The sequence below is a fragment of the Bufo bufo genome, chromosome 1 (genome assembly GCF_905171765.1).
Source record: "Bufo bufo chromosome 1, aBufBuf1.1, whole genome shotgun sequence".
Classification (NCBI taxonomy): Eukaryota; Metazoa; Chordata; class Amphibia; order Anura; family Bufonidae; genus Bufo; species Bufo bufo.
In genome coordinates, this window is record NC_053389.1 from 589,413,709 (window position 1) to 590,567,141 (window position 1,153,433).

At 43.2% G+C, this 1,153,433-nt stretch overlaps 5 protein-coding genes, 2 long non-coding RNA genes and 1 pseudogene across 8 annotated transcripts; 4 read left to right on the forward strand and 4 right to left on the reverse strand.

Annotated features, from left to right (window-relative positions):
* The first annotated feature begins 5,605 nt into the window (after positions 1-5,605).
* LRGUK (leucine rich repeats and guanylate kinase domain containing) lies at positions 5,606-86,080 on the forward strand. The gene is made up of 20 exons (XM_040415748.1): positions 5,606-5,858; positions 19,443-19,550; positions 26,679-26,760; positions 27,435-27,535; positions 28,930-29,011; positions 30,617-30,741; positions 33,032-33,175; positions 35,996-36,076; positions 39,185-39,271; positions 40,990-41,096; positions 44,659-44,778; positions 58,453-58,549; positions 62,239-62,352; positions 64,213-64,414; positions 65,212-65,322; positions 66,883-67,019; positions 72,447-72,535; positions 74,374-74,508; positions 76,100-76,275; positions 85,760-86,080. The coding sequence occupies exons 1-20, from the start codon at positions 5,691-5,693 to the stop codon at positions 85,948-85,950; spliced, it is 2,457 nt and encodes an 818-aa protein (XP_040271682.1). The 5' UTR covers positions 5,606-5,690; the 3' UTR covers positions 85,951-86,080.
* On the reverse strand, positions 66,643-84,560 carry LOC120987129. Its single transcript, XR_005775926.1, has 3 exons — positions 84,545-84,560; positions 73,978-73,982; positions 66,643-66,761 (listed from the first exon to the last, which is right to left on the reverse strand). It is a non-coding gene; the product is annotated as an uncharacterized LOC120987129 (long non-coding RNA).
* Positions 86,081-108,005: 21,925 nt separating the features above from the next.
* Positions 108,006-113,391, reverse strand: LOC120986013 (annotated as a pseudogene).
* A 9,697-nt stretch (positions 113,392-123,088) lies between these two features.
* On the reverse strand, positions 123,089-155,451 carry SLC35B4 (solute carrier family 35 member B4). 2 transcript variants are annotated; one of them, XR_005775282.1, is made up of 11 exons: positions 155,270-155,451; positions 151,189-151,302; positions 151,003-151,105; positions 147,763-147,812; positions 146,350-146,431; positions 142,593-142,653; positions 138,111-138,220; positions 135,650-135,725; positions 130,028-130,103; positions 127,785-129,764; positions 123,089-123,099 (listed from the first exon to the last, which is right to left on the reverse strand). XR_005775282.1 is itself a non-coding variant. In XM_040413405.1 (10 exons), the coding sequence occupies exons 1-10, from the start codon at positions 155,344-155,346 to the stop codon at positions 129,518-129,520; spliced, it is 996 nt and encodes a 331-aa protein (XP_040269339.1). In that variant the 5' UTR covers positions 155,347-155,451; the 3' UTR covers positions 127,648-129,517. The 2 variants fall into 2 exon arrangements, 1 of the variants encoding a protein (XP_040269339.1); XM_040413405.1 differs by lacking the exon at positions 123,089-123,099 and having other exon boundaries at positions 127,648-129,764.
* Positions 155,452-197,116: 41,665 nt separating this feature from the next.
* LOC120986020 (protein phosphatase 1 regulatory inhibitor subunit PPP1R7 homolog) lies at positions 197,117-330,874 on the forward strand. The gene is made up of 10 exons (XM_040414299.1): positions 197,117-197,198; positions 202,058-202,241; positions 207,376-207,408; positions 226,359-226,469; positions 238,601-238,790; positions 276,860-277,060; positions 281,675-281,949; positions 282,244-282,309; positions 284,866-285,028; positions 330,752-330,874. The coding sequence occupies exons 1-10, from the start codon at positions 197,117-197,119 to the stop codon at positions 330,815-330,817; spliced, it is 1,371 nt and encodes a 456-aa protein (XP_040270233.1). The 3' UTR covers positions 330,818-330,874.
* A 25,108-nt stretch (positions 330,875-355,982) lies between these two features.
* Positions 355,983-926,805, forward strand: LOC120986031 (collagen alpha-1(VII) chain-like). The gene is made up of 98 exons (XM_040414311.1): positions 355,983-357,209; positions 370,432-370,492; positions 376,868-377,051; positions 383,240-383,399; positions 396,817-396,910; positions 397,092-397,265; positions 399,255-399,415; positions 403,161-403,290; positions 428,504-428,620; positions 430,505-430,660; positions 430,884-431,000; positions 432,768-432,914; positions 433,051-433,170; positions 438,402-438,560; positions 442,664-442,797; positions 442,906-443,047; positions 446,159-446,290; positions 449,775-449,921; positions 454,478-454,597; positions 455,597-455,743; positions 458,291-458,470; positions 459,174-459,313; positions 461,808-461,931; positions 480,511-480,654; positions 489,025-489,212; positions 499,009-499,086; positions 499,427-499,444; positions 499,574-499,600; positions 500,032-500,103; positions 500,575-500,655; positions 501,333-501,359; positions 502,488-502,532; positions 503,377-503,445; positions 503,621-503,716; positions 505,306-505,332; positions 511,196-511,249; positions 512,453-512,524; positions 513,034-513,093; positions 515,991-516,026; positions 517,385-517,429; positions 517,542-517,577; positions 519,770-519,814; positions 521,132-521,167; positions 524,279-524,314; positions 525,494-525,526; positions 525,633-525,704; positions 533,260-533,319; positions 534,464-534,499; positions 535,390-535,464; positions 538,473-538,508; positions 539,547-539,591; positions 539,892-539,963; positions 540,580-540,615; positions 540,825-540,851; positions 540,940-540,981; positions 541,258-541,338; positions 542,380-542,418; positions 544,335-544,373; positions 546,537-546,608; positions 552,147-552,179; positions 553,090-553,173; positions 554,285-554,314; positions 556,411-556,446; positions 558,980-559,114; positions 563,851-563,958; positions 570,511-570,759; positions 578,750-578,995; positions 580,000-580,212; positions 598,811-598,885; positions 599,180-599,233; positions 601,879-601,923; positions 602,521-602,565; positions 609,628-609,663; positions 618,490-618,549; positions 622,901-623,026; positions 630,252-630,323; positions 635,759-635,794; positions 636,377-636,436; positions 641,306-641,350; positions 653,602-653,637; positions 664,209-664,244; positions 674,396-674,452; positions 710,965-711,036; positions 713,717-713,788; positions 714,361-714,396; positions 796,211-796,291; positions 830,330-830,383; positions 834,112-834,165; positions 836,366-836,428; positions 856,789-856,851; positions 871,193-871,309; positions 874,078-874,155; positions 875,798-875,851; positions 882,215-882,263; positions 919,758-919,949; positions 925,315-925,368; positions 926,508-926,678; positions 926,789-926,805. The coding sequence occupies exons 1-98, from the start codon at positions 355,983-355,985 to the stop codon at positions 926,803-926,805; spliced, it is 9,474 nt and encodes a 3,157-aa protein (XP_040270245.1).
* LOC120984659 lies at positions 495,896-496,735 on the reverse strand. Its single transcript, XR_005775284.1, has 3 exons — positions 496,722-496,735; positions 496,577-496,660; positions 495,896-495,931 (listed from the first exon to the last, which is right to left on the reverse strand). It is a non-coding gene; the product is annotated as an uncharacterized LOC120984659 (long non-coding RNA).
* A 202,975-nt stretch (positions 926,806-1,129,780) lies between the features above and the next one.
* UCN3 (urocortin 3) lies at positions 1,129,781-1,130,528 on the forward strand. The gene has a single exon (XM_040413423.1). The coding sequence runs from the start codon at positions 1,129,781-1,129,783 to the stop codon at positions 1,130,240-1,130,242; it is 462 nt and encodes a 153-aa protein (XP_040269357.1). The 3' UTR covers positions 1,130,243-1,130,528.
* Positions 1,130,529-1,153,433: the final 22,905 nt, after the last annotated feature.

Consider the following 1,153,433-nt stretch of genomic DNA (forward strand, 5'->3'; position numbering starts at 1 on the left):
CATGAGGAGAATATTTGAAGTCCGTTTTGCTTGAGTCTGTGTTGGAGTACTTTATTCCACATTTATCAAATGTCACAGGTTGTCTGATAAATGTGGCTCGTTCTTACACCCAACACTTCTGTCTAGTGACGCTCCTCCAGTTTTCCTATTCTTCCCTCCTCCTATAGTGAGATTGCGACTTTTTTTAAAAGTCGCAATGATAAATCTAGAGTGAAACTCATTAACATAGCTAACCACACCCACTTTTCCATCCATATTACAAAACTGGAGTGAGTTGTGTAAAAATGCAAAAAGTCACAAAATTTGGCGCAATTGAGGGCAAAAAAAGTTGCAAAAGCTATATTTTGTGACTTTTTGATGCCAGAATTCTGGAGTGAAGTTCTGGTAAGGGTCCATTTACACGTCCACATGGATAGGTCCGGATCCGTTCCGCAATTATGTGGAACGGGTGCGGACCCATTCATTTTCAATGGGGCCGCAAAAGATGTGGACAGCGCACTGTGTGCTGTCCGCATCGCACTTCCGTCCCCGAAAAAAATAGAACATGTCCTATTTGTGGACAAGAAAAGGGCATTTTCTATTATAGTGCCGGCGATGTGTGGTCCGCAAAAGGCGGAACGCACATTGCCGGTGTCCATGTTTTGCGGATCCGCAACACACCCGCCCGGCACCCCTATAGAGATGCCTATTCTTGTCTGCAAGCTGCGGACAAGAATAGGACATGTTCTATCTTTTACGGACCTGAAGATCGGGGCCGCGCTCCGCAAATGCGGATGCTGACAGCACACTGTGTGCTGTCCGCATCCATTCTGTCCACATAGAAAATGAATGGGTCCACACCCGTTCTGCAAAATTGCGGAACGGATGCGGACCCATTTGTGGACGTGTGAATGGAGCCTTACTCCACAGTGTGCCAGGCAGAATGACAGCATCCATGTACACAGGCTGTGTGTGTCACTGACTGGACCGCGTCACATTCACAAATTCTCACACAATCTAGCTGTGCGAAAGAAAACTGACACCGTACTGACTGTACACTCTTTATTTACTGCAGAACCAGACCAAAATTGCTTTTTTTCCCCTTTAATTTGAGCAAAAACTGCATTTTATACAGCACATAATCATCCCAGGCCATATTGGTGTGCACCTGAGAAAACTTACATTTCAATATCGCATTTTTATGTGTATATTTAAAATAAAAACGTACACTGGAATATTGCTTTAGTACAGGAAATGGGTTTCTTGCATTATAGACTGAAATTTGGGGTTTAGTAGGAAACAGAGGTATGTTTGGCAGCAGAAAATGACAAAAGACGAACGTTGTTTGTTTCCGTGGATGCGGACCCATTCATTTCAATGGGTCCGCAAAAAATGCGGACAGCACACCATGTGCTGTCCGCATCAGTATGTCGTTCCGTTGCTCCGCAAAAAAAACAGAACATGTCCTATTCCTGTCGGTAGCGGCGGCAGCACTGTCAGACTCGGCACCAGCCTGTATCAACCAGTGACTCCACCTGCTGTTGGCCGGCCGTCATTATAGAGGAAGGAGATGAAAATGTCTAAAGCATGACTGAGCCATCAACAACATTATCTCACAGCCGCATGATGTCACCTCTGACAGTGACGTCACCCTCAGTTTTTGTCCCTTCCTATAAAGTTGGCTATTCTATTCTGCCTTCACTGACATCTTATTTCACTGCCGCGTCCACCTGTAATGTGGACCTGTAATCTGCCTCTACTAAAGGAACACAATTTGGAAGGCCATATAAAAGAAAAGCCGCTTCTTCATTTCTGAACCACAATCATGATCACCGCCATAATATTTTTTACATTTGTGTAACAACTTACTAGTACATAATAGATGGAAAAGGTCCTTTTGGGGTACAAGAAATAATCACTTCAGTGTGAGTCGGCAAATCCTATCCTTGAAAAGGACCTCAGCAGTATGAATCCTCCATACTCCATAATAGAGGGAAAAGGTCCTTTTGGGGTACGGGAAATAGCCACTTCAGTGTGAGTTGGCTAAATCCTATCCCTGAAAAAGGACCTCAGCAGTATGAATCCTTCCTAGTACATAATAGATGGAAAAGGTCCTTTTGAGAATATAGGAAATTTCTAATTAGTTTTTTAAACAAATAATGTTAAAGGGGTTATCTGATATCGAAAATATCCCCGCCAATGCCCGGGTCCCTTGTATGGATTATACGTGCTCAGGGTACCCGCGTCGCTCCAGATCCCTGAATGGTCACCGCTGCATCTCCCTGTTACATGGATGAAAATATCTGGCGACAGGGAGAGCAGGTAATAGCAGGCCGCGACTGGGACAAGTCCCCTTGGGTCTGGTTACTGTTGCGGCCTGCTATTGGCTGCTACCCTGTCACCAAATGCGCCCGTCACTGGATGTTTTGATCCGAGCGACAGGGAGATGCAGCAGCGGTCATGCAGGGATCCACAGCGATGCGGGTGCCACTGAGCAGGTAAGTATAATCCATACAAGGGGCCCGGCATTGGCGGGGATATTTTTGATATCGGATAACCCTTTTAACTTCTAGGGAAGTACAGGGATCACATGACCAGATGTTTCTGCAAAGCGCTTTACCGTGAATATCACAGGACCGGACATTTCTTCAAATACAAGTAATCAGAAGTCACATGATAGTGTTTTTTCTATTATTTATTGTAAAGATTTTTAAGAAATAAAAATAAACATAAAAGAGGCTTATTCTACAATAGTCACCTATATAACTTTATTGTATACTATAACACTGTATTCATGTAGAAGATGTGTTACAGGACATAGTTCGTGACCGGGTCCTAATAGACAAGGGGATTTAGCCAAGTCATTGGGAAGCAACTAAATCCTAACACAGTTCAATAACCAGATCAATGAGGCAGAAGAGGTGCCTACAAATGATGGGAAATAGACAGCTCCTGTAGAGTCGGCTATTTCCTATCACTGGTGAGGACCAGGTTCTTACGGAGTATAGTATTTAGCCAACTCACTGTAAGGCCTCATGTACACAACCGGTTTTTTTTGCGGTCCGCAAAACGGATTTCCGTTGTTCCGTGACCGTTTTTTCTTCCGTGGGTCTTCCTTGATTTTTGGAGGATCCACGGACATGAAAAGTGAAAAAAAAAACTAAGTCAAGTTTGCATTGAAAATGATAGGAAAAACGGAGACGGATCACGGACGCGGATGACTATCTTGTGTGCATTTGTGATTTTTCACGGACCCATTGACTTGAATGGGTCCGTAAACCGTTGTCCGTGAAAAAAATAGGATCACGGACGCGGAAGCCAAACGGTGCATTTTCCGATTTTTTTCACGGACCCATTGAAAGTCAATGGGTCTGCGAAAAAAAAACAGAAAGCGGAACAACGGTCGCGGATGCACACAACGGTCGTGTGCATGAGGCCTGAACCGGCTATATACTATTTCAGTTCAGGCCCTGACCACTAGGAGGCAGAAAGGTACTTACAGGTGATAGGAAATAGAAAGCGCACCCTGAGTCGGCTATTTCCTATCACTGGTAAGGACCAGGTCCTTACGGAGTATAGTATCCGTAAGGACCTGGTCCTTACCAGTGATAGGAAATAGCCGACTCTACAAGAGCTGTCTATTTCCCATCATTTGTCAGGGACTTCTTCTGCCTCGTTGATACAGAGTATAGTATTTAGTCCCAACCCTTCCGGCCTGTGTCCCGCGCTGTACGGCTCAAGCAGCACAATGACGTCATCACGCCACCTGCCTCTGATAGGCTGCAGGCCTAGTGCCTGCAGCCTATCAGAGGAACGGGGAAGGGAGACACCTCTCCCCTGCCCCGCAGCACATCCATCTGTATGGCTATCCTGAGGACAGCGATACGGATGACTATGGAGATGAGCGCTTCCACAATGGAAACGCTCATCTCTCTGTGCCCTCCCGCCACCCCCGTCACTAGTGGCCAATGGGGCTCAAGAGGCAGCTGCCTTGGGCCCCTCAGGGGCAACTGGGCTCCTTTTGGCCCGCGTTAAAGACGGCCCCGGCTGTACTAGCGGAAGCGGCCAGCGTTTTAAAGGGGAATCCGTGGAGGGATGGGGGGGGGGGGCAATTGACCCCCCTTTGACGCCTATGTAATATATATATATATATATATATATATATATATATCTCCTGTATATAAACCTCAGGTTCAACGGGGAAGCCATGTAACTGAGGTAATAAAAAGCCCAGGGATCTCAAGTCTCCCGGACGTTCAGGGAGTCTCCCGCTATTAGATAGACATGTGAGACAATATATCCCGGAAAGGTTTATCTCAGTCAGATAGCAGAGCAGAGAGATAAGAGAAGTGACAGGACAGAGTTTACATTACAGGTTGAATTAACCCTTTAGGGTCAAATTGGCTTCTCAAGGAGATATATATGTTAAAGGCATCCCTTCTGTCTCATTCAGTAGCTATATAACTATTGAGAGAGATGTATTTTTTTTAAATACATTTACACATTTAACCCTCGATTTTAATTATATTATTTACCCCAGTGTTAAATTCACACCCCCTGGATGCTTGTTTTTTTCCTACAGTGGGGTAGATAATTACACACAGGGTTTTAAAGAATAAACTCCCTGACTCAGACCAAGAGCCGACTCAGCGAGTCAGCAAGTGAATCGAAGCATCCGCATTGCGCATCCTAAGCTTCGGTTCACTTGCTTCTTGTCAGCTCAGCGAATGAACCGAAGATTCGATTCATGAATCGGTTCATTTGAATGAACTGATTCAAATGAACCGATTCATGTGAAAGATCCGAACTTCCCATCTCTAGTTTACTCGCAGTAAACCTTTCCGCCAACCTGTAGCAGTGTCCCCTTCTCGGCGCGTGTACACAGTGCAAGAAGAAGCCGATGCCAGCAGTCCGCAACGGCGCATCAGGCTGAGCCTGTGCGCACGCGCGGGATCTCAAAGCGGGAGGAGGGAGAGGCGGCACTGAGGAGTAGAAGGTGGCGCTGGGCACGAATGGCGATACATGCGGCCGGGCACCATGCATCCACAGACCTCCCCTGCTTGGGCACCTTAATTCAATGATTGACAGGTTAGTAAAACCTGTTTTTCCGCAGAATAAAGCCACAAATAGCTTTTATAAGGCCACCTTAGAAATCCGAATGCTGCCCTAGACATGAGCAGATGTTTAGCTCACAGGGCTTATAGGTGGTGACAGAGTCCCTTCAATCATATACAGAAATATGATAATTTGGGGCAGGGTAATGAGCCCCGTCCTCCACACCATACAGCACAGTGTGCAGATACTGCATATGTCTGGAAAATGTAATAAAAAGTTTGTGAAAGAAAAAAATAAAGAAAACGTCCCTGAAATGAGAAGTGCACCTCCCTGAAATTTTGCAGTTTTTGCAGGTTGGGATGTCTGAAAGCCTCACACGAAAAACTCATTTATTTCTGTTGCTTTGCAGCTTCTAACAGAAACTTTTACAAGCTGTCCATTGTGTAACCAAAGAACCGCAGAAATGCCGCACGTCTGCTCAGTCGCACCTCCGCCATGTACACATAGCTCAGTAAGGCCTCTAGCTCCCGACATGCATCGCTCCTCGGACACTGCCCGGGTCCTGGTCGCCTAGTAACCGGTGTGTACACAACATGGCGGCCGGCACCAGGGCAGCACGGTGAAGTAAACGCTGAGCCGCAGTGTGGGTGAGGGACATGGCGGTGGCGGTGCTTAGTCCTGCGTTCCAGGAAGAGTTCTCCCACGTAAGACCGCCTGACATGGAGAGTGCGCGGAGCAGCTGGGGGACTCCCAGTCCTGACTACTGTGGGGACCCCAGGGAGTCTGACAGTGACAGCAGCGAGCAGGAGGAGGACAAGATGGAGGTAAGACGCTCTCTGTGCTGCCTGGAGACGAATCAGAGCAAGCTATTGTATTACCAGCCAGCTGCGATCCCTGTACAGTTGGCCAACTACAACTCCCAGCATGGAGGGCACTGCTGTAGACTGCAGAGCTAGCACTCATGTCAGTGACCCTATAAGCAGGAATGCAGTTGATTCCTCCTAGTGTCCTGAGATCAGGGGTGGGAAAGCTTATAGGGCGTGTGCACACCTGACAGGTAGGCAGCATATCCGACCGCATTTCCCAGCAACAAAAATCCACATACCGTAATTCACACCGTAAATACCGCCAAAGAGATTCCCAAACGAAATACACAGCATGAGCTGTCCTGCTGCTTGAAAATTCGCACCACAGGTCAAGTCCTGTGCAGATTATGTGGATCAGATTCAGTAAAATACTGCAGATTTTCACCATGTCTGAACATAGCCATAAGGATAGATACAGCACTGCAGTTGGTAAATTCGGGGCATTTAAGCCATGCCTCCCAAGTGTCCTCCTTTTGGAGCCGGCTCCTCATACAGCTGGTCGGCAGGGGTGCAGGTTGTCGGACCCCCACCGATCTGATATCGCTCACCTATCCTGAGGATAGGTCATCAGGAGTAAAAGCTCGGAGAACCCCTTTAACTGATGACCTATCCTCTGGATAGGTAAAAATATCCATGTAAGGGCTCTTTCACACTTGCGTTCTTGTCTTCCGGCATAGAGTTCCGTCGTCGGGGCTCTATGCCGGAAGAATCCTGATCAGGATTATCCTAATGCATTCTGAATGGAGAGAAATCCGTTCAGGATGCATCAGGATGTCTTCAGTTCCGGAACGGAACGTTTTTTGGCCGGAGAAAATACCGCAGCATGCTGCGCTTTTTGCTCCGGCCAAAAATCCGGAACACTTGCCGCAAGGCCGGATCCGGAATTAATGCCCATTGAAAGGCATTGATCCGGATCCGGCCTTAAGCTAAACGTCGTTTCAACGCATTGCCGGAGCCGACATTTAGCTTTTTCAGAGTGGTTACCATGGCTGCCGGGACGCTAAAGTCCTGGCAGCCATGGTAAAGTGTAGCGGGGAGCGGGGGAGCAGTGTACTTACCGTCCGTGCGGCTCCCCGGGCGCTCCAGAGTGACGTCAGGGCGCCCCAAGCGCATGGATCACGTCATCCATGCGCATGGGGCGCTCTGACGTCATTCTGGAGCGCCCCGGGAGCTGCACGGACTGTAAGTATACTGCTCCCCCGCTCCCCACTACTACTATGGCAACAAGGACTTTAATAGCGTCCTGGCTGCCATAGTAACACTGAACGCATTTGGAAGACGGTTCCGTCTTCAAATGCTTTCAGTACACTTGCGTTTTTCCGGATCCGGCGTGTAATTCCGGCAAGTGGAGTACACGCCGGATCCGGACAACGCAAGTGTGAAAGAGGCCTAAGCTATATGTCAGTTTTAAAGTATTTTTTTTTACAGAAAAAGCCTTATTTATATAGAAAGGAAAGCCAGTAAGACTCCAGCTATATATGCATGCCCGTCATGAAATAGACCATATCTATAGCTGATCTCTGGACCCACCGTCTGTGACCCCCAACATTGGGCAGTGCAGAGATGGTTGGAGTAGTGTCTGGTGCTATGGCACCCCACAGCAGTAATACAGCTCTGTAAAGACTGTAAATGGTTAATGCAGGCCTTGTCAGGGGAATGCTATACATGCTTTAGCGTACATAAAACTAGAAACCCTCTTCATCTGGTTCCTGGGTAAATGGTAATCGGAATTAATATTCTGAATAAGAAGATAGCATTAAAGGATTTCCTCCACCATTAGCTAAAATGACACTTAGAAAATAGAAATATTGTAGGAAAGGATATAGACACCTTTGCATTTTTATTGTTCATTTGCTAAATCGTCATTATTAAATATCTCCTACCACTTTGCTGTTTGTACTGCTGCTTCCGACATATACAGCGGCATACTACTTGCCATGTCACCTCTCTCTGCTCTTCTTTATCTCAGTGATAAGAGATGGCAGCAGGGAGTGGGAGGATATTGTTTATAGGAGATCGTTTTTTAGAGAGGTAGGAAAGCATCCAAGTCTTTGATGAGAACAGATCTAATAGGTGTACATTAGTGATGGACGAACATCAGCTGGGACGGTTCGTGAACGCCCCATTGACCTTAATGGCAGGCGAACCTGAGAAACCTTCAGGTCATATTTGCATATTTGGCGGATATGTGTGGGCTGGCATGAGGAAATTCAATTACACGTGGTCGTCACAGGTGTTGAATTCCTCCGAGATCCATGCCTCATTCATTTTTAGAAATGTGAGATAGTCCCCACTGTCGTGAGCTAGGCGAGTGCGCTTATCGGTCACAATCCTCCCTGCTGCACTGAATGTCGTTTTGGACAGGACACTCGACGAGGGGCATGCCAAGAGTTCCATAGCAAATTGTGCCAGCTCTGGCCACAGGTCAAGCCTGCACACCCAGTAGTCAAGGGGTTCCTCGCTTCTCAGAGCGTCCACATCGGCCGTTAACCCGATGTAGTCAAACACCTGTTGGTCTAGGCGTTCCCTGAGGCTGGATCCAGAGGGCAGCTGACGATGAGTTGTCAGCAAGAATGATCTCATATCCGAAGTGACCAACACATCCTCAAACCGCCCTCTTCTTGCAGGCGCGGTAGGATTGGTACCCACACATGTTTCGATGTCGGTGGACCACCCTCCTTGGGCCGATCTGGGCACTGTCGTCAGACCGCTGGGTGGCGGCTGTTGCTACCTCCTCTTCCGATGTCAAGAATGGCTGCGCATCTGTAAGGTCTGGGAATGGATGGGAAAATAATTCCTCTGACTCGAGTGGAGGGGCTATGGTGGTGGTGGTAGTGTCTTTGGGGGTGCACACAGCAGAGAGTGAGGAGGGTGCAGATACAGAGGATGAGGAGGGTGCAGAAGCAGAAGGCTGAGTGAGCCACTCAACCAACTCTGGTGCGTCCTTTGATGTAATCGCACGCGCCTTCTCCAACTTCCCACTTCGGCTCTGGCCTGAGGCACCTGCCCGACCCCTACCACCCCTGTGGAACGGCCTGCCTCTTCCTCTACCTGTTATTTTCAAAATGACCCTGTACCTAAGTCCCTAGAGAAGAGCAGTATTTGTGGAAGCAGGTATATCGCAGGCCTCAATCAATATTTGGTTAAAGCCGGTATATCAAACCTCTTAATCAGTATTTTGTGGAAGCAGGTATATCAATCCCCTTAATCAGTATTTTGTGGAAGCAGGTATATAGAACAAAATTTGCTATTCGAAATTAGTGACTTTTAAAAATACCTTTATTTAGTTATAGTGCGGGTATAGGTACAGTATGCATATACCAACAGAGTGTACTACAATTTCAAAAGGATTATATATAAATTTCTTTTGACAGGGGAGTAGTGACCCCTAGCTAAAACGTATGTTAGTGACACAAAAACTATCAGTAAACTACGGCGGTTCGAGGATCAAAACAAAAATTAGTACATGGTCTGAGGAGAAAAGGGCAGGGCAGACAAGATGCTTACCCTAAAGGCCCTAAAACCTGCTCAGCCCAGGGTAACCCCCTGATGGTGGAGGTTCCCTGTCCCCGAACCTAAAACTGTCAAGTCCCTAGGTTGACCCTAACCGGGGAAAGGTAATAGATATACAGTAACGGTATCAAAAAGAATATACCGGAGGGAAAAGGTGGTTCAGATAGCCAGGGTCGCCACCTGTCCTCTCCGAAATTCAAACAATACATATAATGAATACAAAAAGTGAGTGAAAGGGGGTCCAGATATTCGGGGGATCACCATTCCTCTCCAGTAAACAGTACGCACATTTTAAAATATACACATCTTATAACTCAGACCTCAACGCGTTTCACCTGTATAGAATCAGGCTCATCAGGAGGTAGATAGAAATTTGGACAAACGTCCAGCAATGATATAGATGTGACCAATGATGCGAAAGCGATAATATAATAAACCGATACTTAGCTAAAGATGTTCAGACGGAGGGAGCGTAGATATAGCATTACCAGAAGGCAAGATAACTACATCAACACGTGATACCTAGAAAAATGTATATATAAAGGGGACACTTCAGTATAATATAAAGTAGCCACTCACAACTCTATAGAAAGTTCTCACCAATTAGAGAGATAAATCAGGACTTACATAGTGCTGGTGCTGGCCAATACCTCCCCCAGTAGCCTGCTTTGGGCCCAGGTGAGGTGCCAGTGAGAATAGAACCCATTTATAGGGTCTTAATCAGTGCGTCCGGACGCCGGAAGAGCACTTCCGGTCTCCTGGAACGCATAATGGAACGCAAGGCGCTTCCGGTTTGCGTCACTTCCGGCGCCGTGGAACGCATCGTGAGCCGCATAGGGCCTGATGCCGGCGCCGGAAGGCAGCAGAGGCCGTGCTGTCAATGCAGCTTTGATCCTAGGGGGTTTAGGTTGAATGAGCGGCCCGTATGTTAACACTGAAAGTAACGGTTATGAGTAGGCATGTCCCAAATACAGCTGTGCTAGCCGATAGAGAAGACTATAACCTGGGGGCACAGTTATTTAAGGAAAACCTTCAGCAAAGACCCCCAATGAGACAGAAATGAATCACAGAGCAAACGATATATAATAATAAAGGATAACAACCAAGATACACAAAAACCTGCCTCTTCATTAATATTGATAGAGTTTGAGAGGTAACAGGTAGCATTTAAAGATATGGGGAATCAGTCTTGAATAACCCCCTTTTTTACGTGGTGCTTTCCGCACTGATCGGCACAGAGACCATGGGTCACATACCAGAGATACTTGGAAGATAAATTACTGAGGAGCGTCAAAAATTAAACACAAGACAGGGAGAGTATTAAATAAAACATGCAAAATTGAGTCTTTCATTGAGACCGAGGGGGGACTGGGATTGAAAGCGGTATATCCAGGAGGACTCTTTTTGAAGAATCCTTCTGTCCCAGTCGCCCCTCCTCTCGGGAAAAGGGACCACCTCCAATACCGAGAAACGAGCCGAGCTCACATCTCCCTTGTGGCAATTATTAAAGTGATGAGCCACCGGGGTATCCTTCGATTTTTTAATATCGTTCAGATGTTCACAGATTCTTCTCCGTAATTCCCTCTTAGTTTTGCCAATGTAGTCGAGGGGGCAACTACATTGGCAAATGTAGACGACGCCTTTGGTTTTACAGTTGGCGAAGTCACGAATCGCAAAGGATCGTCGGGTCACCGAGCAGATTATTGTTTTAGATGGATTTATGAAGTTACACGCTTTGCAGGAACCGCACTTGAAGACACCAAGGGGCCTACGGTCTAGCCATGTGCCTTCTCTCTTTGGGCCTTCGTAATGGCTATGGACTAACCGATCTCGCAGGCTTCTCCCTTTTCGGTAAGTTACCTGCGGATAGTTCCTAATCACCTGTGTTAGGTCAGGGTCCATAGTTAAAATGGCCCAGTGCCTTCTCAGTATAGACACCACTTCGCCATTCCCAGTGTCGAAAGTAGAGATGAGACGTATCAGATGGTCGTCCGTATCTCTCAGTCTTGGTATCAAGAGCTCATCTCTATTCTTAGACTCAGCGAGCTGAAAGGAGTCCCTAAGGATCCTAGAAGGATAACCCCTTTCTCTCAGTCTCTTCCTGAGCTTTCCTGACTCTTGATAAAAATTGCCTCCTGACGAGCAGTTTCTGCGAATTCGCAGATATTGTCCCCTTGGGATCCCTTTTTCAACTGCGATGGGGTGGTGGCTCTCCCAATGGAGGATACTATTGGTTGCCGTGGGTTTCCGAAAAACTGATGTAATAAGTGTACCCTCTACTTTACTCACCACCACGTCCAGAAAGGTGATCTGCTCTAATTGGGTTTCATAGGTGAAGCTCAAACCGATGTCATTATGATTAAGGGTATCAATAAAACTGTGGAAAGCTGGAATACTTCCTTCCCAGATCGGGAAGACATCGTCGATATAACGAGTCCAAAAGGAGATGTTTTCGCTCCACCATGGGTGCTGATCTGGGAAAACAACGGTATCCTCCCACCAGCCCAGGAGGAGATTCGCATAAGTGGGGGCACAGGAATTCCCCATTGCGGTCCCCCTGAGCTGGTGGTAGAAGGAGCCGTTAAACAGAAAAAAATTATGGGTAAGGATATACTCCAGTAATTGCAAGATGAAACCGTTATGTGCAATAAACTGGGTTCCTCTAGTGTTCAAATAGTATTTCACTGCTAGGATTCCCTTGTCGTGTGGAATCGATGTGTAAAGCGATTCCACATCGATGCTCGCCAAGATACTTTTTGGATTTATCGTGAGGGTTTCGATTTTGCGGAGAAAATCCATAGTATCACGGGTGAACGATGGAAGACTAGAGACAAAATCACGGAGTACCTTATCAAGGTAGATTCCACCGTGATGCGTCAATGAGTCAATACCCGAGACAATGGGACGCCCTTTCAAGGGGTGTATCCCCTTGTGGATTTTTGGAAGGCAGTAGAAGGTAGCCGTTTGAGGGGTTTTTGGAAGGAGAAAATCAAATTCAGTCTTACTAATGACACCCTGTTGAAGACCCTGACCGAGGATTCCAGTAAGGTCACTACGGAATACCTCCGTTGGGTCTGCAGGGATTTTTTTATAATTGTTTTTGTCATTTAGTAAGGTCAAACACATTGATTGGTATTTGTGGTGGTCCAGAAGTACCAGATTACCACCCTTATCTGATTGTTTGATAATCAGGTCTTTGTTATTTTCTAGGTTCCTCAGGGCCTGGAACTCTGATGCCGAAAGGTTTGAATGAAGGGGCATACCCTGTATTTTCTCGATGTCGGCAATCACGAGGCGTAAGAAAATATCAATATGCTCCGTACTAACCGGGGGTGGCAACCTAGTACTTCGTGGCCGCAATTCAGTAAAGGGGCCTTTTCCTGGGACCCTGGTTCCCTCTTCGCTGAGTTCCATTAAATTTTGGAAATCTCCAAAATCATCAGGGTTGATTCCCAGGTCCAAACATGTTTTTTTATTGTGATTTTTGAAAAATTTGTGCCATTTCAGTTTTCTGGCGAATAAATTCAAATCCTTTACCCAAGTAAAGGTATCATGTTTGGTTGTCGGCACAAAAGATAGGCCTTTCTGGAGTAAATTAGTCTCAGCGGGGGTCAGGTTGTACTCTGACAGATTAATTACCTGCAGCTGATCAGTCAATTGTTTCGACTGCGGTCCCTTAGTTGGTAGGCGGCCTGGCCCTTGGCTAAAAAAGAAGAGGAAGATGAAGGAGGGTTGAGATCTACTGACGGGGCGGCAGCAACAGTATTGTTTGTAGGCAACCCTTGATAAGGGATACACTGGGAGGTATTGTCCATTTGTGTACGGTATTGTGGTCCTGGTGGTCCGGATCCTCTGTTTCCGGATCCCCGTCCTCCCCAGTAGTTGGCCCTCTGCCCCCTCGAACCTCTCCATCTTTGACCCGACCCTCTCCCTTTTGAGTAGCGACCTCCTCTAATGGTTCCTCGTGTGTAGGACACACCGGTAATTTCTGAGTCTGAGAATTCCTGATCAGAGGATGATATCTCTGACTCAGTCACCGAGTTTTTTGTACTCAAAGAGGTGTATGCTCTATTGTCTCTAAATTCACCCAAATCCTTGATAAACTGACGATGTCTTGTCTGCCCTGCCCTTTTCTCCTCAGACCATGTACTAATTTTTGTTTTGATCCTCGAACCGCCGTAGTTTACTTATAGTTTTTGTCACTAACATACGTTTTAGCTAGGGGTCACTACTCCCCTGTCAAAAGAAATTTATATATAATCCTTTTGAAATTGTAGTACACTCTGTTGGTATATGCATACCTATACCCGCACTATAACTAAATAAAGGTATTTTTAAAAGTCACTAATTTCGAATAGCAAATTATGTTAAAACCCATGTGATAATATAATCTAATAAAAATCAAATTACTAGGCAATTTTTTGTTTAAATTAAGTATGGCCAGTTTCTTGACGGGTACTATATTTACTGAGGACCTTATCAATGAAGTCAAGGAAATTTTCTCTGACAGGGAGGTTGTTGGACTAACGTCTTCAGCCAGTTGTAAAATTGTTTTCAAAGATCTCTATCAGGGGTACAAGGATAATATCAAATCGTGGTGGGAAATCAAGTCCCTAGAAAATTATTTGGAGAATAAAATCGTGCCAAGAGGCCTACGTATCCCTCTTAGACCAGCAGAACGTGTTCAGTCCCCAGAATTCGTGACCAAGTGGGAAGAAGAGATCACAATTAGTTCCCTTAGACTGATGTCACTCCTCCTTGTTGAGGAAAAACAAATCTTTGAGAGTACAGCATCCAAACTAAAGGGACTCATTGAGTCAGCACTAAAATTTGAATCAGATCCCGATTTTGACAAACGGGAATCCTCCTTACAATCAGCCGTTAAAAGGTTTCAGAACCTCATCAAGGAGAGAAAACATCGTCAGTTTATCAAGGATTTGGGTGAATTTAGAGACAATAGAGCATACACCTCTTTGAGTACAAAAAACTCGGTGACTGAGTCAGAGATATCATCCTCTGATCAGGAATTCTCAGACTCAGAAATTACCGGTGTGTCCTACACACGAGGAACCATTAGAGGAGGTCGCTACTCAAAAGGGAGAGGGTCGGGTCAAAGATGGAGAGGTTCGAGGGGGCAGAGGGCCAACTACTGGGGAGGACGGGGATCCGGAAACAGAGGATCCGGACCACCAGGACCACAATACCGTACACAAATGGACAATACCTCCCAGTGTATCCCTTATCAAGGCTTGCCTATAAACAATACTGTTGCTGCCGCCCCGTCAGTAGATCTCAACCCTCCTTCATCTTCATCTTCCTCTTCTTTTTTAGCCAAGGGCCAGGCCGCCTACCAACTAAGGGACCGCAGTCGAAACAATTGACTGATCAGCTGCAGGTAATTAATCTGTCAGAGTACAACCTGACCCCCGCTGAGACTAATTTACTCCAGAAAGGCCTATCTTTTGTGCCGACAACCAAACATGATACCTTTACTTGGGTAAAGGATTTGAATTTATTCGCCAGAAAACTGAAATGGCACAAATTTTTCAAAAATCACAATAAAAAAACATGTTTGGACCTGGGAATCAACCCTGATGATTTTGGAGATTTCCAAAATTTAATGGAACTCAGCGAAGAGGGAACCAGGGTCCCAGGAAAAGGCCCCTTTACTGAATTGCGGCCACAAAGTACTAGGTTGCCACCCCCGGTTAGTACGGAGCATATTGATATTTTCTTACGCCTCGTGATTGCCGACATCGAGAAAATACAGGGTATGCCCCTTCATTCAAACCTTTCGGCATCAGAGTTCCAGGCCCTGAGGAACCTAGAAAATAACAAAGACCTGATTATCAAACAATCAGATAAGGGTGGTAATCTGGTACTTCTGGACCACCACAAATACCAATCAATGTGTTTGACCTTACTAAATGACAAAAACAATTATAAAAAAATCCCTGCAGACCCAACGGAGGTATTCCGTAGTGACCTTACTGGAATCCTCGGTCAGGGTCTTCAACAGGGTGTCATTAGTAAGACTGAATTTGATTTTCTCCTTCCAAAAACCCCTCAAACGGCTACCTTCTACTGCCTTCCAAAAATCCACAAGGGGATACACCCCTTGAAAGGGCGTCCCATTGTCTCGGGTATTGACTCATTGACGCATCACGGTGGAATCTACCTTGATAAGGTACTCCGTGATTTTGTCTCTAGTCTTCCATCGTTCACCCGTGATACTATGGATTTTCTCCGCAAAATCGAAACCCTCACGATAAATCCAAAAAGTATCTTGGCGAGCATCGATGTGGAATCGCTTTACACCTCGATTCCACACGACAAGGGAATCCTAGCAGTGAATTACTATTTGAACACTAGAGGAACCCAGTTTATTGCACATAACGGTTTCATCTTGCAATTACTGGAGTATATCCTTACCCATAATTTTTTTCTGTTTAACGGCTCCTTCTACCACCAGCTCAGGGGGACCGCAATGGGGAATTCCTGTGCCCCCACTTATGCGAATCTCCTCCTGGGCTGGTGGGAGGATACTGTTGTTTTCCCAGATCAGCACCCATGGTGGAGCGAAAACATCTCCTTTTGGACTCGTTATATCGACGATGTCTTCCCGATCTGGGAAGGAAGTATTCCAGCTTTCCACAGTTTTATTGATACCCTTAATCATAATGACATCGGTTTGAGCTTCACCTATGAAACCCAATTAGAGCAGATCACCTTTCTGGACGTGGTGGTGAGTAAAGTAGAGGGTACACTTATTACATCAGTTTTTCGGAAACCCACGGCAACCAATAGTATCCTCCATTGGGAGAGCCACCACCCCATCGCAGTTGAAAAAGGGATCCCAAGGGGACAATATCTGCGAATTCGCAGAAACTGCTCGTCAGGAGGCAATTTTTATCAAGAGTCAGGAAAGCTCAGGAAGAGACTGAGAGAAAGGGGTTATCCTTCTAGGATCCTTAGGGACTCCTTTCAGCTCGCTGAGTCTAAGAATAGAGATGAGCTCTTGATACCAAGACTGAGAGATACGGACGACCATCTGATACGTCTCATCTCTACTTTCGACACTGGGAATGGCGAAGTGGTGTCTATACTGAGAAGGCACTGGGCCATTTTAACTATGGACCCTGACCTAACACAGGTGATTAGGAACTATCCGCAGGTAACTTACCGAAAAGGGAGAAGCCTGCGAGATCGGTTAGTCCATAGCCATTACGAAGGCCCAAAGAGAGAAGGCACATGGCTAGACCGTAGGCCCCTTGGTGTCTTCAAGTGCGGTTCCTGCAAAGCGTGTAACTTCATAAATCCATCTAAAACAATAATCTGCTCGGTGACCCGACGATCCTTTGCGATTCGTGACTTCGCCAACTGTAAAACCAAAGGCGTCGTCTACATTTGCCAATGTAGTTGCCCCCTCGACTACATTGGCAAAACTAAGAGGGAATTACGGAGAAGAATCTGTGAACATCTGAACGATATTAAAAAATCGAAGGATACCCCGGTGGCTCATCACTTTAATAATTGCCACAAGGGAGATGTGAGCTTGGCTCGTTTCTCGGTATTGGAGGTGGTCCCTTTTCCCGAGAGGAGGGGCGACTGGGACAGAAGGATTCTTCAAAAAGAGTCCTCCTGGATATACCGCTTTCAATCCCAGTCCCCCCTCGGTCTCAATGAAAGACTCAATTTTGCATGTTTTATTTAATACTCTCCCTGTCTTGTGTTTAATTTTTGACGCTCCTCAGTAATTTATCTTCCAAGTATCTCTGGTATGTGACCCATGGTCTCTGTGCCGATCAGTGCGGAAAGCACCACGTAAAAAAGGGGGTTATTCAAGACTGATTCCCCATATCTTTAAATGCTACCTGTTACCTCTCAAACTCTATCAATATTAATGAAGAGGCAGGTTTTTGTGTATCTTGGTTGTTATCCTTTATTATTATATATCGTTTGCTCTGTGATTCATTTCTGTCTCATTGGGGGTCTTTGCTGAAGGTTTTCCTTAAATAACTGTGCCCCCAGGTTATAGTCTTCTCTATCGGCTAGCACAGCTGTATTTGGGACATCCCTACTCATAACCGTTACTTTCAGTGTTAACATACGGGCCGCTCATTTAACCTAAACCCCCTAGGATCAAAGCTGCATTGACAGCACGGCCTCTGCTGCCTTCCGGCGCCGGCATCAGGCCCTATGCGGCTCACGATGCGTTCCACGGCGCCGGAAGTGACGCAAACCGGAAGCGCCTTGCGTTCCATTATGCGTTCCAGGAGACCGGAAGTGCTCTTCCGGCGTCCGGACGCACTGATTAAGACCCTATAAATGGGTTCTATTCTCACTGGCACCTCACCTGGGCCCAAAGCAGGCTACTGGGGGAGGTATTGGCCAGCACCAGCACTATGTAAGTCCTGATTTATCTCTCTAATTGGTGAGAACTTTCTATAGAGTTGTGAGTGGCTACTTTATATTATACTGAAGTGTCCCCTTTATATATACATTTTTCTAGGTATCACGTGTTGATGTAGTTATCTTGCCTTCTGGTAATGCTATATCTACGCTCCCTCCGTCTGAACATCTTTAGCTAAGTATCGGTTTATTATATTATCGCTTTCGCATCATTGGTCACATCTATATCATTGCTGGACGTTTGTCCAAATTTCTATCTACCTCCTGATGAGCCTGAATCTATACAGGTGAAACGCGTTGAGGTCTGAGTTATAAGATGTGTATATTTTAAAATGTGCGTACTGTTTACTGGAGAGGAATGGTGATCCCCCGAATATCTGGACCCCCTTCCACTCACTTTTTGTATTCATTATATGTATTGTTTGAATTTCGGAGAGGACAGGTGGCGACCCTGGCTATCTGAACCACCTTTTCCCTCCGGTATATTCTTTTTGATACCGTTACTGTATATCTATTACCTTTTCCCGGTTAGGGTCAACCTAGGGACTTGACAGTTTTAGGTTCGGGGACAGGGAACCTCCACCATCAGAGGGGTTACCCTGGGCTGAGCAGGTTTTAGGGCCTTTAGGGTAAGCATCTTGTCTGCCCTGCCCTTTTCTCCTCAGACCATGTACTAATTTTTGTTTTGATCCTCGAACCGCCGTAGTTTACTGATAGTTTTTGTGTCACTAACATACGTTTTAGCTAGGGGTCACTACTCCCCTGTCAAAAGAAATTTATATATAATCCTTTTGAAATTGTAGTACACTCTGTTGGTATATGCATACCTATACCCGCACTATAACTAAATAAAGGTATTTTTAAAAGTCACTAATTTCGAATAGCAAATTATGTTAAAACCCATGTGATAATATAATCTAATAAAAATCAAATTACTAGGCAATTTTCAGGTATATAGAACACCTCAATCACACCCCTCAGTATGTCACACCTATCGATAGCACACCTATACCAGTCCTTAACATGACTTTTGTGGCCCTATTAGCTAGCGTTTGGTGTCCCTAACAGCCTGTCCCTGCTCCACACAGCAACCTCTCCCTACACTGGCAAAAGACTGAATGTAAAATGGCTGCCAGATCAGGTTTATTTATAAGGTAGGGGGTATGTCCATGTGCTGAAATGTCTCAATTCGGTGTCCTGTCCGACCTGATGGATGTGTCATGGGTTAAAGTTTGGCGCAATGCAAAAGAATATGGCATTGGCGGACATCGCCATATGCTCACATTTTCGGCGAATGGCGAACGCATGAAGCGAACGCCGGGTGAACTGAAAGGCCATCTCTAGTGTACATACTAGGACAGCAAACACAAATGCACCCTCCAGAATGCACATAACTCCCACGTGTATTACTGGGGATCTGAACATGAAGGAATAAAGATTACGGACTGAAATTTAGTGAAACTTTTTCTTTACCTCAAGGTAACCACTAAGGTATGAAAAAAATCTCATCGAATGCGTCCATAGCAGCATATTGTTGTAATTGTTGCTATTACACATAGGGATAAATTAACTCTATATCAGCAAATATGTGAACAGATGTAAATTCTCACCTTTTAGGAACAATTTGATGGTGTGCTGAAGGAGGAAATGATTTCTGAAGGACTCTCTATGTTTGGTCGTTCAGCTCTTGGAAGTGAGCAAGTTTATCTACATTTGAACCTATCGGTAAGTATCTGCTGTGTTAATGTTACAGTATGCCACAAAAGTCTGTGAGAATGTGGCTCCCAAGGCCTACCTTGCTGCAGGCATCGAGAGGATGGTCCTCATGTTGAGCTGCGGTGGCTTTCTCGAGCCAAGTCTATGGTCTCCTGGAGTTACATAAACAGCCAGCAAACCTGATTGTTTCCATAACATCCATAGAGATGCAGTAACCAGTCACATCACCACCATGGGGGTCAGGGGAATCCTGATGGGGCACCGAAAGGTGGGACCTTCTCCCATCGGTTATTTATGGCATTGTAAAACTTTGGATATGTCATAGAGACATATGAAGAGTTTTGATAGGTGCAGGTCTGAGCGCTGAGACCCTCACGATCACTAAAACAAGGAGAGAAAACGCTGTTATATTGCGCTACAGGAGACGGGCTCAATAGAAGTCGAAGAGCCCGTCTGAATTCTGTCTTCTACATCATGTGCGTGCTTCTCTCTCCTCGTTCTAGCAATCGGTGTGGGTCTCATCGTTCAGACCCTCAAAACTTTGGATCTGTCTCCGTAACATATCTAAAAAAAAAATTTAAATCTCAGCGACCACTTCATTTGCGTGCTTGCCCTGGAGCTGTTCAGTACAGATTTTTAGCAAAACGGCAGGGTCAGTTCACGTAAGTCACCAGTTAATCCTGCAGTTCTTCAAGAGTGTTTCTTTTTGTCAAGGCACGCTAAAGGTACAGCTGCTTTCTAAATGTATGAAATGTACATTAACAATTTCAAAATTAAAGGAACAAAAAGATCATCTACGGCTCCAGGGTCCAACTATGGACGCTTGAAAAGCAGTTGAGCTCTGCGGCTGGGATCTCAATGCAGCAGACTGTCAAACATAAGTAATAATATCCAATCAGCCCTCGGAAGATGTGGACTGTTTAATGCAGCTAGAATGTGGCTTTCAGCGTCATCTTGTCACATCATGCTCCAAGATAGTGTCCTCTGCTGACATACGCTGTGCTCAGAAGAAAAATACATGAGGGATCATGGGACATAATAAGCTCCTGCTGTTATTGTTATATTGGAAATAGAGGAGAATGTTTTATCCGAAATGTGCTCTCAGAGCCTCCGATATCTCCATCCAGGGAATGTTCTTCTCACCAGAGGCCCAGTGAGGAATTCTAATGTTCTGCACAAATCCCACAACTAGACAGACAGTATCCTAAAGCCTGAAAAGATTCTCGGCTTCTTTTATTGCACAAATTGGCAAGACAGCAGAGAATGTCACCGCCAAATGCTGTAAAGAATGGAACGCACCCCGACGCCCCTTCTCCCGATCGCCATGACGTACTGGTCTGCACCGGGGGTGTGACCACATAGGTAGCCTGTTGTTATTACACTGTATGGCCTGGATTATATGTATGTGATCAAATGTTCCTAGCTTAATGTCCGTTAGTGGACTTGGAAAAAAATGACATTCAATTTAAAGTTTAGTACTCCCCCCATCACCAAATTTCATTAAAAAAAACGAGTCAAATATATATGTAGGACACCACTGCAGACGTAATGACCTGAGATAATAAATGTGACGTATTATTACAGTGCACAGTCCTTGGCGTAAAAATAACTAAATGAATACATAAATGCAAAATGGTACCCAAAAAACCTCCAACTGATCGTGCAAAAACAAACACTCCTATGACGTTTTTCATAGAAAATTTCAATTTCAGAACATACCCGGTACATCTTTTGGAATGTGTCACCCCAAAAATGACTTTTCTATAAAACTTGATTGTATTGTACAAAGGTCCAATACTATAGTGAGAGGGCCACATAAAAGGGCAATAACCTATCAGTATCTCAAGCGTTCAGCATCCCTACCCTCTAATACATCATCGCGATATAGAGTGGTGTGGGTTAATATCCATATACCTCACACTCCTGATTTAACCCCCTCCAGCCTGATTTTGAGATTTAATCTGGGTTATATACCCCATGGTTTTATAGGATTTATTGGTTAAATAAAACATTTTTTTGTTTTTGTTTTAACGTTCCATTCAGGCTTTTGGTCAGATTACCACTTCTGGTTTTGGCTTTAAAACCTGCCATGGTAAATGCGTATTACCCCAAATTGCAGAGCTGCACCTGCACTTGCCATGTCTTAAGTTGCAAATATAGCTGCAGCCCGGCAATTAGCAGTCATCCACATGAGGTTACTGCACATGGGCTGCACCATGTACAGGCGCCTTTACAGACAGCCCAAAGCTGGTTTGTCAGCAGACGTCTAGGACACACCAGTTATCTTCCACTTTCAGCACTAGAAAGAACCTATATTATTTTATGTTAGAAGAGGCAGCAGGGACGGATTGGCCATAGACCCTACAGAGAAAGTTCCTGGTGGGCTGATGCCCAGAGCGCCACCCAAGTCCTTCTTCTCTGCCACTGGCCTGGTACATATTGAGCTCTCAGCGGTAATTAACACTGTGAGAATCAGATACTTATTAGTGTTGAGAGCGAATATTCGAATCACAAATTTTAATCGCAAATATCGCCACTTCGAGAATTTGCAAATATTTAGAATATAGTGCTATATATTCGTATTCGCGAATAGTGTTGAATATTCTAATCACAAATCTATCGCGAATATATTACATTGCCTATTTTCTCAATTGAGTTAATAAAGACTGGAGATCACGAGTTCTTGAATTTGCTAATTTATGGCGAATATTCGGCCAACAATTAGCGAAATATCGCGAATTTGAATATTGCCTATGCTGCTCATCACTACTACTTATGTACCCAGCCGGAGACCGCTCTCCTGAATTCAACTGCTGTGGCCTGCGTCTCACCTCCTAAGTCCCTGCACCATATCTTAATCAGAGAGGGAAGGGATGCAAATGAACTCTTAACAAGCTTTGCCTCTAATGCCACCAGACGTAAGGCAGCTATCCTATAAGTCAATGTTTAGCTCTTAAAATAAGCCTTGAGACATGACTTGGATATTAAATAAGCCAGCATCTCATCTGCAGACAGCTGTTTCGGGGCGATTGCCCCTCATCAGTGCAGAGCAGAGAGTACGGGCCTAACTGGGTGAGAGGCCTGTGTCCGAGCAAGGGGGGAACTAACTCTCCTTAGGGAGAGAGCACCTTAATCAGTGTGCGGAGACTTATAGGCCATACATGCTCCTCTGGAATTCTGGGAAGGAAGGGATGCAAATGAGCTCTTAACAAGCTCTGTCTCTAATGCCACCAGATGTAAGGCAGCTATCCTATAAGTCAATGTTTAGCTCTTAAAATAAGCCTTGAGACATGACTTGGATATTAAATAAGCTTTCTGCAGATGAGGTGCTGGCTTATTTAATATCCAAGTCATGTCTCAAGGCTTATTTTAAGAGCTAAACATTGACTTATAGGATAGCTGCCTTACATCTGGTGGCATTAGAGACAGAGCTTGTTAAGAGCTCATTTGCATTTCTTCCTTCCCAGAATTCCAGAGGAGCATGTATGGCCTATAAGTCTCCTCACACTGATTGAGGTGCTCTCTCCCTAAGGAGAGTTCGTTCCCCCCTTAATCAGAGAGAACTGGAGGAGGAGGAGGAGGAGGAAAGAAAAGAAAACGGCGTCTATTGATGGCAACCACAGAGGGGCTGCTTTTGGGTTAATATTGTGCTGCACTGTTCTTGATGGAATATCTAGGAGGGAAGTAATTTCATGAACTGACTTGTTGCAGTGGTAGCGTCCTATTACAGTACCACGAGGGAATTCCATGAGTTCTTTAAAATGACCCATTCTTTCACGTATGTGTGTAAATGCAGACTGAATGGCTAGGGGCTGGATTTTATACACCTGTGGTAATGGGACTGACTGAAAGTCAATGACTAAGAGATGTGTCCCAATACTTTTTTCCATATAGTATACATAAGTATAATGGAGTTATAGATGTCCTGCATTGTCTCATGTCATTTCCATCTTGTTTTTTTTATCATTCTATTCTTATCCCCAGGATCGTAAATTACACAATATCCAGATTCTCTGTAGTTACATCCACCTACAGAAGTTGAGAAAGTTCCAGCAGAGTTGACCCTTTTAAACGTAACTTTTACTGATATAGTCAAATAAAATAAAACCACCTTTGTGATTCACCAGTGAAAAAAATTGTGAAACAAACGATATACAGATATAAACACTGTTTACACGGGATAACCAACCAGTGATCTGGTTATAGAGGTATGGTGTACATAAGGCAGTATACAGGGGAGTGTGTAGATGTCTAACCTGTCCCTACTCTCACCCGAATCACTGCTCAGCCCAGGGACGTCCCCTGATGGTGGAGACTCCCCGTCCTTGTTTCTGGACTGACTGCCCTACATATACCCTCCTCTCAATAAGCGATATCTGGCTGTCCCGCATAGATAACGGACATTAACTGTGTCACAGCCAATCGATGCCTGTGGAGATCACAGCCCACATAGATGAAAAACTGAGACAGATTATATAAAAGTGCAGAGGGAAAGATAAATCCTACAGCACCGTTATGAGAAGCCTAGAAGGAATATTTTGATGACAATATGTTTCCAGGCTATTTCTCATCAGTACCCCGACACGTTTCCCCTATTGTTAGGTTCATCAGGGGGTCAGAAGACAGTCATGGGTAAACCGTTACATAGATAAATAGTCAAAAGATATACTCATGATACATGTGGAGGACATAGGATCGGATACGCAGATGCTGATGTATATGTGGGACCAAGCGGACCATTAGATATATCCCACCTGTAAATGAAAGTTAGAGATGTATCAAAATAAGCCCTCATGTAAGGTTACCAGTATTTCAACCCAATAGGGGTCACTTACTTATATTCCTGGTCTGCCAGCTTGGTCAAAAGCCCATTTAGATGAGGCCATATTATCCAAAGACTGAAAAAACATATAGTGTAAAATTCCATTTCATGCCAAAGTCCAGATAAGTCAATCAAAAGCAGACCAAACGGTCCCCACTTACATTTCTCTGGCGTTCCGACAACTTCCTATGTCTCCAGATGGATACACAAACCGAACTGCCTACCTCTCTAAATATCCCCTCCTCAGCTGATTTGGATCTGGCGCTTTCAGAACGCCAATCGCGTCACTTCCGGTTCCATAAGGTCTCTGCTTGCATCACTTCCGATCTATGGACCGCACGTGTACCGCACTTCCGTCCAATGGAACGCAGCCGGACGTCACATCCGGTTCCTAGATACTGCCGGCTTATAATCTATTCTAGCCAGCAATAAGCCGCGCCTCCTCCATCAAATGGATCGCAAACACCAATGGCATCCGATCCTGTGGAACGCATCGCCCTATTCCATCAGGTACAAGGTTCAAAAGACATTCCATCTGTAATATCAATTCACTAGATAGGTGGAGGATTATCCGGTGATGAGGTTAAATTAATATATAATAATACTGCATATAATCAGTGCGTTGCAGTCTCATATATCCACAAAGCGACATTGTTATTAGGGAGTAACCTATAGAGACGAGTGACTCATATTCAGCTGGATCAGTGCAGATGGCATTAGATTGATTATATATTGAGGATAATGGAGCATATGGGGGGGGGGGGAGGTCGGTATGAGCCATAGCTTGATAAAGAAAGAGATGTTACACAATATTTCACTTGCGGTGCATGCCCAAGATAAAAGCCACCACTAAGCGTATATTTGATGAATAGCGCTTAAAATGTAATTTTAGGATACTAAAGGTATCCTAGTCTTTTTATCCTGATTTATATCTTCACCAAGTTCATAGGTTTTGGAACCGCGCTGCTGGGAGCTATGTATTCCGGTCACAGGTGGATGATACAAGGGTGTCAGCCCCTCTCCTCGACAACCAAAGGATATGGTCCTCCCAGACCTCCTCCTCTACAGGGTTTAAGGGGATAGGCAAGATAGTGAAGCACCCTTGAGAATGTTGTTCTAAAAGGTTTTATTCTACTTACAACAGGTCAGTAGACAAAAGGCATAAAAATACAAGATGATCGTCACGTTCCTGCCCGACCCGGGTTTCGCTACCTCGCTTCTTCGCCCTTGAAGAAGCGAGGTAGCGAAACCCGGGTCGGGCAGGAACGTGACGATCATCTTGTATTTTTATGCCTTTTGTCTACTGACCTGTTGTAAGTAGAATAAAACCTTTTAGAACAACATTCTCAAGGGTGCTTCACTATCTTGCCTATCCCCTTAAACCCTGTAGAGGAGGAGGTCTGGGAGGACCATATCCTTTGGTTGTCGAGGAGAGGGGCTGACACCCTTGTATCATCCACCTGTGACCGGAATACATAGCTCCCAGCAGCGCGGTTCCAAAACCTATGAACTTGACTTTGCCAGTGTGAAACCTACCACACGAACCCGGGACCAGCAGCAGCGCAAGTAACTGTCCGTGTTGAGACGCAGGACTGACTTTCTGTTTTATTTGTGTTTTACCTATATCTTCACCAAGTAGGCTCATCCGTGTTCAGGGAGAGCACACTGAGCACATATTCCATCTGACCTGTTCATAAGAAGCATGAGAAGGTGAGCCTTTCATTAATGCCAAGGGGTGCCTGGCATTTAAAACGGTGGATCCAGACACACTCTTTTTGGAGAATTTTACGATCCCAATCGCCACCCCTTGGGGAAGGGGGGATAGCCTCCAGTATAGAGAAACTGAGACAGTTGGGATCGCCGCCGTGGATATCATTGATGTGTGTTGCGACTGGGGTGATTTTTTTCTTGGCCACATCATTTAAGTGCTCACAAATCCGCCGTCTGACTTCCCTAACCGTTTTTCCTATATAATCCATAGGACATGGACACTGGCATATATATACTACCCCCTTGTATAATTTCATGAACTGACTTGTTGCAGCGGTAGCGTCCTATTACAGTACCACGAGGAAATTCCATGAGTTCTTTAAAATGACCCATTCTTTCACGTATGTGTGTAAATGCAGACTGAATGGCTAGGGGCTGGATTTTATACACCTGTGGTAATGGGACTGACTGAAAGTCAATGACTAAGAGATGTGTCCCAATACTTTTTTCCATATAGTATACATACGTATAATGGAGTTATAGATGTCCTGCATTGTCTCATGTCATTTCCATCTTGTTTTTTATCATTCTATTCTTATCCCCAGGATCGTAAATTACACAATATCCAGATTCTCTGTAGTTACATCCACCTACAGAAGTTGGATGTGTCCTGCAATGACATCACTGGTATGTATCTTAGACCACTGTAGGGGATAGAAACCAAGCTACATCTGCAGAGAAGTGAACGTGAAGTCATCTGACGGGGGAATATGTGGAAATGAGTTTTCTGCTCCACTGCTTTACACCCAGTAGACTCAAGCTATCAGGATATGTACAGGGGTCTGTCCTAAATTTCTGCCTGTAATGAACTTTAATGACTGTTAACAACTTCAAAATTAGGCTGGGTTTACACATTCAGGTTTTTCTTGCAGCTTTTGAAGCTAAAGACAGGAGTGGATTCATAAAGTGAAGACTCAGCCTCTTTATATGTATCCTTCTAGAAAACCTGACAGTGTAAACCTAGGCGTAGAATAATTTTCTATGAAATTGATGGGGTGCAGTTACTTGAAGAGCTGGTAGAGTGTCTCATGCTGTGCCTTTGACCTGTGATCTGTTAGGAAGCTGTCATATTGTCAGACGGTGGTATACAGCACTCTTCTATTACATCTCTCATTTCTGGATTTGTTTCGAGGAGGCTCTCCTCCACTCTTCCTTTATACTAGTTATTATGACTCTCCCTCAGTGCATCCGCAGTGGTATAAAAGACGTACCAACCACCTCTTACATGCATCCAAAAAGAAAGAACGATGACATATATATAGCAAATATGAATTCATATGGGTGTTTTCATTTGTCTCTAGATCTGTCTTGTGTCAGTTACATGCCATACTTGACTGAGCTAAATGCTTCAAAGAATAGGCTGAGCACGTTCTTCGACTTCAACCCCCCCAAGAATCTGATGGTAAGCACGACGCAGTGCAGGTAAAAGGTAACAGTGCCGCTGATTAAGATAGATTCTGTACATATATAGTCATCATACAAGCAAATTGTACAAGGCATTTCTTTTTGTATATGGTATATTTACAGTATGTAAAATAATAGAAGAAAAAAGGGCTTCTCCGCACTGCTTAAATAAAACTTCCTTATTTATTTAAATTCCATTAAAATCCCAAAAATCGCACAATTGTGATTGTTGTGATTTTAATGGAATTTAATGAGTCACTGTACGTTCACACAATTTCATTCAATATAGAGTGGTGTAACTAGCAAATTTCTACCGTAAATCACTTCATTTACATTTAAAAAACCTACCTGCATCCACCTGAGCAAAAAAAAAGCTATGAAGTCAACATGACGACTAGGGGTCTTCCACCTAATTTGCAGTATACTGCCTGTTGTCAGGCAAGATCCGTCCCTAGTAACGGAGATGCAGAAGACAGTTCACAGGAAATGGGGGCATGTCAGAGCTAGCTGAGCTCCTGAGCCTGATATAAGAACTGCTTCTACACAGATTCAGAAGAACAGAGAAGCTCCAGTGTGTCTGTAAGTCCAATCTCTCCCTTCTTGTCAGCTTTCTGAGCTCCCTAGAAGAAAACAAACATAGTGAGAAGTGAGGTCACAGCAGTACTGTACCGGCAGATTTCATAGAAGGGTGACATCCCCTGCTTGTGAGAGAAATGCATCTAGCTGTACAAGTGAAACAGGGAATAATATGGCTGAGGAAGACATTAGGGAAACTTCAAAAAGACCTGCTGCTTTACTGTTATGATTCTACAATGAAGCACAGCAGTTATGCAAACTTTTTTTATGAAAACTCAGATACACGTTAAATAAATAAGGAATTTTATCCAAGTAGCGCAGGCAAACCTTTTTTATCTTCTATGGTGGATTGACGACTGGAAGCCAGCAATCACTTCCTGTGTTCATTGATTTGGGGAGCAACTATCTATATACATGTGGGAAGGTGGTGAGCGATTTCTGTGTTTGACTAAGGCCTCATGCACACGGCTGTTGTTTGGGTCCGCATCCAAGCCGCCCTTTTGGCGGCTCGGATGCGGACCCATTCACTTCAATGGGGCCGCAAAAGATGCAGACAGCACTCTGTGTGCTGTCCGCATCTGTTGTTTCGTTCCGTGGCCCTGCTTAAAAAATATAACATGTCCTATTCTTGTCCGCTCTTTGTGCACAAGAAAAGGCTGCTGTCCGTGCAGTTCCGCAAAGTGCTTTGCGGATCCGCGATTTGCAGATCGCAAAATACACCACGGTCGTGTGCATGATGCCAAAACACACCACGGTCATGTGCATGAGGCCTTACTATGTACCAAGGCATAATTTTATTTCACCTTTTCTTTTCAGGTAGTGGATTTGTCGTTCAATAATATAACCAGTATGAAGGATTTATCAGCATACAGATCTCTGACAACACTGTTACTAAATAGTATCCTTTTTGTAACTACACTGAATTTATCTGACTTCGTACGGCTGAAGAAATATAAAATATCACTTTGATACTTACCATTCTCTATATAATTTGTGATATTACCACTCACAGCTCAGATAATATAATGGAGGTGTAATATTATTCCCTAAGTAAACAAATGTAGCATACTAAAATTTTAAAGAGGTTGTGTGAGTTAAAGAGGTTGTCCCACAAAAAATGTTTTACATTTTTCCAACCAGCACCTGGTTCTGAATAATTTTTAATTGCATGTAATAAAAAATTTAGTATATCCACTGAGTTATTCACTGAAATCTATTTGTATAGTGCCACCTGCTGTTTTTTATTTTCCTTTTTTCTCTGTCCACCTCATTGAGGTGGTCACACATGCTCAGTTTAAATCTTTAGCTGTATCTGCTGTTAGAAGCTGTGGCAGTTACAGGGAAAGAGCTACAGCAGGAAAGACATGCCCTCTGGAAAAGGACACGTCCCATGAGAAAGGACACGTCCCATGAGAAAGGACACGTCCCATGAGAAAGGACACACCTCCTGAGCTGACAGTTTAAAATAAATGTAACGTAGCAATTGGAGCAATGTATTGGGCTGGCTTTAGCCTTGTAAGAAAGAGATCATGTACTGTATTTTCATTTGCATAACCCCTTTAAATTAGAACTCAGGTAGCAGCAGAAAATGTAATAAAATAATTGTAAAAGTCATACCACTTTTCTCCCCTGCCGCTTTCAGTGTTTTACTCCATTTTTGAGGCTCTATAAGGCACATAGAATTGTGTCATATCACTCGGCACGTTGGGCTAGTTTCACACCTGTTGTGTGAATTCTGGCAAAGAACAGCCTGCCGGAATCTGCTGGAGGACGACAGAATGCTCGCTGGCTCCATGATGTGGTCCATGTAGGCAGTGCAGAGAATCTGCCGGACACAAACTGCTACAGGCTGCAGTTTGTGTCCGGCTAATTTGTGACATTGTCTACCGTAACAGCCTCCCGGAATTCACACTGCGGGTGTGAAACTAGCCTTAGACGACTTATTTATTTAGTTATTGTATCTTGTTTATTTCTATATAAAAATCTCCATGTGTTAGAAAATCATCCTCGAAGTAACATAACTAAAACAGCTTAGGGGGACTTAAAGGGGTTATCCGACCGCTGAAATGCCCCTCCATATGCCCGTGCCCCTCACACACAATGTACTTACCTCGCTCCCCAGCACATGCATTGCTTCTGGCGCCTGCACAGCCGCTGCTGCATCTCTGCATCTCCCATCAAGCGTCGGGAGGGGGGGGGGGGGGGGCAGCCAATAGCAGACGGGGACGAGTCTCCCTAGCCTGCTATTGGCTGCCAGATGTTTTCATCCACGTGACGGGGAGATACAGCGGCGGCTGTGCAGGCTTCAGAAGCGACGCAGGTGCTGGGGAACGGGGTAAGTACATTGTGTGTGTGAGCGGCCCGGGTGATTTTAGGGGTTGGATAACCCCTTTAATGCAAAACGTATGGCTATAAATTCTATCAAGACAATCTCCTAGCTTTAAAATATGGTCTTACTACCTGTACCTATAAGTGTTATTCCCTTAACTTCTTTTCTTGTCAGATAATAACATACAAGAAATCATAGGCTTGGAAAAATGCACCAGTTTGAAACACGTCAGCTTGGCTCACAATAATATCTATACCATCAGCGGGTTTGGTGACTTGCCCATCAGAACCCTGAGCCTGGTACGCATTATGCAGATTATAACTGATGTATAATATGATGGAGCGTATAACACATCGGGGCCTGATGATAGCTGGATTAACAAGTTATTAGTAATAGAAACAGAAGCTAACAGTCTATTGGGATTGATGGAGCAAAGGTAGTGGGTGTGCCAGCTGCAGTAGAGCGGGAAACCATCATGCATTATGGTCTTAGAGCCCATTTTCGTTGCCAGGCTAAAGGAGGATCCAGGTTTGGAGTTTGTTTAAGGAACTAGAATTGTACAATTAGTGATTGACATGGATCGACAGGAAGAAGCTGCTGAGGATCATCAGGAGAGGTGAATGGGCTAAGCACCTCAGTTGAAGGGGTGCTACTTGTCGTGTTGGTTGACCATAATAGGGGGTTACAATACTTACCCCGTGGAGCAGCTGTTATTGCCAGGGAGACCATCAGTGACTGGACATTTTCCCAGTGTTGCATGGTGCCCATTCAAATTAACGGACAGCCATGTAAATGTAAATGTCCAAGAGAGCAGAAGACGCTCTTTGCTTTTTCAATATTTTTTTTAATATATATATATATATATATATATTTTTTTTTTAATTAATTACATTTTTTTAATTAATTTTTTGTGAAAAAAGCATACAAAAGTAGACTTATTATAAACCCAAATGTTTACAGTAATATGAAAAATGAGGAGCCCAGAGAGACCCTCTTTGTATGGACATTCTTCTCTGGCTTATAGTGGGGATATATCTGAGCAGACATTTATCAACAGTGTCATTTGTTATTTTATTTCTAGAGTATCGAAGCCCAAATGAAATGTTTGACATTAAAGGGGTTATCCCATCTTAGACAATGGGGGCATATCGCTAGGATATGCTCCCATTGTCTGATAGGTGTGGGTCCCACCTCTGGGACCCGCACCAACAAGGAGAACGGAGCGGAGAAAGTTGAGGAGGGCGCACCGCGCATGCGCAGCCGCCTTCCATTCATTTCTATGGAGCCGCCGAAAATGACCGAGCACTGGCTTGGCTATTTCTGTCGGCCCCATAGAAATGAATGGGAGCAGTGGCCGCGAATGCGCGGTGCGCTCCCATTCACTTCAATGGGAGAGGCGGGGAGCTGTACCTGGTGGTGGACAGACCACAGGAAACCCGGGGTCTTCCAGCCACAATTCTCCCCGGCTCCGTTCTCCTTGTAGGTGCGGTTCCCAGAGGTGGGACCCGCACCTATCAGACAATGGGGGCATATCCTACCGATATGCCCCCATTGTCTAAGATGGGATAATCCCTTTAACATATGTAATGCAAAGTCACGGGTATACTTTTGTATGAATTAATATGCTTACTGTAAATTTCAGGATTGATCGTCTTAATATGTGGTTATTTTATACCTTTTAGGTCTCCTTCACACACATTTTTTTTCCCTTGTAAAAGGCACCAGTGCCCACGCCAGGTCTAAAAAAAGTGGGCGGGGGAAGGTCCTTTACCCTTTTTTACACCTGTTTTAGAGGTAGAAAATGCTCTAAATATAAGACAGCTAGGAAGCTGTCTTACATTTAGAAGCAGTGGTGGATGCGCCAAAGTTATGGAGACGCCTGCGCCTCTTCATAACTCTGGCAGATCCACCGCCAGCTATGGGGCTTATTAAGACCAGTGTCTAAAATGCCACTCTTAATAAATGTGCTCCTTAGTGTTTGTACAGATTTTTTGCATGAGGATGAGGAACTATATTTGCACACTCATGGGTGTGCCAGATAACCATATGCTATTGCCCATCAATGAAACAGAGAGATTTTTAGGAGGTGTACCCTCAACATTTAAAGGGGTTGTCTCACGAGTAATATTCTACAGTTTTCAAACCAGTACCTGCATCTAAATACCTTTGTGATTGCATTTAATAAAAAATATATTATAGCTAATGAGTTATTCAATGAAATCTATCTGTATAGCGCCCCCTGCTGTTTTCTCTTTCACTTCCATCCTTCAGCTGCCACTTGCTGCAGCAGACAAGACATGCCCTCTGAGAAAGGACACCCCCCTCAGTATGTAATTTACCAGTGGGCGAGAGACAGGCATTCAAATGGTTATGTGCCCAACCAACCTTATAGAGAAGCCGGCAGACAAGGGGGAAATATTGCATTACCTTCTAAGAAATATTATTTGAAAGAGTCTATGAGACTGTATAAGCGATTGAAAGAGATAATACTTCACTCTATGACAGTGTTGAGATTGGTGCAAGTATCTTGTTAAAAAAATGATTAAACTTTCTTTTTTTTATCATTGTAACACAACCTTTATGTTCAAGGCTTCAAATCAAATTAAGAACATCACTGGCTTGGAAAATCTTGCCTCATTACAAACGCTGGACCTCTCCTGTAACCAGATCAGTAGTCTGGAAGGTCTGGAGGGGTTGGAATTTCTGCAGACTCTCAACCTTCAGGATAATGAGGTATTGGACACTACTATTTACCTTGGAATAAAAAGTCCCAGTACATTTGTCAGCATCTTGTCCGTACCGTAATTCCATGTCGGACGAAGCGCCGTGCGATGCAAATACACAGCAGATCCATTACTGTAGCAAAGTGCAGGGATCTGATAACCAAGGTGGCTCGTGTCCTAGTTACATGCAGTGGCGTAGCGTGGCTTGCCAGCATCCGGGGCAAGCTAAGTATTGTGCCCCCCCCCAACCTGTGGTCACGCCCCTTTTTACAGATAATGTAGTAGATGTCACCTGCAGTCCTATGTAACACCACAGATAACACAGTGATAATGTAGTAGATGGGTGTGAGCCCCCAGAATTTAGAACACGCACAGTGTGACCTGAAGTCTGGGGCCAGGCTGCTCCAATGTGGGCTAACTTCTATGTCCACCCTCCCATCACTACGGAACATACAGGGTAATACAGCGCCCCATACCTCTTACATACAGTGACGTCTCTTTGATGTAGATGTTCTCTTTCCTCATCTTCTCCTTTCAGACCTTCAGACCAGACCACCATTTTTCAGCCATTTATCGTCTCCATCATCGTTTTCCATCATCCTCCCATCTTCTGGACAAATCATCCTACCACCCCCAATACTGTGCCGCTGTGCTCCCCAATACTATACTGCAGAAACAGATAAACTTCCTGATAATAGTAGTACCATGCAGATAGTGCCCTTCAATAATTATTGGCACACAGTGCCCTAAAATAACTGTGCCCAGCAAATAGTGCCCCTGACACTAATAGTGTAAACATAACGTCCCCCAAAAATAATTGTGGTAAGCGGATACTGTGCCAAGGGGCCCCCACAGTAATAGTGCTCTCAAAAGTCCCACCAATAGGAATAATTCTCTGCTAGAGCACACATGGTAGTAATAGTGCTCCTACAGTGCCCCACTGTGCCCCAGAAGTAATAATGCTCCCATAGTGCCCATACTATAATCGTATTCCCCATAGACCCCCAGTAGTAATAAAGCCCACCATAATGCCCCCCAGTAGTAATAATTCTCCTTATAATGTGACAGTGGAAAAAATACCCCCTTTTAATGCCCCCAGTTGAGCTAATGTCCCCATAATGTGCCAGTATAAAATACCCCTATATAGTGCCCCCAGTAAATGCCCCCATAGTTCTCCTCTCCCCCTTCCTCCTAGTGCTCCCCATATTGTACCAGTATAACATTCCCCATATATAGTGCCTCAGTAGATGCCCTCACTTTCCCCCATAATTTTCAATGATAAAATACCCCTTCTTAGTGCCCCCGTAGATGACCCCATAGTACTCCTCTCCCCCCTTCTCCATAGTACCCACCATAATGTGTCCCAGTATAAAATGCCCCTATACAGAGCCCCTCACATAAAATACTCCTTCTTTGTGTCCTCAGTAGATGCCCCCATAGTTCCACCCAATAATGTGCCAGTAAGAAGTGCCCCCCAATAATGTGCCAGTAAGATGTGCCCCCATAGATGCCCACCAATAATATGCCAGTAAGTGCCCCCATAGATGCCCCCCAATCATCTGCCAGTGAGAAGTGCTTTCCATTGATGGCCCAAAATAATGTGCCAGTAACAAGTGCCCCCTAATCGTGTGCCAGTAACAAGTGCCCCCCAATCGTGTGCCAGTAACAAGTGCCCCCCATAGATGCCCCCCAATCATGTGCCAGTAACAAGTGCCCCCCATAGATGGCCACCCAATCATGTGCCAGTAGCCAGTATTGTACCATATAAAAAAATAAAGACTTATACTTACATCTATGGCAGCTATGCGATGCAGGCCTCTTCCGGCCTGTGTCCCGCGCTGTACGGCTCAGGCGGCGCGATGACGGCCTGCAGCCTATCAGAGGAACGGGGAAGGGAGACGCCTGTCCCCTGCCTCACAGCACATCCATCTGTATCGCTGTCCTGAGAATGGCGATACAGATGGCTATGGGGATGAGCGCTTCCACAATGGAAGAGCTCATCTCCCTGTGCCCTGCTGTCGCCTCCCACTTGTGAGCAGGGCCGCGCCGCCTGCGGCGATCGCCTCACTTTGCTTAGCGCCCCTTAAAGTTTTATGCAAATTGACTTCGGATGTTTCATCCGAAGTCGATTCGCTCATCCCTAATGGGGGATGAATGATCACTAGTGCGATCGTTTGTCCCCATACCTTCATTGTGTCTCCTTGTGTATTTTGCATTTTCTCTCAAAATTCCTGGTAGATCAGTTTTTTTTTTCTCATTAAAGGGTTTCTCTGGGAATAAAACCTTTTTCTGTACTGCCTCCATAAAAAGAAGATTCAAGCTTACCTGCTCCCCGTCGTTCCGGTCCTCCGCACTGGCTCTCACATGTCCATGTCTGATCCCCGGACAGTTTACATCCAGGGGTGCAAGAGCATGGTCACATTCTCCACCTCAGCCAATAACTGGCTTCAGCAGTGATGTGCTGCTTGCGCACCACCCACCGGAACATGGACATGCAGGAGCCAGCACGGCAGGGAGCAGGTAAGTATAAATCTTCTATTTATGGAGGTGTGGGCAGTACAGAAAAAGCCTTTATTCCCGGAGAACCCCTTTAAAGTCAGGCCCAGTCTACCTTGTTCTTAGAGGCAAATTAATGCATCGTCTATGCAGTATTACAAATCTGTCAGTGCCATATAAAATGCCATGTATTTAAGCTTCCAGGCATAGGTAGAGAGCGCCTGTGTTACAGGGTGGTCTTCTTGATCATAGAACCACTTACATATATGACCATATTTATGTTTCTTATTCTTGGTTGTTTGTGATCTTTCTTACAATGTTTTTTCTTTGACAGATTTATCAGATAAGCGAAATTGCTTTCATCGAAGACCTGCCATTGCTACATGTGCTAAATCTCCTAAAAAATCCAGTGCAGGTAGGGGTTGTCATTCGAAGGTTATTTTCCCTTTATAATACCACGTTTCTTTGTTATATTGTATCTGGACTTTACCTAGCTGCAGACATTGTCAGCAAGTATAAAGAAGTTGATCAGATCAGTCTTAGGGCCCTTGCACACGACCGTATGCCCTCAGAGACATGCGGTCCGTGAGCGGGCCATATGTCCCGGAGCGGTATTGATTACAGTGATGCTGTGCACGTCGGGCCGCCCGCGGGGCTATTGTCCCGCACTCATATGATCTTATCATTAATATCATTGTAATCTATGATGCTGTGCGCTCCCCTGCACACGATCAATGCCTCTCCGGGACATATGGCCCATATGGCAGCATATCCGTCCCGTGTGTACATACAAGAAGATTCGGTGATTGCATTTGTTAGGCACTTATGTTAGTAAAATATTTATTGTGTAAGTACTAAGTTACAGTATATACCCACGTACCCCTGTGTCCTAAGTAACACCGGCTAAACATAGGGCTATAGGGACACTTAGCCAGCCTGTATACCTGCTCATTAATACAAACATCTTATCTGCTAATAATATGGGGCAACTCAATGCAGAAAGTATGTTGACAGGATCATAAGGTTCAGCTGATATTCAGACATCCACCTGTCTGATGGTAGCCATGCCATGCTGATTGTAAGGCCCCTTTCACACGGGCGAGTATTCCGCGCGGATGCGATGCGTGAGTTGAATGCATTGCAACCGCACTGAATACCGACCCATTCATTTCTATGGGGCTGTTCAGATGAGCGGTGATTTTTACGCATCACTTATGCGTTGCGTGAAAATCGCAGCATGCTCAACGCAGGCCCCATAGAAATTAATGGGGTTGCGTGAAAATCGCAAGCATCTGCAAGCAAGTGCGGATGCGGTGCGATTTTCACGCACGGTTGCTAGGAGACGATCGGGATGGAGACCCGATCATTATTATTTTCCCTTATAACATGGTTATAAGGGAAAATAATAGCATTCTGAATACAGAATGCAAAGTAAAATAGCGCTGGAGGGGTTAAAAAAAAATTAAAAATAATTTAACTCACCTTTAGTCCACTTGATCGCGTAGCCGGCATCTCCTTGTGTCTCCTTTGTTGAATAGGACCTGTGGTGAGCATTAAATACAGTTACAGGACCTTTGATGACGTCACTCCGGTCATCACATGGTACGTCACATGATCTTTTACCATGGTGATGGATCTTGTGATGACCGGAGTGACGTCATCAAATGTCCTTTACCCAGGTCCTAAAGAAAGAATACAGAAGGAGATGCCGGCTGCGCTATCAAGTGGACTAAGGTGAGTTAAAAATTTTAATATTTTTTTTTAACCCCTCCAGCGCTATTTTACTTTGCATTCTGTATTCAGAATGCTATTATTTTCCCTTATAACCATGTTATAAGGGAAAATAATACAATCTACAGAACACCGATCCCAAGCCCGAACTTCTGTGAAGAAGTTTGGGTTTGGGTACCAAACATGCGCGATTTTTCTCACGCGAGTGCAAAACGCATTACAGTGTTTTGCACTCGCACGGAAAAATCGCGGGTGTTCCCGCAACGCACCCGCACATTTTCCCGCAACGCCCGTGTGAAAGAGGCCTAAGGACTAGAATTTTTATATATCGAATAACCGCACAGTTTCAGCCCAATTAGCTGGAATATGAACGCTTGTTCCCATTAATTGGCTCAATCAGCCAATAAAAGAGCAATGACTTGTTCGTTGGTTGATTGGCATCATCAAAATGAAAGATGCCCGATGATTGGCAGCACGTCTCCCTCTGGACAAAAGTATCAAAAGTTGGACGAAATTTTGCATCTAACCTGAGCCATTGATAAGTTTTGCAATCTTTCAGCGCCTTTTTCTGCATAGTTTAGTGATCTCAAGGCCACGCAACTCAACTATGCCAAAAAAGTGCACTGGATATACTGGAGAGTACCTGTGGGTATTATTTTTACTTTATTCTATGATCCACATTACACGTGCATTTGTTACTCTGATTTATTATATTGTGTTTATTATGCTTTTTGAACTTTTTCATCTAAAGTTTTGTGATGTGTTTTTAAGACCGGTTTAGTCTTGATATTCTTTAAAGGGGTAGTCTAGGAATTTGTCCATCAATATCGGATTGGTGGGAGCCCGACACCCCTCACTCCCGCCAATGAGCCGCTGCCTTGAAGTGTTGGGAGTCGCTTGCGTAACGGTGTGATGGAGGGAGCTGGTAATTGCAGCGCTGTCCCTATTGAAGTGAATGGTAGCAGTACTACATTATTAAGCTCGGTCCACTACACAATGGATGGCGGAGCTATTGCGGAACAGGGTCACACCTCTGCCATTCTAATGGCTTATTTTGAGGGTAGACCGTCAATGGTAGATTCCTGGACAACCCCTTGATGCAGAATATGTGATGCACCACAGATAGGCCCCTTTCACATGAGCGTGACGGATTAGGTCCGGATGCGTTCAGGGTGCGTTCAGTGAAACTCGCACCATTTTGCAAGCAAGTTCAGTCCGTTTTGTCTGCGATTGCGTTCAGTTGTTCAGTTGTTTCCGCGCGGGTGCAATGCGTTTTGATGCGTTTTTCACGCGCGTGATAAAAAACTGAATGTTTACAAACAACATCTCCTAGCAACCATCAGTGAAAAACGCATTGCATCCGCACTTGCTTCCGGATGCAATGCGTTTTTCACTGAAGCCCCATTCACTTCTATGGGGCCAGGGCTGCGTGAAAAACACAGAATATAGAACATGCTGCGATTTTCACACAACGCAGAAATGATAAGTGAAAAAAACTGTCATGTACACAGACCCATTGAAATGAACGGGTCAGGATTCAGTGCGGGTGCTGTGCGTTCACGTCACGCATTGCACCCGCGCGGAAAACTCGCTCGTGTGAAAGGGGCCTTACAAAGCCATGTATAGGTTTATGGCACATTGCTATCATTTGCAGGAAATGTTCAGAAATCAGCAATATCAGTTAGTTTGCTGGTAATGTCCAAAACATTTCTGTTGCCTCCCCATTAGGTGTTCTACGTGTATTGTGCGGCTGACTATTTGTGTCTGCTCCATTAAGTTTGTTGTTTCTTAGGAACAAGCGGAATATTGGCTGTCAGCGCTGTTTATGCTGCCGAGATTAACTGAACTGGATCAGAAGAAGATCCGAGTTGAGGAGAAGGTATTTATCTCAGCACTTGCTCTCCACCAATCAGTGTTGCCCAGTAATTACATTGGTGTTGCCGTGAGGAAAGTATAGCTGATCCCAGAGGAATGGCGTCTCGGTACAGGTGGCTCCTGGAGGATCCCATCCGCTCCTCGGGGCCGCTCTCAGCCAGGCTTTTTGTCACATATTCGGGTGCAGTTCTTTGAGCTGAAGTCAGAAATGGATTGGAAGGGAATGAGATATATACTTCTCCTTCCTGATGGATCCATTTCTGGCTTTGGCTGAAAAAAATGCCACAAAAAGCTGTTGTCCCCCCCCCCCCCCCCCCCCCTTAGGGCCCTATTAGACCACACAATGTTTGGGCCAATTATCAGGAATAAGTGTTCAAAGTAATGCTTGTTCCCGATAATTGGTTTGTATAATCAGCCTACGAACGAGCAAATGATCATTTGTCGGCAGTGAGTGAAAATGTGTGTGAAAATCTGCAGTAGTAACCGCTCCTCTCACATTCAGTTTGCATCGGCCTCTGTAATCAGCGGGAACTTTACTAAAAGTGGCCCCATTCTGTAGTCAGGGCAACACTAGTAGGCAGGGCCAGCAGAAGTGGGTGGGGCCTGCAGAAGTAGGTGGGGCCTGCAGAAGTAGGTGGGGTCAGCAGAAGTAGGTGGGGTCAGCAGAAGTAGGTGGGGCCAGCAGAAGTAGGTGGGGCCAGCAGTACCATAGTGCAGCATAAAACCCCAGCAAAACCAGATAACACAGCGCAGCAAAAAATACCACCAGAGCAAAACCAGATAACACAGTGCAGCATAAAATACTGCCTCAGCAGAATCAAATATCACAGTGCAGCATAAAATACCACCAGAGCAAAACCAGATAACACAGTGCAGCGAAAAATACCACCAGAGCAAAACCAGATAACACAGTGCAGCAAAAAATACTGCCTCAGCAGAATCAAATACCACAGTGCAGCACAAAATACTTCCTCAGTAGAAGCAAATACCACAGTGCAGTACAAAATACTGCCCTATCACCATACTAAGGGCTGTAATGCAGTTGAATTCACCTTCAGCTGTTGGCCAGATGCATAAGTACCTAATACTCTTAGCATTGATTAATCCTGAGAGCGTTGGATCGTTATATACAGTACCTGGTCAGCCTCCTGGGCATTGGTCCACCAGGAATTTTCCCTGCAGGGTCTATGGCCAGTCCACCCCTGATAGTCAGGCCAGTGCTAGATGTGTTCTCATCCCTGTGTGCTTGTTCTGCAGTATAATACAGCCCTTACTGTCTGCTTCATCAGGGAGGAGTTCTCACTCCGCTTTTACCCCAGTGCTCGCTTCATCTGACACTACAATGATATCGGCCTAGTATTTGGGCCTCATTCGCACCTCAGTGATTTTAGCAGTCATTTCCATCAGTGATTTGTGAAGCCTACACAGAAATAAGCTATAAGGGAAAGATCTGCACCTGTTGTGTGGTTTTGACCCGCACCTGGTTTTGGCTCACAAATCACTGCTGAAAATCACTGACCACACACTGAAGTGTGAACGAGTCTTTAGTAGTGTAAATAATGAATTGTTTGCTTTGCTCTAGAGAAACTGATGGGACACGGTGCAGTCTGTGGATTTATAATGCAGAATTATCCTAGCCTAGTTTCTAACGTCCGTGCAGGCCCACGTGGTCATCCACTGAAGCTAATATTTTGTGCTGTTTATTTTCTGGACAATACTTAGGTGGCAGCAGTGAATAAGTATGATCCTCCTCCAGAGGTCATTGCCGCCCGAGATCATATGGCCAATATCATGTACAGCATTATCCAACCACAGAAGGTCTTTGACAGGTACTGTCTACTTGATTATCCTAAAACTCATCAATAAAATGCATACTAAAGTAGCTGTTTATATTCTGATTACATGCAACATGTCCAGTTCATTTGTCTTCAGACCCTTTCACTTTTTTCTCATTTTGTTATGTTCTAGCAATCTGCTAAAATAATAAAGTTTTACACTCAGTACCCATAGTGAGAAAGTGGAAATTCCTCATGCACATAATTCAGTTGAGCAAACCTGCCTTTCGGGAGGTTCAAGTTCAGGTTTTAACCTCTTAGTGACCAGCCTGTTTTTGGGCTTTACTGACCAACCGTTTTTTTCTTCCTTTTTACATCGTCGCGTTCCAAGAGCTATAACTTTTATATTTTTCCGTCTATATAGCTTTATGAGGGCTTGTTTTTTGCGGGACAAGTTGTAGTTTTGGGGTACACATAGCTTTCTGATTAACTTTTATTAACTCTTTCTGGGAGGGAGATGGGAAAAACAGGAATACTGCCACTGCGTTTTTGCATTATAAATTTTACCACGTTCATTTTTCAGTATAAATAACATAATATCTTTATTCTCTGGATCAGTACGATTGCAGTGATACCAAATACATATAGTTTTTTTACGTTTAACTACTTTTTTACAATAAAACCCCTTTGCTTGATTTTTGGGGGACGACTTGTATTTTTCATTGGTATAATTTTAGAGTAAATGGCGATTTTTGATCGCTTGTTATTACCTTTTTCTGGTGGCAACTAAGAATAAGTTAGCAATTTTTTATTTTTTTTTACGATGTTCACTGTAGGGGATAATTTACATGATATTTTTGTAGTCCGGGTCGTTAAAGATGCGGCAATACCAAATATATGGGGAAAATTTATTTTTTTTTGCAATTTTTTTCATTGAAACACGTATTTTCAATGAAAAAAAAAAGTGTCAATTTTTATTTTTTATGAGATTTTTTTTATTGAATAAATGTTTTTTATTTTATTAATTTTTTTACCACTTAACAGACAGCTTTTTGATTGCTATTAAAATGCAATGCATTATCCATATAGTGCATTGCATTTTAATGGCACTGCTATTCTGACATTGACCAGCAGGCTGCGCCAGAGAGGCGCAGTCTGCTGGAAATTACTCTAGGCACCCCGCGATCGCATTTGCAGGGTGCCGATGGGAGACAGAAGGAGTCCGCTCCCTCTGTCAGCAGTTTACATGCGGCGGGCGCCATTGCCTGTGGCATGTAAAGTGTTAAACAGCCCGATCGGCACTCCTGCTGATCCGGGCTGTTAGAGCAGGACCACAAGCCGGGTCCTCGCTCCCCCATGCAGTGGCAGCCCAGCCTAAGGCCCCTTAGTGACTGCCGTAAAAAAGCGTATGGGTGGTCACTAAGGGGTTAAGTGAATTATGTAATGGATTCTGTTCTCACGGAATCCATAACGTAATTCAATGCCGGAGTGCCTTTCGAAGGCATTCCGTTTTGTATGCCGTCATAATACATATGTATGGCCGGCAGAAAGGAACCCTGGGAGCTGGCCATACACTTGTATTTTGCACCATGCCGGCATTGAATTACATGATGGATTATTTGAGAACGGGATCCATTACGTAATTCACGTAAACCCCAAACCTGAACTTGAACCTGCAAAAAGGCAGGTTCGCTCAACTCTAGACATAAGTATTCAGACCCTTTGCTATGACACGTGACATCTAGTCCTGGGGCCTTCCATTTGTCTTGAGATGTTTCTACACCCTGCCTGGAGTCCACCTGTGGTCATTTCAGTTGGTTGGACATGATTTGGAGAAACACATCCCCGTCTGTATAATGTCTCGCGGCTGAGACGGCTAGGAGCTGCCGTAGATTCCAGTCATTATTTACACCAGTTTCTGCCATAAATAATGGATGAATTAGCTGGGGCCGATGACCGCGCCCTCGCAACACCCTAAATGACTATAACAAGTCACAAATCCAGTGGATTTGCAATGTTTGTACTCCAAAAAGAGGTGTGAGAGGAATGATACATTTTCTCTACAGATGGGAGCTTGTATATTGTAGGGCTTTGTTCACATCAGTTTTGGACTCTATGTGGGAGATTTATTAAAGTGGCTCTGTCACCTGGATCAACCCTACGCCTGGTAGGATTGATGACACTGATTAAAATGATACCTGTCTTATGTCTGGTGGTGGTATCGTTGCAGAGAAAGATTAACTTTTAAAATGATGCAAATGAACTACAGTATTCGAGCACCAGGAGCACACGGCATGGGCGCACAACATCTTCGGCTTCATCCGAACACACTGTTCTGGACATGAGTGCGGTCTACTGCTGTCAATCTAAAGGCAGGGGGGCGTCATGCTGGAGCGGTGCTTGAACCGCATAAGCCCGTCTCCTGGTACTCGGAAAAGTTAATTTGCATAATTGTAAAAGTAAATTTTTCTCCGCAACGATAGAGCCGGGTGACAGAGCCGCCTTAAGGCCTTTATGCCACAAAAGTAGCATTATAAAAATTAGCAAATTGTGGCACCTGCCATATTGAGCAATAATTTGCAAAACTTTGTGCTTCTCAAAAATTTTCAAAAGTCGTGAGAAAAGGGGATCAGGCTTAACATGGAACTGGCATAAATTATAGCCCAAGTCTATGCCAGCCCCTACCCTGTGCCTACTTTTTAAAGAGGCATGTGCTTCATGATATATTAGGCACATCTCACTCCAGTGCATAGGAAAGGCCGGTCTTGATAAATCTCCCCCTATGTTTGGTGCCACTGTACTGCGGAAACGCCTAGTCTATCACACCTCATCAGCTGTCCCACTGCTCACTTTCTTCTCAGCCCTTTACAATCTGGATGTCACAATCTACACAAATGATCTCCTGACAGCTTAATTGAACAACTACTCTGGATCTCTCTACAGTGTTTGACACTACACCATCAACTAATACTCCCATCAACCATACTCGCCATGCTTTAGTCTACTGACCCTTAGTATATATTTTTTCCTCTCCCCTCTCTGGACGCTCTTTTGGAGCATCATTTGCTGGCTCTTCTTCTCTTCCTGTTGGGGTTCTCTCAGGGTTTAGTCCTAGGTCCTCTCTTTACACAGGCCGGAAAGGCTGCACAGGTGGACTTTCCGTACCATCTCTATGCCAATGACACCCAATAATTTAAGTCTACCCCTGACATCACCCCTGCACCACTATAGTACACTGCTGATTGTCTATAACATCATGTCCTCTCTCTTTCTGAAACTGCGTCTTTCAAAAACGGAACTTCTTGCGTTTCCTCAGTCAAGCTCCTCTTTCTGTTCATCCGCCACACCAACACTTTTACATTATGCCAGTCACTGCACTGGTTGCTCATCCACAAAGGTGTCCTCATTGTTGCGAGACCCTATACCTCCTGCCTCGTATCTGCCTACCACCGTCCCAGCGACCCCCCCCTTCCCCACAGATTGAAGGTATTCTTTCTCTGTACCAGTGCTACTAAGATGAAACACATAAGGCACATAAAGTACAAGGTATGTCGTGAGAAAATGTGTAACAGATTTACAAATCACAAAGACGAGCCTTTCTCATTTCTTTTTACAGTACATTGCCCAATCTAGACACCCCCTATCCTATGCTAGTTCTGACGGGGCCCCAGTCTTGTGGGAAGAGGGAACTGGCTCACAGAATGTGCAGGGACTTCAAGGAGTTCTTCCGCTACGGGTAAGACATTCATCTTTCACAATGTCCAATGTGCTTTGCATTAGGTAGGCAATATTTGAGTACTTAACTACCTTGTGTAAAAGGAAGCCAGTTCTTGTCATGAAGGTTTCTTTGAACTCCTAATCCCAGATTTAAAGAGGTATTCCGGTTATAACCCTTTCAACCCCGGGCCAGTTTTCATCTTCCTGCCCAGGCCATTTGTTTTGCAAATCTGACATATGTCACTGTCACATATGTTTTCACCGATGGCGGCGCATACAGCAGGGGTCCGGCTATCAGTCACTGCCAGACCCCTGCCGCTGATCGGACGGGCGCAGCTCCTGCGCAAGCCTGATCAGCCCGCCGTAATAGTACGACGCTGGGCGGCAAGTCACGTCCCGCTGCGCCGTACTATTGCGGCGCCGGTCGGGAAGGGGTTAATGATTACATTTATTTGTTTAGAGAATAGGCAGTTAAACAATTTTGTAATATACATGTATTTAAAATTTTGCTCTAAAACCTTTATTAGATCCGCACAATAGGCTCTCTCTAAAGAATAATAAAACGGTCCGGTCCATTTTAGTCCTGTAAAATGCATTCGCAGGAAATCTGAATAGGACTAAAGATGGCGTCAGTCATGTGACCCTCAAGCCTGTCACGTGACCTCTGGCATTCAGTTAACTGCCCAGGTATCTAAACAAGTGAATGTCAGTTTATTGAGAAGCAAAACATATACAGTATTACAGCCTGCAGCAGCACCTCATCATGTCTGTCAGTGTCTCTGTATAGAAGCATATCTGTCATTATTCTATACATTTTTAAATACATGTATAGTTGAAAATTTTATAATTTCCTATTATAACGGAACAAATAAATAAAAAGGAGTAGCCCTTTAAGGATTGAGCATCACTAGATGTCTTAGTTTTTCCATGTGGGATAAAATACATAAAGGAAACGAAAATGTTTCTGACCAGAGAGTGTTACATTGATTAACTAATTACATTTTACAAAATATGTTAAAAGGGTTTTCTGAGCTCCTGATATTGATGACCTACCCAGATGGCACCGCCATCTGCAGGGATCGACTGATTGGTGGAGATAGATCATCAGTATCTAGAGGCCCCTTTAATAAAATAAAAATATTGTAGCCACCAAGCTTGTGTAGATGGTCTTGAAAGTCAGCAATACAGGACTGGCAAGTAAGATAACTGTCATGTATTGTAGGTTCAATTTTGTTAAATATAACTGAATCCAAGGAATAAGAATTTAAAGGGGTTATCCATCTTTGGGGGTATCTTGGCCAGACTCCCCCACATTGCTGAACCTGTGAAGGGAAGCATACTTCTGGCTCATTGGGTCTCCCAAGGCTCTGGTCACCAATGGTAAGCTTCCTGTTTGACAGACGTCTTGTGGCCGATGCAGCCTATGACTGGCTTTAGTGGTGACATATTCCTTAATGCGTCACATGCGTAGCGGTAAAAATTGCCGGAGACAAATTCATGTGTGTCAGGGTCCTTAAAGTGTATGCCCTCAGTATAAACAACCATATCCCTTTCTGTATTCTGAAAACTGCTAAAAACGGATGTTCAAAGCAGATGCTGGCAAATTTCACTAAGTAAAGCTGCACTCTTAACACTGACCACTAGGTGGCAGTGTAAGTGTAGTAATTCAAGTAAATGTGAAAACCAGAAACTGTATTTATTTTACATGTAAAAGTTGCTAATTAGTTTAGATGCATCTTTGGAAATATTCCATATAAACACACATTTATAGAAAAAAAGTATGATTTAGGCTAACCCTTTCACATGTACATATTGATTAATACAAGAAGATAACGAGGGATACAGTTTTTCACTATTAATGCAAAACACAGATTTTTCCAATGACCATATCTGCACAGATGTGACCATGCAGGGGAAATGTCAAACATAGATTTAAGAGCAAAGGAGCTGGTCTGTAGCATGAATGTATGGAATATCCATTTATACAAGAAATGGCATCTGTGGTGGATTAGTTATGGCCATTTGTAATAATTAATATAAGGGATATTCCAGTCCAGCAGTCTTTCATTTTGTTCGCATTGAAGAATGACATCCATCAGCTCTCTAGAAGATGTATCTATGATCAGGAAAGTCAGATGTTAAGTGTGGTACACTGAAAGCATGGAATGAAAAAACAACCTTCTGTGTAATATCCTCACAATATAAAATATATTGTGTTCTGATTCCATCCCCTGCTTGCTACACTGACTTTTCATGGCAGGGCCTCCTTTACTGATCTATATATGGTATGTATATATATACACTGCTCAAAAAAATAAAGGGAACACTTAAACAACACAATGTAACTCCAAGTCAATCACACTTCTGTGAAATCAAACTGTCCACTTAGGAAGCAACACTGAGTGACAATCAATTTCACATGCTGTTGTGCAAATGGGATAGACAACAGGTGGAAATTATAGGCAATTAGCAAGACACCACCAATAAAGGAGTGGTTCTGCAGGTGGTGCCCACAGGCCACTTCTCAGTTCCTATGCTTCCTGGCTGATGTTTTGGTTACTTTTGAATGCTGGCGGTGCTTTCACTCTAGTGGTAGCATGAGACGGAGTCTACAACCCACACAAGTGGCTCAGGTAGTGCAGCTTATCCAGGATGGCACATCAATGCGAGCTGTGGCAAGAAGGTTTGCTGTGTCTGTCAGCGTAGTGTCCAGAGCATGGAGGCGCTACCAGGAGACAGGCCAGTACATCAGGAGACGTGGAGGAGGCCGTAGGAGGGCAACAACCCAGCAGCAGGACCGCTACCTCCGCCTTTGTGCAAGGAGGAACAGGAGGAGCACTGCCAGAGCCCTGCAAAATGACCTCCAGCAGGCCACAAATGTGCATGTGTCTGCTCAAACGGTCAGAAACAGACTCCATGAGGGTGATATGAGGGCCCGACGTCCACAGGTGGGGGTTGTGCTTACAGCCCAACACCGTGCAGGACGCTTGGCATTTGCCAGAGAACACCAAGATTGGCAAATTCGCCACTGGTGCCCTGTGCTCTTCACAGATGAAAGCAGGTTCACACTGAGCACATGTGACAGACGTGACAGAGTCTGGAGACGCCGTGGAGAACGTTCTGCTGCCTGCAACATCCTCCAGCATGACCGGTTTGGCATTGGGTCAGTAATGGTGTGGGGTGGCATTTCTTTGGAGGGCCGCACAGCCTTCACTGTGCTCGCCAGAGGTACCCTGACTGCCATTAGGTACCGAGATGAGATCCTCAGACCCCTTGTGAGACCATATGCTGGTGCGGTTGGCCCTGGGTTCCTCCTAATGCAAGACAATGCTAGACCTCATGTGGCTGGAGTGTGTCAGCAGTTCCTGCAAGACGAAGGCATTGATGCTATGGACTGGCCCGCCCGTTCCCCAGACCTGAATCCAATTGAGCACATCTGGGACATCATGTCTCGCTCTATCCACCAACGTCACGTTGCACCACAGACTGTCCAGGAGTTGGCAGATGCTTTAGTCCAGGTCTGGGAGGAGATCCCTCAGGAGACCATCCGCCACCTCATCAGGAGCATGCACAGGCGTTGTAGGGAGGTCATACAGGCACGTGGAGGCCACACACACTACTGAGCCTCATTTTGACTTGTTTTAAGGACATTACATCAAAGTTGGATCAGCCTGTAGTGTGTTTTTCCACTTTAATTTTGAGTGTGACTCCAAATCCAGACCTCCATGGGTTGAAAAATTTGATTTACATTTTTTTTTATTTTTGTGTGATTTTGTTGTCAGCACATTCAACTATGTAAAAAACAAAGTATTTCAGAAGAATATTTAATTAATTCAGATCTAGGATGTGTTATTTTTGTGTTCCCTTTATTTTTTTGAGCAGTGTATATATATATATATAGTTGAGAAATGGGGCAGCACTCCTTCAATGATGCAGTCCGGGTGCCTGTGTTTAACCCTTGATCACAGGTATGTGTATACACAGAAGAAATCCACGGCACTCCTATAGATTTGTCTTTATTCACACATTGAATTTACATATAGCTCCCTAACACGTGTTGGAACTTTCCATACATTTTATTTACAATTGGTCAATGAAAAGACCATTGATGTCCCTCGATTAACACGTGTTACTGATTGTAAAATTTAACGTTTATTTGTTATCATTAAAACATTTAGAACTTCTTCAATTAAAATTGTCAGCTCTGGCTGCCTTTTATATTTTATAGTCACTCAGAGTCTGATTGTTAGTGAATCCACTAGGGGGCACTCTTCCCTATTGCCTGTTAAAGTCTCTATTCCTTATTATCACCTTCGCTCAGTTAATGCACATTGTTTCTTTCACAGTGCGCTGCTCACTCGCGGTTTTATCCCCCCTTTGTGGAGTACACTCCTCTTAGTAGTATCTACCAGACCTGTATTGGCTAGGCGTTTGCTGCCTAAAACACCCTAATAACACTTTCTGCTCCCCGACATGTTTCGCCAAGCACTTGGCGTCTTCAGGGGTATGAGCAGTGAATAGTGTGTTGGGGGCGGAGCCAGTCTTTTGAAACCTCCCTGCGTCAAGGACCTTGTGCATTTGATAGAATCCCTCATTCAGAGTGTTATCCTCCTAGAATCCAGTGTAAATAATCATAATTCAACATTAAAAAATATGGTGGATGTTTTTACTGTTGAATTATGACTATTTACACTGGATTCTAGGAGGATAACACTCTGAATGAGGGATTCTATCAAATGCACAAGCACTTTTAATAGCTCATTAATTGATTATTAATTAATTATGTTATGTGTAAAATTTTGCACTGTGCACTTTGTACTTCACTTGGCTTGAGGAAGGTCCTGTGAGAGGACCGAAACGTCGCTGCTGTAACATGTGTGAGTAAAGACACATCTACAGGAGTGCCGTGGATTTCTTCTGTGTGTGTATGTATGTATATATATATATATATATATAAATTTATTAGTCCAGAAAATGAACGGCACTCCGGTAAATTATGAACAAATGACTCCTTTAATCACCCGTGCGGTGCAACGTTTCGGCTCAATACTAGAGCCTTTTTCAAGCAGAGAACTCATACAAATGGTGACATTTATATAGGTGAAACAATCAACATACAAATCATGTGATCCAATGCAGCAGGTGGGTGTGTATCAAAAAAACTATGCAATAGAAAAAAGTGCATGCAATGTATACAAAGTACAATATGCAATAAGGACATGGTCATATATATCAATCGTGATACATAATATATTGATCTTGTGACAAAAACATATTAATCATATACAAAAAACCGACCATGTCAGGTGATAAATAATGACCTAAAATACAGGGGGAGGAGCAAAAGAAAAGGTAGCGCAGACATACCAATCGGGTAAGGCACACAATCCATGTGCCATCTCGGCATTGTGTATATCCCACTGCGCCTGCTCGGAGGAGCGCCAATCAGGAAGCTCATGCAGCCGCGGACGTCACGCGTCATAGGCAATTGCCGACGCGTGCACGTTCCCCAGCTGCCGCACCAATGAGCAGCTTAGGTGTGTTGAATATTCCGCGCATGCCCAGTGTGGTCCAGGCACACACGCGCCATCTTGATTAATGGAAAACTGCTCTTCCTCTGCGAGTCCACACTGCTACTCCCTAAAACCAGCTCTATTGCTAAGTATTACGCCGTTGACAGGTAGGGATCGTCCCCATCACAGGGATCACACCCCACTACTCAGGGGAAAATCCCAAGGACCACCACAAATCTCGCTGCTATCCAAGGGATATTATCCAGCGGGTCGTGCGGACATAGTTCCACTCAGGAAGGGTGTCTGAAGTCAAGATCCCCCTGAAGGGAAGACCTGAGCTCAGACACTCCCCGCCTGACCGCACTAACATAGGCTTCAACTGCTGGTTCATTAATGGCAGGTATAAAATTACTCTTTTGAAACAAATTGAGAGACCCCAAACTTCTCTCGTCACAAAACCAAATTTTTAATTTGATGCGGCGAAAAAAGGAATACACGTTAGATTCAAGTACAAACCAATTCATGTGTGAACTGGGGCAAAATGAAAACCCTTTAGACAGGACACTCACTTGTGGGGAAGTCAATTCCTTAGAGGACAAGTTGACCACAGTCACTTTCTCTTCGCTACGTGACCCTTGCTCACTGCGGGTCGGTTCCTGTTGCTGCGTAACTTGCCCATTCCTTCGGTGTCTACGACTACCTCTCCTGATGCGACGTCGCGGTTTTCTTCTGTCTGTGGAGCGTTGTCTAAAAAAACTTGTTCCTCAGATGAAGGTGTCTGTACATTGTTCCTCCTCTTTCTCATATCTCTTTGCTGGGTATTGCTCTGTCTCTCTGTTTGCCAGATATAGACATTGCCCTTCTTGTAGACCTCGGTATCCCTGTACCATTTAGCTCGCTTGTTCTCATCAGATTCCGCCTGGAAATGCTTCAGTTGAGCAGAAGAGTCCTCCATGTATTTAACCAAATCCTCAGTGGTGTTGTTCTTTATTGCTTTTTATTGTTTTCTCATGAGTTGATGCCCTCTGTGTCACCTGCGCACCGGCTGGAGGAGATCCCTCCTGAGTGGAACTATGTCCACACGACCCGCAGGATAATACCCCTTGGATAGCCACGTGATTTGTGGTGGTCCTTGGGATTTTTCCCTGAGTAGTGGGGTGTAATCTTTTCCTTCAGATGCCATATGTAAGAGAGAACAAGTTGCATAATAGAGGATCATGTAGCAACGCTCATCTCACTGCCAGGATCTGACATCACATACTTTTATTATACTGATATATCACTTCTGTATAATGACCACAATATAAGGAAACCGTAAAATTCAACAGGTTGTCCCATGAAAAATATTCTACATTTTTCAAACCAGCACCTGATCTGAATACTTTTGTAATTGCGTGTAATGGTAAAAATTTTGTATAGCAACTGCGTTATTCAGTGAAATCTACGCGTATAGCGCCAACTACTGTTTGCTGTTTTTTTTTTTATTCTTTGTCCGGCTCACTGAGATGGAAGCACATGTTCATCATTCAACTGCAACCAGCTGCAGTAAAAAGGACATGCCCCCTGAGAAAGGACACACCGACTGTGCTGCCAGCTTGAAATCTATCAGAGCAATTGGAGCAATGAGTGGGCAGATCTCTGGATCCCCATTTGGGGTACAGGGCTGGATCTGGTATTCTTAGAAAGAGATTGTCATGTACTATATGATATCTGATTTTCATTTTTTACATTACTCATGGGAAAATCCCTTTTAAGGTATTTTTTTCCAGTCTGTCAGCTAGTTTTTTTTATAGCACAGCAGAACACTACATTTTGAAATGTCATAGTTACATACAGTTGCAAGAAAAAGTATGTGAACCCTTTGGAATGATATGGATTTCTGCCCAAATTGGTCATAAAATGTGATCTGATCTTCATCTAAGTCACAACAATAGACAATCACAGTCTGCTTAAACTAATAACACACAAAGAATTAAATGTTACCATGTTTTTATTGAACACACCATGTAAAACATTCACAGTGCAGGTGGAAAAAGTATGTGAACCCCTAGACTAATGACATCTCCAAGAGCTAATTGGAGTGAGGGGTCAGCCAACTGGAGTCCAATCAATGAGATGACATTGGAGGTGTGGGTTACAGCTGCCCTGCCCTATAAAAAACACACACCAGTTCTGGATTTGCTTTTCACAAGAAGCATTGCCTGATGTGAATGATGCCTCGCAGAAAAGAGCTCTCAGAAGACCTACGATTAAGAATTGTTGACTTCCATAAAGCTGGAAAGGGTTATAAAAGTATCTCCAAAAGCCTTGCTGTTCATCAGTCCACGGTAAGATAAATTGTCTATAAATGGAGAAAGTTCAGCACTGCTGCTACTCTCCCTAGGAGTGGCCGTCCTGTAAAGATGACTGCAAGAGCACAGCGCAGACTGCTCAATGAGGTGAAGAAGAATCCTAGAGTGTCAGCTAAAGACTTACAAAAGTCTCTGGCATATGCTAACATCCCTGTTAGCGAATCTACGATACGTAAAACATTAAACAAGAATGGATTTCATGGGAGGATACCATAGAGGAAGCCACTGCTGTCTAAAAAAAAACATTGCTGCACGTTTACAGTTTGCACAAGAGCACCTGAATGTTCGACAGCAGTACTGGCAAAATATTCTGTGGACAGATGAAACCAAAGTTGAGTTGTTTGGAAGAAACACACAACACTATGTGTGGAGAAAAAGAGGCACAGCACACCAACATCAAAACCTCATCCCAACTGTGAAGTATGGCGGTGGGGGCATCATGGTTTGTGGCTGCTTTGCTGCGTCAGGGCCTGGACGGATTGTTATCATCGAAGGAAAAATGAATTCCCAAGTTTATCAAGACATTTTGCAGGAGAACTTAAAGAGGACCTTTCACCAGAACAAAGCCTCTAAACTGACTATACAGAAGTGTAGAGCGGCGCCCAGGGATCCCGCTGCACTTACTGTTATCCCCGGGCGCCGCTCCGTTCTCCGGTTATAGCCTCCGGTATGTAAGTAGTTAGGCTCCACCCACTTGATCCTGCCGGCGTCTTCTTCTCCTATGCTGTAGCACTGGCCAATCGCAGCGCTCAGCTCATAGCCTGAAGCTGAAGCTCAACAGAAGATGGGTGTTGCAACAGGACAACGACCCAAAGCATAGAAGTAAATCTACAACAGAATGGCTTAAACAGAAGAAAATACGCCTTCTGGAGTGGCCCAGTCAGAATCCTGACCTCAACCCGATTGAGATGCTGTGGCATGACCTCAAGAAAGCGACTCACACCAGACATCCCAAGAATATTGCTGAACTGAAACAGTTCTGTAAAGAGGAATGGTCAAGAATTACTCCTGACCGTTGTCCACGTCTGATCTGCAACTACAGGAAATGTTTGGTTGAAATTATTGCTGCCAAAGAAGGTTCAACCAGTTATTAAATCCAAGGGTTCACATACTTTTTCCACCTGCACTGTGAATGTTTACATGGTGTGTTCAATAAAAACATGGTAACATTTCATTCTTTGTGTGTTATTAGTTTAAGCAGACTGTGATTGTCTATTGTTGTGACTTAGATGAAGATCAGATCACATTTTATGACCAATTTGTGCAGAAATCCATATCATTCCAAAGGGTTCACATACTTTTTCTTGCAACTGTAGTTTGACTGAAAGACATATCTAACGTATGGTAAGGCGTACAGCAGCAAGGAGAGTCGGGAAGGGGGGTTGTAGAGAGTTTTATTTGCCCGGAAATGCTGCCTGGATGAAAAAGGTATGCAATGTAGATCTTCCCTGGGAAGAATGAAAACTGCCTCTCTGGTATCACTTATTAGTGGAGGCTATCCTATAAATTAGTGCGGGTCTTGCAACGTGGTCAAGAGTGTAAGCTGCGGATGGATCTCTTTTGCTAATGGAAAAGATTCTAGTTTGGCTTATATGCTTAGTATTGAACATTAAAAGGGACCTGTCACAATTAAAAATGTGGTGAAATATAGTTTTATGGGAGAAGATTCAGCAAACATGGATTTTATTTATTTAATCCTCTGTAAATTTAGGGCTATAGGAGTCATGTGGGCGGTCCTTCCCTGTGTGCACAGTCATACAGAGATAGCTGGACCACCCACATGACTCCTAAGCCTAGAATAAGCAGAGGTTTAAATAATTAAAATACAGGTTCTACTGAATCTCTTCCCATAAAACTGTACATCAATCTGCTCAGCTCCTCCTGCTCTATAGCAGGCTGCCTGCAGAGTGCACCACATTTTAATGGTGACATTAAAGTTATGATAAAAAGGATAAGTGAGTACATGAGCATTTCATTGGTATGATAGATTCAGTTTCAGAATAGATACAAAGAAATGACAGGGATAAACTGGAAAAGCAGTTGGAGTGTTATACACTTGGGCGGAGTAACTTAAAAGTAATTGAGGGAGATTTATCAATACTGGCGTTTTCTGCACCTGTCTTGATATCCACTGCGCTGCCGGAGTTTGTGCCTAATTTATGACATCATAAATTAGGCACATCCTCCGACAGCCCGTGTGTCTAATCAAAAATCTACGACCGCTCAGAGCTGCTGTAGATTTCTGGCTTCATTTACGTCCGAAAACTGGCGTACATGAAGATAAATTTCTTGCAGCGGCTGGCAATGCCGCCTTTCAGAAAAATGGCAGATGCGACAATTTTTTAAAAAGTGGCGCCTGAGACTTTCTAATGTCACTTTTCAGGTGCACAGTGAATGATAAATCTCCAATATAGTATTTTAACCCCTTAGAGACTACCCATACACCTTTTTATGCAATTACTAAGGGGCCTTAGGCTGGGCCACTGCCTTTTCACGGCAACCCAGTCTGAGTGCTGCATGGGTCCCTGTGCAGTGGAGAGCAGGGGCCCAGAGCAGGAGCGCGGCTCTCATGTGAGAGCTAACAGCCTGGACCAGCAGGAGTGCCAATCCGGGCTGTTTAACCCCTTACAGCAGGCAATGGCGCCCGCCACATGTAAGCCGTGACAGAGGGAGCGGACTCCCTCTGTCTCCCATCGGCACCCCACAATCGCATTTGTGTATAGGCTGGTTGGGACCTGATGTAGACCCCAAGCCTGCCTTGACTGTTCCCCAGCAGGCAGTGCCAGAGGGGTCAATGCCAGTATAGCACTGAAATTAAAATGCAATGCGCTGAAGGGAATAGTGTATTGTATTTTAGAATCAATCAAAAGATTGTCTGTTATAGTCCCCTTGTGGGACTGATAAAAAAAAAATTGCCCCCACGTTTGGTATTGCTGCGTCTGTAACAACCCGCACTACACAAATATAATGTAAATTATCCCCTATGGTGAATGCTGTAAAAAAATTCCAGAATTGCTGTTGCTATTTATTCTTAGTCGCCACTGGAAAAACCTAATAACAAGCGATTAAAAAGTGTTATTTACCCCAAAATGATAGCAATGAAAACTACAAGTTTAGAAAGGGTTATAGCTTTAGTCTCGCAGAAATCAAGCCCTCACACATAGCCCCTCCATAGAAAGAAAAATAAAAAAGTTAAGGGTCTTGGGATGCAGCGATGCAAAAAGATTTTCTTCTTTTTAAAAAAAGGGGTTTTATCGCACAAAAGTAGTAAAACGTAAAAAAATATATATATATGTATTTGGTATCGCTGTAATTGTATTGACCCAGAGAATAAAGATGATATGTTATTTATGCAAATAAAAAATAAAGTGGCAGTATTGCTGTTTTCTCCCCATCTGCCTCCCAGAAAGAGTTAATAAAAGTTAATCAGAAAGTTATGTGTACCCTAAAATGGCACCATTAAAAACTACAACTACGCAAAAAACAAGCCCTCCTACAACTACTTAGACATAAAAAAGTGATAGCTCTTGGAAGGCAACGATTAAATAAAGGAAGAAAAACGCTTGGTCAGTAAGGGCCAAAACAGGCTGGTCACTAAGGGGTTAACAGAAGCAACAGAAGGTTACCAAACCCACACTTGAAGATGGAAGACTGACTGATTTACCGTCTCAGTTATGAGCACTGTACTTTGGGATGCTTCATTTTTAGGATCACTAAAGAACATGCTACTTTGAAATATGATGAGGTCCTTATGTGCCACCTTTTTCTCATTTAGACCAGTCTACCGCATACGAAAGCAAATAGAAAGCACATTGATCTGAGGCTGTAAACTACACCTGCTTCCGGTTATTACAGTTTTTATGTCTTACAGAATTCATCAGTTTTTACTTAAAAGCGTGCACCGATGCTGTAATTTAGCACACCGTAGTGTGGGAACAAGCCTGTATGGCCTCATGCTCACGACCATTGAGTGTTTTGTGGTACGCAATTTGCAGAACGGCATGGACAGCCATTGATATAACTGCCTATTCTTGTCTGCAAAACGGACAAGAATAGGACAGGTCATATTTTATTTGCGGACCACGGAATGGAGCAACGTATGCGGACATCTTTTGCGGCCCCATAGAAGTGAATGGGTCTGCATCCGAGCCGCAAAAATCGTGAGCATGAGACTTAACTGATGTATAATTCAGCATAGGCATCATACATAGTGAATTCATAGAAGCTGGCATATTATTTACCATACAAAAATATTTAAGTGCTGCGGGAATTGTGAAGTTCTCCTGTGTGTTCAAAACTGTACAAATTGAGGAGGTTTTCTGGTTTTGAAGGACCCATCTTAAGATGCCGAGCTGACACTCCATGCAAGAGGCTGGAAAAACGTAATGCTTCGGCCTCATGCACACGACCGTTGTTCTGGTCCGCATCCGAGCCACAGTTTTTGCGGCTTAGATGCGGACCCATTCACTTCAATGGGGCCGCAAAAGATGCGGACAGCACTCCGTGTGCTGTCCGCATCCGTTGCTCCGTTCCGTGGTCCGCAAAAAAATATAACCTGTCCTATTCTTGTCTGTTTTGCGGACAAGAATAAGGCAGTTATATCAATGGCTGTCCGTGCCGTTCCGCAAATTGCGGAACGCACACGGACGCCATCCGTGTTTTGCGGATCCGTAATTTGCAGACGCAAAACACAAAACGGTCGAGTGCATGAGGCCTTCTCCTATTGAAATCAGTGAGAATCAATTGCTTTCAATCTGTGCTTCTCTTAGTGTAAGGGCACTCCGTGCTGTGGACGTGGACCCATTGACATGAAAATACGACAAAAGATAGGACATATCTTATCTTCTGCAGTGAGGAGGCACGGACCCGAAATTCCACAGAATCGCTTCGTTGTGCTTCCATGGGCTTTCGATCCATGCCTCCACACCGCAAAAGTCGATGGGTCCACATCCGCACCATGGAGTGCACACGGCCAATGCTCGTGTGTTGCGGACTCGCCGTTTACGGTCCGCAATACATCCCTTACAGTCGTCTGCATGAGCCCTTAGAGTAGGTTCACATCATGTTTCTTTTTCCATTCTTCTGTTCCATCACAAGAACAGAAAAAACTTGTCAAAAAAGTGTCATTTTGAGCTTCTGCTATGCTCATTTTGCCTCTGTTTTTGTAAGTTCCATCAGCGTTTTAGACGCCGGTCTTTATAAAGTCCTATAGCTGGTGGTGGATGCGCCGGAGTTTTGAAGAGGCGTCGCTCTGTACATAACTTCAGCGGGTACTTCGCCAATTCTAAATGTAAGACAGCTTCCGAGCAACTGCAAGTGGCTGAAAATACCATTATGTAGATTTCTTAAAGGGATTATGGCATGATTGATGTAAGAAATGAAAATCAGACGTCATCTAGTACATGACAATCTCTTTCAGATTGTCTTCAGCCTTGCTGCTTAGGGGCATGTCCTTTCTGCTGCAGCTCTCTCCCTGTAACTGCCATAGCTTCTAACAGAACAGATAGCTGGTGGCAATTGAAGATTTTAACTGAGCGCGTCCGACCAGCTCAGTGAGACGGACAAAAAATAAGGAAAAGAACAAACAGCAGGTGGCGCTATACAGATACATTTTATTGCATAGCTCACTGGCTATACTACATTTTTTATTACATTCAATTACAGAAGTATTCAGATCCAGGTGCTGGTTTGAAAAATGTATAATATACTTATGACACAACCCCTTTAAGTAGGCAGTTATGAATAAACTGATTGATATTTATATATATATAAAAAAAAAAATTACGTTATTTTGCCACAGATTTATGGGATCATCTCTTTACATTTCAGGCCCTGCCATACAACTCGAAATCCGTACTTTGGAGAGGAAAAGCGGTTTGATTACCATTTTGTCACGCCAGAGATATTTGAGGAAATGACTTGTTCTGTAAGAAAATGTCAACTATTATTATAAGCTCTAATACAGTAATGGATGAGGTTTTGATGTTGGTGTGCTGTGCCTCTTTTTCTCCACACATAGTGTTGTGTGTTTCTTCCAAACATCTCAACTTTGGTTTCATCTGTCCACAGAATATTTTGCCAGTACTGCTGTGGAACATCCAGGTGCTCTTGTGCAAACTGTAAACGTGCAGCAATGTTTTTTTTGGACAGCAGTGGCTTCCTCTGTGGTATCCTCCCATGAAATCCATTCTTGTTTAGTGTTTTACGTATGGTAGATTCGCTAACAGGGATGTTAGCATATGCCAGAGACTTTTGTAAGTCTTTAGCTGACACTCTAGTATTCTTCTTCACCTCATTGAGCAGTCTGCGCTGTGCTCTTGCAGTCATCTTTACAGGACGGCCACTCCTAGGGAGAGTAGCAGCAGTGCTGAACTTTCTCCATTTATAGACAATTTGTCTTACCGTGGACTGATGAACAGCAAGGCTTTTGGAGATACTTTTATAACCCTTTCCAGCTTTATGGAAGTCAACAATTCTTAATCGTAGGTCTTCTGAGAGCTCTTTTGTGCGAGGCATCATTCACATCAGGCAATGCTTCTTGTGAAAAGCAAACCCAGAACTGGTGTGTGTTTTTTATAGGGCAGGGCAGCTGTAACCAACACCTCCAATCTCATCTCATTGATTGGACTCCAGTTGGCTGACACCTCACTCCAATTAGTTCTTGGAGATGTCATTAGTCTAGGGCAGTCATGCTCAACCTGCGGCCCTCCAGCTGTTGTAAAACTACAACTCCCACAATGCCTTGCTGTAGGCTGATAGCTGTAGGCTGTTCGGGCATGCTGGGAGTTGTAGTTTTGCAACAGCTGTAGGGCCGCAGGTTGAGCATGCCTGGTCTAGGGGTTCACATACTTTTTCCACCTGCACTGTGAATGTTTACATGGTGTGTTCAATACAAACATGGTAACATTTAATTCTTTGTGTGTTATTAGTTTAAGCAGACTGTGATTGTCTATTGTTGTGACTTAGATGAAGATCAGATCACATTTTATGACCAATTTGGGCAGAAATTCATATAATTACAAAGGGTTCACATACTTTTTCTTGCAACTGTATATATACAGAATATATGAGTGGTGACAGCAGTACTTGGTTGACAAATAAGAGTGGTGGTGAGGAGGTAGTATGTGAACCAAAGAGACCACCAAGAACAAATAATAAAAGATCAATGCTCATCAAAGATCAATACAGTAAAAATAATAATGATGACCATAAAAATGAGATCTTTTGAATTAATACCAAACATATGTGCACTCACTTCGCTGGGGGGTAGTCATCAGGATAAGCACATACATAACACCTGTGACGTAGAACCCCCCCCTGGCCAGGATCGCATGTACCATGTCAGTGATGGATGGCAGCACACTTCAATGGCTTCCGATCAATCACTTTATTGTAACAAGCAGGGCTCAATGCGTTTTGGGGACCAATATTCCCCTTCCTCAGGAGCAGGTGCAAAGGAGACAAATATACAATGCTAGCAGATATATATACCCACCATAAATGGGGGAGAGAAAAGGAAGAACATGCTTCCGAATGTGGCATATGCCAGCCAACAACCAAAGTCTTTTCAAACTTCTATTTCTGGCAACAGTGGGGGAGATTTATCAAACTGGTGTAAAGTAGAACACTGGCTTAGTTGCCCATAGTAACCAATCAGATTCCACCTTTCATTTTCCAAAGGAGCTCTGAAAAATGAAAGGTGGAATCAGTGGCGGATCCAGAGCCTGGTCTCGGGAGGGGCACTTCCAGGTTATTTTCTGTCCGCCGCCACAAGACTACACAGTGTAGATGTATACTGTATATTGTGTGGCACAGTGTATGCTATATGTGCATAACAAACATATTCCACATGAAAACTTGCAGTTACTTGGCTTGGCCTTTGGGGATCTCGGACACCACTTCAACACTTTGGCCGGGGGCTGATGTTGTGTTTTATCCTAATGAGAAAGATTTCATAATAAGGATTTGGAGAAGGGGCAGAGCAGGGAGAGGCAGGTGCTGCTACTAGGGGGTCATACCATGGGGGAGTAATAAAGCCCACCATAATGCCCCCCCAGTAGAAATAATTCTCCTTATAATGTGACCGTGCAAAAAATACCCCCTTGTAATGCCCCCAGTTGAGCTAATGACCCCATAGTGCCCACATAATGTGCCAGTATAAAATTCCCCTATATAGTGCCCCCAGTAAATGCCCCCATAGTGCTCCTATCCGCCTTCCTGCTAGTGCCCCCCATAATGTACCAGTATAAAATGCCCCTATATAGTGCCCCCATAGTGCTCCTCTCCCCCTTCCTCCTAGTGCCCCCATAATGTACCAGTATAAAATGCCCCATATATATAGCCCCAGTAGATACCCTCAGTGTCCCCCATAATTTGCAAGTATAAAATACCCCTCCTTAGTGCCCCCCGTAGATGACCCCATAGTACCCACCATAATGTGTCCCAGTATAAAATGCTACTGTACAGAGCCCCAATATAAAATACCCCTTCTTTGTGGCCTCAGTAGATGCCCCTATAGTGCCCACCAATAATGTGCCTGTAAGAAGTGCCCCCAATAATGTGCCAGTAAAATGTGCCCCCATAGATGCCTCCCAATCATGTGCCAGTAACAAGAGCACCCCCCATCATGTGCCAGTAACAAGAGCCCCCCAATCATGTGCCAGTAACAAGATCCCCCCAATCATGTGCCAGTAACAAGAGCCCCCCTAATGTGCCAATAATAAGAGCCCCCCAATGTCCCAGTAACAAGAGCCCCCCCCCAATGTGCCAGTAACAAGAGCCCCCCCCATGTGCCAGTAACAAGAGCCCCCCCCCAATGTGCCAGTAACAAGAGCCCCCCCCCAATGTGCCAGTAACAAGAGCCCCCCCTAATGTGCCAGTAACAAGAGCCCCCCCTAATGTGCCAGTAACAAGAGCCCCCCCTAATGTGCCAGTAACAAGAGGCCCCCCTAATGTGCCAGTAACAAGAGCCCCCCCTAATGTGCCAGTAACAAGAGGCCCCCCCTAATAAAGCCAGTAAAACTATTGTACATATAAAAAATAAAGACTTATACTTACCTCCATGTCAGCGATGCGATGCAGGCCTCTTCCGGCCTGTGTCCCGCGCTGTACGGATCAGGCGGTGCGATGACGTCATCGCGCCGCCTGCGCCGGCCTCTGATATGCCGCCGGCCTAGTGCCTACAGCCTATCAGAGGAAGGGAAAGGGACATGCCTCTCCCGCCGCAGCACAGCCATCTGTATCGCTGTCCTGAGGACGGTGATACAGATGACTATGGAGATGAACGTTTCCACAATGGAAGCGCTCATCTCCCTATGCCCTGCGGCCGCCGCCCCCACTTCTCAGCAGCTCGGGGGGGGGGGCAATTGCCCCGTTGCCCCGTTGTCCCCCCCTGGATCCGCCAGTGGGTGGAATCTGATTGGTTGCTATGGGCCAGTTCTACTTTACACCAGTTTGATAAATCTGCCCCAGTGTCTTTTTGAGATTCCTGGGCTATGTGCTATTACCTGTACAGGATACGAATGTTTGGAGTGTGCTGTGGACTTTGCTTTTTGTGGACTATATGACTCCAACACTCTGATTTTTGTGGCATCCTCTGTTATCTGTGCATTTTAGGGTGAGTTTCTCCTGACTATGAAATACAGTGGACACTACTATGGTCTGAGCAGAGAGGCTGTGGAATCAGTTGCAAGAGAAGGTCTTGCCTGCTGCACGCACCTGGAAATAGAGGTACAGTACATCCAACTACAGCACCAACTTCTTCAGTTTTTTGTATCATATTTTATTACAATGGGGAATATGTCACTAAGAGATGCTGTCTAAAACTGCACCTACTTACCTGGAATTCTTTATGAATCTTGTTTAAATTTCACTTTAGATGAAGGATGAGCGATTCGATTGGTACTGGTTTGGAATTCGTTCAAAATTTCCCAAAAAGATTGAATTCTAACGAATTAAAAAAAAAATCTGTTTTGGGTTAATGAGAGAGGGACTTTTCTAAGTTTCTAATATAGTAGAGATTCTGCACTCCAAGGTATAGTATGCAATCACACGTGATTTATTCAACAATATCCCAGTAGCATGCTCTAGTGATGTATAAACCTTATTGGCAACAAGCCTTCTTCAGATACCTGGATGCCGCACTGGATGGGGATATGCTCTACTAGCATAATGCTACTTACTGGAGCCTCCAGTTCAAACTTTCAAACCATACCTTATCATATCCCCACCCAGTGCGTCAGCCAAGTATGTGAAGAAGGCTTGTTGCCGATAAGGTTTATACATCACTAGAGCATGCTACTGGGATATTGTTGAATAAATCACGTGTGATTGCATACTATACCTTGGAGTGCAGAATCTCTACTATATTAGAAACTTAGAAAAGTCCCTCTCTCTCATTAACCCAAAATCCAATCTTTTTGGGAAATTCAGAACGAATTCCAAACCAGTACAATCGAATCGCTCATCCTTCATCTAAAGTGAAATTTAAACAAGAAGACAGTTCATGAAGAATTCCAGGTATGTAGGTGCAGTTTTAGACAGCATCTCTTAGTGAAAGAATCTGAGTGCAAAATCTCTATTATATTGTTAAGCCTGGTCTGGGACCCATCTTTGCACCCTTAAGACTAGGAGAGTGTGCCTGCGTACTTCCATTCTGCCAAAAAATTGAACACGTCCTATTATTCTATATTTTGTGGACAAGGATAGGACATTTCTACAGAAGTAAAAAAAAATTAAATGGCGGCATGCACATAGCAAGGATCTGTGATTTGCGGATCCGCGATTACGGCCGTGTGCTTGATCCCTTACAGAGAGCGCTTAGTATGCGTAGTAGGTGTGCGGAGTATAGGCCAGGCAACGACACTCTGGGTTTCTGGGACATATTCAAATTAGCCTTCTTAAGCCTAAGTACATGAAGATACACCAGCAGATTTAAGATGTGCTAATTTGCATATATCTTTCCCAGACACCCAGAGGAGCGTTGACTAGCTTACAATACTCATGCATACTCTGCGCCCTCCATAAGGAGAAATAGTACCCCAACCAAGGCCTCTCAGTCAGCCAAGCAAGTATTCTTTGCCCAGCTCCGTTAAAGGGTAGTTACTCGGAATGAGCTGGGTTCCTGGTATGAGACACTCCGTATTCCTTTCATCTTGGAAAGGAGACTAGTTTGCATGTCTCTTTCAGAGAAGCATTATGTGGGGACACAAGCATAGCAATAGACAAAAAAAATCTTCTTATGAAAAAGCAGTGACTGAACAGTTTGAGGCTCTCTCTCTCTCATCCTAGAGTCTTTCCAGAAGAAAATATAAGTCCTAGGAGACCAGGGATATTATACCCCCTTTCATAGCAAATGGAGCATATTTCATTCATGCCCGAATCAAACTTTTTCAAAAATTTGGATAGTGGTAATCACAGTTTTCCACAGACTATGAATAGTCTATATATCACTGCAATTATATTCTTACCCACACACCCCCTCCACCACACCTACAGGTCCCACCAGTTCTGAGAAGATGTATGAGTAACTATAATATATGTTAGATTTAAAGCATAACACTGTATTATTGATATATGTTCATGTTTTAGGGCGTACGGAGCTTGAAAAATTCTTATTTTGAACCCCGCTGCATATTGCTCCTTCCAATGAACAAGGAGAAGTATGAAGGTTGGCTGAGGCGAAAGGGCTTGTTCACTAGACCTGAGATAGATGTTGCAGTTTCCAGAGTGGATATGTACATGAAGATACACCAGGATCACCCTGGCTTCTTTGATGCCATTATTAACACTGGTAATGAGAAATCGCATGCTCATTGTATTTAAAGGGGTTGTCCAGTATTTTAATATTGATGGCCTACAATCAGCATAGGTCATCAACACCAAATCGACTGGGGTTCGACACCCGCACCCCCTAAGATCAGCTGTTGAGGAGTAGCTCAGGTGACAGAACTACACAGCTTTATCCATTATAGAGTAGACAGAGCTGGTTACTGTAGCGCTGCTCCTGTTCAAGCAAATTGGAGCATCATTGCAGTAACCAGCTCCATCCATCATGTTGCCTTAGACTTGCAGTATACAAAAAAAATGGATCCACAAAAAATTGGTTCAACAGGACTGAAAAGTTAGACCGTGTTAACCATGATATTTTTATGGTAATGTTTTTCAAATTTTCAATGTATTTTCAATCTGCATAAAAATAAATAATCCTAAAATCCTGGTTTCATACTGACCACTGAACTTCACAATAAGCTGACCCTTCTTAGACTGAAGAGATCAATGTTCAGCAGTCATCTCATTATTATCACGTGCAGGATTACAGCGAAACGTAAAACCATTATAGGATCACGGAGCATGTCTAGAACATTCTCCAGTAAAAGTCAATGAGTCATCTCCAGACTAGAGGTTTTATCCAAGTCCATGTGGCTGCTGTATCTCTGAATGCTGTTAACAGAGGTAGCAGCAACCATGTACAATAATGTACAGAAAATATAGAATATAAATATACATTGTAAGCGATCAATTTTTTAAAAATTTTGTGAATGCTCTGTAAGAAAATCTGTTTTAGAAGGCTTTATTCTCTTTGTGCAGATGACTTAGATGACGCCTACAGCAAGTTAAGATTGTTGGTTAAAGAATACCTTGGTCTACTGGAGCCAGCACTGTCTAGTGAGAGTTCTAGCAGAACTAAGTCGGGAACTGGTAATTTTCTTTAAAGGCATCTTCTCCTTTGGACAACCCCTACTTGTTATAAGGGTCCCTTTTACATTAATCAGATCACAAAGTGTCCCCCAGCTGAGACCCCCAGCAATCAGCTGGAATTTGTGGGAACATCTGCTAGCAGTTAAATGGGTAGTGTAGCGACACAAAAAAAATCTGATCGAAAATAATAAAACTTTCTAATATATTTTTATCCTAAAAGATGAACAGATTGCTGGTTTTCTCACCCCTCCCGCAGGTCAGTAACGTGCAGGAAGGGGTCTGGCCCACTTCATTAGCTAATCCAGCCCCCCTCTCTGTCTGTCACATCTGATGCTTTTTTTTTCCATGGAAACCCCCTTTAAAGTAGATTAGTTTTTCAAAATTTACATTCACAAAACAAGCAAAGAATTTATCTCAATGGTCAAGCCCTTTAAAGGAGTTTTCTGGTTTGCATGAACATCCTTTAAAATAATGGTTTATGAAGGTAACTGTAATGTTGTAGAGAATATTTAGAAAGATACACGAGTCGGCACTGCCATGTGCGCAGCAACAAACAACTGGAGGGGGCCCACCAGACCAGTGAAGCCAAACAGTCCTCGAATATCATTGATCAAATAGAAAAAAGCAGCGGTACTTGCCAAAATCCACTCTGGCCAGTTTAAACCAGGGATGCTCAACCCGCAGCCCTCCAGCTGTTGTAAAACTACAACTCCCACCATGCCCTGCTGTAGGCTGATAGCTGTAGGCTGTCCGGGCATGCTCGGAGTTGTAGTTTTGCAAGTGGTCTAGGATGATATTGACATACTAGGAGACAACCTGATTTGTGGATAGGTCATCAGTTATAAAGTCTTACAAAGTCTTGACGAAGCACAGAGAGTGTGAACCGGCCGTGGATTGGTACGTAACGCCCATCCTAGACCGCTTGTATTGTTTTAAAGGAATATAATTGGAAAGTTAGTTTTTAGTGAGTGCTGCTGCTTTTTTCTCTTTGATTGGTAACTGTCATTTTGTAATGTATTTCTTTTACCTTTTATTGCTCCTGTCTGTTAAAAAAGCACAGTAATCCCAGAAAACCCCTTTAACGTTCAATTTACCTGCATTTCCAGCATTATCTGAGTTATGTCAGTCTTCTAAAACCATATAATACATCAGAAAAGAAAGAAAGTGATCCTAAAACAGTGAGGAAAATACTATCTTTAGTATCCCTTCACACGTCCGTAGTGTATTGCGGATCTGCAACACAACCGGCCAGCACCCCCCATAGAACTGCCTATTCTTGTCCGCAATTGCAGACAAGAATAGGACATGCTCTATTTTTTGTCCAGAGCTGCGGACAGGAAGATCGGCGGCGCGCTCCAGAAATACGGCTGCGGACAGCACACAGTGTGCTGTCTGCATCCATTCCTGCCCCATAGAGAATGAATGGGTCCGCACCCGTTCTGCAGAATTGCGGAACTGGTGCGGACACATTCACGAACATGTGAATATGGACCCTTATTCTGCATAAGCTGTCGATGTTGATTCTTTTATATTGTGGCTTTTTTTTTCTTCTAAATTTAGACCACGGAAAGTCAATCGCCGGATCCTCACCAAAAGGACCATATAAGTCTTCACAAAACAATGAATTTCAGGATTCTGCTGCAAGAAACTATTCTGCTAAAATCTTTGTAAAAGTATCGCCACAGAAGACTCCTGCTGTAAGCACATCGGTGTTTTGTGGGAAGTTCATGAAAACCATTCGGTGGTTGTAGTGATAGCGGTCTTTATTTTCTAACATAGTCCACAAGAAAGTAACAATTTGCAAGAAAGTCTGGTACAATATATGTTAGTGGGGTTTTACACGACTCCTCCTGATTGGGCGAGCAGCTCGTAGGTTGGTATCAGGGGGTTGAGAGAGCTAAGATGTCAGTATCACAAATATAATTCAAATCTGCATGGCCAAGTGGAAAAAATATTTGAATTCAGATCTCTCTATGATCCAAGTAAAGGAAAGAATGTGGAAAGGTCTAAGGCAGAATGAGCAGATATAATATTGGGGAAAATGGAGTGAGATTCAGCTTAAAAGGGTTTTCCAAGATAGGTCATCAGTAACTGATCGGTGGGGGTCTGACACCCGGGACCCCCGCTGATCAGCTGATTGAGAAGGCATCGACAATCCTGTGAGCGCTGCCGCCTTCTCGCAGCTTACCAAGCACAGCACCGTACATTGTATAGTAGTTGTGCTTGATATGGTGCTCAGCTTCATTCACTTCTATGGAGCTGAGATGCTCTTAGGCCACATGACCATTGAACGCATTGTCACTGGAGTAGGAAAAGCTGTGAGAAGGCAGCAGCGTTCACAGGACCGCCGGTGCCTTCCCAAACAGCTGATAGCAGGGTTCCTGGGTGTCAGACCCCCACCTATCACATACTGATGATCAGGGGTGCACCTAGCTTTTATGCTACCTGAGGCAAAAATTGAAAAAGCCCCCCCCCCAACCCCTTCCTTCCTAACATTATGTATACCACTACAGAACATACAGGGAAATACAGCGCCCCATACCTCTTACATCCAGTGACGTCTCTTTGATGTAGATGTTCTCTTTCCTCATCTTCTCCTTTCAGACCTTCAGACCAGACCACCATTTTTCAGCCATTTCTTGTCTCTGCAGTTTGACAAAAAAAATCTTAGTTTACTACTTTTCCATCATCCTCCCATCTTCTGGACAAATCATCCTACCACCCCCAATACTGTGCTGCTGTGCTCCTCAATACTATACTGCAGAAACAGATAAAAAAAAAACTGATGATACTAGTACCATGCAGATAGTGCCCTTCAATAATTATTGGCACACAGTGCCCTAAAATAACTGCGCCCAGAAAATAGTGCCCCTGACACTAATAGTGTAAACATAACGTCCCCCAAAAATAATTGTGGTAAGCTGATACTGTGCCAGGGTGCCCCCATGGTAATAGTGCTCCCAAAAGTCCCACCAATAGTAATAATTCTCTGCTAGAGCACACATGGTAGTAATAGTGCCCTCAACATGTCCCCACTATAATAATGCTCCCATAGTGCCCATACTAGTAATCATGTTCCCCATAGACCCCCAGTAGTAATAAAGCCCACCATAATGCCCCCCAGTAGTAATAATTCTCCTTATAATGTGACAGTACAAAAACTACCCTCTTATAATGTGTGCCAGTGCAAAAATACCCCCTTTTAATGGCCCCAGTTGAGCTAATGTCCCAGTAATGTGCCAGTATAAAATACCCCTATATAGTGCCCCCAGTAAATGCCCCCATAGTGCTCCTCTCCCCCCCTTCCTCCTAGTGCCCCCCATAATGTACAGTGTAAAATGCCCCTATATGGTGCCCCAGTAGATGCCCTCAGTGTCCCCCATAATTTGCAAGTATAAAATACCCCTTCTTAGTGCCCCCCGTAGATGACACCATAGTACTCCTTTTCCCCTTCCCCATAGTACACCCCATAATGTGTCCCAGTATAAAATGTCCCTGTACACAGCCCCCCCATATAAAATACTTTGTGGCCACAGTAGATTCCCCAATAATGTTCCTCTCCCCCCTTCCCCAAAAGTGCTCCCTAAATAAAATACCCCTTCTTTGTGGCCTCACTAGATGCCCCCACAGTGCCACCCAATAATGTGCCAGTAAAAAGTGCCCCCATAGATGCCCCCCAGTAATGTGCCAGTAAGAAGTGCCCCCATAGAGCCACCCAATAATGTGCCAGTAACAAGTGCCCCCATAGATGCCCCCAATAATGTGCCACTAAGAAATGCCCCCATAGATGCCCCCCAATCATGTGCCAGTAAGAAGTGCCCCCATATATACCCCCCAATCATGTGCCAGTAAGAAGTGCCCCCCCATAGATGCCCCCCCCCAATCATGTGCCAGTAACAAGTGCCCCCACAGTGCGCCCATAGCGCTCCTCTCCTGTATTGTACCATATAAAAAATATATAAACTTACATACTTACCTCCATCAGGCTGGCAGCCATGCGATGCAAGCCTCTTCCGGCCTGTGTCCCGCGCTGTACAGCTCAGGCAGCGTGATGATGTCATCGTGCTGCCTGCACCGGCCTCTGATAGAGACACCTCCCCTGCCCCGCAGCATCCATCTGTATCGCTGTCCTGAGGATAGCAATACAGATGACTATGGAGATGAGCGCTTCCACAATGAAAGCGCCCATCTCCCTGTGGCCTGCCGCCCCCTACTTGTCACCAGGGCCGCGCCGCCCGAAGCGATCACATCACCTCGCCTAATTGGCGGTGCGGCCCTGCTGATGACCTATCCACAAGATAGGTCATGAGTTATAAAGTCTTGGAAAACCCCTTTAAGTCCCAGTTCAAGTTAGTAATGCCTGTCAGTGATTGTGAGCCAAAACCAGGTGCAAATCTTCCCATTATACCATATCTCACAGGAATGCAGATGCCTCCTCAAACAGCTGATCAGCAGGGGTCCCGGGTGTCAGACGACAACCAATCAGATACTGATGACCTATCCTGAGACATTACTAATGTCTGTCAGTGATTGTGAGCCAAAACCAAGTGCAAATCTTCCATTATACCGTATCTCTGTGTAGCCTCCACTCCTGCATTGAGCAGCAATCAATGATGAGTGAACTAGCCTAAGCTAGGGAATTGTGTTTATTACTGTACGTGTTCATTATTTCCCTGGAAAAGTATAGTTTGGAATATATAAAGAGGAATACCTCAAATGTAAGAGCAGATGTGATGATTTTGGTATTAGCCCCATTATAACATTTCAAATGTCAAAGAATTAGGCTGCTGTCATGAATGGTCCCATGACTATGGGTGATGGTCAGTTAAACGTATCCTTCTGAGGTTTCCGTCTGGTGAAAAACCCTGGACAGGCATTGCAGATGCAGTAGGAAAACAACCTTCCTTAAAATGTTATAGGTTAGCAATATTGACTGAAATCCATTGCATTTCATGTTCCATTTTGAAATAAGAGGTAAAAGCAATATACCAATGTAGTCTATATCGTTTGTGTGGTGGTTTAGGCAGGGTGCTGGCTCACCTTAAAGAGACCAGCTGTGTATGGAGACTTATTGGCAATGCTCCATGGGAAAAAATATGCAAAGAGGTATCTCCCAGGAAGAGGGAAACATCTCGCTAGTGCCACCTTCTGGAATTGGCTCCCTACAAGTCAAAGTCTGACTTTTAAACAAGCCTTGGGACATGACAAGGAAAAATAGCCAAGCCAAATATCCATCCATAGACAGTTGTTTCGAGGTGCTTGCCCCTTGTCAGTACGGAGTCTTGTGATGTCTTGTGTGTGGCTTAGGCAGGGTGCTTGATGTCTTTAAAGAGACTAGCTGTGTGTGGAGACTTATTGGCGATGCTCCTCGAGGAAACAATATGCAGGGAGAGAGAACCATCTTGCTAGCTCCACTTTCTGGAAGTGGCTCTCTGAGTCAAAGCATTGCCAAAAAAAAGTCCCATACCATGGAGAACTGCTAAAAAGTCTTTAAGATGAGCCAGCACCCTGTCTAAGCTGGATCCAGGCATCTCACTGAGGCAGAATCCTACTCCGTACTGATTAGGGGCAAACACCCTGAAACATCTGTCTACGGATGGATATTTGGCTTGGCTATTTTTCTTTGTCATGTCCTCAAGTCAGACTTTGATTCAAAGGGAGCCACTTTCAGAAGGTGGCGCTAGCAAGATGGTTCTCTCTCCCTGGGAGATACCTCTATGCATGTTTGTGTGGTAGCAAAGGGAAACATATTGAAGCAGTGGATTTCAAACTCCCTCCCTCAATAGAAAGGGCTCAGACCTGAGGAATATACCAGTAGTTATTATTTTTTTAGTTAAAAGAAAAAAGCATTTGGTGCCAAACAGCCAGAAAGTTCATAGGCTCAAAGGATCAGTGGGGTGACTTTCTTGAGAAAATTGAATGGTCCCATTTCTTCAGATTATTTGAGCTCTGCAGTGCGTGCATTTATATTTAATATAAAAGGAAGAAAACAGTCACGCAGATGTGCGACCATGCTATGGATTTTCTAATCTGCAGTATGCCCCTGTATACGGTATGTAAACTTTACTGCATGGCAGCATATGGGTAAGGGTACTTTCACACTTGCGTTTTTCTTTTCCGGCATAGAGTTCCGTCACAGGGGCTCTATACTGGAAAAGAACTGATCAGGTATGTCCCCATGCATTCTGAATGGAGAGTAATCCGTTCAGTTTGCATCAGGATGTCTTCAGTTCAGTTGTTTTGACTGATCAGGCAAAAGAGAAAACCGTAGCATGCTACGGTTTTATCTCCGGCGAAAAAAACTGAAGACTTGCCTGAATGCCGGATCCGGCATTTTTTCCCATAGGAATGTATTAGTGCCGGATCCGGCATTCAGAATACCGGAATGCCGGATCCGTCCTTCCGGTATGCGCATGCGCAGACTGAAAAAAAGGTGAAAAAATAAATGCCGGATCCGTTTTTGCCGGATGACACCGGAAAGACGGATCCGGCATTTCAATGCATTTTTTCGACTGATCAGGCATTTTTAAGACTGATCAGGATCCTGATCAGTCTTACTAATGCCATCAGTTAGCATACATTTTGCCTGATCCGGCAGGCAGTTCCGGCGACGGAACTGCTTGCCGGATCTCTCTGCCGCAAGTGTGAAAGTAGCCTAACACTTGTTTCTTCCCTGTTGACATATAGCTGTTCTTATGTGTCTCTTAAGGCCTCATGCATACATACACATGACAGCCGTGCCTGTACTGCGGCCCGCAAACAGCAAGTCCGCAATATATGGGTACCTGCTGTGTGTGCACCGTATCACGGATGCAGACCTGTTAACTTGAATGGGTCCGCAATCCAGCAGATGCGGAGGCACAGAGTGGAAGTCCACAGAAGCTCTACGGAGTGCTTCCATGGGATTCCTCTCCGTGCCTATGCACTGCAAAAAAATATAGAACATGCTCTATTTTTTTGCGGTGCCGAAGGATCGTGGACCTATTCAAGTTAAAATGGGTCTGCATCCGTCAGCGCAGGTAACATGGATGGTGCCCATGCATTCGGGACCACAATTTTCGGTCACCAATGCATGGGCATTGGCACGTGTTTGTGTGCATGAGCCCTAATTGTAACTCCCTCAGGAAGAGGCTTCGGTACAAAGACGACAGCAAGCAGCACGACAGGCTTTGGCGGGGAAGACATCAGGGACATACACCCAGCTGTTTCAGAGGTGAGACTTAGGCTGGCTTCACACAGTTTTATGTGGCATTTCACACAATGGACAGAGCTGCGTACCTCTATGAAGAAACAGCTGATTTGGGGATAGGCCATCAATATAAAAGGCATGGACAACCCCTTTAAGACCAGTTTTATTACACACAGAGTACATGTTTTTCAATCACAAAAAAACCCTACAGCAGAATGTTTTGACCACCATTGTTTTGCATATAAAGCAAGGTTTAGTTACTATTTCACATGCAGTCCTATTTACCAGGTTAAACAGCCCTTAAAGGGGTTTTACACCTTTGTGGGGAAGGGGGTGTTTGGCAACCCCCTTCTCCTGCGCATACCTGTGAAGAAAAGCATACTCACCTGTTTCCCGGCACTGGCTCCCAGACCCTATGCCCCCTGGCCTTGGCTGCTCCGCTGGGCCCTATGAGTGTACACTTTTCTGTTTGACGTCGCTGCAGCCAATCGCTGGCCCCAAAGGTGACCTGCTCATCTTGGTCATATGACATAGGGGGAGCAGGTCACTGCTGTGGCTAGCGATTGGCTGCAGCAGGGTAAAACAGGAAGCTAACATACAGGGACCCGAGCGAAGGAGCCAGGAGACAGCACTAGGAAGCAGGTAAGTATGCTTCCCTTCGCAGGTCTGCCCAGGAGGGGGAGTTTGCACAACACCTTTAAAGGGTACCTAAACCTTTAAACAATTTTCTTTAAAACTTTTACAAACCCTCTAAAAAGAAATTTTGTATTATATTTTCTTAATTGATTTTATTCAAAAGAGGCCCCCGAAGTTCTAGCTCTGTCCCTTTTCACTAAAGCCCAAACAGAAGCCATACGAAAGCTATGTATGCGGTGTACGGATGTTTCAGTGAGCACACATAGCTGCTCCAGCCTGCGCCCGCTCCGCTCTGCTGTAAGCTCTGTATAGCCCATCCATGTGGCGTCTCCTGCACTCATATGCTCTGCCAGGATTTAGCTGCGCCAAGTGGGCACATGCAAGAGCAGCGATGTGTGCTCCTGCCAGTCCTGTGCTCATCTGTTGTAGAACACAGAATCCGTACACAGCATACTGCATGTACTGCACTGAAAAATTCTATAGACAGGCCCCAGCTTTGGGGACCTGTTATGATAGCAACACGATAAAAACCAATTAATTTATTACAAAAATGATGTTTACCGGATTTGTAATACTTTTAAAGAAAACAGTTTGAAGGTTTAGGTACACTTTAAACTGTAAGGCCACTTTCACACGAGTGTGACGGATTGGCTCCGGATGCGTCCAGTGAAATTCGCACCATTTTGCAAGCAAATTTAGTCAGTTTTGTCTGCGATTGTGTTCAGTTGTTCAGTTTTTTCCGCGCGGGTGCAATGCGTTTTGATGCGTTTTTCACGCCCGTGATAAAAAACTGAAGGTTTACAAACAACATCTCTTAGCAATCATCACACCCGCACTTGCTTCCGGATGCAATGCGTTTTTCACTGAAGCCCCATTCACTTCTATGGGGCCAGGACTGCGTGAAAAATGCAGAATATAGAACATGCTGCGATTTTCACGCAACGCACAAGTGATGCGTGAAAAACAACGCTCATGTACACAGACACTCTGAAAAGAATGGGTCCAGATTGAGTGCGGGCGCAATGCGTTCATGTCACGCATTGCACCTGCGCGGAAAACTCGTTTGAGTGAAAGGGGCCTAATAGCTGTCCCAATCAAGACTGAGCTGGGTCTAGTTAGATCTATAAACTGGTCACTCGTTTCACGAGAATGCACCTTCATTTACTGATGTAGTATGAAATGTCTCCTGCTGATCTGACAATTATCAGTATTTTTCCTCCCTTTAGAGGTCCTGTAACAGCTCCAGCAACCTTGGGGACCCACAGACGTCTTCTAGACCCTACATCATGTTCATCTATGCAGCCAAGTGGAAGTAATGTCACAGCAGAACGTAGCTTCCCACCAGCTAGTCCTGAAACCAGGTAACAATTGTAGAGACCTCATTGCTGCAGGTAAAATACATTTAGGAGTCTTGAAGATACTACCTTAGTACCCTTGTCTATGTAGAGATATAACAGAGGTGAGATTCTGATATGGCAAAAGTCATCATTATAGTACAATGTGGCAGATTTATCAGTGTACCACAAACTGTCATGAGGCTCACTTCATATTTACCGGCCAAGACATTATCAACCTAGTGTTATTAGTGAATTCCCATAGGGCGGCAAATAAATAGGGTATGTTCTCAAATATTAAAGGGTATACACACCTTTGCCACCTTTGTTGCAGTGCATCTAAAACAGGGGTGCACAACCTTTCCTGATGGGGGGCCACATTGTCTGGGCCCAAAATAAAACTTAGAGGGGTATTACCAACTGAAATACTGTATTTATGGCGTATTGTACATACAGTATATGTCATAAATGTCTGGTTACACTTCCAGGACTCCATCTGATGTGAGAATACATGAAAAATACATATGAGCAAAGACCTAGACATACATGTCTGTTACCAGATGGTTGGGGCTACACAGAATGGTATCGAAGGCCGCAGGTTGTGCACCCCTGATCTAAAATAAAGATATATGTACTATGATCTCCTGCAGAAATCACAGCTTGCCCAGTCATGTCATTGTGAGAGAGGGAGGAGACACAGGCTAGAGTACTGTGAGAGCTGTTACATAGGGAACTCCCACTGAGCTCGGAACTCTTTATGGTGCACATAGTAAACAGATGACAAATGCACCTCCGCTATAGCTGCTTTTTGTCCATTTATTCGGGAAAGGAAGGGTATTCAAAAATTTGAGACCATATATACACCACTCAACATTGAAATTTTGCAACACCAAGAAGGAAAAGTCATAGAATTATCGAGTATGAATGCCCCGTGTAGAAATACACACACTTACCTGCCTTGGCATGCTATCAATGAGGTTATTAATGGTTGTCTGAGGAATGTTCTGCCACGCTGCATGCACTTTGGCGCGCAAATCATCAAGAGACGCTTCTGGCAGCTCCCTTTGCAATTGCAGACCAAGGCTGTCCCAGATATGCTTGATTGGAGACAAGTCCAGAGACGCTGCAGGCCACACAAGGTGCTCATAATAGTTCACGTACTCACGTAGTACATGCATCCTGCCACGGTCTTGTTGAAAAATGGCTCCTGGGACACTTTGGAGAAATGGCCTTACTACTGATTTCACGACCAAATCAATGTAACGCCAAGCCCTTAGTGTACCAGAAATGAAGACTACAGGGGTCAGACTCTTATACATTATGTCACCCCACTCTATAACCTAGATCTTAGTGATACCTGCTATTTCCTCGACTTGCATAATCTTATGGCTTGTCCTTCTTGGTCTTGGAATTTAAGTGTTGAGAACTGTAAAAGTGCAACCAGTCAGATTTTTAATTTGACTTTTTCCATGGACTAGATTAGGACGAGATAGAAGGTTTATGTTTTGTAGATTGTGCGCGAAGGTGATACTACTGATAACTTTCCATCCAGTGTTGTTTGTTTTTTCATTGTTATGTGTAATTGTATAAATCGTATTTTAAATGTAGTCAATTTCAGTTCCAGAGATTCAAGACCCAGCTCTGGGCTGTCCTTGCTGTCCTCTGCTGGTGCCTTCTCTGCAAGAAGATCATCCTCTCAGTCAACTCCTATCATTAATATTCATTCACCTCAAGAAAATAACATGGAACCATTGGATTTGTCTGGTATTGGACGAGATCAAGACACTTTGTCAGGTTGGTTAAGTCTTACTTTTAAATGCTAAGGCAAGTATACCACCAATAATGTCAGCATTCATCATAGCTACTGACAGACGTTTAAAGGAAATCTGTCACCAGATAGTAACATACATCCTTTTTTTCTAATCAGTTTTTATTTTCTGATTGTAGATTTATTTATTCCATTTCCTGAACATGATTATGGGAGCTGCCATCTTACCTGAGCTGTTCTTAACAGCATTTAGAAAGCATTAAGAAAATTGCTTTAAGGCAGCCAAATGGTCCATAGACACAGTGGTCTGAAGGGGACCTCATTGACTTCTATGGGAGAGTTTTCTAGCCATGCTCTGTGATCTGTGCAGAGGTCAATGTACAAGGGAAGATGAGATAAGCTCTGACAATCGCCTATTGTGAATGGTGGATCCTGTCTTATCTATACAGAGCTGGTATCATTACAGGCTGGATTAGAATGACACACATAGGCAGGTAACTGCAGTAAAGTGATCTGTACAGACCAAGAAGTTGCACCTATTATTAGGCTTAGTGGTCAATGCAAAAACTGCAAGATCAACATCAATAACATCAAAAATAACATAAAACATGATTTAAACAATAGGTAATTTTTGATGACACATTCCTTTACACAATAATATATCTTTCACTGACACATGATGTCCTTACCGACATTGCTGGCTTTACACATATTTTATGCACTTAATTAGGATGCCTTCACACATGGCAAAAAATCTACACTGAAATCCGCATGTGAGTATTTTTAGTTTCATGTAGATTTTGTTGCCGTTTTTTTTTTTGGTGCAGTTTATGATTTTCCATTGAAATCTATGGAGAAACTGGGCTTCACAAAATCCATAACATATCATGTTTTAGTAAATATGTGAAAATTAGCTGTCCATTAGCTGTCCGGTGGCTCACCAGTTTAGTATTTTGGATAAAGGTGCTCTATCATCAGCACACCCAAAAGCCGCAAAGTGGTTAACCACCTCCCGTCCGCCCATTGAATATAAACGTCCGGGAGGTGGATCTCTATGTCTGAATGCACGTTTTAAAATGTCCATTCAGACATCGCAGCTGCACGCTAATCGTGCAGCTGCTGATCGGGTTGCCCGCTGTCAGTGACAGCAGGGCAACCCAGAGAGAAGGCAGGGACAGTCCCCAGGTGTCCCTGCCTTCTGGATCGCTGCATACAGCGCTCGCCGAGCTGTGCGCTTCCTGTTCCGGCCTGGCGGTCATGTGATCGCCAGGACAGGAGAGTGCAGGAGCTGTGTGAGGTCTTTCAGAGACCTCGATTAGCCCTGCACTGAGGCTGTACAGCGCTGCATTGCACTGTACAGCCTCTCTAGGGGTGCATTTCTCCTGTAACTGGGGCTACTATGTCAGCCCCAGTTACAGGAGAAATCAACAGTGAAAAAAATATATAAAAATGTGAAGTAAATGTCCCCCAGAGGTCTTGTATGACCTTATGGGGGACGAAAAGTGGTAAAAAAAATACAAAAAAACATCAATAAAGTGTTAAAAAATAAAATAAAAGGTTTCACATGTAAAAAAAAAATTCCCCCATTTGAAGAATAAAAAATAAATGTAAAAAATAAAATAAAATATACATTTTATCGGCTCTATAAATATATCACATGATCGACCCAGTCCGATAAACACCATAAAAAAATAAAATAAAATGTGTCAAAAAAAGCCATTTTTGTCACCTTACATCACAAAAAGTGCAATACCAAGTGATCAAAAAGGCGTATGTCCCACAAAAAGGTACCAATAAAACTGTCACCTGATCCCGCAAAAAAATGAGCGCCTACATAAGAAAATCTCTCAAAAAATAAAAAAACTATAGCTCTCAGAACATGGAGACACTATATCATTTTTGGGGTTTCAAAAATGCTATTATTGTGTTAAAGTGAAAAAAAAAAAAAAAAAGTATACATATTAGGTATCGCCACGTCCGTAACAACCAGCTCTATAAAAATATCACATGACCTAACCCCTCTGGTGAACACCGTAAAAAAAGAAAAAAAAACCTCTCAGAACATGGACACATTAAAACATATTTTTTTGTTTCAAAAATGCTATTATTGTGTAAACTGTAAATAAATAAGAAAAAGTATACATATTAGGTATCGCCACGTCCGTAACGATCTGCTCTATAAAAATGTCACTTGACCGAACCCCTTGCCCCATAAAGTGTTATAATGAATGATTAAAAAATCATATGTACCCAAAAATAGTACCAATAAAACTGGCACTTTTTCCTCTAATTTCCAAAATGGGGTCACTTCTTGGGAGTTTCTACTGTAATGGTGCATCAGGGGGGCTTGAAATGGTACATGGCATCTAAAAACCATGTGGCGCTCCTTTTCTTCTGCACCCTGCTGTGTGCCCATACAGCAGTTTATGATCACATGTGGGGTGTTTCTGTAAACCGCAGAATCTGGGTAATAAATATTAAGTTTTGTTTGGCTGTTAACTATTGATGTGTTAAAGAAAAAATTGAATTAAAATGGAAAATCTGCCAAAAAAGTGAAATTTAAAAATTTGATCTCCATTTTCCTTTAATTCTTGTAGAACGCCTAAAGGGTTAACAAAGTTTGTAAAATCGGTTTTAAAGGGAGTCTGTCACCACAATTTGCCCTTATAGACCAAAAAAACTGAGTTTTATTCATATGTAAATGAGGGCTCGCAAGTGCCCAGGGGCGGCGTTCGGGCTGTAAGTGCCCAGGCCGCTCTGCCTTCTTCTCACATAACCCCTCCCCAGCCTGTAAGCTTGGCCCGCCCTGTAAGCCTCTTACGTCAGCCAGTGTACTGGCCGATATCCAGCCGGCGCATGCGCACTGTAATGACCATTGTGGGCAGCAGCATCATTCCATGCAGTGCGCATGCGCGGGCGGGATATGTTAAGTACAATAAAACCTTTGCAGTTTTAATTCTGTGATTTTACTTCACTATCTGCGGCAACCTTGATCCTCCATAGGAGTGCACAAAGAAAGGAGAAATTGAATCGATGTGACCTGAATGCTTTCCCATATCCAGTGATATTTGCTTGATTCGGAAAGGAGGGTTTTCTGTATGCTCTGGAGCAGCGCGGTTCACCTGAAAAACTTACCTGTATATGTGAACTGTACCCACTTCACAACCGGAATCCGCGAAGCACTGTAAAAAGGCAACATACTAAAGGCTGTTTCATATATCAATGCACTTGATGTTGGTGCTAAGTAACCGGAATGTAAACTGAGTACAAAGGGGTGTAGTGTTGCTAGGGCTGGTGTCACCCGGTGCGGTAGAAAATGGTGTCACCCCTCCCAAGCAATAATTTTTTAGCCATATATGGGGGCTATGGGGGGCTACTGCCGTAGGGGGCATCTGTTAGCTCAGCAGACCCCCCCCTCCTCAAAGCTTAGAGCCCCAGCACCCCCTTTCCCCCCTGCTGGCAGAAGCTCACCTAGGTCAGGTGCACCCCACTTTTGCTGGCTGGCTGACCGAGACACCAAATGCTGTTCAATTTCTTCTGGTGACCGCTTCTTTGTGTGGTCATCGTGTTCTGACCTGTTCGGACGAGTCACGTAGGTGACGTCCATCAAGCTCCGCCGCGGCACCGCTGACGTCCCTTTGAACAGACCGCTGATGTGAGGGGGGCTAAGCAGACAGATCGCCAACGGGGGGGGGGGGGGGCTAGTAGTGGTGTTGGGTCCGGCGGGTGACGTCACTCACCCATAGGTGTGCACCCTAAAGCACAAACAGACACGCCGCGCGCGTATGTACAGTGGATATAAATAGTCTACACACCCCTGTTAAAATGTCAGGTTTCTGTGCTGTAAAAAAATGAGACAAAGATAAATCATTTTAGAACTTTTTCCACCTTTAATGTGACCTATAAACTGTACCACTCAATTGAAATCTTTTAGGTGGAGGGAAGAAAACAAAACAAAAAAATAATAATGTGGTTGCATAAGTGTGCACTGTCTTATGGGGGGATGTAGCTGTGTTCAGAATTAAGCAATCACATTCAAAATCAGGTTAAATAGGAGTCAGAATACTCTTGCCATCATTTAAAGTGCCTCTGATTAACCCCAAATAAAGTTCAGCTGCTCTAGTTGGTCTTTCCTGAAATTTTCTTAGTCGCATCCCACAGCAAAAGCCATGGTCCGCAGAGAGCTTCCAAAGCATCAGAGGGATCTTATTGTTAAAAGGTATCAGTCAGAAGGGTACAAAAGAATTTCCAAGACATTAGATATACCATGGAACACAGTGAAGACAGTCATCATCAAGTGGAGAAAATATGGCACAACAGTGACATTACCAAGAACTGGACGTCCCTCCAAAATTGATCAAAAGACGAGAAGAAAACTGGTCTGGGAGGCTACCAAGAGGCCTACAGCAACATTAAAGGAGCTGCAGGAATATCTGGCAAGTACTGGCTGTGTGGTACATGTGACAACGATCTCCCGTATTCTTCATATGTCTGGGCTATGGGGTAGAGTAACAGGACGAAAGTCTTTTCTTACTAAGAAAAACATCCAAGTCAGGCTACATTTAGCAAAAACACACCTGAAGTCTCCCAAAAGCATGTGGGAAATAGTGTTATGGTCTGATGAAACCAAGGTTGAACTTTTTGGCCATAATTCCAAAAGATATGTTTGGCGCAAAAACAACACTGCACATCACCAAAAGAACACCATACCCACAGTGAAGCATGGTGGTGGCAGCATCATGCTTTGGGGCTGTATTTCTTCAGCTGGAACTGGGGCCTTCGTTAAGCTAAATGGAATTATGAACAGTTCCAAATACGAGTCAATATTGGCACAAAACCTTCAGGCTTCTGCTAGAAAGCTGAACATGAAGAGGAACTTCATCTTTCAGCATGACAACGACCCAAAGCATACATCCAAATCAACAAAGGAATGGCTTCACCAGAAGAAGATGAAAGTTTTGGAATGGCCCAGCCAGAGCCCAGACCTGAATCCGATTGAAAATCTGTGGGGTGATCTGAAGAGGGCTGTGCACAGGAGATGCCCTCGCAATCTGACAGATTTGGAGTGTTTTTGCAAAGAAGAGTGGGCAAATCTTGGGAGGGAGGGCCACTTCCAGATTGTTTTGTGACGGCGGACAGAAAATAATGTGGTGCTTACTTTTTTTCTTTTTTTTTACAATGTGCAGAGTACTGTACCCCTCCATCCACCCCTCCCTCCCCTTCTCCATCTCCCCCTTCTTCATCTCCCCCTTCTTCAACTTCCCAGCACCCTTACTCACATAAAACAAGTAATATATATAATATAGCTTACAGTGAATTACTGTAAATACTTACAGTTCTAAACACTCCAGCAGCGCAGGATCAGTGCTCTGGGCAGCTGGGCTCAGGGATGGAAGTGGGCACCGCTCTGCAGTTCAGGAAGGAGACCTATAAGACGCACCTAGGTTTTAGAGAGGGACAATAAGAAAAAGATTATTTTTCATTACACCTCAGGTCAGACCACCAATCAGACCTCAGCTGACAGCCCCGATCAGACCCCCAATGTTAATAGGACCCCAATAAAACCTCAAATTAGCCCCCCAATCAGACCTCAATGTAAATGACCCCCAATCAGACCTCAGATAAGAGCCTCATGCCTCTCATCACCCCCATAATCAGCCCTTATGCCTTTCAGCCCCCATGCCTCTCATTAGCCCAATAATCAGCCCTTATGCCTCTCAGACCCCATTATCAGCCCTTATGCCTCTGAGCCCCCATTATCAGCCGCCCTTATGCCTCTCAGCCCCCATTATGCCTCTCAGGAGTCTCAGCCCTATTATGCCATTGCCTCGCCGAGTCAGCCCAATTTATGCCTCAGCCCCCCCCTTCATTATGTCTGTCAGCCCAATTTATGCCTCAGCCCCCCCCATTATGCCTCTCAGCCCAATTTATGCCTCAGCCCCCCCCCCCCCATTATGCCTCTCAGCCCAATTTATGCCTCAGCCCCCCCCCCATTATGCCTCTCAGCCCAATTTATACCTCAGCCCCCCATTATACCTCTCAGCCCAATTTATGCCTCTCAGCCCCCCCCCCCCATATTATGCCTCTCAGCCCCCAGCAACCTGGCCATTATGCCCCAATTGCCCCCAGCAGCCTCAGATAAAAAAAATAAAACACTTACCTCTCCTGCTCCTGGACGCCGCCGCTCCTTACCAGCACCTCCCGCGATCTTCTTCCTCCTGCTGTCAGCTGAGGACCAGGAAGCGGTGAGTACAGATCTTTCACCGCTTCCCGGTCCTCTGGTACTAATCAGCGCTTCCAAAATGGAAGCACTGATTAGTATTCACAGCGTTAAAGGGGAATCACGCCTATGCATTCACCCCATCAGACTGGTGTCACCTGGTGCAGCCCGCACCCGCCATACCCCCCTCGCAACGCCACTGCAATTACTGACTACACAGGGGTATAGAGTACAATGACGTACAAGAGGTATTATAAGTGCTAGAGTCTTTGCTGTATGGACTCAGAGATCTGTAATGAATATTGATTATAGAAATACTTGATAAGAAGTGATGTGTATGGGAGGAGGGACCTCACGGGGAGAAGAGATAGAGGGGCTGGTAGAACAGCGGAACCTATATTTCCTGTCCCCATGGGGCACCCCACCAGGAGAAGTCAAATTATAGAAATCCCAAAATTTCAAGGTCTTCATTGAGGCCTGTGGGGGATATAGTGTCGAATTCAAATATTCGTCTTGATTCGACCCTTGACATATTTTCTATGTGGTTCCCTATTCTCCATGGTTTATTGATCTTCTCAAGGGCTGTGAATATCTGTGATGTAGGATCGCTATTGTGATGTGTCTTGTAGTGTTTTGATACTGAATGCTGTTCATATCCCTTCTTGATATTCGCAATGTGTTCAGCTATCCTCTTTTACATTGGTCATTGGCCCTTCCCTCAAACCTTCGTGCTGCATGAGGGCGAAAATTGAAACTGCCCCCCCCCCCCCCCCTCCTCCATACCAAATTCTTAACCTAACCCCTTCTGTCCAGCCAGAGGTGTAACTTGCATACACTTTCTATAATTCCAGTGTTTTCTTATGTGGCACAAGGGTCTTTGGGCCCCTCAGGCTCCTGGGCCCGGTAGCGACTGCTACCTCTGCACCCCCTATAGCTACGCCCCTGCTAACACGTAGATAACGTCTGTTGTGTTGCATGTTAAGCAGTCTTCAGTTTGGTAGACTGCACCCAGCTTGCCTGTGACCAACTTTGGTGTATTCAGAGTGGAGTATACCAGAACAAATATTTAAGATCTGATGTGTATTTGTGGTATGCAAACTGTGGATTTAGCCCTGTTGAATGGGTCTATTCTGTATGCAGACAGCCGACACTGTTTCCTTGTAGAAACCGTGCCTCAAATGAACATGCTCATTCTTTGTGGATTCACATTTAAATCGATGGACAGTTGTGTTATAGGCTTATTCTGGCTTGGACTCCAGTGCAGAAAACATATAAAAATCCCTGGCATGAAAATGCGGTCTGAACATAAGCTTAACATTTTTGTTCAAAGGATGGTTTAATGGCCCTAACATTTTTATTTATTGTTCTACCTGATTCCTTCTTTATTCAAAGGAGAAGAACTTCCAGGTAGCAGCGCTGCTTCGCTGGCAGCAACAGAGCCTCTGTGCTTATCTCTAAGCAGAACCCTTAGGCCAGACACACACAAGCAAGTTGAATGTGAGGAACTTGTAGCATTTGTCAGTGAGAGGTCCCGTTCTGGCCTCCACTCCTCTGACAAGTTCGCAGAGCATTATACTGATTTATAATGCTGTGTAAACCTGGAATCTACTGAATTAGGCCTCTTGCACACAAACGTATACGGCGGGTCCGCACGGCCCGTGTGCACTCCGCATCACGGATGCAGACACAGTTCTATTTTTTTGCGGTGTGGATGGATTACGGACCCATTCAAGTTGAATGGGTCTGAATCCGTCCCGGCCGCCGCACGTTCGTGTGCAAGAGGCCTTAGACCAGGGATCTCAAACTGCGGCCCTCCAGCTGTTGCAAAACTACAACTCCCACAATGCCCAGACAGCCTACAGGTATCAGCCTACAGCAGGGCATTGTGGGAGTTGTAGTTTTGCAACAGCTGGAGGGCCGGAGTTTGAGATGCCTGCTCTTAGACTGATATCATGCTGTCCGTGTAATACAATAGATTCCAGAACTCTCAGGGTTACACAACATTCTAAATCAGTATAAGGGTCCATTCACACGTCCGTTGTTTCTTTCCTGATCTGTTCCGTTTTTTGCGGAACAGATCTGGACCCATTCATTTTCAATGGGTCCTGAAAAAAAATCTGACATTGAGCTGTCCGATATTTTTCAGGACCCATTGAAAATGAATGGGTCCAGATCTGTTCCTCAAAAAACGGAACAGATCAGGAAAGAAACAACGGACGTGTGAATGGACCCTAAGGGTGCATTCACACGACCGTATTTTTGGGTCCGCAATTTTGCAGAACGGGTGCAGCACACTGTGTGTTGTCCGCAATCACAGACAATAGGCATTTCTGTCATAGGGCCGGCTACATTCACACGCAAAACATCTACAGTCATGTGAATGTAGCCTAATGCTGTGTGATCCTGTCAGAGAAACGGAGGCCAGAACGGGACCTTTCACTGACACATGCTGCAAGTTCCTCGCATTCAACTCGCTCGTGTGTGTCTGGCCTTAGAGTATGCTCATATACTGCAGATTTGTTACAAAGGTTTCTGTGACTGCCCCAGAAATCTATTTGCTTGTCTCCAAAACAACCCTATTAAGATGAACAGAACAGATTTTTAGTTACAGAAGTGAATGTACAGTACCCTCCAGCTGTGCACGTACAGTAGGGCGAGTCTAATGCCCCGGACCCTGTGTGGCCATTAACTTGTTTAAAAAGCTGTGAAGAGGACAAGCTGTCAAGTAGTGTTAGGGTGCAAAGCAAGGACTGAAAGCCGTACCCAAATCCGCATATAAGACTTGCAGATCTTCTGGTAGATTTGACCGTGAAGTAAAATGAGCCCACATGTGAATCCAGTCGTATGAGACCAGTGTTCCTCAACCTATGGCTCTCCATCTGTTGCAAAACTACAACTCCTACCTGCTGGCTGTCAGGGCAGAAGGGGAATTTTGCAACAGCTGGAGAACCACAGGATGGAGATCATTGTAGACCAGGGATCAGCAACCTCCAACACTCCAGCTGCTGTGAAACTATAACTCCCAGCATGCAAACTTACTCAGCTGTTCTTGTAACTCCCACAGAAGGAGGATTGTGGGAGTTGTAGTTTCTGAACAGCTGGAGTGTTAAAGGTTGCGGATCCCTGCTGTAGACCATCATGTCCCACATGCCTAGTGCACATTAAGTCCTTTTTGGTTGTATTGAATCCACTATGGAGAAAAATGAAATGACAGAAGTCATCAGAACTAAGGACATCATATTCCAGGATTCCTAACTCCTGTATGTTGTTTTTTTCTGTATACTTGACAGGTGACCTGAAATATGCAGGAAATACTCCAGAGACTCCACGCCTTCCATCTTCAAGTCACTCGGATGTCCGTGCTTCCAAGTCCAAATCATCATCTTCCTCCTCACCCCGGATCTATACAAGCCGTTCAGGCTCCAATACTAAACCGATTCTACCTCCTATTCCATCAGGACGCAAGAAGTCAACAACTTAGAACTTGCTTTCAAATAACATTATAGCAATGTACACGACTTTCAGCAGTTTTATTATTTATGATGATTATATTGTTTTTATATGTATTGCTAAGGGTACTTTCACACTTGCAGAGGATTCCGGCAGGCAGTTCCGTCAATCCTGACGCAAACGGATGGCATTTGTCAGACAGATCCGGATCCAAATGCATTGAAATACTGTATCTGTCTCTCCGGTGTCATCCGGAAAAACGGATCCGATTTTTATTTATTTTTTTGCATTTTTAAATGCATGCGCAGGCCGGAAAACCGGATCCGGCACTAATACATTTCAATGGAAATTATGTGTTCAGGAGTTTTCGGCATGTGTTCAGGAGTTTTGGCCGGAGAGAAAAATGCAGCATGCTGCGGTTATTTCTCCGGCCAAAAAACGAAAGAGGGACTGAACTGATGCATCCTGAACGGAACGGAATGCTCGCCATTCAGAATGAATTAGCATAAAACTGATCAGTTCTTTTCCGGTATTGAGCTCCTGTGACGGAACTCAACACCGGAAAAGAAAACCACTAGTGAGAAAGTACCCTAAGATTCTTGTTTGTAAGGATTATATTGTTTTTTGCAGATCAATTTATAATATATCTACTGTTTAGATTCAATTTACTGTACATGTAGCACAGATCAGAACAATATGATGCAGTCCTGGTAAAGAGGACCTCTCCGCTCTCCTGCCAGGGTTGTTTTAGTAAATATTTGCTTTAGCCATAAAATAAAAAGAACTCTGCGTTGTTCCATTCCTCATTTATACATCCTGTAAATGTATAAATACATTGACAACTGTGCATTGCCATTTCTACTGGTTAGATCTCATAGGGTCCCCTGCTTCACCCAGTTTTCCAGTAAACATGCATCAATCATTCACAGGCAAAGCAGAATGCAAAAGTGCTAATTTCTGATGAATTTACTTTTTTTTTTTTATTAAGCAGACACAATTATAATTTGAAAAATTGTAATAAAAAAAGTCACCTTTGGCACCACCCACTTTATGTGACTTCTATGTTAGAAAAAGTGGACCAGGTGCTTCATCAATATGGCGCTCATTCAAAACACCATGGGGGTCATTTATGACCAGATACATGCCACTTTTGTGGCGTATATCTGGGGCAGATTCTGTAGCAAGCCATAGTGCAGCAGAATCTGCGTCTTCTTCTCCGCTCATGCCAGGTGGCGGGGAAGGGGACGGGCACCTCTAAATAACTTCAGCGATCCACCGCCAGCTATAGGGCTTAAGACTGGTCTTAGTAAATGTGACCTCATATTCTCAATGTATTCACACCAGACAATTAGTGATACACTGATAAATCTCCTGCTCCCCATTTATTATAAAGCTACCTACCTGCCTGCAGGCTCAGTAACGGTGGCGTGGTCGGTCTCTATTGAACATAAGGAATGGTGACATCCAGGATGAAGGAACAGCACAAACTCGAATTCTAAGAGAAGCTAGTCCAGAATTGTCATTTACATAAAGAGTGCGAGGATGGAGCAGGAAACATCAGTAAAGCATACAGGCCTTCTTTAGGAGAGAAAAAGAAAAGTGCGTTCACTTTGGACTAACTGCTACGCTCCAATAAATGGAAATATTATTTCTGCTGTTACAAAGAAATGAAATAGATTCCAGGAATGTATTCAGAATTACAAAATGGAGATAATTACTGTACATGTGTATTGTTGACTTTCCATATGCTGATTTCTAGGATGTCAGCTTCTGTTTGCTCACTAATTTATGTACATTGCGCTGTGCTAACAGTCACAAAATGCTGCTCCTAATCTAGCAACCAAGTGAGCAGAACTAACTGATGACACCCTCCCCTGTAGGCCAGGTTGACACAAGCACATATTATGACTGCAAGTCCCAGCCCAACTGTGGGTCTTATCAGCCAAACTAAACTAGTTCATGTCATCAGACTCATGTCTGCAGCCTTAAAGGGGCATTCCAGTTAAGTTATCTTTCATCCACAGGATAGCGGGATAACTATTAGACTGTGGGGTCCTACCGGTGGAGTGGATGCGTACATGCCCGATTGGCCTATCCATTCATTTTGGGGGACTTCACAGGGTACGTGATCGGTAAATAGGGAATAACATAACCAGAATACTCCTTTAATATGGGCTCAGATATACACCTGCATTATGCTTATGTGAAATAGGCCATAGTCTGGGGTCCTTCAGACACTAAGGCCTTTTGCACACAAACATTTTTTTTTCCTTTTGCGTTCCGTGTACGGACCTATTCATTTCAATGGATCCGCAAAAAAAATAGATAGAACATGTCCTATTATTGTCCGCATAATGGACAAGGATAGTACTGTTCTATTAGGGGCCAGATGTTCCGTTTCGCAAAAAACAGAATGCACACAGATGTCATCCGTATTTTTTGCGGACCGCAAAATACAGCAAATTACATACGGTCGTGTGCAAGAGGCCTAAGGCCTGTTTCACACAGTCAGTATTTGTAAGCCAAAACAAGCAGTGGAACCTACAGAGAAAAAGTATAATGGAAAGATTTGTGCCTCTTCTGTATTCTGGACCAATTCCTGGTTTTGGCTTACAAATACTGAGGCAAAAATACTGACCGTATGAAAGAGGCCTAAGGGTGTGGTCCGCAATGCACGGGCACCTGCATGCGGATCGCGACCCTATTCACTTGAATGGGGTCCACGATCCATCCATTCCACAAAAAGGACAAGTTCTATATTTTTGTGGAACGGAACACCACAAAGGCACTCCGTAGTGCTTCCATTCCGCACTGCACCTCCGGATTTGCGGACCTATTGAAGTGAATGGGTCCGCATCCGTGATGTTGAATGCACACGGCCGGTGTCCCGTGTATTGTTGACCTGCCATATATGGAACGCAATACGGCCACAGGGGACACACAGTCGTGTGCAAGAGGCTGGGGTTATCCACTTTGCTGGTACTGTACAACACTCTGCATTTGCTATTAGCTATTCAGTCACTTGTGACCCCGGCCTAAAGCTAAATTGGACAATACAAGTCTAGTCAGAAGGTTTTTGTTTGCCTATGAGCCAAGAAGAGAGATTAAAAATAACACATATTGGTTTATTTAATGTAAAAAATAAAAATACTGCTAATTCTGTGTTCACATATGGCTTTGAACCTCTATTGCAGATTCTCTCATATTTCACAAGACACATCCCGCTTCATGCCGTACTATTAGTCCAGTTAGAACAGGCACCTCAAAGGAATCCTCTTGTATCTCAATGCGTTTTCTGGGCGCTGTTAGAATCCAATGTATGACAGATGCACAGAGCATTGTGGCCTCTGTTATGAACAGAATCTGCCACACAAGTGTGAACATGGTCTAATGCTGGATACCAAGAGCACAATCCCTGCACCTATGTTTTTTAAGAGACAGAACGGTGTGCCGCTTGAGTTAGCTGGTATTTCATGAAATTCATCATAAAGGCTGCCATTTATCACTACGTCTTCCCTGCTTAAAAGGAGGTTGTTCTGGATTTTAACCCCTTAACGCAAAACGCCATGCATGTACGGCAGGGGATGCATTTCCAGTATGCATTCCGCCGTACATGCACGGCGGGCACCAGAGCAGTGCACGCCCAATCATTACAGGGGCCCGGAAGTCCCTGGTAGCCGGGCCCCTGCTGTATCCACCGGCATCGCTGTAAAAGCAGATGCCGGCAGATTAACCCCTTCTATGCTGCTGACCGCGACAGAAGTGGTTTGCGGCGGGTGAGGGAGCGCATCGAGTTCCAGCGCTGCTGTGGCGGGGACTCGATGTGTCAGAAGGCAGCCCGATGCCATGCAGAGGCTGCCCAATGCCTTGCACAGCATCGGGACCTGCCTTCTACGGGTGCAGAGGAGATCCAGCCTCAGGCCCGGTCTGCTAGGCAACCTGTTAGTGTATTACTCTGTGTATTGTAATGCATTGCAGAGGGGATCAGACCCCCAAAAGTTGAAGTCCCAGAGTGGGACAGAAGTAAAAAAAAAAAAGGGTTTAAAAAAAAAAAAAACACACACACACACACACCAAAGCGATCAAAAAGGCATATGCCCCCCCAAAAAATAGTACCAATCTAACCATCACCTGATCCTGCAAAAAATTAATCCCTACATAGGACAATCGCCCCAAAAAAAAAAAGGGGGGGGGAAGCCATTTTTTGGTCACCTTACATCACAAATAGCAAGCGATCAAAAAGTCATAGGCACCCCAAAATTGTACCAGTCATCTCATCCTGCAAAAATTATATTCTACCTAAGAGAATCGCCCCAAAAATCAAAAAAAATATGGCTCTCAGACTATGGTGACACTAAAACATGATTTTATTTTTGTTTCAAAAATAATATTAGTGTATAAAACTTAAATAAATAAAAATAAAAGTATACATATTAAGTATCGCCACGCCCATAACAACCTTTTCTATAAAAATATCATGATTTAACCCCTCAGGTGAACACCGTAAAAAAAAAAAGTTTTTAAATAGTACAAAACTGCCACCTTATCCCGTAGTTTCCAAAATGGGGTCACTTTTTTGTAGTTTCTATTCTAGGGGGGTCTTCAAATGTGACATGGCAAGTTAAAATTATACCAGTGAAATCTGCCCTCCAAAAACCATATGGCGTTCCTTTCCTCCTGCGCCCTGCTGTGTTCCCTTACAGCAGTTTACGACCACATATGGGGTGCTTCTGTAAACTACAAAATCAGGGCAATAAATACTGAGTTTAGTTTGGATGTTAATCCTGGCTTTGTTAGCGGAAAAAAATGATTAAAATGGAAAATCTGCCAAAAAAGTGAAATTCAGAAATTTCATATCCATTTTCAATAAATTCTTGTGGAACACCTAAAGGGTTAACAAAGTTTGTAAAATCCGTTTTTAATACCTTGAGGGGTGTAGTTTCTAAAATGGGGTCACTTTTTTGGAGTTTCTACTCTAGGGGTGCATCAGGGTGGCTTCAAATGGGACATGATGTAAAAAAAACTGTCCATCAAAATCTGCCTTCTAAAAACCATATGGCGTTCCTTTCCTTCTGCGCCCTGCCGTGTGGCCATACAGCAGTTTTTGACCACATATGGGTGTTTCTGTAAACTACAGAATCAGGGCAATAAATATTGAGTTTAGTTCGGCTGTTAATCCTTGCTTTGTTAGCGGAAAAAAAATGATTAAAATGGAAAATCTACCATTTTTAATTAATTCTTGTTGAACACCTAAAGGGTTAACAAAGTTTGTAAAATCAGTTTTTAATACCTTGAGGGGTGTAGATTTGCTTCTAAACTTATAAGCCTTCTAACGTCCCCAAAAAATAAAATGGCATTCACAAAAGATCCAAACATGAAGTAGACATATGGTAAATGTAAAGTAATAACTATTATATGAGGTATCACTATCTGTTTTAAAAGCAGAGAAATTGAAACTTGGAAAGTTACCCAAAATTTTGAAAAATTAGCATTTTCTTATAAATAAAAATAAAATATTTCAATTCAAATGTACCACTGTCATGAAGTACAATATGTGACGAGAAAACATACCAGAATGGACTGGATAAGTAAAAGCGTTTTAACGTTATCACCACATAAAGTGACACATGTCAGATTTGCAAAAATCAGTCTGGTCCTTAAAGGTGAAAAATGACCTGTTCCTTAAGGGGTTAAAAAAATCCATACAAAAAATCCATACTGGAAGAGCTTTCTTAAACGGTGCCACAACAGCCCACAGGTTGTGTGTGGTACTGCAGCTCAGACCATTCCACTTCATGGAGTTCTGGTGTGGTTTTTGGATGAAAGCAACCATAAGGGAGATCAAAACCAGTGCTAAGGAAAACTGGCTTAGTTGCCCATAGAAACCAATCAGATGCCACGTTTCCTTTTTCAAAGAAGCTCTGAAAAATGAAAGATGGAATCTGATTGGTTGCTGTGGGGATCTAAGCCAGCAATTGCGTTCAGTGTGTGCGTTTTTCCTGTCCGAGATTGTATCTGATTTGAATGCATTTCTCACACGCATGAAGAAAAACTGAAGAATAACACTCAGCATCTCCTAGCAACCAGTGAAAAATGCATTACATCCAGATTCCTCCATTTTCCCCATTCATTTCTATAGAGCCAGGGCTGCGTGAAAAACGCACAATATGGAACGTGTTGTGATTTTTACTGAACACAGAGATAATAAGTGAAAAACAGCGCTCAAGTGCACAGACCCATTGAAATGAATAGGTCAGGATTCAGCCCGAATGTTATGTGTTCACTACACACATCATATCCAGATGGAAAACTCGCTCCTGTGAAAGAGCCCCAAGGGCTCTTTCACACAAGCGAGTTTTTTGTCCGCAAAAATCAAGAAAAATGTTTAGAAGAAAGAAATTTAAAAAAGTTATGGCTGCCAGAACATAGGGGGCAAAATGTTATAGTCGTTAAAGGGGTTATCCAATCCCTATAATGCCTGGGCCCCTCACACAGGTTGTACTTGCCTTGCTCCCCGGCACCCGTGTCACGTCTGATGCCAGCACTGCTGTTGCTGCATCTCCCCATCGTGCAGATCAAAATATCTGGCGATGGGGGGCAGCCAATAGCAGGCTGCGATGGAGGCGAGGCTCATCGGGTATCAGAAGCGATGTGGGTGCCAGGGAGCAAGGTAAGTACAACCTGTGTAAGGGTCCTGGGCATTATAGGGGTTGAATAACCCCTTTAAGGCTAAATTGTGTTATATCACTAAGGCTTTAAAAATGCAGTGTCCCCTGGGGGGCGTGGTTTGGCAGCCGAGTGAGATGGCCGCTTGAACTTGCAGCTCCTGCACAAAGCGACTGAAAAAGCACGGTATTCCCTCTATACCATCTGTTGCCATCCACCCCAAAGTTCCCACAACCCCTATAAGATGCCTCGGGGCAAGAGGGTGCATGCCAAACAGGGCATTTTGGACTTTTACTTCAATAAAGAAGCAAACGCTGCACAGCCAAGTCAAGCGGCACCTCCATCTTTGCCTCACACAACCGAGACGAACTCCAGACCCTCTCCGGCACTGCAGTGTGAACCATCACAGCCTGTGAAAAGCAGTTTGGGCTTACCTCTAACGCCTAGGTCTGACAACCGGACTTCAGTAACAGGCGGCTCCGCAAGTTCAACTCCTTCCTCAGGCGGTGCGAGGGCACAGACGCTATCTTGTTCAGACACGAGGAGCCCGGAGAAGCAGAGGCCTAGACTTCAGTCAGCTGCAGATGTGGAGGTGAGCTCTGAGGGCCCAGACGCCCATCCTATTACCGCCATATTACACAAGCTCCCCACCTCTGATCAACCTGCATCGGGGAACCTCTTGAAAGAAATGCTGATTGCAGCGGGGTTATTAGGGAGGGGAAATCAGTATGGAGGGCTGCGCTGAAAGCAATCTTCTATTGCGGGCCTAGAATCTAGAGTTTCGCATGTGGAAACTAAAATGGTATTGTTTGCGACATCACACAATCAACTGATTGACAACCAAGAAGACATGCAGACAGAAATTGACTGCATGAAAGCCAAAATGAATGACCTAGAGGATCGCTTTAGGCGAAACAATATTACATTTCGGGGCATACCTGAAGATGTTGGTCCCTCAGATCTTGCGGACTACCTAAAATCCCTTATGAAGAAGCTGCTGCCCTCCTGTGCGGCCCAGGATTTGATCATTGACAGGGTTCATCGGATCCCTAGATCCCAAGAGCCGGGGACTTGCCAGAGACCACTCCTAGAGACACTCTAGCTCGGATACATTTTTTCCGAACCAAAGAAGCTGTGCTGATGGCAGCCCGTCAGTTGTCAGAGATGCCCACTCCATTCCAGTCTGTGAAGTTATACGCGGACCTGTCGGCCGCCACACTACGACAGAGGCAACTACTCTTAGAGAGCACAGTATTGCTTACAAGTGGGGGTTCCCTGTGAAGCTCCTTCTCACCCATAACGGCAAGCAGCACAGTATCACATCAGTGGAGGAGGGTCGACGCCTGCTGGGCTCATGGAACTTACCTATACCATCAACGGAGGAACGGTCGCCCCCACGCCACCTGAGTTCCGAATGGCACACAGTCAATGCTAAGAGGGGTACCAAGCATTGACTTTGCCTTCCTTAATTTGTGCACTGGAGTACACTTCTAGTGCTTGGCATCAAACAGGACTTGTTCCCCCTAAAGTCCTAAAACTGGATTATACACCTCCGTGGGTGACTATTTCACTCCGGTTTGAATTATTGTTTGTTTTTTATTTTATTTGTTCTTTAATGTTCTACATTTGCCTTTATAGTAATGTCTCAGATAGTTATGCATGGTGGGGAGGAAATCACAGCCAGATCCCATTTTAGCGTCATAGAGGTCCTAGCAGGTAACATTAGCCTCTTGGCCATTTCCCATGGTTCTTAAAATAGTCTCTTTAAATACTACGGGGCTAAATAGTCTTCAGAAGAGATCTTATATGTGGTCCGAAGCGCTCGACCTTAAAGCTGATATTATTTGTGTACAGGAGACCCACATAGTCAGCAAGGATGCTCATAGGATCAGACATCCTCTATTCCCACATGTCGTACAGTCTCACTATCGCAAAAAGCAGAGGAGTTCTACTGGCCTTTAGGAATTCTATTGCCTTTTCATCCAGCAATACATTCCTAGAAAAAAATGGTAGATTTATCATCTTAACATGCACTATAAACAATCTAGCATATACTATAGTAGCTGTCTATGCTCCTAATAAGTACCAACTACATTTCCTCAATAAAGTACTAGCCAAAACGGCGAAAAATGCAACAAGGTCACCTCATAGTATGTGGTGACTTCAATTTAGTGCCAGATGCTGAGATGGATTCCACAGCTAGAAATAGGAAATCATACCCCACCTTTGAACCCCCTTCTAAGGCGTGAAGAGCTGTACGACATCTGGAGAATACATCATGCTTCTGAGCGAGATTATTCTTTCTTTTCACATGTGCATAATTCCTACTCCCATATAGATTTATTTTTAGTTAGCCGATCAATTCTCCAGCTGGCCACACATTCCACTGTTGAGACAATAATGTGGTCTGACCATGCCGCCATATCTCTGTCTATACAGGAAACATATAAAATATAAGGGATACCCTCTGGCGCTGTAGCCCTTACATTATCTCTAACCCAGGGTATAAAGCAGAAATCGACAGAGCACTGATTGATTATTTTGAGCTGAATGAAGGATTAGTCTCCAATCCTTACTGCCTATGGAATGCCCACAAGGCATACATTCGTGGCATATTTATCAAGCTGGGCCATCAGTCAAAAAAACTGAGAGAACAGAAAATACATACCATACTTTCCCAACTCACTTCCCTAGAATCACTAAATAAGTCATCCTTTTCTCCAGAAAGAGCAGCCCAAATACATGTCCTAAGGACACAACTTAGAGAATGTCTTCTTTTCACATATGAAAAGAACTTAAGAGTAACCAAGGCCCGTTACTACTCACAAGACAACAAGGCTGGGAAACAACTGGCCCGTCGCCTAAAAATAAGAGCAGCAAAAGCCAGAGTTCCTCACTTGACACATCCTGTCAACGGTAATAAGATCTATGACCCAAAAGCTATGGCAGACCAGTTTGTTGAATATTATTTGGCATTGTACAACCTTAAGGACTCCCCCGAGATACTACCAATATCGCCCCTTGAAATCAACTCCTACTTAGAGAAATTAAATCTCCCGGCCCTGAACGCTCAGCAGAGGGACGCATTATCTCACCCTATCAGTTCTCTAGAAATAGCTGAAGCCGTATCCTCACTCCATCTCCATATATCCCCTGGCCCTGATAGTCTGTCTAATATATACTACAAATCGTTCCAAGACCAACTTTTACCTTACTTACTACCAGTATTTAACAAGGCATTCACAGATGGAAATTTCCCAGATGAGATGCGACGATAGTGGCTCTACCAAAACCCGGCAAGCTCCCAGATAGACCCCAAAATTTTAGATCCATTTCCCTACTAAACACGGATCTAAAAATCTACGCCAAAATCTTAGCAACTAGATTATCAAATATCCTACCACTCCTAATAACTGCTGACCAAACGGGATTTGTCAAGGGGAGGCAAATCATAGATAACTCCCGTCAGGCCTTGAACATTGTGGATGTTGTAAACCGCAAAGGGATGGGAGCATTCTCTGTGTTGGGGAAAATGGGCTTGGGAGAGGCTTTTATTGAGGCAATACGAGCCCTTTACTCTAAACCTTTAGCAAGAGTGTTCATTAACGGAGCTCTGTCACAGTCATTCCCTTTAAAAAAAATGGCACTCGACAAGGGTGCCCTCTCTCACCCTTGATCTTTATCCTAGCAATGGAACCCCTGGCCCAGGCCATTAGACTTAACTTGGACATTTCTGGCATCCAAATTGGGAAAATTCAACACTGTATATCTATGTATGCAGATGATGTGCTTCTGACACTTTCGTCTCCTCAAATTGCCCTTCCAGCAGCACTCTCCCTCATTAATGAATACGGTCGCCTGTCATATTACTAGGTCAATGAGTCCAAATCTCAAATCCTCCCTCTGAATATACCAGACAGCCTACTAGAATCCCTAAAGCGTGACTTTCCTTTTGATTGGAGACAGGATAGTATAAAATACCTAGGAGTTTCTATACCACCGACTTTTTCCAGTTTATTCCGCCTAAACTATCTCCCCCTATTAGATGTTATTAAACAAGACATTGCCTCATACAGCAAATATGAAATCTCCTGGGTAGGCCGCATTGCGACCTTTTAAATGTTAATTATGCCAAAGCTTTTATTTATTTTTAGAATGGTCCCCATTATAGTCCCCAATCATTTTTTCAGGAAAGCACAGGGCCTAATCAACAACTTTGTGTGGTCAAGGAGTAAGCCCCAGATCGCCACATGTACTCTCATAAAAGATAAATCCAAAGGAGGACTTGGTTTTCCAGATCTACAAGATTACTTTATGGCCACTGAGACTCAGGTGCTGAGGAAATGGTGGACGTCAGACGTTCATACTCCCTGGGTACAAATTGAATCTGCACTAGCTCCTACTAGACATCTCAAAACTCTCTTTATAAACAGTTTAAGTGTCTCCCAGCTCAAAGTACTACCCTTACCAACTGTGCTACAGACCTCAGTTTATCACTGGCATCTGTTCCACCAGAGATGCATCCATCAACCCTTCTCTTTGCTAGAAGTATCTCCATTACAGCTGGTTGAATTACATATACCTGACATTGATCTATCCTCCTGGTGCTCCTTAGGCATCAAAACTCTGAGCCAGCTCTACAATAAAGATGTTTTGAAATCCTTTAGTGAACTCCAAGCAGAATTCAAAGTGCCCAGAGGAGATTTCTTTAAGTACCTGCAGATTCGGCACCTTTTGCAATCTAAATCGCCTCACCATGTAATCGCACATAAAGAAATCTTTGAATTATGGTCCTTTTCAGTGTGGTCTGATCGTAAAGTGGGCCTCAGACCACTATACCAAGCCTTAGGCGCGAAATCCACTTTCTCCAAAACTACCCCACTCCTGGCATAGGGTAGAGAACTACAGGAGAGTACATCGGAGGCATATTGGCTGGCAACATTTAAGTTAATTTCCATAACATTTCGCAGCACCTCTCTATACGAAGCTGCTATTAAGACATGCCTGAGATGGTACTATACCCCTGATAGACTGAGCAGAATCTATCCCGGTACGTCACATCTCTGTTGGCGCGGGTGTGGAAACATTGGCACCTTACTACATATCCTCTGGACATGCCCCCTGGTGTTGCAAATCTGGTCAGACATATTTGAGGTGGCTTCCAGATTCTGTGGAATCACTATTAACAAAACCGTACATGTAGCTCTCTTTTCCAGGGGTATCCATTCCGACTAGGAACAGAACCCCAGTTGCTCACCTGTTACTGGCAACAAAATTAGCAATCACTAAATACTGGAAAACTGCCAATACCCCTTTTAAGGCCGAAATATTGGCCAGGGTTTACAATAATTGTACTTATGAAAAAGTGATGGCATACAAGGATCATAGAGTGGATAAGTTTAACCACCAATGGGGGTCGTGGCTACTGTCTATGCCCCAGACCACGAGTCAACCATATGACCTATCATTGTAGAACTATCTGAACACCCTCTAAGATTCTTACTTTGTTAAGGCAACATCTCACTTTGTGTTAACTTGTTATTTTTTGTGTTTGTATAAATAACACTACACTCATTGTACCACCATCTGTGACTAGCTATGCAAACTATTGATCACTTACAATGGAACAGATAGTATTTGTGATGCGATTTTGTTTAAAAAATTCTATAAAAACTATTGAAATAAAAAATGCAGTGTCCCCTGAGTTGTGCTCCAACAATATTTACTTCAGACACATATTAAAAATATGCAATAAAAAAGAGACATTTTAAGGAGGGTTTTTCCAGTGGTAATTTGACTGTTAGGAGGTTAAACGGTGGAAGAAAGGACACGTGACGACTTTTACACTGAAGTCTTACTGCAAAAATCACCCGAAATGGGTTTGTTTTTGCAGCAGCAATACTGCTTTCAACATTTGCGTTGAAAAGGTCAAACGGTCTGACCAGCCACACATGGCAGGGCACGCCAAGCCAAGGGCCACATGAACACTGCAAAAATCACAGGTCATTGGATCCCGGAGGTGGTCATGGCCGGCTAGACAGTTTGGCATTACCCTGAAACCTGCATCAAACTGGCATGCTGCAGATTGAAAGCTCACAGTTCAAGTCAATTTATGCAGAGGTATCGGAAAATCTCATCCACTTTTCTGCTACTGTACAACATTGTGGATTTGTTGCACAAAAAGCTACAGACTTTACGCAGCATGGAAACTGGTCTACAAAGAGAGTGACATCAGAGACGGTAGGTACATACTTTCCGAAAAAAAATTGTTATTAACGCTAAAAAGACCTCAAAAACAGCCATAAAAATGCATGTAATATGAAAAAAATGCAGGCAGCTTTTTAACTAAAAAAAAAATAAGTAAAAAAATACATTTACAAGAAATCCTAGACAACCGCATAGTGCAATACCTGCATAATGTTCAAGGTTATATAACCAGCTTCTCAAACATCCCACAAATTTATGCTCTTAAAATGCACGTAAAAAAAAGAAGTGCACTCCTAAAAACCATGATCAAAGGCTGCAATATTCCTGAGCACACGCCATAAATAGGAAACATGTAAAATGTAAATTTTAAAAGGCAACTTAAAAAATACAAAGTATAAATTGTAAAAAGAGCAGCAGATTTACACATTGATTATATCACCGCTCTGTCTCTAGGGGAATATGTTCTAACATTTATGGATTTCCCTCTGTTGGAAGAACTTACTTTAAAGAGGTTTGTTTTCTATTTAAAAGCAGTTTTACAGTTCGGGATACTATAGCTGCCTGGAAAGAGGTATGTAAAATCCTTAAATTGCCGTTCTTGCTCTCCAAGCTCATGCCTATCTGGGGACATCCAGAATTTGCGGCGGGAATCGAATCTAAACACTTTGGGGAGTGGAGAGCAAAGGGGATTAAAAGAATGGGGGATATCTGGAATGGCCAAGAGGGGCGCCTTAGCTCCTTCTTGGAAATTAAGGACAAATATAGGCTCACTCACTCCCAACACTTATTTGCATAAATGCAAATTAAAAGTTTTCTCAAACATAGAACCCAGACCCCAGCGGCAATAATGCTCCCTAATGTCTTGGACAGGCTTCTAGGTCAGGGCAAGGCAAAAAAAATCCCTTTCAGACTTAGATTCGGAACTTAGGGATATTAAACAAAAAACGTTGTCAGACACTGTTTTTGCACACTGGAAAAAAAGAGTTCCCTCTCATAGAGGCGGAAAGTACGATTATCCCAGGATTAGAAAAGGTTAGGAAAATAACTTGGAATGAAGGATGGAGAGAAACACACTTTAGGATATTACATAAAACCATATATGGCAGGGCTGGCCAACCTGCGGCTCTCCAGCTGTTGCAAAACTACAACTCCCAGCATGCCCAGCCTACAACTATCCGCCTACAGCAGTGCATGGTGGGAATTGTAGTTTTACAATAGCTGGAGAGCCGCAGGTTGGCCAGCCCTGATATATGGCTTCAACCATGCTGGGAAAGATCCGGACCAATCTAGAATAGTCGCTTGTCCAAAATGTCATCTTAGGGGGTCGGATATGATCCATGGGCTCTGGTCTTGTCCAGATTCCATACAATTTTGGAAGATGGTTAAACATCATATCAAAGCACATCTGAAAATAATGATTTCAATTACACCTGAACTTATTATTTTCGATTCGTTTCCAGAAAGTAACCTCATTACTCCAGTAGTCCATATAGCAATTTTGGCGGCCAAGCGTTGTCTTCTGAGAAACTGGCTGCAACCTCAGGTTCCGACAGCCTCTGAGATATTTATACAAATCAAGAGGTGCTTTGATATGGAAAGATTGGAGGTGGAGCAGACTGGAGGGTCATTGATCAGTCCGTTCTTTAAAAAATGGAAGACATTCATGTCCACGGTATACTCAGACCAAGAATTGAAAGTACTTAGGAAACCCTTTTTAGGTTCAGAATGGTACCTAAGGGGCAGGATAGCAGGCTCCTTGGGGAGGTTATTGGTCGATTAGATTGCTAATCTTATCTGTATTGAAGGAGAGACACCTTACTGTTTAGGGGGGGAGGGAGAGGGGGTATAAGTTGGAAAATTAAGATGACTTATGTGAAGTAACAGTAGGTCAACTTTTTTCATATGATTGACTTAATTGATAATGGACGGTAATGATATGTGCAAATCTCATATACGGTTTTTGTATATGTCTCATGCTGTTATATATGTGATCCATTGAAACTGACTAACATTAATGGAAGCATTATGTATGTACTTAAGTTTACTACATGGCTATGTACTACTACATATAAATAATCAATAAAAATTTATATATAAGTTTTTTTACTTAAATGCAAATGATGCATCGTTTGGCTTCTGCAGCTATTCCATGTATCATAGCAGTACATCATACCATAGCAGCTGCGGAATGATGTTCACAGTAAAGTCTTAGGCCCCATTCACAAAACAGTATCTTTGTGCCGCATCCGATCAGATTTTTTGCAGATCGGATGCGGACTCATCCATTTCAACGGGGTTGCAAAAAATAAGGACAGCTCACACTGTGCTGTCCGCATACGTATGTCTGTTCCGCAGCCCCGCACAAAAGATAGTACATGTCCTATTCTAGTCCGTTTTGCTGCCAAGAATAGTCATTGTTAAAACGGGTCTGCAAAAAAAATGGACTGCAAAAAACATATGGTCATGTGAATGCACCCTTAGAGCTCACCTGAAAGCTTGGCCTCCATCCCATACCTCTAGCAGATTTATTACCAAACCAAAGTTCCACTACTACAAAAATGCTTTTCAGCCAAAAATACATGCATTTATGTAGTAGTAAAAAAAAATAAGCTCTCCCCTGCAGTTTCCACACTGGTCAGTAAGATTAACAATAGGAGCTATTTCTTGGTCTGTACAGATCACTTTATCATTACAGGCAAGATCAGAATGACAGATATCACCAATATATAGATAATGCATGATCCACCATTGACAACAGGTGATATCACAGCTTATCTACTCCCTCCTGACCTCTGCATAGGTCATAAAGCATGCCTAATCTATGAGGTCCCACTCTTTCCATTGTTTGTATGGCCCATGTGGCTGCTGTAAAGCATCTCCCTAAATGCTGCGCGACTTGTACTCCCTATTGCTTTCTCGATCAGGATGGCACCATGAAGATACGCAGTGGTTATAACAGGGACTTACAGTTTGGTTGTGATGTCTTAATCCTAGATGTTCCTCTGTATGCGCTGTTCTTCTGCGTCTTTCCGGTTCTTCTTTTTTCTTTTTCTTTTTGGTGCCGTTCGGGATGAGGAAAGGTTTGGGGAGCTGAGCCCTAATGGTAACAACTGTTTTTAATAAAATTGTTTCTTGAGCTTGCCCCGGCCTCCCTGACGAAGATTAGCGAACTAATCGAAACGCGTTGGAGAAAACTTTGGTCCTCCTGGTCCACCATAGCCACTGCCGTGACGTCACGCAGCACTCCGAGCGAGCGCGAATAAGCGGCTTCTTTTAAACCACGAGCTGTGCCACCGGCCGGGGCAAGCTCAAGAAACAATTTTATTAAAAACAGTTGTTACCATTAGGGCTCAGCTCCCCAAACCTTTCCTCATCCCGAACGGCACCAAAAACAAAAAGAAAAAAGAAGAACCGGAAAGACGCAGAAGAACAGCGCATACAGAGGAACATCTAGGATTAAGACATCACAACCAAACTGTAAGTCCCTGTTATAACCACTGCGTATCTTCATGGTGCCATCCTGATCGAGAAAGCAATAGGGAGTACAAGTCGCGCAGTACCTATATATATATATTGCACACATCATTTATTTGATATCCAACGGTGGCGATACCGTTGCGGTACCGCTGCGTCAGTTAAACTCAGTGCAAGCGCCGGTGTATCACTACTGTTTTATCTCCCTAAATGCTGTTAACAACAGCTCAGACAAGATGGCAGCTCCCATAATCACGTTCAGGAAAAATAAAAAAATTAATCTAAAATCAGAAAATAGAAACCGGTTAGAAAAAAGAATGTGTGTCATTATCTGGTTTTAATTGTCAGAAGAAAAAAAATTGGATTTTTGTGCTTACCTGTAAAATCCTTTTCTCGCTGAGTTCATTGGGGGTACACAGAAGACCATAGGTATAGCTGTTGCCACTAGGAGGCGACACTAAGCAAAAAAAAAAAAAAGTGTTAGCTCCTCCTCTCGGCTATATCCCTCCTGCAGACACTGAGCTAATCAGTTTGCACAAAAGCAGTAGGAGCAGCCAGGAGAAGCCAACAGAAAACAATAAAAAGGAAGAAAACTGGAGATGGGTCATCATCAAGAACCAAAAGGACCCATCTAGGAGAACCAGCAATGAACATACAGGGTGGGAGCTGTGTCCCCAATGAACTCAGCGAGAAAATGATTTTACAGGTAAGCACAAAAAATCCTATTTTATCGCTCGTATCATTGGGGGACACAGAGGACCATGGGACGTTAAAAAGCAGTACCATGGGGAGAGAACAAGAACAGAACGAATCCAAGGCCGGTCATAGGGCCCCGTCCAGAAATGCAGGGGAAAGACACCCCAGGAACCCTGAAAAAGGGACAGGAAAACCATTACCAGGAAGGCCAGCCAGAGAGCGGCTGAATACACAGAGGCTTCAGCTGGGCAGAAGAAAGAACAGCCCAGGAAATATAAGTCCCGGCTTAGGAGACTTCAGAAGAAGTGGAGAGCGCAACGAATATCCACAAGATGGACAAGAATGAAGACAAGTCAGTCACCAGAAGTAACGGAGCGATTGCGGAAGATACCGGTGAGAAATACATAGCCTGGAACCAGAAGACTGCTAAGGAGTGATGCCCATGGGTCAGAACCCCAGGAAAAAAACACCCTAGAGCCATAGTATGGTGTGAGAAGAAAAAAAGGAAACCAGTGGAATACTGATTGGAAGAAGATTAACTGAAAATGGCGTCTGGATATCAAGGGCCAAGAACTGCAGATGTGACAAAACTTGCCCCCCTTGGGGGAAGAAGTAGAAATGCCTGAAGGCAAAGGCCCCACACACCATACTGGACTGCCAGAAGAGAAGAACACTCCTGCGGGACCATGAAGAACAAGTCAGGGCTAGAGAACCTGGAGGTCAGGCATGAGAATGGCTCAGAAGCCAAAATTCTTGAGGGAGTGAAGAACCCCAAAGGGAACAAGGCAGTAGAATCGACCCAAAACTGCCAAAATAAATAAATAAATCGGGGAGTAACCTCCGGGATCAAAAACGTCCCCTTCAGACCTACGACCAAGGGGGTTTCTTCATAACAATGTTCCCCCAGGAACATGCCAATGTGGTACGCAGAGGCATGTAGACGGGGGCCTTAAATTCCAGAACAATAGAGGAGAGAAGCCGTCTGATACTCCATGGAAGTGTGCCTGAACTGGCAGACCTAAATCGGTAGTTGCAGACAGGAGCCAGAGATAGGAAAAATACTGCGCCAGGAAGGGAGTGTGGACCCCGAACGCCACAAAGCACCAGAAAAAAAAACTGGTAACAGAACAAACACCACTCGCGCAGGCACCCTGCAGCAGAAAGGGAGCATACGAGAACCCAATGGCTATGAACACTGGCCGAGCAGGCAGTAACAGTATGTGGGGGGCGCAACTACTTGCCCTGCGGAAGGGGATAAGTAGAAGCAGCCGATGTGGCTTAGTAGAAAACCAGCACTTAGGGGTGATAACAAGGGCAGTACGACCGCTTGACCCAGTGATGGTAGCCATGTAGACAACCCACATATGCAAACTGAATAAGTGCATACCCAAACTCCACACAGAGGGAACGCTGATGCTGTCACCGTGGTAGATTGTAGAGGCAATGCAGTACATGTAAAGGGAACAAGGCGCTAAGCCAGCGCTATAGAAATCGGTAGGTTATACCAGGTACAGAAAACGTACTAATGCCCAGCCGAAGTAAGCAAACCCCTCAGCCACATCGTGTCATGGCAGAACATAGGTAAAGTACCCCCTGTGGAAGAAGTAAATGTAGACACGATCACAACTACAACTAGCGAGAAGGCACCATGCCTAGAAGGAGGAATGGTGTATAGATACCGCCGAAATGCCCAGGCCGAAACTCCAAATGGAGTAAGGGGATGTGGAGAAAACCATAAATGCAGTGTCCCCTGCCCATGCGTCATGTAAGCCGCAGTTGAAGGATGAACGCAATAATTCGCCCTGGGAAGGGCTCCCGCAGTACTAGCCCTGGAACCAGACTGCCTCACAGGGGAAAGGCGATAGCAACAACCATGGCCTCTAGGGTCAGAGGGGAGACTCCACCTGAAAATGAGGACAACCGCAATAGCCACCAAGAATTGGTGCTAGCGCAACACTCCACATGAGAAGGAAGAAAATTGGATGCCGGGCGTGCCAATGACAATCAACCAAATGAGATTGCCCCTCACGGGGACTCAAGGCACGAGGAAAGGTATGAGGAATACCAACGGCCTGTTAGAGCTACAGGCTGACCTGGAAGACAGAGGCTGCCACGTAGGCACCAGACACCAATCCAAACTAAAACTACCTGAGGTAGAGGGTAGAGTGAAGCAGTCACAGTATCTATAAGTAGTGCCAAAATACCACCTATGACGGGGGATAAGGCGATTGTAGGTACAGTGTCTAGCCAATAGGCCACCCATGGAACAGGATGGCATGCAACAAGGAACAAATGAGAGTAGTTGCGGTAGACAGTGTTGAAGCAATTACTCTACCCAAGAAAGACGGATAATGTAATAGGAGTAACAGTTTCCAGTGGTACTGGAATTACTTTGCTGACGGAAAGAGGGGAACCGAAAAAATTTACATGGCCCACTGGTAGTGCAAGCACTCCGTCAATGGGAGGAAGGTAATGCTATAGGATCTCTAGCACGCAACTGTGGTGCAACTAATCCCCCAATAGAAGGGAAAAAGCTGACAGGACAGATGATATCCAGTATGAGAGTAATTACTCTGCATGCGGAGGGGTAACGCTACCGGAATTACGGTATCCAGTTGTGGTATAAATATTCTGCCCATGAAAAGAGGGCAATGCTACCAGACCTATGTGAACCAACGGGATGTAAACACTCCGCCGATAGAGGATTACTCTGGAAATAGGATAATGCTACAGGCCGTACAGAACCCAGTGGAAGTGCAATTACTTCGCCTAAGGAAGGAGGGCAATGATACAGGCCATACAGAACCCATTGGGAGGTGCAATTACTCCTCCTATGGAAGGAGGGTAATGCTACAGGCTGTACAGTATCCAGTGCAAGGGCAATTACTCCTCCTATGGAAGGAGGGTAATGCTACAGGCTGTACGGTATCCAATGCCAGGGCAATTACTCCGCCTATGGAAGGAGGGTAATGTTACTGGCTGTACGGTATCCAATGCCAGGGCAATTACTCAGCCTATGGAAGGAGGGTAATGCTACAGGCTGTACGGTATCCAATGCAAGGGCAATTACTATGCCTATGGAAGAAGGGTAATGCTACAGAATGTACAGGGTCCAGTGGTAAGTTCTCATATTCCGCCTAAGGAGGGAAGGGAATGTGACACGACTCATGGAATTCAATGGTAGTGTAACTACTCTGACTATAGAAGGAGGGTAAGCTACAGGGAGTGCAGTATCCAGCATTAGTGCCAGGATTCCGCCTACGCTATAGGACGTATGTATCCAGCGGTAGGGTAAAGATATTGTGCCTACAGAATGGCGTGGGAACTAGATTCAGAAGGACCAGATAGCTCCAAGGGTTAATATATAAATATATAGCTCAATTCTAACCAGCATTGTAAGCCTAAGCAGAGAGCCCAGTAAGCACGTTCCTCAGCACAGTAGTACTGAGGCAAGGAAGAAGCTAAGCAGAAGGCAGGGGAGGAGCTATTTGGGAGCTGGTGGGGCGAAGGCATGGGCACGAAATTTTCATGCTCTGACAATAGAGATCCCGTCCCCGAAACAGGCTGGGAGATGCGGCCTAGTAGGCTGCAGAGCCAGGGCCTCGAGTACAGGCTGCCGTTGGGGCGGCAATGCAGGGAGGGAGCGGGATAGCAAACCTGCGACATACCCCAGCCGGACAATAAACCGGCCAGGAGCTAGGGAACTGCCATGGGGAGCCGGATGGGGGGTAGGCCACAGAGAAGCGGGGCCTCGATTACCAGCGGCCCCGACAGAAGACATGGACCGAAACGCTGAGAATAAGCCTGGCCTGACATGAAGTCTCCCCTCATACCCAACCCCCCCCCCCTTCCCTGGGGGAGGGACACCTGCCAAAACGAAGGCCTCAGGGGAAGGTAAGCAGGCCTCCATGGGGGATATTCACATGGGAAAACCTGAGAAGGGGGAGGAGGAATGGTGCCTGGGGACAGAGAATACTCACCTAGCGTTTTCTGCCCCCCTGGCTCCAGCCAGGTCACCAGCTTCGGTGTGTTACCCCTTGGTGAGGGTAGCTACACCCGTAGCAGAGGGGACTTAGCGGAGGCCGGACCTGGTGACCCGAAAGCTGGCGGGATACAGAGGCAAGGGCGTGAAAAAGAAAAAAGAAAACGAGGTTATCCCAACTCAATAAGGGGATCAACTGAATACCCCTGAAGAGAAGGAAAGACGGGCGCCAACAGGACTGTGATAATATAAAGAAGTAGGTCACTAGAAGGAAGTAGGCAGCTCAAATTAGTGTAAACAGAGTTTAAACACTAAGTCAATGAATATAAAACAGAAAAAACTGAATCCGTAACCCGTGAGGTAAAGGAAACGACCCCGGGAAGGAGAAGGATGAGCGCCAAATTTCCAATCTGTGATATTAAATGCAAATAGATATATATATAGAAGTGGTCAATGTATAAAACCAAGTGATAAATAATAAAAGCTGTTAGAGCTTTTCCACTCACTTCACAAGGGGGGTCACCTCCAGGATAAACTCAAGACACCCGGGGTGATGCCCCCCTGATCCGAGGTCGTTCGCAGAATGGTAAAAATCCAGGTGCGTGGACCAAATCTGCGGTGAAGATGGAAACAGCAGGCGGATCCTTTACTTCAAGAAAATGTCTCTTTAATGAGAATAAAACAAGCTCAACGCGTTTCGGGGGTCCATATAAAATCCCCCTTCCTCAGGAGCAAATAGATAAGGTGGGTAATTGTCTGCAGATACATATATACCAAATGAACGAATCAAAACAAGTCAAAAATCGGCGCCAAAAAATAGTGGGCGTGGCTACAGAAATGACATCACCCACAGTGACCTCAAAGGTGTAAAAAGTAATCTATAATAGTTTCATAGTAGTTCCTTTAGGGGACAAATGATATTGCAAGAATCCAATAGTATCTAAATCAAACATAGAAGATATATATATAAGAATTCCGAACTGAATTAGGTAGTTGCCGGAAAAACCGGATATGACGTCAGTGGAACGCATAAGATTTGCATAGAGGTGCTCCATCTGGCCTTAGATTGCATCTAGATGACAAATCCATACACATACATACAATACAATTAACACGACAGGCTACCCTACATAGAGACATATATCACCTCTCAGAAGGGGGGATAGTGAAGGTTGTAGCTCCGCATCAGTAAACCAGAGTGGAAGGAGGGGCGGGACCTATGGAACGCACACAGTGACGCGTGCGTTCCACTTGGACAAACCGGAACTCCAGGAAGACATGTGAGGCCCCAAGGAAACTCTGGCGACCGTAGAACGCACGCGGGTCGGCGTGCGCTCCATTCTGCTGCCAGACCGGAAGTCCGCAAATAAAGCGCCGGAGCTTGGAATGGTGGGAGGCCCCATGGGATACATGACGTCAGTGGAACGCATGCTAGGCGGCGTGCGTTCCACCTGCCGTCGGTCCCCAACAACGTATTGGATTGGGGCAAAAAAAAAAAAAGGGGGGGGGCTAGTGCCCCTATGATTGAATCTCAAGGATGCTCACATGTACATGCAAACTGTACACATATATATATATATATATATATATATATATATGTGTATGCAGAACAACATACAAGATAATGGTAATAATAATGTGTAAGAAGATATATATTAATACCTAGGGAAGACAAAAGAATACCTATATAAAAACACATATTTAAAAAACTATAATTAATACGTAAAATGAGAGATGAAAAATAATAATAATAATAATAATAATAATAATAATAATAATAATAATAATAATGATATGTATTATGGTACCTATAATTCTAACAAGAAAATATAATTATAATTAAAAATATAATTATAATTAAAAAAGGGGAGGGGTTTATCTCTACATATATATACATATAAATTAAATATAAACATATTAAAACTATTCCTAATGTTTTATAATGTTTCACAATTGGATTAAATTAATTATATATATAAAATAGATTTCATAAAATAATTACTGTGGGGGAAGGGTTATGAGATATTTTATTAAATAGACTTTTAAATGAAATTGTGTATAAAACTAAAAAATGGTTGGCAGTGTTTAAAACATGGAACAAAAAGAGGTCAGTAGTTTGCATATTCTAGTGATTCATTTAGGCGTATATTCGAACGGTGTTCGTTCATACGTTCCCTCAATGACTGGATAGTACGACCCACGTATAAAAGATCACAGGGGCATTGTAGTAGATAAACGATGTTAGTGCTACTACAAGACATATTTTGTTTTAAAATTACGTGTTCTCTTGGGTGGGGTAGGGTAAGTTGTTCACCACAAACATTGATCATAGCACAACACATACACCTTTTAACGCCACATTTGTGGGGACCAGTACAGTTCTTAGGGCTAGGTTTTTCCAAGCCGAACATGGAAGGATTAAGACATGGTTGTGTTGTCGCTTTACTCACTCCAGTGGCTAATTTAGGACAAGATGGGGCCAAAATGTTCTTCAAAGTCTGAGCTCTCTTAAAGATTAATTTAGAGGTTCTGGGGATAGATGTACCTATAATAGGGTCTTTTAACAAGATGTTCCAGTGTTTATTCATAATTTTCCTGATGTCATTATGCCGTGTATTATAGCGGGTGATAAAATTAAGACTAAATTGTTTCGTGTCATTTTGTTCACTGACAATTTTCTTTTTCCCTTTTAGACTTTCCGTTTGTGAAAATTCAAGGGCCCTTCTCATTGATTCGTTTACTAATTTGTTTGGGTAACCTTTATTCAGAAATCTTTGTTTCAAAATGGTTAGTTGTTCCTTACACATGATATCGTCTGAACAGTTCCTACGAATTCTACGCATTTGGCTGTAAGGGATGTTGTTACGCCATTTTGTGTGATGACAGCTTTTATAATCTAGATAGCTGTTCATATCGACCTTTTTAAAATGCGTTTTAGTGGTTATTTTATTATTACTGATTTCTAGTTCCAGATCCAAAAAGATGGCCTTAGTACGATGATGTTCCAATGTGAGAGTAATGTTCCAATCATTTTTATTCATTTGTTCGGTAAATTCTACAAGAGATGACGAATCTCCATTCCAAATCAGGATGATGTCGTCTATGTATCTCTTATAGAACATAATATTGGGATGTGATAAGAGGCCAAATTTCTCCTCAAACGCACCCATAAATATGTTTGCATAGGCGGGGGCAAATTTAGTCCCCATTGCTGTCCCTTTACACTGTTTATAGATTACATCCTGAAACATAAAATAATTGTGATGAAGTATAAAATGTATAGAGTCTAACACAAATGATTTTTGAGAGTTCGGCATCAAAGGGTCTAGACTTAGTGTTTGCTCTATTGCTCGAAGGCCTAAGGTATGCGAGATGTTACTGTAAAGAGAAGTGACATCTAGTGTGGCCCAATAGTAGGTGTCTCTCCATATAAAGGGGATTAGAGTAGTAATCAAATGCGAAGTGTCACGCAAAAAAGACGGCAGTTGTAAGACATATTTTTGCAATAAACTGTCAACGTAGTCGGATAGGTTGGATGTTAATGAACCCACACCAGAAATAATGGGTCTCCCTGGGGGGTTATTTACGGACTTATGCACTTTTGGTAAAAAGTAAAAACGTGATAACGTGGGATGGGGTTTTTTTAAAAAAACACGTTCTTTTGGGTGGGAACGCAGGCAGCTTGGAGACTGCCAGCAGCCCAGCTAAAGGAAAGAAAAAGAATAGGAAAAAAATAAATAAAAAAAATCAGTAGACCCGCAAAGCAGGGAGGTCTGCCTCCTATGGACAATAAGCTAAAACTGATTAGCTCAGTGTCTGCAGGAGGGGTATAGCTGAGAGGAGGAGCTAACACTTATTTTTATTTTTTTTTGCTTAGTGTCTCCTCCTAGTGGCAACAGCTATACCCATGGTCCTCTGTGTCCCCCCCAATGATACGAGCGACAAAAAAATAAATAGGCGGCACACTCCCTTTAAAGTCTATAGCAAAAGATTTGTAAAGATAAAAAACACACACATACACAAATATATACATACATAGCATTACAGATTTAGGCTAGGGCTACAGGGCTGTATTGCGTGACTTCTTGTTGCTGAAAAGTCCGGCACCATTCTTTATAATGATAGTCAATAGTGTCGCAATCCAACTTGGGTGGATTTTTCGCAGTCGAAGCATGTCGCCTTGTGACATCATAGAGTATTATTACAAAAAAATGACTTTTCAGTGACATGTTGCCGTGTAGCCTTAGCCTGAAGGACTGATACTGCAGATGATTTCTGTATATTACAATATGGGCACCTAGGCCAACACTGTAATAATGACATAACTGTTGAGCAAACGTGTGTGCAGCTATCTACTCTTGGATGGGCCAAGCTTGCCTGGTTATTTCAATGTGGTGACAAGCTACTTACACACCCGTCTAAAAGGGGCTTATCTCCCAACATTAGATTGTCAGTGTTAGCGGTTTTCTTCAGGCAGGTTTATGCTGGTATATGATGAGGCATCAGACCTCCAACCCGTGAATATTTCCCTGTGCAATGAATATCCGGTTTGAGTCTTTATGTTGAATGACACTGCACAGGTGCCTGAACAACAGTCTCATTGTCTCCAGGTTGGGCTTTGGAAGTGATAGAACCAATTCCTTCAGGCGTTGGATTTTCTGGCTTTGGTCACTAAATTTTATTGCTTCAATAAACTGGTCAAAATGACTATAAGGAAACAAAGGTTCTGGCAGCTCCCGGAAAAACAGCTTCAGTGCTCCGGTGATCACGTGAACGTCCTCCCACCGACCATCATCTAAGCTAAAGTTTTCATCATGATCCACTTTATAGCGTAACTTTTGAATGACTGCCAGGTTGCCGCTGATCCGGTACAAGCCATCAATGTCCAAACCTTGTTTCTCTACCACTTCAATTAAGTGGCTGACAAATTCGGGCACATCCCTCTTTTCCCGTTCACACAGCTGATGCAGATGACAGCCAAAGACCTGGTCGCGTATGTAACCTTTGTCTCGCAGGTACTGTAACGTTGGCCTTCTCTGCAGTAACTTCCTTAGCTTGGCCCTCACATTGCGGTCACTGTCTGAGTTTTGTCCAGAATTCTTCTTCTCATCTTTCATTCCTAACTTCTCGGTTGACCCAAATTCACTCAGTGACTCGTTCCCATTCTCTGAGGTGTAATCTGAGGATATGTGCATGTTCCTGCCAATGCTCTTGCTTATTGATGCAAACCAATCTTTGGTGATGGCCTCAGAGTCGTGATGAATTAGATACTCGCAACCATCGCGTGTTCTCAGTTCCATGACGTGTTTCTTACTAGACTTTTCCTTGGCGGCCCATCTGAGTGACGCTCCCTGTAGCCTAACCGTGTACTCTGGAACAGTGAACTGGGATTGCTGGATGTTGGACGAGAGGTTTTTTTAAGTCCTTGAAAAATGTCAATATTCCTCCCTCCAACACTGTCCAGGACGAGCTCCAGTTCTTCCTCAGCCTCCTTCCATTCTCAGAAATCTTGGCCTTGTGCAGAACTCCAGCTTTCTCTAGGCCTTTTTCCTATGTATCTTTCTGCAGGGAGAAGGATGCGACATTGTTCTGCCAGCTGGTAAAGGCATTGCTGTTCTGATCCAGGTCACTGTTCCCGCTTTGCAGTTCTGGAGAACTGAGCTCCGGCAGCTTCCACTGTGAGATGGAACTATCTGAGGTATAAAAATATGTCTTCCCAAACTGGTCCTGAGACTGCACCCATGTGTCACCACTGTAGTTATTGATATACAGTTTCTGTCCATCCTTGATCTGACAGGACCAGCCTGAGAACTGACCATCTGCTGGGGCTTGCTGGGGGGGAGGGGGGATATAATGTCCATCATAGTCGGCATCTGGGTATTTGTATATGGGGTCAGAATATTCAGGGTAGTCGGCTTCTGGAGTCGGGGGCCTTCTCTCCACTGATCCATAAGGGGAAAACATCGACTTCTCCACTGGAAGATGCAGCTCACTCTCTGGCGGCTCCCAAGATGTCTCTCCTGTCACTGAATTGTAGAAGTAGAACTCTCCACTGGATTCATCAAAATGTTTCTCCCACTCTGCATCTCCAGGCAGAGGGCTCAGGGAGGTTGGAGAGATGGGTGATTGAAGTGCCTCCTCTGCTTGGTCAAAAGGACAATCCCAAGTAGTCTCTCCAGTAGAACAGTTGTAGTAAAATGGTTGCCCACTCCCCTTATCCGTGTGCGTCTCCCAGTCCTCTATGGTGCTGGAGGAGTAGCGCTCCAGAGAGAAAGTTCTTTGCCTTGGCTCTTCACTAAGAAAGTTTTCCAAGTTGGCATAGATGGGAGATAGAGCATCTTCTTCATTAACCACCTCATGACCCGTTTTCACCATGTAGCCAAATCCTTCTGGTTGGTTTCCATCCTGTATGTAGCACTTCCTGTGTCTGTATCCAACGAAACCCATGATGCACTTCCCCTTTCTCTGCCATGGCTCCAGCACCGCACCTAACAGACTCAAACCGGATATTCATTGCACAGGGAAATATTCACGGGTTCGAGGTCTGATGCCTCATCATATACCAGCATAAACCTGCCTGAAGAAAACCCGCTAACAGTTTGGTGTCAGAAGGTGGGATCCACCAAAAAACTGTATCGGGTAAGTGATTCTATATTTTTATATATATTATTACTGCCCTATACTGTAAGAGTGGATTATTTGAACCCGGTAAGCGCTTCTGATAAGCGTCTCCCAGGAATCTGATATTCCTAAAGAAATAGAGGGATCTGAAGTCCCGCAGGAATCTGATATTCCTGAAGAAAAATGGGGTCTGTAGTCCCCTAAGCTGAAAAACAGTATTGTGTGCAACGAATATCCTTTGCTAAACCTGTATATTGCTGTATAGTTGCTTAAGCATTTTTAGTCGTTTTATATATATATATATATATATATATATATATATATATATATATATATATAGTTGAATTTTACTGTATAGACTGTGTATAGATTATTCAAAAAAAAGAGGGAGACCCCAGGTGTCCCAAAGAGGGAAGGAAGACAGTGCCTACCCAATGTGACCACAGTGGGGCACCCGTAAAAAGGTAACTCGTTACAAGCTCCGAGTGCAATAATGAAGAAAGAGAAAAGAAGCTCAAAGTACCAAAAAATAAATATTTTATTGAGTTATATCAAGACATAATTAAAAATACATGCAAGGGATGCCATGGACAAGGTAGATAGGAGCAGGGAAAAGGAAAGAACAGGCGCCACCCTGGGAGAACACACAGGTCACAAAATACATGGTGCAAGTTTGTAAAGGTCATAGGGAAATGCTAGATACAATGACCAGCCCATAGACCAAATATATCAAAGAGATGTAAAATAATATGGAATGAGAGGAAGGTCAGCTGGAAAAACAACCACGGCAGTAATACATAGTATGCTGAACAGAAAAATAAAGAATGGTGGATAACCAGCAACTAAGGTGCAGAGCCAGGTGTGGGGTCTCAACACCAGCAACAGTAAGCCATGGAGGTATAGCTATGACCTAAAGCTCCCCTGAAAAGGACTGTGTGTGGATAACAACCCAGGATGGCGCTACCCCAACGCGCGTTTCGGCGTGCCTTCGTCAGGGGGTAACGCCATCACTGTGAACCAAGCATTATAAAGTCTCCCTAAGCCAATAGAAGAGCAATGCTTACCCGTCCCCAGGTGTGTTTGCAGACTGGCGCGCGAAAATCCCGCACGAACACATCCGGCCGCCAGCACGCCCACCTCACGTGACAAAGTCACCCGATCGGGCGGAAGTGGCGTATGGACGCTCGGGCGCGAGGCGCCGGAGGCAGTGCCGGGTGACGCGCGCACGCATCACAGAAGGGGAGGAGGAACAGAACGCCAATATGACAAATTGCATTCCCCAGCCATGAACTGAATTGCATCCATTGAGAGCAAAAATTAAAAATGAAAAACAATAATATAAAGTAATATAGAATAATATAAGGCGCGCCGGCATACATATCTCTGATGGACAATATAGAGGAAATATGCTTATTATATAATAAAAAATAAGCAAATGCAAAATAAAATATAATAAAATATATATTGTGTATTCCATATGAAACAAAAATATAGTGGTAAATATGCAAGTATATACATATAAAACCACCAATCTGTAATAACCACGAATCATAATTAGGACAACAAGACACATCATGATTACATTTACATTAATGTCAATTTACATCAACAATAAGTCCTAAACATGATAGTGGTAATCAATGAATAAATTATTGTATGAAATAAAGAAATGTAATGAAAATGGTCAAAAACAGTGAAGAAGGTAATAATGAATAATAATAATGATAATAAATAATGAAATAGAGTCGATAGAATAATGTGGTGAGGTCAACATATTTATCATAGTACACTTACACTTTGGGCCTGTTATCTACATCATGTCATGTATCTATTATTATTTATTTTACATCACCTCACCACATTATTCTATCGACTCTATTTCATTATTTATTATCATTATTATTATTCATTATTACCTTCTTCACTGTTTTTGGCCATTTTCATTACATTTCTTTATTTCATACAATGAAGGGCGGCTGGATGCAGGGCGGCCGGATGTGTTTGTGCGGGATTTTCGCGCGCCAGTCTGCAAACACACCTGGGGACGGGTAAGCATTGCTCTTCTATTGGCTTAGGGAGACTTTATAATGTTTGGTTCACAGTGATGGCGTTACCCCCTGACGAAGGCACGCCGAAACGCGCGTTGGGGTAGCGCCATCCTGGGTTGTTATCCACACACGGTCCTTTTCAGGTGAGCTTTAGGTCATAGCTATACCTCCATGGCTTACTGTTGCTGGTGTTGAGACCCCACACCTGGCTCTGCACCTTAGTTTCTGGTTATCCACCACTCTATTTTTCTGTTCAGCATACTATGTATTACTGCCGTGGTTGTTTTTCCAGCTGACCTTCCTCTCATTCCATATTATTTTACATCTCTTGACATATTTGGTCTATGGGCTGGTCATTGTATCTAGCATTTCCCTATGACCTTTACAAACTTGCACCATGTATTTTGTGACCTGTGTGTTCTCCCAGGGTGGCGCCTGTTCTGTCCTTTTCCCTGCTCCTATCTACCTTGTCCATGGCATCACTTGCATGTATTTTTAATTATGTCTTGATATAACTCAATAAAATATTTACTTTTTGGTACTTTGAGCTTCTTTTCTCTTTCTTCATTTGTGTATAGATTATGTATAGATTGTATGCGAGTTCATGCTGAAATTAAGGTATAAAATTGGCCATGAATAGTTTAAAATCTGTCATAAATTCAGGAGTAGTATGAGCCTGAATTAGAAGTAATACCATCCAGAATAGTTTAAAATCTGCCATAAATTCAGGAGTAGTTATGAACCTGAATTAGAAGAAATAGGATAAAAAAAAACACAAACTGATAAGCATAAGGTTTATCAGTAAGCAGTTTTGCACTGAACACAAACATAATCATCCTTTGATAAACCTCCAAATTCAGCTGATCTCACTGTATATTTTAGCTAAGTAAAAATGGGCAATTCTTATGGTAAGGAGGATCCCAAAAAGAAACTGAATTTTAAATTTAGAACTGAAAATCATGTTCCGAAAATCTGCTGCGAATCACCAAAAATGTTTGTCCAGAGGTGTTTAGGTCCATTTTATACTGATCCTTGGGTTGATAATATGTGTAAATGGACAGAAGGAATGAAATGTACCGACCCATTCCCAAAAGAATGGTCTTTTTCAGACTTTCATATGGCCATGATCAAGGGCCTGTCTGAATGACATAGACACTTTTCCATGGTACAAAGGAGACCCTCATTGGAATAAAATGTATATGAAAACTTGTGGCCAGGCATGGCTATCTGTGCAAACGTTTTGGACTGACTTGTGCAGTTCAAGTACAAGACAGCAAAGTAAAACCCCCCATTGTGACAACAACTCCTGCCCCACCCCCATATGTGCCATTGTACCCTTTAGTAACAAAATTAACAACAGAATCAGATGATGAGATCTGCGCACAGTTAGGCTACTTTCACACTAGCGTTCGGGGCTCCGCTTGTGAGTTCCGTTTGAAGGCTCTCACAAGCGGCCCCGAACGGATCCGTCCAGCCCTAATGCATTCCGAGTGGATGCGGATCCGCTCAGAATGCATCAGTTTGGCACCGTTTGTCCTTCGCTCCGCTCAGCAGGCGGACCCCTGAACGCAGCTTGCAGCGTTCGGGTGTCCGCCTGGCCGTGCGGAGGCAAACGGATCCGTCCAGACTTACAATGTAGTCAATGGGGATGGATCCGTTTGAAGTTGACACAATATGGCTCAATTTTCAAACTGATCCGTCCCCCATTGACTTTCAATGTAAATGTTTGCATTATCATGAACAAAAAAAACATTTTTTTTTTTTGTTCATGGTAATGCATTTGCATTATAGGTGCGGATCCGTCTGTGCAGATACCAGACGGATCCGCACCTAACGCAGGTGTGAAAGTAGCCTTAACTGTACCACAAGCTTCTGGTTTTACAGAACCTGTGGAACAGGTTTTGTCTGAGCATGCTAATCAGCCTATTGTACAGTCTGCACAGCCCAGTAGAACAATATATGCAAGGGCATCAAAGATTCAAGGGCTGACCAAAGACTAACGGTCTATGGTCAAAGGGAGGAGTAGTATTTGGATGGGAAGACCCTAACCAACCCCATGGACAATGAGTCCATTAATTCTGATGCCTAGAGACTTGCAGCAGATACAAGAGGAATATGTGGCAAAACTGATTAAGAAATTAAACATTGACTATGATGATATTTCGCTCTTGTTTCCTTTGCCAACAGGTGCACCAACCCAACCCTCGTCTTACAGGAAAAGATGGCGCTGGATTATCTTTTAGCTTCTTAGGGGGGGTTTCTGTGAGTTTATAGGAGAGGACTGCAGATACCAGGGATAAAGTCCAGGCCCATATGGATAAGGTCACTGTAATTGAAATAGGGCTATTACAAATGAGGGATAGAATCCTTTCACAGCTTTGGGTGGTTTTGGAGATTTCCTGTTTTCCATAGGTAACTCGTTGAAGGAAATAGGAGTATATATATCCTCACGTTGTTGTTTTTCTCTTTATCATATATATCCTGGTGAGATGCTCCTGCTGTTTGATCGATCGGATCGCCCAGTCACGTGCAGATAATCACATCCTAATCGCAGCTCCCAGATATACCACGGATCAACCTATGTCTTTGATGGAAAGGATGTCCAACTAAACGTTCATCGCCACGCCACACCTTAACACATCAGGACCTCGCTCAGAGTCAACTCCCCGAAGAATTGAACTGAAGGATGGAGCATCATCATGGAGGCAATAACACCCAAGGAGCACCACAATCAACGAGGGCAAGCTGAGGAAACCAAAGATTCAGCAAGAGAAGGGGACATATTACAGAGAGGAGGGAACTGTCGTGGAAAGTTTTATTAAGCATAGGATGACTATAGTGGACTTTCTTTTAAGCTTAGGAATGGTATGTAGGTTTATTTTGTATATGCCTCCCTGTGTAAGGTCTGACCTGATTACAGTTATGAGAGCGTGATCGGGTCAGGTCGTTGCAAGGGAAATTCTATAGATCAGCACTCTGGTCCCTACTCCCCATGTGAAAGCCGCCACCGTTGGTTTGAGAGGGATTCAATGGCTGCTTGCTCTGAGAGCAATGTTCTTAGTGAAGGCTGCCAGCAGGTCCTCATCAGCAACGGTGGGGTATGGCACACTGATGCCGGTCTCACTGAACCATGGGCGCCCCAACATGGAACATTGGTTAGTGGGACTGGTGTCCATGTGAATGCTATATCACCTTTATTGGTCGACCCTGTTTTAAAAGACCTTCCTCAGGGACTTACCCCCCCTTTTGGAACCATGTCTAACAGAGATTCACTGTGGGTCAGTAGCATATTTGTACCAGATTAAATAGATGTTGTCCGATTAGGGCCACATTTGTTTAAAAGAAGACTGATTCATTTGGGAGCATTTACGCATGTTCTGGGTGTGGTAGTGGATGGTGAGTGTTTGAGCGCCACCCACCGCCACTCTCAGGAAATGTGCGAATGTGTACCTTCCAGGTCTAAAAAGTATTTCTATTGGTCAAGGCATGAGGTGGAATGTACCTACATATCTGTAACATTACTGGGCAGCCATGTGCCATGGAGGGCGGGGTTAGCCCAGTAAAAGGTCTAACCCGAATATCCTATCTATGTGTAGAGCTTGCATGCCTTATGTTTTTTCTTACTTTTCTTTCTTCTCTCTTTTCACTATGCAGGAGATTTTTTCCTACTGTGCGCCAAATTACACTGGTTTTATTTATCTCCTTCATAGTCTTTAGTGTCTATGTGTCACACACACATATATATATATATATATATATATATATATATATATATATATATACACACACAGTCATGTGAAAAAATTAGGACACCCTTTGAAAGCATGTGGTTTTTTGTAACATTTTTAATAAATGGTTATTTCATCTCCGTTTCAACAATACAGAGAGATTAAAGTAATCCAACTAAACAAAGAAAACTGAAGAAAAGTCTTTTCAAGATCTTCTGTAAATGTCATTCTACAAAAATGCCTATTCTAACTGAGGAAAAAGATAGGACACCCTCACATGTATTCCCTCTTAAATTGGCTCAGATCTCACACAGGTATATCACACCAGGTGCACATAATTAGTAGATCGTTACTCTGCATGTTGAATGAGGCTTGCCCTATTTAAACCTCAGACATTTAGTTTGGTGTGCTCCTGACTGTTGAAGTGAGAGTGAGCACCATGGTGAGAGCAAAAGAGCTGTCAGAGGACTTCAGAAAAAAGATTGTAGCAGCCTATGAGTCTGGGAAGGGATTTAAAAAGATCTCAAAAGATTTTGAAATCAGCCATTCCACTGTCCGGAAGATAGTCTACAAGTGGAGGGCTTTCAAAACAACTGCCAACATGCCCAGGACTGGTCGCCCCAGCAAGTTCACCCCAAGAGCAGACCGCAAGATGCTAAAAGAGGTATCCAAAAACCCTAAAGTGTCATCTCGAGAACTACAGCAGGCTCTGGCTACTGTTGATGTAGAAGTACATGCCTCTACAATCAGAAAGAGACTGTACAAGTTTAACTTGCATGGGAGGTGTGCAAGGAGGAAACCTTTGCTTTCCAAGAGAAACATCGAGGCCAGACTGACATTTGCCAGCGATAAAGTTGACAAAGACCAGGACTTCTGGAATAATGTTCTTTGGACAGATGAGTCCAAAATTGAATTATTTGGACACAACAGCAGAGGACATGTTTGGCGTAAACCAAACACAGCATTCCAAGAAAAGAACCTCATACCAACTGTGAAGCATGGAGGTGGAAGTGTCATGGTTTGGGGCTGCTTTGCTGCAGCAGGACCTGGTCAGCTCACCATCATAGAATCCACGATGAATTCTACTGTGTATCAGAAGGTGCTTGAAGAACATGTGAGACCATCAGTTAGAAAATTAAAGCTGAAGCGGAACTGGACCATGCAACATGACAATGACCCAAAACATACTAGTAAATCAACCAAAGATTGGCTGAAAAAGAAGAAATGGAGAGTCCTGGAATGGCCAAGTCAAAGTCCAGATTTGAATCCCATTGAGATGCTGTGGGGTGACTTGAAAAGGGCTGTACGTGCAAGAAACCCCTCAAACATCTCACAGCTGAAAAAGTTCTGCATTGAGGAGTGGGGTAAAATTTCCTCAGACCGATGTCGAAGACTGGTAGATGGCTACAAGAACCGTCTCACTGCAGTTATTTCAGCCAAAGGAGGTAACACTCGCTATTAGGGGCAAGGGTGTCCTATCTTTTTCCTCAGTTAGAATAGGCATTTTTGTAGAATGACATTTACAGAAGATCTTGAAAAGACTTTTCTTCAGTTTTCTTTGTTTAGTCGGATTACTTTAATCTCTCTGTATTGTTGAAACGGAGATGAAATAACCATTTATTAAAAATGTTACAAAAAACCACATGCTTTCAAAGGGTGTCCTAATTTTTTCACAAGACTGTATATATATATATATATATATATATATATATACACACACATACACATACACACACACGGCCTTAGATGGAGGAAAACATACAGTGATCCCATTTTTATATACACTGCTCAAAAAAATAAAGGGAACACAAAAATAACACATCCTGGATCTGAATTAATTAAATATTTTTCTGACATACTTTGTTCTTTACATAGTTGAATGTGCTGACAACAAAATCACACAAAAATTAAAAAATGAAAATCAAATTTTTTAACCCATGGAGGTCTGGATTTGGAGTCACACTCAAAATTAAAGTGGAAAAACACACTACAGGCTGATCCAACTTTGATGTAATGTCCTTAAAACAAGTCAAAATGAGGCTCAGTAGTGTGTGTGGCCTCCACGTGCCTGTATGACCTCCCTACACCGCCTGTGCATGCTCCTGATGAGGTGGCGGACGGTCTCCTGAGGGATCTCCTCCCAGACCTGGACTAAAGCATCTGCCAACTCCTGGACAGTCTGTGTGCAACGTGACGTTGGTGGATAGAGCGAGACATGATGTCCCAGATGTGCTCAATTGGATTCAGGTCTGGGGAAAGGGCGGGCCAGTCCATAGCATCAATGCCTTCGTCTTGCAGGAACTGCGGACACACTCCAGCCACATGAGGTCTAGCATTGTCTTGCATTAGGAGGAACCCAGGGCCAACCGCACCAGCATATGGTCTCACAAGGGGTCTGAGGATCTCATCTCGGTACCTAATGGCAGTCAGGCTACCTCTGGCGAGCACATGGTTGGCTGTGCGGCCCTCCAAAGAAATGCCACCCCACACCATTACTGACCCAATGCCAAACCGGTCATGCTGGAGGATGTTGCAGGCAGCAGAACGTTCTCCACGGCGTCTCCAGACTCTGTCACGTCTGTCACATGTGCTCAGTGTGAACCTGCTTTCATCTGTGAAGAGCACAGGGCGCCAGTGGCGAATTTGCCAATCTTGGTGTTCTCTGGCAAATGCCAAACGTCCTGCACGGTGTTGGGCTGTAAGCACAACCCTCACCTGTGGACATCGGGTCCTCATATCACCCTCATGGAGTCTGTTTCTGACCGTTTGAGCAGACACATGCACATTTGTGGCCTGCTGGAGGTCATTTTGCAGGGCTCTGGCAGTGCTCCTCCTGTTCCTCCTTGCACAAAGGCGGAGGTAGCGGTCCTGCTGCTGGGTTGTTGCCCTCCTACGGCCTCCGCCACGTCTCCTGATGTACTGGCCTGTCTCCTGGTAGCGCCTCCATGCTCTGGACACTACGCTGACAGACACAGCAAGCCTTCTTGCCACAGCTCGCATTGATGTGCCATCCTGGATAAGCTACACTACCTAAGCCACTTGTGTGGGTTGTAGACTCCGTCTCATGCTACCACTAGAGTGAAAGCACCGCCAGCATTCAAAAGTGACCAAAACATCAGCCAGGAAGCATAGAAACTGAGAAGTGGTCTGTGGTTACCACCTGCAGAACCACTCCTTTATTGGGGGTGTCTTGCTAATTGCCTATAATTTCCACCTGTTGTCTATCCCATTTGCCCAACAGCATGTGAAATTGATTGTCACTCAGTGTTGCTTCCTAAGTGGACAGTTTGATTTCAAAGAAGTGTGATTGACTTGGAGTTACATTGTGTTGTTTAAGTGTTCCCTTTATTTTTTTGAGCAGTGTATATAAGTTGGGATCAATGGTTGGGTTGAAAGGGATTTTTCATAAATCTTACTTTTGATACATCACAGATTAGACATATATTATACAAACCTCATCTCTTGTGGAATGCAGTACCTCAAATTTACATATCTCACACCCTCTGCCAGTACTGGATACAATAGCAGCATCCCTGAACAAAAGGCTATTTAACATCTCACCTCACATACAATGACAGAAAACGATGATACCCTACTCAACTTATTAGCATGTAGAGAAAAACCGCAATTAGACTTACCGGTAATTCCGTTTCCTTGAATCCACCATGACGGCCCACATTGAGATTGACCCTTGACCTCTGTAGGGGCAGGAACACATAGAGAGTTTAAGAACCCCCCACCCCTCCACCTCCTCAGTGCTTTACAATTACCCGAAAGGTGGAACAAAAGTAAAAGGATATTGATTCATACCCTTAAACTCCTAAATAATCATCTGCATGTATATGCAATTTATATACAAAAAACATTATTTTTTTTATTTTTTTTGGGAAGGGGAATAGTATGGGCCGTCATGGTGGATTCAAGGAAACGGAATTACCGGTAAGTCTAATTGCGGTTTTTCCATTTCATCCACCATGACGGCCCACATTGAGACATATCAGATAACTAAATGGGTGGGGATATCGCCTGTAAAACCTTCCGGCCGAAAAGAGCTTCATTCGCGTCCGGAAGATTAAGACGATAGTGTCTTACAAAAGTATTAGTGCTAGACCAGGTTGCGGCTTTACAGATCTGGTCCAGCGAGACCCCTCCTTTCTCGGCCCAAGAAGAGGCAGTGGCCCTAGTAGAATGGGCTTTAATATTACCAGGACTGGGTTTGTTCTGGATCTTGTAGCAGCATTCAATAGTGAATTTGATCCATCTGGCTATGGAAGACCTGGCTAACTTCTTTCCTTTATTTTTTCCTGAAAACTGAATAAGAAGGTTGTTATCCACCCTGAAATCTCTGGTAGAATCCAGGTAATGGATAACTATGTCCCTAACATCCAGGAGATGTAACCTATCTCTAGACCGTGTATGTTCGGACCTAGGGATAGAGGGTAGGAAGATCTCCTGCTCTAGATGGAAAGGTGAGACTACCTTAGGGAGAAAACTTGGGTCGAGAGTTAGACGGATATAATCTTTGCTAATTTGGAGGTAGGGCTCTTTACAAGAAAAGGCCTGGATCTCTCCAATGCGTCTGGCTGAGGTGATAGCGATCAGAAAGGCAGTTTTTAGAGAAAGGTGTTTTAAAGAGATCTCAGATAATGGTACAAATGGAGGTTTTGTTAGGCCCTCCAGGACGATGTTAAGATCCCAAGTCGGAGCTCTGGATCTCAGAGAGGGTCTCAATCTAGAAACTGCTCTGAAGAACCTCCTGATCCATCTATGGTTGGCCAGGCTGCAGTCATAGAAGGAGCTGAGGGCAGAAATTTGGACCTTCAGAGTACTAGGTCTCAGGCCTAACTCAAGGCCGCACTGTAAAAAGTCCAAAATTCTGTTGATGGGAGGAGAGGTGGTGTCTGGGTGCTCAACTCCTAACCAGGAACAGTATTTCTTCCAGATCTTAAGGTAGATGGAGGAGGTCACCTTTTTTCTACTCGCCCTCAGAGTAAGTATCACCTTTTCCGAAAGTCCTCTGCTTCTTAATGTCTCGCTCTCAGGATCCAGGCTGACAGTCTGAATATACCTGGGTCTGGATGAAGAAGAGGGCCCTGGACTAGAATATCCCTCTGGAAGGGAATCTCCCACGGATCTTCCAGCGATAGCTGTTTTAGAGTGGAGTACCAACTTCTCTTTGGCCATAGAGGGGCTATCAGGATGAGAGTAGTCGGTTCCTCCAGGAGCTTCTGGACGACCCGCGGTATTAGTGGTATTGGGGGAAAGGCGTAGGCTAGTTTCCATTTCCATTGTATTGACAGGGCATCGATTGCCCATGGACTGTCTCCTGGGTTTAGGGAGCAGAAACATTTTACCTGCGCATTTCTTCTGGAGGCGAATAAGTCTACCTCTGGACAGCCCCATCTTTCTGAGATCTTCTGGAAGATATTCCTGTTCAGAGACCATTCTCCTGGATCTACTGTCTCTCTGCTCAGAAAATCTGCTACTGCGTTTTCGCAGCCCCTTAGGTGGATGGCGGACAGAGATAAAGCGTTCTCTTCTGCCCAGGAGAAAATTATTTTTGCTATCTCTCCAAGAGGCCGTGACCTTGTCCCTCCTTGGTGACGCAGATAAGCCACCGTTGTGGTATTGTCTGACATTATTCTTAGGTGTCGCCCTTTTAGAAGACACTCTCCCTTTAATAATGCCTCCAGGACTGCGTATAGTTCTCGGTAGTTGGAGGATCTGTGTTTTATCTCGGCAGGCCAGGTACCCTGTAGAAGATGATCTCCTATCTTTGCTCCCCAGCCTCCGAGGCTTGCGTCCGTGATTACTTGCACGGCGGGATGGTTCCGCCACTGAAGGCCTCCTAGCAGTCGTCTTTTTACTTTCCACCAATCCAAGTCTGTTTTTACGGCCTGAGGGATCCGAAAAATCCTGTCTAGACTTACTTGTCTTCCGTCCCAAATAGTTAAGATCCAATTTTGGATTACTCTTGTGTGGCTTTGGCACCATGCCACCGAGGGAATGCAGGCGGTTAGGCTTCCCAGGAGACTCATGGCCTTTCTGATGGAGCAATTGCGAGCCCTCTGGAATGTTCTGATTTTCTCTGTCAGTGCAGTAGCCTTGTCCTGAGGGAGGAAGGTCATCAACAGGGACGAATCTAAATTCCACACCCAGGAACTTTATTCTCATGGACGGGGTTAGGGTGGATTTTTTTGTATTTATAATCCAGCCAAGGTTTTTTAAAAATTCTGAGAATCTTTGGGTTGCCAAACGGTTCTCGGATTCTGTCTTGCCCAGAATTAAAAAGTCGTCGAGATATGGAATGATTGTGATTCCTTCCTGACGAAGGTAGGCCACCATCTCTACCACGACTTTTGTGAAGACCCTGGGGGCCGAGGAAATACCGAAAGGGAGGGCGACATATTGGAAGTGATGGATAGACCTGTCTGGTCCTCTTAGAGCGAATCTTAGATATTTTTGGGAAAGATGATGGATGGGGACATGGTAGTAAGCGTCCTTTAGATCGATTGACGACATGAACGCCCCTTTTGGAATCAGAGGGATTGTGGATGGGATGGTCTCCATCCTGAACCTCCTGTATAGAATAGACCTGTTTAGGGGTTTTAGGTTTATTATCGTGCGAAAGGATTGGTCTGGTTTTTTTACTAAAAAAAGACTGGAATAAAATCCTCTCCTTTCCTCTGAGATAGGAACCTTTTGAATTACCCCTAGCTCTAAGAGGTCCTGGACGCCCTGCCAGATTTTTGGAAGATCTGATCTGCACTGAGGTGTGATGCAGAATCTTCTCGGGGGGACTGATGTGAACTCTATCCTGTAACCCTGAGAGATTACATTTAACACCCAAGGATTCGAAGTTACCTGATTCCAGGAGGATAGAAAACCCATCAGTCGCCCCCCGACCCTGGCGTCATTGCTGTTTACTTTGCCTAATTTTTATAATTTTCAGGGAGACGCTTGGAACAAGCACAGCATTTTAAGGGTTTTGTTTTTGTTTTTAACTCCTTGCTGCCCTGCAGAAGGAAGCAACCAGATATCCCAGCATTAGTAAATCAGATTAAAGAACTGAAATATACACCCCCCAGAAGGGGACTCACAGTACTGGTGGCAGAAGGATCAGGACCTTCCTGGCGGGGAGCAGGTGTCTCAGACATCGCGGTGTAGCAGGCGAGGGGCTGAAAGGAACCGCGGTCTTCTCTTTTTAAAAATCCCGGCGTCTGACGTCATCTAGCTGCGCCCTGTTAGACGGCATAGGCCTGCGCCGCACCAGCCTACTAAGAGGTACGTGCGTCGCCCGGCCCGCCCATAGAGACGCTCCATGCGCCGCACCTGCTCCCCCTGCTGGACGCTAGTGCTCGGCCCTCCTCCAGAAGGAAAGGACGCCGAGCGCAGCGCGCGATGGTCCGAGAAGCCGGCACCTCCAACTGCTTCCTCAAGGAGGGAAGGAAGTATGAAGGTATGGGGAGGACCACAGGCCTCAGCATAAGCCAAGACGAGGGTCCTCGATGCTCCTAGCTGGCCAGCCTTAGCCCCTGCCGCGGGAGGCCAGCTGGAGAACCTATAAAGAATAATAAGGTTATTTTCTCCTCCATGAAGGAGGAACTCTCCACATGTTGGCCCCTGTAGGGGCAGGAAAGCACTGAGGAGGTGGAGGGGTGGGGGGTTCTTAAACTCTCTATGTGTTGCTGCCCCTACAGAGGTCAAGGGTCAATCTCAATGTGGGCCGTCATGGTGGATGAAATGGAAAAACCTGTTCAATGTAAGATAACCCTTTTCATGTATTGTATATAGCAGATACCAGTATTGTTTAATGAAGTTTCAACTGTGTCTTGACAAACATGTTCCCAAGGCCTGCTAAGAAATACCAGGATTGTTCCAATTGGATCTTGAGAGACAATATGCGCCCACCCCCAATAAGCCCTATAAATATGTGCTGGGAAATAAAGATTTCAGATATTTAACAACCTAAGTTCAGTCTGGGTTGAAATTTATCTCCTGATCAGAAGCAAACCGGATATTCATTGCACAGGGAAATATTCACAGGTTGGAGGTCTGATGCCTCATCATATAACCATCATAAACCTGCCTGAGAAAAACCGCTAACAGTCAGAAATGCAGGCAATATAATTGGGATCCTCTATGGGCAGCCTCCATTATAACCAACATCAGCCCTTTTATTGATGTAATTCCTCCTTCTACTTACAGGCAAATTATGACATACGAAATGTCACAAAGAAGGAAATCTCTCTACCGACTAAACAAAGATTTGCATTTCTTACTGGATGCTGTATAAATAAGCATTTCAGTTGGAGGGAATTCATACTTTATTACTATAGTTTTAACTCTTTCTATAACGGATCTAAAAGTAAGGCACAATTGCAAAAGTAAAACTAACTGTAGTATAGTACTGGAAGTCAGACAAAGGCAGAATGTGGCTTACATCTTAAGCTTTTGATCGTGTATCAAGAATATTGTTTGTACGTCACTTTCGCTTTAATACTGAAGGTCCCTGTATCTGCAGCTTATATATAAAATTAGGTAGGACTGTTCATAAAAGTGTTGTCTTTCCAGCAGCTCCTGACTGTACACGTTCATCTCTATGTAAATTGTCATATAATCCTCGATACCAGATTATCTAAAACAACCTGCTAATATTCACTATGTTCTTCGTAACAGTATCTGGAGAAAGTAGTGATCATGGGAATGGAGATGTTTTTCTGGACTTCCTGACATCTCTATTGAAGGTCACTATGGTCAACCTCTGCTGACCCTGATAATACAGCTGAATGATGACGTTCAGCCGGCTCTCCACAATAATGGGGACCTCTAACCATATATGTATTCCTGCTGTCCCAGCCTTATAGCCCATCTAACTGATGTGTTCACTTAAAAACCCCTTTTGAAGTCACCATGTGTCACCAGTGGGCCTACACAAGTCTGCATGCAGTTCTACTGCATCGTCTTTGACCACACAAAAGAATGCAGGAGATGTGCTTTATCCTGGGATAATGTGGAGTGTATTCAAATTAAAGAAACCTTCTAGTACATACACAAACATAGCAGGACTAACACTAAGTAACGTAACGATACCAAAATGAGCACCAGACAGTAAGCCTTTTCCTACACGAGCAGGACAGATCTGTGCTATTACTAACTTACACTACTTCACCAGCTTATGTCTGCTGTTGTGGAAGATACAATACTGACTGGTTAGTGAGGAATTACCAAACATGAAAACATCTAGTGCTGTGTTGGCTAACCTCCGGCACTCCAGCTGTGGTGAAACTACGACTACCAGCATGCTTCATTTATTCTATGGAGTTCTGATAAACAGCCAAGCGATTGTGGGGAGTTGTAGTTTTACCACAGCTGGAGTGCCGGAGGTTGGCCTCACAGGTCTAGGACATTTGGAAACTGTAATGGTGTGCACGCCTCACCTAGATCCACTTGTATGGAAAACTACAAATGCAAAGTAACAAACTAGTATCATTTGATACAGTTAAAGAGACTATTCATCTATCTTAAAGGGGTTCTCCAGGACTAGAAAACATGGTGGCTTTCTTCCTAAAACAGTGCCCCACCTGTCCACAGGTTGTGTGTGGTATTACATCTCAGCCCCATTCACTTCCATGGACAGGTGTGGGGCTGTTTTTTGGAATAAAGCAACCATGCTTTTTTAATACAGGACACCCCCTCTAAGTCTCTATGAAACTTGCCATTTTTCTTCACATTTTTATTTCTATCCTGTAGCACCAAAACATTTGGTTGCACTTTCTGCCTACAGTATATGGGTACGGCCACATGTGGCATAAATGCTGCAGACTCTCATACAAGCAAAGATTTCAGCAAATCTCATCCACATGCTACGGAGAAAACCTGCAGAGTAAACAGATTTGCCCATTTTGGGCAGGTTTTATGATTGCAGTTTATGGCCATATTCGATGCAGAAAATCCACAGCGGACCTGTTAAATGTGACTGTACCCTAAAAGAACAGGTTATATAACCCATCACTGACATTTACCTACTAAAAACCGATTACCTGATGTCTTACCATTCTCACAATATAAATTTTTTTTCTAAATTGCAAAGTTCAACAGAAGGAATATAAATAGTGCTGGGCCCCTCATTCAATTTAGGGCAGCAACATTTGCTTTAAAGAATACGTAGAATGTTTAGTCCTTCTTGGCTTCCTTTTGGTCCTTGCTAGGAGCAGTCTGGAAGGTGTTCCACACTTCTGTGTACAGCAATGTACCCATGAAAACTAGAAAGGTGCCAATCCAGTGCAAAGTGGTAAAAGGGTTGTTGAAGTACAAAATGGAGAAAATGAGACTTAGAAATTTCCGCAAGGTGACAACTAGGGTGACAGTAAGGGAAGGACATTCTGTAGTGAGAATGAATACTCCACGGATACATACATATCTTGATAAATGTGTTAAGGCAAACTGAGTTACAACATGGACATGCGCAAGTAGAGCCTCCATACAAAAGAAGAATACTCCCATAATGTGAAAAGGGGCAATTGACCCGAAACCATTCATTTTAACTGTAGTTTTACACTATCCGCATGTCATACCCATTTAGGAATACATGGCACATCAACCCTTTGAAAGAGCATTAGAACAGATCTCGCTGTCATATCAGATGTGACCTCTAGAACAGCTGGAGAATCAGCGAAAGGATACTGAGTGATCACATTCATGAGAAGATAAAACCACATGATCGGCATCTGGATTCCCAGTACCGGCAACTGGAACGGTTCTGTAATGCATTGAACATGGACAGTTTAGTTTCAAATGAAGTATATGCTTACTATTCACCTCATTATTTATATCAAGCACATGGACGGTTTAAAGGGTAGTCCCACGAAAAATTTTGGACAGTTTTCAAACCAATTGCTTGTAATTAAAAATTTAGCATAGCCACTGAGTTGGTCAATACAAATAGCGATGAGCGAAGCGAGCTTCAGATCCTAGACCCGAAGTCGCTTCATCAAAACTTCGGTTTAATGCTGTACGGAGATCCATCTCCGTACAGCATTAAAATGTATGGCCTCTGACGAAGCAAAGCGAGTTATTCTCGCAAGACTTTGGTGAATAACTTCGGTATTTGATTTTTAAACTGAAAAAACATTTTAAAACTCTGCTTTGGTTCCGACTGGTACAGCAATAAACCGAAGTTTTGAGGGAATCTACTTCGGATCTAGGATCTGAAGCTCGCTTCACTCATCTCTATATACAATGTACCTGTATAGCGCCAATAGGAATCAGTACATGTGTATATATATATATATATCTATCAGCTAATATTCAAAATAATATTACTGATTCCTATTATAAAAAGTTACGATCATGTGACTCTATAACTGGCGCATGCGCAATTATGCACCATTCAGGTCAGGTGACTGTTTTGGTCACGAGGTGGTTAATCACTTCAGTCACCTGATTTGATAACTGGTGCAGACGCCTTCTAGTGATGACGTTCGGGTCGCGTGATGGTCAGCTGATCCGGATCTAGTCATGTGATGGTTGGCGCATGCGCAGTTACACCAGAGGGAAGCCGAGTGAGGATGTCGGCGCAGCCATACCAGGAGCGTATCGTATATGGCGGATCTTTGGCCTAGGATGAGGATGTGTGATCACACGGTCGGCCACCTGATGTGAGTTTATTACGATCATGATTTATGCTGAGCAAGGGTGTTTTTAATTTTAGATTAATTATGGAAGCACACCCCCCATTGGGGGAGGCACCTATCACACTACACTTATGGTTATTTAAGGACGATATTGTTCACTTTTGTATTGCTTGATAAAGACTTGTTTAAGTCGAAAGGTCGCTGTAATTGTATGCTGCTTTTCAAATAAAGAACAGGATTTTGATAATGGAAGAGTGCTGTGGATCTCTTTAAACTACTATTGCATCAAGGGACCCTTGGCCTGGACCCCAACCTGCGAGCACCACACTTGGACCATTGATTCTGGTACCGAAAGAATTGGATGTTTGCCCCATGGCAGGGTATGTAGTGCTGCTGCCTGTGTTTTTTTTTTTACTCTATCCTGAGGATGTGTCATCAATATGTACTGGCTGCACAACACATTTCACAGTTTAAATCAATGTAAGATAATGGATAGTATATTTGCAGATGCATTGCTTTAAGAAACATTATAAGGTTATTCCCATCCGGACATTTATGGCATATCCACAGGAGATTCTCCTATATGTGATTCGTGTTTGTATGAACGCCACTTGTTGGCTGGGATTTTCTCTCATGTTCCAAAAATACTGATACTGGCCATATTCTACATACGTGTTTGGTGCTGCAAAGTTGTGGAGTGTAAAGAATAAATGTATATGCTGCACAGAAATAAATATTTTGCCAACACAGAAATAAAGCTTTCTGAAAAGAAACGGATATTTAACAATAATGCACACTATGAAACTGAGAAACCATCTGCAACTTCTCCATTTACTTCCAAAATATTGGGCCATATTTAAAGGGGCTGTCTGCTTTTTTACTATTGATGACCTATCCTCACGATAGTTCATCAATATCAAATCTACATGGGTCAGACACTCACCGATCAGCTTTTTGAAGAGAAGGCAGTGCTCTGTTTACCTTCTCACCACAGCAATTGCAATTACAATTATGGCATCCCCATTCACATCTATGGGACGGCTCTGTCTGGTCAAATGAATAGGACGGATCAGTCCCATAGTGAATGGGGACGCCATACTTGCAATTACACTGCTCGCCACTACAATTGCTGCGGCCAGCAGGTAAACAGAGCAGAGAAGGCAGCACTCATGAACACTGTGTTCTCTTCAAACAGCTGAACGGCGGAGGGGCCGGGAGTCAGACCTCGCCGATCCCATATTGCTGGCCTATCCTGAGGATAGGTCATTAATAGTAAAAAGTGGACAACCCCTTTAATCCTGTCTAAAATGTAGACAGTGTAGACTTCGACAGGCAGTCTAAAGACAGTAGCACAGGCTGGATAATAAATAGGATGCACAGCTAGACACTTTTGTGACAGAATTGTGTGGCAAAATTCTAGAGCAAAATGGTGCATTTTAAGGCTACTTTCACACTAGCGTTCTGCTGTCCGCTCGTGAGCTCCGTTTGAAGGGGCTCACGAGCGGAGCAGAACGCTTCCGTCCAGCCCTGATGCAGTCTGAATGGATGCGGATCCGCTCAGACTGCATCAGTCTGGCGGCGTTCAGCCTCCGCTCCGCTCGCCTCCGCACGGCCAGGCGGACAGCTGAACGCTGCTTGCAGCGTTCGGGTGTCCGCCTGGCCGTGCGGAGGCGTGCGGATCCGTCCAGACTTACAATGTAAGTCAATGGGAACGGATCCGCTTGAAGAGGACACCATATGGTTCAATCTTCAAGCGGATCCGTCCCCCATTGACTTTACATTGAAAGTCTGAACGGATCCGCTCAGGCTACTTTCGCACTTAGAAATTTTTCTAAGTTATTAATGCAGACGGATCCGTACTGAACGGAGCCTCCGTCTGCATTAATATGATCGGATCCGTTCAGAACGGATCCGATCAAGCGCTAGTGTGAAAGTAGCCTTAGCCATATACCTTTCCCGCTAAGCATGGTTCACTGGGCAGACAAAGCGCAGCGGATTATGCTTTGTTTAATTGTTATGCAAGTATGTTGAATTCAGATGCACCAAGTTGCTCCACATTTTGATGAAAATTACATCAAAAGTTTAGGTGCAGCCACAATAGTAAATGTGGGCCATTGTATTGTATTCCCTATGCTACAAGCCAAGGAAGTTTTTAATAGCATTTAACCAGGATAAAGTTTACACCAGGAATATTTTCAGGGTACTCTGCTTTAAGGGGAACCTGTCACCTGGATTTTGGGTATAGAGCTGAGGACATGGGTTGCTAGATGGCCGCTAGCACATCCGCAATACCCAGTCCCCATAGCTCTGTGTGCTTTTATTGTGCAAAAAAGAAGACTTGATAAATATGCAAATTAACCTGAGATGAGTCAGAGCTTAAAAATATGACTCTTCTCTGGTCACACAAGATATTACTCGTTAATTTGCATATGTATCAAATAAAAACGGTGCCAAAAAAGCCATTTCTTGTTATCTTGCCTCACAAAAAGTGTAATATAGAGCAACCAAAAATCATATGTACCCTAAACTAGTACCAACAAAACTGCCACCCTATCCCGTAGTTTTTAAAATGGGGTCACTTTTTTGGAGTTTCTACTCTAGGGGTGCATCAGGGGGGCTTCAAATGGGACATGGTGTCAAAAAAAAAAACAGTCCAGCAAAATCTGCCTTCCAAAAACCGTATGGCATTCCTTTCCTTCTGCGCCCTGCCGTGTGCCCGTACAGCGGTTTATGACCACATATGGGGTGTTTCTGTAAACTACAGAATCAGGACCATAAATAATGAGTTTTGTTTGGCTGTTAACCCTTGATTTGTAACTGGAAAAAAAAAAAGATAAAAATTGAAAATCTGCCAAAAAAGTGAAATTTTTTAATTTTCCATTAAATCTTGTGCAACACCTAAAGGGTTAACAAAGTTTGTAAAATCAGTTTAGAATACCTTCAGGGGTGTAGTTTCTTAGATGGGGTCACTTTTATGGAGTTTCTACTCTAGGGGTGCATCAGGGGGGCTTCAAATGGGACATGGTGTTAAAAAAAACAAAAAAAAAAAAAAAACAGTCCAGCAAAATCTGCCTTCTAAAAACCATACGGCGCACCTTTCACTCTACGCCACGCTGTGTGGCCGTACAGTAGTTTACGGCCACATATGGGGTGTTTCTGAAAACTACAGAATCGGGGCAATAAATATAACATTTTGTTTGGCTGTTAACCCTTGCTTTGTTACTGGAAAAAAATGGATTAAAATGGAAAATTTGCCCAAAAATCTAAATTCAGAAATTTTAAACACCATTTGCCATTAACTCTTGCGGAACACCTAAAGGGTTAACAAAGTTTGTAAAATCAGTTTTGAATACCTTGAGGCGTGTAGTTTCTAGAATGGGTGGTTTTGGGTGGTTTCTATTATGTAAGCCTCGCAAAGTGACTTCAGACCTGAACTGGTCCCTAAAAATTGGGTTTTTGAAAATTTCTAAAAAATTTCAAGATTTGCTTCTAAAATTCTAAGCCTTGTAACATCCCCAAAAAATAAAACATCATTCCCAAAATTATCCAAACATGAAGTAGACATATGGGGAATGTAAAGTAATAACTATTTTTGGAGGTATTACAGAAGTAGAGAAATTGAAACTTGGGTAAATTTGGTATTTTTTTATAAATAAAAATGATTTTTTTTTTTACTTCATTTTACCAGTGTCATAAAGTACAATATGTGACAAAAAAACAATCTCAGAATGGCCTGGATAAGTCAAAGCGTTTTAAAGTTATCAGCACTTAAAGGGACACTGGTCAGATTTGCAAAAAATGGCCAAGTCCTTAAGGTGAAATAGGGCTGAGTCGTTAAGGGGTTAAAGGGAGTCTGTCACCTCCATATGGCCATATACAGTGCTTACATTGCACACCTATACATGAATGTAATGGTACCGTTGTTATTTTCTTTACACTTGCAGAAGCTGGAAAAACTAACTTTGATTCGTTGCAAATTAGCACTGGGCAGAACAGCCTGAGCTCCGTGTTGGAGCCCAGGCTGCTCTGCCTTTTTTCATTGTTTCCCCTCCCCAGGCTCTGCCCACCCTCCTATTCCCTTGCATCATCCTTCGGTCCGGCCGAGATCCCGCACCTGCGTACTGCCTCGTCAGGGCATGCACACTGCAATGCCCATTGTTGGCACGGCATCGCTTTACCTACTGCGCACGGGACCAGTGGCAATGTGGTGTTTGCCGGCGCATGCGCAGTAGTTAAAGCGATGCCGTGCCCACATCGCAGTGAGCATGCTCCGGCCCCGTGAGGCAGTGCACAGGCCCGGGATCTCGGCCGGACCGAAGGATGATGCAAGGGAATAGGAGGGCGGGCAGAGGCTGGGGCGGGGAAACAATGAAAAAAAGGCAGAGCAGCCTGGGCTCCAACATGGTGAACGCCGCCCCTGCATACGAATCAAAGTTTGTTTTTCCAGCTTCTGAAAGTCTAAAGAAAATAACAAAAGGTACCATTACATTCATGTATAGGTGTGCTATAGGACAATGTAAGCACTGTATATGGCCATATGGAGGTGACAGACTCCCTTTAAGAAGCTTTTTATTTGTGAATTACAGTGCTGGAGGGTTTTCCTATTATTAATGATATGTATATTCATACACTGTGTGCAGGCAGGAAACATGGCAGAACTCTGTATACTCACCGCTCTGTGAGAACATCACCGCATGATTATATATGTCCGGGGCTAAAAGCAGGAATCCTGGCAGTGGTAATGCGTGCTGCGGGCAGAAACAACAAAAAAAAGGTTTATTACTTGAACTCTAAATCTTGGTTGTCTCACGTCAGCAAATTGCATTTATCATGTAGAGAAAGTTAATACAAGGCACTTACTAATGTATAGAGATTGTGCATATTGCCTCCTTTGCTGGCTTGATTCGTTTTTCCATCACATTATACACTGCGCGTTTTCCATGATTATGACCTATCCATATCCTACCGTAATTACATCATGCGACCTGAAACCTTACAGTACACCACTGAGGAAAATGTTGGTGCTTTCTAAATATTATTAGGATAGGTCATCAGTCAAAAAAAATAAAAATAAAATAGGAAAACCCTTTTAACTTTTTTTACACAATAAATGCTATTTGCTGAATTGAAACAACCCCTTTAACATAAAAACGTCATTTAAGCAATAGGTAATTTTCTGACCACGCACTCCATGTGAGCTCAGCTTGGAAGAATAGCAAAATCTTAACTGCTCCCATCATTAAAGTTTTTGTGCACACCATCTTTGTGCTCAAGCATGAAGCATGAGGAGAAAGAGGGACACATTTTGCTGTTGGTTATAACCACATACCTTCACACATACACAATTTGGTTGTATTTCCACTGGTGTATTCTGAATTTGCTGTAATTTCTGACCAAAACTTGTTCAATGTTATTCTTCCTATATTACTACAAAATCCAGAATTTATTTTAGACACAACCAAGGAGAACGGTCTCTCTTCAATTCCTACGTAAACCTTGAACACACACTACTCACAAAAAGTTAGGGATATTTGGCTTTTGGGTGAAATTTATGGAAAATGTAAAAAGGTCACGCTATAGTGATATTATATCATGAAATTAGGGCAATTAAGTGGAAGCATGCAATGGTGATTCTCATCTCAAACTATTTATTGAAACAAAAGCCCAAACCAGTGGTGGGTATACCCCCACAAAAAATGGCAGTGTATCAATAACTTGTCATGTGGCCTTGAGCATCAATTACAGCTTGACAACGACGTCTCATGCTGTTCACAAGTCGACTTATTGTCTGCTGAGGCATGGCATCCTACTCTTCTTGAAGGGCGGCCCTCAGGTCATTGAGGTTCTGGGTACAAGGCTACGAGCCTCCAAACGGCGACTGAGCTGATCCTATAAGTTTTCAATGGGATTCAGGTCTGGAAAAAGTGCAGGCTACTCCGTTTGAGGTCTCCCAGTCTCCAGCACCCATTCCCTAATGATGAGTCCTAGATGAGATGACGCATTGTCGTCTGTGAAGATTAAATAAGGCCTGTGTTGTTCATGAAGAGGCACAATGACTGGATTAATGGTGTTATTGAAGTAGTATGGTCTTGTCACTGTACCATTCACAAAATGTAGGACAGTTCTGTATTGACTAGACACACCTGCCTACACTGTAACCCCACCACCACCAAAGGCTCGTCTGGTGACAAGAGTGGCTGATGCATAGCGCTCTCCTTGACGTCTGCAATATCGTTGGCTGTCATCATTTCTTCTCAGCGTGAATCGACTTTCATCAGTGAACAGCACTGAAGCCCACTGGTCCCTCGTCCAGCGTAGATACTCCCTGGCCCATGCAAGACGATGATGCCTGTGGTCAGGTACCCTTGCAGGTCGTCTAGCATGCAGATCACGCTGATGTAAGCGGTTTCGAATGGTCCGACGTGACACTTGGGTGCCTCTCACCTCCTTTAAATGTGCCTGGAGTTGTGTGGCATTCATAGTCCAATTCCGCAGGTCATTGTTTACAATGAAGCAGTCATCAGTGTGGGATGTGGCCAAAGGACGTCCACTTCTATGCCTTTCTGTGACTCTTCGAGTCTCTGTATCTCTGATATAACCTGCTGATAACACTCTGTGACACTCTAAGCTCAGTGGCTACTTCCGTCTGAGAACATCCTGCTTGAAGCCTCGCAATGGCGAGGTACTGTTGATCAACTGTTAGATGTCGTCTTGGTCTCATGATGTCAAAATATGAACAGCATGATGAGGAGGACTGTTTAAATACCAATTCTAATTTAACCAGGAAATTTATTGGGGACGATTCATGGATCAAACACCTGTTTATAATTTTGCTGTTAAGCTCCTTGTTAGAGAACAGCAAGTTGGGCAAAAAGTACTGAAACATTGAACAGTTGGACATGTGACCTTCTCTAAACTTTTTAATGCACAAATAAATTCACCTGTAAAGGTTAGAGTGCATTTTAGGTTCATCCTAAAACTTCACCCACAAGACAAATATCCCTAACTTTTTGTGAGTAGTGTAATTTTTTAATGAGAGTTGGGGAGGATAATGATGCAAACTGCACATCTCCATTATCTTCTTTTTGACAGTGATTAGCTTAACATGAAATGTTCCTTATATACAGTCTTACATTATAAAATAAGGCTTCTTTAGAATGTTTCCCATATTCCTTATAGAGTGTTTCCTGGAATATCCCCATTCTGGCCGACAGTAAAAGAGCGAAGGTCAGAGCAGCAACACCTATGGAGCACAGCAGAAGCATAGTCATTAAAACCTTCATTATGACACATTTTAACAACTCATGTTTTAAACTGATAACCCTAATGAAATTCTGCTCTAAGAAGAAATGTAATAGTGTGTTTAATATGACATTTAACCATTTTTGACAGTTTTATTGCTTCATTCTACTCTTAGTTCATTTCATTCCATTTTACAATGTCAGGAAGAACAGAGACAAGTTCCAGATACATGAGATGTTCTTAATTGAAAACACACAATATAATAGTCACACTTTTTGGAATAAATGCAGTGTAAAGTACATAAATCAAAATATGCAATGCCCAGGGCTTAAACGGGTTGTCTGGGTTCAGAGCCGAACCTGGACATAAGCTCCCCTTCACTCATTTACCATGTAGGAGTGGAGCATTTCTAGCTCCGATGCTCCCTCTTTCCCTGCGCTGCATAGAGTAGAGCAAGGGCTGTTTGTTTACAGGCTTTTTCTCAGTATGAGATAGGTAGAGACTTCTTCCTAGCAGTGATCCCAGTGACATCACTGACACTAATGGGCAGCGGTAAAGACCGCTCATTTGTGCTGGTGACGTCACCGGGATTACTGCTAGGAGGAAGTGGCAATATATTAACAATGACACTGGAGGAGATACATTAGTATGAGCACAAAGTGTGAACAGTGCTCCAGTAACTCTCCCCAGTGCAGTGCGCTCCAGATTCATCCACAGGATGCAGCACTAGAATTAGTACTGAGAAACATTCATTAGTGAGCCCTATTCACTTGAATGGGAGCAGCCACTACACAGTCTATAGAGCTTTGTAAATTAAGTGCCTGTTTCCAGTGCTGGAACCCTTAGCAAAACTTACAACACCAATGTTCTTCATTCTTTTGACTAATTTTCAGACTCTATTATTTACCTTGAACTGCTTTCTAAGCCAGTTCTACCTTGCACCTCCCGGCAGTATTCCGCGTCGCCCGACTCACGCTGGAAATAACCCGTCCACCACGAGGGAGGTAAGAAGCACTATATACATAAGTCGCTATATCCACAGTGACTACAGGACTTTGTAATATTATCCAGCAAACTGGTACATAGAAACCAGCACCTAAGGTTTGAGGAAATATACAGGAGTTTACTTTATGCAGTCGGCCAGAGACTGTAAGAGGATATCCTTTTTTCATATCGGAGCTACAACACCAGCACATACTTCTGGTGCACTACCTATGAAATAGACTTGTGACCAAAGATCTCCTGGATAGGAGAATTTAAGATATTCTATCATATTAATGGACTTTTATATGATACCTTGGTCCACACACTACTAATTGGACTTCACCATATTGTGCAAACCATCCTATTTATCTGTGGTATTTATTCAAGTGTATCAATCCAAGCTTATTGGTTTTAGCATTTTATTGTATTTTATTTTATTGTATGACTGATTTTATCTATATCACGTGTTGACCTATCGGATTTAATTAAATTTTATGCACTATATGATACAAATGAAGTGTGCTCGCCCATTATCTTAGTTTACCTATTCTACCTTGCACCAGTTTGAAAAATGAACCCTAAAATGTTCAGGTACCTCTCTAGTTATTTCTCAATACCCTCTGATTGGAATATTTCAATATAACAAAAACAAAGACAGGTGCACTCTGCGGTCTTACTAACCCTTGGTACTGATGTAAAATTGAGAGATTAGCCAGCATATCCTACTGTGGAGGACATTTCTGAGCCCGAGCAAGGTTTCTCAAGTAGCTCGGGACCTAACGCTAAACCTACCTGTGCCGTATGGGCAATACCAGGAGCCAGTGGGCGAATTACAGAAGCACAAGGCCTGACTCACGGCAATCTCCCAGTTACCTCCCGAATGTGACCATGCATACAATGGGAGGAGGGAGAAGAGCTCTGAGCCCCACCCAAGACTGGCTGATATAGCCCGGGCCTCACATGTGCACCAGAATGCTGCCTGTAGATGGAAATAAAGGCACATTCAGACTAGGAGTTTTTGCAGCTCCAATAAATTTAATATACAAACTACAAATTGGTGTGGTATTAAAAAGCAGGAAGTGCTCAACCCCATATGCAGTGGTGCATCTATACCGGGGAGGGGGCAGATCCTGCACTTGTGGTCCGCTGCTAATGGCAATCCCCAGCAAAAATGCATACAATGGAGGATGCCCGCAGCGGACCACAATGAACATCCTACACAGGACAGCAAAAGTGTGGATGTCATAAACAGTAAAAATAATATAACAATAACAAAGACAGGTGCACTCTGCGGTCTTACTAACCCTCATACTGATGTAAAATTTAGAGATTAGCCAACATATCCTACTGTGGAGGACATGTCTGAGCCCGAGCACCGCGTCAAGGTTTCTCAAGTAGCTCGGGACCTAATGCTAAACCTACCTGTGCCGTATGGGCGAATTACAGGAGTGCAAGGCCTGACTCACAGCAATCTTATTGCCCATACGGCACAGGTAGGTTTAGCATTAGGTCCCGAGCTACTTGAGAAACCCTGGTGCGGTGCTCGGGCTGACATGTCCTCCGCAGTATGATATGTTGGCCAATCTCTCAATTTTACTTAAGTATGAGGGTTAGTAAGACCGCAGAGTGCACCTGTCTTTGTTATTGTTATATTATTTTTACTTTTTATCGCATCCACACATTTGCTGTCCTGTGTAGGATGTTCATTGTGGTACTTGTGGTCCGCTGCGGGCATCCTCCATTGTATGCATTTTTGCTGGGGATTGCCATTAGCAGCGGACCACAAGTGCAGGATCTGCCCCCTCCCCGGTATAGATGCACCACTGCATATGGGGTTGAGCACTTCCTGCTTTTTAATACCACACCAATTTGTAGTTTGTATATTAAATTTATTGGAGCTGCAAAAACTCCTAGTCTGAATGTGCCTTTATTTCCATCTACAGGCAGCATTCTGGTGCACATGTGAGGCCCGGGCTATATCAGCCAGTCTTGGGTGGGGCTCAGAGCTCTTCTCCCTCCTCCCATTGTATGCATGGTCACATTCGGGAGGTAACTGGGAGATTGCCGTGAGTCAGGCCTTGTGCTTCTGTAATTCGCCCACTGGCTCCTGGTATTGCCCATACGGCACAGGTAGGTTTAGCGTTAGGTCCCGAGCTACTTGAGAAACCTTGCTCGGGCTCAGAAATGTCCTCCACAGTAGGATATGCTGGCTAATCTCTCAATTTTACATCAGTACCAACGGTTAGTAAGACCGCAGAGTGCACCTGTCTTTGTTATTGTTATATTATTTTTACTGTTTATCGCATCCACACATTTGCTGTCCTGTGTAGGATGTTCATTGTGGTACTTGTGGTCCGCTGCGGGCATCCTCCATTGTATGCATTTTTTGTGGATTGCCATTAGCAGCGGACCACAAGTGCAGGATCTGCACCCCCCCCCCCCCCCCCCCCGCTATAGATGCACCACTGCATATGGGGTTGAGCACTTCCTGCTTTTTAATACCACGCCAATTTGTAGTTTGTATTTAGACTATTTCGACCCCAAGGCCCATGTGGATTTAGCTCAACTCTATATACATACTTATTAGGAGTCAAATTGAGCTTGTAGTTGGAGATTGATGGAGGGCCTTGATCTCTACTCTTAAATGATGATTTACTTGACCTCTTGGACCCCTCTTTGATTCTCCTTCCATTAACAATAGGTTTATCCAGCTCTGCATTATTCATCACAGTTATCAGACACCTTCTCATATTATATAGAATGGGCACACTTTCACATACTAGATGTCATCTCTGTTCTGCAGACAGGGCTGATTTCTGGCATTTGATGTGGGATTGCCCCTATCTTAAAACATTCTGGGAGGAAGTTACTAAGTTCCTATCTGAGATTCTGATTCTTCCTCTCTCTCTTAACTCAACCGTCCGTCTGGTATTCGGGATGAAGCTCTATATCCTCACTGTACCAGGATTTTTCTAAGTTAAACCCTTTGTCTAGCATGTAATGCAGTCGTGCTTCGATGGGTGGGAGAAAGATACCCTTCTCTATCTCAGTGGAAGGCTCGAGTAAATAGTGTGTGTGCTTCTTAGTTTACTAAGATATGGGGATCATGGTTCTCCTCTTCATGAACTCACTCTGTTCATTCTGTGTCCTCAGCCATACATTCCAGGTCCTGAGAGATAGTTATAATGATACTAGATTTTTTATGGGACTGTGATAATTTCTTTCAGGCTATAACTCTCTACTGTCTTTGATGCCATACCAATGTAAGACATGTGTTACTGAATGTCTTCGATGCGCGCAGTGTATATGTTCTGTTGTTTGTATTGTTTTATTGAACAAATGCAATAAAAACAAGTTAAAAAAAATGTCTGACTACAAAGAAGACCCACCTAAAAGCCACCAGAGAAAGTTTGCAAAACCATCTTCCTCACTTGATGTTGAATGGGATGCCTTAAAAATAGAAAGAAGAAAGAATTCATAGCACACTAAATAGAGAATTATAAATTGGGATACAGCGGCTCACCCCTATCACGTATGGATAGGTGCTCACCCTCTAGTCCTACCCTCAGGACCACAAAGAAAGCAAAAATGTATAGAAGAAACGAGGGGGCACACACACCAGGGAAACACTAGATGGATGAATAATTTGATGTTTAATAATTAATACTCTAAAAACAAACCCCTAAAATCACATAAAACGTACATCAAATAACTACAATAGCAGCCTATATCATGTACATATGACGCCACAAATATGGTAACAACTGTGCAGTCGGTATGGTGGTAAGCCACTGTTATGGGTACAATATGTTGAAGTTCAATGTGTGACAGTTCATCCAAACAGTGTCCCAAATCCTACGGTGCTGCACAGTAGTAGTGGTACTATAGGAAGTCCTCAAAATAGCCCCAACAAATGTATCAGATGGGGCAATGAAAATGACTATATGTCAATGTCCGGTGTTTGAAAGTAAGTACAGAGATGCGTACGGCTGAAGCGCATAGGCACTAGCCTCCAGATTACTTACAGTGTCCAGCCGCTTCAGGTCTCCCGGTCTCACCCCTCCTTGCTGCCTAGCCGCAGCGCGATTTCCCAGGTGGCCGAGCACGGCCGTCTGTGGCGTCCCACGTGACCTGGTGCTCTGGGGTTCCGGGCAGACGCTTAGATGACGTCACTGCTTTGCGGCGGTAATTTTGAATCTGGATCTGGATCTCTTGCGCTTTCAATTTGAAGTATAGTTTCTTCGTCCTTTGTCTTCTCTTTGAATCCACGCTCACTCTGTATGCCAGACGCGTTTCAGGGTCTTACGCCCCTTCCTCAGTGGCCACCGAGTGAGTGGATTCTCACTCCTTATATATGGTATTGGCCCACCCTCAATTATGCTTTGTTCAGCTTGTTGCAATATGTGGGATGGATTTGATTACTGCTGCATTTCTACTAACAATTTAAAATGTCACATTCAAGTTAAAAGCCTGATATATAATAAATATTACTCCCCTTAAACAAATACAACATTAAAATGTCTTAAAAATGTTTTTGGTGTAGGTTAATTTGAAGCGTTTTTGAAGCGTTTTTAATGCGATTTTCCTCATAATGCAGTTTTAAGCCTGCAGTCCTACACCAAAAACATTTTTAAGACATTTTAATGTTGTATTTGTTTAAGGGGAGTAATATTTATTATATATCAGGCTTTTAACTTGAATGTGACATTTTAAATTGTTAGTAGAAATGCAGCAGTAATCAAATCCATCCCACATATTGCAACAAGCTGAACAAAGCATAATTGAGGGTGGGCCAATACCATATATAAGGAGTGAGAATCCACTCACTCGGTGGCCACTGAGGAAGGGGCGTAAGACCCTGAAACGCGTCTGGCATACAGAGTGAGCGTGGATTCAAAGAGAAGACAAAGGACGAAGAAACTATACTTCAAATTGAAAGCGCAAGAGATCCAGATCCAGATTCAAAATTACCGCCGCAAAGCAGTGACGTCATCTAAGCGTCTGCCCGGAACCCCAGAGCACCAGGTCACGTGGGACGCCACAGACGGCCGTGCTCGGCCACCTGGGAAATCGCGCTGCGGCTAGGCAGCAAGGAGGGGTGAGACCGGGAGACCTGAAGCGGCTGGACACTGTAAGTAATCTGGAGGCTAGTGCCTATGCGCTTCAGCCGTACGCATCTCTGTACTTACTTTCAAACACCGGACATTGACATATAGTCATTTTCATTGCCCCATCTGATACATTTGTTGGGGCTATTTTGAGGACTTCCTATAGTACCACTACTACTGTGCAGCACCGTAGGATTTGGGACACTGTTTGGATGAACTGTCACACATTGAACTTCAACATATTGTACCCATAACAGTGGCTTACCACCATACCGACTGCACAGTTGTTACCATATTTGTGGCGTCATATGTACATGATATAGGCTGCTATTGTAGTTATTTGATGTACGTTTTATGTGATTTTAGGGGTTTGTTTTTAGAGTATTAATTATTAAACATCAAATTATTCATCCATCTAGTGTTTCCCTGGTGTGTGTGCCCCCTCGTTTCTTCTATAAATAGAGAATTAGCTAAACATTGCAAAAAAATAAATAAATAAATAAATAAATAAATATCAGCCTGATGATTGAGGGTCTTTCCACTTGGGCCGCCTATATGGGTCTATGTTTCCAAAGGGCATATTCATATCTCTGTAAACACCACGATATACAGAAGCTGCCAATAATGGAATCAGATTCTTTCAGCACTTTTCTATTTTGGAAAAAGTTTTCCTGCATTGCTTTTGGTGCTAAATACAAGGCTCCTGAATAAGCCATCAAAGGAAAAAGTGGAATACAAGGTAAAACATGAGCAAAATGAAGTATATCAATTAGAGGGGTTATCCAATCCTATCTCCGCCTGCCATTAGCGGTTTTCCTACCTCCCTCCCCCCCCCCTTCCCCCGACACCAGATGTTTCATCCGTGCACGGGAAGAAGCTGCAGCTGCGGTGTGGGGACCAAGAGCGGCGCAGGGAGTGGGGACCCGGGTAAGTATACTCAGCTTGGGGGGCCCGGCATATGTTTTTTTTTTTTTTTTAGGATTGGATAACCCCTTTAAAGAAGTACCTTAGATTAGCAGTAAAATACAGCAGAAGGTTCTGCTCATCCTCTTCAAGTATAATGGAGGTAAGCCCAGGATAACTCTTACACACATTTCCTATGACAAAAGTGTACAGTTGACCTTCTCTATCAATGTCAACTGTGTTAAGGGTAAGGACAAACAGGATGCGGTGTGTATGGCAACGGCAACACAGGGCATGCCACACCCACAGATTTTTCATGTGGCCATGGTCTGCTGTGTGCAGCCGGCTGCACCAGGACCCTTTTGTCCTTTGTATTGTGAGGAGAGGCACATTTCCATACAATATGCCATATAAGCCTCATGTCAGAATATTCCTCTTAGCATATGAGTTCTGCGTTACGAATGCAGCAGATCCTCCTCCGGCTTTACCCCCATTCAATTTGCTAATCTGCAGGTCCTGGAAAAAATTATCCACAGTGGTACAGACAGTATTGTGGCTTCCCGCTGGTAATTAGAGGCGGTTTCTGAGCACAAAACAAGGTGAACAAGGCTTAAAGAGAACCTGTCACATTAAACCTGGTGTCTGAGCGGCAGCACGTTATAGAGCAGGAGGAGCTGAGCAGATTGATGTATAGTTTGAATGAAAGAGATTCAGTAAAACTTGTAACTTATATTCCTGTTCATTCTGGACTTTGAAGACAAGGAGACGGTCCTATCAGTGACTGACATCCTCCCCTCTATGACTGTGTATACAGAGATAGCTGTCAGTCACTGATAGGAACGTCTCCTGGACTTCAAAGTCCAGAATGAACAGGAATATAAGTTACAAGTTTTACTGAATCTTTTTCAATCAAACTATACATCAATCTGCTCAGCTCCTCCTGCTCTATAATATGCTGCCTGCTGCTCAAATGCTATGTTCAACATGACAGGTTCCCTTTAACACTGCACTCACAAGACTAGTTCTTTATTCCTGGTAAATACATACAGCAATATTTTCAGAGAAAATTAGATAAATGCACAACAGGATAGATTGGACAGACAGAACTAGAGACAGATAGATACATGAAGTTTACCACTTGTTTTGCAGACATCAATGTGCAAATGAAGATCCCCAAAGACACCAAAACAATGGACATATATTTGGAAGCACTGTACCTAAAAAGTAAATTTGAAAATGTATATCAAACAGTGTCATACAAAATATGGCAAGTACTATAATTAGGGATGAGGGAATAAATTTTGGATGGAACATCCGAAGTCGATTCGCATAAAACTTCGTTTCAATACTGGACAAAGCGAGCGCTCCGAACAGTATTCAAATTTATTGGCTCCGATGAGCTGAAGTTATTACTTCGCGAAGTCTCGCGAGACTTCACCTAACATCATCAGAAATTGATTTATACTGTAAAAAAAACATTTCCCGAACTCGGGTTTTCTGTATAGCACCACCTGCTGTTTGCTCCTTTTCTAATTTTTCTGTCCTGATCACTGAGATGGAAGCACATGCTCAGTTCTCTACTTCAACTGCCACCAGCTGCAGCAGAAAGGAAACACCCCATGCCAGCTGTACCTTGGCTGCAGTGCATCTGGAATGTGGCAACCCCTTACAAATTAATTTATTCCCCAAATCCATTGACCTTGTATACACAATTTCAGTAAAATAACCTTCTATGCTCTTACTAATCAGCCTCTGGTGAAGCATATCACAACCATGGCGGGTTCTCTCTCAGCTAGCGCTTGGCTGCTCCTCATCCTGATGCACAGAATACTGCTGCCATGCTGCAGCCTTTGGCTACTGGTTCCCTCACTAGTTGCTGGCAGCACTGGAGAGCAGAGGAGGCACAGCACAGCAGCACATTATACCAGTGCAAAATCAAGAGGAACTGGCTTCAAATATTGCCCACACAATACCCCCCCTTTTCAAAATTAGAACAATTGCCCAAAGTAAAGGGCAAACTATTGAATGCCAGGCAGCTGCCCATGACCACACACAAATTACATTTATGAATGTGAAAAAATAAAATGCCACTAATGGATGAAGAGTCTTTGGATGTCAGTTTTCTAACGCAGCATAATGTTTTTACTGTACCATTCTTAAAGTGGTTGTCCGGCCTTGGACCCAATAACCACTATGCTGCAGACCTGTGCCCCTGAACATAAAAAAGACAACTCATGGGACCCAGGAAGTGGTTGGCTCCAATGACTGCTGCAGCCAATTACAGGTCCTCAGTGGTCACATCGGCTTGAACATTATGTCACATCTGTGAGGTACTATTCAAGTCAATGCGACCACTGAGGCCTGAGATTGGCCATAGTGGTAACAGGACCCAGCTGCTTCCTGGGAGCAGCGGCAGGGACAGGCGAGTCATTTTTTTTTTTTATGGTCAGGAGCACAGGTATGTAGCATAGTGGTTATCAGATCCAAGTGTAGACAACCCCTTTAGGCTACACCATACCCAAGTAGTAATGGATTAAGCAGAACTTACCTCTTCTTGAGAATAATTATACCTAAGATCATATTTGCAATCAATGATCCCTAGAAAAGAAATAACTTATGAATAAGCCATGATTTATGATACATATGTGAAGGGTATAATACATTGCACATTATAGGGGTTGATGATTAATTGTAGCATTACAATGTACTTAATTTACAGTTCTCACACAGTTTTCTGACCCACGGATCAGTTGTAAAAACAATAACTAAAACAATTTTACCTATGGCTGTAGTGTGTACATGACAGGTCCGAGGGGTGAGTGGGAAGCTCTATACAGCAGTATTATATCGTCCTTAACATCTGCTGCGCTACAAGTACATGTCCAGGTCTACTAGTCATAGCAATGAGGTGACAAGTTTGCCTCTACCGTCACTGCAGGCAGCAAGCTGGAAAAGGACTGCATTGCAGACAGCAATGGGCATTTTGTTCTTTTTGGTTTGTGAACACTACTGGGGGTAGTATGGAGGAGGGATTGGTGCATTATTTACTGGGGGGCACTATATGTAAAGAGACACTTCTGGGGGGGGCTTGTCGGGCACAACTGTTTGTAAAGAGTAACTACCGGGGAGCATTATTCAGTCCTGATCAAAAGTTTAAGACCACTTGAAAAAATGGCAAAAAATCATATTTAGCATGGCTGGATCTTAACAAGGTTCCAAGTAGAGCTTCAACATGCAACAAGAAGAAATGGGAGTGAGACAAAACATTTTTTGAGCATTAAATTTACTGAAAACAGGCAGTTTTTCAGCTGATCAAAAGTTTAGGACCACACCTCCAAAAAATAAATAAAATAGCCCCCGCCAAAACAGAAATCCAACTTCCAAACATGAATTCAGTAATGAGTAGCTCCGCCGTTATTGTTTATCACTTCCAAAATTCGTTTCGGCATGCTTGATGCAAGCGTTTCCATGAGGTGAGTGGGAACATTTCTCCAAGTGGTGAAGACGGCTGCACGAAGGCCAACTACTGTCTGGAACTGTTGTCCATTTTTGTAAACTTCCCTTGCCATCCATCCCCAAAGGTTCTCAATTGGATTTAGATCAGGGGAACACGCAGGATGGGCCAAAAGAGTGATGTTATTCCCCTGGAAGAAGTCCCTTGTCCTGCCGGCATTGTGTACTGTAGCGTTGTCCTGTTGAAAAACCCAGTCGTTACCACACAGACGATGGCCCTCAGTCATGAGGAATGCTCTCTGCAACATCTGGACATAGCCAGCGTCCGTTTGACGCCCCTGCACTTCCTGAAGCTCCATTGTTCCACTGAAGGAAAAAGCACCCCAGACCATTATGGTGCCCCCTCCACTGTGGCTCGTAGAAAACATCTCAGGTGGGATCTGCTTGTCATGCCAGTAATGTTGGAAAACATCAGGACCATCAAGGTTAAATTTTTTCTCATCAGAGAATAAAACTTTCTTCCACCTTTGAATGTCCCATGTTTGGTGCTCTCTTGCAAAGTCCAAACGAGCAGTTCTGTGGCGTTCAAGGAGACGAGGTCTTTGAAGACGTTTTTTGTTTTTGAAGCCCTTCAGTCTCAGATGCCATCTGATGGTTATGGGGCTGCAGTCAGCACCAGTAAGAGCCTTAATTTGGGTCAAGGATCGTCCAGTGTCTTGACGGACAGCCAATTGGATCCTCCGGCTCAGTGCTGATTAAATTTTTTTGGGGTCTTCCACTTGACTTTTTTGTTCCATAACCCTCAGGATCATTTAAGAAATTCCAAGTCTTACTGCGTCCCACCTCAGCAGCGATGGCGCGCTGTGAGAGACCCTGCTTATGCAGTTCAATAACCCGACCACGTTCAAAAAAGGGAAAGTTTTTTTTGCCTTTGCCATCACAACGTGTGACTACCTGACAGAAAATGACAATGAATCCACATCTTTGCACAGATTTGGCCTTTTAAAGGCCTAAAATTTGGATCAGCTGAAAAACAGCCTGTTTCAGTTTATTCGTTGTTTTCATTAAATTGAATGCTCAAAAAATGTTTTGTCTCACTCTCATTTCTTCTAGTTGCATGTTGAAGCTCTACTTGGAACCTTGTTAAGATCCAACAATGTAAAATATGATTTTTTGCCATTTTTCAAGTGGTCTTAAACTTTTGATCAGGACTGTATGTAAAGCGGGCACCATTGTGGGTCATTATGTGAAAAAGCCAGTACTAGGGGGCATTATATGTGAAGAGGCCGCTACTGGGGGGCAATACATGTGACAAAGACACTACTGGGTGGGGGGGGGGGGATTATATCTACTGGGGCCAAAATGGGGATGATTACTAAGCAAGGACATAAAAGAAGGGACTAATACTAAATATGTGTGTTCAATTATGCACAAAGAAGAGTGATCTGTGCAGGACTGAGAAAAAAAAGGAAAGAGAACGGCTCCAGTCAGAGAAGACATCTCCTGTAAGTCACTGATCAGGGGCCCAAATGGGAATATTAATTACTGTGTTTTGTTATGTGCATGATTTATCCAGCCCCCAACATCCCAACCCCACCCCCCGCTCTGGTCCACAGGAAAATTTTCTTACATGAAACCGGTCCCTGGTACAAAAACGGTTGAGGACTACTGGTCTGATGTACTGTAATCAAGGTATTATGCGAGTACCGTTGGGCATCAGATCATTATGTACCTGGCCTACGGCCATTAAGGCGGCTTTGTGTGGCCTGGGCATCAGCCCACCAGGAAATTTCCCTATAGGGTTTATGGCCAATCCGCCCCTGGTAATTGCTAATGCCACCGCTCTTTCCCATACTGACTCGTCGTTTGTCGGCAGCAGATCTTGTTCACACAGCACAATCTGCTGCCGAAAAACAATGATTTTTGTGTACGTACAAACGATCTGGTAATCAGCAGGACATTTACACCGTCAGATAATCTCTAATGAGCGTTCCTACGAACAGTTATTAGTGATTATCTTTAAAATTCTCAGCCCATGTAAAGGGCCCTTAAGATAGATACATTTGTCATGTCAATTTTCAAACATTCCTGAGAATGAAGGATCACAGAGGATTTTTTAGTGCTGCGCCCCCAGTCAGGTGGCAGAAAGCGCAGGGAAAACTTCAGAGGGGATGCAGCGCTAAACTAGGACAGACCCACACCAAACAAAGAGTTAATAAATACTATTGATATGCCATCAATTTGCAAGAAGAGAATACCCCCTTAATGACATTTTACATAGTAATAAACCCCTTTCCAGGGACCGGAATAGAAAGCTGCACCCTCTTCTACTCACCGATCTGAATATCATGTGAAGTGGCATTGAGATGTTGAGATTGAGTGCATAGTTATTCACCACGCTGACCGTAAAAAACATAGTCACCATGATGACATAATACCTAAAAACAAAATAATTACATAGTGAATACACACGTAATGACAAAAGTGAGGAACATACTTTATATACACACACAAGTAATACCTCATTGGAATCAGGGGCCGCTTCCTTCCAAAATTTGCCTGGAAGATGAATCCTTCTATGGCTATCAACAAGAACTGAGCAAACGTCACTATATTTCCACATCCTGGAAACTTCCTAGAAATAAAACACATTGTGGCAGTAAAAATCGGTGTAATAGAATAATATAAACCAGCAAACAGCAAAGTGGCAATGAGAAAAGTGAGGAATGATCAATATAAAGACTTAACCCCATGTGTACGAGACAGCTTATAAAGTTGTTTTATAGGATTTTACATTGAAGACCTATCGCTACCAATGACCCCCAAGCTAAGTGGCATAAAGAGGCAGGGGCATGCACTAGACCAGGGGTGCACAACCTTTTTTGGTCTGGGGGCCGCATTCTCACATCGATCTATTTCAAGGGGCCGCAAATAAAAAAAAATATTGATTGGCGCTCATCTGCCTATTACACAAGCCAGTGCAAAGTGACTGGGGAGGAGTGATCGCTGCCACAGTCGTGCTGCAGATAATCGGACATCTTTCATCCTGATAAAATATGCAAATCAGCCGACAAATGAGCAATTCCTTGTTTATCGACTGATCAGCTGCACGATTATACCGGCCAGATATAAGATATGAGCGCTCCTATGAACACTTGTACCCAGTAATTGTCCCAAATACCGTGCTGCAGCATAGCCCCTGAAACCGAAGAGTTATACTTACCTGCTCCCGCCACTCCGGTCCTTCGAACTGCCCCCACTGTTTACACCTGGCAGTGCATGGACATGGTCATACACCACTCCAGCCAATGACTGGCTTAGGCGGTGATGTGGCCACAAGCAGCATGTCACTTCTGAAGCCAGTCATTGACTGGAGCCGTACAAGTGACCATGGCCATGCACTGCCAGCGGGGGCAGCGCAGAGGAGCGGAGTGGAGCAGGTAATTATGAATCTTCTATTTCAGAGGCCATGCTACAGGAACTTTTTAAAAATCATTTTTACCAGAAAAATTGCGACATTTCCTTCCATCCTGCCTCCTATTTATAAATCAGCGTTTTCCTTCACTGCAGAGGACAGAGCTCACTGGTTATTACCATCTCCTGCCAATCCAGTTCTAGGCGCCCTGCAGTAACCAGTAAGCACTTTACCTTGCTGGTGGGGAAGACGCCTATTGGTTAATGCTTGAATGACCAGGCCCGAAAAGGCAGGGCAGCGCTTCTCTGTTCCCGAGACACCCAGAGATCACGTGATTGCCGGGTCCACACTGCAGAGCGCTCATAGAGGAGAAGGCAGAAGCGCTAATAAAGCGCTTCTGTCTTCTCCTCGGCTTCCACACTCTCACTAATAGCCGGGAACCCTTTCCGCTTCTGCTACAGTGAAGGAGCAAAACCTGTGATCCATCTGCTGTGCGGCTCTCTGTGCAGAAACACAGCTGATTGCAGGATCAGCTGTGTTTCTGCCCAGCAGGGCGGGGGCCGCAAACCATGGCTCTGGGGGCCGCATGCGGCCCGCGGGCCGCAGGTTGTGCACCCCTGCACTAGACTGTCCCAGCTCCCTCCATGTATGACACCTCCACTCCATTCACTTCTATTGGCTGAACTGCAGCACTGGACACAATTGCAAACTATAGCCAAAACTGGGTGTAGATCCTATAACGGAGGATATTCGGGAATTTATATTGATGATTAGGAATGAGCGACACAACTTCGGATGAAACATCCAAAGTCGATTTGCATCATACTTTGTTTGAATACTGTACGGAGCGAGCGCTCCGTACAGTATTAGATTGTATTGGCTGCTTTGAGCCAAAGTTAAAACCTTTATAAATCAATTTCTACTGTAAAAAAACTATTCCCGAACTCGGGTTTGGTTCCAAGGGACCACTTAGAATCGAAACCCAAGTTCAGGAAATGTTTTTTTACAGTAGAAATGGATTTATGAAGTTATTATGCGAAGTCTCGCGATACTTCGCAAAGTAATAACTTTGGCTCATAGGAGCCAATACATTCTAATACAAAGTATTATGCAAATTGACTTCGGATGTTTCATCTGAAGTCGATTCGCTCATCCCTATTGATGACCTATTCTCTGGATAGGTCATTAATATCAGATTGGCAGGGGTCCCAGGCGTTAGAAGAAGCTGTTAGAGAGCTGCGGCCTCTTCCTGGGCCATGTGGTCTAGTTGCATCTTAGACCCATTCAAATCATTGGAGCTGCAATACCAAGCACAGCCACTATACAATTTACAGCGCTGTGCTTGGGAGCCTGCATTGCTCAGCAGAGCTCTGGCGAGCCCAGCGTGTCCCTGATACAGCTGACTGGCAGGAGGTGCCAGGACCCGACCCCCGCTGATGTGATAATGATGACCTATCCTGAGGATAACTCATCATTATCTTTTCCAAGATAACCCCTTTAATACACAAATGTCAGCTAAACTTGACGATTGTGGCGAGACCGGGAGACCAACAACAAATGTCGGTGAAAAAAAGGATTGGGTCGTTGGATTTCAACATGCCCAATCCTTCTGTTCTCAAGGGAGATAAACCACCACCAGAGGTATCAGATAGAGGCTTATTCCCCATTCCCATTGAGAGCACACACACTCTGACCCTGAGCAAGCATGTGTATGGAGTTGGGAGGAACAGTTGTCGGCCAAACACGTGTTCACCAGATCCAGCATTGCCGGATTCAACAGATCACCGTCGAGATGTGAACACAGCCTAAGGCCTCATGCACACGACCGTTGTTCTGGTCCGCATTCGAGCTGCAGTTTTTGCGGCTCGGATGTGGACCCATTCACTTAAATGGGGTCGCAAAAGATGCAGACAGCACTCCGTGTGCTGTCTGCATCCGTTGCTCCGTTACGTAGCCCCGCAAAAAAAAAATAATAAATATAACCTGTCCTATTCTTGTCCGTTTTGCGGACAAGAATAGGCATTTCTACAATGGGCCGCATGTTCCGTTACGCAAATTGCAGAAGGCACATGGGCGGCTTCGGTGTTTTGCGGATCCGCAATATGCGGACCACAAAAAAACGGAACGGTCATGTGCATGAGTCCTTAATCACAAGCTGAATGAAATCTGCCCTGTGTGGATAAGAACTTATACCAGCTTTGCCAGCTATTCTACTCTATGTTCACACAGCAAAAAAAACATCGGTAGCAGATGAGTAGCTGAAAACAGGTCGTTTTTGGTTGTTGTCTTAAAAAAATTGGTTTAGAGGATCCTTTACAGGTGCTTTAGAAAAAGTGCATGTGAACATAGCCTAAAGAGTAGGTTGGGGTCTTCCCAGTTGACCCTGAACCCCTGCCGTCTTGCTGCTTACCAGTATCTACTACTGTACTATAGGTATGGCTGAGCATTCTTCTATGGGAACTGGGGCAAGCTGGATAATTCACTGGGGACATCTTCCACTGCAAAATGCCAGATCTCTAGAATGAATTAGGAATTCCAACCCGTCAGCAGATTTGTACCTATGACACTGGCTGACCTGTTACATGTGCACTTGGCAGCTGAAGACATCTATGTTGGTCACATGTACATATGTGTTCACATTGCTGAGAAAAATGAAGTTTTACTATATGCAAATGACTCTAGGAGCAACGGGGGCGTTGTCATTACACCTAGAGGCTCTGCTCTCTCTGCAACTGAAGCGCCTTTGCAGGCAGTGAAAATGCCATCACACCTAGCCCTGTCAAAGTGCAGAGAGCCCAGCAGTTGCAGAGAGAGCAGAGCCTCTAGGTGTAATGGTAACGCCCCCATTGCTCATAGAGGATCATCTGCATATAGTAAAACATCATTTATCTCAGCAATGCGGGCACATATCTACATGGGACCAACACAGATGTCTTCAGCTGCCAAGGGCACATGTAACAGGTCAGCCAGTGTCATAGGTACAAATCTGCTGACAGATGCCCTGTAAAGGGGTCCTATTAGTGCAGGACAATAGGGAGCAGCAATGACTGGCACACTTCTCATTACACGATCACACAGTCACCAGTATGGGATTACTTCACACTGAGTCATGTACACCACAGGGCATTGGACTATACACAGGGTTACACATCATAGTGACAGCACAGCTAATGAATGGGCTCCTCACCTGGCCAAAAGTTCTAAAAACACCACATTACTGCAGCACCCAGAAAACACCAGACCCACGGCAAAAGCGGGGCGCATGGTAGCAAGTGACCCGAATAACACCCGGCTCCCTCAGTCCTCGCAGAACACGCCAGCTGAAACTGTACGAATGGGTGAAATCACTGGAACACGTCTGCCAGAAGCGCGCTGCCTTCTGGGAGATGTAGTTTCTCTGTTACCAAGGCGCACTTCCGTATAGAAGAAAGGGAAATACAAGTCCCAAGAAGCGCCGCGCATGCGCCTCACGGTGTCATACGTCGACTGATAGCTGGGCTGAGAGGGTATGGGATCTCGGGGGGGGTTGAGGTCACGTGAGGAGCCCATGTGAGCCTGACGAAGGGGAAAGTAGCCGAAATGCTGCGGTTTGGGGGGCATTTTTTTTAAATCTAGGGGTACTGTGTGGTATTTTTTATAGGTTAGGGGCGTTTTTGTGGGGAACTTGGGTTGTGAGGTACATTGGGGGCTGATTGAGAGGAAATTCAAAACCCTCCCTAATGTAAGGTGAAGGATGGCTAGTCTAAGGTACAGCCAGTTCTTCAGGTTTCTGTGTGGTGCCTTGTTTGGAAGGTCAGTGCCATAGTTGAGTTGTGACTAGATGTGAGTGTATCAAGTGCCTGGGGCTAAGGGCCCCATCAGCTTCATATATGAGGGCCACACACATTGTGGTAAATATACTTTCCGTGCTATATAGTAGTGTTCTCTGAAACCACGCATATCTCCGAGGGAAAATGGTATACCATAGAGAATTGTGAAATTCAGTCACATGAGCGCGCCTTTTTGTGGACCTAATTAAAATGATTTGTGTCCATTTTCAGTTGTGCCTGGTGTAGTACATAAATAAGTTTCCCCCCCTCACGGTGGAGGAAAGTGGCCAAATTCTCCCCCACTTGGGTTTTAGTCAAAGCCAGTATGACTGGTTGTCTAGGACATTTCTAGTGAAACCTGAGTAAAGTAAAGCTGGCTTTGTTGCCCATAGCAACCAATCAGATTCCACCTTTCATTTTTCACAGCTCCTTTGGAAAATGAAAGGTGGAATCTGATTGGTTGCTATGGGCAACTAAGCCAGTTCTACTTTACACCAGTTTGATAAATCTCCCATTCCTTGGATGTGCATCTACCTTTATTCTGTAACACAGCTGCAGCCCACTGTATGTGGCGTAGAAAGGGAGAATCTCAGGGGGACCCCTACCATAAAGGGTCGCTAACTTTTCAATTTTTTTTTTTTATATAAAGGCAAATGTTGATCTCAAAAGTTTAGATTGGTGGGGGTCTGAGTGCTGAGACACCCAACGACCTCTAGAACAGGGATGCAGCTGTGGTGAAACTACGACTCCCAGCATGCAAACGTGCTTAGCTGTGTTAAGAACTCCCATACAAGTGAATGGAGCATGCTGGGAGTTGTAGTTTCAGATATCTGAAGTGCCGAAGGTTAGAACAAGGGGAGATAAACGCTTCTCTCCCCTTATTATGACGTATCAGAGGTTGTTTAAACAGTTAGTGACCCTGTAATGGTCCATTCACATGTTGCGGACTGCAAAACACGGCCATGTGCGTTCCACATTTTGCAGACCGGATATGGCTGGCCCTGTGATAGAAACCGTGACAAAAATAGGACAAGCTCTATATATATATTTTTTTTGCGGGGCCGAGGAACGGAAGTGCGGATGCGGACAGCACACCATGTGCCGTTCGCATCTTTTGCGGCCCTATTGAAATAAATGGGTCCGCACCCGTTCGGCAAAATTGCGGAACGGATGCAAACCCATTCATACGGATGTGTGAATGGACCCTAATTGTGTTACCAGAAATCCCTATTTAAGAACCCCAGGGCTGTGTGTGTGTTTTACTAGAAGTACACCTGAGCGAGGGACTCTGCACTCTGTCTATATGTGTATCCATGCCCCCAGGTCTATTATGCATGTCAGGCTTGTGTAATTAGTATTGCTGCATCAGTAACAGGGTGTAATATAAAATAAACATGTTTCTTCCGCATGTTGAAAGCTCTTAGGCCTCTTTCACACTTGCGTTGTCCGGATCCGGCGTGTACTCCACTTGCCGGAATTACACTCCGGATCCGGAAAAACGCAAGTGTACTGAAAGCATTTGAAGACGGAACCGTCTTCCAAATGCTTTCAGTGTTACTATGGCACCCAGGACGCTATTAAAGTCCTGGTTGCCATAGTAGGAGCGGGGATCGGGGGAGCGGTATACTTACAGTCCGTGCGGCTCCCCGGGCGCTCCAGAATGACGTCAGAGCGCCCCATGCGCATGGATGACGTGATCCATGCGATCACGTGATCCATGCGCTTGGGGCGCCCTGACGTCACTCTGGAGCGCCCGGGGAGCCGCACGGACGGTAAGTACACTGCTCCCCCGCTCCCCGCTACACTTACCATGGCTGTCAGGACTTTAGCGTCCCGGCAGCCATGGTAACCACTCTGAAAAAGCTAAATGTCGGCTCCGGCAATGCGCCGAAACGACGTTTAGCTTAAGGCCGGATCCGGATCAATGCCTTCCAATGGGCATTAATTCCGGATCCGGCCTTGCGGCAAGTGTTCCGGATTTTTGGCCGGAGCAAAAAGCGCAGCATGCTGCGGTATTTTCTCCGGCCAACAAACGTTCCGTACCGGAACTGAAGACATCCTGATGCATCCTGAACGGATTACTCTCCATTCAGAATGCATTAGGATAATCCTGATCAGGATTCTTCCGGCATAGAGCCCCGACGACGGAACTCTATGCCGGAAGACAATAACGCAGGTGTGAAAGAGCCCTTAAAGGGTTTCTGTCACCCCATTAAACCGTTTTTTTTTTTTCCTTTAATAATAATCCCTATAGTGCGATCTCATGATACATAATCAAATTAATAATTTTGGTTCAGTAGATTTTGCTAAAAAACGATTTTTAACCACCTCAGCCCCCAGTGCTTAAACACCCTGAAAGACCAGGCCACTTTTTACACTTCTGACCTACACTACTTTCACCGTTTATTGCTCGGTCATGCAACTTACCACCCAAATGAATTTTACCTCCTTTTCTTCTCACTAATAGAGCTTTCATTTGGTGGTATTTCATTGCTGCTGACATTTTTACTTTTTTTGTTATTAATCGAAATTTAACGATTTTTTTGCAAAAAAATGACATTTTTCACTTTCAGTTGTAAAATTTTGCAAAAAAAAACGAGATCCATATAGAAATTTTGCTCTAAATTTATTGTTCTACATGTCTTTGATAAAAAAAAAATGTTTGGGTAAAAAAAAAAATGGTTTGGGTAAAAGTTATAGTGTTTACAAACTATGGTACAAAAATGTGAATTTCCGCTTTTTGAAGCAGCTCTGACTTTCTGAGCACCTGTCATGTTTCCTGAGGTTCTACAATGCCCAGACATTACAAACACCCCACAAATGACCCCATTTCGGAAAGTACACACCCTAAGGTATTCGCTGATGGGCATAGTGAGTTCATAGAACTTTTTATTTTTTTTCACAAGTTAGCGGAAAATGATGATTTTTTTTATTTTCTTACAAAGTCTCATATTCCACTAACTTGTGACAAAAAATAAAAAGTTCTATGAACTCACTATGCCCATCAGCGAATACCTTGGGGTCTCTTCTTTCCAAAATGGGGTCACTTGTGGGGTAGTTATACTGCCCTGGCATTCTAGGGGCCCAAATGTGTGGTAAGGAGTTTGAAATCAAATTCTGTAAAAAATGACGAGTGAAATCCGAAAGGTGCTCTTTGGAATATGGGCCCCTTTGCCCACCTAGGCTGCAAAAAAGTGTCACACATCTGGTATCTCTGTATTCAGGAGAAGTTGAGGAATGTGTTTTGGGGTGTCTTTTTACATATACCCATGCTGGGTGAGATAAATATCTTGGTCAAATGCCAACTTTGTATAAAAAAATGGGAAAAGTTGTCTTTTGCCAAGATATTTCTCTCACCCAGCATGGGTATATGTAAAATGACACCCCAAAACACATTCCCCAACTTCTCCTGAGTACGGAGATACCAGATGTGTGACACTTTTTTGCAGCCTAGGTGGGCAAAGGGGCCCATATTCCAAAGAGCACCTTTCGGATTTCACAGGTCATTTTTTACAGAATTTGATTTCAAACTCCTTACCACACATTTGGGCCCCTAGAATGCCAGGGCAGTATAACTACCCCACAAGTGACCCCATTTTGGAAAGAAGAGACCCCAAGGTATTCGCTGATGGGCATAGTGAGTTCATGGAAGTTTTTATTTTTTGTCACAAGTTAGTGGAATATGAGACTTTGTATGAAAAAAAAAAAAATCAGCATTTTCCACTAACTTGTGACAAAAAATAAAAAATTCTAGGAACTCGCCATGCCCCTTACGGAATACCTTGGGGTGTCTTCTTTCCAAAATGGGGTCACTTGTGGGGTAGTTATACTGCCCTGGCATTTTCCAGGGGCCCTAATGTGTGGTAAGTAGGTAAATGACCTGTGAAATCCTAAAGGTGCTCTTTGGAATATGGGCCCCTTTGCCCACCTAGGCTGCAAAAAAGTGTCACACATGTGGTATCGCCGTATTCAGGAGAAGTTGGGGAATGTGTTTTGGGGTGTCATTTTACATATACCCTTGCTGGGTGAGAGAAATATCTTGGCAAAAGACAACTTTTCCCATTTTTTTATACAAAGTTGGCATTTGACCAAGATATTTATCTCACCCAGCATGGGTATATGTAAAATGACACCCCAAAACACATTCCCCAACTTCTCCTGAGTACGGCGATACCAGATGTGTGACACTTTTTTGCAGCCTAGATGCGCAAAGGTGCCCAAATTCCTTTTAGGAGGGCATTTTTAGACATTTGGATACCAGACTTCTTCTCACGCTTTGGGGCCCCTAGAATGCCAGGGCAGTATAAATACCCCACATGTGACCCCATTTTGGAAAGAAGACACCCCAAGGTATTCAATGAGGGGCATGGCGAGTTCATAGAAATTTTTTTTTTTTGGCACAAGTTAGCGGAAATTGATATTTTTAATTTTTTTCTCACAAAGTCTCCCGTTCCGCTAACTTGGGACAAAAATTTCAATCTTTCATGGACTCAATATGCCCCTCACGGAATACCTGGGGGTGTCTTCTTTCCGAAATGGGGTCACATGTGGGGTATTTATACTGCCCTAGCATTCTAGGGGCCCTAAAGCGTGAGAAGAAGTCTGGAATATAAATGTCTAAAAAATTTTACGCATTTGGATTCCGTGAGGGGTATGGTGAGTTCATGTGAGATTTTATTTTTTGACACAAGTTAGTGGAATATGAGACTTTGTAAGAAAAAAAAAAAATAATTCCGCTAAGGCCTCTTTCACACTTGCGTTGTTGGGATCCGGCATGCACTTCCGTTGCCGGAGGTGCCTGCCGGATCCGGAAAAACGCAAGTGTACTGAAAGCATTTGAAGACGGAACCGTCTTCCAAATGCTTTCAGTGTTACTATGGCACCCAGGACGCTATTAAAGTCCTGGTTGCCATAGTAGGAGCGGGGGAGCGGTATACTTACAGTCCGTGCGGCTCCCGGGGCGCTCCAGAATGACGTCAGAGCGCCCCATGCGCATGGATGACGTGATCCATGCGATCACGTGATCCATGCGCTTGGGGCGCCCTGACGTCACTCTGGAGCGCCCCGGGAGCCGCACGGACGGTAAGTACACTGCTCCCCCGCTCCCCGCTACACTTACCATGGCTGTCAGGACTTTAGCGTCCCGGCAGCCATGGTAACCACTCTGAAAAAGCTAAATGTCGGCTCCGGCAATGCGCCGAAACGACGTTTAGCTTAAGGCCGGATCCGGATCAATGCCTTTCAATGGGCATTAATTCCGGATCCGGCCTTGCGGCAAGTGTTCCGGATTTTTGGCCGGAGCAAAAAGCGCAGCATGCTGCGGTATTTTCTCCGGCCAACAAACGTTCCGTACCGGAACTGAAGACATCCTGATGCATCCTGAACGGATTACTCTCCATTCAGAATGCATTAGGATAATCCTGATCAGGATTCTTCCGGCATAGAGCCCCGACGACGGAACTCTATGCCGGAAGACAAGAACGCAAGTGTGAAAGAGCCCTAACTTGGGCCAAAAAAAATGTCTGAATGGAGCCTTACAGAGGGTGATCAATGACAGGGGGGGTGATCAATGACAGGGGGGGTGATCAATGACAGGGGGGGTGATCAATGACAGGGGGGGTGATCAATGACAGGGGGGGTGATCAATGACAGGGGGGGTGATCAATGACAGGGGGGTGATCAGGGAGTCTATATGGGGTGATAACCACAGTCATTGATCACGCCCGTGTAAGGCTTCATTCAGACGTCCGTATGCGTTTTGCGGATCCGATCCATCTATCAGTGCATCCGTAAAAATCATGCGGACATCTGAATGGAGCTTTACAGGGGGGTAATCAATGACAGGGGGGGTGATCAGGGAGTCTATATGGGGTGATAACCACAGTCATTGATCATGCCCCTGTAAGGCTTCATTCAGACGTCCGTATGCGTTTTGCGGATCCGATCCATCTATCAGTGGATCCGTAAAAATCATGCGGACATCTGAATGGAGCTTTACAGGGGGGTAATCAATGACAGGGGGGTGATCAGGGAGTCTATATGGGGTGATAACCACAGTCATTTATCATGCCCCTGTAAGGCTTCATTCAGACGTCCGGATGCGTTTTGCGGATCCGATCCATCTATCAGTGCATCCGTAAAAATCATGCGGACATCTGAATGGAGCTTTACAGGGGGGTAATCAATGACAGGGGGGGTGATCAGGGAGTCTATATGGGGTGATAACCACAGTCATTGATCATGCCCCTGTAAGGCTTCATTCAGACGTCCGTATGCGTTTTGCGGATCCGATCCATCTATCAGTGGATCCGTAAAAATCATGCGGACATCTGAATGGAGCTTTACAGGGGGGTAATCAATGACAGGGGGGTGATCAGGGAGTCTATATGGGGTGATAACCACAGTCATTGATCATGCCCCTGTAAGGCTTCATTCAGACGTCCGGATGCGTTTTGCGGATCCGATCCATCTATCAGTGCATCCGTAAAAATCATGCGGACATCTGAATGGAGCTTTACAGGGGGGTAATCAATGACAGGGGGGGTGATCAATGACAGGGGGGTGATCAATGACAGGGGGGTGATCAGGGAGTCTATATGGGGTGATAACCACAGTCATTGATCATGCCCCTGTAAGGCTTCATTCAGACGTCCGGATGCGTTTTGCGGATCCGATCCATCTATCAGTGCATCCGTAAAAATCATGCGGACATCTGAATGGAGCTTTACAGGGGGGGTAATCAATGACAGGGGGGTGATCAGGGAGTCTATATGGGGTGATAACCACAGTCATTGATCATGCCCCTGTAAGGCTTCATTCAGACGTCCGGATGCGTTTTGCGGATCCGATCCATCTATCAGTGCATCCGTAAAAATCATGCGGACGTCTGAATGGAGCTTTACAGGGGGTAATCAATGACAGGGGGGGTGATCAATGACAGGGGGGTGATCAATGACAGGGGGGTGATCAGGGAGTCTATATGGGGTGATAACCACAGTCATTGATCATGCCCCTGTAAGGCTTCATTCAGACGTCCGGATGCGTTTTGCGGATCCGATCCATCTATCAGTGCATCCGTAAAAATCATGCGGACATCTGAATGGAGCTTTACAGGGGGTGATCAATGACAGGGGGGTGATCAGGGAGTCTATATGGGGTGATAACCACAGTCATTGATCATGCCCCTGTAAGGCTTCATTCAGACGTCCGGATGCGTTTTGCGGATCCGATCCATCTATCAGTGCATCCGTAAAAATCATGCGGACATCTGAATGGAGCTTTACAGGGGGGTGATCAATGACAGGGGGGTGATCAGGGAGTCTATATGGGGTGATAACCACAGTCATTGATCATGCCCCTGTAAGGCTTCATTCAGACGTCCGGATGCGTTTTGCGGATCCGATCCATCTATCAGTGCATCCGTAAAAATCATGCGGACGTCTGAATGGAGCTTTACAGGGGGTTGATCAATGACAGGGGGGTAATCAATGACAGGGGGGTGATCAGGGAGTCTATATGGGGTGATCAGGGGCTAATAAGGGGTTAATAAGTGACGGGGGGGGGGGGTGTAGTGTAGTGTAGTGGTGCTTGGTGCTACTTTACTGAGCTACCTGTGTCCTCTGGTGGTCGATCCAAACAAAGGGGACCACCAGAGGACCAGGTAGCAGGTATATTAGACGCTGTTATCAAAACAGCTTCTAATATACCTGTTAGGGGTTAAAAAAAACACATCTCCAGCCCGCCAGCGAACGATCGCCGCTGGCAGGCTGGAGATCAACTCTCTTACCTTCCGTTCCTGTGAGCGCGCGCGCCTGTGTGCGCGCGTTCACAGGAAATCTCGCGTCTCGCGAGAGGACGCGCCGGCGCGTCCACCCAGAAGAGCAGGGCCGCCGCAAAGACGCAATCCTGCGTACGGCGGTCCTGAGGAGGTTAAAATATGCTAATTACCTTGCTACCAGCAAGTAGCGCATCCTCCGATGGTAATGACGCCCCCTCGGCATGCTGATTGACAGGGCCAGGGAAGGTAATCCTTCTCTGCTGGCGCTGTTAGAATATGAAATATCGCGCCTGTGCCGTACCTGGCTTCAATCGGCGCAGGCGCACTGAGAGGCGGCCGCTCTGCTCGACCGCTCCATCCTCAATGCGCCTGCGTCGATGACGTCATCGCATACACCCGGAAGAGAAGACACCCGAAAGAAAAGCCAAAGAGCTATTTTTCAGCATCTAGTCACAAAAGAGTCAGTCATTAGAAAAACGACAACCCCTTTGAATTCTATGGTTTTTCATATCAGGACATAAAAAAAAATCTGATCTTAAGGGTCCATTCACACGTCCGCAATGTGTTTTCCACGGATCCGCAAAACACGGACAGCGGCAATGTGCGTTCCGCATTTTGTCGGCACTAATAGAATATACCTGTCCTTTCCGCAATTGCGGACAAGAATAGGACATGTTCTATTTTTTTTCGGGAACGGAATTGCGGACCCACATCGTGCTGCCCCATAGAAATGAATGGGTCCGCAAATGCGGAACGAAATTGCGGACGTGCGAATGGACCCTTAGAAGGTCGTAAAATTAGGTACATGCTGCCTCAGGCTAGTTTCACACTAGCGGCAGGGTGTTCCGGCGGGTAAACAGCCTGCCAGATCCATCCTGCCGCTAGTTCACGTGTGCCCACGGACTGCCACTCCGTCCCCATTTAGTCCGGCTGCCTGTGTCGCCATGCGCTGCTGTGCCGCCGCCGGAACTCCGCCCCCCACCCCTAATTATAGTCAATGGGGATGGAGCGGCAGTCCGGGGGCACACGTGAACTAGCGGCAGGACGGATCCGACAGGCTGTTTACCCGCCGGAACAGCCTGCCGGAGTCCCCTGCCGCTAGTGTGTGAACATTAAGGATACCCTTACTGCTTGGTGCTGCTAATCAAGTGCCACTGGTTAAAAGGGGTTGTCCTGATTCAGAGCTGAACCCGAACATAAGCCCCCCTTCACTCATTTACCGTGTCTCATTGGATCATCAGAGCATTTCTTGTCCCGATGCTATTTTTCTTTACTATCAGTGACATACCAGGCTTCACATGGGTATGCTAGGCGGGTTCACCCCTTTAACTGATCATCAGAAAGTGTGACCACCTCTATAAATGCAGAAGTTTTGGCAGTTTGCTGGTCTGGAGCATTCAGGTTTGTGTTAAATCTGTTGTCTCACTTCAGCAAGAGGCAAGTATTATGTAGAGAAAGTTACTACAAGACACTTACTAATGTATTGTTATCCATATTGCTTCCTTTGCTGGCTGGATTCATTCTTCTATCACGTTGTACACTGATTGTTTCCATGGTTACAACTATACAAACTAAGAAGACAGGTTGGCATTAGCAGGAGCTGCTCAAACCCACATGCAGTTGTGCATATATATAGGGGAGCAAATCCTGCACTTGTGGCCCGTTGCTAATGGCAATCCCCAGCAAAATGCATACAATGGAGGATGCCCGCGGCGAATTACAAGTACCACAATAGACATCCTACACAAGGTAACAAGTGTGGATGTGATAATTAATATAACAATATGACAAAACAATAACAAACATAGGTGCACTCTGCAGTCTCACTAATTCTCAAACTGATTTTAAAATTGAGAGATTAGTCAACATGTCCTACGGTGTAGAACATGTCTAAGCCCGGACACCACGACAAGGTTTCTCAAGTAGCCCGGGACCCTACACTCTCCTACCTGAGCCGTATGGGCAATACCAGGAGCCAGTGGGCAAATTACAGGAGCATAAGGCCGACTCGCAAACAACTCACCAGTTACCTCCAGCATGTGGCCATGCTTGCAATGGGAGGAGGGAGGAGTCTGTGAGTCCCACTCAAGCCTTGCTGATATAGCCCAGGCTTCACAGGTGCACCTAAATGTGACCTGTAGATGGAAAACAGGCACATTTAAATAGGAGTTTATACACCTCCAGGAATCTATATATACAAACTACTACTTGAGAAACCTTGTCGTGGTGTCCGGGCTTAGACATGTTCTACACCGTAGGACATGTTGACTAATCTCTCAATTTTAAAATCAGTTTGAGAATTAGTGAGACTGCAGAGTGCACCTATGTTTGTTATTGTTTTGTCATATTGTTATATTAATTATCACATCCACACTTGTTACCTTGTGTAGGATGTCTATTGTGGTACTTGTGGTTCGCCGCGGGCATCCTCCATTGTATGCATTTTGCTGGGGATTGCCATTAGCAACGGGCCACAAGTGCAGGATTTGCTCCCCTATATATATGCACAACTGCATGTGGGTTTGAGCAGCTCCTGCTAATGCCAACCTGTCTTCTTAGTTTGTATATATAGATTCCTGGAGGTGTATAAACTCCTATTTAAATGTGCCTGTTTTCCATCTACAGGTCACATTTAGGTGCACCTGTGAAGCCTGGGCTATATCAGCAAGTCTTGAGTGGGACTCACAGACTCCTCCCTCCTCCCATTGCAAGCATGGCCACATGCTGGAGGTAACTGGTGAGTTGTTTGCGAGTCGGCCTTATGCTCCTGTAATTTGCCCACTGGCTCCTGGTATTGCCCATACGGCTCAGGTAGGAGAGTGTAGGGTCCCGGGCTACTTGAGAAACCTTGTCGTGGTGTCCGGGCTTAGACATGTTCTACACCGTAGGACATGTTGACTAATCTCTCAATTTTAAAATCAGTTTGAGAATTAGTGAGACTGCAGAGTGCACCTATGTTTGTTATTGTTTTGTCACATGGTTACAACTACCCTGCAATTCAGCAGTGGTGGCCATGTTTGCATACTATAGGAAAAAGCACGATTTTTTTATTTTTGAAAATCGTCACGTTGAATTTTCTCACTCATATTATTGGGGGACACAGAAGACGATAGGTATAGCTGCTACCACTAGGAGGCGACACTAAGTGTTAGCTATAACTCTGCTGTACCCATTCTGCAGACACTGAGCTAATCAGTTCTAGCTTCATGTCCATAGAAGGCAGACATACCTGCCATGCAGGTCTGGTGGAGACCTTTTTGTTTTGGGCTTATAAGAGGTTGCAAACCATCTGTCACCCCACACATGAGGAGGGAGACCAGTGTGTCCCCCGTTTATTCCTGTGTAGCTTTCCTCCCAAAGGGGCAGCTCACTGAGGAAGATGAAGTATATTATGTCACATACAAATGGCTGGCTCACAGTAAGGCTACATGCACACGACTGTTGTGTGTTTTGCGGTCCGCAAGAATAGGACAAGAATAGGACAGGTTATATATTTTTTTCAGACTACGAAACGGATGCGGACAGCACACGGAGTGCTGTCTGCATCTTTTGCGGCCCCATTGAAGTGAATGGGTCCGCATCCAAGCCGCAAAAACTGCGGCTCAGATGCGGACCAAAACAACGGCCATGTACATGAGGCCTAAGATAGAAAAAATACTATTTATTCACATCAGATTAAAAACATAATATACACCAAAAACTCATCAGCAGTTCACAGTCTCGGTCCTAAGTCTTTTTTACCTATTTGCGGAGCTCACGCAAATAGAGTTATAGATAATTCATCAATGCGGTATCAAAAATAGATCTGAAAAATAATATAAAATATAAAGATTTAAAATCCACTACCGGTGCATGTTTAATTACTCATTCACAGTTACAATAACTCTGTTGTAGTCCTCCTCAATGTTATTTGTAATTTGAAGAATGCCAACAATAGTTCATATATTAGTACTGTGGAGATTAGCTGTACAAATGGTAGGCAGTCGGCAGGATTGGATGCAACATAAGGGTTTTATTGGAAAAAACACAACTCAAATTTGGTCCAACAGGATGGCTTGGCTTCAGCCTATCAAAGTTCAGTCACATAAAGCACTTATCTTTAGCCCTCATGTGTCATATAACAGTTAAATTGTTAAACAGGCAAAATACAGGAGTCACCTTTGTGCAGAATCTTGTCTTTTCCCTTCTCAGGAACACTGTGGAGAGGAATGCTCCTAAGTCCTCTGCAGACCAACACCAAACACATACCGACAGTGTGTCTTTTAAATTAGCTTCCAGCTGGGTGAGGTGGTAACACAGGAGATGGAGTATGGGAGTGACCTTCCCACCCAAACTCTTCAGTCACTCCTAAATCCCGGACCCAAGTTCTAGCTACCACAAACTCAGCAATCTAACATCACTGGTTGCCATTTACCTCCGGGATTTACATCACTGAGAGCAGCAGCCTCAGTGACACATACTTACCATCAATAATCTCACCCTTTAGATGCTTACCTATCCCCCCCCTCTGCCCAAGGCCAGGGGACTGGGCACTTGACCCTGATAGACAGTAAATCCTTGACAAGGCATCAGCATTAACATGAAGCTTCCCTGCCCTGTGCTCTACCACAAAATTAAAGTCCTGCAACTCCAGGAACCACCGTGTTACCCTTGCATTGTTTCCTTTATTTCGGCACATCCATTTTAAAGGGGCATGGTCAGATACCAAGCGGAACTTCCTACCTGCCAAATAGTACCTCAAAGCCACGAGGGCCCACTTTATTGCCAAACACTCCCTCTCCACTATTGAGTAGTTTCTCTCACAGGAGGTGAGTTTTCTACTCAAATATATGATGGGGTGTTCTTCCCCATTTACCTCTTGTGACATTACTGCCCCTAAACCAACCTCTGAGGCATCGGTCTGGACAATAAACTCTTTTGAGAAGTCTGGTGCGATCAGCACAGGCTGACTGCATAGGGCTTTTTTAAGGTCCTGAAACGCCTTTTCTGTCTCTTGAGACCACTGGACCATTACTGACTTTCTCCCTTTTGTGAGGTCTGTTAATGGTGCTGCAATGGAGGCAAAGTTCGGGACAAATCTGCGGTAATAGCCAACAATCCCCAAGAACGCCTTCACCTGTTTTTTTGTCCGAGGCTGTGGCCACTTCTGAATTGCCTCCACTTTGTTTACCTGTGGTCTTATTGTGCCCTTACCTACAATATACCCCAGATAGCGAGCCTCCTCTAACCCAATAGCGCACTTCTCCGGGTTAGCAGTAAAGCCAGCTTTCCTGAGGGAATCCAGTACGGCCTGTACCTTACCTAGATGGGATTTCCAGTCCGTGCTAAAGACCACGATATCGTCTAAGTATGCTGCTGCGTACCTTTTATGGGGGCCCAAGACCCTGTCCATCGCTCTCTGGAAAGTGGCGGGTGCCCCTTGTAACCCAAAGGGCATCCTGGTATATTGAAAGAGCCCGTCTGGGGTGGAGAAGGCAGTCTTTTCCTTTGCCTCCTCTGAAGGACCCTGCCATTTGGCCAGAAATTTGCTTTCTACCGTGGGAACCAGCACTAGTACCCTGTCCCCAGGGTTGAACTGCCTCACCCGGGCCGCTCTATTGTACACCCTGCTCTGGGACTCTTGGGCCTTCTGCATGTGTTCCCTCACGATGGGCATAATACTGCTGATGCGATCTTGCATTTGGGCCACGTGTTCTATCACACTTCTGTAAGGGGTAGCCTCACTCTCCCAAGTCTCCTTGGCAATATCCAGCAATCCCCTGGGATGTCTCCCATATAATAACTCAAATGGAGAGAAGCCAGTGCAGGACTGGGGGACCTCTCGGATGGAGAACATGAGATATGGCAACAGACAATCCCAGTCCCTCCCATCCTTTTCTACCACCCTTCTCAACATCCCCTTTAAGGTTTTATTGAACCTCTCTACGAGGCCATCTGTTTGGGGATGATATACAGAGGTTCTTAGCTGCTTAATTTTCAGCAGGTTGCAAAGCTCCTTCATAACTTTTGACATGAAAGGTGTACCCTGGTCAGTCAGTATTTCTTTTGGTAGGCCAGTTCTGGAAAATATATGAACCAACTCCCGAGCAATGCACTTGGAGGAGGTATTCCGCAACGGAATGGCTTCAGGATACCTGGTGGCATAGTCCAGCACTACCAAAATATACTGGTGGCCTCGGGCAGACCTAACTAACGGCCCCACCAAATCCATAGCTATTCTGTCAAATGGAATCTCAATTATTGGCAGGGGAACCAAGGGGCTCCGAAAGTGACTCACAGGAGCCGTTACTTGGCAGGTAGGGCAGGACCGACAAAACCTTTCAACCTCTTGGTAACAACCTGGCCAATAGAACCTTTGCAGGATTCTTTCCTTTGTTTTGTCAGTCCCCAGATGACCCCCAAGTAAATGGGTGTGGGCCATATCAAGGACCATCCTTCTATAAGGTATGGGTACCACCAATTGCTCCACAATTTCATTACGCATCTTAGTAACACGATACAGTAAGTTATCACTGACAGCAAAATGAGGAAACCTTTGATCAGCATTAGGCTCCTGAGGTACCTCATTCAGTACAGTTACATTTTCCCATGCATGTTTCAGGGTGGAGTCTCGTAACTGAGCAGTCCCAAAGTTCTCCTGTGACACTTCCAAGTCCGGTACATTCTGCTCAGGGTTAGACTCCTCACCCTCATCCCCAGCCAATACTTCAAGGGGAAAACTGTCTGATACCTCATTGGTCACCCCTACAGCATCTGTTTGGGCTTCTTCCCCTAAAGGAATTGGGCTGAAAGAAGGTGAACATGCAACAGGCGTATCATTACAGTGGGAATGAGACCAGAGTTCCCAGAACAACGGAAAATCACGTCCCACAATCAATGGATGTAATAAGTCTGGTACCACACCCACTTCATGGGTCACTGTCCCGCAGCCAGTCCCTACAGTCACTTTGGCCAGCGGATAATGCTTAGTGTCCCCATGGATACAAACCACCCCCACCCGCCTTTCAGGGATGACCAGTTCATGGGGTACGGCAGCACACAAGAGGGTGACCAGGCTACCTGAGTCCAAAAGGGCCACAACACTAACCCCGTTTACCTGGAGTTGACGCTCCTGGGGACCTGGTTCCTGCAGGGGTGTAGCACTGCAAACAGGATGAGCAAACATGGAGAGGCGGCGGGTGGCACCACACTCCATTGGCTCCTCCCCCTGGGAACAGTGTGCTGCAATATGCCCCGGTTGCTGACACTTCCAACAACGGACCTCAGGTCGGCCTTCGAGTGGGGCTTCAGAACGGGAGGGTACCTTTCTTGGAATGAAAAACCTCTTTTCCCGGGGTGAGCCACCCAGGCTTTGTCTGTTGGCTCGGTCCTCCTGCTCAGAGGTAGAAATGGCTTTGGAGGTTGCTCTCTGTCGACGACCACCAGAGGATCCCACGAACTGCTGTGGTTTACCTTCAGGCCTCAGACAGGTCTCGGTAGTCGTAAACCGCTCCACAAGTGAAACCAATTGATCCAGGGTTTTGGTGTCTCCATGAGCAACCCAGCGGTGAATGTCCCAAGGAAGTCCACTCACATAGCGGTCGAGCACGATTCGTTCGACCATGTCTGCTGTACTCAGTGTCTCGGGTTGTAGCCACTTGCGCACAAGGTGTAACAAATCAAACATTTGAGAGCGGGGCGGTTTTTTCTCTTCAAACTGCCATTCATGGACTCTGCGAGCGCGCACAGATAAGGTGACTCCCAGCCTGGCCATGATTTATGCTTTAAGGATATCATAGTCTTTGGCCTGTTCTGCTGTTAAATCAAAATACGCTTTTTGCGGCTCTCCAGTCAAATAAGGCGCCAGAACCTCAGTCCATTCAGCCACAGGGAGTTTCTCCCTTTCCACAATCCTTTCAAACACCGCCAGATAGGCCTCTATGTCGTCATCTGGGGTCATTTTTTGCAAGGCGCGGTGCACTGCTTTTTTTTCATTCACAGTCCCAGCTAATTCCTCTATATTCCTTGGTTGAGCTGACACACTCTCTCTCAGGACTGTGATCTGTTCCAGCAACAGACGGTTGGTTTCCTGCTGGGCAGCACTGACCTGCACAAACTGCTTAACCAGCTCATCCATGGCAGGAGTCTCACTGGGGAACAATGTAGCAGCCTTTATCCAGGACATAAGCCGGTTACAGAGTCCAAAAAAAAATATTATGCAGCCGTTACCCTTAGCAACCACTTGCCCGCATCCTCCACCATATGTGGAGATTAGCTGTACAAATGGTAGGCAGTCGGCAGGATTGGATGCAACATAAGGGTTTTATTGGAAAAAACACAACTCAAATTTGGTCCAACAGGATGGCTTGGCTTCAGCCCATCAAAGTTCAGTCACATAAAGCACTTCTCTTCAGCCCTCATGTGTCATATAACAGTTAAATTGTTAAACAGGCAAAATACAGGAGTCACCTTTGTGCAGAATCTTGTCTTTTCCCTTCTCAGGAACACTGTGGAGAGGAATGCTCCTAAGTCCTCTGCAGACCAACACCAAACACATACCGACAGTGTGTCTTTTAAATTAGCTTCCAGCTGGGTGAGGTGGTAACACAGGAGATGGAGTATGGGAGTGACCTTCCCACCCAAACTCTTCAGTCACTCCTAAATCCCGGACCCAAGTTCCAGCTACCACAAACTCAGCAATCTAACATCACTGGTTGCCATTTTTACCTCCGGGATTTACATCACTGAGAGCAGCAGCCTCAGTGACACATACTTACCATCAATAATCTCACCCTTTAGATGCTTACAGTACCTTAGTATATTAGAAAAATAAAAGAGAAGTCCCTAATAACACCATGGGAAACATTAAAAGGCTTCTATAGATGTGTAATGGATGGAACCGGCACTCAAAACACTAGGGATTCACGCGGAAATGAGGTGAAAGTATTTAAAAATGTATTAAACACTACAACATGCGTACACAAGAAATAAAATCTAATGTATAAAATATCAATAAAAACATATGTCAATTCTACACTGCGTGCAGAATTATTAGGCAAATGAGTATTTTGACCACATCATCCTCTTTATGCATGTTGTCTTACTCCAAGCTGTATAGGCTCGAAAGCCTACTACCAATTAAGCATATTAGGTGATGTGCATCTCTGTAATGAGAAGGGGTGTGGTCTAATGACATCCACACCCTATATCAGGTGTGCATAATTATTAGGCAACTTGCTTTCCTTTGGCAAAATGGGTCAAAAGAAGGACTTGACAGGCTCAGAAAAGTCAAAAATAGTGAGATATCTTGCAGAGGGATGCAGCACTCTTAAAATTGCAAAGCTTCTGAAGCGTGATCATCGAACAATCAAGCGTTTCATTCAAAATAGTCAACAGGGTCGCAAGAAGCGTGTGGAAAAACCAAGGCGCAAAATAACTGCCCATGAACTAAGAAAAGTCAAGCGTGCAGCTGCCAAGATGCCACTTGCCACCAGTTTGGCCATATTTCAGAGCTGCAACATCACTGGAGTGCCCAAAAGCACAAGGTGTGCAATACTCGGAGACATGGCCAAGGTAAGAAAGGCTGAAAGACGGCCACCACTGAACAAGACACACAAGCTGAAACGTCAAGACTGGGCCAAGAAATATCTCAAGACTGATTTTTCTAAGGTTTTATGGACTGATGAAATGAGAGTGAGTCTTGATGGGCCCGTGGCTGGATTGGTAAAGGGCAGAGAGCTCCAGTCCGACTCAGACGCCAGCAAGGTGGAGGTGGAGTACTGGTTTGGGCTGGTATCATCAAAGATGAGCTTGTGGGGCCTTTTCGGGTTGAGGATGGAGTCAAGCTCAACTCCCAGTCCTACTGCCAGTTTCTGGAAGACACCTTCTTCAAGCAGTGGTACAGGAAGAAGTCTGCATCCTTCAAGAAAAACATGATTTTCATGCAGGACAATGCTCCATCACACGCGTCCAAGTACTCCACAGCGTGGCTGGCAAGAAAGGGTATAAAAGAAGAAAATCTAATGACATGGCCTCCTTGTTCACCTGATCTGAACCCCATTGAGAACCTGTGGTCCATCATCAAATGTGAGATTTACAAGGAGGGAAAACAGTACACCTCTCTGAACAGTGTCTGGGAGGCTGTGGTTGCTGCTGCACGCAATTTTGATGGTGAACAGATCAAAACACTGACAGAATCCATGGATGGCAGGCTTTTGAGTGTCCTTGCAAAGAAAGGTGGCTATATTGGTCACTGATTTGTTTTTGTTTTGTTTTTGAATGTCAGAAATGTATATTTGTGAATGTTGAGATGTTATATTGGTTTCACTGGTAAAAATAAATAATTAAAATGGGTATATATTTGTTTTTTGTTAAGTTGCCTAATAATTATGCACAGTAATAGTCACCTGCACACACAGATATCCCCCTAAAATAGCTAAAACTAAAAACAAACTAAAAACTACTTCCAAAAATATTCAGCTTTGATATTAATGAGTTTTTTGGGTTCATTGAGAACATGGTTGTTGTTCAATAATAAAATGTATCCTCAAAAATACAACTTGCCTAATAATTCTGCACTCCCTGTAGGAGTGAATCGCCTATGTCAATGGAAGCTGCATCCGTATCTTCCCTAATAGGTAGGACTCATTGGCTCACAGCTGTATATGACAAGGCGAATCACGTATATGGCTGTATTCCAGATTAGGCACATGCAGGTTTCATATAACATATATTGTTGCATAAAACACCACCATATACAACACCCTGGAACATAGGTTGTTTAAAACATGATGGACTCTCTCGCTCCACTTTAAACGGTATGCAGATTGTCCATCCGATATGATTTTTTCAAAGGTCTGGGTACACCATGTATGTGACTCCAACCATACGGTAAGTCTAAGGCTACTTTCACACTTGCGTTCAGAGCGGGTCCGTCTGGTGTCTGCACAGACGGATCCGCTCCTATAATGCAGACGCTTGGATCCGTCTGCATTATAGTTTAAAAAAAATTCTAAGTGTGAAAGTAGTTCAGACGGATCCATCCAGACTTTACATTGAAAGTCAATGGGGGACGGATCCGTTTGAAAATTGAGCCATACTGTGTCAACTTCAAACAGATCCGTCCCCATTCACTTACATTGTAAGTCTGGACGGATCCGTTTGCCTCCGCACGGCCAGGCAGACACCCGAATGCTGCAAGCAGCGTTTAGGTGTCCGCTTGCGGAGCGGAGGCTGAACGCTGCCAGACTGATGCATTCTGAGCGGATCCGCATCCACTCAGAATGCATTAGGGCAGTACAGATGCGTTCGGGGCCGCTTGTGAGACCCTTCAAATGGAGCTCACAAGCGGAGCCCCGAACGCTAGTGTGAAAGTAGCCTTATTCACCCACACATATGCGGTCTTTTAGCTCAAGAATATAGCCTCTGTGGTTCTGGTTTTAATGTCCAGATTGTACAGGTCCTTCTCAAAAAATTTGCATATTGTGATAAAGTTCATTATTTTCTGTAATGTACTGATAAACATTAGACTTTCATATATTTTAGATTCATTACACACAACTGAAGTAGTTCAAGCCTTTTCTTGTTTTAATATTGATGATTTTGGCATACAGCTCATGAAAACCCAAAATTCCTATCTGAAAAAATTAGCATATCATGAAAAGGTTCTCTAAACGAGCTATTAACCTAATTATCTGAATCAACTAATTAACTCTAAACACCTGCAAAAGATTCCTGAGGCTTTTAAAAACTCCCAGCCTGGTTCATTACTCAAAACCGCAATCATGGGTAAGACTGCCGAACTGACTGCTGTCCAGAAGGCCATCATTGACACCCTCAAGCAAGAGGGTAAGACACAGAAAGAAATTTCTGAACGAATAGGCTGTTCCCAGAGTGCTGTATCAAGGCACCTCAGTGGGAAGTCGGTGGGAAGGAAAAAGTGTGGCAGAAAACGCTGCACGAGAAGAGGTGACCGGACCCTGAGGAAGATTGTGGAGAAGGACCGATTCCAGACCTTGGGGGACCTGCGGAAGCAGTGGACTAAGTCTGGAGTAGAAACATCCAGAGCCACCGTGTACAGGCGTGTGCAGGAAATGGGCTACAGGTGCCGCATTCCCCAGGTCAAGCCACTTTTGAACCAGAAACAGCGGCAGAAGCGCCTGACCTGGGCTACAGAGAAGCAGCACTGGATTGTTGCTCAATGGTCCAAAGTACTTTTTTCGGATGAAAGCAAATTTTGCATGTCATTCGGAAATCAAGGTGCCAGAGTCTGGAGGAAGACTGGGGAGAGGAAAATGCCTGAAGTCCAGTGTCAAGTACCCACAGTCTGGACTGGTGTTGGTCCACTGTGTTTTATCAAGGGCAGGGTCAATGCAGCTAGCTATCAGGAGATTTTGGAGCACTTCATGCTTCCATCTGCTGAAAAGCTTTATGGAGATGAAGATTTCATTTTTCAGCATGACCTGGCACCTGCTCACAGTGCCAAAACCACTGGTAAATGGTTTACTGACCATGGTATTACTGTGCTCAATTGGCCTGCCAACTCTCCTGACCTGAACCCCATAGAGAATCTGTGGGATATTGGGAAGAGAAAGTTGAGAGACGCAAGACCTAACACTCTGGATGAGCTTAAGGCCGCTATCGAAGCATCCTGTGCCTCCATAACACCTCAGCAGTGCCACAGGCTGATTGCCTCCATGCCACGCCGCATTGAAGCAGTCATTTCTGCAAAAGGATTCCCGACCAAGTATTGAGTGCATAACTGAACTTAATTATTTGAAGGTTGACTTTTTTTGTATTAAAAACACTTTTCTTTTATTGGTCGGATGAAATATGCAAATTTTTTGAGATAGGAATTTTGGGTTTTCATGAGCTGTATGCCAAAATCATCAATATTAAAACAAGAAAAGGCTTGAACTACTTCATTTGTGTGTAATGAATCTAAAATATATGAAAATCTAATGTTTATCAGTACATTACAGAAAATAATGAACTTTATCACAATATGCTAATTTTTTGAGAAGGACCTGTATATCTACTCACTGTGTACCACGTAAGTTCACTTTATTCGTTCTGCGGGGGTTCCTGCTGTGGCGTCCCACTCTTCAACCGTTCTCCGCTCTGGCTGTATTAGTTTCGGTTTCGCCGGAGTCTCGCCTCAAGTCTCGCGAGAGTCCTATTTCGAATATTTTCTTACGTGAGTAGAATGGAGGATTCTCACACCTCTTTCGTGATGAATTTTTTGTCTTTTAGTACATGGCCATGCACCGTCGAAACAATTGTCTCACAGGTATTACGCCCAGACGCGTTTCGAGATAGCTTATCTCTTCCTCAGTGGGTTTTCTATAGATGTGGACTATGCCTCATTATAAACTGACCAAATTCGATAGGAAGACAACTACAGTTTTTTCAACTACCAATGGATTTAAATGGGAAATCAAAGAAATCTTATCCTGTAATAGTGAGGCTGTAATCTATCTATTAGAATGCCCATGTGCAAAACAATATATAGGTCGTACATCAAGAAGTGGCAGCACATATAAATAATATACGAAAAGGATATGAGAAACAGTTATGTCATGCCAGCGATCCAACCGGGCTGGAATATATGGCTATACAATCAGTGAAAAAAGATTAGAGAAGGGGTGATTTTATATCTAGGATGTCAAGAAATGAATCTAAGTAAATTTTCGAATTTGGATCCTTGTTGCCTTATGGTCTCAATGCAGAACTATTTTTTGTTTCTATAGGCAGGTGTATGGGGAAGATGCACAGCATGTTGAAGCCAGCGCCTTGACCCCCTTATCATCTGGAACACATAGTCTCTTTGTATTTGTATTTATTTATTTTTTCACTTTTTCATATTTAAAAAAAAAAAAATCCTATGTATATCACTATCTGTTTTTATTTCATACATATGTTATTAAAAAGGATGTTGTACTCTGTATAATGCAGTATCATGTTGTTAGGGAAAAACGCATAGTGTGTATTATTGTACTGTGGAAACTTGATCTCACAGTCCGATCCAGGCTTTCTTGAAATTAATAGAGCTCTATATAAGAGCGATTGGTCACATTTCTACATAATACCACAACCACTGAGGAAGAAACTACGGGTCTGGTGAAAGAAAAATCTGCAGAATCGATTCACATGGTGCATGCTGTAGCAACATCATACTGGAATTAGTGAAAGTTATTTTCATATCGCTTCACCCAATCTTTGGCTTTCCATTTGTGAGATCCGTTCAGGGCTCTCACAAGCGGTCCAAAACGGATCAGTTTTGCCCTAATGCATTCTGAATGGAAAAGGATCCGCTCAGAGTGCATCAGTTTGCCTCCGTTCAGTCTCCATTCAATTCTGGAGGCGGACACCAAAACACTGCTGTCCGCTTGACGAAACTCAGCCAAACGGATCCGTCCTGGCACACAATGTAAGTCAATTGGGACAGATCTGTTTTCTCTGACACAATAGAAAACTGATCCGTCTCCCATTGACTTTCAATGGAGTTCATGATGGATCCGTGTGGGCTATGTTAGAGATAATACAAACGGATCCGTTCATGACGGATGCATGCGGTTGTATTATTGTAACGGATCAGTTTTTGCAGATCCATGATGGATCCGCCCAAAACGCGAGTGTGAAAGTAGCCTAAGTGTGTCGGCCAACAGGAAAACTGCCAGACCGAGCGCGACTGTGAAAACAAAGGTGAGCGAAAATAGACATTGCTATAATCTCCCTATATTAAGATTGAAAGACACAGGAAAAGTGGACATTGGGAGCTGCTGAGAGATAACGTGTCCAGGTGACATATACAGGCAGGTAACCTGATAGCCTGGATATTCAACCCAGCATTGGTGTCCAACACAAGCACTTAATATAAGGATAACACAGGACTGCAGCCACCGAATATTGACCAGCATAAGCTGCTTTCATACAGTCCTGATCAAAAGTTTAAGACCACTTGAAAAATGGCAAAAAATCATATTTAGCATGGCTGGATCTTAACAAGGTTCCAAGTAGAGCTTCAACATGCAACAAGAAGAAATGGGAGTGAGACAAAACATTTTTTGAGCTTTCAATTTAATGAAAACAACGAATAAACTGAAACAGGCTGTTTTTCAGCTGATCAAAAGTTTAGGACCACATGCCTTTAAAAGGCCAAATCTGTGCAAAGATGTGGATTCATTGTCATTTTCTGTCAGGTAGTCACACGTTGTGATGGCAAAGGCAAAAAAACTCTCCCTTTTTGAACGTGGTCGGGTTGTTGAACTGCATAAGCAGGGTCTCTCACAGCACGCCATCGCTTTAAATTCTTAAATGATCCTGAAGGTTATGGAACAAAAAAGTCAAGTGGAAGACCCAAAAAAGTTTCATCAGCACTGAGCCGGAGGATCCAATTAGCTGTCCGTCAAGACACTGGACGATCCTCAACCCAAATTAAGGCCCTTATTGGTGCTGACTGCAGCCACATAACCATCAGACGGCATCTGAGACTGAAGGGCTTCAAAAACAAAAAACGTCTTCAAAGACCTCGTCTCCTTGAACGCCACAGAACTGCTCGTTTGGACTTTGCAAGAGAGCACCAAACATGGGACATTCAAAGGTGGAAGAAAGTTTTTTACCTTGATGGTTTCCAATGTTACTGGCATGACAAGCAGATCCCACCTGAGATGTTTTCTACGCGCCACAGTGGAGGGGGCGCCATAATGGTCTGGGGTGCTTTTTACTCCAGTGGAACAATGGAGCTTCAGGAAGTGCAGGGGCGTCAAACGGCCGCTGGCTATGTCCAGATGTTGCAGAGAGCATTCCTCATGACTGAGGGCCCTCGTCTGTGTGGTAACCACTGGGTTTTTCAACTGGACAACGCTACAGTACACAATGCCCGCAGGACAAGGGACTTCTTCCAGGAAAATAACATCATTTTTTTGGCCCATCCTGCGTGTTCCCCTGATCTAAATCCAATTGAGAACCTTTGGGGATGGATGACAAGGGAAGTTTACAAAAATGGACAACAGTTCCAGACAGTAGATGGCCTTCGTGCGGCCGTCTTCACCACTTGGAGAAATGTTCCCACTCACCTCATGGAAACGCTTGCATCAAGCATGCCGAAACAAATTTTTGAAGTGATAAATAATAACGGCGGAGCTACTCATTACTTCATGTTTGGAAGTTGGATTTCTGTTTTGGGGGGGTTTCATTTTTTTTTGAGGTGTGGTCCTAAACTTTTGATCAGCTGAAAAACAGCCTGTTTCAGTTTATTCGCTGTTTTTATTAAATTGAATGCTCAAAAAATGTTTTGTCTCACTCCCATTTCTTCTTGTTGCATGTTAAAGCTCTACTTGGAACCTTGTTAAGATCCAGCCATGCTAAATATAATTTTTTGCCATTTTTCAAGTGGTCTTAAACTTTTGATCAGGACTGTATTAAAAACAAGAGGAGTGGAAAGCGTACTAATATATGAACTATTGTTGGCATTCTTCAAATTACAAATAACATTGAGGAGGACTACAATGGAGTTATTGTAACTGTAAATGAGTAATTAAACATGCATCGGTAGTGGATTTTATATCTTTATATTTTATATTAATTTTTATATCTATTTTTGATACCGCATTGATGAATTATCTATAACTTTATTCCGCAATTAGGTAAAAAAGACTTTGGCCCACGACTGTGAACTACTGATGAGTGTTTGGTATATTTTATTTTTTATTTGATGTGAATAAATAGTCTTTTCTATCTTACCTTGAGCCAGCCATTTGTATGTGATATTCTATTATTGTTAGGTGGTTATAGCAGGCTGAGCACCAGTTGATTTTCTAGGGAGCCTCCCAGATCCATTTAGTGAGAGTAATGAAGTATATTATGGTAAAAAAAAAAAAAAAACTATAGAAGCAACATTATTGAGCAACATTATTTTAAAAAGTTAAAACAATGCAGGGAAAATGGCAACATCACTGGAAAGGACACATGATGGCAATAATCCATGGCAGCTAAAGACAATAACAATGATAAAAGTGCAAAGTTGTAAATGCCAAAGTCCATAACCCATGCTGTGTCTCCTCCAGGATGGTGCCAGACCCGAAGAGTGTTTCGGTGATCCTTCGTCGTAGGGGCTGCACTCCCTTCCCCTCTCCCCCAGAAAGGGGGACAGAAATTAGTTTCTCCTGCCGCCTTATACAGCTCTGAAGCGGTTAACTTGAGCTCTGTCCTTAGACCCTAACTAGTGCCTTGGTTCTCCCCTAACTCTCTGTTCTCTCTCTACTGCGACTCCCATGTTACCTTCCTCCTATGGGAAAAGTAGAACTGTGTCTAATCCCAAAATGAATATCAGGCATTTGGCCCTGGTTATAGGGATGTAACATAAAGGTATAGTAATAGGTTGTGGGTGCCTTCTCAGCCCCTACTGGCCATTTTCCATCTCCAGTCAGTATTCCTCCTTCTCGGTGCTTCATCTACTGCTAAGGTCGATGCAGTTACACTGGACCTGATTTGCCTGGTCCCCCTACTATCTAATTGGGTGCGCGGCTTTGCACCCTTCTAGACTACAAGCCCTCAGCACTGCCCAGTGTAGTGCCAAGTCTCTGGACAGGCAGCCCGCTTTCCCTCTCTTGTATCCTGGCCCTTTCTAGATTACCCTATGGCTTTCCAGTCCCTAGCTCGTAACGCATTACTCCCTTACTGGGGTCCATAGAGGAGGCAATCGTTAAATGGTTTTGTGGTGCAATAGACATCTGCCTACACCCTCTTAATAGGTGGTTTCACTGTTACAATATGTTTTTGGTTGACTCTGGCACACACCAGACACATCATCATGTGTATTATCTGTGTCCTTGCTGGGTTCTGTCTTCTATACACCTGATCATTGCATTATTCCCTTCAGCATGAGGAGTAATTGTGTCATCACTTGATGCAGTAGCTGACAATCCTCTGTTCCCATGAGCACTGGGCACCTCATTACCCCCAATAGGTGGAGTATTTGTGTTAGCACTCAATGTTGAAGGTGCAGTTTGTTACCCCCTTCAACAAGGGCAGTAGTTGACCTAGCAGTGAATACTATAGTTGTAACTGCATTTTCCCTATAGCAGTCGAGTATTTGCACTAGCACTGGGTGATTTTGCTGTGTCCGTATTACCCCCTTAGGTGGAGTATTTTCGCTAGTACCAAGTGCTATATCTCCAACCACATTAAACCTCCCCTAACAAGGGTAGTGTTTGTGATGGTGTTTGATGCTGCACTTCCCCTTCAACAGGCCAAGCATTTGTGCTATCATTGTCCTTCAATAGGCGTAGTATTTCTGCTAACATTGGTGGCTGTATCTACTACTGCATTACCCCCTTCAACAGATGGAGTATTTGCATTAGCACTGTAGGCTGTAGCTGCTCCCTAATTACCCCCTTACCAGATGGAGTATTTGCCCTAGTACTTGATTCTGTAACTGAAAAGCCCACTTATTTCTCATGCACTAGTCTTCTACATTACCCATGTAGACAGGGTATCAACAGGGTGCTTATTTTCCTGTTTGCTGTTGGGTCTCACCAGACTACGCAGTTGTGATGAGTATCGGGCAGCTACTCTTCTATACGTTTGGTATTTTTACTGTCTCTGCCAAGCCACTCAAGTGTCCTATTTTTGATAGGCAGAGTAATATTCTTTTTCTTGATATCTGAGAAGGCTCTTTGTGCACCAGCTTGCTCATTCCCATTTTCCTTAGTGAGTAATGCTGTTTATAGCTGTATTCTTTACCTGCAGTATCAGATGCGTTTTCGCCTTCGGATATGCTCTCCATTGGAGAACTAATGGTGACAATGGCTGCAGGGTTTCCTGCCTAACATGTGCAGTCTCTGATGTGCACTAGGCAGCTACTCTTCTTTATGCAGTCCAGTTGCCCTGTTTGTACTCTGTTACATGCACCAGTCATGACGTGGTGATTAGATCAGTGTTGGGCACTCATCAGGTAGTGCTTTCCTACTGTCCTGGGCACTATATTTGTCATGGCTCCACTCTTATGACGTGCATCTATCAGCTGCATGACTGAATGTGATGCTATTTCTCTCATATTCCTCACAGGGCATCTTTGTTTTCTGCAATGTCTAGATAATGGCTTCATTATGTTGCCTTTTGCTTATGGTATGTAGCATCTCTGCTCTTCTTCCTTACCATGCTATTCTTCCATGATATAGATCAGTGAAACCTGGTCTTGTTGCTGGGTTACTATTCTTGGCAATTTTTTTTAGGCCGCATGTGGTGAGGTTTGGTCAGGTCTTATGCAGAATCTGGACCCTGCAGTCCCATTCCTCATCTGGCAGACCTACATCGGTTTTACAGGGAGACACATTTTGCACAATGGTGCACACTGAAATCCAACTCAAGCTTCTTTGTAGTGCCACCTTTTTCAGTTACCTCTGCTGAGGGTGGAGTGTGTGTTTTCCTTTCTATGGTGCTGTAACTCTGTTGGGCACATGAGGGAAATGGGGTCTGCCACAGCACAGCTTTTCTCCAGTCTACAATATTTGGATGTTCCATTACCAGATATCATTCTGGTCGATCTCCTCCCCAACTGTATTCCACAGAGAGAGGTGTCTATTTATGACCGCACTGCTTATCCGCAGGCTGTCTATTACCAGTTTCCATGGTTGTCTCTATTTTTCTCTTCTCTCTCGCTCATTTTTTATTTTTTTTACAGTGCCATCTCTATCCAGTCTGACAGCACACACACAGCTTACTTCAACATATATCCTATGTGGTGATCCACTGGCATTGGTTTATTCCTAAGTACTTCGACCTCATATTAGGTCTGCATCTTATACACTTCATTTGTTTTCTGAAGGTTGACCTGCCTTTATGTTTATTGTTTTTCTGGACATCCTCTGCTCTTGTCCAGATCTCCTGTAGTCTCTTGAGGCCTTAACTCAGTAGAACATTACTGGCCCAGAGGCTGTTCCGTCTCTGGAACAGCCTCTGGGTCTTTTCTTGCCTCATCATGATACTGCTTTGGAAATTCCCATGGTTTTCTGTTGACTTCTCCTTGCTGCTCCTACTGCTTTCATTTGCCAATTTTTCCATGAGTAGAGATCCCACCAAATTCACCCCAAGATCAGACCATGCAATTCTTAGAGAAATTGCAAACAAACACAAGAGCTACATCTAAGACTCTACAGGCCTCAGCCTGTTAAATGTTCAAGTTCGGGACAGGAAATAGACTGAACAAGCATGGCTTGTTTGGAAGAGATGCTAGGGAAAAGCCCATTCTTTCTAAAAACATGGCAGCCTGGCTTAAAGGCTATGTACACCTTCGGGGGCAATTTTTTATGATTGTATGATTTACTCATTTTGTGCTAAAAATTCAATGGTCTTTATTAAAAATATTCAGCCGGTCTATCACAAAGGGTTAACTCAATGGCGTACATAAAGAAGTAAGGGCCCCATAGCAAGGATCAAACCAGCCCCCCCCCCCCACACAGGACAGAAGTGTTTCCGCCTAAACCCTATTCAATGACCCTTGGGCCATTTTTCCACTGCCTCATTTGCTAAAAGTTGTTCCTTTAGAGCAGGGGTCTCCAAACTTTTCAACAGGAGGGCCACATTGAAGATTTTACAAGTATTCGGGGGCCGGAAAAAAAAATCAGTTATGTATTAAATTAAATGTATATATTTTACATGGATCGTTTTTGTAATCAGCATGATATGACTGAGAACAAAAGAGAAAAAACTTTAGCAAAACAACGCAAAGACACCCGTGTCCCTATCAGCGGTGTCCCCATCAGCACAAAAATGTCCCCATCAGCACAGCAATGTCCCCATCAGCACAGCAATGTCCCCATCAGCACAGCAATGTCCCCATCAGCACAGCAATGTCCCCATCAGCACAGCAATGTCAGCATCAGCACAGCAATGTCAGCATCAGCACAGCAATGTCAGCATCAGCACAACAATGTCCCCATCAGCACAGCAATGTCCCCATCAGCACAGCAATGTCCCCATCAGCACAGCAATGTCCCCATCAGCACAACAATGTCAGCATCAGCACAACAATGTCCCCATCAGCACAGCAATGTCCCCATCAGCACAGCAATGTCAGCATCAGCACAGCAATGTCAGCATCAGCACAACAATGTCCCCATCAGCACAGCAATGTCCCCATCAGCACAGCAATGTCCCCATCAGCACAGCAATGTCCCCATCAGCACAGCAATGTCAGCATCAGCACAGCAATGTCAGCATCAGCACAGCAATGTCAGCATCAGCACAACAATGTCCCCATCAGCACAGCAATGTCCCCATCAGCACAGCAATGTCAGCATCAGCACAGCAATGTCAGCATCAGCACAGCAATGTCCCCATCAGCCGTGTCACCCTTAAGCACAGCAATGTCCCCATCAACGATGTCCCCATCAGAACAGCAATGTCCCCATCAGCGGAGTCCCCATTAGCAGCTGATAGGGGCCACCACTGATGGGGACACTGCTGTTGGGGACGCGGCTGATGGGGACACCATTGATGGGGACACCCGTGTCCCTATCAGCGGTGTCCCCATCAGAACAGCAATGGCCAAATCAGAACAGCAATGTCCCCATCAGAAAAGCAATATTCCCATAAAAAAAACAATATTCCCATCAAAAAAACAATATTCCCATCAGAAAAACAATATTCCCATCATGGGGACACCCACTGATGGGGACGCTGCTGTTGGGGACATTGCTGTGCTGATGGGGACACCACTGATGGGGACGCTGCTGTTGGGGACATTGCTGTGCTGATGGGGACACCACTGATGGGGACACCATTGATGGGGACACCCGTGTCCCTATCAGCGTTGTCCCCATCAGCACAGCAATGTCCCCATCAGCGGTGTCCCCATCAGCACAGCAATGTCCCCATCAGCGGTGTCCCCATCAGCACAGCAATGTCCACATCAGAACAGCAATGTCAGCATCAGCACAGCAATGTCCCCATTAATGATGTCCCCATCAGAACAGCAATGTCCCCATCAGCGGAGTCCCCATTAGCAGCTGATGGGGACACCACTGATGGGGACACTGCCTTTGGGGACGCGGTTGATGGGGACACCCGTGTCCCTATCAGTGGTGTCCCCATCAGAACAGCAATGTCCCCATCAGAATGGGGACGCTGATGGGGACATTGCTGTACTGATGGGGACACCATTGATGGGGACACCTTTGTCCCCATCAGCAGTGTGCCAATCAGCGGTGTCCTCAGCAATGTCCCCATCAGCACAGCAATGTTCACATCAGCAGTTTCCACATTAGCAGCGTCCCCATCATTGCTGATGGGGACGCCGCTGTGCTGATGTGGAAACCGATGATGGGTCACCGCTGATGGGGATACCCATGTCCCCATCAGCGGTGTCCCCAGCAATGTCCCATCAGAACAGCAATGTCCCCATCAGCAGTGTCCACCGCAACATCCCCATCAGCACAGCAATGTCCCTGTCAGCGGTGTCCCCAGCAGCATGTGTCCCCATCACCGCTGATGGGGACACCTCTGATGGGGACATTGCTGTGCTGATGGGGACATCGATTATGGGGTTACCGCTGATGGGGACATTGCTATCCTGATGGGGACACCATTGATGTGGACACCCATGTCCCCATCAGCAGTGTGCCAAACAGCGGTGTCCCCAGCAATGTCCCCATCAGAACAGAATTGTCCCCATCAGCAGTGTGCCCATCATCGCTGATGGGGACACCTCTGATGGGGACATTGCTGTGCTGATGGGGACACCATTGATGGGGACACTCGTGTCCTCATCAACGGTGTCCCCATCAGAACAGCAATGTCCCCATCAGCACAGCAAAGTCCCCATCAGCAGTGTCCCCAGCAGCACAGCAATATCCCCATCAGTATGTGTCCTCAGCAGCTTGTGTCCCCATCAGCGCAGCACAGCAATGTCAGCGTTCCCCATTGTGTCCCCATCAGCGTTGTGCAACACTTGCCTCCGCTGTAGCCGGCTTCTGCTCCTCTTCTTTTTTTTTTCTTCTTGGACTCCTGAGTCCCGACTCCCGCCCGCTACTACACACGTGGATTTGTTATTTCAAACAGCGGGCGGGAAGAGGGGAGGTGCCGCACCTGTGACGTCACTGGTTGCCGGGACATCGGCGGTCCCAGCAGCCAATCAAAAAGCACAGCGTGACAGCATGGGCGGTTGTGCGGCTTTCGTTCCTGCAACCTGTCAGCTGCGGGCGGGCGCGGAATCGAACACACAACACAAGCGTGACAGCATGGGCGGTTGTGCGGATTTGGTTCCTGCAACCTGCCAGCTGCGGGCGGGCCGGATCGAACGCACAAGCGGGCCGGTTGTGGCCCGCGGGCCGGGGTTTGGAGACCCCTGCTTTAGAGGGTAGAGTCCTGACCAGGTTTTCAAGTTTCCACCTCCAGCAGAAGAGGAGAGGATCCCAACTATGACTGGGCCCCACAGCAGTCACCTGGTCTGCCACTATGGTAGTTACGCCCCTGGGTTAACTGATTGTCTACTGGTGAGAATCGTACTTTTACTTTCATTTTTTGCCGATCATCTAATAACCCTTAGCTCTAAGTTACTGAAAGGTCATAAACACTTAGTTAAGCCACATTCAGATAAGAATTGAGCTATAATGAGTGTTTAGGAGATCAGAGATAAGGAGCCATCAGCTGAGCTGTCTGACGAAACAGAGTGAAAATTCAAATCCTGCTATTAGAGAAACTCAAGGCTGCACAAAGACAGGGGTTCAAAATGAGTAGAATGCAATAATCAAAAAATTGCCCCTAAAGCCTTTAAGTTTGCAAAGTTGCATCTGAATAAAGAAATGTTTGGCTATAATGTACAGCGCCACATTTTAAAAAACTAAACATAGCATATCAGCTATGGGGTGATTATTCGGGCTTGTTTGCAGCCACATGACCTGGCCACCTTGCAGTTTAGGATTTACAGTAACTAATCCTAAAAATGTAGTATGCTTAGATAGGCTGTCTAGACCTGCACCAGGTTTATCACTGTGACTCTGGCTGGATACAAAATCTGGCACAGGGTACCTTTCACTGACTCTGTACCAACTATTCAGTGACTTACTTTGATATATTTTTATGACAGAATTGTGCCAAAATGGCACATCTTAGGCCACATCACTTTGCTTTGAAGCTCTTCCCCCTTTCCACAAAGTCCTGTCCCTGTTGAGCATGTCAGAAAAAAATGTAGAACCTTAGATCTGCCAATTTGTTCCACTTTTTAGACAGATTTTTGGTGCAGACATGTTAGTAAATCTTGGCCATTGAGTCGACTATGAAGTCTTTTGTATAAGTATTTTAGAGTCAAATGTGAAGCAATCTATCGATCAGCTAAATCTTTCCTGAAATGGGGTCATGCAATAGGACACTGATCCCAAACACACCAGCAAATTTACAAAAGAATGGCTGAAAAAGAAAAGAATCAAGGTGTTGCAATGGCCCAGACAAAGGCCAGACCTCAAGCCAATTGAAATGCTGTGGTGGTTCTTAAAGGAAACCTGTCACCTTGAAAATGCAGTGTAATCTGCCAGCATCATCTTACATAGCAGAAGGAGCTGAGCAGATTTATACAAAGTTTTGTGGGGAAATATTCAGTAGAACTTTGTATTTCATTCATTTTAAATTCCTGCTTATTCTGGTCTTTGAAGTCCAGGAGGCGGTCCTATCAGAGACTGACAGCTAGCTCTGTATACTCGGTCATAGAGGGGAGGATGTCAGTCACTGATAGGACCGACTCCTTGTCTTCAAATTCTAAAATCAGTAGGAATTTAAATGAATGAAATACAAATTATGATGAACCTTTATCTTTTGATGTTGTTTTTGTGTCAGTTTTAGTAATTTAGCCATAATCCACATCTAATTTCACTTTTATCTCTTAAACATAGACCACTGTGAAAAGTGATGAGTATCACGAAATGATGCAAATTTAACCAAATATCGCAAAAAATGTTGCAGTGGCCATGACATGCGACTTTTTTAGACAACAAAACTGACATATCTGATTTGATAAGTGTTTGTTTTTTAGGAGCGGAGGAGGGTAAAAATTGCAATTATCAATGTATTTTATTTTATGAGGTACAAGTGACATGTTAAAGAGGACCTTTCACCAGAATAAAACATCTAAACTAACTATACAGACATGTAGAGCGGCTCCCAGGGATCCCCCTGCACTTACTATTATCCCTGGGCGCCGCTCTGTTCTCTCGGTATAGCCTCCGGTATAGTCATAGTTAGGCTCCACCCAGGGGAACCTGCCGGCGTCTCCTTCTCCTATGCTGTAGCGCTGGTCAATCGCAGCGCTCAGCTCATAGCCTGAGAGTTTTTTTTTTCTCTCAGGCTATGAGCTGAGCGCTGCGATTGGCCAGCGCTACAGCATGGGAGAATGAGACGCCGTCAGGTTCCCCTGGGTGGAGCCTAACTATGAAGATACCGGAGGCTATACCGGGAGAACGGAGCGGCGCCTGGGGATAATAGTAAGTGCAGGGAGATCCCTGGGCGCCGCTCTACATGTCTGTATAGTTAGTTTAGATGTTTTATTCTGGTGAAAGGTCCTCTTAAAATTTATTCTGTGGGTAAATACTGTTATGGCAGTACCAAATTTATATAGATTTTTTTTTTCTTATCACTTTTACTATAAAATTACTTACCGGTAATAAATTTTTTGTATTTTATGTTGTCATATTCTAAGAACCATAGCTTTTTCAGTTGAACTGTGGACTGTGGAGGATTTGTTTTTGTGGGACAGGCTGTAGGTTTTATTGGTACCATTTTGGGGTGTATATGATTTTTTAAATTGCTTTTTATCAAATGTTTTGGAAGGTGAGATGAACAAAAAAAAATAAAAAATTATGATGCTGTGTTTGCATCATTTATTCACTTTTTTATAAAAAATTATTTCCCCCCTTTTTTTTTTTTTTTTTTTAACGAAGCTCACCATGCAGGATAAGTAATGTGGTCATTGTATAGACCATTTCTGATATGGCTTTTTTTTTTTTTCCAGTTTTTCCAATAATATAGTATTGGATAAGAGGAAATAGTCCCATTAGTGGACTTGCAATTGTCTGATCTCTGGTATAATACACTGTAATATTTATCTGGCAGTTCGTTTATTAAGGCTTCCATACATGGCAACCCCAAAGGTCATTTTGTTAGGCTTTTGGTTGCCTTGACCATCGTCTGGACCCTGTCATCACATCACAAACAAATTGGTGGGGTACAATGGGAGCCCCTTTCTTTGTAAATTATTTACATGCTACCAGCATCTAAAGGGTTAAATGTCTGGGATTAGAGCCAGCTCTGATCTTGGGATTGGCAGTAGGGTGTAAGCTGAATGCGCAGGTCTAGCTCCTGAGCTGGCACCATCACATTCCTCTATATGCACGACCTGGTGCACAAATATGTACACTGCCATTCCCTATGCTTACAGCATGACGCACGAAGGGGTTATAATGGGTGACAAGTTCCCTTTAGCTCTTATGCCCACAACCGTTGCTGTTTGACAGCCCACAAGTCACAGGTCCATGATTCATAATTTTTGTCCATTTTGCTTCTGTATTAATTCCGCTTTTGTTCCGCAAGGCTGCAAAATATGACTGTAGTGTTTCTGTTTGTCATCCGTATTTTGCAGACCACAAATAAATGGAAAAACCTAAGGAGGAAATTGCCACTATTTAAATCCCAATCCCTTGGAAACACCCATAGGAAGGGTTCCTTTGCCACACTGGCATTGATTTCTGGCGATTTCTGTCTGATCACCATGGGGAAAAGCTCTGCAAATGAGGTCCTCCTGTTCTGGCTTCTTTCTCTGCGCTAAACACAGCAATCTTATATGCTGGATGAAGAACCGAGAAGGAGGAGGATGAGGTACTGGGTTCACCCCATGGTCTCCCAGCGGTCCGGGAAAGGCCACTTCTGCATCCTGTACTTCGGATCTGCAGCAGCATCCGGAGAAGTTCCACAGCTTCTGTCACATGTTGGTAACTACTTTTAATCTCCTGCTGGTGGCCCTGCATTCTGGCCTCACCTGTCAGAACACCACCATGAGGCGCTGAGTTTCTCCTTAGGAAAGGCTCATCATCACCCTGAGGTAAGAACACAGAACTCTTTCACCAATAGTTGCCCAGCTGATTCCTTTCCACATTTATCCCTTTGTTGATATGTGTCTTAATTCCCTTTCATTCTTATTTCCAGGTTTCTGGCAACTGGAAACTCATTTGCTTCACCTAATTTCAAATTCTTTCTGGTCACCTTGACCATCTCTGGGATTGTCCATCACACTTGTGAAGTCATATGGCAGTGACTCCAAAAGATGGTGGTGCCACAGCCAAAGACGTAAGACTGGCTCTGAGGGCTTCACACATTTTGAAGAGTTTCCTAAGTGCATCAGGTCAATGGATGGCAAACATCCATGTAAGAAGCCACCTCCTCCTGGGCCCCTGTTCTTCAATTCTAAACAATATTTTTCTGTGGTGCTTTTGGCTTTGGCTGACAGTAACTACCGGTTTATGTTTAAAGAGGACCTTTCACTCATAGCCAGGCTATGAGCTGTGCGCTGCGATTGGCCAGCGCTGCAGCAAGGGACACGCCTCATACAAAAAATCACTCCAGTACAACAGAGGGAGCGCAGACACCGGAGCCTATACCGGGCGAACGGAGCGGCGCCCAGACATACTAGTAAGTGCAGCGGGACCCCTGTGCGCCGCTCTGCCCACTGATATAGTTAGTTTTTAGTTTGTACACTAGTGAAAGGTTCTCTTTAAACAGTTTTTATTGATCAGTTTTCAGGAAGTCAAAAATGTACAATAAAGCAAGCGTCAAGTACCGTATATGTTCACAGGCTGACATACCAATGTGGGTTATAGATGCATTACCCAACAATAAACACAATTGTACCTTGTGGTTATACATTATCTCACATCATCATGTAAGTAACTGAACACATATATCATATGAATATTTAATTGCAGCAAAAGAAAAAGGAGGGAGGAGGAAGAGAAGGTAAAGGTATAGAGATGAAAATAAAGAGGAGGGAGGGAGGAAGTGAGGAGAAGAAGAAGAGAGAAAAAAAAGAGGGGGGAGGGAGAAATGGGACGAAAGGAAGGGTACATCCCAACATCCCTAACAAGAGGGAGATGTTTAATCATTGAACATTAGTAGGTTATTCAGCTAGTAAAGAGAGAAAATCAGGGGAATCCTGAGAGTCTATCCAACTCGCCCAAGTTTTTAGGTATTTTGAAGACTGATCTGTTGCTTCCGAGGAAATCTTCTCCATTCTAGCAGTATACTGCATTTCCTGAAACCTCTCTCTCATGGTAGGTACCTGCGCAGTGTGCCAGTGTGTTGGTATTACTGATCTAGCCGCTGTCAGGGCCGTCTTTAATATTGATTGGACTTGGGCTGGGCAAGAATTTACTTGGGCCCCCTGGATCCCCCCCACCCCCCCCGCACTTTGCTGTACTTGCTATACAGCAGCACTTACCTGTCACGTCCAGGGCCTCCAGGTGACGTCTCCTCTCTGTCATCATCTTCTCTGTAGATCTTCTCTCTCATCATCTTCTCCACTCGGTCTGGACAACTTCTCTCAGCCGCCTCGTCTCTGCAGAGTGTGACACACAGACATCTTAGCTTCCTCACATTCTATCATTATCCACCAACTGGAGTCCCCACAGTGTTATCCTGCTGCTTGCTGTGCGCCCCCCCCCCCCCCCCAGGGGTGTAGCTATAGGGGGTGCAGAGGTAGCAGTCGCTACCGGGCCCAGGAGCATGAAGGGGCCCAAAGACACTTGTGCCGCATAAGAAGACACACAAAGCACTGAGGGAAGGGGGGCCCAAGCTGAACTCTTGCACCGGAGCCCATGAGCCTTTGGTTACGCCCCTGCCCCAATACCCCCAAATACTATCCTGAAGAAACATTACTGCCCCCCATAGTAATAGTGCTCCTCATAGTCCCACCAATAGTAATTCCCTTCTACAATGCCCTCATTAGTAACACTGCCCCAACCGTGATAATGCTCCTCAACAATGCCCCCATTATTAGAAGAGCCCTCCCATATTAATAATACCCTCACAGAGTCCCCAGTAGAAATACGGCCCCCTATTGTTCCCCCAGTGGTAATAAAGCTCCCTACAGACCCCTCAGTAGTAATAAGGCCCCCATAGTGCGCTTAGTAGAAATAAGGCGGATCTATAAAACCCTCCTATAGAGCCCCCAGTAGTAATAAGACCGCCTATAATGTCCCCTGGATCTGCAGTGCCCCCTGCAGTTATAATCCTCCCTCCACCATACAGTCCCATGTAAATAACATCACCTCCTCCCCAGCCGCCTCCAACGCACAATCCCATGTAAACATCACCCCCTAAGGCTACTTTCACACTACTGCGTTCGTGCGGATCTGTCCTGTACTTTTACAGGACGGATCCGCACGGATAATACAAACGAATACATCCGTTCAGGACCGATTCGTTTGTATTAGATTTGAATTTCTAAGTCCCAATACGGATCCGTCCTGACTTACATTGAAAGTCAATGGGGGACGGATCCGTTTACAATTGCACCATTTTGTTTCAATGCAAAGGGATCCGTCCCCATTTACTTACATTGTAAGTCAGGACGGATCCGTTTGGCTCCGCAAGGCCATGCGGACACAAAAACGCAGCTTGCAGCATTTTGGGGTCCGCCTCCAAAACGGAACGGGGGGCTGTACAGAGCCGAACGAATGCATTCTGAATGGATCCGCATCCATTCAGAATGCATTGGGGTTAAACTGATGCATTTGGGGCTGCTTGTGAGAGCCTTGAAACGGATCTCAGAAGCGGATCCCCAAACGCAAGTGTGAACAAAGCCTAAACATTAAGTCCCATGTACATAAACATCATTCGCCCCCACCATCCACTTTCAACATACAGTCCCATGTAAATAACATCACTCCCTCCCCCAGCCATCTCAAGCACATAGTTCCATGTCAATAACATCCCTCCCTTCAGCCCTAACATACATCCTAGTTAAATAACTACAACCCCCAGCATTGCTCTGCCTCTCCCTTCACTTACCTCTCCTCATGTACAGACATCAGCATTAAGCTCCTTCTCCTCTTCACTCCGGTCCAATCCTGCACTGGTCACATGATGGTGTCATCATCCAGGTCATCCTATCACAGCCTGTTTTGCTGATCACATGACCTGTGATGTCACCACAGGTCCTTCACCTCTTCCCAGTGTATTAGATTCAATTGTATTGCCGTTCTGTGTACGGCAATACAGTTGTATCTAGCAGGCAGGCAGGACATTCGGGGCCTGGGACAAAACATCAGGGGCCCAGGCCCCGAATGTTTTAACCTAGCGACGCAGTCACAAGTGAATGGGAGTCGGGAAACGGAGCTCCCTTGGGCCCCCAGGAGCAACTGGGCCCGGGGCAGCTGCCCCTTTTGCCCTGCGGCAAAGACGGCCCTGGCCGCTGTGATACAAAATCTCAGCAAGCTCTTCTTTTGGGATGCAATGGAGCCTGGCAGAACGGAGAGGAAAGCTATTTGAGGAGAATTATCAACTACTTTCCGTGTAATCACACGGAAGACTCCAAAAATCTTGTCCCAGAAAGGTTTAATTAGTCCGTAATCCCACCAAATATCTGGCATTGTGCCTTTTTTCCTTGTTGCATCGTCAGCAGGAATTCGGGACAGTGGGAAATATTCTATGTAGTCTTACTGGGTATCTGTGCCAGCGTGACATAATGTTGTAGTTTTTTTCCTGAGCCGAACATGCCATAGAAAGCTTGTGTGAAAATAAAAATGCTTTATGTTGATCAGAGCGTTCTATGTGAGTTCCTGATTCCTGTTCCCAACCAGCGACATAACTACCGGTTTATAAACCATCTAGTCACATAAAAGGAGAAGAGACAAATGTAAACCGGACAAAAACATTTATTTAAAAATACAGAAAAACATTTAAAGATCCCATTTAAATCGGGTATGGGTGGAGGGAGGCACCCTATTGCAAAGAGTGAAATACGCGCTGGATATCTACAGCGTAAAAATTCACAATGCAGGCTACTTTATGTTGTGCTGAATGTAGATCTGATTTCTTAAAATCTCATCCACTTTGCTGATACTGTAGAACTCTATGAATTTGCTGCACTTAAATCCCCAGCATAGCTGGTACATGTGAATATACCCTAAGGTGGCTTACCAAGATTTAAGTGCTATGCCAATTGCATCACATATTTAAAGGGCTTCTGTCACTCCACTAAAGTCTTTATATTTTTTTTTGGCTACTTGTAATCCCTATACTGCGATATATCAATACATAATGTTATTAATCATTTTGGTTCAGTAGTTAATTCAAAAAACGTACTTTTATAATATGCAAATTACCTGTCTACCAGCAAGTAGGGCGGCTACTTGCTGGTAGCAGCCGCATCCTCCTTTCATAAAGACGCCCCCTCCTCATGTTGATTGACAGGGCCAGCGAATGCGCTCGTTCTCTGCTGGCCCTGTCTGCATTCAAAATCTGGCGCCTGCGCCGTACCTGTCTTCAGTCGGCGCACTGAGGGGAGGACGCTCGCTCGGCCGCTCCATCCTCAATGCGCCTGCGCCGGGTGTAGATGTGACGTCATCGGCGCAGGCGCATTGAGGAAGGAGCGGCCAGGCGAGCATCCTCCTCTCAGTGCACCTGCGCCGACTGAAGACCGGTACGGCGAAGGCGCGAGATTTAAAATGCAGACAGGGCCAGTCAGAGGATGAGCGCATTCGCTGGCCCTGTCAATCAACATGAGGAGGCGGCGTCATTATGAAAGGAGGATGCGGCTGCTACCAGCAAGTAGCCGCCCTACTTGCTGGTAGACAGGTAATTTGCATATTATAAAAGTCCGTTTTTTTATTAAACTACTGAACCAAACTACTGATTAATAACATTATGTATTGATATATCGCAGTATAGGGATTACAAGTACCCAAAAAAAACAAAAAAACTTTAGTGGAGTGACAGAAGCCCTTTTAAAAATAAAAAATATTTACCATGGGCTTTGTTTCTTGACTTTTGTCTATAGCAACATTCTTCTATAGTTCTGACAGCCCTCTCTGTGCATCCCCGCTGTGGTCTTCTCTCTCTCTGCAATGAGACAGCACCTGTGCATTCTGGACCTTCTCACTGCACAGGATGAGCATGTGCAGTTCAGCCCATATCTGCTTTTTAAGGCTACTTTCACACTTGCGTTCAGAGCGGATCCGTCTGGTGTTTGCACAGACGGATACGCTCCTATAATGCAGACGTTTGGATCCGTTCAGAACGGATCCGTCTGCATTATAGTTTAGAAAAAATTCTAAGTGTGAAAATTGAGCCATATTGTGTCAACTTCAAACGGATCCATCCCCATTGACTTACATTGTAAGTCTGGACGGATCCGTTTGCCTCCGCATGGCCAGGTTGTTCGGGTGTCCGCCTGCTGAGTGGAGCGTAGGCTGAACGCTGCCAGACTGACGCATTCTGAGCGGATCCGCATCCACTCAGAATGCATTGGGGCCATATGGATGCGTTCGGGGCCGCTTGTGAGAGCCTTCAAACGGAGCTCACAAGCGGAGCCCCGAACGCTAGTGTGAAAGTAGCCTAAATGGCCAGTGTTGCCAAAGCTCTGGGGTTATCGCATGAGATAGGAGATGAGGAGCTTTAGGAAAGGAATGAAGTTACCCTACATTTACAGTATGTTGATGATTTCATGTTTACAGTTAGATGGGAAATAGGTAATAACTCTTTAAACTTTAAATAGTAAGAACTTTGATTTGAGAAAAATTAGAGTGGTTGTCCGCTTTTTAAATATTGATGGCCTATCTTCTGGATAGGTCATCAATATGAGATTGGTGGGGCTCCAAGCACTGCCTTCTCTTCACTGTTTACCTGCTCGCCGTCACAACTGCAGTGGTGAGCAGATGTAATTACAACTACGCTGTCCTTTCAATGGGACGGCTCTATCCTATTCACTTGAAGCCAGAGCCGTCCCATTGAAGTGACTGGGATGGCTGAGATGTAATTACACCTGCCCACTGCTGTGGTTGCAACGGTGAGCAGGTAAACAGTGAACAGAATGTACATGAATTGCTTTCTCTTCAAATAGCTGATCGGCAGGGGTGCCGGGTGTCAGACCCCCAACCGATCCGATATTGATGACCTATCCTGAGGATACGTCATCAATATTAAAAAGGGGACAACCCCTTTAAAAAGAGTATTAGTTATGCATACATAGATATCATGCACATTATCATCAGCATGTTGTAATGTCAACAGCAACCATAATGGATACATGCCCTGTGTAGGAATCTCGTACGTGTACAGTTTCCAGCATGTAAATCTGAGAGGTAAAACCAATACTTTCTGAGTAAACATTTCTCTTTCTTACTAAGCACTTAAGCCTATGAAGATCAACATTTAACAGATTAGTAATATACTGTATTGCAGAACCCCTCCCTGCATTACTTGTACCATGAAACCTAGCAACCCAACACTGTATAACTATGCATTTATTGTAGCACTGCAGTTTGAGCCTGGTGACAATCCATTAACAGGTGAGCCTAGATGTCTGAGGACGGCAAAATGAATGAAACTGGATTGTCTGTGTGGAAATCTTTTCCCTGCTGTGGTCTCAAATTGCTGTCGTACAGCAGTTTATGCCATGATTTTCCTGAAAACGCTGCTGTTCTCCTGAGGAACCTTTTCCAAAAAGTGCAGTTTGTCCACACCCTAACATGTAATTGTAAACCACTGACTCTCCTTAGAAGACTAAGTGAACCTATTTGTGCAAAAATGTGTGCCTTTTTGCATTTTACACTACACACTTTAGTTTTGAAAAAATGGATGGGGAAGCAAGCATGGTTTGCTGTTATTTAGTTTCACTCCAGATTTATCAGTACCTTTTTTTAAAGGGAACCTGTCACCGGGACTTTGTGTATAGAGCTGAGGACATGGGTTGCTAGATCATCGCTAGCACATCCGCAATATCCAGTCCCCATAGCTCTGTGTGCTTTTATTGTGTAAAAAAAAACTATTTGATACATATGCAAATTACATTGAGATGAGTCCTGTCCCTGACTCATCTCACATACAGGACTCATCTCAGGGTAATTTGCATATGTATCAAATTGTTTTTTTTACACAATAAAAGCACACAGAGCTATGCGGACTGGATATTGCGGATGTGCTAGTGGCCATCTAGCAACCCATGTCCTCAGCTCTATGCACAAAATCCCGGTGACAGGTTCCCTTTAAAAGTCCCAAAAAAAATCAGTCACTCCAATAGGAGGGTGGAATTAAATAAATGTAGTAGCATTTCTAGACTAAAGTGTTAGGGTTAACCCCTTAAAGGCAGAGATATTTTCTGTCGTTGCGTTTCTTTTTCTTCTTTTTTTTTTACTCCTGGCTTTCTCAGAACCATAACTTTTTTATTTTTGTTTTCTATTCAGTAAAACTGAACTGTTCCCTTCATTCGACAGGTCAGTAAAATTACAGTGATGCCACATTTGTATAGTTTTTCTTGTCTTTTAATACTAAACAAAAATGAAAACTTTGAAAAAATTATTATAAATTTGCATCGCCATATCCTGACTTCCATAACATTTTATATTCACAATATGTCTATGAAGCTGTGTGAGGGCACATTTTTTGTCGGGCGATCTGTAGTTTTCAATGATACCAATTTGGAATGTGTATGCCTTTTGATCATTTTTATTACATTTTTGGGGAGATAGTGAAGTGACGAAAAAACTGCGAATTGGCCATTTTGATTATTTTTTTTCCCATTTTGGCATCCACTGTACGAGATAACTACATTACATTTTAATAATGCAGGCATTTTGGGATGCGATAGTGATTTACCATATTTTTCGCTCCATAAGACGCACTTTTTCCCCCCAAAAATGGGGGTAAACCGTTAATGCGTCTTATGGGGTGAATACAGGGGGGAAAAAATTCTCAGACATCTTATACTACCTGGCCGCCGCTGTGGGTGCTGGGAGGAAGTAGCCGGACACTGCTGCAGATGGTGGGGGAGGCAGCGATCGGCTGCCTCTGTAAATTGTGGGGGATGCAGGGACCGGCCGTCGCTGCCAATGGTGAGGGAAGCAGGGGTGGGCCGTCGTTGCAGATGGTGGGGGAGGTAGGGACCGGCCGCCGCTGCAGTTGGTGAGAGGCAGGGGCCAGCTGCTTCTGTGGGTGCTCCGTGTTAGGGACTGGCTGGCCGCCACAGGTGTTGGGTGGTATGAACCGGCCGGCCGGAAGATGCGCTGTGAGAGGTTGATGGGAGCACGTGAGCAGGCAGAGGAGGGGTAGAGCAGGCTTCCCTATCACACATGCCTGCTGTGTCATCTATAAGGTACCCCTAATAAAGTGATCCCCCCCTAATAAAATTATCCCATTATTAAAGTGTCACAGGATAGCCTCCCCCCTTCCCCAATAAGTGTGTCAGCAGCAGATCCCCCCCCAATAACATTGTGTTAGCAGCAGATTAGGCTACTTTCACATTAGCGTTAGCAGTGCCGGATGCATACTAAAGCTAGCCCACGTGTGCCACCGGAAGTCTTCTCCGGCCACATTCACTATATCTTTTGTTCAAAATATTTTTTTCCCTATTTTTACCCTCTAAAACCTAGGTGCGTCTTATAGGGTGAACAATACGGTACTTTTTTTTCACTTATATTAACTGCACTTAGGGAACTTGGTACACGGGAACAAATAGCTCCCCGGATTGCCAGACAGTGGTGGTGGTGCAACCCCTCTATGCCATACAAACTAATTGCAGCACAAGAGGAGCTTGTAGAGTAGTGAACTCCCCTCCCCCAGGATAGGCATTGAGAATTAGGAGTGTGGATCAGGGATCCAGAAACTGCTGCAGGCGATGATCAATGTGATATTGATCTCACTGCAGCAGTCCTAGGAGGCCCAAACCAGAGCACATAGGAGTTGACACCCTCTCTGCACACCGTACCGAACTGAAATGGCAGCTTGCAGAGAGGATGTGGATATGGACTTTTTCAGTGATATTGTCTCAGGTCATTCTGATTCTGAGGGCTCATGATCACGACCATATGTATTTTGCAGTCTGCAAAAAACGGATCCTCAAAAAACACGGATGGCGTCCGTGTGCATTCCGTATTTTGAATGGAACAGCTGGCCCCTAATAAAACATTACTATCCTTGTCTGTAATGCGGACAATGATAGGACATGTTCTAATTTTTTGCAGAACGGAAATATGGACATACGGAAACGGAATGCACACGGAGTAACTTAAGTTTTTTTGCGGACCTATTGAAATGAATGGTTCCGTATACAGTCTGCAAGAAAAACGGAACGGACATGGAAAGAAAATACGTTTGTGTGCATGAGCCCTGAGGCTGAAGGGGCAGATGCACTGAGTTCTTGATGTAGGCCTACAGAACTAAGGGCCCGCAAACAGCAGGTCCACAATACACGGGCACTAGCTGTGTGCACCCCGCATCATGGATGCGGACCTATTCACTTGAATGGGTCCACAGTCCGGAAGGTCAATGTGGAACAGAGGCACTGAACCCCACGGAAGTCCTACAGACTTTTCACGCAGGGTTTTTTTTTGTAGCAAAGACTACTTTTTTATTTATTTTAGTTACTATATTTTTATCTTAATTTTCTTTTTCTTTTTTCTTTATCCTTAATTTTATTTCAAATTTGTTATGGCCTTTTCATATATGAAAGCCCTATATACAAAACCCTGTGAATAAATGAAATTAATACATAGTTTACACATGTTGAATCATACACATTTACACACCCCTTTAAAAATATAAATGTCCTAATAATCCCAAAGACTGCATTCAGCCGAGTCAGCATAATCCCTCATTACCTTTGATACAGATACGGCCAGCTAGGAAGAAGAGGATACCACATTCCTCTTGTTCTCTCCCTCCTTATCATCATCTACAGATGAGGAAAACAGTTGAGGCAGCCCCCTATATGGACCTCATCTCCAAAGGATTATCAGCCTCAAATTCTTGAGTTTGCGGACAGCTGAGAAATCCAGGTTGACACTGAGGCTTCAAAATGTTTTATTTTTTTCAAAATCTTCTGAGCATTTTGTAAATTTTATGGTGGCCCAAATTTTATGGTGGCCTAAATGCCCAGTGATTTATTGCACAGAAATCCACCATCATCAGACGGCAAGGTGTGGCATAAAACATATTAGATGTGCAAGAGTCCCTCTGGGTATACCCACAGGTTCTATGTTTTTGAAGGGAAGGATACCCAGATTGAACCCCCAGAATGGCCCCGCATCTTAGGAGTTAGTGAAAAAATAGTCTGGATTTAGTGCACCCACTGCTGGACTAGAGTTACCACCTCTATGTTGATAACTATTACACCAGCTTACCACAGTCCTTAAAGGGGTTGTCTGCTTTTTTATATTGATGACTTTTCCTCAGGATAGGTCATCAATATCAGATCGTCTGGGTTCCCACTCCCGGCACACCCACAGATCACCTGTTTGAAGAGAACGCAGCACTTGTACAAGTGCTGTGTTCTGCTTACTGTTTACCTGCTCGCAGTCACAAGGTGTAATTATAACTCCGCCATCCCATTTAATTCAATGGGACTGCTCCTTCCTTTTCACTTGAACAAGAAGGAACAGTGCTATTGAAGTGAATGGGGCGGCTTGTAATTACACTGCTCACTGCTGCATTTGCAACGGCGAGCAGGTAAACAGTGAAGAGAAGGCAGCGCTAGTACGAGCACTGCAGTCTCTTAAAAACGGCTGGACCCCTGCCAATCTGATATTGATAACCTATCCTGAGTATAGATCATTAATATAAAAAAAAGCGGACAACCCCATTAAGTTCCAGAGCTATTTTTGTGTACCTGCACAGTCTGACATTGGCAGCACTGACTGGATAGAGTGAGTCTGTGCAGGTACACCCCTAACAGGTTACCACCCGTCTGTACCCTTACTGCAGACTGCTAGCAATTCATTCATAACTTCTAGCAGGAATAATAAAGGAATGGCACAACATAGAGCCATAAGAATAGATGCTGCAGAATTGTTATTACATGGGGAATGCATGAAGCTATTAAAACAATCATTCAGGAGTGGTGACAGGTCCTCTTTAAAAGCAGAGAAATGCAAATTTATAAAAATGTTCTCTGTAAATGTTTGACTTTCTCTAAATGTTTTTATAAATAAAAGTAAAACATATCAACCAAAATGTATCACTCACATAAAATACAATGTGTCATTAAAAACATTCTCAGAATTGCTTGGATGAGTGAAAACATTCCAAAGCTATTACCACATAAATTGACACATCAGATTTGCAAAATTAGGCTGTCCTGAAGATGAAAACTCATGAGTGGGTTAAAGCAGATTGACATTGTGTGTTTCATCATTTCATATTCATCTTTAATTAGGGTTATTTTATTCCATGGATTGCACAATTAAACGTCAGTTTGTGGAGGACCGCGCTACTATATTAGATGTCCTTCCAGTCACCTGGAATGTAAAAACGCCCGGTCAGTATTACTGCATTACAATCAAAATGTCACGGATAAAAGACCTTATTTTCGATTTTGAATTTGGATCTGCAAATTCCAGGTGAGTATTGTGTTTTTTAATATTAAATTATAAAATAAAGGATAAGAAGCAAATTTATAATTCAATAAATCACCACATTTTTAATAGTCAAGCCAAAGGACTCAAAACCAAAACTGGGAGGTTTAGTTTGTGTTTCAAATTATTCCTATCATTTAAAAAAAAAAAAGATTGTTTTAGAGATATATATACAGTATTTCACATAAGTGAGTACACCCCTCACATTTTTGTAAATATTTTATTACATCTTTTCATGGGACAACACTGAAGATTTGACACTTTGATACAATGTAAAGTAGTCAGTGCACAGTTTGTATAACAGTGTAAATTTGGTGTATCCCCAAAATAACTCAACACACAGCCATTAATGTCTAAACCGCTGGCAACAAAAGTGAGTACACCCCTAAGTGAAAATGGCCATATTGTGCCCAAAATGTCAATATTTTGCATGGCCACCATGATTTTCCAGCATTGGCTTAACTCTCTTGGGCATGGAGTTCACAAGAGCTTCACAGGTTGCCACTGGAATCCTCTTCCACTCCTCCATGACAACGCCACGGAGCTTGTTGATGTTAGAGACCTTGCGCTCCTCCACCTTCCGTTTGAGGATGCCTCACAGATGCTCAATAGGGTTCAGGTCTGGAGACATGCTTGGCCAGACCAGTACCTTTACTCAGTTTCTTTAGCAAGGCAGTGATCGTCTTGGAGGTGTGGTTGGTTCGTTGTCATGTTGGAATACTGCCCTGCGGCCAAGTTTCCGAAAGGAGGGGATCATGCTCTGCTTCAGTATGTCCCAGTATATGTTGGCATTCATGGTTCCCTCAATGAACTGTAGCTCCCCACAGCCAGCAGCATTCATGCAGCCCCAAACCATGACACTCCCACCACCATGCTTGACTGTAGGTAAAACACAGTTGTCTTTGTACTCCTCACCTGGTTGCCATCACACACGCTTGTCACCATCTGAACCAAATAAGTTTATCTTGGTCTCATCACTCCACAGGACATGGTTCCAGTAATCCATGTCCTTAATCTGCTTGTCTTCAGCAAACTGTTTGCAGGCTTTCTTATGCATCATCTTTAGAAGAGGCTTCTTTCTGGGACTAAAGCCTTGCAGACCAAGTTGATGCAGTGTGCGACATATGGTCTGAGCACTGACAGGCTGACCCCCCACTCCTTTAACCTCTGGAGCAATGCTGGCAGCACTCATACATTTATTTTGAAAAGACAACCTCTGGATATGATGCTGAGCATGTGCACTCAACTTCTTTGGCCGACCATGGAGAGGCTTGTTCTGAGAGGAACCTGTCTTGTTAAACCGCTGTATGGTCTTGGCCACCATGCTGCAGCTCAGTTTCAGGGTGTTGGCAATCTTCTTATATCCTAGGCCATCTTTATGCAGAGCAACAATTATTTTTTTAGATCCTCAGAGAGTTCTTTGCCATGAGGTGCCATGCGGAACTTCCAGTGACCAGTATGAGAGAGTGTGAGAGCGATAACACCAAATTTAACACCTGCTCCCCATTCACACCTGAGACCTTGTAATACTGAGTCACATGACACTGGAAGGGGGGGGGAATAGCTAACTGGGCCCAAGTTGGCCATTTTTTTTTTACTTAGGAGTGTACTCACTTTTGTTGCCAGCGGTTTAGACAGTGGCGTTGCAAGGGGGGTGCGGGGGGTGCAGGCCACACCGGGTGACATCAGCAGGGCCGGCATTTACGAATCCCAGGCATAGTCATTTGTATTGCCGTCCTCAGGAGAGGGAGAGATGTGTCTGGGATTCAAACCCACAACCTTCTGTATCAGAGGCAAAGCACTTACCCACACAGCCATAAGAGCTGCATTGCCACTGACTGAAAAAATATATGATATATGATAGCTGCCCCAGCACACCCAGCTCTGCTACATCTAAATCACATGACAGCTGCACCAGCACACTCAGCTCTACTTTATCTCTATATATGACAGCTGCCCCAGCAAACCCAGCTCTGCTACATCTATACACATGACAGCTGCCCCAGCTGGGTGTGCTGGGGCAGCTGTCATATATAGAGATATAGTAGAGCTGAGTGTGCTGGTGCAGCTGTCATGTGTATTAGATGTAGCAGAGCTGGGTGTGCTGAGGCAGCTGTCATATATAGAGATATAGTAGAGATGAGTGTGCTGGTGCAGCTGTCATGTGTATTAGATGTAGCAGAGCTGGGTGTGCTGGGGCAGCTATCATATATAGAGATATAGCAGAGCTGAGTGTGCTGGGACAGCTGTCATATAGAGATATAGCAGTGCTGGGTGTGTTGGGGCAGCTGCCATGTGTATAGATGTACACTTAGCCAGCTATAACAGTAGAAGTCTCATATTTTTTCAATCAGTGGCAATGCAGCTCTTATGGCTGTGTGGGTAAGTGCTTTGCCTCTGATACAGAAGGTCGTGGGTTCGAATCCCGGCAGAAACTTTTCTGAAATACAGGCTAAATTAGAATACACAAGCACTGACTCCATATATGGACATACAGGGCGGGACACAGGAAGAGGCTGCATCGCATCACTGACATGGAAGTAAGTATAGGTGTTTATTTATTTTTTTAATACCCGACTGTTACTGCCATGGGGGGAGCGGGAGGCACTTGATACTGGCACATGGGGGGAGGGGGGTTGGCACCTGATACTGGCACATGGGGTGGTTGGCACTATGATACTGGCACATGGGGGAAGAAGAGAGGCACTTAATACTGGCACATGGTGGAGGGAGGGGAGGGGCACTTGATACTGGCACTTTTTTGGGGGGGGGGAGATGGCATTATGATACTGGGACATGGGGGGAGGAGAGAGGCACTTGATACTGGCACTTTTGGGGGGGGAGATGGCACTATGATACTGGGACATGGGGGGGAGGAGAGAGGCACTTGATACTGGCACTTTTGAGGGGGGGGGGAGATGGCATTATGATACTGGGACATGGGGGGGAAGGAGAGAGGCACTTGATACTGGCACGTTGGGGTGGTTTGGCACTTGATACTGGCACATGGGTGGGTTTGGCACTATGATACTGGCACATGGGGGGGAGAGAGGCACTTGATACTGGCACTTTTTTTTGGGCGGGGGGGTGGCATTATGATACTGGGACATGGGGGGAAGAGAGAGGCACTTGATACTGGCACATGGAGGGTTTGGCACTATGATACTGGCACATGGGGGGTGGGAAGGAGAGAGGCACTTGATACTGGCACATGATGGGGGGCATCTATGGGGGACACTAGGCCGGCAGCCTATCAGAGGCCGGACACTGAGGGCATCTACAGGGGCACTATATATGGGGCATTTTATACTGGTACATTATGGGGGGCACTAGCAGGAAGGGGGGAGAGGAGCACTATGGTGGAATTTACTGGGGGCACTATATAGGGGTATTTTATACTGGGACATTATGGGGACATTAGCTCAACTGGGGGCATTACAAGGGGGTATTTTTTGCACTGTCACATTAAAAGGAGAATTATTTCTACTGGGGGTTCATTATGGTGGGCTTTATTACTCCCCCATGGTATGACCCCCTAGTAGCAGCACCAGCCTCCTGCTATCCCTCTGCCCCTTCTCCAAATCCTTATTATGAAATCTTTCTCATTAGGATAAAACACAACATCAGCCCCACCGAGCCCCCGGCCAAAGTGTGGAAGTGGCGTCCGAGATCCCCAAGGGCCAAGCCAAGTAACTGTAAGTTTTCATGTGAAATATGTTTGTTATACACATATAGCATACACTGTGCCACACAATATACAGTATACCTCTACACTGTGCCACACAATATACAGTATACCTCTACACTGTGCCACACAATATACAGTATACCGCTACACTGTGCCACACAATATACAGTATACCTCTACACTGTGCCACACAATATACAGTATACCTCTACACTGTGCCACACAATATACATTATACCGCTACACTGTGCCACACAATATACAGTATACCGCTACACTGTGCCACACAATATACAGTATACCTCTACACTGTGCCACACAATATACATTATACCGCTACACTGTGCCACACAATATACAGTATACCGCTACACTGTGCCACACAATATACAGTATACCTCTACACTGTGTAGTCTGTTCTATAAGCACCATTGTTTTGTGGCAGCCGACAGAAAATAATCTGGAAGTGCCCCTCCCGAGACCAGGCTCTGACTGCTAGGGGTGGTCTGCTGAGCTAACGGATGCCCCCTATGGCAGTAGCAGCACCATAGCACCACCATAGGTAGGGGGGTGACACCATTTTCTACCGCACCGGGTGACACCAGCCCTAGCAACGCCACTGGGTTTAGACATTAATGGCTGTGTGTCAAATCAAATTTACACTGTTATACAAGCTGTACACTGACTTCTTTACATTGTATCAAAGTATTATATATTAGAGTTGTCCCATGAAAAAATATAATAAAATATTTACAAAAATGTGAGGGGTGTACTAAATTTTGTGAGATACTGTATATTGTAGAGTGTATATGTTTGTTTTATTTATATATATATATATATATATATATATATCTTCTTTATTAGGACTTTGGAGTGGCTTCCTCTATTTAAACCGTGCACTCCCAGCCATCTGCCTGGTTCTTTTAATCAGAGTAGCCCATAGATGCATTCTACATTGCCTTGAAACTTGTAGCTCAAAAGCCCAGGAGAGACAAGACTGTTAGTGTAGATCCTGTCTGATAGAAGCCATCTTGTTGCTTCTAGATGGGCCTAACATATTCTTGATAAAAAATATGGGAAAAGAGCTTCTAATTTTCATATAGTAAGAATAACAGTAACGCAGTTTACATTTATTCATGTTTTGAATGTTTGCAAGTCCTTGTTTGTTTTTGCATTGCAGCCAAAGTAGCGTGCACTGAACTTTCTTTATACATAGTTTGGAGGAGCTGGTTTAACTCTATTGCATATATACACATTCTTTATTCTTCAGGAATTACCACTTTATACCTTTGAAAGGAGAGTTTTAGGCACATATGTAATGTATCCTTGTCATATTACAGACCATAACGTATTTACCATTACAAAATCAGTCATTTATAATTCAAAGTTAGAGAGGGCACCATTTAAACGGTTTTCTTTGTTTGTTTGCAGTAAAGCGTTTCCAGTTACAGACTTTCCAGAGAGGTAACCAAATTTTTTTTTTAATTTCTTTTACTGCAGCAGATTGGTTTAATTTGTATTATTACTGCCTTGAACATTTAAAACTGACATTTTAATATGTATTTCACCCTCTTGGCCACTTTTTTCCCCCCCACAATTTTATTTATAACCTTGGTTCTTTATGGGCCCCAGGACTAGTTTTTATTGATTTCCTTTTAGTTAACTGCTTGGCAACATATACAGTGGACATAATTAGTTTAAAGAGTTTACAGGCTCATGGCTGTGTTACACGTTTGTCCAGTGTCTGCTATCGAGGGTAACTCAATAGTGATTATGGCATCTAAGTGTTGGTTGGAGGCAGGGATCTCCCGCTGTGCCTGATTGCCCTTTCCCCAAGACAAAATTATAGGGTGTTAATTGGTTGCAAAGGCACCTTAGCCCCCACCAATCCGATACTGATGGCCTATTCATGGATAGGTCATCAGTAAAAAAAAACTCTTGGAAAACCCCTTTAACCCCTTAGGGACCCATGACGTACCGGTACGTCATCCATAGTTCCGATCACCGCCGCCCGGCGGGCGGTGATCGGAGCACGGTGCCTGCTCAAATTATTGAGCAGGCACCACGGCTAAAAGCGCGGGGGTCCCGATCGCCGCAAACCGCAGGTCAATTCAGACCTGCGGTTTGCGGCTTTTTATTCTACGGGCGGCGGTAGTCTGTGGTGCCATCGGGTCCCCATGGGGCTGTGGGGGGGACCCGATGGCATGGAAGGCAGCGCGATGCCTTCCTTAGGCATCGCGCTGCCTTACGGTGAAGAGCCTGTAAGATCCAGCCCCCTGGATCTCACAGGCCGGAAACTATATGAGTAATACACACAGTATTACTCATACAGCCAATGCATTCCAATACAGAAGTATTGGAATGCATTGTAAAGGATTAGACCCCCAAAAGTTCAAGTCTCAAAGTGGGACAAAAAATAAAGTGAAAAATAAAGTTGAACAAATAAAGTTTCCCCCCCAAAAAATTTAAAGTTTCAAGTAAAAATAAACAAAAGCGTCATTTTCCCCAAATAAATAAAATAAATAAAGTTTATTTAAAAAAAATTGGAAAAAAAAGTATACATATGCACCCCAAAATGGTGCCAATCAAACAGTCATCTCATCCCACAAAAAATGAGACCCTACCTAAGATAATCGCCCAAAAACTGAAAAAACTATGGCTCTCAGAATATGGAGACACTAAAACATGATTTTTTTTTTGTTTCAAAAATGATATTATTGTGTAAAACTTACATAAATAAAAAAAGTATACATATTAGGTATCGCCGCATCCGTATCGACCGGCTCTATAAAAATATCACATGACCTAAACCCTCAGATGAACACCGTAAAAAATGTAAAATAAAAACTGTGCTAAATAAACCATTTTTTGTCACCTTACATCACAAAAAGTGTAATAGCAAGCGATCAAAAAGTCACACGCACCCCAAAATAGTGCCAATAAAACCGTCATCTCATCCCGCAAAAATCATACCCTACCCAAGGTAATCTCCCAAAAACTGAAAAAATTATGGCTCTCAGACTATGGAAACACTAAAACATGATTGTTTTTGCTTCAAAAAAGAAATTGTGTAAAACGTACATAAATAAAAAAAAAAAGTATACATATTCGGTATCGCCGCATCCGTGACAACCTGGTCTATAAAAATATCACATGATCTAACCTGTCAGATGAATGTTGTAAATAAGAAAAAATAAAAACGGTGCCAAAACAGCTATTTCTTGTTATCTTGCCTCACAAAAAGTGTAATATAGAGCAACCAAAAATCATATATACCCTAAACTAGTACCAACAATACTGCCACCCTATCCCTTAGTTTCTAAAATGGGGCCATTTTTGGGGAGTTTCTACTCTAGGGGTGCATCAGGGGGGCTTCAAATGGGACATGGTGTCAAAAAAACCAGTCCAGCAAAATCTGCCTTCCAAACACCGTATGGCATTCCTTTTCTTCTGCGCCCTGCCGTGTGCCCGTACAGCTGTTTATGACCACATATGGGGTGTTTCTGTAAACTACAGAATCAGGGCCATAAATATTGAGTTTTGTTTGGCTGTTAACCCTTGCTTTGTTACTGGGAAAAATGGATTAAAATGGAAAATTTGCCCAAAAATTTTAATTCTGAAATTTCATTTCTATTTGCTAATAACTCTTGTGGAACACCTAAAGGGTTAGCGACGTTTGTAAAATATGTTTTGAATACCTTGAGGGGTGTAGTTTCTTAGATGGGGTCACTTTTATGGAGTTTCTACTCTAGGTTTGCATCAGGGGGGCTTCAAATGGGACATGGTGTCAAACAAAACAGTCCAGCAAAATCTGCCTTCCAAAAACCGTATGGCATTCCTTTCCTTCTGCGCCCTGCCGTGTGCCGGTACAGCTGTTTACGACCACATATGGGGTGTTTCTGTAAACTACAGAATCAGGGCCATAAATATTGAGTTTTGTTTGGCTGTTAACCCTTGCTTTGTTACTGGGAAAAATTTATTAAAATTGAAAATTTGCCCAAAAATTTAAATTCTGAAATTTCATCTCCATTTGCCAATAACTCTTGTAGAACACCTAAAGGGTTAACGACGTTTGTAAAATCTGTTTTGAATACCTTGAGGGGTGTTATTTCTAGAATGGGCTCATTTTTGGGTGGTTTCTATTATGCAAGCCTCACAAAGTGACTTCAGATCTGAACTGGTCCTTGAAAAGTTGGTTTTTGAAAATTTCTGAAAAATTTCAAGATTTGCTTCTAAACTTCTAAGCCTTGTAACATCCCAAAAAAATAAAATGTCATTCCCAAAATGATCCAAACATGAAGTAGACATATGGGGAATGTAAAGTAATAACTATTTTTGTAGCTATTAATATGTATTATAGAAGTAGAGAAATTGAAACTTGGAAATTTGCTAACTTTTTAAAAATTTTGCCAAATTTGGTATTTTTTTTTATAAATAAAAATGATTTTTTTTTACTCCATTTTACCAGTGTCATGAAGTACAATATGTGACGAAAAAACTGTCTCAGAATGGCCTGGATAAGTCAAAGCATTTTAAAGTTATCGCCACATAAAGTGACACTGTGACACTGGTCAGATTTGCAAAAAATGGCCTGGTCCTTAAGGTGAAATATGGCTGTGTCCTAAAGGTGTTAACGGTACATATTGAGAAAACTTATTTCCAGATAACTCATACAAAATGGAATAGAGATACGGCTAGAACTACAATAAAATCCAAATGAAATTACAAAGAGGAGGGTACAAAGGTCATCGGCATGTGCTTGGTCATAGGGGCAAAGTAGAAACTATCTGGTAAAGTTTTTGATCAGAATCGCGATAAGGAGCTGGGTCCCCTAGAGAGAAGAAAGGACTTACCAAGTTGCCAGTAGAGAATTAGGAGAAATCATGGAGGATGTGTTGAGCTCGTAGACATGTGTATCCACACCATGAATTTTGCTGAAGAGTGTGAGAGATTGTCAACTATTTATGATGTCAGAGGCGGGAAGTGTGGTCTCTGAACTGGAAGTGACTTGCGTTCCAGCGTGGAACGCATGGGCTGTAACTAGGAACACCTGTCCTAATGGGTCTTGGTGTGTGGTAGTGGGCTCATAACTTATTGTTGTAATTCCCTTTAGTGTAGAGCGGGGTGCCTGCGTTCCGCTAAGAGGGCTGTGGATACTATTGAGCGATGAGTTCCAGAGTGGACCACATCACTGTGCTGTGAGAGGAGGATAATGTAAGATTGCGGTGCGTTCCACTGTGGAGTGCACCGCTCTCTCTGTGGATTACCAGTCGGTTGCTGTATAGTGAGGTGCAATGTGTTCCAGAGTGGAATGCATTACTTTAAGTGCTTGCAAGAGAGAGGAAGTGCACAATGATAGCCGTGCGTTCCAACGTGGAACGCATCTCCCAGAATTGCGTGGTGACCACTAAAGATAAGTTGGGAAACAGAATGAAGGTCACAGATACAGGTAGTGGAAGTAAGAATACATTAAATACTGACACAGAAGACATCTGGAAATTGAACGCACGTGAATGCCAGCTTGTATTATACTATATAGGATTACTAAATATAAGATAAATTATGTGATGAGTGATAGGGTTAGTGTGATAAGATGTAGGGGTATTAGTATAGGAGTCCCATAGAGAAAGACAAAGAAGAGAAAAAAAGGAAAGAAGAAAAAAAAGGAAGAAAGAAAATGGAAGACTAAAAAAGAAAAGAAGAAAGAGAAGAAAGAAAAAAGAAAACCAAAACCAGAAGAAAGAGAAAAAGAGATTAAAAAGAAATAAATGCATTAGTAAATTTACACAAGAATACATGTATAATAATCAGTTGACATGATTGCATAGAGACTAGATAAACAATGATTATTCATATTCCCTGTTCAGACCTCTAGGTTCCAAACTTTGTAGTTTGTGAATCCAGAAAGCCTCCCTCAGTTTTAGAATCTGCTGACGATTGCCCCCTCTTCTGGGCATGGCTACCCGCTCTATCACTTGAAATTTTAATTGGGAAATATTGTGTTTTGGCTTTGAAGAAATTATTCGGTACTGGAAGTAAAAGATTCTGACAGCAGGTTGTTGATTCATGTTGACAGACTCTGTCTGTGACATTTTGGGTGGTTTTACTTACATAGACTAGTCCACATGGGCATTTAAGAAGATAAACCACATAATTGGATTCAAATGTGTGGAAACCCCTAATTTGAAATTCTTGACCTGTGAGGGGATGGTATATCTTATCTCCTTTTTGAACGTTGGAACATTGGGTGCAGTGAAAGCAGGGAAACGTACCCTGTCTCATTGGACCCAGTAGGCGTTGTTGTTTGATTATCTTGTTGGGGCCTATATCTGCTCTAACGAATAGATTGCTTACATTTTTGGGTCGTCTTGTGCATGGTAAAAAAGGTGATTGGAACTCTTCAATGTTAGGATGAGATTTTGTTAGAATGCTCTAGTGTTTTTTGATGATATTGGTTACTTTGTGGGAATAGGGGTGGAAAGTGTGAACGAATGGTAGTCTTCTATTGGTTTCCCTATCACGTCTGGTGGTTGGTGATAGGCCTTCTTTGATTATTTTAAGTGGGTAGCCTCTTTCTTGGAATTTGGTTGTCATGTCTATTTGTCTTTTGTGTCTATCGTCTTATGTAGTGACTATCCTATTGATTTGTTCACATTATGATTTAGGTAATGATCTTTTGGTGGAAGGGGCATGGCAACTTTTGTAGTGGAGAAGGTTGTTCCGGTCTGTTGGTTTACGGTATAGGTCGGTTGTCAGGGAGCCGTCCTTGTGTTTGGTGATCTGGGTGTCAAGGAAGCTAACAGTATGGGTATCGTGGTGTATTGTAAATTGAAGCTCGGGGTAAATGGAATTAAGGTGATGATGAAAGAGAAGGAGAGAGTCTAAAGGGCCTTCCCATAGACAAAATTTTTATCAATATACCTTTTCCAGATTTTTGCGTGTTTCAGAAAGAGAGTATGTGGGCATATATGCTCTTTTTCTACCCTGGCCATGTACCCATTGGCATAAGTGGGCCCTGCCTACTGGGTCCTGGTGTGTGGTAGTGGGCTCATAACTTATTGTGGTAATTCCCTTTAGTGTAGAAAGGGGTGCCTGCGTTCTGCCAAGAGGGCTGTGGATACTAGTGAGCGAAGCGTTCCAGAGTGGAATGCATCGCTGTGCTGTGAGAGGAGGATGATCTAAGATGGAGCACACCCCTCTCTCTGTGGATGACCAGTCGGTTACTGTATAGTGAGGTGCGATGTCTTCCAGCGTGGAACCCATCAATATAAGTGCTTGCAAGAGAGAGGAAGTGCGCAATGATGGATATGCGTTCCAATGTGGAACGCATAGCCCAGAATTGCATGGTGGCCACTAAAGATAAGTTGGGAAACAGAATGAAGGGCACAGATACAGGTGATGGAAGTAAGAATACTAAATATAAGATAAATTATGTGATGAGTGCACTAGTGAGATTGTTTGAGTTACAATGCATGCTACATGTGTGTCACTTTGTAATCCTGTCATCCATGCTGTGGGCAGAAAAGTGAAGTCAGCAGGTACAAAAAGAAATACTTACAGCACAGTAAAGTAAGTTTGTTATACATACATTTTTGGCCAGTTTTGTTAAATCTGGAACCATCATGCAGCTACTGCAAGAAACAATACATTTACATTGAAGACAGTTGAGGTGACACACAGATTTAAAACGATAAAAAAAATCTAAACAATTTTACATCATTTACACTCTTAGTGATGGACGAACATCGGCCGAGGCGATTAGCAAACTCGCGAACACGATCAAATCTTCGGGCCCCATTCACTTTAATGGCAGGCAAACCTAAAAAACCTTCAGGTGATATTTGCAGCCACCAAATACTTACTAGAAGTGCACAAATAGTCCCACAATATGGACAGTGACATACTAGAGGGGGATCAATGACAAATATTCCCACAAAAAAGATGTATTTTAATCATGGGCCATTTTTATGCTTCTTAAAGGGAAATTCTCAAAAATGTGCCCTGCTAAAGCCTAGAAAATTTTTATTTTAGGCCACGGGAGTACGGGCCCTAAAAATTAGGCATTCACCTGACATAAAATAAATTGTGATTATGTGGCTCGAGGTACATTATGCGGTCACTGAATAACAATTTTACTGCAGGCCAGTGGAGTACAGGCCCCAAACATTAGGCATTTACCGTACAGAAAAGATCAAGTGATTATGTAGCTGGAGGTATATTAGACGGTCATTGGATATCAATTTTACTGTGGGCCAGTACAAATACATGTCAAATACATATGTTTAAAAGAACTAAAAATATAAAATTGGATTAAAAACATGGCTAATGAAACCCCCCCTCTTGAATAAACCCCAAATGATAATAGGTGAAATTCGATAACACATGGTCGTCACAGGTGTTGAATTCCTCCGAGGCCCCAACAATTAGGCATTCACTATACAGATGTGGCTGGAGGTATATTAGAGGGTCAATGGATATCAATTTTACTGCAGACCAGTGGAGTAAAGGGCCCAAACATTAGGCATTCACCGTACAGAAAAGAACAAGTGATTATGTGGCTGGAGGTATATTAGATGGTCATTGGATAACAATTTTACTGCAGGCTAGTGGAGTACAGGGCCCAAACATTAGGCATTCACCGGACAGAAAAGATCAAGCGATTATGTGTCTAGAGGTATATTAGACGGGCATTGGATAACAATTTTAATGCAAGCCAGAGGAATACAGGGCCCAAACATTAGGCATTCGTACAGAAAAGAACAAGTGATTATGTGGCTGGAGGTACATTAAGCTGTCACCGTATAACAATTTTGCTTTTGGCCAGTTAGATTACAGGCCCCAAAAATTATGCATTCACCGTACAGAAAAGATCAAGTGATTATGTGGCTGGAGGTATATTAGACAGTCATTGGATAACAATTTTACTGCAAGCCATTGGAATACAGGGTCCAAACATTATGTATTCACCGTACAGAAAAGAACAAATGATTTTGTGGCTGGAGATACATTAGGCGGTCACCGTATAACAATTTTACTGTTGGCTAGTTAGTGTACAGGCCCCAAACATTAGGCATTCACCGTACAGAAAAGTGATTATGTGGCTGGAAGTATATTAGACGGTCATTGGATACAAATTTTACTGCAGGCCAGTGGAGTACAGGCCCCAAACATTAGACATTCACTGGACAGAAAAGGTCTTTTATGCTGCTGTATTTACATAAGACAGCCTATCAAGCATATACAAGGTGGAGTTCCAGCGCGTCAGGCTGTCACAAATCAGACATCTGACGGGCAGGTGGTGTCGCCGCTGAACGTCAACAAGGCGACCCATGGCCGTGTAAGATTGTAACGGCACCCCGGGCATAAAAGGGGTTAAAACCGTTTAGGCGATCTTCTCCTTCCAGAGCTACAGGCACAGCTACTTACAGAACACCAAACTCCCGAACGGCATACAAGGGAAGGCTCCAAACTCCCGAACGGAATACAGCATAGCACTCCAAACTCCCGAACGGAACCTCACGAATAGCTGCTAGTAGACGAATAGGAAACGCACCCAAGCGGCTTACACTCCTAGCAATCAGTCTCTAACAGCATACAGTGAATCCCCCCAAGAACGAGACCAAGCTCTGTGTTGAGGGTAAAGCAGTGGACCCCCAGAGCTGTGGGTTTATTGTTCTTATATACACATTAGTACCACCCACAGGGTTTTGTAAAACAACTAGTAACCATGTACAATACACTCAGACACTCCCACACAAAATCCTCCCCTCTGCCTGTGATACAATTACCTTACACAATGGGTTAATGTAATTAATGTAATTATCACAGCCAGGAGAATACACAGTTTTACACAATGTCTTCTGTCCTGGAGACAATTGGGAAGTAATCCAATTTATCTCCAAGGGCAGAGGCAAAACTCCATTAGCCACATGGTAGCAAAAAACAATCAAAGACATAAGAATATTTAACTGTGCAGCTATTGCATAAAACATAGACATTTAACATACCCCAGATAGCTCCGGTCTGAGTGCATATTATTAGATGAATGGCACTCAGACTACACGAATACAGTTCAATTGCCATGGAGCCAAATCCTTTCACATAGTCTTTGCAGGGGAAAATCAAGCGTTTCAACATGGGGCCATAGTCTAAAGGAAGCAGGCGGGCAACCAGGCTTCTCCAATGCAATGTGGCGAGATTGGTCTCGTCACATATCTCCCCTTTTCCAAACAGACTAACAGGGTATCTGACTTCCTGCCAGTCAGTGCCCTTGTTAGTCCAGCAGCCCACCCACAAAACAGAAACAGCAGTACAGCCCACCCACAATAAATGGTTACTACACCTGAGCAAGGGAGAAACTTGTCCATGTCCAGGTGCCTCACCACGGCTGTGTGGGGAATGGTAGACTGCCTTGGTGGGTTTCTGAGTGGGCAGAGACCAGCAGTACATGCTGCTGTGGGGGGAGACCGACTGTCTTCCCTTTGGCTAAACAGCCCTGTTGCTGGGGGACAGGACCAACTGTCCCTACCCCCTGTGCTGTGAGTGCAGAGACCACGGTCCCATCTGCACGGTTGTGGGGCTTACTGTCTCCCCCTGGTACGTTAAGCTGCCGCTGGGGAATGGAGACTGGGCTCCCAATTCCCAACAAATCCTTCTGTTGCTGTGGGATGGAGACTGGGCTCCCAATTCCCAACAACTCAATCTGCTGCTGGGGACAGGACCGACTGTCTCTACCCCCTGTAACTCAGCCTGCCGCTGGGAGATGGAGACTGTGCTCCCAATTCCCTGCAAATCACACTGCCAATGGGGAGAGGGGGTAACAAGCTCCTCTCCCATACATACTTCCAGCCTCTGGGGAGTGAGACCGACTGTCTCCGCTCCCAATACAGTGTCCTGTTGCTGGGGCAAGGATACTGTGCTCTCTATTCCCTGTAGGACACTCTGCTGCTGGGGGACAGGACCAACTGTCTCTGCCCCCTGTAACTCAGCTTGCCGCTGGGGAATGGAGACTGGGCTCCCAATTCCCTGCAGAGACCTCGGTCCCACCTCTACCAGCCAACTGGGGTTCTTCCCAGTAAACCTCCACAATATCCTCCCAGCTGAAGGGCTCTGGACCTGGGTCTGACACTCTGCTCTCTCGCTGAGCCCTCTCACTGGAGTGGAACAGCTGCTGGTAGTCCTGTTTCAGCTCCATCTCCTGGGTCACTCAAAGAGGTTCCTGAACCGGGCTTGTGTAGGGCTCCCAAACTCCGGCTCTGAAAAAGTCTCCCATAACAAGCCAGGACCATACAACTCCTCTCCCTCTGGTTTGTCATGCGCGGCTGTCCAGGGCAGGTACTGTGCCCCATACCACCAGAGCGCCTGGTAGGCATCTTCCAGCCACATCTCCTGCCATACTAAGTGTTCCAGTTCCTTCACCCATTCCTCCAGGGGCTGCTCTCCCAGGAAGTGCATCCGCAGGGCTACTCGCTTCTGCAACCGCTGGTCTTCCTTGGGGAACCTCCCGACCTGCTGGTACTCCTCCATACCCAGTGCCTGGTACCAGATGCCTTTCCTTATTGCATCTCGGTCATCCATGACACCCTCATCGTACTCCACTGCTGTTCCATTCTGGTGCTGTCAGGGTCGCTGTACTAGGACATGTGTTGCCCTCAAATTGTAAAGTCCATGGAATGGTGTCTCCTGTAGCTGTCCTTCTGGCTGTGGGAACGATCCCGCCGCTTGCCACGAATTGTAACGGCAGACTTCTAAAATGGCCAGAGATTTTCCTAGCCTCCGCAAGACATCCTGGCCCCGGGGTATTTGGCAACGAATTGCTGCACGACTAAGTTCAGGGCGTTTGCCATGCACGGCACATGTGTCATTTTGCCCTGTTTCAGCGCGCTCAGCAGATTGGCACTGTTGTCGCACACCACTTTACCAACTGTCAAATTGAGCGGGGTTAGCAACTGATCGGCATATCGAATAGGTTCTGGGGAGCTTGGGGGGGTGCAGCGGAAGAGGCGGTAGCAGTGGAAAAGGAGGAGTCAGCCAAGGAGGAGACGGAGGATGGAGTAGGAGGAGGAGAAGAAGAGGCAGGCCTGCATGCAATTTGTGGCGGTAACACTAAATTCACACGGGTGCTACGGGTTGCATGCTTGACAGCCATCAGAAGGTTCACCCAGTGGGCAGTAAAATTTATGTACCTTCCCTGCCTGTGTTTGCTAGACCACGTGTCTGTGGTCAGATGTATCTTGGCACCGACACTGTGTGCCAGAGATATATTCACTTGCCGCTGAACGTGGCCATATAGCTCTGGGATGCCCTTCTGGGAGAAATATATTCTTTCGGGGACCTTCCATTGCGGTGTGCCAATGGCCACAAATTTTCAAAAGGCCTCCGAGTCCACCAGTTTGTATGGCAGTAGTTGGCGGGCTAGCAGTTCCGACAAGCCAGCGGTCAGCCGTTGGGCATGAGGGTTATCTGGCGTCATCAACTTTTTATGTTCGAACATTTGGGCCACGGAAGCCTGCCTGTTACCAGATGAACACGACAACGGCACAGTGGAAGGTGGAGTGGAGGACAAATAAGAGGAGAGAGGAGAAGAGGCAGGACATGGAGCGCTGGGAGTGTGGCTTTGTGGGTTCTGACAGTGTTGCTCCCACTGGGCTCGGTGATGGCAGTCCAGGTGCCTTCAAAAGGCGGTCGTCCCTAGGTGAGTGTTCGGCTTACCGCGACTTATGCGTTTACAGCAAAGGCTGCAGATGGCAACACTAGTGTCGGCAGCTGAGACGTTTAAAAAAAGCCCACACTGCGGAGCCATGTGCCGGCATCCTGGGAGCGGCAGATGTGACCGTGCATGGTGGATGGCTCGCTCCAGATACATTTGCAGTCTGCTTTTTGCCTCCTGTGCACTGCGAGTTCTGCCTGCTTCTCCTCCTTCTACCCCCTATCTGCTGCTCTGTCACTCCCTCTGAACTCCCCTCCTCTTCCTCTCTTGTGGGCACCCACATGACATCCATCGACACATCATCATCGTCACCTTTACCACCACTGACATTAGAGATCTCGGAGTAGGCAGCAACAGCAGGGATCTCCGTCCTTGGGCTGATCTGGGTACTGTCGTCAGACCGCTGGGTGGCGGCCTTTCCTACCTCCTCTTCCTCAACCGATGTTAAGAATGACTGCGCATCGTTAAGGTCTGGGAATGGATGAGAAAATAATTCCTCTGACTCAAGTGGAGGGGCTATGGTGGTGGTGGTGGTGTCTTTGGGGGTGCACACAGCAGAGAGTGAGGAGGGTGCAGATACAGAGGATGAGGAGGGTGCTAAGGCGGAAGGCTGAGTGAGCCACTCAACCAACTCTGGTGCGTTCTTTGACGTAATCGCACACACCTTCTCCTACTTCCCACTTAGGCTCCGGCCTGGTGCACCTGCCCGACCCCTATCACCCCTGCGGAATGGCCTGCCTCTTCCTCTGCCTGTAATTTTCAAAATGACCCTGTGACAAGTCCCTATAGAAGAGCAATATTTGTGGAAGCAGGTATATTGCAGGCCTCAATCAATATTTGGTGGAGGCTGGTATATCAATCCCCTCTATCAGTATTTTGTGGAAACAGGTATATAGAACCTCCTTAATGAGTATTTGCTGGATGCTGGTAAATCAAAGCCCTTAATCAATATTTGGTGGAAGCCGATGTAATGCAATCCTCAATCAATATTTGGTGGAAGCCGTTATATCAATCCCCTCTATCAGTATTTTGTGGAAACAGGTATATAGAACCCCTTAATGAGTATTTGCTGGAAGCCAGTATATCAATATATAGCCGGTATATAGCTGAACCCGGACATACCCATATTTTCACCCAGGCAGTCCCCCTGATGTTAGCATCGGAGCAACTCATACTCCGATGCGCTCCCTTGCCCTGCGCTAGGTCGCGCAGGGCACAGGCTCTTATGTTTACAATAACACACTGCCGTGCGGAGGTTTCCGCCCGGCAGTGTGTTCGTTGACATCACCAGCTCTGATGGGCGTGCTTTAGGGCTGCCCTAGCCGTTTTACTGGCTAGGGCAGCGCTAAAGCTTGCCCATCAGTGCCGGTGACCTCACCGGGCTTCCTGGCAGCCCCATGGAGAGCACGGTTAATCGCCGGAACTCCTGAAAATGCCTTTGTCCTGCGCGATGCTCAAGTCAGGGGGCTGCCTGGGTGAAAATGGAGGTATGTCCGGGTTCAGCTCTATACCCGGACAACCCCTTTAACCCCTTCAGGACACAGCCTTATTTCACCTTAAGGACCAGGCCATTTTTTGCAAATCTGACCAGTGTCACTTTATGTGGTGATAACTTTAAAACGCTTTGACTTAGCCAGGGCATTTTATAAAAAAATACCCAAATTTTGGAAAAATTTGCAAATTTCTAACTTTAAATTTCTCTACTTCTACAATACATAGTAATAACTCCAAAAATAGTTATTAATTTACATACCCCATATGTCTACTTCATGTTTGGATTATTTTGGGAATGATATTTTATTTTTTGGGGATGTTACAAGGCTTAGAAGTTTAAAAGTAAATCTTGAAATTTTTCAGAAATTTTCAAAAACCCAATTTTTAGGAACCAGTTCAGGTCTGAAGTCACTTTGCGAGGCTTACATAATAGAAACCACCCAAAAATGACCCCATTTTATAAACTACACCCCTCAAGGTATTCAAAACTGATTTTAAAAACTTTGCTAACCCTTTAGGTGTTCCACAAGAATTAATGGAAAATAGAGATACAATTAAAAAATTTCACTTTTTTGGCCGATTTTCCATTTTAAGAATTTTTTTCCAGTTACAAAGCAAGGGTTAACAGCCAAACCAAACTCAATATTTATGGCCCTGATTCTGTCGTTTACAGAAACACCCCATATGTGGTCGTAAACCGCTGTACGGGCACACGACAGGGCGCAGAAGGAAAGGAATGCCATATGGTTTTTGGAAGGCAGGTTTTGCTGGACTGTTTTTTTTTACACCATGTCCCATTTGAAGCCCCCCTGATGCAACCCTAGAGTAGAAACTCCATAAAAGTGACCCCATCTAAGAAACTACACCCCTCAAGGTATTCAAAACTGATTTTAAAAACGTTGTTAACCCTTTAGGTGTTTCACAAGAATTAATGGAAAATAGAGATACAATTTCAATATTTAACTTTTTTGGCAGATTTTTCATTTTAATAATTTTTTTCCAGTTACAAAGCACGGGTTAACAGCCAAACAAAACTCAATATTTATGGCCCTGATTCTGTAGTTTACAGAAACACCCCATATGTGGTCGTAAACTGCTGTACGGGCACACGGCAGGGCGCAGAAGGAAAGGAATGCCATACGGTTTTTCTAAGGCAGATTTTGCTCAACTGTTTTTTTTGACACCATGTCTCTTTTGAAGCCCCCCTGATGCACCCCTAGAGTAGAAACTCAAAAAAAGTGACCCCATTTTCGAAACTACAGGATAGGGTGGCAGTATTGTTGGTACTAGTTTAGGGTACATATGATTTTTGGTTGCTCTATATTACACTTTTTGTGAGGCAAGGTAACAAGAAATAGCTGTTTTGGCACCGTTTTTATTTTTTGTTATTTACGACATTCTTTTGACAGGTTAGATCATGTGATATTTTTATAGACCAGGTTGTCACGGATGCGGCGATACCTAATATGTATACTTTTTTTTTAATTTATGTAAGTTTTACACAATCATTTCTTTTTTGAAACAAGTTTCCATAGTCGGAGAGCCATAATTTTTTCAGTTTTTATTTTTATTTTTTTACGGTATTCACCTGAGGGGTTAGGTCATGTGATATTTTTATAGAGCAAGTTATTACGGATGCTGCGATGCCTAATATGTATACTTTTTTTTATTTATGTAAGTTTTACATAATCATTTCTTTTTTGAAACAAGAAAAATCATATTTTAGTGTTTCCATAGTCAGAGCCATAATTTTTTCTGTTTTTGGGCGATTACCTTGGGTAGGGTATAATTTTTGCAGGATGAGATGATGGTTTTATTGGCACTATTTTGGGGTGCGTGTGACTTTTTGATCGCTTGCTATTACACTTTTTGTGATGTAAGGTGACAAAAAATGGTTTATTTAGCAAATTTTTTTTTCTTTTTTTTTTTTACAGTGTTCATCTGAGCGGTTAGAGCATGTGATATTTTTATAGAGCCGGTCGATATGGACGCGGCGATACCTAATATGTATACTTTTTTATTTTATTTATGTAAGTTTTACACAATAACAGCTTTTTTAAAACAAAAAAAATTATGTTTTAGTGTCGCCATATTCTGAGCCATAGTTTTTTTTTTTTTGGGCGATTGTCTCAGGTAGGGGCTAATTTTTTGCAGGATGAGGTGACGGTTAGATTAGTACTATTTTGGTGGGCAAACGCCTTTTTGATCGCTTGCTGTTGTACTTTTTGTGATGTAAGGTGACCAATTTTTTTTTTATTTAGCACAGTTTTTATTTTTTATTCTTTACGGTGTTCATCTTAGGGGTTAGGTCATGTGATATATTTATATAGCCGGTCGATACGGACGCGGCGATACCTAATATGTATAGTTTTTTTTCCCATTTATTTTTTACCTATTTTTTTTTACTTTATTTGTTGAAAATGAAGTTTTTGTTTATTTTTACTTGAAACTTTTAAAAAAATTTTAGGGGAAAACTTTATTTTTCAACTTTTTATTCACTTTATTTTTTGTCCCACTTTGGGACTTGAACTTTTGGGGGTCTAATCCTTTACAATGCATTCCAATACTTCTGTATTGGAATGCATTGGCTGTATGAGTAATACTGTGTGTATTACTCATACAGCTTCCGGCCTGTGAGATCCAGGGGGCTGGATCTCACAGGCACGTCACAGGAAGGCAGCGCGATGCCTTCCTTAGGCATCGCGCTGCCTTCCATGCCATCGGGTCTCCCCTACAGCCGCATGGGGACCCGATGGCACCGCCGATCGCCGCCGCAAACCGCAGGTAAAGCCGCAAACCGCAGGTCTGAATTGACCTGCGGTTTGCGGCGATCGCCGACACGGGGGGGTCACGGGACCCCCCCGCGCATTTAGCCAAGGTGCCTGCTCAATGATTTGAGCAGGCACTGGGTTCCGGTCACCGCCCGCCGGGCGGCGGTGATCGGAAATACACAGGACGTACCCGTACGCCCTGTGTCCTTAAGTACCAGGACATCAGGGCGGACCGGTACGCCCTGTGTCCTGAAGAGGTTAATGAGTATTTGCTGGAAGCCGGTAAATAAAATCCCTTAATCAATATTTGGTGGAAGCTGGTGTATCGCAGGCGTCAATCAATATTTGGTGGAAGCCAGTATATCAATCCCCTCTATCAGTATTTTGTGGAAACAGGTATATAGAACCCCTTAATGAGTATTTGCAGGAAGCTGGTATATCGCAGGCCTCAATCAATATTTTTTGTAAGCTGGTGTATCACACCCCTCAATCAGTATTTTGTGGAAGCAGGTATATTACACCCCTTAATCAGTATTTTGTGGAAGCCGGTATATCACAACCCTTAATCAGTTTTTTGGGGGGCAACAGGTATATCACACCAGTTGCAATTAGTTATTCCAGTAGCGTTTGTCCCTCTATCTAGCTGCGGTATCTCAGCAGAACCGCACACAACTGTTGCACAATAATATACTTTCTATGTTAGAAGGTATATTATAGGTATATCACAATCATTATTATTTTTTTGGGCAACAGTTATTAGTTATTCCAATAGCGTTTGACCCTCTATCTAGCGGCAGTATCGCAGCAGAACCGCACACAACTGCTGCACAATACAAATGCACTATAATATACTTTCTATGTTAGAAAGTATATTATAAGTATATCACACCCCTTAGGCTACTTTCACACTTGCGTTCAGAGCGGGTCCGTCTGGTATCTGCACAGACGGATCCGCTCCTATAATGCAAACGCTTAGATCCGTTCAGAACGGATCCGTTTGCATTACCATCCGTTGTTCATGATAATGCAAACGGATCCGTTTTGACTTTACATTGAAAGTCAATGGGGGACGGATCCGTTTGAAGATTGAGCCATACTGTTTCAACTTCAAACGGATCCGTCCCCATTGACTTACATTGTAAGTCTGGACGGATCCGTTTGCCTCCGCACGGCCAGGCGGACACCCGAACGCTGCAAGCAGCGTTCAGGTGTCCGTCTGCTGAGCGGAGCGCAGGACAAACGCTGCCAGACTGATGCATTCTGAGCGGATCCGCATCCACTGAGAATGCATTAGGACTGGACGGATCCGTTTGGGGCCGCTTGTGAGAGCCTTCAAACGGAGCTCACAAGCGGACACCCAAACACTAGTGTGAAAGTAGCCTTAGTTTGTCACACCTATCGATAGCACACCTATACCAATCCTTAAAAGGACTTTTGTAGTCCTATTAGCTAGCGTTTGGTGTCCCTAACAGTCTGTTCCTGCTCCACACAGCAACCTCTCCCTACACTGGCATAAAACAGAATGTAAAATGGCTGCCAGATCAGGTTTATCTATAGGGTAGGGGGTGTGTCCATGTGCTGAAACGACTCAATTGGCTGTCCTGTACCACCTGATGGATGTGTCATGGGTCAAAGTTCGGCGCTATGCAAAAAATATGGCTCGTGCGATTATCACCGCATGTTCGGCGAATCGCGAATGAGCAAAGTTCGCCGGGCGTCTCTATATACTATTAAGAGAAGACCCCTAGCCTGCATTGCCTCCTCAAAGATTCATACTTACCCGTTCTTTGCCTCTATTGTTCTGCCTCCCGTTCCTCCATCTTCCAGTCCGCTGGCTTGTTTTCTTCCGGCCAGGGCATAGACATGACCATGTGCACAACTTTAGTAGTTTTGTGTCCCCAAGGGACAGTGCAATCTGCGGGCAGCACATTATATAGCAGAAGGGGTTTTTCAGATTGCTATATACTTTAGTGGGAAAAGATGCAGCAAAATGTATAATTTATTTATTAAAATCTCTGCTCTTTATGAAATGAGTTGGTCAAGCTTCAATATTCTCAGTGATTGACTGCTGGGGCTCTCACCAATCACAATAGTAGAGACCCTTTGTTCCCTTGTTTCAATGGAGCAGTGGTGACACATAGTTTGGCACCATTCAACTCTATAGTGAATATGGCATTTAAGTGTTGATCAGAAGCAGGGATCTCCCTCTGACCCTGATTCCCCCGCCTCACAACAAAATTACAGGGTGATAATTGGCTGTCATGGCACCTTGGCCCCCACCGATCAGGTACTGTTTACCTATCTAGAGGATAGGCGTGGCTCCATTCAATTCTATGGGAGATATCTAAACATGTGTATCTCTGCTGGTCCCATAAAGTTGAATGGAGCTGCAGCATGCCATACTGGGGCTTCATGATTGCAGGGGGGTCCAACCACTGGGGCGGGGATGTGTTTGTAATCGGACAACCTCTTTAACAGTTATGGACTAGGCAATAATAAATAATACAATATGCAAGGTGTTCATGTCCCCATCTAAAAGGAAAATTCTGTGTTTTCTCAGCTTTGCAGTAAATATTTTCCTCCTGCCTTTGGAATAGGCCACATGGCCTTAAACAAATTGCAGGTCAGTCACAAATCAATATGTTTTCTCCTCATGGCTACAGACAGAGGGTTTTGCCCACCTGTTTTGTTTGCCTGTGCTGCACATCTTCTCTCTTCATGGTAGAGGAGTGCTGTGGATTTCTTTCTTTTTTATGTTACAATAATTACCAAGTCAGCTTCAAATAACATCCATCCAGGTGTGATAAGGAAATGAGAGAGCAGCCATTGGACCAGAAATTTCAGTTCACAGAACTCGTTTCATTCAATATTTAGCCTTGAATCCACCGAAGTTCTTGCTGCTTGCTACTAGACAATAACTGATAGTAGAGCACCCATCAAGGTTGCATCAATTAAATGGGAATGATTTAAAATGACCACCGGCAGCCTGTCCTAGAATGTGGGCAGGACAGGTTGCCTTCACTTTCAGAGCTGCCTACTTGGGGTGGGGGGATGAGAACTCACTACACTGCCCTACAACAGATGGTAATGATGCGATACTGTCTACGATATGCCATCATGGCTGAGCAGCCTGACAGGAAAGCTCACCAATATGTAGTATATGCAAGTTCCAGAGCGTAAGGTGTAATGAGGCCCTGTCCCCTCAAGCCTTCCTAGGCAGCTCTGAAAGTGGAGGCAACTAGTCCTGCTCACTTTCTAGGATAGGTTTCTGGTGGCCTTTTTAAATAATTCCCGGAATTTTCCCATCATTATTATATACTGTATATTATATTGGGCCACTCTTTCAACTCACAGTCCTAGTGGTGCAAGGAAGCGCTGCTAACTATAGTGAAATACACCTACCCTACCTTGGAAATAAATGTGTTTTTTTTTATCTTTAGAATCCTTAAACTGGACATATCTCTCAATGAATTGATTGAATTGAAGGCTAACAGTTTTCAGCAACTGCGCAACCTCCTGGAACTCAGCGCCTCCTGTAATGTCATTCACAGGTGTGAACTTTCCCTGTATTACATGATTGCTCTGTACATTAACCCCTTAAGGACCGGGCTCATTTTCACCTTAAGGACCAGGCCATTTTTTGCAAATCTGACCAGTGTCACTTTAAGTGCTCATAACTTTAAAACGCTTTGACTTACCCAGGCCGTTCTGAGATTGTTTTTTCGTCACATATTGTACTTCATGACACTGCTAAAATTGGGTCAAAAAAGTTAATTTTTTTGCATAAAAAAAATACAATTTTTACCGTAAATTTTGAAAAATTAGCAAATTTCAAAGTTTCAGTTTCTCTACCTCTGTAATACATAGTAATACCCCCAAAAATTGTGATGACTTTACATTCCCCATATGTCTACTTCATGTTTGTAGCATTTTGGGAATGATATTTTATTTTTTGGGGATGTTACAAGGCTTAGAAGTTTAGAAGCAAATTTTGAAATTTTCAGAAATCTTCAAAATCCCACTTTTTATGGACCAGTTCAGGTTTGAAGTCATATTGTGAGGCTTAGATAATAGAAACCTCCCAAAAATGACCCCATTCTAGAAACTACACCCCTCAAGGTATTCAAAACTGTTTTTTCAAACTTTATTAACCCTTTAGGTCTTCCACAAGAGTTAATGGCAGATGGAGAAACAATTTAGAAATTTCTATTTTTTGGAAAATTTTCCAATATAATCCATTTTTTCCAGGAGCAAAACAAAGGTTAACTGCCAAACAACACTCAAAATGGGTTGCCCTGATTCTGTAGTTTGCAAAAACACCCCATATGTGGTCGTAAACTACTGTTTGGCCGAACGGTAGCACATAGAAGGAGGGGAACACCATATGGGTTTTGGAAGGCAGATTTGGCAGGACTGGTTTTGTTTATACCATGTCCCATTTGAAGCCCCCTGTTGCACCCCTAGAATAGAAATTTCAAAAAAGTGACTCCATCTAAGAAAGTACACCCCTCAAGGTATTCAAAACTGGGTTTACAAACTTTGTTAACCCTTTAGGTGTTCCACAAGAGTTAATGGCAGATGGAGAAACAATTTTGAAATTTCTATTTTTTGGAAAATTTTCCAATATAATCAATTTTTTTCCAGGAGTAAAACAAGGGTTAACTGCCAAACAACACTCAAAATGGGTTGCCCTGATTCTGTAGTTTGCAGAAACACCCCATATGTGGTCGTAAACTACTGTTTGGCCGAACGGTAGCACATAGAAGGAGGGGAACACCATATGGGTTTTGGAAGGCAGATTTGGCAGGACTGGTTTTGTTTATACCATGTCCCATTTGAAGCCCCCTGTTGCACCCCTAGAATAGAAATTTCAAAAAAGTGACTCATTCTAAGAAAGTACACCCCTCAAGGTATTCAAAACTGGGTTTACAAACTTTGTTAACCCTTTAGGTGTTCCACAAGAGTTAATGGCAGATGGAGAAACAATTTAGAAATTTCTATTTTTTGGAAAATTTTCCAATATAATCAATTTTTTCCAGGAGTAAAACAAGGGTTAACTGCCAAACAACACTCAAAATGGGTTGCCCTGATTCTGTAGTTTGCAAAAACACCCCATATGTGGTCGTAAACTACTATTTGGCTAAACGGCAGGACATAGAAGAAGGGGAACGTCATATGGTTTTTGGAAGGCAGATTTTGCTGGACTGGTTTATTGACACCATGTACAGTACCCTTTCAAGCCCCCTGATGCACCCCTAGAGTAGAAACTCCATAAAAGTGACCCCATCTAGGAAACTACGGGATAAGGTGGTTGTTGTTTTGGGACTATTTTTGGGGTAAATTTGATTTTTGGTTGCTCTATATTACTCTTTTTTGAGGCAATGTAACAAAAAAATTAAATTCTAAAATTGTTTCTACATTCACTATTTGGTTTTGTGGAACACCTAAAGGGTTAACATAGTTTGTAAAGTAACTTTTGAATACCTTGAGGGGTGTAGTTTCTTAGATGGGGTCACTTTTTTGGAGTTTCTAGTCTAGGCTACATCAGGGGGGGCTTCTAATGGGACATGGTGTCAAAAAAAAAACTGTCCATCAAAATCTGCCTTCCAGAAACCATATGGAGTTCCCTTCGTTCTATGCCCTGCCGTGCGGCTATATAACCATTTACGACCATATATGGGGTGTTTCTGTAAACTACAGAATCGGGGCAATAAATATTTAGTTTTGTTTGGCTGTTAACCCTTGCTTTATTACTGGCAAAATGGATTCAAATTGAAATTTTGCCCAAAAATGGGTGTTTTGGCACAGTTTTTATTTTATATTTTTAACACCGTTCATCCGAGGCGTTTGGTCAAAACTTATTTTTATAGCGACGACTTTTACGCACGCGACGATGCCCAATATGTATGGCTCTCAGTCTTTGGAGACACTAAGCAGGCATCCTAAAACTGCGGCCCTCCAGATATTGTAAAACTACAATTCCCACCATGCCCTGCTGATGGCTGTAGGTTGTCTGGGCATGCTGGGAGTTATAGTTTTACAACATCTGGAGGGCCGCAGTTTGAGGATGCCTGCTCTAAAACTAATATTTTTTGGGGAAAGAAAAATTGTTTCCGTGTCTCCAAAGTCTGAGAGCCATAGTGTTTTATGTTCTCTAGTGGACTGTTGAGGATTATAAAAATTTAGTACTCCATGGAAGTGTGATACTCCCTGAAGCAATTGATAATGCAGAGGCCCGGATGATCGGGGCAAGTGTCACATTTTGTAGTGGTGTCCTTCCGTATCCCCCTCTTGTGACACACTCTGCACTTTTTTTGGGTTCGTCCCTTCTTTCCAGTATGGGGGACCACACCTGGAAAGTGTTGGCCAGGGACGATCCGGGCGCCTCCAATTCCCGAGGTACTCCGGCCTGCTCTTTCCCGGTCTGAAAAGATCAGGTCCTTGAGGACTGCCTCATAGAACTGGAGGAATGTCCCTGTGCTGCCAGCGCTTCGGGATAGTACAAAAGAGTTGTACATGGCAACCTGTACCAAGTAGACTGCAACTTTTTTGTACCATGCCCGGGTTTTGCGCATGGCATTATATGGCGTGAGGACTTGATCAGAGAGATCAACTCCTCCCATATACCGATTGTAGTCGACGATACAATCGGGCTTGAGGACCGTTGCCGCGGTACCTCGCACAGGGACTGGGGTGGTGCCGTTACCGTGGATTGTGGACAGCATAAGGACATCCCTCTTGTCCTTATACCTGACCAGCAACAGGTTTCCACTGGTAAGTGCACGGGTCTCACCCCTGGGGATAGGTACCTGGAGGGGGTAGGCAGGGAGGCCGCGTTGATTTTTCCGCACGGTCCCACAAGCGAACGTGGATCTGGCGGTAAGGGACCTGAACAAGGGAATGCTGGTATAAAAGTTATCCACGTACAAGTGGTAACCATTATCCAGCAGTGGGTACATAAGGTCCCACACGAGTTTCCCGCTAACACCCAGAGTGGGGGGACATTCTGGGGGTTCAATACGGGAATCTCGCCCCTCGTACACACGAAATTTGTAAGTGTACCCTGAGGCACTCTCACAAATTTTGTATAGCTTCACGCCATACCTCGCCCGCTTTGTGGGAATATATTGGCGGAAACTGAGTCTCCCCTTGAACGCAACGAGAGACTCAACAACCGCGACCTCCCTTCCAGGTACGTAGGCCTGCTGAAATGTGGCCCCAAAGTGATCGATGACCGGCCGTATCTTATACAGCCGGTCATAGGCAGGATCACCTCGGGGTGGACATGCTGCATTATCGGAATAATGCAGACATTTCCGGATGGCCTCAAACCGGTGACGTATCATGACCATACTGTACAGTGGGGTCTGGTATAGGACGTCCCCACTCCAGTATTGCCTGACACTGGGTTTTTGGACTAGACCCATATGCAGCACGAGGCCCCAAAATGTCCTCATTTCGGCTGCACTGACCGGCGTCCAGCCACCGGGTCTAGCCAAAACTGAGCCTGGGTTTTGAGCGACGAACTGTTGGGCGTACAGATTCGTCTGCTCCACCATCAAATTCACCAGTGGGTTACTGAAAAAAAAACTAAAATTGTCTATTTCAGTAAACCTCACTGTGGGAATCTGGATTCCAGGATTGCCAGCAAAATCCGGAATCTCAGGCTCAAAGTCCACTGGGGGACACCAGCTAAGTTCATCGGCAGGGGGCTCCGGTGGACTTATTTGGTGGGCCGGGAAACCAGTACGAACCCCAGGGCGGCTCGTACTAGGGTGGGCCACAGGATCCCTAGCATGTGGGGCCCCTGGCTCCGCCTGGCGGCATCTCCGCCGCCTTGGTGGCTCATCGTCATCAGATGATGATGAGGAGGATGTGGATGATAAAAGGAATGTGGGGTCATCCTCATCCTCACTGGGGCTCTCAGAGTCGGAGGCAATCTGGGCGTATGCCTCCTCGGCCGAGAACATCCGGCGGGCCATGGGTGTGTGTGCGTGTAGGTGTGCGTGTGTGGCAAACTTTATTATATGTGCGTGTGTGTGGGGGCAACGGGTGTTCGCGTACTAAAAAGTCCAGGCAAAAAAATGGGCAAGTGTTAGGAAAATAAAAAGTTAAAACTTGCTGATCAGCGGTACAACGCTGATCAGCGGTCGGTGGGGTGGTGGGGCGGGCGATTCGCTAACAGTGGACGGACGCTAAAAAGTGCCGGCCAGTCAGCGCACGCAGAAAAAAAAAATGTGGAGGTGAGGGGGGGAGGCTGGTGGGGGGTGGGGGGGGGGGGCTAAGTGGCAGGGGGGGTCTGGGTTAGGGTTAGATGGAAGTTTGGAATAAAAGTACTTTTTTTTTTTTTTTTTCCTAACTTACTTTTCCCTTCTTTCCCTGCCTAACAGTGCCTCTCCCTCACTGACCCTAACCTACCTGGGTGGCGATGGGTGCAGGAGGGTGATGGATTCCGATTAGGGGGACACAGGAGCTGGTGCTGGACGATGCTGCACGGTCAGGGTGCTGGACAGGAAGAGGAGGGGAGAGAGGAGCGCAGGAAGTTTGAATCTCGCGCCTCTCTCCCCTGCACCAATCAGCACCCTGGACAGCGGCATTCAGCACCAGGGCCAGCACCGCCTCTCCAAATCCTCGGACTGCGATAGGTGGTGTATAATTACGCCACCGATCACAGTCTTTTTCCGGTTCATCGGGTCACAGGACACCCGAATGGACCGGAAACGCAGAAAACCGCAGGTCTGAATTGACCTGCGGGTTTCTGCGATCGCCGATACGGGGGGGGGGTCAAATGACCCCCCCCTGCATTGTTACGGGATGCCGGCTGAATGATTTCAGCCGAAATCCCGTTCCGATTAACCCCTGCGGCGCCGGAATTCCGATTTTAAGTCAGGACGTACCGGTACGTCCTCGGTCCTTAAGGACTCGGGAAATAGGGCGTACCGGTACGTCCTAGGTCCTTAAGGGGTTAAAGCCCAATTGTTCTGAATTCTTTATAAGGCATATACTGTTCAGTTTGTTAGCATACTATGCTGACATGTTTAAGGGCAGAATAGCTTAGGGGCACATCCACCCTCCTATTAGCTGCAGGAGATACTTATAGGACTGTGGTAAATACTAAGGACAAGGCTATGATGTAAAATATCATCTATAATGTAGAAGAGATATACCGTCAGGTCCATAAATATTGGGACAGCAACACAATTCTAACATTTTTGGCTCTATACGCCACCACAATGGATTTGAAATGAAACAAACAAGATGTGCTTTAACTGCAGACTGTCAGCTTTAATTTTAGGGTATTTACATCCAAATTAGGTGAACGGTGTAGGAATTACAACAGTTTGCGTATGTGCCTCCCACTTGTTAAGGGACCAGAAGTAATGGGACAGAATAATAATCATAAATCAAACTTTCACTTTTTAATACTTGGTTGCAAATCCTTTGCAGACAATTACAGCCTGAAGTCTGGAACACATATACATCACCAGATGCTGGGTTTCATCCCTATTGATGCTTTGCCAGGCCTCTACTGCAACTGTCTTCAGTTCCTGCTTGTTCTTGGGGCATTTTCCCTTCAGTTTTGTCTTCAACAAGTGAAATGCATGCTCAATCGGATTCAGGTCAGGTGATTGACTTGGCCATTGCATAACATTCCACTTTTTTCCCTTAAAAAACTCTTTGGTTGCTTTTGCAGTATGCTTTGGGTCATTGTCCATCTGCACTGTGAAGCGCCATCCAATGAGTTCTGAAGCATTTGGCTGAATATGAGCAGATAATATTGCCTGAAACACTTCAGAATTCATCCTGCTGCTTTTGTCAGCAGTCACATCATCAATAAATACAAGAGAACCAGTTCCATTGGCAGCCATACATGCCCACGCCATGACACTACCACCACCATGCTTCATTGATGAGGTATGCTTAGGATCATGAGCAGTTCCTTTCCTTCTCCATACTCTTCTCTTGCCATCACTCTGGTACAAGTTGATCTTGGTCTCATCTGTCCATAGGATGTTGTTCCAGAACTGTGAAGGCTTTTTTAGATGTCGTTTGGCAAACTCTAATCTGGCCTTCCTGTTTTTAGGCTCACCAATGGTTTCCATCTTGTGGTGAACCCTCTGTATTCACTCTGGTGAAGTCTTCTCTTGATTTTTGACTTTGACACACATACACCTACCTCCTGGAGAGTGTTCTTGATCTGGCCAATTGTTGTGAAGGGTGTTTTCTTCACCAGGGAAAGAATTCTTCGGTCATCCACCACAGTTGTTTTTCGTGGTCTTCCGGGTCTTTTGGTGTTGCTGAGCTCACCGGTGCGTTCCTTCTTTTTAAGAATGTTCCAAACAGTTGTTTTGGCCACGCCTAATGTTTTTGCTATCTCTCTGATGGGTTTGTTTTGTTTTTTCAGCCTAATAATGGCTTGCTTCACTGATAGTGACCGCTCTTTGGATCTCATCTTGAGAGTTGACAGCAACAGATTCCAAATGCAAATAGCACACTTGAAATGAACTCTGGACCTTTTATCTGCTCATTGTAATTGGGATAATGAGGGAATAACACACACCTGGCCATGGAACAGCCGAGAAGCCAATTGTCCCATTATTTTTGGTCCCAAAACAAGCGGGAGGCACATATGCAAACTGTTTTAATTCCTACACTGTTCACCTGATTTGGATGTAAATACTCTCAAATTAAAGCTGACAGTCTGCAGTTAAAACATATCTTGTTTGTTTCATTTCAAATCCATTGTGGTGGTGTATAGAGCCAAAAATGTTACAATTGTGTCGATGTCCCAATATTTATGGACCTGACTGTATTTTTACATTCTTTTGTATTAAAGGTGTTATCCAAGACTTAAAAGACCTCAGAGGGTAAGGGTGGCCAACCCGCGGTGGGGTTCATACCTTTGCCATTGCTCCCTGGCCGTTTCTGCAGCTTTGCGATGATCTGGCATCAATATCCTGTTGACAGGTGCCACATGACCGCTGAAGCCAATCACTGGCCACATTGGGGAATTGTCATCTATCTGGCACATCACTGGGTCACCTATTCAGTGTCCATTTTAAAAAGTCAATACTTATGGGTTCAGTGTGACTAGAGACAGCTTATATGGAGATAGAATGTTAGCGTACTCACAGCCTCAGCAATGTTTTGAGGATCACGCCCCCTTTCTCCCCCTTTGGAACAATCCTGGTGTATTGCTATGAAATTGTGATATAAAACTTTGAAGCAATTATTCTACAAGTATCCATATCCTGAAATTTTCTACTGGATGTTACAGGTTGGGAGTATGGCCCTGTATGTCCTCAAATTGTCCAGACAGTACTAACAGTGCCAATATGGATGATAATCAGTTGTCAATATATTTATACATTTCTAAGAAACAGATTTCTAAGAAAAAATGTTCCTGAAATGCTCCCTTTTATGGATAATTCCAGCATATTACTGCTTGAATTGGAGGAAATTTTAAAGGCATTTTCCGGTAAAAAGTATTTTTTTATCAAGTGCCCGCAACATGGCCCTTTTAACAGAAGATTCATACTTACCAGCTTCATGCCTGAGGATAGGTCATCAATATTATGAACCTGAAAAACTGCTTTAGGCTAGGTCTACACTTCGACTTTTTGTAGTTAAAATCAATCAGTCGTGCTACAAAAAGTCGAGGTGTAGACCAGGTCTTAACCACTTCTTGACCACTCATGGACTAGAAACGTCCTATGGGTGGTTGTTTATCTCTTAATAAACGTTTTAGTGACAGCAGGGCAACCCAGAGAGAAGGCAGGGTCAGTTCCCAGGTGTCCCTGTCTTCTAGATCGCTGTATACACAGTGCTCAACGAGCGCTGTGTATACAGATCAGGAAGTGCTATGCGCTTCCTGTCCCGGCCTGGTGGTCATAATGAGCCCCAAAATGAGCCCCTACATAAGAAAACTGCTCAAAAAAAAAAAAAAAAACTATAGTTCTCAGAACATGGAGACATTAAAACATAATTTTTTTGCTTCAAAACTGCTATTATTGTGTTAAAGGGAAAAAAAAGTAGGCATATTATGTATTGCCGCTTCCGTAATAACCTGCTCTATAAAAATATCCCATAACCTAACCCCTCAGGTGAACACGTAAAAAAATAAAATAAAAACAGTGCCAAAAAAGCAATTTTTTGTCACCTAACATCACATAAAGTGCAACACCAAGCGATCAAAAATGCTAAATGCATATGCCCCCCAAAATAGTACCAATCAAACAGTCACCTCATCCCGCAAAAATGAGACCCTAACTAAGACAATCGGTCAAAAAATAAAAAGACTATGGAGACAGTAAAACATAATTTTTTGGTTTTCAAAAATGCTATTATTGTGGAAAACTTAAAATAATAAGAAAAAGTATACATATTAGGTATTGCCACGTCCATAACAATCTGCTCTATAAAAATGTTGCATGACCTAACCGCTCAGGTGAACGCTGTAAAAATAAATAAGTAAAAACTGTGCTAAAACAATACATTTTTTGGTCACCTTGCCCCATAAAGTGTATTAATGAATGATCAAAAAATGATATGTTCCCAAAAATTCTATAAATAAAAACGTTAACTCTTCCTGCAAAAAAATTAGCCCCTGCACAATATGATCGGCAGAAAAATAAAAATAAATATGGCGTTCAGAATATGGAGACACAAAAAACATTTTTTTTTCCAAAAATGCTTTATTAAGTAAAACTGAAAAAACAAAAAAACAAAGTAGACATATTTGATATCATTGCGTCCATAACAACCTGCTCTATAACAATAGCACATGATCTAGTCTGACAGATGAATGTTGTAAAAAATAAAAACAGTGCCAAATTTTTGGGTTACCTTGCCTCACAAAAATGTAATATAGGGCAATTAAAAATCATATGTACCCCAAAATAGTACCAATTAAACTGACACCTTATCCCCTAGTTTCCAAAATAGGGTCACTTTTTGGGAGTTTCTACTGTAAGGGTGCATCAGGGGGGCTTCAAATGGGACATGTCATCTAAAAACCAGTTCAGCAAAATCTACCATCCAAAAACCATATGCCACTTCTTTTCTTCTGCGCCCTGGGGTGTGCCCTTGCATCAGTTTACGACCACATTTGGGGTGTTTCTGTAAACCGCAGAATCAGGGTAATAAATATTGAGTTTTGTTTGGCTGTTAACCCTCGATGTGTTAAAGAAAAAAATTTATTAAAATGAAAAATCTGCCAAAAAAGTGAAATTTAGAAATGTCATCTCCATTTTCCTTTAATTCTTGTGGAACACCTAAAGGGTTAACAAAGTTAGTAAAATCAGTTTTGAGTAACTTGAGGGGTGTAGTTTCTACAATGGGGTCATTTATGGGGGCTTTCTACTATGTAAGCCCCACAAAGTGACTTCAGACCTGAACTAGTCCTTAAAAAGTGGGTTTTGGAAATTTTCTTAAAAATTTTAAGAATTGCTTCTAAAATTCTAAGCCTTCTAATGTCCTAAAAAAATAAAAGGATATTTACAAAATGATGCCAACATAAAGTAGACATATGGGGAATGTAAGTAATAAATATTTTTTAAGGTATCACTTTCTGTTTTAAAAGCAGAGAAATAAAAATTTAGAAAATTGCAAATTTTAGCAAAATTTTTTTTCCATAAAAAAGGTGAAATATATTGACTCAGATTTATGACTTATCATGAAGTAGAATGTGTCACGAGAAAACAATCTCAGAATGGCTTGGATAAATACAAGTGTTCCAAAGCTATTACCACATAAAGTGACACAAGTCAGATTTGCAAAATTAGGCCTAGTCAGGAAGAGGGTAAATGGTCCAGTCTGGAAGTGGTTAAGTTCCACTTTTGTAGCTATGAGGAATACCACACCTCGTCCACTACGTCGAGCTCATGAGAGCGGTATGGTCATGGGTTTACCAAAAACGTAAAGTTACGCCCTCCAGAGGAGCACGTAAGGTCAGGTTGGTACAGTTTACACACACACCTCCTGTCCACGCGGGCACAGAGAGGCAACAAGCTGAGAGAGCCTTTTCACTGCCGCAGTGAAAACAGCGCCTCCTCAGCCTGGGTGTCTGCCACCAGCTCTCGTTTAATATAAGCCCGGTCCGCAAACGGGATTATATAGGGTCAGAAACCAACCTGCCGTAGCTTATAACTAGGCCAAAACACAGACGTGGGGATTCGTGATCGAGATACAAGATAGCACAAGATTAAATTATAGATTTAATCGCCGTAAGGGCACACTAGATTTAACACCATATACACAGAGAATATATACAGTGGTCTGAGGCTACAGATTACAGGTTATATGGGTACAACAGGGGTAAGCAGTGTGAAAGTCAGTTACCGGGTAAGATGGAAGTTCCTTTTGGTTGTGAGATGTTCTTTGCTGGAGTCCACATGAAGGACCGTGATCTCAGCTATTTCCTGGGTCCCTCTAAACACATTTGTAAGATGTGACCCTTCTTCAGAGAAAGACACGCCTGCTTGCTGGCACCAGACTTTTAACCTGTAGCCGGCCCCTCCCCTCCCGGCCTCAGGGAGGGGTCCACTCCCCCTCTTCTGGACTGGCAGCAAATGACCCACAAAACCCTTTAGAATTCATAGCTCCAGACCAGAGGGTCACAGGGAGATGGTTCTGGGACCAACGGACCTGCCTGGGTTCCGGCTACAAGTAGAGTCCAAACCTGGTACCGTTATGTGGTTTCTGTGGGGAGATATGGATATCTCCTTTCCCTGACCTCGCCCTATTAAACAAAGACCATGGGCACGTACCTCGTGGCCACCGGGACACAAATGTGTGCGATGGCCAGGCGATTCATAATTCCTTATGAAAGGTAGGTGCCAACATGTCTGGGAGGTCTCATTGATCCTGGGCAAGGGCGGATACCCCATGCTGGGGGTTTTCCTGCCGGATTCAGCTTGGTGGACTGAGGTGTGACCTTCTCCTTGAAGCCTGGACCCCCTGGGGCTTTCTTCCTTGCCAACTGACACTCAGATGGCTGGGGGGGGTGGAAATTTATTTTGCATGTACACTGAACATGCCAAGAGGTGAATCAAATGACAATCAGGGCTGGGGCTTTGAAGCAGTGCCCTCCTGTGGAGTTCACTACCTCCGCTATCTGTCAGCAAATGGGGGTGTGAGGACATGGCTGACAGTAAATCCATATTCCTCACAGTAGCCTTTACCTCTTTATGTTTGTCTATATTTACCATTTACCAGTACATGCAAGAATGATCTGATAATAAAGTACAGGGCTATGGAAAATTTGAAATGTCTGTGCCTTTGCCCATGCAAGTACAGCAGTGTGTAGCCTGCCTGTCATAGCTTATTGTAAGTCCTGCCCAGTGGAACAGGCTCAACATGTTTGCCTCTGTTATAAAATGAAGCTACAATGCATATGTGAATACAGCTTAATAGTGATTGTTTAGGGCACTGCATAATACAAAATGCAAACTAAAAAGAAAGAAAAGTATGCATGGACAAGCCCTAAAGCTCGGTCGCATAGCTCTTACACTTCAGTCTGTTGTAACATAGCCATAAAACTGGTCAAACAACCTGCTGCCTGATACCTGTGTCAGTATAAATCAAAATGGTACACTTTACTGTTTAAGCATTTGTCATTCACTGTGCAATAATACATGGAATTAATAATGCCAATATATTACCTGTGGTCTTTGTTTTGTAGACTTCCTGGGCTTGCCATGCTGCCTAATCTACTTGCTCTGGATCTAAGTTACAATGCGATTGCAGAAATTGAGCCATTTATATCTTGTACCCAACTTGTCTATTTAAATGTTTCTCATAACAAAATTCAAAGTATCAAGGAGCTGCCATCACTTGCCAACCTCACACAGTTGCATTTAAACTCAAATAAGGTAATTCTCAGTTTTTTCACATACATATATATTGGAGGAAAAATTCTGTTGGAGGAAAAATACACTGTACTGTTGCATTTGTTATGCTTTTTATAATTAAAATAAGTTCCAAACATTGGGGCAGTGCCTTGTTCTCAAAAAGTTTTCCAAAAATGATGCCTTAATGGGAGCAGATGCTTTCCTTTGTTTATATACACACACGGTAGTGATGGAAGAAGCAGTCACTTGTTCTGAACAAGTGTCCAAAAGTTATGCCTTAACAGAGGCAAATGCCTACACCTGTTTATACACACACAAGTGTTAATGTCAGAAGAAACAGTGGCTTGTTGTGAACAAGCCTGAAAAAGGTCCCCTTTCCTTTGAGAGCAGCAGCAGCACGGTGTGGATGTGGAAACAGTAAAGGTGTGTAGGGTTAAAAGTGGAATGTGGTAGCAACAGTAGAAGCACAGCATGGAACAGTCAAGGTATTAGAATTGTGTGTACAGCTGTGTAGGGATAATGGTAGTGGCAGTAGTGTGGTAGTAGCTGAGGCAACAGCGACAGCAGCAGCAGCCACACAGTTACTAACATGGTAGGCAAGCAGACAGCCGCCGTGGCATGATTGGATCGGTAATAAATAGCCTTAGCCATATGTGTGGGGTTAGGGAACATGATATGTGCTGGAGAAAGGTCAGTGGACAGGTAGGACTAAACCTGGTTGTGGTACATCTCTGTTTGCTTATTTGCATCAGCCTGGCGTGGCACATGAAAAATATTGTCACGGGGTTCCGAAGGTGCACTCGGTCCCCCATTGCCCGCAGAACTGTTGCTTAGCTTTTGGAATGAGGTTCTGTGTTTGACCTCATTCCCAGGGCGGCTTTACTAGCTGGGTGGCTCCTTGCTCCTAAGTCTGCCTTGAGCGCCGAGCTGATCACTCGGTGCTCGACTGGTTGGTCTGTCGGTCATGTGACGCTGGCCACGTCACATGACCCTCACTCCCCACTATAAATACAGGCAGCCTGCTGGCTACAGGTTGCCTGTTAATTTCTAGGTTCCTGGTATTTGTTGGACTGCTGAATACTTACCTGATCCTGTTCCTTGACCATCCTTTTGCCTGATCCTCCTGTACTGCGCATCCGTCCTGGTATTGTGACCTCGGCTCCCACCTGACTACTTTCTTAGGACTCCTCTTGTACTTCTCTGCTCTCCTGGTATTTATGACCCCGGCTTCTCCTGACAATTCTCTGCTTGCTCCATTTGTACTTTGCAGCTTTCCTGGTATTGACTCGGTCCGTTCACGTCCTGTTGTTTGTCTGTCTGTCATCCCTGCACTTACTCCAAGTTAGGGATTGCCGTCCAGTTGTCCCCTGTCATTAGGACTCGCGAGGCAGGTAGGCAGGGCCAGGGGTAAGGGTGGAGTGCAGTGGTCACTTCCCTTCCCCCTGTGTGTGTGTGTGTGTGTGTGTACGCGACCGTTACAGATTAACAGGCCCAATAACCACTGTATTATGAATCCTCTGGTGACCCTGACTGACTATGTCTCTAATCTGACGCAGATGGTGCAGGAGTTAGGGGAAAAACTCAGCTCTTTTGAGTTAGGGCAAGGCTCTTCCACTCCTCAGGCCTCCAGTCCGCATTTTGAGCCCCAGATTAAGCTCCCAGAAACCTTTTCTGGAGACCGGAAGAAGTTTCTCTCTTTTAAGGAGAATTGTAAACTTTACTTCCGTTTGCGCCCCGTGTCCTCTGGCCCCGAGAGTCAACGCGTGGGCATTATCATTTCCCGATTACAGGGTGATCCCCAGGACTGGGCGTTCTCTTTACCTGCTGGCGCCAGTTGTTTATATTCTGTGGAGGGGTTCTTTCAGGCCCTAGGTACCCTCTATGATGAACCAGACAGGGCTCTAGTAGCCGAGACGGCTCTAAAGGCACTGGTTCAGGGCAATTTACCAGCGGAGGATTATTGCACCCAATTCAGAAGGTGGTGTGTCCCCTCAGGATGGAATGAACCAGCCCTGAAGAGTCAGTTCAGGTCAGGTCTGTCTGATAAATTAAAGGATCTTCTGGTCAGTTATCAACTTCCAGAGACCTTAGAGGAGATGATGACCCTTGTTGTCCGACTTGACCGACGGGTTAGAGAGACGACAGGAACAACAGTTCTCTTCCCAGATGGTGGTCCAGCCAGAGGCCTATCCCAGAGACAATGCTGAGGTCTCCACCGAGGAACCCATGCAGGTTGGCATGACCCGAGGGAATCTTCGCCGCAGACGTGGAGAATGCTTTTACTGTGGAGATTCTGACCATTGGATCAACCAGTGTCCTAAGAAGGTCCTCTCTGTCAAGTCTCCTAAGGCAAGGCAACCTAAAGACCAGGTACACCCTGAATTTTCTAAATGTAAGCTTTCGGTACCCATTACGATTTCTCTGGGAGTAGATAAATGGGCGGGTAAGGCCTTTATTGATTCTGGCTCAGCGGCTAGCTTTATTGACTCTGAGTATGCTGTTAGATTGGGTATTCCTATGTTTGCCTTACCAACTCCTATCCATGTCATGGCTATTGATGCTACTCCTCTTATTTGTGGTACGGTGAGCTTATGTACCTCGGAGATTTCTCTAACCGTGGGTGTGTGCCACTCAGAGAGATGTTCGCTTCTAGTCCTGGAGAACCTACCTGCTGAGGTGGTACTAGGGTTGCCTTGGCTCCGACTACATAACCCCACTATAGATTGGTCCAATGGGGAGTTGGTGAGATGGGGGCCTAAGTGTGACTCGTGCCTGTCCGTGGTACAGGCTGGGGTCTCAGTAAAGTCTGATACTTTACCCTCTGTTGTTAGAGAATATTCTGATGTATTCTCATCACCAACCCCAGAGGTTCTACCCCCCCATAGACCTTATGATTGTACCATAGAGCTAGTAGAGGGGGCCAAGTTTCCTAAAGGACGAATTTATAATCTTTCTATGCCCGAACGCAAGGCCATGGAAGATTATATTAAGGAGAGCCTTGGTAAAGGGCATATTAGACCTTCTGTCTCTCCTATGGGGGCGGGGTTTTTCTTCGTTAAGAAAAAAGATGGTGGTCTTAGGCCATGTATCGATTACCGGAGATTAAATAAAATCACTGTCCAGAATAGATACTCCCTCCCATTGATTCCGGATTTATTTAACCAGGTCCTGGGGGCAACCTGGTTTTCCAAAATTGACCTGAAAGGGGCATACAATCTAATCCGAATCAAGGAGGGAGACGAATGGAAGACGGCGTTCAATACTCCGGTAGGACACTTTGAATATCAGGTGATGCCTTTTGGACTCAGCAATGCCCCAGCTGTGTTCCAAAACTTCATGAATGACATTCTTAGGGAATTCTTAGGTAAATTTGTTATTGTCTATCTTGACGACATTTTGATATTCTCTCCTGACTTCGAATCCCATGTGTCTCATGTTAGACAAGTATTAGAGGTGTTGAGGGAGAATCAGCTATCCGCTAAACAAGAGAAATGTGTCTTTGGTGTGCAGGAGATTCTGTTTCTAGGGCATGTTCTGACTCCTCACGCCTTCAAGATGGATCCTGGTAAGGTACTAGCAATTAAGGAATGGGTAAGACCTTCATCCTTAAAGGCCTTACAACGGTTCTTAGGTTTCGCCAATTACTATCGTAAATTTATTATGAATTTTTCCGTAATTGCTAAACCGTTGACCGACCTTACTAAGAAAGGGGCGGATTTGGAGAATTGGTCTACTGAGGCCATTTCTTTATTTGAAAAATTAAAAAAGGCATTCAGTAGCGCTCCCATTCTGATCCAGCCTGATCAGGAGAAACCTTTTATTGTGGAGGTGGATGCGTCCGAGGACGGCGCAGGAGCAGTCCTTTCACAAGGTCCTGCCAGCCTCACTAATCTGAGACCATGTGCCTTCTTCTCCAGGAAATTCTCTCCCACGGAGAGAAACTACGACATAGGGAATAGGGAGCTGCTGGCCATTAAATGGGCATTTGAGGAGTGGAGGCATTTTCTGGAGGGGGCAAGGCATTGTGTAACTGTTGTCACTGACCATAAAAACCTTATGTTTCTCGAGTCTGCTAAGAGGTTGAATCCCCGTCAAGCCAGATGGGCTCTGTTTTTTACTCGTTTTGATTTTTCCATCACGTTCAGGCCGGGAAGTAAAAATGTGAAGGCGGACGCATTATCTCGGAGCTTCCAGGCTTTTCAACCTACTGAGGTACCACCTGAATCCATCCTACCAGCAAAAATCTTCTTAGCAGCTCTTACCCAGGATATCTCGGCTCGCATTAGGTCGGAACAACATCTGGCACCGGTATCCACCCCAACAGATAAGTTGTTTGTTCCCGTACAATTTCGTCTCCAGCTGTTGGGTGAGTGTCACGATTCTGCCTTTTGTGGACATCCGGGTGTTGAGGGCACTAAGGATCTGGTTTCTAGATCTTATTGGTGGCCCACTCTAACTAGGGATGTCAAGTCCTATGTGTCAGCCTGTGAGGTTTGTGCCAGGTCCAAGACACATAGGACTCGCCCTGCTGGTAACCTACGACCCCTACCCATTCCCAGTAGACCCTGGTCCCATATCTCGATGGACTTTATAACTGACCTACCGCTGGCGGAGGGTAAGACTGTAGTGTGGGTAGTGGTGGATAGGTTTAGCAAGATGGTCCATTTCATTCCCCTGTCTAAACTCCCGAATGCCAAAACCCTGGCGTCTATTTTTGTGAAAGAAATTGTTCGATTGCATGGTATCCCGGAAAATATTGTTTCGGACAGGGGTGTGCAGTTTGTGTCCAAATTCTGGAGAGCCTTCTGTCAAAGATGTAAAATTTCGTTGTCTTTTTCTTCCGCCTACCATCCTGAGAGTAATGGGCAGACTGAATGCCTTAATCAGTCTGTGGAACAATTCCTGAGGTTGTATGTTGCTGATGACCAGCAATTATGGGTCAAATTCCTTCCATTGGCTGAATTTGCTCTGAATAACCGTGTCAATTCTTCTGCTGGGGTCTCCCCTTTCTTTTGTAACCATGGTTTTCATCCCCGTTTTCATTCTGGGTCGTCCGTCTCCTCCTCTAACCCTGAAGCTGATAAACTCTCCTCCGAACTGTGCACAGTTTGGGCCCGGGTTCAATCGAACCTAGAAAAGGCTCAATGTTCTCAAAAACTCAAGGCCGATAGGAGACGTTGAAGGGGGGTAAACTTTCAGGTTGGGGATAAAGTATGGTTGTCCTCCAAGAATCTATCTCTCAAGGTAACTTCTAAAAAATTTGCTCCTCGTTTTATTGGACCATATAAGATCACGGAAGTGATTAACCCGGTATCTTTTAGGTTGGAGCTGCCTGAGTCATTCCACATTCATAATGTGTTCCATAAATCTCTGCTTAAAAAATATTTTGAACCGGTAGTACCATCAAAAGCCTCGCCTCCGCCAGTTCTTGTTAATGATGCTGTCGAGTATGTGGTGTCTAAAATAGTGGATGTCAGGAAGGTGCGTAATTCCTTGCAGTACCTGATTCACTGGAAGGGGTATGGACCTGAAGAGAGATCTTGGGTACCTGCCAGGGAGGTTCATGCTCCTAGACTTGTTCGTAAATTTCATTTAGAACACCCTGAAAAGCCATCGCCTGAAGTCTTGGGTCCGGTGGCCCCTCGTAAAAGGGGGGGTACTGTCACGGGGTTCCGAAGGTGCACTCGATCCCCCATTGCCCGCAGAACTGTTGCTTAGCTTTTGGAATGAGGTTCTGTGTTTGACCTCATTCCCAGGGCGGCTTTACTAGCTGGGTGGCTCCTTGCTCCTAAGTCTGCCTTGAGCGCCGAGCTGATCACTCGGTGCTCGACTGGTTGGTCTGTCGGTCATGTGACGCTGGCCACGTCACATGACCCTCACTCCCCACTATAAATACAGGCAGCCTGCTGGCTACAGGTTGCCTGTTAATTTCTAGGTTCCTGGTATTTGTTGGACTGCTGAATACTTACCTGATCCTGTTCCTTGACCATCCTTTTGCCTGATCCTCCTGTACTGCGCATCCGTCCTGGTATTGTGACCTCGGCTCCCACCTGACTACTCTCTTAGGACTCCTCTTGTACTTCTCTGCTCTCCTGGTATTTATGACCCCGGCTTCTCCTGACAATTCTCTGCTTGCTCCATTTGTACTTTGCAGCTTTCCTGGTATTGACTCGGTCCGTTCACGTCCTGTTGTTTGTCTGTCTGTCATCCCTGCACTTACTCCAAGTTAGGGATTGCCGTCCAGTTGTCCCCTGTCATTAGGACTCGCGAGGCAAGTAGGCAGGGCCAGGGGTAAGGGTGGAGCGCAGTGGTCACTTCCCTTCCCCCTGTGTGTGTGTGTGTGTACGCGACCGTTACAAATATGCTCCATCTTGTTCATGAGAATGAACTCGCTTCTGCTGCTGTGGCTTCTGCTACTTGTGGTAGCAGAGATGGTGGAGGGGGGTAACTATGTGGGGGTGGAGAGCGGCCTTCTGGTAAGATATGAGGGCGTCTGCAGAGAGCTGGGGCAAGCTGCGTGTATATGGGGTCATTTATTAAGACTGGAGCCTGTCTCTGCATAACCTAGGTGCATCCACCACCAGCCTAAATCTACGCCAGCTCCCTTGCTGGCGTAGAGTCAGATAATTTTCTAAACCTAAAACAGGCATAGAAAATGATAAATGAGATGGGCCGGACTTGCCCACCCATGCCATGCCCCTTTTTTAGACTTGGCATAAGCTGGGAAAAGTCGCAGATTCAGCTGCAAATCCCCTTTGCAACCGAATCTGCGACAGATATACGCCCTAATAATAAATGACCCCCATAGTGTACAGCAATTTGGTCTCTCTTTTTGCAACAAGAAAACATTACCCCATTTTGCTTTGATAGTAAGGGTCTAAAACATGGCTATCCAATAATCATCAGATTACTTGATGCTAATGATACGCCTGTCAGTAGATAAGCAAGCAGTGTCATTGTCATAATCATCATCAGCCTCGTCCTCCTGCACCACTGACTCCTCCTCCAGTGGTAGCGCCTTCTCCACTTCCTTCTCCATTACACTTTGCCTATGTGGGTCCCTAACAGCTACAGGGTGGCCAGCAAGGTGTGTAAGCTGTTCTTCTTCCCCCCCTTTTTGCATCAGCATGAGCTTTTGCTCTAATATAAATATCAAGGGGATGACATGGTTAATACCTCATTTGTTCATACTGACAGTTCTGGTCATGAAAGGGCCTGAGTACGTGACACACGTCTCTGATGAGCTGCCACCGCCTGAACTCAAAACAACACATGCTCCCTACTGTGGTGGCCTGGAGCTTGCTGAAATAATTCACTGATTTACGCTCCATGTATAGACTTTCCAGCATATGCAAGCTGGAATCCCAAGTTGGAATGTAGTGGATCAAGCAATGCTATGGCAGACTGTTCTATCACTGCAAGTCCAGGAGGAGGTTTTTGCCAAATAAGACTGAGAGGCAAGGACAGTCTCCAGGACAAACCCTGACTTTTCTTCGTATTGATTCAATCTACATAATTAAATATGTCCTGTAGGAAGGAACAAGGGGCCGTCGTTGATGGTCGGTATGAGTCACCGAAGTTCCTGGCCTCGGTGAGGTAAGAGCCGGTTTTTCTCAAGTGTCATTATTGCAGATTGCAGTCTGACACTTCAGCTGTTTAGTATGGCTGTAAAGGTGATCCGGGACGGCTTTTACTGGGAGCAGTCAAAAGTGCTGGGTGGGTGACTACTCCCCATGTTCCAGTCTGGGTCTTGGCAGGCTTATAAAGCAGTAAGCACTATCAGGTGGGGTGGATTTACCTCCATCTGACAGTGAAGCTGTGGCGTCCTCTGTGCTGAAGGCTGGAGACTGCAAACAGGCGTGCAGGGTGCCTGGAAGCCTGCCAGTGAACTTTTCTGTGGCTGAGCATTCAGCCGGGTATGAACCGACACCTAGGAGTCCAGGTGAACATTGGTTTGTTTAGCTGTGTATGAACAAGCACCAAGACTGTTATGTTTTGTGTGTGAATAAAACACTGAAGTTTGATTTACAACCTGGTTCCTTGCCTCTATACTGCGTCCGCTAACCTGACTACCAGAGCAAATCTTCACATTTGGTGGAGGATGCGTGCAATTCTGCAGTGAAGCTGGCCTGAAGCTGGCCTTTTTCCGGGCACGGGTGTATGTCCTATATGAAACCTGACAAAATGGAGGCAGTCGTGAAAGCCCCCATGGAGGCTAACTTGCAGCAGTGGGAGGCTAACAAGAAGCAGCAGGAAACCAACCAGCTGCTATTATAGCATGTGATGGCATTACAAGTGGCAGGATCGTCCCAGAACGTCCACGATGCCTGGAAAGCTGTCCGTGCGGCGATCCCTAAGATGACCCCCTGGGACGACGTCGAGACCTATATGGCGGTATTCAAAAAGGTGGCCGTGAGGGAGAAGTTACCGCAAAACCAATGGTCTGAGTTCGTTGCTCCGTTCCTGGCGTCTGGACCCCAGCAGGTGTTTTTCGACTTACCAGATGATCAAACGGCCTACTACACGACCGTAAAGGGTGAGATTCTGGCAGGACTGGGGCTGAAAGTATAGGTCCGGGCCCAGCGGGTGCATCAGTGGGAATTGAACCTGCTCGACCGCAGTATTATGATCTGCTACACCGGTTGCAAAAATGGCTGCAGCCTTACGTACTGAGTCCCACTGCTATGCTGGACCGTCTGTTGGCTGATGTGTTCTGGAGGGCTTTGCCGTACCCTCTCCAGCACTGGATCGGCCAGGTGTCCCCTGGTAATGCCCTAGAAATGGTCGATCTGGTAGAGCGCTATGAGGCCACCAGAAATCTACAGAGGGGTTCTTATGGAAGGCGGCCAGTTAAACCCCAGAAATCTCTACCCTCGACCAGGCGGCTAGTGCCAGCAAAACCCGCTCAGGATATACTCCCTACAGACCCAGCTCCGATTGTCTGTTGGCGGTGTCAAGAGCCTGGTCACATAAGAGCCGACTGTCCCCATTGGGGGGAACCCATGGACACTAACTATGGCTACCGCCCCTCAATGTATGCCAGGAGGCTGTGTGCAACTGGTACCCCCGAGACAATAGACAATAGTCACCTGTGCCAGGTGCAAGTGGGAGATACCCTGGCGGTGGCGCTGCTGGACTCAGGGAGCCTGGTGTCCCTGGTACAAGCTGCCCTGGTGCGGCTCGCCGAGTATACTGTCCGAAAAATCGGCATTGTGTGCATTTATGGAGACTTAAAGGACTATCCCACCGCCCTGGTGTCTCTATACACGGTGGCCGGCAGGTGGACTCATGAGGTGGCCAACGCCACAAAGTTACATTATGAACTAATAATTGTGAAAGACTTCCCCGGTTTCCCCTCACTGTGGCCTGAGGCGAGAGTTACCGATACCCATGGAGCAGGAGTAACCCCAATAGAAGGGCCTTGCTAAGGGGGTAAATAGGAACCCTGGGAACCTGAGACCGAAGGGCCAGCAGTAGGGGTGGCCACCACTGCGGTGGAAGGCAAGGAGCCAACCCCACTGAATGTAATGGTGGGAAATGTGAAGAATTTGCTGCCGGGTCCGGAGTTGGCAGACCTCAACGTCTCTGGAGATTATTTTGGTACAGCACGGCACCAGGACCCGACTCGATCTCAGGCCTGGAAAAATGTGGTAGTAGTTGAGGGTGAGCCGCAACAACCGGGGGCCCTGTCTATGTTCCCCCGTTTTGTGGTTCAACAGGAAATGCTGTACGGGGTAACTCAACTACGGGTTGAGCATATTAAACAGTTGGTGGTGCCCAAGCCTTATCACAAGCTCGTGTTGGAGTTAGCCCACCAACATGTTCTTGGGGGACACCTGGGCCAGCAGAAAACGCAGGACCGGATTCTACAGTGGTTTTACTGGCCCAGTGTGTTCAGAGAGGTGGAAGAATATTGCCAAAAAAAGTCTTGCCAAACCTGCCAGATAACCAGCCCCCAGCCACATTTCTGTAGTCCCCTGGTCCCTCTCCCGATTATTATTATTTATTATTAAAACGCCATTCATTCCATAGTGCTGTGCATATGAAAAGGGGTATACATACATAATACAGACAATTGCACTAAGCATAAACAAGACGATTTACAAGCTGGTACAGAAGGAGAGAGGGCCCTGCACGTGAGGGCTTACAATCTACATGGTATGGGAGAAGGACACAGTAGGTGAGGGTGAAGTTGGTCATGGCGGTATAGAGGCAGCAAGGTCACTGGTTGTAGACTTGTCTGAAGAGGTGGGTTTTTAGGTTTCTTTTGAAGGATTCCACTCTCGGTGAGAGTCTGATATGTTGGGGTAGCGAGTTCCAGAGTATGGGGGATGCACGGGAGAAATCTTGGAGGCGATTGTGGGAAGAGGTGATAAGAGGAGAGGAGAGGAGAGAAGGAGGTCTTGTGAGGATCGGAGATTGCGTGTGGGGATGTATCGGGAAAGTAGCTCAGAGATGTAGGGAGGGGACAGGTTGTGGACTGCCTTGTATGTATTTGTTAGTATTTTGAACTGAATTCGCTGGGCAATGGGGAGCCAGTGAAGGGATTGGCAGAGGGGAGAGGCAGAGGAGTAATAGGGTGAGAGGTGTATTAGTCGGGCAGCAGAGTTGAGGATAGATTGGAGGGGTGCAAGAGTGCTAGATGGAAGGCCACAGAGGAGAATGTTGCAGTAGTCTAGGCAGAAGATGATGAGGTTTTTGAGGTTCCATTCGAGCGGATCGCTATGGATCTCATAGGCCCAGTACCGAAGTCCGCTAGAGGGCACCAACACATCTTGGTAGTCCTGGACTATGCCACTCGGTACCCGGAGGCGGTGCCACTGCTACATACCTCCGCCAAAATCATAGCCAAAGAGTTAATGGAAATGTTTTCCTGAATGGGCCTACCTAAAGAGATTCTGACTGACCAGGGGACCCCTTTTATGTCAAAAGTCATGAGGGAAACTTAGTAAACTACTACATATCAAACAGTTACGGACGTTTGTCTATCATCGCAATCGGACGGCCTGGTATAGAGGTTTAATCAAACCTTGAAAAACATGTTAAAGCGGGTTGTGTCTAAAGATAGGAGGGATTGGGATCTTCTACTGCCCTATCTTATGTTCGCAGTGCAAGAGGTGCCCCGGGCCTCTACTGGGTTCTTTCCCTTTGAACTGCTGTATGGCTGACATCCGCATGGTCTGTTCAACATAGCCAAAGAGGTATGAGAACAACAACCCACACCGCATAAAAGTGTGATTGAGTATGTCACTCGGATGCAAGAGCGAATGGAGACAGTGTTGCCGCTGGTAAAGGAACATATGGAGGCAACCCAGCAAGCCCAGAGTAGGGTCGGAATTTTAACCCGGGAGATCAGGTTTTGGTTCTGGTGCCGACGGTGGACAGTAAGTTCCTGGCTAGGTGGCAGGGTCCCTATGAAGTGCTCGAAAAAGTTGGGGAGGTAACCTACAAGATACTCCAGCCTGGGCAGATAAAGCCAGAGCAGGTGTACCTTGTAAGCTTACTGAAACCGTGGAAAGATAGGGAGACCAGTACGGACAACAGCCCCCGGCCGGGTTTTCTAGGGGGGGGGGGGAGTTTCCAGTCTCACGGTCTGATACGAGGGAAGCAGTTGCCACAGTTAAGATTGCTGACAACCTTTCCTCTAAACAGACTCAGGAGGCCAGGGAGTTCATCAGCAGGAACACGGATGTGTTTTCGGACCTCCCTGGACGCACTTCTATCATCCGACATGACATTGTCACGGAGCCTCAGGCCAGAATCCGGTTGAAACCATACCGGGTACCTGAGTCGCGGCGACAAGCCATCTCGGAAGAAGTGCAGCTGATGTTAAAGCTAGGTGTCATCGAGGAGTCAAAGTGAATGGATCAGTCCAATAGTCTTAATACCCAAGCTGGACGGGACGTTACAATTCTGTAACGACTTCTGTAAACTTAATGAGGTTTCCAAGTTTGACGCATATCCTATTCCCCCGAGTGGATGAGCTTATTGAGAAGTTAGGCCAAGCCCAGTATTTTTCGGTGTTGGACCTCACCAAAAAGGGTACCCTTGATGGAGGCTGCCAAGAAGAAAACGGCTTTCATCACACCAAAGGGGCTGTATCAGTAAAAGTTGTTACCCTTTGGTCTACATGGCGCTCCCGCCACGTTTCAAAGGCTAATGAACATTGTACTCCGTCCACATCATCGGTACGCTTCGGCGTACCTGGACGATATCGTTATCCCCAGTACCGACTGGGAAAGTCACCTACCTAAAGTACAGGCTGTAGTTGACTCCCTTAGGAAGGATGGCTTAGCCGCTAACCCAAAAAAGTGCGCGATGGGGTTAGAAGAGACCAAGTACCTGGGGTGTGTAATTGGGCATGGAGTTATCAAACCTCAGGGGAACAAAATTGAGGCAATTTGGAATTGGCCCCGACCTGTCAGTACTCGGCAAGTAAATTCGTTCCTGGGAATGGTGGGATACTATATGAGGTTTGTCCCCCACTTTTCTACAGTGGCCGCCCCATTGACAGGCCTTTTAAAGGGACGCAAGTCAGTGACGGTCCACTGGAATGAGCAGGCGGAAAAGGCTTTCTCCGCTTTGAAGTTGGCCATGTGTGGGTCCCCGGTTTTGGTGACGCCCGACTTAAAAATTGAGTTTATAGTACAGACCGATGCCTCCAAAGTAGGTCTCGGTGCTGTGCTGTCTCAGGAAGTCAACGGGGAGGAGCATCCCATTGTCTTCCTCAGCCGGGAAGCTTACCCCAGCCGAGACCAGGTATAGTATAGTGGAGAGAGAGTGCCTGGCTATCAAGTGCCTGGCTACTCGAGTCTCTCCGCTATTATTTGTTGGGAATAAAGTTTTGTCTGGTGACTGACAACTCCCCTCTCAAATGGATGAGCCAGGCCAAGGACAGAAATGCCCGGGTTACCTGGTGGTTTCTGTCTTTGCATAATTTCAAGTTTTCGGTGGAACACAGGGCAGGCCGGTAACTAGGAAACGCGGATGCCCTGTCCCGGGTACACTGTTTAATGTATGTCCACCCCCTCAGGGTTGAACAAAGGGGGAGGTATGTAGGAAGGAACAATGGGCCGTCGTTGATGGTCGGTATGTGTCACCGAGGTTCATGGCCTCGGTGAGGTAAGAGACGGTTTTTCTCAAGTGTCATTATTGCAGATTGCAGTCTGACACCAGCTGTTTAGTATGGCTGTAAAGCTGATCTGGGACGGCTTTTACTGGGAGTAATCAAAAGTGCTGGGTGGGTGACTACTCCGCACCTTCCAGTCCGGGTCTTGGCAGGCTTATAAAGCAGTCAGCACTATCAGGTGGGGTGGATTTACCTCCATCTGACAGTGAAGCTGTGGCGTCCTCTGTGCTGAAGGCTGGAGACTGCAAACAGGCGTGCAGGCCGCCTGGAAGCCTGCCAGTGAACTTTTCTGTGGCTGAGCATTCAGCCGGGTGTGAACCGACACCTAGGAGTCAAGGTGAACATTGGTTTGCTTAGCTGTGTATGAACAAGCACCAAGACTGTTATGTTTTGCTGAGTGTGAATAAAACACTGAAGTTTGATTTACAACCTGATTCCTTGCCTCTATACTGCGTCCGCTAACCTGACTACCAGAGCAAATCACCACAGTCCCTATAATGTCCCTACCACTACCCCTATCTCTAAGATTGCACATGTTCTCAGATTGCAAGATAAGCTCAGAATGATGTAATATTAGTGTCATCTAATATTCTGCTTGACAATAAAGCTTTCATTTTTTGGTTCCAGAGGGGCTGTCATCAAGCCTTCACAAATTGTTGACTTGCCAAATTTGCATAATATCTGCATAATTACTGTATATGATGATAAATCCCTTACTTATCAATGTATACCAAGGTAGATTTACCATTCATCAGAAGCAAAGTGGCATATTAATTGCTGTTGCACTTTTACAGAACATACATTACCAAAAAAAGCTGATAAAAAATGGCAAAAGAGAATAAACAAAACAGATATTTATAGGCATTTTCTGTATTTTAGAGTGAAATGTCAGTTAACTTAAAAGCTTAAAGCAAACCTGTTAGGTGATTTCTGAGTAAAAAGCAGAATAAAGCCTGACAAGATTCTTGACAGTGTTGTTCCTCCGTACAGGATGATTGACATCATTCTGTGTACACGCTGTTATATAGGGAAAGCTGTTCATCATTCTACAGTATGTGGGTGCCTAAAAAGGACTCTCAATGTCTCTCCTGTTATGATTTACTCTGCTTTTTAGGCTGGTTTCAGACTAGCTTTAAGACATCTCTGGCAGGTTGTTCCGGCAGGGAGCAGCCTGACGGAGATATCTGGATCCAGCACTATAATAGTGTCACGGTGGGGAGTGGGGGAAACCGTGTGGTGTCAAAGGGTAATAGGGGATCAGCCTTGCCAAAAGGAGTAATAAGGGAGCAGCTCACCTCCTACAGCGTCCCTAATCCTCTCCCTGACTCCTCACCGTATGAGCGGACCCCGATGGTAGGACGGCTCATACTCTGGATTCCTAGAGACCCTGAGTCGCCCTCGTAATCCCTCACCAAGGAGCCGGGAAGAGACGACCTGTTCATCCCAGTCATGGAGGAACAGGAGTCTCTATCTGAGGCCAGGCTGCAAGGAGAGGGGAACACATACAGCATATGGAGTTGGCAGGTAAGCGAAACCCATAACACACTTACCTGCCACAGACACACTGACTGGAACCCGTGCACAAGTGCTGCTGTCCACACCAACATTAAGGACACAGCACAAACCACAACAACACAGGAACCCTGGACATCCATAGCTGCAATAAACGTGAGACAGGGGAATGTCTAGCAAACATGCTGGACACCAAACATAACCAGCCATGTAACACAACACAACACCCTGAACATAACCCACGCAAACCAAAAGATAAGAAGGGAAAAAGACACCATAATAACATCAATGACCACAAGAGTGGCCCTCACTGGACAGATGGTAAAAGCCAGGAACAGTGAACCACCAGCATACACCAAGGCTGGAGGAACACTCAGCTTCAGGCATCCAGCAGAGGCTAAATAGCCCAAGCAGCCACACCCACACACACATAAACCTAGTGTTTACAAAACACTAGGAAGGGAGTTAACCCTTCCAACACCAGACAGCGAAGGAAGCCACTTAAAGGGGAAGTGCACACACAAGCATACCAAACCACACGTTACCACCGGCAACAGTATGCGTGGCAACCATGTCATGGCAATCACCCAGAAGGCCGAGACACTGCCACCGCATACGCTCACAGGAACACGTTGCCGCGGGCAACAGCGAGTGTGGCAATAGTGTCACAGCGCAAACCAAAGGCCGTGACAAATAGGGACTGGCAGAGATCTGTCTGCAACCCGGCAAACATGCAACGTTTGTCTTCTGGCCGATTCTCGACATATATGCTGGGTTGTGGCCGGATCTCCGCCGTTTCCCATTATAATGAATGGGGCCGGACAGAGATGCGGTAGCTTTCGGCAATGCCGGAATGCAGATTCTCTGCTGAAACAGCCTGCCGGATTTTAAAACAACAGTGTGAAATTAGCCTTATTCAGAAATTCTGCTACAAATTGCAGTACTCAGCTTTTCTCCCTCTCATATCCTGCTCTCAGGCAGGTACAATGTACGGCATTGTGCGTGGTAAGCTGTGAAGAGGCGGGGCACCTCTTTACATCCCATCTTAGTGGGGTTGCCGGGTGTCAGAACCCCACCAATCAGATATTGATAACCTATCCTGAGGATAGGTCATTAATATTTTCCTTCCGGAAAACCCCCTTAATGCATTTTTTGTGAAAAATCACAGCAAAGTTCAAAAGATGAACTGTATTTTTCCATTTCATGTGTTGCACATTTTTCCGCTTGACAATGAGTGGAAATATTTAATTCAGTGAAAGAGAAACAGACGTATACCGTCAACACATTCCATTCCAATCATATAATTGGGACTGCATCTTTCAAAGTATTATTCCTACTACAGACACAGTTCTGTAAGGTACAAAAACAAATATATCTTTGGATACTACTCCATATGCAATATGTCATCATAATACACTGCGTGCAGAATTATTAGGCAAATGAGTATTTTGACCACATCATCCTCTTTATGCATGTTGTCTTACTCCAAGCTGTATAGGCTCGAAAGCCTACTACCAATTAAGCATATTAGGTGATGTGCATCTCTGTAATGAGAAGGGGTGTGGTCTAATGACATCAACACCCTATATTAGGTGTGCATAATTATTAGGCAACTTCCTTTCCTTTGGCAAAATGGGTCAAAAGAAGGACTTGACAGGCTCAGAAAAGTCAAAAATAGTGAGATATCTTGCAGAGGGATGCAGCACTCTTAAAATTGCAAAGCTTCTGAAGCGTGATCATCGAACAATCAAGCTTTTCATTCAAAATAGTCAACAGGGTCGCAAGAAGCGTGTGGAAAAACCAAGGCGCAAAATAACTGCCCATGAACTGAGAAAAGTCAAGCGTGCAGCTGCCAAGATGCCACTTGCCACCAGTTTGGCCATATTTCAGAGCTGCAACATCACTGGAGTGCCCAAAAGCACAAGGTGTGCAATACTCACAGACATGGCCAAGGTAAGAAAGGCTGAAAGACGACCACCACTGAACAAGACACACAAGCTGAAACGTCAAGACTGGGCCAAGAAATATCTCAAGACTGATTTTTCTAAGGTTTTATGGACTGATGAAATGAGAGTGAGTCTTGATGGGCCAGATGGATGGGCCCGTGGCTGGATTGGTAAAGGGCAGAGTGCTCCAGTCCGACTCAGACGCCAGCAAGGTGGAGGTGGAGTACTGGTTTGGGCTGGTATCATCAAAGATGAGCTTGTGGGGCCTTTTCGGGTTGAGGATGGAGTCAAGCTCAACTCCCAGTCTTACTGCCAGTTTCTGGAAGACACCTTCTTCAAGCAGTGGTACAGGAAGAAGTCTGCATCCTTCAAGAAAAATATGATTTTCATGCAGGACAATGCTCCATCACACGCGTCCAAGTACTCCACAGCGTGGCTGGCAAGAAAGGGTATAAAAGAAGAAAATCTAATGACATGGCCTCCTTGTTCACCTGATCTGAACCCCATTGAGAACCTGTGGTCCATCATCAAATGTGAGATTTACAAGGAGGGAAAACAGTACACCTCTCTGAACAGTGTCTGGGAGGCTGTGGTTGCTGCTGCACGCAATGTTGATGGTGAACAGATCAAAACACTGACAGAATCCATGGATGGCAGGCTTTTGAGTGTCCTTGCAAAGAAAGGTGGCTATATTGGTCACTGATTTGTTTTTGTTTTGTTTTTAAATGTCAGAAATGTATATTTGTGAATGTTGAGATGTTATATTGGTTTCACTGGTAAAAATAAATAATTGAAATGGGTATATATTTGTTTTTTGTTAAGTTGCCTAATAATTATGCACAGTAATAGTCACCTGCACACACAGATATCCCCCTAAAATAGCTAAAACTAAAAACAAACTAAAAACTACTTTCAAAAATATTCAGCTTTGATATTAATGAGTTTTTTGGGTTCATTGAGAACATGGTTGTTGTTCAATAATAAAATTAATCCTCAAAAATACAACTTGCCTAATAATTCAGCACTCCCTGTACATTGAGAATATTGTACAATATAATTTTGAGGTCTAGTTGGGCAAAATATCCATTATTTTCTTCTTTTACTAACTTATATAGCACTGACATTTTTCTGCAATGCTTCTCAGACATTAGCATCACATTGTGCCCTAGTGGGGCTCACAATCTAAGTTCCCTATTAGTATGTGAGAGTATCCAGATGAAACCCACGCTAAGACGGGGAGAACATACAAACTCCATGCAGATGTTGGTCGGATTTGAACCCAGGACCCCAAGCTCAGCTGACAACTGATCCACCGTTCTGCCCCATTAAAATGATTGCTGTCTGAACATTCTGTAACATATTGCCTACATGAACACTGTACAAAGATTGTAATACTTTTTATTAAATTATTGCCTGGTTGTCACTTACTTCAGCTCTTCAGGATGTCAAGGCTCCTACTCAAATAGCACTTTGAGCAGATTCATTCAACAATTTGTCCAACAAATCTTAGATCCATGCTGTCCTATTCCTCATGAGCAGTGTCAGACTGGGGTGCCTAGGGCCCACTAGAAAAATTTATTTTGGGGGCCCACCGTACGGATACATTGAAATATTACCTGTTCATACAGCAGCAGGATGCAACCAAATAACTGAATATGGGGGTCCCTGCAGCCAGGGCCGATCCTACACGGGGTGCAGTGGGTGCCCCGCACCCCAGCGCTGTCACCCGAAAGGCGCCGAGCGCAGGGCCGGACTGGCCTGCCGGGATAGCGGGAAATTTCCCGGTGGGCCGGCAAGCCTGAGTGCCGCAAGGCCGCGGCCCTGGTGACAAGTGGGGGCGGCCGCGGCCGGCGGCAGGGCAGAGCAGGAGATGAGCGCCTCCATTGCGGAAGCGCTCATCTCCATAGTCATCTGTATTGCCGTCCTCAGGACGGCAATACAGATGCCTGTGCTGCGGCAGAGGAGGGAGAGGTGTGTCCCCTCCTGTTCCTCTGATAGGCTGCCAGCACTAAGCCGGCAGCCTATCAGAGGCCGGTGCAGGCGGCGCGATGACGTCATCGCGTCGCCTGAGCCGTATAGCGAGGGACACAGACGGAAGAGGCGGCCTGCATCGCATCACATTGCTGGAGGTAAGTATAAGTGTATTATTTTTTTATATTTTTTTATATAGGTACAATACTGGGCTGGCACATGATAAGGGGGGCTACTGGGCTGGCACATAAGGGGGGCTACTGGGCTGGCACATAAGGGGGGACTACTGGGCTGGGCTGGCACATGATAAGGGGGGCTACTGGGCTGGCACATGATAAGGGGGGACTACTGGGCTGGCACATGATAAGGGGGGACTACTGGGCTGGCACATGATAAGGGGGGACTACTGGGCTGGCACATGATAAGGGGGGCTACTGGGCTGGCACATGATAAGGGGGGACTACTGGGCTGGCACATGATAAGGGGGGACTACTGGGCTGGCACATGATAAGGGGGGACTACTGGGCTGGCACATGATAAGGGGGGCTACTGGCACATGATATGGGGGGCTACTGGCACATGATATGGGGGCACTCTGGCTACTGGCACATGATATGGGGGCACTCTGGCTACTGGCACATGATAATGGGGGGGATCTGGCTACTGGCACATGATATGGGGGGGGGGCTCTGGCTACTGGCACATGATAAGGGGGGGGCTCTGGCTACTGGCACATGATATGGGGGGCTACTGGCACATGATAAGGGGGCTACTGGCACATGATAAGGGGGTCTACTGGCACATGATAAGGGGGGCTACTGGCACATAGGGGGGCTACTGGCACATAAGGGGGGCTACTGGCACATGATATGGGGGGCTCTGGCTACTGGCACATGATATGGGGGGGCTCTGGCTACTGGCACATGACATTTATTTTGACTTGTCAAAGCCGTTGACTAAGTTATTGTCAAAGCAAATTGGTGGGGCTGAAGTTGGGGGCTGAAGTTGTTGCCATAGAAACATTGTAAAGGGGAGGAGTTAGTAAGATAACCACGCCCATGTGGGGGCGCCAGAAATATTTCTGCACCCAGGCGCCTGTGACCCTAGGATCGGCCCTGCCTGCAGCAACTTTGAGAAGGTAGGTCCTGGGGAGAAGAGGACACTGGTGGCTTTCCTCTATACCTAGAAGTCATCTCAGCTCTGATCGTGTCTATAATAATAAACTGGGGGGTTTCTTTAATAATCTGTCAAGTATTTTTATATGAACAGAGGCTGGTTGAGGTGCTGTACATTAAATATATATATGTAGTAAGTCTACTGTTTTATGTACACTTGTGCAGGGGGTGGGAGACTAGGGGCCCACCTTGCTCAGGGGCCCACCAGGGGATTCACCTGTACCCCTGTGAGACAGTCCGAGCCTGCTCATGAGCCATATATAATTCAGTATTCTTGGATATACTGAATACATAATAGATTTGATCTATATGTATTCACACTGCTATCAATTTGCCCCAATTTTGACAAAATCTACACTTTTGTTGTGATTTTCCAAATATCGATGCAAATAAACCTACTATTGGTTGGCACTCCAAAATAAAGATGATATACTGGTTTTCAGTGGTAGGGTGATTTTTCCCGGTGTATATCAAGAAGCACTGTGGCACTCAGAATCTAATTAAGATGCATAATTCTTTTTTTATTTTAAAATTGTGCCTCTCACTTAAATTCTGAGTGCCATGGTGCTTCTTGATATATATCACTATCACTATATCACTCTCTTCAACCATGTAGTGTAGTGTAGTCCGCAATTGCGGACAAGAAAAGGCAGTTCTATGGGGGTGCTGGCCGGGTGTATTGCGGATTCGCAATTTGCGGATCCGCAATACACTACGGACGTGTAAATGGACGCTAAATGATATAATAAGTGATAGCCAACATGATTTTACTAAGAACAGAAGCTGTCAAACTACCCTGATTTGTTTTTATGAGGAGGTGAGTAAAAGCCTGGACAGAGGGAAGCTGTGGATATTGTGTTTTGGACTTTGTAAAGGCATTCAATACTGTCCATCACGCAGTTGCGTACCTCCCATAGAGGCAGACCACGCAGCTGATATGAGAACTGTGGGGAAGGGGGGTCCGCAGTGGAGGATAGGCCTCACCCCCTAATTACCTTTGATACAGTCTAAAATTCCTATCATCGGTGGAGAAAGCTTAAGGACCTTTGATTATTTCATCACAGGTCCTGTAAGGGAACTGCACTGATAATAGTGCAGTTCCCAGGTTAAAACAGCGCATCTGCCAGGACCTGTGATGAGATCATCAGCGGTCCTTTAACCCCTAACAGCAAAGATTAGAAGTGCACAATGTGCTCTGCATTGATCCACTGAGATTGGAATGGAGTGGTAAGAGAAGGTCCTCCACTTTTCTCTTCATTTGCCCCTCCACCCATGCCCTGTTTTTACTTATTACTCACTCATATATACGGTAATACTGCAGACAGTTGCAATCACCAGTACCTCATGTATCTCACACACAGTGGCCATAATGTATAACTGACCACATATTTCTGTACACACTGCATCTATTATACCTTATATGTCTCATATCAGTACACTGATCTATATCTATCTATCTATCTATCTATATACACACACACTACATATATTACACAGTATTATAGATGCAATATGTACAGATATATAGTATATACATCAGTGTACTGATATGTGACATAGGTAGTATAAATTACACCTCGTACACTCTTGTATATACTATGGGGGTCATTTACTATGCTAAAATACGCCTAAATTAGGTGTATTTTAGGAGCAGATGGCGGCACAATTGCCCTGCTCACGAAAGATCTAAAACTGTGGGCGTGGCATGGAGGGGGACAGACCACTTTCATTCACCATTTTCTACGCCTGTTTTAGACATAGCAAGGAAGCTGTCTTACATTTAGAACTGGCGCTGGATGCTCCGAATTATGGAGAGGCCTGTGCCTCTTCATAATTTTGCTGGATTTACCGCCAGCTATGGGCCTTTATTAAGGTTGGCGTCTAAAACACCGGTCTTAATAAATGTGCCCCTATACAGGGCTGGGACAAGGTCCACCACCAACAGAGGCTGAGCAGCCCAAGTGCGCCCCCCCGCCATTTAGATATGTATGGCAAATGAGGTGTAATATAGATAAATGTAAAGTTGTGCACCTGGGGGCTAATGATCTGTATGCAGCATATGTCTGGACACGTTCAGTTTTTTTTTTTGCGGGTGCCATGGAACGGACATATGGATGCAGACAGCCCCATTTAGGTGAATGGGTTCACATCCGACCTGTTAAAAATGCAGATCGAATGCCAACAATAACCATGGTCGTGTGCATGAGCCTTTAGGAAAGGATTGCTGGTATATTTTTTATTTGAGCATTTTGTATGTTTAGTGTTCCTTCAAATGTTAATTTGTTGTATGTATTAGAAAGTAGCATGAATTCTACATAATAAACTTTAGATATGCATGTAGTTGAAGAAATTAGTTTGAAGTGTGTTCCTTATTATCTATTATTTTCTGCCAGATGGCTGGTACTATGACTGTTTCATTTACTTTAACCTTTTCCTGACATGTGACGTATTATTACATCACATGACGGCCTGCTCTGGAGCGGAGTGGGCACAATAGCAACTAGGTAATGCCGATCGCAGACATTTAACCCCTCAGATGCCATGATCAAATGTGACCACGGCATCTGGGAGTGCAACAACCCAGTGTGTGTATCAGCTCCCCAGAATCTTGCTAGAAAAGTCATACATACCCCAAAATAGTATCAATGAAAAGTACAGATCACCCCGCAAAAGCTGAGCCATCACACAGCTCCGAACACATAACTACAAAACAGTTATAGGGGTCAGAATATGGTGATGAAAAGAAAAAAAAGATTTTCAAGGTTTTTATCTTTGTGGGACTTTGTTCACGAACAATCTTTCTTTCAAGGAAAGATCTTTCGTCCGACTATCGGGCGAAAAAATTAAACATGACCGACTTCTTTTCAAAAGATAATGGTCTGTCATCGGTTGGCTAAAACGACTGTAGATTTTCAACTGTAGACTAAAGTGTATTTTGCTTACCTTTAGTTCATGTGTTTGGTATAGTACTGCATAATCATCGGCTTTAATGTCCCTGTACAGAAGGAGAGACTTCATTCATTCCAAAAGTATGAGAAATATTTTGAAAGTGTATTTATTGAACTGGCAAGTTAGGGCAGATACTGAGATTAAAGTTATTATCCCTAAGGGCTCTTTCACACTTGCGTTCTTGTCTTCCGGCATAGAGTTCCGTCGTCGGGGCTCTATGCCGGAAGAATCCTGATCAGGATTATCCTAATGCATTCTGAATGGAGAGAAATCCGTTCAGGATGCATCAGGATGTCTTCAGTTCCGGAACGGAACGTTTTTTGGCCGGAGAAAATACCGCAGCATGCTGCGCTTTTTGCTCCGGCCAAAAATCCGGAACACTTGCCGCAAGGCCGGATCCGGAATTAATGCCCATTGAAAGGCATTGATCCGGATCCGGCCTTAAGCTAAACGTCGTTTCGGCGCATTGCCGGAGCCGACATTTAGCTTTTTCAGAGTGTTTACCATGGCTGCCGGGACGCTAAAGTCCTGGCAGCCATGGTAAAGTGTAGTGGGGAGCAGGGGAGCAGTATACTTACCGTCTGTGCGGCTCCCGGGGCGCTTCAGAGTGACGTCAGGGCGCCCCAAGCGCATGGATCATGTGATCACATGGATCACGTCATCCATGCGCATGGGGCGCTCTGACGTCACTCTGGAGCTCCCCGGGAGCCGCACGGACTGTAAGTATACTGCTCCCCCGCTCCCCGCTCCTACTATGGCAACCAGGACTTTAATAGCGTCCTGGGTGCCATAGTAACACTGAACGCATTTGGAAGACGGTTCCGTCTTCAAATGCTTTCAGTACACTTGCGTTTTTCCGGATCTGGCGTGTAATTCCGGCAAGTGGAGTACACGCCGGATCCGGACAACGCAAGTGTGAAAGAGGCCTAAATCGCATGAAGTTTACAATTGTAGGAAAACTGTACTTTTGAAAAGCAAATATTTTTCACTTTTGGACAGTGATGTAAAGATAAAGTATGCTGTACTTTTGAAGGGAACCTGTCATGTTAAACATGTTTGATCTGACTGTAGCCTGTTATAGAGCAGGAGCTGAGCAGATTGATACAAAGCAGATGAGACAAAGATAAATCATTTCAGAACTTTTTCCACCTTTTAATGTGACCTATAAACTGTACCACTCAATTGAAAAACAAACTGAAATCTTATAGGTAGAGGGAAGAAAAAATATAAAAATAAAATAATATGGTTGCATAAGTGTGCACACCCTTAACTAATACTTTGTTGAAGCACCTTTTGATTTTATTACAGCACTCAGTCTTTTTGGCTAGGAGTCTATCAGCATGGCACATTTTGACTTGTCAAGATTTGCCCACTCTCCTTTGCAAAAACACTCCAAATCTGTCAGATTGCGAGGGCATCTCCTGTGCACAGCCCTCTTCAGATCACCCCACAGATTTTCAATCTGATTCAGGTCTGGGCTTTGGCTGGGCCATTCCAAAACTTTAATCTTCTCCTGGTGTAGCCATTCCTTTGTTGATTTGGATGTATGCTTTGGGTTGTTGTCATGCTGAAAGATGAAGTTCCTCTTCATGTTCAGCTTTCTGTCACGACTGTGACTGATCCAGACAGGTCTGGGAGGAGAAGGTCGCAGCGACTTGCTACTCGCGATAGCTTGTGAGTTTGCTCCGTGGTTCAGGGTATGTCATCCGGGTTTTGCCTTGAACCTTTTTGTCCTGACTGGGAGTTTGTAGGCATCCTTCTCAGGTGAGTCCTGTCTGCCACTCCCAGCTACTATATTAGTTTCAGTTTCACTTGCAGTCATTGCCAGATATAGTCCTTACTTCCAGTGCTATTCTGACCTTTGAAGGAGATCGTTTGACGGTGTTGCTGTGGAGCTCTTGCCCGGCGTGGACTGTCGTGTTTGGGATCGCCTTCTCTGCTCGTGACTGGATAAGTCTATCTCTGCTGTAGATAGTTTGTTTGTTTGTTGCTGTCTTCCCCTGTTGTTCTCCTAGACGTGAGTGATGGTGACTAGTGCTCCCATCGGCCTTTCCCCAGTCTAGTCTTGTTAGGATGAGTGAGGGTTTAGACATCCTGCTCGCCGCACGGGTTCACACCCCGTCTAGGGTATCAGGGCAGACAGGTGCCAGCTTAGGGTTAGTCAGGGGTGGCCATTCTATTTCCCATCCGTAGATAAGGGTCCCCCTTCCCCCCCGTCTGGTGCGACACGACTGCTGCTGGGATAGCGGTCGTGACACTTTCTAGCAGAAGCCTGAAGGTTTTGTGCCAATATTGACTGGTATTTGGAACTGTTCATAATTCCCTCTAGCTTAACTAAGGCCCCAGTTCCAGCTGAAGAAAATCAGCCCCAAAGCATGATGCTGCCACCACCATGCTTCACTGTGGGTATGATGTTCTTGTGGTGATGTGCAGTGTTGTTTTTGCACCAAACATATCTTTTGGAATTATGGCCAAAAAGTTCAACCTTGGTTTCATCAGACCATAACACTATTTCCCACATGCTTTTGGGAGACTTCAGATGTGTTTTTGCAAAATGTAGCCTGGCTTGGATGTTTTTCTTCGTAAGAAAGGGCTTTCGTCTTGTTACTCTACCCCATAGCACAGACATATGAAGAATACGAGAGATTGTTGTCACATGTACCACACAGCCAGTACTTGCCAGATATTCCTGCAGCTCCTTTAATGTTGCTGTAGGCCTCTTGGTAGCCTCCCAGACCAGTTTTCTTCTCGTCTTTTGATCAATTTTGGAGGGACGTCCAGTTCTTGGTAATGTCACTGTTCTGCCATATTTTCTCCACTTGATGATGACTGTCTTCACTGTGTTCCATGGTATATCTAATGCCTTGGAAATTCTTTTGTACCCTTCTCCTGACTGATACCTTTTAACAATGAGATCCCTCTGATGCTTTGGAAGCTCTCTGTGGACCATGGCTTTTGCTGTGGGATGCGACTAAGTCAGGAAAGACCAACTAGAGCAGCTGAACTTTATTTGGGGTTAATCAGAGGCACTTTAAATGATAGACAGGGGTAATAGAAATAGCTCACTCCTATGTGATCAGGGAACAGGTGCTCTAGTCCAAATGGCTGTATCACCCTTACAGAGAAAAATATTAAAAATAAGTTAATAATACGGACTGACACTCTATATGTGTGGAAAAAATACAATATATAATGTGATCACACTGTTTTAATATCGCTAAAAATTATTAAAAATCACAATAAAATCACAGTATAAGAACAAAAAAATTGCAAAGCCATATGGTGGATATATAGAAGTCTATAGTTTTGATAGAAAGACACTCAAAAATCAAATGAAAGTTCCTTGTAACAATGAAAGTTCTTGTTAATCAAAACTTGAGCCAGTCTTTATGTTGTTCTTCTAAAAAACGTAAGGTGCAATTGATTTAAATGGATAAATGCTACTTTGTTATATAATTGCAACTACCGTCTTGCAAAAAGGATCCTTGGTAGGGATAGGTGGTCCCTATTTTGTTACTGCAGAATGTCCGGACCCAATTACCGCAGATGGTTGCAGGTAAGATGTTAATTTGCACTATATAGAAGATGCATAGGTCTTACCTTCTCCTAGTTGGTTGCGGTATAATGTATCCAATGTTTCGGCATTACATACCTGATATTCAAGTCGCTGCTGTAGGTATTGTCCCAAACTGTTCAAACAGACGCGGGCATGTCACGTGGTCTGTAGCGGGATTCCAACTTGTGTCTCACAGCGAAGTATCGCGGGAACTGATGCCGTAGGTTTGGAGAGAAATTTTGTTATATTTGGAGCGCTCCAGTAGTTCGGATATCTTTATCAGACTTTTGTAATCATCTGTATAGAGACCTCTTTGTTAGTCCGGTGGGAGTTATCAGCTTTCACGCCAGACGCGTTTCGGGGACCTCTTACCCCTTCCTCAGTGGCAGCCTTTCTCCCATTTTTGGACTAACTATTTATAGACCGCCCAGATCAGCCCAAAAGATGGTAAGGATTTAGCAACATGGCTTCAGCTGTTTTATCTGTATGCGGTTTTTATGCGGTTTCATTGCGTTTTTTCCTCTTCCTATGCGTTTTTTTGTTATAATGTGTCTCATGATTAATCTTAAATATCCAATGAAAAATAAATAAAGTGCCTTGATAATGAATGTTTCATATATCCATTTTTGATGTTTCGCAGATGTTCACTTATTCTTATTTTAAGAGATCGTTTCGTCCTGCCAATATACTGCTTTTGGCAGGGACATTGGATTAGATAAATTACACTGGAGGTATTACAATTTAGGAAGATTTTTATATTCATGGAGAAGGTATTTTGGGATGAGGTTATTTTGGTAGTCCTTTTTGGAAATTTTGTTATTTTGCAGCCTTGGCACTTTCCACACCTATAGAACCCCTTTAAACTCATCCAATTGGTCCTTATGCACCTTAGGTAGGCAATCCGGTCCTATATTGCCTACCTAAGGTGCATAAGGACCTGGTGAGCCCGCCAGGTCGTCCCATAATATCTGGCATCGGATCCTTAACTGCAAATCTCTCAAAATATATTGATTCATGGTTACAACCCCTAGTTAAGAAAACACAGTCATACTTAAAAGTTACCACGGAAGTTATAGAAACTCTAGAGGAACTGACGGTAGATGATGATTAGATCTTGGCAATGTTGAACATACAATCATTGTATACAGTGATCAATCACGATCAAGGTATCAATGCTCTCAAAATCCAATTAGAAAAAGAGAATTTTAAACAAGAACAATTGGAATTTATAACAGAAGGGGTTAGACACATATTGGAACACAACTATTTCTTTTTTGAGAAGAACTACTACCTCCAGATTACAGGGACCGCCATGGGCACCAGGTTTTCCCCCAGTTATGCAAATCTATTTCTGGCACATTGGGAACATTTATTTATTGATCCCAAAAGAGGGGGCAATCTTGTGCTCTGGCGGAGAAACATCGATGATGTAATCCTGATCTGGAGGGGTAATGAAGCTACTTTGCAGTCGTTCATTTCTGAATTAAATAATAATATATACAACTTAACTTTTACAGCTAGTATAAATAAAATGGAGACAGAATTTTTAGATTTAAATATTATTAAAAAGGGAAATGGATATGTATGTCGAACTTTTCAAAAAACAACAGCTAAAAATGGATATATACTCTATTCAAGTTGTCATTTACCACATTGGTTAATGAATGTACCATTTGGACAATTTCGTCGTATAAAGAGAAACTGCACTGAGGATTTACAATATCAAGAGGAAGCTCAATTATTAAAAGATACATTTATGAAGAAAAAATATCCTACACATGTTTTAGAAAAAGCACTTTTGAAAGTAAATGATATACCTAGAGAATCTTTTTTCATAAAAAAAATCGGAGGAATGTACAAAAAATAACAAAAATAATATAAAAAAAGATGGTACAGAACAATAGGTCCATTATTACCCATAAAACCTCAAATCACGTACACAAGAGCACAAAATTTAGGACTTAAAATTACACCTTCTATTAAACACAAACGAAAAAATCCTTCTTCCACTAACAATTGGATGAGTTTAAAGGGGTTCTATAGGTGTGGAAAGTGCCAAGGCTGCAAAATAACAAATTTTCCAAAAAGGACTACCGAAATAACCTCATCCCAAAATACCTTCTCCATGAATATAAAAAGCTTCCTAAATTGTAATACCTCCAGTGTAATTTATCTAATCCAATGTCCCTGCCAAAAGCAGTATATTGTCAGGACGAAACGATCTCTTAAAATAAGAATAACTGAACATCTGCGAAACATCAAAAATGGATATATGAAACATTCATTATCAAGGCACTTTAACCACTTCAGCCCCCAGTGCTTAAACACCCTGAAAGACCAGGCCACTTTTTACACTTCTGACCTACACTACTTTCACCGTTTATTGCTCGGTCATACAACTTACCACCCAAATGAATTTTACCTCCTTTTCTTCTCACTAATAGAGCTTTCATTTGGTGGTATTTCATTGCTGCTGACATTTTTACTTTTTTTGTTATTAATCGAAATTTAACGATTTTTTTTGCAAAAAAATGACATTTTTCACTTTCAGTTGTAAAATTTTGCAAAAAAAACGAGATCCATATAGAAATTTTGCTCTAAATTTATAGTTCTACATGTCTTTGATAAAAAAAAAATGTTTGGGTAAAAAAAAAATGGTTTGGGTAAAAGTTATAGCGTTTACAAACTATGGTACAAAAATGTGAATTTCCGCTTTTTGAAACAGCTCTGACTTTCTGAGCACCTGTCATGTTTCCTGAGGTTCTACAATGGCCAGACAGTACAAACACCCCACAAATGACCCCATTTCGGAAAGTACACACCCTAAGGTATTCGCTGATGGGCATAGTGAGTTCATAGAACTTTTTATTTTTTGTCACAAGTTAGCGGAAAATGATGATTTTTTTTTTTTTTCTTACAAAGTCTCATATTCCACTAACTTGTGACAAAAAATAAAAACTTCTATGAACTCACTATGCCCATCACGAAATACCTTGGGGTCTCTTCTTTCCAAAATGGGGTCACTTGTGGGGTAGTTATACTGCCCTGGCATTCTAGGGGCCCAAATGTGTGGTAAGGAGTTTGAAATCAAATTCTGTAAAAAATGACCTGTGAAATCCGAAAGGTGCTCTTTGGAATATGGGCCCCTTTGCCCACCTAGGCTGCAAAAAAGTGTCACACATCTGGTATCTCCGTACTCAGGGGAAGGTGGGGAATGTGTTTTGCGGTGTCTTTTTACATATACCCATGCTGGGTGAGATAAATATCTTGGTCAAATGCCAACTTTGTATAAAAAAAATGGGAAAAGTTGTCTTTTGCCAAGATATTTCTCTCACCCAGCATGGGTATATGTAAAAAGACACCCCAAAACACATTCCCCACCTTCTCCTGAGTACGGAGATACCAGATGTGTGACACTTTTTTGCAGCCTAGGTGGGCAAAGGGGCCCATATTCCAAAGAGCACCTTTCGGATTTCACTCGTCATTTTTTACAGAATTTGATTTCAAACTCCTTACCACACATTTGGGCCCCTAGAATGCCAGGGCAGTATAACTACCCCACAAGTGACCCCATTTTGGAAAGAAGACACCCCAAGGTATTCCGTGAGGGGCATGGCAAGTTCCTAGAATTTTTTATTTTTTGTCACAAGTTAGTGGAAAATGATGATTTTTTTTATTTTATTTTTTTTCATACAAAGTCTCATATTCCACTAACTTGTGACAAAAAATAAAAACTTCCATGAACTCACTATGCCCATCAGCGAATACCTTGGGGTCTCTTCTTTCCAAAATGGGGTCACTTGTGGGGTAGTTATACTGCCCTGGCATTCTAGGGGCCCAAATGTGTGGTAAGGAGTTTGAAATCAAATTCTGTAAAAAATGACCTGTGAAATCCGAAAGGTGCTCTTTGGAATATGGGCCCCTTTGCCCACCTAGGCTGCAAAAAAGTGTCACACATCTGGTATTGCCGTACTCAGGAGAAGGTGGGGAATGTGTTTAGGGGTGTCATTTTACATATACCCATGCTGGGTGAGATAAATATCTTGGTCAAATGCCAACTTTGTATAAAAAAATGGGAAAAGTTGTCTTTTGCCAAGATATTTCTCTCACCCAGCATGGGTATATGTAAAATGACACCCCAAAACACATTCCCCAACTTCTCCTGAGTACGGCGATACCAGATGTGTGACACTTTTTTGCAGCCTAGGTGGGCAAAGGGGCCCATATTCCAAAGAGCACCTTTCGGATTTCACAGGTCATTTTTTACAGAATTTGATTTCAAACTCCTTACCACACATTTGGGCCCCTAGAATGCCAGGGCAGTATAACTACCCCACAAGTGACCCCATTTTGGAAAGAAGAGACCCCAAGGTATTCGCTGATGGGCATAGTGAGTTCATGGAAGTTTTTATTTTTTGTCACAAGTTAGTGGAATATGAGACTTTGTATGAAAAAAATAAAAATAAAAAAATCATCATTTTCCACTAACTTGTGACAAAAAATAAAAAATTCTAGGAACTCGCCATGCCCCTCACGGAATACCTTGGGGTGTCTTCTTTCCAAAATGGGGTCACTTGTGGGGTAGTTATACTGCCCTGGCATTTTCCAGGGGCCCTAATGTGTGGTAAGTAGGTAAATGACCTGTGAAATCCTAAAGGTGCTCTTTGGAATATGGGCCCCTTTGCCCACCTAGGCTGCAAAAAAGTGTCACACATCTGGTATCTCCGTACTCGGGAGAAGTTGGGGAATGTGTTTTGGGGTGTCATTTTACATATACCCATGCTGGGTGAGAGAAATATCTTGGCAAAAGACAACTTTTCCCATTTTTTTATACAAAGTTGGCATTTGACCAAGATATTTCTCTCACCCAGCATGGGTATATGTAAAATGACACCCCAAAACACATTCCCCAACTTCTCCTGAGTACGGCGATACCAGATGTGTGAAACTTTTTTGCAGCCTAGATGTGCAAAGGGGCCCAAATTCCTTTTAGGAGGGCATTTTTAGACATTTGGATACCAGACTTCTTCTCACGCTTTGGGGCCCCTAGAATGCCAGGGCAGTATAAATACCCCACATGTGACCCCATTTTGGAAATAAGACACCCCAAGGTATTCAATGAGGGGCATGGCGAGTTCATAGAAATTATTTTTTTTTGGCACAAGTTAGCGGAAATTGATATTTTTAATTTTTTTCTCACAAAGTCTCCCGTTCCGCTAACTTGGGACAAAAATTTCAATCTTTCATGGACTCAATATGCCCCTCACGGAATACCTGGGGGTGTCTTCTTTCCGAAATGGGGTCACATGTGGGGTATTTATACTGCCCTGGCATTCTAGGGGCCCTAAAGCGTGAGAAGAAGTCTGGAATATAAATGTCTAAAAAATTTTACGCATTTGGATTCCGTGAGGGGTATGGTGAGTTCATGTGAGATTAAATTTTTTGACACAAGTTAGTGGAATATGAGACTTTGTAAGAAAAAAAAAAAAATTCCGCTAACTTGGGCCAAAAAAATGTCTGAATGGAGCCTTACAGAGGGTGATCAATGACAGGGGGGTGATCAATGACAGGGGTGGTGATCAATGACAGGGGGGTGATCAATGACAGGGGTGGTGATCAATGACAGGGGGGGTGATCAATGACAGGGGGGGTGATCAATGACAGGGGGGTGATCAGGGAGTCTATATGGGGTGATCACCACAGTCATTGATCATGCCCCTGTAAGGCTTCATTCAGACGTCCGGATGCGTTTTGCGGATCGGATCCATCTATCAGTGCATCCGTAAAAATCATGCGGACATCTGAATGGAGCTTTACAGGGGGGTGATCAGGGAGTCTATATGGGGTGATCACCACAGTCATTGATCATGCCCCTGTAAGGCTTCATTCAGACGTCCGGATGCGTTTTGCGGATCGGATCCTTCTATCAGTGCATCCGTAAAAATCATGCGGACATCTGAATGGAGCTTTACAGGGGGGTGATCAGGGAGTCTATATGGGGTGATCACCACAGTCATTGATCATGCCCCTGTAAGGCTTCATTCAGACGTCCGGATGCGTTTTGCGGATCGGATCCATCTATCAGTGCATCCGTAAAAATCATGCGGACATCTGAATGGAGCTTTACAGGGGGGTGATCAGGGAGTCTATATGGGGTGATCACCACAGTCATTGATCATGCCCCTGTAAGGCTTCATTCAGACGTCCGGATGCGTTTTGCGGATCGGATCCATCTATCAGTGCATCCGTAAAAATCATGCGGACATCTGAATGGAGCTTTACAGGGGGGTGATCAGGGAGTCTATATGGGGTGATCACCACAGTCATTGATCATGCCCTTGTAAGGCTTCATTCAGACGTCCGGATGCGTTTTGCGGATCCGATCCATCTATCAGTGCATCCGTAAAAATCATGCAGACATCTGAATGGAGCTTTACAGGGGGGTAATCAATGACAGGGGGGTAATCAATGACAGGGGGGTGATCGGGGAGTCTATATGGGGTGATCACCACAGTCATTGATCACGCCCCTGTAAGGCTTCATTCAGACGTCCGGATGCGTTTTGCGGATCCGATCCATCTATCAGTGGATCCGTAAAAATCATGCGGACGTCTGAATGGAGCTTTACAGGGGGTTGATCAATGACAGGGGGGTGATCAGGGAGTCTATATGGGGTGATCAGGGGTGATCAGGGGCTAATAAGGGGTTAATAAGTGACGGGGGGGGGGGTGTAGTGTAGTGTAGTGGTGCTTGGTGCTACTTTACTGAGCTACCTGTGTCCTCTGGTGGTCGATCCAAACAAAGGGGACCACCAGAGGACCAGGTAGCAGGTATATTAGACGCTGTTATCAAAACAGCGTCTAATATACCTGTTAGGGGTTAAAAAAAACACATCTCCAGCCTGCCAGCGAACGATCGCCGCTGGCAGGCTGGAGATCAACTCTCTTACATTCCGTTCCTGTGAGCGCGCGCGCCTGTGTGCGCGCGTTCACAGGAAATCTCGGCCATCGCGAGATGACGCATATATGCGTGACTCTGCGCAGGGCTGCCACCTCCGGAACGCGATCCTGCGTTAGGCGGTCCGGAGGTGGTTAAAGAAGTCCATAACAAAGACTCAAAAGGCATGACTTTCATGGCGCTGCAAAAAAATCGATAAACATTGGCGAGGAGGCAAACACATAGAAAAGATGTCTAGGGCCGAATCAAGACTCATTTTGATTTCGGCAGCCTCATCCCAATGGGCCTAAAAGCTGAACTAGAAATTTTCAGCTTCCTGTAAATTATGGGGTTACATGTCTGTCATCCGACGGAGAGTCTCATGTCTGGCTATCAGCACTGAGACTCTCCCTTGGAGTCAGACATGTACCCCCTTTGTCATCATACAATGAACATTATTCCACCTTGAACATTATTCCATCTTGAGCTAAATACTTCTCTGTATGTGTATTTACAACCATTTCCCTTTCATTTTATTACGGTTTTTACTATATATTATATTATGGTCTCTATTATATATTATATTATAAAGCTAGTAACAATTTGTGTGTATTTATAATTATGCTCTCTTTTTTCTGTGTTCCATTATGGATTTTATTATGTCCCATGGATTTTAATGGATTTTAGAGTTAAATGTAATATTTGATCTGTTTTTGAACCAAAGCAATATGATGCAATATTTATTTTTCATTGGATATTTAAGATTAATCATGAGATACATTATAACAAAAAAACGCATAGGAAGAGGAAAAACCGCAATGAAACCGCATATAAACCGCATACAAGATAAAACAGCTGAAGCCATGTTGCTAAATCCTTACCATCTTTTGGGCTGATCTGGGCGGTCTATAAATAGTTAGTCCAAAAATGGGAGAAAGGCTGCCACTGAGGAAGGGGTAAGAGGTCCCCGAAACGCGTCTGGCGTGAAAGCTGATAACTCCCACCGGACTAACAAAGAGGTCTCTATACAGATGATTACAAAAGTCTGATAAAGATATCCGAACTACTGGAGGGCTCCAAATATAACAAAATTTCTCTCCAAACCTACGGCATCAGTTCCCGCGATACTTCGCTGTGAGACACAAGTTGGAATCCCGCTACAGACCACGTGACATGCCGGCGTCTGTTTGAACAGTTTGGGACAATACCTACAGCAGCGACTTGAATATCGGGTATGTAATGCCGAAACATTGGATACATTATACCGCAACCAACTAGGAGAAGGTAAGACCTATGCATCTTCTATATAGTGCAAATCAACATCTTACCTGCAACCATCTGAGGTAATTGGGTCCGGACATTCAGCAGTAACAAAATAGGGACCACCTATCCCTACCAAGGATCCTTTTTGCAAGACGGTAGTTGCAATTATATAACAAAGTAGCATTTATCCATTTAAATCAATTGCACCTTACGTTTTTTAGAAGAACAACATAAAGACTGGCTCAAGTTTTGATTAACAAGAACTTTCATTGTTACAAGGAACTTTCATTTGATTTTTGAGTGTCTTTCTATCAAAACTATAGACTTCTATGTATCCACCATATGGCTTTGCAATTTTTTTGTTCTTATATTGTGATTTTATTGTGATTTTTATTCATTTTTAATGATATTAAAACAGTGTGATCACGTTATATATTGTATATTTTTTCCACACATATAGTGTGCCAGTCCGTATTATTAACTTATTTTCAGCACTTTAAATGATGGCAGGTGTATGCTGACTCCTATTTAACCTGATTTTGAATGTGATTGTGTCACGAGGGTGTCAAGAGCCACGTCTGACTCCGTTATACCCGGGGTCAGGAAGTCGCAACGGAGTAAGACGTGGCTCTTGACACCCTCGTGACAGATTGCTTAATTCTGAACACAGCTACATCCCCCCATAAGAAGTTGTGCACACTTATGCAACCACATTATTTTTTATTTTTTTTTGTTTTCTTCCCTCTACCTAAAAGATTTCAGTTTCTTTTTCAATTGAGTTTTACAGTTTATAGGTCACATTAAAGGTGGAAAAAGTTCTGAAATGATTTATCTTTGTCTCATTTTTTTACATCACAGAAACCTGACATTTTAACAGGGGTGTGTAGACTTTTTATATCCACTGTGTGTATATACACTCACCTAAAGAATTATTAGGAACACCATACTAATATGGTGTTGGACCCCCTTTTGCCTTCAGAACTGCCTTAATTCTACGTGGCATTGATTCCACAAGGTGCTGATAGCATTCTTTAGAAATGTTGGCCCATATTGATAGGATAGCATCTTGCAGTTGATGGAGATTTGAGGGCTGCACATCCAGGGCACAAAGCTCCTGTTTCACCACATCCCAAAGATGCTCTATTGGGTTGAGATCTGGTGACTGTGGGGGCCATTTTAGTACAGTGAACTCATTGTCATGTTCAAGAAACCAATTTGAAATGATTCGAGCTTTGTGACATGGTGCATTATCCTGCTGGAAGTAGCCATCAGAGGATGGATACATGTTCTCATTATGTTTACGCCAAATTCGGACTCTACCATTTGAATGTCTCAACAGAAATCGAGACTCATCAGACCAGGCAACATTTTTCGAGTCTTGAACAGTCCAATTTTGGTGAGCTCGTGCAAATTGTAGCCTCTTTTTCCTATTTGTAGTGGAGATGAGTGGTACCCGGTGGGGTCTTCTGCTGTTGTAGCTCATCCGCCTCAAGGTTGTGCCTGTTGTGGCTTCACAAATGCTTTGCTGCATACCTCGGTTGTAACGAGTGGTTATTTCAGTCAACGTTGCTCTTCTATCAGCTTGAATCAGTCGGCCCATTCTCCTCTGACCTCTGGCATCCACAAGGCATTTTTGCCCACAGGACTGCCGCATACTGGATGTTTTTCCCTTTTCACACCATTCTTTGTAAACCCTAGAAATGGTTGTGCGTGAAAATCCCAGTAATTGAGCAGATTGTGAAATACTCAGACCGGCCCGTCTGGCACCAACAACCATGCCACGCTCAAAATTGCTTAAATCACCTTTCTTTCCCATTCTGACATTCAGTTTGGAGTTCAGGAGATTGTCTTGACCGGGACCACCCCCCTAAATGCATTGATGCAACTGCCATGTGATTGGTTGACTAGATAATTGCATTAATGAGAAATAGAACAGGTGTTCCTAATAATTCTTTAGGTGAGTGTGTATATATATATATATATATATATATATTTATAAAAAAAAATCTTTATTTAAATCCGTGACATGAACGCATAGCACCCGCACTGAATCCTGACCCATTCATTTCAATGGGTCTGTGTACATGACGTGAAAAACGCAGCATGGTCTATATTCTGCGGATTTTTTTACGCAGCCCTGGCCCCATAGAAGTAAATGGGGCTTCAGTGAAAAACTCATTGCATCCGCAAGCAAATGCGGATGCAATGCATTTTTCACTGATGGTTGCTAACAGATGTTGTTTGTAAACCTTCCGCGTAAAAAACGCATCAAAGCAAATAGGGGAAGTTATAGACCATACAAGTATGTCTACTAGCAGACAAATGGGAAACGGAATATGGCAGAAATGCCTCCTCCAAAGCGTATCATGCAAAATGGATGGCATTTATACAGGCGTTCTGTCAGGAGGAAGAAGGGAGAAATCTGATATGAATAGGCAGAATTCTGTAATTATATAATCCTATAGATAATATTCACCTCTATCAAACATCCTCATTTTCTCGGGTAATACCTTTGAGTAAGTTATGAATAAAATGAGAAAGCTAATTTTCTTTATTATGACAACATCAGCATCTAAGTTGGGTTAGGGAGGTGGGAGGGAAAACAATGTGGATACTGGATATGCATTATATATTTTTTACTGTAAGAGTTTGAAATAACATGATGTAAAGGCCATATAACTTTTACTTGTAATGTCTCAAGTGTCATATAATGTATATTTATGAAATGACTGATATATTATGAAAATTTCAATAAAATATGTTTAAAAAAAAACAAAAACGCATCAAAATGCAATGCACCCGCGCAGAAAAAAACTGAACGCAATCGCAGACAAAACTGACTGAACTTGCTTGCAAAATGCTGCGAGTTTTACTGAACGCACCCGGAGCCAATCCATCACACTCGTGTGAAAGAGGCCTAAAAGTCTGGTGGGTATTCTTGTCAGTGACCGGCAGCTCACTGGACATCTAAGCATAGAAAGAGCAAAGATTTCAATCAATACGTTACAAGCTCTACTGACTCTTTTCTCTCAAAACTGTATATCAATATACAATACTCAGCTCTCTTTCTATACCATGATGCTAGTAGACAGGATAGCATTTTAGTGGTGTCAGGTTCCCTTTAAATGTCAACTAGTTATGATATATCTGTACATATTGCTGTACATATGGGCTCTCTAATGGCTTTGTAAACCATGGTGATGTTGACAATGGAGTTTCAAGGATGAGAGGAAGGCAAAATCTACATGCGGTGCAATGATTGCGCTGCATAACGGTATTTCATTTGATGTTGTGGGTGAGATAATTCCATTTTCCACATTTATAGTTGAACCTCAAATCTGTTGTGTCACTGTTAAAAAATGGAAAACCCTGGTTGTGCTGAAGTTCAAAAACAGGTTAAAATGATAGATTATTGAAAACATTTTAGATCTACAAAGACCAAGATGAATTTTGTTTTTCCTAATTCCTTCAAAAACATAAGTCTCCCACAATGGACAACCAACCCCATTGATTTGTATGCATCTCTCACTGGCATCACTGAGTGTTTTGGCAGACTAAAGTCAATGAAACCTTTAGGCAGTTTGAGTTTGATTTATCATTTATCACTTCTGTACTGCTACATACATTTACTGTAGCTTTTGTTCTCTTAACAGTTATATTCTCTTGATGGAATTCAAAATCTTCCTAAACTCTACGAATTATATGTTCATCACAATAAGATCACCAGCCTTCTTCCTCTTGCTTCCTCTTTAACCCTCAACATCCTTGATGCCTCCAATAACAGTATCAGTTCCTTAACAGAAACAGTACAAGCATTGTGTGGACTCCGACATCTCAGTGAACTGAAATTGAGAGTAAGTGTTTACCAAAATGAGCCTGTCACCAGTAAATTCACCATTAAACCAGGTACAATGCCTTGTAAGGCTAGCTCATCTGAATGTAACCTTTCACGTAGCAATCTGTTCCTTTATTCAGGAGAAAAGTACTTTGAATCCATATGCAAATGAGCAGGTAAGTGCATTTAGGACAGACCCAAGCCACTTTGTTCACCTTTGATTTTCCTGCTTCCTCTGCCAGCTGCTCTTTTAGCCAGGAACCTAAGTGAAATCATTATATTCAGCTGAACAAGCCCTACAAAGCATTGTGCCTGGTTTAAAAGTGCATTTCCTCATATGTAATATTCTTACCTTGGAATTTCTACCCCTATTTTGAGATTCTGAGATCATGATCACATCCTTATTGACTTCAGGTCATATGACTGTCTGTAGCGACCAGTTTCAAAGTTTTATATTTAAATGTGAGGTAGCTTCAGGATGTCTGTTTATTCTCAGAAAGACCCTTAACCTCTTCCCGACATCCGACGTACATGCACAGTGGATGTCGGATCTTTAATGATGGCGCCCACTCTGGAGCAGAGCGAGTGCCTTGGCAACCGGGTGACTGCAGTTTCACACAGCAGACACCTGTGGCTAATGTCTGTTATCGGTGGTAATGCCGATCACAGATATTTAACTCCTCAGATGTCATGATCAAATGAGAGGCTTAAAACCTGGAAGCGCATGCTTCCCAGGGAGGAACGCCTTCCCTGGGCAGAGACCGGGGAAGACGGGTGGCAGCACTAAATTGTAATATAGCAATTTCTGTTTAGGTTAACAGAGAAAATTCCATTACTTTATACAAATTGCAATCTGATGATTCCATGTTGGGCTCCACTTGAGGATCTAAAAAAAAAAAAGTAGAAAAAAATATAAAAATTCAAATTACCCCCCTTTCCTCAATTTTCCTCCAAATAAAAATAAACAATAAACAAAATAAACATTATGGGCATTGCCGCTTGCAAAAATGCCCGTACTATTAAAGCATAAAAAAGTATCCCATACAGCGAATGGCGTAACAAAAAAATTTGTCTGATTCACAGTTTTTTCATCACTTTACCTCCCCCAAAAAATAGAATTAAAAGTGTTTAAAAAGTAATACACACCCCATAATGGTATTATTAAAAACTACAGATAGTCTCCATAGACATAACTGTAAAAAAGTTATGGGGGTCAGAATATGTCGATGAAAAGAGAAAATTTATTTTTTATAAAGTTTTTTTTTTCCAGTATGAAAGCACAAGAAAAACTATACATGTGTGGCATCGCTGTAATCATACATAATGAAGAGCACAAGTCAGTTTTTTCCAATTACACCCCATTTGGAATTTTTTTTAGAGCTTCCCACTACATCCTATGCAATATGAAATGGTGCCATTAGAAAGTACAATTTGTTCCTCAAAAACAGGCCCTCAGACGGCTATGTGAGCGGAAAAATAAAAAGGTTATGGCTGTGTGAAGGCAAGGAGCAATTCCAATTCCAGCTTGCTGTACCTGTTGAAAAATCATACTCACGTGTTCCCCACTGCTACAGCTCCTTGGGGTCCCTCACTCCCTTCAGTAGTCTTTTGGTCGACCTGCTGTAAACTTTCAAATGGTTAAACCAAAATAGGTTACAACAAAAGAAAATATTAATCAGTTGAGAGCAATAAGTCACCTGCGGACCCCTCAAAAGCTAAGGCTACTTTCACACTTGCGGCAGTGTGATCCGGCGGGCAGTTCCGTCGTCGGAACTGCCCGCCGGATCCGCCGATCTGCCGCTGACTGAAAGCATTTATGAGACGGATGCGGGTGCGGATCCGTCTCACAAATGCATTGCAAGGACGGATCCGTCTCTCCGCTTGTCATGCGGACCGACGGATCCGTCTTGTACATTTTTTCACATTTTTACCAATCTGCGCATGCGCATGCCGGAACGACGGATCCGGCATTCCGGTATTCTGAATGCCGGATCCGGCGCTAATTCATTCCTATGGGAAAAAATTTCAGGCAAGTCTTCAGTTTTTTTTTCGCCGGAGAGAAAACTGTAGCATGCTGCCGTTTTCTCTTTTGCCTGATCAGTCAAACCGACTGAACTGAAGACATCCTGATGCAAACTGAACGGATTACTCTCCATTCAGAATGCATGGGGATAAAACTGATCAGTTCTTTTCCGGTATAGAGCCCCTGTGACGGAACTCTATGCCGGAAAAGAACAACGCAAGTGTGAAAGTAGCCTAACTCAGCAATAATTACTAGAAAAACCTACAACAAAACACTGAGGCTATACAGCTGTAATTAAAAAACTATTTTATTGAGAATATATTAAAAAATACCATATACACAGACGTAAAAATACTGAGTGCGGTACATAAATGGGAGATGTATATCATGAGTATAACCGAAAAGAGGTAAGAGGAGGGAATATTAAGAGACCACAAAATGGGCATCTATACATGTAAAGTGCCAAGTGCTATGCTGGTAATATGCAAAACAAGCCCTATTATATACCAAAGGCAATATCCCCATCCTGCCTACAAATGCAACTCATTGGAAGGGCTTTAATTTAAATAGAGCCCTCCTACAGGAAGAGCCGTGCCCCCAGATGAAGGTGTTCCACTAAAACGTGGTCTCTCTGAGGAGATATCATCATTATATGGGTATGTCACAATTTTGATATATTTTATGTTTGTAGGTAGGTTGGGATATTGCCTCTGGTATGCAACAGGGCTTGTTTTGTACATTCAGCACAGCACTTGGCACTTTATAAACTATGGACGCCTGTTCAGTGGCTATTCTTTAATATTCCCCTCCTATACCTCCTTTTTTGGACATATTTACGACATATATTTTCCAGCTGTGTACCGCACTTAGCACTGGTCCGTACATAGATATGTCATAATCTTGGTATATCGCATGTCATTTTGTATTTGTAGGCAGGTTGGGGATATTGCCTTTGGTATATAATAGGGCTTGTTTTGCATATTACCAGCATAGCACTTGGCGCTTTACATGTATAGATGCCCATTTTGTGGTCTCTTAATATTCCCTCCTCTTACCTCTTTTCGGTCATACTCATGATATACATCTCCCATTTATGTACCGCACTCAGTATTTTTACATCTGTCATCTCTTTGTGTATATGGTATTTTTTTTACATATTCTCAATAAAATAGTTTTTTAATTACAGCTTTATAGCCTCAGTGTTTTGTTGTAGGTTTTTCTAAACTTTAGAATGGACTGGGTCACATGTGCAACTGCAGTCAATGACTAGCCTCACTGGTGACATGTCCCCAAGCGGAAGACTGCTGAAGGTTGTCAGGGACCCAGGGAGTTGGAGTGGTAGAGAGCAGATGAGTATGATTTTTAAAACAGATACAGCAAGCTGGGAATGAAAGTAAAAAAAGTAAAAAAAAAAGCTGTACAACCCCTTTAAACCTATGGATCCTTTTACGTGGATCAATGATCTGTCAGATTATTGGGAAAGACCTTTGCATAAATGCTTATTCCCAATAATCTGCCAATTTAAAAGGTGTTGGCAATCACCCGATGAACGAGCAAACACTTGTTCATCGGGTGATCATATTGTTCTGCCAGCATGAAAAATTGTTCCTGTGCAGCAGATTCTGGTGTATAAGCGATTACTGTATCAATCGCGTGTCCCCATACAGCAGAAGTGATTGCTGCATGTAAGAGCAGCCATCATCTCCACTGATGATCTGGCAGTGATCAGGAGCGTCTGCTCAGTTCCTGATAAACTGTCAGATCATCGGTCTGTGTAAAAGGACCCTTACTCCACTAGTAAAAACTACCTTTCTTCACGTCCTTCTCTCTGAAGGTTCTCTTTTTTTGAAAGCTGTCAGTTACTTCCTGAATCAGTGACCCTTCTCTCTATACAACAATAGACACATTGGAGCAGATTTACTATAACTGGTATTTTATACGCCAGTCTTAGTAAAAAGTCTGTTTTGAGTAAGCAAATTTATTAAGCGTTTCAGATCTCTTATTATATTTGATGCATCTTTTGGCAGTATGTGTGGCAGAAAACGAAATATACACCAGCTATGAGCTGGGGATACATATCAGCTATAATTTTCTGTCATAAATGATGCCAGGATGCAGGAAGCCAAACCCCCTCCAAAAAGTTACAAATTATAGCACAGATATGGCAGGCACTACAATTTGTAGCTTATTACGCCACTTTTGTGGCCTAAAACCATTAATAAATCTGCCCCAATATCTGTGGTCACGTGTAGTTATTTTGTGTAGCACCGAGGAATTCACGAGAATGCCTGGACGCAATCTAGGAGGCCATTTATCAAGGATACAAAGAAGAAGAATCTGGTGACCACAGAATTTTAAAGCTGGTATGAAGTTTGTGGTAATGTACTAATGACTAAAACTCAGCATCCATTTGGAGTTGATCTTTCACCCAAATACATTATAGGCTATATCTTTTTACAATGCACCTGGTAAGGTGCTGTCTAGTCAAGAAAAGTGCAGAGTAAATTTCCTTCAGATTTTATTGCACTAGTGTGTGGCTGTGGTTTTATTTCCACTTAGGAAACATAGTATGCATTCTTTGAAAATTACCCTTTATTTGTTTTGCAACAGGGAAATCCTGTGGCTCAAGCTAAAAGCTACACCACGTCATTTAATCAGCGCACATCTGTACGCATCCTGGATAATTGTGTTCTAAAAGACTCTTCTGATATTGAGCATTTACCACCATATCAATCAATACTTAGACAATCGCTGAATAATCTAAATGGAGAAAGCTACACAAGAGAAAAACTGAAGGATTCAGTTAAGAAAACTCTAATGGAGAGACTTAAGAGTAAACAAGATGCAGTAGAAAGTAGTATCCATCATTTCCACACCAAGATAATGTGAGAATGCAGCTTTTTTAATATTAGACAACTTTTCTTCTCTCTTTGGTTGCATGCATTAACCATAATTTGAGATACTTGGGGCCTCATACTGGTGATCGGGGCAGTTTCAGTAGTGAGATTTAACACTATTTATCACCCTGCAAATAGGAGATAAAAGTTTATTTTGGTGAAAAGCCCTTTGAATGTTTTTGTTGCCCCTTTAGTTAATATGATTTGATTATTTTAGCAAACCCACTTGCACTTATGATTTATCTAGCTTTATATATAAGTGGTACATTGTTTCAATTGCAGGGATTTACAAGAGGAGCTAATTGAATCTGAAGATACAATGAAAGTCGAGATGGAAAACTGTATCAGGTAAATACACAGTTTGAAGTAAAATAAATGTTGTCATAAAATGTGTAACATCATTTTGTGAAAGTTAACATATATTAATCGACAAGCAAAATAACGCAACCAGATAGAAATGTTGGATTGCTGCAGAACTCTGCATGCAGCTATGTCTCAGGCAGATACGTAAATGATTACGAGTGTGGTCTGATTAGACACTGCTTCCACACTGCCCTATAAAAAGGCTTACTTTTGGGTAGTGTACCTCTTGGGGAGAGATCATTGACTGCTAGACATGCCTCTAAGATGCACTTGAAGACATTTTGCCAGACAGACTTGAAAGGGTGCGCATCATTGGACTGAGATAGTTGTTTCAATGAATTGCCCAGCATCTAGGCTGTTCTGACCTAGCTGTTAGGAGTTGTTGGGGGTAGTGGTTACACTAGAGCCAGGGGCGTAACTTCCAGAGCGACAGATCAGGTGACTGCTATGGGGCCCAGGGCAAGAGGGGGCCCAGTCTTAGTTGGGATTATCTCCTCTTCTACTGGAGGTGAAAACTTGGTCAGGACTCTACCCTCTAAAGGAAGAACTTCTAGCAAATGACCGTGGGAAAAATGGCCCAAGGGTCATTGAAAAGGGTTTAGGCAGAAATCCTTCTGCCCTGTGTGGGGGGGCTGGTTTGATCCTTGCTATGGGGCCCTTACTTCTCTATGTATGCCACTGGCTAGAGCACACACACACACACACACACAGAACAGGCTCTGGGCAGCATGACAGACTAGCAGTAAAGAGGATTGTTTGATCAAGCACAAGCAGCTCCCACAGTTTTGTTGTTCACCATCCAGACACAGGTGGCATCTTCACTTACATATATCATTATTACATTCACACACGCAAAGTTGCATTCAATTCCAACAACTGCTTCTTGGTTTGTTATTTTTGGCCAATTAATATATATATATATTTTAAGTGTATTTGTTTTATTGTTGTAAGTAAGTGGAAAACCACTTTAAAACTTGAAACCGAACTCGGCTTCAGTACTGAGGTACCAGTGAAGTCAATTACCGAAATTCTTCAACAAAGTCACTCGCGACTTCATAACTAACTTCGGCTCATCGGAGCCCATGCATTTTAATACTGTACGGAGACGGATCTCCGTACAATATTAATCAGAAGCAATGTCAGAAAATATTATTTTACTGAAAAAGTAGTAGATGCGTGGAGCAAAGGTCCAGCAGATGTGGTTGGAAAATAAACAGTAAATTAATTGAAACAGGCCTTGGATAAACATATATCTATGCTAATGAGAAAAATAAAAATAAATAATGGCCGACTAATTGGTCCAGGTGGTCCAGCCATCAATCATCCATGTTTCTAAAGTGCCCAGATATATTGCAGCAGGTGCTCGTGAATGCTTCAATTCCTTTAGGCAGTATTATATAATTTGTAAGAACAGTAATTTTTGCTCCAGAGATGCTGCAAAGACAGGAAGTTGCAGACATAGTAAACCATTTTGGAAACTTTTGGTCACCTACCTGCATATATACTGTAAATACACTATACTGTTGGTCTTGGCTTTAGCATTAAGAAAACATATATCATTGTTTTGTTTTAGAATCTAAGGAAATTAGATTAAATATTTTTTATTCTGATACACTGAGCTTGTACAGTATTTAAACTCCTGCATCCTCTTCAATCTCAGTTTCCGTAGAGGTCCCCTACCAAGGAGAAAGTGATGGCACATCTAGTGAAATTAGTAATACAATAAATGTACAGTAATTATACAATAAATATAGATAACTGTTCCATGGAACAACAAGCAAACACTGGGACCTTGAGAATTAACTGATCTCACTTTTGGGTGCATGAATGAATCCTTCTGATTTAGTAGTAACTGTAAATGTTTTCTCCTCCCTACACCTACTAGTCTCATGCATGTTACTTCTTGGTTTAATAAACAACTAGAAAAGCACTCTACATGATAACTTATTTTTATTTTATTTTTTTTGTTCACTTTTATAGAGCTAACATATTCTGCAGCACTCTACAGACAGTATCATCACTTTTGTCCCCAACGGAGCTTACAAGTTCCCTATCAGTATAGGAGTGTGGGAGGAAGTCAAAGTACCCAAGGGAAACCCACACAAGCATGCAGAGAACATACAAACTACATGCAGTTGATGTCCTTGGTTGGTGCTGCTAAACACTGAGCCTCTGTGCTGCCCAATGAGCTATGTGAATTCGATATAGTGAAATATATATAAAATATGGTAAGAGTTAGTTTGAAGCTGTCTTCTGGTTGGGTTCTACAGTAGTTACTCACTGAAGAAAGCACTTCACAGCAAGTGACCACCTCCTGGACACTTGTGGGAGAGGCCCTTGGTGAAATAAAGCTTAATTTTCCCAGTCCTACTGATAACAAGAGCTGACATAAAGGTAGGATTACCCAACGTGTCATGACCCTGCCTAGTTCTGTAGGCAGTTTTGAAGGATCAAAAGTAATAACAGATGACTTTTATAGAATGAACTCAGATGACAAGCAAAAGATAAAGTAATTCGTAATACAATTTGCTTTTATTGTAGATATATTGATGCCATTCCACAGGAAGATTTCCTCAGTATAGATCCGTACAAATTTCAAAGGGCAACTAACCAGTATTTATTTACCAAGTTCTGGGAGAAGAGGGAAAATGGGAAGAGAAAGCCTGAAAAAGCATCTTTCAAAGACCTGACAAACCCTGAGGAGGTAGGATTTTACAATAAGTATAATTATAATGTACCCTTAAAATCATTGATAATATATGAACTTGTATAAATATAATGACAATATTGTACATGAGTGTAGTGATACTCCTGGTAAGGGAGCACATGCACCAGGTTAGCCAGTCATCAGAATGGGGCCTACAGAAATCCATGCACATGCTGCAGAAACCACCTCATTCACATACAATATATGGAACTGATTTTCAGTCATAGAAATATGGCCTGCTCAGAGGGTCTGTTGTTATGTTCTATCTGGCAACATACAAGCCTCTTTAAGTACAGAATATTCAGAATTCTAGTTTTTAGAAAGTTGAATCATAAAAATAACACTGCTGTGGTAAATTAGTGACAGCAAGGTGACCTACAGGAGGTAATTTATTAAGACTGGTGGCAGTGCGCTGGCATTGTGTACGGGTGCTGGCCTCTACATAACTTTGGCAGATCCACCGCCGCTTCAAAGTCTATGCCAGCTCCCTTGCTGGCATAGATTTAGACCATTTTCTATGCCTAAAACAGGTGTAGAAAATGACCCTTCCCTGCCCACGCTACGCCTACTTTCTTAGACCTGGCATCGCAGATTGAAGAGTAAATAACCTTTGCACCGCAATCTGTACCAGAAATATGCCTAATATAGACATGCTCTATGTCTAGTTAGTAAATGACCCCTAAAGTGCATAAGACTACAGTGACCCTCATAATTGTTAAATTGAAGAAGTTTGGAAAAACCAAGACTTCCCTAAACTAAGTAATCACAAGAGAAGGACCTTGGTAAAAAAGTCGACCAAGAACCAAATATTCACTCTGGCTGAGTTCCAAAGATCCTTTGTGCAAATGGTAGAAACTTCCAAAAGGACCTCAGACTGTGAGAAACAAGATTATCTGGTCTCATGAAACCAAGATTGAACTTTTTGGTCTCAATTCTAAGTGTTAGCGACTGAAATAAGCAGACTAGCAAGATGTGAGGGACAGCTGAATGTAGCAAAATATGTATTCTTAATGGCAACCTGATCCAGCATGCTCTGGTCCTCAGACTGGGCCGAAGGTTCACCTTCCAACAAAACAATGATCCTAAGCACACAACTAAGACAACACAGGAGTGGCTTATGGATAACGCTGTATATATCCTTCAGGGGCCCAGCCAGTGCCCTGACTTGAACCCAATCAAACATCTCTGGAGAGACCTGAAAATAGCTGTCTACTGACAGCCCCCATCTGACCTGACAGAGATAGAGAGAATCTGCAGAGAAGAATGGCAGAAAATCCCTAAATCCAGATGTGCAAACCTCGTGGCATCATACCCAAGAATACTGGAAGCCATAATCACTGCCAAAGGAGCTTCAAATAAGTCCTGAGTAAAGGGGCTGAATACTTATTTCAATTTAAGATTTTAGTTTTTCCTTTTCAATAAATTAGCAAAGATTTTAAATATTCTATTTTCACTTTGTCATTATGAGGTATAGAGTACAGGGAGATTGGGAAAAATTTTAACTTTTTAATTTACCACAAGGCTGCAACATAAAATTTGTAAGTGAACGGGTCTGAATTGAGTGTTACTTGCTTACTGAACTTGTCTGTGGTTAATATACACTGCCTGTCCAAAAACAAAAGTCGCCACCAAAAAAAAAAGGTCACACACTAATATTTCGTTGGACCGCCTTTAGCTTTGATTACGGCATGCATTCGCTGTGGCATTGTTTCGATAAGCTTCTGCAATGTCACAAGATTTATTTCCATTCAGTGTTGCATTAATTTTTCATCAAGATCTTGCATTGATGATGGTAGAGTCTGACCGATGCGCAAAGCCTTCTCCAGCACATCCCAAAGATTCTCAATGGGGTTAAGGTCTGGATTGAAAATTATGTCTCATGCTCCCTGAACCACTCTTTCATAATTTGAGCCCGATGAATCCTGGCATTGTCATCTTGGAATATGCCCGTGCCATCAGGGAAGAAAAAATCCATTGATGGAATAACCTGGTCATTCAGTATATTCAGGTAGTCAGCTGACCTCATTCTTGGAGCACATACTGTTGCTGAACCTAGACCTGACCAACTGCAGCAACTCCAGATCATAGCACTGCCCCCACAGGCTTGTACAGTAGGCACTAGGCATGATGGGTGCATTACTTCATCTGCCTCTCTTTTTACCCTGATGCGCCCCTCACTCTCGAACAGGGTAAATCTTGACTCATCAGACCATATGACCTTCTTCCATTGCTCCAGTCCAATCTTTATGCTCCCTAGCAAATTGAAGCCTTTTTTTCTGGTTTGCCTCACTGATTAGTGGTTTTCTTACGGCTACACCGCTGTTTAGTCCCAATCCCTTGAGTTCCCTTCACATTGTGCGTGTGGAAATGCTCTTACTTTCACTATTAAACATAGCCGTGAGTTCTACTGTTGTTTTTCTTCGATTTGATTTCACCAAACGTTTAAGTGATTGCTGATCACAATCATTCAGGATTTTTTCTCCGCCACATTTCTTCCTTCAATACGATGGGTCCCTACTATCCTTCCAGTTTTTAATAATGCGTTGGACAGTTCTTAACCCAATTTTAGTAGTTTCTGCAATCTCCTTAGATGTTTTCTCTGCTTGATGCATGCCAATGATTTGACCCATCTCAAACAGACTAACATCTTTTCCATGACCACGAGATGTGTCTTTCGACATGGTTGTTTAAGAAATGAGAAGCAACTCATTGCACCAGTTGGGGTTAAATAACTTGTTGCCAGCTGAAAGATAATCGCCCATGCAGTATTTATCCAATAGGATGCTCATAACTATTTGCTTAGTTAAATCCAGGTGGTGACTTTTTTTTGGGACAGGCAGTGTATGACAGAAGAATATTTAACTGCCGACAATCTGAGCCTTACAAAAATTGGTTTCTGGAAGTAACTATTGTAAAGAGCATCATTTATTTGTCTACAGCCATATGGAAGATCAAAGAGTAAGCTAAGACAAATTCTTATAGGGAACACTGTCAGGGGGCTACTCTTACATTATGAAAAATATCTATAGGAAGTATTTATAGTCACAGGCGTTTGGTAACATCTCATACCATACAGCAGGAATAAGCAACCTCCGGCACTCCAGCTCCTTTGAAACTACAACTATCAGCATGCACACTTACTCGGCTATTCTTGTAACTACCATAAAAGTGAAAGGAGGATTCTTGTTGTTGTAGTTTTAGAACAGCTGGAGTGCCAGAGGTTGCTGGTCCCTGCCATACTACTTTGTTTAAAGGGGTATTCTTACCATAGCATTTGTGCTATGCCATACAGTGCATTCAGAAAGTCCTCAGAACCTTTTCCTTTTTTTTACATATTGTTAAGTTGCGGCCTTGTGTTAAAAATAAATAAAAAATCTAGTTTTCCCCAATAAATCTGGACTCAATAGCGCACAATGAGAAAGTGAAAACAGAATTTGAGCAATATTTGAAAATGTATTAAAAAGGAAAAACTAAAATTTGACTTGAACATAAATATTCAGACCTTTTGCTGTGACACTTGAAATGTAGCTCTGGTGACCTCTAATTTCTGTTAATCATCTTTGACATTTTTCTATACTTTGATTGGAGTCCACTGTGGTAAATTCAGTTGATTTAACATGATTAGGGAAGACATATCCCTGTCTATGCAAGGTATCACAGCTAACAATATATATTAGAGAAAAAAATCAAGCAATGGGGTGGAAAGAACTGCCTGTAGAGCTCAGAGACACTGCACTGAAACTTCCCTATGAAAACACTTAAAGGGGTTCTCTGGGAATTAAGAAAATGAAAATACTTAAATATTACTTTATTATAAATATATTCCCAAATAACTTTTATTAGTTATAATGACTTGTTTTGCCTGGGGAGCAATCATCAGGGGAAATAAAATGGCTGCCATCCTATTAGTACACACAAAACCTGTCCTAATCACACAGCAGGACAAGTTACTTCACAACACTGAGCTAAAGAGCTGCCTCATCCTCCTCTCTGCTTGTCAGGGATTATGATCCTGAATATTGAAGATCTTCAGCTGAATCTCTGTAGGAATGGAGTTCATGAGGAGACATGAAGTATAGAGAGGGGAGATGTGGCCGATGAGCAGCAGCACTTGTATGCAGTCTCCATTACCACAGCCCCACATTACCACAGTTTGTCCTGTCCGTCCTCTCTGTACTTCATGAAAAAAAAAAACATGAATCAGCCATTGAGATTGTTTTCTGTTATTTTTAATATCGGGAAAGGGGGATGATTTAAATTTTTTTTGTATTTGTTAAAACCTTTTTTTAAACCTACACTTTCACTTACTTTATGTCCCACTATGGGATTTTAAAATGTGATCGCCTGATTGTGTCCCCTATAGACTGCAATGATTTAACACAGGCAGGTCTCCATAGGAGCTTCGCTGTGACAGGCCACAGAGCCTTCAGAAGGCCTGAGGCTGCCATAGCAATTGAACATCTGTCTTGATCTTGGCACAGTGCTCCCAGGAAAAGACCTCTCAGATGCAGTGGTTGCAATTGTCCTGAGGAGTTAAAAGTCAGTAATCAGCATTGTCAACAATTACAGACTTTGCCTTCAAGTGTCTGCTGTGTAAAGTAACAAGCACCTGGTGGCTATGAAGAGGTGAAAGGGATTTTCGCATTACAAACACTTAGCCCTTACCCACAGGATAGGGTATAGGTGTGTGATTGACAGGGGTACGACCACTGGGCCCTGTTAAATGGAGCTGCAACCATACATATGCACTGCTACTCCATGCAGCTCCATGGGACTGCCTGAGATAGCCAAGTACAAGTACTGGCTTGGGGAGGCAGAGTTACAGAAGGGGCCGGAGTACCATCGCTATTCCCATCTTGGCCATAAAAGGCGGGGATGGGACAACCCCTCTAAATGCACCTATAATTTGTATGTAACAATTTTAAGGAGTATGTTGATTTTACAAAATTGCTGGCCATTTGATATTTAGGAAATGTCAGTTAATAATTTATTGCAGTTATAAAGGTTATGAAAATTGAAAATGATCAGTGTGACTTCTGAGTTCTGATCATAGCAATTAGATTTAAACAGCCAGATGGTTATATGGTATTAACCAGTTAGAAGGTCCTGCTTCCATGGCCTTGCCTTCTACTCATGTGTTGTTCTTTTCACCCTCTATTTGGATGCACCGAGTTAAGAATACAACCCTCTTCCTCTGTGTATATCAAGTATTTTCTGTGTAGAGGCTCCATTTGCAAAGAAAAAGGGGGTCAGACAGCACATCCCAAAGCGCAGGGGCACGTTGCAATGGCTGAGAACAACACTGTAAAACAAAACATGCAATGCAACAGCTCTCTGCAAACCAAATAAAGTACAAAATTGCATAATAATTGCAAGTGCTATACTTATAAATTAGAGATGCTTGGCAAATCATTTTGTACAAAATTATTTGAGCCCGTCTGCCGCACGTCAAGGCGATCTCTGTAAGATGGGAACCTAACACTAAATTCTACCTGTTATGTGCCATGACGGCTACCATACAATTCAGGGAGTGTAGGTTCCACATGCATGCTGGGCCTGCTTTAATTTCTGTCATTTTTGGTGCCAAATTGACCTCCATTATATCCAAGGAATGCAGGTACCAACATGCATGCCGGGCCCACTCCACACCACTCCTGGTGCCAAATGGCCACCAACGAATGCAATGAGAGTCCACAACTATATCTCTCCTGGTGCCAAATGGCTTCCAGTGAGTGAGGGGGAGCAGGCCAAGCTATATACTCACACTAAAATCAGCCTATGGGGCAGACGAGCAGGTCAGGAGTGCACGACTTGACATGCGGGAGACGGGCTCAAATTATTTTATACAAAATGATTTGCCAAGCATCTCTAATTTATAAATATAGCACTTGCAATTATTATGCAATTTTGTACTTCATTTGGTTTGCAGAGAGCTGTTGCATTGCATGTTTTGTTTTACAGTGTTGTTTTCAGCTATAGCAACGTGCCCCTGCGCTTTAGGATGTGCTGACTGACCCCCTTTTTCTTTGCAGTTTGTACTGGAGGTGTGGCTGACACCTCAGTCGTGCACTCCTGACCTGCTCGTATGCCCCATAGGATAATTTTAATTAGTGTGAGTATATACAGTTGCAAGAAAAAGTATGTGAACCCTTTGGAATTATATGAATTTCTGCACAAATTGATCCTAAAATGTGATCTGATCTTCATCTAAGTCACAACAATAGACAATCACAGTCTGCTTAAACTAATAACACACAAAGAATTAAATGTTACCATGTTTTTATTGAACACACCATGTAAACATTCACAGTGCAGGTGGAAAAAGTATGTGAACCCTTGGATTTAATAACTGGTTGAACCTCCTTTGGCAGCAATAACTTCAACCAAACGTTTCCTGTAGTTGCAGATCAGACGTGCACAACGGTCAGGAGTAATTCTTGACCATTCCTCTTTACAGAACTATTTCAGTTCAGCAATATTCTTGGGATGTTTGGTGTGAATCGCTTTCTTGAGGTCATGCCACAGCATCTCAATCGGGTTGATGTGAGGACTGACTGGGCCACTCCAGAAGGCGCATTTTCTTCTGTTTAAGCCATTCTGTTGTTGATTTACTTCTATGCTTTGGGTCGTTGTCCTGTTGCAACACCCATCTTCTGTTGAGCTTCAGCTGGTGGACAGATGGCCTTAAGTTCTCCTGCAAAATGTTTTGATAAACTTGGGAATTAATTTTTCCTTCGATGATAGCAATCCGTCCAGGCCCTGACGCAGCAAAGCAGCCCTAAACCATGATGCCCCCACCACCATACTTCACAGTTGGGATGAGGTTTTGATGTTGGTGTGCTGTGCCTCTTTTTCTCTACACATAGTGTTGTGTGTTTCTTCCAAACAACTCAACTTTGGTTTCATCTGTTCACAGAATATTTCGCAAGTACTGCTGTGGAACATCCAGGTGCTCTTGTGCAAACTGTAAACGTGCAGCAATGTTTTTTTTGGACAGCAGTGGCTTGCTCTGTGGTATCCTCCCATGAAATCCATTCTTGTTTAGTGTTTTACGTATCGTAGATTCGCTAACAGGGATGATAGCATATGACTTTTGTAAGTCTTTAGCTGACACTCTAGGATTCTTCTTCACCTCATTGAGCAGTCTGCGCTGTGGTCTTGCAGTCATGTTTACAGGACAGCCACTCCTAGGGAGAGTAGCAGCAGTGCTGAACTTTCTCCATTTATAGACAATTTGTCTTACTGTGGACTGATGAACAGCAAGGCTTTTGGCGATACTTTTATAACCCTTTCCAGCTTTATGCAAGTCAACAATTCTTAATCGTAGGTCTTCTGAGAGCTCTTTTGTGCGAGGCATCATTCACATCAGGAAATGCTTCTTGTGAAAAGCAAACCCAGAACTGGTGTGTGTTTTTTATAGGGCAGGGCAGCTGTAACCAACACCTCCAATCTCATCTCATTGATTGGACTCCAGTTGACTGACACATTACTCTAATTAGCTCTTGGAGATGTCATTAGTCTAGGGCAGAGGTGGGCAAACTTTTTTGTCAACTGAGCCAAATATCGGCAAAACCACGATTGAATTTTTTTTGGAGAGCCACATTTTTAAAACCTAAAATATATAGGAAGGAAGCGCATGCTGAACTGAATGGGTCCATGATGTGGGCTGCACACGGCCGTGTGCAGCCCGCATCATGGACCCATTCACTTCAATGGGTCCAGGATCCGGGATATGAGTGCTACAGAGTGCTTCCGCACCGCAAAAAAGTAGTGCATGCACTGCAATTGTAATAGACATGTCTGATTTACCTCTACATATCCACAAGTATTTTAGCCTCTGTACCTTTCATACTGCAGCCATGGACGCAGTCATACACGCACTCTCCCCATACATGGATGCCGTCATACACGCACTCTCCACATACATGGATGCACTCTCCACATACATGGACGCAGTCATACACACGCTCTCCACATACATGGACGCAGTCATACACGCGCTCTCCACATACATGGACGCAGTCATACACGCATTCTCCACGTACATGGACGCAGTCATACACGCACTCCCCACATACATGGACGCAGTCATACACGCACTCTCCACGTACATGGACGCAGTCATACACGCACTCTCCACATACATGGACGCAGTCATACACCCACTCTCCACATACATGGTCGCAGTCATACACGCACTCTCCACATACATGGACGCAGTCATACACGCACTCTCCACATACATGGACGCAGTCATACACGCACTCTCCACATACATGGACGCAGTCATACACCCACTCTCCACATACATGGACGCAGTCATACACCCACTCTCCACTCCACATACATGGACGCAGTCATACACCCACTCTCCACATACATGAACGCAGTCATACACCCACTCTCCACATACATGGACGCAGTGATAGACACACTCTCCACATACATGGACGCAGTCTCCACATACATGGACGCAGTCATACACGCATTCTCCACATACATGGACGCAGTCATACATGCACTCTCCACATACATGGACGCAGTCATACACGCATTCTCCACATATATGGACGCACTCTCCACATACATAGATGCATTCATACACACACTCTCCACATACATGGACGCAATCATACACCCACTCTCCACATACATGGACGCAGTCATACACACACTCTCCACATACATGGACGCAGTGATAGACATACTCTCCACATATGTGGACGCAGTCTCCACATACATGGACGCAGTCATACACGCATTCTCCACATACATGGACGCAGTCATACACGCACTCTCCACATACATGGACGCACTCTCCACATACATAGATGCATTCATACACGCACTCTCCACATACATGGACGCAGTCCTACACCCACTCTCCACATACAAAAAAGTAGTGCATGCGCTGCAATTGTAATAGACATGTCTGATTTACCTCTACATATCCACAAGTATTTTAGCCTCTGTAACTTTCATACTGCAGCCATGGACGCAGTCATACACGCACTCTCCCCATACATGGATGCCATCATACACGCACTCTCCACATACATGGATGCACTCTCCACATACATGGACGCAGTCATACACGCACTCTCCACATACATGGACGCAGTCATACACGCACTCTCCACATACATGGACGCAGTCATACACGCACTCTCCACATACATGGACGCAGTCATACACGCACTCTCCACATACATGGACGCAGTCATACACGCACTCTCCACATACATGGACGCAGTGATAGAGACACTCTCCACATACATGGACGCAGTCTCCACATACATGGAGGCAGTCATACACGCACTCTCCACATACATGGACGCAGTCATACACGCATTCTCCACATATATGGACGCACTCTCCACATACATAGATGCATTCATACACGCACTCTCCACATACATGGACGCAATCATACACCCACTCTCCACATACATGGACGCAGTCATACACACACTCTCCACATACATGGACGCAGTGATAGACATACTCTCCACATATATGGACGCAGTCTCCACATACATGGACGCAGTCATACACGCATTCTCCACATACATGGATGCAGTCATACACGCACTCTCCACATACATGGACGCACTCTCCACATACATAGATGCATTCATACACGCACTCTCCACATACATGGACGCAGTCATACACCCACTCTCTACATACATGGACGCAGTCATACACGCACTCTCCACATACATGGACGCAGTGATAGACATACTCTCCACATACATGGACGCAGTCTCCACATACATGGACGCAGTCATACACGCACTCTCCACATACATGGACGCAGTGATAGACACACTCTCTACATACATGGACGCAGTCATACACGCATTCTCCACATATATGGACACACTCTCCACATACATAGATGCATTCATACACACAATCTCCACATACATGGACACACTCATACACACACTCAACATATACATGGACACACTCATACACGCACTCAACATATACATAGATGCATTCATACATGTGCTCACCATATACATAGATGCACTCATACACGCACTCTCCACATATATGGACGCACTCATACATGCACTCACCATATACATAGATGCATTCATACACACTCTCCACATACATGGACGCAATCATACACCCACTCTCCACATACATGGACGCAGTCATACACACTCTCCACATACATGGACGCAGTGATAGACATACTCTCCACATATATATGGACGCAGTCTCCACATACATGGACGCAGTCATACACGCATTCTCCACATACATGGACGCAGTCATACACGCACTCTCCACATACATGGACGCAGTGATAGACATACTCTCCACATACATGGACGCAGTCTCCACATACATGGACGCAGTCATACACGCACTCTCCACATACATGGACGCAGTGATAGACACACTCTCCACATACATGGACGCAGTCATACACGCATTCTCCACATATATGGACGCTCTCTCCACATACATAGATGCATTCATACACACACTCTCCACATACATGGACACACTCATGCACACACTCAGCATATACATGGACACACTCATACACGCACTCAACATATACATAGATGCATTCATACATGTGCTCACCATATACATAGATGCACTCATACACGCACTCTCCACATATATGGACACACTCATACATGCACTCACCATATACATAGATGCATTCATACACACTCTCCACATACATGGACGCAATCATACACCCACTCTCCACATACATGGACGCAGTCATACACACACTCTCCACATACATGGACGCAGTGATAGACATACTCTCCACATATATATGGACGCAGTCTCCACATACATGGACGCAGTCATACACGCATTCTCCACATACATGGACGCAGTCATACACGCACTCTCCACATACATGGACGTAGTGATAGACATACTCTCCACATACATGGACGCAGTCTCCACATACATGGACGCAGTCATACACGCACTCTCCACATACATGGACGCAGTCATACACGCATTCTCCACATATATGGACGCACTCTCCACATACATAGATGCATTCATACACACACTCTCCACATACATGGACACACTCATACACACACTCAACATATACATGGACACACTCATACACGCACTCAACATATACATAGATGCATTCATACATGTGCTCACCATATACATAGATGCACTCATACACGCACTCTCCACATATATGGACGCACTCATACATGCACTCACCATATACATAGATGCATTCATACACACTCTCCACATACATGGACGCACTCATACACATACTCTTCACATAGAGGGGCGCACTCATACACACAGTCACCACATACATGGACGCACACATATACAATACACATATATACACTGCGTGCAGAATTATTAGGCAAATGAGTATTTTGACCACATCATCCTCTTTATGCATGTTGTCTTACTCCAAGCTGTATAGGCTCGAAAGCCTACTACCAATTAAGCATATTAGGTGATGTGCATCTCTGTAATGAGAAGGGGTGCGGTCTAATGACATCAACACCCTATATTAGGTGTGCATAATTATTAGGCAACTTCCTTTCCTTTGGCAAAATGGGTCAAAAGAAGGACTTGACAGGCTCAGAAAAGTCAAAAATAGTGAGATATCTTGCAGAGGGATGCAGCACTCTTAAAATTGCAAAGCTTCTGAAGCGTGATCATCGAACAATCAAGCGTTTCATTCAAAATAGTCAACAGGGTCGCAAGAAGCGTGTGGAAAAACCAAGGCGCAAAATAACTGCCCATGAACTGAGAAAAGTCAAGCGTGCAGCTGCCAAGATGCCACTTGCCACCAGTTTGGCCATATTTCAGAGCTGCAACATCACTGGAGTGCCCAAAAGCACAAGGTGTGCAATACTCAGACATGGCCAAGGTAAGAAAGGCTGAAAGACGACCACCACTGAACAAGACCCACAAGCTGAAACGTCAAGACTGGGCCAAGAAATATCTCAAGACTGATTTTTCTAAGGTTTTATGGACTGATGAAATGAGAGTGAGTCTTGATGGGCCAGATTAATGGGCCCGTGGCTGGATTGGTAAAGGGCAGAGAGCTCCAGTCCGACTCAGACGCCAGCAAGGTGGAGGTGGAGTACTGGTTTGGGCTGGTATCATCAAAGATGAGCTTGTGGGGCCTTTTCGGGTTGAGGATGGAGTCAAGCTCAACTCCCAGACCTACTGCCAGTTTCTGGAAGACACCTTCTTCAAGCAGTGGTACAGGAAGAAGTCTGCATCCTTCAAGAAAAACATGATTTTCATGCAGGACAATGCTCCATCACACGCGTCCAAGTACTCCACAGCGTGGCTGGCAAGAAAGGGTATAAAAGAAGAAAATCTAATGACATGGCCTCCTTGTTCACCTGATCTGAACCCCATTGAGAACCTGTGGTCCATCATCAAATGTGAGATTTACAAGAAGGGAAAACAGTACACCTCTCTGAACAGTGTCTGGGAGGCTGTGGTTGCTGCTGCACGCAATGTTGATGGTGAACAGATCAAAACACTGACAGAATCCATGGATGGCAGGCTTTTGAGTGTCCTTGCAAAGAAAGGTGGCTATATTGGTCACTGATTTGTTTTTGTTTTGTTTTTGAATGTCAGAAATGTATATTTGTGAATGTTGAGATGTTATATTGGTTTCACTGGTAAAAATAAATAATTGAAATGGGTATATATTTGTTTTTTGTTAAGTTGCCTAATAATTATGCACAGTAATAGTCACCTGCACACACAGATATCCCCCTAAAATAGCTAAAACTAAAAACAAACTAAAAACTACTTCCAAAAATATTCAGCTTTGATATTAATGAATTTTTTGGGTTCATTGAGAACATGGTTGTTGTTCAATAATAAAATTAATCCTCAAAAATACAACTTGCCTAATAATTCTGCACTCCCTGTAGACACCCAGCTTTCCTGCTGTGCCTCTCCCCCATACTCTAATGCCTCTGCACTTGTGCCATGCAGGATAGCAGGGAAGCTGGATGACATTTCATGATATAATTCACCCATCTTTCCTACTGTACTGCAGGTCACATGTGCACAGTCTGGGAAAGCTGAATATAACCGCAGTAGTTCCCCTGCTACTCACATCAATGGTGCAGTTGTGGCCACCTGATGTTCAGCTTGCTGGGCATGGAAGATTGGAAGGTTCATTTAGGCTGCAGGAATCGCGGGTAGAAAAGGGGGCGGGGCTATTATAGCTCCGCCCACATCGGTCCGTCCTGTTGCTGGTCACTGTCCATCATAAGAACTGAGGAGAGGGAGAGGCGGAGCAATGTCACTGATGTCAGGTCAGTGACAGAGGTGCAAGGACAGGACTCTGGACCCGATGCAGGAGCAACACGCCCTCTTTTGCTTTGTGGAACGCAAATGCGTCCCACAGGCAAGATTCCTCTGTAGTGCAGGATGGGTTGGTTTCGTGGGAGCCCGCACCAAAGAGCCGCATTCAAGGGTCTAAAGAGCCGCTTGTGGCTCGCGAGCCGCACTTTGCCGACCACTGGTCTAGGGGTTCACATACTTTTTACACCTGCACTGTGAGTGTTTACATGGTGTGTTCCACACCACTCCTGGTGCCAAATGGCCACCAACGAATGCAATGAGAGTCCACAACTATATCTCTCCTGGTACCTGCATTCCTTGGATATAATGGAGGCCAATTTGGCACCAAAAATGACAGAGATTAAAGCAGGCCCAGCATGCATGTGGAACCTACACTCCCTGAATTGTATGGTAGCCGTCATGGCACATAACAGGTAGAATTTAGTGTTAGGAACCCGTTTACAGAGATCGCCTTGACGTGCGGCAGACGGGCTCAAATAACTTTGTACAAAATGATTTGCCAAGCATCTCTAATTTATAAGTATAGCACTTGCAATTATTATGCAATTTTGTACTTTATTTGTTTTGCAGAGAGCTGTTGCATTGCATGTTTTGTTTTATAGAGGCTCCATTTATAATGGATACCATTAAAACAATTTTGTTGCAGGTGTGCATGCTATAAAACTACCACATGAGGTGAAAGATCAGGGACAGTCCGTAGCCCAGTCATAGTTCTCTTGCCTGAAGCTTATTAAAAAATGTTAGGAATTTTCCGGAACTATGGAACAGTCTTTTGTAGACTTTGGTATCTTCAGTATATGTGTTAATCAGTGGGAAACCTCAAGGAACTTGCTAGGTAGCTCTTTCTTCCATATAGGATGGACAATTTCCCAGATGATAAATCTGGTGTATTTTTACACATTTGGTTGGCTTACTTTGGCGGCTTACTTTGCACCAAAATTTTGTGCCAAATCTTGGGTGCATGTAATCACATTAAAGGGGTATTCTCATCCTCATGATCACTGTTAAATCTGTTAATGATTTAACAGTGATCATTTTTCTAAATATATTTAATTAACTAATTCCCACCCCTTAGAAGAAAATAAACATATACTTACCTGACTGTTGTCTTCCGTCTCCCCTGGTTACGGCCACCGCTCTTCTCAGGAATCGCGGTGGCCGTGCTTGCGCAGACGACTTCTTCTCTTCTCCCGGCCGTCCGCGCGCAGTCCCGAAAGCGCATGCGCTATTGTAATTTCTTCCTGGCCAGTATAATGTAATTGCCAGGAAGAAGTCACCAGGGCGCATGCGCGGCCTCGGCGTGCGCGTTCAGACCAGTGCGCGGCCCGGCTGGGAGAAGACTTCAATCAAGATGGAGCCCGCCCCCTGCCGAGTGCCGAAACCAGGAAGTGGAGAGCGCGCCGGGAGCAGGTAAGTATGAAATAGCGTGTTGAGAATACCCCTTTAAGCCCACATGCCTTTTCCTGTACACCACTCCAACCCCCCCATTAAAAAAGTGTCTAAGACACAAAATAAATGTGGTGTAATGCCATTTTTGACAATAATTCTCTAGCAATCTAAACCATGTAACCTACTAAATATATATTTCAGAGCCAGCTATTTTATACATTACACGTGCGGGTAACATGGCAAAGCCAAAAAAGTAATTTGAAGGAAGGACAAGAGAGATTTTCAATCGTAAGATGAAAGATCTCCTCATAAGGTGGACAGTAGGGAGATATGAAGAAAAAATCCTCCACTAGTCATAGTTTATGTTGTAGGAGACCCATGGGGCACATTTATCATGAGCTTTACACCACTTTTATGTAGAAAAGAAGTCGCAAATAATGGTACAAAGCATATTTTTGCTATAATTTGTGACTTTCAAGTTCTCTTCGCATAAGGGCCGTGGCCTACAGTGAACTAACAGATTCAATTTACACATCAATAATAGTACAAATCTGTACCAAGTCATAAAAAAGATTTGATTTTCTGGTGCACGAAGAAAAAGCTGCCAGAAGAAGTGCCAAAGTAATTAAGAGACCTGTGTGGGAACCAGTGTGGGGTCATTTATCCCACTGGTGTAAAGTAGAACTGGCTTAGTTCTACTTTATCAGATTCCACCTTTCATTTTCCAAAGGAGCTGTGATAAATAAAAGGTGGAATCTGATTGGTTGCTATGGGCAACTAAGCCAGTTCTACTTTACACCAGTTTGATAAATCTCCCCCTTGGCGTATCTTGCTCTTTTCAACACTAATACATGGAACACAAGTCTTAGTGAATGTGCCACTTGGTATTTAACTTTCTAAATTGTGTTTACAAGGATGCAGATGGCACTTAAATACTACTTCAGTTCCAGCATTTAAAACCCAGCAATAGCCCAGCTGGAACAATTTAATGGTCTATAATGTGTGATAAGCATTTTCAGTACATTTTTAACATGTTTTTACCATGTGTACGAATGTTTTTTGGTCGAGTGTTCCCTCAAGCTTGTTTTATCAGTTCCATTTCTCATTAGGGTTGCAGCGTGTATGTGAAGACCTGGCTATGTGCTATGTTAGGAATGGGTAGTTATGTAATTGTAATGTACACTTATTTTCCCTATTGCATTAATGGAAAAACAAAACAAAATTTTTAACTTTTTCCAACACTTTCCCCATTTTACCAAAATGTGGGCAGGGTATGGGTAGGAGGAGGTAGGTCATGGATGGGAGCCAGGGGCAGATTGGCCATAGACCTTACAGGGAAATTTCCCGGTGGGAAGATGCCCCATGGGACCACCCAAGCCTCCCTCTATGCCGCTGGCCAGGTACATAATGAAGGGTTAATTAACGCCAGCGACTGCACATGCCCTCCTGAATTCAACTGCTGTGGCCACATCTCCCCTCCTAAGCCCCCTGCTCCATATTAATCAGAGATAAATGGAGAAGGAGGACAGAAAATGGCATCTGCTTATGGCCACCACAGAGGGACAGGTTTGGGGAAATATATTGTGCTGCACTGTGGTATATCGTTCTGCTGGGATGGTATATTGTGATATGATATTTCTGACTTCGCCTACTTGTGTTTCCCCACCTTCTGTCAATGTGGACCCCCTTAAAACATGGGGCCACTTTTAGTTTTTTTTCCAGGGCCACTTTAAGTTCCCAGTCCGCCCCTGATGGGAGCTTTGCTGCATGTCATTTAGCAGCATGTACCGTATGCCAGAAAACCTGCACACATTACACCAGAAATCTACTCCAGCTCCTGGCGCACGGACAGCAGAAGACGTGACGAAATTTGTGCACCTCTTAACTCTTAATAAATTGGTGGGATCATCTGTCATCAAGGTTAAGTCTGTAGTGTGAAACGTTGGTCTTTAGTAAATGACCCCAGTATGTATATCCAAAATTAAAGGTTAAATTGAGGATGCACTACGACAGGATCTCATTCACTTACCAGTTTTAAAATGTGGCTTGCAATCCCTTGTAGATCTAATTATTAGGGTTTTACAGGTGTACAGTTGCCTGAGCAACTACAGTATACAGCTTACTTTGCTACTTGTGATGTTAGATTGGAAAAGAGGTCGCAAGTAAAGTGACACTTTAAATGGATGAAAATGCAGTGCATAATAGAAGCATTGACATCCTGTGAAATTTATATATGCCATAAGTAAGGGAAAAACTAAGCTATATTTTCACAGAATGTCAGAGAAGTCAACTTTATTGTAGTGAATTACGTCTGTAAAAAGTATGGAAGCGTGTGTACGTGTTATTTCAAGCTGTGTGGTTTCTTTTTCTGTAGTTTAGAGGCATCTTGGTGCCCATATGGACATGGACATGGCATATAACTAACAATAGTAACTATGTTACAAGCCAGGGTCAGATGTGCAGAGCTTTTCTTTTTTCATTTTCTAGTATAGGGAAAAAAAAAAAATAGAAACATTGACTAAAATGGGATACACTGTGCTTCCATTGCGGTTTCCGTCATTCTGCTGGACAAACTGCTGCTGCAATTCTGCCTCAAAGAGTCCTTAAACATATCAACACCAACCGGTTTTCACGCCAAACAGGTAGCAAGCCTTCATCCATACACAAGGCTCCCAGATCCCACCTAACACAGAGACCTGGCTTCTGAGCTCAGCTGCCTATTTAAGGACAGCCAGGTGCTGCCAAAACCCGGACCGGCACTTAAAATCCAGTCCAGTATTTGACCTCACCTGGCTGTAAATCAGCCCAGCAGCACATGCTGTTTTCCCAGACAAAACCTCTCACTGTGTCATAGCTTCTAACAGAAACCTTCACCTGAACTCCAATGGCAACTGTATTGTTCACAGAATGTATAGCCGTTCAGCCATTCAGAAGTCCTATTTAATGAGTCTGATTGACCAGCAAATCAGGGGTCCCATACAGCAGACCAATCTGGGTCCTAATGTTCCAGCAATCAGAATGACAAATGCACATCCTTCCCCTGTGCCAGTTATTGTGTTCTCTTCTGGTGAGGAGGATCCACTAAGCTGCTTATCTGATACAGCAGATCTTATAGTGGCATGGATAGGAGGCACTGGCATAGCAGAGCATATAAATAAATCACCACTGGTATAGCAGCACTGTTGGTAGAGCTGAAGTTACCAAACAGATGTAGCAGTGCTAAACTTATAGATGTAGCAAGGCTGTAGGGCTGGAATAGCACATTTGGGTGGCTGGTATTGCAGGTATGCAGATAAACAACCACAAATAATCAGTGTGTCCTGCCCCCTGAGCCCGGTTTAGACGGCTACGTCACCATGACATAACAGTTACATCTTGCTGATTGTGCGGGCACAGGTGATCGCAGCAGGAGCAATGCACTGACTGAAAGCTGGGCTACCACTGTTATGGCAGAGATCAGAGATAACATCAATCCCAGCTGTTTAACCCCGTGGGTGGTCAATCAAGTCCATGGAGTCTTGGTGGTTAGACAAAAAAATGGGTCTTCCCCTTATACTGTATAATAAAGATAGCTTGTTATTTAAAGTGCCCGGTTAAAAAGTAAAAAAGAAACACAATGTTACTTTTTTTTTTTTACCATTACCCTCCCTCTAAAAGTAATAAAAGTTAATAATTTCTATGTACTCAAAATGGTACAGTAAAAACTACATCAACTACTTTGATGGGAAAATGAATAAATTATGGCTCTTGGAATGCACAATATAAAAAACTATGAGACAGATTTACTAATCCTATAGATAGTGTAAACTTACACAGGATGTCTAAACCTGCACCAAATTCATCACAGGGGCCCAGTCTGGATAATTTAGACTAGGGCTACACAACGACATTTATCATGAATGTCGCGCAACATTTATTATAATGATTGTCTATGATGTCGCATTGCGACATCCTGTGCAACTGTTGCATCGCAGTCACAGCATGTTATGTTGCATGTCGCAGTGCGACACCATAAACTATCATTATAATAAATGTTGCGTAACACATGTCACAATGTAGTTATACCCTTTTTGTCGTGAGACACATGTTGACATGTAGCTCTAGCCTAAATCTGGTGCAGGGATACACCAAATATTGGTTGGCTTACTTTGAGACAGAATTTACATCAGAATTGTAGCACAATTTTAGCACAAAATGTTGATCTTTGACCGTGCCCCTTATATGTTAATCACACCCCTTTTCAGACTAGGTGTTAAAACTTTCTCTAAAACCTAGCTGTCTCAAGAAGACCTGGACATTATTACAATAGAACGTAACTTACCCTCCCTTTTTGTTATTATCGGCTGTGAGACGAGGGTTAGGTGGGGACACTTCCCCATGCCCACTTAAGCACGGACCACTGTCCACTCTGTGCCTCAGGTTTTTTGTAAGGAGGTTTGGGGTTTACCTAATGCTCCTATTACTCCTCACTTCAATTAGGTAGCGGCTTTTGGTTCTCTAATTTAAAAACTGTGTAGATCCAATCTTGGTCAATTTGGGCATATTTAATTTTGCTTTATTTTGTCCTTATTTGATTATATTCTTCACTTATAAATCCCCTGATGAGTCCCTTTCCTGGGACGAAACATGGCATGTTGGGACATTAGTGAAGGACAGTTTTAGGGATTAGGCCCCAAGCAGGGACAGGTTCCTGACGGGGTCGCCTCTATCGGGGCAGGTGCTCTGTATTTGCTAGGCAGGGACCACTAGCCCCCTACCCTTGCTTAGGCAGGGTTATTGCGTTCAGGGCTTGCTAGTTCTTGTCCCCACAAGACCAGCTGTATCATGAGCTCCGGCTGCCTCAATTCCATCGTTACCACACTGAAGGGCGGGCACCTGGCAGATATGAACCGCAATTTTAAGTCAGGACACGGAGGCTCCTATTGCTTTAACTCTCTCTTTACTCCTACCATAGCAGCAAAGAAAAAACATAACATTGAGGGTACAGTTACCAAGGCAACTAACCCCTCCCCTGAATCCCAGTGTATATAAGGTCTCTTCCCATCAAGATCCTCCTCTTTCTTTGCTGCTACAAGATAAGTATAGGGTCTTTCTGTTCCCTATTCGTTTTCTGGTGATTTGTTTATAGTTGTTTAAAGTGGTTTGCCCGTCTGGACCCTCGGTCTCCGCTTGACCCGGAGCTCCGGTCTGGGGCATCGTTTGTCTATTATATGTCCTTTTTCTCTCAGGATATCTTTACTTCAACTTGTGGTTAATTTTTACCCAGCTACGCCTGCGTCTGTCCTCCACCTTACCTCCGGTTTGCTCTGCAGTACCGCTCGGGCCCCTACCTTAACCGCCGTGGGCGTCCGTTTTCCCCCCGCTCTCGGGTTTTTTCTTCGTCACGGGCGCCATTTTCTCGTGATATTCCGAGATCTCGGGGGAGGAGTCTGTCTCCAACATCGGGCAGGTCTTCACTGCTTACTACCCATCCAGGCTGTTTTATTGGCTGTTTGTCCGGCCACGCCTCCCCGCGCCACGAGTGTACAGCAGTCTCCTTCCGGCCCTGCAGTTATTCGGATGTGCCACACCTTACTGCGCCTGCTCCTTGCATCTTGGTATATATATATATTCTTTCTCCTCTCCAAGTCTGTGTTTCTGCGGGGTGACTTACCCCCATTTTGTTCTAGTCCTCATCATGTCCAATCAGCCCCCTAGCCCCCCTGCGCTACCCTTACCAGCTCCCTCTTCCAGGGGTCTTATTTCCCCACCCCCCAGGAGGGTTATGGAGCCCTCTGTGTCTGAGGCTCAAGCGTTAGCCTTACAGCAATCAATCTCAAATGCGATTATGACGGCTATGGGATCAATGTCCTCCGTCCTCATACACTCCATTTCCCAGGTCCTGGTAGCCCAGCCTCATGTTACACATCAGAGTTTACAATTGCCACAGTTACCACCTCCGTCAGCCTCCAGAACACTCATGAACGATGGCTCTGCTCCATCAATTGAAAACGCGCTTGGATCACGTAAAAGAGCCTGCCCGAGCCTGAGTCCGACTCTGATAGAGAGTCCGAGGAGGAGGCGCAAGTGCAGTCTCTGCATGGTTCAGAGGAGGATTTGGCCGATATCGAGGTGGATGCGATTACTCAGGGCGACCCTGCTCTGAGCCGGCCGTCTACTAGCGCCTACCCTGATGTAGCGTCGGGGCACGCCGTTTCCCTTATGGATCCGGCAGGGGAGCCACTGTTTCACCCGGACTCATTGCACCACCCCCGGTCCGCTGAATGGCTCCCAGCTACACATGTGGCACAATATATGGAGGCCATGATGCGCAAGCTTCTCAATAAAGATGCCCATAACAAATTGAGGGCTGAATGCCCGCGGCCACTTATCCCGCATAAGGTATGTGACACACCTGTAGTGGACCCCAAAATGGTCCAGTTTTTGGCCAAAACAGGTTTTAACCCTCGCAAGGGTTTAGATGAGGTGAGGTCATGCCAGGACAAGCTCCTGGATATAACTGGCCCCCTTGCATTAAATGTTGATATGGTCGAATCCGCTAAGGCGGTCGGTAAGCAGGTGGATCCTGAGGAGCTCAGAGGATGGATCCAGAGGGCTATATGTATAGCCGGTAACATCAATACATCGCTCGTCATAGAAAGGCGGAAAGCGATTTTATTGAAAATTGAGCCAAAACTTGCCAATCTAGCGCTGTCAAGGATGCCCAAGGGCTCCTATTGGGGAGTCTTTCATTAAGGAGCTTGGCAAATATGTGGGGGCCTCTACGGCCCTTGATAAGGCACAGACGTCAATGCGGAAGGTGTTTCCCAGTCGTTTCTCCGCCAGGGTCGGCAGTTCTTGGGGCCGACTGTCCGGCCGGTCACCTTTACATACCCGAGGTTCGTACATATATATCGAGCATCGCTTCAGGATCAACACCACCAACCCATGTTTTTCCCGTCCCGTGGCGGACCAGGTCGATCCAGGGGGTTTTGAGGAAATCCATCGGCCAGACATCCATATGGTAAGTCCCAGTCCTGTACTTTCTTCAGTCATTTGCATCGGGGGCAGACTCCGTCATTTTTCGAATGTGTGGGCAAGGATCACCTCCGACCCCTGGGTTTTGTCCACGGCCAGAGGTTTCAAGATAGATCTTGTGGCCAATCCAGTTGGCCTTCCTCCCCCATACCCTATGGTGTTGTCCGGCTCAGCTCGGGCGCTCATCCACAGCGAGCTAACAGACTTATTCCAGAAGGGGGCGATAGAGCTAGCCCCCACAGGACACGTCAGGGTCCTCAGCAGCATCTTTTTGGTGCAGAAAAAAGGAGGTCAGATGCGCCCCGTAATCAATCTCAAATCTCTAAACGCGTTTGTCCAGTATCGCCATTTCAAAGTGGAGGGAATCCACCTCCTAAGGCACATGCTTCTCCCGGGAGACTGGATGGCCAAACTAAACCTCAAGGATGCTTATCTCATGGTCCCCGTAGATCCCTGTTCCACGGATCTTCTAGGTTTGCTCTGAAACGACCAGGTTTGGCGTTTCACGGCTCTCCCTTTCGGCCTCTCCTCTGCTCCCTGGTGCTTCACCAAGCTGATGCGCCCAGTGGTGGCTTGGCTTCGCAGCCGGGGAGTGCAATTGATTATCTACCTGGACGATATTCTATTCATGGCTTACAGCCCTGCTGTCCTCCAGGAACACTTAGAGATGTCCATGGCGCTCATCTCCAATCTGGGTTTCATAGTCAATCAGGAAAAGTCATGTCTAAGCCCCTCCACATCCATGGAGTTTCTGGGTTTCACCATAGACTCTGTCGCTCATACACTAGGTCTTCCCCAATCGAAGGTGCGAGCTATTCGCAAGGAGTTAAGACACTCCCTCACCTTACCTCAAGTGTCCCTGAGGCATCTGGCGTGGATAATCGGTCTCTTGGCTTCGTCCATCCAATCGATTTTTCCGGCCCCCCTCCACTACCGGGCGCTACAGCGCCTCAAGATTGCGCACCTACGAGCGGGAGCCTCTTATGCCGACACCCTCGCTCTGGACGGAGAGACCAGACAGGAATGTGGTGGATCCACACTTTCTGGGATCATTGTTTAACCAGGAATATCATGGTGGTGGCGGAGTACCTCCAGGGCCTCTACAATGTTCAGGCAGACTGGAGTTCGCGTTTCATGTCCGACTCCAGCAACTGGAAATTAGATGTGACAGTTTTCTCTGCCGTTTCATGGGGCCCCTTCTCCATCGACCTCTTTGCGTCGCGATTGAACGCACAGCTACCCAGGTTTTTCAGCGGGCGGCCGGACCCGAAGGCGGAGGCGGTGGACACCTTCCTCCAGCAGTGGTCGGGGTCCCTCATGTACGCGTTCCCGCCGTTCGCGCTCATTCCGAGGGTTTTACTCCAAGTTCGGCATCAGTCAGCCGAACTGGTTCTGATTCTGCCTTTTTAGAGGACCCAGTTGTGGTTTCCCCCCCTGTTAGAGTTACTCGTCGACGAACCAGTCCTCCTGCCTGCTTTCCCTTATCTTCTCAGAGGGCCAGCGGGTCAACTCCACCCACTCCTTCGGGAAGGGGTCTTACAACTCCTCGCGTGCAGGGTGTCAGGGATCCCTGGGAGGTCGCTGGCGTTTCGGAGACAACTAGGTTCTTATTGGAGAGTGCATGGGCTCTCGGAACTAGACGAGCCTATCGGGCAGCCTGGGATGCCTGGACTCGTTGGTGCTTCACTCGGCATCTGGATCCTGTTGAGGCACCTGTAAATGCGGTTTTGCTTTTTCTGTCCTCTTTGTTTGAGGGGGGTAAAGCTTATCGCACTATTAATCTTTACAGATTCGCAATTTCGTCCAGACATTGTGGTTTTGATGGACGTCTAGCGAAATAACACCCTCTAGTTTGTAGGTTGCTCCGAGGCTCTCGTCTTTCCCGGCCACCGAGACCTCGCTTCTCGGCAACCTGGGACGTTTCTATGGTTTTGAACTTTTTTGCTTGACCGTCTAATGGGCAGTTGTCGTTGCGACAGTTATCCGCAAAACTGGCCACCTTATTTTGCCTGATTTCTTGTAAAAGGGTGTCAGATGTGTGGGCCTTGGATCACGATGCCTGTTCATTTACTCCGGAGGGTGTTAGTTTAACATCTCCAGGCGTACGAAAACCAACATCCGTTCGGTGTCTTATCCGTTTTTTCCTTCTTCACCACAGTTGTGTCTGGTAGCTTGCCTGCAGGAATATGAATCACGCACGCTTGATCTGCGTTCTTCGGCTTATCCACACCTGTTCATCTCCTTCCGCAGACCTTTCTCCCCAGTTGCCAGCGTTATGCTCTCACGTTGGGTTAAGTGGATCTTATCCCTCTCCGGGATTGATACTTCTATTTTTACCGCGCACTCGGTTCGGGGCGCGTCCATGACAGTCGCTGGAGCATGTTTGGAAGACGTCATGAGATTGGCAGATTGGTCGAGGGTATCCACCCTCCGGGAGTTCTATTTTCGGCCACCGTCTCACACTTTTTCCTCTGTAGTGGCTCGACTTTTAACTTGCAATAGGAGCCTCAGTGTCCTGACTTAAAAATACATGATTTTCCTATTTCATGTAAAGTCATGATTTTATGAAGGACACGGAGGCGAGTATGGCCCACCCTTCTTACTACTCCCCCCCCCCGGGTTGTCCTTGTTGGATTATCTGTGTAATGCATCAGCTAGCTATGAATTCCTGGTAACCAGTAACGATGTTATTTGTATTAACTATCCTGTTTCCACTTCTCAAGGTTTTTCCTTTTCCAACATTGTCTCCTCGGGTTGAAGATATCAGGCCTTGGAGGGCATACTCCAGTGTGTTCTGCTTCTAAAGTCTAGTTTTCCTGTTCTCGTTTCCAGTTGTGAAAGTTTCGGTCGAAGGTTCTCCAGTTGTTCCGGTTGTTTTCGTCCAGAAGATGTTTATATTCCAGTGGGTCTCAGTTCGAACTCGGCAGTGCACAAAGAAAGAGGAGGATCTTGATGGGAAGAGACCTTATATACACTGGGATTGAGGGGAGGGGTTAGTTGCCTTGGTAACTGTACCCTTAATGTTATGTTTTTTCTTTGCTGCTATGGTAGGAGTAAAGAGAGAGTTAAAGCAATACTCGCCTCCGTGTCCTTCATAAAATCATGACTTTACGTCATGAAATAGGAAAATCATGTAATTTGTATTCCTGGGTCTGGTAAGATCTTTCCATTTATTATCCAGGAATCTTTGTTATCCAGGTGCATATGAGATTATCATGTACATTTTATATCCTTATCTCACCTTATTATTTGAGCACGTTTTGCATTTTCTCATTTTTTATTCTTAATAAGTAAAATTTACGTTTTATTGTAATAATGTCCAGGTCTTCTTGAGATATTTTGGTATTGATGTGTACAGGGTTAGAATTTTGGTTTGCTAAACCTAGCTGTGCCAAATGACACCACTGTGCTTCACAAAATCTAGCAAAATCTTTTCTGAAATATTGTTTTTAATTAGTAATTATTTTTTAATCATTACATATACCTTGGCATGGTGTCACTAAACACCCTACGGAAATATTTGTGCATCTCCTGTGTTTTGGATCCAATCCAGGTTTTGGCTTACAAGTACAGAGGAAGAATACTGACCAAATACTTACCATAAGTGGCCAAAAGAAAAAAATCCTCATGTGAGGAACCAATTACTGACTTGTTGACTAATTACTTTCACATATTGGATTTTATGTCAAGTTGTGCTAAGTTGTAAGTAGAGATGAGCGAATTGAAGTTGTTGAAGAGAAATTCGATCCGAATTTTAGGAAAAAATCGATTTGCACCGAATCCGAATTTCCTCACGCTTTCATCTTAACTAATCGCATTTTTTCCTAAAATGGCTGCTGCACATGTTAGGACATGGAGCAAAGAACTCTGGGAACGAGGGATCACCCACAATGCCATGCATGCAGCCAATCAGCAGCCAGCCATCCCCTGTGATGTCACAGACCTATAAATAGTCTCAGCCATCTTGGATTCAGCAATTTTCCAGTGTGCTTAGTGCAGGGAGAGACGTCAGCAGGCGCTAGGGACAGTGCTAGGAAAGACTTCATTATGCTGAAAAAAACAATTTACAAGTTCAGGGAAAGATTATTCAAGCTGTAGGGAAAGGATAGGGAGGCATTATGTACACTATAAAAGGAGAACAGTGGGCATAGGAGAGTGTACAACCTGGGTAATAGGAGCAATCCTATTACACTATGCTGCACTAATTGGGGATCCAAATTGCAGTTATACTGCTGCTTTTAGGTTGTTTGCACTATGATACATCACTAATTCCAGCAAACCTTGCTTGTGGTGGGGTGCAAGTTCTCTGTGATACAGCCATTTATGGGATGTATTAATAGGAAAGATACGTACATCCTATTAGCCGTTCTGCATTGATTTTACATTGTTTTACTTTATTTTGGGGGGTGTATTAATAGGGGAAAAAAAGGGAAAAATATACAGTATGTCATAACTGCCGTTCAGCGGTGAAGTTACATTGTACTACAGACAGTTACGTGGTGTATTTAAAATATAAGTACGTCCCATTAGCCTTTCTGCGGTGAATTGTGATTATTATATTTCCTTTTTTGGGGTGTAGTAATAGGTAAAAGCATGCATCTTAATTGCCATTCTGCGGTGAATTGTATATGTTATTTTTTTTAAGGGGGGGAGTTTATGAATCAGAAAAAAAAATATATGTCTTAATTGCCGAGCAGCGGTGATGTTCCCAATGGATTCCATATGGAAGCGCTCACTAGTCTTAATTGCTGTTCTGCTGTGAATTGTGATTCTTTTTAGTTTTTTTGGGGGGGAGTTCATTAATCATAAAAAAAAAATGTCTTAATTGCCGTTTACGTGCTGTATTAATAGGAAATATACGTGCGTCCCATTAGCCGTTCTGCGGTGAATTGTGATTGTTATATTAATTTTTTTGGGGTGTATTAATAGGAAAAAGAATGCGTCTTAATTGCCATTCTGCGGTGAATTGTGATTATTTTTTTTTTTGGGGAGGGAGTTTATTAATCCGAAAAAAATATATATGTCTTTATTGCCATTCAGCGGTGAAGTTCCCAATGGATTCCATATGAACGCGCTCACTAGTATTCGCTTTATAAGACTCACGGCAATTTCCCCCCCACTTTTGGGGGGAAAATGTGCATCTTTTAAAGCAAAAAATACGGTATATGTCTTAATTGCCGTTCAGCGATGAAGTTACATTGTACTACAGCCATTTATGTGGTGTATTAAAAGGAAATATACGTACAGTACGTCCCATTAGCCATTCTGTGGTGAATTGTGATAGTTATATTTTTTTTTTGGGGTGTATTAATAGGAAAAAGAATGTGTCTCAATTGCCATTCTGCAGTGAATTGTGATTGTTATTTTTTTTAGAGGGGGGGAGTTTATTAATCTGAAAAAAAAAAATTCTTAATTGCCATTCAGCAGTGAAGTTCCCAATGGATTCCATATGGAAGCGCTCACTAGTATTCGCTTTATAAGACGCGCGGCCATTTCCCCCCCCACTTTTGGGGGGGGGGAAAGTGTGTCTTATAAAGCAAAAAATACGGTATATGTCTTAATTGCCATTCAGCGGTGAAGTTACATTGTACTCCAGCCATTTATGTGGTGTATTAAAAGGAAATATACGTACGTCCCATTAGCCATTCCGCGGTCACTGGGCCACTCTGTGGTCTCCTCATGCTGCTGCCACCTCAACACTATGTCACTGGGCCACTCTGTGGTCTCCTTATGCTGCTGCCACCTCCCCACTCTGTCATTGAGCCACTTTGTGGTCTCTTCATGCTGCTGCTACCTCACCACTCTGTCACTGGGCCACTCTGTGGACTTTTCATGCGGTTCCCACCCTCCCCACTCCATGACTGAGACACTATTTTGCCTTTTTGGCCTGGTTGACATCATCATTTATTTGACCCTTCTTCTGATCTGTCAGAAGGAAGGAAAAATGAGACGCACAACAGATCCTGTCTATGTAGCAGCTGAAAGGGCTGTATGACATGGTCCCTATTTTGCATCAGAATTGACTTATGATTTGGTAGCCAAAAAGCAGGAGTAGGTACAAAACACAGAAGACATGCAAAGATTCCATTCACGTGTCATCTCTGTTTTGGATCCACTCCTGTTTTAGTTTTTTTTGGGCTTTAGCAATACTGATAGATTACTGACCATATGCTGACCGAGTGAAGGCTGATGCTCAACACACAGGATCCATTTTTTGGGGGTTATTGTTCTGACGGATCAGAGGAAGGGCAAAATAATCAGTGACGTCAACACAAACTTACTGCTGACACCCTCTCCACTCTATGTGGAATCAGCAACAGTGTAAAAGGAGTGTGCTCTTTCACGCTATAGTAGGATCTTGGGCCTCTGCATGGTTCTTTATACGGCGCATACTGCGGATCCGCAATACACAGGCAACGGCCGTGTGCACCCCGCATCACGGATGCGGACCCATTCACTTGAATGGGTCCGCAAACCCAGAGATGTGGTGCGGAAAAACGGATCGGAACCCCACGAAAGCACTACGGAGTGCTTCCATGGTGTTTCTGGCCGTGCCTCCGCACCGCAAAAAGTAGTGCATGACTGGGTCTGCTATCCCTCCGTTCCGTTCCGCAAAAATATAGAGCATGTTCTATCTTTTTGTGGTGCGGAGGCACGGAACCCCAGAAAGCACTCCGTAGTGCTTCCGTAGTGTTCCGTTCCGCATCTCCGGATTTGCGGACCCTTTGAAATGAATGGGTCCGCATCCGTGATGCGGAATGACAACGGAACTGTGCCCGTTTATTGTCGTGTGAACGAGCCCTAAGGCTGGATTCACACAGGTTGTTGCTGGTGTTTTTCTGCAGGTTTGCATTTTAGTGCTGTTTTTGAGTACACCAATAACTCCAGTTTCAGATGTTAGCTGAAGATCTATGGTAAATATGAAACATAGGACACACAAGAGCTTTTTTGTTACTGCCATCTTTCTTCATTGAATGGCGTTTTTTTTTTGTCTTCTTTGTTTAAAAAAATGCAGCAAGCTGTAGCTCTTGACACTTTTCATGTGTTTTTATATCACCATGTCTATAGGGGAAAACGGCATGAAGAAAACACTAGTCAGCTAACACAAACTCAAAAAAATACACAAAATGTAAAAAACTCAGGTGGCGAGAAAAAACACGTGGTTATCCTGGCTTTTTTTTCACTAGTATTCATTCATTAACAAGTATAGCGTAGTTTGAAAGTTTGTGAACCCTTCTTAATATTCTATATTTCTGGATAAATTTGACTTAAAATCAGATTTTCACACAAATCCTATAGGAAAATACAGATAACCAAAATGAGTCAAAATATTTGACTCACATATGTGAGTGACATATGGTTCATTTTCCTCAATAAATATATATTCAAAGTTTAATATTTTTGACATTTGTTTGATTTGGTTATCTTTATCTACTTTTAGGACTGTGAAAATCTAATGTAGTTTTGGGTAAAATTTATGTAGAAACAGAAAATTTTGAAGGGTTCACAGAATTTCAAGCACCACTGTAAATCTGTCGTATGTACAGTCAGGTCTATAAATATTGGGACATCGACACAATTCTAACATTTTTGGCTCTATACACCACCACAATGGATTTGAAATGAAGCGAACAAGATGTGCTTTAACTGCAGACTGTCAGTTTTAATTTAAGGGTATTTACATCCAAATCAGGTGAACGGTGTAGGAATTACAACAGTTTGCATATGTGCCTCCCACTTGTTAAGGGACCAAAAGTAATGGAACAATTGGCTTCTCAGCTGTTCCATGGCCAGGTGTGTGTTATTCCCTCATTATCCCAATTACAATGAGCAGATAAAAGGTCCAGAGTTCATTTTAAGTGTGCTATTTGCATTTGGAATCTGTTGCTGTCAACTCTCAAGATGAGATCCAAAGAGTTGTCACTATCAGTGAAGCAAGCCATCATTAGGCTGAAAAAACAAAATAAACCCATCAGAGAGATAGCAAAATCATTAGGCGTGGCCAAAACAACTGTTTAGAACATTCTTAAAAAGAAGGAATGCACTGGTGAGCTCAGCAACACCAAAAGACCCGGAAGACCACGGAAAACAACTGTGGTGGATGACTGAAAAATTCTTTCCCTGGTGAAGAAAACACCCTTCACAACAGTTGGCCAGATCAAGAACACTGTCGAGGAGGTAGGTGTATGTGTGTCAAAGTCAACAATCAAGAGAAGACTTCACCAGAGTGAATACAGAGGGTTCACAACAAGATGTAAACCATTGGTGAGCCTCAAAAACAGGAAGGCCAGATTAGAGTTTGCCAAACGACATCTAAAAAAGCCTTCACAGTTCTGGAACAACATCCTATGGACAGATGAGACCAAGATCAACTTGTACCAGAGTGATGGGAAGAGAAGAGTATGGAGAAGGAAAGGAACTGCTGATGATCCTAAGCATACCACCTCTTCAGGGAAGCATGGTGGTGGCAGTGTCATGGCGTGAGCATGTATGGCTGCCAATGAAACTGGTTCTCTTGTATTTATTGATGATGCTTTCTGCAGAAGTGGTAGCTGCAAATACAGTGAAGGAGTTTAAGCATGCATGGGATAGGCATAAGGCCATCCTTCATATAAGATAGGGCCAGGGGCTCTCCATAGTATTCAGTATATTGGGCAGACTAGATGGGCCAAATGGTTCTTATCTGCCGACACATTCTATGTTTCTATGTTTCTATGTGACTGCTGACAAAAACCGCAGGATGAATTCTGAAGTGTTTCAGGCAATATTATCTGCTCATATTCAGCCAAATGCTTCAGAACTCATTGGACGGCGCTTCACAGTGCAGATGGACAATGACCCAAAGCATACTGCAAAAGCAACCAAAGAGTTTTTTAAGAGGAAGAAGTGGAATGTTATGCATCACCAGGGATGAAACCCAGCGTCTGGTGATGTCTATGAGTTCCAGACTTCAGGCTGTAATTGACTGCAAAGGATTTGCAACCAAGTATTAAAAAGTGAAAGTTTTATTTATGATTATTATTATGTCCCATTACTTCTGGTCCCGTAACAAGTGGGAGGCACATATGCAAACTGTTGTAATTCCTACACCGTTCACCTGATTTGGATGTAAATACCCTCGAATTAAAGCTGACAGTCTGCAGTTAAAGCACATCTTGTTTGTTTTATTTCAAATCCATTGTGGTGGTGTATAGAGCCAAAAATGTTAGCATTGTGTCGATGTCCCAATATTTATGGACCTGACTGTAGCTCTGAATCATACATTCACACAATATTATTATTATTTCTATACAACATTCATTTATGACACCACACGTGCGCTATATATGTGATCCACAATAATTTACCATGTATTGTGAAGTGGTGTTTCTGTGAAGTTTATTAGCCTGGACATAAACTGATAAAATATGAGTATTCATATTGCTTTGTCTGAGAAATGTCCTGATTGACATTATATCAGCTGCTACATACCATTCATGATTTTGTTCCATATAAATCAACGAGGTTTGGGACTTGAATAAACACGATATTAGATGTACATTTTTGTTCTGGTACTTATGATGTATATAATGCAATGTTTGATGCAAATAAAAGAGGACATCTGTTGACCTGACCCTTGACCCTTGATTATTACAGGGTAGCAGAATTTATTGTTTAGGTCACAAAGGTGAATGTCAGCGAATTACACTTCTCACAGTCATTGCAAGCACCTGACATATGCAAGCTTCATTTATGCTGTTGTAGGCTTTCACAATGTAACCGATTTTATGTTTAAAAACATAATGAAAATGTATTGTTATTATTTTCTACAAAAAGTTAAGATAAAGTGGTTGTCTGAGTTAAATAAGAACTTGGGAAGCCCCTGTACATGGCATAAAATAGCAAAAGAAGCCATTCTTACCCCTCTTATCCCATGCTGCTTCCACCTCTGTGCTCCGATCCTCTCAGTCAATGTTTGTTTTCCTGGCTGCAGTAGTGACTTTCCATGCCCACAGGTTACTGCTGCAGCCAAACACTGGTGATGTCCCATACACTGCTGAGGCCAGTGATCGGCTGAATGGTCACCTTTGTGCATTGAATGTCACCACTGCAGACAGGAAGATAACGTCATCAGTGGAGAGAACTGGAGCACATGACGGAAGTGCCAGGGGAGGAAAATGGTAAGTATCTCTTCTTTTGTTAATTTAGCACATTTACAGGGGCTTCACATTTTTATTTAACTCAGACAAGCCCTTTAAATTGTTGTTTGAGACCTATAAGGCTGAGTTCACACGGGCGTTGCGGGAAAATGTGCGGTTGCATTGCGGGAACACCCGCGATTTTTCCGCGCGAGTGCAAAACATTGTAATGCGTTTTGCACTCGCGTGAGAAAAATCGCGCATGTTTGGTACCCAAACCCGAACTTCTTCACAGAAGTTCGGGCTTGGGATCGGTGTTCTGTAGATTGTATTATTTCCCCTTATAACATGGTTATAAGGGAAAATAATAGCATTCTGAATACAGAATGCATAGTAAAACAGCGCTGGAGGGGTTAAAAAAAATAAAAATAATTTAACTCACCTTAGTCCACTTGACCGCGGCCCGGCATCTCCTTCTGTCTCCTTTGTTGAACAGGACCTGTGGGAGCATTAATTACAGGTAAAGGACCTTTGATGACGTCACTCCGGTCATCACATGATCCCTCACCATGGTAAAAGATCATGTGACGTACCATGACGACGTACCAAACGGATGCAACATGGACGTCACACGGATTTCATCCTTTTTTTTTGACGGTCAGTGTTTTGCGGACTGCAAATTACATTCTGTCATGTGCATGAGCCCTTAAAGGGTTATTTCCATCTTGGATATTGGGGGCATAGCGATGTCTGATAGGTGCAGGTCCCACCTCTAGGACACGCACCTAGACTTAGAACGGAGTTCGCAAAGTGCAAGAGTGCGCACCTCGCATGTGTGGTCGCCCTCCATTCATTTCTATAGGAGCGCCAAAAATAGCCAAGCAGCGCACTTGTCTATTTTCAGAAGTCCCATTGAAATGAATAGGAAGTGCATAGCGCAATCACGGCCACTGCTCCACTCGTTTATATGGGGCTTATGGAAATAGCCATTCTCAGCGCTCACATAGGAATAAATGGATGGTTTCCGTGTGGTGCACCCTTCCAGTACTTTGCGGGCTCTGTTCTAATTATAGGTGTGGATCCCAGAGGTGAGACATGCACTTATCAGACATTGGGGGCATATCCTAGCGATATGCCCGCAATGTCCAAGATGAAAATACTTCTTTAAATGTAAACAAGATACAGTCCCAGATTTACTAATCCTATAAATGGAGTAAGCTTAGACAGGCTATCTAGATTTGCACCATATTTATCACAGTGGCTCAGGATGCATGGTGCAGTGATTCTGTGGGAGATTGATACCAAAAAAAGAATTCTTTAATGCAGCTGATAACAAAAAGTATCAGATTAAAGAGTATATAAACTGTAAATCGATGGGAGTAATATATGCCATACTGTGTGGCTGTCCAAAAATTTATGTGGGTAAAACCACACAAGAACTCAGAAGGAGCATTTCTAAACACCTCAGCACTATTAATACTCTTAGTGATACACCCCTTGCAAGACACGTGCAAAACAAACATAATGGAAACATTCAGAGTTTAAAAGTATGGGGGATCCAAAAATTAAAACTAGGCCCAAGAATGGGCAATTTGTATAAAAGGCTACAGCAGGAGGAAGCCCGGTGGATATACCGCCTACATAGCCTAGCCCCGCACGGTCTAAATGAGGGATTCACTTATGCATCGTTCTTATGAAAGAGATTCCAAGAATACTTGTAAATTAATCAACAATGTAAGAATTAGACTATATATAGAACCTCATAGAATTGATAGGAGAGGCAGGAAATCAGGCACCTCAATAAATCTGCAATGTAACAAATGTATGATGCATCTCTATACTTAATAAACTGAGTTATGTGAGAGGGGCCCCCACAAACAGTTCCAATAATATTAATCAAACACAGGAAGCTATTAAAGAAATAAAAATAAAATATATAAATAAAAATAAAACAATACAATATACATACCTGGTGGGTGTTATGCGAGATGGAAGGCTGAAGGATCTTGATATCTATAAAATATAGCAAAAGGTGATGTAGAGTAAATAAGCACTATCCCGATCAGCGGGAACACACATTTAAAGATGAGCAATTATGGAAGACAATACATATTCAAAGTTAAATAAATATAGAAGATAGTAAATAGGAGCTTAATCACTCCCCTTAATAACATATAAAAGTAGAAGGACCTTACAGCCACACATGAGGCAAAAGTGAACAGGAAATGCAAAAATTGCATTTCTGCTCAGTAATCAAAAACAGAGTGGATTATTAACAAAACACAGTACACACTATAAGCAAGGGGTCCCGGTAAAATCGGATTTATTAGCACCTATGGGAGGAGGTTGGGTCATTAGGCCATTATAGGATGACAGGTCACAATCGAAATATAGGATCTAAAAGAGTAACAGCCCCGTCAAGTATTAGCATAACTTAGATCAATCCAAAAGTGCCTTAGCCATCAGTACATATATACATACAGACAGTAGTACGACATGCTGCTGTTTGGTGCAGATATGTGCAGGCACAACAAATCGCAACACCTAGTCGAAAATAATGCCACAATCATATATATTCACATATATTTATTCATGAAAAGCATTTAGATTGCAAAGCCAATAACAGGCGCCGCAGTCAAGCAGGAAAAATTACCCCAGCCCTAATGTAGGCGCATGAATGTTAGGAAGTATGGAGATTACAACCAAGCATCTCAATATGCCCAATAAAATGAGGGTATAAATGACTAGCAAATAATTTGGATGCAGGCGCATAACATAAGAAGAAGAAGAGAGGTATAGATCATTAAGCATTCAAGCATGCGAAATTAAAGCAAGATATAAGTGACCAGAAACAGGACCGGACGCAAGCGCTTTAAAAACCAGATAAGAGTGGAATCATTAAGGGCTCAGTAACCAAGTGCCTGAGCATGCCCAGTGACTAGATGGTACCAATGACCGGCACTAAGTCCGGACGCATGCGCATTGAGATCAGAAGAATAGTGGAATGAGTTATAAAGTCTTGTAGCATGCGCAAAGAACACAGTGCATGAATGATCGGCACTAAGTCCAGACGCAGGCGCCTTACCAGCAAACGAGAATGAAGTGTATCATCAGAGTGTTCGGGCATGCGTAATAAGGGAGAACCAGCGATTTCCACTATGTCTGTGCGCACGGACGGACGGCGCAGCTGAGTGTCGGTTAGTGGAGAGAGAGGTGGGAGGACCTAACCACCCAATACCTCATGTAACGCAAGCACTGATTGGCTGAAACACTATAGTGAATAGTAACAGAGATGCACATAGGCTAATGCAGTTATGACACTTACTGGGAGGTTTTAAAAGCCTGGTCCCGCCCCCAACACAATCACTGCCCATATACCTGAAGACGCCAAGTGTTTGGCGAAACATGTCGGGGGGCCGAGTGTGTTACATGTGATTTTAGCCAGTGAGTGCTATGCTGAGCAAGAAAGTATGACATGACTGTCAGTAACTTAGAGCACTAGGAGGACACTCGATATTTATAGGTAGCGCACTGTGGAACTAACAGTGCGCATTAAACTAACTGTGATAACTGTTACACAGTGACAGTAGAAACAACTAGGAAAAATAGCCAGGGTGCCCTCCAGTGGCTAAAAGCACATATAAATTACTTAATTACAATTGCAACAGTGCAGGCACCACTGACAATTTTAATGTGTGAGTTCTAGTTATCTTTTATGGGTAAATAATAAAAGCAAAATTTTAATATTGGTAATCCAGTAGCACGCGTCAACCTAGAGACAACCGATGGTCTTAGTGACCAATTGAAAAAATTCAGCGTATTGTGTCTCAACACGTGCTAGCGGGTCTTATGTAATTAAAGTGGTGCAGTGATAGACACTTTTGTCTAGCTCTATACCAGGAATGCCCAATCTGTGGCCCTCCAGCTGTTGCAAAACTACAACTCTCAGCATGCCTGGACAGCCTACAGCAGGTCACAATGGGAGTTGTAGTTTTGCCACAGCTGGAGGGCCGCAGGTTGAGCATCTCTGCTCTATACCAACTGTTGGCTGGCTTACATTGAGACAGAATTTTACCCCAAAGTTGTGGCACAAAAGGGCACATCTTATTCCATGCCCCCTGTACAATGAAGTATCTCCTCTTTCCAATAATCCCCGTCTCCTTTCAAGCAAATCAGAAAAAGTGTAAAAACTCTGCTTGTGCCAAAATCCACGATTTGTGCCATTTTTAAGGCAGATTTTAGGAGCAGCCACATTTTTCATTCTGGGCTTCAGAGCTCTAAAAATAAAACAACACTTTGGTGGATCAGATCCATTTCTTATGCATGGGGTTTGTTCTAACTATGGACTCCAATTCCTTGCTTGTTTTAGAGAGGCCTTGGATTTGGACATCCCCTTTCATGCGCTATTTTCTATGATCTATGATCCTGAATTTAACTATCACTGATTTAACTGATGACTGATGGCAATGTTGCCAACCTTCTCTACCTCATTGGTCTGCAAGAAGGAACTCCATCATCTATGACTCCTTCCTTTTTTTCTCAAGCTTGTGAACAAGGTAGTGGATTTCCCTAGAATACAGCAGTCTCATAGTTATGAGTCCTCTTTATTCACTGGGGAAGTGCTCCCCCTGCCTCCACACAAATTGCTACACAGTAGTCCGGCAGTCACTGTGAGGTGGGCAGGGGGCAGGGCTGGTGCAAGGATTTTTGTCAACACAAGCGAATCTACATTTTGGTGCCCCCCCCCCCCCCCCCCCAATCATTTCACATTTCTGGCCCTCATGTTTCATGTCCATTTCTTGCCCTTCCCCCATCATTTCACATTTCTGCCCCTATTGATTCATGTCCATTTCTTGCCTCCCACCATCATTTCACATTTCTGCCCCTCATGATTCATGTGCATTTCTTTGCCCCCCCCCCATCATTTTACATTTCTGACCCTCATGATTCATGTCCATTTCTTGCCTCCCACCATCATTTCACATTTCTGACCCTCATGATTCATGTCCATCTCTTGCCCCCCCCCCATCATTTCACATTTCTGCCCCTCATGATTCATGTCGATTTCTTGCCCCCCCCATGTGTTAATATCATAGTGCCATCCTCTCCCCCTGCCCCCTAATGTGCCAGTATCAAGTGCCTCTCTCCTCCCCCCTCCATGTGCCAGTATCATGGCGCCAATAGCCCCCCTCCCCCTCCCCCCTCCCACTAAAGTAACAGTCCAGTATTTAAAAAAAACAAAAAACACACACTTTTATACTTACCTCCATGTCAGCGATGCGAAGCAGGCCTCTTCCGGCCTGTGTTCCCACCAGCCTCTAGTGTTGAAGATTTGGTGCTCGTGTTCTTATTTAGCCTGGGGGGGGGCCGGGCTGTGTGGCACACAGGCTCAGCGGGGCAAGTGTAAGTTAGCAAGTTAATTGTTTTCCGCCCCGGCGCTGCCCCCCCTTCTCTGCGCCGCTTGGGCTGCCTTATGATAGAGCCGACCCTGGCAGGTGGAGCAATACCAACACTGTATTCTTTGATTGCCCCTTTTAGGCAAATGTCACAATATGTTCTTGTCCTTGTATATGTATCGTCCAGTGTTCCTTTAACTGTGTTTGATTCTGAATTCCACTTACCTGACACTGGTACCAGTGTCTATCTGAGATGAACTGGTGCAGTACCTATCTAGGGAGCTGTGACTTTAGAACTGTAATCCTACTAATCGTCTCCACATTCATGAACTTCTATACATTTCTGGGGGATTCTTTCAGGGAAGACTTGTTGTGACCTCAGATAACTGCATTTGATCCTATAAAACTCTTTAGCACACACAGTACTACATATATGACATATCTGACTATAGCACTATGGAGAAACATATAAATGAGAATAGTGGTAATTGGCTTATAAAATATACATAATTTATAAATATTACAGCAGGTAAAAAAAAAACACATTGCACTTTTTTTTACCCTTTTGTCACCTTAACATCTGTAAAGTCATAAAAGAGAAAAGGGAAGCAGTAAGAAATGTGCTGATAGAATGCAGTTTCCTTAATGTTCTAACTGACAGATACCAGGCAGTAGCTTAAGGTGCTTCTGTCTACTGAACCATAGTTGCTAACCTTATGCTGCTTTACAACAAGGCAATCAGTAGAATTTTTAACACTACATTTTCTACAGATGGGCTGCATGGTCTGTAGTAAATCTCTTAATATACATACATATGACGTATAAAAGTCAAACATGCATAGCAATAAGATATCAGTATATAATTTAGTATTAGAATGACCAAAGCAGCTCTTTTTGTCTAAAAATGACTGACTATAACACATGACAAGTATAGACAGAGGGCTTGTCTTATCAGGTCCAAAAGTGTATGCAGCCTAAGGCCCTACTGAAATAAAGGGAGTGCAGTATGATATATGATTATGCATTGCTTATCCAGCAGGCCTTGGGCATTTGTACGTTTTTCAAGAAATGCTTTATTCACTTGTTTGAGAAATACTGTAAAAATCTAGTATCCTGAGAACAGGCCATCAATATATTTTAATCCTGAATAATCCCTTTAAATATGCAGAGAAAAAGTGAGTCAACCTGACATAGTACATTTAAGATGGCCGTTGACATTAGATGTATGTTGGCTGAACCGGAAGATTTTAGTAAGACTGCCTGACCATTTAATGGACATGGTGGGCCTCCAAACTGTTCCCCCCCCGATGACAGATGTCAAGGAGACAATGATCAGGCATGTTGGAGATAATCTAATGTCAGAGGAATGTAGCAGTGCTCCTGCATCAGACAACCCAGGAGAGGGGAGTGGAGGATGGGAGGGGTAGTTTTTGCCCTGAGTTTTTGCCATGACTGAAGGGCACACCCTTTTCTTCCCTTGGTGCACAACCTGGTCTTGCCTGGTGGTGATTTCGGTGCCCTTGATATTAAGTTTTTTGGCAGGGTGCAAGGCAGGAGTTTACTGTAAATGCATTGGCTGTAAGATGGTAATGAAGTCAGCAACCAGGCCAGTTGGTATCAATAAATCTCTCTTTACTAAAGTGTAAAATAGGAGTAGTAGTACATCCAACAGTAACAAGGTGCAATTCAAAGTAACAGTGCAGTTGTTCCCCAATAGCAACATATGGACAGTAGCAGTGATGGAGGTTATAGTACTCCTTCTCTTTGTCTCTCTAAATTCTCTCTGCAGAACCTACGGCTAGCAATGAGGTTCTTGTTAAAGTGGAGCAGATTCCAGATATGCCTGTCCAAACCATTTCCAAGTGCATTAGCAATGTTCCCTCTCAGAACAGCAAAGTCTCTCTCTCTGCCATAAAGATGCACAATACATTGCTGTCTTGCTCCAATGCACAGCCTTGCAGATTCTGGACTTCTTCTTCCTGGAGCACTTTTGATTAAGTAGTTTTCTTGGCTGTAGATGTCACAGAGATGAAGGCTCCCTGAGCCTGGGCCTAGCTCTGAGGGACTTGTACAAGAAGATCCTCTCGCTTACTCAGCTATACGTTCACTCCCTTCTGACTGAACTAAGAAGGGGGTGGACCCAGGTCCACCTCCTAACAACTTAAATGGATGAGCCCTTGCTTGTCTATACAGTACTATTAGGTATACAAATTCAGTAAGCCTGATATAGCAATATAACATAACATTAGATTACCCTTTGCAGAGACCCTGTTCTGGGATACTGCCCCTCCTAATGGGAATGCCTGCTTGCTTGATGTCATGTATATGAGAGAATCAGGAGTGATAGTGATATCATATGTGTATGGCCAGCCTTAGAACCCTCATTCGTGTAATTCACCTCAATGTAAAACAATGTATTTAATATGTAGTACAATGTGTAGCCTTAAAGGGAATTTAAGAGGAACTTGTCAAATTGAACAGGTTGTCTGATTTGTAGGCAGCGTGTTATAGAGCTGACCAGATTTATATATATATAAACATTTGCTCTTCCTAGTGAGAGGCCCGACCAGTGATTGACATCTCTGTATGGCTTTGTATATAAGAGACCGCTGCCAGTCAGTCAGTAGGCAAGAAAGTCCTTCATGCAAGACTTTTCTCTCCAATATTTTTTGACAATTTCTATGATGGAGAGACCATAACCCAAGGGTAGGGCTACAAGGCAACACTAGTTTTCAGGGGCATCGCAGTGTAGCGGTGATCCCATAGAGTTGGATTTTTTGCAAATCGGGTTTGGAATTGCAGCACATATAAGACTCGTGTTGCGACTGCGAACCCCGATTTGCAAAAAAAACATCTCTTCTGGATTTTTTGCACTTCAGGGGTCGCAGTCACAGCATAAGTGCACCTCGCAATGTGAACCCTGTCATTTATATGGGATCACCGCTACACTGCTATGCCGGCCACTTCATCTGTCACGTGACCAGCCATACCCTAAGCCATGCTGAATCATTACCATACTGCCTGCATGTATACCATAACAGCTTCAGTGTAAAGCACTTCTGTGTTCATGGATTAAAACTTACTTATACTTCTGATTGTAACTAGAGAATGCAGAATGCAAATCTGCTTTTAGTTTTTAGTATGATAACACTGGAGTGAAGTTGGAGTTTTTCCAGGCCACGTCACCGTTTCTGATCTTCAGTCATAGAATTGCCTACGGCTGTGTTCACATCTGAAGCTTTGTCAGAAGCCTCTGTCATAGATTCAACTGTGTTTGACAGGAGAAGATAGCACTTCGTGCAGCTGTGCTTTTCCCATCAAAACAGCAAACCTCTGAGTGACAGTCATATGGGTCCATTGAGCTCCACCAGTGTCCATCGTGGGACAGATCTCGCACAGTGCAGCGGCATCTGGTGTAAACAGGAGCTGCCATGCTGATGCCATATATTGATGGATCGATTATCCTTATGTGTACAAATGTGTAGAAGTAAACAATGGCATTTGTGGAATGGCTCACTTTGAATATTGATTGTGCCCTGATGCTAAAGCTTTATGGGATTGCCAGTTTAACATGCGATTTGTAGCTCTGGTATGCTTTTAGGTAGCAAAGAAACAAGTGAACCCACTCACTTTCCATGTCCCTTTGCAATTGTACGCCCTGTATATGCAGTTATCATGGAAAAGGTACACAACGATGTCCCCCAGCTGGCATAATGCACACAGAGATATCTGAGATATAACATCACTGGGTAATAAACAGTAACAACAGTGCAAGGGATGTCAGTGGATGGATGACACAGTCATTTTGGTCACAGTAATCTCTATGCAGGGATAATGCACAAAATGATGTCAAAACCAGGAATAACAAGCAGTGGTGTCACAGTACATGGGAAATAAGCACTGCACAGTTCTTAGATAGGCTCAGTGCATTAGATAGGCTAATTTATTGTGCTGTGCAGGCAGTGGTAAAACAGATTACTGAGTTTAGTTTTAGTTTATCTTCCTTGTATATAGAGAATAGTAACTAAACCATGAAGAAAGATACATGCATTTCTCCACTTCATTATAGCTGCAGTACACACAACATACAGTACATGGTTTCCTAGTCACAGGTATTTGTAATTGATCATATGATAATGGGCTGCAATTGGTAACTATTATTCAGTGTAGTAATTAAGAATAGGCTGCATGCTTAGTCTATCCAACCTATCTGTCCTGTATTTTATAAAACAATATTTAACTTAATACAAACATAAAAGGAACAGATCCTTTCATAGATGCTGTTCATTTTCTGAGATGCACTTGTTAAGGACCTGCTATTTTTACATGATTAAAAAATACAGCATGACTCCATCCAATTTGTCATTTGTGATGTGAACAGATCTTTTTTTTTTTACGTTTTTTTAAACATTTTTAGTTAACACAATAAGATAAGAAAATTGTGAGTACTAAAGAAGATCCAAGATGATGTTACAGTCAAAGGTAGCTTAAGACTCACTCATACATACAAAATGCCTGAACGTTTGATAAAATAAAGCTCAAGACTTTGCAATAGCAAAGAAAAAGGAGAAGAAGGGAGAGGAAGGGAAAAGGGGGGGGGGGGGGGGGGGGGTTCACAACTTTTCCAAGAGTGAGGAAGTGAGGTAAGGGCACAGAGAAAATCAACCAGAGAATAATATGAGGCATGCTGCCACGTATGACTGGGTATGTCAGGTTACATCCCCCTGCCAGACCCGGTAAGGGGGCCATCTTTGTATGTTGTCCAAGGGAGCCAAAGTAATTCAGTTTTATATGCTTTGGGGGTGCTTCCCATCATTAGTGTCTCCATTCTGTTGATGTGGTCTACCTCAGAGATCCACTCCCTGACCAATAGAGGGATGGTAGATTTCCAATGCCTGGGTATCACTGTATGTACAGCTGCCAAGAAGTGGTACATGAGTCCCTTCTTCCCCACAAGAACAGACCAAAAGAGAATTAACAAGAGTGCTACTGAGGGGTAGGGATTAATTTAACACTGGAAACTTGACAATATATAGTGAAGATCACTTGTTACAATGGACAGTATATCCCCACCAAATATGTGTCATAGTGCCAACATCCATGCCATATCTCCAGCACAGGTCTGACACTGTAGGAAAATATTTATATAAAGTGTCAGGTCAGTGGTACCATCTTGAAAAGATCTTGTAATCTTTCTTCTGAGCTTGACATGCCACAGGTAGTTTATGAGCTCTGGTAAAGACCTTCTGCCACTCTGACCGATTCTCTCTCCCAAGCAGTGGTGAAAGAGCGAACCAGAGAAGCGGGCTTATTCAGGAGAAGACTGTAAGGAGAGGAGATAACATGTGAGGGCGGGGAAGAACTTTGCAGAAGGGATTCAAAGTTTAGTGTAAACAAAAAATAGGATGGTAGCAGGCGTGCCAGTTTCGATAAATCCTACTGTATGTGAGCACATTTAGTAAAGCTGTACTCCAGTCTTTTCTGGTGTACAAAAGTAGCAAATTTTTACACAAGCAGCATTTTGCACAAAAATGTGCAATTTTTCAAAGATTTTCCATTGCTCAATGCACTTTTAAATAAAGTGGGTGGAGCTTAATAGAAGGGCCTTTTCTGCCCATATATATAAATACAGCATAAACTAAGTCACAAAACTGGCAAAAATTATGACTGAAATCCAGCTCCTAGCTGGCATAGATTTTAGTTTCTGATGCATGGATAACACATAAAGTGCGACACATTTATTAAGAGATGCATCCTACACCAGCGGTACTCTTATTAAGCACGGTGTGATAGTACATGTAAGGGCTCATGCACTCCCCCTCATCATGTATTCACTTGAATGGGTCCGCAATCCGGGAGATGCGGTGCGGAACGGAAGCACGGATTGGAAGCCCACGGAAGCACTACGGAGTGCTTCTGTGGTGTTTCTGTCCGTGCCTCCGCACTGCAAAATAAAAAGATTAAAAAAAAACGACTGATTGAATGATTGATAAAAAGGCAGAGTTTACCCATTTCAGTTTCTTGATGTGGTTCTTGAAACCAAAGCCAGTAGTGGATGATAAACTGAGGACACATATAGAAAAGGCTGAGTCTACTCCTCTTTTTGAATCCACGACTAGTTTTGGCTGAAAAACATCAAGAAACCTGAAAGTGTAAACCCAGCCTTAGGATAGAATGAGATCTGCACACCCTTTTTTTCAAGCTTGGGTGCTCATAGAGGACCGTGGTCAATGTATATCTCAAAATAATCTATGGCACACCAAAGATTTGTCTTGCAAAGTGTTGTTTTTAATACATCTTGTATATCGATACATAATCAGTTGTCATCCAGATATAGAGATTAGATAAGTAAATTATTGGCTGTATAGAAAAGTCCCAACGTTTCGGTCAAAACTGACCTTTTTCAAGGGATCTGTTGCCGGTGCATAATGGAGGCAGTCTGGATGTGAACATCTCTAATCTCTATATCTGGATGACAACTGATTATGTAACGATATACAAGATGTATTAAAAACAACACTTTGCAAGACAAATCTTTGGTGTGCCATAGATTATTTTGAGATAAACCCAGCCTTAGGCCTCATGCACACGAACGTAGTTTTGGTCCGCATCCGAGCCGCAGTTTTGGTGGCCCGGATGTGGACCCATTCACTTCAATGGGGCCGCAAAAGATGCGGACAGCACTCCGTGTGCTGTCCTCATCTATTGCTCCGTTCCGTGGCCCTGCAAAAAAAATATAACCTGTCCTATTCTTGTCCGCGCTTTGCGTACAAGAATAGGCAGTTATATTAAAGGCTGTCCTTGCCGTTCCGCAAATTGCGTAACGCACACACGGACGCCATCCGTGTTTTGCGGATCCGCGATTTGCGGACCGCAAAACACACAGCGGTCGTGTGCATGTAGCCTTACATTGATACTATTTAAAGCATCAGTTGTCCAATCAGCTTTTGAATCATGTCTGAAAAAAACCCACAAAAGAAATATTAAACATCAAAAATCAGCACCTATTGTGTGGCCACTTAATTGCAGATTTAGAAGGATACAAGAGTATACAGAAGAGACTCATGTCACCATTATAAGAACATGCAATTAAAAGGGTATTCAAGGCAAAAGCATTTTGCTTGATGAGAGGGGGTCTAACCACTAGGGCCACCACAGATCACTAGAATACTCATGAAGCTGGGAGAAGGGGGGATTGGTGCCTTCCATTCTAGGGATCAACCTTTCTAGCATTTAGCACCAGTCCAGTGGATAGGTGATAAATGCTTGTTACTGGAATACCCCTTAATGGCTGTAATAATTAAACGTGGTGTCTTAGGCTATATTCACACAACTGTATGTGTTTTGCGTTCCGCAAATTGCGGATACACAAAACGCGGATACCGGCCGTGTGAATGTCTCCAGCCCTATGATAGAAATGCCTATTCTTGTCCGCAATCTTTTTTGCTCTATCTTTTTTGCATAGCCAATGGCAGGCGAGGATGGGGACGAGCCTCCATAGCGTCACCCGCGATGCTAGTGACGCTCGTCCCCGTCCCCGCCTGCCATTAGCTGCTCCCCCTCAACACCAGATGTTTTCATCCGTGTACAGGGAGAAGCAGCAGCGGTGCGGGGACCAGGAGCAGTGCAGGGAGCAGGGTAGGTATATTCCGTGTGAGGGGCCCTGCACATGGGGGGGCTGTTTATGATATCGGATAACCCCACAAGGAAAAATGGGGTTCACTGTTATATCTGGAAATAACAGTGAACCCCTTTTTCCTTGAAGGGGTTAAGGGATAAACAGCCCCTATATTTCCCTCCTGTGGCCATCGTGGTGGTATTACATGAAAGCTATTAATTTAACTATTCCATGTGAACATGTAATAAAGGTGTTTCTGAAATCGAGGACCCCCTTTATAATGTCTGTATGCCCTGATACAGATGTGGCAAATGTTATCATGACACAGCAAATTAAGTACACAGATCCAGCAAACTTTAAATTGACAATGAGCACAAACTCATGTTAAAGTTTGCTGCAACTGCTTATTTAACATGTTAAGTGTCAAGTTAAAGTTTGCCACATCTGTAGGTCAAATGGAAATACTTAATACCGTTATACTGGCCCACCTAAGCTTTTCTTAGAACAGGGATCAGCAACCTTTGGCACTCCAGCTGCTGTTAAACCACATGCATGCAAACATGCTTGGCTGTTCTAACTCCCACAGAAGTGAATGGAGCACTCTGGGAGTTGTAGTTTCAGAACAGCTGGAGTGCCAGAGGTTGCTGATCCCTGTCTTAGAAGGTAAATTTGGTTGGTTGTTATGGGCATTGAAATATGGTGTTAATCCTATTTGTGGGGCAAATGTCATGCAGATTATAAGAGTGCTATCAATAGAAATCAAATCCTGAAATGTGTTTAAAATATTTTTGTACCTTTTTTATTGCAGATTATCAAAGCAGCAGCTAGTCTTTTGTCACAAGCTCCGCCAGAGATTACAAGAGAGAGTTCATGATTCCTCTACGGTAGAAGAAATATGCCCCACCTCAAACATCATCTGCCATGAGACTACGGCCTCATGCACACGACCGTTGTTGTGTTCCGTGTCCGTTGTTCTGTTTTTCGTGATTTTCTGCGGACCCATTGACTTTCAATGGGTCCGTTGAAAACTCGGCTAATGCACCGTTTGTCATCCGCGTCCGTGATCCGTGGTTCCAGTCCGTCCAAAAAATATAACCTGTCCTATTTTTTCACGGAAAACGGTTCGCGGACCCATTCAAGTCAAAGGGACCGTGAAAAAACGCTGAGGCACACAAGATTGTCATCTGCGTCCGTGCGTCCGCGCCCGTTTTTTTCCTATCATTTGCATGGCAAACTTGACTTAGACTTTTTTTTAACTTTCCTTCATGTCTGGTGATCCTCCAAAAATAAAGGAAGACACACGGAAACAAAAACGGAAACGGATCACAGAACAATGGAACCCCATTTTGCGGAACGGAACACAACAACGGTCGTGTGCATGAGGCCTACAAGAGGAGGAATTCTGGGGAGTTTCTCATGATTGTGCTGTGATAATCTGAACCTTCTGAAACAGGTGTTCTATTACATGTGACTAGCCTATAATTAGTGACCATTTAGGAGCTTGTACATATTAGTGTCTTCCATGGACTCTATGGCATTATACTTGTCAGATGGTTATAACTCAAAGCGAATGTTCATTCATTTGCAGTATGTCTTATTTACTGTCAATTCACCATACAAATTCCCTTAAAGGGGTTATCCCATCATAATGATCACTGTTAAATCTGTTAATGATTTGACAGTGATCATTTTTGTAAATATACTTTATTAACAAATTCCCACCGATTAGGAGAAAATTCATCCCCACTTACCTTATTGTTGTGACTCGGTCTCCCCTGGTTACGACCACCGCTCTTCCGCAAAATCCCGATGGTCGCGCTTGCCCAGAAGACTTCTTCTTTTCTCCCTGCCGGGCCACTCGCTGTCCTGAACGCGCACGCTGCCGCGCATGCGCGACGGTGACTTTTTCCTGGCCAGAATAGTACAGAGCTGCGAACGCGCACGCCGGCTCTGTACTATACTGGCCAGAAATAAGTCACATTGCGCATGCGCGGCAGCGTGCGCGTTCAGTCCAGCGCGCGGCCCGGCCGGGAGAAGACTTCAATCAAGATGAAGCCCGCCCCCAGCCAGAATCCAGGAAGTGAACGCGCGGTGGCAGCAGGTAAGTATAAAAACACAAAGTGGGATAACTCCTTTAAAGGGTTGTCTGGCTGTTTAACATTTAAAAAAAAAAAAAAAGGCTTTGCATGATATAAAATAATAATGAAGTCAGTTTTTTCTCACTGATTCTCTTTACACCGCCATTCTGACTTTTCATGTCAGTCTTTACTTCCCGATTCCTCTTGATGCACACAAAATGGCTGCTCCGCTAATAACTGGCCGAAGTGAGTCGCCACTGCAGTTATTGATTGGCTAAGTGGTCATTTCCTGCATATGACCAGGAACTGGTGAAGGACTGTGAAGCAATGGGATGGGGGCATCTGGGCGACCAAGGAGGAAAGTATGACTTTTCTATTATTTTACACCATGCAGAGCCTTAAAAAAAAAAATAGCCAGACAGACCCTATATAGTCTTAGAATGGTAAACATTATAAAACACGACTGTTGCCTTTTTTGTGGTCCACAAATTACGGATCTGCAAAACATGGATACTGGCCATGTACATTCCTCATTTTGCGGAATTAAACGACTGGCCCCTAATAGAACAGTCCTATCCTTGTCCATAGTGCGGACAATAATAGGACATGTTCCTTTTTTTTTTTTTTTGCAGAACAGCTATGCTGTCAAACTGACATGGAATGCACACAGAGTCATTTCCGTTTTTTTGCAGACCCTTTGAATCGAATGGTTCCACATACGGGCTGCAAAAAAAACGACAAAAAAAAATATGTTTATGTGCATGAGCCCTAAGAGACACACAAATCTAGACCTCTCACCAGTGACTTGAGACACACAAATGTAGACCTCCCATAGCTGCTGGAAGCTACACAAACTATTGTCCACCTTGACACTTGGGATTCTATTTCATTAGTAAAACGTCACATCATAATTAAGACCATACAGCAGGTTAATAACACCATGAAAGTAACTCAGCCCTTGGTCAGCTTTGTGTAACAGAACTTTGGCTTTTTGGCTGGAGTTGTCAGATTTGATTTTAGACAAGCACATAGTAACTTGGATTTATATACATTAAAGTTTTCTGTTTCAGATGTTACATACACAAAAAAGATATTGGTTGTAAATTATTAATACATGTAACATTCATTTTTCTGTGACCAGGCAATCAATTTAAGCAGTTGTCCCATCTTGGACATTTATGGTATATCCACATTACAATAAATGTTTTATAGGTGCAAACTCTGGAACCATCTCCTCTCTCCAGAACAGGACCCCTTCTCACCCAACCAGGAATGGAGAAGTGGCCGTGCTCATGCGCGCTCTCTCCATTCACTTCAGTACTATTTCCAAAAATAGCCAAGCACTCTGATTTGACTATTTTCAGAGACACTATTAAAGTGAAAGGAGAGAGCCACTGATGTGCAGTAAGCTCTCTATTTCTAGCCAAGTCTAATGGAGTCCTGTTCTGGAGATAAGCACAGGTCCCAGAGGTGGGACCTGCACCTATCAGACATTTATGGTATGTGCTGTGGATATACCCTAAATGACCAAGATGTTCTCACAATCTCTTTTGTCTGCCACATTATAGTACCTATTTTTAATTCCTATTATTGTCCCAAACGTGCTGCTATGGCTTATGTCTTTTCTTGTTTTCTCTCTGATAACCAGTATTTTAAAGGGCCCTCAGTCCCGTGAAGATGTACTGAAAATTACATTTCGGCAAACTGGACATCACTGCTCATCTTCTCACAGATCTGCTTCCTAAGTTTAAAGCTTCATCTTGTGCCTTAGTTCTGCAAAAGTGAAACACTCAACGTGCATCAACTTGTACTTTGTATTAACTGTTATATTGCTTGTATCAAATGAATAAAAAATAAAAATATTTAGTTTCCGTTATAGCTCTGATATTATTTTTAGATATACAGTAACTAACTAGTCCAACTCAGCACTACCATTTGTTTGAGTGAGTTTCGTAAATTAAACAGAGATTGGAGATACTCGTTATGCCTTATAGTCAGTGTTTGGTCGGTGATTTTGAGCCAAAACCAGATGCGTCTCTAAACACAGATCTTTTGTGCAGATTTTTCCCTTATACCTTATGTCTGTGGAGGCTCCAGTCCTGGTTTTGGTTCACAGTCACTGATGGAAATCACTGACCAAAACACTGACGTGTGAATAAGGCCTCAACCACACGACCTTGTCAGTTTTGTGGTCTGCAAATTGCCGATCCGCAAAAGCATGGATGCCGTTTGTGTGCTTTCCGCATTTTGTCGAATGGAACGTCCGGTCCTCAGTAGAGCAGTCCTATCCTTGTCTTTGATATGGACAAGAATAGGACATGTTTTGTTTTTTTGGCGGGGCCGCGACACGGAAGCGCAGATGTGGACAGCACACGGAGTGCCCTCCGCATTTTTTGCAGCCTTATTGAAGCGCTGCGATTGGACAGCGCTACAGCCAGGAGGAGACACCCATGGAGAAAGACTGCATCTCCTCCCCATTGCTCCGATGCTCAGTATTAGCATACTGAGCAGGAGAAATCCGGCAGGGCACAGCGGGGCATGGGAGGCATATTTTAAAAAATCAAGCAGGGTGGCAGCATCAGCGGGGGGTACCCCGCAAGTACAGGTATATATCTCCCTTAATAAAATCGCATGAAAGCTCCTCTTTAACATGGATAAAACAGAATTCATCATCTTTCTCCCATCTTGCTCAACTTCCCCTATCTATCACGATCAATGGCTGCGCAGTCTCCCTGGTCAACCAAGTCCGCTGCCTTGGAGTGACCTTGGATTCTGCCCTCTCCTTCCGACCGCACATCCAAGTTCTCTCCACCACCTGCCGTCTCCAACTCAAAAACATCTCCCGCATCCGCGTTTTCCTCAACTTTGAGTCTGAGAAAATGCTTGTACACGCCCTCATCATCTACCGCCTAGACTACTGCAACATCCTCCTCTGTGGCCTTCCATCTAGCACTCTCGCACCCTTCCAATCTATCCTCAACTCTGCTGCCCGACTAATCCACCTCTCACCCTGTTACTCCTCTGCCTCTCCCCTCTGCCAATCCCTTCACTGGCTCCCCATTGCCCAGCGAATTCAGTTCAAAATACTAACAAATACATACAAGGCCGTCCACAACCTGTCCCCTCCCTACATCTCTGAGCTACTTTCCCGATACATCCCCACACACAATCTCCGATCCTCACAAGACCTCCTTCTCTCCTCTGCTCTTATCACCTTTTCCCACAATCGCCTCCAAGATTTCTCCCGTGCATCCCCCATTCTCTGGAACTCGCTACCCCAACATATCAGACTCTCACCCACAGTGGATTCCTTCAAAAGAAACCTAAAAACCCACCTCTGCAGACAAGCCTACAACCCGTGACCCTGCTGCCTCTATACCGCCATGACCAACTTCACCCTCACCTACTGTGTCCTTCTCCCATACCATGTAGATCGTAAGCCCTCACGGGCAGGGCCCTCTCTCCTTCTGTACCAGTTTGTAACTCGTCTTATTTATGATTAGTGCAACTGTCTGTATTATGTATGTATACCTCTTATCATATGTACAGCGCTATGGAATGAATGGCGCTTTAATAATAAATAATAATAATAATACTGCCGTTTACTACCATACAACTAGAACATACTGACAGGTGGATTGGCTTCCTATGAAACTATGATATACAAGTGTGATATTTCAGGAATTTTTGTCATAGAAAATATTTAAAGGAGTTGTCTAAGTTAAAATAAATTGTTAAATTGATAAGAAGATGCTAAAATATGAAAACAAGTTATATTTTACCGGTTCAAACCCTCTATGTACCAGCTCTGCTGCTTTGGTCTTTCCAATTGGGTTTTGTTTACATGGCTGCATTAGTGACCTACTCATGTACGAAATGTGAAAGCTTCAGCCATTCACTGGCCTTACCAGTCTTGTGCCGTAGACCACTGAGGCCTGCAATTGGCTGCAGTGGTCACAAGCAGTATATGGGCATGCCTTCACTTCAGTCAAGATGACATCGTAGCCGCAGCTGCATGTAATATTGGAAGGGTGGTGCTGGAGTGGAAAGGGGTTTTAACTGGTAAGTTTAACTTGCTTTATTATTTTAACCCCTTCCTTGCCTTTAAACAATTTTTATTTTAGCACAAATGTGGTTTTACTTTACTAGAAACATTAGCACATGTAGATCCTATTCTGTATTTCAGTTGGGCAGCATATGAAACTTTAATGTTGAAAAATTTTCCTATCAAGCAACACAGTGTGTTTCATTTATCTGATATGCAGTGACGTATAGGAAGTTATGTAGTAATGAGAAGCTAATGTACATAAACAGGGATGCAATCTGACAAATGATTGTGTATCCAAAAATAACTTCTAGTGCAGGCATGGCCAACCTGCGGCTCCCCAGCTGTTGTAAAACTACAACTCCCACCATGCCCTGCTGTAGGCTGATAGCTGTAGACTGTCTGGGCATGATGGGAGTTGTAGTTTTGCAACAGCTGGAGAGCCTCAGGTTGGCCATCCCTGTTCTAGTGTATCAGTACTGGGTAGTCAATAAACCAGACTTCTTGGAGAGCTGTATGATTATGAGGTTGTGTAAGTTTTTACGGTTACACTTTTATATGTACGTACTGTACATGTTTAATCCAATGCATTAATTTGTTAAAATTTGTATGTGAGTAATAAGATATAGCAAATTTTACATTGTCAGGGAACGTCCACCAGGGATGACTCTATTGCTGAATTAAAACCAAGGACTTTACTAGAGTCTGAAAAAATCTGGGGCCTAAATCCCCAATGTATATATGCCAAATTCTAGAACCAACCACCGCTTCCCCCCACACCCTAGCACTAAAGATGTATTTTACTTTCTGGATGGGCATTATATTTTGCACTACCAAACCTACAGGACTATACAGCACTACATACCTATTACATCCAGTGCTTCAAAGATGACATCTCTGATGTATACATTCTCTTTAACCATCTTCTCCATTCAGCCCATGACAACTTCTTCACGTCACTATTCATCTCTGCAGAGATTGCCTCACAGACATCTTTGGTTTCTCACTTTCCATTATCCTCCCCATCCTGGTACCCCACAAGTGTTATCTCTAAAAATATGGCCTTTGTAGTGCCCCCATTATTAATACACTTTGACCCCTGTAGTGCTCCAGTAGCAATAAGGCCCCCTATACAGCCCCCAGTAGTTTTAAGGTCTCTCTTTAGTGACACCATTAGTTATAATGCCCCTATAGTGCCCCCAGTAGTTATAATGCCCCGTAGTGTTTCTGTAGTTATAATTAGAGATGAGCGAAATTTTTTAAAAATTCGATTCACCAGCTTTGTCGAACTTCGTCAATAAATTCAATTTGTTACAAATGGCTTGTCATTGTATGGATCCCCGGTAGTGCCCCAGTAGTTATAATGTCCTCTGTAGTGCCCATTGTAGTTAAAATGTGCCCCTATAATGCCCCAGTAGTTATAATGGTTTCTATAGTGCCCCAGTAGCTATAATGCCTCAATGTAGTGCACCAGTTATAATTCCCTCCTGTAGTGCTCCATTAGTTTTAATGTCCCCTATAGTGCCCCAGTAGTTCAAATCTCACCCCATAGTGAACCATTTGTTATCATGTTCTTTTGTAGTGCCCCAGTAGTTATAATGCCATCCTTTAGTGCCCTAGTAGTTATAACACCTATCTGTAATGCCCTCTGTGTTTAAAATGTCCCCCTATAATGCTCCAGTAGTTATATTGCCCTCTTGTAGGGCCCCAGTAGTTATAATGTACCCATTTAGTGCCATATCAGTTATAATGCCATCCTTTAGTGCCCTAGTAGTTATAATACCTACCTGTAAGGCCCTCTGTGTTTAAAATGTCCCCCTATAATGCTCCAGTAGTTATAACGCCCTCCTGTAGGGCCCCAGTAGGTAAAATCTTGCCCTATAGGATGACACAATGCTGTTGAACAGCAGATGAACAGGTTTTTTAATCTTTCTTGAGCAGTTCTTGCATTGAGGTTGGGGTTCCTCAAATCTGGTCTCAGTCCCACCAAGTCGGGTTGCTTCAAAATTATTCCTGAAACCAACCTCACATGCTGTTTTAGGTATCGGAGAGGCTTCTTTCTGTCACAGACTGCCCTGTGCTACTTGTGGGGTTGTACCAATCTCTTAATTCTAGAATAGCCCCCACCAAGTGCAATGACTACCTTTTTCTTGCCGTACACAGTGCAGTATTTAAAGCCTTCACATGTAATGCAGGAGTATAACTTCCAGAACTTGAACTTGTCTCATGGCAGCTGCACTTGGACCTTGGTGCACAGCACCACTTACACTGTGTATGTCTCATAGCCTGCTGACCATCATCATATCTCGCAGCAGCTGTACTTGGACCTTGGTGCACAGCACCACGTAGACTGTGTATGTCTCATAGCCTGCTGACCATCCTCATATCTCGCAGCAGCTGTACTTGGACCTTGGTGCACAGCACCACTTACACTGTGTATGTCTCATAGCCTGCTGACCATCATCATATCTCGCAGCAGCTGCACTTGGACCTTGGTGCACAGCACCACTTACACTGTGTATGTCTCATAGCCTGCTGACCATCATCATATCTCGCAGCAGCTGTACTTGGACCTTGGTGCACAGCACCACTTACACTGTGTATGTCTCATAGCCTGCTGACCATCATCATATCTCGCAGCAGCTGTACTGGGCCTGTTTGCTTAACACACATTCAGCAGGTCACTATGGCACTACATGTTCTCACTACAAACTCTCACATTTGTACTTGTTCTGCGCCCTCCTCTCAGTGTCACTTCAGCATTAGGCTTTGCATGAGTCCACACTGACGAGGTCTGTTGGTACCGTTATCTATTACAATACAGTATGCCATTTATACAGGGGCAACAGAGGGGACACAACAAACAGAAGAACAATACATTTTAAGGGCAATACACACAATCGAGCGATCTCTATTACAGGGTTATTTAATGTCCAGTGTTGTCATTAGGTTACTGATCAACACTCCTGAATACCAAGTGATCGTAGAGAGCAGAGGAGCTGGCATCTATTGCCCTCACTCCTTAGACCAGGCTGGATTATGTACCTACTGACTGGCCCTGTCAATCAACTGTCCGAGGGAGGGGTTAGGGAGTGAATGGAACAGAGCTTCTGTGCAATGAGAGCAAAAGTGCAGCTGTCATTGCACTAAAGGTATTATTTGAATATTTTAAAATTACCTAGTTACATAGTGATGTAGATGATGACAGACTCTCTTTAAAGGGACAGACTCTTAAAAGCCATCTAAGCAAACTACCATGTAGGCTTGCCCCCCCCCCCAAAAAAAAACAAAAAAACAAACAAAAAACAAACATACCTTTCTGAAGAGAATTTGGCCCACTTATACTGAGAAATCCTTCTTTTTCTCGGGGATGGAGCCACTCCATTTGGTATACCATTAATCTGAAAGACAGAAACATGCAATGCGACAATAAACTGCAATATAGAGTACAAAATTGCATAATAATAACAAGTGCTACACTATAAATGCGAGATACTTGGCAAATCGTTTTGTACAAAATTATTTGAGCCCGTCTGCCGAGCGTCAAGGCGATCTCTGTTAGACCATTAATCTGCCATAACGCCACCCAGGGCCACCTCCTCTAGATTGACAGTCCCTGATATTTCAGAGTTGGCCGCAATGACACAGGAGAAGTCAGGTGCACTAAACAGAGTGGGCCTACACACAGTGCACCGAAAACCGCATTTGCATTAGGATTAGAGGACCAGATTTTCACAAGAAATCTATGGTTATGCTTCATACGCGTATACTGACTTTGAAACAGTTTTTGGAGATGATAAACTCCCTTTAAATCTGAAGTTCCTTATAGTTTACTGTATGTTCTTTGACTTGAGAACGTTTATGTTAGTTTTTGCTGTAGGTGAATTACTTCTCAATCTTAATGTCATACCTGGCTTAGAAATTCCTTCTAATTGCAAAGTTATTTTCGCCAGAAGGGATATTTTTTTCATTCACATTCTTTGTAAGTATGAGGTAGTGGTCCACATAGCAATGCATCTTTACTCTAGGCAGGGCTGTCTGAAATATGGTTGAGGGGTGGGATTCAACTCCTCCTCTTTCCTCATAACTTCTCCTCAGTCAATCTTCCCATTTCACTCCAGCCAAGGCTAACACCTGGAGAACACCTCAAATATACTGGATTTATTTTGGAGCTGGCACAGATTTTCATTGTAGGAACTTTACACCATCTATTCATTTGCATTGGCAGGCACTGGTGAAAATAAAGACAGTTATCTGTTTTCAACGAGAGCCATGCATTGTGCAGGTAAGACATTGTTACAACTATATCATGTTGTATGAAATACCATAGTTCACTGGGCTAGATCAAGCTCTGATTAAATTACATTGAAGTATGCACGTTACTTGTAATTTACTGCAATCATAACTAGTACATTTTTAGATATGACCATTGTAAGTCGACTAGTTTTCAGTATGGATGGCCTTATTGTATTCAGCACTTTTACATTTTAAAGACCAATTAAGAAGTAATTTATTTGCAGTTATAGCTAAACACTTTAGGCTCTTGGTACTGCGTTGCTATTGTGATTGTCAAAATATGTGCTTATAGACATTGTTCATTCATTCATAATTCCTTCATTCATTCGTAATTCATATTTTCTTCATGTGCAAATAATATCATATATATTTGTTTCCTAAAAAGTTCAGTGGAGTTTGTATGTTCTCCCCATGCCTTTTTGGGTTTCCCCCTGGTTCTCCAGTTTTCTCCCATATACTGTGGTGGGTTGATTGACTTCCTGTGAGATAGGACCTAATGTATATGTCTGTGTGTGAATTTAGATTGTGAGCCCCACTGGAGACAGGAACTGATGTGTTGGTGCTATACATGCAACTGAAACATTACCATATCAGCAAGATATTTCTCCTTGCAGTCTCATCTGTGATACATACAGTATGGTGTAGACCTCCAATGACAGTTTTTAGAACCCTATGTTACTGTGGCTATAGTTATCAGTTGCGTGCCTAGGGTGTTTTGCACCCGAGGCGGATCCTTTCTCTGGCAACCCCCCACCCTCAATACTTTAAAAAGTTATGCCCACACTTTGCCCCCTCATAGTATTTATGCCCTCACTGTACAACTTTCACAGTAGTTATGCCCATATTGTGCCCCCATAACAGTAGTAATGCCCTCTGTGCCCCTTTATAGTAATAATGCCCACTCTGTGCCCCATAAGAGTTATGGCCAGCCCCTTCACAGGAGTAATGCCCTCTGTGCCCCCTTCACAGTACTAATGCTCTATGTGCCCCTTCACAGTAGTAATGCCCATTGTGCCCTCTTCATAGTAGTAATGCACTCGGTGCCCCCTTCTTAGTAGCAATGCCCATTTTGCCCCCCTCATAGTAATAATGGCCATTGTGCCCCCTTCATAATAGTAATTTCAACTGTGCCCCCTTCATAGTAGTTATGCCCACTGTGCCCCCTTCATAGTAGTAATGCCCATTGTGCCTGCTTAATAGTAGTTATGCCCTCTGTGCTCCTTTGTAGTAATAATGCCCTCTGTGCCCCCTCCATAGTAGAAATGCCTATTGTGCCCCCTTCACAATAGTAATTCCCTCTGTGCCCCTTCACAGTAGTAATGCCCATTGTGTCCCCTTCTTAATAGTAATTCCCATTGTGCCCCCTTCATAGTAGTAATGCCCATTGTGCCCCCTTCACAGTAGTAATGCCCATTGTGCCCACTTCATAGTAGTAATGCCCATTGTGACCACTTCACAGTAGTAAGGGCCTTTGAGCCTCCTTCAGCAGTAGTAATGCCCTCTGTGCCCCTTCACAGTAGTAATGCCCATTGTGCCCTCTTCATAGTAGTAATTCCCTCTGTGCCCCCTTCACAGTAGTAAGGGCCTTTGTGCCTCCTTCAGCAGTAGTAATGCCCTCTGTGCCCCTTCACAGTAGTAATTCCCATTTTGCCCCCTTCATAATAGTAATTTCCATTGTGCCCCCTTCATAGTAGTAATGCCCATTGTGCCCCCTTCATAGTAATAATGCACATTGTGCCCCCTTCATAGTAGTAATGCCCATTGTGCCTGCTTAATAGTAGTAATGCCCTCTGTGCTCCTTCGTAGTAATAACGCCCTCTGTGCCCCCTCCATAGTAGAAATGCCTATTGTGCCCCCTTCACAGTAGTAATGCCCTCTGTGTCCCCTTCACAGTAGTAATGCCCTCTGTGCCCCCTTCATAGCAGTATTGCACATTGTGTCCCTTTCATAGTAGTAATGCCCACTGTGCCCCTTTATAGTAGTAATGCCCATTGTGCCCCCTTCATAGTAATAATGCCTATTGTGCCCCCTTCGTAGTAATAATGCCCATTGTGTCCCATTCATAATAGTAATGCCCATTATGCCCCCTTCACAGTAGGAATGTCCATTGTGCCCCCTTCATAGTAATCATGCCTATTGTGCCTCCTTCGTAGTAATAATGCCCATTGTGTCCTATTCATAGTAGTAATGCCCATTGTGCCCCTCCACAGTAGTAATGCAAATTGTCCCCCATTCATAGTAGTAATGCCCATTGTGCCCCCTCCACAGTAGTAATGCCCATTGTGCCCCCTCCACAGTAGTAATGCCCATTGTGCCCCCTTCATAGTAGTAATGCACTATGTGCTGCTTTGTAGTAATAATGCCCGTGCTCCTTTGTAATAGTATTGCCCAATGTGCCCTATTTGTAGTAGCAATGAGCTTTGTGACCCCCCATAGAAGAAATGCCTATTGTGCCCCCTTCACAGTAGTAAAGCACTCTGTGCCCCCTCTGTGTTAAAAAACAAACAAACAAAACAAAAACACAGTAACTACTCACCTGGTGCTGTTCCTGAATCTCGCATCTAGCTCTCCCCCTGCAGACACAGATCGCTCTGCAGAACTGTGTGGGAGGAGCACAGGCAGATTCCCGAGCTGCAGGCTCCTCCCACACGGACCTGCAGAGGACTGTGTGGGGGGGGGGGGGTCATTATAGGTAGTCACTCAGCTTTCCCAAACATTGAGAGGAAACTATATGTTTTCATTCAAGATTCCAATTTTATTGGATTGGCAGTTTTGGGGGAGGGGGGGAATTAAAGGTTGACATTGAGCCTTCCCAGTCGATGGTGGGCACTAATGTGTTCCAAATAAACGAAAAAAATACACTTATCTCTCCATGCTGCCACCAAAGCTGTCGACAGGTAAGTGTATATTTTTTTCTAACATTGGCATGTTACTAGAAGTGGTTATTTCCAATCCTGGGTCAGACATACCCTTTAATATGAAGTACATGTTGAATTTGTTACCTCAGATGGCACATTGTAAATCACAATGCATCACCTGTTGTGCCAAGTGAGCCCTGCTACATCTGCTTCATATACATGTGCCTTTGATGGGCATTCCGTTTGGTACTTGGGATAGATTAGATTCAAGTTCCAAATAGAACGTCTATCAAAGGTATATGAAGCAGATGTAGCAAGGCTGAATTTCTCAGCACAGATAATGCATCTGCTACATATATGTGTGCCTTTGAAGGACATTTTGGTTGGTACAATAGGTAGATTAAAGGGCAGCTCTGAACCTGGACATAACCCCTTCTTCGCCCATTCAGCCCCTATGAGTGGAGCATCCTAGTATTTCATGCTCCAATGCTCCCCCTTGCCCTTCGCATACATACCAGGCTTCTGATGGGCATGGTAGGCGGAGGTTTGCCTGTAAAACAGCCTAGCGCTAAAGACCGCCCATTAGTGTTGATGACATCACTGGGAAACCTCTGCCTGGCAGTGTGTCAATGTAAACAGAACAGCAGGGCAAGGGGGAGCATCGAAGCATGAAATACTCTGATGCTCCATTCATAGAGGCTGAATGGGTGAAGAAGGGGTTATGTCCGGGTTTAACAAGTTATACAAGTTATCTATGCCTATTTAAAAGAATAAATACAATTATGCAGGGGCCGCGCTTGATTCTTCGCCCATGGGCCTCCACAAACCATAATCCGACCCTGGGGGCGATGGTATATGAATGATAGTTTTCATTGACTTTGAAGTTATTATTAAGGGTGCGTCCAAATGGGGAGTATACACTGTGGATTTTCCATCATGGATTTGAGGGCGGAAATCCCAAAATGTTTTACAGTAGCATCAAATGGATGAGATTTAAACAAATCCACCTCCTGTGTAAAGAATCCTTGCAGAATCCACAGTGCTTAATCCATACAAATTCTGCAAGGATTTTTTACACAGCAGGTGGATTTGTTTAAATCTCATCCATTTGCTGCTACTGTAAAACGTACCATGTCAGTTTGAGAGTTTTCACCGCTGATGTCATCCATTTTAGGCCGGGCCTGTGCTGCAGACCGCAAATTGCGGTCTACAATGCACGGGCCCTGACCGTAAGGCTACCGCATGTGGACACGGACCCATTCCCTTGAATGGGATCCGCAATCCGTATCTGACAGTCCGCACTGCAAAAAAGTAGTGCATGCACTATTTATTTGTGGCACGGAGGCACAGACAGGAACCCCACGAGCTTCCGGATTGCGGACCTATTCAAGTGACTGGGTCCGTATCTGTGATGCGGGGTGCACATGGTCGGAGCCCGTGTATTGCGGATCCGGCCGGGCAATACGGCCTCTAGCCGGGCAACGGCCGTGTGCATGGCATTTTTCTTCTGCTTTTTATGACCTGTGTTGTTCAAACAGTTTTTTTTTTACTTGGATTTTGGTGTATTTTCTGCACTAAAATCTGTTTCAAGCACATTTAAAATAAGTTTCCAATTGATTTAAATTATGATTTTAAATCTATGTGAAAGAAACAAGCAACATGTCAATACTTGCAGTATTGTCCGTGTGGAAACTGTATCAAGTCGCCACATGGTAATCAGTACCATTGACTTGGGACTTCTTAGCATCTACATGCAGATCTAGGGCACGGACTGTACACATCTATGGCAGAAATCCTAAAGTCAGCCACAGATTTGTGCCGCAAATACAACGGCAAATCCGCATCAGATATTTGCACTTCCGACATGTAAGTTCCATTTAGGCTAAATTCACACCCAATATGGAGTTTATATTCAACAGGACTGTGAAAAGTGGTATGGCTGAGATTACAGACAGATGAATGACTCTGTTTGCGTATACAGTTCAATATGTCGGCTATAGACTATTGGAAATACATAGTGGTATATCAAGGTTTTTCAAGGACTCTCTTTCACCATGTGTCTAGAGGGAGGGAGCATCTGCATTTACACTATCAGTACAATGGTGAATATAGCCTTACTGATAAAACTAAATATGACAATTAAAATAGTGGAAATTATGGGAGGTCATATAAAACATAATAGTGCAATGCTGCATCAAGTGTAATTGGGAGCTATGCACGACAGATCGTTAATATGTCCAAAAATATCGTGGTTTCATAGAAACACTAATTCTGTCCTAGTAAAAATGAACGCAGAGCCTGAAGTTACACATTGAAGGCATTAGCCTGAGGCATTTTACTATACCATATAAAAAGAATGTGTATTACCGCTCCAGACATCTTGGGCTTTAACCGCACACAGATGCTGTTTAGAGAAAATCCATATTTCTCTCCTGTTAACTTTTAGTTTACATAGACTGAAACCCAAAAATGGTAGAATGAGGGTTCTTAATGAAAACACTGGGCTGGGTTCACACTTAGTGGTTTTCTGGATGTTGTGGTTTGTTAGTATGTTAAGCAGATGTAAGTGAGTCCCTCCCTTTAGCAGCTTAAGGCTTCATTCACACGTCCGTGGAACACGGTCCGTGTGATACCGGCCTGGATTTCTTCTGAGTGCAGGAGCGTATGGCGTCATTCGGTTGCTATGACGCCATGCGCTTCCTGCTGCCGTCGCAGTACAGTGGTACACTGGTATAGATCATACCAGTGTATTATAGTACTGCGGCGGCGGCAGGAAGCGCACGGCGTCATAGCAACCGAATGACGCCATACGCTCCTGCACTCAGAAGAAATCCAGGCCGGTATCACACGGACCGTGTTCCACAGAAGTGTGAATCCAGCCTAAGGCGTCATGCACAGGACCCTGCCGTGTTTTGCGGTCCACAAATTGTGGATCGGCAAAACACGGATGCAGTCTGTGTGCATTCCGCAATTTGTGGAAAGGAACGGGCGCCCATAATAGAAATGCCTATTCTTGTCCACAAAACGGACAAGAATAGGACATGTTCTATTTTTTTTTGGGGGGGCCACGGAACAGAACAACAGATGCGGACAGAACAAAAAATGCGGCTCGGATGCGGACCAAAACAATGTTCGTGTGCATGATGCCTTAGAGAGCAATGAGGTTTCAACAACTCAAAGCATTAAAGGGTATCTGTCACCAGATTTTCAGCATTAATCTAGTTGACATGCGACATGTAATGCTTTTAGGGTACTTTTAGTCCGGCTGCCTCTAGCCGTGCGCTGCCGTGCTGCCGCCGGAACCCCGCCCCCATTATAGTGAAAAGGGAAGGAGCGGCAGTCCAGGGGGACACGTGGACTAGCAGCAGGACGGATCAGACAGGCTAGTGTGAAACTTGCCTTAGTCCTAATTCTTTATGTGGCTTCAATGTGGCTAAAATAGATTTTTTAATAATATCTAAATGAGCCCCAGGCGCAATGAGGGCGGTGCTCTTGCACCCAGAAACTCCGATCCCTGCCTGCTTTGCATGTGCTCCCACTGCTAAGACTGACAGACCAGGCAGTGAAAACATATTCACGCTGGTGGTCTCCATCCCTTACTGCACATGCGCTGAACGAGCACCTGCGAGACAGGGCCAGGCGTGAATGTGTTTTGGCTGCCCAGCCTGTCAGTCTTAGCGGTGGGGGTGCGGAAAGACAGGAAGGACGTGGAGCCTCCAGGTGCATCGCCACCACCCTCATTGCACCCAGGGACTCATTTACGTTAAAAAAGAGTGATTTTAGACACATTGAGGCCACATAAAGAATTAGGACTAAAAAGCATTACATTCAGCTGACACGCACACCTCGCACATCAGCTGGAATAAGGCTGATAATCTGGTGACAGTCTGTTAACGCGTTCAGCGTGTTCTAATATTTTGCGCACAACTTTCTTCAGTTCTAAGTCGTTGTACTAAAGAATAATATATACTACTATCTAAAGCTGTAAGTGTGGCATTGTGGGACTGTCTCACAGGCATTAGACAGTTTAAAAAGTAGTTGTAGTATACATTGCAATTATAGATGAGTGAAGCTGGCAATGCACATTTGATCTATGTAGACTGTGTATGTGGCCTCTCGGCGGCTCTTCCTTGATGGTTGATGTTGGGGAAGGTAAGGACCGAGCCTGTATGGGGCCTCCTGAGTCTCTTCCTTGATAGTTGATGTCCGCAAAAGTAAGGATCCAGCGTGTTGGGTTTTAACTGCCCGAACCTTTTGTTCTGAGGGAGATAAGAAATGGCTATAGCTGTGTGGCCATGGCGTTCAGCTGTCTCCCCATTCACTCTCCATTTACACCATAGTTGCTACAGTCTGCACATGCACAGTACGGGAGGAGGGTGATGTCATCAGTAGCATGGCAAGCTGAAGGAGATGTGCTGCACCTGTGCTGATAGTAGACTTTCCTGTGCACATGGAGGACTACAAGGCCAGGCAAGAGGACAATATGATGCCTGGCCCTGTTAGGCTCCATTCACACAACTGTATGTACTTTGCAGTCTGGAAAACGTGGATCCGCAAAAGGATGAGGTCCATGTGATGTCTGTATTGCATGTGTTTTTTTCCCCGGATCCATTGTAACAAGCGAGGTAAGCAGAAGGGCTAAGGGCTTGCCCTTCGGTGCAGTGAAGCCCTCATTTGCATATGGAATAAAGAACCTTCTCGGGGACAGAGCAACGGATTTTCAAAAGGCAGGTGCTGTTTCAATCAGTAGTATGCCTGGTTAACTAGTGTTGATCCTGCTGACAGGTGCTCTTTAAAGGAATGGATTACACGTTATTCTAAACCTTTCATCACAAAATTATATATCAGTCTAGTTATCTTTTCCTGCTCCATAACATGCTACCCACACATAGGATTACATGTCCAATGTAATGGGTTCCCTTTAAGTAACTGCGAATCAGCAGTTTAGGAAATAGGCAAAAATAGGGATTGTTGAACTTTTCAATTTTCTCATCTCTATTTGCAGTTTCCTACACTTTAGGACAGATAAACTTAACCTTTCATAGTGGAAATTCTAAAGGCTCCTTTACATGGGCTGACTGAACTGACAATTATCGGTAACAAACAGTTTGGCAGCGGAGCTGATTTTATATGCAGCAATCACCCCCACCGTATGAGAATTGTTTCCATGCAGCAGATCGCTGTTTACACAGCACGGGCAGCTACCCAGAAACACTACTTTTGGCTGCCACATCAATTATGCTTTCACCAGATTAAGGAGCCCATGTAAAGGGACCTAAGGTGTCAGCATGTCATTGTACCAAGGGGGGAGGTGGGGGATGGTTTGCCCTGGGTGCCAGTTCTCAGAGTGATGCCAGATGCAATGAGCGCTTCCATCAATTCAGGTGGAAGCGCTCATTGCTGGACCACCGAGGAGCTGCGGTCCTTTCACTTACTGACCACTCAGCTCCCCACGCTTCTCCCCTCCTCCAGGCCAGCTGCTTTACACTCAGCCCTGCAGGAGCCCAGGAATCTGCCTGTGCTCCTCCCACACAGTGTCATACACACTCCTTCCCCCCTGAAGAAGCTTACGCGAAACGTGCGTTGGGGCTCGCTGGTTCACCACTCAGGTACTTGTTCTATGGCTCTATAGTGGACAGTTCAGTATGCCAGATCCATGTATTTTGTACTTTTGTACTTTGCACTTTATACATCTATGTACTGTATTGGATTTCTACTCTGTCCTAATAGCCTTGGCTGGTTATATGCACTAGACACCTGGTCTGGGTTACGTATATACTATGTTGTATTTATATGATCTTACCAGCCTGGATGTGTTGATGTACTAGTGGTGTCCCACCTTTTCCTGTGTGTTCTCCATTCACCATAGTATTGTCCCTAACCTGTATTTTATTGCCTTTTGTCTCGTTCTGAGACTATAATAAAGTTTATATCTATTACTATTTGTGCTAGCCCCGTTCCTTTTTTTGTGTCCTACCCCCCTTCCACACAATGTCGCAGCGCAATCTGTGCATGGCTGTCTGCAGGGGAGAGCTGGATCTGATCATCAGGAACGGGACAAGGGGAGTAGTTACTTTTTTTATTTTAATAATACTGAGGGGGCACAGAGAGAACATTACTACTATGAAGGGGGCACAGTGAAGGCATATTTACTGTGAAGGGGGCACAGCGAGGGTATTACTACTGTGAAGCGGATACAGAGAAGGCATTACTACTGTGAAGGGGGAACAGAGGGCATTACTTCTGTGAAGGGGGCACAAAGATGGCATTAGTACTATGAAGAGGCATAACTGTTATGGGGGCTCTGTAGTAAAAGGAAACCACGGCACTCGTTTTGGTAGTTTTGAAAATGTATATTTTCATTTCATATCATTTTTCATTTCATCATTTATCATTTCATTTTTGTCAGCATCCAGGAATGAGATATGCACAGACTGGCCAACGTTTCGGTCCTAGTATGGGACCTTGATCACGGCCTGGAGTAAGGTAAATACAATGCAATACATCAGGGTATTTTTACATGATAAATAGATTCATAGTCAATTCATAATATTTACAACAAAATTATGTCCAGTGTCTAGTATACGGAGACACAGAGGATGGGTAAGACATTGTGCGGCAAAGCAATTTCCACTCATAGTGGCATCGTCAATGGTGGAGTTACACTTAGAGAAATATATAGACATATATAACTATATGCATCAGTGGGTGACAGTAGAAAAAATCAGCAATAGCCGGGAAATCGATAAGCTTGGCAAGGTTCGGAGCTAGCAAACAAATGCAGAGTGGTGCAGGTCAACAGAGCGTCTCAAGGGTAGCGTGGCCTGTAAGGTGTGGCATAGGTTATAGCATTTATCGGTAACTGTATGGCAGGTAATAGTGAAGATAAGTATATACAGACAGAGGCAAATATACAGTATATAAGAGTCAGCAGAGTCATAGCCCAGTCATCTATGGGACTCTGTCTAGGGCTGCCGGTTGTATAAAGAGCATTTGTTTGCTAGCTCCGAACCTTGCCAAGCTTATCGATTTCCCGGCTACTGCTGATTTTTTCTACTGTGAAGGGGCACAGAGAGGGCATTACTACTGTGAAGGGGCATAACAACTGTTATGGTGGCACATAGAGGGCATATCTACTATGAGTGGGGGCACAGTGAGGGCATAACTATTCTAAAGGGGGCACAGAGAGGGCATAACTAATCTGAAGGGGCACAGAGAGGGCATAAGTACTGTGAAGAGGGCACAGAGAGAAAATTAATACTGTGAAGGGGCACAGAGAGGTCATTACTACTGTGAAGAGGTCACAGAAAGGGCATAACTATTGTGACAAGCGGCATTACTGAATATGTAGACTATTTTCTGCAAAGATATGTGGGTAAAACAGCATCTTACCTTAAAGGGATTCTGTCATGAGATTTGAGGCCTATAACCTAAACATATGGCCAGGTCCCTACTAATACCCTGAATCCGAAACAGACCTTATTAAATGTGCCTGTGGCTCTATTAGCATATAAAACAGGTTTTTATAACCTGTCATTCACGTACCTAATGTGTCCAAGGGGACGTCTCATCATGCAGGGTGCCCGGCTGCAGCCATCTCCGTCTGGTGCCCTGTGCCGCCTTCCGACTAGAAAATCGCCGCCCTCCCTTTCAATAGAGCTGCCTACCTCACCTCATCGCCGCCTCCCTCACCTCAGCGCCGCCTCCGAAATCGTCCGCTCTTCTCAGCCAGATCCCGCGCGTGCACACTAGGCATAACCTGAGGGACCGGACAATTGCGGAGGCGGGGCTGAGGTGAGGAAGGCGGCGATTTCAACTGGGAAGGCGGTGCTGGGCACCAGATGGAGATGGCTGCAGCCAGGCACACTGTATGAAGCTACGTCCCCTTGGACACCTTAGGTAGGTGAATGACAGGTTATAAAAACCTGTTTTATGTGCCAATAGAGCCACAGGCACATTTAATAAGTACAGTTTCGGATTCTTGCTATTTGGACGGACCTGGCCATATGTTTAGGTTACAGGCCTAAAATGTCATGACAGAATCCCTTTAAGGATACGGGTATGGTCCTGAACATCATTAAAGAGATTGGGGAAGTACATACTGATTTGTGGCTAGCGACTGCTGATGTATCCTCCCTCTACACAGTCATTCCTAAAGATCTGGGATTGGAGGCGATTCGGATTTATCTAGAGGAAGATGAATGTATGTCACCGTTGCAGAGATAATTTATTTTACAATGTTTGGATTTTTGCCTTAGTAAGAACTATTTTTGGTTTGATGGTGCGATCTATCTCCAGCTGACCGGGACGGCGATGGGGGCCAAGTGCACCCCCAGTTTCGTCAATCTTTATATGGCTGCTTGGGAAAAGTTAGCGATTGACCCCCTTTTAAAAATAGTCCAGGAGGGAGGTACATTGATATTGTGGAAGCGCTTTATCGACGATTGTCTAATTATGTGGGAAGGTGAACGCTGGGGCCTGGAAAAATTTATGGACAGTTTAAACCAGAATACATATAACCTGAAGTTTACTAGTGAAATGAGCCCCATTAGTATTAATTTCTTGGACCTGACCATTTTTTTGGAGGAAGGTCGGCTGAAGACAAAAACGTACTTCAAACCAACAGATGTGAATGGATACATCGATATGCAGAGCTGCCACCATGCCCCTTGGAAACAAAATATTCCTAAGGGGCAATTTATACGTGTTCGGCGTAATTGCACTGAGGTCAGAGATTACAGAGAACAAAGCAGGGTAATTCAGAAGAGGTTTTAAGAGAGGGGATATAACCCCGAGGCTTTGGAGAAGATCAGGAAAGAAGTGGAAGAATGGGAAGGGGGGTTTAACAAAAATACAAATAAAAATAAGGAAGTAGATAAGGAGAATAAAATGCTGGACTTCAAATTCACCTTCCTCACCCAATACAACACGCAGGTAGGACCATTAAAGAACTCTTTGCAGAAAAACTGGTTCATTTTAAAAAATGACCCAGTGTTGGGACAGGTCATCCCCGAGCGGCCGCGAGTCCTGTTTAAAAGAGCACCTAACTTGCGAGATGCACTAGTACATAGCTGCTTAGTGAAAAACAAAAAGCAAAGTAGAGACTAGTTCACTTGGTGTGGTGTCTGCAGAAACCGCACCAGAGAGGACAAGAAGAGAAAGAACCAGCAGGAAGTTGTATCGAAGGGAGGGCAGGTACATAAGATTAAAGGGAAAATGTTGTGTGAGACGATGGGGGTTATCTGCATGCTGGAGAGCCCTTGTGGGCCCCAGTATGTGGGTAGAACCCTACGTAAACTGAAGACCCGATTGCAGGAACATATAGGGAACATCAGGAAAGGCAAAGAGGATCACAGTGTTCCACTACACTTCAAGCTTATGCATGGGAAGAACCCGGCGGGCTTGAAGTTTAGTGGTCTGGAAAAGGTGGAGAGGAATTGGCGAGGAGGGGATCCTGTTGCCAACATTAACCGCAAGGAAGTTGGATGGATATATAGATTAGGGACCCTGAAACCAGCAGGGTTAAATGCTGAGTACGATCTGAAGCCGTGTTTGGTGGAATGAGGAGGAGTTGTAAGTGGGGGTGGTGTGTTGCCGCTGTCATTAGATACCTGTTAAAGTTTACTAAGAATGAACAGAATATAGTGGGTTGTGATTGGCTCTAGGGAACCATGTGATCGGAGCGTAACCATGTGACCTTTCTATGAATGGAAAGGGGAGGGTTATTGGAAATGTGTGGATTATATGCTCTGAGAAGAAGAGAAGGAACCTTATTTGTATGTCAAAATACCGCTAGCATTTGTGGAGTTTAGGAATTCATGTTTTTTTATTGTTTGAGTTTTGATGAGTATCCTAGAGGAACAAAAAAGAAAAGGTTTTTGTATAGATGGGCGGTCCATAGATGTTATCTAGGACCAATAAATACCGCACCTGTGAGAGAGGATACCATCGCCCCTGACGAAGCTGGACTGGCGAAACCCGGGTCGGGTGGCCTTTCTGTGATGAGAATATATTGATTTTAAAGGCTGAGATTTTATGTCCTTTTTGTAAGTAGAATAAAACTGCTGTATGCGGAATTACCTGGTGGAACTTCACTATTGTGTTATAACTTCTTTCTAGGGTGCAGGTGCACGTGAGTGCACCAGCCTCTGGACACCGATTGTTTGGCTACAAGATGAAACAACTGCGCTTTTGGGATAAGAATCTGGGATTGGAATTCTACACACATAGGCAGCGCGATCAGCATATATTGGAACTTTGATTGTAAAGGAGCATATCAACTGGTATGGGGGCACAGAGAGGGCATATTAACTGTGAGGGGGCACAGAGAGGAAATAATGGGGGGCACATTAAGGGCATAACTACTGTGAGTGGGGCATAATATGGGCATAACTACTGTGAAGGGGCACAGAGAGGGCATAACTATTGTGAGTGGGGCACAATGTGGGCATAACTACTGTGAGTGGGGAAAAATGTGGGCATAACTGCTGTGAAGGGGGCACAATCTGGGCATAACTACTTTGAAAGGGGCACAATGTGGAAATAACTACTGTGAAGGTGCGCAATGAGGGCATAACTACTTTGAAGGTAGCACAATGAAGGGATAAGTACTTTGAGGTGGACACAATGTGTGCATAACTACTGTGAAGGGTGGACAATGAAGGGATAATTACTGTGAGAGGGCACAATGTGAGCATAACTACTATGAGCGGCACACAGTGTGGGCATAAATACTGTGGGGGGCACAATGTAGGCATAACTACTGTGAGGGAGGCACAATGTGGATATAAATACTGTGAAGGGTTGCATTGAGGGCATAACTACTGTGAAGGGGTTCAAAGAGGTCATTACTACTGTGAGTTGGCGCAACGTTTTAAAGTATGGGGGGTGCCAGAGAAAAGACCCACTCCAAGTGCCAAACACCTTAGGCACACCACTGCTTGTGCTGGATTCTAAAGGAAGGTTTTTTTGTTTTTGTTTTTTTTTCGCATGTTATACCATTTTAGATATATAAAATGTTCAATTATTTTACTTTGCATCCATTTTTTTTCAATCAGTTTTTTCTTTAAAGAACCGTCTATATTTTTACAATACAATAGATATAATATGGAAGATTCTTATTCCAATAATCATTTAAGTATTTTTGTAAGTTAAAGAGACCAGCCCCAAATGCAAGAATATTATGAATGTATCCTTTAAAAGGAGTTTCTAGGACTATAAGATTGATGGCCTATCCATAGATCAACTGGGGGTCCATCTTTAAGCGTTCCCCTAATCAGCTAATTGAAGGGATCTTGGCACTCCATTACGTTCCCTTCACTCTCTACTAGGCACAGCACCATACATTTAGTAATCACTGTGCCTCTTTGATATTAGGAATGAGCTACAATACCAGGGATAGCTCACAAATGGCCAGTGTTGTGTCTGTTAAACAATGAAGAAGACATGGCAGTGACTGGGGCACTGATATCCCGTGGATTGGGGTGCCGGGATTCAGACCCCATCCTTTTGATATTGTGGGCTTATTCTAAGGCCTCATGCACACGACCATTGTTTTGGTCTGCATTCGAGCCGCAGTTTTTTGCAGCTTGGATGGGGACCCATTCACTTCAATGGGGCCGCAAAAGATGCGGACAGAACTCTGTGTGCTGTCCGCATCCGTTGCTACGTTCCGTGGTCCGCAAGAAAAAATATAACCTGTCCTATTCTTGTCCTTTTTGCGGACAAGAAAAGGCAGTTATATCAATGGCTGTCCGTGCCGTTCCGCAAATTGCGGAACGCACACGGACACCATCAGTGTTTTGCAGATCCGCAATTTGCGGACCGTAAAACACACAACGGTCGTGTGCTTGAGACCTAAGTATTGATGTTGACATCTATACTAAAGGTCTTTCAATCTCATGACCTAATAGACAGAATGACTGGTCTTTGTCACATCTAGCCATATCTTTATTCTTAGCTGCAGAATGCACAGTCCTTAAAGATATGACCTACTTGTTGCGGAAGTTAGTGACAGGTTTCAGTCTCTTTAGTCCAAGAGAGAAATCCACATCCACGGCGAAATCCACATGTAGCACATGGTGATTTTGTTCCAGACAGGTGTGGATTTTCAGGCTGGCTTCACATATCTTCTAATATTATTTTTAAATATGCTGCTTTCACTTTTTTTTCCCCACAGGAATTTATCACAAATTGATTTAGTTTTTTACTGATAGTAAAGGAGCACTGGACATAGAACGGGTTAAGTATGGACAACGAGGGATTTCGGATCACAATTCAATTATTATAAATATAAAGACTAATAAAAATAATAAAAATAGAGGGATGAATTTAAATATAGGATGGATTAATATAATGGGTATGCACGATAAGGTTTTGATATTAGGGAGTACTTTGAGATAAATGAGGGCTCAGCAGTAAATAATATAGTATGGGAGGCCGCAAAGGACTTTATAAGGGGAATTATCACAAAATATACGGCAATATGCGAGAAGGGAATAAGGAAAAATATAATGGAGTTAGAAAACGAGGTGGAAAAATCCGAAAAAATAAATACATCCAGAACCCCATTGCACAAAATTATAGAGAGTGGAGAGATAAAGCGGTTAAATTGGAAGGTGATCTGCTGTTAATGGCGGAAAAACAAAAAGAAAATTATGTAATCTACTAAATTATGTAATTATGTTATCTACTGTTTGAAAGATAAATTTGGGCATAGGATCACCGCACAAATAGCCAAGGTAGACCTGTTAAAGGAATACTATGAACAGATGTACCGCAGTAAAAAAGACAACGGGGGAATTAGAACAGTTTTTGGGAGAAATTATTATTAGTACGCTAATCTCTGATCAAAGGGAAAGCCTGGAGGCTCCTTTAGACCCAATAGAAGTGGAGATAATATTATCTAAGATAGTCAAGAACAGAACCCCAGGAATAGATGGCATTCCGTTTGAAATATATGCTCAATACAAAGAACTATTGATCCCGAAAATGCTTATAATGTGGAATTCCGCAAGGAAACAAGGAAAACTCCCTGAGTCTTTGAGAGAAGCCTTAATAACACTCATATTAAAACCAGGAAAAGATCCAGAACTCTTGGACTCATATCGTCCTATTTCATTAATTAACACAGATAATAAAATATTAGCAAACATTTTGGCAAGTAGACTGGGGAAAGTGGTGTCTGATATCGTTCATGGGGATCAGTCAGGTTTTATGTCAGGCAAGACTACAACTGACAACATAATGAGATACTTTATGAATATACAGTTGAAGCCTATAAACTGTGGTGAACGCATGATCGTAACTATAGATGCCTCAAAAGCCTTTGATACAATAGAACGGTCATTTTTATTTGCTACATTGAGGAGAATGGGATTTGGAGAAAGTTTTGTAGCTTGGGTCAAGTTTTTATATACTGAAGTCTCTGCAAGGTTAATACTGAATGGTGAATTCTCTGATAAATTTTATATTGAGAGAGGAGTTAGGCAGGGCTGCCCTCTGTCTCCTTTGTTATTCGCCATAGCCATGGAACTTTTGGCTGACCTGATTAGACAAGACAAAGAAATAGAGGGTTTTAGGTATGGGTCCCATGAGGAAAAAATTGCTCTGTATGCAGACGATATTATGTTGTTTGTGGGGTCGCATGCCTCGCTCATGAAGATTTTTCAGGTTTTTGAGGAGTATAGTGATCATGCTGGTCTTAAAATAAACTGGTCTAAATCAGCATGTATCCCAATTGACCCTCTGAACGGGTTTGTACCAGGATTATTAGAAATTAAAGAGAAACAAGATCCAGTTAAGTATTTAGGAATTCAGATAACATCTAAATCTAGTGACTATGTACAGTTGAATGTAGTCCCTAAAATACAGGAGATTCGTAAGAAAATAGAAGTTTTGAAAAAAACTCATATTTCGATGGCGGCGCGTATTTCGCTGGTGAAAATGAGCATATTACCATCTTTGAATTATATTTTCTGTAATGCACAGGTAATAATTCCCAAAAGTATATTTTAAAAAATAGTTACTTTAATAACGGACTTGATTTGGAGAGGGAAAAAAAACGAGAATATGAGCACAAATATTGTATACTCATGAGAAAGAAGGCGGATTATCAGCCCCGGATTTAGAATTGTATTTTATTTCTGGGCAGATAAAAAATATGATAATGTGGAGTAAGTCACACAGATATAAAATCATGATAACGGGGATCAATGAAAACTTGGGAAACTGTAGCATTTTTCAACTAGTGGAAGCGGATATCCTGTTACAACAAAAATCAAGTAAAATACCCCTATTTGAGCTGTGGACCAAAGTCTGGAAAACTGCTAGAGAATTATGGCCTCAGAGGGGAATACATCTTGACACCTTGCTGTGGGACAACGCTCACCTTAGGGAATTAAAATCAATAGAACAAAAAGTGTGGTGGAAATATGGAATTACTAAAGTGGGTCAAGTATGGAAAGAGGGGGATATAATCTCCTATCAAGACCTCAAAAATGAATATGAAATAGGAAATAAAAATTTGAGTTTTTTTTTGCCTACAACTGAAACAGGCCTTGAGAGCTGAGATAGGAAAAGGAACTCAAATTGTCGCCCTGCCAAGACCCTTGATAAACATCACTAATTTATTAGTGGGTAGGAAACTGACTTCTAAAATATATGGATAGCTGTTATACCAGAAGACATATAAAAGCGCCATTACGACTTTAAGTCATAGATGGCAAAAAGTGTTAAATACGCAACAGGAAGAATTCTGGGAAAAAGCCATCCAGGAAAAAAATAGGGTTTCAAAAAAACTTTTCTTATAGAATCACTCAATTTAATATACTGTACCGCCTATATTATTCCCCCAAGATTCTGATGAAATGTTAGAAAAATGAGAAATTTAGCTGCAAAAAATGTGGAGAAGAAGGGGCTGCCCATATTCACATACTTTGGACATGTATAAAAATACAGAAGTTCTGGGGGACGGTAAAAGAAACAATTAAGAAAAAAGATCTGATTAACCGCCTCAGGACCACCGTACGCAGGATTGCGTCCTGGCGGCGGCCCTGCTCTTCTGGGTGGACGCATATACGCGTCCTCTCGCGATAGCCGAGATTTCCTGTGAACGCGCGCCTGTGTGCACAGGATCGGAAGGTAAGCGAGTGCATCTCCAGCCTGCCAGCGGCGATCGTTCGCTGGCAGGCTGGTGATGTGATTTTTTGCCCACCTAGGCTGCAAAAAAGTGTCACATATCTGGTATCGCCGTACTCGGGAGAAGTTGGGGAATGTGTTTTGGGGTGTCATTTTACATATACCCATGCTGGGTGAGAGAAATATCTTGGCAAAAGACAACATTTCCCATTTTTTTATACAAAGTTGGCATTTGACCAAGATATTTATCTCACCCAGCATGGGTATATGTAAAATGACACCCCAAAACACATTCCCCAACTTCTCCTGAGTACGGCGATACCAGATGTGTGACACTTTTTTGCAGCCTAGGTGGGCAAAGGGGCACACATTCCAAAGAGCACCTTTCGGATTTCACCGGTCATTTTTTACAGATTTTGATTGCAAACTACTTCTCACGCATATGGGCCCCTAAAATACCAGGGCAGTATAACTACCCCACAAGTGACCCCATTTTGGAAAGAAGACACCTCAGGGTATTCTGTGAGGGGCATAGCGAGTTCCTAGAATTTTTTATTTTTTGTCACAAGTTAGTGGAATATGAGACTTTGTAAGAAAAAAATAAAATAAAAAATAAATCATCATTTTCCGCTAACTTGTGACAAAAAATAAAAAGTTCTATGAACTCACTATGCCCATCAGCGAATACCTTAGGGTGTCTACCTTCCGAAATGGGGTCATTTGTGGGGTGTTTGTACTGTCTGGGCATTGTAGAACCTCAGGAAACATGACAGTTGCTCAAAAAGTCAGAGCTGTTTCAAAAAGCGGAAATTCACATTTTTGTACCATAGTTTGTAAACGCTATAACTTTTACCCAAACCATTTTTTTTTTTTTACCCAAACATTTTTTTTTATCAAAGACATGTAGAACAATAAATTTAGCGAAAAATTTATATATGGATGTCGTTTTTTTTGCAAAATTTTACAACTGAAAGTGAAAAATTTAATTTTTTTGCAAAAAAATCGTTAAATTTCGATTAATAACAAAAAAAGTAAATATGTCAGCAGCAATGAAATACCACCAAATGAAAGCTCTATTAGTGAGAAGAAAAGAAGGTAAAATTTATTTGGGTGGTAAGTTGCATGACCGAGCAATAAACGGTGAAAGTAGTATAGGTCAGAAGTGTAAAAAGTGGTCTGGTCATTAAGGGTGTTTCAGCTAGGGGGGTTGAAGTGGTTAAAATTCCCATCTGTTTGGAGATGATATGTGTCCTGGGATTGATGGATAAAATAGATACCCCTCAAGATCGGCTTGTAATATCTAAACTAATATTTTATGCAATGAAATGTATTATTGCACACTGGGGAGATAGAGTGGGACCTACAGTTAAGGAATGGGAAAACTTGACTAGAGCTTCGCTGATCCGGGAGGAATTCCATCTGGTATCAAGTAAGAAAAAATACAGATTTGCTAGATTATGGCAGAAGTGAATAAAATGATTTGGGGGGAGTGATGGGGGAACGGGAGTAGGAGAAGAGCGATATATGATTTTATTTATTTATTTATTTTCTCCCCTTGTCCTTCCTTCCTGGGAGAGGACAAAGCATCAGGGAAATAGGGAGGGATGGAGGTTTATGAATAAAGAAATTGGATGTAAAATGAATATGTTATAAAGGAAAAAAGGAATTAATATAATATGTTATATGATTATATGAATGATTAAATAAAGAAATATTTAAACTACAAAAAAATAAAAAATGCTGCTTTCAAATTTTTTCATTTCAACTTTCTAATTTAAAGGTGTATTTTTACCCATGTTTTTTCCATGAGTACTGATGTGTGAGACTAAACATGGAAAACTCTTTGTAACTATTTCCTATTCGCTTTTATAATGCTGTACGAAATAGTCATGCCCTGGGGTATTAATCAAGACTGTTACTCAGAAAATGAAACACCTTCTTGACACGAGTGCATGCTTTTATGTTGCTCATAATGGCAGCATGTTAATAGATTAACTGTCCATTTTACAATGTATTTCTACATTTTTTTGGAATCTGATTGCGGGCCAGAAAACACACATTGATTTCTTCTCTAACACTTAGTACACATGGCCTTTATGGTAATACAGGGCAGTTTACCATGAAGCATTCAGTTGTGATACAGGAGTGATAGAAGAGAAATAAAGTGTAAATTTATAGAATATCATTTTTATTTTAGAGGGAAAGCTAACATGTGTTCGGAAGAGGGGCCGTTGTCAGCATATTCTGACAGACCCTCAACACACTGCAAACATTTTTGCCAAATTTAAGTCTATGTTAAGTCAAAATTCATAGTGCTAGTAAATGTATTGATGATACAACCACCGTTTGACTGGTTTCACTTGACTTTGTATGTTTTTATACATATACTTGACTTTACACAAAGTTTTTGCTTGACTTTTATAAACCAAAACAATAAAGGTGCCTGTAAAATGTCTGAGAACAAGCGATTTAAAGGATAGGTTATCAATATATTTTAACCTGCATATAAGTTTGGAATTAAGGTTACAACACCAATTCACAGCACCAATTCCCAGCACATGAACTATAACTATAGGAACAGTAAACACTTGGCCACATATGGTTGTGTGCTTGTGCCCGCTGCCAGCCCATATTTTCATACTTTTCTGTTTCATGCCGCTCCGGTCCTCCGCACTGCCTCCGCTCTCTCCATCTTTTAGTCCTAGCATTGTTTACATTCGGCTAGCTATGGGCATGGTCACATGCACAACTCCAGCCAATGACTGACTTCTGCTGTGACCCGCTGTTTGTGGCCAGTCATTGGCTACAGCGGTGCAAGTGACCATGCCCATACCTAGCTGGATGTACAAAGTGTGGGGACTGGAAGATGGAGAGAGTTGAAGTAGAGAGGAGGACTGGAGTGGCATGGAACTGGCTCTTGAATAGAATAGGAAATACAACTCTATTTAAACTGGAAAACCCTAATCACTAAAAAAAACTTTTAATTTGAATATCCTCTTTTTTATGCATACTGTATCAAGACAATAAGGCCCAGTTAGCGTTGAGCAAATTGAAGTGCCCGACTTCCATCCGAATTTTAGAGAAAATTCGATTAGCCGCAAAGCCGAATTTCCCCATGCTTCGTGGTGACAAATTGATTCTTTTTGGACATGAAGAGCCTGCCGCCGCCATCTTGATTGAAGATCCCATGCAAAATCTTGTGCGCAGTGATGTATGACATCACCAGGCCGGGTGACATGATGACATTATCACTTGCCACGCGAGATTTCGCTCTGGATCTTCAATCAAGATGTTGGCGGCCGGTGATGATGTCTGTAAAGCACTGCAGATTATCTCAGTACTATGTAAGTATATAAAATAAGTATGTCACAAAAATACTAGTTTGGGGTTTTAACATAGGAAAAAAACATCAGTTATGTTAGTAAATAATGTTAAAATAAACCTGTTGCAGAAACATATATAGAGGAGAAGGAGCCTCAAAGTAAAATCCAGAATGAGATCCTATTTCTAGTGCTGACCCATGGGTGAACTACTGCGTACCCATATGATGGTAAATGTACTAGGTAAGCCCACATTGCTGTACTCCAGTATCTCCAGTGGGATCAATCTATTTTGCACAGTTCTAAGCCAGATGGAGTAGATAGATTTTGATGGATCCCTGTTCTTTAAATAAAACAGGTCACCCACTCACACCTGATTCTCACCCCATTGATTGAAAACACCCAACGCTAATTTCATCTTCAAATTATCTGCTAATCCTAAAGGTTCACATCAGTGATGGTCAGTTCGCAGTGTTCGCCAGCGAACACATGCGGGCGGCCCATCTTTAGTAAGGTTAGACTCACCCGTCCGGCGATGCACAGGTAAGTCCTTACCTGTGCCTGTGTCGGGAGCCGGTCTGAAATCAAATGCGGTCACCGGGAGCAGGCAGTTCCGAGAACAGACAGATGAAGGCCCCCGGCGGCTGTTCTCGGAACTGCCTGCTCCCGGTGAAAGCATTTGATTTCAGACCGGCTCCCGACACAGGTAAGGGCTTACCTGTGCATCGCTGGACGGGTGAGTCTACCTTTCTAAAGATGGCAGCCCGCATGTGTTCGCTGGCGAACACTGCAAACTGACCATTACTGGTTCACATATTGTTGCCTCTCACAGACATGTAATATTGGATCATTATCCACAATGCATAAATGACAGTCTGATATTTCTTTACCACAAAGAGATACATGTTTTCTTTATGATTATAAGTTATCAAATATTACTGGTGTTTTTATAATCATGTATTCTGCCTGTGAATAATGCAGTAATATGTAGATTAGTTTTCTCATCAGATCTCAATGTGGTAAAGCTATAGTGCATAATCTAAATGAAATGTACATGCTAGGATACAGCTCTGCCCTGCCAATCAAAGGGAGGGGGTGTGTGCAGAGCACAGGGGGTGTTACAAAGCAGTGCTCTAATGATTCAGCCCTGCATTCTTGTGCTCGAACCTCTCATTTGCATATGAATAAAAACACAAACATCTCTACAGCTATTTAACATACAGAGCAAAGAAAAGTATATTTTAAATCAGCATGATGAGCCCTACCGGCAGTATGTCTGGTTTAATAGGGTTGATCCTGGTGACAGAGCCGCTTTAATACTACCACACTAATACTAAATAGAAACCACAGTACCAAGATACTAAGACCAAAATACAGTGACCTTATAATGGTAGATACCAGTTCTACACAGACGCTTTGCAGGGTATATACGTGAATGCAGCTGTAATTACACTGTACCGCCACTACAATCTAGGTGGTGAGCAGGAAGACATTAGTGCAGCGCTAGCACTAGTGCTGCAGCCTCTTCAACCAGCTGATTTGCGGGGGTGCCAGGATTAGGATAAGTCATCAATATTCGTTTCTGACACTGCACAACCTCTTTAACAGATAAGGCTCTTTGGATATTTTTTTTCCATTGTTCTCTTAGAAGGACTGAAAGTATACTTTACAGTTACAAAATAGTCCTAGAGCATTTAACAGGAGTCATTGCCCAGTGATAAAATATGACAGTGTTAGTCTGAACAAGGCCATACATACATAAGCAAGGCCACATTCACACAGCATTATTTTGCTTAGTATTTGCAGTATTTGTGAGCTGAAACCAGGACGGGGTCAAGAACGTGGACAAAGTGGAAATATATTTTTTCTCTCTGTAGGTTCCACTCCTGGTTCTGGTTTACAAACACTGATATAAAATATTGACCAATATACTTCCATGTGAAAGTGGCCTGACACTGAAATAGAATGTATTGAGGCAGGTTTATCACCTATTTCGCATACTACAGGTGAAACTCCAAAAATTAGAATATAGTGCAAAAGTGCATTTATTTCAGTAATGCAAATTAAAAGGAATTGCATTAATGCAGCTTAAAATTAGAATTTTGTGAAAAGGTTCAATATTCTAGGCTCAAAGTGTCACACTCTAGTCAGCTAATTAATCCATACCCCCTGAGCAAAGGGTACCTCAAAATTGAGACTTTGGGGTTTCATAAGCTGTAAGCCATAATCATCCAAATTATAACAAATAAAGGCTTGAAATATCTCGCTTTGCATGTAATGAGTCTATCTCATATATTAGTTTCACCTTTTAAGTTGCATTTCTGAAATAAATGAACTTTGCATGATATTCAAATTTTTCGAGTTTCACCTGTATAAGCAGAGTACTTCCTCTATTGGAAAGGGTGCTTCAGTAAAGCAGGGTGAAGAGACATAGAAAAAACTCATTTGTTCTCCAATGGACTTTTAAACTTTTCAAGAAAATGGCACAAATTGACACAGATCTATTTTTATGTGTATATATTGCTTTCTTTGTTCATCAATAAAATCAACAATAAAAATAAAATAAAAGTAATGTTAAATGTCTCCCGAAGGTCTTTTAAATGGGGGGCACAGGTGTAAATAAATCCAAATTAAAAATAAATAAGCAACTGCATGCCACAACACATCTTCTAGTCCCACCCGTAACTATCATATTCCATACATCCCATATATCAAAACGACCGATATGGAAAGGGGACATACAGGTGAAACTCGAAAAATTTGAATATAGTGCAAAGTTAATTTATTTCAGTAATGCAACTTAAAAGATGAAACCAATATATGAGATAGACTCATTACATGCAACGCGAGATATTTCAAGCCGTTATTTGGTTTAATTTGGATGATTATGGCTTATAGCTTATGAAACCCCAAAGTCACAATTTGGAGGTACCCTTTGCTCATGGGATTTGGATAAATTAGCTGACTAAGTGTGACACTTTGAGCCTAGAATATTGAACCTTTTCACAAAATTCTAATTTTAAGCTGCATTAATGTGATTCCTTTTAATTTGCATTACTGAAATAAATGGACTTTTGTACGATATTCTAATTTTTCAAGTTTCACCTGTAATTTAAAAAAAAATTCTGTGCTATTAATAAAACAAAAAAATTCAAAATAGACTTACATATAATATTGGTGGTGTATGCTATTGCAGCCTGTATCTCCAAAACCCTGCCTTCATTTGCGTCAGCCCAATATATTAATTATAGTGTGTATAGTGTGAACAAACTATACTAATAAGTAATACGCATTTTCTGTAACTTCTCATCATAAACCTGCTTTATTTATATCTTTATTTTACATTCTTTATTTATTGCCAGCACATTCCAAAGCATTGTACAAAGTTTGCAGTCACTGTCTATTTTATTTATGTTCTACCGCTTTTCCTTGATCCATATACAGTGAGGAACAGAAGTATTTGAACACTTAGAAATCCTGGAGGGGTCTGAAGTTCACATTGTAGGTACATTCCCACTCTGAGAGACAAAATCTGGAAATCATAAAAATCTGGAAATCACATTGTATGATTTTTAAAGAATTTATTTGTCTTGCACTGCTGAACATAAGTATTTTAACGCCTGAGAAACAGCAAGAATTCTGTCTCTCAAAGACCTGTTACTGTGCCTTTAAAAAGTCCACCTCTACTCATTAGTCTAACTTAGTAGCACCTGTCTGAGCTCTTTAAAGACACCTGTCCACCCCACAGTCAGTCAGACGCCAACTACTACCATGGGCAAGACCAAAGAGCTGTCAACAGACACTAGAGACTAAATTGTGGAGCTCCACAAGGCTGGAAGCAGCTTGGTGAAAATAGATCAACTGTTGGAGCTCCATGCAAGATATCACCTCGTGGGGTATTATTGATGATAAGAAAGGTGAGGAATCAGCCCAGAACTACAAGCGAGGAGCTGGTCAATGACATGAAGAGAGCTGGAAACACAGTTTCAAAGGTCACTGTCGGTAGAACACTACGCCGTCATGGTTTCAAATCATGCATTGCACGGAAGGTTCCCCTACTCAAGCCATCACATGTCCAGGCCTGTCTGAAGTTTGCCAATGACCATCTGGATGATCCAGAGGAGGCATGGGAGAAAGTCATGTGGTCAAATGAGAGCAAAGTAGAACTTTTTGGTCTAAACTTCACTCGTCATGTTTGGAGGAAAAAGAAGGATGAATTGCATCCTAAGAACACCATCCCTACTGTGAAGCATGGGGGTGGTAACATCATGCTTTGGGGGTGCTTTTCTGTGAAAGGGACAGGGCAACTGCACTGTATTAAGGAGAGGATGAATGGGGCCATTTATTGTGAGATTTTGAGCAACAACCTCCTTCCCTCAGTCAGGGCATTGAAGATGGGTCATGGCTGGGTCTTCCAACATGACAACGACCCGAAGCACACAGCCAGGATAACCAAGGAGTGGCTCCGTAAGAAGCATATCAAGGTTCTGGAGTGGCTTAGCCAGTCTCCAGACCTAAATCCAATGGAACATCTTTGGAGGGAGCTGAAACTCTGTGTTGCTCAGCGACAGCCCCAAAACCTGACAGATCTAGAGGAGATCTGTGTGGAGGAGAGGGACAAAATTCCTGTTAAAGGGTGTGCAAACCTGGTCAAGAACTACAGGAAACATTTGACCTCTGTAATTGAAAACAAAGGCTTCTGTACCAAATATTAACACTGACTTTATCAGGTGTTCAAATACTTATGTTCAGCAGTGCAAGACAAATCTTTTCTTTAAAAATCATACACTGTGATTTCCTTATTATTATTATTATTTTTTTAATTCTGTCTCTCAGAGTGGGAATGCACCTACAATGTGAGAGAACTTGCTAAATCGCAGGGTGTTCAAATACTTCTGTTCCTCACTGTATATCATGGATCTAGATGGCACTTTGAAATAGAAAAATATATCCATGTGGACATTCGATTTTTGGGACAGTTAAGAAATGTTGCATTTACTATGATCTAAGCTAAAGTACAATGAAGAGCTGTGGATGTCAGTAGCCAAATGACGTGGCATTACTTAAAGAAAGCAGAAAACCCTTAAATGAGCAAAATCTATTATTTTTAACAGGATGAAAAAGAACAGGGACATCACTTCTCACAACTCCGACACCATTAGGGAGATTAAAAAGACAGGTTCACCACAGAGGTGATGCCTCAAGTCTTGTGTGATATTCAGTTTTGCTTTGATAGTAAGCACAGGATATCAGTATCTACCTCTAGTTTCCTTTACAGGCTCCAGATATAATATTTTTATCTGATATTGTATCAAAAATAAATACAAGATAAGGCTTTGTTCCCTGTTTACATTTGTGCTTACAGAAAAGCATTTGTTTACATCTCATTGATTTATTTTGGCTAATGCTATTATTTGACCCCAATTCTGTCTTGTGTTTGGAATACATGCCATTTTTACCTGTTTAAAATAATTTTAAAAAAATCCCATAATTTAAAGGAGCCTTTTCTTTTTGATCTGCTAAAATGAGAAGTATGAAATTAGTGCATAAAATAGCCTTCTCCCATTTACCCACTGTTTCCACAGTTAGTATTCCATGTAAGTACTCGCCAATGTAGTTATTTTATTTTAATATATTCTACTCTTCTCAGATTGACCATAGCTTGACTGAAGTGTTATTGGTGCCCTGTTTTTTTTTTTTAAATGTAGCAAGAGATTGTGTAAGAGAAAGGAAAAATCATTCAGATAACAATCCTGACTAAGTAATAGTCTGCATAACATTTTAACAGTGTCCTGAGGAGCTATGCAATGGCCATACAGCACTCTTCTTTGAAGATGTACTGTATCATCCAACCATATGAGTAAAGTCCCCTGAACATGGCATGACCTTTCAAACCACCAACAAATGAATGATTGATTGTTTTAAAAGTTAGTCAATGAATAGATTCAACACTAAAAGTTAGTCAATGAGGATCTGGTGGCCATTTCCAGGTGAGGAGCATCATCTGTGTCTACTGAGAGCTTTCATAATCACCTTGCTCAAGGCTGTATTGGCTATTGTAAATGAGTTTGTTGCTAAAAGCAGCACTTAGTCATTGAGCCGATAAGTTTGAATGTTTTCCATTGATTGTTCAGTTACTTCACATTATGTCACATTATTATAAAACTAGCAGTGAGGACTCCCAGTGATCAGTCATTCATCACCTGTCCTGTGAATCTGTGATAAATGTATTTCACAGGATAACCCCTTTAAACATTAAAGGGTTATCCAGCTTTGCATTATTGACCTATAATTAAAGAAATAAAATATAAAATAACCACTGGTGGATGGTTTTCTCGATATGTCACTCCATGTATTCTACTATCCAACAATAAAGCTGTCACATTGTCATCCTAATTCTACAATATACTATTATGCTAGCAGATAACACATTCCTCTCACATTATCTTCCCTACAGTAGGCAATAAAGCGTGATGGGGGGAAGTATTGAATGGAAAGGTGGCCTCTCAAGTAAACAATGTTCTCCATTTACAGCATAGCTCCATTCTTGCCAAAGGAGGGGTCCCAGAGATTTATGGCATATTCTATTGATATGCCAACAAATTTCCAGATGAATGGCCCCTTGAAATTCAAATAAGGCAGGGAATATATATTTTCTTACAAAGTGCATGCTTTGCCTTTCTGTTAGTAATATTGTATCTAGAAAGGTTTTGACAGCTATGGTGACTATTTTTTATAGGTATGTAACACATGTGAGTGAATATCATTATGATTGTGTTTTACTTCGGAGCTGTCTAATCGACCTCAATCAACAAATACATCTTGCAGCTTTATCAGTTGTTTGTCACTCTACGTCAATACCGAGTTAAAGGCTATGTACACTTTCTGGGGCATTTTTTTAAAGATTGCATTTTACTCATTTTGAGCAAATTTTTTTTTCTTCATTTGGTTTTTATTAAAAATAATAAGCCGTTCTGTCACAAAGGGTTAACTGTTTGTCTAGCTGTGTGAATCATAGTTTCACTTTGTGCCAGTCATCTAATAAACCTTATCTCTAAATTACTAAAAGGTCATAGTCACGTATTTAAACCACATTCTTATGAATAAGATAAGAATTTAGCTATGATGCTGTGATGATTTTTTCGAACACATATATTGCCTTCTTTTATGTCACTTGTAATATTGTTGTATTTTGACTTCAAGCCTGTACCATGCTATGATAAATATAAAAAACAATAAAAATTGTCAATTAAAAATAAAAAAGAATTTAGCTATGATGAGAGTTTAGGAGGTCAGAGATAAGGGGCCATCAGCTGAGCTGCCTGACAGAACGAAGTAAAAATTCTGAGCCTGTTATTAGAGAATCTCAAGGCTGCACAAGAGAAAAGAGCTCAAAATGTTTAATAAAAACCAATGGAAAAAAATTTATTTAGCTCAAAATTATTACAATGCAATAGTAAGAAAAATTTCCCCAAAGGTGTAAATAGCCTTTAAGTTAATATGGTGGATCATTTGGACTTTTTAGAAATTTGGAATTTGATGTATGGCAATTATTAAATATTTTGTATGCCATGTTGAACTTATCCCCTTTCACAAAAAAGTGAATGCTTAAAGAATAAAACATCTAAACTAACTATAGGAGAAAGAGACGCCGTCAGGTTTCCCTGGGTGGAGACTAACTATGAAGATACCAGAGGCTATACCGGGAGAACGGAGCGGCGCCCAGGTATAACAGTAAGTGCAGGGGGATCCCTGGGCGCCGCTCTACATGTCTGTATAGTTAGTTTAGATGTTTTATTCTGGTGAAAGGTCCTCTTTAAGTTCATAATGGAGTTTTTAGTGTTTTAAGAGAACCTGTTCCCTGTTATCAATACCCAATATCATTACCTGTCATGGTAGAAGAAGTGGAACAGCGCTCACTATTGAGCTAAACAGCCTTTTTCAAACTAGCATGTCACTGTATTCACTATGCAGAGTATTGCTGTGGTCTAGTCACATGCTATTATGGAACCAATCAGGAGGGTAAACGTCCCTTAGAGGATTGGCTTTATAGTAGGACTTCATCTTGGATACGCCTCTGTTGACCATATATATGTGGCATAGTGTACATCGTGACATGATTTGTTTTGAGTAAATAGTGAGTGTTGTTCCACTTCTTCTATTTAAATGGATTGGCCAGACGCAACCCAGAATATGAGCACCACCTGTGCCATCATGGCTCCATATGCACTGTTATGGGAACATTATTATTGCTATCATTATTTTGTGGCCATCGCGGACGTGAATGTTATGGAGGCACTTTGGCTAGTACAGTCATAAGAGGACACTGTGACTATCACGATTATTGGGGGCTGTCTGGCTGTTTACCCTCTGTCTTATTCACTTTCAAAGTTAAAGAAGGGGAGACCAGTGTAAATCAAATATATCACAATCAGGCTAGAAGACGTAATTTCGGTACGGTTACTCTCTAGACAAACTATAGATCAATGGAACCTTCTTGACTGATCTATTTTGATTGAAGGAGTAATTATTTTAGTGAAGGTATATTAGACAATTGCATAAGATGTAATTATGTTGTATATTAGCTTGTGTATGTATTGTGTGTATAACCAGAGGTCTACTTATTGCAATCACTGTAAATAGCAAGTTACAAGCCATCTATAATGTACTATTTTCTTTCAGGACTTGTAATATAAGGAGCATAAAAGCCAAGATCAATTAGATAATTGGAGCTTATGATGATATCCTTACAGTTAAGGATTTTAACCCTCACATTTCTTTTGACTGAATGGACGGTGATGGCTCAGCTAGAAGGTAAGTTAAAAGATTTTAGAAGATGAGTGCATGTTTGATCAGGGGCAGTTTTAGAAAAAATTTGGCCCTTGGAAAAATCAAAAGTGGGCCCCCAAGTCTTGTAATAACGTACCAACAACACAGTCACATTTCGTTGATTCCGGCCCTCCCTCACAGATTTACAACCGATAAAGCCCCCCACACAGATCTGCACCCTCATGGCCCCTAGAATGCGCCAAATGCACCCCTCTCACAGATATACACTCCATAAAGCCCCCACAGACAGTTCTGCAACCTCATGGCCCCCAGAATATGCCACATGCCCCCTCCCCTCACAGGAATGAGTTCTCCTCCCTCACAACAAGCTACAGCAATGGAGCGGGTCATCATACAGAATGTACCCCAGGATTGCACTGCAACCACTAGACCTTCCCTCACATGGCCGCTTGCAGGCATAGAAAACCCCTCTCTCCCAAAGTACCTCCACTAGCTCCAGCAGTCCGTGCAGAAAGAAGCTCTGTCCTATGCACATTTGGTCATGTGAACATTAATCACAGATAAAAATGACTTTTCATATAAAACATAACTTTTACTATTGTTGGTTAAAATAATACCCCATCTTAGTATGTATGTTAGGCTACGTCAAATGAAATAGACAAGGCCTTACTTGGACGTATCAGGATAGTGAAGTCCGATATATAGAAAAATTTACGGCAACTTACAGTTAGATGACTGTGGACCTGGCCAAACGGTGAAAAGAGAGGAGGTGGATAAGGGGAAGGGAACAATATCCCTAATACAACCCTCAATGTACCCCTGCCTACAGGCGGAGCACCCGCCCCGAAAGGGGCGACCCCACCTCTCGGTGGCTAAGCCCTCGCTGTCGCCTAATGTTACCCTGCCTGTAAGGATCGATGATGTTCGTCCCTTCTTTAGCAGCTTGTCCCGACGCGTTTCCCCAGACGTAATAAAGGCTGGTTCATCAGGGGATTCAGGATAGTTGATAGGTTTTTGCAGGTTTCATTAGATGAATGCCCAACTGATAATGGTGGGCAAAACTCTGATAATTGCATAGCAGACCTCCTGGTGTAGTAAGGTGACGTTGCAAGCCTCCTTCTAACAAATCCATTCTAGCTTCTACCCTAGCGCAGCAGTGTGGTAAGAAGGAGGATGTGGCACCAGGTTTGTGCACCTCACAGAACGTCCTGACGTAGCGTCCTGATGTTTTGAGTACTGACTGCCACCTTTCCCAACAAAAAATACTGGCCAAGGTTACACAGGTTAAAAATGTTAGCAAGGTTCAACATAGGTGTCATTTGATCATATTTTAAGTTTTGCTCCTTTATTTTTTTTCAATAAAAACTTTTCACTGTTGGAAACACCCTGTGTATTTAACTTTTATTTAGCCTTTATTTCTGAAGTGTTTCTGCCAGGATTTGAACTCACAACCATGTACATTAAAGGCAAGAGCCTTAATCACTGAGCTATAGAGCTCAATATTAAACTGCTGCAGATATATTATGGCTAAAAAACTGAGTAGTAGTTTCCCATGTATTATGTATTCATATATATCAGACGTATCATTTTATACAGGGAGTGCAGAATTATTAGGCAAGTTGTATTTTTGAGGATTAATTTTATTATTGAACAACAACCATGTTCTCAATGAACCCAAAAAACTCATTAATATCAAAGCTGAATATTTTTGGAAGTAGTTTTTAGTTTGTTTTTAGTTTTAGCTATTTTAGGGGGATATCTGTGTGTGCAGGTGACTATTACTGTGCATAATTATTAGGCAACTTAACAAAAAACAAATATATACCCATTTCAATTATTTATTTTTACCAGTGAAACCAATATAACATCTCAACATTCACAAATATACATTTCTGACCTTCAAAAACAAAACAAAAACAAATCAGTGACCAATATAGCCACCTTTCTTTGCAAGGACACTCAAAAGCCTGCCATCCATGGATTCTGTCAGTGTTTTGATCTGTTCACCATCAACATTGCGTGCAGCAGCAACCACAGCCTCCCAGACACTGTTCAGAGAGGTGTACTGTTTTCCCTCCTTGTAAATCTCACATTTGATGATGGACCACAGGTTCTCAATGGGGTTCAAATCAGGTGAACAAGGAGGCCATGTCATTAGATTTTCTTCTTTTATACCCTTTCTTGCCAGCCACGCTGTGGAGTACTTGGACGCGTGTGATGGAGCATTGTCCTGCATGAAAATCATGTTTTTCTTGAAGGATACAGACTTCTTCCTGTACCACTGCTTGAAGAAGGTGTCTTCTAGAAACTGGCAGTAGGACTGGGAGTTGAGCTTGACTCCATCCTCAACCCGAAAAGGCCCCACAAGCTCATCTTTGATGATACCAGCCCAAACCAGTACTCCACCTCCACCTTGCTGGCGTCTGAGTCGGACTGGAGCTCTCTGCCCTTTACCAATCCAGCCACGGGCCCATCCATCTGGCCCATCAAGACTCACTCTCATTTCATCAGTCCATAAAACCTTAGAAAAATCAGTCTTGAGATATTTCTTGGCCCAGTCTTGATGTTTCAGCTTGTGTGTCTTGTTCAGTGGTGGTCGTCTTTCAGCCTTTCTTACCTTGGCCATGTCTCTGAGTATTGCACACCTTGTGCTTTTGGGCACTCCAGTGATGTTGCAGCTCTGAAATATGGCCAAACTGGTGGCAAGTGGCATCTTGGCAGCTGCACGCTTGACTTTTCTCAGTTCATGGGCAGTTATTTTGCGCCTTGGTTTTTCCACACGCTTCTTGCGACCCTGTTGACTATTTTGAATGAAACGCTTGATTGTTCGATGATCACGCTTCAGAAGCTTTGCAATTTTAAGAGTGCTGCATCCCTCTGCAAGATATCTCACTATTTTTGACTTTTCTGAGCCTGTCAAGTCCTTCTTTTGACCCATTTTGCCAAAGGAAAGGAAGTTGCCTAATAATTATGCACACCTAATATAGGGTGTTGATGTCATTAGACCACACCCCTTCTCATTACAGAGATGCACATCACCTAATATGCTTAATTGGTAGTAGGCTTTCGAGCCTATACAGCTTGGAGTAAGACAACATGCATAAAGAGGATGATGTGGTCAAAATACTCATTTGCCTAATAATTCTGCACTCCCTGTATATTTTTTCGTAATTGCATTTTTTTTGTCATTTCAAATTCATTTTCTGTCATAATTTTTTTATGTTTATAGCACTGATTCCATATATCGACATAGGGACAACAGGGACTCCCAAGCCGTATATGGAGTTAGAACACGCACTTCTAATCAGCTGGGATGACGCACATGCTGTGCTCTGTTCCTTCTACTTCCTCAGTCAGCAGCTTTAATGCAGCAGACGGAGTAACCATTGAAACTGATAAAATTACCAGCAATAATATTGTAATTGCCGGTGGGGAAAAAAAAACAAGTACCGGCAATCTTAGTACAATACATAGGCAAATATCTTATGTTTTGCACATAAAAAGTTTTTGGCTATGTGGGCATTAATGATATTATTTAGCTTGTTCCAGAGCTCTGAAAGTTCAGCCTGGTACACCAAAGCTGACGTCCTTTTGTTCAAGCTCAACAACAGAGATTTGAAGAGGCACTGGGACTAATATTTTATTTCTTGTTTCCTCTATTTTTAAGCAAAAAGCAATAAATTCCACTTGGATGTAGGCCTTATTTGCCTCCCATTTAATAGGGAAAGGGGCATCCCCAACATGATTAGTTTTAATAGAAAATTGAAGCTTGGAATCTAAATCATTAAGAACCTCCTCATTACCAAGAACCTTTGAAGTAGACCTCCAGAAAGATCACTTTTTATGAGTGTTTAAAGGGGAACACCCCTGTTGTGATGTAGGTCATGTGGTGTTTAGTAACTTAAAAGTAGTGTTAGTGCTGGTACCACTGATGTACCTGTGAATAGAAAGTGAAGTCCACATTCCTGTATAGAGGTTAGTGGGTGAACACCAGGGGACCCTTAGGTCTAGACCAGGGGTGCACAACCTGCGGCCCGCGGGCCGCATGCGGCCCCCAGAGCCATGGTTTGCGGCCCCCGCCCTGCTGGGCAGAAACACAGCTGATCCTGCAATCAGCTGTGTTTCTGCACAGAGAGCCGCACAGCAGATGGATCACAGGTTTTGCTCCTTCACTGTAGCAGAAGCGGAAAGGGTTCCCGGCTATTAGTGAGAGTGGGGAAGCCGAGGAGAAGACAGAAGCGCTTTATTAGCGCTTCTGCCTTCTCCTCTATGAGCGCTCTGCAGTGTGGACCCGGCAATCACGTGATCTCTGGGTGTCTCGGGAACAGAGAAGCGCTGCCCTGCCTTTTCGGGCCTGGTCATTCAAGCATTAACCAATAGGCGTCTTCCCCACCAGCAAGGTAAAGTGCTTACTGGTTACTGCAGGGCGCCTAGAACTGGATTGGCAGGAGATGGTAATAACCAGTGAGCTCTGTCCTCTGCAGTGAAGGAAAACGCTGATTTATAAATAGGAGGCAGGATGGAAGGAAATGTCGCAATTTTTCTGGTAAAAATTATTTTTAAAAAGTTCCTGTAGCATGGCCTCTGAAATAGAAGATTCATAATTACCTGCTCCACTCCGCTCCTCTGCGCTGCCCCCGCTGCCTCCATCTTCTGGTTCCTGCTCTGTTTACACCTGGCAGTGCATGGCCATGGTCACTTGTACGGCTCCAGTCAATGACTGGCTTCAGCAGTGACATGCTGCTTGTGGCCACATCACCGCCTAAGCCAGTCATTGGCTGGAGTGGTGTATGACCATGTCCATGCACTGCCAGGTGTAAACAGTGGGGGCAGTTCGAAGGACCGGAGCGGCGGGAGCAGGTAAGTATAACTCTTCGGTTTCAGGGGCTATGCTGCAGCACGGTATTTGGGACAATTACTGGGTACAAGTGTTCATAGGAGCGCTCATATCTTATATCTGGCCGGTATAATCGTGCAGCTGATCAGTCGATAAACAAGGAATTGCTCATTTGTCGGCTGATTTGCATATTTTATCAGGATGAAAGATGTCCGATTATCTGCAGCACGACTGTGGCAGCGATCACTCCTCCCCAGTCACTTTGCACTGGCTTGTGTAATAGGCAGATGAGCGCCAATCAATATTTTTTTTTATTTGCGGCCCCTTGAAATAGATCGATGTGAGAATGCGGCCCCCAGACCAAAAAAGGTTGTGCACCCCTGGTCTAGACCAAAGGCAAACCGATTGGTTGGCACAGTGGTTCCACAACTAGTGGTTCTATGTCTCACATTACATAGTAGCTGCAGAATACCATTCACTGATAAACCCATCAGACTGGTTGTCTGATGGCTCACTCTCCAGCACCTCTATCTCATCTTTTAAGATGATTTATGCACAAATTCGAAAGTTGATTTTGGCTTAAATCAGCATAGAAGATTATTCAAGAGAGGTCACAAAGAGGCTGCAGAGTAAGCCGTTAGACAGTCTGATGGGTTTATCACAGACCACCTTTCTGCAGCTATTATGTACTGTAAAACATAAAACCTGCAGAAGCCAAACAAAGCAACTTTTTTTTAAAATGAAAAACCTATTCCAAAAATGTTTTTTAGCCCAATATGTGAATAAAAAACAATAATGCAAAAGTTATCTGTAGACTTTAATCCACCTTGGACAGTAGGTCCTGTATTGTCAATTAAAGAGGACATGAGACCTCTCCAGACATGTCTGTTTTAGTTACTACTGTACTTGCACTCACCATGTAATAACAATTCTGAAGCACCCATTCTTATGACTTATGATGTGCCATTCTTCCATTATTTCTACTAGATGTTTATGAACGAAGTGCCAGCAGTCTGCAATAAAAGTAAATCTGGGTGTTGGAAGTTGTGGGTGTACCCCTGCACAGTCTGCCACTATCCAATCAGTGCTGCAAGATTCAGACTGTGCAGGGGTACGCTCCCAACTGGTAACCACCAAATGAACCTTTTATTGCAGACTGCTGCTAATTCATTCATAACTTCAAGTAGGAATAATATAAAAATGGCACAACCTAGAGTCATTATAATAGATGCTCCAAAAGTGTTATTAGATAGGTAATTCAAGTAGCTACTAAAGAAGACATGTAGAAGTGGAAGGTCCTCTTTACATGGAAAGGGTCTCATTGATGTTTGTTTGGACATCTGATAGAGGTTCCAAATGACACTTGACAGTTTTGACACTATACTTTATAAAGAGCACTAGATACAAGTAAGTGTATATGTATGTCCGTGTTGTAATAAAAGAATTATTGAACCATATCAACACTGCAGTATCTAAATAACAATACAGGGGAGCAGCAATGCTTTCATTATAATGTAATTTCCCCATTAAGCATTTTACACTTGTGTTTTGATATTTCCTAGACTGCAGGTCTGCAGAGGCCGCCGACATTGTATTCCTTGTAGATGAGTCTTGGAGCGTGGGAGAAGACAACTTTCAGATTATTAAAGACTTTATTAGAAGTATGATTAGCTCATTTCAGAATACAGAGGCACTTGGGAAGGAAGGAATGCGATTTGGAGTTGCGGTTTATGGAGATTCCCCAAGGTAACACACAGTTTGCTGATTGTCAATTCACTTCAGTGTGCAGTATCCCAGAATAGGGTACTGCAAATAGTTTCTTTTTGCATAATGTTCTGACATGTTTTGTATAACCCAGTATAACTCTGTATGGATCAGTCAGGGTTAACAATCCTGCCGCTGCCCTTATAGGAAGGTAGGAGGTGGACATAGGTCCACTAACTCACTCTAGTGTTAGCTAAAGAAGTAAGAAGAGCTACATGTGCTCACTCATCTGAGCTTTGCAGCAAGAATGCCTTTACTTTACCGTACTCTAGAGCAGGGGTCAGCAACCTTTGGCACTCCAGCTGTGGGAAAACTACAACTCCCAGCATGCACACTTGTTTAGCTGTTCTTGTAACTCCCATAGAAATGAAGAATACTGGGAAATATAGTTTCAGAACAGCTGGAGTGTCAGGGGTTGCTAATCCCTGCTCTAGAAAGAAAGCAAAAGAAAGTACTAGAAAGTCCAGAATCTGCATAGCTGAGCATTGGAGTCAGTCAGTAAAGTATTTGCTATTTAAAGCTTATAAAGACTTTACGGCAGTTAGAGGGACATTGCTAATGCACCCTTCCATACTCAGACACATTCCTGGCCAATCGTATCTTAATCCTGTACCCCTCAGCCTAAGAATTAAAGACAAGCCTTAGATTCTCCAGAGAAAGAGACTTTGGAGAGATAGATGGAAGCAGTACTACAACACAAATCCTTGCTTATATCCATACATCGCTATTTGGGCAGATTTGCACTGTGAATTGTTTGGAACTGTGTTTGATACCATTGGATGTACTACAACTTCCATTCTGCACTTTAGTAAAGAGAGACTAATCTGTTTTCTATAATTCAAATAGTCTAGTTACCTAGACTAATAGACTCCCGTTTCTGGTCAGTATAAAATTTAACAATTATTTATTTCACTATTAAAAATTTAACATAAAACGGGAGAACAAAGGAAAAACTTTAAAATTCTAGGTTTGGCAGGATCACTATGCAGAGTGAAGGGTTAATTTCACCCGTATACTCTGCATTCCCTAACATATATCCATCCACCTTTGGTTCGGCGGTATATTTCCTTTTATGGAGTTGGAGGGTCACCTAATGGTTATCACTCATTATTTTCTTGGTATCCTGCCGCGGTGAGAAGTATCTGCAGACTTCTCTGGACCGTGACCACTAATGGTGGAGAGACTTACTTGAGACATACCAAGAAAATAATGAGTGATAACCATTAGGTGACCCTCCAACTCCATAAAAGGAAATATACCGCCGAACCAAAGGTGGATGGATATATGTTAGGGAATGCAGAGTATACGGGTGAAATTAACCCTTCACTCTGCATAGTGATCCTGTCAAACCTAGAATTTTAAAGTTTTTCCTTTGTTCTCCCGTTTTATGTTATATTTTTAATAGTGAAATAAATAAATGTTATATTTTATACTGACCAGAAACGGGAGTCTATTAGTCTAGGTAACTAGACTATTTGAATTATATAAACATTATTTCCCGGGTCTAAAGGGTCTTTGAAAAATTGTAATCTGTTTTCTACAACTGGCCTGGTTACTGACTCCAGCACCACTCGCCGGTCACAGCACCTACATCTCCTGCCTTGCACCCATTCAACACTCATAACACCACAAGCACCCAAACTGCCATCATGCCCTATCATCAGGGTGTGCCCCAAAGGGAAGAAAGGGTGCACCCTCCTGTTACTGACCAACCCTAGGGACCATCAGTGTGAATAAAACTTATATTACACCTGCAGATAATCATAAAGATCATCACTAACAAGCGTTCCTTCATCGTGTAAATTAAATATTTTAGCAGGCTTAGGCAGGGCTGGCCTTAGGTGTTCAGGCACCCTGTGCGAGCTAATCTTGTGCCCCCCCCCCCCCCCCCGTTCACCTAAACATACACAAAGAGGAAAACTTTGTAACAAACATCGTACCCAGTGTCACCCATAGCCAGTCTCCTGCCCCCCTTAATCATACCCTGTCACCCTTGCCCAGTCCCCTGCCCCCCTTAATCATACCCAGTGTAACAATTACCCAGTCCCCTGCCCCCTAATTAGACCCTGCCCCCCTTAAATTAAGGGTGACAGACACTGGGTATGATTAAGTGTCAGGGGACTGGTTTTGATTGACACTGGGTATGATTAAGGGGGCAGGGGACTGGGTAAAGGTGACAGGGTATGATTAAGGGGGGCAGGGGACTGGCTATGGGTGACACTGGGTATGATTAAGGGGGGCAGGGGACTGGGTAAAGGTGACAGGGTATGATTAAGGGGGGCAGGGGACTGGCTATGGGTGACACTGGGTATGATTAAGGGGAGCAGGGGACTGGGTAAAGGTGACAGGGTGTGATTAAGGGGGCAGGAGACTGGCTATGGGTGACACTGGGTATGATTAAGGGGACAGGGTCTAATTGAGGGGGCAGGGGACTGGGTAAGGATGACACTGGGTATGATTAAGAAGGGCAGGGGACTGGGCAAAGGTGACAGGGTATGATTAAGGGGTCAGGGAAATGGCTCTGGGTGACACTGGGTATGATTAAGGGGGGGCAGGGTCTAATTGAGAGGACTGGGTAAGGGTGACACTGGGTATGATTAAGGGGGGTAGGGGACTGGGCAAAGGTGACAGAGTATGATTAAGGGGGGCAGGAGACTGGCTATGGGTGATACTGGGTATGATTAAGGGCCTTATAATGTGCCAGTAAAAAGGGACCCCCATAATGCCCCCCAATAATGTGCCAGTAAGTGTCCCCATAGATGCCCCCCATCATGTGCCAGTATCAAGTGCCTCCCCCCCCACATATCCCAGTATCATAGTGCCAACCCCCCCATGTGCCAGTATCAAGTGCCAAACCCCACCATGTGCCAGTATCAAGTGCCCCCCCATGTCCCAGTATCATAGTGCCATCCCCCCCCCCCCAAAAGTGCCAGTATCAAGTGCCTCTCTCCCCCCCATGTCCCAGTATCATAGTGCCATCTCCCCCCCCCCCAAAAGTGCCAGTATCAAGTGCCTCTCTCCTTCCCCCCTATGCCTGGAATTTGAATCTCGTAAATGAGAAGCGCGTGCAAGTTGTGACACAGGCAGGAGGGCGTCTATAAAGTAGTAAGGGCGCTGCCTTGCTGTCGGCACAATCCGGCCCTGGCCGCCGGGTGCCACTGTTGCCATGGTGCCCTGTGCAGCTTGCACACCCCAAAGGCCAGCCCTGGGCTTAGGCTTCTTTCACATTGGTGTTAGGGTTGTCCGACAGGCTGTTCCGTACTAATGTTTGCACGCGTGGGCTGCCTGAAGTCCGCCTCAGCCCCATTCACTATAATGGGGACAGGCCGGAGATGTGGCTCCAGCACGGTATCTCCGGAATGTTTGCCGTGCTGCGGCCGCATCTCCGGCCCATTCCCATTAAAGTGACTGGAACAGACTGCCCCTGCTGGAACAGCCTGCCGGAAAAGCCTAACGCCAGTGTTAAAGAAGCCTTAAAATAATAGTTTGCTGGCTGCAGATTATGCTGTTTAATCATGATCTGATGCTGGCAACCATTGTTTCAGTATGAGGAGGAGCTATGGCATGTAATAGCAGTGTCTCCTGTGCTGAAGGAAATCTTCCCTCCCGGCAATCGCCTGCATAATCTGCAGTTGTAATATAAGCTTAAGTGTTTCAGCCAGAGCCACTACCACTCCCATCCTCCATGGCTTGAGCAAATGAACTAACAAACAGCAGTTTATTATCTATTGAAGTAACTGTGGAAAAAAAGGTTATTCTTGTCAGGGCATTTATTTATTTTACTCACTTATATAGCGCTGACATATTCTGCTGCGCTTTACAGACATTACCATCACTCGCTGTCCCCAATGGAGCTCACAATCTACATTACCTATCAGTATGTCTTTGGAGTGTAGGATGAAACTGATGAAAACACGGGGAGTGCAAACTCCATGCAGATTATGTCCTTGTTTAAATTCAAATCCAGGACCCCAGCACTGTTATGCACCAGTGCTGACCACTGAGCCACCGCGCTGCCCATTACTCATAGTGTTGAGCGCGAATATTCGAAAAGCAAATTTTTAGCGCGAATATCGGCACTTCGAGAATTCGCTAATATTTAGAATATAGTGCTATATATTCGGAATGGCGAATATTAGGTTTTTTTTTGTTTGTTTTTTTAACACAGTACACATCAGGTGATCATCCCTCCCTTCTTCTAGCTTGTGGGCCAATGAGAAGGCTTTGTCACAGCTTAGCAAAATCCCTAGCAGCCAATAGAAAAGTTGCCTGCCCCTTACTATACAAGTTGCACGTATTGCGAAAAAAATCAGCGCATCATTAATTGAGGAAAATTCGCAAGTGCAAATATATTGGAGCACTCTATCTGCATATAAAGCTTTTCTAATGTTCTGCCGTGTAAACCATTTTCTCCAGTCTCAGGAAACTTATACCAGCTTGAAAAATGTAGCATAAGTGACCCACGCTGGTATTTTGTGCGCATTACGCAAATAATACATTGCCGATTTTCGCAATCAGGAATATAATCTCGAATTCGCAAATATATGACGAATATTCTACAAAATATTCACAAAATATAGCAAATTTGAATATTGCCCCTGCCGCTTATCACTAATTACTCACAGGATATAGCCGAATGCACACTGCCGTGTTCCGCGGCCGAGAGCGGTCCATGCTATGCCGGGCTGGATTCCTGTTCAGAGCAGGAGCGCACGGCGTCATTGGTTGCTATGACGCCGTGCGCCTTATGCCGCCGCTGCACTACAGTAATACACTCGTATGATCTATACGAGTGTATTACTGTACAGCAGCGGCGGCATGAAGCGCACGGCATCATAGCAACCAATGACGCCGTGCGCTCCTGCTCTGAACAGGAATCCAGCCCGGCATAGCATGGACCGCTCTCGGCCGCGGAACACGGCAGTGTGCATTCGGCCTATGCCATATATTTGGGACCCACTCCTAGCTCATAACCAGGGCCCCATGGCAAGCTGCTGGAAATGGAGAGGTGGAATAACATGCACAGTTCAAAAGAACTTCCAAAAACAGGTGACTAAGTATGCTCAGCTCTTTTCTGAATTCATATTAAAGTGAATGGAGAGAGCCACACATGTGCAGCCACCTCTCCATTCCTAGCGGAACGCAACAGTGCACCGTTCATGAACTGGTCAGAAGATGGGACCAGCATCTTTAGGACATTTATGGCATATCTTGTGGACATACCATAAATGTCCCAGATGATTCAACCCATCAATTTCTATTAGAAATAGGACAAGGGATGGGAATTTTTTTTTTCACATTCTTAGTGCCATCAATTGTTTCCGTCATTCATGTCTATTCTTCTATTTTATGTTATATCCAAGGGTGAATGGTGCAATATTTTCCTGTTTTTGTGAATGTGTGTCAGCATAAATCTGAAATGTTCAATTCCAAGTCTAATATGGAGAAGTCTTCTGTGGAGAACTGTATTTAAGTACTTTGTTACTCACCTGTATCTATGCATACACATTTATTTATCACCTCTCTACATCTTCTCCCCTTTCCTGTCATATTATGAATGCTACTTCCTTAGTCCTTTTTTGTGCCTCCTATTTAGGCCTCATGCACACGACCGTTCCGTTTTTTTGCGGTCTGCAAAAAACGGAAGCCGCCCATGTGCCTTCCGCAATTTGCGGAATGGAACGGGCGGCCCATTGTAGAAATGCCTATTCTTGTCCGCAAAACAGACAAGAATAGGACATGTTCTATTTTTTTTGCGGGGCCACGGAACGGAGCAACGGATGCGGACAGCACACGGAATGCTGTCCACATCTTTTGCGGCCCCATTGAAGTGAATGGGTCCACATCCGAGCCACAAACAACGGCGGCTCTGATGCGGACCCAAGCAACGGTCGTGTGCATGAGGCCTTACATGGGTACACAAGGGGAAGACACTGTGTATGGATGCCCTCATGACAGTCACTATGCATGCAAGGTGCTCCTCTTATAGTCAAAATCTCTTATAGAAAATATCTGCAAAATATGATAATAAACTTTTTTCAAATAAAATCTAGCAATGTAATTTTGTACTTGAGCTCTCTAAAAGATAGTTTGTAGAAATAACAGGACATCCTGTATGCTAATATTAATTGTAATGTTTTGTATTATTATATCTATTCGTATAATCGTAGGATGAGCATTGAATTGTCAGATTATGAAACTATTCAAGAAGTATTGTTGGCACTCCAAAGCGTTGCATACAAAGGGGGAGACACAAAAACCGGCGAAGCCCTTGCCTATTTGGCAGATCGAGTATTTAACCCATCCATTTCCAGAGAAGATGTACCAAAGGTAAGAAGAGACAACAGTACTCAAATATCCAGTATTATCTGGATATATGTAATAAGGGATCAACATACGCTAGGTATATATATATTCGTGTAAAATATAAGAGTGAAACTGGATTGCACATCCTCAATACTATGCTTTTATCTAATAACTGCTTCTCAGCATAATTAACATCGCTTCTCAGCACAATTTATCATATACCTACCCCTATGTTGCATGCTGTACATGAGGCATTACTATACAATTTGATCAAAAAGCATAGGCCTACTCACCACGACAAGGTTGCCTCTTTGAATGGGAACCTACTTTCAATTTGGCGCAGCGCTGCGTGGCGGCCATCGGCATCGCAGCACCGCAACAGCAGGCAGCGGGACCCAGCAGTCAAACAGCGCCCCCCGTCTGGCAAAGCCACCCTGGCACTGGGCCCGACCATCCCACCAGCACAGCACCAAAGCAACAATGGCTGCCACGGAGCAGTGCACCATTTGAACAGGTGTGAAACTCACCTTATCACATACTCTCAGGAACTCCAACTGAGAGGAGGTAGGAATTTATACACCCTTAGGCCTCCTGCACACGAATGTAGGTGTTCCGTTTCCGTATTGCGGACCGCATATGCGGATACGCAATAAACGGACACCGTTCCGTTTGCATTCCGAATCACGGATGTGGAATGGAACGGAACATAGAACGGAACGGTGTGGAATGGAAGCACGGAACATAGAAACATAGATAAGAACCATTTGGCCCATCTAGTCTGCCCAATATACTGAATACTATGAAAAGCCCCTGGCCCTATCTTAAATGAAGGATGGCCTTATGCCTATCCCATGCATGCTTAAACTCCTTCACTGTATTTGCAGCTACCAGCTACAGGAACGGAGCCCTACGGAAGCACTACGGTGTGCTTCTGTGGGGTTCCGTTCCGTACTTCCGTTCCACAAAAAGATAGAAATTGCTCTATCTTTTTGCGGAACGGGCGGATCACAGACCTATTCAAGTTGAATAGGTATGAATCTGTCCCGGAGGCCGCACGAACGGAACACATACGTTCGTGTGCAGGAGGCCTTAGGCCTCTTTCACACGGGCGTGTCCGGATTAGGTCCGGATGCGTCCCGGTGCATTGCGGCAAACCCGCACGCGCGTGATAAAAAACCGACTGTGGTACCCAGACCCGAACTTCTTTACGTAGATTGTATTATTTCCCCTTATAACATGGTTATAAGGGAAAATAATAGCATTCTGAATACAGAATGCTTAGTACAATAGGGCTGGAGGGGTTAAAAAAAATATAATAATAATTTAACTCACCTTAATCCACTTGTTCGCGCAGCCGGCATCTCTTCTGTCTTCATCTGTGAGCAATAGGACCTTTTAATGACGTCACTGCGTTCATCACATGGTCCATCACATGGTCCATCACATGATCCATACCAGGTCCTATTGCTCACAGTTAAAGACAGAAGAGATGCCGGCTGCGCGAACAAGTGGATTAAGGTGAGTTAAATTTTTATTTTATTTTTTTAACCCCTCCAGCCCTATTGTACTATGCATTCTGTATTCAGAATGCTATTATTTTCCCTTATAACCATGTTATAAGGGGAAATAATAATGATCGGGTCCCCATCCCGATCGTCACCTAGCAACCGTGCGTGAAAATCGCACCATATCCACACTTGCTTGCGGATGCTTGCGATTTTCACGCAACCCCATTCATTTCTATGGGGCCTGCGTTACGTGAAAAACGCACAAAGAGGAGCATGCTGCGATTTTCACGCAACGCATAAGTGATGCGTGAAAATCACCGCTCGTGTGCACAGCCCCATAGAAATGAATGGGTCAGGATTCAGTGCGGGTGCAATGCGTTCAACTCACGCATCGCATCTGCGCGGAATACTCGCCCGTGTGAAAGGGGCATTATACAGACTCCTGCTAATTAAAAACACCTGGGCCGAATGGGAAGGAGTGCTGATACCAGAGAGGGAAAAAGCAAAGATTCTACAAAACGTGTAAAATATACATACACACACAGTATCTCACAAAAGTGAGTACACTCCTCACATTTTTGTAAATATTTTATTCTATCTTTTCATGGCACAACACTGAAGATTTGACACTTTGATACAATGTAAAGTAGTTAGTGTACATAACAGTGTAAAGTTGGAGTGCCCTCAAAATAACTCAACACACAGTCATTAATGTCTAAACCGCTGGCAACAAAAGTGAGCACACCCCTAAGTGAAAATGGACAAACTGTACCCAAAGTGTTAATATTTAGTGTGGCCACTATTATTTTCCAGCACTGCCTTAAAGGGATTCTGTCACCTCTTTTTACCCTATAGAGATGTGGACATGCACGGCTAGATCGCCGCTAGCATGTCTGCAATATACCGGTCCTATATCTCTGAGTGGTTTTATTGAGTGTAAAAAAGTATTTTATATGTATGTAAATCAGCCTGGTAAGGAGCCCAAGGGGCTGCACTAAGCGTTCTGGAGTCCAGCCGCGCCCCCCTGTGAAGGAGCCCAGCAACGCCTGTATCTAGGAATCTCCTCCTTGCTCACAAAGTCAGATCGCCGTAATCTGCGATGCACGAGCTCACACATGCGCAGTGCCGGCCGGCATAGTGTTCCTTCCCTGTGCTGGCATCAGCCTCAGGGAAGGAACTGCGCATGCGCGAGCTTGTGCACCGCGAGATTACGGCGATCTGACTTCGTGAGCAAGGAGGAGATTCCTGGATACAGGTGGTGCTGGGCTCCTTCACAGGGGGCGCGGCTGGACTCCAGAACGCTTAGTGCAGCCCCTTGGGCTCCTTACCAGGCTGATTTACATATATACTGTATCAAATAATTTTTTACACTCAATAAAGCCACTCAGAGATATGGGACAGGTATATTGCGGACATGCTAGCAGCGATCTAGCCGTGCATGTCCGCATCTCTATAGGGTAAAAAGAGGTGACAGAATCCCTTTAACTCTCTTGGGAATGGAGTTCACTAGAGCCTCACAGGTTGCCACTGGAATCCTCTTCTACTCCTCCATGACTGTATGTGTATATATATACATATATATATATATATAAATATATATATATTGTATGAAGGCGCAAGGGTCCGTCATTGACGGAAGGTATGTGTCGATTCCTGGCATCGGTGAGGTAAGAGCCGGTAATTTCATGTGTCAGCGGCAGCTAGTGCTGGCTGATATGGTTTTGCTATTTAGTATGGCTGTAAAGCCGATCCGGCCGGGAGCAGCCAAAGTGCAGGGTGGGTGGCAGCTCACCACGTTCCAGGCTGGGTCTTAGTTTGGGCTATAAAACACAGGCAGCAGTGTCAGGTGGTAGGAATTTACTCCTCTCTGACAGTGAAGCTCTGTCAGTTTCTGTATTGGGACCTGAGAGTTTGGACCTGGATAAAGGCAGGGCAGTTTCTAGGGAAATTCGCCAACAGGGTGAAATATACAAAAGCGACCCCCCCCCCCCCCCCCCCACATTTACATTTAAAGAGGACCTTTCATGGGTCCCAACATTGCCAGATAACCATCAGGCTGTGTAGCACGGCGCACAGAGATTTCACTGCACTTACTATTATCCCTGGCACGCCGCTCCATTCGCCTGCTCTGGCCCCCGGTATATTCCACGTGCTGTATGGTAATTGCTGCTAACTTCGCAACAGGGAGGAGACATCAATTTCTCTCCTGGGCGTTCCTTCTCCCAGGCTGTGAGCTCTGCACTGCGATTGGACAGCGCTACAGCCAGGGAGAAGGAACGCCCAGGAGAGAATCTGATGTCTTCTTCCTGTTGCGAAGTTAGCAGCAATTACCATACAGCGCGTGGAATATACCGGGGGCCAGAGCAGGTGAACGGAGCGGCGCCCCAGGAATAATAGTAAGTGCAGTGAGATCCCTGGGCGCCGCTCTACATGGCCAGATAGTTATATTGCAATGTTGGGACCCGTGAAAGGTCCTCTTTAAAGGGAACCTGTCACCTGGATTTTGGGTATACAGCTGAGGGGTTGCTAGATGGCCGCTAGCACATCCGCAATACCCAGTCCCTATAGCTCTGTGTGCTTTTATTGTGTTAAAAAACGATTTGATACATATGCAAATTAACCTGAGATGAGTCCTGTCCCTGAGATGAGTTAGGTACAGGACTCATCTTAGGTTAATTTGCATATGTATCTAGCGGTGATCTATCAACCCATGTCCTCAGCTCTGTACACAAAATCCTGGTGACAGGTTCCCTTTAAAGTCCCAACAGATCTCAGTTTGGTCACTTTCCTTTTCTTTTCAGTTTGTTTACACATACCTCTTACATCCAGTGACTTCTCTTTGATGTAGATGTTCCTTCCCTCTTCCTCATCTTCTCCTTTCAGACCTTCAGACCAAACCATCATTTTTCAGCCATTTTTCATCTCTGCAGTTTGACAAAATAAATCTTAGTTTACTACTTTTCAATCATCCTCCCATCTTCTGGACAAATCATCTTACTACCCCCAATACTGTGCCACCGTGCTCCCCAATATTATACTGCAGAAACCGATAAACCCCCTGATAATAGTAGTACCACACAGAGCCCCCCCATATAAAAAAAAAACCTTCTTTGTGGCCTCAGTAGAGTCCCCCATAGCGCCCCCCAATAATGTGCCAGTAAGAAGTGCCCCCATAGATGCCCCCCAATAATGTGCCAGTAACTGCCCCCATAGATACCCCTCAATAATGTGCCAGTAAGTGCCCCCATAGATGCCCCCAATAATGTGCCAGTAAGAAGTGCCCCCATAGATGCCCCTAATAATGTGCCAGTAAGTGCCCCATAGATGCCCCCAATAATGTGCCAGTAAGTGCCCCCATAGATGCTCCCCAATAATGTGCCAGTAAGAAGTGTCCACATAGATGCCCCCCAATAATGTGCCAGTAAGAAGTGCCTCTCCATGCCCCCCCCAATCATGTGCCACAAGTATTGTACCATATAAAAAAAATAAACACTTATACTTACCTCCATGTCAGCGATGCGATGCAGGCCTCTTCCGGCCTGTGTCCCACGCTGTACGGCTCAGGCGGCGCGATGACATCATTGCGCCGCCTGCACAGGCCTCTGATAGGCTGCCGGCACAAGGCCCACAGCCTATCAGAGAAACAGGGAAGGGAGACGCCTCTCCCTCCCCTGCCGCAGCACAGCCATCTGTATCACTGTCCTGGGGACGGCGATACAGATGACTATGGAGATGAGCGCTTCCACAATAGAAGCGCTCATCTCCCCCGATCCGCTCTCCGCCCTGACTCTAATTATATTCCCAGGGGTGCCAGTGTGACCAGCGTCCCCCTTTGACTTGCGCCCCGTGCAGTGGCACCCCTCACCCGGCCCTAGAAACGGCCCTGGGTAAAGGCATGCTACCTTGTTGGTGTGAGAGCAGGTGGTTTCTGCTATGTCCAAGGACTTCTGCATTGCTGCACGGTGTGAATAAACACCAGACTCAAAGTGACTGTTTTCCTTGAAACTGACTTCTTGTTTTGCTTATCCTTATGTGTGAATAAACACCAAACTGTTTAAGTTAAAGACGTTGTCGTTGCCTTTATACTGCGTCCGCAAGCCTGTCTACCAGAGCAAATCCCCACAATATATATACAGTATATATACTACATATATACAGTCAGGTCCATAAATATTCGGACATAGACACAATTCTAACATTTTTGGCTCTATACACAACCACAATGGATTTGAAATGAAATGAACAAGTTTGCATATGTGCCTCCCACTTGTTAAGGGACCAAAAGTAATGGGACATAATAATAATCATAAATCAAACTTTCACTTTTTAATACTTGGTTGCAAATCCTTTGCAGTCAATTACAGCCTGAAGTCTGGAACGCATAGACATCACCAGACGCTGGGTTTCATCCCTGGTGATGCTCTGCCAGGCCTCTACTGCAACTGTCTTCATTTCCTGCTTGTTCTTGGGGCATTTTCCCTTCAGTTGTGTCTTCAGCAAGTGAAATGCATGCTCAATCGGATTCAGGTCAGGTGATTGACTTGGCCATTGCATAACATTACTTAACAAATAATAATTCAAGTAGAAAGAAAGACGGTCCAGCTTCACTGAAAAATACTTGAGGCTTTATTTAATCCCGTGCAGATAAAAACCAACATACAGCAATGCAGAAAATCGACCGGTTTCGGATCACTATAGTTGTGGATCCTTAGTCATAATGTGCATCAGTAGGAGGTGAAGTCGAGACTAAATAGTGAACCACTGAGAACAGGTGATCACAATCAGGTACAGGACACACCTCCTGATGACATCCTCCACAAGTAAAGTGCATAACAATTACAACATGCCAAAAGACATAGAAAGTAAGATAAAATTTACAAATTACAATAATAAAAAAGGAAGTAAAAATATTAGTAATGTAGGATAGTATCATGACGCCTGTTCAATCCTGACGGTATCCGTGAGCCTAATTTGAAAATCCAACAGCACTCGCGATTGAGCAGCTTTTTCTTGTGATCACCGCCTCTGCTTGGTCTGTTAACCCTCTCCACTCCTTGTACTGACATGCTATCTGTATTACCATTATGAACCGCAGCAAAATGCAGACTTGCGGCAGAAACATTTTTTATTTTAGCATGGGGTACATCAGAGATATGACGGCAAATTCGGACTTTTAAGCAGTTTGATGTGCACCCGACGTACTGTAGATTACACAGAGAGCATGTTATGCAATATACCACATATGTGGTGTTGCAATTAATGTATTGCTGAATAGTGTGAGTAGTGTGGTTACTTGTAGACAGAATATGTGGGCCCATCCTCATATGTGAGCAACATGTACATTTTTTATGTCCACATTTAAAATTACCTATATGTCTCAGCCAGGTAGGCTGGAACCCAGGTTTATCCTGGTAAAGAGAGGGGCTCACCATATTGGCTAAAGTAACAGCACGTCGGGCAACACATTTAACACCGCTTTTTACAACATCACCCCAGACTTGGTCATATTTGAGAAGATGAAAATGTCTTTTGACAATGTTACATATTTGTGAGTATTCACAGCTATAGCTCGTAGAAAAAATAACTTGCTTCTCTTTATGACCAAGTTTGGGCTTTTTGTTTGGAAAGATTAGATTATCCCGAGACATAGTGGAAACCATATTCTTGGATCGGTTTAAAAGTCTACTGGGATAATTCCTGGCTAGGAGACGGGTGGTGACAGTATTCATTTCTTCAGTACAGGTTTCACTGGAGGAGCAATTGCGCAAAGCGCGAATATATTCACCCCTGGGGATGTTGTGGACAGTATGTGCAGGATGACAGGATCCCGCATGTAGGATGGTATTTCCTGCGGTTTCTTTTCTATACGTGCGACTCTGCACACGGCCATCCCCCACGTCTCCCACCAAACACAAATCCAAAAAGGATATTAGGGTTTTATGCGAATTTAAAGAAAAACGTAGATTGCAATTATTAGCATTGAGGAAGGATCCGAATGATGGTACGGCCGCCACATCGCCTGACCAAGCTGTGCGCCTAAGGTTCAGGGCGAGGTCCGGGCTCCTGGCTTCCTGTGGATGAGCGCGACATTTTCCAGTGTTAACAAATAATGGGTAGCTTAATAAAACTTAACGTTTAATAATCTCATATAAAATAATAGGCCCTTAAAGTTTAAAAATTGTTGCATTGAAAACAACTATAGACTGCATACGTATATTATCCTGCAGAGTGATCAAATAGGAGAGGGACCCGATGTAGGGATAGTGGTAAATGATAGAATGAGAAGAAAAGTTTAGACAGAGGGACACAATGCTGGCTCTCACACCCTAGGTGTCCCTGATTCTGCCTATATCCACCTCTCACTTTCAAGCCCTAAAACATCCCTCCCTTAGTTTAGACTGGCCAGCTTCGTCAGACAGATATGAACGGGTCCTACCACTCCTGACGCCACTGGTAGTCACATACATGTACAACTAACCAAAAGTAGAATTCGCAACACCGTGTTCCTACCTGACTTAATCAGACATATGTAGGTTAACACCTGTGTCGCTCAACATATTAGGGAACTTGCGGTATCCCTTTAATGATCAAAACATGTCCCGACGCGTTTCATCAGTATCTGCCAATTCCTCAGGGGACTAATGTATACTTATGACCACAAGATGCTAAGTCATAATTGAAACTGGAATAATCAAAATTCCAAAGAGATGTTGTATCAAATAATCACAAATCAGCTATAATCAAAGGTGATGTAATATAATCAATCCAGATCAGCTTTTATCAATGCCCAAAGCCAGTATAGTGTTCAATCCCAAATACTGAATGAGTCATTATGGCCAGATGTGGCCAAAATGTATTTCACAACCATTCAGTAAGGTATGCCCAAGTGCTCGAAGGAACAGTTCAAAGGCAAAAGATCACTATTTTGTATACTCATCTGTTCAATGTTACGTGCGCATTGCTCAGAGAAGAATAGTGCGGGTGTCCTCCATGGCGTCCTGCGTATGGCAGCAACGGTATGAATACACTGGCGGCTCATTTAAAAAGCCGCTCTCCTCTGCTCCATCCACGCCCCTTCTGCGTCACGTGACCCGATCACATGTTAAATCATGTGTTCATCTCGCAGTCACGTGATTCGACGGTTCCAGGAAGTGCTCTAGATACATACACTTGTTACCTGGCAACCGCCCCAACTTTCTGACATCACAGGTGGGCAGGATGGTCGCGATGCACTGGGTTAACCTACTGGGCGAAGCAAGTCAATCCCATACTTTGCTCAGATAGTGGACATACCCTGGGGATCCGCCAGCTTAGCGGTCCTCAGGGAGATATTACAGAGTTTATCAGGCCGATTTCTGGTATTTTCCGGCATAGCAAAAATTACCTGCAAAACGTAGGTCTCCCAGCAGCTGTGATATAGGGAAAAAGTAAAGGACAGATAATGGTCCAGTTCATGATCATAATATGAGTATATCGCATCAGAACCATCATGATGCGAGATACTGAACGCTCTATGGAGTATTAGGACAGGGGGGAGGTGGTTATTAGAGCATTGGGTGCACCCTTGGCTAGTCAGGCAGTTAGTTAAGGATCAATGTAACAGCCAAACGACAATTGGTCATTAAGCCCCTTTGGGTGCGCCGTCTTAAGTTGAAAGATCCACCACGTTTCTCTCTGCAGAACCCTCCTATCCCAATCTCCTCCTCGTCCTGGTTGTGGGACTACCTCAATCCCTATAAATTTAAGATTAGAGAAATCACCATTGTGTACACTGTTGATATGCTTCGCCAACGGTGTTTCTCTTTTATTTCTTATATCACCCAAGTGTTCCCCCACCCGTCTCCGCAATTCACGGGTGGTTTTGCCTATATATTCCAGGCCACAGTCACAATTTGCCTTATAGACCACCCCCTTGGTGCAGAAGTTTACAAAGTGTCTGATCTGATATTCTTTATTAGTGACATTACTCCTAAAGGAACGTCCCTGGGTGATATGTGGACAAGCCACACAGCCACTACAATGATAACATCCCATAGGGCGACAGAGCCACATTTCCGTTTTGTTCTGTGGCTCACTAAAGTGACTGTGGACCAGACGATCTTTTAGGCTATGGCCCCTGCGATATGTCACTTGTGCAGTCTCTGAAATCACTTCCTTGATATCAGGGTCAAGTTGAAGAGTTTCCCTGTGTTTCCTCAGAACCTCCTTCACCTCTTCTGATGCCCCATCGAAGGTCCCTATGAGACGTATGGGGCCATTATCTGTCCTTTTGGGCTTAGGATACAACAATTCATTACGATTACTGTTGCATGCTGTTCTGAATGTTGACCTAAGGACTGAATCAGGATTGCCCCTCTCTCGAAATCTATATTGTAAATCATCAGCTTGTTGTTTAAAATCCTCCCTAGTGGAGCAGTTCCTCTTGATTCTCAGGTACTGCCCCACTGGGATCCCTCTTTTAAGGGGCTGTGGATGGTGACTACTCCAGTGTAAAAGGGAGTTCGTAGAGCGGGCTTCCTGAATGTACTCGTTTGAATCACACCCTCTGGGCCCCTTGATATCTCAATATCTAAAAAAGGAAGAACATTCGTTCTAAATTCTGATGTAAATTTCATGTTTATTGAATTGATGTTCAATTCCTGCTCAAAATCAACAAAATCCTTCTCCTCACCCTTCCAGACGACAAATACATTGTATATAAACCTAGCCCATATAATCACTCTTGTGATATATTTCCGGGGTATATCACTAATACCAAAGGTTCGTTCACACCAGCCCAGGAACAAATTTGCATATGATGGGGCACAGGAACTTCCCATCGCGGTGCCCCTGAGCTGGTGGTAAAGGGCCCCATCAAACCAAAAATAATTTCTCGGCGAAATAAATTCCAATAGTAAAAAAACATTATGGGCCTGATATTGTCGGCCTCTTGTGCTGAGGAATGTCTCAACTGCTTTCATTCCTAATGTGTGTGGAATGGAGGAATACAGTGCCTCTACATCAATGGAGGCCAAAGATGTATCATCCTCCAGTGAGACTCCCTCAAGACGGCCCAAGAGATCACTAGTATCTCTCAAATACGAAGGTAATGTCTTCACAAAAGGTGCCAAAATGCGGTCTAGATAGACCCTTGTGTTTTGGCTCAAGCTATTAACCCCTGACACAATAGGGCATCCTCTTAGGGGTACATTCCCTTTGTGAATTTTTGGCAGACTGTAGAAGGTGGCGACCATAGGATGTTTTTATATAGAAAGTCAAACTCATCTTCTGAGATAAAATTTTTTGCCTTCGCCATCCGTAGAATGAGAGCTAGTTCTTTCTAAAACTGAGTGGTTGGATCCCCACTCAGCTTCTCATATGTCTCTTTATCACTTAACAAGGCCTGACACATTTTTTTATAATCTGCCGTGTCCAACAAAACTATGTTTCCTCCTTTATCAGAAGGTTTAATAGTTACATTTTTATTGTGTTCCAAGTCTACCAGTGATAAGTCCCCTGAGGAATTAGCAGATACTGATAAAACACGTCGGGACATGTTTTGATCATTAAAGGGATACCGCAAGTTCCCTAATATGTTGAGCGACACAGGTGTTAACCTACATATGTCTGATTAAGTCAGGCAGGAACACGGTGTTGCGAATTCTACTTTTGGTTAGTTGTACATGTATGTGACTACCAGTGGCGTCAGGAGTGGTAGGACCCGTTCATATCTGTCTGACGAAGCTGGGCAGTCTAAACTAAGGGAGGGATGTTCTAGGGCTTGAAAGTGAGAGGTGGATATAGGCAGAATCAGGGACACCTAGGGTGTGAGAGCCAGCATTGTGTCCCTCTGTCTAAACTTTTCTTCTCATTCTATCATTTACCACTATCCCTACATCGGGTCCCTCTCCTATTTGATCACTCTGCAGGATAATATACGTATGCAGTCTATAGTTGTTTTCAATGCAACAATTTTTTAACTTTAAGGGCCTATTATTTTATATGAGATTATTAAACGTTAAGTTTTATTAAGCTACCCATTATTTGTTAAGTGCTGTTGGATTTAAGGGTTTAGCTCACAATACAAAATATCAGTTTGACCATATCGATTTGGTTGTGTATAATCATTGCATAACATTCCACTTCTTTCCCTTAAAAAACTCTTTGGTTGCTTTTGCAGTATGCTTTGGGTCATTGTCCATCTGCACTGTGAAGCGCCGTCCAATGAGTTCTAAAGCATTTGGTTGAATATGAGCAGCTAATATTGCCCGAAAAACTTCAGAATTAATCCTGCTGCTTTTGTCAGCAGTCACACCATCAATAAATACAAGAGAACCAGTTCCATTGGCAGCCATACATGCCCACGCCATGACACTACCACCACCATGCTTCACTGATGAGGTGGTATGCTTAGGATCATGAGCAGTTCCTTTCCTTCTCCATACTCGTCTCTTCCCATCACTCTGGTACAAGTTGATCTTGGTCTCATCTGTCCATTAGATGTCGTTTGGCAAACTCTAATCTGGCCTTCCTGTTTTTGAGGCTCACCAATGGTTTACATCTTGTGGTGAACCCTCTGTATTCACTCTGGTGAAGTCTTCTCTTGATTGTTGACTTTGACACACATACACCTACCTCCTGGAGAGTGTTCTTGATCTGACCAACTGTTGTGAAGGGTGTTTTCATCAACAGGAAAAGAATTCTTCGGTCATCCACCACAGTTGTTTTCCGTGGTCTTCCGGGTCTTTGGTGTTGCTAAGCTCACCGGTGCGTTCCTTCTTTTTAAGAATGTTCCAAACAGTTGTTTTGGCCACACCTAATGTTTTTGCTATCTCTCTGATGGGTTTGTTTTGTTTTTTCAGCCTAATGATGGCTTGCTTCACTGATAGTGACAGCTCTTTGGTTCTCATCTTAAGAGTTGACAGCAACAGATTCCAAATGCAAATAGCACACTTGAAATGAACTCTGGACCTTTTATCTGCTCATTGTAATTGGGATAATGAGGGAATAACACACACACCTGGCCATGGAACAGCTGAGAAGCCAATTGTCCCATTACTTTTGGTTTCTTAACAAGTGGGAGGCACATATGCAAACTGTTGTAATTCCTACACCGTTCACCTGATTTGGATGTAAATACCCTCAAATTAAAGCTGACAGTCTGCAGTTAAAGCACATCTTGTTAGTTTCATTTCAAATGTTAGAATTGTGTCGATGTCCCAATATTTATGGACCTGACTGTAGATATACTTTATGATATATATATATATATATATGTTGCAAAACTGTAAAACACAAACATGTTCACAAAGATCTGAAAACTGAACTTAAAAATTACTAAAATATAATATCTTGGTGGGATGTTGCTGAAGACAGATTTATACAGCTCATCTTGAGCTTAATAATGAATCTGTGTCTGACTTGAACTCTAAACACATGAACAGAGTTGTCCCAAACTGATTAAATTTTGTAATAAGATAGTGGTAGCCATAGAGCAAATGAGTGATATTAAAGGGTTATTCTGAGCTGAGCTCACTGCGCTATGCGGTTCCTGTAGCTTCAATTCACTTCTGTGGGAATTATGGAAACTGTGTAGCATGGCCTACTTGGCTGTTTCCCTACAATTCCCATATGTGTCTTTAGGATCAGAATACCGTAAGCAAACTTTTCTACATTATGTGGAAATTTACATAAAATGAAATGACAAAGAATTCACTACAGGGTCTTAAGAGAGGAAAGCCATGACCACTGAAATCCTGCTAGAGGCAACAGGTCGTTAATTTTATGGGTTTAGCTGGATCCCTTCCTAGCTTCAGCCTAAGGTCAGGAAGTTATTGGACAGTGTGGGACATAACTTTACTGACCTGTTCGACACTGGTCACGTTCAAACAAGATAACATTGAGTTCAAACACCTGTTGTTTTCTTTTATTACTAAACATCTACTTTCCTGCAGATTGTTTTACTACTCACTGATGGTAAATCTGGAGATGTGGTAGAAGAGAAAGCCCAACGATTGCAGGATAAAGGAGTAACATTATTTGCTATAGGTATGTGAAGTGGATTGACTGTGCAACAATACTTCTGCCATTCATGGTTCCCAATAGTTGCTGAAATGTTCTTTTGAGTCTCTGGATTCGGTAGTTATGAAATTGACAGACCAATGAGTCCATATTGAAGGAGTATAATAAACAGGTATATGTTTAATATCGGTGTCTGTGTTTTCATTAGGTATAAAGGATGCTGACCAAAGGGAGTTAATGAAAATTGCATCTGACCCCAGTGAAGAACATGTTATTATTGTTAGGGACTATTGGTCTCTCTTTGAGATGCTACCTCGGATTTCAAGAAAAGTCTGCTTCACTGCCTCAGAGCCTCCAAGGCCAATCAAACAGTTCGTAGAAAGTGAGTTCAATTATAACCTACCGTATTTTTCGCTTTATAAGACGCACCTGTTTATAAGACGCACCTAGGTTTTTGAGGAGGAAAATTAGAAAATAAATATTTTTAACCAAAAGGTGTGCTTTTGGTGGGTTTTAAACTAATGGTGGTCTGTGGATGACACTATTATGGGTGATCTGTGGATGACACTTCTATGGAGGGGATCTGTGGATGACGCACTGTTATGAGGGATCTATGGATGACACTTATGTGATTATACCCCCATCATCCTAGAGAATACACTGATGTACTGTAGGTACTGTACATTGGTGTATTCTCAAGGATGAGGGGAGTTATAGTCAGATTAAATAGAAACACTATCCAGGGATCTGTAATTGGCATGTGTTTATATTAAATATGACTATAACCCCCCTCATCCATAGAAATCCACTCATATACTGCAGCACATGCGTGGATTCCTATGGATGAGGGGGGTTATAGTCATATTTAATATAAACACATGACAATTACAGAACAGTCCCTGGACAGTGTTTATATTAAATATGACTATAACCCCCCTCATCCATAGGAATCCACTCATATACTGCAGTATCTGGGTGGATACCTATGGATGAGGGGGGAAGGAAGGGGGGGGGGGTTGTAGTCATAGACACATTTGCAGTCATTTTTATATTGCCCTGAGCTCCACTCACCCGGGGACTGGGTACACAAAACCGCTGTACACAGCAGGAGCAGAGCTGGGTACAGCGGGAAATTGGAAGGAAGCTGATGGAGGTGAGGGCAGCACCACTGCGCTCACCACTAATCAGCAGGACTAAAGAAGTGCGGGCTGGCGGCAGCAGAGCGCATTCATTGAAGCTGCCAGCCCGCCTAACGGTTCATTCCCCTTCTCCTGGTATGGAGATTTCAGAGACTTCCACTTCTGTTTTACCTCTTCTACCTCTTGAATCAGTAACTCTGGGCTTGTCTCCTCCGTTTTGACAATGTCCGCTTGAATTCAGGAAGGAAGCTCAGGACTTGCAGCTGGCTGCACAGCATCTAATGCTTTCTGCGTCGCTCCATGGAATCATCCACCAGGACTTTGGCTGGGATCTCGCCATCACCTTCTTCTTTACACCGCACGTCCAGACAAGCGGAGGGTTTTTGGATTCCCTCTCTAACCGCCCTTGTTAGAGAGGGAATCCAAAAACCCTCCGCCATCCTGTCACTGCTTCCTGCTCCCGAACTACTTGTCTGGACGTGCGGCGTAAAGAAGGTGATGCGAGATCCCAGCCAGTCCTGGTGGATGATTCCATGGAGCGACGCAGAAAGCATTAGATGCTGTGCAGCCAGCTGCAAGTCCTGAGCTTCTTTCCTGAATTCATACAAGAAGCGGACATTGTCAAAAGGGAGGAGACAAGCCCAGAGTTACTGATTCAAGAGGTAAAACAGAAGTGGAAGTCTCTGAAATCTCCAGACCAGGAGAAAATTCAGTTCAGTTTACTATAATAGCGGGCGGGCTGGCAGCAGCGGAGCACAATAAGTGAAGCCGCCGGCCCGACAATCCCTGGTGCAGTCTTGTAAAGGAAGCGGCAGAAGCCTTTAGTGAAGCCGCCAGCCCGCCCAACAGTTTAATGGCAGGCTCAGGAGTTGTTAGTGAGAGCTCCTGAGCCACCTAATTTTAGTTCTATTCGTTTTATAAGACGCAGTGACTTTTCCCCTCCACTTTGGAGGGAAAAAAAGTGCGTCTTATAAAACGAAAAATACGGTAATTTATACACAATAATAATATCTCAACTTATTTTGCCATCCCTTTCAGCTAAATTTCTTTCTTTCTTTCTTATTTTTGTGATACTCTCAATGGTAGATTAAGTGGACTAAAGGACCGGCTGGTACAGCTAACAATATTTTTTTCATATCATTAGTATTTATACAGTGCATTAAATTGTGCATATTGTACTATGAGCCATAAGTTCTTGTATATTTAATAGAAATATTCTTTGCTTCTCCCAGGTGCAAAAATGATTGGCCCACGAGATTTGATAGTAAGCGAACAGGATTATAATTCAATGCGTGTTACATGGAGCCCAGCCACAGGTGATGTAACAGGCTACCAAGTCATTTTGAATTCTCTGACATCTTCTGGCCGCCTTAATACAAATGATCAAAGACAGGTAAGCCTTAAAATTAGGAAAAAAAGAGTTATTCTCTGCTTGATGTTATGAGAATCGACTAGTTTATTTACGTGGACAAATATTCTAAGATTTTCTAAGAGCGGACGAAATATAAGTTTGGTGGAAAGTATTTCCACCTTAACAAGAGAAGTAATTGTAAATAGGATGTGACACGTTATTGCAATGTCTTGAGGTGGTGGCATCACTGCAGCAGGTTTCTGGGAGGAGCTGGCAGTACCCTGCAGCTCTGGGATAGGGGGTTGGAGCTGTGAAGGCTCTTTAGGACGTGATGAGGGTAGTTTTGGGGTATTATGCACTCCTGTGCAATATGAAACGGGGCAGTATGACCTGAGTTGCTCTAATTTACAGCAGTAGAGTGCTTGCCAATTCTAGTTTCCAGTGTGGAAGTGGAGGGGGTCGCTAATATTTCGTGAATTTGCATAAACCACGTGAGCTGGGACTAGTATTTAAAGAAGAGTGTGACTATTCCTGCCAGTTGGGTGACATGTCAAGGCTGAAGTGTTGCACCTGCTGTCTGTCCCTGAGAGACCTGAAGTTGGGGCACCTACCACTAATTGGAGCTTGGGCCAAGAGCAGCAATATGATGCAGGTCTCTTCCGACCTGTGTCCCGCGCAGTACGAAGCCTGGCTCAGGCAGACGCAATGACGTCATTGTGCCCTCTGCGCCGACCTCTGATAGGACTGCAGGCACTAGGCCTGCAGCCTATCAGAGGAGCAGGAAATGGAGACCCCTCTCCCTTGCCCTGGTGCAGCGTTCCTCTGTATCGCTGTCCTGAGGACGGCGATACAGATTAATGTAGGGAGATGAGTGTACAATGGAAGCGCTCATCTCCAGCTGCCTTCCCGCCGCCAGAACACCGGATAAGGACACAGCCGGTAACACGGTTCTCCGATCCAGCTTTAATTTTAACAACCGAATCTGGAGAACCGGAGGGAACCGGCTGATTCCCATGCTTGCCCGAGAGCAGTTAATAGCAGCTGAAGGTGGAGAAAGGCAACCTCGTGAGAGACTGATTGAGGCAATGTAATTGAGAGGCCTCTGTAAATCCTGCTGAAGTTACACGTGTGTCGTGTTCCCATGGTTAAAGACATTGTTGCACTGCCACTGTTAGCAGATCAGTTCCTGCTGTCTTGTTACTGTGCCCGAAGTCTGCCAGAATAACAAAAGGTAAATTGCTGCAAGCCTACCTTCATGTATTCGCCCTCCACCTGGTACCTACACCACAATGAGTAACTGTGTATCCCTGCATGGGTGGTCCCTTATAGAAAAATAAATGTTTCCATTATATATAAAAAACAAGCTAGTATAGATAAAATTTTTATTTTAGACAGTTTATAGGGATTGCACAAGTTTTTATATAACTTGGACAACCCCTTTAATATCAAAGGGGCAATTTTGTACACAAAATATTTTTAGATGAGTGATATTACATATGAACTTGAGGAACATGTTACCTAGAGGCTCATGCACACATGTTTTTTTTTAACACATGCAGTTGGCCGTTCCATTTAAGAAAGTGCTTTTCCTATTCTGATACATTTTTCCTAATGAAACTCATCCATTGAAGTCTATGGGATTGTGAAAAAAAAAAAAAGGATTGCAAATGAATGGCTTCCGTTTTCAGATAATTTAGTCAGTTTGTAACTAATCATTTTCCTAGCAACACCAAAAGTGAAATCAGAAAATGGCTTTAAGGCAGCCTGGTACACACCTGCGCATGACAGGAGATGCTTCTGAGGACCCTGCTTCAGCACCATAAGCCCACCTGAACACCCTTGTTGATCATGCCTTATTCTGTTAACAGGCTTATAACTTTAGTTAAATAAAGGCCTGAGTGTTGGGATAATGAGATAGGCAAATATGTATCATGGCAGGAGCAATAGAAAATGGTGCCTGTGCAATCATGTGATTTTCCTTCAGTAGGTTGGTACAAAAGTGTGACAAAAGAGATTCCTTCTGGGGGGTTTTCTGGACGGTAAAAAAAAAAAAAAAAAGATGAAAACAGATGGAAAAAAAACTGAAAAGAAACTAACATAAAAGGGATGCAAAATGGATGCAACTGGGGAAAAAAATACAAAGATTGTCCGGTTTTTTTTCGGATTGAAAATGGACAGAAAAATGGACTTGGTGGTGTTGTGCACGGACCTAATCCTTATCAAGCTTAGGCCGGGTTCACATCACCATTTTATTTTTCTATTCTACTGATCTATCATAAGAACAGAAAGCAACAAAAAATAGATCCTGTATTTTACACATCCATTATACTCAATTATCCACAGTTTGCATCCATTTTAGTCATTTTCGTCTGAGATCCGTTATTTTAGGATGTAGAAAAAAGTCCAACATGAAGTATTTTTTTTTCTGTCTAAAATAACGGAGAAATAGCTAGAACAGATGCAAAATGTGCATAACTGAGCATAACGGATTCTTAAAAGGCAGGATCCGTTTTTTTCCTATTGTTTTCTGTTCTTCTGACAGATCAGAAGAACGGAAAACCAAACGGTGACGTGAAGCTGGCCTAACAGCTATACAACTAACTCATTGTAAAATCACAGGAACTTATAGGACCTCACAGGGTAATCTATCCAAATCACATTAATTAAATACCTATAAAAAATGTTAACCTTTAATCATTCATTTAAAAGATGAACATTAATTGACAACTGGATACAGAAAAGATAAAACCAAAGTTAGAAGCATATAATATGCCCAAGATAACGACGGCATCATGATGTTGAAGGCACGCAACAGGGGTGGCTTAGATTTACCACAATTCAATGAAATGTTGGTATGTTTTGACTTGGGCTTGAATGCTAATATGTGCAGTATGTAGACACATTGGGGGTCATTTATCAAATGAGATACGTCAGTTTTGTGGCTTTTAAATGTCGCAAGTCATGTCAATTGTGATGTCGATTTACGACTTTTGGTCAAATTTTGCTTTGTTTGGTTATCCTCAACAATTTTGAAAGTGTTTTATGTTTAGTGACTTTAGACTTGGATTTTGGCACATTTAATATGTGCGACTTATGCAAAAGTCGCACAAAAGTTGCATTTCCACACCAGGCAAACCCCTGGTGTACCTTTACACATCTAAATGTAAACCACATTGTGCTGATGCCAAATATATTATAATGGTGCGCCATTTTATAAATTTGCAACAGACACACAAAGCAAAGACAGACTAAGGCCTAATGCACACGACCGTTCCGTTTTTTTTGCGGTCCGCAAACCGCGGAATCGCAAAAGACGTAAGCTGCCCGTGTGCCTTCCGCAATTTGCGAACAGAACAGGCGGCCCATTGTAGAAATGCCTATTCTTGTCCACAAAACGGACAAGAATAGGACATGCTATATTTTTTGGGGGGGCCACAGAACGGAGCAATGGATGCGGACAGCACACGGAGTGCTGTCCGCATCTTTTGCGGCCCCATTGAAGTGAATAGGTCCGCACCTGAGCCGCAAAAAATGCAGCTCGGGTGCGGACCACAACAACGGTCGTGCGCATGAGGCCTAAAACTACCTCAAATGATACACCCCATGATGCTTAGCCAAAAGGTTTGATAACTAGCTCATGTTTGGCTATCCGTGGGATTATCCTAGTACAGCGCCTTGTACTCAGGAGCAGCAAGATTTCATGACAACTTCTAATATTTTAGATGTCTATGTTATTGTTTGCACTTATACTGATGTGATGAAATGTTTCTCTTACTGTTTTTAATAGATTACTCTGGACAGTAACAAGCACACAGTGTTTATAACCGATCTGAAGCCATCTACTGAATATTTATTCACAGTACTGGCCACATATCCAAATGTCATTGGAGATTCGACAACAGTTAGAGGGAAGACAAGTATGTGTCTGGTATAAATATGTGGTGCGCCTACTATAAGAAATACTAACCCTTAACTTATTTTATTTTTATTTTTTTAAGGGCTGTTTCACATGAGCGAGTCCATTGCGGGAATCGCGCTCCATGTGTGAGTGTGATCCTCTGCTCTGGACTTGCAGGAGCGCACGGCATTATCATGATTTATAATGCTATGTGTCTCTGCTTGACCTTATTTCCACAGAATCATACTGACAGCTTTATGTCACTATGATTCTGTGGAAAAAAGGCCATGCAGAGACACATAGCATTATAAATGATACACGTTCACACGTCAGTGTTTTGGTCAGTGATTTCCATCAGTGATTGTGAGCCAAAACCAGGATTGGAGCCTCCACAGACATAAGGTATAAGGGAAAGATCTGCCCCTGTTCTGGGTTTAGAGCTGTACCTGGTTTTGGTTCACAATCACTGATGGAAATCTGTGACCAAAACACAGACGTGTGAATGAAGCATTAGACTGGGGCTACAGCCTAAGGCTCCATTCACACATCCGTGGTGTGTTGCGGACCCGCAAATTGCGGGTCCGCAACACACCAGCCCGTCACCCCCATAGAAATGCCTATTCTTGTCCGCAAGCTGCGGACAAGAATAGGACATGCTCTATCTTTTTGCGGAGCTGCAGAGCCAAAATCGGGGCCGCGCTCCGCAATTGCGGCCGCAGACAGCACACTGTGTGCTGTCCGCATCCATTCCGTCCCCATAGAGAATGAATGGGTCCGCACCCATTCCGCAAAATTGCGGAAAGGATGCGGACCCATTTTGCGGACGTGTGAATGGAGCCTAATGGGGTCATAGCACAACTCGCAAGCTGCCCAGATCACATCACCAGTACGCTGCAGAATTTTTTGTGATCCTGCAATCATGATTGCTGCATTGTCTAAATCGCGCTGTGACCCCATACAGTTCAATGGCTGCACTGCTACATAGCGATCTTTAGCCATGTGATGGTTGTCGCAGCCTACATCACCATGTTACTCCAGCTCCCTACTTCAAGCAAATGAGTCTCAGTTGCAAAACCAGGAACATCCACTTCAAAATATATGTCTGGTAAACAACAACAAGAAGGCAGCACCTTGGCTTCTTTAGTAAAATGATCAGTGGAGGTTCCGGGCGTTGAACCCCATGATTTGATATTGCTGTCTTATTCTAAGGATAGGTAATTAATATTAAAGTCCTAGAAAACTCTTCTACCATTATAGACATTGAAGAAAAAAAAATCTCCCGTTTTTTATTTTCAGTTCCGTTCTTTAATTAGATGTAAATGCATCAGGGTGTGTAAGCTTTGTTTCAGCTACGATAAATCAACGTCAATAGACTATTACTGTGTCCATGTAATGATATAGTAGATATCACCCAGAGAGAGGCAGCGCTTTATGTGCATATACTGTACAGCAGGGATGCTCAACCTTTGTCCCTCCAGCTGTTGTAAAACTACAAATCCCATCATTCTCTGCTGTAGGCTGTTCGGGCATGCTGGGAGTTTCAGTTTTGCAACAGCTGGAGGGCCGCGGGTTGAGCATCCCTGCTGTACAGTGTCTAGTGTTGCTGTCCTGCCTTATCCAGGCTTTCAGCAGTATAATAACCCATGACCTCTAATGATAATATGACTGCTGACACTAACCAAGTCTACACAGTAAAACTAATATATGACCTTTCAAAGACAGAAAATGTGTTTGGTCTATGGTCTAGTGCAAGGATGGGCAAACTGTGGCTCTCCAGCTGTTGTAAAACTACAACTCCCAGTATGCCCAGTCTGCCTACAGATATCAGCCTACAGCATGGCATGATGGGATTTGTAGTTTTACAACAGCTAGAGAGCCGCAGTTTGCCCATCCCTGGTCTAGTGGGCAGTGTGAAAACTGTAATATTTCAGGATTTGTTATAAGGGAAGTCATATAAAAAGTGTCTGAATTAGTTTTTGCGCCTGCAAAAGACCAGTTGAAAAGTACCGTCTCTTCAGTGATCTTTCACTAGCTGTGCCTACCTACAGATGTGTCCCTGTCGTGTCCCCTTTAACTGGCCATGTAACATCATGACAAGATCCCCAGAGTATTAATTGTAAAACTGTAGATTTAGGACCTTTTGGCTGGGTTCAGACCTGAGCGTATTTGATATGCGCGTTTAACGCACGTTTTTGTCGCGCGTTTTTATGCGCGTTTTTTGCAATAGTAAACGCGCGTTTGACGCGCGTTTGTGTGATTGACTATAGTGTCCTATGGCCACAAACGCGCGTCAAAACGCCCCAAAGAAGCTCAAGAACTTGTTTGAGCGTAGGGCGTTTTTCAGCGCGTTCAAACGCGCTGTAAAACGCTCAAGTGAGAACCAGGGCCATAGGGAAGCATTGGTTTTCACGTGTTGAGCGTTTTACAGCGCGTTTGAACGCGCTGTAAAACGCTCAAGTGTGAACCCAGCCTTTAGGCCTCTTTCACACGAGCGTGACGGATTAGGTCCGGATGCATTCAGGGAAACTCGCACCATTTTGCAAGCAAGTTCAGGAAGTTTTGTGTGCGATTGCGTTCAGTTGTTCAGTTTTTTCCGGGCAAATGCAATGCATTTTGATGCGTTTTTAACGCACGTGATAAAAAACTGAAGGTTTACAAAAACATCTCCTAGCAATCATCAGTGAAAAACGCATTGCATTCGCACTTGCTTCTGGATGCAATGCGTTTTTCACTGAAGCCCCATTCACTTCTATGGGGCCAGGGCTGCGTGAAAAACACAGAATATAGAACATGCTGCGTCTTTCATGCAACGCAGAACTGATGTGTGAAAATGTACACAGACCAATTGAAATTAATGGGTCAGTATTTAGTGCGGGTGCTATTCGTTCACGTCACACATTGCACCCGCGTGGAAAACTCGCTCGTGTGAAAGGTGCCTTTGGTGTTGTAAGGGATCGCTCTCTCAAGCAGGGCGGCGATGACAGATTTCTTCTCAGACAACTGGGTGCAAGTCCAAATGGTGCTTTATTCTGGCACTTCAGCACCAGCACAAACACAAACATAAACCAAAATAAACACCTGCCCCTCTGGGCTCTAAGGCCTCTTTCACACGGGCGTTGCAAGTGACGTGCGGGAAAAGATGAGGGTGCGTTGCGGGAAAATGTGCGATTTTTCCGCACCAGTGCAAAGCGTTTTAATCAGTTTTACACGCGCATGAGAAAAATCGCCATGTTTGGTACCTGTAAGGAAAATTTACTCTCTTCCCTAACGGTGTGTCCCTGACACATGATTTCAGTGGCCAGCTTGAATTAAGTCTTACCGGTACCGGGAGAATGAAGAAGATAGACCACATGAACACATGTCTATTTCCAATCCATTCTGGTTTATTCACAGCTGGCAAACAGTTTTAATAGAGGGGGTTGAGCTTCCTTTACATCCAATCATATGTTAGCATTAGTATTTGACCAATAGTATGGTCACACATAAGCTCTGCATTAACATCATAGCTGACTCATAGTAACAGCATTTGACCAATCAGGTATATACACATAGGCTAGCATACAGTTGAGCCAGATGTCCTTTTATGGCTAGAAGGCTGTTCATACTTTCAACATGTATGGATTTCATGAAACAGTTTAAGGAAGTGTCTCACATTCCATAGGGGGAGGGAGGTTTTGTAGTGCACTAACCAAATGTAATACACGTGGCTAAATGAGACAAAATGGAGTCACATATATCCCATCAAATCCCCTCTTAGAACCTTATATATATATATATACTATATGGTTCTTTCTCTGCTCTTCCTTGGTTTGCTTATAAGCCTTTAGGTATTCCATATACCCTTCAGCAGTATAATCCTCAGGCTTTGTTGAGGTTGTGTTTACCTCTTCTACCTCTACCGGAGTATAGAGGGATGTTGGGTGTACCCCTCTTTCGGCCACCTTTTTGACATATGGCTAGAAGGGAGGGCACACACTACAGACAACAGCAGAGACACACTATTGCAGCGACCACGGCGAGTGCCACTCCTAAAACATATCTTATTTGACCAAAGACAGGTATTCAGCCAAAAAGCCAGTCCCACCAACCTTGGTCAACATCCTGTTTTATATGTTTTCTCATCTCCTCTAATTGGCCTATTTTATCTTTTATTCCACGGGAGTGATCTAATAAATTGAAACAACACATCCCTGCGAACACTGAGCATCCTGTACCATGCTGGAGCAATAAATAGTCAATAGTTGCCCTATTCTGCAAGATAGCCTTTTCATACGATTGTATATCCAGCAGCATATCTTGCAGAACTGCACTAGTGACATTTATCTGTTTTATCATAAAACAGGCAAGTTTTGATATTGTCCTGTGGTTATATATGGCCAACCCTGGTACTCCTATCAAAGATACCCCTAAACTCATATATTCTGATCTAGAGAGGAGATTCACATTATAGTCACAATTTTCTGGTAACTGTAGGGAAGTGTCTCTCGTGTGTCGTGTCTGCATTGCTGGGAATAGCGGTATCATTGCTAATGTCAGCCTGGCTATTGTACAGGGTCCCTCTGTAATATTGGCCGGTATGTATGTGTAACTAGTATTCCCACAGGCCAATACCCATCCTGCTGGTAGAGGTACATGTTTGTCTAGGGATGGTACTGTTTTTGTAATATTACATTGCATATTCTTTCCTGATATTATCTTTTTACAACTACCTAAATCTCTATCACAAATATTTGGCTTAATCTTATTCTGCATTTTTGCTTGTATGCAGGGAGGCAATAGTGTCTCATCACAGGTGAAGTTATAACATATTTCTGCTGCTGTGACAAGACCTGTAATTACTTCTATCATATTACTCTGCAGATTCTCATATGTAGGACAGTCATAACAAGCATGATAAGGATTTACATATCCATATTTAACATCATGATCCTTCAAGTCTGTCGTTCCATTGGGAACGTAGGAGCTCCGTCCATACGTCTAGTGGGGTGGGGACTGCTACCAGACATGTCTCCAAAATGTTAGATGCCGATAAAGTGGTTTGGAGACAAAAGTCAGTTAAGTTCAGAGTTTTGGCCAGGTACAGCCATAAGTTCTCCTTTGTCTTGCATAGACTGTCTTCCCCTCTGCATTCTGTTTCCAGGTATATCTGTCTGTTCCACAGCCATGGGACAGTAAGTAGGAGACACAAAATTACAATTATTAAGGCACTACATCTCAGCCATCTCGAGGAATTTCCCGACTGCGTCATCTTGTTGGGGGTCAAGGCTGTCTGCCTCCGTTAGTACCCCTTCTGTATCTTCTTCGAGGTCAAGGCTGTCTGCCTCCGTTAGTACCTCTGGGCCTCGTTGGAGGTCAGGGCTGTCTGCCCCCGTTAGTACCTCTCTTTTCTTCACCAACTTAATCCTTGTGGCGTGGATCCACGTGGGCGATTGTTCAGTGAGGACCGCTGTTCTGGTGATCACGACTACCTCGGTGGGTTGTCCGTAGGTAAAAACTTCCTGGTTCCTTTCCCTTCTTTAAGATCTTGATCATCACCTGGTTGCCTATCCGGAATGGACGGGTTGATTCCTGTGAAAGAGAAGGAGACTTACAAGCCACTTTTTCTTCAGTTTGACTGAGGACTTTGATCAGATTAGTACTTCTCTCTGATCAGGTCCAAGTCCCCTTCCTGCACCACCAGGGGGCGTCTTGCCCATGGTGTGGGGAAAGGCCTACCCATGAGTATCTCAATGCTGTTTATGTCCTACTCTGTGGAATGTCCTACTCTGTGGAAATGTGCTACTTAAGATGGAAGCACTGTGTTGGGGAATGCATAACTTCCCCTCTTCGCAGACTAATCCTATGTCAGGATTTTTCTGCAATACTGGATAACACCAGTCCTGCTGTTCCTGTTCAGTGACATACCACTGAAGATCAGTAAGTATTTGCAGCATCTCAGGGGTTGGAGATGCCAAACATGGCATCTCCCAATGGTTATACAAACCTGTGAGGTTGCTTTTGGCAACTCATTTCGCCATCTTAACTGCCAGCGCATTGCCCTGTGAGACATGATCCTTACCATCTGCTGCCGTAAATCCTCTCCTCTGCCAGATCATACCATGGTCCCACACTACCCCATGTGTGTACCTACTCTCAGTATGAATGGTGACAGGTCTATCAGCATGTAGAATACATGTCCTAGTGAGTGCAATAAGCTCAGCTGCCTGCTGTGTTGAGTGCGGATGTCCTTGAGTAGGCCTACAACATCATGAGTGGTGTGCAAAATGGTGTAATGTCACATTGTGAAAGAATTTGCCGACTCTACCATCATAGCACAGGCTGCAAGAGAACGCAGACATGCCGGCATCCCCTGGACAGAGGTGGGCATTACCTTTGAGAAAAACACACAAGGACGCAACTTGCCTCCGTTTTCTTGTGTCAGTACACCCGCCATGGTTTTACAATTTTGGCGTGCAAACATGTGGAAGGGCATATTATAGTCAGGGAGGCCCAGCCCTGGACTCTACATGAGCGAACATTTCAGATAATCAAATGCATTGTACATTTCAGAAGACCATTTAATCAAATCTGGATTTCCATCCAGAGTGGCTTGCCTCAAAACATTGTCAATAGTGGGAGCAACCAGTAATCCATTGTCTACCGTTTATCATACCAAGGAAAGATAACATTTCTTTCTTGGTGTGCAGGGCGACCAAACCCGCAATAGACTGGACTCTTTCTGTGCTGATTCTCCGTTCACCTTTTGTGAGGACAAAGCCCAAGTATTCAACCTGCATTTTACACCATTGCATTTGCTTAAGTGTCACTTTGTGACCACATCCTGACAACCATTATAACAGTGATAAACCATCCTGAATGCTGGCCTCCGCTGACATGCTACACAGTAATAAATCATCGACATATTGCAGCAGCACAGAACCTTGGGGGGATGTACCATGACTCTAACATCGCTCGGAGGACTATGCTGTACACTACAGGTGAATCAGCATATCCCTGGGGCATCTCTGCACCAGGTCAGTTGGCGTCTGTCAAAGGAAAAAGCAAAAAGTAGTCTGGTTATCTTATCAACTGGGATAGAAAAGAAAGCATTTTTCAGATCTATCACACTGAACCAAACAGCGTCTGCTGGAATGGCAGATAATAATTAAGTGACATCAGGTACAACAGGGGCTATAGGCACAATGATGTTGTTGATGGCCCTTAAATCCTGTACAAAGCGGGCAGCACCATCTGCCTTTGTCACTGGATTCACGGGCGTGCTGTAGGGTGAAATCACCTCTTCCAGGATTCCCTTTTGTAGGAATTCTTCTATCATTGGCCTAAGCCCATCAAGTTTCTCTTTTAACAGCAGGTATTGTTTCTGGAACACTGAGATGACACCTGGTTTCACAGTAGCTGTGTAATGTGTGCAATCTATGAATCCTGTGTCATATTCATTTGAGGACCATAATGCAGGGTTAATGTTATTCTGGGTGGTCCTGTATGTTTGCAAGAATCAGTGGCACTGGTGTAGAGACTGGAATGAGACCTGAGTGTACTCTTATGTCCTGATTCTTTGCTGATACCTGCAAGTCAAGCTTAATGAACAAATCTCTCCCTAATAGGCTGACTGGGCAATCTAGTATAATGCTAAATACATGACATGATGTATTCCCTGTCCATGGTTTCTACTGGTAAGGAATCTGTTCTGTATGTCCTTGTCAGTACCCCATTTATTCCCATAGAGGGCTCACATTTCCTTCCTGACACTCTGAGTCACCTAAGTCCGCCCCTTTTGGTGGACGCTTTGGTCTGTCTTCTGTTCTGCCATTAGTATCTTAGCTGTCCATATGAGCAGAGCTCTGATGTTAAGCACAACACTGAACATGTAACATGTAACTGCAAACGTTGAAACAAACAGATCTGACAATACAGACATGAACACACAAAGGGCCCATAAAAACTTTTCATTGAAATAAAAATGTACAGCTTGATCAATGCTGTTGGTACCAATAAAAAACCCAAAAACTTCCAATAAAATAAAATAAAATTCTTAATGCGCATATTTAAAAACAAATACCGTATTCCATACGCATTCATATACATTTTCATGTACTCATCTTCACAAACCAGCTCATAACCACGCCCTTATACATAAAATATGAATTACACACACAGCTCTGCTACGTACATATAACTCAGAGCCACACCCATTCACATTCCACTGAATCATGTATCTTTCACCCATTCACACAATCTCTTTGTTACATCCCAAAACTTGCAGCACAGACAAACACAGCAATTGCTGATGGTCTGTCGCTGTAAAACAATATACATGTTAATCATACAGTAATTTTGTTAAAATTAACAAATCATCTTATATGCCATGTCGTTTTTTTTTTTTTTTGTTTTTTTTTTTAGTGTTACACACATCGCCACTTATTGTATATAACTAACCCTTCCCCCATTTCCTCTGCCTTGCGTCTCCTATTTCAGGAGTGTTCAAACAGGGGAAGTGAAGCAATACATCAAGACGTTCAGCTGTACCACATGTTCCTCAAACTTTTACTCACATCTGAATAAGGACTTATTGGGTGCAACCTTAGATTAATACGAGTGGACACTTCTAATTAGCATCATCACTGCAGGCACATTTTAAACCATCGGAACATGCAATTTGGAAAGATACAATCAATACTGGAGCCCTGTCTGGAATATCTTATAGATAACACAGGTTAGTATCTTCACATTGCTGCTTATGCATTACCACTTAGCAGCCCCCCTCCCCCCTCAACCCCCATATGAAATTCCTGAGCAGAGAAGGGGGGTGAGATGGGAGGGGGCTCTCTCTGAAAACACATCTCAGACAGAACAGGAAGACATTTTTTTTTTTTTTTTTTGTGGGACTACAAGTGACATTTTGGAATGTGGTGGGGGGGAGGGATGCCTCATGGCAACCTTTGTTCTCTATAGGATTCAAAATCCTCCATCTTGAAATAAGAAATGCTGCTCATTTCATTTCTCTAACTTCAAGTTCTCTCAGTCACTTCCATATACACTTTTTCACCATTACTCAGCTTGCACCAGGCTATTATTATCCTTCAACAACTTCTCTCTTCAACTATCAATACACTTATGCATTAACTGTCCATCTTTTAGTGCTGTAATCTCTAATTCCAGGGACTATAAATCGTCACTATTTAAACACACACAGATCATTAGGGCAACAAAACTTAACCAGTTCATTTCTGAACGTTTAACACAAGCCCTTTCTAATTGCAAACACTGAGACACTTTTTCCCTTGCCATGAATTAACTTCCTGACTCTGCTGTGTCTTGTCACTCACTATAGCCCCCCTTCACAATCACAGGAGCTCTGATGTACACTGTCTGTAAGCTTCTAACAGATTTTTTGCAGCCTTTCATCCCTGCCAGCCTGGCATAACATTCTGTTTCACATTTTAACTGTCAATTCTCACATCTTGCCCAATTGTCTACTAGAAAATAATTTGTGGGACTAGACCGTGCAACAAAGTTTACATGTTGGCAGTGATAGAAACAGAATGATTTCAAAGCGGGATGCGACCGTAAACTTACCACCCGGCCAACATCTCACACAGACAGATAATCTTAATACTTCTAAAATACTTATACTATATATACATAAGAGTTAATTCAAGCTTGTATCCTTCTGTTCCCGGAACAGATATCCTTATATAGTGCACTATCTCTTAACGATACGGACTCAAATGAGCCTCTTACAATCAACATTTTATAACGATATGGACTCAATGATATGAGCCGCTTACAATCAACCTTTTATAACGATATGGACTCAATGATATGAGCCGCTTACAATCAACATTTGCGTGAACCAGACATCGCAATCCACTGAAATCATAAATAGATGGTTCGACTTACTTGAATGGGATTTTTGGTCATTGCTCCCAGGTCCAAGGCGGACAAAAATTGATGTCTTTCACGGTAGACCTGAAGAGTTGACCCTCCCAATCCCGGAAACTGAGCCCCCAAATCTGTAAGGAAAATTTACTCTCTTCCCTAACGGTGTGTCCCTGACACATGATTTCAGTGGCCAGCTTGAATTAAGTCTTACCGGTACCGGGAGAATGAAGAAGATAGACCACATGAACACATGTCTATTTCCAATCCATTCTGGTTTATTCACAGCTGGCAAACAGTTTTAATAGAGGGGGTTGAGCTTCCTTTACATCCAATCATATGTTAGCATTAGTATTTGACCAATAGTATGGTCACACATAAGCTCTGCATTAACATCATAGCTGACTCATAGTAACAGCATTTGACCAATCAGGTATATACACATAGGCTAGCATACAGTTGAGCCAGATGTCCTTTTATGGCTAGAAGGCTGTTCATACTTTCAACATGTATGGATTTCATGAAACAGTTTAAGGAAGTGTCTCACATTCCATAGGGGGGAGGGAGGTTTTGTAGTGCACTAACCAAATGTAATACACGTGGCTAAATGAGACAAAATGGAGTCACATATATCCCATCAGTACCCAGACCCGAACCCGGATTTCTTCTTAACAGAAGTTCGGGTTTGGGTTAGGTGTTCTGTAGTTTTTATTATTTTAGGGAAAATAATAGCATTCTTAATACAAAATGCTTAGTAAAATGTCCATTGAGGGGTTAAAAATAATAAACAAATTTAACTCGCCCCATCCACTTGGTCGCGTAGCGGATCTCCTCTTCTTTCATCAGGACCTCGCTAAAGGACCTTTGATGATGTCACTGCGCTCATCACATGGTGATGGATCATGTGATGGACCACGTGATGAGCGCAGTGACGTCACCAAAGGTCCTTTTCTCCCAGGTCCTCAAAGAAGAAGAAAGAAGACAAGCCGGGCTGCGCGAACAAGTGGATGAGGGGAGTTACATTTTTTTTGTTTTTTTTTAACCCCTCCATCCCTCATTTACTTTGCATTCTGTATTATTAATGCTATTATTTCCCCTTATAACCATGTTATAAGGGAAAATAATAAAGATCAGGTCCCCTTCCCAATAGTCACCTAGCAACAATGCGTGAAAATCGCACCGCATCCGCACTTGCTTGCGATTTTCACGCAGCCCCATTCACTTCTTTGGGGCCGTGAAAAACGCACAATATATAGAGCATGCTGCGATTTTCACGCAACGCACAAGTGATGCGTGAAAATCACCGCTAATGTGCACAGCCCCATAGAAATGAATGGGACGGATTCAGTGCAGGTGCAATGCTTGAGGTGAACGCATTGCACCCGTGCGGAAAACTCGCCCGTGTGAAAGGGGCCTAACTAATACAGGTGTCGTCTCTATCTTACCTATAGAGCGCAGTTCACAACTCTCTTTTATATGAAGATTCTTTTTCATATAGAAGATATATGACACAGCTCTCAACACTCAGCAGGTCAGCTCATCAGGCACAGTCCCACACAGGAGAGATCCGGATTCACACAGCCTCGTGGCCCCTCAGCTCTCCTGGCTGGGATCACACAGAGCCTCTGCAGGCTTCCCCCTTTCTAGGGTCACTTCCTCTCCCCTGGACTCCTACACTGATGGTTGGTTTATCCCTCAGTGATTACAGCCAGCTGGCCTCACCTGTGGTGGAATAGGGGTGTGGACTGAAATATCCACCCCCTCTACACCTCTATCATGTATGAGGCCTGTCACTGACTCACATACCCCCTCCTCTGTTCAAACCTGTGGGGGTGAACATTGGCACCAAACCAGGATGCTCATGACAGGGCATCCACATTACCTACAGTTTTCCCTTTATTCTGCCACTCCCAGGCCAGCAGAGATCGTTTTGTTACAAACACAGACTTTCTACCCAGCAGATCGTGTCTAAGGGACTCCTGTGCCCATTTAATGGCCAGACACTCTCGTTCTACTCTTTCACGAGAGACGATGATGCGCTTTCGCATCCTTTTATCTCGCTCCCTTTGTTTATTTATTTTACTCTCAGAGTTTTGGTCTTTGCTCCTGGAACTCCTTTCAGAAGATGTTTTTATACAAATGATAGGCTCTCCCTTTGGATTCTCTGGCACCCGCACATGCCCTTTCTTGGACTGCTACAACTCTTGACTGACCGGTTCACATAGTCGTTCCCTGTCATGTTCGTGTCCAGACACTTCCTCTTTTACTTTACAGAGCTCCTTCAGCAGAGCATGCTTGTTCATGCTCACTCCTTTTGAACGCATCTGGTTCACTTCTTCTTTGGCCTTTTGCAGTTTCCCTTCCAGTTACCTCAATTTTGTTTCCACTTCTTTTTTGACAGGTCTTTCAGCATCTCTGCTAGTTCTGGTACAATCAGACATTGTATTTTCACTCTCTTTCTTCTCTTTGACAGTGGTTTCCTCAGGTTTGGCGGCAGCTTCAGAGTCCTTTGCTTCTTCAGTGGCTTTTTCCCACTTCGGCAGACTCTCCTTCAGCCTTATCTTTGGTCTCGGCAGCGTCTGAAGATTTCTCCCACTACAACTCATCGGCCTTAGCTTCTTCAGCATTTGTCTCTTTGGAGTCTCCATTCTCTTTGTTAGCCTTCTCATCCTTCTCGGACCTGGTATCATATACCTGCAACTCCTAACTCCTCCCTTTCTTTCTCATCGAGGTTGAAGGTACTGTGGATATTATGGTCCTTATCAGACTCTTCATCTTGCTCTTCTGGCACTCCCTTCCGAGTGTTACCCAGGACATTGTTCTCCATTTGTGTCAGACCATAGAAGTAGAAGGCATCTGCACACTGGTCAGCCGTCTCTCTGTATTTCTTCCCCAGAAGGCTACTTGCTTCCTGGAAGGCATTGACTGCCATGAGTCTCTTGGCGTCTGCATCTACATCAGCCTCATCAACTTTTTCCATCTTCTCTGCCTTGGCCGGCACCTCAGCATCACCGTCTCCAAGCCCATTCTTAACAGGCTCGGCTTGGACATCTTTCAGAGGACTTTCCTGCTCAGGTTTCTTATTTAACTTCTTCCACACTAGATGAAAGATGTCTGATACACACTTGGTTCCCTGTACAATGTAGTCACCACTCTTCTGTGTTGCAGCAGCAGATGTAGGAGTACCACTGTTCTCTTTTGGAAACCCTGAGGAAGTTCTATCCTGTGTCTCTTTAAGTGCTTTGTCTGTGTCTTCTGTGCTTCTTTGGAGTATTTAATCTTCTCCTTAATATCAGGCAGTAGACCCTTCAGTTCATCCATCTCCTTCAGGGTCTCCTTCTTTGACTTTTCTGAAGCCTTCTCCAGTTGTTCTGTGAGGACAGCTAGTCTCTTTTCTAATGTACCTTTGCACTGTGGGGAGAGAGAGAAAGCATCCTCATATTTGCAGCTGTACTGATATGCCAGGCCCAGCTGGTAGTGAGCCTCTGCTAGCAGTCAATCCTGCTCTTCTAGACGCTCTCGGACTATACGCTGACCTCTCTCCGCTTGATCAGGTTCATGTCCTGAATCCGCTCAGGCTCTCTTTCATGTGCCTGGTTCATGTTGTATGTCACAACCCCTTCATCAACCCTGCAACCTAGCTCACTAACCATAGAACACTGTGGAGACTGCTTATCAGCACCTGGTACTGGTGGTAGACACTGTAGCACTGCCACACTTTCCTGCACATTTATCAGAGTGGGTGTTTCCATTTCCTCACAACTCCCAGAACAAGGGGAAATCCCGGCCCAACATTACATCATGCATGAGCGTATTTGCAACACCAAGTTCTCACTGGAGTCTCACACTCAGTGAGAGCCACAGGATAGTTCTTGCTATCCCAATGTATGTCCAGCACACTTAGCTTTTTGTCCAACAACACTTGGACTGGACTGCCATCCACCACAATGAGACACATTTTTGTTGTAGTCTCTAGTTCCGGTGTCTTAACACCTACCGGCTCGGCAGAGAGCAACTGTCGCCGGCTCACAACACAGATCACGGCTTCTGAGGTAGTAGGGCACTGGTCAGCAACATGCCCAACCTCCAGAGCCGTGCTCACTATCACATTGTCTGCTACCCCAGCAATAAGAGGAACGGTCTTACCACTTGACGTCACAGGTTCGGCACTCCCGGGAGAAGAGGGTGCTGTTGCTCCAGGGACTACTCCCCCAAGGTAATCATCCTTCTCCTGGATCTTGGGAACCTCCTGCCCTTGGTTCCTGGTGCCACAATCACATAAAGATGCCTCAATGCAGTGGTTGCCATGGGAAACGCCTTGGTCTTGAATCCAGTGTTCACTTGAATGGGTTCACAAATCTGAAGATTCGGTGCGGAATAGAACGTTCCGTGCCTCTGCACCGCAAAAAGATAGAACTTGCTCTATCTTTTTGCAGAACGGACGATCTGCATGCGGCTGGCCCACAGTCAGTGCCCGTGCATTGCGTACCGCAATTTGTGGTCCACAGCATGGGCACAGAGCCCTTACGTTCGTGTGAACAAGCCCTAATAAAAATTCTACCTCCAGGGTCTCGCATTTCAAGAGCCTCCACTGTACAGAGCCATAGTCTGTTACAAAGGTCAGAGCCATTGTGGTATCTGTTTCTGGCCCCCTGTCCAGTAAGTCCAGTATGCCGGGCATAACCCAGGATACTTGTTGGCGAGCATCTAGAGTGACTCCCAGCGGTATTCCCCCAATTACCAAATCGCAGGATATTTCACATGTTTTGTCAGATCTCCTGATCACAGGACAATCAGGTGCACACTTTCCCACTTGACGGCCTCTCCAACAGCACTCTCTCTGTTGCTGGACAGCTGCATGCTGTAGTGGTTGGTTGCTCCCAACAACGGCCTTAATGCACCTCCACACATCCACTCTAGGACTCTGTACACATTGGCAGGGAACATATGAACTCCTGAGAGCCGAACCTCTCTCCATCTCCCATTGCTCCCGTTGGTTGCCCTTAGCAACGGCACACATCACCTTTTCCTCTGAATCTCCAGGCACCTCACCAACACCTTGGACCTTTACAAAGTGTCCACTCAGCATTGAAGACTTTCTCTTCAGGGCCAACTGCAGTTGTGCCTCTGCAGCGGACGCCCCTCCCCAGGGCCCTTTAAAGGGGTTGTCCAGGTTCAGAGCTGAACCCGGACATACCCATATTTTCACCCAGGCAGCCCACCTGATGTTAGCATCAGAGCATCTCATGCTCCGATGCGCTCCTTTGCCCTGCACTAGATCGCGCAGGGCAAGGGCTCTTTTGCTTACAATAACACACTGCCGGGGCGGAGGCATCAGCCCGGCAGTGTGTTCGGTGACATCACCGTTTTACTGGCTAGGGCAGCGCTAAAGCCCACCCATCAGTGCCGGTGACATCACCGGGCTTCCTGGCAGCCCCATGGAGAGCCCAATTCGTCACTGGAACTCCTGAAAATGCCTTTGCCCTGTGCAAATTAGCGGAGGGAAAAGGAGAGCATCGGAGCATAGACTGCTCCGATGATGAAGTCAGGGGGGCTGCCTGGGTGAAAATGGAGGTATGTCCGGGTTCAGCTCTGAATCTGGATAACCCCTTTAAGAGTAAAAACAGTATTAGTTTTTGTGACGCCAGTTGCAATGAAGCAACAAGGGCACAGGGACCCTTTTAGTGATACTGTGGATGGTACCCAGGTGTAGGAATGCCAGAGTGGTGTAGGGTAGCCTATAATGTCCCTTAATATTGGTGCACGTGTCACGATACTCCTACCTGTATACGCTGGACCCTAGGCGTTGGCTCCGCAGCAATGAAAAAGGGGGTTTGTTGATGAAGGGGGATGAGGAAATAAATGGAGTCCAGACCTTGTGATGAAGTGATGAAGTTTCTCTGGGTGCTGCAACTTCTCTCTTGTAGTCTGACTCTAATTTGTCCAGGGAACTTTACTTCCTGGCTTCAAGCTGTGGCCTCCATGTCCAGCAGAGCTGAAGGTGCTCAAGCTGGCATAGACAGGGCTCAACCAGCAGAGACGTGCACCTGCTTCCTTCCCCTAGCAGGGGGGTAAGCTAGATCTTGCCCTAGAAGGGGGTAAGCTGAACTGACTCTCACTAATCCCCACCCTCTCTGCCGGAAGTGGGAGACGCCCACCAGACAACCAGGCTTCCGGCCCTTTAACTCCAACACAGTAACAAGCTTTATCAAGACATTGGGCTTCCGGACCTTTAAATGTCCAACTCGGCTTCATGCAAGATAGCAACAGTGTCTGGATTAGCAGCATTCAGCAGCACCTGCTCTTCTTGTCATGCCGTTGCCCCTAGCAACAATCATTGTGCCCTTTTTGCATGGACACTGCCCAAATCCTCCAAGGGATCGCTCTCTCAAGCAGGGTGGCGATGACAGATTCCTTCTCAGACAACGGGGTGTAAGTCCAAATGGTGCTTTATTTAGGCCCTTCAGCACCAGCACAAACACAAACCAAAATAAACACCTGCCCGTCTGTGCTCTACCTAATACAGGTGTCGTCTCTATCTCACCTATAGAGCACAGTTCACAAACAGGGTATCAGGTCCCAACACTCAGCAGGTCAGCTCATCAGGCACAGTCCCACACAGGGGAGAGATCCGGATTCACACAGCCTCGTGGCCTTTCAGCTCTCCTGGCAGGGACCACACAGAGCCTCTGCAGGCTTCCCCCTCTCTAGGGTCACTTCCTCTCCCCTGGACTCCTACACTGAGGGTTGGTTTATCCCTCAGTGATTACAGCCAGCTGGCCTCACCTGTGGTGGAATAGGGGTGTGGACTGAAATATCCACCCCCTCTACACTTCTATCATGTACAGTGGCGTAGCTACCAGGGAAGCAGCTGCTTCGGGGCCCGAGCTCAGGATGGGCCCGGAGCAGTACTAGAGAGAGGACACATGACAGCTTTGCTGCTGCTGAAAGTGAGCAGGATGGGAAATGATACGCTATATGGGCAGCTGTCATCACCGATAAGGCTCACCTGAACCGATTAATGCATTTACATAAGCCCCGGGGAGGAACAGAGGAAAAAAACGACCTGATCTCCAGAATGAGAATGAAAAAAAGGCTTGTAATGTGGCCGCGTGTACGCTAGAGGGCGCCTGGGATCCACGGCTGAAGAACAACATCTGCTCTGGCTGCGACTCTGCAATCAGTGGGACGGAATGTATGAACTGGGAGGAGGGAGAACTTTCACTGGGTGCATTTCATAGCAAACTACAGTCGTGGCCAAAAGTTTTGAGAATTTCATAAATATTTTTTTATAGTTTTTATAATAGCAATTTGCATATACTCCAGAATGTTATGAAGAGTGATCAGATGAATTGCATAGTCCTTCTTTGCCATGAAAATTAACTTAACCCCCTCCGGACCGCCTAACGCAGATTCGCGTTCCGGAGGTGGCAGCCCTGCGCTCAGCGACGCATATACGCGTCATCTCGCGTGACCTGGGATTTCCTGTGAACGCGCGCACACAGGCGCGCGCGCTCACAGGAACGGAAGGTAAGAGAGTTGATCTCCAGCCTGCCAGCGGCGATCGTTCGCTGGCAGGCTGGAGATGTGTTTTTTTTTAACCCCTAACAGGTATATTAGACGCTGTTTTGATAACAGCGTCTAATATACCTGCTACCTGGTCCTCTGGTGGTCCCCTTTGTTTGGATCGACCACCAGAGGACACAGGTAGCTCAGTAAAGTAGCACCAAGCACCACTACACTACACTACACCCCCCCCCCCGTCACTTATTAACCCCTTATCACCCCTGATCACCCCATATAGACTCCCTGATCACCCCCCTGTCATTGATTACCCCCCTGTCATTGATTAACCCCCTGTCATTGATTACCCCCCTGTCATTGATTACCCCCCTGTCATTGATTACCCCACTGTCATTGATCACACCCCTGTAAAGCTCCATTCAGATGTCCTCATGACTTTTACGGATCCACTGATAGATGGATCGGATCCGCAAAACGCATACGGACATCTGAATGGAGCCTTACAGGGGCGTGATCAATGACTGTGGTGATCACCCCATATAGACTCCCTGATTACCCCCCTGTCATTGATTACCCCCCTGTCATTGATTACCCCCCTGTCAATGATTACCCCCCCTGTCATTGATTACCCCCCCTGTCATTGATTACCCCCCTGTCATTGATTACCCCCCCTGTCATTGATTACCCCCCCTGTCATTGATCACCCCCCCTGTCAGGCTGCATTCAGATGTCCGTATGATTTTTACGGATCCACGGATACATGGATCGGATCCGCAAAACACATACGGACATCTGAATGGAGCCTTATAGGGGGGTGATCAATGACAGGGGGGTGATCACCCCATATAGACTCCCTGATCACCCCCCTGTCATTGATCACCCCCCTGTCATTGATCACCCCCCTGTAAGGCTCCATTCAGAAATTTTTTTGGCCCAAGTTAGCGGAAATTTTTTTTTTTTTCTTACAAAGTCTCATATTCCACTAACTTGTGTCAAAAAATAAAATCTCACATGAACTCACCATACCCCTCACGGAATCCAAATGCGTAAAATTTTTTAAACATTTATATTCCAGACTTCTTCTCACGCTTTAGGGCCCCTAGAATGCCAGGGCAGTATAAATACCCCACATGTGACCCCATTTCGGAAATAAGACACCCCAAGGTATTCCGTGAGGGGCATATTGAGTCCATGAAAGATTGAAATTTTTGTCCCAAGTTAGCGGAACGGGAGACTTTGTGAGAAAAAAATAAATAAAATCAATTTCTGCTAACTTGTGCCAAAAAAAAAAAAATTTCTATGAACTCGCCATGCCCCTCATTGAATACCTTGGGGTGTCTTCTTTCCAAAATGGGGTCACATGTGGGGTATTTATACTGACCTGGCATTCTAGGGGCCCTAAAGCTTGAGAAGAAGTCTGGGATCCAAATGTCTAAAAATGCCCTCATAAAAGGAATGTGGGCCCCTTTGCGCATCTAGGCTGCAAAAAAGTGCCACACATGTGGTATCTCCGTACTCAGGAGAAGTTGGGGAATGTGTTTTGGGGTGTCATTTTACATATACCCATGCTGGGTGAGAGAAATATCTTGGCAAAAGACAACTTTTCCCATTTTTTTATACAAAGTTGGCATTTGACCAAGATATTTATCTCACCCAGCATGGGTATATGTAAAATGACACCCCAAAACACATTCCCCAACTTCTCCTGAATACGGCGATACCAGATGTGTGACACTTTTTTGCAGCCTAGGTGGGCAAAGGGGCCCATATTCCAAAGAGCACCTTTCGGAATTCACAGGTCATTTACCTACTTACCACACATTAGGGCCCCTGGAAAATGCCAGGGCAGTATAACTACCCCACAAGTGACCCCATTTTGGAAAGAAGACACCCCAAGGTATTCCGTGAGGGGCATGGCAAGTTCCTAGAATTTTTTATTTTTTGTCACAAGTTAGTGGAAAATGATGATTTTTTTTTTTTTTTCATACAAAGTCTCATATTCCACTAACTTGTGACAAAAAATAAAAACTTCCATGAACTCACTATGCCCATCAGCGAATACCTTGGGGTCTCTTCTTTCCAAAATGGGGTCACTTGTGGGGTAGTTATACTGCCCTGGCATTCTAGGGGCCCAAATGTGTGGTAAGGAGTTTGAAATCAAATTCTGTAAAAACTGACCAGTGAAATCCGAAAGGTGCTCTTTGTAATATGGGCCCCTTTGCCCACCTAGGCTGCAAAAAAGTGTCACACATCTGGTATCTCCGTACTCAGGAGAAGTTGGGGAATGTGTTTTGGGGTGTCATTTTACATATACCCATGCTGGGTGAGATAAATATCTTGGTCAAATGCCAACTTTGTATAAAAAAATGGGAAAAGTTGTCTTTTGCCAAGATATTTCTCTTACCCAGCATGGGTATATGTAAAATGACACCCCAAAACACATTCCCCAACTTCTCCTGAGTACGGAGATACCAGATGTGTGACACTTTTTTGCAGCCTAGGTGGGCAAAGGGGCCCATATTACAAAGAGCACCTTTCGGATTTCACTGGTCAGTTTTTACAGAATTTGATTTCAAACTCCTTACCACACATTTGGGCCCCTAGAATGCCAGGGCAGTATAACTACCCCACAAGTGACCCCATTTTGGAAAGAAGAGACCCCAAGGTATTTCGTGATGGATATAGTGAGTTCATAGAACTTTTTATTTTTTGTCACAAGTTAGTGGAATATGAGACTTTGTAAGAAAAAAAAATTTTAAAAAAAAATCATCATTTTCCGCTAACTTGTGACAAAAATAAAAAGTTCTATGAACTCACTATGCCCATCAGCGAATACCTTAGGGTGTCTACTTTCTGAAATGGGGTCATTTGTGGGGTGTTTGTACTGTCTGGGCATTGTAGAACCTCAGGAAACATGACAGGTGCTCAGAAAGTCAGAGCTGCTGCAAAAAGTGGAAATTCACATTTTTGTACCATAGTTTGTAAACGCTATAACTTTTACCCAAACCATTTTTTTTTTACCCAAACAATTTTTTTTTATCAAAGACATGTAGAACAATACATTTTGAGAAAAATTTATATATGGATGTCGTTTTTTTTGCAAAATTTTACAACTGAAAGTGAAAAATGTCATTTTTTTTGCAAAAAAATCGTTAAATTTCGATTAATAACAAAAAAAGTAAAAATGTCAGCAGCAATGAAATACCACCAAATGAAAGCTCTATTAGTGAGAAGAAAAGGAGGTAAAATTCATTTGGGTGGTAAGTTGCATGACCGAGCAATAAACGGTGAAAGAAGTGTAGGTCAGAAGTGTAAAAAGTGCCTTGTCTTTCAGGGTGTTTAAGCACTGGGGGCTGAGGTGGTTAATCCCAAAAAAAACTTTCCACTGCATTTCATTGCTGTCATTAAAGGACCTGCTGAGATCATTTCAGTAATCGTCTTGTTAACTCAGGTGAGAATGTTGACGAGCACAAGGCTGGAGATCATTATGTCGGGCTGATTGGGTTAAAATGGCAGACTTGACATGTTAAAAGGAGGGTGATGCTTGAAATCATTGTTTTTCCATTGTTAACCATGGTGACCTGCAAAGAAACGCGTGCAGCCATCATTGCGTTGTATAAAAATGGCTTCACAGGCAAGGATATTGTGGCTACTAAGATTGCACCTCAATCAACAATTTATAGGATCATGAAGAACTTCAAGGAAAGAGGTTCAATTCTTGTTAAGAAGGCTTCAGGGCGTCCAAGAAAGTCCAGCAAGCGCCAGGATCGTCTCCTAAAGAGGATTCAGCTGCGGGATCGGAGTGCCACCAGTGCAGAGCTTGCTCAGGAATGGCAGCAGGCAGGTGTGAGCGCATCTGCACGCACAGTGAGGCGAAGACTTTTGGAAGATGGCCTGGTGTCAAGAAGGGCAGCAAAGAAGCCACTTCTCTCAAAAAAATTATCAGGGACAGATTGATCTTCTGCAGAAAGTATGGTGAATGGACGGCTGAGGACTGGGGGAAAGTCATATTCTCCGATGAAGCCTCTTTCCGATTCTTTGGGGCATCTGGAAAAAGGCTTGTCCGGAGAAGAAAAGGTGAGCGCTACCATCAGTCCTGTGTCATGCCAACAGTAAAGCATCCTGAGACCATTCATGTGTGGGGTTGCTTCTCATCCAAGGGAGTGGGCTCACTCACAATTTTGCCCAAAAACACAGCCATGAATAAAGAATGGTACCAAAACACCCTCCAACAGCAACTTCTTCCAACAATAGTTTGGTGAAGAACAATGCATTTTCCAGCACGATGGAGCACCGTGGCATAAGGCAAAAGTGATAACTAAGTGGCTCGGGGACCAAAACGTTGACATTTTGGGTCCATGGCCTGGAAACTCCCTAGATCTTAATCCCATTGAGAAATTGTGGTCAATCCTCAAGAGGCGGATGGACAAACAAAAAGCCACTAATTCTGACAAACTCCAAGAAGTGATTATGAAAGAATGGGTTGCTATCAGTCAGGAATTGGCCCAGAAGTTGATTGAGAGCATGCCCAGTCGAATTGCAGAGGTCCTGAAAAAGAAGGGCCAACACTGCAAATACTGATTCTTTGCATAAATGTCATGTAATTGTCGATAAAAGCCTTTGAAACGTATGAAGTGCGTGTAATTATATTTCACTACATCACAGAAACAACTGAAACAAAGATCTAAAAGCAGTTTAGCAGCAAACTTTGTGAAAACTAATATTTGTGTCATTCTCAAAACTTTTGGCCACGACTGAACGTCCATAAAGCGGGTGGATTTAAAAAAAATATGAAGCCATTGATGTCTGCAGATTGTATCCCTCTGTGCACAATGGCAGGTGGCGGGTAATGAAATGTTCCTGCGGCGAAACCTGTACCCGTCCTCATCACATCCGCTATCTGCGGCTGCCTGCGCTCAGATGCAAACAGGCGGGGAAGCTGCAGCGGAGAACCACAAGCCCCAGCAAGCAGCCTCTGGGCGGATATTGGCAGGAAGGCTGCGATCAGATCGAGCTCGGCAGATAACGGATGTGATGAGGACAGGTACAGGTACCGCAGCAGATGTAAAAGCCCAATGAAGCTCTCCTAAGTTAAAAACACGCTATAAAGACACACAATGATTGTGTGTCAGGCAAAATATAAACATACATTGTGTAATGATTATATTTGAAGCCTATATTTGTAATGGTATGAATAAAAAATATAAAACCAAATATACACTGCTCAAAAGAATAAAGGGAACACAAAAATAACACATCCTAGATCTGAATTAATTAAATATTCTTCTGAAATACTTTGTTCTTTACATAGTTGAATGTGCTGACAACAAAATCACACAAAAAAAAAAAAAAATGGAAATCAAATTTTTCAACCCATGGAGGTCTGGATTTGGAGTCACACTCAAAATTAAAGTGGAAAAACACACTACGGGCTGATCCAACTTTGATGTAATGTCCTTAAAACAAGACAAAATGAGGCTCAGTAGTGTGTGTGGCCTCCACGTGCCTGTATGACCTCCCTACAACGCCTGTGCATGCTCCTGATGAGGTGGCGGACGGTCTCCTGAGGGATCTCCTCCCAGACCTGGACTAAAGCATCTGCCAACTCCTGGACAGTCTGTGGTGCAACGTGACGTTGGTGGATAGAGCGAGACATGATGTCCCAAATGTGCTCTATTGGATTCAGGTCTGGGGAACAGGCGGGCCAGTCCATAGCATCAATGCCTTCGTCTTGCAGGAACTGCTGACACACTCCAGCCACATGAGGTCTAGCATTGTCTTGCATTAGGAGGAACCCAGGGCCAACCTCACCAGCATATGGTCTCACAAGGGGTCTGAGGATCTCATCTCGGTACCTAATGGCAGTCAGGCTACCTCTGGCGAGCCCATGGAGGGCTGTGCGGACCTCCAAAGAAATGCCACACCACACCATTACTGACCCAATGCCAAATCGGTCATGCTGGAGGATGTTGAAGGCAGCAGAATGTTCTCCACGGCGTCTCAAGACTCTGTCACGTCTGTCACATGTGCTCAGTGTGAACCTGCTTTCATCTGTGAAGAGCACAGGGCGCCAGTGGCGAATTTGCCAATCTTGGTGTTCTCTGGCAAATGCCAAACGTCCTTCACGGTGTTGGGCTGTAAGCACAACCCCCACCTGTGGACGTCGGGCCCTCATATCACCCTCATGGAGTCTGTTTCTGACCGTTTGAGCAGACACATGCACATTTGTGGCCTGCTGGAGGTCATTTTGCAGGGCTCTGGCAGTGCTCCTCCTGTTCCTCCTTGCACAAAGGCGGAGGTAGCGGTCCTGCTGCTGGGTTGTTGCCCTCCTACGGCCTCCTCCACGTCTCCTGATGTACTGGCCTGTCTCCTGGTAGCGCCTCCATGCTCTGGACACTATGCTGACAGACACAGCAAACCTTCTTGCCACAGCTCGCATTGATGTGCCATCCTGGATAAGCTGCACTACCTGAGCCACTTGTGTGGGTTGTAGACTCCGTCTCATGCTACCACTAGAGTGAAAGCACCGCCAGCATTCAAAAGTGACCAAAACATCAGCCAGGAAGCATAGGAACTGAGAAGTGGTCTGTGGTCACCACCTTCAGAACCACTCCTTTATTGGGGGTGTCTTGCTAATTGCCTATAATTTCCACCTGTTGTCTATCCCATTTGCACAACAGCATGTGAAATTGATTGTCACTCAGTGTTGCTTCCTAAGTGGACAGTTTGATTTCACAGAAGTGTGATTGACTTGGAGTTACATTGTGTGGTTTAAGTGTTCCCTTTATTTTTTTGAGCAGTGTATTTTGTCTAATCATCCTGAGATTTTGTCTAATGATCCAGCCATGCGGCCAGCTGCAGGAGAGGGCCGGTGATATATCGAGTTTACTTTCCACTCCATTGTTTTGTTTTTTTTCTTTTTAATTTCTCCTGGAGAATGTCCTCACTAGGGCTTGATGAAGCGCTATCTGCGCGAAACACGTCCCCCCGAGGACACCATGGAGTTTTTTATTCATGTAAATAAAAGTTAAGTTTTATTTTAAATTCCAAGGCGCTGGATCTATTGAATATTTTGTTAATAGTTTTTCACTACTCAGTCTTCCATTTTGCTTTTACTTTGTGTTTTTAATAATTAGAACATTATTTTCTGCATTTTATGCATGTTATGAAATATTTTATATATTTTTTTATATATTCCACCAAAATCCAATATACTTTTAGTTGAGTTCATTTTAATAATTAAACCACTAAGGCTACTTTCACACTAGCGTTCGGGTGTCCGCTCGTGCGCTCCGTTTGAAGGGGCTCACGAGCGGCCCCGAACGCATCCGTCTGGCCCTAATGCATTCTCAGTGGAGGCGGATCGACTGAGAATGCATCCGCCTGCCAGCGCTCAGCCTCCGCTCCGCTCAGTGAGCGGACACCTGAACGCTGCTTGCAGCGTTCGGGTGTCCGCCTTGCCGTGCGGAGGCGAGCGGATCCGTCCAGACTTATAATGGAAGTCAATGGGGACGGATCCGCTTGAAGATGACACCATATGGCTCAATCTTCAAGCGGATCCGTTCCCCATTGACTTTCAATGTAAAGTCTGAACGGATCCGCTCAGGCTACTTTCACACTTAGAAATTTTTCTAAGTAATAATGCAGACGGATCCGTTCTGAACGGATGCAAACGTCTGCATTATCGGAGCGGATCCGTCTGATGAAACATCAGACGGATCCGCTCCGAACGCTAGTGTGAAAGTAGCCTAATCTCTATTACAAAAGTTGTTCTCAGATTTGTGCAGATGTTTATATAAAATTAATTTCTTCTTGTCTTTCATTAAAAGCTCCTGTGCCTCCAGTAACTAATTTCCGTATTATAGAAGAGAGACTTTTTGGCTTAAAGGTGGCCTGGACTCTTCCTTTGGGAAAACTTGATGGTTACAAAATTTATATTCCAAGATGTAAGTAATATCACATAATAGTTACTTTCACAGACTGTAAAAATAGAATAAAAAAATGGCACTCAAAACAAGTCCCAATAGTCTCTTGTGATTGTGGACCTTCTGAAACAATAAAATTGATTGGACACAGAGCAAAATGTCTTCAAATGTACTATCTGTGTTTATTACTGTATGTGTTTTTTTTTATAACTCTCCCCACAAACCTCCTAAACGTGCTTTCAGGCCTCCTCCCGATGAGCCTAAAACACCACACTGATGTCAGCTGTGTCACAAACCAGGTTTTCCTTCTCCTTTCAATGTATCTTGTCATCTTCATATGTGCAGCATCTTCAGACCTATGTTCACACTTATAATGTCTGTGAAGGTTCTCATTTATCCAGGTCATGGTATATCTGTAAAGAATAAATCAAGGCAACTGGACGTACTGTAGATTTCTTAAAAAACGTTTCACTTGTTCTCCCAACGAGCTTTCTCAATTCTCAGAATTGAGAAAGCTCGTTGGAAGAACGAGTGAAATGTTTTCAAGAAATCTACAGTACGTCCAGTTGCCTTGATTTATTCTTTACAGATACACACTTATAGTGTTCCAGGAAAAACCTGAATGAGCAATCAGGAGACAAAGGAACAAACACCCTGGGTCGGATCCACTTACACTTTTAAATCTCCATTTATTGTTATACTCGCACAATTAAAACTTGTATAAAAGCCTCTTATAAAAACAATCTGTGTACTTCACTTACTTCACCCGGCCAGTTTCAAGGGCTACTAGGTTTTGCTCTGGGTCCCATCAGTTTTATTGTTTTATAGTGGTTACTTTACAGGGAAAATAAAGGAGCATTCCCAGAATGAAAATGATAAGTGCTTTATCACTGGGACCCCCACCGACCTTGAGAAGGTGGATCCAGTGTCTCCCGTATGAATGGAGTGGTGGTCTGCATGCACCCTGCCGCTCTGAATGCTATACTAAGTACAGTGCTCAGTTATCTATTTGTTCCATGGTGTTTAAAGGGGATATACATGTGTGATCTCCTCTCCATTCAGATGGGGAACACAGTCCCTTCTTCTTGTTTCTTGTGAACAGAAAAGGTGCTACTGTCGGGTCTCGCCAAGGGTGGACTAGGAATTTAAAGAGGCCCTGAAAAAAAAAATCGAAAAAAGTGGCCCATGTTGTTGGCGTAACCAAACTGACAGAAGGCAAGGCAACACAGGTGGGCAGGGACAACAGAAGTAGGCAGGGCCTGCAATACTGTAGCACAGCACAAAATACTGCCTCAGCAGAAGCAACTACCATAGCGCAGCACAATATACTGCCATCCTCACCACAGTATTCAACTGTATTACAGTGCTGAGGACAGTGATACAGTTGAGTTCAGGAGGGCACCTGCGAACACTGGCCAGGAGCATGAGTACCTGATGCTCTTATATTAATGCTGATAGCATCAGATCCTTATGTACCCAGCTGTGACGATGGCTCAATTGGCCTCCTGGGCATCAGCCCACTGGGGATTTTCCCTGTATGGTCTATGGCCAGTCCCACCGATCAGAAAGGTGGTAAGCTGTCATTCTGGGAAAACCCCTTTATCTGTATTGGAGAGTGGTTGCTGAAAAAGAATGCAAACCTGTCTGCCAACAGATAGCAGTAAATCAGCCAGCAAAATACTATAATCTATAGAAAGTCTATGACAGTGATAGGGGAGCAAAATCACTTTGCACCAGTGATACTCGCTTTATGAGAACTGTTCTTGTGGGTAGCATGGATATATGTAAACCTATAGCTCACGTTCTATACAGTATGCTTGAGCCATATTACAACTGCTTGTATAGCGGATAAAGATGAAGATTACTACTTTTCCTCTATGGAAATAACATTTTCTGCTTTCTTAGCTAACAGACCTGGATTTACATATGAGCACATTTTAAATGGAGATGTCTCATTACACATTATTGATAACTTAGAGGAGGATAAAGAATACACTGTTAGCATCTACGCCGTTTATCCTGAAGGACCTAGCCAACCTGTGTCAGCAGTGGGCCGTACATGTAAGTCAACTCTATAGCTTTTATGATTGTTTTTTTTAGTATTCACACCTCATCCTAATATGTTGATTATGAAGACAGACTTGTTTCTACAGTGCAATAGTGAACTTGCGCGTAAAAATCCATTAAAGTGGGGTTTACTTGACTGCAGTGCATTTCTGGATTCATTAAGCAGCTGTTCACACTGTGCTTATGGTTTATTTTACCTTTTTTTTTTTTTTTTTAGTGAAGTTGCTTTCTGTTAAAAATTTGACACTACAGAATATCACAACAGGAACTATTCGAGCACACTGGACTCCAGTTCAGGGAGCCACAGGCTATCGACTAACTTGGTCATCTGCAGGTAGGATCACATTCTAGTATTTGTTCTTGTATTTCAACTGCTTAGTAAATAGGTAACAGATTCCTTAGTTTGGGATAATGCTGTAAGGTACACAGTATGTAGCCATTTGCCAAAGCCCAGGAATATCACAATGCTGATTAACTTATTAATTGTTGAATCCTGCATATTTCAAAAGAATCCACTAATAACCCAAATTGGAGGGGAATGGTCCACAATGTATACACAGGATGCATTTTAACCAAATACTTTATTTTTCCAAAAGACAAGTGATGTTCAGACAAACCTTTCTTATCATTAAATTGGAGTACAGCTGCATTTGTATGCAGCAGTTCTGCAAGGAGATGAATGACCACTACTACGATCGTTCTTCTTTTTCCCCATTCATATTAATTGTTTGTTGACAGCACATCCCTGTTTACATAGGGGGATGCAGTCAAACATTGATTTTATCTAGCACATGAAATATATTTGATTGTTTGCTCCTTTGTCAGGTGATTGGCTCCATCGTTACATGGGCCTAAGTTCAGTTATTGATAACTGTCCCGAACCTCTGCCTATGTAAAAGGGCCCATACAATTGTAACTCTAATAAAGAAAAGACAGTTGGTGGACCTGTACCTACTGAGTGCCCTCCCCTCAAAAAAGCAGTCCTTTATGTAAATTGGCCTAGTGGTACCATATGGACTCATCTTTGGTACCTTACATACTAAATTACTAAATGGAGCCACTTGGTCCTGTTTTTCCAACTTAGAGGGGTTGCATTCTTGAGGCACTATGAATGGTACCCTATTTTGAAGGAGTTGATAGGACTCCTTTACACACATATTTTCTTTTCACACTTTTGAATACAAAGAGACCATTTTGCATTAAAAAAAAATTAACTAGACAAAAAAAGTACACAAATAGGGAAAAAAAACACCACTACCAAAAAGTTTGTGTGTCCTTCATTACAAACTTCTTATAGACATTCAGCTAACACCTGGAGTTGGCAATTGTTCTGCAAAAAAGCACATGTGGAAAATAAAAAAAGCCTCAAAAGACGGGAAAAAATGCCAAAAACAATGTGTGCATAAGCTTAATCAGCTATTTCGAACCTTATTACTGTGGGGAAACATGCGGTACTGTATTCTGTCTGAGGTGTGTTGACTTCTTTACCAAGCCTCTTTGAACAGCTGAAAAGCAGTTTGCTATGCTTACTCTAAGGCCTCATGCACACGGCCTCATGCAAACGGCGGCTCGGATGCGGACCCATTCATTTCAATGGGGCCGCAAAAGATGCAGACAGCACTCTGTGTGCTGTCCGCATCCGTTGCTCCGTTCTGTGGCCCCGCTAAAAAAATATAACATGTCCTATTCTTGTCCGCGCTTTGCGGACAAGAATAGGCAGTTATATGTAAAGGCTGTCCGTGCCATTCCGCAAATTGCAGACCGCGCACGGACGCCATCCGTGTTTTGCGGATCCGCGATTTGCGGACTGCAAAACACACCACAGTCATGTGCATGAGGCCTAAAACTGACAGATTTCGCTGTTTCTGGGGAACACTTGACCGGGAACTCTGGTTGGGAAATACTAGGCTAAAAACTTTTTAAAAAATACAGTGGCATCTTGCTAATTATAGAGGTTAGGATTTTGAACTTATTGTTCCTATGCTTATGTCTTGTGTTATTTATTAGGCTACTGAATTTGTCTATCTCTTATTGATGAGCTTAAAGATTTCATACAGAAGATAAAACACAAATTATATACTAATATATTTTTATCATGCAGAGGGATTTGATCAAAATGTCAACCTGGCAGATAGCTACTCTCAGTACCTGATTCAAGGACTGCATCCTGACACTGAGCATACAGTAACTATCAATCCGATCTTTGTAGACACAGAGGGCCCTGTGGTTACCGCTAAAGCTACAACCTGTGAGTATGCATTTACTTTAAGTAACAGTTTATGTTATGAGGCTTAATATACTGTAGTCTATAGTAAACTATGAATCCTCTTTTGATTGTATTTTACAAATTGCATACATTCTTTTCATGACCATAATATTTGTAGTGGCTTCAAGCTATGTACAGAGTCTGAAAGGGAGTGCAGTGACTATCAATACAGCTCTGATATCATGGAATGCAGTACAGGGTGCTACAGGATATCGACTGGCATGGGGCCCAACTTCAGGTAAGTCTTAAAATGATTTGTATATAAGTACAGGTTAGTACTGGAAATACACATAGATATATAAAATGTATCAAATGCTTTACATGTATTGCTTATGCATCAGTACGGTAATTAAAAGCCAAAACTAAGAGTGGATCCTAAACATGGGGAATATAATGAAGATTTATACTTATCTTCTTTGTAACCACTCCTAATTTTGGTTTCAAAATCTTGATGTAACAAATTTCCAGTGTGGGAATAAGGTTTTATGGTGCATGACCCATTCAATAAATAGAAACTATTTTTAAGCCGCAGAAATTTTTGCAGTGAAATCTGCTGCATCTTAAAGGCATTTTCTTGAGCTTCAGATACTGTGGACCTATCCTTAGGGTAGGTCATCAAAATCAGATCGGCAGGGATTTGACTTTTGGCACCCCAGCTATCACCTCTGAGGGTACTTGAGATGCAATTAAACATGTCAGGGGGATATTGTCACGTTCGTGTGTGGGAGGGAAACACCGCACCTAACATCGGAGGGAAAGGGGTGAGGGAGTAAGGCCTGGAAACTAGGGAAAGGAGAAGGACACCTCCTAGTAAAACCCTAATCAAAGTTCTGACTAAATACCAGTATGAACAGACCCCAGAGGTAGGTGAGTTCATACACAGGAATACCTAATGTCCTAACTCACCCTATAGGACCCTAGTACTAATGTCAGGACTGAGACAACCTGTTCCTCCAAAATGAAGGATGAACAGGAGTCTCCCTCAGGCCTTTATAAAAATGACAGGCAAATGCAACACACAAAATAACCCAAACAAAATACAAAAGGGAAAGAAAACACTTAACTTCAAGTGGCTATGGCAGCACCTGGAACTTAGCCGAGATCCACACACCAGCTATCCACAACTCAAACTGAAGCTATAAACCACATAGCATAGTGGGAGAAAACAACAATTAATAGAGAAAGTTAGATGACCATAATAGTCACACCTGGGGAAAGAAGGTGTAGCAAGCACCAGAAACAACACAGACGTCATTTGATTCAAACAGAAAACATGTCAGATCAAATCACGTGTTGCCAGTCTCACCGATCTCCTGCCACCTGTCACGGGAACGCCCGTGACAGATATTTAAGAGTGAGCTTTAAGTAGTAAAAATACATCCTAGTGATTCAGTAAGCTTTTCACAGACAGAGTTTGACTACAGTAGCGCTGCCTGTGATTTAATACACTGCCACAGTTAGTGGTGCATTGGAATACTGTTTTTTACAGGCTCCTGACATTAATGACCTATCCTGAGTGTTTATTAGCTGTGCTAGCTTACTGCAACTCATCTCCCATTCAATTTAATTTGAGCTGAGATGCAGTAACTAGAGATGGCCTTGCGGTTCGCCCAGCGGTCGTTTCGCAGCGAACTTTGTGTGTTCGCGATTCGCCGCCCGCCATATTCTTTTACATTGTAAAGAACTTTGACCCATGACACATCCATCAGGTGGTACAGGAAAGCCAATTGAGACGTTTCAGCACATGGACATACCCTCTACCTTATAAATAAACCTGATCTGGCCTCCATTTTACATTCAGTGTTTTGCCAGTGTAGGGAGAGGTTGCTGTGTGGAGCAGGGACAGGCTGTTAGGGACACCAAACGCTAGCTAATAGGGCCACAAAAGTCCTTTCAAGGACTGGTATTGGTGTGCTATCAATAGGTGTGACATACCGAGGGGTGCAATATACTTATAATATACTTTTATAATGAGTCAAAAACACATAGATCTATATAGTGATCACCTGGAAGTCAGGGGCCTAGGGGCCAGGGGCTTACTAGGGCCATTTTTATATAGGGGAAGGTTCAGGACGGGGTCTCTCTTATCAGGCCGGGTGGTCTGTGGTTAGGCTATCAGGGCCAGAATAGCACCCCCCTGTAGGGCAATATCAGGGACAGTTCTTTGTCCACCCTGTCCTTCAATACCACATCATCATCTAGCCCAGGGATAGATGGTTTTTTGCTTTCCCTCCTGGATTCATCGATGTGCACTGGAACCCCCCGGATTGTGGTAGGACATATGGTTTCTGATTTGGTGCCGCCGAGCACCTGATTTAGTGCCGCCGAGCACTTGTTATTGCCTACCACATCTATGCTTTTTGCTTAACTTTGATAATTTTATTTATTTTCATTTTCAGGGATATCTTTTCAATTCACACGTCCGCAAAATGGGTCCGCATCCGTTCCTCAATTTTGTGGAACGGGTGCAGACCTATTCATTTTCAATGGGGCCGGAATTTGCTGTCTGCATCCGCATTTGCGCATCCGTGCTTCCGTTTACGCAAAAAAATAGAACATGTCCTATTGTTGTCCACAATTACAGACAAGATTAGGCATTTTCTATTATAGTGTCGGCGATGTGCGGTCCGCAAATTGCGGAATGCACATTGCCGGTGTCCGTGTTTTGCGGATCCGCAAAACACGGAGGTGTGAATGGACCCTCATAGTAACATTATTAAAGGTTACATTTTATCTTTATGTATATTCTAATGGATTGCCTTCCTTGTACAATGTTATAATATACTTTCTATGTTAGAGAGTATATTATAGTGCATTTGTATTGTGCGGCAGTTGTGTGCGGTTCTGCTGCGATACTGCAGGTATATAGAGGGACAAGCATTATTGGAACAAACTATTTCTACTGGTGTGATATACCAGTTGTCCCACAAAAAAACTGATTGAAGCGGGGCATTTTATATATATATATATATATATATATATATTGCAAAGAAAAAGGGGGTCAGTCAGCACATCCCAAAGCGCAGGGGCACGTTGCTATGGCTGAGAACAAGACTGTTAAACAAAACAAGCAATGCAACAGCTCTCTGCAAATCAAATAAGGTACAAAATTGCATCATAATAGCAAATGCTGAACTAATAAGTTAGAGATACTTGGCAAATCGTTTTGCACAAAATTATTTGAGCCCGTCTGCCGAACGTCAAGGCAATCTCTAGTTAGACGGGTTCCTAACACTAAATATACCTGTTATGTGCCATATCGGCTATCATAAAATTCAGAAAGTGTAGGTTCCACTTACATGCTGGATCCGCCTGAATTTCCGTCATTTTCGGTGCCAAAATGGCCTCCATTATATCCAGGGAAAGCAGTTACCAATATACTTTCTTTATAGTGCATTTGGGTACTGTATAGTGCATTTGCGCATGCGCGTCCGCAAAAATTATATTGCAGATATTTCGCATTAAAAATAAATAAATGGATATCGCAAATTTGAATAATACATCTGGTATGTCACTGTCCATGTTGTGGGACTATTTGTGCACTTCTAGTAATTATTTCTTGGCTGCAAATGTAAGCTGAAGGTTTTTCAGGTTCGCCTGCCATTAAAATGAATGGGACCCGCCGCGAACTTGCGGTTCGAGAACATTTGATCGCGTTCGCGAATTGTCCCGGCAGATGTTCATCCATCACAAGCAGTAACCCCTAGTGGTCAATAAACTTTGAATGGAGCTGTGCTTCCTGTTATATTCAAAATGCTACTTCCTATGCTGGAGGCTGCAGGGAACCACTGACCAGTGGGGGTGCGGTTATCAGACTCTAACTGATCAGATATTAATGACCTATCTTTAGGACAGGTCAACAATATCAGGAGACTGAAAAACCCCTTTGAATTTTATAAACATTTAGAAGCAGAAAATAAAGGTGGCCATACAGTCAAAAGTTGATCAGAATGGACAGTTTTAACCAAAGTGAACATTCATTGGTTAAAATTTCCCAATTGTTTTAGTCAGCCAATGAGAGGCCATTATGGTTTGAAATTAAGTTCGTGAGTTTATTATTTTCATCTGATAGACTTCAGATTACAGATGTTTGTTACGAATTTTGCAACATTTTGGCCAGCAGATGAACCCAAACTTTTTTAGGTTAGTTTGAGACAAATTCAGTAAAATGGCACATAGCACCATATTACTGCACATGTTGGTGGGAAAAATCACTAGGGAGGAAGAAGAAGGGGTCTCACATGACCCTGAGAGGAAGTGGGGGAAAGGACTTGTGCTGATGGGCTCCTAGGCTGACAGACAGCCTGAATGAGCCAATCAGTGCCGCTGCAGGTAGAGAGGTGCCCTAGCAGACCAAGCAGAATATCATTCTGTGTTGGGCTGTGAATGAGGATGGTTGGGTCTTACAGTGTCTGCCAGAAATGCCACAAATGATCTTAGGGAGTCAGGGACAGTCATAAGTCACAATAAAGCTTGTATTCTACTGCCAGGGACAGTGAAGGAAAAGGCTAGAATTACAAAGAAGAAGAATTGTGTGTCTAGAATAGGAACAAGCAGGGAGAGGCAGTAAGAAGAGAGGAGCTGAGGCCCCATTTGAACAGAAATACTTTTTTTGGGGGGGACAGGGTTGGAATAAGTGTAAAACTGTACAACAAGTGTTTTACAATCGAAACACCTTAAATACAATTTCAAACTCTGTGTCAAGGCATCTTAATGTATTTAATTATTTTTGTTTAAGTTTTAAAAACCGTATAAAATACGCGGGGTAGCAGACAAAAACATCAGTGAGTGATAACATAATATTAGGGCTAAATCCATTTATTTCTACCTCCACACAGGGAATTTTTTATATATTTTTAATGAAAATAGATATGTTTTCCTAAAGCACACTAGAGGGTGTTATACACCAATTTTCAGGGCAATCTTTGGAGCCTCTTGGTTTGGTCCGAATCGATTCTGATCCAAACTGTTTGAAAAATTTGGCGAACCTTAGCCGAACCGAATCTCAAGTGGTTCGCTCATCTCTACTTAAGATCTCTCATTGAGGAACATTCCCAGAAGGATCTTTCATCTATTGTGTAATTTCATTGAACATGTATGATTTAGAGTCTGGTCTTAGTCCTTCTGTGCTGCTGGTGATTGTGCCAGTGTTATGGAGTGAAAAATTATAAATGAGACGGGCCTGCCGGCCCATCCTCTTCTCTGCCCATGTCACACTCCATTTTCTCAGCACTCCGGAAAAGTGGCGCGAGCAGCAAAAAGTCACATATTTTGCTACAAGACAACATTGAGACAAAATCTGTGGCGTTAATACGCTAAAAAGTGGCGTATATTTCATAATAAATGCCCCCCTTAAATTCCATATAACTAAGGAGTAATTAAGCTTTATTTACTAACAACTGTAGAGGACTCCCTTTTTTCATTCATATGTAAATTAAAACATTTTCTACTTTTCCTTTTGCAACAAAGAATTTATTGGCCGAGATCGTCCACGACAACTTGCACTGAATAGCACGCTTTCTTCCTTTGAGCTAAAAAACCTGGTACACAACACTGAATATGTGATCTCTTTATATGTACTCTTTGGCTCTACGGTGGGACCTGGAATCTCAACAACTGTCCGAACCTGTAAGTAGTAAAAAATTATTTTATAGCAACTTACAATTTGTCTAGTCAGGTTTGTCATTGTACTTTACATTTGGAAATGTACACAACTTTTACTGCCAATATTCCAAGAATATTATGTTCCTGTGCTTCTGACTGCAAGAGGTATCTACTATGATATTCTTGATATAAAAATACCAGAACCTCAGTGGAAACTTGACAAAGCCAATTAAGTCAGTATTTAAGATCTGTTTGAAAAAGTTCTGCCATAGCTGTCATTGGCTCCATTATGAGGAGAAGACTTGATGCAGAAATAAGACATTTTATATTTCCATACTGTTTAATGATGGTAATGATTAGAGATAAGCGAATCACAGTTGAAGTGGAATTCGATCCGAATTTCAGAAAAAATTTGATTTGCACTGAAAACGAATTTCCTCATGCTTCGTGGTAACGAAATTACATTTTTTCCTAAAATGGCTGCTGCACGTGTTAGGACATGGAGCAAGAAACTCTGGGAACAAGGGATCACCCACAATGCCATGCATGCAGCCAATCATCAGCCATCCAGCCCTGTGATGTCTCAGTCCTATAAATAGCCTCAGCCATCTTGGATTCAGCCATTTTCCAGTGTACTTAGTGCAGGGAGAGACGTCAGCAGGCGTAAAGGGGCAGTGGTAGAAAAGACTTTAAAACTTTTATTTTGCTGTATAGAAGTTCAGGTAAAGGATAGGGAGGAATCATTCCACAGTATTGAAGCAGAACAGGGTTCAGTAAGGGAGGTTACAGCCTCGGTAATAGGAACAATCCTATAACACCTTGCTGCACTGACTGGGGATCCAAATTGACATTATACGGCTCTGTAGTTCCAGCAAACCATTCTTGTTATTGGGGTGCAAGTTCTGTTTGATACAGCCATTAACAGGGTTTATTACTAGGAAATATTTCTACGTCTTATTTTCCCTTGTGCGGTGCAGTTATATTTTCTAAAGCGTTTTTTGGCTTGTATTAGTGGGGGAAAAAAGGGCTTATTAGCCGTTGTGTGTTGAAGTGAGAAAATTACAACCTTTTTGGTCTGTATTAGTGGCGCAAAAATATATATTATTTGCAATTCAGCGGTGCAGTTATATGTTCTAAAGCCCTTTTTGGCGTGTATTAGTGGCAGGGGCGTTGCTAGGTTAAAACATTTGGGGCCTTGGCCCCTGATGTTTTGTCCCAGGCCCCGAATTTCCTGCCTGCCAGCTAGATACAACTGTATTGCCATCCTCAGGACCGCAATGCAATTGAATTTAATGCCCTGCAAAAGCTGAAGGACCTGTTGTTACATCACAGTCCATGTGATCAGTTTTAAGTGCAGTAGATGAAAAGGACCTGCGATGATGTCACTATCATGTGACCAGTGTAGGAGAGGATGGCTCAGCAGAGTCCTGGGAACAAGCTGTGGTGAGGTCTGTACATGAGGAGAGGTAAGTGAAGGGGTAAATTACTCAGTGTTAGAGGCAGAGAAATGTTGGGCGTTGTAGTTATTTAACTGGGACTGTATGTTAGGGCTGAAGGGAGGGTGGAGTGATGTTATTTACATGGGACTGAAAGTTGGATGTGGCTGGGGCAGCGGGGTGTTATTTACATGGGACTGTATGTTGAAGGTGGCTGTGGGAGGGAGTGATATTATTTACATGGTACTGAATATTGAGGGGTTGATGTTATTTATATGGGACTGTATGTTGAAGGCAGCTGGGGAGGGGTGATGTCATTTACATGGGACTGTATTTTGGAGGGGGCTGGAGAGATGGTGTGATTGTATTTACATGGGACTCTATGGCAGAGGAAGGGGTAATGTTATTTACATGGGACTTCATGTTGGAGGTGGCCTAGGAGGGTGTGATTTTATTTATATGGGACTGTATTTTGAAGGTGTCTGGGGGAGGGAGTGATGTTATTTACATGGGATTTAATATTGAGGGGTTGATGTTATTTATATGGGACTGTATGTTGAAGGCAGCTGGGGAGGGGTGATGTTATTTACATGAGACTGTATTTTGGAGGAGGCTGTAGATAGAGAGGGATGGTATTTACATGGGACTGTATATTGGAGGGGGCTGGAGAGATGGAGTGATGGTATTTACATGGGACTCTATGGCAGAGGGAGGGAAATAATGTTATTTACATGGGACTGTATGGTGGAGGGGCTGAGGAATTATAATTTCTGAGGACATTAAACAACGGAATATAACTACAGGGGGCACTGCAGAGGGCATTATAAATACTGGGGGCGTTTCAGGGTGAGAATTATTACAGTAGGGGGTGATATAAAAACTGGGGTACTTCAGGATGAGCATTATAACAGTAGGGGGCGATATAAATACTAGGGGCACTGTGGGGGCATTGTAAATCCAGTGGACATTAGGTGTTCTTAGTACTACTGGGGGCTCTATAGGAGGGATATTATTTATACCAAGAGCACTATGGGGTGCCTTAATACTACTTAGGGGTCTGTAGAGAGCTTTATTACCACTGGGGGAACAATAGGGGGGCCTAAATTTCTACTGGGGGCTTTGTAAGGGCATTATTAATACTGGAGGGCTCTTCTATTATGAATGGGGGAGCTCTTGGGGAGCACTATCACTGTTGGGGGCCCTATAGGGGGCAGTATTACTAATGAGGGCATTCTAGAAGGGAATTACTATTGGTGGGACTATGAGGAGCACTATTACTATGGGGAAAATTATCTGTATGGCACTCATTTTTCTTCAGGATAGTATTCCGGGGTACAGAAAAGTGAGGAAGCTAAGATGTCCGTGTGTCACACTCTGCAGAGACGAGGCGGCTGAGAGAAGTTGAAGTCTTCAGTGCTAGTGTCTGCGGGGGTTGGGGGGGTCGGGGATTGGTCGACTTAAAGATTTGGGCCATATGCATTGGGGCTTGGGCCCCAGATCTTTTGAGACCCCAGCAACACCGCTGATTAGTGGCAAAAAAAAATATATTATTTGCCGTTCAGTGGTATAGTTATATGTTCTAAAGCCTTTTGAGGCGTGTATAAGTGGAAAAAAATAAAGGCCTATTTGCCATTTAGCAGTGCAGTTATATGTTCTAAAGCCCTTTTTGGCGTGTAATAGTGGCACAAAAAAAGTATTTGCCGTTGTCTGGTGAAGTGAGAAAATTACTGGTGAGTGCTGCAGCCTCTTCACAGTACACCAAGCTCAGTGCTGTACATTGTATTGCAGATATGCTTGGTATTGCAACCATTCACTTGGATTGAGCTGCACAAAGGCTATGTAAACAAAACAAAAAATAGGCCTGGGTCCTGGGATTTGAACCCCCACCAAACAGATATTGATGACCTATCTAGATTAGAATAGGGATGCCCAACCTGTGGTCCTGCAGCTGTTACAAAACTACAACTCCCAGCATGTTTGAACAGCCTACAGCTATTAGTTCATGCTGGGAGTTGTAGTTTTGCAACAGCTGGAGGGCCACAGGTTGAGCATACCTGATCTAGAAGAAAGGTCATCAATATACTACTCCCAGAAACCCGTTTAAAGCTCTGCCTGAGCATTTATTAATCTAAACACAAGGAGGAATTTATCATGAGAGTAATATTTGAAGTCAATTTTCCTTGAGTGTGCATTGATGTACTTTTTGCCAAATTTATCAAACAACAGACATTACTTCTTAAATTTGTCTCATCTTTAAACCTGACTCTTTTGTCCAGAAATACTACTCTATTTTTCTGCACCATCCCCCTACTGGAGTGGGACTTTCTTTGTGACTTTTTTTTAAAAAGTCCCAGTCATAAATGGGGAGTGAAAGTCATTACCATAGCTTAACCATGCCCACTTTTAATCCTACTGTACTTTTTAAAACTTGAGTGAGTGGTGTAAAAATGTAAAAAGTTGCAAAAGTGTTGTGCAAGTCACCTCAAAAAGTTGCTAAAGCCCTATTGTGTGACTTTTTAAAGAGAGAATTCTTGTGTGCACAGCTTGATAAAGTCCCCCTATAGATTTTTATTGTAACTGGTACATTGGTTTTATGATATCAAAGTAACATGCTTCTAAAAATATAACTACAAGTAGGGCACAGTGCACCTTTCTTGGTATTAACTGCATAAAATTTTTGGTATTGCATAGCACCTCTTGGATATGTGTCTAACTTCAAGGTAACTGGATACACCAGCACTTCCATTTCTCTGGCCTGGAGTTCCACCATTGGAGCTACTGAATATAAAGTGTCCTGGAGCCCTGCAACTTCAGGTTACTATAATATTTATTCTTACATTTCATGTTCAGCTGTGGTATGATGTAACCAATGACCTGTATAAAGGTCACACAAATGTATTCATAAAAGACACCTTGTTCTTATCATTACAGACACACCTAAAAGTCAGTACCTGGCTGCAAGTATCCGGTCATACCATATTACAAATTTACAGCCAAACAACAGGTACATTATGAATGTTCAGGCAGTTTACAGCAACACTGAAGGTCCACCAGCCACTCTGGTTCAAAGCACAGGTAAGTCTAAGGTATACAAAAAAGCTATTTTATAGTTCATGGCTTAAAGGGGTTGTTCAGATTCACCATGAATGAGTGGAGCATTGGAGCTTTTTATGCTCCAAATATCCCCCTTGCCCCGCGCTGAATCAGGCAGGGCAAGAGCTGTTTGTTTATATTTCTGCACTGCTAGGTGGAGGCTTCCACCTAGCAGTGTGTCTGTGATGTCAGCGGCTCTAATTTAGCGCTGCCCTGTAAAAACACCGGGCTCACTGCTAGGTAGAAGCCTCCGTCTAGTTTACCCATGGCGAGCCTGTTACGTCACCGGATCTCAAAAAAATTCCCTAAATCGCTCCGATGCTCCATTCATTCATGTTGAATAAGTGCAGACCGGGTTATGTCCAGGTTCAGAGCTTTAATGCATGGCCAAAAATATACAGACTCATTTCATGCTGGCAGCTCCGGTTGCTATGGGTGCAGTCCAAGGAGATCACGGACTGCTCCATATCAAAGGCTATTCAGATCTGTTACTCAGAAGTTTTTTTTACATGAACCCATGGTCCAATGTACAAACCGTATTCCAAAAAAGTTGGGACACTAAACAAATTGTGAATAAAAACTGAATGCAATGATGTGGAGATGGCAAATGTCAATATTTTATTTGTAATAGAACGTAGATCACAGATCAAACGTTTAATCCGAGTAAATGTATCATTTTAAAGGAAAAATACGTTGATTCCAATTTTCACGGTGTCAACAAATCCCAAAAAAGTTGGGACAAGTAGCAATAAGAGGCTGGAAAAAGTAAATTTGAGCATAACAAAGAGCTGGAAGACCAATTAACACTAATTAGGTCAATTGTCAACATGATTGGGTATAAAAAGAGCTTCTCAGAGTGGCAGTGTCTCTCAGAAGCCAAGATGGGTAGAGGATCACCAATTCCAACAATGTTGCGCAGAAAGATAGTGGAGCAATATCAGAAAGGTGTTACCCAGCGAAAAATTGCAAAGGCTTTGCATCTATCATCATCAACTGTGCATAACATCATCCGAAGATTCAGAGAATCTGGAACAATCTCTGTGCGTAAGGGTCAAGGCCGTAAAACCATACTGGATGCCCGTGATCTCCGGGCCCTTAAACGACACTGCACCACAAACAGGAATGCTACTGTAAAGGAAATCACAGAATGGGCTCAGGAATACTTCCAGAAACCATTGTCAGTGAACACAATCCACCGTGCCATCCACCGTTGCCAGCTGAAACTCTACAGTGCAAAGAAGAAGCCATTTCTAAGCAAGATCCACAAGCTCAGGCGTTTTCACTGGGCCAGGGATCATTTAAAATGGAGTGTGGCAAAATGGAAGACTGTTCTGTGGTCAGACGAGTCCCGATTCGAAGTTCTTTTCGGAAATCTGGGACGCCATGTCATCCGGACCTAAGAGGACAAGGACAATCCAAGTTGTTATCAACGCTCAGTTCAGAAACCTGCATCTCTGATGGTATGGGGTTGCATGAGTGCGTGTGGCATGGGCAACTTGCATGTCTGGAAAGGCACCATCAATGCAGAAAAATATATTCAGGTTCTAGAACAACATATGCTCCCATCCAGACATCATCTCTTTCAGGGAAGACCCTGCATTTTTCAACAAGATAATGCCAGACCACATTCTGCATCAATCACAACATCATGGCTGCGTAGGAGAAGGATCCGGGTACTGAAATGGCCAGTCTGCAGTCCAGATCTTTCACCTATAGAGAACATTTGGCGCATCATAAAGAGGAAGGTGCAACAAAGAAGGCCCAAGACGATTGAACAATTAGAGGCCTGTATTAGACAAGAATGGGAGAGCATTCCTATTTCTAAACTTGAGAAACTGGTCTCCTCGGTCCCCAGACGTCTGTTGAGTGTTGTAAGAAGAAGGGGAGATGCCACACAGTGAAAATGGCCTTGTCCCAACTTTTTGGGGATTTGTTGACACCATGAAATTCTGATTCAACATATTTTTCCCTTAAAATTCTACATTTTCTCAGTTTAAACTTTTGTTTCGTGATTTATGTTCTATTCTGAATAAAATATTAAAAGTTGGCACCTCCACATCATTGCATTCAGTTTTTATTCACAATTTGTATAGTGTCTCAACTTTTTTGGAATCCGGTTTGTATAAATTACTGTAATACAGAGTGTGTGGACCCACTATGATCACAGAATGGATTTGACTTAGGTCTATTACTGAGGGTTTTTTCTAAGTGGCACCACTTTTTAAGCATTTTAACACTGTACAGGAATCTGGACCTCACTGTAGGGGAGTAGCCTCCATTCAGTGACAGCTGAACCCAATCCAAAAGGCCTGAATACACCCAAATCACAGGTCCTGCATATTTCTTTCCTTTGAAATTGCAGAACTTCTATAGTAAATAGGTTCTCCAATGAAAAATATTCTAAATGTTTTAAGCCAGCACATGCATCTGAATATTTTTCTAATGGCGTGTAATTAAAAACCTAGTATAGCCACTGAGTTATTCAATATATTATATCTGCATTGCACCAGCTGCTGTTTGCTCCTTTCTTTATTTTTCTGCCCACCTCAGTAACCTGCTTAGTTCCATCCTTCAACTGAATTAGTGATAACTAAAGGGAGAGAACTGCAGCAAAAATGCACTCACTTTGAGAAGGGACATATTTCCTCAGCTGCTTACTTTTACATTAACAGAGTTGTGTCATCTGGGACTTTGATGGCATATTGCTAGGATATGCCATCAAAGTAAGAAAGGTATTGTTTCCACCTCTAAAACCCACACCTATATGGCATTGGTGGCATCACCAATGCTACCAATGTCTCAGATTATGCAACCCCTTTAATCATGGAATAACCCCTTACATACCATGGCACTGTTCTTCCTACTGGAATGTCTATTCTTTATGGCCTGAACTACACTCCATTGATTAAGGATGTTGTACTCTTAACCAAATGAGGTAAGTCTACCCTGTCTTTGTTCATGACAATAACAGCTCTAAAGGACACCCCATTTTTTCCTGCAAACTGCTTCACAACCACTTGAACGAATGACCAAGTCTAAATCAGATCATGGCTTCAGTCTTCCTAACTTTTCATTATTAATTTATTTTTGCAGACTCCAATCCTGTTCAGCTCCTTTCTGTTAAAGGCTTGCAGATTATTGATACTGGAGTCAATAACCTCAAACTATCTTGGAAGAAAACACCTGGAATAACCCACTACAAAATTTCATGGGTGCCATTTGATGGTAAGGTCTTATTATATATATTTTTTCTATTATAATAATAATAATAATAATTAGGGATGTCCCGATACCGATACCAGTATCGGTATCGGGACCGATACCGGGCATTTGCACGAGTACATGTACTCGTGCAAATGTCCCCGATACCACTGCCGATACCTGTGCACCGCTTCTATGTGTCCGTCCGCGGCCCCTGCATCTCGCACAGCTGATACAGCTTCACAGGCAGCAGCAGGCAGTGTAATTGGAGTCTAGAGTGGAAGCTAGGCCCGCCCCTCCCCGCCCTCCAACCAATCAGAGGCAACCAGCACTGACTCACAGCACAGGGAGCGTAGTGCAGAGACTCAGAGAATCGTCTGACAGTTTATTAGTTAAAAGAATCCAATGAGTCACAGACTGTGTCACCGAGTCCCTGCCAGACTTCCTGCTCTGCGGCTCCCTGTAAGTCCGTCCGGGGGAAGGGGGGGCATTATTAGCATAGCATGTAGTGGAGCTGTGTGTGTACAGGGTGCATGTAGAAGAGCAGGAAATCTGGGGTGACAGTCTCTGACTCATTCGATTCGTTTTAACTAATAAACTCTCAGACGATTCTCTGAGTCCCTGTAATAACTATAATTACATCACAGTCTGCTCCACTGCATTCACTGCAGCAGAGCTGTGTTTGCCAGGAGCGAGTCCCTCTAAAAGTGATAGTGTCTGTCTTCTATGGCCCTGGTCATTCCCTTCCTGCCTGCAAGCTGCACATTGATCTCTAAAAGCAGGCATTAGGGCAAGAAGAAATATACATTACTGTATGATGGCCACAAGACTATTATACTGAGGAGGGGCTTCAAAAATTGTTGTCCTGACTCCTTACAGTAACGTCTCCTTGTGGCTGCCCCCCATACAGTATAACGTCTCCTTGTGGCTGCCCCCATACAGTATAACGTCTCCTTGTGGCCCCCCCATACAGTATAACGTCTCCTTGTGGCTGCCCCCATACAGTATAACGTCTCCTTGTGGCTGCCCCCATACAGTGTAACGTCTCCTTGTGGCTGCCCCCCCATACAATATAACGTCTCCTTGTAGCTGCCCCCATACAGTGTAAAGTCTCCTTGTGGCTGCCCCCATACAGTGTAACGTCTCCTTGTGGCTGCCCCCATACAATATAACGTCTCCTTGTAGCTGCCCCCATACAGTGTAAAGTCTCCTTGTGGCTGCCCCCATACAGTGTAACGTCTCCTTGTGGCTGCCCCCATACAGTATAACGTCTCCTTGTGGCTGCCCCCATACAGTATAACGTCTCCTTGTGGCTGCCCCCATACAGTATAACGTCTCCTTGTGGCTGCCCCCATACAGTATAATGTCTCCTTGTGGCTGCCCCCATACAGTATAACGTCTCCTTGTGGCTGCCCCCATACAGTGTAACTTCTCCTTGTGGCTGCCCCCATACAGTGTAACGTCTCCTTGTGGCTGCCCCCATACAGTGTAACGTCTCCTTGTGGCTGCCCCCATACAGTGTAACGTCTCCTTGTGGCTGCCCCCCATACAGTGTAACGTCTCCTTGTGGCTGCCCCCATACAGTGTAACGTCTCCTTGTGGCTGCCCCCCCATACAATATAACGTCTCCTTGTAGCTGCCCCCATACAGTGTAAAGTCTCCTTGTGGCTGCCCCCATACAGTATAACGTCTCCTTGTGGCTGCCCCCATACAGTGTAACGTCTCCTTGTGGCTGCCCCCATACAGTATAAGGTCTCCTTGTGGCTGCCCCCATACAGTGTAACATCTCCTTGTGGCTGCCCCCCATACAGTGTAACGTCTCCTTGTGGCTGCCCCCATACAGTGTAACGTCTCCTTGTGGCCGCCCCCATACAGTTTAACGTCTCCTTGTGGCTGCCCCCATACAGTATAACGTCTCCTTGTGGCTGCCCCCATACAGTGTAACGTCTCCTTGTGGCCGCCCCATACAGTATAATGTCTCCTTGTGGCTGCCCCCATACAGTGTAACGTCTCCTTGTGGCTGCCCCCATACAGTGTAACGTCTCCTTGTGGCTGCCCCCATACAGTGTAACGTCTCCTTGTGGCTGCCCCCATACAGTATAACGTCTCCTTGTGGCTGCCCCATACAGTATAACGTCTCCTTGTGGCTGCCCCATACAGTATAACGTCTCCTTGTGGCTGCCCCATACCGTGTAACGTCTCCTTGTGGCTGCCCCATACAGTATAACATCTCCTTGTGGCTGCCTCATACAGTATAACGTCTCCTTGTGGCCCCCATACAGTATAATGTCTCCTTGGAATGTTATAGTTCTGTTTTTGGGCCTTTTGGTTGGTCAGTGGTCAGAAAATACACGTGTGTGTATTTTATTGTTAAAATTAGTATCGGTAATTGGTATCGGTGAGTACCTAAATAAAAGTATCGGTACTCGTACTCGGTCTTAAAAAAATGGTATCGGGACATCCCTAATAATAATAATAATATATTATTGTTATTAGTAGACTACTAATAACAATAATAATAGTAATAATAATATTAATGTTATATATCATCAATTAAAGCCTTTTAGCACACATTTGTTAATTTACACTATAGTTTCGATAAGTATGTAAATTCTGCAATAAAAATAATTAGTTTTTTCAATCATAATATTTTTATTGATTTTGTAAAATTTTAACAGTTTACAGTAAAAGTAACGAATCTCCTCCCAGAAAAAGGTATTTCTAGTAATATAACTGCATTTGGGGCTAAAGGAGTGTTTTTTTTATGACAAATTTATAATAAATTATTCAGTGTATTGTATTAAATTATTTTAATCAATATACAACTTATTTGGGTCTTTTTATAATAGCTAAATTATTCCCAAAGTTTAATATCTCCTTAGACATGTTTTACATTAATCATTAGTTCTTTTCTCTCCGATTTATGTTGTTCTTTGACAGACAGAATAACATAACAAACGGAACCACTTTGTTCAGTTAAAAATTGAATCTTTATGGGCCTATTATATATTATAAGTCACTATGGGAAATACATGTATCATTTGTCATATCTGTTGTGGCTCCCATAAAAAAATGTCTTTTTGAAGCAGTATATCGTTTTATTTTGCACCGTAAAAGTAAAAATGTAAATTATGCATTGCATATCGTAATACAGTTTGAAAAGTAATATGAACCTTTAACATTATAGCTAGGTATACATGTGAAAAAAGGATGTATATACAGTATATTACAGCTAAAGCATGCAATAAATACAAAATATACTAAAAACTAAATATCTAACAATAAAGTGTAAAAGTATTTCTAGTATTTTGAAATGCTTTAAGATAAGATACAGTTATAGTATTATTATTGACTTTCAGTGGGGATCAGAGATGGCCATTTGTTTTATTAGGATCTCATTTTATGATTCTGAAAAATCATCCCCCCTGTTTATTTGGAACACGTAACTGATATTTGGTAGCAATTGAGGAAATCTGAAAAAACAATATTTATTATCTATTATCTCTAGGTGGTGCTAGAAACTCAAAGATTGTTAGCGCAGACTCTTCATTTTTTTCAATACCTGACTTGAAAGAGAGCACTACTTACAATATCTATGTATCATCTATTGTTGGAAACCGAGAAGGAAGTCCTGTTCTTCTTACAGCAAAAACGTGTGAGTATTCCAGATGTGTTTCCTTAATAGTAACAATTACAGAGCAATCTGTATAACCACACGAAGTACATACACAGACACATCATGCAGGTCATGCCATCTAATGCTGTACCTACTTTAAACATTTTTAGCAAAAGTAGTAATGGATACCTGAAGTCATTGCTAGGGATCTGGATCCTTACAATCCTTTAATTAAATAATTAAAAAAAAACACTATGGGCGATATTTATCATTCTTAGGGCTCATGCACACGACCGTATGCCATCCATGATATACGGTCCATGAGCGGGCTATATGTCCCAGAGCAGCATACATTGTGCGCATGGGAGCGCACAGCTTCATAGGATACTGTGCGCATCGGGCCGCCTGCGGGACTATTGTCCTGCACTCATATGATCATATGAATGCAGGACAGTAGTCTCGGAGGGTGTCACAGCCACTATCTCTGGCTGTGACCTTCCGTCATTGCTTGTTCGGCACTCCTCGCTGAAGTTCCGTTCCTGTGTCATTTGTGGTTCTTTATGGGTTAACTCCCCTGTGTGCCTATTAGGAGTTAATCCTCTGTCTGCTCCATGGGTGTGGTCTCTCTGCTGCACCCATGGAACCTGTATATAAGGCTGAGGTTTCCTCAGTTCTGTGTCAGCTCTCCTGGTGTGTGTTGTCTTGTCCTGCTCCTGATTTGTACTCTCTCTCCCATGCTGCTGACCCATGGGATCCGTGTCTGTCTGTCTGTGCTCTGTGGGTTTCCCTACTTGTTCATTTGCGTCCTCTTTTACGTTCTCTGATGTCCTCTTTCCTGTCTTTCTGATATCTGATCTGCCTGTTATGTTTTAGTTACTTTGTGTTTATTCTGATGTCTGTGTTCAGCAAGCCTTTGCAGCAGAGTGGCATGACAAGGCCATGCAGTTTACTACTGGTGAAGCAAGTCCTTCTCTGCTCATTGCCACTCCTGCTCCCTTGCATGAACTCCTGCTTGTGTTATTATTTGCCCTGTTTTGTATTTACCTGTCTGTTATGTTTGCCTATGTGCCGTTGGTACCTTCTGGTACCTGTTGTCCATTCGCTCCTGCTGTCACTGTCTAGGTCACGCTCCAGAGTGGACCCTGGCAACTTCCTGCGGCTAAGTCTAACCCTACCATCTAGGGCTCTAGTGAAAACCAGGAGTTGCTTAGTTACGCCCCTCTGGAGTATTACTAGACAGTGGCGCAGTGGGGGTTTTCTCCCACTGTGCTGACGGTACATAGAGCTCTTGTTTTGTCTGTGCTGCCTTCCCTGTTTTGTCTGTGCAATAAACTCTTATGTGTCTGTACCTGATTTCCGTTTGTTTATTGCATGACAACGCGGTGGTCTCTCCTGGGACCTCCAACTCGTGACAGAGGGCATACGGTTTGTTCTTTTCTTTAGCTCTCTGTCCACTTCAGTAACATGCTCATTTCCATCCTCCAACTGCCACCAACCAGATCCTTAAGAAGCTGTGATAACCACAGAGAGAGACCTGCAGCAAAAAGGCACTCCCCTATCAGTTGCCTACTTTTTACATTAAAGGGGCTGTGTCATCTGGGACTTTGATGGCATATTGCTAGGAATCAAAGTCAGATAGGTGCAGGTCCCACCTCTATCTCCAGAAAGGCAACTCGAAAGTGAAACAGCACTGCTCTATTTGGTTATATGGGAATGCCAAAGACAGCCGAGACAGCACTTGGCTATTTTTGGCAGCTCATAGAAAATAATGGAGAGTGGATATTCATGTGCAGCTTCTCTCTGCTCACTTCAGGGGTCCCATTCTGGAAATAGATTCACCTGACATTGGTGGCATATCCTAAAGGTGGATTTAGACGGGACGATTCTGCAGCCGATTGTCTGGAAGGAAGAGTTCCTTCCCAACAGTCGGCTGCTCATTCAGTGAAGGAGACTTGAAGAGATCTCCTCCACTGTATGAGAATGAGGGATCGCTATTGTGATCCCTTGCCCTCATACAAATTCATGATTTCTGAGCAGCAGATTGATGTTTAGACAACACGATCTGCTGTCCAGAAGCCATGATTGGTGGTGCCTGCATGAACGACAAGATCACCCGATGAACAAGCGTAGATTGTTGGGAACAACCGTTCTCAGGAACTGTTTTTCCGAATAATCTGGATGATTATTGGCTCATGTAAATGCAGCTTAATGATTTGCCACAAATGTCTCAGATGAGGCAACCCTTTAATAATGGAATAACCCCTTAAGTACCATGACACTGTTCTTTCTACAATTGATCTACTGTAGTGCAAGTTACATTTGGGATTGATATCATAATAATAAAATTAAAAAAAACACTGCTGGCTGTATCTGCCTGTTTTACCAATTATTTTGGTGTCATTAGGGATATTGCAAGTTACACAATCGGTAGATCTTTTAAAGAGGACCTTTCACCATAATAAAACCTCCCTGCACTTACTGTTATCCCCGGGCGCTGCTCCGTTCTCCGGTTATAGCCTCCGGTATCTTCATAGTTAGGCTCCACCCAGGGGAACCTGACGCCGCCTCTTTCTCCTATGCTGTAGCGCTGGCCAATCGCAGCGCTCAGCTCATAGCCTGAGAGGTGTTTTTTTTCTCTCAGGCTATGAGCTGAGCGCTGCGATTGGCCAGCGCTACAGGATGGAAGAATGAGACGCCGTCAGGTTCCCCTGGGTGAAGCCTAACTATGAAGATACCGGAGGCTATAACCGGAGAACGGAGCGGATTCCGGCAGGCAGTTCCGTCGCCGGAAATGCCTGCCAGATCCGTTAATCTGTATTCAAACAGACAGCATTTGTAGACGGATCCGAATGCGGATCTGTCTCACAAATGCATTGCAAGAATGGATCTGTCTCTCTGTTTGTCATACGGACAAACGGATCAGTTTCTATTTTTTTTCCACATTTTTAAAGGTCTGCGCATGCGCAGATCTGAATAGCGGATCCATCAATGCGGTCATTTTCAATGGATACATCACTAATACATTTCAATGGAAATTAATGCTGGATCCGGCATTCCGGCATTTGTTCCGGAATTTGTGACGGATTAATACCGCAGCATGCTGCGGTATTTTCTCCGTCTAAAACGCTGTTCAGTGACTAAACTGAAGACATCCTGATGCATACTGAACGGATTTCTCTCCATTCAGAATTCATTAGGATATAACTGATCAGTTTTTTTCCGGTATTGAGCCCCTAGGACGGAACTCAATGCCGGAAAAGAATAACGCTAGTGTGAATGTACCCTAATAAATTCAGGGGAACCTTGTATATGTTTTAACAATTTCAAGAGTAAGGGCTGATTCACACAACCGTGCTGGGCCCGGGAAACATGGTCCATGTGTTAGCCATGTCTCCTGGATCAATTGCTGCACCCCTGACCCGAGCTGACTGCATCATATGGGGTCATTTATTAAGATGGGTGTTTTAGATGCCAGTCTTAATACCCCTTGTGCTGGCACATGATGCGCCTAAGTTATGTAGAGGCGCTGGCCTCTACATACTGTAACTTAGGCGCATCCACTGCTGGCCTAAATCTACGGCAGCTCCATTGCGGGCGTAGATTTAGATCATTTTTTAAAACAGGCGTAGAAAATGATAAATGAGATGGGCTTCCCATCCAGCCCCCTTTCCCCTCCCACACCATGCTCCCTTTTTGTTTACCTGGCGCGAGTGGGGGAAAGTCGCAGATTCAGCTGCAAATCCCCTTTGTGACTGATTCTGCATCAGATATACAAAAAAAATTGCAATGTATATAATAATACATGCCCCCCATAGTGTTTTATGATAGTGTCACGAGTAATGGGGAGGAGAAATCACCAGATAACACACAGAAGAAAATAGACCGGAGTCTAGGCCTTAAATCTAAGGAAGAGGGATCGTGACCTTCTAGGAATCTCTAGACCTCTCCCTGACTCCAGCCAATATGAGTAGACCGTGAAGGTGGAAATACTCATACACCGGAACCTTAGCCCTGGTGACCCTGGAAATCCCTAGGAGTGGTTGCGGGGAATGAGACTACTGGTTCCTTCCCAGATGAAGGAACCAGCGTCTCACTGAGGCATAGAAAACAACAAACACAAGTGAACAACAAAATGCAAAACAAAATGCACTTAGTTTAGAGAAGAATAGAGGAGCAGGAGATATAAAGGGGCAACGCTCCAGCTCAACCAACTCCAGCAGGAAATATCAACCGCATGGTAAGCAGTGTGAGTCAGAACTAAATAGAGCCTCAGCAATGATCACACGCTGCACCTGACAAGAGGTGTGGTCATTACCAAACAATAACGATGCCAGGTGAAAACAGAGAGACTGTCAGATACCCTCACGTGCCGCCAGTCTCTCAGCTCTTCTCACCCCTGTCTTGGGAGGGACCATGACAGATAGTTTCTATCTGATCTTGGGTCTACTGTACTATACTTACATGATGATTAGTCAGTTTGGGTCAGGGGAGCTGTGGTTGGTCTGGACCAAGCAGGGTCATGTGATTCAGCCCTAATCCACTTTTCCCTTTTCTTTCAAATGTATCTAACTGAATTTGATATTTATTTTATGTAGTAGACTTACCAAGAGTTGACTCACTTGAAGTAAAAGAAACAACAGGGGAGAGTGTGTTACTGAGTTGGTCTGGAGTCAACGGGGCATCCTCATATCTTTTAACATGGAGGTTAACTTCGGGTAAGGAATAATCATAACTGCATTCATAGCAATACTGTTGTGAACTACTGATACCTACATACTGTTCTTTGTAGTCTGGGTGTAAAAATGTGTAATCCAAAGCTGAAATTGTAGGACTTGCTTTGTGAATAAAAAAGTATCATAGAACTCTGAAGTGGTTTTAACAACTATGCTCATGTATTTACTTACCTCATGTACATTTCCCTTATGCTTTTTTTCCAATTTGGACTCTCCTTGACCCGTTTTACCATGTAAAAAAATCCCTCTGGTTTGTCTCCATCCTGACTGCCGTACTTCCTGTTGCTGTATCCAACCAAACGCATTATGCACTTCTCCTTTCTCTACCACACCTCCAGCACTGCCCCTAACAGTGTCGTTTAAAGGGACAGAGACTGTATATTGATTTTATTTTATTTTAATTGTGTATAGATTGCATCAATTGTTTTAAAAGTGATGGGATATGAGTTTGTAATAAATGTCTGACTAAGAGCATTGTGAGCCAGCCACATTTTATTTTGTTATAACATTTGGAAATTGCTGTACGGTAGTAGCAGGCTGTGCACTGGCATTTGGGGAAATTAGTGAGCATCCCTTTTTTTGTAGTTTTGCACTTTAAATCTATGCCAGCAAGAGAGTTAAGTCTATCACACTGCCTGCTGGATGAAGCGCTAAACTTATGTATAGGTCTGCGCCTCTACATTACTTTGCCACTTCATCCAGCAGCGCAGAGGGACTTGAGACTGGAAAATGCCCCCCATAGTGTCCACAGGACAATTTCTGTTTTTTAAGCTAAAATCAGGAGTTAATCCTAAACACAAAAAAGTATAATGGAATAATAAATAATAATGAAGATAGAGAATAGATAGTTGTAATGGGAAAAAACCTTTTAAAAAGTGAACATTATTTTCATTACCTTAAAATATAGAACTATGCTGATATGTTATCTTCAGATATAGGCAAAGCTATCAAAAGAAAAAACATAATGCATTATCTTTACAGAGCCTGATGCCTCCATGGAACAACTGGCAGCATCGTACAGATCATTCAGGCTCACTGGATTACACTATGGAAAAACCTATGTTTTTGCAATAAAACCATTGTTTGGAGAAATGGAAGGACCAGAGAAAACTATAACTCAAGCTATATGTGAGAATTTACAGTTGTATATGTAATTTAAAGTGGGATGATTTTAAAAAAATACAGTTATTGACTGTATATTTTATGCAGCTTTCTAATTTACTTTCTGCATCAATTAAGGTCTGCAAATTCTTTTTTTTCCAAGAGCTGTTTTGGTTATTCCACGTAATCTTTATGTTTTTTGGTGCGCTGAATCCAAAAATGACCTCCATTTTGTCATAGGACATCACGTTTCCTGACAATTTAGGTAACTATGTTAAATAAGGCAATACCTCAAAATAAATGGAAATAGACTTATAAAATTAAAGTTTTATTACAATTTTTTAATGAAAATCCTTTTTTGAACTGAAATGAGCTCGCCTACACACTAAACTCGAAGATTCTTCCCTGCGAGGCTCCTCTTGGTACATTTACGCTTGTGAGGAGCATCTGGAATGTCTCTCTGAAGCATCCAACAGTAGTCTGCCATCATTGTAATGCTCCATTTTCCCTGGTATCTCCTTTCCATCTCTTTAATCTCTTGGTGGAATCGTTCACCTTGTTTCTCACTCACAGCACCCGAATTTTCAGGAAAGTAGTCAAGGTGGGACTGGAGGAAATGCACTTTCAAACTCATCAGGCAACCTAAAGCTTGAAATGCTTTCAGCATTCGTCCAACGATCTTTTTGTAGTGAGAAAAAAAATTTGGTCTTGTATCATCTTCAAAGTCAGAACTTGATTTGTCATCTGGTTCAGGTATGACTTCACCTTCATCGGAGCTAGGTATCTCTTCCAAGGTAGCAGGGGGCTTGGGTACTAGTATATTTGTGCCATGGGGGATGGGACGGATTGATGAGTGAAGATTGGGGTATGAAATGGAATGCTTCCATTTGGAATTAAACCCTTTCACATCGCATGAACAAAAGTAACAGTCGTCACTATGGTTCTTTTGCTCTCGCCATACCATAGGAATTCCATAACGGAAAGATTTTTTCTTACCCTTGAACCAGTTTCGGAGGTCCTCAACACACCGTTTGTACACTTTATGAAGCGTCCAAACTTTATCTTGATCTCCAATTTTTTGTCCAAAGTATGCGAAGTACACTTTTTGAACAAAGTCTGTAATATTCTGCTGTTGCTTCAACACTGTATATTCAACCACAGATGAAACAGAAACTATCTGGCGAATTAATACACTTTTGCGGACCCATAGCATAACAGTTAAAGAGTGATGAGCTAACATGAACTGCGATGAAAAAGTGTGAACAGCCTAGAACCAAGAACCTGATGAGGATTCGTGCACAAGTGTGGACTGCAGGAGAGAACAGGTCTGTGTCTGTACATGAGACGTCACAGTTCTGGCCATGCCCCCTGCACTGACCGGAGCTGCTGCTATCTGCCCTGTGTCTCCCTCCCACTGAATTCTTCAGGAAGGATTAGCCCCTTCTACCATTAGAAGCACAGACTCAGGGCTGAGGCTTAGGCTACATGCACACGACCGTGCCGTTTTTTTGCGGTCCGCAAACTGCGGATCCGCAAAAAACGGAAGCCGCCCGTGTGCCTTCCGCAATTTGCGGAACGGACGGACCATTGTAGACATGCCTATTCTTGTCCACAAAACGGACAAGAATAGGACATGCTATATTTTTTTTGCGGGGCCTCGGAACGGAGCAACGAATGTGGACAGCACGCAGAGTGCTGTCCGCATCTTTTGCGGCTCCATTGAAGTGAATGTATCCGCACCCGACGACGGCTCGGATGTGGACCTGAAAAACAGTCATGTGCATGAGGCCTTACGCATACAGCATGCTGCTGAGTATCCCAGTAGTCAGACATGTCACTTAGAGCAGCACTTGTATTCGCCCCCTTTGCAGAGGGAGAGGGGCAGAGATTGTTTACCTGCAAATAACAACAAAGGGCCAGAAGAGATCTAGGGAAATATAATTTTTTCCCCCTAAAACTTGCTTAGCTTATGTATATATTGCTGACCATCAGATTTACAGTGCTATACTTTTTTTTTTTACATAACTCGGACAACCCCTTTAAGGTTTTTAGGGGCATTTTATATCTTAAATGCATTTATGCGAATTAATCAATAGTAATTTGGACTTTAAATTTGGTTAAAAACCCCATAATATAAAACAATACCAAAAATGTAAAAAAATTTATAAATTTTAAGACAATTTTGCATTTTGTGGCAAATTATGACATCTAGGAGTTTTTTCAATATTTTAGCAAACCAAAATACATGGAAATTAGATGAAAATAATCAAACAGCTTTTTAGTCGCAGACCTGTGCATAGTTTTCAAGATCTCTCTCTTGTGATGGAACCATTCTTGTTTAAATGTAGATGCTGAAAACCAGTCCTGGTAATTACCTGCCCACACAGGTCAACTGTATCCAAGCTCTCTCTTGTAATGTAACTCTCTAATCAAGGCATAATCAAAACAGGCTTTTCACCCTTTAAACTACAAGGAAGAATACTGTTACAAAAATATAATTTTTGTGAACATTTTATAGAACTTTAACAGTGTATTACATTTTTTTTTGCTTTATGTACAATATTTTTCTTACAGATGGACCAGTGAAAAGACCAGCTATTCCCATCCCCACTGTGAATGGACCTAGGATAACGACATCTATTGAAAAGACAACCACGTCAACACCAGTTGAACGTCCTCCACTAACAATACCACAAATTTCCAAATCTACCAGTTCTGCTGCCAGAGGAACTTCAGCGTCTGTTTCTGAGCCCAGTAAATACTTATTTCCAAAATCAAATGTTTGTGAACATAATTTTCTAGTGCCCTGAGTTTCTAAACAGCTAGACTGACCTAACCTACCAAAATGTATGCTTTGACATATTATAGAGACATGCCAGTCAGCATCAGTAAACTGGTACCTTAATTGGTTCCGAAAACCATAGAGAACCTTAAAGCCCATTGGCACCACTCAGAGATTTTCAAAAAGAATTTCCAAAGCAACTTTCTAAGCAAACTGGTTTGAATATTTTCTGCATTCATTCTTTTTATATTAAATATCCATTGTAGTTCAATGGAATTTATGAATTTGATCTTCTGACCTATAGATAACAAGCATATTTTTGGTGGATTTTTACAGGAGTAAATGCTCTAAAATAATATCTATTTTTTAACATGTATTTATGTATTTATTTATTAATGATATGAGAAATAGATAACCCCTTTAATAAGCAATCATTTACTATTAGGGGACAAGTACCTTCCACGGTAGGTACACTATAAATTAAAATACATAAGTTATTTTTTCCTAAGCATAACATATTCAGATTAAATTTTTGTTTTGTATTCAGCAATTATGAAATGTGACACGACTACCTCTAAAAAAGCTAAATTTATTTTAAATGCTTTTGTTATAACATTGGCTACATTTGCATTCAGAGCCTAATTACTATAATAATTTGTTTCCTTTCTTCCTCAGTCTGTGCAAAGTTAAAAGCTGATATAGTATTGCTTGTGGATGAGTCTTCCAGCATTGGGCCTGGTAATTTTAACAAGGTCAAAGATTTTCTCTATAGAATAGTATCATATTTTCCCAAAATTGGACCCCAAGGGGCACAGGTAGGATCAATGCTATAGCTTTGTGCTCTTATCAATGCTATTGAACAGTTTTTATACATTTGAAGCCTTTATCTAGATTACAAAATATGTATTTATGAAGTTACTGTACCTTAAAGGTTCTCACAAGAAATAGTTTATGGAATGAGTTTCAATACCTGGTTTAAAGAAACATAAGATCAATTTTTTTTTTTTTTTAAAGATGTAATACTTATATGGCTTTCTTACAGTTGTGATTATCTTGTTTATATTTTTAACAACTAATACTATTCTTTTCAGTTTTGTCTAATTCAGACACATAAATGCATATTTTGTACTGGTGTTTTTGTTATTTGCTTGGCATTTTTTGTCTTTGTTGCTTCTTTTAAAAGATGCAGTATTCTCATAGCTCTTGGCGTTTTTTCAAGCTTTTTGTCAACACTTTCTCTATAGGGGAAAATGCCATGAAGAAAACTCCAGTGGCAAGACACATTGTGTGCAGAAAATGCCAGTAAAATGACAAAAACTGCAGCAAAAACCTCATGTGCCAAAAAATGCTTGTGCTTTTTTTTTGCCATTTTTTACAGGTTAAAAAATAACTGAGCCACATTAATGTGGGTAAGAATCCTTACATAAAAAAGGTGTAGTATACTGTAGAGCAGTTGTCAGCAACTTTTGGCACCCCAGAGAACACCCAAACAAATATGCCTGCTTGGAGTTGTAGTTTCACATCAGTTGAAGTGCTTTATTTTGCCGACCACTGCTTTACATTATGCCCCAGCATGATTCTCCTACTATGTGTAAAGGCCAAGAACTTTTTAGGGCTGACACAGTATAGACAAAATATGAAGCTAAGGCAGAACTGTCTTTTTTTTTTATTTATCTTGGTTTCTAGTGAAAAATAAAAGTAATAATACCTTAATCCCCAGGGGTTAACATCATTTCACATTGTAATGTCTATATTAACTTGGACATATGTTCCATATGTACAGTACAGACCAAAAGTTTGGACACACCTTCTCATTCAAAGAGTTTTCTTTATTTTCATGACTATGAAAATTGTAGATTCACACTGAAGGCATCAAAACTATGAATTAACACATGTGGAATTATATACATAACAAACAAGTTCTTCAAAGTAGCCACCTTTTGCTTTGATTACTGCTTTGCACACTCTTGGCATTCTCTTGATGAGCTTCAAGAGGTAGTCCCCTGAAATGGTTTTCACTTCACAGGTGTGCCCTGTCAGGTTTAATAAGTGGGATTTCTTGCCTTATAAATGGGGTTGGGACCATCAGTTGCGTTGAGGAGAAGTCAGGTGGATACACAGCTGATAGTCCTACTGAATAGACTGTTAGAATTTGTATTATGGCAAGAAAAAAGCAGCTAAGTAAAGAAAAACGAGTGGCCATCATTACTTTAAGAAATGAAGGTCAGTCAGGCGAAAAATTGGGAAAACTTTGAAAGTAAGGGCTATTTGACCATGAAGGAGAGTGATGGGGTGCTGCGCCAGATGACCTGGCCTCCACAGTCACCGGACCTGAACCCAATCGAGATGGTTTGGGGTGAGCTGGACCGCATAGTGAAGGCAAAATGGCTAACAAGTGCTAAGCATCTCTGGGAACTCCTTCAAGACTGTTGGAAGACCATTTCAGGGGACTACCTCTTGAAGCTCATCAAGAGAATGCCAAGAGTGTGCAAAGCAGTAATCAAAGCAAAAAGTGGCTACTTTGAAGAACCTAGAATATGACATATTTTCAGTTGTTTCACACTTGTTTGTTATGTATATAATTCCACATGTGTTAATTCATAGTTTTGATGCCTTCAAAGTCATGAAAATAAAGAAAACTCTTTGAATGAGAAGGTGTGTCCAAACTTTTGGTCTGTACTGTACATGTCTAAAAAATACTGCTCCATTGTTTTTTGTACCTTTTTGTGTGACACAATTATATATCTAATTACAATCTTGTAGTACTGTTTATTAAAGGATTTGTCTAAAATTAGCAAAAATGTGGGCCCCAGAAGGGATGGTATAAATAGCAAATACAAATATAGAAGTATTTCTTTCCTGTTCAATTACCTACCGTTCCAGAACTGCTACTCCAGTCCTCCCTGCTAGTCTTTGTCTGCAGCACTTATATCACTCCAACAACACTTGATTGGTGCAGCCAATCACTGTCCTCAAAAATACATTGTGGAGGCTAGAAATTAGCTGCATCGGTCACATGTTAGTGACGTGCCGCCAGCACTGCAGCCCTGTAAACAAAGACTGGAAGGAAGGTCTGGAATGGTGGTGCTGGAGAAGTGGGCCATTTAACACAAAAGTAATGCCTGTTTTAATATCTTACAACATTTTCTCCTAATCTTTGACAACCCCTTTATATTCAGAAGGATATATATATATATATATATATATATATACACACACACACAGTATATATATATATGAATTTTTCCATGGATATAGGAAGTATTCTCTAATTCACAGTGCTGACAAGTAATACCTATTGTATATTAGATTGCTATTGTTCAATACAGTGAAGAACCGAGAACAGAGTTTCACTTGAACCAACACAAGGAGAGGAATTCTGTTTTGAAGGCCATTAGAAACATGCAATATTTTGGAGGCAACACCAATACAGGTAGTTACTGCTGTTGGAAAATGTTGCAAATCTTTTGTTACAGAATAACGTTTGGGCATTTGTATCCAACATTGATGCCAGTCAACCCCCTGAGCATTTTTTCACAAGTTTCACTCTGCATGACCTGAATCCTGTGTTGTCTGTGTTCTCAGAGGACTTTTGATATAGTAGTTAAATAATTTGTAAAAAAAAAAAAAAGTACAGTGTACAAGCTCTCGGTAGAAGTAGCATTGTATTATACTGCAACTAAAAAAATATATATGTATATATATATATATTTTTTAACCACTCTTAGAAACCTTACCTTTGATGCTTGTCAATAATGTGTCTCACAACAATTTCAGTACTGTACAAACATTTTAGGCAGGTGTGGGAAAAATGCTGCATATAAGAATGCTTTCAAAAATAGATGTTATTAGAAAAAAACATAAAAATCTGTTGTAACTATACATATATAACTTTTAACAGTTTTTTTCCCAATAGTGTTAATAGTTTATTTTTGTCAGTAAACAAAATGCAAAGTGAATGAGCAAAAGAGAAATCTGAATCAAATCAATATTTGATGTGACCACCCTCTGCCATCAAAGCAGCATCAATTCTTCTAGGTACACTTGCACATAGTTTTTGAAGAAACTCAACAGGGAGGCTGTTCCAGATATCTTGAAGAACTACCCACAGATCTGTCAATGTAGGCTTGCTCAAATTCTTCTGTCTCTTCCTGTATTAGAAGAAAGACTCTACAATGCTGACATCAGGGCTCCGTGGGGGCCATATCATCACCTCCAGCACTCCTTGTTCTTCTTTATGCTAAAGATGAACTGCACATCTTGAAACTTCCAGTCTGCTTTGAAATCTTTGCTTGGGAGAGACCTTGCTGATACAGTATAACTAGGGGCGTAGCTAGAACTGACACACACTTCTTTGCTATCCCTTCTTCCCATGAAAACCCCACTCGTGGCTATTTTTCACTTTTTAAAAATGTATTTACTGTAATTTTTAGCGTCCATTTTGACAGTGGTGATGAGTCACCTGTGTGGCACATGACCCACTTACAAGCTTAATGGGGGACACATCACTGCTGCAACCAGTAATTGGCTGCAGTGGTCAAGTCCCCCACTGTTTGGAGACCCAGGACCTGCACAGATGGCAGAGATGCTAATTATGGCACATTTACATATAAACGCACCCGATGCCAGCTCAGGATTATCCTGGCACCGCTTGTGTGCATATGTAAGTGTGCCAATATAAGCACTAGCACACAGCGCAGCAGCGGGGCAGAGGGGGCAGGCTGCTATGTACTGCATGCTATAGTACAGGAGGCTGGTAGAGGAAGGAATGGGCATCCCACCCTCTGCCCACTCCTTCCTCTGCCAGCCTCCTGTACTATAGCATGCATGCTGTGAAAAATGGAAATGTAAACAAGACCTAAGATCTCATTTCTAATCCACAAGATAGAGGATAAGTATCTGATTGGTGGGGATCTGACCACAGGAAATCAGAATGAGATTACAGTTTCTTTCTAGCAGTCGGACCCCAACTGATCAGATACCTTTCCCCTATCCTGTGGATAGGGGATATGTTCTTATGGTGGGACAACCCCTTACTGTACAAAAAGAAACAATACATTATGATGTATACATAAAAAAAAAATATATATATATATATATATATATATATATATACAGTACAGGCCAAAAGTTTGGACACACCTTCTCATTCAAAGAGTTTTCTTTATTTTCATGACTATGAAGGCATCAAAACTATGAATTAACACATATGGAATTATATACATAACAAACAAGTGTGAAACAACTGAAAATATGTCATATTCTAGGTTCTTCAAAGTAGCCACCTTTTGCTTTGATTACTGCTTGGCACACTCTTGGCATTCTCTTGATGAGCTTCAAGAGGTAGTCCCCTGAAATGGTCTTCCAACAGTCTTGAAGGAGTTCCCAGAGATGCTTAGTACTTGTTGGCCCTTTTGCCTTCACTCTGCGGTCCAGCTCACCCCAAACCATCTCGATTGGGTTCAGGTCCGGTGACTGTGGAGGCCAGGTCATCTGGCGCAGCACCCCATCACTCTCCTTCATGGTCAAATAGCCCTTACTTTCAAAGTTTTCCCAATTTTTCGGCTGACTGACTGACCTTAATTTCTTAAAGTAATGATGGCCACTCGTTTTTATGTACTTAGCTGCTTTTTTCTTGCCATAATACAAATTCTAACAGTCTATTCAGTAGGACTATCAGCTGTGTATCCACCTGACTTCTCCTCAACGCAACTGATGGTCCCAACCCCATTTATAAGGCAAGAAATCCCACTTATTAAACCTGACAGGGCACACCTGTGAAGTGAAAACCATTTCAGGGGACTACCTCTTGAAGCTCATCAAGAGAATGCCAAGAGTGTGCAAAGCAGTAATCAAAGCAAAAGGTGGCTACTTTGAAGAACTTAGAATATTACATATTTTCAGTTGTTTCACACTTGTTTGTTATGTATATAATTCCACATGTGTTAATTCATAGTTTTGATGCCTTCAGTGTGAATCTACAATTTTCATAGTCATGAAAATAAAGAAAACTCTTTGAATGAGAAGGTGTGTCCAAACTTTTGGTTTGTACTGTATATATATGTCTCTCTCTATATACATATATATACACATATATATATATATATATATATATATATATACATATATACAGTACAGACCAAAAGTTTAGACACACCTTCTCATTCAAAGAGTTTTCTTTATTTTCATGACTATGAAAATTGTAGATTCACACTGAAGGCATCAAAACTATGAATTAACACATGTGGAATTATATACATAACAAACAAGTATGAAACAACTGAAAATATGTCATATTCTAAGTTCTTCAAAGTAGCCACCTTTTGCTTTGATTACTGCTTTGCACACTCTTGGCATTCTCTTGATGAGCTTCAAGAGGTAGTCCCCTGAAATGGTTTTCACTTCACAGGTGTGCCCTGTCAGATTTTATAAGTGGGATTTCTTGCCTTATAAATGGGGTTGGGACCATCAGTTGCGTTGAGGAGAAGTCAGGTAGATACACAGCTGATAGTCCTACTGAATAGACTGTTAGAATTTGTATTATGGCAAGAAAAAAGCAGCTAAGTAAAGAAAAACGAGTGGCCATCATTACTTTAAGAAATTAAGGTCAGTCAGTCAGCCAAAAATTTGGGAAAAGTTTGAAAGTAAGGGCTATTTGACCATGAAGGAGAGTGATGGGTTGCTGCGCCAGATGACCTGGCCTCCACAGTCACCGGACCTGAACCCAATCGAGATGGTTTGGGGTGAGCTTGACCGCAGAGTGAAGGCAAAAGGGCCAACAAGTACTAAGCATCTCTGGGAACTCCTTCAAGACTGTTGGAAGACCATTTCAGGGGACTACCTCTTGAAGCTCATCAAGAGAATGCCAAGAGAGTGTGCAAAGCAGTAATCAAAGCAAAAGGTGGCTACTTTGAAGAACCTAGAATATGACATATTTTCAGTTGTTTCACACTGGTTTGTTATGTATATAATTCCACATGTGTTAATTCATAGTTTTGATGCCTTCATAGTCATGAAATTAAAGAAAACTCTTTGAATGAGAAGGTGTGTCCAAACTTTTGGTCTGTACTGTATATATATATATATATATATATTGTAAGGGATCGCCTCTTATTCGGGGGTCATTCTCACAATGATATTCATCGACCACAGGGTTAGGGGCCAAACATTGCTTTTATTTGGCACCTCAGCAAAACAAAAACAAACAATACAAATAAAACACCTGAACGGCTGGGCTCTAACTAAACATGAGGACTCCCTACCTCACTGAAAGCCCCGTTCACACACGGAAACAACATGCAGCCAAACAATCCAGCACTTCCAGGCTGTAACAAAGCCCAGTACCTTTGGGGGATTGTGGCCCAGAAGTCCTCCTGACTCTGGCCTAGCGACTGTCGATTCCAAGACCTCGCGGAATCCCCCAAAGTTCAGGCTAACACCTAGCCCCATGGCCCCTCTGCCAGCTCGGCTGAGCCCACCTGTACAGAGCCTTCCCAGGCCTCTGCTGCACACAGACTCTTCCTCCTCCTAACAGTCTGGACTGGGCTCTTATCCCAGACTGATTGTTCAACCTGGTGCGGCCTCTGACCTGCTGATTGACAGCGAAGAAATGGAAACTCCTGCCATATCTCTCCCCTAGCAGCCGTGAGGCCTGTCACTGCTTCACATATCCCCCCCCCCCTTTGTTCAAGCCCGTAGGGGTGAACACTAGCACCAAACCCAGATGCTTGTGAGAGGGCATCTACCTGGCCTACAGTCTTCCCTTTATTCTGCCAGACCCAGGACAACAGCGCTTGGTTTGTCACGAACACGAGTTTATTATGGAGTAGATCATATCTATGGGACTTTCTTCCCCATCTCATGAGCAGGTACTCTCTTTCACGAGCGAGGATCTTACACCTTCGCACCCGTGACCTCTCTCTTTTCTTTCTTTCTCTCTCCACATTTGGCCTTCGGCCTCTGGAACTTCTCTCAGAAGATGTTTTTATATGATCGGCAAGCTCTCTTTTTTGATTCTCGGGCTTCTGTACATGCTCCTCATGTCCTTTCTTGGACTACTGCAACTCTTGACTGAACGGTTCCAGTTCATGGTTGTGTCTCGACCCTTTCTCCTTCAGCAGAGCAGGCTTGTCCCCGCACGCTTTTTTAAAGTGCCTCCGGTGCACATTTTCCATCTTCCCAGCCATGGTTTCCCCCACATTGGCAGCAGTTTCAGAGACCTCTGCTTCTTTAGTGGCTTTTTCCACATCAGTAGCTACTCCTTCGGTCTCTGCAGCACCTGAGAACTTCACGTCCCCGAGCACCTCGGCCTTAACTTCTTCAGCCTTTGTTTCCTTGGACCCGACATCATATACTTGCCCTTTTAAGTCCTTCTCCTCTTTCTCCAGAGGCTCACCCAGGACACTGTTCTCCTTTTGGGAGGAATTCGGGAGAGCCAGCACACAGTAGTAGACAGGATCTTCATACTGGTCGTCCATCTCCTCATATTTCTTCCTCAGCAGGCTGCTGGCTACTTGGAAGACCTTGTAGGCGGAGGGGACGTCTTTTGCGACCTGGTCCTGGTTACACACTGTCATGAGACTCTTGGCCTCTGCATCCACATCAGCCCCATCAACGGGTTCAGCAGAAAGACCTTCCATCTTCTCTGCCTCGGGCGGTACTACAGCGCCATCATCTCCAGACCGCCTCCTAACAGGCTCTGGCTTAGAGCTCTTGACATCCTTCAGAGGACTCTCCTCTTCAGGTTTCTCATTTTCCACCTGCTGCTCGAGAGCACGCTTAGACTTCTCCAACTCATAGACGTTCTTCCCGACGTCATCTTTTGAGCTCAATAGATCTTCCATCTCTGCTCTGAGTTGCCTGTTCAGCCTCTCAAATTCATCTCGCTCCTCAAGTACTTATTCAAGAGCTCTGGCCAAGGAGAGGGCCTTGGTTGCCTTCTCTCGAGCATCAGTCTCCGCTTGGTCGTGTTCTTCGGCATATCTGGCCGAGTTGGTTTTCTCTTCAGACAGGAGCTTGTCCAACATCTTCTGTTTCTTCTCCAATTTAGACACAATTAGTTTCTGGTGGTCCAGGTCTAACATCCGATCACGCAACTCTTAATCAAGTTGAGCCATCCTGGCTTCCAACTGTCTTTTCTCCTCCAAGAGAGCAGATTTTTCTGAGGCGCTGTTTAGAACCTCATCAGCCAGCTCATCTTTTTCCTGCTCTGCATGAAGTCTGGATCGCTCAGAAGCTGCAAGTTCCTCTTGAAGTTCTGCAGAATTTCTGCTTCTATTAGTGACTCTAGTTCTATCTATCTCTTTCTGTGACACCTCTGGAGATTCCTGAAGTTGCTCTGCGAGAACCGCTAGCCCCATCTCTAGTGTATCTAGGGACTTTGCAGAGCGAGCGAAAACATCTTCAAGTTTGTAGCTGTACTGTCCTGTCAGGTCATCTACAACTGTCTGGATATGAGCTTCAGGCACTAGGCTGTCACCCGACTGAACTCTCGTCTCGTCAGATATAACTGTCATCTGGTCGCTACTAGTAACCACTTTAGTTTTGCTGGGTCTTGACATGGTAGCCTCACTCTCGGAGTTGCTAACTGTCATGGCACATACGCCACTTATACTGGTCGTGTCATTATTAACCCTGACCTCTAGGGGCACCCATGAGTCAATCCCCACCTGGGACATTTTATTAATCATAGAAACCTGTGGAGACTGCACATCCACATCTGGTACGTGTGGTACACCCTCTAGCCCCGCCACATTTTCTACAATAGGGTCTCCTAGCAGTGTTTCTTCAACATTTATCAACACTTTTATATCAGACACATGTTTACCAACAGGGGGAGCTTTTTTCCCAATCACAGCCTGCAAAGGAAAAGGCATGTTATTATTATCACATATTTCACATGACATCACATTCCCATTTTGCATTTCAGCAAACATGGTACCATCACTTTGCACCTTATCTGCACCCTTGTTCTCAATGTGCAGCTCCTTGACATTATCGTTTAAAGGGACAGGTACAGGTTCTGCAGGAGTTTTGTCACTCTCTGCAGAAGTGTCTCCATTACTTAAAACCTCCAAGCATAAGAGGAAATTACGGCCCACTATTCCCTCATGTACTGTATGAGCGTATTTGTAACATCAGGTTCACAAGTCCCAGTTCTCACCGGAGACTCTCCCTCAGTGAGAACCACCTGATAGTCCGTATTATTCACATAATTGTCCCGAACATGTAACACTCTATCAGTCTCTGGGGAGGCCATCATGCTACCTCTTACCTGGGCTAGCATGGGATCTCTGACTTTCACCACCCCAAATCTAGCTTTGATCACAGGCTCTTTGGGCGACCCAGAAACCTTCTCCCCTCCAGGTTCCTGCGAGGGAGTAACCGCAACAGGCTTACCCGCCTGTTCAAACAGTGTTTTTCCGAATGTCATACACTTCCGAGATGGTTTTTCGCCTGCGGCCGGCTCACGGTCACTGGATCTGCCACACAACTATTAACAGGAACAGTCTTACCGCCTGACGTCGTGGACATCTCTACCAAGATCACCAGCCTTCTCTTGGTTCCTGGTATTCAGAACACCCGCAGACTCCTTACTGCAAAAGTTGCCACCGGAAACAGCATGGCCTGGAGTCCTGACTTTTCCTGGACGGTAACTCCAGCCACACTCTTTAGGACTTTGCGCACACGTGCAGGAAACATAGGATCTCCTAAAAGCCGCACCGCTCTCCACCTCCTTTTCTTCCCGACGGTTGCCCTTGGCAACGGCACACATCTTTTTCTCTGGAACTCCAGCCGCACAACTCGAAGCCTTTTTTCCGCTCCATAGCTTCCAGAAGAACGGAAAGTCTTTGCTAAGCACAAACTCCACTTCCAGGGTCTCACATTTTAAGAGCTCCCATTGCACAGGGCCATAGTCCGTGATAAAGGTCAGAGACACGGTGACATCTGTCTCTGGCCCCCTCTTTAGAAAGTACAGTACTTCGGGCTTAACCCAGGACACGCGTTGGCGGGAATCTAAAGTGACCCACAGCGGGATTCCCCCAATCACCAACTCGCAGGATCTTTCTGTATCAGATCCTCTGACCTCACAATCATCCATTGCACAGTCCTGCTGCAGGTGGGTCTGCACAGACCTCATAGTGACAACAACAACAAAAAAAAAAATATATATATTTTTTTTTTCCCTCAGTCAGTCTCTCCTCTGGGCTTCTGGCCCTTTAAATATCTGCACCACAGCAAAAATAGTCCACAATAGCACGAGCAGCACCTGCTCCACCGAACAAACAGGCTTCCGGACCTTTAACTCCACACACTGCAAAACAGCTTTCAGCAGCACCTGCTGTCTCGTCGTTGCCCCTAGCAACCGATCGTTGCCCTTCTCTCATGGAAAACCTGCCCGCATCCGACACCAATTGTAAGGGATCGCCTCTTATTCGGGGGTCATTCTCACAATGATCTTCATCGACCACAGGGTTAGGGGCCAAACATTGCTTTTATTTGGCACCTCAGCAAAACCAACACAAACAATACAAATAAAACACCTGCCCGGCTGGGCTCTAACTAAACATGAGGACTCCCTACCTCACTGAAAGCCCCGTTTACACACGGGAAGAACATGCGGCTTTTCCCAGCCAAACAATCCAGCACTTCCAGGCTGTAACAAAGTCCAGTACCTTTGGGGGATTGTGGCCCAGAAGTCCTCCTGACTCTGGCCTAGCGACCGTCGATTCCAATACCTCGCAAAATCCCCCAAAGTTCAGGCTAACACCTATCCCCGTGGCCCCTCAGCCAGCTCGGCTGAGCCCACCTGTACAGAGCCTTCCCAGGCCTCTGCTGCACACAGACTATTCCTCCTCCTAATAGTCTGGACTGGGCTGTTATCCCAGACTGATTATTCCACCTGGTGCGGCCTCTGACCTGCTGATTAACAGCGAAGAAATGGAAACTCCTGCCATATCTCTCCCCTAGCAGCCATGAGGCCTGTCACTGCCTCACAATATAGAAAAAATATAAAATTGGGCAGCACAGCTGTATATCAGGTATAGGCGGAGTGCCCGCGGCTGTAAAGGCGATCCCCCTCCAAATAATAACCGAAAAAAATTCCACGGCACCTCCAAAGCGTAAAATAGTAACAAACTTTATTCACCAGACCCGCAACGTTTCGATCCGCTTCCTGGGATCTTTCTCAGGAAGCGGATCGAAACATCGCGGGTCTGGTGAATAAAGTTTGTTACTATTTTACGCTTTGGAGGTGCAGTGGAATTTTTTTCGTGCCTCACAATATATATATATATATATATAGAGAGAGAGACACACACACATTATATATAGACGCATGCACACATGTATATATACACACACACACATATATATATATATACACTAAACAAAAATATAAACACGACACTTTCGGTTTTGCTCCCATTTTTCATGAGCTGAACTCAAAGACATTTTCTACATACACAAAAGACCCATTACTCTCAAATATTGTTCACAAATCTGTCTAAATCTGTGTTAGTGAGCACTTCTCCTTTGCCAAGATAATCCATCCCACCTCACAGGTGTGACATATGAAGGTGCTGATTAGACAGCATGAATATTGCACAGGTGTGCCTTAGACTGCCCACAATAAAAGTCCACTCTGAAATGTGCAGTTTGATCACACAGCACAATGCCACAGATGTTGCAACGTTTGAGGGAGTGTGCAATTGGAATGCTGACTGCAGGAATGTCTACCAGAGCTGTTGCCCGTGCAATGAATGTTCATTTCTCTACCATAAGCTGTCTCCAAAGGCGTTTCAGAGAATTTGGCAGTAGATCCAAACGACCTTACAACCGCAGCCCACGTGTAACCACACCAGCCCAGGACCTCCACATCCAGCATGTTCACCTCCATGATCGTCTCAGACCAGCCACCCGGACAGCTGCAGCAACAATAACCAAAGAATTTATGCACAAACTGTCAGAAACCATTTCAGGGAAGCCTATCTGCATGCTTGTCGTCCTCATCGGGGTCTGAACCTGACTGCAGTTCGTCGTCGTAACCGACTTCAGTGTGCAAATGCTCACATTCGATGGCGTCTGGCACGTTGGAGAGGCATTCTGTTCACGGATGAGTCACGGTTTTCACTGTTTAGGGCAGATGGCAGACAGCGTGTGTGGCGTCGTGTGGGTGAGCGGTTTGCTGACGTCAAAGTTGTGGATTAAGTGGCGCTTGGTGGCGGTGGGGTTATGGTATGGGCAGGCGTATGTTATGGACAACGAACACAGGTGCATTTTATTGATGGCATTTTTAATTTTTAATGCACAGAAATACCGTGACGAGATCCTGAGGTCCATTATTGTGCCATTCATCCACGATCATCACCTCATGTTGCAGCATGATAATGCACGGCCCCATATTGCAAGGATCTGTACACAATTCCTGGAATCCGAAAACATCCCAGTTCTTGCATGGCCAGCATACTCAAGTCACCGGACATGTCACCCATTGAGCACAGCTATTGAAGAGAAGTGGACCAACATTCCACAGGGGCCTTTTATTTTGGGCAGTCTAAGGCATACCTGTGCAATATTCATGCTGTCTAATGAGCACCTTGATATGCCACACCTATGAGGTGGGATGGATTATCTCGGCAAAGGAGAAGTGCTCACTAACACAGATTTAGACAGATTTGTGAACAATATTTGAGAGTAATGGGTCTTTTGTGTATGTAGAAAATGTTTCAGATGTTTGAGTTCAGCTCATGCAAAATGAGAGCAAAACCGAAAGTGTTGCGTTTATATTTTTTTTTCAGTGTATATACAGTGAGGAACAGAAGTATTTGAACACCCTGCAATTTTTCAAGTTCTCCCACTTAGAAATCATGGAGGGATCTGAAATTTACATTGTAGGTGCAGGGCCCACTGCGCTTCTATGAGCGCTTCCATCAATTCAGATGGATGCGCTCTGTGCTGGAGTGCAGGAAGCTGCAGTCCTTTCACTTACGCAGCTTCAGACTGGAGCAAGGTAGCATCCTCTGATGGGTCACATGAGGCTGGCTGCTACTGTCCTCCTTACAAGCTCCTGTGCTGCGTAACTTCAGACACGCCCCCTCTTCACTCCAGCAGAGAAGACATGTTGCCCTACCAGCTTCAGACACGCCCGCTCTACACAGGACATGCTGCCTGAGGAGGAGAGAGACCCCAGCAGCTGGAGCAGAAGTGTAAAGACAGTCTGTGAGTGAGTCTGCACTGTGACTGTCTCTTCTCTGTGGGACAGGAAGGGTGGGGGCGGGGTCAGGGAATTCTTCAAGCTGCTGCTTGATGCTGTAGTAGACCAGCAGCTTCATAATATTTAGTTGTTTTACTGCCTCATTCAGCAGTTTGCCTCCATGACACCTGCACCTGCCCCACATATCCTGTCCTATCTCATTCTCATGGAGCCCTTGCTGTCTCCTATCCTCCCTCATGTATCAAAGCTCCTGTTCCACCCTCCTATCTCCTATTGCTGCCCTGCACAGACCTCCTGCCACTACTTCTTATTTGAATCCCCCTCAGAGCCTTTTTCACCTACTTGCTGTGTACACCCCTCTTGTCCATCCAGGGCCCAAGGCCCCTGTCTCACTCCTCTGCCTCTCATTATGGTGGTGTCTAAACCGCATGCACCATAAGGACCTTTTAACATCACAGGGTCACGTGACTGTGCCCCCCACCCCATACTGTGCCCCCTTATACCCTGCATTGTCCCCTCTTACCATACCCTGTACAGTGCCCCTAGTCATTCCCTATACTGTGCCCTTTTATACCATTTTATCCGGTCACTGTTTGGTGGTGCTATCCAGTCAATGTATGGCGGTGTTATCCGGTCACTGTATAGAGGTGTTATCCGGTGACTGTATGGTGGTGGTATCCAATAACTGTAGGGCAATAACTGTATCCCCTTCCCTGCCCATGTCACCTTTTTTAGGCCTGGCATGAGTGGGGAAAAGTTGCAGATTGTAGTGCTTAGGACCTTTGCGCCACAATATGTGTCAGAAATACGCCTAATATATGTGTATATCTATTTAATAAATGCCCCCCTAATTGTATTATTATTCCAGGGTAGGGCTAATATCTTTATAGTATATAGATTCTAATGTATTACACTATGCCCTGTATTTCCCAATAGATAAATGATTGTTAGGAAACACAGTCCACACCGCCGACCACCAGGACCAGGTTCTGACAGAGCGTCTTTACATGGCAGCCTCCCCTCTCAACCCTGCTGCTTCGCTGTGTACTAGTGCTTATTCTGGCACTAAGGCTGGTTTCACATCACATTTTTGCCATCCGTTTAATGTATACCAAAAAGGTATACATTAACAGATGCCTCAGACTGATGCCATACAGTGGCGTCCGTTCACCGTACGGTTCCATTGTAAAAATAAAATATACGCTAACGTATGTACTTTTTCCTGGACTCTGCAGGATACAAAATTGTGGTGTGCTGCACATTTGTATACATCAAACCGATAGGAAAAACGTGATGCGAACCTACTGGGGGGGAGGGGCTGTCGGCGTACTAAAATTTGCTGTGGGGCCCAGTCAGTTCTAGCTATATCACTGCACAGCTCCTTCTCTCCTCCAGTCCCGGCGGTGACATCATCACATGTGTCTTACTGCTGCAGCGGGCCTGAGGAGAGAAGAAGTGCAGGAAGATGAGCTGCGGTTAGTAAATGACAGGACCGCCGGCTCCCCTGCGCTCCAGCAATGTTATGTATGTGAGGGGGCCACTGGTGGGTCATTACAGTGTGAGGGCCCCTTACACAGTATAATGACCCCCAGTGCCCCCCCATTTAGTATAATGATCCCCAATGACGCTCCATTCAGTATAATGACCCCCAGAGCCCCCATTCAATATAATTACCCACAGTGACCCCCATACAGTATAATGACCCCCAGTGCCCCCTCCATACAGTATAACCCCCAGTGTGGGGGCCACTGGGGGTAATTATTCTGAATGGGGGGCGACTGTCAGTCATTATTCTGAATGGAGGGCCACTGTGGGGTCATTATACTGTGTGTGGGGGCATTGGGGGGTCATTATACTGTGTGAAGGGCCATTAGTGGTCATTATACTGTAAGGGGGCCACTGAGGGTTATTATACTGTGTGGTAGCCACAGGGAGACATGTAAATGTAAAAAATGTCTCAAGGGGGCCCACTGGCATTTATCGCCCAAGGGCCCACATAAACCTGGAGCCAGCCCTGCCTTCAGTCCTATGTAACACCCCACATAACACAGTGGATTATTATGTTATGTGGGGTGCTACATAGGACTGCAGGGAACATCTACTACATTATCTGTACACAGAAAGTTATCACTGTTATCTAGGCTGTTACAAATTTGCCAAATTTAAAATACATATGATTATAATAAAAAAGACTTGTAGGAGAAGATGAGACGAAGGTCACAGTAGTGAGCCAGCTCTACATATAGCAGAATACAGCACCACATACCTCTTACATCCAGTCACATCTCAGTCATGTAGACCTTCTCTTTCCTCTTCTCCTCCATCTGATACAGATCACCATGACAAATTCTTTCAGCCGCATCTCATCTCTGCAGAGTTTGTTACACAGACATGTTAGATTTCTCAATTTTTCCATCAACCTCCTCATCCTGGTGTCCCAACAATGTAATCCTGCTGCTACTCCCAATACTGTGCCCATTGTGCTCCCCAATTTCCTAGGTACTATAATGCTGAAAAAATAGTGACCCCAGTAGACATAATTGGGGTCATTTATCAAACTGGTGTAAAGTAGAACTGGCTAAGTTGCCCATAGCAGCCAAACAGATTCCACCTTTCATTTTCCAAAGGAGCTGTCAAAAATGAAAGGTGAGATCCGATTGGTTCCTATAGGCAACTAAGTCAGTTCTACTTTACACCAGTTGGATAATTTATCCCAAAGGTCCCTATAGTGTCTACAGCAATTATAATGTTCCCTAGAGTGCCCCCAGTAATAATAATAACACCTTATATTGTGCTCCAGGTAATAATGCCTGTATAGTGTCCCCAAAAATAACATCCTCTAATATAGTAATTTCCCCCACACTGCTCCATATAGTAATTTCCCCCACACTGCTCCATATAGTAATTTCCCCCACACTGCCCCCATATAGTAATTTCCCCACACTGCTACCATATAGTAATTTCCCCCACACTGCCCCCATATAGTAATTTCCCCCACACTGCCCCCATATAGTAATTTCCCCCACACTGCTCCATACAGTAATTTCCCCCACACACTGCCCCCATATATTAATTTTCTCCACACTGCCCCATATAGTAATTTTCCCCACACTGTCCCCATACAGTAATTTCCCCCACACTGCTCTATATAGTAATTTCCCCCACACTGCTCCATATAGTAATTTTCCCCACACTGCTCCATATAGTAATTTTCCCCACACTGCCCCCATATAGTAATTTCCCCCACACTGCTACCATATAGTAATTTCCCCACACTGCTACCATATAGTAATTTCCCCAACACTGCCCCCATATAGTAATTTCCCCCACACTGCCCCCATATAGTAATTTCCCCCACACTGCTCCATACAGTAATTTCCCCCACACACTGCCCCCATATATTAATTTTCTCCACACTGCCCCCATATATTAATTTTCTCCACACTGCGCCATATAGTAATTTTCCCCACACTGTCCCCATACAGTAATTTCCCCCACACTGCTCCATACGGTAATTTCCCCCACACACTGCCCCATATAGTAATTTCCCCCACACTGCCACCATATAGTAATTTCCTTCACACTGCCACCATATAGTAATTTTCCCCACACTGTCCCCATATAGTAATTTCCCCCACACTGCCACCATATAGTAATTTTCCCCACACTGTCCCCATACAGTAATTTCCTCCACACTGCCACCATATAGTAATTTCCCCCACACTGCCACCATATAGTAATTTCCCCCACACTGCCCCATACAGTAATTTCCCCTACACCGCCACCATATAGTAATTTCCCCCACACTGCCACCATATAGTAATTTCCCCCACCATGCCCCATATAGTAATTTCCCCCACACTGCCACCATATAGTAATTTCCCCCACCATGCCCCATATAGTAATTTCCCCTACACCGCCACCATATAGTAATTTCCCCCACACTGCCACCATACAGTAATTTCCCCACACTGCCACCATATAGTAATTTCCCCCACACTGCCACCATATATTAATTTTCTCCACACTGTCCCCATATAGTAATTTCCCCCACACTGCCACCATATATTAATTTCCCCCACACTGCCACCATATATTAATTTTCCCCACACTGTCCCCATACAGTAATTTCCCCCACACTGCTCCATACAGTAATTTCCCACACACACTGCCCCATATAGTAATTTCCCCCACACTGCCTCATATAGTAATTTTCCCCACACTGCCACCATATAGTAATTTCCCCCACACTGCCACCATATAGTAATTTCCCCCACACTGCCACCATATAGTAATTTCCTTCACACTGCCACCATATAGTAATTTCCCCCACACTGTCCCATATATTAATTTTCCCCACACTGCCCCTATATAGTAATTTTCCCCACACTGCCCCATACAGTAGTTTCCCCCACCCTGCCCCATATAGTAATTTCCCCCACACTGCCACCATATAGTAATTTCCCCCACACTGCCACCATATAGTAATTTCCCCCACACTGCCCCCATATAGTAATTTCCCCCACACTGCCCCCATATAGTAATTTCCTCCACACTGCCCCCAGATAGTAATTTCCCCCACACTGCCCCCATATAGTAATTTCCCCCACACTGCCCCCATATAGTAATTTCCCCCACACTGCCCCATATAGTAATTTCCCCCACACTACCCCATATAGTAATTTTACCCACGTTACCCCATATAGTAATTTCCCCCACACTGCCCTCATATTGTAATTTGCCCCCACGTAATCATTTGCACCTAATGTCCCTGCAGTAATATGTCCTCCTCTGCCCCCCAAAGTTGGCACACACACAAAAATAAAAATAAATAAATGCTAATACTTACCTGTGTCCGGGATGGTAAGTAAGGCACGCGTACATCAAAGCCCTGGGCCTCGGCACAGACGTGCGATGACGTCATTACGCAAGCCTGCGCCGGGCTTTTACTACCACATAGGCCTTAGGCCTACTAGGCCTGAAGCCTATGGCGGTGATCGGCGGCGGGGCAGGGAACTATATGCCCCTGTGCCCTGCTGCTGCGAACACCCCTATTATAATCCACCATTGCTGCAGACATTCTTCCCTCACCCTCCGTCTCGACTTAGTAGTGAGGAGGGAAGTCAGTTGCAGCATGTGAAGTGGGGGGGGCAGTGATTAACGGAGCACAGTGAATTTAAGGTCGTATAAGCAGGCTGCAGCTGCTAAGTGTAGGGAAAATCTAGAACAGCTGCAGCCCTTCCCTGCTTCCTGATCTGTTTCTGCTTGACATCACTAGATACTGAGTTCTCAGTCCTGTACACTTCTTTGATAGCACAGCACGGCATGCGCATCACGTGTTCTGCTACTTGCTGAGCAGCGAAGATGATTAGTGCGCATGCTCTTGCTGAAGCCAAAGATGCCTCCTCATCTGGGTGTAGTGATATCAACAACGCATGCACACTAATTTTCTTTGCTGCTTGGCAAACTGCAGAAGACATGGTATGCACGCTGTGTTAGCGAACAAGTGTGCAAATGCGAGAACTCAGCGTCTAGCGCTGTCAATCTAAGGGGGGGGGGGTGTCTTTGAAGAATTGGAGGAGTCTATATTGAGCACCAGGGGCGTCGTTAGAGAAGTGCTCAAACCACATAAACCCACCTCTTGGTGCTCCAATAGATTATTTACATAAAAGTAAAAATGAGATAAAAGTCAAGTATCGCTTTACTCGTCATCAACCCTACAGGCTATATGCCTGGTTTAATACGGTTGATACTGGTGAGAGCCTCTTTAACCGTTGTCCTAAAACTTAAATTTTATTATTGTAATCAACATTAAAAAGATGTTACTATGCCTCCATTAAAAACAATCTGAGTCATATTCTGGCATAATATCTGAAAAAAATGTAAAATTAAACCAGTTTGGGTATTTTACCCTCTTTTTTTGAATCAGGGAATTTCAATGTGAAATAATAAAAAGAATGAAGAAAAAGAATGAACAGTATAATTAATCAATAAAACAATAATGAATGGTATAATAAGTTTGCTGAACTTTAGACATTGAAGGAGCCAGGTATATAATATATGTATACTATATGGACTAATGTACTTGGAGATACCTCTTAATCATTAACCCTCGCTGAAGGCTCAGAGACCTGCGACAAGTTCCGTTACAGTCTTGCCTGTGGGAAGGCTTTATAGGAACATAGTGAATCTAGGCTGCAGTGTTAAATCATTTCAGTCTATAGGATAAGTGATCAAGCGATCACATGTTCAAGTCCCCTAGTAGGACTTAAATTAAACTAAAAAAAAAGTGTAAATAAGTGTGAAAGAAAGTTTTAAAAAATATGAAAAAATAAAAAAATTCTAATCAGCTCTCTGTCCTAAAAATAAAATAAAAATAAAGTACAATCAGCGCATGCGCAGTTCTGATCTCAGGGCAGGTTATCCAGGCATCAGATCAGTGGGGATTATTGGCCTTATCAATCATTGTGGTAGAGGGAGTAGCAACAGGGGAGAGGAGAGCAAGAGATGAAGCAGTGCTTTGAGGGGGTAGCGCAGCCCCTCCAAGTACCTCATTAGCATATTTATAAAAGCATGAATTTCTCTGCAGTGGAACATCTAATTACAGCAAGAGAGAGGTCATTACACTCACCACGATAAACCTTACCAGGCAGTATGTCTGGTTTAGGCTACTTTCACACTAGTATTTTTACTGGATCCGGCAGGATTCAGCAAAAATGCTTTCGTTACTGATAATACAACATCTGCATCCGTTATGAACGAATCTGGTTGTATTATCTTTAACATAGCCAAGACGGATCCGTCATGAACTCCATTGAAAGTCAATGGAGGACGGATCTGTTTTCTATTGTGGCACATTTTGCCAGAGAAAACAGATCCGTCCCCATTGACTTACATTGGGGGTCATGCCGGATCCGTCTTGCTCCGCATCCCAGGACGGAAAGCAAACTACAATATGTTGCGGTTTGCTCTCCAGTATGGGAATGCAACTAAATGGAACGGAATGCAATGAATCGGGACAAAACTGAAGCGTTTTTTTCCGGTATTGAGACCCTATGATGGATCTCAATATTGGAAAACTAAAACGCTAGTGTGAAAGTAGCCTTAATAGGGTTGATTATGTTGAACAGATGTTCTTTAAGGAGTTTGTATGGATAAAATATACTGTAGGTAGGGTTTGGACAACCCTGAATAGAATAATGTCAGTATAATCATCGTGAAGTGAAGCTAGTATAAGAGATTTGTAATATCATTCTCTCTTTACTCCCATCACAGCAAATGTGTAGCATAAGTTAGGACAATGTGCAGGATGGAGTTGGGACAATGGGAACCATTTACATGATAAGACGAGCGCCATCTTAATGAGTTGAATAAGATTAAAGCACATCGGTCTGAATTACTAAGGCACCATAAACACCAACAATATGTGATACATAGAAAATAACTCTTATTTTATACATTTATTTATTCCTCTCTGTTGATTCATTGACTGCAAAATCCCCATCTTGCTTTTAATGGAGTAGCATTTTTTTTTAACAGTAATTTCAATTTAAGTTTTAGGACTCTTTAGGACTTTATGGCTGTGGTTTTGCAGTGATTGATGTGGTAATACTGCACAGTTTAGTACTTGTTACTGTGGAGGGGTAAACCTGAATTGTTCGGTACAGATTTTTTTTAATCACAGTTACCTCATAAGCATTAAAAAATTATGTATTTACCTATAAATATCTATATAATATATATATATATAATATGCATAATACAATAATATATAAATAGTCTATAAATGTTGTTAAGGTCGAGGCATTGGACACGTTCTAAAGGAGATGTTTCAAGTATCTCAAGGAATGAGGCCTTCGTCTCCTCATGTGATGGTGTTGGTGACTGATGGACGATCACAGGATAATGTGATGCAGCCTTCAAGAGTGGCCCATGCCTTAGGTAATGTCATTTTTATTTTACATGGTGATCTAAATCAATTATTTGACATGATAAATAAAATCCATCATTGCCAAGTCTTCAAGTTCCGAATTTATTTTATTAATATACATTCAATTTGTATAGATGTGTAGGAGTTGTCTGTTTGGGCAGTCCCTACTTGTTAGAAAGCTCCTTTTGCCGGGGACTCCCAGTGATCAGCTGTAATCTGTGGCGAAACCTTAAAGTAAACATGCAACATGTGGTACCTTTTAAGAAACTCATATTCACCTGAACCCTGCTGCTCTGTTCCAGCAACCTAGCTCCCTTCAGTGGTCTTCTGGTCCTTATACTGAAAACTTCTGGATCAACAAGGTCATATATGCTGCTGCAGCCTATGACTGGTCTCAGTGGTGACGTGTCCCCAAATGTCATGTCACTGCTGGGTCACGTGCAACTTGGAGATATATTACCACTGAGGCCTATTATTGGCTGCAGTGGCATAAATGTCCCCATCATCCAGAAGTTTACAAAATGGGGACTGTTAAAGGTATCCAGAGAGCTGGAACAAGGTGGCAGGGAACAGGCGAGTATCAGTTTTCAAGAGGTACAACACACTGCAGAGGTCTATTAAAAAAGGCCAAAAAGCTGGACAACCCCTTTAAGCATTACATTGTGCCCATTCAAATAAATGGGTTGTCTTTGAAATGCTGGACAGGACAGAAGTGATGTCTATTTTTACCTCTCTCCAATCTGGCCAAGGCGTGAGAATTATGAACAGACGATCCCCATATATTAAAAAGATAAAGGATGGCTCACCTCTGGCTCAAGATGGCAAGGTGCACCAAACAGATGTCGTACCCTAGTCACCAAAAAACAATTGTAAAATAGAAAGAATGGGCACTCTTATATCTGGTTCACAAGGTTAGCAAAGTGACACTAATTTATTAATAACAATTCATAAATATATACAAATAGTCACCATACACAAATATATTGTATGTCCTAAACAGAACTTTACCCTAAAAATGCTGCAATATAAAATATCAGATAAAATATATCGGTCCACTGATATAGCTAATAGATGAGGATGTGGGCCTGTTAGTCCGGCCAAAATTAACCAGACTGCATAGGAATTAGCGGACTATCTGTCCTCTGTTAGTTATAGCAGTAACTGATACCGAGTCGTTCTCCAAACAAAAGAATAAAAAATGGTTATAAACCAACGTGTATATGTGTGAAAATCAAATGTTAGCAAGATGATAAATCAATAATAATAGTGATAAAAAAATAAAAAAAAATTCCATAGAGTGAAAATTCCTGTGAAGTAAATATATGGCTCAATATAGCAGTGCTCAAATCATTAAAGTGTTAAATGCCTATGTAAAAGCGTAAAGTGTCGCTGGAGATTCGGCAATAATAGTAGACAGTTAGTCTCACTGGTGATTATATTCCTAAAGACCAGTCTTTCTGTTATATCACAGATCTCCTAGGAATCGGCTTTATATAACAATGTTCAATCGATACAGTTCATAGGAGTGCACTATATTTCACAAAGTTGCGGTCCAGCAAAATAGCTAGTTGAGCGAACTTTGAATTCCAAAGCGGCAGTGCAGTGTAGATAAGTTGATTATGCAGCGGTACATATAACTAGAGCAGTCTTTGATTCGTTACTCACGTACAGTCCTGCAAGTCCCACCGTGGCGTCCCACGTGGTGTAGATTCAGGGTAAGCTTTCCCTCTGGGCAGCAAGTTGAAAAGCTGCCTTACTGCTGGGTAGAAGTACTGTGCAAACAGGTCTTGCAATTTTGCAAATCCGGCTGTGAGTGAAAGCACTTGCTCTCTCACGCTGCAAATTCACATTAGGTTCCCTTAACCACTTCCCATCTGGGCCCTTTGCCCTCTTCCTGACCAGGCCAAATTTTGCAAAACTGACATATCTCACTTTATGTGGTAATAACTTTGGCACGCCTTTATTTATCCAAGTCATTCAGAGATTGTTTTCTCGTGACACATTGTACTTCACGATAGTCATAAATTTGAATCAAAATATTTCACCTTTATTTATGAAAAAATCCCAAATTTACCCAAAAATTTGAAAAATTCGCAATTTTCTAAATTTCAATTTCTCTGCTTTTAAAACAGAAAGTGATACCTCATAAAATATTTATTATTTAACATTCCCCATATGTCAACTTTATGTTGGCATCATTTTAGAAATGTCATTTTATTTTTTTAGGACGTTAGAAGGCTTAGAAGTTTAGAAGGAATTCTTCAAATTTTTACGAAAATTGCCAAAATCCACTTTATAAGGACCAGTTCAGGTCTGAAGTCACTTTGTGGGGCCTACATAGTGGATACCCCCATAAATGACCCCATTGTAGAAACTACACCCCTCAAGGTATTCAAAACCGATTTTACAAACTTTGTTAACTCTTTAGGCGTTCCACAAGAATTAAAGGAAAATGGAGATCAAATTTTTAAATTTCACTTTTTTGGCAGATTTTCCATTTGAATCAATTTTTTTCTTTAACACATCGATGGTTAACAGCCAAACAAAACTCAATATTTATTACCCAGATTCTGCGGTTTACAGAAACACCCCACATGTGGTCATAAACTGCTGTATGGGCACACGGCAGGGCGCAGAAGAAAAGGAACTCCACATGGTTTTTAGATGCCATGTTCCATTTGAAGCCCCCTGATGCACCCTTACAGTAGAAACTCCCAAGAAGTGACCCCATTTTGGAAACTAGGGGATAAGGTGCCAGTTTTATTAGTACTATTTTTGGGTACATATGATTTTTTGATCATTCATTATAACACTTTATGGGGCAAGGTGACCAAAAAATTGGTTGTTTTAGCACAGTTTCTATTTATTTATTTTTACAGCGTTCACCTGAGGGGTTCAGTCAAGTGACATTTTTATAGAGCAGATTGTTACGGACGTGGCGATACCTAATATGTATACTTTTTCTCATTTATTAAAGTTTTACACAATAATAGCATTTTTGAAACAAAAAAATTATGTTTTAATGTGTCCATGTTCTGAGAGCTATAGTTTTTTTATTTTTTGAGAGATTTTCTTATGTAGGGGCTCATTTTTTGCGGGATGAGGTGACGGTTTTATTGGTACTATTTTGTGGGACATACGCATTTTTGATCACTTGGTGTTACACCTTTTGTGATGCAAGGTGACAAAAATTGCTTGTTTTGACACAGTTTTTTTTTTTTTTTTTTTACGGTGTTCACCCGAGGGGTTAGGTCATGTGATATTTTTATAGAGCTGGTTTTTACGGACGCGGCAATACCTAATATGTATACTTTGTTTTATTTGTTTCACTTTAACACAATAATAGCATTTTTGTAACCAAAAAAATGATGTTTTAGTGTCTCCATGTTCTAAGAGCTATAGTTTTTTTTATTTTTTGAGAGATTTTCTTATGTAGGGGCTCATTTTTTGCGGGATGAGGTGACGGTTTTATTGGTACTATTTTGTGGGACATACGCGTTTTTGATCAGTTGGTGTTGCACCTTTTGTGATGCAAGGTGACAAAAATTGCTTGTTTTGACACAGTTTTTTTTTTTTTTTTTTTACGGTGTTCACCCGAGGGGTTAGGTCATGTGATATTTTTATAGAGCTGGTTTATACGGACGCGGCGATACCTAATATGTATACTTTTTTTTATTTTTTCTATTTTTATCTTTTTTTTTTCATTCCTTACTTGGGGACTTTTTTTTTTTACATGTGAAACTTTTTTTTATTTTTTTATTTTCAGCCTTTTATTTTTATTTTTTTTATTTTACACTTTTCGTCCCCCATAAGGTCATACAAGACCTCTGGGGGACATTTACTTCACTTTTTTTTTTTTTTTTCACAGTTGATTTCTCCTGTAACTGGGGCTGACATAGTAGCCCCAGTTACAGGACAAATGCACCCCTATAGAGGCTGTACAGCAGCAATCCAGCGCTGTACAGCCTCACAGCAGGGCTGATCGAGGTCTCTGAGAGACCTCACACAGCTCCTGCACACTCCGGTCACGGCGGTAACATGACCGCCGGGCCGGAACAGGAAGCGCACATCGCTTCCTTCTCTGCAGACACAGCGCTCGGTGAGCGCTGTGTCTGCAGCGATCGTGAAGGCAGGGACACCTGGGAACTGTCCCTGCCTTGTCTTAGGGTTGCCCTGCTGTCACTGACAGCGGGCAACCCGATCAGCAGCTGCACGATTAGCGTGCAGCTGCTATTTCTGACAGGACGTTTTAAAACGTGCTGTCAGAAATAGACGTCCACCCATAGGACGTTTATAGTCTATGGGCGGACGTGAGGCGGTTAATTGGAATAGGTGTTCCACCTGTCTTGGTCAGCATAGGTGGTTCAATCTCACCCGTCACTCGCTGCACTGTGTCCAAAAGGCCGCGGTTTAATTCTCCTTAGGAAGCGCTTCCTTAGTCCAACAGATATATCAAACTGTTATAGTTGAAAAGGCCGGTTTTTTGTCAGTCCAATTCCTCCACGCCAGACGCGTTTCGAAGGTTATCCTCCTTCTTCCTCAGTGGCTCTATTGGAACTGACTAACTTGCCGGCTATTTATTCATTTTCACAGCCATAGGGACTCTATAATAAACCCGAAATGGATCTAAAAGGATCTGGATTTCACAGATACCATTTTCATGTGTTGCGGTATACATGCGATTACTCTGCGGTTTTTTATGCATACATGCGTTTTTTGTAATATGTGATCGTGAGACCATCAGAGACATTAGTCATGTCTAATTTTTGTTCTAACTGGTTGCATTTTATTCTTATACAGATAATTAGATCAAATGACATGATATCTCACTTAACATTAACCATTCTCCAAGCCATATTTCTGCATATAAAATAGAATAAATCGGATCTAGTATAGTCTATGGGTTGGGGTCTCTTAGCATTTAGCATTCCTTAGCTAATTTGTCTATCAGCAGATATATATAATTCAGTTAGGTTGTAATACTGAATTCAATTATTAAAAAAAAAATTTAAAAGTTTTTGGTTAAAATATATTTATTTATTAATGAATTAAAAATATATGTTAAGAATAGATTAAATGTTAGGGGTTATCTGTAATAATTTAAAAAAATAAATAAAAATATATTGTTGTCAATGCAACCCTCTTCTCCCACTCTTCACACACTGATAGCAACACCGCAGGAGAAATGCTAGCACAGGCTTCCAGTATCCGTAGTTTCAGGTGCTGCACATCTCGTATCTTCACAGCATAGACAATTGCCTTCAGATGATACGAGATGTGCAGCACCTGAAACTACGGATACTGGAAGCCTGTGCTAGCATTTCTCCTGCGGTGTTGCTACTAGTGTGTGAAGAGTGGGAGAAAAGGGTTGCATTGACAATCCAACACAATGGGCAGCACATTGAACACATTTTGTAAGTGGTCAGAAACTTGTAAATAACTCATGAAAGAATAAAGTTACGTTAAAACCAAGCACACCATTGTTTTTCTTGTGAAATTCCCAATAAGTTTGATGTGTCAAATGACCCTCTTCCTATTGAAAAAACAAAAGTTGGATTCAAAATGGCCAACTTCAAAATGGCCGCCATGGTCACCACCCATCTTGAAAAGTTTCCCCCCTCACATATACTAATGTGCCACAAACAGAAAGTTAATATCACCAACCATTCCCATTTTATTAAGGTGTATCCATATAAATGGCCCACCCTGTATATTACGCATATTTATTTATGTATAGGGACACACCCTGTAATTAAGGTTGTTGCAATATTCTGGAATATTTTACAAAATAAATATTTTTATATTTTATATTTTTATTTATTTTTTAAAATTATTACAGATAACCCCTAACATTTAATCTATTCTTAACATATATTTTTAATTCATTAATAAATAAATATATTTTAACCAAAAACTTAAAAAAAAAAATTTTAATAATTGAATTCAGTATTACAACCTAACTGAATTATATATATCTGCTGATAGACAAATTAGCTAAGGAATGCTAAATGCTAAGAGACCCCAACCCATAGACTATACTAGATCCGATTTATTCTATTTTAAATGCAGAAATATGGCTTGGAGAATGGTTAATGTTAAGTGAGATATCATGTCATTTGATCTAATTATCTATATAAGAATAAAATGCAACCAGTTAGAACAAAAATTAGACATGACTAATGTCTCTGATGGTCTCACGATCACATATTACAAAAAACGCATGTATGCATAAAAAACCGCAGAGGAATCGCATGTATACCGCAACACATGAAAATGGTATCTGTGAAATCCAGATCCTTTTAGATCCATTTCAGGTTTATTATAGAGTCCCTTGGGCTGTGAAAATGAATAAATAGCCGGCAAGTTAGTCAGTTCCAATAGAGCCACTGAGGAAGAAGGAGGATAACCTTCGAAACGCGTCTGGCGTGGAGGAATTGGACTGACAAAAAACCGGCCTTTTCAACTATAACAGTTTGATATATCTGTTGGACTAAGGAAGCGCTTCCTAAGGAGAATTAAACCGCGGCCTTTTGGACACAGTGCAGCGAGTGACGGGTGAGATTGAACCACCTATGCTGACCAAGACAGGTGGAACACCTATTCCAATTAAGGGAACCTAATGTGAATTTGCAGCGTGAGAGAGCAAGTGCTTTCACTCACAGCCGGATTTGCAAAATTGCAAGACCTGTTTGCACAGTACTTCTACCCAGCAGTAAGGCAGCTTTTCGACTTGCTGCCCAGAGGGAAAGCTTACCCTGAATCTACACCACGTGGGACGCCACGGTGGGACTTGCAGGACTGTACGTGAGTAACGAATCAAAGACTGCTCTAGTTATATGTACCGCTGCATAATCAACTTATCTACACTGCACTGCCGCTTTGGAATTCAAAGTTCGCTCAACTAGCTATTTTGCTGGACCGCAACTTTGTGAAATATAGTGCACTCCTATGAACTGTATCGATTGAACATTGTTATATAAAGCCGATTCCTAGGAGATCTGTGATATAACAGAAAGACTGGTCTTTAGGAATATAATCACCAGTGAGACTAACTGTCTACTATTATTGCCGAATCTCCAGCGACACTTTACGCTTTTACATAGGCATTTAACACTTTAATGATTTGAGCACTGCTATATTGAGCCATATATTTACTTCACAGGAATTTTCACTCTATGGAATTTTTTTTTTTTTTTTTTATCACTATTATTATTGATTTATCATCTTGCTAACATTTGATTTTCACACATATACATGTTGGTTTATAACCATTTTTTATTCTTTTGTTTGGAGAACGACTCGGTATCAGTTACTGCTATAACTAACAGAGGACAGATAGTCCGCTAATTCCTATGCAGTCTGGTTAATTTTGGCCGGACTAACAGGCCCACATCCTCATCTATTAGCTATATCAGTGGACCGATATATTTTATCTGATATTTTATATTGCAGCATTTTTAGGGTAAAGTTCTGTTTAGGACATACAATATATTTGTGTATGGTGACTATTTGTATATATTTATGAATTGTTATTAATAAATTAGTGTCACTTTGCTAACCTTGTGAACCAGATATAAGAGTGCCCATTCTTTTTATTTTACAATTGTTTTTTGATCCCCATATATTCATTTAGAATTCCCTATTTGGGTAAATGAAAATGGGTTTTCCAAACAGGATTGATAATAACTGATAATGATGTTCTTTCTTATCTATTATCTCATCTTCGCTGTTACAATATTTCACATAATGCATTATTGTTAGTGCACTTATTATGGAAATATTATGGAAATACATTCATGGACATCTTGCTATATGAACTGTGTGAAATGAAAAAGGCGTAATACAGAAGATTTGAGTCACATTTCTGTTAATCTCATGGAACAATAAAAAGCATGTACTTTACATACACACAAATGTGACACAAATCTCATTTATTTTCTAGCTATCTAAAAGAGAAGAACTGCAATCTTGAGGATGACATTAATCCATAGCGTACATCTTAAAGTGTGAAATGTTTTAAAATATTTTTCTTTACAGTATGCAAATAGGTGCATTAAGTGTACTTTTCTATTTCATCACGTAATTATACCCACACCATTTGTGAAATTATACATCTTTCCCGTTTTTTTTAGTATTTTTTTTAAAATTGCACATTTTTCTTCTTGCTGTTTAAAGTGCTATTACACGTTTGCATCTCTTGACATGATTTGACTTTCACTACATTTTCAGCTTGGTTAATCAGCTTTCTTATGATGCCATTGGAAGATCTGTGTGTAATTAAAATGGTTGTTCACTAGTTTATAATAACAATGTTCAAACACACTATTAGGGTTCAGTGAGATCTATTGAGATAATAGAGTGCTTCTTATTCCTTTTCATAGGAATCAGAATGATTGCTGTTGGAGTAGGAGCTGCAGATATGGATGAGCTGCGGGCTATAATGATGAACCGTAATTTAGAGGACATCTTTTTTGTCAGCTCCTTTGACGACTTTCCAACAATTGTACATGAGCTTATAGAGGCGATATGTGCTGAAAGTGAAAAGCCAGTAAAAATGCAGCCTGCAGAGGTAAGGCCCTAGTGTAAGATACTGTCCTCATTAGGGTGTTTCAACATGGCGAAAAATACACATTGGAATTGGAAAAATCTGACATGCCGCGGAATCCTTGGCAGAAATCGGAGACTTACCCTTTGATTTCAGCAGCTGATTTGAAATTTGAATGCTGCAGATCCGACCACGGATTAACCCCATTCAATTAAACTAATCCACATGCGGACACTTGACATGTTTTCCACATCCATAACATTTCCATTATATTTGAGAGAGGTTGAAGAAGAATTATGCAAAAGTTTAAATTAAAATAATATGCAAAATATGCTACTTTACCACCATAGTATGGCATAATTTATGCATTCAGTACACTACCAAAACTGACAGCTCAACAGTGAAATCTAGTATCCTTAGGCCTCATGCACATGAATGTATTTTGTTTCCGTGTCCGTTCCAATTTTTTGTGTGGATAGAATGCAGACCAATTCATTTCAATGGTTCCTCAAAAAATTCGGACAGCACACTGTGTGCTGTCCGCATCAGTATGTTCGTTCCGTAGCCCCGCAAAAAAAAAGAACATGTCCTATTCATGTCCGTTTTAGGCATTGTTACAATGGATCCGCAAAAAAAAAAAAACGGATGGCATACGGATGTCATCCGTTTTTTTTTTGCGGATCTGCAAAACACATACGGTCGTGTGCATGTAGCCTTAAGCAATATTGCTTTTCATCTGTTCCAGAGATGGATATAATTGTCACTGATTAATTTTAAATTCCTTCTGTTTAGATTAAAGGGGTTTTCCGGGTAGTATAATATAGTTGACATATCTGCAGTATAGATCATCAGTATCAGATCAGTGGGGGTCCGAGTCCCAGCAAGCCTGCCAATCAGCTGTTTGAAAGGGACGCAGAGCTTAGATGAGCACTGTAGACTCCTCACAGTATGCCAAGCACAATGCTATAAATTGTAGTGGCTTTACTTGGTATTGCAGCCTAGGCCTATTCACTTGAATGAGACTGACCTGAAAAAAGGCTATGTTACCAATTATCGTGATGTCACTGGCCTAGGAAGAGCGCTACAGCCTCTTCTGACAGCTGATAACTGGGGGTGCCATGAGTCATCAGTAGTAATAAGTTTTTACTCTAGCAGTGTGCTTAACCACTTACCGTCACGCTAACGCCGAAAGGCGTCATTTCTGCGGCGCTCCCAGGTCACACTAACGCCAATAGGCGTCATCTCGCGTGAGCCGAGATTTCCTGTGAACGCGCGCACACAGGCGCGCGCGCTCACAGGAACGGAAGGTAAGAGAGTTGATCTCCAGCCTGCCAGCGGCGATCGTTCGCTGGCAGGCTGGAGATGTGTTTTTTTTTAACCCCTAACAGGTATATTAGACGCTGTTTTGGTAACAGCGTCTAATATACCTGCTACCTGGTCCTCTGGTGGTCCCCTTTGTTTGGATCGACCACCAGAGGACACAGGTAGCTCAGTAAAGTAGCACCAAGCACCACTACACTACACTACACCCCCCCCCCCCCCCGTCACCTATTAACCCCTTATTAGCCCCTGATCACCCCATATAGACTCCCTGATCACCCCCCTGTCATTGATTACCCCCCTGTCATTGATTACCCCCCTGTAAAGCTCCATTCAGACGTCCGCATGATTTTTACGGATCCACTGATAGATGGATCGGATCCGCAAAACGCATCCGGACGTCTGAATGAAGCCTTACAGGGGCGTGATCAATGACTGTGGTGATCACCCCATATAGACTCCCTGATCACCCCCCTGTCATTGATTACACCCCTGTCATTGATCACCCCCCTGTAAAGCTCCATTCAGACGTCCGCATGATTTTTACGGATGCACTGATAGATGGATCCGATCCGCAAAACGCATCCGGACGTCTGAATGAAGCCTTACAGGGGCATGATCAATGACTGTGGTGATCACCCCATATAGACTCCCTGATCACCCCCCTGTAAAGCTCCATTCAGATGTTTGCATGATTTTTACGGATGCACTGATAGATGGATCCGATCCGCAAAACGCATCCGGACGTCTGAATGAAGCCTTACAGGGGCATGATCAATGACTGTGGTGATCACCCCATATAGACTCCCTGATCACCCCCCTGTAAAGCTCCATTCAGATGTCCGCATGATTTTTACGGATGCACTGATAGATGGATCCGATCCGCAAAACGCATCCGGACGTCTGAATGAAGCCTTACAGGGGCATGATCAATGACTGTGGTGATCACCCCATATAGACTCCCTGATCACCCCCCTGTAAAGCTCCATTCAGATGTCCGCATGATTTTTACGGATGCACTGATAGATGGATCGGATCCGCAAAACGCATCCGGACGTCTGAATGAAGCCTTACAGGGGCATGATCAATGACTGTGGTGATCACCCCCCTGTCATTGATTACCCCCCTGTAAAGCTCCATTCAGATGTCCGCATGATTTTTACGGATGCACTGATAGATGGATAGGATCCGCAAAACGCATCCGGACGTCTGAATGAAGCCTTACAGGGGCGTGATCAATGACTGTGGTGATCACCCCATATAGACTCCCTGATCACCCCCCTGTCATTGATTACCCCCCTGTCATTGATTACCCCCCTGTAAAGCTCCATTCAGACGTCCGCATGATTTTTACGGATCCACTGATAGATGGATCGGATCCGCAAAACGCATCCGGACGTCTGAATGAAGCCTTACAGGCGCGTGATCAATGACTGTGGTGATCACCCCATATAGACTCCCTGATCACCCCCCTGTCATTGATTACCCCCCTGTAAAGCTCCATTCAGACGTCCGCATGATTTTTACGGATCCACTGATAGATGGATCGGATCCGCAAAACGCATCCGGACGTCTGAATGAAGCCTTACAGGGGCATGATCAATGACTGTGGTGATCACCCCATATAGACTCCCTGATCACCCCCCTGTCATTGATTACCCCCCTGTAAAGCTCCATTCAGATGTCCGCATGATTTTTACGGATGCACTGATAGATGGATCGGATCCGTAAAACACATACGGACGTCTGAATGAAGCCTTACACGGGCGTGATCAATGACTGTGTGGTGATCACCCCATATAGACTCCCTGATCACCCCCCTGTCATTGATCACCCCCCTGTCATTGATCACCCCCCTGTCATTGATCACCCCCCTGTAAGGCTCCATTCAGACATTTTTTTGGCCCAAGTTAGCGGAATTATTATTTTTTTTTTCTTACAAAGTCTCATATTCCACTAACTTGTGTCAAAAAATAAAATCTCACATGAACTCACCATACCCCTCACGGAAACCAAATGCGTAAAATTTTTTAGACATTTATATTCCAGACTTCTTCTCACGCTTTAGGGCCCCTAGAATGCCAGGGCAGTATAAATACCCCACATGTGACCCCATTTCGGAAAGAAGACACCCCCAGGTATTCCGTGAGGGGCATATTGAGTCCATGAAAGATTGAAATTTTTGTCCCAAGTTAGCGGAACGGGAGACTTTGTGAGAAAAAAATTAAAAATATCAATTTCCGCTAACTTGTGCCAAAAAAAAAAAATTTCTATGAACTCGCCATGCCCCTCATTGAATACCTTGGGGTGTCTTCTTTCCAAAATGGGGTCACATGTGGGGTATTTATACTGCCCTGGCATTCTAGGGGCCCCAAAGCGTGAGAAGAAGTCTGGTATCCAAATGTCTAAAAATGCCCTCCTAAAAGGAATTTGGGCACCTTTGCGCATCTAGGCTGCAAAAAAGTGTCACACATCTGGTATCGCCGTACTCAGGAGAAGTTGGGGAATGTGTTTTGGGGTGTCATTTTACATATACCCATGCTGGGTGAGAGAAATATCTTGGTCAAATGCCAACTTTGTATAAAAAAATGGGAAAAGTTGTCTTTTGCCAAGATATTTCTCTCACCCAGCATGGGTATATGTAAAATGACACCCCAAAACACATTCCCCAACTTCTCCTGAATACGGCGATACCACATGTGTGACACTTTTTTGCAGCCTAGGTGGGCAAAGGGGCCCACATTCCAAAGAGCACCTTTAGGATTTCACAGGTCATTTACCTACTTACCACACATTAGGGCCCCTGGAAAATGCCAGGGCAGTATAACTACCCAACAAGTGACCCCATTTTGGAAAGAAGACACCCCAAGGTATTCCGTGAGGGGCATGGCGAGTTCCTAGAATTTTTTATTTTTTGTCACAAGTTAGTGGAAAATGCTGATTTTTTTTTTTTTTTTTTTTCATACAAAGTCTCATATTCCACTAACTTGTGACAAAAAATAAAAACTTCCATGAACTCACTATGCCCATCAGCGAATACCTTGGGGTCTCTTCTTTCCAAAATGGGGTCACTTGTGGGGTAGTTATACTGCCCTGGCATTCTAGGGGCCCAAATGTGTGGTAAGGAGTTTGAAATCAAATTTAGTAAAAAATGACCTGTGAAATCCGAAAGGTGCTCTTTGGAATATGGGCCCCTTTGCCCACCTAGGCTGCAAAAACGTGTCACACATCTGGTATCCCCGTACTCAGGAGAAGGTGGGGAATGTGTTTTGGGGTGTCATTTTACATATACCCCTGCTGGGTCAGAGAAATATCTTGGCAAAAGACAACTTTTCCCATTTTTTTATACAAAGTTGGCATTTGACCAAGATATTTCTCTCACCCAGCATGGGTATATGTAAAAAGACACCCCAAAACACATTCCTCAACTTCTCCTGAATACAGAGATACCAGATGTGTGACACGTTTTTGCAGCCTAGGTGGGCAAAGGGGCCCATATTCCAAAGAGCACCTTTCGGATTTCACTGGTCATTTTTTGCAGAATTTGATTTCAAACTCCTTACCACACATTCGGGCCCCTAGAATGCCAGGGCAGTATAACTACCCCACAAGTGACCCCATTTTGGAAAGAAGAGACCCCAAGGTATTCGCTGATGGGCATAGTGAGTTCATGGAAGTTTTTATTTTTTGTCACAAGTTAGTGGAATATGAGACTTTGTATGAAAAAAAAATCAAAAAAAAAAATCATCATTTTCCACTAACTTGTGACAAAAAATAAAAAATTCTAGGAACTTGCCATGCCCCTCACGGAATACCTTGGGGTGTCTTCTTTCCAAAATGGGGTCACTTGTGGGGTAGTTATACTGCCCTGGCATTCTAGGGGCCCGAATGTGTGGTAAGGAGTTTGAAATCAAATTCTGTAAAAAATGACCTGTGAAATCCGAAAGGTGCTCTTTCGAATATGGGCCCCTTTGCCCACCTAGGCTGCAAAAAAGTGTCACACATCTGGTATTGCCGTACTCAGGAGAAGGTGGGGAATGTGTTTTGGGGTGTCATTTTACATATACCCATGCTGGGTGAGAGAAATATCTTGGCAAAAGACAACTTTTCCCATTTTTTTATACAAAGTTGGCATTTGACCAAGATATTTATCCCACCCAGCATGGGTATATGTAAAAAGACACCCCAAAACACATTCCTCAACTTCTCCTGAATACAGAGATACCAGATGTGTGACACTTTTTTGCAGCCTAGGTGGGCAAAGGGGCCCATATTCCAAAGAGCACCTTTCGGATTTCACAGGTCATTTTTTACAGAATTTGATTTCAAACTCCTTACCACACATTTGGGCCCCTAGAATGCCAGGGCAGTATAACTACCCCACAAGTGACCCCATTTTGGAAAGAAGAGACCCCAAGGTATTTCGTGATGGGCATAGTGAGTTCATAGAAGTTTTTATTTTTTGTCACAAGTTAGTGGAATATGAGACTTTGTAAGAAAAAAAAAAAAAAAAAAATCATCATTTTCCGCTAACTTGTGACAAAAAATAAAAAGTTCTATGAACTCACTATGCCCATCAGCGAATACCTTAGGGTGTGTACTTTCCGAAATGGGGTCATTTGTGGGGTGTTTGTACTGTCTGGCCATTGTAGAACCTCAGGAAACATGACAGGTGCTCAGAAAGTCAGAGCTGCTTCAAAAAGCGGAAATTCACATTTTTGTACCATAGTTTGTAAACGCTATAACTTTTACCCAAACCATTTTTTTTTTACCCAAACATTTTTTTTTTATCAAAGACATGTAGAACTATAAATTTAGAGCAAAATTTCTATATGGATCTAGTTTTTTTTGCAAAATTTTACAACTGAAAGTGAAAAATATCATTTTTTTGCAAAAAAATCGTTAAATTTCGATTAATAACAAAAAAAGTAAAAATGTCAGCAGCAATGAAATACCACCAAATGAAAGCTCTATTAGTGAGAAGAAAAGGAGGTAAAATTCATTTGGGTGGTAAGTTGCATAACCGAGCAATAAACGGTGAAAGTAGTGTAGTGCCGATTTGTAAAAAAGGGCCTGGTCTTTAGGGGGGTATAAACCTGTGGTCCTTAAGTGGTTAAAGAGAACCTGTCACCACAAAATGAAATGCAATCTGCAGGCACCATGTCATAAAGCAAGAGGAGCTGAGCAGATTGATATATAGTTTTGTGGAAAACTTTATAATTTATACATTTATTACTCTGCTCTTTCTATACTTAAGACTATCTCCATATACAGATATCAGTAACAGCTATCTCTGTATATGCACTGACACATAGAATACTATCACTCAATGATAACACCTCCTCCATTTACAACTATCAGCGAATGACTACAAACTCTGTATACACACTTACACAGAGAATGCCATCAATCACTGATAACACCTGCTCTGTGTACAGCTATTAGTGACTGACAGCTATCTCTGTATACACACATACACAGAGAAAGCTATCAATCAGTAATAACACCTCCCCCTATACAGCTATCAGTGACTGACAGCTATCTCTGTATACACACATACACAGAGAAAGCTATCAATCACTAATAACACCTCCCCCTATACAGCTTTCAGTAACTGACAGCTATCTCTGTATACACACTTACAAAGAGAATACTATCAATCTCTGATAAACACCTCCCCGTGTACAGCTTTCTCTGTACACACACATATACAGAGAATGCCATCAATCACTGATAACACCTCCCCAGTGTACAGCTATCAGTGACTGACAGCTATGTATGCACACTTACACAGAGAATACTATTAATGACTGATAACACCTCCCCATGAACAGCTATCAGTGACTGACTGCTATCCATGTATACACACTTACATAGAGAATACTATTAATCACTGATAACCCCTCCCCCTATACAGCTATCAGTGACTGACAGCTATCTCTGTGTACACATTTACATAAAGAATACTATCAATCACTGATAACATCTCCCCTGTGTACAGCTATCAGCGGCTGACAGCTATCTCTCTTTACAAACTTACACAGGGAATGTTATCAAACACATAACACCTTCCCCGTGTACAACTACCAGTGACTGACAGCTATCTCTGTATACACACTTACACAGAGAATACTATCAATCTCTGATAACACCTCCTGTCAGTGAATATCTATACATACTTACACAGAGAATACTATCATTCACTGAGAACACCTACCCCATGTACAGCTACAGATGTAGCCGAGCTAAACTTCATGGTTAACGCGTGAAGTAAACAATGGCAAGAAAATGGTAATTGACCTTTTCAAAGGATTTCAATGGCTTTTGTCACGAGATAACACTGTGACATGTGTTATCAGAGTAAATTTTAGCTCAGCTACATGTATACTATATCAGTGACTGACAGCTATCTCTGTATACACACTTACACAGAGAATACAATCAATCAGTGATTTCACCTCCCTCGTGTAGAGCTATCAGTGACTGACAGCTATCTCTGTATACACACTTACACAGAGAATGATATCACTGATGACACCTCCCCTGTGTACAACTATCAGTGACTGACAGCTATCTCTGTATACACACTTACACAGAGAATACTATCAATCACTGATAAGACCTCTCCCATGTACAGCTATCAGTAGCTGACAGCTAACTCTGCATACACAGTTACATAAAGAATGCTATCAATTACTGATAAGACCTCCCCATGTACAGCTATCAGTGGCTGACAGCTAACTCTGCATACACAGTTACACAAAGAATGCTATCAATTACTGAAAACATCTCCCCAATGTACAATTACCAGTCACAGACAGCTATCTATGTATACACACTTACACATAGAACACCATCAATCATTGATAACACCTCCTGTGTGTAGAACTATCAGTGACTGACAGCTATCTCTGTATACACACTTCATGCATACGACTGTATGTATTTTACGGATGACATCCGTGTGCATTCCGTATTTTGCGGAACAGAGCAGCTGGCCCCTAATAGAACAGTACTATCCTTGTCCGTAATGCGGACAATAATAGGACATGTTCTATTTTTAGCGGAATGGAAATACGGACATACACACAGAGTAACTTCTGTTTTTTTTTTGCGACCCATTAAAATGAATGGTTCCGCATACGGTCCACAAAAAAAATGGAATGGACACAGAAAGAAAATACGTTTGTGTGCATGAGGCCTGATAATCACTGATAACACCTTCCCTGTGTACATCTTTCAGTGGCTGATAGCTATCTCTGTATACACACTTACACAGGGAATGCTATTAATCACTGATAACACCTCCCCCATGTACATCTTTCAGTGGCTGATAGCTATCTCTGTATACACACTTACACAGGGAATGCTATTAATCACTGATAGGATGGCCCCGTGTACAACTGAAGTAAAAAAAAAACATACTTAAATATATAAATTATTACGTTTTACTGTATCTTTCCAATAAAACGCTATATCAATCTGCTCAGCTCCTCCTGCTCTTTAACATGCTGTCTGCCGATTGCACTACAGTTTATTGGTGACAGTTTCCCATTAATTAAGACTACTATTACCTAAAATCATGTCAGAATATCTGCTTTTATAAAGAATTGAATGGGTCATTTATTAAGACTAGCGTCTTAATAAGCCTCTGCACTGGCGGTGGATCCGCTAAAGTTATGTAGAGGCACCGTCCTCTACATAACTCTGGCGTATCCAGCGCCAGGCTAAATGTATGCCAGCTTCCTTGCTGGCTTACATTTAGACCATTTTCTACGCCTACAACAGGCATAGAAAATAATTAATGAGATGGGCCTGTCTGCCCGTCCCCTTCCCTGCCCACGCCCAGTTTTTTAGACCTGGCATGGATGGGGAAAAGTCGCAGATTGCAGTGAAATCCACCAAAAATGAGTAATATTTAATTCCTTTTAAAATAATTAAAATTTTATTGAATATTATTAGAATACAATTCAATTCATAATAACTGTAGGTAATCTATAAAGTAGTGCCATAATACAATCACCATTCTTAACTACATAGTGCCAATAAGGATGCCAAAGACCTATAATTACTCACATCTATTTCATGTATAAACAGTAATGTAGTGTATCCACTCAATATGCTGGGTAGGTTCCACATATGTTGGACCATTACAAGCCGCCTCCAGACCATACCCAGAATTATTGCACACTTCACCTCATTAAAACATGATTCCTATAAATGTGGTACACTATAATATCATATGACAAAACTCTTTCTGTCAGTAACTTACCAAGGTGCAGGCGTAAAATGGTCAACTTCCCCTCAACGCGCGTTTCGCGGTTTTGCTTCTTCAGGAGGAGACACGAGTGATAACTAAAAGATTGCAGTAAAAGTAATCTTTGTGATACACCTAATATAGACGTATTTCTGAATGTAAATGAATCCCTAAATGTTTCTCTTATTCGGTTAATGACTTATCACATATTAAGATGACTGCAAATATTCTCTTTTTTTGTAGTCTATCAAGACAGAGACGGAAAATGAAGAGAAACCTCCCAAGCAGCCAGTGGGACCATGTACATCAACATGTTCAAAAGTAATTTACTGCTCATCTACAAGTACATTCGTATTGTTTTTACAGAGCAGGCCATACACATAATAGACAGTTCTTATGTATGCTGCATCATACTGTATATTTTTCATTGTGCAGAAGTGAAAAAAGGTGCTCATTTAGTGTATGTTTCAGAATGCTGGAAGGAGTGCTGAAAAGTTGGCAACCAGCTGGCACCACATTTTATTTGGAGTATATGTTTTCAAAGTGATTTAGTTTAATGTCTTACGCTGGAATAAGCAACTTAATAGCAAACATGTCTTTGTTGTGTAATTTAGATTTTAAAAGATATAATTAAATTTATACATATATTTTTATTCTGCAGGGTGAAAAGGGGGAACAGGTACGTTTTGGAATGTATGGGATTTCTAAAACCAATTTTTTTTTTGTGTGTGAGAATACTCTCTTCCGAAGTCTATAGATCCAAATGTGCATTTCACAATAAAATGTTATGCTTATTTTTTTCCTACAGGGTGAAAAAGGACCTCCAGGACAGAATGTATGTTGGTAATGGTATTATATCTTTAAATACTGCATATGGGCTTATGCACATGACTGTCGTCTGGCGGTACCCATATTGCGGCCCCCAATGCACTGGATCCCTTGCGGCAGCTGCACGGATGGTGTCCGTGCATTGGGGACTGCAAATTGCGGCCCCCAATGCACAGAACAGCTGAAAAACGGCCGTGTGAATAAGCCCTCAATGTATTTTGATATTTCGATATTAAAGAAGACTCCATTGTATTAACCATTTGGGGTCTCAAATTTGCATAAAATGTAAAATAACTGTGTAAAGTGTGCTCAATTTATCCTCTACTGACTTTAATTTAGACTTTTATGTATAGACATGTATCATTACCGTTTTACCATAAATATATACTACATTGTGCCTTTACCTTTATGTATTTGATATATACATTTTTTCTAAAGATTTTCACAGGTCTACAGACTGGGGGCTTGGACCTCTTCAACATGAACTCAAAAGGAGAGAAAGGAGAACGGGTAATATGAGATTGACATTGCTAAATGAATATGTTCAAAACCTGTTTATTCTATAATGGATATCATTTGATACAGTATATCCAGACTGAAATATAACTACTTTCACAAGGGAGTCATGGCGATGTGCAGATGTTTTTTTTCTGCTCCTGTTTTCATGACCTGATTTATGTCCAAATGGAAGCCATAGAAGCCAAACGAAGCAACATTTTTAATTAAACCTAAATCGCAAGATGTTTTTAAATGTAAAATACACGCACACCATTCAAAATTAATAAACATATTGATACAAAAATTGCATAATCATTAAAACTATTGTGTTCAAGACATGCACTTTACAACTCATTACTTTCTCATATGTACTAATTTTAAGAACATTTTAAAATGATTTCTGAAAATATTATGAGTTTATTACATTTTCTTATATTATGTGCTTTTTTTAAAGAATCTACCACTAAATATTAATTCTTCTAGGGTCTACCTGGCCAAGACGGGGTTCCTGGCCTTCCAGGACGTCCTGGTAGAACAGGACCTCCAGGTCCACCAGGTTTGATGGTGAATACATAATTCCAATCTATGTATGCAATTGTTTTTGTGTGCTTTTATGAAAATACAAAAAGGGCAAATGGGCAGTGGTTGAAGTCAGGATATAAATCCTTTTGTTATTCCTGCAATATGCCATAGCATTCTGACTTTTTGGCTTTTCTTCCTGCACAGTGTTGCTTTTGTCCACCCGCTGTTTATGGGTCTGCAGCACAGCTACTTGTATCCTGAGCTCGCCAATTCCTAGCGATATGCCATCACTCACGTATATATATGTATAGTAGCAAGAATCCCAATGGATTTATCCCATTAGTTTATTTTTCTGTGTACAAACAGCGATGTTTCAGTTATATCACAGGACCCTTCTGAAGCCTGTGATAGGGCTAAAAAACATTGCAGTTTGTGCATTGAATAATAAACCACTACTTTTGATTAGAAATTTGGAATCTATAAGGAGTGCTGCACCTTTTTTACTTGTATACTACAGAGCTGTAGATCAGTATCTATCTATCTATCTATCTATCTATCTATCTATCTATCTATCTATCTATCTCATATCTATATCTATCTCATATCTATCTATCTTCTATACATTTACCAGTACATACTGTATATAAATAAAAGGTGAACAATATATTAGAAGATTGAATATTAACCTTATATTGTAAACATTTGTTTTTCTTTTTTAGGGTCATAAAGGTTTCCAAGGAGATACTGTAAGTATATATTAACTGCTTTGATGTAATAATTTTTTTTCAGAAAACAAAAAAATCCCAATTGAAGCAAAAGGAACTGAGCTACAGTACCAAACACAGCCCATGGGCAATAGTGGTGCGGTTTCTGAAAAAACAAAACCCTTCTTTGTAATGTCTGCCAAACAAAATGTCTTTACAATTACTAAAGTTGGCATTAAAATAGACATAAAATAATGGAGACTAACTGAATTGCATACAATGATATACAAAAAAGTACTCTTATGAATTAAAGCTAGGTAAATATTATGGCAATATTAAGAAAACATAAAATGAAACATTACACATGTTCAATCAGCATGACATTGGATCCAGCCTGTTATGTGTTCATGGAGTGGGGACAAATTTCTAACGCAATCTTATTCAAAAGGGTTGTCTAATGAAGACCACCCCTATACATATGTGTTATTATGGCATATGGCTATCATAGAGGTGTTCCCCCATCCAATACTCCCTCTGTAACTCAGAACAGAGTGACTCTGTACGTATATTTTAATAGTATTGGGGGGGAAGAATGATTTACATTTTTAGATTTTAAATTTTTATTTTAAAAAAACATTTTTTTTACACTTTATATAGTTCCCACAGGGAACTATAACAAGCAATCATGAGATTTCTTGTCTCATAGACTCCTATGCTAATGCATTGGAGTCAATTAGAATTGTACTACAGTATGTTCCCATAGGCCCCTGCCACAGGGGCTCCATAGAAACTAATAAGCAGCAGCCTCCTGTCACACAGGAGGACAGGGGATGCTGCATACCCTCTCCTGCTACCCTGATCCTCGAAGGGGGGATCTGGAGCACACCGAGAAGCGCACGCTTCTGGGTTTTAGGGCATCCCGAAGCCGTGGTCACATTTGGCTACTGCATCTAAAGGATTAAAAGTCTGCGACTGGCATTATCGTTGGTCTCGGACATTAGTGCCGGGTGCAGTTTTAGCGCCTGCTACACATGCCAGTGAGCGCCGTTTTTTAAATGCCTGACCGCTGGCTTAAATTTACATTGGGCGGTCAGGAAAGGGTTAAAATATGCTTATTGTTTTCTTAATTATTAATATTCAATTTATTACGCTACATTTTATTAATCTTAGGGAACTCAAGGTTACTCGGGACCTCCTGGACCAAAAGGGGACAGAGTAAGTTTTGTTGCTTTATCCTGCAATTAGTATAATTGGCTATTCCCATCCCAGACATTTTTGACTGCAAGCTCAGCTCTTTCAGGAACTAACATAGACTTAATTTCTGTAACTGCCATAGTAACCCAAATATTTTAAAAATAAAATTAGATGAGCTGTGGATAAGCTAAAATATTTAAAAGAGTAGGCTCATAGTTTAATCGTTTGGTGAAAAAAGACTCATGTTTTAGATTATGAAGAAGGATTTCTACCTGAGTTCTTGTAAAAATATTGATATATTACTAAATCAAACATTAAAGGGGTTGTGCAAGAATGGGGGGAACCATTTGTCATGACATAAGGTGAACCGGTTACCACCACGGCCAGTCATTGGCTGCAGGTGGCTTAAACCCAGGTGTTTTCAGTGAGGCAACCTAGCAGAGCATTGCAGGCCGGGAGGAAAAGGATCGGGAGCATGTTCCAGGAACCAAGTAAGTAAGCTTCCCTTTACAGGTACGGCTAAGTAGGGTTTTAGAGCAAAGCCCCCCCCCCCCCCCCCCCCCGCCCAACCCACTTTTGCACAACCCCTTTAAAGCATCAGACAAGGTTTGTCAATGATGCCTTTTTGCATACATCCATTTTTCTTTGTTGCTGCTGTATCTTGGAAAATAAATATGGTTTTAGCTTGACTCCTTTTTCATTCCAGCCTCTGTTTATGTCTACTGTACATGTTTTTCTTTTATATAATCTTCTTTTCATTTTTCAGTTATTGCATATATTATTGCTAAACTTCATTTATGTAGTAGTTTTTGCAATCATAAATCAGTCTTTTTTTAAATTTGTAAAACATGATCTCTTGGTGTAGGGGGAGCCTGGCTATGTTTTGGGAGGAGTTGATGGATTGGCTGGGCTTGGTGGCATTCCTGGATCCCCTGTAAGTATAAGTTGCACTCTACTGTGTTATATAGCAGTTGCATAAGTTTATGTAGTTTTTCCTGCATTGTCCTTCTTATTTATCTGTGTGCGCATAGAATAAAAATTATCGGGTATCACGTTTTGGACAATGTATGGTTTACTTGATTTTGTACTTTTACTCATTATATCTATAGGGCTCAAAGGGTCATCCGGGTTCCCCTGGACTTCCAGGTCCTCCTGGTGTTCCAGGATTTCCTGGGCCACAAGGACCCCCAGGAATTTCCATCAAGGTATGTTAAATATCTTCTTTATTAACATACTAAATCTGACATGAAAAACAATTACTATGTGCTGCTGATTCACATCAAATTTTTTGAATGTGTCAGTTCTGCGCTGTGTAAATGTTTAAATTGGGCTGTGTTTGAAATTGCACCATTTTTTGTGTGCATTGCAAAGTTTGTATCCAGTTTGTTTATTCTGTATCACTGTATATAAGCCTTGTCACCATTCTATCATTTATATAATGATATGTAACAAGAAGCAGGTTTGAGTGTGACTGACGTCCCCTGGTGGGGCCCGCATGGGGTAGGGTTCAGATCTCCTATAGAACACCTGCCCAGGAAGAGTAAGTCATAAATCTAATTTCAGCGAAAATAAATGCCAACAGTCGCTTTATCTTCATGGCTAATCTGACTGATTATGAACTATTGACTACTAGGCTGGTTTCACATGAGCGAGTTGCATTATGCCAGTGTTATCCTATACATTCCAGACCTCTAAGGCCCCTTTCACACGGGCGAGTATTCCGCGCGGGTGCAATGCGGGAGGTGAACGCATTGCACCCGCACTGAATCCTGACCCATTCATTTCTATGGGGGGGGTGCACACGAGCGGTGATTTTCACGCATCACTTATGCGTTGTGTGAAAATCGCAGCATGCTCCTCTTTGTGCATTTTTCAGGTAATGCAAGCCCCATAGAAATGAATGGGGTTGCGTGAAAATCGCAAGCATCCGCAAGCAAGTGCGGATGCGGTGCGATTTTCACGCACGGTTGCTAGGAGACGATCGGGATGGAGACCCGATCATTATTATTTTCCCTTATAACATGGTTATAAGGGAAAATAATAGCATTCTGAATACAGAATGCATAGTAAAATAGCGCTGGAGGGGTTAAAAAAAATTATAATAATAATTTAACTCACCTTAATCCACTTGATCGCGGAGCCGGCATCTCTTCTGACTTCTTTCTTTGCTGTGTGCAGCAACAGGACCTGTGGTGATCCATCACATGATCTTTTACCATGGTGATGGATCATGTGATAGACCATGTGATGACCGGAGTGACGTCACCACAGGTCCTGTTGTTGCACACAGCAAAGAAGCATGTTATAAGGGAAAATAATACAATCTACAGAACACCGATCCCAAGCCCGAACTTCTGTGAAGAAGTTCAGGTTTGGGTACCAAACATGCGCGATTTTTCTCACGCGAGTGCAAAACGCATTACAATGTTTTGCACTCGCGCGGAAAAATCGTGCATGTTCCCGCAATGCACCCACACCTTTTCCCACAACGCCCGTCTGAAAGAGGCCTAAGGGTTACATGGCATCATAAATCAATATAATGCTATGCGACCCCCATCAGTGCTGGGAGCTCAGGACGGGGGCTGGCGCATACTCATGCTGCGTGTCCGGAGTGTGAAACTTGCTCATCTGAAAGGGGCCTTATCGGACAACCAGAGAAAAAAAACAAAAAACTCTTAATCACTTTATGTGGGTCTTGTACAAAACCTTAATCTAAAATAGTAACTCAAATATGCTGTTGAAGTTATATTAATTTCTAAGTCACTATTTGATTTTTTTCATACTCTAATTATAGGGTGAACCGGGTGAAACAGGGACCCAGGTGAGCTTTGTGAATTTTTTTCCTGTTGTTATCAAACTAGAAAATTGGCAATAACTTTGGGTGTAATTAAACTTGAGATAGTAAAAATCAAATGGAGATCCTAAAAAATATAGGAACATATAGAGGGCCGTTTATAGCAGATATGAAAAAAACAAAACAGGCAGACATCTATTTCATTCCCAGACATTTATTAAGTGGCATTAATCTTTTAATGAATGATAAGCAATACTCTCCAACTTCACTTTCCAAACCCACTGGTGCAAAGTACAACATTATTAGAATCTGTTGTAATGATATCATGTTGAATCATTACTCTATTATTTCTACTAGATGTTTGATATTTGCAATTAAGGTCCATCTGGGTGTTACCAGTTTGGGGGTGTGTCCCAGCACAGTATGACACTGACAGCACTGATTGAATAGTGTCACACTGTGCAGGGACACACAAATGGTAACACTGAGTTATACCTTTTTTTTTTATAAACTTGTAACAGGAATTACAGCATAAAATCCTAAGAATAGATGCCTCAGAATTTCATGTGCAATACAGTTGTTCACTTAAACAGACATGTCAGGAGTGGTCCTCTTTAAAATAAAATGTGGGCCACTCTACATTTGAAAATGCTGCAGTTAAAGGGGTTGGCCACTTTCTGGTTACTGTTGACCAATGTGTATATAAAATGATTATATGACACTTACTAATATAGGCTTTGTTGAAATTCTACACCATTTTCTATATTACATAAGGTACACAGAGTCTTTTGTATTGTCCACACAGAGATCCTGTCCATAAAATGGAGGCTGGTGGAGGGTCATGTGACCAGCAAATCAACTCCATATAATGTCTCCTCCATTCAAATACACTGCACCTGCACTGAACTCCAAACAGAACAAGTGCAGATAGAAGGTGCAGTGTATCTGAATGGAGGAGACATCACATGGAGGTAATTTGCCTGGTCACATGACCCTCCATCAGCGGCCATTTTATGGACAAGACCTCTGTGTGAACAGTACAAAAGACTTTGTATACCCTATGAAATATAGAAAATGGTGCAGAATTTCAACAAAGGATATATTAGTAAGTGTCATATAATCATCTTATATACTGTATATGTTGGTCAACAATAACCAGATAGTGTCCAACCCCTTTAACTTTAGTCTTTCCACTAATACTGTATGTGCCTTTCTGAGTCTTTTACTAAATGTTGATTAAAGGTTTTTAGTTGTTTGCTTTCTCTAACTTTAACTATTTATTTGTATGAAGGAGACCAGTTATGCTTGCCATCACTGTTTCTTGTGACTAGGGATGAGTGAACTTCATATTTTGAAGTTCGAGTTCGTGTCCGGGTTGGGGTATATGCTGAATTGCGTTATGGATTCTGTTACCAAGGACCATATTGCAATTCCATGACGGAATGCATAACGGAATGCCTTTGGAGGCATTCTGTTATTCATTCTGTCATAATAGAAGTCTATGGCCTGCTAACGGATCCGTCCGGTTTCCGTTGTGCAGGAGAGGATTCCAACATAACGGAAACCATAACGGTCCAAAATATAATATATTTAGCATATTAGAGACAAGATTTATTAAAAATAAAGGGAAAAAGTGCCCAATATGTCGAATGGTTGACTTGGCTTGGGGGAAAACTAAAAGAATACTATGAATCTTGAACACTTCACATTTTTCACCTTTGTGGTGTAATAGCAATATGAGAGAATTTCAACTAATTGCAGAATATAAGTATTGGGAAAAATATGGTATTATTTATGTATCACAGTTAGTTAAGAATGGGGAAATAAGAGCACTAAAAGAGTTATGTCCGGGAACAAATTTAGACTCAATGAGTCGGTTTCGGTATTACCAACTAAAACACGCTTTTGAAGCTACACAAAATAGGGAATACTTCACCACAACAAAGCATGAATTTATAGATTTTTGTTATCAATGCACGACAACCAGGGTCACTATCTCTCAAGTGTATGGGATAATAAGGAAGGGGTTGGGTAAAATTGTAAAGTTTAATAGTGAGGAAAAATGGGCAAAGGATATAGGATTAAACACAATAGAATGGGGGAATATATATAAAAATATAAAAAGGGCAACGATTTCTAGTAATTTTAGGATAATTTATTTTAATATTATCCATAGAATATATATGACTCCATTACTGCTAAGTAAGATTTACAAAGAACGAAAATCAAACTTTTGGAAATGTAGAGAAGAGGCTGCCGACTATATGCATCTGATATGGAGCTGTTTAAAAATGAAATCCTTTTGGAGAGAGGTTTTTGGTCTCCTAAGTGCAGAGTCCCTAATATCCCTCCCACTGAAACCGGAAGTGGCTGTCCTGGGCTGTATCCCATTACTATGCAAATAAATGTAACACTGCGCGCTACCATTGAGTGAATAGATTATATTAGAATAACTAGCCACAAACTGGATGAAACCATCTACCACGCTGGCATACAATGCCGCAAAAAACCACTAGATGCGTATAGGTCTTACCTTAACGCACATGTGTTTGTAGCGGTGCAATGTTCTGCAGCGGTCCTCCTCTTGTATTCTCTATGCAGAGTGAGAGAAGTGGATCCAAGGGGAGGGGATGGCCAGCATGGACCGGTGAGTGTTTAAAATATTGTAAGTATTGGGAAGCTCGCCCCGGCCGGTGGCAGAGTATTCCCGTTACCTGTGGATTAGTGCTCACGTCTGAGCCAGTGACGTCACCGCTACGTTGGTAGGTGGGAGGCGGACCACATATACCCCAACGGCGAGCTCCGGGCGGGTCTCGTCCTCTGGCGGCGCTTCATTGATGATGTTATTTTTATTTGGGATAAAGGGGAAGACGCACTAAAGGTATTTTTAGATTATATTAATAAAAATGAATTTTATTTGGATTTTACCCTGACCCATAGCAATCAGGAAATTAATTTTTTAGACCTCACTATTTATGTCACAGGGGATCACATTAGTACCAAAACGTATTCAAAACCAACAGACTCCAATAGTTACATTAATAGAGGTAGTTGTCATCTGCCCAGATGGCTGGACAATATACCCAGGAGTCAGTTTCTCCGCCTTAGAAGAAACTGTACTGAGACCAATGAATATGTTAACGAGGCAGAAATCTTGGGAAAAATTTTTACAGCGAAGGGATATAATCAGGTAATAGTGGAAGCACAGAAAAAAGAAATAAAGCTGATAACAAGAGAAAAACTAATAAATAATAGAAAAGTGGAAACAAAGAAACAAGAGAATCAGAAATGAAGGAGAAAATACCACCTATTATTATCCCTTATAATATACAAACCCATATCCTCTGAAAAATCGTAGGGAAATACTGGGATATATTGAAAGAGGATAAAATCATAGGCAACCTCATACCAGCAAAACCAGTCTTTATATATAAAAGGGCAACTAATATAGGCAACAAGATTGCCTCAACTAGCAAAGGAGCAGGTATACTAATGAAAAAGAATAGCATTCAGAGTAATCTCCCACAGGGCTTCTTCCCGTGTAAAAAATGTGCCCCATGTAAAAATACAGCAAAAAATACAGTGAAAACACAACATATTAGTAATCATGAGGGTAGTTTCGACCAGGAGATTAGGGGTCATATCTCCTGTAATACAGAAGGGGTTATTTATGCCATAAAATGCCCCTGTCACAAATTATATATTGGACGCACCAAAAGGAAACTAAAAATACGGATAAGCGAACATATGAATAATATTAGAAAAAAATCAACAGAACACCCCCTATCCAGGCATTTCACTGAGGTACATGGAGGAAAAATAGAAGGCATGTCTTTTTTGGGCATAGAGAAGATAGAAATGGACGCCCGTGGAGGAGATTTTATTAAAAAGCAATCCAAGAAAGAAACAGAATGGATATTCAATTTAGATACTATGTTGCCAAAGGGCCTCAACTCTGAAGTCGAACTATTTGGTTTTGATTAGTAACAATTACTATGGGGAGGAGTAGGTTCAGCATGCACTATAAATAACGACAATACACGGAGTGGGTGTAACGTTCCCTGATGAAGAGTACCGCCCGTACTCGAAACGCGTTGGAAGTTTGACTCCCACTACAACCCGTAACTCACTAGCGGTGACGTCACTGGCTCAGACGTGAGCACTAATCCACAGGTAACGGGAATACTCTGCCACCGGCCGGGGCGAGCTTCCCAATACTTACAATATTTTAAACACTCACCGGTCCATGCTGGCCATCCCCTCCCCTTGGATCCACTTCTCTCACTCTGCATAGAGAATACAAGAGGAGGACCGCTGCAGAACATTGCACCGCTACAAACACATGTGCGTTAAGGTAAGACCTATACGCATCTAGTGTTTTTTTGCGGCATTGTATGCCAGAGTGGTAGATGGTTTCATCCAGTTTGTGGCTAGTTATTCTAATATAATCTATTCACTCAATGGTAGCGCGCAGTGTTACATTTATTTGCATATATTAGGCATTCGTACAGCTCGTCTGCACAATACCCTCCATAGCAGGTACGGGACTGCTATAAACACCGCTGCGATCTCATATATACGGTGAAGCGCCAGTTGTATTATATTTCATTCTTTGTATCCCATTACTAATTAGGGAAAAAAGGAAAAAAAGGGTAGGATAAGAGGTCTTATGGCGGTAAGAGTTATTATCGCAAGAGAGCGGGGCTCTAAAAGAGCACCCAATAATATCGAGTGGAAAAATCTATTGGTAAAGATCGAGAGGTTTGAGGAATATGCAATAAGTGGTGCAGTCAGTCGCTGATGGGTGGTGCCGTCGCCCGGCTGGGGGTGGTGGGGAAGGAGAGAGAGAGAGATGAAAAATAATGTATACCCCTCAGGGGGGATCGTTTACAGTGCCCACCGAGACAACCATCATGGGGTGGGGGGATTGAGGGGGGTGGCTGATTTAAGCTGGGGGATAACTTAATTTGAATAGACAATGAGAGGTCTGAGCATATGTAATATGAAGCTTAGAGGGGAGTTCTGTAATCCCCCAAAATAGAACAGATTACTTACTATTTTTGTACTGTTTCTGTTTATAGTGATTTATAATTTACTATAATGACTGTCTTTGCAGAGTGTATATTGATGAACTCAGATTTTGTATTGTCAAAATTGCATTTTAATTTTGTATCATGAAAGGAATAAAAAAATTAAATATTTATAATTTAAAAAAAAAACATAACGGAAACCGGACAGATCTGTTATGCAGGCCATAGACTTCTACTATGACGTAATGAATAGAGGCATTCTGTTATGCATTCCCTCATGGAATTGCATTATGGTCCGTGGTAAAGGAATCCATAACGCAATTCAGCATTTACCACAACACGAACACGAACTTGAACTTCAAAATATGAACTTCGCTCATCCCTACTTGTGACACTAGAAATACCATACTGTGCAAAGAGTTTATTCACTTGTTAAAGTGTAACTACCATTCTATTTTTATTTCTGTAATGTGTAGGGCCAGTGATACTGACCATTTTTGTAATATACTTTAATTACTGAAATCATATATTTCTATTAGAAAAATAGCTCTAAAGTGGCCCATTTTGAGCCTCAGCAACGATCCTTTGTCTTCTGTTCACAACACAGTGGAGACTTGCTCAACACTGACTGTGTTACTAAGAAGACAGAGGAGAGTTACTAAGGCTCAAAATGGGCCACTTTACAGCTATTTTTCTAATAGAAATGTATGATTTCAGTAATTAAAGTATATTACAAAAATGGTTAGTATCACTGGCCCTACACATTTAAAACTAAAAATAGAATGGTAGTTACACTTTAAATCTGACCTAAAACCTAAATGTCTTTTGAAATACTAATATAGTAAACCAAATCTGTATAGGGTCCCCGTGGAAAACCTGGATTAAAAGGAGATAAAGGAGAAACGGGAGAAGCTGTAAGTTTGGTATTATCCATCTTCTGACATGTTATGTACTTGTGTCACTTTTGCCATATTTGTTATACATTTATGTTTACCCACTAACTTATTTAGGACTCCAGCATTTAAAGAAATATTTGGGTATGTTAGGCTCCTAAGTCTAAAAATATAGAAGCCAGTTTATATTTTTGGTAGCCAAATTGTAAATCAAAATTATTAGAGGCAAAATATAGAAAGTCTTTACACTAGACTGTGGGCTTAGCAGCGGCAATGTATAGGCTTATGTTCTCTACATTACAGCTACGTATCTACAGCCACCCATAGGGGGACATTGGGAGCTTAGTGCATATTGATAGACTCAAAAATAACATAGAATGTATATAGTGGCAAGCACCCATGGTCCTTCTACTGGGAGCTGCATGGGTTGCTTGCTAATAAAATCACTTGGGTGTCTTTGGCTCCTACGTCTAAAAATTTTGGAATTAAATTATATCTTTGGGTCAAATTTGTGACCATTTTAATTATCGTCTTGAGACCTGTTATTGACAGTTTAGTTACTACGGGGTGACTGATAATTAAAGGGGTTGTCTCACTTCAGCAACTAGCATTTATCATGTAGAGAAAGTTAATACAAGCCACTTACTGATGTATTGTGATTGTGCATATTGCTTCCTTTGCTGGCTGGATTCATTTTTCATCACATTATACACTGCTCGTTTCTAGGGGTTGCAACCGTCCTGCAATCCCGCGGTCCTGGCCACCAGAGAGGCTGGTACCTTTTACTATAGTGTGCAAGAACAGCCACCGCTGCTTGATTGGAGGGTGGTCGTAACCATGGAAACGAATACGATCAGTGTATAATGTGATGGGAAAATGAATCCAGCCAGCAAAGAAGACAATATGGACAATCACAGTACATTAGTAAGTGGCTTGTATTAACTTTCTCTACATGATACCCTTTTGAAGGGGTATTCCAGTTTTGCAATTTTCAGCGTCAATTGACAGAAAACATCACATGCTATCACTTACTCATAGTGACTGTTCATCTGTAATGCCCCGTTTTCCTGAACTCCATCACAGTCATGTGACATTTTCCACTTCTTATGTGGACAGGAACCTGGACTATATAAGCAGAGAAAAGTTAGATGGTTTTGCTCTCTCTTTCAGCAAATGTAGCATTCTTTTCTTAACAGGTTTTCTGCTTTAATATTTTGAATACAGGGGAGAGCTGGGTTGCCAGGTCCAATAGGTCTTGATGGTCTCCCAGGACTTCAAGGAATAAAAGGAGAAAAGGTAAAGTCTGCATATGAAATAATGGAATGTTATTAACGGAGCAAGATCAGTTGCATAAGCATTTAAATCTTTGTATGCGTTAGTATATTGACTTCCTTAATAATAGAGGAACAAGAGCTTTGCTACATCCATTAAAAGGGACATTGGTGAATTCTGATGACACCTCTGACTTTAATGGAGTCACCATGGTTCCAGTAGCAAGTATAGTGCTTCCAGGTCATTATTTCCCTGCTGTCAAAATATTAGAAATCCCTTGACATGAACAGTCCCTAACACTGCGAAAAAACAAAACAAAACAAAAAATATACTCTGAGGCAAAGAAAAAGATATTGGATTTCTCTACATTACCTTAGTAAGCATGGCACCAAAAACTATATCTGAGAATAAGCACTAATACTCTATTTTCAGTTATTTTTTATTTTTTTTTATAAGATTTTGAAATATGAAGAATATTACATTTTTAACATATAACTATGGAAAAAATATACTTCATCTGATTATTTTTTCAGGGAGATGCAGGAATTGGTTTTCCCGGAATACCTGGCTTAAAGGGAATGTTAGGAGAAAAGGTGAGTAGTGTTTTTATGTTTAGATGTTTATGATTTACCTGTCCGCAAAAAGTTCTACAGGGTGGGCCATTTATATGGATACACCTTAATAAAATGGGAATGGTTGATGATATTAACTTCCTGTTTGTGGCACATTAGTATATGTGAGGGGGGAAACTTTTCAAGATGGGTGGTGACCATGGCGGCCATTTTGAAGTCGGCCATTTTGAATCCAACTTTTGTTTTTTCAATAGGAAGAGGGTCATTTGACACATCAAACTTATTGGGAATTTCACAAGAAAAACAATGGTGTGCTTGGTTTTAACGTAACTTTATTCTTTCATGAGTTATTTACAAGTTTCTGACCACTTACAAAATGTGTTCAATCTGCTGCCCATTGTGTTCGATTGTCAATGCAACCCTTTTCTCCCACTCTTCACACACTGATAGCAACACTGCAGGAGAAATGCTAGCACAGGCTTCCAGTATCCGTAATTTCAGGTGCTGCACATCTCGTATCATCTGAAGGCAATCGTCTATGCTGTGAAGATACGAGATGTGCAGCACCTGAAACTACGGATACTGGAAGCCTGTGCTAGCATTTCTCCTGCGGTGTTGCTATCAGTGTGTGAAGAGTGGGAGAAGAGGGTTGCATTGACAATCCAACACAATGGGCAGCACATTGAACACATTTTATAAGTGGTCAGAAACTTGTAAATAACTCGTGAAAGAATAAAGTTACGTTAAAACCAAGCACACCATTGTTTTTCTTGTGAAATTCCCAATAAGTTTGATGTGTCAAATGACCCTCTTCCTATTGAAAAAACAAAAGTTGGATTCAAAATGGCCGACTTCAAAATGGCCGCCATGGTCACCACCCATCTTGAAAAGTTTCCCCCCGTACATATACTAATGTGCCACAAACAGGAAGTTAATATCACCAACCATTCCCATTTTATTAAGGTGTATCCATATAAATGGCCCACCCTGTACATTGATTTTTTTTTTAATATAATAAACTGACTGTGATATATAGTATTTAATAATCTATAACTAATGATTGGTTATACATTTAAGAGTAAAATGTAGGGCTCATGTCTTAAAGGAGCTCTCCACAATTTTTTTTTTTCTTAAATCCCACCTAGCGTGACCTTTTAAGGGAACTATACTTGCCCTGCTTCTTGGTTCTGGCTAAATGAGTCCTGGACTGTCTTTGTTGCACTTCAAGCCCCCACATGTAAACTTCCTGCATGGATGGGGTCATGTGCGCCACTGCAGTCAATGATTGGCCTCAGTGGGGAAGTGTCCCCCAAGTGGCACATGATCCAGCAGTGACATACCAGTTGTCGACACATCCGTACTGAGGCCAGTCATTGGCTGCTGCATTGCATGTGACCCCATATGTGCAGGAAGTAGAAGTGCAGCAAAGGTAACCCTGGCCCCACAGAGCCTTGACCGAGCAGCAGGGAGCAGGTAAGTGTAGTTCCTTTCACAGATCAGGCTGTTGGGTGGGGGATTTAAAAGAAAATCATGGAAAAGCCATTTAATAATCTGGGGCAGACCATTCTGTTATATGGAAACCACAAAGTATTGCCAGAGACCACTGACACCTAGTGGATCTATTGACTTACAGTGCACAACTTTGTGTTCTGACATGGTTTTCATCATTTAAATAGAAAGGGTAGTGCTACATGCAGTCTTGTTATGATTGGAAAAATAGTGCTTGTAGTGCTCTTAGTCTTAGCATATCTGCGAATGTTTCGTGTTGGGGTAAGCAAACAGAGATTTAGTAAAAAGACATTAGGGAACTGCTCTAATATGTTCTAATATGTTGGAGATTTTATTGGCTATTATGTTCTTGCAAAAGGACGCACAACTACAGGGGGGTCTATAGTAGGGTGGCCACTCAGACCACCCTCAAAAGACAGACTTAAAAACACTGCCCCTAGGCTCAGCTAAGCCATGCCCTCTCCCACTCCACAGCCGACAGGGATTTAAAAATTTAAGGCAAAATCAACTTTGTGCCAGGGGGTGAGAGGGTGACTTTCTCCCTGCAGCTCACGCTCAGACAGCACTGTGCAGCTGTCTGAGAGTGATCTGTTCAAAAGGACATCCTTGTGTCTGTCCAAGCCCTGCGCAGGACGGAGGATAGGGAATCTGAAAACCGGACTGCCCGGCCTAAAACTGGACCTCTGGCCACCCTAGTCCATAGTTAAACTAGGATATTTTGTGATTAATCAGATACAGTAACAGAAAATATAGATGTAGCCAGGTAGCAGTTTTACATATACAATAGTAATAAACACAAAGTGTAGACAAATAAACTGTGTATTGTGGGAAATGTAATTCAAGAATAAAAGTTAGGTCTGATGTGCATACAATTTACAGGGACTTCAATACTAATGAATGTTACTTTTTGTCTTGTAATTTGAGGGAAAGTCAGTCCATCTCATACTCCATCATTTTTTTTTTTAAACATAATTTTTATTAATTTTTTGTCACAAAGTTACAAGGTTATCCGTAGTACATAACTTGCATAAGTTTACATATACACTTGTGATCAAGACAATTGTGTAATACAGATCATTTCAGTATTCTAAGCATCTATCCCTCCCCTCCCCATTATTTTAAAGGCAACTTACTATATAAAAGTTGTCCCTTTTCTTCCTGAATTACTACTCCTTCTATCTTTCATGTTTATGGGTCATAGGGAGATAATACAGAAGGCAGTTGCAGCATGCATTTTAAAACAGAGAACACAGTTCCTTATGGGCAATGGGCCAGACACTGCAAACCTCAACATCTAACCTTAGGGGGCATCGCTTCTCTCCTTTTCACTCCACAATAGATTTTTTTGACAGAATTATATGAAATATGTTAAATTATAGTAACATATGTGTTGTTTTTTTTTAAAACAGGGATCTATGGGTCCTGCAGGACCTCCTGGACTAAAGGTATGCTTATATATTTAAAAACAGATTGTGTCAATTATTGTGAGGCTGTCTGCTGTGCATTGTAAGTGTTAGTCCTCTTTTTTAAAGCTAGAGCCAGACAAAATAACCAATATAATATATTAAGTTATACTAGACTTTTTTTTTTATATATATATATATATATATAACTGTTCTAAACTAATTGGACAATCGTTGCATTAAATGGTATCAGTTAGCATTAGACTTTCATTCAGCTTTCTAGATCTGATTGTGTTTCAAAGAAGTTGTCCAAGTTAAAAAAAATGTGGAGAGGCAAGAATGGTGTTAAAATATGAAAAGAAGTCATGTTCACTAGTTCAGGCCCCCTCCGCTTCAGCAGCCTTGGCTCTGATCCTCTTGGGCAGGTTTTATTTACATGATTGTGTGGTGGTGCCCATATACTGCATGTGACCGCTGCAGCCAATTACTGGTCTCAGCAGTTTTGTATTGTATACTGCTAAGACCTGTAAATGGCTGCAGCAGCCACATACACTACAGTACATAGGCACTTTTCCACTACAACCAAGAAGATGACGTCAAGGCTGTAGTCATTTGGAGGATTTCAGTGGCAGCACTGGAGCAAGAGTAGTTAGAAATATATATATAACATCTTTTTTTTTTTTTTGCTAAACACCATCCATCATTTCACCCATTTTCTTTTTAACTTTGTCAAGACTTTTAATGGCCCCAAAAATATTTTTATAACATATTGTGACTGAACTACAATTGAAAGAAAACACAATTGGGGCACACCTGATCTATTAGAAAGAGTGCAGGCCGCAGTATTACCAATACTCATCTAATATCAGGGCAGGCAGGTAGGCGTGAAGTGTAGGTAAGGCAATGTTCCCACGCGTATTGCCAGTAAGATCTGGCTTCCTCGGGGTCCATGTTCTCTGAGGAAGCTCTGGGGCTTACTGGCGATACACGTGGAGATATTGCTTTACCTACATATCATGCCTACCTGCCTGCCCTGATATTAGATGAGTATTAGTACTTTTTGTTGCCTTATTTGCATAATGTTATTACTCTGGCAGTGTCTATGAATTATTTGCGATGGTATTAGGTTTGTGTGGTGGACAGATCCATAGTCCACACATGGGTTTGTTAATTGTATACAATTGATTTTAGATGTCTATGACTTTGTGTGTCCTTAATAAAAAAAAATTTGAGGTGCGGCTTCCATGTGCAGTGTTTCTTGTTCTTCTGTGCTTTATATTGTGACTGAACTGTTACAGGTTTTTGCATGAAAATTGTATTTTTCACAGGATCCTATATATATTTTGTTAGAAATGTATCCATAAAAAGAAATATATATATATTTTTTTGTTTACTTTTAGGGTGAGCGGGGCTTTCAAGGAAATGAAGGAGCAGCTGGTTTAAGGGTAAGAAAAAAATGAAAACAAGGCACAGCTACATTAAACAGACTACTTGTATTGGTAGAAGAAACCGTTACAAAGTGGCATTTATATAACAGATTATTTTCATTTTCTCTAGGGTAAGAAAGGTCAAGACGGAGAAAAAGGTGAAAAGGTAAGTAGAAAATCCTCATGATTAGGCTGAAACTGCACTCATTGGTGGGCACAATGCAAAATTTTGGAGTATGTGGAAATTTTTTCTATCTAGAAGAACATTTTTGAGATCAGACACAATGTTGGGCGAGAGGGCCTGGCTCACGATTTCCATTCTAGTTCATCCCAAAGGTGTTCAATGGGGTTGAGGTCAGGACTCTCTGTGGGCCAGTCAAGTTCCTCCAGACCAAATGCACCAAACCATGCCTTTTGCATTGTGCGCTGAGTCAAACTCATGCGGGAACAAAAAAAAACTTTACCCAAACCGTTCCCACAAAGTTAGAAGCATACAACTGTCCAAAATGTCTTGGTATGCTGAAGCGTTAAAAGGGTTGTGCCACTGATATAAATGTATCCCACCCAACAGATATTGTTATATCACTTTCCCCAAATACCAACATTTATCAAAACTGCCTGGTAGTTATTAGCCTACCATTGCACCCAAAGGCAAATCTGTTTTGATATTTAGTTGCTGTAGGTTATGTCCTGCATTGAAGCCTTGTATTGTAGGACGCACAATAGTCATTGGTAAGAATAAGTAGCGTGGTTAGTGTGACATGTCCTGATGTCAGGACACATCTCATCAAAGGTAGAAAGTAGTTTATGGCACAACCCATTTAAGATTTGCCTTTACTGAAACTTAAGGGCTTAGAAAAACTCCTGAAAAACAACCCTACAGCATTATCCTTCCTCCACTAAACTTTACAGTTGACAGTGCTGTAAGGCAGGTAGTGTTCTCCTGGTCAAACCCAGACATATGAACACTTTTCCACTGCTCTACAGTACTTTACACCACTCCATCTGACACTTGGCATTGTGCTTGGTTATGTATAGCTTGCATGCAGCTGCTCAGCCATGGAAACATATGCCAAGAAGCTCCCAATCACAGTTTTTATGCTGATGTTAATGCCATGGGAGTTTTGGAACTCTCAAGTTACTGAGTCAGCAGAGCACTGGTAACTTTTATGTATTATGCTCCTCAGTACTCGGTGACCCCACTCTGTAACTTTGCATGGTCTCAGAGGTGTAGCTGAAGGTTCATGGACCCTGGTGCGAGAGTTCAACTTGGGCCACCCTTCTCTCAGTGCTTTGTGGCCAGGGGCAGGGAAGCACATGGCCTTCATGATGCCTGAGGCAAAAATTTAAACGACAAACCCCCATTGCTAAATTCTTGACCTAACCCCTTCTCTTCAACCAGAGGTGTAACTTGACCAACATGCACTTTTTATAATACCGATGTCATCTTATGCACCACAAGGGTCTTTGGGCCCCCTCAGGCTCTTGGGCCCATTAGCAATAACCCTGCACCCCCTATAGCTATGCCCCTGCAGGGTCTGTCACTTTGTGGCTGAGTTGCTGTGGTTCCTAAACACTTTCAGTTTACAGTACTTGTAGAATGTAAGGACTTGCTTGGATGTACAGCTCCAGGAATTAATGATGCTCACAAATAATAATAATACCACTTATAGTTGATCATGGAGTCTCTAGAGAAGAAGACAATTCACAAACTTTGAAATTCAGTGAGCTCTTTAGAACAACCCATTCTTTTACAAATGTTTGTAAAGGCAGAGTACATGGCTAGGTGCTTGAACGTATATACCAATTGAATTATAGACTTATTCTAACCCCTGAAGTCAGTGATTAAGAGGTGTATGTATGTGTATATATATATATATATATATATATATATATATACATACTAATGTGACAATGTTTGTGTGCTAGTGCCAATCTCATTCTGTTTTGGAATATGAAATAATAGCCAATAATAACAAGTACTTAAAGGGAACCGGTCACCGGGATTTTGTGTATAGAGCTGAGGACATGGGTTTGATGGCCGCTAAAACATCTGCAATACCCAGTCCCCATAGCTCTGTGTGCTTTTATTGTGTTAAAAAACCGATTTGATACATATGCAAATTAATCTGAGATGAGTCCTGTCCCTGAGATGAGTCAGAGACAGGACTCATCTCAGGTTGATTTGCATATGTATCAAATTGTTTTTTTTACACAATAAAAGCGCAGAGAGCTATGGGGACTGGGTATTACAGATGTGCTAGCAGCCATCTAGCAACCCATGTCCTCAGCTCTATGCACAAAATCCTGGTGACAGGTTCCCTTTAATTGTAATAACAAAGTTATATTTTTTTACAGGGAGAGCGTGGTGATATTGGGCCCATTGGACCTTCTGGAAGATCTGTAAGTAAATAATAACTGAAGGAGCTGCAAATTAATAGGTCTATTATATGTGTATATATTTTTCTTTAGCATGCAATGATGTTTTTGTCCTAAAGGGGTTATGTTATGACTAATGTAAAAAATGAAAATCAGACATCATAGAGTACATGACAATCTCTAACAAAGCTAGGGCCAGCCCTGTACCTCACAAGGAACCTGAGATCTCCCCATTCTCCAATTGTTCTGCTAGATTTATTTCAGACTGACAGCTCAGGGGGCGTATCATTTCTCAGAGGTCGTGCCCTTTCTGTTGTAGCTTTTTCCCTGTAACTGTCACAACATATAACAGTTGAAGATTTATACTGAGCATGTGTGACCATGTCAGTGGGGTGGACAAGAAATAAGGAGCAGAACAAACAGCAGGTGGCGCTTATACAGATACAGTCCAAGAACACAGAAACCACATAATTCTTATCTTCAATCTTTGTAAAAAGTTTTGTGCATAAATCCAATATTTTATCTCACGAGCACATATTTCATGATAGTTCAAAAACGTCCATACATTACATCAAGTCCAGTGTGCAAACTTGGGTTACATCCAGGATTCAGCGCACATGGCACACAGCAAGTAAATACCATAGCTAGGTTTCGGGGGTCCACCATGTGAAATATGTGCTTGTGAGACGAAATATTGGATGGAGGCCAAGAGGAGATATTGACACGCACACACTTGAGTTGTCTGATCTATTGAAGGAGGCACTATACAGATAGGTTTTATTGAATAGCTTAGTGGCTATATCAAATTTTGAATTATGTGCATTTACAAAAGGATTTAGATCCATGTGCTGGTTTGAAGAATGTAGATTTTTTTCATGACACACCCCTTTAAGCAAATATTTTTTCTTCATCCCATTTTTATAGTATTTCTATCCTATATCCTCTAGTCTCATTCTACCTGTACTTGTAAACCTGGTACATATATCTGGTTTTTGAGTTTCATCTTAACCAATGTCTAGATAGTGTATAAAAATATGAACAAAATCTCATTCATACAGACATGGAGACCACACAGGCTTCATGTGCGTACAGAGTTAATCTTCCATAGAAGCAATGCTTTATCTGATGGAGCATGGCAGATTTGTTTGTTGTTGGATTAATACATATAAAATCAGAGTCCCACACAGGTAGTACGCAAGAGACCACATTGACTTCTATGGCAGCCCTATTACAGCTCCATAGAAAACTAATAAGACTGCAAGCATGAGTTCTTAGGGTTATTAATATCATGTTTGTACTTTTCATTATTTGAGTCGTTATTATTATAATTTTTTTTACCAGGGGCTTCCAGGGCCTGCAGGACTAAAGGGAGACCAGGTAATTATAAATCCATGATCATGAATAGATAGTAGCGTGTAAGAAGGTGCCAAACCTTATATCCTCCCTTATGTAAAAAAAATATATACACTCACCTAGAGAATTATTAGGAACACCTGTTCTATTTCTCATTAATGCAATTATCTAGTCAACCTGGCAGTTGCTTCAATGCATTTAGGGGGGTGGTTCTGGTCAAGACAATGTCCTGAACTCCAAACTGAATGTCAGAATGGGAAAGAAAGGTGATTTAAGCAATTTTGAGCGTGGCATGGTTGTTGGGGCCAGACGGGCCGGTCTGAGTATTTCACAATCTGCTCAGTTACTGGGATTTCCACGCACAACCATTTCTAGGGTTTACAAAGAATGGTGTGAAAAGGGAAAAACATCCAGTATGCGGCAGTCCTGTGGGCAAAAATGCCTTGTGGATGCTAGAGGTCAGAGGAGAATGGGCCGACTGATTCAAGCTGATAGAAGAGCAACGTTGACTTAAATAACCACTCGTTACAACCGAGGTATGCAGCAAATCATTTGTGAAGCCACAACACGCACAACCTTGAGGCGGATGGGCTACAACAGCAGAAGACCCCACCGGGTACCACTCATCTCCACTACAAATAGGAAAAAGAGGCTACAATTTGCACAAGCTCACCAAAACTGGACTGTTGAACACTGGAAAAATGTTGCCTGGTCTGAAGAGTCTCGATTTCTGTTGAGACATTCAAATGGTAGAGTCCGAATTTGGCGTAAACAGAATGAGAACATGTATCCATCCTCTGATGGCTACTTCCAGCAGGATAATGCACCATGTCACAAAGCTCAAATCATTTCAAATTGGTTTCTTGAACATGACAATGAGTTCACTGTACTAAAATGGCCCGCACAGTCACCAGATCTCAACTCAATAGAGCATCTTTGGGATGTGGTGGAACGGGAGCTTCGTGCCCTGGATGTGCATCCCTCAAATCTCCATCAACTGCAAGATGGTATCCTATCAATATGGGCCAACATTTCTAAAGAATGCTATCAGCACCTTGTTGAATCAATGCCACGTAGAATTAAGGCAGTTCTGAAGGCAAAAGGGGGTCCAACACCGTATTAGTACGGTGTTCCTAATAATTCTTTAGGTGAGTGTATGTGTATGTCACTTTAAGATAAATGTTGCTGCCATGTGTTATGTACATTGCATCCACTATTGTTTTGTACACTTTAGATAGCTTTAAAGTGTAAATGGCTGGCGAGTGGTTGTGCTCGGCAGCACTACCAGACCCTGCTAGTAACAGTGCAGGCCCACGCAGAGACCGACATTAGCACTGAGAATTGCCCGCGATGCTAGTCAGGAGCAGCCACAAGAACTGTTAGAATGCAGTGTTTGAGTTTTGTGTGTGTTCAGTGAGACCACATGAGGTGCCAGTGAAGCCTCCTTACAGGGTTTCCCCGAATACAGCCACAAAGTGAAGGGAATGACTGAAAGCCTGAGTGAAGCTGCATAGTGAGGTTCTTGGGTAGACACTGTGAGACTGTCAGCATGAGATAAAGAGGCCTAGAAATCTAAAGTACTGCAGTGGTGTTGTGAAGAGAGACATCAGTGCTGTCACCAAAAGAGAGAGAGAGATTGTCACTTTTTAGGAGCCATTGTTGGATCAGTGAGGGATGTGTAGATACCAGCCCAGAGATTGGCTGATCTAAGGCCCAGTGTGGGGTCTCCATGCTCCAGTCCATAGTGGAAGTGGATGGGGGAAATGTAGAAGGACAGCGTTAAACCCACAGGAATCTTGGAGGTAATCTGAGAGTACCCCTTCTCCTATGTGCAAGTGAAGCTCAAGTGTAGTATGCTCAACAGCATTTGAAAGTTAACCAGTGTAAAGTTACTGCTGTTGTTGCTACTGACATTGTTGCCGTTATTGCTGTTGTATCAGTTGTCACACATGCTTTATATAGAGACAGTATCCCTCATCAAACAAGGACTTTGTCTTGGTCTGTGTTAATAAAATGGTGTTTAGGATTGAGCTTCTGCTACTTTAAGTACTCCTGACATGCAGGCAGCAAGCTTGCAGTGGTGGGGCATCAGGCAGTCTGTGAAAGACCATAACAACTATGATGCCCAATGGAGATCCATAAAAGGTGGCTGGTGTGACTCTGTTAAATATGACTAAGTGGGGCAGGTTGTGAAAAGGTGTCACCTCCCAGAAACCACAGCAGTACTGCAGGAATGGGTAAATGCAAATGGTAACCTTGGGCATAAGATGATTGTGGTGGTCTACTTGGAGAACCTCTTGGTTTTTGGTCCAGTGGAGGACCACCAAAGAAGGTTGTTGTGTCACCACGTGTGTTCTGTAAACAGCTAGCATACAGAGCCTCTGACTGTTCTACAACCATCAGGTTTATCATGCCTCTGTTGTGAACTGAATAAAAGTTACACCACAAAAGTCAGCATAATACTGCCAGGGGAGCCCCGCTCCTAACAGACTTATATTTTATGAAAACAAAGGTGTTGGAATACAACAAGCCTGCTTCTTCAGTAGCTGATAATCGATTGATCCTGCTGAAATCAGAAGGCTGACTTTTATCTAATGTGCATGGCCTGCGTTATTTCTCTTGAGCCATACAATAAAGGAGTTCTCTGAGCTCTCCTTTATTGATGACCTACCCTCAGAATAGTTCATCAATATCGTATTGGCAAGGGTCCAATGCCTGGCACCCCCACTGACCAGCTATATGAGGAGACTGCGAGTGCAGTGTGCATGTGCCGTCTCCCGTCTTTCTTCCTGCTGCTGCTATGTCTATGGCAAAGCCGCAGCAGAGCAGGAAGAGAGAAAGGAGACAGCACTTGCACAATGCATGCTTGTCTCCTCATACAGCTGATCAGGAGGGGTGCTGGGTGTCGGACCCCCGCCGCTCTAATATTGATGATCTATCCTGAGGATAGGTCATCAATATAGGAGAGCCTGGAGAACCCTTTTAAAGCTCATTATGCAAGCTCTAGGAAGTTTGAATAAATACCAACTTGCATCTAAATAAAACAAAAATGTATTGCTTGACTCCTAGTTAACATTTGAATAGAAATTGGAAACTAATTGTATAATCCATTATTTTTGTTTTGTTTTTCTGTAGGGGATCCAAGGTTTTCCAGGCGCTCCAGCAATGGGGGTAACCTACAATACTTCTACTTTTTTTGTTGTAAAATCAACAAAGTTTAACACAAAAATTACAAAAGCCAAAAATCCTCTATATACCTTTAATAAGTATTTAACAGTTACAACATTTTTAATTACTTTGAAATTTTAATCTTAACCCTAAAATTGTATCCTGTCTATGCATTTACATAAAGACTGTATATGTCCTAGAATAAACTCATTTTATTATTTTTGCTAGACAGGTCCAAAGATTTTAATTTTGCGAAATTATGTGATGAGATGTTGACCCTATTTGTGTATAAATGCGGCCACAAAGTGGTTGTGTTGTGAATTTCAGCCTGTTTTGCTCGCATATTGCGATATTGGGTTGAATTATTTTTTTTATGAGAAACTGGAATACTTAAACAAATTCAAGATTCGGTTAGCATGGACCCATCTGTATTTCTAAGCTCAGATGCTAGTAAATGGTTATAATAGAATAAATAGAATTGCAGTTTTACCCTTAAAATGTAATATGAATTTTAATGTATTTACTGTTTCATTAAAAGTTTGATTGTGTTTAGGGATGAGCGAATTTCATATTTTGAAGTTCGTGTGCGGGTCATGTTGTGGTATTTATAAATTGCGTTATGGATTCCGTTACCACGGACCATAACGCAATTTCATGATGGAATGCATAACGGAATGCCTTTAGAGGCATTCCGTTATTCATTCTGTCATAATAGAAGTCTATGTCCTGCATAACGGATCTGTCCGGTTTCCGTTATGTTGGAGTCCTCTCCTGCATAACGGAAACCGGACGCATCCATTATGCAGGCTATAGACTTCTATTATTAAGGAATGAATAATGGAATGCCTCTAAAGGCATTCCGTTATGCATTCCATCATGAAATTGCGTTATGGTCCGTGGTAACGGAATCCATAACGCAATTCAGTAAATACCACAACACGAACCCGCACACGAACTTCAAAATATAAAATTCGCTCATCCCTAATTGTGTTAAAAAAATGAGTCTACTGTTAAGTTAAATTGCACTGCTTTTTTTGGCCTCACTGAATGATAAATTGATGCTAATGGTAGCCTATGGATTTTAGTGACCATGAAATTGTTGCCATCTGAAATAAGTACAAAAATAAAGCACATTAATAGTTTTCCCCCCCTCATTAATTATGTAAATGTTGTATTCTGCAGGTAGTTGGACCAACTGGTAAGAAAGGTTCCAGGGTACGTATAAACAATACTGTATAATGCAGTTTTGGTGCAGAGCCAATAGCATTTTTGTTATGGGTTTGTAAGTCTAATAAATAGCATTTATTACTTTATATGTTAGGGTGACACTGGACCCACTGGTCCACCAGGCCCTAAAGGATTCATAGGAGACCAAGGAGACAAAGGAGTTAAGGTACAAACAACTTTTTTTTTTTTTTTTATTAGAATATTTTTTTTTTCCCTTTCATCATATAAAAATACAGACAAAGAAAGACATGACAATAAACCATAATACAAAAGGACATAAGCGAGGATATTTCCTGTGTATACACATACGTTTGTTACTCACTTATCTTTAGACAACAGGAATCTATCCCTATCCTATTTTTTTTTGACATGTCATACCTATATAAAAAGCAAATGTAACCCCCCCGTTTCCCCCCCTGGTTGTCTTGATGGTTACTACAAGAAGAAAAAACCAAACCAAAAAGAAGAAATTAATTTCATGATCTCATAACAGGGGTTTCACTCATATCTCAATAATTTTTTTATTTTTATTTTTCCCATCCTACCTGCTCCTTAATCCCCTCTTTTCTACTGTTCATTTCTATTTGCCTTATTTATTTTTGGGTACAGGCATATTCATATCTACGCACCCTCCCGCATAAGTTCTTCCACACTTCGATATTTGGTGGTGTGTCCGCCCCCCACTCTCTAGCCACTACAACCCGCGCCAACATTAATCCTTTGGCCCATTTCATTTCGATTTCTCTGTCGAGACCTATTTTCCTGATATATCCAAGCACCGCTATAGAGATCTCCAGTGGAGCGGAACACCCAGTCGATCTGGTCAGCTCCCGAAAAACCTGAGTCCAATAATCCTGAATAAGGGGGCAGTGCCAGATCAAGTGGGTGAAATCCGCATTAACCATCCTACACTTCCAGCATCTAGAGTCCCTTGTTTTATACATCCTACTCAACACCCATGGAGTGATGTAGGTACGATGGACGATAAAGAACTGTATCAGTCGAAAATTACTCGATACTGTACTTCTTTTTATACTTTTATAAATGCATCTCCAGTCTAGAGCGTTGGGTTCAGCTTCTAGTGCCCATTTTCGTTCACTATTAAACTTAATCACTCCCCCTAAACCCCTTTTAATTTTTTTATATATCTGTGATATTGATATTTTGGTCCCCTTATTGAGACAACAAAATTCTACAAATTCGGATTGTTTGGTGATTAAATACTCCTTATTCTCGGTGGTGTCAAATGCGTGTTTTAACCGAAAGTATCTAAAACGTGTGAGGGTGTCTAGTTTTATACTAAATCGTTTCAAAATGACCCACTGGACCCAGGAGGTCAAAATTATAATCCAGTAGTCCTAGGACTTATAATTCCTGTTTAAGGTCTATTATTAAAACGTAACTTTTACTTGCTATTAGCATACACATAAGACAAAACAAAAGACTCTGTTGAGAGTATTATTAAAAATACATATGGAGGGATGATTGACAGGTGGTAGATTATATAACACTCCGTCACTGTGCAATGCCTTGGTTGTCAGTGGCTCCATTCCCCTGAAGAAGCCGCCTAGTGCGGTGAAACATGTCGGGGGAGCTACGTCTTATAACTTTTTAAAGATTATGTCAGGGATAGTTTGAGCTGCAGCACCGCGATCTGCAGACGCAGTGTGAATCAGCTCTAAGACAGGGGTAGTAATAGACCTAATCAGCAGGCATGGACATTAGCCTCAGTTAGAAGTATCACTGCAATGGAGATATAGATAACAGTACACAGACTGATCTCCAAAACTGAGGGATTGAAAGCCCAAAAGGTCTAGACTGTCTGGTGTTGGCTAACACCAGCAGACAAAGATTTTAGGATCTAGTGCCAATAGGCAAACTACATGAACAATTTATAACACTCACAAAAGGATACAGCTGTATCCCTCACTTTGGCATTGCACAGTGACGGAGTGTTATATAATCTACCACCTGTCAACCATCCCTCCATATGTATTTTTAATAATACTCTCAACAGAGTCTTTTGTTTTGTCTTATGTGTATGCTAATAGCAAATAAAAGTTACGTTTTAATAATAGACCTTAAACAGGAATTATTAGTCCTAGGACTACTGGATTATAGTTTTATACTAAGCCCTAATTCTTCTAGTGTCCTGAGCTTTCCTTTTATCTCGATCTGTGAAATAAACTTAATACCATTTTTTTCCCAAAATACATAATCATCTAACCTCTGAAACTCGCCTAAGTTTATATTTCCCCATAGAGGGGTAATCTTTAATGAATAATTTATGCCCAGTAATTTTTTTACATTCACCCATGTCAAGTGCATCATATTACTAATAGGGCACTTCTTACCCTTTAATTTTAATATCCCAGCTTCCAGGGCACTAAAAATATTGTATTGCAGACCTTCAAACTCGCCCACTAGATAATGCCGTAGTCTGTCGTCCTCTATCATTAACCATTGTAGCTGGGATGCATAATAATAACAACCTCTGAAGCAGGGCACGGACAAACCACCATCTTCTTCATCGAGCCAAAAATATTTTTGTTTAAGCCTGACCCTTTTTTTTCCCCATATAAGATCATTTATCAATCCTTCCAGTACATTAAAAAGGTGGTCACCTATCCAAACAGGGCAAGAGGATATAACATACAGGATCTGCGGCAGCAAAATCATCTTGATAATAGCGATGCAATCTGCCTGTCTTATCAGTATTTTTTGCCAGATACTTATTTTATTTTTAACCCTTTTGAGCAGGGGGGAAATATTCAGTTCTATATACTCCTGGATCCTCGCACTAATTTTTATTCCAAGGTATTCCAGTGCGTCTGTGGGTTTTAGTATTTTAACATTAATATCCGTTCTCCTGGTTTCATACCCAATTGGGAGCAGCACCGATTTCATCCAATTCACCCTAAAGCCAGAGATTTGGCCAAATTGATTTACAATTCGCATCAGGTATGGAACCGTCGTCGCCCCCCCTTTAAAAAAAAACAAAACATCATCCGCGTATAAACACATTTTGTCTGAAGCGCCCCTACTCCCAAACCCCCTGATATTATCATCTGATCGCACCTTACATGCTAGCGGTTCGACGAATATGGCGAACAGTAATGGGGAGAGAGGGCACCCCTGCCTAGTTCCCCTTTGTAATGTTATCGATTCAGATATCTCTCCATTGATTTTAATCCTTACTTTCGGATGTTGATAAAGCAGTTGTACCCAGCTAATAAATTTTTCCCCCAGATTTAGCTTGCGCATTATATTCCAGAGGTATGCCCACTCCACCCTGTCAAACGCTTTTTCTGCGTCCAATGACAGGATGGAGTGAGCGCCCTCTCCGCTCATCTGGATATTAAGGAGGGCCCGGCGAATATTCATTTGAGCCTGACGTTTAGGTATAAACCCCGATTGGTCTGGGTGTATTATTTTGCCTATAACTTTTTTTAGGCGATTTGCCAGCAACTTGGCGCATATTTTAAAATCTGTGTTGAGAAGAGAGATGGGGCGATACGAGTCCACCTTACTCTCGTCTTTCCCCTTTTTCCCTATCAGGGTTATTACAGCCTCTGAAAGGGAGGCAGGGAGTTCGCCCCTGTCCATAGATTCGTTAAGGACCCGCAGGAGTACTGGGAGGATAACCTCCCCATATCTTCTATATATCTCAAAGGGAAGACCATCCAGCCCGGGGCTAGAGTTACCCTTTATCGATTTCAGAGTGTCCCGTAATTCCTCCAGTTCTATTGGTCCATTCAGGCGCTCCCTGTCCTCCTCGGAGAGGCCAGGGAGCGGGACCCCCTCCAAAAAGAATTTTATGTCTCCACAGTCCCCCACTCCCTCCGAGGAGTAGAGGTCATTGTAATATTTGACAAATTCCTGCTCGATTTCTCCCGGGCTGGATGTTATCACCCCATCTCTCCTCTCAACACACTTAATTCTGCCGTCCCCCCTTTGATTCTGTATAAGGGTGGAGAGCAGTCTACCTGGTTTCCCAGATTCCCTGAAATATCGAGCCCCCTCAAAAAACACTCTTTGTTGTGCCTTATTCTCCAGATAATTATTTAAAGAAATTTTAGACTCTTCTAGCTGAGCCGTCATTTCAGGGGAATTGTCAACCAGGTGATCCTCCTCTAATTTCTTTATTTTATCGCCCAACTCTCTCTCCTCCTTGGCGAATTCGGTTTTTAAACCCTGAATTCTGCCAACGAGGATACCCCGTAAGTATGCTTTAAATGCATCCCATACATACCCTATTTGTGCAGATCCTAAATTAATTTTCCAGTACTCCGCTATATCCGCGCTAATACTTTCGTCTTTATTTAACAGTTTTAGCCAGTGCGGATTTAGCCGGAACACTCTACTTTTTGGTTTAACCGTTGTTTTAAATGTCAGGCTAATTGGGGAGTGGTCTGAAATACTGTTAACCACATACCTCATTTTTGATATCTGGGCTACCAGTTCTGGACTAGCTAATGCCATATCTATTCTTGACATTATTTTACTTCCATTGCCAAACCAGGAGTACACTCTCTTGTCATCATAAAGATACCTCCAAACATCTATTAACAGCAATTCTTGTGATATTCTTTTAAGAAGTGTTGGTTGACTTGTCCCATATTTATCATTTGATATCACCGAGTATCTGTCTAGAGTGCTATTCATGACGCTATTAAAGTCTCCCATTACCAATATGGGACATTTACCTCGCGACTCTGCAAACTCCACTAAACTATGAATAATACATAGTGAAAATGGTGGGGGTATGTACACAAAGGCTAAAACACACAATATCCCATTCCACTGGCAGTAGAGGAAAACATATCTACCCCTATCATCAATCTTCTGATCTAGTGGGAGATAATCAACTTTGTGATGGATATATACACTAACTCCACATGAGTAGGTAGAGAAACATGAATGATACTGGTACTTGGCCCATTTCCGCATTAATAAATAGGTCTTATCCTTAGTGTTATGTGTCTCCGTTAATCCCACAATAGCTGGGAGATGTCTAATGATCGTATCAAAAACCATAACCCTCTTAACCCTATCCCCCAATCCTCGTACATTCCATGTTAGAATCCTACTCATGTGTACCTTCCACCTGTGTTTTCATTCTTATCTTCATTACTAATCCCATCAAGACAACCATCCCACCCGTTACCCATCCTCCTGCCCTCCCGTTCCCACCCTTACCCCCCTCCATGTCCCCCTGCTGGTCGACGAAATGGAACATTTCCCCTACCTCTTACACTAAGCCCATTCCCTCCCCCCCGCCTCCCCCCCTCATATTCCCCGATCTCTCTCATGTTCCTATTCCCTTGGCGTCCATCCATTCCACTACTTCCTCTGGGGAGCCAAAGAAGCTGACTTGATCGTGGTATATTACACGTAACTTAGTGGGGTATATCAGGGAGTATTGTATCTGGGCAGCTGCTAACCTCCTCTTTACCTCTCTAAATTCGCGTCTTTTTGCCTGCGTCGCTCTGGAAAAATCTGGGTATATTTCTATACTGCTTCCGTTATACTCTATTGTCTGCATCTTCCTTTTTGCCCTCATTATTACATCTCTATCTCTGGAACTTAAGATTTTAACTAAGATTGCCCTGGGCAGACTCCCTTTTGGAGGAGGTCTACCCGGGATCCTGTGTGCTCTATCAACTAAAAACCATTTAGACAGAGCGTTTTTGTCAAAGCTATCCTCCAGCCACTGCTGGATAAACCTCGTTATATCATCTCCTTCCGCTCCCTCTGGAAATCCAACTAGTCTCATATTGGATCTCCGGGACCTATCCTCCGTTAGGGTAACTCTCTCTAGTAGGGCGCTCTTTTCCTCCTCTATAACCTCTACTCTCTTCCTTATTCCCTCAATATCTCTCTTCATTCCTCCTGAGGATATCTGTAGCTCTTTAACTTTTTCCCTCACTTTGTTCATCTCATCCTTAATCAGGGAGAGATCCGCCTGAGCAGAAGCAATCTTCATAGTCAAATCTTCTAGGCTATGGTTGGACTGTTGCACCGCCCCTAAAATTTCACCCAGTTTTTTATCCACTGAATTTATTCTCTCCTCCATCCCTTCCCCACTGCCTATCCTCCTAGGGCATTCCTCTGGGGCGGGTAAATCGCCTCCCTCTTTCAGGCTCTCCTTATTTCCCCGTAGTGCATTCCTAATCTTTGGGTTTGGAGGGGATTTCAGGTATTTATCTAAACCCGTTATAGTACTATTTCCCTTTCCTCCACCCGGTGAGGATGTACCCACAGATTTTCTGTTGTAAGTTTTGGGTGGCATATTTTCAATACAGAAACAGCAAAAAAAAGCAACAAAAAATAAATAAATAAAAATAAAAAAGGGAAAAAGAAACAAAAAATTTGAAAACCTCAGATGAAAACTGCGCAAATCAGCACAATGACAAGGTGGTATAAGCAGAGAGACAAGAAGAGGAAACATCTCATCGGCGGAGTCCTTTCCAGTAGCAGTCCAGGTCTGGCCTCTCTGTACCAATCCAACAAAACAGCAAAAAAAAAAAAAAAACAAGACAATCAACAAAAGAGAGAGCTAATGAAATATAAAAAGGGGAAAAAAAAGAAAGTCAATTCTGTTCCTTCAGGAAAAGTGCGGGGGGACGAGAAAGTCGGTTCAATTCTACTCCTTTAAGCATATAGGAGATGATATCCCACAACTGGGTACAAACAACTTTAAGTGCAAATGGGACATTGTTTGATAATAGGGGGAAAAAAAACTTCTTTGAAAAACAATGATTTAGTGGATCAGATGTCATTCAGCTGTAAGGGTACTTTCACACTTGTGTTAAACTTTTCCGGTATTGAGTTTCGTCCTAGGGGCTCAATACCGGAAAAAACTGAAAGTTTTATCCTAATGCATTCTGAATGGAGAGCAATCCAGTCATTGCATGGTTTTTGGACAGAGAAAATACAGCAGCATGCCGCTGTATTTTCTCCGTCCAAATTTCCGGAACACTTGCCGGAATGCCGGATCCGGCATTATTTACCATTGAAATGCATTAATGCCAGATCTGTCCCCAAGTGTTCCAGAAAAACAGATCCAGTTTTGCGGTCTGCGCATGCGCAGACCTTTAAAAATGTGAAAAAGAAATACCGGATCTGTTTTTCCAGATGACAACTGGATCCGGTATTGCAATGCATTTGTGAGACGTATCCGTATCCGTCTACAAATGGTATCCGCTTGCATACAGATTGCCAGATCCGGCGACGGAACTGCTTGCCGGAATCAAACAGCGCAAGTGTGAAAGTACCGTAAGGCTCATAGTGAACTCAAGAAAGAGTGCCTTAATTTGAACCTGAATTTCTTTATGTATTCGTTTAAAATAAAACATTTTGTGGTTGACTAATTGTGTTGAAATGTACACATAGGGTCTGATCACACAGTAGCTTTTAACGCCGTCAAATTCCACCACGTATACCACAGCAGAAAAAGCAATGGTTTCTACCACAGTTGTTTACAATAGATGACGCAGACCCACTCCATTCAATGACACATTTGGATTTTTTTTAAACAGCACCATTCCAGACTCAACATGGTGTCGAGGTTTATCACACATATCCATTCTAGTCAATGAAGGAGTGTTTGCAATTCTTACAGAAAAGGTCTCATAGTAACAATCTGATACAAATTCATGACTACTAAGTACCGTATATGCTAAACACATGAAAATTAAAATGAACTGCTTTTATTTTAGGGAGAAGCGGGGTATGGAATCCCTGGTCAGCCAGGATTAAAGGGAGACCCTGGGGAACGAGTGAGTAAAGTTGTCCTTCTGTTTCAGTACGTGCTGTGAACATTTAATCCAGCATGTGAGAATACTAGCTTTAGTTATGTTAAGTTATCTTTACAAAATACGGTGTCAAGTCACAGATTGATCTACTTGTCACCTGTTCTATCTCCCGCCAATACAGTGTTGACACTCGGTCACCCGAGTCTGTGTTTAAAAGCAACCATCATGTGCAGCCAATCAGTGGTCTGTGCTGTTGCACGCGTAGTGGCTGCCATTGCTAAGTGCTGGTGGCAGTAGTATGACACTTGACCACTTAGGCCACTGATTAGCTGCAGCAGTCACATGCTGGTTGCTTTGTGAAAACATACTGTAAGGAAACCCAGAGTATCTGCATTGGATTGATGGGAATACAAGAGATGAGTAGTGGTTTCCTTTTATAGGCTTGGCTGCTCTTTTTATTTTTTTGGAAAACAGATGATCCCGACACTCGCTTTCTCCAGTATGCCATACATATATAGTTTACAAAGGCTCTGGACGCGGAAACACATCCTATGTAACAGCTGATGCTGTGATAATAAAGTCATATTGAATGGGAACATCTGTTTTCTACAAAGACCGGCAACGCATCCCTTCCAAGTGCACCACCACAAGCCCAAGTGCCGACCAGATGTTCAAATTTTTATTTTTTAGAATGGATAGCCCCTTCAAGGCCAATTTCACAAGCAGTATTTACCAGTGCAGCCAGATGTTACTTTAATGCCTTTAGTGAAATTGTGTAAAGTATACATAAATAGCATTTTGGATTTTGTTTTTCATTGTAGCATTGGGGTTAGGGAAGTTTCTGGTATGTTTTTTTTTTTTCTTGCATTTTTCTGCATAGACTTCTCAGGAACTTCCAAAATGGGATAAACACATACATGTTGAAAAAAAACACATATATAATTGGGTTAAAAAAAAAATACAATTACCTTTTAAATATTCATTAGCAATACACATTCTGCTACTGGTTATGTGAAGCATAAATAAGTAGTCAAAAGGGTACCCATACCCTGTGCAGTCAGAGTACCACTAATTACTGGGCTGCAACCGTGGGACCCATCATTTAACAGTTTTGGAATTTGGGTGATGAAAATAATTTCCATATGCCGATTATGATTTTATATTTTAGGGTAACATTGGGTTATCTGGGAAGCCAGGTCCAAAAGTAAGTAACTTGAATAATTGAATTGGTTATATATAGCGAGTATTAGGTCATTGTAAATGCTTTAATAATTGATGTTATGTTTTGAGCCACCAGAGCACTATTTTACTTCCCAGATATTAATTTATTACTTTTTAAAAATAATCTTTTGCCACTAATCAACACTTTTTCAGTGAAAGTGTTTAAAACATAGCAGTGCCAATCAATATTATTTTTTAAATTCTATCCTGGAACTTTATGCAAAATGCTAAACCATGTTAGTGTTGTATTCTTGTATGAGGGGTGGGCCTTACTGGAAGCTGAAATACCTCTTACAGATAGGGTGGTCCAGTCAATATAAGAGGAAGCATACATAGCAACTAAGGAATTACGTGTCACTGTCAAACTTTAAAATCAGTACTAACTCCAACTAACCCCAGTGCCACCCAATATTTCAAACTGGATATTTTTTTATAAATATCATTGCAAAATAGACTGCTGGTACAGATTGGTACAGAAGGAGAGAGGATCCTGCCCCCGAGGAGTAAAACAAATTAAACAGTCTACAAGATAGAGAGAAATCATCAAACTTTTACACCATCTGCAGAAGGAAAACTAGTTGAAGCCTGAAGAAGGAACTGGTCTGCTTGCCAGACATGTTGTATATTCATCGATACGTTTTGGAAGTACTGCTTCCTCATCTTCTGCCTATATTTAGTCTGATTTTCTTATTCTTTCAAGGCTATGATGTACAGTGCTTTTGGTTTAATCTAGCGCACTCTAATAGGCTCTAATTACTGGGATTGCACCAGGTCAGAATGATATTGTGCATTTCACTTTTTTCATTAGTGTCCATTAGTAAAGTCCTCAATCTCTGAGTAGATTAGACTGACTTTACTGATTTTCTTGTGTAGGGAGAAGGAGGTGACAAAGGACATAAAGGTGAACCTGGAACTTCTTTGACTTTGCCTGGAATAAGAGGTAAAGATGTAAGTAGAAACAGTAGAGTCCTCACAAAGTTTTAAATGCTTGAACATCTGAAATTTCCATAGTACTTAATTATGTTGGCTTGAAAGGCCAACATATTGTTATTCGATTATTTCAGCTTATTATGTTGGCTTGAAAGGCCAACATATTGTTCTTCAATTTTTTTTTGTTTATTTTTCAGCTTATTCCGTTTTATTAATCTTAGCGCCCCCTCTCTTTCTATATGCTACTCCTCCTACAGTTTTAGGGGTGCATACGCCAAACTTGCACACTTCTTCGACCTATAGCGAAGTAAGTTGCTTGTGCTTTAATAAGCGGTTCCACCCTCTGGGCCCCTGGGGCGGACCACCGAAGACCCCTTTTTCGCCATTGACTTTAAAAGGGAAAATTTTTGAATCGCTCCCACTCGCACAGTTTTGAAGCTACACTCCCTAAACTTGGACTACATATTGTTGGTGTCAACCCGAATAAAAAGGTGAATTTGGGGGGGGAACCCAAAAGTGGTGGGAGCTATCAACGTCCAATGAAAATTTAGCTATTTTATATACGCTACTCCTCCCACAGTTGTAGAAGTACAATTACCAGACTTTGCACACTTGTTCGGCACATACCCAAATAGGTTGCGTGGGCTTTTTTAACCGATCCCACCCTCCGTGCCCGTGGGGCGCCCCCCTGAAGACCCCACTTTTTGCCATAGACTTTCATTGGAAAATTGTAAACTTTTGCCACTCGTACAGCTTTGAAGTTAAACTCACCAAACTTGGGCACTTAGTCATGGGGTCAACCTGAAAATGTATGTCACATTTAGGGGGCTCTAAAAAGTGGGCGGATCCACAAACAACCAATCAGATTTTTTACTTCAATGAGAAAATTTAAAAAGCTGTCATTCGCACAGTATTTAAGCCAGAATACCCAAACTTGGCAACGTGGGTCACTGTGTGACTGGGGTTAAAATTTATAAAAAGTGTGCGGAGTCTACAATGGCCAATCAAATATCAACCATTTGTTTAAATGGGAAAATTTAAAACTGCTGCTGCTCTTAGACTGTTAATGGCAGGATCCTCAAACTTGGCACAGTTGGTCACTGGAGGACTGGGATTAGCATTCAGAAAAGTGGGCAGAACTTGATACAACCAATCAGATTTCTTTGATTAAAATGGGAAAAATAAAAAATGCTGCCATTCTCACATTATTGATGTCATGGACCTTAAATATCACAAATGTGGTCATTGGGTGTTTCCGTTTCAAGGTTATAAAAAGTGGTTGGGCCACCAACAACCAATCAAATTTAAAACTGCTGCCATTTTTACGAGTTAAATGCCATAATCCCCAAACCTTAAAGTGTAAGTCACTGGGTGACTGTGGTTCAGGGTAACAACAGCCAATCAGATTTCAGCCATTGACCTTAATGAAAAAAAGATAAACTGCTGTTATTATCACAGTTCAAATTCCAAGTGTCCCAAACTTAGCACAATTACTCACTGGGTGACTGCGGTCAAAATTTAGGAAAAGTGGGTGGAGCCTAAAACAGCCAATCATATTTCACCTATTGACTTCAAAGTAAAACTTTCAAATACTGTCATTCTCACAGTTTTAAAGCCAGAGGCCAATCACATTTCAGCCATTCGTTTTATATGGGACAATTTAAATTACAGTCTAGACTGTAAATGGCAGGGTCCTCAAATTTGGCAGTCAGTCAGTCATTGGGTGACTTGGGTTCAAATTTTTATAAACCAGATTAAACAGACTTTGCTTATATCTCTAGTGTTTTCAAGACAACATCCTGTGGTTTCTTCAGAAACGACACCATCTAGTTCAATTTGTGCTTTTATAAATTATATAATCATAAAAATGTATCAAGTACATAAGCAAGAACACATGCAAATATCTATATTTCTGCAGTAATTAACATGCAACCTAATAGATAACAAAAAGCAGTTTTTTAAGCTGGCATTGGGCCTCCTCTACTTACCGGGTGCAGCTATCTTTCCCAGGATAGGGACATTCCTTCCATCTTTTTAGGTGACTTTCTCATGTATGTCTACAAGTTTAAAGTAGTTCTTAATTTACATATAATTGTAAAATCATCTTAAAGCTCAAATTGCCTTGGATCATAATATTAGATACTATTACTATACAGTTAGGAATGAGATACAGTGTAATATACTATATTTGATATATTAAAGGGGTTTCCTGGGACCCAGCAGGTCCTACAAAGCCACCTTAATTGCACAGAACTCACTTGTAGGAGAAAGTTTGTAATCTACTTACCGTTCCACCGACATGTCCTATATCCTGTTAGCAGCTTTCCAGCTTGGGCTATGGACAGGATGTCACTTTCACTGTGGACCAGGCAAGAACTGCTCCTCTCCCTGGCACATGAGCAGATGAGGTGGATTCAGGGGTGTGTGAATGCTCATGGGAGAGGAGTAGTTTCAACCCCTTAACAGCAGAAGTGATGTCCTATCCATTGCCCAGGCCAGAAACCTAGTAAAGGGCATGATGATGATGAAAGTTGGATTTTTAGTACAGGGGCATCACGTGATCAGGTTGTTGGGGGACTAATCCATGCAACTTCAGAACGGTAAATATATATATCCTACAAATATATTACAAACTTTCTACTTCTTGTTTTGAATTTTTTGTCACAATTCTGAAAAGGTAGTATAAGCCTGATAAACATAAAAAATGAATATAGCAAAAAACAAACATCAACTTAGTTCCAAAATAGAATGTTCACTTTAATTGTGGTCCAAAAACAGCATGGTATGGACATTGCTCAAAGTATTCAAGTTTCTAGAAATGAGAACTGTATATTATAGGATTAGTTTTTCTTTCTACTAGCAATTCAATCAAGAATGTGATTTGCAAGCCTAAATAACTAGTATTACCATTACATATAAATCTAATTTCTACACATTGTTGTTGGACTAATAAAGCCATAGCCCTTGTGTTACAATGAAAATACATTTTACACAAATGGTAATCATTATTTATTTTTATTTTTCAGGGTGAACAAGGTTTAAAAGGAGAACCTGGTATGAAGGTAACGTGTGATTTAATTTACTTATTTATATGTAGGGCCAGCTACAACCAATTTATATCTACCATATCTGATTATGAACTGTTGATTTTAGTTAATATGTGACAAATCACTTAGTAGTGGGTTTTCTGTTGGAGGTCAGACTTACTGACACTGTTATCATGAGTTGTGTATTTTCTTCTAATAGTTTAACCCCTCCCTGTCACAGAGAAACATACACTCACCTAAAGAATTATTAGGAACACCTGTTCTATTTCTCATTAATGCAATTATCTAGTCAACCAATCACATGGCAGTTTCTTCAATGCATTTAGGGGGGTGGTCCTGGTCAAGACAATCTCCTGAACTCCAAACTGAATGTCAGAATGGGAAAGAAAGGTGATTTAAGCAATTTTGAGCGTGGCATGGTTGTTGGTGCCAGACAGGCCGGTCTGAGTATTTCACAATCTGCTCAGTTACTGGGATTTTCACGCACAACCATTTCTAGGGTTTACAAAGAATGGTGTGAAAAGGCAAAAACATCCAGTATGCGGCAGTCCTGTGGGCAAAAATGCCTTGTGGATGCTAGAGGTCAGAGGAGAATGGGCCGACTGATTCAAGCTGATAGAAGAGCAACGTTGACTGAAATAACTACTCGTTACAACCGAGGTATGCAGCAAAGCATTTGTGAAGCCACAACATGCACAACCTTGAGGCGGATGGGCTACAACAGCAGAAGACCCCACCGGGTACCACTCATCTCCACTACAAATAGGAAAAAGAGGCTACAATTTGCACAAGCTCACCAAAATTGGACTGTTGAATCAATGCCACGTAGAATTAAGGCAGTTCTGAAGGCAAAAGGGGGTCCAACACCGTATTAGTATGGTGTTCCTAATAATTCTTTAGGTGAATGTATAATAGCCAATATTGTTGCCATCTATGGCAGAGCAGATAAAGTTTTGATTAGTAGTTATAGTATCTACCGAGGAAGATGAATACAGAAACAAAGTAAAACAATATATATAACACCTAGTCTTTTGTGGTTATATTATTATCTAGGGAGATGCCGGGGTGAAAGGTGAACCAGGAGAGAAAGGACAGAGGGTAAGCTGATTCTTCTTTTTATCTATATAAATAGAATAGAATGAAATATAATTTGCCAACAGGTAGATTACATGGCAGTTGTGTATCATCCAATATGTAATATTTCTTAGCTTTACAGTATGTAAGACTTTTGTGTTCCTACAAATCCTTTTACTGTTTGCATTTACATTTTACTGTTTTTATTTACCATGAATAAAGTAATTTGTTTCAGTTTAGTGTATAGCACGCTACACTTTTTACAAGAGATAACGGCTGGTCAATACAATAATACAATAATTGTATTCTTATATATTTATCTAGGGCAGTACAGGACTTCCTGGCCGTATTGGAGATTCTGGACAAAAAGGAGAGACTGGATCACATGGAAAAGATGTAAGGATGATTATATTAATCATGATTCTGAAAACTGATGAATTATAATAAATGAAAATTGGCTTCAAAATACACACGGGTACTCTATAATCCTTTATTGGAGAAGCACTCCCACAAAAATCTTTATTCTCTGGCTTATTAGAAAGATACATAAAGTAAGGTATAGTGAAGGAAGTCTTCTTACCAGTGTTTTTGTTAGTTATAACCTCCCTTCAGATCCTCAGCTGTGTCATGTGACCAACACTCTGACTATCTAACTGACACAGGACAGGAAGTCAGTTTCTCTATTCATGCCTATGAGACTGAAATCGAGGCTCCGATAGGAATACATAGAGAAACTGACTTCCTGTCCACACATAAGATGCTGTGTTATTTGGAGAGGCTAAAGATCAGAAGGAAGGTGAAAACTCACAAATAAAGTCACTGGTAAGAAAATTACCTTCATTAAAATATAAATCATACATCGTACATGTCTAAAAGGCCAGAGAATAAAAAATGTTGTGGGAGTGCTTCTTTACGATTCCAGTTAGTTGAAGCCTGTTCTCTGTAAGCATTTACATATTGTCCAAAAATGGACAAATCATAAAAAAGTCTTTCTTTTTCTCATTTTTATTAGGGGATTGATGCCAAGAAAGGAAACAAAGGTGAACCTGTAAGTCAATAAATACATTATTTTTCAATAACGCCTAATTAGGGTAATATAGATGCCCATATTTGTGTGCTGCTTCCTTGTCAGAGGTAGTATTATGTAAGTGCTTAGTTTTCCTAAAAAATATCTCCAATAACTGTTTGAGGTTGTAGCTTGGAGTAGTGGTGTACAATGTTCTTCGATAATATTAAGAGGTGATTGATTTCCCACAGGGGCAGCCAGGACCACCTGGAAGTGCAGTGAGTATTTAATATGTTTGAATGCTATGGAAAGCTGTGTTAATATGACAATTATTTTTTGACATTACACCAATATTGTTATTTTCAGGTTACAACAGTGGATAACAGTTTACTTGTCAAAGGAGAAAAGGCAAGGTTCCTAAATTGTATCACATTATGTGGTTATCCATCCATTGATCATTAACAGTATAAATACAGTATAACTACGGATGTACTATAGTTAACACACACATGCTTTATGAGACGTGTTATCTAAACTAAATGCGTTAAGCAAACACCTTCAATTGCTTTTCAATGGCTTTTGTCTCAAGATAACGCGATAAGAAATTTGAGTTAGGCGTTTGTGTGTTAACCCTGCTACATCTGTACATTTATATTTTTCAATGAACTTTTATCTGTTGTTTAGGGAGACAATGGAGAGGTAGGCTCTCCAGGGAAATCAGGCTTGAAAGGAGAAAAAGGAGACTCTGGACCACCAGGCCCAAAAGTAAGCATCAAATAATTATGATTTTTATTGCTGCCCTCCCAGATGTATTAGGGCCCATTCAGACGGCCGTATGAACGGGTCCGCACCCATTCATTTCAAGATGTGTGCTGTCCGCATCCATGATTCAGTTCTGCAGCTCCACGGAAAAGATAGAGCTTGTCCTATTCTCATCCACAATTGCGAAAAAGAAAAGGCATTTTCTATTATGGTTGCGGCCATGTGCGGTCCTCAAACACTATGGCCATCTGAATGGGTCCTTACCCTGTAATTTAAAAAGCATGGCAGACTTATCTCTCTAAGGCTGGTTTACATATTCAACGTCATCTAACTGAATCTGTTTAAGGCGCCAAGAATATTTGGCAGATAATGCCAACTGTCCAGATTTTGATTTTAGTAACATTGGCATGGTTTGTAGATAAATTGTGTGTTAACCTAGCCTAAGTTGTGTCTGGTTTACTAAATGTATTGGCTAAACTCAGAATTTGTAGTACTATAGGATCTTTTATTACATTCATCTGATTTATGTCTACAGCAAGAGAGTTTTATGATGGCATAGACAGGATTTTAACTGTTAAAGCTGTAAATGGCTGACGATCTAGCAATTATTTTACTAACAAATCTTTAATTATATTTTGAAGTAGTATATGGGGCCTCCGTACACACTACGCCCTGGCTTTTGTATATACGACCTATTGGGGAGTTTACCTGTCAGGCTGCTCAGCCATGATGACATATCATAGGCAGGATTGCATCATTACCATATGTTGTAGAGCTGTGTAGTGTGTAGTAAGGCCTCACCACCTGACACCCCTGGCAGCTATGCAAGTGGAGGCAACTAGTTTTGCTCACATTCTAGGACAGGTTGCTTGTAGCCATTTTAAATAATTCCTAGAGAACCCCTTTAAATTGTCTACCTTTCCAAGTAAGTAACAACATAGAGACCACCATTGCCAGCAGAATGAGTTGTCTGACATCTGCATTTGAAGCAACATGATACATGTTACATACAGAGCATGAGTAACTAGATGTTTCACATTTAAGGGTCCAGAGGGGCGTCCAGGACCTCCAGGCAATGTTTTGGTGAGTTCCACTGAAGGTTTTCCTTATTTTAATGTTCATTAGATAAACATACACTGGGGTAGAATTATCAATTCAGTAATAATAATAATCTTTATATACCACTAACAAAGTATTTCATGCATTTTAACTCCAAAGCACTTTATAACTGAGAGATAACGGAAACAATTACACAAGTAACATAACAGATATTGTGAACAAATGAACACTCAATAAGACAAATGGAGAAAAGTCCCTGGCTATAAGAGCTTACAATCTAAGTGAAAATGTCCTGTAACACATTGATCATACAGTCCTCTAGTCCCATACAATGTGACTGATTTGCTAAAGAGAAAAGTAGTGGTGAACTATGCCAGACACGGCTATCTGTTGACCAGCAGCTGTACTGTATTCTTGCCATGTTGTGAAATATGGGGCAGATTTCTCAGACTAATGTACTGCTCACCACATTTCAGCAATGTGACCCATTTTCTAACTTAAAGGAAGGATGCAATATGGCAAGCAGAAAATATCAAGTTTTTACCTGATTGCATTACACGTGATAAATGAATCAGTGCAGCATACTTGGTAAGCCCGCTAACTTACCTTGTATCACTATGACACAAGTGACTTGTTCTGGTTGTTAGTTCTAGAACAACAAATATAAAGAATTATACCGTATTCTGGGGAAGATTGCCATCAACTGACATAGGCACAATGGGCTTAAAATAGAGACAGTGACACAACAGATACACACCAACTATACATAAACAGTCTTAACTACACCATGGCCCCATTCCCTCTCATGGCATGTCTGTTATAGTAACTTCCTGTGTTCCCCATGAAATAACAAGTGTATACAATTATTTCTTATCTATCTCTGTTGTACCTTTTCTCTATTATTCCTACTAGAGGTTTCTGAATGAATTGATGATGTCTGCAGTTATTATTATTATTTATTTTTAATAAGGTTCAACTGAGTGTTACAGTCTGAACAGTGTTACAGTGCTGCCAGTGTCATACTGTGCAGGGGGCACTCCCCCCAACTGGTAAGGTTGCCTTTACCCCAGTGTAAGGAGACATACAGCAGGCTGTTTCGGCAGAGAACAGCCTGCCGGAGTTCTCTGAATTTGGCATAGCCAGAAAGTGTCTCCAGCCTCCGGACCACATTGACTATAATGGGAAATGGTGGAGATCTGGGCACTTGCCAGCATATATGTTGGGATAGACCGGAAAAAAAAATATTGGGTGCAGCAACTTTTTTTCCTGGGGACTGCCTGTATATCTGTCAGTTCCCATTATTGTCAATGGGTCCAGTGGGCAGGCTATAATGAGTCCGGTGGGCAGGCTACAATGAGTCCGGTGGGCAGGCTACACTTTCTGGCTATGTCAGATCCAGAATACTCCAGCAGGGGGAATAAAAGTAGTTACTAAAACAGACAAACGTGACAGGCCCTATTTAATGGCAGGAAACGTGACAGGCCCTATTTAATGGCACTGGAGTCACAGCAATGTCAATCTACCCAGTCAATTACTCACTTGTTCTATGAGAGCAGAGATGTGCCCCAAGGTCCAGACACACAGAAATCAAACTCTGGTAATGTACTTTGTTTTATACAAATGCTACAAGAGCTGCTAATAAACTTTAACAACTTGATCTGTAAAACCGAGATGGAGTGGGGGTTGGGGTACTCACGCTACTTTTCCCAATCTGACTCCAGGTCCTTTTCCAGCTTTTACAAAAAAGGCAATCTGTGAAAATCTGAGCTTTCCAGTACTGTCCAAATATTCCCTGGATGCTAAGACACATATTGTATAATAGAATTGTAGGGTAAAAAGATATCCCCTAATGACTTTTCCTAACATGGTCTCACAGTACATACTCTGTATCATAATCACTTTGCTTTGTGTTCTAATACTGGTTTGTACTGTACTTACAGTTAGAATCCGCTTCAGAAAAAGGAGAGAAAGGAGAAACGGTAATAATGAAGTACATAGCAATGTAAAATTTCATAAGTGCAAAGCATATAAGAGTACACCACCTCTGAAATAAATTCAGAAATTTCTCTTTACAAAAGAAAACAAAAAAACATTTTTCAGGGGTTCCTATTTCCAGCAACTCTGATTTATCAGTTACCAATGCATGTCAATACTAAACAAGGAAAGGATTTTCATACTAGGGTGATAAAAGACCATGTTGTGAAATTGTAAGGTGGTAGGGGAGACTTTTGGGGCAAAATTGTCATGGCCGACTGCTGCTGTTCTATGCCAGTTATCGACTCTACAGTTTATTCTGCTGGAAAAACTTTTATGTTAATATTATGTTATAATGCATATTTATGACGAGAGATGAGAGAATCGAATCCCACGAAGTGGAATTCGATCCGAATTTCCTCGTGCTTAGTGTAAGTGAATCAAATTAACCTGAAATAGTGTCAAAAACAACAATAAAAATACTTACCTCCTCCACTTGCTCACGATGGGCCACCAGTCGCCATCTTGATTGAAGATCTCGTCAGAAATTCTGCGTGTGGTGACGTATGACATTACCATGTCGACCGGTGTGATGATGTAATCTCGTGAAGAGCGAGATTTCGCTGCAGATCTTCGAGCAAGATGGCGGCAGCCGACCCGTCACGAGCAAATGGAGGTAGTAAGTTTGATTATTTTTTTTAATGTTAGTTTTACCCTGTTTTTACACTCAGATGCTGCGATCATGCATGAACGCGGCATCTGAGGGGTACAATAACGGGGGGCGGCGCTATCGCAGCTCCTTCTAATTGCACTACTTACAAAAAAAATGCGCTTCGTGACAAAGTAATTCGTCAGAAAGCAAATTTTTTTTGTAAAGTTTGGCAAATCAGCCAAATCGAACTTTTAAAAAATTCGCTCATCTCTATTTTTGACTATGTATGGTTCCTGCAGCAATAACTCATGTTTTATGCAACTGTATATTATGGTTCTATTGTAACATCTTTGCAGGATATTATAGCTTCACTGCTATGCTTTTCCCAGCAGCATATTATGGTAAAATCAGTTAACATCTAAATCAAACAAATGCCCCCAAAGCTTGCACCATATTCTGTACTACGTAAGGCTACAGTCTCCAATCATAAGCATATGATGATGGTAGTAGAGAAAAAATATACATCCATTTACTCTTCACTTCATATGGACAATAATGATTACTGTGTTGTGGCACCAAGGGGGCATAACTATTGTGTGGGGGAAGTAAGGGGACATGATTACTTTTGTGTGGGCAATAACAGGGCATTCTACTGTGTAGGTGCACAAAGAGGGCATAATTACGGAGTGAGTGAGGTGGGTTCTATGGCAAGTGTGTGCGGTCTTGACTAGCTTGGGGGGGAGGGGGTTGCGAGAAGGTTGCATAGGGGAATAGGGTTGGGGTTGTTCAAAAATTTGCAATGGGACCCTGGCTTTCCTAGTTACACTCCTGCTGTTAAGTATATTTTTTATGAGTTACAATTTTTGCACCCTCCCATGAATTGTAATGTTTAGAGATGAGCCAATTGATTCTACAGTAATCAAATTCTAAATCAGAATCCAAACTTTTGACAAGTTGATTTGGTCAAATTTCTCAAAATGATGTAAGCCATATTTGAGATCAGAAGACCTGAAGGAGGATCACATGAACCCACATGCTCTCTGTGTATACACACCAACAGGCATGTACTGCCCAAAAATTACTTTCAGATTTTTTTTTAAAATAAAAAAAAATCCTAGAGTGCAGGCTGTTTTTAAAAAAGGCTATTTGTTACCGACAGCAGCCATGTGCTTCCCCACAGCCATAAGTGTCATTGTCACTTTAAAATGACTAATGCTGTATTGGTATTGAAGAGCTAGAAATTAGTTGCATGCATTGAGAAGACCCCTGAATATCACCCACAAGTTTTCAGGGCAATTGGAGCATTTAAGATTAGGGGCAAATTTATTCGGACCCAAATAAATCGGACCAATTTGCCTGAATCTGATCTAAATCGAATTTCAAGAAAATTGTCCGTCACTAGTAATGGTGGTGGTAATTTAGAAACCTACCCTTATATTTAGAGGAGGTGTTCTCATTTCTGCTGTATATGTCATATCTTTATCCATTGGATTATATACCTGGCTTGTTTTAAAAGGGAAGTCCTGGCTCACCAGGGAAAAATGGAATGGATGGCAAAGATGGAATCCAAGGAACAACTGGAAAAAAGGTTGTACATAATGTCTTCATTTTAATGTTACGCTGGGTCTCATGGACTACAAACCACACCACGTGTGATGGTAGAGTTTTGTAACATTTGGGACATAATAACTGAAAAACATGTTTTTCATAGGTCATTTTCAAGTCTACAGAAAATAAATGTGTAACTCAAAATGTATTCTTGCAGTTCTAACATCTCCACATAATACTTCTTAAGGTCTGAGGTATCTGCAGTTTGAAAGAGGAAATACAAATCTCAAGGTGGCATTACAGGTTTCATTCTCTCCTACCCTCCCATACACTAGCATATAATATATGTGTTCTGAATAGGGAGAGGAAACACATATCTACCTTAAGAACAAAAGGATCAGACGTGTTGAAATCTAGCATACCTGATCCTTTCTTCCCTGACATCTGCAGCCAGGGTGAAAGTCAGAACACCCTCCTATACACATTAGATGGTCATCTGGTCCTGACAAAATGAATGGGCAAGGCTGACATTTGTCTAATGTGTCTAGTCACCTTCAGTCACATCAGCATTTATATTAAACAACTCTACAACCTCCTACTGAATGTAAAAAAAAAGATGCAGCCTGCAGGTTCCTACATCCCAATACTTTCACCAATTAGATGCAAGGACACTGAACCTTTAATATTTATCTCAAAACCAGTCTGATATTCATATAATGCACTCTCAGTTTACTGAAAAGTGACATAGAAATTACAACATCTCACTGCAAAAAGGCCTCACTCACTGGTACATGGTTAAAACACCAGTTCACAGCCAGGCCACAATATGAGTTAGTGATGGAGACTGCTCATGTGCAAAGTACTGATGAACATCCACTCACACACCTATCGTCCATGAGGTGGGAGGTGGGTCATTTCTTATTAGATATGTGCAAATTTTTGGCATATATATGTCACAGATTCGTTCGCAAAGGGGATTTGCAGACAAATCAGCGACTTTTCTCAGCTCGCGCCAGGTCTAAAAAAAGGCATGCAACGCGGGTAGGGAAGGGAGTGGGGCGGCCGACCCGTCTCATTTATCATTTTCTATTATTCAAATCTGTGCCAGCAAGGGAGCTGGTGGAGATGTATGCCGGCTGTGGGTGCAACTAATTTATGTAGAGGCCTGCAACTCTAGACTGGCATCTAAAACACCATTCTTAATAGCTAACCCCATAAATATTCTGAAGACACACAGATAAGGCTTCTATAGGGTGCCAGTTGCACAGTTACATGTAGTGCACCGTTCCGTCCAGTAGCTTAGTAGTCATGCCCATACCATTAGATCAGGCTGCATCCTGCAAAATGATAAACATAAAAATTAGAACGCATCACTGAAAAAAAACACCATATTCACGGATACAAGGTTAAAACGCACTGAAGCTAATGTTTACATGACAAAATCCACCGCAGAAGAGTTTTTGAGTGACATTTTTCTGCTTCCCCGTGGACTTCTATGCAATACACAATCAAACCTTTCACTTCACAGTTAGCTGCTGAAAAAACAAGGTGTGCACATAGACAACTTTTATACATTGATATATGCAGGTGAATATAGAGTACTGTGCAAATGTTTTAGGCAGGTGTGGAAAAATGATCCAAAATAAGAATGCTTTCAAAAAAAGACGTGTGAATAGTTCTTTTTAATCAATTAATAAGATGTAACATGGATTAACAAATGAATCTAAATCAAATCAATATTTGATGTGACCACCCTTTGCCTTCAAAACAGAATCAGTTCTTCTAGGTACACTTGCACACAGTGCACAGTGGATGTAGGCTTGCTCAAATCCTTTTTGTAGCATCATGTAATTCCATACAAACTCTATTATGTTGATCAGAGCTCTTTAGTGACCATATAGTCACTTCTCAGACTCCTTTTTCTTCTTTATGCTGAAGATATAGGGCACATTTATTAAGACTTAATAACCCCTATAGCTGGAGGTGGATCGTCAAAGTTATGTAGAAGTGCTGGCCTCTTTATAACTTTGGCACATCCAGCGCTGATTCTAAATGTAAGACAGCTTCCTTTCTGTCCTATATTTAGACCATTTTCTACTCCTAAACCAACCGTCCCCTTTCCTGTTCCCCATGCCCACTTTTTTAGACCTGACGCCAGATTCTTTGTGTTCACCTTTGTGGCGTATATAAGGTCATAAATGACCCCCATAGTTCTTAATGACATTGGCTGTATGATTGAGGTTGTTGTCCTGCTGCAAAATAAATTTGAAGCCAATCAGATGCATCCCCAATAGTATTGCATGATGGATAAGTATCTGCCTCTATTTCTTTCCATTGCAGACTCCATTAATCCATTCCTGACCAAATCCACAATTCCATTTGCTGAAATGCAGTCCGAAGCTTGCAAGGAACCTCCACCATGTTTCACTGTTGCTTGTAGACACTCATTATTGAACCGCTTTCCATATATCAAGGGGAGAAAAACAGAACTGGATCGCACACCCACAATGCTATGCTTAGATCTAATTGACCTCGCTTCTCAGCGCAATATTAAGTGTACAACCCCCTACACTGCATGCTGTACAAGAGGCATTAGTGTACATTTTGATCAAAAGGCATAATAAGCCCGCTCACCACGTCAAGGTTGCCTCTTAGAGTGGGACCTACTCTGACAAATAGGTGCAGTACAGTGAGGTGACAACGCGGTACTGCCCTAGTGGGCGGCAGGACCCAGGAGTCAAAAAGCTAAATTTAATATTGCGCTGAGAAGAGAGTTTAATTAGATCTAGGCATAGCATTGTGGATGTGCGATCCAGTTCTGCTTTTCTCCCCTTGATATATTGTACCGCTTTCCACACCCTCAACGAACAAACTGACTTTTGTTACAGCCAAATATTTCAAATTTTGACTCATCTGTCCAGAGCACCTGCTGCCATTTTTTCCTGCATAGTTGAATTGCTAGGCCTTGCTTCCATGGTTTCCAAGATATGACTTTTTGGTTGCAATTCATCCACGAAGATTACTTCTGACCAGACTTCTCCAAACAATAGATGGGTGAATCTGGGTCCCACTGGTGTCTGTAACTTCTGATGGCACTGCTGGAAATCTTCTGATTTTGAAGGGAAGTAAGCACGATGTGTCTTTCATCTGTGGCACTAGGTTTTCTTGGCAGACTACTGCATCTATGGCCCTCAATGTTGCACTATTTTGTGCTGAGAAATACAGGTACATATTTAGCCATCATAAAGGCTTCTGATTGGCTCCAAATTTATTATGGAGCAGGACAGCAACCCCAAACATACAGCCAGTGTCTTAGGAACTATCTTCAGTGTAAGGCCTCTTGCACACGACCGTATGTATTTTGCAGTCCGCAAAAAAAGGATCCGTGTGCATTCAGCATTTTGCGGAACGGAAAAGATGGACCCTAATAGAACAGTACTATCCTTGTCCGTAATGCGGACAATAAAAGGACATGTTCTATTTTTTTGCGGAACGGAAATACGGAAACGGAAGGCACACGGAGTACCTTTAGCTTTATTTGCAGACCCATTAAAATAAATGGTTCCGTATATGGTCCGCAAAAAAACGGAACGGAAACGGAATAAAAATACATTCGTGTGCAAGAGGCCTAAAGAAGAGCAAAGAGTCCTGGAAGATACGATATGGCCCCCACAGAGCCCTGATCTCAACATCAAGTCTGCCTGGGATTACATGAAGAGATGGAAGGATTAGAGCAAACCTACATCACAGAAGATCTCTGGTTAGTTCTCCAAGATATCTGAAACATCCTCCCTGCTGGGTTCCTTCAAAAACTTTGTGTAGGGCCTCATGCACACGACCGTATTTTTTTGCCGTGATCCGTGACCGTTTTTTCGTCCGTGGGTCTTCCTTGATTTTTGGAGGATCCACGGACATGAAAAAAAAGTCGTTTTGGTGTCCGCCTGGCCGTGCGGAGCCAAACGGATCCGTCCTGAATTACAATGCAAGTCAATGGGGACGGATCCGTTTGACGTTGACACAATATGGTGCAATTTCAAACGGATCCGTCCCCATTGACTTTCAATGTAAAGTCAGGAGTTAATATATCATAGGATCGGAGTTTTCTCCAATCCGATGGTATATTTTAACTTGAAGCGTCCCCATCACCATGGGAACGCCTCTATGTTAGAATATACCGTCGGATTTGAGTTACATCGTGAAACTCAAATCCGACAGTATATTCTAACACAGAGGCGTTCCCATGGTGATGGGGACGCTTCAGGTTAGAATATACTAAAAGAACTGTGTACATGACTGCCCCCTGCTGCCTGGCAGGTGCTGCCAGGCAGCAGGGGGCAGCCCCCCCCCTGTAGTTAACACATTGGTGGCCAGTAGGCCCCCCTCCCTCCCCTGTAGTTAACTCATTGGTGGCCAGTGCGGCCGGCCCCCCCCCAGTGCGGCGGCCGCACTGGCCACCAATGTGTTAACTACAGGGGAGGGAGGGGGGCCCACTGGCCACCAATGAGTTAACTACAGGGGAGGGAGGGGGGGGCCAGCCGCACTGGCCACCAATGAGTTAACTACAGGGGAGGGAGGGGGGGGCCGGCCTCACTGGCCACCAATGAGTTAACTACAGGGGAGGGGGGCCGGCCGCACTGGCCACCAATGAGTTAACTACAGGGGAGGGAGGGGGGCCCACTGGCCACCAATGTGTTAACTACAGGGGGGGGCTGCCCCCTGCTGCCTGGCAGCACCTGCCAGGCAGCAGGGGGCAGTCATGTACACAGTTCTTTTAGTATATTCTAACCTGAAGCGTCCCCATCACCATGGGAACGCCTCTGTGTTAGAATATACTGTCGGATTTGAGTTTCACGATGTAACTCAAATCCGACGGTATATTCTAACATAGAGGCGTTCCCATGGTGATGGGGACGCTTCAAGTTAAAATATACCATCGGATTGGAGAAAACTCCGATCCTATGGTATATTAACTCCTGACTTTACATTGAAAGTCAATGGGGACGGATCCGTTTGAAATTGCACCATATTGTGTCAACGTCAAACGGATCCGTCCCCATTGACTTGCATTGGCCACCAATGAGTTAACTACAGGGGAGGGAGGGGGGCCCACTTGCCACCAATGAGTTAACTACAGGGGAGGGAGGGGGGGGCCGGCCGCACTGGCCACCAATGAGTTAACTACAGGGGAGGGAGGGGGGCCGGCCGCACTGGCCACCAATGAGTTAACTACAGGGGAGGGAGGGGGGCCCACTGGCCACCAATGTGTTAACTACAGGGGCCAGCAGGGAGGATTTTTCCACGGACCCATTGAAAGTCAATGGGTCCGCGAAAAAAAACGGAAAACGGCACGACGGCCACGGATGCACACAACGGTCGTGTGCATGATGCCTAAGTGTAGTTAGAAGAATTGATGCTGTTTTAAAAGTAAAGAGAGAGAGAAATAGTGGGAGCACTAATCATATGTAATAATTAATGAATACTGACATGAAAAGGAATGAGCATTTTCTGTTTGTGCATGCCATATTCATAGAAGAAGTGCATTCGTTTAACATTTACACAAGGATTTTGCCATTTGCAGGGAGAGCCTGGAGAGAAAGGAGTGCCTGGAGATGTGAGTATTTTATGTAAAATGAATCACTAACAATGTACATGACATGTTCTCACTGACATGATAGATCTGTTTCACCATGGATCGTTTTTGCAGCATGCTACTGTGTAATAAGCCAATGCTATGAAAGATATACAATAGTAAGTTTATAGTAAGAAAGCACCAAAAATGTACATCTGATAAAGCTATCTTTGCATTGTTTTTTTTAATATATAATGTTGCCCCATGGTTTTTAGGGAACAATGCAAAATCTTTCTGTTAATAACCCCATGAATTTCAGTAGGATTTTTCAAATGGATATTTTTGATTGGTTAGCCACTGCTCCATCCTATGCCGATTTCTGACCAATGACGTCCCAGATGTGCTAGACTTTCTGCTGCCTGAGGCGAAAATTGAAACGGCACCCCCCCAAAATTTCTTAACCTAACCCCTTTGCCACAATGAAAGCGCTCATTGCTCATGGCCCTTCCGCTTCCCCCCTCTTGCCCCTACCTGGTGCTGCCTGAGGTGATGGCCTCACCTGGCCTCATTGGTGGTGCACCCCTGCCTGTTAGCAACAATCGGTTGGCTGAAATATCTGACTAAAGGGGCAGACATACCAACTTTACAGCTAGTTCATCAGCACAGTGGCCCAAGGTGGGAGACAAGTGTTTCCCAGCTGTAGAGCAGTAGCAGAAGTTCCCAAGCTGCACTGCCGAGCTGAGAGTGGGGCTTAGCAGGCTGAGAGCTGTGAGTATAATGGGGCAGAGCATAGTGGTACAATGACATAACTGCCAAATCTGCCCCTGAGTGGGCCCCAAAGGTGGTATAAATATGCTATAAACGTGCAGATGGGACTACCCATTTAAGTACAGATGTTATGTTATTTTGTGCAGAAGACATAATATTAACCTCATACTGTATATTTCCACAGAGTGGAAAATCTAGCGCTATAGGGATAAAGGGTGATCGCGGTGATATGGGACCAATGGGCCCTCCTGGGCCACCTGGACCACAGGTAATCAAACATTTTTTATGGTTTTTTTTGTCATATTTCGAACAGTTGTAACAAAAAATAATTTAATAATTGAATACATAGTACTGTTTGGTCTTAAAGGGATTGTTTGAGATTAGCAAAAATTGGGACACAGGCAGGGGATGGTGTAAAATAACAAAATAAGCACAGCTTACCTATTGAATTGCCCTCTGGTCCAGTGACACAATACTGGACCTACCAAATGATCTTTGTTTACTGGGTTTAAGTGGTAGCATCATATCAACAACATATGATCTGCAGCCAATCACTGGTGTCAACAGTGTATCAGTGTTTGGCTGCAACAGTCACTTGATGTGACATCAGAACTGCAGCCTTGTAAAGAAAGGACTAGGGGGTAGGCCCAAAACAGCAGCACTGGAGCAGCAACCATTTTGAGAAGTAAGTAATGCTTATTTATTGTAATCCATTCCCATATGTGCTAATTTCAGAGAATCCCTTTAAAGGGAATCTGTTAACACATGCCTGGTGATGAATCCTTGTTACATGCCGATGCACGCTGGTCAGGGATCGAGCGCGCATCGTTCTTTATCCCTGTACAGCTTGTGCAACGAAAATGCTCCTGCAAGACTTCAGGACCGGGCTTGGGTACACCTCTACTGCCTGGCCCTGTCGGTCAAAATATTGAAGGCATGGCCACCAGTGACGATGAGCGGAGCCTCAGGTGCAGTGAGGTGCAACAGCACCGCCCTCATTACACCCAGGGACCAATTAGCATAAAGTAAAAAGCCCATTTTCTCTACAATGGGGCCACCAATGGACATAAAACAAAGACCATTAGAATCTTCTGACCAATGTGCATCTGGCATGTAGAAGGATTCATTACCAGGTATGTGGTAACAGATTCCCTTTAACATTTATTCCAGGCGTGCTTTACTCAGGATTGTTGTTTGCAGCTCATATTGTTATGTCAACCTTTGTGGAACTAAGTTACTTTGTCAAAAGGCAGTCTGATCTCAGTTAAAGAGATAGGACTGTGTTCTTAACATAGAGACATAATTAAACAAATCTGATTTGTACATATTATTTAGCTTGTTCAATATACATGCGTTTCATTTTCTCTTTTTGTATTAAGGTTTTTCCCAGGAAAAATGTAGAAATGAAGGTAAGAAGATAAGTCTTACATCAATTACATTAAAGGAAACCTGTGAGCATGAAAATGCAATGTAACCTGCAGACAACAGTTGGCAGAACAGGAATAGCTGAGCAGACTGATATATTGCGAATTTTCTATATATAACAATTCTGTAAACTTGTCATTTATTCAGTTAAACCTCAGCTCTTTCTGTGTTTAGGAATCATGTGGGTGGTCCTAATCATTGTGTTTAGACATGCAGAGTTAGTCTACTTTCACACTCGCGTTTGGCTTTCCTTTTGTGGGATCCGTTCAGGGCTCTCACAAGCGGTCCAAAATGGATCAGTTTGCATTCTAATGCATTCTGAATGGAAAAGGATCCGCCTCGTGGCAATGAGGGCGTGACTTCATTGGGTGGGGGCGTAGCTTCACGTGGGCTCGTCCCCCGGATGGGTCAGTCTAATTTAAAATTAAGCAAACCCCCCAACTATAAACTAATCACAGAAGTTGGAACCCATAAACCCCCCTTGTACTTGTTTCGCTACTTGCAGGCTGCGCGGGCATGAGTTCAGAACTTCCGTCACTTCGGTCCGCAATTCTGTTCTGCGGCGGGTGATCCCGCGAGACCCGTGACCTCCTGCTGCGGGTCTCGCGGGATCACATGCCACAGAACAGAATTGCGGAATGAGGTGACTGAAGTTCTGAACTCATGCCCGCGCAGCCTGCAAGTAGCGGAACAAGTACAAGGGGGGTTGGGGGATGACTGTGGGATTGCCCAGATGGCTAGGAATAGCCTTAAAAAAAAAAAAAAAAATCCACCAGCATAAACATTCGGGGTACAGGACAAAACATCTGGGGCTCCAGCCCTGAATGTTTTGACCTAACGACGCCCCTGTTTGGAACCCTATATGGGAAATAAAAAGCAGTCTCAGCAGTCTTGTGCCACCTATTACTGACTAATCTACAGTAAGGCAGGTTTCACACTGGCGTTGCGGGAAAAGGTTCGGGTGCGTTGCGGGAACATGCACGATTTTTCAGCGCGAGTGCAAAACATTGTAATGCGTTTTGCACTCGCGTGAGAAAAATCGCGCATGTTTGGTATCCAAACCCGAACTTCTTCACAGAAGTTCGGGCTTGGGATCAGTGTTCTGTAGATTGTATTATTTTCCCTTATAACATGGTTATAAGGGAAAATAATAGCATTCTGAATACAGAATGCATAGTACAATAGGGCTGGAGGGGTTAAAATTTTTTTTTAAAAAAATTAACTCACCTTAATCCACTTCTTCGCGCAGCCAGCATCTCTTCTGTCTTTAACTGTGAGCAATAGGACCTTTGATGATGTCACTGCGTTCATCACATGGTCCATCACATGATATGTGATGAGCGTAGTGATGTCATCAAAGGTCCTATTGCTCACAGTTAAATACAGAAGAGATGCCGGCTGCGCGAACAAGTGGATTAAGGTGAGTTAATTTTTATTTTATTTTTTTTAACCCCTCCAGCCCTATTTTACTTAGCATTCTGTATTCAGAATGCTAATATTTTCCCTTATAACCATGTTATAAGGGGAAATAATAATGATCGCGTCCCGATCGTCACCTAGCAACCGTGCGTGAAAATCGCACCACATCCGCACTTGCTTGCGGATGCTTGCGATTTTCACGCAACCCCATTCACTTCTATGGGGCCTGCGTTGCGTGAAAAACGCAGAATATAGAACATGCTGCGATTTTCACGCAACGCACAAGTGATGCGTGAAAATCACCGCTCGTGTGCACAGCCCCATAGAAATGAATGGGTCGGTATTCAGTGCGGGTGCAATGCGTTCAACTCACGCATTGCATCCGCGCGGAATACTCGACCGTGTGAAAGGGGCCTTATAGAATTATTGTGTCATCCTTTGGCTATAAAAAAAAGCTAGAGAAATTGCTTGACTAGATGGACACATACTGAATGTTTGTGAATACAAACTGTTGATATACTAAAATGTTATACAGTAAGAAATTAGTGAGATTTTACAATATTTCATTAATCAGTTAGAAGATTTCAGATCATTAATGAATTGCTTTCAGCAATTGTTTCTTTGTTAAACTTTTTAAACTTTGCCTTACCTTTTTCATTAGGATTTGGAGTTGTTGTTAGAATCATATGGTATTAAGGTAAGCAGCGTGATCAGATGTTTTGTTTAGAAAATGGCTTCCTCTGGGGACCATCCATTGGTAATCTAATTCTGCAAACTAAAGCTGGTTCAGTTAGCTAATCTGCTAGGTCCAACTTCTGAAATCCCAATGAGAAACCATGAGGCAACCCCTTTAAAAACTTTACAGTCCTGCATGCTTCAATATCTATAAGCAAAATGTTCATTTTTATTTCTACAAAATCACCAGAGGTATGCACCAACATGTTGGATATCCACTGTTCTGCTACAAACATTTGCTATACATTTTGTGTGTGCGAAGAATTGTCTGTTTAAAGGGGTTGTCCTGCCTTTAGTAGGTCATAGCCCATCCCTACTAGCCTAATGGCCTATCCCCAAAATCAGCTTTTTGGTGTAGGAGTTGGAGCCAGAGCTACATAGCACCGCCAACATTGTAGTGGAGGGAGCTCGCTACTAAAGCACTTCTCCCATTGAAGTCAACAGCTGATCATCGGGTGCAGATGTCGGACCCCCACTGATCAGCTAGTGATGATAGGCCATCACTTACTAAAGGCTGGACAGCCCTTTTGAACAAACTGTATGTTTTTCATTTGACCCACAATGGACCACTTTTGTGTCATGATGTGCAGCAGATAAAACCTTACTTCAGGAAAGGTAGTGTTATGTGAGCACTGGACACAGTCTAAGTTGCAGGAGCTGGAGACTCTGTGGGACAGATTTACTAAGACTTAGGCTAAAGCCCGTTGGAGTAATATATGCCAAATTTATTACATGCCTCTTAATAATTTTGTCATATCTTGGGCGTATGCCCCATATGGAAACTAGATTGCAACTATAATCCACGCCAGTTTTTCTGGTGTAAATTACGATACATGTTTTGACTGTCCCTTCTGATAAGCCTCTCCCCTTTATTGAAAGAGTATCATGAAAGCTTGCTACTAACTTTAGCAAAAGTATCATTTACAGAAAAAATTTAGATTTTTGCATACCAGAAAACTGGCATGCTGCTTTGAAAAATTCCTACCTTACTAGTCAGAGACCCCCTATCATTACCAGTCACAGCCCCATTATTGCTAGACAGCCTTCCTCATAATTATTGGGAATTAGAATTCTCTTTCCCAATACCTGCCATGTGTAAACATGCCACCGATCATCCTTTGCAATGCAAAAATGTTTGATTTTTTTTTGTCAGATGATGACATCTTTTATGCAGCTGTTTGCCAGCACATCACATAAACAGGAATGGGCAAACAATGAATCAGTATGGGAAAAACGATAGTTTGGCAGTGCAAGTATTTTCCTTGGGGAAAGGTTTTATTTCAAAAAATTATTCTGCTCTTTCAAGTTGGGATGTATCGGAAGTAAAATATGGTTCCCTGCCACCATAAGATAACTGATGTTATGATAATTCACCGACTTTATTATTCGGCCAAAGTTCTTTTTAGGATCAAGAAAGGGATTCTGCTGTTTGCTCGAAGTGTTTGGGTGCAGAAGCAGATTGGATTTATTTGATGGGATGTGTAAAGTTGTTTTGATTCTGGAACAAAGTAGATGAATTAATATTTTCTATTGAGTGATCAGGGTTCCTCTGGACCCAATTATTTGTATTTTCGAGGATCTGTCTAGTGCTCCTATGAATATTTCGTATATTTTGTGCCTTTATAAATTGTTTTTTGCATGCATTAAATATTACTAAAATCCGTTATCTTCATGGTCCCATCAAATCTGGGATGGAAAATTCAGTGCTAAAGTGCATGAACTGTGCATTGAGCCTATTTAGAATTAGGAAGGAATAAAAGTAGGAACCAGTATGAAATATGGAAACTCTGGTTCAACAGCCCTGTCTAGAGACAATGTTGATGTGGTCATTTTTTTTAATTTTGCTTCTACATCTCTCTTTTCTCTTTCACTCAGACGTGGGAGGTAGGGGGCTATATTGGGATATAATAATAATACTAATGTCGGTTTATTTTTGTATTTTATTTAGTTTTCTGTATTAAGAAGAACATGTAAAAAAAAAGTAATGATCATTTAGCACTATACAGCTCCCAATCATTGCTGTATGTACAGTAAATGTAGCTAATTAGTTAGCAATGATCAGGAATGAATGTTCATAGCAATGTTTGTTGCCGATAATAGCAATGTTTGTTGCCGATAATAGCAATGTTTGTTGCCGATCATTGCCCACTCTCATGGCCGATGTAAATGTGCCTTAAAACCATAAAAAGATGTTAGTTTATTTTAAATGATCTAGAGGCCAGAATATAAAAATAAAAAAATTGTATATAGACAATCTCATGGAAAAGCAAACATTTTAAAAAAGTGTGTCCCCTAAAAACAATGTTTAAATAATATGTAATATTGTGAAGATAGATTCCCTTCCATGAATGACCTTGGCTTCGCAGTTATAGTATAGTAGATGTAACATAATGGTAATTACTGTAGCTAGTTAGTAATAGTTGTACATGTTGTCCTTTACATCATTTACTTTTATTTTTTTGTGCATTCCACTTCAATATATTATTCTGTTTTAGTTGAATCTCCTGAAGGAACTAACTGACCATCTCATACAAAATGGAGTTGAAGATTTTTTTCAGCATTTCTCAAGCTCTAAGAAGGATCGGACTGTGAAGAAGAATCAGATTTTAAAACATACAGCAAACAATATTGTAAGTTAGATAAATCTATAACACAGGCCCATGCACCAAATTTATAAAAAAGATAAAATACTATGTAAGTCAAAATGCCTAAAGATGCCTATGGAAAAACATAGTAAACCACTGAAAAATACTGTATACAATCACTATGATAAATAACAGTGAATTTGGAAGAGCATGAAATTCATGTGAATGTGATAGGACCGTGTATAACAGGGACAAAATAACCACCAGAAATAAAACTGAATGAAAAGAAGAAGTTCTAACAGTCTGAAATGGGAATTCCAAAAGCCATATTTTTTTTATTTTTCTTTCTAGTGGTGTTAATTAATATTCCATATGATGTATTGGGATTGGCTGGAAAAATGTAATTACCTTTATTCTGTGGATTTGTGCGATTACAGTGATATCAAGTTATGTAGCATTATAGAAGATTGATGTTAGAAAAAGGGGTATGGGGTCCCCATTCTCATGATTAGTCAGGGTCCTAAAGGCAGAACCTCCACCAATCTAATAGTTATCCACAGGATAGGAGATAACTTCAACCAACCGGAATACCTCTTTAAAGTCTCTCCTGATATGTTTTATGCTCCAGCCGCTCCACCATTTTTGTAGCCCACCTTTGTGGTTCATTTTATCTATGTTTTTTTTGTAGTCGAGGTGTCCAGATGTGGTCTTACTTGCCTCTATACAGGAGGATCATAATCACTCTCTTCCTACTGGTTTTACCTCTGGCTATATGGCCAAGCATCTGGCTTGCTTTCCCAGCTGCCTGCCCACACTGTGCACTCATTTTGAAGCTATATGGTATCAAGAACCCTAGAGGTTTCTCTTCTAAACTCCTCACTAACACAGGAATGCCAATATGATAGACAGATTGAGGGTTCCTTCTACCAGGGATGTTGGTAGAGTATCAAAAGTTCTATGCCAAATACTCAAACCAATTACACCTCAATAAACTCCCACCACCACCACATTCCCAGCACCAAAAACATATTTTACTTGATGAATATTACACTCAACACTACCAAGCAAACCGGAGTATAAAATACCACATATCTATTATATCCAGTGCTTCACATGTGACATCTCCTCTGGTGTAGGTGTTCGCTTTTCTCTTCTCTATCCAGCCATGATGGCTACTTCCAGCCACATCTCATCTCTGCAAAGTCTGCCACACAGACATCTTAGGTCCCTCACTTTTCTATCCTTTTGCCTATACTGGTATCCCAACACTGTTATCCTGCTGATACCCTGTACTGTGTCCACTGTGCTCCCAATGCCCCTAAATACTATACTGAAGAGATAATAGTGCCATACATATAGTCTAACTATAATAATATAAAAGTCCCACCAATAGCAATAATTCACTCCCAGAGTGCCCTCATTATTAATAAATATCCCCCTACAATTCCCACAATGATGATAGTGCTCCCTAAAAGTGCCCATTTGTAGTAGTGCCCTCCATAGTGTACCCAATAATAATACCCACCATAGTGTACCCAGTAGTAATAAGGCCTCTTTATAGTGTGCACCGTAATAATAAGGCATCCTGTAGTGTCCCCAGTAGCAATAAACCCCCCTCTGTAGTGTACCTAGTATTAATAAACCCCCCTATAGAGCCCTTTATAATTCCCCCTGGTAGTTATAATGCCTTCTATAGTGCCCTAGCAGTTATAATTCCCCCTGTAGTTATAATGCCCCCTATAATATCCTAGTTGTTGTAATTCCCCTGTAGTGCCCCCCAATATTTAAAATGCTCCTATAGTGCTCACAGTAGTTAACCCCTTCACGCCCGATGACGTACATGTACGTCATCGGTCTGGTCTTTGAACATGGCACTGCGGGCCCCATAGTCGCGGGTGGCCGTCTGCTTCTTGTAGCAGACACCTGCGGCTCATGTCTGCAACCGGCAGTAATGCTGATCATGGACATTTAAGCCCTCAGATGTCGTGGTCTATTCTGACCACGGCATCTGAGCGCGCTAAAAACCGAAAGCGTGCGCTTTCAGTTATGCTCCAGGTCCCCCATGTGGCGACCGGAGAAGCCGGAGCTTATGTGCAGCAGCCCCTGTCTTTGTGAATGACAGGAGGCTGCTGCATAGTATTTTCTAGGGAGCCCTTGCCTTGAATAGGGCTCCATAGGAAAGTAGTAAAATCATCATAGATTCCAATGCAAGTGCATTGGAGTCTATAATAGCAATCAGATGATTGATTGTTATAGTTCCCTATGGGAACTATAACAATCCATATAAATGGCCCACATTTATATGGATACACCTTAATAAAATGGGAATGGTTGGTGATATTAACTTCCTGTTTGTGGCACATTAGTATATGTGAGGGGGGAAACTTTTCAAGATGGGTGGTGACCATGGCGGCCATTTTGAAGTCGGCCATTTGTCAATGCAACCCTCTTCTCCCACTCTTCACACACTGATGGCAACACCGCAGGAGAAATGCTAGCAGAGGCTTCCAGTATCCGTAGTTTCAGGTGCTGCACATCTCGTATCTTCACAGCATAGACGATTGCCTTCAAATGATACGAGATGTGCAGCACCTGAAACTACGGATACTGGAAGCCTGTGCTAGCATTTCTCCTGCGGTTTTGCTATCAGTGTGTGAAGAGTGGGAGAAGAGGGTTGCATTGACAATCCAACACAATGGGCAGCACATTGAACACATTTTATAAGTGGTCAGAAACTTGTAAATAACTTATGAAAGAATAAAGTTACGTTAAAACCAAGCACACCATTGTTTTTCTTGTGAAATTCCCAATAAGTTTGATGTGTCACATGACCCTCTTCCTATTGAAAAAACAAAAGTTGGATTCAAAATGGCCGACTTCAAAATGGCCGCCATGGTCACCACCCATCTTGAAAAGTTTCCCCCCTCACAAATACTAATGTGCCACAAACAGGAAGTTAATATCACCAACCATTCCCATTTTATTAAGGTGTATCCATATAAATGGCCCACCCTGTATAAAAAAGTTGGGTAAAATAAATAAATTAATAAAAAAACATAAAAATTCAAATCACCCACCTTTTCACAAAATAAAAATAAAAGAACTAAAGAAAAATAAAAAAATACACATAATGTGTATCATGATATGAGTGTCATGATATGCGAAAATGCCCATAGTATAAAAATATTAAAATATTTTCCCCATACGGCAAACAGCAAAACGGAAAAAAGAGTCCAAATGGCCGATTCACAGTTTTTGGTCGCTTCATTTTCTACCAAAAAATGTATTAAAAAGTGATCAATAAGTCACACCCTAAAATGGTATCAATGAAAAGTTCAGATCACCCCGAAAAAATTAGCCCCCATGAAGCTCCATACACATAATTACAAAAAAGTTATGGTGTCAAAATGTGGCGACAAAAAAATACAACAGATTTTTTCCCACTTTTTAATTTTTTTATCACTATCAAACAGCAAGAAAAACTATACATATAAGGTATCGCCAGATTCGTACTGATCTGTAGAATAAAAGTAACTGGTCAGTTTCATCGCAAATCGAACGTCGTAAATAAAAAACCTGTAAAACTGTGTTGGAATTCTTTTTTTTACAATTTCACCCAATATTTCCCGCTTCCCACTACATCATATGCAATATTAAATGGTGGCTTTGGACAGTACAACTTGCAACTTGTCCCACAAAAAACAAGCCCCCAAATGTCTATGTGAACAGACAAATAAAAAAGTTATGGCTCTGGGAAGTCAGGGAGTGCAAAACGAAAACGCAAAAAACCTCCGGGGGTGAAAGGGTTAAAGTTCCCCCTGTAGTGTCCCCAGTAGTTAAATACCCCTATAGTGACCCTAGTAGTTGAATGCCCTTATAGTGCCCCCAGTAGTTAAAATGGCCCAGCCCTTGTAGTGCCTCAGTAGTCATAAAGCCCATGACCCCTATAGCTCCCCAGTATTACAAAGTCCCTGACTCCTATAGCGCCCCTTTAGTTGTAGAACCCCTGACCCCTATAACACCCTAGTAGGTGTATAGCCCCTAACCCCTATAGCGCCCTAGTAGTTGTAAAGCTCCTGACCCCTATAGCACTCCATTAGTTGTGAAGCCCCTGGCCCCTATAGTGCCCCAGTAGTTGTAAAGTCCTTGGCCCCTATAACCCCTTCCCCACCTAGTATTTGAAAAAAACATTTTCCCTAAAGCACCCCAGTAGTTGTAAAGCCTCTGGCCCTTATAGCATCCCAGTAGTTTATTACGCAATGTTGACAAAGAAAACAAAAATATGAAATACCTGAAATACTGTTCCATGCCGCTTTCTGTGATGGCAAGCCACAGGCCTCTATAATGCTTGAGAAAAAAAATGAAAATTTTAATAAAAATAGTTTTTCTACACTGCACATTTTATATTTGTGTCTACAGAGCTCTTTTTTCACAGCAATCTGTAGTTTTTAATTATAACATTTTGTTCATTTTTTCGAGGAATGAAGTTACCAAAAATGGCAGTTCGGCCATTTTGATTTTTTTCTGATGTTTATTATAGGGAGTAAATACTCTTATTTTAATAGTTTGGGCATCAGACGCTGCAATAACACTCAATACTGTGGTCACAATTCTGGAGTTAAATATCCATGATCAGAGTTGTCTGCAGAGATTGTCTGCTGTACAGACATGTACACCAGATGTTGGGAAGGTGTATGAATCCAATGTATCCTCAGTAACAGCAAAGCCTATGGCCACTTCACAGGTCTCAAGTTTGTCATAAAATTTATTTTACATTGCAGGGTGCTGCAATACATGAAATTTCAAATGAAACAGAAGATGAGGATTTAAATTTGAGCACAATTCCGGAAGACACCTTAACAGTCGGCGGTACTGATATACAAACACAGGTAAAGCTTAAAGTAACAAAGCACATCTTCTGGTTAGGTATTAAAATACAGTGCCTACTCCTTTCAAGACCATAGATTTTTTTTAATACTGTTTTAATAGTTTGAATCATAACTATATGGTTAATATTTACCTGATTTATACTGAAAACAACCATATGCCACTCTTGCGAAAATAGAAATTACCCCAGCCAGAATCTTTAAACAGGACTAGCCATAGACTTTACAGGGAAACCTACCCGTGGGCTGATGCCCAGCGGGCTGCCCAAGCCCTCCTCATGGCTGCCGGTCCGGTACATAACAGACTGTTACCTCAGCATTACTTAATGCTAGGAGCATCTGGTACTTATACACCTGGCTGAAAAAAATGCCCTCCTGCATTCAACTGTATTGCTATCCTCAGGACGGTGATAGAGTTGAATGCTGCTGCGGGGGCAGCAATATTTTGTGCAACACTTTATATTTGGTTCTGCTGGGGCAGCATTTTGTGCCTCACTACAGAATTGCAGGCCCCTCCTACTTATGTTGGCCCTGACTACTTATATTGGCCATGTCTTCTGCAAATTTTGTACCACCTACAACATGGAGTCACTTTTAGTTTTTTTTTCCCCCCTAGGGCTACTTTAACCCTTTCATGACCAAGGGTCATTGATGCCCCAGTGTCCAGGTCAAAATATACAAATCTGACATACGTCACTTTATGTGGTAATAGCTTTGGAACACATTGTAATTCATGATAGTCATAAATTTTGAGTCAATATATTTCACCTTTATTTATGAAAAAATCCCAAATTTACCAAAAATTTTGAAAAATTCACAATTTTCTAAATTTCTATTTCTCTGCTTCTAAAACCGAAAGTCATACCTAATAAAATATTTATTTCTTAACATTCCCCATATGTATACTTTATGTTGGCATCATTTTGGAAATGTCATTTAATTTTTTTAGGACGTTAGAAGGCTTAGAAGTTTAGAAGCAATTCTTAAAATTTTTAAGAAAATTTCCCAAACCCACCTTTTAAGGACCAGTTCAGGTCTGAAGTCACTTTGTGGGGCTTACAAAGTGGAAACCCCCCATAAATGACCCCATTGTAGAAACTACACCCCTCAAGTTACTCAAAACTGATTTCACAAACTTTGTTAACCCTTTAGGTGTTCCACAAGAATTAAAGGAAAAAGGATATGACATTTCAAAATTTCACTTTTTGGGCAAATTTTCAATTTTATTACATTTTTTTTCTTTAACACATTGAGGGTTAACAGCCAAACAAAACTCAATATTTATTACCCTGATTCCGTGGTTTACAGAAACACCCCACATGTGGTCGTAAACTGATGTAAGGGCGCACGGCAGGGTGCAGAAGAAAAGGAGCGCCGTATGGTTTTTGGAAGGCAGATTTTGCCGGACTGGTTTTAGATGCCATGTCCCATTTAAAGCCCCCCTGATGCACCCATACAGTAGAAACTCCCAAAAAGTGACCCTATTTTGGAAACTAGGGGATAAGGTGCCAGTTTTATTGGTACTATTTTGGGGTACATATGATTTTTAATTGCTCTATATTACTTTTTTTGTGAGACAAGGTAACCCTTTACGAGATTCATCTGACAAGGTAGATCATGTGCTATTTTTATAAAGCAGGTTGTTACGGACGCAATGATATCAAATATGTCTACTTTCTTTGTTTATTTGTTTCAGTTTTACATAATAAAGCATTTTTGAAAAAGAAATTATGTTTTTGTGTGTCCATTTTCTGAACACCATATGGTTTTTATTTTTCTGCCGATCGTCTTGTGCAGGAACTTGTTTTTTGCAGAAAGAGTTGAGGTTTTTATTAGTACTATTTTTGGGTACATAGGATTTTTTGATCATTCATTATTACACTTTATGGGGCAAGGTGACCAAAAAATTGGCTGTTTTGGAACAGTTTGTATTTATTTATTTTTACAGCGTTCATCTGAGGGGTTAGATCATGTGACAGTTTTATAGAGCAGATCGTTACGGACATGGCAATACCTAATATGTATACATTTTCTTATTTATTTAAGTTTTACACAATAATAGCATTTATGAACCAAAAAAATGATGTTTTAGTGTCTCCATAGTCTGAGCCATAGCTTTTTTATTTTTTGGGCGATTCCTTTAAATAGGGTATCATTTTTTGCGGGATGAGGTGACGGTTTGATTGGTACTATTTTGGGGGTCATAAGCCTTTTTGATCGCTTGCTGTTTCACTTTTTGTGATGTAAGGTAACAAAAATGGCTTTTTTGGCACTGTTTTTTTTTTTTTTTTACAGTGTTCACCTGAGGGGTTAGGTCATGTGATATTTTTTCGAGCAGGTTATTACAGATGCGGCGATACCTAATATGTACACTTTTTTTTATTTATTTCACTTTAACACAATAATAGCATATTTGAAATAAAAAAATTATGTTTTAGTGTCTCAATGTTCTAAGAACTATAGATTCTTATTTTTTGAGCGATTTTCTTATGTAGGGTCTAATTTTTTGCGGGATGAGGTGACGGTTTTATTGGTACCATTTTGTTTGATATACACCTTTTTGATCGCTTGGTGTTGCACTTTTTGTGATGTAAGTTGACAAAAATTGCTTTTTTACACAGTTTTTTTTTAATGGTGTTTATCGGATGGGGTCTATCATGTGATATTTTTATAAAGACGATCGTTACGGACGCGGTGATACCTAATATGTTTTTTTTTTTTTAAATTCCCATTTTTTATAGGAAAAGGCAATAAAAAATTTTAATTAACTTTTATTTTTAATTTTTTTTACTTTTATTATTTTCACTTTTTTTTTTATCAAGTCCCTCTTGGATCTTGAAGATCCAGTGGGGCTGATGCCTGTACTATACTTTGCAATGCTCCTGCATTGCAAAGTATAATACTATCAGATGTCCTGTAGGTGACAACACCGGACGCTTTGCAAAGCGTCCGGTTGCCATGGCAACCATCGGGCGCTGCCATCGCAGTGCAGCAGCCCCAATGGTTGAGAGAGGGAGCCCCCTCCCTCTAATAACCCCATGGATGCCGCGGCATCTAAGGTGTTACAGCAGAGTGTCAGCATAGAGCTGACACTTGCTGCTGATGGAGGCGGCTCAGGAATGGAGCCGCCGCCATCAAACACAGCAGGGGGACCGCACCGCATCGGGGGCAGAGGCCAGGGGGCAGTGCTGGAAAGGGGAAGGGGGAAGGTACGGCCAGCATTGAGGGGCAGGAGCAAATGGGGGCACGATGAATGTATGGGGTGGGGAGGAAGCGGACCGCATCAGGGGCAGGCTGCATGAATATGGAACTGCATCAGGGGCAGGTGGGGACAGGGGGGGGTTGGAGGCACACAGGAAGGGGGCACAGATCGGGGGCACTAGGACACTACCTGATTTCAGGCTCTGATCTGCAGAGCGCTGATCAGAGCCTGGAACAGGCATTTTTTCACTGCCGCGATCCGATTGGTTAGTCTGCACAGACTAACCAATCGGATCGATTGCAGGCAAGGGACCACTCTGATTGGACCCTTGCTGGCATTACTGCACTGTATGCTGTCCTTGACAGCAGCAGTGCAGGGGCAGAAGTTTTGCAGCGCTTGGATTAAAGAGCTGCCTGACGTCTATACACGTGCTATCTGCACGGGGCATGTGCAAATAGCACGTATATAGATGGATTGCAGTCGGGAAGGGGTTAAGTTCCCAGTCTGCCCCTGTCTGTAAAGCACATTGGGGAAGATTTATTACTAGGAGAATTTTTTAAAGTCAGTTTTTCAGGAGTCAGTGCTGCTATAATTTGGCTTATAGTTATCAAATGTCGCACAATGATTAAGTGGCCACTGAGTTTTAATATACACTGCTCAAAAAAATAAAGGGAACACTTTGTTCTTTACATAGTTGAATGTGCTGACAACAAAATCACACAAAAATAAAAAAATGGAAATCAAATTTTTCAACCCATGGAGGTCTGGATTTGGAGTCACACTCAAAATTAAAGTGGAAAAACACACTACAGGCTGATCCAACTTTGATGTAATGTCCTTAAAACAAGTCAAAATGAGGCTCAGTAGTGTGTGTGGCCTCCACGTGCCTGTATGACCTCCCTACAACGCCTGTGCATGCTCCTGATGAGGTGGCGGACGGTCTCCTGAGGGATCTCCTCCCAGACCTGGACTAAAGCATATGCCAACTCCTGGACAGTCTGTGGTGCAACGTGACGTTGGTGGATAGAGCGAGACATGATGTCATAGATGTGCTCAATTGGATTCAGGTCTGGGGAACGGGCGGGCCAGTCCATAGCATCAATGACTTCGTCTTGCAGGAACTGCTGACACACTCGAGCCACATGAGGTCTAGCATTGTCTTGCATTAGGAGGAACCCATGGCCAACCGCACCAGCATATGGTCTCACAAGGGGTCTGGGGATCTCATCTCTGTACCTAATGGCAGTCAGGCTACCTCTGGCGAGCACATGGAGGGCTGTGCGGCCCTCTAAAGAAATGCCACCCCACACCATTACTGACCCAATGCCAAACCGGTCATGCTGGAGGATGTTGCAGGCAGCAGAACGTTCTCCACGGCGTCTCAAGACTTTGTCACATCTGTCACATGTGCTCAGTGTGAACCTGCTTTCATCTGTGAAGAGCACAGGGCGCCAGTGGCGAATTTGCCAATCTTGGTGTTCTCTGGCAAATGCCAAACGTCCTGCACGGTGTTGGGCTGTAAGCACAACCCCCACCTGTGGACGTTGGGCCCTCATATCACCCTCATGGAGTCTGTTTCTGACCGTTTGAGCAGACACATGCACATTTGTGGCCTGCTGGAGGTCATTTTGCAGGGCTCTGGCAGTGCTCCTCCTGTTCCTCCTTGCACAAAGGCGGAGGTAGCGGTCCTGCTGCTGGGTTGTTGCCCTCCTATGGCTTCCTCCACGTCTCCTGATGTACTGGCCTGTCTCCTGGTAGCGCCTCCATGCTCTGGACACTACGCTGACAGACACAGCAAACCTTCTTGCCACAGCTCGCAGTGATGTGCCATCCTGGATAAGCTGCACTACCTGAGCCACTTGTGTGGGTTGTAGACTCCGTCTCATGCTACCACTAGAGTGAAAGCACCGCCGGCATTCGAAAGTGACCAAAACATCAGCCAGGAAGCATAGGAACTGAGAAGTGGTCTGTGGTCACCACCTGCAGAACCACTCCTTTATTGGGGGTGTCTTGCTAATTGCCTATAATTTCCACCTGTTGTCTATCCCATTTGCACAACAGCATGTGAAATTGATTGTCACTCAGTGTTGCTTCCTAAGTGGACAGTTTGATTTCACAGAAGTGTGATTGACTTGGAGTTACATTGTGTTGTTTAAGTGTTCCCTTTATTTTTTTGAGCAGTGTATATTGATTGATACGTCATCTATTGTCTTGCTTGCTACATACATGTTAGAAAATACACAACATAAATTCACCAACCCCTTTAAATCAATTCAAAAAGTTAGCCACACCCACTCTCCTATCCACTTTTCAAAACTGGAGAGAGTGTTGCAACTTTTTTGAATAATCACGCAGTGCAGAGCTTGATACATTTCCCTCAATGACTTGATGGCACAGGTATGAATACATACTCTTTATTGCTAACTTGAATGTACAGTATAGTATCAACCCAAATGTTTAGCATGCCTAGCCCCTGTCAATCAAGGGGAGGGGGCAGTGTGCAGAGCACAGAGGGCGTTACAGAGCAGTGCTCAGATGATTCAGCCCCACCTCCTAGTGCTCCAATTGCTAATTTGCATATGAATAAAAAACGAATATTTCTCTGTAGCTATTTATCATACAGACAAAAGAAAGGTATTGTTTTAATCAGCATGATGAGGCCTATCATGAAGAATGGTTGATACGTCCATTCACACATCAGTAAGTGTTTCGCGGATCCGCAAAACACGGACACCAGTAATGTGCGATCCGCAATTTGCGGACCGCAAATCATAGACACTATAATAGAAAATGCCTTTTCTGGCCCGCAATTGCGGACAAGAATAGGACATGTTCTATTTTTTTCAGGAACGGAATTGCGGATCCCGAAAAAACTGATCCTGAAAAAACAGATGCAGATCCTGAAAATGTGGATGCGAATCCTGTAAATGCGGATTCGCATCCGTTCCAGCCCCATTGAGAGTGAATGGGTCCGCAAATTGCGGAACAAATGCGGACCCAAATTGCGGACGTGTGAATGGACTATAATGGAGTTGATCCTGGTGACAGAGTCTCTTTAAGAGGATGTAAATGCTACACCAGGGAAATTGGTGTGATTTTAGTTATAATTATTACACATAATTCTGTGATGATAGATAGCATTACCTGACTAATATTCTTCAATTAATAAACTATGTTTGTAGTATCACTTATATTTTCCAACAATAGTAAACATGTTTCAAATTCTCCCTGTGGTATGTAAACTAATGAGCACAACTGTATATCCTGATGCTCTGTATTACTTGAACCGATCTCTTAAGCTTCTGCTATGTTCACATTATTATTAGATTGCATTTTACTCACTTTATATTTAGGAAGCAAATGATGGCAAAAAGCAAAAGAAGAAGAAAAAAACTGATTCCCAGCCTATTAATGTTATACCAATTGTGGTCACAGAGGAGCAGGAAGAAAACAGAGAAGAGCATGGTCTTCAGTTTAATATAGAAGAAAGCAACCCATTACCATTACCTACTCAGATACCTACTACTGTAGATGGGCGTAGACTCCTCATTGTAACCCAAACTGCTGCACAATCTGAGCAATCTAGTAGGAAACAGGACAAGGTAAACTTTTCTGTTTTTTAAATGATATTTTGTGAAGCTTACTTTTGTTAGAAAATTGTACTGTACTTTAAAACGCTAAGGCTACTTTCACACTAGCGTTTTTGTTTTCCGGTATTGAGTTCCGTCCTAGGGGCTCAATACCGGAAAAAAACTGATCAGTTTTATCCTAATGCATTCTGAATGGAGAGCATTCCGTTCGGTATACATCAGGATGCATCAGTTCAGTCCCTCTTACGTTTTTTGGCCGGAGAAAATACCGCAGCATGCTGTATTTTTCTCTCCGGCCAAAAATCCTGAACACTTGCCGGAATGCCGGATCCGGCATTAATTTCCATTTAAATGTATTAGTGCTTCATCTGGCCCCAAGTGTTCTGGCAAAATGGATCCGTTCTTTCCGTCCGCCCATGCGCAGACCATTAAATCTATGAAAAAAATAAATACCGGATACGTTTTTCCGGATGACAGCCGTATCACAAATGCATCCGTTTGCGTCCAGATTGCAGGATCTGCCTGCCGGAATCCTCTGCCGCAAGTGTGAAAGTACCCTAATACGGAAGTTACATACACAAAAGTTGGAAAGGTTTCTATATTTACTACTGCTATAAGGCTGCGTTCACACGGGCGAGTATTCCGCGCGGGTGCAATGCGGTAGGTGAACGTATTGCACCCGCACTGAATCCTGACCCATTCATTTCTATGGGGCTGTTCAGATGAGCGGTGATTTTCACGCGTCACTTGTGCGTTGCGTGAAAATCGCAGCATGCTCTATATTCTGCGTTTTTCACGCAACGCAGGCCCCATAGAAGTGAATGGGGTTGCGTGAAAATCGCAAGCATCCGCAAGCAAGTGCGGATGCTGTGCGATTTTCACGCATGGTAGCTAGGTGACAGTCTATTCACTGTATTATTTTCCCTTATAACATGGTTATAAGGGAAAATAATAGCATTCTGAAAACAGAATGCATAGTAAGTGATCAGTTGAGGGTTAAAAAAAATAAAAAAAATTAACTCACCTTCTCCGTTTGTTCGCGTAAGTCCCGGTCTCTTCTTTACTTCTCAAAAGATGAACTATGGGCTAAAGGACCTTTGGTGACGTAAGATCACATGCTCCAATCACATGGTCCATCACCGCGGTGATGGACCATGTGATTGGAGCATGTGATCTGACGTCACCAAAGGTCCTTTAGCCCATAGTTTATCTTTTAAAGAACTAAAGACCGGGAGAACTACGCGAACAACAGGAGAAGGTGAGTTAATTTTTTTAATTTTTTTTAACCCTTAACTGATCACCTACTAAGCATTCTGTTTTCAGAATGCTATTATTTTCCCTTATAACCATGTTATAAGGGAAAATAATAACATCTACACAACACCGAACCCAAACCTGAACTTCTGTGAAGAAGTTCGGGTCTGGGTACCACAGTCGGTTTTTTATCACGCGCGTGCAAAACACATTGCACACGCACGATAAAAACTGAACATCGGAACGCAATCGCAGTCAAAACTGACTGCAATTGCATTCCTACTCGCGCGGGTTTGCCGCAACACACCGGGACGCATCCGGAACTAATCCGGACACGCTCGTGTGAACGCAGCCTAAATGTACTGTTCACTACTGCTATAAAATTATATAGAATTAAAGGGGTTATGTCTTGATTAAAAATTAAAATCAGACATCATATATAGAGATGAGCGAATGGAAGTTGATGAAGTGGAATTCAATCCGAATTTTAGGAAAAATTTGATTCGCAAAGAATCCGAATTTCCTCACGCTTCGTGGTAACGAACAAATTTTTTCCTAAAGTGGCTGCTGCACGTGTTAGGACATGGAGCAAGGAACTCTGGGAACGAGGGGTAACCCACAATGCCATGCATGCAGCCAATCAGCAGCCAGCCAGCCCTGTAATGTCACAGCCCTATAAATAGCCTCAGTCATCTTGGATTCAGCCATTTTCCAGTGTACTTAGTGCAGGGAGAGACGTCAGCAGGTGCTAGGGAAAGTGCTAGGAAAGACTTTAGAACATATAACTGCATCACACAAGGGCTAATAAGACATGGAAAGATTCCCTTGTAATAAACCCTGTTAATTGCTATATCACACAGCACTTGCATCCCAATAAAGAGAACGGTTTGCTGGAATTACAGAGGTATCATATATTGCAAACCTGAAAGCAGCAGTATAATGGCAATTTGGATCCCCAGTCTGTGCAGCAAGGTGTAATAGGATTGCTCCTATTACCCAGGCTGTACACTCCCGTATTGGACCCTGTTCTGCATCCCTACACTTCTAATGCTCTTTCCCTGAACTTCTATTCAGCAAAATAAAAGTTTTCAAGCCTTTTTTGGTGTGTATAAGTGGGGTAAAAAAGGGCTTATTTGCCGTTGTGTTTTGAAGTGAGAAAATTACAGCCCTTTTTGGGGTGTATTAGTGGCGAAAAAAAAAATTATTTGCTGTTCAGCGGTGCAGTTATATGTTCTAAAGCCTTTTTTGGCATGTATTAGTGGGAAAAAAGGGGCTTATTAGCCGTTGTTTTGGCGTGTATTAATGTGGCAAAAAAAAGCATTATTTGCTATTCAGTAGTGCCGTTATATGTTCTAAAGTCTTTCTTGGCATGTATTAGTGCCCAAAAAATATATTATTTGCCATTCAGTAGTGCCGTTATATGTTCTAAAGTCTTTCTTGGCATGTATTAGTGCCCAAAAAATATATTATTTGCCATTCAGTAGTGCAGTTATATGTTCTAAAGCCTTTTTTGGCATGTATTTGTGGGGAAAAAAAGTATTAGATGTCTCTGGCGCAGGCAAGGGGGCATGGCAGCAGGGGTCACTTCCAGAGGCCTGAGCTCCCAGTGTCAGCTAGCGGTCGTGTCTTGACCAGCAACGCAGCGGTTCTTGAATGGTTGACTCGGTCATCCATTTCATCCCAAGTGACATCAGACACCCCCAGCCAACAATCGGTGGGTTGCTCATACACAACCCCTAGTTGGCATGGCCCGGGAACATGCCCTGTGCCCTCACCTGTCCTCAACCTTCCTCTGTCCTTTTCTGTTCCCTCAACCATACAAGTATTATATGTTGTGGGGTCAGCTCCACTATACAGCGAGGACGAGCTACTAGAGGACAGTCAGCAGCTACTGCCCAGCCAAGATGTGGAGGAGACATCCGCCGTTTCCTCCGGTAGGCGGGCAAGTAGTGATGAGGAGAGTGGCGTGGAAGCTGGTGTTGTGAGTGGTCAGGCTCCTGGCTCAGAGACCGTTGAGGAGGACATCAGTGACGTGCAGACAGTACTCGATGATGATGTAGCCGATTGCAATTAGGAGCCGAGTGAATTAGGGGCTTCATCATCATCGGGATAAGAGGGTGGCAGTTTGCGCAAGAGGCAGTGGCGGAGCCAGCAAGTCGGTAGCGTGGCCGGGAGTCAGCAGTGTGGCAGCAGTGGGAGGTCGGGAACCAAACATGCTCGGGTAGACCACTCATTTCGCAGGAGCATACCTGCCCGGAAAGTAGTGGTACAGGGGTGCACGTAGGCAGCGGAGTGTTGGGGGTAAAATCACCTATTCTGCGATGTGGCAGTTTTGTGTTAAACCACCGGAGGAGATGAACATGGCCATTTGCCGAATCTGTGGGCAGAAGGTGAAGCGTGGCCAGGGTGCCAATGTTGGCACCACGGCCCTGCGTCAACATATGCAGTGTCACCATAAAGTGGCCTGGGAGAATCGTGGCTCCAATGTGGTGGTCCAGCCTGCCACAGCAACCGCTGCATCACCCAGTTGCACGCACCCGATTTCAGGCAGTAAAGGCTCCACCACCTCAGCCGAAGGGAGCTGTCTGTCCTTCTCATCATTCTCCGGTCCTGATGCTTCTACTCCTTGCACTCCTACTCCTCGTCAATCATTGCGTCAGCAATCGATCACAGAAGCGATCGCCAAGAGACAACAGTATGCGTGCACTCATCCAACGGTTCAGAAGCTGAACATGCTCCTGGCCAGGTTGCTGGTGCTGCAGTCCCTCCCTTTCCAAGTGGTGGACTCTGCACCTTTCAGAGAACTGATGGCTTGTGCCGAGCTGAGGTGAGGAGTCCTAAGCATTAATTTCTGCACAAATATGTAGAACAGAAGGTGGGCCAATCCTTGAGCCTGTCGTGTCTGCCAAAGTGCACTGCAGCGCCGACGTGTGAAGCTGTAACTACGGTCAAGGACAATATATCTCCTTTACGGCCCACTGGGTAAAGGCGGTTCCTACCCAGCCAAACCAGGAACTTGGCCGGGTGACGCCGCTTCCGCCTCCACGTTCTCACGCCGTTGGTCCTGCGACAATGTCCGCCTCTGCATCCTCATCCTCCACCGTGTCCTCAGCCTCCACTGCAGGGACAATTCACAGTGCTCCTCCAGCATACCACATGTGCAGGGCATGGCGGTGTCATGCTGTTCTACACCTTGTTTACCTGGGCGAACGGAGTCACACAGTGGAGGAACTGCTTCATGTCCTTCATCAAGAAATTTAATCCTGGCTTTCTCCGCAACAACTCAAAATCAGAACCATGGAGACTGACAACGGGAAGAATCTGCTGTCGGCACTGCGTCAATGAGGGCTGAACCATGCGCCCTGCATGGCGCATGTGTTCAATCTGGTTGTCAAGCGGTTCCTGAAGTCTTCCACCCAACTGCAAGACATCCTAAAAAAGGAAACTTTGCATGCACTTCAGCCACTCATACACCTCCAAGCACACCCTCCCCCAACATAGGCTGATATGCGACATTTCCACCCGTTGGAATACAACCCTTCATATGTTGGACCGACTATATGAACAGATAAAGGCCATAAACAATTTCTTGATAATCCAAATGGACAGGAGTACTCCCCTGAGTCTAGAGTTGCTGATGAGCAGCTTTCTTAACTACTCACCAGCAGCAGCAGCTAGACCTGGAGCAGAACCTGAACCAGCAGGTGGTGGCATACTTGGACAGCACCCTGCCACTCCAAATTGAGGATCCGCTGGACTACTGGGCAGCCGAACTGAAATTGTGGCAGCAACTGGCCTCAGTTTGTCCTGGAAAAGCTGTCCTGTCCTGCCAGTAGTGTGTCATCAGAATGGGTGTTTAGTGCGGCGGGGGCCATAGTTACCCCAAGGAGAACTCGACTGTCCACCCAAAATGTGGAGAGACTGACCATTGTCAAGATGAATCAGGCGTGGATCAGCCAGGATTTCCACCCACTAATGCCTGATGCATCAGATTAGATCATCCATGCTACCTCACCCAAACCTTGACAAGAGACACCAGTTTCTTCTGGCTACCTGCATCAGCTAGTATTTTGATGCTGCCACTCACCTGACGCCACACATCTGATGCCAAGTGCTCCAACACTCACCATTGTCAGCGGGTACTGTTATTGCCACCCACCTCCCCACTCTGTCACCGGGTCACTCTGTGGTCTCCTGATGCTGCTGCCACCTCACCACTCAGGTCTTCTCATGATGCTGCTGCCACCTTCACACTGTCATTGTGCCACTCTGTGGTCTCTTCATGTTACTGCTGCTGCTACCTCCACACTATGTCACCTTGCCACTCTCTGGCCTCCTCATGCTGCTGCTAACTCAACACTATGTCACCTTGCCATTCTGTGGCCACCTCATGCTGCTGCCACTTCTACGTTATGTAACCTTGCCACCGAGTGGTTTACTCATGCGGCTGCTAAATCAACACTATGTCACTGGGCCACACTGGGCCCTCCTCATGCTGCTGCTGCAGCCATCTCCACACTATGTCACCTTGCCAGTCTGTGGCCTCCTCATGCTGCTGCTGCTACCACCTCCACACTATGTCACCTTGCCACTCTGTGGTCTCCTCATGCTGCTGCTAAATCAAGACTATGTCACTGGGTCACTATGTGGCCTCTTCATGCTGCTGCCACCTCCACACTATGTCACCTTGCCACTCTGTGGTCTCCTCATGCTGCTGACAACTCACAAACACTGTCTCTTGGACACTCTGTGGTGTCCTTATGCAGCTACCACCTCCACACTCTGTCACCCTGCCACTCTGTGGCCTCCTCATGTTGCTGCTGCCACCTCCACATTATGTCACCTTGCCACTCTGTGGCCTCCTCATGCTGCTGCTGATACGACCTCCACACTATGTCACCTTACCAGTCTGTGGCCTCCTCATGCTGCTGCTGCCACCTCCACACTATGTCACCTTGCCAGTCTGTGGCCTCCTCATGCTGCTGCTAACTCAACACTATGTCACTGGGCCACTTTGTTGCTTCCTCATGCTGCTGCCACCTCCACACTATGTCAGCTTGCCACTCCTTGGCCTACTCATGCTGCTGCTAAATCAACACTATGTCACTGGGCCACTCTGTGGCCTCCTCAAGCTGTTTCTGCTGCCACTTCAACACTATGTCACCTTGCCAGTCTGTGGTCTCCTCATGCTGCTGCTAACTCAACACTATGTCACTGGGCCACTCTGTGTCTTCCTCATGCTGCTGCCACCTCAATGCTATGTAAATGGGCCACTCTGTGGTCTCCTCATGATGCTGCTGCTACCTCAACACTTTGTCATTGGGTCACTCTGTGGACTTCTCAAGCTGTTCTCCCACCCTCCCCACTCCATGACTGGGTCACTATTTTGTCTTTTTGTCAGGGGAGCTCTACTTGTATAAGCGTTTATTAAAACAGGTTCTGTCGTCGATATCTATGTGGAATCACGCTATAGTAGGATCTTGGGCTTCTGCATGGTTCTTTATACCTGGCGCTAACATCCACTTGTAAGGCTGAGTTCACACTTGAGTTATTTGGTCAGTTTTGGGCCCGTTTTTAACGCGATTCGCCGCAAATAAATTTGGATCAAATTTTTGGGGAAAATTCGGTGAACCGGCCGAATCGAATTTTTTAGAAATTTGCTCATCTCTAATCATATTGTAAATGACAATCTCTTTCAAATAAAGCTATAACCAACCCTGTACCTCACATGGATCCAGAGATCTCCCGATTCATTGCTCTGCTAGATTTTCTTTAGGCTGGCAGCTTAAGAGACGTGTTTTTTCTAAGGGACCATGTCCTTTCAGTTGCAGCTCTTTCCAACTGTCACAGTAGATATGGCTGGTAGCAGTTGAAAGATGGAGCTGGCCGTGTGCGACCACCCTAGTACGGGGAGCCATTACGGGGAGCCATTATAATGAAGTAAAGAGATTATCTTACAATGAGCATTTTTGTACCCAAATTAAAATTTTTAAAGTTCATTACAAATGTAAATACTGGTAGTTTCATGCTGAATTATAGTAATATAGCATTAAAGTGAGGCATAACTGCTTTAAAATTTAAATGTTGATTGGAAATATGATGATCAATGCCACACATTTTTTGCTACATGATTATGATATTACTGGCCACTGATATTTACTACAATTCATTTCAATGGTGAGGGTAAACTCTAGTTCAGGGATGGCCAACCTGAGGCTCTCCAGCTGTTCCAAAACTACAACTACCAGCATGCCCAGACAGCCTACAGCTATCAGCCTACACAGGGAATGGTGGGAGTTGTAGTTTTGCAACAGCTGGAGAAACGCAGGCTGGCCATGCCTCCTCTAGTTTGTGTGAGACTAGCATTGATGTGAAGGATGAATGTTTCTGTATGGCGCTGTGCAATATGTTGTGTAATCAGGCCCGGACTGGCCCACAGGGGTACAGGGGAATCACCGGTGGGCCCCTGAACAAAGTGGGCCCCTAGTCTCCCACCCCCTGCACAAGTGGCACATAACACAGTAGACTTACTGCACTTCATACATATATTCAATGTACAGCACCTCAACCAGCCTATGTTCATATAAAAAACTTGTTAGCTAATTTATTATATTTGAATGTATCCGTATGGTGGGCCCCCAAAATAAATTTTACTGATGGGCCCTAGGTACTCTAGTCTTACACTGTGTGTTATATATAAACAGTAAGAAATAAATACATAGTAAATACAATTCTGTTATATTTTTAGGAATCTAGAAAAGAGAGTAAGACAAAAAGCCGCCTGGAAAAAACAATAACCGACACAAGACTGAGAAATACGTTGTCTGAGGAGAGTAATGGAAATCATGGTGAAATAAAGAAGAACGTTGTGCAACCCACCAGCACGGCAACATCTACTGAAACAGGGTTAAATTTAACAGAGGAAGATATTACCCATAGGATTTCTCCTGACCAAAGTACAATAATAGAGACTGAGACAAAAGTTCCCCTAAAGGTAAAAGTATATATAGCTTTGTATTCTTCCACAGATGTGCAATTACCAGGGCCCAAATGCCATCCTAAAACTACCATCTGCAGTTCTGCACCCTAGTGTTCCACACAGTAAATTGCAATTCCAAGGAACGTGCTTGTTCTAAAATTCTAATAAAAATGCCCGGCCTTATATAAGGATTCTCAATCATTTGGTCCTGTTTTAAATACAGACCAGTGGGGGGGTCGGGTCAGACATCATTCAGGTGAATGGGAGTTGAGCTGCAGTAACCCTGCACTGCAAAGTGGACAGAGTTGTCTGCTTCTGGCACCATCCGCTGTGTTGTTTCTGGGATTGGCAGATGCTAAACTGGTGATTATTGGGGTGCTGTGTGACAGACCCTCACTGATCTGATATTGAGGACCTATCTTAACACTAGGTCATTAGTAAAGATAAACAAATTTTCCAAATTTAGTTTTGGACCTGATTCATAGAATCAGCAGTCAGATTTGATTCAGTTTGAATCTAAAGTGCCCCATTTGCCCTGAAAAGTTGCATATGACACTCTAAGGTCTCCTAGGACTGTATCTAATCCCTTTCAAGCTCTTTAATGCAAGACAGCATTAGTAATCTTAAAGTGGCAGCTACATATATGGGTAAATCCTTGGTAGCTGGTGGTAACAAACAGCCTGTTTAAAAACACGCTGCACTGTCAGATTTTTTTAAATTCAAAATGGTCCAAAAAGTATCCTTTTTTGTGCCAGATGCCTTCTTCTCTGATCTGTAAAATTGTGTCCACCATTTTGAGCGATTTGTGTGGGGCAAATCACAAAAGTATCTGATACTCAGAAATTAGAATATCTTGGGAAATGCTTAAGGAATTCAAATAAAGTAGAATTGAATCATTTATCTCTAGTCATTAATTTCTAGTTTCCGCACAAACCTTTTAATGTAATTTCTTACATGTAAACTGTAAGCCTTTTAAAGATAGTAAAATAAATAATAAAGTATTTCACAATTTTTGTTAGGTAACAAGGAAAGGCAAGAAAGACAAAAAGAAAAGTAATCATGCTGTAGATATATCCACAGAATTTATTGATGAACAAGAAGTGAGTGTAAACTATACATTATGGGCAGAGTATTCCGAGCATGATCTCAAGAAGGACACCAGACTAACACAGGAAAGTACACAGGAAAGCTTGGTCATTGGCGAAAATGTAAGCTCTACAACAACAGGCATGGTAAGAATGGCTTTTTTTTAGGGTCTGTCACCAGTTTTCACAATACAAAGTGCATATATTATTAAAGGAGTTGTCTGGGTTCAGAGGTAACCCGAACATATCTCCATTTTGACCCATGCAGCCCCCATGCTCTGATGTTCCCTGGCCATGCGCCTAGCAGTGTTGCCAGTGATGTCACCAGCACTGATGGGCAGGCTTTAGTGCTGCCCTAGCCATTTTACAGAATAGGACAGGGCTAAAGCCTGCCCATTAGTGCTGGTGATGTCACCGGGCTCACTGCTAGGTGGAAGCCTCTGCCTAGCTTTACTCATGGAGAGCCCGGTACGTCACCGGATTTCCAAAAAAAAGCGTTTGCACTGCGCAATTCTGCGCAGTGCAAAGGAGAACATCGGAGCATGCAATGCTTTGATGCTCATATCAGAGAGGCTGCCTGGGTGAAAACAGGGATACAGTATGTCCAGGTTCAGCTCTGAATCCGGACAGCCCCTTTAAATAGAGAGTCCAGCTAGACATAAATTTAGGAGGGAAATAAAAAAAAAAAGGATATACTGTATAGTCATTATTCAGCACCCAGGCATGAATATTCAAGGTAAGTACACCAGTCTCATCTATCTAATAATATAGGTAGCTTGTTTTGTGAAATCTGGTAACTGATCCTCTCTTAAGGCTTAAAGGGAATCTGTCATGAGATCAATATCAATCCAACTTACATTCCAGATGCGCATTGGTCTCTACTTTGTATGTCCCTTGGTCTCATCTTCATAGCTGCTGCCAATCCAGAGAAATAAGCATTTCGATTTTATGCTAATTATGACATTGCACCCAGAGGCTCCGCCCCTTGTCTCCTATGCCTTGCCCACCCCACCGCCACTAAGATTGACATAGATACGCCTGTCCAAGAAATTTTGCAAGAGCACGTCTGGTGCACACCCTGTACAAGGATGGAATACTCAGAGGTCTCCATGAGGTACACCGTGTGCGCCAAATGCATGAGACTTCAGGGCTCGGTGTGAATATGTTTTCACTACCTGGCCTGTCAGTCTTAGTGGTGGTGGAGCAGCATATAAGACAGGGAGCAGAGCTTCTGATGCAACGGCATTGTCCTTTTTGCACCTAGGAGCTAATTAACATAAAATAAAAATGATTATTTCTTTGGCTTCGCAGCAACTATGAAGATAAGATTTGTCGGAAACAGGACACATCTGGAATGTAAATTGATTTGATACTGACAGAATCCCTCAGCAGCATTATGCATAAAGCAATATTTAGTTTCTTCACATACCACTGTTTTCCTTGAAATTTTCCCTTAGTTACGGCTGTTTAAATATTTACAATATGAGGACATTCTCAAGATGGCTCCTCTGCCAGTTCACTGAGGCCAAAACTGTTTTCCCTCGCTTCCCATATACACTTGCTGTAGCCAGTAGCTCCCTGCCAATCAGGTTGGATTACTCAGAGACACACCTCCTCACTCTGAAGCCTAATACAGGCATGCAGTGTGAAGGACTGTCCTTCCGTCTTCCTGTCTTCTTTAGCTAGAGACAGACAAGCCATAGCAACTTTTAACCCTTTAAGGCCCAGAGGGTTTATTTTTAATTTTACGTTTTCGTTTTGCGTTCCCTGCCTTCACAGAGCCATAATTTTTTATTTTTCTGTTCACATAGCCATAAGAGTTTTTTTTTGTTGGAGGACAAGTTGTACTTTCCTACGCTACCATTTAGTATTGCATATGATGTAGTGGGAAGCAGGAAAAAAAAATTCCAAATGGGGTGAAATTGCAAAACAAAAGCAATTTCACCACAGTTTTATGTTTTTTTTATTGCGTCATGATAGTGATAAAAAAAATTAAAAGTGGGAAAAAAAATCAGTTTTCTTTTTTTGTTGCCATATTTTGACCCCTATAACTTTTTTGTAATTATGTGTACGGAGCTGTATGGGGGCTCATTTTTTGAGGGGCGATCTGAACTTTTCATTGATACCATTCTGGGGTGTGTTTGACTTCTCGATAACTTTTTATTAAATTTTTATGTAGAAAATGAAGCTACCAAAAACGGCGAATCGGCCATTTGGACGCTCTTTTTCCGTTTTACTGTTTTGCCGTATGGGGAATATATTTTTATATTTTTATCCGCGTTTTTGCACATCGTATTTTTTTATTTTTTATTTTTATTTTGGGAAAAGGGAGGTGATTAGAATTTAAAAAAAAAAACTTTTTTATAGTTCCCATAGGGAACTATAACATGCAATCATTAGATTGCTATTATCATAGACTCCAATGCACTTGCATTGGAATCTATTAATTTTTTACTAGTTTCCTATGGAGCCTTATTACAGGCAAGGGCTCCATAGGAAATACTATGCAGCCTCCTGTCATTCACAAAGACAGGGGCTGCTGCACACAAGCTCCGGCTCCTCCGATCGCCACACAGGGGAGCCGGAGCATAACCGAAAGCGGTTTCCATCCCACACCAAAGCGTGACATTATAAACTGCCAAAACCATAATTTTTTGTTTGTTTGCGTGCAGCTATGTATCCTATTGCTGCACTGGCAGGTCAGTTGCAAGGGCTATCTTTGGAGGTAGCTTACCTCCGCACGACCATCTCGTGGAAGCAGAGATCACAGGCTGTTCGTCTTGGTGGTAGCCAAGGAGAGCTCCGGGAGAGCTTAAAATTGCTCTCCCGGACAGATTTTCTGGGGGATGTGATAATTTCATTTTGTTTAGAGAGGCGTGCAAACTGTATTTTAGGCTACGTCCACACTGATCTGGGGATGAGAAACAGCGAGTCGGTGTGGTTATTTCCTTGCTTAAGTGGGATGCACAGTCATGGGCTTTTTCTCTGCTAACCAGATCGCAGTCTCTCCGGGTCAGTAGATGAATTTTTCGAAGCTTTGATGATCCGGATCGGACTTCTCTAGCCGAAACCAAGCTGCTTGGCCTTCGTCAGGGTGATCATTTCGCTGAGATTTATTGCTCTGAGTTTAGGAGGGGGGATACAGATACAGAGTGGAATGATCCTGCCCTCCATAGCCAGTTTTGTCAAGGGTTATCAGAGAGGCTCAACGACGCTTTGGCCTTTAAAAAACCAATGTCTCTGGAGGCTGCTATGTCTCTTGCTATGTGCATTGATAGACTCCTAAGAGAGATCTAGGGGCCCCCACTCTCAGGACGTACCACATGATGTATCGTCCTCCTCTGACACGTTGGGTGAAGCTACTCCTGGGTTTATGTCTGGGGACGAACCCATGCAATAAGGGGGAGCTACTCCTGGATCCGCTTTTAAGCATACTGGTAATAGGAAGGGAGTGTGTTTTTTCTGCGGACAGAAGGGACATTTTATCAGAGTATGTCCATACATTCAACAGCAAAAAGAAAAAAGAGGGAGATTCAATTCCCATCTGACTCTCGGAAGGGTGAGAGGAGAGTCAGAAAATGAGCATTTGTCTTTGGCTGGTAGTACTCGATTTCTCCTGACTGCTGAGGTGGTGCTAGAGTCAAACTGTGGTGATTGAGGTGTTCAACAGCGGGGCTGGGTTGAACCTGATTGATGTTCAGTTTGTCCGTATGCACGGGTTGTCACCGAGTGCATTAGAAAAAACATTTCCGTTTTTGCTATTGATTCTGCACCTCTAGCTCAGAAGTGTTTATCTCAAGTGGTGCATGAGATCAGATTAAGAGTGGTTGACTTTCATCAATAATTAATCTCCTGTTTTGTGTTGGAGGGTCTGCCTGCTTTGGTGGTTCTGGGTTTACCATGGTTAAGCAAGCACAATCCAACCATCGATTGGCAAGCTAGACAGATTCTGGATTAGGGTGATTATTGCATTGACAATTGTCTGAATGCATCTTTTTTCTGTTTTAACTACTAAGACATTACCCTCTTTTATATCTGGTTTCGCGATGTATTTTCTGAGAGTGGATGCCAGGAATTACCTCCACATCGGGAATATGATTGTCCTATCAACCTTATTCCCGGAGCTAAATTGCCAAAATCTAGAATGTATAACCTTTTTGGACCTGAAGGACTGGCCATCAGAGATTATATTGCCGAGAGTTTGGCTAAAGGACACATAAGACCTTCCAGATCTCCAGTGGCAGCAGGGTTCTTTTTTGTTAAAAAAAAAGGACGGAGGTCTTCGGCCATGTCTGGATTTCCGTGAATTACTGTCCGTGATCCTTACCCTCTTCCTTTGATTCCCGATTTGTTTAACCAGATTGTTGGTGCCAAGGTGTTCTCCAAGTTGGACTTAAGGGGGGCATATTATATGGTTAGGATCAAGGAAGGGGATGAATGGAAGATGGCTTTTAATACTCCTGAGGGGCACTTTGAGCACCTGGTCATGCCTTTTGGGTTTACCAATGCTCTTGCGGTTTTCCAGCATTTTGTGAATGACATTTTTTCATCATCTTGTGGGGAGGTCGTGTATTTGGATGACATTCTAATTTATTCCCCCGACGTGGAAATACATCAGGATTACGTTAGACAGGTGTTACATATCCTAAGAGATAATAAATTGTACGCAAAATTATAGAAGTGTATTTTTGCTGTACACGAGGTGCAGTTTTTGGGCTACCTGCTGTCATCTTCAGGTTTTCGAATGGATCCAGAGAAAGTCTGTGCTGTATTTTACTGGGATTGACCTGAAAATCTGAAGGCACTTATGCGGTATTACCGAAAATGTATTCAAAACTATTCGACAATAGTAAAACCCTTAACTGACATGACTAAGAAAGGGACGGGTGTTTCAGTGTGGTCTGATTCGGCATTGCAAGCCTTTTCTGCGATTAAGGAATGCTTCTCTTCCGCCCCTATATTGGTGCAGCCGGATGTATCACAACCTTTCATTGTGGAAGTGGACGTGTCCGAGGTGGGGGTAGGAGCAGTTTTATCGCAGGGCCCGTCACCTGGTAAATGGCGTCCATGTGCCTTTTTCCCTAAAAAAAAACCTCTTCCACAGAGAGAAATTATTATGTGGGTAACAGAGAGTTGCTGGCCATTAAGTTGTCTTTTGAGGAATGGCGTCATTGGTTGGAAGGGGCGATTCATCCGATCACAGTGTTCACAGATCCCGAAAACCTGGCTTAACTGGAGTCGGCTAAACGACTCAACCTAAGGTGACACATACTCGGCCTTCCGGATCTCTACTTCCGTTGCCCATCCCGTCCAGACCATGGACTCACTTATCCATGGATTTTATCATTGATCTACCTAATTCTTCAGGAAAGACAATTATTCTGGTGGTAGTTGATCGCTTTAGTAAAATGGTGCACTTTATAGCATTGCTGGGCCTAACTAATGCTAAAACACTTGCACAAGTGTTTGTTGACAACATTATGAAACTCCATGGCATTCCCTCTGATGTAGGCTCGGATCGTAGGACTCAGTTTGTTTCCAGATTCTGGAAAGCATTCTGTACTCCACTGGGGGTACAACTGTTCTTTTCCTAGGCTTTTCATCCTCAGTTGAACGGACAGACGGAGTGCACTAATCAGAATCTGGAGACTTACTTGAGATGTTTTGTCTCTGAGATCCAGGAGAAGTGGTCTTCAATTTTGTCTTTGGCAGAGTTTGCCATAAATAATTGTAAACAGGAATCCAATGGGAAGTCGCCGTTTTTTTGGGCATATGGGTTTCACCCGCCGTTTGGCACATTTTCTGGTTCAGATACTTCTAGGACCCCGGAGGAGAAAAGTTTTTCGTCATTATTGTCATCTATATGGCGGAAAATTCAAGATAACTTGATGAATATGGGCAACAAGTATAAACGTGTGGCTGACAGGAAACGTATGAAAGGTCTGGACCGAAGAGTGGGTGGTTCTGTGTGGCTGTTAACAAGAAACAATAAGTTGAAGGTACCTTCTTGGAAGTTGGGTCCAAGATTCATTGGTCCATATAAGATTACTGCCATTATTAATCCTGTAGCTTTTCGTCTTGAACTTCCTCAGGCCCTGAAAATTCATAATGTGTTTCATAAATCTTTGTTGAAGAGATATGTTGAACCTTTGGAGCCGTCTTACTTGCCACCCGCTCCTGTGATGGTGGACAGTAGTTTGGAATTTCAGATCGCCAAGATAATTGACTCTTGAGTTCTCTCTAGATTTCTTCAGTATCTTGTTCACTGGAAGGGTTATGGACCAGAGGAGAGAAGGATGTGGATACCGGCATCTGACGTGAATGCCAGTCGTTTGGTGAAAGCTTTTCACAGGTCTCACCTGGATAAGGTTGGTCCTGGGTGTCCGGAGGTCACCCGTAGAAAGGGGGGGGGGGGTAAAAATCATGGACGTTCCCACGACAGGTGGTAGGAGATCGGTGAGACTGGAAACACGTGGTTTGATCTGAGATGTTTACCGTTTGGATCAAATGATGTCTGTGTTGTTTCTGGTGTTTGCCACGCCTTCTTTCCCCAGGTGTGGCTATTATGGTCATTTAACCTTCCCTATTTATAGTTGCTTCTCCCACAATGCTATGCGTTTTATAGCTTCTGTTTGGACCTTTGGATAGATTGTGGTTGGATCTCGGCTAAGTTCCTGGTGCTTCCATTGCTCCTTTGAAGTTAAGTCTTTCCTTTCCCTTTTGTATTTTGTTTGGGTTCTGTGTGTGTTACATCTCCCTATTGTTTCTATTAGGCCTGAAAGAGACTCCTGTTCGTCCTTCCTTTTGGAGGAACAGGTAGTCTTGTCCCTGCCATTAGTACCATGGTCCTATAGGGCTTGACAGGACTCTAGGTATTCCTACGTATGAACTCACCTACCTTTGGGGTCTGTTCATACTGGTAGTCAGTAGTTCTCAGGCCTGATTCCCTGTTCCCCCCTTCCCTCCTCTGCTCGGTGTGGTGTTTCCCTCCCACACTGAAGCATGACAGTGCCACTGACATGCCACTGAGGCCAGTCACTGGCTGTGAAGGGGAATATGTGGTGGTGGTGGACCCTATTTGTCCAGAAGTTAACAGCTACAACAGATGGGTTGAACGTTACAAAGAGTACAACAAGCTGGACAACTTCTTTAATGTTTTTATACATGGTTCCTATGGAAACGATAGTGGAAACATAGAAGAATACATCTTTTTTTTTGTCAGTCTTGTTTTTACTAATTTTAAGACAATAAGACAAGAAGAATGTGTACATAGCATGAGACATAATGGCACTACAGTTAAAGGCAGCAAAAAAATCAATCATGCAAAATAACATAACATTTGGATAAGATATAAGCTTATGACTGCCAAATCACGCTGAAAATTACAATTCTGGAACAGGGAATGGAGGAAACGTGACTGGGATGAGGAAGGTGGAGAGACATCAATTGGAGAACAACATTAACCATAGAAATGCCACATGAGGCTCTTCTTCCCCAATATGGACAGATCTACTGTAGGAAGAATCGACAGCAGTGCTTACTGAGGGGGTTGAGATTAGTTTAACACCTGAGAATTGATAATAAATATAAAGGTTGCTTGCCAAAATGGTTGTAGAACAGTATACCCCTACCAAATATGGATCATTGTGTCAACTTCAGTACCACATCTCCAGCATAAGTCTGATAGCAGACAAAACGTGTTTGTAAAGATTCAGAACAGTGTTACCACCTTGATGAGATCTTATAATTTTTCTACTGTACCATGGGCAATTTATGAGCCACAGTAAAGACCTTCACTCCACTCTGAGTCCGACAGACTCAATTCCAACTCTCTTACCCAAGCAGTGGTGAAAGAGTGAATCGGTGTCTCAGGTTTATTCAGGAGAAGATTTAGTGCAGAGATAACATGTGTGGGAGGGGAAGAAAACATTTAAAAATCAGTCCTGGGTATTTTAGGGATCCCAGATGGAAACTTCACTTTAAGAAGGTCAGCTGGGCATATTCCAACCAGGACAAGATCTCCTGGAATCAATCTTCTAAAAAAGGAATGCCTCAAAGCATTTGTTAATGTTTTTTTTTTTACATGACTAGATTATCTAAAAACCTTTCTGTATGTTCTGTTCTTACTGTTACAACAAAAATAGTCCTACACTGTATAGCATATAAGACATCACATGACGAGTTTAGTAATGTAATGCTACAAAACAAATCAAAATGTCAAAAATAATTCTGTGGATTGTGCATTAAGAGATTAAAAACATCTCTGTAGTGAGAAATAGTGAGAAACAAAATAAAGAAAAAGGGAACATAAATGTATTTTACAATCTTTGTTTTTACGTGCAGGAGGGAGCCACTGAAAATAATACAGAAACATCCCTGTATGAGGTACGGTAATAACACAGCAATTTATAAACTATAAATCTTATTATGTGGAATGGATATAACAACTAAGAGCATAATAAGCTAAGTGGCCTTGTTGTGGACTAAGAAAGCAGGTCTATAACAAAATAATAGTTATACATACTTAAAGGAGTTTTCTGAGATTTTTTATCTAATGATCTATACTCTGGATAGGTCATCAGTATCTGATCGGTGATGGTTGGACCCCCAGGGCCCCAATGATCATATGTTTGAGAAGACACTGGATCTTGTAGTAGCTCCATAGCCTTCTTGCAGCTTTGCTTAGGCCATGTGACGTCATGTTAATCGGTCACCTGGCCTAGGTGCAGTTCATCCCTATTGAAGTGAATGGGGCTGAGCTCGGATACCAAGCACAGCCACTATGCAATGTACGGCCAGGTGCATGGTGAGCAGGGAGAAGGCTGCGGCCCTACTTTGAGCGAAACTGCCTTCTCAAACAGCTGATTGGCGGGGGGCTCTGGGTGTCAGACCCCCATTAATCATATACTGATGATCTATCCAGACAATAGGTCAACAGTTAAAAATATTGTAAAACCCCTTTAAAGCAATACTGTTGCGCTCACAGAATATGTAGCTTGATTGATAGGAATACTAACAGTGGAGTACACTCAGGCCTGAGGGCTCCATTGCAAAGATGAAAAAGTAGGCCTCTTTCAGGTTTTGCTTCACACCACCACCTTCTTAACCACTGGCAATATGAGATATTAGTGCAACAGTGATGATAATGTCTTTAATGCGCTGTGAAATATATCAGCACTATATAAAAGAGTATAATAAATAACCCGACCCATTATCATAAATTGTGCACTTTTTGCATTTGCTTGTTTGCTAACATTGCAGCACTTATAGAGTCTACTTTCCTGTGCAGATTCTCACCACCCATGAATGAGCCGCATTACATCAGGGAGCGACATAGGCTGTCCCTATTTTATGTACACCCTTATATACTAGATGTTACAAACACAGAGTACAGAATTTCACATGGCACCTCTGTAAAATACAACTTATTAAAGCATAAGCAACTATATATTTGTGAGCTATATATTTTACATCAGGAAGAAAATGAAGTTTGTTACATTATTTTTTGTATGTTGGATTGTTTTTATATATCCTCCAGATCATCCATTGTTGCTAAGCATTGTGTTACATATTCTTGCTGACTTGCAATTGTACACATCTTGTTAGTTTGCACTTTGTCATGAGGGTAATACTTTGCTTTACGTGTGTGTATCATTCTCGGCATAATTGGCTGTGTGCTCTCAAAGCTTAACTGTGCTTATTAACAAGAAACCTGCTTTGGCTATTCCATAATGAACACATGCATGCGCATGGTGGAAATGTTCTACAGATGCAGATGGTGGAACGCCCCCGTTATGTTTTTTCTTCTCTTGAAGAAATTAACCTTAATGTGTGCTTGAGGATACAGGAAGAAAAAGAAACATCTACTGTGTATTATCTAAAGCCTTACACCCAGTTCACACCTGAGCGTTTTACAGCGCGTTTTACAGCGCGTTCCTACGCGCTGTAAAACGCACAACAAGGAGAAACCAATGCTTCCCTATGGGAATGGTTCTCACCTGGGCGTTTTACAGCGCGTACGATCGCGCTGTAAAACGCCCGACGCTCTAACAAGTACTTGAGCGTCTTTGGGGCGTTTTGTCGCGCGTTCCCGTACATAGACTTTCGGGAACGCGCGACAATGGGCGTTCGCTTGTCTCTGTATGCACGCTTGTAAACGCCCGTACAATCGCGCATACAGAGCGCTCCTTTCAGAACGCTCAGGTGTGAACCCAGGGTTAATGATAGTATTGGGACAGAAGAGGCAACTGGATCTCTACCAATTTTTTTTACTACTGAACAAAACCACTTTTCCACCTCAAATTAAGAGAACAGAAACATAAGTGATGGCGCAGAAATGATAGATATAATATTTATGTGAAAGCTGAGAAAAGCCCCATTTGAATTTCTTCTTAAGATAATAAAATTCTTAATGAGAAAGCAAAAACCTTTACATTTTTCCCTCCCCACCTTCAAAGTGTCATAACTTTTTATTTCTGCATCGATATATGAGAGCTTGTTTCTGGGGGATGAGTTTTAATGGAATCATTTAATAGCTTATATAATGTATTGGGAAGCTTTAAAATAATTATTTGTGGGGTGGAAATAGAAAAATAGCGCAACTCTGCAATTGTTTTTTTTGCTTTTAAGTTGCTTGCAGTGTGATAAAAATGACCTGTTCACTTTATTCGGGTGATCAGTATGATTACAGTGCTGCCAAATTTATATAGTTTTTGTTATGTTTTACTACTTATAAAAAATGAAAAACTTAAAAATGCTTTGTGTCACCATATTCTGACGCTCATAACTTTTTAATTTTTCTACAACCAGAGCTAGCTTGTTTTTTTGTGGGACAAGCGGTAGTTCAATGCACATAAGACTTTGTGATAGTTTTTAATTACATTTTTTTTGGATGAAAAAGAGATGATGAAATAAGAACAATTCTGACACTGGAGATTTTTTTATCTTACGGTTGTTACTGAATGTAATAATAACTATTATGAAATTGTAATATTTCAGTCCTTTTCAGACAGGGTGATGCCAATTCTGTTTATGTTTTATTTTTTTTATATGAGAAATAAGAAAAAGGTTTTTATTTCTTTATATTTTTGTTCTTTTTTTATATTCTTAAAAACTGTTTTCAGCCAATATTTATTTTTTTATTCGTCCCCTTAGGAGATGAATACTTCTGTATTGTTGTGAATAGCAATTTTACTGACATACTATTACACCTTGCCATAGACCATAGCAACTGTTTGGCAGCTTGGGATTGGCAGGGGTGTCAGTTGGAGAACAGAGGGAGCACACTCCCTTCGTCTATCTGCTTAGATGCCAGAGTCACATTTGACCGGGGCATCTGAGGGGTAAAACTACTGGGGTAGCAGTTATCTCAGATCCAGGCCGCTGTGCCGTGTCAAGTTTGGAGCGGGCTTAGCTAGTGAGCCCGCTCCATATATTACTTAGCGACCAATGAGGTACATATGCATATTGAAATCAATGGGCAGTCCATGTAATACACAGATATGCAGTGAGAGATTCGCTCTTTGTAGCTGTTATTCTCCCTAGTTAATTTGGGCTCTTTTTAAGAAAACTGGGCTTTCTAAACCAGACTACCTGTTACTACTTTGGAGATGATCTTTTTCATATTCTGATGTTCAATGTTTACAAGCCATGGATCTTGTCCAACCTAACTAATCCATTCGTCTTCAGAACACTTTCGTACAGTGTACCAGGCAGCAATCGCTCAGTGGCAAATCTAACAGAGCCTTAATGCTTGTACTTGCTGCAAGCAATCGCTATTAACCAACTGCACCAGACACGGATGCTCCAAGCTTTTTAACATGAAATCTTTGTTTAAATCACACAGGACCAATCTTAAAACTACTCAGCTGCCTAAAACACAAGAAGGAACTATTTACCTTCACATGAACAGCCCACGGCCTTTCTACAAACTGTAAAGCCTTGAGACTGACGCTAGGCTTGTGTGATCTAGGATACTACTGGCAGTCATCTACTTGATGCAAATCATTTGGCGCACTTCTGCAAACACAGTGGGACTGTTATTTGATGTTTGTCTTTGGATTCAAAGATCCATGGCAGAAGACAAGATGTTGCATCTAAGGCTAAGCTATTGACCAAGTCTATCCATTTTATTTATTTGAAATGGTACATCCAATATTAGCAAACCACAAATAGCTATATATGTGTGACACTGCAAAAGCTCACCAAAACTTTTTGAAAACACACATATAATGTAACATGATAGTTTAAAATAGCAGCAATGCATGAAATGCTATGACAGGAAAGCTCCCCCTCAGGTTCACAGGACCATATCTTTAAATCTTCAAAGGATGTGCAATATCCATATTCAGAGTTTGACAACAAATGTCAATAACTAGCTTCAGGTTATAGGTATACATCCAGAGTCTACAATCAATAATACACAGCTCAATAACAACAAAGCCAATAGATAATAACATACAAAGAGGTCCCTACAGGAAAAACCCCTGAGTAGACCATAGTAAGTAAGACTAGCTGGGTGAGGCAATACAAAAATTATAAATAATTTTGCAATGTAGTAATGAAGACAAATACAGACCAGGATCCTGGAGGGAACACCAAACCGACGTGCATTTCGCCTAGCTTCCTCTTGGGGCCGTAAAAGAGGAAGCTAGGCGAAACGCGTGTCGGGGTTGGTGTTCCCTCCAGGTTCCTGGTCTGTATTTGTCTTCTTTACTACATTGCATAATTATTTATAATTTTTGTTTTGTTGTCAAACTCTATATATGGATATTGCACATCCTTTGAAGATTTAAAGATATGGTCCTGTGTACCTGAGGGGGAGCTTTCCTGTCATTGCATTTCATGCATTGCTGCTATTTTATTAATTATGAGATTTGATATGTATTGTATGTATTTCCACTAATAAACTATCATGTTACATTATTTGTGTGTTTTCAAAAAAGTTTTGGTGAGCTTATTTAAAATGGTGTGAATAAGCTTCAATAATTGGATTCTGGATATGAGCATGAAAACAAAATTGTATTTAATACCTACTTACATTCCAGTCACTCACTTACTTCTGAGCTCTGTCCTTGAGCAGTGACTTGAAACGTTTATCATATTCACGAAGATAGAACTGGGTGATTCAAACAGACCACAGCCTATGGACAAACTTCCACTTACTTCAAATTCATGTTAGCACAGTATTTTGCACATTGGAGTGTTCATAAAAATGTATTTCAAAATGACTTGCAGCAAGCTTCATTGTGTTCTCTGGTGTGAGAATAGGCCAATGCAGTGGTTCAAAACTCATGAAATACAAAGGGTAAAGAAGCATTATTATCTAGAATTAATTATTGCCATTTGGAGCATTACTGAATACTGACCAAGTAGATAAGGCTGTGTACCCAATTGGAATAATTGTCAAAGGTAACCTGTAGTTACTTCAGAAGTTCAACCAGTTTAAAAATAATACTGTTCTAGTAACTAATAAAATATGATTATAAAAGTCAAAATAAGTTTCATGTCCAATGATACATTATTTTTTTATATGCATAGGCTGCATGACAAAACAGTCTCTTGTGATGTTGTACTGTGTGTATTATATAACGTCCGATGGGGAATGCCACCATTTCTTTTTTTTATTGGAGGCATGTGGAGGTACAGTAGGACATTTGTGGGTGCCCTACTATTGCTCTATCTAACTTGAAGGCTGTACTGAGCTTTAATACTGCCTTGTGCGCGATTGAAGATACCATAGCAATAGTTGAATCTTCATGAAAATCCAAAATTTATCAAGATACTAGTTATATCTTTATATCTAGACCATATCTTTAAATCACAAGACCTCCTTCTCTCCTCTCCTCTTATCACCTCTTCCCACAATCGCCTCCAAGATTTCTCCTGTGCATTCCCTATTCTCTGGAACTCTCTACCCAAACACATCAGACTCTTACCGACAGTGTAATCCTTCAAAAGAAACCTAAAAACCCACCTCTTCAGACAAGCCTACAAACAGTGACCCTGCTGCCTCTATACCGCCATGACCAACTTCACCCGCACCTACTGTGTCCTTCTCCCATACCATGTAGATTGTAAGCCCTCACGGGCAGGGTCCTCTCTCCTTCTGTACCAGTTTGTAACTCATCTTGTTTATGCTTAGTGCAATTGGCTGTATTATATATGTATACCCCTTTTCATATGTACAGCACCATGGAATGAATGGCGCTTTAATAATAAATAATAATAATAATAATAATAATAATAATAATAAAAATCAAAAAGTATTTATATTTAAAAATAATGGGACAGATTTACTAATACTGTCTAAAAGTAAGGTAGTGTAAACTTAGACAGTCCTAAATGGAATCTGTTACCACGATCTTGGACTATTATCTACAGTAATATATTAGTACTGTGGATAAGCAGTCCAGGTCGCTATTTTTTTATTTTCCTACTGCCGTCCAATCCCCAATCATCAGTGCAGTTGCACACACACAGTTGGGTCCTCTCCAGTAGGTTAGTACAGCACAGCAGTTTAAACTTTGTAATTTAACACAGTTTTGAGCACTGACAGCGGGGGAACAGAGAACAGTAGGAAAATAGGCTAGTCTAATTTTACATCATCTATGTGTTGACTATGGCTTGTATTAGGCCATTAGATGTCTTGCAGATAATGATTATAGATCGAAGATTTTCCGATTCGTTATCAACCAAGAAAGTGCATATTACATACAGAGATGTTGTTTGTACCTTAGCTCATTAATCGTTCACTACAAAGTACAGTACCACGACTCTATGTGATCTGTAAGCGAGTAGACGACTCCATATTATACGAACGGATCTGTGACCGAGGAACGATAATTTTTTTTTAGCAGGATGAACGATCACGATTGGCAAGAAATGCCTCGCTCGTCGTTTAATCGCTTATACTCATTACATCTTGTGAAGCTCATTCTTTTGTTTGCATTAATTACATTTGGTACAATATTCACTCCATCTAATATAGGCTTTAGTATCCCTAAAAAAAAAATCCCATAATTTAAGTGAACAATGTCACATCTAAGTCATACCCATGAGGTCAAATCTTCTTGCTGGCAAGTCACAAAAAGTACAAAAATGTGTCTAAAACAGTTAATAAATATGGTGCAAAGCATGTATACCAGTTGTTTTTTTTTTTTAACAAAACTGGTCAATTTTAAATACTAAGGAGGTCATTTAATACAGTCCCTACTCTGGCGGTGGAACCGCTGAAGTTATGTAGAGGCAATCAGTCGCGCTACAAAAAGTTGCAGTGTAGCCCTAGCCTAACTGGCACAGCTCCTAACAGTAGATATGGCTGAAGGCTGTTGCAGTAAGTGGGCATGCACATACTATAGCTCTACAGATTAAACACCAGGGGCACCATTATAATGAAATAAAGAGACTATCTCACAACTAAAGCCCACAGTGTTTTCTGTAAAAGCATGCTGTACACATCACATACAGTAGATATAAGATACAATATAAGAAACAACTTCATAACAAGGTGTAATTTATATTGGTGACATTCTATATCGGTCCTTGTTATTTCTTTTGCATTCAAATGGAGTTTCCATAAACATTGAATGGTCAACTATAGATGTAATGTGTTGTCAGAAGTACCAGCAACTGCAATAATGGGTATAAACACCAGTCTCTATACCAATGATTATTCGGTTGTAATTCTACAATGATTAAATCAGATACATGGCAAACAATGATCACTGTATATCTATTACTAAACAGTAACATGAGTAGAAAGTTTATGGCATAGTACTGTCAAAATTTAATAAAAACATCCAAGAATTAAAAAAACAGCCCTTTATGATAGATGTGTCCTTTTAAGTTCCGGTAAGAGTCCCTGATAACCTATGAATAGGAGTTGTGGGCTATAACTTGCCCAGTTAGTAGCACTTTCTAAACTCTGGCATAACTCAGAAAGATAACATGAATGTGTATATGCTAGCACAGAGACAATGAAATTGAAGCACTGTATTATTGCAACCAATAATGTTAAATAGGAGAAGACACTAATATATAAAAGTCTAACTGGTTCCCAAGGACTTCATATCCTTTGCAGAATGGTAAATGTTAAGACATTTGGGGATTCTAATGCAATGTGAGTGTCAGGTTGGTGATTTCAATCATCTGGGGTTATTGTGTATTTTGAAGTTGTTTACCTCCTAAACTCGACCATAAGATCAGACAACAATGGTATATTACAGATGGTGCACGTATACTGACATCGAGGCTGCAGAAACTTCTGTGCTTCTTACCAGATGGGAAATCAATTACCGAGTGTGTCATCCCCCATAAAACTGATTGTTCTGAAGCATATAAAGTAATGGATTAACCTTCATAAAATGAGATCTCATAAAGATTTTACAGTTGAACTCATTATTGCTAACAAAAGCTCATTAACTCGTGGATGGTGGCAGAAGCAGAAGAAAGAAGTTCATGTGTATCTACATATTTTAAAACCATCAAGAGATACAGTATATAGTGTAGGACACTCCAGACAAATTTTTACAAGACTGTTCCAAACAAACATTTAGGAAAGTCTCCAGTGAAATAATGTGAGTCTCATTGATCTGCTCTTAGACCTCTTATGACAAGCTTCTTTTTCTGGAAAAATAACTTACATCATATTCTAAGCAGAAAATACTTGGTACAGTCGTTCCCACAAGATCAAAATTGAAGACCCGGATTTATCAAGGCCAGCATGCACTTTATTAGTCTTGATAAGGCCTGCGATGCTGGAGGAGGCATGTACTTTATCACTAGGTGCAGACCTAGTCATAATTGACCTGCCTCCTCCAACTCTCCGTGCACTGGAATGAAATCTAAGGCAGCTAGGAGGTGCCATAGACTTCAGTCATTATTTACCCCAGTTTTCGGTGTCCTCGCAATGGCCTCACTCCACTCTCGCCAAGGGGAAAGAGAAATTTCCCCCTCCATTTTTAGATTTCAGTTTTAATTTATTTTTGTTAGCGCACACTTAAATATCGGCTGATTACTTATAGAATAATTATAAGAATTGCTCTTTTTGTGTAAAGAAGAAATCTGATATGGGAAATCACAGGAAACTGGATGATCAGCAGATTACCTATTGCCAGCCATAATCTTAAGTGAATCCACTTACCAGCTGTTAAAGTGTGCACTGGCCTTTAATAAATATAATATTATAATGATAATAAATATAATAATAACTATTTAATAAAATATTTAAATATCCACAGGCCTGCAGAGTTTTTGTGCTATTGATCTTTTTACTAAGATGTATACATTTGTCTTCTCTTCTGATATACTCACCTATAAATTTTTAGAGACGTTTTTCCATTAGTGTGTTGATCACCACTGTTACAAAAAAAAACACAAGAAACTGGTATCCAGAAGCCCTTAAAGGGATTGTCCTATCTGTGATATATATGGTATATTAATAGGATATCCATAAGCAATAACCTTACCACACATCAATAGCCTGACCTACTTCAGAGCTCCACTAAGCTCCATTGTGATCACTTTACCGATACAGTGGCCAAATAATCACTACTCACAATCCTTTGGTATAAACAGTGTTTTTATTATTAATTATCTTCATATAACATAATAACATAGTAACATAGTTTATGAGGCTAAAAAATACATCTGTCCATCCAGTTCAGCCTGTCATCCTGCAAGTTGATCCAGGGGATATCTTATGGCATAACATTTCTTACAACTTCTAAAGGATTACACTGGGTTTTCCACAACTTCACATCACATGCAATGTTTCGGGGGGTCACACACCCTTGTTCATGAGTAAAGGGGTGTGACCCTCAAAATGTTGTTCATGATGTGGAGTTGTGGAAATTTCAGCGTTCTCTGTGAGAAGTTGTAAGTAGTGTTATGCCATAGATGAAAAGCAGATAATAAAGAAAAAAGGCATTGTTTGTACCAAAGAGATGATTTGCTCACTGCATCAATGAAGTGACCACTTTTTTCTTCGTATATTTTGAAAGAGATATCAGTAGGATATGCCATAAATGTAGGATAGGTGTGAGTTCCACCTCCGGAACCTGCTGCTATCTCAAGTACAGGGCCATGAAGTGAGCGGAGATCACACAACACGTGTGGCATGTGCTCCATTCACTGCTATGGGACTTCCAAAAATAGGCAACTGAGCATGCTCAGATAATTTCATCCCAAAGCAGTGAATGAAGAGCAGGCTGAGCAATTAAAGTAATTCTTTCATACACCATTATGAGACTTCTGAAAATAGCCTAGCCAATGCTTTTAAGCCAAGTATGAAGTAGTGCAGATGCTATTATTTTCTATTGTGGTGACTAGTTTTGTTAACTGACTCCTGGACTCTCATAGAACATAATGAGAATCAACAATATTGATTTTGCAATACTACATTAGAATGCCAGTTTTTATGTTGTGTATTATTATCATTATTATTATCATTTTTGTTATAAATTACAAAGTTATAAAAAGATTTAAGTAATATAAATCAATCATTGTTCTCTTCTGAAAGATGAGTTTTACAGCAAGGCATACTGACACTATCACAGAAATCATAAAAAGGCTATACATTCTTGTATTCAGATGATGATACACATACAAATGCTAATTATGTTGTTTGTGTTCAGGTATTTGATATATTAACTATGTGTTTGTATAGCATATGGATATAATATAATTTAGCAATAAGAGTCCCTTTCTTAGATCAATTTTATATTTAAAAATAATTATTTTGAAGCAGAATGGTAACAGAACAGAAGCACTCGGGAAAAGTCGCACCAAAAGAATGGTACCTGAAGAGCAAGACAGAACTGTAAGATACTCAATCTTTTACTGATTTAATTGTTACTAGAAAAGTTCACATTTATTATGCATGATTATTTCACAAAGTTAAAAGCTAACTAAAAATGTCACATATATAGCAAATGTTAAAATATTGATATACATTACTGCACTTGCGATAACATTTCCTCTTATGTTTCAAAAGTCGTACTCTGGTCCCCAGGGATGGAGCAGGAAAAAGGTATTTAATATTCTGACTAAAACGTAAGTACGGTAAATGTTCTCAGTGAAATAAACAATAATGAATGTTTAATACTTCCGTTAGAGTGAACATGCAGAAGAAGACAGCCAGATGCCATTACCTTCCAAAAAAGAAAAGGTTGGTAAAACTCTATGTTTTTTGCCTTGAAATGCAAAACAATACAAGGTAAGGCAATGAGACAGCAATTTTGAGAAATGTACACACTTTTAGTATACAAATACATACTCTCATTTCTAACCTGCTTTATAAAATGTTTCAGGTGTTTCTATAGATAACAGTTTGAGGGCTCATGCACACGACCGTGTTTTTTTTCCCCACATCCAATCTGCATTTTTTGAGGGTTGGATGCGGACCCCGTTCGCTTCAGTGGGGCTGCAAAAGATGCAGACAGCACACTGTGTGCTGTCCGCATCCTTATGTCTGTTCTGCGGCCCCGCAAAAAAAACAGAACATGTTCTATTCTTGTCCATTTTACAGACAAGGATAGGACTGTTCTGTAGGGAGCAGGACGTTCCATTCCACGCACACTAATCAGACTGTTTTACTTTCATTCTCCTTATTAAAAAAAAAAAAAAAAAAAGCAATGTTCAGTAAAGCTGATCTCCCAAACATGACTGGCTAGGACCTGTGATAGTATTAATAATGCCCTTTGAACCACTTCGTTATTGGACAGTTTACCTTCCTTTTGTTTTTAAGTTGCCGCAATCAGAGAGTAATAAAGTTTTTATGTTTCTATTGATGTAGCTATATGAGGGCTTGTTTCTTTATGAGATGAGCTATATTTTTCTGTTACATCATTTTGGGGTACATGTTACTTATTGATTAACTTTATCTTGGGTAGAATCGCAAAAAATATACCTAATTCTGCCATTGTTTTTTTTTTTACATTTTTAAATTTTGGCATTTTTACTGAATGCCATAAATAACATGTTACCTTCTGTGGACTGGACCAATATAGGTGATACTAAGTAACATATTTATTATGTTTTACCACTTTTGCGCCGTCTTCCCTGTGAACTCAGCTGTATAGTACAGCAGCATTCACAGGGCTCAGAAGTTCCTCCCAATGTGTTTCCAGCCTGCAGATTTAGCTGCTCTGACATTTAACCCTTAGGATATCAGAGGTTTTTTTCATTTTTGCGTTTTCATTTTTCTTCCCTATATTCCCGGAGCCATAACTTTTTTATTTTTCGGTTCACATAGCTGTATGAGGGCTTATTTTTTGCGGAACAAGTTGTACTTTCTAATGCCACCATTTAATATGGCATACAATGTAGTAATAAGCGTGGAAAAATTCCAAGTGGGGTGGAATTGGAAAAAAATGCAATTCTTCAACCGTTTTACAGGTTTTGTTCCCCTAGCATTCCCTTTGCAGCAAAACTGACCTGTTCCCTTCATTATCTGGGTCAGTATGATTACAACGATACCAGATATGTATAGTTTATTTATAAATAGTGTAAAAATAAATTAAAACTTTGAAAAAAATATATAAAATTATACTTATCTACTGAGCTGTATGGGGGCTCATTATTTTGCAGGACAATCTGTAGTTTTTATTGATACCATTTTGGAGTGTGTTTGACTTTTTGATTACATTTTATTACATTTGTTTGGGTAAGAGAAGCGATGGAAAAATGACCATTTTTTCCAATATTTTAATATTTTAGTAGTAGGGGAGTTTTCTGACGTGGTGATACCCATGATATTTATATTTTTTTGTTATTTCTGCATTTATTTTTTTATTCTACGGAAAGGGGGGTCATTTAAACTTTTACATTTTTTATATATTTTTAACATTTTTTTTTTAAACTTTTTAATGGTTTTGAAGCTTGTATTTGAGCCTACAAAACCCATTATTTTTTTTTATTCTAAACCTTTTAGATCCATGATGAGGGGAGAATTGCTAATTTCTTATGTTGGCCTGCCACCTGCTGGGCAAAATAATAATTGCAGCTTTAATACTCTGGGTCTCTTCAGAGAGACACAGTGTATTGAAATCAATGACCGTCATCCTCATTGGCCGCGGAGGATGTCGGTAAGAATCCCAGTACAGTGATGTTGATCACAGCATCTAAAGGCTTTAATGACAGCGATCAGCATTATTGCCGGTTGCTGTCATTAGCAGCGGGTCTCTGCTGTTTGAAACAGCGGAGGGCTTCTTGCCCATGTTACGGACCACAAATAGCGGTCCGCAATGCACGGGCACCGGCCGTGTGAATCCCTTATTGACTTCAACGGGTCCACAATATGCGAAATATGGCAAAAGATAAGACATATCTTATCTTTTGCGTGTGGAAGCATGGACTCGAAAGCCCATGGAAGCGATTCGTAGTGTTTCCGTGAGCTTCCAATCCATGCCTCCGCTCCCCAAAAGATATCTTTTGCTGTATTTTGCGGATCGCAAACCCATTCAAGTCAATGGGTCCACATACACAGCATGGAGTGCACACAGCCAGTGCCCATATTTTGCGGACTTGCTGTTTGCATTCAGAATACTGGCACAGAGCACTTACGTTAAACTGATTTTTTTTCTCATAAAATTATCAATCTGCTCAGCTCCTCCTGCTCTGTAACAGTCTGCCTGCAGAAGACACTACAGTTTCTTGGTGAAAGGATCAAAGTTGTTGAGGTCCCCAAGCGGTTAAACTAACAGTGTACATAAATAATTGCATACATATATTTAAAAATGCATAAACATACATAAATCAGTATATAATTTGTGTATAAATGTAATTGTTTACATGATTTATTTACCATAATAGGAAGGAAAGAGACTTTCAGGACCACAGCGAGACAGAGCACAGAAGGTACTATTTTAATTCTTTATATTCCTTCTCTGTTTATTTAAAACCAATTTAAAAATTGTACTAAAGTTTTAGGTTATACGAATTTATATTATTTGTTAACACAAATATGTAGTATGTAGCAGAAGCTGCAAAGCCATATTAGGGGCAGAAGTAACATTCAGGTGCAGGCTTTGGTGCCTGACACATAGATGATTATGCTTCTAGTAAGTGCTGTATCTCACCCCAGTTCTAAGTTCACACTGCACTGCTCAGTACAGCTGTTTAATGCCCTCTATGCTGCACTACTACAGACAGATAGGGAGAAGAATCTCTTTTTCTCTGTGCTTGCTGTGTATGGGAGACATCATAGCAGGTAATCTCCGCTCACTCCGTAACTGAGCTGAGAGAAAACTGACATTTAGAGATGGAGCCTAGATATGGGGACAATGCTACAAGTCATGCCTTGATAAAGTTTATTCCTCAAACACACATATACATGTAACAATCTCTGGAAATTCATGTGAAAAAATAGGTACACTGCATCCATTTAAACAATACAGTCTGAATCTCCATCTGTAATAAGAGATTATTTTGACATATTTTATATTTGTCAACCAGGGCGAACCAGAAGAAGCTGGAGATCCTGGTTTTCCTGGTCAGAAGGTAACTTTTTACAATTTCTCCTCAGCAATTACCTTAGTAAATCATTGTGTAGTTTACCTAAGACTGTAGTAAATCAAAGGCAATCTATAAATGTATAATCTATGCTATGTTACAATATTTAGAAGCAATGCTCTAATGCTACATCACTGCTTCTAAAAATTAATCTTGATTTTTATCTTCTCCTTTAATTATCTATGCATGTATGGCTGTAATGTTTGAGGAGCTGCTATATATGAAATAGTAGTGTTAACATAAAATAGGAAGAATTCTTTTTGGTTTTTGTTTTCTGGTTTGTGGGCAGTAGTGTGTATGCATGTCTTTTAGTGTTGCCCTATGTTGGTAATAGCAGGGCACTAGATGTATAAAAGATTTTGGGCGTCATGAATGAAAACTAGTGTAGACATCCATGACTTAGACATCCATGGCTGTTTGACTTCATCCCTTTATATTTTCCAGGTCTTGTAACATGAGATTTAACTGCCTGACAGTTCATTATAAAAAATATGCAGTTCATTATAATAAGTCTATGAAGTGGCTGAACTTTTCATTGCCTTTCATAAGCAGAGGACATTTATTCGGTTTGGCTTCAGTGCAAATAAAGGCAAACTCATAGGCTCTGATTCATCAAGACCGTGTATGCTGTGCAAGTCTTGATGGGGCCTGCACTGCCGGAGGAGGCATGTCATTTATGAAGACCATAGGCCTCATGATAAATGACATGCCTCCTCTGTCAGTCCGTACGCCAAATTGAAATTTACAGCAGCACAAAGGTGCCTTAAATTTCAGTCATTGTTTACGCCAGTTTATGGCATAAATAATGATGAATGAGCCGGGGCTGTTGGCCCTGCGCCCTTCTCGTACAATTGGTGAGGGTGGCATAAAATGCTAATTGTGAAAAGTCGCAATTGCATCGAAAGTTTTTTTAAAATCTGAGCTCTGATTGGCTGCAATGAGCAACCTACTACAGTATTAGTTCTGTTAAATGAGTCCCAATAGGTCTTATAATGACCACATATTATCAGATGTAGTGCTAAAAAAAACTAGTTGTTAATTTTCTAACATTGAACATGATCCTCATAAAACAGCTGAGTAAGCCATATTTACCATATGAAACCAAACATGGAAGGAAAGTAGAAAAAGCAGGCACCAATGAGGGTGGGGCATCATTTATGGACTAAAATAAAAACTTAACTACTGTAACTATGCTATTCCTTTCTTTCTTTTTACAGCCAGTTGGATGTTCCTTTTACAATACTTTGTATGAAGAAATTAAAGGTTTATGTTTAAGAATGAATGAATGGTTGCCTATTCGACAGCTATCATGCTAAATTTCAAATGGGAAGGGGCACCAGGGGGATTTAAAAGTAAATATTCCTAAAGTACTATTGTACTTTTTGATTCTCTCAAAGAAAAAAAACTTAAAGGATCACATCAGGTAAAAACTAAAAATTTATACTTTGGCCAAGTCATGGATCTATTCATGCTCCATAAGTTTATTCAAAGTTTATTGAATGGAGCCATTCCAGAGATTCCTTACTAGGCCGCAGCTGAATCCTGTGCTGCCATAACTTCAGAGCAGTGCTTTCTTGAGCCACTTCAGTGTAAGAACTACAGTATACCCAGACAGCATCACATAAGGCTACAATGATGACTACTCTCCTGCAGGATACTAACAGGACACCAGTGATAATGAGGCTGGGAGAAAGTGAGGATGTAAAATGACCTCAGGTTTATGTTTCTCAGGTTCCATGACGAGTCATTCACACTCATTTCACATTTTCTCTTCTGAGGGACTTAGCTATGTGCACCACCCACTGACATGTACAGTTGTGTTCAAAATAATAGCAGCGTGTTGAAAAAAGTGAATAAAGCTCAAAATCTTTCTAATAGCTTTTATTTCCATACACACAAATGCATTGGGAACACTACACATTCTATTCCAAATCAAAACATGAAGAAAAATATATCAAATTTGTGTTGTTCCTCTAAAGAAATTGTAGAAAAGTGAATATTAGACTGTTCAAAAAAATAGCAGTGTTTGTATTCTTCTTAATTACAAACTCAAATATTCACTATATAAACTGAAAAATGCTTGAAAATGTTACTTTCCTTTGAGTCACTTAACTAATATTTAGTTGTATAACCACTGTTTCTGAGAACTGCTGTACATCTGTGTTGCATGGAGTCAACCAACTTCTGGCACCTGTGAACAGGTATTCCAGCCCAGGATGATTGGACTACATTCCATAGTTCTTCTCTATTTCTTGGTTTTGCCTCAGAAACTGCATTTTTGATGTCACCCCACAAGTTTTCTATTGGATTAAGATCCGGGGATTGGGCTGGCCACTCCATAACATCAATCTTGTTGGTCTGGAACCAAGATGATGCACGTTTACTGGTGTGTTTGGGGTCATTGTCTTGTTGGAACACCCATTTCAAGGGCATTTCCTCTTCAGCATAAGGCATTATGACCTCTTCAAGTATTCTTTTTTTGTTTTAAATATTTTATTATTATAATACAAAATTTCAATCCATATTACATATTTAATATTATAAAGTCCATAAGTCCGTCAATTCTAATCTATGGGCATAATTAACAATAATTGCATACAAGTGTCCATAATTATGTGAACATTTAAAAATCAAGTGGAGGTCTCCTACTGAGGAGGATGGCAGGATTCACCCGACATCCAGAGCTTAGTAAAGCAGATGGACAAAGCATCTCATTTAGCCCAAGTTCTCTATAAGCGGCAGGGATAAGAGGCCTGAAGTCCAGACAGCCGCCAAGCAGTGAGCGCGCCTCGCACACGCCCTCCCCCAGACACGGGTAAGCACGATTGGCAGGGTTGACACTCATGTGGCCAATCACTTGATACTCACCTGCTGCGTAAGAGGCGAGCTTACAGCGATCTTTAATCGCAAGCATTTGATAAAACAGAAAACGGAAAGGGGGGTCCAGCAGTCTTTTATCACAGTGGTAGAAACCCCACTCGCATATTTTACTGCCTCATCCCCATATGGTTGAATTGAATATCAGTGCCGTGATTCGCCGTACCTCGCGTATATTCACATTGATATCTCATGTGGCAGAAACTCGAGTCGAGTATCACTCGGCAGTCACCGGCAGTTGAAGAGGATATAGACAAAAAACAGAGCCAGAGACCCGCTCTGTCCCATTAAAAGAACACATAGTAGCGCGCCCACCACGTGTGTCATATCACTGCCCGCAGTCGAACCTCATGTCTGACGGGAAGAGCCGTACCCCGAGTCGCGCCCGATACCCGGACGCCCCCAGGTCCCGAGCCCCGATCCCCCGCCCAAATACCGCTCGATATTATGAATAAATAAGAATTCCAACCATTATTTAATGCCGGAGGGTCCCCCCATCCTCCAACAGTCCTAGAGATCCTCCTGTGCTCGAGTATACCTTCACATTCTTCACCGATACAATACATATAGAAGAGACCGGACAAATAGAATTTTCCCCAGCTCACCCCACCAACCCACCCCCCCCACCTTGCAGGAAAAGGAAAAAAATAACGAAGGAAAGAAGGGTCCTAATTAATTAACCGTGTCCCAATCTTTCCATAAATTATTCCACTTTAAGTAGGATCCTCTTTGTTTGTACAGGATCTTCTCATAGCTTTTCACTTTCTCAACCAAGCCCAGCCAGTTATTACAGTCTGGGGCGGAAGAGCAAAACCAAGATCTAGAAATAAGGAGCCTAGCTAAGAACATCACCTTAATCAACAGATGGCATTTTATAGGCTGATAATTAACCTCAGATAAATCTCCCAGGACCCATATCCTGGGGGACAAAGGAACAACAATTTTAAGTTTACGCACCAGGTTCTTTTGGACCAAGCTCCAATACCTACTCACCATTGGGCAATCCCAGAACAGATGTAAGTGATCTGCCTCGGAATCACCGCAACGTGGGCAGTCAGAGGAGGCCCTGAGTCCTCTTCTATATAACCATATGGGTGTCACATAAATTTTGTGCAAAATATTAAATTGTACAACAATGTGGTTAAAATTATGTGAAACCAGCTTTAAGCTTTCCCCTATATTCTCCCAGTTTGGAGGGCCCACCTCTGAAAGGAGAGAAGACCAGGCTCTCTGTCCTGAAGAGAGAACATCCAAAAAGAAATTATACATTAAGTGTCTATAACAGTATGATAGTTTAATTCTCGTGACAGTTTTCTTACAAATTAAATCATGTAGAAATACAGGAGTATCTATAATAAAGAAGTGACTATTCAGAGTGCTAGAAAGTGCTGACCTCAATTGGAAGTATGCATACCAAGCCACCTCACCTAAATTTGCCCTTAAAAGTCATTTAAATTAAAAAGTTTTGGGTTATGCCATAATGGGGTGCAGATAAGTGATGCCTTAACTCCACACCAGCTCCTTATGGCCAACCAAGTCTTTATAGCCATTCTGCAGAAAAATGAGTACCCGCTCAGTGTATTTGATAGATAATCAGATTCCAGTACGGTGAAAAAATCAGAGAAACCTGCATCTTTCACCACTTTACTGCAGAAAGGGCTATTTTCCCAGTCATTAAAAAGACAGAGTTGGGAGGCCACAAAATAGCCCCTAAAATAGTTAAGACCTCCCCGATTGTAGGGCATGGAAAAATAGAGTGCCTTCAGTCTCACGCGCTTCCTCCCCCATAGTAAATCATTGAGCATCCGCTCTATCAATCTGAAGTACTTGTCTGTGATCCATACAGGCGAGTTGCACAGGACGTAAAGAACCTGGGGTAGCAGTACCATTTTTATTAATGAAATTCTGTCCGCTCTTGCTGGCAGAATTTTTTGCCATATCTTAATTTTGGCTCTCAACTTCATCAGCAAGGGAATCAGGTTAAGTTGTAAATATTCCTGAGGTTTGGCAGAAACTGTTATCCCCAGGTACCTTATTGAATCAGAGATCGTTAACTGATTATTCCATTCACCTCGCAACTCGTCTATAGGGAGGAGAACGGTCTTCTCCCAGTTGATCTCAAGTCCGGACAAATCGGAAAAATGACCAACCAGGTCCATTATGCGAGGGAGAGTGGTGTCTGTTTGATGAATAAAAACCAGAATATCATCTGCGTAAAGGGATACACGGTCATGCTTCCCCATTATGCCAAAACCGGCCACCTTCGGGTCCTGTCTTATCATAGCCGCTAAAGGTTCGATATAAATATTAAATAGAAGAGGGGAGAGGGGACAGCCTTGACGGGTGCCTCTTCCTAAAGTGAAACTCTCTGTCGTCGAATCATTGATCCTAATCCTGGCAGCTGGAGAATTGTAAAGTAGCTGGACCATCGCCATAAATCTTGGGCCAAAGCCCATTTTTTTCATTACCTCCCAGAGAAAAGTCCACTCCACCCTGTCGAAGGCTTTAGTAGCATCCAGCGACAGGATGGAGCGGGCACCACGCCCCGGGGACTGAATATTCATAAATAGCCTATGCAAATTGTGATGGGTAACCCTTTTTGGCATGAAGCCATTTTGATCTGGGTGGATAATGGTGGGCATAACCCGCGAAAGCCTCCTAGCCAAAACTTTTGATAGTAACTTAGCGTCGGTGTTTAATAAGGATATTGGTCTATAGGAGCTCAATTCTGCCGGGTCTTTATCCTTTTTTAGAATTAAAACAATGAGAGCCTCCATCATAGAGTATGGTAGTCTCCCTCCCTGTGTTGCTTGGGAGAAAACCTCTAACAGCTGGGGGAGAATCACATCACTATACTTGCGATAGACCTCGTATGGAAGGCCATCTAATCCTGGCGATGAGTTCCCCGAGATAGACCCAAGGGCCTCCTGCAGCTCCGTGAGAGACAACTCCTCCTCCAGATATTCTATTTGAGCTTCATTTAAGGTAGAAAGTGGAATTTTCTCCAGGAACCTCTTCAAGTATTCTGATGTATTTAAACTGATCCATGATCCCTGGTATGCGATAGATAGGCCCAACACAGTAGCTTGAATTCAGTGTTTGGGGGTCGTCTGACAAACTGTCTCCAGCCACTAGACCCAAAAAGAACAATCTTACTTTTATCAGTCCACAACATGTCTCTTTAAGCCAGTCAATGTGCTCTTTGGCAAATTGTAACCTTTTTAGCACATGTCTTTTTTTCAACAGTGGGACTTTGCGGGGTCTTCTTGCAGATAGCTTGGCTTCACATAGACATCTTCTAATTGTAACAGTACTCACAGGTAACTTTAGACCTTTGATCTTCCTGGAGCTGATTGTTGGCTGAGTCCATGCCATTTTGGCCATTCTTCTATCCATTTTAATGGTAGTTTTTCGCTTTCTTCTACGTCTCTTAGGTTTTGGTTGCCATTTCAAAGCATTTGCGATAATTTTAGCTGAGCAGTCTATAATTTTCTTTACTTCTTTATATGTTTTCCCCTCTCCAATCAACTTTTTAATCAAGGTACGCTGTTCTTCTGAACAATGTCTGGAACGACCGATTTTCCTCGGAATTTCAGAGAGAAATGCACTATAACCAGCATGTACATTTGCTGCCTTCCTTCCTTAAATAAGGGCAATAATTGGCACCTGTTATTTCAAAGAATGAATGACCTTACTCATTGAACTCACCACTGCTATTATTTTGAAAATGCCCCTTTCAATTAGTGATTCAATTACACAGAATCAGCAGCATGCATGTCATGACTGTTGGGTCTGTTGGATTTCTATTACTCTACTACACCTGCTAGTAAATTATAAACAGTGATTGATCAGGTTAGTGATGTCTGACTGCTAATATTTTGAACACAACTGTATGTACTGAGGGGTAATTGCTATACAGCAGACTCGCTTATTGACCTTGGTGTCATGGAGCCACTTGATGCTACAATGTGGAAAATATATAGTAACCAGAAATAAAAGGGAGCAAAAAGCCTGAACAATGTAGAAGTTGGAAAGACATAGAAATACCAAGTGATGGGTGATTTTTCATTTCTGACTAGAGTGATCCGAAACTAATTGTCTTAATAGCAGTACTGCTGTACAACTGGCCTTAAGATTTTTGTGTAACCAGGTCTTAAACACTTACATTTTTAGGGAGAAAAAGGAGATGTTGGTGAAAAGGGACAAAAGGTAATAAATATTAGAATTTTATTTTCACATTATTTTATATGTCATTGTAAGATGGTCTTAGGAGCATGGGGTTGGATTTGGCAATGTGTTGTAAGTGAAAAACTGCACGGTATAGGGAGATGTAGTAAGAAAAATATTCAAGAATTCTGGCAACAGTTGTGTAGAAGGGAAGAGTACATGCTGTGCACCAATTCATGTGTTCAAACACATAATACACTTCTCTGAACAGTTCTAAAAAATGTTGAGATGTCAGCGTGTGTCTAAGGGTGGGTTCACTTCACATATAGATTTGAATAGCATTTTGTATACTTTTTTGTTGTTTAGTTTTTAGTTTTTCTTGCACCTGAGCTTTTTGACCATTTTTGTTGTCAAAACGCAGCTCGAGGTGTTAGCTGAAGTTCTGGAAGAAATAGGAAATGCAGGATGTATAAACATTTTCTGTGACTGGCAATTTTGTTAAGAAGGTGGTGTTCTGGGGTTTCTGGGGTTTTTTGAAAAGTGCATCATGCTGAAGCTTTTAGTGTTTTTTTTCTGGCTTTTAGTAAAAAAAAAACACCATAAAAACCACATGTGCTACTGAAAAGAAATTCTATTTTATCAGTGCAAATTAATGTGTGTAATTAATGTGTGTAAGATTTATAACCTGTGACAGTGAAATGAATTTAGCTGCTGTTGTATGACATGGTTAACAGTGTTTTAATACAGAATTTTGTACACAAAAGTGGAATTAAAGGAATTTTCTGCCAGTTAAAACTAGACACCTGTCCTCCTTTGTAATTTGTTTTTATTTTCTGATTGTAAATTTTTAAAAATCTTTTTCCTTAACATGTTTATGGGAGCTGCCATCTTGCCTGGGCTCTTCTTAACAGCAATTAGAGATATGCTTTACAGCAGCTACATGGGCCATAAAGACAATGGTCTCATTGACTTCTATAGATTTTTCTAAGTATCCACTGTGACCTGTGCAGAGGTCAGGAGGGAGTAGATAACCTACTGTGAATGGTTGATCTACATATGAGTGACATCTGTCATTGTAATCCTGTCTATAATGATAAGAAGATGACTGCAGTAAAGTGATCTCTACAGACCAAGAAATGGTACCTATTATTAGACTTAGTGGCCAGTGCGAAAACTGTCGTATTTTTTGGTTGTTTTTTTTAAATAAATTCTTTATTTTCAATTTTTCAAAAGAATACAGTAACAAAATATGCATTTCATGGTCATAGTGAGTCACATAAGAAACCACATAATATCCATTTTAATGCCTTACTTATGAGCAGGTCTGGGTTCTCATTTTATCTAATACTTAGACTTTCCCATCTAGTAAGGGAGATAGCGTATGTTTTTGATTTTGCGCTTGTCTGATTTCATTCCCTAGACTCTACATTAAAATCATGCAAGGGAACATAAGTAGACGTCAAATAGAGACCATTTGAAATAGACGGAAAGAGGATCGAGGGATCCACAAAGAATTAAGATATAAACAGAAGGGAGGGAGGGGGGGGGGAAGAGGAGTATGGGAGTGAGCCTTGACATACATTATTTCGTCAGCTATTAGCATTACTTCTACTAGTGCTGTTTCCGTCTGGAGGCGCCTCCGTCAGAGATCTCCAAGGGCTCCACACCTTCAGAAACCTATCATGAGTCCTATTTATCCACCCTGTCATCTCCTCAAATTTACAGATTTGGTTGACCTTCGCTTTCCATTCAAGTATGGAGGGAGGTTCTTTATCTAGCCAATGTAGAGGAATTAGCATCTTGGCTGCTGCTAGGAGATGCGAAACTAGGTTCTTTTTTGATGGCGCATAATCCGATGCGGGGAGAGATAAAACTACCATTTCTAACTTGAGTTTGAAACTTGGGGTTGTGAGTTTCTGTATTGTTGCTTCTACTTTTCCCCAATAATCTTTAATTCTGGGACATTCCCACCATATATGTGATAATGTGCCTACTCCCTCTCCACATCTCCAACACTCCCTTGTATCAGACAATCCTCTCTTGAAAAGGAAGTCAGGTGTTCTATACCATCTTGTTAGCAATTTGAAGTGGTTTTCTTTTAAGCGTGTACAGATTGAAAATCCATGTGAGTTTGCTAGTACTCTTTTGACCTCTGCATCACTTAGAGTTCTGTTCAATTCCTTTTCCCATTCCCTAAGATATAGGGGTTTCAGTGGTTCTCCCAGGCCTCCCACCAAAGGATAAAGCTTTGCAACCTTTCTTGTGACTGTGATTGGTGAGCACATCAATTTCTCAAAATCAGTCATGGACCTTTGCAGCGGGTACTGTTCTTTCAATTCCCCACACACAGCTCTAATATGGGACTTCATGAGAAAAAATCCTGATGAGTCTACTATCTCGCTTGGAAGCAGTTTGAGGATGGAAGATTCCAGCTCAGGCACGACCTCACTAAACTTAATAGATGTAAAATAAGACCATAACTGCGGTTTGTCTCTGCTGTTTTTATTAAGGAGTTCCGGAATGAGGCTTACCGGCATCAGTGGAGATGGATTAGGTGCTAGGATTTTGCTCATTTCTCTCCAGACCTCTCCTAATCCTATGAGCATGGGGTCTACATCTATATCTCTTTTTGTGTGTTTATCTGGTAGCCATAAATGTTTCTGGAAACTTTGGCCCGCACTCTGTCTGCATATAGCCTGAACATCTGGTTGTCTTTTAGGGTCTACCAGTTCCAGCCATCTGTTGAGCTGTATTGCTTTATAATAGCTAGCAACATCTGGTAGTCCTAGACCTCCTTGTTCCTTATTTCTAGTCAGGATTCTATGAGAGATCCGAGGTTTCCTACCATTCCATAGGAATTTAGAAAACATACTTCTTATGCTTGAGAGAAAGGATTTGGGAAGCCATATTGGAACTAACTGTATGACGTATAAAATTTTGGGCATTACATAGGCTTTTAAAATGTTTTTCCTACCCATCCAGGAGAGATAAGGTAGGTTGTAAGTTTGCAGCAGATCCCGTATTTCTTTTAAGAGGGGGGTAAAGTTATGTAAATATAAGTCTTTGGTGTCTTTGGGAATATGTATCCCTAAGTATTTAATCTGTCCCTTAGTCCACTGGAAAGGGAGCTGATTCCTCAGGGCCATTTCTTTGGCTCTCGGGAGGGATATGTTTAGGAGCTCAGATTTGGAGTGGTTAACTTTAAAATCTGACAGTGAGCTATAAGTATCTATTTTCTCTATCAAGGGGCTTAGTCCTTTTTCAGGGTCTTTTACTAGGAACAATAGGTCATCCGCAAAGGCAGTGCATTTTAGCTCTCTCTGACCGTATTTGACTCCCGAGATATCTTTTGACTGTCTGACTAACTGCAAAAGTGTTTCCACTACCAATATGAACAATGAGGGAGACAGGGGACAACCCTGCCTAGTTCCATTGGTGATATTGAAGGCCGGCGATAAAGTTCCATTTACTTTTAGTCTGGCATAGGGATTTCTGTAGAGAGTTAGAATCGCCTGTATAAATGCATCCGGAAAGGCGAACCTCTGCAGAGTCATTTTCATGAACATCCAGTTGACCCTGTCAAACGCCTTTTCGGCATCGATGCTTAGTAAGGCTAGGGGGAACCCTTTTTTATGTGCTATGTGTATGGCATGAAAGATTCTGTGAGTATTATCCTTCCCCTCCCGCCCCTGGACGAATCCTGACTGTTCTGATCCTATCAGATTTGGCAGAAGCTTACTCATTCTGCAAGCCAAGATTTTGGCCCATAGTTTCAAGTCCAGGTTCAGGAGGGAAATTGGACGATAACTGCCACAGTTCTGGGGGTCCTTCCCTTCTTTAGGGATCAAGGTGACATGGGATTCTAGCGTCTGTCTAGGCAAGGAGTCACCCTGTAGCAGAGCGTTACAGACCTCTGTAAATCTAGGGATCAAGATGTCTTGAAATTTTTTATAATATATCAAGGACAGACCATCTGGTCCTGGGCTCTTTCCTGGTGGGAAACTTTTAAGAGTGTTTGTCACTTCTTCTTCCATTATTGGACTAGTAAGATATGTAGAGTCTTCCTTTGTTATGTTCGGTAGATGCAGGGAGCTCAGGAACTCCTTAATATTTTGTTCTCTATGTAAATCTCCAGCAGGTGTGCCACCTCCGCGGAGATTATATAGGGCTGAATAGAATTCTCTGAAGGCCCTGGCTATCTCTGGTGTTTCCTGTGTCAAATTACCATTTAGTTTTTTTATAGCTGTAATATATGTTATATTTTTAGCTTTCTTTAGTAGTGAAGACATCAACTTCCCTCCTTTATCACCATGCGCGTATACTCTATGCTGAAAATTCAGCATCTGTCTCATAATCCTTTGATTGAGAAGGTCACGAAGTTGTAACCTAAGCTCTGTCAAAGCTTTTTGGTGTTCTGTTTTAAGTGATACTTTGTGTATCTTCTCTACTTTTGCTATCTTCTCCAAAAGTGTGTCTACTTCTTTCTGTCTCTCCTTCTTAACTCTGGAACCCAGTGAAATAAAACACCCCCTAACAAATGCCTTATGGGCCTCCCATATCATGGGCTGTGAGCTGTGTGCGGGTGAATTGATCGCAAAATACTCCAACAATTGGGTCCTAACCTGATCCAAGTGAGATTGATTGAGTAGTAAAGATTCGTTCAGTTTCCAGCTCCATTCTCTGTTCGGTAGGGAGGCCAGGGAGAAGGTCACTGTGCATGGCGCATGATCCGACACCGTGATAGTCCTAATTTCAGCTGACCTACAGTTGGAGAGAAAAGATGCAGAAGTCAAAATGTAATCTAACCTCTGGTATGTCCCATGTGGGCTAGAGTAGAAGGAAAAATCCTTGACTGAGGGTTTGAGGCTACGCCATACATCTATTAGCTGTAGTTCATGAAGCTTCTTGTGGAGCTTGCTAAGGAGTTTTTGTGATATATGGGACTTAGTTGAGGATGAGTCCACCAATGGATCTAGCACTAGATTTAAGTCTGCGCCTAGGATTATTTGACCTTCCGCGAACAGTTTGAGGGTGTCTAGGGCCTGTAGGAGCCAGCGAACTGGTGATTTGTTAGGGACGTAAAAATTTGCTAATGTAAATTTGCTGTTTGCTATTAAACCCTTGACTAGCAGGAGCCTTCCTTCCGCATCTGAATGTTGCTTTAGAAGGGTGAATGGCACTGATTGGTGTATTGCTATGGCAACACCTTTTGAAGCTGATATTGGTTGTGTACTATGAAACCAGTGTGTAAATGGACGTTTCGGTAGTCTTGGCATTTTCTTCTGACGGAGGTGCGTCTCCTGGAGGAACACAATCTGTGAGCCAAGTTTTTTGAGGGCAAGCAGAACCTGTCCCCTTTTCTGAGGCGTATTAAGGCCTTTTACGTTAAATGTGGAGACTACTATATCAGTCATTCTAAATAAGCTATAACCCTAGTCTCTTAGTTAAGAGTTTCTAGTAATATGCCCACCAGACAGTCGTCTACTGAACAAGTCAAGGTTGGCGAGATACAATAGGGGGAGGTTAGAGAAAATAAAGGGTGGGGGGGGGGGGGAGAGGACAGAATAAGAGATCAAGAAAGATCAAGAAAGATATAGAAAATGAAAAAGTTGATCAATTACTAGGTTTGGAGCTAGTAACTATATGCTGTCACATAGGGAGAAATCCTCCATGTATGTGGACAGCAGGGTGGGTAAACAAGAAAAACATTAAGCCTGGTCGCATCGTCCAGACATCTTAGTAACCAGCTTCAGAACTTTCTTTCTAGTGACCAGTGTATATATATTTATACATAAGCCTTGATGGCACGTATGTCAAACATTTTACTATCTTCTGGGCCAGAAAGTGTTAATTAAGAACAACATGCCTTTAACATTAAATAAGACAAAAAGGTAATTGATTGTGTTATACTAGAATACGTCTGTACCCTGGAGTCTCAGATGCAAACCCATGGAAGGACAGGCTCCAGGTTTTAGATGAAGTATATTAAACCCATTAATGAAAACATTGTTAAACACTGTGTATGGTGGTATAAACTCGAACGTGTCCTCACATAGAAGAACTCTATTAGCAAAACGCTCAAGAATCTCCCATATGACTCCACATGTGTTAAGGCACTGGGTACCCCTTTAACATCAGCGTATTATCACACACCTAATCTCGTAGTGAGGTGATGGTAACCCATCTGCGACTGATGTCATCTAAAATATTACTTTAACTTACAGATGGGTGCCTTAGTGTTGAGAACATAAATAGAACAAATAATGCAGCTTAAAAGCATACAACTGAAAAAATATAAACCGCAAACATGGCATAGTGAACGCCGGAGGATTATCTAGAGGTGACACTGAGTCCTTAAGATATATGCCGACTCATCTTCTACCCCAGAAATGTGAGGGAAGGATGACCAAAGCGTCCCAAAGTGTCGACTATGAATACTGGTAAGGACTGTTCTAGTGATAGCATTCCTAACATGTCCCTCTTAGTTCCTCAATAATACTGCACCGTATCGCAGCCTTAGACGTCTTCATGTCGGAGGGTCTGTAGTTTCTATCTGGAGTTTGGGTGCCTTGGGGGTCTTGTGCCTCTGGATTTTCTTCCAGGATTCCGTTTGTAGCAAGGTCGGGAGTGCTGCTGGACAGGACACAGGCAGCCATGAGGGGATATCCATGGGCTGAATACCGATACGTTCCCACGCACTTTCTAGATCCTCTGGTACATGTATAGCGATGCGTTTCCCGTTTTTGAGCACTGATAGTCCAAAGGGGTACATCCATGTATACGGTATCTTCTGCGCCCTCAACGCATCTAGTAGGGGCTTTAATATTCGCCTCTTCGCGAGCGTTGATGGAGCGATATCTTGATAGAGCGCAATATCTGCGCCATCATAAACAATACGGCTTCTCGTGCGCGCCGCCTCCATAATACGCGCTGTGTCTACAAACGACAATAGGCCGCAAACTACGTCTCTTGGCCTTTCGTTCGGCTTCGGTTGGGGTCTTAGAGCCCTGTGTATCCGCTCAATAATGATAGAGTCAGCAGAGTCCGGGCCTAATAAATCTTCAGAGATCTCCATTGCAACTTTGCGGAGTGATTCCGCAGCCCAGGATTCAGGTAGGCCTTTTATTCTAACATTGCGCCTTCTGCTGCGGTTCTCCTGATCCTCCAGTAATGAAAATGCTCTGTTGAGCTCAGCTGTGTGACCGTTCAAGCAGTCTGCCACTCCTGCGGCGTGCGATTTCAGGTCTTGGGCCGTGTGTTCTAGGGCCTCGACCCTATAACCAATCTGGGAGATCTCCGCTTTTATGTCTGCTAGCTCCGTGAGCACCGGTCTCAGCGCCTTGTCCAATGCTTGGCCGAGTACTTTGGTAAGGAATGATTTAGACACAGGCGCCGGATCCCGCTCAGCAGTCGCACCGCATCTGTCACTATCTGCCTCTGAGTCGTCGGCTTCTACTTCAGCTTGGCGCGCTTCGCGCGCCGCGGCCATCTTAGCATTTGCTCCCGGTGAGTGTGAGCTTCTCTTTTTGAGAAATTTCTGCATATCTTGCTGCCCTTTATGCGATTTTGGTGTGTCTGGGGGTTCTAGCCCTCTGTCTCGCCCGTATTTGACCATTATTTCACAGGTCACCGCTTTTTAAAAGGTTAAAGATGCTGGGACGTGGAGGAGCTGGTCTCTCACACAGCCATCCACACCAACGGCCAGGCTCCGCCCCCCCTTTTGGTTTTTTTTTTTATATAGATAGTGACATGGAAATTAAAAATAACTACCGAACATTCTTTAAAAATATGTTAAATAAATTTGATTTAAATAATAGGTCATTTGCTGACAACACATTCCTTTGGTTTGAGTCTGTAAAGTTCCAAAAAGTATATGCAAATTAGGGTTGCAAGTGCCCTTGGACAGTGTCTATGCTCAACATTCCCAGCCCCCCCCCCAGTATTACTCATGGATAACTCCTCTACTGTTTTACTTTCTGCACACTGTATCCTCCTGACGTCACTCTCTTGCCCATGCACCGTTTACTGGCACGAAATCGGCAAAAACGGAAGAGTCGGAGTAAGAGCAGTTAGCATAGAGCAGCCAGCAGCAAGAGTAGGACTGGAGCCATGGGGATCATCCATCTGGAGAGTAGTGTAGAGCACATGCCTGATGTGCGCAGGTGCAGGATTTAAGATGCTGAAGAGCGTGACGTCAGGAGGATACAGGGCTGGATGAAAGCTAAACAGGGGAGGAGTTATCCACAAGTAACTCCACAGGACCTGGGCACTTTCAGCATGTCCCCTGGGCATTTGGGATGCTCATTTGTATGTTACTTCAAAGTTCATTTTTGGAGCTTTACAGGCTCAGGAAAGCCAAAGAAAGGTACTATCTGTTTTCGGTAAATCTGTGCCACATAGGGGTGTGGGCAGTTTAAAACAAGTTGCTGACAGACTCTCTTTAATGTATAAGAACATTTAGAGAATAGGAGGCTGTTATCATGAGTCATTAAAAATGAAAAAATATGACACAGATATCATATATTACCAAAAACAATGTTTAGATAACTATTAATATATCTGCCCTGGTTATATAGTATCAATCACTGGTGCTGAACTGTAATTTACAGTAATATCCAATCCTAACTTAACATCTTACCAACTTTTAATTCATTATCTCATTGTAATTACATACATTATAAATAACGTTGTGCCCAGAACACATAAAAGATCTAATTATAGTGAGCAGTATGATTAAACGGAACAAGCTGCAATGATTGATTGTAATTACTATTACTAATAAAGAATAAATATTTTCTCATTCTAGTATTAAGAGTCAATTTCAATGTAGGTTAATGGATCTAATTCCCAATGTATTTTGTATTTTAGGGAGAGCCAGGAGTTGGTCATAGAGGCCCAGTGGGTCAGGCTGGACCTCCCGGTATTAAGGTAAAGCTGCACAAGAACTCGCTTAGAGTAACAACCAGTGGGATGTTAAAGGGGTTGTCCAGCATAATAAAAAAAGTATTAAAACCCTCACTCTCCTTTTCGGACTCCCTCCTTTGCAGCAATGCAGGGTCCACTTGGAGCCACATTGCTGTAAAGGAGAACGCCTGGAAAAGTGAGTGACCTTGCCACAAGTATTTTTTAACTAGGCCGAACACCCTTTTTATGTCCACTAGTAGCTGTGATTTTCAGTTTTAATGCCAAAATAGCAAGTTACTGATATATGAAAGATTATTCTGTAAAATGAAATATCACAACTTTTAAGCAATTATGTTATAATGTGGTAATATACTGATAACAGAAAATAAGCTGTGATGGCAAATATCACACCTTCGTTAGTGACTTATTGTACAGGGAAAAGTACAGGTAAATAAAGTATCACCTTATTGTGAAATGTACTAAGAAATGTATATATGCAGTGCAGTTACAAATATCAGTATGTTTTGTTGAATCAAAATACACAATGCCTCTCAATTACGGCTATATGTGTGTATATATATATAAATATATATATTTAATTTGGTAAATCAAGTCTTAGTTTTATTGAATGTATAAAAGATGTAAGTACAACAATGAAAAAGTTAATACCAAGAAGGATCACAATAACCAAGAGACAATAATACATTTACAAATAATACCATATTTTTGCACAAAAAGACGCAATTTTTAGCAAGGAAAAAATATTGCTAAAAAGTGCCTGCATCTTCTAGTTCGCAGTCAGAGTGGTCAAGAACCCCTGATTGTTTCCTTAATGATCCAGCAGAGTGCTCATACAGTACATTTCCTAATCAATGAGAGAAGCGTGCGTCTAGCACTTCTTCTCCCTGCCTGACACTGATCTATGAGATCAGTGCAGGTAGGAGAGGAGGTTTAGCACATAGAGAGGAATGTTAGAGACACAGACATCTCCATCCTGGAGGTCCCCCAGCTGCAGTGAAAGGAAGTAAAAGCTCTAAATAACTTCATCGGAAGGACATTTGATGATGTCCTGAGTAGAAGGGGACAGACAAGGAAGAAGAATACTGCGTTGTGATAATTTTTTATTAAAAATAATAGTGTGTAAGTGAGAGAGAGTTTCATACAGTGATCAATTAGGATACAATGGCCTAAGGATACAATATTTTCAACATACAGTGATCTTTTCTGACCCATTGTAAGGTGAAACTAGACTCAACATACAAAGCCTCAGACTCAGATCCAACCAATCAAGGCCACTTCTCTAGTAAAATAACTGTATTAGTTGTAAGTTGGCAGCTATTCCTGACTTTTATATATGTCAGATGTGTATGTAGTAGAGCTATATATGTAGCAGGGCAGTGCTTGTTAGCTGTATATGTTGCAGGAATGTATGTGTGTGTGTATATATATGTCAGGTATGTATGTGGCAGGGCTGTGTTTGTCATCTGTGTATGTAGCAGGCTGTATGTGTGTGTATTGCAGACCTGTGTGCGTGTATTTGTATAATGTCATGATCAAGGATCAGGAAAATAATCTAACAGAACAAGCATGGCAGGACACTACAGAGCAAAGCAGGAGAGGCTTTTTCTTGGATAGGTACATTTAATGAGGTGATTTTTACATGCACCATTGTTGTTTGTTTTAATGGTCAGCAGATGTTTTAGTGGTCACAGGCGCTGACCAAAACTATTAACCCCTCTATGCTAGACATCAAAGTTGGTGACCTCAACCCCTCTACTTCATTGATCCATCAGGAAAAGTTTCATAAATAGAAAATATTTTTTTCTAATTTTCTATTGTCTAAACCTGAGGTGTGTCTTATAGTCAGGTGCATCTTATAGTCTGAAAAATGTAAATATTGCTGCTTACATAAGTCACATAAGTCATTAATAATGTGTCACCAACAGCAACGATCTCTCCATGTATGTGGAAATAGAAAGGAACAACATAACCACAAGGACAAAACCATAAACAATCAGTGAGAAAACAGGGAGGAGGTAAAAGAGATAAGTCTCCATGCTCAAACCTACACCCCTGCATACACACATCTAAAAGACATCCTAGCTCCTGTTAACACCCAGATGACCCTAGAATCATTCAGGTCATCTGAGTGCGCCAAAAGTTGTTTTATATGCATGATAATATGAAGACAGTCAATAAATTCCCCAGCTCCTTGAAGGAATTGAGGATTTTCAGTGTCTGGGAATAGCCTGCTTCGCAGCCTATAACAAATATCTCAATAGGTCTCTCTTGAAGCCAGTTATTGAACCATGTAAATGGAATAAAACCCCAAAAAGGGTGTCACTGAGGATGAGCCAACAGTATTGTATAAAATAATCACCTTTTTCCAGGAGGTTTGGATGACCAAACAAACTCATAGTTCCCAGATTACAACCACACCTCCATCACGTAGGATCAACAGAAGGGAATGTTTTTTTCAGTAGCAATGGATGCTAATACCAGTGAGACTTAATTTTTAAATTCTTCTCCTGGAAATAGATAGAAATTGAGGACTTATGAACAAGCTGAAAGATCCTGGGACACTCATCCCTCCACAAGGCCACTATGTCTCCCTCCTTTCCAATATAGGACGGCACATAATTCTTGTAAGCAGCATCTCTCAAAAGATTGTATACCAAAGAAATGGTGTGCACTGGTCGTGCCTCTGCGACACAAAGTGTTTTGTAATGTTTGCGGGCACTTCTATAAAAGATTTTTATTTGTTCATGGTCTCTCGGTCTTAATATGTCATCCTTCACTAGATCCATAAGGGGTCGTAGGCCAGATGCAGGACAACAATGGTGCATCTGGAGACACATACTCACAGGAATGCCTGATAGGGACCCACAGTCCAAACCTATTAATAACAATGGGTTATAAACCAAAGGGCTGAATTTACCTAAATCAATACGACAAACCAAGGGATATTATGAGACCTGGAACATCCTGAAGGGCCTGCCTGTTAATAGATTCACTCTACAACTGGGACATAGGGTTTTGTGGGAAAAGAATAGCAAATTAAACCAAACACCTCTCAGCACTATGAAAGAGGTCACGTGCAGGTTATTTGATGTTATCCCATGAGTAATATGAAAAACTGAAAATCAGACATCATATAGTACTTCACAATCTCTTTCTAACAAAGCTAGAACCAGTCCTGTACCTCACATGGATCTAGAAATATCCTCATTCATTGCTCTGATAGATTTATATTAAGCTGTCTGTTAGCCCAGTGATCTGTGCCGGCGCTGCTGCCCCTACCCGCGGGCATGGGCGCCGGGCTCCCTCTTTCCCTCCTGCTGTCATGCGCCGTGATGAGAAGCGTGGGCAACAGGTAGCTTAATTCTTGTATCTGTGCTCCATGCCAGAGCTTACTTCCTTCTTGAGTCCTGTACTGGTTGTTAGGGTTTGCATGGTTGTGTCTCTCCACTACTGAGGCAGCACATACACGCCCTCTATCTGCCCAGCCTATGGCTGGATAACAGGAAGTATTTAAAGGCGCCTCCTACCTCAGGAAGATGCCTGAGCAAATCATGGTCACAAGCTTGTCTAATTCTGCGTGTGAAGGTGTTTTTGGAGTTTTCTGTATATTGGACCCTGCTTTTGGATTTATCGGATTTTGCTTGTTTGCCGCCTGCCTCTGACCTTGGACTTCGTTTATGGACTTTTCTTGATCGCTGCCTGCCTGACTTCAGACTTCCTGACCACGTACTTCCCCTCGGTGCTTGCACTGATATCCTTGACCCCCTGGTCAGCTGCCACTGACTCGGTGACTGTTCTGGATTGGCACCTAGAAACAACACTAATGGCCCAAGCCTATCCTCACCATCAGAGGCTCTAGTGAAGACCAGGTAGTTGCTTAGTCACGCCCCTCTAGAGTATAGCCAGTCAGTGGCGTAGTGGGTCCACACCTGCTTGCATAACACTGGCAGCTCAAGGAGAGTGTCTTTTCTGCTGTAGTTCAGGGGGCGTGTCCATTCTGCTGCAGCTCTCTCCCTATCACAGCTCAGGAGGCAATGAAACTGAGGATGTGCAGCTATCTTATTGATACATATATATTTTATTGATTACCTCAGTGGCTATACAAAATTTATAATTACATGTAATTACAAAAGTATTTATTTAGATCCAGGTGTTGGTTTGAAAACTGTAGAATATTTTTCGTGGGACAACCCCTTAAAGGACAGACACTACTTCACCTCTTTTTTAATCCACTTTTGGCTTGAAAAGCTGTATAAAAAAACTCACATTTGTGGCTGTATCCTTACTGCAGCATTAATTTACCTCTAGTATTTTATTGTTCTTGCAAATAAATACGATGTATTATCTACCTTAGGGTGAGCCAGGGGAGCAGGGACTCCCAGGAGTACAAGGAATCCAAGGCATCCAAGGAAACCCAGGTATTTCAGGATCTGTGGGTGAAAGAGGAGAAATTGGACTGCCCGGTCCTCCTGGCCCGTCGGTAAGTATTCATAATTTTCTCCTTAAGAAGCATCTGTCAGCATAATCAACCATAGTAAACCATGCATACTGCCTGGTAGGGTTGTAACGACACCTCTGTTGCAGCAATCAGAGGTCAAACTGCAGCTTCGCCTCTTTCTCTCCATGTCGCCACTCCCCTTCTCACACTGTTCGGATGCCTGGCCCTGAAATCTCATGCATGCTCCACCAAGAGTACAGTCTGTGTATTGCCATAGTTTACTAGGATGGGTCATTCTGACAGATGGTCTTTAAATGTCAATTACGTTTGTTATTTCTGTTATTAAAATATCTTATTACAGAATAACCAGTAAAAACAAGGGATATAAGCGAATGTAATATGTTGATGATTTGGCAGCCAACTCGCCATTAATAGGCCATACAACAATACATACACCGTTGGAGATTTACTAATCTTGTCTATTGTTTAGACGCAATGGGGGTCATTTATTACAACCAGCATTTTCCACGCCAGTCTTAAAGGGAAACTGTCATGTGGATATTTGATTATAATCTAACTAATTATATACAATCATTAACTACTAAAAAGTGCCTTAGATGTATTCACTTACTGGTGTAACAGATGGTTACCTCATAATATACACACAAAGATGCCACATGCTAATGAGCTGATTTGAGTCCAGCGTGATGTCATTGAGTCCAGCGTTTATTTAATTCAGAGCTTTAGCCACTCCCCTGCCCACCTGCTGCTGATTCATATGGAAAATAACTGTCAATCTGCAGCCGTTAGGCGGGGAGAATCAAGAGCTAATAAATATTCATGACTCATCATTATCAGCTGGACTTTTCAATACAAGATGTTCGCAGATTGACTGGGTCAATTAAAGAAAGTGACCCAGCATTTTGCTAAGAGAATCAGTCACTTATTTATGTTGCCCTTAGTTAGGACACCATAAAACTGGTGACAGGTTCCCTTTAAGTGTCTCTGTACTGCTCGAGTAAGCACCAAAGTTATGTGGAGGCTCAGGGCTCTACATAATTTTGGCGCTTCCTCCAGCAGGCTGTGCAACAGACTTAAATCTACATCAGCTCCCCTGCTGGTGTAGATTAAAGCCATTTTTCACGCTAAAAGCCACTCAGATTTTCCACACAGATTTTTACATAGTGTTTTCCAATGCAGAATCAATTTCCCATTGAATTGAATTGGCAGATTCTCATACAGGGAGTCCGTAACACAACATTATTTATTCTACAAATGCTGTAAGTTCTGCAGCAGAACACAATGCAGGCATAGACAATTTTCAGCCCCATAGGATAACACGGGGAAATTCTTGATGTTGATGGATTTTCTGGCGGAAACACATGTGTGTACACCCTAACTTTACACCACTTATTACTTGGCCTAGTTTGAGAGAATATTCATGTCCCTTTTCGCTAAGCCATACCCTTTTACCCTAAGCCATGCCCTTATCAGTAAATGTGGCACATGTCATGTACACCAGAATTCTGTCTCAGTTTGAGTGGTAAATCTGGCCCATTCAGTAGTGTAAAAGCTGCTCACAGACTATTCAGGGCCCTAATATTGAATAAACAATCCCCAAGAATTCGTTTAGAGACCTTACAGAGGTAGAAGGATAGTAGTGGACTGGCCATTCCCAACCCGTGGTTATACTTTTTAGCGGCACAGGTTCAGCAGTGCAAATCCTGTAGTATCATGAGTAACTCGGATTCCGGAGTGCGCTAATGTCTTATTTGATGGGAGGGAGACCACCAGGGTATATACTAGAGCTTGGTTCCGTTGTTCGCCTCCAGAATCTATCCCGAGTGTTACCCTACTCTGCAAAGTATGGAAAAAACTGAAAGAAATTACTAAAATCTCGGGGTGTAGTGCCCTTACTCCTTTATGGAACAATTCAGGCCTCCCGGAACTGATTAAGTTGGAAGGCTTTTGTAGTTGGGAGAAAAGGGAAATTTATTGGGTGTCGCAACTTTATACAAATGGGATTCTCAAAAGCTTTGAACAATTGAAGGAAGGCCCCCATTTTGGACCGGTAGCGATGTTCCAACAAGGTGGAGAGCCAGAAGTCATCCCTCTGCCGAATGGTGACAATTTGGCTGTCACTACGAAAGCAAGTGAGCATGCATCGGGCCATTTGTGCAAGTGACTCGGAGGGACTCCCTGCCTCCATCTCCAATGCATACTGCTACGGTGTGTTTGGGTCCTCTGCCTCATCTTCCTCATCGCCCTGTATCTCCTCTGGTTGCTCCTGCTCTTCCTCTCCTGTCACCTGTGTGTAAAAACCACTCATTTTGCTACACATTGCTTGTGCTCCAATGTCCTCCTCCTCCTCCAGTTCAGCCCCCACAGGGTTCATGTGGCCGTGAGATCTAGGCGTCACGTCTCCAGTCCCCTGACCAGCCAGATTTACCAGCATCTGTTCCAGGACATGAAGCATGTTGTTCATCCCATAGTCCTGGCGACTGACGAATAAAGTGGCCTCTTCAAAGGGCCTGAGTAGACGGCAGGTGTCATGCATGAGCTGCCACTGGCTGACATCGAAGTTACACAGAGGAGTACTCCTGTCCGCTTGGATCATCAAGAAATCGTTAATAGCCTTTATCTGTTCGTATAGTCGGTCCAACATATGGAGGGTGGAATTCCAACAGCCTATGTTGGGGGATGCCGTTCTGCCACTGCAACTCAAGGAGGGTGTGCTTTGCGGTGTACGAGTGGCTGAAGTGCATGAAAAGTTTCCTGGCCATTTTTAAGATGTCTTGCCGATGGGTGGAAGACTTCAGGAACCGCTTGATAACCAGATTGAACATGTGTGCCATGCAAGGCGCATGGCTCAGCCCTCCTTGATGCAGCGTCGACACCATGTTCTTCCCGTTGTCGGTCACCATGGTTCAGATTTAGAGTTGTCGCGGAGAAAGACAGGATTAAATTTCTTGATGAAGGACATGGAGCAGTTCCTCCCCTGTGTAACTCCATTCGCCCCAGGCAAACGAGGTGCAGAACAGCGTGACACCGCCGTGCCCTGCAGATGTGGTATGCTGGAGCGGCACTGTGAATTGTCCCTCCAGTGGAGGCTGAGGACACAGTGGAGGATGAGGAGGCAGAGGAGGACATTGTTGCAGGACCAACGGCGTGACAACGTGGAGGCGGAAGCGGCGTCACCTGGCCAAGTTGCTGGTGTGGCTGTGCAAGGACCACATTCACCCAGTGGGCCGTAAAGGACATGTATTGTCCTTGACCGAAGCTACAGCTCCACACGTCGGCGCTGCCGTGCACTTTGGCAGACACCGACAGGCTCAAGGACTGGCCCACCTTCTGTTCTACATGTGTATGCAGTGCTGGTACTGCCTTTTTGGCAAAGAAATGATGGATTGGGACTCTCCACCTCGAGTCGGCACAAGTCATCAGTTCTCTAAAAGGTGCATAGTCCACCACTTGGAAAGGGAGGGATTGCAGCAGCAGCAACTTGGCCAAGAGCACATTCAGCTTCCAGCGTCTTTGGATGAGTGCACGCATACTGATGTCTCTTGGCAATCGCTTCTTTGATCGATTGCTAACGGAATGACTGACGAGAAGTAGGAGGAGGATCAGGACCAGCAGATGATGGGAAGGACAGACAGCTCCCCGGCCACTTAATGGTGAAGCTGAATATGTTGACGCAGGGCGGTGGTGCCAACATTGTCACCCTGGCCACACTTCACCTTCTGCCCACATATTCTACATATGGTCATGTTCTTAAGAAGAAACTGCCACACCGCCGAGTAGGTGATTTTACCCCCAACACTTCGCACTGACTGACTGCTACCACCGCTGCTTTTGTGAACCCATGCACCACTACTTTCCGGGCAGGTAGGCTCCTGCTAAGCGGGTGGTCTACCCCGGGCACGTTTGGCTACCGACCTCCCACTGCTGCCACCCTGATGACTCCTGGCCATGCTAGCGACTTGCTGGCTCTGCCACTGCCTAACGGGAAGCTGCCATCCTCTTCTCCCGATGATGATGAAGCCCCTGATTCACCTGGCTCCCAAGTGCGATCAGCTACATCATCATCATCGAGTACTGTCTGCACATCACTGATGTCCTCCTCAACGGTCTCTGGGTCAGGATCCTGACCGCTCGCAACACCAGCTCCCACGCCACTCTCCTCATCACTACTTGCCCGCCTAGTGGAGGAAGTGGTGGATGTCTCCTCCACATCTTGGCTGGCCAGTAGCTGCTGACTGTCTTCTAGTAGCTTGTTTTCACTGAATAGTGGGGCTGAGCCCACAGCATATAATACTTCTCTGGCTGAGGGAGCAGAAAAGGACAGAGACAGGTTGAGGAGAGGTGAGGGCACAGGGCCTGCTCCCGGGCCATGCCAAATAAGGGTTGTGTCTGAGGAACCCAACGACTGTTGGCTGGGGGTGTCTGATGTCACTTGGGATGAAGTGGATGACCGAGTCAACCATTCAAGAAACGCTGCGTTGCTGGTCAAGACACGACTGCTAGATAACACCGGGAGCTTAGGCCTTTCGCTGCCACCTGTGCCTGTGCCAGAAACATTTAGGCCCCTGCCACTCCCCTGTGCAGGGCCTGGCACTTCTCTGTCTGACATACTGTTAGATCAAATAAATAAAAAGGAAATTAAAACACCCCAAAAAAGTCTGTAATTTTCTCACTTACCACACATTGGCAAATACTTTTTTGTGCCACTAATACACGCAAAAAAGGGCTTTAGAACATATAACTGCAACACTGAAAGGCAAATAGGCCCTTATTTTTTAGAACATATAACTGCACCGCTGAACGGCAAATACATTTTTCTTTTTTCCACTTATACTCTCCATAAAAGGGCTTTAGAACATATAACTACACCACCGAACGGCAAATAGGCCCTTATTTTTTTCCACTTAAATACCACAAAACGCTTTGGAACATATAACTGCACCGCTGAATGGTAAATAGATATTTTTTCCACTTATACACTCCATAAAAGGCTTTAGAAAATGTAACTGCACCGTTGAACAGCAAATATATTTTTCCTTTTTCCACTTATACAGTCCTCAAAAGGCTTTAGAATATATAACTGCACCGCTGAACGACAAATATATTTTTCTTTTGCCACTAATACACGCCAAAAAGGGCTATAATTTTTGCACTTCACCACACAACAGATAATAAGTCCTTTTTTCCACACTAATACAAGCCAAAAAATGCTTTAGAACATACACCGCACAAGGGCAAATAAGACGTAGAAATATTTCCTTGTAATAAACCCTGTTAATGGCTGTATCAAACACAACTTGCACCCCAATAACAAGAACGGTTTGCTGGAATTACAGAGCTATACAATGGCAATTTGGATCCCCAGTCAGTGTAGCAAGGTATAATAGGATTGTTCCTATTACCCAGGCTGTAACCTCAACTACTGAACCCTGTTCTACATAAATGCTGTGGAATGATTCCTCCCTATCCTTTCCTTACACCTTGAATAATCTTTCCCTGAACTTGTATATCGTTTTTTTAGCACAATGAAGTCTTTCCTAGCACTGTTCCTAGCGCCGGCTGACATCTCTCCCTGCACTAAGTACACTGGAAAATGGCAGAATCCAAGATGGCTGAGGCTATTTATAGGGCTGTGACATCACAGGGCTGGCTGGCTGCTGATTGGCTGCATGCATGGCATTATGGGTGATCCTGTGTTCCCAGAGTTCATTGCTCCATGTCCTCACACGTGCAGCAGCCATTTTAGGAAAAAATGCGGTTCGTTACCACGAAGAGTGAGGAAATTCGGATTCAGTGCGATTCAAATTTTTCCTGAAATTCGGATCGAATTCCACTTCATCAACTTCGATTCACTAATCTCTAATTACTATATGCAAGAATATGGTTTCTTCTTTGGCATTTTCTACTATTGTACCTCCTAGCAAAAGCATCTTACCACACCAACTTACAGTATCAGATGCAACCAGCGATGGACTGGCCATCGGGAGTACCGGGAGAATCCCGGTGGGCCGATCGAATTATGGGCCGGCTGTCAATCACTGTCATTTTCTGTGTGATTTTGATTCATTTACCTGGCGGCTGGCGTCGGCGGCGCCGTCAGCCAATGACCGGCGTCCATCAAGCTGCGCTGGCCTGCCACTTCCCTCCGGCTCCGCCTCCTCCTATGTTTAGAGCGGCCCTGATCACCTCCCAGCAACGTGAGGTATCTCAGGGGTCACGCTCACGGCCGTATGCGGGAGGAGAGGAGGAGTATGGGAGGAGCCGAGCCCGTTCAAGCAACAAGAGGAGGCGGAGCCAGCGCCGCCGAGGAGGGACGAGGAGGAACGAGAAAGTGTACGAGTACAGCGATAATTCAGTGCCACCACCACAGCGTCAGCAAGTAAGGTTAACAACAAGTGTTACCTATTGCCATTAGGTGTGACTTGCAACAACAAACATGTTAAAACACAAGACTAAACGTAAGGGAGGAGCCGAGAAGTTAAGAGACAAAAAAAGGCAAGCACTTGAGGCAGATGCCACTAAATGTGTAAAATTAGATGCATTATTTGCTGGAACGTCCGCAAAAGCTGAGAGCAGTGCGGGCCTGACTGCTATGGTAAGTCAGACATTATTATTTATTCCTTCTTAAACCACATACAGATTTGTGGACTTTATGGAACATATTTAGCCTACAGTTGTGACTTACTATATGTCTATTCTCAGGCTGGGTCCACAATAGAGGAGAGTGGAGAGGAGAGGGAGCATGAGGCAGGCGATGAATGTGAAGACGATAGAGGAAATGAGCAGGAACATGAGTGTAGACAAGAGAGAGAAGTTCTGAAAAAAGACAGAGGATTAGAGAGAGGAGAAGACATAACGCATGAGATAGTAGATGACAGAGGAGATGGAAACATACTTATACTTACAGTGGAATGTTTTTACTTATGTTTTTTTTTGAGTGTGTTTGGGAAAAATAAAGTGGGCCGGTCTGGCTGAAGTCCAGGGCCACTTTATTGTCCCAGTCCATCCCTGGATGCAACATAATAGGACACCAGTGAGAATGAGTGTCTGCAGCTTCTTGAGATATTGTTGATATTGTATAGACTCCATGTAACAGGTCATGTAACATTACTAAGTTCTTCCATCATTCACAGCAATCTTAACATATTTCCTTTTCTTCCAAATCTGTTGTACAGCCACAAAGTCCACTGCAAACATATTATGGGTCTTTAGGAATAGTGGTCATTAAAATATGAACTTTTTACAGGGAGAACGTGGAAAAAGGGGCAAGAATGGCAACCCTGGACCACCAGGAGTCCCAGGACCTATTGGAAAAGAGGTAAAAAACAAAATGGTGTGCTAAGAGCCCTACAGTGTGTTTGAACTGCTGTAATCTGTCTCTAATATTAACTTAAGAGTTAACGTATGATTTTAACCCTTTGCTGACATAGCAATTTTCCATTTTTGTTTTTTACTCGCTGCCTTTATTGGAGCCATAACGTTTTTTATTTTTCTGCTCACATAGACGTATGGGACTTGTTTTTTTTAAGGACATGTTGTGCTTTTTAATAGCACCATATAAGGCTCAGACGGATCCGCTCCTATAATGCAGACGTTTGGATCCATTCAGAACGGATCCGTCTGCATTATAGTTTTAAAAAAATTTTTAAGTGTGAAAGTAGCCTGAACGGATCAGACCAGACTTTACATTGAAAGTCAATGGGGGACGGATCCGTTTGAAGATTGAGCCATATGGTGTCATCTTCAAACGGATCCGCCCCCATTGACTTACATTGTAAGTCTGGACGGATCCGCTTGCCTCCGCACGGACAGGCGGACACCCGAACGCTGCAAGCAGCGTTCAGGTGTCCGCTTGCTGAGCGGAGCGGAGGCTGAACGCTGGCAGACTGATGCATTCTCAGCGGATCCGCCTCCACTGAGAATGCATTAGGGCTGGACGGATGCGTTCGGGGCCGCTTGTGAGCCCCTTCAAACGGAGCTCACGAGCGGACACCCGAACGCAGGTGTGAAAGTAGCCTTATATTGCATAGGATGTAGTGGGAAGCTAAAAAAAAATTTGAAATGTTGTACAATTGGAAAACTAAATTCAATTCCACCACAGTTTTATGGGTTTTGTTTTTACGGCATTCACTATGCGCTAAAACAGACTTGTGCTCTTCATTCGTCAGGTCAGTACGATTATGGCAATTACCACATTTGAAAAAAAAACTTGAAAAAAACTTGTTTTTTCTTTTCATTTCCATATTCTGACCCCCTTTTTTTTAGTTATACGTATTGAGCTGTCTGAGGGCTCATTTTTTATGGGGCGATCTGTACTTTACATTGATCATTTTAGGGTGTGTAGGACTTTTGATTACTTTTTATTCATTTTTTTGTGAGAGGTAAAGTGACGAAAAAACAGCAAATTGGCCTTTTAAACTTTTTTTTTCTTCAGTTTCAACATTTTGCATATAGGATAAATATTTTTATATTTTAATAGTATGGGTATAGGGAGCTAGAATCTGGGATATTTTGATCCTTTGTCCTAGTCACCATAATAGAGATCTATTATGGTGAATGCGATTCTGACATGCTGCCTGCTGAGCTCATTAACAGCTTAGCAGACAGCTTACCATGGCAGGCATGGGAAGCTTCAGCAGGCCCCATGCTGTCATGGTAACCGATCAGAGCACCATCTCCATTCATGGCCATTGTAGCCAGGTGCCTGCTATATTACACAGCTGACACGTATGGAACGGCAGGGATCTCAAGTCTCCCGGAGGTTCAGGGAGTCTCCCGCTATTAGATAGCAGCTCCCTGACACCCGCATGTGAAACAATATATCCCGAAGGTTTACTGATAGCAGAGCAGAGAGATAAGAGAAGTGACAGGACAGAGTTTAGATTACAGGTCGAATTAACCCTTTAGGGTCAAATTGGCTTCTCAAGGAGATATATATGTTAAAGGCATCCCTTCTTCTGTCTCATTCAGTAGCTATATAACTATTGAGAGAGATGTATCTTTTTTAAATACATTTACACATTTAAAAAGGAAATGACTGGGCACACCTAAGGATATGTTGTGACCAAAAGTTTATTAAGTAAAAGGACAAGTGGGTTTAGTAGTAATTATCAGATATATAAATGCAAAAACCGTTGGGTAATATAAGGTTTGCACACTTAAACAATAATTCATAAAAGGTTTATATAAAAATCCATGTAAAAAGCACTATATATTTGTGGTTAATGTATAGACCAGTCACTGGATGGTAAGGTACCGCCCGTGACTGATATCCACGCCTCAAACACAAATGGAATACAAGATGAAACTTAGTAACAAAGCAGCAATCTAGTATCAGTATAAATTAATATAAATTCAGTGCAGACAGTAGTTTGTAGATATATAACTTAAGCCGCGATTAGGTGGTGATGTGATAATCAACCCGACATAAAAATTCACTGCCCCGGAGTGGTCATGGGAGTCCAAGTGAACTATATGTTAGTTAGGAATAGATGGCCTTAATGTGGCCGAAAGTACAGAAGTTGTAAGTGTTGACTTACTCCGTAGCTGACTTAGCGGCGTCCCGCTTTCAGTCAGGAAGGGATCCGACAATAGAGTAAAAGTGTATTTCGGAACAGTCTTACCGATATTAGAAGATTTCTCTCGTGTAGAAGAAACTTCGGTCGTCTCTCGAAACTTTGTTCCCAGATTTTTCGTTACGGTCAGGTGAATCCCACAGTGAATAAGTAATCTCGGTCACCTGTTACCCTGTTCGACTTGCTTCACGTGGTTCCGCTTGTTTGAGTGCGGTTGCAGTATCACAGCCTTCCGGGCGAAAGTTTCAGACCGACTTATCTTTATAAAAACGGTACAAACTTGTTCCTGATTTGGGGTCGATGTGGTGCACTCACAAGAAGTTCAATATGCTGCCCATTGTGTTGGATTGTCAATGCAACCCTCTTCTCCCACTCTTCACACACTGATAGCAACGCCGCAGGAGAAATGCTAGCACAGGCTTCCAGTATCCGTAGTTTCAGGTGCTGCACATCTCGTATCTTCACAGCATAGACAATTGCCTTCAGATGATCCCAAAGATAAAAGTCTAAGGGGGTCAGATCGGGAGACCTTGGGGGCCATTCAACTGGCCCACGACGACCAATCCACTTTCCAGGAAACTGTTCATCTAGGAATTCTCGGACCTGACACCCATAATGTGGTGGCGCACCATCTTGCTGGAAAAACTCAGGGAACGTGCCAGCTTCAGTGCATAAAGAGGGAAACACATCATCATGTAGCAATTTCACATATCCAGTGGCCTTGAGGTTTCCATTGATGAAGAATGGCCCCACTATCTTTGTACCCCATATACCACACCATACCATCAATTTTTTTGTTCCAACAGTCTTGGAGGGAACTATCCAATGTGGGTTAGTGTCAGACCAATAGTGGTGGTTTTGTTTGTTAACTTCACCATTCACATAAAAGTTTGCCTCATCACTGAACAAAATCTTCTGCGTAAACTGAGGATCCTGTTCCAATTTTTGTTTTGCCCATTCTGCAAATTCAGTGTGCCGATCTGGGTCATCCTCGTTGAGATTCTGCAGTAGCTGGAGTTTGTAAGGGTGCCATTTGTGAGTAGCTAATATCCGCCGAAGGGATGTTTGACTAATGCCACTCTCCAGTGACATGCGGCGAGTGCTACGCTGTGGGCTCTTGCTGAATGAAGCTAGGACAGCCACTGATGTTTCTTTATTAGAGACAGATTTCATGCGTCCACATTTTGGCAAATCCAACACTGAACCAGTTTCACGAAACTTAGCAAGCAGTTTGCTAACTGTAGCATGGGAGATGGGTGGTCTTGTGGGGTGTCTTGCATTGAAATCTGCTGCAATGACCCGGTTACTGCGTTCACCAGACATCAACACAATTTCTATCCGCTCCTCACGTGTTAACCTCGGCGACATGTCAATGGCTGTAAACAAAGAGAAACTTGTAAATAACTCATGAAAGAATAAAGTTACGTTAAAACCAAGCACACCATTGTTTTTTGTGTGAAATTCCCAATAAGTTTGATGTGTCACATGACCCTCTTCCTATTGAAAAAACAAAAGTTGGATTCAAAATGGCCAACTTCAAAATGGCCGCCATGGTCACCACCCATCTTGAAAAGTTTCCCCCCTCACATATACTTATGTGCCACAAACAGGAAGTTAATATCACCAACCATTCCCATTTTATTAAGGTGTATCCATATAAATGGCCCACCCTGTACATTGTGGGATATGTTGTCTATCGTCCATGTTAGCACTGAATGCTGAACTTCCACAAAGCTTGATATATATGTACTGTAAAGAGAGCAGAAGGAAATCAAGTGGCACTGCCTTTGTATAAATACTACTTATATTGGACACTAGGTGTACTCGAGGATTCTTAGGTGGTGCTCAACATATGAATAGTTCAGTAAATGCAATCAATAAAATAATAAAATAAAAATGTGACATGCAGCAGCCATTTCACATGGAATCAGGCTGCTCTGGCCTCTACCTCGGCTGTTGTCTTTTTTGTACCTGCTCTTCCGGTGTACCACTGCAATTTTTACTGGCACAGAATAAAAGCTATGTTTTGAGGAATGAACGATGAGTGCCACATTTTTTATTTTTCTTGTTCAAAAAAAAACTATTAATGGGTAAAGGGAAACTCCAGGAATATGCTCCAACAGTAGTTCCGGTGGCAGGAAGTGAGCGAATCATATAAATTACTATCTGTTTATTTAAATAAATATGGAGGGGTAAGGGTACTTTCACACTAGTGGCAAGGAACTCTGGCAGGCTGTTCCGGCGGGTGAACAGCCTGTCGGATCCGTGCTGCCGCTAGTGCACGCATGCCCCCGGACTACCGCTCAGGCCCCATTGACTATAATGGGGGCGGGAGCGGAGTCCCAGCGGCAGCACGGCAAACATGCCGAGAGGCGGCCGGAATAAAACGACGACATGTCGAGTTCCCTGCCGCTAGTGGGAAACTAGCCTAAGAATGACATTTGTCTGTCACATTAGTCAATCTTGAGAATTATGTGTTATTTTGCCACACGCTTCTTGTAACAGATTAAGAAATTATTCAGATCTCTTTGAAGAGAGTTTGGTGAATTATGACTATACATTTCTGTGTTTTAGATCTGTCTCTGTTATATATACAGTAACTCATTAGAAGCTTATTGAATTGAATAATTATCACGGTTGAATGCTAGTGATAGGAATTAAGTAACACAGTGTTTACAGAGTACTAACGCCTTGTTCACACTGCTATTCTATGAAAAATTAAGGGCTTTTTTTCAAGGCACATTGCTAACAGATGTTTCTTGAATTGTGTCCTATTAAACATGTGCTGTAGTTCTGCATGCAGTTTTCCATATTTTGATTTTCCCCATTGAAATCAGTCAGAAAAAAGCACTATAAAAATGTCTGAGCTAGAGCTCAACTGTGGCCAGAAGGCTGGCTTAAAACTGAAGAGCTCACTAATAAAATGTGAAACGTGATACGTAAATTTACATATATAACATGTAGTCGCTTAAGTGAAAGCAGCCCATTGAGAATGCAACCTAAGAATGACAGTACGCTACTGATAAGCTAACATGTCACAAACTGACAAGATGCTGCATTTTTCTTATGTCTGAGTAATCCTGAATGGAGTATCTTATGAAAAAGTCATTTTTCAAGCAGTTTAATTAGTAAGACTTGATGAGTGTCCTAAAAACTCTAATATATTTCTCATTTTCAGGGAAAACAAGGAGCCCCTGGCATCAAGGGTGAGAAGGTTAGTAGGTCAATTTATATATTATAATCATTAAAAAGTCTTTGCACCTGAACTTTCCTTACAAACGATACATCTAATCAGTTGTTAGTGAGTACGGTAAGTCTGCACAACTCCAGTAAGGGCTCATGCACGCGACCGTAGCCTGTTTTGCGGTTCGCAATTTGTGGATCCACCACATTTGGATTTTTTCCCTGCTTCCCACTATATTGTATGCCATATTAAATGGTGCAAAAAGAAAGTGCAACTTGTCCCACATAAAACAAGCCGTCATATGTCTATGTGAATGGAAAAATAAAAGTGTTATGGCTCTGGGAAGGCAGGGAGTGAAAAATGAAAAAGCAAAAATGGAAAGGACTGATTTTAAGAAAAATGCACTCTTTTTTGGAGAGACATTTGGTCTTTTTCACATGTCACAAAACATGTTTACAGGGCCTATTTTATAATAAATGTAGTCATGAAGCCCTGTATCAAAGATGGATTTTCATTTAAAGAGCTTTCTCCGATTGATGGCAGGGTAAAACAACTGAAGATATGAAGTGTTTAAGTATACTTAACTGTATGTGTGTGCTTTTTTTTTTACAGGGTGAAGGAATTGTTGGTGAGCCTGGTCCTAGAGGTCTACGTGGGTTTCCTGGGCTAAGAGTAAGTCAGAGTATAGTTTATAACCAATTTGTACATGATGGTGGTATAAAACTGAAGGCTTAGGGAAATGACTGCAGCTCTAACTTTTACCCGTCAGATTTTATTGCAAGTAGATCCTTTGGATGTGTCTGTGTGAAAGCAAGCAGAACATTTTTATTTCTCATAAAACATTATAAAATGTAATCTGAAAGTTTCTCTAGTTACCTTTTGCCAGCAACATGTGTTTTACCACTAGATGGAGCCAGAGATGCATCTTGTACAAGGAAAGAATTTAAAATATGGTGAATGTTCAGTATAATTACAGTTATAAGTTGTTCTCTAAAGATTGATTCAAGTAAACTGGCCATGCTGTACTACTCAATAAATGTGCCATTAATGATGGCAAAGTAGGTTATATAATAAAACTCTCAGGATGTAGAAAAATACTTTGGTGATGGCAGTTTTCAGTATGATTTAAACAGTATTCTCTGTCATTGTAACAGTTTTGCAACTACAGCCTGTAAATAAATTATAAATGATAGCTCAGGCACTGACACAAACAGCAGAGGGTCTTTGTGCAAAAGCAGTATATGGGTGCCTTCACACGCGGCAGATTTTGTGTCAGAAAATTCTGCGACTAAAAATCTGTTCTATTCATCTGAATGGGACAGCAAGCACATGGATTTCTGCATGCCCCATTCAGGTGAATGGAACTGATTTTCAGTCGCTGAATTTTCTGCCACAAAATATGCCACGTGTGAAGGCACTCTATAGGACCCTGGCTCAGATATCTCATGATTATGCACCCCTTATGTCTCTCTAACAATCCACCAATAACTGTGAGCCATGAAACACATTAGCTTAGTCCCTACATGCAATATAATACACAGTAGTAACCTACTTTTAGGTGCTAGTGAACAAAGGCAGATTATATTATGGGCAGTTTGGGCAGTCACCTGGGGCAAGAGGCTCCCGGTTGGCCCACAGTCAACAAAGCTGCCCAAACACTATATGCAAACTGCTGTTTCATAACAATTTTTGATGTGCATTATGGAAAAACCACAGCAAAACTGGTTTGGGTAATGATCCATGGCTCCAAGACTTACAGTACATTGTGGTTTTATCATGGCTTTTGCTGCAAATTGTGGTAAAAATTGTAATATAACTGCTCTGTCATTTTTCTGCAAGACATCAGAAGGACCTTCAGATGATCACATAACCTCACTGGAGGTCCTGAAGCTATAGGAGAGCAGCAAGGAGGCAGAGGAGGAGCTGCTAGCTAATTGTATGTGGTCTGGGGTCTGAATTTATTTAAGTGGTCTGCACTTAGGGGGTTTCAGGCCTGTATATAGTAAGGTACCTCTGGGTCTGTACTTCTGGTTTGGTGGTCTGTATTTATTTGGGGCATCTGATCTGGGAATTATGTGGATTTCTGTGCAAAGTAGTTTTGGTGTAGATTTGGATGCAGATTTCGATGTGGCTTTTAGGCCTCCCAATGATTTTAATAGGAATTTCCACACAGAATCCGCACAAAGAATAAACATGTTGGTTTTGTTCATGCAATGTATATTATCAATGAATTCATGAGGGAAGAGATTATTCACGACAGCATGGATTTCCCATTGAAAATTATGTTGGGAAGATTCCCTGTGGGTTTTGGTTTCAAAAATGTGCATGGAAAATTCGCTAGGAAAACATGACCTAAGGGTGCCTGTATATGGGTGCAGAATAATTAACAGAAAATCTGCACAGATTTCCGAGCAGTTTTCTGTATGTTTCTGCACTAAATCACCAAAGCCTTGCATTGGAAAGGATGAAATCCGCACACATAAATTGCACAAGCAATTAACATCCTGTTGTTTTCAGAATGTGCACAGTAGGTCAATTTCCACACGGAAGAAAAAAAGCTAATTGTACCTGAGATTTATCTAATACACTATACTGGTACTGTATTAGGGTGCATTCACACGACCGTATAAATGGATCCGCATCTGTTCCGCAATTTTGCGGAACGGGTGCGGACCCATTCATTTCAATAGGGCTGCAAAAGATGCGGACAGCACACCGTGTGCTGTCCGCATCCGTTGTTCCGTTCCGCGGCCCAGCAAAAAATATGGAGCATGTGCTATTCTTGTCCGCGCTTGCTGACAAGAATGAGCATTCGCTATATAGCGCCAGCCATGTGCGGTCCGCAAAACACTTACGGTCGTGTGAATGCACCCTTACGCTGAGTTTTTCTGCACAAGAATCCGCACCATGATTAGATAGCCTAATGCTGCGGATCTGCTCTGCAGTTTTTATCCTTTGTAATGCAAGTGGTAAAATCCACACCAAATCCTCAGCAAACTTGTCAAAATCCATATACCAATCATGTGGATTTGCTACAGATTATCCAGTTATGGATTCTGTTGCAGATCTGTGTAAAAATGTGCATTAAAAAAGTACAGAATAGTAGTGTTCACCGTGTGGCAGGGAAGCAATGGGAAAGGGGGGAGCAAGTTTTGCGAACAGCCCAAAGTCTATGGTCTACTTAATTGGTGGCAGTGGTGTCCTCACCTACTGGGCCACTGTGCATATATGGTAGGTCCATCCCTCTGATAGCTGCCAGGACAATAGTTTAGCTGACAGCTCTCTCAATAATTTTCTAAATCCTTGTTTTGTGCCAGCTGCCTATTCCAGTTACCCTTTGTTCTGACCTGGTGGGGGTATGCTACACTGTTATTACATACTAGTGTATATTGCTAGGTCCTACATCAGGAGTAAATACAGTTGCAAGAAAAGGTATGTGAACCCTTTGGAATGGTATGGATTTCTGCACAAATTGGTCATAAAATGTGATCTGATCTTCATCTAAGTCACAACAATAGACAATCACAGTGTGCTTAAACTAATAACACACAAATATTTAAATGTTACCATGTTTTTATTGAACACACCATGTTAACATTCACAGTGCAGGTGGAAAAAGTATGTGAACCCCTAGACTAATGACATCTCCAAGAGCAAATTGGAGTGAGGTGTCAGCCAACTGGAGTCTAATCAATGAGATGAGATTGGAGGTGTTGGTTACAGCTGCCCTGCCCTATAAAAAACACACACCAGTTCTGGGTTTGCTTTTCATAAGAAGCATTGCCTGATGTGAATGATGCCTCGCACAAAAGAGCTCTCAGAAGACCTGCGATTAAGAATTGTTGACTTGCATAAAGCTGGAAAGGGTTATAAAAGTATCTCCAAAAGCCTTGCTGTTAATCAGTCCACGGTAAGACAAATTGTCTATAAATGGAGAAAGTTCAGCACTGCTGCTACTCTCCCTAGGAGTGGCCATCCTGTAAAGATGACTGCAAGAGCACAGCACAGACTGCTCAATGAGGTGAAGAAGAATCCTAGAGTGTCAGATAAAGACTTACAAAAGTCTCTAGCATATGCTAACATCCCTGTTAGAGAATCTACGATACGTAAAACACTAAACAAGAATGGACTTCATGGGAGGATACCACAGAGGAAGCCACTGCTGTCCAAAAAAAACATTGCTGCACGTTTACAGTTTGCACAAGAGCACCTGGATGTTCTACAGCAGTACTGACAAAATATTCTGTGGACAGATGAAACCAAAGTTGAGTTGTTTGGAAGAAACACACAACACTATGTGTGGAGAAAAAGAGGCACAGCACACCAACATCAAAACCTCATCCCAACTGTGAAGTATGGTGGTGGGGGTATCATGGTTTGGGGCTGCTTTGCTGCGTCGGGGCCTGGACAGATTGCTATCATCGAAGGAAAAATGAATTCCCAAGTTTATCAAGACATTTTGCAGGAGAACTTAAAGGGGTTCTGCACTTTCATTTAACTGATGATCTATCCTCTGGATAGATCATCAGCTTCTGATCGGTGGGGGTCCGACACCCGGGACCCCCGCCGATCAGCTGCTTGAGAAGGCAGCGGCGCTCCAGCAGCGCCGCGGCCTTCTCACTGTTTACAGCCGGCCCACTGACGTCACGACTAGTATCAACTAGCGTGGGCGGGACTAAGCTCCATTCAAGTGAACAGAGCTTAGCCCTGCCCACGCTAGTTGATACTAATTGTGACATCAGTGTGCATGCGGGAAAACAGTGAGAAGGCAAACAGCTGGGTGCCGGGTGTTGGACCCCCGCCAATCAGAAGCTGATAATCTATCCAGAGTATAGATCATCAGTTAAATGAAAGTGCAGAACCCCTTTAAGGCCATCTGTCCACCAGCTGAAGCTCAACAGAGGATGGGTGTTGCAACAGGACAACGACCAAAAGCATAGAAGTAAATCAACAACAGAATGGCTTAAACAGAAGAAAATACGCCTTCTGGAGTGGCCCAGTCAGAGTCCTGACCTCAACCCAATTGAGATGCTGTGGTATGTCCTCAAGAAAGAGATTCACACCAGACATCCCAAGAATATTGCTGAACTGAAACAGTTCTGTAAAGAGGAATGATCAAGAATTACTCCTGACCGTTGTGCACGTCTGATCTGCAACTACAGGAAACGTTTGGTTGAAGTTATTGCTGCCAAAGGAGGTTCAACCAGTTATTAAATCCAAGGGTTCACATACTTTTTCCACCTGCACTGTGAATGTTTACATGGTGTGTTCAATAAAAACATGGTAACATTTAATTCTTTGTGTGTTATTACGGTAGTTTAAGCAGACTGTGATTGTCTATTGTTGTGACTTAGATAAAGATCAGATCACATTTTATGACCAATTTGTGCAGAAATCCATATCATTCCAAAGGGTTCACATACTTTTTCTTGCAACTGTATGCCCCAGTTCTTGAGGAACAAAATGTTGTTCAACCTACTGTATGAAGTACCAAAAACTATGAAGTCCACAGATGCTTAATCTCTTTATTTTTGTTGGCAGGGAGAAAATGGAATTCCAGGAATACCCGGGCCAGCTGGAATAATGGTAATTTATATTATTATGCAGTAACAATCTTAAAGGAAGATGTTTAAGTCATTTATGTATGTCATGCTATGAGACGCAGCCTGGTTTAAATGAAGAAAAATGAAAAAAGAACTGTTCTCATTCATTCACAGTTCTTAAGACATACTGTCAGAAGGTTTTCTAAAGTCTCCATTTACAGTAGATACTTGTCTAAATGTGGAGAAGCAGAAAAAATGTTACATACAGAAAGGGAGCATCCTACCAAACATCACCTGTCCTTCATTTGTAGAGAGATCCCATTACATTCTTTGAGATTAAACTATTATTAATACTGCATCAGCTTGCATCCCTTCTGTCTGGGTCACCATGAAAAATTGATGTGAAATATGACATTGCATCCCATTAAATGTAATGTCTGGGGGAAAAAAGACTTAGTTGAGGGAAGTTCTTCGATCCATTTTTCCCCCCATTGAATTCAGTAGAATAACAGATGGAAAAATAGATAATAAATAATATCAATACATCAGTATAAATTGCAAGCAAAATGCCATTGTTTTTTCATAGTTTCCTGTGTATTTTACCTCAGTATTCTATACTTATGGAGTGGATCCAAAATATGGAGCTATACAAGTGTCTATTTCTTGATGACAAGATTTCTATACACATTCCCTATTTTTTTTCATATGCTACATGCTCCAAGTGACGTAGATTGTATTCTTCCAATAGAAATCAATTGAGCCTGAAAAACACAACTGTAATAAGGTATCTTGCCATCTCTTATAATGATCTATATTAGCATCTGCAATATGGGGAAAATTCTGATAAAGACTCAGAATTTAATTCAGTAGATAAAAACACTAAAACAATATGGATCTTACACAGCATTCAAAGAAGTATACTGAGTCTGTTTATGCCCTCAATGAAATGCATGATCACATTCAGCAGCATGGTGGCTCAATGGTTAGCACTGGTGCCTTGCAGAGCTGGGGTCCTAGGTTTGCATCTGACCAAGGACAACATCTGCATGGAGTTTGTATGTTCTCCCCGTGTTTGCGGGGGTTTCCTCCGGGTTCTCCGGTCTCCTCCCGCACTCCAAAGACATACTGATAAGGAACTTAGATTGTGAGCCCCATTGCGGACAACAAGTGATGATAATGTGTGTACAATGCTCCAGAATATGTCAGTGCTATATAAGTAAAAATGCAGGTATTATATGGACTGTGAAAATGTCTGATTGAAAAGATGTGCATCCATTTATGTCCTCTTATGGGTATTGCCACATAGAGTTTTTTGAACAAGGTTTTGAGGCAGATCTGCCTGCAGGATTTTCAGCCAACGTCAGAAGTGGATCTACCATGAAAGAGAAGAATAAATCCTTCCTTTATATTTCCAATTCTTTTCGAATCCACAATCCTGCAGGCAGATCTGCCTCAAAACTTTGTCTAAAAAACTCTGTGTAGCCATAACCTATAATGTCTTAAATCCTTTTTGAATGGGGGCAGAATGGCCTGAGACTGGATTTTGGGTGTGTAACATTCTTTTCTGCTTGTTTCAGTAAAAAATGGATCCTAGGCTTACAGTTTTTATAGTATTACATGAATTTTAATTATAAGTTACCAGAGTCAATATCACGTGGATGAAATAGATGCTAATCTTTTTTCACACATTCTTAGACACATCTTTTTGCACTATAGTATTTATGCTATTAAAGATAATACAAAACGAGGAGGAAAAAAACATAATACGCTATAAGGTATATCTAGACAGTGAAAGTAAAATACACAGTCCACTCTGACTATCACTGTATTTTACATGTAATTTTGTAAAACGATGTCAAGTAATGTATTGGTAGAGTATATACAACTATAGGAGTATGTACTCCATGGCTCATAAGCTCCTTTCGTAGATGCTAGAAGACATGCCCAGTGTAGATTGGTAAGTGAGTAAAGGACACTTTACATAGCTTTCATTGCGTCATTCTATATAATATAGCACATATTTCTAGCATTCGGGTCAGCACATGGCAAGTCAGCATGAGGCCACAAATGGATTGTTCTAGCTTAGCCCACACTGCATATTTCCAAACCGTGACTGAGAACCTTAATATAATTTGCAGATATTTTTATTAATGCCCAGCCTCATTAGAATAAGGTGTCACAATTACAGATCCGTCTTGTCCATTCCACTCTCTGAATGTTTGCAGTTTCCATAACAACTTATTTCGTGCTTCACAGAAACTCTTTTTGTCCAATTCATGTTTAGATATTTGTCATCTAATCAACCCTTTGACACCTGAGCTTTTCCAGCTTTGAGCACACTGAACACTAATATGAATTAATGATGGTATAACCCTGGTATCACACGCTGCGTGAAAGACATCTGCCAGCAAGTTTACATTATTTCCTTGCATGACTATTGCAGTCACATAAAAACACTAGGTTCGTGCTATAAAGTTGGGGCTTCAATTGAAAAAGCAACATTGAATCTTACTTTGAGATACATAAATGTTTTCTGATGCAAAGAATGATACAAAAAAAGGGATAAAAGTTACAGGTAAATCTATAATAATGGGCAGTTCACATGGCTGAATTTGGTGGGAATTCCTTACCAAGAAGGCACTAGGCAGCTGCGCAGAAATCCCCTATTCCTTATAATGGGAGGGCTCACCGCTGTTCATGAGTACGCAGTTAATAACCACGACTGCACCAAGAAAGGACATGTCCTTTCTTGAATTGGTCATGACCATAAACCGCGAAGGCATATTCTACACAGCCACCGAGTGGCTTTTTGGCACAGAATCCACACCAAATTCATCCAACAGACAATGCCTTGTGAACAGACACTAACAGTGTGACAAAACACTAAAAAGGTTAAAAAATATTAAGCACAGTAGTACTGGATGCTTACAACATGTATAAGGATCCAAGTACAGAACGACACAGACATCAGATGTACACATCTTAGTGCTATTCTTCTCAGTGAAGAATTCACATCTGCTATCACTTTATACGGTAACCACAGAAGCCTTCCCTAAAAGTAGGTAGATCACAATGTAATATATCAGCATATGAGTAGTGAACGGAAATCTCTGGAAGAACCCAGCAGCAAGTGTTCAGTTCCCTGTAGAAATAAAGCACTACACAGAACCCATTTAAAGGGGTTGTGTGGGCAGTTTATAGTAATGATCTATCTTCAGGATAGATCATCAATATCTAATCAGCGGGGGTCTGACACCTGGGGCCCCCAGCAATCAGCTTTTTGAAGAGGAGGCAGAGCTCCATGCGAGTGCTGCGTCCTCTTCATTACACTGCCTATCGTCTCGGAAGCAAGTGTACATGTAATTACAAGTACTCGCTCCATTTACTTGAATGGAACGAATACTTGTAATTACACTACTCTGCTGCTGCATGCAAAACGATGTGTAGTGTAATGAAGAGGAAGCGCTGCCTCCTCTTCAAACAGCTGATTGGTGGGGGTGCCAGGTGTCGGACCCCCACCGATCTAATATTAATAACCTATCCCGTGGATAGGTCATCAATGTAAAACCCCTGCACAACCCCTATAAGTGAATGGGCTGTCCATGTAATGCTTGGAGATGCCATGTGAGACACTCTTTGATAATCTTTAGTCTGGCTGTTATGTGAGGGTTCTATATGACCACCACTCTATGATCTAAACCAGACAATCTATTTAACCACCTCAGCCCCCAGTGCTTAAACACCCTGAAAGACCAGGCCACTTTTTACACTTCTGCACTACACTACTTTCACCGTTTATTGCTCGGTCATGCAACTTACCACCCAAATGAATTTTACCTCCTTTTCTTCTCACTAATAGAGCTTTCATTTGGTGGTATTTCATTGCTGCTGACATTTTTACTTTTTTTGTTATTAATTGAAATTTAACGATTTTTTTGCAAAAAAATTAAATTTTTCACTTTCAGTTGTAAAATTTTGCAAAAAAACCGAGATCCATATATAAATTTTGCTCTAAATTTATTGTTCTACATGTCTTTGATAAAAAAAAAATGTTTGGGTAAAAAAAAAATGCTTTGGGTAAAAGTTATAGCGTTTACAAACTATGGTACAAAAATGTGAATTTCCGCTTTTTGAAGCAGCTCTGACTTTCTGAGCACCTGTCATGTTTCCTGAGGTTCTACAATGGCCAGACAGTACAAACACCGCACAAATGACCCCATTTCGGAAAGTACACACCCTAAGGTATTCGCTGATGGGCATAGTGAGTTCATAGAACTTTTTATTTTTTGACACAAGTTAGCGGAAAATGATGATTTTTTTTTTTTTTTCTTACAAAGTCTCATATTCCACTAACTTGTGACAAAAAATAAAAACTTCTATGAACTCACTATGCCCATCACGAAATACCTTGGGGTCTCTTCTTTCCAAAATGGGGTCACTTGTGGGGTAGTTATACTGCCCTGGCATTCTAGGGGCCCAAATGTGTGGTAAGGAGTTTGAAATCAAATTCTGTAAAAAATGACGAGTGAAATCCGAAAGGTGCTCTTTGGAATATGGGCCCCTTTGCCCACCTAGGCTGCAAAAAAGTGTCACACATCTGGTATCTCTGTATTCAGGAGAAGTTGAGGAATGTGTTTTGGGGTGTCATTTTACATATACCGATGCTGGGTGAGATAAATATCTTGGTCAAATGCCAACTTTGTATAAAAAAATGGGAAAAGTTGTCTTTTGCCAAGATATTTCTCTCACCCAGCATGGGTATATGTAAAATGACACCCCAAAACACATTCCCCAACTTCTCCTGAGTACGGAGATACCAGATGTGTGACACTTTTTTGCAGCCTAGGTGGGCAAAGGGGCCCATATTCCAAAGAGCACCTTTCGGATTTCACAGGTCATTTTTTACAGAATTTGATTTCAAACTCCTTACCACACATTTGGGCCCCTAGAATGCCAGGGCAGTATAACTACCCCACAAGTGACCCCATTTTGTAAAGAAGACACCCCAAGGTATTCCGTGAGGGGCATGGCAAGTTCCTAGAATTTTTTATTTTTTGTCACAAGTTAGTGGAAAATGATGATTTTTTTTTTTTTTTTTCATACAAAGTCTCATATTCCACTAACTTGTGACAAAAAATAAAAACTTCCATGAACTCACTATGCCCATCAGCGAATACCTTGGGGTCTCTTCTTTCCAAAATGGGGTCACTTGTGGGGTAGTTATACTGCCCTGGCATTCTAGGGGCCCAAATGTGTGGTAAGGAGTTTGAAATCAAATTCTGTAAAAAATGACCTGTGAAATCCGAAAGGTGCTCTTTGGAATATGGGCCCCTTTGCCCACCTAGGCTGCAAAAAAGTGTCACACATCTGGTATCTCTGTATTCAGGAGAAGTTGAGGAATGTGTTTTGGGGTGTCTTTTTACATATACCCATGCTGGGTGAGATAAATATCTTGGTCAAATGCCAACTTTGTATAAAAAAAATGGGAAAAGTTGTCTTTTGCCAAGATATTTCTCTCACCCAGCATGGGTATATGTAAAATGACACCCCAAAACACATTCCCCAACTTCTCCTGAGTACGGAGATACCAGATGTGTGACACTTTTTTGCAGCCTAGGTGGGCAAAGGGGCCCATATTCCAAAGAGCACCTTTCGGATTTCACTCGTCATTTTTTACAGAATTTGATTTCAAACTCCTTACCACACATTTGGGCCCCTAGAATGCCAGGGCAGTATAACTACCCCACAAGTGACCCCATTTTGGAAAGAAGAGACCCCAAGGTATTTGCTGATGGGCATAGTGAGTTCATGGAAGTTTTTATTTTTTGTCACAAGTTAGTGGAATATGAGACTTTGTATGAAAAAAAAAGAAAAAAAAAATCAGCATTTTCCACTAACTTGTGACAAAAAATAAAAATTTCTAGGAACTCGCCATGCCCCTCACGGAATACCTTGGGGTGTCTTCTTTCCAAAATGGGGTCACTTGTGGGGTAGTTATACTGCCCTGGCATTTTCCAGGGGCCCTAATGTGTGGTAAGTAGGTAAATGACCTGTGAAATCCGAAAGGTGCTCTTTGGAATATGGGCCCCTTTGCCCACCTAGGCTGCAAAAAAGTGTCACACATGTGGTATCGCCGTATTCAGGAGAAGTTGGGGAATGTGTTTTGTGGTGTCATTTTACATATACCCTTGCTGGGTGAGAGAAATATCTTGGCAAAAGACAACTTTTCCCATTTTTTTATACAAAGTTGGCATTTGACCAAGATATTTCTCTCACCCAGCATGGGTATATGTAAAATGACACCCCAAAACACATTCCCCAACTTCTCCTGAGTACGGCGATACCAGATGTGTGACACTTTTTTGCAGCCTAGATGCGCAAAGGTGCCCAAAGTCCTTTTAGGAGGGCATTTTTAGACATTTGGATACCAGACTTATTCTCACGCTTTGGGGCCCCTAGAATGCCAGGGCAGTATAAATACCCCACATGTGACCCCATTTTGGAAAGAAGACACCCCAAGGTATTCAATGAGGGGCATGGCGAGTTCATAGAAATTTTTTTTTTTTGGCACAAGTTAGCGGAAATTGATATTTTTAATTTTTTTCTCACAAAGTCTCCCGTTCCGCTAACTTGGGACAAAAATTTCAATCTTTCATGGACTCAATATGCCCCTCACGGAATACCTGGGGGTGTCTTCTTTCCGAAATGGGGTCACATGTGGGGTATTTATACTGCCCTGGCATTCTAGGGGCCCTAAAGCGTGAGAAGAAGTCTGGAATATAAATGTCTAAAAAATTTTACGCATTTGGATTCCGTGAGGGGTATGGTGAGTTCATGTGAGATTTTATTTTTTGACACAAGTTAGTGGAATATGAGACTTTGTAAGAAAAAAAAAAATAATTCCGCTAACTTGGGCCAAAAAAATGTCTGAATGGAGCCTTACAGGGGGGTGATCAATGACAGGGGGGGTGATCAATGACAGGGGGGGGTGATCAATGACAGGGGGGGGTGATCAATGACAGGGGGGTGATCAATGACAGGGGGGTGATCAATGACAGGGGGGGTGATCAATGACAGGGGGGGTGATCAATGACAGGGGGGTGATCAGGGAGTCTATATGGGGTGATCACCACAGTCATTGATCACCCCTCCTGGAAGGCTCCAGGGAGACGCCTGTATGTGTTTTGCAGATCCGATCCATCTATCAGTGCATCCGTAAAAATCATGCGGACATCTGAATGGAGCTTTACAGGGGGGTAATCAATGACAGGGGGGTGATCAGGGAGTCTATATGGGGTGATAACCACAGTCATTGATCATGCCCCTGTAAGGCTTCATTCAGACGTCCGGATGCGTTTTGCGGATCCGATCCATCTATCAGTGCATCCGTAAAAATCATGCGGACATCTGAATGGAGCTTTACAGGGGGGTAATCAATGACAGGGGGGTGATCAGGGAGTCTATATGGGGTGATAACCACAGTCATTGATCATGCCCCTGTAAGGCTTCATTCAGACGTCCGGATGCGTTTTGCGGATCCGATCCATCTATCAGTGGATCCGTAAAAATCATGCGGACGTCTGAATGGAGCTTTACAGGGGGGTAATCAATGACAGGGGTGTAATCAATGACAGGGGGGTGATCAGGGAGTCTATATGGGGTGATCACCACAGTCATTGATCATGCCCCTGTAAGGTTTCATTCAGACGTCCGGATGCGTTTTGCGGATCCGATCCATCTATCAGTGCATCCGTAAAAATCATGCGGACATCTGAATGGAGCTTTACAGGGGGGTAATCAATGACAGGGGGGTGATCAGGGAGTCTATATGGGGTGATAACCACAGTCATTGATCATGCCCCTGTAAGGCTTCATTAAGACGTCCGGATGCGTTTTGCGGATCCGATCTATCTATCAGTGCATCAGTAAAAATCATGCGGACATCTGAATGGAGCTTTACAGGGGGGTAATCAATGACAGGGGGGTGATCAGGGAGTCTATATGGGGTGATAACCACAGTCATTGATCATGCCCCTGTAAGGCTTCATTCAGACGTCCGGATGCGTTTTGCGGATCCGATCCATCTATCAGTGGATCCGTAAAAATCATGCGGACGTCTGAATGGAGCTTTACAGGGGGGTAATCAATGACAGGGGTGTAATCAATGACAGGGGGGTGATCAGGGAGTCTATATGGGGTGATCACCACAGTCATTGATCATGCCCCTGTAAGGTTTCATTCAGACGTCCGGATGCGTTTTGCGGATCCGATCCATCTATCAGTGCATCCGTAAAAATCATGCGGACATCTGAATGGAGCTTTACAGGGGGGTAATCAATGACAGGGGGGTGATCAGGGAGTCTATATGGGGTGATAACCACAGTCATTGATCATGCCCCTGTAAGGCTTCATTAAGACGTCCGGATGCGTTTTGCGGATCCGATCCATCTATCAGTGGATCCGTAAAAATCATGCGGACATCTGAATGGAGCTTTACAGGGGGTTGATCAATGACAGGGGTGTAATCAATGACAGGGGGGTGATCAGGGAGTCTATATGGGGTGATAACCACAGTCATTGAACACGCCCCTGTAAGGCTTCATTCAGACGTCCGGATGCGTTTTGCGGATCCGATCTATCTATCAGTGCATCAGTAAAAATCATGCGGACATCTGAATGGAGCTTTACAGGGGGGTAATCAATGACAGGGGGGTGATCAGGGAGTCTATATGGGGTGATAACCACAGTCATTGATCATGCCCCTGTAAGGCTTCATTCAGACGTCCGGATGCGTTTTGCGGATCCGATCCATCTATCAGTGGATCCGTAAAAATCATGCGGACGTCTGAATGGAGCTTTACAGGGGGTTGATCAATGACAGGGGTGTAATCAATGACAGGGGGTGATCAGGGAGTCTATATGGGGTGATAACCACAGTCATTGATCATGCCCCTGTAAGGTTTCATTCAGACGTCCGGATGCGTTTTGCGGATCCGATCCATCTATCAGTGCATCCGTAAAAATCATGCGGACATCTGAATGGAGCTTTACAGGGGGGTAATCAATGACAGGGGGGTGATCAGGGAGTCTATATGGGGTGATAACCACAGTCATTGATCATGCCCCTGTAAGGCTTCATTCAGACGTCCGGATGCGTTTTGCGGATCCGATCCATCTATCAGTGGATCCGTAAAAATCATGCGGACGTCTGAATGGAGCTTTACAGGGGGTTGATCAATGACAGGGGTGTAATCAATGACAGGGGGTGATCAGGGAGTCTATATGGGGTGATAACCACAGTCATTGATCATGCCCCTGTAAGGCTTCATTCAGACGTCCGGATGCGTTTTGCGGATCCGATCCATCTATCAGTGGATCCGTAAAAATCATGCGGACGTCTGAATGGAGCTTTACAGGGGGGTAATCAATGACAGGGGTGTAATCAATGACAGGGGGGTGATCAGGGAGTCTATATGGGGTGATCACCACAGTCATTGATCATGCCCCTGTAAGGTTTCATTCAGACGTCCGGATGCGTTTTGCGGATCCGATCCATCTATCAGTGCATCCGTAAAAATCATGCGGACATCTGAATGGAGCTTTACAGGGGGGTAATCAATGACAGGGGGGTGATCAGGGAGTCTATATGGGGTGATAACCACAGTCATTGATCATGCCCCTGTAAGGCTTCATTAAGACGTCCAGATGCGTTTTGCGGATCCGATCCATCTATCAGTGGATCCGTAAAAATCATGCGGACATCTGAATGGAGCTTTACAGGGGGTTGATCAATGACAGGGGTGTAATCAATGACAGGGGGTGATCAGGGAGTCTATATGGGGTGATAACCACAGTCATTGATCATGCCCCTGTAAGGTTTCATTCAGACGTCCGGATGCGTTTTGCGGATCCGATCCATCTATCAGTGCATCCGTACAAATCATGCGGACATCTGAATGGAGCTTTACAGGGGGGTAATCAATGACAGGGGGGTGATCAGGGAGTCTATATGGGGTGATAACCACAGTCATTGATCATGCCCCTGTAAGGCTTCATTCAGACATCCGGATGCGTTTTGCTGATCCGATCCATCTATCAGTGGATCCGTAAAAATCATGCGGACGTCTGAATGGAGCTTTACAGGGGGTTGATCAATGACAGGGGGGTAATCAATGACAGGGGGGTGATCAGGGAGTCTATATGGGGTGATCAGGGGTGATCAGGGGCTAATAAGGGGTTAATAAGTGACGGGGGGGGTGTAGTGTAGTGTAGTGGTGCTTGGTGGGACTTTACTGAGCTACCTGTGTCCTCTGGTGGTCGATCCAAACAAAGGGGACCACCAGAGGACCAGGTAGCAGGTATATTAGACGCTGTTATCAAAACAGCGTCTAATATACCTGTTAGGGGTTAAAAAAAACACATCTCCAGCCTGCCAGCGAACAATCGCCGCTGGCAGGCTGGAGATCCACTCTCTTACCTTCCGTTCCTGTGAGCGCGCGCGCCTGTGTGCGCGCGTTCACAGGAAATCTCGCGTCTCGCGAGATGACGCATATATGCGTGACTGTGCGCAGGGCTGCCACCTCCGGAATGCGATCCTGCGTTAGGCGGTCCGGAGGTGGTTAAGAGTAGATTCATACACCGGAAAAGATTTACTAATGTGTCTGTGCTTAAAATCTGTCTTAAAATTGGTGTAAATTGGCACAACTTGGGTTTTCTGAATTGCTTCGAAAGGAGAGGGAAAGGGGGGTGGAGATTTGCGTAAAAGGGGGCATGGTCTATGATGCACTACAATTCTGATGTTAACCACCCAACTGTTTTGCCCGTCCAGCAGTAGGAAAAGTAACTAACTGGAGGGCGAAGGGCTGCTTTAGATGCTGCTACCTCCTGAATGCCAGCAATATGTTCAGTACAGGGGAAGATATCACTGATAGAAATCAGGATGCTGTGAATGCATCTGAAAGTGAAAATAAAAGCAGATTTTACCTGCGATTATTCCCGACTTGATTTCTAACAGTGATTTCTCCCCTGTTGCTTGGACTTTAGCTGTCATTCTGGTCTTGTACGAAAGCAAGACCAGTTGCATGTTTCTAGCTGCTACCATTCAGGAGATAGCAGCATCCTAAAGCAGCCTTTTCTCCTCTAGTTAGCTACTTTTCCCACTGCCCGAGCTGGACTCGGGCAAAACTGTTAGGTAGTCTATAGTAAAATATAAAATGCACTACCAAATAAGCATTTAGTGTTTTGTGATGTTTTGGTAGATGCATTTTTTCTGTCATTTTCCCATGGTCTTCTCCAATGTTCCTCAACTCCAGTCCTCAGGGCCTGATTTGAGAATATCCCACAGAATGAATACCTGTGGTAGGTCCTGATGCATTGACACTAATTATATCACCTGCTCAATAATAAGGAAATCCTGAAAACATGACCTGCAGGTGGGACCCGAGGACTAGATTTAAAAAAAAAAACTGTAATTGAAAAAACAAAAACAAAAAAACCCCACCAGAAATGCTTGTAAAAAGCTCAATGAAAATGTATTGAAATTCATGGCATTTAAAAGAAAAAAGATCCTAAAAAATTATGTTTGAAGGAGACCTAACTATATCTATAAGTAACCGCTGAGATTGACCAATGAAATTATTTCCTATTGCAAATACTAAATACATATGTTAACAATGCAAACCTTCATTTTGCTCTAATTTTTTTAGTTTATGTTCAGAATAATTCAGATTTTTAATTGCCAAAGCCAAATGGCAAGATATACAAATTCCTGAAAATGCAGATAATTTGGATGGTAGTATATTTACCTTGTGAGTGCCATGTATAAAATATACAGGTGAAACTCGAAAAATTAGAATATCGTGCAAAAGTCCATTTATTTCAGTAATGCAAATTAAAAGGAATTGCATTAATGCAGCTTAAAATTAGAATTTTGCGAAAAGGTTCAATATTCTAGGCTCAAAGTGTCACACTCTAGTCAGCTAATTAATCCATACCCCCTGAGCAAAGGGTACCTCAAAATTAAGACTTTGGGGTTTCATAAGCTGTACGCCATACTCATCCAAATTATAACAAATAAAGGCTTAAAATTTCTCGCTTTGCATGTAATGAGTCTATCTCATATATTAGTTTCAATTTTTAAGTTGCATTACTGAAATAAATGAACTTTGCACGATATTCAAATTTTTTGAGTTTCACCTGTGTGTGTATATATATATATATATATATATATATATATATATATATATATAGTATATATATATATATATATATATTAATATTTTTTTTTTTTTACAGGGCCCAAAAGCACTTCCAGGTGTGAAAGGTGAAAGAGTAAGTATATTTTCACTCTCAGTAGAACTCATTGGGGTAGATTTATCAAAATTGGTGTAAAGAGAAACTGGCTTAGGGCTTGTTCACATCACCATTATGCATTCCATTATGGCTTTCCGTTATAACGGAAAATAACAGAATTCATAAGACTGAAATCAAAATCGAAGCTTTTAAGAGGCATTCCGTTTTGATCCATCATAATAGAAGCCTATGGGAAAGCCTAACGAATCCGCCTGGTCTCCGTTATGCTGGATGGAAAAAAAAGTTCTGTGGACAGCCTCTTAAAGAAGACCTTTCACCTGGCAAAAAATTCTGAACTAAGTGTCATGATCTGTACAGTGGGGCCCAGGGATCTCACTGCACTTACTATTATCCCCGGGCGCCACTCCGTTCTCCTGCTATGCCCTCCGGTATGTTCGGTCACTTGGTTATAGTAGTCGGAGGCTTAGGGGACTTGGTTATAGTAGGAGGAGACTGCCCTTGTTCTCCTGGGCATCTCCTTCTCCCAGGCTGTAGCACTGGCCAATCGCAGCGCAGAGCTCACAGCCTGGGAGGTTTTTTTCTCCCAGGCTGTGAGCTCTGCGCTGTGATTGGCCAGCGCTACAGCCTAGGAGAAGGAGACGCCCAGGAGAACAAGGGCAGTCTCCTCCTACTATAACCAAGTGACCGAACATACCGGAGGGCATAGCAGGAGAACGGAGCGGCGCCCAGGTATAATAGTAAGTGCAGTGAGATCCCTGGGCGCCGCTGTATATATCATGATACTTAGTTCACAATTTTTTGCCAGATGAAAGGTCCTCTTTAAAAGCTTCCGTTTCGATATCCGTCTTATGGATTCTAACCATGTTATAACAGAAAATAATAACGGAATGCATAATGGTGATATAAACAAGCTCTTAGTTGCCCATCGCAATTAGAGTCCACCTTTCATTTTTCAGAGCTCCTTTGGAAAATGAAAAGTGGAATCTGATTGGTTGCGATAAGCAATTAAGCCAATTTTCCTTAGCACCGAATTTAATAAATCTCCCCGAGTGAGTTCAGCAAGAATTCCAGAATATTGGGTCTCCCTGGACAGCTAGGGGTTACTTTTACGACTAAACATGTCATATTTTTATTAGATTCCGAGTTAAATAACAAATAATAGTGATGGTAAAAATGACACTGTTTAATCAAAGCTATAATAATACTTGGCTCCAAGTAATACAGAATAATGGAATAAGGGTACCTACAATTATAGTCCATTATACCAATAAGTTAAAAGAAATGCAAATATGGCATGAATGTCATATTGCTAATTTAGTACTAAATTAGAAAAATGTATATCTTCCTGCCCAATTCAGAGTGCTGCAAATAGATATTAATACCACCATAAATAAAGTTTTCTTGTTCCAGTATTGCATGCATCAGGCTTGGGTCATGCTGGTGATTCTCATGACACATGCAGATCTCCTGAAAATAACAAGTATGGGAGCAGTGGGAAAATGTCCTTGCATGACTTCAACATGGGAACCTAGTTGATTATTTTTTTTATTGTGTATAAAGATATATTTGTCCATTTTGAATCACTTCATCCAGATATGTGATGCATCTTGGGTCTGGGTGCCTACATGGCAGTCACTGACTCCCCTAGGAGTTGCCGCAGATACATAACCACCCCTGCACTTTGAGTCTCCTATGTGAGAACAGCGCATTACAAATGTTTGTCATTATCATTCCATAGAAATAGCAGTGAATGTAAGAGGTGCACACCCCTTAATAAATTTGGCGCAACTATAGACTGTCCTAAAGACAAAAATTAAATCAACTACTATGAAGGACAAAGCAGCAGTCAAAAGGCCAACATGCATACTATCCATGCATACCATACTACTGTTGGCCAAACTCGGCATTTTTGGCTGGTCTAGGTGTCAGTCTAACACGTATAGGGAGCTCCCAACTCTCTCCCAACAGATATTGAGGAGAGAAGGCTCAAGCACTTTTAATTTCAATTTCCAATATTTGTTACTCGAGAAGTTAAGTGGATGTCAGAGGTATCTTGCAACAGGTTTCTCATTTCTCCCCATTTACACATACCTGCCCCTCTGAGACAAGAATGTGTGCGGGGGAGTCAAGAAAAATAGTTGTGAGCGTTCAGCCAGCAACTATTAAAGGGGTTGTTTCATCTCACTGTTACTAAGGCGAGATGAGTCTAAGCCCCAAGTATCAGGTGGCCAGGAAACAGTGGGGCAGGCCGGGGCTCACTTTTTTAGCACCTCCCATTGCAGTGCATGGGAGCTGAGGAAACAGCATAGCATAGCAAGCTATATAGAAAATAGAAAAAGTAAAAAAAGCAGGATTCCACTAGAGAAGGCCCCCTTTCCTTTTCGGTAGCAGGGAGACTTAACTATTACTGTTGTGCAGCCCATTCCAGAGTGAAACTAAGTCCAGGCTATATTTAGAATAAAGGGGTGGTCATGTTCTGATTACTGCTGACCTGTGTATGTAAGATGACTATATGGTACTTGCTAATGTAGCCTTTGTTGATATTCTGTGCCATTTTCTATATTTCAAAATGCCATGCCTCCTTGTTAGGCAGATCTTCTGTGTTGTCCACATGGAGGTCCTGTCCATAAGATGGCCCCTGATTGGGGGAGGCTGACATTTCACTCAGCCTCCTCCATTCTAACACACTGTATCTACATTACACTTCCAATAGTGATACTGTACATGGCAAGTACAGTGTATTTAAATGGAGGGGTCATCACATGTAGGTGATATGCCTGGTCACATGACCCTCCATCAGTGGCCATCTTATGGACAGGACCGGTGTGTGGACAACGCAAAGGACTTGGCCAACAAGGAGGCATACCTTATGTAATATAGAAAATGACACAGAATTTTAATAAAGGTTAGTATGTGCCATATAGTCATCTTACAAACACATTGGTCACCAGTAGCCAGAAAGTGGCCAACCCCTCCAGCAAGAGCCATGTCCCCTTTATTATTTACTAGGCCCCAAGCCATACATTGTGTAGTGGGTGTGCTTGGTCCTGCAGATCAGTCCCATTCAAGTGAATAGGACCAGCCTTTAGTATCAGGCATAGCTGCTACAAAAGGTATGGTGCTGTACCTGCCAACTGATTGGGGGGAAGGTTAGGCATTGGACCCTCACCTCTAATAATGATGGCCTATCCTATCAAACTCGCAGAAAACCTCTTTAATTCTAAATAAAGATCCTGTTGTTCCTTTGAGCATGAAGATGATTTTATTATATAAATGAGCCTAATGTATCTGTCTTATAGAGCACGAACCTGAATGCTATACCCTGAATATAAAATAGTTAAAGGGGTTCTCCAGGAATTAAGAAAATGAAAATACTTAAATATTACTTCATTATAAATATATTCCCAAATACCTTACATTAGTTATAATGGCTCATTTGGTCTGGGAAGCAATCATTAGGAAAAACAAAATGGCCACTGTCCTATTAGTACACATAAAACCTGTCCTAATTACACAGAAGGACAAGTTACTTCACAATGCTGAGCTAAAGAGCTGCCTGATCCTCCTCTCTGCATTGCTTGTCAGGGATTATGAACCTGAATACAGTTTAATATGGTCATCATCTGAATCTCTGTAGGCATGGAGTTCATAAGCAGATGTGGCTAATGAGCAGCAGCACTTGTATGCAGTCTTTATTACCACAGCCCCATATTACCACAGTCTGTCCTGTCTGTCCTCTCTGTACTTCATGTCTCCTCATGAACTCCATTCCTAAAGATTCAGCTAAAGATCTTATCAGCTGTAATCATAATCCCTGACAAGTAGAGAGGAGGATGAGGCAGTTCTTTACCTCAGTGTTATGAAGTAACTTGTCCTCTTGTGTGATTAGGACAGGCTTTGTGTGCACTAATAGACAGTGGCCATTTTATTTCTCCTGATGATTGCTGCCTAGACAAAACGAGCCATTATAACTAATAAAAGGTACTTGGGAATATATTTATAATAAAGTAATATTTAGCTATTTTCATTTTCTTAATTCCCAGAGAACCCCTTTAATGTCACAGGATATGAACTCACATGTGTTCCTGGAAGCATCCATTTGGTTTTTACAATAAATCACAAATCTGACTAATCCGTCACTGGGACACAGACCGCTGCTGCAGGAACCTTTAGCCATAACTCACTCTGTATGCACCTGAAATCATGGCTGTATCTACCAGAGTACTGATTGCAGGTGCCATGAGGCCCAGCAGTTAACGGGGCCCATCTAAAGACAGAGATGTGAAAGCAGCTAGTGATAACTATGGGAAATTAATGCAGATGACTAGAAGACCAATGAAGAAAAGACACAGAAGACAGACCAGAATTATCATACTGTAAGCCCATCCTGATGAAACGAAGACCCTTGTTTTCACTGCAGAACTCATGTCAGTCTTGTAAATTGACCTATAGGTGTTCATTATCATTTATCCTTTTAATTCTGCAACAAGATATTCCTATTTTATTTATTCTGAACTGATATGGAAATCCCTATTAAGCCATTGAACTTACCTTTCTTCTTGTTTGGCTCAGCACAGATTTTCCATCACTTCTTGTACTTGTTTAAAAGTTTCACAAGGATTAAGAATCATCTCATTACTTTAAAGTTTCTGGTTTACACGACTACAATTACCAAATAGAAGATGAACAGGAAAAAGACCACATAAGACTAAAAGAACATTTGCAAAATATAATTCAAACATTTTTGTAACTGTAAAATCCACAAATCCTCTATCTATCCTGTATGTAATTTATGGCTGTAAATTACATGGTAAACATTTAGCCCTCGATATCACTCAGGGTAGGGCTACACGGTCAGGTTTCCTGATGCAGTTTTGGAAGCCAAAACCAGAAGTAAAGATAAAAAAAGAGAAGTTGTATCTGTCCTTCATACTTTCTCTTCCCCTTATGAGAGATGAGAAAGAGAGAGAAGTGCATTAACTGTACTATAGGTCCATATAGTTGTACTGTATCCTTTTTTTGAAGCAATTCACCCATAAGACGTCGTATATTGGACCCCCTGCAAGAAAAAACCTCTGTAAAACCAGAGGCACTCAAAGGTACAGTATGATCCTGTACAATGTTATGGGTGTCATGTGCATGAAGATAAAGATTGTAGCTTCAGTGAGCTAATCACATTCACTGTTTAAACTGTGGAACAAAGTCAAGGCACTTTCTAACAACAAGTAAGATCATAGAGTTCATACTTGGCAGGGTACTGTAGCACTCAGTAAAAGAGTCTATCCTAGTATATTCCACAATGCCACTAAGGTTGCAAATGACTATAGCTGCTTGTAATTACTAATGTATCTTTTATTATTCACATAGCCCCATTTTCAAAAGTCATTACTCTGTTATCCTAATGGTAACTGTATTAGCTCATTCTTTAATTTATGTTTAAACTACAGTAGTTAAAGGGGTTCTGCACTTTGTTTAAACTGATGATCTATCCTCTGGATAGATCATCAGCATCTGATCGGCGGGGGTCCGACACTCGGGACCCCCCTCCCAATCAGCTTTTTGAGAAGGCAGCGGCGCTCCAGCAGCTCCGCGGCCTTCTCACTGTTTAACGCAGGCACAGTAACGTCACGACTAGTATCAACTGGCCTGTACGCGGCTAAGCTCCATTTAAGTGAACGAAGCTTAGCCGCGCCCAGGCCAGTTGATACTAGTCGTGACGTCACTGGGCCAGCGGTAAACAGTGCTGGAGCGCCGCTGCCTTCTCAAACAGCTGATCGGCGGGGGTCCCGGGTGTCGGACCCCTGCCGATCAGAAGCTGATGCTCTATCCAGAGGATAGATCATCAGTTTAAACAAATTGCAGAACCCCTTTAAGGTTAAGAAAGCATGACTGCATTTTTTTCTAAACAAAGGCCTCACCTGTCTACAGGTTGATGTGGTATTGCAGCTCAGTCCTATTCACTTCAGAGCAGCTTAGTTGCTATACCAGAGAGAACCCATGATCAGGTGTGGCTCTGTGTCTGGAAGAAAGAGGGCACGTTTGACTAATCATGGACAACCCCTTTAAGTGCAAATATATTTTTTTAACAGCATTTCTGCAATTATATTAGCACAGCTAAAACTGTTAAATGCATAAAAGCACACACGTTTGGTCACGGGAACACTAATATCCAGCCAATATATACACAGCATCTGTGTGGACAGGACTTTTCCTTTTCTGTGCAAGTATATGAGACGCTCTCAGAAATTTGCATAGAAAAATCTTACCATGGGAGATAACGTCTTGTCTGCCTGTCTGCCATATATACATGGGGTGGACCAGGTCCTTAGAAACTGTGCATCGTGTGTCTGTGTGTATATATATATATACAGTACAGACCAAAAGTTTGGACACACCTTCTCATTCAAAGAGTTTTCTTTATTTTCATGACTATGAAAATTGTAGATTCACACTGAAGCCATCAAAACTATGAATTAACACATGTGGAATTATATACATAACAAACAAGTGTGAAACAACTGAAAATATGTCATATTCTAGGTTCTTCAAAGTAGCCACCTTTTGCTTTGATTACTGCTTTGCACACTCTTGGCATTCTCTTGATGAGCTTCAAGAGGTAGTCCCCTGAAATGGTTTTCACTTCACAGGTGTGCCCTGTCAGGTTTAATAAGTGGGATTTCTTGCCTTATAAATGGGGTTGGGACCATCAGTTGCGTTGAGGAGAAGTCAGGTGGATACACAGCTGATAGTCCTACTGATTAGACTGTTAGAATTTGTATTATGGCAAGAAAAAAGCAGCTAAGTAAAGAAAAACGAGTGGCCATCATTACTTTAAGAAATGAAGGTCAGTCAGTCAGCCGAAAAATTGGGAAAACTTTGAAAGTAAGGGCTATATGACCATGAAGTAGAGTGATGGGGTGCTGCGCCAGCTGACCTGGCCTCCACAGTCACCGGACCTGAACCCAATCGAGATGGTTTGGGGTGAGCTGGACCGCAGAGTGAAGGCAAAAGTGCCAACAAGTGCTAAGCATCTCTGGGAACTCCTTCAAGACTGTTGGAAGACCATTTCAGGGGACTACCTCTTGAAGCTCATCAAGAGAATGCCAAGAGTGTGCAAAGCAGTAATCAAAGCAAAAGGTGGCTACTTTGAAGAACCTAGAATATGACATATTTTCAGTTGTTTCACACTTGTTTGTTATGTATATAATTCCACATGTGTTAATTCATAGTTTTGATGCCTTCATAGTCATGAAAATAAAGAAAACTCTTTGAATGAGAAGGTGTGTCCAAACTTTTGGTCTGTACTGTATATATATATACCAGTAGCAGGTGTGCATGGATCGCACATCCACATGCTACTCATTGATCTATTGCTTCTAAGCACAATTTATAAACATCTCCATTGAGGCTCTTACCATATGTTTCAGTCAAAATGTATAGACCCACTCACCATGTCAAGGTGGCCTCTTATGAGTAGGTGTCTACACATGGAGACCACCACGGTCGCAACACAGCAACCACAGACAGCGAGACCCAGCAGCCCAACAGCACTCCTGATATCAGGCTAAGTCCTAACAGTGACTGGAACAGGGCAGCTTTTCCCTGCTGGCAGTTTAAAGCTGTGACTGTGTCAAGAAGGGATGTGGCGACAGGTGTCCGTTTACAGTTTAGATGCATTCAGTGAGGCTAAGCCACAAGCAGGTCCGTGGCATTCCAAATGGAGAGCCGCAGCAGAAACCACAGTGATTTCTGTCGTGGACAGACAATAAAACAAAAAAATAAACAAATGCACATAAAATGCCCCCAAAAGACCTCCCCAGCAATCATTGTCATAACACTTGGCTGACTCTAATACCCTTAAATAGACATGTAGCATTTATTAAGATTGGTGATTTATACGCTGGTCTTATTACCTCTGCACTGGTGGCGGATGCGCCAAAGTTATGTAGAGGTATAGGCCTCAACATGACTAGCGCTTGGTTCCGCCTGCCATGAGACATGGTTTCCGCCAGCTACCTTGCTGGAATAGTTTAAGACCATTTTCCATGCCATAAAATGGTGTAGCAAATGGTAAATGAGACAGGCTAGCCGGGAAAAGTTGCAGAATTTGCCACAAAACACCTTTGAGACAAAATCTGCAACATAACTTTTTGCAGATCCACTGACGCTTCTAAACATAAGACAACTCACTTGCTGTCTTACATTTAGACCATTTTTTACGGCTAAAACAGGTGTAGAAAATGGTAAATGAGACCACGCCTACTTTTTTAGACCTGGCGTGAGCGGTGAAAAGTTGCAGATTGCAGCACAAAGGACCTTTGCGCCACAATATGCGCCAGACATATGTCTTATATAGGCATATTTCTGTTTAATAAATGACCCCCTATATTTTGAATTTTTTTTAAAAAATATACCTGTGTTCACTGAAAAACTCTGCAAAAATCATCTTGATACAAATAAAACTTTATATCTGTTAAACTAATCTGCACTAAACAGGTTAAATTGTTTCTGGGCCCAAAGACCCAAAATATGCTGAACTGAACCAGTTCATATGGAGTTAGACTCCCTTTTGCAGCTATAACAGCCTCTTCTGGAAAGATGTTGTGAAATGTTTGTGCCTGTGGGAATTTGTGCCCATTCAGCAAAAAAAGATATATTTGTCAGGTCTGACACTGGTTCACAAACAACGGCCCAGGTTTATGATGCATTTAATGCAGGCTTCAAAAAGTAAAAAAAATAGACTTTTGCAACTTTTTGCATTATTATACCACTCACTCCAGTTTTAACATATATGGGTGGGAAACTGAGCATGGTTTGCTATGTAAATGGGTTTCACTCAAGATTTATCATTGAGAGTTTCTAAAAAGTTGCAAAAAAAGTTGTAATCTTACTCCAGTAGGACGGTGGAGTAGGAAAACTGGAGTAGTTTTTCTATCCAAAAGTGTTAGGTTTAATGACTTAGGGCTCATGCAAACTGCAGATCCAAAACAAAACGGATACCAGCCATATGTTCCACATTTTGCGGAAAGGAATTGTCACCGCCAGCTCTCTGAGAAGCTCTGGCAGACGTTCTTCTGTACCTCTTGCATGATGTTCTTTGTTTTGGTTTCACTTTGTCATCTCTTTTCCTTCTCCCAGCTGTCATCTATTTACACTGATTGCCGCCCTTTATATTCCCTCCCATACTACCTCACTTTGCGGTTTATACTACTTCCTGGATTGTGTTCACTGCTAGAGGCTGCAACTGCTGGTTCCTCAGATAAGTCTTTTCCTTTATTTGTGTTTCCGTGCTGGCTTGATTCTAGGTGACCCTGACTCCCTCTGTATTAAGTGCAGGGAGCTGGTGGTCGTGTCCCCTCACTATTATAGGGTTTTCAGGTGTCACACAGTCTAGGTACGAGGGCATGCAATAGTCTATCATAAAGATCTTTGCATGGGCATAGCAGTCAGGGAGAGCTCTAGGGGTTTTATAGGGCTCACTCATATGTTCCTTAGTTTGGAATCAAGTCAGTCGGATGTTTATTTATAACTTCCAGTTTTCTGCAACACCTTCCGTGACAGGAATATCCTGGCCTGTATAGAACTGTCCTATCCTTGTCTGTAATACAGACAAGAATAGGACATGTTCTATTTTTTTGCGGGGCCGCGGAATGGACAAACAGATGCTGAGGGCACACGGGTGTGCTTTCCGCATCTTCTGCAGCCACATTGAAGTGAATGGGTCCGCATCTGACACATAGGAAATGTAGATCAGATGCAGACCCAAAACAAGGTCGTGTGCACGAGTCTTTATTTACACAGTTCTGTGAACGATTTCTATCAGTGAAACCAGGTGTAGCTGTAAACACAGAACAGGGGCAGATCTTTCCCTTATACCTTATCTCTGTGGAGGCTCCAATCCTGGTTTTGGCTCACAATCACTGATGGAAATCACTGACCAAATAACTGACGTGTAAATGAGGCTTTATGGGTCATGCACACGGTGTGAAGTAAATGGGTCTGCATCCGATCTGCAAAAAATGTGGATCAGATGCGGACAAAAAATATATTTCTTTGCATGAGCCCTAAGTCATAAGGGTGAGACAAATTTATCAGACAACCTGTGACATTTCATAAATGAGCATAAAGTACTCCAATACAGCCTCAAGCAAAACTAACTTCAAATATTCCCCTCATGATAAATTCCAGTTCAGCCCAGGTATACGGTGAGGTTGGCCCCACAAAACTGGTCAATCCATGTCTTTATGGAATTTTCTTTGTGCACAGGGGCACAGCTATGCTGGGGGGGAAAAAGGAACCCTCTCTAAACTATCACAAAGTTGGAAGTGTGCAATTTTCTAAAATGTCTTTGTAGGCTGTAGCATCAACATTACTGTCCACTGGAAATAAGGGCCTGCAATGTGCTAAAAGTAATTTCCTGGTAGTATTAGAATTAGAATGAAGAATAAGATAACCTCTGCATGTATTGTGGTGATTCCATCTTCTACATTTAAAAGTCATATTCAGACTGTTTACATAAAAACAGAAGTGAAAAGATTTGGCTATGCAATGGCAATTAAAGTATAAACCAACAATTTGTCTTTATTTAGGGGGGCAGAGGATTGTCTGGTTTCAAAGGAGAAAAGGTAAAGTATGAAATGGAACAAAACATATACTGAACTATAGAGCGTTACATAGCCACTATCTGCATCTCACACCTCCGTCGGGGGTGCAGAAGCAGAAGTACGGTACATACCAAAAAGTACAGGTAAAAACATACATATTATACAGTAACTCATAAGCCTACTGCACAACAAACCCCCTTACCATTACTGACACCACAGATTGGCACTATACAGGGTGGGCCATTTATATTGGATACACCTTAATAAAATGGGAATGGTTGGTGATATTAACTTCCTGTTTGTGGCACATTAGTATATGTGAGGGGGGAAACTTTTTAAGATGGGTGGTGACCATGGCGGCCATTTTGAAGTCGGACATTTTGAATCCAACTTTTGTTTTTTCAATAGGAAGAGGGTCATTTGACACATCAAACTTATTGGGAATTTCACAAGAAAAACAATGGTGTGCTTGGTTTTAACGTAACTTTATTCTTTCATGAGTTATTTACAAGTTTCTGACCACTTATAAAATGTGTTTAATGTGCTGCCCATTGTGTTGGATTGTCAATGCAACCCTCTTCTCCCACTCTTCACACACTGATAGTAACACCGCAGGAGAAATGCTAGCACAGGCTTCCAGTATCCGTAGTTTCAGGTGCTGCACATCTCGTATCTTCACAGCATAGACGATTGTCTTCAGATGATACGAGATGTGCAGAACCTGAAACTACGGATACTGGAAGCCTGTGCTAGCATTTCTCCTGCAGTTTTGCTATCAGTGTGTGAAGAGTGGGAGAAAAGGGTTGCATTGACAATCCAACACAATGGGCAGCACATTGAACACATTTTGTAAGTGGTCAGAAACTTGTAAATAACTCATGAAAGAATAAAGTTACGTTAAAACCAAGCACACCATTGTTTTTCTTGTAAAATTCCCAATAAGTTTGATGTGTCAAATTATCCTCTTCCTATTGAAAAAACAAAAGTTGGATTCAAAATGGCCGACTTCAAAATGGCCGCCATGGTCACCACCCATCTTGAAAAGTTCCCCCCCTCACATATACTAATGTGCCAGAAACAGGAAGTTAATATCACCAACCATTCCCATTTTATTAAGGTGTATCCATATAAATGGCCCACCCTGTACTATACTCTGATCCAAATAGATTGTACTCCAAAACCCCACTAATAGAACGTGTATACAGTAGCACTTTATGCATATCAAACATGTAGTAAGGAATAATATCTACTTGTGCCGGTTGCCAAATTATGTCCAGTATTCGTTTTAGGCTGGTTTCACACAATTGAGTGTCACGCTCCAGACTGGCAGTGCAGCTCCCGTCCTGAACTCCCAGCACTGCCTTGGTCGCATAGCATTATTTCGATTTATGATGCTATGTAACCCTTACAGTTCTGGAATGTATTGGATAACATTGACAGCATTATGTCAGTGTTATTCAATACATTCCAGACCTCTAAGGGTTACATAGCATCATAAATCAATATAATGCTATGGCAGTGCTGGAAGTTCAGGACGGGAGCTGTGCTGCAAGTCCGGAGCCTGACATTCTCTCATGTGAAACCAGCCTTATCTTCAAAAGATGCTAATCAAATGGAAGACGAAAATAAGCCCATGCCTTAAAGGGCTTCTCCAGGAATGAGTTTAAATGGTCGCCACCAACCTGTCCTAGAATGAGGACTAAGTTTTTCTGTTATGCTGCTCAGCCATGATAACATCTCATAGGTAGGATCATTACCATCTATTGTAGAGCAGTGTAGTGAGGCCCCCCATTAACCCCATAGAAAGCTCTACAGGTGGTGGCAACCAGTCCTACTCATATTCTAGGACAGATTGCTGGTGACCATTTTAAATCATTGCTGGAGAACCCCTTTAATTTATGTGGTTGACAGTAGAATGCATGGTTCAAAAAAAGATTATATAACACACAGTTGTAGCAGTGCCTGTAGAGATGCCTGTTGCTTCCACCAGTCCTCTGAAACCAGAGTCCTGTATGGGTGCTAGCCAAACTTCCAGCACATTTCAAGAGGACCTTTCACGGGTCTGAACAATATAATATAACTAGTGGATTCTGTGGGGCTTACTTATGGCATATTACAGCGCTTACTATTTTCTGTATGCGCAGCTCTGTTCACCCGCTGTGCCCTTCCTTCTGGTTTCCTGCCTGGTATGTAAATTCATACCATCCATACAGGGAGGAGGAGATGGCCGTGTTTCTCAATGGGCATCTCCTTCTCCCTGGCTGTGAGCTGTCCAAATGCAGCGGAGAGCGTCAAGGCCAGGGAGAAAAAAAAGCTCACCTTCTCCCTGGCTGTGACGCTCTCCGCTGAGATTGGACAGCTCACAGCATAAGTATGCCCCACAGAATCCGCTAGTTATATTATAATGTCCTGACCCGTGAAAGGTCCTCTTTCAGAAACTGTGGTTTTCTTCCTCAAGTAAATGGCAACCCTCCAACAGTCATACATTAAATAGCCTTCAGAGGAACAAGGGGATTTGGTTCATCCGTCTTTATTTAGTATTATCTTCCAACCAAAAATCTTGCCAATATGCACTCTCTTTAGTTCACAGAACACAGCATCCATTGCATAATCTAGTATACACTCACCTAAAGAATTATTAGGAACACCTGTTCTATTTCTCATTAATGCAATTATCTAGTCAACCAATCACATGGCAGTTGCTTCAATGCATTTAGGGGTGTGGTCCTGGTCAAGACAATCTCCTGAACTCCAAACTGAATGTCAGAATGGGAAAGAAAGGTGATTTAAGCAATTTTGAGCGTGGCATGGTTGTTGGTGCCAGATGGGCCGGTCTGAGTATTTCACAATCTGCTCAGTTACTGGGATTTTCACGCACAACCATTTCTAGGGTTTACAAAGAATGGTGTGAAAAGGGAAAAACATCCAGAATGCGGCAGTCCTGTGGGCAAAAATGCCTTGTGGATGCTAGAGGTCAGAGGAGAATGGGCCGACTGATTCAAGCTGATAGAAGAGCAACGTTGACTGAAATAACCACTCGTTACAACCGAGGTATGCAGCAAAGCATTTGTGAAGCCACAACATGCACAACCTTGAGGCGGATGGGCTACAACAGCAGAAGACCCCACCGGGTACCACTCATCTCCACTACAAATAGGAAAAAGAGGCTACAATTTACACGAGCTCCACAAAATTGGACTGTTGAAGACTGGAAAAATGTTGCCTGGTCTGATGAGTCTCGATTTCTGTTGAGACATTTAAATGGTAGAGTCCGAATTTGGCGTAAACAGAATGAGAACATGTATCCATCCTCTGATGGCTACTTCCAGCAGGATAATGCACCATGTCACAAAGCTCGAATCATTTCAAATTGGTTTCTTGAACATGACAATGAGTTCACTGTACTAAAATGGCCCCCACAGTCACCAGATCTCAACCCAATAGAGCATCTTTGGGATGTGGTGGAACGGGAGCTTCGTGCCCTGGATGTGCATCCCTCAAATCTCCATCAACTGCAAGATGCTATCCTATCAATATGGGCCAACATTTCTAAAGAATGCTATCAGCACCTTGTTGAATCAATGCCACGTAGAATTAAGGCAGTTCTGAAGGCAAAAGGGGGTCCAACACCGTATTAGTATGGTGTTCCTAATAATTCTTTAGGTGAGTGTATGTTACATAAGCCGGCACCTTTCAAATTTCTATATATTAGAAGATATCTGATCGCTTCTAGCCTATCAAGTATGTAAAAAAACACCCACTATGCCACTTGATTTGTCATCCAATCCATCCGCCACCCGACACAATAAATTAGTTTATTTATTTATTTATTCTTTTTCATTATGACCAGAATTTATACCACAAAATCATTAAAATTAAAATCAGACATCATATTGTACATGGCAATCTCTTTCTAACAAAGCTAGAACCAGCCCTGTAACTCAAATTAATCCAGAGATCTCCCCGTTCATTGCTCTGCTGGATTTATATTAAGCTGGCAGCTCAAGGGGAGTGTCTTTTCTGCTGCAGCTAAGAGGACGTGTCTCAGCTCTCTCTATCACAGCTCAGGAGGCAGTTGAAAGATGAAACTGAGCATGTGCCGCCTTCCTAATAAGCTGGTCAAAGAAATAAGAAATTAAGTGGCACTCTACAGAAACATTTTATGGGATAACTCAGTAGCTATATAAAAATTTTAATTACATGCAATTACAAAAGTATTCGGATCCAGGTGCTGGTTTGAAAACTGTAGGTTATTTTTCGTAGGACAATCCCTTTAATATGACTAAATAAATATGAATCTGATAAATATAGAAACATAGAATGTGTCGGCAGATAAGAACCATTTGGCCCATCTAGTCTGCCCAATATACTGAATACTATGAATAGCCCCTGGCCCTATCTTATATGAAGAATGGCCTTATGCCTATCCCATGCATGCTTAAACTCCTTCACTGTATTTGCAGCTACCACTTCTGCAGGAAAGCTATTCCATGCATCCACTACTCTCTCAGTAAAGTAATACTTCCTGATATTAAACCTTTGCCCCTCTAATTTAAAACTATGTCCTCTTGTAGCAGTTTTTCTTCTTTTAAATATTCTCTCCTCTTTTACCGTGTTGATTCCCTTTATGTATTTAAAAGTTTCTATCATATCCCCTCTGTCTCGTCTTTCTTCCTAGCTATACATGTTAAGGTCCTTTAATCTTTCCTGGTAAGTTTTACCCTGCAATCCATGTACTAGTTTAGTAGCTCTTCTCTGAACTCTCTCCAAAGTATCAATATCCTTCTGGAGATATGGTCTCCAGTACTGAGCACAATACTCCAAATGAGGTCTCACTAGTGCTCTATAGAGCGGCATGAGCACCTCCCTCTTTCTACTGGTAATGCCTCTCCCTATACACCCAAGCATTCTGCTAGCATTTCCTGCTGCTCTATGACATTGTCTGCCTACCTTTAAGTCTTCAGAAATAATGACCCCTAAATCCCTTTCCTCAGATACTGAGTTTTTACGCCCCAGGTGCATTATCTTGCACTTATCAACATAAAATTTTAGATTTTTGACCATTCCTCTAGTTTTCCTAAATCCTTTTCCATTTGGTATCCCTCCAGGAACATCAACCCTGTTACAAATCTTTGTGTCATCAGCAAAAAGACACACCTTACCATCGAGGCCTTCTGCAATTTCGCTGATAAAGATATTAAACAATATGGGTCCCAGAACAGATCCCTGAGGTACCCCACTAGTAACAAGACCATGGTCTGAATATACTCCATTGACTACAACCCTCTGTTGTCTGTCCCTCAGCCATTGTCTAATCCATTCAACAATATGGATACTGGGACAGTATCAAAAGCCTTAAGCCTAAAGTCTAGATAAGCGATGTCTACTGCACCTCCGCCATCTATTATTTTAGTCACCCAATCAAAAAAATCTATAAGATTAGTTTGACATGATCTCCCTGAACTAAACCCATGCTGTTTTTCATCTTTCAATCCATGGGATTTTAGATTTTCCACAATCCTCTCCTTAAGTATGGTTTCCATTAATTTCCTCACTATTGATGTCAGGCTTACTGGCCTATAGTTGCCCAAATGTGAATGTGAATGGGCACAACATTTGTTAATTTCCAATCTTCTGGGACGACTCCTGTTACCAGTGATTGGTTAAATAAATCTGTTAATGGTTTTGCTAGTACATCGCTAAGCCCTTTTAATAGGTTTGCTTGTATCCCATCAGGCCCCTGTGAATTTGTAGTAATTTTAGACAGCTGACTTAGTACCTCTTCCTCTGTAAAGACACATGCATCAAAAGATTTATTAGTCTTCCTTCCTAACTGAGGTCCTTTTTCTTCATTTTCCTTTGTAAAAACTGAACAGAAGTATTCATTAAGGCAGTCAGCTAGTTCTTTATCTTCTTCCATATACCTTCCTTCTTTTGTTTTTAATTGGTAATTCCTTGTTATAATTTCCTTTTATCATTTATGTATCTGAAGAGTGTCTTATCACCTTATTTCACTGACTGAGCTAATTTCTCTTCTGCCTGTGCTTTAGAAGCTCTTATAACTTGCTTGGCCTCTCTCTGCCTAATCTTATAAATTTCCCTGTCATCCTCGTTTTTTTTTATTTTTATAATTACTAAATCCTATGTTTTTGTTTTTAATGATTTTTATAATTACTAAATCCTATCTTTTTGTTTTTAATGATGTTGGCCACTTCTGCTGATTACCACAGTGGTCTCTTTATTTTTTTGCTTTTACTGACAAGCCTAATCCAATTATCTGTTGCCCTGACACTACCCCTGTCACGGGGTAGCGTCACGGGTATAAAGATTGAGCTGAGGTGCACCCCCTGAGCTGCCACCCGGTCCCCTGTCCCTGCCTACTTGCACCACCCGCCCTAGGTGACGGGGCGCAACTGGGCGACAGTCCCTGACCTGAGTAAGTGCAAGCAGAGAGATAGAGACAGCAGGGAAGCGGAGAGCCAATGAGAGGTAGCACTTGAGCGGACAGAGAGGTGGAACAAGCAAGGTTCCACCAAAAACGGAAGGGCGAGGCTGGTCAACTAGCCGGGGTCAGTCCAGGAGGTCACGTCAGTACGAGGGAGGAGACAGAGACAGATCCGAGAGAGGGCCGAGGTCAGAATCCATGAGGTCACGTCAGTACAAGAGAAGAGGAAAAGTCAAAATCCAAAAGCAAGCCGAGGTCAAATCCGAGAGGTAGCGTCAAGGTTCAGGGAGCAGGCAGAAGAGGTGTCAGGAAGCAGATCAAGGGTCAAATCCAAAGGTAAGCTTAATAACAATAATAATACACAGCCTAAGGGACCAAAATCACAGGCAACCTGTAGCCAGCAGGGAGCCTCCCAGCTAGCAAAGCCGCCCTGGGAACGAGGCCGAACACAGATCCTCGCTCCTGAAACTAAGCAGCAGGTCTGCGGCTGATGGGAGACCGAGTGTGCCTTCAGTGCCTCGTTACACGCCCCCTCTCATTTCCAGGATGACTGAGCGGTAATAAAGCAGAGTGTCAGCACATTGCTGACACTCTGCTTGAAACGGCTGACATCTGTGTTGTGATGTCAGCTGTTTAACCCCTTCCATGCCACAGTCCATAGGTACCGCTGTATGGAAGGAGTTAACAGGGAGGGAGCTCCCTCTCCCATCGGGGGCTGCTGTGCCTTTTCAGCCCCCGATCACAGAGGGAGGGGGCCCCCTTCCTCCCCATCACTCACTGCTCTGTTGTGGCAGCGAGTGATGGTTACCATGGCAACCGGACGCCTTCACAGGCTTCCTGCTGTCCATGGTGCTGATCAGACTTTGTAAAGTGAAAATACAGTACAGTACACTATATAGTATATATATCTGTATTATACAGACATCAGACCCACTGGATCTTCAAGAACCAAATGGGTCTGGGTCAAAAAATGCACAAAAAAATGTGAAAATAAAAAAACACATTTATCCCTGATTAAAAAAATAAATAAAAAAAATGCACTACACATATTAGGTATCGCCGCGTCCGTAATAACCTTCTCTATAAAAATATGACATGACATAACCCCTCAGGTGAATACCGTAAAAAATGTAAACGGTGTAAAAAAAGCTATTTTTTGTCACCTTACATCACAAAAAGTGTAATAGCAAGCGATCAAAAAGTCATACGCACCCTAAAATAGTGCCAATCAAACCGTCATCTCATCCTGCAAAAATCATACCCTACCCAAGATAATCGCCCAAAAACTGAAAAAACTATGGCTCTCGGACTATGGAGACACTAAAACATGATATTTTTTGTTTCAAGAATGAAATAATTGTGTAAAACGTACATAAATAAAAAAAAGTTGACATATTAGGTATCGCCGTGTCCATAATAACCTGCTCTATAAAACTACCACATGATCTAACCTGTCAGATGAATGTTGTAAATAACAAAAAATAAAAACAGTGCCAAAACAGCTATTTCTTGTTACCTTGCCATACAAAAAGGGTAATATAGAGCAACCAAAAATCATATATACCCTAAAATAGTACCAACAAAACTGCCACCCTATCCCGTAGTTTCTAAAATGGGGTCAATTTTTTGGAGTTTCTACTCTAGGGGTGCATCAGGGGGGCTTCAGGGGTGTTTGGCTGTTAACCCTTGCTTTGTAACTGGAAAAAAATTATTAAAATGGAAAATCTGCCAAAAAAGTTAAATTTTGAAATTTTATCTCTATTTTCCATTAATTCTTGTGGAACACCTAAAGTGTTAACAAAGTTTGTAGAATCAGTTTTGTATACCTTGAGAGGTGTAGTTTCTAAAATGGGGTCACTTTTTTGTAGTTTCTACTCTAGGTGTGCATCAGGGGGGCTTCAAATGGGACATGGTGTCAAAAAACCAGTCCAGCAAAATCTGCCTTCCAAAAACCGTATGGCATTCCTTTCCTTCTGTGCCCTGCCGTGTGCCCATGCAGCAGTTTACGACCACATATAGGGTGTTTCTGTAAACTACAGAATCAGGGCCCTAAATATTAAGTTTTGTTTGGCTGTTAACCCTTGCTTTGTAACTGGAAAAAATGTATTCAAATGGAAAATCTGCCCAAAAAGTTAAATTTTGAAATTTTATCTCTATTTTCCATTAATTCTTGCGGAACACCTAAAGGGTTAACAAAGTTAGTAAAATCAGTTTTGAATACCTTGAGGGGTGTCGTTTGTAAAATGGGGTAATTTTTGGGTGGTTTCTATTATGTAAGCCTCACAAAGTGACTTCAGACCTGAAGATTTGCTTCTAAACTTCTAAGCCTTGTAACGGCCCCAAAAAATAAAATTGCATTCCCAAAATGATCCAAACATAAAGTAGACATATGCGGAATGTAAATTAATAACTATTTTTGGAGGTATTACTATGTATTATAGAAGTAGAGAAATTGAAACTTGGAAATTTGCTAATTTTTTTTTATTTTTGGTCAATTTGGTATTTTTTTTATAAATAAAAATGAATTTTTTTTATTCCATTTTACCAGTGTCATGAAGTACAATATGTGACGAAAAAACAATCTCAGAATGGCCTGGATAAGTAAAAGCGTTTTAAAGTTATTCACAAATAAAGTGACACATGTCAGATTTGCAAAAAAATGGCCTGGTCCTTAAGGTAAAAATGAGCCCGATCCTTAAAGGGTTAAAGAAAATGGATGCGCAGGAACACAGGAAAGGTCCACATACCAACTCTTCCAAATCCAAGCAGAGAATATCAACCGCATGGTATGAGGTTTGAGACCAAACTAAATAGGGAATGCAGTAATGAGCACAAGCTGCTCCTGACAAGAGGTCTGGTCATTACCAAACAACAACACTGAGAATCAAGAGACTCTCAGGTAACCCCACGTGCACCAAGTCTCTCAGATCTTCTAGCCACTGACACGAAAGGTACCGTGACAAAACTATTATACAAGGACATCTGATGGCATAAATAACCTCTTGTGTATCACATACTGTATAATAAAATGCCGAATTTTATACTCCACCTATTCTCTACATATCCTTATATTTTCAACAGACCTTAAGTGCAAAGTACAGCAAATTCTTTTAGTGCCAGATATTGATTGTTGTTCTGAACTACTTTTTGTTGGACGGTCCGGCCACCAAATTTTCTATGGTTTTGGCCCATCTAAACACAAAACTATTAGTGGGGTTTTGGAGTATAATTTATTTGTCTCAGAGTATAGTACTCTTGGGGTAGTGCCAATTTGTGGAGTCACCAATGGTATAGGGGTTTGCTGCTCAGTAGACTTATGAGTTATATGGAAATGTATACTGAGTAGACTGCCCCAGCTCCCTAACATAAGGGAATACTATGGATCTAAAGTACCAAGGTGACTTTGTGGGTAATAGAGTCATGAACACAAGATCAGTGGTATAACAGCACAATAGTAACAGTACAATATATCATATACACTGTGTTCTTTTTTGGTTGGACAGAGCAATCAAGAGTTAAATGGGGGAGGAATCATCTTTGTATTAGTCTTACTTTTTTTTATTATCTTTATTTCAAATGAATACGTTTAACAAATTCCAGAAAACAGCAATACAAAAAAAAAGGAAGGAAAAAAGCCAATATCCCACCCACCAATCTTTTATTTAAGTAATACAAAGATTGGTATTAGTCTTACTTAATACTTAATGTCTGTTTTCCTCTCATACAGGGGGACCCAATGGTTTTATTTGGAACTCCAGGATACAAAGGAAGCAAAGGAGAACTGGTAAATAATTTGGTTTTCTTTAAATGACTCACTGTAAAAGTGGGGTATAAAGAGGGGGGGGGGGGCAGAGCAAAGATGAAAGTGATCCCTATACATTTTACTACTTTTGCATAATAAAACAAAATGAAATTTTTTTTTTTTTTTTTTTGCATCACCGCATGCCATAACTTGATTTTTCTTTCTATGGAGCTTTGTGAAGGCTTGCTTTTTCAGGACATTTTTTATTGGTATCATTTTGGAGTACATAACACTTTTTAAAATCTACATCGATCAACTTTATAATATGGCAATGTTTTTTTTTTAACTCTTTGCTTAATACAGTGGGATGCGAAAGTTTGGGCAACCTTGTTAATCGTCATGATTTTCCTGTATAAATCGTTGGTTGTTATGATAAAAAATGTCAGTTAAATATATCATATAGGAGACACACACAGTGATATTTGAGAAGTGAAATGAAGTTTATTGGATTTACAGAAAGTGTGCTATAATTGTTTAAACAAAATTAGGCAGGTGCATAAATTTGGGCACCACAAAAAATTTATGAAATCAATATTTAGTAGATCCTCCTTTTGCAGAAATTACAGCCTCTAAACGCTTCCTGTAGGTTCCAATGAGAGTCTGGATTCTGGTTGAAGGTATTTTGGACCATTCCTCTTTACAAAACATCTTTAGTTCATTCAGGTTTGATGGCTTCCGAGCATGGACAGCTCTCTTTAAGTCACACCACAGATTTTCAATTATATTCAGGTCTGGGGACTGAGATGGCCATTCCAGAACGTTGAACTTGTTCCTCTGCATAAATGCCTTAGTGGATTTTGAGCAGTGTTTAGGGTCGTTGTCTTGTTGAAAGATCCAGCCCCGGCGCAGCTTCAGCTTTGTCACTGATTCCTGGACATTGGTCTCCAGAATCTGCTGATACTGAGTGGAATCCATGCGTCCCTCAACTTTGACAAGATTCCCAGTCCCTGCACTGGCCACACAGCCCCACAGCATGATGGAACCACCACCATATTTTACTGTAGGTAGCAGGTGTTTATCTTGGAATGCTGTGTTCTTTTTCCTCCATGCATAACGCCACTTGTTATGGCCAAATAACTCAATTTTAGTTTCATCAGTCCACAGCACCTTATTCCAAAATGAAGCTGGCTTGTCCAAATGTGCTTTAGCCCACCTCAAGCGGCACTTTCTGTGCTGTGGGCGGAGAAAAGGCTTCCTCTGCATCACTCTCGCATACAGCATCTCCTTGTGTAAAGTGCGCCGAATGGTTGAACGATGCACAGTGACTCCATCTGCAGCAAGATGATGTTGTAGGTCTTTGGTGCTGGTCTGTGGGTTGACTCTGACTGTTCTCACCATTCGTCGCTTCTGTCTATCCGAGATTTTTCTTGGTCTGCCACTTCGAGCCTTAACTTGAACTGAGCCTGTGGTCTTCCATTTCCTCAATATGTTCCTAACTGTGGGAACAGACAGCTGAAATCTCTGAGACAGCTTTCTCTATCCTTCCCCTAAACCATGATGGTGAACAATCTTTGTCTTCAGGTCATTTGAGAGTTGTTTTGAGACCCCCATGTTGCTACTCTTCCGAGAAAATTAAAAGAGGAGGGAAACTTACAATTGACCCCCTTAAATACTCTTTCTCCTAATTGGATTCACCTGTGTATGTAGGTCAGGGGTCACTGAGCTTACCAAGCCAATTTGAGTTCCAATAATTAGTTCTAAAGGTTTTGGAATCAATAAAATGACAACAGTGCCCAAATTTATGCACCTGCCTAATTTTGTTTAAACAATTATAGCACACTTTCTGTAAATCCAATAAACTTCATTTCACTTCTCAAATATCACTGTGTGTGTCTCCTGTATGATATATTTAACTGACATTTTTTATCGTAACAACCAACGATTTATACAGGAAAATCATGACGATTAACAAGGTTGCCCAAACTTTCGCATCCCACTGTATATGTTTAGACTATAAGTTCTTTCACACACTGTCAGTAAGCAAATGTCCAATTTTATGTTACCTAGCAACCCTCCTGGGTTACCGTGGGAGAGTCTTTGTCTCCCAGTCTTCAGTAGTCACTCTCTATATTAAAATCTGATAACAAAAAACCTGTACAGCAGGGTAGGGCAATTTTCACTTTATTTTGCATACTTTAAAGTAATTTTTTTTTCTACCATGGAACTGTATGGTGAACGGACGCCACTGCACGGCATCAGTCTGAGGCATCTGTTAAAGCATACATTTTTGGTATGCATTAAATGGATGGCAAAAATAGTATGTGAACTCAGCCCTAGTGTCAGAATAAGCACCAGTACACAGCGGAGCAGCATGGCGGAGAGGGGAGGCCGCCATGTACTGACAGAGCGCTACCTGGTCCTGGTGGTCAGGGATGAGGACTGTGTTTCCCAAGGGTCATTTTCTACCAGGAAATACAGGGCACATTATAATACACTAGAATCTATATAATATAAAGATATTAGCCTTACCCCCGAATAATAATACAATTAGGTGGTCATTTATTATATAGAAATATGTCTATGTTAGGCGTATTTCTGACACAGATTGTGGCGCAAAGGTGCTTAACACCGCAATCTGCATATTTTTACCGCTCATGTCAGGTCTAAAAAAGGTTGGCGTGGGCAGGGAAAAGGATACATCCAGTTATTGGATACCAGCGCCATACATTGACCGGATAACACCTCTGTACAGTGACCGGATAACACATCCATACCGTGACCGGATAAAGGGATATAAGAGGGCACAGTACAGGGAATGACTAGGGGCACTGCACAGGGTGTGGTAGGAGGGCACAATGCAGGGTACAAGGGGGCACAGTACGGGGTGAGGGGCACAGTACGGGTGGTGGGAACAGTCACATGACCCTGTGACATTAGAACATCCTTATGGTGAATGCAGTTCATGCGCCACCATAATTAGAGGCAGAGGAGTGAGACAGGGGTGTGATTCTGTGGCTAGAGTTAAAAAATGCAACTGTCGGCCAGTACAGGCCCCAAAACTTAGGCAATAGGCATTCACCTGACATCAAAGAACTTTGGATTCTGTGGCTGGAGGTACATTAGGCGGTCACAGGATAAATATGTAACTGTCGGCCAGTACAGGCCCCAAAAATTAGGCAATAGGCATTCACCTGACAGCAAAGAACTTTGCATTCTATGGCTGGAGGTACATTAGGCAATCACAGGATAAATATGTAACTGTCAGCCAGTACAGGCCCCAAAAATTAGACATTCACCTGACATAAATGGCCTTTTATGCTGCTATATATACATAAGGCAAGGACCATTCTTTGTTCTGGGTGGTGGCGGATATGTGTGGGCTGGCATGAGGAAATTCAATTACACGTGGTCATCACAGGTGTTGAATTCCTCAGAGATCCATGCCTCATTAATTTAAAAAAAATTTGAGGTAGTCCACACTGTCGTGAGCTAGGCAAGTGCGCTTATCGGTCATGATCCCCCCTGCTGCACTGAACGGACAGGACACTCGACGAGGGGCAAGACAAGAGTTCCATGACAAATTGTGCCAGCTCTGGCCACAGGTCAAGCCTGCACACCCAGTTGTCAAGGGGTTCCTCACTTCTCAGAGCGTCCACATCGGCCGTTAACCCGATGTAGACACTTGTCGGTCTAGGCATTCCCTGAGGCTGGATCCAGAGGGCGGCTGTCGATGGGTTGTCAGCAAGAATGATCTCATATCCAAAGTGACCAACACATCTTCAAACTAGGGATCGACCGATATTGATTTTTTAGGGCCGATACCGATAATTTGTGAACTTTCAGGCCGATAGCCGATAATTTATACCGATATTCTGGGAATTTTCATTTTTGAAAAAAAAAAAATTCCTACACAAATCTGCTGAATATGTATATGTTTATTGTTAACGTGTATTTTTTTTTTTTGTAAATCTTTCTTTTTCATTTATACTTAATATTTTTTTTTTACTAACTTTTAGCCCACTTAGGGACTAGAACCCTTGTCCTATTCACCCTGATAGATCTATATCAGGGTGAATAGGAACTCACACTGTCCCTGCTGCTCTGTGCTTTGTGCACACAGCAGCATGGAGCTGAACATGGCAGCCAGGGCTTCAGTAGCGTCCTGGCTGCCATGGTAACCGATCGGAGCCCCAGGATTACACAGCTGGGGCTCCGATCGGAAGAGCTTGGCTTGGGTGGGGCTTGGGTGGGGGGGCGCACTGCGCCACCAACGTTTTTAATACTGGGATGGGGGTAGGGGGCGCACTGCGCCACCAATGATTAATACTGGGGGGCTTGGGGGGCGCACTGCACCACCAATGAAGAGAAATCTCTCATTAATTCATATACAGGAGGCGGGAGCTGGCTGCAGAATCATATAGCCGGCTCCCGACCTCTATGAGCGGTAGCTGCGATCCACGGCACCTAAGGGGTTAACTACCGCAGATCGCAGCTACCACTCATAGAGGTCAGGAGCCGGCTTTGTGATTCTGCAGCCAGCTCCCGCCTCCTGTATATGAATTAATGAAAGACTTATCTTCATTGGTGGAGCGGTGGCCACAGCCCCTCCCCTTCTTTTGTCCTCTCTCCTCTAATTGGCGGCAGTGGCAGCAGCAGCACAGGGGGAGGGAGACACTGCTTCCTTCTCCCCTGTGCTGCTGAGGGAACACGGAGAGCACTGAGAGCAGCGCGTTCTGTGTTCCCAATACATTATCGGTATATCGGCAAAATAGATGCCGATACCGATAACTGCCAAAATCCTGAATATCGGCCGATAATATCGGTCGATCCCTACTTCAAATTGCCCTCTTTTTGCAGGCGCGGTAGAATCGGTACCCGCACCTGTTTCGCTGTGGGTCGAAATTCTTCTGCCAGTGCCTGCAACAGCAGAATGCAGCATCTCTCACAGCAAGGCCTGGAAATGCTGCATTCTGACAGCCCTCTGTGATGCTGGTAACATGTCAGCCATTTTGTGTTTGTACCGGGGGTCTAAGTATGTTGCCACCCAGTACAGGTCCTTGACCTTTATGCTTTTTATACGGTGGTCCCTCTTCAAACACTGGAGCATGAAGGCCCCCATTTGCACTAAATTGGAAGCGGTGCCTCGGTCTCCTCCTCCAGCCATGGACAACACCAGGGATCCCCAAAAAGTTTAAAGCCTGCTCTTCTTGCTCCTCCTCCTCCTCCCCCCAGCCACCATACTCCTCTTGAGACTCTTGCTGACTTGTCTCAGATGGAGTAGTACCCCCTGGGAATTCATTCAGCATTGCGACTTCCTCATCTTCCAGCTCCTGCTCCTCTACAGCTTGATCAATGACACGACGCAATGCACACTCCAGAAAGAAGGCGTAAGGTACGATGTCACTGATGGTACCCTGGCTGCTACATACCAGTTTGGTGATCTCATTAAATGGCCGCAGAAGTCTGCATGCGTGGCGCATGAGCAGCCACTGGCGCGGTGAAAAGAAACGAAACTTCCCAAAACCTGTTCTGCCGCAGATTTCATTGCCGCTCAATGTCAGCAAGGCGAGCCATTGCCGTGTAAGATCTTCTAAAATAGCCAGAGATTTTCCTGGCCTGCCACAAGACATCCTGGACCCCGAGGTTTTTGGCAACAAATCGCTGCACGACTAAGTTCAGGACGTGTGCCATGCGCGGCACGTGTGTCATTTTGCCCTGTTACAGTGCGCTCAGAAGATTGGCACCGTTGTCGCACACCACTTTACCATCTGTCAAATTGAGCAGGGTTAGCCACTGATCAGTGTGTGACCGCAGAGATGAAAGCAGTGCAGGACCGGTGTGGCTCTTGGCTTCCAGGCACAACAGCCGCAGCACAGCATGGCAACATCTCACCTGGCACGTCGAATAGGTTCTGTGGAGCTTTGGGGGTGCAGCGGAAGAGGCGGTAGCAGTGGAAAAGGAGGAGTCAGCCGAGGAGGAGACGAAGGATGAAGTAGGCGGAGGAGAAGAAGAGGCAGGCCTGCATGCAATCCATGGCGGTAACACCAAATCCATGTGAGTGCCACGGGTTACATGACAGTGTTTGCTAGACCACGTGTCTGTGGTCAGATGTATCTTGGCACCAACACTGTGTGCCAGAGATATATTCACTTGCCGCTGAACGTGGCCATGTAGTTCAGGGATGCCCTTCTGGGAGAAATATTTCCTTCCGGGGACCTTCCATTGCGGTGTGCCAATGGCCACAAATTTTCTAAAGGCCTCTGAGTCCACCAATTTAAATGGCAGCAGTTGGCGGGCTAGCAGTTCTGAAAAACCAGCGGTTAGCTGTTGGGCAAGAGGATTATCCGGCGTCATAATTTTTTTACGCTCGAACATTTGGGCTACAGAGGCCTGCCTTGTGCCAGATGAACGCGACAACAGCACGGTGGAAGGTGGAGTGGAGGACAAATGGGAGGAGAGAGGAGAAGGAGAAGAGGCAGGACGTGGAGCGCCGGGAGTGTGGCTTTGTAGGTTCTGACGGTGTTGCTCCCACTGGGCTCAGTGATGGGAGGCCAGGTGCCTTCTTAAGGCGGTCGTTCCTATGTGAGTGTTGGGCTTACCGCAACTTATGCGTTGACAGCACAGGCTGCAGATGGCAACACTATTGTCAACAGCTGACACGTTAAAAAAAGCCCAGACTGCAGAACCATGTGCCGGCGTCCTGGGAGCGCAAGATGTGACCGTGCATGGTGGATGGATCGCTCCAGATACATTTGCAGTCTGCTTTTTGCCTCCTGTGCACTGCGAGTTCTGCCTGCTTCTCCTCCTCTTCCCTATCTTCTGCTCCATCTCTCACTCTGAACTCCCCTCCTCTTCCTCTCTTGTGGGCACCCACGTGACGTCCATCGACACGTCATCATTGTCACCTTCACCACCACCAGGGTTGTTGCTAGGGTCTCAAAAGATCCGGCCCCAAGCCCCAATGAATATTGCCCAATTCTCGAAGTCAACCAATCGCCCCCCTCCCCCCCAACCCCTCTCCCTGCAAACACTAGCACTGAAGACATTTTACTGTACTTGCTATACAGCTATACAGCAGCACACACCTTTCACATCCAGTACCTCCCAGGTGACGTCTCCTCTGATGTAGATCTTCTCTGTCATCTTCTCCATTCGGTCCGGACAACTTCTCTCAGCGGCACCTCGTCTCTGCAGAGTGTGAAACACAGACATCTTAGCTTCCTCACTTTTCTCTACCCCCAAATACTATCCTGAAGAAAAATGAGTGCCCCCCATAGTAATAGTACTCCTCATAGTCCCACCAATAGTAATTCCCTTCTAGAATGCCCTCATTAGTAATACTTACCACCTACAGTGCCCCCATCTGTGATAGTGCTCCCCAAGAGTGCCTCCATTAGTAGAAGTGCCCTCCGGTATTAATAATGTCCTTACATAGCCCCTAGTAGAAATAAGGCCCCCCTATTGTTATCCCAGTGGTAATAAAGCTACAGACCCCTCAGTAGTAATAAGGCCCCCCATAATGCTCTTAAAAGAAATAATGTGGATCTGTAAGTCCCTCCTATAGAGTCCCCAGTAGTAATAGGAATGCTTAATGTCCCCTGGATTTAACCACCTCCTGTCCGCTCATAGGATATAAACGTCCGGGAGGTGGATCTCTATTTCTGAATGGACGTTCCAGAACGTCCGTTCACAAATGGCAGCTGCACGCTAATCGTGCAGCTGCTGATCGGGTTGCCCGCTGTCAGTGACAGCAGGGCAACCCAGAGAGAAGGCAGGGACAGTGCCCAGGTGTCCCTGCCTTCTGGATCGCTGCATACACAGCGCTCACCGAGCGCTGTGTATACAGAGCTGTTCCGGCCTGGCGGTCATCAGTTTTGCAAAATTAGGCCTGGTCAGGAAATGTCCCCACATTGCCCCCAGTATTTCTAATGCCCCCTACTGTTATAATGCTCACCCTGAAGTGCCACAGTATTTATGACGCCCCCTACTGTTCTAATGCCCACACAGTGCCCCCAGAATTTATATTGCCCCCTACTGTTATAATGCTCACCTTGAAGCGCCCCCAGTATTTATAATGCCCCCTTCAGTGCCCCCTATAGTTATATTCCTCAGTTTACTGTCCTCAGAAATTATAATTCCTCAGGCCCTCCACCATACTGTACAGTCCCATGTAAATACCATCACACCATCTCTCCAGTCCCCTCCAATATACAGTCCCATGTAAATAACACCCCTCTCTATCTACAGCCCCCTCCAAAATACAGTCCCACGTTAATAACATCACCCTCTCCCCAGCCACCTTCAACATATAGTCCCATGTAAATAACATCACCCCTCAATATTCAGTCCCATGTAAATAACATCACTCCACCCCACTGTCCCACATAAATAACTTCAGCCCTAACATACAGTCCCAGTTAAATAACTACAACTCCCAACATTGCTCTGCCTCTCACACTGAGTAATCTACCCCTTCACTTACCTCTCCTCATGTAGCTGACCTCACCACAGCTTCTTCCCAGGGCTTCTCTTCACTGCTGAGCCATCCTCTCCTGCACTGGTCACATGATGGTGACATCATCGCAGGTCCTTTTCAGCTACTGCCTTTAGAACTGATCACATGGACTGTAATGTCATCACAGGTCCTTCAGCTCTTGCAAGGCATTAGATTCAATTGTATTGCCGTCCTGAGGATGGCAATACAGTTGGATCTATCTGGCAGGCAGGATATTCAGGGCCTGGGACAAAACATCAGGGGCCCAGGCCCCGAATGTTTTAACCTAGCAACCCCCCTGACCACCACTGACATTAGAGATCTTGGAGTAGGCAGCAACAGCGGGGACCACCCTTCTTGAGCTGATCTGGGTACTGTCATCAGACCGCTGGGTGGCTGCCGTTGCTACCTCCTCTTCTTCATCCGATGCCAAGAATGGCTGCGCATCGGTAAGGTCTGGAAATGGATGGGAAAATAATTCCTCTGACTCGACTGGAGGAGCTATGATGATGGTGGTGGTGTCTTTGGGGGTGCACACAGCAGAGAGTTAGGAGGGTGCAGAAGCGGAAGGCTGAGTGAGCCACTCAACCAACTCTGGTGCGTCCTTTGACATAATCGCAGGCACCTTCTCCAACTTCCTACTTAGGCTCCGGCCTGGTGCACCTGCCCGACCCCTAACACCCCTGCGGAACGACCTGCCTCTTCCTCTGCCTGTCATTTTCAAAATGTCCAAGTGCCAAATTCACTAGAGAAGAGCAGTATTTGTGGAAGCAGGTATATCGCAGGCCTCAATCAGTATTTGGTGGAAGACGGTATATCGCACCCCTCAATCAGTATTTTGTGGAAGCAGGTATATAGAACCCCTTAATCAGTATTTTGTAGAAGCAGGTATATCGCACCGCTCAATCAATATTTTGTGGAAACAGGTATATAGAACCCTTTAATCAATATTTGTTGGAAGCAGGTATATCGCACCCCTCAATCAGAATTTTGTGGATGCTGATATATGGTGAGTGGCTTACTATGCTTTGGCCAAAATATAAACCAATGTCTCATCCAGCATGGAGGGCAGAGTGCTGGATGTAGTGTGCGATCACATTTGCATTTTCCGTTTGTATATGTATTTCGCCATAGTGATGTGCACCTACAGGCAGGTTGTGCTGACCCAACCCCTTATTTTTTTCTTTGTAGTATATATTGGAGGCGTGGTGATCTCCTTGGAGTCATTGCACACCTGACCAGTTAATCTGTCCTTGAGGCTGGTTTTAAAGTCAGTATAAAACTGAGTCTGCTTGTATAGAACCTACCATTAGCCATCTGGCTCCAGGAGAAGTATATGGTGGGTTCAGCATGCATGTTGGTACTTGCATCCCTGGATCCGATGAAAGCTGTAATGGCACCGGACGGGGTTACAAGCAAAGTGTACTTGGCTTGCATGCTGACCTGCATTCCCTGGATTTTATGTGGCTGTCATGGCCCATGAACAGGTAGGAACAAGAGTTAGGGACCACTCATGAGACAACCTTGACGCGGTGAGTGGCTTACTATGCTTTGGCCAAAATATAAACCAATGTCTCGTCCAGCATGGAGGGCAGAGTGCTGGATGTAGTGTGCGATCACATTTGCATTTTCCGTTTGTATATGTATTTCGCCATAGTGATGTGCACCTACAGGCAGGTTGTGCTGACCCAACCCCTTATTTTTTTCTTTGTAGTATATATTGGAGGCGTGGTGATCTCCTTGGAGTCATTGCACACCTGACCAGTTAATCTGTCCTTGAGGCTGGTTTTAAAGTCAGTATAAAACTGAGTCTGCTTGTATAGAACCTACCATTAGCCATCTGGCTCCAGGAGAAGTATATGGTGGGTTCAGCATGCATGTTGGTACTTGCATCCCTGGATCCGATGAAAGCTGTAATGGCACCGGACAGGGTTACAAGCAAAGTGTACTTGGCTTGCATGCTGACCTGCATTCCCTGGATTTTATGTGGCTGTCATGGCCCATGAACAGGTAGGAACAAGAGTTAGGGACCACTCATGAGACAACCTTGACGCGGTGAGTGGCTTACTATGCTTTGGCCAAAATATAAACCAATGTCTCATCCAGCATGGAGGGCAGAGTGCTGGATGTAGTGTGCGATCACATTTGCATTTTCCGTTTGTATATGTATTTCGCCATAGTGATGTGCACCTACAGGCAGGTTGTGCTGACCCAACCCCTTATTTTTTTCTTTGTAGTATATATTGGAGGCGTGGTGATCTCCTTGGAGTCATTGCACACCTGACCAGTTAATCTGTCCTTGAGGCTGGTTTTAAAGTCAGTATAAAACTGAGTCTGCTTGTATAGAACCTACCATTAGCCATCTGGCTCCAGGAGAAGTATATGGTGGGTTCAGCATGCATGTTGGTACTTGCATCCCTGGATCCGATGAAAGCTGTAATGGCACCGGACGGGGTTACAAGCAAAGTGTACTTGGCTTGCATGCTGACCTGCATTCCCTGGATTTTATGTGGCTGTCATGGCCCATGAACAGGTAGGAACAAGAGTTAGGGACCACTCATGAGACAACCTTGACGCGGTGAGTGGCTTACTATGCTTTGGCCAAAATATAAACCAATGTCTCATCCAGCATGGAGGGCAGAGTGCTGGATGTAGTGTGCGATCACATTTGCATTTTCCGTTTGTATATGTATTTCGCCATAGTGATGTGCACCTACAGGCAGGTTGTGCTGACCCAACCCCTTATTTTTTTCTTTGTAGTATATATTGGAGGCGTGGTGATCTCCTTGGAGTCATTGCACACCTGACCAGTTAATCTGTCCTTGAGGCTGGTTTTAAAGTCAGTATAAAACTGAGTCTGCTTGTATAGAACCTACCATTAGCCATCTGGCTCCAGGAGAAGTATATGGTGGGTTCAGCATGCATGTTGGTACTTGCATCCCTGGATCCGATGAAAGCTGTAATGGCACCGGACGGGGTTACTAGCAAAGTGTACTTGGCTTGCATGCTGACCTGCATTCCCTGGATTTTATGTGGCTGTCATGGCCCATGAACAGGTAGGAACAAGAGTTAGGGACCACTCATGAGACAACCTTGACGCGGTGAGTGGCTTACTATGCTTTGGCCAAAATATAAACCAATGTCTCATCCAGCATGGAGGGCAGAGTGCTGGATGTAGTGTGCGATCACATTTGCATTTTCCGTTTGTATATGTATTTCGCCATAGTGATGTGCACCTACAGGCAGGTTGTGCTGACCCAACCCCTTATTTTTTTCTTTGTAGTATATATTGGAGGCGTGGTGATCTCCTTGGAGTCATTGCACACCTGACCAGTTAATCTGTCCTTGAGGCTGGTTTTAAAGTCAGTATAAAACTGAGTCTGCTTGTATAGAACCTACCATTAGCCATCTGGCTCCAGGAGAAGTATATGGTGGGTTCAGCATGCATGTTGGTACTTGCATCCCTGGATCCGATGAAAGCTGTAATGGCACCGGACGGGGTTACAAGCAAAGTGTACTTGGCTTGCATGCTGACCTGCATTCCCTGGATTTTATGTGGCTGTCATGGCCCATGAACAGGTAGGAACAAGAGTTAGGGACCACTCATGAGACAACCTTGACGCGGTGAGTGGCTTACTATGCTTTGGCCAAAATATAAACCAATGTCTCATCCAGCATGGAGGGCAGAGTGCTGGATGTAGTGTGCGATCACATTTGCATTTTCCGTTTGTATATGTATTTCGCCATAGTGATGTGCACCTACAGGCAGGTTGTGCTGACCCAACCCCTTATTTTTTTCTTTGTAGTATATATTGGAGGCGTGGCGATCTCCTTGGAGTCATTGCACACCTGACCAGTTAATCTGTCCTTGAGGCTGGTTTTAAAGTCAGTATAAAACTGAGTCTGCTTGTATAGAACCTACCATTAGCCATCTGGCTCCAGGAGAAGTATATGGTGGGTTCAGCATGCATGTTGGTACTTGCATCCCTGGATCCGATGAAAGCTGTAATGGCACCGGACGGGGTTACAAGCAAAGTGTACTTGGCTTGCATGCTGACCTGCATTCCCTGGATTTTATGTGGCTGTCATGGCCCATGAACAGGTAGGAACAAGAGTTAGGGACCACTCATGAGACAACCTTGACGCGGTGAGTGGCTTACTATGCTTTGGCCAAAATATAAACCAATGTCTCATCCAGCATGGAGGGCAGAGTGCTGGATGTAGTGTGCGATCACATTTGCATTTTCCGTTTGTATATGTATTTCGCCATAGTGATGTGCACCTACAGGCAGGTTGTGCTGACCCAACCCCTTATTTTTTTCTTTGTAGTATATATTGGAGGCGTGGCGATCTCCTTGGAGTCATTGCACACCTGACCAGTTAATCTGTCCTTGAGGCTGGTTTTAAAGTCAGTATAAAACTGAGTCTGCTTGTATAGAACCTACCATTAGCCATCTGGCTCCAGGAGAAGTATATGGTGGGTTCAGCATGCATGTTGGTACTTGCATCCCTGGATCCGATGAAAGCTGTAATGGCACCGGACGGGGTTACAAGCAAAGTGTACTTGGCTTGCATGCTGACCTGCATTCCCTGGATTTTATGTGGCTGTCATGGCCCATGAACAGGTAGGAACAAGAGTTAGGGACCACTCATGAGACAACCTTGACGCGGTGAGTGGCTTACTATGCTTTGGCCAAAATATAAACCAATGTCTCATCCAGCATGGAGGGCAGAGTGCTGGATGTAGTGTGCGATCACATTTGCATTTTCCGTTTGTATATGTATTTCGCCATAGTGATGTGCACCTACAGGCAGGTTGTGCTGACCCAACCCCTTATTTTTTTCTTTGTAGTATATATTGGAGGCGTGGTGATCTCCTTGGAGTCATTGCACACCTGACCAGTTAATCTGTCCTTGAGGCTGGTTTTAAAGTCAGTATAAAACTGAGTCTGCTTGTATAGAACCTACCATTAGCCATCTGGCTCCAGGAGAAGTATATGGTGGGTTCAGCATGCATGTTGGTACTTGCATCCCTGGATCCGATGAAAGCTGTAATGGCACCGGACGGGGTTACAAGCAAAGTGTACTTGGCTTGCATGCTGACCTGCATTCCCTGGATTTTATGTGGCTGTCATGGCCCATGAACAGGTAGGAACAAGAGTTAGGGACCACTCATGAGACAACCTTGACGCGGTGAGTGGCTTACTATGCTTTGGCCAAAATATAAACCAATGTCTCATCCAGCATGGAGGGCAGAGTGCTGGATGTAGTGTGCGATCACATTTGCATTTTCCGTTTGTATATGTATTTCGCCATAGTGATGTGCACCTACAGGCAGGTTGTGCTGACCCAACCCCTTATTTTTTTCTTTGTAGTATATATTGGAGGCGTGGTGATCTCCTTGGAGTCATTGCACACCTGACCAGTTAATCTGTCCTTGAGGCTGGTTTTAAAGTCAGTATAAAACTGAGTCTGCTTGTATAGAACCTACCATTAGCCATCTGGCTCCAGGAGAAGTATATGGTGGGTTCAGCATGCATGTTGGTACTTGCATCCCTGGATCCGATGAAAGCTGTAATGGCACCGGACGGGGTTACAAGCAAAGTGTACTTGGCTTGCATGCTGACCTGCATTCCCTGGATTTTATGTGGCTGTCATGGCCCATGAACAGGTAGGAACAAGAGTTAGGGACCACTCATGAGACAACCTTGACGCGGTGAGTGGCTTACTATGCTTTGGCCAAAATATAAACCAATGTCTCATCCAGCATGGAGGGCAGAGTGCTGGATGTAGTGTGCGATCACATTTGCATTTTCCGTTTGTATATGTATTTCGCCATAGTGATGTGCACCTACAGGCAGGTTGTGCTGACCCAACCCCTTATTTTTTTCTTTGTAGTATATATTGGAGGCGTGGTGATCTCCTTGGAGTCATTGCACACCTGACCAGTTAATCTGTCCTTGAGGCTGGTTTTAAAGTCAGTATAAAACTGAGTCTGCTTGTATAGAACCTACCATTAGCCATCTGGCTCCAGGAGAAGTATATGGTGGGTTCAGCATGCATGTTGGTACTTGCATCCCTGGATCCGATGAAAGCTGTAATGGCACCGGACGGGGTTACTAGCAAAGTGTACTTGGCTTGCATGCTGACCTGCATTCCCTGGATTTTATGTGGCTGTCATGGCCCATGAACAGGTAGGAACAAGAGTTAGGGACCACTCATGAGACAACCTTGACGCGGTGAGTGGCTTACTATGCTTTGGCCAAAATATAAACCAATGTCTCATCCAGCATGGAGGGCAGAGTGCTGGATGTAGTGTGCGATCACATTTGCATTTTCCGTTTGTATATGTATTTCGCCATAGTGATGTGCACCTACAGGCAGGTTGTGCTGACCCAACCCCTTATTTTTTTCTTTGTAGTATATATTGGAGGCGTGGTGATCTCCTTGGAGTCATTGCACACCTGACCAGTTAATCTGTCCTTGAGGCTGGTTTTAAAGTCAGTATAAAACTGAGTCTGCTTGTATAGAACCTACCATTAGCCATCTGGCTCCAGGAGAAGTATATGGTGGGTTCAGCATGCATGTTGGTACTTGCATCCCTGGATCCGATGAAAGCTGTAATGGCACCGGACGGGGTTACAAGCAAAGTGTACTTGGCTTGCATGCTGACCTGCATTCCCTGGATTTTATGTGGCTGTCATGGCCCATGAACAGGTAGGAACAAGAGTTAGGGACCACTCATGAGACAACCTTGACGCGGTGAGTGGCTTACTATGCTTTGGCCAAAATATAAACCAATGTCTCATCCAGCATGGAGGGCAGAGTGCTGGATGTAGTGTGCGATCACATTTGCATTTTCCGTTTGTATATGTATTTCGCCATAGTGATGTGCACCTACAGGCAGGTTGTGCTGACCCAACCCCTTATTTTTTTCTTTGTAGTATATATTGGAGGCGTGGTGATCTCCTTGGAGTCATTGCACACCTGACCAGTTAATCTGTCCTTGAGGCTGGTTTTAAAGTCAGTATAAAACTGAGTCTGCTTGTATAGAACCTACCATTAGCCATCTGGCTCCAGGAGAAGTATATGGTGGGTTCAGCATGCATGTTGGTACTTGCATCCCTGGATCCGATGAAAGCTGTAATGGCACCGGACGGGGTTACAAGCAAAGTGTACTTGGCTTGCATGCTGACCTGCATTCCCTGGATTTTATGTGGCTGTCATGGCCCATGAACAGGTAGGAACAAGAGTTAGGGACCACTCATGAGACAACCTTGACGCGGTGAGTGGCTTACTATGCTTTGGCCAAAATATAAACCAATGTCTCATCCAGCATGGAGGGCAGAGTGCTGGATGTAGTGTGCGATCACATTTGCATTTTCCGTTTGTATATGTATTTCGCCATAGTGATGTGCACCTACAGGCAGGTTGTGCTGACCCAACCCCTTATTTTTTTCTTTGTAGTATATATTGGAGGCGTGGTGATCTCCTTGGAGTCATTGCACACCTGACCAGTTAATCTGTCCTTGAGGCTGGTTTTAAAGTCAGTATAAAACTGAGTCTGCTTGTATAGAACCTACCATTAGCCATCTGGCTCCAGGAGAAGTATATGGTGGGTTCAGCATGCATGTTGGTACTTGCATCCCTGGATCCGATGAAAGCTGTAATGGCACCGGACGGGGTTACTAGCAAAGTGTACTTGGCTTGCATGCTGACCTGCATTCCCTGGATTTTATGTGGCTGTCATGGCCCATGAACAGGTAGGAACAAGAGTTAGGGACCACTCATGAGACAACCTTGACGCGGTGAGTGGCTTACTATGCTTTGGCCAAAATATAAACCAATGTCTCATCCAGCATGGAGGGCAGAGTGCTGGATGTAGTGTGCGATCACATTTGCATTTTCCGTTTGTATATGTATTTCGCCATAGTGATGTGCACCTACAGGCAGGTTGTGCTGACCCAACCCCTTATTTTTTTCTTTGTAGTATATATTGGAGGCGTGGTGATCTCCTTGGAGTCATTGCACACCTGACCAGTTAATCTGTCCTTGAGGCTGGTTTTAAAGTCAGTATAAAACTGAGTCTGCTTGTATAGAACCTACCATTAGCCATCTGGCTCCAGGAGAAGTATATGGTGGGTTCAGCATGCATGTTGGTACTTGCATCCCTGGATCCGATGAAAGCTGTAATGGCACCGGACGGGGTTACAAGCAAAGTGTACTTGGCTTGCATGCTGACCTGCATTCCCTGGATTTTATGTGGCTGTCATGGCCCATGAACAGGTAGGAACAAGAGTTAGGGACCACTCATGAGACAACCTTGACGCGGTGAGTGGCTTACTATGCTTTGGCCAAAATATAAACCAATGTCTCATCCAGCATGGAGGGCAGAGTGCTGGATGTAGTGTGCGATCACATTTGCATTTTCCGTTTGTATATGTATTTCGCCATAGTGATGTGCACCTACAGGCAGGTTGTGCTGACCCAACCCCTTATTTTTTTCTTTGTAGTATATATTGGAGGCGTGGTGATCTCCTTGGAGTCATTGCACACCTGACCAGTTAATCTGTCCTTGAGGCTGGTTTTAAAGTCAGTATAAAACTGAGTCTGCTTGTATAGAACCTACCATTAGCCATCTGGCTCCAGGAGAAGTATATGGTGGGTTCAGCATGCATGTTGGTACTTGCATCCCTGGATCCGATGAAAGCTGTAATGGCACCGGACGGGGTTACAAGCAAAGTGTACTTGGCTTGCATGCTGACCTGCATTCCCTGGATTTTATGTGGCTGTCATGGCCCATGAACAGGTAGGAACAAGAGTTAGGGACCACTCATGAGACAACCTTGACGCGGTGAGTGGCTTACTATGCTTTGGCCAAAATATAAACCAATGTCTCATCCAGCATGGAGGGCAGAGTGCTGGATGTAGTGTGCGATCACATTTGCATTTTCCGTTTGTATATGTATTTCGCCATAGTGATGTGCACCTACAGGCAGGTTGTGCTGACCCAACCCCTTATTTTTTTCTTTGTAGTATATATTGGAGGCGTGGTGATCTCCTTGGAGTCATTGCACACCTGACCAGTTAATCTGTCCTTGAGGCTGGTTTTAAAGTCAGTATAAAACTGAGTCTGCTTGTATAGAACCTACCATTAGCCATCTGGCTCCAGGATAAGTATATGGTGGGTTCAGCATGCATGTTGGTACTTGCATCCCTGGATCCGATGAAAGCTGTAATGGCACCGGACGGGGTTACAAGCAAAGTGTACTTGGCTTGCATGCTGACCTGCATTCCCTGGATTTTATGTGGCTGTCATGGCCCATGAACAGGTAGGAACAAGAGTTAGGGACCACTCATGAGACAACCTTGACGCGGTGAGTGGCTTACTATGCTTTGGCCAAAATATAAACCAATGTCTCATCCAGCATGGAGGGCAGAGTGCTGGATGTAGTGTGCGATCACATTTGCATTTTCCGTTTGTATATGTATTTCGCCATAGTGATGTGCACCTACAGGCAGGTTGTGCTGACCCAACCCCTTATTTTTTTCTTTGTAGTATATATTGGAGGCGTGGTGATCTCCTTGGAGTCATTGCATACCTGACCAGTTAATCTGTCCTTGAGGCTGGTTTTAAAGTCAGTATAAAACTGAGTCTGCTTGTATAGAACCTACCATTAGCCATCTGGCTCCAGGAGAAGTATATGGTGGGTTCAGCATGCATGTTGGTACTTGCATCCCTGGATCCGATGAAAGCTGTAATGGCACCGGACGGGGTTACAAGCAAAGTGTACTTGGCTTGCATGCTGACCTGCATTCCCTGGATTTTATGTGGCTGTCATGGCCCATGAACAGGTAGGAACAAGAGTTAGGGACCACTCATGAGACAACCTTGACGCGGTGAGTGGCTTACTATGCTTTGGCCAAAATATAAACCAATGTCTCATCCAGCATGGAGGGCAGAGTGCTGGATGTAGTGTGCGATCACATTTGCATTTTCCGTTTGTATATGTATTTCGCCATAGTGATGTGCACCTACAGGCAGGTTGTGCTGACCCAACCCCTTATTTTTTTCTTTGTAGTATATATTGGAGGCGTGGTGATCTCCTTGGAGTCATTGCACACCTGACCAGTTAATCTGTCCTTGAGGCTGGTTTTAAAGTCAGTATAAAACTGAGTCTGCTTGTATAGAACCTACCATTAGCCATCTGGCTCCAGGAGAAGTATATGGTGGGTTCAGCATGCATGTTGGTACTTGCATCCCTGGATCCGATGAAAGCTGTAATGGCACCGGACGGGGTTACAAGCAAAGTGTACTTGGCTTGCATGCTGACCTGCATTCCCTGGATTTTATGTGGCTGTCATGGCCCATGAACAGGTAGGAACAAGAGTTAGGGACCACTCATGAGACAACCTTGACGCGGTGAGTGGCTTACTATGCTTTGGCCAAAATATAAACCAATGTCTCATCCAGCATGGAGGGCAGAGTGCTGGATGTAGTGTGCGATCACATTTGCATTTTCCGTTTGTATATGTATTTCGCCATAGTGATGTGCACCTACAGGCAGGTTGTGCTGACCCAACCCCTTATTTTTTTCTCAATCAGTTGTTAGTTGAAGCAGGTATATCAAAACCCGCAATCTGTATTTTGTGGACGCAGGTATATGGAAAACCTCTATCATTGTTTTGTGGAAGCTGATATATGGAAGGCCTCAATCAAAATTGTTAGTTGAGGCAGGTATCTCAAAACCTGCAATCTGTATCAATATTTTGTGGAAGCTGATATATGGCAGGCCTCAATCAGTTGTTAGTTGAAGCAGGTATATCACCCTCAAGCAGTAATTTTGTGGACGCAGGTATATGGAAAACCTCAATCATTATTTTGTGGAAGCTGATAGATTGCAGCCCTCAATCAGTATTTTCTGGAAGCATACAAATGCACTATAATATACTTTCTATTTTAGAAAGTGTATTATAAGTACAGTACAGACCAAAAGTTTGGACACACCTTCTCATTCAAAGAGTTTTCTTTATTTTCATGACTATGAAGGCATCAAAACTATGATTTAACACATGTGGAATTATATACATAACAAACAAGTGTGAAACAACTGAAAATATGTCATATTCTAGGTTCTCATTAGGTTTACGCCAAATTCGGACTCTACCATTTGAATGTCTCAACCGAAATCGAGACTCATCAGACCAGGCAACATTTTTCCAGTCTTCAACAGTCCAATTTCGGTGAGCTCGTGCAAATTGTAGCCTCTTTTTCCTATTTGTAGTGGAGATGAGTGGTACCCGGTGGGGTCTTCTGCTGTTGTAGCCCATCCGCCTCAAGGTTGTGCGTGTTGTGGCTTCACAAATGCTTTGCTGCATACCACGGTTGTAACGAGTGGTTATTTCAGTCAACGTTGCTCTTCTATCAGCTTGAATCAGTCGGCCCATTCTCCTCTGACCTCTAGCATCCACAAGGCATTTTTGCCCACAGGACTGTCGCATACTGGATGTTTTTACCTTTTCACACCATTCTTTGTAGAGCTGGACCGCAGAGTGAAGGCAAAAGGGCCAACAAGTGCTAAGCATCTCTGGGAACTCCTTCAAGACTGTTGGAAGACCATTTCAGGGGACTACCTCTTGAAGCTCATCAAGAGAATGCTAAGAGTGTCCAAAGCAGTAATCAAAGCAAAAGGTGGCTACTTTGAAGAACCTAGAATATGACATATTTTCAGTTGTTTCACACTTGTTTGTTATGTATATAATTCCACATGTGTAAATTCATAGTTTTGATGCCTTCAGTGTGAATCTACAATTTTCATAGTCATGAAAATAAAGAAAACTCTTTGAATGAGAAGGTGTGTCCAAACTTTTGGTCTGTACTGTATATCACATCCCTCTGTGTATAAAACCTATCGATAGCACAAAGTTACCAGTCCTTAAAAGGACTTTTGTGGCCCTATGATCTAGCGTTTGGTGTCCCTAAGTTCCTAATAGCCTGTCCCTGCTCCAAAATGCAACCTCTCCCTACACTGGCAAAACACATAATGTGAAATGGCTGCCAGATCGGGTTCTGTTATAGGGTTGGGGGTGTGTCCATGTGCTGAAACGTCTCAATTGGCTGTCCTGTCCCACCTGATGGATATGTCATGGGTCAAAGTTTGGCGCAATGCAAAAGAATATGTCGCGTGAACATTGCCATATGTTCAGTGGATCGCAAACACGCAAAATTTGCGGCGAACCGCAAGGCCAAAACTATTAAAGAGTAACTATACTTTTTTTGATTTGTCATAGGGACATATCAAAAGTGTTAATTGGTGGGTCCCAGCTCTGAGACCCTCACCGATCGCTAGAACGAGGGGACAGAAACACTCAGCCAAGCGCAGCTTCACCTCTCTGCTGAGCGCAAGACTGTGGACGAACTCAATAGAAAGTCTATTGAGTTAGTCTTGTTGCTAATCCAGCTGAACCTCCTGAACCAGCCTGAACATGTGTGAGTTGTGTTAATAAGTTACATCTAGGGATGAGCGAACCCGAACTGTATAGTTCGGGTTCCTACCGAATTTTGGGGTGTCCGTGACACGGACCCGAACCCGAACATTTTCGTAAAAGTCCGTGTTCGGGTTCGGTGTTCGGCGCTTTCTTGGCGCTTTTTGAAAGGCTGCAAAGCAGCTAATCAACAAGCGTCATACTACTTGCCCCAAGAGGCCATCACAGCCTTGCCTACTATTGGCATGGCTGTGATTGGCCAGTGCAGCATCTGACCCAGCCTCTATATAAGCTTGGGTCACGTAGCGCTGCACGTCACTCTGCTGATTCAAGCATAGGGAGAGGTTGCAGCTGCGACGTTAGGGCGAGATTAGGCAGATTAACTCCTCCAAAAGACTTCATTCTGTGATCGATCTGCAGCTGTGGATCATTGAAGTGCTAATATTGACTTGCTCACTTTTTTGAGGCTGCCCAGAGCGTTTTTAGATCACTTTTTTTCTGGGGTGATCGGCGGCCATTTTGTGACTTGTGGTGCGCCAGCACAAGCTATCACCAAGTGTATTTAACCATCAATAGTGTGGTTATTTTGTGCTATATCCTACATCAGCTGCAGGCTGAGCCTGTGTCACCGAAGTGCATTTAACCATCAACAGTCTGGTTATTTTTTGGCCATATACTACATCAGCTGCAGGCTGAGCCTGTGTCACCGAAGTGCATTTAACCATCAACAGTCTGATTATTTTTTGGCCATATACTACATCTGGTGCAGGCTGAGCCTGTGTCACCCAAGTGCATTTAACCATCAACAGTGTGGTTATTTTTTGGCCATATACTACATCAGGGGCAAGTTGAGCCTGTCACCCAGCGCCTAAAAAATAGACCTGACATTTCTATTCAACCAAATCTGTACTGTTTTAGCTGGTCAAGTTATTTGTAGTGACCGGAAAAGCACACTTTTTGTTCTTCGTTGAAAAATTATTCCCAAATTTGCCATTCTCAAAATAACTAGTTTCTGCTATATGAGGCCTACTTGAAATCTATCCCAAAAAGGATATCTTACATTGAAGGTGCTGATAGTGTCATTCAGAAAAACCTAAGACACACGCTAGCGTGCAGATAGAAGTCTGATTCTGTGATTAAACCTATACCTGTCACACACCGCAAAAAAAAACAGGCCTCACATCTCTATTCAACCAAATCTGTACTGTTTTAGCTGGTCAAGTTATTTGTAGTGACCGTAAAAGCACTTTTTATTTTCTGGATTGAAAAACTATTCCCAAATTTGCCATTCTCAAAATAACTAGTTTGTGGTATTTGAGGCCTACTTGAAATCTATCCCAAAAAGGATATCTTACATTGAAGGTACTGATAGTGTCATTCAGAAAAACCTAAGACACACGCTAGCGTGCAGATAGAAGTCTGATTCTGTGATTAAACCTATACCTGTCACACAGCTCAAAAAAAAACAGGCCTCACATCTCTATTCAACCAAATCTGTACTGTTTTAGCTGGTCAAGTTATTTGTAGTGACCGTAAAAGCACACTTTTTTTTCTGGGTTGAAAAACTATTCCCAAATTTGCCATTCTCAAAATAACTAGTTTGTGGTATTTGAGGCCTACTTGAAATCTATCCCAAAAAGGATATCTTACATTGAAGGTGCTGATAGTGTCATTCAGAAAAACCTAAGACACACGCTAGCGTGCAGATAGAAGTCTGATTCTGTGATTAAACCTATACCTGTCACACAGCGCAAAAAAAACAGGCCTCACATCTCTATTCAACCAAATCTGTACTGTTTTAGCTGGTCAAGTTATTTGTAGTGACCGTAAAAGCACTTTTTATTTTCTGGATTGAAAAACTATTCCCAAATTTGCCATTCTCAAAATAACTAGTTTGTGGTATTTGAGGCCTACTTGAAATCTATCCCAAAAAGGATATCTTACATTGAAGGTACTGATAGTGTCATTCAGAAAAACCTAAGACACACGCTAGCGTGCAGATAGAAGTCTGATTCTGTGATTAAACCTATACCTGTCACACAGCGCAAAAAAAAACAGGCCTCACATCTCTATTCAACCAAATCTGTACTGTTTTAGCTGGTCAAGTTATTTGTAGTGACCGTAAAAGCACTTTTTATTTTCTGGATTGAAAAACTATTCCCAAATTTGCCATTCTCAAAATAACTAGTTTGTGGTATTTGAGGCCTACTTGAAATCTATCCCAAAAAGGATATCTTACATTGAAGGTACTGATAGTGTCATTCAGAAAAACCTAAGACACACGCTAGCGTGCAGATAGAAGTCTGATTCTGTGATTAAACCTATACCTGTCACACAGCACAAAAAAAAACAGGCCTCGCATCTCTATTCAACCAAATCTGTAAGTTATTTGTAGTGACCGTAAAAGCACACTTTTTGTTCTGGGTTGAAAAACTATTCCCAAATTTGCCATTCTCAAAATTGTGGTGAACGGGAACAATGAGGAAAACATCTAATAAGGGACGCGGACGCGGACGTGGACATGGTCGTGGTGGTGTTAGTGGACCCTCTGGTGCTGGGAGAGGACGTGGCCGTTCTGCCACAGCCACACGTCCTAGTGTACCAACTACCTCAGGTCCCAGTAGCCGCCAGAATTTACAGGGATATTTGGTGGGGCCCAATGCCGTTCTAAGGATGGTAAGGCCTGAGCAGGTACAGGCATTAGTCAATTAGGTGGCCGACAGTGCATCTAGCACGTTCACATTATCTCCCACCCAGTCTTCTGCAGAAAGCGCACAGATGGCGCATGAAAACCAAGCCCATCAGTCTGTCACATCACCCCCATGCATATCAGGGAAACTGTCTGAGCCTCAAGTTATGCAGCAGTCTCTTATGCTGTTTGAAGACTCTGCTGCCAGGGTTTCCCAAGGGCATCCACCTAGCCCTTCACCAGGGGTGAAAGAGATAGAATGCACTAACGCACAACAACTTATGTTTCCTGATGATGAGGACATGGGAATACTACCTCAGCACGTCTCTGATGATGACGAAACACAGGTGCCAACTGCTGCGTCTTTCTGCCGTGTGCAGACTGAACAGGAGGTCAGGGGTCAAGACTGGGTGGAAGACGATGCAGGGGACGATGAGGTCCTAGACCACACATGGAATGAAGGTCGTGCCACTGACTTTCAGAGTTCGGAGGAAGAGGCAGTGGTGAGACCGAGCCAACAGCGTAGCAAAAGAGGGAGCAGTGGGCAAAATCAGAACACCCGCCGCCAAGAGACTCCGCCTGCTACTGACCGCCGCCATCTGGGACCGAGCGCCCCAAAGGCAGCTTCAAGGAGTTCCCTGGCATGGCACTTCTTCAAACAATGTGCTGACGACAAGACCCGAGTGGTTTGCACGCTGTGCCATCAGAGCCTGAAGAGATGCATTAACGTTCTGCACCTTAGCACAACCTGCATGACCAGGCACCTGCATGCAAAGCATGAACTGCAGTGGAGTAAACACCTTAAAAACAAGGAAGTCACTCAGGGTCCCCCTGCTGCCTCTTCTGCTGCTGCCGCCTCGGCCTCTTCTGCTGCTGCTGCCGCCTCGGCCTCTTCCTCTGCCTCTGGAGGAACGTTGGCACCTGCCGCCCAGCAAACATGGGATGTACCACCAACACCACCACCTGCGTCACCAAGCATCTCAACCATGTCACACGGCAGCGTTCAGCTCTCCATCTCACAAACATTTGAGAGAAAGCGTAAATTCCCACCTAGCCACCCTCGATCCCTGGCCCTGAATGCCAGCATTTCTAAACTACTGGCCTATGAAATGCTGTCATTTAGGCTGGTGGACACACACAGCTTCAAACAGCTCATGTCACTTGCTGTCCCACAGTATGTTGTTCCCAGCCGCCACTACTTCGCTAAGAGAGCCGTGCCTTCCCTGCACAAACAAGTGTCCGATAAAATCAAGTGTGCACTGCGCAACGCCATTTGTGGCAAGGTCCACCTAACCACAGATACGTGGACCAGTAAGCACGGCCAGGGACGCTATATCTCCCTAACTGCACACTGGGTAAATGTAGTGGCGGCTGGGCCCCAGGCAGAGAGCTGTTTGGCGCACGTCCTTCCGCCGCCAAGGATCGCAGGGCAACATTCTTTGCCTCCTGTCTCCTCCTCCTCCTACTCAGCTTCCTCCTCCTCTTCTTCCACCTGCTCATCCAGTCAGCCACACACCTTCACCACCAACTTCAGCACAGCACGGGGTAAACGTCAGCAGGCCATTCTGAAACTCATATGTTTGGGGGACAGGCCCCACACCGCACAGGAGTTGTGGCGGGGTATAGAACAACAGACCGACGAGTGGTTGCTGCCGGTGAGCCTCAAGCCCGGCCTGGTGGTGTGCGATAATGGGCGAAATCTCGTTGCAGCTCTGGGACTAGCCGGTTTGACGCACATCCCTTGCCTGGCGCATGTGCTGAATTTGGTGGTGCAGAAGTTCATTCGCAACTACCCCGACATGTCAGAGCTGCTGCATAAAGTGCGGGCCGTCTGTTCGCGCTTCCGGCGTTAGCACCCTGCCGCTGCTCGCCTGTCTGCGCTACAGCGTAACTTCGGCCTTCCCGCTCACCGCCTCATATGCGACGTACCCACCAGGTGGAACTCCACCTTGCATATGCTGGACAGACTGTGCGAGCAGCAGCAGGCCATAGTGGAGTTTCAGCTGCAGCACGCACGGGTCAGTCGCACTGTGGATCAGACACACTTCACCACCAATGACTGGGCCTCCATGCGAGACCTGTGTGCCCTGTTGCGCTGTTTTGAGTACTCCACCAACATGGCCAGTGGCGATGACGCCGTTATCAGCGTTACAATACCACTTCTATGTCTCCTTGAGAAAACACTTAGGGCGATGATGGAAGAGGCGGTGGCCCAGGAGGAAGAGGAGGAAGAGGGGTCATTTTTAGCACTTTCAGGCCAGTCTCTTCGAAGTGACTCAGAGGGAGGTTTTTTGCAACACCAGAGGCCAGGTACAAATGTGGCCAGACAGGGCCCACTACTGGAGGACGAGGATGAGGAGGAGGTGGAGGAGGATGAGGATGAAGCATGTTCACAGTGGGGTGGCACCCAAAGCAGCTCGGGCCCATCACTGGTGCGTGGCTGGGGGGAAACACAGGACGATGACGATACGCCTCCCACAGAGGACAGCTTGTCCTTACCTCTGGGCAGCCTGGCACACATGAGCGACTACATGCTGCAGTGCCTGCGCAACGACAGCAGAGTTGCCCACATTTTAACGTGTGCGGACTACTGGGTTGCCACCCTGCTGGATCCCCGGTACAAAGACAATGTGCCCTCCTTACTTCCTACACTGGAGCGTCATAGGAAGATGCGCGAGTACAAGCGCACGTTGGTAGACGCGCTACTGAGAGCATTCCCAAATGTCACAGGGGAACCAGTGGAAGCCCAAGGCGAAGGCAGAGGAGGAGCAAGAGGTCGCCAACGCAGCTGTGTCACGCCCAGCTCCTCTGAGGGCAGGGTTAGCATGGCAGAGATGTGGAAAAGTTTTGTCAACACGCCACAGCTAAGTGCACCACCACCTGATACGGAACGTGTTAGCAGGAGGCAACATTTCACTAACATGGTGGAACAGTACCTGTGCACACCCCTCCACGTACTGACTGATGGTTCGGCCCCATTCAACTTCTGGGTCTCCAAATTGTCCACGTGGCCAGAGCTAGCCTTTTATGCCTTGGAGGTGCTGGCCTGCCCCGCGGCCAGCGTTTTGTCTGAACGTGTATTCAGCACTGCAGGGGGCGTCATTACAGACAAACGCAGCCGCCTGTCTACAGCCAATGTGGACAAGCTGACGTTCATAAAAATGAACCAGGCATGGATCCCACAGGACCTGTCCATCCCTTGTGCAGATTAGATATTAACTACCTCCCCTTAACAATATATTATTCTACTCCAGGGCACTTCCTCATTCAATACTATTTTTAATTTCATTTTACCATTATATTGCGGGGCAACCCAAAGTTGAATGAACCTCTCCTCTGTCTGGGTGTCGGGGCCTAAATGTGTGACAGTGGCCTGTTCCAGTGGTGGGTGACGTAAAGCCTGATTCTCTGCTATGACATGAAGACTTATTCTGTGCTGGCATGAAGCCAGATTCTCTGTTACGCGACCTCTCTCCTCTGCCTGGGTGCCTGGGCCTAAATATGTGACAGTGGCCTTATCCAGTGGTGGGTGACGTGAAGCCTGATTCTCTGCTATGACATGAAGACTGATTCTGCGCTGACATAAGGCCAGATTCTCTGTTACAGGACCTCTCTCCTCTGTGTGGGTGCCGGGGCCTAAATGTGTGACAGTGGCCTGTTCCAGTGGTGGGTGACGTGAAGCCTGATTCTCTGCTATGACATGAAGACTTATTCTGTGCTGACATGAAGCCATATTCTCTATTACGCGACCTCTCTCCTCTGCCTGGGTGCCTGGGCCTAAATATGTGACAGTGGCCTTATCCAGTGGTGGGTGACGTGAAGCCTGATTCTCTGCTATGACATGAAGACTGATTCTGCGCTGACATAAGGCCAGATTCTCTGTTACAGGACCTCTCTCCTCTGTGTGGGTGCCGGGGCCTAAATGTGTGACAGTGGCCTGTTCCAGTGGTGGGTGACGTGAAGCCTGATTCTCTGCTATGACATGAAGACTTATTCTGTGCTGACATGAAGCCAGATTCTCTGTTACGCAACCTCTATCCTCTGCCTGGGTGCCTGGGCCTAAATATGTGACAGTGGCCTGTTCCAGTGGTGGGTGACGTGAAGCCTGATTCTCTGCTATTACATGAAGACTTATTCTGCGCTGACATAAGGCCAGATTCTCTGTTACAGGACCTCTCTCCTCTGTCTGGGTGCCGGGGCCTAAATGTGTGACAGTGGCCTGTTCCAGTGGTGGGTGACATGAAGCCTGATTCTCTGCTATGACATGAAGACAGATTCTGCGCTGACATAAGGCCAGATTCTCTGTTACGGGACCGCTCTCCTCTGTCTGGGTGTCGGGGCCTAAATGTGTTACAGTGGCCTGTTCCAGTGGTGGGTGACGTGAAGCCTGATTCTCTGCTATGACATGAAGACTGATTCTGCGCTGACATAAGGCCAGATTCTCTGTTACGGGACCTCTTTCCTCTGCCTGGGTGCCTGGGCCTAAATGTGTGACAGTGGCCTGTTCCAGTGGTGGGTGACGTGATGCCTGATTCTCTGCTATGACATGAAGACAGATTCTGTGCTGACATAAGGCCAGATTCTCTGTTACAGGACCTCTCTCCTCTGTCTGGGTGCCGGGGCCTAAATGTGTGACAGTGGCCTGTTCCAGTGGTGGGTGACGTGAAGCCTGATTCTCTGCTATGACATGAAGACAGATTCTGCGCTGACATAAGGCCAGATTCTCTGTTACGGGACCGCTCTCCACTGTCTGGGTGCCGGGGCCTAAATGTGTGACAGTGGCCTGTTCCAGTGGTGGGTGACGTGAAGCCTGATTCTCTGCTATGACATGAAGACTGATTCTGTGCTGATATGAAGCCAGATTCTCTGCTATGGCATGAAGAGACTGATTCTGTGCTGACATGAAGCCAGATTCTTTGCTATGGCATGAAGAGACTGATTCTCTGCTGACGTGAAGCCAGATTCTCTGCTATGGGACCTCTGTCCAATTGATATTGGGTCATTTTTATTTTTTTTATTTTTATTTTAATTCATTTCCCTATCCACATTTGTTTGCAGGGGATTTACCTACATATTGCTGCCTTTTGCAGCCCTCTAGCTCTTTCCTGGGCTGTTTTACAGCCTTTTTAGTGCCCAAAAGTTCGGGTCCCCATTGACTTCAATGGGGTTCGGGTTCGGGACGAAGTTCGGTTCGGGTTCGGATCCCGAACCCGAACATTTCCGTGAAGTTCGGCCGAACTTCTCGAACCCGAACATCCAGGTGTTCGCTCAACTCTAGTTACATCTTCTGTATGCAAACACACTCATGCTCAACAGTGCAGGTTCTGTGCTGTATCAACACCCCCTAAGACTAGTTACACACAGACATCAAAGAAATACAACGGAGGTCCCAGCAGAGAACCGCCTGCCTGAGTTCTCTGGATCTGGCATAGCCAGATAGTGCCATTTGCCCACCAGATCCCTTTTACTTTAAAGGGGTTGGCCACTTATTGGCTACCAATGTGTTCGTAAGGTCACATGACTCATGTCTGGTCATATGACCCGTCATGAGCGTCCATCTTATGGACAGGACTTTTGTGTGGTCAGTGCAAAAGACTTTGTAAACAAGGGGGCATATCTTATAAAATATAGAAAATGGGGAATCATTTCAACAAAGGCTGTATTAGTAAGTGCCATATAATCATCTCACAAACACATTGTTCAACAATAACCAGAAAGTGGTCAATCCCTTTAATGGGATGCAGCAGGGATCCTGCTGCTCCTTAGCATATTTGGCAGGATTTGGATGGACAAAGACCATTCAGAGCAATTTTTGTCCAGCCAACTGCCAGCTAATATATAGTCGTGGCCAAAAGTTTTGAGAATGACACAAATATTAGTTTTCACAAAGTTTGCTGCTAAACTGCTTTTAGATCTTTGTTTCAGTTGTTTCTGTGATGTAGTGAAATATAATTACACGCACTTCATACGTTTCAAAGGCTTTTATCGACAATTACATGACATTTATGCAAACAGTCAGTATTTGCAATGTTGGCCCTTCTTTTTCAGGACCTCTGCAATTCGACTGGGCATGCTCTCAATCAACTTCTGGGCCAATTCCTGACTGATAGCAACCCATTCCTTCATAATCACTTCTTGGAGTTTGTCAGAATTAGTGGGTTTTTGTTTGTCCACCCGCCTCTTGAGGATTGACCACAAGTTCTCAATGGGATTAAGATCTGGGGAGTTACCAGGCCATGGACCCAAAATGTTAACGTTTTGGTCCCCGAGCCACTTAGTTATCACTTTTGCCTTATGGCACGGTGCTCCATCGTGCTGGAAAATGCATTGTTCTTCACCAAACTGTTGTTGGATTGTTGGAAGAAGTTGCTGTTGGAGGGTGTTTTGGTACCATTCTTTATTCATGGCTGTGTTTTTGGGCAAAATTGTGAGTGAGCCCACTCCCTTGGATGAGAAGCAAACCCACACATGAATGGTCTCAGGATGCTTTACTGTTGGCATGACACAGGACTGATGGTAGCGCTCCCCTTTTCTTCTCCGGACAAGCCTTTTTCCAGATGCCCCAAACAATCGGAAAGAGGCTTCATCAGAGAATATGACTTTGCCCCAGTCCTCAGGAGTCCATTCACCATACTTTTTGCAGAAGATCAATCTGTCCCTGATGTTTTTTTTGGAGAGAAGTGGCTTCTTTGCTGCCCTTCTTGACACCAGGCCATCTTCCAAAAGTCTTCGCCTCACTGTACGTGCAGATGCGCTCACACCTGCCTGCTGCCATTCCTGAGCAAGCTCTGCACTGGTGGCACTCCGATCCCGCAGCTGAATCCTCTTTAGGAGACAATCCTGGCACTTGCTGGACTTTATTGGACGCCCTGAAGCCTTCTTAATAAGAATTGAACCTCTTTCCTTGAAGTTCTTGATGATCCTATAAATTGTTGATTGAGCTGCAATCTCAGTAGCCACAATATCCTTGCCTGTGAAGCCATTTTTATGCAACGCAATGATGGCTGCACGCGTTTCTTTGCAGGTCACCATGGTTAACAATGGAAGAAAAATGATTTCAAGCATCACCCTCCTTTTAACATGTCAAGTCTGCCATTTTAACCCAATCAGCCTGACATAATGATCTCCAGCCTTGTGCTCGTCAACATTCTCACCTGAGTTAACAAGACGATTACTGAAATGATCTCAGCAGGTCCTTTAATGACAGCAATGAAATGCAGTGGAAAGTTTTTTTTGGGGATTAAGTTAATTTTCATGGCAAAGAAGGACTATGCAATTCATCTGATCACTCTTCATAACATTCTGGAGTATATGCAAATTGCTATTATAAAAACTTAAGCAGCAACTTTTCCAATTTCCAATATTTATGTAATTCTCAAAACTTTTGGCCACGACTGTACAGTGGAGCAGCCAAATCCTGAACACATTCCATTATAGTCAATAGGGTCTGGCAGGCACGCAGCAGTAAATGGCTATGCCAATTTTTTTTTACATGTTTGAAAGTAGCCTTAGGCCTTCCCTAGTGGTACTGTGCACAATGTCATAAAGATAGAAAAAACATATCAGTACCACAACAGTCACTGATACCACAACCGGTACCACAACAGAATGCTGTAATACTACTATCTTTTTGTAGGTACAGCTATATTCTGTGACATAGCTACTGTATTTTTCGCCCTATAAGACGCACTTTCCCCCCCAAAAGTGGGGGGAAAATAGCAGTGCGTCTTATGGGGCGAATGCTGCTGATTTTGCTGAATTTTCAATGATACACCCGCCGCGCGGTATCAGCTGTGAGGGAGAAGGGGCTGGGGGCCGGCATCTGCTTTTATAATGACAGCGGGGCCCGTGCAGTGACTGTATTCTACTACACGGGCCCCGCTCACTGTATAATCATATCTGTAATAGTTAATTATGTATATACCGGTAATCGCATAATCAGCGCCTGTATTACTTACAACTACAAGCGCTCGGTAGGTAGCAGAGAGGAGGGAGGAGGCAGGCCGGGAGGACGGGCGCTGGCAGTGTGAGTCACTACGTCACGCGCCTGCGCCGCCCACTTTATTAATGAAGCAGGTGGCGTGGGCGCATGACGTAGTGACTCACACTGCCAGCGCCCATCCTCCCGGCCTGCCTCCTCCCTCCTCTCTGCTACCTACCGAGTGCTTGTAGTTGTAAGTAAAACAGGCGCTGATTATGCGATTACCGGTATATACATAATTAACTATTACAGATACAATTATACAGTGAGCGGGGCCCGTGTAGTAGAATACAGTCACTGCACGGGCCCCGCTGTAATTATAAAAGCCCCTGTATTGAGGGTCATTCACCTCAGGGACACTGTTATGGAGGGGATCTGTGGATGACACATAGCATAAGATGCTATATATGTGTCATCCACAGATTCCCCCCATAACTGTCATACACAGATCCCCATAACAGTGCTATTCAGAGACCCCAATAAGAGCCACCCACAGATCCCCCATAAGTGTCACCCACAGATGCCCCATAAGTGTCACCCGCAGATCCCCCATAAGTGTCACCCACAGATCCCCCATAAGTGTCACCCACAGATCCCCCATAACAGTGCGTCACCCACAGATCCCCCATATCAGTGCGTCACCCACAGATCCCCATAACAGTGCGTTAACCACAGATCCCCCTTAACAGTTCGCCATCCACAGATCCCCCATAACAGTGCGCCATCCACAGACCACAATTAGTTCAAAACCCACCAAAAGCAAACCTATTGGTTAAAATTTTTTTTTTTCTTATTTTCCTCCTCAAAAACCTAGGTGCGTCTTATGGGCCGGTGCGTCTTATAGGGCGAAAAATACGGTAAATGGTTATTTATTTAACTATTTAAATATGTTTTGTGTATAGGTAGGTTTAGATTATTAAATGATTAATAAAAGTATAAGTGGATATTTAAGCGTAGTCTGGAATGGTATATATATGCTTGACAAAGGGGCATTGTCCCTGAAATGGGCGCACGGAGTGCTGGATCCCCCTCCAGTGCTCCTGACTAAAAAAAAAATATCAAGGAGCAATTGGCTCCTAACCTAAAAAATTTAGGAGCCAAATTACATTTTTAGTCGCCAAATTTAAAATACATATAATTACGGTATAATTTAAAAAAACATCTTACCTAGAGTTGTCACGATACCAAAATTTTGATTAGATTTCCATACCATAAAAAAGTATTGCGATATTCAATACCGTGCGAAAAAAATAAAACACAAAAAAAGCTGCATGCATTCCGCATTTTATGGAACATCTGGACCATAATAGAACAGTCCGATCCTAATTTTTGTCGGTGCAAGGAAAATAAAATGGCGAATTACACGTTTTTTATTTTTTTTCTGATATGGTGTTCACCGCATAGGAGATATTTTAAATATTTTAATAAAATTCGATACCCAAACAATAGAACTACGGCTCCAATTATAAGTACAAAAATTCTCTTTATTAAATAAACACAATCACATTGTCATAAAAACAGCAGTAAACAGGTATGTTGTAGTGAGGAAAGACCCGAGGAGGACCGGGGGATCGACACACATGGGTTCACATAAATTAGTAAGGAGCGTCGCAATAAAGCCAGAAAAAGAAAAGAAAAAGTAACTGGATGGTTGGATCCAATGGGAAATATACATAGGCAGTGTTGAAATAAAGACAAGCTCAGAAAAAGTACCCAATATTAGTGCGCCGGTCCCTCAGTCTCCTTGTCCCAACGCTATTTCGCCAGCAACCTGTACTTATAATTGGAGCCGTAGCTCTATTGTTTGGGTATCGAATTTTGTAAAATGTGTTAGGGCTCCTTTCACTTTATTACTACCCGGTGTATTTAATTGGTGGGTAAATATTTTAATAGGTCACACTTTTTCGGGCGCAGCGATATGTAATATGTTTATTTTTTTTATTGTTTATATATTTTATATGTAAAATTGGGAAAGGGGGCGATTTAAACTTTTAGTATTTTGGTGTTTTGTTTTTTTACTTTTTATTTAATAACTATTAGCCCCCTTAGGGGCTAGAACCTGGGATCTTTTTATCCCTTGTTCTATTTACCATGATAGAGCTCTATTAGGGTGAATAGAATTTTACACTCTCCCTGCTGCCCTGTGCATAGTACACACAGCAGCAGGGAGGTTACCATGGCAATCACGTGATTACACTGCTGGGGCTCCAACCAGAAGCTGCCACTGCCACCAATGAGGAGGAGGGGACCCTGTAGCAACTGCCACCAATGATTATAATAGTTATAATACTGGGGGGGGGGTTGGGGGCGCACTGTGCCACCAATGATTATACTTTATAATACTGGGGTTGGGTGGGGGCGCACTGTGCCACCAATGAATGTAGTTTATGCCTGAATACAAACCCAGGCTGCTGGTGCTTGCCATATCCCATACCCGGCCTCTTTGACTGCGCGCTGCGATCCGCCGCAATTAACCCCTCAGTCATAGAGGCTGTGTGTCGGGTATGGGATATTGCAGGCACCCGCCACCTGCGTTTGTATTCAGGCATAAACTATATTCATTGGTGGCGCAGTGGCCACAGCCCCTCCCCTCCTCCTCCCTGCTATCAGTCCATTGTGTCACGAGTTGGAGGTCCCAAACAGAAACCACAGCGTCATCAAGAAATAAACGGAAATCAGGTACAGACACATAAGAGTTTATTGCACAAACAAAAACATAAAAGGCAGCACAGAGAAAACATGAGCTCTATGTACCGTCAGCACAGTGGGAGAAAACCCCCACTGCGCCACTGTCTAGTAATACTCCAGAGGGGCGTGACTAAGCAACTCCTGGTGTTCACTAGAGCCCTAGATGGTAGGGATAGACTTTGCCACAGGAAGTTGCCAAGGTCCACTCTGGAGCGTGAACTAGACAGTGACAGCAGGAACGAATGGACAACAGGTACCAGAAGGTACCGACGGCACATAGGCAAACATAACAGACAGGTAAATACAAAACAGGGCAAATAATAACACAAGCAGGAGTTCATGCAAGGGAGCAGGAGTGGCAATGAGCAGAGAAGGACTTGCTCCACCAGTAGTAAACTGCATGGCCTTGTCATGCCACTCTGCTGCAAAGGCTTGCTGAACACAGACATATGAATTCACACAAAGTAACTAAAACATAAGAGGCAGAACAGATAACAGAAAGACAGGAAAGAGGACGTTAAAGAGGACGTAAATGAACAAGTAGGGAAACCCACAGAGCACAGATGGACACGGATCCCATGGGTCAGCAGCATGGGAGAGAGAGTACAAACCAGGAGCAGGACAAGACAACACACACCAGGAGAGCTGACACAGAACTGAGGAAACCTCAGCCTTATATACAGGTTCCATGGGTGCAGCAGAGAGGCCACACCCATGGAGCAGACAGAGGATTAACTCCTAATAGGCACACAGGGGAGTTAACCCATAAAGAACCAAAAATGACACACAGGAACAGAACTTCAGCGAGGAGCGCCGAACGAGCAAGAACGAAAGGTCACAGTCAAAGGAAACGACTGTGACACATTGGTGGCAGCAGCGGCACAAGAGGTGGGACTGCCTCCTTCTCCCCTGTGCTGTTGAGGAGAACATGGCACGCACTGACAGCAGCGCTTCTTATGTCGGTTCAACTCGTGTGTGAAAGAGGCAGAGCAGCGGAGGGTCTATGCACAAATGGCGACAAGACTACAAAGCTTTGTCGCCATTTTGCAATTCTAGGTCGCATTGGCGACAATTTTGGTCGCCATCTGGAGCCCTGCCCTCTGTATCCTAGTCTCCTAGATTCAAGTTTTTTATACCAAATGTCTGAAGATTGTGAATCGTTGACTTCTAAAGATGGATTTTATGTTATGGAATTGTCAATTTCACTTTATGGAAAAAGTTTGAATTTTGTAAAAGACTTCTGTGGTACTGGTGCATTTTTTTCTATCTTTATGACATTGTATTTCAGCTTTAGGCAACTTTTTACTTTTTGCCAGTACAGTGTTGTAGCTAAACAAAGAAATCCACTCACCTGCTCCCCACCACTTGGTCCGAGAGCAGTTCTTCTCTCAGCAAAGCTTCTGGTTCCGGGCCTATACACATCTGGACAGTGGCATTTTTGACCCAAAGTTGGAATAGCCTAAAATTGCTCCTATGCATCCACAATGAAAAGTGAAGCAATCAAATAGCCTTGAAATGTTCAGTATCATTTTCTGTATATGCATATCTTCAATGCAGACTTATGTGAGTCCATGATAATGCAAACTACTGCATGCTTGTAATGCTGCAATTATAGTCTGTTTAATCTGTAGCTTACTTCTTGCTAAACAACTGTAAGAAGTAGAGGACAGATGGAAGGGTGTATAGGTGGTAACATACCTTCAGTAGCTGTCAGCCAGCCAGCTTCAGCCGAGCATGCAAGTACAGGGTGAAGTTCAGTAAGCAACTGTCTGGTGCTTCTGATGGCGGCTTATCTCCTGTTAGAACAAAAGTACCAGACCTTGAAAATCAAAATGTCTGATTCTTCTTTCCCCCTGACATCATCTTTTGGGTTATAGTTGGGAGACCCCCATACACATAAGATAGTTGCCTGGTCCTGCCAAAATCAGGGTGCATCTGGGCTTTATGACTAGAGAATCAAACAACACAGAGCTTGTTTGTAGTCTGTAAACAAGGAATTACATAGGTTTGTGGAGGACACAAAATAGTAGGAAATTTACTATCAAGACAAAGTTGCTTCATTTTTCATTGTAGATACATTAGGGCAAAAGAAAAAAATTGTTTGTAAGCGTGGGCTTAGCTTTTAAATCTACAAATAATATTGGTATTATCCATTTTTACAATATTTATAATATATGAAAAGAATGAAGTTTCAAATGCATACTTCTGTTTTGTAGGGTGTTAGGGGATATCCAGGTTTTGATGGAGATAAAGGCGAAAAAGGAGAAGATGGACCACCAGGAGAGAAAGTACAACATATGTACCCTATTTCCATGAATTTTATCTGTTCCACACTACATTGTCATATTACTTTCCTAACCTATGTCTGATAAGCCTAAACAGTTTACTGATAGTATGATATGCACCCTTAGGTGGGATTCAGATGGTCATTTTAAAAATGCTGCGGTCTTAATACATGGACAATTTTTTTAACATGCAGTGAGGTCCATATACACTGAGCAAAAATATAAACGCAACACTTTCAGTTTTGCTCCCATTTTGCATGAGCTGAACTCAAAGATTTGAAACATTTTCTACATACACAAAAGACCCATTACTCTTAAATATTGTTCACAAATCTGTCTAAATCTGTGTTAGTGAGCACTTCTCCTTTGCCGAGATAATCCATCCCACCTCACAGGTGTGACATATCAAAGTGCTGATTAGACAGCATGAATATTGCACAGGTGTGCCTTAGACTTCCCACAATAAAAGTCCACTCTGAAATGTGCAGTTTGATCACACAGCACAATGCCACAGATGTCGCAACGTTTGAGGGAGCGTGCAATTGGCATGCTGACTGCAGGAATGTCTACCAGAGCTGTTGCCCGCGCAACGAATGTTCATTTCTCTACCATAAGCCGTCTCCAAAGGCGTTTCAGAGAATTTGGCAGTGCATCCAACCGGCCTCACAACCGCAGACCACATGTAACCACGTCAGCCCAGGACCTCCACATCCAGCATGTTCACCTCCATGATTGTCTGAGACCAGCCACCCGGACAGTTGCAGACACCGTCTCAGGGAAGCTCATCTGCATGCTCATCGTCCTCAGAGGTCTGGACCTGACTGCAGTTCGTTGTCGTAACTGACTAAAGTGGGCAAATGCTCACATTCAATGGCATCTGGCACGTTGGAGAGGCGTTCTGTTCACGGATGAGTCCCGGTTTTCACTGTTCAGGGCAGATGGCAGACAGCGTGTGTGGCGTCGTTTGGGTGAGCGGTTTGCTGAAGTCAACATTGTGGATCAAGTGGCCTATGGTGGCGGTGGGGTTATGGTATGGGCAGGCGTATGTTATGGACAACGAACACAGGTGCATTTTATTGATGGCCTTTTGAATGCACAGAGATACCGTGACGAGATCCTGAGGCCCATTTTTGTCCCACTTATCCACGACCATCACCTCATGTTGCAGCATGATAATGCACGGTCCCATATTGCAAGGATCTGTACACAATTCCTGGAAGCTGAAAACATCCCAGTTCTTGCATGGCCAGCATACTCACCGGACATGTCACCAATTGAGCATGTTTGGGATGATCTAGATCGGCGTATATGACAACGTGTTCCAGTTCCTGCCAATATTCTGCAACTTCGCACAGCTATTGAAAAGGAGTGGACCAACATTCCACAGGGAACAACCAACAACCTGATCAACTCTATGCGACGGAGATGTGTTGCACTGTGTGAGGCAAATGGTGGCCACACCAGATACTGACTGGTTTTCTGCTCCCCCCCGTAAGGCAAAACTGTGTACATTTCAGAGTGGCATTTTATTGTGGGCAGTCTAAGGCAAACCTGTGCAATATTCATGCTGTCTAATCAGCACCTTGATATGCCACACCTGTGGAGGTGGGATGGATTATCTCGGCAAAAGAGAAGTGCTCACTAACACAGATTTAGACAGATTTGTGAACAATATTTGAGAGTAATGGGTCTTTTGTGTATGTAGAAAATGCTCAGTGTAGTAAGATACACAGAAGAAAACTGATTACTGTATACTGTATGTTCACTGATTTGTCTCTGTTGGATGTCCAAATAGCAGGTGCCAACAAATTCAAAATCATGATAAAGGACAAGTCACACTATGTCCAAAATACATAGGTCTGTTTTTTAATTGATGTATAGGATATTTTTAAGGATTCTCCAATAAGGAAGTGCCGTTTTTACAGAGTGCTGTAGATTTTTTTTCATTTTGAATTTGTTCATAGTGATGTCCATATGTCTGTGTAGAACAGACCGGGCAGCTGGTGGAGACAATTTTCTCCAGTGGTTTTAAGGTCCATGTTATATGAGACAGAGCCAACATATTGTATGTCCTGAGTTTCTCCAGGGGTCCCATGTGGAAAAACTGATGTTTTAATTTCATAATTGACTTTTATGGGTCCCAGTGCTGTCTGTGTGCAGTCTGTTATTCACAAGTAGCACATGGATAAAAAATATGGCTGTCTAAATCAGGCCAAACAGGTATAAGCAAGCCTACATAAACACTTCATTCAGCCAGTTTGTTGAGAATGTTGTTCGAACAGTTTAGATGTATGTAACACCAGAACCATAGGTTAAAAAAAAGACATCAATCCACCTAATTTATCCAATGTTTCTGCCATGTTGATCCAGATGAAGGCAACCCCCCCCCCCCCCCCCCTCACCACCACTACCACCACCACCACCACCATAAGGCACAAGGCGATTTTCCTCATGTAAGGGGAAAAATATATTTGCTGACTCCAAACATTGCAGTCACAATCAATGCATAGGCTGATGACCCATCTCTGGTAATCTTTTTAAATCTTAGTACAATTAACATGTATATAGTTTATATGAAAATAGATGCATTATATTTAAAAGTTTCATTCCCAAAATATGTTTAGCATTAATTTTATAATAAGACAATAGGATTGTTATTAACAGAGTCTTCGATTCTTCACAGGGTATTAAGGGTGATGATGGCTCTAAAGGATCTATGGGACTATTTGGTGCAAGGGGACCTGTGGGACAGAAGGTGTGTAGAATATAGAATGAGCATAACACTAATTAGACATTTTATGTTTTAAAAATATATTTCTACCCGAAATTAATACAATTTTGTTGGCATATTTGGATTATCATAAAACAATATCCAATTATCACAAACCATATTTCAAAATTACAGTGTATGTATCCTACTGCCATGTTGAAGGTCAAACAAAATTTTTGGTTATATATTACAAATGTGAATTCACTATGGAGCTGTAGTCTTAACCAATTATTAGGAAATTGCTTTCAAAGCAATTTCCTAACGTACATTCATTACCCCAAATTCCCTCTTACAGGAGCAGGAGTGCAAGCTTCAATCCTATGCAGCCATTCCTCCAGGAGCTAAGATTCAAAATCACCATGCATTTTCAATAATAATTTTGAATAATCTTTAAAATTGTGCTTTTAGGTCCTCACTCTATAGCGAATAATAGTTTGACAGTTATTTTGATGGAATGTATTTTAGAATAACTGAATTATGGGCTGGCTGAATAATTGTATTCCTACAGGAAGATTTTGTAGCTACTGTTACAACATATTTCTCTTTTCTCATGGTAGGGTAAACCTGGCGAACCCGGGCTTCCTGGAAATGCAGTAAGTACTTATGATGGTTTGTTTGTACATAATTCAATAGATACTAGTAGGAACAGTTTTTACTCTGTTCAGGCTTAGTAAAGTTTGCAGGTATGGTAGGACTTGTAACAGTAACATGTAACATGATTAAATAAAAAAATTAAAAAAAATACATTTTCAGCAAATAAAAGTTGTCCATTATATTTTTTCCTATATAATTTCTGTATCAGTTTCACGGGGTGTTCAAGACCTCTGCTTTCTGTAATTCAGTAGGAGCCTTCATTCATTCTACTGTGGTCATGTGATGATCACTAGTGATGAGCGGCAGGGGTCATATTAGAATTTTATAGAATATTCGTCGAATATTTGCGAATTTGAATATTCGTTATACTCTAAATTTTTTTACTCGAAAAATCGTCAATGTAATGATCGCGTAATATGCGAATATTACGCGATCAATACAGGCGTGAGTCAAAAAGAAATATATAGCACTATATTCGATATAGTGTTATATATTTGTTTTTTAGAATATTCGTAATTTTTTTCCATCTGAAGCTATGATTCCTCCCTTCTTAAGTTGCTTGTCGAGCAACTTAAGCAGGGAGGAATCCTGACTTCAGATGGAAAAATATGACGAATATTCTAAAAAACAAATATACAGCACTATATCGAATATAGTGCTATATACCGTATTTGTTTTTTAAAATATTCGTCATTGACAAATATTCTAAAAAACAAATATATAGCACTATATCGAATATATTCCTCTGTTTTTTTTTTTCTTCAATCTCTACAGTTGTTCCTTTTCGGCATACTCCTCCCCGACAAGCGTCCCCGTCACCATGGGAATGCCTGGGGGTTAGAATATACCATTGGATCTGAGTTTTCACGACCAGATCTGAGCTTTCACGATCTCACTGAGATCGTGAAAACTCAGATTCGATGGTATATTCTAACATCCAGGCGTTTCCATGGTGACGGGGATGCTTGTCGAGAAGGAGTATGCCGAAGTGGAAAAACTGTACAGATTAAAAAAAAAAAAAAAGACGAATATTCTAAAAGATGAATATATTCGATATTTTGCACCAAAGTTGTGCCACAATACTGGCATAAAATTCTGCCTCAAACTAGGCCAACCAATAGTTAGGACAAAGAAAAAAAGAGGGGGATTCCCTTTACGCCTGAAAAGTGGCATTAAAAAGTCTGTGACTAACTGCGACTTTTTTAAAAAATTGCCGCATCTCCCCTTTTTGCCTTCTTTGCCACTTTTATAAAAGGGGGTGTGGCAAGGCGATTGAAGGGGGTGTGGTTAGACGAATCGACAAATTTATCTTAATTTACACCAGTTTTCTACCATAAATGAAGACAGAAATCTGCAGCTCTGAGCTGTTATAGAAAGTAGCCTTAGTCTAAGCAATCTATAGCAGTGGTCCCCATCCTTTTTTGTGCCAGGGATTGGTTTCACACAAAACTATTTTCTCGTGGACCGTCGAGGGAGGGGGGGGGGTGTCATTCAAAAATCAGTAATTAATAAACCCCACTCTATAACTATAAGGCCTCTACTCTATAACTATAAATGATGTCTCCTCTGACTGGAGTTATTTTCTTTCCTTTTTCCACAACTTCTTTCTGTATAACTGAACAAACAGAACACAGATATTTAGTATTATTGCCTCCTTTTATGGCCCTACTTAGTAATCATCCCCATTTAGGTCCCAGTAGATATAATGCCCCCCCAAATAGTGCCTCTTTACATATAGTGCCCCCCCCAGTAGTGCCTCTCTACATATAGCGCCCCCCAGTAGTGCCTCTTTAAATATAGTGCCCCCCAGTAGTGCCTCTTTACATATAGTGCCCCCAGTAGTGCCTCTTTACATATAGTGCTTCCCCCAGTAGTACCTCTTTATATATAGTCCTCCCCCCAGTAGTGCCTCTTTATATATAGTGCCCCCCAGTAGTGCCCCTTTATATATAGTGTCCCCCAGTAGTGTCCCTTTATATATAGTGCCTATTTAGATATAATGCTTCCACCAGTAGTGCCTCTTTATATATAGTACCCCTCAGTAGGGCCTCTTTATATATAATGCTCCTCCCAGTAGTGCCTCTTTATATATAGTCCTCCCCCAGTAGTGCCTCTTTATATATAGTGCCCCCCAGTAGTGCCCCTTTATATATAGTGTCCCCCAGTAGTTTCCCTTTATATATACTGCCTATTTAGATATAATGCTCCCACCAGTAGTTCCTCTTTATATATAGTAACCCCCAGTAGGGCCTCTTTATATATAATGCTCCTCCCAGTAGTGCCTCTTTATATATAGTGCCCCCCAGTAATGCCTCTTTATATATAGTGCTTCTTTATATATAGTGACCCCAGTAGTGCCTCTTTATATATAATACTCCTCCAGTAGTGCCTCTTTATATATAGTGCCCCCCAGTGGTGCCTCTTAATATATATACAGTATAGTGCCTCCTCCTTGGTGCCCCAGTAGTGTTCACAAAGGAAAAAAAAAAAAAAAAAGAGCAAAATACTCACCTCCATCCCGCTCACTGCATTACAGTACAGGTGGTAATTAGAGATGTCGCGAAAATAAAATTTTCCGTTCGCGAACGGCGAATGCGATTTTCTGCAAATGTTCGCGAACGGGCGAACCGCCATAGACTTCAATAGGCAGGCGAATTTTAAAACCCATTTAAAACCCACAGGGACTCTTTCTAGCCACAGTAGTGATGGAAAAGTTGTTTCAAGGGGACTAACACCTGAACTGTGGCATGCCGGAGGGGGATCCATGGCAAAACTCCAATGGAGAATTACATAGTTGACGCAGAGTTGGATTTTAATCTATAAAGGGCATAAATCGCCTAACAATCCATTTTTTTTTTAACAACGTGGTTTAAACATCCAGTGTGTGTATACGATCAGGTATGATGTTGTATCGATCAGGTAGTGTAAGGGTTACGCCCGCTTCACAGACATTGACAGACCAAACTCACCTTTTAATGCACCGCAAACAGTCCATTTACCCAACCGCAAACTTCCCATTTGCACAAGGTTGAATACCAAGCTAGCCATGTCCCGTTGATGTCATTGAAGATTTCTTCCTCCACCCAGCCACGTACAACACCAAGGGTCCCCGAAAGGTGAATTAAATAGATTTTTTGAACGGGGAGATGGTTAAAAAAACGCTGGCTCCCTCCCCTTTGTTTAAATCCACGCCACGGTCACTGCATCTGCGCCGTGCAATTTACTGTCACACCCGTGAGTGGTATTTTCTGTAGTACTATTCTCATCAGTTTAATCCCTGTATGGTCCCCAATCTGGGATCCATTTATTAAATTGATTTTTCAAACGGGGAGATGGTTAAAAAAACGCTGGCTCCCTCCCCTTTGTTTGAATCCACGCCACGATCACTGCGTCTGCGCCGTGCAATTTACTGTCACACCCGATATGAGTGGTATTTTCTGTAGTTCTCTCTTCTCATCAGTTTAATCTCTGTTACGTCCCCAATCTGGGGTCCATTTATTAAATTGATTTTTCGAACGGGGAGATGGTTAAAAAAACGCTGGCTCCCTCCCCTTTGTTTAAATCCACGCCACGATCACTGCGTCTGCGCCGTGCAATTTACTGTCACACCCGATATGAGTGGTATTTTCTATAGTTCTCTCTTCTCATCAGTTTAATCTCTGTTACGTCCCCAATCTGGGGTCCATTTATTAAATTGATTTTTCGAACGGGGAGATGGTTAAAAAAAAACGCTGGCTCCCTCCCCTTTGTTTGAATCCACGCCACGGTCACTGCGTCTGCGCCGTGCAATTTACTGTCACACCCGTGAGTGGTATTTTCTGTAGTACTATTCTCATCAGTTTAATCCCTGTATGGTCCCCAATCTGGGATCCATTTATTAAATTGATTTTTCAAACGGGGAGATGGTTAAAAAAAACGCTGGCTCCTTCCCCTTTGTTTGAATCCACGCCACGGTCACTGCCTCTGCGCCGTGCAATTTACTGTCACACTCGTGAGTGGTATTTTCTGTAGTACTATTCTCATCAGTTTAATCCCTGTATGGTCCCCAATCTGGGATCCATTTATTAAATAGATTTTTCAAACGGGGAGATGGTTAAAAAAACGCTGGCTCCCTCCATTTTGTTTGAATCCACGCCACGATCACTGCGTCTGCGCCGTGCAATTTACTGTCACACCCGATATGAGTGGTATTTTCTGTAGTTCTCTCTTCTCATCAGTTTAATCTCTGTTACGACCCCCAATCTGGGGTCCATTTATTAAATGGATTTTTCGAACGGAGAGATGGTTAAAAAAAACGCTGGCTCCCTCCCCTTTGTTTGAATCCACGCCACGGTCACTGCGTCTGCGCCGTGCAATTTACTGTCACACCCGTGAGTGGTATTTTCTGTAGTTCTCTCTTCTCATCAGTTTAATCTCTGTTACGTCCCCAATCTGGGGTCCATTTATTAAATGGATTTTTCGAATGGGGAGATGGTTAAAAAAAACGCTGGCTCCCTCCCCTTTGTTTGAATCCACGCCACGGTCACTGCGTCTGCGCCGTGCAATTTACTGTCACACTCGTGAGTGGCATTTTCTGTAGTACTATTCTCATCAGTTTAATCCCTGTATGGTCCCCAATCTGGGATCCATTTATTAAATAGATTTTTCAAACGGGGAGATGGTTAAAAAACGCTGGCTCCCTCCCCTTTGTTTGAATCCACGCCACGATCACTGCGTCTGCGCCGTGCAATTTACTGTCACACCCGATATGAGTGGTATTTTCTGTAGTTCTCTCTTCTCATCAGTTTAATCTCTGTTACGTCCCCAATCTGGGGTCCATTTATTAAATGGATTTTTCGAACGGGGAGATGGTTAAAAAAAACGCTGGCTCCCTCCCCTTTGTTTTAATCCACGCCACGGTCACTGCGTCTGCGCCGTGCAATTTACTGTCACACCCGATATGAGTGGTATTTTCTGTAGTACTATTCTCATCAGTTTAATCCCTGTATGGTCCCCAATCTGGGATCCATTTATTAAATAGATTTTTCAAATGGGGAGATGGTTAAAAAAAACGCTGGCTCCCTCCCCTTTGTTTGAATCCACGCCACGGTCACTGCGTCTGCGCCGTGCAATTTACTGTCACACCCGTGAGTGGTATTTTCTGTAGTACTATTCTCATCAGTTTAATCCCTGTATAGTCCCCAATCTGGGATCCATTTATTAAATAGATTTTTCAAACGGGGAGATGGTTAAAAAAACGCTGGCTCCCTCCCCTTTGTTTGAATCCACGCCACGATCACTGCGTCTGCGCCGTGCAATTTACTGTCACACCCGATATGAGTGGTATTTTCTGTAGTTCTCTCTTCTCATCAGTTTAATCCCTGTTACGTCCCCAATCTGGGGTCCATTTATTAAATTGATTTTTCGAACGGGGAGATGGTTTAAAAAACGCTGGATCCCTCCCCTTTGTTTGAATCCACGCCACGGTCACTGCGTCTGCGCCGTGCAATTTACTGTCACACCCAATATGAGTGGTATTTTCTGTAGTACTATTCTCATCAGTTTAATCCCTGTTACGTCCCATATCATGGATTGCCTTTTGTGAAAATAATTTTAGGCCGGGTACCTTCGACTCCCTTCACAGTGACAGACCAAACTTTGATACACCAAACTGAATTGATTTTAGCAACCGGGAGATGGAAAAAGCAGCTTGGTCGGTCCTCTTACTCCCAAGTTGGGGCACTGCGCGTGCATGGAGCAATGTGCTGTGACACCCTATATGAGTGGTGTCTTAACTAGTACTATTCCTATCAGTTTAATCACTGTTACATCCCCTATCCGGGGACGTGTGTCAAATTGATTAACCATTGTCGAATTAACGAACCATTACGACATCCTGCAATAATTTAATTCTGAGCTTTGTACTTGCTTTGTATTGGAATTGATGGGGATTTTTTAAATTGTCTGCATTATTTCTAATAAACTATTAAGAGACTTTATTATGATTTTTTTATTTTATGTATTAAAAACCCACCCATACAACTTAAAAAAAAAAAAAATTACGCTTTTGGTCTGATCATAATGAAGCAACGGCCTTATCATCTGGGGTGTGGCAACATTGCCAACACACTCATAGAGGTGATGATCGCTTCATTGTGATACGCAAGCCTCTTCACCACAACAAGGTAACGATCACGAAGGGGAATTGACACTTGTATGTGCCTTTTTTTTGTTTTGTTTTTGCAGCCACAGTGCAGCACCAGAGGCCAGAAAAATTAGGCATGTACACATGCCTGAAAAATAATGTTATTGTTGCAGCCGCTGTTGTAGCAGCGGCCGGAAAAATTTATGTTTTCAAGGCAGAAAGGTGACTAAAACATTGCGGCTTGAACCCTAGTTGGTGGCGGAGAATTCACGAAAGTCATCCGGTATGCAGACATTAAATACAGCAGCGTGGGGACCATTTTGAGGCCAAGGCATGTCATCAGGCCTTTTGTTAGTCAAACGTATCCCCCACTGTCAGTCCCTTCAGGATCCATGCCTCATTCATCTTAATAAAGGTGAGGTAATCAACACTTTTTTGACCGAGGCGACTTCTTTTGTCAGTGACAATGCCTCTTGCTGCACTGAAGGTCCTTTCTGACAGGACATTTGAAGCGGGGCAGGCCAGAAGTTCTATCGCAAACTGGGATAGCTCAGGCCACAGGTCAAGCCTGCACACCCAGTAGTCAAGGGGTTCATCGCTCCTCAGAGTGTCGATATCTGCAGTTAAGGCGAGGTAGTCTGCTACCTGTCGGTTGAGTCGTTCTCTAAGACTGGATCCCGAAGGGCTGTGGCGATGTGTAGGACTGAAAAAGCTCTGCATGTCCTCCATCAACAACACATCTGTAAAGCGTCCTGTCCTTATCGCCGTGGTCGTGGTAGGAGGAGGATTACTTTCACCTCTTCCCCTGTTAGATTCCCGTTGTGCTGTGACATCCCCCTTATAAGCTGTGTAAGGGCTCTTTCACACTTGCGTTCTTTTCTTCCGGCATAGAGTTCCGTCGTCGGGGCTCTATGCCAGAAGAATCCTGATCAGTTTTATCCTAATGCATTCTGAATGGAGAGAAATCCGTTCAGGATGCATCAGGATGTCTTCAGTTCCGGACCGGAAAGTTTTTTGGCCGGAGAAAATACCGCAGCATGCTGCGCTTTTTGCTCCGGCCAAAAATCCTGAACACTTGCCGCAAGGCCGGATTCGGAATTAATGCCCATTGAAAGGCATTAATCCGGATCCGGCCTTAAGCTAAACGTCGTTTCGGCGCATTGCCAGATCCGACGTTTAGCTTTTTCTGAATGGTTACCATGGCTGCCAAGACGCTAAAGTCCTGGCAGCCATGGTAAAGTGTAGTGGGGAGCGGGGGAGCAGTATACTTACCATCCGTGCGGCTCCCCGGGCGCTCCAGAGTGACGTCAGGGCGCCCCACGCTCATGGATGACGTTTCGCATGGATCACGTCATCCATGCGCATGGGGCGCTCTGACGTCATTCTGGAGCGCCCCGGGAGCCGCACGGACTGTAAGTATACTGCTCCCCCGCTCCCCACTACTACTATGGCAGCCAGGACTTTAATAGCGTCCTGGGTGCCATAGTAACACTGAACGCATTTTGAAGACGGATCCGTCTTCAAATGCTTTCAGTTCACTTGCGTTTTTCCGGATCCGGCGTGTATTTCCGGCAAATGGAGAACACGCCGGATCCGGACAACGCAAGTGTGAAAGGGCCCTAAAGCATATTTTTTAGTTTTGTTTTGAACTGCTGCATCCTTTCTGACTTTCGGTAATTTGGTAACATTTCCGCCACTTTCTGCTTATACCGGGGGTCTAGTAGCGTGGCCACCCAGTACAGGTCGTTCTCCTTCATCCTTTTTATACGAGGGTCCCTCAACAGACATGACAGCATGAAAGACCCCATTTGCACAAGGTTGGATGCCGAGCTACTCATTTCCCGTTCCTCATCCTGACTGATGTCATTGACGGTCTGTTCTTCACCCAGCCACGTACAACACCACGGGTCCCAGATAGGTGACAACAACGAGCACCCTGGGATGCCTGCTGTGGTTGGTCTTCCTCCTCCTCAAAGCCACATTCCTCCTCTGACTCCTCTTCCTCATATTCCTCTTGCAGCGTTGCCGCAGGTCCGGCAAGCGATGATGACAAGGCTGTTTCTGGTGGTGATGGTGACCACATACCTTCCTGGCCTGTTTGAGGACGTCCTGTAAGCCTGGGTACTTAGACACAAAGCGTTGTACGATGAGATTCAATACATGTGCCATGCACGGCACATGTGACAACTTGCCCAAATTCAATGCCGCCAACAAATTGCTTCCATTGTCACACACCACTTTGCCGATCTCCAGTTTGTGCGGGGTCAGCCACTGATCCACCTGTGCGTTCAGGGCGGACAGGAGTGCTGGTCCGGTGTGGCTCTCTGCTTTCAGGCAAGTCAACCCAAGACAGCATGACACTGTCGTATCCGGGATGTGGAATAGCCCCTGGGGAGCTGGGGGGATTCAGTTGATGTGCAGCCAGATGCCGCAGCAGAAGAGGACTCAGCCGAGGAGGTTATCGAAGAGGATGGAGTAGGAGGAGTAGAGGAGGTGGCAGTAGGCCTGCCTGCAAGTCGTGGCGGTGTCACCAACTCCGCTGCAGAGCCACGCATTCCATGCTTGGCAGCCGTCAGCAGGTTGACCCAGGTATCAGTGGTCAGATGGACCCTTGCCCCAACACTGTATGCCAGAGATGCCATGACTTCCTTTTCAATCACTGAGTAGAGGTTTGGGATTGCCTTTTTTTTTTTAAAAAATTCGTCTGGGTACCTTCCACTGTGGTGTCCCAATAGCGACAAATTTTTTGAAGGCCTCAGACTCCACCAGCTGGTATGGTAAAAGCTGGCGGGCTAAGAGTTCCGTCAAGCCAGCTGTCAGACGCCGGGCAAGGGGGTGACTCTGTGACATTGGCTTCCTACGCTCAAACATTTCCTTTACAGACACCTGACTGTGGGCAGATGAGATGGAACTGCTGAAGGTGAGAGGCGGAGTGGCGGGTGGTTGAGAGGGGGCAAGGAGGACAGCAGTGGTTGACGTGGCTGAAGATGCTGGACCAGGAGGAGGATGGTGGCTTTGAGCTTGTGTGCTGCTTCTACTCGTCATCATGTGTTGATCCCATAGGCGTTTGTGATGTGCGATCATGTGCCTTCGCAAAGCAGTTGTACTTAGGTGGGTGTTGGATTTCCCACGACTCAGTTTCTTTTGGCACAGGTTGCAAATGGCATCGCTGTTGTCAGAGGCAGGCACACAAAAAAAATGCCACACTGCTGAGCTTTGCAATGACGGCATTCTGGTGGTGGCAACAGCATGCGTTGATTGGCGTGCTGTCTGACTGACCCCGGGTGCCGATACATGCTGTCTGACTGTGCCACTAGCTCCTTGCGACAATCTCCCCCTGCTTCCAACTTGTCTCCTCCTTCTCTCTGTCTCCCCTTCTGAACTTTCACCCTCTTCTTCTTCTCTTCTATGTTTCTATGTTTCTATGTATGTTTCAGTGGGTACAACATCATCATCATCATCATCACACTGTACGTCCATGTGTGTAATGCTGCCTGACTGAGACATATCCCTGTTATCTCCATCCTCTGGCAATAATGGTTGCGCATCACTAATTTCATCCAACTGATGTGTAAATAACTCCTCTGAGGGATCAAGTGAAGCGGCTGTGGTGGCTGTGGTGGTAGTGGTGGTGGTGGCGGCGGGCGGGAAAGTGGTAACTTGAGAGCAGGTGACCAAAGCTGAGCTGGAGGAGGATGGTGCGTCAAGGTTCTTAGCGGAAGCTGTTGAAGATTGGGTGTCCTGTGTAGAGTTGAGCGAACACCTGGATGTTCGGGTTCGACGAGTTCGGCCGAACTTTCGAAAAATGTTCGGGTTCGGGATCCGAACTCGACCCGAACTTCATCCCGAACCCGAACCCCATAGAAGTCAATGGGGACCCGAACTTTTGGGCACTAAAAAGGTTGTAAAACACACCCGGAAAGGGCTAGAGGGCTGCAAAAGGCAGCAAAATGTAGTTAAATCCCCTGCAAACAAATGTAGATAGGGAAATGATGAGTTAACATAAAATAAATAAAAATTAAACAATATTAATTGGAGTGAGGTCCCATAGCACAGAATCAGGCTTCAAGTCACCCACCAATGGAGAAGGTCACTTACTATTATTTTGACCACAGCACCCAGACAAAGGAGAGAGGTCCCACAGCAGAGAACCAGGCATCATATCACCCACCACAGGAGTAGGCAACCATTTAGTTACTTTGACCCCTACACCTAGACGGAGGAGAGAGGTTACACAGCAGAGAATCAGGCATTTAGATCACCCACCACAGGAGTAGGCCACCATTGAATCAGACCCCGGCAACCATGTCAGATGGCACAATCATAAGCTTTATATCAATCAGCACAGGAGAAGGCGACTTTGACAGACTTTGACCCCTACACCCGGACGGAGGAGAGAGGTTTCAAAGCAGAGAATCAGGCATTTAGATCACCCACCACAGGAGTAGGCCCCAATTTAATGGGACCCCGGCAACCATGTCAGATGGCACAACCATCAGCTTCATATCAATCAGCACAGGAGAAGGCGACTTTGAAAGACTTTGACCCCTACACCCAGACGGAGGAGAGAGGTTTCACAGCAGAGAATCAGGCATTTAGATCACCCACCACAGGAGTAGGCCCCCATTGAATCAGACCCTGGCAACCATGTCAGATGGCACAACCATCAGCTTTATATCAATCAGCACAGGAGAAGGCGACTTTGAAAGACTTTGACCCCTACACCCAGATGGAGGAGAGAGGTTTCACAGCAGAGAATCAGGCATCATATCAACCACCACAGGAGAAGCCACCATTTAGTTACTTTGACCCCTGCACCCAGGAAGAGGAGAGAGGCACCACAGCACATATTCTGGCATCATATCAGCCACCACAGGAGAAGCCACCATTGAGTTACTTTGACCCCCGCACCCAGGAAGAGGAGAGAGGCACCACAGCACATATTCTGGCATCATATCAGCCACCACAGGAGAAGCCACCATTGAGTTACTTTGACCCCCGCACCCAGGCAGAGGAGAGAGGCACCACAGCACATATTCTGGCATCATATCAGCCACCACAGGAGAAGCCACCATTGAGTTACTTTGACCCCTGCACCCAGGAAGAGGAGAGAGGCCCCACAGCACATATTCTGGCATCATATCAGCCACCACAGGAGAAGCCACCATTTAGTTACTTTGACCCCTTCACCCAAACAGAGGAGAGAGGTTCCACATCAGAGAATCAGGCATCATATCAACCACCACAGGAGTAGGCCACAATTTAATGGGACCCCGGCAACCATGTCAGATGGCACAACCATCAGCTTCATATCAATCAGCACAGGAGAAGGCGACTTTGAAAGACTTTGACCCCTACACCCAGACGGAGGAGAGAGGTTTCACAGCAGAGAATCAGGCATTTAGATCACCCACCACAGGAGTAGGCCCCCATTGAATCAGACCCTGGCAACCATGTCAGATGGCACAACCATCAGCTTTATATCAATCAGCACAGGAGAAGCCACCATTGAGTTACTTTGACCCCTGCACCCAGGAAGAGGAGAGAGGCCCCACAGCACATATTCTGGCATCATATCAGCCACCACAGGAGAAGCCACCATTGAGTTACTTTGACCCCCGCACCCAGGAAGAGGAGAGAGGCACCACAGCACATATTCTGGCATCATATCAGCCACCACAGGAGAAGCCACCATTGAGTTACTTTGACCCCTGCACCCAGGAAGAGGAGAGAGGCCCCACAGCACATATTCTGGCATCATACTAACCACCACAGGAGAAGCCACCATTGAGTTACTTTGACCCCTGCACCCAGGAAGAGGAGAGAGGCCCCACAGCACATATTCTGGCATCATACCAGCCACCACAGGAGAAGCCACCATTGAGTTACTTTGACCCCCGCACCCAGGAAGAGGAGAGAGGCACCACAGCACATATTCTGGCATCATATCAGCCACCACAGGAGAAGCCACCATTGAGTTACTTTGACCCCTGCACCCAGGAAGAGGAGAGAGGCCCCACAGCACATATTCTGGCATCATACTAACCACCACAGGAGAAGCCACCATTGAGTTACTTTGACCCCTGCACCCAGGAAGAGGAGAGAGGCCCCACAGCACATATTCTGGCATCATATCAGCCACCACAGGAGAAGCCACCATTGAGTTACTTTGACCCCCGCACCCAGGAAGAGGAGAGAGGCACCACAGCACATATTCTGGCATCATATCAGCCACCACAGGAGAAGCCACCATTGAGTTACTTTGACCCCCGCACCCAGGAAGAGGAGAGAGGCACCACAGCACATATTCAGGCATCATATCACACACCACAGGAGAAGGCCTCTTTCAGTGATTTAGGCCTTTGGACCCAGACAGAGGAGAGAGGCACCACAGCACATATTCTGGCATCATAACAGAGGAGAGAGGTTCCACATCAGAGAATCAGGCATCATATCAACCACCACAGGAGTAGGCCACAATTTAGTTTATTTGACCCCTGCACCCAGGAAGAGGAGAGAGGCCCCACAGCACATATTCTGGCATCATATCACACACCACAGGAGAAGGCCTCTTTCAGTGATTTAGGCCTTTGGACCCAGACAGAGGAGAGAGGTCAGAGAGAGGTCAGAGATTAGCTTCATATCCCCCAGCACAGCAGAAGACCGCTTTATTTGACTTAGGCCTCAGCACCCAGACAGAAGACAGAGGTAGCATGGCAGAGGTTATGGCTTCATGTCACCCGTTAGTTTAACCGGCCACTTTCATCTGGTTAGGCCCCGGCGCCCAGACAGAGAAGAGTTTCATTCAACTGTGGGTTTCATAAAATTTGTATCAAATAAAGAAGTGGCCCGTAGCACAACAAGACATGTTTTAGGCAGTTAATAAGGACTACTCTGCACAAGGGAGGGACAGGTCCTGTGGGATCCATGCCTGGTTCATCTTTATGAAGGTCAGCTTGTCCACGTTGGCTGTGGACAGGCGGCTGCGCTTGTCAGTAATGACGCCCCCTGCCGTGCTGAATACGCGTTCAGATAAAACGCTGGCCGCCGGGCAGGAAAGCACCTCCAAGGCATAACATGCTAACTCTGGCCACGTGGACAATTTCGAAACCCAGTAGTTGAATGGGGCCGAACCATCCGTCAGGATGTGGAGGGGTGTGCAGACATACTGTTCAACCATGTTAGTGAAATGCTGCCTCCTGCTAACACGTTCCGTATCAGGTGTCGGTGCAGATAGCTGTGGCGTGGAGACAAAACTTTTCCACATTTCTGCCATGCTAACCCTGCCCTCAGATGAGCTGGCCGTGACACAGCTGCGTTGGCGACCTCTTGCCACTCCTCTGCCTTCACCTTCCACCTGTTCCCCTGTGACATGTGGGAATGCTCTCAAGAGCGCCTCTATCAGCGTGCGCTTGTACTCGCGCATCTTACGGTCGCGCTCCAGTTCAGGAATTAAAGTGGGCACATTGTCTTTATACCGGGGATCCAGCAGGGTGCCACCCAGTAGTCTGCACACGTTAAAACGTGGGCAACTCTGCTGTCGTTGCGCAGGCATTGGAGCATATATTCGCTCATGTGGGCCAGGCTACCCATGGGTAAGGACAAGCTGTCCTCTGTGGGAGGCGTATCGTCATCGTCCACCGTATCCCCCCAGCCACGCACCAGTGATGGGCCTGGGCTGCCACCCCGCTGTGAACTTGCGTCATCCTCGTCCCCCTCCACCTCCTCCTCCTCATCCTCCTCGTCCTCCAGTACAGTGCCTTGGCTGGCGACTTGTGAACCTGTCCTCTGCTGCTTAAACAAACCTCCCTCTGAGCCACTTCGAACAGACTGGCCCGAAAGTGTTAGAAACGAGCCCTCATCCTCCTCCTCCACCTGGGCCACCTCCTCTAACATCATTGCCCTAAGTGTTTTCTCAAGGAGACATAGAAGTGGTAACGCTGATAACAGTGTCATCGCCACTGGCCATGTTGGTGGAGTACTCGAAACAGCGCAGCAGGGCACACAGGTCTCGCATGGAGGCCCAATCATTGGTGGTGAAGTGGTGCTGTTCGGCAGTACGACTGACGCGAGCGTGCTGCAGCTGAAACTCCACTATGGCCTGCTGCTGCTCGCACAGTCTCTCCAGCATGTGCAAGGTGGAGTTCCACCGGGTGGGCACGTCGCATATGAGGCGGTGAGCGGGAAGGCCGAAGTTCCGCTGTAGCGCAGACAGGCGAGCAGCGGCAGGATGTGAACGGCGGAAGCGCGCACAGACGGCCCGCACTTTATGCAGCAGCTCTGACATGTTGGGGTAGTGGTGAATGAACCTCTGCACCACCAAGTTCAGCACATGCGCCAGGCAAGGGATGTGCGTCAAACCGGCTAGTCCCAGAGCTGCCACGAGATTTCGCCCATTATCGCATACCACCAGGCCTGGCTTGAGGCCCACCGGCAGAAACCACTCGTCGGTCTGTTGTTCAATACCCCGCCACAACTCCTTTGCGCTGTGGGGCCTGTCCCCCAAACATATGAGTTTCAGAATGGCCTGCTGACGTTTACCCCGGGCTGTGCTGAAGTTGGTGGTGAAGGTGTGTGGCTGACCGGATGAGCTGGTGGAAGCAGTGGAGGAGGAAGCCGAGTAGGAGGAGGAGGCTACAGGAGGCAGAGAATGATGCCCTGCGATCCTAGGGGGCGGAAGGACGTGCGCCAAGGAACTGTCCGCCGGGGGCCCAGCCGCCACTACATTCATCCAGTGTGCAGTTAGTGAGATATAGCGTCCCTGGCCGTGCTTACTGGTCCACGTATCTGTGGTTAGGTGGACCTTGCCACAAATGGCGTTGCGCAGTGCACACTTGATTTTATCGGACACTTGCATGTGCAGGGAAGGCACGGCTGTCTTGGAGAAGTAGTGGCGGCTGGGAACCACATACTGCGGGACAGCCATGGCCATCAGCTGTTTGAAGCTGTCTGTGTCCACCAGCCGGAATGACAGCATTTCAAAGGCCAGCAGTTTAGAAATGCTGGCGTTCAGGCCAAGGGCTCGAGGGTGACTCGGGGGGAATTTGCGCTTCCTCTCTAAGGTTTGAGATATTGAGAGCTGAACGCTGCTGTGTGATATAGTGGAGACGCTAGTTGACGGTGGCGGTGGTGGTGGTGTCGGTGGCACATCCTCTGTTTGCTGCTCGGCAGGTGGCAACATTCCTCTCGAGGCGGAAGCCGAGGCAGCAGCGGTAGAGGGAGCAGGGGGAGCCTCAGCGAGTGCCTGGTTTTTAAGGTGTGTACCCCACTGCAGTTCATGCTTTGCATGTAGATGCCTGGTCATGCAGGTTGTGCTGAGGTTCAGAACGTTAATGCCTCGCCTCAGGCTCTGATGGCAGAGCGTGCAAGTCACCCGGGTCTTGTCGGTAGGACATTGTTTAAAGAAGTGCCATGCCAGGGAACTCTTTGAAGCTGCCTTTGTGGGGCTGGGTCCCTGTTGGCGATGTCCAGTAGCAGGCGAACTCTGGGGGCGGCGGCTCGTCTGCTTTGGCCCCCTGATCCCTCTTTGGCTTCGCTGTTGTCTCGGTCTCACCACTACCTCTTCCTCTGAACTGTGAAAGTCATCGCCACGACCTTCAGTCCATGTGGGGTCTAAGACCTCATCGTCCTCTGCATCGTCTTCCACCCATTCTCCCTCCCTGACCTCCTCCTGTTCAGTCTGCACACTGCAAAAAGACGCGGCAGTGGGCACCTGTGTTTCGTCATCATCAGAGAGTCGGTGACTCTGCTGTGGTGGTATTCCCATGTCCTCTTCATCTGGAGACATAAGTGGTTGTGCGTCAGTGCATGGTATGTCTTCCTCCACTGGGGAAGGGCTAGGTGGACGCCCCTGGGAAACCCTGGAAGCAGAGTCTTCAAACAGAAGAAGAGACTGCTGCATAACTTGTGGCTCAGACCGTTTCCCTGATATGCTTGGGGGTGATGTGACAGACTGATGGGCTTGGTTTTCAGGTGCCACCTGTGCGCTTTCCGCAGAAGACTGGGTGGAAGACCATGTGGTGAACGTGCTGGAAGCACTGTCGGCCACCCAATCGATTAATGCCTGTACCTGCTCAGGCCTTACCATCCTAAGAGCGGCATTGGGCCGCACGAGATATTGCGGTACATTCTGCCGGCTAGTTGAGGGAGTTCGTTCCCTACTGTGTGCGCCTGGGGCCGAACGGCCACGTCCTCTACCAGCAACAGAGGCTCCACGGACACCACCACGACCGCGTCCTCGTCCCTTAATAGTATTTTTCTTCATTGTTGCGATTCAACTCGCACCACAATGAAATATATTATTTTTTATAAGCAAAATCCCCTCACTGGAATACTTTCAGTCTTTTGACTGTATGGATTACAGATGGAATGACTGTTATATGTGAGTACCGCTTTCTTTGACAGATTCTAGTATGGGTACATATATGTTTTCCCAACCCCAGCACATTAGTTTGCTAATTCCAGATGTATGAAACGCAGGCCTAACTGTATCTAGTATATTGAACGCCAGATAAACTAACTTGGCCTTTTTTAAATAAAAAAAAAATTCCCTCACTGGAATACTTTCAGTCTTTTGACTGTATGGATTACAGATGGAATGACTGTTATATGTGAGTACCGCTTACTTTGACAGATTCTAGTATGGGTACATATATGTTTTCCCAACCCCAGCACATTAGTTTGCTAATTCCAGATGTATGAAACGCAGGCCTAACTGTATCTAGTATATTGAACGCCAGATAAACTAACTTGGCCTTTTTTAAATAAAAAAAATCCCCTCACTGGAATACTTTCAGTCTTTTGACTGTATGGATTACAGATGGAATGACTGTTATATGTGAGTACCGCTTTCTTTGACAGATTCTAGTATGGGTACATATATGTTTTCCCAACCCCAGCACATTAGTTTGCTAATTCCAGATGTATGAAACGCAGGCCTAACTGTATCTAGTATATTGAACGCCAGATAAACTAACTTGGCCTTTTTTAAATAAAAAAAATCCCCTCACTGGAATACTTTCAGTCTTTTGACTGTATGGATTACAGATGGAATGACTGTTATATGTGAGTACCGCTTTCTTTGACAGATTCTAGTATGGGTACATATATGTTTTCCCAACCCCAGCACATTAGTTTGCTAATTCCAGATGTATGAAACGCAGTCCTAACTGTATCTAGTATATTGAACGCCAGATAAACTAACTTGGCCTTTTTTAAATAAAAAAAAAATTCCCTCACTGGAATACTTTCAGTCTTTTGACTGTATGGATTACAGATGGAATGACTGTTATATGTGAGTACCGCTTTCTTTGACAGATTCTAGTATGGGTACATATATGTTTTCCCAACCCCAGCACATTAGTTTGCTAATTCCAGATGTATGAAACGCAGGCCTAACTGTATCTAGTATATTGAACGCCAGATAAACTAACTTGGCCTTTTTTAAATAAAAAAAAAATTCCCTCACTGGAATACTTTCAGTCTTTTGACTGTATGGATTACAGATGGAATGACTGTTATATGTGAGTACCGCTTTCTTTGACAGATTCTAGTATGGGTACATATATGTTTTCCCAACCCCAGCACATTAGTTTGCTAATTCCAGATGTATGAAACGCAGGCCTAACTGTATCTAGTATATTGAACGCCAGATAAACTAACTTGGCCTTTTTTAAATAAAAAAAATCCCCTCACTGGAATACTTTCAGTCTTTTGACTGTATGGATTACAGATGGAATGACTGTTATATGTGAGTACCGCTTTCTTTGACAGATTCTAGTATGGGTACATATATGTTTTCCCAACCCCAGCACATTAGTTTGCTAATTCCAGATGTATGAAACGCAGGCCTAACTGTATCTAGTATATTGAACGCCAGATAAACTAACTTGGCCTTTTTTAAATAAAAAAAAAATTCCCTCACTGGAATACTTTCAGTCTTTTGACTGTATGGATTACAGATGGAATGACTGTTATATGTGAGTACCGCTTTCTTTGACAGATTCTAGTATGGGTACATATATGTTTTCCCAACCCCAGCACATTAGTTTGCTAATTCCAGATGTATGAAACGCAGGCCTAACTGTATCTAGTATATTGAACGCCAGATAAACTAACTTGGCCTTTTTTAAATAAAAAAAAAATTCCCTCACTGGAATACTTTCAGTCTTTTGACTGTATGGATTACAGATGGAATGACTGTTATATGTGAGTACCGCTTTCTTTGACAGATTCTAGTATGGGTACATATATGTTTTCCCAACCCCAGCACATTAGTTTGCTAATTCCAGATGTATGAAACGCAGGCCTAACTGTATCTAGTATATTGAACGCCAGATAAACTAACTTGGCCTTTTTTAAATAAAAAAAATCCCCTCACTGGAATACTTTCAGTCTTTTGACTGTATGGATTACAGATGGAATGACTGTTATATGTGAGTACCGCTTTCTTTGACAGATTCTAGTATGGGTACATATATGTTTTCCCAACCCCAGCACATTAGTTTGCTAATTCCAGATGTATGAAACGCAGGCCTAACTGTATCTAGTATATTGAACGCCAGATAAACTAACTTGGCCTTTTTTAAATAAAAAAAAAAATTCCCTCACTGGAATACTTTATGGCTTTTCACTGTATGGATTACAGGTGGACTGGTATTAGTAGGGGTGACACAAGCACACCCAAGTCCCTGATGTAGGATTTCTATGGCACAGACCACTATTACAAGTGATTAATGGACGTTGGGAGAGATTGTGCTGCAGCACTAGTCCCAAGATGGCCGCCGCCTATCAGCCCAGTAACATGTGCCACAAAATGGTCTGCACAACCTTTAAAAAAAATAGCCTTGGACTGTGCTGCTAAATCGCTATTGGTCTGAATCCCAGGTGTAGATGTCTGACTTGTTTGGAGCTTTGGAATGCACACTGTGGCAGCTTCTGCTGCAGCACTACAAGTCGCAAAATGGCGGCCGGCGGTCAGCCCAGGTACATGTGGATGGAAAAATCACTCTGGCCACTCTAAAAATAGCCAATCCCTATCAAAAAAGCAGCTCAGCTGCAGTTGTTCAGATGAATCACAGGTGGAGGAGAGAAATTTGCTTCCAGTTATTCAATTATCCCTGCCTATTCTCGCCCTAGCATCAGCTGCGTCTATCCCTGTTCTATTCACATCGGGAGTGAGCACGTTCGACGTGCGCACAAGCTTATAAAGAGGCTGAGTCACATGCTGCACTTGGCCAATCACAGCCTTGCCAATAGTAGGCATGGCTGCGATGGCATCTTAGGGCAAGTAGTATGATGCATGTTGATTGGCTGCTTTGCAGCCTTTCAAAATGCGCCAAAATACATGCCGAACGACGAACCCGAACTTTTACGAAAAAGTTCGGGTTCGGGTCCGTGTCACGAACACCCCAAAATTCGGTACGGACCCGAACTATGCTCGAACTGTTCGCTCAACACTAGTCCTGTGTAAGCCAGTCAACTATTTTCTCCAAATTTTTTGGGTTCAGGGTACGTGGCCTCTGAACACTGGGCATTATTCCAGGGCCAGTGGAAATCACAGCACCACGACCACGACGGCCCCTGCGGGGTGGCCTGCCTCTGCCTGTCATTTTTTATTAGATAAGTGTTACTATGCGTGCAAGGTACTGTGCCACCCTATATAAGTGGTGGGCAGTGGGCACAGTACAGTCTGTGTGGGCCTGACACACACTGGCTTGCAACTGTGATTATATCACAGAAAAAGATTAAATATAATTTTTTTTTATCTGCGAGGTATTTGTGAGTGAGTGACACCCTGTAACGGTATGAGTGGAGGCCTAGCCACTAGCCAGTGGCCACAATACAGTCTGTGTGGGCCTGACACACACGGGCTTGCAAATGTGATTATATCACAGAAAAAGATTAAATATAATTTTTTTTTATCTGTGAGGTATTTGTGAGTGAGTGACACCCTGTAACGGTATGAGTGGAGGCCTAGCCAGTGGCCACAATACAGTCTGTGTGGGCCTGACACACACGGGCTTGCAAATGTGATTATTTCACAGAAAAATATTAAATATAATTTTTTTTATCTGAAAGGTATTTGAGTGAGTGACACCCTGTAACGGTATGAGTGGAGGCCTAGCCAGTGGCCACAATACAGTCTGTGTGGACCTGACACACACTGGCTTGCAACTGTGATTATATCACAGAAAAAGATTAAATATAATTTTTTTTTATCTGCGAGGTATTTGTGAGTGAGTGACACCCTGTAACGGTATGAGTGGAGGCCTAGCCACTAGCCAGTGGCCACAATACAGTCTGTGTGGGCCTGACACACACGGGCTTGCAAATGTGATTATATCACAGAAAAATATTAAATAGATTTTTTTTTATCTGAAAGGTATTTGAGTGAGTGACACCCTGCAACGGTATGAGTGGAGGCCTAGCCAGTGGCCACAATACAATCTGTGTGGGCCTGACACACACGGGCTTGCAAATGTGATTATATCACAGAAAAAGATTAAATATAATTTTTTTTTATCTGTGAGGTATTTGTGAGTGAGTGACACCCTGTAACGGTATGAGTGGAGGCCTAGCCAGTGGCCACAATACAGTCTGTGTGGGCCTGACACACACGGGCTTGCAAATGTGATTATATCACAGAAAAAGATTAAATATAATTTTTTTTTATCTGTGAGGTATTTGTGAGTGAGTGACACCCTGTAACGGTATGAGTGGAGGCCTAGCCAGTGGCCACAATACAGTCTGTGTGGGCCTGACACACACGGGCTTGCAAATGTGATTATTTCACAGAAAAATATTAAATATAATTTTTTTTATCTGAAAGGTATTTGAGTGAGTGACACCCTGTAACGGTATGAGTGGAGGCCTAGCCAGTGGCCACAATACAGTCTGTGTGGACCTGACACACACTGGCTTGCAACTGTGATTATATCACAGAAAAAGATTAAATATAATTTTTTTTTATCTGCGAGGTATTTGTGAGTGAGTGACACCCTGTAACGGTATGAGTGGAGGCCTAGCCACTAGCCAGTGGCCACAATACAGTCTGTGTGGGCCTGACACACACGGGCTTGCAAATGTGATTATATCACAGAAAAATATTAAATAGATTTTTTTTTATCTGAAAGGTATTTGAGTGAGTGACACCCTGCAACGGTATGAGTGGAGGCCTAGCCAGTGGCCACAATACAATCTGTGTGGGCCTGACACACACGGGCTTGCAAATGTGATTATATCACAGAAAAAGATTAAATATAATTTTTTTTTATCTGTGAGGTATTTGTGAGTGAGTGACACCCTGTAACGGTATGAGTGGAGGCCTAGCCAGTGGCCACAATACAGTCTGTGTGGGCCTGACACACACGGGCTTGCAAATGTGATTATTTCACAGAAAAATATTAAATATAATTTTTTTTATCTGAAAGGTATTTGAGTGAGTGACACCCTGTAACGGTATGAGTGGAGGCCTAGCCAGTGGCCACAATACAGTCTGTGTGGACCTGACACACACTGGCTTGCAACTGTGATTATATCACAGAAAAAGATTAAATATAATTTTTTTTTATCTGCGAGGTATTTGTGAGTGAGTGACACCCTGTAACGGTATGAGTGGAGGCCTAGCCACTAGCCAGTGGCCACAATACAGTCTGTGTGGGCCTGACACACACGGGCTTGCAAATGTGATTATATCACAGAAAAATATTAAATAGATTTTTTTTTATCTGAAAGGTATTTGAGTGAGTGACACCCTGCAACGGTATGAGTGGAGGCCTAGCCAGTGGCCACAATACAATCTGTGTGGGCCTTACACACACTGGCTTGCAAATGTGATTATATCACAGAAAAAGATTAAATATATATATTTTTTTATCTGCAAGGTATTTTCTGTCACACCCTGTATAAATGGTGTGCACACAGTACTGTCTGTGACTGAGCCTGCAGCCTCTCACACACACGCAGGCAACTGCAATATATATATATATATATATATATATATATATATATATATATATATATATAAAAAATATAAAAAAGCAGACTGATGATGTACCAGCCCTGAAAAGGGCTTTTTGGGGTGCTGTCAGGACGCTGTCCTTACAGCAGATGAGTCTGTGGACACAGAACACTACCCTAGCTAACGCTTTCCCTATTGAATCAGCAGCAGCAGCAGCAGCAGCAGCACTGTCCCTCCTCTCACTGAGAATGCAGCTTCCCAATGAATCTAAAATGGATGCTGTCCAGGAGGTGGGAGGGTCTGGGAGGGAGGGTCTGCTGCTGATTGGCTGGAATGTGTCTACTGACTGTGAGGTACAGGGTAAAAGTTTACTCAATGTTTAGGGGGCGGACCGAACATCGCATATGTTCGCCCGCCGCGGCGAACGCGAACAAGCTATGTTCGCCGTGAACTATTCGCCGGCGAACTATTCGGGACATCATTAGTGGTAATCCTGGAACCGGGTCTCTGTCGGCATGATGACGTTGTCATGATGCCTCTGACCCGGCACAGGAGGTCGCGATGATGTCAACACCGTGAGCATCTTGCACCTTAGCACTGCCTCATAGGCTTCAGGCCTTCCAGCCTTCAGTCTATGAGGCTAAACGACGGGGCACAGGAGCCAACAGTTCCTGACCCCGTCATTTAACACCAGCACACTCCGCAGACCAGTACCAGATAATCTGCGGCCCAGTGGTTGGAGACCGCTGATCTATAGGATTAGTTAATCCTAGACTTGTATGAATGTTTTCCTTTTCCTTTACGTCCCTTTATATATATTTTTACTTCTTTAATATATGTTAGAGATGAGCCAATTAATTCTAACGAATCAATGCATCTGATTAGCAAGAATTCTTCACCTGTAAAGTTAAAAAAAGCCTGAAATTCCTCAGTGGTTAATGGCTAACTGACAAGACTAGCGATTCAAAGGTATCAACCACTGAGGAATCTCAGTCTTTTTTTTTATCCTCGATTTACTGGCTAACACGGTACAAATATATTTTTTTACTTCACCTGTGAGGGGCTGTCCCAACAGGTAAAGAAGCGCCCACATGCCTGTTGATTGACAGGGCCTCACACTGTCAACACGCTATTTCTATCAGTACTATAGTCAGAGGAAGTGTGGTTTGTTTCGTCTGCAGTCACCTCGGTATCTGCAGTAGCTTTTAAAGGTGTGAGAAGTTGAGTTTGGGTGGCACTGCGAATAGTGGTAGGGTTAGGTAGGAAACAGGTTTGTGCTGCTCACTGATGACAGGTATTGATATATGTGCTTCATCCATCTGGGCCAGATTGTTGAGGGGACAGGGGAGACCCAGGGCTTCCCTGGTGCTTGATCCCTGTGTAGAACCTCTACCTGCTTATGGAAGATCACTGGTACAGTTGAAACCAGAAGTTTACATACAGTATATAAAAAGACACATATGCATGTTTTTCTCAATATCTAACATGAAATCAGAATACACATTTCCTGTTTTTGGTCAATTAGGATTACTATAATTATTATTATTTGCTAAATGCCCAAATAATGAGAGAGAGAGAGAATGTTTTAAGGCATTTTTATTACTTTCTGCAAAGTCAAAAGTTTACATCCAGTACAGACCAAAAGTTTGGACACACCTTTTCATTCAAAGAGTTTTCTTTATTTTCATGACTATGAAGGCATCAAAACTATGAATTAACACATGTGGAATTATATACATAACAAACAAGTGTGAAACAACTGAAAATATGTCATATTCTAGGTTCTTCAAAGTAGCCACCTTTTGCTTTGATTACTGCTTTGCACACTCTTGGCATTCTCTTGATGAGCTTCAAGAGGTAGTCCCCTGAAATGGTCTTCCAACAGTCTTGAAGGAGTTCCCAGAGATGCTTAGCACTTGTTGGCCCTTTTGCCTTCACTCTGCGGTCCAGCTCACCCCAAACCATCTCGATTGGGTTCAGGTCCGGTGACTGTGGAGGCCAGGTCATCTGGCACAGCATCCCATCACTCTCCTTCATGGTCAAATAGCCCTTACTTTCAAAGTTTTCCCAATTTTTCGGCTGACTGACTTCTCCTCAACGCCACTGATGGTCCCAACCCCATTTATAAGGCAAGAAATCCCACTTATTAAACCTGACAGGGCACACCTATGAAGTGAAAACCATTTCAGCGGACTAGAAACATAGAAACATAGAAACATAGAATGTGTCGGCAGATAAGAACCATTTGGCCCATCTAGTCTGCCCAATATACTAAATACTATGGATAGCCGCTGGCCCTATCTTATATGAAGGATGGCCTTATGCCTATCCCATGCATGCTTAAACTCCTCCACTGTATTTGCAGCTGCCACTTCTGCAGGAAGGCTATTCCATGCATCCACTACTCTCTCAGTAAAGTAATACTTCCTGATATTACTTTTAAACCTTTGCCCCTCTAATTTAAAACTATGTCCTCTTGTAGCAGTTTTTCTTCTTTTAAATATTCTTTCCTCTTTTACCTTGTTGATTCCCTTTATGTATTTAAAAGTTTCTATCATATCCCCTCTGTCTCGTCTTTCTTCCAAGCTATACATGTTAAGGTCCTTTAATCTTTCCTGGTAAGTTTTATCCTGCAATCCATGTACCAGTTTAGTAGCTCTTCTCTGAACTCTCTCCAAAGTATCAATATCCTTCTGGAGATATGGTCTCCAGTACTGAGCACAATACTCCAAATGAGGTCTCACTAGTGCTCTGTAGAGCGGCATGAGCACCTCCCTCTTTCTACTGGTAATTCCTCTTGCTATACACCCAAGCATTCTGCTAGCATTTCCTGCTGCTATGTGACATTGTCTGCCTACCTTTAAGTCTTCTGAAATAATGATCCCTAAATCCCTTTCCTCAGATACTGAGGTTAGGACTGTATCACTGATTTTATATTCTGCTCTTGGGTTTTTACGTCCCAGGTGCATTAAATTTTAGTTGCCAGATTTTTGACCATTCCTCTAGTTTTCCTAAGTCCTTTTCCATTTGGTGTATTCCTCCAGGAACATCAACCCTGTTACAAATCTTTGTGTCATCAGCAAAAAGACACACCTTACCATTGAGGCCTTCTGCAATTTCGCTGATAAAGATATTAAACAATATGGGTCCCAGAACAGATCCCTGAGGTACCCCACTGGTAACAAGACCTTGGTCTGAATATACTCCATTGACTACAACCCTCTGTTGCCTGTCCCTCAGCCACTGCCTAATCCATTCAACAATATGGGAGTCCAAGCCCAATGACTGCACTTTATTGATAAGCCTTCTATGTGGGACAGTATCAAAAGCCTTGCTAAAGTCTAGATAAGCGATGTCTACTGCACCTCCTCCATCTATTATTTTAGTCACCCAATCAAAGCTTATCAAGAGAATGCCAACAGTGTGCAAAGCAGTAATCAAAGCAAAAGGTGGCTACTTTGAAGAACCTAGAATATGACCTATTTTCAGTTGTTTCACACTTGTTTGTTATGTATATAATTCCACATGTGTTAATTCATAGTTTTGATGCCTTCAGTGTGAATCTACAATTTTCATAGTCATGAAAATAAAGAAAACTCTTTGAATGAGAAGGTGTGTCCAAACTTTTGGTCTGTACTGTACATTTCATTAATATTTGGTACCATTGCCCTTAAACGTTTTGAATATCCTTCCACAAGCTTCTCACAATAGTTGGTCGGAATTTGGGCCCATTCCTCCTGACAAAACTGGTGTAACTGAGCCATGTTTGTTAGTCGCCTTGCTCGCACCTGCCTTTTTAGCTTTGCCCATAAATTTTCAATAGGATTGAGATCAGGGCTTGAGAGGTTGCTCGTGGACCCACGAGGTGGCTGTCACCACAAATCTACATTATGAACTCAGAATAGGGAGAGACTTCCCGTGCTTCCCGGCACTGTGGCCTGCTATGAGAGTGACTGATACCCATGAGAAAGGGGTAACCCTAGCAGAGTGGCCCAGCTCAGGGGGGAGACCAGTACCCTGGGATCCTGAGACCGAAGGGCCAGCGGTAGGGGTGACCGCCACTTCGGTGGAAGGGGGGGAGACAAAACCCGCTAAGTGTGATGGTAGGAGATGTGGTGGACTTGCCGCTGGGTCCTGAATTGGCAGACCTCAATGTCTCCGGGTATAATTTTAGTACCGCCCAACGTCGGGACCCAACCCTATCTCGCGCCTCGGAAAATGTGTTAATAGTAGATGGTGAACCACAACAACCTAGGGCAGAGTCAGTGTTTCCCCGTTTTGTGGATCATCAGGATATGTTGTATCGGGTAAACCAACTATGGGGTGAGCCTATTGAACAGTTGATGGTTCCCAAGGCTTATCACAAGCTTGTGTTAGATCTAGCCCACCAACACGTTCTCGGGGGTCACCTGGGGCTGCAGAAAACTCAGGATCGTATTCTACAGCGGTTTTACTGGCCAAGCATATTCAAAGAAGTGGAAGAGTTTTGTACGTCTTGCCCGATCTGCCAGATATCTAGCCCCCAGCCACATTTCCGTAGTCCCCTAGTACCTCTCCCGATTATCAAAGTACCGTTTGACCGAATAGCTATAGACCTCATAGGCCCAGTACTGAAGTCCGCCAGAGGGCATCAACACATCTTAGTCATTCTAGACTACGTCACTCAGTACCCGGATGCGGTGCCACTGCAACATACCTTGGACAAACTCATAGCAAAGGAATTTATGAAGATGTTTTCCTGAGTAGGACTACCTAAAGAGGTTCTGACTGACCAAGGGACCCCTTTTATGTCCAAGGTGATGAGGGAACTCTGTGAGTTGCTGCACATAAAACAGCTACGGACATCCGTTTACCATGCGCAAATGGACGGTCTGGTAGAAAGGTTTAACCAAACATTGAAAAATATGTTGAAAAGGGTGGTGGCTAAATATGGGAAGGACTGGGACTTCCTTCTGCCCTATTTCATGTTCGCAGTGCGAGAGGTACCCCAGGCCTCTACTGGGTTCTCGCCCTTCGAACTGCTATATGGCAGACATCCTCGTGGTCTCTTGGACGTGGCCAAAGAGGCGTGGGAACAACAACCCACTCCACATAAAAGTGTCATTGAGTACGTTACTCAGATGCAAGATCGGATAGAGACAGTGTTGCCTCTTGTTAGGGAGCATATGGAGGCAGCTCAGCGAGCCCAGAGTCGGGTATATAATCGGCAGGCTCGGGTCCGGATCTTTAACCCGGGTGATCAGGTTTTGGTTCTGGTGCCAACTGTGGACAGTAAGTTCCTGGCTAGGTGGCAGGGGCCCTACAAGGTACTCGAGAAAATTGGAGATGTAAACTACAAGGTACAACAGCCAGGGCGTCGAAATCCGGTGCAGGTTTACCATGTGAATTTACTCAAACCGTGGAAAGATAGGGAAACCTGCACAGAAGACAGCCCTCGGCCAGGTTTTCTAGGAGAAGAGGTACCGGCCCCTCCTCTAAACAGACTCAGGAGGCCAGGGAGTTCATTAGTCAGAACACGAATGTGTTCTCGGACCTTCCTGGACGCACTTCCATAATCCAGCATGACATTGTCACTGAGCCTCAGGCAAAAGTCAGATTAAAACCATACCGGTTACCCGAGGCTCGGCAGCAAGCCATATAGGAAGATGTGCAGCTAATGTTGCAGCTAGACGTCATTGAGGAGTCAAAAAGTGAGTGGGCCAGTTCTATAGTATTGATACCCAAGCCGGACGGGACGTTGCAGTTTTATAACGACTTTCGAAAACTTAATGAGGTTTTCAAATTCGATGTGTATCCCATGCCCCAGGTGAATGAGCTCATTGAGCGGTTAGGACAAGTACAGTATTTTTCTGTTTTGGACCTCACGAAAGGGTACTGGCAGGTGCCCTTAACGGAGGCTGCCAAAGAGAAAACTGCCTTCATCACGCCTGAGGGGCTGTATCAATATAAGGTCTTACCCTTTGGTCTGCATGGCGCCCCTACCACTTTTCAGCAACTAATGGACATCGTGCTTTGTCCACATCGTCGGTACGCTTTGGCTTACCTGGACGATATTGTCATCCACAGGACCGACTGGGAAAGTCACCTACCCAAAGTGCAGGCTGTAATGCACTCCCTTCGGAAAGCTTGTCTAACCGCTAACCCAAAAAAATGTGCGATAGGGTTATAAGAGACTAAGTACCTGGGGTATGTCATGGGGCATGGAGTCATCAAACCCCAAGTGAACAAAATAGAGGCGATACAGAATTAGCCCCGACCTGTCACCACTAGGCAAATAAAGTAATTCCTGGGAATGGTGGGCTATAACATGCCACGCCCAGGACCTTTGAAGTGACACAAGTCAATGATGGTTCGCTGGGATGATCGGGCGGAAGAGGCTTTCCCCGCTTTGAAGTCGGCCCTGTGCGGGTCCCCGGTTTTGGTGATGCCCAACTTTAAAAGGCAGTTTATAGTACAGACCGATGCCTCCGAAGTAGGCCTCGGTGCTGTACTGTTTTAGGAAGTCAACGGGGAGGAGCATCCCGTTGTCTTCCTCAGCCGTAAGCTCACCCCAGGCGAGACCCGGTATAGTATAGTGGAGAGAGAGTGCCTGGCCATCTCCGCTATTATTTATTGGGGAGAAAATTCCGCCTGGTGACTGACTACTCCCCTCTCAAGTGGATGAGCCAGGCCAAGGACAGAAATGCCCGGGTCACCCGATGGTTTCTCTCCCTACAAAACTTTACGTTTTCGGTGGAACACAGGACAGGCCAGTTACAGGGAAACGCGGATGCCCTGTCCCGGGTACACTGTCTGGCGTGTGTTCACCCCCTCAGGGTTGAAAAAAAGGGGGGTATGTGACACAGTGAGAGGTTTTGTCTGGGAAAACAGGTACAGTTGCAAGAAAAAGTATGTGAACCCTTTGGAATGATATGGATTTCTGCACAAATTGGTCATAAAATGTGATCTGATCGTTTATTTATTGTGTGTTATTAGTTTAAGCAGACTGTGATTGTCTATTGTTGTGACTTAGATGAAGTTCAGATCACATTTTATGACCAATTTGTGCAGAAATCCATATCATTCCATAGGGTTCACATACTTTTTCTTGCAACTGTATTTTCCTCCCAGCATATGCTGCTGGGCTGATTTACAGCCAGGTGAGGTCAAATACCGGACCGGATTTTAAGTGCCGATACGGGTTTTGGCAGCACCTGGCTGTCCTTAAATAGGCATCTGGGCTCAGAAGCAAGGTCTCTGTGTTGGGATCTGGGAGCCTTGTGTCTGGATGAAGGCTTGCTACCTGTTTGGCGTGAAAACAGGTTGGTGCTGCTTGACAAAGGCCCCATTGAGCTGGGCTGAAACCTTGCGACTGGGGTATTAACCACCTCAGCCTTCCTAGCTTAAACACCCTTAATGACCAGGCCACTTTTTACACTTCTGACCTACACTACTTTAACCGTTTATTGCTCGGTCATGCAACTTACCACCCAAATGAATTTTACCTCCTTTTCTTCTCACTAATAGAGCTTTCATTTGGTGGTATTTCATTGCTGCTGACATTTTTACTTTTTTTGTCATTAATCGAAATTTAACGATTTTTTGGAAAAAAAAATGTCATTTTTCACTTTTAGTTGTAAAATTTAGCAAAAAAAAAAAACGACATCCATATATAAATTTTTCTCTAAATTTATTGTTCTACATGTCTTTGATAAAAAAAAAATGTTTGGGTAAAAAAAAATGGTTTGGGTAAAAGTTTACAAACTATGGTACAAAAATGTGAATTTCCGCTTTTCGAAGCAGCTCTGACTTTCTGAGCACCTGTCATGTTTCCTGAGGTTCTACAATGGCCAGACAGTACAAACACCCCACAAATGACCCCATTTCGGAAAGTAGACACCCTAAGGTATTCGCTGATGGGCATAGTGAGTTCATAGAACTTTTTATTTTTTGTCACAAGTTAGCGGAAAATGATGATTTTTTTTTTTTTCTTACAAAGTCTCATATTCCACTAACTTGTGACAAAAAATAAAAACTTCTATGAACTTACTATGCCCATCAGCGAATACCTTGGGGTGTCTTCTTTCCAAAATGGGGTCACTTGTGGGGTAGTTATACTGCCCTGGCATTCTAGGGGCCCTAATGTGTGGTAAGTAGTTTGAAATCAAAATCTGTAAAAAATGGCCGGTGAAATCCGAAAGGTGCTCTTTGGAATGTGGGCCCCTTTGCCCACCTAGGCTGCAAAAAAGTGTCACACATGTGGTATCTCCGTACTCAGGAGAAGTTGGGCAATGTGTTTTGGGGTGTCATTTTACATATACCCATGCTGGGTGAGAGAAATATCTTGGCAAAAGACAACTTTTCCCATTTTTTTTATACAAAGTTGGCATTTGACCAAGATATTTATCTCACCCAGCATGGGTATATGTAAAATGACACCCCAAAACACATTGCCCAACTTCTCCTGAGTACGGAGATACCACATGTGTGACACTTTTTTGCAGCCTAGGTGGGCAAAGGGGCCCACATTCCAAAGAGCACCTTTCGGATTTCACCGGCCATTTTTTACAGATTTTGATTTCAAACTACTTAACACACATTTGGGCCCCTAGAATGCCAGGGCAGTATAACTACCCCACAAGTGACCCCATTTTGGAAAGAAGACACCCCAAGGTATTCCATGAGGGGCATGGCGAGTTCCTAGAATTTTTTATTTTTTGTCACAAGTTAGCGGAAAATGATGATTTTTTTATTTTTTTATTTTTTCTTACAAAGTCTCATATTCCACTAACTTGTGACAAAAAATAAAAACTTCCATGAACTCAATATGCCCATCAGTGAATACCTTGGGGTGTCTTCTTTCCAAAATGGGGTCACTTGTGGGGTAGTTATACTGCCCTGGGATTCTAGGGGCCCTAATGTGTGGTAAGTAGTTTGAAATCAAAATCTGTAAAAAATGGCTGGTGAAATCCGAAAGGTGCTCTTTGGAATGTGGGCCCCTTTGCCCACCTAGGCTGCAAAAAAGTGTCACACATCTGGTATCCCCGTACTCAGAAGAAGGTGGGCAATGTGTTTTGGGGTGTCATTTTACATATACCCATGCTGGGTGAGATAAATATCTCGGTCAAATGCCAACTTTGTATAAAAAAATTGGAAAAGTTGTCTTTTGCCAAGATATTTCTCTCACCCAGCATGGGTATATGTAAAAAGACACCCCAAAACACATTGCCCAACTTCTCCTGAGTACGGGGATACCAGATGTGTGACACTTTTTTGCAGCCTAGGTGGGCAAAGGGGCCCACATTCCAAAGAGCACCTTTCGGATTTCACCGGCCATTTTTTACACATTTTGATTTCAAACCACTTCTCACGCATTCGGCCCCTAAAATGCCAGGGCAGTATAACTACCCCACAAGTGACCCCATTTTGGAAAGAAGACACCCCAAGGTATTTCGTGATGGGCATAGTGAGTTCATGGAAGTTTTTATATTTGGCACAAGTTAGTGGAATATGAGACTTTGTAAGGAAAAAAAAAAATCATCATTTTCCGCTAACTTGTGACAAAAAAAATCAATTCTAGGAACTCGCCATGCCCCTCACGGAATACCTTGGGGTGTCTTATTTCCAAAATGGGGTCACTTGTGGGGTAGTTATACTGCCCTGGCATTCTAGGGGCCCTAATGTGTGGTAAGTAGGTAAATGACCTGTGAAATCCGAAAGGTGCTCTTTGGAATGTGGGCCCCTTTGCCCACCTAGGCTGCAAAAAAGTGGCACACATGTGGTATCGCCGTATTCAGGAGAAGTTAGGCAATGTGTTTAGGGGTGTCTTTTTACATATACTCATGCTGGGTGAGAGAAATATCTTGGCAAAAGACAACTTTTCCCATTTTTTATACAAAGTTGGCATTTGACCAAGATATTTATCTCACCCAGCATGGGTATATGTAAAATGACACCCCAAAACACATTGCCCAACTTCTCCTGAGTACGGCGATACCAGATGTGTGACACTTTTTTGCAGCCTAGATGCGCAAAGGGGCCCACATTCCTTTTATGAGGGCATTTTTAGACATTTGGATCCCAGACTTCTTCTCACGCTTTAGGGCCCCTAGAATGCCAGGGCAGTATAAATACCCCACATGTGACCCCATTTTGGAAAGAAGACACCCCAAGGTATTCAATGAGGGGCATGGCGAGTTCATCGAATATTTTTTTTTTTGGCACAAGTTAGCGGAAATTGATATTTTTTATTTTTTTTCTCACAAAGTCTCCCTTTCCGCTAACTTGGGACAAAAATTTCAATCTTTCATGGACTCAATATGCCCCTCATGGAATACCTTGGGGTGTCTTCTTTCCGAAATGGGGTCACATGTGGGGTATTTATACTGCCCTGGCATTCTAGGGGCCCTAAAGCGTGAGAAGAAGTCTGGAATATAAATGTCCAAAAATTTTTACGCATTTGGATTCCGTGAGGGATATGGTGAGTTCTTGTGAGATTTTATTTTTTGACACAAGTTAGTGGAATATGAGACTTTGTAAGAAAAAAAAAAATAATTTCCGCTAACTTGGGCCAAAAAAATGTCTGAATGGAGCCTTACAGGGGGGTGATCAATGAGAGGGGGGTGATCAGGGAGTCTATATGGGGTGATCACCCCCCTGTCATTGATCACACCCCTGTAAGGCTCCATTCAGACGTCTGTATGTGTTTTGCGGATCCGATCCATGTATCAGTGGATCCGTAAAAATCATACGGACGTCTGAATGGAGCCTTACAAGGGGGTGATCAATGACAGGGGGTGATCAATGACAAGGGGGTGATCAGGGAGTCTATATGGGGTGATCACCCCCCTGTCATTGATCACCCCCCTATAAGGCTCCATTCAGATGTCCGTATGTGTTTTGCGGATACGATCCATGTATCAGTGGATCCGTAAAAATCATACGGACATCTGAATGCAGCCTTACAGGGGGGTGATCAATGACAGGGGGGTGATCAGGGAGTCTATATGGGGTGATCACCCCCCTGTAAGGCTCCATTCAGACGCCTGTATGTGTTTTGCAGATCCGATCCATGTATCCGTGGATCCTTAAAAAACATACAGACATCTGAATGCAGCCTTACAGGGGGGTGATCAATGACAGGGGGGTGATCAATGACAGGGGGGTGATCAGGGAGTCCATATGGGGTGATCACCCCCGTCATTGATCACCCCCCTGTAAGGCTCCATTCAGATGTCCGTATGTGTTTTGCGGATCCGATCCATGTATCAGTAGATCCGTAAAAATCATACGGACGTCTGAATGGAGCCTTACAGGGGGGTGATCAATGACAGGGGGGTGATCAATGACAGGGGGGTGATCAGGGAGTCTATATGGGGTGATCAGGGGTTAATAAGGGGTTAATAAGTGACAGGGGGGGTGTAGTGTAGTGTGGTGCTTGGTGCTACTTATTACTGAGCTACCTGTGTCCTCTGGTGGTCGATCCAAACAAAAGGGACCACCAGAGGACCAGGTAGCAGGTATATTAGACGCTGTTATCAAAACAGCGTCTAATATACCTGTTAGGGGTTAAAAAATCGCATCTCCAGCCTGCCAGCGAACGATCCCGCTGGCAGGCTGGAGATCCACTCGCTTACCTTTCGATCCTGTGAACGCGCGCGCCTGTGTGCGCGCGTTCACAGGAAATCTCGCGTCTCGCGAGATGACGCGTAGATGAGTGACTGTGCGCAGGGCTGCCGCCTCCGGAACGCGATCCTGCGTTAGGCGGTCCGGAGGCGGTTAAACGGGTCTACCACCCTCACCTATTTTGGAGTGCTGCCTCAATTTTTGTTTTCTGGACATTATCTGTGGATTCGTACCTGGAATCTAGGAGGGATTGCACCCTTTTTTACTTTCTATGAAGGTGTGCTGCTGTTGTTTTTTGTTTGTTTATATATGTATATACTGTATATTATGGGGATTCGCTCTGGTAAACAGGATATGCGGACGCAGTATAGAGCCACCAACTAGTTTGTAAACCAAAAGTTCAGTGTCTATTCACATGTTAGAAAGTTCACAGAACAAAAAAACACTTTCAAGCAAAAAGTCCCCTTCCAGTATTGGTGTCAGTTCACACCATGCGGCCTGTTTTGCCAACAGGAGTCCATCAGCAGGCTTTAGTCGGCCTGTTTCCCCTCACATGGGTCTCAGCCCTCCTCCCCGGCACAAGCCTCAGATCCCAATACAGAGATCTCCTCTGCATGAACCCAGCTGTCTTTTAAAGCTAGGTGTTAACAAAAATCCTGCGATCCAATCCGGTGTTGGACCTTTCCTGACTGCTAATCAGTCCAGCAGCACACACTAGTAGGAAAATACCTGCCTCCACATACAATTCCCTTTAATGTGTCACATAACCCCCCCTTTGTTCAACCTTGAGGGGGTGAACACATGCATAAACAGTGCACCCGGGACAGTGGCTCCACGTTTCTCTGCAACTGTCCTGCTCTGTGCTCCATGGTGAACTCAAAGTTCTGCAGTAACCAGAGCTATCTGGTGACCCGGGACTTTCTCTCTTTGTCCAGGTGGTGACAGGCCGCGGCCAACCCCGTATCTTTCCTTCAGAGATGGCTTGCTGCCGAGCCACGGCCACCAGTGACAATATCATGGTGGGTTACGTAAGGGCATTCAGGGAGGTCAGAGATCACATCCGTGTTCCGACTAACGAACTCCCTGGTCTCCTGAGTCTGTTTAGCGGAAAAGGCTGTCAGTAATCTTTTCTGTGGCAGCCGCTTCCTTCTGTAGCAGAGGGACCGGAATCTCTTCCCCTAGATAAACCGGCCGCAGGCTGTTCTCAGTACAGGTCTCCCTAACCTTCCAAGGTTTTAGTAAATTGACATGGTAGACTTGCCTTGGCTTTTGCCAACCTGGCTGGCGTACGTTGTAATTTGTGTCTCCAACTTTCTCTGATGTTTTGTGGGGCCCCTGCCACCTAGCGAGGAACTTACTGTCGACAGGAGGCCCAAAAACCAAAAACGGATCTCCCTGGCCACAGTTACGGACCCCAGATGCTCGATTATAGGCCCAATTCTGGGCTGGCTAAGCTATCTTCCTATGCTCTCTACCTATCCTATTCAGTGAGATTGTCTTCCCCTCACCCAACGGACCTACCGTGGGCCCCTCCACCTTGGGTTTCTGGTGTTCTAACACCACAACTGGGCCAGGCCTCGCTACTGGAGCTTTCCCTATCTCCCGGGGATCAGTATGTACAATGGCCGGCCACAGGGCTGGGAACAATGGAAAGTCTCTTACTAGTATCACTTTATAGTGCATGCTGGTGGTTATGGCCACCTCATGGATCCGCCTGCCGGCACACAGGGTCTCGCTGGCTCAACCGGGTTAAACTCCCACTAATGCACCCGCTGGGCACGGGTGCCAACACATTCACCCCCAGTCTCGCCAGGATCTCACCCTTGACCTTATAGTAATCTGCTGCTTGCTCATTCGGTAAATCAAAGTAAACCTGTTGGGGTCCTGATGCCAGGAACGGAGCGATGACCTCAGCCCACTGGTCTCGGGGTAGACTCTCCCTCACGGCCACCTTCTCAAACACCGCCAGGTAGGTTTCAACGTCATCCGTTGGTGCCATCTTGGGGATCACCGTGTGGACCGCTTTCCAGGCATTTTGGACTCCCTGAGATACTCCTGTCTTCTTCAAGGCCATCACGTGTTGCAGCAGCTGCTGGTTCATTTCTTGCTGTCGCTGATTAGCCCCTAGCAGTTGTCTGTTAATCTCCTGCTGCTGCTCCATGGCCTGTACAACCAAGGATAGGTTTGAATGTGAGGCAGGATCACTGAAAGAGCAATTTATTGCAAAAGAATATCCCCCAACCAAGATTGAAACAAAGACAGACCACAAAAAGATGAAACACCATACATTATTTTACCATTTAACACACAATATAAGAAAATTGAGCGGATCAAAGAACACTGGCACCATAGCCAAAAAGATAAGCTGATAGGCCCATCCATCACCAAGAACCCACATATAATTTATACTAGGGCTCCAAAGTTAGGTCTAAAGGTTGCCCCATCTATTAAGCCATCCAATAAAAAACTAATTACAATGAGTAGATTGCATAAATTAAAAGGATTCTATAGATACAAGATACAAGATATAACAAGTGTTGCAACTACAAAATAACGACCTTTGAAAAGAAGACCGAAAGTATGCACTCTACAACAATCCCTTTTGAATACAGAATAAGGGAATTTTTGACCTGTAGTAGCACGAATATTATTTACATTATACAAAAAGAACACTGAAAAAACGGATATCAGGACATATAAATAATATAAAGAATGGTTACGAGAAACATTCTCTTTCCAAGCACTTCAAGTTACATCACAATCAAGACCCTTCAGGTTTATTTTTTGCGGCACTTGAAAAAGTAGAAACACATTGGGGGGGACCACATCCCAAGGATGTCACACACAGAATCAAAATTTATATTTGAATTCAATACACTTATACCAGAAGGGCTCAATGCAAATTTTAAATTGTTCGGCTTTCTATAGTCCAGTGGAGTGGACGCCTCTGGCTGACTGGGGATAGGAGTCCGGCTGTTTGCCAGCACTCTTACCCCTACTCGGTAGGAGGTTACCACCCCTAGTCTACACACCCCAAGAATGAAGATAAAGTGTGTGTGTATATATATATACAGTGGGATGCGAAAGTTTGGGCAACCTTGTTAATCGTCATGATTTTCCTGTATAAATCGTTGGTTGTTACGATAAAAAATGTCAGTTAAATATATCATATAGGAGACACACACAGTGATATTTGAGAAGTGAAATGAAGTATATTGTATTTACAGAAAGTGTGCTATAATTGTTTAAACAAAATTAGGCAGGTGCATAAATTTGGGCACTGTTGTCATTTTATTGATTCCAAAACCTTTAGAACTAATTATTGGAACTCAAATTGGCTTGGTAAGCTCAGTGACCCCTGACCTACATACACAGGTGAATCCAATTATGAGAAAGAGTTTTTAAGGGGGTCAATTGTAAGTTTCCCTCCTCTTTTAATTTTCTCTGAAGAGTAGCAACATGGGGGTCTCAAAATAACTCTCAAATGACCTGAAGGCAAAGATTGTTCACCATCATGGTTTAGAGGAAGGATACAGAAAGCTGTCTCAGAGATTTCAGCTGTCTGTTTCCACAGTTAGGAACATATTGAGGAAATGGAAGACCACAGGCTAAGTTCAAGTTAAGGCTCGAAGTGGCAGACCAAGAAAAATCTCGGATAGACAGAAGCGACGAATGGTGAGAACAGTCAGAGTCAACACACAGACCAGCACCAAAAACCTACAACATCATCTTGCTGCAGATGGAGTCACTGTGCATCGTTCAACCATTCGGCGCACTTTACACAAGGAGATGCTGTATGCGAGAGTGATGCAGAGGAAGCCTTTTCTCCGCCCACAGCACAAAAAGTGCCGCTTGAGGTGGGCTAAAGCACATTTGGACAAGCCAGCTTTATTTTGGAATAAGATGCTGTGGACTGATGAAACTAAAATGTAGTTATTTGGCCATAACAAGGGGCGTTATGCATGGAGGAAAAGGAACACAGCATTCCAAGAAAAACACCTGCTACCTACAGTAAAATATGGTGGTGGTTCCATCATGCTATGGGGCTGTGTGGCCAGTTCAGGGACTGGGAATCTTGTCAAAGTTGAGGGACGCATGGATTCCACTCAGTATCAGCAGATTCAGGAGACCAATGTCCAGGAATCAGTGACAAAGCTGAAGCTGAGCCGGGGCTGGATCTTTCAACAAGACAACGACCCTAAACACTGCTCAAAATCCACTAAGGCATTTATGCAGAGGAACAAGTACAACGTTCTGGAATGGCCATCTCAGTCCCCAGACCTGAATATAATTGAAAATCTGTGGTGTGACTTAAAGAGAGCTGTCCATGCTCGGAAGCCATCAAACCTAATTGAACTAAAGATGTTTTGTAAAGAGGAATGGTCCAAAATACCTTCAACCAGAATCCAGACTCTCATTGGAACCTACAGGAAGCGTTTAGAGGCTGTAATTTCTGCAAAAGGAGGATCTACTAAATACTGATTTCATTTCTTTTTTGTGGTGCCCAAATTTATGCACCTGCCTAATTTTGTTTAAATAATTATAGCACGCTTTCAGTAAATTCAATAAACTTCATTTCACTTCTCAAATATCACGGTGTATGTCTCCTATATGATATATTTAACTGACATTTTTTATCGTAACAACCAACGATTTATACAGGAAAATCCTGACGATTAACAAGGTTGCCCAAACTTTCGCATCCCACTGTATATATATATATATATACAGTCCTGATCAAAAGTTAAAGACCACTTGAAAAATGGCAAAAAATCTTATTTTACATTGTTGGATCTTAACAAAGTTCCAAGTAGAGCTTCAACATGCAATAAGAAGAAATGAGAATGAGACAAAACATTTTTTGAGCATTCAATTAATTGAAAACAACGATTAAACTGAAACAGGCTGTTTTTCAGCTGATCCAAATTTTAGGACCACATGCCTTTAAAAGGCCAAATCTGTGCAAAGATGTGGATTCATTGCCATTTTCTGTCAGGTAGTCACACGTTGTGATGGCAAAGGCAAAACAACTCTCCTTTTTTGAACGTGGTCGGGTTGTTGAACTGCATAAGCAGGGTCTCTCACAGCGCGCCATCGCTGCTGAGGTAGGACGCAGTAAGACAGTCATTTGGAATTTCTTAAATGATCCTGAGGGTTATGGAACAAAAAAGTAAAGTGGAAGACCCAAAAAAATTTCATCAGCACTGAGCCGGAGGATCCAATTGGCTGTCCGTCAAGACACTGGATGATCCTCGACCCAAATTAAGGCCCTTACTGGTGCTGACTGCAGCCCCATAACCATCAGACGGCATCTGAGACTGAAGGGCTTCAAAAACAAAAAACGTCTTCAAAGACCTCGTCTCCTTGAACGCCACAGAACTGCTTGTTTGGACTTTGCAAGAGAGCACCAAACATGGGACATTCAAAGGTGGAAGAAAGTTTTATTCTCTGATGAGAAAAAATTTAACCTTAATGGTCCTGATGGTTTCCAATGTTACTGACAAGGGACTTCTTCCAGGAGAGTAACATCACTCTTTTGGCCCATCCTGCGTGTTCCCCTGATCTAAATCCAATTGAGAACCTTTGGGGATGGATGGCAAGAGAAGTTTCCAAAAATGGACAACAGTTCTGGACAGTAGATGGCCTTCGTGCGGCCGTCTTCACCACTTGGAGAAATGTTCCCACTCACCTCATGGAAACGCTTGCATCAAGCATGCCGAAACGAATTTTGGAAGTGATAAACAATAACGGTGGAGCTACTCATTTCTGAGTTCATGTTTGGAAGTTGGATTTCTGTTTTGGGGGGGTTTAGTTTTTTTTTGGAGGTGTGGTCCTAAACTTTTGATCAGCTGAAAAACAGCCTGTTTCAGTTTATTCGTTGTTTTCATTAAATTGAATGGTCAAAAAATGTTTTGTCTCACTCCCATTTCTTCTTGTTGCATGTTGAAGCTCTACTTGGAACTTTGCTAAGATCCAGCCATGCTAAATATGATTTCTTGCCATTTTTCAAGTGGTCTTAAACTTTTGATCAGGACTTTATGTATATATATATATATATATATATATATATATATATCCCTATTGAAACAAGAAACATCTGTTGAAATCTATCCTGTGAATATTGATGTATTATAGTGATTCCATATAAGTATCTGAAATAGGCTATCAATATTTCCTCTCAAGATGATATATTTACAATTCATTTTCATGTTTTTATGTTTTTTATGTGTCTTTTCTATAAACTATTTTATGTAATGTTCTAAGTGCAACTCTCTGGACATTACATAGAAAAAACGCACTAATAGAGGAAACGCAACGTTACCGCATTAAAAACGCAACAACATATTTTGGAGCAAATATCGCACCGTCAGTCTCTGCTCATCAAGCCCTCTCCATCTCTCCCCTGTCTGGTTATGGAGGGGAGGTGGAGAAGGGAGGACGCATCATGGGAGGGGATTGGGTGGTATTGGGAGGGAATTTTGTTTGAAAAAAAGGTTAAGATTTATACGTTTTTGATAACACTGATGGTTAATATTTGAACTTTAATAAAGAAAGTTAATAAAAAAAAAAAAAAAGGACTCATTTTGAGAATGCCAGAACTAGAAACAACCGCTTGGCAAAAGAAAAAATACTAAAAATATAAATGAGGAATACTAACACATTCGGACACCTGCGATCCAGCACAGATTTTCAGCGTAACCACAGATGGTGTATAAAAAGTGCATTATGGGTAAAATGCAGGTCACCCTGATGGAGGCAGACTAAGTCTCTGAAACGCGTTTGGGAAAAGTGTCAAATACCCGCATACCCCATCTATGGATTAGGAACTTTTATTGCTCTTTTTTTTTTTTGCTTTTATTGTGGGCACCGCGTTTTTCATCTTTTCTTTGGAAGCGCTTCCAATTAGAACACTATCTCGCTACGTTGTGTGGATGAATTGAACAGTAAAGACCGGCATAGAACACGAGGACGCCGGCAGAGATCACGTGAGTCGCTGTAAGAACTACATCACAGTCACGTGATACACCCATCCCGGAAGGGAACCACATCAGAGAAGAACAGCGCAGAACTGAGCTCAACTAGATTCAGGTAACGGTAGTTCGGGACCCGGTCAGTATAACCACGTGGGACACCACGGCTGACGCGGTACCCCTCTGCTGCAATCATCATTGCTATTCATCAATATTTGGGTATTTACCTAACATCACAGTACCTGATACCTCGATGTGATAAACTGAGATATCCACAATGAATTGTATATATTGGGAATTAATTATCAATTATCAACCCTACGTTATAATCCGACTTAATCATTGAGGAACATTTATCACTACAAAGGATTCTGCGAAGACATACCGATCATTATTCTTTTGGTCTGCCAATGTAATATGCAATTGAAGGTGATGAAGCTTTTGTAACTGGCCGACTGCTATATCAATTTCGACCAAGAACATCCATGAAGCAGTCACCCCTTATTGCTTGCTTCTTAATGCTAATATAGCAAAGAGTATTGCTCTGGTATATACTCTGTATATACCCCCATTTTTATTTTTCACATTTTAACTTGGGTCGTTTTTAATCTGTAATAAATTTACCATTTTACTATCTCTGCCTAGGACTAGTGTCACAGTCGTTACCTCTGTCTGTGACCTTCTGTCTATGCTCTCGCTGCAGCTCCGTTCCTGTGTGTCATTTGTGGTTCTTTATGGGTTAACTCCCCTGTGTGTCTATTAGGAGTTAATCCTCTCTGTCTGCTCCATGGGTGTGGCCTCTCTGCTGCACCCATTTAATCTGTATATAAGGCTAAGGTTTCCTCAGTTCTGTGTCAGCTCTCCTGGTGTGTGTTGTCTTGTCCTGCTCCTTGTTTGTACTCACTCTCCCATGCTGCGGACCCATGGGATCCGTGTCTGTCTGTCTGTGCTCTGTGGGTTTCCTACTTGTTTATTGATGTCCTCTTTCCTGTGTTTCTGTTATCTGTTCTGCCAGTTATGTTTTAGTTACCTTGTGTGTATTCATGTCTCTGTTCAGCAAGCCCTTGCTGCACCTTTCTTTGCAGCAGAGTGCCTTGGGTAAGGCCATGCAGTTTACTACTGGTGGAGCAAGTCCTTCTCTGGCCATTTTCACTCCTGTTTCCTTGCTATGTACTCCTGCTTGTGTTATTAGTTGCCCTGTTTGTATTTGCCTGTATGTTATGTTTGCCTATGTGCCGTCGGTACCTTCTGGTACCTGTTGTCCATTCGTTCTTGCTGTCACTGTCTAGTTCACACTCTGGAGTGGACCCTGGCAACTTCCTGCTGCAAAGTCTAACCCTACCATCTGGGGCCCTAGTGAATACCAGGAGTTGCTTAGTCACACCCCTCTGGAGTATTACTAGACAGTGGCGCAGTGGGGGTATGCTCCCACTGTGCTGACGGTACATAGAGCTCATGTTTTGTCTGTGCTGCCTTCCCTGGTTTTTGTTTGTGCAATAAACTCTTGTGTGTCTGTACCTGATTTCCGTTTGTTTATTGCTTGACAACGCGGTGGTCTCTCCTGGGACCTCCAACTCGTGACAACTAGATGTAGAGTGTCGGTCCACATCATTAATTTATTGTTTGTAACAATTTCTTCTGATTGGGTGAATCAGGTGGACCAAGAGCACCTACCATTTAGGAATAGCCAGGGTGAGCCTCCATTACCTTCTCTTGTACTGTAATCAAAATCCATATTTTACTGTTTGACTCTAGAGCCCATACATCATTTTTTGAGCACATATGGGGTGTTGCCGTATTTGGGGGGAAATGGGGAACAAAATGTGGGGTGCATTTTGTCCTGTTATCATTTGGGAAAGTGAAAAATGTGGGTGTAAAGCAACTTTTTTGTGAAAAAAAATTCAATTTTTCATTTTCACTGCCAAGTGTTTCCTAATTTTTGGAAACACCTTTGAGGTCAAAGTGCTCACTACACACCTTGAAAGATTCCTTGAGGGGTGTAGTTTCCAAAATAGGGTAACTTTTTGGGGGTTTCCACTGTAGAGCCACCTCAGGGTGTCTTCATATGTGACATCTCCCAATTACCATTCCAGCTAAATCTGCTCTCCAAAAGCCATATAGTGCTCCTTCCACTCTGAAGCCTGCTGTGCGCCCATACATCAGTTTTTGAGCACATATGGGGTGTTTCTGTAAACTCCAGATTCAGGGTAATAGATTTTGAGTTTTGTTTGGCTGTTAACCCTTGATGTGTTGCAGAAAAAAATAGATAAAAATTTATAATCTGCTAAAAAAGTGAAATTTTGAAATTTAATTCCCATTTTCCTTTAATTCTCGTGGGACACCTAAAGGTTTAACAAAGTTTGTAAAATCAGTTTTGAATACCTTGAGGGGTGTAGTTTCTAAAATGGGGTGATTTATGGGTGGTTTATAATATGTTAGCACCCCAAATTGACTTCATAACTGAACTAATCCTTAAACAATTGGGTTTTAGAAATTTTCTTAAAAATTTTAAGATTTGCTTCTAAACTTTTAAGCCTTCTAACATCCCAAAAAAAGGAAATGTCATTTTCAAAATGATCCAAACATGAAGCAGACATATGGGAAATGTAAAGTAATAACTCTTTTTGGAGGTATTACTATCTATTTTAAAAGTAGAGAAATTTAAATTTTTTCATTTTTTCATTTTTTTTGTACATTTGGTATTTTTTATAAATAAAAATGAAATAGTTGACTCAAATTTACCACTGTCATGAAGTACAATATGTGCCGAGAAAACAATCTTAGAATGGCCTGGATAAGTAAAAGCTTTTTAAAGTTATCACCACATAAAGTGACACATGCCAGATTTGCTAAAAATGGCCTGCTCCTTAAGGTGAAAAATGGTAGCGTCCTGAAGGGGTTAAAGGCATAGTAATCTTAGTGTATGTAAATTCTTGACATTTCAGAAAGCAATAAAAATGCCATAAAACATTCTCTCTCTCGCTATTCTGGTATTTGGCAAATAATAATAATTATGGTAATCCTAATTGACCAAAAACAGGAAAGGTTTATTCTGATTTCATGTCAGATATTGAGAAAACCATGCATATGTGTCTTATTTATATAGTGTATGTAAACTTCTGGTTTCAACTGTAGCTGTGTAGGGATCAGAATCTTAAAAAAAATTAAAAATAAATAAGCAGTTAAAAATTTGGTTAGGCATCTGAGGAGGTGTCCAGTCCCGACCTGTCAGTTTCCCCCCCTCCCCACTTGTGCATTCACTCCTGACTCTCTGTGACCTATCACAGGACATGTACATGTAAATGTAGTTGCCAAGGCTACTTGCTGTAGATAATGATTTCTACCATCAAGAGCATAAACAGAAGCATGAATATTCTCTAAAGAGCCAGTTACAGGTTGCATGGGGAAAAGTAGAAAACATTGTACTAGTGTGGGTTAGATTAATCACTTACCGTATTTTTCGCTTTATAAGACGCACCTGATGATAAGACGCACACAGGTTTTTGAGGAGGAAAATAAGAAAAAAAATATTTTGAACCAAAAGGTGTGCTTTTGGTGGGTTTTGAACTAATGGTGGTCTGTGGATGATGCATGTTATGGGGGATCTGAGGATGACAGTATTATGGGGGGATCTGTGGATGACATTGTAATAAGGGATCTGTGGATGACAATGTTATGGGGGATCTGTGGATGACATTATTATGGGGGATCTGTGGATAATACTGTTATGGGGGACTATGTGGATGACACTATTATGGGGGTTCTGTGGATGACACTGTTATGGGGGATCTGTGGATGACACTGTCATGTGATTATAACCCCCTCATCCATAGGAATCCACCCATATACTGCAGTACATGGGTGGATTCCTATGGATGAGGGGGGTTATAGTCATATTTAATATAGACACATGCCAATTATAGAACATTGTTTATTTTAAATATGACTATAACCCCCCACATCTATAGGAATCAACCCATATACTGCAGTACATGGGTGGATTCCTATGGATGAGGGTAGTTAGTCATATTTGGCACACATTTTTCATTAAGGTACCATATATTGCCCCTGAGCTGTCCTCACCATGGGACTTAGGCAGCAATCTATGGTACCAGGACAGGGGGGAGGACATATGGCGCAAGAAATGTACAGAGCTGATTGGTGGAGGCAGGGGGAACAGGACGTGCTCACCACCAATCAGCACAGAAGGCAGCACAGAGAAGGGGATCCTACTGCGGTGAGTGGAAGGACTTGCGGGCTGGCAGCACTACAGCGCATACACAGAAGCCTCCAGCCCGCCCAACGATAGTGTAGTGTAGCGCATGAATGAATGAAATGGAAGCGCAGGCTGCCGGCATCACTTAGCATTCAGTGAAGCTGCCAGCCTGCCCAAGGTGCTACTTAGTGCCACGATGTATGAGCAGGCTGGAGGCTTCACTGAAAGCCAAGTGCTGCTAGCCTGCGCTAACTCACTCCCGCCTGCACCGCCCACCCAGTACATGTCCGCCCGCCCGCACTAAGTCCAGTGCGCCCACCCGCCCTCCTACAGTTTCATGGCAACTCAGGGGCCATTAGTGAGAGCTCCTGAGCTGCCGCAGCGCACCAGAACATGGTCACCATTTCGCTTATAGGACGCACTGACTTTTTCCCTTTACTTTGGAGGGGAAAAGTGCGTCTTATAAAGCGAAAAATATGGAAATCATCTGTTCTGAGAATGAATTGATATGAGGACTAAAAAGAAGAAACAAAAACTTACTGTATGTTTTGTGTGCAGTGTAAAGGAGATATTACAACTGTAATTTTTACACCAATAGGAGCATGACTTCTTTTACGTTAATGCTACCGCTCAGTGATAAATCGGTAATTGCTGTTTTGTAACACTTTTAGCTGCTTTTATTGTCCTGTACTTTGCTTCCTTAAATCTTAGTGGAAATTTTCAATCAAAATACATTACAATAGTACCACATTCCACAAGCATCTTTTAATACATGAGGCAAAGAAAAGAATATAAAGTTATAAGAGTATAACTTTTATCACTCTTTATTCCATCACATTGTAATTTTTTTTTTAAATGGATTCGGCCGTTTCGGCAAATTTTTTGAAAAAATTTGGCTTGATCCGAATTTATTCGCAGTGAATCGCGTTAAAAACTGCTATTTCCTGGCTGCAGAGAGCCTTTATATTGGTGTAGAACACTGTGCCTCGCAGTAACACGCATAGGGAGTCTGCTGGGGTAGTGAAATAATACTGTGAGTCAGTATGACATGCAGATGACAGGCGTCGCTCTTAGAATCACTGCACAATTCACTTATCTGGGCGGTCGCGGGCCCAAAACTGACCAAATAACTTAAGTATGAACTCAGCCTTACAGGTCGATGTTAGCGGCAAGAAGAAGCCCACTCCTTTTACACCGTCGTCAGCTGATTCCATATACACTCACCTAAAGATTGATAGGATAGCATCTTGCAGTTGATGGAGATTTAAGGGATGCACATCCAGGGCACGAAGCTCCCGTTCCACCACATCCCAAAGATGCTCTATTAGGTTGAGATCTGGTGACTTTGGGGGCCATTTTAGTACAGTGAACTCATTGTCATGTTCAAGAAACCAATTTGAAATGATTTGAGCTTTGTGGTGCATTATCCTGCTGGAAGTAGCCATCAGAGGATGGGTACATGGTGGTCATGAAGGGATGGACATGGTCAGAAACAATGCTCAGGTAGCCCGTGGCATTTAAATGATGCCCAATTGGCACTAAGGGGCCTAAAGTGTGCCCAGAAAACATCCCCCACCCCATTACACCACCACCAGCCTGCACAGTGGTAACAAGGCATGATGGATACATGTTCTCATTCTGTTTACGCCAAATTCGGACTCTACCATTTGAATGTCTGAACAGAAATCGAGACTCATCAGACCAGGCAACATTTTTCCAGTCTTCAACAGTCCAATTTTTGTGAGCTTGTGCAAATTGTAGCCTCTTTTTCCTATTTGTAGTGGAGATGAGTGGTACCCGGTGGGGTCTTCTGCTGTTGTAGCGCATCCGCCTCAAGGTTGTGCGTGTTGTGGCTTCACAAATACTTTGCTGCATACCTCGGTTGTAACAAGTGGTTATTTCAGTCAACTTTGTTCTTCTATCAGCTTGAATCAGTCGGCCCATTCTCCTCTGACCTCTAGCATCCACAAGGCATTTTCGCCCACAGGACTGCCGCATACTGGATGTTTTTCCCTTTTCACACCATTCATTGTAAACCCTAGAAATGGTTGTGCGGGAAAATCCCAGTAACTGAGCAGATTGTGAAATACTCAGACCGGCCCGTCTGGCACCATCAACCATGCCACACTCAAAATTGCTTAAATCACCTTTCTTTCCCATTCTGACATTCAGTTTGGAGTTCAGGAGATTGTCTTGACCAGGACAACACCCCTAAATGCATTGAAGCAACTGCCATGTGATTGGTTGACTAGATAATTGCATTAATGAGAAATAGAACAGGTGTTCCTAATAATTCTTTAGGTGAGTGTAGATGCCTACAGAACCTATTCTAGTAAACGCTTCTACAAGTAGAGCCCCCCGACAGAGTGGAGAGGGTGTCAGCAGTAAGTTTGTGTCCTCTGATCCGTCAGAACAATAACCCCGAAAAAAACGGATCCTGTCTGTTGTGCATCCGCCTTCACTCGGTCAGCATTAGGTCAGTAATCCATCAGTATTAATAATGCCAAAAAAAACAGGAGTGGATCCAAAACAGAGATGACACATGAATGGAATATTTGCATGTCTTCTGTGTATTGGACCCACTCCTGCTTTTGGCTACCAAATCACAAGCCAATTCTGATGGGGACCATACAGGCCTTACAGCTGCTACACTGACAGGATCCGTTGTGCCTCTCATTTTTCCTTCCTTCTGGCAGATCAGAAGGGTCAAGTAAATAATGTCAGCCAGGCCGAAAGGCAAAATAGTGGCTCAGTCATGGGGAGGTACCCTCAATATATACTACAAGAGAATTTAGACTAGAACCTTCAGAATCTCAAGTGCATATCCATGAAGCAAGCATGATTATAAAAAATAAAATGGCTGCACACCATTAGGCCTCATGCACACGACCGTTGTTGTGTTCCGTTTCGCAAAATGGGGTTCCGTTGTTCCATGATCCGTTTCCATTTTTGTTTCTGTGTGTCTTCCTTTATTTTTGGAGGATCACCAGACATGAAGAAAAGTAAAAAAAAATCTAAGACAGGTTTGCCATGCTAATGATAGGAAAAAAACGGACGCAGATGACAATCTTGTGTGCCTCCGTGTTTTTTAGCAGTCCCATTGACTTGAATGGGTCCGCGAACCGCTTTCCGCGAAAAAAATAGGACAGGTTATGTTTTTTTGACGGACTGGAACCACGGATCACGGACACGGATGACAAACGCTGCATTAGGCGAGTTTTCAACAGAGCCATTGAAAGTCAATGGGTCCGCAGAAAATCACGAAAAACGGAACAACAGACACGGAATAAAACAACGGTCGTGTGCATGAGGCCTTATACGTACAAACAATAGAGCTAAGAAATGGGGGTCATTCTAAATAAAAAGTGGTACAATACCGACTATAAATGAGTTAATGGAAGCTCTTAGCGCACATATTTGATCAAACGTGTGTCGGGCCCATCTACCAGGCATCAAGCTGGCTTCCGCAGATGGGTCCCTAACACTAAATATACTGCCTCTCTTTGGACTTACCTAATCCTACAATATTCAGGGCAGTGTAGGAACCAGCTGCATACGTACTCTGCTCAAAAGTCCCAGGTAGATGGGCGTGTTCAGTCTAAAAGAGGCGCTACCCTCAATATATACTACAAGAGAATTTAGACCAGAACCTACAGAATCACTGGTGCATATCCATGAAGCAAGCATGATTATAAAAAATAAAATGGCTGCACACCATTATACATACAAACAATAGAGCTAAGAAATGGGGGTCATTCTAAATAAAAGTGGTACAATACCGACTATAAATTAGTTAATGGAAGCTCTTATTAGCGCAAATATTTGATCAAACGTGTATCGGGCCCATCTACCAGGCGTCAAGGTGGCTTCCGCAGATGAGTCCCTAACACTAAATATACTGCCTCTCTTTGGACTTACCTAAGCCTACAATATTCAGGGTAGATGGGCGTGTTCAGTCTAAAAGAGGCGCTACCCTTAATATATACTACAAGAGAATTTAGACTAGAACCCTACATCTGGTGCCTTTGCAGCATTTGTCAGTGTGAAAGACAAGCTTGAAATACTTCAATAATTTTCTGAGTTTAAAAAAACACACCAATTTTTGGCAATATTCTACAGGGTGGGCCATTTATATGGATACACCTTAATAAAATGGGAATGGTTGGTGATATTAACTTCCTGTTTGTGGCACATTAGTATATGTGAGGGGGGAAGCTTTTCAAGATGGGTGGTGACCATGGCAGCCATTTTGAAGTTGGACATTTTGAATCCAACTTTTGTTTTTTCAATAGGAAGAGGGTCATGTGACACATCAAACTTATTGGGAATTTCACAAGAAAAACAATGGTGTGCTTGGTTTTAACGTAACTTTATTCTTTCATGAGTTATTTACAAGTTTCTGACCACTTATAAAATGTGTTCAATGTGCTGCCCATTGTGTTGGATTGTCAATGCAACCCTCTTCTCCCACTTTTCACACACTGATAGCAACACCGCAGGAGAAATGCTAGCACAGGCTTCCAGTATCCGTAGTTTCAGGTGCTGCACATCTCGTATCTTCACAGCATAGACAATTGCCTTCAGATGACCCCAAAGATAAAAGTCTAAGGGGGTCAGATCAGGAGACCTTGGGGGCCATTCAACTGGCCCACGACGACCAATCCACTTTCCAGGAAACTGTTCATCTAGGAATGCTCGGACCTGACACCCATAATGTGGTGGTGCACCATCTTGCTGGAAAAACTCAGGGAACGTGCTAGCTTCAGTGCATAAAGAGGGAAACACATCATCATGTAGCAATTTCGCATATCCAGTGACCCCCTTAGACTTTTATCTTTGGGGTCATCTGAAGGCAATTGTCTATGCTGTGAAGATACGAGATGTGCAGCACCTGAAACTACGGATACTGGAGGCCTGTGCTAGCATTTCTCCTGCGGTGTTGCTATCAGTGTGTGAAGAGTGGGAGAAGAGGGTTGCATTGACAATCCAACACAATGGGCAGCACATTGAACACATTTTATAAGTGGTCAGAAACTTGTAAATAACTCATGAAATAATACAGTTACGTTAAAACCAAGCACACCATTGTTTTTCTTGTGACATTCCCAATAAGTTTGATGTGTCACATGACCCTCTTCCTATTGAAAAAACAAAAGTTGGATTCAAAATGTCCGACTTCAAAATGGCCGCCATGGTCACCACCCATCTTGAAAAGTTTCCACCCTCACATATACTAATGTGCCACAAACAGGAAGTTAATATCACCAACCATTCCCATTTTATTAAGGTGTATCCTTTCAGAGTTTAAAAAAAAACACCCATATTTGGCAATACCCTACATCTAGTGCCTTTACAGCATTTGTCAGTGTGAAAGACAAGCTTGAAATACTTCAATAATTTTCTGGGTTTAAAAAAACACCCATTTTTGGCAATACCTTACATCTGGTGCCTTTGCAGCATTTGTTAGTGTGAAATACAAGCTTGCAATACATCAATAATTTTCTGGGTATAAAAAAAACACCTATTTTTGGCAATACCCTACATCTGTGGCCTATGCTGCATTTGTTAGTATGAAATACAAGTTTGAAATACTGCAATAATATTCTTGGTTCAAAAAAACACCCATTTTGGGCAAAATACTAAATTTGCAGCCTTTGCTGCATCTGTCAGTGTAAAAAACACACGTTAGATACTGCTGTTATATTCTGTTAATAAAAAAACTCAAATTTTGTACAAATACTAAATTTGCGGCCTTTGCTGCATCTGTTAGTGTGAAATACACGCGTTAGATACTGCTGTTTTATTCTGCTATTAAAAAACACCCATTTTGGGCCAAATACTAAATTTGCAGCCTTTGCTGCATCAGTGTGAAATACAAGCTTGAAATACTGGAATAATATTTTGGGTTTAAAAAAAACACCCATTTTTGGCAATATCCTACATCTGGGGTCTATGCTGCATTTGTTAGTGTGAAATACAAGCTTGAAATACTGCAATAATTTTCTGTGTTTAAAAAACACCCATTTTTGGCAATACCCTACATCTGGGGCCTATGCTGAATTTGTTAGTGTGACATACAAGCTAGAAATACTGCAATAATATTGTAGGTTTAAAAAAACCACCCATTTTTGGCAATACCCTACATCTGGGGCCTATGCTGCATTTGTTAGTGTGAAAAACAAGCTTGAAATATTGCAATAATATTCTTGGTTTAAAAAAAAAACACCCATTTTGGGCCAAATACTAAATCTGCGGCCTTTGCTGCATCTTTCAGTGTGAAATACATGCGTTAGATACTGCTGTTATATTTTGCTATTAAAAAAACACCCATTTTTGGCAAGATCCTAAATTTGCGGAGAATGAGGAGAGCGTCGAATAAGGGATGTGGCCCTGGTCGTGGTGCTGCTGGTGGAGCTCCTGTTGCAGGGAGAGGACGTGGTCGATCTGTGCCAGCTACACGCACAAGTGAAACACCTTCCTCAGGTGCGAGTAGGCGACAGAGCCTTCAGCATTATTTGGTTGGGCCTAATGCGGCTCTACGAATGGTGAGGCCAGAACAAGTACAGGCGATAGTAGATTGGGTTGCTGACAGTGCCTCCAGTTCCTTCACATTGTCTCCCACCCAGTCTCCTGCTGAAAGATCAGAGTTGGCACCTGCAGCCGATATCACCCCTCAATCAGGATATAGGTATATAGCAACCCTCAATCAGTATTTGACGGAAACAGGTATATGGCACAACTCAATCAGTATTTTGTGGAAGCAGGTGTATTGCAGCCCTCAGTCAGTATTTGGTGGAAGAAGGTATATGGCACCCCTCAATCAGTATTTGGCGTAAACAGTTATATAGCATCCCTTTATTAGTATTTGGCGGAAACAGGTATATGGCACCCCTCAATCAATATTTTGTAGAAGCAGGTGTATCGCAGCCCTAAATCACAATTTGGTGGAAGGATTTATATAGCAATAGCACCCCTCAATCAGTATTTTGTGTAAGAAGGTATATATCACCACTCAATCAGGATTTGGCGGAAACTATTATATAACACCCCTTAATCAGAATTTGGCAGAAACATGTATATATCACCCCTCAATCAGGATTTTGTGGAATAAGGTATATATCAACCCTCAATCAGTATTTGGCGGAAACAGGTATATGGCACCCCTCAATCAGTATTTTGTGGAAGCAGGTGTATCGCAGCCCTCAATCAGTATTTTGTGGAAAAAGGTATATAACAATAGCACCCCTCAATCAGTATTTGGCGGAAACAGGTATATAGCACCCCTCAATCAGTATTTGGAGGAAACAGGTATATAGCACCCCTTAATCAATATTTTGTGGAAGCAGGTGTATTGCAGCCCTTAATCAGTATTTGGTGGAAGAAGGTATATGGCACCCCTCATTTAGTATTTAGGGGAAGAAGGTATATAGCAATAGCACCCCTCAATCAGAATTTTTTGGAAGAAGGTATATAGCACCCCTCAATCAGTATTTAGCAGAAACTGGTATATAGCACCCTTCAATCAGTATTTGGTGAAAACAGGTATATGGCACCCCTCAATCAGTATTTTGTGGAAGCAGGTGTATCGCAGCCCTCAATCAGTATTTGGTGGAAGAAGGTATATAGAAATAGCAACCATCAATCAGTATTTTGTGGACGAAGGTATATAGCCCTCCTTAATCATTATTTGGCAGAAGCTGGTATATAGCACCCCTCTATCAGTATTTGGCAGAAACAGAGTTTTGTGGAAGAAGGTATATAGCACCCCTCAATCAGTATTACGCGGAAACTATTATATAGCACCCCTTAATCAGTATTTGGCAGAAACAGGTATATATCACCCCTCAATCAGGATGTTGTGGAATAAGGTATATAGCAACCCTCAATCAGTATTTGGCGGAAACAGGTATATGGCACCCCTCAATCAGTATTTTGTGAAAGCAGGTGTATCGCAGCCCTTAATCAGCATTTGGTGGAAGAAGCTATATAGAAATAGCACCCCTCAATCAGTATTTTGTGGAAGAAGGTATATGGCACCCCTCAATCAGTATTTGGCGGAAATAGGTATATAGCACCCTTCAATCAGTATTTGGCGGAAACAGGTATATAGCACCCCTCGATTATTATTTGGCAGAAACAGGTATATAGCACCCCTCAATCAGTATTTGGCGGAAACAGGTATATGGCACCCCTCAATCAGTATTTTGTGGAAGCAGGTGTATTGCAGCCCTCAATCAGTATTTGGTGGAAGAAGGTATATAGCACCCCTCAATGAGTATTTGGCAGAAACAGGTATATAGCACCCTTCAATCAGTATTTGGTGAAAACAGGTATATGGCACCCCTCAATCAGTATTTTGTGGAAGCAGGTGTATCGCAGCCCTCAATCAGTATTTGGTGGAAGAAGGTATATAGAAATAGCAACCATCAATCAGTATTTTGTGGACGAAGGTATATAGCCCTCCTTAATCATTATTTGGCAGAAACTGGTATATAGCACCCCTCTATCAGTATTTGGCAGAAACAGAGTTTTGTGGAAGAAGGTATATAGCACCCCTCAATCAGTATTACGCGGAAACTATTATATAGCACCCCTTAATCAGTATTTGGCAGAAACAGGTATATATCCCCCCTCAATCAGGATGTTGTGGAATAAGGTATATAGCAACCCTCAATCAGTATTTTGAGGAAACAGGTATATGGCACCCCTCAATCAGTATTTTGTGAAAGCAGGTGTATCGCAGCCCTTAATCAGCATTTGGTGGAAGAAGGTATATAGCAAAAGCACCCCTCAATAAGTATTTAGTGGAAGAAGGTATATGGCACCCCTCAATCAGTATTTGGCGGAAATAGGTATATAGCACCCTTCAATCAGTATTTGGCGGAAACAGGTATATAGCACCCCTCGATTATTATTTGGCAGAAACAGGTATATAGCACCCCTCAATCAGTTTTTGGTGGAAACAGGTATATGGCACCCCTCAATCAGTATTTTGTAGAAGCAGGTGTTTTGTAGCCCTCAATCAGTATTTGGTGGAAGAAGGTATATAGAAATAGCACCCCTCAATCAGTATTTTGTGGAAGAAGGTATATAGCACTCCTCAATCATTATTTGGCGGAAACTGGTATATAGCACCCCTCTATCAGTATTTGACTGAAACTGAGTTTTGTGTAAGAAGGTATATATATCACCCCTCAATCAATATTACGTGGAAACTATTATATAGCACCTTTTAATCAGTATTTGGCAGAAACAGGTATATATCACCACTGAATCAGGATTTTGCGGAAGAAGGTATCTAGCAATAGCACCCCTCAATAAGTATTTAGTGGAAGAAGGTATATGGCAGACCTAAATCAGTATTTGTCTGAAATAGCTATATAGCACACCTCAATCAGTATTTGTCGGAAATAGCTATATAGCCCCCCTCAATCAGTATTTGGCGGAAACAGGTATATGGCACCCCTCAATCAGTATTTTGTGGAAGCAGGTGTATTGCAGCCCTCAATCAGTATTTGGTGGAAACAGGTATATATATATATGCGAATCGCAAACGAGCAAAGTTCGCCGCGAAACAACTGCTGGGTGAACCGCAAGGCCATCTCTAATCATAAGCATTACTAATAGGTGCTGGTTTTGCTTGTTCTGGAAATGTTAGTTTATATGTGAATTTCACATGGTTGCAGTGCAGTGTACAGTATGCTATGTTACCAATGATCCCATTGCTTATTACATTTTAGAAAGTTTATTTTTTGAGGAAGCAGACATTGCTCTAACTACTCTATGTTGGATGGAGTAATTGCCAGTATCTGTTAATAATACCATAGAGAGAAGTAAGAGTCTATTAGATGGAATGATTATAAATAGAGATGAGCGAGATGAGCGAATCGAATCCCATGAAGTGCAATTCGATCCGAATTTCAGGATAAATTCGATTCGCCTTGAAGCCGAATTTCCTCGTGCTTCGTGTTAGTGAATCAATTTAACTGGAAATAGTGTAAAAAACCAAAAAATTCATACTTACCTCCTCCATTTGCTCGCGACGGGCCGCCAGCCTCCATCTTGATTGAAGATCTCGGCCTAAATCCCGTGCGTGGTGACATATGACGTCACCACGCTGGCCGTCGTAATGATGTAATCTCGCGCCGGGCGAGATTTCGCTTCAGATCTTTAAGCAAGATGGCGGCGGCCGGCCCGTCGCGGGCAAATGGAGGCAGTAAGTTTGATAAAAAAAATATTATGTTAATTTCACACTGTTTTTACACTCAGATGCCGCTATCATGTATGAATGCGGCATCTAAGGGGTACAATGATGGGGGGGGGGGGGGGGCATTATCGCAGCTCCCTGTCATTGCATCCACTACTTACAAAAAAATGCACTTCAGCCGAATTGAACTTTTCATAAATTCTCTCATCTCTAATTATAAATAAAATTTTCATGCAATCATTCAAATTTTTTAAATTATCGTCATATGTAATAGCGTGCAGTGATGCAGAGAAATACAGGTATATCACTCGTCCTCTGTGGATTGGACACATTTTGTAGCTGAAAGTTTAGCATTAGTTACTGCCATATCCGCTTGTCTAATTAGAAAACTACTAGTTGTTATCTTGGATTAGGTAATTGCCAATATCCATTAATAATAATGACATAGCGAGAGTTGAGGAACTATCAATTTAATTTTCATACAGTCATTCACTGCGTTCCAGAATGACTTCCGGTTTTGCGGAATGTGACTATGCACGTCACTTCCGGTTTTCTACATCACGTCCGGTCTATGGAACGCATTTGCGTTCCAAATCGGCGTCCGCATGCTATATTGATGCTGCACTTGCTATAAGGTGATCTATGATTGTATTTAGACATACAGCAATATGGGGATCGATCTAATGGGGGAACATTGTTGCACTATCTGATCTAGGAATGTTTGTATATCATCTATAGGAGAGGGATGATGTTCTAAGGGGGAGGGATTCATTAGGGGGGGGGGCCCTTTATAAGGCGCCGATTTTGACATAGACTTGGGGACACCGGTCATCTATAGCCTTCATCTGGGCTCCTACTCCTGGAGGGTCTCGACTGAGAGACACAATATAGAAAATCTCTATTATGAGACACTGTTGTTGGAGCATCATCCTCCTCTTCCCCTGACGAACCAGTCAGAACTTATACTGGCTGGGGAAACGTAACGTTGGGATCAGTTTTTTTCTTGTTTTCTTTATGTGTTACATTTATGTTCTCTGCTTGGTGTCATATAGGATAGGGTAATACAGGGTGAGCCAGGTTAGGCACGAGGACAGGGAGCCCCTACCTTCAAGGGGTGTCCCTGGGCTTAGTCCAGCTAGAAGGGTATCTTAATCTACTGGGCATTATTTCTCAGAGTTTTACCATCACCACTACTGCCTCTGGACCACCCCAGATTTCATCTGTGCCAGATGATCACCTGATTGTCTTTTACCAGTGTTGGATTACCACCTGGTTGAGAAACACGTCATCTATTGGTATTTCAGCTAACCGTGAGTAACAACATAATATCTCTAAAGTGAACTGACCATTTTGTATTTTTGCTATTCTATGATGGTCTTAATAATATCAGGTGATCACTGAGCTAAAAACCCTTGTTTATTGAATTTGTTTGATTCCTCAGCTGTTTGTGAATCACATATTAAGTAACCCATAATGGGTGCATTCATATGTACTGCAACAATACCTTTTTGATTCTGAGCATGACCACATAATATGTACTGTATTAGTGCTTTCTTGACCCTCTTGTTATATGTAGTCCGGCTGTAGGCCAGTTTTTAGTAGACGATCAATAAAAGGTATATTTTAATTGGGAAGTTGTTCTAATTTATATTGATTTATTCTTCCCCTACATATATTCACTGCAAAAGCGTTTTTTTTATGTCATACAGTCATTCAAATTTAAGAAATTATCACCACATGTACCGTAATAGCATTCAGTGATCGAACAACAAGAGATATATCACTCGTCTTCTGTGGATTGAACAAATCTTTTCACCTGAAAGATTATTATTATTCGCTGCCGTATGCCCTTGTTTAATTAGAAAACTGATAGTTGTTAGCAGTGTAGATGCTCTAGGGTGGAGAAGCAACAATTGCAATAACGAGCACACAGCGATAAACATTTATTGATTGTTTCACATAATTGAACACTTTTTGAATGCAAATGACTAGCTAAATTGTCCGTTGCCTTTTGCTAATGAAAAAATATCTGTCTGTCCAAAAGTACCCTTTAGGCTGGGTTCAAATCTGCGTTGTGAACTTCGGCACGGTAATACGGTCACTGTATCCGGCATACATGCCGACTTTCAGCTGGACAAAAAATGCTACGCGCAACATTTTTTGTTTAGCAGAAATTCGTCATATTTGCCGGAAAACAGACGAATTACCGCCGGATTCCATTACAGTGAATGGGGATCCAGTGATGTCTGGTTATGCAAGATATGGTGAATTCTGGCAGTCTGTTCCTCTACCGTAACAGACTGCCGGAGTTCACAGCGTAGATGTGAACCGAGCCTAAGCTGGCCATAAACATTCAATAGCTGTTTGCCGACAGCTGTCTCTCCTGACTTCTTCCCGAATTTCCCATTCACATACACTTTTGATTCAGCAGGACATGTATGTGTATTCAATGGAGAGAGAAGAGAATGCTGCTGCCGCCAGACATTTCTGGAGAAGGCTTATCTCCTAGGAGAACAAAAGGATTCGCTTTACCCAATCTGTCTCTCTCCTGATGTCATCTTTCGGGGTAGATTATCAGCTGTACCTGCCATTCTCCATGGGTTCAGACAACAATACACTTATATAATAACGAGACCGGCACTCCATAATTTCTTTGCAGAGTAGAAAACTTCTTTATTCGTCACCCATACGTGACGCGCGTTTCGGCACAAATGTGTGCCTTTATCATACAACAGGTGATAGTAGCTACTATCACCTGTTGTATGATAAAGGCACACATTTGTGCCGAAACACGCGTCACGTATGGGTGACGAATAAAGAAGTTTTCTACTCTGCAAAGAAATTACGGAGTGCCGGTCTCGTTATTATATGCCTGTGGGGATCCGACCTATTGACCGTGCACCCGGACTTTAAAGTAAGGACAGTGCCGTCTATTTCTTTTGAAACAATACACTTATGTCTATAGATTTTTTTTGAGTAGCTTTGAGTAGATTAGATAAGAATCTAGCTACTTGGGTGCACAGCTCAGTCATATACCATCTAGATAGATTTTTCTAGATATTTCTCATTTGGTCTTGAATTAAAATAGAATGGTTGAAAATTGAAGATGAGGGTCTTGTTCCGATTTATTAGTAGTTATGTCTGTTACGGTTGTCTGAGGCTGGCTGAGGGTTGGACCGCTTAGATGTTCTTGTCCCCGAATTCTAGAGAGCACTGTTAGGTTCCTTTTAGCAGTCATCCATGCTCCTGTAAGTGTAGATGAAATCCAGAGAGCTAGTGGGCTAGTGATTAGTGATGCTCTACAAAATGACTCAAAGCACGAATTGAGGGTAAGAAGCAGAATTTCTCTTTACTGAGGGCTACCCGCCCGTATTTATGCAGGTCCCCATCTGGTGAACACTCCCCTAGGGGGACCAGATGGAAGACTGTGACACAGGACAGATAAAGAACAATTCAGGTCACACAGACACAATACATCCCCACAATGCATCCTGGTTTCCTCCTCCTTTCTGCCCCGGTGACAACCCAGGAGTAATTCAATTATCTTTCAGGACAAAGGGAGATCACCACTATACACGTGGGGACAACAGGACAGAAATCACCATTCAAACATATAATGTCACAACCCTTGCAGTAAACATAGACACGTACCCTGGAGACAACCGAGGAGTAATTCCATTATCTATCTATTATTCACACAGAACAGTGGCACCAGTGAAATGCCATACTGAGAAATGGTCCAAAGCGTGTATGGGACTGTGGCCAAGGTGAACTTTCATACCGAGAAATGCCCCAAATTTAACTCCCAGAAGTAACTGGTAGGATACATATGGAACAGTGGCACCTGTGAACAGCATCCACATTCAAAGAAAGGAGCAGTAAAGGCATCTAGAAAATCTTGGGCCATTAAGTTCAATAAACCTATGAGTGTCATATGTATTTTTCAGTTTTGATTAAGGTGGGAACTATATGTAGCATTATATCTACTAATATCTTTGAGTAGATTTTTAAGTTTGAATTTAGTAATAATCCTGTCACTGATTATCAGTGGATAGGTTTGTGTTTTCAAATAAATAAATCTTACTGCCTAAGGCTTCTCTGACACATGACATCGGTGGCGGTGATTAGCACTGTTACGTATTGCTTTCAATCACTCACATGAGATCTTGATGAAATGCTCAACATTAGGAGTGTAGAAATGCATAGTGTGCTGAATAGAATGTAACCTAAATGTTGCAGTGGCAGTTTATGGCTGCTGCTGTTCTGTTATTTTGGACGGGGACAGGAGCTGCTCCACTCACCATTTGTCTGCCACAGTTCCAGCCCTCCGACCGCAGTCCCAGTCTTAGGTTTTCTGTGTGTGTATTAGGGATAATAATTAGAGATGCGTCGCAAAGCCAAATATCCTTGTGCTTCATGGTAGCAAATTGATTGAATCTGAAATAGTGTAAAAAAAATACTACTTACTTACTACTATACTACTATACTTACCTCCTCCATTTGCTCGTGACGGGACGGCTGCCGCGATCTTGATGCTAGCCAGAGTGACAACTTTATCTTGGGCCACGTGAGATATATATATGCTGTGCTGTTTGTCCTACCATTTGCCTGAGCAACAGGTTTCACTAGCTCGTGATATCCTGCAAAGATGCTATAATCTTCCCCTGTGCCAACTTATGCCCAATTCCCCGATTCTGACTCTCTGCCGTCTGATCAGTGCCATTCAGAAATATGCTTTACAGCAGCCTTCTATGAGAGAATTTTCTATACATTCCCTGTGACCTGTGCTGGGAGAGGGAGAAAGGGAGTTGTGACCATCACCTATTGTGGATAGTAGCTCCTGTCATATAGGTAATATCTTCCACTGTAATTCTACCTGTGATAATAATGAGATGACTGTTAAAAAAGATCTCTACCGAACAGAAAGTGTCAGTATGCTATAAGGCTTAGTGGTCAGAGTTAAAACTGCAAACATCCAGTATTTTTTTTTAAATATGTATAATGATGAAGAAAACTTAAAAAGATCACCAAAAATTCTTAAAACATATGTTTAACATAAAATTAGGTTTAAACAATATCAAGCTGAAATATGCCTGAATTAGGTGTATTTCAGGCGCAGATTGCTGTGCAATGGTTAGTGCCAAGTCTAAAAAAAAAGTGGGCGTTTTGTGGGTGGGGAAGGGGATGGGCCATCAGGCCCGTCTCATTTACCATTTTTTACGCCTGTTTTAGGTATAGAAAATGGTCTAAATGTAAGACAGCTCGAAAGCTGTCTTACATTTAGAATTGGAGGAGGATCTGCCAAAGTTATGTAGAGGCCGGCGCCTCTTCATAACTTCAGTAATCCACTGCCAGTCTTGATAAATGATGATACATTCTCTTTTAGTCTTGCCAGGAAAGATGTACTATAGACTAACATAGCTTATTTACATATTCTTATGCCATACAGGAAAAGAATTAATATTTATGAGTACAGTTGATTTTATTCTTTCAGTATACGTCACCCATTCTCTCAACACAATTATTAATCAGAAGTTGCAGTGCTTCTCAACAAAAAGATCAGGGGTCATTTTGAAGTATTAAAGAAATAGGGATTCTTTAGCAACATGACCTTAAGTCCTAAGTAACATCAAATATGAATATTTTCACATTCAGAGATTTTTATAATGTTATATCAAACATCATAAAGAATTACTCTTATCTACAGGAAGACTTGTTGGTTTGATTTTTATTTTTTTTATACAGGATATTCGCTTTTTGGTATACCCTTTGGCTGACATGGGGTTAAAAATGTACCATAATCCATTTGTTGATTTCTAGGTCTAGTGGGAGGTGAAGTCTTGATTTTCTAAATGCTTTTAGATTTGAACAGTTTCTTAGCGAAGATATTTTTTGTAAATAACGCAGCAATTCAGTTAGAAGGTGCTCACAAAGTGGTAATGGATTATCAATATGGAAATTTTTTTTCATCTCTTTGTATAATCACATATTCTTGGTCCTCTGAGAATTCATTTAAAGCAACTCCAAGAAGTGCCTCTTATTCATCATCTCACTGAATCATAAACCATCTCCCCCATATTTATGTAATAGGCATTTTGTCATAATATGCTAAGTTACTTCCATTACACATTGTACGGCCACAGAAAAGGAAAAACAAGTTTTCTCAAGTTAACTTTCAGATTACTGTCAGAGCTACGGTTCCCTATTTTAAACATATTCATTGATATAAAAGACTCTGTTATGGCTTTGTTAATGTATGAACACATTTGCTAATATGTATTGAAATTGATAATTAATTTTGGAGTCTGGAACTTTGATTAGTTAAATCTACACCTAGTAGAGTGAGGCTGAAAGAAAAACTAGAATTAGGTAAAATTTAAGAAAGAAAGCGCTTATTAAAAGATGACTTGAAATCGTAAATGATTTCTAAAGAAAAACTATCCTTCACTGCTGTCATCAAACTGCTCAAATGCAACAGCTACCCCTTCTGAATTATTGTATACCTGGCTTCAGCCTTCATCCTATGTCTCCTTTCACATTATCTAGAATCATTGATTGAATGTATAATAATAATGGATGCACCAAATCAATGGAAAATAAAAAAAGGAGATTTAACTTTATTGTCATGGAGTCAGTCCAATATACAGCCAATTAAACACAACATCTAACTAGAGCAAGTAAAGCAATATTTACATATAACTACAATAATATATAAAACTGCCATAGTGATCATCCAAATCATAATATCTGAGTTTAACATTATCACAGATTTAGGAAAGAAACATTACGGCAGTGCAGATTCTTAAATTGCCTACCCGAGTGGAGTAAAGTAAAAATCCTATAGTTTGGCTGACAGACATCCTCCCAGATCTTTTTAACCCAGTTCAAACAGTGCATACTCATATGATAAATACTCTTCACTCATGGTAATTGATTCCAGTAATTTGTTGGGCAGATTTCACTACTGTCTGAAGCGCTTTACGATTGGTAGCAGAACAATTACCATACCAAAACACACAGAAATGCAATTGGTAAGTATATTCTCTATAGTACACCAGTAAAAGTCCACTAATATTCTGCTACACAAGTGAACCTTTTTCAACAACCTCAGAAAAATTTACACTGCTGTGCCTTTTTGATCAAAGCAGAACAGTTTAAAGACCAACTAAGATTCTCCAAAAAATACGTACCTAGGAACTTAAAATACAATCTTGATCATGCATCTTAATCTTTTACCTTTCTAAAATCAACAATAATTTCCTTTGTCTTTTAAATATTGAGTATCAATTTATTCAAATGACACCATGACAAATGCCTTTAAATCCAGAAGAAAAAAAGCAATCTGGTGTGAAGTTGTTTGGGAGCAGCACCTATACAAGCAGACAAACAACGCTAATTTGTGAGTGTTTGCATGTTTGATTTCAAGCGTGTGTTTGTATTAAGTGTGTGACTTAAGATTAAGTGATTTCAGATTCAGGGACTTTAGGAGGGGAGTGGGGACTACACTAAATCAGTTTCTTATCACTGCACTGTATTGTATTTTTTCTCTTTTTTTGCGTAATCCCCATTAGTATGAATTCCTTTATTGACAGCCCAGTCCAGTGCACATCTTGTCTAATGTATTCAGTCCTGGAACAGCCATTTGAGGATGTATATCTTTGTTCAAAATGTAAGCAAATTACTCATTTGGAATGGCACATCCTGTATCTAAATGAGCAAGTTTCAACACTGAGAAGCGTTGACAATTTGGAAAAGAGTTTGCTGCTCACAGAGCAGGCACTCTATGGGGTAGATGTGGGGGAAAGGGGTAGCATGGAGGATCAGGAAAGTAAGGTAGCTAGCTGGGTAACAGTTAGAAAGCGGGGTAGAGGGAAGAGTGCCAGGGAGGCTAGCCCTGATCTAACACCCCAACAAGTTTGCAAGGTTGTCAGATGAGGGGAATGTCAGTTCAGGGAGAGCACTGCGGCAGCCGAACACTTTTACTGCAAGTCAGGGGAATATCGGCTCCAGTAAGCAGGGGACCAGGAGAGCAGGGCAGGCCAGACAGGTGCTGGTAGTGGGAGACTAAATTATTAGGGGTACAGATAGGGTGATCTGTCACAAAGACCGAGATCGTCAAACTGTGTGTTTTCTTCCTGGTGGTCAAGTTCAACACATCGCGGATCGGGTTGACAGTTTACTGAGAGGGGCTGGCGAAGATCCAGCAGTCATGGATTATATTGGAACCAATGACAAAGTTAGAAGTAGGTGGAGCGTCCTTAAAAATGATTTTAGGGATTTAGGTCACAAGCTTAGGGCAAGGACCTCAAAGGTAGTATTTTCCAAAATACTACCTGTACCACAAGCCACACCAGAAAGACAGTGGGAGATCAGGGAGAATTACGAGTGGCTCAAGAACTGGTGTAAGAAGGAGGGGTTTGGGTTCCTGGAGAACTGGGCCGACTTCTCTGTCGGCTACAGGCTTTATCGTAGGGATGGGCTGTACCTCATTGGGGAAGGTACAGCTGTTTTGGTGGAGAAGATGGCTAGAAGGTTCGAGGAGTGTTTAAACTAGGTACTAGGGGGGGATAGAAATTACATTATAGGAGGGGAAGATAGTGCAGATAGAGACCTGGGACAAGGTAATGGAACTGGGGGAGGACTGGAAGGAGGGACTAGAACAGTTCATAAGAAAAGGTATATGGTAAAAAAATATACATAAACCTCTCAATTGTATGTACACTAATGCCAGAAGCCTGACTAATAAAACTGGTGAACTGGAATTTGTGATGTGTGAGGAGGACTATGACATAGTGGGAATAACTGAGATATGGTTGGATGATAGCTATGACTGGGAAGTTAATGTACAGGGTTACAGTCTGTTTAGAAATGTTCAGGAAGAAACTGGTTCAGGACCCAACTAGAGGCATGTCTATACTGGACTTAGTATTAACCAATAGACCTGACAGAACAACAGTTGTGCAGGTTAGGGGACACCTGGGAAATAGTGACCATAAAATAATAACCTTCCAATTCTCATTTTAAAAAAAAAAAGTGTTTCTTCAGGGAGGAACAAAAATACCAACTTTCAAAAAAGATAAATTTTGGCAACTAAGAGAGGCCATAGGCCTAACTAACTGGGACAAAGTCCTCAAAAATAAAAACACAGCCACAAAATGGGGTATTTTTAAAAGCATCCTAAAATCTAATTGTGAGAGGTACATACCATATGGGAATAAAAGGGTAAGGAACAAGAAAAAAAAACCAATGTGGATAAATAGAATTGTAAAGAAACCAATAAATGACAAAAAGAAAGCTTTTAAATCACTAAAACACGAGAATGGCGAGGAAGCATTCAAAAACTAGAATATGTAAAATACTAGAATATGTCAAATACAAATAAAAGCAGCCAAACTAGAGACAGAGAGATTCATTGCCGAAGAGAGTAAAACTAACCCTAAAATGTTCTTCAATTATATAAATGGTAAAAGTATAAATCTGAAGGTGTTGCCCCTTTACAGGGTAATGAGGGGGGAGTTGCAGAGAGCGATGAAGAGAAAGCAAAGCTATTGAATATTTTTCTCTCCACTTTATTCACTGAGGAAAATAAACTGTCAGATGAAATGCAGAATGTAAAAGTAAATTCCCCATTAAAAGTGCCCTGTCTGACCCAGGAAGAAGTACAGCGTAAACTGATTGAGGGTTTTCTAAGAGATGCTATCTTGGAGGACCTCAATGAAAATAAGCATATATCACTCTATCAGCATGGCTTCATAAGGGATCGGTCATGTCAAACTAATTTAATCCGTTTCTATGAGGAGGTAAGGCTACTTTCACACTAGCATTTTTGCTGGATCTGGCGGGGTCCAGCAAAAATGCTTCCATTACTGATAATACAACCACCTGCATCCGTTATGAACGGACACGGTTGTATTATCTTTAACATAGCCAAAACGGATCTGTCATGAACTCCATTGAAAGTCAAAGGGGGACGATCCGTTTTCTATTGTGTCAGAGAAAACGGATCGTTCCCATTGACTTGCATTGTGGGTCATGACAGATTCGTCTTGTTCCGCATCCCATGATGAAATAAATGAGAATCCAACCAAACGGTACGGAATGCATTTTGGAGCATTCCGTTCTGTTCAGTTACGTTTCGTCCCCATTGAGAATGAATGGGGACAAAACAGAAGCGGTTTTTTTCCGGTATCGAGACCCTATGACGATCTCAATACCGGAAAATATTAACGCTAGTGTGAAAGTACCCTAAGTTCTAGACTTGACCACAGCGAATCAATGGATGTTGTATATCTTGACTTCTCCAAAGCATTTGATACTGTCCGATATAAAAGGTTAGTATATAAAATGAGAATGCTTGGACTGGGGGAAAATGTCTGTATGTGGGTAAGTAACTGGCTCAGTGATAGAAAACAGAGGCTGGTTATTAATGGTACACACTCAGATTGGGTCACTGTCACTAGTGGGGTACCTCAGGGGTCAGTATTGGTCCCTAGTCTTTTCAATATATTTATTAATGGGCTTGTAGAAGCCTTGCACAGTAAAATATCAATTTTTGCAGATGACCCTAAACTGTGTAAAGTAATTAACACAGAAGAGGAGAGTATACTGTTACAGATGGATCTAGATAGATTGGAGGCTTGGGCAGAGAAGTGGCAGATGAGGTTTAACACTGACAAATGTATGGTTATGCACATGGGAAGGAATAATGCAGGTCATCAGTACATACTAAATGGTAAAACACTGGGTAACACTGACATGGAAAAGGACCTAGGAATTTTAGTGGACAGCTAAACTAAGCTGTAGAAACCAGTGTCAGGCAGCTGCTGCCGAGGCCAATAAGATAATGGGTTGCATCTAAAAGGGGCATAAATGCCCGTAATGAGAACATAGTCCTGCCACTTTACAAATCACTAGTCAGACCATACATGGAGTACTGTGTACAGGTCTGGGCTCCTGTGAACAAGGCAGACATAGCAGAGCTGGAGAGGGTTCAGAGGACGGCAACTAAAGTAATAACTGGAATGGGTGAACTACAGTACCCTGAAAGATTATCAAAATTAGGGTTATTCACTTTAGAAAAAAGACGACTTAGGGGAGACCTAATAACTATGTATAAATATATCAGGGGTCAGTACAGAGATCTCTCCCATCAGCAATTTATCGACTGTGACGAGGAGACATCCTTTGCATCTGGAGGAAAGAAGGTTCGTACACAAACATAGATGAGGATTCTTTATGGTAAGAGCAGTGAGACTATGGAAGGTGGTGATGGAGAATTCACTAAAAGAGTTCAAAAGGGGCCTGGATGTATTTCTGGAGTATACTAATATTACAGGCTAGTTGCTAGAGATGGGTTGTTGATCTAGTCAGAAAGGTATTTTTTTTCCCCTAAAGTGAGGGAAATTGGTTTCTACCTCACAGGGTTTTTTTGCCTTCACCTGGATCAACTTGCAGCATAACAGGCCGAACTGGATGGACAGATGTCTTTTTTCAGCCTTATAAACTATGTTACTATTCTGAACCTCCTCTCTGTATGCCTTTTCATCATTTCCCCTGATTAAACCAATCACCATAGTATCATGTGCAAACTTAAGAACTGTGTTTCCTAGCAGCAGCACACTCATAGATATACAGAGAGTACAAAAAAGAACACAGTATACAACCTTGAAGAACACTAGTGTTAAGCATAATAAGTGCTGAAAAATTACCTAGCTTGACTGACTGAACTCTGTTACTAAGAAAGTCCAAAATCCAATTACAAAGAAGTGTATTGACTACTGATGGACGAACATCGGCCAGGACGATTTGCGAACGCGATCAAATGTTCGCAAACCGCAAGTTCGCGCGGGCCCCATTCACTTTAATGGCAGGCGAACCTGTAAAACCTTCAGGTCATTAATGCAGCCACCAAATACTTAGAAGAAGTGCACAAATCGTCCCACAACATGGACAGTGACATACCAGAGGGGGATCAATAGCAAAAATTCCCACCAAAAAATATGTATTTTAATCAGGGGCCATTTTTATGCATCTTAAAGGGAAACTGTCAAAAATGTGGCCTGCTGGAGCCTAGAAAATTTGTATTTTAGGCCACGGGAGTACAGGCCCCAAACATTAGGCATTTACTGGACAGAAAACGTCAAGTGATTATGTGGCTGGAGGTATATTAGACGGTCATTGAATAACAATTTTACTTCAGGCAAGTGGAGTACAGGCCCCAAAAATTATTCATTTAATGTACAGAAAAGAACAAGTGATTATGTGGCTGGAGATATATTAGACGGTCATTGGATATCAATTTTGCTGCAGGCCAGTACAAATAAATGTCAAATACATATGTTTAAAAGAACTAAAAATATAAAATTTTATTAAAAACATGGCTAACGAAAACCCCAAATAAACCCCAAATGATAATAGGTGAAATTCAATAACACATAGTCGTCACAGGTGTTGAATTCCTCCGAGGCCCCAACAATTAGGCATTTACCGTACAGAAAATATCAAGTGATTTTGTGGCTGGAGGAATATTAGACGGTCAATGGATATCAATTTTACTGCAGGCCAGTGGACTACAAGCCACAAAAATTATTCATTCACCGTACAGAAAAGAACAATTGATAATGTGGCTGGAGGTACATTAGGCGGTCACCGTATAACAATTTTACTGTTGGCCAGTTAGATTACAGGCCCCAAAAATTATGCATTCACCGTACATAAAAGATCAAGTGATTATGTGGCTGGAAGTACAGTCAAATCCATAAATATTGGGACACCGACACAATTCTAACATTTTTGGCTCTATACACCACCACAATGGATTTGAAATGAAACAAACAAGATGTGCTTTAACTGCAGACTGCCAGCTTTAATTTGAGGGTATTTACATCCAAATCAGGTGAACAATGTAGGAATTACAACAGTTTGCATATGTGCCTCCCACTTGTTAAGGGACCAAAAGTAATGGGACATAATAATAATCATAAATCAAACTTTCACTTTTTAATACTTGGTTGCAAATCCTTTGCAGTCAATTACAGCCTGAAGTCTGGAACGCATAGACATCACCAGACGCTGTGTTTCATCCCTGGTGATGCTCTGCCAAGTCTTTACTGCAACTGTCTTCAGTTCCTGCTTGTTCTTGGGGCATTTTTCCTTCATTTTTGTCTTCAGCAAGTGAAATGCATGCTCAATCGGATTCAGGTCAGGTGATTGACTTGGCCATTGCATAACATTCCCCTTCTTTCCCTTAAAAAACTCTTTGGTTGCTTTTGCAGTATGCTTTGGGTCATTGTCCATCTGCACTGTGAAGCGCCGTCCAATGAGTTCTGAAGCATTTGGCTGAATATGAGCAGATAATATTGTCCGAAACACTTCAGAATTCATCCTGCTGCTTTTGTCAGCAGTCACATCATCAATAAATACAAGAGAACCAGTTCCATTGGCAGCCATACATGCCCACACCATGACACTACCACCACCATGCTTCACTGATGAGGTGGTATGCTTAGGATCATGAGCAGTTCCTTTCCTTCTCCATACTCTTCTCTTCCCATCACTCTGGTACAAGTTGATCTTGGTCTCATCTGTCCATAGGATGTTGTTCCAGAACTGTGAAGGCTTTTTTAGATGTCGTTTGGCAAACTCTAATCTGGCCTTCCTGTTTTTGAGGCTCACCAATGGTTTACATCTTGTGGTGAACCTTCTGTATTCACTCTGGGGAAGTCTTCTGTTGATTGTTAATGTTGACACACATACACCTACCTCCTGGAGAGTGTTCTTGATCTGGCCAACTGCTGTGAAGGGTGTTTTCTTCACCAGGGAAAGAATTCTTCGGTCATCCACCACAGCTGTTTTCCGTGGTTTTCCGGGTCTTTTGGTGATGCTGAGCTCACCGATGCGTTCCTTCTTTTTAAGAATGTTCCAAACAGTTGTTTTGGCCATGCCTAATGTTTTTGCTATCTCTCTGATGTTTTTTTTTTTTTCCAGCCTAATGATGGCTTGCTTCACTGATAGTGACAGCTCTTTGGATCTTATCTTGAGAGTTGACCGCAACAGATTCCAAATGCAAATAGCACACTTGAAATGAACTATGGACCTTTTATCTGCTCATTGCAATTGGGATAATGAGGGAATAACACACACCTGGCCATGGAACAGCTGAGAAGCCAATTGTCCCATTACTTTTGGTCCCTTAACAAGTGGGAGGCACATATGCAAACTGTTGTAATTCCTACACCGTTCACCTGATTTGGATGTAAATACCCTCAAATTAAAGCTGACAGTCTGCAGTTAAAGCACATCTTGTTCGTTTCATTTCAAATCCATTGTGGTGGTATTTAGAGCCAAAAATGTTTGACTTGTGTTGATGTCCCAATATTAGATGGTCATCGTTTAGAGCCATCGTTTGATGTCCCAATATTAGATGGTCATCGTTTAGAGCCATCGTTTAGAGCCAAAAATGTTTGACTTGTGTTGATGTCCCAATATTAGATGGTCATCGTTTAAAATTTTACTACAGGCCAGTGGACTACAGGCCCCAAAAATTATTCATTTACCATACAGAAAAGAACAATTGATAATGTGGCTGGAGGTACATTAGGCGGTCACCGTATAACAATTTTACTGTTGGCCAGTTAGATTACAGGCCCCAAAATTATGCATTCACCGTACATAAAAGATCAAGTGATTATGTGGCAGGAAGTGTATTAGATGGTCAATAGTGTTGAGCACGAATATTCGAATAGCGAATTTTTATCGTGAATATTGCCAATTCGAGAATTGCCGAATATTTTTAATATAGTGCTACATATTTGTTATATCGAATATTTGGAATTTTTTTCTATCTGAACCCATGATTCCTCTCTGCTTCTTGCTTGTGGGCAAATGAGAAGGAAGCAATGTCCAGTTCACAACAATACTTAGTGCACCAATCAGTAATCTGTAAAAAGACCTGCTAAAATGTGAAGTTGCACGTAGTGAGAAAAAATATTCTAATCACTGCCGATTAGCGCAATCGCGAATATATTGGAGCACTTGACTCTATCTGCATATAAAGCTATTCTAATGTTCTGCCGTGCCAACCATTTTCTCCAGTCTCAGGAAACTTATACCAGCTTGAAAAATGTTGCGATTTTTACATTGCCCATTTTTTGCATTCAATAAAAATAATCTCGAATTCTCGAAATTGACGAATATATGACGAATATTCTACAAAATATTCGTGAAAAAACGCGAATTCGAATCTAGCCCCTGCCGCTCATCATTAACGGTCAATGGATATAAATTTTACTGCAGGCCAGTGGACTACAGGCCCCAAAAATTATTAATTCACCGGACAGAAAACATCAAGTGATAATGTGGCTGGAGGTATATTAGACGGTCATTGTATATCAATTTTACTGCAGGCCAGTAAACTACAGACCCCAAAAATTATGCATTCACCGTACATAAAAGATCAAGTGATTATGTGGCTGGAGGTATATTAGACGGTCAATGGATATCAATTTTACTGCAGGCCAGTGGAATACAGGCCCCAAAAATTATTAATTCACCGGACAGAAAAGATCAAGTGATTATGTGGCTGGAGGTACAGTATATTAGACGGTCAATGGATATCAATTTTGCTGTAGGCCAGTGGAGTACAGGCCCAAAAAATTATTAATTTACCGGACAGAAAATAACAATTGATTATGTGGCTGGAGGTATATTAGATGGTCACTGGATATCAATTTTACTGCAGGCCAGTACAAATAGATGTCAAATACATATGTTTAAAAGAACAAAAAATATAAAATTGGATTAAAAATCCCCCCTCTGGAAAAAGAACTAATGATAATAGTTGAAATTCGATAACAAGTGGTCGTCACAGGTGTTGAATTCCTCCGAGGTCCCAAACATTAGGCATTCACCGGACAAAAAGGCTTTTTATGCCGCTGAATTTACATAAGACAGGGACCAATATTTCTTCTGAGTGGTGGTGGATATGTGTGGGCTGGCATTAGGAAATTCAAATAAACGTGGTCGTCACAGGTGTTGAATTCCTCCGAGATCCATACCTCATTCATTTAAAAAAAATGCAAGGTAGTCCACACTGTCGTGAGCTAGGCGAGTGCGCTTATCGGTCATGATCCCCCTTGCTGCGCTGAACGTCTTTTCGGACACTCGACGAGGGGCAAGCCAAGAGTTCCATGGCAAATTGTGCCAGCTCTGGCCACAGGTCAAGCCTGCACACCTAGCATTCCAGGGGTTCCTCGCTTCTCAGAGCGTCCACATCGGCCGTTAACCCTATGTAGTCTGACACCTGTCGGTCTAGGCATTCCCTGAGGCTGGATCCAGAGAGCGGCTGTTGATGGGTTGGCTGCAAGAATGACCTCATATCCGAAGTGACCAACACATCTTCAAACTGCCCTCTTCTTGCATACGCTGTAGGATTGGTACTTGCAACTCTTTCTCTGTGGGTGGAAATTCCTTTGCCAGTGCCCGTTAACCACAGAATGCAGCATCTCTCGCAGCGAGGCCTGGAAATGCATTCTGACAGTCCTCTGTGATGCTGGTAACATGTCCGCCATTTTGTGTTTGTACCAGGGGTCTAAGTACGTTGCCACCCAGTACTGGTCCTTGCCCTTTATGCTTTTTATGTGTGGGTCCCTCTTCAAACACTGGAGCATGAAGGCCCCCATTTGCACTAAATTGGAAGCGGTGGAGCGGCCTGGCTCCTGCTCATCGCCCAGGAGAATGTCGTCCTCGGTCTCCTCCCCCCATCCACGAACAACACCAGGGATCCCCGAAAAGTTTAAAGCCTGCTCTTCTTGCTCCTCCACCTCCTCCTCCTCTCCCCAGGCACCATCCTCCTCTGACTCTTCTTCAGACTCCTGCTCACTTGTCTCAGATGGAGTAGCCCCCCCGGGAGTTAATTCAGTATTGCAACTTCCTCATCTTCCTCGACGGCTTGATCAATGACATGACACAATGCACGCTCCAGAAAGAAGGCGTAAGGTACGATGTCACTGATGGCGCCTTGTGGTGCAACGGAAGAGGCGGTAGCAGTGGAAAAGGAGGAGTCAACCGAGGAGGAGACGAAGGATGGAGTAGGAGGAGGAGAAGAAGAGGCAGGCCTGCATGCAATTCGTGGTGGTAACACCAAATCCACACGGGTGCCATGGGTTGCATGCTTGACAGCCGTCAGAAAGTTCACCCAGTGGGCAGTAAAAGTTATGTACCATCCCTGCCCGTGCTAGACCACGTGTCTGTGGTCAGATGTATCTTGGCACCGACACTGTGTGCCAGAGATACATTTACTTGCCGCTGAACATGACCATGTGGCCATATAGCTCTGGGATGCCCTTCTGGGAGAATTATTTCCTTCCGGGGACCTTCAATTGTGTTGTGCCAATGGCCACAAATGTTCTTAAGGCCTCAGAGTCCTCCAGTTTATATGGCAGTAGTTGGTGGGCTAGCAGTTCTGACAAGCCAGCGGTCAGCCGTTGGGCAAGAGGGTTATCCGGCGTCATCAACTTTTTACGTTTGAACATTTGGGCCATGGAAGCCTGCCTTTTGCTAGTTGAACGCGACAATGGCACAGTGGAAGGTGGAGTGGAGAACAAATGGGAGGGAAAGGAGAAGAGGCAGGACGTGGAGCGCCGGGAGTGTGGCTTTGTGGGTTCTGACGGTGTTGCTCCCACTGGGCTCGGTGAAGGGAGGCCTAGTGCCTTCTTAAGGCGGTAGTCCCTAGGTGAGTGTTGGGCTTATCGCGACTTATGCGCTGACAGCACAGGCTGCAGATGGCAACACTATTGTCAGCAGCTGACATGTTAAAAAAAGCCCACACTGCGGAGCCATGTCCTGGGAGCGCCAGATGTGACCGTGCATGGTGGATGGCTCGCTCCAGTATATTTGCAGTCTGCTTTTTGCCTCCTGTGCACTGCAAGTTCTGCCTGCTTCTCCTCCTTCTCCTGCCTATCTGCTGCTCTGTCTCTCCCTCTGAACTCCCCTGCTCTTCCTCTCTTATGGGAACCCAGGTGATGTCCATCGACACGTCATCATCATCACCTTCACCAACACTGACATTAGAGATCTCGGAGTAGGCAGCAACAACGGGGACCACCCTCCTTGGGCTGATCTGGGTACTGTCGTCAGAACCCTGGGTGGCAGCCGTTGCTACCTCCTCTTCCTCATCCGATGCCAAGAATGGCTGCGCATCGGTAAGGTCTGGGAATCAATGGCAAAATAATTCCTCTGACTCGAGTGGAAGGGCTATGGTGGTGGTCGTCGTGTCTTTGGGGGTGCACACAGCAGAGAGTGAGGAGGGTGCTGATACAGAGGATGAGGAGGGTGCAGAAGCGGAAGGCTGAGTGAGCCACTCAACCAACTCTGGTGCATCCTTTGACGTAATCGCACACACCTTCTCCAACTTCCCACTTCGGCTCCTGCCTAGTGCACCTGCCCGACCCCTACCACCCCTGCGGAATAGCCTGCCTCTTCCTCTGCCTGTCATTTTCAAAATGACCCTGTGACAAAGTCCTTATAGAAGAGCAGTTTTTGTGGAAGCAGGTGTATAGAACCCCTTAATGAGTTTTACTTGGGAGCAACTGGTATATCACACCAGTTGCAATTAGTTGTTCCAATAGCGTTTGTCCCTCTGCATAGCTGCTGTATCGCATCAGAACCGCACACAACTGCTGAACAATACAAATGCACTATAATATACTTTCTATGTTAGAAAGTATATTATAAGTATATCACATCCCTCAGTCTGTCACACCTATTGATAACACACCTATACCAGTCCTTAAAAGGACTTTTGTGGCCCTATTAGCTAGCGTTTGGTGTCTCTAACAGTCTGTCCCTGCTCCACACAGCAACCTCTCCCTACACTGGCAAGACAGAATTTAAAATGGCGGCCAGATCAGGGTTTATTTATAGGGTAGGGGGGTGTGTCCATATGCTGAAACGTCTCAATTGGCTGTCCTGTCCCACCTGAGTGATGTGTCATGGGTCAAAGTTCAGCACAATGCAAAAGAATATGGCGCCGGCGGACATCACCATATGTTCAGCGAACCGCGAACGAGCAAAGTTCGCCGCGAACTGACCACCGGGCGAACCCCAAGGCCATCTCTAGTACTGACCCCCAACTGACTGAGCTAAAAATCTATCTATGAAGGATACGTATATTAAAGGGAACTACATTATAAAGCAGAAGATGCTAAGCAGAGTGCATATAGTTTTATAGGAAAAGATTCGGTGTAACCTGTATTTTATTTGTTCATATTCCTGCTCATTCAGGGTTTTGACTTTAAAGGGCATCTGTCAGCAGATGAAACTGTCTGACCTGTTACATGTGCACTTGGCAGCTGAAGGCATCTGTGTTGGTCCCATGTTCATATGTGCCCGCATTGCTGAGAAAAATGATTATATACTATGCGATCGCCTGCTTGACTTCAAAGCTCAGAATGTGCAGGAATTAACCACCTAACTGTTTTGCCCGAGTTCAGCTCCAGCAGTAGAAAAGTAGCTAACTGGAGGGGGGAGGGCTGTTTTAGATGCTGCTATCTCCTGAATGGAAACAACTGTTCTTGTTTGAAAGCTGACATTCCAAGCTTTTGGAATGTCAGCTTTCAAACAAGACCAGTTGCATGTTGCTACTATTCAGGAGATATCAGCATCTAAAACAGCCCTCCCCCTCCAGTTAGCTTCTTTTCCCACTGCCCGAGCTGGACTAGGTGGTTAAAGTGAATAAAATACAAGCTATACTGAATCTTTTCTCACAGAACTATATATCAATCCCTTTAAATGCTAATGTAAAGTCAATAAAAAATATGAGCATATGAATCCCGCTTATCCAAATGAGACAATACTGTATGTATTGCAGTAGATATCACATCCTGTATTGCTCTATGTTGTTTTTAAGCAAATTGATAATGATCTATAGTAGCAGGAAAACTCCACAAAACTAATCTTTCAAAATATTTGCTAATGGCTCCATTCACACGTCCGCAATTCCGGAACGGAATTGTGGACCCATTCATTTCTATGGGGTCGCACGATGTGCGGCCTGGATCCGGAAATGCGGACCCACACTTCCGGGTCCACAATTCAGATCCCGAAAAAAATAGAACTAGTCCTATTCTTGTCCGCAATTGCGGACAAGAATAGGCATTTTCTACTATGTGCCGGCGATGTGCGGTCCGCAAAATGCGGAATGCACATTGCCGTTGTCCGTGTTTTGCGGATCCGTGGATCTGCAAAACACACACAGATGTGTGAATGGACCCAATGACAGACGTTAAAGCTGAAGAGACCTTAGGATCTGGCACAATAGCGGCCATCTTAAAGCTTGTAACAATTGCAACTGTTTAGCAGAGATTCTTAATACTCGTCCAGACACCCCATCTGGGCCTGCAGCCTTACTTGTCTCCACCATACTCAAAACAATAAAAACATCTATGACAGCACTACATTCAGTACTAAAACGGAAGGTTGGATCAACAAAAGTGAAGCTAAATAGTATCTATACGATGTACAACAAGCATTAATTGAGCATGTAGAAGGAGCTCACGCAAACTATGTCTGCATGTCACAATGTTAACAGGGGGCTCTCTTTATTAGGCGGGTGCGTAATTATAGGGGTCAAAGAAATCACAGTTGCTAGAGGGCCCACAAGCCAAGGGGGCCCATAGGCCCCCTCACCAAACTGTTAATGTCCTTTCTGATTTTCTTTAATGTCTGGCATCCAAAGTATAGTTAATCTGAGACACTGCAGGGGAAAAACATTTATAATGCTGGACATCCCCCATTGTCAGAAAGGACATAATTAACCATTTAATACCAAAAGGAAAAAGTGGGCCAGTATATTGTCACGAAAGCAAAGCTGTGGAGAAAAATGCAGATAGGTGGATGTAAGGGTTACAGTGTTCTCATAGCACATGTCTATGTGGAAAAGACTATTGAGCTGTACAAAAGATTATACTCCACCCCTACCATTACTTAGAGTGGTGCTGGTGTGTAGGGGTATCCACTAACTACTGTGAGGATGATATTAGGGACTACAGGCCCAGTAGAATAAAGGCTATGTACACCTTTGGAGGCAATTTTTGTTTATGATTGCATTCTACAAATTTTTGGCTAAAAATCATATTTTCAATCGGCTTTTATTAAAAAATATTGAGCCATTCTGCTACAAAGGGTTAACTGTTTTTCTAACTGTGTGACTGGTACTTTCACTTTGTGCCGGTCATCTAATAACCCTTTTTTCTAAACTACTAAAAGGTCAAAAACACTTATTTAAGCCACATTTTTATCAGTAAGATAAGCATTGAGCTTTAATGAGTGTTTATAAGGTCAGAGATAAGAGATAAGTAGCCCTTCAAATCCACAGATTGCTGAAGACAAACCCCCATTAAACCTCCAGACCTCCAATCAGAACCCCAGACTCCTCAATCAGACCTCCCATTAGATATCCAGACCCCTATATCTGACCCCATTAGACCTCCATACCCCCAATCAGACCCCCATTAGACCTCCAAACCCCCAATCAGACCCCCATTAGACTTCCAGACCGCCAATCAGACCACCATTAGACCTCCAGACCGCCAATCAGACCCCCATTAGACCACCAGACACCCACTAGACTTCCAAACCACCATATCTGACCCCAATAGACCTCCCAGCCCCCAATCAGACTCCCATTAGACTTTTAGAACCCCATTAGACCTCCAGACCCCCAATCGGACCCCCATTAGACCTCCAAACCCCCAATCAGACCCCCATTAGACCTCCAGAACCCCAATCAAACCCCCATTAGACCTCCAGCCCCCAATCAGACCCCCACTAGACCTCCAGACCCACAATTGGACCCCCATTAGGCCTCCAGACCCCCATTAGACCTCCAGACCCCCAATCTAACCTCCAGACCCCCATTAGACCTCTCAGATCCCCTATATCAGACCTCAGATCAGACTTCAAAATAAATAAATTAACTTACCTTTCCTTCACCGCTGCCACTCTCCATGTCTGGCAGTCTCCCTGTTCTCTTCTCAGGGCCCGTGCTGCAGTCACCTGACTGCCTGCAGTGTTAGGTCACAGTGCGCTCTGTACGTCCTGATGCTGCAGGCAGCCAGGACACAGCAGCGAGGGCCCCGGGAAGAGCGAGCAGAAGGAGGGGAGGAGATGCACTGCATCTTATAAATACAGCACCACTGGCAAGGGGAACCCTCTTGGCCCCCCTGGCTTAGGGGCCCCGTAGCAAGGGCGACCGCTATGACCCCTATAGCTATGCCAGTGGTCACTTAAAGGAAATGTATCACCAAAAAAAAAAATTCTGCCAGTTAAAACCAGGTAGTGACACATTTCCTTTTTTACTAATCAGTTTTTATTATCTGATTGTACTTTTTTTTTTTTTTGCCGAACATTATTATGGGGGCCACTATCTTGCCTGAGCTGTTCTTAACAGTATTTAGAAAGCATAAAGAAAATTGCTTTATGGCAGCCCATGAGCGAGAGACATAATGGTCTTGAGCTGACCCTTTTAACTTCTATGGGAGAGTTTTCTTGGCATGCTCTGTGATCTGTACAGAGCTCATTGTACAAGGGAAGAATAGATAAGCTCTGACAATCACCTGTTGTGAATGGTGGATTCTGTCTTATCTACCGTGTTTCCCCGAAAATAAGACATCCCCCGAAAATAAGACCGACCTCTAGTTTTGCCTATCGCTGTAATATAAGGCATCCCCCCGAAAATAAGGCCTCCCCTATAATAAAGCATCCCCCGAAAATAAGGCCTCCCCGATTAAAAAACATCCGCCGAACATAATGACTCCCCGATTATAAAGCATCGGCCGGACATAATGCGTCCCCGATTATAAAGCAAGCCACCCCAGAATGTAAGGAGCTCACTGATTGGCCGCAGCCGCCGCCAGAACAAGCTGCCGCCTTCTTCCGCCTGCTGCTCGCTCTGCCCTGATGGAGTCTCACAACTTGGCTGGCACGGACACACAGGGGACGGGATGACAGGTGGGGGGGGGATATCTGATGGAAGGTGGGGGATGTCTGGTGAAGATGGGGGGGACTAAAAACGGTAATTTAAATGACACAGGGTGATCAGAGGGCGGAACAAAATGACACAGGAGGATCAGAAGGGGGTACTAAAATGCTATAGTAATCCCTCTGATTCTCCTGTACCATTTAGATTCCCCCTTCTGATCCCCCTGTGTCATTTTAAGTGATCCCCCTCCCCACCCTGATACCCCTGTGTCATTTTGCTTCCCTTCTCTGATCACCCTGTGCCATTTTAAGTGAACCCCCTCCCCACCCTGATTTCCTTTTTTTTTGTTCAACAATAAATGTGTACCGTATTTTTCTTCATGGAAAAATAAGACATCCCCTGAAAATAAGACCTAGCGCATCTTTTGGAGCAAAAATTAATATAAGACACTGTCTTATTTTCGGGGAAACAGGGTATACACAGAGGTGATATCATTACAGGCAGGATTAGAATAACAGATAAGCAGATAACTGCAGTAAAGTGATCTGTTCAGACGGACAAGTGGTGCCTTCTATTAGGCTTAGTGCCCAGTGCAAAAACTGCAGAATTTTGTTTTTTTTAAATATAGATATTGAGATGGAAAAGTAAAAAAAAAAGTCATCAAAATTATTTAAAAATCCAGTATATTAATCACAAAAATGTGATTTAAACAATAGGTCATTTTCTGATGGCACATTCCCTTACATTTTTTTCTGCTGTTTGCGCAAATGAGCACTTACTATGTGAGGTGACTCACCCATTTCTTATGCAGTCATAATTCCCCTTCTTCAAAGACTTCACTATGACCTATTAGAGTCGGATAATAATGTTCACCATCTGCCACAGCTCTGCAAAAATGAAAATGATCAAATAAGGAGGGGTTACATGCATACAGTATGTCCACATATTAGGCGTCAATAACAGGCAGGTGTGTACTTTAGTTTACAGGTACTTATTAATTGTGATATACCTTTCATAGCTTTGCATTCCTTTGGGAATGTCATCTCCTTTGTTTGTTTCTATGGAATGACAACAGCAATGAACAAAGTATAAAAAGAATTGTGAACACTTTTCTTTAGTTATTTTATGCTGTTTTATGATGTTTCCTTCTCCATTCAAACCTATTCATTGAATACTGTTACAATGTACTGTGGGAGTTGAGGTTACAGTTCAACAGAGCAAATTTGTTGGGTGACAGGTCTGACTGTGGTGTGAAGCTGAACTGCTGTTTCCAAAGGCTAATTGTAACTTGGAAGCAGAGTTCAAATGGAAATAATTACATGAAATCACCTTAAGCTAGTACAACCAGTAAAGGAAAATATTTGCAAATTTAATTTGCAAGGAAACGTGTCAACTGATTTTTATCTGCCAGTTAAAACCAGATAGTAACACAAATCCTTGTTTCTAGTCTGTTTTTATTTTCTGATCACAGATCTTTTTATTCAATTTCCTGAACATGATTATGGGGGCGGCCATCTTGCCTGATCTGTTCTTAACAGCATTTAGAAATCTTTTATAGATTTACTCCCATGGACCATAGACACAATGGTCGGGGGGGAAACTCATTGGGCCAGATTTATCATTACTCTGACAGCTCACTCCACTTTAACATATGGCTAAAGTCAGTTTTAGCCAAGTCAGATTTATGATTGGCCCTTTAAGACTGTAATAAATGTGGTTTGACGGTAGCAGTTTATCCGTCAGTAAGCAGCTTTACAAAAGTCGCACATCTTTACGAAAAAGTTGCACGTTTTTATAAAAAAAAGTCGCATGTTTTATTAAAAAGTCTCATAAAATAAGCATGGTCCTCACTGGAGTGAAATTGCGACTTTTTTGCGACTTTTTAAATAGTCCCAATAGTAAATCTGTCAAGAGATTCATTTACATAAGAAAACACGCCCACTTTCAGAAAACTGGCGAGCATAGTGCAGAGCAGAAAAAAGTCGCAAATTTGTGCGCAGTTTTAGCGTTTGGGACTTTTTTGGGGACTTTTTCACTCCATTATTCTGACCTGAGCTAATGATAAATCTGGCCCATTGACTTCTATGGGAGAGTTTTCTAGGCATGCTCTGTGACCTGTGCAGAGGTCACTTTACAAGCAAGGAATAGATAAGCTTTGACAATCACTTATTGTTTTTGACGGATGCTGTGTTATCCTGGTATGATGGTGATATGCGTTATTCCAATCCTGTCTTTAAAATGACAAGCAGATAACTGCAGTAAAGTGATCTGTACAGTACAAGAAATGATGCCTATTATTAGGCTTAAGTACCCAGTGTGAAAACTGCAGGATTTTGTTTAGTTTTTTTTTATATTATAAAAAAAAACACCAAAATTCTTTAAAAATATGTTTAACATAAAAATGTAATTTAAAGATTAGGTGATTTTCTTAGGACACAATCCCTTTAAGTATTTGAGTGGAGTCACAGTTAGGCTTCATTCACACGTCCGCAATTCTGTTCCGCATTTTGCGGAACGGAATTGCGGACCCATTCATTTCTATGGGGCCGCACAATGTGCTGCCCGGATCTGGAAATACGGACCCGCACTTCCGGGTCCGCAATTCCGATCCCAAAAAAATAGAACATGTCCCATTCTTGTCTGCAATTACGGACAAGATTAGGCATTTTCTATTAAGTGCCGGCGATGTGCGGTCTGCAAAATGCAGAACGCACATTGCCGGTGTCCTTGTTTTGCAGATCCGTGGATCTGCAAAACACACACGGATGTGTCAATGGACCCTTACTGAAAGCATACTGACACATACCGTACTTTTCACATAAATATAAAGTGGGAATTTATGAAGGCTTCTATGTAGGTTTTCTGGTGTATGAAAGATTGAAATGTTTTCACAAACCCCATTTGTACAAATATTTGTGACTTTTTCCTCATTTATGCCAGTTGGACATTCACCAGGAGAGGATGGGGCCAATGCAGCCCAACAGATTAAAATTTGATTAGATTTAAGAAAGCTGGTGTAAGGTACACCTGGAATGTACCTTGCTGGTGTAGATTTCCATTTCTGGTGAGCAGACCCCCAGAGTTGCACCAAGATTACTACAAGACATTCACCTCTTAATGCTCATAGTACACTAGCAGACTATGTATTGACTGGTGTATGGAATGTTCAATCATCTTATCAAAAATGTATCAAAACATCTATTATTTTAGGTATTGTATTGATTTATAATGGATCTAATATCACTTTAAATACATTTTGAGAAATTGAGAAATATAGAAAGTTAGGCTGGTATTACATGAGGTAGACGATTGTCAGAAGAAAACGTTCAGTAGAGGAGACTGCTGCTGTTACATGCAGTGAACTCCACAGTATAGGAAGGAGTGATCACTTAGGCCATTGCTCGTCCCCATACAGATTCATTATTTGCAGGCAGCAGACCGCGATTAGACGGCACAATCTGTCACCGGCAAATTATTTTTTAACCTGCTTAAAGATTGCGATTGTCTGATGAACAAGCATTTGCTTATTTATCGGGTAATCCTCACTTTTACACAGGCAGATCATCGCTAACAAGCGCTCCTACTAATACTTGTTAGCTATGATCTGCCCGACTATCGCTAGGTCTAATACAGGCTTTAATTAGGGATTACGGCATAAAAATCCATCCTGCATACAGTCCCACATTGTTTTTAATCCAATTGCCAACATGCTATATTGGACTTAATCACTCCTTTTTTTTTTCTATTTTCAGGGTACAGCAGGACTAGATGGGAGGAATGGACTTAAAGGATCCAAAGGAGACAGAGGTCTACAGGGACAAAAAGGAGAACAGGTAAAATGAATAAATTAAATTTTTACACATCATACTGGGAACATATTGGCATTCCTGGCTCTGAGACAGTCTTCACTAATTGCAGGCCTTATATGCCCAATTAAAGAGTGTAGAGGGAAGTGCCTGGTAGGCATATATATAGATATTTATATATCTATTGTTGATATATATGATATATATATATATATATATATATAATGCCCCACTGGCCTTTAAGGCCCAATATACATATATAGACATATATATCAACAATGGATATATAAATATCTATATATACGCCTACCAGGCACTTCCCTCTACAATCCCCTGTTGTCGAGAACACGACAATAAAGTTAGAGGGAAGGGTTGGAATATAATGTGCAGGGATAGCAGGGGGTAAATACTGTAGGGATAAAGGGTAGCCAGGTGGGTGGGAGCTGCTGCTAAGTGTGATGTTTAGATGGGGGGGGAGGGAATTGGGATTGTATAGTAGATTGTGTTGTGTTAGCGGAGTCAGGTTTTATAGTGTTGTTAATGTATTGCGGTGTGTGTCTATATGTATATATTGTGGGGATTTGCTCTGGTAGACAGGCTTGCGGACGCAGTACAGAGGCAATGAAAACATCTTTAACTTAAACAGTGCAGTGTTTTATTCACACATAAGTAAAGTGACAACAAAAAAGCAATTTCAAGTAAAAACAGTCACCTTGCATCTGGTGTTTGTTCACACTATGCTGCAGCACATAAGTCCTTTGGTGAAGCCACGTGCTTTTTCCCCCAACAATGTAGCAGGCCTTAGGCCTAGTTCACACGAACGTTTTTTTTTTGCGAGTGTACGGACCGTTTTTTTGTGTTCCGTATACGGTCCGTATACGGAACCATTCATTTCAATGGTTCCGCAAAAAAACCTGAATGTGTTCCGTATGCATTCCGTTTCCGTATTTCCGTTTTTCCGTTCCGTTGAAAGATAGAACATGTCCTATATTTGGCCGCAAATCACGTTCTGTGTCTCCATTAAAGTCAATGGGTCTGCAAAAAAAACGGAACACATACGGAAATGCATCCGTATGTCTTCCGTATCCGTTCCGTTTTTGCTGAACCATCTATTGAAAATGTTATGCCCAGCCCAATTTTTTCTATGTAATTACTGTATACTGTATATGCCATACGGAAAAACGGAACGGAAACGGAAACGCAACGGAAACAAAAACGGAACAACGGATCTGTGAAAAACGGATTGCAAAACACTGAAAAAGCCATACGTTCGTGTGAACTAGGCCTTAGTCCCGGCCCAAACTCTCAGGATCCAACACCCAGACTGATAAAGCTCCAGTCTCAAATGGAGGATAATCCGCCCAGCTGAGACTGCTGGCTGGGTTTTTATCCCAAACCAAAACCTCGGCCTGGAACATGGGGAACAGCCACCCACCCTGCACTCTGTTCATTCAGCACTAGCTGCCGCTGACATTTAAAATTACCCCTTGCGCTTTCCTACATACCTCCCCCCTTTCTTCAACCCTGAGGGGGTGAACACCCGCCAGACAGTGTACCCGGGACAGGGCATCTGCATTACCCTGTAACCTGCCTGCCCTATGTTCCATGGAAAACTTAAAGTTCTGTAAAGACAAAAACCACCTGTTGACCCGAGCATTCCTCTCTTTGGCTTGGCTCATCCACTTGAGAAGGGAGTGGTTGGTCACCAGACGCAACTTTCTGCCCAACAGGTAATAGTTGAGAGACTCGAGTGCCCACTTGATGTCCAGGCACTCTCTCTCCACTATACTGTACCTAGTCTCGGCTGGGGTAAGTTTGCGGCTCAGGAAAACAATGGGATGCTCCTCCCCATTGATGTCCTGAGAGAGTACAGGTCCGAGGCATGTGGCTGTACCACAAACTCCCTCTTGAAGTCGGGGGGACCCACACGGGGCCGACTTCAGAGCGGAGAAAGCCTTTTCCGCCTGCTCATACCACTGAACCGTCACTGACTTGCGTCCCTTTAAAAGGCCTGTCAATGGTGCAGTGACTGTAGCAAAGTGGGGGACAAACCTCATATAGTATCCCACCATTCCCAGAAACGACTTTACTTGCCGAGTAGTGACCGCTCGTGGCCAATTCCGAATTGCCTCAATTTTGCTTACCTGAGGTTTAATAATTCCGCGTCCAATTACATACCCCAAGTACTTGGTCTCTTCTAACCCTATCGCAAACTTTTTTGGGTTAGCGGTTAAGCCAGTCTTCCTAAGAGAGTCCACTACAGCCTGTTCTTTAGGTATGTGACTTTCCCAGTCGGTGCTGTGGATAACGATATCGTCCAAGTACACCGAAGCATACCGACGATGTGGACGGAGTACAATGACCATTAGCCTTTGAAACGTGGTGGGAGCAACATGTAGACCAAAGGGTAATACCTTGTACTGATGCAACACCTCTGGCGAGATGAAAGCCGTTTTTTCCTTAGCAGCCTCCGTCAAGGGTACTTGCCAGTACCCTTTGGTGAGGTCCAACACAGAAAAATAGCGGGCTTGGCCTAACCTCTCAATAAGCTCATCTACTCAGGGCATGGGATATGCGTCAAATTTGGACACCTCACTAAGTTTGCGGATTTTTGCCTGAGGCTCAGTGATAATGTCATGTTGGATTATGGAAGTGCGTCCAGGAAGGTCCGAGAACACATCCGTGTTCCAACTAACGAACTCCCTGGCCTCCTGAGCCTGTTTAGAGGAGAGACTGTCAGCAAGTTTCACTGTGGAAGCCACTTCCCTTGCTTCAGACAGAGGGACCGAATCTTCTTCCCCTAGAAACCCTGGACGTGGGCTGTCTTCCGTACAGGTTTCCCGATCTTTCCAGGGTTTGAGCAGTTCACATGGTACACCTGCTCCGACTTTCGCCTCCCCGGCTGATGTACCTTGTAATCTACCTCTCCAATTCTTTCAAGTACCCGTAGGGCCCCTGACACCTAGCTAGGAACTTACTGTCTACGGTAGGTACCAGCACCAATATCCGATTACCCGGGTTAAAGTTCCTGCCGATTATAGATCCTACTCTGGGCTCGCTGAGCTGCCTCCAAATGCTCCCTAACAAGTGGTAACACTGTTTCCATCCGCCCTTGCATCTGGGTGACATACTCAACAACACTTTTGTGTGGTGTGGGTTGTTGTTCCCATGGCTCTTTGGCGACATCCAACAGACCGCGAGGGTGTCTGCCGTATAGCAGTTCGAAGGGCGAGAACCGAATAGAGGCCTGGGGCACTTCTCGCACTGCGAACATGAGATAGGGCAGAAGAAGATCCCAGTCCCTCCCATCCTTAGACACCACTCTTTTTAACATTTTTTTAATGTTTGATTAAACCTTTCTACCAGGCCATCCGTTTGCGGATGATACACGGACGTCTGTAACTGTTTTATGTGGAGCAACTTATAGAGTTCCCTCATGACCTTGGACATAAACGGGGTCCCTTGGTCAGTCAGAACCTCCTTAGGCAGACGCACTCGAGAAAACATCTCCACTAACTCCTTAGCTATGAGTTTGGCTGATGTATGACGCAGTAGTACCGCCTCAGGGTACCAGTGGCGTAGTTGAGGATGACCAAGATGTGTTGGTGCCCTCTAGCAGACTTTGGCATTGGGCCGATGAGATCCATAGCGATCCGCTCGAATGGAACCTCAATAATCGGGAGAGGGACCAGAGGACTACCGAAATGTGGCTGGGGACTGGTTATCTGGCAGGTTAGGCAAAACTTGCAATGCTCTTCCACCTCTCTGAACACACTGGGCCGGTCGAACCACTGTAGAATCCGGTCCTGCATTTTCTGCTGGCCCAGGTGTCTCCCAAGAACATGTTGGTGGGCTAATTCCAATACGAGCTTGCGATACGCCTTGGGCACCACCAGCTGTTCAATATGCTCACCTCATAGTTTATTTACCCGGTACAGCATCTCCTGTTGAACCACAAAATGGGGGAACATAGCGAGTCTCCCTCAACTACTACCACATTCTCCCAGGCTCGGGATAGAGTCAGGTCTTGGTGCTGTGCTGTACCCAAATTATCCCCAGAGACATTGAGGTCTGCCAGCCCAGGACCTGGCGGCAAGTCCTCCACGTCTCCCACCATCACACTTAGCTGGGTTGTCTCCCCCTCTTCCACTAAAGTGGCGGTCACCCCTACTGCTGGCCCTTCTGACTCAGATTCCCAAGGTTATGGCCTCCCCCCTGAGCCAGGCCACTCTGCTAGGGTTACATCTGTCTCCCGGGTATCGGTAACTTTCGTATCCGGCCAGAGTGTCGGGAAACCGGGGAAGTCTCTCCCAATTATCAACTCATTCCGGTAACTTTGGCCACTCATGCATCTACCTGCTGGCCACCGTTGACAGGGAGACCAGGGCGGTGGGATACTCCTTTAAGTCCCCATGAATGCAGGCCACACCAGGGCAGCTCTTACCAAGGACACCAGGCTCCCTGAATCCAGCAGTGCCACTGCTAGAGTGTCCCCCACTTCCACCTGGGACAGGTGACTATTGTCTACGGTCTCGGAGGTACCTGTGGCACATAGCTTCCTGGCATACAATGAGTGGGGGTAGACATAGTTGGTGTCCATGGGTTCACACCGATGGGGACAGTCGGCTCTTATATGTCAAGTTTCGTGACACCGCCAGCAGACCACTAGGGCTGGGTCTGCAGGGGGTACGTCCCGGGCGGGTTTGGCTGGCACCAGCAGCCGGGTTTGGAGTGGAGATTTCCGGTGTTTAGCTGGCCCCCTCCCAAAAGAGGAGACACCTGGCCGATCCAGTGCTGGAGAGGGTACGGCAAAGCCCTCCAAAACACATCCGCCAACAGCCGATACAACATAGCAGTGATTTTTGCAATCGGTGCAGCAGATCATAATATTGGGGTCTGGCGGGTTCAGCACTGATGCACCCTCTGGGCCCGGACCAACACATTCACCCCGAGTCTCGCCAGGATCTCACCTTTTACTGTTGGTTAGTCGGCCGCTTAAGCATCGGGGAGATCAAACAATACTTGCTGGGGACCGGATGCCAGGAATGGAGCAACGACCTCAGCCCACTGGTCTCGGCGTAACTTTTCCCTCACGGCCACTTTTTTGAAGACCGCCAGATAGGTCTTGACGTCATCCGAGGGGTTCATCTTCGGAATCGCCGCGCGGACAGCTTTCCGGGCATCATGGACATTCTGGGACGCTCCTGCCGCCTGCAATGCCATTACATGTTGCAATAGCAGCTGGTTAGTTTCTTGTTGCTGCTTGTTAGCCTCCCGCTGCTGCAAGTTAGCCTCCACAAGGGCCTTCACGACCACCTCTGTTTTGTCAGGGGACACGGGTCGTAGCCATGCCAGCTTAATGTAGGACATGCACTTGTGCCGTGGAAAAAACAAAAATTTTTGGCCTTTAGGCCTGCCTCACTGCGTTTGCCCGCATCCGACACCAATTGTGGGGATTTGCTCTGGTAGACAGGCTTGCGGACGCAGTACAGAGGCAATGACAACATCTTTAACTTAAACAGTGCAGTGTTTTATTCACACATAAGTAAAGTGACAACAAAAAAGCAGTTTCAAGGAAAAACAGTCACCTTGCGTCTGGTGTTTGTTCACACTAGGCTGCAGCGTATAAGTCCTTTGGTGAAGCAGAAGTCCACGTGCTTTTTCCCCAAACAATGTAGCAGGCCTTAATCCCGGCCCAAACTCTCAGGCTCCAACACCCAGACTGATAAAGCTCCAGTCTCAGATGAAGGATAATCCACTCAGCTGACACTGCTGGCTGGGTTTTTATCCCAAACCAAAACCAGGCCTGGTACGTGGGGAACAGCCACCCACCCTGCACTTTGGCTGCTCCCAGTAAGAGCCAGCCCGGATCGGCTTTACAGCCACAGTAAATAATCAATAGTGTCAGTCAGCTGACATTTAAAATTACTGGCTCGTACCTCACTGAGGCTAGGAACCTCGGTGACACATATCTTCCGTCAATGACGGCCCCTTGCTCTTTCCTACAATATATTTATATAATCTTTGATATAAATATACACTGCTCAAAAAATAAAGGGAACACAAAAATAACACATCCTAGATCTGAATTAATTAAATATTCTTCTGAAATACTTTGTTCTTTACACAGTTGAATGTGCTGACAACAAAATCACAAAAAAAAAAAATATGGAAATCAAATTTTTTAACCCATGGAGGTCTGGATTTGGAGTCACACTCAAAATTAAAGTGGAAAAACACACTACAGGCTGATCCAACTTTGATGTAATGTCCTTAAAACAAGTCAAAATGAGGCTCAGTGGTGTGTGGCCTCCACGTGCCTGTAGGACCTCCCTACAACGCCTGTGCATGCTCCTGATGAGGTGGCGGACGGTCTCCTGAGGGATCTCCTCCCAGACCTGGACTAAAGCATCTGCCAACTCCTGGACAGTCTGTGGTGCAACGTGACGTTGGTGGATAGAGCGAGACATGATGTCCCAGATGTGCTCAATTGGATTCAGGTCTGGGGAACGGGCGGGCCAGTCCATAGCATCAATGTCTTTGTCTTGCAGGAACTGCTGACACACTCCAGCCACATGAGGTCTAGCATTGTCTTGCATTAGGAGGAACCCAGGGCCAACCGCACCAGCATATGGTCTCACAAGGGGTCTGAGGATCTCATCTCGGTACCTAATAGCAGTCAGGCTACCTCTGGCGAGCACAGTGAGGGCTGTGCGGCCCTCCAAAGAACTGCCACCCCACACCATTACTGACCCAATGCCAAACCGGTCATGCTGGAGGATGTTGCAGGCAGAAGAACGTTCTCCATGGCGTCTCCAGACTCTGTCACGTCTGTCACATGTGCTCAGTGTGAACCTGCTTTTATCTGTGAAGAGCACAGGGCGCCAGTGGCGAATTTGCCAATCTTGGTGTTCTCTGGCAAATGCCAAACGTCCTGCACGGTGTTGGGCTGTAAGCACAACCCCCACCTGTGGACGTCGGGCCCTCACATCACCCTCATGAAGTCTGTTTCTGACCGTTTGAGCAGACACATGCACATTTGTGGTCTGCTGGAGGTCATTTTGCAGGGCTCTGGCAGTGCTCCTCCTGTTCCTCCTTGCACAAAGGCGGAGATAGCGGTCCTGCTGCTTGGTTGTTGCCCTCCTACGGCCTCCTCCACGTCTCCTGATGTACTGGCCTGTCTCCTGGTAGCGCCTCCATGCTCTGGACACTACGCTGACAGACACAGCAAACCTTCTTGCCACAGCTCGCATTGATGTGCCATCCTGGATAAGCTGCACTACCTGAGCCACTTGTGTGGGTTGTAGACTCCGTCTCATGCTACCACTAGAGTAAAAGCACCGCCAGCATTCAAAAGTGACCAAAACATCAGCCAGGAAGCATAGGAACTGAGAAATGGTCTGTGGTCACCACCTGCAGAACCACTCCTTTATTGGGGGGTGTCTTGCTAATTGCCTATAATTTCCACCTGTTGTCTATCCCATTTGCACAACAGCATGTGAAATTGATTGTCACTCAGTGTTGCTTCCTAAGTGGACAGTTTGATTTCACAGAAGTGTGATTCACTTGGAGTTACATTGTGTTGTTTAAGTGTTCCCTTTATTTTTTTGAGCAGTGTATATAGATATATCAATAATAATAGACTGTAGACTTGTATTTGTGTAATAAATTCCTTTATTGTTATAATACAGTTTATAGTCTGTTTGTCGCTGTAATAATCCGTCGCTTGAAGTTCACAAAAAGGTAGAGCAACAGGTAGTTAGTATTGATAGTATTATAAATAGGCGGAGTCACCAATAGACGATTCTCGCCTATTTATGAATATTAATTATTGATGTTAACCCAAAATATTAATAATTAATATTTCCTTTCACAAAGAGCTCAGTACAAACACTAGAACTTAAAGGGGTTGTCCGTGATTTTGATACTGGTGACCCATCCTCAGGATAGTTTATAAGTATCTGATCAGTCAGCTTCCCACATCTGGGACCCCCGCCGATCAGCTGTTTGAGAAGGCAATGGCGCTCCTGTGAGAGCTGCAGCCTTCTCACTGCTTACCACGCACAGCGTCGTACATTGTATAGCAGCTGTGCTTGGTATCGCACTCAGCCACACTGATGTGAATGGAGCACTGATGCCTTCTTAAACAGCTGAATATAGGTCATCAGTATCAAAATCTCTGAAAACTCCTTAAAAGAGGGTTACCCAGTTGAATTCTATTTTTGTGAGCCAACTGCAGGGACATTGTTACAATAATCAAAAAAAGTTACACTTTCTTAACCTAACAACCCCCAAATCCAGCGCCGCTGCTCAGCCCCTTCAGCCTGGCTGCAGCAGTGAGGTACTGTTTAGCCACAGTAATGACATCCCTTATACCGCTGCAGCCAATCCCTGAAAGGACTGAAACGTCACATGGACACATATTAATTAACACAGCTATATTTGGACTTTACTACTTTACTCTATGATTGCTGTTATAGTTTCTTCTATGTACCTATTGACCTCTCAATGCAATTTCAGCCTGACTGCGCCATTAGCTGCCTTGACAGGGTCAGAAATAGGAGTAGGTACCAGTTGTGGATATGCCATAAATGTATAAAATATCTACAGTAACTTTTGATTTATTACTACACGTATAGGTGTGTGCAGCCAGTACATGTTGATGACTTATCGTAAGTATATATCATCAATATCTCATCGGTGGGGGTCCAACTCCCGGCACCTCCGCCGATTACCTGTTTGAAGAGCACCACTTCCTCTTCAAGATTACACTGTGCTGCAGCTGCAAGTGAGAAAGTGGCATGACGCACAGTGTAATCTTGAAGAGGAAGTTGTGCTGCCACACGCCCTACCCCCTTCTCAAACAGCTGATTGACGAGTATCGGGAGTCGAACCCCCCACTGATCAGATATTGATGACCTAACCTGAGGATAGTAGTAATAGAGTAATGAGCGAGCACTCTTACACTTGGCAACCAAATTGACATGTGCAGAAAATATTTATTATATCCCCATAAAATACAAGTAATAAAATTTATAAGAACAATGTAGCAATAATATACAACATTACAGTCACATATATTGTGGTAGATATGATCAACACTATATTCATATGACTCAATAGTGTCGATAAATTCAATAATATATATCACACCAAGAAACTTCAAGTATATGCTGTTATTTGGGAAAGAGGGGGTATTATCTTCTAGCGCTCTATCCCAATTTGGGAAACTGAATGTCACTGAAAATGTTGTAGGTGTATTCACTGGGAGCGCAACATGTTCATAAAGTGTCCACAGGAATCCTGATAATGTGAAAAGTCTCTTATAGCCTATCCTTTTATGGTCGATATGAGCTTTGGATTGAAGAAAACTTTAAATCGATATTTGGCTTACCGTCTAGCGTCTGCTGTCTCCCTATTGCTTCAATGGAGCTTTAAATATTTGCCGGCTTATTCAGTCGCTCCATACAGCAAGCTGGTTTAAATTTCGCAGGAGTTCCAAAGATCGCAGGAGTTGCCACTCTGTTCCGCAATTTCCTTTGGTGCAGCTTTCGACGATAAGAATAGTTAATCCTTTACTGTAGAGATTTTCTTCTGTATGGCCATACAGTATTATCGGAGGCTTTTCAATGCAGGTACATCACTTGTTTCACCATACGCGTTATGGGTAGATTCACTCTCCCTTCCACTGAGGAAGGGAGAGTGAATCTACCCGTAACGCGTATGGTGAAACAAGTGATGTCATATGAATATAGTGTTGATCATATCTACCACAATATATGTGATTGTAATGTTGTATATTATTGCTACATTGTTCTTATAAATTTTATTACTTGTATTTTATGGGGATATAATAAATATTTTCTGCACATGTCAATTTGGTTGCCAAGTGTAAGAGTGCTCGCTCATTACTCTATTACTACATTTGCCTTTAAGAGAGGGTGGGGTGATTCCCTCTATATGAGCTTGCAGCACCATACCTTAACTACTTGCTAGTGAGCCACCACAACCTACCACTATAACCTGAGGATAGGTCATCAATATGTACTGGCTGCACAACCCTCTTAATATTTATGGTATAGGTGGATTTTCTCACTTAGCCACTTAAGGACCACAGGTTTATACCCCCCTAAAGACCAGGCCCTTTTTTACAAATCGGCACTACACTACTTTCACCGTTTATTGCTCGGTCATGCAACTTACCACCCAAATGAATTTTACCTCCTTTTCTTCTCACTAATAGAGCTTTCATTTGGTGGTATTTCATTGCTGCTGACATTTTTACTTTTTTTGTTATTAATCGAAATTTAACGATTTTTTTGCAAAAAAATGACATTTTTCACTTTCAGTTGTAAAATTTTGCAAAAAAAAACGAGATCCATATAGAAATTTTGCTCTAAATTTATAGTTCTACATGTCTTTGATAAAAAAAAAATGTTTGGGTAAAAAAAAAATGGTTTGGGTAAAAGTTATAGCGTTTACAAACTATGGTACAAAAATGTGAATTTCCGCTTTTTGAAGCAGCTCTGACTTTCTGAGCACCTGTCATGTTTCCTGAGGTTCTACAATGCCCAGACAGTACAAACACCCCACAAATGACCCCATTTCGGAAAGTACACACCCTAAGGTATTCGCTGATGGGCATAGTGAGTTCATAGAAGTTTTTATTTTTTGTCACAAGTTAGCGGAAAATGATGATTTTTTTTTATTTTTTATTTTTTCCTACAAAGTCTCATATTCCACTAACTTGTGACAAAAAATAAAAACTTCTATGAACTCACTATGCCCATCACGAAATACCTTGGGGTCTCTTCTTTCCAAAATGGGGTCACTTGTGGGGTAGTTATACTGCCCTGGCATTCTAGGGGCCCAAATGTGTGGTAAGGAGTTTGAAATCAAATTCTGTAAAAAATGACCAGTGAAATCCGAAAGGTGCTCTTTGGAATATGGGCCCCTTTGCCCACCTAGGCTGCAAAAAAGTGTCACACATCTGGTATCTACGTACTCAGGAGAAGTTGAGGAATGTGTTTTGGGGTGTCATTTTACATATACCCATGCTGGGTGAGATAAATATCTTGGTCAAATGCCAACTTTGTATAAAAAAATGGGAAAAGTTGTCTTTTGCCAAGATATTTCTCTCACCCAGCATGGGTATATGTAAAATGACACCCCAAAACACATTCCCCACCTTCTCCTGAGTACGGCAATACCAGATGTGTGACACTTTTTTGCAGCCTAGGTGGGCAAAGGGGCCCATATTCCAAAGAGCACCTTTCGGATTTCACAGGTCATTTTTTACAGAATTTGATTTCAAACTCCTTACCACACATTTGGGCCCCTAGAATGCCAGGGCAGTATAACTACCCCACAAGTGACCCCATTTTGGAAAGAAGACACCCCAAGGTATTCCGTGAGGGGCATGGCAAGTTCCTAGAATTTTTTATTTTTTGTCACAAGTTAGTGGAAAATGATGATTTTTTTTTTTTTTTTTTTTTTTCATACAAAGTCTCATATTCCACTAACTTGTGACAAAAAATAAAAACTTCCATGAACTCACTATGCCCATCAGCGAATACCTTGGGGTCTCTTCTTTCCAAAATGGGGTCACTTGTGGGGTAGTTATACTGCCCTGGCATTCTAGGGGCCCGAATGTGTGGTAAGGAGTTTGAAATCAAATTCTGTAAAAAATGACCTGTGAAATCCGAAAGGTGCTCTTTGGAATATGGGCCCCTTTGCCCACCTAGGCTGCAAAAAAGTGTCACACATCTGGTATCTCTGTATTCAGGAGAAGTTGAGGAATGTGTTTTGGGGTGTCTTTTTACATATACCCATGCTGGGTGAGATAAATATCTTGGTCAAATGCCAACTTTGTATAAAAAAATGGGAAAAGTTGTCTTTTGCCAAGATATTTCTCTCACCCAGCAGGGGTATATGTAAAATGACACCCCAAAACACATTCCCCACCTTCTCCTGAGTACGGGGATACCAGATGTGTGACACTTTTTTGCAGCCTAGGTGGGCAAAGGGGCCCATATTCCAAAGAGCACCTTTCGGATTTCACAGGTCATTTTTTACAGAATTTGATTTCAAACTCCTTACCACACATTTGGGCCCCTAGAATGCCAGGGCAGTATAACTACCCCACAAGTGACCCCATTTTGGAAAGAAGAGACCCCAAGGTATTCGCTGATGGGCATAGTGAGTTCATGGAAGTTTTTATTTTTTGTCACAAGTTAGTGGAATATGAGACTTTGTATGAAAAAAAAAAAAAAAAAATCTGCATTTTCCACTAACTTGTGACAAAAAATAAAAAATTCTAGGAACTTGCCATGCCCCTCACGGAATACCTTGGGGTGTCTTCTTTCCAAAATGGGGTCACTTGTGGGGTAGTTATACTGCCCTGGCATTTTCCAGGGGCCCTAATGTGTGGTAAGTAGGTAAATGACCTGTGAAATCCTAAAGGTGCTCTTTGGAATATGGGCCCCTTTGCCCACCTAGGCTGCAAAAAAGTGTCACACATGTGGTATCGCCGTATTCAGGAGAAGTTGGGGAATGTGTTTTGGGGTGTCATTTTACATATACCCTTGCTGGGTGAGAGAAATATCTTGGCAAAAGACAACTTTTCCCATTTTTTTATACAAAGTTGGCATTTGACCAAGATATTTCTCTCACCCAGCATGGGTATATGTAAAATGACACCCCAAAACACATTCCCCAACTTCTCCTGAGTACGGCGATACCAGATGTGTGACACTTTATTGCAGCCTAGATGCGCAAAGGTGCCCAAATTCCTTTTAGGAGGGCATTTTTAGACATTTGGATACCAGACTTCTTCTCACGCTTTGGGGCCCCTAGAATGCCAGGGCAGTATAAATACCCCACATGTGACCCCATTTTGGAAAGAAGACACCCCAAGGTATTCAATGAGGGGCATGGCGAGTTCATAGAAATTTTTTTTTTTTGGCACAAGTTAGCGGAAATTGATATTTTTAATTTTTTTCTCACAAAGTCTCCCGTTCCGCTAACTTGGGACAAAAATTTCAATCTTTCATGGACTCAATATGCCCCTCACGGAATACCTGGGGGTGTCTTCTTTCCGAAATGGGGTCACATGTGGGGTATTTATACTGCCCTGGCATTCTAGGGGCCCTAAAGCGTGAGAAGAAGTCTGGAATATAAATGTCTAAAAATTTTTACGCATTTGGTTTCCGTGAGGGGTATGGTGAGTTCATGTGAGATTTTATTTTTTGACACAAGTTAGTGGAATATGAGACTTTGTAAGAAAAAAAAAATAATAATTCCGTTAACTTGGGCCAAAAAAATGTCTGAATGGAGCCTTACAGAGGGGTGATCAATGACAGGGGGGTGATCAATGACAGGGGGGTGATCAATGACAGGGGGGTGATCAATGACAGGGGGGTGATCAGGGAGTCTATATGGGGTGATAACCACAGTCATTGATCACGCCCGTGTAAGGCTTCATTCAGACGTCCGTATGCGTTTTGCGGATCCGATCCATCTATCAGTGCATCCGTAAAAATCATGCGGACATCTGAATGGAGCTTTACAGGGGGGTAATCAATGACAGGGGGGTGATCAGGGAGTCTATATGGGGTGATAACCACAGTCATTGATCACGCCCGTGTAAGGCTTCATTCAGACGTCCGTATGCGTTTTGCGGATCCGATCCATCTATCAGTGCATCCGTAAAAATCATGCGGACATCTGAATGGAGCTTTACAGGGGGGTAATCAATGACAGGGGGGTGATCAGGGAGTCTATATGGGGTGATCACCACAGTCATTGATCATGCCCCTGTAAGGCTTCATTCAGACGTCCGGATGCGTTTTGCGGATCCGATCCATCTATCAGTGGATCCGTAAAAATCATGCGGACATCTGAATGGAGCTTTACAGGGGGGTGATCAATGACAGGGGTGTAATCAATGACAGGGGGGTGATCAGGGAGTCTATATGGGGTGATAACCACAGTCATTGATCACGCCCCTGTAAGGCTTCATTCAGACGTCCGGATGCGTTTTGCGGATCCGATCCATCTATCAGTGGATCCGTAAAAATCATGCGGACGTCTGAATGGAGCTTTACAGGGGGGTGATCAATGACAGGGGGGTGATCACCACAGTCATTGATCATGCCCCTGTAAGGCTTCATTCAGACGTCCGTATGCGTTTTGCGGATCCGATCCATCTATCAGTGCATCCGTAAAAATCATGCGGACATCTGAATGGAGCTTTACAGGGGGGTGATCAATGACAGGGGTGTAATCAATGACAGGGGGGTGATCAGGGAGTCTATATGGGGTGATCACCACAATCATTGATCATGCCCCTGTAAGGCTTCATTCAGACGTCCGGATGCGTTTTGCGGATCCGATCCATCTATCAGTGCATCCGTAAAAATCATGCGGACATCTGAATGGAGCTTTACAGGGGGGTGATCAGGGAGTCTATATGGGGTGATCACCACAGTCATTGATCATGCCCCTGTAAGGCTTCATTCAGACGTCCGGATGCGTTTTGCGGATCCGATCCATCTATCAGTGGATCCGTAAAAATCATGCGGACGTCTGAATGGAGCTTTACAGGGGGGTAATCAATGACAGGGGGGTAATCAATGACAGGGGGGTGATCAGGGAGTCTATATGGGGTGATCACCACAGTCATTGATCACGCCCCTGTAAGGCTTCATTCAGACGTCCGTATGCGTTTTGCGGATCCGATCCATCTATCAGTGCATCCGTAAAAATCATGCGGACATCTGAATGGAGCTTTACAGGGGGGTGATCAATGACAGGGGTGTAATCAATGACAGGGGGGTGATCAGGGAGTCTATATGGGGTGATCACCACAATCATTGATCATGCCCCTGTAAGGCTTCATTCAGACGTCCGGATGCGTTTTGCGGATCCGATCCATCTATCAGTGCATCCGTAAAAATCATGCGGACATCTGAATGGAGCTTTACAGGGGGGTGATCAGGGAGTCTATATGGGGTGATCACCACAGTCATTGATCATGCCCCTGTAAGGCTTCATTCAGACGTCCGGATGCGTTTTGCGGATCCGATCCATCTATCAGTGGATCCGTAAAAATCATGCAGACGTCTGAATGGAGCTTTACAGGGGGGTAATCAATGACAGGGGGGTAATCAATGACAGGGGGGTGATCAGGGAGTCTATATGGGGTGATCACCACAGTCATTGATCACGCCCCTGTAAGGCTTCATTCAGACGTCCGGATGCGTTTTGCGGATCCGATCCATCTATCAGTGGATCCGTAAAAATCATGCGGACGTCTGAATGGAGCTTTACAGGGGGGTGATCAATGACAGGGGGGTAATCAATGACAGGGGGGTGATCAGGGAGTCTATATGGGGTGATCAGGGGCTAATAAGGGGTTAATAAGTGACCGGGGGGGGGGGTGTAGTGTAGTGTAGTGGTGCTTGGTGCTACTTTACTGAGCTACCTGTGTCCTCTGGTGGTCGATCCAAACAAAGGGGACCACCAGAGGACCAGGTAGCAGGTATATTAGACGCTGTTATCAAAACAGCGTCTAATATACCTGTTAGGGGTTAAAAAAAACACATCTCCAGCCTGCCAGCGAACGATCGCCGCTGGCAGGCTGGAGATCAACTCTCTTACCTTCCGTTCCTGTGAGCGCGCGCGCCTGTGTGCGCGCGTTCACAGGAAATCTCGGCTCACGCGAGATGACGCCTATTGGCGTTAGCGTAGCCTGGGGGAGCCGCCGCAATGACGCCTTTCGGCGTTACAGTTGCGGGAAGTGGTTAAAGAATGCAGTAAACAATGGATGTAGATATGCTATATTAGAATCTAAAGATTAGGTTAAATGCTGACTGTTTCCTTCAATATGTATTGTTATGTAAGGCAGATATGGATGTATTATAAACCTTATGGGTTAATTTCTGTTTTATCCAAATGTATGGGTTAATGTTGACAAGATGCTACATGAACATCCAGGGAGTTCTACATTCAAGATTTTTGGTTCACTTCTCCAGCTAATTATCTCTCTAGATGTTTCTTTTCCAGATCTGATATGTTCTGTCATCTTGCTCGCTTATTACACATCATCTGTGCTTTACAGTAAACATTTTTGCAGATCTCAAATAAGTTATGTAGGACTGTTTGTTTGGAAATTTCTATTACGATTTAACTTTTAGAGTAAAATGAAAGGAAAACAGTATGTGAAAACCAGTTGCTGAAGTGTTCTGGTATAAATTATTCCATACAGACTTGTATACTATATAGATATACAGTATGTGTCCTGTTGACACTAAATCATTTTGACCAGAAAACTTTCAATTAATAAAATACCATTTACATCTAGATAAATTGTCTATCAGGAGTATACTGCCCATTTGGACATAAAATAGGCTGTCTCATAACAAAGAATTAGCCACTATCCACAGAATAACGGATGTGTCTGATTGGGGATAGGGGATTCCACTGATCATGAGAACGGGACTCTGTGTTCTCCTATTTGAATGTAGCGGTGGTAACGTATGTGTGTTGTTCCTTCATTCAAATCTATGGGACTACCAGTGATAGCCAAAAACAAGCACTCGCCTATTTTCACCAGTTCCATAGAGCTAAATAGAGTTTTATACAGGGCCCCAGTTCGCCTGATCAGCAGGGACTCTAGCAGTGGGATCACCCACTGGGATCCCCACCATTCAGACACTTAGCTCCTATGCTGTGAATAGAGGATACAGTCAGCTCCATAAATATTAGGACATCGACACAATTCTAACATTTTTGGCTCTATACACCACTACAATGGATTTGAAATGAAACATACAAGATGTGCTTTAATTGCAGACTGTCAGCTTTAATTTGAGGGTATTTACATCCAAATCAGGTGAACGGTGTAGGAATTACAACAGTTTGCATATGTGCCTCCCACTTGTTAAGGAACCAAAAGTAATGGGACATAATAATAATCATAAATCAAACTTTTACTTTTTAATACTTGGTTGCAAATCCTTTGCAGTCAATTACAGCCTGAAGTCTGGAACGCATAGACATCACCAGACGCTGGGTTTCAACCCTGGTGATGCTCTGCCAGGCCTCTACTGCAACTGTCTTCAGTTCCTGGTTGTTCTCAGGGCATTTTCCCTTCAGTTTTGTCTTCAGCAAGTGAAATGCATGCTCAATCGGATTCAGGTCAGGTTCTGAAGCATTTGGCTGAATATGAGCAGATAATAGATGGAACCAGTTCCATTGGCAGCCATACATGCCCACGCCATGACACTACCACCACCATGCTTCACTGATGAAGTGGTATGCTTAGGATCATGAGCAGTTCCTTTCCTTCTCCATACTCTTCTCTTCCCATCACTCTGGTACACGTTGATCTTGGTCTCATCTGTCCATAGGATGTTGTTCCAGAACTGTGAAGGCTTTTTTAGATGTCGTTTGGCAAACTCTAATCTGGCCTTCCTGTTTTTGAGGCTCACCAATGGTTTACATCTTGTGGTGAACCCTCTGTATTCACTCTGGTGAAGTCTTCTCTTGATTGTTGACTTTGACACACATACACCTACCTCCTGGAGAGTGTTCTTGATCTGGCCAACTGTTGTGAAGGGTGTTTTCTTCACCAGTGAAATAATTCTTCGGTCATCCACCACAGTTGTTTTCCATGGTCTTCCGGGTCTTTTGGTTTTGCTGAGCTCACCGGTGCGTTCCTTCTTTTTAAGAATGTTCCAAACAGTTGTTTTGGCCACGCCTAATGTATTTGCCATCTCTCTGATGGGTTTGTTTTGTTTTTTCAGACTAATGATGGCTTGCTTCACTGATAGTGACAGCTCTTTGGATCTCATCGTGAGAGTTGACAGCAACAAATTCCAAATGCAAATAGCACACTTGAAATAAACTCTGGACCTTTAATCTGCTCATTATAATTGGGATAATGAGGGAATAACACACACCTGGCCATGGAACAGCTGAGAAGCCAATTGTCCCATTACTTTTGTTCCCTTAACAAGTGGGAGGCACATATGCAAACCTCAAATTAAAGCTGACAGTCTGCAGTTAAAGCACATCTTGTTCGTTTCATTTCAAATCCATTGTGGTGGTGTATAGAGCCAAAAATGTTAGAATTGTGTTGATGTCCCAATATTTATGGACCTGAGAGCGGGGGTAAATATAATCTAAATCAGGCATTGGGAGGCATGTTTTACACGTTGGATAACCCCTTTAATATGCCACCATTTTTCCAATTTCTTCAGCCTACTTAATATTACACACCCATTTGATGGAGGAGCTACTGGACTAATCCACATTCTAGCAATAAAACTGCTAATAAAAATTAACTCATTGAAATTGAACTTTGAAAAACCTTTCGATATGTCATAATGTGCTCTCACTCCTCATTGCAGGAGACGGGCGAAAGATGGACTCAATAGAAAGTCTGTGGGCCCATCTCAATTCCAGCCCCTGTGGCAAGGGGAGAGACTGCACAATATGAGCACATCTCTCTGCCTGTTCTACCGATTAGTGGGGTCTGAATGTGTATGTCACCATTACATAAAGTTTTTTCTTTTTTCAAAGTTCAGGGACACTTTTAAATCCTTGCTTCCCAGTATACAAACTGTGATTGTGCTGGTATCATACACTTACTGTATAAGCATTCCCTATCATTTCAGTAAAATTTAACACCTCCACCACATATGCAAAATACTACAGTATATCTGCATCCAGGGGTGTAGCCAGAACTGACTGGGCCCCACAGCATTTATTTGTACTGCCCCCCGCGCGCGCGCTTCCTGCGGCTAGTCAAGATCTCTCTCGCAGACCAGGCCCAGACAAACTGCACATCTTCGGAGGGGATTTATGAAGACCTGCCCTTTCTGTGCCAGTATTAATATCCCATGCTCCCTAACAGAAATCTACAACAGCTCAGAGCTTCAGTAGATATTTGGATTCAGTTGCGCAAGAAAACTGATGTAAATGAAGATAAATTTGTTGGCGTGGCTGGCCACACCCACCTCCTGCCCTTGCCACATCCCTTTTATGAAAAGTTGACCACAACATCTGAGGGGTTAAATCAGGGCTCGAGTCCTGCAGGAACGTGTGGGAACGGTGTTCCTGCACTTTTTCATAGCAGGAACGCTGTTCCCTTTCAGGGCCGTCTTAAACGCCGGGCAAAAGGACCAGGAAGCAGTGAAGGCTTTGTACCCACCGGTCCTCGGCTGTCGGCTGTGCAGGGTTGCGCACAGGTATGAGGGCTGAGGCGCTCTCTGACATCACGCTGTGCGCAGCCTTCACAGCACAGCTGACAGCAGGATTCAGATTGCATAGGAGTAGAGGAGCGGCGGTGTCCAGGAGCAGGAGAGGGTAAGTGGCTTTTTTATTTTATATTTTATGAGGCTGATGGAGAGGCACTGACTGGGGTCTGATGGAGAGGCACTGGGGGACTGCTGGTGAGAGGCACTGGGGGCTGATGGAGAGGCACTGGGGGCTGATGGAGAGGCACTTGGGTCTGATGGAGAGGCACTGGGGGCTGGTGGAGAGGCACTGGGGGCTGGTGAGAGGCACTGGGGGCTGATGGAGAAGTACTGGGGGCTGATGGAGAGGCACTGGATGCTGGTGAGAGGCACTGGGTGCTGATGGAGAGGCACTGGGGGCTGATGGAGAGGTACTGGGGGCTGATGGAGAGGCACTGGGGGCTGGTGAGAGGCACTGGGGGCTGATGGAGAGGCACTGGGGGCTGATGGAGAGGCACTGGGGGCTAATGGAGAGGCTACTGGGGGCTGCTATAAGTCTACTGGGGCTGCTATGAGGCTACTGGGGGCTGCTATGAGGCATGGGGCTCTTATCTGAGGTCTGATTGGGGGTCATTCATATTGGGGTTGGAGCTGAGGTGTGATCTGAGGTCTTATTGGGGTCTTATTAACATTGGGGATCTTATTGGGGCTGTTAGCTGAGGTCTGATTAACATTGGGGGTCTGATTGGTGGTCTCACCTGAGGTGTAATGAAAACATCTTTTTTTCTGGAGCAGCTTGGAGAAAAAAGGCCTCACAGTCTCCCACACTCCTTCTGCCTGGCCAAGCCAGCCAGAACCCCTAAGGCCAAGCCTGCCAGCACCCCTGAGGCTAAGCCAGCCAGCACCCCTGAGGCCAAGCCTGTCAGCACCCCTGAGGCTAAGCCAGCCAGTACCCCTGAGGCCAAGCCAGCCAGCACCCCTGAGTCTTCAGAACTGTAAGTAAATTATATATAAGGGGAGCTTATAATATGAAAGAGACAAATTACGCCTGAACAGACATATAGCGCAAATTCCAGCTTTTGTTTACGTTTCGTTTTGATCACAACATGTACATTTTGCTTAGTCCTTAAGGGGTTAAAAACACAGTCACTAAAGGGTGGCAAACAGAATCACAAAACATATATAATTAAGGACACAAGTTCTGGAATAAAAGGGAATAATGACAGAATTTTTTTTATTTTTTTTGGGGGGGGGGGGGGGGGGTCGGGTGGCAGTGGATCTTGGGTGAGTTCCCACACTTTTTTCCCAGAACTTGACCCCTGTTAAATGTCTGGACATTGCCTCTGGGTGTCTGCTCTGTAAAAAAGCATATATCTGGCAGGTATAGCACTTGCTCGGCTTCTGAGAAGAGGCAATGTATAAACACCGGGCTACCGCTGTTCATGTATAGCGAGGTCCTGAAAGGGTTAAAACACTTTAGATTGGGTTCCCCCTGTTTTATAGCCCTCTGCAGGGCTTTGTATCCCCAAAAAGCAGGATGAAGACACGGCTGAACTACAGTGACCAACAACAGAGCAATGTGTGAACTGTAATGGCAGTGCACACGTAGGACATTTAAACAGGGCCAGACTGGTACTTAAATGCAGCCCTGGCACTCAAACCACACTAGCCCACATACAGTATCATCCCCCTTCCAAATCACAAAATACAGAGGAGCATATTGCAGCAAATTGCACTGTCCTTAATCACATTGTTAGGGACAAGTGAACACTAACTTTCAGTATGGGACGGGTGTACACTATCACATAACTAATACAATGCACTGTACCCCAGATATAGATAATATCATGTACCATGTCCCCTGAAATAGCCTGTTTAAAATATTTAATTTATACATAGTGTTTCCTACTTGAAATAATTTGTGTACTGTATACTGTTCCAGACACAAAAAATTCCTTCCTTCAAGAATATAATACACTGCGTGCAGAATTATTAGGCAAATGAGTATTTTGACCACATCATCCTCTTTATGCATGTTGTCTTACTCCAAGCTGTATAGGCTCGAAAGCCTACTACCAATTAAGCATATTAGGTGATGTGCATCTCTGTAATGAGAAGGGGTGTGGTCTAATGACATCAACACCCTATATTAGGTGTGCATAATTATTAGGCAACTTCCTTTCCTTTGGCAAAATGGGTCAAAAGAAGGACTTGGCAGGCTCAGAAAAGTCAAAAATAGAGAGATATCTTGCAGAGGGATGCAGCACTCTTAAAATTGCAAAGCTTCTGAAGCGTGATCATCGAACAATCAAGCGTTTCATTCAAAATAGTCAACAGGGTCACAAGAAGCGTGTGGCAAAACCAAGGCGCAAAATAACTGCCCATGAACTGAGAAAAGTCAAGCGTGCAGCTGCCAAGATGCCACTTGCCACCAGTTTGGCCATATTTCAGAGCTGCAACATCACTGGAGTGCCCAAAAGCACAAGGTGTGCAATACTCAGAGACATGGCCAAGGTAAGAAAGGCTGAAAGACGACCACCACTGAACAAGACACACAAGCTGAAACGTCAAGACTGGGCCAAGAAATATCTCAAGACTGATTTTTCTAAGGTTTTATGGACTGATGAAATGAGAGTGAGTCTTGATGGGCCAGATGGATGGGCCCGTGGCTGGATTGGTAAAGGGCAGAGAGCTCCAGTCCGACTCAGACGCCAGCAAGGTGGAGGTGGAGTACTGGTTTGGGCTGGTATCATCAAAGATGAGCTTGTGGGGCCTTTTCGGGTTGAGGATGGAGTCAAGCTCAACTCCCAGTCCTACTGCCAGTATCTGGAAGACACCTTCTTCAAGCAGTGGTACAGGAAGAAGTCTGCATCCTTCAAGAAAAACATGATTTTCATGCAGGACAATACTCCATCACACGCGTCCAAGTACTCCACAGCGTGGCTGGCAAGAAAGGGTATAAAAGAAGAAAATCTAATGACATGGCCTACTTGTTCACCTGATCTGAACCCCATTGAGAACCTGTGGTCCATCATCAAATGTGAGATTTACAAGGAGGGAAAACAGTACACCTCTCTGAACAGTGTCTGGGAGGCTGTGGTTGCTGCTGCACGCAATGTTGATGGTGAACAGATCAAAACACTGACAGAATCCATGGATGGCAGGCTTTTGAGTGTCCTTGCAAAGAAAGGTGGCTATATTGGTCACTGATTTGTTTTTGTTTTGTTTTTGAATGTCAGAAATGTATATTTGTGAATGTTGAGATGTTATATTGGTTTCACTGGTAAAAATAAATAATTGAAATGGGTATATATTTGTTTTTTGTTAAGTTGCCTAATATTTATGCACAGTAATAGTCACCTGCACACACAGATATCCCCCTAAAATAGCTAAAACTAAAAACAAACTAAAAACTACTTCCAAAAATATTCAGCTTTGATATTAATGAGTTTTTTGGGTTAATTGAGAACATGGTTGTTGTTCAATAATAAAATTAATCCTCAAAAATACAACTTGCCTAATAATTCTGCACTCCCTGTAGTGCCCCCCAACCTGATACACACATTCATGTATGTGTATATACAATATAGAGTATAATGGTATACAGCAGTATATAACAGTATATAACAGTGTATAGAGGTATACAGAAGTATATAACAGTGTATAGTAGTATACAACAGTATATATATAACAGTATATAGCAGTATACAGCAGTATATAAGTGTATAATAGTATATAGAAGTATCAAGCAGTGTATAATAGTATACAGAAGTATATAAGTTTACAGAAGTATACCATAGTATATAACAGTATACAGCAGCATACAGCAGTACATAACAGTGTATAGTGGTATACAGCAGTATATAACAGGATATAGTGGTATACAGCAGTATATAACAGTGTATAGTGATATACAGCAGTATATAACAGTGTATAATATTATATAGCAGTATATAATGGTATATAGCAGTATGTAACTGTGCATAGTGGTATACAGCAGTATATAACAGTGTATTATAGTATACAGCAGTATATAATAGTATATAGTGGTATACAGTAGTATATAACAGTGTATAGCAGTATACAGCAGTATTTAACAGTGTATAGCAATCAACAGCAGTATATAACCATGTATAGCAGTATATAATGGGGTATAGCAGTATACAGCAGTATATAACAATGTATAGTGGTATATAGCAGTATATAACGGGTTATAGTAGTAAACAGAATATATTGGTATACAGCACTATATAACAGTGTGTAATAGTATACATCAGTATATAAAAGTGCATAATAGTATACAGCAGTATTTAACTGTGTATAGCAGGATAAAGCAGTATATAACAATGTATAGCAGTATACAGCAGTATATAACAGGGTATAGTAGTATACAGCAGTATATAACAGTATATAGTGGTATTCAGCAGTATATAACAGTGTATAGCAGTATAAAGCAGTATATAACAGTGTATAGCAGTACACAACAATATATAACAGTGTATAATATCATACAATAGTACAGTATATATAGCAGCAGTAGAGTGTGAATGTGCAAGGGGTAAATTGTGTTCGGGTAATAGTGGCAACAATAGTAGCAGCAGCGGTTGTGCCACAGCATGGGATCTAACAGACAAAGCAATAAATGCGTGGCTGTGTAGGAGTAGTAGTGGCAACGCTGTAGATGGGTGGCTGTTTTGGGTAATAGTAGTGGCAGTAGAGGGAGTAGTTAAGGTGGCGGTAGCAGCAGCCATTCAGTACGGATCATAATGACAGACCGACAGCTGCAGTGGCATGACTGGGCTGGTGATAAACCACCAACTCCTCCTTCTCCTGCTCATCCTCCTCCAGTGGCAGCTAGTCTGGGTTTGCCCTTAAAACTTACTTACATTATATTAAAACTGTTATTTCATTAAAAGGATTGCAGTCATCTTTGCTCCTTTCAGTGTAGTTATTTTATGCTCACAGAGGGGATGGAAGGGAAATACCCTATTTAACCTAGGGTAATTGGCTTACGACTAATGGGTGAAATAATAATATATTTACCCTAAACCTTGTGTATATCAGTCACTGGTAAAATTTATTGATGTTAATCAGCAACTAATACGCTGTGTGGCTTCTTTTGCCCAGGATCATCAGTTATAAGATGGCCTGGCAATGCTTAAGTTTATAACAATCAAGTATCCCAAGAGATTATAGTACTATACCTGTCTTAGTGTCCCAGGACTCTCCCAATCCTCAATACACTTCAGTAAACGTTTAGGGGGACACGCCTTCTTTCTCAAGGCTGCACAGTCGCAGTCCTGTGAATTTTCATCCTGTGGACTGTGACTGTGCAGACTTGAGAAAGGTAGCGCGTCCCCCAAACGTCACTGTCAAGTGTTTTGGCACACTAACTTTCTACCTCCCATGTAGACTTGCCTTCAGAGATGGATCCTATGACTTGATAAGTATATTGCAATAGTACAGCACTTTTCGGTCTATGCACTTTCTATGGACTTTCATGGAATAATAGTTTTAAGACATATGTCGCAAGTTATGAATTGAATATGCATATATTATGGCAATGAATTGAAATACATATGAAGTTGAAAGTGGCCTGTGTCGTTTGTTGCTGAAATTCTTTAGTTTACACATATGAAAGAAGGAGCGGGAATGGAAGCAATGCTCTGCCCTGTTTCTGCTGGGGACAGGAGAAAGCCCACTGAGATGGATGTGGAGGGAGGATGTGGATAAGAGCCTGATATTGAAATCAAACAAAACAATAGCTAAACTTAGGGAGACCAACTACCAAAAACACTTCGGAGCCTCATTTAAGAGTCTTAACACAGCAATCCAAAGTACAAAGCTCCCTGCGAAACAGTAAAATGCAAAATAACCGTGGAGCCCCAGTTATGGGTCTTCAACACAGTGAAAGCCAGATATCCCTCAAAGAAAGGAAAACTAAGCAAATGGATGTCCCCATTATAGAGCCCCCATTATCACCAGATCCACCATATAAAGTGGCCCCTATGTCAAGATCCAGCTCTTGTAAAAAGAGATGCAGGCACACTGGAGAGAACAGATTTTTGGGACACAAGACAATTTGTTATCACTTTTGGTGAAGACTTGAAACTCCAAGACAGTTTACATCATTTTTTGGAGAAAAAGACAATTTTAAGCAATTTCTTAGAATTTTTTTTTAAAACTGGCCAGAAGTAGTGATAACATCAACCAGAATTACATTTTGGAGAAGGCATGGAACTGCATGGCAATTGTGAAACATTTTTGGAGAAATAGACAATTTGAAACTATTTTTAAAAATAAATAAATTGACAGCTTGCCAGAATGACAATTTGGTGAAAGTGTGGACTTTCAGGATAATTGTTAAAAAAAAATTGAGATTGAGAGTAGAAGTATGCAATAGTGATTTCTTTATCTCAAACAATTTATTGAAACGAAAGCCAACAACAGTGGTGGTTATATCTCCACAAAGCTGTCAATGTCTCAATAACTTGTCATGTGGGCTTGAGCATCAATTTCAGTTTGCCAACGATGTCTCATGCTGTTCACAATTCAAATTATTGTCTGCTGAGGCATGGCATCCCACTCGTCTTGAAGGGTGGCCCTCAGGTCGTTGAGGTTCTGGGATACAGAATTTCCAGCCTTTACATGGCGACGCAGCTGATCCCATAGGTTTTCAATGGGATTCAGGTATGGAGAAAGTGCAGGCCACTCCATTTGAGGTCTCCAGCAGGCTTTCCCTAATGATGGGACCTCCATGAGCTGGCGCATTGTCGTCCATGAAGATGAAATTAGGCCTGTGTTGTTCATGCAGAGGCACAATGACTGGATCAATGTTGTTATTTAAGTAGTATGGGCTTGTCACTGTACAATTCACAAAGTGTATGACAGTTCTGTATTGAATACACACACCTGCTCACACTGTAACACCACCACCACCAAAGGCTTGCCTGGTGACAAAAGTGGCTGATGCATAGCGCTCTCCTTGAAGTCCCCATCGTTGGCAGCTATCATTTTAGAGTCAATCTACTTTCACTTGTGAACAGCCCTAAGGCCCACTAGTCCAGCGTAGATGCTCCCTGGCCCATGCAAGATGAGGACTCCCGTGCCTGGTGGTGTGGTCAGGTACCCTTGCATGTCATCTATCACACAGACAATGCTGATGTAAATGGTTTTAAATGGTCTGACATGACACTTGGGTGCCTCTCACCTCCCTTAAATATGCCTGTAGTTGTGTGGCATTCATCATCCGGTTAACAATGAAGCGGGCATCAGTGTGGGATGTGGCCAAAGGACGTCCACTTCTATGCGTTTTTGTGACTCTTCCAGTCTCTCTATATCTCTGTTGCAACCTGCTGGTGACACTCCAAGCTCAGTGTCTGAGAACATCCTGCTTGAAGCCTCGCAAAGGGTACTATTGATCAATTAAGTGTCGTCTTGGTCTCATGATGTCAAAATGTGAACAGCATGATGAGGAGGACTGTTTAACCGCCTCCGGACCGCCTAACGCAGATTCGCGTTCCGGAGGCGGCAGCCCTGCGCAGAGTCACGCATATATGCGTCATCTCGCGATGTACGAGATTTCCTGTGAACGCGCGCACACAGGAACCTGGTCCTCTGGTGGTCCCCTTTGTTTGGATCGACCACCAGAGGACACAGGTAGCTCAGTAATATGTTGCACCAAGCACCACTACACTACACCCCCCCCCTGTCACTTATTAACCCCTTATTCACCCTTGATCACCCTTGATCACCCCTGATCACCCCATATAGACTCCCTGATCACCCCCCTGTCATTGATTACCCCCCTGTCATTGATCACCCCCCTGTAAAGCTCCATTCAGATGTCCGCATGATTTTTACGGATCCACTGATAGATGGATCGGATCCGCAAAACGCATACGGACGTCTGAATGGAGCCTTACAGGGGCGTGATCAATGACTGTGGTGATCACCCCATATAGACTCCCTGATCACCCCCCTGTCATTGATCACCCCCCTGTAAAGCTCCATTCAGATGTCCGCATGATTTTTACGGATCCACTGATAGATGGATCGGATCCGCAAAATGCATACGGACGTCTGAATAGAGCCTTACAGGGGCGCGATCAATGACTGTGGTGATCACCCCATATAGACTCCCTGATCACCCCCCTGTCATTGATCACCCCCCTGTAAAGCTCCATTCAGATGTCCGCATGATTTTTACGGATCCACTGATAGATGGATCGGATCCGCAAAACGCATATGGACGTCTGAATGGAGCCTTACAGGGGCGTGATCAATGACTGTGGTGATCACCCCATATAGACTCCCTGATCACCCCCCTGTCATTGATTACCCCCCTGTCATTGATCACCCCCCTGTAAAGCTCCATTCAGATGTCCGCATGATTTTTACGGATCCACTGATAGATGGATCGGATCCGCAAAACGCATACGGACGTCTGAATGGAGCCTTACAGGGGCGTGATCAATGACTGTGGTGATCACCCCATATAGACTCCCTGATCACCCCCCTGTCATTGATTACCCCCCTGTCATTGATCACCCCCCTGTAAAGCTCCATTCAGATGTCCGCATGCTTTTTACAGATCCACTGATAGATGGATCGGATCCGCAAAACACATACAGGCGTCTCCCTGGAGCCTTCCGGGGGGGTGATCACCCCATATAGACTCCCTGATCACCCCCCTGTCATTAATCACCCCCCCTGTCATTGATCACCCCCCCCTGTCAGGCTGCATTCAGATGTCCGTATGATTTTTACGGATCCACGGATACATGGATCGGATCCGCAAAACACATACGGACATCTGAATGGAGCCTTATAGGGGGGTGATCAATGACAGGGGGGTGATCACCCCATATAGACTCCCTGATCACCCCCCTGTCATTGATCACCCCCCTGTCATTGATTACCCCCCTGTAAGGCTCCATTCAGACATTTTTTGGGCCCAAGTTAGCGGAAATTTATTTATTTTTCTTACAAAGTCTCATATTCCACTAACTTGTGTCAAAAAATTAAATCTCACATGAACTCACCATACCCCTCACGGAATCCAAATGCGTAAAATTTTTTAGACATTTATATTCCAGACTTCTTCTCACGCTTTAGGTCCCCTACAATGCCAGGGCAGTATAAATACCCCACATGTGACCCCATTTCGGAAAGAAGACACCCCCAGATATTCCGTGAGGGGCATATTGAGTCCATGAAAGATTGAAATTTTTGTCCCAAGTTAGCGGAAAGGGAGACTTTGTGAGAAAAAAATAAATAAAATCAATTTCCGCTAACTTGTGGCAAAATTTTTTTTTTCTATGAACTCGCCATGCCCCTCATTGAATACCTTGGGGTGTCTTCTTTTCAAAATGGGGTCACATGTGGGGTATTTATACTGCCCTGGCATTTTAGGGGCCCTAAAGCGTGAGAAGAAGTCTGGGATCCAAATGTCTAAAAATGCCCTCATAAAAGGAATGTGGGCCCCTTTGCGCATCTAGGCTGCAAAAAAGTGTCACACATCTGGTATCGCCGTACTCAGGAGAAGTTGGGCAATGTGTTTTGGGGTGTCATTTTACATATACCCATGCTGGGTGAGATAAATATCTTGGTCAAATGCCAACTTTGTATAAAAAAATGGGAAAAGTTGTCTTTTGCCGAGATATTTCTCTCACCCAGCATGAGTATATGTAAAAAGACACCCCAAAACACATTGCCCAACTTCTCCTGAATACGGCGATACCACATGTGTGACACTTTTTTGCAGCCTAGGTGGGCAAAGGGGCCCACATTCCAAAGAGCACCTTTAGCATTTCACAGGTCATTTACCTACTTACCACACATTAGGGCCCCTGGAAAATGCCAGGGCAGTATAACTACCCCACAAGTGACCCCATTTTGGAAAGAAGACACCCCAAGGTATTCCATGAGGGGCATGGCGAGTTCCTCGAATTTTATATTTTTTGTCACAAGTTAGTGGAAAATGATGATTTTTTATTTTTTTTTTTTCCCTTACAAAGTCTCATATTCCACTAACTTGTGACAAAAAATAAAAACTTCCATGAACTCACTATGCCCATCACGAAATACCTTGGGGTGTCTTCTTTCCAAAATGGGGTCACTTGTGGGGTAGTTATACTGCCCTGGCATTCTAGGGGCCCAAATGTGTGGTAAGAAGTTTGAAATCAAAATGTGTAAAAAATGACCGGTGAAATCCGAAAGGTGCTCTTTGGAATATGGGCCCCTTTGCCCACCTAGGCTGCAATAAAGTGTCACACATGTGGTATCTCCGTACTCAGGAGAAGTTGGGGAATGTGTTTTGGGGTGTCATTTTACATATACCCATGCTGGGTGAGAGAAATATCTTGGCAAAAGACAACTTTTCCAATTTTTTTATACAAAGTTGGCATTTGACCAAGATATTTATCTCACCCAGCATGGGTATATGTAAAATGACACCCCAAAACACATTCCCCAACTTCTCCTGAATACGGAGATACCACATGTGTGACACTTTTTTGCAGCCTAGGTGGGCAAAGGGGCCCACATTCCAAAGAGCACCTTTCGGATTTCACTGGCCATTTTTTACAGAATTTGATTTCAAACTCCTTACCACACATTTGGGCCCCTAGAATGCCAGGGCAGTATAACTACCCCACAAGTGACCCCATTTTGGAAAGAAGACACCCCAAGGTATAACGTGAGGGGCATGGCGAGTTCCTAGAATTTTTTATTTTTTGTCACAAGTTAGTGGAAAATGATTATTTTTTTTTTTATTTTTTTTTTCTTACAAAGTCTCATATTCCACTAACTTGTGACAAAAAATAAAAACTTCCATGAACTCACTATGCCCATCAGCGAATACCTTGGGGTGTCTTCTTTCCAAAATGGGGTCACTTGTGGGGTAGTTATACTGCCCTGGGATTCTAGGGGCCCTAATGTGTGGTAAGTAGTTTGAAATCAAAATCTGTAAAAAATGGCTGGTGAAATCCGAAAGGTGCTCTTTGGAATGTGGGCCCCTTTGCCCACCTAGGCTGCAAAAAAGTGTCACACATCTGGTATCCCCGTACTCAGAAGAAGGTGGGCAATGTGTTTTGGGGTGTCATTTTACATATACCCATGCTGGGTGAGATAAATATCTCGGTCAAATGCCAACTTTGTATAAAAAAATTGGAAAAGTTGTCTTTTGCCAAGATATTTCTCTCACCCAGCATGGGTATATGTAAAAAGACACCCCAAAACACATTGCCCAACTTCTCCTGAGTACGGGGATACCAGATGTGTGACACTTTTTTGCAGCCTAGGTGGGCAAAGGGGCCCACATTCCAAAGAGCACCTTTCGGATTTCACCGGCCATTTTTTACACATTTTGATTTTAAACCACTTCTCACGCATTCGGCCCCTAAAATGCCAGGGAAGTATAACTACCCCACAAGTGACCCCATTTTGGAAAGAAGACACCCCAAGGTATTTGGTGATGGGCATAGTGAGTTCATGGAAGTTTTTATTTTTTGTCACAAGTTAGTGGAATATGAGACTTTGTAAGGAAAAAAAAAATCATCATTTTCCGCTAACTTGTGACAAAAAATAAAAAGTTCTATGAACTCACTATGCCCATCAGCGAATACCTTAGGGTGTCTACTTTCCGAAATGGGGTCATTTGTGGGGTGTTTGTACTGTCTGGCCATTGTAGAACCGCAGGAAACATGACAGGTGCTCAGAAAGTCAGAGCTGCTTCGAAAAGCGGAAATTCACATTTTTGTACCATAGTTTGTAAACTTTTACCCAAACCATTTTTTTTTACCCAAACATTTTTTTTTTTATCAAAGACATGTAGAACAATAAATTTAGAGCAAAATTTATATATGGATGTTGTTTTTTTTGCAAAATTTTACAACTGAAAGTGAAAAATGTCATTTTTTGGCAAAAAAATTGTTAAATTTCGATTAATAACAAAAAAAGTAAAAATGTCAGCAGCAATGAAATACCACCAAATGAAAGCTCTATTAGTGAGAAGAAAAGGAGGTAAAATTAATTTGGGTGGTAAGTTGCATGACCGAGCAATAAACGGTGAAAGTAGTGTAGGTCAGAAGTGTAAAAAGTGGCCTGGTCTTTCAGGGTGTTTAAGCTATGGGGGCTGAGGTGGTTAAATACCAATTCTAATTGAACCAGGAAATGTATTGGGTGATTCATGGATCAAACACCTGTTGTGAATTTTGCTGTTAAACTCCTTGTTAGACAACAGCAAATTGTGCAAAAAGTACCGAAACATTGAACAGTTTGACATGTGCACTCTAAAGTAAACTTAGCGAGGGTAACATTAAGTTCACCTGTAAATGATAGAGTGCATTTTAGGTTCATCCTGAAATTTCCCCCACAAGCCAAATATCTCAAACTTTTTGTAATAACTTTACAAAATTTATCACGAAACATTCTTATAATATCGCTGTAGGTAAATAGAAGATAAGAGGATTATAAACATAAAATGACCAGTACATATTTAGGTGCATGAAATATAGAGTGGACAAAATAAAAATAGCAAATCTAGAAAAAATGCTAACAAGTAAACTATTTTGTTTGTACTTACCTTATTTGCTATTTACCTACAGCGACTTTATGAGAAAGGTCCGTTAGGGACTGGAACGTCGGAATTGATGTGTCATCTTGCAAGAATTATATAGTGTACTATATGTTGTGGCCATTGACCGCTGATAAAGCAATTAATACACACCTTTCACTAATATTGCACTTTGGCTTCTTTTTGTTCCACGTTCAATAAAACATGAACTTGGCATTTGTACCTTGCAGTGTGCATGGAATATAAATATATGAAAAAAACTTATGAACTGTAGAAACTTTAGGTTTTTGGGAAAAGAGGCTGGCTGAGAAAAAAAAAGATCTTTCTGCAGGGTCTTTGTGCCTGAAGTTCATGACACAAACAGCTCTAGCTTCTGTACTCTTTGTAAGACACACAGTACATTGCTCCTATACTCTCCCTATTGATACAATGTGACTTTCTACCTAGTAACTCAATCTAACTAAACATATCTTCTTTATAATCCCTACACTGTACTCTCAAGATCCTAAAATGGCTGGCTTGTGTCTCTAATTAGTGTTTGCCTCATATCACTGGCTGAGCTCACAATGGCATCTGTGCTTCACAGCTAGTACACAGCCTAATAGACCAGCCAATATCCTGCCTCCTGATTGACTGTCAGGTTGCCTGCAAAGCAGGGTTGCCAACCGTCCAGAAACTTCTGGACAGTCCGTAAAAATAAGTGACTTTTTTCCTGTGTCCTAAAAAAAAAGGTCTTTCCATGATTTTTTTGAGGCTGGAGGTACTTGACTACATTATTTTGGTAATTATCATCATTTTACAGCTCACAGTAAATGCTGGTAATCAGTTCTTCTCAGTATATTGAGTTATAGACATGTATCACTTATAATATTTATCATCCATTTGGTTTTCCAATTTGTCTGGAAAAAATGTTAGCTGTCTGTAATTTTGGGATGTTTTGTCCAGAAAAATAAAAATACTGGTTGGCAACACTGCTGCAAAGGATTGTGGGCAAGCCCGCTAGCCAGGGTTCCTTCCAGGGTCATGTGACCTTCAGTCTTGGGCCTCCCGTTTTTCTCATTAGTGTAAAATTAAAATGGCAAGTACAGTTTTGCATGATTTGTCCAAAGCATATCACCAAAACTTTGGATTCATTTGTAAGATGAATTTTTTGTGAAATTCATGATGAATTACTCATATCTACTTTTATTGATCATTTTATTGACAATAATATTATGTCAAATAGTTTATTATGTCAAATAGTTTAGGACTTACCTATGGTTATCAAAGCCAATTTAAGTGTCCATTTAATGTGCATGATGGTGCCACAACTCTCCTCTGATGGCAGATGTTGAGTAGAATAAGACTTTGCATGACAGTTCCTTTGATCTCACAGGAGATAACCTGTCACCAGAGGCGTCTTGCATCAGTTTATTCCTATATTCCTATTGAGAGAACATGCACACTCAGCTGAGCGCAGCATGGGGGACTTAGGAGGGATAGCTATCAGTCAAGTGATCATTCAATCAACAGATATTGAAGTTGTATGGCCTTCTTTAGAATTCCTACATAATTTTATAGGCTTAAATTAAAATGAATCAATTGATAAGGTCGGAGTATGGTAGCAAGCTTGCATTGCTTCAAATGTTACCCTTTCTTTTTGTGCAAGTATCAGTAAATGTTCACAATATATACAGATGTAACAATCTTTACCTACACTCCTAACACATTAGATAAAAAGTTAAAGGGGTTGTCCAACCCCTGTAATGCCCACCCCCCAAAGGCCCGGGCGCCTCACACAGATTGTACTTACCTTGCTCCCTGGCACCCCTGCCGCTTCTGATGCCAGCACCACCGCCACTGCATCTCCCCATCACATGGATCAAAACATCTGACGGTGGGGAGCGGGGGGTTGTTTGGGGCAGACAGCCAATAGCAGACCGCAATAGAAACGGGCCTCCCTAGCATCAGGGGTGACGCTAGGGAGGCTTGTTCCCGTTGTGGCCTGCTATTGGCTGCTCCGATCCCCCCACCCCACCCTATCGCTGGATGGTAATTACAATCTGTGTGAGTGGCCCGGGCATTTGGGGTCACATTATAATGGTTGTGGATAACCCCTTTAATCAAAAGAGCTAAAAGATTGCTGCAACTGTTTATTTAATGTTATACTCGTACACGCAGTACAAATATGTATTTCCTGGGTGGAAGACAGGTGAAAAGAAACTAATGTATATGTTCTATATGTTGCATATTTTCTTTATGATACAGGGTGAAAAGGGCAATTCTGGATTACCAGGAGACATTGGGGAAAAAGGAGACAAGGTATCTTCTGTGACAGTAATAAAAATGCAGTATTGATTTACATGATTGCATTATATGATATGTTTACATGAAATGCAGAAGGTCTGAGAAATTCCAACAGGGTTATAATTTATTACATTTAGTAATTGACTACATACATATAAAGAACACTTCTAGCAATAGGACTTACTCCCAAACCAAAATAATTTTAAAGCTAAAAATGTTTTCTCCTGCACTGCAGGGGACGATGCAGATGTTCTCCATCCTCAGTATGATGAATAACTTAAATATAGTAACAGTTTGTATGGCTGAAAAAAGACATACGTCCATCCAATTCAGCCTCTTATCCACTGTTAACAATCTGCTGCTGGCAAAACTTTGTTTCGGAGTCTTAAAGCGCCTTTACACTGTCTGATGCTCGTTAGCGATAATCTGACTCGTGCATCGGGTAATAGGAACATTCATGCAGACGCCTAAATCGATGTTTTCCAGAAGGAGATGGTGCCGTCTAAACAGCACTTCTGTATGCTGTATGCGATTCTGTATGGGGACAAGTTGATGACATTAGCAATCACTCCTCCCCATACTCCCCACACGCCACGTGTAAAAGCACCAGTCTCCTCCACTGACAAGCAGGTGCTTGTCAGGAAGGAATGCTTCCTTCCCGACAATTGCTTGCTACATTTTGCCATGTAAAGAGGCCTTTAGGCACAGAACGAGCACTGATTAGGAATATTCATTCTCCATCATTACTTGCTTATTAGCTGCCTTTAGATGCAGCAGTCATCTAATCAGCGATCATTCATTCCCATACAGTTTCATACAGTTAGCACCAAATGCCAGCACATCTGGAACGTTATCAGGAGCAAGCGTTCACAAAAACATTCATTTATAATTGCCCCGATCATTGGCCCCTGCAGAAAGGCCCTAACTCTCTGAAAGTAATTGGTGGAGACTGAGATATAGTGTTCATTATCTAAGAAGGAGGAAGGAAACATTACTGTAAAACAGGGGCTCCATAAATTAATGTTTTTCCTTTACCATAAGGTTGGGGGGGTGGAAGGAAGGCTAGGAAATGCATACATAGATGATAATTTATTTAGGCAGACATCATGAATATTGAAGAAATGGTCCTTGAGAATGTTGATCCAGGGATCTATCTGTTTGTCAGTAGGGATGAGAAGGGATTTTTTCACTGGAAAATTGGTCAATGTCTGGTGTTTTTGTTGAAGTTTTTTTTATTATGAAAGGTTAAACTTAGTAAATGGACTTTTTTTAAACCACTAACTATGCAAGTATTTGCTCTTAATGTTGGAATGTTTGTGCGAGGCATCACATTATTTAAAGGGGCTTTCCTGAGGAAGATTTTTTTTGTCAGGGGCAGAATAGGAAAAAAAAAACAAGAAAACATTCCTCATTAATTGCCCGCTGCTCCTGTTGCTGTTGCCGTTCCTGCTCCTGGCTCAACACCCATGAAATTGCAGATTGTTGCTCTGCCAATCACAGCAGAGACTTGCGGTCACCTGCCTCAGCCAGTGAATGGCCGAGTGGGCATTTTATGTGTGTCGAGTCAGAAGCAGTAAGTGGACAGCAGCAGGGGCCGGAACAGCTTTGGAATGGCACCCGTAATTGGTGAGGTGAGTAATGCCTAATTTTTCTTAAAGAAAATCCTTTCCCCCTCCCCCCTCAAATGTATGAAACCATATGCTTAGCGGTTAGCTCCATAATTTGTAGAGAATCATTCATTCCTACGCTTAGTACACCTCCTCAAATGAACGCTGCTGAACTTATTTGACCCAACAGAGTTGTTATACACGAGTGAGTGATGCTAAAGTGCCTAATGATGCTCCGCAGCAGAAGTGTGAATGTTTCAGAGGAAATGTTTGTAGAGTAAATGATGTATTTTTTCATGAACAGAAGCACAGAGTGTATTCTTACATGAAGAATCTATTTTTATATGTGAGGTGTAATAAAGATGTGACAGGATGTTCATGTTCTGATGTTCCGTGTTCTGCTACTTTTTTGGAGCATTCTTTTTATGTGACGTTCTAGGGAACTCTAATGGCAGGAAACTGTAGGTAATGTGTAAAAAGGTACAATTGTAAAGGGACAAATCATAATGCGTCTTAAACTACAAATAAAGCTATAAAGTATAACTAAAGGAATCTGACCACCTATATCAGTGTTCCTCAACTCCCATTCTCAGGGCCCACCATCCGGATTTCCTTAGTATTGAGCAGGTGATATAATTAGTGTCAATGCATCAGGACCTACCACAGGTCTTCATTCTGTGGGATATTCTGAAATCATGCCCGACAATCGGTCCCCTGAGGACTGGAGTTGAGGAACACTGACCTAGAGGGAATTCTTTCTAGATGTTTATCACCTCAAGCTTAAATGAGCTCCAATCTCATAACTAAATGCAATAATAGTACCTTTCACTTACAGATCTGTGGCTTCATTCTGAAAAAAAATGTACTTTTAATCCATATGCAAATGAGCAATTAAGTTCACTAAAGGCCCCCCTAAGTTTCCTCTGCATGCCCCTCCCTCTCCTTTTGGATTTCCAGGACCAGAGAACCTGGCCCTGTCAATCAAGATAGAGAGGGAGTGGCTGTCAAAGGCAATCAAGAAGGAAAGGAAGTGTGGAACCCGTGGAAGAAACACAGAAACCCTTAGTAAGGTCTTATGTTCCTAGGCTATGCTGTCTCATCTCACCCGTCTCATCTCACCCGTTCCAACTTACCTATACACTTATACACTCCTAAATTTATATGTGGGTAACACACTAACAACACAATTTTACTAAAGACTTCTTGTTTAGTAACCCAAAATATCATTACCATTTTGGTTATCATCACGGTAGTATCGCTGGTCGAGTGAATTGTCTGTGTTAATACCGCTCGTTGTTGTGGTCTGCCATGGCAGTGGAGTCCCTTAATCCAGAGAGGAAGCTAACCTATGCTTATTCACAATTACTCATCCCACCAGGATGAAGACAAAAATCCTGAATGTGATCTGCGATCTGAGTGCTGTTAGGAGGCTGTTCTAAGCCTCTGTTCGTTAGTTTTGTTATATGTAAATTAAAGTCCCCCGCTAAAAGCCAGCGTGGTTAAACATTCTGTCTGTATACCATAACATTTTAGTTACACTCCATAATAGGGTCATATGACAGCATTATGAGCTTAATTTGCTAACATAAGAACCCCATATGGTTGTATACTTGGGAGATGTAGCTATAGTGATATTTTCTCTGTATCTGCAATTCTTGTAATACTTGTCTTCTACTTTACATGTATTATGCCAAAAGATGTTTTCTCTATTATTTGTGAAAATCAATAAACAGATATTTGTTAAAAAAGAAGGAAAGGAAGTGGCTGTCAAAACAGGAGCAAGGGTGCACCAAGCAGCTTGGGTCTGCCCTCTGTGCACTTAACTGCTCATTTGCATATGGAATAAAAGTACTTTTCCTTCAGAATTAAGCAACAGATCACTAAATGAAAAGTATCATGACCTAGCACTGCAAGGCATTGTGCTGGTCACAGACTCCCTTTAAGTGGTATGCATAAGAGTTGGAGCTCTGTAGCAGAAATAATGAGCTTTATCTATCAGTTTATATTTATATTTCACTATAATTTGTAGATAATCTGCATTGAAGTTTGGAACTATTCAGATTTAAAAAAAAAAAACAAGACAAAATAATGTTCAATGGTGGTCATCCATCTATATCTATATATTATTTTTTACAGGGAATGTTAGGGTTTCCAGGCAAAACAGGAGAACCTGGGATCATAGGTGTTAAAGTAAGTATGTCATATTTGGGACGGCTATAACAGATGTGCAGAGGGGATTTTTTTTCTTGCAGAGAATTTATGCTAAATGTATTTGTAGAAAATGGGACTGCAAATCATATTAACATAGTAACATAGTTTATAAGGTCGAAAAAAGACATTTGTCCATCCAGTTCAGCCTGTTACCATGACTTAGTTGATTCGTGATCGGGTTACCATAAGAGTTTAGAGTAGGAGCAACATACACATATAATACTCTAACATCTTAAAGAATTGTCTCACTTCAGCAAATAGCATTTATTCCTATACTGTGCAAGCACAACCACCACTGATGAATTGCAGGGTGGCCGTAACCATGGAAAAGAGCAATGTATAATGTGATGGAAAAATGAATCCAGCCAGCAAAGGAGGCAATATGGGCAATTACAATACATTAGGGCTTGTATTGACTTTCTCTACATAATAAATGCTATTTTATGAAGTAAGACAACCCATTTAAAGAGGACCTTTCACTAGTTTAAAAACTAACTATATCAGTGGGCAGAGCGGCGCCCAGGGGTCCCCCTGCACTTACTAGTATGTCTGGGCGCCCCTCCGTTCGCCCGGCATAGGCTCCGGTGTGTGCAGCTCCCTCTGTTGTATGGGGCGGAGTTTTTGTATTAGGGTTGTCCCTTGCTGCAGCGCTGGCCAATCGTAGCACACAGCTCATAGCCTGGGACTCCCAGGCTATGAGCTGTGCGCTACGATTGGCCAGCGCTACGATTGGCCAGCGCAATTCATGGTGAAACCCTTTAAGACATATGACTGTGCTAGTTGTGACAAAAATCTAAGTGATGGCTCAGCTCACACACTCAAATACTTTATATTATGTGCTAGTGCTGATACCTTGATGTCTACAGGATACAAAAATAAGTTTCCAAAAAAGAAAGTGCTATGGGATTAGCAGGAACATTCTGACAGGCTTTCTACAACCAGGCGGAGGTCAAGAAAAAATGAACCAAACTTCAGATTTACGTCTGCACACATGAAGAAATGAGGGAATGTTTCAAATAAAAGCATTTAGCAGAAAACTGAGAATTTTTGGTGCGTGACTGTAACAGTTCCAATTAAAGTCACACACCAGCACATTCAAGATACATCTCAAAGATATGTTTTTTTCTGCTATAAACTTCATGATTTCTTTTACATTTTAGTATTCTAAATTTAGACAATCATTACACTTGACTTTTCAAGCGAAATTTATTGTATTTCATAATCTAAAGAATTCCTGCTTTAAATTAACTGTCAGTTCCTAAACAAATATTTACACCATGTCAGCAAAACATTTTGTATTTCTTAGGGTCCATTCACACGTCCGTTTTTTCTTTCCTGATCTGTTCTGTTTTTTGCGGAACAGATCTGGACCAGATCTGGACCCATTCATTTTCAATGGGTCCTGGAAAAAAACGGACAGCACAATGTGTGCTGTCCGTTTCCGTTGTTCCGTTCCGCATGTCCGAAAAAATATAAAACTTGTCCTATTCTTTTCCGCAAAAATCGGATCCTGGTACAATACAAAGTCAATGGATCTGCAAAAAACGGAAGACATTCGGATGTCATTACGTATGTCATCCGTTTTATGCGGATTCCGTTCATGGAAATTACTTTTTTTTTTTCAAAGAAATCCAAACAACTTTATTTGCTTATTGAAATTTATACATGTTTCCGTTTTTTGCGGATCCATACGGATGACATATGGATGACATACGGAAACATTTTCAGGAACAACGGATCCGCAAAAAACGGACCGAAAATCGGGATATAGAAAAATACTGACGTGTGAATGTAGCCTAAGTCTTTTATATGCCAGCTATCAGTTTGCCTATATTCCCATTAGGGCTCATGCACACAACCGTATGTATTTTGCGGTCTGCAAAACACAGATCCACAAAAAATACAGATGACGTCCGTGTGCATTCCGTATTCTGATGAATGGAACAAACTGGCCCCTAATAGAACAGTCCTATCCTTGTCTGCAATGCCAACATGCGGAACGGACATGTGGACATACGGAAACGGAATGCGCATGGATTAAAGTCCGTTTTTTTTTTGCTGACCCATTAAAATGAATGGTTATGCATACGGTCCGCAAAAAAAACCAGAACAGACACAGAAAGAAAATACGTTCATGTGCATGAGCCCTTATTCTGACTCAAGAATATCTATACACCAGGGTGAAACTGGAGCACAAGGAAGCCCTGGACTAGCAGGCCATCCAGGACCTGCAGGAGCGAAGGTTCGTAACTCAGTCTGTCTGTGATTAGTCTAACTACATTCATCTTTGAACATCTAATTACAATAAATATTAGGCAATATATCTATATTAGGCTAAATATATCTATGCAGCCAGTCAGATTGTCTGCCAAGGGAAGGAAACACATAGGGGCACTTTTATCAAGACCATCAAGACTGGGTTTTTCATCGCCGGGCTTCATTCCTCCTTCACAGCTGGAGAATGTGCCAAATTCATGCAGTGGCACAGGCCTGTCATAGATTGGGGGCGTCCTCCTGGTCGTGCGATAGACTATAATCTAAGGCAGCCTCCTAGCTGCCATAGATTTCATTCTGAATTTACACCAGAAAACTTGGGTAAATGCAGATAAAGGTGCTGGGCCTGCTGGCCCTGACCCCACCCTCCCTTGCCATGCCCCCTTTTCTCACCACTTCTGAAAAGTGGCGAGAAGGTGGAAAGTTTCAAATTTTGCAGCAAATATGGCGTGCACCAAAATTTGCAGCTTTTTTATTCCACAATAGTAGTGTAAATACCATAATAAATGTATCCCATATTGTATTTGCCGATTGCCAATAGCTGCAGATGTAACAAGTATCAAAAATAAAGTTCAATGTAATTTAACAAGCATGGCATATAAAGTATGTACTATAAACACATGCTCATCATCAAGTAAAAGTATTCTTGATCTATGTCATGTAGGTGGTTTTCATATTGCCCTAATGTATCAATACCTATTTCTTTTCTTTTTTTCTTGTACCTAAAAAATAAAACTACTTTCAAGAAACATTCTACTAAAACAGATTGAACTAATGCACATATACTACAATATACAGTAACTATAATAACCTATCTGGAAGATGACAAGGAATTTAGCAAATGCATCTTCCATATTTAACCTTGCTTTCACATATATGGATATTAGAAATTAGCACATTTTAGATTCATTAGCACATTTGATTCGTCCGGTTCGCCAAACTTTTCTAAAAAATTCGGTTCGATCCAAATTTATTTGCGGCGAATCACGTAAAAAAACAGCTATTTCCTGGCCGCAGAGAGCCTTTATAGTGGTGTAGAACACTGTGCCTTGCAGTAACACGGAGTCTGCTGTGGTAGTGAAATAATACTGTGAGTCAGTATGACATGCAGATGACAGGCGTCGCTCTAGCAAAAACATTAGGCGTGGCCAAAACAACAGTTTGGAACATTCTTAAAAAGAAGGAAGACATCGGTGAGTTCAGCAACACCGGAAGACCACGGAAAACAACTGTGGTGGATGACCGAATAATTCTTTCCCTGGTGAAGAAAACACCCTTCACAACAGTTGGCCAGATCAAGAACACTCTCCAGGAGGTAGATGTATGTGTGTCAAAGTCAACAATCAAGAGAAGACTGCACCAGAGTGAATACAGAGGGTTCACCACAAGATGTAAACCATTGGTGAGCCTCAAAAACAGGAATACCAGATTAGAGTTTGCCAAACGACATCTAAAAAAGCCTTCACAGTTCTGAAACAACATCCTATGGACAGATGAGACCAAGATCAACGTGTACCAGAGTGATGGGTAGAGAAGAGTATGGAGAAGGAAAGGAACTGCTCATGATCCTAAGCATACCACCTCATCAGTGAAGCATGGTGGTGGTAGTGTCATGGCGTGGGCATGTATGGCTGTCAATGGAACTGGTTCTCTTGTATTTATTGATGATGTGACTGCTGACAAAAGCAGCAGGATTAATTCTGAAGTGTTTCGGGCAATAGTATCTGCTCATATTCAGCCAAATGCTTCAGAACTCATTGGACAGCGCTTCACAGTGCAGATGGACAATGACCCAAAGCATACTGCAAAAGCAACCAAAGATTTTTTTAAGGGAAAGAAGTAGAATGTTATGCAATGGCCAAGTCAATCACCTAACCTGAATCCGATTGAGAATGCATTTCACTTGCTGAAGACAAAACTGAAGGGAAAATGCCCCAAGAACAAGCAGGAACTGAAGACAGTTTCAGTAAAGGTCTGGCGGAGCATCACCAGGGATGAAACCCAGCGTCTGGTGATGTCTATGCGTTCCAGACTTCAGGCTGTAGTTGACTGCAAAGGATTTGCAACCAAGTATTAAAAAGTGAAAGTTTGATTTATGATTATTATTCTGTCCCATTACTTTTGGTTCCTTAACAAGTGGGAAGCACATATGGAAACGGTTGTAATTCCTACACCGTTCACCTGATTTGGAAATAGATACCCTCAAATTAAAGCTGACAGTCTGCAGTTAAAGCACATCTTGATAGTTTCATTTCAAATCCATTGTGTTGGTGTAGAGAGCCAAAAATGTTAGAATTGTGTCGATGTCCCAATATTTATGGATCTGACTGTAACTCAACTATGAACTCAGCCTTACAGGTCGATGTTAGCGCCAAGAAGAAGCGCACTCCTTTTACACTGTCGTCTGCTGATTCTACATAGGTGTCTACAGAACCTGTTCTATTAAACGCTTATACAAGTAGAGCAGAGAGGGTTTCAGCAGTAAGATTGTGCTGACATCACAGATTATTTTGCCCTTCCTCTGATCCTTTAGAACAATAACCCCCAAAAAACTGATCCTGTCTGTTAAGCATCTGCCTTCACTCGGTCAGCATTTGGTCAGTAATCCATCAGTATTGCTAATGCCAAGAAAACAGGAGTGGATCCAAAACAAAGATGACACATGAATAGAATATTTGCATGTCTTCTGTGTTTTGTACCCACTCCTGCTTTTGGCTACCAAATCATAAGCCAATTCTGATGGGACCATACAGCTGCTACACAGACAGGATCCATTGTGCATCTCATTTTTCCTTCCTTCTGACAGATCAGAAGAAGGGTCAAATAAATGATGATGTCAACCACGCCAAAAAGGCAAAATAGTGGCCCAGTCATAGAGTTGGGAGGGTGGGAAAAGCATGAGAAGTCCACAGAGTTGGCCCAATGAAAGAGTGGTGAAATGGCAGCAGCATGAGGAGACCACAGAGTGGACCAGTGGCAGATCATGAGACCACAGAGTGGCACAATGACAGTGTGGCGGTGGCGGCAGCATCAGGAGGCCACAGAGCAGAACAATGACAGAGGGTGGAGGTGGCGGAAGCATCAGGAGGCCACAGAGTGGCACAATGACAAAGTGTGGAGATGGTGGCAGCATCAGGAGGCCACAGAGTGGCACAATGACAGTGTGGAGGTGGCAGCAGCAGCATCACGAGACCACAGAGTGGCAAGGTGATATAGTGTGAAGGTGACAGCAGCATCAGGAGACCAAAGAGTGGCAAGGTGACATAGTGTGGAGGTGGCAGCAGCATCAGGAGACCACAGAGTGACCCGGTGACAGAGTGAGGAGGTGGCAGCAGCACCAGGAGACTACACAGTGGCAAGGTGACATAGTGAGGAGGTGGCAGAAGCATCAGGAGACAACAGAGTGACCCGGTGACAGAGTGGGGAGGTGGGTGGCAATAAGGGTACCAGCTGAAGATGGTGGGTGAAAGAAGGAAGCACTTGGCATCAGATGTGTGGCATCAGGGGGGTGGCAGCATCAGAATAGTAGCTGAGGCTGGTAGCCAGAGGAAACCGGTCTCTTTTGTCAAGTGTTGGTGTGGCACCATGAATGATCTAGTCTGATGCATCAGGCATTGGTGTGTGGAAATCCTAAATGATCCACGCCTGATTCATCTTGACAAAGGTCAGTCTCTCCACATTTTGGGTGGACAGGTGAGTTCTTCTTGGGGTAACTATGGTTCCCGCCGCTCTGATGCCACACTATTGGCCGGGCAGGACAGCTTTTCCAGGGTAAACTCTGCTAGTTGCGGCCACAAATCCAGTTTGGCTGCCTAGTAGTCCAGCGGATCTTCAATATAGGGTGGCAGGGTACTGTCACAATTCAGCTGTGAATACACAAGCAAGTGAGCATACATCTGGCTATTTGTGCAAGTGACTCAGAGGGACTCCCTGCCTCCATCTCCACCCCATACTGCCACGGTGTGTCTGGGTCCTCTGCCTCGTCTACCTCATCGCCCTGTAGCTCCTCTGGCTGCTCCTGCTCCTCCTCTCCTCTCACCTGTGTGTAAAAACCACCAATTTTGCTACAAATTGCTTGTGCTCCAATGTCCTCCTCCTCCTTCAGCCCCCATAGGGCTCATGTGGCCGTGAGATCTAGGCGCTACGTCTCCAGTCCCCTGACCAGCCAGATTGACCAGCATCTGTTCCAGGACATGAAGCAATGGAATAATGTTGTTCATCCTGTAGTCCTGGCGACAAATAATGTGGCCTCCTCAAAGGGCCTGAGCAGATGGCAGGTGTCACGCAGGAGCTGCCACTGGCTGACATCAAAGTTACTCAGGGGAATACTCCTGTCCGCTTGGATCATCAAGAAATCGTTTATGGCCTTTCTCTGTTCATATAGTCGGTCCAACATATGGAGGGTGGAATTCCAATGGGTGGAAACGTCACATATCAGCCTATGTTAAGGGATGCTGTTCTGCTGCTGCAGCTCAAGGAGGGTGTGCTTTGCGGTGTACGAGTGGCTGAAGTGCATGCAAAGTTTCCTGTAAAGGACATGTATTGTCCCTGACCGTAGTTACAACTCCACACGTCGGCGCTGCTGTGCACTTTGGCAGACACCGACAGGCTCAAGGACTAGCCCAACTTCTGTTCTACATGTGTGTGCAGGGCTGTTACTGCCTTTTTGGCAAAGAAATGATGGCTTGGGACTCTCCACCTCGGCTCGGCACAAGCCATCAGTTCTCTGAAAGATGCAGAGTCCACCACTTGGAAAGGGAGGGACTGCAGCACCAGCAACTTTTCCAGGAGCACATTAATCTTCTGCGCCGTTGGATGAGTGCACGCATACTGTTGTCTCATGACAATTGCTTCGGTGATCGACTGCTGACAGAATGACTGACGAGGAGTAGGAGCAGGAGGGGCAGGAGCATCAGGACCAGCAGATGATGGGAAGGACAGACAGCTCCCTTTGGCTGAGGTGGTGGAGCCTTGACTGCCTGAAACCGGCTTCGTGCCAATGGGTGATGCAGTGGTTGCTGCGAACACCACATCGGAGCCACGGTTCTCCCAGGCCACTGTATGGTGACGCTGCATATGTTGACGCAGGACCGTGGTGACAACATTGGCACCCTGGCCACGCTTCACCTTCTGCCCACAGATTCTACATATGGCCATGTTCACCTCCTCCGGCAGCTTAACTGCTACCACCACTGCTTCCGTGAACCCGTGCCCCACTACTTTCCAGACAGGTAGGCTCCTGCGAAGCGGGTAGTCTACCCCGGGCACGTTTTGCTACCGACCTCCCACTGCTGCCACACTGCGGCCACACTGCGGCCACGCTAGCAACTTGCTGGTTCCGCCGCTGCCTCATGGGCAAGCTGCCATCCTCTTCTCCCGATGATGATAAAGCCCCTAATTCACCCGGCTCCCAAGTGTGATCAGCTACATCATCATCATCATCATCAAGTACTGTCGGAGGAAGCGGCGGATGTCTCCTCCACACCTTGGCTGGCCAGTAGCTGCTGACTGTCCTCTAGTAGCTTGTCCTTGCTGTGTGGGCTGAGCCCACAGCATATAATACTTCTCTGGCTGAGGGAACAGAAAAGGACAGAGGCAGGTTGAGGACAGGTGAGGGCATAGGGACTGCTCCCGTGCCATGCCAACTAAGGGTTGTGTCTGACAAACTCCAACGACTTTTGGCTGACTGTGTCTGATGTCACTTGGGACAAAGTGGATGACCGAATCAACAATTCAAGAAGCGCTAGGTTGCTGGTCAAGACACAACCACTAGATGACACCAGAAGCTCAGGCCTCTCGCTGCGACTCCTGCTGCCACGCCCCCTTACTCTGCTGCGACCTGTGCCTGCACCAAAAAAATTTAGGCTTCTGTCACCCTGTGCAGGGCCTGACACTTTTCTGTCTGACATACTGTTAGATCAAATAAATAAATAAAAAGGAAATTAAATCACCCCAAAAATGTCTGTAATTTTCTCACTTCACCACACAACGGCAAATACTTTTTTGTGCCACTAATACACGCAAAAAAGGACTTTAGTACATATAACTGCACCGCTGAACAGCAAATAGATTTTTATTTTTTCCACTTATACAAGCCACAAAAGGCTTTAGAACATATAACTGCACCGCTGAACGGCAAATAAGCCCTTATTTTTTTCCTCTTATACACAACACAAAAGGCTTTAGAACATATAACTGCACCGCTGAACGGCAAATATATTTTTCTTTTTTCCTCTTATACATGCCACAAAAGGTCTTTAGAACATATAACTGCACCGCTGAACGGCAAATAGGCCATTATTTTTTTCCACTTATACACAACATAAAAGGCTTTAGAACATATAACTGCACTGCTAAACGGCAAATATATTTTTCTTTTTTCCACTTATACACGCCACAAAAGGTCTTTAGAACATATAACTGCACCGCTGAACGGCAAATAGGCCCTTATATTTTCCACTTATACACGACACAAAATGCTTTAGAACATATATCTGCACCGCTGAACAGCAAATGGGCCCTTATTTTTTTCCACTTATACACTCCACAACAGGCTTTAGAACAAATAACTGCACCGCTGAATGGCAAATGAATTTTTCTTTTGCCACTAATACACGACAAAAAGGTCTTAAGAACGTATAACTGCACTGCTGAACGCCAAATTCATTTTTCTTTTGCCACTAATACACAACAAAAAAGGCTTTAAGACATATAACTGCACCGCTGAATGGCAAATAATTTTTTTTTTTTGTGCCACTAATACACACCAAAAAGGGCTGTAATTTTCACACTTCACTACACAACGGCTAATAAGCCCTTTTTTATCCACTAATACAAGCTAAAAAATGCTTTAAAACATATAACTGCACCGCACAAGGGCAAATAAGATGAATAAATACTTCCTTGTAATAAACTCTGTTAATGGCTGTATCAAACAGCACTTGCACCCCAATAACAAGAACTTTTTGCTGGAATTACAGAGCTGTATAATGGCAATTTGGATCCCCAGTCAGTGCAGCAAGGTGTAATAGGATTGTTCCTATCACCCAGGCTGTAACCTCCCCTACTAAACCCTGTTCTACATAAATTCTGTGGAATGATTCCCCCCTATTATTTTCCTACACCTTGAATAATCTTTTTTTTATAAAATAATCGTATAAATCGTATATAATCATATAAAATAACTCATTTTTTTAGCACAATGAAGTCTTTCCAAGCACTGTACCTAGCACCTGCTGACATCTCTCCCTGCACTAAGTACACTGGAAAATGGCAGAATTCAAGATGGCTGAGGCTATTTATTGAGCTGTGACATCACAGGGCTGGCTGGCTGCTGATTGGCTGCATGCATGGCATTATGGGTGATCCCGCGTTCCCAGTGTTCCTTGCTCCATGTCCTCGCACGTGCAGCAGCCATTTTAGGAAAAAATGTGGTTTGTTCCCAAGAAGCGTGAGGAAATTCGGATTTGGTGCTAATAGAATTTTTCCTGAAAATTCGGATCGAATTCCACTTTGTCAACTTCGATTCGCTCATCTCTAATGAATTTATTTGCCTAGACATTACCTGCTGGTTGTGCTGTAAGGTATGACTACTTGTTGGAATTGCAACCATTACATTCAAATTATCACATGCAATGAACATGTAATAATGCAAACTGAAAATCAAGGCACTACATAGACAGCTCTGTTGCTTCTTTTACTCTTTCTGATAGGTCCTCGAACTGAGCAAAACAGTCGTATTGATATATAGTGATGGACAAAGATTGGCCGGGACAATTCGCGAACACGATCAAATGTTCGCAAACCGCAAGTTCGCGGCGGGCCCCATTCACTTTAATGGCAGGCGAACCTGAAAAACCTTCAGGTCATGTTTGCAGCCACCAAATACTTACTAGAAGTGCACAAATAGTCCCACAACATGGACAGTGACATATCAGAGGGGGATCAATGACAAAAATTCCCACAAAAAATATGTATTTTATTCATGGGCCATTTTTATGCGTCTTGAAGGGAAATTCTCATTTCAAAAAATTGGGCATTCACCTGACATAAAATTAATTGTGATTATGTGGCTCCAGGTACATTATGCGGTCACTGAATAACAATTTTACTGTAGCCCACTGGAGTACAGGCCCCAAACATTAGGCATTCACCGTACAGAAAAGATCAAGTGATTATGTTGCTGGAGGTATATTAGACGGTCATTGGATATCAATTTTACTGCAGGCCAGTGGAGTACAGGCCCCAAATATTAGGCATTCACCAGACAGAAAAGATCAAGTGATTATGTGGCTGGAGGTATATTAGACGGTCATTGGATAACAATTTTACTGTAGGCCAGTACAAATACATGTCAAATACATATGTTTAAAAGAACTAAAAAAAAAATGGCTAACTAAATCCCCCCTCTTGAATAAACGCCAAATGATAATAGCTGAAATTCGATAACACGAGGTCGTCACAGGTGTTGAATTCCTCCGAGGCCCCAACAGTTAGGCATTCACCATACAGAAAAGATCAAGTGATTATGTGGCTGGAGGTATATTAGACGGTCATTGGATACCAATTTTACTGCAGGCCAGTGGAGTACAGCCCCCAAAAATTAGGCATTCACCGGACAGAAAAGGCCTTTTATGTCGCTGTATTTACATAAGACAGGGACCATTCTTTGTTCTGGGTGGTGGCAGATATGTGTGGGCTGACATGAGGAAATTCTATTAAACGTGGTCGTCACAGGTGTTGAATTCCTCTAAGATCCATGCCTCATTCATTTTTAGAAATGTGAGGTAGTCCACACTGTCGTGAGCTAGGCGAGTGCGCTTATCGGTAACGATCCCCCCTGCTGCGTTGAACGTCCTTTCGGACAGGACACTCGACGAGGGGCAAGCCAAGAGTTCCATGGCAAATTGTGCCAGCTCTGGCCAAAGGTCAAGCCTGCACACCCAGTAGTCCAGGGGTTCCTCGCTTCTCAGAGCGTCCACATCGGCCGTTAACCCGATGTAGTTGGACACCTGTCAGTCTAGGCATTCCCTGAGGCCGAATCCGGAAGGCAGCTGTCGATGGGTTGACTGCAAGAATAATCTCATCTCCTTAGTGACCAACACATCTTCAAACAGCCCTCTCCTTGCATGCGCGGTAGGATTGGTACCTTCAACTGTTTCTCTGTGGGTGGAAATTCCTCTGTTAGTGCCCACAACAGCAGAATGCAGCATCTCTCGCAGCAAGGCCTGGAAATGCTGCATTCTGACAGCCCTCTGTGATGCTGCTAACATGTCCGCCATTTTGTGTTTGTACCGGGGGTCTAAGTACGTTGCCACCCAGTAATGGTCCTTGCCCTTTATGCTTTTTATAGGGGGGTCCCTCTTCAAATACTGGAGCATGAAGGCACCCATTTGCACTAAATTGGAAACTGTGGAGCGCCCTGGCTCCTGCTCATCGCCCAGGAAAATGTCATCCTCAGTCTCCTCCCCCAATCCATGGACAACACCAGCCTGCTCATCTTGCTCATCTTGCTCCTCCTCCTCCTCCCCCAGGCACCATCCTCCTCTGACACCTCTTCAGACTCCTGCTGACTTGTCTTAGATGGATTAGCCCCCCCCCCCCCCCCCCCCCGGGAATTCATTCAGCATTGCGACTTCCTCATCTTCCAGCTCCTGCTCCTCGATGGCTTGATCAATGACACGACACAATGCACACTCCAGAAAGAAGGCGTAAGGTGCAATGTCACTGATGGTGCCATGGCTGCAACTGACCAGTTTGGTGATCTCATCAAATGGCCGCAGAAGTCTGCATGCGCTGCGCATGAGCACTCACTGGCGCGGTGAATAGAATCCAAGCTCCCCAGAACCTGTCCTGCTGCAGAGTTCGTACAGGTAGTCGTTAACGGCACGTTGCTGCTGGATCAGCCTATCAAGCATATACAAGGTGGAGTTCCAGCGCGTTGGGCTGTCACAAATCAGACATCTGACAGGCAGGTGGTGTCGCCGCTGAATGTCAGCAAGGCGAGCCATGGCCGTGTAAGATCTTCTAAAATAGGCAGAGATTTTCCTGGCCTGCCGCAAGACGTCCTGGACCCCGGGGTATTTGGCAACGAATCGCTGCACGACTAAGTTCAGGACGTGTGCCATGCACGTGTGTCATTTTGCCCTGTTTCATCGCGCTCAGCAGATTGGCACCATTGTCGCACACCACCTTACCAACTGTCAAATTGAGCGGGGTTAGCCCCTGATCGGCCTGTGACCGCAGAGATAAAAGCAGTGCAGGACCAGTGTGGCTCTTGGCTTCCAGGCACAACAGCCGCAGCACAGCATGCCAACGTCTCACCTGGCACATTGAATAGGTTCTGGGGAGCTTGGGGGGTGCAGCAGAAGAGGTGATAGCAGTGGAAAAAGAGGAGTCAGCCGAGGAGGAGACCGAGGATGGAGTAAGAGGAGGAGAAGAAGAGGCAGGCCTGCATGCAATCTGTCGGGGTAACACCAAATCCACACGGGTGCCACGGGTTGCATGCTTGACAGCCATCAGAAGGTTCACCCAGTGGGCAGTAAAAGTTATGTACCTTCCCTGCCCGTATTTGCTAGACCATGTGTCTCTGGTCAGATGTATCTTGGCACCGACACTGTGTTCCAGAGATACATTCACTTGCCGCTGAACCTGGCCATATAGCTCTGGGATGCCCTTCTGGGAAAAATATTTCCTTCTGGGGACCTTCCATTGCAGTGTGCCAATGGCCACAAGTTTTCTAAAAGCCTCCGAGTCCACCAGTTTATATGGCAGTAGTTGGTGGGCTAGCAGTTCCGACAAGCCAGCGGTCAGCCGTTGGGCAAGAGGGTTATCCGGCGTCATCAACTTTTTATGTTCGAACATTTGGGCCACGGAAGCCTGCCTTCTACCAGATGAACGCGACAACGGCTTTGTGGAAGGTGGAGTGGAGGACAAATGGGAGAAGGAGAAGAAGCAGGACATGGGCGCCGGGAGTGTGGCTTTGTGGGTTCTGACGGTGTTGCTCCCACTGGGCTCAGTGATGGGAGGCTAGGTGCCTTCTTAAGGTGGTCGTCCCTAGGTGAGTGTTGGGCTTACCGCGACTTATGTGTTGACAGTACAGGCTGCAGATGGCAACACTATTGTCAGCAGCTGACACGTTAAAAAAAGCCCACACTGCGGATCCATGTGTTGGCGTCCTAGGAGTGCAAGATGTGACTGTGCATGGTGGATGGCTCGCTCCAGGTACATTTGCAGTCAGCTTTTTGCCTCCTGCGCACTGCAAGTTCTGCCTTCTTTTCCTCCTTCTACCCCATATCTGCTACTCTGTCTCTCCCTCTGAACTCCCCTCCTCTTCCTCTCTTGTGGGCACCCACGTGACATCCATCGAAACGTCATCATCGTCACCTTCACCACCACTGACATTAGAGATCTCAGAGTAGGCAGCAACAGCGGGGACCTCCGTCCTTTGGCTGATGTGGGTACTGTCTTCAGACTGCTGGGTGGCGGCCGTTGCTACCTCCTGTTCCTGACCCGATGTCAAGAATGGCTGCGCATCTGTAAGGTCAGGGAATGGATGGGAAAATAATTCCTCTGACTCGAGTGGAGGGGCTATGGTGGTGGTGGTGGTGTCTTTGGGGGTGCACACAGCAGAGAGTGAGGAGAGTGCAGATACAGAGGATGAGGTGGGTGCAGAAGCAGAAGGCTGAGTGAGCCACTCAACTAACTCTTGTGCGTCCTTTGACATAATCGCACGCAGTGGCGTAGCTATAGGGGTCGCAGGGGCCCCCCAGGAGATAATGAGTAAAGCCCTGGCCCGGGTAGTTTACAATACTTGTGCGCTGCAGGCGGCGCCGGCCCTAACCCCCAGGCGTTCCCATGGTGACGGGGACGCTTGCCTGGGGGTTAGAATATACCATTGGATCTGAGTGAGATCGTAAAAACTCAAATCCGATGGTATATTCTAACCCCCAGGCGTTCCCATGGTGACAGGGACGCTTGCCTGGGGGTTAGAATATACAGGGCCACGCCGCTCACAGCAGTATATTTATAATCTAATCAGTAACTGCTTTAACTTTAATCATTGCTCATTGCTGAGCTCTTTACTTGGATTATTTGGATATCTTACTTTGTCTTAGCTCCGGTAATAGCAGGCAGTGCGGGGGGCGGCGCTCACTCACTGACGTCACGCGCCTGCGCCGCCTAGTGGGAGGAGCAGGCGCGTGACGTCAGTGAGTGAGCGCCGCCCCCCGCATTGCCTGCTATTACCGGAGCTAAGACAAAGTAAGATATCCAAGTAAAGAGCTCAGCAATGAGCAATGATTAAAGTTAAAGTAGTTACTGATTAGTTTATAAATATACTGCTGTAAGCGTCGGGGAGGGGGATCTGTGGATGGCACTGTAGGGGGATCTGTGGATGGCAGTGCCATCCACAGATCCCCCTACAGTGCCATCCACAGATCCCCCTCCCCTAAACAGTGCCATCCACAGATCCCCCCTAAACAGTGCCATCCACAGATCCCCCCTCCCCTAAACAGTGCCATCCACAGATCTCCCTCCCCTAAACATTGCCATCCACAGATCTCCCCCTAAACAGTGCCATCCACAGATCCCCCCCTAAACAGTGCCATCCACAGATCCCCCTCCCCTAAACAGTGCCATCCACAGATCTCCCCCCTAAACAGTGCCATCCACAGATCCCCCCCTAAACAGTGCCATCCACAGATCCCCCCTAAACAGTGCCATCCACAGATCCCCCCTCCCCTAAACAGTGCCATCATGGCACTGTTTAGGGGAGGGGGATCTGTGGATGGCACTGTTTAGGGGGATCTGTGGATGGCACTGTTTAGGGGGGATCTGTGGATGGCACTGTTTAGGGGGGATCTGTGGATGGCACTGTTTAGGGGGGGATCTGTGGATGGCACTGTTTAGGGGGAGATCTGTGGATGGCACTGTTTAGGGGAGGAAAATCTGTGGATGGCACCGTTTAGGGGAGGGGGGATCTGTGGATGGCACTGTTTAGGGGGGATCTGTGGATGGCACTGTTTAGGGGGGATCTGTGGATGGCACTGTTTAGGGGGGGATCTGTGGATGGCACTGTTTAGGGGGAGATCTGTGGATGCCACTGTTTAGGGGAGGGAGATCTGTGGATGGCACCGTTTAGGGGAGGGGGGATCTGTGGATGGCACTGTTTAGGGGGGATCTGTGGATGGCACTGTTTAGGGGGGGATCTGTGGATGGCACTGTTTAGGGGGGGATCTGTGGATGGCACTGTTTAGGGGGAGATCTGTGGATGGCACTGTTTAGGGGAGGGAGATCTGTGGATGGCACTGTTTAGGGGAGGGGGGATCTGTGGATGGCACTGTTTAGGGGGGATCTGTGGATGGCACTGTTTAGGGGGGATCTGTGGATGGCACTGTTTAGGGGGGGATCTGTGGATGGCACTGTTTAGGGGGGAGATCTGTGGATGGCACTGTTTAGGGGAGGGAGATCTGTGGATGGCACTGTTTAGGGGAGGGGGGATCTGTGGATGGCACTGTTTAGGGGGGATCTGTGGATGGCACTGTTTAGGGGGAGATCTGTGGATGGCACTGTTTAGGGGAGGGGGATCTGTGGATGGCACGGGGGGGGGGGGGCCCATAAATTTTTTTGCTATGGGGCCCATGCATTTCTAGCTACGCCCCTGATCGCACGCACCTTCTCCAACTTCCCACTTTGGCTCTGGCTTGGTGCACCTGCCCGACCCCTACCACCCCTGCGGAATGGCCTGCCTCTTCCTGTGCCTGTGATTTTCAAAATGAACCTGTGACAAAGTCCCTATAGAAGAGCAGTATGTGTGGAAGCAGGTATATTGCAGGCCTCAATCAATATTTGGTGGAAGCCGGTATATCAATCCCCTCAATCAGTATTTTGTGGAAACAGGTACATAGAACCCCTTAATGAGTATTTGCTGGAAGCTGGCATATCAAACCCTTTAATCAATATTTGGTGGAAGCCGTGTATCGCAGGCCTCAATTAATATTTGGTGGAAGCCGGTATATCCATCCCCTCAATCAGTATTTTGTGGAAACAGGTATATAGAACCCCTTATTGAGTATTTGCTCGAAGCTGGTATATCAAACCCCTTAATCAATATTTGGTGGAAGCTGGTGTATCGCAGGCCTCAAACAATATTTGGTGGAAGCCGATATATCAATCCCCTCTATTAGTATTTTTTGGAAACAGATATATAGAACCCCTTAATGAGTATTTGCTGGAAGAAGGTATATCAAACCCCTTAATCAATATTTGGTGGAATCCGGTGTATCGCAGGCCTTAATCAATATTTTGTGGAAGCCAGTGTATCACACCCCTCAATCAATATTTTGTGGAAGCCGTTGTATCACACCCCTCAATCAGTATTTTGTGGAAGCAGGTATATCAAACCCCTTAGTAAGTATTTTGTGGAAGCAGGTATATTGCACCCCTTAATCATTTTTTTTGGTGGCAACAGGTATATCACACCAGTTGCAATTAGTTATTCCATTAGCGTTTGTCCCTCTATCTAGCTGCGGTATCTCAGCAGAACCGCACACAACTGCTGCACAATACAAATGCACTATAATAAACTTTCTATGTTAGAAGGTACATTATAGGTATATCACACCCCTCAATCAGTATTTTTGGGGGGGCAACAGATATATCACACCAGTTGCAATTAGTTATTCCAATTCTGTTTGTCCCTCTATCTAGCTGCGGTATCTCAGCAGAACCACACACAACTGCTGCACAATGCAAATGCACTATAATATACTTTCTATGTTAGAAGGTATACTATAGGTATATCACCCCCCTCAATAAAAAAAAATTGGCCAACAGGTATATCACACCAGTTGCAATTAGTTATTCCAATAGCGTTTGTCCCTTTTTCTAACTGCGGTATCTCAGCAGAACCGCACGCAACTGCTGCACAATACAAATGCACTATAATATACGTTCTATGTTAGAAGGTATACTATAGGTATATCACACCCCTCAATCAAATTTTTTTTGGGGGGGGCAACAGGTATGTCACACCAGTTGCAATTATTTATTCCAATAGCGTTTGTCCCTCTCTAACTGCGGTATCTCAGCAGAACCACACACAACTGCTGCACAATACAAATGCACTATAATATACTTTCTATGTTAGAAGGTATATTATAGGTATATCACATCTCTCAATCAGTTTTTTTTGGGGGGGGCAACAGGTATATCACACCAGTTGCAATTAGTTACTTCAAATTCTGTTTGTCCCTCTATCTAGCTACGGTATCTCAGCAGAACCACACACAACTGCTGCACAATACAAATGCACTATATTATTCTTTCTATTTTAGAAGGTATATTATAGGTATTTCACATCCCTCAATCAGTTTTTTTTTGGGGGGGGCAACAGGTATATCACACTAGTTGCAATTAGTTACTTCAAATTCTGTTTGTCCCTCTATCTAGCTACGGTATCTCAGCAGAACCACACACAACTGCTGCACAATACAAATGCACTATAATATACTTTCTATGTTAGAAAGTATATTATAAGTATATCACACCCCTCAGTATGTCACACCTATCGATCGCACGCCTATACCAGTTCTTAAAAGGACTTTTGTGGCTCTATTAGCTAGCGTTTGGTGTCCCTAACAGTCTGTTGCTGCTCCACACAGCAACCTCTTCCTACACTGGCAAAAAACAGAATGTAAAATGGCTGCCAGATTGGGTATATTTATAGGGTAGGGGGTGTGTCCATGTGCTGAAACATCTCAATTTGCTTTCCTGTCCCACCTGATGGATCATGGGTCAAAGTTCGGCGGTATGCAAAAAAATATTGCGCATGCGAATATCGCCATATATTTACATGTTCGGCGAATCGCGAACGAGCAAAAATCGCCGCGAAACGACCGCCAGGCAGATTACAAGGCCATCTCTATTGATATATGTGCTGTATGTACAATGAACAAAAATATAAACGCAACACTTTCGGTTTTGCTCCCATTTTGCATGAGCTGAACTCAAAGATCTGAAACATTTTCTACATACACAAAAGACCCAATACTCTCAAATATTGTTCACAAATCTGTCTAAATCTGTGTTAGTGAGCACTTCTCCTTTCCTGAGATAATCATCTCACCTAACAGGTGTGGCATATTAAAGTGCTGATTAGACAGCATGAATATTGCACAGTTGTGCCTTAGACTGCCCACAATAAAGGGCCACTCTGAAATGTGCAGTTTGATCACACAGCACAATGCCACAGATGTTGCAATGTTTGAGGGAGCGTGCAATTGGCATGCTGACTGCAGGAATGTCTACCAGAGCTGTTGCCCGTGCAATGAATGTTCATTTCTCTACCATAAGCCGTCTCCAAAGGCGTTTCAGATAATTTGGCAGTACATCCAACCGGCCTCACAACCGCAGACCACGTGTAACCATATTGTAAGGATCTGTACACAATTCCTGGAGGCTGAAAACATCCTAGTTCTTGTATGGCCAGCATCCTAACCGGACATGTCACCCATTGAGCATATTTGAGATGCTCTGGATTGGCGTGTTCCAGTTCCTGGCAATATTCAGCAATTTTGCACAGCTACTGAAGAGGAGTGGACCAACATTCCCCAGGCCACGACCAACAACCTGATCAACTCTATGCGACAGAGATGTGTTGCACTGTGTGAGGCAAATGGTGGCCACACCAGATACTGAGTGGTTTTCTGACACCCCCCCTCCCCTCAGTAAGGTGGGATGGATTATCTCGGCAAAGGAGAAGTGCTCACTAACACAGATTTAGACAGTTTTGTGAACAATATTTGAGAGTAATGGGTCTTTTGTGTATGTAGAAAATGCTTCAGATCTTTGAGTTCAGCTCATGCAAAATGGGAGCAAAACCGAGTGTTGCATTTATATTTTTGTTCAGTGTATATACATATTATTTATTGCTAATAGACAGTAACAGTCAAAGTTTGGATACACCTAAAAGAATTCAGGGGGTCATTTATTAAGACTGGCATTTTAGACGCCATACTTAACCACTTAAGGACAACAGGTTTGTACCGCCTAGTGACCAGGCCCTTTTTTACAAATCGGCACTTCACAACTTTAACGGTTTATTGCTCGGTCATGCAACTTGGCACCCAAATCAATTTTACCTCCTTTTCTTCTCACAAATACAGCTTTCTTTTGGTGGTATTTGATTGCTGCTTTTTTTTTTTTTTTCTGATATTAATCAAAAAAGACCGCAATTTTATCAAAAAAAGTGTATTTTTAAATTTTTCTGGTAAAATTGTTCAAATATAATTACATTTCTATACAAGTTTGTGTCAGAATTTATTGTGCTACATGTCTTTGATAAAAAAAAATCCAATAAGTGTATATTTATTGGTTTGCGCAAAAGTTTTTGCGTTTACAAACTATGGTGCAAAAAAGTGAATTTCCACATTTTGAAGCAGTTCTGACTTTCTGAGCACCTGTCATGCTTCTTGAGGTGCTAGGATGCTAGGATAGTATAAATACCCCCCAAATGACACCATTTTAGAAAGAAGACACCCCAAGGTATTGAGGGGTATGGTGGGTTCATGTAAAATTTTATTTTTTGTCACAAGTTAGTGGAATATGAGACTTTGTAAGAAAAAAAAAAAAATAATCAATTTCCGCTAACTTGTGCCAAAAAAAAAAAAATCTATGAACTCGCCATGCCCCTCACGGAATACCTTGGGGTGTCTTCTTTCCAAAATGGGGTCACTTGTGGGGTATTTATACTGCCCTGGCATTTAAGGGGACCTAAAGCGTGAGAAGTAGTTTGGAATTCAAATGCGTAAAAATGCCCTGTGAAATCCTAAAGGTACTCATTGGAATTTGGGCCCCTTTGCGCACCTAGGCTGCAAAAAAGTGTCACACATGTGGTATCGCCGTTTTGGGGTGTATTTTTACATATACCCATACTGTGTGTGAGAAATATCTCTGTAAATGACAACTTTTTCCATTTTTTTTATACAAAGTTGTCAATTTACAGAGATATTTCTCTCACCCAGCATTGGTATATGTAAAAATACACCCCAAAACACATTGCCCTACTTCTCCTGAGTACGGCGATACCACATGAGTGACACTTTTTTGCAGCCAAGATGCGCAAAGGAGCCAATGAGTACCTTTTAGGAGGGCAATTTTAGGCATTTGGATTCCAGACTTCTTCTCACGCTTTAGGGCCCCTAAAATGCCAGGGCAGTATAAATACCCCACATGTGACCCCATTTTGGAAAGAAGACACCCCAAGGTATTCCGTGAGGGGCATGGCGAGTTCATATAAGATTTTTTTTTTGGCACAAGTTAGCGGAAATTGATTTTTTTTTGTTTTTTCTCACAAAGTCTCCCTTTCCGCTAACTTGTGACAAAAATTTCAATCTGTCATGGACTCAATATGCCCCTCAGCGAATACCTTGGGGTGTCTTCTTTCCAAAATGGGGTAATCTGTGGGGTGTTTGTACTACCCTAGCATTTGAGGGTCTCCGCAATCATTACATGTATGGCCAGCATTAGGAGTTTCTGCTATTCTCCTTATATTGAGCATACGGGTAATGAGTTGTTTTTTTTTTCCGTTCAGTCTCTGGGCTGAAAGAAAAAATGAACGGCACAGATTTCTTCATTCGCATCGATCAATGTGGATGAAAAAATCTCTGCCAAAAAAAAAAAAGAGGGGAAAGGACATAGGAGTGCTTGCGAAGTAAAGCTGCAATCGCTAATAAAGATCCAAAAAGCTCAAAAGTCACTGCGGTGGGGCAGACTGAATGCAAGTGTGCGCACAAGATCAGGCCTGATCGGGCAAACACTGCGTTTTTTGTAGAGCCTAAGGTGACCCTAATGTACTGATATAGATCTGATTGCGATCAGTCTTGATCACTTACAGATACTATATAGTACTAGTGCTGATTAGCGACAGCGATGACGCTAATCAGTGACTAATCAGTGACTGCGGTGCGGTGGGCGCTAACTACCTAACAAGTAGCTAACTAACTGGTGGTGATAAGGGACCTTTAGGCCCCATTCACACGTCCGCAATTCTGTTCCGCATTTTGCGGAACGGAATTGCGGATCCATGCATTTCTATGGAAACAGACTTTGTCCCGCTCGGATCCGGAATTGCGGATCTGCATTTCCAGGTCCGCACTTCGTTCCCCAAAATTATAGAACATGTCCTATTCTTGTCCGCAATTGCGGACAAGAAAAGGCATTTTCTATATAGTTCTGGCAATGTGCGGATCCGCAAAATGCTGAAAGCACATTGCCGGTGTCCGTGTTTTGCGGATCCACGGATCCGTGGATCCGCAAAACACATACGGACGTCTGAATGGAGCCTTACAGGGGGGTGATCAGGGAGTCTATATGGGGTGATCAGGGGTTAATAAGGGGTTAATAAGTGACAGGGGGGGGTGTAGTGTAGTGTGGTGCTTGGTGCTACTTAAAGAGCTGCCTGTGTCCTCTGGTGGTGGATCCAAGCAAAAGGGACCACCAGAGTACCAGGTAGCAGGTATATCAGACGCTGTAACAAAACAGCATCTAATATACCTTTCTGATGCGATTTTTTAAACATCTACAGCCTGCCAGCGAATGATCAGCGCTGGCAGGCTGTAGTTTAACTTCAGAGCTGTGAGCCGCTGTGAACGAGCGCGCATGCGCGCGTTCACGTGAAATATCTGGAGATGACGACAATAGGCGTTAGTGTGACGGGAAGTGGTTAATAACCCCTGCGCTGGCGGTGGATCCGCTGAAGTAATGAAGAGTTGCTGGTCTCTACCATACCTTTGGCGAATCCACCACCGCTCTAAATGTAAGCCAGCTTCCTTGCTGTCTTACATTCAGACCATTTTCCATGGCCTCCTGGCTAATCTCCACCTGCGCCATGCACCCTTTTTCAGACCTGCGTGAGCCAGGAAAAAGTGGAAGATTGTGGCAAAAAAATACCTTTGCGCCACAATCTGTGATAGATATACAGTAGAAAACTGCGTATATCTAATAGTAAATGACCCCCCAAGTTCTTAACAGTTTGTGTGTCTAAAATGAAATCTACGCCAGCTCATAGAAAACTGGCATACATGTATCAGTTCAAATGGCATCGCCCACAGTCTGCCCTCGCCATGCTCTCTTTTTGTTGAGGAGATTGGAGGAAACACCGCTTTCACGTAGATTTAGATGCAAGGTGTTTAAAAAGATGCAAACCCAGGGTTTTAGGAGGGATGATAAATTCTCTCCATGGATTTTTAATCACATCTCGGCTGTGCATCACTTATAACAAGTAGCCACTGCCAGAAAAGAAATTAAGTTTTTCCCCCTTGTTTGTAGGGGGATGAAGGAGAGAAGGGAATTGATGGACCACCCGGAGCTGTTGGAGATAAAGGAGATAAGGTGAAAATATTCTCTGCATTTAAAATATATATTATCTAACAAAATGAAAACTAGGTAAATAATATATTGTTGTCGCTAGCTACAACACCATGACAATGGACATCTACTACACTGTTTTTTTATCTATTTTCATCCATAACTTGCAAACATATTTCTTGGTTTCCCTATTGCTACATGAAGTAACTTGATGACTATGATTTTCATCTGTTAATTAGCTATTCCTAGACATGTCAATAACAGCAATAACAGTATATCATGAAAGAAAGAAAACGTAAGGCTTACATGTTTTGTAAACCCTTCTTAAGGTCCCTTTACACCAGCCAAAGTTTGTGGCACTTATTGGGAAGTAGCTTTCCTAGGGATGCTTAATCCTGATAACTGCCCTGGGCAAAGGTGCTGCCAGTGACCCAATGAACGATGAAACACTCAACGGGGCAAAGCATCGTTGATGTGGTCACCTAAATCATTGTTTCTGGGCAGCAGATTATGCTCAATGATTTTCTGTGGGGACAAACGATCGCAGCAGTCACCTTCTCTGACAAGGAGGCAATTATCGGGAATGAACAGATTGTTCCTGATAAATGCCTGTTGTGCCAGTCTGTGTAAAGGGGCCATAAGTCATAGAACATAAACTATATGGGCAAAATACTTGTTTTTTGTTTGTAGAACCTATGGCACAAAGCCAAGGCTGAGCAACCTTAAAAAAGAGGTTTTGGTCATTGCCTCCCATTAAGTCTCTAATTGGTTTAAAGGAAGTCTGTCACCAGTGACCACCAATTCAATCTTTTTTGCATAGACACATAGCTGTGGTTCACCTGATTAAAACGCTGTTTTTCTTTTGTTGATCTGAGACTCTGTTCCTGAGTTGTACTTGTTCTTAATGTGAAAAATGCTTTGACAGGACCAGGCAGTGAAGGGCTGGCCACAGAAAGGAGCTGAGCTTGGGTGCAACAAGAGCAGTGTTGATGCCTTCATTGCACCAAAGGCTTAATTGGCATATTAAGGAAACGTATCATAATAGGCTCCATTCATGGGTATATTGCCATTCTCTTATAAACGATTCCTATATCGACGGGCATCTGTCCAAACATTATATATAATGTCTACATAATGAAGATGGATAGGGTGGGACTTAAAGGGGTTCTTCGGGAAAGATAAAAATGAAAATATTGAAAAAACATGTTAAGATCAATAAACTGTTAAATGCCTTTAATTATTTATAATGGCTCGTTTAGTCTAGGAGACAGTCAGTGACGGAGTTAAAATGGCGGTTTTCAGATTTATGAGTATAAAATCCGTTTTCCTTGTGACATTGTAGGATGGCCTGTGTGAGAAGGCTGAGCACAGAGCCCTATGTAAAGTCTGCTGGTCTCAGCACTGTGAAGCGGTATATCATGTGCAGATGACAGCTGAGATGACTGTTCCGCCGTGTTCCTGTGCTTCGGAAAGGAGTTTACCTCATCCCCTACTCGCAGATTGATGGGTAGGAATGAGGACCAGATGCACTGCTGTGGGGGAGGAGCATCATTAGAAACCACCCCCACTAGAGTAGGAGTACCGGATGAGGTAAAATCCTTTCCAAAGCACAGGGACATGAACACTTGTCTCAGCTGTCATCTGCACATAATATACAGCTTCACAGTGCTGATGCAGGCAGAGAGCAGAGTTTACATAGAAACATAGAAACATAGAATGTGTCGGCAGATAAGAACCATTTGGCCCATCTAGTCTGCCCAATATACTGAGTACTATGGATAGCCCCTGGCCCTATCTTATATGAAGGATGGCCTTATGCCTATCCCATGCATGCTTAACCTCCTTCACTGTACTTGCAGCTACCACTTCTGCAGGAAGGCTATTCCATGCATCCACTACTCTCTCAGTAAAGTAATACTTCCTGATATTACTTTTAAACCTTTGCCCCTCTAATTTAAAACTATGTCCTCTTGTAGCAGTTTTTCTTCTTTTAAATATTCTTTCCTCTTTTACCTTGTTGATTCCCTTTATGTATTTAGCAGTTTCTATCATATTCCCTCTGTCTTGTCTTTCTTCCAAGCTATACATGTTAAGGTCCTTTAATCTTTCCTGGTAAATTTTATCCTGCAATCCATGTACCAGTTTAGTAGCTCTTCTCTGAACTCTCTCTAGAGTATCTATATCCTTCTGGAGATATGGTCTCCAGTACTGCGCACAATACTCCAAATGAGGTCTCACTAGTGCTCTGTAGAGCCGCATGAGCACCTCCCTCTTTCTACTGGTAATTCCTCTCCCTATACACCCAAGCATTCTGCTAGCATTTCCTGCTGCTCTAGGACATTGTCTGCCTACCTTTAAGTCTTCTGAAATAATGACCCCTAAATCCCTTTCCTCAGATACTGAGGTTAGGACTGTATCACTGATATTATATTCTGCTCTTGGGTTTTTATGCCCCAGGTGCATTATCTTGCAATTATCAACATTAAATTTTAGTTGCCAGATTTTTGACCATTCCTCTAGTTTTCCTAAATCCTTTTCCATTTGGTGTATCCCTCCAGGAACATCAACCCTGTTACAAATCTTTGTGTCATCAGCAAAAAGACACACCTTACCATCGAGGCCTTCTGTAATTTCGCAGATAAAGATATTAAACAATATGGGTCCCAGAACAGATCCCTGAGGTACCCCACTGGTAACAAGACCTTGGTCTGAATATACTCCATTGACTACAACCCTCTGTTGCCTGTCCCTCAGCCACTGCCTAATCCATTCAACAATATGCGGGTCCACGCACAAAGACTGCAATTTATTGGTAAGCCTTCTATGTGGGACAGTATCAAAAGCCTTACTAAAGTCCAGATAAGTGATGTCTACTGCACCTCCGCCCAGTGTCGGACTGGGGTGCCTAGGGCCCACCAGTGGAATTGATTTTGGGGGCCCACCCTAGAGCTGGAGATATAACTTGTTCATTTTTCAGTCTCGTACACATGAATGTATGCATTTTAGCACACAATACAGTAACAGTATGCTAAACAGAACAGTATTGTGCACTGCACTATATCAAATAGTTTCTCTTTAAAGGGAGTCTGTCATCACAGTTTCACCTTTTTAACCCTTCCCATAGCTTTCGAGCAGCATTACAGTTGATAAAAGCGTTACCTTTATAAGCAATCGTGGACTTATAAAACTGGCAAAAATCATCTTAGTAGGATGTGCAAATGAGGGCTCGCAAGTGCCCAGGGGCGGCGTCAACCTCGTAGGTGCCCAGGCAGCTCTGCCTTATCGTCGCTTCCCCCCGCCCATCCTTTCCCTCTGCCCGCCCATCTTCTTACTTCTTCTTTTGCCGAGATCCCGCGCCTGCGCACTGAGTCCGTTACCGGCACATGCGCATTAATTACTGTGATGCCGTACCAGGAATGGACATCGCAGTGCGCATGCGCCGGCCGATGTACTCAGTGCGCAGGCGCGGGATCTCGGCACCTACAAGGTTGACGCCGCGCCTGGGCACTTGCGAGCCCTCATTTGCATATCCTACTAAGATGATTTATAAGTCAACGATTGCTTATAAAGGTAACGTTTTTATCAACTGTAATGCTGCTCGAAAGCTATGGGAAGGGTTAAAAAGGTGAAACTGTGATGACAGACTCCCTTTAAGCAACTCATTTAGTTGATAACTGTATCTGTTATTTACAGTCAGTAGTTTGGACAGCAGTCACACATGGACATTCCATGTCCTAGATGAACCACCCAGTCCCCCAGCCTAAACAATATCCAAAGTGAAGGAAATGTTTCCTGCATATTCAAAAGGATAAGTTTATTGAAGTGCTGGCAGTAGTGCCCCGGCCTCCTCACAGCTCACCAAGCTCAGCGCCGTACATTGTATAGCGGCTGTGCTTGGTATCATGTTCAGCCCCTTTCACCTCTATGGGGCTGAGCTGCTCCTAGGCCACTTGATCAATGAACGTGACGTCACATGGCCCAGAAAAATCACAGAGAAGGGCAAGGGCTCACAGGAGCCCCGGTGCCTTCTCAAACAGCTGATCGGCAGTGGTCCCAGGTAGGGATCGACCGATTATCGGATTTACCGATATTATCGGCCGATATTCAGGATTTTCAAAGTTATCGGTATCAGCATCTAACCTTGCCGATATGCCGATAACGAATCGCGAACATGGATCGTGCTGCTATCAACGCGATCAATGTTCCCTCAGCAGCACAGGGGAGAAGGAAGCAGTCCCTCCCCCCTGTGCCGTTGCTGCCACCAGTGAGAGGCAAGAGGGGAGGAGGAGGGGCTGTAGCCATTGTGCCACCAATGATGTTAACTCAGTTATTAATTCAAATATAGGAGGCGGGTGAATCATATAGCTGCACCTGAGGGGTTAACTGTCGCGGATCGCAGCTACCTCTCATAGAGGTCAGGTGTCGCTATATTTTAATTAATGGGCAAGTTATCTTCATTGGTGGCAGTGGCAGCTTCTGATCACAGCCCAAGCAGTGTAATTGCGGGGCTCTGATCGGTTACCATGGCAGCCAGGACGCTACTGACGCCCTGGCTGCCATAGTCAGCTCCCTGCTGACATGTGTACTATGCACAGGGCAGCAGGGAGAGTGTGAAGTCCTATTCACCCTGATAGAGCTCTATTAGGGTGAATAGGACAAGGGATCCAGGTTCTAGCCCCTAAGGGGGAGATAGTTATTAAATAAAAAAAAACACCAAAATATTAAGTATAAATATTTAATCTTAGATATATAAATGGCATCTCTTCATTTAACAACAGATTTGTGTAGGAATTTGTGAAAATGCACAAAATATTGGTATAAATTATCGGCTATCGGCCTGAAAGTTCACAGGTTATCGGCTCTAAAAAAAATCAATATCGGTCGATCCCTAGTCCCGGGTGTCAGACCCCCACCAATCAGATACTGATAACCTATCCACAGTCATATGTGACTGATATCAGCCGCTCCTCTTATAACGCTCCAGCACTGACATAACCTCCAGAGACATTACATCATATGTGATTGATATCAGCCGCTCCTCTTATAACGCTCCAGTACTGATATAACCTCCAGAGACATTACATCATATGTGACTGATATCAGCCGCTCCTCTTATAACGCTCCAGCACTGACATAACCTCCAGAGACATTACATCACATGTGACTGATATCAGCCGCTCCTCTTATAACGCTCTAGTACTGATATACCATATTTTTCGCCCTATAAGACGCACCGGCCCATAAGACGCACCTAGGTTTTTGGGGAGGAAAATAAGAAAAAATATATTTTTAACCAAAAGGTGTGCTTTTGGTGGGTTTGGAACTAATGGTGGTCTGTGGATGGCACTATTACTGGGGATCTGTGAAGGAGACTGTTATGGGGGGGGATCTGTGAAGGACACTTATGGGAGGATCTGGGGATGGCACTGTTATGGGGGATCTGTGGATGACGCACTGTTAGGCCTCATGCACACGACCGTTGTTTTATTCCGTGTCCGTTGTTCAGTTTTTCGTGATTTTCTGCGGACCCATTGACTTTCAATAGGTTTGTTGAAAACTCGTCTAATGCACCGTTTGTCATCCGCGTCCGTGATCCGTGGTCCGTTAAAAAAATATAACCTGTCCTATTTTTTCCACGGAAAACGGTTTGCGGACCCATTCAAGTCAATGGGACCGTGAAAAAACGCTAAGGCACACAAGATTGTAATCCACGTCCACGTGTCCGCATCCGTTTTTTTCCTATCATTTGCATGGCAAACTTGACTTAGATTTTTTTTTACTTTCCTTCATGTCTGGTGATCCTCCAAAAATAAAGGAAGACACGCGGAAACGGGAACAGAACAACGGAACCCCATTTTGCGGAACGGAACACAACAACGGTCGTGTGCATGAGGCCTTATGGGGGGATCTGTGGATGACGCACTGTTATGGGGGATCTGTGGATGGCACTGTTATGGGGTATCTGTGGATGGCACTGTTATGGGGTATCTGTGGATGGCACTGTTATGGGGGATCTGTGGATGGCACTGTTATGGGGGATCTGTGGATGGCACTGTTATGGATGTGCCATCACAGACCCCCTCCACCCCATAACAGTGCCATCCACAGACCCCCCCCACCCCATAACAGTGCCATCCACAGACCCCCCACCCCTTAACAGTGCCATCACAGACCCCCCACCCCATAACAGTGCCATCCACAGACCCCCAACCCCTTAACAGTGCCATCCACAGATGTCCCCCATAAAACTGTCATCCACAGATCCCTCTTCCCCACCGCTCCAGTGCTGCAGTATACAAATATAAAATGTCTCATTCAATTAAAAGTGATTACACATGCCCCCTCACTCCTAATATTACCATATACCCTAACAGCTTCTGTACTACGCAGGCAGGCAGGCCGGGCGGCCAGCGCGTCACTCACTGACGGCACGTGCCTGCGCCGCCTGCTTGATTCATAAAGTAGGTGGCGCAGGCAAGTGACATTAGGGAGTTATGCTGCCGCCCGCCCGGCCTGCATTCTACAGAAGCTGTTAGGGTGTACGGTAATATTAAAAGTGGGGGGGGGGGGCATGTTTAATCACTTTTAATTGAATGAGACATTTTATATTTGAATATTGCAGCACTGGAGCGGCGGGGCGGAGTACAGTGACTGCACCAGCCCTGCCGCAATTGCCGGCCCCCAGCTCCTCCTCCCAGTCCCTCCTTGCTCGCTCATACATTGCAGCCTGCGATGTAAAAATGTCAGCATTCGCCCCATAAGACACAGGGGCATTTTCCCCCCATTTTGGGGGGGGGGGGAGTGCGTCTTATGGGGCGAAAAATACGGTAACCTCCAGAGACATTACATCATATGTGACTGATATCAGCTGCTCCTTTTATAACGCTCCAACACTGATATAACCTTCAGGGACATTACATCCTATGTGACTGATATCAGCCGCTCCTCTTATATCGCTCCAGTACTGATATAACCTCCAGAGCAGGCGCGTACATGCAGGGGTCGCAGTTGCGACCGGGCCCGGCACTCCAGGGGGCCCAGCTGCCTGTGGACCCCTGGCCCCGCCCTGCAGTAGTGCTGTGCCTGCCTGTATAAGGGCTGTTTCACACGAGCGAGTGAGTGTTTCACACGTGTGTGAGTGTGAACCTCCGCTCTGGACATAGCGACATAAAGCTGTCAGTATGATTCTGTAGAAATAAGGTCAAGCAGAGACACATAGCATTATAAATCATCATAATGCCGTGCGCTCCTGCAAGTCCAGAGCGGAGGATCACACTCACACACGGAGCGTGATTCCCGCAATGGACTCGTTCGCGTGAAACAGCCTTAACCCGGGCGGCCGACCTGGGGCCTGCCGCCCAGTGTTGCGTTTCTGCGCTGCAGTGCCAGGCCAGGCCAGCCCTACCCTCCTTGAGTGAGTCTCCTCCCCCTGATTCTCCTCCCCGTGCGGGTGCGGCGTGGCTAGTCATTTCCTGTTGGGTGGCCGCACCGGACATGACGTTTCCCTAGGCTGCGCAGGCGCACAACAACGCCGAGACGCAGCAGGGAGAAGGCGCCGGAAAAGCTTTCGGGAGAGCGTGAAGAAGCCGGTGCCGGTCCGGAAGTGAAGATAAGATTTGTAAAAAATAAAAATAAATAAAAGGTCCTTATAATTGCTCACCACATTTATGGTCAGAGTAGGGTCTGATGGGGGCTGGCTTTATAACTAGCTCTGCTATATTTCTGTAGCCTGCAACCTCTGACTGCCCAGTTGGGCTGAAACTACTACACCCAGCATGTTCTGGCAGTAATAGTAAATGGATATTGGTGCAATTCTGAGCTACTAGTCTATATAATATTATATTGTATTATATTGTATTATATAGACTAGTAGCTCAGAATTGCACCAATATCCATTTACTATTACTGCCAGAACATGCTGGGTGTAGTAGTTTCAGCCCAACCGGGCAGTCAGAGGTTGCAGGCTACAGAAATATAGCAGAGTTAGGCTACTTTCACACCTGTGTTTCTGGGTCCGCCTGTGAGATCCGTTCAGGGCTCTCACAAGCCGTCCAAAACGGATCAGTTTAGCCCCAATGCATTCTGAATGGATAAGGATCCGCTCAGAATGCATCAGTTTGCCTCCGTTCAGCCTCCATTCCGCTCCGGAGGCGGCCACCAAAATGCTGCTTGCAGCCAAACGGATCTGTTCTGAACGGATACAAGCATTTGCATTATAGGTGCGGATCCGTCTGTGCAGATTCGTTTTGGTGTCCGCCTGGCGATGCGGAGCCAAACAGATCCGTCCTGTCTTACAATGTAAGTCAATGGGGACGGATCCGTTTTCACTGACACAATATGGTGCAATTAAAAACGGATCCGTCTCCCATTGACGTTTAGTGTAAGTCAAAACGGATCCGTTTGCATTATCTTGTTTTTTTTGTTCATGGTAATGCAAACGGATCCGTTCTGAACGGATACAAGCGTTTGCATTATAGGTGCGGATCCGTCTGTGCAGATACCAGACGGATCCGCACCTAACGTAGGTGTGAAAGTAGCCTAACTCTGCTGCTGGTGGAGGGAGGTTGGGGGGGCGGTGACGGGGAGGGGGGCCCCATGGTTCAGTTTTGCACCGGGGCCCCATGGATTGTGTGTACGCCACTGCTCCAGAGACATTACATATTATGTGGGGGTGAGGGGCTGGGAAAGTGTGAAATGCCACTGATGAGAGGGAAGAGGGGGACACTGGGAGACAGAACTATATAGGTGAGATAGTTGGTGGGCAAAGGTCTGTGAGGGGCTGGAACAACAGGGGGACACAAGATGTGCAGGGGCAGCAGCTTCAGGACTCTCCTAACTTCCCAGTTCCCTCCCACAGTAACTTACCCCAGTTCTGCTGTGTGGAGTAGTGGGACCAGTGAGAGAAGAGAACTTTATACTGGAGGCACAGTGACTCAGAGAGAGCAGCGTCTCCATTATCTCCTGCTGCTGTCTCGGCTGTCGGCTCCTCTGGCTCCGCCCCCTCCTTACACAGGATAGAATATTACACTGCAGAGAGGAGGGGGGAGCTGTCCGCTCATGTCGGGTCGGTGAAGTTTACTTTGGAGAAAGGAACAAGCGCTGCAAAGTATTGTGCTGTCCCTTTCACCAAAGTAAAATGATATGTGTGCCAGTGCTGCAGTCCAGCCCCTGATAACAGCCAGGTGCCTGAAAGAATAGTAACTGCCCTGCTGGAGGCTCTGGCTGTAGTATAAGCAGACAGGCAAGGGGCCCACCGGGCATTTCACCGGCTTCCCGGTGAGCCAGTCCGAGCCTGCCTCCGCCATCTATTATTTTAGTCACCCAATCAAAAAAATCAATAAGATTAGTTTGACATGATCTCCCTGAAGTAAACCCATGCTGTTTTTTATCTTTCAATCCATGGGATTTTAGATGTTCCACAATCCTCTCCTTAAGTATGGTTTCCATGAATTTCCCCACTATTGATGTCAGGCTTACTGGCCTATAGGTGTCCGATTCCTCCCTACTACCTTTCTTGTGAATGGGCACAACATTTCCCAATTTCCAATTTTCTGGGACGACTCCTGTTGCCAGTGATTGGTTAAATAAATCTGTTAATGGTTTTGCTAGTTCGCCGCTGAGCTCTTTTAATAGCTTTGGGTGTATCCCATCAGGCCCCTGTGACTTATTTGTATTAATTTTAGACAGCTGACTTAGAGCCTCTTCTTATATTAGTCTTCTTTCCTAACTGAGGTCCTTTTCCTTCATTTTCCTTTGTAAAAACTGAACAGAAGTATTCATTGAGGCAGTCAGCTAGTTCTTTATCTTCTTCCATATACCTTCCTTCTTTTGTTTTTAATTTGGTAATTCCTTGTTTTAGTTTCCTTTTTTCATTTATGTATCAGAAGAATGTCTTATCGCCTTTTTTCACTGACTGAGCTAATTTCTCTTCTGCCTGTGCTTTAGAAGCTCTTATAACTTGTTTGGCCTCTCTCTGCCTAATCTTATAAATTTGCCTGTCATCCTCGTGTTTTTTTTTTTATATAATTACTAAATGCTATCTTTTTGTTTTTAATGATTTTGCCCACTTCAGTGGTCTCTTCCTTTTTTTGCTTTTACTGACAAGCCTAATGCAATTTTCTGTTGCCTTCAATAGTGCCACTTTTAAGTAGTCCCATTTCTCCTGGACTCCATTGAAACTGTTCCAATCTGATAGGGACTCGTATACCACTAATCTAATTTTAGAAAAGTCAGTTTTTCTAAAATCAAAAACTTTTGTTTTTGTCTGTTGTGACTCAGTCACTGTACTTATAGTAAACCACACTGACTGGTGATCACTGTGAATACTAAATCTAAAATGGCCTCCTTCGGGTTGGCTCCTCAACTATTGCTGTAGAGATAATCCCAGTAGGGTATTTAGAATATCTGTACTCCTGGCAGAACTAGCTATTTTGGTTTTCCAGTTTACATCAGGAAGATTAAAGTCTCCCATAATGATAACTTCCCCCTTCAATGTCATTTTAGCTATTTCCTCAACTAGTAGATCATCTAATTCTTTGACTTGGCTAGGTGGTCTATATATCACACCTACACGAGTTACCTTATGATTATCAAGCTGCAAGGTAACCCAAACTGACTCTAAATTGGTCTCGCTAACTTGTATCAAATTAGATTTCATGCTATCTTTCACATACAGGGTCACCCCTTCCCCTTCTTGCCTTCTCTTTCTTTCCTGTATCGAGAGAACCCTGGTATTGTTATATCCCAGTCATTACTCCCATTGAACCACGTCTCAGTAACAGCCACTAAATCTATATTCTCAGATGCTATTATAGCCTCAAGTTCATTGATCTTATTCCCTAAACTGCGAGCATTTGTAGACAAGAATCTGAGTTTGTCATTTCTTAACCTTTGTGCTACTGGCATCTTCTGGCATTGTTCTGGGGGGCAGTCGGACTGCTGGATTATCACTTTTTCCCCCCTTTCCTAGTTTAAATGCTCCTTAGCAAATACTTGGAACTGTTCACTGAGGAAATTTGTTCCATTGAGACAAAAATGCAAACCATCTTTCTTGTACAGTTCTTTTCCATTCCAATGAGAGCTAACATGAGACACAAAGCCAAACCCTTGGTTCAGACACCATTCACCAAGCCATACATTGAATTCCTTAATGCGCATCTTCCTGTCATGCTGAAGATTATGCACAGGCAAAACTGCAGAGAATGAAACAGTTGATGCAACCTTCTGTATATCATTTCCAAGTGTGTGAAAAGCTTCCTTCACCTTTGAAACCTCATTGCAAGCCAGATAATTTGTCCCAAAATGGACAATAGCATCCACCTCCCTTTCCTGCTTTGCTTGCCTAACAATATTAAGGATCCGTCATCTATCCCTGCTAGCGGTAGCACCAGGGAGACATCTCACAACACCATTTTCCTCAAACTTCACACCTCTTTTGATGGAATCGCCCACCAACAGCTGCTTACTATCAGTCCTCACCTTCTCCTTTTTGTCTTTGGCTGCAGTCTTGCATACTTTAGGGATGGGAGATGATTGTTTCTCACCCACTGTGCTTGAGCCATCCTCCATGTTGCTCTTGCACTGTGAAAGTGCTGCAAATTAATTATGGAGAGCCATAGACTGTGGGACATGTCTTCTATCAACAACTCTCAGTCTACCAGAACTTGCAGTAACCCATCTTCCATTTCTAGGGGGCCTCTGTGGCAGTGGCATTGCAATGTTCTCAGCCTGAGTTTGTTTAACGGTTAATTTACAAATCTCAGATTTCAAAAATGTGATTTCCTGCTGCATTATGGAGAGCTGTCTACAGATCAGACAGCAGCCAAACCTCTGAAGAGTGGAACCTAAAATAAAAGCACAACAATTCCTGCACAGAACCATGTCTGCCATTTTAAAGAGGGGAAAGATTATAAACAAACAAATCTTACTTGTTTAGATTGTATCCACCTCCAGATTACCTCCTGAGTATCTCCTGAATATCTCCAATGCACTTATAAAAATCAGCACAGTTTTGAAACACAGTGTCTGAGTATCCACCAGAAACACCGCTGAAGTTCTGCTGTTTTGAAACACAGTGTCTGAGTATCCACCAGAAACACAGCTGAAGTTCTGCTACAGTGGAAAAGCTCTGAGTTAGTCTAAGTTAGTCTCCTGAATATCTCCAATGCACTTATAAAAATCAGCACTTGGAAAAAGCAGCAAGCTATAATTCTGGGCTCTGTGCTCTGCATTTTCACACAGGCTGTCCTGCATTTATGCTCATAAATCTGAGAGCCGCAATTTTAACTCCATCGCAGATTGTCCCCTAGACTAAAGAAGCCATTATAAATAATTAAAGGCATTTAAGAGTTTCTTTATAATAACATGTTTTTTCAGTATTTTCATTTTTATTTTTCCTGGAGAACCCCTTTAAGTGTGTCAAGCTTGACTTGACTTTTCAACATCTCAATCTACTTGACTTCAAACAACTCATTTTCATACGGCATTAGCTGTGATTAAATTTGATTTTAGGCAAAATGAGGCATCTGCTGTCAGTGGGGAGTGGGGGAAACTCCCCACCGTACAATGTGGACCCAGTGGTAAAGCTACTAGGCCTGAGGCTGGGATAAGGGAGAAGGTCACCTCCTATTGCTTCCCTAACCCTCGCCCTAACTCCTACCGGTATGAGCGGACCTGGGTGGTAGGACGGCTCATACCCAGGAACCTAGGACCCTGAGTCACCCTGATAATCTCTCAAATAGAGAAATGGCTGAGACGACCTGTTCATCCTAGACACGGATGAACAGGAGTCTCCACCGGCCTAGCTGCATGGAAACAGTGGAGACCGTATACAGCAACTGGATCGGCAGGTAAGCACACCGAATAACACACTTACCTGCCTCAGCCACCACAACTGGAACCCGTGCATGAGTACTAGTGCCAACACACCATACAGGACACATTACACACAACCACACTCAGGTTACCAGCACACCAGTTACTGCCTGGACCCCCATGCAAACAGGACACATGGCGGCACCAGGCAGAGCTGCATACAGACTAGTAGTTCCCCCTCCGTGTAACCCTGACACCCCCTTCCGGAGGACACACAGATAGTCAGGGGAATGTCTAGCAAATATGCTGGACAACTAACACCACCAGACATGTAACAACAACCAGACATAACACCTACCCATACAAACGACACCACACATAACGTAGGGTAGTGAAGGGAAGGAGACACCGGGATAACATAGGAGAGACATTGCTAAAGACCTTGATGTTCCACAAGGTGGCCCTCAAGCACTGGGCAGATGGAATAGGCCGGACATTAGCAAAGCTCCAGCAGCCGGACATTAGCAAAGCTCCAGCACCAACAAAGGCTGGAGGACAACTAACTCCAGCCTGAAAGCCACAGGAAATATAAACCTAGTGGCCACACCCAGCCAGTAAGTTAACCCCTCCAGCACCAGACAGGGAAGGAACTAAGATATAAGGGGCAGTGCACACATGTAGCACAAACAACACATTGCCCCTGGCAACAGCATGAACGGCAAACGTGTCACAGCGCACAGCAAAAAGATCGGGACACTGCCACGACATCTGCTTGGGCAATAAAGGACACCTCCAGAAACATGAAAAGCCCAACAGTCAGGTATCGATGGGGATTCGGCATTATTTTTGTGAGAGGTTCCCTTTAATGGACTTCACCGAATAACTTTGTGATTTACCATTTGTGTTTGTTTGTTTTTTTGCTTCAAGTGATTCAAGTGATTTGAGCAAAGAGTTACAAAAATATGGTATCTTTCTTCCAAAAAATAATGCCAGACCTGTTCATAGGTTTTGTGTAACATTGCTAATCAGCTCCACCCACTTCAATGGAGCTGAGCTGCAATACCAGACACAACAGACAGATGTGATGCTGTTTCTGGGAGAAAGCAGCCATGTTTTTCTAATTCTTTACTACAACCCTTTTCATTCTCATCTTATAAAGTAAACCCCTACCGCTAAGATATGCCTCTGGGATCTCTACCAATCATGACGATGAAGAGACCACAGTATCGGTGTACCTCTGTGTCCCTGCACAGGGACACTCCGGCAACTCGCAATGAAGAGAGTCATAGTGTAGCCCCATTCAAGTAAATGAGACAAGTTGAACTTTTCCGTTTAGCCAGGTTGACAGAAGTGCCTGATTGCTGGGAAAAGTTAGAAGTCGATACCGTATTAAATAGTGCTGCGGACCTTCATTTATTGGATTGGTGGGGGTCCCAGAGGTCCGACCGTCATTGATTATAAAGTCTTGATAGGATAGGTATATTTTTAAGCTTGATCTGAGGAATTAAATATCAAATAGCATACCTATTTTATATATGACATTATTTTATAGGGTATTAAAGGATCTCCGGGCTTAAGTGGATTCAGGGGACCAATTGGACACCTGGGACAGATTGGGGCTCCTGGGCCACAAGGACCTACAGGACCAAAAGGAAATACAGGATTAAAGGTAACATAATTTCAATAGCCTAAGGACTTTTTTTTAACCCAGATACATTTATACATTTTCTAGTTGCTATCCTAGTTCATACTAAGGAGGTGGGTAGAGTATACTACAACCAGGATTTAATATTGTATTTCTAAAATTCTCCCAAAAATGCAACAGTAAATTCACCAAAAATGCAATACAAGATGTAGCACTACAGATGCATTTGTGTGCTTTTGTATTAATCGACCTAGAACATGATGAATGGAAAAAGAATATCACCATCTAAACTTACAGAGTACATAAAACATAAAGTAAATGAAAGAAATATTTATTTTTTTATTCACTGACATCTGACTCACTAAACATCACAAAAATGCCTGAAGAAGGTTCATTTCCCAAAGTTATACTAATTATAGTCATAAAGTTAAAACCGCCTACTACCAAATTAATTAATTAGATTAATTATAATAAACATTTAAAGGGATTATACCATGACTAATGTAAAAAAAAGAAAATCAGACATCATATATTACATAACAACCTCGTTCTAACAAAGCTGGAACCAGTCCTGTACCTTACATGGATCCAGAGATCTCCCTATTCATTGTTCTGCTAGATTGATATTAAGCTGGCAGCTCAAGGGGAGTGTCTTTTCTGCTGCAGCTAAGAGGGCGTGTCCATGCTCTCCCTATCACAGCTCGGGAGGCAGTTAAAGGATGAAACTGAGCATGTGCGGCCATGTCAGTGAGCAGGACAAAGAAATAAGACAAAGTACAAACAGCAGGCAGTGCTATACAGATACATTTTTATTGAATAACTCAGTGGCTATGCTAAATTTTTAATTACATGCAATTACAAAAGTATTCAGATCCATGTGCTGGTTTGAAAAGTGTAGAATATTTTTTGTGAGACAAACTCTTTAAATATACAAAGCCTAATTTCTTAAACCCCAGCTAAATTTCAAACGTAATCTAAAATAATATCAACTTTTCAAATTAAAATAGTAGGGGCAAAAAAAAGTTAATTACGGTAATCGTTTGCTGTATTATTTCAATTTAATCACAAAAGAGACTGTAACTGTTGAATATCTATATACAAGCAGAGACACTGCTAGTTTCTTCCTTTAAATGATGATGGAAATAATTACTTATAACTTTATTAAGTGCAAATAATAGATTATGTAATAAAGTCTTGCAGGTATCTTTTTTTTTTCCAGTAATAACACTAAACCTAAAAAGTATTTATAAGAGTAAATGGTGAGAAAGTTGCCCAAGCTGTTTATCAGTCTGTAGTTTTTTCTACATGTTCCTGCAACAGTCTCGTAGAAATACAGGGGAATGGGGTTTGTTTGTGTCCTACTGAATATAAGGCGGAGGGGAGAGGCTACTGCTGCAGCCAGTATTCTTACAGGTACGCATCATGCTTGTAAAGAAGAGCAGCAGAATAACTGACCTGTTATACTAATGTGTTCAAAGGAGATGAATAGTCTAGGAACTAATTGTTGGGATATTTTATTAAAGTGTTCCTTTAAAATTTTTATCTTTTACGTACAATAAATCAGCTTGCTATGTACTGACATTATGGTAGGGTTGTCCTTATTCAATTTAACCAAACTGATCAGAGTTGCAGTGTAAATCAGAGCTGCAATGTAAATTCTTTAGATTTTTATCAACTCACCAATTATTTTTAACATGATCTCCTGAAAATCTGATGTGTTGGGGCACAGTTTGAAATTTTCCTTACAGTTAAGGGACAAAAAGGTTGGACAGGTTGGATTTGAACTTGCCTGATTCTTTGCTAATCCCCATTTTCGATTAAAACAAGAATACACACTTAACCAATCTAAGTTTGCATGATTTTAGGACGCTAATGAACAAATGTAATAGCCAATGACTACTGAATGTTTATAGACATCTTAAGGGGTTGTTCAGGATTTTCATAGTAAAGGTCTGTCCTCAGGATAGGCCATCAATATCTGATCAGCGGGGGGCCCGACACCCCCCACCAATCAGTTGTTTCCTTGTACTTCCAGTGCAGCAAGTCAGCGCCAAAAGTACACTTCTCCGTCTATTGTGTATTGGACAGAGCTGCTAGCTGCAGCGCTACTCCAATTCCCTTAAAAAAAATAATGCAGCTATGTTGAAAATATTGAAACTGTGACTTAAAGTAACATTACTAAAAAGGAACTAACCAGCTAACAATTGCCCATATACAGTACACCACCTTGCATATACCATAATTTATGACTGCATCTAGAAAATGGTTTTAAGCTATCTGTAACTGGTAATATTGGGGGAGATTTATTAAACTGGTGTAAAGTAGAAGTGGCTTAGTTGCCCATACAACCAATCAGATTCCATCTTTCATTTTTCAGAGCTCCTTTGGAAAATGAAAGGTGGAATCTGAGTGGTTGCTATGGGCAACTAAGCCAGTTCTACTTTACACCAGTTTGATAAATCTCCCCCATTCTGTTCTACACAACACTAGTATTTTACTTATGTCTCATTCACACAGTTGGTGTTCAGCCAGTTATTCCCATCAGTGATTTTGAGCCAAAACCAGGAGCAGTTCTAACAGAACAGGTGCAGATCTTTCCCTTATACCAGATGTCTGTGGAGGCTCCGATCCTGGATTTGGCTCACAATCACTGATGGAAATCACTGACCAAAATCACTGTGAGTGAGGCATAAGGCAGGTACAAACTGTGATGAGCTATGTTTGACTATTAGAGCGATCACAAGAATCCATACATTGGCACCTGCACTAGCTTCTCTTTGTTTCTTAACAAGGGTGAGAAAGGAAAAAGAGGAAAATCTTTGCCATGCCCACAAGTGGATCCAGGAATACCAGGAATAAAGGGTGAAATGGTGAGGAATGTGGAAGTGATCTATGCATTTTTATACAATGTTTGCAATAAGTCTCACCCTGTATTGGCAGTGCTTACTGTAAATACATGAAGAATTATCCATCCTAAATTGTAATTCATTTTCTGAGACTAGCTGCTTTGCCCCCTGATGGATAGAAACTTATTCAGACATGTGCCCTTATCTAAATGTTTGTAATACACCTGCACTACCAGTTCTTTCCTCCGTCTTTGGGAGAAGATGTTCATTTACAGTGCAGATATACTATGGGCCTGCAGTTCACATATAAGTCTAGCTTGCTGTATGGATGTACCTATGTAAACTAAACCTTGTCCATCCATTAGATACACCTGAGATGCTGTCTCAATGACAGAAATAGTATACAGTGGCAAGTGTATTACAAACTTTGCTCAGTTTTAGTGCTACAGGACCATAGTAGTCATGCTGTGGTTCCCTCCTTTACTTTGAACACAACTGGGATGAGGGACAGAAAATAAACAGCCTTTGGGCCCCATTAGCATGAAGAATGCAGTTGCCTTAAACATTTTTGAACTAGGTTATGATTGTCTAACCAGTAGCTATCACGCTAAACTATAGGGGCCACATTTAGGAGATCCTCATTCTGATTTAGTTCCTGTGGGCACAAGGGCACTTGTCACATGTTCACGAAAATTAGAAAATTCTGCCACTTAACATAAAATATTACAGTACTACATTCTATTAGACAAAGGATAAAGCTGGACCTGAACTGAGTGAATGTATAATTACTGAACCTTTACACAAAATCATTGGCCTATTATGTATTTATTCAGACCACCTTCATACCAATATATGACATGTAGGGGTAAAAAAGGTTATTTCCGCCAACTTGTTCTTCCAAAAAGGTAAAGAAATTGCGGTTCTATCCTGAAATACAATAAAATAGAAAACACGTTTTGTTGATAACACAGATATAATGAAATACAATGAAAATTTGTATTTTGGTCTGAATAGTGGGACTGACAGTGAGTCCTATGTACAGTAGCTGTCAGTGTAGAAATAAAGGCTCTTTGGTTGGCAGTTTCACTTCTGATTTTTTGGCTGTAATTGTATGTTGCCTCATTTTTCTGGCACTCCACCCTATGTAGCTTGCTGTTCCAAGCTGGCACTATATAGGAGCTCTGTGTCTGGTACTATATACTGGTTCTATGGCTGGATTAATGGCTGGTACTGGTAGCTTTGTGGCTGGTCATGGTATAATGGAATTGGAGATGACTGCACTGTGAGGTGCTGTGTTGTGCATTAGTGTGGGGGCACTCTGAATGGAGTTATAGGATTCTTAATGTTAATGTTTTGAGGGTAGATTTCTCTGTATTTGTGAGGCCCTGCACCCATGAACCCAATTTTGACAGACAGGATGATGGAAAGTGAGATAAATGGGAACCAAGAGGTCAAAAGATGCATAGCACTTAGGTCTATGGCCCAGAAGTAAATTCCCTAAAATGCCAGTGAGTTTTCACTACTTGGCTGTCCCTTTTCATTCTTATAGGAGAGGTAAGCCAGTAGGTTTACCAAGTGGTAACTGGACGGGTGGTGATTCCTTCTGTTTGAAAATTATTCTTTATATTTTAATGGTATATTTTCATTTTCTAAAATTTACTTTCAGGGAGAAGATGGACCTGAGGGTTTTAAGGGCGAAAAAGGAGACCCTGGACTTTCTGTAAGTGATATAATCCTTTTCCACATTTACAAGTCAAAGCATATACCTTACTGGGCTAAAGGAATGTAGATCCGAGCCAGCATATTCCTTACAGGGAATCTGTCACTTCATTCAAGTGTACTGAACAAATGTGCCATCATCACCTGTACCTCTGTTATAGACAAGTTCCAGACGTCAGAAAAATAAGTTTGATTGATATGCAAATTAGGCTGCAAAGTACCCAGGGGTCAGAATTATGGGTTGTAGGAGCCCAAGCCTGCCTCTTGCAAGTGCCCAATCCCACCTCCATGAAGAGCCCGAGCCCACCTCTAGATGAGTTCTCAGTGCCGCCGCTTGTGCCATTATGTCTGCCCCCTCCTCTGCGCCTCCACGATCTGGCCACAACTCCACCTGCCTGTTCCTGGTCCAACTCGGTGCAATCTTTGGCATGTGCAGAGTAGGTCCCAGGATGAAGGCATCACAGGGCTCAGTGCATGTGCAGTTATGGCATTAGGTTAGATAACTTCTGTAGGCCACTCAGTGCGCAAGTGCAGGCAGTCCTGTGCTCTGCACATGCACAAGATTTTGCTGAGATGCACTAGGACCAGGTGGACGGAGTCGTGGCCAGATTGTAATGTCGCAGAAGAGGGGCAGACATAATGGTGCAAGGGGCAGCACTGGGAACTTGTCTAGAGCCGGGTTGTTCATGGAGGTGGGATCAGGCACTTGCAAGTGGTGGGACTGGACCCCTACAACCAATATTCTGCCCCCCCCCCCCACACTGGGCTTTTTGAAGCCTGATTTGCATATCAATTAAACTTCTTTTTCTGACACTTGTAACCTGCACTTTCTCTAACAAGGTACAGTTGTGACAGCACAATGAAATAGAATCCATTTAACGGGGTGACCTATGAACACCTTTAATTCTACACACAACATGTAATAGAGCAAAAGCAGCTGAGTAGATTGATATAGTTTTACAGGAAACGATTCGGTAAAATTTGAAATTTATTCATGTAAACCTCTGATCTTATGATGTTATGCTTTCTATGCTTCCATGAGGTCCTACTAACTGATTGACAACCTTCTATGTATACCTAAAGAGAATCTGTCACCACTTTTACGGTGTCCTAATTAAGGCAAACATAAACTAGCGATAGATCCCCTTTAAGCATGTAGGCTAAACTGTCAATCACTGATAGAACTACCTACATGATTCAAACAAAGAAAGAGCTGAGGTTTAAATTAATACAAGAATACATGACAAATTAATTTGGAACACATCGAATTTCTTGGCAAAACAAGTGAATCAATTTTTAAAAAACTTCACTCATCTCTACGTATTATCACTGGGACTTGAGGTGACCTAAGTTTTATCAATAAAACAGATACATTGTTACAAGTATATACAGTGCCCTGAAAAAGTATTCATACCCCTTGAATTTTTCCACATTTTTTCATGTTACACCTACAAACTTAAACATATTTTATTGGGATTTTATGTGATAGACCAACACAAAGTATCAAGTAAATCTGAAAAATGTTGTGTGCATTTATATTCAGCCTTGATACCCCTCTGATACCCCTAAATAAAATCCAGTGTGACCAATTGTCTTCAGAAGTCACCTAATTAGTAAATAGAGTACGCCTGTGTGTAATTTATTCCCAGTATAACTACAGCTGTTCTGTGAAGGTCTCAGAGGTTTGTTACAAAACATTAGTGATCAAACAGCATCAGGAAAATCAAGGAACACACCAGACAAATCAATGATAAAGTTGTGGAGAACTGTAAAGTAAGGTAAGGTTATTAAAAAAAATATAAAAATATACCAAGCTCTGAGCATCTCACGGAGTAATGTTCAATCCATCATTCAAAAATGGAAGTAGTACGGCATCATTGCAAACCTAAAAAGAAATGGCCATCCACCTAAACTGACAGCCCAAGCAAGGAGAGCACTAATTAGAGAAGCAGCCAAGAGGCCCATGGTCACTCTGGAGGAGCTGTCGAGATCCACAGCTCAGATGGGAGAATCTGTCCACAGGACAACTATTAGTTGTGTACTTCACAAATCTGGCCTTTATGGAAAAGTGGCAAGACAAAAGTCATTTTTGAAAGCAAGCCATAAGAAGTTCCGTTTTCAGTTTGCCACAAGCCATGTATGGAACACAGCCACACTTTTCAGATTTTTATTTATAAAAAAATTTAAAAAACCATATATCATATTCTTTTCACTTCACACATACTTGCTACTTTGTGTTAGTCTAGCACATAAAATCCCAATAAAATACATTTAAGTTTGTGGGTGTAACTTGAAAAAATGTGGAAAAGTTCAAGGGGTATGAATACTTTTTCAAGGCACTATAGGTAGCATCTTCATCTTCATTAAACATCCCTGCCTGTGCCCGGACTATTTCAAGGAGCTTAGCAGAAGGAAATTTGGTGTCATAGTGCCCATGTCCTGCTATTGACAGCCAGCCACTGTTGCCTTTGTTTGCAGTGGTGTCATAAACAAGAAACCTGGACTGCTATAGACTGGAACCATATCAAAGGTTCTGTTTGGGATCCTGTGATGGTTTTGTTTGAGTATGGAGGCCTTGTGGTGAGCGCTTCAATCCTGCCTTTGCTGTGAAGAGACACAATGCCCCAACTGCTAGTGTGATCATCTAGCGAGCCATCACATACAACAGTCGGTCACCCCTAGTAGTGATACGAGGGAAACTAAGAGCTCCGTGATAAGTGTAGGACATTCTGCCACCACATTTGTTGCCTCACATGGCTAGGCTTCCAACTGTCATTTTTAAGCAGGATAATGCTCACCTTCACACAGCAGGAAGGTCTCCACCAGAGTGCAACACTTCCTTGGCCTGCTTAGCCACCAGATTTATCACCAATCACATTTTTGAGACCAGCTGGGACTCCAGTTTCTGCAACTTACGAGTGGGCAGGATCTACACAACCAGCTGCAACAACTGTTGACAAATGTGCCGGATATCATATGGAACCTGTATGCCTCCATGCCCAACTATATCTCATCTTAGGATATAAGTCAAAAGGGAGGGATCCCCCTGCGCTCCTATTGTTTAGATGTGTCAATCTACCTGTGAGGGAAGATTCCGCCGCTCGGTGTCTAACAAGGAGCTGTTGTCCTCCTACAGTAAATATATATCAATAATGTATCACCCGTGGGTGATATGAGACATAAGCGCTGGCAGACAGACTAAACAGCTAATCCCATTCAAATTTGCTTAATGGGTTGGTATCGGCCTAAAAACGAGAGGTTAGTCTAGAACGGTCGGCTGTGCTAGGATAAGTGTGTATTGTCTTGGTCAGAAATCAAGCGGTGAAAGCAAGCGTTAAAAGCAATAATAATAGTGCGGTCCGTACCTTGTACTTCATCCACTGTAATCCCCTAGTTGGTTATGTAACGCTCTTCTCGATTCTTTTCTTTTCTGTGTTCTTCTTTTTGCAGTTGTGTCTTTAAATCAGGGTGTCCTCCTTGCTCACCTACTAGCAACAGCACTGCCCCGGCCGGAAGCACGCGCGGTGCGAGGGAGCTTGTGATTCAGTTGTCCGGGAAACCACTAACGGCACCGTTGAGAGTACAGGAGCCTCCGTGGGACAAAAAACCACCTACGCGTTTCAGAGCCTATCGGGCTCCTTCGTCAGGGACGAAGGAGCCCAATAGGCTCTGAAATGCGTAGGTAGTTTTTTGTCCCACGGAGGCTCCTGTACTCTCAATGGTGACGTCACCGATAGTGGTTTCCCGGACAACTGAATCACAAGCACCCTCGCACCGCGCGTGCTTCAGGCCGGGGCAGCGCTGTTGCTAGTAGGTGAGCAAGGAGGACGCCCTGATTTAAAGACACAACTGCAAAAAGAAGAACACAGAAAAGAAAAGAATCGAGAAGAGCATTACATAACCAACTAGGGGATTACAGTGGATGAAGTACATGGTACGGACTGCACTATTATTATTGCTTTTAACGCTTGCTTTCACCGCTTGATTTCTGACCAAGACAATACACACTTATCCTAGCACAGACGACCTTTCTAGACTAACCTCTCGTTTTTAGGCCGATACCAACCCATTAAGCAAATTTAAATGGGATTAGCTGTTTAGTCTATATATCTCATCTTATATCTAGGCTAAAAACAGCCCAACAGGTACTAGAGCCCAATTTCAATTGTACAGTTTTCCCAGTAAATGTATCCTTTCTCTCTAATATTGTAATCACTTACACATATCGTTGTTACATTCACATATATAAAGTTTCATTAGATTCCAACAACCCCTTGTTGGTTCATTAATTTTTGTCAATGAGTGTATGTATTTTCAATAACGTTATTGAGTTAAATGTGTGAAAATCACAGAAATTAATATACACTTAATATGAGTAGAGTGCTAATAATTATTACAGAAGCTTAAGTATTGAATGATGATATCTTTCCCTTGGTCATATGCTGTGTTTCAGGCTTCTGAATATCTTTAGTGCATGAATTCAGACGGCACTGAGAAATATGTGAAATATTTCAGCTTAAAGCCTAGATATCCACAAAGATTTGTAAATTTAGATAAATGTAAAGTGTAAATAAATGATCACTTAGCTACTTCTTTATACCAACACTTAACATATTACAGCATTGACAATGTGTCACTATTTCTTTACACTATTACGATCAATTACTTATAACATATCCAACTTCCTAATGTACTTTTATCAGCCTATGCTTTATTATTGCATCGTTCACTTAAACATTCATCATTGGCAATGTGTACCCTACATTGTGATGTCAGAGAGAGTAAATTAGGTTACAGGTGAAACACAAAAAATTAGAATATTGTGCAAAAGTTCATTTATTTCAGTAATACAACTTAAAAGGAATTGCATTAATGCAACTTCAAATTAGAATTTTGTGAAAAGGTTCAATATTCTAGGCTCAAAGTGTCACACTCTAGTCAGCTAATTAATACATACCCCCTGAGCAAAGGGTACCTCAAAATTGTGACTTTGGGGTTTCATAAGCTGTAAGCCATAATCATCCAAATTATAACAAATAAAGGCTTGAAATATCTCGCTTTGCATGTAATGAGTCTATCTCATATATTAGTTTCACCTTTTAAGTTGCATTACTGAAATAAATTAACTTTGTACGATATTCTAATTTTTCAAGTTTCACCTGTATTTCTATTGGTTATCGAATGTTTGTTTAGTGGAATTTCTAGAATAAAGACTAGGTTCACGTCTACGATGGAGGTTCTGGCAAGAGCCTCCATTGTAGATTCCAGCAAAAAAAAAGGCCAAACTACCACTGCATGCTCTTTATTTTGCTCAGCAGAATGGCCATATTCATGTTGCAAACCTGACATACCCACATTATAGTGAATGGGATCCATCGGGCACCAGGGGTGTCTAGCATATGCAGAGATTCTAGTATTCTGTTCCTGTGCCTGAATTTGAGAGCATATGTGAACCTAGCCTAAGATAGGGCTCATTACAGGGGCTGTTAGTGCAGTAGAAAATCTCCCCCAAGCCAACAATTGTCATAAATGAATAAAAAAATGTATACTCACCTATTCATCCTCCACCTCTTCCAGTGCTATCACTTTGATCCTCCCTGCCAATGTTTGTATGTTTTTGCTGCAGTAATGATGTGTCTCTATATATGTGACTGCACACACTCAATGGACTTAACAATCTCATGCTGTTATTGCTGTATACCTCTGAGGCTAGTGGTTACTGTAGCTGCAGTGCTGTCTGGAGGTTGAAGGGATAATGTGCCTGTATATTCCAAGTGACTGCTGCAGCCAGTCACTGGACTTAGGCTACTTACACATTAGTGGCAGGACGGATCCGACAGGCTGTTCACCCTGTCGGATCCATCCTGCCGCTATTTCGCCGGCAGTGCACGGCAAGAGGCTGCCGGACTAAAAAGTCAGACATGCAGTACTTTTAGTCCGGCGGCCTTTCGCCGTGCACTGCTGTGCTGCGCCGGAGCTCCGCCCCCATCCCCATTATAGTCAATGGGGATGGAGCGGCAGTCCGGCGGCACGGCGAAATAGCGGCAGGACGGATCCGACTGGGTGAACAGCCTGTCGGATCCGTCCTGCCACTAATGTGAAAGTACCCTTAGCAACCTCATGCCGTATCCCACTAAGGGTAGTGGTTGGCTGCATCAGTGTCCAGAGTATACAATCACATCATTGCTGCAGCCAAAAAGATGACATCACAGAGGGGAGGATCAGAGTGGTGGTGTTAGAACTGGCAGAGGGTGAAATGGGTGAATGTATTTTTTCATTATTTTATGACAATTGTTGGCATTTAATAAGTCAGATAGCCTCTTTAAGGTAATGTTTTTCAATTGTCTTTCTGATGTTTTTGCAGGAAGAAGATGTGAAAGACCTTGTCAAAAAGGAACTGATTGGAAAGTGTGGTAAGTTGCAGCAGAAATAGATTTCCATTTGTTTTCTACATTAAAACCATTTGAATTCTAGCACAAAGTGCTTCCCACTATTGTTGACAGACTTCTCAGCACTTTACAAATCAGAGAAGTAAACACGTACCACATTCTTTTTGCTAAACTTACAAAGACAAAAGAGAAAAAGGACCAAGCGCAAGAGTTTACACTCTAAGGTTATGTTCACAGGATTAAAATCCTCTGCACATTCTGTCGCGGAAAACAGTCGCTTTCCACTGTGAAATCCGCAATGAAAACACCAACAATAGCTTTTCATTGACTTGAATGGAAAAAACGTCCCCATGTACACATGGTAGTATCTTTTTCTGCCGCTAAATTAAGATCCTCTTCTGAAGTGGTATGTTACTTCTTGGAAGTGGATCGTTGGTTGATTTTGTATTAAAGTAAATGGGGAAGCAGAAATAAATGCTAGCAGTTTTGGAAGCGTTTTAGATGTGTTTTTATCAGCAGGGGGAGCGGCAATCTGATCTTTTGCACTGGGGCCCATGTGCCATTAGTTACACCTCTGTTGCTAAGTTAAATAAAAGAAGCCCCATTAAGTAGGAAAATGCCCAGCCCATTTCAGGGAAATTCCATATGACTTTAATGAAGTTGTCACTAAAAGGGTGTTCTCTAGAAAGAATAGAGGTAACATCATTATTAGTGTTGAGCGCGAATATTCGAATTGCGAATTTTTTTTTCGAATATCGCAATTTCGAGATTTCGCGAATATTTAGAATATCGTTCTATATATTCGCGAAATCGAATATTCGTTTTTTTTCTTTTTTTTTTATTATTATATTTTTTTCTTTCCCACTTCCCTAAAGTTGTTCTTACCTGTCCTTTGGATTCCTGGCTTCCTGGCTGCTCCAGTCAGTGGCGTTTTCAACTTACTGCTATATTCCATATTAGCTAAATTACAATCTAATCTATATGTGTATTTTACGAAATTTCGCAATAGTCGCAATTGCGATGCGAGTAATATAACACGAAATATTCGCATGAAGATTTCAACTTAGCACTGCTATACTCCATATTCTAGCCTAATATGGAATATAGCTGTGCTAAGTTAGCACTGCTATATGTCACGGAACCATGAACCAGACGTACAACAAGAGATAAGTGAAAATAAGAAGGCTTTATTGAAAATAAAGCTGTAAAGCAAAAGTCCAAGCGGATGGTGAAACCGAAGCAGAGTCTTTGAGAGGCCAGGGGTCAGGAACCAGAAGGGTAGTCAGACGAAGCCAGGATCAGGAACCAGCAGGGTAGTCAGACGAAGCCAGGATCAGGAACCAGCAGAGTAGTCAGACGAAGCCAGGATCAGGAACCAGAAGAGTAGTCAGACGAAGCCAGGATCAGGAACCAGAAGCAGCAGCAGCAGTCTTAGAAGCATGTGAACACAGGAGGACCAAGCAAGGAACTGAAGCCACAGACCTCCTATATATATGAGCTAGGCATCCAGCTCCTCCCAGTGGGAAGGAGGAGCCGCAGGGTGGAAGGCTACAAGAAACCCAGAAACCAAGATGGCCTCCAGCACATGTCAAACGAAGGAGAACAGCAAGAAGGTAAGACCATGACAGTACCTCCCCCTCAAGGGCCCCTCCTCCGCGGAGCAAAAAACGGTTTCTGAGGGAAGCGTGCGTGGAAGGCTCGGAGCAAGGAAGGAGCATGGACATCTGCGGAGGGAACCCAGGAACGCTCCTCTGGACCATAACCACGCCAATGGACCAAAAACTGCACCCGACCGCGGACCAGGCGTGAGTCCAGGATATTGCTCACCTCATACTCCTCACGATTGCCCACTCGGACCGGACGAGGCCGAGGAACCGAGGAAGTGAAACGATTACACACCAGTGGCTTCAACAGGGAGACATGAAACACGTTGGAGATCCGCATGCCAGGAGGAAGCGCAAGGGCATAGGCTACCGGGTTTACCCTGCGAAGCACTCGGAAGGGACCAACAAAGCGAGGCGCCAGCTTGGGAGTGGGCACTCGAAGGTTGAGGTTGCGGGTGGACAACCATACACGGTCTCCGACCTGGTAGGAAGGAGCAGGCGCTCGTCTGCGATCAGCCTGGAGTCTCTGGCGCTGCGCAGAGGCCTCAAGGGACTTCTGGATCTGTACCCAAGAAGCACGTAGGAGGGAAAGGTGATCCTCCACAGCCGGAATATCCTGGGGAGAGAATACCTCCGGTAACACGGCAGGTTGGAACCCATAATTGGCCATGAAGGGAGACGTCCCAGAGGAAGAGTTCACCGCCGTGTTCCTGGCAAACTCAGCCCAAGGCAGGAGGTCAACCCAATTGTCTTGGTGATCGGAGACATAGCAACGAAGGAATTGCTCCAAGGCCTGATTGGATCGTTCTGCGGCCCCATTGGACTGAGGGTGGTAGGCCGAGGAGAAGGAGAGATGAATCCCCAACTGGGAGCAAAAGGCGCGCCAGAACCTGGACACAAACTGACTCCCCCGATCCGACACAATCTCCTTGGGCAAACCGTGCAACCGGAAGACCTCCCTGGCAAAAATCGTGGCCAACTCTTGTGCAGAGGGTAACTTCTTGAGAGGAACACAGTGGCACATTTTGGAAAACCGATCCACAATCATGAGAATGACCGTATGGCCTCGGGATGCAGGGAGGTCCACAATGAAATCCATCCCCAGGTGTGACCATGGGCGCTCCCCGGTGGCTATGGGTTGCAGAAGGCCCAACGGAAGGTGCCGAGGGGACTTACTCTGGGCACAAACGGAGCATGCCGCTACATATGCGGCGATGTCGGAACGTAGGGAAGGCCACCAGAACAGACGTGAAACAGCCCAGGACAGCCCATTCTTTCCAGGATGCCCCGCGGTCTTGGAGTTATGGTACGTTCGCAACAACCGAGTGCGCAACTCCTCAGGCACAAAACATCTGCCGTTGGGTCTCCCAGAGGGAGCACCAGATTGAGCCGCCAAAATCTGCTCACCCAGGGGAGAGGTCAGGCTGGTGCGAATGGCGGCCAGGATCTGATTCGGAGGTATGACCGAAGTCGGAATCGACTCCTCCCTGGACAGCTCGGAGTACTGCCGTGATAGGGCATCCGCCCTGATGTTCTTGGAACCGGGTAGGTAGGAGACCACGTAATTAAAACGTGACAAGAACAGAGCCCATCTGGCCTGACGTGGTGTCAATCTCTTGGCCTCAGAAAGGTAGGTCAGATTCTTATGGTCCGTCAGGATGAGAACCGGAACCACCGAACCCTCGAGCAAGTGCCTCCATTCTTTAAGGGCCTGCACGATGGCCAATAACTCCCTGTCACCAATCTGATAGTTGCACTCCGCGGAAGACAGTTTCCGGGAGTAAAACCCACAAGGAAGCAGAGGACCCTCTGGTGTTCTACGCTGAGACAGAAGGGCGCCTACTCCCGTCTCAGACGCGTCCACCTCGAGGACAAAGGGCAGCCCAGGGTTGGGATGCGACAGAATCGGAGCCGACACAAAAGCGGACTTTAGGGCCTCAAAAGCTCGGATGGCCTCGAGCGGCCAGACCTGGGAATTATTGCCCTTCCTGGTCAGATCCGTGAGAGGCTTGGCCAGCATGGAAAAGTCCCTGATGAACTTCCGATAATAATTGGCGAAGCCCAAAAAGCGCTGCAGGGAACGAAGACCACTGGGCTGGGGCCACTGTAAGACAGCCGAAACCTTCTCAGGATCCATGGAGAACCCCTCAGCGGAAATGATGTAACCTAAGAAGGTTACCTGGGATCGGTGAAATTCGCATTTCTCAAGCTTACCGAACAGCTTGTTCTCTCGTAACCGTTGCAACACTCGTCTGACATCCAGAATGTGGGCCTCCATGGATTCAGAATATACCAAGATGTCATCCAAATAGACCACCACACACTGCTGCAACAGGTCACGGAAAACATCGTTGATGAATTCCTGAAAGACTGCGGGCGCATTGCACAACCCAAAGGGCATAACCAAGGATTCATAATGACCGGTCCTGGTGTTAAACGCGGTCTTCCACTCATCGCCCGCCTTGATCCTTACCAGGTTATATGCCGCCCTCAAGTCGAGTTTGGTAAAGACCGTGGCCCCTTTAAGGCGATCGAACAGCTCGGAAATCAAGGGTATCGGGTAAGCGTTCTTGATCGTGATGCGATTGAGACCCCTGTAATCGATGCAAGGCCTCAACTCACCGCCCTTCTTTTTCACAAAGAAAAATCCAGCCCCTGCCGGGGACGAGGATTTGCGAATGTGTCCGCGTGAAAGCGCCTCCCTCACGTACTCCTCCATGGCCTCATTCTCCGCTACCGACAGTGGATAGACTTTGCCACGAGGAGGAACGGCACCAGGTTGTAACTCTATGGCACAATCGTATTGGCGGTGCGGAGGTAGGGCAACCGCGCGCACCTTATCGAATACATCCCGGTACTCCTCGTATTCAGGAGGCAACAGAGAGTCCGAGGAAGTACACAGCAACTTGACAGACCCATGGATGCAACTAGCCCCACACTGCGGTGACCACGAGAGGATCTCGGCCGATCTCCAATCGAAAGTCGGATTATGCTTCTGGAGCCAGGGGTACCCCAAGACCACCGAGTAGTGTGGAGACGAAATAACCTGGAGGCAGACCAACTCTCTGTGAACGGCACCAATGGCTATCCCCACTGGAAGGGTCTCATGAGTCACGTGTGGCAGCAGAAGGGGTCTGCCGTCTATCGCCTCAAGAGCCAGTGGAGAACCTCGAGCCTGCAGAGGAATGGAATTGGCGGCAGCGAACACACTATCAATGAACAAACCACCAGCACCAGAGTCCACCAACGCCTGGGTCGTCACCGAGCCCCCGACCCAGGAGAGGACAACAGTGATCAGTGGTTTGTCAACACGGGAAACCGGGGACGAGGAGACTCCACCCAAGATCTGCCCCCGACAGGATCTCAGGTGCGAGCGTTCTCCCGGACGGTTCGGACATGCCAACCGAAAATGCCCACCGAGACCACAGTACATGCATCGGCCCTCGCGTCTCCGGAGTACCCTCTCCCCCTCGGACAGGCGAGCAAACCCCAGCTGCATGGGTTCACCCCCAGACGAGTCATCCCCAGGAGGCGTGGGAGGAGAGGGAGGCACGGGTGGGACAGCAAACGTAGGCGCCAATCTGTTAGTAGACCTCCGCAGGCTCTCCTTAAAGGAAGGTCTCTCCCTGAGTCTGGTGTCAATCAAAATCAGGAAAGAAATAAGAGACTCGAGCTCCACTGGTAGGTCCTTAGCTGCAACCTCATCCTTCAAGGCATCCGAGAGACCATGAGAGAAAGCAGCGACCAGAGCCTCATTATTCCAGCCCACCTCTGCTGCCAGGGTACGAAACTCAATGGCGTATTCAGCTACGGATCGTGAACCCTGTCTGATGGACATAAGGAGCTTCGCAGCAGAGGCAGCACGAGCCGGCACATCGAATACCTTCCGAAGAGAAGCAACAAAACCGGAAAACTCGGCAACCACCGGATTGTTGTTCTCCCATAAAGGGCTGGCCCAGGCCAAGGCCTTGTCCGAGAGCAGCGAGATCAAGAAGCCCACCTTTGATCTCTCAGTAGGAAAGGCATGTGGCAGCAACTCGAAATAAATGCCCACCTGGTTAAGGAAACCTCGGCACTGAGTTGGCTCTCCCCCAAAGCGCTGTGGAAGAGGGGCAGAACCGGTCATACCCCGAAACACCGCAGGCGCAACAACAGGTGTCGGGGTAGACTCTGGCGCAACAACCGGAGCGGCAGTAGGAGCGACAACCGACCCATCGGCAACGGGAGCGAAATGAGCCGTGCGTTCAAGCAGGGTTAGCAACGCCACAGCGAACCGACCCAACAGGTGATCCTGCTGATCAAGTCTGGCAACCAGCATGGGTAGCGAGGATGGCCCTGTACTGTCAGAATTCATGGCTTGGTCCTAATGTCACGGAACCATGAACCAGACGTACAACAAGAGATAAGTGAAAATAAGAAGGCTTTATTGAAAATAAAGCTGTAAAGCAAAAGTCCAAGCGGATGGTGAAACCGAAGCAGAGTCTTTGAGAGGCCAGGGGTCAGGAACCAGAAGGGTAGTCAGACGAAGCCAGGATCAGGAACCAGCAGGGTAGTCAGACGAAGCCAGGATCAGGAACCAGCAGAGTAGTCAGACGAAGCCAGGATCAGGAACCAGAAGAGTAGTCAGACGAAGCCAGGATCAGGAACCAGAAGCAGCAGCAGCAGTCTTAGAAGCATGTGAACACAGGAGGACCAAGCAAGGAACTGAAGCCACAGACCTCCTATATATATGAGCTAGGCATCCAGCTCCTCCCAGTGGGAAGGAGGAGCCGCAGGGTGGAAGGCTACAAGAAACCCAGAAACCAAGATGGCCTCCAGCACATGTCAAACGAAGGAGAACAGCAAGAAGGTAAGACCATGACACTATATTCCATATTAGGCTAGAATATGGAGTATAGCAGTGCTAAGTTGAAATCTTCATGCGAATATTTCGTGTTATATTAGTCGCATCGCAATTTCGACTTTTTCAAATGTTCTTAATATTGCTCTAACTTCGTCTTTTAGAAATTTCGTAATATTGCTCTAACTTCGTCTCTTAGAATATTACGAATATTCTAAAAGACGAAGTTAGAGCAATATTACGAAATTTCGTAAAATACACATATAGATTGTAATTTAGCTAATATAGTGCTATAATCCCTTTTTTTTCCTGTAATTTTTTTTTGCCTCTTCTGAACTTAAGTTTTGTAAAATATGTACACTATTAAAAATTATTGCTATAGCAGTATATTAGCTTAAATACAATCTATGTGTATTTTACGAAATTTCGTAATATTGCTCTAACTTCGTCTTTTAGAATATTACGAATATTCTAAAAGACGAAGTTAGAGCAATATTAAGAACATTTGCAAAAGTCGAAATTGCGATGCGAGTAATATAACACGAAATAGTCGCATGAAGATTTCAACTTAGCACAGCTATATTCCATATTCTAGCCTAATATGGAATATAGCAGTGCTAACTTAGCACAGCTATATTCCATATTAGGCTAGAATATGGAATATAGCAGTGCTAAGTTTAAATCTTCATGCGACTATTTCGTGTTATATTACTCGCATCGCAATTTCGACTTTTGCAAATGTTCTTAATATTGCTCTAACTTCGTCTTTTAGAATATTCGTAATATTCTAAGAGACGAAGTTAGAGCAATATTACGAAATTTCGTAAAATACACATATTAGCCTAGCCATAGTCATTAGCATAGGAACGTTGCCTTATACTATCAAGATAAATATTCGCAATATGCGAAAAAATAATTTCGCGATAATTGGAATAATTGCGAATATTCGATTTCGACGAATATAACACGAATATTCATGCGAATATTCGCAAAATATCGCGAAATCGAATATGGCACCACCCGCTCATCACTAATCATTATCACACAATGTAGCAGAGGAAGAACACTTTCATGAAGCTCAACAACTCTAGACCTTTTTTGTACGTAATGTTTGATTTCAATGCCAGGAATGCCTGGTTCTAAGCACTGTTGACCTGTATGATTGAGAAGACCGGCACTCTCAACACACGGGACCATATGGTTAAATGCAGATCACAATGTTTAATTGATACATATATAAAAGAATAAAAATATATAAAAATATAAAATATACACTAATATTAGGTGATAATTAACCTGTTACTTACCAATTCCTGTTAAAGGGGTTGTCTCACTTCAGCAAATGGCATTTATCATGTAAGAGAAAGTTAATATAAGGCACTTACTGCACTGCGTGCAGAATTATTAGGCAAATGAGTATTTTGACCACATCATCCTCTTTATGCATGTTGTCTTACTCCAAGCTGTATAGGCTCGAAAGCCTACTACCAATTAAGCATATTAGGTGATGTGCATCTCTGTAATGAGAAGGGGTGTGGTCTAATGACATCAACACCCTATATCAGGTGTGCATAATTATTAGGCAACTTCCTTTCCTTTGGCAAAATGGGTCAAAAGAAGGACTTGACAGGCTCAGAAAAGTCAAAAATAGTGAGATATCTTGCAGAGGGATGCAGCACTCTTAAAATTGCAAAGCTTCTGAAGCGTGATCATCGAACAATCAAGCGTTTCATTCAAAATAGTCAACAGGGTCGCAAGAAGCGTGTGGAAAAACAAAGGCGCAAAATAACTGCCCATGAACTGAGAAAAGTCAAGCGTGCAGCTGCCAAGATGCCACTTGCCACCAGTTTTGCCATATTTCAGAGCTGCAACATCACTGGAGTGCCCAAAAGCACAAGGTGTGCAATACTCAGAGACATGGCCAAGGTAAGAAAGGCTGAAAGACGACCACCACTGAACAAGACACACAAGCTGAAACGTCAAGACTGGGCCAAGAAATATCTCAAGACTGATTTTTCTAAGGTTTATGGACTGATGAAATGAGACTAAGTCTTGATGGGCCAGATGGATGGGCCTGTGGCTGGATTGGTAAAGGGCAGAGAGCTCCAGTCCGACTCAGACGCCAGCAAGGTGGAGGTGGAGTACTGGTTTGGGCTGGTATCATCAAAGATGAGCTTGTGGGGCCTTTTCGGGTTGAGGATGGAGTCAAGCTCAACTCCCAGTCCTACTGCCAGTTTCTGGAAGACACCTTCTTCAAGCAGTGGTACAGGAAGAAGTCTGCATCCTTCAAGAAAAACATGATTTTCATGCAGGACAATGCTCCATCACACGCGTCCAAGTACTCCACAGCGTGGCTGGCAAGAAAGGGTATAAAAGAAGAAAATCTAATGACATGGCCTCCTTGTTCACCTGATCTGAACCCCATTGAGAACCTGTGGTCCATCATCAAATGTGAGATTTACAAGGAGGGAAAACAGTACACCTCTCTGAACAGTGTCTGGGAGGCTGTGGTTGCTGCTGCACGCAATGTTGATGGTGAACAGATCAAAACACTGACAGAATCCATGGATGGCAGGCTTTTGAGTGTCCTTGCAAGGAAAGGTGGTTATATTGGTCACTGATTTGTTTTTGTTTTGTTTTTGAATGTCAGAAATGTATATTTGTGAATGTTGAGATGTTATATTGGTTTCACTGGTAAAAATAAATAATTGAAATGGGTATATATTTGTTTTTTGTTAAGTTGCCTAATAATTATGCACAGTAATAGTCCTCTGCACACACAGATATCCCCCTAAAATAGCTAAAACTAAAAACAAACTAAAAACTACTTCCAAAAATATTCAGCTTTGATATTAATGAGTTTTTTGGGTTCATTGAGAACATGGTTGTTGTTCAATAATAAAATTAATCCTCAAAAATACAACTTGCCTAATAATTCTGCACTCCCTGTAATGTATTGTTATTATCCATATTGCTTCCTTTGCTGACTGGATTCATTTTTTCATCATTTTATATACTGATCGTTTCTTTGGTTACGACCACCCGGCAATCCAGGAGCAAGGGCCGTGCTTGCACAATATAGGAAAAAGTGCCGGCCTCTCTGGTGACCCGGACCGTGGTACAACACAGACACACATGTGCGACAGCTCCAATCCCAACCACCTCGTATCTGCGCTGCAGAAGTGGCCATAACCCATGGAAATGAGCAGTGTATAATGTCATGGAAAAATGAATCCAGCCAGTAAAGGAAGCAATATGGATAATCACAATTAACTTTCTCTACATGATAAATGCCATTTGCTGAATTGAGATAACCAAATGTATACTTAGTGCCCAGTAATGGTGATGAGCTCAGCTGCTGTGATAGATTGGTCCAGATAAGAGAAAGGCCTCTTGCACACGACCCTATGCCCTCCGAGACATATGGTACGTGAGCGGGCCATATGTCCCGGAGCGGCATTAATTGTGTGCAGGAGAGCACACAGCATCATAGATTACAATGATGCTGTGCACGTCGGGCCGCCCGCTGGGCTTTTGTTCCACACTCATAAGATCATATGAGTGCGGGACAATGGCCCCGCGGGTGGCCCGATGTGCACACCATCATTGTAATCTATGATGCTGTGTACTCCCGTGCACTCGATCAATGCCGCTCCGGGACATTTGGCCCGCTCACGGACCGTATGTCTCGGAGGGCATACGGTCGTGTGCAAGAGGCCAAAGGAGCTGTTAGGCATCTTTCACACTTGCGTTGGGCTTGTCCGGCAGGCTGTTCCAGCATGTTTGCCATGCTGTGTTTATTTTTTTATTGTTTGTTTATTTTTATATCAAAAAAGTATGATATCAAAAAGTATGACGGTGGATGATTAACCACTTCCCGCCACGCTAACGCCGAAAGGCGTCATCTCTGCGGCGCTCCCAGGTCACACTAACGCGTGAGCTCCCAGGTCACTCATCTCGCGTGAGCCGAGATTTCCTGTGAACGCGCGCACACAGGCGCGCGCGATCACAGCAACGGAAGGTAAGAGAGTGGATCTCCAGCCTGCCAGCGGCGATCGTTCGCTGGCAGGCTGGATATGTGATTTTTTTAACCCCTAACAGGTATATTAGACGCTGTTTTGATAACAGCGTCTAATATACCTGCTACCTGGTCCTCTGGTGGTCCCCTTTGTTTGGATCGACCACCAGAGGACACAGGTAGCTCAGTAATATGTTGCACCAAGCACCACTACACTACACCCCCCCCCCATGTCACTTATTAACCCCTTATTCACCTTTGATCACCACTGATCACCCCATATAGACTCCATGATCACCCCCCTGTCATTGATTACCCCCCTGTCATTGATCACCCCCCTGTAAAGCTCCATTCAGATGTCCGCATGATTTTTACGGATCCACTGATAGATGGATCGGATCCGCAAAACGCATACGGACGTCTGAATGGAGCCTTACAGGGGCGTGATCAATGACTGTGGTGATCACCCCATATAGACTCCCTGATCACCCCCCTGTCATTGATTACCCCCCTGTCATTGATCACCCCCCTGTAAAGCTCCATTCAGATGTCCGCATGATTTTTACGGATCCACTGATAGATGGATCGGATCCGCAAAACGCATACGGACGTCTGAATGGAGCCTTACAGGGGCGTGATCAATGACTGTGGTGATCACCCCATATAGACTCCCTGATCACCCCCCTGTCATTGATTACCCCCCTGTCATTGATCACCCCCCTGTAAAGCTCCATTCAGACGTCCGCATGATTTTTACGGATCCACTGATAGATGGATCGGATCTGCAAAACACATACAGGCGTCTCCCTGGAGCCTTCCAGGGGGGGTGATCACCCCATATAGACTCCCTGATCACCCCCCTGTCATTGATCACCCCCCCTGTCAGGCTGCATTCAGATGTCCGTATGATTTTTACGGATCCACGGATACATGGATCGGATCCGCAAAACACATAACGACATCTGAATGGAGCCTTATAGGGGGGTGATCAATGACAGGGGGGTGATCACCCCATATAGACTCCCTGATCACCCCCCTGTCATTGATCACCCCCCTGTCATTGATCACCCCCCTGTCATTGATCACCCCTCTGTAAGGCTCCATTCAGACATTTTTTTGGCCCAAGTTAGCGGAAATTATTATTTTTTTCTTACAAAGTCTCATATTCCACTAACTTGTGTTAAAAAATTAAATCTCACATGAACTCACCATACCCCTCACAGAATCCAAATGCGTAAAGTTTTTTAGACATTTATATTCCAGACTTCTTCTCACGCTTTAGGGCCCCTAGAATGCCAGGGCAGTATAAATACCCCACATGTGACCCCATTTTGGAAAGAAGACACCCCCAGGTATTCTGTGAGGGGCATATTGAGTCCATGAAAGATTGAAATTTTTGTTTGTCCCAAGTTAGCGGAAAGGGAGACTTTGTGAGAAAAAAATAAATAAAATCAATTTCCGCTAACTTGTGCCAAAAAATAAAAATTTCTATGAACTCGCCATGCCCCTCATTGAATACCTTGGGGTGTCTTCTTTCCAAAATGGGGTCACATGTGGGGTATTTATACTGCCCTGGCATTTTAGGGGCCCTAAAGCGTGAGAAGAAGTCTGGGATCCAAATGTCTAAAAATGCCCTCATAAAAGGAATGTGGGCCCCTTTGCGCATCTAGGCTGCAAAAAAGTGTCACACATCTGGTATCGCCGTACTCAGGAGAAGTTGCGCAATGTGTTTTGGGGTGTCATTTTACATATACCCATGCTAGGTGAGATAAATATCTTGGTCAAATGCCAACTTTGTATAAAAAAAATGGGAAAAGTTGTCTTTTGCCGAGATATTTCTCTCACCCAGCATGAGTATATGTAAAAAGACACCCCAAAACACATTGCCCAACTTCTCCTGAATACGGCGATACCACATGTGTGACACTTTTTTGCAGCCTAGGTGGGCAAAGGGGCCCACATTCCAAAGAGCACCTTTAGGATTTCACAGGTCATTTACCTACTTACCACACATTAGGGCCCCTGGAAAATGCCAGGGCAGTATAACTACCCCACAAGTGACCCCATTTTGGAAAGAAGACACCCCGAAGTATATTCGATGAGGGGCATGGCGAGTTCCTAGAATTTTATATTTTTTGTCACAAGTTAGCGGAAAATGATGATTTATTTATTTTATTTTTTTTCCTTACAAAGTCTCATATTCCACTAACTTGTGACAAAAAATAAAAACTTCCATGAACTCACTATGCCCATCACGAAATACCTGGGGGTGTCTTCTTTCCAAAATGGGGTCACTTGTGGGGTAGTTATACTGCCCTGGCATTCTAGGGGCCCAAATGTGTGGTAAGAAGTTTGAAATCAAAATGTTTAAAAAATGACCGGTGAAATCCGAAAGGTGCTCTTTGGAATATGGGCCCCTTTGCCCACCTAGGCTGCAAAAAAGTGTCACACATGTGGTATCTCCGTACTCAGGAGAAGTTGGGGAATGTGTTTTGGGGTGTCATTTTACATATACCCATGCTGGGTGAGAGAAATATCTTGGCAAAAGACAACTTTTCCCATTTTTTTATACAAAGTTGGCATTTGACCAAGATATTTATCTCACCCAGCATGGGTATATGTAAAATGACACCCCAAAACACATTCCCCAACTTCTCCTGAGTACGGTGATACCACATGTGTGACACTTTTTTGCAGCCTAGGTGGGCAAAGGGGCCCACATTCCAAAGAGCACCTTTCGGATTTCACCGGTCATTTTTTACACATTTTGATTTCAAACTACTTACCACACATTTGGGCCCCTAGAATGCCAGGGCAGTATAACTACCCCACAAGTGACCCCATTTTGGAAAGAAAACACCCCAAGGTATTCGCTGATGGGCATAGTGAGTTCATAGAAGTTTTTATTTTTTGTCACAAGTTAGTGGAATATGAGACTTTGTAAGAAAAAAAAATCATCATTTTCCACTAACTTGTGACAAAAAATAAAAAGTTCTATGAACTCACTATGCCCATCAGTGAATACCTTAGGGTGTCTACTTTCCGAAATGGGGTCATTTGTGGGGTGTTTGTACTGTCTGGGCATTGTAGAACCTCAGGAAACATGACAGGTGCTCAGAAAGTCAGAGCTGCTTCAAAAAGCGGAAATTCACATTTTTGTACCATAGTTTGTAAACGCTATAACTTTTACCCAAACCATTTTTTTTTTACCCAAACATTTTTTTTTTATCAAAGACACGTAGAACAATAAATTTAGAGCAAAATTTATATATGGATGTCGTTTTTTTTGCAAAATTTTACAACTGAAAGTGAAAAATGTCATTTTTTTGCAAAAAAATCATTAAATTTCGATTAATAACAAAAAAAGTAAAAATGTCAGCAGGAATGAAATACCACCAAATGAAAGCTCTATTAGTGAGAAGAAAAGGAGGTAAAATTCATTTGGGTGGTAAGTTGCATGACCGAGCAATAAACCGCTAAAGTTGTGGAGTGCCGATTTGTAAAAAAGGGCCTGGTCTTTAGGGGGGTATAAACCTGTGGTCCTTAAGTGGTTAAAATTTTTTATATTTGCATGTTTTTAAAGTTTCTAAACTTTTTTATTTTGTACATAATAACTTTTAGCCACCTTAGGAGGCTACAATCTGGGATCTTTGTCCCATAGATGATAATAGAGAACTATGTACCGTAGTTCGCAACCCCCTGCTGTGTGGCTCTCCATGGGGGTCCTAAGTTATGGATGGTTTAATACTAGTGTAAAAGTTCACTCTAAAATATTTATCAGCAAATGTTTGCAATTTCATGATTTTGTTTCTCCACATTCAAAATTTCTCTCATCTATTTTTGAATAGCCGTTGCTCCCGACCATCACTAAAAGTTGAATGTGGCTTACAGCATACAAAAGGTTGGGAAGCTCTGGTGTATAGGATTCTGACGCTCTGCATGTAGAGCCATGCCTCGTGCACGGCTTTACAGGCAGTTTACCATGACAGGCCTGGGAACCTTCAGTAGGCCCCAGGCTCTCATCGTAGCCAATCGAAGCCCTGCAATTTCACTGCGGGGGCTCTGATCGGAAGACAGAGGGAGCCCCTCCCTCTGCCTCCCTCCACAGATGATCGTTATTGACCACAGCATCTGAGGTTGTGGGTTCATGGGTCACATGCCAAGGAGGAGCTTAGTTCTGTTTAAGTAAATGAGGATGGACTGCAATACCAAGCAGAACCACTATCGACTGGACGGCGCTGTGTTTGGTAAACCACAAGGAGGCTACAGTGTCCTCAAACTGTTGATCAGCGTGGGTGTGGACCCCAGCTGATTTCATATTGATGACTAGGGATGAGCGAATCAACTTCGGATGTAGCATCTGAAGTCGATTGGCATAAAATGTAATTTTAATGTATTCACGTTTGAAACATATATTTGAAACCTCTAGGAATAGGGGGTTTATTTTTCCACGAGAGAATATATTTTTTGATTTTTGTGACGCCCAGAAGTATGAAAAAGTGAAGTTATCTAGACTGTATGCGAAACTCCGAATGGCACTGGCAACTGTAACACCTTTCAAAAGCACAGATAAGTGGGAGCAAGAGTTGAATTGCCCCCCACTACAGTGGTCTACTATTTATAGGAATGTGAGAAAGGCGACAGTTTCCAGTGCGCATAGGTTAATTCAATTTAAGAAACTCCATAGACTATATTATACGCCTAAAACCCAAGGAAAATTTCTCCAAAATAAAGATCGGGATTGCTGCTGCTCTAAATGTGGATATATTAATGGCAACTATGTCCATTTGCTTTGGAGCTGCAGCAAAATAAGAAGTTATTGGGATGAGGTTTTCGCTACCCTACAAAGGGAGAGTTCAATGAATTATAACCCGGGAATTTTGGTAGTGATCTTTGGAGATTATGGGTCAGATGTGGAAGTCCCGCCCCAGGTTAGACGGATTTGGATGCGGGGATTGATGGTCGCTAAGGCTATATTGATAAAGTATTGGGGCTCTGTCTCCCCGCCCTCAATAAGGGAGTGGGGTTCATACCTCCAAAAAATTAGGGTATATGAGGACATTGAAAGGAAACGGAGAGCCGCACGCAGAACTGCATAGCTATAATTAATACTGATACTATCCTATACAACAATGAATGGAGTGGACGGCAGCCAATGGGGGGGGGGGGGGTTGATATAGTTATTATTATATATTATCTTAAGGGTGTTATTAGGATGTTGTGTAGAACTTTTCTTGTAAGGATGTCTATGATTGCAATGCTGGACACACCTCTGTGATTAATATTGTTTTATGTATTAATACTATGATCTGGAAAATAAAAATATATATTTATAAAAAAAAAAAAAGGGATGAGCGAATCGACTTCGGATGTAGCATCTGAAGTCGATTGGCATAAAATGTAATTTTAATACTGTACGGAGCGAGTGCTCCGTACAGTATCAGAATGTATTGGCTACGATGAGCCGAAGTTATTATAACTTCAGAAATTGATTTATACTGTAAAAAAAATATTTCCCGAACTCGGGTTCAGAACCCGAGTTTGGGAAATGTTTTTTTACAGTACAAATTAATTTATCAAGTTATTATGCGAAGTCTTGCGAGACTTTGCAAAGTAATAACTTCGGCTCATCGGAGCCAATACATTCTAATACTGTACGGAGCGCTCACTCCGTACAATATTGAAACAAAATTTTATGCAAAGTCGATTTGCTAATCCCTAGTCATCCATATGAAATCAGCTGGGGTCCACACCCACGCTGATCAACAGTTTGAGGACACTGAAACAAAATTCTATGCAAATCGACTTTGGATATTTCATCCAAAGTCAATTCGCTCATCCCTATTGATGACCTATCCTGAGGATAGGCCATCGATATTAAAATCCCGGAGAACCCATTTAAATGGAGGGGAAGGACACATGCTCGACTGCCACTTTATTCAAACAGTTCTCCACTGTAGGTTTGTGGCTAGAGGGGACAGAGGACTGGGTGCCCTGTTCTGCATGCACCAGTGGGGGTCCCAGTAGTTGGTCCTCTACTGATCTAGAATTTATCATCTATCCTGTGAATAGGCGATAAATATGTCTGGCCTGAATACCTCTTTATTGTAGGTATAAAGAGGAGCCTGCTTTTGTATTTTCTAAAATAGGTTAACAATGAAATGATCTTTTTTTTTTCTTTTATCATGCATTTGATATACTTTTATCATGCATATTGGTATACTATGTTCAGTCACTAATACTAAGGGCATCTCTTTTTGTCTCCTTGCTCATGTCTGAAGTGGCTATAACTACAGCCATCAAACTGTTACGGATTGTTTTTTGAGAAAATGCATTAAATGTAGCTATCTCCATGGATACCTCAGGAGCTGCTTCCATTAAGCATTATAATACTATGACCAATTTCAGGTATATAGCCTTACTCTGACTTTCTACAGCATCTTTCTTAAAAATTGAAGTAGAATGATACATTAGTTTCTAATCATCTCATAACGTATCCGATCTCTACTGACTAATATGCCACCTAGAAACCAATTTACAGATGATCATTAAAGATACCGGGGGTAGATGTTGAAGATGATGCCACTGTTTGCTGCTCTCCTCTTTACACATGAGATTAATTTAATTATGTCAAATAGCTGAAATAGCAAAGGGAAATAAATTAGTTTATTCTTGATTTGATCAGTTATATTTTGTTAGAATACTCTAATAATTGTTAATATTCAGATATCCAAAGCTATAGTATAATACTGAAAATAGAATCATGACTGTAATCTATGTACTGTACATTTTCTGATACACAATATGACAATACCACTATTTAAAAGTCACATTAGCTTCTGCATGTTTCACCATTTTAAAAAGGACCTTTCACCTCGCCTGACATGTCTGTTTTAATAACTACATGCATTTTCCATGTAATAACAATTCTGGAGCATCTATTCGTATGTCTGTATGTTGTGCCATTCCTTTATTATTTCTACTAGAAGTTATGAATGAACAGTGAGCAGTCTGCAATAAGGGTACAGAGGGGCGGTAACCAGTTGGAGGTGTGTAACTGCACAGGCTCACTCTATCCAATCAGTGCTGCCATTTTCAGACTGTGCAGGTGCCCCCCCCCCCCCTCCCCAACTGGTTACCTCCCCTCTGTACCCTTACTGCAGACAGCGAGCAATTATTCATACCTTCTAGTAGAAATAATAGAGGAATGGGACAACAGACAGACATAAGAATAGATGCTCCAGAATTGTTAGTATGTGGGGAATGCATGTAGCTATTAAAACAGACATATCAGGACTGGTGAAAAGTCCTCTTTAAAGAGGAAATGCCTCTAAGAGTATAGAGTTCAGTAAAGTAGTGTCCAAGGTACTATGTTAGTAATAGGTAGGTTCCTTAGACTGATGAGCAGCAGATTGTCTGGAAGGAAGTGCTCTTTCCCTACAATCGGCTGCTCGTTAAGTGGAGGTGAAGCACTGAATCACCTCCACATTATGGAAAGGAGCGATCGCTGCTCCTATCGCTCATCCCAATACAGAATCATTGTTCCTGGGCAGCAGAGTGCTGTTTAGACCACACGGATGTGTCCAAACCTCCGATCATTTCACCCAATAAACAAGTGTTTCGCTTGTTCATTGGGTGATCTGCAGCACCTTTAAATGGGCAGATTATCGGGAACGAGTGTTCCTAGGAATGTTTGTTCCCAATATTCAGCCACAATATTAGGCTACACTGTGGTGCCCTATTAAGAGTCAATCAGTCCTTCACATGCCTTTTGTTTTCCATACAATGACAGATCTTTCACTGCATTGAATTCCATTTTTCTGCTTGTATGAAACAGAATTCTTAAAAGAGTTTTCAAGTGTTTTTACTGTATCTGATTCGTTGGGGTTCTACACCCGGGGCCCCCTCCGATTAGCTGTTTTAAAAGGCACCAGCGCTCGCTGTAGCGCTTCGGACTTCTCTCTGCTTGCCAAACACAGCCCCATATATTGTATAGAGGCTGTGCTTGGTATTGCAACTCAGCCCCATTTACTTCAATGGGGTTGAGCTGTGCCTAGACCATGTGACCAATGAACATGACGTCTAGAGATGAGCGAATTTCAAAAAAATTTGATTCGGTCAGTTTGCCAAATGTTCCGAAAAGATTTGATTCGATCCGAATTTATTCATGGCGAATCGCGTTAAAAACAGCAATTTCCTGGCTGTAGAGAGCCTGTATAGTGGTGTAAAACACTGTGCCTTGCAGTAACATGCATAGGGAGTCTGCTCTGGTAGTAAAACAATACTGTGAGTCAGTATGACATGCAGATGACAGGTGTCACTCTTAGAATCACTGCACACTTCACTTATTTGGGCAGTTACTGACCAAATAACTCAAGTGTGAACTCAGCCTTACAGGTCAATGTTAGCGCCAGGTATAAAGAACCATGCAGAGGCCCAAGATCTTACTATAGCGTGAAAGAGCACACTCCTTTTACACCATTGTCAGCTGATTCCACATAGTGGTCTGCAGAACCTGTTCTATTAAACACTTATACAAGTAGAGCCCCTGAAAGAGTGGAGAGGGTGTCAGCAGTAAGTTTGTGTTGACGTCACTGATTATTTTGCCCTTCCTCTGATCCGTCAAAACAATAACCCCCAAAAAACGGATCCTGTCTGTTGAGCATCCACCTTCACTCGGTCAGCATTTGGTCAGTAATCCATCAGTATTGCTAAAGCCAAAAAAAACAGAAGTGACCCAATGAAAGAGTGGTGAGGTGGCAGCAGCATGAGGAGACCACAGAGTGGCCCAGTGACAGAGTGGGGAGGTGGCAGAAGCATGAGGAGATTACAGAGTGGTGATGTGGCAGCAGCATGAGGAGACCACAGAGTGGCCCAGTGACAAAGTGTTGACGTGGCAGCAGTATGAGGAGACCACAGAGTGGCCCAGTGACATAATGTTGAAGTGGCAGCAGCATGAGGAGACCACAGAGTGGTAAGGTGGCAGCAGCATGAGGAGACAACAGAATAGCTCAGTGACATAGTGTTGAGGTGTCAGCAGCATGTGGATACCACAGAGTGGCCCAGTGACATAGTGTTGAGGTGGCAGCAGCATGAGGAGACCACAGAGTGGTGGGGTGTCATCAGCATGAGGAGACCACAGAGTGGCCCAGTGACATAGTATTTGGACTTCCGGTTCCGGCGCCAACATGGTGAGATGCATCTAGTCGCTCCTCCGTGAAGAAGTACTCCGCACACAACTTTCCCCTGCATACCGGAGTTATTTTTGGGACTGCCAACACCAGCATTACGGTGTCTCTATATGGAGCACTACATACGGAACATGGGGAGCAGAAATAAAGCTAAAAGACAAAACAAACTCCAGAAGCCGGCAGCGCGGGAAACAGACATGGCGGAGGATGATCCCGTAACGCCAGAGCAGACTGAGCAGACAGAGCTCACAAGCGCTGAATGCGAGGGCTTGAGAGATGACAAGCATATAGATAATGTAAGTTTGGCCATAGAGGTGGCAAAAAGGATTCTTCCGGATCTCCAAGACTCACCGTCTAATTCAGTGGGGGTGACATTGCAAGAGCTCCAGCACACTTCCACGGAACATGTCACTAGATTAGAAGTGGTGGAACACAGGGTGCAAGTAGTGGAAAGCTCCTGCCACAAGCAGCAAACACAGTTAGAATCGGTTCTGAGAGATAACAGATTCCTGAAGGAAAAAGTAGATGATTTGGACAATCGTTCTCGCAGAAGTAATTTTAGGATTGTTGGTCTCTCAGAGATGATCCCGATACAAGAGCTTATACGCATTTGTGAAAATGATATTCCAGCGGCTCTGGGGTTACCCAACAAGTGGAAAGTGGAAAGAGCGCACAGAATAGGTCCGGACTTGTGATCTAGAAAAGATGACAAGAGTCCAAAATCCTTAAGTGCTCTAGCCAGACGTCCTAGACCAGTAATTGTAAAATATATGGACTTTACGGATAAAGTGGCGATCCTGAGATCTTACAAAAAACGCAAGTCAGCGCTGGAGATCAATGGCCAGAAACTACTTATTTTTGGAGATTACTCTGCAGAGGTACAAAGAAAATGGAGAGAATTCTCCGCAATCTGCGCAGCGCTTTATGAGAATCACATTCGGTTTGCGCTATTATATCCAGCTATTTTGAAGGTCTTTCAAGAAGATGGCATAGTAACCACTTTTACATCTGCCCAAGAAGCCAAAGAAAACTTGGGGATTCAAGTTCCATACCCGCCATACCAAGGATCTTCCACGTTCAAAAACTTACACCCGTCGAGAAAAGGGGACGCCGATAAACCTAATAAAGCGGGAAACAGCGAACAAGTGAACTCTGCAATATCCAGGGATATGCAAAACCTATAGAAGAAACGAAGCTGACTACGTACTATTATCAAATATCATAAATACTTTATTAGTTACAAAACATGATATACCCTCACCTAAAGAATTATTAGGAACACCATACTAATACGGTGTTGGACCCCCTTTTGCCTTCAGAACTGCCTTAATTCTACGTGGCATTGATTCAACAAGGTGCTGATAGCATTCTTTAGAAATGTTGGCCCATATTGATAGGATAGCATCTTGCAGTTGATGGAGATTTGAGGGATGCACATCCAGGGCACGAAGCTCCCATTCCACCACATCCCAAAGATGCTCTATTGGGTTGATATCTGGTGACTGTGGGGGCCATTTTAGTACAGTGAACTCATTGTCATGTTCAAGAAAACAATTTGAAATGATTCGAGCTTTGTGACATGGTGCATTATCCTGCTGGAAGTAGCCATCAGAGGATGGATACATGTTCTCATTCTGTTTACGCCATTTGAATGTCTCAACAGAAATCGAGACTCATCAGACCAGGCAACATTTTTCCAGTCTTCAACAGTCCAATTTTGGTGAGCTCATGCAAATTGTAGCCTCTTTTTCCTATTTGTAGTGGAGATAAGTGGTACCCGGTGGGGTCTTCTGCTGTTGTAGCCCATCCGCCTCAAGGTTGTGCGTGTTGTGGCTTCACAAATGCTTTGCTGCATACCTCGGTTGTAACGAGTGGTTATTTCAATCAATGTTGCTCTTCTATCAGCTTGAATCAGTCTGCCCATTCTCCTCTGACCTCTAGCATCCACAAGGCATTTTTGCCCACAGGACTGCCGCATACAGGATGTTTTTCCCTTTTCACACCATCCTTTGTAAACCCTAGAAATGGTTGTGCGTGAAAATCCCAGTAACTGAGCAGATTGTGAAATACTCAGACCGGCCCGTCTGGCACCAACAACCATGCCATGCTCAAAATTGCTTAAATCACCTTTCTTTCCCATTCTGACATTCAGTTTGGAGTTCAGGAGATTGTCTTGACCAGGACCACACCCCTAAATACATTGAAGCAACTGCCATGTGATTGGTTGACTAGATAATTGCATTAATGAGAAATAGAACAGGTGTTCCTAATAATTCTTTAGGTGAGTGTATATCAAGGACATAATCATTAAAAGCCAAGTGGGCAGAGAAAAACACCATCCTGAAGGGACAGAGGCTACAGGCAATGTTATCATGAATTAATTTATAAATAAGTAATAAATAAGTTGATGTGTAAATAAGTAATGAATAATAAATATCACAAAGGTAGGTCATATGTAATACCACAATGTATATATGGGGAGCCGCAGGTGAACAGAATAATAACTGCCGGTCCAGAAGAGGATCCAGAAATAATCACTGACTTCTGCCCATACAGCCTAACAGCATATAAGGACTATAAGAGAAAACCTACCAGGACAAGTGCCGTGTGTTAACCAACAATGATGGGGGTAACGCCATCACTAGTAACAGGAGTCATCCCAAAAGATTGGAAATTAGCAAATGTTGTGCCCATTCACAAGAAAGGTAGTGGTGAGGAATCTGGCAACTATAGGCCAGTAAGCCTGACATCATAAGTTGGGAAATTAATGTAAACCATACTTAAGGAGAGGATTGTGGAACATCTAAAATCCCATGGATTGAAAGATGAAAAACAGCATGGGTTTACTTCAGGGAGATTATGTCAAACTAATCTTATTGATTTTTTTGATTGGGTGACTAAAATAATAGATGGCGGAGGTGCAGTAGACATCGTTTATCTAGACTTTAGTAAGGCTTTTGAGACTGTCCCACATAGAAGGCTTGTCAATAAATTGCAGTCTTTGTGCTTGGACTCCCATATTGTTGAATGGATTAGGCAGTGGCTGAGGGACAGACAACAGAGGGTTGTAGTCAATGGAGTATATTCAGACTATGGTCTTGTTACCAGTGGGGTACCTCAGGGATCTGTTCTGGGACCCATATTGTTTAATATCTTTATCAGCGAAATTGCAGAAGGCCTCGATGGTAAGGTGTGTCTTTTTGCTGATGACACAAAGATTTGTAACAGGGTTGATGTTCCTGGAGGGATACACCAAATGGAAAAGGATTTAGGAAAACTAGAGGAATGGTCAAAAATCTGGCAACTAAAATTTTATGTTGATAAGTGCAAGAATTATCTTGCACTTATCAACATAAAATTTTAGTTGCCAGATTTTTTTGCACCTGGGGCGTAAAACACAAGAGCAGAATATAAAATCAGTGATACAGTCCTAACCTCAGTATCTGAGGAAAGGGATTTAGGGATCATTATTTCAGAAGACTTAAAGGTAGGCAGACAATGTCATAGAGCAGCAGGAAATGCTAGCAGAATGCTTGGGTGTATAGGGAGAGGCATTACCAGAAGAAAGAGGGAGGCGCTCATGCCGCTCTACAGAGCACTAGTGAGACCTCATTTGGAGTATTGTGCGCAGTACTGGAGACCATATCTCCAGAAGGATATTGATACTTTGGAGAGAGTTCAGAGAAGAGCTACTAAACTGGTACATGGATTGCAGGATAAAACTTACCAGGAAAGATTAAAGGACCTTAACATGTATAGCTAGGAAGAAAGACGAGACAGAGGGGATATGATAGAAACTTTTAAATACATAAAGGGAATCAACAAGGTAAAAGAGGAGAGAATCTTTAAAAGAAGAAAAACTGCTACAAGAGGACATAGTTTTAAATTAGAGGGGCACAGGTTTAAAAGTAATATCAGGAAGTATTACTTTACTGAGAGAGTAGTGGATGCATGGAATAGCCTTCCTGCAGAAGTGGTAGCTGCAAATACAGTGAAGGAGTTTAAGCATGTATGGGATAGGCATAAGGCCATCCTTCATATAAGATAGGGCCAGGGGCTATTCATAGTATTTTTAGTATATTGGGCAGACTAGATGGGCCAAATGGTTCTTATCTGCCGACACAGTCTATGTTTCTATGAATGTCACTGACATTTAGGATGCGCAAACGTTATACAGGAGATGTAGCTCAGGTTATGTCAGCAGCGGCCAAACAATTGCGCTGAATGTCACAGATATTTAGGATGCGCAATTGTAACACAACAGATGTAGCAGAAGTTGTGTCACTGTCAGCAGCGGCCAAACAATTGCACGCAATTTAGCGCAGGTTGCGCTAATAATATATATTGCAGCCAGATAAAACAATAGTCCTTAAAAGGACTTTTGGGTCTCTAACACCTTTCAACAGTAAGCCCTGCCTGAGAAAAAAACAATTCCTGTCCCTACACTATCTGTCCCTTCTGCTGCAGCTCTCCCTGAGCCGAACCACGTGTCATCGGGTGCTATATAGCACCCAATGACGCGTTCCGGCCAGCCAATCACTGTAATGCCAGTAACTAACATGGCTACGGCATTACAGTGAGTGCCAGTACTTCCCCGCACGTTTATTGGCTGCGTAGCAGCCAACAGATGTGCAGGGAGGAGACTCGAGCATCGTGCTCGAGCACACGCGGTGTTCGGCCGAACACCGCGATGTGCAGAGCATTACGATGCTCGAGTCAAAATGGTGTTCAGCCGAGCATGCTCACCCAACACTAGTCGTTAATATTACTGGTTGATCTAGCTCAGTGCTCATCACTATGGAAAGAGTTGTGGCTGCTGCTTATCTACGCCCACAACCCAAAAGTTTGGGTTCTAACAATGGAGCACAGTGGGAGCATCGAATTTGAAGTGGGCTTAGGAAAAATTGATGGGTACACTATTATGCTCTGTAGGTGACTAGACAAGATTTACACAATTAAATGAAATTTTTAGCATCCCAGACAAACCTTTTGAAGGCTATGTCCACCTTTGCAGGTATTTTTTTGTTTTCGTTCTAATGCATCTAAACAGAAAACAAATTTTACTTAGACTGTATTAAAAGTATACTGCCGTTTTGTGTCTACAGCTACTATGCAAGTATGAGTCACCAAGGTGACAACCAAAGCCTGCTTGGTAAGACTTGCAGACATATTTCCTTCCATCGGTTCCCTTCTTCTTGCTCATATACTGAATGAATGTTAGTAAAATGTGCTAAATCTACAGAAACATCTGCAGTTTATCCAGCATATGTGTATAAAAAGTTATTAACTTTCATATGCATCACAGGCAAACTAGAAGAATGAGCTTGTGATTATGAGCAGTACTTTTAGAAGTATAACTAGTACCACTGACACATTAAACTGGTATTTAATATACTGTATTATATGTGAATGGAGAAATAATAAATTAGTAGCAGGTATGTAAAAGCAGGTTTCACAACTTTTATATTTGAGTCAGGAATATGAGCCCAATATGTATGGACATCTACGTATGTACATGGAATGAGATTTTTAATGATAATTTTAACCTTTGGAAATAAAGGTTGTGTAGTGTCCCACTACGTAAGGGTGGGCACTACTAAGGGACATGTTGCCCCCACCTCCTGTGGGAAATTGTTATTGTGTTTTGTATTGCATTGTAATGCATATTTTCATGTTATTTCCTGTACCAGGCCTGTTAGGGGTGTAGTTTCTCCTCCCAAGCTGTAGAGGGAGCTAGGGAACCCCCTAGTATATATAGTTAGGCCCAGACAGGAAAGAGTTAGTTCAGTCCAGTCCAGTCGGCTATGTAGCTCAGTCTAGCCTGCCTGAAGTCCTGAGCAAGTGAAGCTCAGAAGTTAGTCCAGGAGAAGAAGTTTCCTCCTGAAGTTATCCTGCATCAAGCAAAGTACAGAGCAGTGCTAATCTTATCCAGCCAAGTAGAAAGCTGAAGGGCAGAAGTTTATTGTACAGAAAGAGGATTTATACCAGAGGAAGGTTTCCCTACCCAAGGATAAAGCCAGCTATTAGGCATTCGGGCCTTGGAGAAAGTCAGACAGGATTCTGCAGAAAGTACAGCCTGATCTGTGAGTTTTTTCCCTCTGAGTTATCTTGCCAGGATTATACCTGCCATTTATGTAAAGCCTGCCTGTTACCAAAGCTACTTCATATGGAACTGTCTGAAACTTGTATATAGTTGAAATCTTCAGTAAAGAGGAATTCTAGTTCACTACAATCTTGTGTACCTCCATTATTCCTCCTAACAAATCGGTGTGCCACCGTTACCGGCACTGGCGTCACAAACTGTAAGGGATCTTGCCACAGGCACGCTAAACTTTCAACACCCAGGGCACCTCATCTATCACCTGGCCTGGTCCCTATATCCAGAGAGTGCCCCAGAGGATCTACGTGCCAGCCTCTCCATCACTGCTGTACGCCTGCCCAGGGTATACTACAAACTGTGAGTACAAAGTGCAACCCTCGGTCTGTTAACTGACCCCCGTGACCTCACATTCGCTCACCCTGCAGGACTGGCGTACTGCAGTTGTCCTCTACAGTTCCCAAGGAAAGGTATACTTATCTCTCTGCCCTAATCAGTGTTGAAATGAGGTTCATTTACTTGAGTATCAACAGTGAATATCTACTAAGTTATCTGCATATTACCAGACATCCTATTATGAATGTACGGTAATTTACAACAAAACAAGGATCACTATGAAAAAAAGTTTTATTCTCATATATAAAAACATAAAATGCCAGTTAGCTATTGGGGGGTTTACTGCCACACTATTACATAACAGATACTTAAAGCTTCCACGCACCCACAGGTGTCTATTGGGCCATACTGTACTCTACCGTGTTTTGGGGATTTTGTATCTAGGGGATAATTTCTCCAAATGTGGTGACATAGAGCAGTACCATAGATGGACACACACACAATGTCTACAACTCTAACATGGAGCCACAGGGACAGTGTCCTTGCACATAATTGATATATATATTGTGGGGTTTCGCTCTGGTAGATAGGGTAAGCAGACGCAGTATAGAGGCAAAGTTCTTAACTCAAACTTCAGTGTTTATTCACACTTGCGGCAGTTAATTCACACACAAATAGAAAGTTCAATTTGCACAGAAAAACATGTCACTTTGCAGTCTTTGGTGTTAATTCACACACAATAGAAGGTTCATATTACACAAGTCAACTTGTTGGCAGTTCTGCCTCCAGTAGTCCACAGCAGGCATTAGGGGGCCTGTTCCCCCTGCACATGGGTCTCAGCCCTCCATTCTGGCACAAAACCTCAGATCCCAACATAGAGACTCAGCTGCTGAGCCCAGCTGCCTATTTAAGGACAGCCAGGTGCTGCCAAAACCCAGACCGGCACTTAAACTCTGGTCCGGTATTTGGCCTCACCAGGCTGGAAACCAGTCCGTCCGCACATGCTGGGAGGAAAATACCTGCCTTCCCAGACAAAACCTCTCACTGTGTCACATACCCCCCCCCCTTATTCAACCCTGAGGGGGTGAACATGCGCCAGATAGTGTACCTGGGACAGGGCATTCGCGTTTCCCTGTAACCGGCCTGCCCTGTGTTCCATCGAAAACTTAAAGTTTTGTAATAACAGAAACCATCGGGTGACCCTGGCATTTCTGTCCTTGGCCTGGCTCATCCATTTGAGAGGGAAGTGGTCGGTCACCAGGTGGAACTTTCTCCCCAACAAATAATAGCAGAGAGACTCGAGTTCCCACTTGATTGCCAGGCACTCTCTCTCCACTATACTATACCTGGTCTTGGCTGGGGTGAGTTTACGGCTGAGGAAGACAATGGGATACTCCTCCCGCGTTGACTTCCTGAGACAGTACAGCACCGAGGCCTACTATGGAGGCATCGGTCTGTACTATAAACTCCCTTTTTGAAGTCGGACGTCACCAAAACCGGGGACCCACACAGGGCCGACTTCAAAGCGGAGAAAGCCTCTTCCGCCCGATCATCCCAGCGAACCATCACTGACGTGTGTCCCTTCAAAAGCCCTGTCAATGGCGTGGCCACCATAGCAAAGTGGGGAACAAACTTTATGTAATAGCCCACTATTACCAGGAATTACTTTACTTGCCTAGTGGTGACAGGTCGGGGCTAATTTCTTATCGCCTCTATTTTATTTACTTGGGGTTTGATGACTCCACACCCATTGACCCCAGGTACTTAGTCTCCTCTAACCCTATCGCACATTTTTTCGGGTTAGCGGTTAGTCCAGCATTCCGAAGGGAGTCAACTACAGCCTGCACTTTGGGTAGGTGTGTTTCCCAGTCGGTACTGTAGATGACAATATCGTCCAAGTAAGCCGAAGCATACCAACGATGTGGACGAAGCACAATGTCTATAAGTCGCTGAAAAGTGGCGGGGGTGCCATGCAGACCAAAGGGTAACACCTTATAGTGATACAGCCCCTCAGGTGTGACGAATGCAGTTTTCTCTTTGGCAGCCTCCGTTAAGGACACCTGCCAGTACCCTTTTGGGAGGTCCAAAACAGAAAAGTACCGTGCTTATCCTAACCTCATAGGGGCTCATCCACCCCGGGCATGGGATAGGCATCGAACTTAGAAATATTGTAAAGTTTACAAAAGTCGTTACAAAACCGCAATGTCCTGTCCGGCTTGGGTATCAATACTATAGGACTGGCCCACTCACTTTTTGACTCCTCAGTGACGTCTAGCTGCAACATTAGCTGCACCTCCTTCTAGATGGCTTGACGCCGAGCTTCGGGTACCCGTTATGGTTTTAACCTGACTTTTGCTTGAGGCTCAGTGACAATGTCATGCTGGATTATGGAAGTGCGCCCAGGGAGGTCCGAGAACACATCCAACTAACAAACTCAATGGCCTCCTGAGTCTGTTTAGAGGAGAAGCTGTCAGCAATTTTTACTGTGGCAGCTGCTTCTCCTGCATCAGACAGACAGGCCGGAACCTCTTCTCCTAGAAAACCCGGCTGCGGGCTGTCTTCTGTACAGGTTTCCCTATCTTTCCACGGTTTGGGTAAATTCACATGGTAAACCTGCTCCGGCTTTCACCACCCTGGCTGGTGTACCTTGTAGTTTACAGCTCCAATTTTCTCGAGTACCTCATAGGGCCCCTGCCATCTAGCCAGGAATTTACTGTCCACGGTCGGCACCAGAACCAAAACCCGATCATCCGGGTTAAAGATCCGGACCCGAGCCTGCCGATTATTAATTATAAACCCGACTCAGGGCTCGCGGAGCTCCCTCCATATGCTCCCTAACAAGAGGCAACACTGCCTCTATCTGATCTTGCATCTGGGTAACGTACTCAATTATACTTTTATGTGGAGTGGGTTGTTGTTCCCACGCCTCTTTGGCCATATCCAAGAGACCGCGAGGGTGTCTGCCATATAGCAGTTCGAAGGGTGAGAACCCAGTAGAGGCCTGGGGTACCTCTTTCACTCCGAACATGAGATAGGTCAGAAGGAGGTCCCAGTCCTTCCCATCTTTAGACACTACCCTTTTCAACATATTTTTTATTGTTTGGTTAAACCTTTCTACCAGACCGTCCGTTTGCGGATGGTAAACGGACGTCCGTAGTTGTTTTATGTGCAGCAACTTACAGAGTTCCCTCATCACCTTGGACATAAAAGGGGTCCCCTGGTCGGTCAGAAGATCTATAGGTAGTCCTACTCGGGAAAACATCTCCATTATCTCCTTAGCTATGAGTTTAGCCTAGGTATGTCGCAGTGGCACCGCCTCTGGGTACCAAGTGGCGTAGTCTAGGATAACTAAGATGTGTTGATGCCCTCTGGCGGAATTCCGTACTGGGCCTATGTGAGCCATTGCTATTCGGTCAAATGGTACCTTGATAAATCGGGAGAGGTACTAGGGGACTACGCAAATGTGGCTGGGGGCTAGCTATCTGGCAGGCAGGGCAAGATTTACAAAACTCTTCCACCTCTCTAAATATGCTGGGCCAGTAAAACCGCTATAGAATACGAACCTGTTTTCTGCAGCCCCAGGTGACCCCCGAGAACGTGTTGGTGGGCTAGATCTAACACAAGTTTGCGAAAAACCTTGGGGACCACCAACTGTTCAATAGGCTCACCCCGTAGTTGGTTTACCCGATACAACATATCGTGATGAACCACAAAACGGGGAAACACTGACTCTGCCCCAGGTTGTTGTGGTTCACCATCTACTATTAACACATTTTCCAGGGCTCGGGATAGGGTTGGGTCCCGACGTTGGGCGGGTCCCCAGAAACATTGAGGTCTGCCAATTCAGGACCCGGCGGCAAGTCATCCACGTCTCCCACCATCACACTTAGCGGGGTTTCCCCCCGTCTTCCACCGAAGTGGCAGTCACCCCTACCGCTGGCCCTTCGGTCTCGGGTTCCCAGGGCTCTGGTCTCTCCTCTGAGCAGGGCCACTCTGCTATGGTTACCCCTGTCTCATGGGTATCGATAATCCTTGTAACAGGCCACAGTGCCGGGAAGCCCGGGAAGTCTCTCCCTATTATTAATTCATAGTGTAGATTGGTGGCCACCTTGTTGGTCCACATGCCAGCAACCGTGGATAGAGACACCATAGCGGTGGAGTAGTCTTTTAAGTCTCCATGAATACACATTACCTCAACATTCCAACCAGTATACTCAGCGGGCCGTATCAGTGTAGCCCTTACCAGGGACACCAGACTCCCTGAGTCCAGCAACGCCACCGCCAGAGTGTTTCCTACTTCCACCTGGCACAAGTGGTTGTTGTCTATAGTCTCTGGGGTACCGGAGGCACACAGCTTCCTGGCATATAATGAGTGGCGGTAGCCATAATTAGTGTCCACGGGCTCACCCCAACGGGGACAGTCAGCCCTTACGTGGCCAGACTCCTGGCACCGCCAGCAGACTATCGGAGCCTGGTCCGTAGGGGGTACATCCCGGGCGGGTTTTTTGGCAAAGTCGCCGGGCCTGGGGTGGAGATTTACGGGGTTTGACTGCCTCCTCCAAAAAGAACCCCCCTGTAGATTCCTGGTAGCCTCATAGCATTCTACCAGGTTCACCATCTCAAGGTCATTACCAGGAGATACCTGGCCAATCTAGTGCTGGAGAGTTATAGCAAAGCCCTCCAGAATAAATCAGCCAACAGACGGTCCAGCATAGCAGTGGAACTCAGCACAACAGGCCGCATCCATTTTTGCAACAGGTGTAATAGATAATAATACTGATGTCTCGCGGGTTCAGCCGAGTTAAACTCCCACTGATGCACCCGCTGGGCCCGGACCGACACATTCACCCCCAGTCTTGCCAGAATCTCACCCTTTACTGTCGGGTAATCAGCCGATTGATCGTCCGGTAAGTCGAAATACACGTGCTGGGGTTCGGATGCCAGAAACGGAGCAACGACCTCAGCCCATTGATCTTGGGGTAGATTCTCCTTCATGGCCACCTTTTCGAACACCGCCAAATAGGTTTCGATGTCATCCGAGGGGGTCATCTTGGGGATTGCTGCACGGACCACTTTCCGGGCATCGTGGACACTCTGGGATGCTCCTGCCGCCTGTAAAGCCATCACATGTTGCAACAGCAGCTGGTTTGTTTCTTGCTGCTGCTTATTAGTCTCCCGCTGCTGCAGGTTAGCCTCCACGAAGGCTTTCATCACAGCTCCCATTTTGTCGAGGGACACGGGTTGTAATCTCGCTGATTTGATGTAAGACATACGGTACAACGTGCCCGTAAAAAATATATATATATATATTTCGTCCTTCACGCCAGCCTCACTGCGCTTGCCCGCATCTTCCACCAATTGTGGAGTTTCGCTCTGGTAGAAAGGGTAAGCGGATGCAGTACAGAGGAAAAATACAAGTTCTTAACTCAAACTTCAGTGTTTATTCACACTTGCGGCAGTTGCACAAAACACGTCACTTTGCAGTTTTTGGTGTTAATTCACACACAATGGAAAGTTCATATTGCACAAGTCACCTTATTGGCAGTTCTGCCTCCAGTAGTCCACAGCAGCCTTTAGGAGGCCTGTTCTCTCTGCACAAGGGTCTCAGCCCTCTAATTCGGAGCAAAACCTCAGATCCCAACACAGAGCCTCAGCTGCTGAGCTCAGCTGCCTATTTAAAGGGAACCTGTCATCTGGATTTTGTGTATAGAGCTGAGGACATGGGTTGCTAGATGGCCGCTAGCACATCCGCAATACCTAGTCCCCATAGCTCTGTGTGCTTTTATTGTGTAAAAAACACGATTTGATCCATATGCAAATTAACCTGAGATGAGTCCTGTCCCTGACTCATCTCACGTACAGGACTCATCTCAGGTTAATTTGCATATGTATAAAATCAGTTTTTTTTTACACAATAAAAGCACACAGAGCTATGGGGACTGGGAATTGTGGATGTGCTAGCGGCTATCTAGCAACCCATGTCCTCAGCTCTATACACAAAATCCAGGTGACAGGTTCCCTTTAAGGACAGCCAGGTGCTGCCAAAACCCAGACCGGCACTTAAAGGTTTCTACCACTTCGTTTCACATAATTAGCTTTCAGACACTAGTGATCCGCTAGTGTCTGCTCTAACAAACAATCCTAATATAATAGCTTTTGGGGCAGCTGTTTCGCTAAAAAAAGAACTTATATTGATATGCTAATGAGCCTCTAGGTGCTATGGGGGCGTCATTAGCACCTAGAGGCTCGGTCTACCTTCACAAAATGCCGCCGCCCAGCGCGTCCCTCCAGCCCGCCCATCTCCTCCGGAATGCGATCCTCCCTGTGAGCGTATATATTCGGCGCATGCGCAGTGAATGTCTGACCGCTTTCTGCACAGACATCTCCACTGCGCCTGTTCCTCGGAGCACTATGACGTCATCGGCGCAGGCGCAGTGGAGATGTCTGAGCAGGGAAGCGGTCAGACATTCACTGTGCATGCGCCGAATACATACGCTCACAGGAAGGATCGCATTCCGGAGGAGATGGGCGGGCTGGAGGGACGCGCTGGGCAGCGGCATTTTGTGAAGGTAGACCGAGCCTCTAGGTGCTAATGACGCCCCCATAGCACCTAGAGGCTCATTAGCATATCAATATAAGTTCTTTTTTTAGCGAAACGGCTGCCCCAAAAGCTATTATATTAGGATTGTTTGGTAGAGCAGACACTAGCGGATCGCTAGTGTCTGAAAGCTAATTATGTGAAACGAAGTAGTAGAAACCCTTTAAACTCACCTGAAAAACAGCCCAGCCGCACATGTTGGGAGGAAAATACCTGCCTTCCCAGACAAAACCCCTCACTGTGTCACAATATATATATATATATATATATATACACACAGTCAGGTCCATAAATATTGGGACATCGACACAATTCTAAAATTTTTGGATCTATACACCACCACAATGGATTTGAAATGAAACAAACAAGATGTGCTTTACCTGCAGACTGTCAGCTTTAATTTGAGGGTATTTACATCCAAATCAGGTGAACGGTGTAGGAATTACAACAGTTTGCATATGTGCCTCACACTTGTTAAGGAACCAAAAGTAATGGGACAATTGGCTTCTCAGCTGTTCCATGGCCAGGTGTGTGTTATTCCCTCATTATCCCAATTACAATGAGCAGATAAAAGGTCCAGAGATAATTTCAAGTGTGCTATTTGCATTTGGAAACTGTTGCTGTCAACTCTCAAGATGAGATCCAAAGAGCTGTCACTATCAGTGAAGCAAGCCATCATTAGGCTGAAAAAATAAATCAAACCCATCAGAGAGATAGCAAAAACATTAGGCATGGCCAAAACAACTGTTTGGAACATTCTTAAAAAGAAGGAATGCATCGGTGAGCTCAGCAACACCAAAAGACCCAGAAGGCCACGGAAAACAACTGTGGTGGATGACTAAAGAATTCTTTCCCTGGTGAAGAAAACACCCTTCACATCAGTTGGCCTGATCAAGAACACTCTCCAGGAGGTAGGTGTATGTGTGTCAAAGTCAACAATCAAGAGAAGACTTCACCAGAGTGAATACAGAGGGTTCACCACAAGATGGAACCATTGGTGAGCCTCAAAAACAGGAAGGCCAGATTAGAGTTTGCCAAACAACATCTAAAAAAGCCTTCACAGTTCTGGAACAACATCCTATGGACAGATGAGACCAAGATCAACTTGTACCAGAGTGATGGGAAGAGAAGAGTATGGAGAAGAAAAGGAACTGCTCATGATCCTAAGCATGCCACCTCATCTGTGAAGCATGGTGGTGGTAGTGTCATGGCGTGGGCATGTATGGCTGCCAATGGAACTGGTTCTCTTGTATTTATTGATGATGTGACTGCTGACAAAAGCAGCAGGATGAATTCTGAAGTGTTTCGGGCAATATTATCTGCTCATATTCAGCCAAATGCTTCAGAACTCATTGGACGGCTAAGTCAATCATCTGACCTGAATCCGATTGAGCATGCATTTCACTTGCTGAAGACAAAACTAAAGGGAAAATGCCCCAAGAACAAGCAGGAACTGAAGACAGTTGCAGTAGAGGCCTGGCAGAGCATCACCAGGGATGAAACTCAGCGTCTGGTGATGTCTATGCGTTCCAGACTTCAGGCTGTAATTGACTGCAAAGGATTTGCAACCAAGTATTAAAAAGTGAAAGTTTGATTTATGATTATTATTCTGTCCCATTACTTTTGGGACCTTAACAAGTGGGAGGCACATATGCAAACTGTTGTAATTCCTACACCATTCACCTGATTTGGATGTAAATACCCTCAAATTGAAGCTGACAGTCTGCAGGTAAAGCACATCTTGTTCGTTTTATTTAAAATCCATTGTAGTGCTGTATAGGGCCAAAAATGTTAGAATTGTGTCGGTGTCCCAATATTTATGGACCTGACTGTATATATACAGTGGGGGAAATAATTATTTGACCCCTCACTGATTTTGTAAGTTTGTCCAATGACAAAGAAATGAAAAGTCTCAGAACAGTATCATTTCAATGGTAGGTTTATTGTAACAGTGGCAGATAGCACATCAAAAGGAAAATCGAAAAAATAACTTTAAATAAAAGATAGCAACTGATTTGCATTTCATTGAGTGAAATAAGTATTTGAACCCCTACCAACCATTAAGAGTTCTGGCTCCCACAGAGTGGTTAGACACTTCTACTCAATTAGTCACCCTCATTAAGGACACCTGTCTTAACTAGTCACCTGTATAAAAGACACCTGTCCACAGAATCAATCAATCAAGCAGACTCCAAACTCTCCAACATGGGAAAGACCAAAGAGCTGTCCAAGGATGTCAGAGACAAAATTGTAGACCTGCTCAAGGCTGGAATGGGCTACAAAACCATTAGCAAGAAGCTGGGAGAGAAGGTGACAACTGTTGGTGCGATTGTTCGAAAATGGAAGGAGCACAAAATGACCATCAATCGACCTCGCTCTGGGGCTCCACGCAAGATCTCACCTCGTGGGGTGTCAATGGTTCTGAGAAAGGTGAAAAAGCATCCTAGAACTACACGGGAGGAGTTAGTTAATGACCTCAAATTAGCAGGGACCACAGTCACCAAGAAAACCATTGGAAACACATTACACCGCAATGGATTAAAATCCTGCAGGGCTCGCAAGGTCCCCCTGCTCAGGAAGGCACATGTGCAGGGCCGTCTGAAGTTTGCCAATGAACACCTGAATGATTCAGAGAGTGACTGGGAGAAGGTGCTGTGGTCTGATGAGACCAAAATAGAGCTCTTTGGCATTAACTCAACTCGCTGTGTTTGGAGGAAGAAAAATGCTGCCTATGACCCCCAAAACACCGTCCCCACCGTCAAGCATGGGGGTGGAAACATTTTGCTTTGGGGGTGTTTTTCTGCTAAGGGCACAGGACAACTTATTCGCATAAACGGGAAAATGGACGGAGCCATGTATCGTGAAATCCTGAGCGACAACCTCCTTCCCTCTGCCAGGAAACTGAAAATGGGTCGTGGATGGGTGTTCCAGCACGACAATGACCCAAAACATACAGCAAAGGCAACAAAGGAGTGGCTCAAGAAGAAGCACATTAAGGTCATGGAGTGGCCTAGTCAGTCTCCGGACCTTAATCCAATCGAAAACCTATGGAGGGAGCTCAAGCTCAGAGTTGCACAGAGACAGCCTCGAAACCTTAGGGATTTAGAGATGATCTGCAAAGAGGAGTGGACCAACATTCCTCCTAAAATGTGCGCAAACTTGGTCATCAATTACAAGAAACGTTTGACCTCTGTGCTTGCAAACAAGGGTTTTTCCACCAAGTATTAAGTCTTTTTTTGTTAGAGGGTTCAAATACTTATTTCACTCAATGAAATGCAAATCAGTTGCTATCTTTTATTTAAAGTTATTTTTTCGATTTTCCTTTTGATGTGCTATCTGCCACTGTTACAATAAACCTACCATTGAAATGATACTGTTCTGAGACTTTTCATTTCTTTGCCATTGGACAAACTTACAAAATCAGTGAGGGGTCAAATAATTATTTCCCCCACTGTATATATACACTCACCTAAAGAATTATTAGGAACACCATAATATTACGGTGTTAGACCCCTTTTGCCTTCAGAACTGCCTTAATTCTACGTGGCATTGATTCAACAAGGTGCTGATAGCATTCTTTAGAAATGTTGGCCCATATTGATAGGATAGCATCTTGCAGTTGATGGAGATTTGAGGGATGCACATCCAGGGCACGAAGCTCCCGTTCCACCACATCCCAAAGATGCTCTATTGGGTTGAGATCTGGTGACTGTGGGGGCCATTTTAGTACAGTAAACTCATTGTCATGTTCAAGAAACCAATTTGAAATGATTCGAGCTTTGTGACATGGTGCATTATCCTGCTGGAAGAAGGCATCAGAGGATGGATACATGTTCTCATTCTGTTTACACCAAATTCGGACTCTACCATTTGAATGTCTCAACAGAAATCGAGACTCATCAGACCAGGCAACATTTTTCCAGTCTTCAACAGTCCAATTTTGGTGAGCGCGTGCAAATTGTAGCCTCTTTTTCCTATTTGTAGTGGAGATGAGTGGTACCCGGTGGGGTCTTCTGCTGTTGTAGCCCATCCGCCTCAAGGTTGTGCGTGTTGTGGCTTCACAAATGCTTTGCTGCATACCTCGGTTGTAACGAGTGGTTATTTCAGTCAATGTTGCTCTTCTATCAGCTTGAATCAGTCGGCCCATTCTCCTCTGACCTCTAGCATCCACAAGGCATTTTTGCCCACAGGACTGCCGCATACTGGATGTTTTTCCCTTTTCACACCATTCTTTGTAAACCCTAGAAATGGTTGTGCGTGAAAATCCCAGTAACTGAGCAGATTGTGAAATATTCAGACCGGCCCGTCTGGCACCAACAACCATGCCACGCTCAAAATTGCTTAAATCACCTTTCTTTCCCATTCTGACATTCAGTTTGGAGTTCAGGAGATTGTCTTGACCAGGACCACACCCCTAAATGCATTGAAGCAACTGCCATGTGATTGGTTGACTAGATAATTGCATTAATGAGAAATAGAACAGGTGTTCCTAATAATTCTTTAGGTGAGTGTATATATATATCCAGTATATATATATATCTACAGCCTAATATGAACTAATATGTTTCTGTTAAGGTATACATGATGTTTAAAAACTAATGATTAAGTTAACATTCAGTTGCTGTCATATTACTATCAGTTAGGAATTCCCTGCTTATTTTAACAATGCTTTTCTTCCCACTTATTTTACTTTGCTACACACATATGTGAAAGCTTGCATGCTTGTATGACATTTTCCATCTTCAACTATTTTTCTTAGTCTACCTGTTTCTTTGTTTCAAAGCATCATGTATCTGTAAATGTATAGTATATAATGAATATGTATATGTCTCAGGCAAGGAATTCCAGCTGATAATTAAGTCCTCACACCAAGATGAAGGATATGAAGACCATGAAAACTTTGGTGAAGAGGTGACCGAGTCCCCTGAGGGTAGTGTGACTGAAAATGAAATAGAAGCTACCCAATGGAATGAAACCCTTAATACCACACAATTTCCAAGCACCACATCTCCACAGAACCAAGAAGGTAGTAGTGCTGCCTATTAACACATTTAGAATTTTTCTGAATCTTTTTCACACACAATGCTAATAAACATTGCTTGTTTTAATTGCACCACACATAATCCTTGGTATTTATATGGCATGTGTACCAACCGTTGGTTAGTGGACTAACTATAATGCTTTCTCTGGTTAATAACTAACTTTACTTGCATAGTTGGTAGCAGTCCTGATTTAGCAGTGACTGTCTCTAATTTACAGACTGCCCTGGAAAATGTGGGCGTTCCTAGGGTGGAAATGGGTGGGGTGTATTTGAACACTGTCCATAAGTGGATGTTCCAATTGGGCTCAGGCATTCTCTGAGAAGGGCTTACAAGTTCTGAATTTACCAACTACAGTGTTGTAGTTAGTAAGTATGTTGTCGATCAGAATATTTGACTCATTCAAACCTTATAGGTATTCTTATAACTGCCACTGTAAGCCAGGCAAAAGACTGAAGAGGTAGAATGCAGTAAATAACAAATATGATCTTTACTGCAGTATGCTAGTGCAGTAAAATAGCCTCAAACTGGGTTGCACACATTCTTTTCAGATCTGAGGAACTTGAAATGGTGGCTTTTACCAATAGCATTTCACAGTCAAAATTCCCTTTATTCAGGGGGTAACTTCCTCTATAAGATTTTCTGTGGCCTCTCCTAGGTCTAAGGTGCCCTCAAGCCCTTGGTCTATCACATAGCTCTCTCTTGCTGTCTGCGGAGAGGCTCCTTTCTCCACCTGCCTCTAAGATTCTATGGTAGTTTCCTCACTTGGTGTTTCCAGTTTTTCCTGCTATACTTACTACACAATCCTTTATCTCAGTAACTTCTCCTGCAACCCAACTATATGCAAGAAGATTCTCTTTCCAACCACTGTCTCAATTATGCGAGGAGACTCCTCTCCGCCCGCTAACAGCACAGAGGTATTTCATTGGTAGCAATGGTAACCCCTTGTATAATCCGATAACCCTGCCCACATGAGCAACACAGATTCCCTACACCTCTGTGCAGTCATGTGACAACTGGACCTAATGACCCATTGCCTTAGACATGGTGTATGCGGATATATTTCCCCATCAGCCTGGGTCAGGTACCCGGTGGGGCAAAGGTCATTTGTTCCCTGATAAGCAACAAGAACCAGAATAGCACAGGAAAAAAGGACAAAAACAGACACAGTTCAATCCTGGCAATAGGACACATTAAATGGAACCTGTCACCATGAAAATGCTAAATAATTTGTTAAGATGCTATAGAGCAGGAGGAGTTGATCTGATTTATGTATAGTTATGTGGGAAAAGATTCAGTAAAACTTGTGTTTCTGTAACGGGGTGCCGAAGGCGCACTCGGTCTCCCATCAGCCGCAGACCTGCTGCTTAGCTTCGGGAGCGAGGATCTGTGTTTGACCTCGTTCCCAGGGAGGCTTTGCTAGCTGGGAGGATCCCTGCTCCTAGGTCTGCCTTGAGCGCTGAGCTGATCACTCGGTGCTCGATTGGTTGGTCTGTCGGTCATGTGACGCTGGCCACGTCACATGACCCTCACTCCCCACTATAAATACAGGCAGCCTGCTGGCCACAGGTTGCCTGTTAATTTAGGTTCCTGGCAGTTGTTGGATACCTGTGTACTTACCTGATCCTGTTCCCTGACGATCCTTTGCCTGCTCCTCCTGTACTGTGCATCCTTCCTGGTATAATGACCTCGGCTTCCACCTGACTATTCTTTGTGGACTCCTTTGGTACTTCTCGACTCTCCTGGTATTTATGACCTCGGCTTCTCCTGACCTTTCTTTGCTTATCCCTCTGTACTGCGTTGTCCTGTTGGTTTTGACCCGGTCCGTTCACTATCCGTTATTTGTCTTGTCTGTCCTTCCTGCACGTATCCTAAGTTAGGGACTGCCGTCCAGTCAGGGGCGTAACTAGAAGTGACTGGACCCCACAGCAAATTTTTGTATGGCCCCCCCCCCCCTTCCCCCAGAAAACTACTGATCGTTAAAAACAAAAACAAGCCCTCACATAGACCGAAATATCGAAAAGTAATTTTTTAAAGTAATTAAACCAAATAAAAACCATACAAGTTTAGTATCGTATTGAGCCGCAGAATAAAGACGTCATTTTTAGTGAACGCTATGATGTGAAAACCTCAAAAATCTTGGCGGAATTGTGTGTGTTTTTTTTTTGTTTTGTTTTTTTTAACCCACAAATATATTTTTTTCCTGCTTTCTGATACAAGACATGGTAAACTAATTGGCGGCATTTAAAAAATGCATTTTGTCCCACACAAAATAAGCCCTCATATAACTGTGAATGGAAAAATAAAAAGGTTATGGCTAATGTACAAATGAAAATGGGCCCGGTCTTTAAGGGGTAAAAGATATCAAACTACAATGTTTTATATTGCTTGCTCTTTTTGAGAGCATCAGGGTTATTGCACATTTTACATACACAGCTCTGCTACATGCACACAGCATACACACACAGCTCTGGGTGGCACATTATATATCTCTGGGTGGCAGATTATATATCACTGTGTTGCACATTTTACATACACAGCTCCGCTGTGCACATTATACATTCCTCTGTCTCATACAGCTCTGCTACATACACCACACACACACTACTGTGCTGGATTAACACTATACACCTATCTTTGCTGCATTATACACATGAAGCACCCTCAGATCTGCTACATGCACCCCACACACAGCTGCTCTGGGTAGGCAGACACACACAGCTATGCTACAAGCTCGCTGTACATCTTGTTTGCAGATTTGACTAAATCTGCAATGTGTGAATGAGGCCATACACATCATCCCGGCATTAACCCCTAAGTACCCGGAATTGTAAGTGCTAGGGTGCTAACCTCATATTTTCAAGCCAAAGTCAGGAGCAGATGAGGATCATAAAGGCGCTACCAGCCCACAGCCTGGCTCCTCCCACCAACATGACTGGTCACATGGTCATGACATCATCAAAGGTCCTGTAGCTTAGAAGGATCTGGCATCTACACTGAGCGGCAGGGCACGGAGCCCCTATGTCTGGTATACTGGGAAATGGGGGTGCAGAGCTGAGGGATCCCCATATGTTTAGCTCTGCAGGGATAGACAGGGCACGCTGCCGGGGGCCGGGCCCCTTGTCAGCCCGGGCTGCTTCCCAGGAGCTACGCCACTGCGTCCAGTTGTCCCCTGTCATCAGGACTCGTGAGGCAAGTAGGCAGGGCCAGGGGTGAGGGTGGAGCGCAGTGGTCACTATCCTCCCCCGTGTGTGTGTACGTGAACGTTACAGATTAACAGGCCCAATAACCACTGTATAATGAATCCTCTGGTGACCCTGACTGACCATGTCTCTAATCTGACACAGATGGTGCAGGAGCTAGGGGAAAAACTCTGTTCTTTTGAGTTAGGGCAAGGTTCTTCCACTCCTCAGGCCTCCAGTCCGCATTTTGAGCCCCAGATTAAGCTCCCAGAACCCTTTTCTGGAGACTGGAAGAAGTTTCTCTCTTTTAAGGAGAATTGCAAACTTTACTTCCGTTTGCGCCCCGTGTCCTCTGGCCCCGGGAGTCAACGCGTGGGCATTATCATTTCCCGACTACAGGGTGATCCCCAGGACTGGGCGTTCTCTTTACCTGCTGCCGCCAGTTGTTTAACTTCTGTGGAGGGGTTCTTTCAGGCCCTGGGAACGAGGTCAAACACAGATCCTCGCTCCTGAAGCTAAGCTGCAGGTCTGCGGCTGATGGGAGACCGAGTGCGCCTTCGGCACCCCGTTACAGTTTCATCATTTTATATCTCTGCTCATTCTGGGCTTTGAAGTCAGGGAGGCAGACCTATCAGTGACTGACAGCTATCTCTGTATACACAGTCATAGAGGGAAGGCTGTCAGTCACTGATTGGAATGTCTCCTTGACTTCAAAGCCTACTTCAAAGTTTTACTGAATCTTTTCCTGCAAAACTGTATATCAATCTGCTCAGCTTCTCCTGCTCTATAAAAGGCTGTCTCAGACACCATGTTCAATGTGACAGGTTCCCTTTAAAACTCCACCACCCTAAGTTATCATGTATACTGTACATATCAGCAGCTTGAAGTGACCAGTATAAAATGGAATTAAACTAAAGGGGGCAGTAACTACTAAAATATGACTTTTAATGATTAAGGAGTAAAACAACGGCCCCTACAGACACACAACAAATAAGATACAAACATACATACACTGGTACATCAAATGTGACCAGTAACTAGAGAAATTGGCAGGTATGAATGATGGACTGGACCAAGATTGCAGGCCGAGCACGGCTGTATCACATGTAAATGAGTAAGCCCTAGTAACTCCCTGCTTGGCCTGGTCCGCCCTATAACCAAAATCCTCTGGACGGGGTCCAAAAAAGCCCCGCAAGGGGTGGCCCAGACAGGAACTCTTAACCTATATAGATGACCCTGGTAAGGCCCTCACAGGTAGAAAGAGAAAAAATGCGTCCAGAGGAACAAGGAAAACATACCAGATTACCAAAATAAGCGTAACCCCACCAGAGAATTATCCACAAGGGAGGATAAGGTGAAAGGAATACTCAAGTGTCCCGACGCGTTTCTTCACACAGAGTATGCCCCAGGATTCGTCAGGGGACACGGGGCAGCACTACAGTCAGGTTACGGCTGAATTTTTGTATGGCAGCGGTCAGGCGTATGGCTCCAATTCCACCAGAGGGCTGTGACCCAGGGTGGTGGTGTTCACAGTGGTGGGGTGACCGGCCGGTCTGTGTGAAGAAACGCGTCGGGACACTTGAGTATTCCTTTCACCTTATCCTCCCTTGTGGATAATTCTCTGGTGGGGTTACGCTTATTTTGGTAATCTGGTATGTTTTCCTTGTTCCTCTGGACGCATTTTTTCTCTTTCTACCTGTGAGGGCCTTACCAGGGTCATCTATATAGGTTAAGAGTTCCTGTCTGGGCCACCCCTTGCGGGGCTTTTTTGTACCCCGTCCAGAGGATTTTGGTTATAGGGCGTACCAGGCCAAGCAGGGAGTTACTAGGGCTTACTCATTTACATGTGATACAGCCGTGCTCGGCCTGCAATCTTGGTCCAGTCCATCATTCATACCTGCCAATTTCTCTAGTTACTGGTCACATTTGATGTACCAGTGTATGTATGTTTGTATCTTATTTGTTGTGTGTCTGTAGGGGCCGTTGTTTTACTCCTTAATCATTAAAAGTCATATTTTAGTAGTTACTGCCCCCTTTAGTTTAATTGTCTTGTTCTAAGAGCAGTAATCAGGGAGACACTCCTGTCTTCACCTGACTGACCACCTTTAGTCAGTATAAAATGGACCTTTAATTTACTGATCTCTTCTGATAACAGTCTATTTATCTACAGAGGGAAGTAATAAAAAGCTGAGAAGGAAGCGTCATTCTGGAATAATGTCTAAAGGTAATCTTTTATTGACAGACCTTTAATAATACAGTAATGCAACACGATAATTCATTAAACATTATTGCGAGATATATTCATTCCCTTTATCTCAATTAGGTGTTTTTAAGTCTAACGGGGCATAACTTCATTGTTGGCAGGATGCAGAGGAAGTAGATGACTGATTTAGAAGACTTTCCATACTTGTGGGAGGTGCTAGGTAACAGCATCCTGATTTAGCTGCTGGGTGACAGTGCAGCAGAAAATAAGCAGTGACTGATAGTGAGTGGGATTTAAAAACGACAGTAAAATTATAGAAGCAAACAACAATAATATTGGAAGAAGGTGGAAACATAATTGCACTCACCTGTTCACCTAAAATTCTATATTACAGTATCATGATCAGAGCAATGATTTCTTAACTACTTTTAGAACGTACAATCACTTTCATGGTCATTTTGCATGTAGGATCAAATTTTATTACAATTTTATCCTACACATGGCCATAGATGAAAGTGCATGTTTCATAAACATTTTTGCACAATTCATGACCAATTTTCAATTATGTACATACTAGCATTTCTTACATATATGGCACTGACAAATTTCAGTTTTTCATAACAAAAGGCTAACACAAATACACAGACTAAAGACCCTAGAAAACACAAGCAGGTGGCCCCTTCAAGAACAGTAAATGATGGCAGTACTAATCTACACATGGTATACCAATCATTCCTGGAAATTGGAGCATGGCACCTAAATTGTATAAAAAGCATCCTCAGTGTTTCTTGCAAATGTCATAATTTCTTCTATCCTCATAATTTAATTCAATTAGTCAGTTTGATTAGCCTGGCATGGTGGGTCCCAAGATGTCCTGAGCCAGAGTATGATGATTGGCTCATTTAAAGGAAAACATTTTAGGAAATGGGGTAACAGTCTGAGTCAAGCTATTATAATTATATAAATATATATATAATAAATATATGTACATAAGGGTTATATGTGAACAGTGCCATTATATATGCTATCATACATCTTTGCTTTTATTGCATTTTCGGTATTTGTTTCAAAAGTAGGTCATGTCTTAAAATAAAGAGCACTTTTAGACAATTATTTCAAGTATACAAGTAACTCCTAACCAAAGTTTTCTCTCATTCCAGGTCCTTGTTTAGAACCTATGGATGAAGGATTTTGTTCAAAATATATCTTGCTTTGGTACTATAACTTGAAAGTTGATAAGTGCCGTCCATTTGTTTATGGTGGTTGTGGAGGAAACCATAATCGCTTTACTAGTAAAGAGAAGTGTGAATGGAGATGTAAAACAAAAGCAGGTTAGAACTGTTGGAATCTCTTGAAAAAACAACAACTTCAAATTGCTATAGTAAAAGATCGCAGAACAACTACAGTATATAAGTGTTCATGGAAATTTATATTATTAAAGGCTATGTTCCCATTTGAATCCAAATTTTATTTATGGTACCAAATCTAAAATGCAAAAAGAGGCAAATTTGCAATAGGTCATAATTAAAATGTATCTTTTGATTTGTCTGCACCTCCATGGTAACACAGCAATAAATCTGCAGTCTTAAGGATCATTTAGACAAGCAGATAATCATTTTAAGTGGAATGCTAACGATTCATGTTGGATGATAGTCATATAGTGTAAATCTGTGTAGCGACTGAACAACTGTTCTTTATGCCGACATATATGTGGTATGTTTTGTCAGAAGTAGAGGACAGACAGAAGGGAACATTCTTCATAATCATACTATACAGTGTTTGTTTGTTATCTGTTACCATGGAAATGCATTGTCTCCAAAATCTAGTTTAGTAAATGTACATTAGTAAATGTGTGCTATTGTGTGCATACTGTCACTAATACACTCCTCAACACTGAAATTGCAATGCCAAGAAGGACAAGCTGTAAGGCTATGCAAATCCAGGAAATTCTCAAGCACCTAGCTCCAATGTGATGTCTCCTGTTTCTCAAAGTGCTAGTTGTATCGCCATTTCATGCAAACTGAGAGGAAGAGAATCCTTGAACTGAGGGACCTTTTGGTTTATCACTTTGGGAGATTGCTGCGCGCCTAGGCTGAGATGTCAGCACTATTCAACATTGTGTGTCCAAGTAGTTGGGAGAACAATGAGAAACTGGAATGACTGCAAGAAGTGCATAGAGGTGAACCTCTACACGGATGGATTGTCTGATTCGAATAATGGCGCATAGTGATTCATTCTGTACTGCATGTGAAATTGGATATCACATCCCAAGCTTAGGGTGGCAAACAGTGTCTACACAAATCATCCGAAGATGTTTTCAGGACTTTGGGCTATGAAGCTACTGTCCAGGGATAGGTATTCCTTTGACCTCATGCCACCACTCTCAAAAGCTATCATGCTGCACAGCACTGAAAACTGGAATGGTGGTCGATCCTCCTCAGTGATGAGACCTGCTTGGATTCAATGATAGCCGGAGATTCATCTGGAGAACACGTGGGAAAATTCATGAAGAGGGAACATCACGTCTGTCATACTCCTGGGATTATGATGTGGGGGGGCATAATGTATGGTAGCCAGACCCTTCTAATCTTTTAGGTAATTTCAGGTACACTAACAGCTCGTCGTTACAGTGATTTGATTGTGGAACCAGTTGTATGGTCATTTCTACAGTGTCCTAGGAGCCATTTTTTAAAAGGACAACGCCAGGCTGCATGTTGCTTGTGCTACAGTCTGCTTGGTCGAAATGTGCTACCATGACCTGCAGTGTTTCCAGACTTTCCTATCGAATATATCTGGGGCGTCATTGGTCGACAATTGGAAAGGGAGCTGCCAGCAATGTATCTTGATGATTTGCGTGCCCAAGAGCATTCAGCATGACAGAAGATTTCTCAGACATCAATAACGTCATTGATAGCATGACAAGGCGTGTAAGTGCATGTATTTCTGCACATGGTGCTCATACACAATATTGAATATATTGAGTTTTGAATATTTATTTTCCATTTTTTAAAATCCTTTGCATATCATTAACATCTCTATTGATTCTGTGATTTTCATAATTCCATGACTTTTCCTTCTTGGTGTTGAGAAGTGTACATTGTTTTACACTTGGCTGGTTATAAATAGAGATGAGCGAATCGAAGCTGACAAAGTCGAATTCATTCCGAATTTCAGGAAAAATTTGATTCTGAACTAATGCGAATCTCCTCGCACTTGGTGGTAACAAATCGCAATTTTTCCTAACATGGCAGCTACAATGGAGGCTAAAATGGCGGCTACACGTGTGAGGACATGGGGCAAGTAACTCTGGGAAGGCGGGATGACCCATAATGCCATGCATGCAGCCAATCAGCAGCCAGCCAGCCTGGTGATGTCACAGCCCTATAAATACGGCAGCCATCTTAGATTCTGCCATTCACCATCGTGCTTTGTTCAGGGACAGACGTTTATGCAGGTGCTAGGGAGAGTAAAAGAAAACCTCATTGTGAAACAAAAAGCCTTTTTTATAAGTGCACAATAAGGATAGGGGGGAATAATTTCACATCATCTAAGTGCAGGGACAGACGTTTCAGGCGCTAGGGAGAATGATAAAGAAGACATCATTGTGAAAAAAAAAGCGGTTTATAAGTGCAGGATAAGGATAGGGAGGAATCATTTCACAGCACCTTACTGCAGGGACAGACGTTGCAGGGGCTAAGGAGAGTCATACAGAAAATATCATTGGGAAAAAAATACGATTTACAACTGCAGGGAAAGATTATTTGGGGATACAAATAGCCATTATACAGCTCTATCATTCCAGCAATTTGTTGTAGGGGTGCCTTTAGTGGCTTATATCTGTGGAAAAAGAAAAATGCTATATATGGTGAAAGCGTTTAGTGCCCTATTATAATGCAATATGATAAAAATAGACGCCGTTCATATTTGGAGGAGTTATTTGCACTAAAAACATTTATTGTCAGTTCAGTACAATACGAGAAAAATAGATGCTGTTCCCATTTGGTGTTATTTGCACTAAAAACATTTATTGTCAGTTCAGTACAATACGAGAAAAATAGACGCTGTTCACATTGGGCGTTATTTGCTCTAAAAACATTTATTGTCATATTATTAGAGAAAAAGAGAAAAATACACACCGTTCACATTTGGTGTTGTTGGCGCTAACAACATTTATTGTCGTACTTCTAGAGAAAAATTAAAAAATACACACCGTTCACATTTGGTGTTATATGCGGTAAAACCATTTATTGTCATATTTCTAGAGAAAAGGAGAAAAATGCACACTGTTAACATTTGGTGTTATTTGCGGTAAAAACATTTATTGTCAGTTCAGTACAATACGAGAAAAATAGACGCTGTTCTCATTTGGTGTTATTTGCGCTAAAAGCGTTTCTTGTCATACTTTTAGAGAAAAAGAGAAAAATACACACCGTTCACACTTGGTGTTATTTGTGCTAAAACATTTATTGTCAGTTCAGTACATTACCAGAAAAATTGACGCTGTTCACATTTGGTGTTATTTGCGGTAAAAACATTTATTGTCAGTTCAGTACAATGCGAGAAAAATAGACACTGTTCACATTTGGTGTTATTTGAGCTATAAGAGTTTCTTGTCATATTTCTAGAGAAAAAGAGAAAAATACACGCCGTTCACACTTGGTGTTATTTGCGGTAAAAACATTTTTTGTCGGTTCAGTACAATACGAGAAAAATAGACGCTGTTCAAATTTAGTGTTATTTGCGGTAGAGACATTTATTGTCAATTCAGTACAGTACGAGTAAAATAGATGCTGTTCACATTTGGTGTTATTTGCGGTACAAACATTTATTGCCAGTTCAGTACAATACGAGAAAAATAGACGCTGTTCACATTTGGTGTTATTTGCGCTAAAAGCGTTTCTTGTCATACTTTTAGAGAAAAAGAGAAAAATACACACCGTTCACACTTGGTGTTATTTGTGCTAAAACATTTATTGTCAGTTCAGTACATTACCAGAAAAATACACGCAGTTCACATTTGGTGTTATTTGCGCTAAAAACATTTATTGTCAGTTCAGTACAATATGAGAAAAATAGACGCTGTTCACATTTGGTGTTATTTGCGCTAAAAGCGTTTCTTGTCATACTTTTAGAGAAAAAGAGAAAAATACACACCGTTCACATTTGGTGTTATTTGCTCTAAAAACATTTATTGTCAGTTCAGTACAATACGAGAAAAATAGACGCTGTTCACATTTGGTGTTATTTGCGGTACAAACATTTATTGCCAGTTCAGTACAATACGAGAAAAATACACGCAGTTCACATTTGGTGTTATTTGCGGTACAAACATTTATTGCCAGTTCAGTACAATACGAGAAAAATAGACGCTGTTCACATTTGGTGTTATTTGCGGTACAAACATTTATTGCCAGTTCAGTACAATACGAGAAAAATAGACGCTGTTCACATTTGGTGTTATTTGCGCTAAAAGCGTTTCTTGTCATACTTTTAGAGAAAAATACACACCGTTCACACTTGGTGTTATTTGTGCTAAAACATTTATTGTCAGTTCAGTACATTACCAGAAAAATTTACGCTGTTCACATTTGGTGTTATTTGCGGTAAAAACATTTATTGTCAGTTCAGTACAATACGAGAAAAATAGATGCTGTTTACATTCGGTGTTATTTGTGCTAAAAACATTTATTGTCATACTTCTAGAGAAAAATTTAAAAATACACACCGTTCACATTTGGTGTCATTTGCGCAGAAATATGTTAGTGGCCTATTTCAGTACAATACTAGAAATATATACTGAGTTCACATTTGCTGGTATTTGCGCAGAAATAATTTAGTGGCCTATTTCAGTACAAAAAGAAAAATATATTCGTCGCTTTTAGGGGTGTTTTAATTTCCGTTTACTTTGTTTAGTTCAGCTACAAGTATGTCAGGCAGAGAAGTGCCAGGCCATGCACAGAGAAGTGGCAGAGGCCTTAATGTTTCTGGTGCAAGCAGAGGTCGCAGCAGAGTAAAAGGGCGTGGCAGCAATAGTCGCAGCGAGAGGCCTGAGCTCACCGTGTCATCTAGCGGTCGTATCTTGACCAGCAACCCAGCGCTTCTTGATTGGTTGACTTAGTCATCCACGTCATCCCAAGTGACATCAGACACCCCCAGCCAACAGTCGGTGGGTTAGTCAGACACAACCCTTAGTTAGCATGGCCTGGGAGCAGGCCCTGTGCCCTCACCTGTCCTCAACCTGCCTCTGTCTTTTTCCGTTCCCTCACCGCGAGAAGTATTATATGTTGTAGACTCGGCTCCACTTTTCAGCGAGGAAGAGCTACTAGAGGAGAGTCAGCAGCTACTGCCCAGCCAAGATCTGGAGGAGACATCCGGCGTTTCCTCCGCTAGGCGGGCAAGTAGTGATGAGGAGATTGTCGTGGGAGCTTGTGTTGCAAGCGGTCATGCTCCTGACCCAGAGACCGTTGAGGAGGACATCAGTGATGTGCAGACACTACTCGATGATGAGGAAGCCGATCGCACTTGGGAGCCGGGTGAAGAAGGGGCAGGAGAAGAGTATGGCAGCTTGCCCGTGAGCCAGCGGCAGAGCAAGCAAGTCGCTAGCGTGGCCAGAAGTCAGCAGTGGGAGGTCGGGAGCCAAACATGCACAGGGTAAAACACCCACTTTGCAGCAGCCTACCTGCCCGGAAAGGAGTGGTGCAGGGGTTCACGGAGGCAGCGGCGGTAGCAGTCAGCCAGTGAGTAGTGTTGGGGGAAAATCAGGTACTCGGCGGTGTGGCAGTTTTTTGTGAAGCCACCAGAGGAGGTCAACATGGCCATTTGTAGAATATGTGGGCAGAAGGTGAAGCATGGGCAGGCTGCAAATATTGGCAACATGGCCCTGCGCAACTTATGCAGCGTCACCGTAAAGTGACCTGGGAGAACCGTGGCTCTGATGCCACTGGGTGATGTAGCGGTAACTGTGGCAGGGGACCACTACATCACTTAGTGGCACGTACCCAGTTTCAGCCAGTCAAGGCTCCACCACCTCAGCCGAAGGGAGCTGTCTGTCAATCCCATCTTCTGCTGGTCCAGCTGCTCCTGCTCCTACTCCTCGTCAGTCATTCCGTCAGCAATCAATCACTGAAGCGATTGCCAAGAGACAGCAGTATGCATGCACACATCCAATGGCGCAGAAGTTGAACGTGCTCCTGTCCAAGTTGCTGGTGCTACAGTCCTTCCATTTTCAAGTGGGGGACTCTGCACCTTTCAGAGAACTGATGGCTTGTGCCGAGCCGAGGTGGAGAGTCCCAAGTCGTCATTTATTTGCGAAAAAGGCAGTACCAGCCCTGCACACACATGTAGAGCAGAAGGTGGGCCAGTCCTTGAGCCTGTTGGTGTCTGCCAAAGTGCATGGCAGCGCCGATGTGTGGAGCTGTAACTACAGTCAGGGACAATACATGTCCTTTACGGCCCACTGAGTGAATGTGGTTCCTGCACAGCCACACCAGCAACTTGGCCAGGTCACGCCGCTTCCGCCTCCACGTTGTCACGCCGTTGGTCCTGTGACAATGACCGCCTCTGCCTCCTCATCCTCCACCATGTCCTCAGCCTCCACTGCACGGACAAGTCACAGTGCCCCTCCAGCATACCACATGTGCAGGGCTCGGCGGTGTCACACAAAGGAGGAACTTTTTCATGTCATGCATCAAGAAATTGAATTCTGGCTTTCTCCGCGACAACTGAAAATCGGAACCATGCTGACCAACAACAGGAAGAACATGGTGTCGGCGCTGCATCAAGGAGGGCTGAGTCATGCGCCCTGAATGGCACACGTGTTCAATCTGGTTTTCAAGCGGTTCGTGAAGTCTTCCATCCATCTGCAAGACATCCTAAAAATGGCCAGGAACCTTTGCATGCACTTATGCACTTCAGCCACTTGTACACCGCAAAACACACCCTCCTTGAGCTGCAGCGGCAGAACGGCATCCCCCAACATAGGCTGATATGCGACATTTCCACTCTCCATATGTTGGACCGACTATACGAACAGAGAAAGGCCATCAACGATTTCTTGATGATGCAAGCAGATAGGAGTACTTCGATGTCAGCCAGTGGCAGCTCATGCGTGATACCTGCTGTTTGCTCAGGCCCTTTGAGGAGGCGACATTATTTGTCAGTCGCCAGGACTACGGAATGAACAACGTCATTCCACTGCTTCATGTCCTGGAACAGATGCTGGTAACAATGACTGGTCAGGGGACAGGAGACGTGGCGCCTCGATCTCACGACCTCATGAGCCCTGTGGGGCTGAACTGGAAGAGGAGGAGGAAGGGGAGGAGGACATTGGAGCACAGGCATTGTGTAGCCAAATGGGTGGTTTTTCTATTCAGCTGACAGGACAGGAGGAGCAGGAGCAGCCAGAGGAGCTACAGGGCAATGAGTAAGACGAGACAGAGGACCTGGACACAGTGTGGCAGTATGCAGTGGAGATAGAGGCAGGGAGTCCCTCCAAGTCACTTGCACAAATGGCACGATGCATGCTCACTTGCTTGCGTAGTGGCAGCCGAATTGACACCATTCGGCAGAGGGATGACTTCTGGCTCTCCACCTTGTTGGACCCTCGCTACCAGTCCAGAATGGAGGCCTTTTTTACACCCACCGAGAGGAAGGACAAACTGAACTACTACAGAGACATCCTATGTAGTCAGTTGGCCGCTGCCTATCTGTGCCATCATCCATCCTGTCGCAGGTCTGACCGGGGGGGCCCTCTGCGCTCATGTTCCACTGCCATGGCTGCTGGGGAGGGGTGGTGTGGCAGGATCAGTACCTGCTCCATCAGCAGCAGCCTGAGTCTACAGTCGCTGATGAGTAGCTTTCTTGACCCACATAGTGAACAAACTACTCACCAGCAGCAGCTAGACGCAGAACCTGAACCAGCAGGTGGTGGCATACTTGGACAGCACCCTACCACCCCACATTGAAGATCCGCTGGACTACTGGGTAGCTAAACTGGATTTGTGGCCGCAACTGGCCGAGTTTGCCCTGGAAAAGCTGTCCTGCCCGGCCAGTAGTGTGGCATCAGAGCAGGTGTTTAGTGCGGCGGGGGCCATAGTTACCCCAAGGAGAACTCGCCTGTCCACCCAAAATGTTGAGAGACTGACCTTTGTCAAGATGAATCAGGCATGGATCAGCCAGGATTTCCAACCACCAATTCCTGATGCATCAGACTAGATAATACATGGTGCCACACCAACACTTTGATACAAGAGACAGGCTTCTTCTGACTACCTGCCTCAGATACTATTTTGATTCTGCAACCCGCCTGATGCCACACATCTGATGCCAAGTGCTCCTTATTTCACCCACCTTCGTACTGGTATTGCCACCCACCGCCCCACGCTGTTACCGGGTCACTTTGTGGTCTCCTGATGCAGCTGCTGCTGCCATCTCCAAACTTTGTCACCTTGCCACTCTGTGGTCTACGGATGCTGCTGCCATATCCACACTATGTCACCTTGCCACTCTGTGGCCTCCGGATGCTGCCGCCATATCCACACTATGCAGGGCCGGATTAAGAGCATCATGGGCCTGGTGCTGAGGATTTTGCTGGGCCTTTTTATGGAACTGCACTCAGTGTCTTAATTACATATATATTTTATCGATACCATTAAAGTATTTTGTTCCTGCAACTACCCCTCATTTGGCGTCTATCTTGGCAACATGGAGGGGGACCACGGGAGGGGGACCCTTAGGGTGGGGGCATCCTCAGGGCACTATAGTGTCAGGAAAACCGCTTTGTTTTCCTGACACTATAGTGATCATTTAACATGACTATGAAGATTACTGTTTTCTAGCTGCTGTGGACTGTGGACAATAGCAGCTAGAAACAGTAATTTTCATAGTGCTGTTATGATTTATGGACACAGCTCTCAGCATGCTTAGCCAGCCTTCTATCTGGCTGTGCTTCTTGAGAGTCACAGTCCACAGGCTCAGAAACAGCCTGTGGACTGTGACTCTCAAGATGCAAAGCCAGATAGAAGGCTGGCTAAGCATGCTGAGAGCTGTGTCCATAAATCATAACAGCACTATGATTGCCCTCCCTTCCAACTGGATGAGTTTATCTGATACCTGCTCCAGAAGCTCCTGCTGTCTCGCGGGCTGGTGTGGCTGAGCACTGTGGGCCGTGTGCTGGTAGAAACTGCTGAGCAGGTTGTACACAGCGCAGCGTGCAGGAGGGATAACCGCGGGCGCACTGAGGTCATATCCGGCGGGCCGGCATTACAGGAACCGCACCAGCTGCTCTGACGTCCTGCCGCCGGATATCCTGTGACGTATATCCGGCGGCAGGTCGTCAGAGCAGCTGGTGCTGTTCCTGTAATGCCGCGGCCCGCCGGATATGACCTCAGTGCGCCCGCGGTTATCCCTCCTGCACGCTGCGCTGTGTACAATAGTGATGGGAAGTTCGGATCTTTCAGATGAATCGGATCTTCGGTTCACTTGCTGAGTCACTGACTGCTGAGCTGACTCGCAAGTGAACCGAAGACTCTAGGTGCCGGTGCGCATGCGCAGATGCTATCCATTCGATTCACTTGCTGCTGCTGACTCAGTCGGCTCTTCAGCTCTCTAATGAGTGAGTCCGGATCAGGAAGAGTGATTGATTATAGTGATAGTGAAGGGAAGCTGAGGCTGACGCCGGACAGGAGGACTCAGGAGCTGTCACTGTGGTGTGCATTGTTGTCTGTTGTGCATTGTTACCCACAGTGACAACAGTCTGACACTGACAGTAGTACAACCAACCAAGTGAAGTGAAATGTGAATGCACAGGGAAAACTATGTGCTGAATTGATAAGAGTATTACAGTAACACAGTCACTGGCTGATAATAAAATAGTCCCCACTTAACGGAATCCATAAAGGAGATGTGAACCCACCCTTAGTTATATAGCTACTGAACGAGATGCCTTTAACATATAAATCTCCTGAGAAGCCAATTTGATCCTAAAGGGTTAATTCAACCTGTAATCTTCATCTGTCACTTCTCTTATCTCTCTGCTCCTGTCCCTTAATCTTATCACTGCTGCAACAAAATCACTGGGCCCCATAGCAGGAATCTAAATTGGGCCCCCATTACCCTTTTATAGCCCCTCTTTTTGTTCCATGAACTATTCTTGCTGCTGCGTTTTATAATTTATGCCATCAGGGCCGGATTGGGATTGCAAAACAGCCCTGGCACACAAAAGAGGTATAATAGATGCAGTGTGTACAGGTATATAGTATATTCCCTAGTGTTCTGATATGTGAGGTACAGGGTATAATATATGCAGTGTGTACAGTATATACAGTAGTGTAATATGTGAGGTACGAGGTATAATAGATGCAGTGTGTACAGGTATACAGTATATACAGTAGTGTACTGATATGTGAGGTACGAGGTATAATAGATGCAGTGTGTACAGATATATAGTATATACAGCAGTGTATTGACACCTCGTACCTCACATATAAGTACACTGCTGTATATACTATATATCTGTACACACTGCATCTATTATACCTCGTACCTCACATATCAGTACACTGCTGTATATACTATATATCTGTACACACTGCATCTATTATACCTCGTACCTCACATATCAGTACACTGCTGTATATACTATATATCTGTACATATTGCATCTATTATACCTTGTACCTCACATATCAGTACACTGCTGTATATACTATATATCTGTACATATTGCATCTATTATACCTTGTACCTCACATATCAGTGCACTGCGGTATATACTATATATCTGTACATATTGCATGTATAATACTGTGTAATATGTGTGTGTGTGTGTGTATGTGTATGTATATATATATATATATATTACACACAGAGCAGTGTATTGATGTGAGACATAGAAGGTATAATACTGTAGATGCAGTGTTTATAGAAATATGTGGTCAGTTATACATTATGGTCACTGTGTGTGTGAGGTACATGAGGTAGTGGTCACTGTAACTGTCTGAAGTATTATACATGAGTGAGCAATGAGTAAAACAGGGCATGGGGGGAGGGGGGGTGGGTAAATGACAAGAAGATGAGGACCTCCTCTTACCACTCCATTCCAGTCTGTATGGATCAATGCAGAGCTGCTTGTGAACTTCTAATACTTGCTGTTAGGGGTTGAAGGACCTGTGATGATGTCATCACAGGTCCTGGCAGATATACCTTTGAAACCTAGGAACTACACCATTTTTGGTGCAGTTCCTTTGCTAGATTCTGCAGGACCTGTGATGTTGAAGATGATGTCATCACAGGTCCTGGCAGATGCACTGTTCTAACCTGGGAACTACACTTTACACTGTGCAGTTCCCTTACAGGACCTGTGATGAAATCATCAAAGGTCCTTTAGCTTTAGAAAGATAAACAGTCTACTCAGACGACTCCGAGCTGCTAGTGCTTGCCTTGCCTCAGCTCTGATTGGTTGGTGGGCGGGGAGGGGAGGGGCTGGCAGAAGCAGCTTCCACTCTAGGATCATATTACGCTCCTCCCGAGTCCCTCCCTCAGGCTCCCTGCTGCCAGGCCAGCGTGAGGTGAGCGTCTCTGCATTATCTGTGTGCTATGTGACGCTGCGCTGTGTACAACAGAGGACTTTTAGCTCCCGACGGCCTTTTGGCTGGCAGATGGGCCTATTTTATGGTAGGGGCCTGGAGCTGCAGCTCCATCAGCCCCTACGTTAATCCGGCCCTGACACTATGTCACCTTGCCACTCTTTGGTCTCCTCATGCTGCTGCCATCTCCACACTATGTCACCTTGCCACTCTGTGGTTTCCGGATGCTGCCACCATATCCACACTATGTCACTTTGCCACTCTGTCGCATCCTGATGCTGCCGCCACCTCCAAACTATGTCACCTTGCCACTCTGTGGTCTCCTCATGCTGCTGCCATCTCAACACTATGTCACCTTGCCACTCTGTGGTCTCCGGATGCTGCCGCCATATCCACACTATGTCACCTTGCCACTCTTTGGTCTCCTCATGCTGCCGCCACCTCCAAACTATGTCACCTTGCCACTCTGTGGTCTCCTTATGCTGCTGTCATCTCTACACTATGTCACCTTGCCACTCTGTGGTCTCCTAATGTTGCTGACACCTCCAGACTCGGTCATTGTGCCACTCTGTGGCCTACTCATGCTGCTGCCACCTCCAGACTCGGTCATTGTGCCACTCTGTGACCTACTCATGCTGCTGCCACCTCCAGGCTCGGTAATTGTGCCACTCTGTAGCTTACTCATGCTGCTGCCACCTCCAGATTCGGTCGTTGTGCCACTCTGTGGCCTACTCATGCTTCTGCCACCTCCAGACTCGGTAATTGTGCCACTCTGTGGCCTACTCATGCTGCTGCCACCTCCAGACTCTGTCATTGTGCTACTGGGTGGTCTATTCACTCTGCTGCCACCTCCAGACCCTATCATTGGGCCACTCTGTGGTCTCTTCATGCTGCTTCCACCTCACCACTATGTCATAGGTCCACTCTGTGGACTTCTCATACTGTTCCCCCCCCTCCCCACTTCATGACTGGGCCACTATTTTGCCTTTCAGACTGGCTAACATCATGATTTATATGATTTATTTGACCTTTCTTCTGATCTGTCAGAAGGAAGGAAAAACAAGACGCACAACGGATCCTGTCTGTGTAGCAGCTGTAAGGCCTGTATGGTCCCATAAGAATTGGCTTATGATTTGGTAGCCAAAAGCAGGAGTGGGTACAAAACACAGAAGACATTCAAATATTCCATTCACGTGTCATCTCTGTTTTAGATCCACTCCTGTTTTTTTTTTTTTGGCATTAGCAATACTGATGGATTATTAAGCAAATGCTGACCGAGTAAAGGCGTATGCTCCACAGACAGGATCGTTTTTTTTGTGGGTTTTTGTTCTGACAGATCCGAGGAGAGCAAATCAATCAGTGATGTCAACACAAACTTACTGCTGACACCCTCTCCACTCTGTCAGGGGGCTCTACTTGTATAAGCGTTTAATAGAACAGGTTCTGTAAACATCTATGTGGAATCAGGGTGTAAAAGAAGTGCGCTTCTTCTTGACACTAACATGGACCTGTAGGGCTGAGTTCATACTTGAGTTATTTGGTCAGTTTTGGCGAATTTAAGTATACTTTCTTATAATTTTAATCAAGTTTTGGTTCAATTTAATACTAAATATTTAATGAATTTACTAATAAAAATTACATGTTGCCTAAGACAGGAGATAATCGGCCAGTCTTCTGTTTATTCAACGATGTGGTGTTGCGATGGAGAAAGCATGCCAAGAAAACAATTCCTCTCCACCTGAAGACGAATCCTGTCAAGATTGCTGCAAGTGCGGTATTGGCTGCTCATCGACCAAGAAACCTGGGGGAAACCTGCCTGGCATGAACAGGCCTCCAGTAGCTACAGAAAATGAGAAGACAAAGCTTCAAGATAGCTTGGAGCCCGGAAGAGTCGCCATTCGCGAAGTTAGTCAAGATTCAAACCAACCAACCAGGCCCCAGTCTCTTCGTACGGTGAAAACATCACAGGTTCCCAGTTGTTCATGGAAATGAAAAGGAGGGCATCCTTATTGTATGAAATTAATTTAATAATAAAATATTTAATACATTTACTAATTAAATTAAAATTTTGTCTACGACAGGAGAGAATCGGCCAGTCTTCTGTTTATTCAACGACATGGTGTTGCGATGGAGAAAGCATACCAAGAAAACAATTCCTCTCCACCTGGAGATGAATCCTGTCAAGATTGCTGCAAGTGCGGTATTGGCTGCTCATCGACCAAGATACTTCTGGGGGAAACCTGCCTGGCATGAACAGGCCTCCAGTAGCTACAGACAATGAGAAGACAAAGCTTCAAGGTAGCTTGGAGCCCGGAAGAGTCGTGAAGTTAGTCAAGATTCAAACCAACCAGACCCGGTCTCTTCGTCCGGTGAAAACATCACAGGTTTCTTGTCATCATGGAAATGAAAAGGAGGGCATCCTGTGGTGCACCGAGATAGAGAGGGTCTTCGGATTCCCCCTGCACTATACGGACGTTTCAGAAATGAACCTCTGCTCCCGACAGCAGCTGCTTGGAAGGTCATGGAGCGTCCTGGTCACCCGGCATCAATTCACCCCTCTGAAGGATTTTTTTTAAAGTGTGTAGAAGCCACACAGGGCCCTCACGCTGCAGATTTATCATGGAGACACCAGATTTTACAATATTACATTATTATTTTGTGCTTTAGCAATACTGATGGATTATTGAGCAAATGCTGACTGAGTGAAGGCGGATGCTCCACACAGGATCCGTTTTTTGTAGGTTATTGTTCTGACGGATCAGAGGAAGGGCAAAATAATCAGTGACGTCAACACAAACTTACTGCTGACACCCTCTCCATTCTGTCGGGGGGGGGCTCTACTTGTATAAGTGTTTAATAGAACAGGTTCTATAGACATCTATGTGGAATCAGCTGGCGACGGTGTAAAAGGAGTGCGCTTCTTCTTTACACTAACATCGACCTGTAATGCTGAGTTAATACTTGAGTTATTTGGACGGTTTTGGCCCCGTGACTGCCCAAATAAGTGAAGTCTGCAGTGATTCTAATAGCGACGCCTGTTATCTGCATGTCATACTGACTGACAGTATTATTTCACTACCACAGCAGACTCCCTATGCGTGTTACTGCAAGGCACAGTGTTCTACACCCATATAAAGGCTCTATGCAGCCTGGAAATAGCCTTTTTTTAATGCGAATCGTCGCAAATTAATTCGGATTGAAGCGAATGTTTCCGGAAAATTCGGCGAACCGGCCGAATCAAATTTTTGAGAAATGTGCTCATCTCTAGCTATAATTAATGTACTGTAAATTGTAAACTTGTAATTCTGTTAATACCTTCTTTGCTTTTTAATATACTGTATAATAATATACAATTAAACACAGTCTAATAACATTTACATCTGAACTTTTTTATTATGTCATACACAAACATTAATATACATATAGTATTAAAATAATGTAGATTGATAATAGGATGAACCATCAGATCACATTCAGACATGGTAGATTTGCGTCATAGCTGACAGGTGTTTTTTAGTCCATTCTTAGCTTCATGTTCCATTTGCTGTACTTCCTGCCTTTCTATTTTATCTTGCACGAAAATAAATGTTGGATGTAAAAATACTGTCTTTAATGTCATTCCAATTTTTAAAAACCATAAGACCATCGCACTTTAATCACTAGCAAGGCAGCAGATATATATACGTCATCTTCTGAACCACGTCAGCACTGATTTCACCACGTGTCATGACAGTATAATCCCGTGTACAGACCATCTGCACTTCAGACTACATTGATAAGAATATTCCATGAAACGTTCCCTGTTAAATACGTCTTCAATATATGTATCTAAGCTCATACACTGACACACACGGTTCTGCATATTAAATGAGAGATTTATATAGTTATGCAACATACATCCTAAATTGTGCAAATTAATGTAGAATGTGATGGGATCAAGCCATTCTAACAGTAATTTACAAACCTGGATGTCAAGAGTTAAACGGGCTAATTGAGTAGTAATGTAATGTGTAACTTATCTTTTTTGTCTTTCAGAACCATCCCTGGGGAGGTGATAATGTTCCTGGTTGATCATACATCACACGACACACGTATTAGCAGATGATGCATTTTTCATGCATCTGAAGACTTCATCCTGACTAAACCCAATCAGTTCAAGCTCTGTGTGTGGGAAGGGATTTGTAATCAAAAGAATCCAAAAATTTCTTAATCATCACAGCATTCTGCATAAGGCCCTCTCACTGGGTGGTATGATAAGGTCCTGTATAAACATATTAGGTACTTGTCAAGTACAGTTTAAGACACACAGTTATTTTTTTGTGTGGAATTTATGTGACCCTTGTTGTTTATTACAACAATAGTAATATTGATGTACATTATATTTTTACAGAGAAGTAATGTTACAAATGGAAATACATTAATTAAAGTGGATTTATAACTAAAAACGCAAAGATAGTAAAAGTTTATGCTTCTGCTGTTGTATTTCTTCTTTGAGCAAAAGTTATGTTTTAAAGCAGCAGCATGTAATTATGTTATGTGACTTCTTAGAAACCTCTGCAGTACCTCGTTCACAGCTATATACTGCAGTACCTCATTCAGTGGTGTACATAGAGAAGTAAGGGCCCCATAGCAAGGATCAAACCAGGCCCCCCACACAGGACAGAAGGGTTTCTGCCTAAACCCTTTTCAATGACCCTGCCTCATTTGCTAAAAGTTGTTTCTTTAGAAGGTAGAGTCCTGACCAAGTTTTCAACTCCAGTAGAAGAGGAGATAATCCCAACTAAGACTGGGTCCCCTCTTGCCCTGGGCCCCATAGCAGTCACCTGATCTGTCGCTATGGAAGTTACGCCCCTGACCACATGTGGTTCTTACATTTCTTACATACATGCTTATCTCTGCACAGTTGTATCAAATATAAATTGAATTGATTCCTAACCAAAATGTCTAAAGATGTGCTTTATCACTCATGCATTTCATTACAGGATCAGTAACAACACAAACCAAGCAAATTCTTAGGGACCCAACTGGCCACATACCGATTCAGCTGCACAGGAGTCTGGGGGGAGGGGCCTTTGCAATTGTAGCGCAGTAGCTTAAGGGTGGGTTCACATTCCATTATGAGCCTTCCATCAGAGGTATACACCAGGAGGATTCCCGGTGTATACCTATGACGGAAAGCTGTAACGTATCCCACAGTATAAGCATAGTTAACTCTGCTCTCTGCCTCGGGAGATCCTCTGACAACTGTCCATGTATGGGCAGTGATGTCACAGGATCTCTCTAAGGCATCCATTTAATGGAGGCCAGTGATAAATTCCATACAGAGGCATCCGTCACCAATAGGCTATTATGGCCTCCGTTAAACAGATACTTTTTTTAACAGGACACTGCAGGATGCAATAGAGCAGTCTACTACGCTATTCCATGCAGGTTTTTTCTTTGCAGTATACTGACGTATAACAGCCAGATGGAGGGCAAAAGGATACTCTTTTGTCCTCTGTCTGACTAATGAAACCCTATGGACATGTTTAGTGTGTACGTCTAGAGGTTCCCTGACATAGACACTAAACCTAGATGAAAAGCGTGATGTGAACCCACCCTAAGTGCCAAGGTTGCACTACGTGTTTTTCACATAAGTGAAAAAAAACATCTGGTTATGGATTAAAAACTGCATCAAATGAGCCAAAACATTCCATATCTAGAGCATGCTGCAATATTTGAAAAGCATCATAGACCCAAAAAATAATGCATATTTATACCATGTTTCATAATTTCCATAGACATACAGCTAACATCTGAAAGCAGTAGGTTTTTTATTTACTAAAAATTGCAATAAAATATACCAGTCAGAGTGCCCATGCTGACCCCTGTCCAAAGCATCACCAATGCACATGGTGATCATAAGAACTGGACTATGGAGCAACAGGGCCGTCTTTAATATTGATTGGACCCTGGGCAAAAATTTACTTGGGCCCCCTGGATCCCGCCTTCCCACACCTTAGCAGGCAATCACGCCCTCCACCACAACACACACACAAAAAATCCACACATCTGGTAGAGTACAGTGAATTACTGTAAATACTTCCAGTTCTGAAGACTCCAGCGGCTCAGGGTCAGTGCTGTGGGCAGCTGGCTCAGGCTGGAAGTGGGCACCGCTCTGCAGGAAGGAGACCAGGGCTCGGCTCACCCTAGTGTTACAGTGCACCCCAGCACCCCACAGTATGCAGTATAGCACCCTATAGTATACAGCACCACACAGTATGCAGTTTAGCACCCCACACTATACAGTACCCCACAGTATATAGTAGAGCAGTATAGCCCCCCACAGTATACAGGCCCCCACAGTATACAGCCCCCCCCCCCATAGTATACAGGCCCCCACACAGTATACAGGCCCCCCACACAGTATACATCCCACCACACAGTATACAGTCCCACACAGTATACAGCCCCCCACAGTATACAGCCCACCACACAGTATACAGCCCACCACACAGTATACAGCCCACCACACAGTATACAGCCCACCACAGTATACAGCCCACCACACAGTATACAGCCCACCACACAGTATACAGCCCACCACACAGTATACAGCCCACCACACAGTATACAGCCCACCACACAGTATACAGCCCCCCACAGTATACAGCCCACCACACAGTATACAGCCCACCACACAGTATACAGCCCACCGCACAGTATACAGCCCACCGCACAGTATACAGCCCACCACACAGTATACAGCCCACCACACAGTATACAGCCCACCACACAGTATACATCCCCCCACACAGTATACATCCCCCCACAGTATACAGGCCCCCACACAGTATACAGCCCACCACACAGTATACAGCCCACCACACAGTATACAGCCCACCACACAGTATACAGCCCACCACACAGTATACAGCCCACCACACAGTATACAGCCCACCACACAGTATACAGCCCACCACACAGTATACAGCCCCCCACAGTATACAGCCCCCCACAGTATACAGCCCACCACAGTATACAGCCCACCACACAGTATACAGCCCACCACACACTATACATCCCCCACAGTATACAGGCCCCCACAGTATACAGGCCCCCACACAGTATACAGTCCCACACAGTATACAGTCCCACACAATATACAGCCCACACAATATACAGCCCACACAATATACAGCCCACACAATATACAGCCCACACAATATACAGCCCCCCACAGTATACAGCACCCCACTATACAGTAGTTTACAGTATATTAACATAACAGCCCCTGTCACCTTTTTCTGATGTAATCTTCACACAAAAAAGCTCCACAGTTAACTTCTGCAACACTCCACAGGACCTGTGATGACCTCATAGCCATGTGACCAGTAATTGCTAGGTTACTGGTCACATGGTGATGATGTCATTAAGGTCCTAAATCACAACTTTAACACAGTACGATCAAGATGCCTGGAATCCTGGTAGAGCTGACAGCCTGACACCCGGGGCAGTGGCTAGCAGGGCTCAAGAGGCAGCTGCCTTGGGCCCCCCAGGAGCAACTGGGCCTGGGGCAGTTGCCCCTTTTGCCCCTTGGTAAAGACGGCCCTGTGGAGCAATGAAAGAAGGTAGTCTGATCTGAATACTCTTTTTTTTTAAATTTACATTGTGTGAACAGCTGGGTGTGGCTTACCTGGAGGAAGAGATGGCTCTTGGATGAATTACGGTAAAAAGGCAAGATGGCAGAGGTATTGTGATGCTCTGGGTTGTTTTCTGAACAATTATATATCCCTAGCAGTGTCACAACATTATGGAGAAAGGAATATGTCAATCAGCAACTCTGAGAAGGGGTCAATATTAGTGATGAGCGGCAGTAGTCATATTCGAATTCGCGATATTTCGCAAACATTTTGTAGAATATTCGGCGAAATAATAATCGCGTAATATGCGAATTTTCGTAATGCGAAATTTTATCGCAAATTTTTCAATTGCCGAGCAAAAACAGGATTCCTCCCTGCTTCTTGCTTGTGGACCAATGAGTCATAGCACTATATCGAATATATTAGTTTTTTCGAATATTCGTAATATTCTAAAACAAGAATATATAGCAATACAGCCAATATTCGAAAAAAAACTAATGTAGAGCAATTTAGCTAATATAGTGCTATAATCTTTTTTTTTTAATAGTTGTCATTTTTTTCCAATCTGAACTTCAGATGAGAAAAAAATTACAACTATTAGACAAAGAAGATTATAGCACTATATTAGCTAAATTGCTCTACATTAGTTTTTTCGAATATTCGCTATATTGCTATATATTCTTGTTTTAGAATATTACAAATATTTGAAAAATCGAAAAACGAATATATTCGATATAGTGCGATATATTATTTTTTTTTAGAATATTCAGCATTTTTCCCATTTAAAGTCATGATTCCTCCCTGCTTCTTGCTTGGGAGGAATCATGTTTTTACTCGGCAATGGAAAAATTTGCAATAAAGATTCGCATTACGAAAATTTGCAATAAAAAATCTCGAATATTCGAAATTATGAATATATATCACTATATTCTAAATATTTGCGAATTTTCAAATTACCTATATTCGCGATAAAAATTCAAAATTTGAATATTCGTGATCAACACTTGTCAATATATGTGATATTTAAAACTTTTATTAATCACTAGGTAAAATAAGCCCTCTTACTAAAATCCCCAACATATATATGTGGAGGACAACTATATGATAGATGCCAGAGACAGCATTAAGTTGGAGTGACTGCACTCCTAAAACGGTCAGCTGTATGGTAAAGTTGTCACCTAGTGCAGGTGCCAATGTATGGATTCTTGTAATCGCTCTAATAGTCAAACATAGCTCATCACAGTTCGTACCTGCCTTATAGTATGACCAGCCTGTTCAGAACAGGTGCTATTTACCTATAAAGCACTATCATCTAACAAGGTAGCAGATTAGGGCTGACCGTAACCCAAATATAGGCGGAGCACCTGCCCTAAGAAGGGCAATCTCTCATCCGGAGTTGGAACCTGACCCTTTCCTGGCTGAATCATCCTAGTCTCTTTCTGTTTGAGTTGGGTTGTCTTCTACTTGGAAAGCTAGGATCCCGGCCATTTCAACATGTATAACCTAAATCTAAACATGGTTGATAACCAAGGTGCACCCCTTCTGTCACGGCTGAGGATGGGGGAAATCCTCAGCCGTGCGATGCCAGGTGCTGTAGGCCTACTCGGCCAGGAGAACAGGATAGGGAGCAGGTCACCTCCTAACAGCGTCCCTACCCTGACCCTAACTCCTAACTGCATGGGCCGACCTTAAAGGTAGGAGGACCCATGTGCAGGAACCTCGGAGCCCTATCTTACCCTCCGCAGATCCCTGCGCTAGGAGTCAGGGTAAGACGACCTACTCCTCCTAGACGCGGAGGAGCAGGAGTCTCACTGGCCAAGCTGTTGGGAAAAAGGGGAACACAAACAGTTTTACGGATATGGCAGGCGAACTAGAAGTTCCTCCAACCTGCCACAGCCTTGCTGACTGGATCCCTGAGCAACAGGAATCCAGAACCGTAAACTGCACAAAACAACATAAGAAAGTCCCAACAAAACATCACATAGACATCACACACAACCTAACATAAAGTAAATGTGACATATGGTTTTATGAACCACAAGGGTGGCTCTCACAGGCAGTAGGTGAACTGAGGAGGTTGCTATCAGCAAGCATGCTGGAGCAACCTACTGAGCCCTGCCAAACACCAAGGCTATATAGGCCTAAGAGGCCACACCCAACAGTCAGACACACCCAGTGACATCACACACACTGGGAAGGGAGTTAACCCTTCCAGAACCACAGGAAAGGGAAAACACCATACAAGGGAAAGTGCACACAAAACACAACACAGTGCACACAACACACACACCTAACAAAAGGGTTGCTAGGTGTGACCGCATGCCAGGGCAGCAAGCTGCCTAGCAACGCTCAGGCTGCTCTGCTGCTAAACCCCAACACTGGTTGCCCGCGGCAACCACAAGTGAGGCCACAGACAAGCGGCCCTCACCCGTGGTTGAAGACCCATGTAAAACCGCCGGCAACTGCATGCGGTAAGAAGTCACGGTCATGGGCCTGGCCGTGACACTCCCACCCCTCAAAGCCCCCCCACCAAAAAAAGGAAACTGGTGAGGGACTCACACAAGGGGATGAGAGAAGGAGACGTCCACTCTCAGGACATGGTTCCCAGGGGTCACTGTCAGCTGCATCCTCTCCCAGCTCACACTAGCCAGTCCGACGAGGCCTGCAGCCCGCACCAGCGACAAGGGAATGGAACCACAGAGAGTGGACGAGGGGACTCTCCACTCACGTCCCCACTCTAGTCGTTGCCAGCAGACCCTCCTAACCAGCACGCAGCTGGACCACTTACGGAGAGCTGCCAGCAAACGACCAGAGATGGGAACATGGAGAGGGACGAGGGATCCCCAACACGGACACGGAAGGTAAGGTGGCGGGGAATAAGCCACCAACCGTGCCGTTAACGGAGAACCCCCAGGAACGCTCTCCCTCCGGAGAACGCGCATGCAGACCACAAGCGTATGGCACTGCATGCTGCACCCTCTTTCGAAGGTATACATAAACACCACGTGTAATAAAATATCAGGGGACGCCAAACGAACACGGTGAGGAAGTGGCGGGGAAAAGCCACTCACCGTGCCGTCAGCGGCGAAACCCCCAGAACGCTCTCCCTCCGAAGAGCGCGCATGCACCCCATCTGTAGACGGCGGTACATGCTACACCCTCTTTCGAGGGAAGCATACTCCCACCCCTCAAAGCCCCTCCCAACAACAAAAGGGGAAAGTTGGTGAGGCATAAAAAACAGTGGGAGGGGGGGAGGGGAAAGACAAACAAAAGGGGACACCAACACGGACAACGGTGAGCGAGGAATGGCGGGGAATGCCACTCACCGCGCCGTAAATGGTGAAAGCCCCATAACGCTCTCCCTCCGGAGAACGCGCATGCACCCCATCCGCAGATAGCGGTGCATGCTTTACCCTCTTTCGAGGGAAGACCATGTGAGGAGCCTTTGTGGTTCATACTGTCACGGCTGAGGATGGGGGAAATCCTCAGCCGTGCGATGCCAGGTGCTGTAGGCCTACTCGGCCAGGAGAACAGGATAGGGAGCAGGTCACCTCCTAACAGCGTCCCTACCCTGACCCTAACTCCTAACTGCATGGGCCGACCTTAAAGGTAGGAGGACCCATGCGCAGGAACCTCGGAGCCCTATCTTACCCTCCGCAGATCCCTGCGCTAGGAGTCAGGGTAAGACGACCTACTCCTCCTAGACGCGGAGGAGCAGGAGTCTCACTGGCCAAGCTGTTGGGAAAAAGGGGAACACAAACAGTTTTACGGATATGGCAGGCGAACTAGAAGTTCCTCCAACCTGCCACAGCCTTGCTGACTGGATCCCTGAGCAACAGGAATCCAGAACCGTAAACTGCACAAAACAACATAAGAAAGTCCCAACAAAACATCACATAGACATCACACACAACCTAACATAAAGTAAATGTGACATATGGTTTTATGAACCACAAGGGTGGCTCTCACAGGCAGTAGGTGAACTGAGGAGGTTGCTATCAGCAAGCATGCTGGAGCAACCTACTGAGCCCTGCCAAACACCAAGGCTATATAGGCCTAAGAGGCCACACCCAACAGTCAGACACACCCAGTGACATCACACACACTGGGAAGGGAGTTAACCCTTCCAGAACCACAGGAAAGGGAAAACACCATACAAGGGAAAGTGCACACAAAACACAACACAGTGCACACAACACACACACCTAACAAAAGGGTTGCTAGGTGTGACCGCATGCCAGGGCAGCAAGCTGCCTAGCAACGCTCAGGCTGCTCTGCTGCTAAACCCCAACACTGGTTGCCCGCGGCAACCACAAGTGAGGCCACAGACAAGCGGCCCTCACCCGTGGTTGAAGACCCATGTAAAACCGCCGGCAACTGCATGCGGTAAGAAGTCACGGTCATGGGCCTGGCCGTGACACCTTCATGTCAAGTGGCACGTTTCAGTGGGATAATGTACCTTGTCACAAGGCAAAAATTGTTCAGGAATGGTTTCAGGTATAGAATGACGAGTATTACTTCCAAGTTCAACACTAATTAACATATTTGTTAATGAGGCTGCTCCCATAGCAATGCATAATGCAAAATTGTAGAGAAAAAAACTGATCTATTGATGCTAAGCAAAATGTATAAACATGTACATGAGGCACTTTGTATACATTTTGAAGAACTCACAGGCCCATTCACCATGTTAAGGCGGCCTCTTTCAAATGGGTCTCTGCACTAATTTGGTGCAGTGCCATGTAGTGACCATCATAACTGCAACACAGTACATGCAGGCAGCAAGATGCAGCAGCCCAAGAGCACCTCTGCTGTAAGCCCACTTGGCACTGGACCACACCAACCCCAAGAACAGCATCAAAGCAACAACAGATGCCATGCAGCATTGAACCATGTGAACAGATCTCAAAAGTGAATTTCCCTTCATGAAGATGAAATTAAAACCCAAACCAAGACCACTCTCAAAGAACTGCTAACAAGTCTAGTATTGTTGTGAATTTTTATGGATACATTCTTAAAGGGCAGCAGATTGCACTTATGAAACTGGCTGACCTGTTCCATGTGCACTTGGCAGCTGAAGACATCTGTGTTGGTCCCATGTTCATATGTGCCCGCATTTCTGAGAAAAATGATGTTTTACTATATGCAAATGAGCCTCTAGGAGCAACGGAGGCGTTGCTCTTATATCTAGAGGCTCAGCTCTCTCTTTGCTTGACAGGGCCAGGCAGTGTAACCATCATCACACCTGGCCCTGTCAAAGTGAAGAGGATGTGGCAGGTGCAGAGAGAGCAGAGCCTCTAGGTGTAATGGCAACGCCCCCTTTGCTCCTAGAGGCTCATTTGCATATAGTAAAAGATAATTTTTCTCAACAATGTGAACACATGTGAACACGGGACCAACACAGATGTCTTCAGCTGCCAAGCGCACAAGTAACAGGTCAGCCAGTGTCATAGCTACAAATCTGCTGACAGAAGCCCGTTAATGAATATAAGTTGCCCTGACCAATCAGTGCCCTTTTCTGTTTGTTACCTTATTTCTGTTTTAAAGCTTTAAATTCTGAGCTTCCAAATTTGGTTTAATTTTTGTGCAGAAATAATTGAAATGGAATTTGACAAACAAGTTATATTATTAGAATAAATGAATTCCCCATTTTACTGTTTTTCACACTTCTATTTTCATTGTGTTATTTACATTGTTTATCTAGACCAGTGGTTCTCAACCTTTCTAAAGCCGTGACCCCTTAATACAGTTCCTCATGGTGTGGTGACCCCCAACCATTACATTTTTTTCCTTGCTACGTCATACCTAATTTTGCTACTGTTATGAATTGTAATGTAAACATCTGATATGCAGGATGTATTTTTATGGCTACAAATTGAACATAATTAAAGCAGAGTAATTAATCACAGACATCCACAGATCCCCCCCTAAACAGTGCCATCCAGAGATCCCCCTCCCCTAAACAGTGCCATACACAGATCCCCCCCCTAAACAGTGCCATCCACAGATCCCTCCTCCCCTAAACAGTGCCATCCACAGATCCCCCCTCCCCGATGCTCACAGCAGTATATTTATTATAAACTAATCAGTAACTACTTTAACTTTAATCATTGCTCATTGCTGAGCTCTTTACTTGGATATGGGATATCTTACTTTGTCTTAGCTCCGGTAATAGCAGGCAGTGCGGGGGGCGGCGCTCACTCACTGACATCACGCGCCTGCGCCACCTAGTGGGAGGAGCAGGCGCGTGACGTCAGTGAGTGAGCGCCGCCCCCCGCACTGCCTGCTATTACCGGAGCTAAGACAAAGTAAGATATCCCATATCCAAATAAATTATAATCCAAGTAAAGAGCTCAGCAATGATTAAAGTTAAAGTAGTTACTGATTAGTTTATAAATATACTGCTGTGAGCGGCGTGGCCCTGTATATTCTAACCCCCAGGCAAGCGTCCCTGTCACCATAGGAATGCCTGGGAGTTAGAATATACCATCGGATTTGAGTTTTTACGATCTCACTGAGCTCGTAAAACTCAGATCCGATGGTATATTCTAACCCCCAGGCAAGCGTCCCCATCACCATGGGAACGCCTGGGGGTTAGAATATACCATCGGATTTTCTGAATTACTCAGCCGCAAAACAAGCACCGGCTCTGCTTGGCCCCAACCAGCTCGGGGCCCCAAGCAATTGCTTGTTTTGCCTGTCTGTTAGCGACTGGCCTGGACCCACAATAGGAAGCCTCAGGCGACCCCCCGGAAAGGGCCGATCGACCCCCAAAGGGGTCGCGACCCCTAGGTTGAGAACCGCTGATCTAGACAAATAGTTTGGTTTACTTATTTATAGTATGCTTGCTATAGAACTGTAGTCATTTAACTATTATTAGGTTTTATTACCTTTCTTACTTGTATTCTTCTAGTCCAGGGTTATATCACCAGCAGGAGTATATCCTCTCTTTTGATCTATAATATAATGTATATGACTCATTTCCACACTACCCGCCAATAGCATAAGCTTTCATGCATGTTAATGAATTAACATGCTGGTAATGGCACTTTACTTTAATAAGCGGCGTTGCTAGGGTCTCAAAAGATCCGGGGCCCAAGTGGGGCTTGGGCCCCGGATCTTTTGAGACCCTAGCAACGCCGCTTATTAAAGTAAAGTGCCATTACCAGCATATGGCCCAATTCTCTAAGGCTACTTTCCCACTAGCGTTCGGGGCTCCGCTTGTGAGCTCCGTTTGAAGGCTCTCACAAGCGGCCCTGAACGCATCCGTACTGCCCCAATATATTCTGAGTGGATGCGGATCCGCTCAGAATGCATCAGTCTGGCAGCGTTCAGCCTCCTCTCCACTCAGCAGGCGGACACCCGAACGCAGCTTGCAGCGTTCAGGTGTCCGCCTGGCCGTGCGGAGGCAAACGGATCCGTCCAGACTTACAATGTAAGTCAATGGGGACGGATCCGTTTGAAGTTGAAACAATATGGCTCAATTTTCAAACGGATCCGTCCCCCATTGACTTTCAATGTGAAGTCTGGACGGATCCGTCTGAACTACTTTCAGACTTAGAATTTTTTCTAAACTATAATGCAGACGGATCCGTTCTGAACGGATCCAAACGTGTGCATTATAGGAGCGGATCCGTCTGTGCAGACACCAGACGGATACGCTCTGAACGCAAGTGTGAAAGTAGCCTAAGTCGACCAACCGACCCCTAAGCCCGGTATAGCTATACAGCAGCACGTACCTCTCACATCCAGTTCCTCCCAGGTGACGTCTCCTCTGATGTAGATCTTCTCTGTCATCATCTTCTCCATTCCGACTGGACAACTTCTTTCAGCCGCGCCTCATCTCTACAGAGTGTGACACACAGACATCTAGGCTTCCTCATTTTTCTGTACCCCCAAATACTATCCTGAAGAAAAATGAGTGCCCCCCCCCATAGTAATAGTGCTCCTCATAGTCCCACCAATAGTAATTCCCTTCTAGAATTCCCTCATTAATAATACTCGTGTAAAGGAGGGGCACTCAATTATTTGAGAACTCAGGACAGCAAATACAATAGTATTTATTGAGCACCAATAAAACGCCTCATATGCATAAATTCGCATCAAGTAAAATCACATAAAATACCATACAATAATGCTCTAATGCTCTGGTATGAGCAAAAAGATGGCAGTCCTCGTGACAATAGACCTTATATATCACATGGATAATAGAATCACATCAGATGTTAATGTAGCAGATGTAAATAAACCACGTGTCAGTGATACTGGAATAACGTTGTAGAACGAAGAGGATAATGAACCTCGTTAATGTCCCAGTAGAAACAAACTGTATGGGAGATGGTCCGGTGAACAATCACTGTATATCGGAGTATGTCCGTCTCATATTATTTAGTATGTTCCATGACAAACAGTAAACTGATGGTATAAAGATTGATATGGTACGTTACCACCACACTCTTGGATGTCAGCTGCTCTCTTGTCTTACCGCCCGGACCTACTACGGCGTCCCGTGTGGTCTCGCGTTCGTAGCGCGGCGTCCTATGTGACCTGGCGGCGTCTCACGTGACTGGATGGTATCCACGTGATCGACGTGAAATCCGTCAAGGGTAATCAGCTGTGCGTTCCAATTATACGCTATGCGTTCCACTTGTGAACTTTGATCCGGACTTTTGTGGACGTCTTTTATGAAGCGGAATACGATTATATAAAATCCATATGTCACTGCATATAGTGTAGGTGCTTGCTGAGACACCAGAGCCATGTTATTCTAGTCATTAGTAACACTGCCCCCTACAGTGCCCCCAACTGTGATAATGCTCCCCAAGAGTGCCCCCATTAGTTGAAGAGCCTTCCAGTATTAATAATGCCCTAACAGATCCCCTAGTAGAAATAAGGCCCCCCTATTGTTCCCCCAGTGGAAATAAAGCTATCTACTGACCCCTCAGTAGTAATGACCCCCACAGTGCTCTTAGTAGAAATAATGTGGATCTATAAGTCCCTCCTATAGAGCCCCCAGTAGTAATAAGAACGCCTAATGTCTCCTGGATTTAAAATGCCCCCAAAGTGCCCCCAGTATTTATAATGCCCCTACTGCTATAATGCTCACCCTGAAGTGTCCCAGTATTTATATCGCCCCCTACTGTTATAATGCTCACCCTGAACCCTCCCAGTATTTATAATGCCCCCTGTAGTTATATTCCTCCATTTACTGTCCTTAAAAATTATAATTCCTCAGCCCCTCCACCATACAGTCCTATGTAAATAACATTATTTCCCTTCTCCGCCATAGAGTGCCATGTAAATACCATCACACCATCTCTCCAGCCCCCTCCAATATACAGTCTCATGTAAATAACATCCCTTTCTATCTACAGCCCCCTCTAAAATACAGTCCCATGTAAATAACATCACACCATCTCTCCTGCCCCCCTCAATATACAGTCCCAAGTAAATAACATTACCCCCTCCCCAGCCGCCTTCAACATACAGTCTCATGTAAAAACATAACCCCCTCCCCAGCCACCTTTAACATACAGTCCCATGTAAATAACATCACAACCTCAATATTCAGTCCCATGTAAATAACATTACTTCCCCCCTCAGTCAAATTTAACATACAGTCCCATGTAAATAAAATCACCCCCTCCCTAGCCACCTCCAACATGCAGTCCCATATAAATCACATTACCTCTCAACATTCAGTGCCATGTAAATAATATCACTCCCTCCCACAGCCGCCTTCAACATATAGTCCCATGTAAATAACATCACCCTGCCCCAGCCACCTCCATGCATTCCCATGTAAATAACATCACTCCCTGAACTTTCAGTCCCATGTAAATAACATCACTCCACCCCACCATCCCATGTAAATAACTTCCCTCCCTTCAGCCCTAACATACAGTCCCAGTTAATAACGACAACTCCCAACATTGCTCTGCCTCTCACACTGAGTAATCTACCCCTTCACTTACCTCTCCTCTTGTAGCAGACCTCACCACAGCTTCTTCCCAGGACTTCTCTTCACTGCTGAGCCATCCTCTCCTGCACTGGTCACATGGCGGTGACATCATAGCAGTTCTTTTTCAGCTACTGCATTTAGAACTGATAACATGACCTGTGATGTAATCACAGGTCCTTCAGCTCTTGCAGGGCCATAGATTTAATTGTATTGCCATCCTGAGGGTGGCAATACAGTTGTACCTAGCAGGCAGGCAGGACATTCGGGGCCTGGAACAAAACATCAGGGGCCCAGGCCCCGAGTGTTTTAACCTAGCAACGCCCCTGCTTTCATAGAACCAAAATTCACACTGCATCTTCAAATTTCATATCATGTTTGCTATATCAAGAATTATCTTTTCCATTTAGCCACAATAAGCAGATTAATTGCCGACCTCAGGGTCACACTACTATACCTCGGCACGTAATCTAAGAGAGATTTTACATCCGCAGAAGTTGTTGCTGAAAGAGACCAAGAAAATAATTCCTTTAAGATTTATACACTCTTGACTTGTTGATGGCCTTTTGATTATGGCTACCAAAGAGCATTCTACTGGTTTACGGCTATCTTCAGAATAGCTTGACATATTTCCCTTGGCAATCACATAAATACCGGTAACTAATGACTTCCGTTAAAATATTCTCATGTAGTTGTGGGCAAGTTAATTTTCAGTCATACCCACACAATTAGGCAACATAAAATAAAGGTAGTTTAGTTAAATACTTCCAATAACATAAGTTTTGTGGTACAAACATCCTGAGATGATATTCACACATGGCATATTTATTACAGAAATTTCTGCAACTGAAAATCACTTCCATCGTCTGAATGGGATTTATAACAGGGGTTTCCCATAACAACACAGATTAACATCTCGATCCTAGCATGTAGTCATTAAGCAGGGTAGGGGATTTGGACCTCAGCTGGAGTTCGAAGAAGGTCAGGTTGTGCCAAAGTGACTGTAGGCTACGAAGCCTGCCTTACCTCTCTGAGGGGCTATCCCTACCACAGCCAGCCCCACCTATATGCCACTTGTGGGTGTGGGTGTACCAGTCAATTTGCAACTTTATGTAGTAGTCTTCATAACTGCTACAAATACCTTTTTATGGACCCTGACCTCCCATTGTGCCATTGCTGACACATTGCTGATTGTCAATCTGAATAGGTCTTATTTGCCAACAGATGAATTTGATATTAATAATTGCCATCATGTGTCTCTTGATATTTCATATTTTTTTGTAATTATGGGATTCTTCCTCATTTTAGTTCATTTTCTAGCTTCTGTTACTGAAAATCGTGAGATGGAGACTAACTCAAACTGTGCACAGTTTGGGCCCAGATTCAGCAAACCTGAAGGAAGCCCACATTTCACATTTAGACATTTTAGAGGGGTCTCCAATTTTAAGGTGAGCCTAAATAGTTACTGAATATAACCCTGTCACAGACAGAACTGCTTAGAGTTGAAAAAGGTATCACCATTTCCATTGGCCAAAACTTTTATCAAATACTTAGGCATGCAAATGCCTAAAGATGTTGGATATCTCTTTAGAGTTAGCAACCCGCTATTCTTATCTGAAAAAAGGCAGTTTGTCAAATCATAAAATGCCTTAATCTCTTGGGCAGAAAAAAACTTTATGAAAATATATATTCTGCATAAAGTTCTATATCTCAGTTTTTATGGCATGGTTGAAAACCCTGCTTAGCTCACAGCTTATTAGTGAAACCATGGGAACTTGAAGGCACAGGGTTACCTGAGATTAATTGTTACTACAGTCCTGATCAAAAGTTTAAGACCACTTCAAAAATGGCAAAAAATCATATTTAGCATGGCTGGATCTTAACAAGGTTCCAAGTAGAGCTTCAACATGCAACAAGAAGAAATGGGAGTGAGACAAAACATTTTTTGAGCATTCAATTTAATGAAAACAACGAATAAACTAAAACAGGCTGTTTTTCAGCTGATCAAAATTTTAGGACCACATGCCTTTAAAAGGCCAAATCTGTGCAAAGATGTGGATTCATTGTCATTTTCTGTCAGGTAGTCACACATTGTGATGGCAAAGGCAAAAAAACTCTCCCTTTTTGAACGTGGTCGGGTTGTTGAACTGCATAAGCAGGGTCTCTCACAGCGCGCCATCGCTGCTGAGGTGGGACGCAGTAAAACAGTCATTTGGAAGTTCTTAAATGATCCTGAGGGTTATGGAACAAAAAAGTCAAGTGGAAGACCCCAAAAAATTTCATCAGCACTGAGCCAGAGGATCCAATTAGCTGTCTGTCAAGACACTGGATGATCCTCGACCCAAATTAAGGCTTTTACTGGTGCTGACTGCAGCCCCATAACCATCAGACAGCATCTGAGACTGAAGGGCTTCAAAAACAAAAAACGTCTTCAAAGACCTCGTCTCCTTGAACGCCACAGAACTGCTTGTTTGGACTTTGCAAGAGAGCACCAAACATGGGACATTCAAACGCTCTACTTGGAACCTTGTTAAGATCCAGCCATGCTAAATATGATTTTTTGCCATTTTTCAAGTGGTCTTTAACTTTCAATCAGGACTGTATGAAGCTATTTAACCACAAATATGGTTGACACTTGCCAATCTTTGCGACTCAGAGGTGGAAACCAGGATCAGAGATAGACCCTCCATTACTACGTAGCATGTTGCTCCCAGACCCTAAGGTATTTAAAAAACACTTGTACATCCTGGCACACCCTTAGTCCCACATTAACTACCCAGTTTTCCCCCATCTGTCAGGAAGTATATTATCCACTCTAACTGCTTATTCATCAATTTGGGTGCTGGTAGTGGGAGACTCAATTATTAGGGGTACAGATAGGGCAATCTGACACAAAGACCAGGATCGTAGAACTGTGTATTGTCTTCCTGGCACTCGATTTCCACACATCGCAGATCGGGTTGACAGATTACTGGGAGGGCTGGAGAAGATCCAGCGGTCATGGTCCATATCTGTCACGGCTGAGAATGGGGGAAACCCTCAGCCGGGCGATGTCTCTCTCCAGTATAGCTGTTAGGCCAGGACAGGAATCAGGGAGCTGGTCACCTCCTATCACATCCCTAATTGTGACCCTGTCTCCTAGCCATATGAGCCGACCCTGATGGTGGGAGGGCTCATACACTGGAACCTGTAATTCCTACTAGCCCTCAGGGTGGCCCTGGACTAGGAGAAGGGTGAGATGACCTGTTCCTCCTTGACACGGAGCAACAGGAGTCTCACTGGCCAAGCTATAAAGGAGAAGGGGAACATATACAGACATATGGTAATGGCAGGTAGTTGAAACTAGTATCACACCTACCTGCCACAGACACACAGCCTGGGTACCCGTGCACAAGTGCTGCTGTCCACAACAACATAGACGGACACAGCACACACCAAACATCACACAGGAACCCAGGAACCATACGCTGCAATAAACATAAAGAGACACCACTAGACATAACATAGCTTAAAGGGCTTCTGTCACCCCACTAAAGTGATTATTTTTTTTTGGGCTAGTTAAATTAGTTATATTGCGATCTATGAAAATATAATGGTGTTACTTACTTTGATCCAGCAGTTTCTTCCAAAAACGAAGTTTTATAATATGTAAATTCGGTCTCTACCAGCAAGTAGGGCTGCTACTTGCTGGTAGCTGCTGCAGAAAACCGCCCCCTTGTCGTGTTGATTGACAGGGCCAGCCGGGATCTCCTCCTCCAGCCAGCCCTGTCGGCATTTCAAAAATCGCGCGCCTGTGTTCATTCGGCGCAGGCGCTCTGAGATGAGGAGGCTCGTCTCCTCAGCACTCCCTCAGTGCGCCTGCGCCGATGACGTCTTCTATTTCGGTGAGGAGATCCCGGCTGGCCCTGTCAATCAACATGACGAGGGGGCGGTTTTCTGCAGCAGCTACCAGCAAGTAGCCGCCCTACTTGCTGGTAGAGACCGAATTTACATATTATAAAACTTCGTTTTTGGAAGAAACTGCTGGATCAAAGTAAGTAACACCATTATATTTTCATAGATCGCAATATAACTAATTTAACTAGCCCAAAAAAAATAATCACTTTAGTGGGGTGACAGAAGCCCTTTAAGATGATCCATGTCTAAACATAAGTTTTATGACCACAAGGGTGGCCCTCACTGGCAGATGGTATAACAAACCAGGAGGGTGCCTCCAGCTTACAAACAAGGCTGGAGTACCCCTCAGACATCAGGTCTCAACTGAGGCTTTATAGCCCAAAGTAGCCACACCCATACTCAGACACACCCAGTGTTCACACACAGAAGGGAATTAACCCTTCTCACACCAGGGAAGGGAAGACAGCCACTTAAAGGGAAAAGCACACCAACACCTGTTACCGCCGGCAATGGCATGAGTGGCAACCATGTCCTGAGGAACAGCCAGCAGGCAGAGACACTGCCACCACATGCACATAACACCAGACGTTGCCGCGGACAACCACAAGTGAAGGGAGGTGTCACCGTGCATACAAACATAATCTCGTGCACAACAAACAGACATACAAAGTGCATAGACAGAACTGCAAAGTGCATACGTACACACACACCCAACCAGGTGTAACCGCATGCACTTGACAGCAGGCTGCCTAGCAACCGCTCAGACTGCTATACTGCCAAGCACCAATCATGTTGCCAGTGGCAACCACACGTGAGGCAACATATAAACACAAATTGCCATAGGCAGCCGCATGCATAGACAGTGAGCAGCCGAGCAACAAGCTCAGGCTGCTACACTGCCAAGAACACCATGTTGCCAGCGGCAACCGCACGTGAGGCAAAACACTCACAGCTGCGGTGAACACCCAAATGACCGCTGACAACTGCAAGCGGACTCAAAGAGTCACGACCATGACCATGGGTCGTGACACTACCATGGTGACCACGGGTAATGGGGAATCAGGGTTCTCTTCCGGAGAGGGAGCCTGAGGGATGGCCACGGCTACCACTTCCAAGAAAGGCAGGCGCGCAAATTTCCCAGTACTGACTCAGGGAGGTAGTGACGATAAATAACAATACAGGACTCTTAAGAGAGCCTGTCATTGGAACGAGTACAAAAAAATTACAGGGAATGTCATAGGTATTTAGGATGAGGAAACGTTATACAGGAGAGGTAAAGTATGATTGATGGCCTGCTGGTGACCCACTAAAACATTAGGGGTGAGGGTCTTCAGCTGAGCTGACCATCTAAAACATTATGGGTGAGGGCCTGCTGGTGAGCTGACCATCTAAAACATTATGGGTGAGGGCCTGCTGGTGAGCTGACCATCTAAAACATTATGGGCGAGGGCCTGCTGGTGAGCTGACCATCTAAAACATTATGGGTGAAGGCCTGCTGGTGAGCTGACCATCTAAAACATTATGGGTGAGGGCCTGCTGGTGAGCTGACCATCCGAAAAATTATATGAGAAGGCATATACGTGATGGACGAGGAGGAGGAGGATGAGAAAAGGAAGATTCAACCATATACCTTTTTTTGTGGCGGAAGGGGTGCATGGGAATACAGAGTATTCAGTACATTCTAAACAACACATTTAAAGTGCCTTTATGTTCAGTCGTGGCTTTCCTCTGGTGGAGTGGAGAAGTCAGGGGCAATCCAGGCCTTGTTTATTTTTATAAGAGTCAACCTGTCAGCATTTTTAGTTGACAGCCGGATATGCTTATCTGTTATAATGCCACCAGCAGCACTAAATACCCGCTCAGACAAAACGCTGGCGGCACGGCAGACCAGCACCTCCAAGGCATAGAGCGCCAGTTCGTGCCACGTGTCCAGCTTGGACACCCAGTAGTTGTAAGGCACTGAGGGATCGCTGAGGAGTGGACACTAACACGGTCTGCTACGTACTCCTTTACCATCTTCCAAAACCTTTCCCTCCTTGTGACACCAGGACGTGCATCATGTTGAGGGTGCTGGCGGGGTGTCATAAAACTGTCCCAGGCCTTGGAGAGTGTTGCCCTGCCTTTGCTGGAAGTGCTGTGTGTTCCCCTTGTCTCCCCACCTCGGTTGCCCAAGGAAGTACGGACTCTGCTGCCAGCGCTGTCAGATGGAAATTTTTGCAGCAATCTGTTAATGTCACGGCCATGGCTATGACCGTGACTCCTGAACCGCATGCGGTTGTCAGCGGTTTTCTTTGGTCTTCAATCACAGGTGAGGGCTGTGGTATTTGCCTCACCTGTGGTTGCCGCTGGCAACAGTATGGATGTGGCAGCGTAGCAGTCGGAGCTGTGCTATTGCAGCTCGCTACGTTGTGCGTGCGGTTTTGTATGATGTGTGTATGTGTGGCATGCGGTTTTGAGTTATGTGTGTATGTGTGCACTTCCTTTTTATGTTGTTGTGTGCACATCTCCTTTAAGTGGTGTTTTCCCTTCCCTGGTGTTGGAAGGGTTAATCTCCTTCCTAGTGTGTGTGTGCACTGGGTGTGTCCGACTGTGGGGTGTGGCTTCTTGGCCTATAAAGCCTCACTGCTTTTGCAGGCCTGCAGGTTGCTTCAGCCATGCTTAGCTGAGAGCAGCCTCATGTCTTTATTACCTGCCAGTAAGAGCCACCCCTGTGGTCATACTGTCAGGGCTGAGGATGGGGGAAATCCTCAGCCGTGTGGAGCCCGGTGATGTTACGGCTGCTTGGCCATGAAGACAGGATTAGGGAGCAGGTCACCGCCATCAGCCCATTATCACACAACCATGCCTGGTTGCAGGTTGAGTGGCGAGAGCCACAGCTCAGTCTGGTCTCTTATCCCCTGCCACAGCTCTGCGGCGGTGTGCTGTTTATCCCCTAAGCATATCATCTTCAGCACGGCCTGTTGACGCTACACTGCTTCCAGCTACAAGCTGATGGCTGACTGGTGCTGCACTCGGAGAATTCGGAGGTGGAAGTGGAGGAGGAGGAGCCACTTACATAGGTGCTGGAGGTAACCCTGATGGAAGTAGGGCCCGCAATCCTGGGTGTCAGTAGCACCTGTGCCATCCCAGGGTACAAGTCGCTCCCAGCCTCCACTATGTTCACCCAGTGTGCCATCAGGGAAATGTAGCGTCCCTGGCCACAAGCACTTGTCCATGTGTCAGTCGTTAGGTGGACCTTAGCAGTTACTGTGTTGGTCAGGGCACAGGTGATGTTAGCAGACACATGCTGGTGTAAGGCGGGGATGGCACACCAGGAAAAATAGTGGGGGCTGGGGACTGAGTACCAAGGGACGGCCGCCGACATCAGGCCGCGAAAGGCCTCGGTGTCCACAAGCCTAAATGGAAACATTTCAAACGCCAGTAACTTAGAAAGTTGGGCGGTTAGTGCCATGGCCTGTGGGTGGGTGGCTGGGTATTTGCGCTTGCGTTCAAATGACTGGGGTAAAGACATTTGGACGCTGCGCTGGGACAGGGAAGTGGATGTTGTCGCTGATGGTGCTTGCGACGGTACAGCTGCAGCGCGGGAGGCATCCGGGCCTGCGCCTTCGACAGGCGATTGGTCGTCACCCAACATAGGGGAAGAGGAGGCAGTGGTGTGACCCGCTGACACAGATTGTGGACCCAGGCGTTTCTCCCACTTATTGCGGTGCTTGGCTGCCATGTGGCGGATCATGCTGGTGGTGGTGAGGTTGCTACTGTTCACACCTCGGCTCATTTTGGTGTGGCACAGGTTGCAAACTACTATTCTTTTGTCGTCTGCACTTTCCGCAAAAAAGCGCCATACCGCGGAACACCTGCTCCGTGGAACACTTGCGGGCCTGTTTGGCCCGCCTTCTCCCTGTTGCCCCCCCACTGCCTCTTCCAGTCTGTTGCGGTGCTGTAGATCACTCCCCCTCGGGACTGCTGTCCTCGCTCGCGTTTCCGCCTTCCCATGTTGGGTCAGTGACCTCATTGTCCACCAAGTCCTCTTCAACTTCCCCACTTCGATCATCCTCCTCATTTGCTGACCCCAACACAACTTCAGTGATTGACAACGGTATATCATCCTCTTCATCAACCTCTGCAGACAGTAATTGTGGTTGACTTGATGGCAACTGTGTCTCGTCACCATTCACCTCCTTAAACACATCATCTTGTGAGTGTGAAGGCTCTAGAGGTTGAAAATCAGGGCACAAGATCTCATGTCCCTCTTCAAGAGTGCTTGGGGAGAGGGCCAAATTAAGTGAGGGTGAAAATAGCTCCTCGGAACATCCGAGTACCGGATCTCTTGTTTGGCCAGACTCTACATGGTGGGAGGAAGGATGATCAGGGTGAGGATTGTGTTGTTGGTCAGACTGTTGGCTACTGAGACTGGACTTGATGGAAGACAGGGTGGTGCTTAACCCAGTGGAAGCATTATCTGCTGCAATCCAACCGACCACCTGGTCGCACTGGTCTGACTTCAAGAGTGTTGTCTTGCGACGCCCTGCAAACTGGGACATGAAGCTAAGTATCGTGGATGACTGTTTTCCTTGTGCTCTGGCAACAGGCACAGTTGCAACGCGCCCTGAGGCACGGCCTCTGCGTGAACCATCAGAATCACGTCCACTTCCCCGTCCATTAATACTCGCCTTCTTCATATTGACATTGGATGTCACTGATATTTGGATTAAATATATGCGTCACACGCGGCCTAGATATCAGTGTATATTTTCTTCTCACTGGTCACAGCAAGCAGAGTTTGAACAATACAGAAACTGACTGTAACTGCAATTTGGATTAAATATAAGCGTCACACGCGGCCTAGATATCAGTGTATATTTGCTTCTCACTGGTCACAGCAAGCAGAGTTTGAACAATACAGAAACTGACTGTAACTGCTATTTGGATTAAATATAAGCTGGTCACAGCAAGCAGCGTTTGTAGAATGCAGAAAATGAATGTCAATAACGGTCGCCCTGACACAAAAAAATTATTCCCCCAAAATAAATTTTGCTGCCACCTCTAACAATAGTCCTTAAAAGGACTTTTGGGTCTCTGAAAGGTTTGAGATCAAATTCGCTCTACACTCGCTCTGTCCCTTCCTAACAGCAGCTCTCCCTGACTCGCAATGAGCCGAACCTGCGTGACCGATGACGTGTTTCGGCCAGCCAATCACTGTAATGCCAGTAGAAAACATGTCTAATGGCATTACAGTGATGGCAATACTTACCAGCATGTTTATTGGCTGCTTAGAAGGCGCCAAACGTCCGGGGAGGAGACTCGAGCATGGCGCTCGAGCACATGTGGTACTCTGCAGAGCGCTCGGATCTGCCGAGCATAGCGATGCTCGAGCCAAACCGGTACTCGGTCGAGCATGCTCGATCATCACTACTTGAGTATATTAGAAACTCTGCTCCTGAGATATAAACTCACATCTCTCTTTACTTCAACACTTCAAGTTTATCTTCCCGTTCGTCCTTGCCACCAACTGCACACTCAGAAATTTAACTGACTTTGAGATGCTACTGACTTTAAGATGCTACTTTCAGATGCACTTCTGCAAGAGAATCATAATTACTAACCAGGTGGTACAGAACACCTGAATTTTTAATTACCTATAAAATGTTCCCAACAAATATGTGCTGGTGCTGTCTTTCTCACATAGAAACACATGCACATATTTGGCAGCACTGCCCAATGATTGCCCCATACTGGGCAGAGATTGAAACCTCTATTAGGGAAGTTACTCAATGCAACCTTAGCCTTACTCCTCACATAGTGAAATTGGCTAAACCAACTACCTTTTATTCACCTTCAAAGTCAAATCTCGGAGAGCGCATGCGTGCGGCTTGCTGAGAGGACATGCCTCAGTGAGCTCTGCTCCGTACGCCGAAAATATCCCGAAATTAGCGCCGTCCTCATGGCTCCAACAGCCTTTTAAACAGATGCAGGGGACCCCGAAGATGACCCGCAACAAAGGTAGAAACAAAATTGCGGGTACGCCTGCCTCGTCACAGACTTTACCAGAGATGTTTCGGCACTCCAGAGAAACTGTCATGACGGACCCTACCTCATCTCCGGCCAGTCCCGCCTCATCCACTGATGGTGGACACTCATCGGGCCCTAACATCACCGATCCGGGCCAGGCATCACTATATAAAAACATAGCTTCCCTGTTTAAAGCGGAGCTCTCTCAGGCAGTGGAGGAGTTTTCCCGCCAAATCCAGGACTTGGGGAGCCGAGTCTCTGAACTGGAGATGCGGACTGACGACATATCTGATGCCATAGGCGCTGACAGGGAGGAAATCAACTCCCATGCCGCACAGTTAGCCGCTCTGGAGCTAAAAATAGAAGACCTGGAGAATAGATCCAGAAGAGGGAATCTGCGGGTCAGAGGCCTCCCTGAAACATTACAGGATCTGCAAACCACCATGACCACTCTGTTTGGGGCCCTTCTACCCCAAGCTGAGCCGACACAGCGACGAATGGACAGAGTTCATAGAGCTCTGGGTAAACCCTGCTCAGCAGACCTACCAAGGGACATTGTCCTCAAGTTCCACTACCCGGAGGTGAGAGATCAAGTATTGGCGGCAGCACGCAATCGGCCCGACTTACCAGGGCTGCCTTCCTCTGTGCACCTATATGCAGATTTAGCACCTTCCACACTCCGCAAATGCAGAGAGATGAGGCCGGTGACATCAGCCCTGCAGAATGCACAGATACGCTATAGATGGGGGTTCCCGTTCAACTTATCCTTCCAGCTAAACTCCCGTTCTCACATGGTCCATACCCCGGCGGAAGGCATAGAAGTGCTGCAGCGGGCAGGAATCCCATTTGAGCGCTCTGAAATTCCAGCTGCCCCACCGAGACCACAAAGACCGGCTAGGGTCTGGACCAAGGACGCCCCTCATCACCTCGCACGACTAGATCGGCAGTTAATTGAGACTATGCAACTTCAGGACGGTCTCTACCCTTCTCCAGGATCGAAGGAAGGCATTCATCTACTGATCCGGACGCAAGTGATACCTTTTTTGTATACTTTTGCCCCAGTTTTGGTTTATTCTTTTTGTTTTTCTACAGGGATTTGGCGTGACGGACTTTCATGTTGCTCACTCCTTCAGGGTTGACCGGAATGGAGCAGTCTGCCCTTGTTGGGCACCGTCTCACTTCTACTAACCCACTACTATTTGCTGGCCTTGTTAGGCTCAGCCATATTGCATGTTATGTAGTGCTTGCAAGCACTTTGTTAATGTTATTTGGTTTAACGGTTACTCAGGGGGTTTATTCCTATTGCCATTATAGATTCCAGCTGTATCAGTCCAACCTAGATGGGTCCTACACCACTTCTTTATGTGTAACGTATTAACCCATAATGTACGGGGCTTTAATTCCCTCAGAAAACGCAAATCAGCCTTCGCTACATATCTAAAACATCTACCTGATGTTATCTGCTTGCAGGAGTCACACTTCACTCCTACATCCCATCCGAAATATTTCCACCAGCAATACACGAGATATTTCTCATCCACGTATCTCACTAAAAGCAGAGGGGTTATCACCCTGTTAAAAAACTCCTTTCTATTTTCATTGACTCAGTCTATCATTGATCCAAATGGGAGATATGTATTATTAGTGGGCACCTACAAAGAAGAAACCTTGTGTATAGCCAATGTCTACGCCCCAACTGTCGAACCTATCACCCTTTTTAATGCTGTGAGTCGCATAATTGAATCCCTCTCCTACATAAGCTTTTATGGTGCGGAGACATCAATTTTGTCCTCAACCCTATACTAGATCGCTCATCTCCCCCTGGCCATCCTTGCCAATCTACTCACACAGCCAAAATACGTCAAGTCTTAGAATCTTTGTCTCTGGCTGACTCATGGAGAGAACATAACGGCTCACAAAGAGGCTACACCTACTACTCCCCCGCTCATAAAGTATATACCCGTATTGACATGATACTGGTCTACTACCTGCCTTCCACATATTTCCTACTCCAGGCATATTGTTTCATGATGGTCCGATCATGACACGGTTTTGGCAGAGATTCTCTCTGTGGACAAGTACAGCATTCCCTACTCTTGGAGGCTGAATGAATCCCTCTTAACACGCCCTGCCTTGTATGACCAGCTCCATGATGAATTAAAAAACTTCTTTACTGAGAATGCTTCTCCTGACATTGACCCTATGATGCTGTGGCTAACCCACAAAGCCTTTATGTGGTGGAGACTGATGGGAGTGGCTTCCCGGTTAAAAAAAAGAAAGGAACTCAACCCAAATTGCTTTAGAAGCTAAATTGACCAGGTTGGTCCGAGTTCACCAACAAGCCCCTTCACTTTACCTTCTAAAAGCGATCAAAGATGTTAAACTACAGCTAAATATGCTACTTTCCAACAATACAGAAAAAGCCCTCCGCTGGACAGCTTCCTACTACTATAGATATGCCAACAAACCAGACAAGATGCTAGCTCACCAACTTAAAGCCAGACAGAAAATCAATCAGGTATTCCAAATACGCACAAGCTCAGGACAGACCACATCAAATCCTGACTTTATATACGATATGTTTCATGCTTTTTACAAACGACTCTATTAAAATCCTGGGGAGCATCCTGGATCGAATGGGGAAGATTTTCTATCTTCTATTCCGCTTCCGAAACTCACCCCTGAAGCGTCAGCATGTTTAGGCGAGGATATTACGGGGGAGGAAGTAGAATTCACAATTAAAAACCTAAAACTTGGTAAAGCTCCTGGCCCTGACGGGTTTTCTGCACTGTATTATAAGAAATTTGCCCCTTCACAAATCCCGCACATCACCCATTATTGTAACCATTTAATGCAAGGTTCCAAGCCCCCGTCAGAATTCCTATCTGCCAAAATCACTGTAATACCCAAGCCAAATAAGGACCCCTTATCGCCCTCCAATTACAGACCCATTTCCCTCCTCAATTTGGATAACAAAATATTTACCTCTATTCTAGCACGCCGCCTTAACAGGCTGCTCCCTGATCTCATACATAAAGACCAAGCTGGCTTCATTCCCGGTAGAGAAGCCCCAGATAACATCCGAAAAATCCTGAACCTAATACAAAGAGCCAACAAAACCAATACCCCTCTGGCGGTGCTAGCACTGGATATAGAAAAGGCCTTTGACACTGTGACTTGGCACTACCTATATAAGGTACTATCCTCAATGGGCTTTGGGGGGGCTTTCCTGACGGCAATACAATCCCTGAATTCCACACCCGAAGCTAGCCTTAAATTACCAGCCACGCATAACTCAGTTGGAGGGAAGGAATATAAAATAAACCTTTTTGCAGATGATAAATCCCTCATATTACGAAACTTCCCGTTTCAATGCAAACCTCACCATATCCCATATTTTGGAACACAACTGCCCACAACAATTGACTCAGTTTACAAAATCAACTACCTGCCTCTATATCGCAAGATTAAAGAAGGCCTCATATCTTGGAATACTCTACCAGTATCCTGGGTAGGAAGGATCCATATTATAAGAATGGTAGTTCTCCCCAGACTTCTCTCCTTATTTAGAACCCTCCCCGTACCGGTCGTTACCATAGACCTACAGGCCCTCCAGGCTGTTATCATGAAATTCATCTGGGCAAACAAACACCCCCGAATATCCAGGATAACGATGTGCTGACATAAAACCCAAGGAGGTCTCTCAGTTCCAGACCTTATAAAATATTACAAAGCAGCCAGATTGGCTCAATTGTTCCTAACCCATCTGGATCCCAAAATACATCCATTATGGATCCCATTGGAACAATCTATGATTGCTCCTTACACCTGGAGGGCCTTAACTTGGTCTATTCTCCCCCTACTAGATGTCATCCGCACTAATTCTATTATATCACACTTTTCCCTTCTCCTATGGAGATCTCATTACAATCCAAACTCTCACCATTAACAAACTTGATAGGTAATCCCGCTTTTCTCCTGGGCCTTCAGACACACGCTTTGGCATGGTGGATCTCTAATAAACTATGCACTCTCTATAGGTTCCTGACTAGAGGTAAATTGCTTTCTCTATCCGAATTTAGAGATAAATATTCCCCTCTGAACGGGAGCAGTTTACGACTAGTCAGATTTTTTCTTCCCTATACTCGCTGCGGACAAATAATCAAACCATTGATTTCACTCCATTTGAGCGATTTGTTACCTACTCATTATACAAACAAGGCTTATTGTCCCAGATCTATGGAGTGCTTAACGCACCACCAGAGGGGGTTAAGTTACCCTATATGAGGGCGTGGGAGGAGGATATACATGTGAATTATTCTGTATCCAGATGGTGCCAACGTTCCCAGACCCTTACCAAGGGGTCATGGCAAACCACATTAGCAGAGACGTCTATAAAAATCCTACACAGGACCTATCTGGTTCCAACAGGATTGCACCGTATTTATCCTGAAGTATCTCCAAGATGCTTTCGGGGCTGTGAGGAGGATGGTACAATGCTCCACATTTGGTGGACGTGCCCGATAGTTAGGAGGTTTTGGAACCGGATTAGCAACCTATTAACATCCATATTGGGTTGTGTTTACCCTACATCTCTCCAATTATGCCTCCTAGGAGACAAACCCTCCTGGCTTCAATATTCCAAATTTAAACTATCACAATTCATACTCCTGGCGGCTAGAATCCATATAGCTTTCAAATGGCGATCTCCCACACTTAGCTAGCAAGCAGTTTTAGATAGGATTAATAGGATCCTTCTATATGAACGGCTAACGGCTATTCGTATGGATACTTTCATTACTTTTGAAAAGTTCTGGGAGCCATGGCTGTCCTCCTCCCACTCCACAGATCTCCGTTATTGCATTACTTTGTGATTGATATTAACCTAGCTGGATTTTTTCCTCGAATTCTTGGCAATTGAAACTGTACTCCATATTGGCTATGTAAATCGCTGATGCTGCATACCTTTCTTTAACTAATGTATATGCTATAATAGGAATACCACCCAATAATGTTGTATCCTCAACTTATGTTCATGTTTACAGCATATTCTATTATGTATTGACATGATTCTTCTTACATAAATCTTTCAATAAATACCCCATTGAAACACAAAGTCAAATCTCATTACACATCTGACCACAACTTCAAAGTCACTCATTCCCCTGAAATAGCAACAAACACAACCATCATCTTACCAGCAATTGGATGCTAAGGTGAATCAGATCTGTTGAATGGACAGGAAACATGATTGTTACTTCAAGACTTGTAAACCTTGGCTTTCCTCTAAATGTATGTCTTCTCATAGGAAGGAGGTCAGAAAATTACCTAGCCATGATCCAGTGCATGGCTGTGTTAGGAGGGTTTTATGCTGAACTGCCAAGCCCTGACTGTCATCATGTCTGTGAGGTTGGATGCTCAGCCAATCAGGGTTATGATTTGGTGCCCAATCCCAGAGCCAAGTAGGGGATTTAAGTCTTGTGCTGACTGTTTGTTTTGCCTGTGATGTTGTCCTGGCTCCAGTTTGTTCTGTGTGGTTAGAACAGTCCTGGATTTCTGTTGGACATTACGGTGCATTGGCCTCAGCTGGATTCTGGATTAACCTCTTGTCTGCTGATTAGGCTTTAACTGTTTCTCCTGGCTTTGACTCCAGTGTTTGTTTCTTGTTTAACCCCTTGTAAGCTCTCCTGGCTCAGACTCTGGCTTGTCTTGCTCCTCTGCTACCCCTTGGCATCTGATAGATCTTCTACCTGTGAGCTTCCATCTGTTTTTTGCCACCTTACTCTGCAGACATAACCTGGGTCTCTAGCAACCAAGTCCAACTGGTCTTGCGGTGGGCTCTGGTGAACACCTATCAGTAGCATTGGATATATCAACCAAAGTGGTGGAGGAAGATAGGTAGTAGATTTAGGGTTTGATGGCAGTGGTCACGGATGGTGACCATGTATTCCTAATCTCACCTCTGTTTCTTTACACTGCACTGATATTGATGGGCTATCCTAAGGATAAGCAGTCAGGTTTACAAAGCTGGATAACTCTTTTTATGTGCTGCTATATTGTGATCAGTGCCTTTTATAGGGACATACAGCATTGTATAGAGCTCTTGAAAGTTAAATGGGTTGTCTTACTTCAGTAAGTGACATTTATCATGTAGAGAAAGTTAATACAAGGCACTTACTAATGTATTTTGATTGTCCATATTGTCTCCTTTGCTTGCTGGATTCATATTGCCATCACATTATACACTGCTTGTTTCCATGCTTACAGACCACCATGCAATCCATCGGTGGTGGTCGTACTTTCACACTATAGGAAATCTAGTATAATAGATCACATTCAAATTAAAGGGGTTGTCTCACTTCAGTAAGTCACTTGTATTAAAGGGTTTCTGTCATGGGAAAAATCGTTATGTAGCTGACTGACATTAGCGAGGTGCTAATGTCAGCAGTAAATAACAGTATGTTTGTTAACTTCCTGCCTGCCGCCGTTCTCTTAAAAAACAGACTTTTATAATATGCTAATGAAACCTCTAGGTGCTATGAGGGCGTTGCTGCAGCACCTAGAGGCTCGGTCTACTCGCCTTTTGGCATGCCCACGTCCACTTGATTGATGTCCTTCTTCTCCGCATCGTCCTCATAATCCCGCGCCTTCGCTGTCCGGTTTAGTATTCAGCACAGGCGCAGTTAGTGAAGGACGCTCGGCTGCTGCCAGGCAGGCCTGCCGGGGAGGCCTGTGACGTAATCGGCGTAGGCGCAGTGAGGAAGCTGGCAGCAGCCGAGCGTCCTTCACTCACTGCACCTGCGCCGAATACTAAACGGGACGGCGCAAGCACGGGATTATGAGGACGATGCGGAGAAGAAGAAGAACGTCAATCAAGTGGATGTGGGCGTGCCAAAAGGCGAGTAGACTGAGCCTCTAAGTGCTGCAGCAACTCCCTCATAGCACCTAGAGGCTTCATTAGCATATTATAAAAGTCTGTTTTTTAAGAGAACGGCGGCAGGCAGGGAGTTAACAAAAATACTGTTATGTACTGCTGATATTAGCACCTCACTAATGTCAGTCAGCTACAGGTACATAACGATTTTTCCCATGATTTCCCAGAATCCCATGTAGAGAAACTTTCTCTACATGATAGATGCGACTTACTTAAGTGAGACAACCCCTTTAATTTAAATGTGGTCTATTAAACTAGATTAGCTGAAAATCAGATATCAGAATTACAATAAATCATGGAAAAGACAACCCTTACGATAAATTGAGATGTTGGGGGTGGGATTGACGCCATATGCATGCAGTGTTTTTTTTTATTCGGCGGAATGATGACATTCATGCCAGAAATGAACCCAGTAAAATGACTGGGATCTGGCAGGCCCCAGTAGTGTCCAACTATGCTGGACACAGCAATTCCAGTATTCTGTTCCTATGCCGGAAGAGAATACAGGAGTGCCTGCTGCACTCCTGTAAAATGTGCAGAGGTTGATCCCTATATCAGATATGAAATCCTGTTTTCTAATAGATTTCCAGAAATATACAAAATATTGTGAAAAATAAACCTATTTTTAAGTACAGAGAAGGAACAAATAAACAGCTCAAAATAACATGTTTTCCCTGTTTCTATTCAATTTATTTGGAAGTGAAAGCTTCTGAGTTTGTCCGGCCTCATGTTCTGTGAGGGCTACGTATTGTAATTGTATTGCTGAGTACAAGTCAGAGAGTTACAACTACCATTAGGCAGAATATTTGCAGATGTCACCCGCACCAAGCTTGAATCACATTTTATCCTTTATAATTATTGCCCTGAAATTCTAGATAAAGATACCTGGCAGCTGAGCATCACATTTATAATTTCCCTAAACATGGTCATGCCCACATTCTAGTTTGGAGAAGTATTAAGGGTTTCTGTCAGAGCTTTTTACACTGTTTAACTACTGTAATTACTTAGGGCTGAGATCTAATTAGAAATTAAAGGAAGTTTTATCCAATGTGCAAATTAATCCACATGTACAGTCGTGGCCAAAAGTTTTGAGAATGACACAAATATTAGTTTTCACAAAGTTTGCTGCTAAACTGCTTTTAGATCTTTGTTTCAGTTGTTTCTGTGATGTAGTGAAATATAATTACACGCACTTCATACGTTTCAAAGGCTTTTATCGACAATTACATGACATTTATGCAAAGAGTCAGTATTTGCAGTGTTGGCCCTTCTTTTTCAGGACCTCTGCAATTCGACTGGGCATGCTCTCAATCAACTTCTGGGCCAATTCCTGACTGATAGCAACCCATTCTTTCATAATCACTTCTTGAAGTTTGTCAGAATTAGTGGGTTTTTGTTTGTCCACCCGCCTCTTGAGGATTGACCACAAGTTCTCAATGGGATTAAGATCTGGGGAGTTTCCAGGCCATGGACCCAAAATGTCAACGTTTTGGTCCCTGAGTCACTTAGTTATCACTTTTGCCTTATGGCACGGTGCTCCATCGTGCTGGAAAATGCATTGTTCTTCACCAAACTGCTGTTGGATTGTTGGAAGAAGTTGCTGTTGGAGGGTGTTTTGGTACCATTCTTTATTCATGGCTGTGTTTTTGGGCAAAATTGTGAGTGAGCCCACTCCCTTGGATGAGAAGCAACCCCACACATGAATGGTGTCAGGATGCTTTACTGTTGGCATGACACAAGACTGATGGTAGCGCTCACCTTTTCTTCTCCGGACAAGCCTTTTTCCAGATGCCCCAAACAATCGGAAAGAGGCTTCATCGGAGAATATGACTTTGCCCCAGTCCTCAGCAGTCCATTCACCATACTTTCTGCAGAAGATCAATCTGTCCCTGATGTTCTTTTTGGAGAGAAGTGGCTTCTTCGCTGGCCTTCTTGACACCAGGCTATCTTCCAAAAGTCTTCTCCTCACTGTGCGTGCAGATGCGCTCACACCTGCCTGCTGCCATTCCTGAGCAAGCTCTGCACTGGTGGCACTCCGATCCCGCAGCTGAATCTTCTTTAGGAGACGATCCTTGCGCTTGCTTGACTTTCTTGGACGCCCTGAAGCCTTTTAACAAGAATTGAACCTCTTTCCTTGAAGTTCTTGATGATCCTATAAATTGTTAATTGAGGTGCAATCTTAGTAGCCACAATATCCTTGCCTGTGAAGCCATTTTTATGCAACGCAATGATGGCTGCATGCGTTTCTTTGCAGATCACCATGGTTAACAATGGAAGAACAATGATTTCAAGCATCTCCCTCCTTTTAACATGTCAAGTCTGCCATTTTAACCCAATCAGCCTGACATAATGATCTCCAGCCTTGTGCTCGTCAACATTCTCACCTGAGTTAACAAGACGATTACTGAAATGATCTAAGCAGGTCCTTTAATGACAGCAATGAAATGCAGTGGAAAGGTTTTTTTGGGATTAAGTTAATTTTCATGGCAAAGAAGGACTATGCAATTCATCTGATCACTCTTCATAACATTCTGGAGTATATGCAAATTGCTATTATAAAAACTTAACCAGCAACTTTTCCAATTTCCAATATTTATGTAATTCTCAAAACTTTTGGCCACGACTGTACACTTGTAACAGCAGAGTGACGTGCAGCGCTACGTGACTCAAGCTTATATAGAGCCTGGGTCACATGCTGCTCTGGCCAATCACAGCCATGCCATTAGTAGGCATGGCTGTGATGGCTTCTAAGGTCAGACAGTTAACCGCTTGTTGATTGGCTGCTGTGCAGCCTTTCAAAAAGCGCCAAAAAAGCGCCGAACACCGAACCCGAACTTTTACGGAAATGTTCGGGTTCGTGTCCGGGATCCGAAAAACCTAAAGTATGGTTCGCTGAATCCTAAAAACGAGCCTTTATAACTAATGAAAGATATTTGGGAATATACTTATAATAAAGTAATGATTAAGTATTTTCCTTTTCTTAAATCCTTGAGAACCCCTTTAACTAGAAAGGATTTCCATATGGCAATCACCAGATGTGAGAAAGACACCTATAGTATCTGCACAAAAATTAATATTATATTGGGGTTCACCAGGATAAGGTTAGGGGTCTTTTTATTAGGGTATCACTAATTACTCAGTTACCACCCTTTTAATACATTTTTGAGTTTCATAAACATGTAAAGTCACATACCAGGCAGGTAAAATGGAATGTTGCTTGTAGAATGCCTAAGCATGATTCTATAGATCTGTATATTCTTTTAAGGTTAAAGGCCACAAGATGTCAGTAAAGACTTACAAGAAGATGCCAAAGTCTGATCTCGGATTCTCATAATATACATAGCACATTGCTTACTGTAGTCTAATATAATTTATAATCTGAACAAAAAATATCTCTTATGCTTTTGAAGTATTTATGCTTTATGATGATAAAACCCTGTTAACCAAATAAATGTATGCCTTTTCATTATTATAAAACTACCAACACATAAGACAAGCATTGGCTCCTGGTCTGGTGGACTACAGGCCTTTTTAAATAAAAGGGTTAATTATCATTGAAAAAATATAAATAATCAAAATTTAGTGATTAAATGCACAGGACAAAACAGCTATTGCCTTGGAGCAGTGGGGTCTTGTTCAAGTCTGAGATTGGTCCTAATGTGTTAAGAACACTCTATACACTTAACAAGGCTGTAAACTATTCCCAGCTAAATACAAACCGGATTCCAAAAAAGTTGGGACACTAAACAAATTGTGAATAAAAACTGAATGCAATGATGTGGAGATGGCAAATGTCAATATTTTATTTGTAATAGAACGTAGATGACAGATCAAACGTTTAATCCGAGTAAATGTATCATTTTAAAGGAAAAATACATTGATTCCAATTTTCACGGTGTCAACAAATCCCCAAAAAGTTGGGACAAGTAGCAATAAGAGGCTGGAAAAAGTAATTTTGAGCATAACGAAGAGCTGGAAGACCAATTAACACTAATTAGGTCAATTGGCAACATGATTGGGTATAAAAAGAGCTTCTCAGAGTGGCAGTGTCTCTCAGAAGCCAAGATGGGTAGAGATCACCAATTCCCACAATGTTGCGCAGAAAGATAGTGGAGCAATATCAGAAAGGTGTTACCCAGCGAAAAATTGCAAAGACTTTGCATCTATCATCATCAACTGTGCATAACATCATCCGAAGATTCAGAGAATCTGGAACAATCTCTGTGCGTAAGGGTCAAGGCCGTAAAACCATACTTGATGCCCGTGATCTCCGGGCCCTTAAACGACACTGCACCACAAACAGGAATGCTACTGTAAAGGAAATCACAGAATGGGCTCAGGAATACTTCCAGAAACCATTGTCAGTGAACACAATCCACCGTGCCATCCATCGTTGCCAGCTGAAACTCTACAGTGCAAAGAAGAAGCCATTTCTAAGCAAGATCCACAAGCTCAGGCGTTTTCACTGGGCCAGGGATCATTTAAAATGGAGTGTGGCAAAATGGAAGACTGTTCTGTGGTCAGACGAGTCCCGATTCGAAGTTCTTTTTGGAAATCTGGGACTCCATGTCATCCGGACCAAAGAGGACAAGGACAACCCAAGTTGTTATCAACGCTCAGTTCAGAAGCCTGCATCTCTGATGGTATGGGGTTGCATGAGTGCGTGTGGCATGGGCAGCTTGCATGTCTGGAAAGGCACCATCAATGCAGAAAAATATATTCAGGTTCTAGAACAACATATGCTCCCATCCAGACGTCATCTCTTTCAGGGAAGACCCTGCATTTTTCAACAAGATAATGCCAGACCACATTCTGCATCAATCACAACATCATGGCTGCGTAGGAGAAGGATCCGGGTACTGAAATGGCCAGTCTGCAGTCCAGATCTTTCCCCTATAGAGAACATTTGGCGCATCATAAAGAGGAAGGTGCAACAAAGAAGGCCCAAGATGATTGAACAGTTAGAGGCCTGTATTAGACAAGAATGGGAGAGCATTCCTATTTCTAAACTTGAGAAACTGGTCTCCTCGGTCCCCAGACGTCTGTTGAGTGTTGTAAGAAGAAGGGGAGATGCCACACAGTGGTGAAAATGGCCTTGTCCCAACTTTTGGGGGATTTGTTGACACCATGAAATTCTGATTCAACATATTTTTCCCTTAAAATGGTACATTTTCTCGGTTTAAACTTTTGTTCCGTGATTTATGTTCTATTCTGAATAAAATATTAGAAGTTGGCACCTCCACATCATTGCATTCAGTTTGTATTCAAGATTTGTATAGTGTCCCAACTTTTTTGGAATCCGGTTTGTAGATGACAACTATTCCTACCCGTTCCCTCATTAAGATGTACATAGCTTGGTCATTTTTAATGAGGAGAGGGAGACAAGTTGCTGTCAGACTCTGGCACTAACTTACCTCCTCCAAGGGCAAAGGTTATATTAAAATCCAATATGTGTGATCATTCTTCCTCCTGAATTCAGTGGCTTTGGCCAATATGAACTTCCTGTGTATGGGCACGTTTAGCGGCTAATGACACTGATGTGAATGAGTATACCAATCAGCCGTATCATTAAGGCTGGGATTAAAAATAAGAGAAAATTAATACAAAACAAAGTTTAAAAAACAATGGAGGAATTGCTATAGCTTCTCTTTATATATTATATGATTTTAAATGAATTACCTAATTAATTCTCTGTCGCATCTGAAGCTACGCAAAGGAGTGATATAAGGGGCAGGAAAATTTTAAAATCTGTACATGAATTTATAATTTTATTATCTGCATTTAGAGATGCAGAAAGCGCAGTTGATAAAAAGATGAAATGGATAGACAGGATTTTTCTTTTCCTTGGCAGGGTTACAGAGTACAACTTGCTTTATTATTTGTTGTTTGGCATTTTTAGATCTTCTTGTCTGCAGATTAGAACAAATGTATACTGGGAAATAAAAATAAAAATCATTAAAAAGAAAGAAAACTGTAGCAAATATTTGTTCTATTACTAGTGCTACCAGCATATGATAGTCAAGTGCTCAGTAGTTGCAGAGTACAGCTATTTTATTAAGAGTATTAGCATTAATTTCTAAGTTAAAATGCAGCCCTATTTAATAGTCCACTCTACTATTGGTCCAAATAGAACATAAAAATGATCTTAGGCTAATAGAGACTAAAGAAATAATTAGATACTGTACTGTTAGTCACAGGTAAGAGGGAAGCAGGAAGGGGTAGGGAGAGACCCTTTCTTTCATGAATACACAAGACTTTATTGTGTTTCTTGACCATATTTTTTGTGCAGTTTGGGCTAACAGGAGAGCAGGCCTGTCCTCATACTATGCTAAAGGAAACCTTTCATACAGTGCTATCTATGGACAGCATGTTATAGAGAAGGAGAAGCTGAAAAGACTGATATATAGTTTTGTGGGAAGAGATTCATTATAACTTGTATTCAATTCATATAATACCTGATCTTCCTATGTTTAAGAGTCTACTGGGCAGTCCTAATTAGTGATTGAGAGCTGTCTCTATGCACGCACATACAGAGATGGCTGTCAATCCCTGATTAAGACCACCTACTAGACTCTTCAACATAGGAAGAGCAATGATTTAGACCATTGAAATAAAAATTATACTGAACTATTTCCCAAAAAACTATGGGGGAAATGTATCATTCACTGTGCGTCTGAAAAGTGGCGTTAAAAAATCGCAGGTGCAACTTTTTAACTGTGAATCTTTTACAAAATTGTCACATCTGCCATTTTTCGCCATCCTCACCACTATTCTAAAAGAGGGAGTGGCAAGGGTGTTGAAGGGAGCGTGGCCAGACACAGCAGCAGAGTTTTCTGGCTTAAATGAAGGCTCTTAGTTGTTGTAGATTTCCGGTTAGGTGCACATACTACAAGAGGATGCGTCTAAGTTATGATGAGGCATACGTCTCTTTATAAATTAGAAGCATACCCTGGCAGCGCAGGGGATATCAAGACAGGTCAAGTGCCAGTCTTGATAAATCTCCCCCCAATATTTTAATCCACTCATCTGCTGCTTCTCTATTCCCTGCTGCCCACAGAACCCATCAGATCCCATGTTCAGCATTACAGGTTCCGCTTAAATGAGACAGTAAATTGAAGTGTCAGATCTGCTTTAAAAGGTGAACCAAGCTCCCTCTGTCACCCATTGCCCCCTTCCACATCCTGAATATTGACTTTTATATATATATATATATATATATATATATATATATATATTAAGGATATATATTAAGGTGAATATTGTAAAAAAGCTTAAAAGCTGCCATAATTGCTCTTTTTTGTTAATTCCACCACCTAAGAAATTCACAAAAAATTTATGAAAAAGGTGTGTGAAAAATAAAAAGGTTATGGGCCTTTAAATGCAGTGACACAAAAACAAACATCTCAAAAATCATGTTTTTGTTGTGCAGCATTATCAAAATATATAGGGCACTACATAAGCTTGGTATTGCTGTAAGCATACTGACCCTCAGAATAAAGGAATTTTGTCACTCCACGGTAAATACCATAAAAATAAAACCCAAAAAACAATGTCACCTGGAAAAATTCATAAAAGCTATACAGTACATTTGATGCGCTCCAAAATGGTGCCATTCAAAAATACAACTCGTCCCACAAAAAAACAAGCCCTCCCTCGATGGTTCAATAAAAAAGATATTGGAATGTGGAAATTCAATTATTCATCACCTCCTGAAGTCCAAAATCAAAGTGCGTAAGCACAGGAAAATTCTTAAGTGATATATTTTTTTAATTTTTTATCAAAATCTGCATTGTATTTCAAGTGTATATACAGTCAGGCCATAAATATTGGGACATCGACACAATTCTAACATTTTTGGCTCTATACACCACCACAATGGATTTGAAATGAAACGAACAAGATGTGCTTTAACTGCAGATTGTCAGCTTTAATTTGAGGGTATTTACATCCAAATCAGGTGAACGGTGAAGGAATTACAAAAGTTTGCATATGTGCCTCCCACTTGTTCAGGGACCAAAAGTAATGGGACAGAATACAAATCATTAATCAAACTTTCACTTTTTAATACTTGGTTGCAAACCCTTTGCAGTCAATTACAGCCTGAAGTCTGGAACGCATAGTCATCACCAGACGCTGGGTTTCATCCCTGGTGATGCTCTGCCAGGCCTCTACTGCAACTGTCTTCAGTTCCTGCTTGTTCTTGGGGCATTTTCCCTTGAGTTTTGTCTTCAGCAAGTGAAGTTCATGCTCAATCGGATTCAGGTCAGGTGATTGACTTGGCCATTGCATAACATTCCACTTCTTTCCCTTAAAAACTCTTTGGTTGCTTTTGCAGTATGCTTTGGGTGATTGTCCATCTGCACTGTGAAGCGCCGTCCAATGAATTCTGAAGCATTTGGCTGAATATGAGCAGATAATATTGCCCTAAACACTTCAGAATTCATCCTGCTGCTTTTGTCAGCAGTCACATCATCAATAAATACAAGAGAACCAGTTCCATTGGCAGCCATACATGCCCACGCCATGACACTACCACCACCATGCTTCACTGATGAGGTGGTATGCTTAGGATCATGAGCAGTTTCTTTCCTTCTCCATACTCTTCTCTTCCCATCACTCTGGTACAAGTTGATCTTGGTATCATCTGTCCATAGTATATTGTTCCCGAACTGTGAAGGCTTTTTTAGCTGTCGTTTGGCAAACTCTAATCTGGCCTTCCTGTTTTTGAGGCTCACCAATGTTTTACATCTTGTGGTAAACCCTCTGTATTCACTCTGGTGAAGTCTTCTCTTGATTGTTGACTTTGACACACATACACCTACCTCCTGGAGAGTGTTCTTGACCTGGTCAACTGTTGTGAAGGGTGTTTTCTTCACCAGGAAAGAATTGTTCAGTCTTCCACCACAGTTGTTTTCTGTGGTCTTCCGGGTCTTTTGGTGTTGCTGAGCTCACCGGTGCGTTCCTTCTTTTTAAGGATGTTCCAAACAGTTGTTTTGGCCACATCTAATGTTTTTGCTATCTCTCTGATGGGTTTGTTTTGTTTTTTCAGCCTAATGATGGCTTGCTTCACTGATAGTGACAGCTCTTTGGATCTCATCTTGAGAGTTGACAGCAACAAATTCCAAATGCAAATAGCACACTTGAAATGAACTCTGGACCTTTTATCTGCTCATTGTAATTGGGATAATGAGGGAATAACACACACCTGGCCATGGAACAGCTGAGAAGCCAATTGTCCCATTACCTTTGGTCTCTTAACAAGTGGGAGGCACATATGCAAACTATTGTAATTCCTACATCGGTCACCTTATTTGGATGTAAATACCCTCAAATTAAAGCTGACAGTCTGCAGTTAAAGCACATATTGTTCGTTTCATTTCAAATCCATTGTGGTGGTGTATAGAGCCAAAAATGTTAGAATTGTGTCGATGTCCCAATATTTATGGACCTGACTGTATATTACAGCTTAATATACTTATATGACAGCTTCTTACATATTGTGTATAAATTCAGTGCCTCAAGCTCTCAGAAGAAAAAAAAAAAGCTTTGGTGTTGTGTGGGTTAAAAATAATACATTGTGAATGCATTAATTACTAGGGAAGAAGAAAAGAAGCAATTAAAATACAATCTGAAAGGCATGACGCCGTCAGAAATGTGATGGTATTTAGAGAGCAAAGTATTCTCAGAAGACTTCCACTTACTCTTCTGAGGAATTCAGTGCCCACTGACCAGACAGCTTTCTTTACACTCTGGTTGCTTTTTATTAATTAGCATTAGTTGTGTTGCTATCAAAACAAATTCTGAAAAAGTGGACACATGATTTACTAAGGAATTGTCTTCATGGAGCTATTTGTCACTCAGATTTCCCACAGTGTCTAGCATTTGGAACGGTGGTGAGGGTAGACATTGGGGGTGGAAGAACGGATATATGGCAGGTTATGCCATATATGTCTAGTGTCAGAAGTGGGAAGATGAGGTATTCCCTGCCCCTTGTTAGGCAATTGTAAGTGACCTATAGCAGTTGCATGTGTTGGGTGATGAGGTTAGGAGCTGCATTCTTTTCTAAGCAGTTTCTCTACCTCCTATAGACTTGGCCAACTCTCCACTTCATCTTCTGCTCTATGTTGTCACTACCAACCATTTCAGTTTTCCTCAGTTTGTCAGGAGAACTCCATGCCACTAATGGGTAGATGTCCCAGAGGTGGATATGCCATAAATGCATATCGTGATATTACTGTAAGATCTGATATAAACAATCAAAAGCTATGTTATAAAAATGAATAAGGCTCTGTTCACATTTGCATTTTATGTTTTTCAATAGGAGTTTCAGTATTTTTACAGTAAGAACGGCACAGTCTCTATTTATGCTAACGGCGCCTTAGAAGGTATCAGTAAAATGATACTAACAACCCTGAATGCTAGTGGTAGGACAGCAGTATAAATAGGATAAGGCCCCATGGATCCGTTTTGCAGACTATATCCATTATCCGCAAAATATGGATATCGTCAATGTTGCATAGGATTTTTGCAGACAAGTATAGGATATGTTTTAACCTTTCACGGAACGGACACACGGATGTAGAAAGCACATAGATCATCCGTGTGCCTTCCACATCCTTATGTCTTCCACAAAAAGACTATATCCACAGAATGCGAACCACAGACCCTTTGAAGTCAATGAGCCCACACAAAAAAATGTGGACCGCACATGGATCGCATCTGTATTTTGTGGATCCACAGTTTGCCGTAAATGGACACAGTCGTGTGCATAAGACTTTTCCCACATGTCCTCAACTATTCGTTCTTTCTTAATTATGAGTTGAGATGGCCATAATTTCTCACCCAAGATCCTTCAATGTACTTTTAAGGCTGGGGCTACATGGTGACATGTTACACGACATGAAGATTAAGATGTTGCATTGTAACATTGAATCTATTGATTGTCAATGGGGTCGCCACTCAACACATGACTTGCTGCGACTGCAATACAACAGTCACAAAAAATAGAAATGTTAGATTTTTTGTGGCTGGTTACACACCATTTTGCCATCATAGACCACAATGCAAGTCATTGTGACTGAGACTTTTCTGCTGCTTGGCTGTTACAGACAAGTCGCACAAATGTTTTTGGTTTGGTGACTTTTCTGAGGTTTACTGTCTCAAGACGCATAGCCCCAGCCAGCAACAGACTAACCATAGACCTTAGTGGTAAATTTCCCACTGGGCCAATGCCTAGCGGGCCACCCGAGCCCTCCTTACCCCCGCCAGCTGAGGAAATAAGAATCTGATGCTCTTAGCCTTAATTAATGCTTGGATAATCAGGTACTCCTGATGACCACTGAACTCAACTACATTGCTGACCTCAGGACTGTAATAAACTTGAATACTGCTGCAGAGGAGGAAGTATTTTGTGTTGCACTGTGGTATTTGGTTCTACTAGCATAGTATTTTGTGCTTCACTGCTGTATTGCTGCCCCCCCCCCCACTTCTGTTGTCCCTGCCTACATGTGTTGTCCCGCCTTTTGTCAATTTGGATCTAACTACAACATGGGGCCCCTTTAAGGTTTTTTTTCCAAGGACACTTTGGCCTCTTTCACATGAGTATTAAGGATTGTCTCGGGGTCTTTTCTTGAAAAAACTGAAGGTTTTGCACGCAAGATCAGTCAGTTTTGTCTGCAATTGCATTCAGTGTTTCAGTTGCAATACGTTTTTGCTGCGTTTTCACGCACGTAAAAAAAAAACGGAAGCTATACAAACAACATCTCCAAACAACCATCAGTGAAAAACGCACTGCATCCAGGTGCAATGCATTTTTCACTGAAGCCCCATTCATTTCTATGGGACCAGGGATGCGTGAAAAATTTAGAATATAGAACATGCAGAAATGATGCATAAAAAAATGCTCATGTGCACAGACCCATTGAAATTAATGGGTCAGGATTCAGTGTGGGTGTTATACGTTCACTTCACGCATTGCACCCGCCTAGAAAACTCGCTCGTGTGAAAGGGGCCTTTAAGTTCCCAGTCCACCCCTGGCCCCAGCCTAAAGAGCTTCTTATGAATTGTGTATATGTATTTCACAATGATCATTTGCATTGTGGGAAATCTGATAGAGCATTATTCTGAAAGTAATGTGGAATTGTACAAACCGGATTCCAAAAAAGTTGGGACACTATACAAATCGTGAATAAAAACTGAATGCAATGATGTGGAGGTGCCAACTTCTAATATTTTATTCAGAATAGAACATAAATCATGGAACAAAAGTTTAAACTGAGAAAATGTACCATTTTAAGGGAAAAATATGTTGAATCAGAATTTCATGGTGTCAACCACTGTGTGGCATCTCCCCTTCTTCTTACAACACTCAACAGACGTCTGGGGACCGAGGAGACCAGTTTCTCAAGTTTAGAAATAGGAATGCTCTCCCATTCTTGTCTAATACAGGCCTCTAACTGTTCAATCGTCTTGGGCCTTCTTTGTTGCACCTTCCTCTTTATGATGCGCCAAATGTTCTCTATAGGGGAAAGATCTGGACTGCAGACTGGCCATTTCAGTACCCGGATCCTTCTCCTACGCAGCCATGATGTTGTGATTGATGCAGAATGTGGTCTGGTATTATCTTGTTGAAAAATGCAGGGTCTTCCCTGAAAGAGATGACGTCTGGATGGGAGCATATGTTGTTCTAGAACCTGAATATATTTTTCTGCATTGATGGTGCCTTTCCAGACATGCAAGCTGCCCATGCCACACGCACTCATGCAACCCCATACCATCAGAGATGCAGGCTTCTGAACTGAGCGTTGATAACAACTTGGGTTGTCCTTGTCCTCTTTGGTCCGGATGACATGGCGTCCCAGATTTCCAAAAAGAACTTCGAATCGGGACTCGTCTGACCACAGAACAGTCTTCCATTTTGCCACACTCCATTTTAAATGATCCCTGGCCCAGTGAAAACGCCTGAGCTTGTGGATCTTGCTTAGAAATGGCTTCTTCTTTGCACTGTAGAGTTTCAGCTGGCAACGGCAGATGGCACGGTGGATTGTGTTCACTGACAATGGTTTCTGGAAGTATTCCTGAGCCCATTCTGTGATTTCCTTTACAGTAGCATTCCTGTTTGTGGTGCAGTGTCGTTTAAGGGCCCGGAGATCACGGGCATCCAGTATGGTTTTACGGCCTTGACCCTTACGCACAGAGATTGTTCCAGATTCTCTGAATCTTCGGATGATGTTATGCACAGTTGATGATGATAGATGCAAAGTCTTTGCAATTTTTCGCTGGGTAACACCTTTCTGATATTGCTCCACTATCTTTCTGCGCAACATTGTGGGAATTGGTGATTTTCTACCCATCTTGGCTTCTGAGAGACACTGCCACTCTGAGAAGCTCTTTTTATACCCAATCATGTTGCCAATTGACCTAATTACTGTTAATTGGTCTTCCAGCTCTTCGTTATGCTCAAATTTACTTTTTCCAGCCTCTTATTGCTACTTGTCCCAACTTTTTGGGAATTTGTTGACACCGTGAAAATTGGAATCAACGTATTTTTCCTTTAAAATGATACATTTACTCGGATTAAACGTTTGATCTGTCATCTACGTTCTATTACAAATAAAATATTGACATTTGCCATCTCCACATCATTGCATTCAGTTTTTATTCACAATTTGATTAGTGTCCCAACTTTTTTGGAATCCGGTTTGTAGGTGATGTGGAATATGTTTTACATTTACAGGATATACATTGATATGAAATGTGTGTGTTCAGATGTCAGGCATAGAAGTATATCAGGTTGATTGGCCATCTACCCTGAGCTCTTAATTATTTTGGCAGTCATCCACTAGGTTCAGACCGGAAAACATCACCAATATCACATAAAGTAAGATAAGATAGCTAACATAAGTACAATAAAGGGTAATTGTCAGTTCAGTGGAGCTTAATTCACATTCTAAAAGCTTCTAGTAGTGACTGTGACAACATAGTTTCCTAGTATTGTCATCATTTATGTTGCTAACCGAAATTATTAGACTAAAGAGGAATTAAAATACGGCTGTTTGTGCACAATCAGGTTTGGATCAGGTTTTCAGATGCAGTTTTAGAGCTAAAACCAGGTGTGGATTCAATGAAAAAGAAGTAGAATCTGCTATATATTATCTCTCCCTTTACTATCCACACCTGCTTTTAGCTTCCATACCTCCCACCTGTCTCAAGGAGGGACAACAGCGGCAGTTGAATGCTCAATTAGTGCCACCTTTCCTATTTGTTTCCCCACAATAGTTATGTCCCCCTACAGTACTGCTGCCCCCTCATGTTCTCTTTACAGTAGTGAAGCCCCTTAGTGTTAATAAATAAAAAATACAATACTCACCTAGCCCTATTCCCACAATGAATAGAGCTCATCATCTATCTATCTGCTCTATCTGTCTCATATCTATCTATCCATTATCTATCTAAAAGCAAATAACGACTACAAGTAGCAGAAATATGAGAGCATTCAGTTTTGTGAAGATGATAATGTTGGTCAATATTACAGTGGTTGTGGATCAGAAATGGATATATATTATTTATCCAGAAAAAGTATCATATCAGTCTGTGGGTTGTGTTGGATATTACAGTTCACATGAAAGGAGATGAGCTGCAATACCAAGCACAACACATGGACAGATGTAATCCTTTTTTTCTGACCCTGAACCTAGCTAGATAGGATGTGCTGGTGTGTCTCGCTGGGTGCCCATTAACGACTCTAGCTTAGCCACAGCACTTAGAGGCAGCAGATTAAAGGGGTTGTCCGGGTTCACAGCTGAACCCAGACATCCCTCCATTTCCCCCCCGGTAGCCCCCCTGACTTTAGCATCGGAGCAGTTTATGCTCCGATGCTCTCCTTTGCCCTGCGCTAAATCGCGCAGGGAAAAGGCATTTTTTGGAGATCCGGTGACGTACCGGGGCTCTCCATGGGGCTGACAGGAACCCCGGTGACGTCACCAGCACTGATGGGCGGGATTTAGCGCTGCTCTAGCCAGTAAAACGGCTAGGGCAGCGCTAAAGCCCGCCCATCAGAGCCGGTGACGTCACTGAACACACTGCGCGATCTAGCGCAGGGCAAGGGAGCGCATCGGAGCATGAGATGCTCCGATGCTAGCCTCAGTGGGGCTGCCTGGGTAAAAATAAGGGTATGTCCGGGTTCAGCTCTGAACTCGGACAACCACCCCTTTAAATGATTGCGCCAAGTGTAGGAAGCCTAGCTATGGCCAAAGGATATTATCAGGAATTAAGTACAGAGTATCGTGTATTTTAAATCTCCATCTGATTTTTTTTTCCAGCAAAATTGTCTTGTTTTTCACCATCTACAATTAACTTTGTAACTATAAAACTAAGAAGCAGTGAGTGGGTGTATAAGAGGGCAGCTCGAGGTTACATGACTGCTCCTGTACGCAGGAAATCTACTCTACATATGGAATATTATAAGTCATACTATTAATCTCTTCCGGTACTAGTGGTGTTAAGATAAGATACTGAAATGACTACATGTGACATTGGCATCAAAACCATACAATTGTGATTCTCAGAAGCAAAAAAAGTATAATAAATCAATATAGTAACTAACCAGAAATGCATCTAACTGACGGACAGACGGATGTGATTACATTTTGCTAAAATGTCCCTGCTAGAGCTGTGAAATCTGAAGATGGAAACAAATAGGATCTAACAATATTTTAAAGCAGGATCATTTGAAAATATTATAGTGGCTCCACCAGCTAAATATGTTGTTCTAATTATTTAGAAAGTTTTGAAGAATAAAAAAGTAATTCAAAGCAATACAGCATACTGATAAGTAAAACTAGTTTATTAATCTGCTCTATTCATGTGCACTGCTCCTGTATTTCCTTGTCATTTAGGATTTAAAAAAGAGATAGAGAGTACAGGGGAAAAATCAGCCTTATCAATACATAGGCTAGGCATTGGGTAAAAATAAGAATGTTCTTATTCACTCACTGCAAACAGAGATCTTAAAAATGGTGATGATTCAGACACATTTATCGCAAGTTTCTAAATAGAAAAAAACTGTCCTCGTTTCCCATCTCAACCAATAAGAATTTTTTTTACTTCAAAGCCCAGGATGAGCTGGAATTTAAATGAATGAAATATACATTATATAAATTATACTGAATCTTTTCCCATAAAACTATACATCAATGTGCTCAGCTCCTCCTGCTCTATAATATGCTGCCTGCGGCTCATACACCATGTTCAATGTGATAGGTTCCCTTTAACTCTCATTCATTTCATTAGGAATTGCAAAAACACCATAGCACTTCTGCTTATCTGTTTCCATTAACCCGAGCCACCTCTGGGTGCCACATAAGACAGGTATTCTGAATCACTGAGATGCAAATCCCTCTTTAAAAGGAATGTGTCATAAGAAGATGACCCATCACGTTTCTATGTTTAACATATTTTGAAATCATTTTTGATGATGTTATTTTTAATTTTCCATCTCAATATCTATATTTAAACATAAACCATAAAATCTGTAGTTTTCACACTGGCCACTAAGCCAATTAAAACCAGATCGCCAGTTAAAACCAGATATTATTAGGCCACTAAGCCTAATAATAGGCGCCACTTGTTGGTCTGTACAGATCACTTTACTGTAGTTATCTGCTTATCTGTGATTCTAATCCTGCCTGTAATTATATCACCTCTGTGTATAGATAAGACAGGATCTGTTTCATGTGATGTAAATAAACACAGCACGCGGGATTACTGCACAGGAGCCATGTTGGTAACATAACATAAAGACAGGAGCAACTGCCACAAACGGAAAACAGGAAACAGGAAGTCGTGCACCAACATAACATCCATAACATCTTCCCCTTTTTTAGTGTTAATAAATGAACATTGTAAGTTTTGAAGAGAGATAACAATAATGTATTTGATACTCTATAGGTTAAGTCTCATAGGTGGTTTTGAACATCTGCCACTACAGGTGGCAACTGGTCCTTGTAGTCTATTAGCCCTCTCGTTAGTTACTGGGCTCTTATCACCTTCTACTGGCATGTTGTTACGCTGAGCGCTCCGGGTCCCCTGCTGGCCTCGGAGCGCTCACAGCGTATGCCCCCAGGCAGCACTCCAGCGTCTCGGCGTGTGCGTCCTCGCTCTCTAGGGGGCACGCGCGCCGGGACTCTTAGATTCAAAGGACCAGTGCACCGGTGATTGGTGCCTGGTCCAAAGGGGTTATTAAGGGTTAAGGTTGTGAGAGGCAGTGCTGACTTAATTAGGCTGCACCTGTGCACTGCCCATTTATACCTTCTCCTCCCACAGCTTTCTGCCGGATCTTTGTGCCTTGTGCCTCAGAGAAAGCGTTCCTTTCTATGTTAGTTTGCCTTACCTGTTGCCGTACCTGTTGCTACCGTCCACTCGCCTTTGAACCTTTGCCGCCTGCCCTGACCGCTGCTACGTCCGACTTCGCTCTTGCCTTCTCCCTGTGTACCACGCCATATCACCAGCCAGAGAGGTCGAGTTGTTACTAGGGGACACGACCTGGTAGTTACCGCCGCAGCAAATCCATCCCGCTTTGCGGCGGGCTCTGGTGAAGACCAGTAACTGCTTAGAACCGGTCCTCTAGTACAACCTGCGCCATCGCCTCTCTGGTCCAGAGGATCCACTACCTGTCCTGCCGGTACGTGACACATGTCTTGCGCATGGCTGCTGGTAGATGTACTAGCTTGCTCAGGATTGCCAGTACCATTGGTCTGTGGCCCCACCTCTGTGCATTCCTCACAGTCAATGGGCACATGTGTCCCTGTTATACCAAGAAAGACTGGCTTATCAATGAGATATTGCGATGTAGGTTTTTCTGCCACTCATAAATCCACACGATTGCGACGAAAGAGAGTTCCGTCAACATCCACTAGATACGAGCGTGGTGCAACTTTTTTCAAACAAGTACCCATTCTCCAACGACCTGTTCGATCCCCAGGTAAGGGTTTCATACGGATTTGTTTTCCAGTAATCAACTCTGGCAGATCCCTGGCCGATGTATCATATTGAGCCTGTGACATTTGTCTCTTAAACTTTAACTTTTCTGTAACACGTTGTACCACACAAGGTTCCAGAAGCTTATTCGCTGCCGGTAAGGAAGTCTTTAGCCTCCTTGACATCAGTCTTTGTGCCGGACTACTATCCATGCCTTCGGTTGGATTGTTTCTCCAATGCAAAATGGCCTTCCACGAGTCTTTACTATCACTGTGTGCTCTCTTGCATAAGTTCTTAACAATCTTTACAGCTGCTTCAGCTTTGCCATTCGCCTGTGGATGACGTGGTGAGGAAGTAACGTGCTCAAACTCCCATTCCATTGCAAATCTTCAAAATTGCAAGCTTGAAAACTAAGGGCCATTATCAGAGATCACTTTATCTGGTTGGCCATAACGGGCAAACTGAGCCTTGCACTGCTTTATTGTGGTTTCAGTGGACAAATCAGGAAGAAGGTCGATTTCCCATAAGTCCAAATAGTGGTCAACTAATATCAGGTATTCTTTGCCTGCGTAGTTGAATAAATCCATACTGATAATCTGCCATGGACGTGTCAGTATCTCATGCGACATCATAGTTTCCTTTTGCTGTAAGTGGGCATATTCATTGCAGATGTGACAATTACTGACAAAATCTTTGATTTCACCTTGCATGTTAGGCCAGTAAAAGAGTATCACGAGCTTGTCTGTAGCATGCTTCACCTCCAATGTGGCTAGAGTGTATCCGCTCTCAGCGATTTAGGCACTATGACCTTTGGGCCTTTGTACAAGATACAATTTTGTACGCTGATCTCATCTCTGAAGGACCAATATTCCCGTAGAGTTGCAGGAATTGCTACTTTATCATCTGGCCATCCACTCAAGACAACAGATTTCAGAGCTTGTAACATTGCGTCACAGTCAGTGTGTTGTATGAGTTGCTGCAGACGCTGAGCAGTGGCATTAAGATAGTCGGCTTGATTGATGTCAGCAAAGAAAATTTGTTCCTGTTGCAGCTGACAAATTGTTTGACGCTCGTGCTCACCTCCAGGTGCCACATTATCCAACGTAGCTCTGCTCAAAGCATCGCTGATATACAGTACAGACCAAAAGTCTGGACACACCTTCTCATTCAAAGAGTTTTCTTTATTTTCATGACTATGAAAATGTAATGACCGGCGTCACGCAAAGGGAGGGAAATGGGAAGGCCCTGTCCAAGGGAGAGGGAAAGATGGTGACCCCTGACTCACCTTGCGGCTGGCACCTGACTGCCCTGACGTCCCTAGACGGGTTCCTCACCCGTACGCCGATCACGTGCCTAAACCCTGGCTTTCCCTATGATGAGCCCTATGTAGTGAACGGGGCGGTGGGATCACTAGTCCGCACCACTGACACTAAGAGGAAAACACCAAGGAGAGGACAGACAATACAGACAAACATATAATCCCAGGTGGGCGACAACAGCCGACCACCAAGGCCAACAGGGATCCGGAGGGTAACGTTCTGGAACAACAAGCAGGGAACACAGCTACACAACTACAGTGGGTCAGTATAGAAGTCCAGGCAGGAAGCTCTATATCTGGCAACCATAGAAGTGAGAGATGGGAATATAAGGAGGTTGGGATTGCTGGACAAGAAACAGCTGAGGAGGAGAAGCTACGGATCCCTGAGTGAGCCAAAAAGGATTGCAAGGCAAACCCAGAAAGCTACCATTAATAAACAGCACTGTCTTTAGACATAGAGCGCGCAGCCACCCACTGCGACTTCCTGACCCCGGGTATAATGGAGTCAGGCGTGGCTCTTGACACCCTCGTGGCAGAAAATTGTAGATTCACACTGAAGGCATCAAAACTATGAATTAACACATGTGGAATTATATACATAACAAACAAGTGTGAAACTATGTCATATTCTAGGTTCTTCAAAGTAGCCACCTTTTGCTTTGATTACTGCTTTGCACACTCTTGGCATTCTCTTGATGAGCTTGAAGAGGTAGTCCCCTGAAATGGTTTTCACTTCACAGGTGTGCCCTGTCAGGTTTAATAAGTGGGATTTCTTGCCTTATAAATGGGGTTGGGACCATCAGTTGCGTTGAGGAGAAGTTAGGTGGATACACAGCTGATAGTCCTACTGAATAGACTGTTAGAATTTGTATTATGGCAAGAAAAAATCAGCTAAATAAAGAAAAACGAGTGGCCATCATTACTTTAAGAAATGAAGGTCAGTCAGTCAGCCGAAAAATTGGGAAAACTTTGAAAGTAAGGGCTATTTGACCATGAAGGAGAGTGATGGGGTGCTGTGCCAGATGACCTGGCCTCCACAGTCACCGGACCTGAACCCAATCGAGATGGTTTGGGGTGAGCTGGACCGCAGAGTGAAGGCAAAAGGGCCAACAAGTGCTAAGCATCTCTGGGAACTCCTTCAAGACTGTTGGAAGACCATTTCAGGGGACTACCTTTTGAAGCTCATCAAGAGAATGCCAAGAGTGTGCAAAGCAGTAATCAAAGCAAAAGGTGGCTACTTTGAAGAACCTAGAATATGACATATTTTCTGTTGTTTCACACTTGTTTGTTATGTATATAATTCCACATGTGTTAATTCATCGTTTTGATGCCTTCATAGTCATGAAAATAAAGAAAACTCTTTGAATGAGAAGGTGTGTCCAAACTTTTGGTCTGTACTGTACATTTCACTTCCTGGCTTATAGACAACATTGAGGTTGTAATGCTGCAATGTAAGCATCATGCTCTGCAAACACTTGGGAGCACACAAAATTGAATATGGCTATCAGAGGTTTGTGTTCAGTCTCAGCTGTAATGGAGTCCCGCCCATAGAGATAATGATGGAAGCGTTGGCATGCAAATACAATACTTGTATGGTGTCAGAAGTATCTGGTTCTGCGCTGCTTCTGCACATTTGCCGCTGAGAGCCTGCCAGCCTTGCAGCGTGATCGTGCCTCCTGTCCGTGGATTTGAGCATTTGACGCAAGCAATAGCAGCATCATGGCGGCTAACAGCATTCCGCTGCCTGAGCCAATGAGGGTAAGCGGCAACGTTTGTGATAACTGGGACACCTTCAAAACTGAGTTTGATGACTACTGCCTCGCCACAAGGTTAAAGGAGAAGCCTGCAGCAGTGCAGGCAGCCACTCTGAGGAGGGTGATGGGCAGTGAATGCCTCCATGTTTACAAGCATAATCTAAACCTTACAGAGGAGCAAAATAATGACACCAAAGCCATCCTGGATGCATTAGAAACTTTCTTCAGGCCTTCTAAAAATGTCATATATGAAAGATATATATTTGGCCGCTGCAAGCAAGAAGACGGTCACATGGCTTAGAGAAAAATCTGCAAGCTGTGAGTATGGCTCTTTGAGAGATGAACTTATTTGTGATAAACTGGTTCTGGTTATCATGAATGAAAACACACGCCGCCACTTGTTGAGGAAACGCGATTTAGATTCGCAAACAGAGCTTGACATATGTCACAGCCTGCTGATGCCAAAGCAGTACAGAGATTTATTGGCTTTGTTACATATCTAGCAAAATTCCTGCCACATTTATCTGAGGTGTGTGAGCCGTTAAGACGACTTGTGGACAGAGATACGGTTTGGCACTGGCTTCCCAAACATGACCAGGCAGTAGAGGATATCAAACGCTTGGTCACCTCTGCACCAGTGTTGAAATACTATGATGTCACTAAGCTTGTTGCCATACAAAGTGACTCTAGCAAAAATGGCCTGGGTTGTTGTCTTTTGCAGGAAGGTCAACGGTTAAATATGCGTCCAGAGCTCCTTCACCAGCTGAGCGAAACTATGCTCAGATTGAGAAGGAATGTTTAAGTATTGTATTTGCATGCCAACACTTCCATCATTATCTCTATGGGCGGGACTCCATTACAGCTGAGACTGACCACAAACGGAAAACAGGAAACAGGAAGTGGTGCACCAACATAACATCCATAACAGGATCCACCATTCACAATAGGTGACTGTTAAAGCTTATATATTCTTCCCTTGTACAATGACCTCTGCACAGGTCACAGAGTATGCATAGAAAACTCTGCCATAGAAGTCAGTGGGGACCCTCCTGACTATTGTGTCTATGGCCCATGGGGCTGCCGTAAAGCAATTTTCTTACTGCTGTGTAAATGCGGTTAGGAACAGCTTAGGCAAGATGGCCGCCCCCATAATCATGTTCAGGAAACAGAACAAATAAATCTGCAATCAGAAAATAAAAACAGATTAGAAAATAGGATGTGTTACTACCTGGTGTTAACTGGCAGATAACATTTTTGGTGACACATTTCCTTTAAACTACTTTAGAAAAAAAATGAAAGGTATGCTTGGTCGATATGGGCACCAAGGCCAGTTTTCCTATTAGGCAGTTTTTTGTAAATCAGGCCTGTTAATCTATTACAAAGTTACAGAGCTTTTCCTTTTACAGTGATCAAGCTAGATTTACATAAAATCTGAAAACACTTTTGAGGGAAAGACAGAGGCGCGCACAAACAGACAAGGGGCCCCCATGCAGGAGGAGTATATAGGCCCCTTAAACACTCCCTTATGTCTCTCTACCAATCCATCAGTAACCGTTAGCTATGAATTTCAGACATTTACATACAATCTAATGCACAGTAATAAGCTTATTTAAGGTGACTGTGAGCCCCTTTCTTACTAGGCCATGTGCATCTGCACAGTTTGCACCAACGGTATATTTGCTCCTAGAGCAGTGGTTCTCAACCTTTCTAAAGCCGTGACCCCTTAATACAGTTCCTCATGGTGTGGTGACCCCCAACCATTAAATTTTTTTCCTTGCTACGTCATACCTAATTTTGCTACTGTTATGAATTGTAATGTAAACATCTGATATGCAGGATGTATTTTTATGGCTACAAATTGAACATAATTAAAGCAGAGTAATTAATCACAGACATCCACAGATCCCCCCCTAAACAGTGCCATCCAGAGATCCCCCTCCCCTAAACAGTGCCATACACAGATCCCCCCCCTAAACAGTGCCATCCACAGATCCCTCCTCCCCTAAACAGTGCCATCCACAGATCCCCCCTCCCCGATGCTCACAGCAGTATATTTATTATAAACTAATCAGTAACTACTTTAACTTTAATCATTGCTCATTGCTGAGCTCTTTACTTGGATATGGGATATCTTACTTTGTCTTAGCTCCGGTAATAGCAGGCAGTGCGGGGGGCGGCGCTCACTCACTGACATCACGCGCCTGCGCCACCTAGTGGGAGGAGCAGGCGCGTGACGTCAGTGAGTGAGCGCCGCCCCCCGCACTGCCTGCTATTACCGGAGCTAAGACAAAGTAAGATATCCCATATCCAAATAAATTATAATCCAAGTAAAGAGCTCAGCAATGATTAAAGTTAAAGTAGTTACTGATTAGTTTATAAATATACTGCTGTGAGCGGCGTGGCCCTGTATATTCTAACCCCCAGGCAAGCGTCCCTGTCACCATGGGAATGCCTGGGAGTTAGAATATACCATCGGATTTGAGTTTTTACGATCTCACTGAGCTCGTAAAACTCAGATCCGATGGTATATTCTAACCCCCAGGCAAGCGTCCCCATCACCATGGGAACGCCTGGGGGTTAAAATATACCATCGGATTTTCTGAATTACTCAGCCGCAAAACAAGCACCGGCTCTGCTTGGCCCCAACCAGCTCGGGGCCCCAAGCAATTGCTTGTTTTGCCTGTCTGTTAGCGACTGGCCTGGACCCACAATAGGAAGCCTCAGGCGACCCCCCGGAAAGGGCCGATCGACCCCCAAAGGGGTCGCGACCCCTAGGTTGAGAACCGCTGTCCTAGAGAGAGAGTAGATTGCAGTACCAAAAAATCACACTTGCCAATATTTAGTTGATCATGTGGCAATCTAATAACTATGAATTAATATATGAAAGGTTAATGAAGAGATATTTTCCATGATCTATTCATACCAAGGAGTCTGCTACATTAATGAGGCATCCACTGCATCTTGAAAAAAGATGTCTGCACCTTCTCCATTGAGGTGCAGCCATCCTATCAGAGCGCCTAATTCTAACACAGAAGTCAGCCTAGTTCTCCAGGAATCCAAACCCCTCCTTTCTGTACCAATTCTTGAGCCACTTGTTTACCTCCCAAAACTCCAGATGCTTTTCTGGTGTGGCTTGTGGTACACATAGTATTTCAGAGAATAGTAAATGTTGTAACGTGAATTCAAAAGATTTGAGAATGAGTACGTTTACACAGGCTAAGTGAATAAATATATTTACTATGTGTTATTAAATATAAAATAGCAGAAACAAATCACATACAGAATAATACAAAGTAAATAAACACTCAGGAATGCGGTCTTATCAGCACAATGGGGGATGGATACTAACTCTAACCCACTACATTACAAGAAAAACATTATTATACAAAATATAATAAGAGACAGAATTAAAGAGAACAGAATTAAAGGGGAAAGAACCAATCAGTACTTAAAAATTCCTTTACAATACAACCCTCCACCTACTTTTAACATTCTCATTGGGCCAATGTGCACCATGACTGTAGGGTCATCAGCAGCCTCTCCTAGTAATCTATCAACTCAATCGCCAATATGTCAAAATTGAGTGGCAGGAAGACAATACACTGTTCAATATCGCCTTATCTGTACCCCTAATGACTGAATCCTCCACTACCAGCACCTGTATGACCTGCCCTGCATTCCTAGTCCCCTCCTTACTGGAGATTACATTTCCTTGCTGACAGAGGAAGTATCTTACTGCAGTAGTGCTACCCTTCAACTAACATTCCCCTTATCTGCCAACTTGGCAAACTTGTTGGGGTGTGTCTGATCTGGGCCATCTTTCCTGTCATTCTTCTCTCCTCCCTACCTTCTATTACCCAGCTATCTACCTCATTTTCGTTCACCTCCATAATAACATCCTCCCCAAATCTACCCTATCAAGTGCCTCCTTAGTGAGCAGTAAACTCCTTTCCATGGTATCAAGGCATCTCAATGTTGCAATTCATTTAGATTCAGGACCTGGGCTACATCCAATTTGCTAACATTTTGCACAGCAATATGCACCCTCAAATGGCTGATCAAGGACTGCATACATAGGAAAATAAGTGCACTGGAACACATAGTTGCTAATGGGGATTACACCTGAAACTAAAAACAAGGTAAACTATAAAATGCAAAAAAGAAGATAAAGAAGTGAATAAATGCAGTTCCCTCCTAGAGTCTAAAGTCACTTTATCTCAAGTCACACACTTAAGACAGAACACACTTTATATCAAAACACACTTGCCATCTCCCACACTCGCTTTGTCAGTTTTTTTTTCTTCCTCTAGATTTAAATGGGCTGGTGGTCACATGTGGCAATAAATTATCGCTGCACCCTGGTGAACAGAGACCTGAGAGGAACCAGGGAAGCAGCACAGGAGTGGTGGGGGATTGGTAAGGTGAGTATTTCTCCTTATGTTATTTTACACTAGCTGTCAGCTGCTTGAATATAATCCCTGGGGCTAGAAAACCCTTTAAATGATGACTTTAGCTGGTATATCTTAAAATGCAGCAAAGAGGTAAAATACAAAAATATTCTGGTGCCCCTCCTTGCAGTAGCCAGGAGCTGTAAAGAAAAGGTCCACACTACAAATCCGAGACCACTATGTAACAACTGATTTTTTTTCTCATTTCATACTTCAACTCTTCAATATTTTATACTTCTGCATCTTTTTGTTGGTTAAAACATGGTCAAAAGTATTATAACATTTTTAACAGGGATTTATGTCTGAATTGATCATGCTTCTAAGGGCTCATGCACACGAACGTATATTCTTTCCATGTCTGCTCCGTTCATTTCAATGGGTCCGCAAAAAAAAAAAACGGAAGTTACTACGTGTGTATTCTGTTTCTGTATGTCCGTATTTCCGTTCCGCAAAAAAATAGAACATGTCCTATTATTGTCCGCATTATGGACAAGGATAGTACTGTTCTATCAGGGGCCAGCTGTTCCGTTCCGCAAAATACGGAATGCACACGGACGTAATCCGTATTTCTTGCTGATTCGTTTTTTGCAGGCTGCAAAATGCATACGGTCGTGTGCATGAGCCGTAACACTCTAATACAGAGTGTGATCCCATAGAATCCCACTGTAGTGATCCAGCCACCACAATCAGATATCGTCACTAGGGTTAAGCGAACCCGAACTGTAAAGTTCGGGTTCGTACCGAACTTTAGGATTTTGGGACCCCGGACCCGAACCCGAACCCGAACATTTCCGTAAAAGTTCGGGTTCGGTGTTCGCCGCTTTCTTGGCGCTTTCTGAAAGGCTGCACGGCAGCAAATCAACAAGCGTCATACTACTTGCCCCAAGAGGCCATCACAGCCATGCCTACTAATGGCATGGCTGTGATTGGCCAGAGCAGCATGTGACCCAGGCTCTATATAAGCTTGAGTCACGTAGCGCTGCACGTCACTCTGCTGTTACAAGTGTAGGGAGAGGATGCTGCTGGACTTGTGATTTCAGGGAGAGAATAGGAGAGAATCTAACTCAGCGATCTACAGAGAAATAGTTGTGTGGGTGCAGGGCACTATCGTTTTACCCTGCCCTGAGCTCATTGACCAAAAAATACTAACTTTTGGAATTTACTTAGTTAGGTGGGTGGTAGAAATACACCCATCATTTTCTGGGGTTTGAAAAACACACTTTTTTTTTCTTCAAAAAACAGTATTTTCCAGATCTGCAAGTGTTAAATTCAAGTTTAATATATACAGTTTTCATATTCTGTTAGCAAAAAAAGACTTTTTTGGCAATCTAAAACATCTGTATTAGTCAGTGTGCAATTTAATGTAGAAATACACCCATCATTTTCTGGGGTTTGAAAAAAACACTTTTTTCTTTTTCAAAAAACTGTATTTTCCATATCTGCAAGTGTTAAATTCAAGTTTAATATATACAGCTTTCATATTCTGTTAGCAAAAAAAGACTTTTTTGGCAATCTACAACATCTGTATTAGTCAGTGTGCAATTTAAGGTAGAAATACACCCATAATTTTCTGGGGTTTGAAAAACACACTCTTTTGACAAAAAACACTATTTTCAGGCCTTGCAGCATCAGCACGTGTGAAATTACAGGCTTATATACTGCTATCAAATTCCGTTTTTAGAGATACACCCTTAATACATTTGGGTTATATTCAGAGATTTTAAATACCGCCATTTGGTGCACCAATATTGAATTCAGGCCTACACTGGTTCAGGGCCTGTGAGATACCCCCTCAACATACAGGGGTTTGAATTAGGCATTTGAAATACAGCCATTTGAAATACAGCCATTTGAAATACAGCCATTTTGTGCAAAGATATATTTACTTTAGGCCTACACTGGTTCAGGGCGTGTGTGATCCCCCCTATACATACAGGGGTTTGAATTAGGCATTTGAAATACAGCCATTTGAAATGCAGCCATTTTGTGCAAAGATATATTTACTGCAGGCCTACACTGATTCAGGGCCTATACATACAGGGGTTGGAATTAGACATTTGAAATACAGCCATTTGAAATACAGCCTTTTTGTGCAAAGATATATTTACTTCAGGCCTACACTGATTCAGGGCGTGTGTGATCCCCACTATACATAGAGGGGTTTGAATTAGGCATTTGAAATACAGCCATTTTGTGCAAAGATATATTTACTTCAGGACTACACAGGTTCAGACCGTCTGAGATACCCCCCTACATACAGGGGTTTGAATCAGGCATTTGAAATACAGCCATTTGAAATACAGCCATTTTGTGCAAAGATATATTTACTGCAGGCCTACACTGATTCAGGGCGTGTGTGATCCCCCTATACATACAGGGGTTTGAATTAGGCATTTGAAATACAGCCATTTGAAATACAGCCATTTTGTGCAAAGATATATTTACTGCAGGCCTACACTGATTCAGGGCGTGTGTGATCCCCCCTATACATACAGGGGTTTGAATTAGGCATTTGAAATACAGCCATTTGAAATGCAGCCATTTTGTGCAAAGATATATTTACTTCAGGACTACACAGGTTCAGACCGTGTGAGATACCCCCCTACATACAGGGGTTTGAATCAGGCATTAGAAATACAGCCATTTGAAATACAGCCATTTGAAATACAGCCATTTTGTGCAAATATATATTTACTGCAGGCCTACACTGATTCAGGGCGTGTGTGATCCCCCCTATACATACAGGGGTTTGAATTAGGCATTTGAAATACAGCCATTTGAAATACAGCCATTTTGTGCAAAGATATATTTACTTCAGGCCTACACAGGTTCAGACCGTCTGAGATACCCCCCTACATACAGGGGTTTGAATTAGGCATTTGAAATACAGCCATTTGAAATACAGCAATTTTGTGCAAAGATATATTTACTTCAGGCCTACACTGATTCAAGGCGTGTGTGATCCCCACTATACAAACAGGGGTTTGAATTAGGCATTTGAAATACAGCCATTTTGTGCAAAGATATATTTACTGCAGGCCTACACTGATTCAGGGCCTATACATACAGGGGTTTGAATTAGGCATTTGAAATACAGCCATTTGAAATGCAGCCATTTTGTGCAAAGATATATTTACTGCAGGCCTACACTGATTCAGGGCCTATACATACAGGGGTTGGAATTAGACATTTGAAATACAGCCATTTGAAATACAGCCTTTTTGTGCAAAGATATATTTACTTCAGGCCTACACTGATTCAGGGCGTGTGTGATCCCCACTATACATACAGGGGTTTGAATTAGGCATTTGAAATACAGCCATTTTGTGCAAAGATATATTTACTTCAAGACTACACAGGTTCAGACCGTCTGAGATACCCCCCTACATACAGGGGTTTGAATCAGGCATTTGAAATACAGCCATTTGAAATACAGCCATTTTGTGCAAAGATATATTTACTGCAGGCCTACACTGATTCAGGGCGTGTGTGATCCCCCTATACATACAGGGGTTTGAATTAGGCATTTGAAATACAGCCATTTGAAATACAGCCATTTTGTGCAAAGATATATTTACTGCAGGCCTACACTGATTCAGGGCGTGTGTGATCCCCCTATACATACAGGGGTTTGAATTAGGCATTTGAAATACAGCCATTTGAAATACAGCCATTTTGTGCAAAGATATATTTACTGCAGGCCTACACTGATTCAGGGCGTGTGTGATCCCCCCTATACATACAGGGGTTTGAATTAGGCATTTGAAATACAGCCATTTGAAATGCAGCCATTTTGTGCAAAGATATATTTACTTCAGGACTACACAGGTTCAGACCGTGTGAGATACCCCCCTACATACAGGGGTTTGAATCAGGCATTAGAAATACAGCCATTTGAAATACAGCCATTTGAAATACAGCCATTTTGTGCAAAGATATATTTACTGCAGGCCTACACTGATTCAGGGCGTGTGTGATCCCCCCTATACATACAGGGGTTTGAATTAGGCATTTGAAATACAGCCATTTGAAATACAGCCATTTTGTGTAAAGATATATTTACTACAGGCCTACACAGGTTCAGACCGTCTGAGATACCCCCCTACATACAGGGGTTTGAATTAGGCATTTGAAATACAGCCATTTGAAATACAGCAATTTTGTGCAAAGATATATTTACTTCAGGCCTACCCTGATTCAAGGCGTGTGTGATTTCCCCTATACATACAGGAGTTTGAATCAGGCATTTGAAATACAGCCATTTGAAATACAGCTATTTTGTGCAAAGATATATTTACTTCAGGCCTACACTGGTTCAGGGCGTGTGTGATCCCCACTATACATACAGGGGTTTGAATTAGGCATTTGAAATACAGCCATTTTGTGCAAAGATATATTTACTTCAGGACTACACAGGCAGGTTCAGACCGTCAGAGATACCCCCCTACATACAGGGGTTTGAATCAGGCATTTGAAATACAGCCATTTGAAATACAGCTATTTTGTGCAAAGATATATTTACTGCAGGCCTACACTGATTCAGGGGGCGTGTGTGATCCCCCCTATACATACAGGGGTTTGAATTAGGCATTTGAAATACAGCCATTTGAAATACAGCCATTTTGTGCAAAGATATATTTACTGCAGGCCTACACTGATTCAGGGCGTGTGTGATCCCCCCTATACATACAGGGGTTTGAATTAGGCATTTGAAATACAGCCATTTGAAATGCAGCCATTTTGTGCAAAGATATATTTACTTCAGGACTACACAGGTTCAGACCGTGTGAGATACCCCCCTACATACAGGGGTTTGAATCAGGCATTAGAAATACAGCCATTTGAAATACAGCCATTTGAAATACAGCCATTTTGTGCAAAGATATATTTACTGCAGGCATACACTGATTCAGGGCGTGTGTGATCCCCCCTATACATACAGGGGTTTGAATTAGGCATTTGAAATACAGCCATTTGAAATACAGCCATTTTGTGCAAAGATATATTTACTGCAGGCCTACACTGATTCAGGGCGTGTGTGATCCCCCCTATACATACAGGGGTTTGAATTAGGCATTTGAAATACAGCCATTTGAAATACAGCCATTTTGTGCAAAGATATATTTACTTCAGGCCTACACTGATTCAAGGCGTGTGTGATTTCCCCTATACATACAGGAGTTTGAATCAGGCATTTGAAATACAGCCATTTGAAATACAGCTATTTTGTGCAAAGATATATTTACTTCAGGCCTACACTGGTTCAGGGCGTGTAGGATCCCCCCTATACATACAGGGGTTTGAATTAGACATTTGAAATACAGCCATTTGAAATGCAGCCTTTTTGTGCAAAGATATATTTACTTCAGGCCTACACTGGTTCAGGGCGTGTGTGATCCCCCCCTATACATACAGGGGTTTGAATTAGGCATTTGAAATACAGCCATTTGAAATACAGCCATTTTGTGCAAAGATATATTTACTTCAGGCCTACAGAGGTTCAGGACCTCTGAGATACCACCTCTACATACACGGGTTTGAATTAGGCATTTGAAATACAGCCATTTGAAATACAGCCATTTTGTGCAAAGATATATTTACTTCAGGCCTACAGAGGTTCAGACCCTCTGAGATACCACTTCTACATACAGGGGTTTGAATTAGGCATTTGAAATACAGCCATTTTGGTGCAAAAAAATCTTTTATTAAGGCCTAGTCTGGTTCAGGCCATGTGAGATACACCCTTTACATACTGTCGTTCTATTCTACAGGGTGGGCCATTTATATGGATACACCTTAATAAAAATGGAAATGGTTGGTGATATTAACTTCCTGTTTGTAGCACATTAGTACATGTGACACATCAAACTTATTGGGAATTTAACATGAAAAACAATGGTGTGCTTGGTTTTAACGTAACTTTATTCTTTCATGAGTTATTTACAAGTTTCTCTTTGTTTACAGCCATTGACATGTCGCCGAGGTTAACACGTGAGGAGCGGATAGAAATTGTGTTGATGTCTGGTGAACGCAGTAACCGGGTCATTGCAGCAGATTTCAATGCAAGACACCCTACGAGACCACCCATCTCCCATGCACAGTTAGCAAACTGCTTGCTAAGTTTCGTGAAACTGGTTCAGTGTTGAATTTGCCAAAATGTAGACACATGAAATCTGTCTCTAATGAAGAAACATCAGTGGCTGTCCTAGCTTCATTCAGCAAGAGCCCACAGCGTAGCACTCACCGCATGTCACTGGAGAGTGGCATTAGTCGAACATCCCTTCGGCGGATATTAGCTACTCACAAATGGCACCCTTACAAACTCTAGCTACTGCAGCATCTCAACGATGATGACCCAGATCGGCGCACTGAATTTGCAGAATGGGCAAAACAAAAATTGGAACAGGACCCTCAGTTTACGCAGAAGATTTTGTTCAGTGATGAGGCAAACTTTTATGTGAATGGTGAAGTTAACAAACAAAACCACCGCTATTGGTCTGACACTAACCCACATTGGATAGATCCCTCCAAGACTGTTGGAACAAAAAAATTGATGGTATGGTGTGGTATATGGAGTACAAAGATAGTGGGGCCATTCTTCATCAATGGAAACCTCAAGGCCACTGGATATGCGAAATTGCTACATGATGATATGTTTCCCTCTTTATGCACTGAAGCTGGCACGTTCCCTGAGTTTTTCCAGCAAGATGGTGCACCACCACATTATGGGTGTCAGGTCCGAGCATTCCTAGATGAACAGTTTCCTGGAAAGTGGATTGGTCGTCGTGGGCCAGTTGAATGGCCCCCAAGGTCTCCCGATCTGACCCCTTAGACTTTTATCTTTGGGGTCTTCTGAAGGCAATTGTCTATGCTGTGAAGATACGAGATGTGCAGCACCTGAAACTACGGATACTGGAAGCCTGTGCTAGCATTTCTCCTGCGGTGTTGCTATCAGTGTGTGAAGAGTGGGAGAAGAGGGTTGCATTGACAATCCAACACAATGGGCAGCACATTGAACACATTTTATAAGTGGTCAGAAACTTGTAAATAACTCATGAAAGAATAAAGTAACGTTAAAAACATTGTTTTTCTTGTGAAATTCCCAATAAGTTTGATGTTTCACATGACCCTCTTCCTATTGAAAAAACAAAAGTTGGATTCAAAATGGCCAACTTCAAAATGGCCACCATGGTCACCACCCATCTTGAAAAGTTTCCCCCCTCACATATACTAATGTGCCACAAACAGGAAGTTAATATCACCAACCATTCCCATTTTATTAAGGTGTATCCATATAAATGGCCCACCCTGTACTATTAATTAAACACCCATTTAGGGCAAGATCCAAAATGTAAAAAATATGAGGAGAGCGTCAAATAAGGGACGTGGCCCAGGTCGTGGTGCTGCCGGTGGAGCTCCTGTTGCAGGGAGAGGACGTGGTCGATCTGTGCCAGCTACACGCACAAGTGAAACCCCTTCCTCAGGTGCGAGTAGGCGACAAAACCTGCAGCAGTATTTGGTTGGGCCTAATGCTGCTCTACGAATGGTGAGGCCTGAACAAGTACAGGCGATAGTAGATTATGTTGCTGACAGTGGATCCATTTCCTTCACATTGTCTCCCACCCAGTCTCATGCTGAAAGACCACAGTTGGCACCTGCAGCCGATGTCCATCAGTCTTTTACCCCCTTGTAAATCAGCCAAGCAGTCTGAGCCACAAGTCATGCTTTTTGATGACTCTGTTAGCAGGGTTTCCCAGGGCCATCCACCTAGCCCTGCCCCAGAAGTGGAAGAGATTGAATGCACCGATGCCCAACCACTTATTTTTCAAGATGAGTACATGGGAGGACCATTTGAGCACGTCTCGGATGATGACGAAACACAGGTGCCAACTGCTGGGGCTTTCGAAAGTGTGCAGACCGACAAGGAAGTCAAGGGTGAAGACTGGGTGGAAGATGATGTGGAGGACGATGAGGTCCTCGACCCCACATGGAATCAAGGTCATGCGAGTGACCAATGTAGTTCGGAGGAAGAGGCGGAGGTCGCACAGAGCCACCAGCACAGCAGAAGAGGGAGCAGGGTGCAAAAGCGGAGCAGCCGTCCTCTAGACAGTACGCCTCCTATTGCCCATCACAGCAAGGGACCGAGCACACCAAAGCTAGCTCCAAGGATTTCCCTGGCGTGGCAGTTCTTCAGACAATGTGCTGACGACAAGACACAAGTGGTTTGCACATTGTGCAATCAGAGCCAGAAGCGAGGCATAAACGTTCTCAACCTGAGCACAACCTGCATGACCCGGCATTTAAGTGCAAAGCACGAGCTGCAGTGGAGTAGACACCTCAAAAACCAAGAAAGGTTTCTGGCTCCTCCTGCTTCCTCTTCTGCTGCAGTCGCGGCCTCTTCATCCACCTCTGAAATGACAGTGCCACCTGCCACCCCGCAAACAGTAGGGGACAAAATCAGGTGTGCACTGCGCAACGCCATCTGTGGCAAGGTGCACCTGACTACGGATACGGATACGTGGACCAGTAAGCACGGTCAGGGTCATTATATCTCCATAACAGCACACTGGGTAAATGCAGTGGCAGCTGGGCATGAGGCGGATAGCAGTTTGGCGCATGTCCTTCCACCACCGAGGATTGCAGGGCGCTTCAGTTTGCCTCCTGTTGCTTCCTCCTCCTCCTACTCTGCTTCCTCATCCTCTACCAGCTCCTCATCCGGTCAGCGTAACACCTTCACCACCAACTTCAGCAGGGGGTAAACGACAGCAGGCAGTTTTAAAACTTATCTGTTTGGGGGACAAACCCCACACCGCGCAGGAGCTGAGGATGGGCTTTGAACAACAGACCAATAAGTGGTTTGTGCCAGTCAGCCTCAAACCCGGCCTGGTGGTGTGCGATAATGGGCGAAATCTCATAGCAGCTCTGGGACTAGTCGGTTTGACGCACATCCCTTGCCTGGCGCATGTGCTGAATTTGGTGGTGCAGAGATTTCTTAAAAACTACCCCGATATGTCAGAGCTGCTGCATAAAGTGCGGACCATCTGTGTGCGCTTTCGGCGTTCTCACCCTGCTGCTGCTCGCCTGTCAGCGCTGCAGCATAACTTCGGCCTTCCCGCTCACCGCCTCATATGCGACGTGCCCACAAGGTGGAACTCCACCTTGCACATGCTGGCCAGACTGTGCGAGCAGCAGCAGGTGATAGTGGAGTTTCAGCTGCAGCACGCACGGGTGAGTCGCTCGGCGGAACAGCACCACTTCACCACCAATGACTGGGCCTCCGACTCGATATCCACCTCCTTCTCTGAGTTGCAGGTAAATAATTTGTAATTTTTAGTTATTTTATTTTAAGTTATTTCCCTATCCACATTTGTTTGCAGAGCAGTTGCCATGCTCTTAAGCATATTTTACTGCCTTTTACATCCCTCTAGCCTTTTCAAGGACTATTTTAGAGCCATTTCAATGCAAAAAAGTGCCCTAAATTGAAAAAAAATTCTATTTTCAATTGTCGGGTGACATTTTACCATTTTTGGCGTATACAAACCCCTGCTGTGCCTGGGTGACAGGGGCCTAAATCTCTCAAAATCCTCTGTTCTATTGCTGGGTGACATGAACCCCCTTTTGCCGTGAATGAACCCCTTCTGTGCCTGGGTGACAGGGGCCGAAATCTCTCAAAATCCTCTGTTCTATTGCTGGGTGACATGAACCCACTTTTGCCGTGAATGAACCTCTGCTGTGCCTGGGTGACATGGGCCTCGTTCTCTCAAAATCCTCTGTTCTATTGCTGGGTGACATGAACCTACACCGCCACATCCACCCATCCACCCCCTCCTCAATCTCCTACTCCTAGATTCAGATTGTTATTTTAAATTTTTCAGTATTTTATGTTATTTTAAGTCATTTCCCTATCTACATTTGTTTGCAGAACAGTTGCCCATTTTGATGCCTTTTGCAGCCCTCTAGCCCTTTCCAGGACTATTTTAGAGCCATTTAGTGCCCAAAAGTTCGGGTCCCCATTGACTTCAATGGGGTTCAGGGTCAAGTTCGGGTCCCAAACCCGAACTTTTTTTTCAAGTTTGGCCAAACTCGTCGAACCCGAACATCCAGGTGTCTGCTCAACTCTAATCGTCACAATGAGAAGCAACATGAAAGCTCTCTTTTTGTGGCGTTGCTGTTTAGTGCTCATTGAAGTGGGAGAGATGTAGCCAGCCCAGAAGAGATGAGAGTATAGGAGTAGTTTAAGCAATAATGAAGGTAGTAGTTACTTCTTTACTTTTGGGGCACTCCCTGGCCTTGAAGCTCTCCTGGTAAAAAATTGAAACCGCGCTGCTTGAGATTTTGTCATCCGATACACAGGTGAATGAATCAGGGTATTAGCCTCTATCCTCCTCTCTCAAAGGGTTCGATCCTCCTCAGACCGCCTCCTCTGCAGGGTTAGATAACCGGCATATAGTGAAGTACCCTCTTAGTTGTTACTAAAAAAAGGTTTTATTCTACTCAGTTGTCGCCCCTGAGGAAGCCAGAGAGCGAAACCCGGGTCGGGCAGGAACGTTATTGATTTTATCACTGTGATATGCCTATTGTCTACCATGCCTATTGTTTGTGAGTAGAATAAAACCTTTTTTTAGTAACAACTAAGAGGGTACTTCACTATATGCCGGTTATCTAACCCTGCAGAGGAGGCGGTCTGAGGAGGATCGAACCCTTTGAGAGAGGAGGATAGAGGCTAATACCCTGATTCATTCACCTGTGTATCGGATGACAAAATCTCAAGCAGAGCGGTTTCAAACTTTTACCATATGACTTTCCAGTGTGAATTACCCACCACACTACACCGGAACCTGCAGCGCAAGTAACTGTCCGTGTTCTGGGACACAGGACTGACACTTTCTACTTTATTTGAAGCTCTCCTGCCTGGTGTTAGGTGGGGTGCCCCCTGAATTCTGAGGTGCAAGGCTGGGTTCCCTGAGGTATGAGGCAATGATGAGACAGGTTTAACTGATGATTGGTTCTTTACTCACAGATAAAGTTCAAATACAGCAGTGACAGATGTTCACATTTCACAGATGTTATAGTTCCCACAGCTGCAAAGGTAGTTAACATACCAAGTTTTTTCTCTAAAGCAATTTGGTCTGCACTTTGGTCTCTAGCTCAAATACAAGCATCCAGAAATATGGGTGCAACACTTCTCCTGCTCCCTTTTGACCTCTCACACTTTATGTCACTAAGTTCTTTAGTCACAAGCGGTTACGGAATGTCCTCTGAGGGATGTCGGCCTTAGCAGATCCCCAGCCTGTGTCTAAGGTTTGCCCAGTCTCCTGAATCTGTATTAGAGACCTATTGACTCCAAAACAGAATTGTCCTGGAGATGAAATGCTTCAGGAGACTGGGCAAATGAGCTCTTTAGCTTTTTTCTCTCCACTTAAGCTGGTTTTAAAGCTTTTCTTCGACATCTTTACTTCTCTCTGGCTGAATCTCATCACAGGGCTGTTTTGAGGTTCTACTCACTGCTCTGTCTTAGACTGTACTGTTCTGTCTCACTCTATTCTTGCTCTCTACTACTCACTATGGGAAGGGTGACTCCGCTTGTTAACTCCTTGTGCAGATCACATACAGAAAATGCATTTAACAAATTTTAACTCTTTAAGCGGCAGACCACTGCTGTGACAGTGGGATGCCGCAAAGACACAGTTCTCTGGGAATTAAGAAAATTCAAATACTTAAATATTACTTTATTATAAATATATTTCCAAATACCTTTCATTGGTTACAATGGCTCGTTTTGTCCGGGAAGCAATTTAATTACACAGGAGGACAAGTTAAAGAGCTGCGCCATCCTCCTCTCTTACTTGTCAGGAATTATGATCCTGAATACAGTTTAATATGATCTTCAGATGTATCTCTGCAGTAATGGAGTTCATTAGGAGACATGAAGTACAGAGAGGATAGTGGGGGGTGTAGATAATGAGCAGCAGCACTTGTATGCAGCCTCCATTACCACAGTCTGTCCTGTCTGTCCTCTCTGTACTTCATGTCTCCTCATGAACTCCATTCCTACAGAGATTCAGCTGAAGATCTTATCATCTGTATTCAGCATCATAATTCCTGACAAGTAGACCAGAGAGGAGGATAAGGCAGCTATTTACCTCAGTGTTGCAAAGTAACTTGTCCTGCTGTGTGATTAGGACAGGTATTGTGTGTACTGATAGGACAGCAGCCATTTGATTTCTCCTAATGATTGCTCCCTAGACAAAATGAGCCATTATAACTAATGAAATGTATTTGCGAATATATTTATATTATGGTAATATTTAAGTATTTTCATTTTCTTCATTCCCGGAGAACCCCTTTAATAGAGCATGGAGTCCCAACATTTGTCCATAAGCCTTTTAAGATACAAATGCGATTTAGAAGCTCTTTCCCTCTGGGTTAGCAGAGCCATTGCTGCCACATAATGCATACACAAATGATCATCTGCTCCAGTTTTATAGCCTTGGATAGAAATCTCAAAGATGGACAAAACCCAGTCCTATTCTGCTGCCAAACCTTCAAGGTTAGATGCAGTAATTTATTGATTATAGGTGTTCCACTAAGAATATTCTACAGTTTTCAAACCAGCAACAAATAATCCATGTGAGGTACAGGGCTGGTTCTTTGTTACAAATTGTCATGTACTATATGATGTCTGATTTTAATTTTTTACATTAGTCATGGGATAACGCCTTTAATATATTTATTTTATGAAGCTTATATGTTTAACCCTTTCAGTACCTGGCCCCTTCTTACCTTAAATCCCAAGCAGATTTTTGAAAATCTGACATGTGTCACTTGATGTGGTAATAACTTTTTTACTTATCCAACGCTTTTACTTATTCAAGCCATTCTGAGACTGCTTTCTCATGACACATTGTACTTCATAGAATTATATAAGATACAGGGCACTCAAGAGACCGTGACCATGTGGTTACAACAAATATATAGTTTTATTGATAATAAAACAAATAAAATAGGAAATAAATACAATATAGTATGATGTTAGTAAGTCCTGTCTATGTTTTTGTTTCACCAATTCACGGTGGTAGCTGGGCAACATCTTGTCCTATTATTGTTTTGGATACCCAGTTATCAAAGGGTGTCTACACTTATGCTTTTTAAATAAAACTAATAAAAGCGATTTTTTAAAAAGGGTCCACTCCAGGTTAAAAACTCACGTTTACGGACACTTATAATATATGTAATTCTATAATATATTTCTATATCAACCATACTCAGGTATCTATTTCAAAGACTGCACATAAGAATTGGATTGAACTTTTAGTGATTGCGATACCAAGTAATTTGCTGGTCATAGCATTGAGGTCCGCCTTTATGACAATTTACATGCAGCGGACTTTTGAATAGCTTGAATATAGTGATTACAATCATTGAAGCACTTACTAACATCATACTATATTGTATTTATTTCCTATTTTATTTGTTTTATTATCAATAAAACTATATATTTGTTGTAACCACATGGTCACGGTCTCTTGAGTGCCCTGTATCTTATATAATTCTATTATTCATTTTATTGAGTGAGTGGTCTCAATTTTACAGGAGCACCTATTGGTTTCCATTTTTTCTAGTGCGATATCCTATATATTTAATTACATTGTACTTCATGACAGTGGTAAATTTGAGTTGATATATTTACCCTTTATTTATAAAATAATCCAAAATTTATCCAAAATTTAGAAAAATTCACAATTTTCTAAATTTTCATTTCTCTACTTTTAAGACAGATAGTAATACCTCATAAAATGGTTATCAATCAACATTCCCCATATGTCTGCTTTAAGTTGGCATCATTTTGTAAATGTCATTTTATTTTTTTAGGACGCTTAGAAGTTTAGAAGCTATTTTTAAATTTTCAACAAAAATTCCAAAACCATTTTTTTAACCACCTCCGGACCGCCGAACGCAGCGACGCGTCCTGGAGGTGGTTGTTTCATTCCGCTTGGACGCGCTGGCGCGTCCTCTCGCGAGACGCGAGATTTCGGTCACAGCCGGCCCGCGCATGCGCATCGCGGGCCGGCAAAAGTTCGAGGAGAATTGCATCAGCAACCTGCCAGCCAATGATCGTCGCTGGCAGGTTGCTGATTTTAAAAAAATCGAATCACAAGCCATATAACAGATCATATTAGTAAATATGATCTGTTATATGGCTTCTCTGCTCCTCTGCTGGTCCTTTTTCGTTGGTTGGATCCAGCAGAGGAGCAGACTTCACAGTGAGTAGCACCAACACTACACCTTAGCCCCAGATCACCCCCCTGCACCACAATTAACCCTTTGATCACCCCTTTGATCGCCCCTGTCAATCACTAGTGAAAGACAAAAAGTGATCAGTGTAAACTGTCACTTTTTTTTTTCACTAGTATTGGCTGTTAGGTTTTAGGGATAGTTTAGGCCCCTTGGTTAGGTAGTTAGCGTCAGTTAGCGCCCAGCCCACCGCACCGCAGTCACTTTTATTCGCTGATTAGCGTATCGCTAATCAGCATTTGTACTTTTATAGTATCTGTAAGTGATCAAAACTGATCACGGTCAGATCTATAATTGTATTAGTGTCACCTTAGCTCGCCCTCCACCCAAAACGCAGTGTTTGCCCGATCAGGCCTGATCGGTCGCCCACACGTGCGTTAACCCACGCCCGCCCCACCGCAGTGACAAAAAATTATTTTTTTTTGATCACTGCACATTCACTTTACACGCACTGCGGCGATAAAAAAATCAGTTTTGATATTTTTTATCAACCGCAGCGGCCTCCGGTACTTCGCTAGCCTCCCCTTTGTAAGACAGGCTTGCTTTTTTTCTTGGGTAGTCTCAGGGAATACCCCCAAATTTAGTAGTCCAAAATGTCAAACAGGGGGTATTCTTCTGAAGAGGCCTACAGGATTCTGACCCAGTCGGATGAGGAGTGGGAACCCTCATCTGACGAATCTAGCGGGTCAGAATATGAACCTGTGGAAAGCAGTGGCTCTCTGACCCAAAGTTCGGACGAGGAGGTGGAGGTCCCTGATAGAACCAGGCGTACCCGGCCCCGTGTCGCTAGACCACAGGTTATGCAGGATCCACTTCAAGAGCAGCAGAGTGGGGCTGTCGCTGCCGGATCACGTGGTGAGGCATACACCAGCAGCGCAGCCCTTCCTGGACCTAGTACCAGCACTGCCGTACAACCTGGTAAAGTAGCGAGCACCAGAAGGGCAGTTGAAGCTGGTACGGTGGCACGTGCAGTAGTTACCCCGTCGCAGCCACCGCACAGACAGGCCCGTAGAGCCCCTAGAATCCCTGAGGTTCTGGCAAACCCTGATTGGCAGTCACCAACTTCAGCCGCACCATTAGTTCCTCCTTTCACCGCCCAGTCTGGAGTTCGGGTTGAGACAGCTCAGATCGGTTCGGCCCTGGGATTTTTTGAGCTGTTCTTGACTGCGGAGCTCTTGGACTTAGTCGTGGCAGAGACAAACCGGTATGCCACACAATTTATAACCGCAAACCCGGGAAGCTATTATGCCCAGCCTTTCCGGTGGAAACCAGTCCAAGTTTCCGAACCTAAAATTTTTCTGGGCCTTCTCCTCAACATGGGTCTAACTAAAAAGCATGAATTGCGGTCATATTGGTCCACGAACCCAATTCATCACATGCCCATGTTCTCTGCTGCTATGTCCAGGACACGATTTGAGACCATCCTGCGTTTTCTGCATTTTAGCGACAACACCACCTCCCGTCCCAGAGGCCACCCAGCTTTTGACCGCCTCCACAAAATTCGGCCCCTCATAGACCATTTCAACCAGAAATTTGCAGATTTGTATAACCCTGAGCAAAACATCTGCGTAGACGAGTCCCTAATACATTTTACCGGGCGCCTTGGCTTCAAACAATACATCCCAAGCAAGCGTGCCCAGTATGGGGTCAAATTGTATAAGCTCTGTGAAAGGGCCACAGGCTATACCCACAAATTTCGGATCTATGAGGGAAAAGATCAGACCCTGGAGCCGGTCGGTTGCCCTGACTACCTGGGGAGCAGTGGGAAGACAGTCTGGGACTTGGTGTCACCCTTATTCGGCAAGGGGTACCATCTTTATGTGGACAATTTCTACACAAGTGTGGCCCTCTTTAGGCATTTGTTTCTAGAACGGATTTGCGCCTGTGGCACCGCGCGAACTAGTCGCGTGGGCTTCCCACAACGGCTCGTTACCACCCGTCTTGCAAGGGGGGAGAGGGCTGCCTTGTGTAATGAAGAACTGCTCGCGGTGAAATGGAGAGACAAGCGTGACGTTTACATGCTCTCCTCCATTCACGCAGACACGACAATCCAAATTGAAAGGGCAACCCGTGTCATTGAAAAGCCCCTCTCAGTCCACGACTATAATGCGCTCATGGGAAAGGTGGACTTCAATGACCAGATGTTGGCTCCCTATTTAGTTTCCCGCAGAACCAGACGCTGGTATAAGAAGGTGTCTGTATATTTAATTTAATTGGCTCTGTATAATAGTTTTGTTCTCTACAGTAAGGCTGGGAGAACACGATCCTTCCTCAAATTCCAGGAAGAGATCATCGAGAACCTCCTGTATCCAGAAGGTTCCGTGGCCCCATCCACCAGTGTAGTTAGCCGTCTACACGAGCGACATTTCCCCAGTGTCGTTGCTGGTACCTCAACCCAACCGCCACCTCGAAAAAAATGTTGTGTCTGTAGCAGGAGTGGAATAAGGCGTGACACCCGCTATTTCTGTCCTGACTGTCCTGACCACCCTGCCCTATGCTTAGGAGAGTGTTTCCGGAAGTACCACACACAGGTACACCTAGCATAGGGATTGCATCTCACAGGACAGGCACACAGGGCTATTAGGGCCCTTTTACTCACAGCTGCTGCAAACCTCTCCTTTCACCTGGGATAAAGTGCATAACGTACTTCGCCACATCTTTGGGCGATTTGCGCTTTGCACATTGTCCCATGGGGAAGGAGAGGTTTGTTCTATAAAGGTAAAAAAAATAAACAAAAAAAAAATTACCGGTAAGTAAAAAAGTTAAAAAAGTTAAAAAAAAGTTAATATGTTCTGTTCTAAAGTTAATAAATTTATTGCGTTGCGGCCTGGTTTTTTCTTTTTTGTTTTGTTTTTTTTACCTTCCAGGTGGACCAACCGATCGACTAGCTGCAGCACTGATGTGCATTCTGACAGAAGCATTGCGCTGCTGTCAGATTACACGCAAGTCGGTGTATGCGGCGCTGCAAGACGAGATTTCTCCTCTGCAGTAAAAGATACGTTTGCCGACGCATATGAGCTGAGGAGGTGGCGGTGTTCATATACTTTGGCAAACACTTTGTATATATAAAAAAAAAAAAATCCCGGCAATGATTTATTCATCCACATCGATTGATGTGAATGGAGAAATCTGGTTTGCCAGGGCATACGAGCTAAGTGGGTATGGATGTTGGGCGGAGCTCCTATGTCCTGGCAGACACCTTTCCCCTCCTTTTTCTTTTTTTGGCAGAGATTTTTTCATCCACATTGATCGATGCGAATGAAGAAATCTGTGCCGTTCATTTTTTTCTTTCAGCCCAGAGGCTGAACGGAAAAAAAAAATCTCATTACCCGTATGCTCAATATAAGGAGAATAGCAGAAACTCCTAATGCTGGGCATACATGTAATGATTGCGGAGACCCTCAAATGCCCGGGCAGTACAAACACCCCACAAATAACACCATTTTGGAAAGAAGACACCCCAAGGTATTCGCTGAGGGGCATATTGAGTCCATGAAAGATTGAAATTTTTGTCCCAAGTTAGCGGAAAGGGAGACTTTGTGAGAAAAAAATCAAAAAAATCAATTTCCGCTAACTTGTGCCAAATTATTTTTTTTTCTATGAACTCGCCATGCCCCTCATTGAATACCTGTCACGAGGGTGTCGAGGACCACGCCTGACTCCGTTATACCCGGGGTCAGGAAGTCGCAGCGGTTGGCTGCACGCTCTATTTAAGATAGGGCTGTTTTCCTTATGGTAGCTTTCTGGGTTTGCTTAGCAAACCCTTTTGGCTCACTCAGGGATCCGTAGCTCCTTCTCCTCAGCTGTTCCTTGTCCAGCACTCCCAGACCTCCTTATATTTCTCTCTCACACTTCTCTGGTTGCCAGAGATAGAGCTTCCTGCCTGGACATCTACTCTGACCTTCTGGAGCTGTGTTGCTGCGTTCGCTGGTAGTTGGTCCAGTACGCTACCCTCCAGATCCCTGTTGGACCTTTTTGGTTTATTGTGGTCGCCCACCTGGGTGTATGTGTTTGTATGTTTTGTCTGTCCTCTCCCTGGTGTTTCCCTCTTAGTGATAGTGGTGTGGACTAGCGATCCCACCGGCCTGTTCACTATCCAGGGCTCATATTAGGGAAAGCCAGGGTTTAGGCACGCGATCGCCGCACGGGTGAGGAACCCGTCTAGGGACGTCAGGGCAGTCAGGTGCCAGCCGCAAGGTGAGTTAGGGGTCACCACCTTTCCCTCTCCCTTGGGCAGGGCTTTCCCTGTTTTCCTCCCTGTGCGTGTCGTCGGTCATTACATTATCTCTGGCCGTTATTTTGTGTAGGTAAAAAAAATAAAAAAAAAATTTTTTACCTACTTAGAATCCAGTATGGATCAAATTGCTGCTCTGTCCAAACAATTTCATGGCCTGTCTTTGGAGGTGGTAGGATTGAAGGCGTCGGTCCTCCAGCAACAGCAGCAATTACAACTGACTGCAAGCCCAGCGGTTGCTACTGGTAACCAGGTTGTTGCGGAACCCAAGGTCCCTCTCCCTGACAGATTTTCTGGGGGAAGGGACAAGTTTTTGACATTCCGTGAGGCCTGTAAGTTATATTTTAAACTGCGCCCTTACTCCTCTGGTAATGAAGATCAGCGGGTGGGGGTTGTTATTTCCCTGCTGCAGGGGGATCCGCAGTCCTGGGCGTTCTCTTTACCTACTGATTCCCAGGCTCTTCGGTCAGTGGATGAGTTTTTTGGGGCCTTGGGTCTCATATATGATGACCCTGACCGAGTCGCCCTGGCTGAATCAAGATTACGGAGACTCTTACAAGGAGAGCGGCCGGTAGAGGAGTATTGCTCTGAATTCCGTAGGTGGGCTACGGATACCCAATGGAACGACCCGGCTCTCAGGAGTCAGTTCTGCTCTGGGTTATCCGAAAGGGTTAAGGATGCGCTTGCATTATATGAGACCCCCTTTTCCCTTGATGCGGTTATGTCCCTTTCTATCCGAATAGATAGACGCCTTAGGGTCAGGTTGAAAAAACCGGAGCAATTGGTAACCCCTCCCAAGCAGCAGTTAGTCTGTACGGACTTAGACGAGCCTATGCAGCTAGGAGGAACTACTCGTCAGGTCCGTCCTCCTGAGGCTCGCCGTAGGCGTGGGGTTTGTTTTTTTTGTGGGGAGAGGGGTCATTTCATTAATGTCTGTCCTTCTTTCCTCAGAAACAAAAGACCGTCGGAAAAACTACTAACCCCAGGCTGTGTGGAGGATGTCAGCCGGGGGGTATACGTTTCCTCCATACGTACATCGCAATTTGTGTTGCCAGCGGTTATTATTTTTGGTGATAAGACGGAGACTATTTCTTTCTTTCTAGACAGTGGAGCAGGGGTAAATTTGATAGATGCCCATTTTGCCCGCACTATGGGTTTGTCTCTCTGTACTTTACAGAGATCCATTCCCATATTCGCTATTGATTCTGCTCCCCTGTCTCAGAGAAACCTCACGCACATGGTTCATAATTTACACCTACGGGTAGGGGACCACCATAACGAGATGCTTTCATGTTATGTTCTGGAGGGGCTTCCCACTCCGGTAGTGCTGGGTCTTCCCTGGTTGGTAGCGCACAATCCAGTGGTGGATTGGCAGGCCAGGGAGATATTGGAGTGGAGTGAGCAGTGCAGAGAAAATTGCTTAAATAGCAATTGCTTAGTCGCCTCCATAACTACCCTACCTACATTTATTTCGGACTTTGAGGATGTTTTTTCTGAAAAGGGTTGTCAGAAGTTACCACCTCATCGTCCTTATGATTGCCCGGTTAACCTTATTCCCGGCGCAAAATTACCCAAGACCAGGTTATATAATCTTTCGGGTCCAGAGAGACAAGCCATGAAAGATTATATCTCCGAGAGCTTGGCTAAGGGACACATCAGACCCTCTTCTTCACCCGTGGCTGCAGGGTTTTTCTTCGTTAAAAAGAAAGATGGGGGCCTGCGTCCTTGCTTAGATTTTCGCGAATTAAATCAGATAACCATCCGAGACCCATACCCTCTTCCTCTCATTCCTGACCTGTTTAATCAGATTGCGGGTGCTAGGTGGTTCTCCAAACTTGATCTTAGGGGTGCTTACAATCTGATTCGTATTAAGGAGGGGGATGAGTGGAAGACAGCGTTTAACACCCCTGAGGGGCATTATGAAAATCTAGTTATGCCTTTCGGTCTGACCAATGCTCCTGCCGTCTTTCAACATTTCGTTAATGACATTTTTAGTCATCTAATCGACAGGTTTGTGGTAATATACCTAGATTATATTTTAATTTATTCGTCCGATCTGAAAACACATGAGGTGCATGTCAGACAAGTACTGCAGGTCCTACGGACGAATGAATTGTATGCTAAAATTGAAAAATGTGTCTTCGCCGTTCAGGAGATACAATTCCTGGGTTATTTTTTATCTGCGTCAGGTTTCCGTATGGATCCTAGGAAGGTCCAGGCAATTTTAGATTGGGATCTTCCTGAGAACCTCAAAGCACTACAACGGTTTTTGGGCTTCGCGAATTTCTATAGGAAATTCATTAAAAATTATTCACTTATTGTAAAACCGCTTACTGACATGACTAGGAAGGGGACTGATTTTTCTAAATGGTCTGACGCCGCTAAAGTTGCTTTTTCCTCTCTAAAAGAGAGGTTTACCTCAGCACCTGTACTGGTCCAACCTGATGTCTCTCAGCCTTTTATTGTTGAAGTCGATGCGTCAGAGGTGGGAGTGGGGGCGGTGCTGTCTCAGGGTCCGTCTCCTGGCAAATGGCGTCCTTGTGCTTTCTTTTCTAAAAAACTATCTGCAGCAGAAAAGAACTACGATATTGGCAATAGGAAACTATTAGCTATTAAACTTGCGTTTGAGGAGTGGCGTCATTTCTTAGAGGGGGCAGTCCACCCCGTCACTGTAATTACGGACCACAAAAATCTTCTGTACCTCGAATCAGCTAAGCGTCTCACCCCTAGACAGGCTAGGTGGTCGCTATTTTTTACCAGGTTTAACTTTGTGATTACCTATCGTCCTGGGGCAAAGAACACCAAGGCTGATGCACTATCTCGTTGTTTCCCTGGAGGGGGTAATGTGAGTGATCCGGTACCCATTCTTCAAAGAGGAGTGGTTGTTTCTGCGGTACACTCTGTTTTGGAGGGGAAGGTGTTAGAGGCCCAGGGGGACGCCCCGGTCTCTTGCCCCTCAGAGAAATTGTTTGTACCGTTGAACTTACGTTTCGAATTATTAAAGGAACATCATAATTCGGCACTTGCTGGGCACCCGGGTAGTAAAGCAACCTTGGAACTATTGTCTCGTCGTTTTTGGTGGCCAAGGTTGCGTCAGGATGTATTGGATTTTGTGTCTTCTTGTTCTACCTGTGTGCGCGCAAAAGTTTCACATACACGTCCTGCAGGGTCTCTATTACCACTCGTCATTCCCAATAGACCGTGGACACATCTGTCAATGGATTTTATCACTGACTTACCTTTGTCTGCGGGTAAAACAGTTATTTTGGTAGTAGTGGACAGGTTTAGCAAAATGGTACACTTCATTGCGTTACCCGCACTACCTAATGCTAAGACTCTTGCTCAGGTATTCGTCAGTGAAATCGTGAAGCTTCACGGGGTCCCCTCCGATGTTGTTTCGGATCGGGGTACCCAGTTTATTTCTAAATTTTGGAAAGCTTTTTCTTCTCGTTTGGGGGTACACTTGTCCTTTTCCTCTGCTTTCCATCCTCAGTCGAATGGACAGACTGAGCGTACCAACCAAAACCTTGAGACATATCTAAGATGTTTTGTGTCTGAAAACCAAGAGTTGTGGTCATCATATTTACCGTTAGCTGAGTTTGCCATAAATAATCGTCGTCAGGAATCCACTGGCAAGTCACCATTTCTTGGTGCATATGGTTTTCATCCCCAATTCTGTACTTTCAAAGAGGGGGGGTCTTCTGGGGTTCCCGAAGAGGAACGGTTTTCGTCATCTCTTTCATCGGTATGGCAGAAGGTGCAAGCTAACTTGAAAAATATGGGAGGTAAATACAAATGCATGGCTGATAAGAGACGGTCGCCAGGTCCGGACCTAGGAGTGAATGACTATGTGTGGTTGTCTACTAGGAATATTAAATTGAAGGTTCCCTCTTGGAAACTGGGTCCTAGGTTTATTGGCCCTTACAAAATTGTAGCCATCATTAACCCCGTGGCTTTTCGCCTGGAGTTACCTCAGACTTTTAAAATTCATAATGTTTTTCATAAGTCGTTACTCAAAAAATATGTTCCACCTCTAGAACCATCACCGCTGCCACCCCCTCCTGTTGTCGTGGATGGTAACCTAGAATTTCAGATATCCAAAATTGTTAATTCTCGTCGGGTCCGCCGCTCTCTTCAATATCTGGTGCATTGGAGAGGTTACGGTCCCGAGGAAAGAATGTGGGTTCCTGCGTCTGAGGTAAACGCCGACAGGTTAGTTCGGGTTTTTCATGCCTCTCATCCTGGGAGACCTGGTCCTGAGTGTCCGGAGGCCCCTCGTAGAGAGGGGGGTACTGTCACGAGGGTGTCGAGGACCACGCCTGACTCCGTTATACCCGGGGTCAGGAAGTCGCAGCGGTTGGCTGCACACTCTATTTAAGATAGGGCTGTTTTCCTTATGGTAGCTTTCTGGGTTTGCTTAGCAAACCCTTTTGGCTCACTCAGGGATCCGTAGCTCCTTCTCCTCAGCTGTTCCTTGTCCAGCACTCCCAGACCTCCTTATATTTCTCTCTCACACTTCTCTGGTTGCCAGAGATAGAGCTTCCTGCCTGGACATCTACTCTGACCTTCTGGAGCTGTGTTGCTGCGTTCGCTGGTAGTTGGTCCAGTACGCTACCCTCCAGATCCCTGTTGGACCTTGTTGGTTTATTGTGGTCGCCCACCTGGGTGTATGTGTTTGTATGTTTTGTCTGTCCTCTCCCTGGTGTTTCCCTCTTAGTGATAGTGGTGTGGACTAGCGATCCCACCGGCCTGTTCACTATCCAGGGCTCATATTAGGGAAAGCCAGGGTTTAGGCACGCGATCGCCGCACGGGTGAGGAACCCGTCTAGGGACGTCAGGGCAGTCAGGTGCCAGCCGCAAGGTGAGTTAGGGGTCACCACCTTTCCCTCTCCCTTGGGCAGGGCTTTCCCTGTTTTCCTCCCTGTGCGTGTCGTCGGTCATTACAATACCTTGGGGTGTCTTCTTTCCAAAATGGGGTCACATGTGGGGTATTTATACTGCCCTGGCATTTTAGGGGCCCCAAAGCGTGAGAAGAAGTCTGGGATCCAAATGTCTAAAAATGCCCTCCTAAAAGGAATTTGGGCCCCTTTGCCCACCTAGGCTGCAAAAAAGTGTCACACATGTGGTATCTCCGTATTCAGGAGAAGTTGGGGAATGTGTTTTGGGGTGTCATTTTACATATACCCATGCTGGGTGAGATAAATATCTTGGTAAAATGCCAACTTTGTATAAAAAAATGGGAAAAGTTGTCTTTTGCCAAGATATTTCTCTCACCCAGCATGGGTATATGTAAAATGACACCCCAAAACACATTCCCCAACTTCTCCTAAATACGGAGATACCACATGTGTGACACTTTTTTGCAGCCTAGGTGGGCATAGGGGCCCACATTCCAAAGAGCACCTTTCGGATTTCACAGGTCATTTACCTACTTACCACAAATTTGGGCCCCTAGAATGCCAGGGCAGTATAACTACCCCAAAAGTGACCCCATTTTGGAAAGAAGACACCCCAAGGTATTCTGTGAGGGGCATGGCGAGTTCCTAGAATTTTTTATTTTTTGTCACAAGTTAGTGGAAAATGATGATTTTTTTTTTTTTCTTACAAAGTCTCATATTTCACTAACTTGTGACAAAAAATAAAAACTTCTATGAACTCACTATGCCCATCAGCGAATACCTTGGGGTGTCTTCTTTCCAAAATGGGGTCACTTGTGGGGTAGTTATACTGCCCTGGCATTCTAGGGGCCCAAATGTGTGGTAAGGAGTTTGAAATCAAATTCTGTAAAAAATGACCAGTGAAATCCGAAAGGTGCTCTTTGGAATATGGGCCCCTTTGCCCACCTAGGCTGCAAAAAAGTGTCACACATGTGGTATCTCCGTATTCAGGAGAAGTTGGGGAATGTGTTTTGGGGTGTCATTTTACATATACCCATGCTGGGTGAGAGAAATATCTTGGCAAAAGACAACTTTTCCCATTTTTTTATACAAAGTTGGCATTTGACCAAGATATTTATCTCACCCAGCATGGGTATATGTAAAATGACACCCCAAAACACATTCCCCAACTTCTCCTGAATACGGAGATACCACATGTGTGACACTTTTTTGCAGCCTAGGTGGGCAAAGGGGCCCACATTCCAACGAGCACCTTTCGGATTTCACTGGCCATTTTTTACAAAATTTGATTTCAAACTCCTTACCACACATTTGGGCCCCTAGAATGCCAGGGCAGTATAACTACCCCACAAGTGACCCAATTTTGGAAAGAAGACACCCCAAGGTATTCTGTGAGGGGCATGGCGAGTTCCTAGAATTTTTTATTTTTTGTCACAAGTTAGTGGAAAATGATGTTTTTTTTTTTTCTTACAAAGTCTCATATTTCACTAACTTGTGACAAAAAATAAAAACTTCTATGAACTCACTATGCCCATCAGCGAATACCTTGGGGTGTCTTCTTTCCAAAATGGGGTCACTTGTGGGGTAGTTATACTGCCCTGGCATTCTAGGGGCCCAAATGTGTGGTAAGGAGTTTGAAATCAAATTCTGTAAAAAATGACCAGTGAAATCCGAAAGGTGCTCTTTGGAATATGGGCCCCTTTGCCCACCTAGGCTGCAAAAAAGTGTCACACATGTGGTATCTCCGTATTCAGGTGAAGTTGGGGAATGTGTTTTGGGGTGTCATTTTACATATACCCATGCTGGGTGAGAGAAATATCTTGGCAAAAGACAACTTTTCCCATTTTTTTATACAAAGTTGGCATTTGACCAAGATATTTATCTCACCCAGCATGGGTATATGTAAAATGACACCCCAAAACACATTCCCCAACTTCTCCTGAATACGGAGATACCACATGTGTGACACTTTTTTGCAGCCTAGGTGGGCAAAGGGGCCCACATTCCAAAGAGCACCTTTCGGATTTCACCGGCCATTTATTACAGAATTTGATTTCAAACTCCTTACCACACATTTGGGCCCCTAGAATGCCAGGGCAGTATAGCTACCCCACAAGTGACCCCATTTTGGAAAGAAGACACCCCAAGGTATTCGCTGATGGGCATAGTGAGTTCATAGAACTTTTTATTTTTTGTCACAAGTTAGTGGAATATGAGACTTTGTAAGAAAAAAAAAAAGAAAAATCATCATTTTCCGCTAACTTGTGACAAAAAATAAAAAGTTCTATGAACTCACTATGCCCATCAGTGAATACCTTAGGGTGTCTACTTTCCGAAATGGGGTCATTTGTGGGGTGTTTGTACTGTCTGGCCATTGTAGAACCTCAGGAAACATGACAGGTGCTCAGAAAGTCAGAGCTGCTTCAAAAAGCGGAAATTCACATTTTTGTACCATAGTTTGTAAACGCTATAACTTTTACCCAAACCATTTTTTTTTTACCCAAACATTTTTTTTTTATCAAAGTCATGTAGAACAATAAATTTAGAGCAAAATCTATATATGGATGTCGTTTTTTTTGCAAAATTTTACAACTGAAAGTGAAAAATTACATTTTTTTGCAAAAAAATCGTTAAATTTCGATTAATAACAAAAAAAGTAAAAATGTCAGCAGCAATGAAATACCACCAAATGAAAGCTCTATTAGTGAGAAGAAAACGAGGTAAAATTCATTTGGGTGGTAAGTTGCATGACCGAGCAATAAACGGTGAAAGTAGTGTAGGTCAGAAGTGTAAAAAGTGGCCTGGTCTTTCAGGGTGTTTAAGCTATAGGGGCTGTGGTGGTTAAGCACCAATTCAGCTATAAAGTGATTTTGAGGGGCTTACGTAATGGAAACCACCCAGAAACTACACCCCTCAACTTATTCAAAACTGATGTTACAACCCTAGTTAACCCTTGAGGTGTTCCACAAGAATTAAAGGAAAATGGAGGTGAAATTTAAAAATTTTCCTTTTTTGGTAGATTTTTTATGTTAATCAATTTTTTCTTGCAACACAGCAAGGGTTAACAGCAAAATAAACCTCAATATGCATTACTCTGATTCAGCAGTTTACAGAAATACTCCATATGTGGTGGTAAAGTAAATGGGCACAGTGGACAGAAGGAAAGGAGCGCCATATGGACTTTGGAGGCAGATTTCGCTAGAATGGTTTTTAGGCACCATTTTGTATTTGAAGAGACCCTGACATACCCCTACAGTGGAAACCGTTAAAAAGTGACCCCAATTTGGAAACTACACCCCTTAAAGAATATATTAAGGGGGTACTGAGCACTTTGACCGCCTAAGCATTTTACGGAATTTTGAAACACTTGGCTGTAAAAATGAAAAGTTTTGTTTCTGTCACGGCAAGTGGGGATAAGAGGAACACCAAGTAAACAAACATCAACAGAGAAAACAGACTAGGAGAAAGCTTGAGACAAGAGGGAAGTAGAGGGTCCACAAACAACCAGTATAGAACTCCAGAAGGAAAATATCAACCGCAAAGTCAGCAATAAGAGGCAGACTTAAATAGAGCCTCTAAAACAGCTAACGAGCAGATCCTGTGGAGAGGTGGGATCCTGCCCAGAACAACAAACAGAAAGGAAACACAGAAAGACCTGTCAGATAGACTCACGTGCTGCAAGTCTATCCGATCTTCTCAGATCTCTCACAGGGCAGGCAGTGACAGTACCCCCCCCCCCCCTTCAGGTGACCTCCGGGCACCCGGGACGGACCTTATCCGGGTCCGCCCTGTGAAAAGCCTTCAGAAGGCGACTAGCAGTGACATCAGTCGCCGGAACCCACATTCTTTCTTCTGGCACGTAACCCTTCCAGTGTACGAGGTACTGAAGGGAACCACGAAGAATACGCAAGTTAATTATTCTGGAGATCTGAAACTCCAGATTACCATCTGCCAAGACAGGAGGAGGTGGCAAGGAAGATGGTTCAGCAGGTTCCACATAGTTTTTCAACAAAGACCTGTGAAACACATTATGGATCTTCCAAGCCTACGGAAGTTCCAGACGAAACGCAATCGGATTAATAATGGCAGAGATCTTGTAAGGACCAATAAATATTGGGCCCAACTTCCAAGAGGGTATCTTCAACTTAATGTTCTTAGTGGACAACCACACCAAATCACCCACACACCGGTCCGGACCAGTCATACGTCTCTTGTCAGCCATACGTTTATATATTTTGCCCATTTTTTCAAATTTATTTGAATCTTCCGCCAGATAGATGACAATGAGGAAGAGAATCTTTCCTCTTCAGGTATACCAGAGGACTCAGTCCCAGAAAAGGTACCAAACTGAGGGTGAAACCCATATGCACCAAAAAATTGTGACTTATCAGTGGACTCCTGTCTACGGTTATCAAAGGCAAACTCAGCCAAAGACAAAAATGAAGACCACTCTTACTGACAAAACACCTCAAATAGGTTTCCAGATTCTGGTTAGTGCGCTCAGTTTGTCCGTTCGACTGAGGGTGGAAAGCCGAAGAGAAGGACAACTGAACTCCCAGATGTGTACAGAATACCCTCCAGAACCTGGAAACAAATTGCGTCCCCATATCAGACACCACATCAGAGGGAATGCCGTGTAATTTCACAATGTTATCAATAAACAATTGAGCGAGAGTTTTGGCATTGGGCAAACCTGATAATGGTATAAAGTGCGCCATCTTACTGAAGAGGTCCATCACCACCAAAATCACCGTCTTTTCAGAGGAACTAGGCAAATCAGTGATGAAGTCCATGGACAAATGCGTCCAGGCACAGGATGGGATGGACAAAGGAAAAAGAGATCCTGAAGGCCGAGTATGAGTCACCTTGTCACGTGCACAGGTCTCATAGGCTGCCACATAACCCTCCACACCTTTACGTAAACCTGGCCACCAGAATCTTCGGGAAATCAGATCCACAGTGGATCTGCTCCCAGGGTGTCCCGCAAGGACACCTTGTGCCGAGGCGCAGAAGGAACAAACAACCTCCCTAGAGGACAGGAATCAGGTGCCTCACCTTGAGCTTCCAACACCTCTGCCTCAAGTTCGGGATAAAGGGCGGAAACCACCACCACATCAGCCAAAATCGGAGCAGGTCCTCCGAATCCCCTTCCCCCCAGGAAAGCTGCGCGACAAAGCATCTGCCTTGACGTTTTTGACCCTAGGGCGATAAGTGACCACAAAATTAAATCTGGTAAAAAACAATGACCATCTGGCCTGCCTTGGGTTCAGACGCTTCGCCGATTGCAGGTAAGCCAGATTCTTATGATCAGTAATTAGCGTAAAGGGATGAATCGCTCCTTCTAACCAATGACGCCATTCTTCAAAGGCCAATTTAATGGCCAGCAACTCTCTATTACCAACATCATAATTTCTTTCAGCAGAAGAGAGTTTAAAAAAAAAAAAAAAAAGCACAAGGGCACCATTTGCCAGGAGAAGGACCCTGTGACAAAACTGCAGCTCCTGAACAGCAAATACCCATTTTTCTAACTTAGCATATAACTTATTCTCCCGGAGGATCAGTAATACTTGTCTTAAATATCCTGATGAGTTTCCATATCGGGCGAGTAAATTAGTATGTCATCAAGGTAAATAACAACAAACCTCACCACCAAATGATGAAAAATGTCATTGATAAAGTGCTGAAAGACTGCCGGGGCATTAGTCAACGCAAAGGGCATGACTAAGTTCTCGAAGTGGCCCTCAGGCGTATTAAAGGCCGTCTTCCATTCATCTCCTTCCCTGATTCTTATTATAAGCCCCTCTTAAATCCAACTTGGAAAACACTTTGTCTCTGACAATCTGATTGAATAAATCCGGGATCAACGGAAGGGGATAAGGATCACGGACAGTGATACAATTTAGCTCCCGGAAGTCTAAACACGGTCTAAGGGTCCCATCTTTTTTTTAACAAAAAAGAAGCCGGCAGTCACCGGTGACTTAGATGGTCTAATATGTCTGTTTGCCAAACTCTCGGTAATATACTCTCGCATAGCCACTCTTTCGGGTTGGGAAAGATTATACAACCGAGAATTTGGCAATTTAGCTCCGGGAATAAGGTTGACTGGACAATCATACTCTCGGTGAGGAGGTAACTCTTGATCTCCACCCTCAGAATACGTCATAAAAATCTGAAAGAAACGGGGGTAACACCTTAGTGGATACCACAGAAAGTGACGCGATGAGATAGTTGTCTATACAGCAATCACTCCAATTACTGATCTGTCCTGCTTGACAATCTATGGTAGGATTATGTCTGGTCAACCATGGTAAACCTAGCACTAGAGGGGCAGGCAAACCCTTCAGTACAAAACAAGAAATGGACTTAACATGGGAATCACCCACCCTCAAATGAATATCATGCACCATATGAGTCAGACACTTTTGCAAGAGAGGGGAGGAATCAATAGCAAACACAGATATCCCCTTGTTTAATGCACTTGTTTTAAAACCATGACTCTGAACGAACTGATAGTCCACAAGGTTAACTCCTGCCCCACTGTCAACAAATAATTCCAATTCAATATTTTCGGAGTCTAGCGCCACCATGGCAGGCAGGAGAAATCGGGTACTACCAGTAAAAGACAAAAATACCTTCTCCGACTCCCCACCCACAATGCAAAGAGTAAGAGAACTAGACCCATTAGTTACAACCTTTTTTTTTCTATTTTACCTTGAGGTTTAATATAAGGACATACGTTAATAAAATGTCCTTCTTTACCACAGAAGAAACAAAGTCTTTTCTGAACCCGGAAGTTCCTATTACCAGGGCATGAAGAGACCTGTCCCAATTGCATAGGCTCATCACCAGATATGAGCTTGAGTGTCTCTGTACCTCGCGGGACAGAGGAGACTGTTTCCCCATATGGTAGTGCATTCTAAATGAGTGGAACCTTGCACCTCTCCGTCAGGCGTCTATCAATCTGTACGGCCAGGGACAGAGCCGCCTCCAAAGAATCAGGGTTTTCGTGGAATGCCAGGGAGTCTTTTAATCTCTCAGACAGCCCTTGACAGAATTGACTATGGAGTGCTGGGTCATTCTACTCCGAATCAGTCGCCCATCTCCTAAATTCAGGGCAATATGACTCTGCAGAACGTTCTCACTGACTCAAACTACGCAGCTTAGATTCGGCCAGAGAAACCTGGTCTGGGTCATCATAAATAAGGCTCAGGGCTCTGAAAAAATCATCCACCGATTGGAGGGATTGGAAACCGATCGGTAGAGAAAAGGCCCAGGACTCAGCATCACCTTTCAGCAGAGAAATAATAATCCCTACTCTTTGAATCTCGTTCCCAGAGGAGAGCGGACGGATTCGAAAATACAGTTTACAAGATTCTCTGAACCAAACAAAATTATCACTCCCCCCAGAAAACCTATCTGGGAGAGCGACTTTAGGTTCAAGGCTGCCCTGGTTCCCACTGACAGAACCAGACGCCTGAGAATTCCGAAACTGTGCAACTGAATTACGGAGGTCAGCTCCTCCAAAGATAATCCCTGCATGCGATTCACCAGCGCATTAACAGTATCCATATCTGCACAAAGCAAGGAAAATAATGACGGTAGGTGCAGTTGATAATGTCACGGCAAGTGGTGATAAGAGGAACACCAAGTAAACAAACAGCAACAGGTAAACAGACTAGGCCCCAAAGCTAGGGAGGTGGGAATGGTAACCTCCTAACAATCCCTGAGCCTCTCCCTGACTGCTGACAGTATGAGCAAGTCCTGATGGTGAACGAACTCATACGCTGGAACCTAAGCCCTGCTGACACTGTAGCAAACCCTAACTTCCACCGTGAAGGGACCAGCGTCTCCCTGAGACCTAGCAGCAACACACGCACAAAGGAGAAAACACGAGGACTTAGGCCTCTTTCACACAACCGTTTTTTTTTTTTTTTTTTTCGTTTACGGGCCATTTTTCATTTTCACAAGGGGTAACAAGAGAAAAATCACCCCATAATTTGTCAACCATTTTCTCCTGAATACGACAACACCCCATATGTGGTGGTAAACTGCTGTGGGGGCACATGGCAGGACTCAGAACGGAAGGAGCGCCATATGGCTTTTAAAGCACAGATTTTGATGGATTGGCTGTTTTGGCATAGTTTTAAAAAAAAAAAAATTTACAGAGAAGATTAGAGAAGGTTGTTACAGACACGGCGATACCTAATATGTCTATCATTTTTATTTTTAAGTTTTACACAGTGAAATCATTTTTTAACTGAATAAAATCTTGTTTTTGTGTTGCCATTTTCTGAGAGACCTATTTTTTTTTTTTTTGGGCGATTGTCTTAGGTAGGGGCTAATTTTTTGCGGGATGAGATTGGTTTCATTTTGGGGGTACATAAGACTTTTTGATCACTTGGTATTAGACTTTTTGTGAGGCAAGGTGACCTAAAAATAGCTTTTTTTTTTACACAGTTTTTATTTTTTAAGGCGTTCACCTGACGGGGTTATATGTGATATTTTTATAGAGCCGCTTGATACGGGCGTGGCGACACCTAATATGTCTATCCCTATTTTTTACATATTTTGGGGGAAAAGGACGCTTTTTTTAACTTAAAACTATTTTTTTTAATTCTCTTTTCACTTTATTTTTGGTCCCACTCTGGTACTTCAATTTTTGGGGGTCTGATCCCCTTTACAATGCATTACAATACTTCTGTATTGTAATGCATTGGCTGTAAGTGTATTACTCACTGTAATACACTTACAGCTTCCTGCCTGTGAGATCCAGGGGGCTGGATCTCACAGGAATGGCAGACACGATGCCTAAGGAAGCATACGGCTGCCTTCCCTGCCATCGGGTCCCCGTCACAGCAGCACGGGGACCCGATGGCCACCCCGCACCCTGCAGGATACCGCATGTGCCGTGGTCAGCGCTTAGCGTGGCAATGCAAGAGTTAATGCGTTGGCATTGGTGTTTTCACGGCGCTCACAGCAGAGGTCCATCTCTCTGTGACTGCCGGACCCCTGCAGCTGATCAGGTGGGCACAGCTCCTGCGTCCGCCCAATCAGAGCGCCGTAGCTGTACGATGTTTGTATTTGTGACCCTGATAATAGCGCCGTACATGTATGGTGCTGGTATTCTACGCGTTAAATAGTCATTTAGCTGTGGAGTTTGTCCTTTTTCATATGACTTGAAGCCACTCTTTTGATTAGCTGAAAACTGTTCTCCTGTGATTAATTCCAGATCAGATAACAATACTCTTTATTCAATCTCAAATTTATATTTCGTATATCGTATTTCAAAGCTTATCACCTCTTCTTCCTCTTCTCAGCTTTCTTAGATGGGATACATTCAAAAGAAGAAAAAAGTTTTTTTGATTATTATAACCCCAGGCAGACCCATTTATAAACTCCCCAGGCAGACCCACCACTAGCAACATAAATTCCCTCACTAGCATCCTTTTTGCATTCTATAGATTTCAGAAATATATGATGAATCCAGATTCCTAACTGAATGACTTCCCTAAGGTAATCAATCTTCTCAAAAATGTAACATGGAAACCCTCATACAGACAAGCAAGTTTGGACATGATTTAGGAATCAATACAGCAGCTATTACAAGAAAATACTCTTCCTAAGAAACAAAAAGCTTTTTATTTGAGTCCCAATTGAATCCCAATTGCATCTACATGTCTAAAGGACTGTGGTGGGCAAAAGTTTCCCACCCAGTTAACAAACATATATATGGATGCTTTCAAAAAGCAATAAATACATTTCCACAACCCATGAGCAAATTAGATCATCTTGCATATAAGATACATAGATGAATTCCTTGAGGGATGTAGTTAGCAAAATGGGGTAATTTGGTGGGTGTTTCTTATGTTTTTGATCCTCTGGCATCTCCAAACCTGAAATCTTGCCTGAAAACATCCTAAATAATGAGGCCTCAAAATCCACACCTTCATTACTGAGGTGGGATTTGGGTCATGTTGCACTCTAGAGCCACATATGGGATATTTCTAAATACGGCACAATCACTTTAAACACCTGCTGAATTAAAACTGAAAAGCTGCAAAAAAATAAAAATGCCTACATTCTGGCTTCATTTGTTTTAATTCCTGTGAAACAGCTAAAGGGTTAGTAACTTGCTAAATGCTTTTTTGAATGCTTTGAAGGCTGCAGTTTATAAAATGGGGTGATTTATGAGGGGTTGAATATATAGGCTCCTCAAAGTCAGAATTTTTTGGGGGGGAAATCTTGAAAAAAAAAATGCTATTGTCACGATGTGCTCTGTGCGTGGTTCTAGGAGGCGGGGACGGCCGAGGCGCACGTCATCAGCGCGCCCGGCGTCGCCCATCCCCGTGGTAACCACTCTGGGGCTGAGCGCCGAGCTGATCACTCGGCTGTATTGGAACTCAGGAGTCATGTGACGCTGGCCATGTCACATGACTCCACTAGCGCCCTATTTAAACAGGCAATCTGCTGGCCACGGATTGCCTGTTATTGAGGTCCGTCCTGGGATATACTCACCTGGTTTGTTGTTCCTGCTTGGCTTCTGATTTCCCGTCCGTCTCATCCTTTGGTCTTGGTGTTCCCTCCTGGTTTTGACTTCGGCTTGTTCTGACTATTCTCTGCCTGCTCCTCCGGTACCTTTCTGCTCTCTTGGCTTGTTTGACTTTCCTGTTACATGTGTTGTTTGTCTTCCCTGCACTATCCTAGCTAAGGGTTTGTCAACCAGTTGTCCCTTGTTGCTAGGACTTGCGAGGCAAGTAGGCAGGGACAGAGGTGAGGGTGGAGTTCAGTGGTCACTTCCCCACCCCCTGTGTGTGTGTGACAGAATAACAGGCCCTTATTACCACTGTTATCATGAATCCTTTGGTTACCCTGACGGAGCATGCTTCTAATTTGACTCAGATGGTTCAGGAATTGGGGGAGAAACTCCATTTACATGAGTCAGGACAGAGTGCCTCCACTCCGCATTCATCTAGTCATCATATGGAGCCCCATATTAAGCTTCCTGAACCGTTTTAAGGTGACCGTAAAAAGTTTATTTCTTTCAAAGAGAATTGTAAGCTTTATTTCAGATTACACCCCTTGTAATCCGGTTCTGAGAGCCAGCGTGCGGGCATAGTAATCTCCCATCTCCAGGGAGATCCCCAGGATTGGGCTTTTTCCTTGCCTGCTGACACTGGTTGTCTCAGCTCTGTTGAGGGGTTCTTCCAGGCCCTAGGAACCTTGTATGATGAACGTGACAGGGCCATGGTAGCTGAGACCTCTCTAAAGGCTTTGGTACAGGGAGACCAACCTGCCGAAGAGTATCCAGTTCAGGAGATGGTGTGTTCCTTCTGGCTGGAATGAACCAGCCCTAAAAAGCCAGTTCAGGTTAGGGTTGTTTGAAAATCTTAAAGACCTGTTAGTGAACTACCATCTTCCTGAGACATTAGAGGAGACTATGACACTTGCTGTTCGACTTGACAGACGTGTTAGGGAGAGATGGCAGGAACGTTTTCTTTTTTCCCAGGAGGTGCTCCAGTCAGAAGTCTGTCCTGTGAGCAGAGCCGATTTCTCTTCTGAGGAGCCCATGCAGGTCGGAATGACTAGTAGAGATTAGCGTTGCCGACAAGGGGTTTGTTTCTATTGTGGCGAGTCAGACCATTGGATAAACCAATGCTCCAAGAAACCTTCTTCTGGTAAATCTACCAGGACGGGGGAGCTTAAGAACCAGGTATTTCCTAATGTGGTCAAGAGTAAGTTACTAGTACCTATTACTGTCTTCATGGGTATTACCAAGTGTTCTGGTAATGCGTTCATTGACTCAGGTTCTGCTGCCAACTTTATTGATCAGAGATTTGCATTAGAGTTGGGGATTCCGATTTTGACACTACCCACTCCCATCCACATCATGGCTATCGATTCCACCCCCCTGGTGGGTGGTACTGTGAAGTATTCTACCGCTGAGATATCCTTGACTGTGGGAGAGTGTCACTCTGAAATATGCTCCCTGTTGGTTCTAGAAAACTTACCAGTAGAGGTAGTACTGGGAATGCCTTGGCTCCAGTTGCATAACCCCATTATTGACTGGACCAAGGGGGAATTGGTGAAATGGGAGTTGAATGTTTGTCTGTAGTGCAAGCGGGGGTCTCAGCAGATTCCAATACATTGCCTTCACTCTTAAAGGAATATATGGATGCATGCTCCTCCTCGAACCCCGAGTTGCTACCGCCCCATAGATCTTATGATTGCGGCATTGAATTGGTAGAAGGGGCCAGGTTTCCCAAGGGACGTATTTATACTCTTTTCAGACCTGAACACAAGGCCATGAAAGATTATGTTGAAGAGAGTCTCAGCAAGGGACACATAAGGCCTTCTGTATCTCCTATGGGGGCGGGATTTTTCTTTGTCAAAAAGAAAGATGGAGGCCTAAGACCTTGCATCGACTACCGGGAGTTGAATAAGATTACGATCAAGAATCAATACTTCCTTTCCATTGATTCTTGATTTGTTTAATCAGGTAATGGGGGCTTCCTGGTTCTCTAAAATTGATCTGAAGGGGGCATATAACTTGATTTGAATTAAGGAGGGAGACGAGTGGAAGACAGCTTTCAATACTCCAGCTGGACACTTCGAATATCTTGTAATGCCTTTTGGACTCAGCAATGCGCCAGCTGTGTTTCAAAACTTTATGAATTATATTTTTAGAGAATTCTTGGGTAAATTTGTAATTGTCTACCATGATGATGTTTTGATTTTTCCCCCTGATTTTGAGAGTCATGTGTCTCATGTTAAACAAGTGTTGGAGGTTTTGAGGAAGAATCAATTGGCGGCCAAACAGGAGAAATGTGTTTTTGGGGTACAAGAAATTTTGTATCTCGGGTATGTTCTCACTCCTCACACCTTTAAAATGGATCCTAGCAAGGTATTAGCAATTATGGACTGGGTAAGGCCATCGTCCTTAAAAGCCTTACAACTGTCACACACACACGGGGTAGTGACCACTGAACTCCACCCTCACCCCTGTCCCTGCCTACTTGCCTCGCAAGTCCTAGCGACAAAGGGACAACTGGTCGACAAACCCTTAGCTAGGATAGTGCAGGGAAGACAAACAACACATAAACAGAAAGGTCAAACAAGCCGCGTCAAAACCAAGAGAGCAAGGGGTACCGGAGAAGCAAGCAGAGAATCGTCAGGACAAGCCGAAGTCAAACCAGGAGAGCACGCCAAGACCAGAGGATGAGACTGACGGGAAATCGGAAGCCAAGCAAGAACAAACAAACCAGGTGAGTATCATGCAGGAAGGACCTCAATAACAGGCAATCTGTGGACAGAAGATTGCCTGTTTAAATAGAGTGCTGGTGGAGTCATGTGACGTGGCCAGCGTCACATGACTGCTGAGTTCTGAAGCAGCCCTATTGCGGTTGTCATGGGAACGGGCAACGCCGGGTGCGCTGATGACACGAGTGCGCCCCGTCCGTCCCCGCTTCCCAGAACACCACATTGTGACAGTACCCCCCCTTTTACGCTGGGCCACCGGACCCAAGGCCCCAGGCGACAGCTTCTCAGGATGTTCCATATGAAATTTTTTGACAAGTCTAGTGGCGTGAACATCCTTAGCTGGTACCCAGGACCTTTCCTCCGGTCCATAACCTTTCCAGTGTACCAGATACTGTAAGGAGTTGCGGACTCTCCTAACATCCAACATTTTTGAAACAACAAATTCCTCAGAATAATTAACCAGTACTGGCGGCGGAGCGGGCTGTGAAGGAACAACAGGAGTAACATGTCTTTTCAGCAGAGATTTATGGAAGGCATCATGGATGTGGAATGAATCAGGTAACCTTAATCTAAATGACACTGGATTGATTACCTCCATAATCTCGTATGGACCTATAAAACGAGGTGTGAACTTTTTGGAGGCCACCTTAATAGGCACATTTTAGAGGACAGTCACACCTGATTCCCAACCTGAAAATCCATCCCCCTAGAACAGGCATGCTCAACCTGCGGCCCTCCTGCTGTTGCAAAACTACAACTCCCATCATTCCCTGGCAGCCTACAGCTATCATCCTACAGAAGGGCATCGTGGGAGTTGTAGTTTTACAACAGCTGGAGGGCCGCAGGTTGAGCACCCCTGCTCTAGAACGTCTCTTATTAGCTTAGATTTTTTGATTATTTTGAGCCTTCTCTAGGTTCGACTGAACCTGGGCCCAAACTGTGCACAGTTATGATGAGACCTTATCTGCCTCAGGGTTAGACGAGGAGACAGATGACCCAGAATGGAAACAGGGATGGAAACCGTAGATTAAAAAAAATGGGGAGACACCAGCGGAGGAATTAACATGGTTGTTAATCGCAAATTCTGCCAAAGGAAGGTATTTAACCCACAAATGTTGATCACCAGAGACATATGACCTAAGAAATTTTTCCACAGACTAATTAAATCGCTCCGTCCGCCCGTTACTCTCAGGATAATAGGCAGACGAGAAGGACAATGATATTTGGCACCTCTGACAGAAGGCTCTCCAAAATCTCGACACAAACTGGACACCCCTATCAGACACAATGTTCTCGGGTACACCGTGCAAACATACAATTTGTTCCACAAATACAGAGGCAAGAGTCTTAGCATTCGGAAGTTTATCAAGGGGAACAAAATTGTTTTTTACACGCTTTAATTTCTCCAGGAAGTAAGAAGGTGAAGGCAGATGCTCTATCTCTGAGTTTCTGTGCATTTCAGCCTACGGACGCACCGCCTGAAACCATATTGCCAGCTAGTGTCTTTTTAGCAGCTGTGTCCCAAGATCTCACTGCTCTTATTAAGGCATACCAACATCTGGCCCCGGCACCCACACCAACAGATAAGTTGTTTGTTCCTGAACAATTCAGTTTCCGGCTGTTGGGTGATTGTCAGGATTCTGTTTTGTGTGGACATCCTGGTATCAAGAGTACTAAAGAACTGGTATCTAGGTCTTACTGGTGGCCCACCCTATTCAAGGATGTCAAGTCCTATGTGTTGGCCTGCGAGGTGTGTGCCAAGTCCAAAACCCCTAGAACTCGTCCTGCTGGTGAACTGCGACCCCTACCCATTCCCAGTAGACCCTGGTCTCATATTTCTATGAACTATATCACAGATCTGCCACCTGCTGAGGGTAAAACTGTGGTTTAGGTAGTGGTCGACAGGTTCGGTAAGATGGTACATTTTGTTCTCCTTGCTAAACTTCCTAATGCTAAGACACTGGCCTCTGTATTTGTGGAACAAATTGTACATTTGCACGGTATCCCCGAGAACATTGCGTCTGATAGAGGTGTCCAGTTCGTGTCTAGGTTTTGGAGAGCCTTCTGTGAGAGGTGCCAAATCTCATTGTCCTTCTCATCTGCCTATCATCCTGAGAGTAACGGGCAGACGGAACGACTTAATTAGTCTGTGGAACAGTTTCTCAGGTCATATGTCTCTGGTGATCAACAGTTGTAGGTTAAATACCTTCCTTTGGCAGAATTTGCGATAAACAACCATGGTAATTCCTCTGCTGGTGTCTCCCCATTCTTTTGTAATTACGGTTTCCATCCTCGTTTTCATTCTGGGTCACCCGTCTCCTCGTCTAACCCTGAGGCGGATAAGGTCTTGTCATAACTGTGCACAGTTTGGGCTCGGGTTCAGTTGAACCTAGAAAAAGCTCAAAATAGCCAAAAATTCTAAGCTAATAAGAAACGTTCTAAGGGGATGGATTTTCAGGTTGGGGATCAGGTGTGGCTATCTTCTAAGAATGTACCTTTTAAGGTGGCCTCCAAAAAGTTTGCACCTCGTTTTATAGGTCCGTACGAGATTACGGAGGTAAATAATCCAGTTGTCATGCCCCACTCTGATGATGTGCGGAGGTCGGCCAGGATTGCAGCACGAGTTTAGTGTTTGTTTTGGAGTCGTGCTGGATCCGCCCCTCATTAGGTGCACTGGGTGGAGTCATTAGTTTAAATAGCTCCTCAGCCCAGTGCCCTGAGCGGATTATACTCATCATTGTGGTCTTGGAAGCTAGGAAGGAAGGTTGGCTGTCTGTTCCAGCTCAGGAAGATAAGTGTTATTTCTAGTTGGTTGTTTTATGTCATCTTTCCCATCCAGGTTCTGTGCGAGCAGACTGCTCCTATTTCCCACTTCACCATCTCAGGGAATTCAGGGTTTTGTCAGCCCAGGCACGGGGACATCTCATACCCACCTTCAAGGTCTGTAGGTGGGCTGAGCAGTGCAGGGAAAGAGGTCAGGGATTAGCTAGGAGGTGACCCTTCCCCTGTCTCTCGCCCAGAGCCTGGTTGGTGCGTTATCTGTTATACTGAGTGCACGCCCGCCGTGACATTATAATCCGCCATACTGTGACTGCCATCACTCAGCGCTTTTGTGATGGCGTCAATTGATGCACTGAGTGACCGCATGCAGGGTTTATCCCTAGAGGTTGCTGATCTGCGTAGTTCGGTCACACAGTGTCAGAGGTTTCTGGCATCAGGTACAGGTCAAATTGGTGGGGAGCCTAAAGTCGCTCTTCCCGAGAGATTTACAGGGGGTACGGATGATTTTTTTCCGCTTTAAAGAGTCATGCAAATTGTACTTTCGACTGCGTCCATTTTCGTCAGGTAATGAGGATCAGAGGGTTGGTATCATCATGTCTCTGCTTAAAGGGGACGCGCAATCCTGGGCTTTTTCTCTGCTGCCCGGTTCTCTGGCTCTCCAGTCAGTGGAGGAATTTTTCCAAGCCCTGGGATTGATTTATGATGACCCAGATCGGGTCTCGATGGCAGAATCGAAATTGCGTAACTTACTGCAGGGTGAACATACTGCAGAGGGTTACTATACAGAGTTTAGGAGGTGGGCTACTGAGTCGGGGTGGAACGACCCCGCGTTACGTAGTCAGTTTTGTCAGGGGTTATCTGAAAGGTTGAAGGATGCCCTGGCTTTTCATGAGTAACCGGATACTTTAGAGAATGCAATGTCTTTGGCTATACGGTTGGATAGACGTATCAGAGAGAGGTGTAAGGGTCCCTCCGTGCAGGGGATCCCTCCTGCGTGTGGTTTTGTTTCTCCTACTGCCCAGGGTGATATTACTTATAACTCTGGGGTAGGGGAGGAACCCATGCAGTTAGGTCAGATATCTTGCCATTCTGATAGTAGAGACTTTAGAAGTGCACAATCTATGTTACTTTTGTGGAAAGAGGGGTCATTTTATTTTTTCTTGTCCGCATGTTAAATCACAGGTGGAAGAGAAAAAGAAAAAAAAAAAAAAAACTTCCCTCACACTTGGTTGTATGAATGGTGTGGTGGATCAGACAGGTATGCAAGCTCCCTGCAGTTCCCGTTTTCTCCTTTCAGCTATGGTGCCGCTAGAGTCAAAAAATGTGTTTGTTGATGTATTCCTTGATTGTGGTGCTGGGGTAAACCTAATTGACTTTCTTTTTCTTCAAGGCCTGGGACTAAGTACTTGCACATTAGAGAACGAGATTCGTGTTTTTGCAATTGATTCTTCCCCTCTTTCTCAAAGGAGCCTTACTCACATTGTTCATGGTATTCACTTAAGGGTAGGTGATTCACATGCTGAAATTATTTCTTGTTTTGTCATGAAGGATTTGCCAGCTCCTATAGTTTTGGGGTTGCCATGGTTGACTAGACATAACCCAATTATAGACTGGCAAGCGAAACAAATCATTGGTTGGAGCGAGTTTTGTTCGGATAATTGTCTTGGCACATCTATCTCTGGTGTGTCCATTACGGCTTTACCTCAGTATCTCTCGGATTTTGCGGATGTCTTTTCGGAGGGTGGGGCTCAGGAATTGCCCCCTCATCGGCACTATGATTGTCCAGTTAATCTCATTCCTGGCGCTAAGTTGCCAAAGTCTCGGCTTTACAACCTCTCTCAACCCGAAAGAGAGGTCATGCGAAAGTATGTCGCCGAGAGTTTGGCAAAGGGTCATATTAGACCATCTAAGTCTCCGGTGGCAGTAGGTTTGTTCTTTGTGAAGAAAAAAGATGGATCACTGAGACCGTGTTTGGATTTCCGGGAATTGAACTGTATTACAGTCCGGGATCCATATCAACTGCCCTTGATCTCTGATCTTTTTGATCAGATTGTTGGAGCCAAGGTGTTCTCCAAGTTGGATTTCAGAGAAGCCTACAATCTGATCAGGATCAAGGAGGGGGATGAGTGGAAAACGGCCTTCAATACGCACGAGGGTCATTTCGAGAACCTGGTGATGCGTTTTGGGTTGACGAACGCGACAGCAGTATTTCAGCGATTCGTCAATGACATTTTTCATCACTTGGTGGGGAGGTTCGTAGTAGTTTACCTGGATGACATTTTTATTTATTCTCCTGATCTGAAGACCCATCAGGATCATGTGAGACAGGTTTTGACGATCCTTCGGGAGAATAAGTCATATGCCAAATTGGAGAAATGTTTGTTTGCGGTGCAAGAGCTTCCGTTCTTGGGATACATGCTTTCTGATTCCGGTTTTCGTATGGACCCCGAAAAGGTCCGGGCGGTTCTGGAGTGAGACCGACCAGAGAATCAGAAAGCTTTGATGCGGTTCTTGGGGTTTACAAATTAATATAGGAAATTTATTTCGAATTATTCTACCCTAGTAAAACCTCTTACTGATATGACCAAGAAGGGCGCCGATGTCTCTGTCTGGTCGGATGAGGCATTGCAGGCCTTTTCGGCTGTTAAGGAGCGTTTTGCGTCCGCTCCCATTCTGGTGCAGCCGGATGTGTCTCAACCATTCGTAGTGGAGGTTGATGCATCAGAGGTGGGGGTTGGGGCGGTGCTGTCACAGGGTTCATCTCCTGGCAAGTGGGTCCCGTGTGCCTTCTTCTCCAAGAAGCTCTCAGTTGCCGAGAGGAGTTATGATGTTGGAGATAGAGAGTTGTTGGCTATCAAGTTGGCCTTTGAGGAATGGCGCCACTGGTTGGAGTGTATACGGTGTATACTGACCATAAGAATTTGGCTTACCTGCAATCTGCCAAGCGTCTGAACCCTAGGCAGGCCAGATGGTCACTGTTTTTTACCAGGTTCAATTTCGTGGTTACCTTTCGCCCAGGGGTCAAGAACGTCAAGGCAGATGCCTTGTCTCGCAGCTTTCCTGGAGGAGGTGATTCAGAAGATCCGGCGCCAATTTTGGCGGATGGGGTGGTGGTCTCCGCTCTGTACCCTGAATTGGAGATGGAGGTGTTGGGAGCCCAGGAGGGGGCTCCTGGTTCTTGTCCCCCAGGGAGGTTGTTTGTTCCTGAGGGCCTACGATACAAGGTGTTCAAGGAACATCACGATACTGTTCTCGCTGGACATCCTGGTGGTAAGTCCACCTGTGATCTAGTATCCCGGAGGTTCTGGTGGCCAGGGTTACGTAAGAGCATTGAGAATTACGTGACAGTTTGTGAAACCTGCGTTCGGTCAAAGGTTGCTCATACTCGACCGCCTGGTTCACTTCTTCCATTGTCTATTCCATCTTGTCCTTGGACGCATTTGTCTATGGACTTTATTACGGATCTGCCGAGTTCCTCCGGGAGAACAGTGATTTTGGTGGTGGTTGACTGTTTCAGTAAGATGGCTCACCTTATACCACTAACTAGTCTGCCTAACGCTCTTGCGCAGATTTTTGTGGATAATATTGTGAAATTGCATGGTATTCCTTCGAATATGGTCTCTGATAGGGGCACGCAGTTTGTCTCCAGGTTTTGGAGGGCGTTCTGCTCTCGGCTTGGCATTCAACTTTCATTCTCTTCGGCTTTTCATCCGCAGTCGAATGGTCAGACGGAGCGTACTAATCAAAACCTGGAGACCTACTTGAGGTGCTTTGTGGCTGAGAATCAGGAGGACTGGTACTCATTCTTGTCTTTAGCAGAATTTGCGTTGAATAACCGTAAACAGGAGTCCACGGGTAAGTCGCCATTTTTTGGCGCATACGGTTTCCATCCCCAGTTTGGTACCTTCTCTGGGTCTGGTTCCTCTGGGATGCCAGAGGAGGAGAGATTCTCTTCTGCCTTATCCTCTATCTGGCGGAGGATTCAAGGGAATTTGGAGAGGATGGGTGAGAGGTATAAACGAATGGCTGACAAGAGACGTATGACTGGTCCGGACCTGTGTGTGGGTGATCTGGTGTGGTTGTCCACTAAAAATATCAAATTGAGAGTGCCATCTTGGAAACTGGGTCCAAGATTTATTGGTCCGTATAAAATTTCTGCGGTGATCAATCCTGTGGCGTTTCGGCTGGATCTTCCGCAGACTTGGAGGATCCATGATGTGTTCCACAGGTCTTTACTAAAAAAATATGTGAGACCGGTGGAACCATCGCCATTGCCTCCTCCTCCTGTTCTAGTCGAGGGAAACTTGGAGTTTGAGATCTCCAGGATTCTCGACTCGAGAGTTCTTCGGGGTTCCCTTCAGTACCTGGTGCACTGGAGGGGATACGGTCCTGAGGAGAGGATGTGGGTTCCGGCGTCGGATGTCAATGCCAGCTGACTGGTGAGGGCTTTTCATAGGTCCCATCCGGATAAGGTTGGTCCGGGGTGTCCGGAGGTCACCCGTAGAAGGGGGGGTACTGTCATGCCCCACTCTGACGATGTGCGGAGGTCTGCCAGGATTGCAGCACGAGTTTAGTGTTTGTTTTCTAGTCGTGCTGGATCCGCCCCTCATCAGGTGCACTGGGTGGAGTCATTAGTTTAAATAGCTCCTCAGCCCAGTGCCCTGAGCGGATTATACTCATCATTGTGGTCTTGAAAGCTAGGAAGGAAGGTTGGCTGTCTGTTCCAGCTCAGGAAGATAAGTGTTATTTCTAGTTGGTTGTTTTGTGTCATCTATCCCATCCAGGTTCTGTGCGAGCAGGCTGCTCCTATTTCCCACTTCACCATCTCAGGGAATTCAGGGTTTTGTCAGCCCAGGCACGGGGACATCTCATACCTACCTTCAAGGTCTGTAGGTGGGCTGAGCAGTGCAGGGAAAGAGGTCAGGGATTAGCTAGGAGCCTGGTTGGTGCGTTATCTGTTATACTGAGTGCACGCCTGCAGTGTCTTTTAGATTGAAGTTACCTGAATCTTTCCACATCCATGACGTCTTCCACAAATCTCTGCTGAAAAAAACATGTTACTCCTGTTGCTCCTTCACAGTCCGCTCCGCCGCCGGTACTGGTTAACAATTCTGAGGAATTTGTGGTTTCCAAAATCTTGGATGTTAGGAGAGTTCGTAACTCCTTACAGTACCTGGTGCACTGGAAAGGCTATGGACCAGTGGAAAGGTCCTGGGTACCTGCTAAGGATGTTCATGCCGCTAGACTTCTCAAGAAATTTCATTTGGAACATCCCGAGAAGCTGTCGCCTGGGGCCTTGGGTCCAGTGGCCCCGCGTGGAGGGGGGGTACTGTCACGATACACTCTGTGCATGGTTCCAGGAGGCGGGGACGTCTGAGGTGCGCTCACGTCATCAGCGCACCCGGCATCGCCCGTCCCCATGGTAACCACTCTGGGGCTGAGCGCCAAGCTGATCACTCGGCATTTGGCTGTATTGGAACTCAGGAGTCATGTGACGCTGGCCACATCACATGACTCCACTAGCGCCCTATTTAAACAGGCAATCTGCTGGCCACAGATTGCCTGTTATTGAGGTCCTTCCTGCGATATACTCACCTGGTTTGTTGTTCCTGCTTGGCTTCTGATTTACCATACGTCTCATCCTTTGGTCTTGTCGTTCCCTCCTGGTTTTGACTTCGGCTTGCCCTGACTATTCTCTGCCTGCTCCTCAGGTGTCTTTCTGCTCTCTTGGTTATTGACGCGGCTTGTTTGACTTTCCTGTTACATGTGTTGTTTGTCTTCCCTGCACTATCCTAGCTAAAGGTTTGTCGACCAGTTGTCCCTTGTAGCTAGGACTTCCGAGGCAAGTAGGCAGGGACAGGGGTGTGGGTGGAGTTCAGTGGTCACTTCCCCAGTGAAAGTGAGGTATGATTTTCTACCTATATATCTATTAAAAGCAGAGAAATTTAAATTTGGAAAACTGCAAATTAAAAACAAATCTGCAAATTAAAAAATGAAAAGAAAATATGTTGACCAATATTTACCACTAACATAAAGTACAATGTCTCACAAAAAAAAGAATAGTGTAGCACTTCTTCTCCTGATCTCTTCCATTTTCTTGGTCCTATTTTGTTGCTATTTAAACTGAGAAATATATAAAGAATTGATCTCATCTCAGAATATAGAATATTTGACACAGTCCTGACCTCAGTATCTGAGGAAAGGGATTTAGGAGTAATTATTTCAGAAGACTTAAAGGTGGGAAGACAATGTAATAGAGCAGCACGAAATGCCAGCAGAATGCTTGGATGTATAGGGAGAGGTATAAGCAGTAGAAAGAGTGAAGTGCTTATGCCGCTGTACAGAACACTGGTGAGACCTCACTTGGAGTATTGTGCGCAGTACTGGAGGCCATATCTCCAGAAGGATATAGATACTCTAGAGAGAGTTCAGAGAAGAGCTACTAAACTAGTACATGGATTGCAGGATAAAACTTACCAGGAAATGTTAAAGGACCTTAATATGTATAGCTTGGAAGAAAGAAGAGACAGAGGGGATATGATAGAAACTTTTAAATACATAAAGGGAATCAACTCGGTAAAGGAAGAGAGCATATTTAAAAGAAGAAAAACTACCACAAGAGGACACAGTTTTAAATTAGAGGGGCAAAGGTTTAAAAGTAATATAAGGAAGTATTACTTTACTGAGAGAGTAGTGGATGCATGGAATAGCCTTCCTGCAGAAGTGGTAGCTGCAAATACAGTGAAGGGGTTTAAGCATGCATGGGATAGGCATAAGGCCATCCTTCATATAAGATAGGGCCGGGGGCTATCCATAGTATTCAGTATATTGGGCAGACTAGATGGGCCAAATGGTTCTTATCTGCCGACACATTCTATGTTTCTATGTTTCTATGTTTCAAATATGCTCCTCTCCTTTTCACTATCATGAGTCTTGCTGTAAGACAATTGGCTGCAGCAGAAGCCTCCATGCTGTGTCCTGTCTGCAGTAGGACAAAAATATTGTTAATCCACGACCCCTTTACTAAACACAAGTCCTCTAATCTAACCACCATTTGAACATATTGAACAGGTTTTCCGCAAGATTGCTTCAGGATCATGTCGAAAATGCTGCAGATTAAAGGGTTTCTGTCATGAGAAATAACGTTATGTAGCTGACTGACATTAGCGATGTGCTAATGTAAGCAGTACATAACAGTATGTTTGCTAACTCCCTGCCTGCCGCCGTTCTCTTAAAATAAAGACTTTTAAAATATGCTAATGAGCCTCTAGGTGCTATTAGGGCATTGCTTCAGCACCTAGAGGCTCGGTCTACGCACCCTTTGGCAGGCCCAGGTCCAGTTGATTGACTTTCGAGTTCTCCTCAGTGTCCCGTAAATCCCGCGCCGTCCCGTTTATTTTTCGGCGCAGGCGCAGTAAGTGAGGAACGGGCTCCTGCTGCCGGCTTCCTTCCTTCGGCCTGCGGCGAATACTAAACGGGACGGCGCAGGCACAGGATTTATGTGACGATGAGGAGCCTTTTGGTGTCCGCCTCCAAAGCGGAATGGAGACGGAACGGAGGCAAACTGATGCATTTTGAGTGGATCCTTTTCCATTCAGAATGCATTAGGGCAAAACTGATCCGTTCCGGACCGCTTGTGAGAGCCTAGACGGATCTCACAAACGGAAAGCCAAAACGCCGGTGTGAAAGTAGCCTTAATTGTAAATCCAGTAGCTTTTTCCTCTTGCTATCTGCCAGAGGCCCCTGCCTGCCTCCTTCTCCCCTCTTCGTATGTAACCTGATCCTTCAGTCTTCACTAAAGATATATAAATAGTGCATTGAGAGTTAGTGAAGAGGAGAGAGAAGCAGGAGAGAAGTCTGATAAGAGAAGAAAGAAACATTTTTCTCTGAGATGTATTACAAAGTTTCTTATAATCGCTTGTCGTATTCATATATAGTTTTAAACTTTTGTTTCTATTTATCTGAATATCCATGCAAGCAACAGTACATAGAAAGAACTGTACAAAGTCTGCAGAACACAGATCAAATGAACACAGATCAAATGTTACCACAGGCTTCATGAAGCACAGCTGTCTAGACATGCTGCCATAGAACATGATTGTGACTTCTCAAATTTTATGATAACCTCTATAGAACAAATTACAGTGTCTGCAGGTTTGAGTTCTCATGAGAAAAAGGTATTGGATTTTTAAATTAAATAGCCTAGTTTGTATAGGTTTAAATAGATCCCTTAAAATATGCAGGACTTTTATAATACAATTTTTCTGCTTTAAATATTGTTAAATACCCAGCTAGATCAGCTGTCACTACAGCATTCAGGGGCATACTGGGAACTTAAAGTGACCCTGGAATAAAAACCTAAAAGTGGCTCCATGTTGTATGCATGTCCAAATTGACAGAAGGCAGGGCCAACATTACTGTAGAGCAGCACAAAATACTGCCCCAGCAGAACCAAATACACAGTGCAGTACAAAATACAGCTGCCCCCGCAGGAGCTCTCAACTTTAGCACTGTTCTGAGGACAGCAATACAGTTGAATGCAGGAGGCACTTTCTTCTGCTAGGCAGGTGCCAGATGCTCCTACTATTAATTAATGCTGAGAGCATCAGATCACTATGTACCCAACTGGTGGCCATGAGGAGGGCTTGGGTAGCCCACTGGGACATTTCCCTTTAGGGTCTATGGCCAGTCCATTCCTGACAGCCACAACTTTTCCCTTTGCTTTACTTTCTTAGCAATTACTATCACAGCTCTTAAATCTCTCTCCAGTCTCCCTTATCATCAGATGTCTAGAGAGCATCCAACTATCTACCGTAATCACATCCACACTTGATCATTTCTCATAGTGTAGGTCCAGTTGCAGCCTCTTCTTTTGAACAATATATAGTGATTATTTGCTTCCAGAACAATCAAGTTAGTTGTACAGCACATGCCCAACTATTCCATATGCTAAATATGTGAATCTGATAGTAATGTGGATAGTGTACACATGAAGGTACTTTACTTTGGAATCTGTAGTCTTCAAGACAATAGAACTTGATTTCTGGATTTCTGGAACTGTACCTACACTACTACAGTCATTTTCTCTGCTGACTTCTCGAAGGGAACAGCTACAAGGTGTCACCATTGTGCTGGTGCTATGTGGCCATAGTCTGGGGACTATGATGCGAGCACTACTACTTGGAACATCGCTAGCTTGGTGCACTGATTTGTCTGTAGGATAATAAAAGGTAAAGTAAAGGTGGAGAATATAACCGATAAATTTACTGTGACACAAGCCTCTTTGTTTCCATGATTTTTGACATCGGACCTATTAGTTTCAATGGGGCCACCAAAGATGCAGACAGCACACTCTGTTCTGTGTGTAACCATATGTCCGTTCCACAGTCCCTAAAAAAAAAATAATAATACAACATGTCCTATTCTTGATCATTTTCCACACAAAATAGACATTTCTAACATAGGATGGGGCGTGCAGAAGGGGAAAATGCAGGATTCACATGCCTGGTATCCATGTTTTGCAGAACCACAGTTTGTGGACCACAAAAACTGATATGGTCGTGTACATGAGGCCTAATAGGGATGTTAGCCTACAATGTTTAGTACTTCAACAAACTCTATTCACATCTTAAGCTCCAGTGCTTCAATAAGGACCATGAACCAAAATAAAAATAAGCCTCACACAATTTATTACATGTACAATGAGTCTTTCACAGGCTTATTATATCATCATCATCATCAGTATGCATTTTTCTAGAGTCAGCGAATACCACTGTGTATAGAAGGCTTACTTTAGCTGTTCCCTTTAAGAATAGCCCTTTAAACAACAGAGCGAGGGCTTGATGTGCCTGGAAGGGTTTATCTGATTATTCTTTGTTCAACAGAACCCCAGCCCCTCAGTCTTAATGTACCTTTACATGAGATGATGATTGGTACGATTGAGCAACGAACAAGTCATTTCTTGGTGCAGTGAATGTTTCAACAACGATCCTTTAGACGCGCCGATTATCTTAAACACACCCACGGTGTAATCGTCTGTAATCTTACGTGAATTGAACGGTTCCTGTTTACACGTATGAAACCATTAACATCCAATAATGATTTTTGGGTATAAAAGCCAGTGCAGCATCATCCGGGGGCATTTTGATTCAAAATGTCTTCAAGGTGTCTTGTTGGCTATTTGTCTTAGGTTTAAAGATTCATCCTTGGCTGGACACACATCACATGAGCTGACCCTGTGAGGAAACTCAAAGCTAACTGACATTATTCTTCTTTTTTTATATGCTTGCTTTAATTTACTGCATTTACTCTTCTCACTTGAGCACATTTAAATATTCCTTAGATTTTTGCTATATCTGCACAATTTTTGTAAAAATCACTTGTTTCACTGAGCAGCCTGTTGTTTTAAATTATTTTTCCAACAATCCAACCCTTTAAAACAACCTCTGATTTTCAGAATTAAGCAGCACAGCTAAGTTCTAAGGAAAAGTGTGGGATGTCACTAGAATTCAGATCCATTTCTGACCTGGATTGGTTGTCTGGTTAGAGTAAGAAACCAGACAACAATAAGAAATAGGCTGCAAATAAGGACTGAGCGATACTTACCTAGCAGTTTCAGGACACCCTCTCCAGTTCTCCTGGCCGGACTCTGTTTACTGAGCTGCAGAGGTGACATCACATTGACAACATGTGACTGCTGCAGCCAATCACTGACCCCATGAGGTGCACCACTGAGGCTAGTGATTGGCTGCAGTGGTCACGTGTTTTTAACTTGATGTCACTGCTGCAGCCAGGTAAATAAAGCCCATCTTTGAGAACCGGAACAGTGGTGTGGTATCCGCCAGGTAAGTACTTAATAGTTTTTTATTGCAGGCTGCGACCTTGGTGTCATTAAATATAGTCTCACTATACACATCGATTTCACACCAGAAAGGTATCCTTGCGGTACAGAAAGCACTTGAAGAGACAAAATATAGAACAAAGGCATACAAATGTGCTCTTAACGAGCTCTGCTTCTAATGCCACCAGATCTAAGACAGCTATCCTATAAGTCAATGTTTAACCCTTTAAATAGGCCTTGAGACATGACTTGGATATTAAATAAGCCAGCATCTCATCTACAGACAGCAGGGGTGATTGCCCCTCATGAGAGGCCTAAGTCAGGATTTGTGGGGTACTAACTCTCCTTGGGGAGAGAGCGCCTTCATTTATTTAATATCCAAGTCATGTCTCAAGGTCTATTTGAAGGGTTGAACATTGACTTCTGGTGGCATTAGAGACAGAGCTTGTGCAGAGCTCATTTGCATCCCTTTCTTCCCAGAATTCCAGAGGAGCATGTATGGCCTATAAGCCTCCTCACGCCAATTAAGGCACTCTCTCCCCAAGGAGAGATAGTACCCCCCAAATCCAAAAGATAATAGAATGGCATGCTTTAATTTCCAATTATAATTGTTAGGATTGATCTTCCATGTTTGTTCTACAAACAATGCCATGGAACCGTGATGTATGCTGCTAACATTTCCATGAACTTTGTTGATCAAGATTTTGTTCATAGATCGCAACATTGGAGACATATCATGTGCTGATGGTGTTATAGTGATAACATTTTTGCTATGTGGACAGGGACGGAGGATACCCTGATGACTTTCCTCAACAGATGTAATCAGGGCCGGACTGGGGATAAAAACCAGCCCTGGAAAAAGTTGCATACCGGCCCCACAGCTTTGCGTCATTATTTACTTTATAAAAGGGGAAAGCATTCAGCTGGAGGCATCCTGGTAGGAAAACACTACAGTAGACCATTATCCCATCCAATTGGGTCAGAACTAAGAATAATCAAAGAACTTTACTTTAAAGTAGAGGTGGGACGAATCCAATTTTTTTCGAATCCGATTTCGAATCCGAAAGGGTTCTCGAATCTTTCGAATCTCGAATCCTGTACACAAGAATTGTGTGAACGGTGTAAGAAACAAAGTGATCCAAACTCAATATTCTTTTAATATGAAAAAATAAGTCCTTTTAACAAAGTATTCGGATTTGGATTCGAAAAAAATTGGAAATACAGGGTAATACAGCGCACATACCTCTTACATCCAGTGACGTCTCTTTGACGTAGATGTTCTCTTTCTTCATCTTCTACTTTCAGACCTTCAGATCAGACCTCCAGTTTTCAGCCATTTCTCGTCTCTGCAGTTTGACAAATGCAATACTGTACTGCTGTGCTCCCCAATACTATACTGCAGAAACAGATAAACCCCCTGATAATACTAGTACCACACAGAGCCCCCCCCATATAAAATACCCCTTCTTTGTGGCCTCAGTAGATGCCCCCATAGTGCCCCCCAATAATGTGCTAGTAAAAAGGGACCCCCATAATGCCCCCAATAATGTGCCAGTAAGTGTCCCCATAGATGCCCCCCCATCATGTGCTAGTATCAAGTGCCTCTCTCCTCCCATCCCCATGTCCCAGTATCATAGTGTCATCTCGCCCCCCCCCCCAAAAGTCGGGTATTTAAAAAAACATAAAAAATAACTTATACTTACCTCTATGACAGCGATGCAGCATCTTCCGGCCTGTGTCCCGCGCTGTATGTCCATATATGGAGTCAGTGCTTGTGTATTTCAGAAAAGTTTCTGCTGGGACTCGAACCCACAACCTTCTGTATCAGAGGCAAGGCACTTAACCACACAGCTATAAGAACTGCATAGCCACGGGCTAAAAAAAATATGAGACATCTACTGTAGACTCGTTTATAGCTTTGATAGCTAGTGTACATCCATACACATGACAGCTGCCCCAGCGCACTCAGCTCTGCTATATCTCTATATATGATAGCAGCCCCAGCACATCCAGATCTGCTACATCTATACACATGACAGCTGCCCCAGTGCACTCAGCTCTGCTACATCTAAACACATGACAGCTGCCCCAGTGCACCCATCTCTGCTATATCTCTATATATGATAGCTGCCTCAGCACACCCAGCTCTGCTACATCTATACACATGACAGCTGCCCCAGGACACTCAGCTCTGCTATATCTCTATATATCTATCTACTGTATAGTAATACTTAGAGATATATAGATATAGCAGAGCTGAGTGTGCAGGGGCAGCTGTCATGTGTATAGATGTAACAGAGCTGGGTGTGCTGGGGCAGCTGTCATATATAGAGATATAGTAGAGCTGAATGTGCTGGGGCAGCTGTCATATAGAGATAAAGCAGTGCTGGGTGTGTCGGGGCAGCTGTCATGTGTATAGATGTACACTGGCTATAACAGCTATAACAGAGTCTACAGTTGAAGTCTCATATTTTTGCAGTCAGTGGCTATGCAGCTTTATAGCTGTGTGGGTAAGTGCTTTGCCTTTAATACAGAAGGTTGTGGGTTTGAATCCCAACAGACACATCTCTCCCTCTCCTGAGGAGGGCAATACAGATGACTATGCCTGGGATTCGATGGATTTGAATCTTGTAAATGAGAAGCATGCAAGTTGTGACACAGTAGTAAGGGTGGTGCCGGGAGGTGAGAGAAGGCAGCAGTTGTTACAGTGTGTGGTGTTTGTGGCACTTGTTACACCAGCCAAGGAACCTCCTCAGCCGGCCGTGCAGCAGTCAAGGCTACCGGCCTAACAGGAATTTTCCCGGTATCCCGGTAGGCCAGTCCAGCCTTGGATGTAATGGATTTGACAATGAGTTACAGTTTACCATGACTCTGAGGATTCCTCCCTACCTCAATCCTCCCAAGGATTCCTTGACCTCCCACCCTCTGCTCAAAAATATCTCCCGGATCTTATATATTATATTACTACAGGTGTTCCGGCTGTGGTTTCTCTAACCCTGCTTGACCTCCACCAGGATTCCTCTGCCGGCTTCTCCTCCCTGAGCTGCTGCATCTCCCTGATCGTCTATAAGGAGATTGGTGAGACTTTTCCTTTTTTGATTTGTTTTTTTGTGGTTTTGTGTGCTGGTGGCATTTTGTATAACCGATTAATATATAAGCAGTTGAAATAGGAAAGAAGGAAAAAGCGAAAGTGAAGAAAAGGGTGGGAGAGGAGGCAGCAGAGAAGGAAGGGAAAAGAAAGCAAAAAAAAGCAAGACAGGTGGGAGAAGAAAGGCAAAAATGAATAAGAGAAGAAAGAAAAAAAAAGAAAAAGGAGAAGAAGGGGGAAGAGGGGAAGGGGAAAAAAATGTAAAATGGGCCCTAAGCAAAATAGGCGCTCAGCTGACTTTTCTGGGGCAAAGACAGCCCAGAGACCTGTGGAATCGGTAAAAATTTGTCACGAGGGTATCAAGAGCCACGTCTGACTCCGTTATACCCGGGGTCAGGAAGTCGCAGCGGGTGGCTGCGCGCTCTATATCTAAAGATCACAGTGTTTCTTAGTTATTGTTTTCTGTGTTTGCCTTGCTATCCTTTTTGTCTCTCTCAGGGATCCGTAGCTTCTCCTCCTCAGCTGTTTCTTGTCTGCCACTCCCTACCTCCTTATATTCTCCCCTCACACTTCTCTAGTTGCCAGTTATAGAGCTTCCTGCCTGGACATCTATACTGACCCACTGGAGTGGTTAATCCTGGTTGTTGTTCCTGTGTGCTACCCTCTGGATCCCTGTTTGGCTTATTGTTGTCTCTTGTTGTCGCCCACCTGGGAATATATGTTGAGTCTGTGTTGTCTGTCCTCCCCTTGGTGTTTTCCCTTAGAGTTAGTGGTGCGGACTAGTGTTCCCATCGCCCTGTTCACTACCTAGGGCTCAGCTCAGGGAAAGCCAGGGCTTTAGGCACGTGATCGGCGTACGGGTGAGGAACCCGTCTAGGGACGTCAGGGCAGCCAGGTGCCAGCCGCCAGGTGAGTCAGGGGTCACCATCTTCCCTCTCACTTGGGCAGGGCCTTCCTCGTTCCCTCCCTCTGTGTCACGTATGTGATAGCCACGCCGACCGTGATATTATAACTGGCCCTTACTTTTTGAGAAAATTTTTTTTTTTTTAATTGTTGTTTTTTTTCTCTCTCTACTTAGAATCCAATATGGATCCTATTGATGCCTTGGCAGAACAGCTTCAAAGCCTGTCTTTGGAGGTGGCAGGATTGAAGGCGTCTGTTCTCCAACAACAGCAGCAAATGCAGCAGACCGCACCCCCAGCGGTTGCTATGGGTAACCAGGTTGTCACTGAACCCAAGGTTGCTCTTCCCGACAGATTTTCTGGGGGAAGGGACAAATTTGCGACGTTCCGTGAGGCCTGCAAATTATATTTTAAGTTGCGCCCTTACTCCTCAGGTCATGAAGAACAGCGGGTAGGGATTGTCATTTCCCTGCTTCAGGGGGATCCGCAATCCTGGGCGTTCCCGTTACCCCCTGGTTCTCAGGCTCTTTTTTGGGGCTTTGGGTCTCATATATGATGACCCTGACCGAGTCGCCCTGGCTGAGTCGAAGTTACGGAGACTCCTACAGGGAGATCGGTCAGCAGAGGAATATTGCTCAGAGTTCCGTAGGTGGGCTACGGATACTCAGTGGAACGACCCGGCTCTCAGGAGTCAGTTCTTCTCTGGGTTATCTGAAAGGGTTAAGGATGCACTGGCGCTGTGTGAGACCCCCCTTTCCCTTGATGCTGTTATGTCCCTCTCTATCAGAATAGATAGACGTCTTAGGGAGAGATCGAAAATTCCTGAGCAATTGGTTACCTCTCCCAAGCAACAGTCAGCCTGTACTGACTTAGATGAGCCTATGCAGCTAGGCGGAACTTCTCGTCAGGTCCGTCCTCCCGAGGTTCGCCATAGGGGGGGGGGCTTGTTTTTTCTGTGGGGGGAGGGGTCACCTCATTAATGTCTGTCCCTCCTTTCTCAAAAACAAAAGACCGTCGGAAAACTACTAACCCCGGGCTGTGCGGAGGATGTCAGCCGGGGGGTATACGTTTCCTCCATACGAACATCTCAATTTGTGTTACCAGCGGTCATTGTTTTTGGTGTTAAGACGGAGTCTATTTCTGTTTTTCTAGACAGTGGAGCAGGGGTAAACTTGATTGATGCCCATTTTGCCCGCACTATGGGTTTGTCTCTCTGTACGCTGCAGAGACCTATTCCCGTATTCGCTATAGATTCTGCTCCTCTGTCTCAGAGAAACCTCACCCACATTGTTCGTAATTTACACCTTCGGGTAGGGGACCACCATAATGAGTGTCTTGCATGTTACGTTCTGGAGGGCCTTCCCTCTCCGGTGGTATTGGGTCTTCCCTGGTTGGTAGCGCACAATCCAGTGGTGGATTGGCAGGCCAGGGAGATATTGGAGTGGAGTGAGCATTGCAGAGTGAATTGCTTAAATAACAATTGCTTAATCGCCTCCATAGCTTCCCTACCTACATTTATTTCGGACTTTGAGGACGTTTTTTCTGAAAAGGGTTGTCAGAAACTACCACCTCATCGTCCTTATGATTGCCCGGTTAACCTGATTCCCGGGGCAAAATTACCCAAGTCCAGGTTGTATAATCTTTCGGGTCCCGAGAGACAAGCCATGAAAGATTATATCTCCGAGAGTCTGGCTAAGGGACACATCAGACCCTCTTCTTCACCCGTGGCTGCAGGGTTTTTCTTTGTTAAAAAGAAAGATGGGGGCCTGCGTCCTTGCTTAGATTTCCGTGAGTTAAACCAGATAACCATCCGTGACCCATACCCTCTTCCTCTCATTCCTGACCTTTTTAATCAGATTGCGGGTGCTAAGTGGTTCTCCAAACTTGATCTTAGGGGGGCCTACAATCTGATTCGTATCAGGGAAGGGGATGAGTGGAAGACAGCTTTTAACACCCCTGAGGGGCATTATGAAAATCTAGTTATGCCTTTCGGTCTGACCAATGCCCCTGCTGTCTTCCAACATTTCGTGAATGATATTTTTAGTCATCTAATCGGCAGGTTTGTAGTCATATACCTAGATGATATCTTAATTTATTCGGCTGATCTGAAAACACATGAGGTGCATGTCAGGCAAGTACTGCAGGTCCTACGGACGAATAAATTATATGCGAAAATTGAAAAATGTGTCTTCGCTGTTCAGGAATTACAGTTCCTGGGATATCTATTATCTGCTTCAGGTTTCCGCATGGATCCTGGGAAGGTCCAGGCAATTTTAGATTGGGATCTTCCTGAGAACCTTAAAGCCCTACAACGGTTTTTGGGTTTCGCTAATTTCTATAGAAAGTTCATTAAAAATTATTCAGTGATCGTTAAACCCCTTACCGACATGACTAGGAAGGGGACGGATTTTTCCAAATGGTCTGACGCCGCTAAAGATGCATTTTCCTCTCTAAAGGAGAGGTTTACCTCGGCACCTGTTCTAATTCAACCTGATGTCTCCCAGCCTTTTATTGTCGAGGTAGATGCGTCAGAGGTGGGGGTGGGAGCTGTATTGTCTCAGGGTCCGTCTCCTGGCAAATGGCGTCCTTGCGCTTTCTTTTCCAAAAAATTATCTTCTGCGGAGAAGAATTATGATATTGGAAATAGGGAACTTTTGACGATTAAACTGGCGCTTGAAGAGTGGCGTCACTTCTTAGAGGGAGCAATCCACCCCGTCACGGTGATTACGGATCACAAGAACCTTCTATACCTAGAATCGGCTAAACGTCTCACCCCTAGACAAGCTAGGTGGTCGCTATTCTTTACCAGATTTAACTTTGTAATCACCTATCGTCCTGGGGCAAAAAATACCAAGGCAGACGCATTATCTCGTAGTTTCCCTGGAGGGGGTAATGTTTGTGATCCGGTGCCTATTTTACAAAGAGGAGTGGTTGTCTCTGCTGTACACTCTGTTCTAGAGGGAAAGGTGTTAGAGGCTCAGGGGGACGCCCCGGCCTCTTGCCCCTCAGAGAAATTGTTTGTACCGTTAAACCTGCGTCTTGAATTATTAAAAGAACATCATAATTCGGCACTTGCTGGACACCCGGGTAGTAAAGCAACCTTGGAGCTTTTATCTCGTCGTTTTTGGTGGCCAAGGTTGCGTCAGGATGTAATGGATTTCGTGTCTACTTGTTCTACTTGTGCATGCGCGAAAGTCTCTCATACACGTCCAGCAGGGTCTTTATTGCCACTTTTCATTCCCAATAGGCCATGGACACATCTGTCAATGGATTTCATCACTGACTTACCGTTGTCGGCGGGTAAAACAGTTATCTTGGTAGTAGTTGACAGGTTTAGCAAAATGGTACACTTTATTGCGCTACCCGCACTTCCTAATGCTAAAACTCTCGCTCAGGTGTTTATCAGTGAAATCGTGAAGCTTCACGGGGTCCCTTCCGATGTGGTTTCGGATCGGGGAACCCAGTTTATTTCTAAGTTTTGGAAAGCTTTTTGTTCCCGTTTGGGGGTTCACTTGTCCTTTTCCTCAGCTTTCCATCCTCAGTCGAATGGACAGACTGAGCGTACCAACCAAAACCTAGAAACATATTTAAGGTGTTTTGTGTCTGAAAATCAAGAGTTGTGGTCATCATATTTACCGTTAGCTGAGTTTGCCATAAATAATCATTATCAGGAGTCCACTGGCAAGTCACCATTCCTTGGTGCATACGGTTTTCATCCCCAATTTTGTACTTTCAAAGAGGGGGGTCTTCTGGGGTTCCCGAAGAGGAAAGGTTTTCTTCATCTCTTTCATCGGTATGGCAGAAGGTGCAAGTTAACTTGAAAAAGATGAGTGGTAAATATAAATGCATGGCCGATAAGAAACGGTCGCCAGGTCCGGACCTAGGAGTGAATGACTATGTGTGGTTGTCTACTAGGAATATTAAGTTGAAGGTTCCCTCTTGGAAATTGGGTCCTAGGTTCATTGGTCCCTATAAAATAGTAGCCGTCATTAACCCTGTGGCTTTTCGCCTGGAGCTACTTCAGACTTTTAAGATCCATAACGTCTTCCATAAATCGTTACTCAAGAAGTATGTTCCACCTCTAGAACCATCGCCGCTGCCACCTCCTCCTGTTATTGTGGATGGTAATCTGGAGTTTCAAATAGCCAGAATTGTTGATTCTCGTCGGGTCCGCCGCTCTCTTCAGTATCTGGTGCATTGGAGGGGTTACGGTCCCGAGGAAAGAATGTGGGTTCCAGCGTCAGAGGTAAACGCCAACAGGTTAATTCAGACTTTCCATGCCTCTCATCCGGAGAGACCTGGTCCTGAGTGTCCGGAGGCCCCTCGTGAAAGGGGGGGTACTGTCACGAGGGTATCAAGAGCCACGTCTGACTCCGTTATACCCGGGGTCAGGAAGTCGCAGCGGGTGGCTGCGCGCTCTATATCTAAAGATCACGGTGTTTCTTAGTTATTGTTTTCTGTGTTTGCCTTGCTATCCTTTTTGTCTCTCTCAGGGATCCGTAGCTTCTCCTCCTCAGCTGTTTCTTGTCTGCCACTCCCTACCTCCTTATATTCTCCCCTCACACTTCTCTAGTTGCCAGTTATAGAGCTTCCTGCCTGGACATCTATACTGACCCACTGGAGTGGTTAATCCTGGTTGTTGTTCCTGTGTGCTACCCTCCGGATCCCTGTTTGGCTTATTGTTGTCTCTTGTTGTCGCCCACCTGGGAATATATGTTGAGTCTGTGTTGTCTGTCCTCCCCTTGGTGTTTTCCCTTAGAGTTAGTGGTGCGGACTAGTGTTCCCATCGCCCTGTTCACTACCTAGGGCTCAGCTCAGGGAAAGCCAGGGCTTTAGGCACGTGATCGGCGTACGGGTGAGGAACCCGTCTAGGGACGTCAGGGCAGCCAGGTGCCAGCTGCCAGGTGAGTCAGGGGTCACCATCTTCCCTCTCACTTGGGCAGGGCCTTCCTCGTTCCCTCCCTCTGTGTCACGTATGTGATAGCCACGCCGACCGTGATAAAATTTATCAGTTTTTGAATTCCCCAAAGATTATCACGAGAGAAGGACAAAAAGGGCTGCAGGATACTAACTTTAAAAGAAATAACAATTCTGCAACTACGGTGGATGAAACATTAAATGAATTCCCCCAAGCTGATGGGATGGAGAGAATGGAGGAAGGAGAATTATCCAATGTTGAATCTTCCCCTCTAAAAAAAATATTGCTGGCAGTTAAAAAAAAATGGGGAACTAATATATTACATGTCAATGCAGCTCAGCTCAATCCAGTCTGATGTAGCCCTGATAAGGGATGATGTATCAAAGATTCGGGACAGAGTTAATGCTGTAGGAAAGTCTGTGAGCGCCTTACAGAATGAATTTAAAACATCAAAAACTGAAATCTCTACCCTAAAGGCGGATCTTAACATGCTTAGAAAAAAAGTTGTAGACTTAGAGGACAGGTCAAGAAGTTGTAACGTGAGAATCCTGGGGTTACCCGAGGGTGCTGAAGAATAAAATCCTGCTCAAATGATACAAATGTTGATTCTGGAGAAGTTTGGAAAAGAACATTACTCTCCCTTGTTTCTAGTTGAAAGGGCACACCGGGTCCCCAAAGGTAAATCAATATCTGGGAGGCAGCCATGGACACTCCTGGTGAAGATATTAGTCTTGCGGGACAGAGATATGTTATTGAGTAGGGCAAGGTAGTGTTCTCCTATTCTAGATCACGGGAATAAACTGGCTTTTTTTCCTGATTTTTTCCAAGGAGATTCAAAAAAAGATACCTACTTTTACTGTGATTAAAAAACGTTTACAGGAAAAGGATATCAAGTATTCATTTGTCTATCCAGCGAAATTTCGGATGATTTTTAATGATGGAACTAATTTCTTTGATACTCTGGACCTTGCGATGAATTGACTTTTATTTTCCATTTCTTGATTGGTAGTACTTGTGGGGTTATGTGGTAGTGAGAGGGGGAGGGATGGTCTTAGTTGAAAGATCTGTTGCAGAATGTGGCGGATCAAGTGGATTGGGGGGGTGGATCTGATTTTTGGGGAGGGTTGCGATGCGGCTGCACAGACATATCATTCCACCTTTACTAGCTACTCCAGAGGAGTGACAGTTTTTATTCAAACTGCGATTGACTTTGTCTGTGAGGCATCCTCTGTTGATAAGCAGGGGGGATTTGTTTTTTTGTATTGTAAACTTGCTGGGAAACTATGTAGTCTATCTTTTATTTATATCCCACCCCCTTTTTCCCTAAATGTGCTTAATTCCTTGTTAATTTTTATGGAACAATGACCTGAATGCCCCTCATTAGTTATTGTGGATTTTAACTGCGTCATTAATCCTACTACAGACCAGGATCTCAATGGGCGGGGAAATGGCCATATATCAGGAATTTGGTTTTGGGGATGTTTGGGGATGGCTAGGACATGGGAGAAGAGATTACTCCTGCATAAGTAAATCCGGAAAATTTATGTCGAGGATAGATCTTGCCTTAATAAATGAAAAATATATGAGGTATGTAAAATGGATGAAATATGAGGCAAGGTCTCATCCAGACCATGTACCTCTGTCTCTCGAGCTCTGTATGGCCCACGATGACGATATGGCAAAACCCCCATTTAGACTAAGCCCACATTGGTTGTCAGTAATGGAGAATCACAAATTAATACAACAGGAGATGGTGCGTTTTTGGGATACTAATTACAACTCGACTAAACCACAGGTACTCTGGGATGCGTTTAAGGCATTCATGAGGGGGATTTTTGCCAGTAATATTGCTAATCTAAGGAAATGATAAGGTATCAATGAGAAGACCTTAAAAGAAGCAGCGACATCAGCTACATACTCTTTTTTCAGGAATAAGACTGATGAAAATAGAAAAAATATGCAAAAGGCTACCCAAGCTTATTCTGACTTTCTGCTTGAGAAGGCTTAACAGAGGCTATGCTTCAGGGGCCAAAAATATTTTACTGAATCAGGGCATCCGGGCAAACTCCTCTCGAGAGTGATTTCTAATCGGGATAATAAAAAACAGATAGGCAACATCCATTTACCAGAGGGTAAAATAGTTAATTTTCTGGATCTTATAAAGGGCGCTTTTCTGAACCTCTTTTCAGACCTATATAAAGCAGATAGTAATATTTCGGATGAAATGATGGATTCCTATTTGAATGCCATCTCTTTTCCAACCATTACTGACATCCAAAGGGATTCCCTTGAGGCGGATTTTTCTATACAGGAACTGGAAGCTAGAGATGTCCCGAACTATTCGCCCGCGAACAGTTCCCGGCGAACATAGCTTGTTCGCGTTCGCCGCAGCGGGCGAACATATGCGATGTTCAGTCCGCCCCCTATACATCATCATTGAGCAAACTTTGACCCTGTACCTCACAGTCAGCAGACACTTTCCAGCCAATCAGCATACCCTCCCTCCCAGACCCTCCCACCTCCTATCAAAAAGCAAGGACAGCATCCATCTTAGATTCATTCTGAAGCTGCAGTGTCACAAATTTGACTAAGTTGTAATCGCAATGCGATTAATACAGGTTATATTAATCGCATTGCGAATTCAACTTAGAGCTGGGTTCCTAATGGTTGTATTACATAGAAACATAGAATGTGTCGGCAGATAAGAACCATTTGACCCATCTAGTCTGCCCAATATATCTGAATCCTATGAATAGTCCCTGGCCCTATCTTATATGAAGGATAGCCTTATGCCTATCCCATGCATGCTTAAACCCCTTCACTGTATTTGCAGCTACCACTTCTGCAGGAAGGCTATTCCATGCATCCACTACTCTCTCAGTAAAGTAATACTTCCTTATATTACTTTTAAACCTTTGCCCCTCTAATTTAAAACTGTGTCCTCTTGTGGTAGTTTTTCTTCTTTTAAATATGCTCTCCTCCTTTACCGAGTTGATTCCCTTTATGTATTTAAAAGTTTCTATCATATCCCCTCTGTCTCTTCTTTCTTCCAAGCTATACATGTTAAGGTCCTTTAACCTTTCCTGGTAAGTTATATCCTGCAATCCATGTACTAGTTTAGTAGCTCTTCTCTGAACTCTCTCTAGAGTATCTATATCCTTCTGGAGATATGGCCTCCAGTACTGCGCACAATACTCCAAGTGAGGTCTCACCAGTGTTCTGTACAGCGGCATAAGCACTTCACTCTTTCTACTGCTTATACCTCTCCCTATACATCCAAGCATTCTGCTGGCATTTCGTGCTGCTCTATTACATTGTCTTCCCACCTTTAAGTCTTCTGAAATAATTATTCCTAAATCCCTTTCCTCAGATACTGAGGTCAGGACTGTGTCAAATATTCTATATTCTGCCCTTGGGTTTTTACGCCCCAGGTGCATTATCTTGCACTTATCCACATTAAATTTCAGTTGCCAGAGTTCTGACCATTCTTCTAGTTTTCCTAAATCCTTTTCCATTTGGCGTTTCCCTCCAGGAACATCAACCCTGTTACATATCTTTGTGTCATCAGCAAAAAGACAAACCTTACCATCGAGGCCTTTTGCAATATCACTTATGAAGATATTAAACAAAATTGGTCCCAGTACAGATCCCTGTGGAACCCCACTGGTAACATGACCTTGTTTTGAATGTTCTCCATTGACTACAACCCTCTGCTGTCTGTCACTCAGCCACTGCCTAATCCACTCAACAATATGGGAGTCCATGCTCAATGACTGCAGTTTATTGATAAGTCTTCTATGTGGGACAGTGTCAAAAGCCTTACTAAAATCTAGATATGCGATGTCTACTGCACCTCCACCGTCTATTATTTTAGTCACCCAGTCAAAAAAATCTATAAGATTTGTTTGACATGATCTCCCTGAAGTAAACCCATGTTGTTTTTCATCTTGCAATCCATGGGATTTTAGATGTTCCACAATCCTATCCTTTAATAGGGTTTCCATTAATTTGCCTACTATTGATGTCAGACTCACTGGTCTATAGTTGCTCGATTCCTCCCTACTACCTTTCTTGTGAATGGGCACGACATTTGCCAATTTCCAATCTTCCGGGACGACTCCTGTTACTAATGATTGGTTAAATAAATCTGTTAGCGGTTTTGCCAGCTCACCACTAAGCTCTTTTAATAATTTTGGGTGTATCTCATCAGGCCCCTGTGACTTATTTGTCTTCACCTTAGACAGCAAACTTAGAACATCTTCCTCTGTAAAGATACATGCATCAAATGATTTATTAGTCATCCTTTCTAGTGGAGGTCCTTCTCCTTTTTCTTTTGTAAAAACTGAACAGAAGTATTCATTAAGGCAGTCGGCTAGCCCTTTATTCTCTTCTACATACCTTCCGTCCTTTGTTTTTAATTTAGTTATTCCTTGTTTTAATTTCCTTTTTTCATTTATATATATGAAGAATGTCTTATCCCCTTTTTTCATAGACTGAGCTAGTTTTTCTTCTGCCTGCGCTTTAGAAGTTCTTATAACTTGCTTGGCCTCTCTCTGCCTAATCTTGTAGATTTCCTTATCTTCATTGCTCTGGGTTTTTTTATAATTACAAAATGCTAGCTTTTTATTTTTAATGATTTGGGCCACTTCTGCTGAGTACCACAGTGGTCTCTTCCTTTTTTTGCTTTTACTGACAAGTCGAATGAAATTTTCTGTTGCCTTCAATAATGCACCTTTTTCCTGGACTCCATGTAATCCGTTCCAGTCTGATAAGGACTCATTTATGACTAATTTCATTTTTGAAAAGTCTGTTTTTCTAAAATCTAAAACTTTTGTTTTTGTGTGGTGGGACTCTTTCACAGTTCTTATATTAAACCACACTGACTGGTGATCACTAGATCCCAAGGTTTCGCCTACAATGACATCATATACCGAATCCCCATTTGTGAATACCAAATCCAAAATGGCCTCCCTCCGGGTTGGCTCCTCAACCACTTGTTGTAGAGATAACCCCATTAGGGAATTTAGAATATCTGTACTCCTGGTAGAACTTGCTATTTTGGTTTTCCAGTTTATATCTGGAAGATTGAAATCTCCCATAATGATAACTTCTCCTTTCATTGTCATTTTAGCTATTTCTTCAACTAGTAGATCATCTAGTTCTTTAACTTGACCAGGTGGTCTATATATCACACCTACACGAGTTACTGCATGGTTAGCAAACTGCAACGTAACCCAAACTGACTCTATGTTGGCCTCACCAACTTGTATTAGGTTAGATTTAATGCTATCTTTCACATACAGGGCCACTCCTCCTCCTTTCTTGCCTTCTCTGTCTCTTCTGTATAAAGAGTACCCTGGTATGGTTATGTCTCAGTCATTTCTTTCATTAAACCATGTCTCCGTAACAGCCACTAAATCTACATTCTCAGATGCCATTATTGACCCAAGTTCATTGATTTTTTTACCTAAACTGCGAGCATTTGTAGACAGGACTCTGAGCTTATCATTTCTTAACCTCTGTGCTTCTGACCTGTTCTGGCATTGTTTCGGGGGGGCAATTGGACTCTTTTATTTTCACTCTTTTGCCCCCCCTTCCTAGTTTAAATACTCTTTCGCAAATTCTTGGAGTTGTTCACTAAGTACATTTGTTCACTAAGTACAATTTTGTGTATTGCTAGAATATAACGAAGATTGAGAATATAGTGCTATAATTGGTTATATTCGTCAATTCTAGCAATACAACCATTAGGAACTCAGATCTAAGTTGTAATCGCAATGCGATTAATACAGGTTATATTAATCGCATTGCGAATTCAACTTAGAGCTGGGTTCCTAATGGTTGTATTGCTAGAATATAACGAAGATTGAGAATATAGTGCTATATTCGTTATATTCGGCAATTCTAGCAATACAACCATTAGGAACTCAGATCTAAGTTGTAATCGCAATGCGACTAATACAGGTTATATTAATTGCATTGCGAATTCAACTTAGAGCTGGGTTCCTAATGGTTGTATTGCTAGAATATAACGAAGATTGAGAATATAGTGCTATATTCGTTATATTTGTCAATTCTAGCAATACAACCATTAGGAACTTAGCTCTAAGTTGAATTCGCAATGCGATTAATGCTTGTTATATTAATCGCATTGCGAATTCAACTTACCACACTCTGCGTCAACTACGTAATTTTCCATGGGAGTTTTGCCATGGATCCCCCTCCGGCATGCCACAGTCCAGGTGTTAGTCCCCTTGAAACAACTTTTCCATCACTATTGTGGCCAGAAAGAGTCCCTGTGGGTTTTAAAATTCACCTGCCTATTGAAGTCTATGGCGGTTCGCCCGTTCGCGAACAATTGCGGAAATTCACGTTCGCCACTCGCGAACGGAAAATTTTGTGTTCACGACATCTCTACTGGAAGCGGCAATTAAAGCATGCTCTGGTAACTCCTCCCCTGGATCAGATAGGTTTCCATATGAATTTTACCGTAAATATAGGGAAGTTATTTTTCCTAGGCTGCTAAAGGTATTTGATGAGTCATTGGAGGATGGGAGTCTACCGAGTCAATGACAGAGGCTGTAATAATATTAATTTCGAAAAAAGGTAAGGACCCCTAGATTTGGGGTCATATAGACCTATATCATTATTAAATACGAATGTGAAGCTTCTCTCAAGGATCCTGGCTACAACGCTCTCTAAGGTTATCCCTTCAATCATACACCCTTACCAGAATGGGTTTATTCCGAATAAGGGCACTCATCATAACCTACATCACCCATTTACGAATATTCAGTTGCCTGGGGGGGGGGGTCTCTCGCTCCATCTTGTCCTTGGATGCCTTTAAGGATTTTGACAGGGTGGAGTGGAGATTCCTCTGGAAGGTTTTGGGCAGGATGGGATTTGGAGATAGATTTATAGATATGATTAAATTGCTTTATAGATCTCAATTGGCGAGACTGAAAATTAATGGAAGTTTGACATCTAGATTTACTTTGAATAGGGGTACTCGCCAATGTTGCCCATTATCCCCACTGTTATTTGATATCTATATTGAGCCCTTAGCCTTGGCGGTTAGGCAGGACACTAAAATTAACGGGTTTGGAGCTTTAGGGATAGAGGATCGTATTTCTTTATATGCGGATTATGTTTTATTTTTTATAGATCATACTAATACAACTCTTCCAAGACTCCTCTGAATAGTTAACTCCTTTGGCAAGGTCTCAGGCCTAGATATAAATTGGTCAAAAACTACTCTTATGCCAGTGGATACCTTTGTACCTTCTAGTGAGGGACTCCTGAGTAAGTTGAATGTCTCTGATTCTTTTCAATATCTGGGTATGCTTATATCCCCCAGGATTGAAGATTTTTTACAGCTTAACCTGATCCCATTGCTGACCAAACTGAGGTTAAAAATTGGGGTCTGGCTGCGACTTCCTTTATCTAGAGCTGACAAAGTATCCCTGGTTAGGATGGTGAATTGATCCTACCCCAAATCCTCTATATCCTTAGGAATTCACCTATATGGATAGAGGATAAGTTTTTTAAACTTATGGAGAGATTGATTAATGATTTGTTGTGGGGAAGAAAGCGGGTAAGGATTAAATTGGAATATTCATATAGGCTGCTGGAGCAAGGGGGTTTGAATCTTCCCTACTTCAGGGGCTATTTTATAGCTGGGCAGTTATGATTATATCGTGAATGGGAGAAAAGAGCATTATGTATGACTTTGGTGAGGAGATCCCCGTATAACAATATATTTACCTTATTAGAATCTGGGCAATTGAATAATGTGGAACAGGAGTACAAAGAGGCTAGAAAGTTGTTATCCAACTCTTGGGACACTATTAGATCATGGTTTAAGATAAAAGGATCGCTCCAATGCACCCCTCTTTGGTATAGTTCTCATCTACAGGCTTTAGATGGAATTGCCGCAGATCAGTTTGGGCAAAAAAATTACATTTTATATGTTACACGGGTGGTGAAGAATAGCGAGATAATATTGTTTTCGGAGTTAGCAAAAAGGGAGACCTTGGATAATTTTTTGTGGTTTAGATACTTTCAGTTGCGATCTGCACTTTCTAGTGTAAAGGATAAATCACTTTTTGAGATAGACACTTCTACTTTTGTAAATGATTTAATAGTGAATTTAGAATGGAGAGCTAAGATTGCACATATTTATAAACTACTACTTAATGCACTATTTATTATAATACAATTACCAGGATAAAGGGCCTGGACAGTTGAGTGCCCAGGTATTCAATTAGAAGGATGGGGAAACATTTTTGTGAATTTAGGTTCTATATCTCACAACTTTAATCACATTTTGGTACAATTCTATATTTTGCATAGATTATGGCTTAATAAATGTGGGTTAAGAGATAGTTCTAAGTGTCCACTGTGTGATCAACCTGATGCAGATTATCTGCATATGCTTTGGTCTTGCCTAAAACTAAAAATACTGGAGTGCCATTAATAATTTTCTTATTCATAAATTGAGATTGCAGATTCCTTTTATGGTAGAATATTGGATACTGAGTGATTTGTCTAAGTTAACTACCCATAAATATAAGAAGATTTTTTTAGGTAGAAAATTGTTTTTGGCTAGACTCCTGATTACTCGGGTATGGTTTTCACGATATGTTCCAGAGCTGTACACATGGATAAATTTAGTTAATAAGGTAAAAAACTATGAAAATATTCTTTATAACTAAAGAAATGCTCAAGAGAAGTGGACAAGGATATGGGAGGCTTGGAGGTGTTAAACCTCCTCCCCTCGTTTCTATGTTTGATTTCTGTTTGACTTCACCTTTCTTCTTTTTCTTCTTCCCATTTTAGCTGTTCATTTTCCTCTCTCTTGTGTTTTGTTGAGTGATAGAGGGATTGGAGACGCATCGCAAGAGTATGGGGGGAGCTGGTGTGTTGGGGAAATAAAGTATAATCATTTTGTAATGCAATTTTGTATTAAAAATGGACTGTATATGTCTTATTCTAATAGTTTGCTACATTTTTGGAGTTGTCATCCAAGGTCTATGGTGGAATCATTACCTAAGTCACAGTTCATGAGGATAAAAAGAATAGTGAGTGACAGAGATATCTGCAACACAAGATTATATGAGATGTCAAGGAAGTTTAAGCAGAGAAGTTTTACTGCTAAAATTCTTGACAGATGTATACAAAGGGCAACTGGTGAATTAAGGACTAACCCATTGAGGATGGACCATGATAGGACTATAACCAGGATACCGTTTGTCACTACTTACAGCAATGTGAGTAAAGAAGTTTGTAATATACTTAGAAAGAACTGGGATATTGTGAGAAGAGGTACCCCACCGGTTGTTGATTTACAGACACCCCCATGGTATATAAACAACCCAATAACCTACGTGATGAATAGGTTAAATCACACATTGGTTCAGCGACCAGAACTATGCAACCCGTTTTTTTCTGCAATAAGGGTAATTTTCTGTGTCCAAACTGTTGTCACTACAATTCGATCCAGAGGGTAACACATTCACACATCTTAGAACAGGGAAAACCTACTGAATTAAAGGATGCTATACATGTCAGACTAGTTTTGTTGTGTACACTATTCAGTGTCCCTGTGAACTACTGTATGTTGGAGAGACTACGACAGCACAAATTGAAGATGTGCACGAAAGCTCTAGAATTACCAGTACCGAAACATTTCTTTGGCCTCCAACATAATGTGAGCCAATTGTGGTTCAGGATAATTGATCATCACCCTCCACTTAGGCGACGAGGTGACAGCGAAAAACTGCTTAAACAAAAGGAACTTAAATGGATTTATGAGCTTGATGCATTATACCCCAATGGCATGAATATTGACTTCTCTCTGGCTCTGTTCCTCTAGATGTATATGTCTGATATTGATTAGTATTTTTACACTAGGTGCCTTAGTACAAAATTGTGTCATTTGACTTTTTCACTCTCACTGACGGAAATAGGAGTGGTAAGATAACAATACCTGATACACATACCCAGAGTTTCGAGATATATCCTGTCATGTTATTGTGTCAGAGTATGAGATGGTTGCGGTACAGTCACTAATAAGACATGATTATATTTGCTTAAACCTGCGTGAGATCTCCAAAATATATTAGCATTAGTTATTACCATGTACATAATATAAATTAGTTTGTCTCTCGACTAGGCATGACAATGTCCCCCCTTTGGAGCTCTGACTATTGATACACTTTATTTAGTCCTTTATATTCTCCTGGTTTGTCTTACTGGGTCCTCCTTGCACCTATTTCTAAGTTCCCGACATACTCCCAGCTTATTTTGCTGTGCACATATGGTAGCGTCGGTTTGCCCTGGCAACATTTTCACAGGGCATAAACAAAAGGAGGTAATATCCGTGGGCACGCGGGGTATGAAGTGTGCAGGGCATGCGCGGTCAACACTGTGGCAATGCATGCGGAAGTAACATCCCTAGGCATGCAAAATACAAGGTACAGTACATGAGATGTAGACCATAAGCTTCCGCCCTGAGCTATGGAGCATGTACAATTAGCGCTATACTGAATCTCCCACTCTAGGGGATGAACACCATTGGGTTTAACAGACATGCGTAGTACAATCTAGAGTTATACTAATATTCATTATGTTATAAATGTATGTATGTATGTATGTATATATGGTACATGCAGAGTATTGTTATGCATATCACATAGTAGATTTTCACCTTGTGCTTAGAGATGAACTTCCTGTGTCACGATTATGACATCACATCACATGGGTATTTAAACTCGAGCACCATTGTTGTATGTATGCTTGAAAAAGGCTAAAGTATAGCCAAAATGTTGGTTTAATTGGATTGATGAAAGATAGATTAAAGGACCTCAACCTTTTTTACACCATCATGGCCACGTCAGCTTGCTCTTGTTCTAATGCACGGGTGACATTCAAGCATTCCTGCTGAGTGGTCTGTTCTAGTAAACAGTGCCTAGTGAGCGTGGTTAAAAGCCCTACAGAGTCTTTAATAAGGGCTCCTGCTAAACGACCCTCACATTTTCCTTTCATGTGATAGGAGCCTTACATTAATTGTGGCTCCTTGGAGCCTATCATTCCCTGGCAAAATATCATTGTTGGTCATACCTCCGGCACTAGTGAGGCTTGGATATATTATTTCTGGAGCCTCGAGCGTGGCCTTTACTAATTTCACTGGCGCCTCTCAGCTTGGCAATCTCCTTGGCAAGTTCCTTCATAGTTACATACAGTAGTTGATACGGTTGAAAAAAGACATAAGTCCATCAAGTTCAACCAAGGGAAAGGGGAAGACACGAATCCCAGAAGGAAGGAGATTAAGATTTCTACAAGTTTTCATAAGCATTAGGGTCCATTCACACATCCGCAAAAGGGTCCGCACCCGTTCCGCAATTTTGCGGAACGGGTGCGGACCCATTCATTCTCTATGGGCCCGGACGTGAAGTGGAGGGTACACTTTGCGGAGCGCGGCCCCGAACTTCCGGGTTTCGGCCCCGAACTTCCAGTCCGCAGCTCCGCAAAAGATAGAACATGTCCTATTCTTGTCCGCAGCTGCAATTTGCGGGTCCGCAACACACCACGGACGTGTGAATGGACCCTTAATGTTGTTTACTTTTAAGAATACATCTAAACCGTTTTTAAAACTGTCCACTGTTCTTGCTGTAACCACGTCCTGAGGAAGTCTATTCCAAAGATTCACAGTTCTTACTGTAAAGAAGCTTTGACGCTTCTGGAGACTGAAATTTTTCTTCTCCAGTTGGAGGCAGTGCCCCCTTGTCTGTTGAGGGCATTTTACATGGAATAGCTTTTCACAATATTTTTTGTATGGCCCATTTATACACTGCGTGCAGAATTATTAGGCAAATAAGTATTTTGACCACATCATCCTCTTTATGCATGTTGTCTTACTCCAAGCTGTATAGGCTCGAAAGCCTACTACCAATTAAGCATATTAGGTGATGTGCATCTCTGTAATGAGAAGGGGTGTGGTCTAATGACATCAACACCCTATATTAGGTGTGCATAATTATTAGGCAACTTCCTTTCCTTTGGCAAAATGGGTCAAAAGAAGGACTTGACAGGCTCAGAAAAGTCAAAAATAGTGAGATATCTTGCAGAGGGATGCAGCACTCTTAAAATTGCAAAGCTTCTGAAGCGTGATCATCGAACAATCAAGCGTTTCATTCAAAATAGTCAACAGGGTCGCAAGAAGCGTGTGGAAAAACCAAGGCGCAAAATAACTGCCCATGAACTGAGAAAAGTCAAGCGTGCAGCTGCCAAGATGCCACTTGCCACCAGTTTGGCCATATTTCAGAGCTGCAACATCACTGGAGTGCCCAAAAGCACAAGGTGTGCAATACTCAGAGACATGGCCAAGGTAAGAAAGGCTGAAAGACGACCACCACTGAACAAGACACACAAGCTGAAACGTCAAGACTGGGCCAAGAAATATCTCAAGACTGATTTTTCTAAGGTTTTATGGACTGATGAAATGAGAGTGAGTCTTGATGGGCCAGATGGATGGGCCCGTGACTGGATTGGTAAAGGGCAGAGAGCTCCAGTCCGACTCAGACGCCAGCAAGGTGGAGGTGGAGTACTGGTTTGGGCTGGTATCATCAAAGATGAGCTTGTGGGGCCTTTTCGGGTTGAGGATGGAGTCAAGCTCAACTCCCAGTCCTACTGCCAGTTTCTGGAAGACACCTTCTTCAAGCAGTGGTACAGGAAGAAGTCTGCATCCTTCAAGAAAAACATGATTTTCATGAAGGACAATGCTCCATCACATGCGTCCAAGTACTCCACAGCGTGGCTGGCAAGAAAGGGTATGAAAGAAGAAAATCTAATGACATGGCCTCCTTGTTCACCTGATCTGAACCCTATTCAGAACCTGTGGTCCATCATCAAATGTGAGATTTACAAGGAGGGAAAACAGTACACCTCTCTGATCAGTGTCTGGGAGGCTGTGGTTGCTGCTGCACGCAATGTTGATGGTGAACAGATCAAAACACTGACAGAATCCATGGATGGCAGGCTTTTGAGTGTCCTTGCAAAGAAAGGTGGCTATATTGGTCACTGATTTGTTTTTGTTTTGTTTTTGAATGTCAGAAATGTATATTTGTGAATGTTGAGATGTTATATTGGTTTCACTGGTAAAAATAAATAATTGAAATGGGTATATATTTGTTTTTTGTTAAGTTGCCTAATAATTATGCACAGTAATAGTCACCTGCACACACAGATATCCCCCTAAAATAGCTAAAACTAAAAACAAACTAAAAACTACTTCCAAAAATATTCAGCTTTGATATTAATGAGTTTTTTGGGTTCATTGAGAACATGGTTGTTGTTCAATAATAAAATGAATCCTCAAAAATACAACTTGCCTAATAATTCTGCACTCCCTGTATGTATTTATAGGTTAATCATGTCCCCCCTTAGACATCTCTTCTCAAGACTAAATAAATTCAATTATTTTAATCTTTCTTCATAACTAAGACCCTCCATGCCCCTAATCAGTTTAATCGCTCTTCTTTGTACTTTTTCCACCTGCAATGCGTCCTTTCTATGGACTTGTGCCCAGAACTGCATATTCCAGATGAGGCCGCACCAATGCTTTGTAAAGTGGTAATATTACATCCCTGCCCCGCGAGTCCATGCTTCGTTTAATGCATGACAATATCCTGATAGCCTTAGAAACAGCTGATTGACATTATATGCTCTTATTTAATCTACCATCTACAAGGACACCCAAATCCTTCTCTATAAGTGACTCTCCCAGTGTTACATCACCTAGGACATATGAAGCACGGAGATTATTACTACCAAGATGCATAACTTTACATTTATCCACATTGAACCTCATTTGCCAAGTTGATGCCCAATCACTCAGAGTGCTCAAGTCAGCTTGTAGTTTATGGACATCTTCCATAGACTGTACAGTACTACATAGCTTGGTGTCATCTGCAAAAATAGAAATGGTGCTATTAATCCGGTCCTCGATATCATTAATAAATAAGTTAAATAATAGAGGACCCAGAACTGATCCTTGGGGTACACCACTTATAAACCCGGGACCATTCTGAATAGGAATCATTGACCACAACTCTCTGGACACGGTCCTTCAGCCAGTTTTAAATCCAATTACAAACTATACTTTCCAAGCCGATAGACCTTACTTTATCTATTAAACGTCTATGAGGGACAGTATCAAAAGCCTTTGCATAATCCAGAAACACTACATCCACAGCCGCCCCTCTGTCCAGGCTACTACTCACCTCCTCATAAAAACAAATCAGGTTAGTCTGACAACTTCTGCCTTTGGTAAACCCATGTTGGTTATCACTTATAATATTATTTACAGTCACATACTCCAGTATATAGTAAATCAAGGTGAATAGAAGCAGCACACAACGGTATCCTAGAGCTGTATCCAATACCACGGATCCCACGTGGACACAGAACAATTGTAACAATTGTAAAAAAAATGATGCTACAGCAGCATCTCCAACGATCTCCTTTATTGTAGTATTTCAAAGCATATGTGCAAACAGATAATGCAACGTTTCGGCTGTCCTCAGCCTTTGTCAAGCATACAATGATTGATTCCACATATAAATAGTAAAACACTTATACTGCCCCCAACAATCCACTCCAATCAGCAGTGTGTGGGCAGATACCCATCCCCCAAACACAGACATCCCATTCGGCAGAAATCCCAATGCTTGTTTTGCATAGTAGATGATCACACCTGAGTTCTTACCTCCAAGGAGTAATCATGTCACAATACATTCCAGCTGCATGTTGGCGTCCATCAAGCGCTAATGTGCATGTCTGACTGCAAAGCGTCCTGTGTGTACATGGCAACATCGCTCGCACGTCTAGCATCGCGGGAATCAGCGGGATCTCGTTGGCACTCACATGTTCATAACTCCGCATCACCAGACGTCATCATGCTCACCTGACCTATGTGTTGTGAACAGCTCGTTTCTCCCACTCGCCTGACGTTGCGCTGCATCATGCTGCCAAGGACACACACTCGCTTAGTTACTAAGTGCAATCCAATCCCTCAAAAAGAGGGGGGGGGAAAGGAACGCTCAATCCATATGATAATAGCAGCTGGAGCAACCCTTGTGGTATACTATGGTGCGATCAGCCACCATGGACACAAAAATGTCATAGAGTACAATAAGTAAAAACCAGCACAATGTGACTCTCAGGGGGCAATTACTGTGATACACATTAAAATCATTTGTTGCATGTACATACAAAATAGTATAAAATCTATACCTGTGTATAAAGGGGAGTATTCTAATCGATCCCTGCAACATTGAACTCCAAATTGAGTCCATAAGGCTGCATTGATCTCAGAGTATATATCCATTTAAGTTATTTTTTCCTCAATATTTTGATTGGAGTGGATTGTTGGGGGCGGTATAAGTGTTTTACTATTTATATGTGGAATCAATGGTTGTACATTGTATGCTTGACAAAGGCTGAGGACACCCAAAACGTTGCATTATCTGTTTGCACATATGCTTTGAAATACTACAATAAAGGAGATCGTTGGAGATGCTGCTGTAACATCATTTTTTACAATACTCCTGTATATAGTCCCTTAAGAGTCTTTCAAACATTTTTTCCACAACAGAAATTAAACTAACTAGTCTATAATTACCTGTGGAGGACCTAGATCCTTTTTTGAATATGGGCACCACATTTGCCTTGTGCCAGTCACTTGGCACTGTACCAGTACCTAGAGAATCTTTAAAAATTATAAACAGGGGCACAGCAATGACTGAACTGAGCTCTTTAACCACTTACCGTCACGCTAACGCCGAAAGGCGTCATTTCTGCGGCGCTCCCAGGTCACACTAACGCCAATAGGCGTCATCTCGCGTGAGCCGAGATTTCCTGTGAACGCGCGCACACAGGCGCGCGCGCTCACAGGAACGGAAGGTAAGAGAGTTCATCTCCAGCCTGCCAGCGGCGATCGTTCGCTGGCAGGCTGGAGATGTGTTTTTTTTAACCCCTAACAGGTATATTAGACGCTGTTTTGATAACAGCGTCTAATATACCTGCTACCTGGTCCTCTGGTGGTCCCCTTTGTTTGGATCGACCACCAGAGGACACAGGTAGCTCAGTAAAGTAGCACCACTACACTACACTACACTACACCCCCCCCCCCGTCACTTATTAACCCCTTATTAGCCCCTGATCACCCCATATAGACTCCCTGATCACCCCCCTGTCATTGATTACCCCCCTGTCATTGATTACCCCCCTGTAAAGCTCCATTCAGACGTCCGCATGATTTTTACGGATCCACTGATAGATGGATCGGATCCGCAAAACGCATCCGGACGTCTGAATGAAGCCTTACAGGGGCGTGATCAATGACTGTGGTGATCACCCCATATAGACTCCCTGATCACCCCCCTGTCATTGATTACCCCCCTGTCATTGATCAACCCCCTGTAAAGCTCCATTCAGATGTCCGCATGATTTTTACGGATCCACTGATAGATGGATCGGATCCGCAAAACGCATCCGGACGTCTGAATGAAGCCTTACAGGGGCATGATCAATGACTGTGGTGATCACCCCATATAGACTCCCTGATCACCCCCCTGTAAAGCTCCATTCAGATGTCCGCATGATTTTTACGGATGCACTGATAGATGGATCGGATCTGCAAAACGCATCCGGACGTCTGAATGAAGCCTTACAGGGGCATGATCAATGACTGTGGTGATCACCCCATATAGACTCCCTGATCACCCCCCTGTAAAGCTCCATTCAGATGTCCGCATGATTTTTACGGATGCACTGATAGATGGATCGGATCCGCAAAACGCATCCAGACGTCTGAATGAAGCCTTACAGGGGCATGATCAATGACTGTGGTGATCACCCCATATAGACTCCCTGATCACCCCCCTGTAAAGCTCCATTCAGATGTCCGCATGATTTTTACGGATGCACTGATAGATGGATCGGATCCGCAAAACGCATCCGGACGTCTGAATGAAGCCTTACAGGGGCGTGATCAATGACTGTGGTGATCACCCCATATAGACTCCCTGATCACCCCCCTGTCATTGATCACCCCCCTGTAAGGCTGCATTCAGATGTCCATATGATTTTTACGGATGCACTGATAGATGGATCGGATCCGCAAAACGCATCCGGACGTCTGAATGAAGCCTTACAGGGGCGTGATCAATGACTGTGGTGATCACCCCATATAGACTCCCTGATCACCCCCCTGTCATTGATTACCCCCCTGTAAAGCTCCATTCAGACGTCCGCATGATTTTTACGGATCCACTGATAGATGGATCGGATCCGCAAAACGCATCCGGACGTCTGAATGAAGCCTTACAGGGGCGTGATCAATGACTGTGGTGATCACCCCATATAGACTCCCTGATCACCCCCCTGTCATTGATTACCCCCCTGTAAAGCTCCATTCAGACGTCCGCATGATTTTTACGGATCCACTGATAGATGGATCGGATCCGCAAAACGCATCCGGACGTCTGAATGAAGCCTTACAGGGGCGTGATCAATGACTGTGGTGATCACCCCATATAGACTCCCTGATCACCCCCCTGTCATTGATTACCCCCCTGTAAAGCTCCATTCAGACGTCCGCATGATTTTTACGGATCCACTGATAGATGGATCGGATCCGCAAAACGCATCCGGACGTCTGAATGAAGCCTTACAGGGGCATGATCAATGACTGTGGTGATCACCCCATATAGACTCCCTGATCACCCCCCTGTCATTGATCACCCCCCTGTCATTGATCACCCCCCCTGTCATTGATCACCCCCCTGTCATTGATCACCCCCCTGTCATTGATCACCCCCCTGTCATTGATTACCCCCCTGTAAAGCTCCATTCAGATGTCCGCATGATTTTTACGGATGCACTGATAGATGGATCGGATCCGCAAAACGCATCCGGACGTCTGAATGAAGCCTTACAGGGGCGTGATCAATGACTGTGGTGATCACCCCATATAGACTCCCTGATCACCCCCCTGTCATTGATTACCCCCCTGTAAAGCTCCATTCAGATGTCCGCATGATTTTTACGGATGCACTGATAGATGGATCGGATCCGCAAAACGCATACGGACGTCTGAATGAAGCCTTACACGGGCGTGATCAATGACTGTGGTTATCACCCCATATAGACTCCCTGATCACCCCCCTGTCATTGATCACCCCCCCTGTCATTGATCACCCCCCTGTCATTGATCACCCCCCTGTCATTGATCACCCCCCTGTAAGGCTCCATTCAGACATTTTTTTGGCCCAAGTTAGCGGAATTATTATTTTTTTTTTCTTGCAAAGTCTCATATTCCACTAACTTGTGTCAAAAAATAAAATCTCACATGAACTCACCATACCCCTCACGGAAACCAAATGCGTAAAATTTTTTAGACATTTATATTCCAGACTTCTTCTCACGCTTTAGGGCCCCTAGAATGCCAGGGCAGTATAAATACCCCACATGTGACCCCATTTCGGAAAGAAGACACCCACAGGTATTCCGTGAGGGGCATATTGAGTCCATGAAAGATTGAAATTTTTGTCCCAAGTTAGCGGAACGGGAGACTTTGTGAGAAAAAAAATAAAAATATCAATTTCCGCTAACTTGTGCCAAAAAAAAATAATTTCTATGAACTCGCCATGCCCCTCATTGAATACCTTGGGGTGTCTTCTTTCCAAAATGGGGTCACATGTGGGGTATTTATACTGCCCTGGCATTCTAGGGGCCCCAAAGCGTGAGAAGAAGTCTGGTATCCATATGTCTAAAAATGCCCTCCTAAAAGGAATTTGGGCACCTTTGCGCATCTAGGCTTCAAAAAAGTGTCACACATCTGGTATCGCCGTACTCAGGAGAAGTTGGGGAATGTGTTTTGGGGTGTCATTTTACATATACCCATGCTGGGTGAGAGAAATATCTTGGTCAAATGCCAACTTTGTATAAAAAAATGGGAAAAGTTGTCTTTTGCCAAGATATTTCTCTCACCCAGCAAGGGTATATGTAAAATGACACCCCAAAACACATTCCCCAACTTCTCCTGAATACGGCGATACCACATGTGTGACACTTTTTTGCAGCCTAGGTGGGCAAAGGGGCCCATATTCCAAAGAGCACCTTTAGGATTTCACTGGTCATTTACCTACTTACCACACATTAGGGCCCCTGGAAAATGCCAGGGCAGTATAACTACCCCACAAGTGACCCCATTTTGGAAAGAAGACACCCTAAGGTATTCCGTGAGGGGCATGGCGAGTTCCTAGAATTTTTTATTTTTTGTCCCAAGTTAGTGGAAAATGCTGATTTTTTTTTTTTTTTTTTTTTTCTTACAAAGTCTCATATTCCACTAACTTGTGACAAAAAATAAAAACTTCCATGAACTCAATATGCCCATCAACGAATACCTTGGGGTCTCTTCTTTCCAAAATGGGGTCACTTGTGGGGTAGTTATACTGCCCTGGCATTCTAGGGGCCCAAATGTGTGGTAAGGAGTTTGAAATCAAATTCTGTAAAAAATGACCTGTGAAATCCGAAAGGTGCTCTTTGGAATATGGGCCCCTTTGCCCACCTAGGCTGCAAAAAAGTGTCACACATCTGGTATCCCCGTACTCAGGAGAAGGTGGGGAATGTGTTTTGGGGTGTCATTTTACATATACCCCTGCTGGGTGAGAGAAATATCTTGGCAAAAGACAACTTTTCCCATTTTTTTATACAAAGTTGGCATTTGACCAAGATATTTATCTCACCCAGCATGGGTATATGTAAAAAGACACCCCAAAACACATTCCTCAACTTCTCCTGAGTACGGCGATACCAGATGTGTGACACTTTTTTGCAGCCTAGGTGGGCAAAGAGGCCCATATTCCAAAGAGCACCTTTCGGATTTCACAGGTCATTTTTTACAGAATTTGATTTCAAACTCCTTACCACACATTCGGGCCCCTAGAATGCCAGGGCAGTATAACTACCCCACAAGTGACCCCATTTTGGAAAGAAGAGACCCCAAGGTATTCGCTGATGGGCATAGTGAGTTCATGGAAGTTTTTATTTTTTGTCACAAGTTAGTGGAATATGAGACTTTGTATGAAAAAAATAAAAAATAAAATAATCATCATTTTCCACTAACTTGTGACAAAAAATAAAAAATTCTAGGAACTTGCCATGCCCCTCACGGAATACCTTGGGGTGTCTTCTTTCCAAAATGGGGTCACTTGTGGGGTAGTTATACTGCCCTGGCATTCTAGGGGCCCGAATGTGTGGTAAGGAGTTTGAAATCAAATTCTGTAAAAAATGACCTGTGAAATCCGAAAGGTGCTCTTTGGAATATGGGCCCCTTTGCCCACCTAGGCTGCAAAAAAGTGTCACACATCTGGTATCGCCGTACTCAGGAGAAGTTGGGGAATGTGTTTTGGGGTGTCATTTTACATATACCCATGCTGGGTGAGAGAAATATCTTGGCAAAAGACAACTTTTCCCATTTTTTTTATACAAAGTTGGCATTTGACCAAGATATTTATCTCACCCAGCATGGGTATATGTAAAAAGACACCCCAAAACACATTCCTCAACTTCTCCTGAATACAGAGATACCAGATGTGTGACACTTTTTGCAGCCTAGGTGGGCAAAGGGGCCCATATTCCAAAGAGCACCTTTCGGATTTCACAGTTCATTTTTTACAGAATTTGATTTCAAACTCCTTACCACACATTTGGGCCCCTAGAATGCCAGGGCAGTATAACTACCCCACAAGTGACCCCATTTTGGAAAGAAGAGACCCCAAGGTATTTCGTGATGGGCATAGTGAGTTCATAGAAGTTTTTATTTTTTGTCACAAGTTAGTGGAATATGAGACTTTGTAAGAAAAAAAAAAAAAAAATCATCATTTTCCGCTAACTTGTGACAAAAAAGAAAAAGTTCTATGAACTCACTATGCCCATCAGCGAATACCTTAGGGTGTGTACTTTCCGAAATGGGGTCATTTGTGGGGTGTTTGTACTGTCTGGGCATTGTAGAACCTCAGGAAACATGACAGGTGCTCAGAAAGTCAGAGCTGCTTCAAAAAGCGGAAATTCACATTTTTGTACCATAGTTTGTAAACGCTATAACTTTTACCCAAACCATTTTTTTTTTACCCAAACATTTTTTTTTTATCAAAGACATGTAGAACTATAAATTTAGAACAAAATTTCTATATGGATCTCGTTTTTTTTTGCAAAATTTTACAACTGAAAGTGAAAAATGTCATTTTTTTGCAAAAAAAATCGTTAAATTTCGATTAATAACAAAAAAAGTAAAAATGTCAGCAGCAATGAAATACTACCAAATGAAAGCTCTATTAGTGAGAAGAAAAGGAGGTAAAATTCATTTGGGTGGTAAGTTGCATGACCGAGCAATAAACGGTGAAAGTAGTGTAGTGCAGAATTATAAAAAAGGGCCTGGTCTTTAGGGGGGTATAAACCTGTGGTCCTTAAGTGGTTAAAGGGGTTATCCGAGTTATGGGAAAAAAAATAAAACCTAACAAAATTAATCAGGATATACATATACATTAGTCAAGCTTGATTTTTTGAAAAAAGAACGATCCTTACACCTTTTCCAGGTTCTGTTATTGCTGTGTTTACATGCAGCAGTAACAACAATGACTCATCTCTCCCTCATGAATATTTGTGGGAGGGGTTGATCTGTTATATTTGTGGGAGGGGTTGAGCTATTAGCCGCAGTTAGAAAGTTGGAGGTAGCCGCGGCACAAGTGAGGATCGCGCATGCGCGATCAACTCACAGCCGCACGGACTGTAATGCAGAGAGGTGGGGGCGTGGCCAAGGCTGATGACGTTCCGTTGACATGGCTTAGTCACTCCGACAAGCAGAGAGCTCCATGTCAACTAAACGTCACAGCTGATGACGTGGGCGGTCACATGACTGTTTAGTGTAGCAGAGAAACGGCACAAGATAGGTACAGTAAGTGATTTAGGAAAACTAAGGTATAGGAGAAATAAAGCCATAAAGATAAGGTTAAGTTAACTTGGATAACCCCTTTAAGCACTCTTGGGTATAAACCATCTGGACCCGGAGCCTTGTTCACATTTACCTTATTTAACTTATCTTGGACCATATCTACAGTTAGCTAATTGAGTACATTACTGGATGTACTAACAGCCCCAGCACCACAGAAGTCAGCTCCTTTCTCTTCTTTTGTATATACAGAGCTAAAAAAAGTAACTCTGCCTTTTCCTTATCTTCGGTGACTCCCCCCCCCCCCCCTTATCATTACTTAGGGGACCTACATGCTTGGACCTTGGTTTTTTAGCATTTATATATTTAAATAATTTTTGGGGATTTGCTTTGCTCTCTTTTGCCATGTTGTTTGTTTTGTATTTTTGCTAATTTTATCTCCTTTTTACAGATTTTATTGATCCCTTTGTAATCTTCAAATGCTACAGCTGACCCCTCAGATTTGAATTTTTTAAATGCCCTTTTTTGTCATTCATTTATTGTTTTTTTACAGTAGCTGTAGGCGATGGGGGGTTTAATTTTAACCATTTATACTTGTTACCTAAAGGAATAAATTTTTTAGTGCAATTACTCAATGTGGATTTGAAGCTCTCCCATTTATCCTCTGTATTATTACAGTAGCTGCTCCCAGTCTATGCCCTGAAAATGCTGCCCTCAACCCAGGGAAATTAGCTTTTTTAACCCCTTAAGGACTCAGCCCTATTTCACCTTAAGGACTTGGCCATTTTTTGCAAATCTGACCAGTGTCACTTTAAGTGCTGATAAATTTAAAACGGTTTGACTTATCCAGGCCATTCTGAGATCGTTTTTTTGTCACATATTGTACTTCATGACACTGGTAAAATGAAGTAAAAAAATGCATTTTTATTTATAAAAAAAACAAATTTACCAAAAATTTGTAAAAAATAGCAAATTTCCAAGTTTAAATTTTTCTACTTCTATAATACATAGTAATACCTCCAAAAATAGTTATTACTTTACATTCCCCATATGTCTAGTTCATGTTTGGATCATTTTAGGAATGATATTTTATTCTTTGGGGATGTTACAAGGCTTAGAAGTTTAGAAGCAAATCTCAGAAATTTTCAAAAACCCAGTTTTTAGGGACCAGTTCAGGTCTGAAGTCACTTTGCAAGGCTTACATAAAAGAAACCACCCAAAAATTACCCCATTCTATAAACCTACACCCCTCAAGGTATTCAAAACTGATTTTACAAACTTTGTTAACCCTTTAGATGTTCCACAAAATAGAGATACAATTTCAAAATTTCACTTTTTTGGCAGATTTTCCATTTTAATAATTTTTTTCCAGTTACAAAGCAAGGGTTAACAGCCAAACCAAACTCAATATTTATGGCACTAATTCTGTAGTTTACAGAAACACCCCATATGTGGTCGTAAACAGCTGTACGGGCACACGGCAGGGCGCAGAAGGAAAGGAATGCCATACGGTTTTTGGAAGGCAGATTTTGCTGGACTGGTTTTTTTGACACCATGTCCCATTTGAAGCCCCCCTGATGCACCCCTAGAGTAGAAACTCCATAAAAGTGACCCCATCTAAGAAACTACCCCCCTCAAGGTATTCAAAACTGATTTTACAAACGTCGTTAAGGCCTCTTTCACACTTGCGTTGTTGGGATCCGGCATGCACTTCCGTTGCCGGAGGTGCCCGCCGGATCCGGAAAAACGCAAGTGTACTGAAAGCATTTGAAGACGGAACCGTCTTCCAAATGCTTTCAGTGTTACTATGGCACCCAGGACGCTATTAAAGTCCTGGTTGCCATAGTAGGAGCGGGGAGCGGGGGAGCGGTATACTTACAGTCCGTGCGGCTCCCGGGGCGCTCCAGAATGACGTCAGAGCGCCCCATGCGCATGGATGACGTGATCCATGCGATCACGTGATCCATGCGCTTGGGGCGCCCTGACGTCACTCTGGAGCGCCCCGGGAGCCGCACGGACTGTAAGTATGCTGCTCCCCACTGCACTTTACCATGGCTGCCAGGACTTTAGCGTCCCGGCAGCCATGGTAACCATTCAGAAAAAGCTAAATGTCGGCTCCGGCAATGCGCCGAAATGACGTTTAGCTTAAGGCCGGATCCGGATCAATGCCTTCCAATGGGCATTAATTCCGGATCCGGCCTTGCGGCAAGTGTTCCGGATTTTTGGCCGGAGCAAAAAGCGCAGCATGCTGCGGTATTTTCTCCGGCCAAAAAACGTTCCGTTCCGGAACTGAAGACATCCTGATGCATCCTGAACGGATTTCTCTCCATTCAGAATGCATTAGGATAATCCTGATCAGGATTCTTCCGGCATAGAGCCCCGACGACGGAACTCTATGCCAGAAGACAATAACACAGGTGTGAAAGAGCCCTAACCCTTTAGGTGTTCCACAAGAATTTATGGAAAATAGAGATACAATTTCAAAATTTCACATTTTTGGCAGATTTTCCATTTTAATATTTTTTTTTACTTTTACAAAACAAGGGTTAACAGCCAAACAAAACTCAATATTTATGGCCCTGATTCTCTAGTTTACAGAAACACCCCATATGTGGTCGTAAACTGCTGTACGGGCACACGGCACGGCGCAGAAGGAAAGGAATGCCATACGGTTTTTGGAAGGCAGATTTTGCTGGACTGGTTTTTTTGACACCATGTCCCATTTGAAGCCCCCCTGATGCACCCCTAGAGTAGAACTACGGGATAGGATGGCAGTTTTGTTGGTACTATTTTAGGGTACATATGATTTTTGGTTGCTCTATATTACACTTTTTGTGAGGCAAGGTAACAAGAAATAGCTGTTTTGGCACCGTTTTTATTTTTTTGTTATTTACAATATTCATCTGACAAGTTAGATCATGTGATATTTTTATAGACCAGGTTGTCATGGATGCGGCAATACCTAATATGTATACTTTTTTTATTTATGTAAGTTTTACACAATGATTTATTTTTTGAAACAAAAGAAATCATGTTTTAGTGTTTCCATAGTCTGAGAGCCATAATTTTTTCAGTTTTTGGGAGATTGCCTTGGGTAGGGTCTCATTTTTTGCAGGATGAGATGACAGTTTGATTGGCACTATTTTGGGGTGCATATGACTTTTTGATTGCTTGCTATTATACTTTTTGTGATGTAAGGTGACAAAAGATGGTTTATTTAGCACAGTTTTTTTTTTTTTTTTATGGTGTTCATCTGAGGGGTTAGGTCATGTGATATTTTTATAGAGCCGGTCGATACGGATGCGGCGATACCAAATATGCATACTTTTTTTTATTTATGTAAGTTTTACACAATAACAGCTTTTTTAAAACAAAGAAAATTATGTTTTAGTGTCTCTATATTCTGAGCCATAGTTTTTGAATTTTTGGGGCGATTGTCTCAGGTAGGGGCTCATTTTTTGCGGGATGAGGTGACGGTTAGATTGGTACTATTTTGGTGGGCAAACTCCTTTTTGATCGCTTGCTGTTGTACTTTTTGTGATGTAAGGTGACAAAAAAATGGTTTATTTAGCACAGTTTTTATTTTTTATTTTTTACGGTGTTCATCTGAGGGGTTAGGTCATTTGATATGTTTATAGAGCCGGTCGATATGGACGCGGCGATACCTAATATGTCAACTTTTTCCTATTTTTTACCAATTTTTTTTTTACTTTATTTGGGGAAAATGACATTTTTGTTTATTTTTACTTGAAACTTTTAATTTTTGGGGTGGAAAACTTTATTTTTTCAACTTTTTTTTCACTTTATTTTTTGTCCCACTTTGGGACTTCAACTTTTGGGGGTCTAATCCCTTTTACAATGCATTCCAATACTTCTGTATTGGAATGCATTGGCTGTATGAGTAATACTGTGTGTATTACTCATACAGCTTCCGGCCTGTCAGATCCAGGGGGCTGGATCTCACAGGCTCGTTACCGGAAGGCAGCGCAGATGCCTAAGGAAGGCATCGTGCTGCCTTCCATGCCATCGGGTCCCCCCTACAGCCGCATGGGGACCCTATGGCACCGCCGCCCGCTGCCCGCCGGATAAGGTAAAACCGCAAACCGCAGGTCTGAATTGACCTGCGGTTTGCGGCGATCGCCGATGCGGGGGGGTCACATGACCCCCCCCGGCGTTGTGACAGGATGCCCGCTGAATGATTTCAGCGGACATCCTGTTCCAATTAACAGCCCGCTGCGCCGCAATGTAATTTTAAAGTTAGGACGTACCGGTACGTCCTGGGTCCTCAAGGACTCGGCAAACATGGCGTACCGGTACGTCCTAAGTCCTTAAGGGGTTAAGATGCAGTGTCTTTGCTCTGCCTGACAGAGTTTGCTTCTTATAGTTTAGGGGGAATATAATTATATTGTGGTCACTATTACATAGTGTTTCTCGAACAGTAACATTTCCAACAAGCTCTGCATCATTAGAAATTACCAGATCCAACAGAGCATTGCCCCTAGTGGGAGCTTCTGCAAACTGGCCCATAAAGTGGTTCTCCCCTTTGCTGTTGAGGCAGAATCATGACCCCAGTCAATGTCTGTGAAGTTAAAATCTCCCATTATGACCACTGTTCCAGCCTGTGCAGCGCGCTCTATTTGGTTATACCGTTGCATTTCTATCTCCTCTGTGATGTTAGGGGGTCTATAGATTACACCAAATATTATTTTATCAGTGTTTATATCCCTTTGAACTTCCACCCATAAGGTTTCCACATCCTCACCATCCTCACCCACAATTGCCTCTTTCACACTTGTCTTCAGATCACTCCTCACATACAGGCACATGCTACCACCTTTTCTATTGACCCTGTCTTTTCTAAATAGTGTAAATCCCTCAATATTTACAGCCCAGTCATGCAAAGAGTCCAACCATGTCTCAGCCACACCAACTACATCTATGTGTTCTTCTAGTACCATAGCCTCCAGCTCCCCCATTTTTCTAGCTAGACTTCTGTCATTTGTGAAAATACATTTTAAATTACTATTACCTGTAAAGTGAATATCTAGGATTTTTGTGTTACCTTGGTTGATATTTGTACGTAACAGTTTCTTGTTACCAGCAGCTCTATTTTTCATCGGTGTATAGTTCTACCCAGTCTTCTCCATACTTTCCTCACTAACCCCAGCCCCCACTAAATCACCACTGTCCCCTCCTATATCCCACTCTCTATCAACACTATCTACCCCCTTATTAGCATGACCCCCCACCCTTCCCCCAGATCCTAGTTGAAAAGCTCCTCCAGCTGTCTAACCATTTTTTCTTTCAGGGCAGTTGCACCCTCTCCATTAAGGTGCAGCCTGTCCCTACTGTAGAGCCTGTAACCGACAGAGAAGTCGGCCCAGTTCTCCATGAACCCAAACCCTTCCTTCCTGCGCCAGCTTCTGAGCCACTTATTTAACTCCCTAAGCTCCCATTGTCTATCTGGTGGCACTGGTAGTATTTCTGAAAACACTTCCTTGGAGGTCCTGGACTTGAGTTTCTCTCCTAGTCCCTAAAATAATTTTTAACGACCTTCCATCTCCCCCGGACTTTGGCATTAGTGCCAATGTGTACCATGACCGCCGGGTCTTCCCCAGCCCCACCCAGCTATCTGTCAATCCAATGCACAATATGCCGAACCCGAGCACCTGGAAGACAACACACTGTTTGGCATTCACGGTCTCAGCGACAGATGACCCTGTCTGTCTGCCTAATAATAGAGTCCCCTACCACCAGCATCTGTCTGACATTTGCTGCACTCCTTTTACCATCCTTCCTGCAGCAGTCATCCTCCTGGTTGCTAGGAGAAACACCCTGCTGCAGTGTTGCTGGCCCTGGGCTTTCATCCCTAATATCAGCCAGACAGGCATATTTACTAGGGAATTCCAGCTCAAGACTACCTCCCTGGCACTTTTCCCTCTACCCCTTCTTCCTACATTAACCCAACTGCTGACCTGATAGTTCTGATCTTGCCCTCGCTCTCCCACCTCCATTTCACTGACCCCAATCAGTGCCTGCACAGTGAGGTCTAAGCCTCTCTCCAGTTGTGCAATGCCCCTAAGTATTTCAAGCTGCTTATTTAGATCCAAGATCTGGGCTTCCAAATATGCAACGTGATTGTATATAGTGCAAATGTATTCACCCTCGAATGGCTCTTCAAGGCACGCCTACATTGCACAGGACACACAGTAGCATTGTCCATGGAGCACATGTTTAGATGGGGATGAACAGTAAAGAAGGAAAACAGTAAATATGAGTTAGAATTAGACCCTGTCTGCTGTAGTTGAAGAACTAGCTAGAATCAAGCCAACAATACACAAGGAAAATCTATCAAACCTTAGTATCTTGCTCCTTGTCTTAAACTCCACTTATTCACAAGCCAATTTAGTACAGGAAGCCCAGAGCATATTTTTTTTAAGGATTTTTCAGAACACCATCAAGGGGACAGAAGGTGCACTCATGTTCACGGGTTGCCCCACAGAGACTCATCCTGATGACTATGACAATTGTAGGAGGGTCAGATCTATGTGTGCCCCTTGACTCTATTCTAGGGCTCCACCTGAGTATAGTGCAGCAATTAGACAGACATTTTAGCTAAACTTGCAACTTGACTTTACTGCAGCAAGAGGCACATTGCTCAGCAGTTACACTCACAATTGGGTACAACGATGTTGAAATAAGCTTGGTGTTAATATGAGCAACTGAACAGCTTTTCTTTGAGGGTAATTGGCTTAATTGTTCCAGTGAGGGCACATAGCCCTGTCATAAAAAAATCTCTTGAGGGCACACAGCACACTGGCCACAGTCTCTGATAACAACTTATGTTGACAAGATATGGAGAAGCATGTGGATCAGTGCTTTCTGGTCAGGGCCACAATATGCAGGATATTGCAGGGTATCAGCCATTCTATCTTATCTGCTGCTTCCAGGGGTGGATTGGCCATAGATCTTACAGGAAAATTTCCTGGTGGGTCGATGCCCAGATGGCCGCCTGGGCACGGCTCACGACTGGCCAGTGGAAGTTTTTGGGGATGTATTTTGTGCTGCTGGCAGTATTTTGTGATGGACTGTAGTATTTGGCTGTGTTGGGGTGGTATAATGTGCCACAATATGGTATTGCTGGCCCTGCCTTTCATCAATTTGGACCTAACTACAAAATATGGCCACTTTTTGTATTTTTTTCCAGGGCCACTTTAAGTTCCCAGCCCGCCCCTCGCTGCTTCCGTCATATTCCCTTCAATTGTCTCTGCTGTCTCTGCTTCCCTTGACTAAGCCTAGACATCTGATACGTCAACAGCTCAGCCTGCTAACACAACTCTGAATGGTGCTTGTGTAACACCCTAGAGTTGTGTTACTAAACTCTTTTACCCCGCTACAATCTCCTAAGAGCTTTAACTTGGTCATCTAATATGATTTTACATTATATCCTCACAAATGTGCATAAAACCCTGTTAAATCTAAATATTGCTGTAATTTCCATGTTCACCAGCAGATGGCAGCAATGTGTTAGTAAGGACTTAGGTTCAGTTTAGTACATCTAAGCTGGAATAGTTCGTTCCAGCTTAGCTCCCCCCTCTGTGAGCAGAGTGGACTGTGCCCATATCCTACAGCATGAGGAGAGAAGGAAGTTAGAGGTAGTGTAGCCCACCCCCTGCTAGGGGTAGGGTGTGCATGTTAGGAGCTCCCAGATATAGGGAACCAAACCAGAATCTTGTCTCGGCTGAGACATTGATCGAATCCCTAGTCTGAGCCCTGCAGCCTCGGCTGGATGAAGCAAGCAGACAACTCCAGTTCCAGAAAGAAAGCGTACCCTGAGAAGATAACTGTGAGTAAAGTTCAGAGACCCAGGAGAAGCCATGTTCCTCCTCAGCTAGTCAGTCCCCATACAGCAGAAGATAGAAAGTGCAGAAGCCAAATTCCTGCTGCAGTATAGAGCTACAAAGCAGACGTTCTTTCCTGCAAGCTCCAGGTTGATAGAGCAGAAGATAAATCCCTGCCAACCATTTCCAATACCTGCTGGGACCTAAGACTAAAGCTGTATCTTGCTTAGATGAAAGTTACAATCAGTAAAGACAAGTTTGAACTTTACCAAAGGTCTGGATCTCCATTTCTACTGCAAAACCCCTCTATTACTCCAACTAGCACTACACTCAATTTATTGCAAGTGAGCCAGGATCCAGGAGTCCAGCCGTACCCTGGTCGGAGACACAGTTGACACAATTACTACTACCATACAGAGACATTACACCACTCTGGCATTCCTAACCTGGGATGTGCGTTATAACACCTTTAGAGGGCCCTGTGACAGTACCCTGCGCACGCTGCAATTGGTGTCACGAACAAAACTATAGACTATTCTACCCATATCCTGACCCACTGCATAATTTGGTGTCAGTGTAACCGTACCACGGTCCTGTTCATTGCACTTGCCTTTGTTCAAACCCACATACACATCAATCACAAGAGGACAGATAAGATTGAGGACAAACATCATACTCTACAAGTGGGCTCTCTCTGTACTACTAGGGACAAGCCCCTTACACTCAAAGCATGCTTGAAACAATTTAAAGGGGCTGCTCCACCCCTTTATATGGTGTGTTCTTGGAGAACCCCTGAACTAAACTAAAGGAATCCCAAGATTTCTGGAAACCCTTATTGAAAAACATTGGCCTAGGCTGATAAGGCTCATTTACAGGGGTCTACTGAGCAGGCAATTATTGAGAATGAACTTTCTCATCAGAAGAGGTATTCACATGCAGCAATCACCTTCACTGTATGGGGATAAAAGATCCCTTCCCATACAGATTCATTGTCTCTGGGCAACAGATTTTTGTTTACATAGGACAATCTGCTGGTGTCACGGCCATGGCTATGACCGTGACTCCTGAACCGCATGCGGTTGTCAGCGGTTTTCTTTGGTGTTCAATCACAGGTGAGGGCTGTGGTATTTGCCTCACCTGTGGTTGCCGCTGGCAACAGTGTGTATGTGGCAGCGTAGCATGCTGAGCTGTGCCATTGCAGCTCGCTACGTTGTGCATGCGGTTTTGAGTTGTGTTTATGTGTGCACTTCCTTTTTATGTTATTGTGTGCACGTCTCCTTTTAGTGGTGTTTTCCCTTCCCTGGTGTTGGAAGGGTTAATCTCCTTCCTAGTGTGTGTGTGCACTGGGTGTGTCCGACTGTGGGGTGTGGCTTCTTGGCCTATAAAGCCTCACTGCTTTTGCAGGCCTGCAGGTTGCTTCAGCCATGCTTAGCTGAGAGCAGCCTCATGTCTTTATTACCTGCCAGTAAGAGCCACCCCTGTGGTCATAACCATAATGTCGCTTTAAGTTATTTCTAGTTATGTGTGATGTCCGTGTGATGTTTTATATGTGATTTTGTGCAGCTATGGATCTGGGTCCCTGTGTGGGGATGCGTTTGTGATCTGCACCCTGCTAACACAGGGATCCAGTCAGCAAGGCTGTGGCAGGTAGGTGGAACTCTTTGTTCACCTGCCATATCCATAGAGCTGTTTATGTCTCCCCTTTTCCTGCAGCTTGGCCGTTGAGACTCCTGCTCCTCCGTGTCTAGGAGGAGTGGGCTTGTCTTACTCAGCTCCTAGGTGAGGGTCATCTTGAGGGCTAGCAGGGACTTTTAGGTTCCGGAGCATGGGCCCTCCTACCATCAAGGTTGGCTCATGTAGCTAGGAGCCAGGGTCAGGTTAGGGATGCGTTTAGGAGGTGACCTGCTCCCTAATCCTGTCTTCATGGCCAAGCAGCCGTAACATCACCGGGCTCCACACGGCTGAGGATTTCCCCCATCCTCAGCCGTGACAGTATGACCACAGTCGCTTCTTACGTGGCGCTCCCTCGAAAGAGGGTAAAGCATGCACTGCTGTCTACGGATGGGGTGCATGCGCGTTCTCCGGAGGGAGAGCGTTATGGGGCTTTCACCATTTACGGCGCGGTGAGTGGCATCCCCAGCTCACCGTTGTCCGTGTTGGTGTCCCCTTTTTGTTTGTCTTTCCCCTCCCCCCCTCCCATTGTTTCTTATGCCTCACCAACTTTCCCCTTTTGTTGTTGGGAGGGGCTTTGAGGGGTGGGAGTATGCATCCCTCGAAAGAGGGTGAAGCATGTACCGCCCTCTGCGGAAGGGTTACATGCGCGCTCTTCGGAGGGAGAGCGTTCTGGGGGTTTCGCCTCTGACGGCGCGGTGAGTGGCGTTTCCCCGCCTTCCCTTCACCGTTGCCTCGTTTGGCGTCCCCCTGATTTTATAGCACTAGGGTGTTTGTTTGGTGTGCGAGTTGCACACCTTCGAAAGAGGGTGCAGCATGCAGTGCCATATCCTTGTGGCCTGCATGCGCGTTCTCCGGAGGGAGAGCGTTCCTGGGGGTTCTCCGTTAACGGCACGGTTGGTGGCTTATTCCCCGCCACCTTACCTTCCGTGTCCGTGTTGGGGATCCCTCGTCCCTCTCCATGTTCCCATCTCTGGTCGTCTGCTGGCAGCACTCCGTAAGTGGTCCGGCTGCGTGCTGGTTAGGAGTGTCTGCTGGCAGCGACTGGAGTGGGGACGTGAGTGGAGAGTCCCCTCGTCCACTCTCAGTGGTTCCATTTCCGTGTCGCTGGTGCGGGCTGCAGGCCTCGTCGGACTGGCTGTGTTGTGTGCTGGGAGAGGATGCAGCTGACAGCGACTTTCTGGGAACCATGTCCTGAGAGTGGACGTCCCCTTCTCTTATCCCCTTGTGTGAGTCCCTCACGTGTCTTTTTTTTTGGTGGGGGGGCTTTGAGGGGTGGGAGTGTCACGGCCATGGCTATGACCGTGACTCCTGAACCGCATGCGGTTGTCAGCGGTTTTCTTTGGTGTTCAATCACAGGTGAGGGCTGTGGTATTTGCCTCACCTGTGGTTGCCGCTGGCAACAGTGTGTATGTGGCAGCGTAGCATGCTGAGCTGTGCCATTGCAGCTCGCTACGTTGTGCATGTGGTTTTGAGTTGTGTTTATGTGTGCACTTCCTTTTTATGTTATTGTGTGCACGTCTCCTTTTAGTGGTGTTTTCCCTTCCCTGGTGTTGGAAGGGTTAATCTCCTTCCTAGTGTGTGTGTGCACTGGGTGTGTCCGACTGTGGGGTGTGGCTTCTTGGCCTATAAAGCCTCACTGCTTTTGCAGGCCTGCAGGTTGCTTCAGCCATGCTTAGCTGAGAGCAGCCTCATGTCTTTATTACCTGCCAGTAAGAGCCACCCCTGTGGTCATAACCATAATGTCGCTTTAAGTTATTTCTAGTTATGTGTGATGTCCGTGTGATGTTTTATATGTGATTTTGTGCAGCTATGGATCTGGGTCCCTGTGTGGGGATGCGTTTGTGATCTGCACCCTGCTAACACAGGGATCCAGTCAGCAAGGCTGTGGCAGGTAGGTGGAACTCTTTGTTCACCTGCCATATCCATAGAGCTGTTTATGTCTCCCCTTTTCCTGCAGCTTGGCCGTTGAGACTCCTGCTCCTCCGTGTCTAGGAGGAGTGGGCTTGTCTTACTCAGCTCCTAGGTGAGGGTCATCTTGAGGGCTAGCAGGGACTTTTAGGTTCCGGAGCATGGGCCCTCCTACCATCAAGGTTGGCTCATGTAGCTAGGAGCCAGGGTCAGGTTAGGGATGCGTTTAGGAGGTGACCTGCTCCCTAATCCTGTCTTCATGGCCAAGCAGCCGTAACATCACCGGGCTCCACACGGCTGAGGATTTCCCCCATCCTCAGCCGTGACAGCTGGACAGAAATGATGATTTTGGCATCATCATCAACAATGTGTTTACCCATGAACAAGCTCATATGCTTGTTTACTGAGTGATCAGTGGCACCTTTACATGAGCCGATTATTGTTAATGAGTGTTAATTTCCAATAACTGGTCCAATAATATCCTGTGTAAAGGGACCTTAAAGGGGCTGTTCACCCCAGGGGACCTTTTCTGCAGAACCCCAAGCGTGTCCAGGCCCATGGGGACCCGACGCATGGCTGACATGTCACTGCTGCAACCAGTAACTTGCCCATTCCCAATAACTGGCCCAATAAGGTGCTGTGTAAAGGGACCTTAAAGGGGTTGTTCACCCCAGTGGAGCTTTTGTGCAGAACATCCAGTGTGTCCAGGCCCACGGCGACCCAGTGACCTGACACATGGGTGACATGTCATATGACCAACATCAAATCAGATGGTGACACGGGAAGACCTGAGGCACCCAAGGCGAAGCTATGAAGCTGGAACACAGTAGGGGACCAGGTAAGGACGATTCCCACTGTGGGACCAGCCATGATGGGGGGGTCTACAGAAATGGTCCCCAAGTGTGAAAAACTACTTTAACCCTGTCTGTAATAAACCATTAAAAGGAATCTGCCACCACAATTTTGGACCATTACCTACAGTAATACATGAGTAGTACTACAGATAAGGAGTCCAGATCACAATTTTTTTATTTTTCTACTAACCCACTGTCAGCACAGCTTTAAACGCTGACACGGGGGAATGAGAGACAGTAGGAAAATAAAAAATTGTGATCTGCACTCCTTATCTTCAGTACTACTCATGTATTACTGGAAATAATAGTCTAAAATCAGGGTGACAGATTCCCTTTAAACTGAGTTATTAGGACTAGGTCAGGACAAGGTACTGGAAAGTTGTGTATGATTATTAGTGTGATAGGGGATCATTTCTATAATAATACTGAAGTGCTAAGGAAGACATTTTCAATTTACCAGCTGTTGCAATTAATTAGAAATTGTTGCTTCTCTAATAAAATACTGCATTGTACTGTAAAGTGGCTCAAACGTAAAGGGTTAATAAGGCTAAGCTATCAGTGGAATGTAAGAGCAGAAGCTGGATTATTATAAGAAACGTATGAACATAATATATTCTTTATTATTACTCATTTAATTTTTATCTATTAATCTATCTATCTATCAATTATATATAAGCAAATGAAATTCCAAATAAAGTACTCATGGAGTACTATATATATAAATGTATAAAACTGTATATATAAAATATCTGCCACTTATAAGCAGCTGTTTCTAGTTTAACTGCAATATCCTCCTCCACAATATTACAGCAAATTAGTAAAATGCTATTTATTTTGGCACTTTTGTATGGTATTGAACATACCATTTCCATTAAGGCAAACACTAAGGAGAAACCTTGAAGGTGCAGATTTGCTCAGATCAGGGCACTTCCTACAGATGTCCCATGTGCTATGTCCTCTGTGGCACATGCTGTAGCTCCTGTACCTGAATGGATGTCTGAGGCTATCACATCTTCCACTCTAACAACTTGTCTTTGTCTGCAAATTATGAGGAGACACTGTGATCACTCTATTGCTTTCTACACGGAAGAGGGGAGCGTTTCCATAGAGAAGATATCAGAGCCCCTTCCATAAGAGTGAGGAGGGGGAATGTGAGAGAGGGGGAGCAGACTTTCAAGTCAGAGGCAAGCTTCCTGATGATTTCTTTATCCTGAGAGTCAGAGAGAAGGGAGCGTCTCTCATCAGCACTGCCACATGCAGGTAAGTACACAGGTACTGACACTTTAACTACAAGTCCTATCTAGGCATGGGGGGATAGTGCTGCTCTCCAGAGACTGCATTCCTCTCTCAGAGACCTGTTGTGGTTTTTCATATGACTTGTTCCCACCATTAAAAGTAGGATCGTGTTTTTAATAACCTCATAGTGATGCAGGGGGTGATAAAGTGCCCAGCATCTCTAGACTGGAGCTACCTCCTTAGGTATTTGCTTAGGTTTTGTAATGGGCATGAACAAGTTAAGAAAGTGTGCAGAGGACAAGAAAGAGGCAAGTTATACTTAAGTCATTTGACAAAAGTTAACTACACAGTTATATTCTATCTATCCATATATCTATCTATCTATTTATCTATCTATCTATCTATCTATCTATCTATCCATATATCTATCTATCTATCACATATCTATCTATCTATCTATCATCTATCTATCCATATATCTATCTATCTATCCATATCTATCACATATCTATCTATCTATCTATCATATATCTATCTATCCATATATCTATCTATCTATCTATCTATCTCTCTCTCATATCTATCTATCTCATATCTATCTATCTATCTACCTATCTATCTATCATATATCTATCTATCTCCTATCTATCTATCTCATACATATCTCTCTATCTATCTATCTATCTATCTATCTATCTCCTATCTATCTATCTCATATCTATCTATCTATCTATCATCTATCTATCTCATATTTATATATCCATCTATCTATCTATCTATCTATCTATCTCATATCTATCTATCTACCTATCTGTCTATCTCTCATATCTATCTATCTATCTATCTATCTCATATCTATCTATCTATCTATCTCATATCTAGCTATCTATCTATCTCATATCTAGCTATCTAGCTATCTCATATCTATCTACCTATCTATCTATCTATCTCATATCTATCTATCTATCTATCTATCTCATATATATATAATATCTATTTTCTCTATCTATGATCTATCCATGTACCTCTATATTAAAGAGAAATTCGTTTTATACAGTGTACAGTGTAAATTACTGCAGATAATACATAGTAATGAATACAGACAGCTACATTTAAAAAACTGAGGAGAGTTATACTCTAAAAGGAACACCACAATCCTCTCTGCAGAAGCAAGGAGTTACAAGAAATTAGAGCAACTTAAGTCTCTGCCACTTTTTTCTGCTACAACTACAATACAGTGATCCCTCAGGATACAATGGCCTCAGGATACAATGTTTTTAACATACAGTGATCTTTTCTGACCCATCGTAAGGTGAAACTAGACTCATCATACAATGCCTTAGACTCAGATCCAACCAATCAAGGCCACTTCTCCGGTAAAATAACTGTATTAGTTGTAAGTTGGCAGCTATTCCTGACTGTTATATGTAAGGACTTGTTTTATCAGTCTTAGTTATCTGCTTATTCTTCTTAAATCCTTATTTTCTCTTATCTTGAATGACATTTTGGGGCTTTGGAACCAATTACTCAGGTTGCAATGGTTTCAACATACAGTGGTCATCCTGGAGCCAATTAATATTGTAACTTGAAGGCCCACTGTATTAACCATCTGCAATTTTAGAGATTGCCTAATTATATATGCTAATAATCCAGACATGATGGAGTCCTGCCAGAGAATTAGAACTTTACATTCAACATTACATATCATAGATGTATATACCCCATGTTGAAAAGCATGTTACAGATATCTAAGGCTACTTTCACACTTGCGGCAGAGTAACCCGGCAAGCAGTTCCGTCGCCAAAACTGCCTGCCGGATCGGGCAATCTGCATGCAAACGGACAGCATTTGTAGACGGATCCGGATTCTGATCCGTCTCACAAATGCATTGCAATAAGGGATCCGTCTGTCCCCTTGTCATAAGGACAAATGGATCCGTTTCTATTTTTTTCATATTTTTAAAGGTCTGCGCATGCGCAGACTGAAAGGACGGAGATGGCATTGCGGTATTTGTAATGCCGGATCCCGCACTAATACATTTCAATGTAAATTAATCCCAGATCTGGCTTTCCGGCAAGTGTTCCGTAATTTTGGACGGAAATAAAACCGCAGCGGTATTATCTCCGTCCTGAAAAGTCAAAAAGACTAAACTGAAGACATCCTGATACATCCTGAACGGACTTCTCTCCATTCAGAATGCATTAGGATAAAACTGATCAGTTCTTTTCCGGTACAGAGCCCCTTGAACGGAACACTATGCCGGAAAAGAAAAACGCAAGTGTGAAAGTACCCTAAGATAAAAATTTAATTATTAATAAAACTAGCAAATAAAAGAATGCTCAAAACAGGGATGTGAAGATATGATGAATGTTATAGACAGATAGATATGAGATAGATAGATAGATATACAATTTTTACTTACTTGATTTGGCAATGGTAATTTGTATTTAGTTCTGCCAATATAGCTGATTTGAATTTGAATTAGATAGATAGGCAATAGATAGATAGATAGATAGATAGATAGATAGATATGAGATGCATAGGAGATAGATAGATAGATATGAGATATATAGATATGAGAGAGATAGATAGATAGATAGATATAAATATGATATAGATATTAGACAGATAGATAGATAGATAGATAGATAGTCAACTTCAGGAGACTGTCTGATCTCTGCCAGACTTCACCTCCATGGAGGAGGAAGAGAGACTCTCCATACTGCTGGGGAAAGAGGAGAACACAGCGGCCATAGCAGCACAATATATTACTGCCTGCCATAGACTGAGAGGAGCCTGATATACCATGGACACCCCACCCTGGATGTGTCCCCATACCCCAAACTTACCCTATGCCCCCACCCTGGACATGTCCCCATTCCCCAACCCTACCCAATTATTTCCCACTTGCTTTGGCAATGCTAAAATGTATTTAGTCCTGCCGATAAAGCTTATTTGATTTGATTTGATGATAAATGTGAGATAGCTAAGATAGATAGATATATAGATATGAGATATATAGATATGAGATATATAGATAGTAGATAGATAGATAGATAATAGATAGATAGATATACCATCTATACCCAATTTTCCTACTTGCTTTGGCAATGGTAATATGTATTTAGTTCTGCCAATATAGCTGATTTGAATTTGAATTAGATAGATAGGCGATAGATAGATAGATAGATAGATAGATAGATAGATAGATATGATATAGATAGATAGATAGATAGATAGATATGATATAGATAGATAGATATGATATAGATAGATAGATAGATAGATAGATAGATATGAGATAGATAGATAGATATGATATAGATAGATAGATATATGATTGATTGATAGATAGATATGATATAGATAGATATATGATTGATAGATAGATAGATATGATATAGATAGATATATGATAGATAGATAGATAGATAGATAGATATAGTAACATTCCATACTAAAGTATTTACATGTGTAGTATTAGTAGTAGTAATGTGCAGTCCTGGCTATTAGAAGGCATTCTCCCTCTTAGTGTCAGATTCATTGCACCGTCTCTGCCCATCCTCAATTACTACTGAAATATCCATTACCAACTATAAAGAGCCTAGACAAATATTTCTGTAAATTATAAGAATAGATAGCTGCTGACAGTTTTCATCACTTTCAGTGAACCCTTTCATGTCTGCCGAGGGAATGGCATCATTATCACAGCAATGCGTAAAATGTTTTCGGTCTTTTCAAAGAAAAGTGTTGAATTCAAGAAAAACTGCCATCAAAGTGTGATTTAGAAAAGGATTTAGAAAGATTGCTACAAAAGTTGGGTGAGATGAATTTCGCAATTAGATTATCCATAGTTAGGAACATAACGCAGAGCTGAGAAGCTTGACCATCTTTAGGGGGCTGGCATGTTGTCTTTAAAGTCTAGTTTTCTATATTGAGAAGTTTTTCTTAGAAAACATTATAATTACTGAGTGGAAATGTGCCGTAACTGCATAAACAGAGTCACTATTTATCTGACATGTATCATTAAAGCCTAGTTGCTGATTACTATAGTAGTTACATATTTACACTTTACAAGTCTATAGTCTGCTAATTGTATTTAAAGTGAACCTGTCACCTATACTATGCTGCCCTCCCCTCCTCCAGACTATGACTGACAGGTTTCTTTCCTATGCAGAACAGAAAGAAACCTGTCAGTCATAGTCCAGAGGCGGGACAGGGTGGGAGCAGCGAGCTTCATTGGACTCATCTCCCTCGTAGGGTTCAGCATAGCAGTACTCTAAAAGTAATCACTGCCAGCTCAGAAGTGACCGACTGCCGAATTCAAAAGGTCTGTCACTACACCATGCCCTCTGTAAGGACAGCGTAGTACAGGTGAGGAACCCTGCCATGTTGAACATGGGGTCTGATCTGCTAGCAGCATGTTGGAGAAGCTGATCAAACTGATATATAGTTTTGGGGGTCAAGATTCAGGGGGACATTTATTAAGACTGTCGTTTTCCATGTTGATCTCATGTTCCTCTGCAGGCCTCTACATAAGTTTGACACTTTGTCCAGTAGGCTGTGTGACAGGCTTAACTCTACACCAGACCTCTTGCTGGCGTCGATTTATGTCATTTTCCACACCAAAAAACGTGTGGAAAATGATAAATGAGTCAGGCCAACCGACCCGCCTGCTTATCTGCCCACGCCTCCTATTATCACCAATTTGGAAAAGTCTAAAATTTTACTGCACAAATGGCGTGCAAACATTTGTGACCTATTTACACCATGAAAGTGGCGTAAATAGATTAGTAAATGTCCCCCTCAGTATTTTATTCATGTAAATAAAATAGAAAACCACTAATCTGCTCAGCTCCTCCTGTTCTATGATATGTTGGCCAAGGATAACATAGCACGTTCAACATGGCAGATTTCCTTTAAGAGGAACCTGTCGCAAGGTAATTTTATTTGGTCTCATATCACTCCCTCTGCTCACCAGCAGTGTAATTAGACTTGCAAGAAGCAGAGATTTGTGGGTTTCTTTATGACTCTCCCAGTGGAACTTTAGGGAGCCATACTGTAGATCCAATGTGGCAGATTTATTAATATAGTGTAGAGGTCTGTAAGTGTGTTTAGGTCAGCAATGACAGACTGAAGATAATATGTTAAAAAGTCCAAAATAACTTATTTTTCCTCCAACACAAGTTAAACTGTCACTTGTATGGATCCACATCAAAATTCACACAAAAACAGCAAAATAAAGACCTTGCCTCACTGGCCGCTAACTAAACAAGGTTTTCCTCACCTATGCTCAGCACAAGCACTGTATAACAGGAGATCAGGTTCAACTAGACAGCAATGCATCTAGGTTCCCATTCTCTCTGGCACAGGATGAGCATTTCTTCTCATATTCATTTTCCCAGTAATGAACCCATTATCTATACCTGGGATTATCTGAGGCTAGGGGGAAAAAAAAGTAGTACTGGAGTGAGGTGGAATGGCAGGTCTCCCTACCAACCTATCCACCATTCTAAAGAAATCCAGTCCAAGCACAACTTACATATATACACCCCCTCCAGTACCGTACTTTCCCATACACAATGTTACAATAGCTATGCTAGTTTTCTAAATAGAAAACTATGACATTTGTGCTGACATGTGTGACTATGTTGGAAAAAGGCAAGAAGTCAGTCACAAGAAGTCATTCTGTAAAAGAAAAAAAAACACTGTCTCACGAGCACTTCTTTTAGACTACATATAGTATAAATAATCTCCACCAATGTTATTAGAGAATTTTCTGTCTGTCTTTATGGCATATTTTTTTTTAATTCTGCACAATTTACAATCGAGTCTGTTTTCATATCACACTTCGTAATGTGATAAATCTATACAACAAGCAATAAAGTCTATTGTGAGAAAAAAAACAAGGGGCTTCAAAAAAAACCTGAGTATGCCATCATTGTCCCCTGGGTATGCCACCATTCAGTCCCCGTATTTCATCATTGTCCCCTGTGTGTCACTACTCTGCCCCCTCTATGCCCATTGTGCAAAGAATACAATGGGCTCTAGAAAACTCATGTTGGTCATTTCTTTTTTATTTTGCATGAAACAATAAAAAGATACTGGGCACTCTCTAAAATAAAGGAACCTCACAATTTATTATCAATGGAACATAGAAACATATACACAATTCATTTAATACTATTAAAACACCATAACATAAAATCCGGATAAATAAAACAAGATTCCTATTTGTCTAAAAAATTAATTAAAATAGGACCGCCTCTGATTGTTCGGGGATAAAAGTCTTTTTGAATAAATGTTCATCCAACTTTTAGTTTGGGTATAGTGAAAAAATATTATATTCTTTAGGGTATTAATGACCCAAAAAATAGCTTCTCCTCCACAAATGAAATAGAATCGCAGATGTTCAATACAGTGATTTAATTCAGCGGAGTCCCGCTTTACTCACTGTTCAGTTGTAGTACTTTATTCCGCTGCTGTGCCGGTACTTTGAGTTCAGGGATATCGCATATGAGTTTCGTTCCCCTCTCTGTCTCATGGGCGCCGCTCTGTCAGTATAAGAGCCGGCGCTCAATGGATATTACAGGCTCCTTTTTCTGCGCTGGACTTGATTTGTAGATGAGGGTATGGTACTCCTCAAAAAAGTCCTTTTAAGATGCGCATAGGGTCTGCAATGAGACACGGTTGATCCGGGTATCTATGATACTTTAGCACGGAAAGTCAATGTCCATCAGGGGGGATCCTAGCACCAAACGCGTTTCGGGGTCTGTTATCACCCCTTCCTCAGTGGTAATGAGTCCCCCTTCTAAACTTCTTTATATAGTCTTAGATAATGACACAACCATCATCTGCTGTGTAGTTGGACTTGTTTCACAAGACCTGGTGTGGATTTTGGAAACGCCTATTTTTCAACAGTTTCTTTTATTCTCCATATTAGCTTTATATATACTTCTTTTTGTCATTCAGCTGTCTCCCAATATAGGCAGTACATAATGCAGAAAAACGAATTTAATTAGCATTAGGCATATTCCAATCTTGATGTCCAATGCGATTTGTCGCCATTTGTATAGTATATTATCTGCAACAAAACGCAATCTATCCCGCGGTATTCATGCGGTTTTCTTCAGACTTATTGCTGTCACCAAAATTTACTATCATCCTATACAATTTTAAATTGAACAATTGCACATGCATAAATATAAATTTACATTAATAAATATAAAACTAGTTAATTTAATACATTTTTTATTTTTTATTTTTTTTAATTCTTAATTGCTACAAAGTGTTTTCGTAGGGCAAGGGCGAGTTCGTGGCCATGTAGAGTATACATGAATAGTGTCGGATACGTGACCGAAGCATCGGTGGAGGCCCGCCGCGGAGGACCGGACCCCCCCAGAAATAAATTCACTGGGAAGGATCCCGTCGCCCGCTGCGGGCCTCCCCTACATCATAAGAATCCGAATAACTCGAACTCTGAGTTCAGTCCTCCCGGCACAAGTGTATTCAGCTCATAAATTCTCTGCGTCTCCACCCTCGACATTTTGCCTATGTGATCTCCCCCCCTCCATTCTTTGGTCACCTTGTCAATTGCGGCAAATTTTATCCCAGATGGATTCTGATTATGTAGCATTTTAAAATGTTTGGACAATACATGTGTCTCCAATCCTTTTTTAATATTGGCTACGTGTTCAGAGATACGTTTTTTCAACATCCTTTTTGTTCTCCCCACATATTGCTTCCCACAGGGACATTCTAAAATATAAATTACGTTTTCAGAACTGCAGGTTAAGAAATCTTTTATGATATGTTTGTGGTGATTCACTGTTGAGATCACTTCTCCTGTTTTGCGTGGGAACGTGGTAATTTTGCAATTGCCACATTGCCCACATCTATAGAATCCTTCCATATGAATCCAGTTTTGTATAGAGGGCTCAGTTTTCTTATTCTTTTTTATTGTGGGTGCCACTATATTCGCCAGGTTGGGGGCCTTGGTGAAAGTAATGCATGGATTGGGTGGGATCAGGGAACCTATTGTTTTTTCTTTCTTTAATATATGCCAATGTTTGCGTATGATTCCCTGAATTTTTCTATATTAATTATTAAATGGGAGTGTGATTCTAATTTGCTCATTTTTGCAAACTTCATCTTCCACCTTTTTATTTTCAAAAAAGTCTTTCCTTTGCATTCGTCTCACTTTATCTAGTGATCCCTTAATCAAATTCTCTGGATACTCCTTTTCCCTAAACGCTTCTGACATTGTGAAAGCCTCCTTCTCAAATTGTTCATCCATCGTACAGTTACGTTTTAATCGTTGAAATTGTCCTTGTGGGATATTTGTCAACCAATTGGGAAGATGACAGCTACTGTACAAAATGTAACTGTTCTTGGTTGCGGGTTTGATGTATGTGCAACTTTTTAAAAGACTATCTTCTACATATAATTTTAAGTCTAAAAATTCTAAAATCTCTTGGCTAATGTTATGAGTAAATTGAAGGTTAAAATCATTTACATTAATAGTGTCAAGAAATCCTTCTAAACTACTTTTGCCCGATTTCCAAATAAAAAACACGTCATCTATATATCTTTTCCAGAGCACCAGGTCCGTCCCCAGCCGGGGCGCTATGACCAGATCTTCCCAAAATGCCATAAAAAGATTGGCATAGCTGGGGGCGAACCTGGTGCCCATCGCCGTGCCTTGGGTCTGCAAGTAAAAATTTCCCTCATAATAAAAATAATTGTGCGTTAAAATGAAATCTATCCCTCTTATTAAGAACTCTATTTGGTCATCTTTTAAACTTCCTTCTTTTTTTAGTTGAGCACTCACTGCCTCCTTGCCCTGTTCGTGTTTAATAATCGTGTACAGTGAGTGTACGTCCAGAGAGCCCATCCACCAGCCTTCTTCAAATACCGTATTTTCTACAGTTTTGATTATCTCTGTAGAATCTTTCGTATAGGAGGGGATTTTTTTAACTTTTGATTGTAATAATGTGTCGATATACTGGGACAGATTGCATGTTAAAGAATCTATCCCTGACACTATTGGGCGACCTGGTGGATTTGTCATATCCTTATGGATTTTTGGTATGCAATAAAAGATAGGAATTCTCGGGTACTTGTTTAAAATAAAATTATATTCCTCATCTTTTAGGATGCCCTTCATTTTGCCTTCTTCACATAGGTTGACAAGTTCCTCAAAAAATTCACTTGTGGGGTCTTTAGTAAGTTTCTGATATGTGTTAATATCAGACAATTGCCTAAGGCATTCAGAATTATAATTTTCCATATTTTGTATTACTATCGACCCTCCTTTGTCTGCTGGGCGGATAATAATATTATTGTCTTTTTGTAACTGTTTCAAAATACCAATTTCCCCTTTCGTTAAATTTTGGCACTTAAACCTATTCGTGTCTTTAATCTTACGTATGTCATTTCCCACATTCTCCCTAAAAGTCGCCATTTCTTGGCTGATTTCGTTTCTCTGATATTTTTTTTTAACGATTTTTTAGGTTAGTGTGGGTATAGTTTTTACTTTCTATTCCACTTTTTTGTAATTCCCTTTCTATTGGATTTTTAGCGAAATATTTCTTTAGACATAAGCGTCTTATGAATTTTTCTATCCCAATAAACGTTGTGAATTTGTTTAATTTTTCGGTTGGGGCGAACTTGAGACCTTTGTTTAAAAGATGACTTTGGACTTCTGTTAATATAGTGGAACTTAAATTTATGATAGCATCGTTATTTATTTGTGTGTTTTTTACCTGTGATAGTGCTCCCTTCCTCCTACCTCTCCTTTTTCTATCCTTTCTTCTTCGTGATATTGTCTGATTTGTGCATTGTGATTGTGTGAATTGGGATATTGGTGGTGTCTCCCTGATCTCAGTGTTTTGTAATCTTGCTGTGTCCAATGTGATTGAGGTCTGTCCCTCAAATTGTAGTGATGGTCTATTGGTGAATTTTGATGAGCCCTGTGTGTTTTCTTTGGAGGTGATGGGTTTCTCATGCGTGTGCGGTGGTGTGGGGGCGTTCGATCTAAAAAACACTCCCTTTCTTCAAAAACTTCAAACCTATTGTGTACTGGAATATTGAAATTAGGGTGTTTATTTAAATCTTTATTTTCTTTTTCTTTTATTGCTGTGCTCGTGCCGATTTGAATGTCTCCCTTACTTACTACCATTATTTGTTCCACATTTTGTTCTTTCCTTTCTTTTCTTTCTCTTTTGTGAAAAAAGAATTTTTTTATTTTTTTGTCCATTATTTCCCGTTCTATTCTGTCCAAATTGTTGCACAATCTATTTTGCAATGTATTAGATTCTTCATTTTTTGGAAATTTATCAGTTATAATTTTAATTTTAATTTTAATAGGTTTGAAGTTTTTAAAGAAAGGGAGTCTTTTTTAGATCGAACTCCCCCACACCACCGCACACGCACGAGAAACCCATCACCTCCAAAGAAAACACACAGGGCTCATCACAATTCACCAATAGACCATCACTACAATTTGAGGGACAGACCTCAATCACATTGGACACAGCAAGATTACAAAACACCGAGATCAGGGAGACACCACCAATATCCCAATTCACACAATCACAATGCACAAATCAGACGATATCACGAAGAAGAAAGGATAGAACAAGGAGAGGTAGGAGGAAGGGAGCACTATCACAGGTAAAAAACACACAAATAAATAACGATGCTATCATAAATTTAAGTTCCACTATATTAACAGAAGTCCAAAGTCATCTTTTAAACAAAGGTCTCAAGTTCGCCCCAACCGAAAAATTAAACAAATTCACACCGTTTATTGGGATAGAAAAATTCATAAGACGCTTATGTCTAAAGAAATATTTCGCTAAAAATCCAATAGAAAGGGAATTACAAAAAAGTGGAATAGAAAGTAAAAACTATACCCACACTAACCTAAAAAATCGTTCAAAAAAATATCCGAGAAACGAAATCAGCCAAGAAATGGCGACTTTTAGGGAGAATGTGGGAAATGACATACGTAAGATTAAAGACACGAATAGGTTTAAGCGCCAAAATTTAACGAAAGGGGAAATTGGTATTTTGAAACAGTTACAAAAAGACAATAATATTATTATCCGCCCAGCAGACAAAGGAGGGTCGATAGTAATACAAAATATGGAAAATTATAATTCTGAATGCCTTAGGCAATTGTCTGATATTAACACATATCAGAAACTTACTAAAGACCCCACAAGTGAATTTTTTGAGGAACTTGTCAACCTATGTGAAGAAGGCAAAATGAAGGGCATCCTAAAAGATGAGGTATATAATTTTATTTTAAATAAGTACCCGAGAATTCCTATCTTTTATTGCATACCAAAAATCCATAAGGATATGACAAATCCACCAGGTCGCCCAATAGTGTCAGGGATAGATTCTTTAACATGCAATCTGTCCCAGTATATCGACACATTATTACAATCAAAAGTTAAAAAAATCCCCTCCTATACGAAAGATTCTACAGAGATAATCAAAACTGTAGAAAATACGGTATTTGAAGAAGGCTGGTGGATGGGCTCTCTGGACGTACACTCACTGTACACGATTATTAAACACGAACAGGGCAAGGAGGCAGTGAGTGCTCAACTAAAAAAAGAAGGAAGTTTAAAAGATGACCAAATAGAGTTCTTAATAAGAGGGATAGATTTCATTTTAACGCACAATTATTTTTATTATGAGGGAAATTTTTACTTGCAGACCCAAGGCACGGCGATGGGCACCAGGTTCGCCCCCAGCTATGCCAATATTTTTATGGCATTTTGGGAAGATCTGGTCATAGCGCCCCGGCTGGGGACGGACCTGGTGCTCTGGAAAAGATATATAGATGACGTGTTTTTTATTTGGAAATCGGGCAAAAGTAGTTTAGAAGGATTTCGTGACACTATTAATGTAAATGATTTTAACCTTCAATTTACTCATAACATTAGCCAAGAGATTTTAGAATTTTTAGACTTAAAATTATATATAGAAGATAGTCTTTTAAAAAGTTGCACATACATCAAACCCGCAAACAGGAACAGTTACATTTTGTACAGTAGCTGTCATCTTCCCAATTGGTTGACAAATATCCTACAAGGACAATTTCAACGATTAAAACGTAACTGTACGATGGATGAACAATTTGAGAAGGAGGCTTTCACAATGTCAGAAGCGTTTAGGGAAAAGGAGTATCCAGAGAATTTGATTAAGGGATCACTAGATAAAGTGAGACGAATGCAAAGGAAAGACTTTTTTGAAAATAAAAAGGTGGAAGATGAAGTTAGCAAAAATGAGCAAATTAGAATCACACTCCCATTTAATAATGAATATAGAAAAATTCAGGGAATCATACGCAAACATTGGCATATATTAAAGAAAGAAAAAACAATAGGTTCCCTGATCCCACCCAATCCATGCATTACTTTCACCAAGGCCCCCAACCTGGCGAATATAGTGGCGCCCACAATAAAAAAGAATAAGAAAACTGAGCCCTCTATACAAAACTGGATTCATATGGAAGGATTCTATAGATGTGGGCAATGTGGCAATTGCAAAATTACCACGTTCCCACGCAAAACAGGAGAAGTGATCTCAACAGTGAATCACCACAAACATATCATAAAAGATTTCTTAACCTGCAGTTCTGAAAACGTAATTTATATTTTAGAATGTCCCTGTGGGAAGCAATATGTGGGGAGAACAAAAAGGATGTTGAAAAAACGTATCTCTGAACACGTAGCCAATATTAAAAAAGGATTGGAGACACATGTATTGTCCAAACATTTTAAAATGCTACATAATCAGAATCCATCTGGGATAAAATTTGCCGCAATTGACAAGGTGACCAAAGAATGGAGGGGGGGAGATCACATAGGCAAAATGTCGAGGGTGGAGACGCAGAGAATTTATGAGCTGAATACACTTGTGCCGGGAGGACTGAACTCAGAGTTCGAGTTATTCGGATTCTTATGATGTAGGGGGGGCCCGCAGCGGGCGACGGGATCCTTCCCAGTGAATTTATTTCTGGGGGGGGTCCGGTCCTCCGCGGCGGGCCTCCACCGATGCTTCGGTCACGTATCCGACACTATTCATGTATACTCTACATAGCCACGAACTCGCCCTTGCCCTACGAAAACACTTTGTAGCAATTAAGAATTAAAAAAAATAAAAAATAAAAAATGTATTAAATTAACTAGTTTTATATTTATTAATGTATATTTATATTTATGCATGTGCAATTGTTCGAATTAAAATTGTATAGGATGATAGTAAATTTTGGTGACAGCAATAAGTCTGAAGAAAACCGCATGAATACCGCGGGATAGATTGCGTTTTGTTGCAGATAATATACTATACAAATGGCGACAAATCGCATTGGACATCAAGATTGGAATATGCCTAATGCTAATTAAATTCGTTTTTCTGCATTATGTACTGCCTATATTGGGAGACAGCTGAATGACAAAAAGAAGTATATATAAATCTAATATGGAGAATAAAAGAAACTGTTGAAAAATAGGCGTTTCCAAAATCCACACCAGGTCTTGTGAAACAAGTCCAACTACACAGCAGATGATGGTTGTGTCATTATCTAAGACTATATAAAGAAGTTTAGAAGGGGGACTCATTACCACTGAGGAAGGGGTGATAACAGACCCAGAAACGCGTTTGGTGCTAGGATCCCCCCTGATGGACATTGACTTTCCGTGCTAAAGTATCATAGATACCCAGATCAACCGTGTCTCATTGCAGACCCTATGCGCATCTTAAAAGGACTTTTTTGAGGAGTACCATACCCTCATCTACAAATCAAGTCCAGCGCAGAAAAAGGAGCCTGTAATATCCATTGAGCGCCGGCTCTTATACTGACAGAGCGGCGCCCATGAGACAGAGAGGGGAACGAAACTCATATGCGATATCCCTGAACTCAAAGTACTGGCACAGCAGCGGAATAAAGTACTACAACTGAACAGTGAGTAAAGCGGGACGCCGCTGAATTAAATCACTGTATTGAACATCTGCGATTCTATTTCATTTGTGGAGGAGAAGCTATTTTTTGGGTCATTAATACCCTAAAGAATATAATATTTTTTCACTATACCCAAACTAAAAGTTGGATGAACATTTATTCAAAAAGACTTTTATCCCCGAACAATCAGAGGCGGTCCTATTTTAATTAATTTTTTAGACAAATAGGAATCTTGTTTTATTTATCCGGATTTTATGTTATGGTGTTTTAATAGTATTAAATGAATTGTGTATACAGTATGTTTCTATGTTCCATTGATAATAAATTGTGAGGTTCCTTTATTTTAGAGAGTGCCCAGTATCTTTTTACATTTGTACATTTTATCAAAGGAAGGGTGATTCCTTTTTACTGAGAGCACCTCTTCCATAGTCTGCTCCAAATCCAGTGCGTCACCTTTTTATATCTATGAAACAATAAAAGGCAACATGTGAAAGCATTTGCAGGATGATATACATCCCAAGACATGAGAAGTGGGCCCACTTTAAACTGTAGCTTCATCGTTTTTATATATTTTTTTAATGGTTTTATATATTTTTTCTCCCCACATTTCTATTATACTGAATGTATCCACACACTGACCCTGAGATAGGCAACCTTCTCTTCACATCTGCTGGAAGCATCCACTACTCAATACCCTTTTACTGGAGAAACGTAACCCGCGTTACATCCATGCTGGCAGACTACAATATTCAATATGTCTCTTCCTGCAGTGGAGGATTAGATGAGGAAGAGGAGTATTGAGTAGTGGACTTCTGTCTAAAAAAAAACATAGCAACTTATCAGAGTTCAGCTTTCATTTTCTAAGGCTACTTTCGCACTCGTGTTTTGTGCAGATCCGTCATGGACGGGTCCGTTCAGATAATACATCCCCATGCATCCGTTCTGAACGGATCTATTTGTATTATCTGTAACATAGCCAAGACGGAGGACGGACCATTTTCTATTGTGCCAGATTGCGTCAGAGAAAACGGATCCATCCCCATTGACTTACATTGTGTATCAGGACGGATCCGTTTGGCTCAGTTTTGTCAGACGGACACCAAAACGTTATGGTGTCCGCCTCCAAAGCGGAATGGAGACTGAACTGATGCAAACTGATGCATTCTGAGTGAATCCTTTTCCATTTAGAATGCAGTAGAATGCAAACTGATCCGTTTTAGACCGCTTGTGAGAGCCCTGAACGGATCTCACAAACGGAAAGGCAAAACGCGAGTGTGAAAGTAGCCTTAAACTGCTCTGGTAAAATGAAACTGTGCTGTGTTAGTTGCTATGGGAAGTAAACAGCTTTTTTTTCTCTTAGACAGCTTTGATAAATCCGTTCCACTAAATAATTTTCACATGTAAAACAGCACATTTATTAGGGAGATGAGAAGCAGACTTAGAATCTGTGACACGGCAGTTACAGATAGGGCTCATACACACAACATTTTTTTGGTCCACATCCGATCCGCATTATTTGCAGGCCGGATGCGGACCTATTCATTTCAATGGGGTCTCAAAAGACCACATTACAGAAAAGGATAGGACCAGCCATTCCGTTCCACAAAATGCGGAATGAGCACAGACGGTATCCGTGTTTTGCAGATCCGTAATTTGCGCACTGCAAAATAGTCATGTGCATGAGCCCTTAGCAGTATTTATGTCTGCTTCTGCCTGCCGCTGATTGGTTGAAGTAGTTATACCATGTGACTGCTCCAGCAGAGAAGATGTAAGTCTTTGACAACATGGCTTGCTATTTAGATATTAGTATGATTCTCTCTAAAGGAATTACACAATAATGAAGAAAGGTGAGGTGAAAAAGGTGAAAATCATGGAACTGCTCATTAGAACATAATGGTATTTAGTTGTTAGCAAGGTGATAAATATATGGCTTGTTTGGGAACCCTGGACATACTAGAAGGCTTGTTAGAGTTTAAGGAACACCTTTTATGTACATCTTCAGAGGCAATTTTTGTTTATGATTGCATTTAGCTCATTTTTGGCAAAAAATAATTTTTTCAATTGGCCTTTATTAAAAATATTTAGCAGTTCTGTCACAAAGGGTTCTGTTTTTCTAGCTGTGTGAATTATACTTTCACTTTCACTTTGTGGTGGTCATCTAATAAACCTTATCTCTAAACTACTAAGAGGTCATAAACAGTTATTTATGCCACATTAGTAACATAATAACATAATAACTGAGCTATAATGAGTGTTTATTATGTCAGAGAGCAGGGATAAGGAGTCTGTCATCTCCCCAAATGACGGAAAAGAGAGAAAATCCAGAGGGTGCTTCTAGAGCATCTCAGCTATGTACAGAAAAAAAGGCTTCATATTTTTAATAAAGACCAATTGAAAAAAATTATTTGTAGCTGAAAATGAGTACAATGCAATAATTTTAGCATTTGCAGTATAGGTCCTTAATCGGTGTAGGTCATCAATATCTGGTGAGTGGGGATCTGACTCCTGACAATTCCCACCTATTTGAAGAGGCCACAGAGCTCTTCCTAGGCAAGTGATGCCTCGTTCAACAATCATATGTCTTATGTGCACCTCAATCCCAAGCAAAGTTGCTATATTATACACGCTCTGTGCTAGTATGCTGTGAGGACGTTACAGCGCTCACCGGTGTGGCCTCTTCAAACAGCTGATCAGCAGGGAATCGGAACCCCCCAACCCCCACCTATGGACACCACATAGTAAAAAACATACTGTATATGCTAATTTCCCTTTGACAACTGCAATCTAAGTCTAATCCTATGGATGTTATTTGATAGTAGAATTTCTTTATGACGTATTAATACACATATTTAGTTGTCTGTTGTATTAAATACAATGTGACTTCCCGTCAAATAGTGAATAGGATGATAACAATACAGTGAGAGATAGAGGAATATGAACTCTGTACAATAACAGACATTATGTTAAATGTGACTGTGATATTTAGAGGCAACCTGATTATGATCTGCTCACATACATCTACACAGTAAATCAACTCAGGTGCCATACTTGGTAGGATTTATCAATAGGGCATACCTGTTTCATTGCAGTCGAATTATGATGCATTTTAAATTTGTAATTGAAGGCATTGCAGGGATTTGTAGGGGATATGCCTGAGAGATGTTTATATTCATGTTTAAAGGTAGAATTTTATATTAAAAACATAAAGCATGTGAACTGGCACATGACAACCTCCCTTATAATAGCTTGTGATCCAATTTGAAAGCTTACTCCATCATAATGTGACCAGGGACCATTATTTAAATGTGGAAGAAAAGTGGTTCAATCATCGGCAATAGGCTTGCTAGAGCGATGAGGGGGGGAGTTGCAATTTTTGCACAAGCCACTTTTTGTGAGCACTTTTTTTCCCATTGTCCACACCACTTTCTAATTCAGTGCAGCTTAGAATAATGGGTGCAGCTAGTGCATCCCATTGAGTTATTTTATGGGGATAAGAGAGGTATCACAACTTTTTTGTAGCACTCTAATCAGTTTTCAAAAATAAATTTTACATGGTTGGACAACCCCTTCTTAATGCAGACCCCAGATGAGACCCCAAAATAAATACGGACTCCCAGGCCAAAACCTAGAATTATTACAGACCTCCAGACCTGACCCTAAAATTCATACAGACCTCCAGACAGACCCCAAATTAATACAGATCTACAGCCAGACCCCAAAATGAATGTACTGCACCTCAGCCCCCAAATTCATACACACCAATTTAAACCCCAAATCAGCCCCCAAATTTACACAGGTATGAGATCTGGCTGGCACTCAGGCTTGTGGCAGTGCACGTGGAAGGGATGAGTTCCCAGTCTTTTTAGAAAACAGATGATCCTGGCATTTGCTTTCTTCAATATGTTTTTATTGTCAGAACATCAGTTGTTACATGGGATTCGCTTTGGGCCGTCCAGAGGCTTTGTCAATGGGATCATCTGTTTTCCCAAATTCACACAGACCCCAGATCAGACCCCAAAGTTATACAGACCTCACTTCAGACCCCAAATTTATACAGAGGCCAATTTTACATGGACCCCAGACCAGACTCCAAATTTATATAGACCCCTATATCAGACCACAAATCAGAGCCCAAATTTATAATGACCCCAGACCAGATCCCAATTCACACCGCTGATGACCCCTAAACCATCCACCCAACCCTTCTATCCCCTAAATGCAGACCTCAGAGCAGACAAAATAATTTTTTAATACTCACCTCTCATCTCCAACTTTTGGCGCTGCCACCACTCTGGCTCTTAAGCACAGAGGTGAGTAATGCCAGAGCATCGCTAGTGGTGACTACCCACAATGGAAGCGCTCATTAGTTAACAGGACCCTATAGAAGCGGTGCAGCTTCAGGGATCACTCATGGACCGAAGATAACTGCTTCCTTAGGCTCTATACACACGTCCATGGTATGTTGCGGACCCGCAAATTGCGGATCCGCAACACACCCGCCTGGCACCCCTATAGAAATGCCTATTCTTGTCCGCAGCTGCGGACAAGAATAGGACATGTTCTATCTTTTGAGGAGCTGCGGACCCAAAGATCGGGGCCGCGCTCCACAAATGCGGATGCCGACAGCACACTGTGTGCTGTCCGCATCCATTCCGTCCCCATAGAAAATTTGCGGACCCATTTTTCGGACGTGTGAATGGACCCTTAAGGGGCTGCATGCAGCCTGCAAGCCATATGTTTGAGACTCCTGGCCTGGGGTATTCATTTAGATGAGTTAGTTGTAAGAAATTTCAACTTGATGGATATGTATCTTTTTTAAGACTAAGGCTACGTTCACATCAGCATTAATGAAATCCAGCAGGCTGTTTTGGCACTGTTCGCTGTATCTGGCATAGCCAAATCAACTGGACCTCGCAATCTCAGTGCAGGGGAGCCATTCGGTACTCAGGAGCACGGCACTCCCAGAAAATAATGACTTAGATGCTGTGGTATATGGTATATGGACTGAATAAGAGATTATCACATTGTGCAATATTTTTTAATATAATTCTCTAGTCTCTTGGTAAAATTTTAGAGTCGTAATATTGTTGTTCCATAGAGTGTTTTCTAGGGTATGTGTCCAATATGATTTCATCAAATCAAGTCTGGTGACACCTTGGTGTAGATTATTCCTTATTTCTTTATACTAGCTAGTGTCACTTTTTTGATCATCTAATGCAGTCCTATAAATCCTGGAAAACAAATACAAGCAAATATAAGAAAAAAAGGATGGCACAAGTTTCAGGACAAAAACTTTAAAACCCTTTGCCTGAAGGTTTGTCATTAACATGGCTATTTATTCCCCGGATAAAAACCTAAAAAATCAATGAGGAAAATTGTTAGAATCTAAAATCTAAATTACAGGTATAATACTGTGGGGTATGGATGATACTGGAGGAAGACATTATAGGGACTGAGAAGAGAGAGGGCATATTAAGAAGTCATGCTTCAGAAGTGTATAATTCACAAGTTGAAATATTCATCTTTCATTTTTCAGTTTTCAGCTACAATGTGTGCTGGCCTTTATAAAAATTCCTGTAGTTTTGTATTGTGTTTAGAGCTTAATGAATGAATGAAGTGTTCTCTGCATCTACATAACTTCTGACAAGGTAATTGCCACATCATACTGAAGACTAAGAATTGAGATACTAAGTCACCTTGCAATCACATACAATGCCAAGGCACGTACGGCAAGACTATTCAGAATTTACACAGTTCTGCTTTATTTCAAATTCTAACTTACACATAAATTTTGTGATGGAACGTGCTTATTGAAACAATTTATTATCCGTAATAGACTATTTTAAAGCAGTATACTCAGATTAAAGGAATTGTCTTAGAGTAGAAAGTAATTTCCATGGAGCCGGGCATGGCATAAAATAAAATAAAAAACACCTGTTCAAAGTGTTTCAGGTCCATTGCCAAGCTCCTGTCTCCTGCTTGACTGGAAGTGTAATGTCCTGTCAACATGCACATCACCACTGGAGAACAACCAATGGCCTCAGTGATTATGTGTCAGGAATGGAACCGCTAAACCTCCATTGTCCACTGGAGACAGGAAACGGCTGGAGACTGGAACTCATTGCTGGGCCTGGAACACTATGAACCAGAGAATGTTTTTTTTAATGTTAAATTCTACACTATGTCTGGCCCCACGCACATTAGTTTCCACTCTTGGACATAAATACTGTCTTAAAACTCTCTAAAAGGGTTATTCCACCTGTGACGACAACATTTATTTACATAACAAAAAAGGCACAGTAACATTATATTATTATTATTAAAGGAGTTTTTTTATTTTTTCATTTTACTAAAGTTTTTATTTTGAAAAACATAAACACCTCATGAATGAAAAGGTGACTATAACATATTACATGTGCTTTAGGCAATATTCACTTGTTGGAGGGGTAACTTGGAGCTCTAAGACCCTAATTGAATATCTGTAAGGGTACGGCCATGGCAACTTAGACTGTGAGCTTTCAAACTAGACCAGGCCCTTCCCAAGATATGATGCGTTAAAGCAGCCCTCTCCTTCAGCCTAGAGAAGGAAAGGGGGACAGAGGGGGAGCTCACAACATGCTGGAGGAAAGGAAAAAAAATATATATAAAAAAAAATATATATATATACATTTGAAAGAATAAAGTTAACATGTTACTTATACCACAAATTGAACGCTGTAAAAATAAATCCTACAAAATGGTAAAATTGCTATTTTTTATCTTTCCTCCTAGAAATAAAATAATAAAAGTTATTTAATACACTATATGTACCCAAAAATGGTTCCTAAAATAAACTACAACTCGTCCCACAAAGTTTTATGTCTCATACAGCTTAATTGAAGAAAAAAATTTAAAAAGTTATGATTGCTAGAACACAGAGAAGGAAAAATTACTAAAATTTGTTATGTCACTAAGGGGTTAAAATGCACATCACCTTACTTCAGACATAAATTCAAAATCTACAATAAAAGAAAGTGACAGGGTTTTTTCCAATTTTAATGTGACTGTTAACCCCTTAAGGACTTGGCCCTAGTTCACCTTAAGGACTTGGCCATTTTTTGCAAATCTGACCAGTGTCACTTTAAGTGCTGATAACTTTAAAAGGCTTTGAATTATCCAGGCCATTCTGAGATTGTTTTTCGTCACATATTGTACTTCATGACACTGGTAAAATGAAGTAAAAAAAATTCATTTTTATTTATAAAAAAAAAAACATTTACCAAAAATTTGTAAAAAACTGCAAATTTCCAAGTTTCAATTTCTCTACTTCTTAATACATAGTAATACCTCCAAAAATAGTTATTACTTTACATTCCCCATATGTCTACTTCATGTTTGGATCATTTTGGGAATGATATTTTATCTTTTGGGGATGTTACAAGGCTTAGAAGTTTAGAAGCAAATCAAAAACCCAATTTTTAGGGACCAGTTCAGGTCTGATGTCACTTTGCGAGGCTTATATAATAGAAACCACCCAAAAATGACAAGGCAAGGGTTAACAGCCAAACCAAACTCAATATTTATGGCCCTGATTTTGTAGTTTACAGAAACACCCCATCTGTGGTCGTAAACTACTGTACGGGCACACGGCAGGGCGCAGAAGGAAAGGAATGTCATACGGTTTTTGGAAGGCAGATTTTGCTGGACTGTTTTTTTTTACACCATGTCCCATTTGAAGCCCCCCTGATGCACCCCTAGAGTAGAAACTCCATAAAAGTGACCCCATTTAAGAAACTACACCCCTCAAGGTATTCAAAACTGATTTTACAAACGTCGTTAACCCTTTAGGTGTTCCACAAGAATTAATGGAAAATAGAGATACAATTTCAAAATTTCACTTTTTTGGCAGATTTTCCATTTTAATAATTTTTTTCCAGTTACAAAGCAAGGGTTAACAGCCAAACCAAACTCTATATTTATGGCCCTGATTTTGTAGTTTACAGAAACACCCCATCTGTGGTAGAAAACTACTTGTACGGGCACACGGCAGGGCGCAGAAGGAAAGGAATGCCATATGGTTTTTGGAAGGCAGATTTTGCTGGACAGTTTTTTTTGACACCATGTCCCATTTGAAGCCCCCCTGATGCACCCCTAGAGTAGAAACTCCATAAAAGTGACCCCATTTAAGAAACTACACCACTCAAGGTATTAAAAACTGATTTTACAAATGTCTTTAACCCTTTAGGTGTTCACCAAGAATTAATGGAAAATAGAGATACAATTTCAAAATTTCACTTTTTTGGCAGATTTTCCATTTTAATCTATTTTTCCCAGTAACAAAGCAAGGGTTAACAGCCAAACCAAACTCTATATTTATGGCCCTGATTCTTTAGTTTACAGAATCACCCCATATGTGGTCGTAAACAGCTATACGGGCACACGGCAGGGCGCAGAAGGAAAGGAATGCCATACGGTTTCTGGAAGGCAGATTTTGCTGGACTGGTTTTTTTGACACCATGTCCCATTTGAAGCCCCCCTGATGCACCCCTAGAGTGGAAACTCCAAAAAAAGTGGCCCCATTTTAGAAACTACGGGAGTAAATGCGGCAGTATTGTTGGTACTAGTTTAGGGTACATATGATTTTTGGTTGCTCTATATTACACTTTTTGTGAGGCAAGATAACAAGAAATAGCTGTTTTGGCACCGTTTTTATTTTTGCTATTTACAAAATTCATCTGACAGGTTAGATCATGTGATATTTTTATAGACTAGGTTGTCACGAATACGGCGATACCTAATATGTATATTTTTTTATTTATGTAAGTTTTACACGATGATTTCTTTTTTGAAGCAAAAAAAAACATGTTTTAGTGTTTCCATAGTCTGAGAGACATAATTTTTTCAGTTTTTGGGCGATTACCTTGGGTAGGGTATGATTTTTGCGGGATGAGATGACGGTTTTATTGGCACTATATTGGGGTGTGTGTGACTTTTTGATCGCTTGCACTTTTTGTGATGTAAGGTGAAAAAAAAATGGTTCATTTAGCACAGTTTTTATTTAAATTTTTTTACGGTGTTCATCTGAGGGGTTAGGTCATGTGATATTTTTATAGAGCCGGTCGATACGGACGCGGAGATACTTAATATGTATACATTTTTTTTATTTATGGAAGTTTTACACAATAATTTCATTTTTGAAGCAAAAAAATAAAAAAAATCATGTTTTAGTGTTTCCATAGTCTGATAGCCATAATTTTTTCAGTTTTTGGGCGATTACCTTGGGTAGGGTATGATTTTTGCGGGATGAGATGACGGTTTTATTGGCACTATTTTGGGGTGCGTATGACTTTTTGATCGCTTGCTATCACACTTTTTGTGATGAAAGGTGAGAATTTTTTTTATTTAGCACAGTTTTTATTTTAAATTTTTGACGGTGTTCATCTGAGGGGTTAGGTCATGTGATATTTTTATAGAGCCGTTCGATGTGGACGCGGAGATATCTAATATGTATACTTTTTTTTATTTATGTAAGTTTTACACAATAATATCATTTTTGAAACAAAAAAAAAATCATGTTTTAGTGTCTCCATATTCTGAGAGACATAGTTTTTTCAGTTTTTGGGCGATTATCTTAAGTAGGGTCTCATTTTTTGCAGGATGAGATGACGGTTTGATTGGCACTATTTTGGGGTGCATATGACTTTTTGATCGCTTGCTCTTACACTTTTTGTGATGTAAGGTGACAAAGAATGGTTTATTTAGCACAGTTTTTATTTTTTATTTTTTACAGTGTTCATCTGAGGGGTTAGGTCATGTGACATTTTTATAAATCCGGTCGATACGAACGCGGCGATACCAAATATGTGTACTTTTTTTTAATTTATGTACGTTTTACACAATAACAGCTTTTTTAAAACAAAATAAATTATGTTTTAGTGTCTCCATATTTTTTGGGCGATTGTCTCAGGTAGGGGCTCATTATTTGCGGGATGAGGTGACGATTAGATTGGTACTATTTTGGTTGGCAAACGCCTTTTTGATCGCTTGCTGTTGTACTTTTTGTTATGTAAGGTGACAAAAAAATGGTTTATTTAGCACAGTTTTTATTTTATATTTTTACGGTATTCATCTGAGGGGTTAGGTCATGTGATATGTTTATAGAGCCGGTCGATACGGACGCGGCGATACCTAATATGTATACCTTTTTTTTTTCCCCTATTTTTTCCCTATTTTTTTTAACTTTATTTGGGGAAAATGACGTTTTTGTTTATTTTTACTTGAAACGTTTAATTTTTTTGGAGGAAAACTTTATTTTTTCACTTAATTTTTTTGTCCCACTTTAGGACTAGAACTTTTGGGGGTCTAATCCTTTACAATGCATTCCAACACTTCTGTATTGGAATGCATTGGCTGCATGAGTAATACAGTGTGTATTACTCATACAGCATCCGGCCTGTGAGATCCAGGGAACTGGATCTCACAGGCTCGTCGCCGGAAGGCAGCGCAGATGCCTGAGGAAGGCATCGCGCTGCCTTCCATGCTATCGGGTCCCCCCCACAGCCCCATGGGGACCCGATGGCACCACCGCCGCTGTTTATTTTTACTTGAAACCTTTAATTTTTTGGGGGGAAAACTTTATTTTTTTAACTTTTTTTCTCACCTAATTTTTTGTCCCACTTTGGGACTTGAACTTTTGGGGGTCTAATCCTTTACAATGCATTCCAATACTTCTGTATTGGAATGCATTGGCTGTATGAGTAATACAGTGTGTATTAGGCCTCTTTCACACGACCGTTGTGTGCACCCGTGGCCGTTGTGCAGTTTTCCGTTTTTTTTCGCGGACCCATTGACTTTCAATGGGTCCGTGGAAAAAACGGAAAATGCACCGTTTTGCAGCCGCATCCGAGATCCGTGTTTCCTGGCCGTGAAAAAAATATGACCTGTCCTATTTTTTTCACGGCCAGCGGTTCACGGACCCATTCAAGTCAATGGGTCCGTGAAAGAACACGGATGCACACAAGATTGGCATCCGTGTCCGTGATCCGTGGCCGTAGGTTACTTTTTATACAGACGGATCCGAAGATCCGTCTGCATAAAAGCTTTTTCATAGCTGAGTTTTCACTTCGTGAAAACTCAGAACCGACAGTATATTCTAACACAATACACTACAAACTGTGTACAAGACTGCCCCCTGCTGCCTGGCAGCACCCGATCTCTTACAGGGGGCCGTGATCAGCACAATTAACCCCTTCAGGTGCGGCACCTGAAGGGGTTAATTGTACTATCATATCCCCCTGTAAGAGATCAGGGCTGCCAGGCAGCAGGGGGCAGACCCTCCCCCCCTCCCCAGTTTGAATATCATTGGTGGCCAGTGCGGCCCCCCCCCCCTCTATTGTAATAATAGGTTGGTGGCCAGTGCGGCCCCCCCCCCTCCCTCTATTGTAATTATTCGTTGGTGGCACAGTGTGCGCCCCCCCTCCCTCCCTCTATTGTAATAATTCGTTGGTGGCACAGTGTGCGCCCCCCATCGCCCCCCCCCCCCTCCCTCTATAGCATTAACAACATTGGTGGCCAGTGTGCGGCCTCCCATCTCCCCCCCCCCCCCATCATTAGTGGCAGCGGAGTTCCGATCGGAGTCCCAGTTTAATCGCTGGGGCTCCGATCGGTAACCATGGCAACCAGGACGCTACTACAGTCCTGGTTGCCATGGTTACTTAGCAATAGTACAATAGTAGAAGATTCATACTTACCTGCTGGTGGCTGCTGCGATGTTCGTGTCCGGCCGGGAGCTCCACCTACTGGTAAGTGACAGGTCTGTGCGGCGCATTGCTAAATGAACTGTCACTTACCAGTAGGAGGAGCTCCCGGCCGGACACAGACATCGCAGCTCCCAGGTAAGTATGAATCTTTTACTATTGTACTATTGCTAGTAACCCGCTGCCACCAATGATCGGGGGGGGGGGGGAGATGGGAGGCCGCACACTGGCCACCAATGTTGTTAATGCTATAGAGGGAGGGGGGGCCGATGGGGGGCGCACACTGTGCCACCAACGAATTATTACAATAGAGGGAGGAAGGGGGGGGCGCACACTGTGCCACCAACGAATTATTACAATAGAGGGAGGAAGGGGGGGGGCCGCACTGGCCACCAATGATATTCAAACTGGGGAGGGGGGGAGGTCTGCCCCCTGCTGCCTGGCAGCCCTGATCTCTTACAGGGGGATATGATAGTACAATTAACCCCTTCAGGTGCGGCACCTGAGGGGTTAATTGTGCTGATCACGGCCTCCTGTAAGAGATCGGATGCTGCTAGGCAGCAGGGGGCAGTCATGTACACAGTTTGTAGTATATTCTAACTAGAAGCGTCCCCATCACCATGGGAACGCCTCTGTGTTAGAATATACTGTCGGAAATGAGGTTTCACGATCTAACTCATATCCGACAGTATATTCTAACATAGAGGCGTTCCCATGGTGATGGGGACGCTTCAAGTTAAAATATACCATCGGATTGGAGAAAACTCCGATCCGATGGTATAAAAGGGACTCCAGACTTTACATTGAAAGTCAATAGGGACGGATCCGTTTGAAATGGCACCATATTGTGTCAACGTCAAACGGATCCGTCCCCATTGACTTGCATTGTAATTCAGGACGGATCCGTTTGGCTCCGCACGGCCAGGCGGACACCAAAACGACTTTTTTTTCATGTCCGTGGATCCTCCAAAAATCAAGGAAGACCCACGGACGACAAAACGGTCACAGATCACGGAAAAACGGGACCCCGTTTTGCGGACCGTGAAAATATACTGTCGTGTGCAATAAGCCTTACTCATACAGCTTCCGGCCTGTGAGATCCAGGGGGCTGGATCTCACAGGCTCGTCACCGGAAGGCAGCGCAGATGCCTCAGGAAGGCATCGCGCTGCCTTCCATGCCATCGGGTCCCCCCCACAGCCCCATGGGGACCCGATGGCACCACCGCCGCCGTACCAGGTAAAAGCCGTAAACCGCAGGTCTGAATTGACCTGCGGTTTACGGCGATCACCGACACGGGGGGGTCACGGGACCCCCCCACGCATTTAGCCGAGGTGCCTGCTCAATGATTTGAGCAGGCACATTGTTCCGATCACCGCCCGCCGGGAGGCGGTGATCGAAACAACACATGACGTACCGGTACGTCATGGGTCCTTAAGGACTCGGGAACCATGCCGTACCGATACGTCATGGGTCCCTAAGGGGTTAAGAGGTTAAGATCAGGGCTGTGTGGGGTCATATCACTTCCAAGACTCCTTGTTCTCCTTTACGCTGAAGCAAGGGAGTACACAGATCTCATAAGGCCCCATAGCAAAACTTAGCATGACTTCCCTGCACCTAGTATCCCAGTATAGATGCATCAATAACTTCCAGGCAATGCAGAACATGTGCAATACACCCCAGTTTTCTGCCAAAGTTTACTTTTTTTTATCAAGTTGAAGAAATTTTAATTAATACAATCTGCAATTAAAAAAAGTTGCCTTTGGCCTCACCCACTTTATCCGACTTTTATGTTGGAAAAAGCTGAACAGGTGCTTCAAATATATGGCACTCATTTTGAACACCAGGATAGATCATCAGTATCTGACTGGTGAGGGTCCGATACCCAGGACACCATTCAGTTGTTTGAGAAGGCACTGGCGCTGTAAGTGGTGCAACCTTCTCTGTGCTCACCGAGCACCGCGCTGTACATTGTATAGTGGCTGTGCTTGGTATCGCGCTCAGCCCCATTCACTTCTATGGGGCTGAGCTGCACATAGGCTATGTGACCGATGAACATGTTGTCACTGGCCTAGGGAAAGCTGAGAGAAGGCCATGGCACTACTGCAAGCACCGATGCCTTTTTAAACAGACATACCCCCACCGATCAGATACTGAGGCATGGCTAGTATGGTCTTTTACTAGGCTGGTTTACACATGTAGCAACCATCCGAATAAAATACTATAAACCTGCAAAGACAAGGTATACCAAGGTTTCACTTTTATGGACAGATACAGATAAATATCACTATTGCCCTCTGATGATTGGCTTTACAGTATAATATAATTGTCTAAGGAAATCAAAGCATTCTAAAAATGGAAGCTATTACATTAATGCAATGGATCTAAATCTGCACAATTCATTTAATGCATAAATGTTAATTTATAGGACAAAACTAACTAGGTTACAGTGGCTCTACCAACCTAGAATTATGGTATAGGTGCACTCTCCACGACACACCCACTGTCAAATTAATAAAGAAATGAAAACATAGAGGTTGGAGTAGTCAGATGCGTATTTCTAAAAATATAGATATATTTTTATTAGCAAGAAAACATAAAAATGGATACAAAAATAAGAAAAAAGTAAAAAATTCGGATAAAAAGAAAATAAAACTAAAAAACCTTTTAAAGGGAAAAGTAGATCCCCATATATCATAGTGAGCTGTGCATTATACAGTGGTGATTCGCAGCCTCACAGTCAGTATTACTGTGAGGGTGTAAATCTACATATATTCAATAAAACCTTAATAATGGGCAAGAGGATATAAAGAAGACAGTCCTTATAATGACATATAAATGCCGTTAGTAGACAGAGAATAGATCACTCTATTTGATTTTTCTCCAGCTTCGATATGGTAACAATAATATAGTCACATAAATATAGGTAGATATCAGTTGTCCGCAATTTTCAGACACCAACTGAAGTACTGTTAGTATTTGCAAATACTGTATCAATATAATCTTTCTTTTGTTATTTGTACAGCTGGTATGTAGATGACAAATATCCAGTCTAGCATTTATAGTACCATGTCCTGAATTTGCGATCCCACTGATAGAAAAGTTGATACTTAGAGGTAGTTCATACGTCTTCTATAATAATGACATAGTATCAGTTGTATATAGTTTGTACATAATTGTAGCAGCTATTGTTAATACCGCATACACTGCTTTATATTGTTACAAACATTCTGTCTACATTACCACTCTTTGTGTCAGCTAGCCGTCTCTGCATCCGGAATGTGGCTGGTTTTGAATCACCACTGAGATGTGCTGGCTTGGCTTGTACAGCGCCCCACGTTGTGTCCAACGTGTTCGGGAAGTTGTTGCTTGATTCGGTAAAAAGGTAATGGTATATACACGGATCGACTTGAACCCCCTGTGCGCAGAGTGTTAGCGCAAACCTAGTCGGTCAATTCTATTGCGCTGTAGCGATCCTTTATATTAGAGTAAATGTTCAATTGCGATTTTGGTAGAAGTCACAATTGATATATCATGTTCTTCAATCCACTGCTTCAAAGGCAGCAGACGCGTTTCGGAGTTACAAACTCCTTCTTCAGTGGTGGAGCAGTGGCCATTTGCTTGCTGCGATTTAAAGGGTGATTTCTTAATTGGAGGAGAGATAATGTTTGTAATCCCCTTCCACCTAAAAACATGGGCTGGATTATGTCTATAGATGGGTCTCATGCTGATCCACCCAGCGTTTAACCACAGATATATACAGTTTCCTATATATATATATATATGGCTCTAAAACATAAATGAACTACCCCATAATGACATTTGGAGAAATCTCTAATAAAAATAACATAGAAATAAGAGCATGAGATTCTAAATAGAAGTAAAAAAAAAAAGCATCTGCGTTATTGATGCGTTTTTGATGCGTTTTCCTGTATTCTGTCCAAACTGAGGCTAATTTGATACATCTAAAAAGTTTGCACCAATTTAGTGCATATATATATATAGAAATATAAATATTAACCATAAAATAGTTCTGAACATGCATATATCACATGATAGCATATATGCTTGTTGAGAATCCCCTATTGTCTACCTAATACTATACCGTATTTTTCGCCCTATAAGACGCACCGGCCCATAAGACGCACCTACAGTAGGTTTTTGAGGAGGAAAATAAGAGAAAATATTTTTTTTAACCAAAAGGTGTGCTTTTGGTGGGTTTTGAACTAATGGTGGTCTGTGCATGACACTACTATGGGGGATCTGTGGATGGCACTGTTATGGGGGGGATCTGTGGGTGGCACTGTTATGGGGGGATCTGTGGATGGCATTGTTATGGGGGGATCTGAGGGGGGCACTGTTATGGGGGGATCTGAGGGGGGCACTGTTATGGGGGGAATCTGTGGATGGCACTGTTATGGGGGGGTGATCTGTGGATGGCACTGTTATGGGGGGCGTGATCTGTGGATGGCACTGTTAAGGGGGGTGATCTGTGGATGGCACTGTTATGGGGGGGTGATCTGTGGATGGCACTGTTATGGGGGGGTGATCTGTGGATGGCACTGTTATGGAGGGGGATCTGTGGATGGCACTGTTATGGGGGATGGATCTGTGGATGGCACTGCTATATACAGTCCTGATCAAAAGTTTAAGACCATAATTTAAATAATAAAATCATATTTAGCATGGCTGGATCTTAATAAGGTTCCAAGTAGAGCTTCAACATGCAACAAGAAGAAATGGGAGTGAGACAAAACATTTTTTGAGCATTCAATTTAATGAAAACAACGAATAAACTGAAACAGGCTGTTTTTCAGCTGATCAAAAGTTTAGGACCACACCTCCAAAAAAAAACTAAACCCCCCCAAAACAGAAATCCAACTTCCAAACATGAACTCAGTAATGAGTAGCTCCGCCGTTATTGTTTATCACTTCCAAAATTCGTTTTGGCATGCTTGATGCAAGCGTTTCTATGAGGTGAGTGGGAACATTTCTCCAAGTGGTGAAGACGGCCGCACGAAGGCCATCTACTGTCTGGAACAGTTGTCCATTTTTGTAAACTTCCCTTGCCATCCATCCCCAAAGGTTCTCAATTGGATTTAGATCAGGGGAACACGCAGGATGGGCCAAAAGAGTGATGCTATTCTCCTGTAAGAAGTCCCTTGTCCTGCGGGCATTGTGTACTGTAGTGTTGTCCTGTTGAAAAACCCAGTCGTTACCACACAGACGAGGGCCCTCAGTCATGAGGAATGCTCTCGGAAACATCTGGACATAGCCAGCGGCTGTTTGACGCCCCTGCACTTCCTGAAGCTCCATTGTTCCACTGAAGGAAAAAGCACCCCAGACTATTTTGGTGCCCCCTCCACTGTGGCGCGTAGAAAACATCTGAGGTGGGATCTGCTTGTCATGCCAGTAACGTTGGAAACCATCAGGACCATCAAGGTTAAATTTTTTCTCATCAGAGAATAAGACTTTCTTCCACCTTTGAATGTCCCATGTTTGGTGCTCTCTTGCAAAGTCCAAACGAGCAGTTCTGTGGCGTTCAAGGAGACGAGGTCTTTGAAGACATTTTTTGTTTTTGAAGCCCTTCAGTCTCAGATGCCGTCTGATGGTTATGGGGCTGCAGTCAGCACCAGTAAGGGCCTTAATTTGGGTCGAGGATCGTCCAGTGTCTTGACGGACAGCCAATTGGATCCTCCGGCTCAGTGCTGATTACATTTTTTTGGGTCTTCCACTTGACTTTTTTGTTCCATAACCCTCAGGATCATTTAAGAATTTAAGAAATTCCAAATGACTGTCTTACTGCGTCCCACCTCAGCAGCGATGGCGCGCTGTGAGAGACCCTGCTTATGCAGTTCAACAACCCGACCACGTTAAAAAAGGGAGAGTTTTTTTGCCTTTGCCATCACAACGTGTGACTACCTGACAGAAAATGACAATGAATCCACATCTTTGCACAGATTTGGCCTTTTAAAGGCATGTGGTCCTAAAGTTTTGATTAGCTGAAAAACAGCCTGTTTCAGTTTATTCGTTGTTTTCATTAAATTAAATGCTCAAAAAATGTTTTGTCTCACTCCCATTTCTTCTTGTTGCATGTTGAAGCTCTACTTGGAACCTTGTTAAGATCCAGCCATGCTAAATATGATTTTTTGCCATTTTTAAGTGGTCTTAAACTTTTGATCAGGACTGTAGGTGTCACCCACAGATCCCCCACCCCATAACAGTGCCATCCACATATCCCCCACCCCATAATAGTGGCATCCAGAGATCACCCCCCCATAACAGTGCCATCAACAGATCACCCCCCCCATAACAGTGCCATCCACAAATCTCCACCCCTCATAACAGTGCCATCCACATATCCCCCCACCCCATAATAGTGGCATCCACAGATGCCCCAATAACCTGTGGGAGGGGCCGGTGTCATGCAAATGCGGCGGGGCCGGTGCGGTCACTGTACTCCGGCTGTACTACAGGACATTTACTAAGTAGTACAGATGGGGTTGGGGATCGGAACTTCAATGAAAGCTATTATTATAAAATGTTTAGGCAATAAAGCAGTGAGTGAGTGGTGGGGCCGGAGTACAGTGACCGCACCGGCCCCGCCGCATTTGCATGACACCGGCCCCTCCTCCCTCCCCCGTCCAGCTGATACATCGCAGTCTGCAATGCTGCAGCATCGCAGACTGCGATGTAAAATGGCAGCATTCGCCCCATAAGACGCAGTTGCATTTTTCCTCCACTTTTGGGGGGAAAAAGTGCGTCTTATGGGGTGAAAAATATGGTATATTTCATAATATGAATTATTATATTATTTTTTAATCATTTGTATTTTCTACTTTTTTCTTTATATCTTTTTTATGTTTTTCTTTTCAGTTTTTTCTTTTTTATCTTTCTACCCTTTTCTTTTTCACTTTCTTTTTTGCTTTGTATTGTGGTCTATGTTAATTTTATTTTTCAGGTTTGTTAATAATTTTTTCTATAGTCTTATATTGTCCATGAAAAGGCAAAATGATACAGAGAATATCATCTTGTATTGTTTCCTTTTTAGCGGTCGTGAAAAAGTTTACTCTATCCATAGATTACAGGTGAAATCTATGGATAGAGTAAACTTTTTCATGACCGCTTAAGTACTTTGATCTCCTCTCCTGGGTAGTCCCCCATCCCCGAAACCTCCTACTGTCTCGATTAGGATCCCCACACCTGATAAATTAACATAGACCACAATACAAAGCAAAAAAGAAAGGAAGTAAAAAAGAAAAGGGTAGAAAGATAAAAAAGGAAAAACAGAAAAGAAAAACAGAAAAAAGATATAAATAAAAAATTTGAAAATACAAATGATGAAAAAAATAATATAATAATGCATATTATGAAATATATAGTATTAGGTAGACAATAGGGGATTCTCAACAGGCATATACAGTCAGGTCCATAAATATTGGGACATCAACACAATTCTAGCATTTTTGGCTCTATACACCACCACAATGGATTTGAAATTAAACGAACAAGATGTGCTTTAACTGCAGACTGTCAGCTTTAATTTGAAGGTATTTACATCCAAATCGGGTGAACGGTGTAGGAATTACAACAGTTTGCTTATGTGCCTCCCACTTTTTAAGGGACCAAAAGTAATGGGCCAATTGGCTTCTCAGCTGTTCCATGGCCAGGTGTGTGTTATTCCCTCATTATCCCAATTACAATGAGCAGATAAAAGGTCCAGAGTTCATTTCAAGTGTGCTATTTGTATTTGGAATCTGTTGCTGTCAACTCTCAAGATGAGATCCAAAGAGCTGTCACTATCAGTGAAGCAAGCCATCATTAGGCTGAAAATACAAAGCAAACCCATCAGAGAGATAGCAAAAACATTAGGCGTGGCCAAAACAACTGTTTGGAACATTCTTAAATGCAATACTAAAAGACCCGGAAGACCACGGAAAACAACTGTGGTGGATGACCGAAGAATTCTTTCCCTGGTGAAGAAAACACCCTTCACAACTGTTGTAATTCCTGCACCGTTCACCTGATTTGGATGTAAATACCCTCAAATTAAAGCTGACAGTCTGCAGTTAAAGCACATCTTGTTTGTGTTATTTCAAATCCATTGTGGTGGTGTATAGAGCCAAAAATGTTAGAATTGTGCGATGTCCCAATATTTATGGACCTGACTGTATGCTATCATGTGATGTAAACGCATCAAAAACGCATCAATAACGCAGATGCATTTTTTTTTACTTCTATTTAGAATCTCATGCTATTAATTCTATGTTATTTTATCTAGAGATTTCCCCAAATGTCATTATGGGGTAGTTCATTTATGTTTTAGAGTTTTATATATATATATATATATATATATATATAGGAAACCGTAGATCTGTGGTTAAAAGCTGTGTGGATCTGCATGAGACCTATCGATAGACATAATCCAGTCCATGTTTTTAGGTGGAAGGGAATTACAAACATTAACCCATCTCCAATTAAGAAATCACCCTTTAAATCGCAGCAAGCAAATGGCCACTGCTCACCACTGAAGAAGGAGTTTGTGACTCCGAAACGCGTCTGGTGCCTTTGAAGCAGTGGATTGAAGAACACCATACAGTATATCAATTGCGGCTTCTTCCAATATCGCAATTCAACATTCGCTCCAATAAAAGGAATCGCTACAGCACAATAAAAGGGACCGACTGAGTTTGCGCTAACACTCTGTGCACAGGAGGTTTAAGTCAAGCCGTGTACATACCATTACCTTGTGGCCGAATCAAGCAACAACTTCCCGAACACGTGGGACACTACGTGGGACGCTGTACAAGCCAAGCCAGCACATCTCAGCGGTGATTCAAACCTGGCCGCATCCCGGACGCAGAGACGCCTAGCTGACACAAAGAGTAGTAATGTAGACAGAATGTTTGTAACAATATAAAGCAGTGTATGCGGTATTAACAATAGCTGCTACAATTATGTACAAACTATATACACTCACCTAAAGAATTATTAGGAACACCTGTTCTATTTCTGATTAATGCAATTATCTAGTCAACCAATCACATGGCAGTTGATTCAATGCATTTAGGGGTGTGGTCCTGGTCAAGACAATCTCCTAAACTCCAAACTGAATGTCAGAATGGGAAAGAAAGGTGATTTAAGCAATTTTGAGCGTGGCATGGTTGTTGGTGCCAGACAGGCCGGTCTGAGTATTTCACAATCTGCTCAGTTACTGGGATTTTCACGCACAACCATTTCTAGGGTTTACAAAGAATGGTGTGAAAAGGGAAAAACATCCAGTATGCGGCAGTCCTGTTGGCAAAAATGCCTTGTGGATGCTAGAGGTCAGAGGAGAATGGGCCGACTGATTCAAGCTGATAGAAGAGCAACGTTGACTGAAATAACCACTCGTTACAACCGAGGTATGCAGCAAAGCATTTGTGAAGCCACAACACGCACAACCTTGAGGCGGATGGGCTACAACAGCAGAAGACCCCACCGGGTACCACTCATCTCCACTACAAATAGGAAAAAGAGGCTACAATTTGCATGAGCTCACCAAAATTGGACTGTTGAAGACTGGAAAAATGTTGCCTGGTCTGATGAGTCACGATTTCTGTTGAGACATTCAAATGGTAGAGTCCAAATTTGGCGTAAACAGAATGAGAACATGTATCCATCCTCTGATGGCTACTTCCAGCAGGATAATGCACCATGTCACAAAGCTCGAATCATTTCAAATTGGTTTCTTGAACATGACAATGAGTTCACTGTACTAAAATGGCCCCCACAGTCACCAGATCTCAACCCAATAGAGCATCTTTGGGATGTGGTGGAACGGGAGCTTCGTGCCCTGGATGTGCATCCCTCAAATCTCCATCAACTGCAAGATGCTATCCTATCAATATGGGCCAACATTTCTAAAGAATGCTATCAGCACCTTGTTGAATCAATGCCACGTAGAATTAAGGCAGTTCTGAAGGCAAAGGGGGTTCAACACCGTATTAGTATGGTGTTCCTAATAATTCTTTAGGTGAGTGTACAACTGATACTATGTCATTATTATAGAAGACGTATAAACTACCTCTAAGTATCAACTTTTCTATCAGTGGGATCGCAAATTCAGGACATGGTACTATAAATGCTAGACTGGATATTTGTCATCTACATACCAGCTGTACAAATAACAAAAGAAGGATTATATTGATACAGCATTTGCAAATACTAACAGTACTTCAGTGTGTCTGAAAATTGTGGACAACTGATATCTACATATATTTCTGTGACTATATTATTGTTACCATATCGAAGCTGGAGAAAAACCAAATAGAGTGATCTATTATCTGTCTACTAACGGCATTTATATGTCATTATAAGGACTGTCTTCTTTATATCCTCTTGCCCATTATTAAGGTTTTATTGAATATATGTAGATTTACACCCTCACAGTAATATTGACTGTGAGGCTGCAAATCACCACTGTATAAGGCTGATGCACAGCTCACTATGATATATGGGGATCTACTTTTCCTTTTAAAAGGTTTTTTAGTTTAATTTTCTTTTTATCCGAATTTTTAATTTTTTCTTATTTTTGTATCCATTTTTATGTTTTCTTGGTAATAAAAATATATCTATATTTTTATAAATACACATCTGACTACTCTATGCAACACCAGATAACCGAGTGCCCTCCAAATTATATATTCTCATAAATGTTAATTTACATTTCCTGTTACGAGTGAAGCACTTGTTAATTTATAGACGGCGACATCTGTTAACGATTGGATTGTCTGAACTCTTTTCAGAGTGCTAGGTAATTTCCCAAATTAGAAATGGATAAATTTAACTGATATAGAATATTTTCAATATTTTTCTATAGTCTTAAAGAGAACTTGTCAGCTCTCCAGGCTTTGTACTGTTAATGCGTGCATTCCTCATGAAATAACACTGCATCTTTTCTCATTAACTCAACGTTATTCCTCTGTTTTTCTATCTAAAAATGTATAAGTAATGTGACAACTGGATGTTACCATTAGGTGTGTCCCTACACAGTCTGACAATTTATAAATTTCTTGTGGGAAAAACTCAGAAACAGCACAACACTGAGTACCAGAAAAAAATTATCCTGAATTGTTATTTCATGAAGAATACAAGTATTAGTATAACAGACATGTCAGTGGAACTGACAGGTTCTCTTTAAAGGGGTTGTCCGCTATTTTACATTAGTGACCTATTAGATCAGCGGGGGTCCGATTGCCAGCACCCCCGCCGATCAGCTGTTTGAAGAGAACACATCACTCGTACGTCCCATTTACTTGAATAGGACGGAGCCATCCCATTGAAGTGAGTGAGACAGCAGAGTTGTAATTACACCTGCTCGCCTTTGACATTGCAGCAGAGAAGAAAAAAAAAAGCTAATTATATATTATGCATATGAATACATTCCTGCTGAATTAAAAATAAGTATTTTCATTTCCATAGGTGGATGGTGGAAGTATGCCACACACTAGGCTACTCCTGCTACTGCTCATACTGTGCATGGCCCAGTCAAGTCTCCACTATAACTTTTACAAAACAGAGTCGATTTTCAGCTGTCTTAAAGAAGTCCTTGAGGAAGCGAAAAGGAGAAGTTTAGAAGACAATACAGTTCTTAGCAAGAGGGGCTATGACTTTGGACCAAGGGATAATCTATTGTCTCAAGAAGAGGAGGAAGAAGAGGATGAGAAAGAGAAAAGGACATTCCCAGCTGCGCGGTATAGATATCTGTCACAGGCCCAGGTGAAGGGCAAGGTGTATCAAAACAAGGCAAAAAGTGACCGCCGGACCAAATTCACTCTTTCATTGGATGTACCTACTAATCTAATGAACATCCTGTTCGACATTGCAAAGGCTAAAAACATGAGAGCAAAGGCTGCAGCAAATGCCCAACTGATGGCCCAGATTGGTAGGCGAAAGTAAGGCTGGCTAGGCCGTGCATGGCTCACAAAGAGAGATAGATAAATTAGCACAGGACTTGTGTCAAGAAATCTCCTGTCCCACACATGGCCGAACCTTAGAACTTTGTACAGTACACTGCTATATTATGAGTCCTTCAAAGCTGCATTTACTTCCTACATGTCTATGCCCAAGGGGTGATATGTCACCCTCCTTGCCCTCTTTTATAATTCGTTTATAAAATTATTTTGTTCTATTTTGTTACATTTTCTCTATCTTTATCTCTTCCCAACTCTCTGAAATTTCTGTATTATGGCTTTATTGATGTCCTATGGATTTGACTATGTTTTTTTCCTCTTTTTACTATTTCCTTTATAGTTTCTGTTCCTTTACATAAAGATTTTAATGCACAAATTGAAAATTATTAAAAAAAAGTTTGCATCTTCTATTGTGATGTTTTTTTTAAATTAAAACAAATAATTTCTGAAACGTTCAAGATTTATGTGACTGGTCTTTTAAAGTTCTTTAAAAAAGAAGCCAGATAAACTAAAAATATACTAAAAATATAATACCGTACATGCTTCCTTAGCTGTAGACTATGATTTTCAGTACCATCAGGGAACAGTATCCAGTTGATAACTCGCCAAACACGTGCCAAAAGGACACGGCCTATGTTTGACCTATAGAACTGTATGGTTATTTCACAGGATAAGTCACTGACCCGACCCCCTGGACGTCCCATTGTGGCAGGGATCGGGTCAGTGACAGAATCTTTGTCCAAATACCTGGATTGGTTGTTGAGACCCTTACTCAAAAAATCACCCACTCATCTTGGCGACACCAACGACTTCCTCCTGGCACTGAAGGACTTCGGATGGCAGGAGGGCTGGAGTCTGGTCTCGCTTGATGTAGAGAGTTTGTATACTCGTATACCCCATAAATTGTGCATAGAGGCAGTCATGGACATTATGAGTAACACTGACAAAAGTGACATGTGCTGTCAATTTGTGAAGAAAGCTTTATGTTTCGTACTCTCCAACAATACATTTAAATTTGGCCAGCAGTGGTTCAGGCAGCTGCACGGCACGGCGATGGGGACCCCAGTATCGTGCACCTATGCTAACATCTACCTAAATAGGTTTGAGGACAAGTTCGTCTTCTCTGTCACTAACCCTTTCCTTAAATATATACAGCTATTTATACGCTACGTGGATGCTATATTCGTGGTGTGGTCTGGAACTCAGGCGCAGTGTGAGAAATTTGTTTCTTTTCTCAATTGCACAAATGACATGAACATGAAGTTTGCCCTAAATTTTGGGGGTAGTCCTTGAAGTTCCTTGATGTTCTAGTCAGTATCTGCAATGGTGACATAATTATTAGAGGTTTTCGTAAACCCACTGCGACTAATTCCATTCTACACCATGACAGCTTTCACCCACATAGCGTGAAGCGATCAGTGCCCTATGGGCAATTTATTAGGCTCAGAAGAATCAACAACACTGATGAGGGGTTCGTAAGACAAGCAGGGGAGCTAAAAGAGAGATTGATTAGAAGCGGTTAGCCGGTCAGTGAGTTGGACAAAACTATGCATAGAGCACAAATATACAGACAGAAACAGCTTCTTCAGAGAGGTAGAAGGAAGGAATCTAGTAGCAGTAGCGAAGATGGATTCACGTTCACATTTAAGTTCAGTCCGGTATCTGATCTGATTAACCAGGTCATCTACAACAACTGTTTAAAAGATGTTGCAGCAAAGAGACCTTTGGTAGCCTTCAAGAGATGCCACACACTTAAGGACACATTAGTTAGTAGTTGCTTGATCGAGAGCAGGGTTAATTGGTTAACCAGCAAAATACCAGTAGGGAACTATAGATGTGGGGACTGTTCTTTTGTAGTCACAACTACCAACCAAAATTTCTCACATTTGGAGGGGTTAATCACAGAGTAACACAGTTCATTACCTGCAAGATGGCTTATGTTGTTTACATCGTTATGTGTTGATGCGGAGCCTTCTACATAGGCATAACTATAAGACCGATGCTTGAGAGATTCAGGGAGCATTTGAACTCGGTGAGAACGGGAAAAGGATGTCTCCGCCTCATTGAACATGTACGTACAGTGCATGGAGGAAACATTAGAAATTTGAGTTTTGCGGGCATTGACGTTGTCCCTCCTATAACACAGGGAGGTGATAGACACTGCCTTTTGCTTCAGAAGGAAGCAAGGTGGATCATCCGCTCAGATGCCGTTGGTGCACTGGGCCTTAATGAGAGGAACGATCTCAGTGTCTTTATCTAATAGCTGATTAGTGCTGGTGGGTTGTTTAAGTTATTTATTGTATCTGGTTTTAATCAAGTTTTAACGTCACAGGGGGTGGTGTTAATTGCATGTGATGACGCTTAAAAAGGGCGCTGACTCCATGATGCCAGTAGCTGGAAGAAGTGCAGTTTGCGCGAAACGGCCATTTCTACTTAGCGTTCTGGGAGATGTGAGTCCGCCCCAGCCCTATTGTGTATGTCAATGAATAAAGAAGATAGATGATTCCAGTGGTGAGTGCAGTCTATTCTTTTTACCTCTACAATCAATTGTTTGAGCCATTGTCTTCTAAAAGGCAGAGCACCACGCACACTGCATTGTACAAGGGTCAGGAGACTAAGCCGGGCTGGAGTATGTAGCGAGCGGTGCTTTCAGTGGTCTTTCTGTTTCTATGCTTGCTATTTCACAGGATATGTGGGGATTTTTTGCTACCCAAATGTACTCTTTAGACAAAGTTTTTAAATATGCTGTCAATAGAGCCTAATTTGTAACATTAGTTTATGGATTAAGTTTAGACATTAGTTTATGGACAAAGTGGCATGGTGTCGGGTGGGAAGAAGAAATGGAGAAGTGAACCAGGGTATGAAAATGGTGCTGAACTTTTAAAAATCATTCATTAGCAAGTTGCCTATGTTAATGTTCAACATGCATTTGGAAATGGTATATCTAAGGTGGCAAACCCTTTCAAATAACCTGAGTGTGTTGGACCAATGTGGTGCAAAAGCTGCCCAGTTCTTACTGTATTCAAAATGGTTGCAGTTAAAGATCACACTGCATGATCTGAAAGATGGTGAATGGGCTGAAGATCTTCCTAGACTTGGAACTATGGCATCCCGGCCGATCAGCTGTTTGAAGGGGCTGCTATGCCAGGGGCCTGGCTTAGCAAGAAAGGGGCATGGTCTGCCATAAATGAGAAGTTTCCATCACTATCTGATTGGAGGGGGTTCGTCACCCTGTACACCTGTCAATTAGCTGGTTCTGCAGTAGGTCTGGACCGGAAACTGGCACTGAAACTATATAGCTCTGCTTTCTGTGCAGTGGATGGAGCTGGTTACTACATCCCTGCCCCCATTCACTTTTACGGGAGCAGCGCTGCAGTAACCAGCTCTACCCACTACACAGTAGACAGTGCTATGTAGTTCCCGAGCTACTGCAGAACAGCTGAACTGTAGGGGAGGGGGGTGTCGGATCCCCACTAATCAGATAGTGATTGCCTGTCCTGAGGATAGGCCATCACTTGTACAATTTTGGACAACCTCATTAATGCAAAGAAATGTGGTTCTTGAAGGTACCATAGGCTCAAACATTTCTGACTACTTTCTGGCTACTTGTAAGCAATCTGTATGTAACATAACTACATGGCGCTTACTAATATGTTTGACTTTGTTATATTTCATAAGTCATATCCCCTTGTTGGTCAAATCTTCTGTGCTGCCCGCATAGAGGTCCTGTCCAGAAGATAGCTGCTGATTTGGGGTTATGTGACCAGATGCACAAATACACAGTGCAGCTGCACTAAACTCCCAACAGTAAAGTACAGATCTCTCTTTGTCCTCTGTTACTTGAACAGGGGTCCCTGGTGTCCAGAAATATTTTGCATTTGAGACTTTAAATAAAGTAACTTTTGGATTATCTTTCTCCTCTGGATTACACCCTTTTGGAAGCATGCACCTAGGTGATGCCCTTCTGTGATATCCTTCTGTGCAACTGATTAGCACCATTGTTTTTTTTTGCTCCACGTCCTCTTCTGCGTCAGCAATGAAACCATTCAGCACATGCCGAGATACAGGAGATATCTACATGTATCTACAAAGGCGCAGAATACTTTTAGCACTAGGACGCAGCAACTGCCAGCATCCACTGCTTACAGATGAAATCCATGGGCAGCCAGGGACCATGAACCAAGTGCTGTGGTGAGATATGGCAGGGCTGGGGGCAGGGGTGCACCTATCCTTTATGCTGCCTGAGGCAAAAACTGAAATGGAGCGCCCCCGCCAGCAAGTGCAAGACAAATACCTCTTCTAGTCTGTGCCCCGAGCTCTATGTAGCCTGGCTCAAGCAGCGCAATAATGATGACACTGGCCTCTGATAGGCTACAGGAACTAGGACTAAAGCCTATTAGAGGAAAAGGTGGGCCAGGGAGACATCGCTCCCATGCCCCGTTGCAGGATTCAACTGTATTACTGTAGTATGTACAGCGATGCAGTTGAATATATAGAGATGAGCATTTCCACAATGGAAGAGCTCCTTGCCCATGGCCCTTCTGCTGCCCCCTCTTGCCTCTACCTGGTGCTGCCTGAGGCAATCGCCTCACCTTGCCTCATTGGCGGGGCACCCCTACCTGGGGGTTTTTCTATGCTAGTACCTACAGGTTCATGTTGTGGTAGAGATTTTTTTTACAAAGCGTCAACCCCTTTAAATACGATCAGTGAGCCCTAATATGTCTTGTAAAACACACGGCATTCATTTTCCTTGTTACAAACCAATTTATTTCTATATTTTTTTCTGTAAATGCTTAGCGCTGCATTATTTAAAATGGCAGCAGAGATATGTCTACCTCTCCATGGCTATCATTTACTTTATTACTTGCAAGTAACCATCCACTGAACAAACAAAAAGATCACAGAAACACAAAACTGTTCTTGTTTAGAAATGGTTTAATTGCCAGAAATATACAATACTGTTATAAAGAAAAAAATGACCTTTGAAAAGCCCTTAAACCACACATCACAATTCCTGTCCAAAACAGAGAATGGAAGAAATAAAGGGTTTATTTAAATACACAACAACTAAGGAAAGGCTCTGGGTTCTTAACAAGGAAGAATGGCTGCAACATGATATAATTGATGCTAGACGCACAGAAAAAACATAAAATTTGCTAAAATGTAACTAATGCAGAGAATATCAGCATAGTTTCCTTTTCTGTATTCAGGATACCTAAACCTTTTGGCAGTTTGAGAGCTATATATGCAGTATATTATATAGGTATATGTATACTGTATATACACATTAATGATAAGCGAATCGCTTCTACTGGTTTGGAATTAATCTTGAATTTCCCCAAAAGTTTGAATTCTAACTAACCCACATTTTTTGTGATGAGAGAAAAAGAGAGACTAGTATGCTACTCTGGGTTTCTGGGCAATATATATGCATTGCCTGAGAGGTACCCTCTTATTACAAAGAGTGCCTAGTATGTGTAGTACATTCATGATAAGATTTTTCCCTGATGGTAGCCTCAAGCTGTTTAATCATAAGATTTTTTGTCTATTGCTGTGCTGTCATCCCCACATAATGCTTCTCTGGAAATGAGATATGCAAGTTAGTCTCCTTTCTAAAGAGGAAGGAATACTGAGTTTCTCATAATAAGCAACTTAGATACGGTAAGAAAACTTACTTGGCTGTCTGAGAGACCTTGGCTGGGGTACTATTTCTTCTTATGGAGACCACAGAGTATGCGTTAGGAGTATTATAAGTCAGTCAACGCTCCTCTGGATTTCATGGAAAAATATATAAATATTAGCAAATCTGACATCTGCTGACATCAGATAGGCTTAGGAAAGGTAATTTGAATATCTTTCCTAGTGACCCAGGAGGGTGTTGCCTGACCTACAATACTCCACACATTTACTATGCCTACTAGGAGCTTTCTGTAATGAGAAAGAGTACCCTCCCAGACAATGGATATACTGTATTGCCCTGAAACCCAGAGTAGCAGATTAGGTACTTTTTTCGCTTTATAATACACACCTGATGATAAGATGCACCTCATTTTAGAGGAGGAAAATCGTAAAAAAATATTTTTAATTAAATGGTGTGCTTTTGGTGGGTTTTGACCCAATGGGGGTCTGTGGATGACACATTGTTATGGGGTGATCTGTAGATGACACACTGTTATGGGGGATCTTTGGATGACACTGTTATGTGGGATCTTTGGATGACACTGCAGATGATGCACTGTTATGGGGGATTTGTTGATGCACTGTTATGGGATAATCTATGGATAAAGCACTGCTATGGGGTGGGATCTGTGGATGACACGCATATGGTACCTTATGCTGGTATCAGTGTCATTAGTGTCTCCACATTTCATTGTGTATCACAGTCATTAGTTTCATCTCATGTACCTGTGTGTTCCAGACTGTCATTAATGCCTCCATCAAACTGGGCCTTGGTCAAAGCGGCCATCACATGTAAAATCAGTTCAATTCGGGCCCTAGCAGTGGCACTGCTTTGTTAAACTGATCACTAACTTGTAGCAATATTCACTGTCCAAAAAAGCGGGCATACTAGCAGCATCACGTCAGTTAGTCAGTAGCACTCCATCTACTTCATTAATACATTCTGTGATGTGAGGAGTAAGTGTCCCCATTGACTGGAAGCAGGAGGACCTGCGAAAAATCATCACGCTGGAGTGCAGGTCCTGTCCTGTGCATCAAGTGAGGAACAAGTCTTCCCCGCGGCGCGTTCAAATGGATGAGTTATTTTATTTTTATTTTTTGCACAAGCAGTGTGTTAAGGGGGCATTAATAATACTGGGACCACTAATGTGGGCTTTATTAATACTGGGGCCACTAATAGAGGACAAACAATACTAAGGGGACACTAATGGGGTCATTCATTTTACTGAGGACCACTAATGGGGGCCTTATGAATACTGTGGGCCACTAATGGGGAATTATTAATACTGGGGGCCACTAATAGGGCATTAATAATAATAAGGGGGCCCTATTGAGGGCATTCATTTTACGGGGGGCCATTAATGGGGACATTATTAATACTAGAGGCAGAATAATACTGAGGGGGCACTAATGGGGGCATCAGTATAACTAGTGGCCACTAATTAGGGCATTATTAATGGGGGCACTAATGGAGGACAAATAATACTAGGGGGGCACTAATAGAAGCATTAATTTTACTGGAGGCCACAAATGGGGGCATTATTAATACTAGGGGCCACTTACTGAGGCACAATTATACTAGGTAGGCAGTTATGGGGCATTAATATTTTGGGGGGCCACTAATAAGGCATTATTAATACTGAGGGCTACTAATAGATGCAGAATACTGGGGGGCACTAATTAAGGAATTAATATAACTGATGGCCATTGATGGGGGCATTATTAACCCTTTCATGACCAAGGGTCATTGATGCCCCCATGACCATCTCTAATTTTGCAAATCTGACATGTGTCACTTTATGTGGTAATAACTTTGGAACACTTTTACTTATCCAAGCCATTCTGAGATTGTTTTCTCGTGACACATTGTACTTCATGATAGTCATAAATTTGAGTCCAGATATTTCACCGTTATTTATGAAAAAATCCCAAATTTACCCAAAATTTTTAAAAATTTGCAATTTTCAAAATTTATATTTCTCTGCTTTTAAAACAGAAAGTGATACCTCAGAAAATATGTATTACTTAACATTCCCCATGTGTCTACATTATGTTGGCATCATTTTGTAAATGTCATTTTATTTTTTTAGGACGTTTAGAAGGCTTAGAATTTTAGAAGCAATTCTTAAAATCTTAAAGAAAGTTTCCAAAACCCACTTTTAAGGACCAGTTCAGGTATGAAGTCACTTTGTGGGGGCTTACATAGTGAAAACCCCCCATAAATGACCCCATTGTAGAAACTACACCCCTCAAATTACTCAAAACTGATTTTACAAACTATTACTAACCATTTAGGTGTTCCACAATAATTAAAGGAAAATGGAGATGACATTTCTAAATTTCACTTTTTTGGCAGATTTTCCACTTTAATCCATTTTTCTCATTAACATATCGAGGGTTAACAGCCAAACAAAACTCAATATTTATTACCCTGATTCTGCGGTTTACAGAAACACCCCACATGTGGTCATAAACTGATATAAGGGCACATGGCAGGGCGCAGAAGGAGCGTAACATGGTTTTTGGAAGGCAGATTTTGCTGGACTGGTTTTTAGATGCCATGTCACATTTGAAGCCCCCTTGATGAACCCTTACAGTAGAAACTCCCAAAAAGTGACCCTATTTTAGAAACTAGGGGATAAGGTGCCAGTTTTATTGGTCCTATTTTGGGGTACATATGATTTTTAATTGCTATATATTAAATTTATTGTGAGGCAAGGTAACCAAAAAATGTCTGTTTTGCCACCATTTTTATTTTTTATTTTTTGCAAGATTCATCTGGTAGATCATGTGCTATTTTTATAGAGCAGGTTGTTGCGGACGCAATGATATCAAATATTTCTATTTTCTTTGTTTGTTTGTTTCAGTTTTACATAATAAAGCATTTTTGAAAAAAAATATTGTTTTTGTGTCTCCATTTTCATTAAAAAAAAATTCTGCCGATCGTCTTGTGCAGTGTATCGTTTTTTGCAGGAAGAGTTGACGTTTTTATTGGTACATTTTTGGGTATATATAATTTTTTTGATCACTCATTATCACACTTTATGGGGCAAGGTGACCAGAAAATTGGTTGTTTTAGCACAGTTTTTATTTATAAATTTTAACAGCGTTCACCTGAGGGGTTAGGTCATGTGACATTTTTATAGAGCAGATCGTTATGGACGTGGCAATACCTAATATGTATACTTTTTATTATTTATTTAAGTTTTACACAATATTAGCTTTTTTTTTTTTTATAAATTCTTTATTTTCAAAAAATTTCTGTCAAATATGAACAAACATTGGCCAGCTGACCAAAAATTATTGGTATACATTGTGGATGTCACAGGTCATAGGCACACTATTTAGTAGATAGAAGACGCGATATCACTGGTCCATAACCAGTAACTCGTGGCACGGTCTCCTGGGAGGCAGCAAAGCCACAAGATGTTTTACAAATTATAGCATAGAACCTCAGGGGAGACAATGGTTACTTAGATCATATACCATTTAAATATAACAAAAAAGAAGGAAAAAGAAAAGAGAGAGATAAAGAAAGGAGAAGAAAAAAGAAGAAGGGAGGGAGAGGAGAGGGTAGGGGGGGAAAGGAGGGGGGGGGAGGGGGGAGACAGGTTGAACCACCTCAACCCCTGTTGCTACTGAGTTGTGGGGTGGAAGATTAATTCCGTGAAAAGGTATCAGTCAGGCTGCTTGAGACCAACTACGCCGAGAGGCATTATGGGGTTGCTAATGTGTTACCCTCACTGCGCCTCGGACCAAGACCTCCAGGGGTGCCAAATTCTCAGATATTTTTCGTGGTTTCTGTTGATCCAGCTTGACATTTCTTCAAAATTACATATTTGGTTCACCTTGGCTATCCATTCCTTCAATGAGGGGGCCTGTGTGTCTCTCCAGTGGAGATGAATGGTAGATTTGGCGGCTGCTATCAGATGGGACACCAAATTGTGTTTAGACGGTCTGTAGAGGTCAGAGGGGAGTGAAAAGAGCACCATTTCAAGGGTGATCTTTAAGTCAATAACCAAGACTTTATTAATTATCTTATTGACGTTTTCCCAGAATGGGGTGATTAGAGGGCATGTCCACCAAATATGGGACAGAGACCCCTCTCCACTGCCACATCTCCAGCAAAGCCGATTGGGAGACAAGCCACATTTGTGCAAGAACACAGGGGTTCTGTACCACCTGGTTAGAAGCTTGAAATGATTTTCCTGTAATCGAATACAAGGAGATGGTCCATGTGAGAAAGCCAGAAGCTTTTTAAGGTCCCGATCTGTGAAAATAATGTCAAGCTCCTTCTCCCATTCTCTAATATATAGAGGTTTTCTGGCCTCACTCTCAGCTCCCACCAAGGAGTACAATGTTGAGATTTTCCTCTGTTTGCGTAGTGGAGACTGAAGAGTTTTTTCAAACTCTGTCAGTTGTCTCACCTGGTTGGACCTCTCTAATATTAGCATTTTTGAACCAAAAAAATGACGTTTTAGTATCTCCAAAGTCTTATAGCCATAGCTTTTTATTTTTTGACTGATTGTCTTAGGTTGGGTCTAATTTTTTGCAGGATGAGGTGACGGTTTGATTGGTACTATTTTGGGGTCATACACCTTTTTGATCGCTTGGTGTTGCAAAAAATATTTTTTATTTTCTTTTTTATACGGTGTTTATTGGACGGGGTGGATCATGTGATATATTTATAGACATTATCAGTCGTTGCAGATGCGGTGATATCTAATATGTGTAGTTTATTTTTTATTTTTTTATTTTTTTAATCTCTTATAAATGAGCAGATATAGAAAAAGGCAATTTATTTTATTTTTAGTTTACATTTTTATTTTTACTTTTTTTATTTTCACACTTTTTTATCAAGTCCCACTTGGATCCTGAAGATCCAGTGGGGCTTATGGCTGTACTATACTTTACAATGCTCTTGCATTGCAAAGTATAGTACTATCAGGTTTCCTGATAGATGGCAACACTGAACGCCTTTGCAAAGCGTCCGGTTGCCATGGCAACCACCGGCCACTGCCATCGCAGCACGGCAGCCCGATGGTTGAGAGAGGGAGCCTCGTCCCTCTATAAACCCCATGGATGCCGCTGCCACAGCATTTAAGAGGTTATAGCAGCGTATAAGCATGCAGCTGACACTCACTGCTGATGGCGGCGGCTCAGGAACAGAGCTGCCGCCATCACATACAGCAGGGAGACTGCATCAGGGGCAGGGGGCACAAATGGGGCAGGGGAGGGGTTATGGCCAGCATGAAGGGGGCACTAATGGGGCACTGCCGGGACAGAAGTGCACAAGAGCGCATGGCCGGCAAAAAGTTTGGAGGTGGGGCGCACAGGGGGGAAGGGGGGTAGGGGTTTGGGGTGCGCACAGATTGATGCAGGGGGCATAGATGGGGCCCACAGATCGGGGGGCACAGAGCACACACTACCTGATGTCAGGCTCTCATCTGCAGAATGCAGATCAGAGCCTGAAACAGGCACTTTTACACTGCTGCGATCCGATTGGTTAGTCTGCACAGACTAACCAATTGGATCGATCTCTGGCAAGAGACCACTCTGATTGGTCCCTTGCTGGCATTACTGGACTGTATGCTGTCCGTGACAGCAGCAGTGCAGGGGCAGAAGCTTTAATCCAAGCGTTTTGCAGCTCTTGGATTATAAAGCGGCCATAACGTTTATATACGTGCTAGCTGCACGGGGTATGTGCAGATAGCACGTATATAGCCGTATGGCAGTCGTGAAGGGGTTAATGCTGGGGGCGCTATGGTGACATTATGTACAAAAAAAAAAAAGGTTATTTAGAAAAGTTATTGTCAGCCCAAAGCAGGTGCAGGTCAAACCCACAGAACATGTGAAGATCTATTCATGATACCTAATTCGAGAGTAGATTTGGCTCCTGAATTTACCTCACGATAAATTATGAAAATAACTGACCAAATAACAAAAGTGTGAACTCAGCCTTACGGGTCAATGTTAGCATCAGGTCTAATTTATAGCATCAGAGTAGTGGCAGCAGCACGTGTGCAGAAGAAATGGCCAATTTGTCACAATGTTTTGGTGTGGCAACACACTACAGTGAAATCATTACTGCCAGAATGATCTAGTCTGATGTATCAGGCACCGGTGTCTGGAAATCCTGGTTGATCAAGGCCTGATTCATCTTTATAAAAGTTAGTCACAACATTTTGTGTTTAAAGATGAGTTATCTTAGAGGTAACTATGCCCCCCGCCGCACTAAAAACACGCTCTGATGCCACACTACTGGCTGGGCAGGAAAGCTCGCCCAGGGCAAACTTAGCCAGTTACGACCACAATTCAAGTTTGACTGCCCAGCAGTCCAGAGTATCTTGGATCTAGGGTGACAGGGTGCAGTCCAAGTATGCTACCACCTGCTGGTTCAGGTTTTTCTCCATGCCCTGCTGCTACTTGGTTTCTTCAGTACATGGGTGAAGGAATGTGCTCATTAGAGACTCCAGACTTAAGTTCTCCAGCAGTCATGGCAGTGGAGCGTGAGCTCAGAGGCTCCCCCCAGGTAGACCTTAGTGAGGATGGACGATGGGGCACATGGGCAGGGACCAACCGACTACAAAGGATGTTTCGATAGTAGTTGAGTTTTTTTTTATCCCTCTCTAACATTGTGGAGAGTCCTTAGTCATCCCTCTGCCAAATAGTGATAATGCGGCTGTCACTATGCAAGCAACTCAGCATGCATCTGGCCATTTGCGCTAGGGACTTGGAGGTACTCTCCGCCGCAATCTCCACTGCATACTGCCACGGTCTGTTGGGGTCATTTGCGTCGTCTTCCTCCACGATATGGGAGGGACTGTAGTACTAGCAACTTGACCAGGTGCACGCTCAGCTTCTGCATTGTTGGATGAGTGCACACATACTCTTGTCTCTTTGCCATCGCCTTGGTGATCTATTGCTGGCGAAACATGTGATGAGCAATAGAAGCCAGTTACGGTCACAATTCAAGTTTGGCTGCCCAGCAGTCTAGGGTATCTTGGATCTGGGGTGACAGGGTGCAGTCCAAGTATGACACCACCTGCTGGTTCAGGTTCTGCTCCATGCCCTGCTGCTGGGTGGTTTCTTCAGTACCTGGGTCAAGAAATGTGCTCATTAGAGACTCCAGACATGTGATGAGCAATAGAAGCATCAGGAGCTGTAGATGAAGGGAAGGAATGACAGCTTCCTTCTGCTAAGGTTGAGCAGCCCTGACTGCTGGAGAAGGCGTGTGGGCAGCTGGGAGATACAGCGGTTGCTGCGCAGGCTGTACCACTACATTAGTGTCACGGTTTCCCCAGGTCACTTTATGGCGATGCTCAGTGTGTTGACGCAGGGCTGTGGTGCCAACATTAGCACCCTGACCGTGCTTCACTTGCTGCCCACATATCCTGCATACTTCCACGCAAACGCCCCCCAGTGACTTGATAACAAATTCCCACATTACCAAGTATGGCATTTCACCCCCACTACTCTGCGCTGACTACCTGCCGCTGCTTTTATGAACCCGTGCACCGCTAGTTGTTTCCTGACAGGTAGGCTTCTGAGGAGCAGATGGTCTACTCCGGGCATGTTTGGCTCCAGATCTCCCACTGCTTCCACCCTGCTGGCTCATTGGCATGCTGCAACCCTGCTTCTGTCTCACGGACCTGCTGCCACCTTCACCCCCTGATGATGATGCCCCCTCTTCACCTGGCTCCCACGTGCGATCGGCTAAATCATCATCCCCTACTGTTTGGTCGTCACTTATATCACCCTCACCAGTCTCATGGCCACATCCCTGACAGCTCGCAACACGTGCTTCCACCCGACTGTCATCATCACTAATTACACACCTATGGAAGGATGCAGCAGACCTCTCCTCCAAGTCTATGCTGGCCTGTACCTGCTGACTCTCCTCATTAAGCTCGTGATCACTGAAAAGCAGAGCAATGCTGGCAGTATACATTACTTCCTGAGCAGAAAGAGCAGCAAAAGAAAGAAGTAGTTGCAGGACAGGTGAGGGCACAGGGGTTGTTCCTAGGCCATGCCAACTAAGTGTGATGTCAGAGGAAACCACTGATTCCTGGCTGTGTGTATCTTTTGTCACCTGAGATGATGTCGAAGAGCGAGTCAACCATTCCAGTACAGCTGGATTGTTGGTCAAAACAAGACTGCTGGATGAGAATGGCAGGTCTGGCCTGTTGCTGTGGCTGCTGCTAACACAACCCCTTATTCTGCTGCTACTTGTGCCGGCTACAGCAACATTTTTGCCACTGCCTGTTCCTTTTCAGGGCCAAGGCAACTTTTTGTAAGTCTGATGCACAGTAAACAGTGGCGTAGGGATCGCCATAGCAACCATAGCAGTGGCTATGGGGCCCTACGCCACTGGGGGCCCGTCCGGACCGCATAATTTTTTTTATTTTTTATTTATCAATACAAACACGACACACACAGGCAGGCACAGCCAGCCAGGCCCGACCGCCCGCCCACTGGGCGAGGATCGGGCGGTCCGCGGCTCGGGCCTGGCTGGGGGGAAGGAAGCCAACAGGAAGGAGGAGCTGTAGTAGGAGCAGGCGGGCCCGGGCCGGGGCGCACTGTCTGCCGCACACACAAGGAAGGAGAACATGAGGTAGGCGGTGGAGGGGGCCAGAACGGGGGCGTAGCAGAGGCGGAGCCAGGCTGGCACCAGCGCAGTGCGTGCAGGAAAGATTTCCTCCGGCTCCGCCTCCTAGAGTCCTAGTAACTAGAGGGAGGACTCAGGAGGCGGACTCAGGTGGTGGAGGGGGCGGGGCCGGGGTACCTGTTGGATGTTGTGGAGAGTGGAGGGTCCCGCCGGCCGCACTGGCGCCAGTCAGATTAGGCGCTATGCGGCTGGCGGCTGATATGCTAATCTGACTGCCCGAAACCAGTCTGGCTGAGCAGAGCAGGCGGCGGCGCAGCTCAGAGCCTCAGACACTCAGAGAAAGTGAGAGAGAGGGGAACCCACCCGTGACCTCACAGTCACTCCAGTCCTCAGTCTCAGTGGAGTCAGTGCCTGCCTCACTGCCTGGTCTCCACTCTCCAGTCTCCAGTCCAGTGACAGACTCAGTCCCGCCGTGACGCCGTCGGTCGTGCCACTCCAGTCTGTGCCTGGCTGGCACCTGCTGTCTGTGTGACTACAAGTAAGTGATGTGAATATGTGATTCATTGGAATTTAAGGAAGTGAGATTATTGAGAATTTATGATTTCTGAGATAATCTAAATTCTTAAGGCTACTTTCACACTTGCGGCAGGACGGATCAGACAGGCTGTTCACCATGTCGGATCCGTCCTGCGGCTGTTTCGCCGTGCCCGCGGACCGCCACAATTATAGTCAATGGGGACGGGGGCGGAGCTCCAGCGCAGCACGGCGGTGCACGGAGAAAGCCGCCGGAATAAAAAGCCTGACATGCAGTAATTTTAGTCCGGCGGCCTTTCTCCATGCACCGCCGTGCTGCACCGGAGCTCCGCCCCCGTCCCCATTATAGTCAATGGGGACGGAGCGGAGGTCCGCGGGCACGGCGAAATAGCCGCAGGACGGATCCGACATGGTGAACAGCCTGTCGGATCCGTCCTGCCGCAAGTGTGAAACTGCTCATGGCGGTGGGAGATCTAAGATGGGTGTTTGGGTGGGAGCTCTGGAAGGGGTGGTGGGAGGCCCGATAGATATGTGGGGGGCCCATAAATTTTTTTTGCTATGGGGCCCATGCATTTCTAGCTACGCCCCTGACAGTAAATCTATGTAAATCAGAACAGATTAAGTATAAATGGCGAGGTAGCTGATAAACTAGGTCTATGTAGAACAGACCAGATTAATTATTAATGCCACAGCAGATAGACTAGGTAAACATGCCTATATATTAGATCGTCTGTTGACAATGAGTTTGATGTACAGTAAGCCTATGTACAACAGAACAGATACATTTTTAATGGTGCAGCAAATGAACTAGGTAAACGTGCCTGTTGACAATGAGTCTGATGTACTGTAAGATTATGTATAACATCAGGGCCGACATTAGGGGGGAGTCAAACAGGGCAATTACCCAAGGCCCCCTTTCCAAAAGGGGCCCCCTGCTGTTTGAAAGTTAAGTGGGCCAACGGTGGGAACCTTTTTACCTCCCCCTCCTCCCTGACTGGCACTCTAAAATGCTGCAGCGGTCCGCTGCTGTCCACCACGCACAGTCTCCCAGTCTCACCAGACCTCAGTTAATGCACAGCATTAGAATCCTGCTGCCACAGGCATTGGACGTTCTGTTTGGGCAGAGCTAACATATTCCTGCCCCTATTCTTTGCCTGCACTTGCTCCAGGCTGCAAAGCCCAAAACAGACTGGGATAACTGGGCTGGTATCCGACTCCCAGGCTCTGACCTCAGCTTTTGGACTGCAGAAGCTCCCATGACCCTCTTATCATAGCACCTGGCCTGTTCCCTCTCCAGCTGGTAAGTCCATCCAGTAAAAAGCATGCAGCAGTGTCTGTGGAGGAGGGGTTGCAGGGCTACTGGGGGTCACACTCTCATTGTAGCAGCCCTGCACTGTCCTCAAGTACTGATGGTCACTGATCTGTGAGTTCCTTCTGTGAGCTCCCTGTGTGTGCGCTCCCTGTGCCCCCTCTGTGAGCTCCCTGTGCCTCTCTGTGAGCTTTCTGTGCCCCCCCCTGTGCGTGACCCCTGTGTGCGCTCCCTGAGACCCCTGTGTGCGCTCTCTGGGACCCTTGTGTGTGCTCCTTGGGCCCCCTGTGCACTCTTTATGACCCCTGTGTGTGCTCCCTTCGACCCCAGTGTGGGCTCCCTGTGACCCCTATGCCTCCTGTGCGTGCTCCCTATACGTACTCCATGTGCCCTCTGTGCTACCAGTGTGTGCTCCCTGAGTTGTGTGTGCTCCCTGTGCCTCATGTGTCCCCTATATCTGCTCCCTGTGTCACACACTGTTACGGGGATCTGTGGATGACACACTATTATGGGGGATCTGTGGATGACACACTGTTATGGGGGATCTGTGGATGACACACTGTTATGGGAGATCTGTGGATGACACACTGTTATGGGAGATCTGTGGATGATCTCTCTGCTTTGCATTATCCTCTAGACTGCACTAAACTAGCCCTAGATTTCCGCTTCCTAGCAGTAAGTTGGACCAGCCCACTCTACCAGCAGGGGTGGAACAGGGTAAAAGCCCTGTTACAATCAGCCATTGCCAACCATTACCTCCCCTGCTGAATGAAATGATATGGTACATCTCACATTACGTAGCATTGCATTGAAATATATGTAAGAATGTGATGATCAAAAAATATGCAGCTTTTAAAGAAAAACAATTGTAGTACCCCCCAGGTCTGGAGTACTACACGTCTCTTTTTTTTTTTTTTTATGTCTAATGTCTGAAATGTGAAATGTTTATTGGGATTCCTTTCCGAGTTATTTGCTAGATTATGAACACGGTCACTTTTTCTTTTATTTGTAGAAAAAAATCAGAAAATACAGAAATAGACCCAGGTGAAATTCTTATTCTAGTGGTTTCCTTCCATCTGTGAGCTGCCGTGCTAAATGTTCAGCATTTTGTATATTTTATTTATTTATATATTACAAACTATTAGTAAAAAGTTGTAGCTTATGGACAGATATTGAAGAAAACTGCAGGGAATTTCAGCTGTCACATGAGTAGAAAAAGATAGAAGTGAATACTTATTTAAAATACATTATGATGTAATTGCTTTTGGCAGAGCTATTACAACATGTACAGGAATATTTCGTAACATTAACATGCAGCATGAAAGATGATATACATTAACGGTATAAGATATTACAGTGTGGTACTACATACTGTGAATAACTGGGATGACACAGTAGAGGAGCCATTTAACCCCTTAAGGACTCAGCCCTATTTCACCTTAAGGACCAGGCCATTTTTTGCAAATCTGACCAGTGTTACTTTAAGTGCTGATAACTTTAAAACGCTTTGACTTATGCAGGCCATTCTAAGATTGTTTTTTCGTCACATATTGTACTTCATGACTGGTAAAATGAAGTCCAGAAAATTCTTTTTTATTTATAAAAAAATACCAAATGTATCAAAAATTTGTAAAAAAAAAAGCAAATTTCTAAGTTTCAATTTCTCTACTTCTATAATACATAGAAAACAACAGTCACAGAAAACACATAGATTTGCGTTCACTATTTAGTGATCCTATGTGATGGGAAGTGCCCTATATAGTGAGATACCCACTCATTGTACATAAGCATACACGAACAAAGGATAAACTGAGACTAGACAGGTATAGTAGAAAAAATATACATATACTTTATTAAACAATACATAAAAAATACATAAAAAAATCATTATTTAATTGGGTGATATATCACATCAGATAAAAAGGTGGACTACACCTGAGGGGACATAACATGATTACATACAAAGAAGGGGGCAAGGAGGTCAACACTTAGCTATACCTCCGCTGAGATTCACAAATAGCTAGAAAAAGTGCAAGTGCATATCTCAACGCTTGTAACATATATACAGTTTCAAGAAAAAGTATGTGAACCCTTTGGAATGATATGGATTTCTGCACAAATTGGTTATAAAATGTGATCTGATCTTCATCTAAGTCACAACAATAGACAATCACAGTCTGCTTAAACTAATAACACACAAAGAATTAAATGTTACCATGTTTTTATTGAACACACCATGTAAACATTCACAGTGCAGGTGGAAAAAGTATGTGAACTCCTAGACTAATGACATCTCCAAGAGCTAATAGGAGTGAGGTGTCAGCCAACTGGAGTCCAATCAATGAGATGAGATTGGAGGTGTTGGTTACAGCTGCCCTGCACTATAAAAAAACACACATCAGTTCTGGGTTTGCTTTTCACAAGAAGCATTGCCTGATGTGAATGATGCCTCGCACAAAAGAGCTCTCAGAAGACCTACGATTAAGAATTGTTGACTTGCATAAAGCTGGAAAGGGTTATAAAAGTATCTCCAAAAGCCTTGCTGTTCATCAGTCCACAGTAAGAAAAATTATTTATAAATGGAGAAAGTTCAGCACTGTTGCTACTCCCCCTAGGAGAGGCCGTCCTGTAAAGATGACAGCAAGAGCACAGCGCAGACTGCTCAATGAGGTGAAGAAGAATCCTAAAGTGTCAGCTAAAGACTTTCAAAAGTCTCTGGCATATGCTAACATCCCTGTTAGCAAATCTACGATATGTAAAACACTAAACAAGAATGGATTTCATAGGAAGATACCACAGAAGAAGCCACTGCTGTCTAAAAAAAACATTGCTGCACGTTTACAGTTTGCACAAGAGCACCTGGATGTTCCACAGCAGTACTGGCAAAATATTCTGTGGACAGATGAAACCAAAGTTGAGTTGTTTGGAAGAAACACACAACACTATGTGTGGAGAAAAAGAGGCACAGCACACCAACATCAAAACCTCATCCCAACTGTGAAGTATGGTGGTGGGGGCATCATGGTTTAGGGCTGCTTTGCTGCGTCAGGGCCTGGACGGATTGCTATCATCGAAGGAAAAATAAATTCCCAAATTTATCAAGACATTTTGCAGGAGAATTTAAGGCCATCTGTCCACCAGCTGAAGCTCTACAGAAGATGGGTGTTGCAACAGGACAACGACCCAAAGCATAGAAGTAAATCAACAACAGAATGGCTTAAACAGAAGAAAATACGCCTTCTGGAGTGGCCCAGTCAGAGTTCTGACCTCAACCTGATTGAGATGCTGTGGCATGAACTCAAGAAAGCGATTCACACCAGACATACCAAGAATATTGCTGAACTGAAACAGTTCTCTAAAGAGGAATGGTCAAGAATTACTTCTGACCGTTGTGCACGTATGATCTGCAACTACAGGAAACGTTTGGTTGAAGTTATTGCTGCCAAAGGAGGTTCAACCAGTTATTAAATCCAAGGGTTCACATACTTTTTCCACCTGCATGGTGAATGTTTACATGGCGTGTTCAATAAAAACATGGTAACATTTAATTCTTTGTGTGTTATTAGTTTAAGCAGACTGTGATTGTCTATTGTTGACTTAGATGAAGATCAGATCACATTTTATGACCAATTTGTGCAGAAATCCATATCATTCCAAAGGGTTCACAAACTTTTTCTTGCAACTGTATACATATATAGGACCTGTTTCACATACAGAAAAGTTCTCCACATATATCACAAATATTCACAATTTATGCTGATATATACACATGTATCTCCACTGCCAGTGCATCAAATTAGGACACACATGTGTATAGCGCACAGACCCAGCCCCACATGGGAAAAGGGACTAGTGCCTTAAACTCAGCAAAAAAGTGCATGTGTGCATGTTATCATCTATTATAAAGAATAGAAACAGAGTCCCATAAGGATGCATGAACGTGCATGTGCATGTCGCCTCAGGGGCAGATGGAAATAACTACTAGTGCCAAAGTGGAGCAATGCAAGGACACGCACATACAAATATATGCACCCTAGAAATCAATCAATTGAGTGACCATATCTAGATAGATACAATCAAGATATCAGAAACAGTCACTAAGATCGATTCCTGCACTAAAAAAGACATAGCTGAATCATGCTGCAGAACCATAAGCTGACAAAGCAAAGAGGAGCCTCACACTATAACATTGCGTACCCATATAATAAAGACAGTCCAAACTCAGGAGAGCCACGTACCCCGACGCGCGTTTCGGCTAGGATGCCTTCTTCTGGGTACCTTCTTTGGCTAGGATGCCATCCCCCAGAAGAAGGCATCCTAGCCGAAACACGCGTCGGGGTACGTGGCTCTCCTGAGTTTGGACTGTCTTTATTATATGGGTACGCAATGTTATAGTGTGAGGCTCCTCTTTGCTTTGTCAGCTTATGGTTCTGCAGCATGATTCAGCTATGTCTTTTTTAGTGCAGGAATCGATCTTAGTGACTGTTTCTGATATCTTGATTGTATCTATCTAGATATGGTCACTCAATTGATTGATTTCTAGGGTGCATATATTTGTATGTGCGTGTCCTTGCATTGCTCCACTTTGGCACTAGTAGTTATTTCCATCTGCCCCTGAGGCGACATGCACATGCACGTTCATGCATCCTTATGGGACTCTGTTTCTATTCTTTATAATAGATGATAACATACACACATGCACTTTTTTGCTGAGTTTAAGGCACTAGTTCCTTTTCCCATGTGGGGCTGGGTCTGTGCGCTATACACATATATGTCCTAATTTGATGCACTGGCAGTGGAGATACATGTGTATATATCAGCATAAATTGTGAATATTTGTGATATATGTGGAGAACTTTTCTGTATGTGAAACAGGTCCTATATATGTATATATATATGTTACAAGCTTTGAGATATGCACTTGCACTTTTTCTAGCTATTTGTGAATCTTAGCGGAGGTATAGCTGAGTGTTGACCTCCTTGCCCCCTTCTTTGTATGTAATCATGTTATGTCCCCTCAGGTGTAGTCCACCTTTTTATCTGATGTGATATATCACCCAATTAAATAATGATTTTCTATGTATTTTTTATGTATTGTTTAATAAAGTATATGTATATTTTTTCTACTATACCCGTCTAGTCTCAGTTTATCCTTTGTTCGTGTATTCTATAATACATAGTAATACCTCCAAAAATAGTTATTACTTTACATTCCCCATATGTCTACTTCATGTTTGGATCATTTTGGGAATGATATTTTATTTTTTGGGGATGTTACAAGGCTTAGAAGTTTAGAAGCAAATCTTGAAACTTTTCAGAAATTTTCAAAAACCCAATTTTTAGGGACCAGTTCAGGTCTGAAGTCACTTTGCGAGGCTTACATAATAGAAACCACCCAAAAAAGACCCCATTCTATAAACTACACCCCTCAAGATATTCAAAACTGATTTTACAAACTTTGTTAACCCTTTAGGTGTTCCACAAGAATTAATGGAAAATAGAGATACAATTTCAAAATTTCACTTTTTTGGCAGATTTTCCATTTTAATAATTTTTTTCCGGTTACAAAGCAAGGGTTAACAGCCAAACCAAACTCAATATTTATGGCCCTGATTCTGTATTTTACATAAACACCCCATATGTGGTCGTAAACCGCTGTACGGGCACACGGCAGGGGGTGCAAAGGAAAGGAATGCCATACGGTTTTTGGAAGGCAGGTTTTGCTGGACTGGTTTTTTTGACACCATGTCCTATTTGAAGCCCCCCTGATGCAACCCTAGAGTAGAAACTCCAAAAAGTGGCCCCATCTAAGAAACTACACCCCTCAAGGTATTCAAAACAGATTTTACAAATGTCGTTAACCCTTTAGGTGTTCCACAAGAGTTATTGGCAAATGGAGATGAAATTTCAGAATTACAATTTTTGGGCAAATTTTCCATTTTAATCCATTTTACCCAGTAACAAAGCAAGGGTTAACAGCCAAACAAAACTCAATATTTATGGCCCTGATTCTGTAGTTTACATGTGGTCGTAAACAGCTGTACGGGTACACGGCAGGGCGCAGAAGGAAAGGAATGCCATACGGTTTTTGGAAGGCAGATTTTGCTGGACTGGTTTTTTGACACCATGTCCCATTTGAAGCCCCCCTGATGCACCCCTAGAGTAGAAACTCCAAAAAAGTGGCCCCATTTTTAGAAAGATAGGGTGGCAGTATTGTTGGTACTAGTTTAGGGTACATATGATTTTTGGTTGCTCAATATTACACTTTTTGTGAGGCAAGATAACAAGAAATAGCTGTTTTGGCACCGTTTTTATTTTTTGTTATTTACAACATTCATCTGACAGGTTAGATCATGTGATATTTTTATAGACCAGGTTGTCACGGATGCGGCGATACCTAATATGTATACTTTCTTTTATTTATGTAAGTTTTACACAATGATTTCATTTTTGAAGCAAAAAAAATCATGTTTTAGTGTCTCCATATTCTGAGAGCCATAGTTTTTTCAGTTTTTGGGCGATATGTATACTTTTTTTTCCCCTCTATCTTTTACCAATTTTTTTTTACTTTATTTGGGGAAAATGACGTTTTTGTTTATTTTTACTTGAAACTTTTAATTTTTGGGGGGGGGGAAACTTTATTTTTTCAACTTTTTCTTTCACTTTATTTTTTGTCCTACTTTGGGACTTGAACTTTTGGGGGTATATCCCTTTACAATGCATTCCAATACTTCTGCATTGGAATGCATTGACTGTATGAGTAATACTGTGTGTATTACTCATACAGCTTCCGGGGCCTGTGAGATCCAGGGGGCTGGATCTCACAGGCTCTTCACCGGAAGGCAGCGCAGCTGCCTCAGGAAGGCATCGCTCTGCCTTCCATGCCATCGGGTCCCCCCCACAGCCCCATGGGGACCCGATGGCACTGCTGCCGCTGCCGCCGCCGCCCACACCATTAAAAGCCGCAAATTGCAGGTCTGACTTGACCTGCAGTTTGCGGCGATCGCCGACACGGGGGGGTCACGGCACCCCCCCGTGCATTTAGCC

Excerpts from the sequence above, each read along its gene's own strand:
- UCN3 (XM_040413423.1), top strand. The coding sequence starts at position 1,129,781 with ATGCCACACACTAGGCTACTCCTGCTACTGCTCATACTGTGCATGGCC.
- LOC120986020 (XM_040414299.1), top strand. The coding sequence starts at position 197,117 with ATGAAACCTAGCAACCCAACACTGTATAACTATGCATTTATTGTAGCA. Across the intron at positions 202,242-207,375 it reads TTTGGATCTGCAAATTCCAG|TAAAGCGTTTCCAGTTACAG; the intron begins GTGAGTATTGTG and ends GTTTGTTTGCAG. Across the intron at positions 277,061-281,674 it reads TCAGTGAACTGAAATTGAGA|GGAAATCCTGTGGCTCAAGC; the intron begins GTAAGTGTTTAC and ends GTTTTGCAACAG.
- SLC35B4 (XM_040413405.1), bottom strand. The coding sequence starts at position 155,346 with ATGCGCCCCGCTTTTGCCGTGGGTCTGGTGTTTTCTGGGTGCTGCAGT. Across the intron at positions 147,813-151,002 it reads TTCACATGATATTCAGATCG|GGATCATTGATTGCAAATAT; the intron begins GTGAGTAGAAGA and ends TTTCTTTTCTAG. Across the intron at positions 129,765-130,027 it reads CTCATGAATGTGATCACTCA|ATATGTATGTATCCGTGGAG; the intron begins GTATCCTTTCGC and ends ACATTTATCAAG.
- LOC120986031 (XM_040414311.1), top strand. The coding sequence starts at position 355,983 with ATGAACAGATGTACCGCAGTAAAAAAGACAACGGGGGAATTAGAACAG. Across the intron at positions 446,291-449,774 it reads TTCATGGGTGCCATTTGATG|GTGGTGCTAGAAACTCAAAG; the intron begins GTAAGGTCTTAT and ends TATTATCTCTAG. Across the intron at positions 856,852-871,192 it reads TTGGAGATAAAGGAGATAAG|GGTATTAAAGGATCTCCGGG; the intron begins GTGAAAATATTC and ends ATTATTTTATAG.
- LRGUK (XM_040415748.1), top strand. The coding sequence starts at position 5,691 with ATGGCGGTGGCGGTGCTTAGTCCTGCGTTCCAGGAAGAGTTCTCCCAC. Across the intron at positions 41,097-44,658 it reads CCACAGAAGGTCTTTGACAG|TACATTGCCCAATCTAGACA; the intron begins GTACTGTCTACT and ends TTCTTTTTACAG. Across the intron at positions 58,550-62,238 it reads TTGAGGAAATGACTTGTTCT|GGTGAGTTTCTCCTGACTAT; the intron begins GTAAGAAAATGT and ends TGTGCATTTTAG.